Raw genomic sequence first — 902,773 nt, forward strand, 5'->3', positions numbered from 1 at the left:
ACATTGGCAGTAGACTGGCAATACTCTCTGTGAGCCTGTAGTGGTGGTGGCCATGGTGAGAGGCTCCTCTGCCTGTGCAAAGAGAAGTGAATAGTGAAAAGGGCTTTGTCTCATGGTTTGAGTGCCAGCTCAGGTGCAGTAAAGAAGGAATTCAGAATCTTATTGGATACATTTAACAAAGAAATTGAAATAATTAAAAAGAATCAAGCACCAGGTAGATTTCTAAGGTTTTCAACTCCAGTCCCTGGCTCCTGGATAGCATCTCTGGACCTGCCCAGGGCCTGGGGGAACTCACTGCACAAGAGACATGGCTGGATTTGCCACCTGCTGTTGTGGAGTCCCAGGGCCTTCAGCTAGCATAGGCGGTAGCCAGGTAGTGGCTATAGCAGGCCTTGGGTGAGACTCAGTGCTGTGCTGACTTCAGGTCTGATCCAGCACAGTCCCAGTGATGGTGGCCACAGTGGTGCTTGTGTCACCCTTCACCTCCAGGCAGCTCAGCACAGACAGGGAGATTCCATTTGTGTGACAGAAAGTAAGGGAAAAGAACAACAGTCCTTGCCTGGTAAACCAGTGAATTCTGGATCTTATCCAAGACGACCAAGGCAGTACATCTACGAGTCTGTAAGAATCACAGCATAACTAGTTTTGAGGTGCTTCCTAATGCAAATACATCTTACATCACAACACCCAAGTCCTTTTGAACACCTGGAAAGCCTTCCCAAGAAGGACAGGTACAAACAAGCCCAGAGTGTGAAGACTACAATAAATACCTAACTCTTCAATGACCAGACACCAACCAACATCTACAAGCATCAGGACCATCCAGAAAAACTTGACCTTACCAAATGAACTAAATAAGGCACAAGGGAGCAATCTCAGAGAGAAAGAGATATGTGACCTTTCAGAGAGAGAAATCAAAATAGTTGTTTTGAGAAAACTCAAATAAATTTAAGATAACATAGAGAAGGAATTCAGAATCTTATCAGATAAATTTAACAAAGAAATTGAAATAATTAAAAAGAATCAAGCAGAAATTCTGGAGTTGAAAATGTAACTGGCATACTGAAGAATGCATCAGAGTCTCTTATTAGCAAAACTGATCAAGCAGAAGAAAGAAAATTATAATTAATATACTCAAACAGTTGGGGAAAATATATAAATAAAACAACAAAGGATGCTCTAATAAAGGAAAATAGAGTAAACAAGCTAGAATTCTTGGAAATGAAAACTATAGAATCAGAAATTAAAAAGTCAATAAAAATTTTAAAAGACATATTTGGGAAAATTGTATGAGTAAAACAACCAAAGAGATGAACAATAGTAAAGAAGTTATAAGAAAGAAAGTTCAGGAGGTTTCCAATCTAGATAATATGATACACACACAGAGAGAACAGAGAAAACAGAAAGGGAATAAGCAATTGGAGGGAAAAATCATGAAAATATCTCAGCCCTGAAGGATATGAATTATTAGACTGACAGGGACCACAAAACAAAGGATAAGAAAAGCATGCATGTTATGACACATAATCATGAAATCTTAGGATACCAATGACAAAGAGAAACTCCCCAAAGCTTCCAAGAAGAAAGAAAACTGACTAGGATTAAAAATTGCACACATCCACTCATGAACAATGCTGGATGCTAGACGATAATAAAATGGCATGTTCAAAATTCTGATTGAAATGATTTTCAATCTGAAATTTTAAGCTCAGCTGAGCTGTCAATCAAGTGGGTAGAAAAAGGCGCAATGCTTTTAGCTAGTTGAAATGCGATAAAATGTATTCAGGATCCCTCCTCCCCCCGCAAATTGTGAATGATCATTTCTCTTTATTATGCATTCTATTTTCATTAGACTCTATGGTGTTCAAGGGATGCATACTTAATTTTTAATTGTCCTACATACCGTCTGCATAAGTAGGCATTAATGAATAGTGTTTATGAATAAATGAACTTTGCTCTACTTTAAATCATGATTATTTGAAGTACTGCATGTAATAGTGTTTCTTTGACATATGAAAGTAACTTATTTCTTTATTTGCCATTTATTGATACTATATTTATTATTTACTCACAGATTTTTTTTTTCTCCATGATCTGGGTCCATTTAGAGGTATAGATCTTTCATCTTGTTATTCTGTCATTTGATTCAACAGTCTAAAGGATTTTGTTGCTTGAATATTTAGGAAGATGAGTAGAATATGTTGCTCACATTTATGATAACAAAATATTTTCAGAGCCATTTATGATGATGTTGACCTGATAACACCAACTGCCAATAAATTAAAGACACAATTTGAATTTTCCCCTGTTGTAATTACTCTCCAGACCACTAATCAGATGCTTAATTAGTTCCAGCATTACTGTTGGTAATAAAATCTTTACTGCCACCAGTGAATAGGAGCTGTAATGAATAAGGGAACAAGCTGATTGATTGACACTGTGGAGGAGGGTGGCTCTGGATCTTATGAAGAATGGCTCAAGCAGAACTCAGGGATCATTGTGACAAGCTGGAAATCAGAAAATACTTTGATTTGAAATTGTCAAGAACAGTAGAGATGAAGTGAAAGTCAGCTTGGATGAGGTGTAGAAATATTTGGTGCTTGAAAGAGAATGCAGACATCAGAATGATAGGAAGCAAAACTGACCTCAGGAACTAAGCAGAAATGGTCAGAATCAAAGGGTATAGGAAGTCATTACCTTACCAATGCACACCTATTTGTTTTTATTCTACATATATGTAACAGTAACTGTGTGTAATTTCTTCTGCTTGCAGCAAAACTATTTATTTTTGCTTTCAGGAAGACTGACTTGGGAAGTGTTGAGATATTTGACTTTCTATTGAGATAACTTAGAGGATGTACAAAGAATATCACACCACCAGCAACAGTTCCAAAGGCAGTTCCAAGGCTGATGGCTACAACTTTGTGTAGAACTGTGTGTCTACCCAAGGGCTAATTATCAAAAAATGTTGCGGTGTGCTGGGAGCTGTCCAAGTGCAAAGATGGGGACATGTGGGGCCACGAAGAATGGATGCCTTTGTGGTTAGAGATGCCAGTGATACCTTCTGTATGCATACTCTTAGGGATTCTGGCTCTTTCTAATCCCTGGGATGGGTAGCTGTATGTATAACATGCCTTCATCCTTCATGCCATGACTGATTGTTTGGACCATGGATAGATTTCTGACCCATGCTATGCCTGGAATTTGGAGTTGAGATACTGAGAGCTTGATTCAGATAAACAGTGGTAGACACCAAACCCATGAGTTCATGCAAACTTAGAAATTGTTGTTTTCTTTTTGGCCACACACAATCATGGAGAGAAACGGAACAGAGGAAAAAAGACTAAGCTAATGCTTATGTGACTGCTGTGCGATGGAGAGTGTGATAGTGACTGGCTTTTCAATCCAATTCTTATTTACAGGGGGCCTGACTTTATTTAGATACTCTGAAAATATAAACTTAAAATACACTTCACTACCACAGCTTGAACGGGATTCTGTTCTTACAACAGTCAATTCACTTTCATTAATCTATTTAGTTTTTCTAACCCAGCAATAAAGTTGACCAGTTAAGATAATATATCATTATAGAATGCCTTCCATCTATTATAATCACAGTTTTATAGTTACTTGGATTTTATCCCTCTCCTTTCGAAGATTGCGAACTCTGATTTTTTTAAACAAGAACTTTATCCCAATTTGTTTCACATAGTAGGTGGCCAGTTGCTTGCTGAAATTGAGTATTGATTGAGCTGCAGTAAATTTGGCTGATGAGAGACATGTTTGGCTTAATGCCCCAAGAAAACAATATTTCTAGTACTATTCACATATATTCTCAAAAATTTCCCTTTAAATTTCTTTCATGAAAAATTAGGTATGGATGTTACAATGTGTGCATCCTTTGACTCAACCTATTAGCTGTATTAAGGATGTTGGGTTCTTTGCAACACATGGAAGAATTGGCTCAGGGTCAGCAGCCTACCTCTCAACTCCACGAGTGAGGAGAAGAGCCTGGCAGCCTCTGGCAGGAAGCCTTTGGTCATTCTGATTCTAAAATAATCATTCTGATTATAAATGATGTGTAGGGCGAATGGTGAGCTCCTCTAGCTTTAAGAACATTTGAGTGAGCATGTATCACTATAAATTTAATTATTTGGCAATTGTTGAGTAAAATCATCTTTAGAAAATAAACTGTCTTTAGAGCTAATTTTCACATTTCCAAATTAAAAAAAATTGCCTAGATAGTAACACAAGCTTAATATTCAATTCATTAAGCTGCCTGTTTATTGACTTTCCCGAGACTTCTTTCTTGAGTTTCCTGTAATATGTTATAACATTACGATAATGGGGCTTTATTACTTCTTATTTTCCACATGCATTGCTGTGATAATTGGAAAAGGTAAGGAAATTCAACTATTGAAATGAGTGACCTTTACATTTGGAAAACTAATTTGTTCAGGTCTCATAAGAGGTCTCATTATGTCACTTAAAACACATGGAATTAAGAGTCAATTTAATTTTTTGTTATAGGAAATTATTTCCTTAATCAAAATATTCATATCATTTCTCTTGTTTCCTATTCTTTATGTCATCAATTTTGTTGCCACCACCTCACAAATTTAGTAAGTTTTTAATATTTATTTTTGCATCTTGACAATTTAAAGATTTTTAGGTATGAGCAGTAATCAATGTCCAGGAAATTAACAGCAAATAGGACATAATAGATATAGGCTGGGGACAGTGTATGATTTAGTAATCTTCCAGCCTAGGTTCATCCCAGACTTAGCAGTGGAGAAGAGCAGCTTTGTGCTTTACGAAGTCTTATTCTTTCCTCCTTCTCCTCTTCCTTAAAATGCAAATTACATCCACTTGTACATTTAGAAAGCAATAGTGCCTGTTAGAGTTTTTCCCAAATATTTTATTTCTTCTATTTCAGCCTCCTAGCCCCGACCTTATTACCTTGTTGAGTTTTCAGCATAGCCCTTAGTCCTTTTGATGAGTAAAAAGTATTTATACACTAGAGGACAGCCAGTATAGCGGAAGACATTACTCAGCCTCTCCAGGTGTGGGCAGGTCTTGAACTACTGAGTGCTCTCTTCCCATGGACATAGGTTGAGGGCTCCAAGAGTCCCAGAATAAATTCCAACAAGCTTTATATTTCTGTCTACCTTACATTTTACAATGAAAAGGACCAGCCCTTTCAAACTATTCATCATTTCAAAGACAGTTCTCTCATTCCTTAGGATATACCCTGATCTGATCTTATCTCCTGCCTCTCTCTGTCCCCTCAGGCTCTCCCACTCTGCCCTTGGGAACCCATGGGCTGTCATTAGCAAACTGCTCACATGTTCAACCTCTTGTCTGATTGTTCCCATCATATTCTGTTCAAGCAACACCAGCTTTTATTGACACCACTTTCTCTAGAGGCAGCTGTGTTTTCTCTCATACTCCATGTGAACCTCAAGGCCTGGAGGTGAATGGATGGCCTTGAATCCTTGTTTGCTGCCTTCAAGCCTTTGTCTCCTTCTTTTAAACTGCTAGTTCTTTTGTAGCTCATGACATTAGATTTTACTATTACTCTGCCTTGTGGTGTCATGTACTCCTTCTAGTTGCTTCTTCTCACTCCTAGATGACAATGAAAATGCTTCCTTTCTTTCTTTCACGTATTCTGTTGCTATGCTAAATTCTTAGTTGCCTGACTTTCTTAGCCCCAAGAATCTCTTTCTTCTCTCCATCTTGCCATGGCTTCCTGACTCCTGTATATGGTTATATCCAGACATGGTGTTACTCATAATAATGGCACCATTTCTAGCCATTGTCTTCTCTGACTTCACCTCCTGGCTAGCTAACTCCTAACTCTAGTACACTCACTTTAGTCATTCTTCTTCTTAAGCATTTACCTGCTGACCCCACCACGTTTTTGCTATTCACAACCCCTCACTCTCCTTTTCACCCAAGTTAGATTTGATGTATTGGCATGATAACCATCCCATTGCTAACATCCTTAATTCTCTTGACCTCCCGTCCTGCTCTATTGTATGCAGCTGACCAAACTTTAGCTGTGCCTAATTAAGGCCAATGGTCTGTATACTTTGGCCCTTGATACGGTTTGCCTGTGTCCCCACCCAAATCTCATCTTTAATTGTAACTACCATAATTTACACATGTGATGGGAGGAACCCAGTGGGAGGTAATTAAATTATGGGGGTGGGTCTTTCCCACTCTGTTCTTGTGATAGTGAGTAAGTTTCATGAGATCTGTTGGTTTTAAAAATGGCAAGCTCTCTTGTTCTCTCCTTTGTCACCACCATGTAAGAAGTGCCTTTCACCTTCCACCAGTGTTGTGAAGCCTTTCTACCTGTGTGGAACTGTGAGTCCATTAAACACCTTTCTTTTGTAAATTGCCCAGTCTCAGGTACGTCTTTATCAGCAGCATAAAAACAGACTAATGCAGTCAACTGGTACCAGCAGAGTGGGATATTGCTGAAGAGATATGCAAAAATGTGGAAGTGACTTTGGAAGTGGGTAACAGGCAGAGGTTGGAACAGTTTGGAGGGCTCAGAAGAAGACAGGAAAATGTGGGAAAGTTCAAAACTTCCTAGAGGCTAGTTGAATGGCTTTGACAAAAATGCTGATAGTTATATGAACAATAAGGTCCAGGCTGAGGTGGTTTCAGATGGAGATGAGGAACTTGTTGGGAACTGGAGCAAAGGTGACTCTTGTTATGTTTTAGTAAAAGACTGGTGGCATTTTGCCCCTGCCCTAGAGATTTGTGGACTTTGAATGTGAGAGAGATGATTTAGGGTATCTGGCAGAAGAAATTTCTAAGCAGCAAAGTATTCAAGAGGTGACTTTGGGCCCTACTAAAAGCATTCAGTTTTAAAAGGGAAACAGAGCATAAAAGTTTGGAAAATTTGCAGCCTGACAATGTGATAGAAAAGAAAATCTCATTTTCTGAGGAGAAATTCAAGCCAGGTGCAGAAATTTGCATAAGTAACAAGCTGAATGTTATTCCCCAAGACATTCGGGAAAATGTCTCCAGGGCATGTCAGAGGTTTTCAGGGCAGCCCCTCCCATCACAGGCCTGGAGCTTTAGAAGGAAAAAATTGTTTCGTGGGTTGGGCCCAGGGTCCCTATGCTGTGTGCAGCCTAGGGACTTGATGCCCTTTGTCCCAGACGCTCCAACTGTGACTAAAAAAGGCCAAGGTACAGCTCAGGCTGTTGCTTCAGAGGGTGGAAGCCCCAAGTCTTGGCAGCTTCCATGTGGCGTTGAGCCTGTGCGTTCACAGAAGTCAAGAATTGAGATTTGGGAATCTCTGCCTAGATTTCAGAGGCTCTATGGAAACTCCTGGATGTCCAGGCAGAAGTTTGCTGCAGAAGCGAGGCTCTCATGGAGAACCTCTGCTAGGAAAGTGCAGAAGCGAAATGTAGGATGGGAGCTCCCACACAGGGTCTGTACTGGCATACCACCTAGAGGAGCTGTGAGAAGAGGGCCACTGTCCTCCAGACCCCAGAATGGTAGGTCCATGTACAGCTTGCACTGTGCACCTGGAAAAACCACAGACACTCAACATCAGCCTGTGAAAACAGCTGGGAGGGAGGCTATCCCCTGCAAAGCTTCAGGGGCAGAGCTGCTCAAGACCATGGGAACTCACCACTTGCATTAGCATGACCTGGATGTGAGACATGGATTCAAAGGAAACCATTTAGAGCTTTAAGATTTGACTGCCCTGCTGCATTTCAGACTTGCATGGGGCCTATGGCCCCTTCATTTTGGCCAATTTCCCCCATTTGGAATGGCTGTATTTACCCAATGCCTGTATCCCCATTGTATCTAGGAAGTAACTAACTTGCTTTTGATTTTACAGGCTCATAAGTGGAAAGGACTTGCCTTGTCTCAGGAGACTTTGTATTTTTGAGTTAATGCTGAAATGAGTTAAGACTTTGGGAGACTTTTGGGAAGGTATGATTGGTTTGGAAATATGAGGACATGAGATTTGGGAGGGGCTGGGGGTGGCATGATATGGTTTGCCTGTGTCCCCACCCAAATCTCATCTTGAATTGTAACTCCTATAATTTCCACATGTTGTGGGAGAAACCCAGTGGGAGGTAATTGAATTATGGAGGCGGGTCTTTCCTGTGCTGTTCTTGTGATAGTGAATAAGTCTCATGAGCTCTGATGGTTTTAAAAACAAGAGTTTCTCTGCACAAGCTATCTCATTCTCTCTCTCTTGCTGCCTCCATGTAAGAAGTACCTTTTGCCTTCCACCATGATTGTGAGGCCTTTCTAGCTGTGTGGAACTGTGAGTCCATTAAACATCTTTCTTTTGTAAATTGCCCAGTCTTCGGTATGTCTTTATCAGCAGCATGAAAATGGACTAATACAACCCTATACCGGAGTAGCTGGACATTGCTGGATGACAGTTAGACTGCCATGCTGACTGGCCTTGCTTCATTTTTATGACCCCTGGTCTCAAAATCACTGAGCAGTTTCAGAAACTCCTATTTCAGTTTTCTAGTAAATTCACTGTCATCCTCTCTAGATGATTATTTCACACCTTCTCTTCTCCAATCTCAAACACTGCTTATTCTGTTTTACTCTCCGTTGATGACTTGGTCTTCTACTTCAGAGAGAAAATGGATGTAATCAACAAGAAACATGCTACTTTCCTACCACCTGCCTGTATCTTCAGTCACGTACACTCTTTTCTCCTGTATTTCTCTTTTTCTCAAATTTCTCCATTTCTCAAATTGTTCTTACGTTTGCCAGCTCTCTATTTTTTTTTTAAACACATCTCTAACTGCTGGAGTGCCCAGAGTTTATTTTTCAACCCTCTAATCATCTTTAGTTACACTTTTCTTAAGAGACCCTGCTTAGTCCCAAGGCTTTAAATGCCATCTATGTGCTGATGGCTCCTAAATTTTTATTTATAATTTTGAACTTTGTCCTGAAAATCAGAATTGTATGTCTGATATCTTACACAGTGTTCTTACTTGGGTGTCTCTAACCAAACATGGCTTCTCTTAATTTTCTTAAAAAAATCATCTCTCAATCTTTCCATTTATCAATATATGGTATTATCATCCACTCAGTTGCTGTTCAGGCTGAAAACATGGGAGTTATTCTTGAATCCTCTTTCTTTCACTGCCCACATTGAATCTACCAGACAGTCCAGTTGCCTGTGTTTCTAAATTATATTTTATATCTGACTATATCTCATCATTTCCAGTGCTGCAAACTAGACCAAATTGTCACTATGTTTTATTCAGAGCACTTAGAAGTTCCTAAAATTATTGTAATTATTTTGCTTATGTTACTGTCTGCTTCCATACATTAGAATGTCAACTCACTGAAGGTAGGGACATTATCTTGTTCCCTCTTGTGTACCTAGCACCAATACTAGCACATAGTAAGGGATCAATAAATATTTTTGCCTGACTGATATTTCAGTGGAACCTGTCTTTCAGAATAAGCATTGAACTATAGAAAATGTCTAAAAATTTATATTTTTGAAATTCCAGCAATTAAATTAAGTCTCAGTTCTTCAATTTTAGAAAGTTAATCAATCATGCTGGTACCTAGCTCTCAGCTATAAACTATTCATACAACATGACTCTAATGAGTCATTTAAAATATTTATATTTGTGTGCATATATATGTATACATCCATATACACACACATATATATGTGTATATGTGCATGTGTATATACATACACAAGCATACTAGTTTACAAAAATGTGGTCATATTATGCATGTGGTTTTGGGGATTTTTCTCTCTTATTTATTTCGTTTCCCTTCTATGTGTCCCTCACTGTTCACTACATAGTTCTCCTAATCCGAAGTAACAATCTGCTGTGTTTTCTTCTGCATGCTATTATAATTATAAAAACATATGCTACATATATTTATTCAAATATATAATTATATAGGGAGATTCTGTCATTGATTGCTTTACAAAAATTGTATTATTAAAAGGATACTTCTATTAATTTGTCTCTAAAAATTGCAGGCACCAATTCTTGCCATAGGGGAAAAAAAACTCAGTAAGAATGTATTAAAATATTGCTGTGACAGTTGTGTCACATGAATGAGAAGAGAGGGCTGAAGAATTACATCACTCTTTTTGAATAGGCTTTGGTAGGTAGTTTGACTAAGAACAACTCGAAGTTTAATAATGGGATTAGTATTGGCTTTCAGACTAATTTCAGGGAAATGGAGGTTTGTGAGATGCCATATATCTTGGTATGAGGGCCTCTGCCATGTTGTAAGAGCAGTGGCTTGGGATTAAAGTAGCCCAGGTTTTAATGCATATCCTACAGCTAACTTGCTTGCTAGTCTTTGGAAATTCATTTAATCTCTCTAAGACAGCCTAAACTGTGGCTAGAAGGCTTGGGTTCCAGTTTATTACTAGGAGTGTGGTCTCAACTTATGAAGAATTTAAGTTATTAAGTTCAATAAACTGTCAGCTAGAGATAATACTTATCATACAAACCCCATGGGTTATTCTTTTGAATGCTAGGTGACAAAATATAAAAACATAACTTAGATTGTAATGTGACTTACAAATGTTAGTTGTCTTTATTATTGTTTCCTCACATATCAATTGAAGACTAGACATATTTGAGTAATTGTTCAGCTCTGCACTGTCTTACTCTGTGCTATCAGCTGTGTGGTTTTTTGAGCACTTGAAATCTGATCTGTCCAAACTGATACCATACCAGACTGTAAGTCTTAGTATGAAAAAAATATAAACTATCTCATTCTTTTTTGATAATAGCACGTTTAAATAATAATTTTTAGATAAAGTTAAATTAAAATATTATTAAAATGAGTTTCACCTGTTTGATTAAAATTACATATGTATAAGGAACCACTCAGCTGAAGGCATGGCTTTAGATGGGTATGTTTATACCAAGTGATCCTGGCACCTATAGCTAATATAAGTTGAGAATTTTATAGAATTCCCCATCCACTCAGGGCTCATATTCCTGTAAGGTCACATTCTGAGTCAGACTACCTGTTTCAGGTAATTGATTGAAACATATAGGGTACTAAAAAGCTAGCTGTCTGAAAATGTTCTGCTGTTTCTCTTAATTAGTTTTGATGGATTAGGTTCCCTGGTTGTTTATAACATAGGAATTCAGGATGGCTCACACATTCTGTCTGGTTCTTTCTTTGATCATCCTGCTCCATCTTCCACTCTGGTTCCTGTCTAGCTTCACATTTCTGCTTTCATCTCTTAATACAATTGAGAATTTCTTGTAATAGCTTTCAAGAAGCTTTGATAGCTCTGTGCTCATAGACAGTGGTCTGATTTCTCCTCTTGAATTTTATCCAAATGTTAACAGCCTTTGTTCCCACCTTGGCTGGGCTCAAACAAAGATCTTGTCTTTTATTTATTAATGTTTTACTTACCAAGTATCAGACTTCACTGTTACTAGTATGGTACCCGGTAGGTTGTCTCTTAATAATGACATGTTGGTTGACTGGGTCATCAATAAATGAGGTATACATATTCAGTTAATTTGAGTAACTTTAAAGCAAACCTGTAAGAACAAATACATTCAAAAGCACAAATCTTGAAAGGCTACACAGGTTTTCCAGTTACACTGCCAAAACTCAATATATTACTTTATAGTCACACTTTGTAAGATTCTATTTTTGTGACATTTGAACTGTGTTTCTAGTGTTCCGAGGAATCCAGTCATCATGCACAGGCAAAATGTACCATGTCAGGATATGTGCAGCATACTCACACATGGTCCAAAGCTTAAGGGGAGAGTGCTCAGTTGGATGGCAGGACCTGCATTCCAAAGAATGATAACAGACTAGAAATAGGTCCATCTCCAAGCATGAAAAAAATCAAACAAAATTAAATTTAATTGCATTAATTTTAAGGTCACAACCAGCATCCAGAAAATTAACTAGTTGAAAGAAAAGATGCAGAAAGCATGGGTAAGTGACATTGTAAGATAAATGGAGTAAGAGTGACTAGTCCTGAACTAAACTATTAATATGAAATTCTAATGGCAGGGAGATGTCACTTAGCCTCTGAATGCATATAATTTTAAACTATGATGTTATCTTAGTCGTTTTTATTTGGAGCCAGAAAAATGGAAAGCCAGATGTGTTTTACTTTATATAGAGGATTTCAAAGAGTACTTATGGTATAATCTCATTTGTGTAAAAAAAAAAGCTATATACATTTCTATATAAAATTGGCAAGATGCACAAAAAATTGATTGCTGATGGTTTCCTATGGAGAGTAGCATATAATACTTTTATAATAAACACCAGACAATACTACTACTACTAGTATTACTCCTGGTAGTACTATTCCTCCTACCACTAGGTTGGACTACAAAACCATTTGGTTTCTTTCTGGATCTGACACAGGGTGGTTCTGTCTGCCGCATGAGGGAACAGAAAAATTCCAAGTCTTTTGGCTTCTTTTATATCAAGGATCTGTATATGCCCAATGTTAAATTAGGTGTATTTGCATCATAACAATTCATATTATAATTTTGTAATGAAATCCACATATGATACAGGTGCTTATGGTGCAGTAAAGTGAATTTTTTTTGTAACCTTTGCAGCTTAGGGAAAGTTTTTAAAAGCAAATAATAATAAAGATAATTGGCTGGTTCATAGCCTTCTCATCCATTTGGTAATTCATTTCTCTATTTTTAATTCTTTTTAAATTTAATTTTTAATTTTTATGGATACATACTAGGTATATATATCTATTTAAAATCATACTTTAATAGATCTATTTAAAATCATACTTTAATAGAGGGCCAAGCACTCATCTAGCGGCTACTGAAAATATAAGTTCTGTGACCAAAAATAGACTTTCAAGACTTTATTTTGTACTGATGAATTTATGAGCAATTCATAGCCAGTTTCTTCCCTGAGTGATGGTCCAGAAGAACCAAAGTACTAATTTCAGTTGTAGGGTAATATTGCTGCAGTTGTTACATAAATGTACATTCTAAGGTCCTATTAACCTTCTTTTTTAATTCAATAGGTTTTTGGGGAACAGGTGGTGTTTGGTTACATGAGTAAATTCTTCAGTGGTGATTTCTGAGATTTTGGTGCACCCATCACCCAAGCAGTATACACTGTACCCAGTGTATAGTCTTTTATCCTTCACCCCACTCCCACCCTTTCCCCAAGTCTCCAAAGTCCATTGTATTATTCTTATGTCTTTGTGCCTTTATAGCTTACCTCCTACTTATGAGTGAGAACATATGATGTTTGGTTTTCCATTCCTGAGTTACTTTGCTTAAAATAATGGTCTCCAATTCCATCCAGGTTGCTGTGAATGCCATTATCTTATTCTTTTTTGTGGCTGAGTAGTATTCCACGATACACACACATACACACACACACACACAAACACACACACACATAGATACCACATTTTCTTTATCTACTTGTGGATTGATGGACATTTGGGCTTGTTCCATATTTTTGCAATTGTGAATTGTGCTGCTATAAACATGCAAGTGCAAGTATTTTTTTGTATAATGACTTCTTTTTCTCTGGGTAGATACCAAGTAGTGGAATTGCTGGATTAAATAATATATCTACTTTTAGTTCTTTAAGGAATCTCCACACTGTTTTCCATAATGGTTGTACTAGTTTTCATTCCCAACCAAAATGTAACGGTATTCCCTTTTCACCACATCCATGCCAACATCTATTTTTTGAATTTTTGATTATGACCAGTTTTGCAGGAGTAATGTGGTATCATGTTGTGGCTTTGATTTGCATTTCCCTGATAATTAGTAACGTTGAGCATTTTCTCACATGCTTTTTGGTCATTTGTAGATCTTCTTTTGAGAATTGTCTACTCATGTCCTTAGCCCACTTCTTTTTGATGGGATTGTTTTTTTCTTGCTGATTTGTTTTAGTTCTTTGTAGATTCTGAATAGTAGTCCTTTGTCAGATGTATAGACTGTGAAGATTTTCTCCTACTCTGTGGGTTGTCTGTTAACTCTGCTGATTGTTTCTTTTGCTGTGCAGAAGCTTTTTAAATTAAGCCCTATCTGTTGATCTTGGTTTTTGTTGCATTTGCATTTGGGTCTTTGGTCATGAAGTCTTTGGGGAATAAAAGCCATCTATGACAAACCCACAGTCAACATTATACTGAACAGGGAAAAGTTGAAAGCATTCCCCCTGGAACTGCAACAAGACAAAGGGTCCCACTTTCACCACTTCTATTCAATATAATACCAGAAGTCGTAGTGAGAGCAATGTCTAGAGGGGCTTTTCAGATGTTATCTTCTGGACTATTTATAGTTTCAGGTCTTAGATTTAAGTCTTTGATCTATCTTGAGTTGATTTTTTATAAGGTAAGAGATGAAGATGAGAATCCAGTTTCATTCTTCCACATGTGGCTTGCCAATTGTCCCGGCACCATTTGTTGAATAGGATGTCCTTTTGTCACTTTATGTTTTTGTTTGCCTTGTCGAAGATGAGTTGGCTGTTCATTTGGCTTTATTTCTCAGTTCTGTATTCTGTTCTGTTGGTCTATGTGCCTATTTTTATACCATACCATGCTGTTTTGGTGACTATGGACTTAAAGTTTGAGGTCAGGTAATGTGATGCCTCCAGATTTGTTCTTTTGTTTAGTCTTGGTTTGGCTATGTGGGTCCTTTTTTTTGGTTCTATATGAATTTTAGGACTGCTTTTTTTTCTAGTTCTGTGAAGAATTATGGTCAAAGGTTAGTCTTAGGACCACATGAGTAAACAAGCTATTTAGATATGTTAATTACCCTTGCTTTAGCTCACAGAGGATTAGACTGCCTTCAGCCATAACTCTATCCTGAGGCTTTTACAAAAACCTTCCCAGCCTTCCAAAAAGGTTTGTATTTATTTTACAATTTCTCCCACCATCCTGACTGAACCCCTACATCTCCCCCTTTTCTGTTTTCTGCATCAGGCCTTATTGATTGAAGAGCACAGATGTTTGCAGCAACAGGTTTGTCAGGCATGGTGGTCATTGCTCTTATTCCAATTTACAAATTCTTTGCATCCTAGAATTTGTAAATAACATAAGACAATCATGAGTATAATTAGCAACATTCTTTTCTAGTCAAAGAATGACCTGTAGTGTTATTTGGCACTTCAGTTTGATGTGTGATATTACTAAGGAACCCCAATGGGAGTATGTTAATCCCTTCTAGCCAAGCAGTCACATTGTTAGAAGCTGGGAAGGGAGTGTCTGCCTAGATAATAGGGCTGAAAAAAGGCAGATTTAGAAGATGAGATTAATAGAGTGTTGCAGGTATAGGTAGCAGGCACAGTGAGATAATTAAAAAAGATTAATAAAGCATAGTAAGGAACAAATTATCTGGAGTGAATGGTGTCTGTGTCCGGAGCAGGATTCACTCAGTCTTCTGACTTGTCTTCAGCATAATGTCTGGGGCCTGTGTTGTCTGTGGAAGCTGCATCGTCCAGGGCTGTGGGTCCTGTAGGGTCAGTTCCTTCATTTCTGATACTGGGTTGGGTCCTAGCCATGCCATGGTATGGTTTGATGTGTTGTGCTGGAATCCAAAGAGGACCTAAGGGGGTGTGAACACAAGCATACTCTCTTCCCCGAGTTAACAATTCATTTGGACCACACCATACATTACTGTTACATCTTTCCATAAAACTGCAGGTTTCATGTCTTGAGAGGTTTTAGCAAAGCGCTTTTCTATAGCCGATTGAAATTTATCATCTACATTTAGAAGATTGAGGGTAAATAAGGCTTATGCCAACAGTGTTGCAAGGCCTTTACCCATACTCCCCCTTTTCCATTTTTTGAGCATATTTGTAAGGATGGAGTGGGCACGTTCCACTATGGTGTGTCCTTGGGAGTTATATGGGATGCCAGTGGAATGTTGGATGTTCCGCATGTGACAAAATTGTTGAAATTGTGAGCTGGCATAAGCTGGACCACTATCAGTTTTAATTTTTGTGGGCTGCCCCACAAACGTAAAAGTTAAAAGAAGATGTTTAATGACATATCGAATGGACTCTTCAGGAAGGGCATGTGTACTAATTAAATGAGAATTGGTATCAACGGATACATGTACATCTTAGTTTTCCAAATTCAGGGATATGTGTAACATGTTTGCCATAACTGATTCTGTTCTAGTCCTCTAGGGTTAACACCTGTTGAAGAAGGGGACGTGCCTTTGAGCTGGCAATCTCGGCATTGCAGTATAATTTGTTTAGCCAGTTGAGATTGTTCATATAAGTTTCTCCAATTTTGGTGGAAAAATTGATGTGATTGGGTGGCTTGGTCAAACAGTGATGTTATAACCTGAAGGTCTGCTTGATCATTGCCATAAGCCAATGGGCCAGGCAGTGAGCTGTGGGCTCGAATGTGTGTAATAAAAATTGGTTGTGTATGTTGATCTAGCAATTGCTGAAGTTGGAGAAAAAGAGCACACAGGGTGGGCTCCAGAGTTGACTTAATTAGGGCTGTTTCAAGGTTCTGCAATAAATAAACAGATAAGCAGAATCGCTAACTATATTGATGGGCTGAGTGGAAAAATTTTCCAAGGCCAATATCAGGGCCCCAGTTTTAGCTCTGAGTGCTAGTAAACCCAGATTGAATGACTGAATTATGTGGCTTCCACCAGACTGCTGCTTTTCTATGTTTACCATCTGGCTTCTAACTGCTCTTTAACTAACTCATGGGCTGTTTGTAATCTCTCTCCCTTTACAGGTTATTGTTTTACTTAAATTGGATTAGGAGAGAGTCACATTAGGGGTAAGAGAGAGATAACAGTGGCGATTATCAGAAAAAGATCTTCTAAATTCTTAAATTTTACTTAAATCTTAGCAGCGAATTATAATCTGGGATGTTGCTTGTATACAAGGAACACATGAAATTTTACCGTGGGCTGACTGTAGAGCTGGAGAGCTGAGCAGAAGGATCCTGGGGTGGTGGTTGCGTTGCAGTTGCACCCGCCTAGGCGATGCTTTTTGTTTGTGCCATGTTTTTTTCTTGCTTTTTTTTTTTCTTTTTTTTCTGTTTGTGCTGCTCCCTCCCCCTGCCCCCAGGTGGCTGCTGCCAGCTGGGTGGACCTTCCCACGTGTGCACCTCCTGCCCATCCCCAGCAGGCCAGCTCTGGCATGCTGGGCCTGGCTCCCTGTTGCTACTGCCACCATGCAGGCCGAGTTCCTGGGAGCATTTGCTGGCTCCGGATTTGCGAGCTTTTTCTCTGCCAAGCCTTTCTTCCTACTTACTGCCTGCTTGGCCGCGTGGCTCCGGCCTCTAATGCCTTTTCTTAACTCTTTATGTACCTGATTGCCTTGCTGATCTTGCATTACCGGGCAGGCTAACAGCTCCCCTTCTATTGCCGCTTGCTTAAGACAAGGTCTTATAGCTGTAGCGTGTCTCTTGTCTTTTTTCCTATGTTTTGGAGGAGGAGGCTCAGGCAAGACCTCCATTTCCTGTTTGTTATTTTGGCTTGTTGATAGTAGGGCTGAAGGACTCAGGGGTGGTTAAATAGGTAAAGGTTCTTCCTCTTTCTCTTTTTTAGACTCTTCTGTGTATAATGGGACCAAAGCCATCCTTACTAGAGCTCACAGTGTTAAAGATGATACTGGGACCCGTTGCCCTTGTGCGTGATGTTGTTTAAGATTTCTCCCCACCTGTTCCCAGAACTCTATGTCTAGCATTCCTTCTTTTGGGAACCATGGATTATGGGTCATGACAGTTTGCATTAGGTCCCTTGAGCCTGCAAAACCAAGGCTCTGCTAGCTTTAAGCAGCTGCTTCAACACTTTTATATACTGTTTTTGTTGAGCTGATAATTGTTGTCCCACGATGAAACCTCAGCCTGAACAATCCCCTCCGAACTTGGAAATCTCGAGTGGGCACCAATGACTTACTGATTACTCACTGACTGCGTGGTCCTTTTGACCTTCATTTTCTGGGGGTCTGTCGTGCTCCCTTTGCAGCATTCCTCACACAGGGCACCAGCTGCAGGGGTCTGTCCCGCAGACCCTGACCCAACAACAGATGAATAATATACATTGACACAGATATTATGCCTGTCAGTCTGGCTGAGTGTCTGGGCCACTTACAGACTCTGTGGAAGGTGCTATAAAGATGCAGCAGCCACAGCCTCAACTCACTTGCCCTCCGGGCATGTATTCAGCACACATTAAATGACAAAGGTCTCAAGTAAACACCACTAGAAGGTAATTACCGTTGCCAACCCTCCCCCTCTCCCCATCAGTAGAGAGCAATCATGTACCCGCAGATGGTCAAAGGTTAGTTTTAGGACCACATGAGTAAACAAGCTATTTAGATAGGCTCTTCTACATTCCCATGTTAATTACCCTTACTATAGCTCAAAGAGGATTAGGCTGCCTTCAGCCATAACTCTATCCTGAGGCTTTTACAAAAACCTTCCAGCCTTCCAAGAAGGTTTGTATTTATTTTACAATTTCTCCCACCATCCTGACTGAACCCCTACACTGGTTTTTCCTCATCTTAGTGGATTTATCTACCTTTGGTCTTAGATGTTGGTGACCTTCTGATGGGGTTTTTGTGTGGACTTCCTTTTTGTTGATGTTGATGCTATTCCTTTCTGTTTGTTAGTTTTCCTTCTAACAGTCAGGCCCCTCTGCTGCAGGTCTGCTTGAGTTTGCTGGAGGTCTACTCCAGACGCTGTTTGCCTGGGTATCACCAGTGGAAGCTGCAGAACAGCAAAGATTGCTGCCTGATCCTTCCTCTGTAAGCTTAGTCCCAGAGGGGCACCCACCGAATGCCAGCTGGAGCTCTCCTGTATGAGAAGTCTGTCAGCCCCTACTGGGAAGTGTCTCCCAGTCAGGATACAGGGAGGTCAGGGACCCACTTGAGGAGGCAATCTGTTCCTTAGCAGAGCTCGAGCACTTTGCTGTGAGATCCACTGCTCTCTTCAGAGCTGGCCAGGCAGGAACGTTTAAGTCTGCTGAAGCTGTGCTCACAGCCACCCCTTCCCCCAGGTGCTCTGTCCCAGGGAGATGGGAGTTTTATCTATAAGACCCTGACTGGGGCTGCTGCCTTTCTTTCAGAGATGCCCTGCCCAGACAGGAGGAATCTAGAGAGGCAGTCCCACTACAGTGGCTTTGCAGAGCTGCAGTGGGCTCAGCCCAGTTTGAGCTTCCTGGAGGCTTTGTTTACACTGTGAGGGGAAAACTGCCCACTCAAGCCTCAGTAATGGTAGGCACCCCTCCCCCCACCAAGCTGGAGCATCCCAGGTCAACTTCAGACTGCTGTGCTGGAAGTCAGTATTTCAAGTCAGTGGATCTTAGTTTGCTGGGCTTTGTGGTTGTGGGATCCACAGAGCTCGACCACTTGGCTCCAAGGCTTCAGCCCCATTTCCAGAAGAGTGAACATTTCTGTCTCATTGGTCTTCTAGGTGCCACTGGGGTATGAAAAATAAATTCATGCAGCTAAGTGGGTGTCTGCCCAAACGGTCACCCAGTTTTGTGCTTGAAATCCAGGGCCTTGGTGGTGTACACATCTGAGGGAATCTCCTGGTCTGCAGGTTGCAAACACTGTGGAAAAAAGCATAGTATGTGGGCTGGAATGCACCATCCCTCATGGCACAGTCCCTCAAGGCTTCCCTTGGCTAGGGGAGGGAGTTCCCTGACCCCTTGTGCTTTCTGGGTGCGGCAACACCTCACCATGCTTTGGCTTCCCCTCCATTGGCTGCACCCACTGTCTAACCAGTCCCAATGAGATGAGTGGGATACCTCAGTTGGAAATGCAGAAATCACTTGCCTTCTACATTGATCCTTCTGGGAGCTGGAGACCAGAGCTTTTCCTATTCAACCATTTTGCCAGCCACAATAATTTCATTTTTTTATGGCTGCATAATATTCCAGGGTGTATATGTATCACATTTTCTTTATCCAGTCTACCATTGATGGATACCCAGGTTGACTCCATGCCCTTGCTATTGTGAATAGTTCTGTGATGAACATATGAGTACATGTGTCTTTTTGGTAGAGTGCTTTATTTTATTTTGTATGTATACCTAGTAAAGGGATTGCTGGGGTGAATGGTAGTTTTGTTTTAAGTCCTTTGAGGAATCTCCAAACTGATTTCCACAGTGGCTGAACTAATTTAAATTCCAATGAACAGTGTAAAATAATCCTGTTTTTTCTGCAGCCTCACTAGCATCTTTCGTTCTTAGACTTTTTAATAATAGCCATTCTGATTGGCATGAGATAGTATCTTATTGTGGTTTTGATATGCATTTCCCTGATGAGTAGTGATGTTGAGCATTTTCTTCATATGTTTGTTGGCTGCTTGTATGTATTTTTTGAGAGGTGTCTGTTTATTTCTTTTCCTCACTTTTTAATGGGGTTATTTTTCTTGTGGATTTAAGTTTCTTATAGATTCTGGATATTCGACCTTTGTCAAGTTCATGGTTTGTGAGTATTGTATCCCATTTTGTGGGTTGTCTATTTACTCTGTTGGTAGTTTATTTGGCTGTGCTGAAGCTCTTTGGTTTATTATGTCCCACTTGTCAATTTTTGGTTTTGTTACAATTGCTTTGGAGGGCTTGGTTATGAGCTTTCCCAAGGCTGATATCCAGAATGGTGTTTCCTAGTTTTTTTTCCCCTAGGATTCTTATAGTTTGAGGTATTACATTTAAACCTTTAATCAAGTTTGAGTTAATTTTTGTATATGGTAAAAAGTAGGGTTCCAGTTTCATTATTCTGCATATGGCTACCCAGCTAACCCAACATCATTTATTGAGTACACAGTTCTTTCCCCACTGATTATTTTTGTTGACTTTGTCAAAGATCAGAAGGAATAGATGTGAAGCTTTATTTATGTGTTCTCTATTCTGTTCATTGGCCTATGTGACAGTATCATGCTATTTTAGTTACTGTAGCCTTGTAGTATAATTTGAAGTTGGGTAATGTGATGCCCCCTGTTTTTTTTCTTTTTGTTTAGGATCGCTTTGGCTATATGGGCCCTTGTTTGGTGCCATATGAATTTTAGAATAGTTTTTTTCTAATTCTGTGAAAAATGACATTGGTAGTTTGATAGAAATAACATTAAACATACAGACTGCCTTGGGAAATATGACCATTATAATGATATTGATTCTTCCAGTCCATGAGCATGGAATATTTTTCCATTTGTGACATCTATCATTTCATTCAGCAGTATTTTGCAGTTCTCCTTGTAGGGATCTTTCACCTCCTTGGTTAAATGTATTCCTAGGTATTTTATTTTAATTTTTTTTGGTTGCTATTATAAATAGAATTGAGTTCTTGATTTGGTTCTCAGCTGAAATGTTTTTGGTGTATAGAAATGCTACTGAATTTTGTATATTGATTGTATATCCGGAAACTTTAGCGAAGTCATTTGTCAAGTCTAGGAGGTTTTTAGAGGAGTCTTTAGGGTTTTCTAGGTATAAGATATCACCAGTGAACAGAGATAATTTGATTTCTTCTTTTCCTATTTGGATGCCTTTTATTTTTTTCTTTTTCCTGATTGCTCTGGCTAGAACTTCCAATACTACGTTGAATAGGAATGGTGAGAGTGAACATCCTTGTCCTGTTCCAGTTCTCAAGAAGAATGCTTCTAGCTTTTGCCAGTTCAGTATGATGTTGGCTGTGGTTTTGTTGTAGATTGCTCTTATTATTTTGACATATGTTCCTTCAATTCCTAATTTGTTGATGGTTTTTATAATGAGATGATGTTAGATTTTATCAAAATCTTTTTCTTCATTTATTGAGATGATCATATGGTTTTTGTTTTAAATTCTGTTTCTGCGGTGAATCACATTTATTGATTTGCATATGTTGAACCAATCTTGCATCCCAAGAATGAAGCCTCCTTGATTGTGATAAATTAACTTTTTGAAGTGTTGCTGAATTTGGTTTCCTTGTATTTTGTTGGCGATGTTTCCATCTATGTTCGTTATCCTTATATTGGGCTGTAGTTTTGTTTTCTCATCATGTCTTTGCCAGGTTTTGGTATCAGGGAGATGCTGGCTTCATGGAATGAGTTAGGGAGGAGTCCATCCTCCTTGATTTTTTTTTTAAGAATAGTTTCGGTAGGATTTGTACAAGCTCTTCCTTGTACATCTGGTAGAACTAAGCTGTGAATGTATCTGGTCCAGGGCTTCTTTTTTTGCTCGATAGATTTTTTATTACTGATTCAATTTTAGAATTTAATATTGGCCTGTTTGGGGTTTCAATCTCTTTCTCAGTCAATCTTGAGAGGTTGTGTGTTTTCAGGAATTTATCTGTTTACTCTAGATTTTCTAGTTTTTGTGTATGGAGGTATTCATAGTAATCTCAGGGTCTTTTGTATTCCTGTGAGATTGGTTGTAATGTCACTTTTGTCATTTCTGATTGTGCTTAATTTGGATCTTCTCTCTTTTTTTCTTAATCTAGCTAGTGGTCTATTGATCTCCTTTATTCTTTCAAACAACCCACTTTTGGTTTTGTTGATATTTTTGAATGGAATTTTGCATCTTAATTTTATTCAGCTCTGCTCTGATTTTAGTTATTTCCTTTCTTCTGCTAGTTTTAGAGTTTGTTCTCATTTTTCTAGCTCTTCTAGGTGTGATGTTAGATCATTAATTTGTGATCTTTCCATGAGGTAGGCTTTGGGATATAAACTTTCCTCTTTCTTCCTCTGAGTTTGTATTATATTAAAATAAAAAAAAACTTTCCTCTTAACACTGCTTTTACTGCATACTTTTGGTATGTTATGTCTCTGTTTTCATTTATTTCAAATAATTTTTTGATTTCTGTCTTAATTTCATTGCTTATCCAAAAGTCATTCAGGAGCAACTTGTAATTGTGTGAAAATCAGAAGTCTTCTTGTTATTGATTTCTATTTTTATTACACTGTGGTCGAAGAATATGGTTGGTATGATTTATATTTTTTTGAATTTATTGAGAGTTGCTTTTTGGCCGAGCATGTGGTTGATCTTATAGTATATTCCATGTGCAAATGTGAAGAATGTATATTCTGTGGTTGATGGGTGGAGTGTTCTTTAGATGTCTATTAGGTCCAATTGGTCAAGAGTCAAATTTAAGTCCAGAATTTCTTTTTTTAGTTTTCTTCCTTGAAGATCTGTCTAACACTGTAAATGTGGTTTTGAAGTCCCCCACTATTATGTGTAGCTGTCTACGTCTTTTTATAAACCTGTAAGTACTTTTTAGATGAATCTGTGTGCTCCAATATTGGGTACATATATATTTAGGAAAGGCAAATCTTATTTAATTGAACCCTTTCTGCTTATGTCGTTAAAAAGAAGATATTAAAGAACACAATAAATATGGCTAAAAACAAGACAGGGAACCAAGGATCATAAAGAAAAATGCAGACATAATTTACCAAATAAAAATAATATGGCCAAAGTCATCTCAAATGAAGCCAAAAGACAAATAATTGGCCAAAGAGCAATAATAGAAATAATAAATCAAGGGTTGTATTCCTAATATAAATTGATTTCCATAAATTGTAGCATGGTCAAGTGCTCTTCTACACTATACAGTTAGTATATGCAAGTGCTTGGAAAGTTTTTGAGTTTTTGTTTAATTAGCTCAATTTGGCGGGTCTTGACCTGGACACATATAAAGTAGACTAATTTCCTGTCTAGAAAAAATACCAGTCAGGCTGGTATATTTTTCACAAAAAATGAACAATTTGCATCCATATTTCTGCCATCTATAGAATGTGTTTTGAACCACCACTAACATCACAGACTATATACTATAAAAACATAGTTAGGGAAAACAATTGTATGCTGACTACAGTGCTGTCTTGCATAAAGTTCTCCTAAGCCATTTGATATTTGAGAAATAATTCTTTCCATGTATTTGATGATCATCAGGGAATAGGATTTCTAGGCCATCTTATCTCATCCTAACAGTCATCCTAGTATCCTTCTGTATTTTGCTCTGTCTTCATTGAGAAGGTTTATAATAGGATCTTGCATTTCAGTAACATTTTCATGCCATTTACAAAACTGTAATTGATTAAATGACAAAATTATACAATGTTAGTCAGATTTTCTATTATAGTCAGGAGATGAATTAATTCCTATTGAAATTTATTTCCAGCAATAGGGTGTTTTTGCTGATTTGTTCTTCTTTTTTAAAAATTATTCTTCCCAGAAAATTTAAAATCAAATATAGAATTTTAACCCAGAAATTAGCTTCTGTCAGAAATCTTATAACAGCCAATCTCACCTCATTTCAGCTGGTCATGGTCTGATATGATTTGGATCTGTGTCCCCACCAAATCTCATGTCAAATTGTAATCCCCAGTGTTGGAGGTGGGGCCTTGTGGGAGGTGATTGGATCATGCAGGCAAGTTCTTATGAGTGGATTAGCACCATCCACTCAGTGCTGTCCTCATAATAGTGTGTGAGTTATAATGAGATCTCATTGTTTCTAAGTGCATAGCACCTGCCCACTCTTCTTCCTGCTCTGGCTGTGTGAAGTGCTCACTGTCCCTTTGCCTTCCACCATGACTGTAAGTTTCCTGAGGCCTCCCTAGAAGTCAAGCTCATGCTGCCATGCTTTCTGTAGAGCCTGCAGAATTGTGAGCCAATTAAACCTTTTTTCTTTATAAATTACCCCATCTCAGGTATTTCATTATAGCAGTGTGAGAACGAACTCATACATGGTTTTAGTTTGTGTTTTGTATTGCTATAACAGAATATCACAGACTGGGTCATTTATAAAGAAAAAACATTTATTTCTCATAGTTCCGGAGGCTGGGAAGTCCAAGATCAAGGGAATGCATGTGATAAGGGCTTTCTTGCTACATCATCCCATGGCAGAATGATCAAAAGAGCATGTATATATATGTGTGCACTCATGTGCACATGTTCAAACAAGACAGAGAAAGGCTGGGTAGGGGAAAGGGAGGGGGAGGAAGGGAGAAAGAAAGACAGAGAGAGAGAGAAGAGGACCAAACTCATTTTTTAGTAAGATCCACTCCTGAGATAACTAACCCATTTTTGAAGTAACAACATTAACCTATTTATGAGGGCAGAGCCCTCATGACCTAATTACTTCTTAAAGGTCTCACTTCTCAACACTGTTGCATTGGTGACTGAGTTTCCAACACATGAGCTTTGGGAGACACATTAAAATCATAACAAGTCATTCTGTGTTGAATTTTTTTAGATAAGAATACCTTTACAAAGTTTTAAATTTATAAAGTCATGCAAATCATTTTGGAAGCAGAATATACAAATCCAATACTTTATATACAATGAAACTGAAGTTCAGAAATACTAATTAGCTGAGCCAATCTCATGCTGATTTATAGTTAAACCAGAGATAGAGACACAGTCTCTTGACTATTGGTATAGAACTTATCCCACATTACTTTCTTCATTGCCAAATATTTGTGAGATATTAATTCTTTAGAATTAGGCAAATTGCAGATTGTAAGGTTTGACCACAAATCCCAGGCTCCAAGTGGGTCTTTGGAATTAATCCTTTTTTTTTTTTTTGAGACAGAGTCTTGCTCTGTTTCTCAGGGTGGAGTGCAGTGGTGTGATGTAGGCTCACTGCAGCCTCTGCCTCCTGGTTCAAGCAATTCTCCTGCCTCAGCCTCCTGAGTAGCTGGGACTACAGGTGTGCACCACCATACCAGCCTATTTTTTTGTATTTTTAGTAGAGATGGGGTTTCACCATGTTGGCCAGGATTGTCTTGATCTCCTGACCTCATGATTCGCCTGCTTCAGCCTCCCAAAGTGCTGGGATTACAGGTGTGAGCCACCATGCCCAGCTGCAAATTAATTCATTTTTAAAGGCAGTTCCTCATAGTTGCTTTGGACATGAGAATATTAGAAGAAAGTAGAAATATATGTAAACATCTAATTTGGTGTTTTAGACATGAAGTGTTTGTCCAGGCCTATGTCCTGAATGGTATTGCTAGGTTTTCTTCTAGGGTTTTTATGGTTTTAGGTCTAACATTTAAGTCTTTAATCCATCTTGAATTAATTTTTGTATAAGGTGTAAGGAAGGGATCCAGTTTCAGCTTTCTACATATGGCTAGCCAGTTTTCCCAGCACCATTTACTAAATAGGGAATCCTTTCCCCATTTCTTGTTTTTGTCAGGTTTCTCAAAGATCAGATGGTTGTAGATGTGTGGTATTATTTCTGAGGGCTCTGTTCTGTTCCATTGGTCTATATCTCTGTTTTGGTACCAGTACCATGCTGTTTTGGTTACTGTAGCCTTGTAGTATAGTTTGAAATCAGGTAGTGTGATGCCTCCAGCTTTGTTCTTTTTGCTTAGGATCGACTTGGCAATGCAGGCTCTTTTTTGGTTCCATATGAACTTTAAAGTAGTTTTTTCCAATTCTGTGAAGAAAGTCATTGGTAGCTTGATGGGGATGGCATTGAATCTATAAATTACTTTGGGCAGTATGGCCATTTTCAAGATATTGATTCTTCCTACCCATGAGCATGGAATGTTCTTCCATTTGTTTGTGTCCTCTTTTATTTCATTGAGCAGTGATTTGTAGTTCTCCTTGAAGAGGTCCTTCACATCCCTTGTAAGTTGGATTCCTAGGTATTTTATTCTCTTTGAAGCAATTGTGAATGGGAGTTCACTCATGATTTGGCTCTCTGTTTGTCTGTTATTGGTATATAGGAATGCTTGTGATTTCTGCATATTGATTTTGTATCCTGAGACTTTGCTGAAGTTGCTTGTCAGCTTAAGGAGATTTTGGGCTGAGACGATGGGGTTTTCTAAATATACAGTCATGTCGTCTGCAAACAGGGACAATTTGACTTCCTCTTTTCCTAACTGAATACCTTTTATTTCTTGCTCCTGCCTAATTGCCCTGGCCAGAACTTCCAACAGTATGTTGAATAGGAGTGGTGAGAGAGGGCATCCCTGTCTTGTGCCAGTTTTCAAAGGGAATGCTTCCAGTTTTTGCCCTTTTAGTATGATATTGGCTGTGGGTTTGAGATACGTCCCATCAATACCTAATTTATTGAGTTTTTAGCATGAAGGGCTGTTGAATTTTGTCGAAGGCCTTTTCTGCATCTATTAAGCTAATCATGTGGTTTTTGTCTTTGGTTCTGTTTATATGCTGGATTACATTTATTGATTTGCAAATGTTGAATCAGCCTTGCATCCCAGGGATGAAGCCCACTTGATCATGGTGGATAAGCTTTTTGATGTGCTACTGGATTCGTTGTGCCAGTATTTTATTGAGGATTTTTGCATTGATATTCATCAGGGATATTGGTCTAAAATTCTCTTTTTTTGTTGTGTCTCTTCCAGGCTTTGGTATCAGGATGATGCTGGCCTCATAAAATGAGTTAGGGAGGATTCCCTCTTTTTCTATTGATTGGAATAGTTTCAGAAGGAATGGTACCAGCTCCTCCTTTTACCTCTGGTAGAATTCGACTGTGAATCCTTCTGGTCCTGGACTTTTTTTGGTTGTTAGGCTATTAATTATTACCTTAATTTCAGAGGCTGTTATTGGTCTATTCAGGTCTTCTTCCTGGTTTAGTCTTGGGAGGATATATGTGTCCAGGAATTTATCCATTTCTTCTAGATTTTCTAGTTTATTTGCATAGAGGTGTTTATAGTATTCTCTGATGGTAGTTTGTATTTCTGTGGGATCAGTGGTGATATCCCCTTTATCATTTTTTATTGCGTCTATTTGATTCTTCTCTCATTTCTTCTTTATTAGTCTTGCTAGTGGTCTATCAATTTTATTGATCATTTCAGAAAACCAGCTCCTGGATTCATTGATTTTTTGAAGGGTTTTTTATGTCTCTATCTCCTTCAGTTCTGCTCTGATCTTAGTTATTTCTTGCCTTCTGCTAGCTTTTCAATGTGTTTGCTCTTGTTTCTCTAGTTCTTTTAATTGTGATGTTCGGGTGTCAATTTTGGATCTTTCCTGCTTTGTCTTATGGGCATTGAGTGCTATAAAGTTCCCTCTACACACTGCCTTAAATGTGTCCCAGAGATGCTGGTATGTTGTGTCTTTGTTCTCATTGGTTTCAAAGAACCAAATGTGTCTTTATTTCTGCCTTCATTTTGTTATGTACCCAGTAGTCATTCAGGAGCAGGTTGTTCCATTTCCATGTAGTTGAGCAGTTTTGAGTGAGTTTCTTAATCCTGAGTTCTAGTTTGATTGCACTGTGGTCTGAGAGACAGTTTGTTATAATTTCTGTTCTTTCACATTTGCTGAGAAGTGCGTTATTTCCAACTATGTGGTCAATTTTGGAATAAGTGCGATGTGGTGCTGAGAAGAATGTATATTCTGTTGATTTGGGGTGAGATCTAATTAAACTAAAGAGCTTCTGCACAGTGAAAGAAACTGCCATCAGAGTGAACAGGCAACTTACAGAATGGGAAAAATTTTTTGCAATCTACTCATCTGACAAAGGGCTAATATCCAGAATCTATGAAGAACTCAAACAAATGTACAAGGAAAAAACAAACAACCCCATCAAAAAGTGGGCAAAGGATATGAGCAGACACTTCTCAAAAGAAGACATTTATGCAGCCAACAGACACATGAAGAAATGCTCATCATCACTGGCCATCAGAGAAATGCAAATCAAAACCACAGTGAGATACCATCTCACACCAGTTAGAATGGTGATCATTAAAAAGTCAGGAAACAACAGGTGCTGGAGAGGATGGGGAGAAATAGTAACACTTTTAAACTGTCGGTGGGACTGTAAACTAGTTCAACCATTGTGGAAGACAGTGTGGCAATTCTTCAAGGATCTAGAACTAGAAACACCATTTGACCCAGCCCTCCCATTACTGAATATATACGCAAAGGATTATAAATCATGCTGCTATAAAGACACATGCACACTTATGTTTATTGCAGCACTATTCACAATAGCAAAGACTTGGAACCAACCCAAATGTCCAACAATGATAGACTGGATTAAGAAAATGTGGCACATATCCACCATGCAATACTATGCAGCCATAAAAAAGGATGAGTTCATGTCCTTTGTAGGGACATGGATGAAGCTGGAAACCATCATTCTCAGCAAACTCTCACAAGGACGAAAAACCAAACAACGCATATTCTCACTCATAGGTGGGAATTGAACAATGAGAACACATGGACACAGGAAGGGGAACATCACACACTGGGGTCTGTTTTGGGGTGGGGGGAGGGAGGAGGGATAGCATTAGGAGCCATACCTAATGTAAATGATGAGTTAATGGGTGCAGCACAGCAACATGGTACATGTATACATATGTAACAAACCTGCACGTTGTGCACATGTACCCTAGAACTTAAAGTATAATTTTAAAAAAAACCTAAATGTGATATATGCTTATAAATTACACAGTATTTCTTCCAAGATAACTAATCAATCCTACTTTGTAAATATTCCTACCCAGGACAAATACAAGTTGACATAGAACCAGAGGCATAAATTTCAGCTATTTTCTTTGTGATCTCTTCAACTTCATGTCTCATTTGACTTGCAGCCTAAGAAATTGTGAATCTGTTGGTGTTCTCCAGGTTTTTATAATAGTGGATTTGAACAACCAATTTCCTATGAAATTTAAGCTATAATTTCCTTTTCAATGTTACAACATACCATATTATCTATCCCCTGATATCTGGTTTACGAGCCTCCCAAAGGCTCTTTGCAGGTGTATGCAGCATTACAGTATTTGCCAAGTAAAAAAAGTATTTCAGTTCCAAGGCTTGCACGAAAGGGAGCCCTGTGTATCTGTGGCTGCCAAACTGGCTGAGGAATTTCTTCCTGATACTTTCTACTGCAGATGAAGAATATGAACAGGTGAACTGTTGCCTTTCCCTAGAGTCAAAAGGGCTTTCCCACTGAAGTCCGTTGCCAGTCATGCTAAATTAAACATTCTTGAAAAAACAGAGGCCAAAATCTTGGGGCATCGTTTTCCTCATATTGATCCCCTTGAAGTTAATGGAAATGATATGCAGAATAATTGGGTGACAATGGTGGTGGCAAAACACTGTTAGGTTTGTAGTACATCATCATCACCACCGTGACCAAATGCTTCCTAGAGCCTCCCACACGTCTGGATGGTACCAAGGTAGTTGTAATAGGTTTATAGTGCTTAGCTTTGAACTGTTTTTCAGGGTTACAATAACAATAGGTCATGAGTTTGCGGCAAGGGGAGCGGGTACCTCCCCACACCAACTCCCCTCCAAAAGCAGCACAAGTGGTTGCTTTTTGGCTACAAGACAAGTAAGAAATATGATAATGAAGTCGTGTCTTTTTATTTGCTCACTCTTCCAAAAGGTAGAATCTATCTCTGCTTCTGTTCAATATTTAGAACATTTATATGTGAAGGTATGTAATTAATAGATCTGGAAAAATAGTTAACCACTAAAAATCACTAGAGTTAGAAATCGGTGGCAAGATTGCAGAATTAGGCAAAGAGCAGTAGGAAAAAAAAAAAGTAATCCTGACTCTAGGTAGGCAGGTTGTATTTGGAAAGTCTCAGAGGTCAGCAATATTTAGGCAGGTTAGGTAGGTCAAGGCAATGACTGTCCAAATAAGACAATGCTATCCTCATCATGAGCACAGATTCAGTGACATAGATACTCCAAGTATTATTGTCAAAAGGGAAGCCAGAACGACAGCCAAGAGATAGACAGAGGTAGATGAAAGGTGGCAGTCTACGTAAGACTTAGGAAAGTCAAGATGGTTTTCAGAAGACCCGAATCAGCCAGTGTATCAGTGACAAGAGGAGCTTAGTCATAAAACATTACTCTCTGGGTAATGTTTTAAAGAAAGAAATGTCATTTAAGTAAAGAAATATCATTTTTTTTTTTTTTGAGACAGAGTCTCGCTCTGTTGCCCAGGCAGGAGTGCAGTTGTGCGATCTCATCTCACTGCAACCTCTGCCTCCCCGGTTCAAGTGATTCTTTTGCCTCAGCCTCTCAAGTAGCTGGGACTACAGTTGTGTGCCACCACATCAGGCTAATTTTTGTATTTTTAGTAGAGACGGGGGTTTCACTATATTGGCTGGGCTGGTCTCGAACACCTGACTTTGCGATCCGCCCCCCTCGGCCTCCCAATGTGCTGGGATTACAGGCGTGAGCCACTGCGCCCGGCCCTAAGAAATGTCTTTCACTCTTCTAGCGAGATCGTTCATGAATCTAAGTCTAGATTTCTAGGGTTGGGGACTCAACAAGTTACTATAATGCTACACCTTGTTCCTTCACAACACATTGAAAGAAGTTCGGTTTATCATATGGAGATATCAGATTCTCTATAAAATTTATTCTCTATCATTCATTATGAAAATTTCAAATAAAAACAGTGCAGAGAATAGTAAAAAGAACTAATCACCCAACTTCAAAAATTACCAACGTACAACCAGTTTTGTTCCAACAATATTCCTTATACTTCCCTCCCACTACAGATACTGAAGCAAATCTCAGATGGCATATTATTTCATCTATTAAAATTCAGATAGCACTTTTTGTGAAAAATAAGAACTATTTTTAACATCATTATACCTCTCACATTAACAATCATTTCTTAATCTCACCAACTATCCATTTAGTATCTAAACTTCTGTGATTATCTCATAAATGTCTGTTTACAGTTAACATTTAAAAAATAATTAATTAACATATTAAATGTATTTACAGGGTACAAGTGCAAGTTCCTTACATGCATATATTGTGTAGTGGTGAAGTCTGGGCTTTTACTGTACCCATCACTTCAATAGTGAACATTGTATCCAATAGGTACTTTTTCAACCCCTACCCTCTTCCTACCTTCCTACCTTTTGTAGTCTCCAGTGTCTTTAATTCGACTTTGTATGCCCATTGTTTAGCTGCCACTTATAAGTGAGAACACGCAGTATTTCACTTTCTGTTTCTGAGTTAATTCACAGAGAATAGTGTCCTCTAGTTCCATCAATTAGTATCATTTTGAATCAGGTCCCAAACAAGATCCACATTGCTTGGTGTGCTTTTTTTTTTATACGCTTGAAGAGCACATTATGACTTTTTACTAACAGTTCTTCCTTCTTGTTTATTTTTTTCCCTTGCCATTTACTTGTTGAAGGAAACAGGTCACTTGTTTTTAGAATTTCCCACATCCTGATTTTAGCTGCTTGCATTCTAGGAGGTTTAATTTAGCATGTTTCTCTCATCCTCTGGATTTTCTGTAAAAGAGTAGTTAGACCTAGAGGCTTGATCAGATTCTTGTTTGCCTTTTGGTAAGAACATTTCATTAGTGCTGCTCTGTACTTCTTATTGAATCACATCAGAAGGTTCATAATGTCTGGTTGTCTCTTTTTGTGATATTAAGATTGATCAGTGGGTTCAGATGATGCCACCTGATCCATCCATCACAACTTTCCCATCAGTCCTTCAGGTAATGGCTTTAGTAGCCATTAATTATTATCTAGATGGATTATTTCATTAGGGTTGCAAAAGGGTTATCCTTTAATTCTATCATTCCATTTGTATTTCTTAGCTAGAATTTATCCATAAAATACTGTCTTTTGTGGACTACTTAGATAATCTGGGAAGAAGTTTGTATAGCCAAGGTAAGGTAACTATTTAATATTTTTCACTTTATTTACCTCTTTATCATTTTGAGGCAATTATTAAGCCATTACTCTAATGTGTCACAAGAAGGCACACACAAGCCAATGGGAAAATCAGAGCTCTAGATGCAGAACTAAGGGACCTAATCTTGCCATTGTCTGGTATGTAGCAGCAAGTTTGTACATGTGACATATCTGACACAGGCAATTCTCTGTGGTCTAAATAAACATCTTTAATGATATATCTTATTTCTATAAAAATTTAATTCTCTAATTCCCATAATTTCTGACATTGTCAGGACCTGTATCTGCTGCCTTTAATCATACATACATTCTTAGTTCTATAAATATATTTGTAATCCCACTCGCTGTACATTATTTTTATGGTAAGCTTCCATTATTCATTATAGAAAAAATTCATTGAATATCTGGCTCCATTTTATATAGACTCACTATTGTGTGTCCTTTATCTTGCTTTCTACCTTAACCAATCTAGTAAGACTGCTTTTATTAAGTCAACCACTTATTTCTGGCAAAAAACTATATATTTACGTACTATTTTTTTCACTTTGATTCTGCTTATTAGTTATGAAAACTTAGGCAACTCATCTTACTCCTCTAGCCTCAGTTCCTTCATTACTAAAATTGGGATCAAGAAACCCTTCTCCAGGGACATTCTGAAGACTAACAAAGGTAAATTATGTGAAATCAATAGTCATAGAGCCATTCTTACATTCATTTATCCTGTTCAGTAGTCACTGAGCTCTTTCTGGTGGTAGCTTCTAGGCTAAGTCCCAAGAATATGTAAAGTGAAACAGACATGGGCTTTGCTTTCAGGATGCTTCAGTCTGATGGTGAGTATACACATTAAAAATATAATTGCACCTAATCCATAGGTGTTCCACAAATGATTGCTGCATTTGACAATTCAGCAATTTGACTGTTCTATTGTTGATTTATTGCTTATTTCTATCCATTTATTAGAAATTAATGTTTAGTTCTGGCTCACTAATGTTTTCACTATATAGGTGTCATGGATTTCTTTACTGGGTTTGAAAGAACATATGATACTGAGTTTCACTTTAGAACTTCCTAAGTATTAAGTATATAAGTAAGAAATGCTGGGAAGTGGAGAATTTTCGTTTTGTTCATTCACTCATCCATTTATCAACTGTTCAATGCAACTAGAATAAGCAAGATGATTTCAGAGAAGATAGCGATGCTCAGATCAACTTGTTTTATAAGGCAACAGAGATGAGTTAATCAGAATTAGACAATGCCTCTTCTGTGTTTGACTGGCTATTATTGCCTGCAAATTGCATCAAATATTTTAAAGATTTGAGATGAAAGATTTGGATCAATATGTCTGATTTAATAAAGCCACTTATAACCCGAGACAGATTGACCATACTTAAAAGACGTAGGTCTAGATCTGTGAGATAAAGAAATGACTAGCGAATGTCATCTGCCAGAACTGAACTCATATATGCTTGTCTATGGCTTTATAAGGAAAGTTGTGTACTTTTTAACCCATTTTCCCATTCTCACTGGTATTTCTTAATTGCCAAACACATCTTTGGCTGGTTGTTTTGTGTATTTAATACCGTATTCTCTTTGTTGACATTGAGTTAGTCTACAACATATAGTTTAAAATAGCTAAGTGTGTGTGTGTATGTGTGTGTGTGTGTGTGTTTTAAGCAGCCATTGAGATGATTCAGAAATCTAACTTCTATTCAGGTGTGTAAGTTGGATTTGTGTCATATCTTTTAATTCTTAACTTTATTACTTTTTTTGCTGGTGATTAAAGGAGAACATATCATCTCATTGATATTTTGCCTCTCTTACTCTTTTTAATAGTTTGATCACAACTTATTTCCTCTTAATTGTTTCTAACTTTCTCATAACATTTCTCTTAACTTTTAGTTTCCAAGAGTGAAGGTATGGTTGAACATATTCTTTTTCTAAATTATTTTTCCACTCTTCTGTAAGAGGATTATACTTCCTGACTCCGTTGATATCAGATTTGGTCAAATGACTTGCTAGGCTAATGAAATGTGAGTGGAGGTAACATGGACTACTTTCTGATAGAAGCTTTAAGAACCATCATGTAGTTCTCTCATTATTCTCCTTCCTCTGCCATGTGAACAAAATAAGGTCTGCTGCTTCAGTTTGGGTACCAGGATGAAGAAGACTTTCAGTGTGAATTAGTGTGAATTGAGGCTGACACAGGCATTAATGAGAAATAATAAATAAAAATAGACAGCTCAGATTTGGGGGTCATTTGTTATAGCAATGTATTAGTTGACTAATACAAAGGAACATGCTAGTTTCATAAGCAGTGGGGCTGTGTATGATGGCTCACACCTGTAATCCCAGCACTTTGGCAGGCCAAAGCAGGAGGATTGCCTGAGGCCAGTTCAAGATCAGCCTGGGCAATATAGTGAGATCCCATCTCTAAAAAAGTTTTAAACAATTAGTCAGGCAACATGCCTGTAGTCCCAACTACTTGAGGGGCTGAGGTGGCAAGATTGCTAGAACAAAAAGAGGCAATGAGATGGACTGTTAGCATAAGAAAGAGAAAAGAGCACGTATTTTGGAGTAAGATAGATCTGGGTTTGATCAAGTTTTGAATTCCACTAGTTGTGAATACTTGGGCTAGTTATTAAACTGTTTATACCTCACTTTTTAAATCTGTGAAATGAGGGATAAGCCTACAATAAACTTACTAAGTTTTCTGTGAAGATTAATTGAGATCATTGCATTAATGTAATTCTTACTGTTGTAACCAACAGTCAAATGCAAAACAATATAATAACTCAAAATTTATGGAAGTTTACTTCTTACCTAAACTACAAAACACATGCTCTTAATTGTCAGGTACATTTATTCCAAACAGTGACTCAGAGACCGAAGCCGCCTCTTTCCATCTTGTTGCTCTGCTGTCTGCAGTATGTGGCTTCCAAGGTTGCCTGTGGGATATATCCATTCCAGTCATCCAGAAGGGCAAAAGAACATGAAAGATCCTGAAAGGGAGGTTTATCACGGGCAAGGCATGGAAGTGGTACACATTACTTTTGCTCACAGTACTGGATTCTGATTAGAATCCCATTACATGGTCATACTTGAGTCAGTGTTGGCTGTAAATGTAGTCTAGCTATGTGCTTAATAAGAAGAGGAAATGGTTGGTGAACAGTTAGCAGTCTCTGCCATAGTGATATATGTAAAGGGCATAGACTACTAACTAGAACCTGGCAGATACTTAATAAATATTCTTTTCTGTTTGTGTCTCTAAGTTCCTTCAAACCTTATGTAAATATCAAAAGTGTTTATTTGCTGCGATCAGACAAATGACATTTAAAATGGAATATATACATTTTGAAGCCATAAAAATATATATATTTTTTAGCTCAGGGGTCTTCCTTGATATTCACACGGCACTTGCTTAGTGCAAAGGTCTTGGATCACTGGCAATCAAAACTAGAGTTCCTAGAGGCATTCAATGAATGTTTGTTGAATGCCTACCTGAATAAATATACCTCTCTCGATTTTAATAAAATACCATGACTGAGCCAGGGGGAACTAAACTGGCTTCCTAGAGACTATTGCCTTGCTGTCTAAGAATCGGTATTTAACTTTTACTTACTATGGGAAATGGTTGTATTTGTAACCCAAACTTAAATTAAAATTTTAACTAAGTGTTAGCTAAAATTTTCCAGTTAATTTCATTGTTATTGAGTAATTTCTTTGGATTTGTACTTTGAGGCTGGATACATGTAAAAACTATTGATAATTTCTGCTTGTTGAAATCAGGCTTGTGAGAGTTCTTGCAAATTTATGAAGATACGCTTGAATCTTAGTTTTTCTTATTCTCTTAGGCAACTCACAGTACACATATGGGCCTCGACTATTTCATCAATACAACAAGATGAGGATAAATGTACTCATAGTGAATTTTAAATGGGGTAAAGAATGTAAAACAATGAATACATTTTCTGGCATGTAGTAAACACTCAGTAAATGGTAATTTTCTATTAATATTAATAGCAATAATGATAGTAATAGCACCATAATACTAATAATGGAAAAATAATAAACTATTACCAGGGAAGGGCATATTTTTCTCAGAGGCACAATGTAGATGTGCAATAGGATGGTTAACCATCTTTGCCTCCCTAGAAAAACACAGAGCGAGGTTGGAATATGCTTCCCGTTATGCCAAGGGCAAGGTTTTGTTCTCACCTGAGTGTTCTGACACTGCATAATTTGATAGTAAACAAATTATGTCACATGTTTGGTGTGTACTCCTTCATATTTTTGAAAAGCCACTAGAGGGTGCTACTTTGCTAGAAAAATACAAGTACTTCCTTACAGTAACATTTTCAGTCTGCAGCCGCGACATCTGATGTTAGGGACTAGAACTGAGATCTCTGCTGTGAGTATCCGGATACAATTTATTCATTTTCTTTCGCTTATGTAGGAAGTAAATAGGAATAGCTTAGGTAAGCTACAAAAGTTGATTCAAATAAAATCCTAGTATTTTATTTCAGCAAAGGTTCACACCCATTCTATTAGGAAAAAATTGTCAATATTTCTTACTAAACAAAATTGTGAGAGTATATGACTTTCTTATGAGATATAAGCTGGCTTTAATATGTGTGCTGTGTTTTTGCTAGACTTCTGTTGTTTTAAGTTTGGTATAAGGATATTATTCTGTCTTTGGCAGTTTTTAATTATAAGGATTAGTGAAAACGAAGATCATTTTGTATGATTTTGCCCTCTGAAAAATAATGTTTCAGTGAATCAAAGGTCACAAATATATTCAGGTGGCTGAGGTGCAGATAAACTAAGCATGTGACCTTCCTTTTTGTTACTCTGAGTGTAAAGTGGATGTTATGTTGGTGAGAGTTTGTATTAAGCGTCAACCTCAATTATGAATAACGGCCTTTAGTCTATAGCTCATATTCAATGGCAAGTGCATCTTTGTGGAGGCAATTATCTAAGGATGAAACATAGTCAGCATGGGTCGAGTCAAAATATTTCTGCAAATTAACCATTGTCTTTTCAGCTGACCATGAGGTAACGAGATGAAAGAAGACTGTCAGTAGTTGAGTGAGAGGAATAAATATATGGGAGACATAAAGAATCCTAGTTGTGTAATAGATGTGAATTATACAAAACCTGGATGTTCTCATTTTTGATCCCTGATAGAAGAGTTAGCTTCCTGAGAGATTTTTGTCCTACTACATATTACTTCAAAAATATAAGAGTTGGGGAAAAGCGTTTCTGATTTGTCTTCCCTTAGTGAAAGGAACACTAAAAAGTTTCAGACAAAATTATCTGAAAGAGTCTAGCTCCTCAAGTCTTTTGAGTTCCCTCTACCTTAGGTAACTAATCAACAGTCTGGGTTGTACTTGATGATTAAACAAGAATTTGGTCACTGGGGTGGTGCATGGGGTGTGTGTGTGTGGTGTGTGTATTTCACACACTCATGTATGTCTAATTACAACTTTAAGAAGTCATGTCAGAGAGTATCTTTTTATTCTCTGTCTTACCCTACTTTAATTTTCAGTGTTAATTCAGCATTTATAGCTTGTTTGTATGATTATCTTTAGGAGCAGTTTTGTAAGGTAGTTATTGGTGGTGGGAGACGGGGAGGGGTCAGTATATTCCGACTATTTTTCACTGTTGTTATGTTTTTCAATTCCACACTTCAAATCTTGTAGAGATAATTTGAGACTGGCAACATTTAAGTGGCTCTAAAACACACAAAAAATTTCCATCTATCTTTTTTCATTAATGTAGATCATGTCTTTCTGTTTATTTAACTCCACTTTGGGATATAAATAAAATCAAATGGGGTTATATCCTTGTCCATGTTGGGGAGTACCTTTCCTGGCACAGGACAGTTGGCTAAATAGTCCATACAGTAGATTAGAAGGGGAATTGTCAAACCTGGACTGAATTTTTACTGAGAAAATACCTCTATTTTAATTTGCCAGCTGTATAAAACATAGATTACAGAAAATAATATTGAATTGGAAGGTGGGGGGCAGTTAGCATTCTGGTTCTGATCTGTTCCTAAGTTTTGTTGGCTAATGACTTTATCTTGGGTAAACCATAGATATGGTTTATCCAAGCTTTAGTTTTTTATTTGTTTTTATCTTATAGGAAAGAATAGTGTCTTTTTTGTTCATATCAGAGGATTGTTGAGTGACACACACAAAAAAATGCCCTAAATTATAAAGACCAACAGAACTGTTGCCATGGTCTGTCAATGTGGTCATGAAAATGGACTTTATAAGATTCATTAAATACTGTTGGGAAAATACCCTGCACCAGCGCTCTGACTTCTAATTCTACACATTGCTCCCTTCAAATGACCATACTGCATGTTTCAGCCTGACAAGAGATGCTGAATGTGTGATGATGGGGGAGAAAGGAAGAGGTAGCTCATCTTCGAATATTGTGTACAGATTGTCACTGCCAACACCCTACAGCTGTGCTTTTGCTTTTGATTTCTTCATGCCTTTTATATGACTCAATTCCTGCTTTAAAGCACATTGTATTCTTGGCTTGTTAAGCTCAGATGCTCAAATAATTCCATGGGGTCCACTTTATAAACTTAAAACCACAGTGGATGTGAAATTGGAAATACTAAACTTGGAACGTTCTTTTTTGCTCATATTTTCTCATTTGATAAATTGAGGGAAGCAATGTTTTTCAGTAGCTCCCTTTGGTATAGCTCCATGGCTCTCAAACCTTGGATCTAGGCTTTTATTACCTTCCTGGACTGAATCTTGTTAGGAAGTCCTCTTCTTTTGCCTTGTACACCCTTAAACGAGCCCAATAAATGACAGCCTTGGTTTCCCTGTCTAAGCTGATCTCTCTCTCTCTCACACACACACACACACACTCCAACATTATCTGTATGTATGAGGCAAGATAGATGGAGATTAGAGAGATCAACATATCCCTTTATTCCTTATGACTGATAAAAAACTAATATTGGAGAATGTGCCTTATGGATGTGGCAATAATGGGCATCCTAATAACAAACTGCAGGCTCAGCCAGAGTAATCTTGGAATTTCTTGGGTGAGAGTCTGCCCCCGCTATAGCTAAAGGCTAGGTGGAACATGTATACACTTTCAGGGTAGCTGGCTCCCTCAGAAATGTGGAGGGAAAAGGGCTGAGCTGGCCGGGCGCGGTGGCTCACGCCTGTAATCCCAGCACTTTGGGAGGCCGAGGCGGGCAGATCATGAGGTCAGGAGATCGAGACCATCCTGGCTAACACGGTGAAACCCTGTCTCTACTAAAAATACAAAAAAATTAGCCGGGTGTGGTGGCGGGCGCCTGTAGTCCCAGCTACTCGGGAGGCTGAGGCAGGAGAATGGCGTGAACCCTGGAGGCGGAGCTTGCAGTGAGCCGAGATTGCGCCACTGCCCTCCAGCCTGGGTGACAGAGCAAGACTCCAACAACAACAAAAAGGGGCTGAGCTATGCCTACTTAGTTCCTCTCCCAAACTTATCAATTAAGTAACTGACTCCACGTTTCTAGGGTGAGAAACCTTGGGAAAACCCCATTACAGATAACTGAGAAAAAGCAAATAACTGTCCTTACCCCCAGCCCCCAAAATATTCTCCACGTGCTTGTTTTCTTATATTATGGAACCTAATCATCAGGTCTGTAGAAAGCAGATGGTTACCACTGATATCTGACTTCTGGTGGCTCTGCCTGGGACCACTAGTGATAGAGACAACATTTTCTCTTGGAAATATCCAAAAAGGTCAGTCTATACTAGAGCTGAAAATTCTCTCTCCTTTCTCTTCTCAACCCGAATGATATCCAGCTAAATTATCCAAGCGTATTAGAAAATTCGCAATGATATTTAATGATTACATGAGGCCATCCCAATAATAGTATGCCAAAACTAGATGTCCTGAACTGTTATATACATCTCTGCCCATTATTAAATTCTTCAACAGTAATAAAAGAGCAAATTTAAACTCTTAAATGGTATAGTTCAAATGAATTAAAAACCAGACACACATTTATTTCACTTTTGTTATTTCAAAAAAATGAGTGTAAAAAACATCGCTTCCAATTTCTTATTCTGATCAGTGTCAGCAGAGAATTCTTGGTGGCTGGGAAGAATGAGTTTCCTTCAGCAGCTGCAGCTTGGATTATTTCTCACAGAATGGGTGTAGTTCTTTCACAGCTTCAGAAGTTGCATGAATTCAATGCCAAATTTCTGATGTGTCTCATTATTTTGAAGGGGGTTTACGAGATTATTACGACACTGGCCTCACTCACATCAGATTGAGAAAAAATGAATCTCTAGCCTCTGGAACAGTTTTCCCAGGGAAACTCAGTATTTAGTGATGCCAAAGATTATAAAAGAGATTTAATGAGATCTGGGAATAGGATAGACAGTCTTGATTTTGGTTTAATCAGGATGCCACTCTATGCCAGTTTTTTAGAATCAATGATTGGAGAACTGGCATTCAACTGGGAGAATCAGCCATAAAGACATTACCTCTGGCACTAGAGAATTACTAGAGATCTTGAAGAAAAATCCATCTATGCACATGGTCTCTGCTACAAAAGGATATTTGAGACATGCTGGGTAAGCTTAGGAATTTGCAAGAACTTCTACATTCTTATTTGGCCATGTGTTTCAGGCATCCTGATGGTGGTGTAGTGTGGATTCTGTCTAGTAACATGTTATCCACTTTCTTCTCTGCCATGGTGGTGGATCCACTGGTCTTGCTATAAAATCGGTTAGCCCTTGGAACTCTTCCTCCTACTCGTAAACAGTCCAGCTGGAGAGACACCCTCAGTAAATTTTTGAACTCAAAGTGTTTTTGATAATTTTTGAAATTTGAGGCCTTAGGGAGGTTTAGTGAGAATGGGTATCTCCATGTGTTCTTCAAGACAGTTGGTCTGGCACAAAATATGTAAAGGTAGGACCTCACACACATGTACTCTGAAGCACGCATAGAACTTAGAGGCCTGTGCACTTTGAAGACAATACATGGTTTAGAAATATAGAAAAATCAACAAAAACTGCTTCACCTCTTGTCATACACAGTGGGGTAGTTCAAGGTCCTGATGTAGCAGCCAGCTTCCACAAGTCTTTGTGGCCCACGTGGCTTTATTTAAAGCCTGGGAAGGCTTGCTTGTGGAAAAACAGCTTCTCCCTGTGTAAAAATAGCCACACGCTGGTGTATAAGCCACCATAAGCTACGGGTCCCCGACAAATTCAAAATCCTCTAGTGACCCATCCTTTTAAAGCCCCAGGTTTAAAGCTGCTGCTTAGGCTGCACTGATTATATGCACAACACACAGCTGTGAAAACCAGTTGTATGGTGCAATACAAGCCCTTGCAAACCACCGAGGTCAACAAAAGACATAGCCTGATCTCTTCCAGTCCCTCAAGATTCAATTTTAGTTTTGCTACCCAAATTGCACTCCACATCTACCTCTTAATGTTCCTGGCTCAAGGCATCATATTCTAAACACTGTCTTGAATTCAACTTCCCAATCGTAGGTAGAGGCAGAGGCAGAGTCTGCCCTCTAATACATGAGGCTTGGGATAACACAACTGAATGTCTGCTCTGTGTAGTTAGCTGGATCACAAGGGTGGGTGGCGGAAGGAGCTGGGATACTTGTTTCCAGTTCTTTTCTGAAACTCACCTGTCAGGTAACTCACTCCATCTTTGTGCACAAGAAGCTGGACGTATTTAAGATAAACCCCTCTTTGCAGAAAGCAGAGGAGTGAAGTTCTAGTCCCCCTCAACATGACTTGATTTGATTTTTCCCCTGTGGCCTCCTTTGATAGACTGTCTTGAAACCAGTGTTTCTTTCCAGAATGAAAACCAAATAAACACAAAGGACTTATGTGTTCTAAGTAATTGAGGAGTTCACCAGTTTAATGACTCGACTGATGCATCATCAATTTTAATTCTACTGCAGAGGGTTTCCCCAGGTGCTTTACATATGTTAGCCGTAACTGATCTCTTCAAGCACTCAATGTAACACTTTTCTGGAAATGCTGGATTAAGTCTTGCTTTCCAAAAGTAAGCTGGAAAGATTTCAAATAACATGGGTGGAAAAAAATTGAATAAACAGGAAAACGATTCACAGTGTGCATTGATACAGGGAGATGTCATTACATTAAATTAAATGAGGTAATAGTTGTGAAAGCACTTGGCAAACTTGTAAAATACCATATGAAGGTAAAGTTTTAGCTGTTACATTCTGCACAAATGGATTGCAATTTGAAGTCCACAGTTCCTATTATAAGGATTTTGGTAGGAAGGTTAAAATCTAGTTCTACTCTTTCTTACATTAGGAGAAGCCTTGAAATGGTAAATGATCTTTCTAAGCCATATGGTCCATAGTCACCAACATAAGGAATGTCTAAGTTGGACCAGAAGTCAGTGTGTTTCTCTTAATGATCAGTGTCAGAAGTTCGTGAGTGCCTGGATTCATGTGAAATGCAAGCTACCAGGGCATAAGACACTGACAAAGTTGAAAACTGGACCATAAAAAAATGTTAACAACATCAACTCAGAATATGAAAAGAAGAGATATGTATCTTCTGGAACTAAAGAAGAGTTAATTTTTTCCTATATGTGAAAAAAATAATTTTTGCCTATACTGTGAAAAAATTATTTGATCAACAATAGCTTCTCAGAAATGATAAAATAATATTATTTTATTTTATTTTATTTTTTCTGAGATGGAGTCTTGCTATGTTGCCCAGGCTGGAGTGCAATGGCATGATCTCTGCTCACTGCAACCTCCGCCTCCCGGACTCCAGCAGTTCTCCTACCTCAGCCTCCTGAACAGCTGGGATTACAGGCACCCACCACCACGCCTGGCTAATTTTTGTATTTTTAGTAGAGATGGGGTTTCACCATGTTGTCCAGGCTGGTCTTGAACTCCTGGCCTCAGGTGATCTGCTCATCTCGGCCTCCCAAAGTGCTGGATTACAGGCATGAGCCACAATGCCCAGCCTAAAATAATATTAAAAAGCCCCACTCTGTCTCTGTCCTTCTATATAAATTTAGTGTACATAAATGTTATTCTGAGTATTAATCAACAACTTATTTTTTCCCATTTTGTTTAAATGGTTAGTTCAGGGATGCATTCTCTTAAGTCTTAATGAAATACTCCCATCAGTAAAACAAAAATTTTCCTTTGGGACTTACAGTATACAGTAAGTTTGTCTACAGTGCAGAACTTGAAATTTTTCCAACACAATTGATATATTAAGGAGCATTTTAAGCATGACACAAATTTTGCCTTTGCTTCTGCACAATTTTGTTTGTGAGAGACTGCAGTCAACTGTAGCCAATTGAACCCAGCTGCATAGGAATTTATAAAACACACACATGCACACATCTCACATACTAACATCTACCCCTTACCTCATTTCACTACGTGTATTATGAGCCACGCCCACCCACATCTGGTGTTAGAACTTGCAGATCCACTTCAGATAACCTTCCTTCTGCCATTTCATAATAACTCATAAGCTGCAACCCTTCTGCAAACTTCAGGTCTTTTTCAAGGTAAAGCACCATATTTATTGTAGTATTTATGTATTTCATAACTATTTCATGTGTATAAAACTGTGATACCATTTTATTAGTTTTCTATTTTTTTAATGTATAACTGATGTTTCTGATTTTAACCCCATTTTCTCATGAACTATGTTTTTTTTGTGCAACTTGGCGTAGCATGGTAATTTTAAGGAATGCAGATACTGTATTACAGCAGAACTGACTGGATTTTAAATTCAGTTTTCCCTTTATATTTATATTTTGAAGCAACAAGTAAATACAATTCTCTATTTTCCATTTCCGTTCCCCCATCAGTTTTGGATAGTGCTGTTAGCTTACCTGCAAGATCCTTGCCAGGAGGCACCTTGTAAGTTTCTGTTGACAGCAAGCCTGTCTGGATTTGCATGAACTGTGAGTGACTTCTTGAAAATCTACACTTTTGAGGCTGAGTACAAACCTGCAGGAGTCCTTCTTTAGGCTCATAGAGACATTAGCTGATGGCACTCACGCATCCTTGTTTTTCCACGTTCTGAACAGGAGAGGAAGTTTAGCAGTCAGACACTTTCATATATGATATTTAATAAATATGTATGTAAAATACATGTAAGAAAAAATTTCCCAAGGATTTATTTTTATAAAATATTTTTATTTGTGCATCTGTCTCAGGCCAGGTGAATAATATCATATATAAGGTAATAGGCCTTTTACTCTGATCTTTATTGCTGAATTTGTCTTTAGAAACCCCTTATCGTATTCATTATGTGCCCTATGCTATGCGCAGCCATAGTGCATAAAAGATAAGTTGTAGAACAAAATGCTCAATGACGTGAGAGAAATATACTTTCTCATGAAAGCTGAGAAGGGATATTAATGTTTATTAACTTCCTCCTATGTGCTAGGGAGTTGGTTTCCTTGTTCATTGATAACACATTCAGCCTATTCATTCAATCTTCACACTATCCCTTATTTTTATTCTGTTCATTTTAACAGATGAAAAAACTGAAGCTCATGGAAGGTCATTATCCCAATTTCAAGTGGTAGAACATGTGTCAATTTGCATTCTTGGATAAGTAAACACAAAGATGGGATTAGATTTGCAAGACATTTGTCAGGGGGATGGCTGTGAAAGATAATGGAGGAGGAAGTAGGAGGGTCCTTGTACCATATTACGGGTGTGACACCCAGGAAAGGAGGAAGAAGGAAGGCGCACTTGTCAGGAAGAACCTCAGATTGAAGGCAGTTCTGATAAATCTCTGCCAGGCTGGTGTTTTGGGAATCCCCAAGCTTATTACAGGAATCCTGCACTGTGTAGAAATGGCCTAATTCTGATACCCCTCCCACGCCCAGTCATTGGTTGGGAGCAGCACTACGAAAGCATACAGGATGTGAGCTCCGAGGTGGATCCAAAAGTGTGGACAGCAGTAGGCTGCCGATCAGCTGTGATCTTGTGAGCAGGTCTTCTTAAGGGGAGATGTGAGCAGTGCACCATGATGGCCACTGCAGTTATAATTGAATCCAAGATCTGCCGAAGTCCAAGTTCTTCTGTACATGGGTAATGTACAGGGTTGGTAGGAGGGGTGGTTTTCCACTAATCAAAATAAACCCCTTAATTACCTCTAAATAGCATACCCTAAGTAAAATTTGTGGATTTGCTATGCAGACACCAGCTTGCTTCATCTAAATTCCTTCTAAAGAGAAATTTTGTAGCTTCCACTTGAGAGAAAAGACAGAGAAGCAATTTTCTAAAGCAATGGTCCTTAACCTTGGCAGCACAGTAGAGTCATGGTGAGGAGCTAGTTAAAATGTCATATGGCAAGTCTGCACCTTAGATCAATGGAATAAAAATCTCTCTGAGGAGAACCTAGGCATCAGTACTTTTTAAAGGTTTGCAGGTGATTTCAATATACATCCCAAGTTGAGAGTTACTGTTGTAAAGGATATTTATCTGAAATGAAGTGTAGACATCTTCGAACATTATTCTGTGTGTCAAGTCTCTCCATCAGTCCCACTCATGCTCACCTCAGAAAGTTACTTAACTAGTTGAGGTGTGTTCCCAGAAGCCATCTTAAAAATAACTTTTTGTATAATGGGAATCCTACAAGATTTTTTAAAACCCAATTTATATTTCCATTCACATTTCTGTTTTCAGTACACCTTAACTTGACTACATCTTTGTTTTTTGTTTTTTTTTAAACAAAAAATAATGGTATACATTTTCACAAGGAAGGAGTCCATTTTCTGGGTACAGTCAGCAATGTGGCTTTTAGAAGTGTCCAGAACCACAGGGAATTCTGGATTTAGAGATAGAGAGACACCCTTCTATCTTCATGTGGGAAGAAACATTGCCACATGTTTCTAAAAATGAAAGGAAAATGGTTAAGAAGAGAGTATGGATTGAACTATGTTGAGATTGTGTTTTGTTTATAATCACATTTTCCCTTAAATTAATATTTATAAAAGTAAGACATATTTATTGTAAAACTTTGGGAAAAGAGACAATGGAGACAGATGAAAATGATATATTTATTGTTAATATTAGTTATTTGTCCAGAAATTCAAACTGGTCAATTTATTTGCCTTCAGTGTGCCTTAAATGTGTTAGATTAAGATAGATTTAGCAAAGGCTATCCGGTGGTACTTGATTTCCATTGCAGTATTAATTTTTCTCTGTTATCAAGAAACAACAACAACAAAAACATTTTAAGATATCTACTCACTTGCAGTGGTGGACCGAGAATGGAGGTGGAACAATGGAAACTACCAGAAATAGGAAATAAAGGATTGCATGGTCTGCAGAAAAGTTAAAAACAATAAAATGAACTGAAAATCAATTTAAAAATTATCACCATGCACTAATTCTAAATGAAATCAGTGATAAAATACTCCTCCCTGAAAAAAATATTTTACTGGTCTAAATTCTAAACTTCAAGTGATCACATTTTAAACCTCTCCTTTAATAACGATTGTATTCTGCATTGTATTCTGCTTACAATATTCCCATTTATACCGTTGGCCTCTGACATACATGAAATCATCTACACATCTTGCTTTCCAAGTTTGTTTGTAAATATTTGGTGTCCTTCTAACTTGCTTAAGGCATGATTTGTTTCTAACCTCTCTGATAACACATATCCCTGAATTTAAACAACAGATTAAAAAAATGATGGCACAGCAAGTGTAAAGATAACAACTTGAGTGATTTCAATCTTGTCATTCTATCTGAAGATTGGGAGTTTTTTGTGTTTACAGCATAAATGTGAAACAGTGCAGAATGTGAGGTGTAATATTTTTGTAAGTGCAAATTTTACTTCTTACATGAAATATTTTACTGAATTTAAATAATATTTTTAAAATCGAAATTTTATATTTGTTAATTCCTTTAAAACTAAAAACTAATTAAGGACATAAAACATTGCATCATATGACTTAAGAGGTTTAGATGTTCACTTTTACTAAAATTCACATTTAGAGGACATTGGCATAATTATATAATACATTCAATTTAATTGAAAAAATTTACTGTCTTTGTATCTTTTCTGGCTATTACTTGTCCCATTTCATGATTTTTACTGAAAATAATTTTGTTGTATAAAGTAGGAGATTGTTGAAAACAATCTGATTTCTGTGTCAGATACTCCAGGTATGCTACTTCTCAACCGCTTTAGCAAAGAGCTTGAAGTGACTGCAATGGGCCCTGTCATCATGTCTGTATATCCCTTTTTTTTCCTTTCCTCCCTCTTCCTTTGCTTGCTTTTTGCACCCAATTTCCAAGGGCAGGAAACATCTCCTAGAAAGCCTGAGGAAATTAGTAAGATTGAATTGTGTAACACGAAAAGGAAGTATGCATATTCTACTGAGAAATGTAATCTATTTGGGTTGTCAAAAGGAGATTGGTCAGATTAAATGGTCACTATATGTTATGAATTCTGTTCAGCAGAAATGTTTAAACATTTCATAGTGCTTTTATTGGTCAGCAAAGTGGGCACTTTCTTTTTGAAGATGCACAGTGGAAGGTGAAAGAGAAAATTAGGTGTCTATAGATTTAGGGTATTAAAACATAGAAGTGGAAGAAGTATTAGTTTGGAGGAGTCATTTCACACCTGTACTACTTTCAAATAGAATGACATCAAAGCACTCTCAGAGAGATATGAAGGCAGAACATATAAACGAAAAGAATTGGTGTTCTGAGTTCTCATTTCATTTCTGTACTAAACACTTGCATGAATAAGGCAAAGCACTGACCATCTAGATAAAAAGGAGGGACTGGGTAATAGGATCTATACAAGCCACCTTTTAAACTGCTTTTAATGGTATCTGAAAGATTTACTTAAGTTAGAAATGCATTATTAAAAAATATCCTTTTTCCCTTTGTGCTTTTGTCAACAAGAAATAATTCCTGAAATCATATTGATTTTTCACTTAAATAAATGAAAGGAGAATATAATCAAGTAAAACATATGATTTTAGGACCTATGACACTTTTGAAATAGAAATAATTAGTATGGTTAAAATGATCAGTATTATTATAGTCTCACATTTTAATTTATTGAATTTTATTAAGCTACTTTTCAAACATACAAAAAGTTAAAAAGAATATTTTAACATCATTTTCTCAGTAATTTATAGAACATGTACAGAAAAAAAATCAGAAAAATATGGAAGACTAAAACAACATCATCAACAATTTGACCTAATTGACATGTATAGAATATCAACATCATTAAGGGCAAAATACACATTTGTCTAAAGAACTTTCACCAATATAGGCCATATGTTGGGCCATAAAACAAGTCCTGATACATCTCGGTTTTTTTTCCTCTTTAACTTTTATCTTAAGTTCAGGTGTACAAGTGCGGGTTTGTTACACAGGTAAACATGTGTCATGAGGGTTTGTTGTACAGATTATTTCATCACCCAGGTATTAAACCTAATACCCGTTAGTTTTCCTGATCCTCTCCCTCCTCCCATACTCCACTCTCAATAGGCCCCTGTGTCTGTTGTTTCCCTCTATGTGCCCATGTGTTCCCGTCATTTACCTCACACTTATAAGTGAGAATATGTGGTATTTCCTTTTCTGTTCCTGCATTAGTTTACTAAGAATAACGGCTTCCAGTTCCATCCATGTCCCTGCAAAAGACATGCGCTTGTTCTTTTTTATGGCTGCATAGCATTCCATGCTCTATGTGTACCACATTTTCTTTATCCAGTCTTCTATCGGTGGGTATTTAGGTTGATTCCACATCTTTGCTATTGTGAATAGCACTGCAGGGAACATGTGCGTGCATGTGTCTTTATAATAGAATGATTTATATTCCTTTGGGTATATACCCAGGAATGGGATTGACGGGTCGAATAGCATTTCTGTCTTTTGGTTTTGGAGGAATTGCCACACTGTCTTCCACAATAATTGAACTAATTTACACTCCCACCAACAGTGTATTATAAGTGTTCCTTTTTCTCCACAACCTCACCAGCATCTGTTATTTTCTGAAGGTTAAAAAGAATATTACAGCTGGGTGTGATAGCACACCCATATATTCCCCAATACTCGTGAGGCTTAGGTGGGCGGATCCCTTGAGCCTAGGAGTTCAAGGTTGTAGTAAGCCATAATTGCACCTGTGGCTGGCCACTGCACTCCAGCCTAGGCGACATAGCAAGATCCTGCCTTAAACAAAAAAGAAGAATTTAACAAATGCCCATGTACCCAACACTCAATATTATGTAATTATATATTTGTCATTTTTGCCTCAGTACTTTTTTTAAATACTTCAAGTTCTGGGGTACATGTATACAACATGCAGGTTTGTTACATAGGTATACATGTGCCATGTTGGTTTGCTACACTCATCAACTTGTCATTTACATTAGGTATTTCTCCTAATCCTATCCCTCCCCTAGTCCCCCACCCCTAGACAGGTCCCAGTATGTGATGTTCCCCTCCCTGTGTCCATGTGTTCTCATTGTTCAACTACCACATATGAGTGAGAACATGCGGTGTTTGGTTTTCTGTTCCTGTGTTAGTTTGCTGAGAATGATGGTTTCCAGTTTCAGCCATGTCCCTGCAAAGGAAATGAACTCATCCTCTTTTATGGCTGCATAGAATTCCATGGTGTATATGTGACGCATTTTCTTAATCCAGTCTATCATTGATGGGCATTTGGGTTGGTTCCAAGACTTTGCTGTTGTGAACAGTGCTGCAATAAACATACATGTGCGTGTGTCTTTATAGTAGAGTGATTTATAATCCTTTGGGTATATACCCAGTAATAGGATTGCTGGGTCAAATGGTATTTCTAGTTCTAGATCCTTGAGGAATTGCCACACTGTCTTCCACATTGTCCATTGGTTGAACCAATTTACACTCTCACCAATAGTGTAAAAGCATTCCTATTTTTCCACATCCTCTGCAGCATGTGTTGTTTCCTGACTTTTTAATGACCACCATTCTAACTGGTGTGAGATGGTATCTCATTGTGCTTTTGATTTGCATTTCTCTGGTGACCAGTGATGAGCATTTTTTCATAAGTTTGTTGGCTGCATAAATGTCTTCTTTTGATAAGTTTATATCCTTCACCCATTTTTTGATGGGGTTATTTGTTTTTTCTTGTAAATTTTTTTAAGTTCTTTGTAGATGCTGGATATTAGCCCTCTGTCAGATGGATAGATTGCAAAAATTTTCTCCCGTTCTGTAGGTTACCTGTTCAATCTGATGATAGTTTCTTTTGCTGTGCAGAAGCTCATTAGTTTAATTAGATCTCATTTGTCAATTTTGGCTTTTGTTGCCATTGCTTTTGGTGTTTTAGTCATGAAGTCTTTGCCCATCCCTATGTCCTGAATGGTGTTGCCTAGGTTTTCTTCTAGGGTTTATATGGTTTTAGGTCTTATGTTTAAGTCTTAATCCACCTTGAGTTAATTTTTGTATGAGGTGTAAGGAAGGGACCCAGTTTCAGCTTTCTGCATATGGCTAGCCAGTTTTCCCAGCACCATTTATTAAATAGGGAATCCTTTCCCCGTTGCTTGTTTTTGTCAGGTTTGTCAAAGATCAGATGGTAGTAGATGTGTGGTGTTATTTCTGAGGCCTCTGTTCTGTTCCATTGGTCTATATATCTCTTTTGGTACCAGTACATGCTGTTTTGGTTAATGTACCCTTGTAGTATAGTCAGTCAGGTAGCATGATGCCTCCAGCTATGTTCTTTTGGCTTAGGTTTGTCTTGGCTATGCAGGCTCTTTTTTGGTTCCATATGAAGTTTAAAGTGCTTTTTTCAATTCTGTGAAGAAAGTCAGTGGTAGCTTGATGGGGATAGCATTGAATGTATAAATTACTTTGGGCAGTATGGCCATTTTCACAACATTGATTCTTCCTATCCATGAGCATGGACTGTTCCTCCACTTTTTTGTGTCCTCTTTTATTTCTTTGAGCAGTGGTTTGTAGTTCTCCTTGAAGAGGTCCTTCACATCCCTTGTAAGTTGGATTCCTAGGTATTTTATTCTCTTTGTAGCAATTGTGAATGGGAGTTCACTCATGATTTGGCTCTCTGTTTGTGTGTTATTGGTGTATAGGAATGCTGTGATTTCTGCACACTGATTTTATATCCTGAGACTTTGCTGAAGTTGCTTATCAGCTTAAGGAGATTTTGGGCTGAGAAGACGGGGTTTTCTAAATAGACAATAATGTCATCTGCAAACAGAGACAATTTGACTTCCTCTTTTCCTAATTGAATACGCTTTATTTCTTTCTCTTGACTGATTGCCCTGGCCAGAACTTCCAACACTATGTTGAATAGGAGTTGGGAGAGAGGGCATCCTTGTCTTGTGCCAGTTTTCAAAGGGAATGCTTCCAGTTTTTGCCCATTTAGTATGATATTGGCTGTGAGTTTGTCATAAATAGCTCTTATTATTTTGAGATCCATTCCATCAATACCTAGTTTACTGAGTTTTTAGCATGAAGGGCTGTTTAATTTTGTTGAAGACCTTTTCTGCATCTATTGAGATAATCGTGGTTTTTGTCATTGGTTCTTTTTATGTGATGGATTACGTTTATTGATTTGTGTATGTTGAACCAGCCTTGCATCCCAGGGATGAAGCTGGCTTGATCATGGTGGATAAGCTTTTTGATGTGCTGCTGCATTCAGTTTTCCAGTATTTTATTGAGGATTTTTACACTGATGTTCATCCTGGATATTGGCCTAAAGTTCTCTCTCTCTCTCTTTTTTTGTTTCTGCCAGGTTTTGGTATCAGGATGATGCTAGCCTCATAAAATGAGTTAAGGTGGAGTTCCTCTTTTTCTATTGATTGGAATAGTTTTAGAAGGAATGATATCAGCTCCTCTTTATACCTGTGGTAGAATTTGGCTGTGAATCCATCTGGTCCTGGGCCTTTTTTTTTGGTTGGTAGGCTATTAATTACTGCCTCAATTTCAGAACCTGTTATTGGTCTATTCAGAGATTTGACTTCTTCCTGCTTTAGTCTTGGTAGGGTGTATGTGTCCAGGAATTTATCCATTTCTTCTACATTTTCTAGTTTATTTGTGTAGAGGTGTTTGTAGTATTCTCTGATGGTAGTTTGTATTTCTGTGGGATCAGTGGTGATATCCCCTTTATCATTTTTTATTGCATCTATGAATCTTCTCTCTTTTATTCTTTGTTAGTCTGGCTAGCAGTCTATCTATTTGGTTGATCTTCTCAAAAACCCAGCTTCTGGATTCATTGATTTTTTTGAAGGGTTTTTTTGTGTCTCTATCTCCTTCAGTTCTGCTCTGATCTTAATTATTTCTTGCCTTCTGCTAGCTTTTGAATGTGTTTGCTCTTGCTTCTCTAGTTCTTTTAATTGTGATGTTAGGGTGTTGGCTTTTAGATCTTTCCTGCTTTCTCTAATGGGCATTTAGTGCTACAAATTTCCCTCTACACACTGCTTTAAATGTGTCCCAGAGATTCTGGTACGTTGTGTCTTTGTTCTCATTGGTTTCAAAGAACATCTTTATTTCTGTCTTCATTTTGTTATTTACCCAGTAGTAATTCAGGAGCAGGTTGTTCAGTTTCCATGTAGTTGTGCAGTTTTGAGTGAATTTCTTAATCCTGAGTTCTAATTTGTTTGCACTGTGGTCTGAGAGACAGTTGTGATTTCTCTTCTTTTTCATTTGCAGAGGAGTGTTTTCCTTCCAACTATGTGGTCAATTTTGGAATAAGTGTGATGTGGTGCTGAGAAGAATGTATATTCTGTTGATTTGGGGTGGAGATTTCTGTAGATGTCTATTAGGTCCACTTGCTCCAGAGCTGAGTTCAAGTCCTGGATATCTTTGTTAATTTTCTATCTCATTGATCTGTCTAATATTGACAGTGCGGTGTTAAAGTCTCCCACTACTATTGTGTGGGAGTCGAAGTCTCTTTGTAGGTCTCTCAGAACTTGCTTTATAAATCTGAGTGCTCCATATTGGATGCATATATATTTAGGATAGTTAGCTCTTCTTGTTGCATTGATCCATTTACCATTATGTAATGCCCTTCTTTGTCTCTTTTGACCTTTGTTGGTTTAAAGTCTGTTTTATCAGAGACTAGGACTGCAACCCCTGCTTTTTTGGGCTTTCCATTTGCTTGGTAAATCTTCCTCCATCCCTTTATTTTGAGCATATGTGTCTTTGCATATGAGATGGGTCTCCTGAATACAGCACACTGATGGGTCTTGACTCTTTATCCAATTTTCTAGTCTGTGTCTTTTAATTGAGGCATTTTACCCATTTACATTTAAGGTTAATATTGTTATGTGTGAATTTGGTCCTGTCATTATGATGCTAGTTGGTTATTTTGCTCATTGGTTGATGCAGTTTCTTCATAATGTTGATAGTCTTTACAATTTGGCATGTTTTTGCAGTTGCTGGAACTGGTTGTTCCTTTCCATGTTTAGTGCTTCCTTTGGGAGCTCTTGTATGGCAGGCCTGGTGGTGACAAAATCTCTCAGCATTTGCTTGTCTGTAAAGGATTTTATTTCTCCTTCGCTTATGAAGCTTAGTTTGGCTGGATATGAAATTCTGGGTTGATAATTTTTTTCTTTAAGAATGTTGAATATTGGCCCCCTCTCTCTTCTGGCTTATAGGGTTTCTGCAGAGCAAGCCACTGTTATTCTGATGGGCTTCCCTTTGTAGGTAACCCAACCTTTTTCTCTGGCTGCCCTTAACATTTTTTCCTTTTTTTCATCCTTGGTGAATCTGACAATTATGTGTCTTGGGGTTACTCTTCTTGAGGAATATCTTTTTGGTGTTCTCTGTATTTCCTGAGTTTGAATGTTGGCCTGCCCTGCTAGTTTGGGGGAAGTTCTCCTGGATATTATCCTGAAGAGTGTTTTCCAACTTGGTTCCATTCTCCCCATCACTTTCAGGTATATCATTCAAACGTAGATTTGGTCTTTTCTCTTAGTCCCATATTTCCTGAAGGCTTTGTTCATTTTTTTTCACTCTTTTTTCTCTAAGCTTGTCTTCTTGCTTTATTTCATTATATTGGTCTTCAATCACTGATATCGTTTCTTCCACTTGATCAGTTCAGCTATTGGAACTTGTGTATGCTTCACGAAGTTCTCGTGCTGCATTTTTCACCTCCATCGGGTTGTTTATATTCATCGCTACACTGGTTATTCTAGTTAGCAATTCATCTAACTTTTTTCAAGGTTTTTAGCTTTCTTGCATTGGATTAGAACATGCTCCTTTAGCTCAGAGGAGTTCGTTATTACTCATCTTCTGAAGCCTACTTCTGTCAATTCGTCAAACTCAGTCTCCATCCAGTTTTTTTCTGTTGCTGGCGAGGAGTTGTGATCCTTTGGAGGAGATGAGGCATTGTGGTTTTTGGAATTTTTAGCCTTTCTTCACTGGTTTCTACCCATCTTTGTGGTTTTATCTACCTTTGGTCTTTGATATTGGTGGCCTACAGGTGGGGTTTTGATGTTTATGTCCATTTTATTGATGTTGATTGTATTCCTTTCTGTTTGTGAGTTTTCCTTCTAATAGTCAGGCCCCTCAGCTGCATGTCTGAAGGAGTTTGCTGGAGGTCCACTCCAGACCCGGTTTACCTGGGTATCACCAGCAGAGGCTGCACAACAGCAACTATTGCTGCCTGATCCTTCCTCTGGAAGCTTTCTCCCAGAGGGGCCCCCTCAGATGCCAGCCAGAGCTCTCCTGTATGAGGTGTCTATCAGCCCCCACTAGGAGGTGTCTCCCAGTCCGGCTACATGAGGGGTCAGGGACCCACTTGAGGAGGCAGTCTGTCTGTTATCAGAGCTCGAACACTCTGCTGGGAGGATCACTGCTTTCTTCAGAGCTGTCAGGCAGGGAGGTTTAAGTGTGCTGAAGCTACTTGCACAGGTGCCCCTTACCCCAGGTGCTCTGTCCCAGAGAGATGGGAGTTTTTTTCTATAAGTCCCTGACTAGGGCTGCTGGCTTTTCTTCAGAGATGCCCTGCCCACTGAGGTGGAATCTAGAGAGGCAGTTGGCCTTGCTGAGCTGTGGTGGGCTCTGCCCAGTTCAAATTTCCCAGTGGCTTTGTTTACACTGTGATCATAAAACTGCCTACTCAAGACTCAGCAATGGCAGACACCCCTCCCCCCACCAAGCTTGAGCATCCCAGGTCAATCTCAGACTGCTGCACAAGCAGCGGGCATTTCAAGCCAATGGATCTTAGCTTGCTGGGTTCCGTGGATGTGGGACCCACTGAGCCAAACACCAGAGGGAATCTCCTGGTCTGCCAGTTGTGAAGACTGTGGGAAAAGTGCAGTTTCTGGGCAGGAGTGTACTGTCCTCCTAGTACAGTCTCTCACATCTTCCCTTGGCTAGGAAAGGGAAATCTCCTGACCCCTTGCACTTCCTGGGTAAGGCGATGCCCTGCCCTGCTTTGGCTCACCCTCTGTGGGCTGCACCCACTGTCCAACCAGTCCCAGTGAGATGAACCAGGTACCTCAGTTGGAAATGCAGAAATCACCCACCTTCTGTGTTGTTCTTGCTGGGAGCTGCAGACCGGAGCTGTTCCTGTTCAGCCATTTTTGCCTCAGTACTTTTGATGAAATAAATTATAGTGGTCACTGTTGAATCCTTGCTTACTTCTTCCTCATCCTGTTTCCTTCTTCCTTTCTCTTTCTTTCCTTAGGTGTAAATACCATCTTGTGTTGCATTTTATGATTGTCATTGTCACATATGTTGGAGGCCACTGATTTTGGAGCCTAGCCAAGTAGACTATGGCTTTAGCTGTGCTTAGTACTTTGCATTTTGTGTTCATAGACATAATATCAGACTCCTCTAAGGCTTTTCAGATACTCTCACCTTAACTTGTCTTTGGGACATTTGGCCTCCCATTTCAGGCAGAGCCACTGCGGCATCAACCAACTCTCTTTGGGAAGCCAACAACCTTCACACACGTGCAAATGTGTAGTGCTCACTGTGTCCTCCCTCACTTCCTGCCTCTAGGCTTCTTGTTGAAGACAGGGAGGTAATTCTGTGGTCTCAAGTGGGCACAATCCAAAGTGTGTGAGAGGAGTGGGTAGTGGAAGAGGAAAAGACGTGTGTGGTAAAGCTTCAACCAACAGGAGATGGGAACCTGCAAAAATTTTTTTTCTTTCCTCCATGGATCGAGAAGTCATTTAGATAGCTTCTCAGATGACAGTCTTATGATCAATCAGTCATACTTAATACCATATAGTCCTTTTTCTTCTCTGTTTCATTACTCTTTTCCCTGATTTGTATTCTATTACTATGCCTCATGGAATAAGGTAGTAGCCTTAATCATACATGGGAGGCCATATTAAAACAGAGATATTAATCTTGTTCCAGCTCTGTCCTTTCAGCTTTATCTTTCTATATTTTATCAACCATTGCTGTGTTTGGAGCAGAGGGTGGTATAGCTTACTTTTCCATCTTGACTAGAAGTCATTGATTCCATCTTTGCAACTGTTTTCTTGCTGAAAACATCAACATTACTTTTGTATTCACCAAGAAATCTTTAGCATGTGTTATGTATATATTTCATATTACTTGTAAAACAATACAAACTCTTATCAGAAAGCCTGATATAGAAGAGGAATATGATGAATATTAGTTTCTTTGCTGTACCTTTTTTTAAAATGTAATTCCTGAAGTCTCAGTACTTGAATAAACTTTTCTATGCTTTGTGCTTATTTACATCACTACAGATAACTCATGTTGGATCCCTGCCCACCACCCCCAGCCCCATATCTGTTTTTCTTCCAAGATTGTGAATGTAAGGGCAGGAATTGTGTCTTATTCATTTTTGCAAACAGGACAGTGCTAGGCCAAGTTGACTCTCAGTTAATGAATGTGGAATATATTTGACATTTGGTTTGTAGATAGATAAACAGGCTTAAATGTTTTAGATATTTAAAAGCAATTCTCTTGGTTTCTTCCCTGAATATAGAACACTCTGGGTCCATGGTTAGCAGTTCACTATTGTGGTGGCATGTGTGATTCCTGCTGTTAAATGTGGCTGTTCAAGCAAATGTACTCACCTATGTGATAGTTTGTCTGGAAAAGGGAATACTCTATAAATAGCATACTTCCAGTAATTCAGGATGTAATTTAAAATAAGGATTCTATAATATCATGAGAAAAGTGTCTCATTAGCAATAAAAGCTATTAATGTCACTCTTTTTAATGAAGGATTGCAACGGCATCCCTCATTAGACTAGAAAGGGCAAGAGTGATGCAATCAACGCTGCGGATTAAGAGTTGTTGAATGATCAGATGGGTGTTGGGGGTGAGAAAAAAAGCTACAAGCCAAAATGACTCCAAGGTTTAGAGTTTGGATAGTATGAGAAGATGATTATGTCATTTTATGAGACAGGGAAATAGGAGAAAGGAAAGATGTGTAAGGGAAGTAGATGAGCTTTGTTTTTACTGACTTTAACATGAAGATTACTTATTCATTCTGGAGATAATTCATTCAATTTATATTGAACACCTATTATTACTAGACATTGTGATAAGCTGTAAGCACACAAATGGCATTCTTCATCAGACATTCTTTTAAAGAACTCATGTCATCAAATTTTCAGGCAACTCAAACGCAAGTGAAATAATGATTGTGTTAGACAAAATAATATAAATTAAAAATGTGTATTGAAAAAGCAATAATAATACAAAATTAAATGGATGAAAAGTAACAAAAATAAATACGTGTGAAAAAAGCTTGATGTCTGTTGATGGTATGCCACGACTGCCTCTCCCCACAATGCATCAAATATGTTCTTAAGCAATGGTAATACAAACATACAATGAAACAACAGATGTAGAATATGTTTGTCAAATAAATGCATAAATAATAACCCTTTGAAAACTTTTCACATCACATCTAGTGTATTGTGGTCAACTCCAGGTGCTACATTTTTAGCACTAGTCAACCATAGCATCATTCTATGTTATGTGGAGAAGCATTAGAGGACTTAGTCACATGCAGGAGAAGAGTCGCTTTGAAGTATTTAGCCTCACTGCCCAATGGCAATGTCAAAACTGAGGCCGTTTTAGCAGAAATACTAGGGAGGAAGATTTGGCACAATACTAAATGTAATAGTTAGATAACTGAAGTTATCCTGTGTGAATGAGAGCTGTTCACACAAAGGCTGGATGAAGGGAAGTAGCAGAAAGAGCTCCTGTTAAAAGGCAGTGGACTTTATCACTTGCATAAGTTTTGCAGCTATTAATATTCTAGTAGCCAATCATTACTTCATTCTAAATCTAAAGAAAAAAAAGAAACAAAGGGTTCAATGTTTTTTTTACCAACTTAAGGACTGAGTAGGAGAAAGGAGATCCATAAAATGACTCGGTGCTTCAATGCTCTAGGTTTATTTTTAATCAGTTGTGCTGCAGGGTGACATTCTCATAGAAGAGGAAAATAAAGAATATATTAATTTACAAGGCTAGCTGGAGAAAAGGTTATTATGGTTGCATACAGATAAAAAGGTCACATTTAAAGAATCTTCTATCCTAGGATATTTAAAAAGTAGAATTCCTTTCTTAAGAGTCTGTTAGGAGAACATGATGGCCTGTACATTTTAACTCTTTGTAGTTCAGCTGGATTTGAAAAGCCAAATGAATATTTGTGAGTGGGTGTCACTGATTTTTGCAAATGTTCACAATCATTCATTCATTTATTCATCAAAGACCAGGAAATAAGGAATAAAAACAAAGTATTTTTTATGAAATAAATTGTAGTAGAAGAGACAGTAAGTAGACAGATGACTCAAATGCAATGTGATAAGTGATACATTTGAAGCAGTGGTAGCCCTAAGTAAGAATGATCTATTCCACATGGGTCTGAGGATTTATATGATTGCTCTTGAAGAATGAGATTCAGATGAAGCAGGGAGAGAAGGATATTTAAGTATAAGGGAGCAGTATGTGTAAATGGACAAAGATACAATATACTAAAATCTAAGTGTTATCAGAGTTCTGTATGTAATTCAATATAACAATACCATCACCCAACAGTTATTTCCTGTTTATTTATGATGTCCAAGGAACTTGTCTAAGCATGTTATATGTATTAACTAATCTAATCTTCACAGCAATCTGGAGCAGTCTGGCTCCAAAGTCTTCATCTTTACATACTTTCTTGAAGAGATGTCTCCATTAACATGCTAATTGACCTGATCTGATCACAGTACAATGTATTGAAATATCCCTTTGGACCCCATAAATTTGTACAATTATTATGTATCAATTAAAAATATAATTTTTTTAAAAAAAAGATGCTTGCAAGAATTAAGAAAAAAGAAATGACTTGAGAGTTTTGGTAGAATGGGAGATTAAATACCTTTAAACCAAGTGAAAGTGGGACTCTGGGGCGTACCTGAATATTTACATGCTGCTGCTGGAAGGGAAAGTTGTTACAAATGCTTTAGAAAGCAGTTTGCTATTACCTTGTATAACTGAAGAGCTTAAACCTTGGTTTAGACACAGCTGTATTCCTGGATCTAATCCCCAGAGAAGGTCTTGCACATGTGCTCCAGGAGACAAGTAGAAGGGCAGCGTGTTTGTAATAGCACACACAAAAAGCAAACATCCAAATGTTCATCATGGCACATCAACAGTAACAGTGAAACAGGTAAAAACATTATACTATATGTGCATAATGGAACACTAAAACAGCAAAAATGAATGAGCTACAGTGACAATATAGATCTCAGGAAGGTTCTACTGAGCAAAAAAAGTAAATTGCAGAATACCTAAAGAACATATGTAAAGAATACGCTAAAATTAGACAACATATTGCTTAGAGATACAAACATGTGGCAAATGATAACAATAATGGAATATACTTTTTAAAAATTTCTAATTGTGTTTCTTCTGAAGGGAGGACAGGGGAATGAAATACGGTAGGAATGTATAGGTAGATGTCATAGTAATGTTTGATTCACTGTGCTATTTTTATGTTTTTTTGTATCTACTCATAAATTACCACATTTCGTGAATTTTTAAGACGGTATTTTATTTTTAATATTTCTGAAATTGAGATGCATCTTACTAAATTGATAATTATACTATAAAGCATAATAGTGTTTTTCTTCCTTGTTTTTAGAAAGTAATGCAGTGCCTCACAATCAAGGGCTTCGTAGACCAGTGAAATATGGTAAGGAAAACTAGTTTAATAAAAGAATACTCTTGGAGTAATTCTGATAATGCCCTTGAAACTATGTAGAAAATATATACAGAAATGGTGGGATATGAGACCAGTGTGGTGGATGGGGGCAGATCACTGTGGAGGTTGTATGCCACTGTTGAGGTTATGCATCCTATGAGAAATAGGAAGCTATTAAAGAGTTTTATGTAAGAAAATAACATGATAGGTTTATATGACTTTATGAAGAAAAATAATATATTTCTATAACTTTTTAGAACTTACTTATGATATTGTCCTGAATTATTTTCATTCCATGCTTTCATTTTTATTTCTAAGCAATAAATATTATTTTTTAAAAAACAACAGTCAACTTGAGTGACAATGAATGCAACATTGGTTTTTAAAATAATAGGAATCCCACATTGGACTCTTATGTCATCTGACAGAAAACAGGCACTCCCAGGACTTTGGGATGCTGAGGCAGGTGGATCACATGAGGTCAGGAGTTTGAGACCAGCCTGACCAACATGATGAAACCCCATCTCTGCTAAAAATACAAAAGCTAGTTGGGTGTGGTTGTGGGTACCTGAAATCCCAGCTACTTGGGAGGCTGAGGCAGGAGAATTGCTTGAACCTGGGAGGTGAAGGTTGCAGTGAGCCACAATCACACTACCAAACTCTAGCCTGGGTGACAGAGTGAAACTCCATCTCAAAAAAAAAAAAAAAGAAAAAGAAAAAAAGAAAAAAGGTACCATCTCCCTACGTTCTGAGATGGTATTAGAGGAGGCCTTGTGAAGAGGCTTTACCATCACCCATTAGTAATGAGGCCACCTCCACCACAGTGTCAGGATAGACCATGTGGTCTATACAAAAAGATATACTCATAAACACTATAGATAAGTCAAAATAGAATTCTAAAATAATGTTCAAATAACCAACAGGACACTAGGAAAAAGACAACAGGGAAATGGAAAGCAGAACAGTCAAAAAAAATAAAATAGTAGACTTAATGCCTAAGATACCAATAATCATTTTAAACGTAAATGATCTAAATATACCAATTAAAGAGTAGAGATTAGTAGAATAAATTAAGAACATGACTAAGCTATATGCTTTCAACAAAAACTCACTTTAAATATAATGATATAGAGAGGTTGAAAGTAAAATGATGGAAAAAGATATACCATGAAAACATCAATCAAAGGAAAACAAGAGTATCTACATTAATATTAGTTAAAGAAAACTTCAGGGCAAAAAACATTACCAAAACCAGTGAGTGACACCATGTTATGATAAAAGGGTTAATCCACCAAAAGACATAGCAACCCTAAATGTAAATGTACCAAAACAACAGAACAGAAAAAAAAACAAAACTAAGGGGAGGAAAAACTGACAGAACTGAAAGGAGAAATAGAAAATTGCATTATTTTAGTTGGCAACTTCAAGATCCTCTCTCAGTAATTGATAGAGATATTTATACAGAAAGTCACAATTCAATACCATTAGCTAATTCAACACTACTAACTAATAGGATCTAATCGATATTCATAAAGCACTGAATTCAACTATAGCAGAATATATATATATATTTTTTTCAACTGCCCACAGAATGTATACCATGATAGACCATATCCTGGGTCATAAAACAAACTTAAACAAATTTAAAATAATTGAAGCCATGTAGAATGTGTTACCTAACCTCAATGAAACAAACTATAAATCAGTCACAGAAAGATAATAGAAAAATCTCCAAACACTTGGAAACTTAACAACACACTTCTTAATAATCTATGGGTCAAAGAGGAATCTCAAGGGAATTTAAAAATACATTAAACTAAATGGAAAGGTAAATATATCAAAATTTGTGGGACACAGCTAAAGCAGTGCTGAAAGGGAAATGAATATAAAAGGGGGGAAAGTCTCAAATAAATAGTTTAACGTTTTATCTCAAGAAAAGATAAAGAAGAGAGAAATAGGCCCAAAGCAAGCAGAAGAAAAAAAAAAAATAGAAATCCTTAAAATTAAAACCAGAAAACTAGTAGGAAAATCAATGAAAATAAGACCTAATTCAATAAAATGGATAAATATCCAGGAAGACTGACAAAAAGAGAAAGGCAACACATGTTAGCAATGTCAGGAATCAACAGGAGAGGGAAATCCAGGTTTTGATTGTACCTTATAATGAAGTCAGTGACATAAGAGAATATCAAGGCACTGTAGTCCACAGTGTGAGCAGTCAGATATGTGGGGCTCTGAAGACACAGACTGTTTGGCCAAAGCTAAGGAAGTGACAAGGATAACTTGAATTCTGTGGCAAACTCTAAAGTCCTTATGTGAACAGGAATGCTATTGAGTGACTTAATATTTGTAAGAATAAGCTCATTTCCATGAACTTGATTTCCATTGCACACAGAGAAGACTTCTAACTTCTCAAGAAGTTAGTTAGAAGTCTTGTCTGTGTGCAATGGAAATTTAAGGTCATTTACTTTGTCTTGATTGTCAAAATATTTTAGCATCTATATAACTACTTTCACATTATCTGTTTTTAGACCTCCACTGTGAAAACTCCGGGCATATGTATTAATTATGCCATTTTATTTTTTGTATTTCTGATGCTTTGACATCTCAGACCTTGCTGACCCTAACGAGACTGCCCCTCCCAGGACTAGCAAGTTCCTAGAAATGATAAACAGCTTGCCTAGGAGTGTGTTTTTCATATGCAGACCAACCAATCCACAGCCCGTACCTCAACCACCACCTTTACTAAGCTCTCATACTCTGAAACACTATCCATGTGCATGGCCTAATTACCCCAAGGCCAGGTACCCAGACAACTAGAGACAGCACTTACGCCCCATAGCCTGCTGAAATTATTCAAACTAGGGAATAGTAAGCCCACTTAACCTGCCTTGTCTGTTTCTTATTGTGGAAAACACAATAGAGGCTCCTTCCCTGTTTTCCCCTTGCTCCTCTCTGCCTCCTCACTGACCCTGGCAGTTCCCCATATGGCTCCTTCCCCATGATGTGCTCCCTTCCTCTGGGAACTGTGAGTAACAATCTCTCTTTTCAATGGCAATTATTTCCTGGTCTACTGGCCTCATCATACCTAAATAATAACAAAACTCTGTATTGTAAAATAATATCCCTACAGGATATTGCAGAGTGGGACATAGGTGTGCTATGGGTCTTGGGACTTGCTTTTATGATGAATGTTGTATTTAGTTTTCTGCATATATAATTTTGTTCAATCAAAGATAGGCAGAATGTTTGGCAAGCGTTAGCTGTGCTGATTTTCTCAGAGCTGAATTAGAAAGCCTTTATTTGTGGCTTTTATGACATTTAATGGTGACTGCATAAAAATCACTCACATTATGAAGTTTAACAGTAACATTTTTCAATGCCTTATCTTATTTAAACCACACAATGCTATTGTAATTCTTATTTTATAGCTGAGGAAATTGAAGCCCAGGGAGCTTGTGAATTGCTCAAGTTCACGGCTTCGAAGTTTCAGAAATGTGACTATTCCTAAATCCGTGCTTTGTATATTCTAAATTGTATCATTGTATTCATAATAGGAGTAATGATTCTCAATAAGAAATAGTGCAAAAAAAGCCTATGGAGGCCCAAAATTCAGAATAAATTTCAGAAACATAATACTATGGCCTCAGTTTTAAGATTCGTTTATCTAATTTTCCTTTACCTAAGGTTCTTTTTGTTTAACTACTTTGCCGTCTTACTTTTGCCATTTACCCAAAAGATCCATATTATTTTTAATTCAGGTTTTTATTTTGATATAATTGTAGAGTCACCTGAATTCTTAAGAAATAATACAGAGAGTCCATGTACCCTTTGTGCAGTTTCCCCCAATGGTAACCTCTTGCAAAACTATAGTACATTATTGCAAACGTGATATTGACATTCATGCAGTCAAGATACAGAACATTTTCTTTTTTTAAAATTTTATTGCACCTTTATTCATCATTGCCAAAAATGGGAAGAAACATAGGTAACTAATAATGAGTGAACAAACAAGCTGTGAAACATCCACATATTAGAATATTATTCAGGAATAGAAATAAATGAGCTGTCAAGCAATGAAAAGACATGGAGAAACTTCAAATGCATATTGCTATGTATAAAAAGCCAGTGAAAAGATTAATGGTTGTCCGGGGCTGAAGGAGAGGGGAGGGATAAATAGATGGATCACAGGGGGAGATACAGAGCATTTTCACTACCACAGGATCCCTCATGTTGCCTTTTTATATCCATACCCACATCCTTCTAGCCCCTACCGTCTCCTGAACCACTAGCAACTACTAATCTGTTCTCTATTATTTCTGTAACACATTTTTTTGCCATTTCAAGAATGTTATGTAAATGAAAACATGTAGCATATAACCTTTTGGAATTTTTTCCCACTCAGCATAATTCTCCAGAGATTCATTCAGGTTGCTGGGTCATTGGTAGTTTGTTTCTTTTTATTGCTGAGTAGTATCCCATAGTACGAATGTACCACAGTTTGTTTAACCATTCACTCACTGAAGGACATAAGAGTTGTCTGGTGTTTGGTTATCACAAATAAAGCTGCTACAAACATTCATATACATGTTTTGTGTGAACATAAACTTTAATTTTTTCTAGAATAAATGCCCAGGAGTGCAATTGCTGGGTTGTATTTTTGTTGCTTGTATAGTTTATATAACAGGCTGCGAAACTGTTTTCTAGAGTGGCTGTATCATTTTACATCTCCACCAGCAACACACAAGTGATTGGATTTCTCCATAATCCATCAGTGTTTGATGTTGTTACTGGTTTTTATCTTAATCCTTTTGAGAGACATATAGTGATATTTACTGTAATTTTAATCTGCCTTTTCTTAATGGCTAGTGATGTTGGATGTCTTTTCACATTCTTCCTGGCAATTTGTATATCCTCTAAATTGAAATGTCAGTTCCTTTCTCCATTTTCTAGATTTTTGTTTCTGTTGAGTTTTGTGAGTTTTTTAAAGCATATTTTAGATACTAGTCTTTTATCAAATATGTGGCTTGCAATTTTTTCCCCAGTCTATAACTTGTCTCTTCATCTTCTTCACATAGGCTGTCATAGAACAAAAGTTTTTAATTTTGATGAAGACTAATTTATCAATTTTCCCTTTTATGGATCGTGCTTTTGGTGTTTAAAACTCTGCCTGGCTGAGATCCAAAGAGTTTGTCCTATGCTTTTTCTAGAAGTTTTATATTTTACATTTACGTTCATGATGCATCTTGAGAGAATTTTTGTATGAGGTGTGAGACTTGGGTAGAGTTTTATTTATTTTCTTTTGTCTAGAGACATCCAAATGCTGTAGAACCATTTGTTAAAATGGCAATCTGTCCTCCATTGAATTGTCTTTGTACCATTATCGTAAATCAACTGGGCATCTACTTCTGGGTCTCTGTTCATTGACCCTCGGACCTCTTCCAATTGTTTCTTATGTTCACAACTGTAATTAAATTAACATCTTACAGATAGTCATGGCTATAAAGATAAATACAAACTATTGTTAATGAAAATATCTACATATGGAAAAATAGGTAATTTATTTCCTATGCATTGTTTAATGCTCCCCTTGCCAAGTCCCAGGTAAAATGCCTTTCAGGGTCAGGGAGATCCTGCAAATCCTTGTATAATACAGAACACCACTTCTGTAATAAGCTCTGAATGTTAATCATGTGGCTGTTAGACTCTTTCTAGAGAGGCCTCTGATGGGTTGGAACAGTTAATCCTCATGAGCTGTATATCAGGTTACCTCTAAGGAAAAGGAGAGGAGATAGTGGAGATATTTCACTTCCCATCTAAAATTAGGAGGGCTGAAATTTCCCTGGCAAACTCAACACACATCTTCAGTGGGAGTGATATCTGAAGTATGTTCAGTGGAGGTGAAAAAATAATATTCTATGTGTGAGGGCATTCTGGAGCCCAACCTTCAACTTAGAGCTTCTTCCTCTCATTCCCAAAGAATGACTCTCTTGTATTCCTAGAATTAAAAAAGAGTTAATATTTTTTGAGCAAGTTTTGTTGCTAAAAGCTCTTTTCAAATGTTTTTCTTCGGAGGGGCTAAGCCATTTCGTAAACAGGCAAGACAGAAAACATGTTTGGACTGGATTGAAAAATGACATTATAAAAATTGCCATAGGAGTAATTTTTATCTTTGAGATCTACCAATTAAATTACCTAAACATTTTATCCAAAGATTTCATGCCCTGAATTTTAATGTTTGCTAGTGCATTATAGAACACAACCAGAGATTTCTTTGTTTTCTCTTGTGGTACATGCTGCACAGAATGACAGGATCATTTGGATTAACTCTCTCTCTCTCTCTCTCTCTCTGTCTCTCTCTTTCCCTCTCTTGTGCTCTCTCTTGATAGACACACAGATAGACGGTGCTGTAATTTGTGCCTAAGTTCCTTTCATTTGTCAACCTTACAAGAAGAAAAATATGACTGCTGCCTTATTTCAGGGGAAAGAAATCTAACACTATGACCTGCTTTATGTCTTTTAATAAAAAGCAATATATATGGGTTGCAAAGGAGACCTTCAAAAATAACATAACATTACCCTTCAGATTTTATCAGTAATTCGTTATCTCATTCTTTCTTTGTAAGTTTAGAAGTCTTAACTTCTTGGTCTTGTTCATCTCAGATATTAGTGTTCTTACTTTAGCTATTGCAGTTTGAGAGGGTCACTCAAATAGCCACAGGTCCTCTTAGTGCTAACAGATACTAATAAATAAATCAAATGGTATTGATTTTATGTCCCCAGTGTGTATAATTAAGATCACTACTGTTACTTGCTGGTATTGTAAATATAGAGCGTTGGCTAAAGGTGAGTCCAACTGAGAATGCATGAATAAGTGCACAGCTTTGTCAGGACTGCCAGAAAAAAAGAAACAACTGAAGGTACATATTTTTGTTGTTGTTGTTATAGTTTTTTGGCTTTTATTTTAGATACGGGGTACTTGTGTAGATTTGTTACATGGGCGTATTACATCCAGGTAGTGAGCATAATACCCAATAGGTGGTTTTCAACTCATGCCCCCCTCTCTCTTTCCCTTCACAGTGTCTATTGTTTCCATCTTTATGTCTATATATACTCAATGTTTAACTACCACTTACAAGTGAGAACATGTAGTATAGTAATTGGTTTCCTGTTCCTTCATTAATTCATTTAGGATTATGGCCTGCAGCTGCATTCATGTTGCTGCAAAGGATATGAATTCATTCTTTTTTTGTGGCTGTGTAATATTCCACAGGGTATATGTACCACACTTTGTCCAATCCACCATTGCTGGGCATCTAGTTTGATTCCATGTCTTTGCTATTGTGAATAGCATGGCAACGACCATATGAATGCATGTATCTTTTTGGTATTATAATCTATTTTCGTTTGGATGTATACCCAGTAATGGGGATTGCTGGGTCTGCTGGGTCAAATGGTAGCTCCATTTTCAATTCTTTGAGAAATCCCCAAACTGCTTTCCACAGTGGCTGAACTAGTTTACATTCCCACCAACAGTGTATAAGCATTTGAAGGTGCATATTTAATAGCCATATGGGTTGGTAGTGTCACTTATCTCATTAAACAAATAATTTTCTTCTGTGTTCTCTAAATCAATGTTTAGTTTTTTTCTGTTACCTAGTATAGAAAGAGAAATGTGTCATTGATAGTGTGTGTGAGTATATATACTCTAAATTAACGTTTGAGGGTACAAGCATATTTCTAATAAAAGCAAGTGAAAAACCATGAATTCTTACTGATGGAGTTATTTCAGTATTAAGTTTCTTACATTAACATGGCTATTTTTTTTGTTCAGTTTGGATTTGACTGAAGGGTGTTTGAGTTTTTAAGAATTTAACATGAGCAAGTCAATATAATGATTTATTTGACCCTTACACAGCAGTCTTTAATAAAAAAAAAAAAAAACACAAACTTTTTTTGAGTGCCTGCCTGGAGTTAAAAACAGAACAGTGCTTATTGGTGTTGGGGGGACAAGGTTGTGTGTTACAGCAGCCCTCTCCTGATAGCTAAATGCAGGAGACACAAAATTGTGGGGGTTTTTGGTTTTGTCTATGACTTCTGTCTTCCAGTGTTACTGCCCAGTTACCTGGATGCTAGGTCACTTGGCATGCCTACACTCTGGGTGGCATCAATCCCTGCACCTGGTGTTATCAAAAGTTATCTGTTGCATGGTCTCTCACCAGGGTGTTTTTCCCATTATCCAAAATGGTAGCCAGCTATTCTCGTCAAAAGAAATGTGTACAAAAGTCTCTCTATCCTTCTCCTGTATATATATATCTTTTTTTTTTTTTTCAAGTCACCTTTGGAGAGCAGAACATAAACCCAAGGGAGTGAAAGCAGTAAGTACAGATTAGTGATTCTATATGGCTTTCCTGATATCATACTGTGTGCATATCTACCTGCATTTTCATAAGGTTCAATCTACATATGGCAAATGAACATATTGGTCCCACTTGATGGTCATTGCAAAAATTAAGATCGCAAACCTGAAATTAAAAAAAAACAAGTGTTAAATCTATTACATATTTATTTAATTCTTCTTTTTGGCAGTTCTAATACAAGTGAGATAAGTCATAGTACAAGTAGAAATGCATGTATGATAGATTATGCTTTATAATTAGACCCTCTTTTTGTGTAATATTCATTAGTACACTGGCAATTTTTTTAATTATTTAAAAATTTAGAATAATTCAGTGATTATTGCTACATGTTCCTGACTTTTGAACACTTATTCATTTATTAACTCAGATTTCTTGAGTCCTTTTTGTGTTGCAGGCTCTAAGTTAATATAAGGGGCATGGAGATTTTTATGAAGAGAAAAACAAATGGATCATTTGGGACTTATAAGTGGTTAACTAGTCATTACACAAATCTTACTTTATGTATTAGTGAAATTAAAGAAGGAAAAATAAAGCACACACACAAGCAATAGCAAAACGAATATTAGCAAAAATTTAACCTAGAGTATATCAGCTTTCCAAACTCCAAATCACAATGGATCCTTGGGCAGATGCCCACCTTTGCTGTGCTGCTTCCTCATTTACACTATCACCGTATGCATCTTTAATAAAAAGATTTCCTCATAGAGCTCACCCTATTGATCACCAGCCCTGCAAGGCAGACGGCAAATTTGCATTTAACCACACTCTGGAAGGTGCCCCACCCCACCATTTTTTGGTACCAAGTCAGTGGTTTCATGTTATTAGTGAGACATCATGGCTTGCCTCTTAACTACAACAAGGTGTTAGCCCAGTTTTAATTATGTTCCTCATTTAGAAAGTAGATTTTGTTGTTTTATCCTGCAACATTGCAAAGGATTTCAACTTAATGAATGCTTGCAACTGCAATATATAACTTCCTTGTTTTCTGTGTAATGTTGTATATAATGTGTCTCCAAGGAGTCCAAGTGTTTAAATGAGTCGTATTTGCTTTCTTTTCTGATTAACATTAAAATTAAAGGCTATGAAAATATAAATGTCCAGACAAATATATTATCCAAATTAGAATAAAATTAGGCTAAGAAATATAAAAACTATTACTCATCTACCACCTTTTCACCATTATCCTGTAGTTGCCAATAGCTCTTTTTTTTTTTCTAAAACTTGTTTTCTTTGTTCTAATAATGCTATTCCAGTGATTCTTTACTTATGGTCAGTTTGGAACTTTCATAGACATGAACAAAGCCATGTTCCAGAGCAAATTGTTTCAGTTCCTCTTACCATCAATCAACAGTATTAAGTTATCTAGTTATTTTAATGTTGGCCTGTGTGTTATTGGTTACTGCATAGCATTAGCCATAAATAAGTGCCCCTTGGACTATAAGCTGTTTTATTTTGTCAGCTCATTGTTTTTGTTTTTATTTTTTACTCAATTTGTGTCCTTTCAAGTGAACATGCACTTTTCAGTTTTGCTATAAACCCCAGCAATCACTTTTACATGTAGCTTATTCATTTTTATTTTCATTTTATTTATTATTTCAATAGTTTTTGGGGAACAGGCAGTGTTTGGTTACATGGATAAGTTCTTTACTGGTGACTTCTGAGATTTTGGTGCACCCATCACCTGAGCAGTATACACTGTACCCAATGTGTAGTCTTTTATCCCTCACCTCCCTCCCATCCCCCGAGTCCCCAAAGTCCATTATATCATTCTAATGCCTTTGTGACCTCATAGCTTAACTACCACTTATATGTGAGACAATAACCATGTTTGGTTTTCCATTCCTCAGTTACAGCACTTAGATAATGATTTCTAACTCCATCCAGGTTGCTGTGAATGCCATTATCTTATTCCTTTTTATGTGTAGCCTATTCATTTTAAATGCCTACACCTGGCTGGCATTTGTCACATTGGCTGTCTAAGTACTTATAAGAAAAAGGATAAACAGTAAAAATTAAAGAGTCAGAAAAGGTAAACATATGTTAATATAGCTTATGGGATGAATTACTTCACATAGAAACAACTGAGAAGAATAAGAAGGGGTCACCTATTGTTTGTGAAAAGTTCTGGGCCTTTGCAATTGATAGTAGGAAAATTGATTGACAAAACTGAAAATATTTGAATGTGAGGCTAGAGGATCAGTATCAAAGTTGAAAGATTGTTAGGTTATTGTGCATTCAGACAGCTAGGAGTCTTTTGGAGGAGTTAAAAGCCAAGCATGATGAAAATGAGATTGATGAGATTATTACTTTAAATTACAGCTAGTTCTATAGGTTCAAGGCCTGTTTGAATCTGCACAACATCAATGTGAAGACAGAGGCTGCAAGTGCCAATAATGTAATTTCTTAGAAGAAGGATAGTTCACCCATTAAAGATGAAATTAATCTATTTTTTGGAAAGTATGTCACAAGAATGTACATTAGGTGGCAAATAGTATGCAAGGTGTTAAAGCTTTGAAGGACAAATTCAAACTTCCACTGGATAAGGATTGCAAATTTTATGTCAAACAGCTTTTCACTTTCAGATTATTTCACAGGTTGCAGAGTTTATGTGTAGGAGGATAGAAGAATAGAAAATGTATCCATTGCCATAGCCCTGGTGATATTATAAATCATGGCAACAATAATCATTTATTACTTCAATCCTAACAATACTGCAGTTACATTTTTGATGTGTGTTAAAAATATATTTTTCATTAAAAATTGTGGTTAAATATACATAAATAAAATTTACTGTCTTAACCATGTGAAAGTGTATGGCTCTATAGCATTAAGTACATTCATGTTATTGTGCAACAATTATCACCATTCATCTTCAGAACTTTTTCATCTTCCCCAACTGAAACTGTACCTCTATGCACTAAGTTACTATTGCTTCTTTCCCTAGCCCCTGGCAACCACCATTCTACTTTTCATCTCTATAAATTTGACTACTTTAGGTGCCTTATATAAGTAGAATAATACAATATTTGTTCTTTTATGAATGGCTTATTTCACTTAGCATGATGTTTTCAAAGTTCCTCCATGTTATAGCACGTGTCAGAATTTCCTTCATTTTTAACTTTGAATAATATTTCATCATATGTATATCCCATATTTTCCTTATCCATTCGTCTGTTGATGGTTGATGGATAGTTAGTTTGTTTCCACCTTTTGACTACTATAAATACGTAATGCTGCTATGAACTTGGGTACACAAATATCTGTTCAAGTCCCTGCTTTAATTCTTTTGAGTATATTCTCAGATGTGGAACTGCAGGGTCATATAGTAATTCTATTTTTAATTCTTTGAGAAGCAACCATATCATTGTCCATAGTGGCTGCACCATTTCACGTTCCTACCAGCAATACACAAGGGTTTCAATTTCCGCACATCCTCCCCAAGTTATTGTCTTCTTTTTGATCATAGCTATTCTAATTAATGTGAAGTGAGATCTCATTTTGGTTTTGATGTACAATTTCCTTAATGATTAGTGATATTGAACATATTTTCATGTGTTTATTGGCCCTTTGTATATGTTCTTTGGATAAACGTCCATTCAAGTCTTTTGCCCATTTTAAAATCAGGGTTTTTTTTGTTGTTGAGTTGGAGTTCTTTATATATTCTGGATGTTGATCCCTTATCAGATATATAATTTGCAAATATTTTTCTCCCATTCGGTGGACTGTCATTTCACTCTATTGATGGTGTCCCTTGATGCACAAAAGTTTTTAATTTTGATGACGTTTATTCATTTATTGTTTCACTTGTTGCCTATGCTTTTGGTGTCTCTCAAGAAATCATTGCCAAACACAATGATATGAAGATTTTGCTCTGTTTTTTCTTCTACTAGTTTTATAGTTTTCATTCTTACATAGAGTTTTTAATTCATTTTGAGTTAATTTTTGTAAATTGTTGAAGGAAAGGGTCCAGCTTCATTTTTTTGCATGTGGATATCCATTTCCAACATTTGCTGAATGTCTTTCAATTTTAAAGGAAAATTCTCATGTATAGTATGCCTTTTGGTCTACAATTAATGCTTGCTTATATTTGATAATTTAAGTTTAACGTTAAAAAGATTAGCACATACACTCTAGCAATACTGGATAAACACACACGCACAATAAACATAAAATCACAAGAGTTGTGTTTGCATGAGATACCACTTGGCTTCTTGGGGAAAAATATAGCAAATAAGACATTACTGGGCAGATAGTCATCATCAAATTTTAGAGAAAGACTTTCCTAACATTTTAAGAAGTTGAGAAACCTCTTCAAGTTAGAGAAAAGCAAAGATAAGTGTCCTGCTTTAGCATTATAATTTAATTTCTACTGTGTATTTTTGTGATTATAAGAATAAATAATTATTTAATCAATCACAATATTTTCAAAATAAAATGGTTGTGGGCCACAGAGTTCTAGAATTTAATACCATAACTCTATTTACCAACAACTCTGATGCACATATTTTGTGTTTGGATATATAATTTATTTGAAATAAATTTATGATAATTTTACCTTTGACAGCTTTTCTTTAATAACTTTACATGTACTTTTAGATACTTTTAATTAAAATGTTATCATGATAATATAACTATTATAAATAAATATGTTGATAGATTGGATATTCTTTAAATATACGAATATAAACTTCTTTCAGTAAGGAATCTCATAATATCTAAGGGTTAGTTTATAATTGTTTTTAGAATATACAAATCATTGTATATTTTTCCCTATCTTTCTTTTCTTGCCTCATAGCTTCTATTTCTATCTTTTACAGATTGCTATGTTCAGTTTTGGGGTATACATTCCTCCATTGCTTTAGCTGACTCCTTCAAAAAGCTTTATTTCCTTTTGTGGTTCGTAATCTTTGTGAGCTAGTCTTCAGGAGAAGCTGTTTTTCTTGGGAGTCAAGAATATTCTGCACTATGGATGTCTACCCTTAATTGTTTTGATTTGGTCTCTGCAGAAGCCTCAACTGCATTGTAAAATTTACCTTGCACCTTATCTCACTAGATGCTTAAAATTTAATTTCTCCAAGGAGACTTCATCATCTCCTCTATTCTTGGCTTGTAGATGACCAACTTCTCCTGATGTCTTCAGATGGCCTTCCTTCTATGTGTATCTGCATTCTAATTTCCTCTTCTTCTAAGAACACCAATCACATTTGATTAGGGTCTACCCTAATGACTTCATTTTAACTGAACCACCTCTTTCAAGACCCTATCTCCAAACACAGTCACATTCTGAGCTATGGGGCATTAGGACTTCTGCATACAAATTTTGGGAGGACACAATTCAGTGCATAATGGGTACCAACCAGTTATTCAAGCCAGAACTCTGGGCATTGTGCCTAGAGTTTACTTTATTTACTTTCTCATTTCAAGTAGTCACCATTGATTCTACTTCCTAAGTATCTCAAATGTATCAATTTCTGTGAATCTTCACTGCTACTTTTCAACTTTGGCCATCATCATTTTTACCTCTAGATAATAGTAATAACCTCCTTACCGGTTTATTTCTCTCCAGTATTGCATTCCTTTACTCTTTCTTCCACATGACAGAGTAATTTTTTAAAATATAATTCTTATGATTATATCTTTATCTATCCCTGCTGAAAATCCCTCAAAAGTCTAAAATCCTTTTCATTGTTTAGAAAGCTTTGATCTGAATGACACCTGCTTTTCTCTTCAGTCCCAGTTTTTGTTTTATGCTTTTATTAAACCATTTCAGTTCTCTGTTGAGGGCATATTTTCTTTCTCCAGCCTCTGGTCATTTGCATCTTGTTCTTTATATTTGGATTGTTCTCCCCCCTCCCTTTCTCCTTACTTTTGATAATTCCTTATCCTTTAGGTTTTGGCATAAAAGTTATTTCTACCAGTAAAAATTCCATCATTCTTTAAGTTAGTGGCCCCTTCAAGTGTCCCACCACCATATTAACTAATGTGCCAAATTGCAATTGCCTGTTTATTGGTTGCATAACCCTTGATTCTGTAAGCTCTGTTAAAGCAAGGATTATTTTATATAGTTTACAGTTGTGTCACTAGTACCTAACTCATAGTAGGCACTTAACAAATGTTGACACTTGGCATATTCCATATCGTTATTTCAAAATAGTGGACCAAATGGTACCTTGTTTTCCTAATCATGCTATTTAAAATTTCATCCTTACTTTCCCTTCCTTGCTTTACTTTTTACAGAAGTATCACTATCTGCACATATACATACATGTATTCTATTAATTTATTAATTGATTGCTTGATTGTCTCTCTCTCCCCCTCTCTAAGTGTAGAGATTATGCTCTAGTGTTGTTCTTTTTGCTTAGGATAGATTTGGCTATTCTGGGTCTTTTGTGGTTCCATACGAATTTCAGGATTTTTTTTTTTGAATTCTATGAAGAATGTCATTGGTATTTTTACAGGGATTGAATTGGATCTGTGTATTGCTTAGAGGAGTATGGATATTTTAACAATATTATTATTTTTAGTCCATGAACATGGAAGATTTTTCTAGCTTTTTGTGTCCTTTTCAATTTCTTTCATCAGTGTTTTATGGTTATAATTATAGAGCACTTTCACTTCTTTGATTAATTCTAGGCATTTAATTTTATTTGAGGCTTGTATTAATCCATTTTCACACTGCTATAAAGAAGTACCTGAGACTGAGTAATTCATGAAAAAAATTGACTCACAGTTTTGCATGGCTAGGGGGGCCTCAGGAAACTTAACAATCATGGCAGAAGGGGAAGAGAAAGCAAGGCACTTCTTACATGATGGCAGGAGGGGTGGGAACTACCATACACTTTTAAACCATCAGATCTCATGAGAATTCACTCCATACCACCAGAACAGCCTGAAGGAAACTGCCTTCCATAACACAATCACCTCCCACCCTTGACATACGGAGATTAAAATTTGAGATGAGATTTGGGTGGGGACACAGAGCCAAACCATATCAAGGCTCTTATAAATTGGATTATTTTTTAAATTTCTTTTTCAGAATGCTCACTGTTGGCATATAGAAATGCTACTGATACTTGTAGGTTGATTTTTTATCCTGCAAGTTTACAGAATTTGTTTATCAGTTCTAATAGTTTTTTGTGGAATCTTTATGTTTTTCTAATATAATATTATATCTTCTGCAAACAAGGATAATTTGACTTCTTTCATTCCAATTTGTATGCCCTTTAATTACTTTCTCTTGTCTGGCAGCCCTAGCTAGGACTGCCAGTACTATGTTGAATAACAGTGTTAAAGTTGGCATCCTTTTCATGTTCCAGATGGCTAAAGTGGGCAGCCTTGTGATGTTCCAGATCTTAGGGGAATGACTTTCGGTTTTCCCCATTTAGTATGATACTAGCTGTGGGTCTGTCATATATGGCTTTCATTATGTTGAGCTTTATTCCTTCTAGCCCCAGTCTTTTGAGTTTTTTTTTTTTTTAATCATGATGGGATGTTGAATTTTATCAAATGCTTTTTCAGCATCAATTTAAATGATCATATGATTTTTATTCTTCATTCCGTTGTATTACACCGATTGATATGCCTATGTTGAACCATCCTTGCATCTCTGGGGTAAATCCCACCTGGTCATGGTAAATAATCATACTAATATATTATTAAATTTGGTTTGCTAGTATTTTATTGAGGATTTTTGCATCAATATTCATCAGAGATTTTTTTTTAATGTATCTTTCTCCAGTTTGAGTATCAGGGTAAAACTGGCCTCGTGGAATGAGTTTAGAAGAATTCCCTTCTTCTTTGTTTTTTGGAATAGTTTGAGTAGGCTTGGCATTAGTTCTTCAGATGTTTGGTAGAATTCAGCAGTGAAGCCATTGGGTCCCAGGCTTTCCATTGCTGGGAAACTTTTTATTATGTCTTTGATGTGTTATTGTTATTGGTCTGTGCAGGTTTTGGATTTTTTCCTGGTTCAATTTTAGTAGGTTGTTTGTGTCTATGAATTTGTCCATTTCTTCTAGATTTTCCAAATTGTTGGTGTATACTTGCTCATGGTAGCCACTAATGTTCCTTTGAATATCTGGAGTATCAGTTGTAATGTCTTTTCTTTCATTTCTGATTTTATTTGGATCTTTTCCCTTTATTTCTTAATGTAGCTAAAGGATTGTCAATTTTATCTTTTCCAAAAGAACCCACTTTTTATTTCAATGGTATTTTGTATTGCTTTCTTCATTTCAATTTCATTTATTCCTGCTCTGATCTTTATTGTTTCTTTTCTAATTTTGGGTTTTGTTTGCTCTTGCTTTTTTAATTCTTTAAGATGCATCATTAGATTGTTTATTTGAAGTTTTTTCTCTTTGTGGTTGTAGGTGCTTATAGTTAAAACTGCTCTCTCAATACCGCTTTTGCTGTATCCCCTAGATTTGGTATGCTGTGTTTCCATTATCATTTGTTTCAAGGAAGTTTTCAATTTCCATCCCAGTTTCTGTATTGGCTGAGTGGTCATTCAGGAATGTAATGTTTATTTCCATGTATTTGTATAATTTCCAAAATTCCTCTTTTTATCAATTTCTACTTTTATTCCATTGTGGTCAGAGAAAACGCTTCATATTATTTCAATTTTTTTGAATGTCTTAAGGTTTGTTTTGTGACCTAACATATGGTCTGTCCTGAGACTAAGGCATATTTTCAGGAGAATGTGTATTCTGTAGCAATTGGTTGAAATATTCTGTAAATATTTATTAGATCCATCTCGTCTACAGTGCAGATTATGTGTGATGTTTCTTTGTTGGTTTTCTGTCTGAAAAATTTATCCAATGCTGAAAGTTGGGGGTGTCGAAGCCTCCAGCTATTATTGTGTTGGAACCTATCTCTCTCCTTTGACTCTAATAATGTTTGCCCTATATATCTGGGTGCTCCAGAGTTGGGTGCATATATATTTAAAATAGTTATATCCACTTGCTGAATTGACTTTTTTATCATATAGTGACTTTCTTTGTCTCTTCTTTTTTTTCTTTATTTTTATTTTTTATTATAATTTAAGTTCCAGGGTACATGTGCACAATGTCCAGGTTTCTTACATAGGTATACATGTGCCATGTTGGTTTGCTGCACCCATTAACTCATCATTTACACAGGGTATTTCTCCTAATGCTATCCCTCCCCCAGACCCCCACCCCATGACAGGCCCCGATGTGTGATGTTCCCCTCCCTGTGTCCAAGTGTTCTCATTTTTTGATTTCCACCTATGAGTGAGAACATACAGTGTATGGTTTTCTGTCCTTGTGATAGTTTGCTGAGAATGATGGTTTCCGGGTTCATCCATGACCCTGCAAAGGACATGAACTGATCCTTGTTTATGGCTGCATAGTATTGCATGATGGATATGTGCCACATTTTCTTAATCCAGTCTATTATTGATGGACATTTGGGTTGGTTCCAAGTCTTTGCTATTAGGGGGTAGTGCCGCAATAAACATACATGTGCATGTGTCTTTATAGTAGCATGATTTACAATCATTTGGGTATAAACCCAGTAAAGGGATCACTGGGTCAAATGGTATTTCTAGTTCTAGATCCTTGAGGAATCGCCACACTGTCTTCCACAATGGTTGACCTAATTTACACTCCCACCAACAGTGTAACAGCGTTCCTATTTCTCCACATCCTCTCCAGCATCTGTTGTTTCCTGATGTTTTAATGATTGTCATTCTAACTGGTAAGATGGTATCTCATTGTGGTTTTGATTTGCATTTCTCTGATGACCAGTGATGATGAGCATTTTTTCATGTGTCTGTGGGCTGCATATGTCGTCTTTTCAGAAGTGTCTGTTCATATCCTTTGCCCACTTTTTGATGGGGTTGTTTGTTTTTTTCTTGTAAATTTGTATGAGTTCTTTGTAGATTCTGGATATTAGCCCTTTGTCAGATGGGTAGATTGCAAAAATTTTCTCCCATTCTGTAGGTTGCCTGTTCACTCTGATGGTAGTTTCTTTTGCTGTGCAGAAGCTCTTTAGTTTAATTAGATCCCATTTGTCAATTTTGACTTTTGTTGCCATTGCTTTTGGTGTTTTAATTATGAAGTCTTTGCCAATGCCTATGTCCTGAATGGTATTACCTAGGTTTTCTTCTAGGGTTTTTATGATTTCAGGTCTAACATGTAAGTCTTTAATCCATCTTGAATTAGTTTTTGTATAAGGTGTAAGGAAGGGATCCAGTTTCAGCTTCCTACATATGACTAGCCAGTTTTCCCAACACCGTTTATTAAATAGGGAATCCTTTCTCCATTTCTTGTTTTTGTCTGGTTTGTCAAAGATCAGATGGTTGTAGATGTGTGGTGTTATTTCTGAGGTTTCTGTTCTGTTCCATTGGTCTATATATCTGTTTGGTACCCATACCATGCTGTTTTGGTTACTATAGCCTTATAATATAGTTTGAAGTCAGGTAGCGTGATACCTCCAGCTTTGTTCTTTTGGCTTAGGATTGTCTTGGCAATGCGGGCTCTTTTTTGGTTTCATATGAATTTTAAAGTAGTTTTTTCCAATTCTGTGAAGAAAGACATTGGTAGCTTGATGGGGATGGCATTGAATCTATATATTACCTTGGGCAGTATGGCCATTTTCACGACATTGATTCTTTCTATCCATGAGCATTGAATGTTCTTCCATTTGTTTGTGTCCTCTTTTATTTCATTGAGCAGTGGTTTGTAGTTCTCCTTGAAGAAGTCCTTCACATCCCTTGTAAGTTGAATTCCTAGGTATATTATTCTCTTTGTAGCAATTGTGAAAGGGAGTTCACTCATGATTTGGCTCTCTGTTTGTCTGTTCTTTGTGTATAGGAATGCTTGTCATTTTTCCACCGTGATTTTGTATCCTGAGACTTTGCTGAAGTTGCTTATCAGCTTAAGGAGATTTTGGGCTGAGATGATGGGGTTTTCTAAATATACAATCATGTCATCTGCAAATGGGGGCAATTTGACTTTGTCTTTTCCTAATTGAATACCCTTTATTTCTTTCTCTTGCCTGATTGCCCTGGCCAGAACTTCCAATACTATGTTGAATAAGAGTGGTGAGAGAGGGCATCCTTGTCTTGTGCTGGTTTTCGAAGGGAATGCTTCCAGTTTTTGCCCATTCAGTATGATATTGGCTGTGAGTTTGTCATAAATAGCTCTTATTATTTTGAGATACGTTCCATCAATACTGAGTTTATTGAGAGTTTTTAGCATGAAGCGCTGTTGAATTTTGTCAAAGGCCTTTTCTGCCTCTATTGAGATAATCATGTGGTTTTTGTGTTTGATTCTGTTTATGTGATGGATTACATTTATTGATTTCCATAGGTTGAACCAGCCTTGCATCCCAGGGATGAAGCCGAGTTGATCATGGTGGATAAGCTTTTCAATGTGCTGCTGGATTACGTTTGCCCCTAATTTAGTGAGGATTTTTGCATCGATGTTCATCAAGGATAGTGTTCTAAAATTCTCTTTTTTGGTTGTGTCTTTCCCAGGCTTTGGTATCAGGATGATGCTAGCCTCATAAAATGAGTTAGGGAGGATTCCCTTTTTTTCTATTAATTGGAATAGTTCCAGAAGGAATGGTGCCAGCTCCTCTTTGTACCTCTGGTAGAATTTGGCTGTGAATCCATCTGGTCCTGGGCTTTTTTTGGTTGGTAGGCTATTACTGCCTCAATTTCAGAGCCTGTTATTGATCTATTCAGATATTCCCCTTCTTCCTGGTTTAGACTTGGGAGAGTGTATGTGTCCAGGAATTCATCCATTTCTTCTAGGTTTTCTAGTTTATATGTATAGAGGTGTTTATAGTGTTCACTGATGGTAGTTTGTATTTCTGTGGGATCAGTGGTGATATCCCCTTTATTTTTTATTGCATTTATTTGATTCTTCTCTCTTTTCTTCTTTATTAGTCTTGCTAGCAGTCTATCAGTTTTGTTGATCTTTGCAAAAAACTAGCTCCTGGTTTCACTGATTTTTTTGAAGGTTTTTTTGTGTCTCTATCTCCTTCAGTTCTGCTCTGATCTTAGTTATTTCTTGCCTTCTGCTAGCTTTTCAGTTTGTTTGCTCGTGCTTCTCTAGTTCTTTTAATTGTGATGTTAGGCTGTCGATTTTAGATCTTTTCTGCTTTCTTTTGTGGGCATTTAGTGCTATAAATTTCTCTCTACACGCTGCTTTAAATGTGTCCCAGAGATTCTGGTATGTTGCATCTTGGTTCTCATTGGTTTCAAAGAACATCTTTATTTTTGTCTCCATTTCGTATTTACCCAATAGTCATTCAGGACCAGGTTGTTCAGTTTCCATGTAGTTGTGTGGTTTTGAGTGAGTTTCTTAATCTGGAGTTCTAATTTGATTGCACTGTGGTTTGATAGACAGTTTGTTTTGATTTCTGTTCTTTTATATTTGCTGAGGAGTACTTTACTTCCAAGTATGTGGTCAATTTTGGAATAAGTGCGATGTGGTGCTGAGAAGAATGTATATTCTGTTGATTTGGGGTGGAGAGTTCTGTAGATGTCTATTAGTTCTGCTTGTTGCAGAGCTGAGTTCAAGTCCTGGATATCCTTGTTAACCTTCTTTCTTGTTGATCAGTCTAATATTGACAGTGGGGTTTTAAAATCTCCCATTATTGTTCTGTGGGAGTCTCAGTCTCTTTGTAGATCTCTAAGGACTTGCTTTATGAATCTGTGTGCTCCTATATTGGGTGCATATATATTTAGTATAGTTAGCTCTTCTTGTTGATTTGATCCCTTTAACATTATGTAATGGCCCTCTTTGTCTCTTTTGATCTTTATTGGTTTAATGTAGTTTTATCAGAGAGTAGGAATGCAACTCCTGCTTTATTTTGCTTTCCATTTGCTTGGTAGATATTCTCCATCCCTTTATTTTGAGCCTATGTGTGTCTTTGCATATGAGTTGGGTCTCCTGAATACAGCACACTAATGTATGCTGCATCCAGTTTTCTAGTCTGTGTCTTTTTTTTTTATTATTTTACTTTAAGTTTTAGGGTACATGTGCACAATGTGCAGGTTAGTTACATATGTATACATGTGCCATGCTGGTGCGCTGCACCCACTAACTCGTCATCAAGCATTAGGTATATCTCCCAATGCTATCCCTCCCACCCTCCCCACCCCACAACAGTCCCCAGAGTGTGATGTTCCTCTTCCTGTGTCCATGTGTTCTCATTGTTCAATTCCTACCTATGAGTGAGAATATGCGGTGTTTGGTTTTTTGTTCTTGCGATAGTTTACTGAGAATGATGATTTCCAATTTCATCCATGTCCCTACAAAGGACATGAACTCATCATTTTTGATGGCTGCATAGTATTCCATGGTGTATATGTGCCACATTTTCTTAATCCAGTCTATCATTGTTGGACATTTGGGTTGGTTCCAAGTGTTTGCTATTGTGAATAATGCTGCAATAAACATACTTGTAGATGTGTCTTTATAGCAGCATGATTTATAGTCCTTTGGGTATATACCCAGTAATGGGATGGCTGGGTCAAATGGTATTTCTAGTTCTAGATCCCTGAGGGATCACCACACTGACTTCCACAATGGTTGAACTAGTTTACAGTCCCACCAACAGTGTAAAAGTGTTCCTATTTCTCCACATCCTCTCCAGCACCTGTTGTTTCCTGTCTTTTTAATGATTGCCATTCTAACTGGTGTGAGATGGTATCTCATTGTGGTTTTGATTTGCATTTCTCCGATGGCCAGTGATGATGAGCATTTTTTCATGTGTTTTTTGGCTGCATAAATGTCTTCTTTTGAGAAGTGTCTGTTCATGTCCTTCACCCACTTTTTGATGGAGTTGTTTGTTTTTTTCTTGTAAATTTGTTGGAGTTCATTTTAGATTCTGGATATTAGCCCTTTGTCAGATGAGTAGGTTGTGAAAATTTTCTCCCATTTTTTAGGTTGCCTGTTCACTCTGATGGTAGTTTCTTTTGCTGGGCAGAACCTCTTTAGTTTAATTAGATCCCATTTCTTGATCTTGGCTTTTGTTGCCATTGCTTTTGGTGTTTTAGACATGAAGTCCTTGCCCATGCCTATGTCCTGAATGGTAATGCCTAGGTTTTCTTCTAGGGTTTTTATGGTTTTAGGGTTAACGTTTAAGTCTTTAATCCATCTTGAATTAATTTTTGTATAAGGTGTAAGGAAGGGATCCAGTTTCAGCTTTCTCCATATGGCTAGCCAGTTTTCCCAGCACCATTTATTAAATAGGGAATCCTTTCCCCATTGCTTGTTTTTCTCAGGTTTGTCAAAGATCAGATAGTTGTAGATATGCGGTGTTATTTCTGAGGGCTCTGTTCTGTTCCATTGATCTATATCTCTGTTTTGGTACCAGTACCATGCTGTTTTGGTTACTGTAGGCTTGTAGTATAGTTTGAAGTCAGGTAGCGTGATGCCTCCAGCTTTGTTCTTTTGGCTTAGGATTGACTTGGTGATGCAGGCTCTTTTTTGGTTCCATATGAAATTTAAAGTAGTTTTTTCCAATTCTGTGAAGAAAGTCATTGGTAGCTTGATGGGGATGGCATTGAATCTGTAAATGACCTTGGGCAGTATGGCCATTTTCACGATATTGATTCTTCCTACCCATGAGCATGGAATGTTCTTCCATTTGTTTGTATCCTCTTTTATTTCCTTGAGAAGTGGTTTGTAGTTCTCCTTGAAGAGGTCCTTCACGTCCCTTGTAAGTTGGATTCCTAGGTATTTTATTCTCTTTGAAGCAATTGTGAATGGGAGTTCACATGATTTGGCCCTCTGTTTGTCTGTTGTTGGTGTATAAGAATGCTTGTGATTTTTGTACATTGATTTTGTATCCTGAGACTTTGCTGAAGTTGCTTATCAGTTTCAGGAGATTTTGGGCTGAGACGATGGGGTTTTCTAGAGATACAATCATGTCGTCTGCAAACAGGGACAATTTGACTTCCTCTTTTCCTAATTGAATACCCTTTATTTCCTTCTGCTGCCTAATTGCCCTGGCCAGAACTTCCAACACTATGTTGAATAGGAGTGGTGAGAGAGGGCATCCCTGTCTTGTGCCAGTTTTCAAAGGGAATGCTTCCAGTTTTTGCCCATTCAGTATGATATTGGCTGTGGGTTTGTCATAGATAGCTCTTATTCTTTTGAGATACATCCCATCAATACCTAATTTATTGAGAGTTTTTAGCATGAAGGGTTGTTGAATTTTGTCAAAGGCCTTTTCTGCATCTATTGAGATAATCATGTGGTTTTTGTCTTTGGTTCTGTTTATATGCTGGATTACATTTACTGATTTGCGTATGTTGAACCAGCCTTGCATCCCAGGGATGAAGCCCACTTGATCATGGTGGATAAGCTTTTTGATGTGCTGCTGGATTCTGTTTGCCAGTATTTTATTGAGGATTTTTGCATCAATGTTCATCAAGGATATCGGTCTAAAATTCTCTTTTTTGGTTGTGTCTCTGCCCAGCTTTGGTATCAGCATGATGCTGGCCTCATAAAATAAGTTAGGGAGGATTCCCTCTTTTTCTATTGATCGGAATAGTTTCAGAAGGAATGGTACCAGTTCCTCCTTGTACCTCTGGTAGAATTCGGCTGTGAATCCATCTGGTCCTGGACTCTTTTTGGTTGGTAAGCTATTGATTATTGCCACAATTTCAGATCCTGTTATTGGTCTATTCAGAGATTCAACTTCTTCCTGGTTTAGTCTTGGGAGAGTGTATGTGTCCAGGAATTGATCCATTTCTTCTAGATTTTCTAGTTTATTTGCGTAGAGGTGTTTGTAGTATTCTCTGATGGTGGTTTGAATTTCTGTGGGATTGGTGGTGATATCCCCTTTATCATTTTTTATTGCATCTAGTTGATTCTTCTCTCTTTTTTTCTTTATTAGTCTTGCTAGCGGTCTATCACTTTTGTTGATCCTTTCAAAAAACCAGCTCCTGGATTCATTAATTCTTTGAAGGGTTTTCTGTGTCTCTATTTCCTTCAGTTCTGCTCTGATTTTAGTTATTTCTTGCCTTCTGCTAGCTTTTGAATGTGTTTGCTCTTGCTTTTCTAGTTCTTTTAATTGTGATGTTAGGGTGTCAATTTTGGATCTTTCCTGCTTTCTCTTGTGGGCATTTAGTGCTATAAATTTCCCTCTATACACTGCTTTGAATGCATCCCAGAGATTCTGGCATGTTGTGTCTTTTTTCTCGTTGGTTTCAAAGAACATCTTTATTTCTGCCTTCATTTTGTTATGTACCCAGTAGTCATTCAGAAGCAGGTTGTTCAGTTTCCATGTAGTTGAGCCGTTTTGAGTGAGATTCTTAATCCTGAGTTCTAGTTTGATTGCATTGTGATCTGAAAGAGAGTTTGTTATAATTTCTGTTCTTTTACATTTACTGAGAAGAGCTTTACTTCCAAGTATGTGGTGAGTTTTAGAATAGGTGTGGTGTGGTGCTGAAAAAAATGTATATTCTGTTGACTTGGGGTGGAGAGTTCTGTAGATGTCTATTAGGTCTGCTTGGTGCAGAGCTGAGTTCAATTCCTGGATGTCCTTGTTGACTTTCTGTCTCATTGATCTGTCTAATGTTGACAGTGGGGTGTTAAATTCTCCCATTATTAATGTGTCAGAGTCTAAGTCTCTTTGTAGGTCACTCAGGCCTTGCTTTATGAATCTGGGTGCTCCTGTATTGGGTGCATATATATTTAGGATAGTTAGCTCTTCTTGTTGAATTGATCCCTTTACCATTATGTAATGGCCTTCTTTGTCTCTTTTGATCTTCGTTGGTTTAAAGTCTGTTTTATCAGAGACTAGGATTGCAACCCCTGCCTTTTTTTGCTTTCCATTTGCTTGGTAGATCTTCCTCCATCCTTTTATTTTGAGCCTATGTGTGTCTGTGCACGTGAGATGGGTTTCCTGAATACAGCACACTGATGGGTCTTGACTCTTTATCCAATTTGCCAGTCTGTGTCTTTTAATTGGAGCATTTAGTCCCTTTACATATAAAGTTAATATTGTTATGTGTGAATTTGATCCTGTCATTATGATGTTAGCTGGTTATTTTGCTCATTAGTTGATGTAGTTTCTTCCTAGTCTTGATGGTCTTTACATTTTGGCATGATTTTGCAGCGGCTGGTACTGGTTGTTCCTTTCCATGTTTAGCGCTTCCTTCAGGAGCTCTTTTAGGGCAGGCCTGGTGGTGACAATATCTCTCAGCATTTGCTTGTCTGTAAAGGATTTTATTTCTCCTTCACTTATGAGGCTTAGTTTGGATGGATATGAAATTCTGGGTTGAAAATTCTTTTTTTTAAGAATGTTGAATATTGGCCCCCACTATCTTCTGGCTTGTAGAGTTTCTGCCGAGATATCCGCTGTTAGTCTGATGCGCTTCCCTTTGAGGGTAACCCGACCTTTCTCTCTGGCTGCCCTTAACATTTTTTCCTTCATTTCAACTTTGGTGAATCTGACAATTATGTGTCTTGGAGTTGCTCTTCTCGAGGAGTATCTTTGTGGCGTTCTCTGTATTTCCTGAATCTGACTGTTGGCCTGCCTTTCTAGATTGGGGAAGTTCTCCTGGATAATATCCTGCAGAGTGTTTTCCAGCTTGATTCCATTCTCCCTGTCACTTTCAGGTACACCAATCAGACATAGATTTGGTCTTTTCACATAGTCCCATATTTCTTGGAGGCTTTGCTCGTTTCTTTTTATTCTTTTTTCTCTAAACTTCCCTTCTCATTTCATTTCATTCATTTCATCTTCCATCACTGATACCCTTTCTTCCAGTTGATTGCATCGGCTCCTGAGGCTTCTGCATTCTTCACGTAGTTCTCGAGCCTTGGTTTTCAGCTCCATCAGCTCCTTTAAGCACTTCTCTGTATTGGTTATTCTAGTTATACATTCTTCTAAATTTTTTTCAAAGTTTTCAACTTCTTTGCCTTTGGTTTGAATATCCTCCCGTAGCTCGGAGTAATTTGATCGTCTGAAGCCTTCTTCTCTCAGCTCGTCAAAGTCATTCTCTGTCCAGCTTTGTTCCATTGCTGGTGAGGAAGTGCGTTCCTTTGGTGGAGGAGAGGCACTCTGCTTTTTAGAGTTTCCAGTTTTTTTGCTCTGTTTTTTCCCTATCTTTGTGGTTTTATCTACTTTTGGTCTTTGATGATGGTGATGTACAGATGGGTTTTTGGTGTGGATGTCCTTTCTGCTTGTTAGTTTTCCTTCTAACAGACAGGACCCTCAGCTGCAGGTCTGTTGGAGTTTGCTAGAGGTCCACTGCAGACCCTGTTTGCCTGGCTATCAGCAGCAGTGTCTGCAGAACCACGGAATTTCGTGATCCGCGAATGCTGCTGTCTGATCGTTCCTCTGGAAGTTTTGTCTCAGAGGAGTACACGGCCATGTGAGGTGTCAGTCTGCCCCTACTGGGGGGTGCCTCCCAGTTAGGCTTCTCTGGGGTCGGGGACCCACTTGAGGAGGCAGTCTGCCTGTTCTCAGATCTCCAGCTGCATGCTGGGAGAATCACTACTCTCTTCAAAGCTGTCAGACAGGGACATTTAAGTCTGCAGAGGTTACTGCTGTCTTTTTGTTTGTCTGTGCCCTGCCCCCAGAGGTGGAGTCTGCAGAGGCAGGCAGGCCTCCTTGAGCTGTGGTGGGCTCCACCCTGTTCGAGCTCCCTAGCTGCTTTGTTTACCTAAGCAAGCCTGGGCAATGGCGGGCACCCCTCCCCCCAGCCTCACTGCCGCCTTGCAGTTTGATCTCAGACTGCTGTGCTAGCAGTCAGTGAGACTCCTTGGGCATAGGACCTTCTGAGTTGGGTGTGGGATATAATCTCCTGGTGCGCTGTTTTTTAAGCCCGTTGGAAAAGCGCAGTATTAGGGTGGGAGTGACCCGATTTTCCAGGTGCCGTCTGTCACCCCTTTCTTTGACTAGGAAAGGGAACTCCCTGACCCCTTGTGCTTCCTGAGTGAGGCAATGCCTCGCCCTGCTTCAGTGCGTGCACAGTGTGCTGCACCCACTGACCTGTGCCCACTGTCTGGCACTCCCTAGTGAGATGAACCCGGTACCTCAGATGGAAACGCAGAAATCACCCGTCTTCTGCGTCGCTCACACTGGGAGCTGTAGACCGGAGCTGTTCCTATTCGGCCATCTTGGCTCCACCCCCCAATACATTTTATTTCTTTCCCTTGCCTGATTGTCCTGGCCAGAACTTCCAATACTTTCTTGAATAGAAGTGGCGAGAGAAGGCATCCTTGTCTTTTGCCAGTTTTCAAAAGAAATGCTTTGAGCTTTTGCCCATTCAGTGTGATATTGGCTATAGGTTTGTCATAAATAACTTATGATTTTGAGATATCTTCCAACAATACTTAGTTTATTGAGAATTTTTAGCATGAAGGGGTGTTCAATTTTTTTTTGGAGGCCTTTTGTGCATCTATTGAGATAATCATGTGGTTTTTGTCATTGGTTCTGTTTATGTGATGGATTACATTGGTTTAAAGTCTACTTTGTTGGAAACTAGATTTGAAACCCCTGCTTTTTTCTACTTCCCATTTTCTTGGTAAATAGTCCTGCATCCCTTTATTTTGAGCCTATGTCTGCCTTTGCACGTGAGATGTGTCTCCTGAATACAGCACATTGATGGATCTTGACTCTTCATCCAATTTGCCACTCTGTGTCTTTTAATTGGGGCATTTAGCCCATTTACATATAAGGTTAATATTGTTACGTGTGAATTTGATCATATCATGATGCTAGCTGGTTATTTTGCACGTTAATTGATGCAGTTTCTTCACAGTGTCATTGGTCTTTATATTTTGATGTGATTTTGCAGTGGCTGGTGCCGGTTTTTTCATTCCATATTTAGTGCTTCTTTCAGGATCTCTTGTAAGGCAGGCCTGATGGTGAAAAAATCCCTCAGCGTTTGCTTGTCTGGAAATGATTTTATTTCTTTTTTAGCTTATGAAGCTTAGTTTGGCTGGATATGAAATTCTGGGTTGAAAATTCTTTTCTTTAAGAGTGTTGAATATTGGCCCCCACTCTCTTCTGGTTTGTAGGGTTTTAGCAGAGAGATCTGCTGTTAGTCCAACAGGCTTTCTTTTGTAGGTAGCCTGCATTTTCTCTCTGTCAGCCCTTAACATTTTTTCCATTGTTTCAACCTTGGAGAATCTGAAGATTATGTGTCTTGGGGTTGCTCTTCTCATGGAGTATCTTTGTGGTGTTCTCTGTATTTCCTGAATTTGAATGTTGGCCTGTCTTGATAGGTTGGGGAAGTTCTCCTGGATAATATCCTGAAATGTGTTTTCCAACTTGGGTCCATTCTCCCTGTCACTTTCAGGTATTCTAGTCAATCATGGGTTTGGTCTTTTCACATAGTCTCATATTTCTTGGAGGTTGTGTTCATTCCTTTTCATTCTTTTTTTTTCTCATCATGTCTTCATGCCTGATTTCGTTAAGTTGATCTTCAGTCTCTGATATCCTTTCTTCCACTTGGTTGATTTGGCTATTGATACTTGTGTATGCTTCATGAAGTTCTTGTGCTGTGTTTTTCAGCTCCATCAAGTCACTTATTTTCTTTTCTAAACTGGTTATTCTAGTTAGCAGTTCCTGTAACCTTTTATCAATGTTCTTATCTTCCTTACATTGAGTTAGAACATGTTCTTTTAGCTCAGAGGAGTTTGTTATTACCCACCTGCTTAAGCCTACTTCTGTCAATTTGTCAAACTCCTTCTCCAACCAGTTTTGTGTCCTTTCTGGAGAAGAGTTGTGATTATTTGGAATAGAAGATGCATTCTGGTTTTTGGAATTTTCAGCATTTTTGCACTGTTTTTTCCTCATCTTCGTGGATTTATCTGCCTTTGGTCTTTGAGGCTGCTGACCTTTGGATGGGGATTTTTTGTGGGGGTCCTTTTTGTTGATGTTGATGTTATTGCTTTCTGTTTGTTAGTTTTTCTTCTAATAGTCATATCCCTCTTCTGCAGATCTGCTGCAGTTTGCTGGTGGTCCACTCCAGACCCTATTTGCCTGGGTATCACCAGTGGAGGCTGCAGAACAGCAAAGATCGCTGCCTGTTCCTTCCTCTGGAAGCTTTGTCCAAGAGGGGCACTAGCCTGATGCCAGCCAGAGCTTTCCTTTATGAAGTGTCTGTCAACCCCTGATGGAAATTGTCTCCCAGTCAGGAGACATGGGGGTCAGGGACCCACTTGAGGAGGCAGTCTGTCCCTAAGCAGAGCTTTAGTGCTGCGCTGGGAGAATCCTCTTTGTGAGGATCTGCTCCTTTCTTCAGAGCCAGCAGGCAGGAACGTTTAAGTCTGCTGAAGCTGCTCCCATAGTTGTCCCTTCCCCCAAGTGCTCTGTCCCAGGGAGATGAGAGTTTTATCCATAAGCTCTTGACTGGACTGCTGCCTTTCTTTCAGAGATATCCTCCCCAGTGAGGAGGAATCTAGAGAGGCAGTCTGGCCACAGCCGCTTTGCTGTGCTGTGGTACATTCCACCCAGTCTGAATTTCTTGGCCTCCTTAGCACTGTCAGGGGAAGTCCACCTACTCAAGCCTCAGTAATGACGGGCACCCCGTCCCCCACCCAGGTTGATCATCCCAGGTCGACCTCAGACTGCTGTTCTGGCAGCAAGAATTTCAAGCCAGTGGTTTTTAGCTTGCTGGGCTCCATGGGAATAGGACCCACTGAGCAAGACCACTTGGTTCCCTGGCTTCATCCTCCTTTCCTGGTGAGTGAATGGTTGTCTCACTGGGGTTCTAGGTACCACTAGGGTAGGAAAAACAAACAAACAAAAATTCCAGCTGCTAGGTTGGGGTCTGCCCAAACAGCGCCCAGTTTTGTGCTTGAAACCCAGGGCCCTGGTGGAGTCAGCACTTGAGGGATTTTTCTGGTCTGGGGATTGCAAAAAACTGTGGGAAAAGTGTACTATCTGGGCTGGATAGCACAGTCCCTCTTGACTTCCCTTGGTTGGGGGGACAGAGATCCCCAGGTCCTAGCACTTCCCAGGTCAGGAGATGACCCACGCTGCTTCTGCTCGCCCTCTGTGGGCTGTACTCACTGCCTAACCAGTCCCAATGAGATGAACTGGGTACCTCAGTTGAAAATGCAGAAATACCCCACCTTCTGCATTGGTCTCGCTAGGAGCTGCAGACCAGACTGTTCCTATTCAGCCATCTTGTCAGATCTCTGTACTTTTCAACTTTAAGTGCAGGTATCACCTACTCCAGGAGCTCTTCCTCAGCTCAGCTTAGGGTATTTTATTTTAATTGTATGAAAATTAAAACCTACTTTTTTAAAAATTATACTTTAAGTTCTGGGGTACATGTGCAGAATGTGCAGTTTTGTTACATAGGTATACATGTGCCATGGTAGTTTGATGCACCCATCAACCCATCATCTACATTAGGTATTTCTCCTTATGCTATCCCTCTTCTAGCCCCCAATCCCCCAACAGGCCCCAGTGTGTGATGTTCCCCTTCCTGTGTCCATATATTCTCATTATTTAACTCCCACTTATGAGTGAGAACATGTGGTGTTTGGTTTTCTGTTCTCGTGTTAGTTTGCTGAAAATAATGGTTTCCAGCTTCATCCATGTCCCTGCAAAGGACATGAACTCATCCTTTTTTTATGGCTGCATAGTATTCCATGGTATATATGTGCCACACTTTCTTTATCGAGTCTATCATTCATGGGCATTTGGGTTGGTTCCAAGTCTTTGCTATTGTGAATGGTGCTGCAATAAACATACATGTGTCTGTGTCTTTATAGTAGAATGATTGATAATCCTTTGGGTATATACCCAGTAATGGGATTGCTGGGTCAAATGATATTTCTAGTTCTAGATCCTTGAGGAATCACCACGCTGTCTTCCACAATGGTTTTACTAATTTACACTCCTACTAACAGTGTAAAATCATTCCTATTTCTCCACATCCTCTCTAGAATCTGCTGTTTCCTTACTTTTTAGTGATTGCCATTCTAACTGGTGTGAGATGGCATCTCATTTTTAATGCTTTTAAGCGTCCACTGATTCCCTCATTGCACTTACAAAACTATTTTGTAATTATTTGAGTGTTAGAAAAGCAGTACAGCAGAATGAATAAGTACTTAGCTTCTGGAGGTAGATACTTTTGATTTAATTTTACTATTTCCAACTATTAAGCAAGTTTGTATCACAGTTTGTTCACCTGCAAAGTGGAATTATCATGGTAATCTATCTCATGGGATTATTGCAAAAATTAAATGAGTTAACACATTTAAAAAGTGTTTGGAATACTGTTTCTTTCCCTCCTCTACTTTTCCTCCTCCTTTATTTATCCTTGTTATTCTTTTTCTGCTTCTTCTTTTTCTCTGGTTATTATTTTGTCTTTCACACTGGAATGTAAGGGCTGGAAATGAGAACTAAGTTCAGTGTTAAGTCTTTTTTTCTCTTTCCCTGGAACCTACAAGAGTGATTGATTCAAGAATGTCTTTATAAGAAGTTCATGTATAAATGAACTTCTGTATTAGGTATGAATTTTGGGTGACATACCACTCATGCAATTACATGTGTTCATATTTTGGATCATGTGAAACTGAAATATGTTTGTGAAAATGCCTTATGAAATTGAACTAGTGTAATTACCAGTACATCTTTTTAGATGATGAAAAAAAATTTTATTGAAAATGATTCAGTTATTTAATAAATATTAATTGGGTGCCAGCCTGTGTCACATATCCCAGATACTTGGAGATGCAAAGATATAAAACAACTTGTCCTAAAGAAGCTAATCATTTGGTGTAAAGAAGTGCTATAATGATTCTATACCTAGAAAATTCCAAGTCTCTGCCCCAAAAATCCTAGATTTAATAACTTCATCAAAGTTTCAGGATACAAAATCAATGTACAAAAATATATAGCATTTCTGTACACCAACAGTGTCCAAGCTGAGAGCCAAATCAATAATGCAAGCCAATGTATAATAACCATGAAAAAATTAAAGAATAAAATACCTAGGAACATGGCTAACTGGAGAGGTGAAAGATCTCTACAATGAGAATAACAAAATACTACTGAAAGAAATCAGAGATGACACAACCAAATGGAAAAACACTCTATGCTCAAGGATAGGATGAATCAATATCATTAAAATGGTTGTACTGCCCAAAGCAATTTATAGATTCAATATTATTCGTTTCAAACTACCAATGACATTTTTTCCACAGTTAGAAAAAAGTATTTTAAAATTCATGTAGAACCAAAAAAGAGCTAAAATAGCTAAGGCAATCCTAAGTAAAAAGAACAAAGCGAGAGGCATCACATTGACTTCAAACTCTACTACAAGGCTACAATAACCAAAATAGCATGGTAGTGGTACAAAAAAGACACATAGACCAATAGAAAGGAAGAGAGTCCAGAAATAATGTCACACACCTATGACCACCTGATCTTCAACAGAGTCAACAAAAACAAGCAGTATTTTTGGGAAAGGATGCCCTATTAGAAACATGATACTGGGATGACTGGCTAGCCATATGCAGAAGATTAAAAGTGGACTCCTTCCTTACACCATATACAAAAATTAACTCAAGATGGATGAAAGACTTAAACTTAAAAGCCAAAACTATAAAAACCCTGGAAGACAACCTAGACAATACCATCCTGGATATAGGCACGGGAAACTATTTCATGACAAGGACGCCAAAAACAATTGCAACAAAAGCATAAATTGACAAATGGGATATACTTAAACTAAAGAGCTTCTGCACATCAAAAGAAACTATCACTAGAGTAAACAGACAACCTACAGAATGGGGAAAAGTATTTGCAAGCTATGCATCTGACAAAGGTCTAATATCTAGCATCTACAAGGAACTTAAAGAAATTTACAAACGACGAACAACTCCATAAAAAAGTGGGCAAAGGACATGAACAGTTTTCTGTAGAACATATTCATGTGTCTAATAAGTGTTTGACAAAAAGCTTAATCTCACTGATGATTAGAGAAATGCAAATCAAAACCACAATAAAATGCCAACTCACACTAGTCAAAATGGCTATTATTTTTATTTTATTTTATTTTATAGTTCCGGGACACATGTGCAAGATGTGCAGGTTTGTTACATAAGTAAATGTGTGCCATGGTGATTTGCTGCACTACCAACCCATCACGCTGGTATTAAACCCAGTATGCATTAGCTATTTGTTCTGATGCTCTCCCTCCCTTCACCCCCCATGACAAGCCCCAGTGTGTGTTGTTCCCATTCCTGTGTATTCTATGTGTCCTATGTTCTATGTGTTCTATGTGTCCCATTCTATGTGTTCTAATTGTTCAGCTCCCACTTATAAATGAGAACATGCGGTATATGGTTTTCTGTTCCTGTGTTAGTCTGCTGAAGATAATGGCTTCCCACTTCATCCAAGTCCCTGCAAAGGACATTGTTTCATTTCCTTTTATGGCTGCATAGTATTCCATGTTATATATGTACAACATTTTCTTTATCCTGTCTATCATTGATGGGCATTTGGGTTGATTCCATGTCTCTGCTATTGTGAATAGTGCTGCAGTGAACATATGCATGCATGTATCTTTAAAACAGAATGATTTATTTTCCTTTGGGTATATACTCAGTAATGGGATTGCTGGGTTAAATGGTATTTCTGGTTTGAGGTCTTTGAGGAATCGCCACACTGTCTTCCACAATCATTGAATTAATTTACATTCCCAGTAACAGTGCAAAAGCATACTTATTTCTCCATAGCCTTGCCAGCATCTGTTGTTTCTTGACTTTTTCATAATTGCTATTCTGACTGGCATGAGATGGTATTTCATTGTGGTTTCGATTTGCATTTCTCTAATGATCAGTGATGTTGAGCTTTTTTTCATATGTTTCTTGACCACATAAATGTCTTTTTCTGAGGAGTATCTGTTCATGATCTTTGCCCACTTTTTGATAGGTTTGTTTGTTTTCTTGTAAATTTGTTAAAGTTCCTTGTAAATTTTGGATATTAGATCTTTGTCAGATGGATAGATTGCAAAATTTTCTCTTATTCTGTATGTTGTCTGTTCACTCTGATGTTAGTTTTTTTTTCTGTGCAGAAGCTCTTTAGTTTAATTATATTACATGCGTCAATTTTTGCTTTTCTTGCAATTGATTTTGACATTTTCATCATGAAATTTTTGCCTCTGCCTATGTACTGAATGGTATTGCCTAGATTTTCTTCTAGAGTTTTTATAGTTTTGAATTTTACATTTAAGTTTTTATAGAACCCCAGTAAGATACTTCATGAGAAGATCAATCCCAAGGCATATATAATCATCAGATTCTCCAAGGTCGAAATGAAGGAAAAAATGTTAAGGGCAGCCAGAGAGAAAGCCCAGGTCACCTAAAAAGGGAAGCCCCATCAGAATAACAGCGGACCTCTCAGCAGAAACCTTACAAGGCAGAGAGACTGGGGACCAATCCTCAACATTCTTAAAAAAATTTCCATCATTCCTGTAGTCCCAGCACTTTGGGAGGCTGAGGCAGGTGGATCACGAGGTCAGGAGATCGAGATCATCCTGGCTAACACGGTAAAACCCCGTCTCTACTAAAAATACAAAAAATTAGCCGGGCATGGTGGTGGGCGCCTGTAGTCCCAGCTACTCAGGAGGCTGAGGCAGGAGAATGGCGTGAACCCGGGAGGTGGAGCTGGCAGTGAGCTGAGATTGTGCCACTGCACTCTAGCCTGGGTGACACAGTGAGACTCTGTCTCAAAAAAAAAAAAAAAAAAAAAAGAATTTCCAACACAGAATCTCGTATCTAGCCACACTAAACTACATAAGTGAAGGAGAAATAAAATCCTTTTCAGACAAGCAAATGCTGAGGGAATTTGTTACCAGCAGGCCTGCCTTGCAAAGGCTCCTGAAGAAAGCACTAAATATGGAAAGGAAACACTGTTAAAAGCCACTAAAAAAACACACTGAAGTAAACAGACCTGTCAACAAGTCTGCAAAATAACCAGGTAGCATCATGATGACAGGATCAAATTCACACATAACAATATTAACCTTAAATGTAAATGGGCTAAATTCCCCAATTAAAAGACACACAATGACAAGCTAGATAAAAAGAAAAGACCCACTGATGTACTGTATTCAAGAGATCCATCTCACATGCAAAGACACACATAGGCTCAAAATAAAGAGACGGAGGAAAATTTATCCAGCAATTGGAAAGCAGAAAAAAGCAGTGATTTCAATCCAAGTTTCCGACAAAACAGACTTTAAACCAACAAAGATAAAAAAAGACAAAGAATGGTATTACATAATGGTAAAGGGTTCAATTCAACAAAAAGGGCTAACTATCCTAAATATATGTGCACACAATACAGGAGCATCCAGATTTATAAAACAAGTTCTTAGAAATCTACAAAGAAACGTAGACTTCTACTCAATAATAGTGGGAGACTTTAACACCCCACTGTCAACATTAGACAGATCATTGAGACGGAAAATTAACAAAGATATTCAGAGCTGGCTCTGGATCAAGTGGACCTGATAGATATCTACAGAACTCTCCACCCCCAAACAATAGCATATACGTTCTTTTCAGCACTGCATGGCACTTACTCTAAAATTGATCACATAATTGGAAGTAAAACACTTCTCAGCAAATGCAGAAGAACTGAAATTATAACACAGTCTCTCAGACCACAGCACAATCAAATTAGAACTCTAGACTAAGAAAGAAACTCACTCAAAACCACACAACTGCATGAAAATTGAACAACTTGTCCCTGAATGGCTCCTTTGTAAGTACTGAAATTAAACCAGAAATCAAGAAGTTCCTTGAAACCAGTAAAAACAAAGAGAAAACATACCAGAATCTCTGGAACACAGCTAAAGCAGTGTTAAGAGGGAAATTTATAGCACTACATGTCCATATCAAAAAGCTAGAAAGATCTCAAATTGAGATCCTAACATCAAAACTAAAAGAACTAGAGGACCAAGGGCAAACAAAACGCAAAGCTAGCAGAAGACAATAAATAACCAAGATCAGAATGGAACTGATGGAGATAGAAACATGAAGACCCTTCAAAAAATCAATGAATCTAGGAGCTGTTTTTTTAAATATATTAATAAAACACATAAACCACTAGCTAGACTAATAAAGAAGAAAAGAGAGAAGAATCAAATAGACACAATAAAAAATGATAAAGGGGATATCATCACTGACCCACAGAAATACAAACTACCATCAGAGAATACTATAAACACTTCTATGCAAATAAACTAGAAACACTAGAAGAAATGGATAAATCCCTGAACACAGAAAGGCTATTATTAAAAGTCAAAAGATAACAGATGTTAGCTAGGTTGTGGTGAAAAGGGAACACATATACCCTTTTAATGGGAGTGAAAATTAGTTCAACCATTGTGGAAGGCAGTATGTGATTCCTCAAAGGGTTAAAAACAGAAAAACCATTCAACCCAGCATTTTCATTACTGGGTACATACTCAGAGGAATCTTGATTGTTCTATAATAAAGACACATGCCTTGTAGAATTCTGCTGTGAATCTGTCTAGTCCTGAACTTCTTTTTGTTAATTTTTTAATTACCATTCAATCTTGCTGCTTGTTCTTGGTTTGTTAAGCATATCTAATTATTCCTGATTTCAGCTAAGAGGGTTGTATCTTTCGAGGAATTTATCCATCTCTTCTAGATTTTCTAGTTTATGTGCATAAAGGTGTTCATAGTAGCCTTGAAAGATCTTTTGTATTTCTATGGTGTCAATTGGTAATATCTCCCATTTCATTTCTTGTTGAGCTTATTTGAATTTTCTCTCTTCTTGGTTAATCTTGCTAGTGGTCTATTAATTTTACTTATCTTTTCAAAGAACCAGTTTTTTGTTTCATTTATATTTTGTATTTTTTTGTTTCAATTTCATTTAGTTCTGCTCTTGTCTTGGTTATTTCCTTTCTTCTGCTGGGTTTGGGGTTGCTTTCTTCTTGTTTCTCTAGCTCCTTGAGGTGTGACCTTAGATTGTCTGTTTGTGCTCTTTCAGGCTTTTTTTTTTTTTTTTTAGATGGAGTTTCACTCTTGTTGCCCAGGCTGGAGTGCAATGGCATGATCTCAGCTCACTGCAACCTCTGCCTCCAGGGTTCAAGCAATTCTCCTGCCTTAGCCTCTCGAGTAGCTGGGATTACAGGCACGCGCCACCATGCTCAGCTAATTTTGTATTTTTAGTAGAGACTGGGTTTCACCATGTTGGTCAGGCTGGTCTCAAACTCCTGACCTCAGGTGATGTGCCAGCCTTGGCCTCCCAAAGTGCTGGTTAACAGGCATGAACCACCGCGCCTGGCCTCAGACTTTTTGATGTAAGTGTTTAGGGCTATGAACTTTCCTCTTAGCACCACCTTTGCTGTATCCCAGAAGTTTTGATAAGTTGTGTCACTATTGTTACTCAGTTTGAAAAACTTTAATTTCCATCTGGATTTTGTTTTTGACCCAGTGATCATTCAGGAGTGTTATTTAATTTCCATGTATTTGCATGGTTTTGAAGGTTCCTTTTGGAGTTAATTTCCAGTTTTATTCCACTGTGGTCTGAGAGAGTGCTTGATGTATTTCAATTTTCTTAAATTTATTGAGTCTCATTTTGTGGCCTGTCATATGGTCTATCTTAAAGAAAGTTCCATGCAACAATCTGTGGGCACTACCCACTGATTGTTGGGTAGAATGTCCTGTAAATATCTGTTAAGCCCATTTGTTCCAGGGTATAGTTTAAATCCATTGTTTCTTTGTTGACTTTCTATCTGGATGACCTGTCTAGTGCTGTCAGTGGCATATTGAAGTCCCCCACTATTCTTGTGTTGCTGTCTATCTCATTTTTTAGGTCTATTAGTAATTGTTTTATAAATTTTGGACCTCCAGTGTTAGGTGCATATATGTTTAGTATTGTGATATTTTCCTGTTGGACAAGGCCCTTTATCATAATATAGTGTCCCTCTTTGTCTTTTTTAACTGCTGTTGCTTTAAAGTTTGTTTTGTCTGAGATAAGAATAGCTACTCCTACTCATTTGGTGTCCATTTGCATCGAATATCTTTTTCCATTCACTTACTTTAAGTTTATGTGAGTCCTCATGTGTTAGGTGAGTCTCTTGAAGGCAATAGATAGTTGGTTGATGAATTCTTATCTATTCTGTAATTCTGTATCTTTAAAGTGGAGCATTTAAGTCATTTACATTAAATGTTAGTATTGAGATGCGTGGTACCATTCTATTCATTGCCCTATTTGTTGCCTGTATACCTTGTCTTTTTTTAAAAATTGTATTTTTGTGTTATAGGTTCTGTGAGATTTATACTTTAAAAATGTTCTGTTTTGATGTGTTTCTGGGATTTGTTTCAAGATTTAGAGCTCCTTTTATCAGTTCTTTTAGTGCTGGCTTGGCAGTGGTGAATTCTCTCAGCATTTGTCTGAAAAAGACTGTATCTTTTCTTCATTTTGCTGAATAAAAAATTCTTGGCTGATAATTGTTTTGTTTAAGGAAGTTGAAGATAGGGCCCCAATTCCTTCTAGCTTGTAGGGTTTCTGCTGATAAATCTGCTGCTGTTGGCACAGATGTGGTGAACAGGGATCACTTCTACACTGCTGTTGGGAATGTAAACTAGTACAACTACTATGGAAAACAGTGTGGAGATTTCTTAAAGAACTAAAAGTAGAACTACCATTTGGTCCAGCAATCCCACTACTGGGTATTTACCCAGAGGAAAATAAGTCATTATACAAAAAACATACTTGCACATGCATGTTTATAGCAGCACAATTCACAATTGCAAAAACATGGAACCAACCCAATTGCCCATCTATCAATGAGTGGGTAAAGAAATATATATGTATATATATATATATCATATATACACACACACACACACACACACATATACACATAATTGAATACTACTCAGCCATGAAAAGGAATGAAATAATGGCATTTGCAGTGACCTGGATGATACTGGAGACTATTATTCTAAGTGAAGTAACTCAGGAATGAAAAACCATTGTAGGTTCTCATTTATAAGTGGGAGCTAAGGTATGAAGATGCAAAGACAAAAGAATGACACAATGGACTTTGGGGACTCAGGGGGAAAGGGTGAGAAGGGTGTGAGGGATGAAAGACTACAAACTGGGTGTGGTATATATTGCTCAGGTGATGGGTGCACCAAAATGTCAGAAATCACCACCAAAGAACTTACTCATGTAACCAAATACCACCTGATCCCCAATAACCTATGGAAATAAAAAAATAAAAAAGAAATAAAGACACATATGTATGTTCATCACAGCACTATTCATAACAGCAAAGACATGAAATCAACCTAAATGCCCATCAATGGTAGACTGGATAAAGAAATTGTGGTACATATACAACATGGAATACTATACAGCCATGAAAAAGAATTATATCATGTTCTTTGCAGCAACATGGATGGAGCTGGAGGCCATTTTCCTAAGCAAACTAACACAGGAACAGAAAAACAAATACACAGAAATACACAGAAAAAAACCCCAGAAAAACACATGTTCTCATCTGTAATTAGTAGCTAAACATTGAGTACATATGGACACAAAAAAGGGAACAGCAGACACCAGGGCCTACTTGGGGGTGGAGGATTAGTGTAGTATGAGGACTTAAAACCTACCTATAGGATATACTGTTTATATCTTGGGTGACAAGATAATCTGTACACCAAACCCCCATGGCACACAATTTGCCTATAACAAACACGCACATGTACTCCTGCACCTAAAATAAAAATAGAAAAAAAAATACCATATATATTTTTATACTGGACATTTGATTTGGTGGAAAATTTCCCTTAAATTTAGCAATTTGTGATATTGTATAAATAAATAATAAGATTTTTCTATAATTTTATTTTATTTCTCAGTTTTCTTACTTTCTGCTTATTTGTCTGTCATACCAGAGTATATAAATTTCTTTCAAAAAATTGTTTACAATAACCCATTTTCTTACTTACTCTGATATACTGAAAAAAATGGAATTGAGTTGCTTTCTTTAGCTTATCTGAACACCATACATGGTGTTGGATATTGTCTTTGAAAAGCCTCTTACATTGCTTGCTTTCTTTTACTGAGCTATTTTATCTTACTTAGAATGACTAAAAGGTGATGCACTGAAATTTGGGCCCTTAGCCTATAGTTTTTCCACAGGTAGCCTTTTTTTACACAATTTCGCAGTATATGAAAGTAGTTCATTAAAACAAACCCAGTTTTCTTGAGTTTATGTGGTGCTGCTAAAACAGCAGTAGCTATGATTCCTTTTTTTCCTAAAGAAAGTAAACCTGTTACTTTCATGACAGAAATGTTTTCTTCAGAGATATTCTTATACAATTTTCCCATTTTCCTTTCATGATAATTTTCTTTTTAATATTTAATTATTCCCTGTGCTTTAATGCCTACTTTCAAGTTTTAGATTATGTGATTGTGATTTACCCTATAATACACATCTCAATAGCTAATGCCTCCAAAATGTTATGAGTGCTATGTAACAATCTATAATCCTAGGGCAAGATTCTACTTCTGGACATAATTATCAAAGCTATTATCATTTATGGTTTTGCCAGTTTTGCTACTTTCCACTTATTTATCCATCTGGCATTATGCCCCAAAGCCTTTACCGTTTGTGAATCATTGGCAATATTCACACCCAATTGTTATGACTCACTAGAAATATTTGCCAGACTTCTCAACATTTAAAAGAGACTTTCCTATTTTGTTATTTAATTTTAATTAGTACAGTTGGCACAAAGACCTCTTTTTACTGAAATTTTGAAAATAGATGCCAGATTAGAAGTGGTTCCCATATTTAGATCATTTACACACGCACCCTTTTGTTCTAAAAACTCACAGATTATGACATCTTTCATGACTGCTTTTAAAAGTATGGATGTGAGACTTAGACAATGTGAACTCTCTGGATGAGGCATTGGAATTAATCAAAAGTTATTCCACTTCTGTAAAAAGATTGCAAATGTGCATTCTCTTTAGATAAATTATATTTCTTAGTGTATCTTAGACAAGATATTTCATAGCTTTAAACATTATTTTTCTCATTTGTAATTATTTGTATCTATGAGGTTTCTCTTTAGTGCTCTTAGTAATTCTTTTTAATTCATTGTCATAAGAACACTTAACATGAGATCTGTCCTCTTAACATATTTTTAAATGTACAATGCATTTTTGTTGACTGTTGGTACAGTATTCTACAGCAGGTGTCTAGAGCTTGTTCATCCTACTTAGCTGAACTTTATGCCTGTTGATTAGTTACCCATTTCTTACTATCCTAGCCTCTGGCAGGCACCATTTCACTCTGATTTGACTATTTTAAATATCTAATGTAAGTAGAATCATGCAGCATTTTTCTTTCTGTGCCTGGGTTATTTCCCTAGCATAATGTCCTAAAGTTCATTCATTTGTTGCATATTGCAAAATTTCCCTCTTTTTCTTAAGGCTGTATAGTATTCCATTGTTTGTATGTAACACATTTAGGTTGTTTCCATATCTTAGCTATTGTGAATACTGCTCCAACAAACATGGGAGTGCTAATATGTTATTGGAATACTGATTTTAATCATTTTGGATGAATATACAGTGATGAGATCATTCAATATTGTGGAAATCCCATTGTTAATATTTTGAGGAACTTCCACACTGTTTTCCACATTGGCTGCACCATTTTGTATTCCCACCAACAATATGCAAGAGTGGCAATTTCTCCACATACTCATAGATGTCTTTTGTTTGGTTGTTTGTATAATAGCTATAATGACACGTTTGATGTTGGAGGTAGAAAGATTGAGGGTTGTGATCAACTCAGTATATCACTGGAGGCTATATGAGTAAGCAGCAAACTGTCATAAATGCAGAATGTTGGCAGATCGACAAACTGCATCTGCCACCCAGAAGGAATGCTGAGGACAGTCTCACCCCAGGCACAAGTGTTTCTTGTGATTAGGCAAATCTGAAGCCTGTTAGTAATAATATGAACCTGTGATCAATCAAAGAGCTGACCACCCATTAGCTCCTCCTCCCTGCTCTTTCTACCCAATAAGAATGAAGGGCTGAAGAAGCTCAGGGCGGTGGCTGCCTTTGCTCACTAGAAGCGGGGAGCTCTTTTCTTCTTCCTAGGTTCCCCCTTCCTTTAAAACAGTTTCTTTTGTTTTTTGTTGTTTCTACTTTTGTCCCTTCATTCAGTCTTGTAATGACGGTCTCAAGTAGTGACAGTAGTAACTGTTGTAGTGACGGTCTCAAGTAATTGTGGCAGTCAGCCACAGTTTGAGGTGATATCTCATTGTGGTTTTGATTTGTGTTTTTCTGTTGATTAGTAATGTTAAGCACCTCTTCATAAAACTGTTAACTATTTGTATGTTTTCTTTTGAAAATATCTACTCAGTAATCCCAGCACTTTGGGAGGCCAAGGCGGGTGGATCACGAGGTCAGGAGATCCAGACCATCCTGGCTAACACGATGAAACCCCTTCTCTACTAAAAATACAAACATTAGCCGGGCGTGGTGGCAGGCGCCTGTAGTCCAGCTACTCAGGAGGCTGAGGCAGGAGAACGGCGTGAACCTGGGAGGGGGAGCTTGCAGTGAGCCGAGATTGCGCCACTGCACTCCAGCCTGGGCGACAGAGCGAGACTCCATCTCAAAAAAAGAAAAAGAAAATATCTACTCAAGATCTTAGCTTATTTTACAATTAGGTATATATATATATATGTGTGTGTGTGTGTGCATGTATACATATATATATGTATATATAACTATTGAGTTGTAGGATTTCCTTATATATTGTGGAGATAAACCTTTATTAGGTATATGGTTTGCAAATATTTTCTCCCATTCCATAGAGGCTTGTCACTCTGTTAATTGTTCCTTTCTGTGCAGAAGCTTATTAGCTTGATATAGTTAACATGTCTTTGTTTTTGTTTCTTATACTTCTGGTGTTCTATCCATGAAATCATTGCCAAGACAAAAGTCATGAAGCTTGTTCTCTGTTTCATAATTTTGGGTCTTAGGTTCTTCTTTAATCCATTTTGAATTGGTTTTTGTATGTGGTGTAAGATAAAGGTCCAATTTCATTCTTTTGCATGTGGATATCCAGTTTTCTCAGCACAATTTTTCAAAGATATTCAACTTTTCTCATTATGTGTTCTTGGTACTCTTGTTAGAAATCAGTTGACCATATATATGTGGATTTATTTCTGGGCTTTTTATTCTCTTTTGTTGGTCTGCATGTCTATCTTTATGCCTGTATGATTCTGTTTTAATTACTGGAGCTTTGTCATATATTTTGAAATCAAGAAGTGTAATGCCTCCAGTTTTGTTTTTCTTTGTCAAGGTCTTTTGTGTTTCCATATGAATTGTAGAATTTTTTTTCTATTTATGTAAAAAATACCATTGGGGATTTTGAGAGATACTACATTTAATCTGTAGATTGCTTTAGGTACTATAAACATCTTTTTAAACTTTTATTTCACGTTTGGGGTACATGTGAAGGTTTGTTACCTAGGTAAACTCATGTCACAGGGGTTTGTTATACAGATTATTTTATCATCCAGGAATTCAGTCCAGTCCCAATAATTCTCTTTTCTGCTCCTCTCCCTCCTCCCAGCCTGCACCCTCAAGTAGATCCCAGTGTTTGTTGTTTCTTTGTGTTCATAAGTTCTCATCATTTAGCTCTCACGAAAACATGTGGTATTTGGTTTTCATTTCCTTCATTAGTTTACTGAGGATGATCACCTCCAGCTCCATCCATATTCTCACAAAAGACATGATCTCATTCTTTTTTATGGCTACATAGTATTCTGTAGTGTATATGTACCACATTTTCTTTATTCATTCATATGTTGATGGACATTTAGGTTGTTTCCATATGTTAGCTACTGTGAATAGTACTGCAACAAACATTTGCATGCATGTGTCTTTATGGTAGAATGATTTATGTTCCTCTGGGTTTATACTCAGTAATGGGATTGCTTGGTCGAATGGTGGTTCTGCTTTTAGCTCTTTGAGGAATCATCACACTGTCTTCCACAATGGATGAACTAATTTACACTCCCACCAACAGTGTATAAATGTTTCTTTTTCTCCACAACCTTGCCAGCATCTTTTATTTTTTGACTTTTTAGTAATAGCCATTCCAACCGGTGTGAGATGATATATCATTGTGGTTTTGATTTACATTTCTCTATTGATCAGTGATATTGAGCTTTTTGTCATATGCTTGTTGGCCACGTACATGTCTTCTTTTGAAAGTTGTTCATGTCCTTTTCCCACTTTTTAGTGGGGTTGTTTGTTGCTTATAAATTTGTTTAAGTTCCTTATAGATGCTGGGTATTAGACCTTTGTCAGATATATAGTTTGCAAATACATTTTCCCATTCTGTAGGTTGTCTGTTTACTCTGTTGACAGTTTCTTCTGATGTACAAAAGAAGTTGCTTTTGCTATACGAAGCTCTTTAGTTTAAGCATATACCATTTGTCCGTTTTTCCTTTCATTGGAATCGCTTTTGGTGTCTTCGTCATGAAATCTTTGCCTGTACCTATGTTCATGATGGTATTGCCTAGGTTGCCTTCCATGGTTTTTATAGTTTTGGGTTTTACATTTAAGTCTAATTCATGTTGCATTGAATTTTGTATAAGGTACAAGGAAGGGCTCCAGTTTCAGTCTTCTGTATGTGGTTAGCCAGCTATCCCAGCACCATTTATTGAATAGGGAGTCTTTCCCCCATTGCTTTTTTTTGGTCAGCTTTGTTAAAAAATCAGATAGTCGTAGGCATGTGGCCTTATTTCTGGGCTCTCTATTCTATTCCATTGGCCTTTGCACCTGTTTTTGTACCAGTGAACATTTTAACAATATTAAGTCTTTCAATTCTTGAACATGTAATGGCTTTTCATCTGTCGTGTCTTCTACAATTTCTTTCATCAATGTTTTGTAGTCTCTAGTATGAAAGTATTTCTAAGTTAGGTTTATTCCTAAGAATTTTATTCTTTTTGTCTCTAAAAATCTTTTAGCTTTTCACTACTGAATATAAGGCTAGCTGTGGATTTTCATATATGGCCTTTATTACATTACGGTGATTTTCTTCTTAGTTTGTTGAGAATTTTATCATGAAAAATTATTACATTTTATCAAATGCTTTTCCTGCGTCTATAGAGATGATCATGTGATTTTATCTTTTATTTTCTTAATGTGGTTTATCATATTAATTGTTTCTCGTATGTTGAAATGGGCTTGCATTCCAAGAGATTTATCCTGGGATGAGTATATACACTTTGTCATGGTGTATTATCCTTTACATGCTATTGGATTTGGTTTGCTAGTATTTTGTTGAAGCTTTCTTACATCTGTTTTTACTAGGAATATTGGCCTGTAGTTTTCTTTTCTTGTGGTATCCTTGTACCACAATGGCTTTGGTATCAGAGTAATGCTGGCTTCATAAAACGATTTTGGGAGAGTTTCCTTCCCTTCAGTATTTTAGAAGAGTTTGAAAAGTATACCATTTGCTGTTTTTTAAATGTTTGATAGAATTTACTTTTGAAGACATCTAGTCCTGGGCTGTTATTTGTTGGAATATTTTAAATCACTGATTCAATCTTGTTATAGATCTGCTCAGACTTTCTGTTTCTTTATTATCTATTGTGATATGCTGTATGCTTCTAGGGAATTATTCACTACTTTTTGGTTATCTAGCTTGTTGGTGTGTAATGGTTCATAAATGATCCTGGTTCTTTTTATTTCTGTGGTATCAGTTGTAATGTTTCTTTTTCACTTCTTATTTTATTTAATACTGTCTTCTCTCTTTTTCTTAGTTTAGTTCATGGCTTGTCTTGCGTATCTTCTCAAAAAACCAACCCCAAATTTCATAAATTTTTATTGTTTTTCTATTTTTTATGTTATTTATTTCTGCTCAAATCGTTTTTACATTTTCTCCCTTCTGCTAACTTTGGGTTTAGCTTTTCTTTTTTCTAGATCCCTGAAGAGTATATTTAGGTGGTTTATTTGAGATATTTCTTGTTTTTAGAATGTAAGTATTTATTATAATAAACTTCCATCTGCATTTTCTATGGCCTGAATATTTGTGTCCCTCAAAGTTTATATGTTGAAACCTAATTTCTAGCGTGATGGTATTAGGAAGTAGGACATTTGGCAGATAATTAGATCATGAAGGTGGAGACCTCATGAATGGGATTAGTGTTCTTTTAAAGGCTGAAGGAATCAAAATTCTTTCCTTCCTTAACGTAAGGCCTTAAGGAGAAGGTGCCATCTATGACCTAGGAAAAGGGCCCTCACCAGATACAGATTTTCCCAGTGCCTTTAGCTCGACCTTTCCAGCCTCCAGAATTTGGGTAAATCTATTTCTATTGCTTACAAGCAACAAAGTTTATGGAATTTTGTTATAGAAGGCTGAGCAGAATAATACTGCATTTGCTGTATTCCAAAAATATTGGTGTGTGGTGTTTTTGTTATTGTTTCTCTTCAGGTATTTTCTTGTTTAAAAAATTTGCTTAAATTTCAATTTTTATGTTAAATTGTAATTGTTGTGAGTGCTTAGTAGGTGTATATATTCATGGGGTACATATATCTTGATACAGGCATGCAATGTATAAAATAACATCATGGAAAATGGGGTATCCATTCCCTCAAACATTTATCTTTTGTGTTACAAACAATCTAGTTACATTTTTTTGTTATTTTAACATGGAATACAAAATTATTGTTTACCATACTCATCTGTTGTGCTATCAAATACTAGGTCTTATTCATTCTTCTATTTTTTTTGTACCTATGAACCATCCCTACCTTTCCCTTACAACCTTCCCTACCACCCTTCCTGTCTGCTGGAAACCTTTGTTCTGCACTGTATCTCCATGAGTTTAATTTTTTTAATTTTTAGATCCTACAAATAAATGAGAACATGTGATGTTTGCCTTTCTATGCCTTGCTTATTTCACTTAACATAATGATATCCAGTTCCATCCACTTTGCTATAAATGACAGGATCTCATTCTTCTTTATGGTTAAATAGTATTCAATTGTGTATAAATACCACATTTTCTTTACCCATTCATCTGTTAATGGACACTTCAACACTTCAAGGTCAAGTGGACAGTTCAGCACTTCAGGGTTGCTTCCAAATCTTGGCTACTGTAAATAGTGCTACAACAAACATGCAAGTGCAGCTATGTCTTCAGTATACTGATTTCCTCTCTTTTGTGTACATATCCAGCAGGCGGATTGCTGGATCATATGGTAGCTCTGTTTTTAGTTTTGTGAAGAACCTCCAAAATGTTCTACACAGTGGTTGTACAAATTTACATTTCCATCAACAGTATATGAGGCTTGTGGATTCTCCACATCCTCCCTAGCATGTGTTATCTGTTTTTTGGATATAAGCCACTTTAACTGGGGTGAGACGTGTTGCGGGAAGTCAGGGACCCCGAACGGAGGGAGCAGCTGGAGCCACGGCAGAGGAACATAAATTGTGAAGATTTCATGGACATTTATTAGTTCCCCAAATTAATACTTTTATAATTTCTTACGCCTATCTTTACTGCAATTTCTGAACATAAATTGTGAAGATTTCATGGACATTTATCAGTTCCCAAATAATACTTTTATAATTTCTTATGCCTGTCCTTATTTTAATCTCTTAATCCTGTTATCTTCATAAGCTGAGGATGTACCTCACCTCAGGACCCTGTGATGATTGCATTAACTGTACAAATTGATTGTAAAACATGTGTGTTTGAACAATATGAAATCAGTGCACCTTGAAAATGAACAGAATAACATGATTTCAGGGAACAAGGGAAGACAAACATAAGGTCTGACTGCCTGTGGGGTCGGGCAAAAAGAGCCATATTTTTCTTCTTGCAGAGAGCCTATAATCAGTTGTGCGAGTAGGAGAGATATTGCTAAATTCTTTTCCTAGCAAGGAATATAATATTAAGACCCTAGGAAAAGAATTGCATTCCTGAGGGGAGGTCTATAAACAGCCGCTCTGGGAGTGTCTGTCCTATGTGGTTGAGATAAGGACTGAGATACGCCCTGGTCTCCTGCAGTACCCTCCGTCAGGCATACTAGGATTGGGAAACCCCAGCCCTGGTAAATTGAGGTCAGACCAGTTCTCTGCTCTCAAACCCTGTTTTCTGTCAAGATGTTTATCAAGACAATACGTGCACCGGTGAACATAGAACCTTATCAGGAGTTTCTGATTTTGCCATGGTCCTGTTTCCTCAGAAGCATGCGATCTTTACTCTGCCTTTTGCTCCCTGAAGCATGTGACCTACTCCCTGTTCATACATCCCCTCCCCTTTTGAAATCCCTAATAAAAACTTGCTGGTTTTGTGGCTCAGGTAGGCATCATGGTCCTACCGATATGTGATGTCACCCCTGGAAGCCCAGCTGTAAAATTCCTCTCTTTGTATCCTTTCTCTTTATTTCTCAGACCCTCCAACACTTAGGGAAAATAGAAAGAACCTACATTGAAATATTGGGGTGGATTCCCCTGATAGAGATGATATCTCATTGCAGTTTTGATTTGCATTTCTCTGATTACCAGTGATGTTGAACACCTTTTCATATGCCTGTTTGCCATTTGTATGACTTCTTTTGAGAAATGTCTTCAAATATTTTACCCACTTTAAATTGGTTCAATAGATTTCTTCCTATAGGGTTGTTTGAGCTCCCTATATATTCTTGTTTTAAATCCCTTAGGTAGGTAGTTTGCAAATATTTTCTTCAAATCTCTTCACTTTGTTGATTGTATCCTTTGCTGTGCAGAAGATTTTTACCTTGATGTGATCCCATTTGTCCATTTTTGCTTTAGTTGTCTGTGTTTATGGGGTATTACTCAAGAAAGTTTTGCCCAGTCCAATGTCCTAGAGATTTTCCCCAATTTTTTGTTTTAGTAGTTTAATAGTTTGAGGTCTCAGATTTAAGTTTTTAGTCTATTTTTTATTTGATTTGTGTGTATGGAAAACAGATAGGGGTCTAGCTTCATTCTTCTGCACATGGATATCCAGTTTTCCCAACATTGGTTACTGGAGAGACTCTCTTCTTAGATGCTTTGCATCTTTGTCAAAAATGAGTTTACTGTAGGTGTGTGGATTTGTTTTTGGGTTCTCTAACCTATTAAATTGGTCTATGTATCTGTTTTTATGCCAGTACCATGTGGTTGTGTTTACTACAGTTCTGTAGCATAATTTAAAGTCAGGTAATGTGATTTCTCCAGTTTTGTTCTTTTTGCTTAGGACAGCTTTTGCTATTCTGGGTTTTTCATGGTTCCACAGAATGTTTAGGATTGTTTCTTCTATTTCTGTGAAGAATGTCATTGGTATTTTGATAGTGATTGCATTGAATCTGTAGATTGCTTCAGATAGTGATATAGTTTTGATGTTTGTCTCTGCCTAAATCATATGCTAAATTATAATTCTCAATGTTAGAGATGAGGCCTAGTAGGAGGTGTTTGGATTATGGAGCCAGATCCCTCATGGCTGGGGTGTTATCCTCCTGACAGTGAGTGCGTTCTCTTGAGATCTGGTTGTTGTAGAGTGTGGCACCTCCCTCCCCACTGTCTCTCTTGCTCTTGCTTTCTCTATGTGAAATGCCTGCTCCTGTTTTATCTTGTGCCATGAGTAAAATCTCCCAGAGGCTTCCTTAGAAGCTGAGCAAATGCTGACATCATGCTTCATGTACAGCCTGCAGAACCATGAGCCAATTAAACCTCTTTCCTTTATAAATTACCCAGTCTCAGGAATTTATTCATAGCAGTGCAAGAATGTCCTAATAAAGAAAATTGGTACCAAGGGGCAGGGCATTGCTATAAAGATACCTGAAAATGTGGAAGCAACTTTGGAATTGGGTCATGAGAAGAGGTTGGAAGAATTTGGAGGGCCTAGAAGAAGACAGGGAGATGAGGGAAAGTTTGGAATTTCTTAGACACTGGTTAAATTGTTGTGATCAACATGCTGATTGTGATATGGACAGTGAAGGCCAGGCTGTTAAGGTCTCAGATGGAAGTGAATAACTTATTGGGAACTGGAGCAAAGATTACTTGTGTTATGCCTTAGCAAAGAACCTGGCTGTATTCTATTTATACCCTAGGGATCCATGAAAATTTGAGCTTGAGAGTGATGACTTATGGTATCTGGTGGAAGAAATTTTATAGCAGCAAAGAATTCAAGATGTGGCCTGGTTACTTCTAAAATTGTGGACTCAGATGCAGCAGCAAATAAATTACTTAAAGTTGGAATATACAAAGGAAGCAGAGCATAAAAGTTCAGAAAATTTGCAACCTGGCCATGTTTCAAAGAAAGAAAAAGATTTCTCAGGAGAGAAATTCAAGCAGGTTGAGGAGGAACCACTAGCTAGAGATGTTTGCATAATTAAAAGGGAACCAAGTGCTAATATCCAAGACATTGGGGAAAGGGCCTCAAAGGCATTTCACAGAGTTTCACAGCAGCCCCTCCCATCACAGGCCCAGGGGCTTAGGAGAAAAGAATGGTTTTCTAGGTCAGGCCCAGGGCCACACTGCACTGTGTAGTCTTGGGACACTGTTCCCTGTATCCCATATGCTACGGCTTCAGCTATGGCACCAAGGGTCCTAGTTACACTTGGACTGCCACTCTAGAGGGCCAAAGCCATACACCTTGTCAGTTTCCACATGGTGTTAAGCCTGCAGGTGCACAGAGTGCAAGAGTGGTGGAGGATTGGCAGCTTGTGCTTAGATTTCTGATGATGTATGGAAAAGCCTGGGTATTCAGGCAAAAGCCTGCTGCAGGGACAGAGCCCTCAAAAATAACCTCTACTAAGGCAGTGCAGAGGAGAAATGTGAGGTTGGACCCCCTGCACAGAATCTTCATTGGGACATTGCATAGTGGAGCTGTGAGAAGGGGGCCACCGTCATCCAGACCCCAGAATGGTAGATCCACCACCAGATTGTACCCTCAGTGTGGAAAAGCTGCAGGTACTCGACAACCTGTTAGAGCATCTATTGGGGCTGAAACCTCCAAAGCCACTGGGGCAGAGCTTCCCAAGGTCTTGGGAGCCCATTTCTTGCATTAGTGTGCCCTGGATATGGGATATGTAGTCAAAAGAGATTATTCTGCAGCTTTAAAATTTAATGACAGCCCTGCTGAGTTTTGAACTTGCATAAGCCCCTATGGGCTGACTTCTCCATTTTGGAATGGTAATGCTTATAACCCCATTGTATCTTAGAATAAATAACTTTTTTTGACTTTACAGGATCACAGATAGGAGATGTGTCTCAGATGAGAGTTTGGACTTGGACCTGGGATTTTTGAGTTAATGCTGGAATGATTTAAGACTTTAGGCGACTGTTGGGAAAGTATAATTGTATTTTGCAATGTGAGAAGAACATAAGATTGGTGGGGTAGCAGGGACAGGGTGATATAGTTATTTGTTCCTGACCAAATCTCATGTTGAAGTATAATTCCCAATGCTGGAGGTGGGGCCTGGTGGGAGGTGTTTTGGTCATGAGGGTGGATCCCTCATGGCTTGGTGCTGTCCTTGTGATAGTGAGTGAGTTCTCTTGGAAACTGTTTTAAAGTGTGGTACCTCCCCCTCTCTTGCTCCTGCTTTTGCCACGTGAAATGCCTGCTCCTGCTTCACCTTCTGCCATAAGTAAAAGTTCCCTGAGGCTCCCCAGAAGCCAAGTAATGTCAGTGCTATGTTTCCTCTAAAGCCCACATGAGCATGAGCCAATTAAACCTCTTTTCTTTATAAATTACCCAGTCTCAAAGATTTATACCAATACAAGAATGACATAATACAGGTAGTATGGACATTTTAAAAATATGGTTATTGAATCCATGAACATGAAATAGCTTTCCATATTTTTTGTGTTCTCTTAAATTTCTTTCATTAGTGTTTTATAATCTTAATTATAGAGATCTTTTACTTCTGTAATTAATTCCTAGGTGTTTAATTTTATTTGTGGCTTTTGTAAAAGAAATTACTTCTAAAATTTCTTTTTCAGAAGTTCACTGTTGGAATGTAGAAATGCTACTGATTTTTGTATGTTGGTTTTGTATCCTGCAAGTTTACTGAATTTTTTTTCAGTGCTAATAGTTTTTAAATTGAGTCTTTAGGTTTATTCAAATAGAAGATCATATCATCTTCAAACAAGGATAATTTCACTTTTCCAATTTTGATTCCCTTTCTTTCTCTTGTCTAATTGCTCTAGCTTAGACTTCCAATACTATGTTGAATAACAGTGATGAACGTGGGCATCCTTGTGTTCTAGATCTTAGGGGAAAGGCTTTCAGTTTTTTCCCGTTCTGTATAATATTAATTATGAATCTATCATACATGGCTTTCATTATGTTGAGGTATGTTCCTCCTATACTCAGTTTGTTGAGGGCTTTTATCATTATAGGATATTGAATTTTATCAAATGCTTTTTCAGCATCAATTGAAATGATTGTATGGTTTTTGTCCTTAATTCTGTTGATATGACATGTTACATTGATTTGTGTATGTCGAAACATTCTTGCATCCCAGGGATATATTCCTCTTGGTCATGATGAATGATCTTCTTAATGTATTGTTAAATTCAGTTTGCTAGTATTTTGTTGAGTATTTTTGCTTCAATATTTATCACAGATATGTATGTTTTTTGATCATAGGTTACCATAAAACTTGTAAATACTATCTTATAACCCATTGTTTTAAACTGATGACAACAGTGATTGCATAAACAAAGAAACAAAGAATCAGGCAAAAAGAAAATAATAACTCTACACTTTATTTTCTCATCTTTTAGCTTTTCCTTTCTCTTTATATCTTATTGTACTATGTCTTAAAAAGTTGTTGTAGTTATTATTTTTGATTTGTCATTCTTTAATCTTTCTACTTAACATGAGTAGTGTACACACCATGATTACAGCACTATAATATTTGTTTTTCTGTGTGCTTACTTTTACCAGTGAGTTTTGTACCTTCACATAATTTCTTCTTCCTCATTAACATCCCTTTCTTTCAGATTGAATAACTCCTTTTAGCATTTCTTATAGGACAGGTCTAGTCGTATAAGAACTAGATCTAGACTTGTCCTGTTGACAAAATCCTTCAGCTTTTATTTTTCTGAAAAGGTCTTTGTATCTTCTTCATGCTTGAGAAAATTTTTTGTTGGATATACTATTCTAGGGTAGGGTTTCCTTTTCCCAGCACTTCATATATGTCATGCCACTCTCTTCTGGCCTGTAAGGTTTCCACTGAAATGTGTGCTGCCAGTTGTATTGAAGCTTTCCATTGTATGTGCTTTGTTTCTTTTCTTATACAGTTTTTATAATCCTTTCTTCATCCTTGACCTTTGGGAGTTTATTAAATGCCTTGAGGTAGTCTTCTTTGGGATAAATCTGCTTAGCATTCTATACCTTTCTTTTATTTGGATTTTGATATCTTTACCTAGGTTTGGGAAGTTCTCTGATATTATCTCTTTGAATAAACTTTCTATCTCTGTCTCTTTCTCTGCCTCCTCTTTAAGGCCAATAACTCTTAGATTTACCCTTTTGAGGCTGTTATCTAGATTCTGTAGGTGTGCTTCATTTTTAAAATTTTTTCTTTTGTCTCCTTTGATTGTGTATTTTCAAATAGTCTGTCTTCAAGCTCACTAATTCTTGCTTTTGCTTCATCAATTCTACTATTAAGAGACCCTGATGCATTCTTTAGTATGTTAATTGCATTTTTCAACTCTAGAATTTGTTTGATTCTTTTAAATTGTAACGATCTCTTTGTTAAATTTATCTGATGGGATTCCAAATTTCTTCTCTGTGTTACTTTGAGTCTTTTTGATTTTCCTTAACACAACTCTTTTGAATTATCTGTCTGAAAGGTCACCTATTTCTGTCTTTCCAGGATTTTTCCCTGGTAATTTATTATTCTATGAAGTCATGTTTTCCTGGGTAATTTTGATGCTTGTAAATATTCATCCATGTCCAGGCATTGAAGAGTTAGTTACTTACTGTAGTCTTTGTAGTCTGGGCTTGTTTGTACCTGTCCTTCCTGAGAAGGCTTTCAATTTGTTTGAAGGGACTTCAGCCCCAAGCTCAATAAAGCTGTGGTTTTTGTAGACTTATAGAGATAATGCCATAGTGGTCTTGGATAAGATCCAGAAGCATTCTCTAAATTATCAGGCAGAAACTCTTGTTCTTTTCTCTTACTTTCTCCCACAGGAATAGAGTCTCTCTCTCTGAGCTGAGCCACCTGGAACTGGTGATGGTGATGCAAGCATCCCTGGGGCCACCACAACTGGGATTGTGCTGGGTCAGACCTGAAGCCAGCATAGCACTGGCTGTCACCCAAGGCCCAATATAACCACTACCATGTATGTTTACTCAATGCTCTAGGCCTGTATGATCAACTAGTAGCTAAGCCATCCAGATTTTCTGATCTTTCATTCAGGAAGATTAGTTCCTATAGGTCCTGGGAGGATCCAGAGATACAAACAGGATATATCCGGAGATACAAATAGGAGGTATACAGGGTATACCCAGAGATACAAACAGGAGTCTCTCACCATAGCCACCGTAGCTGGGAATGTGCTGGGTTACAACTGAAGTTGGCACGTTTCAGAGCTCAAGGTACACAGCTTACTCCCTGGGTATGCTGATTATTCAGGGTCCATTGCTGGTTATTCAGGGCCCATGGTCTCTTTAGTTGGAAGATGATGAATTATGCTAGGATTGGGTCCTGTCCTTCAAGAGGATGGGTTCCGTTTTGGTGCAGGGTGTGTCTGTAAACATCATCCATGAGCTAGAGCCTGGAATTGGGGTCTCACAACTCTGCATGGTACCCTATCATATGGTGGTGGAGCTGGTATCCAAGATACAAGACATTGTCCTCTTGACTCTTGCTTTTCTCTCCCTAAGCAGAAGGAAGAAGTCACATTCATTGTTGTGAGCTGCATGGCCTGGCCCTCCTCTGGCTCTGAGACCAGCTAAGCATGAGGAATTGAAGTCCTTTTGTCCTAGACTGCCTTTGAAATTTACTTAGATCCTGAGAGCACTTTGATTCAGGATCTAAGTAAGGGTGGTGATGCTTTCTGAGAAACTCAAGTTCTGACTGCTGGAATGGATGATTCCCCTCTGCCTAGATCTGGTCCAAATGCTCCTTCCATGTGTGCATGCTGGCTGAGCCCAGCACAGCTTTGCTCTACAGTGTGACAAGGCAGCACTGAGTTAAAATGTTAAGTCTCCCAGTCACTGCACTCTACCTTTCCCAGGTGCTTAGACTCTTTGCATTGCATGGCTGCTGCTGAGGGATGGCAGAGGGGTGCCTCTGACAATTTAAGAATATCTCTTACCCTCTTCAATGTCCCTTTTGGCAATAGGAAGTTAAAACCAGGTACTGTGATTGCTCACCTGATTTTGGGTTCTTGTGACTATGTTTTTCGGTGTGCAGATACTTGTTAAAATTTGGTGTTCCTGTTGGGCAGATTAAAGGTTTAGGCTTTTATTCTAACACGCTGCTCTGCCCTGTCAACTTTTATTTTACATTCAGGGGGAATATTGGCAGGATTGTTACATGGGTATATTGTGTGGTGCTGAGATTTGGGGTACAGATCTCATCACAAAGGTAGTGAGGATAGAGCCCAATATGTAGTTTTTCAACCCACAGCCCTCTCCTTACTCCACACACTTACTGTTACCCATTTTTTATTGTTTCCATATCTATGTAGATGTGTGCTCCATATTTAGCTCCCATTTATAAGTAAGAACATGTGGTACTTGGTTTCCTGTTCTGGTGCTAATTTGCTTAGAATAAAGGACTACAGGTGCAAAAGACATTATTTCATTCTATTTTTATGGCTGCCTAGTATTTCCATATGCATATGTAACACATTTTCTTTTTTCAAATCACTGTTGATCGGCACCTAGGTTGATTTCATGTCTTTGGTTATTGTAAATAGTGCTATGATGAACATGCAAGTGATGTGCCTTTTCGGAGAGTGATTTATTTCCTTTTGGGTATATACCCAGTACTGGGATTGCTGGTTCTAATGGTAGATCTGTTTCATGTTTAGGAGAAATCTCCAAATTGTTTTCCACAGTGGCTGAACTAATTTACATTGCCACTAATGGCATATGTGTTCCCTTTTCCCTGCAGCCTCACCAGCTCTGTTATATTTTGACTTTTTAATAGTAGCCAATCTGACTAGTGTGGGATGGCATCTCATTGTGGTTTTGATTTGCATTTCTCTAATAATTAGTGATGTTGAGCATTTTTTCATGTTTATTGCTCACTTATATGTCTTCTTTTGAGAGGTAAAGTCTTTTCACATACTTGATCCATTTTTAATGGCATTACTTTTTTTTTCTTGATTTGTTTAAGATCTTTATTGATTTTGGATATGAGACCTTTGTCAGATGTATAGTTTGTGAACATTTTCTCCTATTCTGTAAGTTATCTGTTTACTCTGTTGATAGTTTCTTTTGTTAGGCAGAAACTTTTTATTTCAATTAGGTCCCACATATCAGTTTTTATTTTTGTTGCAGTCGCTTTTGAGGAATTGGTCATAAATTCTTTCCCAAGTCCAATGTCTAGAATGGTGTTTGCTAGGTTTCTTTTAGGATTCATATAGTTTGACATCTTTCATTTAAATCTTTAACCCATCTTGAGTTAATTTTTAAATATTTAACCCATCTTGAGTTAATTTTTATGTACAGTAAAAGACAGAGACCAGTTTCATTCTTCTGCATACAGCTGTCCAGTTATCCCAACAGCATTTATTAAATACTGAGTCCTTTTCTCTGTTTTTTGTTGACTTTCTTGAAGATCACATGCCTGGAGATGTGCGGCTTTATTTCTAGGTTCTCTGTCTTGTTCCACTGGTCTATGTGCCTACTTTTTCTTTACTTTTTTTTTTTTTTAACTTTTTTACCCATAACTTGCTGTTTTGATTACTGTAGGCATATAGTATAGTTTGAAGTTGGGCAATGTGATGCCGCCAGCTATATTCTTTTTGCTTATGATTGCTTTGGCTATTTGAGCTCTTTTTTGTTCCATATGAACTTTTGAATAGTTTTTCTAATCTTGTGAAGAATGACATTGTAGTTTGACAGGCACTTACATATGAATTTCTTTTGGCAGTAAGACCATTTAAACAGTATTTATTCTTCCAATCCATGAGCATATAATGTTTGTTATTTGTTTGTGTCACCTCTGATTTCGTTCATCAACAGTTTTTCTCATAGAGATCTTTTACCTCCTTGTTGAGATGTATTCCTAGGTTTTTCATTTTACTTGTGGCAATTGTAAATTGGATTATTTTCTTGATTTACTCTCAGTCTGTACATTATTGATATATATATATATATATATAAAAATGATACTGATTTTGGTACATTGATTTTGTATCCTGAAACTTTACTATAGTCATTTATCAGTTCTAGGAGCCTTTCGAGCCTTTCACAGAATCATACCATGAGCAAAGAGAAATAAATTTACTTCTTTTCCTATTTGGATGCCTTTTATTTTCCTCTCTTTCTTGATTGCTTTGGCTAGGACTTCCAGTACTATGTTGAATAGGAGTGGTGAGAGAGGGCATCCTTGTCTTGTTCCGTCTCTCAAAGTGAATGCTTCCAGTTTTTGTCTATTCAATCTGATGTTGGCTATGGATTTGTCGTAGATGTCCTGTTATTATTTTGAGGTATGCTACTTTGGTGTCTAGTTTGTTAAGAGCTTTTTTTTTTTATCATAAAGATATGATGGATTTTATTGAATGCTTCTTCCGTGTCTATTGGAATCATATGCTATTTGCTTTTGATTCCATTTAGGTGGTGAATCACATGTACTGATTTGCATATGTTGAACCAGGCCTGCATCCCAGGAATACAGCATACTTGATTGTGGTGAATTAATTTTATTAATATATTCCTTGATTTGATTTGCTAGCATTTTGTTGAGGATTTTCGCATCCATGTTCTTCAAGGATATTGATCTAAAGCTTTCTTTTTGCATTGTTTGTCTTCCAGGTTTTGGTATCAAGCTGATGTTGGCTTCATAGAATGGGTTAGGAAGAAGCCCATTCTCTTCAATATTTTGGAATAGTTTCAGTTGGATTGATATCAGATTTTCTTTGTACATCTGGTAGAATTTGGCTATGAATCCATATGGTCTAGGGATTTTCTTTTTGGTTGTTAGGATTTTTATTACTGATTCAATTTCAGAACTCCGTATTTGTCTATTCAGAGTTTCAATCTCTTCCTGATTCGGTCTTGGGAGAATGTGTGTTTCAAGGAATTTACCAATTTGCTCTAGATTTTCTAATTTGTGTGCATAATTCTTTATAGTAGTGTCTGAGAATCTTTTTCTTTCCTATAGGATCAGCTGTAATGCCATCTTTGTCACTTCTGCTTGTACTTGTATCTTCTCTTCTTTTTTGTTTGTTAATCTAGCTAGCACTCTACCAATCTTGTTCATTCTTCTGAAAAAAAAAAACTCTTTCATCTTTTGTATGGATTTTTGCATCTCAATTTCACTCAGTTTTTCTCTAATTTCAATTATTTTTTTCTTCTGCTAGCTTTGTGGTGGTTTATTTTTGTCTTTCTACTTCCTTTAGGTGCTAAGTTAGATTGTAAATTTGAGACCTTTATAATTTCTTAAAGAAGGTGTTTCTTTAATCTCAAGTGAGATTGGAGAAGCTTTTGTGGACTATGTCATCAAATATATTTTTCAAATTGCTTTTTCTCTCTTCTCACTCAGAATGCCAATGAGTCATAGATTTAGTCTCTTAACATAATCCCATATTTTTTGGAGATTTTGTTTATTTTTTAAAATTATTTTTTCTTAATTTTTGTTTGACTGAGTTGATTGAAAGACCTGGTCTTCAAGCTCTGAGATTCTTTCCTCAGCTTGGTCTATTCTACTGTTAATACTTCAGATTGTATTATGGAATTCTTATAATGGATTTTTCAACACTAGGAATTTGGTTTGCTTCTTTCTCAACATGGCTATTTGATCTTTCAACTCTTGGATCATGTTACTGGATTCCTTGGATTTTGTTTCAACTTTCTCTTGTATCTTAATAAGCTTCTTTGTCATTAGGATTATGAGCTCTATCTGTCATTTCAGACTGGTTGAGAACCTGTATTAGTCCATTTTTATGCTGCTGATAAAAACGTACCTGAGACTGGGTTATTTATAAAGAAAAAGAGGTTTAATGGACTCACAGTTACACATGGCTGGGGATGCCCTCACAATCATGATGGAAGGCAAGAAGCACATCTCACATGGTGGCAGACAAGAGAGAATGAGAAAAAGGGAAAGTATTCTCCTTCACAAAACCATCAGATCTCATGAAGCTTATTCAGTACCATGAGAACAGTATGGGGGAAACCACCCCCATGATTCAATTATCTCCCACCCAGTCTCTCCCACAACATGTGGGAATTATGGGAGCTACAATTCAAGATGAGATTTGGGTGGGGACACAGCCAAACCATATCAGAACCATTGCTGGGAGCTAGTGGTATTGCTTGGAGAAGGGGACCATCTGGATTTTTGAATTGCCAGAGTTCTTGTGCTGATTCTTTCTCATCTGGGAGGGTTGGTGTTCCTTTAAGTGTGGTGTAAGTTAAAGGAATGCCAACTTCACCGTAGTGAAGTCAGTTGGATTTTTAAAAATGTTTTTAGAGGGCCAAGGCTCTGTGCAGGATTTTTATTTGTAGCTGAATTCTTGCCCTTGGTTTCACAGGGGGATATATTAGCAAAATATATTTGGCTGTGATCCAATAGATGATGCTAAAGAGTAACTGCTGGAAGATAGACTAGCTTAGCCTTGTGATTCCTATGTATTTCCTCATGTTTGCAGCCATACTCTATAGTGTTGGGGGAGGAGAGGTGACCCTCTCACCAGGTCTACTCCTGGGCCTTGGGGAGCCCCCTCCAATCACTGGCACTGTACTTGCTTTTCTTTTATTAGGTGTTTCAGGCTACGGGGCTTACTTTTGTAGAGACCGTACAGGGAGACAGTTCACACCACTTCTAGACTGGCCCTGCAGAAAGAGGCATGTCCTACTCCTGTGCCAGCCCACAGAACTACATGTCTCATCCCTCTCAGTGTTCTGAGGGTGTTGGCTCCTCCCCCAATTAAATGTCAGCCACAAATTTTAGCTTAGCACTCTCAAGCTGCACAGTGCAGCCTGGGGTGCTGGGAATGTCTTGTGGCTTCATCCTCTGGACACTGAGGGTTGGGTATAGGTGCACTGGAAAATCTGAAGTGCTCACAGGACAACAGAAATGTACTTGGTGGAGCAAAACACCTAGCTTGTACAGCAGTGACTGTGTTTGGCCCGTACTCTTCTGGGGTAGCCAGGCATGGGCCCTGGGAGAATCTGATAGGCAGGAGGACAGATGTGGCCCAGTCCCAAAGGGAAGCTGGCTCTACTTTCAACTGGCCCAGCAGTCAGCTGAGGCTAGAGCTTCTCAGAGGGAGATAAGGAGTCCTGGGAAATGGGTGCCTATGGCCAAGCTCTGTTGGAGCTGCCCCACACATGAAAGCCCCAAGTTCTGTGCTGGCTGAAGCCCTGTCTCTGTCTGTCTGGGCAGGTTCACCTACCAGGTCAAATGTCCATGAGGGACCTGAAGTCTCCTGTAGCTAGGATCCCAGAGGTCCATGGTGAAAGTGGGAAAGTCCCACAGTCCCTTTACTCACCCCTTCCTCAAGAGCTGTTTGGGGCTGGGAACTAAACCTAGCATTTGGGTACTCCATACAGGGGTCCCAGTTTCCTCCCTCTTCAGTCTCAGTGTCTGTATCACATCTCCATCCACTCTTGTTTTCTCTGAAGATATGTGCAAATTATGTTGGTTTACTTGAAATTTTGATCTTTCTCAGTAGAAGTGCCACTTCCTAGCTGCATATAGTTAACCATCTCCATTAGATTCCCCAGGTATTTTCTTTTTTTTTTTTTTATTGGCAATTATTTTTTATTAGCAATTAAAAAATAAAAATACAAGTATTATACCCAATAATGATTTCAGGGGCAGCTAATGTGATAGATAGAATGTTCCAGGATATTTTCTTTTTTTTTTATGTTAGATATTTAATTTATTTATTTTTTTAATTTTTTTTATTTTTTTATTTTTTTCTTTTTTTTGATTTTTTTGAATTTTCTTTTTTATTATTATTATTATTATTATTATACTTTAGGTTTTATGGTACATGTGCGCAATGTGCAGGTAAGTTACATATGTATACATGTGCCATGCTAGTGTGCTGCACCCACCAACTCGTCATCCAGCACTAGGTACATCTCTCAATGCTATCCCTCCCCCCTCCCCCCACCCCACAACAGTCCCCAAAGTGTGATGTTCCCCTTCCTGTTTCCATGTGTTCTCATTGTTCAATTCCCACCTATGAGTGAGAATATGCGGTGTTTGGTTTTTTGTTCTTGCGATAGTTTACTGAGAATGATGATTTCCAATTTCATCCATGTCCCTACAAAGGACATGAACTCATCATTTTTATGGCTGCATAGTATTCCATGGTGTATATGTGCCACATTAAACACATTCAAAAGCTAGCAGAAGGCAAGAAATAACTAAAATCAGAGCAGAACTGAAGGAAATAGAGACACAAAAAACCCTTCAAAAAATCAATGAATCCAGGAGCTGGTTTTTTGAAAGGATCAACAAAATTGATAGCCCGCTAGCAAGATTAATAAAGAAAAAAAGAGAGAAGAATCAAATAGATGCAATAAAAAATGATAAAGGGGATATCACCACCGATCCCACAGAAATACAAACTACCATCAGAGAATATTACAAACACCTCTATGCAAATAAACTAGAAAATCTAGAAGAAATGGATAAATTCCTCAACACATACACCCTCCCAAGACTAAACCAGGAAGAAGTTGAATCTCTGAATAGACCAATAACAGGAGCTGAAATTGTGGCAATAATCAATAGCTTACCAACCAAAAAAAGTCCCCAGGTATTTTCTAATTTCCTTTTAATTTGTTTTAGACTCAATGCTTTTTCAACAGTGTGTTGTTTTCCCAATTTCCACATCATATTGTCCATTCTTGCATTGCTATAAAAAATACCTGAAACTGGATAACTTATAAAGAAGTTTGGGGGGACTTGCTCAGGTAAAAATTTGGAGTTATTCTTACTCCTTCTCCTTTTCTTGTCCTCCACAAATGGAAATCCCAAGTCTGTGTCTTGATACCCCAGGCTGAGATCCTTTCTTTTGTAATGTACTTTAGGGAAACATTGTAGTTTAGTAAAAGAACACTAATTTTTTTGTGATCTGACTTCACTGATTACTAGCTCTCAATACTTGAGCAATCTGCCTGACTACTTTAGACCTGCCTTTTTTCATGTGTAAAATGGAGATGTTATGTATATCCTACCAACTTTGCAGAGTTGCTTTCCGGCTGAAATCAGGTAATGAATATGAAAGTGCCTTCTATTTTTCTGTAGATGTGTCTTCACTTACTCTTGCCTCTGGCTACACTCACTGAAAGCCAGAGTGGGCAGCCATGAGCAGTGCTGGGTGGTCTGTGCCACTGTGAATTGCATTGAGCCTTCTGTATTCTGTCAGGAATTGAGATTCACTTCCATAATGGAGGAATTTTACAAGGGAAAGCGGGAAAAGATAAAATATAGAGAATAAACAAAGGACATAATGCATAACTTCATTTAAAGCAATAAAATGGCTAAAGCCATTAAAGGGGTTAATAGCATCAGAAAAATTAAAATAAGGAACATATATGACTGTGCCTTTGTGCACAAACGTGAGAGTCAGACATTGGCTCAGAGAGAAAAAAATACAGAGCAGAGAGGTTGGATATAAATAACTTACTTCATTTTTGATGCTCAACTATTATACTATGAAGAGTTCTCTTTTCAGGATTACAGGATTTTCCAAATACTAAGTTTGTATTTTGGGTGATAGCCTTATTCCTTGAAAGTAGCATTGGAGAAACTTTTCTATAAGGAATAAAAACAAGAAAGAGGAAGCTGAATTTAATACACTTATTGACTTTCTGCAATAGTTAAAATAATGCTCAGATTATTTTCATTACTTACATTTACTTCACTGTTATAATATTTGAATTTGAACACATTTTGAGCCATCAGCTAAGATAAGACCTACTCTTTAACGGCAATTGCAAGACATGTGGACCTCTTTCTTTCTATTGGTGTATGCTATCTCGATAAAGCTTCCTTTGAGAAGTTTTGGAGTTTTTTATGTTAACGGAATTTTCATTCTCTTGTGAAACATCACATACTATCATTAACTATCTACATTTTTCAAATTGGAAAGATATGGTCCAATGTGGTCAAGTGAATGAGTTGAGGAAATTTATGTAGCAAGAAAATCAATATATGAAAAAATGAAACTTCAGATATATTGAATATACTGTGGTATTTGTCCATCTGGCTTTCCCTTAAGTCTATATTCCCATTTTCACTAAGCTCAGCTAAAATGGAAGCTAGAAGCAAAACCACAATGCTGTTGTATAAGTGTAGTTGTCACTATGGTCTAACAAGTTTGATTAGCTCCATTAACAGGAATGCTTTGCAGGGTTCTTTAAATCAAAAACATAAAAAAACCTGGATTTTCAACAAACTCTTAGTCCTAGCTGGGCCTGATAGCCAATTTGGAAATTGATTGTCCCAAGTAATTGGATTTACTCAGGCTACTGTATCAGTATCATATCTGAACTCTGTTTCTTTCTCTTCAGCTACATGTAACAGACTTCCACTGCCTAATTCATCATTCTGTCTCAGTGGAATAATCTGAGTTTCCACTGACAGAACTGTTTGGCAATGTGAAAAGTCATTAAAAGGCACTGAAAATAGCTAGAGGGATTCCTTTTTATTTTTGTTATTAGCTGTATTAATGAAAAGTTCACAAAGAAAAGAGGGAATAAAATAGCTCTGCTCATAGTTAGTGCTATATTCTGATTCTTATATTGCTTATATTCTTTAAAAGTCAATGCTTTATGGGTTAATGCTCTTATTATAAAAGTCAAAAAGAACCAGATTGAATTAATAGAAGCAGCATTGTCTTCTATATGTCCTTCTGAGGAAAATAGATTCCCAAGATTTTACAGATCATAATCTCAGATTTACAAGTGATTTTTAAGAATCACCTTATCATAAAACTTTTCTTTGATTTATAAAGTTAATGCGATCCTTTCCAGATTCAATTGGAGATATTTTCTTGGTCTTCAGCATTTAGATTTCTCATCACGTTATTGGCAATAATAATATAGCTTCCATAGGATTTCTGAATGGACAAAATTAAATGAATACATGTGAATCACCTCAATATTTTTAAAAAGTTTGCCCATTTATCACTGTCCCCTTTCCCCTGACATAGAACTAGTTCCCCATTCATGACAAAGCATCTTTTATACCATAAATCTACATTAATTTAAATTCTCAAAGCAGTCTTTATTGAATAATGCTGTCAAAGACTTCTGAATGGTCCAAATAAATTCTACAGATTCTCCTTTTTTTTAAGAATAATGCTTATTTATTAATTCACTTGTTTGTTTCTCTCTCTCTTCTTCCTTCCTTCTTTCCTTCCTTCCTTCCAAGAATAATGGCAGAGTAGTTAGACATGAATATCCATTCTAAAAGCTTTATATGCCTTCCAAGTTCAATTGTTCCTGCTTTAAGTATTCATATTCACTAATATACTTCTTTATGATAGACACCATCAAATTGCCAGATAGGAAAGAGAGACTTGTCTTATTTTAAGGAAAAGATTATGCAAAATATAGTGAACTTGGCCCTATGCTATTCGTGCTGAATGTAATAATCCAGAGGAGAGAAATAGGGTTGTTTATTGCTTTCCCTCAGTATTTTGTGTATGCTGAATGTCTCTGCTATTAAAACACAGATCTTTACTAATTTCTACCAGCTTGCTAAATACCACAATCTCATCACCAATCTGTGTGGCAGCAGTTTTATGAAGGTTCTTTGGCTTCTGTGACTTAGCTGATGATGTTTCCTTACCATTAATGTCCTCATTCTTTCCCTCTATCTATTGACCTCCTTCCTGATTTTAGAGGTGCAAGACAAATCTCTGTTCCTCCCAAGGACATTTCTGCCCACACAAGACCCAGGGAGTCTACCTTTCCTCTGCACCCGTATGGCACGCACTGTAACTATGCCTCTTCTTTACCAAGTGTCATTTACAACCTTGCACTGCTCATGTCCTTCTCACAGTTTGAATTCATCATCTTCCATGCCAAATCATCCTTTTTCAAGGTTTCTATTATGGTGAGTGTCTCCATCATCTAAACAGGTGTTCAATCACAAATAGGGTCATCATCTGTGACTCTCCCTTCATACTTACCAACTGCCTCCTTAACATGTAAACGTGAAGTCCTATGCCATCTTAATATCTCTTTCTTCTACCTCTTCATGGCATCTTCAATTCCTGAGCTTAGGGTGTGATCATCTTCCTGGATTACTGCTACAGCTTTCTACAACTGGTCAGATTAGAATATTGCCCACACTTAATCCATTCTCCCTCATGCAGTCAGAATACATGCTAAAATGCAAATGTAACCTTTTCACTTTCCTGCTTAAAACTTCAATGGTTCTGAAATGCTTTTAAAATGAGCCAAAATTTTCCAGCATGGCATACAAAATCCTTTATGATCTAGCCACTACTTAGCTATTTAGCTTTGTATCTGGGAACTCTCCAGTTTATACCTTAAGCCCCTGGCACACTGAGCTGAACATAGATATTGCCCATGTTAGTGAATGTACAATGGGACTTTTCTTGTTGTCTTAGAATTTCTGCTAAAGTTTGAAGGTGGTAGGTGATCAGTATTTACAGCTTCTAAAGAGAGCTGCTAAACATTTCTATAGACATTTCTAATAGCAAAATGGGTTTGTAACTATCATTTTCCATAATCCACCTCCAGCCTATACAACAGAAAACTAGAAATTTAAAAAACAGTTGATTGGAAATTAGGAGAATTGCTAGTGGTAAATGATGCTGTGGTATTTCCCCTCTCTCCATGAAAATCAGAGGGACTGCATCCTCTTCCCCAAGTTATGTGAGGAATCATTGAAAGTATTCGTCATAGAGATCAGAGGTGTCTGAAAGAGGGAAACCCCAAATCTTACAACCTTGCTAGTTGTTCAGTGTACTATGGAATTGCTGGCTTGGGCTCTGGAATGTACTGAAGCAGAGAATTGGATTCCTAGGGAAAATATCCTTTGGGGACTAGAAACATATGTGAACACAGAGCCTGGTAATTTTTATCACCTTGTTGAATTTGAATGGCAGTAGGCTGAGGGAAGTACCAATAAGAAGGCAACAAGGCAATAGTCGATAGAAACAGCATTGTCAGGGCAAGGTTGTGAGAATTTCCTATGGACCAAGTGGATGGTGTGGAGGAAGGAACTAACTCCCGCAGAGGTGAGGGGGATCCATTTGTATTCTCTGTATGAGAGTGTACATTCAGGGGCAGGAGCTTGATGGGGTTTGCCGAATATTGGAGGCAGACGGGGGAGTTGTCTTCTTGAAATGAACACACTGCAGAATTCTCTAGAGAAATCAGGGAGATCTCTAAAGAATTCCCTAGTATTTCATGAAACAACCAGCATTTGAACATTCTCCATAAAGAGCATGCTATCCAGCTGGAGTCAGCCAAGAGAAACACAAACATATTGGCCAAATAAGACCTCTGTCCCCTGTCTTCTGAATCCTCTTCTCTTTATTCCCTACCTTGGGGAAGCTTGGAAGGATGGGGAAAAGATAGAGTAGGAGAAATGAGAAAACAGACCAAGCTCCCTACCTACTGCAGGTCTGGGAGTCATGAGCTGGGGAGAAGAGAGAGATTGCAAATGAGGTGTGATTAACTCAGTTCTTCAATGAATATTTATTGAGCATTTCTTTAATGCCTGAAACACTTCTAGACCGGATTAGACTAAATTTTGATTAGACTAAGATTTTGATTTATGTGGCCTGTAATTTTTAATATCTGATATTGAAACTATTTTTATAGCTGAAAATGACTGAAAAGTGATGGGTTTTGCCCATGATGGCAATAAAGGGCTAGGGGCAGAGAAGATCCAGAGACGCATGTTAAACCCTGTGATGGGAGAAAAATAATGTTGCCTGTGTATATCCCATCAAATGCCACTCATTCAACAAACCAGTTATACTCTAAATATACCTTGGCCTCCCTAATCTTTCTGCTTTATGCATGACTTTCCCTGCCTGGGTCCACACACTACCTGTACCTAAAGTTTCTTGCTGAGCTAAATAAATTTTTACAATGTGTCATTGTGTGAGAGCATTTCCTTACTCTCATGTGACTGATCAGTTCCTTTCCTATGAATTTTAAGGCCCTTCCCTTTCATAATACTGTTTATTTCTTTCTAAATTGTTGGTTCCTTGAGTGCAGAGAATTCCTCTTATAAACTTTCTGTCTCTAGTGTCTAGTATGTACTCATGCATCGTAGATGCCCAGCACATAATTGAATGTAAGCAGATTAAGGGACGAGACCATGCTTTATATTTGCATTGCTTTCTATGGTGACTGAATAACGTGTCATACTTAGGAATAAGTCTTTAAATGTCATTGTTGTAGATCTAGCCACTAGTTGGTGGTCCAGCTTTATATATTTATATAGACAGTGCTGCTGATGTGTGTTTTAGCTCACTATAGGCACCAGATAGCTCACTATAGGCACCAGATACTTGATCATATGAGACAGAGTCCCAGGCCCTATAACTACTGGTGAGTTTCTTTATCTCTAAACTTTAAGAAGATGACAAAAGGATTTGTTCAGAATGACAGAACTTATATTCTAGAATAAAAATGATATGATTTTCTACAAACATATTTTATGTGCAAATGTACAAGGGCTTTGAATCCTATACTTAGATATTTCTCAGTAACAACAGTATATACCCAAGTTAACAGTTCCTTTCTGGTCTGTACACTTCCTCGACTTGCCCTGATGTTCACTTGTGTATCTTCTGGGCATTACTGTCCTACAGATTCTACGCTGTAGGACAGTCATGCCAGATGTTATTATATCACTTAGGATTAGGTGTAGCCAAATTACAGAAAACTTAAAATAATAGTTACTTAAATATAATAACAGATGTTTATTTTTCTCTATTGCAAAAGAAATCCAGAAATAGAAGAGTGCAAAGTGAATTTGGTAGCTCCATAGTCATCAGGGAGTCAGGCTTTTTCTCAGTTTTAGCTCCTGCATCCCAGTGTGTGCTTCCATCTTGAAGGTCACCTCATAGTCTTGGGAGGTTATTGATCTTCCAGCTGTCATGTCCAAGTTACAGAACACAGGAAGAAAAAAGGAAGGATAACAGTGACTTACAAAGAGGCATATAGCTTCAATCAGCCTTCCCAAGAATCCCACTGAGTGCTTCTGCTTGCATTTCATTGGCCAGAACTTACCCACTTAGCAACTGTCTGCTCTAACAGAGGGTAGTAACTGCTGTCTTTTAGTTATAATTGGAGCTTATTGTTTACAGAAAAGATCGGTGACAACTAGAGAATATAATATCTGCCATGGCTGCATTCTTGTATAAGGGTTTACTATTTATCACTTTGTCTCTTATTTTACTCCATGTTTCCCTTCAACACAATATCTTCACCTATTGATTTTCACAAAATGTCACACTTCACTCCAATCTGCTCTGAAAATCCTGGCTGCCTGCTACGTTTGTTCCAGAGAAATCACTTTTGTGTGTTTGCATGGCCTTGCTGCTCTCCATCTAACTTAAATGCTCAGTCCTGCATCTGCACTCTCACAGCTAGGAGCATTCTCCTTGGAGGGCTGAGACCATGGGCAGGATTTTATTTTGTTCCTTTCCAGTTAAAGTAGTCATTTTTGGGGGCTCAGAATATAAGCTGAAAATCAGGTCTGGCTTTACAGCATTTTGATACTTCCTGGCCAAATGATGGGTGGGTAGAGGGTCTCACTTGTGCTCTGAGGTGTTCCGCAGCTGGTACTCATTGGTATCGAGTGCTCTCCCTTGCTGCTTCTGTTTCCTAGGTGGGCCACCTTTTTCTCTGCTGATCTCTTCCTGGGACTTCCAGATGCAGAGCCCTCAGTAGGAGCTGCTGCTTCCAAGAAGGTACATTGAGAAAGGCAAGTGCTTCATGTTCCACATGAATATCATATAATGCTCTATGAGGCTTTGTGCAAAGATTTGGGTAACTCTATGGAATTACAGTGTAGATGGTGGAAGATGTAAACGATATGAAAACAGTACTTTTCCATGGCCAAGAGAGAACCATTTGTGATGCTCAGTCTTTCAGAGGGTGTCGTCCTTTGTTGCTCCTGCACATTAGGTTCTTTCTATGTGAGAGCTACTTTTCTTCTGTAGCCATAGGAACTAGTTTTACACCAAAAACTATTTCCATCCTGATTCTGCCAGTAGTTTAGTTCTCCATGTTTGAGTTACTAGGAGGATAACACTCAAGAGAGTTAGTTCATAGTCACTTATAACATTCCAATTTCCACAGAAGGATCCAGAGTAGATATTCCACATTTCTCTTATTTTTCCCATAGGTTACTGGAGTACAGATGGTATTTGGTTACATGAGTAAGTTCTTTAGTGGTGGTTTCTGAGATTTTGGTGCACCCTCACTTAAGTAGTGTACACTATACCCAGTGTATAGTCTTTTAATCCTCACCCCACTCCCACCCTTCTCCTCAAGTCCCCAAAATCCACTGCATCATTCTTTTGCCTTTGCGTCCTTATAGCTTTGCTCCCATGTATCAGTGAGAACATATGATGTTTGGTTTTCAATTCCTGAGTTACTTCACTTAGAGTAATAGTCTCCAATCTCATTTAGATTGCTTCAAATGCCATTAATTCAGTCCTCTTTATGGCTGAGTAGTATTCCATTGTATACATATACCCCACAGTTTCTTTATCCACTTGTTGATTGATGGGTATTTGGGTTGGTTCCACGATTTTGCAATTGTGATTGTGCTGCTATAAATATGCGTGTGCAAGTATCTTTTTTGTATAATGACTTATTTTCCTCTGGGTAGATATCTAGTAGTGGGATTGCTGACTCAAATGGTAGTTCTACTTTTAGTTCTTTAAAAACCATTTTCCATAGTAGCTGTACTAGTTTACATTCCCATCAGCAGTGTAAAAATGGTCCCTGATCACTGCATCCATGCCAACATCTGCTTTTTGATTTTTTGATTATGGCCATTCTTGCAGGAGTAAGGTGGTATTGCATTGTGGTTTTGATTTGCATTTCCCTGATCATTAGTGATGTAGAACATTTTTCATGGGTTTGTTGGCCATTTGTATATCTTTTTCTGATAATTGTCGATTCATGTCCTTAGTCCACTTTTTGATGGGACTGTTAGTTTTTTCTTATTAATTTGTTTGAGTACATTGTAGATTCTGGATACTAGTCCTTTGTCAGATGTATAGATTGTGAAGATTTTTTCCCACTCTATGGGTTGTCTGTCTACTCTGCTGACTGTTGCTTTTGCCATGCCAAAACTCTTCAGTTTAATTAAGTTCAGCTATTTAGCTTGTTTTTATTGCATTTGCTTTTGGGTTCTTGGTCATGAAATCCTTGCCTAAGCCAGTGTCTAGAAGGGTTTTTCCAATGTTATCTTCTAAAATTTTTATAGTTTCAGGTTTTAGATTTAAGTCCTTAATCCACCTTGAGTTGATTTTTGTATAAGGTGAGAGATGAGGATACAGTTTTATTCTCCTACATATGGATAGCCAATTATCTCAGCATCATTTGTTGAAAGGGGTGTCCTTTCCCCACTTTATTTTTGTTTGCCTTGTCAAAGATCAGTTGGATGTATTTGGGCTTATTTCTGGGTTCTCTATTCTGTCCTATTCATCTATATGCCTCTTTTTCTACCAGTACCATGCTGTTTTGGTGACTATGGCCTTATATTATAATTTGAAATCAGGTAGTGTGATGCCTCCAGATATTTTCTTTTTGCTTAGTCTTGCTTTGGCTATGCAGTGTCTGTTTTGGTTCCATATGAATTTTATAATTTTTTTTCTAATTCTGTGAAGAATGATGGTGGTATTCTGATGGGGATTACATTGAAATTGTAGATTGCTTTTGGCAGTATGGTCATTTTCATAGTATTGCTTCTACCCATCCATGAGCATGGGATGTGTTTCCATTTACTTGCGTCATCTATAATTTATTTCCGCAGTATTTTGTAGTTTTCCTTGTAGAGGTCTTTCACCTCCTTGGTTAGGTATATTCCTAAGTGTGTGTGTTTGTGTGTTTTATGCTATTGTAAAAGGGGTTGATTTTTTATTTGATTCTCTGCTTGTTTGCTGTTGGTATATAGAAGACCTACTGATTTGTGTACATTAATCTTGTATCAGGAAATGTTGCTGAATTCTGTTATCAGTTCTAGGAGCTTTCTAGAGGAGTCTTTAAGGTTTTTGAGGTAAACAATTATATTGCCAGCAAACAGTGATAGTTTGTTCTTTGAAACCAGTGAGAACAAAGACACAATGTACCAGAATCTCTGGGACACAGCTAAAGAAGTGTTTAAAGGAAAATTTATAGCACTAAATACCCACAGGAGAAAGCAGGAAAGATCTAAAATCAACACCCTAACACCAAAATTAAAAGAACTAGAGAAGAAAGAGCAAACAAGTTCAAAAGCTAGCAGAAGACAATAAATAACTAAGATCAGAGCAGAACTGAAGGAGACAGAGACATGAAAAACCCTTCAAAAATATCAATGAATCCCAGAGCTCTGGTTTTTTTTAAAAGATTAACAAAATAGACCACTAGCCAGACTAATGAAGAAGAAAAGAGAGAAGAATCAAATAGACACAATAAAAAATGATAAAGGGGATATCCCCACGGATCCCACAGAAATACAAACTACCATCAGAGAATACTATAAGAACCTCTACACAAATACAATAGAAAATCTAGAAGAAATGAATAAATTCCTGGACACATACACCCTTCCAAGACTAAACCAGGAAGAAGTTGAAACCCTGAATAGACCAATAACAAGCTCTGAAATTGAGGCAGTAATTAATAGCCTACACCCAAAAAAAGCCCAGGACCAGATGGATTCACAGCCAAATTCTACCAGAGGTACAAAGAGGAGCTGGTACCATTTCTTCTGAAACTATTCCAAACAATAGAAAAAGAGGGACTCCCCCCTAACTCATTTTATGAGGCCAGCATCATCGTGATACCAAAACCTGGCAGAGACACAACAAAAAAAGAAAATTTCAGGCCAATATCCCTAATGAACATTGATGCAAAAATCCTGAATAAATACTGGCAAACTGAATCCAGCAGCACATCATAAAGCTTACCCACCATGATCAAGTTGGCTTCATACCTGGGATGCAAGGCTGGTTCGATATACACAAATCAATAAACATAATCTGTCACATAAACAGAACCAATGACAAAAACCACATGATTATCTCTCAATAGATGCAGAAAAGCCCTTCAATAAAATTCAACACCCCTTCATGCTAAAAATTCTCAATAAACTAGGTATTGATGCAATGTATCTCAAAATAATAAGCACTATTTATGACGAACCCACAGCCAATATCATACTGAATGGGCAAAACCTGGAAGTGTTCCCTTTCAAAACTGCACAAGACAAGGATGTCCTCTCTCACCACTCCTATTCAAAATAGTATTGACTTCCTCTTTACCAATTTGGATGCCCTTTTTTTCTTTCTCTTGTCTGATTACTCTGGCTAGGATTTCCAGTACTATGTTGAAGAGGAGTGGTGAGAGTAGGCATCCTTGTCTTGTTTTAGTTCTCAGAGGGAATGCTTTCAACTTTTCCCCTTTCAGTATTATGTTGGCTGTGGGTTTATCATAGTTGACTTTTAATACATTGAAGTATATCCCTTGTATGCTAATTTTGCTGAGAGTTTTAAATATAAAGTGACACTAGATTTTGTCAAATGCTTTTTCTGCATCTGTTGAGATGATCATGTGATTTTTGTTTTTAATTCTGTTTATATGGTGTATCACATTTATTGACTTGCATATGATAAACCATCCCTGCATCCCTGGTATGAAACTCGCTTGATCTTGGTGGATTATCTTTTTGATATGTTGTTGGATTCAGTTAGCTAGTATTTTGTTAAGAATTTTAGCGTCTGTGTTCATTAGGGATGTCGGTCCGTAGTTTTCTTTTTTGGTAATGTCCTTTCCTGGTTTTGGTATTAGGGTGATGCTGGCTTCATAGAATGAATTAAGAGGGTTCCCTCTTTATCTTATGGAATAGTGTCAAAAGGATTGGTACCAATTCTTCTTTGAATACCTGGTAGAATTCTGCTGTGAATTCATCTGGTCCTGGACTTCTTTTTTGTTGGTAATTTTATGACCATTTCAATCACACTGCTTGTTATTGGTCTGTTCAGGGTATCTAATTCTTCCTGATTTAAGCTAGGGCAATTGTATTTTTCCAGGAATTTATCCATCTCTTTTAGGATTTCTAGTTTATGTGCACAAAGATTTTCATAGTAGCCTTGAATGATCTTTTTTATTTCAGTGATGTCAGTTGTAGTATCTTCCGTTTCATTTCTTAATGAGGTTATTTGGAATTTCTCTCTTCTTGGTTAATTTTGCTAATGGTGGCTCATGCCTGTAATCCCAGCACTTTGGGAGGCCAAGGCAGGTAGATCATGAGGTCAGGAGATCGAGACCATCCTGGCCAACATGGTGAAACTCCATCTCTACTAAAAATACAAAAATTAACTAGGCGTGTGTACTACTCAGTAGTCCGAAGCAGGAAAATCACTTGAACCTGGGAGCCAGACTGCCATGAGCTGAGATCGCATCACTGCACTCCAGCCTGGGTGACAGAGCAAGACTCTGTCTCAAAAAAAAAAAATGTGTATTCTATGGTTGTTGGATGAAATGTGCTGTGTATATCTGTTAAGTCATACACTGTTGGTAGGAATGTAAATTAGTACAACACTCTATATATGGAAACTGAAGCTGTTGGTGCCAATAGGAAACAAGACCTTTGGGAAATCTTGACATTTATGAGATGTGTGGAAGATAAACTCATGTAAGTCATTGAAAACAAATTGTCTTTAGCACATATTTTTGTCATTCACACTACCTTTGAACACATTGCATAAATGGCAAGTTCTTAATAGTTTATTTCAATTTTTAAATTATGGTAAAATACACATGACATGAAATTTACCATCCTAGCTACTTTTAGCTGTACAGTTTAGTGGTATTAAATACATTCATAATGTTTTGCAACCATCACCATCATCCATCTCCATAATTCTTTTTATCTTGTCAAACTGAAACCCTATGCCCATTAAACAAAAAGTTCCTGTTTCACCTCCCCTGAAGCCCCTGGCAACCACCATTTTACTTTTTGTTTCTCTGATTTTGCCTATTCTAAGTACCTAATATAAGTAGAGACATACAGCTTGTCTTTTTGTGATTGGCTTACTTAACTTAGCATAATATCCTCAAGTTTCATCCATGTTGTAGCATATTGAAGAATCTCCTTCCTTTTAAAAGCAGAATAATATTCCATTGTGTGTGTGTGTGTGTGTGTCTATCTATATATCATATTTTGCTTATCCATCATCTGTTAATGGACACTTTGGAGTTGCTTTTACATTTTAGGTATTGTGAATACTGCTATGAACATGGTCAAGACTCTGCTTTTAATTCTTTAGGTTATATACATAGAAGTGGAATTGCTGTATCATATGGTAATTCTGTTTTTAATTTTTTGAGGGACCACCATATTGTTTTCCATACTGTTTTTCCATGGCTGTACCATTTTACACACAATGATTCCAATTTCTGCACATCCTCACCAACACTTGTTATTTTCTATCTTTTTGATAGTAATTATGCTAACGGGTATGAGGCGATTACCTCATTGTGGTTTTGATTTGCATTTCCTAAAGGATTAGTAATGTTGAACACCTTTTCAAGTACTTATTGGCTATTCATGTATCTTCTTTGAATAAATGCCTATTTAACTCCTTTGCCTATTTGTAAATTGTTTTTATGTTGAGTTTTAGGAGTCCTTTATATACTCTGGAGACCAACCCTTCGTCGGGTATGATTTGCAAGTATTTTCTCTCATTCTGTGGGTTATCTTTCCACTCTTTTGATAATAAATTTTGATGCACAAATTTAAAACATTTTGAATGAAGTTTAATTTATCTAGTTTTGTTTCTTTTGTTGCCTGTGTCTTTTTTGTTATATCTAAGAAATATTTGCGAAATCCAGTGTTGTGAAGCTTTTGCCCTATGTTTTTTTCCTAAGAGTTTTCTTGTTTTAAGTCTTGCATTTAGGTGTTTAATCCATTTGGGGTTAATTTTTGTGCATGGTGTTTGGTAAGAGTTCAACTTATACTCTTCCATATTAAAAGAGTATACTTCCAATCTCATATATTTTTGTCATTCTTGTTCTTCAATGGACAAGAGAAGCTATCTTCTTGGTAAAGCAAAAATATAAATTTATGAATTTAGCTCAAATAGCCCATTCTTTCTGCCTTTCCCCAGCTCCTTTTACTTTACATATCTATCCTCAGCTCTCAGCCAACCCTCTATTTCTTGGCTTGTAGATCCCTCTTATGATTATTCTTTATGTCCTTAAAGATGTGCAATCTGCTTGCAATTTTTACTTTCTTATAAGTGGGAAATTTTTATAATCTTTACAAATGGAGTCATATTGGGCATAATCTAGATCCCTTCCAAATACTGTGTAGATCTAGCTATTGACTTTATGTTTTATGTTTTTTGGTTGTTGTTGCTAACATTTATAAACAAGCTTGTAAAAATTACTAGTTATTTCTCTTAGCAAAATTACAAGAAGGAATCATTAGCTATATACTGCTAAAATAGATTATCTTAATAAGAAATATCCAAGAAAGGAGCTAATTAAAGTAATAATCATGTCTTTGGACAAGACAATTGAGAGAAGATATACAGGAGGTGGAAATGGTTCAGTGCCAGAAAAAGCTCAAGGCTAGTAACTAGAAAGTGGCACTTACTTTTGCTCCTAAATTTAATCCCATCGGATACTCTCCTGTGCAGAACTGTCCAGTAAACTGTCAGCCACGAACTTCATGCCTTCTCTCTCACTGTGTTGTGTTTGCCTTTTTTTATGATTAGCAGATGGAATGTTCAATTAACTGTAGAGCTAATATTACAGAAAACAATTGTCCAAAAAGTAGAGGACTCCCTTGAGCCCTAATAAGAAAGCAAAGATGAATAGCCAGGCTGCACATACATCCCAAGTTCTTTGGAATTGGGTTTATTAACAGAAACTGAAATATACAGAAGCAGTACCAACAGTGTGTACCTCTGTTCTTCTTATACTTTAGGGCAACACATAGAGATCTAGCAGCACCAGACATCCACTTCCATTAGAGGGAGCCTGGTTGTGTGGTTAGGAAGTTGCCTGCTCGGGGAAAATCAGATCCTGTGCTGGCTTAATCAAGGGCACAGTAAAGGATCAAGAAGAGGTAGACCTTTGGCCCTGGTCCTGTTTCGCCACCTCAGCACCAGGTTAGGGGAGCACAAGCCATTCCATAGGCCTGGTCAGAGGTGGCAGCTCTGTGCATTGATGATTCATTGGTCTGATCCATCACCTCAGCATTCTATTGGGATTGATTGTCTTTAGCACTCAGTTCCAGTTATTTCTTTGTTGCTCTACAGTTTTCTCTCTGAGCAGCCAACCTGTAAAATCAGACTATATATATATATATATATGTATATATACATATCAATCAGCAAATTTTTGGAGAGGGACAAATTCACTCTTCTCTTTATGACCCCTCTTATAATTTCTGTAAGTACTCAAGCAACTATACAGCAGGGACTGAGAGAAAATAATTCTTGGAACATCGCAGTCCCTTCCATGGGGTACTGAAGGTCATAGTGGGACTGCTTTACAACACAAGAGAGACTTGATTTTCAAGGAAATTAAAAGCTGGTTTAAAGGATGCTTCTTTTTTAAATTTTTTTAATTATAATCATGCTGCTATAAAGACACATGCACACGTATGTTTATTGTGGCACTACTCACAATAGCAAAGGATGCTTCTTTAATAAAGTGTTTGCATTTTTCACTTTGTAGCGGTAGCTCTTCAAGAGCCCCAGCTCTTAGCAAACCCATTTGCCAAGCACTTTAAAGTTTACATAGCTAAAATTAATAGGTGCTTACTAAGCTCTAGGCACACAATGGGGGCACTGCCATTATGTTTATTTTACAGATAAGAAATGAAGTCTCTGAAAAATTAGCTTACTCGAGGTAATATTGCTAATAAAGTGGTTGAACTGCAGTTCAAGTCCTAGTAGATATACCTGGACCTCAAGCTTGCTAAAACCATAGCTTGTGAAAATACAAAACCTTGCACCTAGAATTATGCTAATATTCAGGAGTCTTACTTTGCAATGGCTTTTTAGCTCCTTCTGAATTTTTATAATATGTTATCATATGTTGACCCAGATATGAAATTCACATCTCTTTAGTTTTACTCCATATCGTCCATAGAAAGCATTGATTTATTGAGGGCTGCACAGTGGAGTCTGAGGAGAAGTTTACAATACTGTGAAACAGATGACTTAATTCTCGACATAGGCGCTACCCATTTGAAAATATCTGCCCTTTGCTTTGCCACTGCGAAGAACTTCTACCCATCTCAGCCTTTCTTGCCTTATTGGCCTCTCCCTTCTTCTCTTCCTTTTTCTCCTTTCTGTAACTTCCTTTAAGGAGCAGGCAAGCAAGCAAGAAAAACAACAAAACAACTTACCTTCTTTTTATATTTTTTTAACCGAGCAACTTTTCCTTCTCTGAAGCTTTAGTGTCAGTCAAAGCCAAGGCCCTCAATATCTCACCTTCTATCTCAAGTACTTATAAGCATATTCACCCCCTTCCTTTCTTCCTCAAAAAGCAGTCATACGACGAGATAAATTCAAACATTCTTATGTGCATGATCGGTAGATGGAACACTCAATTAACCATAGAGTTTGAGGACTCATGCCCTACCCCGAACTTCTCTGCATGGACAGCGACCTTGTTCTGTCCCATCTAAAAGCCTTTCAGGATGGAAAATTCAGGAAGGAAATGAGGAAGAAGCTGGGAAAGAGAAGAGAAGGGGAATGTATGTAGAAGGGGTCTGTTTTTTATTCTTCATGTTTTGGGGACTTGCTTTGCATGTGGACTTCTGAAATGCAAATTAAAAGGTTTATTTTTCTTAAAATTACCTGTCTTCTTTCACTACCTGTTAAACTCCTTCTCTCCACTTGTTTTTCTTTCATCTTAATTCAGATAATGACCTCAAAAACACGAAGAGCAAAAATATTTGTGAAAGGAGGGGATTTGGGGATAGGAGAGCAGGAAATCCTTTCCTTTAACCATCCTGTGTGCTACAACTGATAGGAATATAAAATAAAAGTTTTTTTACATCTTTTTTGAGAGTAGAGGAGAATGAGTTGAAATGTCCAGTGGGCCCCTCGCTCGGCCTGGCCATGGCGGCGGTGCTCTGCAGACAGTGCCTCCCTAGGGCGTGGGTCTGCAGAGAGCTGGACAGGGCAGCGGCCTGCACTACCGTGCCTGGATTTACGCAGAGCTGAAGTAGTCCCTGGCCATCGAAGAGGTGGCTCCCGCCCCATCGGGCCTCACGAGGACCTGTAGCAGATTCCAGAAAAGGTGACCCTACAAGAAGCTGCTGTCCTTATGACACTGTGATTTTTGCTCTTGAGCATCGGGCCCGTACCCAGCCTGGAGAAATTGTTTTAGTGACGGCAGCAGCTGGAGCCACAGGCCTTGCAGTGATGTGGCAACAAATTTCTTCAGGCCAAGGTAATATAGCTGCTGCTGGAAGTGACGAGAAGTGCAAGCTGGTGATGCAGAAGGGTGCGCAGTCCAGCGTGAACTACAGTCAGGGCAGCCTGAAGGATGCAGTGAGGAAGCTGCCTGGCATGGGAGGGCAGGATTGTGGTGGTAGGATTTGCTGGAGGAAACATTGCTTCTGTACCAGCCAACCTTCTGCTCCTGAAGAATATCTCTGCTATGGGCCTGTACTGTGGTCAATACAAAGAAATGAACTTTCCCGTCTTCTCCAAGAGCCTATCTTCAGTGCTTCAGTACTGCCAGCAAGGGCACATCCAACCATATGTCGGAATGGTTTTCAAGCTGGATGAGGTCAATGATGCCTTCCTTCATGTGATACAGGGGAAATCCGTGGGCAAGGTGTTTCTCGCTCTTAAATAAATCCTTGCCCGAGCAGCAAAGTTAACATGTCCAGATCAAAACTCCACATCTTTCCCCAAAACCTGATTTCCCTTCTGTGTTTCCAAAGGTGTTATCACTTCCCTTACTAATCCAGGTTTAAAATCTTGGAGTCACCTTTGATTCTGTTTACTAATTGCTCCTAATTAATATGATTATATAGTTTATTGTCCAAACCTTTTTGAGAGTAAAAGGGTGCCATCAGTAATTACATCAGGAAAACATATCCCAGGCAAACCGGGATATATGGTTAGCCTACTCGATGCATTATGAAATGCACTGATTGCCGAGTTCTGTCATTCCCACCTGTAAGATATCTCTCACGTCCGTATCCTCTTTTCCATTCTAATGACTTAAGCCTCAACTGCTGTCACCAGTGAACTTCTAACTGCTTTTCCTACCTTTAAACTACTCTCACCCCCTCCATTCTTGTGGTGCATTATTGCCATGGTGATCTTCTTGAAGCATAGCTCTGACTATGGCCCATCTCAGAAAACCTACACTGGCTCACCATTGCCTGATGGTGGAGTTCAGACCCCTTGGGCTAGCATTTCATTATGACTGTGATTTTTCCCCACACCACTTTCCAGCCTTATGGTCCACAATTCCACTGGGTCTTAAGTATGTACTGAACTCCCTGCCTCCCTCATTTTGCTCTGCTTGTGCAATTTTTTCCACCCTCCATCTCTGTCAAACGTATGCCTTCCTGACCTCTAAGACCTACCTTTGTCATGTGCCTTTACCCTCAGGCAAGGAGCAATCTCTTCTCTTCCTCTTCTACCTTCCTGTAACTTCTCCCCCAGGATTTATCACATTCTGCCTTGAATCATAGGGAACAACATGTGTAGTGGAATGAACACAGGCCTCCGAATCCAAGATATGAGTTTAAATCCCAGCTTTGGAGGTGGTTACTTAAGGTCTCAGTGCCTTCATTCTTCTTCCTATATAAAGTAGATATTGCAATATCTAGCTTACAGAGTCATTGGGAGCTATACATGCAGTGATTGGGTAAAGCACCTGGCACATGGCAAGAAATTAGCAAATGCTGGTTACTTCTACTTCTTTCTCTTCTCTTTTCCCAGTGTATCATAATTTCTTTGAGAGCAGGCACCATGTCTGATTTACCCTTGTATTTCCCACAGTACTTCCCATAGTGAGTTATCCTTAGTAAATACTCAGTAAGTTGAATTGAATTTAAATTACCTGTAAGTCTTAAAATGTGGGCTTAAATTAAGAATATGTTGCCCTGGAAATACTCAAATGTCTATCGATGGATGAATGGATAAACAAAATGTGGTATACACATAATGGAATATTATTCAGCCTTAAAAAGGAATGAAATTCTGACATGTGCTACAATATGATGAACCTGGAAGACATTATATCTGAAATAAGCCAGACAGAAAAGGACAAATACTCTATGATTCCACTTATATGAAGTACCTAGAGTAGTGAAATTCATAGAAATAGAAAGTGCAGGTTGACATCCCAAATCTGAAATGGGAAATGCTCCAAAATCTGAAACTTTTTGAATGCTGACATGATGCTCAAAGAAAATGCTCATTGGAGCGTTTCAGATTTTGGATTTTTGAATTTGGGATGCTCAATTGGCATAATGTGAATATTTCAAATTCTGAAAAAATCTGAAGTCTGAAACACTTCTGGTCTCAAGAATTTTGGATAAAGGATACTCAATGTGCAATATGTAGAATGGTGGTTGCAAGGTGGGAGGAGAGAATGGAGAGTTACTGTTTAATGGTACAATGTTCCCGTTTGGGAAGATGGAAAGTTTTGGAGGTGTGTGATGGTTATGGTTGTGCAACAATGGGAAGGTACTTAGTACTGCTTAACAGTGCACACTTAAAAATGGTAAAAATGATAAATTTTGTGTAGGTCTTACAACAATAAAGAAGTTTTTTTTTTTAAAAAAGGAAATGTCTAGTGCTCATATGTTGCCAATCTTTCCCTGAAGAAAAATAATTTTTTTAAGTACTAGAAAAAAAGAGTTCAGATTATTCTTTAAATCAAGGGCATTGTTTTGTAGGGCTGTACAGTCCCTTTCTTACTACTCATGAACTATTGTTGACCATGATCTGAGACTGTTATTGTCTGCAGATAAATTGGGTGTTAATTATAAGTTTATACATGTTCACTTTTCACATCCAATTTATTTGTCAGTTTAGAAATGGGCTAATTTTGGTTTGATCTGGGCCTGTTTCCTATAGAATGTGTTATTGTGGATATGCTAAAAATCTTTTTGAATGCCCTGTTATCAGCAAACTGTTATTAAGCCTAATTAGGTAATGAAGAATTTGTAATTCATCAAATATGTGAAGTAATCATTACCATACATAAAATACAGATAGATAACTGATTATCCCAGAAATACAGTTTTTGAAAACTAAATTTCAACTTTTTTTTTTTTTTCCCCGGAGACGGAGTCTTGCTCTGTTGCCAATCTGGAGTGCAGCAGTGTGAACTCAGCTCACTGCAACTTCCACCTCCTGGGTTCAAGCGATTCTCCTGCCTCAGCCTCCCGAGTAGCTGGGACTACAGGCACGCACCACCACACCCAGTTAATTTTTGTATATTTCGTAGAAATGGGGTTTCACCATGTTGGCAGGATGGTCTCAATCTCCTGACCTCATGATCCGCCTGCCTTGCCTCCCAAAGTGCTGGGATTACAGGTGTGAGCCACCGCACCCAGCCCTTAGTTTCCATAACAAGAAATTGAGTGCTTACTATAGTATCTACTATACATTCTTAAGTGATAGTAAAATGTGTCAACATTTCCCTTGCCCACAAGTCACTTACAGTGATGAGGAAAGCACAGAGTTTATCTCACCTGTATGCACACTGTTGCACGAAGATGCTCTTACAGTATTGAGTCTTAAGACTTGAATGGTTTTGAAGGGAGACGATTATGATCTGGGAAGATGAGTAGGGCTTTTTAGCAGAGATAGCAAAATAGGTATAGTAGGTAGAATGGTACGGTATAGAGGTGAGCAATTGAAGAGTATGCTTCAAAAATGGCTAGTAGTCAAATATGGCTGGAGTATAATTATGCTGGGCTGGTAGAGGAAGATAAGGCAGGAAAGGTAAACCAAGGCCTAATTGCAAGGTAATGAGGCTTTGAATACAATGTAAATAGCTGGCACTTTATTTGGAAAGCCAGTTTTTCACTGAATGCTGCTATTTGATAGACCTTGAAAATTTTCTCCAAAATATTATGGATAAACAAGTTTGGGAAATGTTGCATAGTTCCTCCTCCCAGGCATTCATAGAACATAGTGGTACATTAAAGGGTAAAAAAACCCTACAGTGAAGACCTATTTTATCATGTTTAACATGATGTTTCTCAAATGTACTTAACCACAGAATCTTTGCTTCCAGAACTCTTATCAACATGTCAAGGGAAACTTGTGCTTCATAGAACATAGTTTGGGAAAAATTTCAGCCATTGCTGTAGGCAATGGATTAAAATAAAAAACATTTAAGTGGGTCAGTGGCGTGATTAGATCTATACTTTAGGAAAGAAAAACATCTAAACTTTCTTTGATTCAGATTATTAATATATTTCAAGATGTTATAGCACATCAGAGCCATCATTAAGAACAATAATTTTGTTTTGGATATATACAGAAGTATGGATCACTAAATATTTCTGATTAATAGTATGAAGGATAATAGAATCCAGTATCCCAATAAATGGGACTTCTCTGGAGGAGCTCACCCGATTCATGAGAAAATTAAATGCCTAGCTATCACTGCCAAGTTGGTATTTTTTTTTTAAGCTAACTGACAGTCAGATTCTCTGACATACTCATTAACCATAGACAAAGGCACAGCAGAATTTGCTTAAAGAAATGCAAACAGATCTCATTGTCCTTAAGAGAGAAGATAACACAGAATAAGGAGGACATTCTGGCAGTTTTAAACAGGTTTTCCTTTTCTGTACAGGACGATGTCTTTTTCTAGTGAATTGTGCTGAGGTTTCTTTTTTGCATAAATCTTACTTTAGTGGTATATATTGTTTAGTTCTGGTCAAGATGGGGACATTCCTTAAAATCTCATTTGAAATATATACGAATCTTGTTTTTTTTTTTAGAATGATTTCTATAAAATGTTGGATCAGCATATTATGATGTCTAGTATTCTAATAATTACTACTTTAAAAATAAGGGCACTCCTGTTGAGTAGCCCTCTATTTCAGTAAGTATTAAGAATTGTACATGATACTGGTAAAGAACGATGAACTAAAATTTAAAAATTACGTATAGCAAGATCCTGAAATAACATGGTTATAAGGTAATCACGTCCTAATTTCCAGTACTTACATTTTGAGGGATCCACTGTGCCTTTGCACATGTTCTTTTCAGAAGGCTCTTTCCTTTATTCTTTCCATGGCTGGCTTTTTCTCCTTCCTCAAATCTTTAAGAGCAGATAATCCACTTTGCTTGGGTGAGAATATTCACTGGCTGAATCCTCAAGGATAAGTAGGAATGTATCAAGGGTCAAAGGCGGGAAGGCGCAAAATGTCCTATGCTTAGAATGTCTTGTGTGTAGACAGGTTTAAGGTGAGGAGGTAGGTAAGCATCAATCAGGGAGGATTTTGTATGTAATTCTATAGTGTTGGGACCAATAGGCTGCGGAAAGTGATTTGAATTTTAGAAAGATTACTCTGATAGCAGTATGGAAGATTGATGATGGGGGAGGGTGGGGTGAGACTAAAAGCAGGGGAAATTGTTAGTATATTACAATAATGTTATGAACAAGAGATTATAGGAAACTACAGCATAACAATAAAAATGGAGAAAGTGGGATGGGGTGGCAGACAATATATATGTACAAGTAATTTCACTCAGATAAATTTCAGGATGAATATGAGTGTTAGTGGGAGAGAGTGGTAGACCAAAGATATTATTTTCTAGTGTTATTGCTGATGTTATTTGTATTTTTGATATTATTCAAGAATTTAGTGACTGACTAGTCTATGATGCTATCACTCAAAGGAAGAAATGCAGGAGAATGACTGAATTTTAGGGGAAGAATTTTCAACAGAGAGATGTAATAAAACAATTTGAGCTTGAGGTGCTGTGGAAAACTGAGCTAGTTATTCTCAAAACGTAGTCTTCCAATGCCTGGGGTCTCCAAAATCCTTTCAAGGGGTTTGTGAGGCCAAAAGCATATTTATAATAATAAGGCATTATTGTCTTTTAACTGTGTTTATATTTGCACTGACAGTGGAAAAACCATGGTAAATAAAATTGCTCATGTCATAGCATGAATAAAGTCATAGTATGAATAAGCATAAATAAGGTGCCAAATGATGTGACTAGTTATTATTGTAGTCTTTACTGCTGTGCACTTGCAGTTTAAAAATGCCCAGTTTCGCTAAGCATGTACTTGATGAAGCAATAAAAATCATGAATTTCATTACATTTTGACCCTTTAATACATATCTTTTCATATTCCATTCGGTGATGTAGGAAGTATGAGCACTGAGTTACTTATTTGTCTGGAGGAGAATCCCTTGTGTCTGAGTTACAAGCTTAATTGGCTACTTTTTTAATAGAGCATCATTTTTACATGAAAACTATTGTTATTCAGAATTGGGGTTTTGGCAGTTATATTCTTGAAAACCAATAAAGTGAGCTGTCACACTGAGAAGAGGAATATTTTCTGCCAATGGTAAAACTTCAGTTTTCAAGTATAAATTAGAATTTTAAAAAACTTCTATTTACCACCATGAGCTTGATGGCTTTTCAATAATTGGAGGCTTTTGTGATGAGATTGGTGGTAATATTAAAAGTATATTAGAATTGTTATATAATAAAAGGTGCCAACATTTAGAAGATCTGTATAACGAAGTGAACCTATATTTTTAAATGATCAATCTATAAATTTACAAAATCAGATAAGATAGACCAACGGGTTTTCAATTCACTGGTTATTTCATGAGCTCTGTCAAGTCTACTTATGACCTATCAGTGGAATTCTTTATCTCTGATATTGTGTTAAAAATATTCCAACATTTCCATTTGATTTTTTCTTAGAGTTTCCATATTTCTGATAAATTTTATATATTTATGCATGCTTTTTACCTTTTATTTGATCCTTTGGAATATTGATTACAGTTATTTTATAGTCCTTGTCTGATAGTTCCAATATCCGGGACATCAGACTTTGGGCTTCTTAATTGTTTTACCTCTTTTTAAAATTATAGTAAAAGATGCATTATGAAATCTACCTTCTTAACACATTTTTATAGTACACAGTACATTGTTGTTAATTAAAAGTATAATGTTGGATGGCAAATCTCTAGAACTTTTTATCTTGCATGACTAAAACGTCATGCCCATTGAACAGCAACTTCCATTTTCCCCTCCCTCAGCCTCTTGCAAACACTGTTCTACTCTGTTTCTATGAATTTAACTTCTTCAGATAACTCATAAGTGGAATTATGCAGTATTTGTCCTCCTGACACTGTCTTATCCCACTTCTCATAGTTTCCCCAAAGCTTACCCATGTTGTAACATATAAAGAGATTTTCTTATTTTTATGGCGAAACAAAATTGTATCCATATGCCACATTTTCTTTATCCTTTAACATCATTGGATATTTAGGATGGTTCTACTTCTTAGCTGTTGTGAATAATGCTGCAATAAACATGGGAGTGCACAAGTTCGAGTTCCTGATTTCAATTCTTTTGGATAAATACTCAGAAGTGGCATTGCTGGATCATGTGGTAAATCTATCTTTAATTTTTTGAGAAACTTCCATACTGTTTTTCATGGCGGCTCTACCATTTTATGTTTGCACTAAGAATGCACAAGGGTTCTCATTTCTTAACATCCTCACCAACTCTTGTTATTTTCCATTTTTTTATATTGGCCATCCTAACATGTGAGGTGATATCTCATTGTGGTGATTTTCATTTGCCTGGAGATTAGTGGTGTTGATCAGTTTTTAGTGTACCTGTAGGCCATTTAAATGTCTTTTTCTGAGAAATGTCTATTCCTTTGTCTATTTTAAAAATCATTACTTTTTTTTGCTGTTAAGTTGTAAAAATTATTTATATAATGTGGATATTAATCCCTTTTCAGATATATGGTTTGCAAATATTTTCTCCCAATCCGTAGGTTACCTTTTCACTCTGTTGATTATTTCTTTTGCTACATAAAAGCTTTTCAGTTTGGTGTGATTCCACCTGTCAAGTGATTTTGTATGTGCTTTTGGTATATATCTGAGAAGTCATTGCCAAGAGCAATGTCATAAAGCATTTTCTGTTTTCTTCTAGGAATTTTCCAGTTTTGAGTCTTATGTTGAAATCTTTAATCCATTTTGACCAGATTTTTTAATGTATGGTATAAGGTGAGGGTCCAATTTCATTCTTTTGGATATCCAGTTTTTCCAACACCATTTTTTGAAGATACTATCCTTTCCCCACTGTGTATTCTTTCCATCTTTGTTGTAGATGAATTGACTGTACATAGCTGGCTTTGTTTCTGAGTTCTTTTTTTGTTTTATTGGCCTGTGTATCTGACTTTATGAGAGTACCATACCATACTGTTTTGATTACTATAGTTTTGCAATACGTTTTAAAATCAGTGTGTAATGCCTCTGATTTTGATCTTTTTCTCCAAAATTGTTTTGGCTTATAGGGGTTCTTTGTGTTTCAAAATAAATTTTAAGATTGTTTTGAAAGTTCCCAAATTGCTAAATCCTAAAATGCCATTGGGATTTTGATAGGGATTGCATTGAATATGTGGATTACTTTGGATAGTGCAGACATTTTAACAATATGTCTTCAAATTCATAAGCACTAGATATATTTCCATGTACTTGCACCTTAATTTTTTTCTTTTAAAAATATTTTATTGAAACATAAAATTTTACATATTTATAGAGTACATGTAAGTGTTTTTTACATGTATACAGTGTTTAATTATCAACTTAGGATATTTAGGGTCAAATGTTCATTGTTTTCTGTCTGTTTTGTTTTTTTCTCTCTCTCGGTATCCTCCTTTGTAGTCCCTTGATTTTTTTCATGTTTTGGTTCCTTTCTTATTTTCTTTGCAAATCTTCTGTAAGTCTTTTCTTTGTGTTTATCATGGGGCTTACATGAAACATACATACTTTGGTTGACAGTTTTTTTCTTTTTTCTTTTTTTTGAGATGGAGTCTCGCTCTGTCACCAGGCTGGAGTGCAGTGGCACGATCTCAGCTCATTGCAACCTCCGCCTCTCTGGTTCAAGCAATTCTCCTGCCTCACCCTCCTGAGTAGCTGGGACTACAGGTGCACATCACCATGCCCAGCTAGTTTTTGTATTTTTAGAAGAGATGGGGTTTCACCATGTTGGCCAGGATAGTCTTGATTTCTTGACCTCCTGATCCACCCATCTCAGCCTCTGAAAGTGCTGGGATTGTGGGCATGAGCTGACCATATTTTTCTTTCAGAACTTTGAAAATATCATTTCACTCCTTACCTGCAAGGTTTCTGCTGAGAAATCTGCTGATGGTCTTATAAAGCTTCCTTTGTTCAAGTCGAGTTGCTTTTATGTTGTTGCTTTCACAATTCTTTTTCTCATTAACTTTTGACAAGTTGATTATAATATGTCTCAGTGTGGACTTCTTTAGGTTCATCTTATTTGGGATTCTTTGGGCTTCTTGAACATGGATGTCCATTTCTTCCCCAGAGTTGGAGAATTTGGGGCCATTATTGATTTAAATAAGCTTTTTGCCCTTTTTTCTTCTGACACTTTGATAATGCATATAGTGATCTGTTTGGCTCTCCCATAAGTCTCTTAGCTTTTCTTTACAAATTTAAATTATTTTTTTCTTTTTACTCTTCTGACTGGATGATTTCAAGTGACATGTCTTTGAATTTGCTGAATCTTCTGCTTGGTCAAGTCTACTGTTGAACTAACTCTTTTAGCAAATTTTTAGTTTACTTATTGCATTCTTCAGCTCTAAAATTTCTGTTTTGTTCTTTTTACATTTTCTATGTCTTTGTTGAAATTCTCATTTAAATCATGCATTTTTTTTTCTGAGCTCATTGAACATCTTTATAATGGTTATTTTTAGTGTTTTGTCGGGTAGTTCTTATACCTATGTTTCTTTAGGGTCAGTTTCTGGAGATTTATTTTCTTCCTTTGATTGGGACATTTTCCCTATGCGTTTTTTCCCCTATAACTTTGTATTGGATCTATGCATTTGAAAACAAGAGCCACCTCTCCCAGTCTTTATGGACTGGTTTCATATAGGAAAAGAACTTTACCAATTACCCTGGCAAGAGATTCTGAGGCCTGTCAAACCTTTTCTACGTAGATGTCCTCCCTGAACTTGTGTGGAGATTCCTAATTGGAAAACTTCCAGTTTTTTTTTTGTTGTTGTTTGTTTGTTTGTTTGTTTGTTTGTTTTTTAGCTCAGAATCACTTTTTTCCTTTGGCATCTGTCTGTTGTACCATGATTCCTCTGAGGCAGCAGTGTGCTGCCTAGTTCTTTTCTGCTTTCAATGACACTGGGTATCTAGAGAATGTCAGGTCCTATCCTTGTCTCAAGACAGGTGTTGATAGAAACCAGTTCCTCAGTCAGCCCTCTGAAAAGCTGCAATGTTGGATGCATGTTCTACCTTACTCTTTCCCCTCAAGAGAGAGACCACTGACACGTATTGGCCTCCTCCTTTGGAGGAACAACAAAACACCCATCTCTCTTTTGTTCTTAGAGGCCTCCCACATTTGGAGCAGGGTTCCCCAACCTTTTTGGCACCAGAGACCAGTTTCATAGAAGACAATTTTTTCCGCAGATTGAAGAGGGGATGGTGGACCCTGCCACCTAGACACCTCACATGTGCAGTTCACAATAGGGTTCATGCTCCTATGAGAATCTAATGCTACCACTGATCTGACAGGAGATGGAGCTCAGGCAGTAATGCTCGGTCGCCCACTGCTCACCTGCTGCTGGTCAACCTGATTCCTAACAGGCCACGGGCCAGTAGCAGTCCATGGCCGGTCCATGGCTTGGGAGTTTAGAGTATTCTGGGTCCTCTTATTGCTCCATGACAGGTGAGACAGACGCCAGTCTCTTGGGCAGTCCTCCAGAGAAGTCAGAATGTTGTATTCACAGTCCAGCTTTCTCTTTCTGTCTCCAGGGAGAGGATGAGAAATGAGAATTTCCTCCCAATAATGTGGTGCTGTGCGGTGGGGAGGGACTATTTTGAGAAGATGTCACACATTTTCCTGCCAGTTTTGATGTGGCTATTAAATAGTTTCATACACCTGCAATGCAGGAGCCTTTTAACTTGTTTCTGGATTCCTCACAAAGGAATTGGTCTGTGTATTGTTGTTGAACCAGTGTCTTCATGGGAATAAGAAGGGTCTAGAGCTTTCTATTCACCACCTTGCTGATGTAACTTCATGTCTCTTAAGTTTTTTTCCCCTTGTGTTTTGGTGTCTTACATTATTTTTTATTAAATGTTTGGCATTAGGTATAGAATAGTAGAGACTGAGATAAATAATATAGATGGAGATAAATAAATGACATGTGCCTGGAAATGTGCATGTCATTTTGGCACAGGACTCTCAATATAAGGGCTGAGTCAATTTATTTAGGAGTCAAGCTGGATTTAGTGTTTGTCATTACCATTGTTATCTTCATAGCACCATAGGCTTTGAATTTCTCTAGTACCAGGTTGCTTTTCTTTTCAGCTTAGTGTGGAAGCTAGGGTACTAATGTTTTTTTATCAGTGTTTGTGCTTCACCTTGAGCTTTTAGATATCCCTGCATATCTGTACCACAGGAGGTTTCTCTCCATGCTCTTACTGGTTACATAATGCTAGGCTTGTGGTGGTTATGATGAAGTTTGTTTTCCCAGTTCAGCTTCAGTCTTATACAGGACTTGCATACCTGGATCTTAGAGGTAGAGCTTTCTCAGCATTTGTGCCCCTCCTGCCTGTGACAGCTAGCCACAATCTTGGATCTGTGGTTCATATTGGCTAGGAGATTCCTCCCTGGACTCCAGCAGTGGCAGACCTCCACCTGGTATCCATATAGATTGCTGGAACCAGGCAGATTTTCTGCCCTTCACCAGCAGAAAGAGCTTTTCCTTTTACCTTTCACCCAGATGCAATGAGTTGTTAACTGTGGTCTGGAACTTACAGTGATTGCTGCCTCATCTCCAGCTTAAGGCTTTTATTTCTTAGAAAAGAAGGGTCCAAGGACACAAGAAGGAATTTACATTTTCTCTCAGCAACGTCTGACCATACCCTACAGTCTTGCATCATTGAGGTTGCTTCTTTTTCATCCCCTGCCTTGCCCCATGTTTTCTTCTAAGCACCCAGAGGAAGTCCAAGGAAGAAGGCTTACAAGTGAGGGCAAAGTTCCCAGGTATTTCATACTGACACGCTAACCCACACTTGGCTTTTAATAATTAAACAATTGATTTCTTCTAATCCATGTGTTTAGTGGCCACCTCTTCTTCTCATCCTGTGCCCCAGATAAGACACTTTGTGTATTCTGTCTCAGAGAGACTAGTCTTTATTTGGAATTCAGCTTACTTGGCTGTCTTTTGAGCTTAGCTATCTAATAGGATCAAAAAAGTTACCATTTGTGGTTTATCTGACCTTTTCTCATTAAGTTGGGAATAACTTTCTCTCAAGTTTTCTACATTCTGAGGTGAATGAATTTTAATGTAACAGATTGTGAAATGTTATTGATATGATTTCAGATTTCACATTGCAGTTTACAAACGTAGCCTTTTTAAATTTTGATATAGTGTTGAAGAATATTAAAATTATATGAAATGGCTGTTCAAATACTTCTCCCTTTTCCAGCCACTTATCTGTGTGAGGTTGAATTTCTAAATGTACTTCAATCAAAACAACATATTGGAACAAATTGAATTAAGAAGATATGGTAATCCATTTGTCTTCCATTAAGAAAATTTGCAAAAAAGTAAAGCAATACCATTCTTCTCACTGTTTTTATTCTGGAAAATACAGTTTTAAAAAATAAAAACATGTTATGTATGCTAGTATACAGTAGATTCATTATTATTTTTGAATGATTTAATATCTTATTAAATATAATAAAATAAATTAATATTTTAAGATAGTATTTTTTTAAAATTCCTCATTTTAATTCTCTAGTATGAGAAATATGTACAGATACAACCCACATAAACAACAGCTCTTTGGGATTCTCAGTAATTCTTAAGAGTATAAATAATTGCTGGGATGAAAATATTTAAGAACTACTGAGATAGATACGAGGTGGCGATATTGCTTAGAAGTCAATAACACATGGTTTGTAGAGAAGACTGTGGGTATGGATAATATCCAGAGAAAGGTTATAGAATGATAACAAAAGAGAACCAAAAATAGACCCTTGAAAACTCCAATACTATGGCAGAGTGGAGAAAGAGAAATAAGCAAGGAATACCAGAAGAATAATCATGAGAATACAGTGTCATAGTGGTCAAAGGAGTAAAGTGGGAGAAGAAAGGGATGGATTAATTGTGTCCGTAAATGCCTTAGTGAGGGAAATATCCTTTGGATCCCCACTGTGACATATTTATGGGAAGGTGATGTAACAGGTAATAACTCCTTCCAGTATCCTTTAAGCTATTGAATTCCTTCCCTTACACTATACAATGAAGTTCTCACATCTTAGTTTCATTTAATGTAGACCAGTGTTGAGTCTATGTTTAGATGAACTAAGTGAACTATGAGAAAACACTTTTTAGCCACTTGAATTAACACATTGAATCCAGATTTTTTATTCAGAGTACCCAGATCAATACATCTGTGTTCCCCAAACTCTGACATTTTAATGCACTAGATCCCAGGCAGTAAGACTTCATATTTTAAACATGCATGCCATGAGTTTTTTTTTGTTTGTTTGTTTGTTTGTTTGTTTTTTACTGGCAATGAGATTATTTCTGTCCTTTAATCTAATTAGTTTACAGAATCAATTCCAGATCCTATCTTTTGAGGCTTTATTTTCCTGATATTAAATGCAAAAGCTACTCTCTATAGCCCATGTTTGAAAGGTTTTAATATATGTTAGTTTTAGGATAAGGAATTTGAGGCTGATACAGCTGTTGGAAGAGCTGGAGGAGCAAAGTCAGGGAAGCTGCCACTGACAATCTTAGCATGAAGCATGGAAATGAATACTTCTCAAGATCTTACCAGTGACCTGCTCACAGCATCTGACTGAACCTGCCCCTGGAGAAGAATGGCCTGTCCTTCCTTAAGTCTCAGTGAATGACAGGTCTAATGGGGAACATGAAGGGAAGGGTGTTCTGGGAAATGTGGTTTCTAGCTTTCCGTCTGAAATGCAGATAAAATTTTAGAAGAGAGTGGTAGTAATGCTGAGTTGGCCATAAATAATTCCGCACAGGGCCTGAAATGTTGAGTCACAATGGGAGACCTAATAAGGTTGGGAGCCTGAGAAGATGCACTGAGGTCAATAGTTAGAGACTGAAAGCAACCAAAAATACTTGGGGAATATTAGAGCCTGAAGGCATGGCTACACATTAAGGTTCAAGCCGAGCAGAAGGTAAAACAAGTAATTATTGGCCAGGAAGGCCCTCCATGATATATTCCAGAGCTATCTTTCCATTCCTAGCTTCCTGATCTATCCCAAACACTCTGTGTTCAGACCTTTTGTTCCTCCTAATGTGAAGCTTGTGTTTCCTTCTGCCTGGGATGCTTTCCTTCCTTTTGTCACGTGGTAACCTCCATCTTACTGTTCTTAGATCTTAGCTCAGAAGACTTCTCCTCAGAGAAATATTCCTATTCTACTGCATCTGACCTACTGTACCTATACTACTGTACCCAATCACAGTGCCGTATTTATTTCCTCCGGAGTTTTTAGCATGATGTACAATTGCCTTCTTTGCACTATTTGTTTAAATAGGTTTCTAATTAAACATAAAACAAACAAAAAGCCCTTAAGAAAGAAATTCATTAGTATCACTACTTTGTTAGCAGGCCATTAGGGAAGCTATTTGAGTCCTGTGACTTTCCACTAACCAGCAATTCATGATATTTGGTAGCGGTTATTCTCCTTATTAAACACAGCTATCCATATAGATAAGCATAATCTTCCCTTTATCCATGCTTTTCCTTTCCTTCATTCATCCCTTATTGTGTTCTTAGTATTGAGCTTCAGTTAATTGCTGTAATGTCTGCTACACTCAGGCATTATGGCAATGACCATATGGTCAAAATTCTTAAATTGCTAATTTGATTGTTTGCTCATCTCACAAATATTTACATATATCTACTAGCTCTCTAAATTTTCCAGCACCCAGGTATCAATGGTATTGGATTTGCATGGCAATAAGATAATAGCTGCCATCTTCCTTTTATACCCCTGCCTATTAGACAACATTGGCAAGATTATAGCTATGATGTAATACTTCATTTTATTTACATCCCATTTTATGAAAACAGGCACAAATAAAAACAAAGGAAACTCTTAACCTTTAAGAAATCATTGTCTATTTGTCATTATATATTATACTGCTTAGGTTGGTGGGAATTTGGTTTACAATATTGTTAACGATAAAGACACAACTTTCATCTATGTTATAGTCCAAGTGTATAATGAGCTTTTATTACATGTATTTACTTTTAGAGACATGATTCACTACATGATAAAGCTGATTCATGGAATACAAATTCTTCTTTTATAGAGACTAGGTTCCTTTTTTTTTCCTTATTAGGTGGTACTCTATAGACTATTTGCAGAATCGTGGTGTGTGTGTGTGTGTGTGTGTGTGTGTGCATGCATGCACGTGTGCAGTATGATTTGATAATCTCAATCTTGTTAGCTACTAATTCTCCTTTATTTTATTTTGCTTACCATCTCAATTTCTTCATCTAATCAGTCACCAAGCTCTACACATTCTACTTTGCTAAGTCTCCCAGACAAATCTTTCACATTTGCTCCTCTAAAGTATTAAGTCACGCCTTCCCTAATGATGTATTTCTTGGATGATTGCAACAGGTTTCAAACTTTCTTCCTTAATTTGTTTCTTTTCTTGGATTTGTGTCTGAACTCACTCCTTACCAGGTGGGTAACTTGGGGTGAGTTACATAGTCTCTCTGAGGTTGAGTTTGCGCTTTGCAAAGTGGGCACAATCATATCAGTTATTTATATTTGTTGTGAAGATAAAGTGAGTTAATGTTTGTAAATGCTTAGCATACATTAACAGCATGGGGGAACCACCCCTATGATCCAATCACCTCCCACCAGGTCCCTCCCTTAACACATGGAGTTTACAATTTGAAATGAGATTTGGGTGGGGACACAGAGCCAAACCATATCAATGGTGTTTTACTTTAAAATTTTAACCAATACCTAAGTATCACTAGGTATTTAAGAAATACAAACAACACAAAAGGAAATGACCAAGATAAGGAAAAATAGAAAGCTGAAACCAGGAAGAAGCTCAAGTAACACAGGCAGCTGAGTTCTCAATAAGTAGAAGAGGAAGAAAATGTTCCCCATAAAATGATCACTTCATCTCCTTCCACTTTCTTAAAGATAGTCTCTGCTAGAGTCAATAAAACTCCTCATTGCCCCTCAAATGTGCTCTATGTTTACCTGTTACCATTTCTCCTTCTGCTTGTGAAATCTAACTCAGGCTTTAAGGTCCAGCTCAAATGCCCCCTAAACTTACAACATTCACTGACCCTAATAAATGGAAGTAAATTTTCCCTTACTGCACACTCCCAGAGGCATTCCTTGTCTTTGCCCTAGCCTATCCTTATCTTTGCTATTTCAAATGTCCCCTAAGTCATCTGCATGCTCTCTTCTCCCAGCAAATTAGATGGTAACAGAGGGGTGCATTTAGAGCCTTCATCTTGAGGTCCAGCGACTGAATAAATAAATACCCTCTTTTAAGAGTGAAGAGGCTATATACTTCTAAGACATCATTCTTGCCTCACCTACCATAACAAACATAGCAGCCGGTCAGCCTGTTGTCTAAAGATTTCTCTTTCCATGTTCAGTTTCACACAATATTTCACCTTTGTATCAAGTATTCTTTCAGCAACTACTTAGGTTGCTTTCCATTCTCAATCCTTAAGCGATGCTGTATTTCTTCTTTGTTCCTGTTACTCCTATTTTGACTGAAGTATGGGGTTGGTAATTAATAACATATCATTATGGCTCCTACTATTGCTCTTTTTTGACTTTACAACAGAATTTCCATCTGAGAAAATAATGTGCTTAACGCTGAGCATATAGGTGAATATTTAATACTGTTAGTGCCTTTTTCTTGCCTTTGAGCTATGTAATTTTGTCCCAAGAGCTTACCTTTCCTCTGCTTTCATGAAATCCTTTTTACTAGGACTAGCCTTTTTCTGTCTCTAGGTCTCATTCACTGCCATTATTCCCACCTACCCAGGAAATCTACACCAAACTTTGATAATAACAAATCTTGATACATAGCCCTTTTCATGTATCTGATATTCACCACATGCAGTCCCTATTTATGGGTAGGAATGACTTTTATAACTTCTATTTATTATAAAATTTTGAGGATAAAAACAGTATATTAATCACCTTCACACCCTCCATGCCTTCCTTAGTGCTTTGCAAATAATAGGTGTTAAATAAATGTCTAAAGAATGAGTAGAATTGATTAGGATTATGGCTTGGATTTGAAGATGTTCACCTTGTACAATATGGAATTGTATAATTTGTTGCTATTCTTTCCTTTGCTTTTTTCCCAGTTAAACACTTGGTTTTGAGCCAGAGCTTTTCAATGTAGATACGCAGACTTTCAGAGCTGAGAGGGATTTCTCTGTGCCTCATCTTTCAAGCACCGGACAGAAAAAATCTATGCCTGGAATGGTCAATTCATTTCTATACCTTACATGCTCAGACTGAGACAGGTGGTGACAAGCTGCCCTGGAAAGTTCGCTGGGGGCTATAAGACATTACATAAAGAAAATGTCAGGTGACTTACAAAGTCCTTTTCAAAGGAATCCCCCTGCAGACCCACGCTTAATGCAGATATTGCTTGTCCTTGCTGCTCCTCTAGTCAAGCTGTATGTGCTCATTTTAGTAACACTGAGTACTTCTCTGAAGGGGCTGACATTGTCAATTTATCAGTTTTCAGAATAAAAATGCTTGAAACTTATGCTGATTTTACCTAGTTTTCCATCTCAACCGTGCTATCTGTACCAACAATAATGAAAACTAGCAAAGTGACTTACTGTTTTCATGCCAGCAAGGAAGAAATTTTTTGGTACTGCTTTCAGCTTAAAACAAAATGATGGACTAGTGTGCACAAATTTTTCTCTTAATTTGGTTTTGTATTTTTTTCTTTCTAAAGATCTTTTACTTTCTATTTGTGTGTATGTGTGTGTGTGTTGATATGTGAAATCTTTACCTTTCTAAAGATTTTTGAGGATTTAGGGTTTGTAAGTATTTTAAATACTTGCATAACATACAAGTTAAGAATTGCATTCTTGGCCAGACGCGGTGGCTCATACCTGTAATCCCAGCACTTTAGGAGGCCGAGGCAGGTGCATCACCTGAGATCAGGAGTTCGAGACTACCCTGGCCAATATGGTGAAACCCCGTCTCTACTAAAAATACAAAAAATTAGCCAGGCATGGTGGGGGGTGCCTGTATTTCTAGCTACTTGGGAGATTGAGGCAGGAGAATTGCTTGAACCCAGTGGGCGGAGGTTGCAGTGAGCCATGATCATGCCATTGCACTCCAGCCTGGGTGACAGAGCGAGATACCATCTCAAAAAAAAAATTTGCATTCTTGACAGATATAAATTAGTGGGAAACTAGATCATGTTTCTCTGAATTTATAATTGAAGTCCTCTGTGTACTTGTATGTGCATGTACCAGTTTAAATTTGTGTGTCCTGTGCATATACCCAAGGAAAGGGGAACCTTTAAAAGAGAAAGAATAGGCATATTTGGAATTATAACAATGTAAATATTTAAGTGAATAGAAGGTTTTTAAACCAAAGTATTATATTATATCATATATTTTAGCTTAGCATAGTATGAGGTTGAGAGGAAAAGACAGAGGTTGTATATAAAAAAAACTGCTTTCCAAAGAGATTGAGTGATCTGCCTGGGCACAGCCACAGCTCTAAGTGTTGAAATTGCTGTCACCAGAGTAAAATATTTTCTATTTTCACATTTTGGGGGAATCCTAGTCAGTATGTCTGCTCCCAAATCTTAGACCCTAATATGAATTCTTTAGTTGACATGTCAACTTACAAATTAGTGAGTGCAGTTAACTTTCATTAGGTGAGAGTGATGTTTGGAAAAATAAATTTGCAGGAAAGCAGAAGAAACCTATGTTATCTACATATATTAATCAATATGGTTATATTAGTCTGTTTTCACACTACTATAAAAACTACCTGAGACTGGGTAATTTATAAAGAAAAGGTTTCGGCAGACCATGGTGGCTTACACCTGTAATCCCAGCACTTTGGGAGGGGAGGAGGGTGGATCACAAGGTCAGACTGTTTTTGCTGTGTCATTAAGTACTATGCGTCATATTTAGTATAGTACTATGACAGATTTTAATGAAAAAGTCAGTGTAAAACTATCTGGAAAAGCATGAGACCAGCAGTTCGAGACCAGCCTGGCCAATATGGTGAAACCCTGTCTCTACTAAAAATACAAAAATTAGCTAGGCATGGTGGCGGGCGCCTGTAGTCCCAGCTACTCAGGAGGCTGAGGTGGGAGAATTGCTTGAACCCAGGAGGTGAAGGTTGCAGTGAGCTGAGATCACGCCACTGCACTCCAGCCTGGGAGACAGAGCGAGACTCCATCTCCCCTGACCCCCCACCCCAAAAAAAAAGTTTAATTGACTCACAGTTCTGTATGGCTGAGGAGGCCTCAAGAAGCTTGCAATCATGGTGGAAGGTGAAGGGAAAGCAAGGCATGTCTTAGATGGCAGCAGGAGAGAGAGAGCAAGCAAAGGGGAAATGCCACACTTTAAAACCATCAGCTCTCAATGAGAACTCACTATCATGAGAACAGCATGGGGAAACCACCCCCATGATCCAATCACCTCCCACCAGGTCCTTCCCTCAACACATGGAGATTACAATTTGAGATGACATTTGTGTAGGGACAGAGCCAAAACATAGCAATGGTGTTTTATTTTAAAATATTAACCAATACCTAAGTATTGCTAGATATTTAAGAAATATAACACAAAAGGAAATGACCAAGGTAAAGAAAAGTAGAAAGCTGAAATCAGGAAGAAGCACAGATAACACAGGGAGCTGAAAACCAACCAACCAAAGAAAAAGCTACTTCTTGAATTGTAATTTATATCTTTAGAGATATTTGTGATGAAAACATACCCATAAAGCCAAAACAATTTTATAAAAAAGGATTACAGACTAACAAAAAATATGACTGTGAAAAAATCCATAGAAAATTTGGAAAATAAAATCAATGAATTTCTCAGGAGATAAAGAAAAGAAAGAAAATATAATGACAGGTTCCAGAGACAATAAGTATTAATCTGGGAAGTTTAACATGCATCTAAAAAGAGGAAAGAGTGGAAGAGAAGAAATAAGAAATACAAGAATATTTGTTAAATTTGAGGAAAGACACATCTTTTCAGATTGAAAGTGTCTACTGAGGTCAATAAGATTGAATATATTTTAAAAACACACATATATTTCTATGACATTTCTCAACAAGAAGGATAAATAAAAATTAAAACTTCTAGGCATAAAAGCAAGTATGTACAAAAAATAATAACCAGATTAACATCAGATCTGTTTTATCAATGATATAATATACTGAAAGTTCTGATGGAATGGTTTTGCATCTAAAATTCAATACAGAGCCAAACAAAGATAAGGGGATAATAAAAATGTTCCATGATGTACAAAAATTCAGAAATTCTTTCTACTTTTAACTTATCCTCAGGTGCAGGCAGAAAGAAATTCAGTATTATTCCAGGAGCAAGAAAAAAAATGAATTCTAAGAAAAAGGAAGAGTATGTAGTACCAGGAAACAAAGGAACTACTCAAGAGTATAATAAAAAGAAATCTCAGGATGACAGATGTACAGGCAATTTTAGAGTACAATCAGTCCAATTTAGAACAGGAAATCAGAAGCTTCCTTTAAGAATACCTTTCAGGCTGTGCTTGGTGGCTCATGCCTGTAATCCCAGCACTCTATGAGGCCAAGGAGGGCAGATTGGTTGAGTCCAGGAGTTCGAGACCAGCCCAGGCAACATAGCAAAACTCCATCTCTACTAAAAATACAGAAAATTAGCTGGGCATGGTGGCACATGCCTGTAGTCCCATCTACTCAGGAGGCTGAAGTTGGGAGATTGCTTGAGCCTGGGAGCTAGAGACTGCAGTGAGCTGAGATGGCACCACTGCACTCCAGCCTGGGCTACCAGAATGAGAGCCTATCTCAAAAAAAAAAAACCTTTCAGAAACGAGGATATAATATGCCCAATAGATAATGTGATTACAAAACTGGAAGTTCTTAATAATATAGTGACTATTTCTTACAACAAGTGAAGAGTAAATAGAAATTCAATTTAAAGAAACAAATATATAAGAAAGTCATGGCCAAAATATGTAACAAATAAAAATTGTAGGTGATTTGGGCACTTGGAGAAGTAAAAAGAAAAAGAATCCATTTGATCTTGATGTGTGTAATATCCTAATAGCAGTAGGGGCTTAGTGAATGCTATCTTTTCTATAGGTCTATCCAATTAATTAGTTTTATAATTAAGAGTAATTATATGATTATAATGATGTAAATGCTGTTTCTTGGTTTCAAATTTTACAAGTGAAGCACTGAAATTTTAATTATACTTCCAGAATGAGATTAAATGTTGTAAACCTTGACCATGTAATTGATGATATAGCTGATGTGTCAGGAGGTTCAGAGAAAGGATTATTGTAGCGGTGCATAGTAGGATGTTAAGAAAAAGTAGCTAAAGTTGAAAGAGCAAGAAAAAAATTGAAGTATGTAACTCTATAAGGTTATTTACTGGAATAACCAAAAATTAAAAATGTAATCAATATACCTAAGTAGTGGAAGGAAAGGGAGGAACATGGGAGCTATGTATGGGAACTGATTCTTCCTTGGTAGGGTCAATTGCTATCATTACTGGTACATAAAAAAAAGTAAATGGATAAAGTCGATAAACTAAGAGTGATGGTTAACTTTTTTGTGTTGACTTGACTAGGCCATGAGATGTCCAAATACTTGGTCAAACATTATTCTGGGTGTTTCTGTGAGGGTGTCGCTGGATGACATTAACATGTATATCTGCAGGCTGAGGAAAGCAGGTTGCTCTCCCTAATGTATCTAGGCATTATCCAATCAGTTAAAAGCCTAAATAGAACAAAAAGCTTGACCCTTCTCTGAGTAAAAGAGAATTCCTTCTGCCTCATTGCTTTTGACTGGGACATTATCTTTTTTCTGCTTTGGACTCACACTGAAACACTGGCTAGTACTGGGTCTTGAGGCTATTGGCCTTAGACTGGAGCTATGCCATCAGCGCTCGTGAGCCCCCAGCTTACCAACCCTGCACATCTTGGGACTTGTCAGCCTTCATAATTGCATGAGCCAGTTCCTTACAATAAATCTCTTTATGTATACAGCCGATTGGCTCTCTTTCTCTGGGAAACCCTGCTTAATACACCAAGGAATTTAGTTATAAACATATCCTTTAGAATTATGGTGATATCAGCAGAAGATGTAAAAACCAAGGTAACTTCTAAAGAATGACACTCAGAAAAAAGGATTTGGGTGAAAAGACTAGAGTTTTGTGCTATTATAATATATTTTGTTATATACGTGTATTAGATTATAAAAATAATAAAAAGAAACCGAAAGAAATATATCTTTTAAAGTATGAATTATATTTTATTCCTAGATTTCTTGAAATATTTTCTTTCAAAGTCTTAATAAATATATCACATATATTGTGAAAGTGAGAAAAACTTACAATTCAAAGTAGTATACTTGAATTTATAAGGCATGTCATAATTAGATCTTCTAACAAGCCTGGACAAGTAAGCATCTTTAAAGGTGTTAATTGTTCATTTCTCACAAGCAAATTGACTATTCTGCAGTTGGAGACTGAGTTTGATTAAGTTACCTCTGTTATTAAATTACATTGTATGAAAGTGCTATAAAGCAATGGCTATATAGGGCTGGAAGGTGGCAAGATAGTTGAACCTAAGGCAATACGCTTTCAGACTGTTTTCGCTGTGTCGTTAAGTGCTATGCATCATATTTAGCATGGTACTATGACAGATTTGAATACAAAACTCATATCTGGAAAAATATGAGTTAGCAATATATGAGTAAGCATCAGGCTAGGTGCATCAATGGAAACTGAAAACCAATAAAAATGAGCAGTGGACTGTTGACATACATATTTCTGATGTGATACATCTGTAATCAAGTCCAGAATGATTGTGTTTGACCTCCCAGAGATCATGGAAAAGCTGGGAGAACTAAATCCCTTGTGAATCTATAAGTCTTAGAGCAATGGATTGCTGTTACTACCTGCATCAAGCCATAATATCTAGTGGACAGATACAGTTATACAAATTGCAAATAATGTCAGGACTTCTCACTCACTTTAGGCACTCATAAACCACACAATGGATTTCAGTATAAACAAACAAATGAACAAAACCCCACGGGAATCTCAGTGCCATTCCAGCCTTAGGAAATTGAATTTATAAGTCACATATATGATTAGATCCTCTAACAAGCCTGAGCAATAAAATTCCTCTGAAACAGTTAACTGTTCATTCTTCCAAAGTAAATTGACTATTCTGCAGTTGGAGACTGATTTTGAATAAATTACTTTTCCTATTAAATCACATTGAATGCAAGTGCTATAAAGTGATGTTTATATGGGACTGGGAAAGGTGTGAAAATTGCTGTAACAGTGAGAGAATACCTGTTAGAAATGTTCCACGTAGACCCCAGTACTTGCTGCTTAGGAACATGCCAAGTTACATATGAAAGATATTTTTTATGACCTTAGCTTGCATGCCAGACTCTGCCTGCCCTAAGCTGGCATCATCTCATCTTTCATCTCTCATGCATATAATCCGTTTAGGAGAAAGCAGACACCATCCAGTTTTCTTGCCTCCAGCCACCATTCTATCAGCCATAATCCCAGAGAGTCAAGTGTTAGCAAACCCCAGGGGTGTTCAAAAACATTTTCTAGACATTATTGAATCCCTTTTAGCAAAAGGCTATGAGATTTAGGGTAAAAAGATTATTACATGATAAACAGTTTAACTCAACAAGAAGATTTAACTATCCTAAATATACATGCACCTAACATTGTAGTACTCAGATTCATAAAACAAATACTTCTAGACCTACAAACAAACTTAGACAGCCAGACTAGACAATAATAGTGGGAGTCTTCAACACCCCATTGACAGTGTGAGACAGATTATTGAGACAGAAAACTGACAATCCTGAACTTAAATTCAACATATTGGAACTAATAGACATCTACAGAATATGCCATCAACCACAGAATATACATTCTTATCTGCACATGGAACATACTCTAAGATCAACCACATGCTTGGCCACAAAGTAATCTCAATAAATTTAAAAATTGAAATCATACCAATCATATTCTTGGACCACAGTAGAACAAAAATAGAAATCAATGCCAAGCAGATCTCTCAAATCAATACAAGTACATGGAAATTAACTTACTCTTGAATGACTTTTGGGTAAATGATGAAATTAAGGCAGAAATAAAAAATATTTGAAATAAATGAAAAAGAGACACAACATATCAAAATCTCTATGATGCAGGAAAAGGAGTGTTAGAAGGAAAGTTTATATTGCTAAATGCCTATCTCAAAAAGTTAGAAAGGTCTCAAATTAATGATCTAACACCACACCTACAGGCACTAAAAAAATAAGAACAAACAAATCCCAAAGCTAGCAGAAGAAAATAAATAACAAAAATCACAGTAGGGCTGAAAGAAATTGAGACCCGAAAATCCATGTAAAGAATTAATGAAACCAAATTTTGTTCTTGGAAAGGATGAACAAGACTGATGGACCACTAGCTAGATTAACAACAACAACAAAAAAGATCCAAATAAACACAACCAGAAACAAGAAAAATGACATTACAACTGATCCTACAGAAATAAAATAGATCTTCAGAGACTATAATGAACACCACCGTGCACATAAACTAGAAAATCTAGAGAAAATAAATTCCTAGAAACACACAACCTTTCAAGATCGAATCAGGAAGAAATTGAGACCCTGAACTGACTAATATTGAGTTCCTAAATTGAATCAGTCATAAAAAACCTACTAACCAAAAAAAGTCCTGGATCAGATGCATTAAAGCCAAGTTCTACCAGACATACAAAGAAGAGCTAGCACTAATTCTACTGAAACTATGCCAAAAATTGAGGAGGAAGGACTCCTCCTTAACTCACTCTACAAAGCAAGCATCACTCTGATACTAAAACCTGGTTAAGACACACAAAAAAAGAAAACTGCAGGCCCATGAAAAAAAAATGCAGGCCAATATTTCTGATGAATAGAGACACAAAAATTCTCAACAAAATATTATCAAACTGAATCCAGCTGTGCTTCAAAAAGTTAATTCACCATTATCAAGATTATCAATTAGGCTTCATTCCTGAAAAGCAAGGTTGGCTCATCATGTACAAATCAGTAATTGTGATTCACCACATAAGCAGAATTCAATTTAAAAAAAAAGATCATCTCAATAGATGCAGATAAAGCTTTTGATAAAATCCCACATCTCTTCATGATAAAAACGTCAATAAACTAAGTGTAGAAGAAATATGGTTCCAAATGATAAGAACCATCTACGACAAACCCACAGCCAACTCCTATTTAATGTAGTACTGGAAGTTCTAGCCAGAGCAAGGCAAGAAAAATAAGGCATCCCAATAGGAAAAGAAGTCAAACTCTTATCACTGATAATTTAATTATGTCCCTAGAAAACCCTAAAGATGCTACCAAATGGCTCCTAGCACTGATAAATGACGTCAGTAAAGTTTCGGGGCACAAAACCAATGTACAAAACTCAGTAGCATTTCTATACACAAATAATGTTCAAGCTGAGGGTCAAATCAAGAATGCAATTGCTTTTACAATAGCTGCAAAAAAAAAAACACTCAGGATTACATCTAACCAAGGAAGAGAAAGATCTTTGTAAAGAGAACTACAAAATACTGTTGAGAGAAATCACAGATGACACAAACAAATGGAAAAGCATTCCATGCTCATGGAGTGGAGGAATCGACACTATTAAAATGGCCATACTACATAAAACCATTTACAGATTCAATGCCATTCCTATCAAACTACCAACATAAGTTTTTACAGAATTAGAAAAATATATTCTAAAATTTGTGTGGTACCAAAAAAGAGTCCAAATAACCAAAGCAATCCCAAGCTAAAGAACAAAGCTGGAGGCATTACATTTTTCAACTTCAAACTATACTATAAGAATACAGTAACAAAAATAGCATGGTAGTGATACAAAAACAGATGCATAGACCAATGGGACAGAATAGAGAACCCAGAAATAAAGCCACACACCCACAGCAATCTAATCATCAACAAAGCTGACATAATCAAGGGGAAGGGACTCCCTATTCAATAAATGGTGCTGGAAAAACTGGCTAGCCATATGCAGAAGGATGAAATTCGATCTCTACCTTTCATCATATACAAAAATTAAATCAACATGAATTAAATATTTAATTATAAGACTTCAAACTTGTAGGAATACTAGAAGAAAATCTAGGAAACAACATTCTGGACATCAACCTTGGGTAAGAATTTGTGACAAATTCATCAAAAGCAATTTCAACAAGAAAATTGACAAGTAAAATCTAATTAAACTAAAGAGTTTCTGCAAAGGCAAAAGAAACTATCAACAATGTAAACCAACAACCTACCAAATGGGACAAAATATTAACAAACTCTGCATCAAACAGAGGTCTAATATCAAGAATCTATAGGAAACCCAAACAATTCAACAAGCAATAAACAAAGGACTTTATTTAAAAATGGGCAAAGGACATGAACAGACATGTCTCAAAAGAAGACAAACGAGTGGCCAACAATATAAAAAAATGTTCAACTTCATTAATTATCAGAGGGATGCAAATCAAAAGCCACAATGAGATACCACTCACACCAGTCAAAATGGCCAAAATGGCTATTATTAAAAAGTAAAAAAAAAAAAAAAATATTGGTGAGGCTGTAGAGAAAATGAATATTTACACTATTGGTGGGAATGTAAATGAGTTCAGCCACTGTAGAAAATAATTTGGAGATTTCTCAAATAACTTAAATCAGAAGTACCATTTGTCTCAGCAATCCCATTTCTGGGTACATTTCCAAAGAAAATAAATTGTTCTTCCAAAGAGACAAATGCACTTGTACGTGCATCACAGCACTATCCACAATAGCAAAGACATGGAATTAACCTAGGTGTCCATCAGTGGCAGATTGGATAAAGGAAAATGGTACATATACACTATGGAATACCATGCAGACATGAAAAAGAATGAAATATTGTCCTTTGCAGCAACATAGATACAGCTGAATGCCACTATCTTAAGCAAATTATGCAGGAACAGAAAAGCAAATACTGCATGTTCTCACTGATAAGTGAAAGCTAAACTTTGGGTACTCCTGGTCATAAAGATGGCAATAATAGAACCAGGGACTACTAGAAGGGGAAGGGAAGGAGGCAGCCAAGAATTGGAAAAACTAACTATTGGATACTATGCACACTACTTGGGCAGAAGTTAGTTCACGAGATTTAAGGAAAAAAGCCATCACTATAGCATAAAAGTGCAAGGTGAGGCAGCAAGTGCTGCTGTAGAAGTTGCAACAAATTCTCTAAAGGATTGATTTAAGATAATTGGTAAAGGTGGCTACACTAAACAACAGATTTTCAATGTAGACAAAACAACCCTTCATTGGAAGAAGATGCCATCTAGTACTTTTATTGATAGAGAGGAAAAGTCAACACCTGCCTTCAAAGTTTCAAAGGACAGGCTGAATCTCTCATTAGGGGTTAATGCACCTGATAAATTTAAGTTGAAAAACCAATGCTCATTTACCGTTCTGAAAATTCTAGTGCCCTTAAGAATTATGCCAAATTTACTCTGCCTGTGCTCTATATATGAACCAAAAAACCTAAATTGCAGCATTTCTGTTTACAGCATGGTTTACTGAATATTTTAAGCCCACTGTCAAGACCTGCTCAGAAAAAAGGAATTTCTTTCTAAATATTACTGCTCATTGACAATATACCTGGTCACCCAAAACCTCTGATGAAGATGTACAAGGAGATAAATTTCATTCTCATGTATGCTAACACAACATACATTCTTTAGTCCATGGATCTAAGAGTAATTTTGAGTTTCAAGTCTTATTTTTTAATATATACCTTTTATAATGTCATAACTGCCATAGATAGGGTTTCCTCTGTTGGATCTGGGCAAAGTAAGTTAAAAGCCTTCTGGAAAGGATTACTATTGTAGATACCACTAAGAACATTCATGATTAATAGGAGGAGGTCAAAATATCATTAACAGAAGATTGGTAGAAGTTGATTTCAACCTTCATGGATGACTTTGATGGGGTTCAAGACTTCAGTGGAAGAAGTAACTGCAGATATGGTAGAAAGAGCAAGTGAATTAGAATTAGAACTACAGTTAGAGATACAGCCTGAAAATGTGACTCAATTGCTACAATCTCATGATAAAACTTGAACAGATGAGAAGTTACTTTTTATGAATGACCAAAGAAGTGGTTTTTTGATGGAATATACTCCTGATGAAGATGTTGTCAATATTGTTGAAATAATAACAAAGAATTTAGAATATTTTATAAATTCATGTTAACATTGTTGAAATAATAACACAGAATTTAGAATACTTTATAAATTTAGTTGATAAAGCAGTGGCAGGATTTGAGAGGACGGACTTTAGTTTTGAAGGAAGTTCTTCAGTGGGTAAAATGCTTTCAAACAGCATCACATGCTACAGAGAAATCTGTTTCGAAAGAGTCAGTTGATGTGACTAACTTCACTGTTGTCTCATTTTAAGAAATTGCCATAGACACCCCAACCTTCGACAACCATCACCCTGATCAATCAGTATCCATTAACATGAGGCAATACCCTACACCAGCAAAAAGACTGTGACTTGCTGAAGGATCACGTGACTTCTAGCATTTTTAATCAACAATATATTTTTAATTAAGGTATGTACATTGTTTTAGACATAATGCTATTGCACAGTGAATAGACTATAGTATAGTGTAAATATAGCTTTTATTGCACTGGGAAACCAAAAACTCATGACTCACTTTATGGTGATATTTGCTTTATTGTGGTAGTCTGGAACTGAACCTGCAAAATCTGCAATCTATGCCTGCGTCACTATTTTTTTCATATGGCTTTCACATGTTAGAAAAAACAGAATATTTAAGAAATAAGAGTAAGTAGTGTGAAAGTTTTATAAGTGCATCTGTTTGAGCAACAAGGTATCTTTTTTGGAACTACAGTGGATCTCCAGCAGACCCCCTCAGCCAACTCTTCTTTCATTAACAATGTCTTCTCATCTAGGCTGAAGACATCTGTGACTCTCATGCTAACTCTGGGGGCGCAACTTCTCTGATACACTCTGAATTTTTCTCTTACGCATCAAATAGGTCTCTTTTTCTTTCTTCATCTTTTTAAACTTCTTTATTGGCATGCCATAGCCTGTCTTACTTTATTCATGGCAAAGGTACCCAGGCCTGAAATCAAAAATATTTCATTGACATCAGCTAATTATGTAATTAATATTAATCAGGCAATTACTGGCAATCTATTAGTACCTACCTCTAAAACAACGATTCCCAAACTTGAGTCCTGGGTTTACATGTAACCACAAAAGTAGCACTGTTCGTTAAATAGCTATCTGTAATTCAGAGTCTTCCTCTGAAAGAGCACACTTTTCTATTATAAGATTGTACAGACTATCTAAGGCATAATTTGGTTTTGGCTGCAGATATGTTAATTTTTGAGGTAACATAAATTAACTCATGTGGATCAGAAACTTCCATCATATGTATTTTGGGGATATAATTTTATTACATATTAACATTTAATCAATTATGTTTTTGCATAATAAAATCAGGAGAATGCATTAATTATTACATAGCACAATTTGCTTTGGCATATACTATATTGTAAAACGTGGGGTTTGATATGAAGGGAATAGTAAAAAGTAAAAATGTGGTTAAATATTATTAAATATTAGTTTTCAAATATTCTATGGAGACTGAAATGGGGCATACCGACACATCTGTGGGATCTCTCAGCCTTATTTTAACCAAGGTAACTCCAAATGTGTCACTTTTACATGCACAAGGAATGTATAGTGTTTAGAAACATAGAAACATTTTTTTTTTTGCAGATTTCAGATATCCTTGGGGACATTGTATTCATCTGTTTCCAGACTTTGTTAATACCTGTGGTATTATGCTTCTGCATAAGTGTTGACTAAACCGAGTACAATCTTCCCTTGGTATCCACTGGGTATGGTTCCAGGAACCCCCTAGAATACCCAAATCCTCAGATGCTCAAGTCTCTTACAAAACATAGGGTAGCATTTGCATATAACATATATACAACCTCCTGTACACTTAAAAATCTCTAGATTACTTATACTACCTAATACAATGTAACTGCTATGTAAAAAGTTGTTGTTTTGTATTGTTTTTAATTTATATTTTTTAATTGTTGTATTTTTTAATTGTTTTTTTTTCTGAATATATTTTAGGATGTGTGGTTGGTTGAGTTCACAGATGTGCAACCTGAGATAAGGAGGGTCAACTGCACTTAGAAGTTATAAAACATTGGAAACCACTTATTTGTCTTTGGCTCCCAGAAGCAAAATCAGTGACTTTGGGTGTGGGCTTTTCTCCTACATGTTCTTTATCTAAATGCTCATGGGCAGATGGTCTTGTGATGTCTCAATATCACTATGATCAATTCCATTTCAAAAATATAAGTGGATTTAAAGAAAAAGTGAAATGATAAAAGAGATTTATTATTTTGAAGAAAAGCCATCTTTTCACAGAAGCCTGCTTTAGACAAAATAGAATCACAATTCATCAGATATTGATTGAGGAAACTAATCCCACTTGTTGAGAGCCAAACAGTTACAGAGAGAATGTTCTGCCCCCACTTTATTCTAGAACAGGAGCTGAAATGTGAAAATGTAAAAGAATTCCTTCTGTTCAATGAACTTCTTGTTTCTTCGTACAGTCTTACGCCCTTGCTTAGATACTTCTATTTTGTCTACTTTTTCATTAACTAAGGGAGATGGCCTATTAATGAAAAACAAATATTTTGAAAAAAATCACATTTCTTTATATAATATAAACACTGGGGAAGCAATGTCACAGCTGAGTCTCCTTATACACCTGTTTTCTTTAATCAGGGCTCTTTAAAACAGTGGCTGTTTAATTAATTAAACTTGACTCTAAGCTTATTTTAAAAATAGGAAATACTGCTTAAAAAGAAAGTAGTAATGAAAACAAAAAGCCTCAAAATAACTGAACTGTAGTTCCAAAGTACATAATCATTAGCTATATATCACCTAACAATATTTTAAAGTATTCTTTATTTCCTGTGTGAAAATAAAAATGTAGGTAGTCTTACATTTTTGTTTGTATGCTTTTTATTTTGGGAGGATTTTATATTTACAGAGAAGTTGCAAAGAGAGTTCAGAGAGTTCCATATACCCTTCTCCCACTTGCCTCTAATGTTAATATTTTACATAACTATGGTTCATTTGTCAAGATTAAGAGGTTAATATCATTATATAAATATTACTATGAACTAAACTGCAGAGTTTCTTTGTATCACCACAGTTTTACCACTAATGTCCTTTTTCTTTTCCAGAACCTATCCAAAGATACTACGTTGCAGTTAGTAGCTATGTTGCCTTAGTCTCTTCTTGTCTGTGACAGTTTTGTAGTATTGTTTTTCATGACATTGACAGTTTTGCAGAATATTTAAATGAACCTTGTTATTTTTATTTTATGCAAACAAAGCTCACTGTAGTTTATGATTCCTGGCTCGTAACTCCCTTGGCCCTTTTTACAGCATTTTATTATGATGTTGGGGTTCTTAGAGCTCAGAAAACAGAATTTCTCTAACTATCTCTGCCTTCTTTTCACCTATTCCTTTCTTCCCAAGGAAGGACCCTAATGTTTCCCAATCTTTCGATAAAGAAATTCTCTCACCTCATTAGTCTGGTCATAATATAGGTCATAAGACCCCCATTTCAGAAAGGGTCCTGCTCCATATTCTAAAGGAAGAAATGCTGCACAGAGAAGCCAATAAAAATCTGAACAGACAGACCTTGCTGGGTTTAAATCATATTCCTTTTGTCCGATAACATTTCTACACTGCTGTCAACCATATCTATCCAATGAAGTCTTCATAAAAGGCTCAAGAGGACAGGGTTCAGAGAGCTTATGGATAGGTGAGCACGTGGAGTTCTTGGAGGGTGGTGAGTCCAGAGAGGGCATGGAAGTGCCATGCCCCTTCCCCCATGCCTCACCCTATGCATGATTTCATTTGTATCCTTTGTAATATCCTTTATAATAGATGAGTAAATGTATTTCTCTTAGTTCTATGAGCCGCTTTAGCACGTTCTTTGAGTTCTCCAAGGAGGAGATCACAGGAATCCTGATTTACAGCCTGTCAATCAGAAGCACAGGCAAAATAACCTTGAGCTTTGCAATTGGCATCAGAAGTATGGGAGCAGTCTTAGAGATTGGGCCTTCAACCTATGGTATTTGATGCTATATCCAGGTCCAGATGAATAAAAGGACACCCAGGTGGTGTCAGCTACAGGATTGCTTGCTTGGTGTGTGGGGTCATTTGGTCACAGAGGTCTTCTGTGTTGATTGTCATAGTATGAGAGCAGGGGTAAAATTTCCCTCCCTTACTCAGAGAACAGTATCTAACTGAATATTTAAGATTCTGTAATGTTCTCTAGATGATGTTCTAAACTCCAGATGTCAATGAATTCAGGCAAAAAGATTTCACACCCAGACAAAAGCAACTTAGTGGAGGATCTAAAGTGAGTATAAAATGACCCATGAAATGCGGGATACAAGTCAGAAGATTTGTGTTTCCTTACTAAAAAAAAATGAGTTAATCTTGAGTATTCCTTGAGATATACTAAAATTTATTTCTTGTTACAAGAAAAGTTGTCACCAATTAACTAAATTAGAGATAAGAAGTGATGGGAAAACACATTGATCTTTAAGAATCTCTAATGAAATGTATGTACAATATTTTGTTGGTCTATAAGCATTTTATTTACCAAATATTCAAAGACTTTTTCTGTGTTTTTAATTTTCAAGTACTTCTTCTTTTGTAGACATAAGTTCCTTTGTACTGACTAAGATCGGTGTAGTTTTGTTTTGGGGTTTTGTTTGGCTTTTTTTGTTGTTTTTGGTGTGTCCACTATTTTATTCCCAGCTATGCACATTTTTTTAAATTCCAAGAATGCTTATTTTCACAACTGTACAAAGAGTGGGAGACTGTCTTCTGTTTAAAGTTGTAAACCAAAAGAAATGTAATTCATAGAGAACAAAAGCTGTGTCCTAAAACAAATAAAAATGATTTGACAGTTGTTAAAATCTAGTCTCCAAAAATAGTAAATAAAAAAAATTGTAGAATGCTGTCAAAAAGAAACTGAGGAGATAAATTCCTGTTCCCAATCAAAGGTAGTTGCTAATCAGTTTGAAATCATTCAGATATCTGCTGAGGCTTTAGGTCACTCCAGACAGCATAGCATTAAGGGAACATGTGGTAATATTCATGCATAGGACTAATGTGTTTTTATGAATGACTTCAACAAACTCTTTTGTGTCATGGCCTATAGTTGGCATATTATATTTCAATACAGACTTTAGCAACATTTTTCTTTCTATTTCCTCAGTTAAAATGTCATTTGTTCACCAGAAGTTGCTAAACTTCACTTGTCAGGATAGGCCAGTCATCATGGACCACAAATGACATGCCAGACCAGAGCTTTAACCAGTGACTCTTTCTTTCAAAAGAAAGTCTTTAATAAAACATTGAGGATACCTAAGGTTTTAAGACTATCACCTTCACTGTTTCATAAATTATAGTATCCAAAAGTATGACATTTTTTATGAAATCGAACAGCAAGCAATTAGTTTCCTTCCCCATCCCCACTCAGTGAGAGATGGACAACAGTATCATTAACATGAAAACCAGCCATTGATTAAGAAACACTGTATTGATGATAATGTGGCATTTTCCCTTGGCAAAGGCACTACTGATGTCGTTAATGGGACCAAGGATTGGGTAAAATAAACATCCGGGTCAGTCAGTCAATAGGTCATAATTTGTTCACATGCAATCCACGTCAAGATTCAATTCAATTTACCATTAATTAAGAAACAAGAGTGTAATGCTATTGCATATACTAAAGATGAGTAAACTCATGTTTCATTTTTTCTTAATAATTCTACAATGGGTAAATCTACTTTATATTTTCATAAAAAGATTAATAAAAAGAAACTTAGGAAATCATGTCTTCAAGTACTATGTATTTCAAGGCCTTTAAACCATTTTGTTTTCAATTCAATGAGTGCACATGTTCAATAACTTTGATTTTCTCCTTGTTCAAGTTTCCTATTAAGGAGGGTTATTCACTCTTCTCTATGCATTCTTCATCCATTTTTTAGGTCAGGGTTTTATATGTAGTCAGTGAATATCCATTTAAAAATTTTAACTTAATACCCACTATTATATCCTGGGATTTGGAGAGACATAGATAGAGCAGGATTTAGTACTACTAAATCTACTCACTGAAGTTGGACAAGCACTGGGGTAGTTGATAACCTGCAGAGATCTCTGACTAGGAGATCAATTTGGCAAGATGAGGGAATGTCCAAGGTTTTCAGGCATTTCTGGTTACAATCCAGTTGGCAGCAAGGGAATTACGTGAAGTAGTGTATTGTAACAAGAGGATCCGGTTCAATCACAGAGAATTTTGTGGAAAGGGAGCTATGCTTACACTGAAGATGAGCTTAGTAGATAGTTATATCTGGAAAATCTTTACCTGGATGTAAAGGCCCCAAAAAGGCAATTGATTCCTCAAGGGTGAATCACGTGATCCACATGGGAAGAGAAAAATGGGTGTGAAGGCTAGGAACCACTTTGAGTTTGGCTGCTATTGAGGAACATCAAGAATTTCTTCAATTCAGTTATTTGTATATCATAGACAGCTTCCATGTTAAATGGTTTTATATTTTGCAACTTATCACCTAGTATTATTTAAGAAGAACCAAAGTCTCCTTTCTTGTTTCTTTTTGAACAGTTTTCATCTCAATGCCAACACATTCTGCATGGTATTTTTGCATATGCTCAGTTCTTTTCATGTATCCCCCTCATAAATGAATTTTCTATGCTTATTTTTACTATAAAGGCAGACTCAGATTTTCTACAATACACAGTGAGAGTAAAGTACTCTATTCTATACAGCTGACACTTATTCCAAATATTTCATAATCACTGTATAACAGTTGCTTCAATTAATTCTCACATCATTCTGATGGCTATTATAATAAAGTATGTGTGCAAGTGATTTAAATATTAATAAAGAAAACCACAGTATCAAAAGAGAAGTTTCCAATTTATTTTAAGAATGTCAGCTTTTCTGGCTTTTCTCTTTTTATCACATTACATGGGAAGAATAAAAGGAAAAGGCAGTTTCTCAAAAATGAAGTAGTCGAACAGGCAAAATAATATTCAAAATTATCTACAGTAACAGTGAGAGCAAATAGCTTCTACTGGTTGTGATTTATAAATTCCAATGCTTTAATGTTAACAGCCATAAACTGTATATAGGATGAAGCCTTGTGAGGCCTTGAGGTTTGGAAAACATGTCATTCTTGCATTAGTGTTCCCACTGACACTCTTAATGCTAAATTTAACTTCTTAATGTATTAATATATTTTCCTATTATAAAATTTCCTATTTAAAAATTTGCATGGTTTATTCTCTCTGTCTCTGTGTGTGTGTGTGTGTGTGTGTGTTTAAAGCTAATATAATTTGGATTAAATCACCCCAAAATAAAATTTACCTGCCTAGTCTTCAGAATGCATAATGTCAGGGATTTATTGATGTAGCTGCAGCCGATGGGCCAAGATAGAAGGGTTTGTGAGAAAAGGCATGAAAACTAGTGTTGGTGAATTTTAGCTGACCATATTCTTTACCGAAGGCTGTTCTCCAGGTTGCTTTCTAAGGCATAGGCCAACTATCCACGTACTCCTTACTTTCACAGCTGCTCTGGTACACTCTGTCTCTTGTCATTTTTCTTCTTGTAAGTCTGATTACACAGTGATAATGTTTAATGTAATAATATCAATACTTAATGATAATGGTCTGCTACCCATACCTTTCTCTTTCTACAAAAGTACACCAAAGATGATTTTTTTTTAACTTCTAATAAATTTGGGGAAACAAAGAATAAAAAATAGTGTAGATTGGAAGTTTTACATGTTTCATAATCTTTAAAATTTCTGTAGATTATGATGTTGGTTTTTCTGATTTGGTATTCATTATATCTGGGATTTTTGCCTTCTACTTATACTCGTTTCAGGGAATAGCTTAGTAGCTGCCCACATTCTTTCTGATTTTGCCTTAATTGGAGGCAATATCTTTGCTAGAGAAAAAAACCTTTCCTTGGTTGGCCACACCTCAAACAAGGTGATAACACAATCAAGCTTTAAGGGCCAAATAAATTGGTGTTATTTTTACTTAAGTGAATGGTTTTCATTTCTGAGGCCTTGTGAAGTGATGAGTCTGCTTAACTCATTGAAATACTCTTGTGGGAAATTGGTACTATAATGACTGCAGTGAATCACACTTCTCTGTATCCATGCACCTTGGCATTGTGACCCTGATGCCCCTCTAAGCAAGAGGTAAGATTTACTTCTACACCTGTTGTAACTGGGGAAGCCTGGTGACTGGTAGAAGTGACATAGTTTAAGTACTTAGAACTTAAGAGGTCTTGTATCACCTGGTCTTAACTTATTGGAACCTTGAAACCACCATTCTGTGAGGAACCCAGCCAAGTCTATTAGAGGGTGAGAAGCCAAATAGAAGAGAACCAGTTGATAGCGAGCACCAACTGCCAGACATGTTTAAGTCAAGCCATCAGATGACTGCAGGTACATGAGTGATCCCAAGTAAGACTAAAAGAACTGCTCAAATTGGCAACTTACAGGACTGTGAGAATTAATATCATTATTTTAAACTGCTAAGTTTTGGAGTGGTTTTTACATAACTGAAACAACTCCAAAATAGAGAACTGTCAAGAGGAATGGCCCTCACCTGCAGAAAGCCCAAGACTCAGATGTAATAAAATTACTACTCCAAAGTTATAAAACTTCTTTGTCTCATGTTTCCTTAAAAATTTATATAAAAGTCAGGAAACAACAGATGGTGGAGAAGGTGTGGAGGAATATGAATGCTTTCACACTGTTGGTGGGAGTGTAAATTAGTTCAACCATTGTGGGAGACAGTGTGGTGATTCCTCAAGGATCTAGAACCAGAAATACCATTTGACCCAGCAATCCCATTACTGGGTATATCCCAAAGGATTATAAATCATTCAGCTATAAAGACACATGTACATGTATGTTTATTGCAGCACTGTTCACAATAGTAAAGACTTGGAACCAACCCAAATGCCCATCAATGATACTGGATAAAGAAAATCCAGCACATATACACCACGGCATACTACACAGCCATAAAAAAGGATGAGTTCATGTCCTTTGCAGGGACATGGATGAAGCTGGAAACCATCATTCTCAGCAAACTAACACAGGAACAGAAAACCAAACACCGCATGTTCTTACTCATAAGTGGGAGTTGAACAATGAGAACACATGGACACAGAGAGTGGAACATCACACACCAGGGCCTGTCATGGAGTGGGGGTTAGGGGAGGGATAGCAGTAGGAGAAATACCTAATGTAGATGACGGGTTGATGGGTGCAGCAAACCACCTTACATGGCACAGGTATACCTGTGTAACAAACCTGCATGTTCTGCACATGTATCCCAGAAATTAAAGTATAATTTAAAAATTAAGAAATTAAAAAGCAAAACAAAAAATTCTATTATTTATTTATTTATTTTGAGATGGAGTCTCGCTCTGTCACCCAGGCTAGAGTGCAGTGGCGTGATCTCTGCTCACTGCAAGCTCCACCTCCCGGGTTCACACCATTCTCCTGCTTCAGCCTCCTGAGTAGCTGGGACTACAGGCACCCACCACCATGCCCGGCTAATTTTTTTGTATTTTTTTTAGTAGAGACAGGGTTTCACCGTGTTAGCCAGGATGGTCTTGATCTCCTGACCTCGTGATCTGCCCGCCTTGGCCTCCCAAAGTGCTGGGATTACAGGCATGAGTCACTGCGCCCAGCCATAAAAAATTGTATAATTTTTATATGCATATGTCATTCCATCAAGTATTTATTTTTATAATCCAAAAATATTTGCAATTTTGTATTCTGTTGAATGCTATACCTATGTTTGTTTTGATCAGAAATACATTTAAAAATTTTGTTACCCTTAAATGCTCAAGCAAGATGTGTTTTATTTATCCTGTGGAAGCGTAACCTCTGACGTATCACTCTGTACCCCAGTTTGAATAGTAGTTTTTCTGACGTATAGTTATTGAAATGCAAAGTGTTGAAAAAGAAGGCAGTTTTAACTGTCCATCCCTTGTAGTTTTGCCTGAATGCTGTTTCTTTCATCATTTGTGATGAACTCTCCTGCAGTTTCTCTTCTGTATCCTTGAAGAAGAATAAAAGTCATAGTTATCTGATTATAGGCAGTATTCATAAGAGACCTCAGTGAGAGCCTCTAGACTTGGTTTTGGTCAGTTCTCTACAGACCTAAGGTTTTGTTTTTTGTTGAGAAAAATGTGATCTCTTCATTTTTTTTGCTAGAAAAAAATCAATGGTTGCCTGGCAACCAGTTGCCCATCAGCTTCCTAAAGCAGGAGAAGTTGCTAGGTAAATCATTTTACTTTTTTTTTTTCCAGAAAAGACTGGACTTAACAGATTCTAGGGTCTGAAAAATTATCCTGGAAGCATCAGAAAGACAAAGAAAATAAGGAATTGACTTGATGTAACATTAAGCCAGTTTGCTATAGTTCTGCTATTAAAATATGGAAATACTTCCATGTATTTCCATACATAGTTATTGGTAAATAGCCACTTCTTTGATCCAGACGGGTGTTTTCTGTCGCCAGCTATCTTATTTTCTCCCCTGCCTCACCCATACCCTCTACATACAAAGGGCTAAAATCTGGAATTGTAGGGCTCTCCTCTAACACTCTGCTTCAGCAGTTCTGATTGTTAAACATTTTTAGTCTGACCCCTGGAAATGACTATGCCTTATAGTACGATTTAGTTTTTATCAAAGTAATTGGGAGAATGGATAAAACAAAGTAAAGATAATAAAAAGGGCATGAGAGTATGAATAAAAGGGCTTGTTGTGTTATAACTTTATGACTCACTAGCTCAGTGACATTGATCCTGTCTATCACGTCCACATCTGGATCATGAAGGAATTGAATTGTATAATCTCTAGAACCATGGTCAGTGCTAAGTTTTAAAATAATTTTAGGTAATGATTTCCATCTTTCAAGTTGAATTACATCTTAACTTAGAAAACATATACAATTTAGATAACATATAACTTAAAATGCAATGCCCTTAGGTGATAGAAAAGACAACAAAATAAGCAGAAGGACCCTGTTAGCAAAGGCTAACTATAAACCTTTGAGAGAAAATGGCAAAACTGGGCAATAAGATAGAAATAAGAGTGTTACTTGTTGTAGATTGTTTAAATATTTTAGGCATGCAATTCTCAGGTGATTTTATAATTGGATTTATTAAGAACTAATCATAAAATTATAAACTTGATCAATAAGAGTTTAATCTGGGGCTAGCATAGTAAATGGCTCTCTTCCAGAAGAATAACATATTGTATTCAATGGCTTTCACATCCCGATGAGATTTAGAAACAAAAGAGTATATATTACTCACTGTAAATGTTTCTGTTAGAGAATCTCTCTTAATTTGCATAAAGTAATAATGATTAAATAAAGTTATATTTAGAAAGACATGAGGCTGGACATTAGCAAAATGATAAACTAGGAAGCTCCATGTTTCCCCCATGGAAGCATCAAGAAATACCCAGAGATTGGTTGATTTAATCTTAAAGGAGCTTGAGAAAATAGTCAAAAGTCCATAGCAACCAAATATATGTCCAGTTAAGAAAAAGCCACCTTCAAAGTAGAATGAGATTTTGTGGAATTTTTATTTTCCCTTGCTCCACCTTCTCCTCAGTCCAGTGTGGTCTTGGTCTGAAGGAGGTGGCAGCCCAGCTCCCAGTTTTCTGCCAATAACTGGAGAGAGCAGAGAAAATCTTATCTGCAAACTTCTCATCTGCCTGGGGACTACCTGAAAGACTGGTGACTGTCTTCTTAACTCAGATCTCAATGGGGAAAAGCAGCAGCAATACTTGTTAAACTGCAGAAATACTACAGACTTACCAATGCCTGGGGTAAAAGATTATAGGTGGAGACATACATTAGATCATTTAGAACTCTGAGAAGAATCTAGGGTGATGCTCTTTGGGAAATTAAGACATTCAAAAGCAGTCATAGTGTGGGAAGTTGAGAGAAACTATATGTGGCCCAAGATAAGAATGCATGGTCAGAAAATACCTGAGAAGAATTTAGTTTTTCACCTGGGACTGATACCTAAGCTCAGAGCAAGACTAGCTAATAAATGAAGGACTTCCCTGGCATAGAGCCAGTCTGCCAAATCAGATAGAGATGGCTGTTTTTTCAAATGCCCTATTAAAAAAATCATAAGTCACAAAGAAAAACAGAGAAACATAGCCCACTCCAAGGAGCAAAATAGGCAGAAACTGTCCCTAAGGAAGATATTGGACTTACTAGACAAAGACTTTAAGACATGTATCTTAAATATGCTCAAAGACATAAAGGAAAACATGGACAAAAAATTAAATTTAGCCAGGAAAATGATATATCAACAAAATGAGAATATCAACAAAGGATAGAAATTATACAAAGAAAATTCTGAAGCTGAAAAATAGAGCTCTATTAAAAAATTCACTAGAGGAATTCAACAGCAGATTTGAGCAGGGAAAAAAGAATCAGTGAATTTGAAAACAGCAATTGAAATCGTCAAGTCTGAAGAACAAAATTTTTAAAAATGGAAAACAGTGAACAGAGCTTGGACACCATCAAAGCTGACCAATGTATCTGTTGTAGGAGTCACAGAATTAGAAGAGAGAAAGGAAAGAGATATTATTTGAAAAGATAATGGATGAAAACTTCCCAAATATTATAAAAATATGGATGTACAAATTTAAGAAGATCAAAGCACTCCAACTAAGATAAATCCCAAGGGACCCAAACTGAAACACCTTATAATCAAACTATCAAAAGCCAAATATTTCAATTCTGTTTATGTGATGAATCACATTTATTGATTTGCATACTTACATCCCAGAAACAAAGCCTACTTGGTTGTGATGAATTCACTCTTTGATGTGCTGCTTGATTTCATTTGCTAGTATTTTGTTGAGAATTTTTGCATGTATGTTCATCAGGTATATGGGCCTGTAGTTTTCCATTTTCATTGTGTCTTTGCCAGATTTTAGTATCAGAGAGATGCTGGCTTCATGGAATGAGATAGGGAGGAATCCTTCTTCCTTGATTTTTTGGAATAGTTTCAGTAGGAGTGGTACCAGCTCTTCTTTGTATGTCTGGTAGAATTTGACTGTGAATCCATCTGGTCCAGGGCTTTTATTTGTTGCCTGGTTATTTTTATTACTGACTCAATTTCAGAACTCATTATTGGTCTGCTCAGGATTTCAGTTTCTTCCTGATTCAATCTTGGAAGGTATAAAGCCATTTGATCATCTCAATAGATGCAGAAAAACCTTTTCATAAAATCCAATATCTTTTCATGGTAAAAATCCTCAACAAACTAGGCACTGAAGGAACATATCTCAAAATAATAATGGTCATCTATAACAAACCCATAGCCAGCATTATACTGAATAGGCAAAAGCTGGAAGCATTCACTTTGAGAATTAGAACAAGGCAAAGTTGCCCGCTTTCACCACTACTTTTCAAAACAGTACTGGAAGCCCTAGCCAAAGCAATCAGGCATTCGAATAGGAAAAGATACAAAAGACATTCAAATAGGAAAAGAAGAAGTTAAACTGTCTTCATTGATGATATGATTCTATACTTAGAAAACCCTAAAGCCTCCATAAAAAAGGTTCCTAGAATTGATAAATGACTTGAGTAGAGTTTTAGGACACAAAAGTAATGTATAAAAATAGTAGCATTTCTATACACCAATAGCATTCAATCCGAGAGCCAGATAAAGAGTGCAGTCCCATTTACAATAGCAACAAAAATAAAATACCTAGAAATACATTTAACCAAGGAAGTGCAAGATCTCTACAAAGAAAACTACAAAACACTGCTGTCAGAAATTATAGATGACACAAACAAATGGAATTCCATGCTTATGAAACGGAGGAATCAATATCGATAAAATGGCCATACTGCCTAAAGCCATCTACAGATTCAATGCTGTTTCTATTAAATCACCAAAATCATTTTTCATGGAATTAGAAAAATCTGTTCTAAAATTCATATGGAACCAAATCAGAGCCTGAATAGCGAAAGCAATCCTAAACATGAAGAACAAAGCTGGAAGCATTATATTGCCCAACTTCAAACTAAACTACAAGGCCACAGTAACCAAAGCAGCATGGTACTGGTACAAAAATGACACATAGAACAATGGAACAGAAAGGAGAACCCAGAAATTAAACTCCACACCTACAACCAACTGATCTTTGACAAACTCAACCAAAAAAGCAATGGGGAAAGACTCTCTATTTAATAAATGGTGCTGGGATAACTAGCTAGCCACATACAGAAGGATAATACTGGACCTTTCTGCAAAAGTTAACTCAGAATGGATTTAAGGTTTAAATGTAAGACTTCAAACTATAAGAATTCTAGAAGAAAACCTAGGAAACACCATTCTGGACATCAGCCTTGAAACAAATTTATTATGAGTTCTTCCAAAGCAATTGCAACAAAAACAAAAATTTACTAGTGAGACCAAATTAAGCTAAGGAGCTTCTGCACAGCAAAAGAAACTGTCAACAGAGTAAACAGACAGCCTACAGAATTGGAGAAAATATTCACAAGCTATGCATTTGACACAATTGTACTATCCAGAATCTATAAGAAACTTAAATAATTCAACAGCAAAAAAAACTCCATTAAAAATGGGCAAATGACATGCATACTTCTCAAAGGAAGTCATACAAGTAGCCAAAAAATATGAGAAAATGTTTATTATCACTAATAAAAAAATGCAAATCAGAACCAACAATGAGACACTATCTCACACCAGTCAGAATGGCTATTATTAAAATGTTAATAAAAAGATATTGGTGAGGCTGCAGAGAAAAAGGAATATTTATACACTGCTGGTGGGAATGTAAATTAGTTCAGCCACCGCGGAAAGCAGTTTGGAGATTTCTCAAATAACTAAAAATAGAATTACCATTTTACCTAGCAATCCCATTACTGGGTATATACCCAAAGGAAAAGAAATCATTCTACCAAAGAGAAACATACACTCATATGTTCAGTCCAGCACTATTCATAATAGCAAAGACACAGAATCAACCCAGGTACCTATCAATGGTGGATTGGATAAAGAAAATGTAGTACATATACACCACGTAATACTGTGAGCCATAAAAAGGAATAAAATAATGTCCTTTGCAGCAAAATGGGTTCAGCCAGAGACCACTATCCTAAGTGAATTAATGCAGAAGTAGAAAACTAAATACTCTATATTCTTACTTATAATGGGGAGCTAAGCAATGGTTACACATGGACATAAAGATGGAGAAAATAGATACTAGGGACCACTAGGAAGTCAGGAAGGAAGGGGAAAAGAGTTGAAAAACTACCTATTGTGTACCATCCTCACTACCTTGGTGATGGGATTGGTCATACCCCAAAGCTCCACATCACACAATATTCCCATGTAAGAAATATGTGCATATACCCCTTGAATTTAAAATAATAGTGGCAATTTTTAAAAAGTCAAAGCTTAAGAGAAAATTTTGAAAGTACCAAGAGAGAAGTGACATCAATTTTAAGGAATCTTCCACAAATTACAGTTGGAGCATCCCAAATTCTTAGTTCAAAGTCTGAAATGCTCCCAAATCAGAAACTTTTTGATTGCCATTTTGCTCAAAGGAAATGCTAATTGGAGAATTTGGATTTGGGATTTTTAAATTTTGGATACTCAACCAGGAAGTGTAATGCGAATATTCCAAAATAAATAATCAAAAATCTGAAACACTTCTCGTCCTAAACATTTTGGATAAGGGATATTCAACCTGCATCCATGAATTTCTCAGCAGAAACATTGCAAACCAATAGGGTGCATGGTATATTTAAAATGCTAAAAGAATAACTACCTATCAACTGAGAATTCTGTATCTGGCAAAAATGACCTTCAGAAACGAAGAAATGAAGACATTCCAAGATCAAAGCCGAGGAAAATCATTGCCACTAGACATGCAAGAAACACTAAAGAGTCCTTCAGATTGGTGGAATTTGTTTTATTTTCTTTTATATGTACATAAAAAAACTATTATACATATTTATTTAACTGATTCAATACCCTTTCTTATTATTGGTCTGTTCAGATTTTCTATTTCTTCATGATTCAGTCTTGATAGGTTGTATGTATCTAGGAATTCACCAATTTCTTCTAGGTTAACCAATTGTTTGGCATATAATTTTCCATAATAGCCTCTTATGATCCTTTGTATTTTTGTGATATCAATTACAATGTCTCCTATTTAATTTCCAGTTCTATTTATTTAAGTCTATTCTGTTTTTTTCAGTTAATTTATCTACAGGTTTATCTATTTTGTTTAACTTTTTAAAAAACCAACTTAGTTTCATTGAGAGAGTCTTTCAGATTGAAATTAAAGGATGTTAGTAACTTGAAACCATACAAAGATATAAAGATCTCTAGTTAGGATGAATATACAGGCAAATATAAAAGCTAGTTTTATTGTAATTTTGATTTATAATTCTACTTTTTGTTTTCTACAGAATTTAAAAGACAAATACATAAAAATAATTTTAAATCTGTTACTGTGCATCCAATATATAAAGAGGTAATTTATGACATCAGTAATCTGGAGTGATGGCAACAGAGCTGTATAGGGGTAGAGTTTTGTATGCCATTGAAGTTAAATTAGTATCAATTCAAATCATATTGTTTTAACTTTAGGGTGTTGTAGGTAATGTGCTTGGTAATCACAAAGAGAATATATACAATATATACATAAAAGGCAATGAGTAGAGAATAAAAACTTGTCATGATTCCATGTATATGAGAAATCTAGAATAGTCAAATTCATAAAGACAGAAGGTAGAACAGTGGTGATCAGGGGCTGGGAGGAAGACACAACAGAATATTATTGTTTAATAGGTGCAGAGTTTCAATTTGGGATGACAAAGTTCTGGAGATGGATCGTGGTGAATGTAGCACAGCAATGTGAATGTACTTTAGCGCCACTGGGTTGTGCACTCAAAATGGTTAAGATGGTAAATTTTATGTTATTTATATTTTACCACAACTGAAATAACAAAACCAGGCAAAAGACATGAAATTATGAAGAATATAAATTAAGAGCCATTATTTCTAGGACATATAAATGCCACTGAGTTGAATATTTTGCATATATATGATTCATTTACTCAATTCAGTAACTTCATCAAAGTAAACAGATAAGCAAATCAATGCTCAAAAAGTAAAATATTTTGCCCAAAAAAGAATACAAGGCAGTAAAAAAGATGGAATTTAAATTTTCATTGGTCTGAGTAAAAACTCATTTCCTCTGTAATTTCATAGAAAAGAGAAAAAAATTAAAGAGGGTATTCAGGAAATTTATAATAAAATATGAAGTTAATATTTATTGGAATATATATAGAAACAGAGTAACATCCTGTCATTAGAAATTGTAAGTGTTTTTATACGGAATAATTATTATGAAATATTCTAGTTTATATTCAAAAGTAAGAAAAATAATTTATTAATAAAATTGACTTTAGTGAAGGCAACTCTAATTCACTATTTGATTTTAGGGAATTAATCTCCTTTTTACTCTGGACTCAGGTGGAAGATCTTAGATATTCACCCAAATACATGTTCTCTTCTTCCTGAGTTCACAGCTAGAGTATACCTTCCAGCATCTTTGTGATTATGAGTTATCACGTAACTGAGTTCTAGCCACTGGATTGTGAAAAGTAATATGTATTCATCTGGCCTTTAAAATCCTTCCACCGATACCCTCTATCTCTTTTCCATTCTGTTGTCAAAAATAAAGATGACATCCAATGTGACCTTGGAAGCTGTCAAGATGGCAGAGCTGTGTCACAGTAAGTTCTTAAAACACTGAAGAATAAGGATGTCCTATTTACTTGTTCACTCACCTGATATTGTTCATGATCAAGAAATACACTTCTATTGTATTTGAGTCAGTATAAATGTGTGGTCTTTTCTGAATAGGAGTTAGCCTACTCTAACTTATAAAGTTATAATACCAGTAATAATTACTAGCTTGCTACCCATTATTAGGTTATATTCTATCTTCTACTTATAATCAGTTAGAATGAGAAGGGTTGGGACATCAGCAAGATGGCAGAATAGGCACTTCCAGCACTCATCCCTCTATGGAAACATCAGTTTGAATAACTATCTATGCCTGAAAATACCTTCACAAAAGCTAAGAAATGTAAGTGAGAGATTAAAGTACCTGAGTGGAGCACAGAAATAAGAAAAGACACTTTACAGAGCATGGGAGAAACAATTTCACCTTAGCCACATTACCCCTTCCCCACACCTGTACAGCACAGCATGGAGAGAGAACCCCTTTGCATCGGATAAGGAGAGTGAAATGAGTACCCAGCTTTGCCATTGACCCAAGCACCAGGTCAGTCTTAGTGATCCCTGATACCAGATCAGCCTCCATGGCCCCAAGCTCCTTTCCCAGCACAGCAAAGGAAACAATGAACAAAATGAAAAGACAACCTAAAGATTAAGAGAAAATATTTGCCAACCATATATCTATAATATAAATATTCAAATATATAAGGAACTCATAGCTCAACAACACACTAGCACCAAGCTCTACACTAGCACCTGTGTACTCAGGTTCTGAGCTTGCCTCAGACCCAGGCTAGACTTACCTCAGTGCCAGGCTGACTCCCATGGACTTAAGCTATAGTTAACAACAAAGTTGAAAAACACTGTAGACCAGATGGATCTAAAAGACATACACAGAACATTCCATCCAACAGCAGAATACACATTCTTCTCAAGCAACATGGAACATTCTTCAGGATCGATCACATGTTAGATCACAAAACAAGTCTTAATAATTTAAAGAAGATCAAAATCATATAAAGTATCTGTTTCAGCCACAATGGGGTGAAACTAAAAATCAGTTAACAGCTAGCAACCACAACCAAACTGAAAAACAAACAATAATCAAAAACACCTCACGGACACACTGAAAATAAGCACCACAATCTTAAAAAGCACTGAGTTAAAAAAGGAAATCAAAATGGAATTTGAAAAATATCTAGAGACAAATGAAAATGAAAACACAGCATACCAAAAGTTAGGAGATGCAGCAAAAGCAGCACAAAGCAGGACATTTATAGTGATAAATCTCTACATTACAAAAGAAGAAAGATCTCAAACAACTTAATGTTATACCTCAAGGAACTAGAAAAAGAACAAAAGCCCAGCTAGCAGAAGGAAGGAAATAATAAATGTCAGAGCAGGAATACATGAAAAAGACACAAAACAATAGAAAAAATCAACAAAATTATGAGTCAGTGTTTTGAAAAGATAAAATGAATAAACCCATAGCTACACTAAGTAAAAAAAGAGAAAATTCTCAAGTAAATAAAATCAGAAATAAAAGAGGAGACCTTACAACAGATGCCTCAGAAATAAAAAAGGATCATAAGAGACTATTAATCTCTTTAATAGTGTTGGGAAAACTAGATATTTGCATGTAAAAACTTAAAATTGGATCCTTATACACAAAAACAAACTTAATGGATTAAAGACTTGAATATAAGACATGAAACTGTAAAACTTCTAGAATGAAAACTAGAGAACGTCTCCTTGATATTGGTCTTGGCAATAATTTTTTGAATATCACACCAAAAGGCCAGGCAACAAAAGTAAAACAAACAAGTGATACTACATCAAACTAAAAAGCTTTAGCACAGCAAAGGAAACAATGAACAAAATGAAAAGACAATCTACAGATTAAGATAAAATATTTGCCAACCATATATCTATAATATAAATATTCAAATGTATAAGGAACTCATAGCTCAATAACACAAAAAAACTAATTAAAAATATAAAGACACATGTGCATGTATGCTTATTGCAGCACTGTTTACAATAGCAAAGACTTTTATGTGAATTTCGTGTCATACATCTGGCATAGAAATGAATACAAGACACAGTTAAATACTAAAAAAAAAAAAAAAAAAAGGACTTGGAACCAGCCTGAATGCCCATCAATGATAGACTGGATAAAGAAAATGTGGCACATGTACACCATGGAACAGTAAGCAGCCATAAAAAAGGATGAGTTCATGTCCTTTGCAGGGACATGGATGAATCTGGAAACCATCCTTCTCAGCAAACTAACACAGGAACAGAAAACCAAACACCACATGTTCTCACTCATAAGTGGGAGTTGAACAATGAGAACACATGCACACAGGGAGGGGAACATCACACACAGGGGCCTGTCAGGGGGTAGGGGGCTAGGGGAGGGATAGCAGTAGGAGAAATACCTAATGTAGATGACAGGTTGATGGGTGTAGCAAACCACCATGGCACGTGTATACCTATGTAACAAACCTGCACATTCTGCACAAGTATCCCAGAACTTAAAGTATAATTTAAAAAATAGGCAAAATACCTGAATAGACATTTTTTTCCCAAGGAAGACACATAAATGATAAACAGGTAAGATAAAAAGGTTCTCAACAAGCATTAGGGAGATGCAGATCAAACCACAATAAGATATCATATTATACCTGTTAGGATGGCTGTTATCAAAAAGAGATAAGAAGTGTTGATGAGAATGTGAGAAAAGGGAACCTTTGCGTGCTGTTGGTGGGAATGTAAACTGGTACAACCAGAAAATGTCATGGACATTTCTTTAAAAATTAGAACCACCATATGACCCAGCAAATCTTCTGCTGGGTATACACCCAAAGGGAATGATGTCAGCACCTTGTAGAGATAGCTACACTCCCACATTCATTGCAGCATTATTTACAGTAATGAAGACATGGAAACACCTAAGAATTCATGATGGATTAATGAGTAAAGAATTGTGATCTCTCTCTCTCTCTCTCTCGCTCTGTGCTACAGATATGCACACACACAGAGAAATATTATTTAGGCTTAAGAAAGGAGGTATTGTTATTTTTAACAACATAGATAAACCTGAAAGACATTATGCTAAGTGAAATAAGGCAGAAACAGAGAGAAAAATGCCATATGATCTCACTTATATGTGGACTATATATTTCAAACATGTAGAAACAGAGAGCAGATCAGTGGTTACCAGAAATGGGTAGGGGAGGAAATGGGAGGTGGGTAAAAGAGTACTGTAGTTATGTAGGAAATGTTAAGTCCAGAGATCTAACATACAGTATGATGAGGACTATAATTTAATAATATGGTATTATACAGTTGACCCTTGGACAACCCAGGTTTGAACTGTGCAGGTCCACTTATACATGGACTTTTTTCAAGCAAACACAGATTGAAAATTCAATTATTTGTGGGTTGTGAAACCTGCATACACCAAATGACAACTGTTTAACGCAAATTATGCTAAGAGAGTAGATTTTATGTGCTTATACCACACGAAAAGAATGGGTAACTATGGAAGGTAATTGATGTTTTAGCTTGCTTAACTATAGTAATCATTTCACTATGTAATATGTGTACCAAAATAGCATGTTGTACACCATATGTATATATTTTAATGTTAGAAAAAAAACTAACCACAATGAGCTATCACCTCATACCTGTTAGGCTGGCTACTATCAGAGACAAAAGTTAAGTGTTGGCGAGGATGTAGAGAAAAGGGAAACTTTGTATACTGTTGATGGGAATGTAAATTGGCACAGCTATTACAGAAAACAGTATAGAAAATCATTAAAAATTAGAAATAGAACTACCATATGATCTAGCAATTCCACTTTTGAGTATTCGGCAACATGTCACATAGCAATGGGAATATGTTCTGAGAAATGTGTCATTAGGTGATTTTGTCATCGTGTGAACATAATAAAGGGAACTTACACAAATCTAGACAGTAGAGCTTACTACACATCTAGGCTATATGGTATAGCCTGTTGCTTCTAGGCTACAAACCCGCAAAGCATGTACTTAATACTATAGGCAATAGTAACACACTGGTCAGCATTTGTGTATCTAAGCACACTTAAACATAGATACAATAAATATATGGTATAAAAGATTTTTTAAAATGGGGGCTGGGGATAGTGGCTCATACTTGTAGTACCAGTGTTTTGGGAGTCCAAGCTGGGAGAATCCTGAGGCAAGGAGTTTGAGAAAAGCCTGGGCAATGGCAAGGCCCCAGCTCTACAAAACAAAACAAAACAAAACAAAACACACACACACAAAAACAAAAAACCAAAACATAGCCAGGTGTGGTGCACAGACCTGCAAGTCCCAGCTACTTGGGAGGCTGAGGTGGGTGGGTCACTTGAGCCCAGGAGTTCAAGGCTACAGTGAGCTATACTCGTGCCACTGGCATTGCACTCCAGCCTGGGTGACAAAGACTCTGTCTCTAAAATAAATGAGAATACCTGAACTACAACTGTATGCCTTAATATGGATGGCTCTCACAAACATAATGTTAAGTAAGGGAAGCCAGACACAAAACAATATATACAGGTAGCATATGATTCCATATGTATGAAACACAAAAAGACACAAACAAATTCATGTTGTTAGAAGTCAGGAAAAGTGGCTTAGGGGTTAGGATAGTGACTAGGAGACTTCTGGGTGCTGGTAACACACTGTTGATCCTGGTTACACATGTGCTCATTTTGTGAAAATTCACAGAGCTGACACTTAGGCACATTTTTCTGTGTGTATGTCAAACTTCAATAAAATTTCTAAAAGTTTTAAAAAAATAAAAAATGTACACTTGTATAGGGCACTTACCATGAATGGATTTTTCAGGACTGGAAGTTGCTGAGGGTGAGTCAGTGAGTGATGAGTGAATGTGAAGGCCTAGGGCATTACTTATACTACTATAGACTATATAAAGACTGTAAACTTAAGTTACACTAAATTTATAACAAAATATTCTCCTTCAATAATAAATTAACCTTAGCTTACTGTAACATTTTCCCTTTATAGACTTTTAAATTCATTTAAAACTTCTTGACTTTCATAATAACACTTAGCTTAAAACACAAACACATTGTACTGTTGTATAAAAATATTCTTTACATCCTTATTCTATAAACATTTTTAATTTTTTGTTAACATTTTTTTCTTTTTAAACTTTTTTTAAAAACTAGGAGACAAATGTACACACTAGCCTAGGTCTACACGGGGTCAGGGTCATCAGTATCACTGTCTTCCACCTCCACATCTTGTCCCAGTGGAAGGTCTTCAGGGACAATAACTCACATGAGCTTTGTTTCCTAGAAAACAATGCCTTCTTTTGCAATATGTCCTGAAGGGCCTGCCTGAGGCTGCTGTACAGTTAACTTAAAAAAAAAATAAATAGTGGTATACTCTAAAATAGCAATAAAAAGTGTAGTAAAGAAATAAACCAGTAGTATAGTCATTTTTTTATTACCAAGTATTATGTACCATACATAATTGTATGTGCTATAGTTTATATGACTGTCAGTGCAGTATGCTTGTTTACACCAGTATCACCATAAACATGTGAGTAATGCATTGCACTGTAACATTACAATGGCTATGACATTAGGTGACAGGAATTTTTTAACTCCATTATATTATAGGACCACTGTCATGTATGTTGTGCATCATCGATTGAAACATCCTGTTGTGGTGCATGACTATATAACCAAAGGAAATGAAATCATTATTTCCAATAGATATTTGCTCTCAAATGTTCATGCAGCATTATTTGCAATAACCAAGATATAGAAACAACCCAAGGGTTGATCGATAGACGAATAGGTACACACAGTGGAATACTATTCAACCTTAAGAATTAATGACAACATGATTAAACACAGAGGACATTATGCTGATTGAAATATTCCAGACAGAGGAAGACAAATACTGCATGATCTCATTTATATATAGGATCTAAAAACTTTGAATTCACAGAAGCAGAGTAGAATGGTGTTTGCCAGGGACTAGGGTACAGAAAAAATTGGGAAATATATCAATTTTACGATGAACACATATGTCAAAACATCACATTGTACACCTTAAATATTGCTATGGTCCCTTCCAAAATTCATGTGTTGAAACCCAATCACCAATGGGGTGTTATTCAGAGGTGGGTCTTTGGAAGCTGATTAGGAGTTAGTTTCCTTATAAAAGATGTTTCAAAGGGCTGGTTTTCCCTTCCACTACATGAGGACACATCTAGAAGGTGGTATGCATGAACCAGAAAGTGGTTCCTCACCAGACACAGTCCTCTAGTGTCTTGATCTTGGGTTTCTTAGCCTCCAGTGCTGTGAAAATAGATTTCTGTAGTTTGTAGGCCACTCAGTCTATGGTACTTTGTTACAGCAGCCCAAACAAACTCAGACAAATATATAAAGTTTTTGTCAGTTATACCTTAATAAAGCTGGTGAATAAAATAATATCTTTCATTAAAATCTAAACATTAAAAATTAAATCTTTGATAAAAAAGAATAACAAGGTTTGGATATGAGTATCAGTGGAGACAGTAAAATTATGTGTTTTTTGTATGAAGGCAATATAAAGGAAGATGAAAATGATCAACAAAAGACCAGTATATAAAAGTCCATGAGATTGAATTCTTAGTTATCTCAAATGTAACCACTGGTAGGTCAACTGTGTTTGATTCAACTATTTATCTAGTTCTTAACACTGTTCTTTGGATTCAGTGGTCTTTAATAAATGTTTAAATGACTGAATGACAGAATAAATGAATGAACCAGTTAACTCTTCATGGGACCTTAAACCAAGGGTTTAATCTAGTGTTACCATAGGTTCTTTATTTTAAAAGTTACCAAAACACCTCAAAATGGTGGTGATTATAGTGAGAAAATATTATCCAAATCCTTTTTGGAAAGCATTTTGTTTACAGCTAAAAACCTTCTCAGGAAACACATTTAGAAATAGTAAATTTTATGTGATTATATGCATACTTTTAAATTATAATGCTGTGTCCATCTGTCATCCTAATTTTGTATAAATATTTGATCTTTTCTTACACTATCTTTTTTATAAGCTTGAATATTTCTTGTTGAAGAGATTAATGTTGTGTTTTTCTTTACAATGGCATTTAATATCTTTGTCTCTCTAATAATTTGTAGTTGAGTAGTTTAGGATTATGTGTATCAATATACTTTGCATAAAAATTACAAACCAAGGTTGGTAAACAGTGAAACATCTAGTTTTACACAATGTTTATGGATAATAAAGGGAAATTGATTTACTTGTGTATGTTAAGTTCAGAAAGCATCTGTCAAAATGTCGTACTAGTTGTATTTCTGAATAGATATTTCGTTTTTTAGTTCTACTGAATTCTCTCATTGAAAGTTTTCACTGGATGCTAACGGATGCCTAATTTGCTGATCTATCACAAAGCAAAGAACGCTAGGATTATGAGGTGATGAATTTGCCTCCATTGTTTCACTGCCTTTCACTGAAAATAAATATTAGAAGTAAAAGCTATTACTTTGTGAGATTTTAAGAGTTATACCCTTTTAAAGAAATTATTATTTAAGGCAATAATTTTATAAAAATGATAAATATCTTAATTACTTTTGATATTATTGGTTCTGTTTTTTATTTTTAATGCCAAATTTATATATATGTATACACACACACACACACACACACACACACACATATATATGATACAATGTGATGTTTCAACATATGTAAACATTTGGAATAATTAAATGAAGTGAATTAGTATAACCATCACCACAGATATTTATCACTTTTTATGGAAAGAATATTTAAAATATTATCTTTTTGCTATTTTGAAGTATAGCAAAATATTTATTTTATTATTAACTGTAGTCATCATGTTGTGCAATTGAACAACAGAACTTATTCCTCCTATCTGACTGAAACTCAGCTGTTGACCAACATCTCTCCCTTCTCTCTCCACCTCTCCACACTCAGCCTCTGATAACCACCATCCTACTTTCTACTTCTGAGTTTGACGTTTTTAGATTCCACATATAAGTGAGATCGTATGGTATTTTTCTCTTTGTGCCTCGTTTATTTCATTTAACGTAATGTCCTCTAGGTTCATCCATGAAGTCACAAATGACAGAATTTCTTGTTTGATAGAGGATGAATAGTATTGCATTGTAAATGTACACATTTTTAAAGTCCATTCATCCACTGGTGAACACTTGGATCGTTTCTATATCTTGACTATTGTGAATAATATTGCAATGAACATGGGAGTGCAGACATCTCTTTAACATACTGATATTAATTCCTTTGAGTATATACCCAGTAGTGAGATTGTTGGATCATATGGTAGCTCTATTTTTAGTTTTTTGAGGCAACTCCGTAATTTTCCAAAATCGCTGTACTAATTCACAATACTACCAACAGTGCTTAAGTGTTCCCTTTTCTCTACATCCTTGCCAACACTTGTTATCTTTCTCCTTTTTGATAATAGCCAATTTAACAGGTGTAAGATAGTATCTCACTGTGGTCAGTCTTTTTACTTTTGATACATTTGTGTCTTTATATTTACAGTGGTTTTGTATTTCTCGTCACCATAGTTTTCATCTCTAGAAGTTTAATTTGAGTGGATTTTTATATCTTCCATATCTCCAATTAATACACTCAGTTCTTTCTCTAGTTTCTTGAACATATGGAACGCAGTTATAACAACTGTTTTATTGTTTTCGTCTGCTGATCCTATCATGTTTGTAATTTTTAGGTCAATTTCAACTGACTTTTTTGAGTATTATGGATGAAATTTACTTCTTTACATGCTTGTTAATTTTTTACTGGATACCATACATTGCAAATTTTGGGTGCTGGATATATTTGTATTTATGAAAGTATCATTGGGTTTTATCGTGGGACACAGTTTAGTTACTTGGAAACAGTTTGGTTCTTTTGAGTCTTACTCTTAAGCTTTGTTAAGTAGACTTAGAGCCATACTTATTCTAGGATTAATGTTTCCTGGCCTTGGTAGATTCCTCATGTCCATGCTCCAATCAGTACTCAGCTGATGATGTGAGGGGCACCCTCCTCAGACCTTAGTATCCCTGTCTTTTGGCAGCTGTCTCCTCTCTTCCCCTCTCTGTGACCACTAGCTGCCTTGGTCAGCCTGGATTCCTAGCATTATCTTACCTGTAAGTCTCCCCAGTGTTAAGTTCTCCCTCACTGAATTATAGCCTATAAACTCTCTTTAGGCGCTAACCTGGGGCAATTGTAGGGCTCACATTGTTCCCTGTCTCTTAGGAATCACTGTTTTTCACATATGTATCGAGAACTACCATATCATATACTTTGTCTATTTAAAGACTTTTCAGAAAGGATGGTAAATCCATTCTCTGTTAATCTATTTTTTTTTTCCTGGAAAAGGAAGTTTCTTCTGATATTAGTGAAAATACTAGAATCATGAAATTTTGAGTAAAGCATCTTGAAGAGGCCAAATATTTTAAAAGAGCTTAAATTTGGAGAAAGAAAACCCAAGTATTGGAGATTGGGGCTTTGTTGTCCCTGAAATCTTTGGCAAATATGATCATGGGACAATGAGGCATAAAAAAGAGGTATCTCATTCAACCTAATTAGAAACCAACCCTTCAAAGTGACCTTAATGAAACATAAATCTGTTCATGCTATTTCTCTGTTTAAACCTCTTAAATGACTCTTCGTTATCAGTAAACGTAGACATGAGAGGGTGGAGAAAGGAGGAGGGATTCTTATTTATAATACATGATTGAGAACAGGCTGCGTATACAAGTAGTAGTCGTTGTGGAAGGGGCTTGGAAGATGAGAGGAAATGAGCAGGAGATATTTGTGAGCAATATGTCATAATACTTGTTTAAAATTCCCAAATCACAAATACTTATAAGGTAATTAATTCAAAGATGGCTAGATGAAAACAAAATAGCTGCATTTGAGAGCTCAGCAATCAGAAGACCTGCCACAGTTTCAAACGAATTAAATTTGTAATTTATACAAATTACAAATCAGTATATGTTGGACCTTCAGGGTAACTCTCCAATACCTCAGAGTAAGACAGTCAAATTTACAAATGTCTCTATTCTATTATTTATTTAACAGAAAGATGAGTGTTAAGATCAAGTTCTAGGCTAACTTCTGAACAACTCTTATTTGAGCTCATTGGACCCTGCCAATCATTTGACCTTCATGAGACTGATTATGGGCTTACTTTTAAATTAGAAAAGTTTAAACAGTGGACTATTTTTTAATTGATGCATTATATTTTTGGTGCATAATATGTACCCCATATTAATGAGGTACATGTGAATATTTGTTACATGCATAGAATGTGTAATGATCAAGTCAGGGTATTTAGGATATTCATCACATTGAGTACTGATCATTTCTTTGTGTTGGGAACATTTCAAATACTCTCCTCTAGCTATAGTCATTCTACTCCACTATCAAACATTAGAATTTATTTCTTCTATCTAATTGTATGTTTGTTCCCATTTACCTACCTCTTTATCGTCCTTCTTCCCCCAACACTTCCCAGCCTCCAGTAACTGTCATTCTATTCTCTCTCACCATGAAAACAAAGCAAGTTTTTAGCTCCCACACATGAGTAAGAACATGGAATTTGTGTCTTTCTTTGTCTGGCTTATTTCACTTACCACAACTTGAGTTCCATCCATGTTGCTACAAATGACAATATTTTATTCTTTTTTATTGCCTAATAGTATTCCATTGTGTATATATGCCACATTTTCTTTATCCATTCATCCACTGATGTACACTTAGGTTGATTCCATGTATTGGCTATTGTGAATAGCGCTAATAAACATGGATGTGCAGGATGTGCAGGATGTGCAGAACTCCCTTCGCTATACTGATTTCCTTTCCTTTGGATAAACAGCCAGTAGTAGGATTACTGGATATTATGGTAGTCGTATTTTTAGTTTTTTGAGAAATGCCATACTGTTTTCAATAATGGCTGGACTAATTTACATTCCCACCAACAGGGTTCTCTTTTTTGCACAGCTTTGCCAGCATGCTATTTTTTGTCTTTTTGAAAATAGACATTCTAACTGGGGTAAGATTCTATCTCTTGTGGTTTTGACTGCTGGGGTGACCAGTGGGGCCGAGATCTCCAAGTCGGGGGCAGGAGTTGGGGGGCACAGTTTGGGCCCTGGTGGGGGCCTGATATCATGCAGTAAGAGTCTGTCTTCAGAACCCTACGATGTTGTGCAAGGGTGCAGGCTGTGATGAGGGGGCTGAGGCAATTCCTAGGCTCCTGGGTGGGGGTGGCTAAAGGAGAGAGCCTGTCCTCTGGGTGCATGCAATTGTTTGTTTGCCCTGCTGCTAAGGAGGGTGTAGGGTTGCTGTCAATGACAGCAGCCCGAGGCAGGTGGCTCTCAGACTCTGCAAAATGCATGCCTTGTCTCCCATTGTCCCAGAAACAGCCTGGAAGGTGTGCAGCACTGCCTATTCTCTGGCGTATTGGACACTGTGTGGGCTGGAGTGGGAATCCGACTGCACTGCTGGGCACAACTGGCATCACTGCAGCCCTCCATGTGTATACAGGAGGACATCAGTGGGGGCTCAAGGGATGTGGAGATGAAGGGGCTGTGGACCCCAAGGCATTATGCAGTCTTGAAAGGGCCAGGCTTTCAAAATGGCATCATACTGCAGCTGCTTGGGTCTTGGGGGTGGGGAGTGGGACTCAGTGTGAACTTTCTCTCAAGAATAATGACTTCACGCAGATTCTAGGCAGCTGTCTATACTAGTTTCAGGGTGCATAATGATTGAGGGGCTCTCCTGTGGCTGGGATTGCAGGAATTCGTGATGGGAATGTGGACTGCTGGGGATCCCTCTTATGCTTTCTCTACATTGAGGACCTCTCTGGGCTCCCAGACAATCCTAATCAGGCTGGGTGCCTCTCTTTCTTCTTTTTCAGTTCCCTAAGTGTTCCCTGTCACTTCTCTGCTGAGTACCAGTGTTCTCTCTTAGAGGCTTTATTCTAAATGTGATTATTTACTAGCTCTTTGGTTCTTGTTTGTGTAGGAGATGAGTGCCCAGTGCCTCTAGTCAGCCATCGTGAAGCCTCCTCCCAAAGGACTATTAATGATTATAGATTATTTGCTTCTTGCAGAACATTGCACCAGGTGCTATAGGGCATTACAAAGAAGAGAGAACCATGGTCTTTTTTCAGCATTCTTTTCTACAGTCATGACTCATGGACAGAATTTAGCTAAAAGGCTAATTTTTCACCATATGCCTACCTTTTTTATAAAAAAATTTATTTGTACCATATTCTTTGACTCAGGCCAATGTAAACAAATAATTTTTATGGTGCTTTGGGCTATTAATATGAAAACATATTTGGCATTTAGAGTAATATTAGATTCTATGGTAAAACTTGTCTCTATAAGGTGACAAATAATGAATACTTGTGTATTGAAAATAAATATGCAAAGTTGACATGACAAACATGCTCAGAATATGCATTATAAAATGTGATGAGGCAACTGTGGGATCTTTTGGTCATCTTATTGTTGAAAAGCAAATTGACATTTCATGACTATTATTTGTAGGTAAAAGGGAATCTACCAATATTGGGATTTGGGAACATCCCATATAAACATATCTTTTTTTGATACTAAAATTTGTTACTAAGTGCCAATGGTGATTTCTCAGAGATGTGGGAAAATGTCAAACTTTAATAATATGATTCTTCATCTAATAAACACAATGTCTACGTCTCTGGGATGTTAAAATACTTATATTGATTTAGTGTTTAATGAAGGCTGATGCTCTGAGTCCAAAATGCATCTAGAATATAAAATATAATAAGCATATGAAGCCCAAGTTACTGAATATAAAAAACGCTTAGTCAAACTGGGTCTCTGTTTTAATATAGGAACTTCTCATATTTAAGGAAGGAACATTATTTTAAATTAGAAATGCCAATTGATGTATTTTTGGAATTCTTTTGGAGAATATTGTTGTGCTTTTTACCACTTGTCCAATTCTCTTCTCTTGTGGTTTACATTTCAATAGCCTCTTCCTTCTTAGCAGTAATCTGGCAGCTGCTAGGTTCCTGTTAATGAGTTCATTTGGATGCATATTCTTTTTTTAGTTAACATACTCCAAGCTTTACTCTCTGTGAAGTAAATCTTCTAATTTTGCTAGCCTATATTGGTTGTTGGTGGTTGCTGATACCACTTCTTAAAATATGCCAACTGACAATTTTGGATTAATAAAAATTGATTTGCATGTGGTGACATTTTCAGTCAGTCAGACATTTTCTAGCAGCTCATATTTACAGTTTTAAGATGGGGAGGGAATAATCTGTTGGGCTCCAGATAAACTGTGCTTCATTTTAAGGCTTCTTTGTTAATATCAACAAGGCAGATTTTCAAATAGTTCATTAGCATCTCATCCAGAAGCCAGTTCTTTATTTAGGCAGCACCCTGCAAATGTCTGCTTAAATAGCTCTTTCCTTGCATCCAGGCTTAGCTAACCCCTACTCAGGAAAGGACTCAGTTCAGGTACTATCTTGACCCTAGAAATTTCCTCACACCTATTCTCAGGGGCTCCTACACCACTCTCTAGTGTCTTCCTCTATAAAACATGTTATCCTCTACTGTAGTTATCTGTCTGACAGCTTTAGCCACTAGGAAGTGGATTCTCTGTGGACAATGTTATGTCTTTCTAGTCTAGGGTCCCTAAAACTTGGTACTGGTACAAATAAATAAATAAAAGTTTGTTGAATGAAGAATGACATGATTCTATGATTTTATAAGATTGTTAATATGCTTATTTCTTTTCAATATCTATAAATTGTGTTTTTGGTTATTGAGTGTGTTTTGGCAGAGTTGATTGCCAGAAAACCTTTATAAAATGTTTTTTCTGGCTTCTAGTTAATCACTTATGGTCTTTATTTCACTACAATATGAAAATCTCTGAATGTTCATAGTGCTACTTCTCAGCATTAATTCTGTAAAATTATTTCTGTAAGGTTTCAGTGTGTTCAAATGATCTTGAATGGTTTTCTGGGTCATAGAAGCTTTATCATATAGAAATGACAACTTATAACTTAAGAGCTGTGTTTTTAAACATAAAATTACATTATATAGATAGTGTGGAACAGCTATTCCAAGTTATTGAATGCAAAACTGTATATATTCTAGATCTCATAATAACCAATTAAATCAAACTAATTTGGTAAACATTAGCAGAAAGGGAAGTGTCAATGCTTTCATTTCTAAAACTACTGGCTAAGATAAGTGCTGCTTATAACTCTGAAGGGTAAGGTAAGAACATTAGTTGGTTACCTACCATCTACCAGCATCTCACATATATCATTTTATTTAAACCTTACGGTAAGTCCATTTTTATGAATTACTGTCTCAATTTTATGGGTGAGAAAATTGAGCATCATAGATATTATATTTCTTGTTCAAAGTTGCAGATTTAGTCAATGATAAAGACTGGATTTGAAACCAGATATGTCAGAATAATTGGTAATAGATTTGGTACAATAATGGCTCTCAGGACTTTAGCCATTGACCATTTTAATTTGTATTCTAAGGGTCTTTTTGATGACCTTGTAGATAAAGTTAATATATTACTATTAAAGAGAGTTTACAGATACCATAAAGATTATAGCTTTGTTACATATAAAATTTGATGTATACAGGTTTGTAAAGAATAATTTATACATATATCTTTCACGTTCTTTCCCTTTCTTTTTTAAAAACAAGATGACTAACTTAAACACAGATACTGCTTTTTCTGTGGTGCTTGCACAGAAGTAAACTAAGAGTCTAATTAAGTAGTTTTTTTTTCTCCATTAGAATTTATCAGGAGATATACAAAAACATTTATACCATTCTTCCTTTGGGATAACTAAGTAATTGAAAGTAAGAGGTATCTGATCTGATAATGGCTGTCTGCTGACATTTTTGGAGGCTTTTAAAAATAAGATGCAAAGTTACTAAATTACTAAATGACAAAGGAAAGTATCTTTCAATGACACTCCTGAAGACTGATAACAGTGCACATTTTGTTTCATTACGGAAAGCAGTTAACATTAATGCTGTATATAATATTTTTAAAAGATGCCAGGTGAGTGTAAATTAGCCACAACTATATAAAAATAAAGATATTTCTCAAGTTATAGATGAAAAAACCAATGTATTGGATCAACCCATGTTTCCACAATCTATTATAGCCTGTGGGCAATAGGGGGTTGGGGGGGTGGGGCATGTCACAGGTTGTCAGCCACCATTCCCCAATGATCATTGCAAGTAATGCACCAGTTTATTATGTCAAATAGGATAGGTAGACACAGTAGTAAGCTATATATATAAAATATATATATGTGTGTGTATCACTATATAAGTCTATATATAGATATATAATTACTAAATATCTATATTTGTGTATATATAGATATATACTACCATGTCTCTATATAGATATATATGTTACTATATGCCTATATATAGACATAGATAGTGATGTCTGTCTATCTATATATAATTATTTTGATCGGAAGAGAGGAGCCCTAATAGCAGATTCATTCCTGAGGATTGATCTGGGACAAGCATTTCAGTGACAGACTTGTGCTGCATCTTAAAATTTTTATTATTTAGTTTTCTCTTAAAAATGTAACTTCTGCACATGACAACAACTTCCAAGAATATATAAAAAACCATACCAAAAAATAAATCTTCCTTTCCTCTTCATTCCTCACCTCTTAGTTCTATTCCTTAAAAGTAACACCATTACAATTTTTAGTCTCCTCCTGTTATGTATTTATTTTAAACAGGGGAATTTCCTGAATGCTCTGTAATGTATATTTCCCTGTGGAACACATTAAGCGCATTTTCTTTTTCTATCCTACACCTTTGGAATATATTTGGAATAAAAATTAAAGTTGTCAAGCAATTCTGTCATCACATGCTTAATATGATATGTAAATTGTTGGCATCTTTGCTCTCTGTGGCCCCAGCTGCTGAGAATTCCCATAATAGCTGCAGAATGAATGACAGGCCAGAACCAGTAGCTTGTGTTTAATTTTCAGTGAGCTAATATGAGAAAAATGAATAAATCTTTGCACTTAATGCTTATCCAAGCATTATATTACCTTTCTAACTGCTAGGTGATTCAAAAAGTGAATTTTACATATTTGTGTGTCTCCTTATACTGTTGGCATGTATGTAGAATGATTGAGGGTCTCTCTCTTGTAAATGTAGAAAAATTGTTGTACTTAGGTTCCCTGTGAAGCATAAGTGTGTCTCTACCCTGCCTTTCTAAGCCATCATGATCACGTTATATATTTGAACAAGAATGGTGTTAGACCTGCAACAAATTCTTATTTTTAAAAATAGCTTTATTGTGGTACAATTGACATGTCATAAACTGCACATATTTAAAATGCATAATTTGTTACATGTTGGCATAGGTATACACTGTCACACCATCAACACAGTCAATATAATGAACATATCTGTTACCCACCAAAGGTTTCCTCATGCCCGTTTGTCATGCCTGCCTCCTCCCCTGCCCAGCTTGTACCCAATCACTAATCTGTTTTCCTTCACTATAAATTAGTTGGCATTTTCTAAAATTTTATATAAGTGGAATCATACAGAGTCTATTCTTTTCTCTTCTGGCTTCTTTCACTCAGCATAATTATTCTGAGATTCATTCATGTTGTTGCATGTATGGGTAGTTCATATCTTTTTAGTGCTGAGTAGTATTCCAGTGTTTAAATGCACTAAAATTTGCTTATTCATTCACTCGTTTAGGGATATTCGAGTCAGCTCCAGTTTGGGGCTCATACAAATAAAGCTTTTATGAAAATTTTGTGTTCAAGTCTTTGTATGGATGTGTGCTTTTATTTTTTTTGGGGGGGGGTGGGTAAATACCAAGGAAAAGGCAGGGTGAGTCCTATGGTAGAATGTATATTTAATTTTTTAAGAGACTGCAACACTGTTTCCCAAAATGATTGTAACATTTTACATTCCCACCAACAGGGTATGAGAGTTCTAGTTGCATTTCATCTTTCTAACCTTTGATATGTCCAATGTTTTTAATTTTAATCATTGTAATAGGTGTGTAGTGGTACTTTATTGTGGTTTTTTCATTTTTAGGCATTTTTATAATTTTCAATAGTTTTTGGGGTACAGGTGGCTTTCGGTTACATGGATATGTTCTTTAGTGGTTATTTCTGTGATTTTAGTGCACCTGTCACCTGAATGGTATACACTGTACCCAATACGTAGTCTTTTGTCTCTCGCTCCCTCCCAACCTTTCCCCAACAGTCCCCAAAGTCCATTATTATCTTTCTTATGCATTTGTGTGCTCATAGTTTAGCTCCCACTTACACATGAGAACATATGATATTTCGTTTTCCATTCCTGAGTTACTTCACTTAGAATAATGGCCTGTAGCTCCATCTAAGTTGCTGCAAAAGACATTATTTCATCCCTTTTCATGGCTGAGTAGTGTTCTGTGTTGTATATATACCACATTTTCTTTATCCACTCGTTGGTCAATGGGCACTTAGATTGGTTTCATATTTTTGCAATTGCTAATTGTGCTGCTGTCAACATGTGTGTTTATGTATCTATTTCCATGTAATGACTTCTTTTCCTTTTGGTAGATACCCAGTGGTGGGATTGCTGGATCACACAATAGTTCTACTTATAATTGTTTAAGGAATCTCCATACTGTTTTCCTTAGTGGTTATACTAATTTATATTCCCACCAGCAGTATAAAAGTGTACGCTTTTCACAACATCCATGCCAACATCTATTGTTTTCTTCACTTGTTAATTATGGCCATTCTTTCAGGAGTAATGTGGTATCTTATTATGGTTTTAATTTGCATTTCCCAGATGATGAGTTGAACATTTTTTTATGTTTGTTAGCTGTTTGCATATCTTCTTTTGAGAAATCTCTATTCATGTCCTTTGCCCACTTTTGATGGGATTGTTTTTTTCTTGCTGATGTGTTTGAGTTCCTTGTAGATTCTGCATTCTAGTCCTTCATCCGATGCATAGAAAGTGAATATTTTCTCTCAATCTGTGGGTTGTCTGTTTACACTACTGATTATTTTATTTGCTGTGAAGATGCTTTTTAGATTAATTAGGTCCCATTTATTTATTTTTCTTTTTGTTGCGTATGCTTGTGGGGTCTTAACCACGAATTATTTGCCTAAGCCAATGTCCAGAAGAGTCTTTCTGATGTTATTATCTAGAATTTTTATGGTTTCATGTCTTAGGTAAAAGTCTTTGATTCATCTTCAGTTGATGTTTGCATTAGATGAGAGATGAGGATCCAGTTTTATTATTCTACTTGTGGCTTGCCAGTTATCCCAGAATCATTTATTGAATAGGGTGTCTTTCCTCACTTTATGTTTTTGTATGCTTTGTGAAATATCTGTTGGCTATAAGTATTTGGCATTAATTCTGGGTTCTATATTCTGTTCCATTTATCCATGTGCCTATTTTTATACCAATAGCATGCTGTTTTGGTAACTATAGCCTTGGAGTATAATTTGAAGTCAGATAGAGTGATGCCTCCATGTCTGTTGTTTTTGCTTAGCATTACTTTGGATATGCAGGCTCTTTTTAGTTTACATATGAGTTTTAGGATTGTTTTTTCTAGTTCTGTGAAGAACGATGGTGGCATTTTGATGGAAATTGCATTGAATTTGTAGATTGATTTGACAGTATGGTCATTTTCACAGTATTGATTATTTCTAACCATGGGCATGGGATGTGTTGTTTGTGTCCTCTGTGATTTCTTTCAGCAGTCCTTGCAGAGATTTTTCATCTCAATGGGTAAGTGCATTCCTAAGTATTTTATTTTTGGCAGCTGTTGTAAAAGGGATTGAATTATTTACTGATTCTCAGCTTGGTTGTTGTTGGTGTATAGCAGTGCTATTAATTTGTGCACATTGATTTTGTATCCTGAGACTACTGAATTAGTTTGTCAAATCTAGAAGCTTTTTTGATGACTTTTTAGGGCTTTCTAGGTATACAATCATATCATTAATGAACAATGACAGTTTGACTCCCTCTTTTCCAATTTGGATGCCCCTTATTTCTTTCTCTTGTCTGATTGCTCTGGCTAAGGCTTCCAGTACTATGTTGAATACAAGTGGTGAAAGTGGGCATTCTTGTCATGTTCCAGTTCTCATGGGGAATGCTTTCAATTTTCCCCCATTCAGCATGATGTTGGCTGTGGGTTAGTCATAAATAGCTATTATTACTTTGAAGTAAGTCCATTTATGCTTATTTTGTTGAGGGTTTTATATCATAAAGAGATGCTGTATTTTATGAATTTTTTGCATGTCTATTGAGATGATCTTATGGTTGGTTTTAATTCTGTTTATGTGATGTATCACATTTATTGACTGGCATATATTAAACTATCTCTACATTCCTGGGATGAAATCTATTTGATCACGATGTATTATCTTTTTAGTTTGATGTTGAATTTGGTTAGCTAATATTTTCTTGAGAATTTTTGCATCTATGTTCATCAGGGATATTGATCTGCAGTTTTCTATTTCTGTTATGTCTATTCTTTGTTTTGGTATTGGGTTAATATTGGCTTTATAGAATGATTTAGGGAGGACTTCCTCTTTCTTAATCTTTTGGGATAATTTCAGTAGGATTGGTACCAATTCTTCTTCTTTTTTTTTGAGATGGAGTTTCACTCTTGTTGCCTGGGCTGGAGTGCAACGGCGCAATCTCGGCTCACTGCAACCTCCACCTCCCAGGTTCAAGCAATTCTCTTGCCTCAGCCTCCCAAGTAGCTGGGATTACAGGCATGCGCCACCACACCCAGCTAATTTTTTGTGTTTTTAGTAGAGACAGGGTTTCTCCATGTTGGTCAGGCTGGTGTTGAACTCCCGACCTCAGGTGATTGGCCCGCCTTGGCCTCCCAAAGTGCTGGGATTACAGGCATGAGCCACCACACCCGGCTGGTACCAATTATTCTTTGAATGTCTGGTAGAATTCAGCTGTGAATCCATCTGATGGGCAATTTCACTGACAATTTTAAAATATGGATTTGATCTCACTGCTTGTCATGGGTCTGTTCAGGGTTCCTATTTCTTTCTAATTTAATCTAGGAGGATTGTATGTTTCCAGGAACCTATCCATGTCCTCTAGATTTTCTAGTTTGTGCATGTAGAGATATTCATAGTAGCCTTGAATGATCTTTATATCTCTGTGGTGTCAGTTGTAATGTCTCCAGTTTCATTTCTAATCAAGCTTATATTGATCTTCTACTTTTCTTGGTTAATCTCACTAATCATTTATCAATTCTGTTTATTCTTTCAAAGAACCAGCTTTTTGTTTCATTTATCTTGTGTATATATGTTTCAATTTCAGTTAGTTTTGCTGTGATCTTTGTTATTTCTTTTCTTCTGCTGGGCTTGGATTTGGTTTGTTCTTGTTTCTCTAGTTCACTGAGGTGTGAAATTAGGTAGTCAATTTGCGCATTTTCAGATTTTTTGATGTAGGCATTTAACACTATTAACTTTCCTCTTAGCACTGCTTTTGCTGCATCCCAGAGATTTTAATAAGTTGTGTCACTATTGTTCATTTCAAAGAATTTTCTAATTTCCATCTTGATTTCTTTGTTAACTCAAATATTCAAGAGGAGATTATTTAATTTCCATGTATTTGTATAGTTTTAAGTATTTCTTTTGGAGTTTATTTCCAGTTTTATTCCACTGTCTGAGAAGACACTTGATAGGATTTTGACTTTCTTAAATTTATTGAGACTTGTTTTGTGGCCTATCATATAATCTATATTGCAGAATGTTTCATGTACTGATGAGAAGAATGTATATTCTATTGTTGTTGGGTAGAACATTCTGTAAATACCTGTTAATTCCATTTGTTCTAAGGTATAGTTTAAGTCCGTTGTTTCCTTGTTGATATTCTGTCTTGATGATCTGTCTAGTGCTATCAGTGGAGTATTGAAGAACCCCACTATTATTGTGTTGCCATCTATCACATTTCTCAGGTTTAGTAGTTTTTATAAACCTTAGGTATCCAGTGGTTAGTTGCATACAAACTTAGGATAGACTAGTCTTTTTGTCATTATACAATGTCCTTCTTTGTCTTTTTTTACTATTGTTGCTTTAAAGTCTCTTTTGTCTAATATAAGAATAGCTACTCCTGCTTGCTTTTGGTTTTCATTTGCATGGAGTATCTTTTTCCACCACTTTATCTTGAGTTCATTTCAGTCCTTAGTGTTAAGTGTGCCTCTTGAAGACAGCAGACACTGGTTGGTGGTTTTTATTCATTCTGCCATTTTGTATCTTTTAAGTGAAGCTTTTAGGCCATTTACATTCAACATTAATATTGAAATGTGAGGTACTAATCTAGTTATCATAATAGTTGTTACTTAGATACTTTGATGTTATTTTCATTATAATATTGTTCTATAGGACCTGTGAGATTTCTGCTTTAAGGAGCTTCTATTTTGGTGTATTTTGTAGATTTAGAGCTTTTGTTTCAAGATTTAGAACCCCTTTTAGCATTTCTTATAGTGCTGGCTTGGTAGTGGCAAATTCCCTCAGCATTTGTTTGTCTGAAAAAGAATTTATCTTTCCTTCATTTATACAGCTTAGTTTTGCTAGATACAAAATTCTTGTCTGACAATTATTTTATCTGAGGAGGCTAAAGATAGGACCCAAATTCCTTCTTGCCTGTAACGTTTTTGAGAAATCTGCTAGTAGTCTGATAGGTTTTCCTTTATAGGTTATCTAATGCTTTTGTCTCACATCTCTTAAAATTCTTTCCTTCATGTCAATTTTGGATAGCCTGATGACCATCTGCCTTAGTGGTGATCTTTTTGCAATGAATTTGCCAGGCATTCTTTGAACTTCTTGTATTTGGATATGTAGATCTCTAGCAAGGCCAGGGAAGTTTTCTTCAATTATTCCCACAAATATGTTTTCCAGACTTTTAGACTACTCTTCTCTCTCAAGAACACCAATTATTCTTAGGTTTGACCATCTTACATAATCTTATATTTCTTGGAGACTCTGTTCATTTCTTTTGATTCTCTCTTTCTTTGTCTTTGTCTCATTGGGTTAATTCAAAAGCCTTGTGCTTGACCTCCAAAATTCTTTCTTCTACTTATTCTAGTTTATTGTTGAAACTTTCCATTGCATTTTATATTTCTGTAAGTGTGTCTTTTATTTCCAAAAGATCTGATTGGTTTTTCTCTATGATATCTATCTCTCTGGAAAATTTTTCATTCATACTCTGGATTGCTTTTTAAATTTCTTTTTGTTGGTGTATTAGTCCATTTACATGCTGCTGATAAAGACATGAGGGAGATTGGGAAGAAAAATATGTTTAATGGACTCACAGTTGCATGTGGTTGGGGAAGCCTCACAATCATAGCAAGAGGCATTTCTTACATGGTGGTGGCAAGAAAGAATGAGACAGAAATGAAAGCAGAAACCCCTTATAAAACCATCAGATCTTATGAGACTTATTCACTACCACGAGAACAGTATGGGGGAAACCGTCCCCATGATTTAATTATCTCTTGCTGAGTCCCTCCCAACACATGAGAATTATGGGAGTATAATTCAAGATGAGATTTGGGTGTGGACACAGCCAAACCATATTATTCTGCCCCTGCCCCATCCCTAAATATCATATCCTCACATTTCAAAACCAATCATGCCTTCTCAACAGTCCCCCAAAGTCTTACTCATTTCAGCATTCACTCAAAAGTCCACACTCCAAAGTCTCATCTGAGACAAGGCAAGTCCCTTCTGCCTATGAGCCTGTAAAATCAGAAGCAAGTTAGTTACTTCCTAGATACAATGGAGATACAGGCATTGGATAAATATACCCATTCCAAATGGGAGAAATTGGCCAAAACAAAGGAGTGAAAGGCCCCATGGAAGTCCAAAATCCAGCAAGGCAATCAAATCTTAAAGTTCCAAAATGATCTCCTTTGGCTCCATGTCTCACATCCAGGTCATGCTGATGCAAGTGGTAGGCTCCCACGGCCTTGGGCAGATCACCCCTGTGGCTTTGCAGAGTATAGCCCCCCTCCTGGATTTCATGGGTGGCATTGCCTGAAGCTTTTCCAGGTGCACAGTAGAAGATGTCAGTGGATCTGCCATTCTGGGGTCTGGAGGACAGTGACCTTCTTCTCACAACTCCACTCAGCAGTGGCCCAGTAGGGACTCTGTGTGGGGCCTCCGACACCACATTTCCCTTCTGCACTACCCTACCAGAGGTTCTCCTTAAGGATCACAACCCTGCAGCAAACTTCTGCCTGGGCATTCAGGCATTTCCATACATCCTCTGAAATCTAGGTGGAGGTTCCCAAACCTCAATTCTTGACTTACATATACCCAAAGGCTCAACACCACGTGGAAGCTGCCAAGGCTTGGGTCTTGCACCTTCTGAAGCCACTGCCTGAGCTGTACCTTGGCCCCTTTTAGCCATGGATAGAGCAGCTGGGAAGCAGGGCACCAAGTCCTTTGGCTGCACACAGAATGGGGACCCTGGGCCTGGCCCACAAAATCATATTTTCCTCCTAGGCCTCTGGGCCTGTGATGGGAGGGGCTGCTGCGAAGGTCTCTGACATACCCTGGAGACATTTTCCCTATTGGCTTGGCAATTAGCATTTGACTTGTAACTTATGCAAATTTCTGCAGGTGGCTTGAATTTCTCTTCAGAAAAATAGGCTTTTCTTTTCTATTGCATCATCAGGCTGCAAATTTTCTGAACTTTTGTGTTCTATTTCCCTTTTAAAACTGAATGCTTTTAACAACACCCAAGTCACCTCTTGAAGTCTTTGCTGCTTAGAAATTTCTTCCACAAGATACCCTAAATCATCTTTCTCACATTCAAAGTTCCACAAATCTCTAGGGCAGGGACAAAATGCTGCCAGTCTCTTTGCTAAAATATAGCAAAAGTCACCTTTGCTACAGTTCCCAACAAGTTTCTCATCTCCATCTGAGACCACCTTAGCCTGGACATTATTTTTCATATCACTAACAGCATTTTTGTCAAAGCCATTCCACAAGTCTCTAGGAAGTTCCAAACTTTCCCACATTTTCCTGTCTTCTTCTGAGGTCTCCAAACTGTTCCAACCTCCACATATTACCCAGTTCCACAGTGGTGTCCACATTTTTGAGTATCTTTACATCAGTGACCCACTCTACTGGTACCAATTTACTGCATTAGTCCATTTTCACACTGCTGATAAAGACATACTTGAGATTGGGTAATTTATAAAAAAGAGAAAAAAAGAGGTTTAATGGACTAACAGTTCCACGTGGTTGGGGAGGCCTCAGAATCATGGCAGAAGATAAAAGGCATGTCTTACATGGCAGTGGGCAAGAGAGAATTAGAGACCCAAGCAAAAGGGGAAACCACTTATAAAACCAGCAGGTCTCCTGAGACTTATTCAGTTCCATGAGAACAGTGTGGGGGAACTGCCCTTATGATTCAATTATCTCCCACTGGTTTCCTCCCAAAACACATGGGAATTATGGGAGCTACAATTCAAGATGAGATTTGGGTGGGGACACAATGAAACCATATCATTCTGCAAAGCCCAATTCATTGTTTATCTTATTGGATGCATTTTTCATCCTAGACATGATAGTTTTTATCATTAGAAGTTTGATTTGCATGTTTTTTATATGTCTTATGTAGTTAGATTTTATGGATGAGAAAACTAAAGCACACAGAGGACATGAAACTTGCCTAAGATTTCAGAGCTATTAAGAAGTGGTTGCCAGAATACAAATCTAGGTAACCCAGCCCCAGAGACTGCACTTTTAATTACTACTTGTCCCCTTCTCTTTAAGGGCATGTTATTATTTCATACTATTCTCTTCCAAAACATTTACAACAATGCTTTGCACATACAAAGGTTATAACAATTGTTAATTATAGAATTAAATGCTGGAAAGCTGCAAAACTTTATGAAGATTGAAAACTCAATTCAGATGACAATTCTTTTTAAAATTTCCCTGGTCTTTCCACAATTTTTCTTAAAAATTTCCCTAATCTCTTATCACTAACACAAGGTAAAGTTCCTTCCTACGCATTTTTATCCATCTTGTTCTTAATTCTGTAACAGCATTACAAAATTGTATAGCTGTATGTGTCTTTGAATGTTGAATTGAAATTAAATTGGATGATGGCTCAAGGAGTCAATAAAGTTTTAGGGCACAGACAGCCTACTGGATGGTCAAGGGATGAGGTGTAGCTGGTTTCCACCAAAGAAAAAGCTCACCAGATGCCACCTGAAAGGACACATAACATGATTTTTAACCATAGGCAATGTGCCATGGATAGAAACTGGGCAATCTTTAAGGGCTACATTGGCATCCATGAGACTTGTAGCATTGTTCTATATGGTGACAAACCTCAGGGAGTGGCATTCATATTGTAATTTATTTGAATAGTAACTCCCCAGAATTGTGGAGTCCACAGCCCTCACAATGGTAGGCAGCTGCCCAGTGAGGCTATCAGACAGGTTGTAGATTAAGGTGATCTAAATTGGACCAGAGCTGGAGGCAAGGTGTCTGATTCGACTCCTCCCAGCAGAACTCCTGAAGATCTGGTTACCCCGTGTTAAGCTCTAGATCTTTCATCCCTGCCAACCCCAACTGTTTCCTCCCTTCCTGTTCAGTCAAGTTTCCCTCCTTGGAACCTAGGGAATTTATATTCTGTCTTGAAGGCAGGTAATTTAGCTCTAACTCATTGGATTTCTTTGCTCTGGGTTCCCTCACAGGCTAGGCTTTTGAAAACATTTACATACTCTACAGTAATAAATCTTCCTTGAAGCTTGTATGTTACAAGATCATATTATTGCACAAATGGAGGGGAGAGTTAGAAACACTAGAAAAGGAAGAAAACATCCATTACTATTTCAAATACATTAGTCTCCCAACTAGACTATGAGCTCCTTAATGGTAAGGAATGTGTTTTTATAAACAGAAGAAATGCATTTGAATATGATTCAGATTTGCTCAACCTAAATTGTCAATTCTTTGTAGTTCTCATTTGTGCTACTACTCCAGAGGAAACTCTGTCCTACTATTGTATTCTGCACAATTTTATCCTGAAAATGTGTTGTGTGCTTGACAGATAATTCATGTCTGTTCTCCAGAGATTGTTTTATAAGACTACTATTTGTTTCCCTAATTTTAGGAACTGTTATATTGATATTCCCCTTTAACCCTGATTATAGTTTATAGCTATACTGAGTCCCACCATCCAAGTCTCTTAGAATCATAGCTCTGAATTCTGAGAAGTGGGTAAAAGAGCCTTACTCTTTACTTTAAATTGTCACACTTTTCTTGTGATAAAATTATCTGTGGCATATTTTCAGAGGTGCCTAGACAATTATATTTAAATTTCTACTGGAGAAGATTTAATGAAAATATTCATTTTACATTGTATGCTTGGATTTACAGTTTGTATCTGAAATACAATCAAATGCAAATAATGTGCAAATTAAAATATGTAAAATTATATTAGTAGCCTTCATCTGCTGGCTATAGACACAAAGCAACACTTTAAAAAAAATCTCATTGGAGCTTAGTATTTTCAGTAAAAAGAACTGTGAATTCACATTCTAGAGTTTCAGTTGTATTACTTCATTTTGTGATTTGAGAAAACATTTCACTTCTGTTTTTTCTCTTTAAAATGAGAGAATTGGATCAGCTGTGGGCTTGCTACTTTGCATAAATGTAAATTAAAGAAAAATTATGTAGCTAAAAAATAAAACACAAATTTTATTGTGTATTTTCTCAGGAAATGAAATATTTGTGAGTATATGTAAGATTTTTTTTATTTCTCTTTTAATAAAGAGTTTCTTTTTTTAAGTTTAATTTCAGAGTATATAATAAAGTACTATCATAATGGAATTTTGAGACTGATAAAATTAGTTTCTGAAATTGGTACATTTTACCTCCCTACTAGTCTTCTAAACCACTTAATTGAAAATGTGGTTTAGAGCCTCTTAATATATTCTTTAAAACAAGATTTTTTCCACTGCAAATGGAAAAAAAAACAACGTTTTTAATCTAAAAAATATTCCCCAGGCCCATTGTGTTGGAATGTATGACTTTCATCAGCTACTTTTCTCTTGGGAGCAACCTTAGAAATGCTTTCTATTTTATTTAGAAAACAGCTTTCACACACACTGCCACCTGCTGATCTTTTTCTCTTGTATCTCACAATAAACCAATCATTTTTCACTTTCTTGCCCAGCAATTTTAATCAATTTCTTATTCTCTAACAGCTACACCTAATGAGTAGAGCAGCAAAACTGTTGATCAACAGGTGTTTTCTAAGGGCTGGACATCAGTCAATAGAATTTGGCCCTCTCCAGGCCTCCTTCCTGATATTAAATTGTGAGTCAGAAACCACAGGTGAAACCAACAAGTCTCAACTAAGGCTATGACTTAACAGCAAGTATACAGGCTACTTTCAAAGATGTGGTAAGCAGATTTTATAAAATCCAGAATATTTAAAGGTATTTCAGAGGAAGGAAGATTTAAGAAAGGAAGCTATAAGTTGTTCATGCAGGGGAAGAGAATCAGCAAATGACAGAAGTCACACAGATATTAACCAAAAAGTACTCATTCCCTAAGCCAGGATTGAACCCAGGTCACCATTGTAAAATGGCAGAGACCAAAACAAAGTACTGCCATGTTGTTACAGGTTATGCTCCCAAGGACATAAAACAAGATGGAGACCTGCAGCAAAGTTTGTTACTGACCAGTTTGCTGGGCTGGCTTGAATAGAGGGCTTATTGGTTTCTAGGGATGCATTCTATACTAAGGTACTCCTCTTTCTGATAGAAAGATAGAGAAAGACAAATTCTTAGCACAAAGTACAACAGATTCACCACAGCTTAAGACTTAGCCTCATAAATCCTTTTTTTCATTAATTAAAACTTTACAGAGGATATAAACAGTGATTATATTATTCATTCAATTGGTTTGCACAGGGAGAGGGAGACCAGAAGTCTGACTGGTAAGAACGTTTACACTTTTGCTGGCATGTCAGGCTTCTGCGTTCCCTTCCCCTGAGTTCAATTTTAAGCCAAGTAGTTTAAGGTTTAAAGAAATTAACTTTTCCCAATTTGGGTATGCATCTGAGGAGGAGCGTTCTGCGGTACAGGGACACAACTCATCTGCAAAAGGAAAACAGAGGAGAAAAAAGAATGTGTTTTATCCAAAGGAGTCCCAGGGATTCATGAGGTATTTGAGAAAAATACAGACTGAAGATGATTGGTTACCCATCTAGAAAGAGGGGAACAAGGAATCCCTAGTTCCTTTATCTTCCAAGCAAATACCCAGAGTATGTGAGGGAGAGAAGAAGAGGCATCCCCCTTCTTTCTCCCATTCTATATCCCCAAGTCCTGGTGACCTCAGTAGGGTGCCACCCATGGATGCCAACACAGCTTTCACCCATGTTAACAGTGAGGCCTAAGGGGTGGGAATTATCCATATTTGCCCATGCACTGCCTCTTTCCTGCTGTCAGTAACTTTTGAGTTCCTAGATCTTGTCTATGCCATGGATGCAAGTATAACCTTCATCCATGAAGTGGGAGGGCCTATCCAGTAGGAATTAGTCATGCTCACCTGCGTTGTGCCCTGTCTTCTGCTGTTGCCTGCCTCTGCATCCCTTAGATCCAGTTTTCCCTCCTATGGTTTCAACCCAAAGCCTGGAATTGAATTTGGGACAAAAGGATACCTCAGGGGATACAGGAATTAATTTAGATTATGTCACAGGTGGGTCTCACCAAATTTGCAGCCAGCAGCCCATGGGGTCACTCCTCCATTGCTTCCCTATCATAAGCAGAGTGTTAAGGTAGGGAAAAAAAAACAAAAAACAAAAAAAAACCTCTCTCATAGAAAAGCTCCCTGTATTCACAGGGCTATGTGTATGTGCTAACTCCTGGTATGGCAGAGAAAAGAGAAAAACAAAACAAAATGAAAAAACAGCTTAAGTGTGGGGAAGATGCCTGGGGGACAAAAGGCCTCTAGCTTTATGCAAATGGGCTCCTCCAACAGGGAGAGAAACTCTTAATTGTTTTATCCTCTTCTTGGCTTGGCCAGGGAAGGAAAGCCTCTGTGGGCACATGGTGGGAGGGGATGGTGAGCAGGAAAAACTGACCAGCTGGCTGCATGGAGCTCTTGGCCCCCAAGACCACCCTGGGGATGAGTGGTGGCTGTGTCTCATTCCTGCCTCACGTGGCCATTGGATGCAGCATATGCATGTGGCAGACATGGCCATGCACCCCACCTGGAGGGGCTGGGGAGATGCCACTCACCCATCTGTCCTGCATGCATACCTGTGGCTGTTGGGGTGTGGGTGGGGGATGCCTTTAGGAACAGACGGAAATCACATTGTTCTGAATTGCATATCTGATGGCTGGGCCAAATGCTCATTCTACCTAGTAATATCTCTGTAGTTTGCAGCAACAGTTTCAACATTATAAAAGAAAAGATAGGGGCCATTTCCAACCATGAAGAAAGGAAAGAAAAATCCATAGAAAAGTCTGAGGGTCTTGGCCAACTTCAGAAAAAAGGTTGAGGATGAAAAGGCTTGGGGATGAGAGTGAAAGGTTTGGGGTCTGCATTTACTCACCCTCCAGGTATCTCCATATGGGCCACCAAAATAATGCAGAATTTCTACTCCTTAGTTAAGCTAGGTCCAAGTTCTTGTCTCATGACCAGGAAGAATTAGGCATGCAGACCCCAGAGAATGGGTGGAGTAGAATTTATTAAGTGAAAGGAAAACCCTCAGCAAAGAGAGGGGATCTGAAAAGCAGGTTGCTAGTTGTCCCCTTTACAGCTCAATACCCAGGCTTATGGTGTGAGTTCCTGGTGGCTCCACCCCATCCTTCCTGTGCACATGTGGGCCCTTAGACTGAGCTACTCCATATTGATTCATTTCTCTTCCTGCATATGTGTTAAGGAACTAAATTTTCCACTTTGGGCATGTTTAGGCAAGCCCTTTGTACAAGTTCCCTTATCTGCATAAAACACCTGCTATAAGCAGTTTTGAGATGGGTTGATGGTTCTCCAGGGACCCTTCCCTTACTGTCTGCCTAAAGCAAGCTGGCTGACTCCTTTCAATACTGTTACTAACGCTGAATTCAATGTATTGTTAAGTGACTGGGTGCTATAAGTGAAGAATTATTTATTGGTAGTAAATGAAGTTCACATTGACATAATACATCATAATCTTACCTCTGCTTGAGGCTGATGTGGTAGACTCATGCCATGCATTCCTCAAATCTCATTTCATTTCTTTCTTGGGCACAGACAAATTTCATTTCTTAACATTCCTTGCATTGGGAAGCATGAGCCTATGATTGAGTTCTGACCAATGGAATGCAGGCAAAAATAAAATATGCCACCTACAGGCCTGACACTTAAAAAGCCCTCTTGCCAGTTTTTAATACTCTTCTTTCCCCATTCCCATGGCTCTTGAAGGAAGATTCAGTGGAAGACTTTAAGGCCACAGGGAATGGTGGCATTGGGAAAAAAAACAAACAAACAAACAAAAAATCAAACTAGTTCCCTGAGTAACTGCATGGAGCAAAGCCCTGTCACATACTCCCAACCCTCTGGCAAGCTGCTTAAGCAGTGAATAAAAAATTAATCTGCATTTTATTAAGCCAAGAAGATTTTAGAACTGTTATTTATAGTAGTTAGGTTACCTTCAGTAATACAGCTTGTTCATAAATTTATCATTCTTCCTAAGTATTATGCCTACCATTCAGAGATCAGCTGTGGGCTTTGAATTCCAGGCTTAGCAAAAAATGGCAATTAGGTTTTACCTTATTAGCCAATTATACAATTTATTGTAGAAGGCTGAAGGGTTAACCTTAGCAGATTTTTGCCAGGCTATCTTTAATTTCAGAGGACAAAGATCAAATCCATTAGTGTCCTTTATCAGGGGAAAAGGAAAAAAAATAGTGGTGTAACTGTCACATATTGGCAATCCCTGGATAGGACAATTAAACCTTTTGAAGGCATTGATAAGACAGAACTGTGAGATAAGACAGAATTGTGAGATAAGCCTAGGATGCAGTCAAAGTTACTTTTCTTACAGTAATAATATGGTTTACTATTGCAACTGCATAATTATAGAGTAAATCTTAAATTTTAAGATCCATAACTTGTTTTTGTTGAATGAATAAATGAATAGAGATTCCCAGTGTTTGCCTTCTAAGAAAACCTTCTTTTAAAATTAGTAGTTTCCCTGGTGGTCTAGTGGTTAGGATTCGGTGCTCTCTCATAAAATAAGTAGTAAAGGAAGATTACAAATCTACACATGGGTGTCAGCTTCAAGATTATTTTTAGTGCTATCGATTATTAGATTTTGAGCTCCATGAGAACAGACATCTTTGTCTGTTTTGGTCCCACCTGTATTCCCAACACCTAGAAGAATGCCTGATACATCGGAGGGACTTAATTAAATATTTGTTGGATCGATAAATGCAGTTTAAATTCACCTTATTCTGACTTCGATTTGTTTCTAGAAGCAAAGATCTTTCTATGCCGTGTTTATAGTTGACAGTACTTCCACACTTAATACCACAGGTCTTGTAGGTAGGTTGTTTGTTTAGTTGGCTATTTATTCATATCAGAGAAAGCAATTATTCTTAATGTGGAATGGACACTAGAATCAAATTATACAGACCACCATTTGTGCTTCTTTATCTCTGAAGCATTTAGTTCTGTAAGGAAAAAAAAAAAAAGACAATTTTGTATAACGGCATTAAGCAAAAGCATCACTGACCCTTCCTGGAAACATGTGCTTCTGAATTAAATAAATAATGTGTACATAAATATAAACATATATACTATTAGTAAAGGGCATGGTTGTCCTTTGATGTTATTCCATAGTTTTAAAAAAATTCTAAGCAGACATAAATAATGAGGTTTTTTCACACTGAAAAGAATAAAGAAAGCTCAGTGCTAAAATCACCTGCAGGGCCAGTTTGATGGGCATGCAGTCTGTACAATTGCTCTACCCTTGGTTAATGTTCTTAAAAATCTCAATAATTTTTGTTCAAAGGACCTCATGTTTTCAATTTGCACTGCACTTGCAAATTACGTAGCCAGCACTGATCCTGTAGCATCTTCTAAAATAGATCTTGCAGATAAGCAGGGCATTTCCTGTCCCAGAACAGTTGCCCAATAGCAAAAATGGATTTTTGAGTGAATAAATTGATAAATAAAAATGTTTTAATGACATAGCATAAAAAAACAAACACTTGTATCTAACACTCAAGCAGAAGAGGTTCTTATTCAAATTAAGAAGTGGAGGCAGAAAGAGTGAAGGGTGAGAAAAGGTCACTCAGAAGTTCTTTTCTATCCAAATCCATGAGAGCACAAAGTTGACCATAAGCTCATTGCCTATGAAGCCAAGTAAAAGAAAATAAACCCTTACCTGTAAAAGCAAATCAATATATTTTAACTTTTGCTATTCTTAATGGATAGCTGCAATATACTCAAACACATTCAAGAGTTTATAAGACATTCCATTGAAAATCATTTTCTCTTATCAAATTTAGACAGGTTCTTTTAATTTGAATGAACACTACTTCTCTTGTGTAAATAGTGTATTATAAATTGTAATGCTATTATTTGAATTTTTATAGAATCTTATTTTCTGTGAATCTTAATGTTGGAAAAATATCATCTTCTTAACCTGCCTGATATTTGGCAACATATTGGCAGAAAATAAACTTGAAACTCAGGAAGGTTGGCATTAGATCAATAACAGGAATGAAAAGAAATCTCAGTCCAACCTCAGAAATTTAGATCTACCATGTAGATGTGTTGTTCTCAGCACAATATCATACATTGTTTTGTGCAAATTATAGTCATACCAAACAAGCTAAAAGTTGGCATATCATCATCAAACAGCTTTTGCACAGCTACTGAAAATAGCACTGATTGAAGTGTCATGGATTTGCTTAGCTTGGGATGTAATCGATTTGATGTCTATCCAGCCATGTTGAGAGACTAATAGTTCTGCAATTGCCTGCTTTTACCTCTGCATTCCTGACCATCTGCTGAGAGGAGTCAGGTAATGGGTTTTGTCACATTTCAGACCTATTATTTCTGCCTGGCATAGAAGTATTTTCTACAAAAGCAATAATGTCTGCATGTGTTTAGACATTAAGTTTAGTTTTACATTTAACTTCTCAGTAATTTGACTAAGGTCAAGAATATGATTACTTTACATACTAAAAGTATCTTATTACTTTTCATACTAAAAGTATCTGATTACTGTTAGTAGATACTAATTTATAAATCGTATTTTCGCTAGAGGGATATCATTTCTTTTGGAAGAAATAAATGATCTCTTCAATCTCTAACTTGATGACTAATCTAACAGAAAGTTCCCATACAATAATAATGGGAGACTTTAACACCCCACTGTCAATGTTAGACAGATCAACGAGACAGAAAGTTAACAAGAATATCTAGGAATTGAACTCAGCTCTGCACCAAGCGGACCTAATAGACAGCTACAGAACTCTCCACCCCAAATCAACAGAACACACATTCTTCTAAGCACTACACAGCACTTATTCCAAAATTGACCACATAGTTGGAAGTAAAGGACTCCTCAGCAAATGTAAAATAACAGAAATTATAACAAATTATCTCTCAAACCACAGTGCAATCAAACTAGAACTCAGGATTTAAAAACTCACTCAAGGAGGAGGAGCCAAGATGGCCAAATAGGAACAGCTCCGGTCTACAGCTCCCAGCATGAGCGATGCAGAAGACGGGTGATTTCTGCATTTCCATCTGAGGTACCGGGTTCATCTCACTAGGGAGTGCCAGACAGTGGGCGCAGGTCAGTGAGTGCTCACACCCTGCATGAGCCGAAGAAGGGTGAGGCATTGCCTCACTTGGGAAGTGCAAGGGGTCAGGGAGTTCCCTTTCCTAGTCAAAGAAAGGGGTGACAGACGGCACCTGGAAAATCTGGTCACTCCCACCCAAATACCGCGCTTTTCCAACGGGCCTAAAAAACGGTGCACCAGGAGATTATATCTGGCACCTGGCTCAGAGGGTCCTATGCCCATGGAGTCTCGCTGATTGCTAGCACAGCAGCCTGACATCAAACTGCAAGGTGGCAGCGAAGCTGGGGGAGGGGCACCCGCCATTGCCCAGGGTTGCTTAGGTAAACAAAACAGCCCAGAAGCTCCAACTGGGTGGAGCCCACCACAGCTCAAGGAGGCCTCCCTGCCTCTGTAGGCTCCACCTCTGGGGGCAGGGCACAGACAAACAAAAAGACAGCAGTCACCTCTGCAGACTTAAATTGTCCCTGTCTGACAGCTTTGAAGAGAGCAGTGGTTCTCCCAGCTCACAGCTGGAGATCTGAGAACGGGCAGACTGCCTCTTCAAGTGGTTCCCTGACCCCTGACCCCCCAAGCAGCCCAAGTGGCAGGCACCCCCCAGCAGGGGCAGACTGACACCTGCTGGGTACTCCAACAGACCTGCAGCTGAGGGTCCTGTCTGTTAGAAGGAAAACTAACAAACAGAAAGGACATCCACACCAAAAACCCATCTGTACATCACCATCATCAAAGACCAAAAGTAGATAAAACCACAAAGATGGGGAAAAAACAGAGCAGGAAAACTGGAAACTCTAAAAAGCAGAGCACCTCTCCTCCACCAAAGGAACGCAGTTCCTCACCGGCAACGGAACAAAGCTGGACGGAGAATGACTTTGACGAGTTGAGAGAAGAAGGCTTCAGATGATCAAATTACTCCGAGCTACAGGAGGACATTCAAACCAAAGGCAAAGAAGTTGAAAACTTTGAAAAAAATTTACAAGAATGTATAACTAGAATAACCAATACAGAGAAGTGCTTAAAGGAGCTGATGGAGCTGAAAACCAAGGCTCGAGAACTACGTGAAGAATGCAGAAGCCTCAGGAGCTGATGCGATCAAATGGAAGAAAGGGTATCAGCCATGGAAGATGAAATGAATGAAATGAAATGAGAAGGGAAGTTTAGAGAAAAAAGAATAAAAAGAAACGAGCAAAGCCTCCAAGAAATATGGGACTATGTGAAAAGACCAAATCTACGTCTGATTGGTGTACCTGAAAGTGACGGGGAGAATGGAACCAAGTTGGAAAACACTCTGCAGGATATTATCCAGGAGAACTTCCCCCATCTAGCAAGGCAGGCCAACATTCAGATTCAGGGAATACAGAGAACACCACAAAGATACTCCTCGAGAAGAGCAACTCCAAGACACATAATTGTCAGATTCACCAAAGTTGAAATGAAGGAAAAAATGTTAAGGGCAGCCAGAGAGAAAGGTCGGGTTACCCTCAAAGGGAAGCCCATCAGACTAACAGCGGATCTCTTGGCAGAAACCCTACAAGCCAGAAGAGAGTGGGGGGCCAATATTCAACATTCTTAAAGAAAAGAATTTTCAACCAGAATTTCATATCCAGCCAAACTAAGCTTCATAAGTGAAGGAGAAATAAAATCCTTTACAGACAAGCAAATGCTGAGATAGTTTGTCACCACCAGGCCTACCCTACAAGAGCTCCTGAAGGAAGCACAAAACATGGAAAGGAACAACCGGTACCAGCCGCTGAAAAATCATGCCAAAATGTAAAGACCATCGAGACTAGGAAGAAACTGCATCAACTAATGAGCAAAATAACCAGCTAACATCATAATGACAGGATCAAATTCACACATAACAATATTAACTTTAAATGTAAATGGACTAACTACTCCAATTAAAAGACACAGACTGGCAAATTTGATAAAGAGTCAAGATCCATCAGTGTGCTGTATTCAGGAAACCCACCTCATGTGCAGAGACACACATAGGCTCAAAATAAAAGGATGGAGGAAGATCTACCAAGCAAATGGAAAAGAAAAAAAGGCAGGGGTTGCAATCCTAGTCTCTGATAAAACAGACTTTAAACCAACAAAGATGAAAAGAGACAAAGAAGGCCATTACATAATGGTAAAGGGATCAAATCAACAAGAAGAGCTAACTATCCTAAATATATATGCACCCAATACAGGAGCACCCAGATTCATAAAGCAAGGCCTGAGTGACCTATAAAGAGACTTAGACTCCCACACATTAATAATGGGAGACTTTAACACCCCACTGTCAACAATAGACAGATCAACGAGACAGAAACTCAACAAGGATACCCAGGAATTGAACTCAGCTCTGCTCCAAGCAGACCTAATAGACATCTACAGAACTCTCCACCCCAAATCAACAGAATACACATTTTTTTCAGCACCACACCACACCTATTCCAAAATTGACCACATAGTTGGAAGTAAAGCTCTCCTCAGCAAATGTAAAAGAACAGAAATCATAACAAACTATCTCTCAGATCACAGTGCAATCAAGCTAGAACTCAGGATTGAGAATCTCACTCAAAACCGCTCAACTACATGGAAACTGAACAACCTGCTCCTGAATGACTACTGGGTACATAACAAAATGAAGGCAGAAATAAAGATGTTCTTTGAAACCAATGAGAACCAAGACACAACATGCCAGATTCTCTGGGATGCATTCAAAGCAGTGTGTAGAGGGAAATTTATAGCACTAAATGCCCACAAGAGAAAGCAGGAAAGATCCAAAATTGGCACCCTAACATCACAATTAAAAGAACTAGAAAAGCAAGAGCAAACACATTCAAAAGCTAGCAGAAGGCAAGAAATAACTAAAATCAGAGCAGAACTGAAGGAAATAGAGACACAAAAAACCCTTCAAAAAATTAATGAATCCAGGAGCTGGTTTTTTGAAAGGATCAACAAAATTGATAGACCGCTAGCAAGACTAATAAAGAAAAAAAGAGAGAAGAATCAAATAGATGCAATAAAAAATGATAAAGGGGATATCACCACCGATCCCACAGAAATAAAAACTACCATCAGAGAATACTACAAACACCTCTATGCAAATAAACTAGAAACTCTAGAAGAAATGGATCAATTCCTGGACACATACACCCTCCCAAGACTAAACCAGGAAGAAGTTGAATCTTTGAATAGACCAATAACAGGATCTGAAATTGTGGCAATAATCAATAGCTTACCAACCAAAAAGAGTCCAGGACCAGATGGATTCACAGCCGAATTCTACCAGAGGTACAAGGAGGAACTGGTACCATTCCTTCTGAAACTATTCCAATCGATAGAAAAAGAAGGAATCCTCCCTAACTCATTTTATGAGGCCAGCATCATCCTGATACCAAAGCCTGGCAGAGACACAACCAAAAAAGAGAATTTTAGACCAATATCCTTGATGAACATTGATGCAAAAATCCTCAATAAAATACTGGCAAACCAAATCCAGCAGCACATCAAAAAGCTTATCCACCATGATCAAGTGGGCTTCATCCCTGGGATGCAAGGCTGGTTCAATATACGCAAATCAATAAATGTAATCTAGCATATAAACAGAACCAAAGACAAAAACCACATGATTATCTCAATAGATGCAGAAAAGGCCTTTGACAAAATTCAACAGCCCTTCATGCTAAAAACTCTCAATAAATTAGGTATTGATGGGACGTATCTCAAAATAATAAGAGCTATCTATGACAACCCACAGCCAATATCATACTGAATGGGCAAAGACTGGAAGCATTCCCTTTGAAAACTGGCACAAGACCGGGATGCCCTCTCTCACCACTCCTATTCAATACACTGTTGGAAGTTCTGGCCATGGCAATCAGGCAGGAGAAGGAAATAAAGGGTATTCAGTTGGGAAAAGAGGAAGTCAAATTGTCCCTGTTTGCAGACGACATGATTGTATATCTAGAAAACCCCATCATCTCAGCCCAAAATCTCCTGAAGCTGATAAGCAACTTCAGCAAAGTCTCAGGATACAAAATCAATGTACAAAAATCACAAGGATCCTTATACACCAACAACAGACAAACAGAGAGCCAAATCATGTGAACTCCCACTCACAATTGCTTCAAAGAGAATAAAATACCTAGGAATCCAACTTACAAGGGATGTGAAGGACCTCTTCCAGGAGAACTACAAACCACTGCTCAAGGAAATAAAAGAGGATACAAACAAATGGAAGAACAGTCCATGCTCATGAGTAGGAAGAATCAATATCATGAAAATGGCCATACTGCCCAAGGTAATTTATAGATTCAATGCCATCCCCATCAAGCTACCAATGACTTTCTTCACAGAATTGGAAAAAACTACTTTAAAGTTCATATGGAACCAAAAAAGAGCCCGCATCACCAAGTCAATCCTAAGCCAAAAGAACAAAGCTGGAGGCATCACACTACCTGACTTCAAACTATACTACAAGGCTATAGTAACCAAAACAGCATGGTACTGGTACCAAAACAGAGATATAGATCAATGGAACAGAACAGAGCCCTCAGAAATAACGCCGCATATCTACAACAATCTGATCTTTGACAAACCTGACAAAAACAAGCAATGGGGAAAGGATTCCCTATTTAATAAATGGTGCTAGGAAAACTGGCTAGCCATATGTAGAAAGCTGAAACTGGATCCCTTCCTTACACCTTATACAAAAATTAATTCAAGATGGATTAAAGACTTAAACGTTAGACCTAAAACCATAAAAACCCTAGAAGAAAACCTAGGCATTACCATTCAGGACATAGGCATGGGCAAGGACTTCATGTCTAAAACACCAAAAGCAATGGCAACAAAAGCCAAAATTGACAAATGGGATCCAATTAAACTAAAGAGCTTCTGCACAGCAAAAGAAACTACCATCAGAGTGAACAGGCAACCTATAAAATGGGAGAAAATTTTTGCAACCTACTCATCTGACAAAGGGCTAATATCCAGAATCTACAATGAACTCAAACAAATTTACAAGAAAAAAACAAACAACCCCATCAAAAAGTGGGCGAAGGACATGAACAGACACTTCTCAAAAGAAGACATTTATGCAGCTGACAGACACATGAAAAAATGCTCACCATCACTGGCCATCAGAGAAATGCAAATCAAAACCACAATGAGATACCATCTCATACCAGTTAGAATGGCAATCATTAAAAAGTCAGGAAACAACAGGTGCTGGAGAGGATGTGGAGAAATAGGAACACTTTTACACTGTTGGTGGGACTGTACACTGGTTCAACCATTGTGGAAGTCAGTGTGGCAATTCCTCAGGGATCTAGAAGTAGAAATACCATTTGACCCAGCCATCCCATTACTGGGTATATACCTAAAGGACTATAAATCATGCTGCTATAAAGACACATGCACACGTATGTTTATTGCGGCACTATTCACAATAGCAAAGACTTGGAACCAACCCAAATGTCCAACAATGATAGACTGGATTAAGAAAATGTGGCACATATACACCATGGAATACTATGCAGTCATAAAAAATGATGAGTTCATGTCCTTTTTAGGTACATGGATGAAGCTGGAAACCATCATTCTCAGCAAACTATTGAAAGGACAAAAAACCAAACACCACATGTTCTCATTCATAGGTGGGAATTGAACAATGAGAACACGAACAGAGGAAGTGGAACATCACACCCCGGGGCTTGTCGTGGGGTGGGGTTAGCGGGGAGGGATAGCATTAGGAGATATACCTAATGTAAATGACGAGTTAATGGGTGCAGCACACCAACATGGCACATGTATACATATGTAACAAACCTGCACGTTGTGCACATGTACCCTAAAACTTAAAGTATAATAAAAAAAAGTATAAATTCAAAAACAAAAGAAAGCTCCCAGTCCATTCTGCTCCTACTGCCTTGATATTCTACTTTCAGAAAGTGACACTTTCAGATTACGTTGAAATATTGGCTTGATGGCTGACAATTGCTACTAATTTCAATTTTAATGGAAAAAAATTAACTAAAATAAGATATTGATTCAATTTTGAAACCATATTTCCTTGGAAAAGGTTTGTCTCACTTATTACAAATTGCAAGTTATTTGGCTGTCTGCTGTTCCTATACATTTTCTTTCTGAATGTTTTAAACAAAATTAATGAAATAAGAATGCTAAGTTTCTGGTTTGTAATATACTTTAACAGAGCAATTAAACATAGATTTTTAATATGAGGTTTTTACTATTTATTGTAAGAAATAAAAAAATCTCTTACACATCTAATTATCTTAAGATATTAATACACTTTTAATGTTTTATTTTTTAGAATGCATATATGTAGTTTTCCTCTAATTTCTTCATATTTATTAAGCTATAGATTAATGTTAAATATTGCTTCAAATATGGAAAAGCAGTAAAAATAACTTTATTCTTACTTGAGGCTATTTTTATTGTTCTGTAAATATATTTATTAATGGCATTTTTTTCTTCAGCAATTATAGAAGAATTCACTTTTTGTCATGAAACCTGTATCAGAAACATAACAGAAAAAAAATAGGACTAAGAATCAGAAAAGAAGGGAAATATGATGTTATATGAGATTCTGGAGAACTCCTACATTGAACTGAACATTCAGGCACTCATCATATAATGATGCAATAACATGTCCTTTCATGGGAACAAAGGGTAGTAAAAATAATATCAGACAATTATTCTTAAGCAAGGTCACCCAACATAACTCTTCCTTTCCCTATAGTCTGCCTGCAAATATATGCTAAAGGATAACAAATAATAAGTAAAACCTTCTATGAAACTCCTTTTTTTAAGGAATCACACTGGTTTACTCTTTTGATAAGCATGTTTCTCTAATTTATTTAGGGAGACATTATGTCCTTTGTCTGCGAAAACAATTAAAAAGAAACATATAATGTTATTTTACCAGGAGTCAAGTTCTAATTGGATTTTGCCATGAAAAAAAATATAATTCATGGCCAGGCATCGTGGTTCAGGCCTGTAATCCCAGCACTTTGGGAGGCTGAGGCAGGCGGATCATGAGGTCAGGAGATTGAGACCATCCAGGCCAACGTGGTAAAACCCCATCTCTACTAAAAATACAAAAATTAGCTGGGCGTGGTGGCAAGTGCCTGTAATCCCAGCTACTTGGGAGGCTGAGGCGAGAGAATCACTTGAACCCGGGAGGCAGAGCTTGCAGTGAGCCAAAATCACACCACTGCACTCCAGCCTGGGGACAGAGTGAGACTCTGTCTCAAAATAATAATAAAAATATATATATATAATTCATTTTCACCAAGGCCCTAAAATTGCATACTAGTGAAAAATCAAAAGACTGGACATGTTCTTTTGTTGCCAAGAAGGAACTCTGGATTAAAAATTCCCCCGAGTAGCTCAGTTATGGTCAGGAAATCCCTTTCTTCTCATCCTATCCTTAACCACCATGCTAGAAACATAAGCTTCAGGGCCCAGATCCACTTGCATCACCGAATATTTAAACATTTGGGCCAAAAGTTTTAAAAAGTGTGTATAACAACTAAATATTGCTTGAACTTTACATTTCATAGGAAATCAGTATATGTGACCACTTTACAAGTTCTATTTCTTGATTTATCCTAAAATTTTTATTTTATTATTATTTTGCAAAATAAAATATGGAATCTTCCCTTCCCTTTGTAACTAGGAGGAGATGACATGGAGGTTGAGGACATGGGGTGATGAGAGAGGTTGAGGAACCCCACGGAGGCAAGGGCCCAGAGGAGGAAGCTGTGTAGAGATGGAGAGCTGTCATAACTCAATGACACAACCCATACTACAGCACTCTGCAATGCAGTCTTTGACCAAATGTAATCCCTCCATAAAATGTGAGATTTTATTGGGGTTATTGCAGGAGGCATCCAGAGAACAGCACCCTTCTTTTCCACCTGGATTCTTAAAAAGTAGTTGGGAAATAAATAAAAAGTAGCAAATGGGGGAAAAATATTTCTTTTTGTTTGTTTCCTACTAATAGAGGCCAGACTGAGCATGTGGTTTTAGATTAGGTAGCCAAATAAATTCGGTAATTCTGAAGCCCAGGATGGATTTGATTTCTTGGCCCAGTGAAAGAAGGAAGGGACCATGGCAAACAAAGACACAGAGGAGGGGTAGAAGTCATGGTGCTCAGGAGCAGCTCGCTCCCCAGATCAAGAAGAAATGATGCTTGCCATGCATATTCTAGTTTATTCTCCCCAAATTTACCAATCACATCTCTACCTCTCACGGGACTATGTAAAGGGTGGAGACCGACTAGGCCTATGCTGAAGAATAATCCTTCCTCATGTCCACTCCAAGTGGAGAAACATTATTCCCCTTTAAAATTGATTTACATACGGAGGGAGGAGCCAGGGCATAATGAACTTTCTATAATGTAGCAGGATTTAGATTGTAAAGGAAAGGCAATGGGTACTTATTAAATAATTTTTTTTAAGAATAGAGGTAAGAGAAACAGATTTGACTTTCAGAAAAATTATTCTGTAATGGTACACTGTAGAGGATCAATGGGAATGGGGCTTGGGGAAAAGAACAAGAGGGTCATTTAGGAGACTCCCCCCATCTTAGCTAGGATTGTGAGAATCTCAATTAAGATAATTGCTAGAGGATTAAGAAAAGTATTCTGATTTGGGCTTGTACAGTGTAACTATAGGATCATGGCAATCATCAAAAATCGACTCACACAATTCATTGATTTTTTGTAACCTGTGCACTGAGTCTTTTGCTATAAATATAGATTGATATTAAAGTGTGACTATTACTAGGGTAGCTTCAGTTTCCTGAATAGAAATAAAGACAAAAAATTATTCAGTGTGCCTCAGAGTATTGTATAAATTAGTAACAGAAAGGGACATAATAAAACACACTGATGTTGGAAATATTTTAATCCTTGAGTTGACAGTTATAGAGGGTTGACACTTGAGTTGCCTGTGTTGTCACATCTTCCATCTGATGTGATTCTTGGGGTGGCCTTTTTGTGCATAGACCCCATAGTTTAATTAATGCTTGTGATCATGACACCTGTCAGCAGACATTGATGAGACTCTCATAATGGACACACTAAATACATGCAAATTATTTCTTATTTGCAGAGAAAGCATTTCAAATCTCATTTCTATCATTAAAACAGGTAGTCAGAGATTAAGACAGGATACCCAAGTCCATTACTATTTATTTCTTAATACACAATTATAATTTTCATAAAAACAATCTATGTAAAAACTGAAAAATACAGAAAAGTATGAAAACATAGAGAAGAAAGTATAAAGAATAAAAAACAACATTATTCTATTTCACAACCAAGGAATAACCAACATTTGATAACATTTCAAACATCTTTCTATCCTTGTGTACAGATAGGTTTTAAAGTTGTTTTTTGAAAAATAAAGGCATTAGAATATACACTCAATTTATAAGCATTAAATTTAATTTTAATCCCATTTAACAGAAGTAAAATTCTCCGAAATTTAAAGTAATTGCTGAATCACCTGAAGCAAAAGGCTTCGGATAAATGTTTCTCTGAAACAAGAGGAAGTGCTTACATTTTAATATATCTCCCTAAAGCTAAATAAATGCATGAAGCTTAGAGCACTCTTTATTTCTTTGTTTGTTTACATTTAAATATGTGCTTCCACATTAGACCGTGCTATAAATGTGAATAAATTAATTGGCAGGTTCACAGTTTTGTCTACTTCCTTGCTTGGGATTGTATGTATCCTGCCTTTTCTGCCAATCCCTTATAATTTTTTAAATCCTTGTAGTTTTGCAACTTTTCTAAACATATCTTGGAATTGTTCATTTTTTGTCAAATTCTTATATCAAATATTCCAGAGATATATTCTAACTTTGATAATTGTCTACATTTTTTTTGGTGGTACATGGTGATCATCAATTTCAATCTTTCAGTTCCATTTTTGTTTCCATATCTTTTCTTCTATATTTTTGAATTTTTTCCCCTGTTCCATTTGTTTTTATGTCTGCACTATGAACATCAATTGTATATCAGATCACTTTATCTCTTTTGCATAACTATCATTTTCTCAGTAATTATTTTATTTTGTGTGACATTTTTATGCCTAGATTATTTTTTGTCCATGGTTTCTTCTATTTCTTTCTGAGCTCTTTCAGCTTGATATTTCATTTTAAAAGAGATATTATGCTGTTTGAATTATTATTTATAATTATAGTGAATGATTTGTCTAAACTCTTCATTTCTGTATGAGTTTTTCTTCTCTCTCTCTCTCATAGTCATTTTTGAAGTTTTATGCTTGAGCCCTAGAATGATTCCTTTCTGTTTATTTCTCATTTTTGATGAGACCAGTTATCTGCTGCAAAATAATGAAAATAGGTATGGAGGAAGGGAGTACTGAAGAGAATCGTGCATTTAGACATGAGACTTTTGTGTTGTTCTTTTGACTGAAAAGAAAAATTTGGGAGCAGATTGCTACTGCAGGCTCCAGGAGGCAGCTGAAAAACTGAGTGCCTAAAGTGTGAAAGGGGGATCATCTACTCCTGAACACACACTCTCACTGAGGAACCTGAAGATTGAGATCACAGGAGATGGATGTGACCTTACGTGGACCTGAGATGAATTTAGAGAGCCGGGCAAAATATAGAGGTAGAGGAAGCAGCAAGAAGGACCTTGTGGGCACTCCAGACCTCCAGGGAAGCCATTTCTTCCTTTATCTCACAGGAGTCCTTGGTGAGGGCTGCCACTGAAATTGGGGAAAGACTAAATGCAAAGTTTCCTGGACAGAACCTGTGGGAGGAGGTGAGCTGGGAGTGTAGACATGAGCATAAAAGCCATGGCAGGCAGGAAGTTGCAAAATCTGAAAGTACTGCTTGTCTTCTCAGTGGGGAGGCTTGTAGCCTGGGGCAAATTCTCAGCCCTGCTCACCTGCTGCCTGGAAATAAGCTTGGTGCTGTTGGGGGGGACACGCTGGGGTAAGACCAGCCTTTTGGGCTGCATGGGAGCTGGGTGAGGCCTGTAACTGCCAGGTTTCCCTCCACAAATTCTTAGTGGTTCTTGCTATATTGTACCACCTTTCTAGCAGCCCACTCTCACCCTTCCATTCCATAAAGAAAAGGAAAATGTAGGATTGAGTATCTACTAATAGTATGATAAAAAGGAAAAGTGGGATTTAGTGAGTATCTAGTCTGGGGTGGCAGATGTTCTGGGACATTTGGAAGCCACATTAAAAGATGTTTTTCAGAGACATTCAGGCACCGAATCCATTTTCTATGCCAGCTAGCATTGCTAGTTCTGAGTCAGGTTCATGATGCAGGGGAATCTGATATACTTAAACAATTCCTTAAACAGAAACACATAGATTATTCATGTTAATAATCAGATGTAAGCTTAAGTAGAAAAGAGCAGGCAAGTAGTAAGAATTCCCCATCTCTCCCAATCTTAGCAAGATCCTAACTGTACAGGAATGAAACAAGTATATAGAATCCAGAGCAAGAGAAAACCTTTATTAAAAATATTCTACCTGTTTCAGTTCTAGAAAGAGAGAGAGAGAAAAAAGTGTGTATGTGTGGTGGGAGTGTGTGCATGTGTGTTGGTCTCTCCTTGTCAGTTCATAACCCAACCTGCTACACTGCACATAACACCTATTTAGCTATAAACTGACTGATGTTTTTGTTGGCAAGTCTCCATGTTTTGTGTCCATCCTGCAAAACTCGTAGGAAATATGATTTTACCATTTATGGACAGGTATTCAAAATGCAGATAGATTCTTATTTCCAGAAGAAAACTTGACTATATTATCCAATTAATTATGATATGAATTCAATCAATTCATGAATTCCACATGTGCAGAATTCCTCACCTCCACTTTATCCTGAGGTCTAGGATGAAGTAAAGCAAACACCGGAATAGCTGAGCTCTGATTTCTCTGACCCGACAGGGTTATGACAAGAGCCACATGACTAAATTACCCTGTGTCTAAATCCCCTATACACTGTGCAATTTAAACAGAAAATAGCCAACAGAACATAATAACCATATTCACAGATGATAAGAAAATATAATGTCTGCAACACAAAGTCTCTAGTACATGTAGTCATTTTAACAATTATGAGAAATAGCATATTGTATTTTGGGTTTAAAATAGAGCTTGTGAAAAGGGTACATATTACATTTATTTAAATCTGTGGCAGTAGAGTGAAGTACTCTTGGTTTTGTGGTTACTTTATAAGCATTTGTATAAAATGACCCTTTCTGAATTTTTAACGTAACAGGAATTGAAAGGGTGTGATACAAAGTAATAATGGAAAGAGAAAACTCTGTATGGAACAAAATCTGCTGTAAGGGGAAAAGGGGAACTTGCTGAATCAAAAGAGATGAAAGGCTATGATGAACAGAAAGGAAATGAGTTAGATTATGTTGTTAAGCTATGCACCAGATACTGAACTCAGTGCCTTCTAAGTTATTTCATTTAACCCTACAAAATGCTGTAATTTGGGTATTATTATCCACATTTGCACAGATGAGGAAATGGATTCAAAGAGCTGAGGTCACTTGCCCAAGTTCACACAGTGAGTGGCATACAAATTTTGAACCCATATTTTTACATGCTTTTTACAAAGCATACTTGACTTAGTCTAGCATATTGGGAATTTGAGGGCCATTCCTGCTATCAGTGAATTTCCTCCTTCATCCTCTCCATTGCTTCAAATTGTTTCATGGTGCATCTCAAGAACCACACCCTTGATGAACATTTATTTGATGTTCCCAGGCTCCAGTTCCCTCTTCCTTTTATGAATTCCTGCAGCAATCACTTACTCCATCAGTTACACATCCTACATCATATGGTACCTGATTGACTTGTCAACATTTACACATGATTTATCTTCTTGATAAAATTATGCACCTGACAGCAGAAACCATATCTTAAAAATCTTTGGGTTCCTCATTGTATAGGAGGGCAAAATCAATTTCTTCTTACCTACCACGTTGATTGCTGCCCAGGTTGCTATTTTAACAAACTAGTAAAGCCTGTTTCTTGTCTGAGTGAAAAACAACCCTTTGAGTGGTTAGCCATGGTACTGTGAGTGCCAGTGTGGGATGAGAAGAACATAGGACAGAAGAGCAGCAGAAAATAAGAGCACTCTCACGTGCATTGATGGAGTTATGCGTGCATGTATTGCCTTAGTATTTCAAACAGTACTTTGTATATTTTGGGTTTATATCTTTAATGAAACTAATGCAGATAAAGATAAATAATTTGTCTAAAGTTTACAATGAAATCATAAGCCATTAATTGATTTCTTTTGATTCAGGTTAAACATGCAGAGGAAATTAAGCTTTTTCATTTGTCCCAACAAACTCCTGTCCTCAAATAATCTCTGTGTTTTCCACTCTAGTGAGTAATCGGAAAAATTAATTAACTGTCTAGTCCAGATTAAAGCTTAGTCCAATCTATGTAGGGTTCATTTCCTCTTGATAAAAATGTTCAGTGTCTCTAATATTTTCCTGTTCCCTCTAACTTCTTTAAGGATTCTGCATGAATAGAGAAGTGTAGAGTGTATGGCACAAATTTCCTTGTGGGCATGGCTATCCTCATGCCATTGGTGGAAATAACTTCATGCTAATCCCCAGATATGTGCAACCAGTTGTCCACTATTCTACAAGACAATGGCTTTTGTGGACCTGCTCTCTGTGAGCTCTGCTGACCTCCTTTGCTGCAGTTTAGAGCCAGTAATTCATGATTCAGGTTTGGTTCTAGAGGCAATCATAGGGAGTATCAGCCCATAGGGAGTATCAGCCATCTCATCGCTACCGGTTCAGCCTGCTTTCAGCTCTTGCTGGCTGGAGACTCCTCAGTCTGAGTCCTCTTCCACCTGGCTCCTCATTGACGTGTCTACTTCCGCATGTGCTGTTGGAATCCCCTTGCCCTTTGCAATGTCTCCTGACTTTTAGCTCAGAAAATGTAAATTTCAAGGTATTCATCTGAGAAATGGTCCACCACCAATGTTAATGTGGGTAGTCTTCTCCCAAAGACCCAAACAAATACTACATGCAGAGCCCTATCCTTAGTGACCCCCCTAAATTCATGCCCCCCAAGTTTAACCCTGACCAAAGCCCCAAAAGGAAATGGGGACACAGGTATCTACATGTTCTGGTATTTTTTTCTCTCTCTACTCGTCTTCATGCAAATCCCAGGGCCAGCCTTTTGGGGGAGAAGGCCTGTCTTAGAAGGGGTCTCTTCTTTACACTGTTGGGGAAAACTATATAGAGAGTGCTTAAAAACTAGCTTTACTATTATGCTAAAGAAGGGAATAAGGGAATTTCAGCAGCCATCTTTCAGGGCTATGGTAAGATCTGTAAGACTAATATATGACGCAGTTTTCTTTTCATGTCAGAAGCTGAATATTAACTGTGTCTTTCTCTTTGTATTCTACACTCTGAGCTCCTAATATAGTCCCAGGCAATGTTCACCTTTTGGGAACTAGTGCAAATGCCTTATACTCAAAAAGGCAAAAGGGAAAAGCACAACAATAATTTTCAAACTGTATACCTATTATACATCAATGCCAGGAATATGTAAAATTATTTGTGGTTGGTATATTCTGTTGATTAGAGACCAAAGTCAATAGTCTGATGCCCTAAAGGGCCAGTTTGTTTCAGTAATTTATGTTTACAGGCTAAACTCTAACTTGAAGCAATTGTTCTATAATTGCTTATTATAGTTATAAAAGGAAATAGACAAAATGGTGTGGGTGAGTAATACAAATTTTCATCGTGATTCAAAAATCATGATTCTGAAATACACGCCCTCATGGTGTTCATCATCAGTGTTAGCTTTATAATATTTGATGGAACCAAATTAAATGTTGAAATTCTGAGCCAATAAAATAAAATAGCAATATTCATTTTTTATGGCATACTGGCCTTAGTTATCCTCTCCATTGCTAACTTAAGCCTACTGCTAAAATTATATAAAATTTTACTGCATATATTCAAATAAATTAGGAGGTTTTTTTCTGGTTTTAATTCATGTACTATTTTTGAGGATGGAAAAAACAGTGATTAAATAAGCCTAACCAGATTTTTTTTAATGAGCCAAAAGCACTTTCACCATTTTGTAAATAATATTTGGATTGTTAGAAAAACAAATAGGTAGCTTTTAAGGGATCCTAGTCATGTTCCTAAGTCTTGTCATTTGACCAACGTGGTTTTGGATTCAGTGACTATCCAATTGATGAATGGATGTTTATTTATGGCTTCTTTCAAATAAGATGGCACATATTGCCCCTCAATTAGAAAAAACACCCAGTGCTTTATTCATTCATGCAATGTTTTATTCACTCTATCCAAAGAGTGCAGGATCAGATACTGTGCCTAACTCAATTGGTTTTAAACAACAACAAAATGTAGGCCACTGAAATTCTACCTCTGACTATAATAAATAACTTACCCTCTCACAGTAAAAACAAAAGAAAACAGAAAAATGAACAAAATATATTTTAAAACTATGATCAGATATTAGACAACAGGTGACATAGGATGCTGATCCCTAAAGAAAGGGAAACAAATAAGGTGGTTCCTACAATCTTCCCAACTTTAAACTCAAGGCTCTATCCAGGCCATGGTGCAGGGAGGGGATCCAAAACAGAGCATGAATGTCTTGCTGGGTTAAGAAGACAAAGATCTGAGTGCAGTGAAGCTAGGTGGCTGGGATTTGGAGGGCAAAGTTCTAGGGAAAAAAAAAAGCATTCGAGAGAAAAAGCTATAGAAATACACATAGGGGCCTTATTCACTCTTTCGCTTAATGCAAATTCACAATACATAGGGTAGAACTCCACAAGCCTGGGCAAATAAACTGGGAGCTGAAATCTGAACAAGAGTTCACATGGGGCTAGGAGACATTTGAGTTTTGAGTAGCCAAAAAGCAGAGTCCTCACTGAACACCTGAGCATTCACCTGAAACTCCAGAAGGGATGTGCCATAAGAGTAGATCTTAACTAGGCATACGTTAAAGGCTACTCCTACTTAACTAGGCATACATTAAAGCCAGAATTAATACAGTAATAAAATCTTCGCTATTTGGATAATGGGTACACTAGAAGTCCAATCCCCACCAGCATGCAATATACCCAAGTAGCATGTACGTGTACCCCCACATCCAAAATAAAATAAAAAGAATTAATACAATAACAAAACCAAAACCAGACAATATAAAAATGAAAACTTCAGATTATCTCTTATAAACATAGATAAAAATATCTTTTTAAAATATATGCATATAAAACTGTAATAATAAAAATAATAAAATCATGACTAAGAGGTTAATTCCAGAAATGTAAGGTTGGGTTAGCATTGGTAAATCAATTGTTGTAATTCAGTTTATTAGCATGAAAAAAATATACACTGTAAAACAGGCAAACATGAGTGACCAACAAGCATCTAAAAATATGATGAATATAATTTACTGTCAGAGAAATGCAAATTAAAAGCCCAATAAACTATCACTATATATTAGAATGACAAGCATTAAAAATATTGATAACTGCAAATATCATAAAGACTATAGAACAACTGGAAGCCTCACAAATTGCTGGAAGTATAAAATGGTACAACTACTTTAGAAAACAATTCACAGCTTCTTAAAAAAAATTAAACACTTACCAGCACCAGATGATTTAGCAATTTCACTTCTACGTTTTCACCCAAGAAAAATGAAACCATGTGTGTACAAAGAAGTATACATGCACATACACAGTATCTTTATTTAAAAGAGTAAATTTGAAATAACCCAAGTACCCAAAAGTAGGTAAATGGATAAACAAATTCTGGTATATCCATAAAGTGAAATACTAGCTAACACTAAGTAGGGACAAACTATTGTCATATGACACAGATGAATCTCAAACACATTATGTTGAGTGAAAAAGCTACACAGGAAAAAGTATGCATTCTATGATTCCATTGAAAGGTAATTCTATAAAAATTTAATCCAATTTATAGTGATTATTTCTTAGTGGTTGCCAAGAGCCGAAGGTAGGAGTGTGATTGAAAAGAAACATGACAGAATGCTTTAGGGTGATATAAATGTTCTCTAAATTGATTTTGGTGGTGGTTACACAAATATGTACATTTTAAACTCGCCCAACTATGAACTTAAAATGAGTGCATTTTATTGTGCATGTAATTATGCCTGAAAAAGTTAATTTAAAAAAGGAGGAAAAAAAGGAATTCATGAATTACCTTGCCTTTTGCATTTTTCTAAGTCATATTCTACATCCAAATCATGAGACAGTTACTCAACCTTCAATATGACACCCTGATAGTCTATAATTAATGGATGTCTACATATGGTACTATTATCCCAAAAAAGTAATTTCTTTAAATATTTGCTCCATAAACTCTAGCTATTCAGGTGACATCTTCTAAAAGGATCACCATCTTCTAGATTGCTTTGGAACTGCTTTAAAATGATGACATAGGGATCATCAAATGGGAGAGGCAGATCAGAAAAGATCTAAGACTTAGCTATGTGCTCTATCGCACAACAATGGAGAAAAAATTACTTAGGGTACAATCAAGGACAGTGATATGCCATAAGTAAAATTCAGAAAAATGGAGACAGAATGAAAACATAACAAGTCTAATTCCCTACTCTTGAAATCAACCGAAACATAACTGCATCTTGGCAAAGAAGTCTGTGAGATTCTTATTGACCATGGATTGCTAGAACCAAATGATACAAGCAGAAGTCTCAGGTTTTTAGTACAATAGTCAGTAGGAAGGAGATGAATCATCATGTTTCTTGGGTTCCAATTTTAAAAGATTTGACAAAGGTAGATAAATAGTACTTTCTCTTTAAGGGGGGAATAAAACCCAAATGTTTTAAAGTTTAAAAAAGTAGATAATTTTCTTTGAATGTATCTGAGCTTTGTTATTCAACATTAGTCTTTAAGTCAGAAAACTAGCAAAATCATTTTTCTTAGTATTAAGAAGAGGAAAAAAATAAATATTTGAAAATGGGTAAAAATGAACTCAAGTGATCTTTTTAAAAGGCAGTTTACAAAAACACCCTATCATTCTTTCTGGCAATTTACATACGAAAAATACTTTACAAACATGGGTACCTTAATGGCTGAGATACATTATAGGGAAAATACCAATTAATTCTCTACATCTAGAGTTTTTTTTCCTAAAACATAAATTCTTATGTGATAAAAAACAAACAAACAAAACTTCTGTGGCATTCCCACTGCCTAAAGACAAGTTCAAAATTCCTTGTTATAGCAAAACATGTCCATTTGTACTCTCACCCCATCCTACCTTACCAGACACAATTTCCATTATACCCCTAGACTCTCCTGCCCTAAAATCTAAACCAATCCTCATTTCATGAATAGCCAGTATTTTTTGTTCCTCCTATTGTTTGTACATACCCTTCCCTCTGTTCTTGACAAATGTCAATCTGTCAGGCCCAGCCCAATTACATCTCCCCTGTAACACCTGGACTTGGTCATCTGTGCTTTCACAAGACCTAGTATATATAGCTCTTTTGCAGTATGTATCTCAACACGCTATTTTTTTTTTTTTTTTTTGAGATGGAGTCTTGCTCTGTCACCCAGGCTGGAGTGCAGTCGTGCGATCTTGGCTTACTGCAACCTCTGCCTCCCAGTTTCAAGCAATTCTCCTGCCTCAGTCTCCTGAGTAGCTGGGATTACAGGTCCATGCCACCATGGCCAGCTAATTTTTGTATTTTTAGTAAAGACAGGGTTTCACCATGTTGGTTAGGCTGGTCTCGAACTCGCCTTGGCCTCCCAAAGTGCTGGGATTACAGGCGTGAGCCACCATGCCCAGCCCACAACACACTATTAATTTTGTATGCCAGCCTCCCTGATTGCACTGGAAGATAATTTTTTCCAGGGCCAGAACTATATTCTATTAATTCTTGTTAGCTTGTTTCTTAGTTATTACATTTCCCATTCCTTGTAGGATCATTGTGAATAGTAGAAACACAATAAATGCCTACTGAATTGAATTTTATTTGTCTTTAGTTTGTATTTGCTTTGTTTTGCGTGTGGTAAAATTCTTTTGGTTTTGTTTCTTTTTCTTTTTTCTTTCTGATATCACTTATTCTTCTTGAGTGCAGTGTTCTAATAAAATATGCTTGATTCCTGATGGAGTTATTTAGAGCTTCTGAGGAGAAAAAAAATTCTTTATTTGCAAAGTAGTAATAGAAAAACTTAGATCATTACTGCTGTTGGAAAACTTCTCAAAGTACATGAACTTCTGAGAGATGGTCAATATAATTTAAAGCATATTATGTAAAAAATGCTAAGTGCACAAGGTGTCCAATAGCTTTTCATTATGCTTCAGACTTGCAACACCATCTTCCCTCCAGATTCTATCTATATCTTTTTTAAAGATTATATTGATATTTTTGTTGTTGAATTTCTAGAGTAGTGATTTCCATTTCAGAGTTTTGGAATTTATAATTATTTTGATCAAGACAGGATTTTATTTCAGAACTTCTTAAATCTACTTTTCACATTGTTATTGGATTGATTAGGATTCATTTTCTGAGATTAGTTCTCTATATATAAACCAAATAACCAAGTCAATTTAGTTACTTGATTTAGCCATATCATCAGTTAAAAATAATCAAATTAGATATTGTCACTGTAAAATATCCTTGTCCCCAAACATACTCACTAGACATTAAATTATTCTTTAAGTTTCAACTACATAAGCTGATGCCTCTAGGCCAAACCAAAAGCATCAGCACAGCACATGGAATCCTTCTGTGTCAGTTTCTTCCTACATGTAATGATGAGACCTGGAGAGGAACTTTATCCCAGAGGACATAACTTGGTGATAAAGAGCAAAGTTGTAATACAAAGTCATACCTGGCAATTTATATACAAAGCTAGAGAAAAAGTCTTTCCAATAGTACATGGAAGCCCCAGATCACCACACTCAAGGCTGAGATTCTCGTGATTCTCTTTCATTTTAACAAATGCCTATATGGTAGTAACTACAGGAAATACTCCAAGTGATTTATGAATATTAATTCATCTGCTTCTCATACCAAAACCTGAGAAAGAGAGATTATTAGTTTTATTTTATTGATGGATGCAAGGCTAAGTTAGTTGCCCAAAGATTTGCAAGTAGTTAAGTGACTGAACTAGGATTGGGATGAGAGCAGTCTGGCTCCATGGTCTTTGGTCCTAGCCTCTTTTCAACACTGCCTCTTCCATGGTTCCCAGAATTCTGGGAGCAAGTTTAAGATGTCTTGAGGACTTTTTCCACACTTCCCATGAGTGAGGAGAATTAGGTACCACTAAGACTGTATATCCAAGAGTTGGTGAGGAAGTCCCACCATTGATGCTGTGAGTTGCTACATAATCATGCAAGTATCTCTATTTAAGTTAGAGTACATATTCAGCCCTACCAATTTCTGGTGTATAAGAGTAACTTGTAAGATTACAGTGACAGTTACAATCCCATGAAATTGACCCAAATACAATTGATTCTTTAAATTCCATTTCTAAGAATGTAGATGTGTCTTTTCTTAGTAATTTCTTAATCATTTTAAATTCACAGGTGTTTGAGCTATCACTGACCTCTACTTCTGACTTCAAATGACCTTTCCCCTTTTGAATATTAACACATACATTATTTTAAAACAATCTCTGTGCCTTACATGTATTATTTAATTTCAAAGAGTAGTTAGGAGATAAAATGTTCCTTAACTGCCACCTGTCCTAAAAATCAGCCTGGGTTGCAGCCTTAAGCAGTTCACACATGTCTGAAATATGTAAATAGGTTTAATACAATAGAAGTGGAGCTGTGAGTGGATGAAAGAAGACTTGAGCTCCATTTGATGGGACTGGTCTTCACAAATGTAATCAGGAGTTTTTGTCTGTGTCTGGAAACTGAACTGTCCATATCTATAGGGAGATTTGTGAAGACGCATGCCTTGCAATTTGTCTCTAACCTGGGTATTCAGACATTTCCAAAAATAGGTAAACTCAATTTAGGCGATAAATTGCTGTTGCTAGTCTTTAAATTCCAAAAAAGGACTTCAGTGAACCAATAAGTCTCTCAGATCTGGGGTGGGGGATTTAGGGTTTGGTTTCTGGGGGCCATCAGAAAGAGCAGGGCCTCTAGGAGAAAGCCTATTCCTGACTCCTGTAACTTCACCTTGACTCAGAAATTGGTGGAAACACATGCGTATTAGTCCATTTTCACACTGCTATAAAGAAATACCTGAGACTGGGTAATTTATCAAGAAAAGAGGTTTAACTGACTCTTAGCTCCACAGGCTGTACAGCAGAGGCCCCAACCGCTGGGCTGCAGACCAGTACCAGTCCAAGGCCTGTTAGGAACCAGGGCACACAGCAGGAGGAGAGCTATGGCAGATGAGGGAGCATTACCACCTGAGCTCTGCCTCCTCTGAGCTCAGTGGTGGCATTAGATTCTCACAGAAGCGTGAACCCTATCATGAAATGCACGTGCTAGAGATCTAGGTTGTGCACTCTTTATGAAACCATCCCTCCCACCTCCCCACCACCCTCCTGGCATTTGTCAAAAACTTTTCCTCCACGAAACAAGTCCCTGGTGCCTAAAAGGTTGGGGACTGCTGCTGTACAGGAAGCATGGCTGGGGAGGTCTCAGGAAACTTACATCATGACAGAAGGCAAAGGAGAAGTAGACATACCTTCACATGGCCTGAGACCGAGGAATACAGAGAGAGGGGAGTTGCTACACACTTTTAAACTACTAGATCTCACCATAACTCACTCACTATCATGAGAACAGCACCAAAGGGGAAATCTGCCCTCATGATCCAATTGCCTCCCACCAGGCCCCACCGTTAACATTAGGGATTACAATTTGACATGAGATTTGCGTGGGGACACAGATCCAAACCACATCAACATGTAAATACATCTATGTTCTCTCAATTACTAAGAAGGGCCAAAAAGGAAGATTTGACTGAGGCCTAAAAATTATTTCCAAGAATAATTATCTAAAATGGTATTATTTTTTGCTATGGCTCAGATATGGTTTATTTGGCCCCACCAAGTCTCAGGTTGAAATTTGATGCCTAGTGTTGGAGGTGGGGCCTAATGGGAGGTTTTCATGGGGGTGGATCCATCATTAGTGGTTTGGTGCTGTCCTCACAGTAAGGAATGAGTTCTCCCTCTATTAGTTGATGCAAGAGTTCCTCCAAGACCTGGTTGTTAAAGAGAGTGTGGCACTTTCCCCAATCTCTCTTACTTCCACTCTCACCATGTGATCTTTGCACACATCAGTTTCCCTTCTTGCCTTCCACAATGAGTGGAAGCAGCCTGAGTCCTTCACCAGAAGCAGATGCTGATGCCATACTTCTCGTACAGCCTGCAAAACTGTAAGCCAAATAAACCACTTTTCTTTATAAATTGCCCAGACTTAGGTATTCCTTTACAGAAACATAAAAATGAACAAAGACAATTGTCTAATAGCATGGAGTACTAAAAATGCATATAAATACAAATATACATGACAAATTTTATTGATGTGTGTGCATGGTATTAGAGCAAGCATTTTGAAAAAAATTGTGAATGGAAAATATTATATACTCTTAGGGAAAATGACGGTTATTGTCAAATAGAAGAAAGGCTAATATTGAGAGAAGAATTAGACCTAACAGTGGAAATTAAACAGAAACAAATCTCATCACTGTAAAGAACCTTCTAAAATGTTGAACATAATTCCCTTATCTATACTTTTTCTCTGAGAAGTTTTCATCATTTCTACAAGAGTTTTTCTTCTTAATATACATCTAATTAACGTTCTTGTTATTTCCTAATGCTTAAACATCCTAGAAACTAACTTGGCAATTAAAAAAGATGTTTCAGTTTCTATAGTTAATACAAATGTATTATAAATATGTAAGAACTGTTTCTGGTTAAAAAAATCTGATTAAAATTTTCTGGTGGTTTGTATAATGGGTGTTCACTGAATTATTTAATTATTATTTTTCTGAGAAAGTATAAAACAGCATGCATCACAGGTGTTTAATAAGTTTTCATGATAAATAATGATGCCCTTCATTTCTTGTCTGCTACCTTCAATGTAAGATTTTTATAAATAAACAAAAACTATCCTTGCAATTGGTCCCCTAAGAAAAGAGGCAAGAACGTCATATCTGTCAACAGCTAACTTTTCTCACCATTTTAGTATAATTGTGACACAATATACAAAATATACAAAAATGCGCTATTCCAGAAAACCAAACAGAGGGAAAGTATTACCAAATTAGAGAAAACTTTTAAAAATAGCAAACAACATTCTTGATTTTCTCTCCTGCCCATTTAGGATACAGAAATCTCTTATGCCACATAGGAAAATGGGAAAACATCAGTGTGAAACACTGATTCATGTTTTTCTCTTGTTTCTTTTTTTTTTTTTTTTTTTTTTAGTAATCAGTATATATTTGAAAGTACACGCATTTGAGGAGCAGCTGGGGTCTGAGGCCTCTCACTTAGACTCATGGATTTCTCTTGTTTCTTAAGATGAAGTCTCGCTCTGTCACCCAGGCTGGAATGCAGTGGTGCAATCATGGCTCACTGCAGTCTCAACCTCCCAGCTCCAAATGATCCTTCTGCCTCAGCCTCCCAAGTACCTGGGACTACAGGCATGCACCACCACGATCACACCAGGCAATTTTTTTTAAGAGACAAGATCTTGCTGTGTTGCCTGGCATGGTGTTGAACTCTTGGGCTTAAGTGATCTCCCCATCTGGGCCTTCCAAAGTGTTGAGATTACAGGCATAAACCTTTTTTTTTCTTTAGTTGGAATTGTGTGGTTCTCTCCAAGTTAATATGTAAAAAGGACCATGAAGAAGACACACTGACAGTTCATGCATCTCAGTATGAGCCCCCAGGCCCTTGAGTCTTGATCCAATCAATCTCAGTGGACCACGCTACCCTCTGTGACCTGAAAGAGTTAGAACAGCCTTCAAGCATACCTGTCCTCACCTCATTTTTGTCCATGCAAGATGCATCAGTAAGCATCAAAACTTTTGTTTGCCGTCAGACTTCCTATAGACTCTGAAAAGAATACCCCATTTGAAAGAGCAATGTGGCAGGCTGCCATGCCATGGCACAGTTACTTACAGGTACTGAACCAGAGAACTTGATTGTTTCAGTTGCATACTATTCACTGCTGCTCTTACCATGTTAGCCATGGGTAAGTAGTTACGTGAAGCATATGTAACAGCATTTAGGCCAATATTCCCTACATTTATTGAACATAAGCCATTTTTGCCTCTCAGCACATGCTTTAACACCTCATACAACTACTGTTCCATGAACAACATTTTGACAAACAGTTTGACTGGTTTAGTCATTAAAGAAACACACACATCCACATATGTGCACACTCACATGCACACACACACATGCACACACACACATACACACACACATCCCTCTTTAAATAGTATAAACTGCCTGATATACAGGAGTCTAATGACATTTTAGGGACACACAAATCCTTCAAATAACAAATGCTAAATCATAAGGACAAGTGAGAACATTAGAATAAATATATGTCAAGTCTGAATAATAAATATTTGCCAGAATGGCTTAAAATATTTATACTCCTTGAACCAGTAAGTCAGAGATCTTTCTTAAGAAAAAAATATAAAATTCCAGCAAATATTTATGCCCCCCAACTTTTTATTGCAGTGTTATTTATAATGGCACAAAAGTAGAGGCAACATAAATATCCAACAATAAAGAAATCAAATAAATTATGATATATCCATTTATTCAGATTATTACTCAATGATTAAAAATTATATTTTCTATGACTATACAATATGTAAAGATGTTTATGATATAATGTTTAGCAAAGAAAAACCAGCAGAATCAAGAATTGCACAGGCAGAATTATCTCTTATGCACATAGAAAAATGCTGAAAAGGCCGGGCGTTGTGGCTCGTGCCTGTACAATCCCAGCACTTTGGTAGGCCAAGGCAGGTGGATCACCTGAGGTCAGGAGTTCAAGACCAGCCTGGCCAATATGATGAAACCCCATCTCTACTAAAAATACAAAAATTAGCTGGGCATAGTGATGGGTGCCTGTAATCCCAGCTACTCAGGAGGCTGAGGCAGGAGAATCACTTGAATCTGGGAGGTGGAGGTTGCAGTGAGCTGAGACTGCGCCATTGCACTCCACCCTGGGTGACAAGAGCGAGACTCCAACTCAAAAAAAAAAAAAAAAAAAAAAAGATAAGAAAAAAAGCTGAAAAGTGTTTCTAAGAGTGAGATAATGGATGAATGTTATTTTCTTCCTTATATATTCTGGAATTTACAACATTTTCCCTAACCCTAACCCCATATTGCTTGCAAGCGTATTGACACATATTGCTTTTATTAGGAGGAAACAAATGCAAATTTCTCTTCCTTACAAAGCTGTCAGTAACAGTTTCCTGGATAATTCACTCTAGGCTTTTTATCCCATAACATATTGCTTCTCTAATGATATTTTCCTAAAACTTAGTTGGTAATTGTGGAAATGAAACAAAAGGAAGTTAGACAGAGGAATGCGACCTCCCAAAGCACCTTTCTTATCAAAGGCATTTTGATTGTCATGACAACTCTAGGGCACTGGACCATTCAGGAGGAGGAACTTTCGCTCCAGAACGGTGAAAGGCAAACAGGTCTTTCTCTCTTAGGATCTCTGGCTTCCTCTCACCCTCTTCAATATGTCAATCAAGTTCAGATAAACTTGATAAAACTGAAGCTAAGGCAGGCCATTATTCATTTGTCTTGCCAGCCTGGGAAAGTTAGCCTCTCTGAGAATTAAGAGCAATGTGTTGCTAAGCACTGAAGGTTTCAGATGTGAGACTTCATTAACTACAAGTTACACATAGCTAGAAATCAAACTCTGGAAAGCAGAAGGACTCATTCAAAGTTAAATCACTTTTCACTCCGACTCTATGCAACAATTTGGATAAATATGCATTTATACATATTAGAGTAATTGGGAAATATTTTGAGGCATCCCGCAACTGCTGCTATTTCTTCCATCCAACCTTGCCGTGAACTGTAATACTATTGTGTGATTGTGTGCATATGTTGAAATTAAGAGTTAAGAGCAACTCATGCTGGTTTACCAATTCCAAAAAAAATTTCATTTAAAAAACTATTTTAGGGTCTACTATGTAGACAACACTTCATATAAGCAAGGAGACAGTAAAAAGACATATGAACCATTGTTCACATTCACATGGTGGGATAGATAACCAAATTTTTCTTCTTCTTCTTCTTCTTATTATTATTTATTCAATAGGTTTTTGGAGAACTGGTGGTGTTTGTTTACATGAATAAGTTCTTTAGTGATGATTTCTGAGATTTTGGTGCACCCATCATTCAAGCAGGATACACTGTACCAGATGTGTAGTCTTTTAATCCTAACTGCCCCCACCCCCTGCCACCATTTCTCCCCAGGCCCCAAAGTCCTTTGTGTCATTCTTATGCCTTTGTGTCCTCATAGTTTAGCTCCCACTTATGAGTGAGAACATACAATGTTTGGTTTTCTGTTCCTGAGTTACTTCAGTTAGAATAATGGTTTTCAAATTTATCCAGCATTCTGTGAGTGCCATTATTTCCTTCCTTTTTATGGCTGAGCAGTATTCCATGATATAGATATACCACAATATCTTTATCCATTCATGGATTGATGGGCATTTGGGCTGGTTCCATATTTTTGCAATTGCAACTTGTGCTGCTATAAACATGCACGTGAAAGTATCTTTTTTGTATAATTACTTCTTTTCCTTTGGGTAGATACCTAGTAGTGGAATTGCTGGATCAAATTGTAGATCATTTTTAGTTCTTTAAGGAATCTCCACACTGTTTTCCATAGTGGTTTTACTAGTTCACATTCCTACCAGCAGTATAAAAGTGTTCCCTTTTCACCGCATCCATGCCAACATCTATTTTTTTTTATTCTTTGATTATGGCCATTCTTGGAGGAGGAAGGTGGTATCACATTGTGGTTTTCATTTGCATTTCCCTTATCATTAGTGATGTTGAGCATTTTTTCATGTTTGTTGGCCATTTGTATATCTTCTTTTGAGAAATGTCTATTCATGTCCTTAGTTCACTTTTTTATGGCATGATTTGTTTTGTTTTGTTTTGTTTTTCTTGCTGATTTGTTTGAGTTCCTTGTAGATTCTGGATGTTAGTCCTTTGTCAGATGTATAGATTGCAAAGATTTTCTCCCACTCTGTGGGTTGTCTGTTTACTCTGCTGATTATTTCTTTTGCTGTGCAGAACCTTTTTCATTTAATTAAGTCCTATCTATTTATTTTTGTTTCTGTTGTGTTTGCTTGTGGGTTCTTAGTTATGAAGTCTTTGCCTAATCCAATCTCTAGAAGGTTTTTTCCAATGTTACCTTGTGAATTTTTATGGTTTCAGGCCTTGAATTTAAGTCCTTGATCCATCTTGAGTTGATTTTTGTATAAGGTGAGAGATGAGGATCCAGTTACCTTCTCCTACATGTGGCTTACCAATTATCCCAGCACTGTTTGTTGAATAGGGTGTCCTTTCCCCACTTTATGTTTTGGTTTGCTTTGTTGAAGATCAGTTGGCTGTAAGTATTTGGCTTTATTTGTGGGTGCTCTATTCTGTTCCATTGGTCTATGTGCCAATTTTTATGCCAATACCATGCTGTTTTGGTGACTGTGGCCTTATAGTATAACTTGCAGTTGGGTAATGCGATGCCTCCAGATTAATTCTTTTTGCTTAGTATTGCTTTGGCTATGTGGGCTGTCTTTTGGTTCGAAATGAACTTTAGGATTATTTTTTCTCATTCTGTGAGGAATGATGGTGGTATTTTTATGGAAATTGCAGTGAATTTGTAGATTGTTTTGACAGTATGGTCATTTTCACAATACTGATCCTACTTATCCATGAGCATGGGATTTGTTTCCATTTGTTTGTGTCATCTATGATTTCTTTCAGCAGTGTTTTGTAGTTTTCCTTGTAGAGGTCTTTCACCTCCTTGGTTAGGTATATTTCTAAGTATTTTATTTTATTTTTGCAGCTATTGTAAAAGGGGTTGAGTTCTTCATTTGATTCTCAACTTGGTCGCTGTTAATGTATAGCAGAGCAACTAATTTGTGTACATTAATTTTGTACCCTGAAGCTTTGCTGAATTCATGTACCAATTCTAGGAACTTTTTGATGAGTTTTAAGGGTTTTCTAGGTATACAATCATATCATCAGCAAACAGTGACAGTTTGACTTTGTTTTTGTCAATTTGGATGCCATTTTTTCTCTTGTCTGATTGCTCTGGGTAGGACTTCCAGTTCTATGTTGAATAGATGTGGTGAGAGTGGGCATCCTTGTCTTGTCCCATTTCTCAGGGGGAATGCTTTCAACTTTCACCATTCAGTATAATGTTGGCTGTGGGTTTGTCATAAATGACTCTAATTACCTTCAGATATGTCCCTCCCTTCTGTGACAATTTTGCTGAGGGTTTTAGTCATAAATTGTTGCTGGATTTTGTCAAATGCTTTTTCTGCATCTATCGAGATGATCATATGATTTTTGTTTTTAATTCTTTTTTATGTGGTGTGTCATATTTATTGACTTGCCTATGTGTTAAACCATCCCTACAACTCTGGTAAGAAACCCACTTGATCATGGTAGATTATCTTTCTGATATGTTGTTGGATTTGGTTAACTAGGATTTTGTTAAGAAATTTTGAATCTATGCTCATCAGGGATATTTGTCTGTAGTTTTCTTTTTTGGTTATGTCCTTTCCTGGTTTTAATATTAGGTTAATACGGGCTTCATAGAATGATTTGGGGAGGATTCTCTCTTTCTCTATCTTGTGGAATAGTGTCAATAGGATTGGTACCAATTCTTCTTTGAATGTCTGATAGAATTCAGCTGTGAATCCATCTGGTCCTGGCTGTGCTTTTTTTGTTACTGTTGTTTGTTTGTTTTTGCCCGGCAATGTTTTCTTTTTTTTCTTTTCTTTTTTTTTTTCTTTTTGGTGCAGTTGCAAGATTTAATAGAGTGAAAACAGAGCTCCCATTAAATGGGAGGGGACCCAAAGGGGGGTTGCCATTGCTGGCTTGAATGCCTGGGTTTATATCCCGATCATTGTCTCTCCCCCTGTGCTCTCAGTTGATAGATGATTGGCTATTTCTTTACCACCTGTTTTTGCCTAATTAGTATTTTAGTGAGCTCTCTTTACTACCTGATTGGTCGGGTGTGAGCTAAGTTGCAAACCCCGTGTTTAAAGGTAGATGCGGTCACCTTCCCGGCTAGGCTTAGGGATTCTTAGCCTAGGAAACCCAGCTAGTCCTGTCTCTCAGTCCCCCTCCTCAACAGGAAAACCCAAGTGCTGTTGGGGAGGTTGGCCGACAACTGCTCTAACTGCTTCCTGCTGAATTGGGGTGTAGTAGGGGTTGTGCAGTTGAGATTTCCTTGGGAGGGGTGACTTCAATGTCATCAACATTGGAGGATAGGCTAGCAGGCTGGTCCAGGGGTCCATGGTAGATCTTAGTCATGGACTGCATCTGGGGCTCCATTTGAAGAATGATTTGTACTTTTACAGCTTTGATTCTGGAAAAGACAAACTTAACAAGGAGGTTAAAAATACAGGGATTGAAATGTATGGCGTGCAGTGCAAGGGATTATTTCTTTGGCACACTTCACAGGCCCTGACTATCTGCTTGATAGTTTTGAAAAGGCCTGGTCCAGTAAATAATAATTTGGCCATCTGATGGGTTCTTTCAATGCCTAACTGAAAGGTTTGGTGAAGGGTTTTAAGTAATTTCCATTGGTTAGCTGCAGGCAAAAGTATTTTCTCTTCCTCGGTGGCTAGCCATCCTGAGGGGAGGAAACTATGTCCTCATGAGGTTCCTCATTCAATTTCTCCTGCTGAGTACTGGGGCTTGGTTTCCCAGAGGGGATTACCCCATACTAGGGGTCCTTCTATAAACATTTCTAATGGAGGGTCCTGCCTTGCTGTTCTTCTGGCTTCAATATCCACTTGGCAGTTCTCTTCTATTTCCCTTTCCTTTCCTTTCTGATGACCCTGGCAGTGTAAGACTGCCACCTCTTTAGGTTTCTGTACAGCCAATAATAATCTCCTAATGGCTTCCTGATGTTTGATAGGTGTTCCCTCGGAAGTTAGGAATTCCCTTTCTCTCCATATTGCTGCATGGGCATGGAGGATGAGGTAAGCATTCTTAGAGTCTGTATATATATTTACCCTTTTTCCTTCTCCTAATCCTAGTGCCTGAGTGAGTGCTATTAGTTCTGTCAGCTGAGCACTGGTTCCTGGGGTGAGGGGATAACTTTCAAGTATTCCATTATCACTGACCACTGCATACCCTGCTTTTCAAAGTCCTTTTTCTACAAAGGAACTGCCATCGGTATACAAGTTGAGGTTGGGATCAGTCAAGGGAACCTCTAGAAGGTCCCCTTGAGTGGAGTAGGTTTGAGCAATCACCTGTTGACAGTTATGTTCTGTCTTTTCTTCATTGTCTGGAAGAAATGTGGCTGGGTTAAGAGTTGCACAAGTGTGCAGACACAGCACTGGCCCTTCAAGTAATAGAGCCTGATATTTAAGCAAATGGTTGTCTGACAGCCGCAAGTCTCCTTTAGCAGTGAGTATGTCATTTACATCATGAGATGTCCACACAGTAAGATCTCTTCCCTGTATTATTTTAACTGCTTCAGATACTAAGACTGCTACTGCCGCCACTACCCGTAAACAATGAGGACAACCCTTTGCCACTACATCAATTTCCTTACTCAGGTACACCACGGGTTGCAAGCTGGTCCCTTGGACCTGTGTAAGTACTCCTAGAGCTATTCCTGTTTTTTCTGTGACATATAGAGAAAAGTCTTGCCGCGTTGGCAAGCTTAACACTGGGACTTGGGTTAGGGCCTTCTTTAGGGCCTGGAAAGCTGATTCTGCTTCAGGTGTACATCTTACTAAATGGGTATTGGCTTTCTGAGTTTCCTTAATTAGTGAATATAGTGGCCTGGCTATTTTACCATACCTGGGAATACATATTTGGCAGAAGCCTGTTATGCCAAGGAATGCTCTTAGTTGTTTTAGGGTTTCAAAGTTTTGCTCTGTGCCTAAGGCAGACTTTTGAAGTTTTTTTCTAATGTCTGCAGCTGACTGATAAACTTATCCTTTAAGATTAGTTGGCTTTCAATAGAGTCAGTGACAGAGAGTTATGCTTCCTCAATGCCTCCCTTAGTCTCTCCAGAAAGGCAGTAGGATTTTCTTCCTTTCCTTTTGTTATAGTGGACATCATTGAATAATTTATAGGCTTCTTCCTAGTTTTCCTTAGTCCTTCTAGCATGCAAGTTACTAAATGTCTGTGGCACCAATCTCCATGTTCTGATTCTGTGTCCCAGTGAGGGTCTACACTGGGAACTGCCTGCTGGTCTGTGGGGAATTGTTCGCTTTCCTCTGTTGTCATCGTATCGTTGACCTGACTGAGATACCAGAGATCACCAAACTCTTGGGGCTGCAGTTATGGTGGCACTTCTCTCATTTGGAGTTAGTGTCTGATTTAGCAGTAACATTCTATCTCTCCATGTCAGATCAAAGGATTGTCCTAACCCTTGTAAAATGTCAATATAGCCATCAGGGTTATTTGAGAATTTACCTAGGTCTATTTTAATTTGCTTCAAGTCTGACAGGGAAAAAGGTACATATGCTCTGACTGGGCCATATTCTCCAGAATACATCTTAGGGGTATTTTTGCCTTGGGGGGAATGTTTCCCATCACTTTGGAGGTCCCTTCATGGTCACCCAAATGTTACCAGGGGTCCTTGTTCTTAGAGCTCCCAAGAGGGTGGTGGGGTGCTTCCAAGATGGCGGCAAGCCTCTTGTTCTCTGACCTGAGGTTCTTGGCCTTGTGGATTCCAAGCAATGGAATCTTGGGCTATGCAGTCAGTGTTATAGCTCTATTCAGCTTGATTAGGATGAACCCTTGGCACTTAGCCCAAGCAGGAACAATGGCGAGCCTCTAGCCTGATTGGGAGCAGCAATGGGCACTGCCTCACTGGATCAGAAGTGCAGCAGACACCCTGCCAGATCCAGAGGGGTGGAAGTCAGTGGCGGGACTGTGATGGTGGCAAACAGCAGTGGTAGACGATGAGCGAGAGCTCAGCTCGAGCCATAACAAACACGGACCAGAAGAGTGTGCAGTTGCAAGATTTAATGGGTATATACCCAAAGGATTATAAATCATGCTGCTATAAAGACACATGCACATGTATGTTTATTGTGGCACTATTCACAATAGCAAAGACTTGGAACCAACCCAAATGTCCAACAATGATAGACTGGATTAAGAAAATGTGGCACATATACACCATGGAATACTATGCAGGCATCAAAAATGATGAGTTCATGTCCTTTGTAGGGACATGGATGAAATTGGAAATCATCATTCTCAGTAAACTATCTCAAGAACAAAAAACTGAACACCGCATATTCTCACTCATAGGTGGGAATTGAACAATGAGAACACATGGACACAGGAAGGGGAACATCACACTCTGGGGACTGTTGTGGGGTTGGGGGAGGGGGGAGGGATAGCTTTAGGAGATATACCTAATGCTAAATGACGAGTTAATGGGTGCAGCACACCAGCATGGCACATGTATACATATGTAACTAACCTGCACATTGTGCACATGTACCCTAAAACTTAAAGTATAATAATAATAAAATAATAAAAAAAGATTTAATGGAGTGAAAACAGAGCTCCCATAAAATGGGAGGCGACCCAAAGTGGGTTGCCCTTGCCTGGCAATTTTTTCGATTACCATTTCAATATCGTTGCATGTTATTGGTCTGTTAAGAGTTTCTATTTCTTCCTGATTTAATCCGGGAAGCTTGTATATTTCCAGGAATTTATCCTTCTCCTCTAGGCTTTCTAGTTTATGCATGTAAGGGTGTTCATAGTAGCCTTGAATAATCTTTTGTGTTTCTGTGGCATCAGTTGTAATATCTCCCATTTCATTTCCAATTGAGCTTATTTGGATCTCTCTTCTTGTCTCACTAATGTTCTATCAATTTTATTTATCTTTTCAGACAACCAGGTTCTCATTTATTATTTGTGTCTTTTATTGTTGTTTCAATTTCATTTAATTCTGCTTTGATCTTGGTTATTTCCTTTCTTTTGCTGGGTTAGGGTTTGGTTTGTTCTTGTTTCTCTAGTTCCTTGAGGTGTGACCTTAGATTGTCTATTTGTGCCCTTTTGTACTTTTTGACATAGGCATTTAAGGCTATAAATTTTCCTCTTAGCATCACCTTTGCTGTATCTCAGAGGTTTTGACAGGTTGTGTCACTATTATCATTCAGTTCAAATAATTTTTAAATTTCCATCTTGATGTCATTATTGACCCAATGATTATTCAGGAGCAGCTTATTTAATTTCCATGTATTTGCATGGTTTTCAGGTTTCCTTTTGGAGTTGATTTCAGATATTATTCCACAGTGGTCTGAAAGAATACTTCATATAATTTTGATTTACTTAAATTTATTGAGACTTATTTTGTGACCTATTATATGGTCTATCTTGGAAAATGTTGCATGTGCTAAAGAATAGAATGCATATTCTATAGTTGTTGGGTAGAATGTTCTATAAATATCTGTTAAGTCCATTTGTTCCAGGGTATAGTTTAAGTCTACTGTTTCCTTGCTGACTTTCTGTCTTGACCTGTCTAGTGCTGTCAGTGGCATATTAAAGTCCTCCACTATTACTGTGCTGCCATCTATCTCATTCCTTAAGTCTAGTAGCAATCGTTTCATAAATTTGGGACCTCCAGTGATAGGTAACTATATATTTAGAATTGTGATATTTTCCTGTTGGACTAGTCCTTTTATCATTATATAATATCCCTCTTTGTCTTTTTTAACTGCTGTTGCTTTAAAGTTTGTTTTGTCTAAAATAAGAATAGCTACTTCTCCTTGCTTTTGGTGTCCATTTTCATGGAATATCTTCTTTCATCCTTTTACCTTAGGTTTGTCTGAGTTCTTGTGTGTTAGGTGAGTCTCTTGAGGACAGAAGATGGTTGGTGAACTATTATCCATTCTGCCATTCTGCATCTTTTAAATTGAGTATTTAGGCCATTTAATACATTCAATATTAGTATTGAGTTGTGAGGTGCAATTCTATTCATTGTGCTGTTTGTTGCCTGAATTTCTTGTTTTTGTTTTCATTGTGTTATTTTTTATAGGTCCTGTGAGATTTACACTTTAAGAAGGTTCTATTTTGGTGTATTTTGAAGATTTGTTTCCATACTCAGAGCTCCTTTTAGTGGTCCCTGTAGTGCTGTCTTGGTAATAGCAAATTCTCTCAGCATTTGTTTGTCTGAAAAAGGCTGTATCTTTCCTTCACTTATGAGGCTTAGTTTCACTGAATACAAAATTCTTGGCTGATAATTATTTTGTTTAAGGAGGTTAATGATAGGACCCCAATCCCTTCTACCTTGTAGGGTTTCTGCTGATAAATCTGCTGTTAATCTGATAGGTTTCCCTCTTTATAGGTTACCTGATGCTTTTACCTCACAGCTCTTAAGAGTCTCTCCTTCATCTTGACTTTTGATAACCTGATGACTATGTGCCCAGGCAATGATCTTTCCACAGTGATTTTCTCAGGTGTTCTTTGAGCTTCTTTTATTTGGATATCTAGATCTCTAGCAAGGCCATGGAAGTCTTCCTCGATGATTCTCTCAAATATGTTTTCCAAACTTTTAGATTTCTCTTCTTCTCCAGGAGCACCAATTGTTCTTAGGTTTGGTTGTTTAAAATAATCCCAAACTTCTTGGAGACCTTGTTCATTTTTTAAAATTATTTTTTCTTTGTCTTTGTTGGAGTGGGTTAATTTGAAAGCCTTGTCTTTGAGCTCTGAAGTTCTTTCTTCTACTTGTTGGATTCTATTCTGAGAATTTCCTGTGTATTTTGCATTTATCTAAGTGTGTCCTTCAACACAATTCCTAGAAGTTGTGTTTGTTTTTTTATTTATGCTATCTATTTCTCTGGAGATTTTTCCATCCATATCCTGTAACATTTTTAAATTTCTTTAAGTTGGTGTTCACTTTTCTCTGGTGCCTCCTTGAGTAGCTTAATCATTCATCTTCTGAATTCTTTTTCTGGCAATTCAGAGATTTCTTCTTGGTTTGGATCCATTGTTGGTGAGCTTGTGTGATCTTTGGGAGTGTTAAAGAAACTTATTTTATCATATTACCAGAATTGTTTTTCTGATTCCTTCTCATTTGGGTAGACTGTATCAGAGGGAAGATCTGGGATTCAAGAGCTGCTGTTTAGATCCTTTGGTCCCATGGGGTGCTCCCTTATGCAGTGCCCTCCCCTTTTCCCTCAGGGATGGGGTTTCCTGAGAGCCAGACTGCTGTAATTGTTATTTCTCTTCTGGATCTAGCCACCCAGCAAAGCTTCCAGGCTTCAGGCTGGTACTGTGGAGTGTCTGCAAAGAGTCCTGTGATGTGATCCGTCTTCAAGTCTCTCAGCCATGGGTACCAGCACCTGCTCTGGTGGAGGTAGCAGGGGAATGAAGTGGACTCTATGAGGGTCGTTGATTGTATGTTTGTTTAGTGTGCTAGTTTTGTGTTTGTTGGTCTCCAGCCAGGAGATGGCGCTTTCAAGACGTCACCAGCTACAGTACTAGGGAGGATACAAGCTTGCCATAGGGTCCCCTGGGTAAGTATTAGGGTTTCTTAAGAAGTAGACAGGGCCACAGAACTCCCAAAAGATTATGTCCTTTGTCTTAACATTAATCGACAAACCACAAGTAATTAGGGTTCTGGTGGTTTAAGGTAAAATTGGAAAATATTGGTCTCTCAAATTTATGTGTACACAATTTTAGGGGTTTATGAAATTCCAAAGTCAGGAAATTATTGCCCTGTAGTATACTAGGACAAATGAATAAAAGATCCAACAACATTTTAACTCATGTATTACAGTAGCTTAAAGACAACTGAGCAAATCTAGAATCAGCAATGTCTCTCTCTTCTTAGCACAGAGCAAGCAAGATATTCTTTAAGTATTAGGATTTTTAACACTGGCCAGCAACGGTCACTGTGAGCTAGAGAATATGATGGAATGCAAATTAGATAACAGGTTAGACTTTGTTTATGTAAAAATCAAGATTGGCCACGGCTAACTCTATTTTCAGAAATTGCTTAGGAAGTTTACCTAGGGGATGTGAATGCTGGAGAGAGTTCTACGACAGTAATTAAGTGGTAGATTCAGATACTGTCTCTGACATCATTGGCTCATCAATCAACATGCATAGCATTTACTCAGAATTCTATCAGCTTTTATATTGCTTTTGACTTGCTTACTCCACTACACATCCTCTGGTATGTGACTCTTACTTGTTATTTCCCAAGTGTGACAGACCTGGACATGCCTACTGGACATGACTGCCAGAGAATCTATGATTTTCTATTTGGCACAGGCTGTGATTCTGAACTCCAGAGTCTCAAGTGAAACTTCTTTAATTTTTTTTTTTCTTAAAGGCTATCATACATGTCCAGACAACAACCACTTATTGCCTAGTTTCAAGGCCTTTACAAATAATGCAATTCAGGCCGCACGTGGGATTCGGCCCGGTGCTCTTGTAAGCTGCTGCTCCTGCGGTTGGTGAGATTACCTGGGTCTTGAGTGCGGAGCTGCTCCGTGGCCACGAGGACGGCACCATGCCTAAAGCACCAAAGGGAAAAAGTACAGGACGGGAAAAAAAAGTCATCCATCCATATAGTAGAAAAGCAGCTCAAATTACGAGAGAGGCCCACAAACAAGAAAAAAAGGAAAAATTGAAGAATGAAAAGGCCTTGCGTCTCAACCTTGTTGGTGAAAAACTGCAATGGTTTCAAAATCATCTTGATCCCCAAAAAAAGAGATATTCAAAGAAAGATGCTTGTGAACTAATTGAAAGGTACCTAAATCGATTCAGCAGTGAGCTGGAGCAGATTGAGTTACATAACAGTATCAGGGACAGGCAGGGGAGGCGGCACTGTTCCCGGGAGACCGTCATCAAGCAGACGATGGAGCGGGAGCGGCAGCAGTTTGAAGGATATGGCCTTGAGATTCCAGACATTCTAAATGCAAGTAATCTGAAAACATTTAGGGAATGGGACTTTGATCTGAAGAAACTACCAAACATTAAAATGAGAAAAATTTGCGCTAATGATGCAATTCCCAAGAAGTGCAAGAGGAAAACTATTATAACTGTAGACCAAGATTTGGGGGAATTGGAACTAAACGATGAATCAAGTGATTCAGATGAGGAAATGACTGCAGTGGCCTAATTGTCTTCACTTGAATTGAAAATAAATAATTTGAGAGCTTCAAATTATATTCATTGATTATGGTACCTAATTGTCAAGATACAAAAATGTGATACTGACATTCTCTTATGTGATGAGAGTTTCATTTGAATTTCAAAAATGGTGTTATGATATTTATTTTAAAATGAAGATTGCTTTTCATTTACATTAAGTTGCTAAAATAGATAGACGTGATCTGCAGGAGTTGTTTAGTCTTCATCTGAATTTCGGGCCGGGAGGGAGCAATATAACTAAGGACAAAAAATGTGTTGTGTTTCTTGTGTATTTATGATCACCTAATTTCACGTTTTGTGAAATGGACAGTAACCTGTTTCCTGAAAGATTCCTGTGGGTACTTTTTGAGCTGTGATAATAGCAAAATTGTTTTTCGGTAATAATATCACACTAATGCTTCTTTTAAACATTAAACCTATTTTCCTTTTTTACAAAATAAGGGAAAATGTGACAAGAAGTTTGTATACACTGGTGGATTATAGATTATTATTTATCTTCTGAACCAGAGCTAAATGGTAAAAGAAAAAAAATCAGTGATGATTGTTATGTTCATCTCCCACAATTAATTTGTCTTTTGACAAAGGGGATAAAGAGTTTCAGTTTAGCTCCTTTTGATTGTATATTATTTTTTGCTTTTTTATTGTGAAAAGTGATAGGTTTTATTTGTGGAGAGAGAATTGAAGATAAGAGAACCAGTGATTTTAATTATGCTGCTTTTTCTTCTAAGAGATAAATTGACATATAATTCAGTATTTTCAGTGTCATGAAAAACATGAATGTTGTACAATTTTCTTCCTCAAAAAACTTTTTAAATGCAAGTATCCTTATTATTTTTTTAAAAGAGCACAATGCAGGTGTATTTGAGTATTTTCAAGAAAAGAATAAAAACATTAATGCAGTATTAGGTTAACTGGATATCAACTAAGCCTTGTTAACAGTTAAAGTATTATAACTTTTTTTACTTCTGAAAATTAAAAATAAAATTTATTTCTTCAAAAAAAAAAAACAAATAATGCAATTCAACACTTGAGATACGATTTATCAAAATATTGCTTAGTTAAATCTCCTAAGCTGGAGACTTTAATAATGATGTCATAGACCCCAGTGACAACCCTAGAAAAAAATACCCACCAGAACTGTCTCTTAAACAATTATTTGGCTTGGTGTTTTCTGTTCTTTAATGACCAATATCAGGTGGAACTTTTAGACAGCTGGAGGTTTATGAAGCACAGTGGCTAGATCTCAACGAATGTAGCAACAAGAATGATAATTATGATGTGTTTACTATGGACTATTGTATTTGCTGGTCACTAAGTACATTTTATATTTTATTTCATGTAAACCTTCTACAGACTCTATGAAGTAGCTGCTATTGTTACTATTATGTCTGTTTTACTTAACCTCTTTTATGCCTCAGTTTCCACTGAAGCAGATTTGTGATTGGTGGCCATTACATTTCTCAGCTAAAATAAAACAAAACATAAAAATGTTGTGTATTATTTGCATGTTGTTTCAATTGTTTTGCCTCTACTTAACTTCATTCATTACCTACTAATAAACATTACACTAAATATAGACTTTATTCAGAGGTTTTGTGAAGGACCTAACCTAATAAGAGAAAAACAGTAAACTTGAAGAAACAAGACTTTTGTAATGTAGGAACAAGTTACTCAATAGGCATATGTGTACTTCTTCCATTATATAATAATCATCATCATTCCATGGTTTTGATGACCACATGGAGAATATTCTCCCCAGAATAAACATCTTGTTATTCATTAAAGACTTCTTCCATCCTCTTACATTTCAGTTCCATCACATTTTCTTTTAAATGAAATTTTATTACTTGGTATTGGATAAAAAAGAGTATTACCTGTAAATTTTATACAATTCTTCTTAATTTAATTTCTAAAATTTATTTAAAATGTCATGAAACTTTATTGAAAATTTTTACTAAATTTCAGCAAAATCATTAAAACCTGGGAAAAAAATGCTTCTACTGTTAAATCTCCTGCTGCTTCTTTTATTTTAAAAATTCAGACATCATTTTCTCTCTATGGTATTTAGTTGAAGAGTGGCTTTTGGAGTCCAGCTACCTTCATTTTACCTTGATTCACTTCTATTGGCTTCTAGAACACAGTGCCTTATGACCCAGAATTCTTCTTCCCCTTGATTTTGGGAAAATGGCTTTCTTAATATATAATTATTAGATTTTTTTAATGACCACTAACGTTTGATGAATGCTATAGGTAAATTTAACCCAAACTGATTTAAAAAAAAGCAAGCTTAATTTTCTTTTTTTTTTTTTTTTTTTTTTTTTTCAACTTTTTTTTTTTTTTTCTTTTATTGTAATTATTATTATTATTATTATTATACTTTAGGTTTTATGGTACATGTGCCCAATGTGCATTTAGTTACATATGTATACATGTGCCATGCTGGTGCACTGCACCCACCAACTCGTCATCTAGCATTAGGTATATCTCCCAATGTTATCCCTCCCCCCTCCCCCCAACCCACAACAGTCCCCAGAGTGTGATGTTCCCCTTCCTGTGTCCATGTGTTCTCATTGTTCAATTCCCACCTATGAGTGAGAATATGCAGTGTTTGGTTTTTTGTTCTTGCGATAGTTTACTGAGAATGATGTTTTCCAATTTCATCCATGTCCCTACAAAGGACATGAACTCATCATTTCTTATGGCTGCATAGTATTCCATGGTGTAGATGTGCCACATTTTCTTAATCCAGTCTATCATTGTTGGACATTTGGGTTGGTTCCAAGTCTTTGCTATTGTGAATAATGCCGCAATAAACATACGTGTGCATGTGTCTTTATAGCAGCATGATTTATAGTCCTTTGGGTATATACCCAGTAATGGGATGGCTGGGTCGAATGGAATTTCTAGTTCTAGATCCCTGAGGAATCGCCACACTGACTTCCACAATGGTTGAACTAGTTTACAGTCCCACCAACAGTGTAAAAGTGTTCCTATTTCTCCACATCCTCTCCAGCACCTGTTGTTTCCTGACTTTTTAATGATTGCCATTCTAACTGGTGTGAGATGGTATCTCATTGTGGTTTTGATTTGCATTTCTCTGATGGCCAGTGATGGTGAGCATTTTTTCATGTGTCTTTTGGCTGCATAAATGTCTTCTTTTGAGAAGTGTCTGTTCATGTCCTTTGCCCACTTTTTGATGGGGTTGTTTGTTTTTTTCTTGTAAATTTGTTGGAGTTCATTGTAGATTCTGGATATTAGCCCTTTGTCAGATGAGTAGGTTGCGAAAATTTTCTCCCATTTTGTAGGTTGCCTGTTCACTCTGATGGTAGTTTCCTTTGCTGTGCAGAAGCTCTTTAGTTTTTAATTAATCTAATTAAGCTTAATTTTCTTGCGTCAAATAAGCTTTGTTTAACTGCAGCGTTAGAAGATTTTTTTAAAGTACAGGCATATCTTGAAGATACTGCAGGTTCAGTTCTAGACCACTGCAATAAAGTGAATATTACAATAAAACCAGTCAAATAAATTTTTTGGTTTCTTGGTGCACATAAAAGCGATGTTTACATTATGCTGTAGTCTGTTAAGCATGCAATAGCATTATGTCTAAATAATATTCATACCTTAATTTAAAAATACTTTATTGATAAAAATGCTAATGATCATCTGAGCCTTCAGTGAGTCATAATCTTTTTACTGATGGAGCGGCTTCCTGCAATGTTGATGGCTGCTGACTGAGCAGGGTGGTGGTTGCTGAAGGTTGGAGTAGCTGTGGCAATTTCTTACAATAAGATAACAATAATATTTGCCACACTAATTTGACTCTTACACAAAAGATTTCACTGAGGCATGAGTTGCTGTTTTACTCACATTGAAACTTCTTTCAAAATTAGTCGATCTTCTCAAATCCTTGTGGCTACTTCGTTTATCAACCATGCTTATGTAATATTCTAAATCCTTTGTTGTCATTTCAGCAATGTTTGTAGCATCTTTACAAGCAGTAGATTCCATCTCAAGAAACCACTCTTTGCTCATCCATAAGAAGCAACTTCTCATCCATTCAAACTTTATGAGCTTGTAGAAATTTGCCACATCTTCAGGCTTTATTTCCAATTCTAGTTTTCTTGCTATTTCGACCACATCTGTGGTGACTTTCTACACTGAATCTTTAAACCCTCAAAGTTATCCATTAGAGTTGGAATTGATTCCTTCCAATTTCCTGTTAATGCTGATATTTTGACCTCCTCCCATGATTCATGAATGTTTAATGGCATCTCAAATGGTGAATATTTTTTAGAAGGTTTTCAATTTACTTTGGCCAGATTCGTGAGAGAAATCACTGTCTATGGCATCTATAACTTTAAAAATGTGTTTCTTAAATGATAAGACTTGAAAGTCAAAATTACTCCTTGATCCATGGGCTACAGATTAGATATTGTGTTAGCAGGCATGAAAATAGCATCAATATTCTTGTACCTTTCCATCAGAGATTGTGGGATACAGGGTGCATTTTCCATGAGCAGTCATATTTTGAAAGGATTCTTTCTTCTGAGCAGTAGATCTCAACACTTGGCTTAAAATATTCAGAAAATCATATTGTAAACAGACATGCTGTCATCTAGATTTATTGTTGCATTTCTAGAGCATTGGCAGAGTACATTTAGCATAATTCTTAAGGGTTCTAGAATTTTCAGAATGGTAAATGAGCATTGGCTTCAACTTGAAGTCACCAGCTGCATTATCCAGTCCTTTGAAACCAGACACAGACTTCTCCTCTGTAGCTACGATAGTCCCAGATGGCATCTTCCAATAGAAGGCTGTTTCATCTACATTGAAAATCTGTTGTGTAGTGTAGCTACCTTCATCAATGATTGCTCTGTATCTTTTGGATAACTCAGCCGCAGCTTATCGATAAGCATTTGTTGCTTCATCTTGCACTTGTATTTTGGAGATAGCTTGTTTCTTTAAACCTCATAAACCAACCTTTCTAGCTTTCAACTTTTCTTCTGCAGCTTCCTTACCTCTTTCAGCCATCACAGAATTGAACAGAATTAGGGCCTCGTTGCTAATTAGGCTTTGATTTAAGAGAATATTGTGGCTAGTTTGATCTTCCATTCAGGCCATCTCTTGTCATTCCTGTGATAAGAAGGAATTTAATTTCCTTCAAGAACTTTTAATTTCCTTCAAGATCTTTTTCTTTGCATTCTCAGCTTGGCTAACTGGCACAAGATGCCTAGTTTTCAGCCTGTTGTGGCTTTTGATGTGACTTCTTCACTAAGCTTAATCATTTTCTAGTTTTTCATTCAGAGTGAGAGATGTGAGATTTTTTTCTTTCATTTGAACAGTTAGAGGAGATTGTGAAGCATCATTGCTCATCTGGGGTAATACAGAGGTTCATTGCCTCATGCCAAGGAAATCAAGGACACGGATACATGTGGAGTGAGGTTAAGAGTAGAGGTTTAATTGGTGAAAGAGAGAGAAAAGAGAGTAGCTCTCTCCCCTGCAGAGAGAGAGGGGCTCCCGAGTGGGTCTTCTAGTTTTGTGGTGAAGTGCATCAGGTTTTATAGACTGACCTGAGGAAGTGCTGTCTGATTTACATAGGGCCCAAAGATTGGTTGGGCCAGGTGTGATGTTTACACAGCGTGTGAAGAAGCTGGCTACTCCACCCTTATCTTATTATGCAAATGGATTTTCTTCTTGGCTAGTGCCATGTTGTGTGCTCCCTACTGCACAGGTGGTTGGCAAGAAAAACGGAAGATGGAGCCGTGATGTTGAACATGCCTAGCCCCCAGGTAGCCTTTTCCTATTGGCACAGATGCCAGCATTCACCCATGCAAGCTTCCAGCTTGCTTATCTATGTCTGCAGCATGCTTTTACAGGCTGCTCTTTGTTAGAAAAGAAAGAATTTGGGGGCTGCTTTTCATTAAAAGGAAAACTTTACCAAGGACTTCCTTATCCTCACTATATGCCTAAATAATTTCTTTTTAACTCATATATCAAGTGCAGGATTATTAATAGGCCTGCTATCATTATTGTTGTGTCTCAGGCAATAAGCAGGACTGAGGAGAAGGAGAGAGTCAGAGGAATACCCGGTTGGTTAAGCAGTCAGAAGACAATATCATGGATTAAGTTCGCTGTCTTATATGGGTGTGGTTTCTGGCACCCAAAACAATTACAATAGTAACATCAAAGATCTCTGATCACAGATCACCATAAGGGGTGTAATAATAATGAAAAAGTTTGAACTATTGCGAGATTTCCCAAAATGTGACAAAGACATGAAGTGAGCGCATGCTGTAGGAAAAATGGTGCCAACAGGCTTACTTAATGCACGATTGCCAGAAACCTTCCATTTGTAAAAAACACACTATCTGTAATCACAATAAAGTGAGGCACAATAAAATGAGGTGTGACTGCAGTTAGGGGCTCAGTAAGTTATAACATTCCATTTCCTGCAACTTTATTCTGCCTAAATAGCAAAACATTTTAATTATAGGCCTATAATTACCACCCTCTCTCTAGGGTAAACATTCCTGCCCAATTGCAAGAGAATAATCACTTTCAGCAGCTTAGTAGCTGTAATGAACCAAAAGTGCTAATTCTACTTGAAAAGATGAACAATTTATTTCCCTTTCATTAACAGTAACAGAGTCAAGAAACAGAGAAGTTTTATTGCACTAATTCAATAAGATAAGACTAGGGAATTACTTAATATTCTGCCATTTGATTGGTATGACTTGTCCCAGAATATAGTTCTCATTTAAGTCTTCATTTGAATCTGTCATATCTCTTCTTTCATCTCTTCTGACAGTACTTTAAACCAAGTTAATTCTTCTAACTTGAACTACTTGTACAAACAAAACTATTAACTCATTTAAGAGAAAACCATCCAGCAAAAAAAGTTCCCTTATCCTGTAGTTGTCTGAAAAAAATGTCCATCTAGGGGCTAAATATCCCAGATCCTCTTGCATCTATGTGGGTTTTAAGAGATCGACTCTCATCAATGGAACCTCAGGAAGAATGAAATCTGCCACTTTCCCATTTTGATGGCTTGATGAAGATGAGCACAGCCAATGTACCACTATCTTGAAAGTCAGGTGTTGAAGATGTCAGAGACATAAGACTAAAAGAGTTTGAGTTCTGAACCAATGCTTCACAGAGAAAAATTAATCAGGAAAATACATTTTGGATTTTACATGAGGGAGAAGGAAGCTTCTGTTGTTTTAACATTATGACTTTTAAAGTGAATTTTTATCTTTAGTTAGCACCTACCTTTGGACTGTGCTTCAGCTGAAATATCCAATTTAACCTCCTGTTATTCAGTTATCAAATAGTTATGGAGACCTCCTCAATCTTCTGACACACATACACATGGAAATAATATTTACAGAGAAATGACCGTACCAGGCACTGAGGAAACATGGAAAAGAAATACTTTTTGGACTCAATGACAATGTACTGCCTTGTTCTCCAAATATCTTCCTCAAGGTAAATTTCTCTTTTCCTGGCTTTCATTCCTTGTCTGTCAGCAGCAAATGTCTTCCAAGGCTCTGCCTTCTTATTCTCTAGAATTAATCTTTTTACTAAACTATTAAGTGCTGTGAATAACTTCTAAATCCATTTTTCTGGTCATGACCTCTTAGCTCTGTTCTAATTTTTCATTCCAATTATTTGCAGGACGTCTTCACTTGAATGCCCACCATCATTAGCTTAGACACAGTAGAGAATTATGAGTAATCGCATAACAAATAGAAGTTGAAATTGTGATGAAAGTTAAATTTTCTACAGTGCAACAACTATTAATTGAACAACCACTAAGCTAATCGTCTTGTCTTTAGACTATTTGTTTCCATCGATATTTTTTCCTGAAAGGAAAGGCAGTGAATCTTAGTTGAAATGAATTCGTGTGTTTGTTTCACATAAATAAACTGACAGTGAACTCCTACATATCCTAAGAAGAGTTGTAGGTACAGCAGTTCGAAGGCTTATAACCTTCATCTTTTATTTTGACATGAAAACTTCAAACACGTTTTCACCAAGGAGACCTTTATAAAGTGTTTGCTGACCTAAATCTCTTTCCAAGTTTTTAATAGAACAAGGGCACAAGAGGCAAATATCTAAGCTTGAAAACAAGCATGTCGTACTTGTTGGAGGAGCTGATGACCTAGTTATCAGGAGTTCTATTTGCATGTGGGTTCCAGAAGATTGAGAAGATCGTGTGAAAGAGGAGGACTGGATACACTGAAACCTGACAGCTGTTGCCTCCACTGACCCTCTGCTAAGTTTCCTAAGTGATCAGATAGTAGGAGCCACCCCTTAAGTTGTCTAGCGGTGTCAGGACTACATTGATAGAAAACAGTCAAGTCACTCAAGCTTTTGGATGTATTCTAATTAGGAATCAATGAAGAGAGATAATTCTAAAATTATAGCAATGAAGTATCACTCAAATTAATCTCTTGCTGAGACCCAGGGTATCAGTACCCAGATTCACAGAGAGAGGCAGGGTGAGGCAAACTAAAAGAGGTAAATTAAAATGGTATATGACTACAGGCATATTAGAAAAAGAGAGCACAGCCTTCCAGGTTTTATGGTTTTGTATATTGCATTCATATACACATTCTCAAGCTGTTGTTCTTTGGAGCATAGCAGAGGAGAAACTGGGACTACAGCAATGTCGATGTGACTGGAAGGCATATATGGATAGGAGGTTTGGCAGCAAATTGAGAAGTAGGGGTTGGTGTTTAGGACAGGCTTAAAATGAGTTATTCCAGAATGTGTCTACTGAGAAATTTTCTAGCTGCCTTTATAATGCCTGCCTGCCTGCCTGCCTGCCTGCCTTCCTTCTTCCCTTCCTTCCTTCTTTCCTTCCTTCCATCCTTCCTTCCTTCATTCCTTCCTTCCTCCTTTTCTTTTATTCCTTCTTTTCTTTTATTCCTCCATTCTTTTACAAGTTTTGTTAAGTATGTATGTGCCAGGCACTGTAGTAGGTATAAGCATTTCCTTTCAGGGGCTTACAGTGTATTATGGAAGTCAGAAATGTAAATCATAAATTACAGAACAGCATGGAAAGTGTTATGACAAGTGTATTCATAGTCTGTGATGTAAATCCAGAGGCAAGGGATCTATCAGGGATGGAGAAGTCTAGCAAAACCTCTTTGTAAGTAGGGGGACTACATTGACTCCTAAGGCCAAGATTAGATGAAAATTGGATGTTCAAGAGCAGTCCAGGCAAATATGCCAAATAAATCTAATAATGACTAGAGTTGGAATGCCATGAGTTAATAAAATATCTGTTTTCCTGCCACTGGAAAAAGACAACTGCTGAGGAGTTTGATTCATATTTCACTTATCACAGAACTATGGTCTTGCTGGTGCTTAAGAAAATGGATATGGAGTAGAGAAGTTAAATCCTTAGATTTGTCCAGAGGTGGGGTTTTTCAAAGGCAATAACAATGGAAAGAGAATAAGTATAGAGAGGTAGAGGGATAATGATAAAATCAGAGGATTTAGGCTAAATAGAGAAAGGAACAAAGTCAGAATCCTGTGAATTTATGATTTCTTTTTACTACTTTCCTTCATCTAATAGAAAAAACGAGCCATTTTTTTCACTAAACATCAAGTGATGATTATGTGTCAGAATAAGAGTTAGTACATGAGGACACCAAAATGAATAAGAAATTGTTCCTTCCTCAAAAGGTTTACAATTTAGTGAAAGGAGACTTAAAAAATTTTTTTATTATACTTTAAGTTCTGGGATATATGTACAGAATGTGCAGGTTTGTTACATCGGTATACACGTGCCATGGTGGTTTGCTGCACCCATCAACCCGTCATCTACATTAGTTATTTCAAGGAGACATATATTTAAGCTGGAAGTCAGGAAGCTGGCACTCACCTCTCTTGGTTCTGATGAAGAGACAAATTTTGTGACTGGGCTACGGGAAGGGAAGACCACGGAGGTGGAGACTGACTAGGTAGAGCTCCTACCCTATGCTTTAACCTTTGAACTAGCTTCCCATTTGCCCACCTTCCCAATACTGTGATAGCTTTTGTTAACTGCATTTGACCTATTAATCTGTTAACTTGCTTCTCTTAATTGAGAGTTCAATATAATTTGATACTTTTTAAAAACATTTTTATTTTTGAGAGACTTTAGATTTATGGAAAAGTTACAAAGATAGTAAAGAGAGGTTTCATAAACACTTCACCCAAATTTCCCAGTGTTAACATTTGACATACCCAAGGTACATTTGTCAAAATGAAGACATTAATGTTGGTACAATATAGACTTTATTTGGATTCGTCAGTTTTGCCACTAACATCATTTTCTGTCCCAAGATCAAAGCAGGATGCCACTTTACATTAGTGGTCATGTCTCTTTAGTCTCCTCAAAGTGTGATAGTTTCTTAGTCTCATCTTATTTTTCTTGCCCTTGACAGCTTGGCAAGAGTTATAGGTGTGTTTCCACTATAATTTATGATTATCCATGCCTTTTTTTTCCCTGTTATTATCTTGGTATTGTAGAGGAAAAGGGGGGAAAGCTTCCTTTTTATCCTTTGAATGTTTGCTGAGAATGACCTGACAAAAAGCAGATTAATAGGAGAAAAAGGTGTGCAAAATTTATTTAATGTGCAGAGGTTGCGGGTTCATAGCAGTGTGATTACCCAACAACTTAATGGGGTACAGATGCTTATTTACCCTTCACAGGGAACGGGGGAAATGGGGAACATTGTCAATTCTTTAGAGGGGTAATAAGTGGTTATTAAGGAGAATAAATGGACCTGGAAGACAGAAACTAACTTGTAAATGATTCTCTTTGGAATCCGAATGATCCTGAGAGTCAGGCATTATCTTACGAGAAAGTCCGTCGAGGTGTGGTTGCATTCTTCAGTCTTCTTTTCTGTGATAGAAGACTTTTCTGTGATAGAAAAATCCCTGAGATTTCAGGGAGGGAACAGAATGCTATTGTGTTCTCTTTGGCTGGTCCAGTCTTAAGGTAAATAAGGGGACTATCAGAGATAAGCCTCTACCAGCATCTGCTGACCTTCAAAGGCCATTAATTTTAAATTATCAGCATACCATGGTATCTTGGGGTGAAATTCCCCGGGCTCCTTCAGTGTAAGTTATAAGTAGGTTCAGTTGTATGTAACAGAAACTCCCTAATAACAGTTAACAGAAACATGCATAAAGGGTCAGCAGTTGTGAACTGATATGCTTCTGTAGTTTTCAGAAACCCAGGCTTTTACTCTGGGTCTGCCTTTCCACCTTTAACACTGGCTTCTAACCCTCAAGGTCGCTGATTGTCTAAATTGATTTTGGAGCCATGAGAAACAGGAAGGGGGAAGTAGCTACTTGTCCTGTCTTAAAGGGCTTTCCTGGAACTCTCACCTAACATGATTATAGCTCACTGGCCAGGACCAGGTCACATGGTCACATTGACAACAAGGGATACTGGGAAATACTATTTTTCAGCTGAGTTTCTAGCCACCCCAAGCAAAATTGGGATTGTCTTTCTAAGGAAGTAGGGAAGGGACATTGCATGGGCAATGAACAGAATATGTGTCATGCAGATAAGAATAAGTAAGGAGATAACTAAATAATTTTGTCAATGTCTGCATGAAGAAACAAACAAACAAAAAACAGCTATTTGGGAACCCTGTTTAAGAAAGGGGATATTTACAGACTATTGTGATTCTGGGGCTGAGAAAGACACTATTCTTGTGTTTATACCCCCAGAGCCTTTGAATGAACTCGAAAGCTCCTGTCTGCTTTTCGTTTTCATTCAGAGTAGTAAATACCTTTGTTTCCCTTTACAAATAAGAAAATAGGGTGAGGGGCAAAAGAAATAGAAATTTTCTATCTATCTAAGTTTTTAGGATGTCAAGAATTTTCCTGACATTAGGAGAAACTTCCACTCTGCATGGCAAACGCCTGTCAATGATGGCACTAGCAGGGAGGATCAGAGTGAATAAAATTCTAAGATTTGCAATGCTGGTTGTTAGGGTTACTTTCTCCAGCAGAACTACAGGGAATTAGAGAGAAGCTGAAGTTGCTTAAAAAATGAGCTGCTTTGTCAGGTGGTTGCTAAGGCCTTGTCTCATTAAAGGAAAGGAAATAAGTGCCTTATGGGAGTTCCTATTTTCTTATTGTTGACAAGAAAGAAACATACAGCTTTTCAATGACAAATAAAAAGCTTTGCCTATTTAGGTGATTTTGACTAATTGTCCTTGAGGATAAAAGTGAGAACAGAAAGACCAATTTCTTAGGAAGAAATGAATGCATCCATGTTTAAGAATTAGTTTTTCAGTGTAACTGATTGGTTTTGGCCACTGAGCTCATGAGATATAAACATGAGATGGTTTATTTTCTTCAAAATGGTTAAGAACAGTGTTCTACCAAAACCTTTTCCTCTGGGTGGCAGGCTCCCCAATGGCATCTTATTCTAACTACCATTTTCAGTTACATTTAACTATTAAAACAGTTTTATCCTAGCTTTGAAATGTAATCCTGTTTATTTAAAATTGTTATTTTATATTTAATTTAAAATGCTTTCTGGCTTGACCGCAGGTGGACTTATGGTTCTAGTATCTTGGAGTGGAGGGGCCCTCTTATCCCCTGTATATGCAATCTTTAGTTCGGGGGCAGGGAAGAGATAGAAGAAGATAATTTCTTATAGACTGTGTATGTCGAGTTGACTGTCAGTGATGATAAGGTTTCTATCCCATTTTTCTCTGCTAACGATATGTTAGTTCTTCCATTAGTTCCAGTTGGGGGGTTTCACCCCTAATAATTCTCTCTATGCTAAATCCTTTCATTCAGCTCCACTTTATTCCAGTCAGTTCATCACACAGCCTCTTGCTGCAGGACTCCTAGTGCCCAGCAGGTGACCCATATGTAGGGTGACTGTACCTGAAGTTGACTTTCCCAAGGAGACTATTGGGTCCATGGTGTCATCCATGCCAAATGGTGATAGTGTTGACATTCCCCTGGAATCTGCATTTCTCACTTCCTCTCTTTCCTCATCCTTTGACCATGTCCCAGTAGCACTGCTAGCCTAAATTATACCTTTAGGTATTGGGAAAGTCCTTGAGGGATATACCACTGTGCTAGGTCTCACACCTTGACTTTGGAGTGAGGGTTTTGTTTCAGTCCTTTTTTGCAACCTCAGCTAGATGCTCCTGTTCATGACAGTCAGTCCTGAGTTTTAGTACTCAGCCTGCTAGCCCAGTGGCTCAGCACTCTCAGATTCAAGATGATTTCTCTCACAGACAAGGTACATTGGGTGATGACTGGGTGTCAACAACTTTATAGTAAGGGATGTTGAATTTCTTGCGCCTGATGAGAGGAAAAGGCTGAAAGGAAGAATGGTGCTTCAAAAACTCTGTGTTATGCCGAAAGGCAATCTCCTCAGATCCTCATATACTGTAGGTGGTAAAGGTCTCCAAGCCAGTTGGCTTCCTTGGCTACTGAGAGCAGGGGGAGTCATGTAACTTCTTTGAAGTTGTTTCCAGTTCAATGGTTCTGAACTGGGGGCAGTTTTGTCCCCCAGGGGACATTTGGCAATGTCTGGAGACATTTATGGTTGTCACAACTGAGGGGGGTGCTACTGCCATCTAGTGGGTACAGGACAGAGATGCTGCTAAACATCCTACAGTACATAGGACAGCCCCTACAAAGCAAAGAATTATGCAGCCCAAAATGTCAACAGTGCTGAGTTGAGAAATTCTGCCCCAGAGTACTAACCACATTGGTCCTCACATTGCTAGGAGTCACAAAATGACCTTACCCCAATGTCTCACATCAAGGGACCAAGAGAGTTAATATGGTTCTGGACAAATCTTTGCCTCAATTTCTCCTACCACATGTAATGAAAGTAACTGTTGTGCTGACTTCATAGTATGGTGGTGAGAATAAAATGTGATAATATATATGAATATGCTTTGAAAAAATTTCAAAAAGCCACGAAACTCATCATTTCTGCCATGTCAAGAGCTTTCTAGTGGACTAGAAAAGCATTCTGCCTGACTATGGCTGAATTACTTTCTGCTTTATCCCCTTGCTTAACTGTAACATCAAACAATCCATCAAACAACCCAAATATGTCACTTGTCTAAACACACCATAAGTTACCTAAATTCAAGGATTTCTTTGAAGTGATTGTCCTTGGTATTTATTTTTTCAAACACTGTATTACTTCCCTTGTCATCACTTTTTTGGTCTCTGTTAACAGATTATATACAACCCTGAAAAAAAGTTAATCTAAACTTGAGCTAGTTTATGAACTAGTAGTGCCATTCAAAATGCCATCACTTAAGTATGATCCAGAGTCTGAATGGGATCTACAAAATTTTGAACTTGATATATATAAAGTATACAAATTGACCTTGAGCATCCACAATAGTAATTTGATCCAAACACATGTTAAAGAGAATTAAACATTATAGAAAAATGTATGTGTATATATAAATTTTTTCATAGTTTTCTCCACCAAAGCAGTGCAGAATGCAATGTGAATGGGGCTCAGTGTAAACTTATTGTCTCTAGTTGGCCACTTACCAAAACTTTGTGTTACCTTTCTATAGGGATTTTTTAGAAATCCAATTGCAAAATTTTATCTTAAGAATTAAAAAGGATCAACTAGAAAATACTAGTAGAATTGCGCATCAAAAATAATGTATTTCAGATAGAGAAAAGTATAATGGATGAAAGGCTTTTATTTTGCTTCTTTTGAAGCACTGTTTAAAAGGGGCATACCAGAACTTCTCACAATAACAAAGACATGGAATCAACCTAGGTGCCCATCAGCAGTGAATTGGAAAAAGAAAATGTGGTACATATACACCATGGAATACTACACAGCAATAAAAATAACAAAATCATGTCCCTTGCAGCAACATGGGTGTAGCCAGAAGCCATTATTCTAAATGAACTAATGCAGAAACAGAAAACTAAATGAGGAGCTAAACATTGTGTACTTATGGACGTAAAGATGGCAACAATAGACACTGGGGACGACTAGAGTGGGGAGGGAGGGTTGAAGGAATAACTATTGAGTACTATGATAGGTACCTGGGTGATGGGATCAATTGTACTCTCAACCTCAGCATCACACACATGTACCATGGTAACAAGCCTGTCCATGTGCCCCCGAACCAAAAATGAAAGTTGAAATTCAAAAAATAAAATAAAAAAGGAAAAGGGGTATACCTGTCTGGATTGTGTTAGGGTATCATATACAGCTATGTTTTGGCTGAGCCATGTTAGTTCTGGAGAAAGATGTAACATGAATGAAAGAAGATTCCCCACCTCCCACTTGAGGGGGACTTCATTATCACGCAGGACATGATCACACAGAAATTACACACTGGAATTCTCTGTGTTTCTCTGGAATTCTAGAAGGGATTCTTAAGCATACACCTTCTCTCTCTCTCTCTCTCTCTCTCTCTCTCTCTCTCATTAATGGGTGTGTATTAGCATCATTATACTTAAATACATCATTTCCTTTATTCTTAGTGCTCTGTTATTTCATCTTCCTTGTGCTAAGCTCTCTACATTGTGCTTTACCATTCACACACATTTGCTGAGTCTTGTTGCATAGAAACAAGGAGTACAAATGCCTGATACCACTATTCTTGACTTTTCTAGGGAAAGAAGAGCCAGCATTGCATGGCATACCTGTGGTACAGATGAGTGTAAGGAATGAAAATTTAATAAGGGTAAATATCCTGTGACTTATTCACCCACATTTGTGTATCTGCTCTTCCAACAGCTCTTTTAATACAAGAAATAACTTTTTTACACTCCTTCAAAATACTGCAGTTTGAATGGAGTGGGGTGTGATGGGGAAAAGGAGGCAATACACTGACTTGTAAATTTGCACACTGTGACTTGAGCTCTTCTTCCTCCAGTGCACAGAGTGCATGTTTCATGAATCAAAGTGAAGATATCCTTAATGGGCACATAATCAATCAAGCATTTTTGATCGCTAGGTTTGCTTTATGGCAGTAGTATAGTGGTGAAATAGTGTAGCAGAGCACCAGAATTTAAACTGCTATTGAATCCAGACTGACAGATAGCATTACTGATGAAATTTAAGGGCTCCTTCTCACCACAGCAGCTGACACAGCTTTGGCATGTGACTGCATTGTTGTGGATGATGCCCTGCTCACTTCTGGCCGTCACTGGGTGTTAAATAATACCAGTACTGTCAAGTGCTTCTTATTTTTTACCCAGGGACATTTATAATTCTCTGCTTCATGTACTTTCTAATTCTTCATGCTCAATGGTGGGAATGAAAATTAATTACTCTGGGAATGTGAATGTACTTTGACAAATCGTTCCTATTCTGCTAAATAATGTTTTCATCAGTGAAACCAGGGCATCCCTGCACTCTGTTCTATTGTCCTGTTCCCCTACTTCTCCTTCTTAAGCCCTAAGATCTTTTTTGAAATGCCAAAAATGAACAAGGGTAATTACCTTTTAATTTAAGTCTGGGATTTAGATGTGATTTACTTGAAACCCTTCCTAAATATGGCATTTAAGTCTACTTGAAATCCCAATTTTGTATCTCTGTAGCTCAGCCAAAGATGTTGCTTTGATTTCTGATCTGCACATTCCTGGGAGTATGAGGTCTCACTTGTCTGAAAAAGAGAGATGTACATTCATTTGAAGTTTCAGTTGACTTATAGTTCTTTTTTGACCTTTGCTACTAATAGCTGGCGGAGAATAAAACCAGACATGTCAATCACTGTCTAGATTTTATAAACTATTGGCTGCTTCTTGAAGGATTGTAATGCCTATTTTATTGGTCTGTTGTACCACAGGAAGGGATTTATAATGTCCAAAAAAGGAAACCATGGCTAGCTAGCATCATCTAGATCTGTTGGTAATAAAGTCATTACAATTAATTACTATCCATTAGCTAGAAAAGAGCAGAAATCACACCAAGGAGAGACTCAAAGCATTTCAATAATTAGAATTATTTTGGCATTATCATATTTAATGTTCTGTAAAGAGTTAACCAGTTTTTCTGATTTTTTTAATTAAGCTGAACTCTCCTTCTTAATGATTTTTTTCAAATTTTAAAACTTCCAGAGGAAGACTCTGCAACTCACTGCTCCTGAAACACGAGATGAACCCCTTTATTTTTGACCCTGCCTTCATGTCCTGAAGACTGCTAGCTCTTCGCATACTGCCATTCTCCCTAGCGCAATTCATGCCATAGATATTGGTGACTTCCACTCTGGCCTCTCAGTTTCTTGAATTTCTCTCCTCCAATACTCTTGTCCTACAGTCTGCCTTAGGCACTCATTCTATTGTCGGTACCCTAGATCAGCACTTCTCAAGAAGTAATCCAATGTATCCTAGGTCTCCAAGATACTTTCAGGGGGCTTATGGCGTAAAACCATTTTTATACTACTACCAAGATGTTACTTACCTTTTTTCTTTTTATCGTTTCACATGTGTAAAGTGTTTTACAGAGGTTACATGACATGTAATGCCACAACAGATTGACTACAGAAGCAGGTAGGATAATCCAGTTGCCTTCTATTCAGCCACACGTTAAAGAGATGTGCAAAAACATGAAGAAGTACCAGTCCTCTCACTAATTTTTTTTTTTGTTTGGGAAGACATTGTTATCTTTCTTAAAATTATTATGTTACTATTTAATGTATTTATTATTTTAATGAATAAATATTTTAAACATTCTCAGTTTTAATTTCTAATGCAATATCAACAGATATAATCTACATTAAAAAGATTTTTGCAATCAATAATTTTTAAGACTGTAAAACGGTCCAGAAACCAAAAAGTTGATAACTGCTGCCATTTACCAAATTTCTCAAATTGTCTGGGAAGATGAAACCTTCTTTTTATATTGTTTTTGTTGCTTTGTAATTTTTAATTCATCATAGATTGATGCTTTTGGAAACTGAAATAAAAATAAGCTAGTAATAAAAATGTAGATCTAAAGAAATGCCAGCTCACTGATCAGATGGTTGGGTATCATGGCATTGTCAAATTGTTATAAAGTTTTGTACTTGTTTAGTACCCATTTTTGCAGTTATCTCATCATGGACCCTTTTGAGCTTCACAGACGGGCTCTGTTTCATAATTGTACTTTGGGTAGCACTGCTCTAGACCTTGTCATTGCCAGTGTTGGCTGCTCTCCCATCAAAGCAACATACCATGCTCTGACCACAACCTGCTGTCTTTTCAGTTCACTCCCTCTGGTATCTCAATTCCAAAAATCCTTCTGTTCTCACCAAGACCTTCAATCTGTTTCTCCAACATCTTTTGACTTTTCCTCAGTGCCCTCAGTTTCTTCTTTCTCTCTTAAATTTCACAGTCGCTTTTCAAATCTCAACTCTCAAATCTCAATTCTCGAATCTCAAATCTCAACTCTCAAATCTCTTGCCCATTTATCACTTTCTTATAACTCATAACCCTGTTTAAATCCAACTCTATACTCATACTACGTCTGCCTTCATGCAGATGAATGTGGCTGGGAAAAAAATTTCCACAGTCATTCCAACATGGCTTAGTCTATTCATGACAATAACTTCAAGTGGGCCCTTAGTTCCGCCCGTGGTGGACAATGTTGTCTGGTGGTTGTACTGTGATACCAAATAACCCCCAAAGTCTCAGTAGCAAATGCAATAAAGATTTGTGTCTTATTCACTTTGTGCTCTATGGGTCAGCTTCAACTCTTTACTCTGGGACTTGGGCTAATGGAGCAGCTTCTTCTAGGGGTTGTTGCTATTCTTATGGAAAGGAAATGAAAAGACAGCAGAACCACAGATATTTCTTAAGCCTTGTCTTCCAGTGTAGTATATTCCTCTTCTACTTCTATTTCATTGACTAAAGAAAGTCACTTTATCAAGTCTAACACCAATAGAATGGGAAACTTAATCTTCTTACAGCAACAAGCATGGTAAAGAGAAACCTCTAGGATGGGGCAGTGAATATTTTCATGTTAGCACAAACTACCACCCTGTCCAATACTACAATTTCTCACCCAATCGCTCTTCCATTCTTACAAGTATGTAATGCTTTCTCCATTCCCCTAAACCTCATTCACCTCCTCTCTCATCCTTACCACTGTTGATGACCTTGCTTTAATTTCATGGAGAACATCAAAACAATGAAAAGAGAAAAGTCACATGCTCCCACCTACCCACCTACCTGCATTTGTGGCCACATATGCTACCTTCCCTTGGATTTGCTTTCCATATTCCTGCTTAGGGCTTCATTTGTCTCCAAAGTTATATTGTCTCTCACCTCCTTGAAGTCATTGCCCCAGCACCTCTTTTCTTACTTCTACATTGTCAGTTTCTGTCCTGTACTAAATCATTCCCATCAGTATGCCAATATGTTATGTTTCCAACCTTAAAAAAACAAAACCAATTAGCAAAAAACCTTTCCTGACCTCATTCCACTTCACACTCCTCTATTTATATTTCTCATTTTTGAAAAAGCTGTTGATGCATTCTATCACTAAGTTCTCTCTTCCCATTCTCTCCCAAAACCCCTCCCCTTATGAATGCTTCAGTGACCTCTATGTTGTTAAGGACAGTAGTCAATTCTCAGCCATCATATTCCTTGACCTTGTATTCCATATGAGCATCATAGAAATAATTTCTCCGCTTGCCATGCAGGACACTATTCAGGACCTGATCTTTCTTCTACCTCTCTGACTATTTCTTCTCAATCTTTGTGTGGTTTCCTGCCCATTTCTCTAACTCCTTCATGTTGGAATACTTGAAGAAAGAGTAACGGGCTTCCTTTTCTCTGTCCGTATTCTCTTCCTTGGTAAGCTCAGCCAGTCTTGACTTCAAGCAAATCCTACTTTTAGCTGTCTCTCAAGTTTATAACTTAAGCTTAGGCCCCTCTTGTGAACTCCATACTTACAGATTCAATGCCTATTTTACACCATCAATTGGATTTCTGTTTGGCATTTCTGATCCAATATGTTCTAAAATCATCTCAAACCTCTCTAAAACCTTCTCCTTTCCTAGTCTTCCCCATCTCAGTAAGTTAGAATTCTATTTGTCCATGTTTCCAAATGAAAAACCTTATGACTAGTGTTGATTATCTTCTTTCTTCCCCTCTGAATATCTGATCATCAGCAAATTTAGGTAGCTATACCTTCAACACAAATAACATAGTTGACTGCTTCCCACGAAATCCACTCTTACCACCAAAGTCCAAGTCACCATCCTCTCTCTTATGGATCATTGCAATAGTCTCCTATTTAGTCTTCCTGTATCTGAACCTGCCTGCTTCCACCTATTTTCAGTAAAGTAACAAAAATGTCTTCCCATTTTCATAGTGAAAGTAGTCATTGCAATGACTATAAGTGGAAGGATGATATACTTATTTTCCATACTTGAACACTTTTGGGGGTAAAAGGAGAACTGATAACAATTATCCTGAAACAATAGGCATAAAGCAGAATTTTCCTGGGAAAAGCAGGAATGTATAGTAACCCATCAATAGGTTTCCACCGTAACTGGCCCTCATTTTTTTTCTACCTTATTTTCTTCTATATTTCCATTTTTTACTTGAGTATCTTATTTATTGTCTCTCATACTAGAAGATTCATGAAGATAACTTTTTTCTGTCTTTACATGTAGTGCCTAGAATGTGCTCAATAAATATTTGAATAAGTGATTTAGAGACATACTTCTCATAATTCAATTCAACAAATATTTACCGAGTATTTTTCAAGGCACATGTTTCATCAAGACCAAAAATAAGACATGTCTATAAGTTCCTCAAGGAATATGTAGACTAGTCAGGGGATATTTTGCTATTTTTCAATACAAAACTATTACCAAGACATTTAAAAATTAAAAGTGTAGGTCTATCCATTCAAAAGAACTTATTGCACATCAGGCATTGGAATGGTTATAAGATATAGGGGGTAACAAAGCACACATGGTCTCAGCCCTGTGGAGTTTTAGACACTCATGGGAGAAGTAGACATGTAAACACATCAATACTGTGCAGCATGCAACACCTCTGGAGAGGTCAAATGTTATAAGGCTGGGGTACTCAATGTGCCTCACTTGGAGTGGGAGATATCTCTGTATAGGTAGTTAGAGAATATTTACTGGGTCTTCACTGCACCAGCCTTTGGTCTGTGTGTTTTATCTGTATTAGGTAATGAAATCCTTATGTAATATCTATAAGGTAGGTACTATTATTATGTCCATTTTATAGAACTAAGGCACAGAAGCATTAACAAAGTGGGCCAATTTATACAATTAGTAATGCATAGAGCTTGAATCTGAGCCATGGCAGGGCTGGCCTCAGATCCTTTGCATATGACTATTAAGCTGTATTAGTTCATGAGGAGGTTTGTCTGACACAATCCTGGTTTACACATGTCATCCAAAAATATCTATTAATGTGACCCACTTCTACTCTGTCAAATGTCTCAGTTTGGATAAAAACTCACATGGCTCCCCTTCTTATAGGCCATGCAGAAGTAGATGGTTGAGGATGTGTAGAAGGAAACACCAGAGAGGCACAAGCACAGGCACAGTCTGCACAACTTCTGACCACCATTCATATTGTCTTCTAGAGAGGGTCCTTGTAGAGCAAATTTGCCTTCCCACCTGTAACTTACCTTGTTTAGAATTAAATCATTTTTGTTTTTATTAAATATTGAAAACCAAAACTGAATATACAATCTGTGTACACAAGATTTATGTTTTGTGCATGTCTGTGTGTTTGTGTGTGCGTACGTGCACATGTGCCTTTAGAGGAGCTCAAAGTGAGTAAGGAGCCAGGTAAGTATGAGAAATGAACATCATCCTCATGATGTAGATGCTGCTGTAGCAACAAGGATGCCATCAGTTATCTGTCCATAAGATAGATCTGCGATATCTAAATCTGGAGATTGCATATCCTGTCTGAAAAATGTTGAGCATGAGCCACCAATATTTTCGAGTAATAAACACACATTTGAAAACATACACAGAATTAGAAATGAAAGTGGATGTGTTGAAAGTTAAATATAATTATTATAAACTACTTTTTATTTGTAGTTTATTAATGGAATGATTATAGAGAACTCTTTCCTCTCACTAGTGTAATAATTTAATGTAAGCAATGTGATGGAATAGCTCATTATTTTCAAACTCTCGGATTACAGTTTTTCATGTAGAGATTTGAGGCTCACGTTCATTGTATTTGGATACTTGTTTGTACTTTCTGTCATAGGTTAAAGAGATACTTCACAAAGATAACTGGATGCAAATGGAAGGGATGCAGTGTTAGTTGTACTTACCAAATTGTGACTTTCATTTTAATTTCAGGTGCTAATCATGTAAATGTTTTAATTAAAGTTTGGTTAGTAAGTTTTCTGATATTCATTATTAAATTTTCTTTTTAAATGGTCATAAAAAAGAAACTTTATTATTAAATGTTCAAATGACTTAGAAGATATTGCATTTTTATATATTTAATATATGAGTCCAAAACCTACTGCAACCCTTTATTTGAAAGATTTATAAACAAGTTGGAAAATTCTTTTTACAAGTTTACTTTTTAAGTAAGTTTTTAATATTAGAATGGTTTTGGATTTACAGAAATGTTGTACAGATACTACAGAGAGTCCCCAATTAGCCCATATCATTTCTCCTATTGATCACATCTTACACTAATATGGACATTTCCCACCCAGCTAATGAACTGATATGTATTAACTATAGTCCATACTTCTTTCAGATTAGCCTAATTTTTCACCAACTGTCTCATTTTATGCTATCCTGTTCCCGAATAGGACATTACATTTAATCCTCACATCTTCGTCGGCTCTATAGACTGTGACAGTTTCTCACACTTTCCTAACTTTTGATGCCTTTCAGGTATTTTATACACTCTTCCCAAGTTCTTAAAGTGTACAGGTATGAGAGCTCTTAAAGATGACACAAACTACATTGTATTGCTTTTTGTAACACATATAGATAAGCAACTTCAGCAAAGTCTCAGGATACAAAATCAATGTGTAAAAATCACAAGCATTCTTATACATCAATAACAGACAAACAGAGAGCCAAATCTTGAGTGAATTCCCATTCACAATTGCTTCAAAGAGAATAAAATACCTAGGAATGCAACTTACAAGGGATGTGAAGGACCTCTTCAAGGAGAACTACAAATCACTGCTCAATGAAACAAAAGAGGACACAAACAAATGGAAGGACATTCCATGCTCATGGATAGGAAGAATCAATTTGTGAAAATGGCCATACCGCCCAAGGTAATTTATAGATTCAATGCTATCCCCATCAAGCTACCAATGACTTTCTTCACAGAATTGGAAAAAACTACTTTAAAGATCATATGGAACCAAAAAAGAGCCTGCATCGCCAAGTCAATCCTAAGCCAAAAGAACAAAGCTGGAGGCATCACACTACCTGACTTCAAACTATACTACAAGGCTACAGTAACCGAAACAGCATGGTACTGGTACCAAAACAGAGATATAGACCAATGGAACAGAACAGAGGCCTCAGAAATAATACCGCACATCTACAACTATCTGATCTTTGACAAACCTGACAAAAACAAGAAATGGGGAAAGGATTCCCTATTTAACAAATGGTGCTGGGAAAACCGGCTAGCCATATGGAGAAAGCTGAAACTGGATCCCTTCCTTACACCTTATACAAAAATTAATTCAAGATGGATTAAAGACTTAAATGTTAGATCTAAAATCATAAAAACCCTAGAAGAAAACCTAGGCAATACCATTCAGGACATAGGCATGGGCAAGGACTTCATGTCTAAAACACCAAAAGCAATGGCAACAAAAGCCAAAATTGACAAATGGGATCTAATTAAACTCAAGAGCCTCTGCACAGCAAAAGAAACTACCATCAGAGTGAACAGGCAATCTACAGAACGGGAGAAAATTTTTGCATTCTACTCATCTCACAAAGGGCTAATATCCAGAATCTACAAAGAACTCAAACAAATTTACAAGAAAAAAACAACCCCATCACAAGGTGGGCAAAGGATATGAACAGACACTTCTCAAAAAAAGACATTTATGCAGCCAAGAGACACATGAAAAAATGCTCATCATCACTGGCCATCAGAGAAATGCAAATCAAAACCACAATGAGATACCATCTCATACCAGTTAGAATGGCTTTCATTAAAAAGTCAGGAAACAACAGGTGCTGGAAAGGATGTGGAGAAATAGGAACACTTTTACACTGTTGGTGGGACTGTAAACTAGTTCAACCATTGTGGAAGGCAGTGTGGCGATTCCTCAGGGATCTAGAACTAGAAATACCATTTGACCCAGCCATCCCGTTACTGGGTATATACCCAGAGGAATATAAATCATGCTGCTCTAATGAAACATGCACATGTATGTTTATTGCGGCACTATTCACAATAGCAAAGACTTGGAACCAAGCCAAATGTCCAACAATGATAGACTGGATTAAGAAAATGTGGCACATATACACCATGGAATACTATGCAGCCATAAAAAATGATGAGTTCATGTCCTTTGTAGGGACATGGATAAAGCTGGAAGCCATCATTCTCAGCAAACTATCGCAAGGACAAAAAACCAAATACCGCATGTTCTCAGTCATAGGTGGGAATTGAACAATGAGAACACATGGACACAGGAAGGGGAACATCACTCACCAGGGCCTGTTGTGGGGTGGGGGGAGGGCGTGGGATAGCATTAGGAGATACACCTGATGTTAAATGATGAGTTAATGGGTGCAGCACACCAAAATGGCACAGGTATACATATGTAACAAACCTGCACTTTGTGCACATGTGCCCTAGCACTTAAAGTATAATAAAAAAATATATATATGTAAAAGAAAGATTTCAAAGCAGTCATTTTTAACAATTATCTTCTTAACACTTTAAAAAGGTAGCTTGTCTATTGTTAATTATTAAAACTTCACCTTTACATCACATGGACATATTTTGCATAGTTATTACTTTTTAAAATTATTTGTTAAGTGGCATATTACCAAATGCCACATGTTCCAGGGAACAAGACAGCAAATTTAAAACAGATGTCTTCCTATAAAAGAAAAATGCACCACTCACCTTTAGTTCAACAACTGTTTCAAAACGTTGACGCAGGATAACGGATGCATCCCTGGTTGTGCAATAGATTTCTCTTGCTCATTTCCCACACCATTACTGAGCTATTGTAAGGGCTCGATTATATTTTTAAAATCTTCTTAAAAATGAATTACATCAAAGACTTCCAGCAGTACTTTGTGTACTCCTAGCTTTGATTTTGCTGCAATAGCTTGCCTGTGAACAATGAAGTGAATGAAGTGAAAGCATGTCTGTAATTTTTTCTCAAAATATTTTCTGTATTCCTGTGAAAATAGTTGCTCCATTAATGTAGTAATGTGAATTTTGTGGGGGAAAATCATTAACAAATTACAGAATGTCAACAACATATCTTGTATAATACATCTTTATTTCTGTGGTGCAGAAAAAATAGTTTTGAAGTATTATATTTTTGAAATGGAATCTAGCAAGTACTATATGGTAAGTCACATTAGAAATATCAACACTTTCATACAACTTTATAGAAAATATCTGACAATGTGTAGATTGTCGTCCCAAGTTCTGGTTTCTTCAAAGTTTTAGCTCTCTGTTTACTGTTTACTCACAGGGGAGGTATATTCTGTCTCTGTATTGTATGCGTTTCAGCTAATTTTTATGAAGGAGGAAAAAATAAAGGTTTCCTAGATAGTATGTGGCTTTTATAATTTTTCTCACAGTGAGGAACCTTCAAAAGGCGATTTTATGTCTGCCATGAAATTGAGCTAATTTTGTAAAATTAAAGTGACTTTTAAACATGGCTAAAAAATTTATGGAGCAGTACCTTCATGTTCTGAGTGCTTGGTTTTAATGTCTTACTAATTGTGATGACTTCATACTATCATTAAAAAAATCTCAAGGCACACTATATAAGATTTATTATTAATGGTAGTAAATGTAAGTCCATATTTCAAATGAACTTCTTGATCATTTTAAACATTTTTGTCTACTTCTCATTAGGTATGATTATGTTATTACAGCAGTTTTCAATGGCTGACAAAGAGCTTATACAGAGGATGGGAGAAAAGTCAGTCTTTCCATTTCCCTATGCTCTTGGGCTTCTGCGATTGCTATGTTCAATATTTGGGGTTTTTTGCCTTAAATTTTTTGATCCACTTGTCTATTTTGTGAAGATTAATTTGGTTAAAACTAAATAATATGATCTATAAATCCACCTAACTATATACATGCATACTGAAGCATGTTTCAGTATTCTGAAAACAAGGTAAGCTGTTTTCAGCAAGCTGAATAGCATTCTCCTTGCCCCGAAAGATATGTTCACCTAGAACTTCAGATTGTGACCTTATTTGGAAAAGCTTCTTTGTAGACATAATTAAGATAAGGATCTTGAGATGAGATCATCATGGATTAGATGGGCCTTAAATCTAATGACAGATGTCTTATAAGAGACAGGAAAGAAGACAGAGACAGAAGCAGAGATTGGGATGATGTGTCCACAAGCCAAGGAACATCAAGAATTGCCAGTAGCCACCAGAAGCTTAAAGAGACAAAGGAAGAGTCTTCCTTGGAGTCTTCAGAAGGAGTGTGGCCCTGCTGACATGTTGACTTCAGACTTCTAGCCTCCAGGACTGTGAAAGAATAAATTTCTGTGGTTGTAAGCCACTAAGTTTGGATAACTTTTAATGACAGCCCTGGGAAACTAACACAGGCCCAATTGTCCCCTCTTTTGTCCTGTGACTCTTACTCTTCAACCTTCTCACTGTTCCCAGAGGGTACCTGAATACTGTAATACTGTACCGGACTGATGGCCACCTGACATGGGCTCTGAGCAAGGTAAGAGTTCCAACCCATGTAGTAAATATCAGTATCTAAATATATATTAAGAGAAGTCTTCATATTGTCCTCACACCCTAAGTGAGTGATCTTGTACAACAATTGGTGTGCAATCACTCCACTTTGAAAACCACTAGGGAGATACTGCTAAAATTTCAAGATGTATCTGTTTGAGCCTTTCCTTAAAAGTCCTATCAGATAATATCCTAAGGCCACACAGCAGCAAGTTGTTGTTCTTTAAAGAGCTGAGAAAAATAGGATGTGAGGAAAAACATGGGACCAAAACATGGTGTTTGCAGGATGTTGAGCAGGGGACATGGACACTTAAGTTAAAATCATGGCCCAGGATATGGCCTAGCCTGTGTATACAAATCACTAACATAGCTCTTCAGCGCTACACAATCTAATCTTAATAAATTTGAAAAAAATGTTTCTACCTCTTTTCAGATACAATTATGTCATTACCGCATTTTATTTTATTTTAATTTTTTTTAGAGACGGGATCTCACTCTGTTTCCTGGGCCAGAGTGCCATGGTGTCATCATAGCTCAGTCTCAAACTCCTGGCCTCAAGCAATCCTCCCACCTCAGCCTTACAAATAGTTGAGATTACAGGCATAAGTCACTGCACCCAGCTCATTATTGTGTGTTAAATTATTGCAATAGTATCAAGTGCTTATTGTAAGATACAAATGATAATAAAAATGTAAGACCTATGATATTATAACTTGGTATATTTTCCTCCCCTTCCCAATGTGTTTATTTTTAAATGGAGATCACAGTGTTTGTGTGTGTGTGTGTGTGTGTGTGTATTTGTTTATATATATTTTCTGCTCTTGTTCACTTATTATTTTGTTGTGAGAATATTAACATGGTTGGAAGCTATGTTATGTACTGATCCGTGTCCCACTAAAATTCATATGTTGAAGTCCTAACCCTCATTACCTCAGAATGTGACCTTATTTTTCAATAATAGGGTCCCTACAGAGGTCATTAGTTAACATGAGATTGTACTAGTGTAGGATGGGCCCCAATGCAATATGACTGGTGTTCTTATAAAAATATAAAATATGGACACAGACATGCACACAGGGAGAATGCCACATAAAGATGAAGACAAGGTCAGGACGATGCTTCTAAAAGCTAAGGAATTCAAAAGATTGCAGGAAACCACCAGAAACTAGGGGAAAGGCTTGGTACAGATGCCTTATTCTCTTTTACAGCCTCAGGAGGAACCAACTCTGGCAACACTTCACTGTGATTTCAAGCCTCAGCATTCAGAGACAATAAATTTTTGTTTAAACTATCCAGTTTGTGGCACTCATATGGTAACTTCAGCAAACTAAGGCCTGTGATGTGGTGGTTGATGCGTGGATAATAGAGCCAGGAGGCCTGTGTTCAAATCTCAGCTCTACTCCAACAAGCTGTGTCATTTTGGGCGTATTAACCTTTCTGTGTCTCAGTTTACTAACATATATAAAGGGAAATGGCAATGGTTCAGACCTCATAGGGTTGTTATAAGGATTGAGTCCATAGACACAAAACACTGAAATAGTACCTGACAGCTAGTGACCATTAAGTTGCTATGTATTATTCTACAAAAACATAACTGAATATGATATTTTGTACATGAACCTTACCTTATTAATCATTCTCCATTTCTAAAAATTACTGTAAATATCACTGTAATGAACACAGTTGTAAACAGAAATTTTTTCCATTAGGCCAGATTCCTAGATGTACAATCTTAGGTCAAAGAGTATTGGTATTTTTAAATCTCTTGATATATGTTGAAAAGTTCCTGCTTTGAACAGCTGTATTTTAAAGGGATCTCCTCATTGTACCTTGACATCATTAAATATTACAATTAATTAACAACTTTTGCTCATTTCACAGAATTATCTATTATATTTTTACTTTTATTACTTACAATGGTAGTAAGATTGAACAAAATATATTTTTTTTAATGCTGACAGTTAAGTGACACGTATTCAAATGCTGAAAAAGAAATTTTGTTATGAGAAACACAACAGAGCTTGTCTTTAGAGAGGAGTTAACGATCTTTGAAATTATTTACCCCAAACTACTCCTTTCCCCTATGAGAAGCTGGATTTCATCACCTCTTTGCTAATAGAACTTACTTTTCTTTTCAATTTTATCACTGGTAGCCTGCAGAGCTTCTTGTTACTCTAGATAAATTGCTAAGATGGATCTACAAATATTTTGAAGTGACACATTTTCCACTCACTGAGCAACAAGGGCAGGTTATTAGTACAACCTTGAAGAGGCTGAAATACCATTGCAGTAGGTCTTTGGGATATGTGATGTGCCAGGACTTCTCAGGTGAAAAGAGGCTAAGAAAAAAGGTGGGGAGAAATGGGCTGCTGTGTAGAGTCTGCCAGGAGCAAAAGCATATTAATCAGTGCCTCTATGAATAACAACCTGCTAATATAGTATCATGGCTTAAAATCAACCATCTCACAGACAGTGTGTCTCAAAGCAATGCTTTGTCCTCAGTGCTAGCTTGCTGAGTAAAATTTGTCTTAAAAGGTACTGACTGGCTCACGCCTGTAATCCCAGCACTTTGGGAGGCCGAGGCGGGCGGATCACGAGGTCAGGAAATCGAGACCATCCTGGCTAACACGGTGAAACCCTGTCTGTACTAAAAATACAAAAAAATTAGCCAGGCGCAGTGGCGGGCGCCTGTAGTCCCAGCCACTTGGGAGGCTGAGGCAGGAGAATGGCTTGAACCCGGGAGGCGGAGCTTGCAGTGAGCCGAGATCGCGCCACTGCACTTCAGCCTGGGTGACAGAACGAGATTCCGTCTCAAAAAAAAAAAAAAAAGAAAGGTACTGACAATTCAGTGATAAGACGACCTGTATTTTTTTCTACTCAGTAGTTAAACAATTAACTGAAATAAAGATTAAGGAAGAAGTATCTTGTAAAGATTCTTGCCGCCATGAGAGGCTCTTGAGATTTTCCAGGAGATTCATCCCCTCAGAACCCAGAGTTGTAATTCCTACCCCGTGAGGACGACATGAGCACTATCTCTTTTTTGTCTTTCAGCTGACCACTTACTATACCCTTTCACAACCCCAACTTTCCCTGAAATCCACCCCTCTTCAGAATTATTTTAGCCCTTTTGGATGGAGACCCTTCCAAGGTGTCTCCAGACAAGCTTCCTCTTGTCTGGTCCATGCGTGTATTCACTTTCACCCCCATCTTCAGCGAATATGCAGGTTACTCCCAGGACAGTACCCTCACCCTGGCTCACTAACATTCTCTTACACACACACACACACACACACACACATTCTCCCTCCCTCCTCTACCTTGGGCTGGTCTAATTTTAGCATCTCATACTAGTCCTTAAGCTCCACAAACCCTAGGGTCACCTGTCAAGCTATCTGATGCGTTTCCTTAATGTACCTCTCAATTGGCTCGGGTACAGTGAAACATCTCCCCATGGATGGAGGTGGCTCCACAGCACTCTTCAAACTCCAAATGAATTTCAGCCTTTCTGTAACTGGATATGAGTGATCTCTAATTCTTAATGGATAGGTTTTTACCATCTCTTCTTAGCTCATTCTTTTTAAGTTATTTAGCAGCTTTCTGTGGGATCTAGCTATGGGTTTACTTTTGCAGTGTTTCTCAGCCTTTGGAGCTGAAAGGAAATAAAGATAATCACATTTATTATTCTGTTAAACCAAGAATTAAATTAAGGCAGAGTAATATTTAATACATTGATAAAAATTCTAAACATATTTATTTATATAAACATATCTGTATGTATTGAGGGTACATTCTCAAAAAAAAGACTTTATCCAAAAATTTTAGCAACACACTGGTCTATAAAACCCTATGGCTATGTGTAAGACCAGCTGTGGGAAGACTATTATATTAAGTGGGCAGGATGTGTTGATGACCTACACAAGGGAGCAAAAATGCCTGTGAAGAGAAAAGGATGACAAAATGTCCCAGACTTGGAGATCAATTAGATGCTGTTATGACTGAGTTGTATCCCCTGGCTCCAATTAATATATGCAAGCCCTAACCTTTAGTACCTCAGAATGCTACTGTATTGAGAAAGAGCCTTTAAACAGGTAATGAAGTTAAAATGAGGCTGTTAGGGTGGGCACTGATCCAACGGGAGTTGGTTTTTCTAAGAAGAGGAGATTAGACCCCACAAGAGCCACTAAGGATGCATGTTACATAGAGGAAAGGCCATGTGAGGACACAGTGAAAGGCAGCCCCTTCCAAGCCAAGGAGAGTCAGTCCTCAGGAGAAATCAAACCTGCTGACACCTTGATCTTGGACTTCCAGTCTCTAGAACTATGAGAAAATAAATTTCTGTTGGCTAAACCTCCTAATATGTGTTTTTGGTTATGAGGCCCTGGAAAACAAATACAGATGCCCAGTGTCAGAGAATGGAGAAGGTGCTTGGACACTGATTGACTAAGATAAGAATTGTATAGTGGCATCATATATATGTATGACAGTCTTGGTAGGGAGATTCTTGCCTTTCCCTTTCTCTGCTTATTTGTCTTAAGTATCATTTACTTATCAGTCAAAGTTCAAATAAACTAATCCACAGTTCTATGCTGATGGAAGATAAGGTCAGAGTGTATTAAACATAGTATTTCAGAGCAAGTGTCTTTGAATCAGAAAAACCTGTTTAGATCCCAGCTGCACCATTTTGGGCAAGTTATGTAACCAGTCTTGCAGACTGACAAAAACCAACCTACAATTCTTTGGTTAATGCTAATATCCTCCATATTAATTAACACAAAACCCTGGTTTTGTTCAGAGATAAAGATAATTGAAGAATTTAGAGTTTCAGCTTCTGAACTGTGGATTTCGATTAGTCTTTCAAAATGCTGACTAAATTTGGCATTTGTTTTCCCAATTGAATACTTCAGACGTTACTAATTACTTTAAGGGATAAAATAAAAGTAAATACCAGATATTTGCAGCAGGTCCTCGAATAACATTGTTTATTTCAACAGTAGAATGTTGATGAGAAAAAAAAATAGATCTCTAGCCAGGGCCACTCTCTGTGTGGAGTTTCCATGTCCTCCCCATGTCTGCACAGGTTTTCTCTGAGTACTCCAGTTTCCCTCCCACCATACCCTCAGAGGTAGACATATTTGGTTAATTACCATGTCTAAATGGTCCAGTCTGAGCAACTGTGTGTGTGTGTGATGGGATGGTGTGCTATCCAGGGTCAGTTCTCACCTCGTACCCTGAGCTGCCAGGATAGGCTCTGGCCACCTGTAACCCTGCACTGGAATAAGCGGGTTGGAAATAAATGAATGAAGAGATATTATTGCCTAGTAAAAATTTGTAAAGTAGAGGATAATCTTACAGATACACAACAATGAACAATGCAGTGTGAAAGCACTCAGGGACCTTCCATATTTGTTGCTGTTTGCTTTTGAACTGCATTGTGGGAGGAGGGAGTCCTGACCATTTTCATTTTGCAAACACTTATTCCTTGATTAAACCCACCATCACTGATTCACCAAAAAATGAGTAAATAATTATCTTATTTGTTTTCATTAATCTTCTTTTATATGTAGATACAGTTCACATTTATTTCAATGTAGAATGTTGGAAGTATGTTTAGTCTTTATTTAGAAGTTTGCTGATGGTTTTGTGACCAGAAATATGCTGTACAAATTTAATTCCTGTTTATATCAATTAGCCTATGGTAAAATTGTTTTCATTATACATCATTTCACTTAAAGTCAGTTTCCAAGAACCTATTGCCATTAAGTGAGAACTTACTGTATATCGCAGTGTCCGTGCTGAAGAATTTTAAGATAAATGACAGATAATATAAAACTCCCTGAGTTCACCAGCCCATTTTTAAAATGAAGTAATTTTACCAAAGCCATATGCATAATGCAAAGATTAAGGTAAATCATGTCTGGAAAGCATTGAGCTCCATTTCTGGCCAACACTAGGAACTTAAAAGTAGTTATTTTCACTACAATGTGACATGAATAAGGTGGCTCAACAAAGAAAATAGCCTACAAAGAAAATAGCCTCCACTTTGCTGCCAAACCAATAACTAGTAAATCTGATGTGGAAATTTGCTGATCGGTTGCAAACATTTTGGTGACCTACAGATTGTATCAATTAGGTTGCCATATAGAACTGTCATCTTGCTCTGGTTTTGCCAGGGGTAGGGGCTTACCACATAGATTCTTTATTGTTGAATCTTAAAATATTTTATTAATCAATTATTTGTATAGCTTTTGTTATAATTCATCCTTTTTAATTCAGGGAAGCAATTTTCAAGTTTCACCTATTTCTGCTAAGAAGTATATATCTATCAAAAAAAATCAGACTAATACTTTTGTAGATTCAATTTTGAATTGTGGACAATGTACATATGAGTTTTTTGTTACTTTTGTGCAGCAAAGCTGAGAGTTAAGAGAGACTTTGAGATTTGATACAGTCCTGGGTCCACTGGACCAAGAGAGACTGATTCAGGGTGTTAAATTCCATTTTACCCCGAGGGCATATACAGTATAATTTAGGATATTGTTTGAACTCTGAACATACATTTTCGATTTGTTAAATTGCTTCTTTTCTCCTTCATCATTAACATTTGTCGGTCTTGCCATGTAAAACTGAAAAATTGGAAGAAAATACAGTGTAGTGTAGTAACTTCCAGAAGACCTGTGCCTACTATAAGATGTCAGCTATTTAAATGTAAACTGAGAAAGTCATTCAAAATGTGAACATTTGGACGGTGTGATAATCCTCTCAATACTTGGAAACATTCTAAGTGGACTAAGTTCAAAGAAGGGAACTGATATTATTACAACTTGATTTATAAACAATGATCAATGTTTCTCTTTTCCAAAACTGTAATTTAAGCAGGAAAACATGTTGCCTTAGCCATTGCCATATCCTTCAGAAATAAGAACAGCTGTTTTGCCAACAGTGTGGATTCCTTTTTCTATAGTGTTAGTAGCATAAATTTTTTTTTTCTTATTTCGAAAAGACCAGCTGTTCTGTTGTTTGGGGAATATTCCCATATGTTCTGAATGGGAAAAAATAAGTGAAGCCAAACCAAAGACTTTTGACTTCATAAAAGAGACAAAGCTTTTCAAGACTTTCTCAACCAGAAAGTTTATAATTAGAGTGTTAATTTCCTGGGGGGAATTTTTGCTTCTTTGTGTAACTTAAAGGACAACATTTTTTACCCATTCTTTCATAAGACTTTGTTTTGTACTTGGAATTAATAGTCCAACAAGCCAAAAATAGTTCCCAATGGTTGGCTGAAAAGCTAATTTGAGAGCCACTATAAATGTATTAAAACATGAATTACATGAATTAGTACTCAAAATCAGAATCTTACAGCCCATCAGAGAAATATGTAAATCTGCTTTACAAATGACTAATTTCATATTTGTATTTAAGCTCACAGGCACTGCTTTGGAGACATCTGCCTTATGAATACTAATATCTAGTCTATCTAAAGGAGAACAAACAGAAGCTTATTTCCTAAGAAAGCCCTCCTGAGACACTGCATGGCCTACAACTTGTGAATCAGCTGGAAGAGTCTGGCACATAAATCAACCACCATTTCTCACGCCTATAGTGACATCTTCCATTAACCTGTAGAGTCTCTCAAGGTTATTTGTGGCAAGAGAGAAGTTGCAACCACTTTTTTTCAGGCCTGGACCACTTACAAAGTAGGCTGGCAAATGGACCCATATGGGTGAACATGTGTCAGAACTTTCCAGAAGTGCTGGGACTGGAGGTGACCTCCCCACTTGGGAATTGTACATGGTTTGGACCTAATGTGTATGTTTTAAAAAATTGGATGAATGCTTAACCTATACTTAAGGAGGAAACTTAGCACAGAAAAAATAGGTGATTTAGACGTTTTTATCAAGACAGTAGAAATGAAGGACTTCCGGTTTCTAGTTCTGACTCACAGTGTCCTCTGAGCTGTCATTTTTAACCCACAATGTTTCTGCATCCCCTCTGTCTTTTGCAGACTTTCAACCTTCAAGAGTCATACTTTAATTTATATTGTTTGTGTTGTAAAAATAATAAGTATATTAAAAACATGTAAAATACATAGACATTCCTCTCCTTCTCTCCAATATTTATATATGAACAGAGGAATTTTCTTCACCATTGCTTTGCTCTGACTGTATGAGAATCAACATCCAAGTGTAAAAGATCTGTTTATATAGTCAGACATATCACTTAAATCTGATTTAATTTGGGAAAACATATCTATTTATAGATAGATATCTATTTATATCTATTTATAGATATCTGTTTTCTCTGGGTGTGCTAGTTTCCTCCCACACCTTCAGAGGCGGGCATGTTTGGTTAATTGCTGTGTCTAAATGGTCCAGTCTGAGCAACTGTGAGTGTGTGTGTGAGTACACCCTGTGATAGGATTAAATAATGTAGTATAATGGTTAATGATAATAATAATAATTAATAGTAATAATGACATTGGCTGACACAGAATGCTATGTTACAAGTGCTAATGAATTGTAACATTTTATGTTGTCAATAATCTTTCATAACACGTTTTTTGTTTTGAGTTTTGCATAGATCAGGTAACTAGAGCCCAAACAGGTTATCTTGCTTAAGGTCACACAGCTAATGAGAGAGAAGCTAGTATTGGAAGCCTGCTTTGCTTAACTTCAAATCCAGAGTCTTTATTATTTTCATTGCATTATGCTGCTTTCTTGGTTAGGACCTACCTAGGCACAATGGGGAGGAATATAGCATTTTTATTTCAAAGATGTTAAGTTTTCAGTACAATGATTTTTTTTCTTCATTTATACATTCATATCTTTTAAATCACCCTCCCTTCTACCACAGGTATCTAGTTCCTTCATGCTACCACAGGCCCCGACATGCATAAAGTTATTAATTGGTTTTTTTTTAAAGATGGAAACATTTATGACAATTTTATAAGAATATAGGGAATGGGCAAGGCTTGTGCCAATCAGTGAAGCGTAAGTTACAGAATTTTCACTATTGCTTTAGGTTTTAGGGGAATTGGATATTTGCATGAAACACTCTAAATATTATCTCTTGACTAATTCCCTTCATGCAAGGATGACTGTGAGGGCGTGGGCTCACCTGGAAAGCTGAAGCTAAACTATCATTCCTCGCCACACCCACACACCCACTACCCCAATATCAGGCTGAAGCTTTGCTGAATCTGATTTCAGTTCAAATCCCAGAAAGTCCTATGCTTGTAAGCATTTCTATAGAGTACAAAGTGTTGGTTTTTATTGCAAGTGCTTCTAAAAAGGTGATGTGAGTCGGAAGAATAAAAGGATGGTTGCACTGTAAGAATTAAGTGTTCTGGATGCAATGAGACCATTCTTTGCATAAATATGACATTTACAGCTTGTGTTTCCTATTAGGCCTTCTCATAGCTAGGGTTTCTCACAGCTTTGCTCTTTTTAAAAAGCAAAGTTGAGGCTACTTTGCTTTTTAAACATACTTTGTATTCTTAGATAACTGGTTCCAGAACATAATCTAGTCTTATGGACTATGTGTGTGCGTGCGCATATGTGTTTGTGTGATACATGTGTTTGTATGTGTATATGCATGCGTGTATACACGTATATGTCTCAGGGATAGGGCTTTTCCTCAGCCTACCAGATATGTTACAATGTGTAAAGCTGACATGCTATTATTCAATGATGAAACAGTATGAATATTTTGTATGGGCTTTTACACCATTTAAGTAAAAATATTTTGCGTCTTTCAAAAAATTTTGAATTTATTTCAGAGTGAGAACTGGTAAAAAGTTGGAAATGGCCAACCGTGTCTCTTACACTAGACAGTGCCTCTCATTAGCATGGCTCCCAAATAAGTCATTATCTAAGAAGTCCATATTATTAAACGAAGTAGAAGTGTATGTCAACAATTGTCAAGAGTTTGAGATTTTATTCTACTTGCAACCTGACAAGTTATCATGCCACAGTTTTATTGATGCCCTAAGTTGTCTGGGGTTGCTATAACAAAATATCATAGACCAGGTGGCTTAAACAACAGAAATTTATTTATCAGAGTTCTAAAGGCTGGGAAGTCCAAGATCACAGTACCAGTAGGTTCAGTTCCTAGTGAGGGCCCACTTCTTGGTTTGCAGTTTGATGCCTCCTTGCTGTACCTTCACATGGTAGGGAGAGAAGGAGCTCTGGTCTCTTTGTCCTCTTATATGGAAACTGTCTTAGTCTGTTTTGAGCTGCTATAACAGAATACCACAGATTGGGTAATTTATAATAAACAGAAATTTATTGGCTCATGGTTCTGTAGTCTGGGAAGTCCAAGGTTGAAGGATCAGCAACTGGAGAGGGGTTTCTTGCTGTGTCATCATATGGCAGAAGGGAAAACAGAGGGCAAGAGAGTAAGAGATTGAACTCATAGCTTCAAGCCCTTTTATAATCAACATTAATTCATTAATGACGATGGGTCTCTTATGACCTAAACACCTCCGATTAGGCCCCACTGACTAATACTGTTGCATTGGAGGTGAACTTTCAAACACATGCTTTTTGGAGGACCCATTCAAACTGTAAAAGGTGACTATCCTATCATGGTTGGGGGCACAAACATTCAGCCTATAGCATGTTGGTAGCATACACAAGTCTCTTGGGTTAGAGACAGAGCATAGTTTCATACTCAGTTTATTATACAGTTTATCACAGCCAATACCTGTGACAGATAATTGGCATGTATGCCATTGCCTGAGTCTCAGTTCCCACAAGGTAATATGAAATGAGCCAGATGACAACCCACACACATAGGGGATTGAGTTACGGAAGAGGAATGCTGAATTTAGGGACCAGGAATATTTTATAATGGGCAGTAAGCAAACATACCCTCTAATTTTGAGAAAAACTTTATTTTCTAAGGCTGCTCACTATACAAAGATTCTTGAAAATATAGTCTGTATCAAAAAGGAATAAGCGTCTATGCTTTTAAGACATGCATAAATGCAAGAGACAGATGGGGAATTATCCCTCAATAATTCATTTTCCTATTTTCCATTGCTCAATGTTTATTTTTTCCCTTTCCACACTATCTCTCTGCACTTATGACCAAAAGCAACAGAGAATAAAATGTTCATTCTGTTATTTTAAGTCTTAATGATAAATTTGGACCAGCTTTACAGCTGACATGATAATTTGTACAGGAATTGGCCATTAAGGCTGTCAAAAATAATAATCATGCAAAAAACAATCTTCTGGAAGAAGTTCTCCCTTAGAACCAAGGTTTAAGGATCAAAGAGCAAAACCTGACTTGGTTAAAGCCTGACAAAGATAGTCAAGAACTAGAGAACTTAGGTCTCAATTTCAAGAGAACAGATTCAGAGTCAAGAGAGGTAGCTGAGCATCGGTAAGTGTGGCAGCTGTAACTCTAAAGTAAGGAATTGGATTATTCAAGAAACTGCTTATGGACTGGCATCCTGGATATTTTCTGCTTGGCATTTCCCTGTGGTCCATTTTTCATCCTTTTGGCCTCTCTATCTGCCCTGATAAGTCTATCGCTATGAACTTCATTTCCCAAGAATTTCTTGCCAGCTGACTTCCACTGGGAGGCACCAGTAGTGATTGAATGTGGGGAAGAGAGAAAGGTAGGGAATTTCTTTCCCATGCTTTATTTGGGCCATGTTTCTGGAAGTGACCCCATTTCTTCATAAGAGCAGCTCTAGTTCCTATTAGACAGGTCCTCCCCTACAGCTTCAGTTGTCATTAGATTCCAGGGTTTCAAGACTAGAGTGGTAATGGCCTCCCACTGTTGCTTGTGCTCAGGTGCCTCAAAACCCCTTACCCTCCTAGCCCTGCTTACACCTCTATATGTTCCTTGAATCTTTCAAGTCTTTTGAATCTTTTGAGTTGTATTCTGTCTCCTGCTGGGATTCTGACTGATATAGCTAGGGAAAAAAGACAGAACCCTAGTCTCAAAGGACCTAAGATAATAAATGGTTACCGAGTGATTAATATGTGTTATTTTAAACCTTATAGCAACCTGATGAGGTAGAAACTATTACTAGCTCCATTAGACAAGTGAGAAAACAGGGACACAGAAATCTAGCAATTAGGGGAGCAAGAATTAAACTCCAAACATTTGGACTTTAGAGCCTTTGCCTTTATCACTACACTGTAAGACGTATCTCTAAGATTATATTCTAAAAATACTCCCTTGTAAGACAGAGGCTTAGTCCTTGCAATCAGAGGAGGAGGCAGGCATCCTTTCAGGAAGAATAAGGGAAGAAAAAAATTATAATTTCTGGTGTTCAGGATGAGTTTTTTGACTTAAGACTGGTCCTGCAAGTAGGCCTAGATTGAATCAGTTTTGAGGTTAAGACTTCCTTTTTTTTTTTTTTCATATATAACTTTTTATTATTATTATTATTATTATTATTATGATACTTTAGGTTTTATGGTACATGTGCGCAATGTGCAGGTAAGTTATATATGTATACATGTGCCATGCTGGTGCGCTGCACCCACCAACTTGTCATCTAGCATTAGGTATATCTCCCAATGCTATCCCTCCCCCCTCCCCCTAGCTATGGGAATTAAGAAATATGTGGGCAAGGAGTCAGGTGGTTATTACTGTGTCTAGGTTTTAAGCTATAAAGTTGTATTTTTTTAAATATGTTTATCCAAGAATGCAAAAATTAACCATTGAATGCTGAGAGTATTTAGTACTATTTAAAACTACTTTGTCAACATATTTTGACAGTGTGCTGTACATTAGTAAAATGAACTGAATGGAGTCAAACAGAATGAGCAAGATAAATAGCGTGTACAGTTGGGAGGTTATCTGACTTTCAGATATCTGGCATTATTAACTTTCTAAAACAACAATGAACACAAAAGTAAGAAAAAGGCTAATATTTCAAAATATTTAACATGGCCCATAATATATTTAATATCATGTAGTGATTAAACAGAAAGCATTATCTCACTGGCTTATAATTACAATGGAACTCAGTTCTCATTGACACCAGTGCCTCAAAGCCCTGGAAAAATAATAGGGTAAACAGTGAAAAGGTTGAGGAAAGAATATTTTGAAATATCTGTAGGCTAGTTCATTTCAGAAAGACAACTGGATAGTCTCATTGCAAATGCAATGTGGCCAGAAGAGAGAAGAAAGTAATGAAATAGTTGTGAGAGATTGTGATGAGAAGTGACAGCCAGTAACAGAAATCCTCACTAGGGAGGAGGTGGAAGAAATACCAATGAGCTGAATCCAGCAGCCAGAGATCATCACTATTTTGGCAGGATTACCTCAGCCTCCCCTGACACTTCCCAGGGTCCTATTTAAGATGTTCCAACCAGCCCAGGATAGAAGCCTGTGGTTACTGGCAGCCATGACTCCCATCAAATCCTTCTACATTACCTCCTTTAGGAGGATGCAGCATTAGTCTACTAAAATCCCACCTTGATTCTGCCCTTACAGTCCTAGAAGCTGCTCTGGGGGAAAAGTAAAATTTAGAAAATGCTGCTCACCATTTCCTTCTCTTGTAGAGTCTCAGTGAATATTTATACCCCCCAAAGTATGAGATTCAAAAGTAAAAACACATTTAATTTTGCTTAACCTAGTCTGTGAAGCTAATTTAACATTGAAGTCTTTTTATTTTGATCTCAAGAACAGTCTTTTGAAAATGCTGTCTCTGCAGAGCAGAGACAGGCATATCATGTAGTCACTTGTATTAATCAGAGTTGAGTGATATATGGAGAGTTTAATAAAGGTGCTATTTGTAAAAGGGTGGGTGGGCTAAACTTTAGTAAAAGAACAAGGGAGAGTGAGGTAGAGTCAGACCTCATTTTATTGTGCTTTATTTTATAATACTTTGCAGATACTGCAGTTTTTACAAATTAAAACTTGTGGCAACCTTGCATTGAACAAATAAGTCTATTGGTGTCAAAATTCCAACAGCATATTCTCACTTTGTGTCTCTGTAACTCTCATAATATTTCAAACTTTTTCATTATTATTATATCTGTTATGGTGATTTGTGATCAGTGATCTTTGATTTTACCATCATAATTTGGGGAGGGAAGCCACAAACCACCTCCATAGAAGACAGCAAACTTAATCGCTAAATGTTGTCTGTGTACTGACTGCTCCACTGACTCATTCAACAGTCTCTCTCCTTCTCCTCAGGCCTTCCTATTCCCTCAGACACAACAATATTGAAATTAGACCAACTAATAATCCTAAAATATTCTCTAAGGGTTCAAGTAGAAGGAAAATTTGCATATCTCTCACATGAAATCAAAAGGTAGAAATGACTAAGCTTAGTGAGAAAGGGAAGTCAAAAGCCAAGATAAGCCAAAAGCTATGCCTCTTGCATCAAACAGTCAATTTGGGAACCCAAAGAAAATGTTCTTGAAGGAAATTAAAAGTGTAACTCCAGTGAACCCATGAATGATAAAAAATTGAAACAGCCTTATTGCTGATATGAAGAGAGTTTTAGTGATTTAAATGAAAGATCAAACCAGCCACAACATCCTCTTAAACCAAAGCCCAATCCAAGGCAAGGCCCTCTCTACAATTCTATGAAGGCTGAGATCAGTGAGGAAGCTGCAGAAAAAAGTTGGACGATAGCAGAGATTGATTTATGGGGTTTAAGGAGAGAAGTTGTCTCCATAACATAAAAGTGCAAGATGAAGCATAAAATGCTGTTGTAGAAGCTAAAACAAGTTATCCAGATCCAGCTAAGATCATGGATGAAGGTGGTTACATAAACAACAGATCTTCAGTGTAAATGAAACAGCTTTCTGTCAAAAGAATTTGCCATCTGGGACTTTCATAGCTAGAAAGGAGAAGTCAGTGCTTTGCTGACTTTGAAGCTTCAAAGAACAGGCTGACTCTCTTATTAGGGAATAATGCAGCTGGTGACTTTAATTTGAAGCCATTGCTCATTTACCATTCCCAAATTCCCAGGGCCACTAAGAATTTTACTAACTCGAATCTGTTTGTTCTATCTCTATATAAAATAACCAAGTTGGAATACAGCACATCTGTTTGCAGCATGGCTTACTAAATATTGTAAGCCCACTGTTGAGACCTTCTGCTCAAAAATAAAAAGAATTTCTTTCCAAATATTACTGCTCATTGAAAATGCACCTGGTCACCTAAAAGCTCTAATGGAGATGTACAAGAGGTTTGATGTCGTTTTCCTGCCTGCTAACACAGCATTCATCCCGCAGCCCATGAATCAAGGAGTAATTTTGACTTTCAAGTCTTATTGTATAAGAAATATATTTTTATAGATTATAGCTGCCATAGATGTGGTTCCTCTGATAGATCTGGCCAAAAAAATCGAACACCTTTTGGAAAGGATTCACCATCCTAGATGCCATTAAAACAATTGCAATTCATGGGAGGGGGTCAAAATATCAATATTAGCAGGAGATTGGAAGAAGCTTATTCTCACCTTCATGGATGACTTTGAAGGGCCCAAGATGTCAGGGGAGGAAATATCTGCAGATGTGATATAAACAAGAAAAGGGCCAGAATTAGAATTGGAGACTGAAGATGTGACAGAATTATTGCAATCTTGTGATAAAACTTGAACAGATGAAGGATTGCTTCTTATGGAAGAGCAAATAAAGTGGTTTCTTGAGATGAAGTCTACTCCTGGTGAAGATGCTGGGAACATAGTTTAAGTGACAACAAAATATTTAGAATATTACATAAACTTAGTTGAAAAGACAGAGGCAAGGTTTAAGAGAATTGACTTTAATTTTGGAAGAAGTTCTACTGTGGTTAAAATGCTATCAAACAGCATTGCATGATACAGAGAAATATTTTTGTAGAAGGAAGAGTCAATTAACATGGCAAATATCATTGTTGTTTTATACTTAAAAATTGCCAAAGCCACCCCTGCCTTCAGCAGCCACCACGCTGATCAATGAGCAGCCATCAACATTGAGACAAGTTTTCACCAGCAAAAAGATTACAGCTCACTGATGACTCAGATGATCTTTAGTATTTTTTGGCAATAAAATATTTTAAATTAAGGTATGAACCTTGCTTTTTTAGACATAATGCTATTGCCCCTTAATAGACCACAGTACCGTGTAAATATAAGTTTTATATGCACTAGGAAACCAAAAATTTTATGTGGTTTGCTTAATTGCAATATTCACTTAATTGAGGTGATCTAAAATGGAACCTGCAATATCTCTGAGGTATGCTTATACCTGAGCAGTAATATCAGAGTCGTTACTTCTGCCAGGGTACTACAACTACAGTAAGAGAGGTGTATAAAGACAGCTGGCTTCCGAAAAATGCAGCTTACCTGAGGTCACACAGCAGGAAGGAGAGAAGGACATAAGTGCACGATCTTACTCTCCTCCCTCCCTTTGATCCTGCTGTTGCCTCCACTCTATTCCAGTGGCTGCCTTGCTGGAGAGCAGAGGAGGCAAGGTAACTCCCAACACAATCTATGTAGGGCAGTGTCCCAGGGTGGTGAAGGGTGGAGAGCTGCTGTGAGGGGCAGAGAAGATATTCAACACAACATCCTATATTTTCAAGTCAAAACTTCCTATGTCAAAAGCAAACAATCTGTGGAAGTAGTGTTATATTTTAAAAGATGATCACAGAGATTGGTATGGTTTGGATATTTATCCCCTCCAAATCTCATGTTGAAATATAATCGCCAGTGTTAGAGGTGGGGCCTGGTGGGAGGTGACTGCACCGTGCTGGTGGATCCCTCATGAGTGGTTTAGCGCCATCCCCTTGGTGATAAGTGAGTTCTTGCTCAGTTAGTTCATGGGAGATCTGTGTTAAAAAGTGTGTAGCTCCTACCCCTTCACCCTCCTGCTCCCACTCTTTCAGTGTGAGATGCCTGCTTCTCTTTCTGCCATGATTATAAGCTTCCTGAGTCCCTCACCAGAAGCAGATGCTGGCACCATGCTTGTACTATCTGCTGAACCATGAGCCAAACAAACCTTATTATTTTTTTTAGAGATGAGGTCTTAGTCTGTCACCCAGGCTGGAGCAGTGTGGCTTGATTATGGCTCACTGCAGTCTCAAATTCCTGGGCTCAAGCAATCCTCCAACCTCAGCCTCCCAAGTAGCTGGTATTGTAGGCCTGCCCCACCATGCTCAGCTAATTTTTTCCTAGAGATGGGGGTTTCCCTTGTTGCTCAGGCTGGTCTTGAACTTGTGGCCTCAAGCCATAAACCTCTTTCCTTATAAGTTACCTAACCTCAGATATTTCTTTATAGCAATGCAAGAATGATCTAACACAGAAATCTTCCCTGGACTCAAGGAACAGAGACATCTGAACAGAGAATCAGTGTAATGTTATTCATGCTTGCTGTGTTATACAACTCAGAAAGGACAGTTCCTGGCAGACCTTGAATCATATAAAGCTGTTGACTAGCTTTGTTCATCCATGAAGCGGAATGAGAGTCATGCTGTGTTGCATATGAGATCAGAAAATGTTGCTATCCTTGGCTAACTGCTTGCTGAAAAGTATGCAAAAGTCACTTGACTAAACTTTCAGAGCAAATCATGGCACTAGAAGATAAAAATATAATGAGCATACTTGATGCTATAGGCAAATATTTTGATAAAAACAATTAATTGATCTATTGAGATACATAATGCATAATTACAGTTATCTTTTGAGTTGTAAAACACGTTTCATCATTTCAGGGAGGCAGTGACTTAGAGTAGTTAAACACAAGAATTTAGAGTCAGACTTGTGTCAGTCCTAGCTCTCCTACTTACATGGCAGCACCCACCTGGTAAGCTCATCAATTTCTGCAAGCAGTGGTTCTTTCACCTTTAAAGTGGGCATTGTCGCTTTGTTTAAATTACAACCTGATGATAATAGGAGCTAATGTTTTCCAAGCTCTTATTTTATGCTAGACACTGTGCTAAGGACTTTGTGTGCATTTTACTAATAATCTTCACAATAAACCTAGCAAAGTTGCAGTTATTCTTCTAATTTTCAAATGTAGCTATTGAGTCACATGGCCAGGTCTCACTGTTAAAATGTGTAAGCCCTTGATGTGTTGCCTGGTAACGATAAGAGCTCAGATAAATATTAGCTACTGAAATTGTTTATTACTATCATTGTTAATATTACTTGTCAGCCTCTACCCTAGAAATCAGAAGTAGACAAAGTGCCTTTGTAATTAAGCAAATGTGGTTAGCTTGATCTCATACATGTGAGAATATTATAGGCCCCCATTAAAATAAAATGTAATGGTAATTATTCTTTTTAAAATGTAATTGTTCTAAAATTTGCTGCTTGGGAGATGTCATATATTTAGTTATTTATAGTAATTTAATATATAAAGAGGCAAGTTATGTTTTTCTGATTTGTTCCCTAAATTTTATATCCTTAAAAGGAATATTTCAGTACTCACCTAGATTCCAGAGAAAAATAGACACTGTCCAAGCATTGACCTTGAAGATACAGGTTTTAAGAGTCTGAGAAAACACTGAAGATCATTTATTCATTTACTTAGCCATGCAGTTATTAAGCTACTGGTATGTTCTAGATAGATCAGAGACTATGAAAACATAATACTAAAGACTGGTCAATGGTCTGTTATATAGAAACTGTATGTTAAGACCTACTGTGCTGCTGGAATCTTTGTAGGTAAGCCCCTTAATAAAAAAGAGAACACACTGTTTATTCGGAAGTTTCAGAATAGGGAAAAGTAAACTATGATGAAAAGCATGAAGAAATCTTCTGCAGTGGTTAAAATGTTCTGTATCTAGATAGAGGTGTGCGTAACACGCAGGACCTGCTACATAATTGGTAGGCCCATGCAAAATGAAAACATGGGACTGCTTGTTCAAAAGTTACCAAGAATTTCAAAGTGGCAATAGCAAGCATTAAACCAAGAACAAGGTCCTACTATGCGTGGGTCCCTTTGCAACTGCACAGGTCTTACATCCATGAAGCCGGGCCTGGTCACGTGGTGGCATTTGTTAAGTCAGTGAACTAAATCCTTCAGATCCATATGTAAATTATATCTCAGTTTTAAAAAGTTAAAATACAGTAAAATGAAATATAAAATTGAGTGGAAGATTGGGGGTTGAGTTCTAGTTCTCAAGTAAACCGTTGGTGCAAATTATTTATTCCTTATCAAACATTAATTGAATGACCCTCTCAGACAGGGATATGTGTCTGAGGTATATATGTATGTTTATGGTCTAAGCATAACTGTTACACTCAAGGAGCTTACAGTTGGAGGAGGTTTCTCTTTAAGCCCTGGTTTAAAAAATACTTTTGGCCGGCGGCAGTGGCTCACACCTGAAAACAGGCTGGGTGCGGTGTCTCACGCCTGTAATCCCAGCACTTTGCGAGGCCAAGGTGGGTGGCTCCCCTGAGGTCACGAGTTTGAGACCAGCCTGGCCAACATGGTGAAATGCCGTCTCTACTAAAAATACAAAAAGTAGCTGGATGTGGAGGTACATGCCTGTAATCTCAGCTACTAGGGAGGCTGAGGCAGGAGAATTGCTTGAACTGGGGAGGCAGAGGTTGTAGTGAGCTGAGATTGTGGCACTGCACACCAGCCTGGGCAACAGAGTGAGACTCCATCTCAAAAAAAAATTACCCTTTTATTTCTGCTTATATACTTGGTCTGTGCTTGGATCTACTCCTCTTTCTAGTTTGCTACTCCTCAGTCAGACCTCAGCCATCCTGATATTACCTTGTTCCTCCTCCAAAGCAGCAATTGCTTGGTCAGTGTTTGTGGGTTTCCAGCAACTGGCTGCAGTCCCGTATCCAAGAGATTGGTGTCCTTGTTTTACTCGGTCTCATCTGGCCAGGAGTCTGCTGTTTCCTGCTGTCACCTGGAACCTCATCTCCCTGCTCAAATTTGAAAATCATGTAATACTTCTAATACCACACTAAAACTTAGGTTGTATTTTAGATAATATATTTTATGCCCAGAATTCTGTTAAAAGTCAAATATGAAGGATGACCTGGGAAAACCCAGCCTGTCTATGTTTGTAAGGTATATCTTCTAGAAATGTCATTTGATGAAGAGGAATCACAACACATAAGCTTTATGACAATATCCACCATCATAAATGAGATGTGGCTGAAATATGGGTGATAACATCTTCATTTAATTAACACTGGAAGCCAAGATTTCACCACTATACAATTCATCCATGTAACCAAAAACCACTTGTACCCCTAAAGCTAGTGAAATAGTAATAATAATAAATTGAACAAAAGGTTAGTGAATCGAGGGTGACAAAGTGTCTACAAGAGGTACATTTATTGCCAGTGGCCACGGAAATGAATGCTGGCCATAATGGAGCAGGGAAGAGACAGCTAGGAGTTCAGCCTGCCCTGGTGTCCTATGAATTCTCCATCACAGAGGGATCAACTAGAGGCTGAAGAGACAAACATTTTCTAAAAACATTGTATAGAAATTTTGACTTTTAAGTGGATGCTTGAAGTAAATAACTTTACATTTTTCTCTAATCCAGAAGTTTAATTAGTTTATGATTTCTTGAGGAGCAAACCAATTATTTGGGGAAAAGTTATTTCATTTTTTTAATTCAACAACTGATTGTGCTTAGGTATATATGTGTATAGTCTATAGCTATATACATAACCAAAATTATTCGCCAGTTCTCAGTTACCTACAAGACAGCAGCCTTATTTTGAAATATATTACCTAATTTTCCATTTCCTCTTTCTGGACTCTCTTTTTCCATGAATACATTTTTACTAACTTTATGATATGTGGCCTTCAACAAGATCATGGGCCCATTATTGAATCTGAACTAAGACAATCAGCAAATGTGAAAGTATTTGTTCAAAACAGATTCTTCCTCCATCATAGGCACTGTTTACATCAATTATCTATTTATCTTTTTTATATTCCTGTGCATATTGAACAATTCTTTCAAAAATACTCACATGATACTGTGTGAAAATAAAGTATTTGTGGGATTACATAGATATTCCACAGAAAGGGCAAAACAAGATTCTGGAAATTATAATCTTGATTTCTTTCATTTTGTGTCATTTACCTTCCCAGTCAAACTTTAGATTTTCAAAGAGTTAGGTGGTGTCTTTTTAGCACTGTTTTTATCCATAGCAATGCTTTGTGCCAAATGCCAAATGTGCCTGAGGCAGTCCTGAGTTCAATACATTCTCATTTACTGAAGGACTAAGCCTGGAATTGATATTTTACAGGAACTGGGAAATTAAATTCATTTTGAGGTTTACAAGGTAAATGTTTCAAGATTAACCAATGCTAATTTTGCTTAAATTTTTTGAAAGCTCCCAGAAAAGTTAATTGAGATAATTGATTATCTCCACTCCTCTTAAGTATAGAAAAAATTCCAACTCTTACTGAATAAACTATAAACTACTATGCTTTTTTTCACTCTCAGAAGAATTTGAGACAGATAGATCAGGAGATGTTTGTGAGCACCTAAGTCTAACTGGTGAATTTCTGTTCATCTTCCAAAACCTTGCATAGTGCAGTATACTTCATAAATGATTGATAAATATCACCTACCTGCTGGGCCACCCTGTTGTTATTGTTCCTAATAATTGTTTGTTCTGTGAATATGGTTTCTTTGCAATTACTCTGCTGGCAAAGATAAACCATGGATGTTTAATACCCTTGTTTCAGAAACGGCTTTGTGATTTCGGTTTGGGATTAAAATAAAGTTACTCCTTTTTTAATACAGTACAAATATCTATAGGCCTCACCAGTTTGTAACAATTCCATCAGTTGAATTTAAATTTCACTGGCTAAAGTTTTGTACTATATTATCAGGCATTCCAGCCCTGCAAAGTTCTACCCAGATATATCTGAGATTCTTCAAGGATATTTTCCATGTACCCCTAAATGAGTCCTGCTTTTTGCTGCTGCCTCTGTTGTCACTGCAGAAGGCCTGCTATGGGTAGTCTCAGCAACAGAGACATACAACCTGTTGATTTAGGATTCAATAGCACCACTGTCCTTGCTTCTACTCCCAGATCTAGGGATCTTCAGTCACTGATGCCATCTAACTGAAGGCACACACTTACTGCTGTGGATGCTAGGCAGGGCTATAACCCTTACCTCTGCTGAACAGGACCCACTGCCAGAGAAGGCAGCTAGCCTGATGGCTCAGGTCATCAGTGCTCTCGTCCCACCCAATTCTTCTGCTACAAAGTGGGCATGGGAATGGCATTCCTCCTGTAGAATATGTTTAGTTATGGAGATTCCTTAGCAATGTAACTTAGACTCCTAGGTGTTAAGTAGTGGGATAGCTCCTTTAGTTAGCAAAAATGGCCCTTTTCTCTTTCTGCTGTATCTAAACCAACCCAGAGGCTAGGTGGGAGAGATTACAGTATTAGCTGTGTATCTGAAACTACGTTTCATTTCCAACTCTGCAAATTCTCCTCAACCTTCCTATATTTTTTCCTTGATATTAAGTCTCTCTCAAGCCCCTGCTGACTCTACTTGAAATTTGACTTCTATTAGTCACTCTTTCCTGTGTCCTCAGTTTGCCAGATATGTTTACGTATGATCACACTTCAGAAGCTCCCTGGCATCTGTATAAATCAATTAGATATGGGGTGGGGAAGTATTTTGCAAAGATGTCATATAACTAAAAAAATTCTAGTCATAACTATGCACTACTGGGATGGCCTTTAGATGTGGAAAGATGTGAAAATGTGAGTGCATATACTCTTTGATTCTTAGAATTTCTGGGTGTACAGGGGTAACTGAAAAGTTCCCTCACATGATCCTGATACAATTTTCTGTGATGATAGATAGAATGGAAGTGAAAGGGAAATGTGGTACCTCTTGCCCCATGCACACTATGCCAAAAAATCACTATCACTAAAAGAATGTCTTATAAATCTCAAGTTGCAAAATAATGTGCCTAACTTAATTGCTCTTGGAGATTAAAGTAGGTTCAACAGTATTCTCAGAATGGATATGAAGAATTTGAAGAGTAAGAGGCTGGGAAACTCTGCTGATAGTTTCTCCAGGGTTTTAGTTTATCTTGGTTTTGTTATGCTCTGTATTCCAGCTCCTCTAAACATCAGGTTTTAATTAAATTATGTACTTTCTGAGATCATGTCTCAGGTGGGCTTTTATATTTTTCTCATTGTATAGTTTGGCGTGATGACTTTTTTACCTCATTAAAAATATATTTTTTTCTCATTTTACGCAAAACAGTTGTAGCTATGTAGTCCAGTTTTATCTTAGCTCTATGGGTCAGCCAAAAATACCAGAATCAGGTCATAAGAGAAGAGGCCAGAAGAGGCCACAGGAGATTGGGCCGTGACCTTCTGGAAGCATAAACATTCTTTAGAATATGCTGATAATGGACACAACTGTGTGCTTGACTCTATAGCAAAGCAGAAACAAAGTTGGACTTGTTAGTATCATGTGGTGATTTACAAGGTCAATAACAGGTGAGGTGAAATCACAGGATTAGAGAAACTTAGAGCTGAAAAGTCTTCTAAATCAGTGACTTTCCAATTGTGTTGACTAAAATCTACAATAAGAAATACATTTTCATGACTCAGTACCTACATATGTATATCTAGAACAAACATATACACAAAATACACACAAAATAAAAATGTCTATAGTTATTATAAACAAGAATGTTCTTATTATCTATTTGATTCTTGAGTCACTATATTAATTTCATATTCCACATAGGTTTGTAAACAAAAATTAGAAAATATTATTGTAGGTCAATTTGACCAGCCTCTCATTTTATAGAGGAATTTGATATCCCTAGCAATTAAGTGAATTTTACAACCTCTATGGCTAGTGAAGCCTGTAAAACCCAGGTCTTCTGGTTCTTCCAGCAATGGTCTCTCCCCAACACCAGTGTATAATCAGTGTTCTAGGGCATTAGTTTTTAATGTTTCTGTTGGACAATACACTTTATAAGGATTATAATTTTAATCATATAGTAGTTTTAAAATTAATGGACATTGAATTTGTATTATTTAGATAACGATACATGCAAAATCTTTGGTTGTCATTCATATTCAATATCCAGGCAAATGAAACAGGCAGAATCTCAATGTGGGGAATGAAAATAGGAACTACTGCTAAGAACTAAAATTTTGAGTTTCTTATCCTCATGGCAGTCAGATTTTCTTGATTCTCAGTCAGGCCATTCCACAGTGAGTCAAGGCCCTGCATGGCCTCTAGAGGAATTAACTAGGAAATAGCTTTTAAGTGAGTAGCAAAAGGCTTCCTGTTGGAAAGGGGCTTTGAGTATTCCTGACTCCTAACTGGTCTCTTATTAGGAGTTAATGCCCATCAGATAACCTTTCTTGCTTAAGTGCTACTCTGATATTCTCCCTGCCCTCAATGAGTCAATTGTCTAGTATGTAGCATATATTTCAAATTGCTTTCCCAGTGATGGGTATTGAGTTGTAATGAACTCATGTGGTCCCATTTCAACCCAGTAGCACACATTACAGAACCAATGATTGACCAATTGTTCTGCAAAGTATTGTCATCAGACCATCTGCATCAGACACTAGGTATACATATTAGAAATGCAGAATCCTAAGTCCTACTACAGATAAACCAAACTGGACTCTCAGAGATGAGTCTGGGAATTGACATCATTTACAAGCTTTTCTTTTGTGCATACTAGCTGATGTTGTAAGTTCCACGTGGGCAGGTGCCGTATCTGTTTCACTCATTGCTATGGTTTGAACGTATATGTATACCTTGTTTTATTGCACTTCACTTTATTGTACTTCACAGATGTTGCATTTTTTCCTTTTCTTTTTTCCTTTGCTTTTTGTACAAACTGAAGGTTTGTAGCAACCTTGCATCAAGCAAGTCTTTTGGCGCTATTTTTTTCATTTCATCAGCATGTGCTCACTTTGTGTCTCTGTGTCAGATGATTGTTAGCATTTTTAGCAATAAAGCATTTTAAAATTAAGATATGTACATTGCTTTTTAGACATAATGCTGTTGCACACTTAATAGACTACAGTATAGTATAAACTAACTTTTACATGCACTGGGAAATAAAATTTTTGAGACTCACTTTATTGTCACATTGTCTTTATTGAGAATGAAGAGGTGGTCTGAACTGAACCTGCCATATCTCCAGTGCATGTCTGTATCTTCTCCAAAATTCAGGCATTGCAACTTAATGGCCAATGTGATTGTATTTGTGATTTGTATTAAGAGGTAGAGCCTTTAAGAGGTGATTAAGTTATGAGGGCTTCTTCCCTTGAAACTGAGATGAAGGCTCTTATAAAAGGCTTTGCACAGTGTTGGGTTAGCTTGCTCTTTGGTTTTCCACCAAGTGAGGACACGGCATTCCATCCCTCCAGAGGATGCAGCAAAGCACCATATTGGAAGCGGAGAGTGGCCCTCTTCAGACAACCAAACCTGCCAGCACCCTGATTGTGGACTTCCCAGCCTCCAGAACTATGAGAAAATAAATCTCTATTCTTAATAAATTATCCAATAATTCCAGGTATTTTGTTGTAGCAGCATAGACTAAAATACTCATTACTGTAGCTCTAGTGACTAGCACATAGTAGACACTTAAGAATAATTTGTTGACCAAACAGTTCACCTCCTACTTAATTATGTTTAATGTCTGAGGCAACTGATCAACCAACACTTCTGAAAAACTTAGTGAGAGTGTGTGGGCTCTGTCCTTCAATCTTAAGAGAGTCATTTAATACCTCTATGCCTAGATTTGCCTATCTGATAAAATGGAGAAGATACTACTACCTAACCCGTCTTTGACTGTGAGATTAATGAGTTAATACGTACAAAATGCTTAGAACAATGCCAAACAGTAAGAGCTCCACAGATGTAAGCCATGTAGTTGTTGGTATGTGCCAGACACATTCTTGGATGTTATCTGTTCTAGTCCTTTACCCTATTAGATTATTTTCATAGATGACAAAACGAGGTTAGTGACATTTTTAGTGACTTGTCCAAGTCACCAGTACTTGTAAATGTGGGGCTGGATTCAAACCCAAGTATCTGAGGATGTGAGGCTGGATTCAAACCCAGTTATCTGAGGATGTGAGGCTGGATTCAAACCCAGGTATCTGAGGAGCAAGCAGCCCAGTGCCTTTTACAATACATAGCTGCTGTCTCTCCCATTCTCTCTAGTTCTCTTGCCATCTCGTTTGTATGAAAAGAATTGTGTTGTTTCCTAGACATTGACAGAATGTTATCAGGACTTGTCTTCCTATAGAACATAGGCCTACTCTACCATTTACGAATTGCTATCTGCTCATCACTGCCATGGTATGCAATGAAAGAAAGAAAATTCATACTCATTCCTTTAAACCAGAGTTTCTCCAATTGCAACAATATTGACATTTTGGGCTGGATAATTTTGTCATGGGGGCTGTCGTGTGCATGGCAGGATGTTTAACAGCATTCTTGCCTTCTACTCAGAAGATGCCATTAGCACCACCTGGCTTGTGTGACAACCAAACATGTCTCCAGATATTACCAAATGTCTCTTGGGAAGCAGAATCAGCCGTGATTGAAATCCTGCTTTCACCAGTTCTATCTCATTCTGTCCCCCCCTTTTCAATCACCTCTACTTTGCTGTCTACTGTTGCCTCTTCTCTAGCTTCCCATTCAATCCCAGCACAGACAGAGGCAGTGGTCCCTTTCAAAATGTATTTCTTCCTGGTGCCTGAATTCTACCACTAGAAGTTAAAGCGTAGCTTTGAAAAACCTTGAAACATGCAAATCTCTGGAAGAAATTACATGTAATCAATTATTAAATTATAATGATTTAGTCTTATTGAATCACTTTTTTATTGAAAGTAGATGATAGGATAAACATGGGACATGATGATTTATATATATATTTTTCCAACAGCACTTACTGCAATGTTTTATGTATAGTACATACTTAAAAATAGTTGTCGAATTAATGAATAGATGAATAAGTGAGTAGTTTAAAGAATTATTAGAAGTGAAGACACTAAGAATAAACTGTTTTTCAAAAAGAAGTGAAGGAAAACATTGTTAAAAATAATTTTATTTTTTTAAACAAAAGAGGACATCTGGATATGTTCAAATGAGCTAAAAATATATAAACCAGTGGAGAGGAAGATACTATACAGAAAACAGTGACGTACTTGAAGGAGTCAGGTCCCAGAGAAAATGTAAGAGTAGGATAAAGTTCCCAAATGGAAGAGTTATCTTTGCAAAGATGTATTTTCGGTGCTTTTCCTCTTTCAGAATAAAAATTATCTGCATTTTGCAAATAAATGCAGACTCCAGAAGAAATGTCACGCACAATTTTCTCTATTTTATTTATGTGTTTTAAGCTTGGAATGGCTTATTTGTTCTCTTACACATGCCACTCATAATTAAGGACTATTCAGCAACAGCCATCGACACCTATTTGTCTTAGATTTTTACCTGGAACTATTTTTCTTTTTTTTTTTTTTTTTTTTGAGACGGAGTCTCGCTCTGTCACCCAGGCCAGAGTGCAGTGGCGCTATCTCGGCTCAGTGCAAGCTCCGCCTCCCGAGTTCACGCCATTCTCCTGCCTCAGCCTCCTAAGTAGCTGGACGACAGGCGCCTGCCACCACGCCCGGCTAATTTTTTGTATTTTTAGTAGAGACGGGGTTTCATCGTGTTAGCCAGGATGGTCTCGATCTCCTGACCTCGTGATCCACCCACCTCGGCACCCCAAAGTGCTGGGATTAGAGGCGTGAGCCACCGCGCCCGACCTACCTGGAACTATTTTCAAAGGTTCGATTTGTAAATTACAGATTTCCCTTTAGAAAGAATACAACCCTAATTTGCAAAAATAGATGATGTGTAATCTAAAAAGCAAAATTCACTGGCTTGTGAATTTATGTTTTAGTTTTTAAATTCTGTGCATGAAAGTAAGCATATGTGGAATGGCTCCTGGTTTCTGTATTAGATGACGACATGTTGCATTGCAAAAAAAAAAAAAAAAACAACAGCCCTTTGCTGGGTGGAAATCTGAAAATTTTGAAAGCAATTTATGCATTTGTCTGAGATCAGCTAAATTTAATCTGTTTGACAAGTTACAAATGACTTGTTTAATAGATCAACTGTGTGAGATGAAATGCAAATTAGAAAATGATGAGTGCGGGGGTAAATCCTCTGTTCTTTGCCAATAAAAAAAAATGGCTAAGCAGATTTTGATTTATACTTGCTGGACCAATTCAGGATGGGATTAATAATGCTAACAGCAAAAAGGATAATCCTTTTTTGTTGCTGTTGTTTTTTAATTGATAAGGCATTGCTAGGGTGCAAGTGTAGCTTGAAAGTGGGTGCTGGGACTGCAGAAAAGGGAACCACTATTTTCCTACAGCTGCAGGATTGAAAGGGCTGCAGAATATTAGTTTAGTGGCAAGGTGCAAACTGAATTGGAAGTGGCTACAATGGCTGTATCCACTCTTTTATGGAAGTACCTCAAGAATGCCCACTTTGAAGTCTACTGCTGGCTACTTCTACCAATCTAGTCACCTCTAATGGCTAGTTGTTTGATCTACAATGCATGGCTAATAATAGAACCTAATGTGTGGAATTTCTGTGAGGGTGAAATAAGGTAACCCATGTAAAGACACAGTGCCTTAGAATAAGCCCTTAGTAAATGTTAGCTCTCATTATTTTTTCTTTTGATGATTAAAAGTAGAAAATATGAAAAGTACAACCCATGCAATGGAAGGAAACTCAGAAATTATTTTTGGCTCCCATTTTATTTCAGAAAACCTGTCTTGATCAATCTCTGAGATTTAAAAATCAAGCAAGCAAACAAACAAATAAACAAAAAATGAGTAGCAGCAACAACAGTGATTTAAAAGCTGAAAGCCTAGACGGGTACACCCCAACCACCTGCAAGCTAAGCTCTCTAATAGTAAGGGAATTTGTCTGCTGCAGGACCTCCTGTACCCCCAAATTGTATGGTTCTATGTTTGTCACTAGCTCTGCATCTCATTTATACCATGATTCCATTCCTTATACTTCAGAGCACTCTAGACAGGAGTGGTCCTATGACTAGAAGATGACATGGACAATTGTCTCTGGGACTAGACACAGCAACATGTGGGAGTGGTGGGAGAAGAGTAGGCACTAGGGGCGCATTTTGGGTGACTTATTATTTGATTTTGATTGGGAGCAGGAGCAGAAATATACTGGACTTGCATCATGTTCAAAGCTGAGCAACATCACATTCATTTGTCAATAAATAGGTGCTGTCATTAGAATAATGGAAGAAAGCCGCCACTCGGGGGCTGACAATTCTGTTAGCCATTGTGGGCAAAGAATGAGCTGTGTTTCCAGAAATCTGCCTTCTGGTTCTGAGTCCAGGCACAAGCCAGGTGATATTGGGAAATTCACAATCTCTCTGGACCTCAGCTTCCTCACCTGTAAAATAAATGCTTCTGACCAGATGGTCGCTAAGATTCCTTTAAAGCCATAATCTGATTATTTGAATGAAAATAATCAGTACACAGGCACGTGTAGAAGTAGAGTGGAAATAGGAAAAATAAAGAAAATATGAGTATCTAAAAATAAAGGAGGGTATGGAGATGAGAGAGAGAAAAACAAAGCAAGCAAAGGCAGGAGCAGATCAACATCAGGAAAGAACACAAGATAAAACAGGCAAATGGTGGAAAGAGATGTGGTGAACAAGCACTATAGCTATTTTGTTGGTCAACAGAAGAATTGATTTAAGAAAAATCAAGATTCTTGTGCCATAAAATATCTTTCTTTAAAGGCTGCACAAATATGCTAGCAAGCCAGATGCTTGCTATTGGAGGAAAAGTTAAGAAATTGAGATAATTTCAGTAGGAAATGTGGACATTGAGGAACAGAGGGAGGTTTAGGGTAGAGGGAGTGATGCCAAAGAAATGGGCAAAGAAATCAAAAGTGAGGGATGAGGCATTCCTCCTCTCCTGCACAGCTTGGCTTATCGAAGGCTCTGTAGGTCCGGGAGCCCTTCTGTGCCAAATGTCTCCTACCTCTGCTATAGTCAGTTCCTGCTACACAGATGCTTCTTGACTTACGAGGGGGTTATGACTCAGCAAGCCCGTCATAAGGTGAAAATATCATCAAGTCAAAAATGCATTTAATACACCTAACCTACTAAACATCATAGCTGAGCCTACTTTAAATGTGCTCAGAACACTTACATTAGCCTGCCATTGGGCAAATCATCTAAGAGAAAGTCTATTTTATAATGAAGTGTTGAATATATCATGTAATTTGTTAAATACTGTACTTGAAGTAAAAAACAAAATGGGTGTATGGTACTCACCATTATTCATGTACACAGCTGAAGGCACTATCATAAAGTCAAAAAAATGTTAAGTTGAACCATCGTAAGTCAGGGACTGTCTGTATTTACACATGACAAAAAAAATGGAGGTTCTTTTCTCTGATATTTTTGACTCTGTGAATATAGCAAGTCTTCAAAATTTTGTTTATCCTAGTAGAGACTGGGATTCCTAGAAATCAATATCTAGGCATGCCATATTCAGATTTCAACTACGGTCTGCCCTGGCTGCTTTTAACTCAGGATTCTCAGGAAGAATGTGAAAGATACATATTTTGTATTTATGTCAGGATGTGCATCATAATGGATAAATCTGTTAATTAAGGGGCTTTCAATAAGGCAGGGTTTTATTGTTCCCAAAAAACTCTATGGAATATCCCAGCCAAAATCTCTACATTATGCAACAACAAGAACTACAAAGAAACAAAAACAGTACCAAGTTCTCAGAAGGAATAAGATCAGTACTATCGAGCTGACATTTATACAATATCAGAAATGATTGCTGAAAAACTTGCCTTCCTGTGAAGTGAAGGTGTCTGTGTTCCTGGACAGTTGCTGATGTTCATCATCCAAATGTACAAATTGCAAACACCTAACTTCTAGAATCTTAAGCAGTTTCTAGCATTTTTCATTTTTATTTTACTTTTTATTTTTTCTAATATATTCTAATACATTAATTTTCATTAATCTATCATGCAAATGTAGTCTTGCTTCAAATGGCATGCGTTAGAGAACTGGTCCATGTGTGAAGACCTGCAATGAGAATGACTATTCAGACATTGTTCAAGGTTACTTTCACATTCAATAACCACTAAACTGGACAACTGGTTAGGCAAAGCTTATCTAGCAGAGAAGATTACCAATGAGTGAACAGAGTGCTCTGAGACCTCCTACCTCTTCACAAAAGAGTATCCAGATTTCAGTGGTCAGTGCTGCTTGAATTAATGAGAGGTTCTCATTAGAAGGACTTCAGAACCTGGTTTTTAACACAGCACCATATCAGTACCCAAGGTCCCATCTGTACCATCTAAGCCTTAGATGCTTTGCTGTGCTACTGCTTCCATGTCTGTGATCTCTTTTTACTGATCACTCGTCAAAGTAAATTTCACCATGGCCTAGTGTATGGTAACAGGCCTTAGAGATAGTCTTGTGAATTTCTGTAATATGTAATGTTGGCTGACTGGTGATATCTTAACTGTCCAACTGACAAAGATGATTGCTTTTATTAACTCAATAGAAACTCTTATAAAAGTCAAAGTAATAATTTTATATTATTGTTCAATCACCTGAAAGACAAATAATTAAGACATATTCCCTTTGAATTTTATACCTCATTATAAAGATAGAAATGGCTAGGAGGCACAAATCCATGTTTGTAGATGCCACCTCTTGTCAAAGTTCCTAGAAATTGGGGCATCAAGGCGGGAAATTCACCTCTACTCCCAAGTACTCTAGAAGATGTCATAGCCACAGCTACCAACAAACTATTCTGATAAATTATATTATTGTTCCCCAACTTCACTCTCACCCTGTACTTGACTATACATTTACAGCCTTTGCATTACTTCCCAGTAGAGTAGGTGGGGTATACATCCTGCCCCACTGACTTTAGATTTGGTGATGAGCCTTAGTTTGGCTGATGAAATGTTAGCAGATGTCACATGAACTGAGGTTCCAAATGTGTCAGCATGGTTAGGTGTGGTTTCTTGTCCTTCTGCCATCTAGATGATAAGACTGTGCTTTAGGGAGCCACTAGATCCAAGACTAAAGGCATGCAGAGCAGACCTGAACCTGAACTTGACCCACAGCCTGAGGTAGACCTATACTGGCCAACCTGCATACCACCCCCCTGAGAGAGAAATAAACATCTGTTGTGAGCTACTGAGATCTGGGGATTGTGTATTCGATGGCATTATCATACCAGAACTCTGGCCAACACATCAGAACATTTTCCTTTCTAAATTCTGTTTTCAATGAGGTTTATAAATTCTCCAATCCTTCTAATGAAGGGACATATCTAAAGAGATGTGGGGAGGTTACCTCTGCTACATCTCAACAAACATCAAGGCTTTCTATTACTTTTGCACCAGCCTAATAAAATGGGCTTTAGAATGAAAGCAGAAAGCTTATTTGATTTGCTCCTTCTTTTCCCTCACACACAAAAAAATTTTTAATGGCATACTCTGTCCCAAGGTAAGGCCTGACATATTGATTTGGAAATACAGTTTGGATTCTGCTGCTTTAGACAGCTAAGTACTAAGAATGCAGAAATGTGGAGTAATATTTTAAATCCCTTTTCAGGGTGTAAAAAGGACAATTTGGAGAGTCTCATGCAATTTCTCGTCCTGGAATATCTTGTTGTTTCTGTGTCATGTCTGCATCTCTCCAGCAGATATTGTTACAATCTTTCTTTCTTTCTTTCTTTTTTTTTTTTTTTTTTTGAAGGCGGAGTCTCGCTTTATCTCCAGGCAGGAGTGCAGTGGCACCATCTCAGCTCACTGCAAGCTCTGTATCCCGGGTTCAAGTGATTCTCCTGCCTCAGCCTCCTGAGAATACAGGCGCGCCCAGCTAATTTTTGTATTTTTAGTAGAGACGGGGTTTCACCATGTTTGCCAGGATGGTCTCGATCTCTTGACCTCGTGATCCGCCTGCCTCGGCCTCCCAAAGTGCTGGGATTACAGGTGTGAGCCATGGTGCCTGACCGTTACAATCATTTTAGCTATGGACACTGACAATTCCTGCCACTGGCTGGCTCAGCTCAATCCAGGTCTTGGAACAGCTCTGGCAAATACAGGCAGTAGGTTAACTAACCCCTACCTATGCCAGAAGAAGGCGCTATAGAGTTAGCCATGTTTCAACCAGTCAGTTTATACTTTCTACCACACGGCTGTCTTCCCATAAGCACCTTTCCAGCTGGCCCAACTCAGCTGGTCCAGTGATTAAACTGTGTGTGTGGCAGAGCCTTCTGGTTTCCATATGGGATTTGACTACCTACCTACCCTGACACTGATCAGCTTCACTGGAACTCTGCTATCCTCCCTTACTTTTCACATCCTCTCCTCTCAGGGAACGAGACTCTTCTCCATACCTACAGATAGATATGGTTCACTCAGTATAAATTTAGCATCCCAGAAAGGACCCCATCCACCTGACTCTCGGCATCATCCCAAGATTGTGCCTGTGCATACACTGAGGTTCCCTGCATTTCAGACTGGACCTCATCCCACCTACAGTGAGTCTGTTGGCCACACATTTGGATATCTTACACTGTCCTATAAGGGAATCAGTCATATTGTATTAGGACCCACCCTAATGCCCCTATCTTAACATAATTCCTTCTTTAAAGACTTTATCTCCAAATACAGCCACATTCTGAGGTACTAGGGGTTAGGGCCTTAATACATGAATTTTAGGAGGACAAAATTCAGCCCCTAACATTCAATTTTTCTCAATCAAAATAATTTTTAGTTTTTGCTATTTGATTGAATCAGATTTATTTTAAAGCATTTTAGTTGAACTTCAAATACTGTCATGGGACATGTGATGCTGAGAAAGGAAAGGGACTCTAATAATCTATATTTTCAGTGATGGATGTCATCTCTTGCTTACTTATTTTGAAGAATTTGCAGGAATGTTTCAATTGGATTCTCATTTCATAGCAATAGGTAGGTGAAAATCATCTAGTAAGTAGTAAACCATGTGTAGTATTTCTTGCTAGGTAATTCAGAAATGGATGAAGAGGAAAGTGTATGGTGATAAATGAAGTGTTACTGAACACAGGTCTCTTAGCAACAGCATTATTTAAGAGGGAATCAGTCAAAGCTTTGGCGCTCTCTTCAGTCTTCTGAGAAATCTGTGGATTATGAATGTGAGTCTTCAGGCCATGAATTCCCTTCTTAAATATCTCACTTTCTACCCTATACATTTATTCCATCTACATCTATTTCTCTGCATTTTCTTAAAATTTCAGTCTTTAATATTTTCTTACTTGCCTTGCTTTATTAACCCCTTTTCCAAATTCTAAGACTCTTTCTCTTCCCTAACTCCCCTTATCTATTTTTATATATGATTTATACAATATTGACTTTGCTGCATTAAAAATCTGCCCAAAATTCAGTGACTTAAACCAAAATCATTCATTTAGGTCATGAATCTGTGGGTGGAGGTGAATTTAGGCTGGATTCAGCCGAGCAGTTCTTCTGGTCTCAGATGGCTTCACTCACACACATCTGGTCGATGGGCTGGGGAAACTACATCCTTGTCCCTTTTGCCTCAGCTCATTACCATCTGACCTAGGTTCTACCCTCCACCAATTCCACAGAAACAGATCCTACTAAGAGTACAATGAGCTGTTTAATTGCTAAAAACAATGGAGTATTTTCAGATCTAATTTTATTTGACTGTACATGAGCATTTGAAAATAATGATGGCCACTATCTTCTTGACTTACTTTTTCCTTCTTGACTTCCAAGAGTTCTTTTCTTCTCTAATTTTATCTTTTTAGTTTCCCCTCGCTTATTCTATTTTTTCTCATCTCTTAAATTCTACTACTTGCCAGGGTACCATGCTCAGAATTTGTCTCAATCTATCCTGTCTCCCCAAGCAGTTGTATTTATTCCCATGGTACCAATTGCCTGCTGTAATCCAGAAGCAGAGAGTTGAGAGTACAAAGTATAATGGAGGTTCTGTCATGAGGACTGATGGAAAAACCATGCCTAAGATAGTTTACAGAAGCATATTTTAAAAAGAAGGCAAGGTGGAGAAGCTGAGGGAGGAAGTACAAAGGGGTCACTCTGAGAAAGAAGACAAAATGCAGATCCTGAACATATGAGAATAGTGCATAAGATGAGAGAGGTCAGGATGAGAAGAGAGAGAATAGGCAAGCAGAAAAACGGGAGGGAATGGAGACTCTAGCATGTGTGTGAATGACAGGGACAGGCATTGTTGCATACAGCAGGCGTTTACAGAGTTGTTCTCTAGTGCAAGAAGGGCCTGTTTTATTTAAAAGGCCAGATATTTATTTGTCCAGAAAAGAGTTATCAAGCATTAACTATAGTCCAGTCTCTGTTCTAGACACTTGGCATATGGCAGTAAAAAAAGAGAAAAACAAACTCTGTGTTATTATATAGCTTACATTGGGTAGGAGGGTGAGGACAGACAATAAACAACATGATGAAAAAGTGAAAATATATTAAAAGATAATTACTATGAAAAAATATTAAGTAAGAAAAATGTAGTAGAGGGAATCAAGATTACAAGAGTGTGTTAAAATTTAAAGGATGATTAGGATTGCCTTATTAAGAAGGCAATATTTTAACAGAGTGAGAAGGCAATATTTTAACAGAGTGATATAAACAACAGGACAGAGGGAAGAGCGAGTACAAATGTGTTAGGCCTAAGACCTTAAGATTTTAGAAGATAAAACTGCAGACAGTATCACAGGAGCCAGAGCTCCCACGCATAGCACAGGAAAGCATCTGAAACCCCCACCTACTCCAAGAAGATACAAAGTAAGCTGACAGTGGGCGGGTATACCAGGAGAGAGCTTGAGGTTGGAAACAAGAGACCACAGCAGTGCACACAAATCAGCCTGAGGCCTGGGCAAGGCTAGGGATGCAAATGCAGACAGGACAGACTCTGACTACTGGCGCAGGTGAAGGCAAAGGCCAGCACCCAGACCAGACGCTCCTTCACAGGGCCAGGATGACATGTAAGCCCTTTAGTAACTCATTACCTTGAGGCAGTAAAGGGGAGGTGGGCTGAATTTAATTATTCACCCCAGGAGACTAAATTTTAAATGAAAGGGAAACAGTTGTCTCTAATTGGAAACATTTTGTTGGTTTGCATTTTTATTCCTGAACAAAAATTATAGCTCATAATCCAACTTAAATTTATTTTTAGACACATGATAAATATACTTGGCATGCGAATAGTGTATAGATAAAGAGAGGGGAAACCAAGGGCTAATTGAAAAAAAGTCATTTCAACTTTTAATGATTGAAGGCTACACATCAGCTTGTTAAAAATATAATATTCCTTCATCCATCTGCTATTTATTGAATATTTATTGGGTACCTCCAACATATAAACACTCTTAGATTCTAAGTGAATTATGAAACTTTGGAAGACCCTGTCTTCAAGGGGCCTATAATGTATAATATAAAAATTTTTGTTATTGGCAACCTATTAAATGGTCTTCGAAAATTTGAAGAGGGACAGAGACAGATTTGAAGGTGAAAATTATTATTATTGTTACTGAACAGCTTTAGGCTTACAGAAAAATTGAGTAAAAGTTACAATTCCCATAACCCCCCTCATCCAACCCCCAACGTCTCCATTAGTAACATCTTGCATTAGCGCAGTACAGTTTTCACAACTGATCAGCCAATATTAATACGTTATGATGAATTAAAGCCAAAGTTTACATTGGGCTGTGCATTGGGTTTGGACAAATTTATAATGACTGATTATCCACTATTACTGTATCATAGAGAGTAGTATCGCTGCCCTAAAAATCCTCTGTTCTCTATTTACCCTTCCTTTCCCCTAACACCTGGCAACCGCTGATCTCTTTACTGTCTTCATAGTTTTGCCTTTTTCAAAATGTCATATAGTTGGAATCACACAGTATGTAGCCTTTCTTTTCAGATTGGCTTTTTTCACTGAGCAATATGCCTTTAGGATTCCTTCGTGGCTTTTTGTGACCTGATATCTCACTTCTTCTTATTGCTGAATAATATTCTAATATATGTATGTACCACAGCTTATCCATCCACCTGTTGAAAGACATACTGATTAATAAGACAATTATTTTTTAACTTAGTCTTTCTTCTGCTCTGTAGCTGAATCTTACTGTTTTCTCATTTAAATTTGGTCATCCCATGTTCTAATTGGAAAATCACTGATATAATATTATATTAAAATTCATTTGATTACAAGTGACAGAAACCCAAATTGAACTAATTTAAGCAAATTGCTTAATTTACTCCAAGGGTGCAGTGATGATACATGGAGTCTGAAGGCAGGAACAAGTCTGAGCCTTGGGAATAAGTGAAATTTACTCAGGACATCCCATCTTGATTGTGAAAGTAGATTGCATATGTGTAGCTATTAATTATTTATCTACATATACAGTGTAATATATACATACACAAATGTATATAACAGATTCTTTTCAGATTTTTTTTTTTTTTTAACAATCCACTGCTTTAGGCAATGGGGGAAAAAACTGGTGCGATTTTCTCTTTTGGTACCAAATCCAGATTCCTCTGAAGACCCCCGTAGACCCAGTCCTGGTGCCCTCCTCTGGGCCAATCAACCATGCCATTGAAATAGCATCAAGAGAAGATCACAGCTTGCGCCTGTGACCACGCAGGAGGGTTGGACGGGGTTGGGTGAATGGTACATGGTATGTGGTCAGAAGAAAATAATGCATCAAAACAACTACGAAGTTTTGGAAAGCAGAATTCATATTTTAAACATAAATTGACTAGAACTATACAAAATAATATGGGAAAAGAACAAAGATACAAATAGCAAAGCATTTTAATGATTGCTTTATTTTGTGCTTTTCTAGATTTTACAAAATTTTGTTGCTATTTTCATCATGAAATAATATATTAAAATTAGATTCTTTCTTAGGCATTAGAATAGTTTCTATTGCAGACAGTAAATTTACTCAATGCATTTTTGAGATCAATAATTCAGAGCACCATGCTTGCTCTTTTTTTTAGCTTGCTACTGAAAACAGAAGGGTAATTAAGACAATCTATTTTCTTTGAACAAATTTAACTCCCTCCAGTATACACACCTGCTTTGATTTTCTTGCACTTAGTTTATGAACTTGTGATTACAGTCATTTTGGAATGAAGGAAGCACAATAATGATAACCTGCTCACATGGCATCACAATTCATGAATAGCATTTGCTGGCTGATTGATTTAGCAGGTATGGGTAGAAGTATCAATGACAAAGAACACAAATATGTTGTGGTTTTGTGTTTCAGTACAGAAAGGCAGAAATGTAATTAGACAGGAAGCAATGATGTAAGAGTAAGTAGTCATTTGCCATTATTCATCTACCAATTCAACCAGCATTTACAGATTGTTCACTATGAACAATTGTCACTGTCTGTGAGTCTTTTACTAGTTTGAACTCCCTGAGCAATTGTCCCTGTCATAGGTCAGTTCTATCTTTGTATACTCAGTATATAATACTGTACTGGCTTCAGAGTAAGGACATAATGAACAAGCATTGAGTGGAACCGAATTGGGTTGCCTGGTTCTGGCAAATAGGGGGTAATTAAAAAGTTCTTGGGTTCAGTGACCTCTGCCTTATAGGGCAGGAATTATTGGCAGCAAGTAAGCAACATATGACAGCAATGTACTCCCTTTAACTGAGTTGCTACTACATGCTAAGTACTTTTATTTATAGCAATTTTAACCTCAACAACCCTGTGTGTGTGGAAGCGGGGCGGTGGGATTACTATATAGAGAAACTAAGACTGAGAACCTTTTTTTATTATTTTAGATTCGGGGGTACATGTGCGGGTGTTTTTTACATGTTTATATTGTATAATACTGGGCTTTGGGCTTCTGTTGAACTCATCACTTGAGTAGTGAATGTACATTCAATAAGTAGTTTTTCAACTCTTGCCCCTCTCTCATTTTGGAATCCTAGTGTCTATTGTTTCCATTGTTTATGCCAATGTGTACTCATTGTTTATCTCCCACTTATAAGGGAGAACATGCAGTGTTTGATTTTGTTTCTACGTTAATTCACTTAGGATAATGGCCTCCAGCTGCATCCCTATTGCTGCAAAGAACATGATTTTATCCTTTTTTATGGCTGTGTAGTATCCCATGACGTGTATGTGCCACATTTTCTTTTTCCAATCCAGTGTTGATGGACACTCAGGTTGATTCCATGACTTGGTATTGTGAATAGTGATTCAATAAACATATGAATACAGGTATCTTTTTGATAGAATGATTTCTTTTCCTTTGGGTAGATAGAAGTAGGATTGCTGGGTCAAATGGTAGTTCTATTTTTAGTTCTTTGATAAATCTTCATGCTGTTTTTTGTTTTTTGAGACAGGGTCTCACTTTGTCACCCAGGCTGGAATGCAGTGGTGTTATCTCAACTCACTGCAACCTCTGCTTCCAGAGTTCAAGTGATTCTCTTGCCTCAGTCTCCTGAGTAGCTGGAACTACAAGCACACACCACCACACCTGGCTAATTTTTATATTTTTTGGTAGAGATAGGGTTTCACCATGTTAGCCAGGGAGTTCTTGAACTCCTGACCTCAAGTGACCCACCTGCCTCAGCCTCCAAAAGTGCTGGAATTACAGGCGTGAGCCACCATGCCTGGCCTTCATACTGTTTTTCCACAAGGATTGAACCAATTTACATTCCCACCAACGGTGTATTAGCATTCTCTTTTCTCTGCATCCTCACTGACATCTATTATTTTTTGACTTTTTAAATTATAGGTATTCTGACTGGTGTGAGATGAGATGGTATCTCATTTTGGTTTGGATTTGCATTTATCTGATGACTAGTGATGTTATTCATGTTCTTTGCCCACTTCTTTTTTTAACTTTTTTTTTTTTTTTGAGACAAGGTCTCACTCTGCCACCCAGGCTGAGTACAGTGGCGTGATCATGGCTCACTGCAGTCTCGACCTCCTGGGTTCAAGAAATCCTCCCACCTCAGCCTCCTGAGTAGCTGGGACTACAGGCATGCACCACCACACCCAGCTAATTTTTAATTGTTTTGTGGAGATGCAGTCTCACTCTATTTCCCAGGCTGGTCTTGAACTTATAGGCTCAAGCCATTCTCCTGCCTCAGTGTCCCAAAGTGCTGAGATTACAGGCATGAGCCACTGCACCAAGTCTGCACAGCTTTTTTTTTTTTTTCAACTTTCATTTTAGGTTCAGGAGTACAAGTACAGATTTGTTAGATAGGTAAATTTCATGTCACAGGGGTTTGGAGTATAGATTATTTCATCACCCAGGTAATAAGCACAGTACCTGACAGGTAGTTTTTCAGTCCTAATGCTCCTCCAACCCTCTACCCTCAAGTGGGCCCCAGTGTCTGTTTCCTTTTTTGTGTCCATGTATACTCAATGTTTAGCTCCCACTTATAAGTGAGAACATGAGGTATTTGGTTTTCTGTTTCTGCATTAGTTCACTTAGGATGATTCTGCCCACTTTTTAATAGGGTTATTTGTGTTTTTCTTGTTACATTTCTTATAAATTCTAGATATTAGTCCTTTGTCAGATGCATAGTTTGCAAATATTTTCTACTCTTCTTTAGGTTGTCTCTTTACTCTGTTGATTCTTTTGCTATGCAGAAGCTCTTTAATTAAATCCCATTTGTCAATTTTTATTTTTGGCATTTGCCTTTGAGGTTTTAGTCATAAATTATTTGCCTACACTGATGTCCAGAAGCGCTTTTCCTAGGTTTTCTTGTAGGATTTTTATGGTATGAGGTCTTACATTTAAGTCTTTAATGCATCTTGAGTTTACTTTTGTATGTGCTTAGAGGTAGGGGTCTAGTTTCATTCTTCTGCATATGGATAGGCAGTTTTCCCAGCACGATTTATTGAATAGGGTGCCCTTTCCCCATTGTTTATTTTTGTCAATTTTGTTGAAGATCGGTTGGTTGTAGGTGTGTGGCTTTATTTCTGAGTAAGACTAAGAACATTTTAAGTAACTTGTACAATGGTGCTAGCTAATAAATGTCATAACTTGGATTCAAAACCACGTTCTTTAAGAATTTGTGTTTAAATTCATTACTGGCTTATATGGTGAGTTTGGTTGGCTTGTTTATGTTTTCGATATAAAGCAGCTCCCATACCTTTGTATACTATCAGAAAAATAATGTCATTGATTTTCAGTAATGCATTTGAATTGTTTTTCTAGTTGGGATCATGAGACTCATTAAAATGTTCATGCTATCTCATTTGTGACCAATAGCAGACATTTCAATGTCAGGGCCAAGGGTTCCTTAATTAGCAACTTATTCTTCTGTGTGACACTAAATAGCTCTATGGAGGTGGGGCCAATGACCTTGGCATTGTTAATGCTATGCCTTAGTCAACAGAGGTTTAGTCCACTATAATCTCATTATTTTCTACAGCATCTCTTTAATTTGTATAACAATTAACTTCTAGATTTTAGTAATCCTTCTTACTAGGAATTAGATTCTGAAAACTCACGTGTCAAGAAAAGAAAGAGATATATTTTAATATTATATAAAAATTAAATACTAAAGATATATATTTACTATTTTTTTTCTGTTGCCCAAGCTGGAGTGCAGCGGTTCAGTCTTGGCTCACTGCAACCTTTGCCTTCCAGTCTTAAGCAATCCTCCCACCTCAGCCTCCCGAGTAGCCGGGACTGCAGGTGTGTGCCAGCAAGCCCAGCTAATCTTTGTATTTTTTGTAGAGACAGGGTTTCACCATGTTGGCCTTGAACTCCTGAGCTTGAGCCATCCACTTTCCTTGGCTTCCGAAAGTACTGGGATTACAGGTGTGTGCTGCGCATAAGGCGCCTAGCCCATACTCTATAGGAGTATGTGTACTCGTATAGGAGTATGTGCATAAGAGTACATGCACTCCTATCGAAGCATATTTAGTCAGCAAAGCAGTAACATTTATAGAAATGTGATTCTGCAGTTAAGAAGAAGGGCATTCTTATCACAAGAAGGACTTCAGATCAGTTCATTCTACAGACAGCAAGAACCTGAGGCATCTGTGACAGATCATGCAGGATTTTTAACATTCTCTTTTGTCAAAATATCTCTTTATCACTCAATGATGTGATCACTAACAAGACCTGCTGTAGTGAATAATCATTCCTTTTGTTCTTGTAATCACCACTATTCATTGACACACTATTTAGCAATGACAGATTTTTCTTAACAGAAAAGCCTGAAGCTAAATTTATCCCCAATCTATTACCCTAAATGTGTTGAAAATCAAAAGCTGAAATAAGGTGGTATGAGTTAAGAGAAAAAATGGGTATCTTTATAATTCAGCATCTTGGAAAATAAATGTCTTCAGACATCAACCAATATCCCTTAAAATGGCATTGACACAAAGCACCACTCAGTCTGCCAAATAAAAGCCACATTTCTTTTTTTTCTTTCTTTTTTTCTTTATTATTATTATTATTATTATACTTTATGTTTTATGGTACATGTGTGCAAGAGCAAACACATTCAAAAGCTAGCAGAAGGTAAACGCCACATTTCTTGAATCCAGTATATAATTCATGATGTCAAGAGATTAAGTGTAATTTTCATTCTTGGAAAATTATGATTACTTAGTATCTTAATTGTATCTGCTTTGGTAAAGATTTTGAATTGTTGGATCTTTAACCTGACAGAGGCATTGCAATCCTAGTGTAATTACCAAATTGTATTGTGTAAATTCAAGTGCTGGGAAGAGTCTGAAGAAAATTTTAATCTCCAGATTTTTATTACAATTAGTATGTCCATGTTAACGTTTGAGACAGTTCAAACATTTTCTAAAAGAGAATAGAAAAATTGTTACAAGTTGAAGAATTTTTCTGAACCAAAATGAATGGAAATGAAGTTAAGGAAACAGCATCGTCCAAATAGCTGGAAATAAACTGTGGAAGTTTAATAAAGGGATACGACAACTCAATAAATATCCAATTTCCTTTACACTTATGTTTATATTCTTCTAGTCTTTAAAGTGAAAAGTAAATATGTGAAGAGTTAGAAATGGCTAAATATATATTTTCCATATGTAAATACAACTGATTTTCATTTTAAAACAATCCTTTAATGTATCCTCATATGATGGGTACATGTAAGAAGGAATCCATGTTTTATCACTTTGGGGAATTTTCAACAAAGAGACACTACAATCTTTGCCTCATGGCTGTCTTGTACTAATGCCTTCTCTGTGCCCTTGATCATCATCGTCCTTCTCCCACCTTCCACCATGACTGTCCTTCAGTCCCTTTCTAAGTGTTCCTGGCATCAGGGTTGAAATATTCTGTAGGCCAGGTTGAAAATTTTCTCAGGACATCCACTTAACATATTCATAGATGGCAAGGTAGTCCCACCCTGAAGAGGGCTGAACATTAAGTAACTGCTCAAGAAATACTTGATTCCATTTACTGTTCCCTTACATAAGTATGGAAAGTCACTCCACACACTCACCAACCCTGTCTCCCAAATAAAAGCCAGATACCAGTGGGCAAGTGTCCATGTACTTTCTTAGATAATCCTGCAAACTTCGGCAAGTCAACATTGCTGTACATCCTCTGAGTGGGAGGAAACCAAAAATTTTTCATATGAAGCCTCAATTCATAAACATTTGTAATCTGAAGTATAAATATATTTATTGTTCATTCCTTCATTCAACAACCACACATTGAGTGTTTCACGTACAATAACCAATGGTGGGATCATAAAGATAAGTCGTGAATAAAACATGTTTTCTTTCCTTTAGGAGCCATTGGTCTAGGAAAATGTAAGACATTATCAAGGAAAGAAATCTCATATGTCACAGCCATTCTGGGATTAAATGCACCAAATTATTTATAGCCTTACTATTAGGATTCTTTTGGGCTGTATTTCCTTTATATGTGCTGATCCATGGGTCTTTGATTAATAAATGCACTGAAGCAAAGGGAGCCAGAGAGAATAACTTAAAGAGGAATTTCTAGGGAATATGCATTGTTGATAGACCCTTCTTTATCTGAGCCATTCACTTATTCGATAAATATTTTTTGAACACATTATGTGACAGACATTGTTGGATTTACATAATCATGAACTAGATAGATATGATTTCTGTCATGGGGAAGTCAAGCAAAATAACAAAAACAAAATTCCCAAACAAAAATCCAAAGAGTAAGCAAAATATCATACACAAACCCCCAAATTATGGGGACGAAGCCAAATAAGGGGCTTATGTAGTAGCTTGAAAGCAAAATGAGGGAAGGTATCTTTGTCTATTTTGTTCACTGGGTATATCCAAAGAAGCAAGAATGGTGTTTGATACATGGAAGCTACCCAATAAGGATTTATTGAATAAATCTGGCAAATAACAGGAAGAGGCTGTATTAGTAAGAAGGTCTAGATCAGTTTCCTATTACTTCTGTAACAAATTCTCAGAAACTTAGAGGCTTAATTAAAACAACACAAACTCATTATCTTAGAGTTCTATTGTCGGAATTATAAAATGGGTCTCACTGAGCTAGAATCAAGGTGCCAGCAGTGCTGCCTGCCTTCTCGAGGCCCTAGTGAAGAAGTAAACCACATTTACTAGCCTTTTCTTGCTTCCAAGCAACCACATTTCTTGACTACTGTCTTCAAGGATGTGGAGTCCTCCTTACGCTGCCATCTCTCTGTTTCTCTCTTCCATAGTGGTTTCTTCCTCTTCCTCTGTTAAGGACCCTTGTGATTGTATTGGGAACACCAGTGGAACACAGGATACTCTCCTTATTGAAAGTAAGCTGATGAGCAACCCGAATCTCTCTGCAGCTGTAATTCCCCTTTGCCACTTAACCAAGTACATTCTCAGGTTCTGGAGATGAGGATGTAGATGCCTAGGGGAGGTTATTATTCTGCCCACCACAGTTTTCTCTCTGAATAGTGATGCTAAGAAGCTAAGATCCAGAAGGTGGAAGACGCCAGTCGTGTAAGGGGTGTATGTGTGCACATGCGTTGCCATGCATGAGTGTGCACATAAACTAGTAGTGAGGCAGTGGTCAGCACAATAGAGAGGGGAGACAGCCCTGTAATGTAGGCTGTGGGAAGGAATCTAGATTCTATTATAGGTACACTTGGAAGCAACTCTTTGGGTTTTGCATGTGTGTATGCTCTGTTGTTTTGTGTTGTTTTTTGTTTGTTTGTTTTTGAGACAGGGTCCCTGTCACCCAGGCTGAAGTGTAGTGGTGCAATCACAGGATCACAGCTCACTGCAACCTGGAACTCCTGGGCTGAAGCAATCCTCAGGCCTCAGCCTCCTGAGTAGCTGGGATTACAGGCGTGTACTACTACACTCTGCTAATTACTGCTTTTTTGTTTTTGTTTGTTTGATAGAGATGAGATTTCACCATGTTGTCCAGGCTGGTCTTGAACTCCTGGGCTCAAGTGATCCACCTGCCTCGGCCTCCCACAGAGCTGGGATTGCAGGCTTCAGCCACCGTGCCCGCTGGAAACTGGTTTTAAGCAAGAAAGTGGTCTGATTTATATTTTAATAGGGTTACTCCCAGGAGAAGTTGGAGGAAAAGAGATGTATTACATCAGATAAAATAAAAAGCAGATTTTTCTGTAACTGCAGGAACGTGATGATAGGGTTTATGAGGGAGGCGAGCTGGGAGCAAGTTATGGACATGGCAGGGCTGAAGAATTTGTTTGGGTCAGTCTGGGGATCATTCTCCCTGCTCAGTCATAGATCTAGTAAACAGAGTTGAAGGTTTGAAGCGTGGTGGGGAAAGGAAGGGCCCCATGCAGGGGGCAATTGTTTCCTCTGTAAACACATTCTTCACAGGTGATTCCTTTCCAGATTCCAGTCTGCAGGCAACTAAATATTGATAGCAGGACCTGGATCTGGGTCTGCTCTTGGCTTACAGATTCCAAAGCAGATAAATGAGGAATTGGGTCATGAGAGTGAAGATTCCAGGATCTGAGAAGCTGATAACGTTGTGGCCATTTAGAAGTAGCCAAATTTCTCAAGTATATAACTTTTTGGAGTATGTGCCTCAAAAGTGTTATGGATTGGGAGAACTGAAATGAGAAATGAGCCGTGAAGTTTCTGTTTTAAGAACTTTTTTTTTTTTTTTTTAGCACAGAAAGAAGGAACCACATTTTGGTTCATTTTATTATTATTCAGGAACCTTATAAGAAAGGTTGGTGGGGGGTGGCACTTGTCATCACTTACTCATCACAGGGAGAAATCTTGGAGAACTGGGAGCAGTATCTCTGGTGTGTCCTGAGGTGTCTAGAGCAGCCCAGGCCATGGGGATGCTCAGTCAGTGCCGGAGCTCTAGGTGGCATCTGTATTTGTTTCATACATTTGAACCATCATTATCTTCATCCTACATTGTTTATTAAAATGCCTGTAGGTAAAGCAGTTTATCAGTGAGGGAGTACATACGGTGCTCTCTGCTGTGTTGCAATATTAAGGGATTACTCATCAGACTGAGGATAAAGTGAAGCCACTAATATCTTCTGCTATTAAGATATCCAAACTTGTTCACCACTCCAAGTGTGAACTGGGACAGGTGACTTGGCAGAGTCTCAGCCACAAACAGCTGCTCATTTGGATAATGATTAAAATTTATAGACCATGTGCCATTTTTTGTTACACATTTTGATAAGTCATTTTTTGAATATCTTACAAGTACATCCATTAGTAACAGATCAAAACTCTAAAAAGAACTTACTATCTTAAAAGGAATATATTGTTTTGTAGGTGTCAAAAGGAGGTTAAGGAAGTCTCCTGCACAGAGATATTAGGCATGGGATAAGTAAAAGCAAAATATAAATAACAAAAATAAACAAAATTCAGTGGACAGACATGTAGGATGTTTGGTGTTGAGAGGTCCAAATAGCACACCAGCATAAGAACCTGTAATTCTGCCCACTCTCTGAAGCCCTTTGTCTTTAAGTGCCACCACCAGTGGGACTCTGCTGTGTGTGACAGAGGAGTTAAGTGGTTCATTTGCTTCATGTACTCCTAGCTTCTCTCCAGTCATTCATCATTCTCAGAGGAAGACCAAATGCTGACACAGAAATGCCAGGATTATTTTAGGGATGAACAAATCATTGGCAACAGCAGGCAATGCACACAGCAGAGTTAGTAGGAATTTCTTTGGAAGGAACTGTTGAGAGCATGTATGTAGCACATGGTTAGGATCTGTAGATGGAGGGAAGAGAACTTTGGAGCAACTTGAACTTCTTTACACTGCCTAGGCCTGTAGGGGGTTAGAGAATGCAAGTAGAGATAGAAGGACCAAATGTACCTTGAAATGTTTGGCTCAACTGATGACGGGCTGGGATTGGCAGCAGATGAACACATATTTTCTTTTCTTTTTTTTTTACTTTCCTTGATCCATTTCCCTTTCTTTCAATATTTTTCTGTAATTTTTATTTTAAAATAAGCAGTACATTCCAATCTCAGTAATGCTTAGAGGCAAAGATAGAGACAATTTATTGTGGTTAAAAATAATGAACTTAATTGGAATTTTTATACAGTGAAAGAAATAGGGAAATAATAGAAGGTTAGTTGTGACTGCCAAGGAGGAAATTCTGCTTAGAAAAGTTTATGGGGGTAATAAAGACCTAAAAACAATAACATCCTTAGAATTTTCTCTCTCTAATCTTGCATCAAGGTAACTGATAGAATTTTTTCATTTATTAAATCAACAGTATTTGAGTATCAGGAACTGTGTTTGGTGCTATGTGTATAGTGAAAAAATGGTACATAAGCCCACCACCTCTCACAGATGTCACTTCTTAACCTCAGGGAGAAGACTTGGCTCTGGAGTTACATCTTACGCAGAAGGGTTTCATTATGCCAACTTTGAGAACATATTGATTTTACTGACCCCAATAAGTAATCATTCATGGTCTCACAATTATTATTAGAACTGGAAATGCCCTTATCCAGTGCAACTCAGAAACAATGTTAAATGAACATCCATGATTTAGAGTAAACATTGAATGCTTGCAGGTCATGGCAAAAAAGTGTGTATGTAAATGTGCTATGAAAACAATTATATATTGGTGTATTTTTTACTTAAGAGATGTTTTAATTTTAAAACTATGGTTCAAAGCTCTTTAAGAATCTACCTTTTTTACAGAAAGAAAGATTCTCTTTTTTCAGCATTTTATTGATAATTGAAACAATAACATCTTTAGACATGTAAGAATGCATTAAAGAAACACAAAATGATAAATAAGACTACTGGCAAGATTTAAAATAACAATAATGTATATAATATAAGTATGTACTAACTGGAAAAATTATATTTATGGTATTACAAAAAAATTAAATTGCATATTCATTAATGCATTCAATAACTCTGATAAAGTACTGGACTATATACTAGGTAGTGAGAGTCTACCAATGAAAAGACACAGTCATTATCCTCAGGGAGCTCACACACTAGTTGGAGCTAGATTTACTATGAAACAATTGCAGTATATAATACATGCCACAGTAAAGATTTCATGGGATTTTCAAAGAAAGGGTCTGGACCCCGATTGAAGAGAAGGCTTTGCAGAAGAGGTGATGGTAGATATAAAATTTTAAGAATAAGCAAACATTTACCTACTAAATAATTAGGGGAAGAAGCCTCAGAGCAGAAGTCACAGATTCGGGAAAGAGTATGAAATATTGGGAAATCAAGAATAGTGTGCTAAATAGACAGAAAAGTACTCTTAGGGAGAGTGGTGGCCATAATTCTGGAGAGCGGGATGGGGCTGAGAGGGAGGGGTTTTATGTAACACGGCAGAGTTTTGATTTAATACTGGAGAAAACATTCAAGCAAGGTATTGAGGAAAACCAGCTTTCAAGTCAAAATGATCTTTCTGGTGGCAGAAAGAATGAATTGGACAGGTTGCGAAAGTGTAAATTAGTTTCCTATTGCTGCTGTAACAAACTATCACAAGCTATGTGGCTTAAAAAAACACAAATGTATTTTCTTTCAGTTCTGCAGGTCAGAGCCCTAAAATCAAAGTGGGGTCAGGGTTATGTTCTGTCTGGAAGCTCTAGGGCAGAATTGAAGCTGGCTCCTTCCAGCTTCTAGATGCCAGCATTCCTTGACTTGTGGCCCCTTCTGCTATCCTCAAAGCCAGCAGCGTAACATCTTCCAATCACTCCCGATGTCTCTGACCTTCATGCTTGCTTCTTATGAGGACCCACATGAATAATCCAGAATAAGGATTAAGAAGAGTCTTAATCACATCTGCAAATTCCCTTTTTCCATTCACAGGTTCCAGAGATTAGGGCATGGACATCTTTAGGGGTACAATATTCTCTCCACCACAGAGTAGAAGGAGATAAATGAAATAGTGATATCATTTAGGATATCTCTAATCCAGGTTAGCAATGATAAGGACTTAGAGTCACGGCCAAGCAGTTTCACTCAGATATTTGTCTAAGAGAAGTAAAAACACATGTTCACAGAAAGACATGTACAAAAACACTCATAGCAGCTTTACTTATCATAGCTCCAAACTAAAAATAATTTAAGTGTCTGTCAGCAGGAGAATGGATAAACAACGGATGGTATTCACATACAATGGAAAACCATCCAGCAATATAAAGGAACAAATTTTTAATATTCAGACCTCAAAAACATTATGCCAAATGAAACAAATCAAGATAAATAAATATTATGTAGTTTCATTTGTTTGAAGTTCTAGAATAGGTGAAACTGATTTATGGAGAGAAATATCTGAAAACTGGTTGCCTCAGCATGAGGTCAAGGATAAGATTACCCAGAAAGGGGCATGAACCTCATGGGAAGATAGAAATGTTTCGATCTTGATTGGATTAGATATTACTCAGGGGGGCCGGGCATGGTGGCCACGCCTGTAATCCTAGCACTTTCAGAGGCCAAGGCAGGTAGATCAGGAGGTCAAGAGATTGAGACCATCCTGGCCAACATGGTGAAACCCCATCTCTACTGAAAATACAAAAATTAGCTGAGGGTGGTAGTGCGTGCCTGTAATCCCAGCTATTAGGGAGGCTGAAGTAGGAGAATCACTTGAACCTGGGAGGCAGAGATTGCAGTGAGCAGAGATAGCGCCACTGCACTCCAGCCTAGGCGACAGAGCGAGACTCCATCTCAAAAAAAAAAAAAAGAGATTACTCAGGCGTCCACATATATCACATTCACCAAACTATACACTCAGGACCTGAGAATTTTATTATTTATGATTTATACATCAATTAAATGTAAAAATGTATTTTAAAAATAAGATCACAGCAATAAGGACAAAAAGGAGGAGAAGGATCAAGAGATATTTTGAATCTAAAATTGTCAGTAATTTTTGAGCCATTGAATGCTAGTGGAAGAATACAGGAGAAAAAGAGAAAGGGACACGAAAATAAATTCCCAAACAGCATTAAGAGAACAGCATTAAAATCAACCACTATTGTTTTTACCAACACTTTGAAAATAAGACACAGTACTGACTAATGACATACAAAATAGTAAAAATAAAAGGCATTTAAGAATTCATTTCTTATTTTTCTCTCTGTGCTTTAATTAACAGGATTAAATGTTAGTTATTAACCTCAGATGGGAGCAGTGGCTGAGTTTAGATCTGTGGTGTAGAAAGTAGGGCTGGCAAGATTTAAGTTTATTGTTAAATGGAAAAAATATACATAATTAACACTAACTCTGCTGTTTTCCAGAACCAGTCTAGGAGGCAAATAAATAGTGTGTTTATTTGGAACATGAACTGAAGCTATTTCATGAACTTCCCAGGGCTTTTGCCTGCTGTGAACACCATCATGGGCATGAAAGCATTCAAAACCATTTGAAGAATATTAAATTCAGTAAAACAGCAAATTACTTGGAAAATATGTTATACCCAGTACCTTCACTTTGAAAATAAATTGCTTTAGAGGATCTGAATAATTATTTTTGCAGTATATATATATATAGAGAGAGAGAGAGAGAGAGAGAGAGAGAGAGAGACATTGTCTCACTCTGTCACCCAGGCTAGAGTGCAGTGGCACGATCTTGGCTCACTGCAAGCTCCGCCTCCCAGGTTCAAGCAATTCTCCTGCCTCAGCCTCCTGAGTAGCTGGGACTACAGGTGCCCACCACCACGCCCAGCTAATTTTTTCTATTTTTTTAAAATTTATTATTATTATACTTTAAGTTTTTAGTAGAGACAGGGTTTCACCATGTTGCCCAGGCTGGTCACAAAGTCCTGAGCTCAGGCAATCTGCCCATCTTGGCCTCCCAAAGTGCAGTGATCACAGGCGTGAGCCGCCATGCCTGCCCTGTAGTGTATTTCATATGAACAGACACCATCTGAATTTCTGTTATAATCCCATTGGTTGTCTAACTCCAACACTCATTCCTCTGCTCTCTCCTCTCCTCCCTTCAAGCTCTTTTTCTCTCCGTCTCTCTTTGTACCTGCTCTTAGCCAGTTCCACATACCATCAATTCCAAGGTTTCTACCTACAGTCCAGACCCCTCCACCAAGCCTGAGACTTATGTATCACACATCATCCAGAAGCTTTTGCAATTCAGGGATTTGCAGGTTCTAGCTAAGGGAACTGTAACTGCTCCAATGATCAAGGGTCCAAGTTTCACAGGGAGGAAAACAATACACACTGGGGCCTGTCAGGGTCAGGGTAGGGACAGGGGAGGGAGAGCATCAGGATAAATAGCTAATGCATATGGAGCTTAATACCTGGGTGATGAGTTGATGGGTGCAGCAAACCACCATGGCACATGTATACCTATGTAACAAACCTATAGTCCTTCACATGTATCCCAGAACTAAAGTTAAAAAAGAAAAGGGTGGGCGCGGTGGCTCACGCCTGTAATCCCAACACTTTGGGAGGCCGAGGCGGGTGGATCACCTGAGGTCGGGAGTTGGAGACCAGCCTGATCAACATGGAGGAACCCCGTCTCTACTAAAAATACAAAATTAGCTGAGTGTGGTGGTTGGTGCCTATAATCTCAGCTACTTGGGAGGCTGAGGCGGGATAATTACTTGAACCGGGGAAGCTGAGGTTGCGGTGAGCCAAGATCGCACCATTGCACTCCAGCCTGGGCAACAAGAGCCAAACTTCATCTCAAAAAAAAAAAAGGAATCCAAGTTTGTCTTCAAATTAAACAGAAGTTCAAGCCATTCAGTGAAAATGGCTTGGGCTTCTGTTTATATAATGCACTCCTATTTCTCCCTATCTTTTCATACGTCCTCAAATAATTTTTTTGGAGGGAAGCTGGAGTCAAAATTTCTAACACAAAAATTGTTCTTCCCTTCTGACCAATAAAGCCTAGCTTGGAGCCCCTGATTTCCTAGCTGCCTATGTTTTATAATCAGTGTGGCTACTCAGTCTTTATTTATGACCTAAGTCGTTTACTATTTTAATTAATGAAGTTTTATGTGTATCTGCGCCCTGAGGCAACTTAAAGCAAGGGGTATAATTTCTGAGCCTTTGCAGAGTAAATTCATAAACAGAAAGCCATTTTCATCCAGGCTAATAAAAACACACTGATTTTAATTGACCATAAGCCATAGTGCAAGCTGAAGACCTTCATCATATCGACCTTGTGGAGTCTCTGGTGAAACAATTCAAACTAAGAGCCAAACAAAGTTTTATACAATTTTGTTAAATGTTGTAATTGAGTTCAGTCTTTTAAGCATGCAGAGACATGAATATGGATTTATATGGAAGAAGTGAAACCTATACCTTGTGTATCTGTAGAGTTCCTCTGGTGCTTCCATGAGGAACCATGATTCCTGCATTAGTATTTTCACAAAGTCATCTGTAACAGGAAGAACCATGGCTTCTATGAATTTTTCATTATAAACTGGAAGAAACAGTTCATTTTTTGGTGTCAGCTTGAGAGCAAACGATTTTGAGAAATCAGAAAGAAAAATTCCTTTGTGTCATGTTTTGAACTTTTACTGCAGGGTCTGGTTAAAATGGATAAAATGTTGAGAAGTTTTTAATTTCTCCCTACTTTTCTAAAATGTAAATGACATTTAATGTTTTATTAATAAGAAGGCAGTTAAGTTGCCCAGAGGTTAAGATTTATTGTTTCAAATATAATGTCACATGACTGGAGGCCTTATTATGCTGAGAACAAGCTAAAGACTGAGAAATTAGATGTTATCACTCAAAAGTAAACTCTCCTTTGAACTTGCAGAGAATTTCTGTTGTTGGCCTTCAGTCACGTACTACATAGTATGGAACTGGGCATGTTTCTTCACCTCTGTTTTCTTCACCTGTAAAATGAGATTAATAATAACAATAGCACCTGCCTTATGGAGTTTTGGGGAAGATTAAATGAGATAAAACCTGTAAAATACTTGGAACTGAGTCTGACATGTGATAAGTGTCAAAAAAATGTTAATTAGATTTATTCACATTTACAACTTCTCTTTAGTGCCCACTTTGAAACAAAAGATTCCTTAAAATAGTCTATTGCTAAGGGATATTGGCTTATTTTTTCCCCTTTTATTTTTACTTGACATAACCACTGTACATATTTGTGGAATAGAGAGTGTTATTTTGATACATATATACAATGTATAATGATCAAATCAGGGTTATTAGCATATCCATCACCTCAAACATTTACCATTTCTTTGTGTTGTGAGCATTCAGAGTCCTCTCTTCTAGTTTTTGGAAATATATAATAAATTCTATATCTGTAGCACTGTAGGGTGAATATGGTTAATTTTCACACAATAAGTTATAGGTGCAGCAAACCACTATGGCACATGTTCATACAATAAGTTATAGGAAAATTAACCATATTCACCCTACAGTGCTATAGAACACCAAAACTCATTCCGCCTGCTTAGCTGTAGTTTTGTATTTGTTAACTAACCTCTCCTAATCCTCCCTTCTCTCTTAGCCTTCCCAGGCTATGATACCTATAATTCTGTTCTTTACTTCTATGAACTCAAAATGTTTTTTAGCTCCCACATATACATGAGAACATGTGGTATGTTTCTTTCTGTGCCTGTCTTATTTCTCTTAACATAATTTCCTCCAGGCTCATCCATGTTGCCTCAAATGCAGGATTTCATTCTTTTTATGGCTGAGTCATATTCCATTGTGAATGTATACCATATTTTCTTTTTCCATTCACCAATCAATGGACATTTGGGTTGATTTCATATGTGAACTATTGTGAATAGTGCTACAATAAACATGGGGGTAGGTATTCCTTTGATATACTTATTTTCTTTCCTTAGGATAAGTACCCAGTAGAGGAATTGACTGGATTATATGATAGTTATATTTTTTAGTTTTTTGAGAAATGTCCATACTGTTTTTTATAATGGCTGTACTAGTTTACATTCCTACCAAGAGTGTATAAGAATCCCTTTTCCTCCACATCCTTGCCATCATTTGTTATTTATTGTCTTTTGTTAATAGCCATTCTAATTTGGGATGCAGTAATATCTCATTGTGGTTTTAATTTGCATTTCTCTGATTAGTGATATTGAGAATTTTTTCATAAGTTTGGTGGCCATTTGTATGTCAAAAAATGTCTATTTAGTTTCTTTGCCCACTTCTAATTGAATCATTTGGGATTTTTGCTATTGAATCATTTGAGATCCTTGTATATTCTGGATATTAGTCCCTTGTAGGATGAACAGTTTGCAAATATTTTCTCCCATTCTATGGGTTATATCTTCACTCTGTTGATTGTTTCCTCTGTTGTGCAGAAGCTCTTTACTTTAATGTAGTCCCATTTGTCTAGGCAAAGACTTTATGGCTAAGATTTCAAAAGCACAGGCAACAAAAACAAAAAGAGACAACTGATTTTTGACAAAGACATCAAAAACCCATCTAGGGGTGTATCAGTCTGTTCTCACACTACTGATAAATACATACCTGAGACTGGGCAATTTACAAAAGGAAGCGATTTATTGGACTTATAGTTCCATGTGGCTGGGGAGGCCTCACAATCATAGCGGAAGGTGAAAGGCATGTCTCACATGGCAGCAGACAGAAGAAGACAGCTTGTGCAGGGAAAACTCTCATTTTTGAAACCATCAGATCTCGTGAGATTCATTCACTGTTACGGGAACAGCTCAGGAAAGACCAGGCCCTGTAATTCCATCACCTCCCACTGGGTTCCTCCCATGACATGTGGGAATTGTGGGAGTTAACAATTCAAGATGAGATTTGGTTGGGGACACAGCCAAACAATATCAGGGGGAAAGGACACCCTCTTCAATAAATGGTGCTGGGAAAACCAAGTATCCTTATGCAGAATGATGAAACTAGACCTCCTATCTCTCACCATATGCAAAAATCCACTCAAAATAGATAAAAGACTTAAACATAAGACCCCAAACTATGAAACTACTAGAAAAAAACATCCTATCCAAGGTCTGCCATGCATCAAACAAGGTTATAGACCATGAGAATACAGCCTGAGTAAAGCCAATGAATCCTTGCCCCCATGGAGCTTAGCTTCTAGTGGATGAGATAGATAATAAAACAAATAAGTTACTATCTTGCAGAGTTTCAGGTAATAAGTGCTGTGAAGACAAATAAGGCAAAGTAAAGAAGCAGACATATACACTAATATCCTAAAACAATTATTTTGGCATTCTCCTGACTCTCAAGCCAATATACTTACTGAACTTGATGATATCAATTAAAAAGTTTTCTCATGTATTTGTAACCAGTGAAGGCATTAACCCCCGAGAAGATATAGTCTTATAGCACCTAAAAACTTTTTAAGTTGCCTTAGACTGACATTTGCTGCAATTCTGAAGCACAGAAGTCATGAGGAACATGCAGTGATATTCTCTAAGACACTGTTTTCCAAATCCAACTGACACAGAGAGCAAAAATGAGTTATCCTGGAGGTGGAGATTTTCATCCAGTCTTCCCACTATCCTCTCTATAAAGGTGAAAATGACTTGTAAGAAAGCTACTTAGCCAAAGCTAAAAGCAGGGTTGTTTTGTCTGTATTTGGAAGGCCTTAGTTTACAAGAGAATGGCAGCGACTGTGTTTGGCAAAGTAGTAGAGAAAGAAAGGTCATCTTTCATCTCAATTGTGAGGACATATCACTTGGAAGGCCATCTTGGTACTCCTTGCAGGATCCCACATCAATCTTTTGAGTCACATATGAACTGAGATCTCAATGTGCTACCCAGCTGAGAGAAGATGGAATGGCCTTAAAACCTAAGGCAAATCAACAGACAACTAAAAAACTGAGATGATTTCTATAGCCATGTCCTTGATAGAACAGAAAGTGGAGCAATAAAAACACTTTGAGTTGCAGTTTTCTTTATTTTTTTTTTTACTCTGTACTTTTGCATTATTAAAGTAAAATTATTCTATAGAAAATCACTTACAAGGAACTTCCTGTGCAATTATTAACATTTACTTTCTAAAACTGTCAAAATTCACAGACTCAGCATTGTGAGACCAGGCTCACTTATTCTAACAAATGGAAGATGCCACTCTTGACAGCCACAACATGGCAATGATAAAATAAGGTTTAATTTTAATTGTGTTGCATCATAAAAGAGAGAGAGTTAAACATATATAGACTTGTAAATATTTGTTTGATTTTTTTGACATCTTAAATAATTTTACAAATGTATCAATTTAATTTGCTAATGTAAGTTTTTTTTTTAAAGAATATAGCTGTATTAATCCTCTCCCAGAAAGGAATATTTAAAAGGCGTTCCTTGAATGCATTGAGTCTTTTTTCTCTTTGACAAGCAAGACCACTTTAGCTTGCAGAGAGGCATGATGAGTAGTGGTTACCAGCCTAGGTTGGTGCCATATTGCGGGTTTGAAACCATTCCACCTCTTAACAACAGTGAGACCATGGACAAGTTTCTTAATCTCTCTGTGCTTCATTCTTTCCATATGCAAGATGGGGATAAAAATATCTACCTATAGGTTCTATAATAGAGTTGTTATAAAAATAAAAAGAATTAAACAAAATATACCTAGAAAACTGCTAAACAAGTTATTACTATGACAACTAATCATTATTATTAGCTTTATCACTCAAGTGGTACGACAGAGTGATCTTTCTCCTGAAATCATAGCACTCAACAGTATAAAGAAAACAAATCCAGAGACAAACAAAGAAATCTAGTATGCTATTAGCATTAATGAATAAAGACAATTTAGAGAGGGAATTTCATAAATCTTTGAGTGTTATTAAACATAGGGAATAATCGCAAAGGGCCCAAAAGACCAATTAGGTTAGCATGTGATGTTGGATGGCTCTTTGGGAGAAACAAGCACACTTATTTATTCTCAGGTTTCTCCCTGAGGTACAAGTAAATGACAATTATATTTTGCACATACTGAATTCAGTATGTGAAAAAATATCTGCTTGTGTTTGGCTTCAAATTGACTTCTCCAATACCCTTAATCTTTATAATTTAGTAGCACTATTTAATTAATATTATTCCTTTGGAGACCTCCATTTTCTATTCTCCGTTTCTATTTCTAAATGTAGATGCAAATTTACTTCTCTAAAGCCACATCTATTCAGATTCAAAGAGAAGGGGCTCAAAATTATTAAGTGAACACCTACTCTGATCAAGTTTGTTGCATGCACTTTACATAAATTAATTTTATTTAAGTATTACAATAGCACCTGGTCATTCCTATTATCATTTTTGGAATATTGGAAAATTAAGTAGCTTACTCAAGATCGCTCAAATAGAAGACAATGCTCATTCTGTTGATTGAACCAAGTTTGTTGATTGTAAATGCAGTGCAACTTTAATTCAACAATTGTATTCAAAAAGCATAGATTTTTAGACTCAGAAACTCTCAGTTTGTTACTTACTGTGTTTCTTTGGCAAGTCACTTGAACTTTCTATCTTTACTTTTATATTCTATTAACTGAAACAAAGACCAGCAACTTACTTTAAAGGATTTTTATGGGGATTAAATGAGGCAATAAATAGAAAATGCTTCAGAAACAGACAGAGTTGGTTTCAAATCCCTACTTTACCACTTACGAAATTGGCCAAGTTATCTAAACTCTCTGTACCTATGTGTCTTGATCTGCAAAACTGGATGCATTGTGCCTGCTTTGAAAGGTATAGAGTCAATAATGTATGTTTCAAACCCAAACACTAGACCACAAACACTTAACTGTAGTGGTGGTTGGTATAGTTCAATAATCTAAAACATGTAATACATGTAATTCTAGGGGCCCAATCCACTCATACTTCTGTATAATTTTTGAATATGAAAATTTGCAAATGTAGGCACATTTCTGAATGGATGGCAAAAATTAAAGTCTAAACTTCTCCCTATATTTTGTATATAAATTGTCATAATAGATTTTTTAAGTCTAAAGACTAAAAACTATAATTTACATATAATACTTCAATTAAACCCAGCAAATGGAAAGGTTGTGACTTATTGCCAGGATGATCTACTGTATATGATAAAAGCTACTCATGCATCTTTCTGTAAATAGAAAATAGAATATGAAACAGAAATGCTGGTGCTAGACTACTAGTTGTCTCTCAAATCCATTCATTCTCCCTGTTTTCCTTATTAAAGGAGTTTTAGCTGGGTGGCTTGGCACGGCCATGTGACAGTGTGCCTGCCAATGGGATATGAGCAGAAGTGAGTGCCCCTTCAGGTCTTGTCCTTAAAGCATGGTACTTGTACTCCATCTAGCTCTCTCGCTTGTACCTCCAGGCTATGATGACCATCACACCACACTTGGAAGCCATGTGCTAAGGACAGCAGAGTTGCCACTCCAGTCCGGGTTCCTGGAAAGCCTTTTGATGTGAAGGTATCCCACATTCCTGGATCACATATACTGTTGCATTGAAGAGACGTAAACATCTGTCATTTAAGCTGTGGCATTTGAAATCTCTTTGTTACAGCAGTTTAAACTTTATCCTAATATACACTTAAAGTCAAAATATTGGCAGCATAGGTTTGACCAGCTATGCCTTTTTCTTTCTCTGAGAGGCATGACTCCCATCAAAGAGAAACTTACAAAGCAGAGGAATTATAATAGAAATAAATCATAACTTACCGAAGATAAGCTTAATTTACACTAACAAAGGTAAAATAAAGGCTTTTGTTGAATTCTTTAATCGTCTAAAATTTCTTCATGTGAACATGAAGATCTAAAAATTGCTGTGAACAAGAAATGATACATGACTTTTCCATTACCGAAATGTTACTTTTATCTTAAATTATTTAGTCCAAGGTGAGTTTTAACAGTATGATTCTGGTAATTTTCACCTCAGTGGCTGTTAGAACTTACAGGAAATGATGAGGAGGCAAATAATTTAAGAAGTTCCTTCCTTAAATGTTTTACAGATTTGAGACTTATCTTCTAAAAGATTGTGGCTATTTCAGCCTCTGGGAAAAAGTCTTTACTCAATAAATGTTTTGAGAAAGAGTGAATAAGTGATGCAGCAATGTTACAAACACAATAGGTGACTACAGCATACTCAGTGAATTCAACGAGGAGATAAAATTATACTTTCTACCCTAAAAAAATTTTAAAAAAATACTTTCCTCTTTTGCCATTCTTTTCCAAGATGATTCAAGAAATCTACTTCACAGTTTTTAAAACCCGTTGAGAACCATTTTGGAGCAAAATACATAATGAAATAAACAAATATACAGTCTAATATAAATCCATGATCCCAAATAAGGATCTAAATCATGGGGACCTAGCAGTCTAATCAAAAACCACTGTGTGCCTTTCTGCCTAAGTCAGTTGTATGATACCTTCAATAGTCATGGAGGTCACCAAACAATAATATGCATATCCATAAGGAAAAGGAAACGTGAAATATTAAGTTCTATTTCAAATCTAAAGCTTTTTTTCAAAGAACGACTCTAGAATTCCTCTTAAGAATCCATCACACAGGAAAATCTTTGAAGCGAATCTCTAATTTGATCAATTCATTGGAATGCAAATCCCAATATCCAATCCTGCCTCCATATGGCCAGCTGCATCAAAAGCCACATGGCCCCAGCACTGGGGATAGGCTTGGAATCTGCAGTTCTCTGGTACAGTAAAGGAAATGCTGCCAAAACCAGAAAGTTGGGAATAGGAAATATCTGAGCCAAAGTGTGGGCTGCTTTCCCTCTTTGAGGCCACAGCAATTCAAATTATGAATTCAGAGCATCATAAACCTAAGAAAGGACTTCTAGATTTTGGTGGTTTCCAATGCAATGAACATCATGGTTATATTTCCTGGATGATTTCTTGTGTGTGTGTGGTGAGGACCTTGAGTTAGAACTGTTTCTCAACATAATCGGTTTCCTTTATAATCCTAAAGAACCTGGTGATAAGTATATCCTGAGAAGGAATCCACAGTCTTCACCAGACTGCCAAGGAGCTCACAGCATAAAAATATTTAAGAAATTCTGATCTTAAGCACTGGGGGCTAGTAGGTATTAGCTGGGGCTCAGCACTCCATTCAAGCATGTGCAAGAACAGAGAGGAATTCTACTTCTAGCAAGGAACCAGCCTTGCAGGAGGTAAATAAGGCATTGAAGTTCAGTGTACGCTTAGGCCTCAAGAGCTCAATTGAACACCTTCCCCTTCTCTCTTTCTCTAACCAGCATATACATTCACTGTGGCTGGTAGACCACACTCAATTCCACACCTAGCTTTAAAAGCATTCTTTTTCTTTTTTTTTTTATTTCATAATCTCTCTTTATTTTATTTTATTTTATTATTATTATACTTTAAGTTTTAGGGTACATGTGCACAATGTGCAGGTTAGTTACATATGTATACATGTGCCATGCTGGTGTGCTGCACCCATTAACTCGTCATTTAGCATTAGGTATATCTCCTAATGCTATCCCTCCCCTCTCCCCCAACCCCACAACTGTCCCCAGAGTGTGATGTTCCCCTTTCTGTGTCCATGTGTTCTCATTGTTCAACTCCCACCTATGAGTGAGAACATAAAAGCATTCTTTTTCAATACTGCGTGCAGTTGCTTACGCCTGTAATCCCAGCACTTTGAGAGGCAGAGGCGGGTGGATCACGTGAGGTCAGGAGTTCGAGACCAGACTGACCAACATGATGAAACCCCATCTCTACTAAAAATACAAAAAATTAGCTGGGTGTGGTGGTGGGTGCCTGTATTCCCAGCTACTGAGGAGGCTAAGGCAGGAGAATCGCTTGAACCTGGGAGGCAGAGGTTGCAGTGAGCTGAGATCAAGCCATTGCACTCCAGCCTGGGCAACAAGAGCAAAACTCCATATCGAAAAAAAAAAAAGCATTGATTTTCCACACTGATATTCTCACCATTGACTTCTCAGTGATCAGTGAAAATGTCTCTATAAACTAAGCTTGATATAAATATAAATACAAGAAAGTATTATTTCACAGGAATAAAAGATCAAATTCTAATTTGTGACTATATGAATGAGATAAAATCGTTGTCAATTACTAGATATTCTTCCCTGTTTTCTTGTTCTGAAAATTCAATCTATTTTTGTGGATTATATTGATGGGGACTTTTTTTAGGCTAAATAAACTCAACTACTGTGTTTTACAAACACTGAGGGGAACAGCCAAACTTTGATTATCCTTTGCCAAAACCTTGGTCACTTCTAAACGCATTTATACCTGAAAAAGAAATGTTCCTTACACATACCTAAATGGTTTACCCACCCAAAAACTGTGAAAACTCATTCAAAGCCAAATCTGTTTTATTGATTGATATATCTCAAAATATATGTGATATATTTTGTCTTCCAGTGGAATGCACAGTCCACATTCACATTTTTCCCTCTAAATACCAATTAAAATTCAGAACTTCTGGTGAAATGGAAGGAAGGAAGTCCAATGTGGCTGAGAAATTCTGGATTCAGATGTTGCTCTAGGACTCAGCAGCCGGAAATATTTGGCCATGTTGCTTAATCTGGTGTTTCTCAACCTAGTGACACATTAGAAACATCTAGAAGCTTTAAAACATGATTACACAGGTCTCACCCTTCTCCCAGGCATGGTTTAAATAGGTTGGCATGGAATCGAGGCCCTTATATCTCTTAAAAGCTTCCCTTGTAATGGTCAAGCAGAGTTGCTAGAATCTGAGGCAGGGTTAATAACCCCTTCTGTGAAAAAAAAAAAAAATCTTTGGGAGTCAATGGAAATAATGCATTTTAACATTTAAAAATTTTAAAACACTATAAAGTTAATGATGATGAGGTAATATGACAGAAGACCAATAAGACCAATAAACATTGCCCGATTTTCAGTTTCAGTTTACATAATGAGTAAAACCACTTCAAAATATTTAATGGGCAAAGGTTTATATTATCACTGTTATGATTTTGTTACTTCATTTATTTGTCCAAGAAGTCTTGGCTTATTTATTATTTCTCACAGGATATGTGACAAAAATAATTTTGTAATATTGCTAATATAAAAGATTCTTTTTGTTATTTATTTAGACATGAAATGACTAGACAGAGATTTACCCTTATTATGAAATTGGCATTTTTATTACCATGTAAATTTTTTTTTACTTGTGTATCTTAGATTTAACAATTTGATAATCTTACTCAAGACTTACATGCTATTATTTTTGTTTTTGCTTTTTTTTTTTTTTTTTTTTGAGATGGAGTATTGTTCTGTCACCCAGGCTGGAGTGCAGTGGCATGATCTCAGCTCACTGCAGACACTGCCTCCTGGGTTCAAGTGATTCTCCTGCCTCAGCCTCCTGAGTAGCTGGGATTACAGGTGCCTGCCACCAGGCCTGGCTAGTTTTTGTATTTTTAGTAGAGATGGGGTTTCATCATGTTGGCCAGGCTGGTCTCAAACTCCTGACCTCAGGTGATCCTCCCACCTCGGCCTCCCAAAGTGCTGGGATTACAGGCATGAGCCACTGTGCCCAACCTGTTTTCACTTATTTTTAAGCAAGAAGAACATGCATATCCTGTAGGTTATTGGCTCCCTATGATTATTTGAGATGTTTTGGGTTGGATTCCCTAGAAGCATAGCCTGAGATAGGAATTCAGATGTATGTGACTTATTGAAGGAGTGCTGCCAGGAGAAAGGGAGGAAGGAAAGTCAACTTGAGCAGGGGAAGAAACCAAGCAAGGATGGAACCTCAGGAGGACCCCAGCTTTAATCTGGTCCCACAGAAAGCTGGAGAGGACCGAATTTGTCCCACTTTGAGGCAAGGGGGCTGGGCTTTTGTACCCCTGTGACAGTCAGATTTGAGCTGAGGACAATTCTCTGGAAAAGTGGAAAAGAGGGGTAGTTGTAGCACAGCAGCCAGACACTGCAGCTGGAGGGTGGGTACACTGGAGGAGAAAGGGACCTGGGAGAAGCACTGATGGTATTTAATTTAGGGACTGTTGCCCCCTTTAAAATATTGTCCTCATCATTTGCCGTTCCATGTTAATAGTTTCGTTCCTTTGGATACAGTAAAAATGGGCCATGCCATAGGTTGACAACTATCAAGGGAGATAAGACAGATATTTACTGAGCACCTACTAGCTCTCAGTATGCACTCAGATGATGATGTGCTGATGTTCCATTATCATTCATCAGTATTTTCTCATGTAATTCAAGAGGTACTTTAGTGAGAAGCATGTAGTAGTCTGAGAGAAAAAAAAATCTAAGATGGGTATTTCAAGAAGAGGAGTAATTTCCAAAGAGATAATATTACATACTTTTTGAGGACATGAACCAAATGTTAAACATTTTTGTGTTTTCTCAGTGCAACATAAAAGCTATTCAGGAAATCTATGGTAAACACAGGAATATGTAAATGATACTGGAAAATAGAATGATGACAGAGAAGAGCTGTAAACAGAATTTTATCTATTCACAATTTTTCCTAGAGTCAAACCTGCTAAAAAAATTTAGTGGTGGGGGCGGGGAACCAAAAGGCATGAATTATATTTAGACTTAACAAAACACAGAAGCTCGTATTAAAAAAAAGAAACTCATATTACACAAGGACAATATATCTTTCAGGATAGCTTTCTTTTGTTCATTGAAAGAGAGTCGGTGTTATCCTGAGGAATTTTTCTTGAAAGATGATTGATTTAATGCAGTTTTCTACAATTTACCAATCGTGTCAATATTCTTTGGATTCCTTCTCTGTTAACCAAAGTTAGAGTTTTGTTGATTTGATAATCACAGTGGAAAACATTTGTTTATTTCCTTACATTGTTCCCAGGCAGAATGCCCATCAGATTTTCATCAGACTTGCAAACAAACTCTTCTGCCATGGAACATGATTTCATTAAATCATGCTGAAACTTTCTTCCGGGGTCACATGAAACAAACTGCAGGTGTGAGTCAGGGTGTACGGGCTCTCCTCCACTGCAGCCTGCATCCTTCTAAACTCCCATCAGCTGCTACCTGATCAAACGCCTACAGAAAGCCCTCCTTTTTCCTGTCATCCACAAGTCCCTTTAACAATAAAGAACGCTGGTCTGCACATGGGAATACTAGTATTTTGATCTTTTTTCATCCTTGAACCTTAGTACCAGAAAGATCACACATTTGCAAGAATAAGCACACCCACTTATTTAACTTCCTCATCTTTACCATCTTGCCACTGTCTGAAACCTGTGATTTTTCTCCTATGGCTCATTCAACTATTTGAGGTTTGCACTATTTTCTAGTCAAAATGCTAGCACATGTGCAAATGCAAATGTTTTATTAAAATTTAGTAAGATGCCAAGCAGCTAAATACATCTTGAACTCAGAAATACAGATATAAATATGCTGGCCTTCATCTAGGAATAAAGCACTGTGATAAGCTAGGGCTCTCCTTTATGGGTGACAGATTTATGGTTGTCTGTTTTTAATCTCTACGTAGATGCTTTGGGGCTCTCAGGGGGATGCTAGAACTGCTTGAATTGGTGAGGTCTCTAGTCATGGAACAGAATAAAGCTATTTCGCTTAAGTGCAGTGCTGTTACCTACTGGTTTTCTATTTTTCCCTTTGCTGTCCCAAGTGGGAGATGAATTTGACATGTCAAACACTACCCCATGTGGGATATCCAGAGTGAAATAAAGTCTTGGCTGAGCAGCTGTAACTCCAGTACACTTTTTAACTCCATCCCTTTCTTTTTTTTTTGGACAGGGTCTCACTATGTTGCCCAGACTGGAGTACAGTGGCATGATCTTGGCTCACAGCAACCTCTGCCTCCTGGGTTCAAGCGATTCTCCTGCCTGAGCCTCCCTAGTAGCTGGGATTACAGGCACGTGCCACTACTGCCCAGCTAATTTGTGTATTTTTAGTTGAGATGGGGTTTCACCATGTTGACCAGGCTGGTCTTGAACTCCTGACCTCAAATTATCCACCCACCTCAGCCTCCCAAAGTGCTTGGAATACAGGCGTCAGCCACTGCGCCCGGCCAATTCTGTCCCTTTCTTTCTCACTAAAGAAGCAGATCACAATGAAAGACAAGGCAATTGGAGATCTTACAAAGAAGTATAATTTTGAATCCACTGTGCTACTATTAATTTTAAAATGTTGTTTCTTTAACTATTATAAGTACCACATGACCTGTGGTATATACTGTAATGCACCATAGCTCTGCAGATGCTGAGACCAATACAACAGTTTACTTCTATGCAGTGGTCAGTGGTTCACTGCTGATTCCTAAACACAGTCACAAGAGATAATGGGGTATCAGTGAGGACATGACTAGAGAGCACCTGAACTAGTTCTACCTGTGCAGACATGAATAAATCTTTCCAAGTTTTACTTCGATACCATGAGACCGGATTCGAAGATTTTCTAAAATCTCTGAACAGAATCTTAAAATCACAGAGCCTTAGATATGCAATAATCAACCAATTATTCCTTAGTGATCAGCTAACAAACTCTTTTACATAAAAATACAGGCCTAGAGAAGTAAGGTCAGTGGGGATGCACACAGTGTTACTTGGTGAACACACGTTCTATGTCCAGTACCCAGTGAGGAACTTTGCTTGGATTACATCTAATTCTTTTGACAATTGGGAAGGGTAAATGACAATCTCATTTTACAGATGAAAGAATAGGTTTTAAAAGGTTGAGTAACTTAACCAGGTTCTCACATCAAGCTAGACAGAGAATCCGTCTGTCAAAACCACATATTTTCAAGTACATCCCAGGTTTTGGCAGACAGACTCCTCCTCTTTTGAGCCTTAAAAATTCCACGAGTAACCTAAATGTCCAAAATAGGCTACCTTAAGTACATGACTTAAAATGATGTGATTAAAAATGATGCGAACCATTCAACTATATTATTGAGTGGAAGGCAGATAATATAACAAGTTGTCCTATAAATCTACATTTGTAGATAAATAAATGCATCACAATGTTCATATTGGTTGAGTTTAGGAGGTGGGATATCAGGTGAATTCCATTTTTCTTCTTTTTCTTTTTTGGAATTTCTAGTATTCTACAAGAACAACTGTGACCTTGGGAAATTTGCTTAACCATGTTGAGTCTCAGTTTGCTCATATTTAATATCAGAATAGTAATGGAGCCTACCTCGGTTGTTTTGAGGGTTATGTGACAAAAGTCTCAATCTGGTGCCTGGGTTGTTGTATGCATTAAATGTCAGTCACTTGGATAAAGGGGAACTTTGTTTTAAAATGAGTCCTATTTTCTCTTTAATTGGTATATAAATTTACTTTAAAATTCAATTAAATTAAAAATAATGTTTAAATTCTTTGAGAGATTACCATCTTTCTGAAAGATAATTGCAGTCCCTGGGAGGTACAGCCTAACCAAAGCTGGACCATAGCCTATTTTTATTGAGGCCAAGGCTTTAAGTAGTGATGTATTTAATGCCATATAATTAATACATAAAAGTTCAAAAGCTCCAGCTGGAGGCTAAACTGTGTTGTTTACCCTGTGATTTAGGTTGCGTCTCTGCATGTCCAGGAGACTAGTAAAGACTACATCTCATGTATCTGTTTGCCTGAAGGACTGAGAATTCTTTTTGGAAAAACCCTGGGGGAACACTATAAAGACACTCCAGTATGAATAAAAGGCAATGAGCAGGTTTGCAGGACAGGGTTGATTTTGAAGTGTGTTTACTATACTTTGGCAAAGCAACTACAGTGTCCCACTGATCATAATTCAAGGGGGTATGGTCCAGAGACAGCTTTAGAGAAGGCTATGCCAATTTAACAAGACTCTAAGGACTCTCCCTGAAGCAACAGTGTTCATGGATCAATGAGTCTGTGGGCCTGCTGGTTCGAAATATTTTGGAGAAGAAAATATGCTTTCTTGTTAGGTAAATTTCAGAACCAGCTAATGTGACCCCTAAGATCAAGAAGATGCTGTTAGAATCTCAGAGAATGTGTTAAATCAGCAACCCCTTTCCCTGGCTAATCTACCTAAAAAACAGAGTGCAGCACAGATCCTCTGCTCATGTTTTAAATTTTCTCAGTGTCTTTTTAGGATGAGCCCTGACAGATAGTTGAATGACTGCCCTTTGGACAGTGGATGCAGACAGCTGAGCAAAGGGCCTGGGAATTTTGAAATACAGATCAGATGACATTCTTATAACTTAATTATCTTGAGTTCTCTAACATTCTTTTATCTGTCAACATTAGCATATTAAAATTTTATCTGCCTGAAATGTTTATTCCTACAGTCAAAATCACTCCAAGTTGCATTTTTCCCCCTCTCAAATATATTGCTATTTCACTAGATGGTTGATTTTATTTTATCATCCATCATGATAAAAGCTGGCATAACCTCCAGCTCAAATGTTTACTACCAACAGATTAGCGTGTCTTACAGTGACACAACCACTCCATCGAATGCAATTCAGAGCCTCAGCAGGCTGGAAGCTGTGACTGCCAGCATACCGAAAGGGGAAATATAAATGGCTGTGATGCTTAAACAGTCAGTTGTCAGAGCCTTCCTGGTCCCAGTAAAAAAAGACTTTTGCCATAAACATCACAGGGATGTATCATCCTTGTTTCACAAGCAAATTATGCACCTCCAGGTATGCCACTCTTTTACACTGGTCAGCATCTTTCAGAGGAGAGGTCCCAGTCTTCCCCTCCCTCATGTTCCTGGAAGGGCCTAATACCTTGAACATCTGCACTGTGTCTCATTTTTATTCCTAAAGAGAGGAGATGTGTTAATAGCTATATAGAAAGAAAATTGTTTTCAGAAGGAGTTGAGAACAGAGCTGGAAAACGATAATGTCTTCCAGACCAGACCAACTTTTTGTCATTCAGGCAATCAGAACAGACATTTAGGATTAATGAGAAAAGAGAGCTTTTCTCTGCCTGCCCCCTCCCCCCTAAATTTCTTATTCCCCTCTAGAAGCTGACTTCTTTTAATAACATCCCTTCATACTTGAATTCCCAAGTAAGAGACCCATCTTAATATTTTTAAAAGTGAGCTTTCTCTGTCAATCGGCTTATCTCACAATTTCTGACATCTGCCCTTCTCTTCCATCTATGATAATTTTAGATTGTTTGAACTCTTTTCTTCTCACAACACTTTTGTCCTCATTTGCAACTATCCAAAATATCCTTAATACCTAATACCTACATCAATTCTCCATTGTTGAATTGGGATTCTGAATCCACTTAGTTGTATAAATACCCTTCTACCTTCTTGACTGTCTGCAGAACCCAGTCATTTGAACCTGTTTACAAATCCCTTGCCTTTGTTTCCATTTTTTCTTGTCAAGTAAAGTTCCCTTTATTTTACAAGTTTCAACTCTTTGCTGACTTTGGAGAGAAAATATGTGCCTATCATTCAGATCCAACCTGTATCATTCATGATTGTGAAGTTATTCTGATTTCACTGAGTTAGTCTCACTTTACTCACCTTGTTATGTTCTCTTTCTGACACTTTAAGTGATTTGGGGAAAGTTTTTTCCTGGCTATTTTAAAGTTTTAAGTTTTTGCCTTCTACATGGGGCCAAACCCTCATTCTTAAGAGCCTTCTGTAATATTTTGTGGTCACAGTAACTCACAGGGGTAGCTGGTTCTCCCATTGATCTTTGCTATCGCTAAGAACTATCCATCTTCATTTATCAGATACATATTGCTAGTCTGTCTCCCGCCCCCTGAGAAAAAAGAATCAGTGGGATCCCAAGGAATAACCTAACAACATGATCGTGCCACAGAATCTCCAGATACACGGTGTCTTCATCTTTCTATTTCTCTTTTGAAGTGGTTTTTGCTTTTTTCTCTCTCATCCTTTAATTTTTTAAGGCTTTTCTAAAATCTGTCTTTTTAGCTATCTTTTTATTTTCCCTTTCCTTGATATATTATATATGTCTTTGGGGGCTATTTTTAGGATGTCTACATATATTTGGTGTCAGATGAAGAAATGTTTGACTGGAAATGTCAGTTGAAAGAATTAGCCAGGATTCTTCCATAGAGAGACAGTATTAGACTAGAACTTAGAAGGGTTTTTGTTCTACACAAAACTGATCTGCTCAACTCAAAGTTGAAGTGTATTAAGAAGTAACTTCGGGAAGGGCACAGTAGTTCATGCCTGTAATCCCAGCACTTTGGGAGGCTGAGGCAGGTGGATCACCTGAGGTCAGGAGTTCGAGACCAGCCTGGCCAACATGGTGAAACCCCGCCTCAACTAAAAATACAAAAATTATCTGGGCATGATGGCAAGTGCCTGTAATCCCAGCTACTTAGGAGGATGAGGCAGGAGAATTGCTTGAACCCGGGAGGCGGAGGTTGTAGTGAGCCAAGATCGTGCCGTTGGACTCCAACCTGGACAACAAGAGCGAAACTCCTTTTCAAGAAAAGAAAAAAAGAGAAGGAAAATACTGTTTTTTTTTTCCCTTTGATGCCTATGTTTATAATATTACAAACATAAATTACTATCTGGTACAGTAATACTATTCAGTATAGATTTTATTTTTTTAGGCACAGCAATAAAATAAGGCCCTGAGCTTATGTGCCTTTTGCTTTTTATCTTCGTTAATAGGATTTCTCAAACTTTCTCTAATCTGCTTATCCCTCCTTCCTTTCCCTTTTCTCACATAGCTTGCTACTTCTAATCTCCTGTAGGTGGAGAAATATTCAGGTAAATATTACATGTTAAATCATATTTACTAAGGTTCTCAGTGAGTGATCGGGAATGCAAATATAAGCTTTCATGCTAGAGTAACCCCTTTTCTGTTTATCTTTGAAGTCTGGGTGATGATCTTGAGATCTCCAAGACAGCAGAAAATAGGGCATTTCTCTCACCTAAACCTGCCAAGAGAGCATTTGTATTAACCTATAATGGTTAAAGAGGGTCTCCTATCTGTGCATTTTGAATAAATCCCCAAAATATTAGTGATGCGGACAGGAGGCATGGAAGTACTGGGTAGAAGAGGGCCATCTCCAGTGAGGGCCACGCTCTCAAGCCTGGGAATGTGGCCCAAAGTGAGAACATACATTATTATTTTCCTGTTCAAATGTTGCTTTTTGGCGCCCCTCCACTCCCACCCTCCCATACCCATACAAACCCCATGCTCCACTGGCAGAGGGATGGCAGAGAAGCAGAGCAGCTGAGTGGCAGAGCAGAGCAGCAGAGAAGGAGAGAAGAGAAGCAGCTGGACGTCAGAGAGAAGCAGCTTGACTTCAGAGGGACGGCTTGATGGTGGGACTTCGGAGAACAGTTTGGCTAGCGATGGCCAAACTCCAGGGGAAGACCACCTCCCCACTTCATCCCCTTTCTAGCTCCCCATCCCACTGAGAGCCACTTCTCCAGCTCAATAAAATCCTCCACATTCATCACCCTTCCATTCATTCATGCAACCTGATTTTTCCCAGATGCTGGACAAGAACTTGGGTACCAAGAGTGTAGCTGCAAAAGATTGTCACCCTGACCCTCCACTGAGTTGTTAAACACTTAAGCCATCCATGGACAGCAAAGCTAAAAGAGTACACTGTAACACATGCCCTCTGGGGCTTCAAGGGTCATGGATACCCCCGCTAGATGCTGCTGTGGGGCCACACGGAGTTCTACTCCTGCCAGTGCCCAGAAGCACTCATCTTGGCTCCTGCACCCACCCACCTGTGTGCTCCCCCTCCCATGAGGGGTTGAGAGCTATGGCCTGACTAAATGAGGCAACCCCTTTGCAAGTCCCATGAAGGGGTGAAGGGAACTATCTCGTTTCATCAGCATTCCAACTTGTAGGCCTGGGAGAAAACTGAAATCCCACTCTTATAAACATATTTTTAATTTATAATTTTGGACTGCCTCCTATGTTCTATTATTTTCCTCGGCCCGGTCAACTGCTCCATTTAGAAAGGAATGAACAAAGTACACTCATTTGTGAGCCATTGGGTGAGGTGTGTTCAGAGCTCCTGCACCCTTGATCTAGGTGATGAAAGAAGCTTGTCAGAGAGACTGGCTTCCTAGGCCTTCCCTTTGCTGAGCAGGTAAATGGAAAATATTAGAGAATGGCTGACAGAACAGAAACACTACTGGGAAGATCTTTCTTGGTGAGTAATGAAGCACGATTCTTTCTAAATGTCAAGGTTCCCCAAGCAGGTTGAACCAGAGCGAAAGCTTTCAATGATCCTTTTCACATCCTGGCTTCTCTCCTTATAAAGAAAAAGTTATATATATATGTGTGTGTATATATATATGTATGTGTGTGTGTGTGTGTGTATGTGTATATATGTGTGTGTGTATATATATGTATATGTGTGTGTGTGTATGTGTATATATGTGTGTGTGTATATATCTATATACACACACACACACAGTGATTGCTAAGCAAAGTCAAAAGGAGGAAGATGTGAGGCACAGTGGACTCAGATGTATGAAGTATTAGTGGCAGAAGTTCCAAAAGTTCAAAATAGCAACAGCACAGCCAGAGGCCTCCTGGCTCTGTAAATTCCAACCATCACAGAGAACCGATTTTAGGAGACACATTTCTTTTCCCTCACAACTCTCTGACTCAGTGGTACAAATATTCTCCTCCTCTGTTTACTCAGATATTAAAATGTTAATTTAAAAATGGAGTGTCACACTGGTTTTGATATTAGTTTTTCTAAAGGAGAATCATGGTTTTTAATATCATTCCTTTCTTACATTGTAACTTTTTTGTTATTAGTTGACATCGAGTGCTATAAGGTTCGGGGATTATCTAAAATTCCTCATTTTATTAATTTCATGTAGTATTTTTATCTGCTTGGTATTTAATTTTTAGATCTTATATATCTGCTCTGGAATATTTTGCCATTAATGTAGAAGTAACTTGGTTCTGTTTTGTTTTAATGTGATCAGTGCTATCTTTGATGCCTGAACAATCACCAACTGGACTAAAAAATTACATTTAGACACTGCTTCACACAGGCAACTGATGGCAAAGCCCAAGCCTTACAAGCTCATCAATATGACTGATAGTGAAAAGAGCAAGTTAATGTGATACTTTCAACATGCATCACCTATAAACCATAACTATTGCTTGGTTAATTAAAAACATATAAACCAAAATTCTTTGCCATCCTATTTGGTGAACTATTTTTTGTATTTCCACAGATTTTGTCTTAGAATGAGTGATCTTATCTGTATTACACATTTTTAAATACATGCTATGCATATCAAGTAATGATCTTTGAAGTTTTCAGACTATTTGGGCCCCTAGTTGTGGCATAAAATTATAACGGAGAATTTCAGAGCCATCATTTTAGGGGGAAAATAGGCCTTAGGCTTTTTAAGACATTATGAATCTATGTTTTTGACATAGAAGCTAAAATAATTTTAAGCTTTATAGACTTCCCCACTAGGTTGGGCTCATTGTGAGTAATATTGGTATCAGGAGTAGGAGCAGAGACATAGTCAAAATAAACACAAAATAAGTGGGGATGAGGAGGTGAACAAATAATTTTCTATCTTTAGCTGGGGAAGTTCTTAGGGGACTTGTCAAGCCTAACCTACAGCTAGTCTTTAGGAAACTATGACCACCTTGGAAAATAGGAAAATTACTAAGTTGTTGTTTCAAAACATATTAGTCACTAACAACTTTGTGTTTATAGTTGAGATTTCACAAATGAAACTACTTCCCTCAGCCATATGACATTGTTTACTCTCTATTGGCTTTTGGCTTTACTTGCTTCTCGTTATTCATCTTTGATCCGCTATCTTTGCCAAATTCCCAGAAGTCTGACTTTTTCCAATATTATGTCAACCCTGTCCCAGCTCTCCAGCATCTGTGTTATTAGTTTACCCATTCCTGGTTTCCTTACCATCTGACTTCTTGGCCTAGACTCCTGAACTCTGAACCTTGTATTCTTCCAAACGGCTTCCTTCCCCAAGAGGGAAGACACTCTTATTTCCTAGGGAGAAAATAAGTGTTTGGCTCTGGTCTTTCTTTTCTAGTTTCTTCTCTTCTGAGAGTCACCAGCTGAAATACTTAGTGACTCACTCCTACCTGCACTTCTGTGCTGCCATGTTTTGGTCACACTGCCCACTGCGGTATGCATTAACTCTTTAGATCCTATGTATTTCACACCAGTGTCATTAGAAATCTACACCCCTCCCTTCCATGAACAGGCTCTACTACACTTATGCATGATCTCAGTCAGCCAACGAATTAATGTTGGAGAGCCAGTTAAGCACTTACAGCTGTGTGGTAGGCATTTGGGGGCTCACAAGACAAATATTAATATATCGATGTTGCTGGATTCAAGGGTACTTACTTTATTCTTGTTGAAACAAAAGTTAAATTTGTGTGAATGGACTGGCCTTTTTGTAAATAAACACACCCTGCACCACTCCAGCACATGAATAGAGAAAAGCTTCCAGAAGAAGTTCTCACAAAGGGACTACAATTTTGTCAGACTCTGACATTTTCTTAAAGTTGTCTTCTTGTCTATTACTTCTACCACTTTATCCTATGTCATGTTTCATTTTCTCCAGGCCAAAAATACAACAAAAATTCACTTCAGAACAGTACACATAGATTTTTAATCTCAAAATGTGTTATTAAATAGTAGGTAAAATAAAATGTTAATGAACAACAACCACAACTCCTAGCATCTCACTGCCTAGTTTGTCAATGGCGGAATGGGAGAAAGGGCAGAGAGGTTTTAAGAATATGTACATGTCAAGGAGGTTGTAAGTAATGAATGAAATTGGCCCAAGGCCAATTCTTTGTTTTTCTTTAATAGGCCCTAGTGAGAAAAGTAAAAATTTTCAATTCAAAGGATGCTAGGAAAAGGAAAAAACAAACAAAAAAAAAGGACATAATCCAAGCTAAAATTCACATTGTAGAGCTACCTTTACCAAATAATCTTCTTAGGCTGGAACATGTGTGCAGCCAACTTTACTAGTCTCTTTTCTCACTTCCTACATGCCTTTTGGCCCTGTGTTAGTCCTTGTTGATTTCTAGCTTTCTGGAACCTATCAATGTGAACAACATTCTCCTTTAAAGAACAGACAACGACTGGTAAAATCAAGCCTTTTCCTATGTTAAGTCTTCCTAGAATATCTCAGGTACACAGGGAACTTCACTTCAAATTGCCCTTCAGAAGGTCTTGCCTAACTTTACAACTGATTTATATATAACAAGTATTAAATAGTATAATACTTTATCACTTCCTGGATTAGGTTTTCAGTCCTATCTCTCCAAAAAACTTAACAAAAAAGTTTTTTTTTGGATGGGTCTAAAATTCACCACAAAAATATGCAATATACAGTGTTAATGTCTATTTATTGAAGTCTGCATATGCAGATAATGATGCTGGAATATTGTGAAAGGTAGTTTAGCCTTCACTGACATCCCTTTTATTAGCTATTCACAAAATCAGTAGCTACTAAAGCATTTTCTTTTATAGGCTGCTTGATCGTTATCCCCATCCTAGTCAGAAAATATCTTGGCCATAATGGTCTTCTACCTTCAAGGACTCAATCTCTAGCAACTGTTTCTAAGCTAACACTGAGAGTTTCAGAATAAAAGTCAGGGAGAAAACTGTCCCTTTCTCAGTTCATGGCAGGGACTAGACATCAGTTCTGCCTGCTTGCTCCTTACTCCTACAATTCACATACCCCTTGGTAGTTTACCCTTTCTTGGTCCTTTGACCACATGCACCTAGCTGCTAAGTCAACTTGTAAGGATCTCCTGGGTGCTTTTTGTTTGCATGGACTTTGAGCTTCTTGCTGCTGCCTGCTGTTGGATGTTTACCTACTTGAATTTGGACTCACCTGCTACTCACCTTTCTTGTCCACATGGAGACTGCTTCCTGCTCTGAAAGCCCTACTCCTTGATCTACTGTTACTCATGAGTGAAGAGAGTAAGTTGCTTTTCAGGAGACTAAATGTCAGAATTGTTTGCCTGCAATTACTGTATCCTCTCCAAAAGCATCCTTGTAAAATCCAGTCTCTTCCTAGTGTAGCTGCCTTGCTTCAGTTTTCTCTATGGTGCTTCAACAGGTTCATCATGTCAATTTCAGTCTTTATATGCCTATTTCAAAAAATCTTGAAATGAGTTGTACTTTATTTTGGTATGAAAAGACTGATTGCCATTCAATAACTCATTACTGATTGGGTCATTATTGTTAATAAGGAGTAGTGCTTAAGGGTTTTCTGAAAAAAAAAAAAAAAAAACTAGAAATAAAATACAGTGCAGTTGATATCCATGACAGCCAGTCTCCAATTTGGGAGAAGCTTGATGGCTATTTCTAAATTAATTTGCAGAAGTTGGAAGAGAACATGGACTAGAGGAAAAAACACTGCAGTGGGTGTTAGACAGATATAGATCCCCATCCCAGAACTGTTGCTCACTCCCTAGGAAACTTTGGACATGTCGTTTAATATAACATCTCTGAATTTCAGTTTCTTCCAAATTCCATACTATTAAGAATCAAGTGAGACAGTGTATATAAAGGGTGTAGCACAATACTTAGATCAAAGTAGGTCCTTAATAAATGCTAGTAACCCATGTTCTCTCCAACGAGATGCACCGTTCTTTACATCACCATTGCTTTACACACAAATTTGATTACATTAGCCTTTTAAACACTTCAGTATCTTGGAATGAAGTAAACTTCGTAGCATGGCCACAATATCTGATTTTACCCATTAAGGTTCCTAAAACATGAAGGTTTACATGTTCACGAGAGTATTTCCTCCTACCTGCCATGTACTTTTAGTTTTTCGGAAGAACACTTTTTGTCTTTTAGTGTTGTCTCTATTGCCTATTTACAAGTTTAGAGTTGAAAGATTTTCCATGTAGATGGTAGCATAAGATCACATAATAACTGAGCAAAATCTTGAGCAGCTGGTCCATTTTTCTGCTGGATGGATAAAAGTTGGGAGCTGTAAAAAGAAGGCCTTCACTAGATCTCAAAGGGAGGGCCTAAGAAGAATTCTCTGAACACATATCGTACACTGTTTACTGGGATAGAGACTGCACTATCAATGGCCTCAGTTCCCATGCAGTTCCTGTGTGGCAGTGGTAGACATGATCCCCTAGTGCAGGTCTGGCCATCTCTAGATAATGACCTTGCCCAAGTCTGTGTGTTGCTCTAGGTCTTACCCCTTTGTTTCTCATTCTCTCTTGTACCACATCCCCTTTATCTGCTGTATTTCTCCACATTGGAGAATTCTTTCCAGATCAGAATTAAAAGCTATCTCTAAATCACAGTGATGGTTCCCCAGTCTATTGTCTATGCTTACTAGTCTTTCTTTCTTTCTTTCTTTCTTTTTTTGAGATGGAGTTTTGCTCTTGTTGCCTAGGTTGGGTGTAGTGGTGTGATCTCGTCTCACTGCAACCTCTGCCTTCTGGTTTCAAGTGATTCTCCTGCCTCAGCCTCCTGAGTAGCTGGGATTACAGGTGCCCGCCACCACACCTGGCTAATTTTTGTATTTTTAGTAGAGACGGGGTTTCACCATGTTGACTAGGCTGGTCTCAAACTCCTGACCTCGTGATCCGCCCACCTTGGCCTCCCAAAGTGCTGGGATTACAGGTGTAAGCCACTGCACCCAGCCCTATGTTTACTAGACTTTCTATTACCATTGATGGTACAGTCTCCATCCCAGTAAACAATATATCCTGTCATTCAGAGTCACAGGCTTTTGAACCTCTTTTTTGGTGGTAGTTGTTTCATTGCTTCCCCTGGACCATCCTCGACCTAATGCAAATGAACTCAAAGATTAAAGATACAGGAAGAATGGAACACAAGAAAAAAAGAATACCTTGGTTAATATTTTGAGGACAATATCTCATTATGTAAGTATAATTATATCACACAGAAGTGTTCTAGGACCTATCCACCATGTGAACAATATCTATATGTGAAAATATTGTTAGGAAAGTAGGACCAGCTGCTGCAGGGAACCACCAGAGGAGACTTCTTCCCATCATCCTATTCACATAACCACTAAGCAATTGAACCGAGGACTCCTCCAGCTATAAGCTGGGCAGCTGAGAATCTGGAGCTACCTAGGGCACTGCAAATCTTCAGAGATCCTGCTCCATTCTGGGCTTGCTTCCTATCTTGTTTTCCTATTGTCTCTTGAGCTTTTCTTTGTTTTTAGAACCACTAGTAGCCCTTTCCTTTTAGCAAGGATTGATCTTCTTCCATGTTGACTGTGACTAAACAAAGTCTCTGCAGCTTTGGCCTTTATCTCCTGTCTCTGAAACTAAACCATAGCTTCTTTTAAGAAAAAAAAAATGGGGACAGACAAGAGAAAATCACTTTTCAGGTCTAATTCTGAAACTTGCCACTATTTGGTCTCAGGGAAGAATCTGTGTTTTAGTCTTAAATCATTGGAACTCACTTCTGAAATTAGACACTTGAGTTGAGAATTACATTCCTTTCCATTGCTCACACAAGGATTTAGGCACATAACACACTGCACTGAGATGTGCCCTCATTTAGGAGAGAATATACAGTCAGTTTATATCAGGAAAGCCATCCTAGGCATTCTGTCCCAGAAGCCAGAGCAAGCATCCTGATGTGGAGACAGGGAGCCTCTGAGGGAGGCACAAAAAGGAGGAGAGGAGATAGGACAAGGCCTGTGTAAGAGGGAACTGCCATCCCTTTTCCTCTGTCCTCAGCAACCCTTGCCTAGCTCTACAAATCCTACTGTGGGTTATTTCCGGACTGTTGTTAAAACGGGGATGAGTGGTGGGGAGAAGATAAAATGGGAGAGTAGAGGAATTCCAGGGATGGGATGGGAAATTCAATCACCATTTGGTTAGTTAAGTTGTGCATGAGTCATTTGTATATGTATTAGGAACTACCTGGAAGATTGGACAGCATTTTGTTTTCTTGAATTAGGTAGAACTGATACCTGAGTGAACTTGCCAGCTTCCCAAAGAGCATCTTCCTAATTTTTGTCTTTGAAATCTCTGTCTTTCTTGGCATTTTCCATGAGTGTTTATACTGACTGTGTTGACCACCTTGGTGTTTATGTGATCAATACTATTTTAGTTTTATAATGTCTTTTCTGGAGCCTCACGAAGGTCAAGGTCTCAGAGAGCATTTAGAGAATGAATGAAATGGTTATTTTCTATAAGTTAAGGTAGCAAGACTTTATGGAAAATCTCCTAGGATTGAATGGTTGGAATCAAGTATGTTCCATGTTTCAGGCACTGTGCTTCTCAGTTCACATGCAATAACTCATTCTATGTTCAAAATAATCCCATGAGGTAACATCATGACACCAATGACTCCCAGCTGCAGAAGACACCTATGAAATGAATAGGGAGACATCTGAAAAGAAAATCTCTGGTAGGAAGAATGCCAATTAAAAAGAAGAAACAAGACTGAATTCATTATTAGAATACCTACAGAATACATGTAGAATAGGGCATATATACAAATATGCATATATATATGTGTGTGTATATACATATATATATATATATATATATAGAGAGAGAGAGAGAGAGAGAGAGAGAGAGAGAGAGAGGTCGGGGGGGTTCAGCCAGCAAGTGAAAAATATAATTTGAAGAAAGTGGTGCCAAACAACCAAAAAATAAGAAAAAAAAAATAAGAACAAAAGACAAATCACCAGTGCACAGCTATAGATCTTACGGAATAGGTGGATCTGATTCCTGCTAGGAGTTTCTAGGAAGCTGATTAGCATTGATGATATTTTTGCAGTGTTTTATACCAGCCTCTTGGTCCCTACCTTTACAACTCCATTGAGTGGAGCAGATTCTGGTATGTGTAGTTTTCTAGTACTCACGAAATCATAACGTTAATAGTAATATCCAAATTGTATTATATATTGAACTATGAGATTTGAGCACTTCTGTTTTTAAACAATCCTCATTATCTCCAAAGGATCTAAAATGCCAGTTTTACGAATATATTATAAAGTACTTGAACATCTGTGCTTACAATATGCAAACATCAATGTGCACATTATTCATGCCATAGCCCTTGTGTGCTGTGATGTGAAGCTTGTGGTCAGACAGGAGGGCAGTTGAAATCCTCTTGGAACATAAAAATATTGAAGGTTGCTAACGGAAGACTAATTGATGAAAAGGGAAATTCGTTGATTTTAATAATGTAATTTGCTGAGTATCACTATAGCAATTTTTAAAAGAAAGAAAAAGGTTTAAATCTCTAAATCTGTGCTAAAAGAGCCAAGGTTAGGATAAGGTTGTAGCATAGTTTGTTTATTAGCATTGTTAAAAATAATGATCAAGTTAATTAAAATTGAATTAGAGTGGAACCATCTGAACAGACTCATGACAGCCATTATAATGAGTTCTATTAAAGGTAGCAATAATGATTAAACTATTTTGAAACAAACTCAATAATTTTTATAAGAAATCAATAGTGCACATTTATCTCATGTCCCCATTAGTAAAACTAGTAGCAGAATATTTAGACTGGGGACTCTAAAAATTGCTGTGACCCTGACTGCTCTGCAGAGGATTCTGGAATGTATTAGTGTTGTGTATGTTATCAGAGAAGAGTTGTTGCAGCCACCTATAACCCACATCTGTCCTCCCTCCCTGCAGCACTCTTCCAGCTTCAAAGCACAATGGCAACACTGCAGGAGAGGTGAGGCCCTAAAGCAAAGGTTTCACAGTCTTTTCCCACCTCTTGGGAACTCTTTTAATGTCAAAATATTTAAAAGTCCTTTCACATACAAGTAGTTGTATTTTTAGTATCCTATTGATGAATAAAAGATACATGACACAAAAAGTGTGAATTCAGTATTAATTTACATTTTATTACTTACAACTTCTACATACATACAAAGGGCAATTTTAGTGAGTTTTTCTTCAGACCTACAATGTTTTGGTTCTCAGACAAAGACAAAGCTTCTGTGTTGTTCTTCCCTTTCCCTGTCACCCCAGGATAAGGCCATTGGTATAGGGAATTTGGAGGGGAAAAGCATAGGTCGCTTTTCACAAGGGATGTCTCCTTGGGAATGTCTACTTGGGCAAGTAGTTGAGAGACAGGAGAGTGGATTATTACGGTGTAGATGTCAACACATCTGACATCTACCTGCTGCTTCCGTGAGAATGTTTTCTTATAACTTAATGCAAACTTTTATTTTATATTTGTATTTGTAATTGAAGTGCAATAAAATTAAAGAATCAAGCTTGATTTTAATTTTCCTCCCCTGAATTCTGAGTATCGAGGTTTTATGTAATGAGTAATTAAAAGGCATTTCATACAGTAAACAAATCTTTATCGAGCTCGGAAATGACCAATGATATTAGTAAACCTCATTCAATGTGGATCGCATATTGATCTTTTAATTGTAGCCTTTTAAATAAATAATTCATTTTTTATGTTAAAGTCTCATGACTGCTCAAAACCTACACAAAGTTCTGATAAACACTCATAAGTTGACTTGCTAAAGCTCATTAGCAGTATAAGAAGAAGTTATTACATAAATCTGTCATAGCTTCCTAGGTCGTTACAAAGCTAGGTGTTCATAGACTATTAGTTTACATTTGAGAACAGTGTGCTCACCTTGCAAAAGGCAATTTTCAGTGGGGAATTCCTGTAGCTATTAAATAAAAAATGCAACCATAGGCCACTAATCTACCTCGATGAACTGCAAATGCAAACTTTTACTATTAATGGGTTTATCTGTGTAGATTATACATAATGATAGTTCCTAGGAAATGTAACCAGTTCTTATAAAATCAACATGAGTATAACACAGTTTAATTAACAATATACTCATATTAACAATATTTAATTTTTGGCCTCTTGGACTTTATGTTTAGAGATTATTTTAAATAACCTGTGAATATGATAACCTTTTAAAAGAAACAACATAGACAAAGTTAAATTCAGATAAGCATGTTAGTTCTACAGTTGGCATTTTTCACTATAAAGAACAACTTTACTATCATGGTATTTTTCTTTACATGTAAAAATTAACATAAATCCTTATTCTCAAAAATTTTAAATTAATAGATTCTTCATGTGCAAAATTTATTACTTAAGTAACCATTTGATTCTAAATATTTTTTAAAAATCCAATGGGGCACTCTTTATGAGGAGTTAATAAATCAATTTATACATTATAAGGAGCTTAATCTTAAATATTTGATTTATACAATTAATTTTATTAAGACCCAATGAAATTGAAGTGTTTACAACAATCTCCCCCAAAAGCAAAGGAGAAGTAGAAAAAATAAACAACTTCTGAATCACTTTTAAGCCTCCAAATTATATTTCTATATATCTTGTCATCTTTTGGCTGAAATAAGTGTGGCAATATAAGCAACTACAGCTCAATGTTAAAATAAAAGTTTTTTTTTTGTTGTTGTGTTAGGCTTTCTTAGTGGAATGCTCAATCCAGAAATTATTTTAATGTTTGTAAACTGATTTTCGGAAGATTTGATACTATCATTAGATTTCCATCTTTACTTATAAAGAGTGTTTTTTTTTTTAATTGCACAGTTCAAAACCAGAGATTCTGTGCAATGGATGCCAAGAAAAACCTACATGGGAAATTTTCATATTAAATATGCCATTGTCTTCTGGTTTTTATAGCAATGTGTTGATAATTGAAACAACAAATGAGCAAAAATGTAAAATATGTCAAAATATCTTCACATACTGTTTAAAGTCTTAGCTGGAGTCTGTCTTAAATAATGATATAACATTACCGTATAAAAAGTAAGTCTTTTGTTTGCTGCGAAAATGATACTAGTAACTTTCAGAGGCTAGATATTAGCCAAGAATAAATGTTCATATTGCAACATCGTTTCTGCATCACCTTAGAGAAAAATGGAAAATTCACTTTAAATCTTTTTTGTTCACCCATTCTTAATGATTGAATGTAAATTTCTTGAAAACACAGACAAATCTGAATTGACTTTGCATCTAGCACAGGGCCTCACATTTAGGAGGTATTACACACTTTTGTGCCTGTGTAAGTGAGGCATCTCTGTACATGACAACCAGCTACTTTCTTGAATTTGCTCATTTCTCCCAGTATGCCTCTGCTTTATGAAATTACCATTATTGGGCTTAACTACTTCCCCTCTGTGCTTCTAATTCTTTGTGATAGTACTTGAGTACTGACAGCAGTTTAAAAAATCTTAGACAGGAATATGGGAGAACTTTACCTTAATAATGAATGTGTATGAAATGGTTAAAGTCTAGGCTTTAGACTTTAAGCTCCGAGTCTCCAACTAGCGGGAATGATGGAAATCCCCATCCAATTAAGCTTTCTTTCACAGAGTACTGAGTAGCTTATGTCTTCTCCCTGGAAGTCATCACAGAGCTCAGTGCTGCTATCTGCTCCCTTACCTCACAGCCCTCACCTGCAGCAGGATTGAACCTGAAGGAACAGCTGGGATTGATCTTGCTGCTGATTGCTTCTACAGATGCTGAGCACTGCCATGCCCCAACCCAGTTCAGAGAAGCTTTCTCTATATCGCTATTAAAATTATTAGGTTACCCAAAAGGTGGTCTCATTCTCTGTCCTTTGATTTTTCAATCCCTTTTCTTTCTTTTCTTTTTTTTAAGAAACAGGGTCTCACTCTGTCACCCAGGCTGGAGTGCAGTGGTACAGTCATAGCTCACTGCGGCCTCAAACTCTTGCGTTCCAGTGATCCTCCCACCTCAGCCTCCTAAGTAGTGGGGACTACAGCAACACTACACCCAGCCACAGTTCCCTTTCTTGAATTTGGAATAATTTTCCCCCAGTTTGAGTCAGAGAACATTTGAATGGAATCATCTAATGTCCTATCCAAAAGGACTATTTTTCTTTAAAATGCATCAGTGTCTTAGGCTGAAGTTCAAGTGCCTCCATTTCCAACTCTTGGGACTATTCCTCATGATCACCATTTAGAAGCCTCTTTTACTCACCTGTCTATTCTTGAGTAAAGTACATAAGGTTGAAGAAAGTCTTCCATTGAAGACATCAAGAGAAATTGCTCAGCATTTAGAAATGCTACCATTTGCCCTCCCCAGCCTGAGCCCCAGTTGAGTCTCATCTTACAATCCAGCCTAAGCTCGCCATTCATGCAAAGTAAGCCTTCACAAAGCTTGCTTGCTCTCATTTTCAATCACAAACTCGAGAAAAGAAAAGAAAAGGAGAGGACAATAATTTTGTAGTCCTATTTTATCTGCATAATAGCCCACATCTTGAACTTCCCTTTAATATTTATCTTCTTGGAATATCCTCCTAGTTTATTTTGAAAATCTTTCAAAAATTCCATTATTTTTATTGATTTTCCAGGAAGTTTATGTTTGGTCATTTTTCAAGTATTAAGGAACTAGTTATCCCCAACACTACTTCTTACATAATCAGCCTCAGCCTATCTTTACTATATCTTAAAAAACCAAGCTTATAATTTCAAAATTTTTATTTTAGTTTCCCTTCAAGATCTTAGTTTTAAGATTTTTGAATACAACACTCAGTATTGAGGGACTAATTTTCAAGTTCTTGAATTATCTGAACCACTTACTATTCCACTTGCTGATACTCCCCTTGGCTTTTTGGCCAATTCACTGTCCATTAGCACCTCTCACAGATGGTGAGCATGAAGAAAAAAACAGTTAATTTTGCTACTGGTTGGAATAACAAGAAGAACAGTTAATTTTGCTAGTGGTTGGAATAACAAGAAGAACAGTGAATTTTGCTATTGGTTAGTAACTTGAATAAAGGATCTGATAGTGTAGGACATTAAAATTAATACTTTAAGTGGGATTTAAAATTGGTCTGTAAGAGAACAACAATCTTCCTCCTCACAAAATAATGTAATAACAATTATTTTCAAACACTTGGCCAATATAAGTGATATATGAAAGGGAAGTTGTGCTGTCCCTATTTGCATAGGGAGATGCTGTTGCTGATACATCAGTGAAAAGAATCCAGACTTTGTACTTGAATAGCCTAAATTCAAATCTTTTCTCCAGCATTTATTAGCTTATATGATTGTGAATAAGATATATACAATGTTTCTCTTTGTTCTCTCTTCTGCAAAGTGAAAATAAGGATAAATTTTTCATAGCTGCTGCAATAAAGACCACATATGGGAAAGGCACATTAATAACTATAAGGAATATTCTTATTTTATTATCATTATTAATATGTTTGGATGAGTTATATTGATTCATTTACACTGTCTTATCTAGTTTTTACGGAAGATAATTTAGTAAGTTGATGGTCCTGTCTGCACTCTATAACAATAAAACATTTTAATCTTCTTGACAATCTAGTTGGTTTTAGATGACTTAAAACAATGACCTCAGCTCCAATTTTCTAGTTAGCAATCCAAATGTTGATCAAATCTAACGTTTGATCAACGATGGGATCAGTTATGCCTAGTATCTGAGTTCTTTAACAGTTTTAACAGCTTGGATTTGTATCTTGACTGTGTATTCTTTTATCAGTGGGGTAAGAATGTACAATGAGGTAAATGTTCTTCTCTTTAATTTTAAATTATCTGAGATGGGATAAAGCAGGCAACGCAGAGAGGGAAAGAATGGAATTGATGCCAAAAAAATCCATTATTTAAAGAGCTTGGGATATGATGAAAATAGGACGAAATGAGGATTTCCTAGTCAGATGATAAGGTTTGGAATATACATGACAATGCAATTAGAAACATGAATTATGAATGTGAAGAAGTTATTGATAACTTGCTTTCTATTATCCTGAGTATAAGGGAATAGGAAACTATTTTAAAAGTCACACATGTAACTTAGGAACACTATATAATGATTCTTGGGAGAAGAATGGTGTTATTTCAATGGCAGTATTTAATTTTCTAAAAACCTTAAAAGAGAAGATTCCAAAATGTGAATATGCTTGAAATCTACAAAATGGCATGTGTAGTCAGAGTAAGCCCATTTTGTTGTTGCTCGGGTGCAATTAGATTTCTAAATATTTTAAATGTCATTCAGTGTTACACTAAGAGTTGAGTCCACAAGTGAACAGTTGCATGTCTGGAGAAATATTTCACTTCATGAGTACGCATGTGTGATATGAATGTTCATGGTGTGTGTGTGTGCATGCACACACATATGCCTGTACTCATAAGGGAGTAGAGAAAGGATAGAGAATGTGGTGAGCTAAAATGTGAATGACTGCATATTAAAGGTTGACTTAGAGAAATTGTGAGTCAGCAAAGCACAAGGAAATTCTAGACTAGTAAGGGATTTAGAAATGACCACAGCAGGTATAAAGCAGAAAGTTTCTCTGGGAGCTGATTGGAGAAAAATCTGCATATCATGAAAGGGAGAGATTAAATTTTTTTTTTTTTTTTTTTGAGATGGAGTCTCGCTCTGTCGCCTAGACTGGAGTGCAGTGGTGCGATCTCTCTGCCTCCCAGGTTCATGCCATTCTGTTGCCTCAGCCTCCCAAGTAGCTGGGACTACAGGCGCCTGCCACCACGCCTGGCTAATTTTTTGTATTTTTAGTGGACAGGGGGTTTCACCGTGTTTGCCAGGACGGTCTCAATCTCCTGACCTCGTGATCCACCCGTGTTCACCTCCTAAAGTGCTGGGATTACAGGCATGAGCCACCACACCCGGCCGAGATTAATTCTTTAACAGAATCCAGCAAATTCCTGAATTTAGGTTTAAACAGCATAAAAAGAAGCATGCTGAGACTGGGAGCAGTGACTCATGCCTGTAAGCCCAGCACTTTGGGAGACTGAGACAGGAGGATGCTTGAGCCCAGAAGTTTGAGACCAGCCTGGGTAACTTGTAGAGACTCCATCTCTACAAAATAAATTAAAAATTAGGTAGGCTTTGTGGTGCATGCCTGTGGTCCCACCTACTCAGGAAGCTGAGGTGGGAGGATCCCTTGAGCCTGGGAGGTCGAGGCTGCATTGAACTGAGATGGGGCCTTTGCACTCCAGCCCGTGGACAGAGTGAGACACTGTCTCAAAAAGGAACTTCTTGATTGGAAACTGAGGTTTGAATTTGGGCCCAGGCCAAAAGTATCTTGCTTTGGTTAGTAACATGATCCAAATCATTATACAAAATAGGCACATACACAGAGGTAAAAAAACAATTGGACTTATTGCACATATTCAAAACGTTATTACTTATCTCTAAGTGGGGAGATCATGGGCAGTTTTAAATTTCTTCTTTTAAGCTTCTCTGTAGTTTCCAAGTTTCATAAGTTGAACTAATTAATTTTGTAATTAGACAAAAACCAATAGACAGTACTTAGTAAATTTAATCATTGATATTTTTGGAACCATCTACTTTGGGGGTCTGGTAGATGAGAGAGTGTGACCCCAAAATATGTCAATTCAAAGAAAGTGTGGTGACGGTTGATACCAGGCTCCTCTCAGGATCTGAATGGGCACATAATGTGTTTCATTTATAAAGCTGTTGACTGTTAGAAGGCATGTGTTGGAATTATAGAGGCCATGGATGACCCATGGCCACAGCATATTTTTCTATCATGCTCTTTCTCTCCTTTATTACCTTATTTACAGGTATTTAGCTGGATTGATCCCTCCCCACCATTTTAACAATAGTAATACATCTTTCCCTGAATCATGTGATCCAAAGTGTTGGAGAGGGTGGGCACGAAGCTCCTTTAATCTCTTTCCACCTTACTTAGCTCAGACAAAGCTGGACTTTGTAGAAAAGAAACTTCTACCAGGAAATAAAAAGAAAAAACAAGAACAGATGTTTAGAAACACACATGCTTTAAAAGGCATAGCCTTCTATCTGAATCCTGAAATCAGATCTTGGCAAATCCCAGTACCCACACAAATTCTGCATTGTTGGTGAGAGCTTGTTGAAAATGTTAGGATTTTGGCAATTCTTGACTATTCAGTTTTGTTACTGTGTTTTTTGCCCTCTTAGGAATTTATGTTTTCTTAAAAGAAAACATAATTAAAAAGCTCCAGTATCTGATATTAATGGACAATTGGGTAATATGACAATGAATTACTCTATGCTAAGGTTTTCAAAGAATCTGACATGGAATCTGGTGAAAAACTTTGCAGTTTTTAAATTAGTGAAGTACATTAAAATACATTTTAATCCATACTCATTTAATAGTAACATTTGACCCATATACTTTAAATATTAGACAAAGTAATTATAGAAACACTGGCTGAGGTTTCCCTAACTAAATTCCATTGAAAGAATGGCCTGATAGAATCAGTGTTCAGGGGGCTTTTTCTATGGAGGCGGTTTCTTTGCTTGACTCTGGCAATACCAACACTCAAACAACTTGTCCAAATGTAGTGTAGCCATCATCTTCCGTCTCTCCTCCTCTGCTTTCATTTCTAGATCTCTGGAATCCCCCTGGTCCTAGAGTATTATACATCCTCCCTGTAAACACTGAAGTCCTTCAAACTCTGCCTGCCATTATACTGACCTTTCATAGACTTTTTTCCTAAAGGTGTCTAGGACCTGAAGATCCTGGAAAGTTAGCCCTTACCCTTGAATCATTTCTGGGTTTTGTAGAGTTTGTTTGAAGCACACCTTTAACTCAGAATTGAGGTTAACTGATAAAACTCAGCTTTAAGTAACCCTCTGGGCAAGTTCTGAGCAGAGATCCAGTGAGCTGAATGTCGGGCACCACCTCCCTGGAGTCTGTATCAGTCACATCAGCATTCTCTGATTAGAATCAGGTTTCAAGGGTCTTGTTCAAGAGTTTACTCTCTCCTTTAAAGATGCTACAATACGTATAAGGGATGTCTCCTGGTCCCAACTAATCTACAATAAGAGAGTAGTAGTATAGTCAGAGGCCAGAGAACAATGCAGTTACTAGTTCAGGTTATATTCTCTTGTAACAGACTCCTTGCTGAGGGGCTTCTAGAAAAGGAATGCAATGGTCCACCTCTTTCTAAGTAGGAAGGGAAGAAGGGGCTTGTATTGGTGGATATAACTCCTTTCCTATCCTCTCAACTGTCTAATCCCCAAGTGACAACCATCCTCTCCTTCTGTTGTACTTTCCAGCTTAAGATAATCACATATATCACACACACCAATGAAGTGCTATCAGTTGGAAAGGGTGGAGACAGAACCAGAAGATGGGAAGGAAAAGGGCTTGAACACAGCCTGTGTGTGTATTAGAGGTGTGTCTTAATCTTTTGGACTAGGGACTACCCAGTAACCACCCTGAGTTCAGTTTTGTATCACTTTGAGACTAAACTGCTGAGGTAATATTTGTTAGATCCTGAAATAAGTTACTGACATGACAGTTTCCCTTTTTTTTAATTTAAATGTCCCCATCTTGAATCATAATTATTGGTACTTGTCTTCCTGAGGCTTTTGAGTCTATCAAATGTGTGCAAATTTCATTTGGGTTAATGTTATTTTCCAGCTTTCATCTGAAACTGCCCATCAGCATTCACCTGCCAGGGTGTTGCTAGAACATATAAGGCCATGTGGGTTGATGAAGGTAATTTATTCCCACCAATTAGAAAATAAGCTACATTACTTCTAGCTTAGGAATTCCATACATGTTTTTAAAATGAAATATGAAACGCAATTTTTTCCCCACACAAATTAATTTGATTCATTAAAGGGCTGAGAATTCTCCCGCCAGAAAATCAAGTTTATAGTAGGACCTCAGCATGGGGTGGGGTAGATTCGTTTCTCCAAGAACTTAGAGAAAGAGGATAAAAAGGAAAAACATATCAGTGTCCACTCAGCCTTTTATTTTTGGTGTTTCTAAAACTGAACATGTGCTCTTCTTCTATATCCCTCTCTCACTGGAGATCCCTAGTGAGGACACCCCCATTCTGTGTCTTAAGGATATCTGGTGATGATTTCTAAAAGAGAGTTTTTTTTATTAGTAGTAGCAGTAGTAATTGTTCGAGATGGGGGGGGTCTCACTCCGTCACCTAGGCTGGAGTGCGCTGGCACAATTACAGCTCACTGCAGCCTTGACCTCCTGGGCTCTAGGGATTTTCCCGCTTCAGCCTCCTGAGTAGCTGGGACTACAGACATGCGCCGCCACGCCCAACTTTTTTTTAAAATTTTTTTTTGTAGAGACAGGAGTCTCATTATATTGCCAATTTTGGTCTGAAACCCCTGGGCTCAAGCGATCCTCCTGCCTCGGCCTTCCAAAGTGCTAGGATTACATGACTGATCCACTGTAAGTGGCCTTCTAAAACAGAGATCTTTACAAAGCTTTTTGAAATAATTTGACTCAGCATGCCAGGTAACCAGAACTGTAAGATCACAATTTGAAACAGACATTGTGGTGATGGTGGGAAGAGACGGCCTGCATCAAAACAATGTTTACTACTTTGTCCTTTTGTCCCATATTGTGTAATTCCGAGAGTTCTTACACCACGGTAAGAAAGTAATTATACTTTGAATTTCTCTAAGGCTCTAGTTAGAGAGCATCCATCTAAATGTGCATTTCCAGGAATATTGGTTTAATGGCCCAGGTAATTCTGATTGGAGAAATAAAATTTTAGCGAGACAGAGTTGGTAGAAGCAAGTAAAACTGGTGTATGGGGTTTGGCCAATGAAATGCAGAACTCCTTGAGGGCAGGAGACATGTATTCACCAACCTTCTCGCGCCCACAGCCCCAGATCTGTGACCAACAAGTATCTATGATGCACTTGAAAGGAACGAGCGACGCCAGATGCGGAGGAACCAGGCAGGGCGCATTCTGTCGGTGGCGCCCGGCGGTGTAGCTCTGGCTCTCAGATAACCCAGGCGTTGGGAGGGCGGGGCTCCTGCCGGCCTCCCCTGTAGTGCGCGGCTCGAGTCCTGTGAAGCTACCAGTTGCCAAATGAAATCTGAAACCTCGGGCTGTGTCTGAAGGTTGGCCCCACTCAGTTGTTCCAGCCTCTTGTACTGTATATTTACACATTCACACACAATCACCCTTTCTAACTTCTGGGACTCTTTGCGCAACTGCTAGGATTTCTCAAGTGCATGTGGCAACACAGCCCAGCTCCGGGTGGAAACCAGCAGGGCTCTGGAGGGGCTCGGAGACCAGGGGAGCTGTCAAGGCTGCGACGGGGACCAGAGAGCAGCCTGGCGCGGGTGGCTGGGTGGCTGGGGGAATCCCCCCAACTTCCCACCACAGGCGCAGCTCTCTCGGCCGCCTATTTCCTTCGAAACCCGCGCTGCGGCGCAGCCCAGTGCATAAGGTTCAACACTTCCCCTTGTTGTGGAAAGTAAAGGAGCCTCACTACCACCTTTTTTTCTTTGCGTTTTCTTACTGCTGGTCCTGGGAGTCTTTTCCTTCGGAGCAGGAGCCCCGTCCCGCGTCTGTCTTGAGCTCCCAGCAGGGTAGGTGATGCGGTCGCGAGGGAGTGCGCGGAGCCACCGCGGCAGGGACGGACGCGGCTGCCCGCGCCAGGGGAGGGGGCTGCTGGGGGCGGGGAGGGATCGCAGGAATCCTGTGCTGATGTAGTGTGTGTGTGTGTGTGTGTGTGTGTGTGTGTGTGTGTGTGTGTGTGTGTGTGTGTGTGTGTGTGTGTGTGTGTGCGCGCGAGCGCATATTTGTGCCGGGGGACAGCAAGCTGGTAGTATGTCTTTCTGGCTTTAAAAATAGATGGAATTAATAAAAACCCTTTGTACAATTCAATTTCCTTTCTTGGTATCCATCCTCCCCTTCCCCCTGTTTGTTTCCTCTAGTATCTTATAGGAGTTCCCTATATAACAGGCGCACAAAGATAGGTTTTAATAATAAGCATATATATTTGCAAAAATATATATTTGATATGTATAAAATATGTTTTAAAAATATTTATAAATATATTACATATTAGAAATATATATCATAAAATATATACATATATTTGTAAACGCAAAGCTTTAGGGAATCTTTGGTGAATTTGAAGCCACTCAAAAGATTTTGTCCAAATGTTTTTAAAAGTAACATTTAATGATAAACATGTAATATGTTCTCATTTTTAGAAAATACTTAAGATTGCATTTATTTTATAAGTACCCAACTAGAAGGGAGATAATGTTACTCTGAATTCCTTAGATAGGTTTTCAACATCAACCAGTAATAGGGAGCCCAGACTTCTTTGTAGACTATATCTCGTTTAATTCATTTGAATTAAACAAGTAATTTCTCCAAGTAATTTCTGTTTCCAGCACATTTTATGTTACTCTTTTTTTAACCTTCCACGGCATCATTGTTTCATCTTTTTCTAAAAAGGAAATAAATAAATCGTGGTATTTGGAATATAAAAGTTGTTAACGCTTTGCTTATACATAAATAAAACAATATGTGTTGCTATGTCTACTAAGTAAGACAAATTCATTGGAATCCAGGGATATTTGCAGTAGAGTTTAAGAGCTTTACTCAGTTACTAAGTAGAAGATGTACAGACAGATTAAATACAAACAATCTGTCCCCAGTTCCAATTAGAACTCAAAACCAATCCTTCAGGGCAAAAATGGATGATGCTATTGAACTGGGCATTGTAAAACAAAACACACAGAATGTATATATTAGAAAAAGCCAGAAAACAGCCATAAAGTCACATCAGACTTGTGAAGATCTCACTCCCCCTTTTAAATTTCTTAATACTTCCTCTTCTCTGGGCATATTTCAACTTGTAAGAGAGCTCAGTAATAAAACTTACCCTTTTATCTTCCCTGACTGCCTGGCCTTCAGGTAGCAAGTCCAGAAATCTGTTCTCTCTAGAGCCATTACTGAGTGGTTAGAGACTTCACCTTTGACATCTTGGAGGATGGAAATATTGACAAAACTCTGAAATAAATAACATCCTACCATTCACAGGCAGTATATTCTTGGTGGAAGACCTTTAAGTGGGGATAAGAGATAAACTGAGTTTTTCAGATCTGGAATTTAGTTTGAGGTATGTGGAAGGAATATAAAAGAGGTATGGTACTAGGAAAAATAATCTGTAATTCTTTCTGCATGTGGAGGGGCTGTTGGAACTCAGACTGTCCTTGGCTTTCAACTATATTACTTGGTTTTAGTACTTCATCTCAGGGGTTTGGATTTGAGATGAGGTGGTTTCTCTGTAATATTCTTCTGTGCCTTATATACCCTGAATCTGAACTATTCTGAAAATATAAGCCTGATAATAAGTGGGAAAGAATTAAGTTATCTAGAAAAAAATCCAGTGCAGAACAAATGGCAATGCACTCTTCCAGACTAGAACATAGATTTAAGTGTAAAAGTGTTTTTGGGTGAAATCCCCAGGGAAATCCTTTCAGCTTTTGCTGGGGATAGTAATGGCCAAAGCTCTGAGAGCCTTCACGGATCATGGTTTTATTTGCTGTGTGATCTTGGACTCTGCAGGGTGAAGGGTAGGGAGGGGCAGGACGGGTGAGGAATGTGCAACAGGTGGTGATGAGTAGTCTCAGTATGATTACTTTGCTGTCTTAGCCAAAGCCCTGTTGGTGTTTACCAACAGTTCCCTTAATATTTTCACTGTGACCTACTGGCCCATTGATGAGTGTTTTCTTTCTGGCTCGATTAAAGTCTGGGTTGGTTTCTCAGGGCTGAAAGCAGGCGGTGCTACTGTACAGTCCAGGCCATGCATTTGTTTCCTGTTCTTAGTGAGTGTGGTGCTGTAGCACCGTCTTAGTTGCTTGTAGTTATTTTCCTGTGAATTTTCTGGCCAGCAGTGAAGGGTTCTTTTCCCATGAATTGAGCTATGTCATGCTGATTCCTTCCTTCTGCCATGTTTCAGTTTCTGGTACAAGTGGGTGCTTTGGAAAAACAAGATGGGGAAGGTAGGTAGAGTCTCAGTCTGGAGCCCAGTAACAAGGGACAGCCACCCAGTTGGTTACATGTGGGTGTGGAGGAGGTTGGTGATAACAAGAGCCTGAGACATCCATTCTTCACTGATCACATTTTATAGAGGAAAAAGCAGAAGACATTTAAAATGGAACGATGCCTGTTTGCTCTTAAAGCCATGGCTAAAGGACTAAGATCTCTCCCAGATACAGAAAGATATTTAAAAATACAGTTGTTAAATGGTCAGCTTAGCCGTGAAGTTAATGTTCTTCATGTGAAGAGTGGGAGTCTCACATCGAGTCTCTCAATGGTAACCCATCTGTCTTTGCTATACAAACTCAAACTTTATAAGGTTCTGACGGCTTCAGCAGCTAAGTACAAGCACATTTGGAAGTGGAGGGATTATTGTGATGAAGAATCAAAGAATATTCAGTTTTCAGTGGTTATTGTGTCCATGTGTGCAGAAAAGCAGCATCTACACTCCACTGTGGCATTGCTACAATTAATCTTTACAAAGTCATATCTAACTGTGTAAGTCTCTTTTTCGAAAACCTTTGTTGGATTCCAATGACTTACAATATTTAAACTCTTTAGTATAGTTTCTAAAAGCTCTTCCAAGCCCTTTCTTTTTAGCTCCCCCTTCGTGTACAAGGGCTCCTCACTGTTGAGACTTCTGATCTCTGGTTCATGGATTCATTCTCCTGGAATGCCCTCTGCCTGAAAGTCTCTCTTGATTCTTGGTGGCTCACTTCCAGTGGAACTTCCTTCGGGAAAACTTACCCAATTCCATGAAGAATTAATCATTTCATCTTGTCTGCTTCTATAGCATTTTGAACATACTTTGAATAATTGTTGCAATAATTTTTATGTATTTCCCCTGTCCTCTCTCACAAATACTGTGAGTTCCTCATTGGGTAGATTGGTGGTGAGGGAGCCCCCTGAATTCAAGCCCCCAGCCCAGTGTTTGAAACATAGTAGACATCTGTTAATGTTTCTCCAATAAGTGAGCAAGTAAAGTCATAAATAAATGAAATACTGGTCCACTCCAACTTATGAAGATAGTTATATCCCAGAAGTCCATTTGAAAAATGTCTATTTGGTCTCAGAGTTCATTTTCCAAGTATAACAATGCTACAAAACATAATTCACTTTCCAGACCAGCCCACACATGCCTATTTAATCTCTATAATAGAGGAAATATTGTACTTTTGCATATCTAAAGCAAAAGCAAAACAAACAAAAACTACTGTGAAATCATCTTTTTCTTTTGGAAATCACAAAATACACTTGAGTTTAAAGAAAACAGAAACAATTATAATAGATATAATTATATTGTGGAATAACAATTATTCCACAATTGTTTTTTATATTGTACTATAAAATCTGTAATCTATGAAATCCCAGTGGGAGGTCCTGGATTTGGCTGTGAAGACTAATAATGAAGTTAAATTTGGAGATCCTGCTTATTGAATGGGCAATAGTCTTAATTAATCAAACAAAATAGAAACACTAATTTTGGCTATTTAATAATTATCTGGAGTGCTAGTGCTTGAGGGAAATTAGTTTAATTAAAGGAGAATGTGGAGCTGGATGGAGAAGAGGAAATTTAGAGGGACACCTTCTTTCGTGTTACAGTTTCTTTATTGTATTGATTTTCCTTTCATCTCATTTGAGCACTGAGGCAAATCCAAAGTTTCTTCCTGAAAAAAATTGTCTTTGTCTGCAGTTATTTTTGCTAATATGTAGAAAGGGGCTTACACACTGTTTAGACTAAAATACATATGGGCTTATTTTATTTTCAGAGCAGTGTTACCTTTGTCACGTGCATACCTGCCAGTTAGCACGTGGATAATACATATTTTGATCAAGAATTCATACGTGTGGTTCAGGGTATAGCCAGAGATTGAAAGCTCAAGTTTCTCCTTATTCAGCATCTCTGAAAAGCCTGGAACTACCATCACTGATATTTAAGAGTAATAGTCCAATCGCTAATTGCTCTAAGTTTTCTAAACTCTCTATATCAAATTACATAACCAGAAATGTACTTACTATAATCACATTACAATACTCTTTTGTTAAAATGTCAAAATGTCTTTATTACGCTGTGCTTTAATATGATACCCCCCCTTTTTAACTACTGAGAGTCAATATAAAAGAGATGAGCTGAAATGGAAAGAAATATCTTGGCACCTTATGTTATGCGTTTCAAATTCTTTATATAAGGATTTCCATGATAAATTCCTTTTTGCCTTGACTGCTAGGAATTTTTAAAAGTATATCTTTTCTGATTAACTAGTGGGTTTTTTTGGTTAGAAAAAAGACAGGCTAAAAATTCACCATGCTTCTCAGTTTGACTTGTCACCCAAAAAGCTCTGAACTAAATTTGATGCTCAGTTGTACGCTAGTCAAGGTTTTTGTATGATATGGTTCACATCATCTTATTGTCACTTTTAATACCCTTATGATACCCATAAGTGTACCAAGCTAATTAAGCTAAGTTAAATCCATGATGAAAATAGATTGAATAGTTGCATCACTTTTTTTTTCTTGATACAATTAGTTAAATATTTATAAATTTGTATGGTATGGCTTTAGTTTTTTGGAACCAATAATTGTTTTCTAGGTCACTTTTTATAGTTCCTTGAAACATTCTCTGTAGTGCTTTTATACCCCCTGATAGATAAAATGACCTTTCTTTCAAATACTACATTTTTTAAAAAACCTAGAAAAAAATCACGTTTTAGTAACTTTGAAAGTAGATACTAAGGCCAAACGTGAGTTCTTTTCAATATGTGTATCACAGATGTATAGAAGAATTCCCTTAGGGATGTTGCTGAGAAATGTAAGAGAAAACCTTTTGTTTTTTCTTTTTTTTTTTACAAATTGAATCTATCAAAAAATTGAGGCTGATGGAGCTGTAATTAGGGCTGTTTTCAAACCATCAAATTGAGCCTTCAGAAAATAATTTTTCAAATTCTCCAAAAAGGGAGAATATAACTTTCATTTTGTCTTGAGTTTTTTCTCTCTCTTTGAATCTAAGACTCTCATAATAATAATCATCCTAAAGAATTAAGTACTTCTTCTACGTACCAAGTACTCCATGAGATATTTTTACATACATTACTTCTGATTCTAGTAGTAATTTGAATTAGTAATTCTAGATGTAATCTATGTTATATTTAATCCAGATATTTTTATTACTATTGTATGGGGATGTTTAGGCTCAGAGAGGTAAATAAAGTTACCCAAGGTAATGTAGACTTGAACGTCAAAACCACATCTGCATAAGTCCAAATACCCTGCCATATTTACTATGTCCCTTTCCTCTCAGTGCTTTTCAATTATGAATTTTAGAATAATAAATTGTATATTTCATGGGTTTGGCATATAGGATAGACCCTGATCTCAATATGATTTTCATGAACTGGCCTTGGAGCTCTCTTGCAGGTCTTCTAGATGACAGCATTCTAGTGCTGATGAGTTGGGACCTGTGGGATGGGTTACCACTACCAAGGTTGGCTAGTGAGAAAAGAGGCTTTATCTACCATGGGCCAGTAACTGAATCAATCTATAGTGATTAGCCTAACCAGACTATTTTCTGGTGAGAAGTGAACAGGAAAGGTGTGGTCCACAGAGATCCAGTAATCTGTATCCATTACTTCATTCCATGACATGGGGACATACGTCCTGGGAGCACTGTGAGCAACAGGTGGAGGCAAAGAGGAGGCAAGTGGTCCCCAGTTTAAGAATAGAGGCCCAGCTTGGGAGAGCTGAAATAAAACAAAAAATGATGATTTCTTTGGGGAGATAGCAACTGAGGAAAGAAGAAAAGTTGGGTTAGTAGTGTTAGTACTCACTGGGCACACAAAGTAAAATGAGCTACAGGGAATGGGATTTCAAAGCCAGTCTTTCTCAGAGAAGGGGAATTATTAGAGGAATTATTGGAGTGCATCTCACTCCTGTTTGAGGAGATACCTAGAGAGGAGAATTCTACAGCTACCTTGAAGGGTCATCTTTGATTGTTTCATTTTGTTGGAAATATCTGGTTTAAAATTTTCTTATATGGAGAAGCTTCCAGCAAGAAAAGATGATCCGGTGGAGTTAAAAGAGCCTCATGTTATCTTCTTGCAACCTAACTGTGTAAATCCAGGATTAGCCACACAAATACTACCTTCGGTGTCATTTTGGTTTTCACATCCCATTATGGTTTGTCATTGTGAAATAGTCAAGTGAAATGTTGATGATTTTATATAACGTCATGTATGGGTTATACAGCAGATCTCTGCTTTCTCACATTTCTAAATAATTTATTGATTGGAGACTTCATTTATTGGTGACAACGTATGCTTTCATCGTGGAATAACTTTTCAGTACCTATAAGGTTAGGTAAGGTTGGTGGGTTCCAAGGAGGAGCTGGGATCTTTGTGCCTGGAGACAGGTAGAAGCCATGGGAACTGCCTCATGAGGAGCTCTGGGAACCCCTGCACAGCAGTTCAAGCTGACAAGGGAGGGGGAAGGGCAGAAGCAAGGTCACAGGATAACAAGCGCCAGAAGCCAAGAAATCAGGAGAAAAGGCAAATCCAGAGACAGTACTGGGAACTAAAAGCCAAGGGAAAGGGAAAGGAGACAATGTTTGATGTGGCAATTAAGAATGCCATTTCTATGTAAGAATAGATAACAATGATTGAAGCCTTACTATGTGCTAGTTTGGCCCTGTGCTTGTCATAGGTTATCTCATTTAATCCTCACAGTTCCTACATGAGCCGTATCTCTCTCCTATAGATGGGAAAACCAAAACCTGGAGAGGCTTAGTAGCTTTTGCCAAAAATCACACAGCCACTACGTGGTAGATCTGAGGTTCAAATTAAAGTATCTCACTCCAAGAGAGCAACCTTTAACTGTTATGCTCTGGAATTAGACCTACATTCTAACCTGGCTCTGAAATGCTTAAGCCCTGCAACCTTGGGGAGGTTGCATTCACCGATTTTAACTACAGTTTTCCTCTCCGTATATATGGGCATTTAATGACACCTACTTCATAGTGTTAATGTGAGTTCTTAATTTATGAAGTGAGCCATGAATGAAAAGACTGGAGGGGTGTCTGGCACCTGATAAATATCAATACAAGTTAATAGTTGTTATTAAATTCAGTGACAAATGGGGAATCCTGAGCAGTATTTTTCAAATTGTAGGTCTTAATCGAACAGTGGTCATAAAATCAAATTACTGGCTTATGACCAACATTTCTTTTTGAATGAAAAGGAATAGAATAAGATAGAATAGATGGAAAAAAACTCAGTGTTCATTATATTTAGTAAAAATAGGCCAGGCGCTGTGGCTCACGCCTATAATCCCAGCACTTTGGGAGGCTGAGGTGGGTGGATCACCTGAGGTCAACATGGAGAAACTCCATCTCTACTCTAAGTACAAAAATTAGCTGGGCGTGGTGGCAGGTGCCTGTATTCCCAGCTACTCAGGAGTCTGAGGCAGGAGAATCGCTTGAACCCTGGAGGTGGAGGTTGCAGTGAGCCGAGATGGCGCCACTGCACTCCAGCCTGGGCAACAAGAGCGAAACTCCATCTCAAAAATAAATAAATAAATAAATAAACAAATAAAAATAAATAAAAATATAAATAAATAAAAATTGTTTCATATGTTTTAATTTGTGTGTGTGTATGCGCATTTCATACACTGGGTAGAAATGAAAAATGTGCTTCTGATTATTTATAACTGTCAAAAAATAAATATTTTTAAAAACCTTTAAGGGTGCAATTCTCAAGTTTGGTACTGGGACCAGCAGCATCAGTTCCACCTGAGAAATGCAAATTACTGAGCCCCACCCAGGACCAGCCACTGCCTTTAACAAGGCCTCCAGGTGATTCTGATGTACACTAAAGCTTGAGGACCACTTATTATTCAAAGGTGGCATTTGGAAATCATGAAAAAGCTAGATACTTAAGATATATCTAAATACTTAAGAGTGATTAAAAGTACACATTGATATTGTATTGATTGAAGATTTTAACTGGCCACAGGATTCTGTCCAGTGTTTGTGTGACTTCGATTTCGTGTAGGTTTTTTCCCTGTTTTCCTATGCCATCTACTCGTAGTGCAGCTGACTAAATCCCACAGAAGTCAATTAGTTTATATGTAAAAGGATGCTGACTAGCTAGATTCTGTACCTTCTTCTAGAACTATAGATTCTTTGTATGTTGCCCCGAGCCTGGGGAGTCATTTGAAATATTTTAATGATAATAGTTCAGATGCCTAAATGACTGTAAAATTAGAAAGTATTAAAAATTCATAAAAACAACACTGGATATTTTATTAATTGACATTTGTTTTGAAAAGCACAGGCAGATGGGAAATTGGAAATGGAGTTAATGCGATACTAATATTGATGATAAAAATTTGATAAAAATGGAAATATAAATTTGTACACTGAGAATTTTTTTCCCCTCAAAGAAAACAGTGAGTGTATTTAAGATATTTGTCGATTGTACATCATTACTTAAAAGGGCAAGCAGATAATATTTTATTCACCTTCCTTTGTTCGTTGTGTGTAATGTTATTTACTGTTTTTGTTTATGTTTTTCTTTGAGACATGGTCTCACTTGCTGCCTAGGCTGGAGTGCAGTGGTGCCATCTCGGCTCACTGCAACTTCCACCTCCCGGGTTCAAGCGATTCTCCTGCCTTAGCCTCCCGAGTAGCCGGGACTATAGGTGCCCACTACCACGCCAGGCTGATTTTTGTCTTTTTAGTAGAGATGGGGTTTTACCATGTTGCCCAGGCTGGTCTCAAACTCCTGACCTCAAGTCATCTGCCTGCTCAGCCTCCCAAAGTGCTAGGATTACAGACATGAGCCACCGACCGTCATTTACTGTTATATTTGGTTTATGGTTGGTAGGCTGTATTTGCTTTAAGACTTAAAAGCATCCTATTTGAAAACACTGCATCCAGATTCGCTAGAAAAGACTTGAAGGTGTTCTTTTTCATTTTTTTCCTTAAAAAAATATTGACTTGGGGACAGGCGAAGTGGCTCACACCTGTAAGCCCAGCACTTTGGGAGGCTGAGGCAGGTGGATCACGAGGTCTGGAGATCGAGACCATCCTGGCTAACACGGTGAAACCCCGTCTCTACTAAAAAAAATACAAAAAATTAGCTGGGCTTGGTGGCGGGCGCCTGTAGTCCCAGCTACTTGGGAGGCTGAGGCAGGAGAATGGCGTGGACCTGGGAGGTGGAGCTTACAGTGAGCCGAGATTGCAGTGAGCCGAGATGGCACCACTGCACTCCAGCCTGGGTGACAGAGAGAGACTCCATCTCAAAAAAAAAAAGAAAAAAAATATATGTATATATATATGTAGCCTTGGATTTTTAAAACGTAGGCTTTCAGTAGGTATATATATTAACTGTATGTTTTGAAAGGTCTTCCTTTATTTTTTGTTTAAATAAATGCTATTTAACAATGTGAAAAGGACATTGAGAAAAGATTTGGGAAGATGTGGACTCTAATCCTACCTCTGGTATTAATTAGTGCCTGAGAACTCAGGCAAATCACTTAGTTTTTCTAGACTTCAGTCTCCTTACCTGTAAAATAAGAGGGCTAGAGTAAATTCTTTCTAAGGTTGTTCCAACATTGAAAAGTCTATGCTGCCAAATGGCAATGTGCTCCTTTTGAACAATTTTTTTTTTTTTTTTTTTTTTTTTTTGAGAGAGTCTCACTTTGTCACCCAGGCTGGAGTGAAGTGGTGATCTTGGCTAACTGCAACCTCTGCCTCCCGGGTTCACATGATTCTCTTGCCTCAGCCTCCCGAGTAGCTGGGATTACAGGCATGCACCACCATGCCTGACTACTTTTTATTTTTATATTTTCAGTAGAGACGGAGTTTCACCATGTTGGCTGGGCTGGTCTCGAACTCCTCACCTGAAGTGCTTCACTCACCTTGGCCTCCCAAAGTGCTGGGATTACAGGCTACTGCGCCCAGTCATTTAGAATAATTTTGTAAGACTGTGGCTATGTGTATGCATTTGGCAGAACTCTGAAAAATGGGTATTTGATTTTATAGAGGAGTGAGGATCTGGAAGGGATATCTATAACATGATAAAGTTTAGTGTGACCATTGCTTGACAGATTTCATGTACCATTGGGCTAGTTTTCATCAGCTGCGGTTTTGGGGGGATATGTGATACCCTAACAAGGAGGAATTTGAAAATGTATGAGGGTGGTTTTTTTTTTTTTAATCATGACAATGACTGGATGAAGCTACTGGCATTTAATACAAGGGTCAAGATACCAAATGTCCTGTAATATGTGTATGATGGTCTGTCACTACAGTGAATTTTTCTTCCTCAAATATAAAAGATCTCCCCATTGAGAAACTGGCTAATTAAGTTAAAAGATTGAGTTTTAACTTCATATTGTGTGAAATCATCTGGGAAATTGGAAATAAAGTCATACTTTCTGCCGTTTTGGTAAAACAAATGCAAACAATATCTATTCTTAGATGACAACTGGTGTTTATGATGCATGAGAGAGAACAGCCTCCAGCTCTCTGCACTATGTATTGACGATGCAGTAAGAAAAGCAGTGAAAATATTGGCTCTGTTAGTACGGTGAGCAAACATAACTTAAGGACATACTAGTAATAGTTCCTTTAAGTTACTAGTTTCTTGATGACAGCCATATTTTTAATGAAATGGCTTGCGGAAGTTTCCATTCAGTGTAACTAAACATTTCTTGAGTTCAAATAAATGCTATGATGAAAGCATTGCATGCACAGATTTCATTCCCTGTGATAAGAAATGCTACTTGATTAACAGTGCTATACAATATACTGAGTACTTCCTGTCCCTCCTCCTGAACTTGTCCTGGCCTCCTCCTGCATGTATATTGGCTTTGTAAATTCTGGGTCAGGCTAAGTAAGGATAAAGCTCCTTCAGCAGGAGTGACTCATCCAGGGCCCTTTCAAGAACCTTTGTAATGTTTTCAAATTTAAGGTGAGTTTTGCTTTGGAAACACTTAAATTACAGGATCATTTTCTTAAAATTCATTTCTCTTTCATCTTACTTCTTGCATTTGTCAAGTCCTTGGTTTGCTTGGTTGCTTGTGTGTATATATATATAAATACTGTGAGACACTGTAGGTATGAAAGGTGTTGTATGGATAAAATTGTTGCCTAGCAAGCCGAAGCCACCTTGATATTTTCCATGAAAGAAATTCCTGCCCCCTCCGACTTTTTTTGGTAAACCTGGTCTTAACACCTCCTCTGGAGAGGGGAAAAAGGGAGGTGTAATTTAAATGTATAACTTCACCTTTCCTATAAATTTGGTGAAAGTTTAGATTAGAGGAGAAGAATAAAATTACAGAAATATAAATGAAAAGTCTTTCGGATAATCATTCATGTTCATTATCTAGCTAGGCCTCCACAACAGTCCAATAACAAATTAAAATTTATTCTAAATGAAATATAGCATTGTAGGTCCTCTTAGAATAAATTCATACGACTTCAGAATAAAAGCCTACTTAGAAAACAGCTATTACCATCTCTCCTCCAATCTTTCCATTGGAAAATGAGTCCAAAGTGATTGAGGTGATTTGCCCCAGGACACGTGGTAAGGAACAAGCATACCAGGCTCTTGAATTTTGGCAACTGGCCTATTTCTCAGGAGCTTTTCTCACCTGGGGTTCCCTGAGAGAACTGAACTTAAATGCTCTCCTAAGACATCTGATGCATATAATGAATTGCCTCTTCTGCTTTGCAACTAGAAGGGTACTAGTTAAGTATCATCTTTGGCAAAAATTGAGAAAAGAGTCACTAGTATGATTTTCTGTGTTCCATTGTTTAGATGAGAAACGTTTTGGCTCAAAAGAGAAAGAGAATGTGTAATTAACATCTTTGAAAGCATTTTTATGGAACTTAGATTAACCCTAAAGGCAGCTGAAAATTGTACCATATTGATTTCAAGGTGTAACTTGTAACTTGTTTTTGGTTACATTTTTAAGCTAATTCCTTCTACATTCCTTGTAATAATATTAATTATGTTTGAACCCATTTAATGTAAATTGAATATTCTTCACACTGTAGATTTTCAATTAATTCAGCCTCCAAACCACATCAGAACTGTACATTATTTTATACTCTTCATGTGCCTGAAAAACAACAAATAAGTAAGTCTGATGGCATTTAACACTTAAGAGGTTTCACGCAGAAAGTAAAAATAAAAATGAAAAATAACGGGTTAATCTCTTTAAGCACCGCCTTGACCAGTCAAATAATCACTGAAGGTGAGTGAGAGAATGGATGAGGAGAGAAAAAGAGGATTCGGCTCATGGTGACTGCTGTGCAAATCTGAGAAACAGGGAGAGTTGTTTCTGTGCAGGGCTTTTATTATCTCTGTTTGCAGTCCTATCCTTGACTATTTAATTTGTGGAACATTCCAGGGAGTATCCTTAGCTTCCCTGACATGAGCCTGAGACTGGGGCTTGACGACTCAGAGGGACTCCTTTCTTAAACAGGAGAGGTCAAATAGAGCAAGCTGGCCCTGCAGCTTATGGCTCAGCTGGGTGAGACAGACTCTTCATCTGGAGCAAGGTGAGCCCTTTGTGCAGCTGAGATGTGGGGTGCCAGAGGATGCTGCTCCACATACCTTTGCAGGAAGCTTTGAAAAATATAGGATGTGGTCTCAGAAACACTGGGTTATTTCTGTAGCTCAAAAGAAAGAATACTAATACTTAGATTTCCTTCCGACATTTGCTCATGGCTCAATGGTGTCCCTTCTGGGACTGTGCTTCTGATATATATTTCCAAGCAAGAATAGGACAGCAGTGGCTTGTGAGGGTTAGAACTTACTTGTTTAGCAAATAACACTCGGACCAAATATAGAGCAATAGTGATAGTGGCATGTTTTTACTGATGTTTTCTGTTAGTTTGATGTAATGAAGATTTTCTTAATCTCTTAGAAATAGCCATTAAGTAAAATAAAATTATATTGAACTATTTGATGGAAATGCCAAGCAATTAGTGTATGACATCATTTATGAGCTGTATTATTAATGTGAAATGCTAGAATAATTCAGCAAGAGTAAATGACATGCAAAGGTCATATTACCATGGGCCTGGAGGGGGCAGAAATGGGAGGGAGAGGGAGAATAAATATATATGTCATGTTAAGGTAGAGTGTGATAAAATTACTGGTGATATTTTGTATTACCCTGTGATATGCTGAATTACAGTTGGTGATGCTTTTTGTCAAGGTAGTTAGGGAACAGGTCTAGTGATTGCTTACAAGATTAGAGATTGATTCCTGATACCAATGTTGACCCATAAATTGTAGCTAGAACAATTAAGACGGTGTTTACAGGCTTGGAGGCAGTCAGCAGAAGCCTCTGGTTCATAGGAACCAGGTTATATTTTGCCTTAAATCTGAGCTTTGCTTTGAAATAAAGATATTAGATGCTTTTTCTTGAGTTGGTAGTTCTTTGCTTTGCAATTTCCTGGTATTCCATTGTTAAATTACAATTCTCGTTAGAATTCATTCGCACATGAACCAGTTTACCCTTTCTGAATTTCGTGCCATAATTGATTTTAATAAGAGGCAGGGAAGCATCATTATTGTCTGACCATTAAGAACTATAGTTAAACAATCAAGCCATAGGACATTTGTTTGGGAGCTTTGAGGAAGGTTTAATTAGCCCTAGCTCTTGTTAGAATGATGCATTTACCTCTTGCAGGTCTATGAATTTAGCACTTTTTGTTTGTGGTGAATTAGTGGCCACCGACTAGTATTTGATAGAATCAAAAAGATTTGTTATTTTGCCCCAAAACAGAGCTTGTATGACCGGACATTATAAAAGCCTTGATAATTGTAGAATTTATTAATAAAAATTTTCCCCACAGGGACCACTCTATAATTCCAAATATCTCAGATTTTTCTCATCTTCATATGTTTATTCCAACACAAATGCTTCTTTCTGCAAACTCCCATTTGCCTTTGCTTAATATAATAGGTTTGTTTAGTTTTACGTTCTCCTGTTATTTAAGCAAGATTGAATCTTTTTTTCCACCTGCAATTGGTATTTATAAGGGTCATACAAAACTTGTTACTTTAGGTTGATCAATTACCTTATTATCTTGTTTTGTCCCCTTGGAAGTTATGACAAAATGGTGCATAATACCAAATGTCTTGTAATTCATCACATAAAAATAATGCTTGCTCAGACTAATTTTAACTTGATAACTTTTTCATAATTAATGATTGGTTTTAGATCATAATTTTTTAGCTTATTGATGGCTAATGTGGTACATTCTTCCATTTAAAGTAAGCCCTTAAGAAAATAACAATTTTGTTATCTCTCATTTCCTCTAATTTTTGTGTTTACCTTTAAATATCAAATTCAGAAATATAATTATAAAAATAAGTAACAGAAACTATTCTATTCTGGTATTAATTGCCACTTACTGTTCTTGGACTTTTTCAATTATTTTAATTAATAAATTAGCTAGGCTGTATTTCAACTTGGACATTATCCAGAAATCACCTTGGGTCTGTTTAACACACACACACACACACACACACACACACACACAGCTGTGTGGAAACCAGGCTGGAGGGAGCAATTATGCTGAGTAGGAGTCCCAAGAGGGGTTCTGTGTGCACTAGGTACTTCCTGGGGACTTGGAACTGATGGTTTTTATCTAGGCTGTTGCCCTGAATCTATACTTGTTTCTTAGCCCAAGGAAGGCTCTGGCCAGAGTACTGTCAACCAAGTGTCTTGTGATGAGAACCTCTAATGCCTCTGGGTGTCTGGAGTGCTATCTCATAGAATTAGCCTCAAGTTGAACTCCCTTAGAAGTTTCAGCTGCTTCATGTTCTGAATTCTAATGAATTTGAAACTATACTGAGCAGGTGACAGCTGTGAGTGGGGGACCACATCACCAGCTTATTTACTTTTATTCTAATTCAAAGTGATAGGCCCCTTCGTCTTTGAAATTAAATGTCTTGTTTCTATTCTTTCTGTAACCATTTTTTTGTCTTTTGTCTTTCTTCCATTTTGGTTATTTTTATTTCCTCTCTCTCTTCCTCGCCATTCCCTCTTCCTCCATATTTCCTCCCTCTTCCCTCCTCCCTCCTTCCCTCCCTTCCTTCCTTCTTCTGTTCTTTGCCTTTTCTCTTTGTTACCCTAGAACCTTGTCATATCAGTTTCCTCTAAGGACCAAACTTTCTTATGATCTTTTTCTTCGTCTATTCCTTCTTCTTCTTATTACTAGTCATGGTGTTTATTGGCCCTCTTTCTTCTTCAGTTACACATTTCCAGGATGTGCCACCTGGTCGATATCTTCATTTCTTTTGGACTCCAAAGCCATGGACTACATATTTGACTTTATATTTCACTAAATATTTCACTTTAACTGTTCAAAACTGCTTGAATGAACTGCTGTATGATTATTATTAGCTCCTCCTTTCTACTCCTATCCTCATAAAGATTTTATGGAAATGTAAAACCCGATAAGCAGCTGGTTTGATAAATATTACTGTGATAATGGATTCAAAAAAGCCTATATTTAAAGAGTCAATCTGCTCTAACATTCACTAACAGTGCCAACTCACTTAAAACATTTTTTTAAATGGGGATAATTGTGAAATGGGATAACATGGCTGAAAACATTTCATGTTACAAATGATACTTATTGCTACTGAGATTTACTATCAAAGAGAGTCACTATTCAGTGTCACAGGACATTTCAAAATCTATATTTTATTTTTTTAACTTTTTATTTCAAAATAATTTGAAACATAAAAAGTTGCAAAATGTATTCCCATATAACCTTTTCTAAATGTTAGCATTTTAGAGTTATCAAAACCAGAAAATTAACACTGATAAAATACTATTAACTAATCTATAGTTGTTATTCAAATTTCATCAATTATCTCACCAATATCCTTTTTCTAGAGCAAGAGACAATCAGAAATCATACACAACATTTACTTGTCATGTTTCTTAGTTTCCTCCAATCTGGGTAGTCTTTCCGTATCTTACGAGATCTTGACACTTTTGAAGTCTAGTGACCAGGTATTTTGGAGAATGTCTCTCACTTTGTGTTCTGATAATAAAAGTCAGGTTGTACATTTTTGGCAAGAGTACCGTAGAATTAGTGCTATCCCCTTCTCAGTGCATCATATCAGGAAGCGCATGATGTCAATTTGTCTAAATACTACTGATGTGAACTCCAATTCTTCATTCTAGGCTGGCCAGGTTTCTCTACTATAAAGTTGCTAGTTTACTTTCTGTAACTAATAAGCATTATGTGGAGAGATACTATGTAAATGACCAGTTTTTTCTATCATACTGCCAGCTATGAATTTTGTACTCATTGATCATTCTTGCCTGAAACAGTTGTCACTATGGTGTTTGCCAAATAGCGATTTTCTATCTTCATCATTCCTTCTACCATTATTAGTTAAAATTCTTCTATGCGGAAGTTTTCCCTTACCCCCCACTTACTTACTTTCAATTATTTATGTATATCAGTATGGACTCATGGGTATCTGTTTCATTCTATGAGTTATAATCCATTACAATTGATATTTATTTTGTTGCTCAAATTGTCCACATTTGACCATTGGAAGCCCTTTAAGTTGGCTCTTGTGCCCTTTCTTCATATCACCATCATTTTTGAACATTCTTATTTTCTGGTACCACAAGACACTCTAGGCTCTTCTTGTACTCCATTTGATCCAGACCATGAGTCAATCATTTTCTAAAGACACCAGATTTCTGTTATTAAAGAACAGAATTTAGAAACCAAAAATCTGGGTGTTACTTGTGCTTATTCACAAAAGAATGTATCTTTTTTCTACAGTCTATTTACTTATTTGCTTAAATCTTCCATACACATAAAGTACTTTCAGAATTGTTCATCCATACTTCTGTGAAAAATATTTACTAACAAGAGTACAATATTTAGCCTTAGAAGATAGAGTCAAAACGCTTTATTTCCTAAGTTACTTTTCTTCTCTTCCTCATCGTGAAAAATTTTGTGCTTTGACCTACAAGGAAAACTATGGTGACTTCATGTTGACCTGAATATTTACATACTTAAGTGAGTTGTCTACAAATCAAGGTTGTATTTTTTATTTTTATTTTTATTTTTATTTTTTTCTCTCTTTTTATGTTTGTTTTTGTTTTTTTCTTTATTATTATTATTATTATTATTATTATTATTATACTTTAGGCTCTATGGTACATGTGCGCAACATGCAGGTAAGTTACATATGTATACATGTGCCATGCTGGTGCGCTGCACCCACCAACTCGTCATCTAGCATTAGGTATATCTCCTAGTGCTATCCCTCTCCCCTCCCCCCACCCCACAACAGTCCCCGAAGTGTGATGTTCCCCTTCCTGTGTCCATGTGTTCTCATTGTTCAATTCCCACCTATGAGTGAGAATATGCGGTGTTTGGTTTTTTGTTATTGCGATAGTTTACTGAGAATGATGATTTCCAATTTCATCCATGTCCCTACAAAGGACATGAACTCATCATTTTTTATGGCTGCATAGTATTCCGTGGTGTATATGTGCCACATTTTCTTAATCCAGTCTATCATTGTTGGACATTTGGGTTGGTTCCAAGTCTTTGCTATTGTGAATAATGCTGCAATAAACATACGTGTGCATGTGTCTTTATAGCAGCATGATTTATAGTCCTTTGGGTATATACCCAGTAATGGGATGGCTGGGTCAAATGGAATTTCTAGTTCTAGATCCCTGAGGAATCGCCACACTGACTTCCACAAGGGTTGAACTAGTTTACAGTCCCACCAACAGTGTAAAAGTGTTCTTATTTCTCCACATCCTCTCCAGCACCTGTTGTTTCCTGACTTTTTAATGATTGCCATTCTAACTGGTGTGAGATGGTATCTCATTGTGGTTTTGATTTGCATTTCTCTGATGGCCAATGATGGTGAGCATTTTTTCATGTGTTTTTTGGCTGCATAAATGTCTTCTTTTGAGAAGTGTCTGTTCATGTCCTTCGCCCACTTTTTGATGGGGTTGTTTGTTTTTTTCTTGTAAATTTGTTGGAGTTCATTGTAGATTCTGGATATTAGCCCTTTGTCAGATGAGTAGGTTGCGAAAATTTTCTCCCATTTTGTAGGTTGCCTGTTCACTCTGATGGTAGTTTCCTTTGCTGTGCAGAAGCTCTTTAGTTTAATTAGATCCCATTTGTCAATTTTGGCTTTTGTTGCCATTGCTTTTGGTGTTTTAGACATGAAGTCCTTGCCCATGCCTATGTCCTGAATGGTAATGCCTATGTTTTCTTCTAGGGTTTTTATGGTTTTAGGTCTAACATTTAAGTCTTTAATCCGTCTTGAATTGATTTTTGTATAAGGTGTAAGGAAGGGATCCAGTTTCAGCTTTTTCCATATGGCTAGCCAGTTTTCCCAGCACCACTTATTAAATAGGGAATCCTTTCCCCATTTCTTGTTTTTGTCAGATTTGTCAAAGATCAGATAGTTGTAGATATGTGGCATTATTTCTGACGGCTCTGTTCTGTTCCATTGATCTATATCTCTGTTTTGGTACCAGTACCATGCTGTTTTGGTTACTGTAGCTTTGTAGTATAGTTTGAAGTCAGGTAGTGTGATGCCTCCAGCTTTGTTCTTTTGGCTTAGGATTGACTTGGCGATGCGGGCTCTTTTTTGGTTCCATATGAACTTTAAAGTAGTTTTTTCCAATTCTGTGAAGAAAGTCATTGGTAACTTGATGGGGATGGCATTGAATCTGTAAATTACCTTGGGAAGCATGGCCATTTTCATGATATTGATTCTTCCTACCCATGAGCATGGAATGTTCTTCCATTTGTTTGTATCCTCTTTTATTTCCTTGAGCAGTGGTTTGTAGTTCTCCTTGAAGAGGTCCTTCACATCCCTAGTAAGTTGGATTCCTAGGTATTTTATTCTCTTTGAAGCAATTGTGAATGGGAGTTCACTCATGATTTGGCTCTCTGTTTGTCTGTTATTGATGTATAAGAATGCTTGTGATTTTTGTACATTGATTTTGTATCCTGAGACTTTGCTGAAGTTGCTTATCAGCTTAAGGAGATTTTGGGCTGAGACAATGGGGTTTTCTAGATATACTATCATGTCATCTGCAAACAGGGACAATTTGACTTCCTCTTTTCCTAATTGAATACTCTTGATTTCCTTCTCTTGCCTAATTGCCCTGGCCAGAACTTCCAACACTATGTTGAATAGAAGTGGTGAGAGAGGGCATCCCTGTCTTGTGCCAGTTTTCAAAGGGAATGCTTCCAGTTTTTGCCCATTCAGTATGATATTGGCTGTGGGTTTGTCATAAATAGCTCTTATTATTTTGAGATACGTCCCATCAGTACCTAATTTATTGAGAGTTTTTAGCATGAAGGGTTGTTGAATTTTGTCAAAGGCCTTTTCTGCATCTATTGAGATAATCATGTGGTTTTTATCTTTGGTTCTGTTTATATGCTGGATTACATTTATTGATTTGCGTATATTGAACCAGCCTTGCATCCCAGGGATGAAGCCCACTTGATCATGGTGGATAAGCTTTTTGATGTGCTGCTGGATTCTGATTTTGATACTTGCTTTGTTGTTGATATGAAAATGAAGCCTCATATTTCTATCATGTTTTCTTTTTTTTCTTTATTTCTTCTAAAAAAATGGTATGCATGTGCAGAACGTGCAGCTTTGTTACACAGGTATACATGTGCCATGGTGATTTGCTCCACCTACTGCACCTACTGACCCATCCTCTAACTTCCCTCCCCTCACACCCCATCCCCCAACAGGCCATCGTGTGTGTGATTCCCCTCTCTGTGTCCATGTGTTCTCATTGTTCAACACCCACTTATGAGTGAGAACATACAGTGTTTGGTTTTCTGTTCCTGTGTTATATGTAACATTATTATACATTTTTTTTTTACTCTTTTAATATCTTTAATATTGGCCAAGGCAGGTGGAACACGAGGTCAAGAGATCGAGACCATCCTGGCCAACAAGGTGAAATCACGTCTCTACTAAAAATACAAAAATTAGCTGGGCGTGGTGGCGCCTGTAGTCTCAGCTACCCAGGAGGCTGAGGCAGGAGAACCGCTTGAACCCAGGAAGTGGAGGTTGCAGTGAGCCAAGATTGCGCCATTGCACTCCAGCCTGGTGACAGAGCGAGACTCTGTCTCAAAAAAAAAAAAAAAAAAATTAAGTCTGTCATGTAGGAAATAAAATAACAGAAAATAGCCGCCTTTCAAGTTTCTGTAACTGAATACAAGATAAAACTTCATGAAAACTCTCAAGAAAAAGAGTGACCTGGCTGGGCGCAATGGCTCACGCCTGTAATCCCAGCACTTTGGGAGGCCAAGTTGGGCAGATCATGAGGTCAGGAGTTCGAGACCAGTCTGGCCAACATAGTGAAACTCCGTCTCTACTAAAAATACAAAAAATTAGCCGGGCGGGGCGGTGGGCGCCTGTAGTCCCAGCTACTCGAGAGGCTGAGGTAGGAGAATGGCATGAACCCGGGAGGCGGAGCTTGCAGTGAGCCGAGATCGCGCCACTGCACTCCAGCCCAGGCGATAGTGCGAGACTCCGTCTCAAAAAAAAAAAAAAAAAAAAAAGTGACCTGAGACAAAAATGACCCTCCACTTTTACAAACCATTTTGTCTTCCTGAAAGACACGACCTATAAATGACCGAGTATGAACAGTATCTTTACACTTCTTTCTTTCCTGGATTTGTTTCCGGGTTTCAGTGAAGAGGTAAAGGGTCAGAAGGAAGAGAGCGGCTAGTAGATGCTGAAAAGGGGAGAAGTAGGCCTAGTCAAGTAAGTACAGAAGTACAGAATTTTTGTTTTTTGAGATGGAGTCTTACTCTGTTGCCCAGGCTGCAGTGTAGTGGCGCGATCTCGGCTCACTGCAAGTCTCGCCTCCCGAGTTCATGCCATTCTCCTGCCTAAGCCTCCCGAGTAGCTGGGACCACAGACACCCGCCACCACGCCCGGCTAATTTTTTTATATTTTTAGTAGAGACGGGTTTTCACCATGTTAGCCAGGATGAGTCTCAATCTCCTGACCTGGTGATCCGCCCGCCTCGGCCTCCCAAAGTGCTGGGATTACAGGCGTGAGCCACCATGCCTGGCCCAGAAAAATTTTACTATTATTAATCAGGAATTACAGGATATGAGGGGAGATTGATTACTAGTAGTGTGTCTATTTTTAACAATGTATCAGAATGTAATGCTCTACAGCATGGCGGGCGTTGAAAGCATTTTCTGATGCCTGCATAGAAGTAGGCAGAGGCATGAGAGTGATTCAGTACTCAGCTCTCTCTCCTTAGCTGTAATTTATGACTGTCAGCATTATTTCTCTTGGATAGTGAAAGAAAAATTTAATCCTTTTATAGTATCACATATTTTATAGAATTTGTTTGTGTCTCATTTTGACTTTGTAGCTCCCCAAACCCTAGAGAACATGGAAAGTAGTTAGCCCACTGTTACCTTTGTTGTGAGATTTTCATCTTTTATCATAAATAGAATAGCGAACTCTTTCTTTCAGTGAAGCACTCTTCCTCTATTAGTCACACTTAGTGATTACAAAGTTCTGTTTTCTTTTATATGAATGCCAACATTTTTGTAACTTCTTGGCTTATGAAGAGTGAGCCAAGTGAAGGTAAGTGAAGAGTGAGACTTACCGGGAACCATGAAAAGGAAGATACCACCAGTGTTTATTTACTGAGATTTAATAGGAGAGTCATCAATATGGCATTTTCACACTTTTCCTGCCGAAATCTGGGAGAGCTTTTGGTTGCATGTGCCTTTCAGGCTTAGCATTTGTAAAACAGGAACAGCTTGTGACTTTTACCATAGGACAGGGCTTTCAGAAGGAATAGGTCTATCACAGTTACTGTGAATATGTGCACAGGAATCCTTGCTATGGTGGGAATGTTTATTTGTTTACTTTTCATAACCAACAGCAAACAGCTCTTCTCTGAAGTATATTTCTCCTCTGACTTTTGAGAAGATTTTAACCTTTTGCATGATGTTTACATCACCTTTTGACCACAAATATATGTCGCATCACATTGGACGGGTTTCAAATCACAACCGTGAAGTTCAACAACATACTGATAAAAATGGCCATGCAACAATGTGAAGATTAACATGTAGCAAGCTCCCGGGTATATTAAGTGGTAATAATAAAAAAGGCAGAGCCTTAGGTGCCCCATAGTTCATGGTTTGCACCACATTTTCACACAAGTTTTGTAGATGTCTAACTACGGACACTAGCACCCATACTTTGGTGACAGGTCAAAAACCTTTTGGGAAATTAATATTACCCAAATGTGTTTTGGTGAAAGTCTATCCTTCCTGAGAAAAGTCCTACCAACAAAATACAGAGAAATGAGTATGAAATTTAGGAATGAACAAAAAAAAGAAGTCATTTTGTGATGTTTACAAGTGGACAAGGAAAGAAGTCATTTTGGGCAAGGGGAACCCAAATGCAAAGCCGTGGTATGAGAATATTGGATATTTGGCAAATGCCCCGAGTTTAGTGTGAATTTGTACACTGTTGATAAAGAGGAAGGAATGGAATCAGGAAATATGAAATGGTTAAAACGATTAAACTTGGTGACTAATAGAAGTAGTAAGGAAGAAAGGTTTGGAAATATCCTAACCAACTGAGCTTATTAGTCACAGATGTTGGTGAATAAATCCCACTGTGCCCCATCCATTCCTGACAAGCCCAATCAGGGTACAAAATCATGTGCTTTGGTGAGACCTAGAGATAAGGTTTCATGTCTCAGCTCTGTCAAAGTACTCTGTGTAACACTGGGAAAACAACTTCTGTGAGCTTTAAATTCAGCATCTAGAAAATAATACTTATTTCTCAGAAATTTTGTAAAGATTAATTGTGGGAGAGAAGTCACTTTGAAATAATTATATAAATGCAAAATATATTATCTTCTTGTCCACTGCTACTAATTGTCAACATTAAAAATGTATATCTGCAAAATCAGTTCTCCTATGCTAAATTAAGAAATGCAGCACCGGCCAGGCGCAGTGGCTCATGCCTGTAATTCCAGCAATTTGGGAGGCTGAGGCAGGTGGATCTCCTGAGATCTGGAGATGGAGACCAGCCTGACCAACCTGGTAAAACCCTATTTCTACTAAAAATACAAATTAGCTGGACGTGGTGGTGCGTGCCTGTAATCCTAGCTAAATGAGAGAATGAGGCAGGAGAATTGCTTGAATCCGGGAGGTGGAGGTTGCAGTGAGCCAAGATCGTGCCATTGCACTCCAGTCTGGGCGACAAGAGCAAAACTCAGTCTGGAAAAAAAAAAAAGAAAGAAAGAAAAGAAAAAGAAACGCAGCACCATGTCCCTAACTTTTTAGTTGTACTGTTGTAACAGTCTTTGAACACACGGCAGTTTTGCCAGGTTTGGGTCTCCCTCAGTGTTCAATTTCCTTCTCCATCTTGTAAATTTCTATTCTAAATAAAACAAGAGGTAATTATGGTTAAGTTCCTTTTTCTCTTAAGTTGGTTAATAAAAAGTGTAGAGTCCTTTATGCAAGTAAAATAAACGCACAAGCTAACAGTTTATTTTCTTTTCTTTGATAACAAGAACAAGGAGATTTTTGTGAGGAAACAAAATACTTGTTTGCGAAGAATTTGTGATAATGTGTCAAAGGTGACTAATATCTTGACTCTCATCCAGACACCTACTACAGGGGAATTAAGGACACAGTAAAATAATGGCCATCTTTTATATTTGGGTTGGCTCCTAACATCAAATTATGATGTGGCTTGTGGACTAGTGAGCTGGGCCTGGCCATACTAGTTTTGTGTGTGCTTTCCTTGCTCCTTTAAGCCAACACTAGAGAGAAAGCAGACTGAATAGTTGTGTTGGTATCTTCTCTGTGACCTACTTATTTGGTATTCTAAATTTTTCAATTATATTAATGGAAAAAGGAGGAGAGCCCTAGAAGAGCGTGACCTGTGCCCTGTTTGTGAGCTCAGCCTCATGCTGAACAGCCCTAACTCCCTGCCCCAAATGGGGAAATCCACAGGCCTGTGTAGATGTCTTGGCCACAAGGAAGTGAAGAGACCAAAGACAGTCTTTCTCTCCTAAAGCCTAGAGAAGAATTAGAATCGTGGGGAATTGATCCCGGGAATCTAGATTCTAACAGATTGCTCAAGTAAGCCTTCTCTACACTAAACTTCAAGAATATTTATGAAAAATTTCACCATCTTGTATGATCCTTGTATTAGTAAATTAAATGTAGCTATTAATAATCAATAAGCACTTATCCACACTTCTAAGAAAATGAAAGTTCCCTCTAAAAGCAAAGGAACAAATTGAGAACTTATTATTTTCAAATATTGTCATACATTTATTTTTTCTTTTATTTGCTTCAGACAACTTAGAATTTCACTGTATAAACCAGTGTCATCCATGAGATTAGAGAAGAAACCTTACAATTAAGCTCCTCACATTTATTCCACAGCTTATTCTTATTTATAATCAGCTTGTTGTTGTTTGCTTAGTAGTTATTACTAAGGGGTTATTACTTTCATTAGACCTTGCTTAGAATGTCTTCGAACTTAAATCAGATATATTATTTTAGAGTGAGAACATATACTAACATTTGAAAGAATATATAAATATGTATTTGGTAATGGCAGCATTGCTAAAATAAATGTATGACCTTCTAAGTGACTGGTCTAAAAAGGGCATTGATGATAGGTTTAGTTCATATTAGAATTTCAAGCCTCTAGTTTTATAAACAATCTTTCTATTTGATTTCAATGTTAATGAAATACTCTGCTTTAGAATCATTCAGAAGATAGCATATACTGTCACTAGCAAGCATTCACATGGCTTTAAGTGGGAGAGAAATACTAGAGGAAAACTAGAAAGCCTTTATCACCACTTCATTTCCTATTTTCCTCTTGTCTTTGGTGATGATTCAAGGTCTAAATATTTGAAGCTATGAAAAAGTAAGAATATTTTCCAGAGGTTCAAATGAAGAGAGCTCTTACCTATCCTGCAGTCTTGGTGGGGCCAAGATTGGCTCCTAGACTATTAGCTACTATGACTATCTTTTATTATCACCTCTTAGAGAAGGAAAGCATTAAACAACAAAGAATAAACCAGAATAAGACAAAGAAACATTTGGCTTAAAGATGAGTGCCGAAGAAGAAATCTGTATAGAGACTCATCTAGGTCTGTGCTGTTCCGTGTGGTAGTCACAGCTAATGATCATATGCATTGAGGTTAGTATGAATGAGGAACAGAGTTTTTAAGTTTCTAACTTTAATTTTAATGAACTTATATTTAAGTTTAATAGTTGGTACTATTTTTAATTATTGGAAAAAAGTTAAGCTTTTTGGGGGAACAAGTCACCTCTGGAGATCTACTTTTTAAACTATAAATTTCATGAAGCCTAATACCAATTAAGTATTTGTGATAAAATTTAGCATCCAAATTGAGATGTACTGGAAATGTAAAATACACACTAGATTTTTAAGACATAGTATGAAAAAAAAATAAAATTTTCACTAATATTTTAAAGTATGTTTACATGTTGCAATGATATATTTTGGATATGTTGGGTTTAAAATGTTGTTAAGATTAATTTCACCTGTTTCTTTTTACTTTTTTAATGTAGATACTAGCAAATTTAAAATGTGGCTTCTATTATATTCCTATGGGACAGTACTCATCCAGATGCTTATGACAGCCCAGATTTCTATAGTGTTGGAAACTGAGAAGTCTGGTGTTCCCTGGTATTCATTTCAATGCCATGGCTCTACAAGGGAATAAATATGTATTAATCAGTGATGAAATACGTCCTTGGAAAATAATTTGAAAACTTTATTACTGAGAATACAGATTATTAACTAAATGGTAATAGTACTGTCCTAATAAGTACCAACTCATTAAAACAACTAGTGATATTTAGAGTGAGGACTGTATAAATATTTACCAAAATGTTTTTCTTGTTCCAGATTTCCTTATAACTTTTAAAGTAATTTATTTTAGTCAGGATTAACTAAGCAAAATATGTTGTTATAATTATATCACATGATACATTTAAATTAAGCAATAACTATGAATCATCTCAGATGTGGAATGCTCATCTCCTCAGAATGGAATATGGGGACTCATAAGACTTTTTTATTATGATGATACTTTAAGTTCTAGGGTACATGTGCACAACGTGGAGGTTTGTTACATAGGTATACATGTGCCATGTTAGTTTGCTGCACCCATCCACTCGTCATTTACATTAGGTATTTCTCCTAATGCTGTCCCTCCCCCAGCCTCCCACCCCCCACACAGGCCTGGTGTGTGATGTTCCCCGCCCTGTGTGCAGGTGTTCTCATTGTTCAATTCCCACCTACGAGTGAGAACATGCAGTGTTTGGTTTTCTGTCCTTGTGATAGTTTGCTGAGAATGATGGTCTCTAGATTCATCCATGTCCCTGCAAAGACATGAACTCATCCTTTTTTATGTCTGAATAGAATAGTATTCCATGGTGTATATGTGCCACATTTTCTTAATCCAGTCTATCAGTGATGAACATTTGGGTTGGTTCCAAGTCTTTGCTATTGTGAATAGTGCCACAATAAACGTATGTGTGTGTGTGTCTTTATAGTAGCATGACTTATAATCCTTTGGGTATACACCCGGTAATGGGATGGCTGGGTCAAATGGTATTTCTAGTTCTAGATCTTTGAGGAATCGCCACACTGTCTTCCACAATGGTTGAACTAGTTTACAGTCCCACCAACAGTGTAAATGCATTCCTATTTCTCCATATCCTCTGCAGCATCTGTTGTTTCCTGACTTTTTGATGATGGCCGTTCTAACTGGCTTGAGATGGTATCTCATTGTGGTTTTGATTTGCATTTCTCTGATGGCCAGTGATGATGAGCATTTCTTCATGTGTCTGTTGGCTGCGTAAATGTCTTCTTTTGAGAAGTGTCTGTTCATATCCTTTACCCACTTTTCGATGGGGTTGTTTGTTTTTTTCTTGTGAATTTGTCTAAGTTCTTTGTAGAATTTGGATATTAGCCCTTTGTCAGATGAGTAGATTGCAAAAATTTTCTCCCATTCTGTAGGTTGCCTGTTCACTCCGATGGTAGTTTTTTTTTGCTGTGCAGAAGCTCTTGAGTTTAATTAGATCCCATTTGTCTATTTTGGCTTTTGTCGCTACTGCTTTTGTTGTTTTAGTCATGAAGTCTTTGCCCATGCCTATGTCCTGAATGGTATTGCCTAGTTTTTTTTTCTAGGGTTTTTATGGTTTTAGGTCTAACATTTAAGTCTGTAATCCATCTTGAATTAATTTTTGTATAAGGTGTAAGGAAGGGATCCAGTTTCAGCTTTCTACATATGGCTAGCCAGTTTTCCCATCCCCATTTATTAAATAGGGAATCCTTTCCCCATTTCTTGTTTTCGTCAGGTTTGTCAAAGATCAGATGGTTGTAGATATGCGGCGATATTTCTGAGGCCTCTGTTCTGTTCCATTGGCCTATATATCTGTTTTGGTACCAATACCATGCTATTTTGGTTACAGTAGCCTTGTAGTATAGTTTGAAGTCAGACAGTGTGATGTCTCCAGCTTTGTTCTTTTTGCTTAGGATTGTCTTGGCAATGCAGGCTCTTTTTTGGTTCCATATGAACTTTAAAGTAGTTTTTTCCAATTCTGTGAAGAAAATCATTGGTAGCTTGATGGGGATGGCATTGAATCTATAAATTACCTTGGGCAGTATGGCCATTTTCATCATATTGATTCTTCCTGTCCATGAGCATGGAATGTTCTTCCATTTGTTTGTGTCCTCTTTTATTTTGTTGAGCAGTGGTTTGTAGTTCTACTTGAAGAGGTCCTTCACATCCCTTATAAGCTGGATTCCTAGGTATTTTATTCTCTTTGTAGTAATTGTGAATAGGAGCTCACTCATGATTTGGCTGTCTGTTATTGGTGTATAGGAATGCTTGTGATTTTTACACATTGATTTTGTATCCTGAGACTTTGCTGAAGTTGCTTATCAGCTTAAGGAGATTTTGGGCTCAGAAGATGGGGTTTTCTAAACATAGAATCATGTCATCTCCATACAGGGACAATTTGACTTCCTCTTTTCCTAATTGAATACGCTTTATTTCTTTCTCTTGCTTGATTGCCCTGGCCAGAACTTCCAACACTATGTTGAATAGGAGTGGTGAGGGAGGGCATCCTTGTCTTGTGCCAGTTTTCAAAGGGAATGCTTCAAATTTTTGCCCATTCAGAATGATATTGGCTTTGGGTTTGTCATAAATAGTTCTTATTATTTTGAGATATGTTCCATCATTACCTAGTTTACTGAAAGTTTTTAGCATGAAGTGCTGTTGAATTTTGTTGAAGGCCTTTTCTGCATCCATTGAGATAATCATGTGGTTTTTGTCATTGGTTCTGTTTATGTGATGGATTACAATTATTGATTTGCATATGTTGAACCAGCCTTGCATCCCAGGGATGAAGCCGACTTGATCATAGTGGATAAGCTTTTTGATGTTCTGCTGGATTCGGTTTGCCAGTTTTTTACTAAGGATTTTTGCATCGATGATTATCAGGGATATGGGTCTAAAATTCTCTTTTTTTGTTGTGTCTCTGCCAGGCTTTGGTATCAGGATGATGCTGGCCTCATAAAATGAGTTAGGGAGGATTCCCTCTTTTACTATTGATTGGAATAGTTTCAGAAGGAATGGTACCAGTTCCTCTTTGTACCTCTGGTAGAATTCGGCTATAAATCCATCTGGTCCTGGACTTTTTTGGTTGGTATGCTATTAATTATTGCCTCAATTTCAGAGCCTGTTATTGGTCTATTCAGAGATTCATCTTCTTCCTGGTTTAGTCTTGGGAGGGTGTATGTGTTGAGGAATTTATCCATTTCTTCTAGATTTTCTAGTTTATTTGCGTAGAGGTGTTTATAGTATTTTCTGATGGTAGTTTGTATTTCTGTGGGATTGGTGGTGATATGCCCTTTATCATTTTTTATTGCATCCATTTGATTCTTCTCTCTTTTCTTCTTTATTAGTCTTGCTAGCAGTCTATCAATTTCATTGATCTTTTTGAAAAATCAGCTCCTGGATTCAATGATTTTTTGAAGGATTTTTGGGTCTCTGTCTCCTTCAGTTCTGCTCTGATCTTAGTTATTTCTTACCGTCTGCTAACTTTTGAATTTGTTTGCTCTTGCCTCTCTAATTCTTTTAATTGTGATGTTAGGGTGTCAATTTTAGATCGTTCCTGCTTTGTCTTGTGGGCATTTAGTGCTATAAATTTCCCTGTACACACTGCTTTAAATGTGTCCCAGAGATTCTGGTATGTTGTGTCTTTGTTCTCATTGGTTTCAAAGAACATCTTTATTTCTGCCTTCATTTAGTTATTTACCCAGTAGTCATTCAGGAGCAGGTTGTTCAGTTTCCATGTAGTTGTGTGGTTTTGAGTGAGTTTCTTAATCTGGAGTTCTGATTTGATTGCACTGTAGTCTGAGAGACAGTTTATTGTGATTTCTGTTCTTTCACATTTGCTGAGGAGTGCTTTACTTCCAATTATGTGGTCAGTTTTAGAATAAGTGCGATGTGGTGCTGAGAAGAATGTATATTCTGTTGATTTAGGGTGGAGAGTTCTGTAGATGTCTGTTAGGTCTGCTTGGTGCAGAGCTGAGTTCAAGTCCTGGATATCCTTGTTAACCTTCTGTCTCATTGATCTGTCTAATATTGACAGTGGGGTGTTAAAGTCTCCCATTATTATTGTGTGGGAGTCTAAGTCTCTTCATAGGTCTCTAAGGACTTGCTTTATGAATCTGGGTGTTCCTGTATTGGGTGCATATATATTTAGGATAGTTAGCTCTTCTTGTTGAATTGATCCCTTTACCATTATGTAATGGCCTTCTTTGTCTCTTTTGATCTTTGTTGGTTTAAATTCTGTTTTATCAGAGACTAGGATTGCAACCCCTGCCTTTTTTTTTTGCTTTCCATTTGCTTGGTAGATCTTCCTCCATCCCGTTATTTTGGGCCTGTGTGTGTCTCTGCACATGAGATGGGTCTCCTGAATACAGCACACTGATGGGTCTTGACTCTTTATCCAGTTTGCCAGTTGGTGTCTTTTAATTGGAGCATTCAGCCCATTTACATTTAAGGTTAATATTGTTATATGTCAATTTGATCCTGTCATTATGATGTTAGCTGGTTATTTTGCCTGTTAATTGATGCAGTTTCTTCATAGCATCGATGGTCTTTACAATTTAGCATGTTTTTGCAGTGGCTGGCACCAGTTGTTCCTTTCCATGTTTAGTGCTTCTTTCAGGAGCTCTTGTAAGGCAGGCCTGATGGTGACAAAATCTCTCAGCATTTGCTTGTTTGTAAAGGATTTTATTTTCCCTTCACTCATGAAGCTTAGTTTGGCTGGATATGAAATTCTGGGTTGAAAATTGTGTTCTTTAAGAATGTTGAATATTGGCTCCCACTCTCTTCTGGCTTGTAGGGTTTCTGCCGAGAGATCTGCTATTAGTCTGATGGGCTTCCCTTTGTGAGTAACCAGACCTTTCTCTCTGGCCGCCCTTAACATTTTTTCCTTCATTTCAACCTTGATAAATCTGACAATTATGTGTCTTAGGGTTGCTCTTCTCGAGGAGTATCTTTGTGGTATTCTCTGTATTTCCTGAATTTGAATGTTGGCCTGCCTTGCTAGGTTGGGGAAGTTCTCCTGGATAATATCCGAAGAGTGTTTTCCAGCTTGGTTCCATTCTCCTTGTCACTTTCAGGTACACCAATCAAACGTTGATTTGGTCTTTTCACATAGTCCCATATTTCTTGGAGGCATTGTTTGTTTCTTTTTACTCTTTTTTCCCTAAACTTGTCTTCTCGCTTTATTTTATTAATTTGATCTTCAATCACTGATACCCTTTCTTCCACTTGATCAAATCAGCTATTGAAGCTTGTGCATGCATCACAAAGTTCTAATGCCATGGTTTTCAGCTCCATCAGGTCATTTAAGGTCTTCTCTACACTGTTTGTTCCAGTTAGCCATTTGTCTAACCTTCTTTCAAGGCTTTTAGCTTCTGCTTGTGATGGGTTAGAACATGCTCCTTTAGCTCAGAGAAGATTGTTATTAACGATCTTCTGAAGCTTAGTTCTATCAACTCATCAAAGTCATTCTCCGTCCAGCTTTGTTCCATTGCTGGCGAGGAGCTGCGATCCTTTGGAGGAGAAGAGGTACTCTGGTTTTTAGAATTTTCAACTTTTTGCCCTGGTTTCTCCCCATCTTTGTGGTTTTATCTACCTTTGGTCTTTGATGTTGGTGACCTACAGATGGGGTTTTAGTGTAGATGTACTTTTTGTTGATGTTGATGCTATTCCTTTCTGTTTGTTAATTTTCCTTCTAGTAGTCAGATCCCTCAGCTGCAGGTCTGTTGGACTTTGCTGGAGGTCCACTCCAGACCTGTTTTCCTGGGTATCATCAGTGGAGGCTGCAGAACGGCAAATGTTGCAGAACAGCGAAGTTTGCTGCCTGATCATTCCTCTGGAAGCTTCATCCCAGAGGGGCACCTGACTGTATGAGGTGTCTGTCGGCCCCTACTGGGAGGTGTCTCCCAGTTAGGCTACATGGGGGTCAGGGACCCACTGGAGGAGGCAGTGTGTCCGTTCTCAGAGCTCAAACGCTGTGCTGGGAGAACCACTGCTCTCTTCAGAACTGTCAGACAGGGACATTTAAGTCTGCAGAAGTTTCTGCTGCCTTTTGTTCGGCTATGCCCTGCCCACAGAGGTGGAGTCTATAGAGGCAGTATACCTTGCTGAGCTGTGGTGGGCTCTGCCCAGTTTGAGCTTCCTGGCCACTTTGTTTACCTACTCAAGCCTCAGCAATGGCGGACGCCCCTCCTCCAGCCAGGCTACAGCCTTGCAGGTCGATCTCATGCTGCTGCACTAGCAGTGAGCAAGGCTCCGTGGGCATGGAACCCACCGAGCCAGGCACAGGAGAAAATCTTCAGGTCTGCCAGTTGTGAAGACCATGGGAAAAGTGCAGTATTTGGGCAGAAGTGTCCCATTTTTCCGGGTACAATCTGTCATGGCTTCCCTTGGCTAGGAAACGGAAATCCCCCAACCCCTTGCACTTCCTGGGTGAGGCAATGCCCTGCCCTGCTTTGACTCGCCCTCTGTGGGCTGCACCCACTGTCCAACCAGCCCCCAGTGAGATGAACCAGGTACCTTAGTTGGAAATGAAGAAATCACCCGTCTTCTGCATCAGTCACGCTGGGAGCTGCAGACTGGAGCTTTCCTATTCGGCTATCTTGGAATGGGATCTAAGCCTTTTTTTTTTTTTTTTTTTTTTCCCCATGTAGAACTTAGAAATGTGATAAAGTAGGTAAAACACACATTTAGAAAACTGGATATATAAACAGCACATTTAATAAAGGACTAAATTTGGTAGATTCCAATTGTTAGGAATTTAGTGGAAAGCCAAATCAATGTGAACTGAAATTTTTAAAAGAAGCTATATAGCGGAAGTGGGACTTGAGCTTGAGTGGTTGGATTTGCATGAACTGAGGGAGAATGCTTCCAGAGATCTGCATATTGACACATTGGACCTTCTGTTGGATCACTGATCACTTTCCTCTATTTTCTTGTCTTTTAAAAATATTTTATTATTATTATTATTATTTTTTTTAGGGACAGGGTCTTACTCTGTCACCCAGGCTGGAGTGCGGTGGCACAATCATGGCTCACTGTAGCCTTAACATACTGGGCACAAGTGATCCTCCTGCCTCAGCCTCCTGAATAGCTAGGACTATAGGTGTGCACTATTGTTTACCTTTTTATTCACTAGTATGTGGACTCTTTGAGGAAAATGATTCTGTTTGTTTCATCTTATCCATCTCAAAGCTTTTGGTGCCTAGTGTATAGTAGGTATTTAGTGTGTATTTGTGAATGTCCTCAGTGATAAGTGTCTGTATAAATAACTGACATTCCCATCAGCAGAAAGAGAATAAACAATGAAACGGTGATGAGCATGAGTGTTATAAGTTGTGGGTAGCAAAAGACCCTTTATGGCTGGATAGTTCTGTTTTCTGACCTAAAAATAGTGAAAATGACTCCTCACTTCTTCACCGGGTTGTGGAAGCTGTTTGCATGGTAAGTGAAAGGACTTGATAAAATAAATATAAGGGCCTATGTAAATCCAAGATTTCATTATTACTTATAGGGACAGGTTATTATTCATAAATCTTTGTAATTATTGCCTTGAATAGAAGTGATATTCAATAAATAGTTACTTAATAAATAAATCAACAAATGAATGGGAATTTCCTATTCTTGTGACCTTTTTTTTTATCTGCCTGATAGACAGCCATTCTTATTAGAAAAGTATCTAAAATATGATTAAATCAACTTAGATGAGAAGCTTTGATGTCTTGGCCTATGAATCAAGTTGATGTGCATAAATCCATGGACATTTTTATATCTCTTTTGCCTTTTCAGCACCATTATTCTTTTTTTTTTCTAATTCTTAGGGAATTAACAGATTCAGATTTTTGAAGTTTCCAGATATATGGCTTCAGGATTGAATTTTTCCTCTGGAGAGAAAACATATCTCAATTGAAATATACTTTACATTGCTCATGTAGTTTTTCCATTGTAAAGCAGATAGAGAAAACATAAAAACATTTTCTGAAATACTGATTCAAAAATATCCTAAGAAAATAATTTGGGGAAAATGAGGGCAAGATTTTTTTATTAGGGAAGATACTGCATTGTTTTATGCTAATTTTCAACTTTAAAAAATACTAACTTTAACAAAGGAAGATACCACCTGAAAATAAAAATTTGCAGAATTGAGTGGGTTATTTTGAAAGTTACAGGAGTGATCTTCCATTCATAAATTATAGCTTTAAAAGAAGTGTTTCTCTGTCTGATGCCTAAGCATTTGACCGATGGCAAAAAGACTGAGTTTTGTCATCTCCAGCCAAAAGAGAAACACACTACAGATCTTAAAGATAGAACTCCAGCACCCTGTCTCTAAGCTCTGATAAATCTTGTGTAATATTTTTCCCTTCCATTCCCATGCTATCAGCTTTCCCCAGACCCTTACCATTTGATGCCTGGACTATTGGCATTTTGCACAAAGGTATCACCTATCTGCATATCTTAATAAACCACTGCTTTCATCATCTTTCTCCCGCCCCCTCCACAGATCTACATTGGTGTCCTCTTGCTGTGACTTGACAACCAAACTGGCCAGGTCAGCCTGATTTCTCCATATGTTCTAACCCATAGGCCTAGTCTTCCTATTGTCCTCCTCCCACATTCCAAGGTCTCTCTTATCTCTAGGCCTTTCCCCCTGTGACATTTCCTCCTCTCTCCCTGTGTGAGTCTTGCTTATCAGGTCTGGCTCCTTCTGCCCTTCCATGAAGCCTTCCCTCAGTCTGTTTCTGCATAAACTATCACTGCATTGTCTGAAGTTTTAGAGAACTTTCTAGCTATGCCATGGATTTACCACTTATAAAATTCTAATTTCTAGTATTTTATGCATGGATTGTAACCGGAAATGTCTTAAGTGAATTTAAAAATTCAAAGTAGAAGGAAAAGGGATGGCTAGATTATAAAAAAAAACCTTACACATATTTGAAAATATATGTAATGTGTTACAAAAACCAAACTCTTAGTATATTAAGTGTATAAATATTTTTGTAGCACAGAAAGTTGAAATGATACCTAATGAACCATTTCTCTCTAAGAACTCTTTATCTTTGTGTTTTGAAATGTTCATCTGCTATAACCTGGTAGCATGTTTATTGTTAAAGCACAATAAAGATCTGGTCTGGGATCTGTTCTTTTAATGCTCCTGACTTTCATTTTACTTAATTATGATGCTTTTCCTGGTTTGATTATATTGAAGGATGATTTCACTTTGTTTGAACCCGGAAGTTTCTCATGTGATGTTTAATTATGTTCACATTTATATTTATAATATGTAATATATACTTATAAATGGAATATATTACATTTAAAATGCCCCTTTTGTATTATGGGATGCTGTGATTGTATTTATTACTAGGAAGTCCTACTCCTAATAAATACAATATTTGAACAGCACAAAGATAGAGTGGTGGCAAGATGCGCCTCCGTATGGATGCCCCTTGATCTTTACTATTCAGAAATATTTCTCAAAGATCAAGCCAAAGCACACTTGGCTCTTGGCACTAAAGAACTTGGACTTTGAGAGTGATCAAGTATTGCATGTGATGTGGCGGCTCTTAAAAGGGACTCTTCAAAATAAAGTGATAGGAATATACACTGCTCTTTTGTTTCAGAGAAAAGACTTTGCCAAGATGAGAAAAATATAAAATGAGAGTTTTATAAGAGGATTTTCCTCCATTGGGTTTTTGACCAGATACTTATCATTGTGAAAGTGCCATGGAATGTGTCTTATTTCATTCTGTGTCAGCTGGCACTAAGACCCTGAGGAAAATATTCGCTATGCATGCCAATGAACAGAAAGACCAAATTTCGCACCTTCACCCATATTCAGCATATTTTCCCTCCTAATGTACCACTCCACTTTCTTTCACTCCTTCTCTTTCCCCCTCTCTCTCCCTTTACTTTTCTCCCTCTCTCTACCCCTTTCCTTCTTCCCTTCTTTTTCCTTCTGTCCCTCCCCTCTCCCCCTCACTCTCCCAACCCCTTTCCCTCTCTTGCCTTCCTTTTTATCTCTTTTCTTCTCCTTCTTCCCTCCCCTCTCTCCCCCTTGTCTCCCTGTCTTCCCCTCCCTCCCCTGTCCTTCCCAGGTTCTCCAGGAGCCTCCTCTCCTCTCTCCAGGCTCATTTTTTTTCCACTGCTCTATGTACCCTGCTTTTCCTCTTATGGTCATTTATTTCCTTATCACCTTCATGGCAATAGGTCTTCAATACATTCCTCCTCCTCCCCCTCCCCCAGTCCCTCACCTTCCTCCTCCTCCTCCTCCCCCTTCTCCTCCTTCTTCTTCTCTCTCTCTCTCTCTCTTCCTCTGAGTCTCTGTTCTCACTGCCATTACTTTCTTTGGAAAGAAGAATCCATGCCTCTGCTCTGGTAAAATGCTGGCTGCATAGTAATGGTATATTATGTAAACTTGTTTACCCACCCTAGCATTAGTCTGTTTCTTCTAGAGGAGCTCTTATAGTATGGTAATTCAAATAAAGCCATCTAATAGCCACCCATAAAATACAAAGAATCCTTTTTGAAAATGAAAATTGCTTCAGGATAAATATTGGTTATTCCAGTAATTCAAAAGGATAGAATTAAGCTATTTTAGAAAACATTTTAAAATAATTACAAAAATTGTGCTTACCACAACTGAGGCAGAAAATAAGAATTCTGATTTTTAAAAATTCTGTCTTCTGGAGATCTTTGTGTAACTTGGAATCTAATAAAATTGAAAAATTATGTCTCTTCTATGTGTAATTAAATGTTTCTTTAACGATCTAGGAAAGACTTTCGACTGATGTGCCCTCCGAAGGCTTTGGAGTTAGGCACTGTATTAGTTTTCTAGGGTTGCTGTAACGAAGTACCACAAACTGGGTGGTTTTAAACAAAAGAAATTCACTGTCTATTTATTTTATTTTATTTTATTTTATTATTTATTTTATTTTATTTTATTGAGATGGAATTTTGTTCTTGTTGCCCAACTGGAGTGCAATGGCATGATCTCGGCTCACTGCAACCTCTTCCTCACGGGTTCAAACAATTCTCCTGCCTCAGCCTCCCAAGTAGCTGGGATTACAGGCATGCGCCACTATGCCTGGCTAATTTTTTTTGTATTTTTAGCAGAGACAGGGTTTCTCCACATTGGTCAGGTTGGTCTCAGACTCCCCACCTCAGGTGATCCACCCGCCTCGGCCTCCCAAAGTGCTGGGATTACAGGCGTGAGCCAACCCACCTGGCCAAAATTCACCGTCTAATGGTTTTGGAGATTAAAAATGCAGAATCAAAGTGTCAGGAGGGCCATGCTCCCTCTGAAGCCTGTAGGGGAATCCTTCCTTTCCTCTTCCTAGTTTCTGGTGGTTTGCTGGAAATATTTGGTTTGCAGCTGCATAACTCTAATCTCTGCCTTCATCATAACATGGTGCTCTCCCTGTGGGTCTCTCTGTCATCACACAGCCTTCTGCTTATGAGGACATCAGTCATGTTGCATTAGAGGCCATTCTGCTCCCTTATGGCATCCGCTTAACTGTGTTTGCCACAAACCTGTTTCCCAAATAAGGCCATATTCTGAGGTAGTGGGGGTCAGGACTTCAGTGTATCTTTTGAGGGCACACAGTTCAACCCATGCCCCATTCTGAGTTCAAGTCTCATTTCCTCCACGAAGTAACTATGTGACCTTTGTCATATTACTTAGCCTCACTGGGCCTCAACTGTAACGTAGGTAATTCTAGTTCTCACCTCATACTGCTGTGAGGATTAAACGAGATAATGCTTAGTAAAATGCCTGGCACATAGTAAGTACAAGTATAGATTAGCCATTTGTTTAGTCACTATTATTTAGGTTGTTATTTTTATTGCTGCTCTAGTTAGACACCCAAGCTTAGTACCTGGCTTAGTGTAGTTGCACATTAGATATTAAATTTCAATCACTCAGGACCATTAAAATTTGTGCACTGTAGATGTTGAAAATGGTCTCAGAGAGTACTCAACTATGGTTGAGATTACTATATTTTATTAAAGGTTTACCAGCCGTATGCCAAGAAATACTGAATTTACCAGGCCTTTTGGGATTGTTTGGAAATTTAGGGGCTCCCTAGAAAAACTCAGAGCTGTGAGTCATGGATAATGAGTGGAATTGATATTTATAGAGCCAGAATCCTGGTCAAATTTCTCCATAACTTGTCACAAAAATGTTTTTTAAGCTCATTTAATTTACATGTAACAAATGCAAATTCAGGATATTTGATATTATCTGATAATGACAAGCCATTCTTTGATACATGAGAAATGGAGGCAGAGAAAGGTTAAATTATTTCCTATTGTTAAAAAGAAGTTCAAGTGAATTCGAGGCAAATTAAACTCAGTAGTCCCACCAATTATTCATACCCCAGAGGACAGAGAACCCCAAAAGGATTTGAATGTGTTCTCCAGAGTAGGTGTGTGGTCTGTTTTGACAAATGTGCTTGGCCATGGGAGGTATGTCCTCTCCCTTAGATTAATTGGCATTTTTTTCTGCCTTGTGAATCTCAGGTGCTCCCTCTGTGGCACAACTGTCATTTCTTTGGCTAAACACACACAAGGATAGCAATAATAGCTGCTGGACCTCCAATTATTCACAGAAACATCTCCGTCAGGAGGCAATTCCATAGGGAATTTACCATCTAATTCCAAAAGAGAGTTGGGAAAGAAGTTTGTTTGGTACAGTCACTTTAGCAGTGGTGGCCAAACCTTCAGTGGACACCTGGGGTGGGGAAGAAACAGAATCCAGAATTCCTGAGCCCCATTTCAGGCACTGGAGGAGACAGAAATCCTTTCGCTTTTGCTGCCATGTTTGTCCACATGGAGATTCCTGTTTCAGTGTCTTTTTTGGCCCCTGGGAGCACTAGTACTCCATTACCTGACTGTTAACCGTAATTTTTATCCAACTTAAAAAAAATGGGACATTTAGGAAGAAATATTTTCTTTGTGTGTAATTTTCAGTTCTCCTGTGTCCAGTTGCCTAAACACTCTCCACTTAGAATGATTGCCTTTTTTTTTTTTTTTTTTTTTTTTTAAAGCTTCCTTGCATTTTTAAATGACCTGGTCTCTTGGTCAGGATTCTTTGACTACTAAAGAGAGAAAACAAACTTGAAATAGTTTTAACACCAGGAGAAATTTATTGGCTCATATGAGCAAACTATGGGAAGGATTGGCAGGTAGTTTAATTGTCCATTGTATCTGATATTTTATATTGCAAAAAGTTTTCTTATCTACTTCTTTGTGGTTTCTCTATGATTGCTTTTTCCCTTGTGATGAATTCTCTTCTCCACTCTTCAGATTGCTCGGTTCTGGTTTGCCTGTAGTTTTGTTGCTTGTCCCAGAGGTTTCATCTAAGTCACAGTTGGAGTATCTTCACTTGCTCTACTTGAGGACTGTCATGACAGGGGTCCTAATGTGTGTATGTTGTCATTACCTGCAGTTTGTTCTCTTATAAAAGGTCTGCACTCCTATTTTCTGTCTCTGGAAATTATCTCCTCATCAATCCTTTTGAAAGTCTTTGTGGAATGACCCATTTAAAGATAATTCCTGAAACTTTTATTCTATGATGAAACAAATTTTTCTCTTTTAGTGTAGCCTGGGAGCTACAGCCCCAGGCTCCATCTTTCTATTCTAAGGATTATTCACCTAAGGATGAATTAGATCTGAAGCATATTCTACATACTGTCTCAGAGGATCCCCAACAGGATGGTGTCCCAGCTGCCCAGAGCAGTCCCCCGCTCCGTAAGCACCCTTGATTGGCGTTATTCCTTCCCTATCTGGCTTCTGGATGCCTTCACTATGAATCCTTGAATCATTTCTGCCAAAACTACTTTCACTTTAATCTACTTTCACTTTCCTGTAATTATGTTTTCTTCTAGTACTTTTATGATTGTATTTATACCTAGTGTATAATTTTTCCTTTTCGCATGTTAATTCCTTGTCACATTGCTTACGTTTTGTATATTTAATAAATAATCATGTCCCCAGCAATTCTATTATATATAATCCATGTCCCACTGGAGAAAAGGCCCCACAGAGATTTATTCTCATGTCCTAACCACTTGCAGACCCAGCAGCTGTTTGAATCAGGAGTGGCAGAGCGAAAAGGTTTAGTAGTGGAGGGGAAGGGAGCCACTTTTGTTTTGACTTTCCAAGAAAGCCCTTGATGAAGCTTATCTAAAGTTCCATCCAGGGATCTATTCACATAAACTTCCACTTGTCCCACTTGCCCAACTGGATCATGTGTTGCCTTTGCAATAATATATAGAAACTACTCTAAATTGTAAAAAAAAAAAAAAAGGTGATATTGTCTCTCTTGGCACAGAAGCTCCCAAGAGCAGACACTGAGACAAGGATTAAAGGGAAAGTAGTTTTGGCAGAAGTGATTCAAGAATCCATAGTGAAGACATGCAGAAGTCAGATAGGGAAGGAATAACACCAGTGAAGGGTGCTTATGGAGTGGGGGACTGCCCTGGGCAGTTGGGACAACATCCTGCTGGGGATCTTCTGAGAGAGTACGTAGAATATTCTTCAGATCTAATTCATCCTTAGGTGAATAATCCTTAGAATAGAAAGCTGGAGCCTGGGGCTGTAGCTCCCAGAACTTTCAGTCACCTTGCATGCATGGGCAAAGCATGTTTCTATAATATGAGAATTCCTCCAAGCAGAGAAACATTTTTATTTTCATTCTTTTGGATTTAACTTTATTTTCTGAATGATACGTCATTTACATGGGATAAATGTAAAAACTGTATAAAAGGGTATATGCAGGGAAGTCTCCCTTCTATCTATAACTTCTCCATCCTATACCCACTCTATGCAGGTAATCATTTTTTTTGGGCATTGGGGGAGGTTTGGCTTGTGCAAAATAAACTATACCTACTCTATACAGGTAATCATTGTTTTTGAGAAGGAGTTTGGGTTGTGCAAAATAAACTAGGACATATATATATATATATATTCTTATTCTTTTTTTATTACACAAAAAGTAGGATGTTATACACACTCAGCTGTCTCTCTTTTTCAATTGACCGTATGTCCTGTAAATCATTCCATTAGCTGTTTCCAGAACTCTTCCTAGTCTTTTCTTTATAGTTTCATAATATTTCATTGTGTGGTGTATCCTAGTTTTTTCTGTCAGTCTCTTATGGATGGGTGTTTATGCTATTTTCATCTATTACTATTACAAAATAATGGCAGAATTAATCATGAACATATGTTGTTGGATAATTTTAGAGGTGAATCTTTAAGGTAAACTGTCAGAAGTGTCATTGCTTAGTCAAAGGGTAAATGCATATAGTTTTTGTCAATATTGACATATTCTGAACTCTAGGGTTATACAATATTGTACTTCCCCATCAATACATAACAGTGTTTCTGCTTAGCCCTGCCAATGGAGTGTGCTGTCAAACTTGAACATCTTTGCCTATTCAATATGTGTACAGCAGGTCCTGGAATAACATCTTTTTATTACAAGGCTGATGAGAAAAAAAAAAATTCCCAGCCAGGGCCATTGTCTATGTGATGTTTGCACGTTCTTCCCAGGTCTGCTGGTTTTCTCCAGGTACTCTGGTTTCCTCCAGCACCCCAAAGACGTGCACACTAGATGAATGGGCATGTCGACATAGTCCCAGTCTAAGTGAGTGTGGGTGTGAGAGTGCACCTGTGAAGGAAGGTCTCTTATCCAGATCTGGTCCCTTCCTTGAGCACTGAGTTGCCTGGATAAGCTCTGGCCACCTGCATCCCTGAACTAGAATAATTGTGTAAATAATTATCTTACCTGTTTTTATCAATATTTCTTAAATATATGTCTAACTCATATTTGTTTCAATGTTTTTGGGACCAGAAATATGCCATAGAAATTTAACTCTTGTTTATATCAATTAACCTACAGTAAAATTGGTTTTAGTATATATTGTTTCACTTAAAGTTGCAGTTTCCAAGAACCTATGGAAGATGTTAAGTGAGGACTTACTGTAGTCATAATTTTAATTTCTCTTATTTTGAGAATTGCATATTTTCTTATGTTTAAGGGCCAAGAAATTTGTATGTATTTTTTTAAAACTTCGTATTTCATCTTTTTTTTTCCTATTGAGATTTTGTGGGTTTTTTTCTTAATTTTTTAAGAGCTTTTATGTATTAAAGTTTTAAAGATTTAATTTTATGTTTGGGATACATGTTGCAGATGTTCTCTTCGTTGTTAGTCTTTTGACTTTTCTTTAGCCATACAGAAGTTTCTGCCTCCCTGCCCCCAACTTTTAATTTTATGGTATGCAATTGATTGGTCTTTCCTTGGATCTGGATTATAAGTCATAGTTGTAAGGGCTTTCCTGTAATTATGTCTCCTGCTAATACTTTTATGATTTTATTTTTTTAAATTTAGATGTATAATTCATTTGTAGTTTGCTCTGGTATGTAGTGTGAGATATGGATCCACTTTTATGTTTTTCCAAATAGCTTTCCCGTTTTCCCAACCTCAGTTTTCCATCTCTCCTTTTCCTTCAGTGAGTTGAGCTGACACTTTTATCATGTAACAAGCTTCCACAGCACTTGGTCCATTTCTGGATTTTCCCTTTTGTTCTGTTGGTATATCTGGCTATACCTGTGTCAGTGGCTCACTGTTTTAAATATACAAATTTCATAGTACATTTAAATCTGTATATAGGGCAGTGTTAGCTCATTCACCATTATATGTGAGTTAATAAAACATAATTTTTTACCTATCCCTTATTTTTAAACAAATAGCCCCATTTATTTTAAACAAATAGCCCCCCTCTCATTTTAAGCAAATAAAATTATCATATTTTTTCCAAACAGTATATAATTGTGGACACTTTTATGACTCCTTGCCAAAAATACTGATTGCCAAATTGTTTTAAAAAATGGGGCAACTGATATAACAGTTGTCACAAAATTTAACAATTTAAAAATTTTTTAACATTTAAATTTCAAAAATTATTAATAGCCAAAAAGCTAACCAGTTTACATTTCTTTAATTGTTCAAAAGATTACACATTTTCTTATATGCTTGTTAACTAATTATCATTTCTTCTTTTGTGACTTGCTTTTCATGTTGCCTTGACATTTTAGTGTTTTCTTATTAATTTATATGAGCATGCATATAAAAATACTATTCCTTCATCAATCATGCTTAGTGCAATGCTTACCCGGTTTAATAAATTTTTAATGTTATTTGTGGGTTTTTTTGACGGGCTAATATTTTGACTTTTAGGTTGCAAAACTCTGACTCTGCTTTTATTATTTCATTAGTCATTTCTAAAATTATTCCTCATTTAGAGGGTCGATTTATAATTTTGTGTGAATACATAATATTTCTTTAAAACATAAGAAGAATTCTAACTTGCCTAGTGATCTAATGTAGGTTTGCAGCAGTAAATTAGAAGGCAGAAGGGGTGTCACAGGCAAGAACACTGACAACTTTAAGAAGTGACATCTAGTGAAAGGACAAGAGACTTTCTAAAAATATCACACAGAAATCCTCAAAATTATAGCAATCTAAGGCCATTGAAGTTAGGACAAACAAACCTCAAAGTGCCCAAAACTAATATCCATAAAGCAATTGCAGAGTTATGAAATTATTAAATGACATTCAGTATATCATGAGGAAGGAGCAACATAATATGTAAGGTGTTTTTAGAGGCATTTCCAACTCAGATAATTAAATATGAAAAAGAATTGGTGCTTAGAGGCAGAAAATCCTTAGCTAACTAGGAAAATTGACTGTGAAGAATGATTTCTTCCCAGGGGTTTTCTAGTTAGATGACATTTTATAAAAATTATTTGTTATTTCTTTTTTTAAAAAAATTTATTTATTTATATTTTCATAAGTTATTTGAGGTACAGGTAGCATTTGGTTACGTGAGTAAGTTCTTTAGTGGTGATTTATGAGATTTTGGTGCACCCATCACCAGAGCAGTATACACTGCACCACATTTGTAGTCTTTTATGCCCCACTCACCTCCCATTCTTCTCCCCAAGTCTCCAAAGTTTATTGTATTATTCTTTTGCCTTTGCGTCCTCATAGCTTTAGCTCCCACATATCAGTGAGAACATACAATGTTTGGTTTTCCATTCCTGAGTTACTTCACCTAGAATAGTAGTCACCAATCTCATCCAGGTCACCGCAAATGCTGTTAATTCATTCTTTTTCATGGCTGTGTAGTATTGCATCATCTATATTTACCACAGTTTCTTTATCCACTCATTGATTGATGGGCATTTGGGTTGGTTCCACAATTTTGCTATTGTGAATTGTCCTGCTATAAACATGTGTGTGCAAGTAAGTTTTTCGAATAATGACTTCTTTTCCTCTGGGTAGATACCCAGTAGTGGGATTGCTGAATCAAATGGTAGTTCTACTTTTAGTTCATTAAGGAATTTCCACACTATTTTCCATAGCGGCAGTACTAGTTTACATTTCCAGCAGCAGTGTAGACATATTCCCTGTTCACCACATCCACCCCAACATACAAATCGCTAACAAACATATGAAAAAGACGTTCAACATCACTAATGATCAGGAAATGCAAATCAAAACCACAATGTGATACCACCTTCCTCCTGCAAGGATAACCATAATCAAACAATCAAAAAACAGTAGATATTATTTATTTTCTATGGCTTCCTTGATTACAGTGACCTTGGGAATAATGATCATGTTTTATTCCTCAATTCCCCTTTGGTGCCACACATTAATAGGTACTGAATGTCATCCAGGTGCCATTGTTCTATATATTTACTTTTTAACACATTTATTATACCACTATCTAAGGGAAGAAACTAAGGCTCAGAGAGGTTAAACTCCTTCCCAACGTTGATTTTGGACCCAGAACTACCTGGCTCTCTCCACATAGCTAATGTCCTTCTCCTGAGTCCTGAGTCTAGTGTCATGCCTAGACTTAGTTCATTGTTTACCAAGTAAGTCAGCAATTAAATAACCTATTATTAATTATCATTAATGAGAGCTTGGAAGTGGGTGAGATCATTTATAATTTTATTGGAGAGACAGGCTTTATACACATAAAATTAGATCTCAACAAAATTATAAAGTCCTCTATGTTAATTGATTTTCTCAGATCAACTGACTTAGCCTGGAAGCCCTTACAAAGCAGCAATTCGATTTTTCTAGAATCTGAAAATATTTGTTTCTGAAGAGAATGAAACTCGTGTCAGCTTGCTGTAGGATTAAGGCACGATGCCATGTGTTAAATGGTCTCTTACTTCTCCCTCTACCGAAATCTTCAGTGGCTACCTCTTAGTCTTGTTCATTATAAAAGACAAAAACCAAAGAAGGCTCTTTGTCTTCAAGGCCGTCCCGACTGTGGTGTGGATGTCTCGTGTTTCTTTACATCATTTTCCATACAAAAATATTTCTGTTCAGATGAGGTTTTTGAAGTCACTTTTGTACTTGTTCTATCCCTTATTCCTGTCACCTTTCATGTTTACTTTAGTGATGATTTAAAAACATACTTACCTAGCAAAATGAAGCAATTTGTACACCTTTTTAAAAAATAATTAATGAATTGTTGTTTCAAAAACATCCTTGGCTTCCTTTCTCATCATAAACCAGCTATACAAGACAAATAGTGTGTATAAAAGAGGTTTTAATTTCCATATATGGTGTGGGAAAGCATATAAAATTTATGCTGTTTTATGATACAAAAGTGTAAGAGTTGTCGGGGAGTTTTCAAATGGCCCATAAATCCAAGTGCCCAGGTGTGGAGGACAGCTGCAGGTAAGTCATGAGAGACACTGATGGGCTCACAGATTACAATTCCATTTTTTTCATGGAACACAGAAAATGCCAAAACTGAGGTATATTGTCTAACTCTTCTGACTTCATCTAATGTAGGAGATCTCTTATAGAAGACAATGGGCATAGGACATATTCCTTCTAAGTTTGCCAGTCCTGTTGTGTGGCCCTCAGTAATGCCTAATGTAGTGCCAATAACTCAGTGCATATTCAATCAGTAATAAATATTTACAAATGTGGGCCATGATGGGGGGAAGGAAATTTCCTAACTATCTCTCTGCATTCTACCTTCCTACTTATGCTACAATAAGCCCTTGTATTTTCTTGAACCTGTAATTTATTGAACCATGTATCAGCTGCCATCTCTGCAGGACCTGGTTCTACCAGTGCTGATTCAAAGGATATTCACTTGAACATGTACAGTGCATGATGCAGAGAATCATGAGGATGCAGACATGAATTAGCATTGATTGGATTTCGATGGGTGAATATGTGAAGAAGAGGATTTTCTACTGCAAAGAATGATTTGACCAATGAAGATAGAGAGGCACAGTGTGGTGTATTTAAGAAACACTGAGGTAGATGAGAATCACTCAAATGGAGAGTACATTGGAGGAATAAGAAAGAGATCAGAGGGGGATGTGAGAGCAGAGAAGTTGACTGAAAAAGTCTATGCCAAATTTATAGTTTAGAAGTTATTTTGTATGCGTCAGGGATTCAACTAAACTTTTCGGGCAGGGCAGTGACACGATCAGAGCTTTTTTTCAGCTGAGTAGCTCACGTAAGTCATAGGATGATTTGGAGGCACAAGCCTCATTCAATGATGCCCAGTTAAATGGTCTTTTTCCCAAACCCTTTACTAATGGCCCCAATACACTGACTCTTGAAATAGCATGTTGTTTCACTGATAAGCAGCAATGCTATTATTCCATTTTCTGGGCGGATGCACTGCTCATCCATCCCCCATCCCAACACTAACCTTGGAAGGCTTCTAGTGTTGTTGAAAGGAGGCACTGAAAGTTACATAGTGACTAAGAGTGGAAATCAGGAGAATAGAAGGCAAGGTGCTGCCAGATGATCTTAAGAGCCACTTGAAAAAGTAATATATATATTACATCATATCTTCTATCCCCCTCCCTTTTTATCACCTCCATCCGGACATTGCCACACTCATCCACTTCCACTCTAGTTCACATCTTTCTGTTCTCATTCCCAAGGCAGCCCAGGCAGCCCTCCAACTGGAAACCTTGCAACAACACCTCACCATTGTCATCACAGTTAATCCCCAGCCTGCGTGCTGTGACATTTCCCACCTTTGAGTCACTTCTCTCCTTTTAGCATCCCTACATACTGCTGATCCTAGTGTATTGTCTATTTAGTAAATTACAACCTACTTTGATGTTAATTTTAACTAGTTTTTGTGAGTTTAAAATTCTGTTACAGGCATAGTACATATTCTCTCCAAGTCTCACAGTCTCAGGAAACTTCACAGGAACTACCTTGCTAGAGATATTTCTACCCATTGAAGAGGCCAATATAGTTATTTATTATTGACAATCAAGAGCAGTAACCAAAGTTAATGATAAGCTGGTATGTTAGAAATAATTTCAGTGGAAAAGCTAAAGATCAAATTATTAAGATCTCATTCTTTAAATTATTAAAATGTTTGATGCCTGTTTTGTAGAAATTCTGAGAAGTTTTAAAAAACAGGAAATAATATATATCTCAATGTGAAATAGTTTTGATTTTCAGTTGTTTCCATTTGGATTCTAGAAAAATAAGGCTTTCAGTAAATATCCAATTAAAAATTCGTTAAAACAAATGGAAAAATGCAAGACCATCTATTTTACTGGTACTTGAGTGTAGATGAGCCTGGAAAATAAAATAAAGATGCTTCATTGAACTTTGGTTTATTCAAGACCATTGTGAAGATAAATATACTTTAAATGAACACATTAATAAAATAAACAAATTCCACAAATTTAGTCCAGCCCAACCACATATCCCAGAGTTTTTTGTTTTGTTTTTGACTTTTAACTTAGGTGATACTCAGTTGGTGAACATACGTAATTGCTACAAATAATTACTTTCATAACATACTCTCCACACATTGTACAATGAGAAGTACTGGTGTTGGCAGTAGTTGTAGTAGGAGTAGCAGAAGCGAAAGCAGTGGTGATGATAGATATAAGCAAGGTGTTGTTATTGCTAATTTTACTTTCCAACCATCACCATTTGTTAGCATTCTTATTTGGTCAGATACTTTGCTGGGTACTTATAAAGCATTATCCATAAATATCACAACTATCTAACTAGGTTGATAGTCCTATCCCAACTTTCCCAAAGTAGAGAGTGATGCTCAAAGAGCTTAAGTAATTTATGTCATGTCTTATATTTCATAACTGATAGAGCCAAGATTTGAACTCAGATATCTGGCTGTAAAACTCCTGCCTGTTTTGCTATCATGTACTGTGATGTTATCCTGAGTCAGTTTATCCGCATGATGTAAAGTAAGTGAACTGTAGGATAACATGATTTGCCCCCACTTCAAGGCCCACTTAGAGGTATATAGAACTATAGTCCCTCACTTTGACTTTTTTTTTTTGCCTTTTCCTCTGCTTATTCAAACAATTCCTTTTTGTCTGATGTGTGTATGTAAATAGCTTGCTTATCACATGACCACATGCCAGACCAGCTGGTCATTCGGCTCTTTGGTGGCTGACACGCTCCCAGGTGGCTCTGCCAGTCTTTGACATGGTAGAGTGGTATCCCACAAATTCAGATAATGTTAGCTATTTTCTCCTGGGAACAAAAAACCCATACAGAAATGGAGACCACATTCTTTTGTCAGATAATAAGGAAGGCTTCCACTATTTAAGGATGCTTACTACATGTCTAGCACTTTCCCTTGTGTCACCTAATTTTACCATAACACTAAAATGAAAAGAATAAATTGTCACTTAAATTTTCTTTTGATGAGAACTGAAGTACTTCAGTACTGTACATGACTCCTAGATTTCCTATTTTAAAGGGTAACTTGCAGTTATAGCTTGCAAACATCTATGACTCAGAGCACCTCCTCATTGCCATCTGTTGGTAAGTCTGAAAGAGCGTAGATCAATTTTAGATATGATTTGATCAACGTATAATCAGGATAATGTCTCTGGAGAAGAGACACGTAAGCACTCCTTAAACAAATATAAATGTTCATTATTTGTGCAGTTGTCAGACAATTTAGCATAAATGAGACTTTTCCTAATAACTCTCAACTTTAGTTATTCCTTTCCTTTCTTTAACTTCATAATGCAAATATGGCCCAAGACTACTTAGTGGAATCACAAATTGCTCTGTAGCCATTGCATGTTCACAGGAACATGTTAAATTTCTAAGTGTACATATCACCTATAATATGTAAATATAGTTAGCAACAGGGTCACTTAGCTTACAAATAAGTGCCTTATAGATGAGTTGGAAGGAAGAAAGATTATTTTTCTACCTTGTGGAGGAAAGTTCCTTGGTAAAAAAAAAAAAAAGACAAAATACTAAAAGAATGGATTCTATTGACTTCTTTACAATGGAGTTAAAATTTTGTAGGAAACAGGCAAAAAACACATTTCTTGCTGACTCAAATCTTGACATGGTTATACTGTGATGGGATTAATCCTTATATGGGTTGGTCATTTTCACATAGAGGTGGTGGTGGGCAGCCCACTTCTGTATCCATGGTGTACACTTGCATATCTAGGTAGTGTTTGGGAAACTGAATAATTTTTCAGTTATCACTCGCAGGCTCATTTGCAGATAGCAATATTCTCTACATGTAACAGAGTTTTCAATGTGTGATTCACCTATGTCAGTATTACCTGGAGAATTCTGCTACAGAATTCTGATACCCCTCCTCCAAACCCACCATTCTGTACCACTGAATCAGAACCTTGGGCTACTTTTTTACCAAATTCCTTAGTGTCCTTAAGCATTCAATATTTAATAACCATATTCTTGGTATAACTACTTTTTAAAATATTCCTTCTACTGTTGGTCTACAACTTGTATGCGCCAAGTACACATTATGTAAAATTTCTACCATTTAATGGTTAAGAATTTACTGAAATAAAGTTTATATCACAGAACTATAGAGATAATAATAATAATAGCTATCACATATTAAACATGTGAACATATGATGACCCATGGCCATTCAAGATCTCTGATTCTCACACAGCCCTGCGTGATTGATGAGGTTATTCCCATTTTACATTTGGGAAGACAGGTTAGAGAGGATAAGTAACTTGCATAAGGCCACACAGCAAGAGATGGAGTTAGGATTTAAATCCAAATATGGCTTAGTCCGAAGCCTATACCAAATCTGGCAGTGACCCTTAGTTAACTTGCAGCCCATGCTGGAAGCAGGAGCAGAGGATGGGATCGATTTCATCTCCCCTGTGTGTACATCAGGTGCCTCTGTGCAGTGAGCAACCTGAATTACTGTAACTGGTGGCCTAGGTGATGCTTTCAGTGTGCAAATTCTCAGGCTCTATAATATAGACCTAGTATCTTATAAACATATAAAACATGTTAGGCAGCAGACTAAAACCCAATAAATGGGAGAGGGATGAAGGGAGGGGAAAGCTAGGAGATGGCTTATGGATTGTCCCAACACTATTGATTTATTTTGACTGCCTTTGGGTTCTTGTGAGATGGTCTTACACTCTTATTTTGTGTTGGAAGATCCTTATATGATCTCTTAACCTTTTAGCTAGAGTCCAACATAGTTTAGTTGGGTTTCATCTGCATCTATATTGTATCCACCATCTTATTAATATCCAAACTATCTTTGATACCAAATTGCAGTATTATTTGTATGATATTCAAAACTTAATTGGACTTTTCTGTTTAGCTGTATTTTTATTAATAGTTTCATATGCCATGTGCTTATGTATTATCAGCATTTTTTATTTTTTTTGCCGTAGCTCACGTTTGTGGCTCCTTTTATGCATTTACATCCTTTTCACAACTTTTCTAGCTCAACTTTTACAAATTTTTACTTTGTTTGATTCAAGATTCCTTTTTGCATTCTTTAAGCTCTCTACTAGGACTCATCACAGAAAACTAGGAGAGTTTAAACCATCACATTAAAAAAAATGTTAGTTTACGCAGTTCTGATGAATTTTTTTTAAAAAAAGTAAGCATGGGAAGTCACTAATTTTTCAGACAAAAACCATGGCTAAATCTTCAGAACATCATGCTATTTGAGGCAAGAACATTTTATAAATTAGCCTTGCAATTATTGAGCACTCACTGTGTGTCATCTACTGTACTAGATCTCTTGCATATTTGTAGCTCATTACATTTAATCACCACAGTCAGTCTTTTGGAGATTGCATTCCAGAAGAAGAGATGATATGGCATGGCTGTCTCATTACATACCTGTCACAAATCCTGGAAAAGAGCATCCCAGTGAATATTTTATTTCTAGTGCATCAGCCATGGATGTTGCCTACAAAATGAGCCACAACCTAGAGTTCTTGAAGAGTTGTAGTGAATGTTCTCCTTGTTGCTATTTTCTTAGAAGGTCGCCTTTTACTTTGTTCTCACCCTTTATGTCAGAAACATAGAATTAGATATCTTTAGAGGCTTTTTACACCCCCAAGGGCCTGTTCTCAGAGCTGTATATTTTTTAATTCTTTTGTTCCATTTCCCTCCTTTGAAACTGAGATAACGGACCTGATAAATTCAGAGTTTGTCCAGATAACTGTATTGATAAACACTAACTTGACTGGACAGAGCATGAAATATGTTTTCAAGACGTATTTTTGGCCAGGTATGGTGGCTCACACCTGTAATCCTAGGACTTTAGGAGGCCAAGGTGGGTGGATGGCCTGAGCCAGGTGTTTGAGACTAGCCTGGGCAACATGGCAAAACTCCATCTCTACAAAAATTAGCTGGGCATGGTAGTGTGCACCTGTAGTCCTGGCTACTCAGGAGGCTGTGTAGGAGGATAGCTTGACCCCAGGAGGTTGAGACTGCAGTGAGCTGTGTTTGTGTCTCTGTACTCGAGTCGAGCCTGGGTGACAGAGCAAGACCCTGTCAAAAAAAAAAAAAAAAAAAAAAGGAAGAAACAGAACTTTTTTTTTTTACACTTCAATAGAGCTTTCTTAAAATCAGATTATGAGATAAAAAATAGTTGCCTGCGGAAAACTTAGTGATTTTAGGTATTATATACTAACGGTATGGGGCCTATCTCAAAGCCACTATTGAAGACTACGGGGCTTCTGCCTGTATTAAGGGAGAAGGACAGTTCATAGGATCATTTTCCTACTTATATAATAATAAATAGTTGTTACTATTTATCAAACTAACTTTTATCACATCTCTTTCTTGGATGTAGGATTCTACTGGAGATTGCTTTAGTTAGCCACTGAAATTCTGAAAGCAAATACAACTTCAATTATTGAATACCTGAGTGTCAATAATGAATTTATGAATCTCTTGTAGAGAATACATACATGAGGAAAAAATTCTATCATCTCTGAAAAGAAATAGCGTTCAGCTTTTTAATAATAGATGCATACATATAATGCAGTCCTATTGTGTTGTATTAATATTTTACTTTTAGGAATATTACACATGGTCTGTACATTTGTTATGTAACTTATTTCTTATAAGCTCAAACAAAACCTTTTTTCGGATCTTAAAGTCTACTCGCTGCTTGTTTATTGTGGATCAGCAATATCCTGCACACTTGATTCTCTCAAGACATGTGAAATAGATCAGCGTAATGTGTATAGGCACTTTAAGCTCCAGAGAAAAGTGTGATGGAAATACCAAGTTACATTATTCTAGGGAAAGTTGAAGAAGGAATAGTTCAAGGGACAATGCTGTCTTTTCTGAGGCTGTATCTCATTAATAATGCATTATAATTTAGAATAAAAAGTAATATTGCATTTCTTACATTCAGTATAACTCTAGCTTGTTTTCATGACCTCTTCATAAGCTTAATGCATGAGTTTTATTTGATTATCAAACTGTTTTGGATGTCAGTTATGTCAAACACATAGGTAGATTAGGGTATATGATGATAAATGGCATATTTTGTATTTCAGAAGATAGGCATGCATATAATCGAAAGGCAAAACTGAAAGTTTTGAGCCACATGATTTTTATAAAACAGTTACAGAAATTTAGATACAATAAGATCACTTTCAACCTAAGGAAGCTATTCTTCTTGACGTCTCTCTATTACCAGTCTCATTCACTTAGCAACCTTATCTTGCATATGGAAAATTTTACCTGACTGTGTTGAACTGTTTCACTCATTTTATACCTTAGTTCTCTTCCTCTATGTGTTCAAGGGAGGATAACTTAATGTTTTGTTTTTATTTTTGTTTTTTGTATACTCATTCTCATCCTGTTTTCCAAGCATCATTTTGAATATAGAAATACTGCCTCTCAAAGCTGGCAAGTATTGCTTTCCTTCTGTATTTTAAATGACTCTTGAAATTTCACCTCATGTGCAGAATCTCCTCATTTGATCCAAGAAGCAGGTATGGATTTTTCTGCTACTCAGCATTGATAACAAACAATTAATTTCTTCCCCTGATTTCCTGAGACATATATTCAATGTTTGATTAGTACCTTTTGTGTGTCAGGAACATAAGTGAATCTGGAATGAATTTCTCAAACACTGACAAAGGAGACAGGCATATAAACAATAGATTACAAAATGACATGGTGAGTGCTACAATAGCAGTGTTATGTTTGCGCTGCATTGTAAAGACAATGAATAGAACACCTAACTCTGGTAGAGCTGAAGAATAGGACTGAAATAGAAAGGGAAGAGAATCACTGAAAGAAAGGACCAGTCCATACAAAGAAGAATGGAAAAAGAGATTGGATCAGATTGTATCAGACACTGTATTCCACACCACATCAGTTGGGTTTATACATGATAATAATACATTGTGCTTAATGCAGGGCTGCATAGAAGGCAAGAAAAAAATATTAGCTATGATTGCTAAAAATATTATTGCTTATTTTTAATCGTAATAGCCCAATAAGAAATCAGGAGCCACTGGAGTTTTTAAGGAGAAAAATTATGAGTAGGTATGTACAGAAAAAAAATTTCTGGTGTTAGTGTACAATATGAATTGGAAGGAGAAAAATGGGGATGGAAGATCAGATGGCAATTGTAACAACAGCATAGGTAAGATGTAATTCAGTTCTGATGGCAGTTGTGAGAATTAACCTTTCTGTATCTCAGTTTCCTCATCTGTAAATATGGAGATTAGAATTGCATCTAATTTATTGGATTGACATGAGGATTAAGTGAGTTAATATTTTTCAAAGCTCTTAACAAACTATGTGTTTGTTAAGTAAAGTTCAAACAGATTAATATTGCGTGTCTGTCTTTTGCATATACATGAATCCTAGATTATTATAATTGGACATGGACTATCTCCGTATCGTGTCCTCTGCATAGGCAGTAACAAAGAGCTACTTGTTTCTGTTGATTATAATTATGATAATATTTCATTGATGCTTGTCTATTCAATACTATCAAAGATAGAGTTCAGTATTGGTGTCTGAGACAAATACATAATATCATCTTGACTACTCTTGAGCTGATCATATTTCATTGATGCTTGTCTATTCAATACTATCAAAGATAGAGTTCAGTATTGGTGTCTGAGACAAATACGTAATATCATCTTGACTACTCTTGAGCTGATCATGTTCAGTAGTAGCAAAATCCTTCTCATGTATATCCAATAGCAGTCATTGTGGTACATCAGAGTACAAATATTTTGAAGGTATGTGCACATATAGTAAAAACTAATTTTGTTGTTGTCATCAAGGATTCTATTGAACTTGAATTTCTTCCCAGAAAGAGTCTATGACTACTCTAGGCTCACCAGTCATAAATCAAATTATAGCTTTTGACAAGTACATTGTGATAATGTTGTGGCATGCTACTCCTAAGTCTGATTCAATAAAGCACCTGTTCTTTATAAATGAATTTTGCAAAATTTTGGACTATGAAAATACTGGCTTAACTTGGTCTGACATTCTGATTTTCAGTTTAAGATTATTGCTGATTAAGAATAAAATATTGCTGAAACCTGTCGGAGAACCTACTGAAGTTCAACTGGCCAGAAATTCTTTGCATCAGCCTTCCTTTGGCTTTTCAACACCATTTAGACATTCTGAATTAAGGTTTCTCAATCTCAGCATTACTGATATTTTTGGCAGATAATTCTTTGTTGTTGGAACCAAACTGTTGGAGATTGCAGGATGTTGAGCATCATCCTTAGCCTCTATTCACTAGATGCCAGTAGAAACTCCCTTCCTAGTGTGACAACCAAAAGTATCTCCAGATATTGCCAAATGTCCCCTGGGGAGTGGGAGGTGTGACAAAATCACTCATAATTGAACCATTATTCTAAATGATGATTAACAAACAAAAATATGTCATTCTCCTGAGTTGTGTATCCCATTTGAATGGTTAGCAAAACCTGAACATCTGGTTGACTATGAAGGTTATTCCTTTATTTCTGTATTCAACCATGTAAATATTGTACTATTTTTTAAAAAATGATCTCTCTTCATTTTATTTCTTTTGAGAGTTGGTTAAGTCCATTCCTTTTATATTCATAATGCCAGATACTAGAGTGGCATTCAATTAATATTTGTCAGATTTATGAATATATGGTGAAAATGGAGCTCACTCTCAGGTATATATATCTATGGCGAAAGTATTACTTTTCAATTCTATTACAAAACAGATGTACTCTTAATAAAAAAAAATTGAAGTCCCATATACTCCTCCAAACCTAGTTAACAAGTAAATATTTTCAAGCTACTTTTAATTTCTGTTTTAAAAATAGGAGACTAGTGGGTATAAAATGGTAAAAGAGCATTAGATATGAAACCTATGAGTTCACAAATGTATACTTCATTTTCCAAATGAATGAGAATTATGATAAACTGTTAATTCATCCACACAGAGTGGCACTACCTTATCATCAGAACTTCCCCTATCTGGATATTTGGTCTTGACTGTTTCACTGTGATATTTAGCTATTGCAAGAATATTTTCTTCACCTCTTTCACTGGTTCAAAGGGCTTCTTACTTTGGAGGTCTTTGAGAACACCATGCCTCAGTGCTCTCTACAGTATGTTTTTAATACCCTCATTTTTCAGGACAAAGGTATTTGGAAAGCATTTGTAGACTGTTTTTCCAATAAACACTCAAATAATAATTCACTGGGAAATATTATATTTATATGTTTAATGCTTGCCTTGCTAATTGTTCCATATGTAATATTTCAGTGCCCAAGTGGATTATAAACTTTATAACCAGAAATTATGTCTCACAGTTTTCAATATTCCTTAGTGCCAGAGCAGAGCCAGGAATCACTCATAATATCTAGTTTTTTCTGTCTGAATAGTATTATTTTATGCATTTAATTATGCAAGGATCCCTAGGAAATTCATTCTCAAAATAAAGACAGAGAGTAGGCACTTAACACATTTTGTCGAAAGAAATCATTAATGAGTAAGTAAATGTTAAGCTTTAGGTTTTTCATTTGCATAATGTGCAGGGACTGTTTTCCATAATCAAGGGACTATGAGGTTTGAAGAATTGCCCTTATGCAGTTTGGTATTATTCAGTAATTTTCTAGAAACACAAATGACATAAGCCAGATGGCTGATTTTCTATTTTTGTGTGTGTGCATGAAATCGTTTTTTCCTTTCTTATGGTATATGTGTTAAGTGTATCTATGGGACTTTGTGTGTCAGTTCTTTGAGTGGGGCCAACTAGTCCAGCAGTTGGCCTGATCTACAGGGTCATGAATATAGGACCAAGAGAGAAAATAAAAATGAAGATTCAACAACAGAAATGTACATCAACTTATGGGAGAGGACATTATTCTTGCCAAGATACATTGATGGTCTACTTTGTTCACTGCTCTGTCCCCAACACTTAGAACAGTGTCTGGAGTATAGGAAACCCTCCATGAATATTTATTTAATGAAGGAATAAGTGAGCAATATAGAAAAATGTGAGTTATCTAATCACAGGACTTTGACATATTGAGTGTGTGGAAGAGATGAGGAGTGTATTCCTACTCACAAATGACTTTCTAGGGACAACATTATTTTCAGTTTCTCCAAACCATTCTGACTTAAGGCTGATTATTGTGGGAAAACAAAAGCATTTCAATACCTACTGTTTTATTACTGGCCTTGCAACTTAATTTTGTTTTACTAAATCCTTAATACTCGTATTTCAGTGATCTGTGCTTTAAATGTAAAATAACTATGCAGAGTATATCACTTTGTATTTTCATGTAATTCCCATATTTACGGTTTATTTTTGCTGTCACGGCAATCCTATTAAATTATTTTCACTTCCTCCTTTTAATAAATGAAGAAACAAAAGCTAAGTGAGCAAAAGTGCACAAGATCACTTATATAAGCTAAGAAAGACCAGTCCTGGGACTTCACCTCCAGGCTTCATATTTCAAAATCCATCATCTCTCCACAGCATATTATATCAATGATAAATTCCCATGGGTCTGTGTTTTATTTTTACCTATTTATTACCGACTAACACCCAGTAGAGTCCTAAGACTTACAGCGCTCATCAGGGTAAACTGTCTATAGAGTACATTTGAAGGTCAGATAAAATTTATGAATAATAGATAGTGATACAAACAAATATAAAGCAAAGCACAAATGTTTATCAAGTTTTAGCAGCAACTCAGTCACGTGCAGTGACTATGAAGATAATGGATGCTGTTGTTTTCAGGAACCAGTTTTAAAGTCATAATGTGACATAAACTGTGATCTAAAAATTCAGAAGTATGCAGTAGGACATTTCATTTGTTCCTGTTTTGTCTCTTTGTGATTGATAGTGTTTTACTTAGACGCCTGGTGGGAAAATAGAGTTACTCTAGATGGCTTAAATGTAGTGACTTCAAGGAATGAATTCCTTATCAGGACAGAGAAAAGCAGAGAATGATCCTATAGGAGTGAGGGCTGTGGATGGCGAATGGAGAATAATTGGCACAACTACTCATAGTGAGAATTGTATAATTAATTTCTGAACATTATTTTTAATCTCTATAATTATGTCTCTTTCTATATAATGCTCTTCAGATAAAGAGTACATGGTACAATTAGAGATTAAAATTGGTATTGTACAGCCATCATTCTTTTTCAACAAGTTTACCATACAGAATTTAGTCTCCCCATTTAAGATTATATAATATTTGATACCAACTATTATGTTTTGTGATCTTTGAAAGAGGAAACCACAAATGTTATGATCATACTGTGAACATTCGAGCAGTTATCATCTGACAATAGTTGTTTTTACCAGTTTATTATTCACCATGCACATTCTGCCATTCCATGATCTTGCTGCATGAAAACAAACTCTGTTCTATGACCATTCTAATCCTGTCACTGCTAGGAAGTCACAGCAAATCCTTAGTGTATAAACTGCTTTTATACTGTCCACTGATTTTTGTCAGTGATGGAAAGCTTCTGAGTTCCTTAGTTCATTCTATTCACTGATCAATGGCAGCTCTCAATAGGCAAAAGCCAATTCTGTCAACAAACTGTGCTGACTTGGGAGAAGAAACCTGTCTGCTAAGACCATGGGGTGACACCTGGAACAAAGTCATCTTCAAGGACATGGCTGTTAGTTTTACTTTCAACATATGAAAGGTCATAAAAGCCTAAATAGATTGTTGTAGGGGACATTCTGAGATAAAATATATAGTGGGAATATTTGGTGGAGAGTTTAAAAAGACAAGTGGCTACTCATTATGTAAGTCTGCAGGCTTATGGTGATAAACCTCAAGGCAAGTGTTTCCTATCAATTGAAAAACCTCTGTATAAACTTAGGACATCATCTTAAAGGAGGGGACAGTTTATCTTTCTGTAATTGTTGTTAATTTTGTCCATAAAGAAATCTCCTAGTTTTCAAGCTAGTTAAGTATACTTTGGTGAAATGCATCCAATATTTTTTAGACATTTGCCTTTTTATTATTTTTACTTTTGATCTTAAACTTACGTTATTCTGTCAGTCAAATTATATTGTCTTTATAGTCTATTTAATTTGATATGCATTCAGCTATCAAAGTATGGATGAAAATATTGTCTAATGTGAACTCTCTCATATTCCATGCCTTTGGGAATGTAGTTTAAAGTGTTTCATTAGCTTTAGAGGCTGAAGCATTCTGCATGCTTTATAGCATATAGTAAGGGGTATTCTCCCTCACAACTTGGAATGTAACTTTGGATTATAGGGTACTCTTTATATAATCTGAAATATATCTTTCAGTCCCTGTGTCAGTTGCCAAACAGAAAAAAAAAGACGCTATCACTAACATAATTTTGTTATTGTGAATATGATTATTGTATAATTACATATTTTTGTAATTATCAAATTTGTATATATTCAAATGTAATAAGACCCCACCAAACATACTAAATTATATTATGATAATCACTAATTTAAAACTCCTAGAAAGATTCTAACAAAATAACTGGCTTATGTTAAGTCATTCTCTTCGAAAAGATGACTTATAGGAACATTATAAGTTTATCTAAGACACTTTTTCCCAGGATAACATTGATCTTAGTTGAAGCTGCACATGAAGAGCTCAGTAGTTAGGGAATAAGAAATCCACAAGTCCTGGATGAGGAAATGAGTGGCATAATGATCTGATGCACATGGGCCCAGTCTAGGGAAGCTGGTGAAGCAGCTAACACTAGAAGCGAGGCTATCACAGAGGAGATGCCTAAGTTTATATCTCTATCTATATCTATTCCTCTATTATCAGCTATCCTCTATTATCAGCTATAAAAATGAGAAGTATTACCAGTAATGAAAGGCAAGTTTTGGGTAACTTGAAAAAGATCTCAAATAAATAAAGAAAAGTAAGGATTATTGAGTGCCCTCTGTTCCTTTGACACTTGATCCTCCCATTTCCTGCAAGTCACATGACAATGAGCAAGTTTGGTTTTACTAACTGAAAGATTGTAACTAACTTCTGTAAGACTGCAGGAAGAAGCTAGAAAGTGGCTGGGCTGGCATTCTCACCAGGTCTCCCCTCTCGCCGCCTGCTCCAGCAGAAGGAATGTGGTGGCAATAACCAATGGAGCCTGTGAGTGACATGTTTGCCTGGCCACAGTGAGGCTGTTGGCCTGTTGGTTGGGGGAGAAGGCAGTTGAAGATGAAGTGGGGTGGAAATAATTGTGGGTTAAAAGAAGGAAAAATTGATAAACAATCTTAGAACTCAGGAGCAGCTGAGTGAAATATGAAATAGAGTGTAGCAAGCTAGTCCCCACATTGTCATATTGTCCTAATTCTTACCTGTGCATAATATTATTTGTTCAAAGCCTCTAGTTGCCTATTTCAGACAGACACTTCATCACCAGGATCATTCCTTATGACTTCTCTAACCTAATGGAAGTCACTAGCAGTGGCCTCAAGGCAGTTGGTGAAAGTGACTGAATAGGTGAACATGTTTGCTCTATCTCCAACTCAAAAGACACCTGGCTAAGGTCTGTTGGGCTTCTGTTAACCATATTTACAGTAAAAAAAAAAAAAAAAGAAAGCAAAAACAAAAACAAAAAAAACCTTCCTAAAGCTGTGTATTTAATTAAGTGGGTTTGAATGTTCCTCAAGATAAAGAGTTGAAGTATATGAAACATACATAGTCCAACTCAAACTCTAAATATGTTATTTCCTTGATTCAAATGTAAAAGCTCAGTTTTAGATACTGATAGATTTTCCAATACACAAAGATGCATTTTTGTACCCCTATTCATTTATTTATGGTTTTAATAGATAGTAAATAAATTACACCTTTTTTGTTAAAGAAAAGAAAGTTTTTTAAAAAGCTGGAGTAAAAGTGGTCATTATACCCAAAATTACTCCTCACTATTTCAAGCTAGACACAAAGTATCCTACTTATATATGAAGACCACACATTCAATTGGATAATATACAACTACTAATTAAAATGTGGGAATCAGATATATATGGCAAAAATTTAAGAATGTAGAAGCTGGCACTTACAATATTATTGGTAGTACACAAATTAAAGTTCCGAAGAGCTCAGGGAGGTCTAGAGATAGGAAAAGTACCCAGGTCATCCCATTTGTCAATTCTGGTAATGAATAAAACAAAGGAAGTCATAAAAACTCAGAAGAAGGGATGTGATTTGGTTATGGTGAATAATCATTTCCAAAGCAAACGTTGTCCCATCTGAATCACATAGCCCGTCCTATTGGCCATCAAATTCTTCTCAACCTTCTTTCCCTCTTCTGCACCCTAACAAAGAGACTAAGTTGGAGTTTATAGAAGCTTCTACAACGTGGTTTTGTTGTATATAGATGTGTATGTATGTCTATGAATATGTCTCCCCCCTATCTAGTTTTAGAAACCAGTATTCCTAAGTTATGGCTTTATTTTCTTCACTATTGATGTCCTTGGAAGAGTAAACTTGCTAGTTCATACTCATTAGTCACCATTTTTTCATTTCTCTTTCAATTCTCTGAAGCTCTTCTGAATGTCAAAAACATGAGGGCTCCATTTTAGTATCCCTAGGTGGTGATTGCCTGTGTCTCGTGATGTTTATTGTGACAGGTATACCATGACTTAGTTTACATCGCTGGTGTTTAACTTCCACCTGTGTTCCATTCATTCAACAAATTTGACAGCAGTATTTATTGACTGCCTTTTATGTGTCAGACACTGTTTCAGTTGAGTGATATAATCAGAATCCTTACTCCAGTACAAAAAAAAAGGACATGCTAATTACTCTCAGGGAGCCTAGGATTGACTTACATGACTAGACACTAATAGAGAACCACACAAATCAATATAAAACTATATTTGTGGCAAGTGCCACAAAAGAGAAGAATGTGGTGCTATGAACACATAAACCCTTCTTCTCAAGGAGGTCAAAAACTACTTCCGTGAGAAAGGTAATGTTTCAGCCTTGTTTGCTTCTCAGTTATTTGATAAACTTGTGAATCACCTTATCACCTATAAATGATTTTCTTTTCAGATGACTATTGGAATAGTGAGTAATATTTACTATTTTTTCTGTCTTTACCACTTATCTTTGACTTTGTTTTAAAGTCTTTTCCAAAAATGTTATACAGTTTTTTATCACTCATTCAAACTCTAATTAATAGATCTACCTAATTTTAATAAATGGCTGTTGGAGTGATTTAACTGGTAAACAAAAGGTATAGAGGGTTTTGATCAGAATGGAAGCAGTGTTCAGAGGCCAAAAATTACAGGGATTTTGCTAAATAATGATAGCGTATATGACAGGCAGTATTTATAATAGATACATTTTGTGAACTTAATTATACATCTTTCAGGAAGATAGAGAAAAGTGAGGAAGAATTGCCTTTTGCTAAAACTGTCAATGATAAATTCTCGTTAGGTAAGTTAGGTGATTTGAAGAATGGTACCTTTGTGTATGAGAGTACTTATAGATATGTAGCAATAAAAGAATATCAACATTTTAGGTCATAGGTGATTTTATACAGTGCTTTATCAAAGACCAAATTCAAAGACACAACAATTTATTGCATTTCTACTGTGGACAATATGGGAGGACCTTGGTATTCTAAGCACATGTTGTGAGAAAAATCCTCTTTATTTTTCTCAATTTATTCAAGGGAATATTAATTCAGAGAAGGAAAATCATCTTTACTGAGCACTACAGTATGTTAGATGCTCTATATTCTACTGGACTATTTTTTTCCATAGTCTCCTTATCATTCACATTTCAATCAATGGGCAAGCACCTATTGAGCACCTGCTTTATATTCAATTCTGGGCTGTACATGAGGGAATTATAAGACATGATTGTTGACCTTGAGAGGTTTTCCATCTGGTTGGTAAGATAAGGCTTAGACCTAAGACACAATTAGAGAAAAACACACTAACTATTGATGCAAGGTCTCCCCTCTTGTGCTCAGTCATTTATATTCCAACATTCTTTCTTTTCCTTTTTTGATTATTGACTGTGGTCCCAGGCAGAAGGTCTATATTTTGAGCGTAGAAATGCAGGATTCTAGTATGAAGGAATGTTAGCAAAAACAATGCAGCTGTAAAAATCCATATAAAGCTAGCAGATTCCTGTAGGGAAAAGTAATTTCTTCCTGCTAAATTTTGAAAATTTCTCTAGGGTAAGGTATGTTCTCATACCAAAAAAAGAGTATTGCCTGTTTGAGTTTTTAAATTATTCTTTTGTCTGTTGGCATTTGAAATTATAGAAAACTTTCTTAAGGATTGGAATGAACTCCTGGCATCACTAAGTAAGCTTTGCTACAAACAGCAATGCTATCTGGCCATTAGTGGCCAGCATACCACTAAAGGAAAATATTTTAATTATTGCAGATTGCCCCTAGAAACTGATTTACATTTTTGGAATTGGAAAGCTTAAAAGCAGTCATTCAAATGTATTCAGAGAAAGCCCAGATATGGTGTGTACAAGTCATTTAACATATTCTAAACCTTTCACTTGTATTTTGGTGTCAGGGTTTTTCTGACCTTGATGGAAAGATACTTCTTTAAAGGTACAGATATGTATACCAAGCCTGAAGTATGACTTCATAATTTAGGGAAGATGTACACTTAGTGAACAAATTTAGCAATCCAAGAAAAAAAAACAATCATTGGTGCCACTTTGGGAGAAAGCCACTTATGCTTTACCCTGGTAATCATTAATAGTTAGGGAGGGGTAACCAAATAACATCTTCACAGGTTTCTCCTTTCTAGGATTTTGAGGTATGAAGTGAGATAAACAGGGGGTAATTTAAACACTCAGATCTGAAATATTTGCTCAATAGTTTTAATATCAGGGCTCAAGAAGGAAGTAGAAAATTATTACTTCCTTTGTGCAAATAAACCTGCCTATAAAAGACTCTTAAATGAGCAATGTATTTTGAGTACACCGTAGTTATATGTTGATTATTTTTATTTTACTATTTTGACTTTATATTAGATTAAATTATGTGATATTGCAATTTTTGCATGTAAAACTCTATCATGTAATGGCAATTTGGTGGGGTTCAACCTCATCAGTAAGCTGTGAGGGAAAGGCAACTATAAATATTATGGTGTGCGATGGCCTCCAAGTGCCCCTTTGTAAGACACAGGATGGTCAGTAAAGCCCCATCCACTGAACTGTGTATTCTCTACTGGTATAAGTGTCTCCACGCACCTATTTGACTTGTAATTGAACTACTACCTAAAAATATTTTGAACTCTCTTACCATGACTCATTGACTTTGAGAATTCTACCAAAGAAGAGTAAATATTTGATTTTATATTTGAGGGCATAGTTACCATGACATAACAAAGACTTTTGAGATCTTGGTATCAGTGTAGAGATGTGTATACCTATTCAGTTATTGGAAATAATCAAACTCAACAAATTTTGATTTCTATCAGTCATCAATAGCTTCTGAGCTTATAATAGAAAGTTGATTTTATTATACAATGATAAAGGGCCAATATTGTAAATATTGGCAGTCCAATTTACTTTACATTACTGATGACATTTGGGTCCTGATGGATTTTGCAAAGAATTCGTTTCCACTTTTCTGCTAATGTACATTTAATCAATACTGTCACTGAATTCACAGACTGTTGTGGGAATGTGTAAATGGTAAATATGTCATGGAATATGAGAGTTTTTTTTACACAATGAGAAAGTCTCTGCTCCTGAATATAGAGCTTTGCACAGTCTCTAAGATCTGAACCAAAACGATTTGGTTTATCTATATAGCAAAACTACAAACACAAAGCTACAAGATGGTATTTTTGTTAGGAAGGAAGATAAAATGGTTTCCTATATGTTCCATTTAGCAAATGAGAGAATTACTTTCCTTCCTTCCAAGTCTTTACTAGAGAAATAAAAGGTAACATAAAGAAATGTATGAGTAAGGCAAACTTTTTAAACTTGCAATTTTTTTTTGTACTAAGCTGACAAACCATTTTACTGCTTAATTTAGATCCACTGTCTTACTTTTTCAAACATTTTAATGTGAGTTAAGAGAATTATTTAACACACATTAAAATGTTGTTTGAAGAAATAAATGGCCATAATCTATAAAACAAATTAGAAAAATCATATCAAAGTACATATTAAGAAGAAAGTGTTTGAAATTCTGTTATTATAGAAAATAAACTTGTCAATTTTGCTTTTTAGGCTTTTCTAGGCTAAATTACTATCTAATAGATACCAGGTAGTTTTACTAAATTTAAATTGCTTAAGTGAAAGAAAATTGAAAAAAAAGCCTTTGCAACTTTCGAATTTGAAACACTTTTTCTGATGTCTTTATTCTGAAGATTTGAAAAGTATTGTGTTTCTGAAGGAGTGACAGAACTAGATTTACAATTTGGAAAATAATGACTTTTAAAATGACCTTCACTTTGGGAGGCCGAGGTGGGTGGATCACCTGAGGTCAGGAGTTTGCGACCAGCCTGCCAACATTGTGAACCCCCATCTCTACAAAAATTAGCTGGGTGTGGTGGCAGGTGCCTGTAGTCCCAGCAACTCGGGAGGCTGAGGCAGGAGAATCACTTGAACCCAGGAGGCAGAGGTTGCAGTGAGCAGAGATTGTGCCACTGCACTCCAGCCTGGGCAATGGAGCAAGAGTCTGTCTAAAAATAAATAAATAAATAATAAAATAAAATAAATAAAAATAAAAATAAACACCTTATTTTTACTAGCAGGAGTTTTTATTTTTAAACCACTCATCACATTATTAAAATTAATCTACATCAAAATAATTTAGTGTTTAGAGGATTTATTTTTAAAAATAAAAATTTGTTATGGCTCCTTGAAATATCATATCAATATTTATAAATAAACACAAATAAAATTTTTAAAAATCTAATATAGTGGTATTTCAAATCAATATTCAATAAGGAAGAATACCCAGAGGCCTATTTTAAACATCGCCAATAATTCAATGTGATCAATCTTATGATGCACCTACTAAGAATACTCAGTTGGCTAATTTCTTCTCAGTAGTCAGCAAGATAGATGAATACAATAAAATCCTTGCCCTTGAGGTGATACCAGTCTAGAAGTTATAAGCAGCTATAAGCAGCTATAAGCAGCAATAAACTATTGGAGCATAGTTTATTACAACATGTATATACATAATTTACATACAATTTATGTATACATTTAAGTGTACAGTTTGATGAGTTTTGACAAATATATATACCCTTGTAACAATCACCTTATACAAAATATAAAATATTTTCTTCACGCCAGAGATTTTCCTTATGAGTATTTATAATCACATCTGGCTCCATGCAATAACTCTTCTGATTTTTTTCCCCACCATAGACTAGTTTTGCCTATTTCAGAATGTTATATGAATGAAAATATATAATTATTAGCAAACAATTCTCCATGAGTCATAAAATTCAGCTTGTCTTGTGAGCAGAAGCACTGCTTTTGCTTAGAAGTATTTTTTTACAGGTGTTTGTATAGTGAACAGCCTTGGAAGCTAAAGATGTCTTACTCCTTACAAAAGGGAAGGTTTGTTACTGTGCAGTTTACTAAAGATAATGTGTCCTTCTGGGCTTAATATTTATTATGATCTATATTAAGCTCAGGCAGGCTTAATATATATTATAATAGATTTAGGTTCCCAAAACTGTAGGTTTCTCGCCTGTAACACAATCCAGTATTTGTGCAGGGTGATACTTTCGCTGATCCTATTGCTGTGAATAATAAAGTCCTCTGTTTTTGACCCAGGAGTCTTGTGTCTTCTGCTAGCATCCATGAACTTTAATAACTTGCTCATCGGGTAAAATCGCAGATCCTTCAGAATTCTTGACAACAATATATATTTTTGTGTGTCTAGCTTCTTTAGCTTAACATAATGTTTTTGAAAATAATCCATATTATTTCAAAAATTAGTAATTAGTTCCTTTTCATTGCTGAGTTGTACCAATTGCATGATTATATCACAGTTTATTCATTCAATTCTTGAGAGATATTTGGGCTGATAACAGGCTAGAAGTCAAGATCAGCACATTTTCTAAGTAGTAATTATATCATGTAATCACTGAAACAATAGAGATACTTATAAAATGCCATTAAAAAACAGAAGAAGGAGTGATTAATTATGCAGAAGAAAACTTCACAGGTGGGTTGACGTTTGAGTTGGACCTCAAACAATGAGCTTTTATTCTTCACGATAGTGTGGAAGGCCTGGCCTAGTACACTATTAGAAAGAAATTAGAATTTTACCCAAATTTCTAGACTTAGAGTTTTATATATGTATTCCTATGCATAAGTATTTTAAAATAGTGCTTCTCCTTCAAAAAGCTTATGGGAGTTATGCTTCATTTGAAAGTAAAGAGGTGACCCTTCTATAAGCATCTTAAAACCTTTAACTCTTCCTTTATCAGGTCATCAGCATGCATCAGTCACCAGTGGCTCAATAAAATTTTGAGGTGTTAGTGGGGTGCAGTCCACTCTCCCCAATGCTTAATTTAATGAATAATTAATTAATATGGCTTGTGTATGCTTTCCTAATCTTATGTAGAGTATAAGTAAGAATATCTTTGGGAAAAATGCTGCTATTTTTATTGATATACAACCTATAATTGAAGTAAGTGTACTTGTTTGTTAACTATAGCTTCAAAGCAAGTTTTTTGAATCTCTGGTCCACCTTGCAAGCAGAAAGCTGTCCTGCAGAGCCTCTGATGTAGGAATTCTCTCACAGCTACTGCCTAGCGCATGCTGCCATCTTTCTCCTCTCAGTCCCCTTGCCACAGGCCAGCCCTGTTTCAAATGACTCTGTTGGCTGTAGGAAATCTATTTCTGTGCAGTTTGACTAATCAGAATACATGAATCTATGCTTTTCATATGTATGCTTTTCAGATAAAATCTTTGAATAAAATGGTCTCCTTTAGGGACAGTCATGCTTAGAGCTAACTATATGTTCAATATTAAAGGGGGAAATAAAACAAAAGAAATAAAGACATTAAAGAGATAAAAGTAGCATGTATGAAATAATTAATGACTAGTTAAATTTCTGACAATGAATACAGTGTATTAATAGGTAATTGAGAGACATATTGATAGTGGTTGAGTGTAGAATTTTGGAACCAAACTGCTTGGCTTGAATTCTGGTTCTACTCTTTTACCAGCTGTGTGAACTTGCATGAGTTACTCAGTTGTTTTGAACCATCTGTGAAATGGGGATGATAATAATAGCATCTATTTAATGGGGTTATTGTGAGGATTATGTGAGTTATATGTATTAAGCACTTACAACATTGCCTGGTCCATAGTAAATAATATATAACGTTTGCTCTTGAAGCTGCTGCTAACGATGCTGCTGCTAATTTTAGCTGTAGTAAGTTCCAATAAGAAAGAGGCAAGGACGAGCACTGCATATTTGGGTTACATGGAATAGACAGATTTGGAAGACTCCCTCATAGGGCACTTACTGGAGGAAAATAATGAACAATAAATTGGAAAGATATATTGGGCTAGATTATGACACCTTGAACATGAGACTAAGTTTGAACATGACATGCTCTGCATTTGGCAGCTATTGAAAGTTTTGGATTATATAAAACACATGTTTCAGAAGTATCAGCCTGGTGATAGCACTGAGAGGTGAGCCTCTAGAAGCTCTAAAACTGGGAAGAACAATGAAGTCATCATTTAGATGTGAGGCAAAGGGCTGGCAGTGAAGGGAGGACAAAGCTGGTTAGCATGGAAGGAATGCGGAGGACAGACTAAAGAAATGTTTTGGTTGTGGGAGCAGGAAGAATGACATCATCTACTGTTGGTGTAGTTGGGAAAGGGGAAATGATGATTGAATCCGGGTTATTTAGCATTCTGTGAATGATAAAACTACTACTAACTGATTTTATAGTATTACAAGATTCTGAATGGCTTCTGAGTCTTAAGTCAAGCCTGAATGGTGTTTATGATAGTGTTAATAATATGATTATTTTTTCTAATTAATTGGAAATTGGCTACTTGTTTATGTTATGTAAGACGACATCACTAGTCTTCATATTTGATTGATCTGAATGTTACATTCCATAGCCATGTTAGGAAGCAGAATTTTTTTCCTATAATCCTTAAAATATGTTTTATTTTTCTTTTCACTTGAAGGTTGTAATTTGAGTTAGTAGTAGTTAGTAGTAGTTTTAGTAGTAGTCGTAGTAGAAGTAGTAGTTAGTAGCAGTTCATAGTTGTTTCATCACTCACAGAAAGCTAAATAACCCAGATTAAATCATCATCCTCCTTGTCTCAACTACACCAACAGTTGATGATGTAATTTTTCCTGCTCCCACAACCAAAACATTCCTTTATTCCACCCTCCTCATTCCCTCCATGCTAAACAGCTTTGTCATCCTCCCACTGCCAGCCTTTTGCCTCTCATCTAAATGATGACTTCATTGTCTTCCCAGTTTCTGAGCCCGTAAGGGGCCCACCTGTCAGTACTACTGCCAGGCTGATAACTCTCAATATGTAAATTTTTGTAAATGACCTTAATTTAATGTCTCCATTTTATGTTTAAATTCTTGAAATTCTAAAGTATCACTATGAAAAGTAAATACCATTAGAGTATTTGCTTAATGATTCGTTAATTTTGTCTTAGACATTTTTGTAACTATGTTAAGCTGTAATCTATTAAATATTCAGGTGCCTACTTTCTGTTTAATTATTCCTTTATTCATTTCTTTACATTTTGGAAACCCTAGTTAGTATAAGGTACTGGACTGTATAAGCTGATGGTCTAAATGTGAAGTGGTATTGTTCAATAGGAACAAAAGGAAGGGTAAAACTTCAGCATCTAGATCAAAAAATGTACATTCATGTTCCTTCTCAGATACTTGCTGGGTTTATGCCTTGAGAAAGTTACTTTAGCCTCTTGGATCCTATATATAGCAGGGACATCAGCTCTAATTTTAAGGGTTTTTTCAGGAGTATTTGGAATTTATGTGAAGCTATTTATATACATACATACATATATATATGTAATTTTTTTGCAAGACAATGAGTCAGACATGTTAAAATATGATGGATTCCAATTAGTTCTTACTATTGTTATGACTCTCTGCCTTTTTTCTTTCTCAGATAATTCCACTGGCATTTAAAAGCACCTTTTCTTAACAGTTGTTCAGCTTTTCTTTTTTTCGCCAGTCCAGGTCTCATGAAAGTTGAGCTTGGGATTTGATTTGCATGAGTAACTCCCTAGCATCTAGGGAGGCCTGACTGCTACACAGGTGGCTGCAGATCGTGTCACACGGACTGAATGAACACTCGCTAGCCATGCTATCATGAAATTCTTAGGACTTATATCCTTGTACTTTCCCAACTAAAATGACCCAGTGCTCTACAGTTTCTTTTTTTTTTTAATTTTTTTTATTTGAGATGGAGTTTTACTTGTCGCCCAGGCTGGAGTGCAATCTGGCGCAATCTCTGCTCACTGCAACCTCCGCCTCCTGGGTTCAAGCAGCGATTCTCCTGCCTCAGCCTCCCGAGTAGCTGGGATTACAGGCGCCCACCACCACTCCGGGCTAATTTTTGTATTTTTAGTAGAGACGGGGTTTCGCCAAGTTGGCCAGGCTGGTCTCAAACTCCTGACCTCAGGTGATCCACCTGCCTCAGCCCCTGAAAGTGCTGGGATTACAGACGTGAGCCACTGCACCCAGCCCAGTTTCCATTTTTTAAAGGCGAAAAGTACTATGTCACCTTCATTGCTAATTTTCTCTTCATAAAGGACCTAGCGCATGAGCCTCATTCTTTCCCCTTGGGCTGAGACTATCAGGTATGCTGCAGCAGGGCTGTGCTTCATTTGCTGCTTTCTGCAAAGGATGGGCAAGAGACAGCTTCTGAGCCCTTTCATGTGACTGCTTCCAAGCTGCTGGAGGGGAAAGAGCAAAGTCAATGTGGCAAAAAGTTCACATGGAAGGATGTGCCAAGTCTCAGCACTTTAAATGTAAAAACTCAAAATGAAATATATATGCATAAATATCAAGATGAGAAAATATTAGTGATAGATCTGGAACATGAGGCTATGCATATACAACATGTATATGATATGTATTAATATATGGGTCAAAATCCAGGTATCGAATTTTGGCAAAAGCATAAATACATAAATAGTTTGATAACCAAGCCTACTTTTTCTCATGGAATTTTTGAATGTCTGGGGCTATTCTACACTAGAAATTACATTTACATAATATTTGAGAGGCAATATAAAGTAATGGTTAAGAATATAATCTCTGTAGCCATACTACCTAGTTTCAGATGTCTAATTGTTTTAAAACAGCCACTTATTAGCAGTAGGACTGTAGGTACCTTTTTGTACCTTAGTTTCCCTGCCTATAAAGTGGAAATAATAATAGTACATACTTCATAGGGTTATTATGATAGTTAAATGAGTTTATACTTTTGTATATGCATAAGCATATACACACATGAATTTACATATACACACCACTTGGAACGGTGAGCATATGGTAAATGCTATATTATTTATTAAATAAAATCATATTTCTAACTGAAAGCAAAGAGAACAACATATACAGATCCAGTGGTAGTTAATGTTTTCTAAACTGAGGCATGAAATTAAAAAAAAAGATAAGATGCTAAAATGGCATAGCAATTAAATAAAGAGAATTGAGAACAGAAAAACGTTTCTACTCTACTTACTGCCCTTTTACCTCTATGAGTTTTAACTGTAACTGAACTAGAAAATCTGTCCTACTAATCATATTACCTGTAGAAGCACAATTCTGTTAAAAGATCATTTCTAAGAATTACAACACTTTAGAATTAGCAGAAATCTTAGATGTCAAATAGTTCATTCAGCCTCTTTATTTGGGAGCTCAAAGCACTAAGGCCAAGAAAATTCAATGACTTTCTCAAGGTCAAGTTAATTCCAAAGACATGTTTACCAACTTCTAGCATAGTACCCTTTCAATTATAATAGCACTACTTGAAACCTATTGGTGGTGGTCCAAAGAAGAACATAATTTGCATCTCATTAGTATCTTCTTACACTAAGCCATGTGTGTTGTTTGTTTTTACTTATTATTTTCACATACTTTTGCACTTATAGAAAAGTTAGAGGAATAGTACTAGGAACTTCTGAACACCCTTCACCTTCAATTATTTACATTCTTTTTCATATGCTTTATTATTCTATTAATATGACTCTATGCATTTATTATTTTTTTCTGAAGTGTTTGAAAGTAAGTTGGAGGCATCTCATCCCTTTACCCATAAATTCTTGAGTGTGTATTTCCAAAGAACAAGTACAATTTCTGTCATAACTGCAGTTATGAAATGATCAAAAAAAGAAAGTTTAACATGAATACAATATTATCTATTCCACAGTTTATATTCAAATTTCATCTTCTTGCCCTATATTGTCTTCTTTCTCTATTTGTTTTCTGGCTCAAGATCCAAGCCCAAATCAAGCATTGAGATTAGTTGTCCTGTCTCTTTAGTGTACTTTCACCTGGGACAGTTCCTCACCTTTCTTTGTCTTTCTTGACCTTGAGAGTTTTGGAAACACGGCTAGATATTTTGCAATATGTCCCTCAGTTTTATTTGTCTGTTTATCCATAATTGGATTCAGAATATACATTTTTGGCAAGAATACTACAGAAATGATGTTGTGTTCTCAGCACATGATTTCAGGAGGCACATGGTGTCAGTGTATTCAATACTGGCAATGTAATTTTTTTTTTTTTCGGACAGACTCTCTCTCTGTCACCTGGACTGGAGAGTAGTGGTGTGATCACGGGTCACTGTAGTCTCGACCTCCCAGGATCAGATGATTTTCCCACCTCAGCCTCTCAAGTAACTGAGACTACAGGCACGCACCACCATGCCTGGCTAAATTTTGTAATTTTGTGGAGATGGGTTTTCGTCATGTTTCCCCAGGCTGGTCTCAAACACCTGAGCTCAAGCAATCTGCCTGCCTCAGCCTCCCGAAGTGCTCGGTTTACAGGCTTGAGCCACTGCGCCTGGCTGGCAATGTAAACTTTGATCACTGTGTCTGCCAGGTTTCTCCACAGTAAAACTACTGTTTCACCCTTGCTAAATAATAATTAATTTGTAAGAAGAAACTTTGACACTATTTAAATGTCTTTTTTCTGTCAAACTTCTACCTACTAGTTTTTGCATCCATTGTTAATTTGTAATTCCATTATTCCTTTCAAATTGAATAATTGACATTCTGCTGAAAGGAAGAGCTTTCTCATGTCTCTCATTTATTTATTTGTTTATTTATAATATCAATGGGATTCATGTATTCTTGTTTTATTCTATGGCTATAATCCATTATAGCCATAAATATTTAAATACTGTTATTATTTATTCAGATGCTCAAATTTTCCCAGATTTATCCACTGAAAGCCACTTAATATTAGTTTTTGTGCCTTTTGATACCTCCCCATCATTCTTGAGGATTTCCTTACTTTCTGGCACATGTTATTCTAGGCTCATTTTGTATTTTCCTTGTCCACACCCTGGAATCAGCCTTTCATCCACATAGCTTTGCTTCCATTGAGAAGTGAATGTCATTTAGAAGTCAAGGTCTGGACACTAGGTGTACTCGTTGCTACTAATATGTTAATACTTCTAGGCCCTGTCAGCCAGAAGAATTAGTGAATATATGTTGATTTTTATTTCTATATCTATGTGCCTATCTATGAAAAACCATGAGTTCATACTGATACCTCTGATTCCAGTCTCAAACTACAGGATGCGTTCTGGTGTCCCGATTTTCTCATTTGTAACTCTCTTTTCCAAAAGTGAGAAACCTAACTTCACATTCGTTATATTCAATATATGTGTCTGTTTGCTCAACTTGGAATACAAGAAAGCAATTTCAGAATTGCTAACCTACACCACAGCAAAAAAAGCAAATCTACTAACTAGAATTCAACTTTTAAACAGCTTTTTGGAATAAAATTTACTAGAGCAAAATAATTTGTGCACAGATCTCAAGTGCATAGTTCATGAAATTAGACAAATGTCTAGACCCATGTTTCTCCTGTCTCATCAAGATGTAAAACATTTCCATCACCTTAGAAAGGTCCCTTGTGCCCCTTTCCAGTCAGTATATACCCCTCAAGAGTAGCTAGTTTCTTGATTTCTATCACTATAGGCTAGTTTTGCCTCATCTAGAACTTCTATTAATGGAATCATGCAGTGACTTTTCTGTATCTGGCTTCTTTCACTCATTATAATGACTGTTGGATTTATACATGTTGTTATATGTATATCTACAGTTTGTTTCTTTTGGTTGCTAAAAGAAACCAAGCCATGCTCTTTATCTGTTCCCTCTTGATGAGTAGCATTTGGGTTACTTCCAGTTTGTGGCTAATATAAATAAAACTACAATGAACATTTTTGTGTAAATCTTGAGAACATAAGGATTCCATTTCTCTTGGTTAAACGTCTGAATTGGAATCACTAAGTCATAGATACAGCTATATTTAATTTTATAAGAAATTGCCAAACATTTTGTTAAAGTGGTTGCACCATTTACACTTTCATCAGCAATATATGAACATTCTAGTTATTTCATATCCTCATCAACATTTGGTATTGTCAGTCTTTTTAAATTTTAACCATTCAAATGGGCATGTAATGATATCTGATTGTATTTATAATGTGCAATTCTCTGATATCTAATGATGCTAGGACTGTTTCGTGAGATTATTGGGTATTTCTGAAGTGCCTATTTAAATCTTTTCTCATTTTCTTAATTAGATTGAGTTGTAGGAGTCATTTGTATATTATGGATATAAGTTTTTTTGACAGATATATGCTTTGCAAGTATTTTCTGACAGTCTCTGGCTTGCCTATACACTGTTTTTCTTTTTAATTTTTATTTCAGGTTCATGTGTAAATGTGCAGGTGTGTTATATAGGTAAATTGCATGTTGCAGGAGTTTTGTGTACAGATTATTTCACTACCCCAGGTAATAAGCACAGTGCTCGACAGGTAGTTTTTTGATCCTTATGCTGCTCCCTCCCTCTACCCTCATGTAGGCCCTGGCGTCTCTTGCTCCCTTCTTTGTGCCAATGTGTACTCAATGTTTAGCTCCCACATATAAGTGAGAACATGCGGTATTTGGTTTTCTGTTCCTGTGTCAGTTCTCTTAGCATAATGGTCTCCAGCTCTATCTATGTTGTTGTAAAGGGCATGATCTCCTTTTTTATGGCTACATAGTATTCCATGGTACATATGTACCACATTTTCTTTATCCAATCTAACATCAATTGGCACTTAGGCTGATTCCACATCTTTGCTCTTGTGAATAGTGCAGTGATGAACATAAATATGCATGTGTCTTTATGGTAAAATGATTTATATTCCTTTGGGTATGTACTCAGTAGTGGGACTGCTGCATTGAGTGGTAATTCTGCTTTGAGTTCTTTGAGAAATCACCAAACTGCTTTTCACAATGGCTGAACAAATTTACATACCCACCATATATATGGTATAAGGAAAGGGTCCAGTTTCAATCTTCTGCATATGGCTAGCCAGTAATCCCAGCACATTTATTGAATAGGGAATTCTTTCCCCATTGCTTGTTTTTGTCAACTTTCTTGAAGATCAGATGGTTGTAAGTGTGTGGCATTATTTTTGGGCTCTGTATTCTGTTCTGTTGGTCTATGTATCTGTTTTTGTAACAATATCATGCTGTTTGGTTACCGTAGGCTTGTAGTATAATGTAAAGCTGGGTAACATAATGCCTCCAGCTTTGTTCTTTTTGCTTAAGGTTGTCTTGGCTATTAAATCTCTTATTTGGTTCAACTTGAATTTTAAAAGTCTTTTTTTTCCTAATTCTGTGACAAATGCCATTGGTAGTTTGATAGGAATAGAATTGAATCTGTAAGTTGCTTTTGGCAGTATGTTTGTTATAACAATATTGATTCTTCTTATCCCTTAGCGTGGAATGTTTTTCCATTTATTTCTGTCATTTCTCATGTCTTTGAGTAGTGTTTTATAATTCTTGTTATGGAGATCTTTCACCTCCCTGGTTAAATGTATTCCTAAGTATTTTATTCTTTTTGTGGCTGTTGTAAATGGGATTGCATTCTTGATCTGGCTCTCAGCTTAAATGTTGTTATATAGGAATGCTACTGAATTTTGTGCCCTGAAACTTATTAGTTTCCTTTTTATAGTGCCCTGAAGTTGTTTATTAGATCAAGGAATTTTGAGGCTGATACAACGAGGTTTTCTAGGAATAGAATCATATCATCTGCAAACAGCAATAGTTTGATGGCCTCTCTTACTATCTAGATGCTTTCATTGCTTTCTCTTGCCTGATTTCTCTGACCAAGACTTCCATTACTATGTTGAATAGGAGTGGTGAGAGAGGGCATCCCTGTCTTGTGCTGGTTTTCAAGGGAAATGCTTCTAGCTTTTGTCCATTCAGTATGATGTTTGTTGTGGGTTTGTCATAGATGGCTTTTATTATTTTAAAGTATGTTTGTTCAATGCCTAGTTTGTTGAGGGTTTTAACCTGAAGGGATGTTGAATTTTATCAAAAGACTTTTCTGAATCTATTGAGATAATCATGTGCCTTTTGTTTTTAGTTCTGTTTATGTGATGGATCACATTTATTGATTTGCATATATTGAACCAAACTTGCATCCCAGGGATAAAGCCTACTTGATCATGGTGGATTAGCTGTTCAATGTGCTGCTGGATTCAGTTGGCTAGTATTCTGTTGAGGATTTTTGCATCTATGTTCATCAAGGATATCGGCCTGACATTTTCTTTTTTTTGTTGTTGTTGTATGTCTCCTGGGTTTTGTATCAGAATGATGCTGGCCTCATAGAATGAGTTGGAGAGGAGTTCCTTCTCCTCAAATTTTTGGAATAGTTTCAATAGAAATGGCAACAGCTGTTTTGTATACGTCTGGTAGAATTTGGCTGTGGTCCTGGCTCTTTCTTATTTGTAGCCTTTTTATTACTGATTCAATTTTGGAACTCATTATTGGTCTGTTCAGGGATTCAATTTCTTCCTAGTTCAATCTTGGGAGGTTGTATGTTTTCAGGAATTTATCCATTTCTCATAGGTTTTTAAGTTTGTGTGCACAGAGTTTTGTATAGTAGTCTCTGAGGGTTTCTTTTGTATTTCTGTGGTGCATTGGTCATGTCCCTTTGTCATTTCTTATTGTGCTTATTTGGATCTTCTTTCTTTTATTCATTATTATGCTAGCTAATTGTCTACCTTATTTATTATCAAAAAAAACCTCATGGATTCATTGATCTTTATCTTTTGTATGTTTTTTCCAGTCTTGATTTCCTTAAGTTCAGCTCTAATTTTGGCTATTTCATGTCTTCTGCTAGCTTTTGGGTTGGTTTTCTCTTGTTTCTCTAATTCCCCTAGGTGATGATGTTAGGTTGTTAATTTGAGATCTTTCAGACTTTTCAATGTGGGCATTTAGCACTATAAACTTTCCTCATAACACTGCTTTAGCTGTTTCCTAGATATTCTGGCATGTTGTATCTTTGGTCTCATTACAATCAAGGAATTTCATGATTTTTGCCTTAATTTCATTGATTAACCAAAGGTCATTCAGGAGCAGGTTGTTGAAATTCCATGTAGTTACATGGTTTTGAGCGATTTTCTTAGTATTGATTTCTATTTTTGTTGAGCTGTGGTCTGAGAGAGTGGTTGGTATGATTTCAGCTTTTTTGAATTTGTTGAGGATTATTTTATGTCCAATTGTGTGGTTGATTGTAGAGTATGTGCCATGTTGTGATGAGAAGAATGTATATTCTGTTGTTTTTGAGTGGAGAGTTTGGTAGATTTCTGTTAGGTCCATTTGGTCAAGTGTTGAGTTCAAGTCCTGAACATTTTTGTTAATTTTGTGCCTCTATGATCTGTCTAATACCATCAGTGGGGTATTGACGTCTCCCATGATTACTGTGTAGAAATCTTACTCTCTTTGTAGGTATCTAAGAACTTTCTCTATGAGTCTTGGTGCTCCTGTGTCAAGTGCATATATATATTTAGGATAGTCAGGTATTGTTGAATTGAATACCTTACTATTATGTCAGTCCCTTCTTTTTCTTTTTAAAAAATCTTTTTTGGTTTAAAGTCTGTTTTACTAAAATTAGGATAGCAACCACTGCTTGGTAGATTTTTCTCTATCCCTTTACTTTGAGCCTATGGATGTCATTGTGTGTCCGGAATTGGTTCCTTCTGGTGTGTTCTTAGTCTCACTGACTTCAAGAATGAAGCTGCAGACCTTCGTGGTGAGTATTACAGTTCATAAAGGCGGTGCATCCAGAGTTGTTCATTCTTCCCAGTGGGTTTGTGGTCTCGCTGGCTTCAGGAGTGAAGCTGCAGACATTCTCGGTGAGTGTCACAGCTCATAAAGGTAGTGTGGACCCAAAGAGTGAGCAGCAGCAAGATTTATTGTGAAGAGTGAAAGAACAAAGCTTACACAGCATGGAAGGGGACCCCAACCGGGTTGCCACTGCTGCCTTGGGTGGCCTGCTTTTATTCCCTTATTTGGCCCCACCCACATCCTGCTGATTGGTCCATTTTACAGAGTGCTGATTGGTCTGTTTTACAGAGTGCTGATTAGTGCGTTTACAAACCTTTAACTAGACACAGAGCACTGATTGGTGCATTTACAATCCTTTAGCTAGACAGAAAAGTTCTCCAAGTCCCCTACCAGATTAGCTAGACACAGAGCGCTGATTGGTGCATTTACAAACCTTTAGCTAGACAGAGATCACTGATTTGTGCATTTACAATCCTTTGGCTAGACAGAAAAGTTCTCCAAGTCCCCACCCGACCCAGAAGCCCAGCCGGCTTCACCTCTCAATTGCGTGTGAGATGAGTCTCTAGAAGACAGCATACCATTGGGTCTTGCTTCTTTATCCAGCTTGCTACTCTGTGCCTTTTAATTGGTGCCATTGAGCCCATTTACATTCAACATTAATATTGATATGTGGAGAAATTTATCCTGTCATGGTGTTGGTAGATGGTTATTATGTAGACTTGTTTTTGTGGTTGCCTTATATTCTCAGTGGTCAGTTTACTTAAGTGTGTTTTTGTAGTGGCACGTAACATTCTTTCTTGTCCATATTTAGCACTCCTTACAGAACCTTTTGTAAGGCATGTCCAGGGGTAATGGATTCCATCACCATTTGCTTGTCTTACTTCTCCTTTGCTTATGATGCTTAGTTTGGCTAGATATAAAATTCTTGGTTGCAAATTCTTTTCTTTAAAAATGCTGAATATAAGCCTTCAATCTATTCTGGTTTGTGGAGTTTCTGCTGAAAGATTTGCTGTTAGTTTGATGGGTTTCACTTTTTAGGTCACCTATGCCTTCTCTCTAGCTGCCTTTAATATTTTTTCTTTCATTTTGACCTGGGAGAATCTGATGATTCTGTATCTTGAGGATGGTCTTGTGTAATATCTCATAGAAATTCTCTGCATTTCCTGATTTTGAACATTGGCATCTCTAGCGAGGTTAGGGAAGTTTTCATGGATAATATCTTAAAATATGTTTTCCAAATTGCCTGTTATCTCCTCATATCTTTCAAGGACACTGGTGAATTATAGATTTGGTCTCTTTACATAATCCCATATTTCTTGTTTTTATTCTTTATTTTTTATTTTTGTTCAAGTTAGTTTAGAGAAGCAGTCTTTGAGCTCTGAGATTTTTCCTTAGCTTGATTTATTCTGCTGTTAATGCTTGTGATTGCATTATGAAATTATTGTAGTGTGTTTTTCAACTCTATCAGATCAGTTTGGTTCTCTTTTTTTTTTTTTCCTGAGACGGAGTCTCACTCTGTCACCCAGGCTGGAGTGTTTGGAGTGCAGTGGTGCGATCTTGGCACACTGCAAGCTCCGCCTCCTGGGTTCATGCCATTCTCCTGCCTCAGCCTCCTGAGTAGCTGGGACTATAGGTGCCTGCTATCATGCCCAGCTAATTTTTTTTTTTTTTTGTATTTTTAGTACAGACAGGGTTTCACTGTGTTAGCCAGGATGTTCCCAATCTCCTGACCTCGTGATCCGCCCACCTCAACCTCCCAAAGTGCTGGGATTACAGGCATGAGCCACCGCACCCGCCTGGTTCTTTCTTATAATGGCCATTTCATCTAACTGCTCCTGTATCATATTTTATTGTAATCCTTAGAATTCTTGGATTGGGTTTTGACTTTCTCCTGAATCTTGATGCTCTTCGTTCCTATCCATATTCTGATTTGTATTTCTTTCATTTCAGTCTTTTCATCCTGGTTAAGAATCCTTGCTGGGGAACTAGTGCAGTTGAGGAAAGCAGACACTCTGGCTTTTTGAGTTGCTGGAGTTCTTGTGCTGATTCTTTCTCATCTGTGTGGTATGATTCAATGCAGCTGCCACACCCCACCATGTGCTTTACTTTGAGTACAGTCAGTTGACTTCTTTTCAGGATGTTTTCAGAGGGTTGAGGCTTTGTGCAGGAACTTTATTTGTGGCTGAGTTCTTGTCCTTGGTTTCACAGTGTGGGCAGGAGGTGGCCTATATTAGCAAAGTATTTTTGTTGTTGAAGTTTGGGTTGTGATCGAGTAGATGGTGCTTAAGCATAATGACCAGTAAGTAGGCTCTTGCTTAGTCACTTCACTCCTTTGTATTTCCTCATGACTGCAATATGCTCCCTCTCTGTGCTCTAAGAGTGTGGGATCCTCTCCCACTCAAGTCCTGGCTATAGCTCTTGGCTTGGCACTTCTTGGCTGCACACTGCAGCCCTGGGTGAGCTCAGGCTTTGTGTTCCTTTCTAGCTGGGAGGCAGCAGGAGAAGGGACCTTGCCATGGGTATGGACATGTGGAAGAGGGCCTTTCACTTGTCTCTCAGGTTTCTATATCAGAAAATGGCAGAGCCACTCCCAATTGGGGCTATCAGCATAGGGTGGGGTGGCTGTGTTGTGGACTCAAGCCAGGGGGCCCTGCATATTGATGAGCAGAGAGGCCGGGTGGCTCATGGGGGAAACTGACTGGCTTCTTCTTTTTAGGACAGCAGTGGCTGTCCTAAAGGAGGTGTGGTTAAATCACTGAGAATCTTTGCTCCTTTTCCAGTCTGAGGGCAGCAAAGACAGTACCACTGCAATGGCAGTGGCAGAGGGGCTTTTGGTTGCCTCTGGAAGCTTCATCTCAAGAGAAACACAGAGCAACTGCTACTGGGAATGTTCAGCTGGTGGGTGGGGGTGACTGCAATTGCTGGCCCAAGCTTGGGGCCCCACTTGGTGAAGAGTAGGGGATTGAGGGCTCACAGAGAGGAGAGCCTGAGCTTCTCTCTCTATAATAACTGTGGTGTGCTAGAAGTATGAGTAAAACCCTCAGGTTCTTTATTTCTTCCCCAGACTGAGGGCATCAGGTGCAGAGAGGCTGTTGGTTGCCTCTGGGATCACCTCCCCAGGGAAACACAGAGCCATTAGCAATGGGAATTCTCAGTTGGGGGTGGAGGAGCTCTTCAGTGGTCTTGAGGCAAGAACCCTGCCTGGTGAAGAGTGGGGTGTGGGAGCTCACTGGAAAGAGACTGGGCTCCTCTCCATATGATAGCTGCAGCTTGCTGGAGGTTTCAGCATAGCAATCAGGCCCTTTGTTCCTTCCCCAGCCTGAGGACAGTCAGGGCAGTACTACTGCAACTGCAATGTCATACATGCTCTGGGCTGTCTCTGGGATTTCCTCCTCAGAGAAATGTAGAGCCACCACTGACTAAAGTGTTCAGGTGGGGGCAGGTTAATCATATGGGGGGCCCAGGTCAACAGGCACTGCCGAGTGAAGGGTAGGGGAGGTGGGGACGCATGTGGAAAACAGTCTGGCTGCTTTTCTGTAAGGTGGCTGCACTGTGTTGGGCATCTCCATAGGTCCCCAACCACTACACTCCCTCCTGAGCCTGAGGGCAACAGCAGCAAGGGCTGCAGGACAGCAAAAATGGTGCCCTGCCTCCCTCTAGGAGCTCTATGCCAGGAAAGTGTAGAGCTGCTACCATTCTGAGAGCCCAGGTGGGGGTCACTGAAGTCCCAGGTTTGGAGGCCCTGCCCAGTGAGTAGTAGCAGAGGTGGAGACCTATGTGGAACACAGTCTTGTCCCTTTTCCATAAGGCAGCTCTGCCGGGGGTCTGGGAGAGTCCCCAATCACTGCACACCCTCTGGAGCCTGAGAGCAACAAGAGGGTGGGTTGCAGAGAAGCAAAAATGGCAGGCTACCTCTCCCTCTGGGAGCTCTGTCCCAGGGAAGTGCAGAGCTGCTCCCTGCCCAAGAACTCAGGTGGGGCTGGGGTGGCCTCACCAGCACCCCAGGCCAATAGGCCTTATCCTGCAAGATGCAGTGGAGGCATGGCTTGCAGTCCATCACTGCTCAGCTCTGTGGATTTTGTTCCTTTCCTGCAGGCATGTGAGGGAGCCTGGCCTTCCCCATTGCTGGACCTGCAGCCACTGGTGCCAGGGTGCCTGAGGATCCAAGGCTCCCAGGACTCCATGTGTGCCTGAGCAGGGCTCTGCCCAGACTCCCACGTAGTTCTCTGTGTTGGTCTGGAGGCCCCAGCAGGGGAGTTTGCAGGGATCTCCTGAGCAGAAGTGGTAGAAGTGTGGGTCCCTGAGGACTCTCACTTACTCACTGTTTCCCCAGTGTGGTGACTCCCCTGGCTCTGTGCCACTCCAGGTGGGCAGTTTTCCTGTCTCACTCTTCTCTGTTCTCTGTGGGTCATGGTGTTTCCCTGATGAATCCCAATGTGTTCACCTGGATGTTCTGGTTGAAGAGCTAGTGTCAACCCACCACTCTTTATTCTCTCCGTGAGAGCAGTGCACACTGGCTGCTGCTAGTCAGCCATCTTGGCCTCCATGTAGAAATATTTCTGTAATCATTTCCTAGCTTCCAGGTATCCTGGCATTTTCCCTGTCGATCTCCCAATTCCTCTGGTCACAGAAGACTACATTTTCTTAGTGATGTCTTTTGATGAGCATATATTTTTTATCTTTAATGAAGTCTACATTATAATTTTTATGTTATTACTTTATCCTTTCTAAGCGAATCACTCCCTTTCCTCAGGTTACAAATGTATTTGGGTTCTCTCTCCATTCCTCTCTCACAGCAGCTTGTCTCTGCATAGCTTCATTTTACAAATGGCTTTGCTAAAAGGGAAGATGAATGCCACCAACCTCAGATGCTCATCCGTTCAGTGTCTTCCCTATCCTAAGGGAAGACTCTACTTGGCACTGTCTGAGTCACATGTCCATTTCCTGGGCCAGTCACTGTTGCTAGGGAGCTCAGGTTCTATGAGTAACTAAGTTCAAGCCCATCCCTTTAGCAAAGGGATGGTGGCACCGATGAGAAAAACATGGGATGAGGGAGAGGGGAGTCCTCAGAGACAGGCTCTTGGATACTTCAAATAACATGTGTGCCACCAAACTTCTTAATTTAAAAAAATAATTTTTTATGTAGAAGATTTATTTCTCTTTCTCTAAGCTGCTAATTAAATGTATTCAGGTGCAGTAAAGCTAGATTTCTGTTTAGCATATCTAAAACTAAAGTGTGAAATAATCAGATATTTTGAAGTGCTAAAATATGTTCAAATTATATCTGAATAGCAGTACTTCATCAAAGATCATGGTTTAACACGTCAAAGTCTACCATAATGTGAATGATGCTATTATTTTCACTTTGACAAAAGTTTTTCCCTACCTTCCTCAGATTCTTAAAAAAAAAAAAAGTTGTGTTGTGCATACCTCCATATAATAAACCACTGAGAGAGCAACTGTGGTTTAGTGATTAGAACAAGATTTATATACTTAGAAAGCCTAGTCATTTTGCTGGGCTTTAGAGCAAGCCTGATGATGTTCCACCCACAGGATTAATTGACAAAAATGAGTGGTCCTTATTGGAAATCATTAAGTACCTCGGGGTTTTCATTTGAAGGAGAAAATTGGAGAGTTCATTGTAGACAAATAACTATCTCCATCAAAGTTACCCACTTGTAAAATATTTGCTTTGAAGTGTAGTTGAATAAATAGCTGGCCCCACTGAGGGGCTTGAAATGATAATGCAGTCGACAACATTTGATTCTCCTAGGTCAGACTCACTAAAGGAACCTGATATTAAAAGTAGTGTTTCAAGAAAGCTTTCATCTTAGCTTAAAAATTATAGACATCAGGGAAAGTGCTGGAGGGGCTTTATAAATTATAGGCACAGCAGTTATTTCCCCATAATGAGGAAAGGACCCAGCTGACTTTCTCAGTATCATACGGGCTTCAGCTTTCCTCTCCCAATTCTCTATGCTATGCGCATAAAGTTCTCCTTCATTACTGCCGTTGCTCTCCCATCCCTTGGGTATTATAATCCTATTACTTTTCAGATTTAGGTGTGGAAAACCTCTTAAAAATTAATGAATGAGTTAATTTTAATTGACAAATGAACATTACATACATTGGTCATGTACAACATCATGTTTGGAAATACACATACATTCTGGAATGGCTAAATTGAACGAATTAACATAAACATTACCTCACATCCTTATTTTTTTGTGATGAGAACACTTGAGATCTACTCTTAGCAATGTTTAAGAACACAATATATTGTTATAGTCATGTTATACAATAGACCTCTTGAACATTTTCCTCCTGTCTAATTGGCATTTTGTGTATTTTGACCAACATCTTCAGAAGCCTTCTGGGCCTCCCCAAATTTCTTTTCTTTGTGACAGTTTCAAAACAAAATCATATTAATAAACTATGGGTGAGGGAGTGGAGTACACACAAAAGCTTAAAAATTGAGATGTTTATAACATCATGTTTCTGATCATATTTTGAGGGGTCTAGTCACAGATTCAATTAATAAATATAAAATAAGAGACATCCAACTCCTTTTCATCTTCCGTGCTTCAGGCTTGTTTTCTTTGTTTCTCTGTGGCCATATGATGAAATAATAGTTGCCGTCTTCAAGCTTTCCATTAAAGTAAGTTGAATTTCTCATCTTTTCCCGTTTCAGATGCCATTGCTTTTGGAAAAGCACTGGAGTTTCTATTTGATATTTAAGGGATATCCTCAGTTCTTAGTTTGTCTACAGAATTAAATTAACAAAGAGTCTTTCTTACCTTTCCGTATATGACTGATTGGTTGTGACTGCCTAGAGTACTGGATTGAGATGGCATCTGGGGGTGAACACAGGTGATTAATTAATAATGTCTGCCTTGGGTTTGACAAGCAGCAGTTCTTTCTTAATCCCAATCCGTGGTAAAGTGTATGTTTTGATTTGATTTTTGTTTCTACTCAGGTTATCAGCATGGGGAATTCCAATGGTTGTCTTTTTTATTTGTCCTTCAGATATCACTGTGGTGGTGAAGGGCAATTCTAAGTATATATTAAAGTATTATACATATATTAAAATTAATATATATAATTTTCTCTCTAGTTGAATTAAAACCATCTTAAGAGGGAAAAGATTCATTCTACAATGTATGAGGCATTAAGTAGACAACAAAAGCTAAATTCTTAGGAGAAATTTCCTTTTTTATGGTTCATTTCAGTAAGTCATTTTGATTTCTTAGCAAATGAATACGGAAACATTGAAGCTTAAAATATAATATGGAGATTGATGTTTCTGATCCATCCCACTATACACATCATTTTTTGCTATTGTCTATTCTGTGATGTTTTGAACAATTTAATCAAGCAACAGGATTTTGTAGTGTTTCTTCAGGAAAATAACTGCACGTAAGTTCCCCCAGGTATGCCCTTCTGGTGACAATTTTTGACTTTATATTCGTGGCTGTTGTGCTTCATTTAATTCCCATTGTTCTTTTTATGCTTATACTTTTCATTTTCAAGAAGAAATGTTTATTTTTAACTCAAATCATGATTAAGAGTAGCATCCAGTGAGACAAATGGCAATCCACTTGGTTCAATCATTTTTGAAGTTCAGTTTAGCTTTAAGCCACTAAATTTGGGTTAGGTTTAAAAGAGAGAATTTGTCATGATGTCCTTGCATTTGTGTCTAGTAACAGCAAATGTTTTATGATTTTTGTACAGTACTTGGGATCTTTGAGGGCTTTGGTGTCAATTTTAATATAGACCCCAAAGACTGACTGAAACACAAAGATGGATTGAAGCATTCATTCATTTATTCATCAGTTTGCCATTTATTTAACAATTATTTGAGCATTCACTATATTCTAGTTCATTTGGTGGGTTCCAGGGAGTCTACTGTGGTGTAGAACACTGAGAAGTAATAAAAACAAGGTCTACATGTGATAAGGGTCATGTCCAGGATGGTATCATGCAAGGGGAACTTTCAGAGCGGGGTAGTGGTGGCACCAGGGAAGCCTTTGTAGAAGACCTGAAGGATAAATAGAAGTTAACCATGATGTCCAGGCAGTGGGAAAACCACAGGTGAAAGTCCTAAGCCCTTCTAGCTACTTTAAGAAATCCAATTGCTTCCCATAAACATATTTAGGCTCCTGGAATTTGTGTCAGTGCTAAAACAATCTCTATTACATCCTTTGTTATTTTGGACCTAGAGGATTGATTCCCTTGTCGGCACCACATTTTGATTTATTCTTCAAGAAAAAGGTGGTATGGTGGAGAGTGAGGGGACAGAAAGTGAACTGAGAAAACTCATCTGTTTTCTTTAGTTAGCAGTTACTTTTTTCTCCCTTACTGTAAGTCACTAACATTTAATTATTTAAATATTTTTTGTTATGTAGTTTTTGGTAAATGCACATGTTTGCAAAACCTTCTATATGTCCTTCTCTGCATCCTAGCTCTTGTATGAATCTTTAGCTATCTGGTATATTTTTTACCATTTTATAGTTTTATGCTTTATGGTAGTTTTATGACTTAGGAGGTGTTCATGTATTCGACACGTAACTGTGTTATTTAATGGCCACTCTCTGCTACCTCTGCTCAATACACTGGTTAGAGGGCCTCCATCCTCAAGGTGCTCATGTGCCAAAGGGGAGACAGAGAAATGACAAGGAAAACCGAATACAAAAAGGATTCTTGTGTGCTGTGGAAAAAATAAAATAAGGAAATATGATAGAATGTGGTGAGGGATGAAGGATGGTTCTAGTAAGGGAGGCCGAGGCGGGCATCTATAATAAGGCAACATTTGAACGGAGAATTGAACTGAGAATTGAATGGTGAGAAATTAGCTGTTCAAAGATGTGAGGGAAGCATTCAAGGAAAGGTAGGTAGGGATTGTTTGGGGCTGTATAGGCCGTGACAAAGAATTTGGATTTAACTCTGAGTGGAAGTGTTTAACTATTAGATAGTTTTAGAATGGTGGTAACATGACTTGATTTGCTTTCTAAAAGAAAATGCTAATGCTATGGAAAGAATCCATCACATCACTGTGCTAGGAATGAAATCAGAGATTAGATTAAATAGAAAGCTATGATAGTAATCAAGGAAAGCGATGTGATCACTATGATAGTAATCAAGGAAAGACACTGGATTTGCACTGTGTCTTCTACAGAATAGGCACTCTATGAGTTCTAAAGGTATTGCTCATTCTCAGTACACTTAGTTTTATGTGAATTTGTGTGTGTATGTGTGTGTGTATGTGTGTCTGTCTGTGTGTATGAACAAGATTGTATTCAAGGTTGAGCCACATAGCTACATAATTTTATGTCTGACACAGGGTAGAACTGGAGATTTAGACTTTTATGATGGAAATGAAAATGTTTGTCCTTGACTCGTGCCCCTTCTCTCTACCACCACCTGTGCTTCCATATTCCACTTGCATTCCTCCCGTTTATACTTATACTCCCTAATAGTATCCTCCTACCACACTCTTACTTTCAGCCAACCATCCATAAACTAGGAGGTGGTACTGACAAATTCATCCTAATTGTGTTCCTGGCTTCCCCAGACCTGAGATGCAGAATATCAGGAATGGCGTGATTGGGACAAGGAAAGTGGGCAGAAACTTGAAGGCAACAATAGGCTTTGCCACATTTAGCAAGAAAGAATGACACTAAGTTCAATGTTGAACTATTATTGTTACCATAGGTGAGGTTAGGAAGAGGATTCTCTGTGGGGCACTAACTTCTGCTATAGGTAGTGAGGGTTAGGAAAGATGGCATTCATTGCATCCAGGGAAAATCTAGATGGAGTTGGAAAATGGACAAAGGAGAGATTTGATAGGATTCAACTTTCACATTCAACATTCACAGCTGAGCCAATGTAGAGAGCTGAACACGTTAAATCAAGTAAGGGGTGACTGACTTTACATGAAAAAAATGCTTGTTATGTCATTTTATCCAGAAATTATTTAAATATTTAGGACACTAAAAGAGTTCCATGTTCTAAATCAGGTACGCAGCTACAGTTATTGAGGAAATGTTCTGAGAAATGATAAAAATAAATCTATCACTCCACTGATTGACTTTAATAATAGCACAATCATGTTTTTTAGTAAACACTGGATGGCAACACTCTTATGTCCTTTGCTTCATCAAAGAATGTCAGATCTGCAGGCATATGCTTACATGGCTTCCAGTGCCATGGCACTGAGTATTTAAAAAATGAGAAAAGAATATCAACAAATATTTTGTCTTTAAAGATTTTGTCCTTGCAATAGTTTGCTGAGAATGATGGTTTCCAGCTTCATCCATGTCCCTACAAAGGACATGAAATCATTTTTTATGGCTGCAAGGACAAAAACCAAGCACTGCATGTTATGATTCATAGGTGGGAATTGAACAATGAGAACACTTGGACACAGGAAGGGGAATATCACACAACGGGGCCTGTTGTGGGGTGGGGGGAGTGGGGAGGGATAGCATTAGGAGATATACCTAATGTAAATGACGAGTTAATGGGTGCAGCACACCAACATGGCACATGTATACATATGTAACAAACCTGCACATTGTGCACATGTACCCTAGGACTTAAAGTATAATAATTAAAAAAAACAATAATTAAAAAAAAGATTTTGTTTTCTAGAACAGTGGTCCACAACCTTTTTAACACCAGGGACCAGTTTCATGGGGCAAGGGGGACATGGTTTGGGGATGAAACTGTTCCACTTCAGATTATCAGACATTAGTTAGATTCTCATAAGGAGCACACAACCTAGATCCCCTGCTGGGCAGTTCACAATAGGGTTTCAGCTCCTATGAGAATCTAATGCCGCTGCTGATCTGACAGGAGATGAGGCTCAGGCAGTAATGCTCGCTTGCCTACAGCTCACCTCCTGCTGTGTGGCCCCATTCCTAACCGGCCACACACTGGTGGTACTGGTCTGCGGCCCAGGGGGTTGGGGACCCCTGCTGTAGGCAGAACACACATGGTATATATATATATATATATACCCACACCCACCATACACCCACACATACACACACCCATACACATATGTGCACTTGCATGTACACCTATAAACACATGCGCATGTTGTCTCATTTCTTTTGTAAGTTTTTGTAGTGTGAACAATCATGTACAGAAAGGGTATATCTAGCATGTAGACATACAGCTCAATATAATGTCCTGCCGATTGACAAACCAGCCTATTAGCAATACATGTAAAATAAACTATTTTGTTTAAAATAAGAAAAAGTAGAATTTAGATAAATATTGGCTGTCTGTAGTTATATACTGTGTATGGTGGAATCACATCTTAAAAAGGATTTATGTTCTAAAGTCAATGCAAATGGTGACAATCGGTTGTGATCAAAATTTCTTCCCAAAGTCCCACAAATCTCTCATAGGTTGCAGTATTTTACCAACATTGGCAGTTTTGTTTTGTTTTCTTCCCCAGCAATAGGACAGATCACTGTTTCTTTGACTGATTGAGGGGACATGAGGTATGAAATCATGTGCACTCAAATTCTGGGAACACATTTATACAGTGAAATACCCACCCCACCAGATGCCAAGGAAACTGACACTGATTGAAAACATGGAGATGTATTTGGTCCCCTTCACCCTTGCCATGGGAGCATGCATTCATTGAGTGGATGCACTGTGGTGGAATTGCCTGTGTTATTTAAGTTGTTTCCTCTCCCTCTTTACTTTTCTCTAGCTCTCTCCTACTATCTCATTCTCTCATGTTTGCTGAACATGTATAGTAAGGTATTGTAATTTCAAATACATTGCAACTCTGTGGTATATGGCATCCTCTTTATTTACATCCTTGTTTATATGCATGCTTATGTATTCTTTGTTGAAATGAAGTCACACATCTAAATATCTATGTGTGTACGGTTTGACTCTTAGAAGAGTTTGTCAGGAGCATGAGTTTCATCTCTGATTGCACCATGTCATACTGTTGTGTTCTTGGCCCATCTGGTTGCAACAAAGAACCGTACAAACAGATGTAGAAACCAGTTTCCTCCTCTGGAAAACAATTCAAAAGCTACAAGCCCATCAAATGCTGAGAACTGTCTAGCTATGGTGTGGTACAGTAGCCGTCATTAAGGTTTTTGTCTTAAGATTGATGCAAAGACACAGGTTAATTTCTCAATTTTGTTTTAGTTTGGAATAACTGTTTATTTAGATTTTTACTTTGTTCATTGTTATGTTGGTTTTCTAACCAAGGTGATAGTTCTATTTTGTAATCCCACATACCACCCAGCTACCATGGCCTGACTTCAGTGAAAGTATTTTCCCAGCGGAGATTCAGTGAAATCATTCTCTGAGAATTTGAGTGAATAAACTGTACTTAGTGTTAAACCACAATTGGTTATGTGTATTTCCTGCCAAAACTAAAAAGTATAAATTCTGAATTTTTTTTCATAAGGGCAGTTTCAGGTTCTTTCAAGTGTAATGATTTTGACATTGTGTTTAAGAACAATTTTCATGCTAATTGAAGTCTTCTATGTCAAAGGAAAAAAGTCAAGTTCTTAGCGTACACATTCTTCGTTAAGGCATTAAATGCAATGAAAAAGAAGCCTCTAAAATATTCTTTGTAGAGATTCTTTTGTGATTATTGCAGAGCTCCATCTGTTGATTCAACAGGTTTATTGAGTACCAGGTAAGCACTATTAAAGGCACTGGGTATCACTGGGTATACATAGTAAGGAAAGCCATGTCCTTGACCTCATGAAGCTTATGGGCTCCTGGTGGGGTGATAGACAATAAACAGCTAAAGAAATAGCAATTTAGAGAAGTGTCAGGGAGACAAAGGACACAGTTCAGCGATAGAGAATAAAAAGAGGTTACCTAACTCACAGGGTGATTAGTGAAGGTTTTTTGGAGGAGACAGATTTTAAGCCAAAACTTAGATAAAAAGGAGTTGAGCATGAAAAGAGCCCAAGACAGAGTTTTCTAGGCAAAAATCAGCAAGGCATAAAGGAGCTTGGGTGTTTCCAGAACTGAAAGGAGACAAGAGTGGTTAAGTATGTATGTGTATGGTATGGGGAGGGATGGGGAGAAGGTGGCATGGGATTAGGTTAGAGAGGTAAAGAGGTGCCAGATGATTCAGAGCCTTAGAGGCCATGGTAAGACTCTGGATTTTGAAATAAGTACAGTGAGAAGCCAACATTTTCAAATGCTGAGAGTTCTTATCTGATTTGAATTTTTAAAAGCTCACTTTGGCTGTGTTTTGGAGAATGAAATATGTGTGAGCATGTACCTGTGTGTTTGTGTTTATGGCTAAAAATGGAAGCAGTGAGACTCCTCGGAAGGCTATTAGAATCATCTCCTCAAAAGATAATAGTGGACTGCACCGTAAGGTGGCAATAGAGATGAAGCCAAAAGGATGGATTTGAACTATTTTTTAGAGGTATTCTGAATTTACTGATTGATTTGATATCCAGGGTGAGGAAGAGTCATGAATCAAATGATCAGTTTTCTATATATTTTTCTTTGCAACTGGGTGTATCATCGTGTCATTTACTAAGATCAGGTTTGGGGGAAGATCATGTTTCAGAGGGAGATCGTATTCACTTTTAGACACTTAGTATGAAACCTATTGCAAAATTGATTACTTCATCAAACATTGATTGAGCTTCACTGCATGCCAGACATTGTACTGAGTAGTAAGGGTATCTGATGTCCCTACACTTATGGAATTACAGAGATGATAGATTTCAGAGTGCTAGAAGAGACCATAGTTGGAAATAATCCAGTCCAGCATCCTCATTTTAAAGGTGAAGTGTAGAATTTTAATCATTTTATTTCTCCAGAAATATTAAGATTTCTCTATAAAAATTATGGTTGTTTTAGTAAAACTTAATTTTCCTCATCTAAATAGTTGTGGCATTTTTCCCCTTAGGAATATGATAAGTCTGTTTTCATTTCTGTTTTAATGAATTGTTACAATTAGTCTTCAATTAGCATTAGTAAAGCACTTGCCGATGCATTCTGAAATAATAAAAATATAGGCATTATAGTCAGTTCACTGGGCAATATTGTCATTGGCTTCAGTCAGACTTATAAACAACATGTGCAAAAGGAATCAGAAACCATGTTCTAGTGTACACACATTTCTCACTAAGGCATTAATGTACACAAAAGGGGAAATAGCTACTTGTATTTTTTATATTGTCAATGGTAGGTTGCTAATAACTTGAAGCATTTTAGAGGGAATTTTTCAAACTTAATAGAAAGCATGAATTTGAGAGGAAAGAAAAAAAATACCTAAGGGCCCTAAGTAATTTGTTGTGCAATGAATTCTAGATTTGTGTGTGCATGTTTGTTGGCGGGGGGCGTGTGTGTGTGTTGGAATGTTTGTTTAAAGTCCCATTTGATTTTATAAGTTAAGGTGTTTGGTCAAAGAATAAATAGGCAGTGATGAAACAGCAAGTTGTGTAGATTTAAATAGTTTAAATACCAGGAGACGAAAAAGATTATTTTGGGTGGTCTAGCTAAGCATACTTATTATCTAAATTATCTTACAACATTAATTGTTCATTTAGAGTGGAGTTCTTGGCTCGTCATAGTAGGTCGGATACTGTGAAAGAAAGGAGATGAAAGTTCCTGCTCTGTGGGGCATAGCAAATTGGAGGCATCAGGCATGGTCCAGTCTGCACACACATGGGCACACACCTGAGAGGAGAGTGTTTTCTGCAATAAGTGGTTATGGTCGTGGAATGCCCCATAGGGCAAAGGAAGTGTCCAGACGTATTGTAGAGACAGGGGCTTGTTTTTTAAGAAAGGAAAAAAGTGCGTATTGAATGAGACAGATAATAGTCAAGTGACCTTGAAGTTTAAAAGGAGTTTAAGAGGTGAAGATTAAGGCAAGGATAGTGATAGATTGAAATATATGCCAATGAAAGAGGCAAATCTTCTGCAAAGATGGTTGAAGTTATTAAAATAAGAAGTAATTAGAATGAAAGTTCTGCTTCATCCTTGCAACAGGAATGGCAGGACTAAATTGAGAGAACTTGAAGCGCAATAATGGAGGATTTGACCCTGAGCCTTCAAGGAAGAAACATAAATGACCAAGGGCTGACAATAGAAACTGCATGGAATTTATAAGTAGAATTGTATACATGCAAATTGATTAAAAAATCAGTGATGAATATAAAGACCAGACAGAAAGACAGCTTGTCTTCCAGAATTGATCAGAAAGGATAAAACAGGGACTTTGTTTATATGCCTGGACAGGAATAATCTATGTTTTATCAGATAATCAATATCTTTATAACCTTATCAGACACAAGAGTTAGAGAGGGCTTCCCAATTCCTGAATAAATGTTTAGAAATAAACATTAGCAAGAATTTGGAAGGAGCTTTTGGGACAGGAAAATCTCTTTTAACCACTTGTCCCTCGTTCCCCCAGAATGTCCACCTTCTCTGTTCTTACTAGGGCAGTTTTAGCATCTCACCTGTTGGTTGATATTTTTCCAATGAAGAACTCATTTTCTTGCTTATGTATAGGTAGTATGGCCTTACACTCCTTCACACATAACCTTAAAATATTCCTCATCGTGTCATGGACTGGCGCACACCACACCCTCCTGAAGCTTGAGAATGGCTGTAGGAAAAAGGAAAAAACTATAGAAAAAAACTAGCAAAAGCAGGTGTTTTGTCTTTTGTGTTTGTTTTCTCTTAAACTTTTTCAGCTGTACGAATCCCTGACCAGCCAAAGAAATTGTCGAGGGAATAATCTGGGAAACAGAGGGTAGAAACATCTTGAGATATGTTCACCTATGTAAGACAAATGTCTTCCATTAAGATTTTCTGAATAGTCTCTTGAAATGGGGACACACGTCAGGCTAGCTCTTGCTCAGGTAAACCTAGGCCTGCAGGGGCCTGTCCTAGGCTGTGCCCAACAGACACAGAGGCCATAATCTTGAGAGTTATGTTTTAGTTTGTTTTTAGAAATTCCTTCTTCACACATTACCTCTAGAACTTTCTTATTTTTCAGTTCTACTTAGGGACAAAGAGCACTACTCAGCTGCTGAATTCATTTAAGAAGGCAGGAAGGCACAACAAGCTCTCTCCACGTTTCCTCTGGGCATATTGTGGCCAGGTCTGTGGTTTGTGTCTAGAAATTTGGTCAATGAGTTGAGGAACATTTTTCACCCCTTCTCCCACTCCCTTCCCCTTCCCCTTTCCTTCCCTTCACTTCCCTTTCTCGCTCTCTTTCTCTTTCTCTCTCTCTTTCTCTCTTTCTTTCTTTCTCCTTCCTTCCTTCTTTCTTTCTTTCTTTCTTCTCTCTCTCTGTCTTTTTTTTTTTTTTCTGGAGAAGAGTGGTTTAAAAGGGAGTTGAATATAACAGAGCACCTCATTATTTTCCTTTCTTTTTGTTTGCTAACTAGGAAAGTCCATCAGCTTGATGATGGAGGAGAACAATGACTCCACGGAGAACCCCCAACAAGGCCAAGGGCGGCAGAATGCCATCAAGTGTGGGTGGCTGAGGAAGCAAGGAGGCTTTGTCAAGACTTGGCATACTCGCTGGTTTGTGCTCAAGGGGGATCAGCTCTATTATTTCAAAGATGAAGATGAAACCAAGCCCTTGGTGAGTAGGAGAAAATGTAAAGCATTAAGGGCCTAAGAAAGCCAAGAAATAGAGGGATTTGCTAGAAACCGATTGGGACTGAGGCCACCCAAAGCTCCCTGGTCTCCTTCACCCTTTTACCCACTGCTTGCTTTGAGTTGGAGATAATAAAATTGCTAATTGAGGCCAAGAGGCAAATTATACTTGTCTAATATTAATTTTAATTTTTACTAAGCCAGAAGAGGAGAATGTCTCAGTTCCTCTGGCAAACTTAGTTCATGAGAAAATTTTAATAGACATCTGCTAAAAGATATATTGTAGCCAAAACATCTTTCTTTTTCTCAGGAGTAAATGGAAAGCACAGGTTTGAAGGAAGAACTGTAGGCACAACTTTCAGTAATTTATCAGACATTTTCAGTATCAATTCTCAGAGGTTTCCCTCCATACCTTAACTCACATAAAATATGGATGTGGTGCTAAACCAAATTACACTGATACATTCAACCAGCATACATAATGTACCAATCCTTCTGTGAATAGTCTCTGTTGCTTTGTAGTTCCTTAGTGGTTCTTTATTTGCTTATTTACTTATTTTCTCAACCACAAGTCTCAAGACTGCAATGAGAGAGAAGAATAATCTTCATCTGCATTTCCATAGTTGCAACAGTTTTCTCAGATTCATCATGGCTTATCAGTTGATGAGAGGATATGCAAACTGAGGCATCACTTATGTGTGTGTTTTTCATCTACATCTATAGGATACCTACATGAGAGAAGAAACATTTTAGATTCGTTTATATAAACAACCCTAACAGTATGTTCTTGAGGCTATTTCCTCTTGTGTTAAAGAACTTAATTAGGAATTTGGACCAGGTCTTTGCTTTAGTATTTTAATTTCCTAAGGCATTATAATTTCATGATGTTCTCATTCCTCTAATTGAACTCCCTAAAAATAGCAATAAAAATACATGCTACAAACCTTGGTCATGTTTTTGAAATTGCTACTACTTTTTAGGCATTTACCAAGGCTGGACATCAGGCTAAAAATTTACATATATTATCTTATGAAATACTTAAAATAATCCTATGAGGTAGGTATTGTTAACCCTATTTATGCATGAACACCAAGGTTTATGTGTAATGCAGATTACCCAAAGTTAAACAAACAGTGGTTTAATAATTTGTCTCAAGTAAGTCTGAGTTCGTATAGCTTTAGCCCAAGACATAATAAGTAAATTAAGAAGGTCCCATATTGGTATCATGACAGTTACAGTACTTTCCATATCTGTTATTTCATTTGTCATTGCAAACCAGTGGGGAATATGGGGATTATTTTTACAGAGGAGGAAACTGTGGCTTAGAGATATGAAGTGATGTAATCAAGATCATAGGCAAATTAATGGAGTTTTTTGTCTCCTATCTTACCCTCCACGGTTCTTTTCTAATTGCACCTTGTTTTATAATTATCTAATAATCAGATTAAGGTATTATCTTGAATATAAAATTATTTTTACCAAATTCAGAGAAAGGAACCAGGTTAATGTGAAAAGACAGAATTTAGGGGGTCCAGTGTGGGGACTTCGTTATGGAGGATCACAGTGAATACTATCTGTGAAAAAATACATAGAGGGCCATATCCCAGGCAATATGATAATATCTTTTTTGAACAATTTAGGGCAGAGTTCCTCAAACTAGAATTCATGTGCACATTCTCTGACATTTGCACATTCTCAAATTTGAGGAACATGGACCACAGGCTTGGATCCACTGTATCTTCATGACTAGCAGGCACTCTAGTGGTTATATTGATTAAAAAATTGGAAATATATATTTTAAAATGTAAAAACTCCAGATTAATTCAAATGAAAATCTACCTCAAAATGAAAATTACATTAATTCATAGTATTTCCAAGATAAATAGTATTTTTACATTAGCATGCTACTAGTATTACTAGTATTTGTAGACTTACTATAACTAAAATTAACAAAATAGACTTGTATTCACCAAAAAGTACTAATTCTTTTATAAACCATAGACCCATCACCATCCCCCTAAAAATGTTTTTAAATTTTTCATTCTATGTATTATTTGTTAAAGATTTGTGATTAATAAAGCAGTTAAAATGTAGGATAAATAACTTTATTCTTTTTTCTTTCTTTTTTTTTTTTTTTTTTTGAGATGGAGTCTCACTCTGTAGCTCAGGCTGGAGTGCGGTGGTGCGATCTCGGCTCAATGCAACCTCCGCCTCCTGGGTTCAAGCGATTCTCCTGTCTCAGGACCCCAAGTAGCTGGGACTACATGAGTGCGCCACCACACCCGGCTAATTTTTTGTATTTTTAGTAGAGACGGGTTTCACCGTGTTGGCCATGCTGGTCTTGAACTCCTAACCTCAGATGATCCACCCGCCTTAGCCTCCCAAAGTGCTAGGATTACAGGTGTGAGTCACTGCGGCCAGCCTTGGGAGAAATAACTTTGAATTATCTTTTTTAACTAACTTTCATACAATTCAAGCACTGAGAATTTTAACACTGAGCTTTTTAATGTTTTGCCCTGATGTTTAAACACACGCATACAAATTCAGATTAAGAACTGACAATTTCTATATCAGAGGGAACTTTGTAATATACAAACATTCTATATTGTTGTATGAATGGCCTAATTTCTTCCCTTAAAATAGACCAAGTGAGAGTAGATGCCTGGCACATGGTAACTGTTAATAGCATAATTTTGCATGAGTTAATGAGTCAGTGGAATGTGTCTAGAGCCATGCAGCAGCAGGGCCAGGACCAAGGCACCATGAGTGAAACTGACTGTTCTCAACTCCGTCTATCAAAATCATGCTATTTAAAACAACAAAGTTTAAGCCACATTAAATAAGACCTGCAGTGATATATTGTAGAATATCTTTTAAAGAATCAGACCATCTAAATGGAGAATAATTGAGCACCTTGAAAAATGTTGAAAGTGGAAAAAAATTTGTCCTAAAACCTGTCATTTTGTATTTGTGTGTTTATGATTACATGTATGTGGTTGTGTGTATATCTGTGTGTAACAGCCTAAAGGACATTGTTACTGAGTGACAGATGAGGAGCTAGGAGTCACTTTCTTGCTTCTAGATCCAGTGCTCCTTCTGCTTCATCCTTGCCTTCTCATTAGTCCTCAAATTTTCTTTACCTTTGCTTTTAGTCGGAGGTATTTCTTGCTTTTTTCTTTTCACTTCAATGCTTCCAATGTAAGAATGTCCTTGGCCTTCATATATTTTGATGAGGTCTATTTCAATAATATGGAGAAAATATCACGAGTAAAATTTTTAAAATTCTTTCTTTTAAACATTCCTAACCAGCTGGAAAGATTCAATAAACTTAACTTGCTTTTTGTTTTTTTACTTTCTTAGAAGGCACTTCTAAAATGAGAGTATAAAACCCATGAAATTTGTGTCCTTCTTGTCCTTGGTTAAAATTCTTAATTTATTATAGTAAATTTTCACTGAGTTGTTTTACTCAATAAAAAGAGTCAAATCAAACTCCATCATTATCCTTATTATGAAAAACTACTCATCTGTTGAGGGAAAGCAAAATTATAATCATAACAGGCTACCCTGAAAATGCTGAATGCTATGAGTACACAGGTACAGTTAGTAGCAAGGAGTGAGTGAGGACTGTCTAGAGGGCTTGAGAAGGGCTGCATAAGGCAAGAGGTGACCCTGACCTGGGATTTTGAAGGTAGATGTGAGTTTTCCAGGTAGATAAATTGGGGGAAGGAATTCAGAGCAGAGGAAAGACATGGAGTTGTAAAATAGATATCTGTAGATAGCTCCATATTGCAAGGGTGAATATACGGCAAGAATGCAGTTAGAGAGAAACGGGCTCCCCAGTGGAAAAGGGGTTCCTTAGTAGGCAGTGAGAAGCTATTTCCAGAGCACCTGTGATACTCAAACTACACAACTATGTTAATCTCAGAAAGGAATCATGACAGTTGTTTCCTAATACATTGAAAACCTAAGTTAATAAATATGAGTTTCTCAATTAGATTTTCCTTACATCTCTGTCTTCAATTTTTATTGCTATGAGAACACGCTATATATGATTTAGTGCATTATGTACTTAAATATTTGAACTTACTATGAATGTTTCATGTTCTTATTCAACTTGCACCTTGCCTTCCAAATATTCAACAACCTGCCCAAATTTGAGAACTTAGAAAGTTTCACTGCCACTTTTCTTGTATTTTATTTTTGAGCAAAAGGCAAAGGTGCCTCAAGGCTCTCCGCTCTCTGGAGACAGTACCTGACTGGTAAACAATGACTTTCCAGCACTTAGCCAACAATACCTGGCAATATATGAGAGGCTTATCTCATAATATAGCTATTTAATATTTAATATAAATCAAACTAAACATCGTCAGTATCCTGTAATTTTTTAATTAAAAAAAGCAGCTTTAGTTCATTTAGGACAAAACTGTCTCCAGAATCCATTGTCTACAAGTATTTGTACTTATACAGATTTTATCCAGAGCGTATTTAAAAAATAAAGTTGATTTTGATTGTTTCTATAAAAACAAACAGGAAGGTGATGCATGTAGTCCATTTTTGAAAGTACATTAATACATCTATAATTCTTGTCACTCACAGGCCACTACTATAAACATTTTATAGTGCTGAATTTTTCCAGTTTTTTAAGTAATATCTTTTCTATTTTAATTTATCTTACAAATTCCATTATATTTACATGCAAAGGAAAAAGTGTAAAATCATACTGTACAGAAGAATCTATAAAAAAGAATCTTCCTCCTACACCGCACACCCCGAAGGACTTTGGATACCTATTAGAAAGGGTTTTAAAACACATTTGAACTGAATTCATGACAATATCTGTTCTGGCATGTTTCATTAATCATGACAAATGACCTTGGCCTTGTCAATACAATAACATGGGGGGAGCAGCCAAGTCAGAGATGAAGTATGATTATAGTTATCTTAAAAATAAGGCAATGGTGCAGGTTTTGTTAAGTGAATCCAGTGATAAATTTTCCTAATGGTTTTTCAGGCCCACCTATTTTACTTCTATTATGTAGCATATTATTACTTAAATAAAAGCTAAGTTTCAAGCTTGGCCATACTAGAGAAAGCCTCTGACATACCCTTGTGCTAGAATTTGACACAGCAGGGCATCGATTTTTAGAAGCCAGTCTGAAACTCCTGATAAAATGACTAAAATCTAAATAAGCACCAACCCAATTAACGTGGTCTAGACTTTCTATAAGGTATCGATCCAATTATGTGGGGAAGGTTTTTTCTGTGCATGATGAAGACACTATATTAGATCACAATGGATTTTCTTAACTTACAGAACAAAGTGATTCTGAGTGAATTATAACCTGAGGGGTGACCTCTAAATGTGCACGGATTGATTGCTGATTTAAGAGTAAGCTCTAGGCTGAGCGCAGTGGCTCACGCCTGTAATCCCAGCACTTTGGGAGGCAGAGGCGGGTGGATCACGAGGTCAGGAGATCGAGACCATCCTGGCTAACACGGTGAAACCCCGTCTCTACTAAAAATACAAAAACAAAATTAGCCGGGCATGGTTGCGGGCGCCTGTAGTACCTGCTACTGGGGAGGGTGAGGCAGGAAAATGGCGCGAACCCGGGAGGCGGAGCTTGCAGTGAGCCGGGATCGCGCCACTGCACTCCAGCCTGGGCGACAGAGCGAGACTGCATCTCAAAAAAAAAAAAGAAAAAGAAAAAAGTAAGTTCTAATTTTATATATTTAATGAAACTCTTGTGTTAATGAAATCTAGAAATCTCTAAGGCAATTGCTGTCCCATTAACATTTATGAAGCCAAAGCCTCGATGAAGTATTTAAAATAATACTAGAAACCTTGAAACTTAGATATCATCCTCAAATCTAAAACTAACTTTCTGTGTAGCATCTGAATCTTTTGGTGTTTAAAACGACACTAAGATGGTACTGTGTGTCATCATAAATTCGTAGAAACTCTTAGCACTTTCCTAGAAATGGTCATATAAAGTGATAGAAAGTATTATTCATATAAAATATTATTTTATTCCACTGTTATTTAAAATTTTATTGCTTTCCTGTGCCCAGCAATATAGGAATAACTTTTTAAAAAGTAAAGACATAGGCTTTAGAATAAAATTATTCGAATTGAATCTTAGCTCATATAGTTACTAATTCGGATACGTTGGGCAAATGAGTTAGCTGGTATAAGCTTCAATGTACTAGTCTGTATAATGAGATTATGATAGTAAATACCTCATAACATTATTTTGGGGATTAAATGAGATACTTTATGTATCTGATTTTGGAAAGCAATGATACATGGTAAGCATGAAATAAACATTAGTATTTTTGTAAATTAGTATGAGAAAAATAGAATTTATTGTTTAAGATATTAATAATACTCATTCATTTGATTTTTTAAGTGAACACATATTTATAGATTTCTAATGTACCTACAAGTATTATTCTAGATTCTAGGAAATATATATATTTATATTTATAATATGTATCATAGGAAAAAAATATATATATAAAATAGATCCCTCAAAATAAAGATTTAGAAAGAAGCAGCTCAGGTGAAAGTCCAAAATTATTCTAGGTAAGTAAGGAAAGTTTGCTTTAAACAACTATTTAGAAACCTAGGCTGCCAGTGATTTTGCAATTTTAACTTTTGGCTTCCAAATTCACCATGGGGCTATAAAATAGAGTATTGCCTAGAAGGATCAGATGGACCAGACATGGTAGTGGCCCTTGTCACTTCTGTTCACATTTTGTTAGTTAGATAGTACTGAGTCACATGAGCACATCTAACTGCAAAGGAGGCTGGACATGGAGCCTAGATTGATCCTGGGAGCAGAGGAGCGTGAGAGTGAGAACTGTCTGCTATACGTGACTAAAGTAATACCAAGCATTTGTGAAGAAGGAGTTAAATTCCAGTGGGTATTAGGCATAATTATAGTTATTATACAGTGTAACAAGTATTTTAATAAAGATAAAATAGGGAACCATTGGAAGTCATAGGAGGAGCCCCTACCACCGCTTCAAGGTTCAGAGAGAACTTCTGACAGGAATAATTTAACCTGAGAATTGAAGGATGGTATCCATAGCTGCTGGAGTGGCATTTATGGCATAGAAAAGGTGTAGGCCATGGCCCTTTTGTAAATTGTTAGAAATTCATAATGGTCAAGTATTCCCATACCTAAGAAAGAGGACAAGAAGAGAGAGAGATTTGGAGAAGAAAGCAGAGGCAAGTTTGTTAAGAGTCCAGAAAGCAGTGGTAAATATCTTAGATTTTATCTTGAGACCTTACATTTTCCCTGCCTTTATATGCCCGTTTTTCTTGGTTTATTAGACTTAAAGCTAAACAATTAAAACAGAACTCATTCTATGTACAATTCACTGTGAAGGAATCCAAAATGCCTGCCTATCTGAAAAGGCCTTCCATGACAGTCCTGCAACTCCTATAATTGACTATTTTATATTATTATCTAATCCCTGGAAAAATTATGAAAAGCAACTATGCTACTATAGATAAAAACTTGACCTGCCATCATTCCATTAGTGTGTAAGTAGGAATTACAGGAATGCTCCTCAGGTTGCTTTTGACTGTAGGAGGAAGAGCTAAGAAAATCTGTCGCTGCTGGAGAGGGCACCTGAGATGGAAAAGCACAGAGGATATCTTGCACAAAAAGAGATTGATGGGCAGAGGGATCACAGCATGTGAGACCATTTTCATGCTCATAATTTTCTCCAGAATTGATTTGTCCGGGATAGGCACTTCCCTGGGAAGCAGTTGAGTCCACTTGTTTTTTTGTGCAGTTTCTAGAATCAGACTGCCTGGGTTCAGTCTAGACTCACTACTAGCTATAGGGCTTGGCTAAGTTCATAAAATTCATTATTCTCATCTGTAAAATATACATCATAAAATACCTATCTCAGAATAGTTGTTAACAATACATGAAATAATGTTTCTAGAATGCTTACACAGTACCTGGCCATATATAAAGCAGTTAATAAATATTAGCTATTGATGTTACTATCATCATCATCATCATCATGATTTCTACCATCTTTGTCCATCAAGGTACATTAACACAGCAGTTTAGAAGTTAAGATCTATAATATATACTTTATTAATTGTATAATGAAGGGAATAATAGATGATCAGCCCATGTAAGATTTACAAGGAGGTGCTTTTCGTTGGTCATGCTGACTTCAGAGCAGAAAATAACTTGTTTTCACTTGTCACCTAAGCTGTCAAACATTGAACTTACATGGAAAGATTTCAGAACAATACTCTCCTTTGTAGTATGCCTTTTCTCTTTGTTTAAATTACTTTTTTGGGCTCCTTCAGAGTCTATCAAAATGGTTATGATGACAGCCAATGAGACTTGAAGAATTCTCTTTGCAAAACCGGCTACCCCAGAGAGAGACAGCACTGGTTTTCTGGTTTCTCAGCACCAATTTGAAGGGAGAACTATTGGAGTTGAATCCCTTGAGTTCTATTCTCACATCTACTCTTATTAACTGAAGGCTTTTGTATTTGTGATACAATTCAATATATGAAACCAGGTAGTCCATATTCAGAGTATCTCATGTGCACAAACTCAGGAAAATTTCCATTATACCAACTAGAGGAGAAGAAACTTTAGGGGAAAAAACAAATGAGTAAAAATATAATTTGAACATTTACATTTTTGGTGTTTACAGCAATGTGTTTTAAAAGCCTATTTTCTTGCCCTTGATATATTAAATATTTCATAGCCATTTGTTACTTGTTCTCTTTTAGGTTTTTTTTTTTTGGCTATTCAATTTTCGTGTCTTCTCTTGTTTAGCTTTTTCTCGCCTAAATCCAGCTGCTTCTCGTTTTTTAGAGCTATCACCATATGTTCATTCATTTGGTGACTATTTATCAATTATAAACTATGAAATTACAATTTTAGGATGTTTTGATCACTTTTTATGTACAAGGAAGCAATCCAGACGCAAAAATTGTTGTTCTCACTTTCTGAAATTTGGCTTTTTTCTTTTAGCATAATATTTTCCAGGTTCATTCATGTTGTAACATGCTATCAGTACTTTGTTTCTTGTTTTGTTGAAAAATATTCCATTGTATTAATACAACACTTTTTAAAATCCATTTGTCGGTTGATGGACATATGGTTTGTTTACACTTTTTGGTTATTATAAATAATGCTGCTCTGAATATTCATTTACAAGTGTTTTTGTAGCCATATGTTTTCATTTCTCTTGAGCATACACCTAGGAGTGGAGTGACTGGGTCATATGGTAACTGTATGTTTAACCTTTTGAGGAGCTATGCCGATCATTTTTATTCAATTTCAATATAATTTAAAACTCAAGCCTCACACTTTAAATCTCTTCTGCATCCCTCCACACCCTGTGTATGTGTTTGTGTGGGGGTGTGTGTGTGTGTGTGTGTGTGAGAGAGAGAGAGAGAGAGAGAGAAAGAGAGACCAAAGCAGAGAAACAGTGAGCTGGATAATCTTTCCTTGTCTTTGAAGTCTCTGTTACTGAAAACTGGTGAGGAGAACAGGTGAGCAAAGACAAATGAATCTCTGCTTAAGAGCCCATTGCTGTTGGGGACTACATGTCCATATTGGTTGTTTCTGCCTTTCTGGCTAATTTGTGGCTGTTGATGACCATCTCTACTTCCCAGGTGCCTCATGTTAAATATGACAAAAAGAACCTATCTGGTCCTTTTTCTTCACCTTTCAGCTCTCAGAATTGGCAGTACACCCCACAGCTTCTTGCTAAAGTCCTATCACCTGGGGACCCACTTTTCATTATTTCACATGAACTCTCTGGAAATCCATACATGGTTGCCATGACAAATACGGTGTTGCAGACCCCTCCACATGGCCCCAAAATTTTCTTTGCTCTATGAACTTTTTCCAGTTCTTTTGTCTATTACTCAAGGATAAGTGCAAAGCAGCCTCAGCACGTGACAAACTGAGGCGTGAACTCCCAGTCTTTCCAGTTGCCAGTGACTGCTGGAGTTTTATCTTCGTTGACTCAAGGGGGTTATGGACTTTCCTTTCAGATGTTTTGCCTGTAGCAGGAAGGGGAGGACAGATAGTGGTTCTGGCCACAGTGATCGTATCTGACTGGGTTTGATTCTATTCTGTTGTTCTGTTGTCTTGTAGGAGAGTAAGGCACTTAGTACCTCTTCATTTCAGCTTTTAGATTCCAGAAACCTGTCAGAGACAATAGAATAATTCCTATTTAACATCTCATTACAAAAACCTATGTTATACTCTTATATTTTTGAAACGACAGCTTAAAAATCAAATGTACATACTTTTTATTCTCCCAGATAAGTGGAACTAATATTTTCTCATCAAAGAATTATTCCACAATTGTAAAAATCCTTCCTGTTTCTGACTTCTTATGATTATTAACTTGAAATAATGTTCTATACTGCTTATGAACCAGGTACCTTGCCATATACACAAATATGATTTTAATATTTTAAAATATTAAAGTACTAAACTATAGCATAAGCATTACATATATTTTAACTTATGATAAATTATTTCTCTCCTGACTTATTGTTTATGTTCATGTCATGTAATTAGAAAAGATTAATAGAATCAATTCTATTTATTAGCAGAATCCTTAACTCATCTTTGTGAACCTGAATTTCTACTTAAACATGTTTTTCCAGATATGGGATCACAGATGCTTAAATAATATGTAATTCTTCACTCGTGTTTAGAAATAAAATAGTACAGATAAACTTGTTCGACTTTGTGGCCAATCCTGAGAAAATTTAAGACAAAGAGTTGAATCTATGGATAAGAGCTCACTGACTTAGACATGAGTTGTAAATGCTGTAGTACTGGCCTTGCTTGAAGGATGCACTGATTATTTGAATAAACCAACATAGCTCTAACTTAACTGTGTTTTTTAACATTCATAACCTTCTCCAGGGGAGGCAGAAAACATTAGCGGTAAGATTCTAATACAATTTTTGAACAGTTTTTCAGTGCTAAATTTCTGTGTCTATTTTGAAACTTTTCCTAGTTTTTTTTAAATGCCAGTATTTAATAGTTACATTTTCTCTAGATTTTAAAGGAGATTTTCTACCTGTCAATTTTTGTTTTATACGTATATAAAATGCACGTGGTGGTAAATAAGCCAAAGGTACTTTTGGGTTATGGACTTTATTCTTCTATTAATGAGTTACGTTACCTTGTATTAGTCCCTTCTTTCTGTACTTCCTCTATCAAATGAAGAGGTGAAGCTGATGGCTTCAGAGTTGCTATTTAATCCCGGGTTTCTAGAAGTTTTGTGTAGCCCCACAAAAGTTCCTGCTTTTTAAAAATTAAGTTATCATAATTCTTTCAATGAGCTAATACTTTGTTTCCCAAGTCATTGAATTTGCCTATGAAATTTGCATTGCAATATCCAAAGATATTTTGGAAATGAGACACTCTACCTTTAGAGTATCCTACGGGAAAATAAGCAGTAATTACATTTTCAACCTACGAGAAGATTTGTAAATAAAGCCGGTTTTAGTCATTACCACAAATAATGACACTGTGGCTTATCTAAAATATATAGTATTTTCAAAAATGCCTCTTTAAAGAACCATCATTTTACATGCAATTTTGATAAATATAGTGTTTATTTAAAATGTTGTCTCTGTTTTTGACTCTTTAAACTGCTTGAGAATATTTTAAAGATATGGACAATCAGACTGCCCCCTTTGAAGCCCTTTCCATCCAAAATTATGAGATGCAAAACTCATGAGATAGAAAACTTGGCTGGATTTTTAAAACATTAGACTGTAGTTTACTGCTTGAAATTGTATGATTAATTCATTTTTCAATGAATTATGTTTACAAAGATATGCCTACAGAGACTGTAACACTCTTTATGTCAATATCCAAAAAGTATACAATGGGGTTGATTTAAATGTCAGATACTTTAATCGTTCAACTCTTACTATTACACAACTTGGTATTACTGGGGGAAAAAAACCTGCAAAACATTTATGGATCTCAGGTAATGGTCTGAATTGAAAAGTTTCAACATATTTTTCACTAAGCTATTTCAAATTATATAATTTGATTTTATCTTAGAAGTAATAATTTAAGAAGCAATATTTGTTGTCTTTCCAAGTTTATGTGTCTCTGATTATTTTATGTGGCTGGTCCGAAACTGCACTTTTGTTTCTGACCTGTCGTTTCCTTTAATATTCTGGATTGAGAAACAGGGGTTGTGCGGTGCTTCCCCGGGGACTTACATTATGTGGCATTCCACACAGTTGTTACTCTTCTAGCTTTCCTGTTTTGATGTCTGTCTAAAAATTTGAAAATTTCTGATTTTTTCTTGTAAAATGCCTTAGCAATATTACTGAGCTCAGAAATTAAAATAACAACAAGTTTTCTTGCTCTAGTGTAACTAACTCAAACTATTCCTCAGTTTCAAATATTTTCTTAGAGTGACAATTAAAGACGGTTTAACTAATAAAAATTAAAGATGCATTTTAATAGGTAATCCTTCACTCTACTGTGGCTTTCCAGGAAGATGAAAAAGGGTAAATGTTTATTATGAACTGTTATGTCTTAAGTGTTCAGTACTCTATTTATATTATTATTCTATTAATTCTCACAACACTTTATTCGTTAGATGTTTTTTAATAGATCAAGAGACTGAACTTCAGAAGGGTTAAAAAATCTATATCCCAAGGCTAGCAATTGGCAAAACCAGGCATACAGTGAAAAATATAGGTATAAAAATAAGTCCAGGAAGCAAAAAATTAATGTTCTGTAGATATGGGCAGGATCCAAACTAGTGCCAAAAGGTGTTTTTAGCACATTTATTTATCAGGGAGAAAAAAGAAGGAATTTCATACCTACTTTAATAAATAAGAATACAGCTTGTCATATCCCTGCTGAAGAACCCTATCCTCTTTGAAATCATGACAATTTAGAGGCATCCTGGGGGTTCTAGTAATTATGTTAATAACTCTTAAGTTTTGCTTAGAGGTCCTAGGAGAAGGCATATTGGCCTTCTGTAGACCATGCTTGGCTGTTTACTAAGAATACTCAAAGAGTGTGTATGCAAGATGAATTGTAGAGCTTGCTAAAACCCATCTACTTATATCTAATCCTCATTTTTTTGCAATAATTCATGAAATAACCTCTTTTAGCTCTATGGGCATTTGTAGGTGGTTCCCACTTTTAGTTGTTTCACATTACATCACTCTGATCCATCAATGCCATGCAATATAAACCTAAGTTTTGTTTCTACCTGCCTTTATAAACTCATACAATGAAAAAGATTTGTTAACAAAAGCAGATGTATTCCTTCTGTTTTTGACACAAGACAAAAGTGATTCAGAGCAGTAGCTGATGATTGTGACTAAATTATGGTACATAAAATGGAAATGGCTAATCAGCAAATGTGCCATGGACTGTCTTCTTGGGCATGGGACAGAGAACTGAAAAGAGTGTGGCTATCAAGCCTGCCCCTGGCACTCACCACTCACTTTTGTGGATTCCTGTTGAATCCACCTCTGGTGTTTTAAGTCCTAGAGAGAAACCTGGAGGAATCTGTGGCAGAGGTGCTCTTCTTAACTCTATTTCCATTTAAGCGTTATAACAAAATGGCTATGGGACTTGAACACCTGCTGATGTGACAGTGTTGAAGAATAGATTTTGGACATTTCTGTCAAAGAATAAAATAATTTTTATAATTTCATGGAATTGAGTAGATGGAAGATGTTTGTTCTTGCTTTCATTTCCCTTATTCCATCTCCAAGGAAAGGAAAGTCTGCTTTTGTAAGTTAGGCTTCAGAGCTTTTTCACTAGTCGCTGTTCTACTGGTGGCTTTCAGTAATGTATTAAAAGTCCAGTCTGGAGCATGCTGAGACATTAGTCTCTTTTTCCTACCTTTGGTTCCCCAGGGACTACTATCCAGAAGGGAAAAGTGCCAATTATCTCTTTGTCCTTTGCATCTAGTTGGTTTGTGGTCACATGTGTAAAATACATGTGTAAAATACAGATCTCTCATTGGAGCAACAATTTCTGACTCCTGGAATCCCTCTAATTTTCTAGTCCTTTTTTGTATATCAGCATCTCCCTTGATTTTTAACTATTTTTCTCCATTCTCTCTCTCAGAAAATGATTGCAGGAGCATTTGCCCCACTCTGGGAAGGTCAAGTGGATGCCTCTTGTTATTGCTCTTTCTTTTTTTCCCCCTCTCTTTCTTGTTCTTGCTCATATTCTTTTAGCCAATTGCTAGGGTGAGGCATTACATCCCAGTGGAGTGGTAAGAATGGAGACTTGGATTTGGGATTTGTGTTGAAATAGAGTAAGTAAGATTCTGTGATTCAAGACCACATACACTTAGCATGCATAGGGAAGATGAATCTTTGTTCATACTTTACCAGAGATCTATGAAGTAGCTTTGGCCCAAAGCCTGCATCAATAATAAAGTGTTTGGGAGCTTGTTTTACTACCTGTGAATGCAGTTTCATGGTGACATGTGATTGGTTGAATAAGAGACTCAGATATTCAATCATAATACTATTTTGGTGGTACGCCAATCCCTATATTTCAAACAGAATGAAGCTTGAATATCTACCATGTTACATCTATCATTTGATAGAAAAGGAAGCTGAGGATCAGAGAAGACTATAATTTTTATAAGGGATTCTCAGGCTTAATAAAGTTGAGAAATGGGCCAGGCGTGGTAGCTCACACCTGTAATCCCAGCACTTTGGAAGGCTGAGGCGGGTGGATCACAAGGTCAGGAGTTGGAGACCAGCCTGGCCAATATGGTGAAACCCCATCTCTACTAAAAATACAAAAATTAGCCAGGCATGGTGGCACGTTCCTGTAGTCCCAGCTACTCGAGAGGCTGAGGCAGGAGAATTGCTTGAACCTGGGAGGTGGATGTTGCGGTGAACTGAGATTGCGCCACTGCACTCCAGTCTGGGTAACAGAGCAAGATTCCCTCTCAAAAATAAATAAATAAATAAATAAAAATAAAGTTGAGAATTGCTTAATTCACATAATACCTTAAAATTGCTTATATTTTTAGAAGACTTTCAAATCTAGGTCTTCTGCTATAAGCACTGAAACTAAAGAATAGGCCACAATCCAATATGTGTTCTTTTTTCAGAATGGGAGATTGATGAATTCTCTATTGGAATTTTAAAAAGTACTCATAGAAACTTCTATAAGTATCTATGTTACTTTTATCTAGTCAAACAGTGCCTTGTGTTATTAATAGTCATGTTTAGTTTGTCTTTCTAATCACATTGACCCCAAGTGGTATTCCTTAATTGACCCAACAGAACAGAAGTAAATTAATACAGAGAAATATTACATTCTCATAAAGAGGAGGCCGAATGATGTCACCATACAGTACTGTCTGAACAAAAGTTCCCCAGTAGTTAGAATAGAGAAAAGTTGTGGCTTCAGTTGCCCCTGTGCTATAATAGTTAGTAGTTACTTCATGTTGTGTGTGATCATCCTTTTAAAGGAAAAAGCATCATCTAGCAGATCACATGAATGTTCATTTTAACATGTAATGATGTTTACATTTTATTAGTATTTTAGTTTGTTCAGTATAGGCTTGTGAATTTGGGTGGGGGGCTTATGTTGATATATTATTTTATTACCATAAAAATATTTAACTTGACTTTTACAGCCTGTGAGTTTTTCTTCTTTAGAAGTATGCACTTTCGTCAAATTGACAAATAGTGATCTAATCATGATGCATTTTAATAAATGAAATAAGTGCAGTTCCATCAATCCCTTGGACTTGATAGAGCAGGACTCTTGGCTTCCTTTCTTCTTCATTCCTTCCATCCTTCTTTCCTTCTGCATTTATTCATGAATAGATTTATGCATGTGATATATGCCAGGTATGCTTGATCTAAAACAAGTCACTGCTCTTGTGAAGCTCGATTATGGTGGCAGAGACAGCCATTTAACAAGTAAGGAAAGTAACCTACTATGAGGAAAATAGAGAACTAGACAGACAATACTGGTGCAGTGGTGGTCATGATAGTAGGGCCTATTTAGATAGAAAGGAAGGGAAGATCATATTTAAATTGAGATCTAAAGAAGAAAGAAGACTGTCATGCAAAGAGAAGGAAGGAAGTATATGCTGGGCTGAGGGGATAACATGCAGAGGGAAAACAGGCCTGTGGGCTGGTAACCTCATCACCAAGGGATTTCTCAGTCATCCCTGCCTTTATCTTGAACACACTGTCAGCCTCACCAAGAGGCAGAGTTGCTTTTCTTGATCAGCCAGTCACTAAATGCTATGCATGCACATGATTGGGTTCTTCACAGAAGCCTCCTGTTGCTTTTTAATTGTTGATGTTTTGTGCTTGCTAAATGCTTCTTGCTGCCTTTTAATATAATAGTTTTCATTTGTTGTTTTAAGAGAAAATAAAAGCATGTTTCATGCCTCTTTGCCCTTCCATGATTCCCTTCTTCATTCTCTGCCCAGCCTGGAGGTTGGGGGTGGAAATTAGTGGCTTTCTCTTGTGAATTCTGAGTCCTGTAAATATCTGTTTGATAGCACTTTTCATGTAAGATTGCTATTAGCTCTCCTGTCTTACTGTGACCCCTTGAGTCCAGGGACCCTCTCGTATAGCACAGTGTGTGCACACAGTATGCACTCAATTAATGTCTATTGACTGAAGAAGTACCATAAATTCATTTTGGACGTGGGCATCTGATTCTTTAAAGTGCAACGATGATAAGAAATTCATTACAGAGAAGTATATATTATTGACTTCTACTTTTGTTTCTGAGATAGTTTTAGATAAGTAATTAAGAGCTTAAAATAAACAAAATTTTTATTTCATTTCTAAGATTTCAACAATTTTAGTATTTTATTATCAATACAGTTTCTAACATGCATAGGAAGAGTATGAAGACAGTTATTGTTGAAGACTTTGTACCCTGAATACTAAACCACTCTTTCTGACCCATGAAGTTTCTAATTTAATGTTGAACTGACTTGAAATGGAGAAGCATAAAAAGTTGGCCCCTCTCTAAAGGCCGTCAGATAATATTCTCAGAGGTAAATCACCTGCAAGGTGAAACTTGTAGGTGAAGACAACTTTGTAAAATAAATTGCACTGGGCCTCAGAGATGTGGGCATATAATGAATAGAGATTCTGTAAACTTCACCATCTCCTTATAGTTTTGCAGAGTGAAGCTTCTGTGGGTATTTACATGTAGGTGAATTATGTCTGATAACAAACAGAATTGTGATCTGGCCGATGTCAGAGTCCTAGCAGTGGATTTTAGTCCTAACTCTGCCACCTAAAGCCTGGCTAGTTAATGACTCTGGATCCTCATTTTCTCATCTTAAAACAATAGAAGATTGCATTGGATTGACATCTAATGTTTCTTTTAGCTTGAAATTTTGATAGTCCTTGAAATGTACATTTTATTCATATTTCATTCATTCTTTTAGCCTTTTAACACACATATACAAAACAAAAACAAACAAAAAACGCAACATGCCAGAGGATAGGAGATGGTAGGACTGATTGACTTGACTAGAGACAGGAATTTTTATTTGTTACAATTAATATTTGAATAAGTTCTTTTTCTCATGTAATCATGGTAGTGACCATTTTGGGACCATGCCTGAAAACTTACTAGATAATGAGTCTGGTTCCTGTTAATATCTTCTACATCTCCGGCCAGAGATATATTTTTCGTTTCCTTTGCTTCCCAATATCAAGCTATCCTTTGGGTCCTGTCTTTTGAGATTAATAATTCCTCTTAGGATATAGCTAGGGAGATCTCTTTGGTTGGAGCATCTGCCATTAAGTCAAAATACTTTGATAAACATGTGCTGTACATACTAATCCTATATGTTAAAGAATTCTTTCAAAATAGATTCAAGAGTTTAAAAATAAAATATGGATTTTTTATTTTACAAAATAATTCCTTCTTAATTATAAGTCTGGAAGTTAGATCTGATATTTTTCAAAGCCATTGCTGCACATTGCAAATTTTCATACCATCCACATTTTTGTTTGACTAATTACTACAATGTGCATTTTGCATGTTAATTTAGATTATCCCTCTTTTAGAAGAAAAGGAAATTGTTCTTAAAGTAACACTTAATGTGTAATCACAAGACAGTGAATTGGTAACACAAAGATGCTAATGTTTAGCAAATGATTGTTTAATGTAAGTGAAATTTTAATTTGTTTGGAATGAGAAAACTAACTTTCTTTCTGCCTGCCTGCCTGCCTGCCTTCCTTCCTTCCTCCCACCTCCCTCCATCCCTCCCACCCTTTCTTCCTTCCTTCTTTCCTTCCTTTCTCTTTCTTTCATTTTTTTCTCCCTTTCTTCTTTCCTCTTTTTTATTTTTTATTTTATTTTATTTTATTTTTGAGATGGAGTCTCACTCTGTTGCCCAGGCTGGAGTGCAGTGGTAAGATCTCGGCTCATTGCAACCTTTGCCTCCTGGGTTCAAGCGATTGTCCTGCTCCAGCATCCCGAGTAGCTGGGACTACAGGTGCATGCCACCATGCCCAGTTAATTTTTGTATTTTTAGTAGAGACGGGGTTTCCCATGTTGACCAGGCTGGTCTTGAACTCCTGACCTCAGGTGATCCACCTGCCTTGGCCTCCCAAAGTGCTGGGATTGCAGGTGTGAGCCACCACGCCTGGCCCTTTCCTTCTTTTTCTAATTAAAATAAACACTCATTGAGTACTTTCTGTCTGCCATGGTTTTCCTCCAAAAGAACATACTTTATAGTAAAACTAATTTTACTACTGAAAACTCCCTAAAACTTTCATCAAAATTATTATTGTACTTTTAAGTAGACTGAAATATATGCTTATTTAAAATTTAACATAAGGATCTTCACTTTTTAAAAGAAATTTGTCATGACTTTAAAAAATATGTACAGGAGAAAAATAAAAAGTAGTCAAATATAAATGAAAACCATCAGTCTTAGTTTTCATATTTGCAAAATGAAAGGCTGTACAAAAATTATTTATAATGCCTTTCCCGTGCAGCACTAACCTGTAAAATCTGCTGGTTTTTTTTTGTTTGTTTTTTTTTTTGAGATGGAGTTTTGCTCTTGTAGTCCAGGCTGGTGTGCAATGGCACAGTTTCAACTCACTGCAACCTCTGCCTCCTGGGTTCAAGCAATTCTCCTGCCTCAGGCACCCGAGTATCTGGGACTACAGGCAGGGCGCCACCATGCCTGGCTAATTATTGTATTTTTAGTGGAGATGGGGCTTCACCACATTGGCCAGGCTGCTCTGGAACTCTTGACCTCAGGTGATCCACATGCCTCAGCCTCCCAAAGTACTGGGATTACAGGCATTAGCCACCGTGCCCAACTAGATCTGCCTTTTTAACAGATTTTCTTGCATGGTTGGGGGATTGGTAATCACATATCTACCAGTGCTCATCTTATTTCAACTTTTATCAGAAACACACATTTCCATCACATTTAGTTTGGAGTTAGGGAGTGAGTCTGGGAAACAAGAAAATAGCAAAGTGTAATACTGCAGTGCTCAACTCTAATGTCAACATACTCTTGTATCAGACTTAGTCATAAGTCACAGTCATTAGTTACAAGTCACAAGTCATTAGTCACAAGTCACATAAATTCACAAGTCATTAGTTAAAGTATTAGCTTGAGAAAGATTTACTTTTTGTAAATTGCAGTGGCTCAAGATTATCCCTGTAATACTCATGTGCACTCTGACATTTTCTTCATTGCAAGGGAAAAGGAGGGAAGTGTTTTTAGAGTTCTGGGAAGTGAGCTAAGTCAAAACTATGTCAAAGGATTCTTGTGAGGATTAAATGAGCTGCTACGTATGAAGCACTTAGCATGGTACCTGGCATACAGAAAATATGCTGTAAATGTTTGTTAATAGTATTACCATACCACAGCCAACCCAACCACACTCCCCAAACCACCACAATAATAAATTTTTGTTATTATTAGGTGTACTACCAATTATGTGTTTCATGGCAGAAGGGAAAGAAATTTTGAAAACCTCTGGCTCTATAATCTGACCCATAACCTTGGACTGGATTTGTCAGATGTGACTCCCACCGTTCCTTCCCTCTTAAAGCAGACTTGCCTATTTTGTCCTAGCACTCCTTCCCTACTGGCCTGACAAAGAACTTTGTTTTTTCTAACTTTTAATTTTTGTGGGTGCATAGTAGAAATATAGATTTATAGGGTACCTGAGCTATTTTAATACAAGTATACAAGATGAATGCTTCTCTGATGATCAGTGATGTTGAACACCTTTTAATATAACTGTTTGCCATTTGTATGTCTTCTTTTTGGAAATGCCTATTCAGATTTTTTGCCCACATTTTAATTGGATTATTAGATTTTTCTGTATTAAGTTATTTGAGCTCCTTATATATTCTGGTTTAATAATTCTGGTGTAATAATTACATCAGCTTAAATGGTGTATCCATAACCTCAACATTTATCCTGTCTTTGTGTTACAAATAATCTAATTATACTCTTTTAGTTATTTTAAAATTTACAGTTAAATTATTATTGACTATAGTCATCTCTTGTCTTATCAAATACTATACCTTATTCATTCTATCTGACTATATTTTTGGAGACATTAACCATCTCCACTTCCCTGACCCCACTATCCTCCCGTCTCTAGTAACCAGTCATTCTACTGTCTTATCTCCATGAGTTCAGTTGTTTTAATTTTTAACTCCCACATATAAGAGAGAACATGCAAGAAAAGTTTGTCTTTCTGTTCCTGGGTTATTTCACTTAACATAATGAACTCCAGTGCCATCCATGTTGATCCAAATGAAAGGATGTCATTCTTTTTAAAGGTTGAATAGTACTCCATTGCATACCACATTTTCTTTATCTATTCAACTGTTGATGGGCACTTAGGTTCCTTCCAATTCTTGGCTATTGTGAACAGTGCAATAAACATGGGGGGGGGGGTGCAGATATCTCTTTGATATACCGTATACCTAGCAATGGGATTGATGGATCATATGGTAGCTTTATTTTTAGTTTTTTAGGAACCTCCAAACTGTTCTCCATAGTGGTTGTACTAATTTACATTCCCACCAATGGCGTATGAGGGTTCCTTTTTCTCCACATTCTCACCACCATTTGTTATTGCCTGTCTTTTGGACAAAAGCCATTTTAACTGGTGAGATGGTATCTCATTGTAGTTTTGATTTGTGCTTCTCTGATGATCAATGATGTTGATTGAGTACCTTTTCATATAACTGTTTGCCATTTGTATGTCTTCTTTTGGGAAATACCTACTCAGATTTTTTGCCTGCATTTTAATTGGATTATTAGATTTTTCTCTATTGAGTTATTTGAGCTCCTTATATATTCTGGTTATTAATCCCTTGTCAGATAAGTGGTTTGCAAATATTTTCCCCCATTCTGTTGGTTGTCTCTTCACTTTGTTGATTGTGTCCTTTGCTGTGCAGAAGGCTTTTAACTTGATGTGACCCCATTTATCCATTGTTGTTTTGGTTGCCTATCCTTGTGGGATACTACTCAAGAATTATTTGCCCAGTCCAATGTCCTGGAGAGTTTCCCCAATACTTCTTTTAGTAGTTTCATAGTTTGAGGTCTTAGACTTAAATCCTAATGCATTTTTATTTGATTTGTATATGGCGAGATATGGGGGTCCAGTTTCATTATTTTGCATATGAATATCCAGTTTTCCCAGAATGATTTATTGAAGAGACTGTTCTTTCCCCAATGTATGTTCTCGATACCTTTGTCAAAAATGAGCTCACTGTTGATGTGTGGATTTGTTTATGGGTTCTTTATTCTGTTACACTGGTCTATATGTCTGCTTTTATGCCAGTACTATGCTCTTTTAGTTACAATAGCTTTGTGGTATAATTTGAAGTCAGGTTATGTGATTCTTCTAGTTTTGTTCTTTGTGCTCAGAATAGCTTTGGCTATTCTGGGTCTTTTGTGATTCTGTATAAATTTGTTTTTTTTTTTCTATTTATGTGAAGAATGTCATTGGTATTTTGATAGGGATTGCATTGAATCTGTAGATTGCTTTGGGTAGTATGGACATTTTAGCAATTTTGATTCTTCCATTCCATGAATATGGGATCTTTCGTTTTTTAAATATCCTCTTCCATTTCTTTCATCAGTATTTTATAGTTTTTATTGTAGAAATCTTTCACTTTTTTGCTTAAGTTAATTCATAGGTATTTTATTTTATTTATAACTATTGTAAATAGGCTTAATTTCTTGATTTCTTTTTCTGATTTTTCACTATTGGCATACAGAAACAGTACTGATTTTTGTTTGTTGATTTTGCATCCTGCACCTTTACTGAATTTGTTTATTAGTTCTAACAGTTTTTTGGTGGAGTCTTTGTTTCACCAAACATAAGAGCATATCATCTGTAAACAAGGATAATTTGACTTCTTCCTTTCCAATTTGGTCGCCCCTTATTTCTTTCTCTTGTCTGATCACTGTAGCTAGGACTTCCAGAACTTTGAAATCCTTCACAACATGGCATTCTATTTGACTACAAAAACTTGGTCAAAGTTAGAATGAGAGATGATACCTATCTGCCATCACAACATTATATTCAATAGCCATTGAACTGCCTTCTCATTAGTGTAAAAGAAAGGGAATCTTACTTTCTGTCCATCTCTTTTGAATCAAAGAATAAAAACACTAAGAGTGCCTCAGAAAGCAGTAGTGACTTATTCTTTCTACAGTATGTGGCACAAGGAGTCTTTTGTAGCCCCACAAAAATCACCTACATTATTTTGCTAGTTCATTCACCAGTGTCTTTAAATTTAAAAACAAAAATAACTAAAATATTGTTTAAAATTTATCTAACTACATATGAGGTTAAAAAGAGACTAGACAAAACTCAGTTTTTTCTTCAATGTTTCTGCATGTAGGGAAGTAATGTAGTCTATTTAGAAAAATGAATCTAAGTAAAGCAACTCACCCAACAAACATTGCAATCCTATTCACCTTCTCCTCTTTTTTTTTTTTTTTTTTTTTTTTTTGCAACAGTCTTGCTCTCTTCCCTTCACCATATTGCTATTCTACATCCATGCTCACCCCAGCCTGCTTTCCCTTTTCTCCCAGGCTTGGATAAATAATGTAACCTATGAATTGAACAGACTTTTCACAATGTGAGAACTTCTCCCCAATCCAATAACTCAGTATATATTGAACTAATAAACCAAACATGGTAAGAGAACAACCTCTTTCTCAGGTTGTTGGAACATATCAGGCATTGGAAAGTTACTTTCCATGCAGAGACCCAGTAGAAATTCCCGCTGGAAATGAATATCTCTTGGCAGACCAAGGGTACGTTCTGTTTGTTTTGCGCTCAGTTTATTTTGTTCCTAGAAAGTGATAACATAAAGCACTCAACTATAAACAAGTCAGGTGGTATTTATAGTTATCTGGCAGGCATGAGGCAAAGTGGCAAACTTCCTTTAAAGAACCAAGCCAAGCTTACCTATGTTGAAATTCATGGTCTAATTTCTCACTGAACTTCAGTGTGTAGCATTTGCTCATAAATGCAAAATATCTCTACTGAATTACAAAATCAGTTCCTTCTTTTCCTTTGAGGATTATGTAAAAGACTTTAGGGAAGATAATGGAAAGATGCTGTTAGATAACCAGGATGGGTGAAGAAATACAAATAAGACTTATGAAAGAAGTATAAGATAAGAAGGGGGAAAATGAAAACAAGCTTCCCAGGATGATTTCAGGGAGACTGACATAATGACAAAAAAATCCCAAAGATATGCGTAGCATGTGAATTATATGAATTATATAAACTGTATTCACTTCCCAAGGAGTCTGATAACTAATGCTAGGTATAGTTATCACCATATGACTGGCTCTATTTGATTGGTCATACTATAGTAATTAGCAAAATGTTAGGGCTGACTTTGTAATGATGATCTAAAAGATAACATAAAAGGTCCCTTGGTCTGATTTGTTGCTAAGAACTGACTCTGCTCCAATCTCTGGCTCCTCTCTGCATGCCAATGCCTAGGATGCATGTAGCTACGTTCATCAGGGAGCTGATGGCATGTTCCTTAAAAGGAAATATTATTTTGCACATGAAAACAATTTTTCTTACCTATCTAGTATTGTTACTGGTAACCCAGCAAAGCTTTTTGGTATAAACAGAATGGAATATGATGAGTAGAAACCAAATAATGCTTGGAAATGTGTTTTAGTTTTCTTTGAAGGAAATAGCAATGCCGTTTTATGAGTCCAGTTTTATCTCAAGGATTTCTAAATACTTTGCTGTCTTTTGTGCTTTGGGGAATGGAGCCAGAATTGTGCCAGCACTGAAGGTCAAACATGAAGTAGAGAGTGGGCAGCCAAAGAGATCAGCAGTCAAGGTCTGAGCTTTATAATATAGCTGTTGTTCAAAAACAACTCATGTGTGACATTTCCCAGTTTTTGCTTTGTCTGCCATAAAAAGTGTTGTTCCAGTGATGTTTGTATAAGTGCTGGATGAGGTAAGAGAAGAGAAAAGAGATGGAGCCTTCTCAGGGGTTCAAGGAATTCTTTTCTGGCTTAACTTGAGATGCCAGTGGTTATGAGAAGGCAGTTAAAATCCTGTTTGTGTTTTCTTCCCATAATCTTAGTCATCTCCCAGTTTTAAGACCAGCTTTTCTGAAACACAAAATGGCAAATCCAAGGGACTGAAATCCTGCATACTTTTCTGAAATACAAATGGAATAATATTTATATATAAAACAGTTCAACATAATATCAATAATTTTCCCTAGGTGTTCTAAAAAAATAAGCTATTACATCATTTAATAACTAGATTTTTTTACTACACAATTAGGAGTATGGGATCCAATTTCAAGTTTACCATTACTGTTTTTCAACAGTATTCAAAATGTCCATATTTTGTTTCATTATTTAACTAGATATCATAATATTTTAAGTCCAAATATATTTTTAAATAAAATTACTTTAAAAACATATAAATCCATCATTTGTAAACAAAAAGAAGATATCCACATTAAAGGAACAATAAGTAACAGATTCATGCAGTGTACTCAGCCTGTCACTGAAAAATGCTGTTTCTTCAAGAGCAAAGATTTCAGTTTTCATTATTATCCTTAGTATTTCAACATATACTTTCTGTAGACATGTGTTACTTTCATGGATAAATTACATGTTAGAAATCAAGCTTAGAAAGTATTCTTTAACCAATCTTAAGATGTAAGGTTTGGTTTTATTGGTATAAATTGGTTGTCAGGAACATAAAAGATAAATTTATTGATTTTGATTTCTTCATTTCTAGGGAGTTAAACAAATTCTCCTCCTTTCCATCAAATATCACCCACACCTTTCCACTGTGTCTGAAGGCTGACAGCTAAATGCTTACTTTGAGTTATGTGGTTACTTGAGAAAACCAGGTCCTTATTGGAGAACAGCAAAGTGACGCCTAGAGGGATGGATGGGGAAGGAGGGTAGGAATTGCTGAAAAGGGCGAGGGATAAGGTGGAAAAAAGAACGTTACCTATCCCCCAAGTCTGTCTGTGTTTGGGACCTTCATTCTCAGTCATATGGCTACTGGGAAAGATCTTAGAATCTATTTTACATAGGATCTCTTTGAAAATATAACATTTATACTCCTTTAGGGCAGGAACAATTTTTTTTTTTTCTGACTAGACATTGGTGTTTGGGAGACATTAAAGAAATGTTTGCTTAATGAGAATGTTACATATTTAAATAGGTGGTAATTTTATTGTTGCCATTATCATAAATACCTTGATATGTCCATTTGGAATGGTTGCTTCAACAGGTTGAAAAGTAGAGAATCTTAAAGAGTATGTGAACTTAACTTTCAGAATATTCTATCAGTTGAGCCTAGAGTAAGTGAGATGTAACAGATGAAATTAAATGAGCAAATTTCCCAGTTAAAATATCAGTGAAGATACCTGAAGACTTGCAAATCTGAAATTACAACATGCAGTGGTAGTGTTACAATTCAGATGACACTTGGGACATTATCAAATGCACCTTTCATCCTTCACTTTAACTTGGAGAATTATTTCAAACTATCCTAAGGGATGGATACGTTAAAGTTTAGTATATCATAAGAAGTCTTATTATTCATTATGCAGCCACACTATAAAGCAAAAAAATATAGAAACATCATGACTTCTCAAAAGATGAACTTGGTATCAGTTCTTCTTTTGAATTTTAGAAACTCATTTAATTCTTTTTAAAAGAAGTAAAATTTTAGCTGTATTCCATTTAATTAATAAATAGATACAAGGTCCAGAAATATGAAGAGTTCAAATAGTCCAAATATGTTGCTATTGTCACATTTTATAATTGTATCCCATTCTAATTACTCATTATATTTGGATATACCAGATTTATGGTGATTAATTTACATTTCTCTTAACACCGTCTCTTTCATTTTATTTATGAAAACAAAGGCTCAAATGGGTAAATTTCTCTTCCCAAATCACAATAATGTTGTGTGGCAGAGCTGAAAGTGCGTGTGTGTTTGTGAACTTTTTACTCTTTCTTAGTAGCTGATCATTGTGTGATGATTCCTTGAGAATTCTGGATCTTGAAATTATTATTCGAAAATAATAGGATGAATAGGATCAATAAAGGAATTGAATAGTAGTGTTGGATCTCATATAGTGTTAATGATGACCCAAAATAATAATCCTATTTGATTATATGATCCTAGACTTATTAGGAACTTGGATATTAATATTTGAAGGAATTTTGGAAATCACTGTTTTGTTTTGTTTTATTACAATATTCCTCAGGCCAAATAAGTAATTGCAGACTGATAAAAACTAACTCAAGTTGCCTAATAGAAGTACAGTGCAGGTCATAACTTTGAGCCCTATATTGAATTTTCCAGGAGCCCAATTAAGAATAAAATAGTTAAAATTAATTTTATTCATATATTTTACTTAATGGAATATATCTCAAATATTATTTTTAACATGTTATTGATATAAAACTATTAATAAGATATTGTACATTTGCTTTTTGTACTGACTTCAAAACCTATGTGTATTTTACACTTAAAACACATTTGAATTCAACGAACCACATTTCCAGTACTCAATAACCACTGGTGGCTAGTGGCTACCTCTTTGAACAACACAGGTCTAAATGCTTTGCTCTGCCTCCAGCAGTGAGGGAGAGGAGGGGTTGGAAGGAGTTGATTAGCAGCTTACTGTGGAGAGATGTTTAGAAGAAGGAGTTGGCATAGGGTATTAAAACATATGAAAGGCTGACACTTCATTTCATAAATGAGGACAGTGGGGTGCAGAGGTATTGAGCAGCCTGTCTAAGAGGCCAGAACTATAGAAGTGGCCAAGCTGGAAACAGAGGTCAGTTCGTCTTTTAATTTCATCCCTTTTCCATTATACTATATGTCTTCTCTGGGATAACAGAAATCAGTATCTAATGCTAGGAAAATCATCCTTCTACATAAAGGTTCCATGGAGCAGAAGCCTCCTTACTTTATGGGAATATCCATGATTATTGGAAGAAAAACCTCTATTTGATTTGTTTACCCAGGTGACTTCCTTTTGATGGATGTGTTATATTAATAACCACACTTTGGTGTTGATGTAACAGCATGGCACCTCATGATTTTATTGAAAGAAGACATTTCCCCTGAGAAATACACATGAATTACTATTAAATTGTTATTTTTTTGTATTATATGTAATACAAATTCTAAATATAAAATTTAAATATAAGTGAAAGTGACTCTACTATTTGTATTTACTATTTCATAATATCTCCTTAATAAATTCTATAATTGCAGAAATTATAGATGTTTTGCATATTGTGACCTGCAAAAGTAACTTTTTTTAAACAAAATAAATTTATTTTATTTGTTCATTCAAATAATCTGTATTTAACCCTAAATGTATGCTAAATAACTTGTTTCATGATGGGAGTCACATTAGGATAAGGTAGCATGGTTTGAGCCTCATAGAGCTATCATTTTATTTGGGAAAACCATTAATAAATAACTAAAAATAAATAATATAATTGTAAACTATGTTAAGTGTTGTAAAGAGAAATAAAATTATGTGCTGAAATAGACAATTAAAGGATAGGTTGGCAAATTTCCTCTAGGTAGAGAGGTCCAGGGTGAGAGAAGGGAACAACAGTAGGTGCAAAGACGCTGGGGTAGCAAAGAGCTTAGCGGGTTATGGGCACTGAAAGGAGGTCAGTTTGGCTGAAGCAGATTCACTGCAGTGAGAGGGGCTGGAGAAGAGTCTGTGGCTAGAGGCAGGGGCCAGGTAATTCACACTTTTGTTAAGGATATATTTTTTTTTCCCAGCATGTAATGGAAAAACCTATTGAGTTTTAAGAAAGGGGTGACATGATCTGATTTATGTTTAAATAATTCACTGTGCACATTGCATAGAGAATGGATTTCAGTAGAGCATGAAAGGAGCAGGAACACTAGTTATGAAAGCCATTGTGTTCTCCACGTGAGGAGAGGGAGATGGCGTATTCATCTTTGAAAGAAAAAGATCTAGAAGACACAGCACATTCAAATTTTTCTATGGAATAAAGTTTGTATTAATGTGCCTTAGAGAAATCACGTACCTTCCTTTGGAAGGCTAAAAGCCCACAAAATATTTTAGAGCACACATGGCAAAGTATTTTCATACTCCAGGAATTTCTGTGCTAAGCTACTCACTTGAAGAACTTGGGCTGCTTCTCTTTCATGATGTGGTTTTCATAAATATGCTTTTCATGCAAGGAATGTGTAATATGCTACACTTATTCAACTCTTTTAGCAACTCCCATGAAGACAAAACAGAACAAAAAATTCACAGGGAAATGTATTCAAATTGATGCATGCCTTCAAAAACCTTTTTAGTTTTGCTTTTTGGTCATTTTTTATTGAAAGAATGTAAAAATGCATGCTTAAATCAGACTTTCTTTTCCAGAAAGCTCATTGGCAAGTGATGGCTAAAATGGATGAATATGATCTTAGAGTGACTTTTACAGGACAAAAGAATATACTCATTTTTGTCAAAACATGGCAGTATTTTAATGACTTGTTACATATTTTTACTTTGTTCATTTTTGATTAATTATTCTTAACATTCTAAAGAGGCTTTTATTTCACTCTTTTATTTTATTCACCAGTCTATATTTTTAATTTATTGTATTGCTTTCCGTTTCTCAACTGGAATGTAACTACCATGGAAGTGAAATTATAACTGTTCTGTGCAAGGTTGTAATCTTAGGAACTTAAAGTTCTTTCTGTATAATAGGTGCTCAATAAATATTTGTTAAATAAGTAAATGAGTGAATGAACGAACACTTGAAAATAACTGTGGTATTTCGAATACATCAAAAGCTGTTTAGTAGAGAACTATTTTCCTGGTATTATATGCAACAACTTCATTTTCTTTCCTTTAACTCACTTTATATTAAAATAGGGTTTTTCAACTCAGCACTATTGGAATTAGATGCTGGGCAATTATTTGCTATTGGTGTGTCCTGTGCATTGTAGGGTGTCTGGCAGCATCCCTGGCTTCTACACATTAGATGCTTGGCAACCCCCCAGTTGTAACAACCAAAAATCTTTCCAGACGTTGCCAAATTCTCCCAGTTGAGAACCACTGTATTAAATATTTTCACAGTATGCAACTAATGATGTTAAAAATACCTAGATTCTGAGCTATTGTATACTGAATTTTGGCATTTTCTATATGGAATATTTCATTCAAATATTTTAAATTAATTAATTAAAATATATTATAGTATATTTTATCAAGTGGGTAAACATAAATGGAAATTTTTCCCTGTGATGATTTCTCCACTTGGAAAAGCTATTTTGAGGGTTCGCAGGTCCTCCAAAACTATTTTCAATAAGACTGTCCTTTGCTAGGCACAAAATATTAGCATATGAATCCAACTTTCCACAATGGGAGCCTAGAAATTTCCTAGGAGGCAAAACTGGTTCAACTGCAGTCATTATGCAGAACTATTACTTGCATAGGAAAAAGGACAGAGAGCAGAGATTAGTAAACAGCCCACAAAGGCCCAGTGTTTTTCTAAGACTTAGGGAAGATAGCCAGAGACTTTCTGCGTGATAGAGCTTTTAGTGAGATGTTTACATTGCTATTTCCAGAATTTTATCTTTTTTAATTGATCAAAGGAAACCATAGTACATAGATAAAACTCTACATGGAACATGAGAAAGAAAGCAGTATTTGAAGGGAAAAATTTTTCATATCTCACATAATTTCCCAAGCTAGATCTGATAATCAAAGCTAATGACCACACAGATTGCAATTAATCTCAGCATTCTGATTAAAACGCAAAAATTTAAGAGCAGATTTGGGTGGCAGTTGAGAGAAGGTGATTTCAAAGCTCATAGAGTGATTATTCACTCCTCCACCAAGTATTTTGTTGTGCTCAGACAAATGTGCTGATTGGATAAATCAATAAAGCATAATTCTGTTTTTGGGAGGAAGCTGTAGAGATATCATTGGTGCTCCATAGACCCATTTTCGCATAAAAAATATAATGATTTTGATATTCCCTCCTCTCCACCTATTGCAATACCACCTTTTAAACTCAGGTAATTCATATGTTAGTCTATATTCAAATTATTTTATTAATCTGATTCCAAATTAAGAGGTTAAGAATGAAAAGAAATAGAATAGTGGTGGATTCATAAGTCCAGAATTATGTAATGCATTTTCTCATACTTAATTCTCAGTGGTTTTAATTCAGCTGAGTTGGAGAATCAAACAGTGGCCTATCTCTTCCAGCCATGGCAATTTCTGAATGTTTTTCTCTTGGCGTCCTATTCTAAATTCCTCAGTTCTTGATGAAAATCATTTTCAGTTTGGATTTTAGAGAAAAATCTTGCAATGTGCATTTTAAGGTGACACTGAGAGATTTATTTTTGATTAATCATGATTACCTCACTGCATTAACTTGCTCTATTTTCATGTCTAATATGTTAGGGATTATTTTATATTTCAAGCTAATAAAAATGCACCCTCAGTAACATGAGCAAAATGCTGCTTTTTAAAATGTACCAGCCAATTTATTTTGTTCCACATTTTGGTACTGTGAGGAAATAAACTGCTTAATCATAGTAAGCAAATTAATATGTTTCATTTTTAGAAGAAACTAAGGTTAGATTTTTACATAATTAACATAGCCTTTTGTCCTCTATTAATTTGGGGGATAAGAAAAATCACATAATAAATTGTCTTCGGTGAAGATTATTTATTTGAAGTGCTGACTATTTAGAAGCATATGGAGGTGGTTGACCACCTTGAAAATTCACCTGTAGTGGGACTGTTATTCTTTTTCCTATCTGTTGCCAACAATTGCAGCTTAGCTGTGACTCACTTACCATCCTTGACACCTCCCTTCATGTAAGAGCTTGCTAACTTTATTATTTAATGACATTATAGGTATAAAAATGTTTCTTAGGTTTTTCAAAACATCCTTTGTAAAGAAAATTTAAATACTTAACATCTTTATTTTAATACATAGATATTAGGTGTGTAAAGGAAACTAGTTAAGGCCTAATTTAAGGGAATCAGAATGCTCCTAGGCTTCTCACTTCTCAGCTGACAGTCAAACTGAAACCAAAATTGTTATCAGTAGTACAGTGTGGGTGACATGTATTAGAAAACTTGATATAAATAGAGCAGAAGATTCATTCATTCATTCATTCATTCTCTCATTTCATATTTCAGTTTCTCATATGTTTCTGGTACTGTGCTAAGTGCTAGTGATACATTTATGAGATTGCACTAATGGTTCATTAATGTGTCTGTGAAAGTCAGGTAATTAGGTTACTGAAGGATGATGGACTAGGCTCTCTGAATCAATTAAGCATTGATTTTTTTTTATCTTCGAAGTCTAAGTTTTTATTAGTACAGCAGCATATCTTATTATTTTGACTAAGTTGCTGCCAGTAATGAGCAAAAAGAATACTCATTCACCTTCCCCAGTATTTTTAGAATTGCTAAAAATGTTTGCAAGTCCTGGAAAGGCAAGTCAGTAATTATCATGTCCTTTGGACAGAATGCAGTCTGTAGAACAAGATGTTGCCCTAGACTACAAAAACTGATGACGTCAAAACTGGACTGGAATTTGAGATTTCCTGTTTTTCAGTAACAGGCTTAGATAACTCATTAGGCTTGAATGAGATGCTTTGAACTGTGGTGACTACAGTAATGTTCCCCTCGCATGTTGAAGTGAGTAGTGCCTCCTTGGCCTATTGCTGATCCTGCCTGCTGTAGAAATCTCCAGCTGTCCAATATTTGGAAGAAAACTATGAGTATATCTTTAACAAAATCGAAATGGACAAATCACTAAAGAATTATCCATGTTCAATAAACAAATGAAAAATCCCTTTATTTAATAGTAAGTAAACTTGAAATTACATGATTGAAATTAACTTTGGTAACCAGCCATAGGGCACTTGGCGAGATAAATTCTATTTGTATATTGAAACACTAAATAGCAGCCATTAAAATGTGCTTCTACATGAATAATTAATAAGGAAAAATGTTTGTGATATTTGTAGTTAAAAAGATATATGTATCATCTCACTTTAGAATTTTTTTTTTTTTGAGATGGGGTCTCATTCTGTAGCCCAGGCTGCAGTGCAGTGGCATGATCTCAGCTCACTGCAACCCCCACCTCCTGGGTTCAAGCTAGTCTCCTGCCTCAGCCTACCAAGTAGCTGGGATTACAGGTATGCACTACTACACCCAGCTAATTTTTTGTATTTTTAGTAGAAACGGGGTTTCACCATGTTGGTCAGGTTGGTCTTGAACTCCGGATCTGCCCGCATTGGCCTCCCAAAGTGCTGGGATTACAGGCGTAAGCCACAGCACTAGGCCTCACTTTATAATGTTAATTGTACTTAGATCTATGGCTATGAACATTTACGTATACACACAAATAACCAAAGCTTTAGAGAGAATGTATTCACTCTGATGTGTTAATGGTTAATTATGTGTATTAGAATGTAAGTGATTTTTCTTGTGTCTAGATTTTTTATGTTTTCTGTAATGAACACATTATTTTTGTCATGAAATAAAGTTACAGAAAATGAGAGATGACTTTTGTCTCTCAAATTGGAAAATGTATTTTTAATCATAATATATTGACATAGCTTTAGGGAAATATATATATAGTTAGAGTTTAATCTAATATACTCTTTCCAGATGGGAGTCCACAATGTACCTCAAAACTCAAGTGTCTGTTCTCTTTTACCTAGCAATTCCAAAAAAGTGGATTTATTCTAAGGAAATAATCAGAGAAGTATACAAATATGTTCTTACATGATGTTAACATGGTTTTGTTTATAAGTAAATAGGAATAATACAATATCTTCACATATGGGAATGATTAAATAGATTATCTTGCATTCATATAACAAGAGCTATTATGTAGTCCTTTAAACTTATGTAAGAATGCTCAATGAAATGGAAAATGCTTATGAGTCATTGTTAAATTTTTAAAAAGCCGATAGTATACATTATGTACAGTAAACTCTCACCTATTTAAAATATATAATACACGTGGATCGTGGAAATGAAAAGATATACAGGGGAATGTTTATAGATTTTTTCTGTTCAATGAGATTACATATAGGAGATTTAAGTTTTCTTCTGTGTGTTTTTCTGTGCATTTCTAAATTTCTACAAAGAATATGTATTGTTTAGCAACAACAAAAAAATACATCTCAGTCTGAAAAGGTTACAGGGAGCAATAGGGTTGGAGGTGTGTTCAGTAATCAGTGTTTATGGAGATTGTGATGAATTCCTGCAAGAATTATAGTTATTTATAGTAGCTGACCTTTTCTGATTCTCTTTGGAACCCCCTCAGGAACCATCTTCATCTCCCTTCTTCCCACTGGAGTTATCTCAAAGACTTTCAGCAAGTGGAAAATTACAACATTTATGTTGTGGGTGGTATTCTCAGTTATTCAGATTCAGATGCAAAAAAATGTTTTGAATACCCACTATGTGCCAAACACCTTATGAAATATCTTCAGTCTTTGGGGCATCAGACCTCAAAGGGGCATTTAGGATTTCCATAGATAAAGGATAAGATAGGCCGGGCGCTGTGGCTCACGCCTGTAATCCCAGCACTTTGGAAGGCCAAGGCGGGCAGATCATGAGGTCAGGAGATCGAGACCATCCTGGCTAACAGGTGAAACCCTGTCTCTATTAAAATACAAAAAAATTAACTGGGCGTGGTTGCGGGTGCCTGTAGTCCCAGCTGCTCGGGAGGCTGAGGCAGGAGAATGGCGTGAACTCAGGATGGGGAGCTTGCAGTGAGCCGAGATCAGGCCACTGCACCCAGCCTGGGCAACAGAGCCAGACTCCATCTCAAAAAAAAAAGGAAAAGAAAAAGGATAAGATAAAGATTTTTAAGACCAAAGTATAGTCTAGAATCTACTACCAATTAGCTTTGTAACTTACTTGAACAAGTTACACTCTTCTGAGCCCTTATATTTACTCATTTATTCAATATTTATTCATTCAGCAAATATTGGGTAAGTATGAACTAACTGACAGGCACTATTCCAAGCCCCAGGGATAGACCAGTGAACAACACAAAGCCACTCTTCTCACTGTAGTCAAGTGAGACTGACATTATATAAATACATATATGTGTAATGTTCTAGATAGAGTTAAGTGCTATGGTGAAAACTTAAACCAGCAAGGGAATAAGAAAGGCTGGAGGGCAGGGAAGAAAATAATTGCTGCTTTATGAAGAATTGCCAGAGAAAGACTGATCAGATGACATTTAAGAAAAGACTGGAAGAGTATGAGAGACAATAATAATACAGACCTTACTTCCTTCATGGATTGCTAGAACTTTATGAAAGGGCTTTGCAAATGTGGAAGGATATCTGCAGTTCTCTCAAGTTTGATTTGTCTTTGGTGAGAGAGGGCCTGAGTTTACTTCCCTCTATCTAAGGACATTCTCCCTTTGGAGATGGAGTAGATGTTATCAGTAGAAACACATGGATGAGAATAATAGAGTCTGTCTCAGTACCAGAATGGTCAGATGATTTCCATTCAGCCTAAACTGAATTAATGAGATATAGAGATCAACATTCGCTATAGAGAGCTGTGTATTCTGCATCAAATGTCCTTTGAGTTTCTTTTATTTTAGCCACAAAGATTTTCCAAATACTAAGAATTGTCAAAAAGAAAGAAAGAGAGAGAGGAAGGGAGGGAGGGAGGAAGGGAGAGAGAGAGAGAGAGAAAGAGAGAAAAAGAGAGAAAGAGAGAGAGAAAGAAAACCACAATCTTACACTTCACTGGTATCAGGTCACCAGTTGTCACTAAAAAAAAATCATGCAGGAATCATCTCCGTACCCCTTCCCTATTATCATTAATACATTTCATTCATTTGAATCTGTCCCAGATATTTCTCTGTGCATTTAGCTATATTCACATATATCACAGCCACTCTGGGATGAATTTTAAATCATTAGGAAGGAAATGTTTCTGAAAACTGTCAAGCATTATTTTCTTTCTTTTCTTTTCTTTTTTTTTTTTTTTTTTGAGAAACTTGGCACGGCGTAGCTATGGCTCCAACACCTGGGCTAAATGAGGAAGTATCAAAAATACTTCCTCATTTAGCCCAGGTGTTGGAGCCATAGCTACGCCGTGCCAAGTTTCTCAGGGTTTAGCCCCTCGGTCTTGGGCTTTCCCTCAGGTGTTGATGGGGCTCCAGTGAGACAGAATATGAAAGTGCATGATGCCTGGTGCTGGCTACAGACCAACCAAAATCTCTGTGCCTTGGTGTTTATACAGGTGTGCCTCTTACTGTCTGTGGGTCTGCAGTTATAAAACAGAAGCCACAAAATGTTCCAGAGGTAGGGGAAAGCTAAGGAGGAAATGAAAATTTCTAAACTCTTTAAAGATTTCTTCTAGTTAAGAGCCTTCTTTTTCTTTAACATAAATTCTAATATGCTGTTTATAATGAATGAGCAGAAAGTGTCTTGTTCAAGTGTATGTTCAAAAATATGAATTGAATTGAAAAAGGAAGGCAGAAAGGAGAGAAAAGAGGAAAAGAATAAAACAGGGAGAGAAGGAGGCTGTTGTAATATATAAGACTTTCAGACGTGAATACGGTATGCTAATATGGAATTTTTTTAAGGATGCCAATTACCTAATGCACCTCTATTTTTGTCAATAAAGGCAACAAGTTGAATGTTACCTGTTAGGGCAACCAGCCAAACAGTTTTCATGCTGATCAGTACTTCCTTGTGGTCCACTGACATTATAAATATAGCCTAGTGTCTGTGAGACTTTATTGTATTTATTATTTACATATAAACAAATAAACAATAGTGTTCATCTCTGTGGCACTTTGCTTCATATAGTACCTGGTTGATAGTACTCAATGTTTTTTTGTTTGGTTGGTTTTTTTTTTTTTTTTTGAGACAGAGACTCGCTCTGTCGCCAGGCTGGAGTACAGTGGCACGATCTCAGCTCACTGCAACCTCCACCTCCCTAGTTCAAGAAATTCCTCTGCCTCAGCCTCCTGAGTAGCAGGGATTACAGGCGCATGCCACTATGCCCAGCTAATTTTTTTGTATTTTTAGTAGAGACGGGGTTTCACCATGTTGGCCAGACTGATCTTGAACTCCTGACCTCAGGCAATCTGCCCACCTCGGCCTCCCAAAGTGTTGGGATTACAGGCATGAGCCACCATGCCTAGCCAGTACTCAATGTTTTTAAACATGAATTTATTAATATAATTAAACCCGAGGACTTTCTTTAGTTAGAGAGATAGCACAGGCTGCTTAGGTTTGAATCCTGGCTCTCTACCTACTCCCTGTGTGACCTTCAACTTCTTAGCCTTTTTGTGATTCTGATTCCTCATCTGTGAAGCAAGAGTAAGAGTATTACCTCCGGCAAAGGATGGTTGTGATGATTCAATACATTACGTTTCTAAAATGCTTAGTATCTAGTAAAGTGCTAGGATAAATTTGCTATTATTTAATTAGGATTGAATAAATATGCTCTGAAATGGGACCCCTGGAAAATTATCTATTTTGCTAAATGTAAACTGAACAATAGAAATAGAATGTATTGGGTATTGCCATCAACTGAATTTTCTCTTCATTGAGAAATTAGTGAACATCATTAGCCAGGGGGAGCAATAGTGTTGTTTCTGTTTTATTCTGGAATGTATGCCTCTATTACACTGTCCTCATCCAATTGATCCTCCTTTATGTGCCCCCAGAATATTCTGGGATAAGAGTGTTACTTTGTTTCAGAACTGAGTTTTTATCACTGCTTTTGAAAATGTTTCAAGTTCACTATCAGTTGAGTATTTACTGATTTTTAAGACAATTTTATTTTCTTTTAATATGTTTTGCATAATACATATAAAATTTTTATTAATTAATCTGGAATGACTTCAGTTGTTTTCTAACACAAGGGCTTCTTTGTTTTTTGTGCCTTCCCTGCTCTTCCCATTATCACAATTGGGAAGGTAACTCCATGCATTCGTTCATGACTAAGTTAGATTTTTTTATAGTTTTAGATCATTTTTAATTTACACATAATAATTGCACATATTAATGGGACACAGTGTGATGTTTTAATGTATATATACATTGTATAATGATTAAATCAGCAGGGTATCTTGCATATCCATCATGTCAAGCATTTATCATTTCTTTGTTGTAAAAATATTCAAAATTCTCTCTCATAGTTACTTTGAAACATATGATGAAATACTTTGATGACCTGAAAAAGAGATCCTTTATTGCTTAGCATTATGGCACTTCCAGTTTAAATGCAATTAAACTGCACCTCATTAGATTACCCTATTTTTAACTATTGTGCAACTGATATTTCTAGATTACGTGATGATTGGGCATAAGACAATTTAATGAACTTGTTTATTTGTGTGAGGTCCCTGAGGGTGTAGACTAAGTCTGAGCCAACTTCTTATTGCTCAGGTCTAGCAGAGCGTTTGGCATTAGTATGTTGAAATGAAGAGGTAATGTAGAATACCATGGTATGAAGCACATATTCCTTAGGAAGCACCCTTGGGAGGCGGAGGCAGGCGGATCATGAGGTCAGGAGGTCGAGACCATCCTGGCTAACACGGTGAAACCTCGTCTCTACTAAAAATACAAAAAAATTAGCCGGGTGTGGTGGTGGGTGCCTGTAGTCCCAGCTACTTGAGAGGCTGAGGTGGGAGAATGGTGTGAACCTGGGAGGCGGAGCTTGCAGTGAGCCGAGATCCTGCCACTGCCCTCCAGCCTGGGCCACAGAGCGAGACTCCATCTCCAAAAAAAAAAAAAAAGAAAGCACCCTTATTGAGCCAGAAGAATACATTTTAATATATTTGACTCAGAATCACCAACAGAAATAGACAAAATGCAAAGGGTCTGAAATGGGTGAAGCTGAGTTGAAACTGTATCAGAAATTATCTCAAGGTGGTTTCTAGCCTTGTGGGGAAAAAGTGTCACACTGATTTCTGACTTGTGGTGGTTTTTGCTACCATGGTGAGCAAGTGTTCCCAGTTCCAAAGGTCTTGTGTTTGCTAGTAACTCACAAAGTTTCCATTCACATTCACCAACAGCCTTTTACTGTCTCTTCATTGTCTTTCCAGGCCTCCTACAGTAGTGTCTCAATTTTGGTGGCTCTTACATTTTTACTTGAAGAGTTAGGCTGCATTATTGAAGTAAGTTAGATCTGGATTTGTCCAGGCTCTTGGTGTGGTTTTCTACAGATATGAAAGAAATGAAGAAAAACTGCCTTTTGGTATCAATTTATTCATCTAAAAATCATGATCATAATAGAAGAGAGGATGTTTATTGTTAAAGAAAATTGAAAATAGGAAAACATGAATCCATTTTGAAAAAGAACCTGATTTCATGGTAAATAATAAAAAATAAGTTTTATTAGGATTTTTATCTTAAAAACATAGAGTTATACACATAACTATTTCATCTAATATGAAACAAGTTATAATTGCAGCTATGTGCCACTGCTACATGTGAAACTGGGAAGCATCTTGGAAGGGGGCCTAATGTTATAGTTTAGTGGATAAGTGAATATTTTATATTCTAAAAAAACCCTTTGCTTCCTAATGTGACCTTGTAAATGTAGGGAGTTGAACAATAAACTTCCAAATAAATAGACCAACCTAAAGTTATTGTGTGGATAAACTAATATGCATGGAACACCTTTGTCATAGTGTTGGATAAATGACAGGCACTGCATAATATTAAAGCATGTATCTCCACTGGATCCCATGACAATTATCCACTTAAGAAAAATGACAGCTTTAAAAAAGTGTCTGAATTTTTTAGGGCTTTAGAAATTGTGTTTAGCACTTTCTTTTTAAAAAAATTTTCAGCTTATGGAAAAGTTTGGATTTATTAGTCAACACTACAAAAATCACTAACTTTTTACCTGCACTGTCCGACAGTAGTCCCTGTCCCCACCACTTCCCTTCTGTCCATGACCCTGATCCCTTCCTTTCATGAGGCAAATGATTCAGGTACATAAGCCTTTGTTAGAAAACGTGGAGAAAGACTGGAAATTAAGATGATCCTTTGAGTCTATGGCAAACGTCCGATGAAAATATGTACTGCTTGCTTGTTGAAACTTGATGGACTAGGCAAGAAAAATGTGAGTACATCTTGCTTGTTTTCAAACTCTAACCTGTCTTTCTGTGGCAAACACATTGTTTCCTTCTTCATTCAGATACTTAATTATAATCCCCTACTTGACCTGTGCTTTTCTCCAGGTTCTGTATAGTACCAGTGGGTATGTTGTAATTGATTGCATGCACTAGCAAGGAATCCTTTAAAAATAACTGGTGCAAATAATTAGGGTAATATTTCTTCTTTGGTGGCTAGTCAGGCAAATATGTGGATAAATTGGGTTCTCTTTCATTACATTACACACACACACACACATACACTTAAGACCAGTGTATAGCTGCTGGGTGCGGTGGCTCACGCCTGTAATCCCAGCACTTTGGGAGGCCGAGGTGGGTGGAACACAAGGTCAGGAGATTGAGACCAACCTGGCTAACACGGTGAAACCTCGTCTCTACTAAAAATACAAAACTTAGCTGGGCGTGGTGGCAGGCGCCTGTAGTCCCAGCTACTCAGGAGGCTGAGGCAGGAGAATGGTGTGAACATAGGAGTTCACTGCAGAGCTGGCAGTGAGCCAAGATCACACCACTGCACTCCAGCCTGGGCAACAGAGCGAGACTCTGTCTCAAAAAAAAAAAAAAAAAAAAAAGACCAGCATATAGCAAAAGCATTCAAGTAGCAAAATGCTTAATTTCATATTTAAATATTATCTTATTCTTCACCCATGAATAAATAATCTAAAGCTGTATACTTAAAGGAATTATTTTTATTCATTTCTATTTAATATTATTTTTAGTTTTAATTATGAAATGTTTCAAAAACTCGGAAGAATAAACCAATTTAGAAGATATTTAGAGGATACCCATGTACCCACCACTCACATTTAATGAATTAACAGTATTTTTGTAAAGAAATAAAATGTTACAGATACACAGATAACAGCTAAAGAGCTAAAGGCCTATCCTTTCCATTCCTTTTTTTTTTTTTTTTTTTGGCAATCTCGCTGTGTCGTCGCCCAGCTTGCTGGTGCAGTGGCACAATCATGGCTCACTGCAGCCACAACCTCCTGGACTCAAGCAATTCGCCCACCTCAGCCTTCTGAGTAGCTGGGACCACAGATGCACTACAACACCCAGCTAATTTTTGTATTTTTTTGTAGAAGCAGGGTTTCGCCATGTTGCCCAGGCTGGTCTTGAACTCCTGGGCTCAAGCAATCTGCCCACCTCAACCTCCCAAAGTGCTGGGATTACATGTGTGAGCCACCGCACTCCGTCTCCCTTCCTTTTTAAGTTACAGTTTACTATCCTGAAGTTGGTGTGTGCAAATGTATACCTTTGCACAGCTTTGCATATATGTATATCCATAAACAACACTAAGTTTATGTTTTGAAAAAAAAATCACAGTTTATGACTTCTTTTGTAGTTTGCTTTCATCACTCAGCATTATATTTTTGAATTTTATCCATGTTGATTAATTTAGGACGTGCTTCGTTCATTTTAATTGCTATATAATATTCCATTGCATGAAACCTGTCCTGTTATAAAGTCTTAAATTTATTAAATGCCTACTAGGTGTCAGACATTATAATATCTATATATACATATGTACATTATATATATATGCTTTGATTTTTGCCTCCAGGTTATCCATTAATTTGATGTTTTGCTGACTGGCAAGGCTAAGAATGAGAAACAATTTTATTTTCCTGCACAACAAAGCCCAACATTTCTGGGATCGCCATATGTCCTCTTAATTCTATTTGCAAACCAGTCAGTTCTTTGCTGAGTTTGTCCATTTTCTGGGGAATCTTACCAAACACCTAGCAGAAACCTATTCACATTTTTAATATACTAGCCAGGAACCTGCTTGCCTGTTTACAAGTTTACTAAGTATATTTTCTATCTCCAAATTATCACAGGCAGCATTTTTTTTAACCAAGCATATTACTAATACATTAAATGGATCTTCATTTTTCTGGCCTCCTAGAAAGGAGCTTCATGGTCACCACCTGATCCCAAAGCCTATGATGCATACATTAGGTTTTTGGCACAGTAGTACCTCAAGTCTCAGTACTAGTTCTCAGAATTAGTTATCCTCACTGTTTTTCTTGTGAGCAATTGAGGAGATATCCATTTGGAGCAAAAGGGAATGAAGACAGAAAAGACAAATGGGCCAAGCTTAGAATAAGAAATCTGAATTTTCATTTTCTTTTTATTGTGTTTTTAAGCATACAATCCTTTTCTTTAGAAAACTTTATTGGCAAACAATGATGATCAAATTGACACAAACATGAAGAACTCTGTCATCACTGTTCATAAAACAGTCGCCAAGAAGAAAATAGAAATTAATCTTATGCCCTGAAATGTCTTCTTTATTCTGCTGAAATAGAGTGATAGAAACTATGGAGATGGCATCTGATCTCTACCATTTACTAGTTGTATGACATTGGGCATCTGTGTAATTTCTCTGGGCTCAGTTTCTTTATTTGTACAATAGGGGAAAGGATACCTACTTCCTGAAGTTATTGTGAGAATTAAATTGTAATAAATATTTATATATATTTAGTGCTTAGTAGGGAAAGAAGTCAGAGATCGCATCTAGAGGAACTGCCTTGGGTATCCACATGTACCTCCCATACAGAAAAGAATATAATTTCCTACGTATTATAATAGCTGCTTTAAGCTTTACATTTTTTGACTCTTAAAAGTCTTTATGAATATTTGTTGTTAGAATTTAGAGTCTGAAAGAAAGTTATTGAAAAAATATTTTAATTATTGACCATATTTCCTATCATTGATTAGGTTGGATTTAAATGGCTCTGGTGAACCCAGCCTAATGATTTTAGCCATCTTAATTAGTAATCAGTTGGAATTAATAAATGATTTATATAATAGCCCAGGGTGAATTTTCAATGCCTTAAAAATACATAAATATCACATTAACTCCTTTTGATAATATCATATATTAGGATATTAATCATCCTATATAACACTGACATTATTAAAATTGCTCATAGATCCTGCGATTAAACTAGGCCATCAGAGTCACATGAATATTTATTCATAAATTGTCCTCCTTCCTCATCATTACGTTGTTTTTATTGAAATGTAATTTGACTTGGTTTCATGTGCCAATATCAAGAAACGTAAGAATAAGTCTGTGAAAACTAACTTGTCACTGTATTTAATATAAATATAATGTCTGTGACATTATATTTTTCTCAAGATGACCCACAGAAGAAATTTCTCTTCAATTTCATTTTAAAAGGGTGTGTTTTTCCTTCATATCAGGTGTATATTTGCTATATAAATACAGTAAATTTTCCAAACATTTATATCTTGATTTGGGTTGAACACATAAGATTTTGTGCATGTAATTTGTATACTAACCTTCTTCCATCTTCCTTTTTGTTTTTCTACCCTACTTTTCTTTCACCTAAGATTTATTACATATATTGTATTTATTTTACTTTGCTATGCTCTTTATCTGTAAGTCATGTCTTAGTTTAAACCCTTCCTAAAACAACAAAAGATAAAATTAATTTTATCAGTAATTAAAGTCACTGAGAGGCTTCACTGATATTCAGCTATAATGAATGTAATTTAATATTCAGCTTACCCGTGCAGAAATAAATAAGTCTCACCAGGGTACCATTTTCTAAGGGTTGCTTCTCAACTGGCTTATACATCCTGGGTGCCAGAATCTTTTCAATAATTCTCAGTTGACTTGAGACATGTATGATAGCTCATATATGTCTTTACAATTACTGGATGTTATTTTTGGCAAGAAAAATATTAATTGAGAATATATAACTCTATGATGTATAATTAATTATGTTGTAATCATGAAATTATTAATCAAATATAAGCTCACAGAGAGCGGACCTGTGGTTATACAGACTGTAGTATGAATTGCGAATCCTTCCCACAAGAGATAAGTGAAAATCTTAGTTTAAGAAACCTAGTTTTTCAATCGATAAGCATTTCTAACTCATATAAACATTGGGGAAGTGGGTGTAAACTCTGAAAAAGCATGTGGTCACTAGGTTATTGTTTGTATTATTTATCCTGAAAAATTAATTAGTATTGTGTCTATTCCAAGACAGCATCTTTGGCTGGTTTCGAACAAAGGGAGCTTGTTTGTGTATTTATATTTCTCTGATGCTGGAAGAGGGCATATTTTAATTATATGCCTCAAAGCAGATCAGACACTGGAGAACTTAGAGTTATAATAAGCACAAGCTGCTACCTTTATGGGAAGAGAAACCTTTATGCCTTTTCCACATCATTGGTTTCTTCGTTTCATTTTCCAGCCTGAAAACCAAAGGCATGAAACTATATTAATCCAGCAGCTGAGAGGCATATTTAAAATAAAGGATTTGAAGTTATCTGAGCAATAGCTTTCCTGGAATTTCCAATTAGTTGATATTGTGATCAGAATGACTGACAGGCAGTTAAGTAAAGCCTACAAAGAATTTGTCAATTCTAGCTTTACTAAAACTGTTATTTTTGCAATGTCTGACATTTGAAAGAAAACATTAATTTTAATAACATGAGGATCTTATGACTCTCTTATTTATAATATTTTAGACACTTCTAATATTTAAACCCTGTCAATATTCTAATATTGTTTGTCTTCATTTTGTATAAATTATGAGGTCTAGAAAAATAGAAGTTACAGAGGTATTATTTGTATTTGTGTGTGTGTGTATATTTTTATTTCTTATTCCTAGTTTTACAAAGTCTCTCTCCTTTGCCTGTTTGTATTTTGCTTCCTTTTGTTTTATTTTATTAAGATGGAGTCTCATTCTTTCGCCCAGGCAGGAGTGCAGTGGCACGATCTCAGCTCACTGGAACCTCCGCTTCTCAGATTCAAGCTATTCTTGTGCCCCAGCCTCCTGAGTAGCTGGGATTATAGGGGTGCGCCACCATGCCTTGCCAATTTTTGTATTTTTAGTAGAGACGGGGTTTCACCATGTTGGCCAGGCTGGTCTTGAACTCCTGACCTTGGATGATCCGCCCACCTTGGCCTCCCAAAGTCTTGGGATTACAGACGTGAGCCAGCATGCCCAGCTCCTTTTATAAATAAAGTTTTTTCTTTAAATCTCAGATTATAAGAAATAAACCTTTGCATTTATTTACATAACCAAAAGTAGTAGGAAAGCATAACAGTTTTCATGTATCTATATATTTAACATATATTTATAATTCCATATATTTATTTATATATTATATATATTATATATAATATAATATATATTTGATATATAATATATATTATATATATTTGATATATTATATATATTATATATATTTGATATATAATATATATATTATATATATTTGATATATTATATATATTATATATATTTGATATATAATATATATATTTGATATATAATATATATTTTATATAAAATATATAATTCTATATATTTATAATTCTATATTATAATATAACATATTTATAATTTCATGTATCTATATAACATATATTTATAATATATATTTATAAATATGTATTATATATTTATAAATATATATTATAAATGTATATTTATATATTATATATTATATGTAAAATATATAATATATATTTATATATTATAAAATGTAATATATAATATATATATTTTATATATATTATAAAATATATAATATATATATTTTATATATTATAAAATATATAATATATATATTTTATATATTATAAAATATATAATATATATATTTTATATATATTATAAAATATATAATATATATATTTATATATTTATTATATATATTATATATATAATATATTATATATATATATAATATATTATATATATTATAAAATATATTATATATTTTAATATATATTATAATATATTATATATATTATAAAATATATATATAATATATATTATAAAATATATATATAATATATATTATAAAATATATAATATATATTTTATATATATTATAAAATATGTAATATATATTTATATATTTATTATATATTTAAGTATATGCACTTGTATAGCTTTATGTTAAATATATTTGAATGTTAAATATATCTATAATTCATAAATATGTATATGGATTGCAGATACGTTGAATATATCTATATATTTGTAATTAAATACCTATGTATTTATATCTATATTATATATAGATATATTGATATACTTAACATTTTTAAATGTTCAAAGGAGTGTACATTGAAATATGTCCTTCCTACTTCTGTTATTCAGCCACCAGTTGCCCTCCCAGCAAAAATACCTGTTAGTACTTACGTATGTATCCTTCCAGAGATGTTCAGTGCACACGCAATCATGCACATATATTGTTCCTCTTTGTTATAAAGAAGCTACACACTATATATTTCATTCTTTAGTTTGTTTTTATTTCCAGTAAAAATATTTTTGAATTTGTATATAGTTATTGATATAGACATACAGTTATATACCAATTTAATTAGCCTATATTCAGGGGCATTTAGATTTCCAATTTTTTGTTACTATTTGATTAGCCCCTATTGATGGGCATTTAGATTTCCAATATTCTGCTACTACAAATAATATTTCTGCAAAATTTTGTACATGTATAACATATCAGTAAGATAAATTCCTGAGAGTGGAAAATAATTTTTAATTATGGTAGATATTTGTGAACTGTTTCCTATGGAAATTTTATCAATTTACATTGCCACTGGCAATGTATTTTATACTTAAGGTGTACAATGTGGTCTTTTGATATATGTATACACTGTGAAATGATTACCACTATCAAGCTAATTAATACATCCATCACCTCACGTAGACTTTGTGTGTGTGTATGTGGTGAGAACATTTAAGATCTCCCTGCAAATTTCAAGTGTGTAATACATTATTATTTACTATAGTATCCATGCTGTACATTAAATCTCCAGGACTTATTCATCCTACCTAAGTGAAACTTTGTACCCCTTGACCAACATCTCCTCATTTCCTGTCTCACCCAGCCCCTGGCAATTGCCCTACTATTCTCTACTTCTGTGACTTCAACTTTTTAGATTTTTCACATATAGATATTATGTAGTATTGTCTTACTGTTCCTAGAGTATCTCGCTTAGGGTCAGGTTCATTCGTGTTGTAGCAAATTATATTATTTCTCTCTTTTTAAAGGCTGAGCAATATTGCATTGTATATATTTACCACATTTTCTTTATTCATTCATCTGTTGATAGTCACAAGTTGACTCCATATCCTGGCTATTGTGAATAATGCTGCTGTGAACATGAGAGTGCAGATATTTATTCAAGATTACTCATTTCATTTCCATTGGATATGTACCCCAAAGTGAGTTGCTGGATCTTATAGTAGTTCTATTTTTTAGTTTTTTGAGGAACCCCCATGCTGTTTCCCATAATGGCTGTAATTTGCATTTTCACCAACAGGGTGTAAGTGTTCCTTTTTCTTCACATCCTTGCCAACACTAGTAATCTTCTGTCTTTTTGATAAAAGCCATTCTAACTGGGGTGAGATGATATCTCATTGTGGTTTTGATTTGCACTTCCCTAATGACCAGTGATGTTGAGCACTTTTCATATATTTGTTGGCCATTTTGTTTGTCTTCCTATGTGCAATGTCTGTTCAAGTTTTTACCCATTTTTAATTGAGTAATTTGTTTTCTTTCTTTGAGTTGTTTGAATTTCTTATGTGTTTTTGATATTAACGCCTTATCAGATATACAGTTAGCAAATATTTTCTCCCATTCTGTAGATTGTCTTGTTGATTGTTTCCTTTGCAGTACAGAAGCTTTTTGATTTGATGTCATCACATTTGTCTATTTTAGCTTCTCTTGCCTGTGCTTTTGGGGTCATATCTAAAAAGTTTTTGTCAAACCAATGTCATGGAGCTTTTCCCCTATGTTTTCTTCTAGTGGTTTTACAGTTTCAGGTCTTCCATTTAAGCCTTTAATTTATTTTGAGTTAATGTTTGTATATAGTGTAAGATGCAAGTATAATTAAATTTCTCTGCTTTCAGATATTTGCTTTTCCAAAAAACATTTATTTAAGAGACTGTCCTTTTCCCATTGTGTGTGCTTGGCAGCTTTGTGAAATACCAATTGACTATAAATGCATCCATTTATTTCTGGGCTCCCTATTTTGTTCCATTGGTCTATATGTCTGTTTTTATGCTGAGACCATGCTGTTTTGATTGCTCTGTGTTTGTAGTTTATTTTGTGATTAGGTAGTATGCTACATCTAGCTTGGTTCTTTTTCCTCAAGATTGCTTTGGCTATTTGGGGTCTTTTATTATTCCTTATAAATTTTAGGATTTTTTTTTCTATTTCTGTAAAAAAAAAAAGTCATTGAAATTTTGATAGGAATTGCTTTGGCTCCATGGATTGCTTTGGTAGTAAGGACATTTAATTCTGCCAATCCACAAACACAGAATATCTTTCCATTTATTCGTGTCATCTTCAACTTACTTCATCAGTGTTTTACAGTTTTCAGGATACAGATATTTCACCTCCTTGGTTAAATTTATTCCTAAGTATTTTTTATGCAATCGTAAATGGGATTGCTTCCTTGATTTCTTTTTTCCGGTAATTTATTGTTAGTGTATAGAAACACTATTGATTTTTGTATGTTGATTTTGTATCCTGCAACTTACTAAATTCATTTATTAGTTGTAATACCTAATTTGTTGTGAGTTTTTATTGTCATGAAATGATCTTAATTTTTTTCAAATGCCTTCTCTGCATCTATTGAAATGATCATATAATTTTAATACTTCATTCTGTCAATATATGTATTACATTTATTGTTTTGCATACTTCAGACCATCCTTGAATGCCAGGTAGAAATCCCACTTGACCTGATGTATGATCTTTTTAATGTATGATTGAATTTCACTTAATAGTACTTTGTTGTGAATTTTTGCATCTATGTTCATCAGGAATATTGGATTTTTATTCTTTACGTGTATCCTTTTCTGGCTTTGGTATCAGGATAATGCTGGCCTCATAATATGAGTTTGGAAGTACTGTCTCCTCTTCAGTTTTTTTGAAAGAGTTTCAGGATTGGTATTAGTTTTTCTTTAAACATTTGGTAGAATTTTGCAGTGAAGCCCTCAGGTCCTGGGATTTTCTTTAATGGAAGACTTTATTACTGATTAAATCTCTTTACTCATTATTGATCTGTTCAGCTTTTCTATTTCTTCATGATTCAGTCTTGATAGGTTATATGTTCCCGGCAATTCATCCATTTCTTCTAGGTTATCCATTTTTTTAGTGTATAATTGTTCATAGTTGTCTTTTATGATCCTTTGTAGTTCTGTGGTTTCGGTTGGAATGTATTTTCTTTTATTTATACCTTTGAGTGTTTGCTCTTTTTTTCTTAATCAAATCTTTCTAGCTAAAGATTTGTCAATTTTGCTGATTTTTCAGCAAAACAACTCTTACTTTCATTGATCTTTTCTACTTTTTTCTTATCTCTATTTCATTTATTTCTGCTCTGATCATTATTATTTCCTATCTTCTACAAACTTTGGGCTTAAGTTGTTTTTCTTTTTCTAGTTCATTAAGGTACAATCTTAGGTTACTTATTTGAGATGTTTCTTCTTTTTTATTTTTAAGTTTTAGATTCAGGGGGTACATATGCAAGTTTGTTACATGGGTGTATTGTATAATGCTAGCGTTTGACTTCTATTGAACTTATCACTCAGATGGTGAGCATAGTACCCAATAGGTAGTTTTTCAACCCTTTCCTTGAATCCTTTCTTTCTCCTTTTGGAGTCCCTAGTATCTATTGTTTTCATCTTTATGTCTGTGTGTACCCAATATTTAGCTCCCACTAGTAAGTGGGAACATGCAGTATTTGGTTTTGTGTTTCTGCATTAATTCACTTAAGACATTGGTTTCTACATCTACGTTACTGCAAAGGACCTGATTTCATTCTTTTTTTGTGGCTGTGTAGTATTGCATGTTGTCTATATACCACATATTCTTCATCCAGTCCACCACTGATGGGCACCTAGGTTGACTCTGCTATTGTGAATAGTTCTGTGATAAACATACTAGTACAAGTGTCTTTTGGGGAATGACTTCTTTTTCTTTGGGTAGATACCCAGTAATGAAATTGCTGGGCCAAAGAGTATATCTATTTTTAGTTCCTTGAGGAGTTTCTAAACTGCCTTCCACAATGGCTGAAATAATTTACATTCCCACCAATAGTGTATAAATGTTCTTTTTTCTTCACTTCTTTGCCAACATCTGTTATTTTTTGACTTTTTAATAACAGCCATTTTGACTGATGGGTGATGGTATCTCATTGTTTTAATTAGCATTTCTCTGATTATTAATAACATTGAGCATTTTTTCATATGTTTGTTGGCCCTTGTATGTTTTCTTTTGAGAAGTGTCTGTTCACGTCCTTTGCCTACTTTTTAATGGAGTTATTTTTTTCTTGTTGATTTATTTAGGTTCTTTATAGATTATGGATATAAGTCCTTTATCAGATGTATGGTTTGAAAATATTTTCTCCCATTCTGTAGGTTATCTTTCTACTCTGTTGACAGTTTATTCTGCTGTGCGGAAGCTCTTTAGTTTAATTAGGTTCTAATTGTCAACTTTCATTTTTGTTGCATTTGCTTTTCAGGACTTAGTCATAAATTCTTTGCCTAGGCCAATGTCCAAAAGAGTTTTTCCTAGGTTTTCTTTAAGGATTCTTATAATTCGAGGTCTTACATTTTAGTCATTAATCAACCTTGAGTTAATTTTTGTATATGGTGAGAGATAGGAGTCCAGTTTTATTTGTAGGTGTTTATTGCTTCTCACTTAGAACTTCTTTTGCTGTATCCCATAAATTTTGGCTTGTTGTTTCTCCTTTTTTGCTTGTCTTAAGATATTTTAAAATTTCCATTTTAATTTCTTCTTTGACTATTGATTGTTCAGGAGCATGTTGTTTAGTTTTTCTGTATGTGAATTTTCTGAAATTTCTCCTGTTACTGATTTCTAATTTCATATTATTGCAGCTGGAAAACATAGTTGATATGATTTCAGTCTTCTTAAATTTGTTGTCTCAATTTGTGGGCTAATATATTCTGTTGTGGATAATGTTCCATGCGTGCTTGAAAAAGAATATGTTGGTGTTGGATGGAAGGAATACGGCTACTGTTGGATGGGATATTCTGTATCTATCTGATAGGTTCATTTTATCTGTGGTGGTGTTCACATCCACTGTTTCCTCACTGATTTTCTGTCTGGATAATCTGCCCATTATTGATGGTGGGGTACTGAAATCCTCTATGATTATTGTATCACTGTCTATTTATCTCTTCAGTTCTCTTACCATTTGCTTTATTTATTTAGGTGCTCTGATGTTGGCTTTACATGTATTTACAATTATTATGTCTTCTTTGTGAACTGACCCTATAATGACCTTCCTTGTTTCTATGACAGTTTTTGACTTGCATTCTATCTTATCTAATGTAAGTATGGACACTTCTACTCTTTGGTAATACATTTGCATGAAATATCTTTTCCTTCTTTAATTTTAATCTATATGTGTCTTTAAAGCAAAAGTGAGTTTCTTATAGACAGGGTATGGTTGGATGTTGTTATTTATCCATTCAGCTATTCTATGTATTTTGACTGGAGAATTTAATTCATTTATATTTGAATTTATTATTAATAGGTAACTTTAATTTTTTCCACCTTATAACTTCTTTGTTCCTTTCTCTCTTGCTGACTTCCTTTGTGATGTGATGATTCTTTTTGTAGTGGTACGTTTTGATTCCGTTGTCTTTATCTTTTGTGAATACACTGCAGGATTTTTCTTTGTGGTTACCACAAGGCTTACAAAGAACCTCTTATAGTTATAACAATCTACTGCTAGCTTATAACAAGGGAACTTCAACCACATACAAAAATCTTTATACTTTAATTTCTCCTCCCCCATGTAGCATGTTATTGGCATCACAGTTTATATCTTTAATATATTGTGTATCCATTAGCAAATTACTGTAGCTATACTTAATACTTTTGACTTTTAACATTTACACTAAAATCAAGTTATTTATATACTATCTTTATAATAATAGAGTCTTCTGAATTTGACTATATTCATAAATTCATAGTGAATTTTATACTTACGTATGTTTTCACATTGTGTGTTAGCATCATTTTGTTTCAACTTGAAGAACTTCCTTTAACATTTCTTGTGAGACTGGTGTAGTAAAAATTAACTCCCATAGTTTTTGCTTGTGTGGGAAATTCTATCTCTCCTTTGTTTCTGATGGACAGTCTTGCCAGGTATCTTATTCTTGGTCAGCAGTTTTTTTCTTTGAACAGTTTGAACATATTGTCCTACTCTTTCTTAGCCTACAATGGTTCTGCTGAGAAATCATCTGATCAGGTTTCCTTGAATGTGATGACTTACTTCTCTCTTGCTGCTTTCCAAATTCTATCTTTGTCTTTGACTTTTGAGAATTTGATTATAATATGTCTCAGTGAAGATCTCTTTATATTTAATCTATTAGGTGTTTTTTGGGCTTCATGGATCTGAATGTTAATTTACCTTGACAAATTTGGGGTTTTCTATTTATTTAAATGAGATTTCTGACCCCTTTTCTTTCTCTGCTTCTTCTTTGATTTCCATAATGTGTATATTGGTTCCACTGATGATGATTCATAAGTCTCATAGGCTTTCTTCTCTCTTTTTTATTCTTTTCTCTTCTTTCTTTCTTTTTCCTCTAAGTAATTTTAAATGACCTGTCCTTGAGCTTGCTAATTATTTACTCTTCTTGACTGAGACTGCAGTTGAATCTTTCTATAGAATTTTTCAGTTCAGGCATTGGAGTTTTCAGCTATAGAATATCTGTTTGGTCCTTCTTTATGATTTCTGTTCTTTGTTGACATTCTCATTTTGTTCATATGTTGTTTTCCTGGTAGCATTTAATTGTCTATTTGTTCTCCTATAGCTCACTAGGTTTTTTAAGACTACTTTTTGAATTCTTTATCAGACAACTTGTAGATTTCCACTTCTTTAGGGTTGGTGACTGTTTCTTCATTTTGTTCTTTTGATGGTGTCACATTTCTATGATTATTCATGATCCTTGTGGCTGTTCATTGGTGTGTGCACATTTGAAGAAGTAGTACCTCCTGTACTCTTTACAGATTGGCTTTGGCAGGATAAACCTTTACTAGTTTGCTCATCCAGATACTGAGCAGGCCAACTGTTGGGGTCTGTGATGGGCTTGCAGCTGGAGTCTTCAAATGGGCTGGCATGGAGCCTAGGTCTGCAGAGGGATGCCTAGAGACTGTGTCCACAGGAGCCAACCAGAAAGCTAAGTTCATGGGTGCCAATCATATGAGTATCTTTTTTTAATACCCTATCTAACAGTGTACATTATCAAACTTTTTGATTTTTGGTAATCTGGTGCAAGAATAATTTAAAATATTTTATTTGCTTTTTCAATTATAAATAGGATTAAGCATCTTTTTCTACATTTCTATGCTGGGTTTCCTTTTCTAAAGAATGTTAGCCCTTACTTGTTGATTTATAGGAGCTTTTGATGTGTTAAATAGTTAGTCTTTGTCTGTGATACATATTGTTAATATTTTTCCCAGTTGGTTGTTGTTCTTTAATAGTATTTATACTATTCACTGCCATACACACGCGTATATATACACACACATGCATGTGTATACACACACACATTCTCTCACAGAGAGAGAGAGAGTGAGAAAGAGAAAAAGAGAGAGTAAGTGTATGGTTGAGTTTATACAGTTGAAATTGTCTGGGTTCTGCATCATACTTTGGAAGGTCTTCCATACTCTGAGATAATTAAAACAACTTGCTCTTAGTTTCTTTTAGTACGTTTGTATCGAAAGATAAAAAAGATAAAAAAGTTTCACTTGAGTAGATATCTTTAAGCTAGAAATTTATATATCATTCTTAATTCTCTATGTTTTATAATATCTGTTTACTCTTTAAAAGAGGCAATGATTATGTTAACATATTTATCTCACTACCTTTCCTTTTCCACACTCAATGTAGTTGATAACGTTAGGTTTCTTAATATATACATCAATGTTAAATAAACGGAAACTTTTCCAATTACTCTTTGGATGATATAGTTTTTCAACTAGCTGTAAGAAAAAAGTAACTTCACATTTTAAAACGTTTCCAGCCTTTTCTCTTTATTTCAATGTCTATTTTATTAGCATTTTCAGAATGTCTAACACAAACAATTATACAACCTTAATCCCCACATGTTTTAAATAGATTCAATGTTCACTTCTAATCATTTTGCTATAGATTTCCTATTCTTTCTCATGTGACAAAATTATTACTCAATTTACTTTTTCAAGTTGAGATCATAGCAATATTCCTTGGTTTTGCTTGTTCAAACAAATGTATCTATTGAACAACAGTCTGGGTGAGTGAAAAAAAATTGTGTCGTATTTTATGCCTAGGGTCTTTGTCACCATGTTTTCTACTGTCGTTTAATGTTGACTATTGTGATAGAGAAGTAACTGAGGTCAGACTGATTTTTAGCCTCTTAAAGATGATTTGATATTTTTACCTAGCTATTCAAAAAATTTTTTCTTTATACATACTCTAATGTAACTAGGATACATCTACATGTGAAATAGTTCTGAGTGTGTCTTTTGTATCCATAGATCCAATTCTTCCTTTATTTATGGAAAGTTTTCTTGAACTTATATTTTAATATCTTGTTTGTTCCTTTGATTTCCATATCTATTATTTTACATACCATTTAGCTCTTTCTAATTTGTTTTTATCTGGTGTGTTCATTTTTTTCTTCTACTCTTTTTCTGAACTTTATCACCTCATGATTCATCTATTTTTGTTGTCTTACCATCTGTTCTCTGATCTCTATATAGCCTCAGACTGTATAAAAACTTGGCTTATATTACTGTTTAAAAGAATGAAAAATATATATTGATAGACAACTAGCAGCTTCTGCCACACATAAAGCCTGACCTTCTTTTTCTCAACCTAAGTTATGTGTCACGTAACTGGAGAACTGGGAACATGTGTTGCCCCAACCTTTCTTCTCTTTTATTGGTAAAACAATAAAGAGAGATGCTTGGGGCAGTAGGCATTTTTCTGTATTTTATTGGGGCAAGGCCTCAGAACTCCATTTCATTGGATTTTATATAATAACAAGAACCTAAGGTAGCTTATACATACTTGTTAAAGGTAATATAAAAGAAAAACATCCCTGTGGACTCATTGTGTTTTCAGCCTTTTATATCATGTATATACAGTGGTGATTTAGAATTTGATTTTCAGTTAAGAAATATGCAGTCTAGCTGCCAAGTCTGCATTAATTAATAACAAATTAATGTCTAATGGCAGTGTCCAATGAAATGTTTGCCTCTCCGAGCTCCCTTTCGCTTTGCAATGCAATTACCTGGTGCTATATGTTTCTTCACACATAAAGGTGTCATTTATAGGTTTATATGTAAATGTTTTTAAATATCAGGAGTTAAAATTAGGCTTTGTTTTCCCTAATGAGATAACAGATGTTCTAGGATGCTAATTACCCCAGGAACAGTATTATTTACTTAGACTATCTTAGGCTCATTGATTTTTTTTTCTTTTTGGTTTTGTTCCAATGGATAACTTTTTTTTTTCTTTTATATGTATGCTTGGCTCAACGGAAACATAATAACATTGTTGTCTAGCACCTACTGTTTTTAGCTCTTAGTGAAACCTGGCTATTAAAATGTTTAGTGTATATGTACTTATAGTGTTACCAGGCTGCCCATATGAAAATCTTGGCACCTCTCATATTAACAGTTCATCTGAATGGCTATGTTTTCCTTTGCTTTTCTCACTAGCTGGCATTTTTTTGGCTGTCTCTCTGACTCTCTTGCCCTCTTGATATGTATCTTATGGGTTATCTGTCAATCTGATTGTAAATTATACATGGGGATGACATGTGTTTTGTATGGCATTTTGCTTTCTTGAATTGTTTCAGAATGTTTAGAAAGTTACCCAGTACAAATGATTTTTGACAAATTAGCATATAGTCTGCTCTTTTCTCATCAAGTATTTATGTGGTATCTTCCATTAGTATAGATCTGTGCTGCCATGTATTTAAATTGGGCAATTTCTTTTAACTTTAGGCATCTGCAAGGTCCTAAAATTTTAATGCAGATTACTCCTTGAACTGACCTCTCAAATCTATTTTGCTATATGTAAAATACACAATTTCTTGCCAAGAAATTTCTTCTAGCAGAGTGATATTTACAATCATTAAATATCTTACCTTACACCCAGAAGGTGAGTGAGAAGCACCCACCAAGATCCAGGAAAATTAGAATTCAGTTTGAGGTTAAGACTTTAGCTTTCATTCACTTTTAATTAATTATTGTAAATTAATAGTTCAAAAGACATACTTTTAGGATAGGTATAGCTCTTACATGCTTCCTGAAATATTTCGGGAGCCTGATTTCTCCTCTCTAAAGTTAAGTTCTGGGTTTTGAAGATTGCCTCTGCAACCAGATTCTACTGAGTATGGAACCTTGTGAATCATATAATTTTATTTTCCCAAGTAAATTTTTCTTTGATTTTTGTCATTGATAAGTCTTTAGTTGTGTCCGCAGCCACATTCTGCAGGAACACTCCCCCTTCAGAAGATATTGATTACTGTTTTTACAATTCCTCCTATGTAAATGACTTGACGTTATACTTGCAATTATGCAACTGATGTTTTGTATGTAGTAATTAGCAGTCTTATTCAACTGAAGGATAAAAAATCTCACAAATTATTTAGTCCCCTTTCAATCAATGAATGTTATATATTGATGTATATAATATGCAATAGGGAAATAAAAAGATAATTTGTATCAGTATTAAAAGTTTTGCTTCCAGAATTTATGAGCTCTATATGCTTAATATTCCATAGAATTACTCAATTCAGTAAATTTGTTCTGCCTCCAGTTATAACTAATATTCCTTAATTACTCTATTTTTAATTTCAGCCTGGAGGAAAATTAAGATCATGATAATAACAAACATAGGAGTCCTCTGGTTCAGCTTTCTCTCAATTTTCAGGAACTTACACATTTTCAAATATGTCCAAATCCTGGTGGCCATTTTCAGAAGATGTCTACTGTATATTGAATGAGTTATTTTCTTTTGCTCCCAAATAGTAACTGTCAGTTCCTTCCGCTCTTGCATTCCTCTTTGCTTCATCTCCTACATGTCATTCTTTCAGGTGCACAAATAAAACACTATTGTTCATTCTTGCATAAGCAAAAATATCACTTGTGATATCCAGCAGTGCTGGATTGGACCTCTGTTCCTAAATTACTGCCATCTTTGATGAAACTACCACTGATGCCAGTTCATTTAAGTTTTATTCTTTTCCATTGCTGCCTTTGCCCTATGTCTCAGACTTCAATGCATGAACCAAAAGACCTTTCCAGTAATGAACTCTTGAGATGCTTAGAATTATTGCCACCCTTTGATGCCTTTCTACTTTACTTAAAAAGAATATTCTCTTTTCCTATGATTAATTCTTTCTCATTTCTCATTTTTTCCTTATCCTTCAAGTAAACATACCCACTCCTTATTCATCCTCAAAGCCTAGCCAGACATTCTTGAATCTTTAGATGTATACATCTTCAGATCAGGTGGAGAACCCCATCTGTACTTAGTTATAAGGAACACTTCAAATCATCATTGATTGTCAGCTATTTATTTCTGCTACCAAGACCAATGTATGATTTTTATTTCATAAAGATTTTTCATAGCGAGTATAAAAACTACTTTGTAATTAATGCCCTCCTAAATCACCAGTTCTTCTTCTGTTTCTGCATTCTGGGTTCAAAACTTTGTTGGGGAAAATGGAGAAAAATGAAGACTTTACCTGCCAAAAAGCATGGTGCCAAACCATTGATGTGTACCTGCCATAGTTACCCACTTCTTTTTTAATCAGGAAAGACCTTACTAACACATTCATCCCCAACCTCTCCATTACCTAGTGATCTGGTTTGTGAATGAAGATGTTCAAAGGTGTTGATTGCTTTTTAGTTTTTGTTACAGGTCTCTCCTTTGTTGCACCATACCAAGATTTCCAGACCAATGGCTTATTCTTATTGTCTCTTTTATTTATTGCTTACTTTCTCCTCATTTCACTGAGAAGTGCCTTCAAATTCTGTTGAATTCCCTGAAATTCTGTGAAATCTATAGATTTTTCTGAACTTATTCTCCTGATATTTTTGCATCTGAAAGAAACCAAAGTACTTAGTTAACTGCTAGACTACAAGGTGAAGTGGCCTTCATTGCATATCCCAGAAAGAATCCAAAGCAGGCAGTTTGATCGTACAAAGGATTTTAATTTTGCTTTAAATCTAATTTGTATTTTATTAAAAAAAAATCTTACCAGCGGAGTTTCTAGGACCATATCTATTTTGTTTCTTTTCATAGGTACCAATAATATAGCCGTTTAAGACAAGAGCTCTCTAAAAATTTTGTTTTAAACATAGCCAATTATTTACTCTATAAGTGAACTAACACACATTATCAAAATTTACCTACACATTTCCTTTTAAATAGCTTCCATAGGTTTATCTTGCCTTATTCTCCTTGATTTCCTGCATCATTTGATATGATTGGCCTTCACCCTTCTTTAGATTCTGTAATATTGCATAGCCAATTATTTACTGTATAAGTGAACTAACTCACATTATCAAAATTTCCCTACACATTTCCTTTTAAGTAAATTCCATAGGTGTATCCTGCCTTATTCTCCTTGATTTCCTGCATCATGTGATATGATTGACCTTCACTCTTCCTTCTTTAGACTCCATAATATTGCCGTTTCCTTGTTTTTTCTTTTTTTTAACACATCATCTCTCTTTATTGCCTTCTCAGATTTCTTTCCTAACTTTGAGTATTTCCCAAAGTGTTAGTTTTTGTCTTTACATTTCTTCTCTTCAGATGTTTTCTCACAGTAAATTAATAATATAAGCTTCACTCACATGATAATCTCTGCAGTCTCAACCTTATGGGTGTTCTAGTTGCAGAGTCCCCTGACACTTGAGTGTTCTGCTGTTGGTTTGAATTCAAAGTACCCAACCTCAAGTCATCATGTATCTTCTTGCTTTCCAGACATTGGTTATTTAGACTTTCTGTGTTTCAGCTTCCTCATCTGTAAAATGGAGACATTAATAGTACCCATTGCATAGACTTGTTGGGAATATTACACACACACACACACAGACACACACTCAGTGCTAGCCATCACTATTACGCCTTGACACTACATTGCTAATTAAATTAGGCTGTACTTATCCTCACCCTCTGAAAATGCGGTGGAAATACCACAGTGTGGAATTATTATCAATCCAAATCCATCAGCCTTGTGACCCATTGCAAGTCTGAATTTCTCCATGAAATCTCTCCTGACAAATTCAAGGCCAATTAATTTCTCTTTTTTAATGCCAGTTTTTGCACTAGTCATATACAGTAATTTGATATGTATTTTTCTCCAAACCAAACTGTAGGCTCTTAGTGGTATGAATTTGCACTCCTGCTGTCTTACCCTCAGTGCTTTGCTATCTATAGACATGACAAGCACTTAGTAGATAATTTTTCAAAGGAAGGAATGAGCATATATTCTTAGAATGTCCCCCAAAGTGTCACATTCATGGATATATCATCATTTTCCTGCATAGTTAGATGTGTAAGCAATATTAAATCTAGAGCCAAGTGCAACTGAAAAAATTAATTAAATATGTGTGTGGCACAGATAGCCAGTGTTACCTAGAAGTGTATGCATTTTTCATTTACTCTTAAGGGTGTCATTGTGAACTGATGCATACTCATAAGGTGTCTGAAACTGGGATAGGTTGCCCTGGATCATCTCCCTGGGTAGCGTAGCTATAACTAAATTCATAGTTCAGATCCTCTAACAGAAAAGCTGACATGAGCCAATGTTGTTAATAGTCCAAAGATCTTTCACATCAAATTTTTGGTCTCTATAATCCCAAATTTTGACAACGAATAAAGGGTGTAGTGGAGATCATGAAGAATAGGTGTTTTAGGTTAATTGATATATCTTTAGGTATTCATTCAACTGCACTGATTTTTGAACATATATTTACCTTCTAAGTATTCCTCAATAATAGATTACAACATCTAAATGTATGTTGCCAATAGCCATACATTGTAACCACTAGCCACATGGGGCTAACTGAGCACTTGAAATGTGTCTACATAGTCCAAATTTAGACATGTTGTATATTGGTAAAAGATACTTGATTTCAAAAACTTTATACAAAATAAGAATGTAAAATATCTCATTAATATTTTCAATACATAATGATGTTGAAATAAAAATATTTTTAATCTATTAGATTAAATAAAATGTATTATTAAAATTAATTTCACTTTTTTTTACTCTTATTGATGCAGCTACTAGGTAATTTTAAATTACATATTTGTCTCACATCAGTATTCCTGTTGTACAGGCTAAATTAAATCAAAGAGATATTTGAGGTTTTTCTTTTTAAAAGGAACATGTACTAACACAGGAGATAATTGCTCAGAACTAGGCCTGTGGTTTGCATTCCTATTCCTAGGCTTTATTCAGACTCTACATTCCCTTTGCCTTGTCTCCTGAGCAGAAGCTTCTGCTGTGCCACAAACCATCTCAGTCATACCACGTTCTCGTCCCAGTCTGTATCCTTAGTAATCAGCATCAGGACAGGCCAGGAATGTGGCAAAGCCTTGTAATAACTTGTCTCATCTCCACCTCCATCTTACCTATCATGATGGTCTTGTATGTTCATGAATGTACGTCAGCCCTGATTTAAGAACTGCTGTGATGATTTAGCTAGAGAAATAATTTTGTGCTAGTCTTCTAACACTTTATTTAGATCCAAATACCACATTTAATGATACTTATTAGACTTGTACATGTTATATGATACAACTTTCTTTGAGTAAGATTCTGCCTGACCTACTGATTTTAGTTCAGCTGTTCCAATGAATTTAGAGACAAGCCTTTTGCAATTTAATATTCTTCTTGCTTAACACCTTTGGCATCACTTGAAAAACTAAAGGGATGCATTCTTCCACTGACATGTGACTTCTCCAAAAATGTCCAATGGTTATGGGAAGAGAGATTTTAGGACTGATAGAAACTTATTTTAAACCTAAAGGAAACCCTATTCCTGCCCATTGTAATAACATAGGACTGTATATTCTTGCCTTTTTTCCTTTCCTCTCTAATAGTAACATCAACTTTCCTTTTGTGTGTGTGGATGTGTGTGGATGCCCACAATATGTGGGGCACCTTATCAGGCTGGATCAGTGAGAATGAAGAGTCTCCTGAAGCTTGTTTCAGTTTACACTTAACTAGCAGAGTATACTATCATGGGTAGATACGGGATATCCTCTGCCCATTTACTCTTTACTACTGAACACCCTCTTCTTCAAATAAAACTTCCAAGATAAATAGTTCTCTTAAGGAGATGCTAGTGAGCAAAGCATACTGGAGAATTAAAGACAAGAACCTAATACTCTTGGTTTACTTCTTTAGGCATTAACTTAGTCACTGACATAATCTCATGGTGCTAACTTTCAGAATCTTATTACCACTGTTTACAGAGGCCTTCTGTTATTTTACATGGGCATGGAGCTGACGAATGGAGGTAGAATACATTTTACATAGTTGCCGCTAATATTTATCTAAAGAAATGAACATCTCTTTTATGATACAGTAGTGTACATTTCTATTCTTATTTCTTATTCCCCAAATTGTCCTAGGATTGCCCAAAAGAAGAGAATGTAGCCCATGAAATTGAGAATCAGATATGACCACTATTTCTTTAATCACACTCTTAGATATAACTTATTTCTCACTCAGCAGCTTTGATACAGATTGAGTACTGATAGTTCAGTGTTATTATCTACTTCAGTAAATTTTTTTATTATTATTTCCGTAAATTTTAGAATCTCAGTGAATTTTTTTAGCCTATGTTCATGTAGAAAGTGTCATCCTGAGTATTACATTTATAAAAAAAATCATCCAGGGGCTATAGAAGCAAAGGCACCTGATCTAAATCTCAGGCAAAGAAAAGAAGAATAGGATTTGGATCTCTTTGTACCCTGTCCAGTGTTCAGTAAGCCTAAATAGATAACAAATTCTCAGAGTTAGCTCCAAGATGTTTACATTTGGGAAAAAATAATTGCTGAATGTCCTTTGAATCAATGAAGAATCAATAACATTAAAAAGACTGTAATTTCTTTTTGTTTTACTTCTTTGCACAAAATAGTTCTTTATCTAAAAACAAGTCATATTAAATATGTGTGTCTATTTATTGGAGGGAGTAATTGGTAAAAAAAAAAAAAAAAAAGAAAAAAAGGAGGGGGCAAGTTTGCCTTTTTTTCATTAAGTAGTCCTAAAATTATGAAAGATTTTCTAAGATTCAGCTTCTAGTACAGTTTTGTAACAGCTTCAAGGCAAAAGGTAAGACTAGGCTAATATGCCATGATGGGAGATTGAAAGAAGTGAGAAATATTGTTCAGTCCTTTAATAAATAATACAATGGCAAATTCCTGTGTGTTATAAATAAAGCAATTTCTGTGTGTTAACCATGTCTTCTTATTGTCTGTATCCTGATGCTTTGATATTAAGGGCCTTGTGAATCTTGGAGCTATGGCCTCTTCCTCCTCTTTGAGTTAGCCAATCCCTGAAAACAGAAATGGACTGGCCCTGGAGCATGTTTTTCAAATACAAATAATCCATTCCAGAGCCCACACCCTCAACAACCTCTTTTATCAGATGCTTACACTATGAGGCCATTAGCCACCTGCCTTATCACTCCAGGGCCAGGTACCAGACAGCTATTAATAGGAGAGTCCCAATGTCCCGTAACCCACTGAAAGTATTCAAACGAACCAATTCTAAACCTACTTACCCTGTTCCTCTCATTTCTTCCTGTGGAAATCATAATAAAGACTTTCACCCACCTTTCCATCTACTGTCTTCGTGCCACTCCCTTTGCCTCCTGACCAACCCTGGTCTTCCCTATGTGGCCTCTTGTGGCATGGCATGCTCCCCATTCTGGGATCTGTGGTATAACAATCTGTCTTTCCAATGACAGTCATCATCTTATCTGTTGGCCTTGCCATAGCTAAATAATACCTACGTTTTAAAACATCCTACCTTAAGATTTTAATATTGACTATAAGAATTTTCATGACACTTTAGAGTTTATTAAACAAACATCTTATTGAAACTCTACCAGGTCTAAGACTACCCTAGGTTTCATATTGCTTTTCAAAATCAACAGGTCAGCCTTTGCCCTCAAAGGATTTATAATCTGGTTGTGACCATTTCTTCAACTGAATAAAAGGGTAACAATTATTTAATATGTAATTATCTGCTCTTTTTATACTTGCTACCTCTTTAAGTGCATTTATGGCTTTGCATTTGCATAAATATAGTCAGGATTTGATTATTTGGCACAAAGGCCGTAGAGTAACTTATGTTAATTGAAGGATAATTCAAAAAGTATTTATATTGATAAAATTATAAAACAATTTTTTGGCACCTATACTTGGATACAAGATAAAACAGGAATGCGGCACTCGAGCAAATACAGAATTCATTTGACAAATCCAAACTCAGAGAAATTTAATTAAGTTATTAATTAAAATAATGAAAAGAAATTTACTTAAGTTATTAAAGAAATAACTAAAGAAATTTCTTTAAGTTATTAAAGAAAGTTAATAACTTGCTCTGGAGGAATCTTCTTTTCTTTTAATAGAGACAGCATCTCATGCTATCACTCAGGCTAGAGTACAGTAGAACAATTATAGCTCACTGTGGCCTCAAACTCCTGGTATCAAATGATCCTTCCAGCTCAGCCTTGCGCGTAGTGGGACTGAGGTGTGCAACACCATTCTTAGCCTGAATCTTCCTCTTTTTTGTACATCATTCTTTTGCATATGAATGCAAAAGATGAGCTATTTTAGCTTTATATTCTGTATTAGTTTGCTAAGGCTGCCATAACAAGGTACCACAGACAGGGTAGTTTAAGCAGCAGAAATTAATTTCCTCCCAATACTGGAGGTGAGAAATCTGAGATCAAGGTATTGTCAGGGTTGATTCCTTCTGAGAGCTGCAAGGGAAAATCTGTTCCACACCTCTTTCCTTGCCTTGTACATGGCCATCTTCTCTCTGAGTCTTCATATTATTTTCTCTCTGAGTATGTGTCCAGATTTCCTCTAGAATCACCCTGGATTAGGGCCTACCTTAATCACCTTGCAATACCTCAATCCATTGGTTTCAAGCTGGGGTTCCCACAAATCTCTCTTTGGATTTGATTAATTTGCTAAACCATCTAGGAGAACTCAGGGAAGCATGTTTACTGGTTTGTTAGAAAGAATATTAGAAAGGATATAGATAAAGACATGTATAGGGTGAGGTATGGGAGAAAGGGTATGAAGCTTCCACACCCTCCCTGGCACACTCCACCCTCCGGGAGCCTCCATGTGTTCAGCTATCCAGAAGCTGTAAGAACCCTGTCCTCTTGGGCCTTTTATGGAGACTTCATCAGAGAGGCATGATTGATAACCATGTAGAAATTTGATTGGACAAAAAGGGCATGATCTAATACTAATAGACTGACTGGGAAAACCCAGCAAGGCCTGTCCATTCAGAGTCTTCTTGACCTCTCCGTGCAGCATTCCTTCATCATAGGTGTGGGGCAGGACCCTTTCTGAAATGAGAGTCTTGTGACCTACAATCAGACAAGGCAGGCTGTAGAATTTCTTTACAGCCACCTCCCAAGACAGAAAAACAAGGGAAGACTCCAGCCTTGGAAAGAAAAAGAGCAGGTTAAAGGGGGATGGGAGAAGTTTAGAAAAAGACAGATTCTGTTTTCCAAGGCCTGTTTTTAAGGCCTAAAATGCCTCAACATCATAACAAGGGCCGTAGAATCATGGATGAAAACCAATAGGTGGATACATAAATATATATATTATAATCTCACACACCTGAATGTACATTTCCAGTCCATCCCTTACTCCTAGACTTCCAGACTTATTCAACTTCTTTCAGTAGTCTACTAAGTGACTAATAGATGTCTCAAACTCAGCATGCTCCAAACTTCCTCTCACCCCAAACCTGCTTCATCCATAGCTTTCCTCACCTTTTTAAACGCGGTTTCATCTTTCTTAGTTTATTCAGACCAAAAACTTGAGAGTCACGCTTGACTCTTCTTTCTCTCATATCTCACAATAGCTCACATTCATTTGATTAAAATAAAAACCGTGCAGGCTCCACTTTCAAAATACGTCCAAAACTTTAACACTTCTTACACTTCTACTGCTACCACCCTTAAGAGTGTCTGAGCCACTATCATTTCTTACCTAGATTACTTCAAAAGTCCTTTGCTCATCTCCCTGCTTCTGTTCTTGTCTCACAAAAGTCCATTTTTAACATAATGGACAGAGTGATTCTTGTAAAACTTAAGTCAGATCACGTCACTGCTTTGCTGAGAACCCTGCAATAGTCCCGTCGTTCTCAGAACAGAAGCCATAGAGTCCCTGCAGTGGCCTTCAAGGCACTTCACTTTCTGGCTCCAGGTATCTCTCTGACGGTGGCTCCTGTGTCTCTGTCCCTTGATCACTCTCCTCAGCCGTGTATCAAAGCCCCAGTCATAATCCCACTTGGGGACTTTGCAGTAGTTCTCATCTTCCTCAAGCCTTTCCTCTAGGTAGCTCCAAGGTTAACTCTTTTTCTTTCATTTCATCTTTGTGCACATGTTACTTTCTTAAGGAAAGTGACATTTTATCGGGATCTCACCACTAAAATTGCAAACTGGACTCTCCTCCATCTTCAAATACCCCTTAACCTGGTTCTACTTTTCTTTTTTATTTTCTGGTTTTTTCTGTGTTTTGTTCATACTACTTATCACCTTCTAGCATACTATAAAATTCACTTTTATTATGCTTATTATTTACTATTTCTCCCATGGGGGAATAAAATAAAACACTTTGGATGTTTTTTTTTTCCCACTCAGGGGAGTGCAAGTTTACAAGAACAGAGATCTTTGTTTTATTCCCCAAAAGAGTATCTTTTGATATTAGTTTTCAGCAAGAATTTGCTGAAGGAATAGACAAGTGAATGAATCAATCAGTGGGAACTCTCATTGTTATTTGTAGAGGCATATGCAAAGTGTCACTGAAAGCTGTGTGAGTCTCCCAAGTAAGTCCAGGAAAGATTAGCCTGAAGTCTGATTTAATTATCTTTAATTGTGTTATTATTAAGTGTCTTAGATTGGAAGACAGTCTGAGTGAAAGATGATGCCTTTGACTTCATTTTTGGTGAAGAGTTTTGTCTTTTAAAAGTACATGCAATAATATAGTATGGTTTTGAGCAAGGGTTCTGGAGCCATTGTTCTTGGGTCAAAAAGAGATCAATTTCTTACTAGTTATGTGAAGGGCAAGTGACTTAAACTTTGCTGTTTCAGTTTTCTCATCTATAAAACGCTGAAACTAAGAGTACTTATCTGACATATTATTGTGAAGAAGAAAAGAGCAAAGAGTTTAGAACAGAGCTTGGCACATAAGAACTGCTGGATAATGATCAGATGTTAGCATGATTAGTACTTGGAGGGAGGCAGCTTTGTTTCATGAAAAGAACATCACATTGGTTTTAAGACTGAGATCTAAGTCTGTCTTTATTACTAATTAGTTGCATGGAATTGACAAGTCATTTAATGACTCTGCTTTTAATAGAAAACAAAAGAGTAATACCATATTACATCTAAGACCTCTTCTTGCTCTAAAAGCCTATAATCCTCTTATAATGATGATGATTGCATATTCCTTTATAGGGTCATTTATCAAATACATATGTAATTTCTATAGAAAATTTATTCTTAAGATAGAGATAACTAAACTGATAGAATGTATCATGTTAATCTTTATTTGATATTAAAATAATTATTGAGATTACAGGGATAAGATGGAGCTTCAAGAAATCCTAATTAATGATAATGACATGTATGTATGGCATCTTATAAATGAACAGTGTACGCTTTTAAATAATATATACGAATACTTATTCATGCCATTTTGTAGTTAACTTTTCTGAACTGTTTCAAGAAATAGGGTAGTCCTTTGTGTAGTATTCATTTTAATTATATGACAATTATATATAGATGTTGCAAGATCTGGTAAAATCTCATTAAGTTGTCATAGTTCAGTCTGACAGATATGTGCTTCTAAACTATAGATGATGGCAAGAGAAATGAGTAACTCATTTTCTACACTTTTTGTAAAGACTGCGCTTCATGATTAGAGTCGTGAACATGCGCTGTTACTTTAAAAAATTGACTATTAGAAGCAAAAGAGTAGCCTAGATAATAAAATTACATTTCAACATTTTCTCTTGGATAAATTCTGGTTATAATCAGTGGACATCTGTTCATTTTTAAACTTTAGTGCTTGTTTACTTTGAGTTTGTAGCTGAAGATAAAAATTCCAGACAGTTTAATAACAAAGAGTAAGTTTGTCATTTAAAACAAATGCCTTAATCAAAATTTCCATATAACAAAGTTATTTTCACGCTCTGGTTATTGGCACATTTAATTTAAACACTATTTCATAGAGTAAATTTTCAGGATAAATTGGACTTAATCATGGTGGTTTGGTAATAGAATTTGGTCCTAGATCTCTTTTCTTTTCTTTAGGCTCTGATTTTTAAAAAATCTTGATTGGATGCGTTAAAAAATGAGAGAATCTGCATGATAATCAAGAGGAACAGCAGAGAACAGTTCTTGGTTAGAAAGAAACTGTACCATAGGTAGAAAAATATGAAGAGACATCTTATTATCTTATCTTTGTACTAGGTCATCCTCTCTGAGCATGAATATAGTGTTTGTGTAAGGTAAAACTGACTTTTTAAAATGAGGTGCATATGCTGCATGGCACTGGGAAATGGACATCAAACCTGCGTGTCCATCTTGTGCTGAATGCCCTTGCTTAGTAAATTTCATTTTAATTGGAAAAAGAAGCACATATTGGAAGGAAAACTGACTTCCAATAAGCATTTCTCATAGAAATGTTTTTCTATAGTGTGCATTTAGAGAACTTCCAGAAGACACTGATAATCCAGCTGAGAGCTTATGAAAACTATATATATGATAGCTTTTAAATGGTTTTCCAATTACCAGCCTAATTCTATGGTGATTTCAAAACATACCATGAATCAATATTACAGAATAATGTCTTAATGTTCGATTGTTGATACGATATGTATCAAATCATAGATGTTAGTTCTATCTCATTATACAAATATTTTCAAAAACTTCCATTTAGTTTATACAAAGCCATTAAGTGTGAAAAATGACATACTGCAATTATCTATCTTTTGTTGAAAATTTAACTACAAAATAACAAGAGTAAGTGTTTGTATATGTTATTTAAAAGCTTACATTGTTTGTCTGTGAGATACCATGCACATATGTCATTATCATTGATTAGTCTTTCTTGAAGCTCCATATCATCCTTGTAGCCTCAACAATTATTTTAACATCAAATAAAGATTAAGAATAAATTATATTAATTTAGTCATCTCTAATTTACCCAGAGAATACATTTCCCACAGAAATTATATATGCATTTGATAAATGACTTGTTAAAGAAATATGCCATCATCATCATTATAAAAGAATTACAGGCTTTTAGACTAAAAAGAGGTGTTAAATGTAATGTGGTATTACTCTTTGATTTTCAAATAGAAATAATTAATTAAATGACTTTCTCAACCCCGTTGCATCTAATTAGTTCAATTTCCCATTCTTTTTGATAATACAAATTTGGAAGAAGTCTATACTATTATTTTCTACATTAGTTCAACTTAGAGCCACAATCTATATTCCTCTTCAGTTCAAAAGTCATTTTTCAAAGATGCACTATCTTAGGATTAAATTATATTCATAGACCTTCATTGAATAAATTACATCCAAATAACTATATTTATTTAACTAGTTTATGATTTTTAAATATCAGGACTTTTTAAAATCTCTAATTTATTTGCCTTCTACATGTACTAGGTTAGTTTCTGCAAAAATATAAGGGAACCAAGTATTGTGATCTGGCCATAGTGCTGTTCAGAGGCTAGTTGGGAAATTGAGGGTGCTTGCTATATTTTTGAAAGTATACTCCTTAATATGTGATTTGATTTTAATTCAACCAACATTTGTTCAGAATATACTATTAGTAAAGCCTTGTATTCACATTTATGTGGTATGTAATCATGAAAAAGACATTGACTCTGCCATATAAATATTCATAACTTAGAATAGGAGATAAACATGAAAATCTGGTAAGTCAAGCAACTAAGTTGAGAATATAAGGATAGTAGAGATTAATTCTAGTTGGAATTGAGGAATTGGGAAGAAACCATGTGATAGTAGGATAAAAGCTAAGAGCTTACATTTGAAGGACATTTTCTAGTAGCTGAAATGGGGAGACATGCAATGTAGTTAGGCCCAAGGTTGGTTTGCATGGGAAGAAATTGGATTTGATTATAATTATTATTAGTAGTAGTAGTAGTCATCGTCATAGTGGTAGTCATAGTTGTATTTTATGAAGGGTATTTGCATAATTCTATAATTAATTATTGAGATGCATTTTGTGAAAACAGAGAATTAAATCATAGCAAAATAGGAAAAATTATCTAACCTTCCTCTGCCTTTCCTTTTGGTGTCCTTTGGCTTGCTTTGGTGTCCTGAGAAATTTGCCTGTGGTGATCTACCTCCATGGTCACCATGCTGTAGCAATAAGTATGCAAGTTTGAAAATCAGATGACCTGGCTTGGAGTCCTAACTCTACCCCTCACAAGTGAGTGATGTTGAACATGTTAGTCTAACACTTACTTGTTACCTCATTATTTTCACATATAAAATCAATAGGAAATGATACTCACCTCAAAGAATAAATTACAATAATGAATGTAGAATTGAATTTTCATCTTAACAACTCTACAGTAGTTGATCAGGAGGGTGCTGTCCCCTATGGCAGTGGTGCTGGCATGATAATGAAGCACCGAGTACTCAAATGTCAAACATCAGTGGTCTTTGCTAGAACATCATCTTCTTAGTGAACATTTTAAGACCAGTCTTTTAAAAATTGGAACCGTTTCCCTGTAACCATACCCTATGCCCAGTTTTGCTTTATTTTTATTCATGGAACTTATTGCCATCTGTTGTACTAAACATTTTACTTATTCATTTTGTGTCTGTTTTCCCCAACTAGAATGTAAGCTTTATGTGGGAAGGTATTTTTTTCTAGAGTCATTGCTGTACCAGCAATCCTTAGAAAAATCATTGCCATTGTTTGAAAAATTTGTATTGAAGAAGTGCATAAATGCGTCTAAGTGAGTCAGCTAATAAAGTCAGATAATTAAAGTTCATGCTGACTTATTCACACCTGTTGTAGGAAATGTGTATGCACTTACAGATTATCTGCAGAACCAAAACCTTGACTCAATTATCTAAAGGTGGAAACTCCTGATCCTATGCCAGGTTGGAGGGGGAGCTAGGTAGTTTTCATCAGTTATATCTTATAGAAGTCCTGCCAAGATGTCCTGAGATGAGGTACCTTTTTCTCTTTGCTACTCTAACATCTTACTGAACAATGCATATTATTCTTAGATACTCAATTATAGCTATAGCAATTAGTTTAATATATTTTGCACTGAGTTTGAGGTACCCAGGCACATCAGTTACTTAAAACTAGTTTGAAAACAAATCAAAAGATTTACAGAGATAAAAAGAATTGTGGTGCATGTTCATTGAGTATACAGATGACAGGGATATTTACATATATATTATACACTGGAGTTTTGGAAATAGATACATGAGCTTCACCCCACCCAACACCCATGACAGAACAGACAACTCTAAAGCAATCAAGTCAAAGATGTAATATTGTCATTTATCATCACAAATCATAAACCAAATATGTCTTACAAGTGGAAACAGTTATTTCCTCTGAGTTTTTAATAGGAAGATTTTGGTCAGGAGATAGCTTGTGATTTATGTCGAATAAAATAAAAAATGTCTCCGTTTGTAAAATTTCTGCTGGTCTATTATCTTTTAATTGTTTCAAAAAATAGCTTTATTTTTCTCTCTGGAAATGTGGTCACACTCCCTTGCCTACTGGAACTTAATTATTATGTCCTTGGGGAGCTTCCACTCCTAGTTAAATATCCTAAAATAGAACATTTAAAAAATTTGCATTTAACAACATTGCCAACAGAAATTAACTTTCTGAAAAGGAGTATAGAACTGTGTCACATATGTGCATTCAGAACTTTGGGTTAAATTGCATTTATAAATATGTGTGTGTGTGTGTGTGTGTGTGTGTGTGTGTGTGTGTTTATATTCTATTTCTGAGAGCAAAATGCTACCAATGGCTACAAATGAACTAAGTGTTCGGCTGATATCTTGGAAAGGCCTTTCTGTGTGATGCACTTTAATTTCACAGTATTTACCAAACATTTAATCTGTGACTGGCATTCTGCATACAGAACAATTCCCCAGCCACAGAATGGCTTCAGTTCAGTAGCGATTCTCTATTCTTGACTGTCTCATTTAGCATGTCTTAATCAGCATATTAAATCAGGCATTGTGTGCAGCCAAAAAACACATGAAAAAATGCTCACCATCACTGGCCATCAGAGAAATGCAAATCAAAACCACAATGAGATACCATCTCACACCAGTTAGAATGGCAATCATTAAAAAGTCAGGAAACAACAGGTGCTGGAGAGGATGTGGAGAAATAGGAACACTTTTACACTGTTGGTGGGACTGTAAACTAGTTCAACCCTTGTGGAAGTCAGTGTGGCGATTCCTCAGGGATCTAGAACTAGAAATTCCATTCGACCCAGCCATCCCATTACTGGGTATATACCCAAAGGACTATAAATCATGCTGCTATAAAGACACATGCACACGTATGTTTATTGCCGCATTATTCACAATAGCAAAGACTTGGAACCAACCCAAATGTCCAACAATGATAGACTGGATTAAGAAAATGTGGCACATATACACCATGGAATACTATGCAGCCATAAAAAATGATGAGTTCATGTCCTTTGTAGGGACATGGATGAAATTGGAAATCATCATTCTCAGTAAACTATCGCAAGAACAAAAAACCAAACACCGCATATTCTCACTCATAGGTGGGAATTGAACAATGAGAACACATGGACACAGGAAGGGGAACATCACACTTCGGGGACTGTTGTGGGTTGGGGGGAGGGGGGAGGGATAGCATTGGGAGATATACCTAATGCTAGATGACGAGTTGGTGGGTGCAGCGCACCAGCATGGCACATGTATACATATGTAACTTACCTGCACATTGGGCACATGTACCATAAAACGTAAAGTATAATAAAAAAAAAAAATAAAAATAAATAAATAAATAAATAAATAAATAAATCAGGCATTGTGTTTTTAAAGACACTATTCTATTTAATATTTTAACAGTCCTGTGGGGATTTTTATATCCATCTTAGTGCTGAGGAAACAATGTCAGGGGTGTTCAATATTTAAATGAAATTCTCACAGCTGTAAATGGCACAACCAGAACTCAAACCCAGGCATTCTTACTTACTCCCCTACACCACAGCCCCCTTCATTAACGGCTTGATATTCTTCTTTGCATTTAACGTATTATAAAGTATTTGTTTGCCACTGGATAAACAGATTGATTTAATTCCCCATTAGAAAGTCCTTGACTCATTTAATGGTCTGTCAGTATGCCCGATCCATAGAGTTGGCTGTTAAGATTTATTCTCAAAATTTGTTGTCTTCTAACTGTGAAACTACACCAGTCCAATAAAACCAAAACAAATTTCATGATGGAGTCTTCATCTTTCTTCATTCATTCACATTCACTGGAGAAGCAATAAAATAACTGTGGACTGTATCCTGGCACTGTGTGATGTCCTGCATATATTCAGTAGCTGCAACATTGTTATTTAATAATGTTCTTGTATTTTTTGATATGCATTAGGCTTCATAATGCCTTTAATTATTAGACATTATTTTCCTCTTTTTACAGGTGAGAAAATTATTGAGGCTTAGAGATATCAAGGTAGTCATAAGGTCATATGGGTAGCAATGGAGAAATCAGGACAAAAGCCTAGACTTTCTGCATCCAAATCCTGAATTCTTTGCACTACACCAACTCCTCTGTTTCTGACTTAAACGAAGTACATTATACTTTTCCAATATACAATGTAAATTGAAGAAGTACATGGTCGTTCCATAAATGCTATCCAGCATTGATTTGAGAATTATCTAGCATGTGTTCCTTTCAAATGTTCTGCCATGAAAGATGTTATTACCAATGAAGCAAAAGTTATCATAGATTTTAGAAGTGAGAAGCCAGGTCTTGGGCAAAACTTTAGAAAAAAATTCCAATAATTTTTACACAAAATTATCCAAAGACAAGATTATTGCCTGAAGTGAATTATTATCAACTATTTCATTCTTTCAATATTGAATGTGTATGTAACATCGTTGTAAACAGAAGACTGCTTGGGTTTGAGCCCTAGGTTTATCACTAACCCAATGACCTTGGCCAATAATCTCTCTGAGCTTCTAGTTTTTTTAATCTGTGAAATGAGGATAATGAAAATACCTGTCTTATTGTTGATGTGTCTAATCATCATATCACTTAATGAGTTACTATGCATCAAATACTTAGAACAGTTCCTGTTTCCTGTAGTAAGCCCTATATAAGCGCTTGCTATTATTATATTTGAATAATACAATAATTATTATTAATACTATGTAGAATGCATTATGCGAATGTAACAGTGAATAAGCAGTAGTCCCTATACTCTATATATTTACAGGCTAGCTAAGGAGGTAAGCTATGTGTCAGAGAAGACTACAGGAAGGATATAGGATTCAAACTGAATATGAGTACTGAGAACATTAAGGGAACCTGTGAAAGTATTGATCCTAAAGGAGGTCATTTCTGCTAACAGACACATATATTCCTAGGTAAGCCTCTTTATTCAAGTGCAAATTGGGCATTAGCAATTAGCCTTGAAGCAATGAATTGCCTTTGAAAATCTGCAAAAGAAATATAAGGTCCCAGGATAACCTAGTTCTTTGGACCGAGTTTAGATTGGGTGACTATGGACAACCTGAAGGATAAGCAGAAGTTGGCCTTGAAGAAAGGTCTGCATGGGAAAATGTTCCAGGTGGAAGCAGCAGCGTATGCAAAGGCCTGAGGTGAAAACAAGTTCAGTGAAGTTGGAGCTTAGTGAACAAGACGGGGGAGAGGCAGGAGAGGAGAATAGAGACAGGCCTGAGATCATGTAGGGGCTTGTATGTCTCTGCAAGAAGTTTGGGTATGCTCTAAATGTAATGGAAGGATATTAAAGAGCTTTAAGCAAACAAGTGGCTTGATGTTGTGTAGCACAGATTTGGGGGTGTTGTAGGGAAAAGATCGATAAGGAGACTAATTCATCAGTCCAGGGATGTAAAATGTGAATAGATTTATGAATTATTTTTGTAGTAGGAGTGGCAGGACCTATTGATGGTTTAGATTGGAGATGAGATGTGAAGGACACACAGGGATTAGAGAAACTCCTAGGTTTTTCCCAAGTTTTTCCTTTGCTGTACCTCCTAAGTGGAAAATTCAATCCATTTGAAATTCAGTTAACTTTTTAATAATTATAAATATAATATTTAATAATTTTAAAAGTAATTTTTAAAAGTTCCTCATAATTACTAGTGTTTTATTATTAATACTCACTTTTAGTCTTTATCCAAACTGTGAACATAGTAACAGGTTGAGTTTTTCCTTTTTTTGTCTAATAATAGGTCATAAGTGCTCTTAAATTATTTGTATCCGTATAATTTTATAATTTGTTGACTGTCTGCATCTATATTCCTTCAAGGCCACATATTTAATTAAATTAATGATTTCCTGTTATTAGATATGTCATTAAGATTAACGAAAAAGTATCATTTACTAAAGTGAGTCTGATTTTATGTAAATGGTTTTTATCTTTCAAAATTAGATACAATAAGAACAGATGGGCTTAGAAGTATAAAAATTATTCAAAAATTTTTGATAGTTAACAATTTAAAGTCTTTCTCAGAAAATTCATTCCTTAGCACAGCTTATATTTTGATAATTTTAAAATAGTGATGAAAATGGTCTATTGTTTTGTTTGCCTACTTCAACACACATATTTTAGTGTTATAGCAAAGCATGACTTTATGCTGCATGCTTACAATACAAAATATTGATGCCAAATATTCATATTAGAGATTTTTAAAGTTCTCTACATTTATTTCACATTTAACAATAAGACAATGGGTGATTAGATGATTTTGACTTCTTTATTTTGTGATACCGTTAGTGAAATGTCACCTCAGCAAAAGTGATAATAATTTTCATAAAGAATATGTTAGTGATTAGGAATATTTCTACTATCTTATTGTCTCACAATATTACTTTACTGACTCCGTCTATGAAATGGAGTATAATTCAGCAGACGAAATTCTCTTTGTTAACGAAATTTCCATGAGAAGTCAATCCATCATTAGAATACAAGTTAGGGCTTTCAAGATCATTAAGATTAGCATTGACAGTTTATGTGTGACTTGTGCCTAGAGTTTTGACCCAGACAAACATTTTTAAAAAGTTAGCAAAATTGACTTGTTCTCATATCTGCAGTATTTAATAATGAAAATGGAGAAATTTTAAGCTTTGTATTAAGAAGTGCCTGAATCATTCTAGAGCCAGTTCTTATAGACATGAGAGATAATTTTCCTTTCCTCTAGTCAATGATATAATACAAGTGAAAGGAGGAGTGGAAATAGGATGCACAAATTTTTGAGGGATGCAGAAACTGTGGATTAGGGGGTGGCAAGTTGGGGTGGTGTGTGGTGTGCTTCCATGACAGAGGCAATTGTTACACTAGCAGCAGTCTGTCTAGGCTGGTTGGGTAAAGAAGAAACTTTCAAAAATCCAAATATTTATGTGATTATTGTAACAAAAGATTTTCTGAGTTTTTTGTTTGTTTTAGAGTTGGGCATAATGGTTTTCTTTCTTGCTACTTTTTGTTTCAGTGTTGACTTTCCTTGAATTTGTATTTTCCTTCAACATGTTAAGAACTCTTGAAGCACATTAATATGTATTAATAAATGCATGTTAATAAAATGCTTTTTTTCTTAAAAAATTCATATTGATGAACCTAGACTTTCAAGACATGGCTAAATTATGTCCAAAACAAGGTACAGTCAGATACAATTTTCAACTGTAAATGATAATATACAATGAAAAATAACTATGATCTTGGGGATCTTCTATTACACAAAAACTGAATAAAACAAGAATATATCATTGTTCTAGCTGGCGAGGTTATTTTATATTTTCTGAATATGAATAAGGTTAGAGTCATTGGAAAACTTTCTAGATTAATTTCTGGTAATTTGGTAAAAGGGCCTAAAGAAGTCTTTATTGTATTATGTAGCAGAGAAAAAGCGAACCATGATGAAAATAGCATATGTAAATTGTAGACGCTCTAGATTTGCACTGTCCAGTATATCATTTACCAAATGTGATTATTTTAATGTAAATTATTTAATTAATTAATTTATTTATTTTGAGAAAGAGGCTCACTTTGTCACCCAGGCTGGAGTGCAGTGTAGTGATCTCAGCTCCCTGCAATCTCCGCCTCCCAGATTCAAGCGGTTCTCCTTTCCCAGCCTCCCGAGTAGCTGGGATTACAGGTGCCTGTCACTATCCCCAGCTAATTTTTGTATTTTTTTTTTTTTTTAGCTGAGAGGGGGTTTCATCATGTTGGCCAGGCTGGTCTCCAGCTCCTTACCTCAAGTGACCTACCCGCCTCAGCCTCCCAAAGTGCTGGACTTACAATTATAAATTAATTTAAATTAAGAATTCAGTTCTCCAGTTACACTAGCCACATTTCAGATGCTCAATATGTTGAATAGCCACATGTGCCCAGTGCCTAATATACTGGGCAGCACAAATTAAAGAATATTTCCATCATGGAAGAATGTTCTATTGAACTCTGCTGCTCTACATATACCATGTACATGGCCTCTCATTCCTTATTTTATTAATAATAATTATTATAATTATAATAGAGGTAGATGTAGCATTTTTGGTACCAGAGTATGTATCACAAAAATACACTAGTCATTTAAACACATTGCATTAGTCTCCTATAACTGCCATTACAAAATGCTACAGACTGGGTGGTTTAAGCAACAGAAATTTATTTCTCATAGTTCTGGATGCTGGAAGTTGAAAATCAAGGTGCTGGCAGAGTTGGGTTCCCCTGAGGCCTCTTTCCTTGGCTTGCAGATGGCTGCCTTCTCACTGTGTCCTCACCTGGCCTTTCCTCTGTGTGTGCAGCCTGGCATCTCACTCTTCTCTGAGGACACAGTCCACTTGGATTTGGGTCCTACCTTTATGACCCTATGCAACCTTATATACCTCCTTAAAGGTTCTATCTCCAAACACAGTCACATTGGGAGTTAAGGTTTCAACATGAATTTTGGGGGCAAACTTTAGTTCATAACACATACTTTTTTATGAGTAGTTAGAAAAATCCTACAATATAGGTTTTATACCCTATTTTACATGTGAGAAAGCCATGACCCCAGTGAAAAGGTCAGTAGTTGTTAGAGATGAGATTCAAACCCAGGCCTCTCTCATGCTGCATAGCATGACCTCTCTTATACATATACTTCTAATATACATGGATTCGTGAAGAAAAAAATATATTTTAATCCACATTTTGAAATGGAAAATCTGAGACTATTTATGTAATTGATAGAAGCCTGTATCCTATGGAATGGGAGTGGGAAGATTGGGAAGCAATTGGCTACAGCTCCTTATCCTAGCTACTAACATTTTTACAAGTGGATGTTGTTATATAGTCAGATTTATAACATTCATATTATGTAACATGATATAAATGTGTGCATGTGTATGTGTGTACTTTGTATGCTTCTTAGAAATAGTACTGCAGACACAAGTTTTGGATATTAGAAAAATTTACATACACTATAACTCTTACAAAGTAAGTAGTGATTAAATTGAATATATACAGAATTAGCTACAGTTTTATAAGACATTCTGTTTTTAATTCTTCTCCTCTCTTATATTGGCATAAAAGACTTTGTAAATTAAAATTCCTTTCTTAGAATATTTTTTGTATTTTAGATGTTTTTCACTAATGATGAAATATAGCTTATAGCTCTTTTTAGGCTTATTTGGGTATCTAATGTTTTTTGCTACAGCACAGTATTCCAACTGGATTGCTTAGTCATATTGCAAGAGCTAATTACATTTGGGAGTATAGGGTGATAAATGTCCTCAAAATTACATAATTGTTTTCCATGATATTTATCAGATACTCTGGAATCTGATCAACATTTAACTAGATGTATTATGCAATCATATTAATTTAGCACTATTATTGAACAATGTTCTTTAGGGACTTACTACTGAAAAACAATTTTATACAAAAAGAGCTGAATAGGAATTTTAATTCTTATTCATTTAATATTTGGTTTAATAACTGCCAGAGAAAATACTTATGTAAAACTCTCAATCGTGGACATCAAAGCTTTAAAATGAAAGTTTGGGGCCAGGCACGGTGGCTCATGCCTGTAACCCCAGCACTTTGGGAAGCCAAGGCGGGTGGATCACTTGAGGCCAGGAGTTCAAGATCAGATTGGCCAACATGGTGAAATTCCGTCTCTACTAAAAATACAAAAATTAGCCGGTGTGATGGCACATGCCTGCTACTCAGAAGGCTGAGGTGGGAGAATGGCTTGAACCTGGAATGTGGAGGTTGCAGTGAGCTGAGGTTGCACTACTACACTCCAGCCTGGGTAACAGAGTGAGACTCCATATATATATATGGAGAGAGAGAGAGAGAGAGAGGAAGTTTGGTTAGACTGTGCCTTGAAAGAGTAAGTACTCTGTACACTTGAATAAAATATGTAAAGTTTTCTATGAGAATAAAATAAAGCAGTTTTATTCGGCAACTGATAAGTCACCTTTTTATTGGATTGCTTCCGATAGAATTAATATGCTGTTTCCTTAACTGACAAATAAATTAAAGTTGCAAATTTCAATTTTAAAATTTGCCTACAGCTATTGCAACTTGCATGGCCACTTATAATCCTATATTCTTGGATCAAATTATATTTTGTAAATTATTTACTTTTAGTAACAGAAGGTGGTAACCATAAACACAGAACTATTTAATTTTCTTTAGAGACAATTCTGAAATGTATTTAAAAACACTGGCTTCTATAAAATGAAAAGCTAAAACAATTTGTGGAACCACTGAATTTGAAATTAAAATTTGACAATGTAAATGACATTTTATGAAAGTGAGATTCGTATTTTACCAACATTAAGCTGAAACGTTTCAGCTTAAAAGTATTTTGACACATGTAAGAGCAGAAAGATAAAGTAATATAATTTTAATTCTAATATGATAGGACTTTAGAATCAATTAGTGTATCTTATATGAGTGATTTAATAAAGCTTTGTTTGTTTTTTGAGACAAAGTCTCGCTCTGTCACCAGACTGGAGTGCAGTGGCGTGATCTTGGCTTACTGCAAACTCCGCCTCCTGAGTTCAAGTGATTCTCCTGCCTCAGTCTCCCAAGTAGCTGGGATTACAAGCGTGTGGCACCATGACCAGCTAATTTTTGTATTTTTAGTAGAGACAGGGTTTTATCACGTTGGCCAGGATGGTCTCGATCTCCTGACCTCGTGATCCGCCCACCTCGGCCTCCCAAAGTGCTGGAATTACAGGCGTGAGCCACCACGCCTGGCCAATAAAGCTTATTTTTAAGTAATCAGCTTTAAAAAAAAATGCAATCATGATAATAATGATTTTTGGCCATATTTAACCATGGCTATCATATGGGTCACACTGTAGTGGCTTTTCTAACAGTGTTGTTTAACACACTTTGCTCCTTTCAGAGTTCCTTGAAACTATTCTTGGCTGGAGTGTAAGCTGCTTTAAAAAAAAGTTTACAGCAAATTATGTAGAATAGTGAAAAATAGAGTCAAAATTAAAAAGTAAATAAATTATAAAAATGTAACATTTCAATGGTGTTTTGGAACAATTTTCTATTGACTGAAACAAGGAAATATTTTTTGTCTCGTTTTTATTTTATTCTCATTGTTTTCAGACATAAGAATTGATGGATTTTGTTTTCTCCTTAGCCTTATTATTTTATTTTTTCTGGGCTATAAATTTCTTCATCTCCCCAAGCCTTAACATTTTGTGGTTGTACAATTGGGAGAAGAATTTCTTGGAACTTATTAGAATTGTGTTTTAATAATGTGCCATCTGCCAAGCACACTGAAACGTTTGGATGAAAGTTAATGTATTCTAAATGGTCTACTTTGTTCTTCCCTTTTAGTTTCATAACGTTTAAGAAGGATTTTTTTTCAAATACAAGAGAAAAATTTTCTTCCTCTTTTAACCCGTCTCAGAACTTGTGAGGTGAAATTAACAGAAAATCTTTAATATCTAGCCAGCAATGACACTTTACTGTGTTTCTAAAGGAATAGAGAGGGAAAATGGTCAAAACAGAGTAGTTTCTAGAAAACTTTGTGTCAGCTTGCTCTCCCATGGAGACAGGGTATTAGGCAAATTAATAACTTTATCCTCCAAGCACTTTTGCAAGGTAATAAAATTTTCATTTGTTTGGCAAAGTGCAAACATTGCCGGGGTAGATGATAACTACAAAGTAAAAATTTTATGAAATGCCACAACTCCAATTATTATTATTATTTTAAGACAGAGTCTCACTCTGTCAGCCAGGCTGGAGTGCAGCGGCACTATCTCAGCTCACTGCAAACTCTGCCTCCCAGGTTCAAGTGATTCTTTCACCTCAGCCTCCCGAATAGCTGGGGCCACAGGTGCGTGCCACCATGCCTAGCTAATTTTTGTATTTTTAGTGGAAATGAAGTTTCGCCATGTTGGCCAGGCTGGTCTCAAACTCCTGGCCTCAAGTGATCTGCCCACCTCGGCTTCCCAAGATGCTGGGATTACAGGAGTCAGCCATTGTGCCCGGCCTCCAGTTATTTAATTATTCTTCATTTACAATTGCATTCTCATTGGTCAATTTGTTGAGACCTTTTTTTCAGTCTGACAAAAGAAGGAACAAACTCTTTTTCTGTCCATTAATGTTGAGTAAAGTGTCTATAAACTACATTTTCAATAATTAGAAGAGCTAAAATCATCACAGTTGGGACCCTGGGATCTGCCTCCCCACTTCCTTTTTTCTCTGTAATCAATGCAAAATTATTCAATTTAAAGGAACATGTAGCGGATCATTTTTGGAAATCAAGACCCTGAGACAAGCTTTTTTTCATAAAAACCAATTAAAAGAGCTTCTCAGAATTTTTTTAACCTTTTGCTAAAAAAATTGCTCTAGTAAAAAGTGCTATTTTTAACCTGTTGTTTGTGGTACAAAGTAGAAATATTTTCATAAATATTATTTGATCTCCAACTTCTTATAGTGAAATTCTGCTCTGACTGTAGGATCAAGTACACAGTAAGCACTCAATAAATACTTGCTTTGCATTGATCATCTGAATGTAAAAGTATCTTTTATGTGGGGCTGAATTAGGTCTAGCCAATATTTAGACTAATTTTACCACGACTGTCTTCATAGTAATTAATATTAGCGTGTTTTCACACAGTATAGTCATGACTATGGACCATGGGGAATCACTCAAGCCATTTTTTCTCACTTTTAGAGTAGTTTATAATGTGTTGATAGTATGTCTGGCTGGTGTGTTGGGAATAGGATGTACATGGCCAAATGTGGAAGCAAGGAGACAGGATAGGGGTCCTTGATGTAATCCAGAATTTGAATCAAGCAGCTTGGATCAAGGTGAGAGCAGCAGAGGTATAAGAAGTTCTCGTATTTTCAGTCTGTTCTGAAGCAGAGCCGATAGGATTTGCTGAGAGATTTATGTGGGATGTGAGAGAGGGAGCCAAGTCTGTAGTAACTCTGAGGCAGTGCCTCTTAACTGGAGGTGATTTTTCTCTCCCAGGAATATTTGACAATGTCTAGAGACAGTGTCTGGCTTGTCACAGTTGGGGAAGATACCACAGATATCTCATGGGTGGAAGCCGGGGTGCAGTTAAATATTCTGTGAAGCATATAATGCTGTTCTCTACAACAAAGAATTGTCTGACGTTGCTGAAGTTAAGAAACTCTGGACCAAGGTTTTTGGCCTGAACAGAGGAAAGAATGATGCTACCAGTAACAGAATGAGGACGCTGCTAGTGCAGTATAGTTTGCAAAAAGGAAACCAAGAGTTCTGTCTTTTTGAAGTGCCTATCAGATTTTCAAGGCCAGTGTCAAATATTACAATATCATAAAGTAAAAATAAGATTAAAGTTTATCTGTTGTTTAATGTTTAAATAATTCCTTTATAAATTAAATTTCTATAAAATGGAAATTGTGTCTCAAAATATTCCTGTGTTATCTACAAGGCCTAACATAGGTTCTGGTATTTCAACATATAAAAAAAAGTATGAATATAGCGGTCATATTAATGTTCTCCTCCCTGGTTCTGTTACACTATTTGGAATGATATAATTTTAGTCTTAGAAATAGAAAATTATCTCCCTTCATTTTGATGAATGCATTATATAATTAAAGTACACATAAAGGTTGTAATTACTATGTTTCCTAATATATTATAGTTCTTTCATCTCAGTCTGATTTTTGTGAAGAGGACTTTTTCAGGGTAGAAGAATGACTCAGTAATGAGAAAAAGGGGAAATTATGTTAAGTCTTTCTTCTTTTCATTCCTCCCCTATTCTGGATCCAGGGGTAGTGCCACACACTTCCCCAAGCAGCATTTCTGATAACTTAGAATATCCTTATGAAGCCATCTCTAAAAAATAATAGGTTTCTTTCCATTCGTTCTCTGAAATAGCCTCCTTTAAGTCTAGAGTGCCTGCAGCTGAACAAGCAGCTACCAGCGCAGTAGGACTTGTTGCTAGGGGGAGTTGCCCTTATTACTTCTCATCTAAACTCAGTGGGTTATGTGGAAAAAACACAATGTGCTTAACTTCAGATTTTAAAGTCTTTTAACTTTGCAGTTGAGTGCCTTCAATTGAATTTCTTAATTAACTTTTAAGTTATGACTGTCTCTTATTCCCTCCTTACCTATATTGAAGGAGCCAGTCAGTAAATACCTAAGTCCTGCCTGCCCGCCGTGAAGCAAGGAAAATGTACTTGCTAATGATTGAATTAATTATCACTTTAGTTAACATTGACCAATATTTTTTGGATTTTATTTCCAAAATGACTTTCTTTTTTTCTTGAAATACTGTTTTAAAAGTAGCTTTAAAATGTATCCTCCATGTAAGTATAACAAAACAGAGTAATTTATTCACAGCTACTTGTTTCAATAATGCAGATGTTCAGGGCTACAGTACTCAAATAGACTCAGGGAAGGGAGAGGACTTGACTGAATTAATGTAAAAGAAAATCTGGCCGGGCACGGTGGATCACACCTGTAATCCCAGCACTTTGGGAGGCTGAGGCAGGTGGATCACAAGGTCAGGAGTTTGAGACCATCCTGGACAACATGGTGAAAGCCCATCTCTACTAAAAATACAGAAATTAGCTGGGCATGGTGGCACATGCCTGTAATCCCAGCTACTCAGGAGGCTGAGGCAGGAGAATCCCTTGACCCAAGGAGTAGGAGGTTGCAGTGAGCTGAGATCGCGCCACAGCACTCTGGCCTGGTGACAGAGAGAGACTCCGTCTCAAAAAAAAAAAAAAAAAAATCTGTAGATGGGGATTGTTTAGAGAGCTGCTGGTAGACATAACCTTTTGTTATTTTTAGAGTTTCAATTTGTAGCCCATTTGGTATTTTGAGAGTTTCAGTTCATCTTCACTTACACCACTTTCATTAAAACTTCAGAAACAGAAATAGCCACAGGCAAACACTGTGAAGCATGCATCTTCCTTTTCTTATTTCTTACTAAGATATCTAAATTCAGACATTTGACCAGAAACATTGCAAAGATGATTGATATGTGTTACAAACCTAGAAAAGTCATTAGGAACATACTCAGATTTTGCTGTAAACATGTTTTGTTATAAAAGTGACATGTGGGTGATTTTGCTTCTGCAGTTGAATGCAGTGAGTGGCTACTGTCAGAAACACAAAATACAGATTGTGACTGGTTAATAATCAGCCAAGAAAAAAAAATAGCTTAGTTAACTGAAATTACATAATTGGAGAATGAATCTAAGAAACCATAGAAGGAGCAGGGCAACCCAATTTCCAGCATTCTTCTGGTTTATCTTTTTCTCTGAGTGGTGAAAACAAAATACCTCGTAGGCTCAAATCTATTACAGTTTGTTTATTATCAAGTCATCATATTGTCCTCCATTATTTTGTTATTCCAGGCTTGCAAATTTTCAAAAACAATAAGGTATGTGAAAGTTTTATTTAAGTTAACAAATGTATAGGTTCTGCCTAACTTTTTTGTTTATCCTCTGTTCTTCTCTAATGTTCATAAGTTATTTTACTGATCAGTAAGCTAAATGAATATTTATGTTTTTCTGTATCCAGTATCATAAAGAATTAAAGGTTTCCATGAAAGCCAAATAAAAATCTATTGGATAGAAGAGTTTCTTAAATTACCCACTGACTTGTCTGATTCTCTTGAGGTTTACAATTATTTAATTGCTATTTTTTTCTCATTGATGTCAAGAAACAAGGGAAAGGAAATACACTTAAATTGAGGGTGGGGTCTGGTGACACCTAAAAATTATTTATGGAAAGGGTAAATAAACAAATACGATGTTTTGCTTAAGTGGTTGAGTAATATAAATCCTAAAAGTCTTGTAAATGTAGAAAAGTTAGACATTTCAAGGCTTATTTAAATGCTGTTTGAGATGATCTCTTGTGATCCCCTTCAGTTTAGTGGCACTTTTTGATAGGCTGAAAAACAAGAAACAGAAGAAGTCAGAGTATAATGAGTTCCTTATTAAACTACACTTGCCCTAACTTCCATTCAGTGTTTTAGTTGGTTTACTCTAATACTATGTTCATACACTTTCAGCAAACTTATAATTTGTAATTTTCTCTGTTGTCAGGTTAAAGACCATTAAAGCAAAACAGAAAATACTAAACAGCTTTATTTCATTTCTTCATCTATCTATTCAACAACTAGAAATTGAGAATTTACTGTGTGCAGGCACTTAGCTAGCCACAGGGGCTACTAGGAGAATAAAACAAATTCTATCCACAAGGATCTGGTGGTAAAAATGAAAGAGAGCAAAGGATGCTGATACAAAATTAGAGTGCGTTTTCAAAGTGTTATATAAATACTGACAAGTACAGGTTACTATAGTAGCACAGAGAAGAGGCTACTGGCATCTTAGTAGAAGAAGTAACCTTTACTCTGGGATCAAAAGATGAGAGGGAGTTAGGCAGAGAGGGAGAGAAGATGTGACTGTCCTTGTAAAGAGCCTGGCTTTTTTAACATCTTACTCTGTCTGAGTTTGAGAGGGGAAGTTTAGGAGATGAAGGGGTATGCAGGGGGTTCTTCATGATAGGCCTCGTGATCCAATCCAAGTTAAAGAGTTGGAACTTGACCCAGAGAACAATGAGGGATCACAGAGGAGTTTAAGCTGTAAATTAAAATGTTGGATATATACTTTAGAGGGATTGCTCTGGCTCTAGCTTTGGAGAAAAGAAAGGAGATGGAAAGATAAAAGTAAAGAAGGTCAGTTACAAACCTGGTGAAGTAACAAAGACAGGGGAGTCTGAACTAAGATGAACATTGAAAGTGGGTAGATTTAGGTCCTAGGTTCAGTGGTAGAATTTCTAATATTCTCATTTTGTGCCTTTGTGTGTGTGTGTGATTCTCTGAGTTGTTATCTCATCACTGAGTGACAGAAATTGCTCTAGTATCTTTGGGGTCTCAGCTTTTAGCATAGTGACCACACTATTCATTGTTGGGTAGACAAAACTCAGGGGTGCTGAGCTCTCAAAATTCACCTTTTATACTGGTGTCCATGCAGAAATTGCCTCAAAATTCAATCTTCACTCCTGAGGCAAGTTGTCTAGAGAAGCAACATGATGTTATGTAATTGAGGAAGTTTGATACTTATTTGACTTTGCTCTACCCTACAAGCCTGATTTAGGTTTCAGGGTCATACTTTCAACACACTGTGGCAGTGTGTTGTAGCAGCAGCTCAATAGGCCCATTCTAATATTTCTGGTGCAGTCACAATTTACAATAGTCTAGACATCACATAAGGAAGAGGAAGTCTGGAAGAAAAGTAAAGACATAGTGTTTGATGGGAGGAAGCGCTGTTAAAAAGAAGAAATGACCCATAAAAAGGTACATATGTTTGTATATAGGTATGTAGGTACGCACACACATGTAGACACACAAATATGCTTACATATATATTAAAAATCTGAATTAAAAGGCTAAAGGGTAGACTGCATTGTCCCTGTACTTTCAAATATATATATATATGATATATATAGCTATATTACAAACTTCTATGTGAAGCATCAGACGTTTCAATCTAATCATATATTTAGTGGAATGAACTCTTCCATAGATGATAATGATAGGAAAATAATTTAGTGAATAATTTAGTGAATCTACTATAAAGAAAAGTACAATAAAAGATATAGGTATTTGCAGCAATTCAGAAAAAATAAACTCAGCATATTGGTGACTAAATTATCCACTTGGGTAGGAACATGTGTCAACACCTCTAGTGGGGCTTTAGTGTAGATCCCCAGAGCACTGATCCTCAGAAGGAGACTAGAAAAGTGGGAGGAGGAGAAATGGGTGTGAGCTGTGGAAAGGAATTTTTATTCAGTTGGGATGGGGTGGCTGCAAACTTTATTTTACCCCAGGAATATTTTTTCCTACTTCAATAATATTTAACTCAGCCATTTTCCTCTCCAATAAACTGCCAAGCTTGTTTGGCTGCATAAATAAGCTGAACATGGACCAAGGTGCCTGATGGTGCCAGCAAAGACAGAAAAGGAGATTAGGATGTGAGAAAAATTCTCTTAGGTTGCCTACTTCATATCCTGTCAACCTTCAGGGTAGGATAGAGTGATTATGTTTGCCATTTATTTGACTTAAGTTAGAATTACAGCTTGCCCATAGTGTTTGGAACTGTGAAATCTTAATAAGTGCTATGTTAGCCAATTCAAATAAAGCCACTCTTGAATCACCAATACTGCAAACAGAGCAGAAAGCTCTAGGGCATATTAAATTAATACGTTCTCAATCTCCTACATAGTTTATATTCTGAATCCAATCAACTGAACAATTGAGAACTTGAGCTCACTTTTTTCTGTCCTCTATCTTCTCTTTGTGTCTCTTTTCTTGGAGAATGGTGTCGCCACACCAGAAAGGAGGGAGGGGGTATAGTTTTAGTTCATTAATTCTTTGTGACTGAATTACTATTATTTATTTCAAACTCTCTTGCCTTGCCTCTTGCCATTCTTTAACTTAGGACTACATTTGTTCTTGTTGGAAAGTTTGCATTGCCTTTAAGCCATTCCCTGTACTTAGATCATTTGCAAAATTTTCTTCACCTTGTCCACAAAAAGACCAACTAATAATCAAGCTGATCATGGGTTTCCCATGTTTAGAATACTTCAGTGGCCCCTATGAGCCTCAGGCAGTTCTCAAACAGGGACATGTACCATGGATGTTTAAGAAAATGTACATAAAAGTCTTTACCCAAGACCTACAAAATTGGAAATCTCTGGGATTGGGGCCCAAGTGTGTGTTTGAAAAAAGAATTCATAGGTCATTCTAATGGTCACACTCAATTAAGCACAACTGACCTACAAGATAAAATATAAATTACTTTGTATGACATATAGAACCCTACATTATTGGGCCCCTTTCTTGAATATTCTTAGGTGACACCTTGTATTTTTTGCTTCATCAATACTGAACTCTGTTTAGTTTGCAAAACACAATTTTTTTAATGCCTCAGTGCCTTTACACTAAATGCTACCTCTAACTAGCCTTTCCTTCACTTGATTCATCCACCTGCAAAAAGCCTGACTATCTTTCTGGCTTTGCTTTCTCTAAGCCTTTCTGCACTTCTCAGCAAGTATTATATGGCATTTTTTCCCTGTGTTTCCTCTATATTTTAACCATAGGTCCATTATAATAATTATCATATATTTGTTGGCATCTTTCCTCCTAAGAAATCAAATGAATATTTAGATTTTTATATTCCAGTGACTTGGCTCAAAGTAGGTAGTGAAATAAATATTTGTCAAATGAAAATGCAAGTAAAGTAAAAGATGTGTGGATGAATAGAAGTGATTCAACAAAGCTTGTGGATGAAGAAGACAGGAGGTATATATAAAGAGAGGTTTTAGCTGTAGACTTTTGTGTTGGAGCTATGAGCACGGGCCTTCCATTTCTGTTAAGAATATGCTTCTTTTTCTTCTGGAATCTCCAAAAATACTTTTTATGTACCCAGTATATTTATGTGATTGAGAGCAGAGCTTTCTGTAGAACTTTTCTTACACTGACTTCTGAAGCTAGGAAATTATAGTTGAAGGGTAGGATTGCCTATAAAAATGGATACCTCCTAATAATGCCTCTACTAAAAAGAAGAATGTGCTACAAATGTACTATTGGACACATGCAGAACTATTCCTAAGAATGGGCACTGAGAAACCTCAAAGACCCAGGGTCTGAAGTAAGTAGGTGCTTTTTTTCCATTTGAGGAGCTGAGTTCACCAACCTTCAATACATTCCATCATTTTGGGCCCCAAGCTTTTGAGTGAAATGTTAACCCATGAAAAAATGAATGAGTTTAATGTGAACACAACACAGTTTTCTGTTCCTAAGGAGGAAACAGGCTCAGAGAACTTTTTGCACACCGGGAGTCATTCTGTTGAGTTTTATGTGTGTAAATGAATCAGAAACCATATGGATTAAATTTCTCTTAAAAATACTTAGCCCTGTACATAAAGAAAAAGAACATTGAGAGAAAATCTGAGTGGAGTTGGAATGAACTAGGGAGAAGCAATGTTTAATTAAGACATGTTGTGGCCAGATGAGGCCCTTTCAATTTCTGGCTATAAACCTCTCTTGTTTATGAAATACTTTTAACTTCTGCTTCATTTTAGTCCAGCTTTCCTTTGGGAGTGAGCAAGTGGTTTCTCAACTCTCGGACTTCCTAACTTTGTTTCAGTTAAAGCATAGAATACACACATATGTCACAATGAAGACACCGATAAGAATGATTATATTTCAGTATCCTCCTCCTACCCATCCATCCCATCCCACCTTTGGTTGGAGTTGCACAGGCTGATCTTGGCAGTTGAGTTAAGGCAGAATCTTCCCATTACCAGCGTGATTATTACTCTTTATCAGCAGGCAAAACTTGGCTACTCATCTGTTTTAGCACAAACTAAAAAGAGAGGTGTTCCTGGTTCCAGCTGGGCTCTGATAGTACAGGAAGAAGCTGGTTGCGTGGATTTCTCCATGGTGGGGAAACATTTGGTGCTAAGTGTCAATCAGGATGAGGACTTGGGAAAAAACTTTATTTGAAAACACTTGGAAAGGAGAAATGGGAAATGCTGAATTCTTGCATTCTCAAAGGCTGGCTGCCCTTCTTCTTGTAATTAAATATCTGCCCTGCTGAGTGCTTATTTTCTTCATGTCTGTTAATTTGATGTTCTGCAACCATAGTGGTGTAATAGCACACTATCTTTAACAATACATTGAATATATGCAACTCTTTCTCTGAGGGTGCTGGATTTCTTGTAGGTTTTCAACTTAGTTCTCTTTTCTGCACCTGGAAGAGTGTGAGTTTGACCTTTACAAGGCTAGTCAGTGGATGTGGCATGGCTTTGATAGATCGAGCTGGAGAGAAGTCTTTTCCTTAACAAGGTAAGCATGAGCTTGCACAAAGAAAATGTTCAGTCTGTAGCAGCTGTGCTACCCTGTTGCCCTTCCTTTTGTTCAAGCGCACTTCCCTTTAGTGGCCTGGATTCAGAGATTCTGTGTTGCAGCTCTGCACTTCGGCGGTCCTTACTTGGGACAGCTCTTTATCTTCCTTTATAATTGTACAGAAAGCTCTCAAGGTGTCCCCACTCACCTACATGCAGGTTCCTTTTAAAAGATGCACACAGTTTATTGTATAATACTTAAATTTTGATACTCTTCTATACTTACTTGACAGCTGAATTTTATGATGTCTTTCAACCACTCCATGGTTTGGAAAATATGAAATCTTTGTGAATTCTCTTTTCTTTCTCTGCTTCTCAGTCAGTGTTTCTCTCTGTCCTTTCCTTTATGCCTTCTGTTCTATTCTGTGCATGCAGTTTTCAAGATGTAAGTGAAAGAGAAAGAGAGAAGAAAGAAGTCTCAAATTTAGACCTGGAGAGCTAGAAAAGAGCTTGGTGATCATTCTAATTCAGAATAACTCAAGGGAAAGTCATCCTCTCAATGCTTAGATCTCCCCACTGGTAAAGTGAAATACCAGTGGGGAGATCTAAGCATTGAGAGGATGACTTTCCCTTGAGTTATTCTGAATGTTGATGGCTAAATTCTGGTTAGTTTATTTAGTCACTTAAAGTTAGAGTCTTTTTTCTTATAACTGCCAGGGCCATATTTTTAGAACCCCAAAATCTGGTTCCTTAGTCTGGCAAAGCACTTTTTCTGAAACCTGTGAATTTCACTACAAAGGTTTATAAAATCTCATTTTGTTGCATAGCTTGTATTTAATGGAAATAATAACATTACAAGAAATCTGCACTGGTAGAAAATCTGGAATAATGTATTGTTAATAATGCGCAGACTCTCATGATGTCTTACACTAGCCTGGACTCTCGACTTACCCAACAAGTTAGTGGCATCTGGGACTAAACGCCAGTGTACTGATCCACGCAGTGGTTCTCAATCTTTAGCATTCATCAGAACCACCTGGAGGGCTGATTCAGTAGATCTGGGGTGGGGCCCAATCATTTTTGTTTCCAACAGTTTTCCTGGATGCTGTTGATGCTGCAGGACCAGTGATCACACTTTAAGAACCACTGCCACAGCAGAAATAACGGTGTTTATTTCTCTCCTGCCAGCCTAGTTAAAAGGGAAAAAAGTAGGCAAATTCAAGCAGTCTTGCTGAACAGTCCTCTTACTCTCAAACTCAGACTGTTTATCTTCCCTGTCAAAGATGCACTCACCTTTTAGGGAGATTATATGAATTGTTTTATTTTATTATCTACCCCAGAATGATACAAAATCTTTTTGATATATGGTGGCAACATCAATCTTTAAATCAATATATCACCCTTTATATTTTATACTTTCATAAATGCATATATAAATTATATAAGTCAATTTGCCTTTGCAGTTGCCACAGTGTGCTTACCATCACACAGTTAGTAAGCAGAGAGATAGCAAGGATTAGAACTCAGTCATTTTGACTCCAAGTCCTATGTCCTTTTGATATAAGACTAATTGTGAAAATCAATGAGTTAATGGCACCTTTCATTGTCGTGTAAGGATGTGCCAATCTGTGTAATGTTGCTATGCAGGATATACCAGGATTAACCTTGTAAACCTTGAACTAATTATTCACATTCCATGACTCCTATAACCATCTTGAATTGACCTGATGGATCTGCCTGAGGTAAACTTTTTGTTACTATTTGTCTGAGAGTTCCTTATGGATTATGGGGACAAAAACAAAGCCAAAAATAGCCACAAACAAATGTACATCTAGCCAATTAGAGTTGCACAGATCTCATCACAAGCATGGGGCAGCTGTAACAATTTGTAATCAGAGGGTTCTCCTGAAAACTTGTCATGGAGCTTATTCTTGAGCAGCATTTCGAAGAAAGATAACTGATCTGGTTTACAGTATAGGAGGAGAGGACACCTCTGGTGATGAAAAAACAAGCAAGTAAAGATTGGTAAGCATTGTCCTTTGGCAGGAGTGAAAACCTAAAGGCTGCATGTAGCAGAAAGAGGAGGCCAATTATGTAAGTGAGAAGCCAGTTGAAAAAAACCACGATGCATGTGTCCCTGAGATCCTTAGCTAAGACAATACTGTACATAATCAGGGTTTCCTTCATGGAAGTCAGGCAAGAGTCCAAATGAGAAATGCACAATGTATTATCTACCCTTTCTAGTCCTCTCTGAATGTTTTCTATAGGAAAGTGTGCTTCTAAGGAGATTCAGCATGTATTCTGCAGCTGTGGGAAGTGGCATTAGCAGGCCAGAATGAAAATAAATCTAGCAGAAGGGCAGAATGGTTAATGTGCCTGAAACCCTGGATACTGCAGTGGCCAAAAGAACCTGGAAGGTTCTGTGAGACCCTGGATTGTGGGGTAACAATTTATGGATAACCTTCTAGCAAAAGATTTCCTGTAACATTTAAAGTTGGTGAGGCCCGCCTTCCCAAGACGGTGGGCATTGCCAGTAGAAAGTCCCAGCTCCTGGAAAAGTGATTACATTGAGCCTATGGAGTCATTTCAACCATGTAAGGGCTTGGCAGTGACTGAAGTGTGTGCTTTGCTTTGCTTTGCTTTGCTTTGCTTGACATTATGTTGAGCTTCAGTTGGCTTGTGGCTCATCTCATTTGACAAAGCAAAGCTGCCTTATTGTTTGAACATTCCTCTGATGTTTACATGCTCCTATCCACTCAAAGTCATCAAGAAGGATGGTTAGAGCCAATGCTGTTCATATGTAAATATGTTTGCATATCTGACTCCTGCCCTGGACCTCAGCAACTGAAGTGACATCCTGTATACAGTCCCTGTTTTATGACATTGTCTCCCACTGTGAGGTAAAAGTTCCCTGGAAGATACCAAAATTAAAATGGAGAAGAAATGAAAAGAGTTTCCTAAGTTATAAATAATTGATAATGATGATAAAATTGATGGTAAGTTTTCATTGCATAATTTGATTGATATGGCAGTTATAATAGCAGCCTTGAACAGAATGCTCTTGTGAACAAGATAATTTATCTCACTGAGTCTGTTTCGGCACAAATATTTTAAAATGAAAGGCATAATAAATCTGTCCATAGAATACACACACTGGGCTGCCAAACCTGCCACCTGTTTAAGCTTTTAATGAACAGTCCTGCTTGCAACAAAAAGCCATATCAAATTAATGCTGACATTTTTCTTTGCTGCTGCTGTGCATATTCCAGGGACTCAGAGAGATCATTTTGCAAAATCCTCTAAATGAGGCAAACTCTATTTTTTTTCATTAGAATTTAACAACTGTTAAGCAAGCTCCCCCGGAAATTGTATTTACATCTGCAGCTCAGTTGGGGCTTGGGATTTGGGTTTAGGGGTGGAGTTGGTAGTGTTGGGTAAGTGGAGGGTCTGAACTCTAACAAAGTGGGAAAAGAACACTGAACAAGGAGTTAGGAAACTTAAATGTTTGTCTTGTTTCTCCTATTGTTACCAATGGTCTTTTTGGCTCCCAAGACCTATTGTAGGTATTCACATTGAACATTTTAGGTCTGGAGTTGGGAAGAGGAAGGAAAAGGGTTATGAAAAGATCAGTGTAGTGCCTGAGGGGGCCAAGCAGTACCCATTCATCTTTTCAAAGACTTGCAGAGACAAAGAGAGCAATGTTAGCTCATTCCCTAAATATACTGCACTTTAATTCTGTCAAAAGAAGTAGTTGTTTTGAAGTACAATAGCATTGTAAGGAAAGGATTCCAAAAGAAGTAGTTGTTTTGAAGTACAATAGCATGGTAAGGAAAGGATTCCCGTATTTCCTATTCCAGTGTCATTAAAAGAAACAGGTGACAGCAGGACTTGAGAAGTGGCAGCATATGACACAAGCAAGCAGAGCCACTGCCTTCCTGAGGCTACCAGAAGGGAGGCTCCACCCACACAGGGTGGAAGAACCCAACGGGGGCAGAGCAGAGCACTCACATTGGGGGAAAACGATTTCGTACAGGCTTTTATACAACAAGAAGCATTCCTCTTGAGCAACGTGGATATCTTCTGAATCAAGTAGCTTTGATTAAATAAAGGTCATTAGCAACAGACACACGTGCAAGCCCTGGCTTTTCCTTTTGCTCTGCTCTTCTCTCTTTATCCTCCTCACAACATCTTAATGAACTTTTAATCCTACATTTATATGTTATGTTTATGTACAGAAATTTATCTTGTAGTCCTGACCTTGGCAGGCAACCCACATTTTATATGCACATTCAGGGATGGGAAGGATTCAAGGTTGCTACCCAACCTAGTTAGGCACACAGCCGGTACCTCCCTGCTGTCCCTTAGAGTGACAGCCAGGGAACAAAGGGCTTAATTAACCTATTTCACATTCAGAATATATTTCCAGATAGCCTTTGGACCTGGCAGACCGCCAAGGATGTACTCATTCCTGCTGCTGCTGCTGTTAATGATGAAGTGAGTTTTTAACCATGAACAGTTATGAGTCCTCTGATAACATTTCAGTGGTAAAATTCCTTTGTTCTTTTCATTTATTTTAATAGTGATTCTGTAAAAGGAATAAAGTCCAGGTTTGCTGGCCAAAAGCAAGTGATGTCATGTGTACACCTAGTCTGTTTAGGTCAGAGATACACTTAACATCAAATGTCAGAAAAATGAGCACAAGCCAACTGTTTGTTGGTATTATGTATTAACTTTCCATTTTGTAGGCTCTTGTTTCTCACTAATTTTAATGAGCTAATTAATTTACTAGTTTATCGATTTTTTAAAGAGCTGTTTCAGCCTGAAAAACATAGCAAGACCCTATCTCTATAGAAAATTAGCCAGACATGGGGCCATGTGCTTGTAGTCCCAGTTACTGGGAAAACTGAGGCAAGAGCATCACTTGAGTCCAGGAGTTCGAGGTTGTAGTGAACTGTGAGTGCACTACTGCACTCCAGCCTGGGCTATAGAGTGAGGCTCCATCAAAAAAAAAAAAAAAAATTATAAAAGGGCTATTTCTGGCCTGCCACGATAACTCATGCCTGAATTCCAACACTTTGGGAAGCTAATGCAGGAGGATCACGTTAGGCCAGGAATTCAGGACCACTGTGGGCACCATGGTGAGACCCCATCTCTACAAAAAGTAAAAAAATTAGCATGGCATAGTGGACCTGCCTGTAGTCCCAGCTACTCAGGAGACTGAGACAGGAGGATCGTTTGAGCCCAGGAGTTTTAGGCTGCACTGAGCTATGATTGCACCACTGTACTCCAGCCTGGGTGACAGAGCAAGACTCTGTCTCTAAAACAAACAAACAAACAAAAGGGCTATTTTCTTCGAAAAGTAGTATCAAAGTTCAACACAATCAAGAATTTTGGGTTCAATGCCCGAATTTGTTTTCATTTATAGTACTTTCAAAAAGAATTTACAGAAATCACATAATGAAAGACACAAGCAAAACATTAAAACAAGAGCCAAATAATAAAGTCATTTGGAGAAATATGATTAACACCAGGAAGCTTCTGATTGTTCAGACTGTAATTCTAGGCAGTCAGGTTGAAAAAATGAACTGTAAAGTCAGTATCAATGTATCAGACTACAAACAGTGCAAAATAAAGTGTAACTACATTTTTATATAGCTCATATTCATCTGAATTTCAAATTCCTATTCTGACTGACAATAAAAACATGATTCAAACAAGTCTTAGTCATTTTCTGATTTACAATCAGTTGAAACAGGATCTTTCCTTTCTCATCTCCAAAATGGACATTTTGTTATAGGAAGTACAAGGCTACAGCATCCAGAGAGGTGTCTGATGTGTGCTGGCAATGTAGGGGCCAAGGGAAAATTTCCCTTTATCCTCTGAAGGTTTGCTAGAAGAAAACCATTGCAAAAAGCAGATTAACACGAGAAAAGATATTCAAATTTATTGACAGGCGCAGGAGTCACGCAAAATATAAGAACTCAAAGAAAGGCAAGATGGTTGACACTTTTATACCATCTTGAGGTTACAGAAAGAATAGGGGAGCTTAGAGCATGGCAAGACAAGTTATGTAAGAGGAGGAAGAGGAGAAACCTGGCTAGCAAAGGTTGTCTTGTGGTGTAGATGAAAGCTTGCAGGTAGCAGCTCTCAGAGAGAATAGATGGTGAATATTTCTCTCAGATCTTTAAAGGTTCATACTCTCAGTTAATCTTTCCTAGACCTGGACAAGGGGGGCTTCAGAGAAAGCTTGTTTGCATCTTTTGTTTATTTCAGTTTATTTCTCTACAGATGCAAATCTCCTCCACAAAAGACAGATTTGCAGGGCTACTTCTGTTTGGGCCCTCTGAACAGCCGTGCCAAAATGTATTGAGGAAGTGTATTTTGGGGTGAAATATTTTGGTTTCCTTTGGCATCCACTGTGATGAAAATCATTTCTTCAGAGAAGTCACCCCTTCATACTTGTATCTGTTAAGATAATGTCCCTGGTCTTACTGGTCTCTGGTCCTTAGTCCATTAATTTTTCATCTTACCCCCACATCACACACTTTCTACTCACAGCTAATTCCAGTGTCCTCCTTTGAGGCACATGAAGATTTGACTGTCCTTCATCTTCCCTGGAATCCTATACTCTGCAGGTACTACACCATGTTGGGATGGAGTGGGAAATGCTGCCACTCGCCTTCCTGACTTGCTAACCTGAGGAGACTAAGCTCAAGGGTGGCCAGATACAGGCATTTTCCTCTGAGAGTCTCAATAGTGTCTGTCTCTTGCTTCTCTCCTTTAATTCTCCTCACCCATTGAAGTTCCAAATTACATTCTTTTGAAAAACCAATTGAAAGTGGAAATAAAGGGTAGATAAGAGGAAATATATTGGTTCTACCCAACTGCACTTTCTATCATATTTTTAGTCTGAAGGTTTTAAAGAGTGCCATTAATTTGAAATTTTTCCTCTCTGCTTCTATCTCCCTTCGAGGAGAAGAGAAGATCCTTTTAGAGCCAAAATGTAGCATGGTCATGAGACAGTAAGGAAGCCCAGGAAAAGTGCATCATCAACACCACAGTTGATATCATCCAGTCACAGTCATCTCTAATATTATGAATCTGATCTGCATGAGCAGTACGGGGGAACTTTCTGGCCTCTGTGTAAATAGTCCCATTGATAAGAAACTACCAAATTCCAGAGGTTTACCTTTATATCCTTGAACAACTCTCATTTCAAAACAAAAATAAATTTAATTTAGCTGAAACTGAAAGCTATAAGAAAGATTTTTATAAACCCTGCCTACCCAATGCATAATCAACCTTTCATTGAATATCATCCTGCTAAAGAAAACTGCAGATGTGAAAACGACTTGCAAAATTGAAATCACTTAATATTGAGAGCCAAAAAAAGTATCAAAGAAGTTTCACTTATCTTCTCTAATTTAAATTTTGATGATATTAAACCGTGAGATCACAGACCCAGGAGTTATGGCTTCTTCATTCCAACTTACAGTATCCTGTTTCTATTATGTACCCACATAGCACCCGTAGTGTGTGAGATAATGCTGTCTTTACATGTCTCAGAGTAAAATTGATATTTAGAGGACTCAAGTGACTAATCCAGGGTATCACAGGTATTAAGTGGCAGAAATTAAATAAAAAATGAAAATATTCTGAAACCAAGCCCATGTGCCTGGATGTCTTTGCATTATTCCCCCTTTTAATGGGGAATAAATATATATAATATTATAATTATAATTGTAATATATAATAAAGCACTACATATATCATGAGTTAAGACCTATATTTTGAGTATCACAGGCTTCCTGAAGCTTAACAGTCCCCTCTAACAAGAATGAAAAATCTCAGTGATGAGCCTTTCTTTTTCATATTTTTCTGATGATTGCCTAAAGTGACAAATTTATAGAGAGAATTCTTAGAGCACATTTGTTTAAAGGACAACCCTGGCATCCAGAAATGTGTCTTGAGGATACACCTGAGCTTTTATACTGTAGAATGTTCTCAAAATTCAACAGAGCCTTAAAATATGCAGAAAAACTCCTAGTATAATTTTAAGACTTGAAACTAAAATGGTGTTTTAACTCATCAAGTCTTGCTTTCTGAACATGTCTTTTCTCAATTTTTTAATGAGACAGTAAGATTAAATAAGAATTGTCTATTGCATTATAAGAAGCCAACCAGCCCAGCTGACTCCAGCATGAGCAACTTGACAATCCTATGACTCAAGTCTAATTTGAGGTCCCAAATAAACAGAGACTTCTGGTTTTGTTTCAGATGCCAGTAATTTTTCTCCTTGTTCCTTCATCCAAGAAGCACCACGAGCCTAACCACACAATGAACAGCATTTGATACAATTAAACATGATGTAAGTTCAAGAAAGCCTTTGCTAACTCATGTGACATTCAACTCTCCACTTCCCTCCCAGGGCTCCTTCCTGTTTAGCACAGTGGAGCCAGTGCTGGCTGGTCAATAGTAGATAGCAGCTGCATTGAGTTCTCTGAATGCATCTGGAAATCACAAGATCCCCCCAGGAGAGTACCCGAGTTTTCTAGGAAAGAGGCTAAAGCATTTATATGCATGCAACTTTAAATATAATGATTCAGAAAAATCTATGTATTCAGATCCTGCATGCGAAACACAATAGGTAACAGTTCTTCATGCAAGGTCTTCTACAGGATCTTCATGGAGAAAATTGAGCTGTCTAAGTTGGAGAGAAGTCATACCTTTTACTTAGCTCTTCATGTCACTTTCAATTCAATAACCAAATGCTTTCTTGTGAAGGGTAGGGACAAATAAAATAAATATCACAGGCTAAAATGTATTGACCACTTAGTATTTGGGTTCTATTCAAAATAATTTATATGGAGCATACATTTAATCCTTAAAATACTCCTAGAATGTAGGTGCTACTATTATCCTCATTTTACAGATGAAGAAACAAGGGCAAAGTTACAACACTTGCCCGAGATCAGGACATAGTATAGAGCATAATTTAAATCAGTCCATCTAACTCAAGTCTGGGCTTTTAAACACTGTGTTATATTCTCTGCTAAAGGAGGATCCATTTCTGGAAGCATTGACCAAGCTCAGCTGGACAGTGTCCTCTAAGTGTTAGTATCAGCAATCCACTGCCATTGCATTAAAAACAAAGATGTAAAGAAACCATAATAAGCCACAGATAGAACAGAATTCTTGATTATTTATATTGTGTGACTTTACAATTATGCCAGCAGAGTGCTCTAATTTGAAAATAGTATGCTAGTTTGCTCTACTACCAGAAAACAATTAAAGTATCTTATTTGAATGAGAATAGCCAGTGGTTTGTGTTGTTTCAGACTTGTGCATTTTTACAAAGCAGGAACAGTCAGGCTTCCATGTGGCCCTATAGAATTACCTAAGGGAAATCAAAGACAGCCATCCTGACTCTTCCAGCTCTATGGCCTTCTCATATGGCCACATGCAGACCAGACAGCATTGTTTTGGGAGCCAGCAAGAAGAGAGATGATATGGAAATGCAGAATCATCAGTTTAGCCTCCAGAGAGATAATTCAAGTAATTGCCTCCAAGCAATGCAAAAGATCATAGTTAAAGTTGAATAATCAAGAGCAAAATATTCCTGCCACTTTATGCGGTTCTTTGAACTTTGCTTGCAAAGCATATTGCAAGCTCCTCCTCTTGACAGACACTCAGAAGCAGACACTATGAAAACTGCATTGATTAGCTTAAGAGTATTGGACTCTCTGTAAAGGATACAATGTAGAGGAAACTTTCTCTGGAGAAGTAGAATTATTCCTGTGACTCACTAAGGTAGCCAATATACCTCATGCGTCTCCAATATATTATGCACTTTCAAAGACACATAATATGATTTGCTCATGAATCTCCCATACCAAAAATGATCTTTCTTTTGACTTTGCCTGGTACATTACAATAAATGAGGGAAAATTATAGATTTCCATACCTATACTGATCTTGAGTTTAGGGTTCCAAGCATGAACTGAGCCAAACCTTTTACTCCTCACCTCCGTCAACTCTTAACTCTCTCAGTGTGTGTGTGTGTGTGTGTGTGTGCGCGCGTGTGTGGTGGGGAGGGGGGTGCGGGGGCTGTAAAAAGGTGGTAATGAGATTTAATAAATATTGATAATAACAAAAACATGGCAGTTCTTATAAATATGAAACATGGGGTTTGTTGAGGAGCATGGTAGGGAAAGGGAATGTATTATTTCCATTATCAACCTTCCCATCTGTCAGCACAGGCTTACATAAATTCTCTCACACGTTGTAATGGTGTGGTATGATTAAATTCTGTCCTAGCCCATGAAGGGGAGCACAGCTATTGATACAGAGAAAACTGCTCTTAAAAGCCCCACTTTATACATGGATCTTTAAAAAGACCATGAACTTTGAATTGTTTGAGTGCTCATTTAACTCTTAACTCACCTACTTATTTAAAAAAGTATTTGAACTAATTTATGATAAAAACATGCTTTCTATTAGATTAGCTGCCCTTGATTATTTTAACTTGTTTTGAAGTTGTAACACTTGGTGATTTTAAAACATATTAGATTTTTATTATTTATTTTATTGTGATAACAGACACTTAACATGAGATCTACCCTCTTAAAATATATAATACATTGTTGTACAGCAGATCTCTAGAGCTTTCTCATCTTGCATGACTAAAACTTATACTCATTGAATAGCAACTTGCCATTCCTTTCCCAACCTACAACCCCCAGCTCCTGGCAACCATCTCTCTACCTCGGCTTCTCTGAGTTTGACTATTTTTGATACCTCGTATAAGTGGATTTTGATACCTCGTATAAGTGCAATATTGTCCTCTGTGACTGGCTTATTTAACTTAGCATAATGTCCTCCAGGTTGAATCATATTGTAGTATATAACAGAACTTAAGGCTGAATGATATTCCATTGTATATATATATATATATACTGCATTTTCTCAGTTCATATGTTGATGGGCATTGAGGTTGTTTCTACCTCTTGGCTATTGTGAATAGCACTGCAATAAACATATTGCTTCAATAAACATATTGCTTCAAGATTCTACTTTCAATTATTTGAGATAAGTACCCAGAAGTGGGATCACTGGATTATACAGCAGTTCTGTTTTTAATTTTTCAAGGAAGCTAAAAACTGTTTACTATAATGGCTTCCATTTTACATTTCCACCAACAGTGCACAAGAGTTCCGTTTTCTCCACATCTTTGCCAACACTTGTTATTTTCTGTTTTTTAAATTACTACTTTTATAATGCTCATCCTAATGAATTATGAGGTGATATTTCATTGTGGTTTTGATTTCTATTTCTCTGATGATTAATGATGAAACATATTACATTTTAATTTTTTAAATTTTGATTTCATCCAGAGAAAAAAGGCTATATGGTATAATATCTACACATTGCTGCTCCTGAGTCATTCATTCTTTGAAATGAGAAATGGCCTGTACTTAAAACTGAATAGCCCTCTCAGCCTGCTTCCTGTGCTGTAGAAGATTGAGAATTATAGGTCTAATTTCATTTTATGCTGTCACCATCCGTTTCAGTCCAAGCCGATATAATTTCTTTTAAAATTTTGTGGATCTGCAGTGTATCATATTATAAATCTACCCTATTAAACAAAAGCTACACCCATGTTTATTTCAGAGAGAGGTTGTTCTGTACAGTTGATTGAGAGTCAGGGTGCTGTAGAACAATGCTCTTAAGCTTCTTGAAAGCCTTTTTATTTAGTTGTTAGTGTCTAATAAAGACAAATCCTTAAGAGTCTTAGAGCCTCTTTTAACTGCAACAGAGGGTCTGAGAGTCATGTCCTTGAGATTCTCAGAAGCTCTACTGGGCATACCCTTAAAACTTTCTGAGGTCTCAATAAAGTGTCCTACAGTAACACTCTGTAGATGTTTACTGCTTAACTGGCAGTGTTTTGGATGTGCTATTTGTCCAGAGGCAATTTTGTATTTTGTGATCTTGTGTTTTCTGGAGAAACTAGGAATAAGATAATGGTTTCATTATTAGATTCAGTAAGTCTTGCCTCCTTCATATTTTCTCTAAATTTTCCTTTATGGCTGTTTTTTTTTTTTTTTTTTTTTTTTTTTTTTTTTTTTTTTTTTTTTTTCTTTTATTGTAATTATTATTATTATTATTATTATTATACTTTAGGTTTTATGGTACATGTGCCCAATGTGCAGTAAGTTACATATGTATACATGTGCCATGCTGGTGCACTGCACCCACCAACTCGTCATCTAGCATTAGGTATATCTCCCAATGTTATCCCTCCCCCCTCCCCCCAACCCACAACAGTCCCTGAAGTGTGATGTTCCCCTTCCTGTGTCCATGTGTTCTCATTGTTCAATTCCCACCTATGAGTGAGAATATGCGGTGTTTGGTTTTTTGTTCTTGCGATAGTTTACTGAGAATGATGATTTCCAATTTCATCCATGTCCCTACAAAGGACATGAACTCATCATTTCTTATGGCTGCATAGTATTCCATGGTGTAGATGTGCCACATTTTCTTAATCCAGTCTATCATTGTTGGACATTTGGGTTGGTTCCAAGTCTTTGCTATTGTGAATAATGTATGGCTGTTTTTTAAGCTTATCTTTTTCTACCCAAACATTCTTATATGCAGATAAAAGAAACCACTTGCTACTTTTTTAATGTTCTGCCTAAAAATCTTAGCCAAATCCACCAGTTCATTAGGTATATTTTTCAACCTTGTAACTCCTGCCTTGCTGCCAAACACTCTGCCACTAATCATTGAGATTACCTTTTCTCTGGCCTCCAATTTCCTTGCTATCTTTCATGCCCTCAACAGAAGTCTCCACAAAGTGCGGCCAGGCGCGGTGGCTCACGCCTGTAATCCCAGCACTTTGGGAGGCCAAGGCGGGTGGATCATGAGGTTAGGAGATCGAGACCATCCTGGCTAACATGGTGAAACTCCATCTCTACTAAAAATACAAAAAAATTAGCTGGGCGTGGTGGCGGGCGCCTGTAGTCCCAGCTACTCAGGAGGCTGAGGCAGGAGAATGGTGTGAACCCAGGAGGTGGAGCTTGCAGTTAGCCGAGATCGCGCCACTTCGCTCCAGGCTGGGCGACAGAGCAAGACTCTGTCTCAAAAAAAAAAAAAAAAAAAAAAAGAAGTCTCCACAAAGTGCTTCTGACTTCTGCCTACCTCCTAGTCCCAGAATCAGTGCTATATATTTTAGGTTTTTGTTACAATAGCAGGTACTGCTTTATGTTTCTGTTCCGTATCAGTGCATAGCAAACTATCCCAAAACTCAGAGGGATACAACCATTGAATTACATTTCAACAACCATTGAATTACATTTCACAATTTTGTGGGTTACAAATTTGTACAAAACTTGACAGGACAATTTCTCTACTCCAATTGGCAGTAGCTGAAGTAACAGGGTGGATTGGTAGTGGATTCATAGGAGAATGGACTGGTCTTGGAGGATCTAAGAGAGCTTCATTCACAGGTCTGGCACTTTGGTGCAGGCAGCTGTGCTTGGTCTCAGTTGCTGTTTGGAGTACCTACATGAGGGTTCTCTAGCATGGCTGTCTCAGGATAGTTGGTAGTTTTCCCTGGAGGATCAGGTCTCCCAGAGAAGGTCCAAAAAGACTGGCCTGGGCACAGAAATTGGCACAGATTCAAAGCAATCACAGAGCCTGCTTATATTTAAAAGTAAAGTCAAGTACCCAACTCTTAATGGAAAGAGTGTCAAAGAATTGGCACCCATATTTAATATGTCACATGGTACTATGAGGAATAATGAGCCAATATGAAAATAAAGGAAATGGAGCTAGTATTTACTAGAGAAAATGGCACCTAGAGTTTAGAATGTAAAAGCTTATTTCCTTTATATACTTAGTGTGTGAAGTGAGTATCCTGTATTACAAAACCTTCTCAAGAATTTTATTTGTATCCTTTCCAGGGTAAATCATGACAAAGAGGTATTTAACAAGAAAACGAAGTCCTGGGTGACTTGTATTAATGAGACTTTTAATGAAATCTTCCAAATTAAATTCTGGAGAGGTATATATAGTATTGAGTAAGTTGTTCCAAAATGCTTGCAATAATATTTACGTCCTACAGGGCTGTGCGTGTAGTAGAGATGCTCTCTCTTTGTGAAGAAGGCCCTGTGTACATTAAACAAGTCTGTAAGTTCAATGGCTCATTGAAAAAGAAAAGTATAACTTGTGAAATACAAATACACTTGTGAAATATGAACACATTTATTCCTTAGCATTACTAATCAAAAGCCTTCATTAGAGGAAAAAAGTACTTTTAAAAAATCATAAGATCTTTAGCCACAATTTAACATTGTATTAGTAAATTAGTCTTCTCTGCTTGTAAATTTGGCCAATAGCTATGGTCATTACAAATATTTTCAGAAAGGCTTTCATTAGAAACTGAGTAAAGGAGCCCTTGCCCAATGTAGTAATCTTACCATTAACGTCTTTGTATCCCTTCCAGGTGTCGCTCCTTGTCAATATTGGCATGGGATGGAAGGGGGAAAAAAAATACCTGTATCAACTTCAAGAAAAATTGCTAATTAGAGATTCAAGAAAATCCCTAATTAGATAATGGTGATGATGATGATGATGATGGATGGATAGATAGATAGATAGATAGATAGATAGATGATAGATAATTTTAATTAAAATTTTTGTTGAGGGAGATATTAGGTTGTGACGATGCTTAGTTTGGGAAACAGATAAGACTGAGGTGGTACTTGGTTTATTTATCTGTTTATTTATACATAGGGTTGAATTTTCTTGTCTTTTTTACAATTTCAGCTTTTATTTTAGATACAGGGGGTACATGTGCAGGTTTGCTACATGGGTATATTACATGACGCTGGGGTTTGAGGCATGGATCCCATCACCCAGGTAATAAGCATAGTACACAATAGGTAGTTTTTTAATCCACAGCCCCTACTCTGTCCCCGCTTTAGTAGTTCACATTGTCTGTTGTTCCCATGTATTTGTCCACCTGTGCTCAATATTTATAAGTGGGAACATGTGGTATTTGTTTTTTCTTTTCCTGTGTTAATTCACTCAGGATTATGGACACCAGCTGCATTCATATTGCAGCAAAGGAAATGATTTTGTTCTTTCTGGCTATGTTGTGTTCTGTGTTGTATATGTACCATATATTCTTTATCCAATTCACCTTTAATGGACACCTAGATTGATTCCATGTCTTTGTATTGTGAACAGTGATGAACATGCAATTGCATGTTTTTTTTTTCTTTTTTCAGTAGAATTATTTCTTTTCCTTTGGGTATATGCCCAGTAATGGAACTCCTGGGTCAAAGGTAGTTCTATTTTTTTTTTTTTTTTAAAGACAGAGTTTTGCTCTTATTGCCCAGGCTGGAGTGCAGTGGTACGATCTCAGCTCGCTGCAACCTCCACCTCCCAGGTTCAAGCGATTCTCCTGCCTCAGCCTCCTGAGTAGTTGGGATTACAGGCACCTGCCACCATGTTCGGCTAATTTTTCGTATTTTCAGTAGAGATGTGGTTTCACCATGTTGGCCAGGCTGATCTCGAACTCCTGACCTCAGATGATCTGCCCGCCTCGGCCTCCCAAAGTGCTGGAATTATAGGCGAGAGTCACCACACCTGGCCGGTAGTTCTATTTTAAGTTCTTTGAGAGATCTCCAAACTCCTTTCAACAGTAGTTGAATAATTTACATTTGCACCAACAATGTATATGTGTTCCCTTCTCTCCACAGCCTCGTGAGCATCTGTTATTTTATGACTTTTTAGTAGTAGCCATTCTGACTGGTGTGACATAACATCTCATTGTGGTTTTGATTTGCATTTCTCTGATGATTAGTGATAATGAGCATTTTTTCATGTTTGTTGGCCACTTATATGTCTTCTTTTGAGAAGCTGCTTTTCATGTTCTTTGCCTATTTTTTTAAATGGGATTATTTGTTTTCTGCTTGTTATTTTGTTTAAGTTCCTTATAGATTCTGGATATTACTCCTTTGTCAGATGCATACTTTGTGAATATTTTCTCCCATTCAGTAGAGTGCCTGTTTACTCTGTTGATAGTTTCTTTTTGTGTGCAGAAGCTCTTTTGTTTAGGTCCTACTTGTCAATTTTTGTTTCTGTTGCCATTGCTTTTGAGGACTTGGCCAAAAATTATTTGCCAAGGCTAAGGCCAATGTCAAGAAGAGAATTTCCTAGGTTTTCTTTTAGGATTTTTATAGATTGAGATCTTACATTTAAATCTTTAATCTATTTTGAGTTGATTTTTTTAAGGTGAAAGGAAGGGGTCCAGTTTCAGTCTTCTACATATGGTTAGTCAGTTGCCGAATAGTATGTCCTTGTTTTTGTGACCTTGTTGAAGATCATGTTATTGTAAGTGTGCAGCTTTATTTCTGAGTGTTCTATGCTGTTCCATTGGTCTGTGTGTCTGTTTTTGTACCAGAACCATGCTTTTTTGGTTACTGTAGCTTTACAGTAGTTTGAAGTTGGGTAGTGTGATGCCTTTGGCTTTGTTACTTTTGCTTAGGATTGCTTTGGCTATTTGGGCTCTTTTTTGGTTCCATAAAATTTTAGAATGGATTTTTTCTAATTCTGTGAAAAATAACATTGGTGGTTTGATAGGAAATGCACTGAATCTGTAGATCACTTTGGTCAGTATGGCCATTTTAATGATAATGACTCTTCCAATCCATCAGCATGGTTTATTTTTTCATTTATTCATGTCATAAGTGATTTCATTTAGCAGTGTTTTGTATACTCCTTGTAGAGATCTTTCACCTCCTTGATTAGCTATATTACTAAGCATTTCATTTTATTCGTGGCTATGTAAATGGGATTGCATTCTTGATTTGATGCTCAGCCTGGATGTTATTGCTGGATAGAAATGCTAGTGATTTTTTTTTAATTTTTAATTTTTTTGAAACAGAGTCTTGCTCTGTCACCCAGGCTAGAGTGCAGTGGTGCAATCTCAGCTCACTACAATCTCCACCTCCTGGGTTCAAGTGATTATTGGTCCTTAGCCTCCCAAGTAGCTGGGAATACAGGTGCACACCACCACACCTGGCTACTTTTTTGTATTTTTTAGCAGAAATGAGGTTTTGCCATGTTGCCCAGGCTAGTCTCGAACTTCTGAGCTCAAGTGATCTGCCCTTCTCAGCCTCCCAAAGTGCCAGAATTACACACGTGAGCCACCATGCCCAGCTGCTACTGATTTTAGTACATTGACAATGTATCCTGAAATTTTACTAAAGTCATTTATTAGTTCTAGGAGCCTTTTGTCAGAGTCTTTAGGGTTTAGAGTTATAGAATCACACAGTCCTCTAAGAGAGATAGTTTGACTTCATCTTTTCCTATCTGGATACCTTTTATTTCTTTCTTCTGCCTGATTAGTCTGTGTAGGACTTACAGTACTGTGTTGAATAGGAATGGTGAGAGTGGTCATCTTTGTCTTGTTCCACTTCTCAGGGGGAATGGTTCTAGCTTTTGCCCATTCAGTACAATGTTGACTGTGAGTTTGTCATAGATGGCTTTTATTTTGAGGTGTTCCTTCAGTGCCTAGTTTGTAGAGAGTTTTTATCATGAAGGGATATTGTATTTTATTGGGGGTTTTCTCTGTTTATTTAGATGATCATATGGATTTTAAATTATGTTTATGTGGTAAATCACATTTATTGATTTGTTTATGTTGATCCAGTCTTTGTTGAGGATTTTTGCATTGATATTCATCAGAGATATGGCCTTAAATTTTCTTTTTTATTGTGTCTGCCAGGTTTTGGTATTGGGCTGATTCCAGCTCATAGAATGAGTTAGGGAGGAGTCCCTCCTCCTTGATATTTTTGAATAGTTTCAGTAGGATTGGTACTAGTTCGTTCTTGTATGCCTGGTGGAATTCAGCTGTGACTTCAGGGTCCAGGGCTTTTTGTGTATGTGTTGGTATATTTTTTATTACTGATTCAATTTCAGAACTTGATATTGGTCTATTTGGGGTTTCCATTTTTTACTCATTCAACTTTGGAAGATTGTGTGTTTCCAGGAATTTATCTCCTTCCTTTAGATTTTCTAATGTGTGTGCATAGATTTGCCCATAGTAGTCTCTGAGGATCTTTTGTATTTCTATAGGGTTAGTTGTAATGTCATCTTTGTCATTTCTAATTTTGTTCGGATGTTCTCACCCATGCCCCCCCCTTTTTTTTTGCTCTTAATCTAGCCAGTGGTCTGTCAATCTTGGTTTGTTTTTTTTTTATTTCACAGAACCAACTCTTGGTTTCATTGATCTTTTGTATGGACTTTTGCATCTCAATTTTGCTCAATTCTTCTCTAATTTTAGTTATTTCTTTTCTTCTAATAGCTTTGGGATTGGATGTTCTTTTGTTGTTGTTATTCTGGTTCTTCTAGGTGCAAGGTAAGGTTGCTAATTTGAGATCTCTCTACCTTCTTGGTGAAGGTGTTTGGTGCTATAAACTGTCCTCTTAACACTGCTCTCATTGCATCCCAGAGATTTTGGTAAGTTGCATCTCTATTTTCATTAGCTTCAAATAATTTTTTGATTTATGCCTTAATTTTGATGTTCACCCAGGAGTTATTCAGGAGCAAGTTGTTTAATTTCCATGTAATTGTGTAGTTTTTAGATATCTTCTTGATTTTGATTTCTATATTTATTGTACGGTGGCCTGAGAGTATGCTTGGTATGACTTTGATTTTTTAAAAAATGTATTGAGACTTTATGACCAAACATTTGATCAGTCTTAGAATATGTTCCATATGCAGATGAGAAGAATGTATATCCTATGGTTGTTGGGTGTAGTGTTCTGTAGATTTCTTATTAAGTCCAATTGGTAAAGTGCCAAGTTTAAGTCTAGAATCTCTTTGTTAGGTTGCTGCCTCAATGATCTATCTAATAATATCAGTAGGGTGTTGAAGTCTCCCACTATTATTATGTGGCTGTCTATGTCTTTTCATCGGTCAAGAAGGATTTGTTTTATTAATCTTGGTGCCCCAATGTTAGGTGCAGATATATTTAAGATAGTTAAATCTTGTTGGACTGTACCCTTTATCATTATGCGATGCCCTTCTTTGTCCTTCTTAATTGTTATTGGTTTATAGTCTGTTTCATCTGATATAAGAATAGTGACCCTTGCTCTTTTTGTTTTCCATCTGTATGATACATCTTTCTCCATCCCTTTACTTTGAGCCTGTGGGTGTCATTACATGTAAGGTGAACCTTTTTGAAGACAGAAAATGGTTGGGCATTACCTTTTTTATCCAGTTTGCCACTCTGTGTCTTTTAAGTGGGGCATTTTGGCCATTTACTTTCAGGGTTAGTATTTATATGTAAAGTTTTGATCTTGTCACCATGTTGTTAGCTGGTTGATTGTAGAGTTGTTGCTTTATAGTGTCTGTGGGCTATGTACTTAAGTGTGTTTGTTTGGTAGCAGGTGTTGTTCTATTGATTCCACATTTAGCATTCTCTTAAGGACTTCTTGTAAGGCTAGTCTAGTTGAAATGAATTTCCTCAGGATTTGCTTGTCTGAAAAGGATTTATTTCTGCTTCCCTAATGAAGCTTAGTTTGGTGGGATATAAAATTCTTGGTTGAAATTTCTTTTCTTTAAGGACGCTGAAAATGGACCCCCAGTCTCTTCTGGCTTATAAAGTTTTTTATGAAGAGTCCACTGCTAGCCTGATAGGGTTCCGTCTATATGTGATCTGACCCTTCCCTCTATCTGCCTTTAAGGTTTTTTTATTTGACATTGAGCTTGGGGAATCCGATTACTATGTGCCTTGGGAATGGTCATCTTATATAGTATCTAGCCTGGGTTTTTTGTATTTCTTGAATTTGCAACCTGTCTAACAAGATTAGGGAAATTTTTGTGCACTATATCCTCAAATATATTTTCCAAGTTGCTTATTCTCTGTCCTTCTGTCTCAGGAATGCCAATGAGCCATAGATTTGGTCTTTTTATGTAACTCCATATTTCTCAGAAGTTTTGTTCATTTAAACATTTTTTTTTCTTTATTTTTGTCTGAGTTGCTTCAAAGAACCAGTGTTTGGGCTCTGAGATTCTTTCTACAGATTGATCTATTCTTCTGTTAATATTTTGATTGTATTATGAAATTCTTGTGAATTTTTCAGCTCCAGAAGTTCAGTTTGGGTCTTTCTTAAAAAGGCTATTTCATCTTGCAGCTCTTGGATTATTTTACCAGATTTGTTGTGTTGGTTTTCAACTTTCTTCTGAATGTCGATAGCTTCCTTGCCATCCAGATTCTAAACTCTATGTCTGTCATTTCAGTCATTTTGCTCTTTCAGACTGATTAAGAACCATTGCCAGAGACTAGTGGAATCATTTGGAAGTGAGGGGACACTCTTGCTTTTTGAATTGTCAGAGTTCTAGTGCTGATTCTTTCTCACCTGGGAGGGTTAGTGTTTCTTTAACTGTGGTGAAGTTGAGTATAGTCAATTGTATTCATTTCTGGATATTTTCAGGTGGCCAACCCTCTGCACAGGGTCTTTATTTGTGGCAGAACTCTTGCCCATTGTTTCACAGGGGAGTATATCAGCAAAATATTTTTGGTGTTGTAGCTTGGGCTGTGATCCAGTAGATGGCAATTAAGAGTAATGGCCGGTAAATAGGCTCAAACTTGGCAGCTGGGCTGCTCCTCTGTATTTCCTCACATTTATTGCTGTGCTCTGCAGTGCTGGGAGTAGAGAAGTGACCCCCATTTCCATGTCGACTCCGGGGCCTTGGGGGAGCACCCTCCAATCACTGGCACTGCATCAACATTTCTTTTGTTAGGTGTTCTGGGATGCAGGGCTCCCCGGGCAAAGGCTGCAGCAAAGAAATGGGCCACATCCTTTCCCAACTGGCCCCGTCAAGGAGTCGCGACTCACTCTCCTGCCAGCCCATAGACCCCCATGTCTCACTGCCTCAGTCTCTGAGAGTGTGGGCTCCTCCCCGGCTCAAGTGTCAGCCACACATCTCAGCTTAGCAGTCTCAAGCTGCATGCTACAGCCCTGGGGCACAGGGACCTGCTGGTGGCTCCATCCTGTGTACCCTGGGGTTGGGCACCAGGTGTGCTGGGAGGTCCAAAGTGCTCCCAGGCCACCAGAAACATACTCAGGTGGAGCAAAACACCAGCCAGGGCAACAACAGCTGCTTTATGCACACACTCCTGTTGGGTAGCCAGGCAAGGGCCCTGGGAGAGGCTGGCAAGCAGGAGGGCCTGCAGAACAGGGAAGCTGGCCCCGCTTTCTCCTGGCCTGGCATCTAGCTGGGGCTAGAGATTCTTAGAGGGAGATGGAAAGCCCAGGGGGCATGGATGCCTGTGGCCACCAGCTGCATCAAGGCCTGTGGCTCCACACCGGCTGAAGCCCTGTCTCTGCCTACTCTCCAGGCAGATTTGCCTCCCAACTCAAATGCCCTGTGGCTAGAATCCCAGAGGACCATGGTGAGAGTCATACAGTTCCTTCACCCACTCCTTCCCCAGGAGTCTTTCGGGGCCAGGAACTAGCCCTAGCATTTGAGTACCCCACGGATGGTTCACAGCTTCCTACCTCTTCAGCTTCAGAGTCTGCATTGCATCTCCATCTACTCCTAGCATTTTCTTTATGAAAATCTATTCAAATTATGTTGTTTACTCAAAATTTTGGTCTTTCTCGGTGGGAGCAGCACTTTCTTGTGCATCTGGTCCGCCATCTTGTCCCTTCTCTTCGCTCTTCTTTAATTTCAGAGAAACTACAGGATTGTTCAAGTGGGAAAGAACCACTGTGTGTTAAGGCAGGAGAAACTTGTAAATCAACTAGGTGGTGCTGGAAGAACACAGGATTTGGAATCAGTCTGCCAGTGGCATATATCAAAAATTCACTCATCAGCCAAATGTAAGCTCTAGTGGAGTAGGACCTTTATCTGTCCTATTCGCCATGGTATACCAAGCATCTAGAGCAGCACAATCACTTTTTGAATGAATGGATAAAACCTTTAGTATTGTTATTAACAAGTATTAATAGTACTAGTAGCATTAGTTTTTATAATCTCTAAATGACTAGAAAATGTTTCTATTGCTTGCAAACATGGAGGAAAAAAGTCTTCTCATCCTTGAAGACACTGTCCCTGACTTTCCCTCGGCCCCTCACCCTCTGTGTGTGTGTGTGTGTATGTGTGTTTTACATAACAGATATATACATGCATACATTTATTTATTTATACATAACTGTGTTTTTTCAGGTTAAGTTTCAGGCTACAAAGAGTATGTTTGGCAAGTATACGAAAATATTAAAGAGTTTCCTTTCCTAATTATATAAATGGATCTTCATCTTGATATTGCTTTTTAGCTATGACACTCTTGTCTTAAATAAAACTCCTCAAATAACAAGTCAGACCACATGTCATACCTGAGTTATCAATTTCACACAAGATATTAATGGTAATAACTAAATGCAAGTGCAACTGTTAGCTCAGTTATGACAACAACAATTAAAGTGGACAACAACAATTAAAATGATATGCATAACACTCCAAGGTGTATTTTAGGCAAAATCTTTGGGTTTTTGTTTGGGATTTTAGTAGAAGAATTCAAATACCCAGACTTCATCTCAACTGGAAGTTCTTAATATTGTATATGCGTATTTTAGCTTATCTATTCTGAATTATTTCTGTGAAAAGTAAAGCAAAATAATGTTTTGGTTCCTGCATTTAGCCATCTCTACATAAAAAATTAAGTGATGCTGACACACAACTATGTAAGTTCTCTGCTACTTTCTAAAGACCATGGTTCATATTCTCCTAGATCATGGCATGTGCCCAATAAAGACAGGGTTTTGCCTTCACCTAACGTGTTTGTCTGTTACATGGGTATGGGGAAGGTTTAGCTAACTCCTGGTTCATTTATCTCAGTGAAAGAGATTAAAAATAAAAATATATTCCATCATAATAAGAATGCTCAATCATATCATAGATGGAAAAAAATCAAATTATTGTGGGAGGTCTGTTTGTAAACTAGCAACCTTCTATTTTGAGCTGACAACCCCATTGTCATAGCAAATGTGATTATCAATGAAGGATTTGTACTCAATTTGATTGTCACTGACCCTGAAATATTGAAATTAATATGTTAAAAGTCTGAAGCTAAATAAATCACACCTAAGTCACTTGATGAGTTATAACAGCAGGAAGTCAAATAAATTAGAGATAAATTTTTTCAAATTAACTAATATGAGTTAATATTCATTAGAGTAAATTAATTTAATTTCCTCTTAATCAGTTGAATTTGAATAAAAGCAAATTAATTAGTGTAATATACTATGCAGTGTTTGCTACTTCCTATCTCCCATCCACAGTACATATGGTACTCAACAGCAAATACAATTCCATAGAGGACATGTTCTGATATAGTATAACTTGAATTTATTTTCCTGAAGGAAATATATTGACAATGTTACAAATAATTTAAGGCAGCCAGAGGTATGAGCAGATTCCTTTCATCTATGTTTAGCCATACACAAATAAATGAGAATATAGTATTTTGTAGATAGACTAACTTTTCCATTATTTTATTCTTTCAGAATATATGAACTAGATTGGGAGTGCTGGGTCTCATTTAGGATCCAACAGCTTTTATTTTTATTAAAAGTGAGTTCTAAAATGCCCTATTTTTAAATTCCTAAAATTAAATACATATTGAATGTATTTATTTCTTCCTGCTTCATCATCAGCTTTTATTAGTGTCTAACATTCAGACTGGTAACTTGAATAATGGGAAGAAAAGATATTTACACAATATTTTTACCATCAGAATAAGGAAAAGGTAGATGTTTATTCAGGAAATATACAATCCTATCTAGAATTCAATAAGCAGAATGATTTACCTGAGTCATTTCAGATTCATGAATTGTTTCCTTCCTTTTGTTAGCATATTTCCATTTTCATTTTTAATGCCTGTAATGCTTTTGTATTATTTTAAGATAAGTTGAATGCCCTGTTATACATCTTAAGTTTTACATCAAATGGCAATGTAGTTTGCTGAAGTTGTCTCACTGACATAACATTCTTTCAGCCTAACTCATGAGTGGATTGTGCTTAACGTGAATAAAAGTACCCAACGAATCATGTTCATAGCTAAATCTGGGGCAGCACTTTCAACTGAGTAGAGGGAGAAGATGCCAGAGTTCCTTGCTGACTTATATGAAAGGACACCATGCAGAAATGGTGAGATAAATGGAACATTGATCAACTTGTTGAGGATGACCCTGTCTTGTCAGTGGAAAAAGAGGCATTGAAAGGGATGAGTAATGACAGAAGCTTTTTTCCTAGTAGGATGCATATGGAGTGACAGTGGGATGTAATCGAGAGCAATAATATCGGAGGATAATGAATGTGCCACAGTTGAAACTTTAAGAAAAATCCCCTTTTAGTTGTAGAAAATCACTGGACCAACGATCAGCTAGTGAGGAAAGGGTCTCATAGTTTTGTGTTGTTTTCCATTAGTCAACTGGCATGCATTTATGCTGTCAACAAAATTATTTATATTATTATTTATAGAGAGAATTACTTTGTCCTTAGCACTGGACTACATTCTAAAGAAGTTATGAAGAATAATGTAATGCTGTTTTGATACTCAAGGAGCTTAACTATCTAGTTGTGCACAGAAAATATGTCTGCATAAAACCAGCGAACATACTTAGAATAACATACTGCTGGCGGTAAGCTCAGCTGTGTAGCAGATAGTGAATAGGATAATATAGTTCTATTAATATGTTCTAGAAGAGAGGTTAACATACTAAATTAAATGGAAGTCCATTGGGCTGTTTCTGAGGAAAAGAGTGAAGAAGGTAGAGGCTGAACTTTTAGGAAACAGAACACACTTGGAAGGACATTCCAGGTTAAGTGATGAGCATAAGAAAAGCTCAGGAAGTGGAAATGGATGTCTCTGTGTGAGGTGGAGGAGGGGAGACAGGCAGGAAAGGGAAGCCTGCCTTGTCCAGAGGTGAAGGGAGGTGTCAGAGAGTCATTAAAATTAAAGTTAGGGGCACCCAATTTGAAAAAGCTACAAAAACTTCATAGAAATACTGAGTCCATTTTCATTTCATATTCATTGTTTAATCTTGAAATATTTTCTTAGGCAAACATATACTATTATTTGTAAAGCAAGATTAAGCAAGAAGTGTGTGTTTGTAAAGCAAGATTAAGCAAGAAGAGTGTGGGAGAGGAAGGGAGAAGTGAGAAGGAAGACTAGCCAGCAGTATCTACTTACACAAGCACCCACTAAAACTTTAAGGCTTTGTCCATTGTGACAATGTATGACAAAATTAAATTAGTTCAGGTATACAGATATTTCAACATTGTTATCAGTTTGGAGCTTGGCTTCTTACCAGAGCAACTTCATTTTTAGTCATTTGATGGACTGCTGGACCCATGGAAGGTTGGCAGGGTTTTTGTGACTGTCTGCCTGGGGAGGAAAGAGTGGGAGCTGGGGGACTAAGTGTAAGTAAACTGTACAAGTGTATCTATAGAATATAGAAAGTGGGCAGATCTAGAAATTCTTCAGAGAGATCATTAACATGATTTTGTGGGATTCTTTGAATGTTAAATGCCTCAACATTTGGGAGGCGCTATAAATTGTATTTGAACATGGAACTTCTCTATATAACATCCTTCCTGGCTTCATAGGCTCACATTTGTAATGTTTCAACACTTACCATTGTAGTGGTCTGTTAATCTCTTCCTGCTGCCTTAGCAAAATATCATAGACCAGGTGGCTCAAACAACAGACATTTATTTTCTCACAGTTCTGGAAGCTAAAAGTCTGAAACCAGGGTGCCAACATGGTTGGGTTCTGGCGAGAGCTTCTTCCTGGCTTCCACATAGCACGTTCATAGTTTGTCCTCCCATGACAAAGAGAGACATAGCAAGGACACGCTTTGATGTAATTTGGATATTTGTCCTCACCCAAATCTCATGTTAAGTTGTAATCCCCAATGCTGGAGCTGGGGCTGGGCAGGAAGTGTTTGAGTCATGAGGGTAGGTCCCTCATGGCCGGTGCTGTCTTTGTGATAGTGAGCTCTCCTGTGATCTGGTCATTGAAATGTGTGTGGTACCACCACCCCCCCACTTGCTCCTCCTTTGACCATGTGACATGCCTGTTCCCCTTTGCCTTCCGCCATGATTGTAACTTCCTGAGGCCTCCCCAGAAGCAGATGCTGGCATTATGCCTGCCGTATAGCCTGCAGAACCGTGAGCCAATTGAACCTATTTTCTTATAAATTACCCAGTCTCAAGTATTTCTTTATAGCACTGCAAGAATAAGGGCCCTAATCCCATCACGAAGGTCACACCCTTATGACCTCATGTAAAAGTACCTCCTGAAGACCCCATCTCCAATTACCATTACTTTGGGGATTAGGACTTCAACATATGAATTCTGGGGAGACACAAATATTCAGCCCATAAGTGGATATTTTTGGTTGCATCCTTGTCCCATCTATTCTTTGCTTTTTCCCTTTCAAACGTGATCCTTTGATGGATATAGAGAAAGATTTGAATCAGAGACTACAGCAGTATATGTCATTTTATTCTTGGCACCTCCTTGTTAATCTTCTTCCTAGATATGCAGAAGGAAATCAAACTGACAAGTGTCCATTAAAAATTTCGTTTTTCAAACTAGGCAGTGGCTCACCCCTGTAATCCCAACATTATGGGAGGCTGAGGTGGAAAGATCACTTGAGCCCAGGTGTTCAAGACCAGCCTGGTCAACATAGTGATATCCTGTCTCTACAAAAAATAATTTTTCAAAAAATTTAGCCAGATGTGGTGGTGCATGCCTGTAGTCCCAGCTAGTTGGGAGGCTGATGTGGGAGGATCACTTGAACCTGGGAGGTTGAGGCTGCAGTGAGCTGTGATCATGCCACTGCACTCCAGCCTGGGCAACAGAGTGAGACCCTGCCTCCGTTTTTTTTTTTTAATTTACTTTTCAGAGAGACATCCTGACCACCCTATTTAAAACTGTTAACCAACACCCTCCCTACCCCTCTGTAACTCCTGACTTCACTTTCTCTACTGTTTTTTCTTTTCTCAATAGTCATTATCATCTTCTAAGATAGTACATAATGTATTCGTTTTGTGTATTGTTTATTGTCTGTCTCCCATTAAGTATACGATCCACTAGGACTGAGATCTTTATTTTGTTCACTGATGTATCCAAAGTACCTAGAATAGTGCCTGGCCCATAGTAGGCATTTAATATATATTATTGAGTGAATAAAAGCACAGCTACAAAGTTATCTATAGAAAAATGTTACATTTATCCATTAAAAATTAATAATATTAAGGAAACACTATGTTACACAAGCCGAATTGAGATTTTAAAACTCATACTTAGCAGTGATTTTTACTTTCCTGAGGAGATCACACAGTAGAGGTAATAAGTGACCAGTACATCTGTTTTGAAGATAGAGCTGGGCCAGGCACAGTGCCTCACACCTGTAATCCCAGCAGTTTGTGAGGCAGAGGTGGGTGAATCACCTGAGGTCAGGAGTTTGAGATCAGCCTGGCCAACATGGTGAAACCCCATCTCTACTAAAAATATAAAAATTAGCTGGGTGTAAGGATGGGTGCCTGTAATCCCAGCTACTGGGGAGGCTGAGGCAGGTAGAATTGCTTGAACCCGGGAGGTGGAAGTTGCAGTGAGCCAAGATCGTGCCACTGCATGCCTGCCTGGGGGAAAGAGATTCTGTCTCAAAAAAAAAAAAGGAAGAAGAAGAAAATGGAGCCAACAGGAGTTGCTAATGCACCTGAGGTGGTATAAAACAGGAAAGTCAAAGGTAACTTCAAGATTTTTGGCTGAATACCCTGAAAGACAAAATTGCCATCAATGGAGATAGGAAGGATTACTGGGGGAGCGGGCTAATGGGTAGTGGTAATGGTGGTTGGGGAGGTGGTGGTTGAAGAGCTTAGTTCTGTTTGTGGTCACTTAATGTTGTGTGTTAGATATCCAAGTAGAGAAAAAGCAGTATGTATGAATAAACAAATCAAGGTTAGAAGTCTGAGCTTGAAACGTGAACTGATACTGACTCCACTAAAAAGACTCTTATTATGAAGAGTTTGATGTAAAGTAGACATGGTGAATGTAAGATATCACTAGAGAAAAAAATGGAAAATCACTCTATTTTTGAAATGTATCTGGTATATTTTCCTTTTTATAGTATCTTCCAGCAGGCAAAACAAAAATAAAATATTTCTCTTTGTTTGTTTCTCACTGTTGTATTTTTTATGTAGACATAATTTGCAATATTTGTTCCTTGAGAAATTTTTCCCCTTGGAAATTCATGAATTAAGATGATCTTGAATTGGAAGAAATATTTAATTATAAGAAATAAAGTGAATAACTTTTGGGTATTTCATTAGTCTCCCTGTCATTATAAGTACAGAATTTTTAAAGAAAAGGTTTATAGGAAAGGAGATGTGATAGTAACCACTTGCTATTCTCTCTCCCTCCATCAGCTACTTATATTTCTTCTTGCATATGGCCACACTAGACATAAAACACATTTTATCTTCCTAATCACATTATCTATTTATTATATTCCTTGCCTCATAGCCTTTTGTTTTAATTTTTTATTTCAATAATTTTTGCATTCAGGCAGGTTTTGGTTACATGGGTAAGCTCTTTAGTGGTGATTTCTGAGATTTTAGTGCACCCATCACCTGAGCGCTGTACACTGCACCCAATATATCGTTTTTTTCCCTCGCCCGTCTCCCAACATTTCCCACCCTGAGTCCCCAATGTCATCTTGTTTTGTTTTTGTTGTCAATTTTGTTGTTTGCATCTTTTCAAAAAAACTGTACCGTATGCATCTTAAGATGGCAATTATTTTACAGTGATTGCATCCTACTGTAAAATAAATACATCAATCAATGAAGAATTTGGGACAGCTGTCACAAATACAAAAGCCTGTCCTTACATTTCGTGTCTTATCTGGTCAGATTTTGGTTGATTGAATTTTTTTCTCTTTACAATTCAGAATTGCTTGGGTGGTCCTGACAGATGTTCAAGAACCCAGTAAACTCTTACATTAGCACAAAGTATAGAGTTAGTGACATCAAGATTCATATATAGATATGTGTGTACTATGTGTGTTTGTATAATACAATGAGGCTCCAGCTTAATGGAAACATATGGTAAATGGATTTAATAAAAATTCTTTTTTGAATGCTGATTATCCAAACCATCTGCAATGTGGTCAGATCACACTTCCTTCATGTCTTGCCTGAGAGAACAAAATAACCAGAGATTTGGACTCAGTTCCTGAGTCTAAGGAAGACTGTCCAAAAGTCCATCAACCCATGGTACATATTTTTCTTCTGAAAGGCTATTTCAGCTCTGCTCCATTCCAGTCAGCCTGTGAACGTGTGTCTCTCTTTTTCCTTTCTCTCTAGTTATAAGATATATGTATATAATATATACACTCACACATGTAATAAAGCTTCTCTCTTTATGACTCTAGCATATGTAAATATATAGACAAAAGAAGAGGAGTAACTTAAAAGGGGAAGTTCATTCTGTTATGTTTTGGTGAAAACGCAGAACAAAATAGAGAAGCGAAACAAGTTTTCAAAAAATCTCTACTTTTCTTCTTCTGCCTAGAGAAACAGATGTACATTACATTTATACAGATGCAACTTTCTTAAAATTAGAATAATGCATACCTTAAAATGATTGTTTTAGGTTATTTATTAGCAGCATAGCAAACAGATATCAACTTAATAATTAATGTTTTTGACAGCTATTTTATAAAATTTATTTCTTAAAAGTATTTTTGAAATCTTTTCATATATGTTAACATATATTCATATTTTGTAGGCTCTAAAGTATTATAAGATACATTCTTGAAACACAATAAAAAATTAGTCTCTTCAATTTGATAAACTTTTTTACAGAAATTGTCAATAAGTTATTCAATGAAATACAAGAAACAAAAGTATAAATGTTGTCTTCTGTTTTGCATTTGTTCGCCCTGGGGTGTGTGAGTTTTGATGTCCTGTAATGAGGTTGTTTGCAGAATATATGACTAGATTGTCAAGATTTAAATGCATATTTAATTTACAGCATCATTTGTACTCACTTTTGAATATTTCACTTCAGCTTTCATTATTGCATAAACAGAAATTTTAACTTGTTATAAGTGACCCATGAAGGGGTCTGAGGAATACAAAATATACTCAAAACAGTGACAGGGAAGGCTCTCTGTGGCCAGCTGTGATGGACAGAGGAAGGCAGAGGTGGAGGTCAGAAGTGAGACCCCCACCGAGAAGCATGTGAAAGGAGAATTTACTTGTGGGAAAGAATAGAGAGGAGAAGCCCACTTATTGGGAGGGTGAAGGAGAAAAATGAATATAAAAGAAACTAAGGATCCTACCAAGATTATGACTGAAACAAATGGGTCATTGTTGATAAAAATGAGGCTATGAAAGAAGTAAATTTTATCCTTTAAGGCAGTGGAAATAGAATAATTAAAAGTTGCCTGGTCACCAAGACCATAGACATGTAAGAAATTCATTCATGTGTTTTTTATTCATTTAGTCTACTTCCCATTCTACAAATAATTTTAGTACGTGTCATGTGAAAGACACTACTATTTTCTCTGCATTGAGTGTGGTAGATGTTCAGGGTAGGTGAGATGAGATGACAGATGGTACTAGACATCCAGTAAGGATGAAGTACTGTTTTACGTTGACTTGGCTGGCAGCAGTGGGCAACCCTCTTCTATGTTCTGAATGTTTGTAGTTAGTGTCCCCTACTTCATTAACACATCAAAATACCCCCAAGATAATGATATTAGAAGGGGGGAACTTGGGGGAGTTGATGACATCATGAGGGTAGTGCCCTCAAGAATGAGATTTGTGCCCTTATAAAAGAGGCCCCAGAAAGATCCTTGCCTCTTCTGCCATGTGAGATTACAGCAAAAAGACTGACATCTAGAAAGCTGACCCTGATTAGACACCAAATCTGCTGGCACCTTGATATTGGACTTCTCAACCTTCAGAACTGTGAGAAAGACATTTATCTTTTTTATAAGTCATTCAGTCTGTGGTAGGCTGTTATAGCAGCTCAAACAGACTAAGGCACTCTCCAACACCCCAGAGCATCAACAACACTACATTTTTAAAGTCAGGTTTATTGAGGTATAATTTACATAGAGTTATGTAATCACCACCACAATCAAACTATAGAACAGTTATGCTACCCCTCAAAAAATCCCCTATGCCCCTTTGTAGTCATCCCCTCCCCCACCCTCAGCCCCTGGCAATGACTGGTATATTTTCTGTCCCTGAAGTTTTATCTTTGCCAGAAAGTTATATTATGCAATCTATAGCATGTAACCTTTGAGCCTGTCATCTTTCATTGAACGTAATGCACCTGAAATTCTTTCGTGCTGTTGTGTATTATCAGTAGCTCCTTACTTTTCACTGCAGAGTAGTATTCAATTCAATTGTATGCATATATCACAGTTTTTTTTTTGTCCAGTCACTTGCTGAAAAATATTTAGGTTGTACCCCATTTGTCAGATTTATTAGTAGATCCACTATGTACATTTGCATACAAGTTTTTAATACTGCACTTTAATATATCTTCTTTCTACCATCATAGCTTCCAGCCTTTTAGTCAAAGAAACCATTTCTTCCTCAACTTCAGGTTTCTAAAAATGCTTATGAGAATGTGTTGAAGTCTTGGCATCAAACCCCTTATTTATGAGTTAAAATTTATTGACCATCATGAGAAAATTATTTTATAAGATAGTTTTGGAATGGAGGCCATCAAAAAATAAGAAAAAATATGGTTGTGATAGGAGAAGTTGGGCAGTATCTAAATGTAACTTTTGCCAAAGTACCTTCATGAAGTACTGAATGTATTTTCCATTTACTGTATATAAGACGATGTGCTGTGACCTGTGGAGGGATTAAAAACTATGATACTCAGTTCTTTGTCTTCATTTATTTAAAAATATTTTTAACAACTTTAAGTAATAAGTGGCATCATATGGCATCTATTTCTCTTTGTTAATTACAAAGGAAACTCCGAGGACAAGTTCTACATTTTGTTTTTGTTAACTTATATTTTGCTCTTTGTTTTTAAGTACTATATTCTCAATACCTTATCTGGCATATAGTAAGGCTTATTAAAGATTTTTGAATGTATAAGCAACCAGATAGAATTTTTTTAGTGAAAAGTAAGAAAACATCATAAGGTACTTCGATTGACCAAGGGTCAATAAGTTTTAAAAGTTTGGAGTGGATAAATCTAAGTAGAATGGAATCACTTAGGAAAGTAGAAAAGATAAGAGTTTCATTTAGATTTTGTTGCTTTTTATGATTGATATACCTATTCTTCACATTTAAACCATAGTTCAGTTAATGTGAGACCAAATCAAATGTAAGACATACCATCATTTTAGGTATTACTAAGAATAATAACACACTATAATTTGAATTATGATCTACCATTGTCTATAAGATATATCCCAAATTAAAAAATATAAAATGAGAAAATGCAAATTATAAAATTAATGAAATATGAGATTTTTACCAAGTTTATATAAGATATATTTAAAAATTCTTTATAAAGTACTAAAATTTACACATATGACAGATACTATATTTTAAAATTTAATTTTTTGACTCTAACAAGAAAATTTAACAAAATGTACAAATATACATATACAAATAAGACATATACATATTGAAGTTCAATAATTACTTGAATGAATATAATATGACTTGCATGCATGTAAATATTCATGTGGGAAGTGACTACACACTCACTGTGAGCAACAACAATGTAATCAGAACACCTGTAGAGATAGCAAAATTTTAGAACCTTTTGATTGAATTCCATTATGTAGATAGGGAAGGTTATAGTCCAACATTTTTAGAAATGACCATTTTTTCGTGTGCTTACCACATGCAGGCATGGTGTTCAGCTATCAACGGTCACATGAGTTAATTGCTAGTGTTATCTGTATTTTATAGATGAAGAGAATGAGGCAGAGAGAAGGTCAGGAACTTGCTCAAAGTTGTACCTAACAAGGAGTAAAGTTTATATGTGAAAAAAGACAGTTTGACTCTAGAATTCATGTTTTTATTCTCTCTTCTATGGCTTCTCATGTTGGATACTGTTTTAGAGCACCATGCTGTAACAGTTATAGTGACAAATAAGCATAGATTTAGGAGGAATATCTGAGTCATGAGGGGTCTGTAGGTTAATTTTCTTAACAGATGAATAAAATATCAAGAGGGGAAAGGAAGACAATGGGGGCGTGGTAGGTGTCTTTAAAGATGTCAAGAACCATAGGATATTCTTGGCCAATGGTTGCAGGCGAGAAGGCACAGATATTCTCAAGAGCCAGATTTCAGCTGGGTATGAAGTAGAACTTAAAAAAGATTGGAGGTGACCACTACGAAGTGATCTTCCTCAAGCTGGATGAAGACAGAATTCAGGCATTGGTAGGGGGATGAACTGAGTAACTTTAAACTACTTTATGTGATGTGTAGATGTAAAATTGTTAGAGAAATTCTTTTTTTTGATGGACCTCCAATCTGTTAAATGTTACATCCATTGAATCACTGGATATACCATATTTTAAAGCAATTTAATAAAAATATATTTTGGTTATTAAATAAAAATGCTTAATGTACTGTGAAAACTACTAGCTAAGAAGAACTGATAATGTAAAATTTCATCTTGCTTACTAAAACTCATCTGTTATAATAAGAAATTTTAATGTAGAGTCCACTTTTATATCAACATTTTTCTATAACTAACCATCATTAATATACTTTAAAAATCTAGTGAAACAGATTTCCACTAGACACAAAACACATTTCCCTGAAACACATGCTTTTCAAAAAGATGTTGTTTTTGTTTTTTTTTCTTTTGAGATGGAGTCTCACTCTGTCACCCAGGCTGGAGTGCAGTGGCGTGATCTCAGCTCACTACAAGTTCTACCTCCTGGATTCAAGTGATTCTCCTGCCTCAGCCTCCTGAGTAGCTGGGGTTACAGGCAGGCACCGCCATGCCCGGCTAATTTTTGTATTTTTAGTAGAGACGGGGTTTCACCATGTTGGTCAGGCTGGTCTCAAACTCCTGACCTCATGATCCACCCGCCTTGGCCTCCCAAGGTGCTGGGATTATAGGCGTGAGCCGTTGCACCCAGCCAAAAAGATGTATTTTTGAGATATATTAAATGAACACCTTATTTTGTTTATAGTGGATTTGTTGTTGTTTTGAGACAGGGTCTTGCTCTGTCACCCAGCTAAAGTGCAGTGGTGCTATCATAGCTCACTGTAGCCTTGAACTCCTGGGCTAAAGTTATCCTCCTGCCTCAGCCTCCTGAGTAACTAGAGCTATAGGAGCATGTTACCAAGCCTGGCTAATTTTTAAAATTTTTTTGTGGAGACACAGTCTTGCTATATTGCCCTTGCTGTTACCTCCTGGCGCCAAAAAATCCTCTCACCTTGTCCTCCAAAACTGATTGATAGGATTACAGGCATCAGCCACCATACCCAGCCTTTACAGTACTTTAAATTCAGATTTCTTTGCTAATATCACTACTATACACCCATGCAAGGAAATATTTTTACCAGATGTTGTGGGTAAAGAGAATGCTGAAATATAGATGATCTGTTTGTGCTTTTTTTTCCTTCACCAGAGAAATGTTTGAACGCTTCCTTGTGCTTCTTGAATTAGTATTTTATTTTGACTGAGATAAGAACTGTTATTTAACTTTTATTTTCACCATGTCTAGCAAAATATTTCCAATAATATGCTCCATTGATACTTTGGTGGTTATAATAATCATAAAATACAAGTTGATTTTAAATTCAGACTTTAGATCCCCTGAAACTTCTGGATAAACACATAGGTAATAACAAGCAGGGATCCCTTATAGATCTTTTATTTTTTGTTAGAAATAGAAATAGTTGAAAAGAGTTTCTGCCTTTTGGACACATGTGCAGGACCCAATATGTGCTATTTTCTTGAAAAAAGGAATGGACCTCTAATGAACATTATTAAAGTTGGACCGTTTATTGTCCTAGGCAAAAATTAGGTCACTGATGTCTCTGGCACAAGAATGAAAGTTGATTACCTCAACCTGGAATGAAAAGGCGACCAGCATGACTATTGCTCCCTGAGTTCTGAGCACTCACCAAGCAGCTGGTTTAGGTCATAAATTACTTGTTAATTGTGTATTTCTTTTTTAGAAGAAAAAGGAAATGATAGGCTTCTTTTTTTCCGATCTCCACCTGCCTGTCATTGGTAGGTGGCATAATGATCTGAGAGAGCTGAGGAAATTGCTGTTCAGAACTTGAACTAGTTCTAGGTCAGAGGATTGCTGGCCTTCATTTCCTAATTTGCCAAAGAAAATCTCCCTGCAAAATGAACCTGAAAACTCACAGACATATCAAATACTTTCTTGTTCAGGCCTCGTTTATTCTTCAGCATATGTTACTGTGAGTAATATATGTATATTTGTGATCACTTTTCAATATGTATGGTAATATTAGACTATAAATATAAATAATAATAATAGATGTTTATGGAGTATGAAAACTCTGTTCTAGTAATTACCAAATTAGTTACCAAACAGGACTTAAAAGAAAAATGATGTTAATAAATAGCCGCTATTTACTAATCCCTAACCATGTATCAGCACTATGCTATGCACTTCACATCTATAACTTTATTTAAACCTCAAAACAGCCCTCTGTGTAAGACTCTTTTTTTTTAGGTCCATTTACTAATGAGAAAACAGAGGTACAGATATTTATAACAATTTCCCCAAAGTCATATATTTAGGACATGGAAGTTGGAATTTAAAATGCATTTGTCAGAATCTCAAGCCTATCCTCTTATCCACTTTAGTGTCTTCCCCTACTAAAAATAACCCTGACGAATGCATATCTTACTCATCTTCCTGCTCTATTCCATCACGGTGCAATTCAGTTGGAAAGGAGGCTGATGTCAAGAAGTCAGAGGGCGCACTCTCTTGGCATCCCCTTCCTGACAACCCCACCAAGGGGTTTTTCCGACCATATTTAAATTCTTCTGATAAAACAGAGCTCAAATCGCCTAAGAAAGCAATTTTACCTTCATATCTATTATCATTTGACAAAATAAATTCTTCTGGGAGAATAAAAGAACAAAATAAAATTATCTTTTCTGTAGAGTCCTACAGTTTACAAATTCCACATGCCTTATTTAATTTTAATCTCCAAGTTATCCTCTATGTTCGTTTAAGTATGCATTGTTAAAATTATCCCTATTTTATAGATACTGAAACTCTCCAAAAGATTAGGTGGCTTCATTTAATCAGCCATTCAGTAAACTTTTATCTGTGCCTTCTATATTCCCAGTACCCTTTAAACTATTGAGGATAGATAAATAAATAGAATGTAGGTCTATTCTTGAGGTCTTTAGAAAGCGTGGCGTTCTAGGGCTACAATCCCTTAGCACTACCCTTCTGCCTTTCTTAGTCGTTGTCAGAACTCAGTCACATGATCTCACCTAGATGCAAAGGTGCCTGGGAAGTAAAATTTTGCTGGGTGCCCAGGAGAGAAATGAAATGGTTATATACATATAGTATCTGCTCTGCTTCACTTAAGATTTAATAATTAATTATTAATATTATAACAGGTTACAAGATAAAATATCATGATTATCTTCACAGATAAAAATAGTAATAATAAAATGTAACACCCATTCCTGATATTGAAATGAAAACAAAACAACTTTTAGTAAATTAGGAATAGAGGGGAACCCTTTGAAAATGTTAAAGAGCACAGTATCTTGTTAAAAAAAACCTCCAGCCATCATCATAACCAGGGATGACATATTAAAAGCATCCATTTTAATACTAGGACTAAGTTAAGAATATTTACTATCATCACTTCAATTTAGCATTTTATTAATGACCCCTTGTCAGCACACAAATAAATAAAGAAATCTCCTTCACCTGATATACAACTTCAGCAAAGTTTCAGGATACAAAATGTACAAAAATCACTAGCATTCCTATATACCAACAACAATCAAGCCACAAACCAAATCAGGAACACATGCCCATTCACAGTTGCCACTAAAAGAATAAAGTACCTAGCCAGGGAAATGAAAGATCTCTACAAGGAGAACTACAAACCACTGCTCAAAGAAATCAGAGATGATACAAACAAATGGAAAAACATTCCATGCTCATGGATAGGAAGAACTAATATCATTAAAATGGCCATACTGCCCAAATAAATTTATAGATTTAATGCTTTTTCTATCAAATTACCAGTGACATTCTTCTCTGAACTAGAAAAAAACTATTTAAAAATTTATATGGAACTAAAAAAAGAGCCCAAATAGCCAAGGCAGTCCTAAGCAAAAAGAACAAAGCTGGAGGCGTCATGCTATCCAACTTCAAATTATACTACAGGACCAAAATAGCCTGGTACTGGTACAAAAACAGACACACAGACCAATGGAACAGAATAGAACCCAAAAATAAGGTCGCACACGTACAACCATCTGATTTTCAACAAAGCTGACAAAAGCAAGCAGTAGGGAAAGGACTCATTCAATAAATGGTAGCAAGATAACTGGCTAGCCATATGCAGGAGATTGAAACTGGACCCCTTCCTTATAATATATACAAAAATCAACTCAAAATGGATCAAATGTAAAACCCCAAATTGTAAAAACCCTGGAAGACAACCTAGGCAATATCATTCCGGACAAGGAATAGGCAAATATTTCGTGACAAAGACACCAAAAGCAAAAATTGACAAATGGGATCTAATTAAACTAAACAGTTTCTGCACAGCAAAAGAAACTATCAACAGAGTAAAGAGACGACTTACAGAATGGGAGCAAAATTTGCATACTATGCCTCTGACAAAGGTCCAACATCTAGCATCTATAAAGAACTTCAAAAAATTTACAAGAAGAAAACAAGCCCCATTAAAAAGTGGACAAAGGGCATGACCACTTTTCAAAAGAAGACACACATGCAGCCAAAAAGCATATGAAAATACAGGTTGACATCACTGATCATTAGAGAAATGCAAATCAAAATCACAAGGGGACACTGTCTCATACCAGTCAGAATGGCTGTTATTAAAACATCAAAAAATAACAGGTGCTGACGAGGTTGCTGAGAAAAAGGAATGCTTATACACTCTTGGTGGGACAGAACTACCATTTGACCCAGCAATCCCATTACTGTGTAGGTACACAAAGGAAGATTAATCATTCTGTCATAAAGACGATACACATGTAAGTTCACTGAAGCACTACTCACAATAGCAAAGACATGGAATCAACCTAAATACCCATGTAGATTAAATAAAGAAAATGTGGTACACATATACCATGGAATACTATGCAGCTATAAAAGAACAACAGGATCATGTCCTTTAGAGGGACATGGATGGAGCTGGAGTTCATTATCTTTAGAAAATTAACGCAGGAACAGAAAACCAAATACCAGATGTTCTCACTTATAAGTGGGAGCTAAATAATGAGAACACATGGACACATAGAGGAGAGCAACAGACACTGGGACCTATTGGAGGATAGAGGGTGGAAGAAGGGAGAGGAGTGGGAAAAATAACTATTGGGTACTAGGCTTAGTACCTGGGTGACAAAAAAATCTATATAACAAACCCCCATGACAAACCTGGACACGTACCCCTGAACTTAAAACTTAAAAAAAAAAACCGTATAACGAAAGTATTAACGTTTTTGTGAAATATGTTGTTTTCTCTGCATATTACTTTTATTTTTAATTTTAATCTATGAACAGATAAAATATTATCTCAGTTTAAAATGAAAACTATTAAAAGTTTACATCAAATTGATTTTTTAAAAATCAAATTCAGAATGTCAAAAGCATCTGTGTGATTAAGTCCCAAATTGCTTCTTCCTGCTGAGACATTGTTCTCCCTATGAAACTTTCTAAATTTAAGATTCAAATATGTGGAAAATTATTAACCTAGCTATAAAACAATTTTACTTGGTTGTTAAAAAATTAGCAAGGTCATTGTATTCAGCGTTATCAGGTTATTTTGGTACACCAGACTTAGAGATTACATAGTTTCTTCCAAGGTTAATTCTAGGTCCTTTCCACTTAATTTTTTAAACACACAGAGGGTTTATTAGTTAATTAAAATAAGATCTCAAATGAGGCTATTTTTATCATCAATTTTCTGGTCCACAGATAATAGCTTATTGGGCCCTTCTCTTTAGAGTCCTAGAGTTTCCCATAATAAATATTGCATACCTATGACCATTATTCGCTCTTCACATTTCTGTTTCATAATGAGACACAAACTTCGAAACCCTCCCTATTCTTTTTCTTTTTTTCTTATTGCCATAGACTTTGCTTCAGACATGTGTCATTTACCACCCCCTGAACAGTTCACATTTCTTTTCCTAGTTGAGAAATAATAAAAGTTGTAAAATGACATTTAGTAATTGAACTCAGTTTCTTGCCACAGATACTCTGCCTTGGGGTTCCAAGGACATTAACGTGACTGGTTTAATGGTTTCCTCCTGTTAAGAGAGAAGAGGGTGGGGTGAGAAAGGATTTTCTCTGGTTACCACCTCTCAGAATGCCTTGCACACCCTGGATTCTCCCCAAAAATTATTGACTAATTAACAGTTAGGACCATTTACCAGCATTTGAGGGTTTAGGGTGGACTCATTTTAAAACCCCAGCTGTTACAGGCCCCTTTCTAGGTCATTGGAAGAGTTGTTGCCACCTTTTTTGTATTAGTTTCCCTTGGCTGTTGTAACAGATTGTCACAAATTTGGTGGATTAAAACAGAAGACATTTATTATCTCCTAGATAAGTCTCAAATCATGGTGTGGAGGACTAGACTGCCTTCTGAGGGTTTGGGGGGAATCTGTCCCTTTTCATTTCCAGCATTTGGTGACTGTCAGCAACCCTTGGCTTGTGGCTGTGTCACACCCATCTCTGCCTCCATGTTCATGTAGCCTCTCCTCTGTGTGAACCAAATCTCCCTGTCCCTCTTATAAGGACACTTTCTGCTAGATTTAGGGCCTACCCGGATAATCCAGGAGAATCTCTCTGTCACGCTCTTTAATCACATCTGCAAAGGCCCTCTTTTCTAATAAAGTAACATTTCCAGGTTTCAGGGATTAAGACCTGACATCTTTCCGTGGCCATTATTCAGTAAGTGATACTACATTTACACATTTTCTAGGACTGTCTTCCACAGTCCTTACTGCAAGGCAGAAAACTAAGTTTAAGGTTCCCAAATGCCCCTGTGCAACCCTGCCGTCTCCTGTCATTTTTGTTTGCTTTTAAAATATATGTCTAGGCTGGGCTTGGTGGCTCACGCCTATAATCCCAGCATGTGAAGAGTCTGAGATGGGCAGATCGTTTGAGCTTAGGAGTTTGAGACCAGCCTGGACATTATGGCAAAACCCCATCTGTACAAAAAATTAAAAAATTAGCCAGGCGTGGTGGCATGCACCTGGAGTCCCTGGAGTCCCAGCTACTCAGGAAGCTAAGATTTGAGGTGGCTTGAGCCTGGGAGGCTGAGGTTGCAGTGAGCTGTGATTTCACTACTGTACTCCAGCCTGGGTGAAAGAGTCAGACCCTATCTCAAAAAAATAAGTTTATTAAATAATAAAACATATTTCTATGTTTTTCTTAGTGCACAAGTAATATGTACTCATTATTTTTAAAAAATATATTTTAAATAGAAAAATTTAGCAAAATAAAAATCATCTATAATCTGACTATCCAAAAATAACCTATATTAACAGTTTAATTTTCTTCTAAGCATGTTGGCATTTTCAACATCCTACATCTATGTTTGATGGATAAATGAATAAGTGAAGGAGCCAATAAATCACAGGACGTCTCCCTTCACAGATCATCTGGTTAAGGAAGTGAAGCTTGGAATCCTCAAGATCAATTGTGTCTCTGACTTTATCAGCTGCATGCTCCTCAAATTGCTGGTGCTTTACCATTCCTTCTGTAAGATGACAATAGTTCTGGCACATAGTAAACCTCTGTAGATGTTACTTATTACAATTCAGGGTGGGAAAAGGCACTCCAAGTGGAGGAACTTGGAATGGAAATTGTTGACGGGTGGTTTTGTGTCAACATTTGCATTAGTTTTCCTCTCAATTAAAATTTTTCGAAAATAACAAAGAGCACCTCAAGAAAGGTAGTGGGATGTTCCAGACAAATGCTGAATGCCTGTAATATTACAGAGTGGTTCATATAATACATGTATATTAAGAAAGGTAATTTCTAGGTCTCTTACAATTTTAAGAGTGTGATTCTAGACTTTTGGTTTTAGAATCAAGTCTTTCTTTCCCTCATTTCCAATGTGCCTCCTCTCACAATCAAGGAATGTCTCCATCCTCCAATGAATCAAAACATGTTGAAAAACAGAAGTGACCCTATGGTTGCTAGATTGGTGATGGCTATGCTCCCAAGAAGAATGCTCATGCAGGAAAACTCTATCTGAGAAGAAATTCATATTCTTCTGTTCTGTCCAGTGTGGAAATTCACATGGGGTAAAGGATCCTCCTGTCTAAAAATAAAGTGTTAAACGTTTTAAAATGAGTTTTATCAGGAACACTCAAAATACTACATATCTTTTTCTCTATCAAAATCAATGCTCTCCTGTTAGTCTCCTAGGATCTGAATACCTGTAATATTAAATAATATAATGAAAACACTTTAAAATTAAATGAGCCCATAATGATAATGCTTCTCAAGTGTAGATCTGCAGTTTACAATATAAAATAGCAAGGTGAGACATCTGATTATTTGTTTCTATTTATTTGCTAATTATAAAATAGTCTTATACAATTATTTTTGTCATTTTAAATTTGAATAATGATTTGGAAATATTACATGTTTTCCTTGCTTTTATGTTTTTATTAGCTGAGAATATAGTACATTCTACAGTGTGTACAGCTTTATTGATAGTATGCTACAGTTTTCTATAAGGAAATTTATAACAATGCTTAGGTCAGTGTTCTCCCAAAAAATTATGCATCAGAATTACTAGGGTAGATTCCAAAATGGTTACCAATTTGCAAGTCTTCCCATATCTTTTCTCCCCCTGGTAGTACCCCAGGAGTCTATGTAACTAATTTCAGAAGCTAAGAAGAAACTTGATAACTATTTATAAAACTTCCCCAAACTGCTTTAATAGCAGCCATTGATTAGAAAGAGGAACATAAATTGGCTTAACAGCTAACGGTAAATCCTTAAAGCAGTTTGCATTTATTCCATTACTTTTTATTCACACAAATATGTATTAAGAATTTATCATGCCGGAGTCTGCCTGGTGTTCCCTGAGCTTTAATTTTCTCATTTATAAAAAGAGAAATACCTATGTTACAGAGTAATTGGGTAAATTAATGACATAAATTACATGCAAAGTGTTTAGCAAAGTAATAGTCAAGAAATATCACTAATCATCCTTATCAACATCAAACGCTATGGTATTTATTATTAGATTGCTAATTAGAGGTTTACTTGTTTTACTAACCAGTCTAGCCTTGCAAACACGATAGTAAAAACTGACTTCAAATTTTCTGGTTAGTTTATCTTTCTGTTTACTCACCTAGGTAATAATACTAGCAAATATATATTGAAACTTTACTACAATCATTTCATTATTTGGGGATTAGCAAAATATGGGCCCAAAATAGCTTAAAGGTCTGGTATATTAGATTTTTAAATATTAAAATAATAAATACTGTGTACCAGGCATTTTTGTGCAAACTTCGCATGTATTAGCTAACAATGATGCCATGAAGTAGGATCTATTTTTATCCCATTTTACAGATGAAGAACCTGAGGAAGGGGGAGAAATAGTTTGCCTGAAGTCATGTGACTAAAAGGTGTTAATGGGAACCTGAACCTAGGCAGTTTGACTCTAGAATAGATTTACTTAATCACAAAATGTACTGTTATCAGGAAATTATTATATAGTCAGAACACTTATGGTTACAATTTAATATTTTTCATAAGTGTACAGTATCCTGTTTCCTTTTCATAACAGGGCCTTAATATGTAATACCTTTTTTCAATTTTCTGCCTTCCCCGAGTAATTTTTGGATATAGGAGTGCAAAGACTTTATTGGCCTTTCTTACCTTTATGTTCTCTGTGCCTAAGACAGGGCCTGGGACTTGCTACATGTTGTTTAATTAATATTAATATTTATTTAATAAATTCATGAAATTACTTGCTATAAAGAAAAAAATTGAACCAACAAATCGTTTTAATAAAACCTGTTGAATAATATTTATTTCACCTTGATCTCACTTTCAAACCTCTGTCTAATCTCATTAAAAATGGACATATATTGTCAAGCTGAGATTTTTCTAGTTCATTGTGATGCTCATAGTCATTGTTTATGCTGGAAAAAAATCTCAACATTGTGCTTATTAAACTAACAGAGCCATTACACATGCATGTTTTTTTCCAATCCAAATTCCAAAGAATAAGATCCCTGTGCCTATTTTCAACAGCATCTACCCTTACCCCGATCTCTTGTGGTTTTGGCTCAGTGATCTGGTATTAACTAGATATGAGCTTTCTTTTTAATAGTAATTTTAGCTGACAGCAAACTACTAGTGGTTATGAATTGTGTCGCTTTTGCCAACTCTTAGCTGTCAAACTATAAAAGGTTTGACATATTTCATTTTGAAGTTTATCATATTTGTTTATCATATTTCATTTTGAAGTTTTAAATATTCTTTATAAAGGGAATATTTCTTATCAGGAATAAAAATATGTATAATTCCATTTTGAATGTGCTGGTTAATTATTGTCATGAAATTATTGCCATATGTGCTGAACTCTTATCAAAAAGGTTCCGTTTCCTTGTTGTACTTGAGCCTCTTCTCTCTGATCATCCAAAGTTTGCCATGAGGCATATTGAACATCAAGGGATAACATGCACTTACTTAGAAAACTCAAGACACTTGCACCCTGGTTCTTTTGTCATTCAGTATTCCAGCAGGTAATTGATAGCTTTGTCACAAAAGGGATAATTGAAGACTGTGTGATTAAAAAAAATATTTACCAAGTGTTGGAAAGGTTAATGAAAACCAATGGATAGGTAAAACACCCTGGGGTAAAAAACAGAGAGGAACCCCTGACCACTCTTAGCTCTACTGGAATTTGGGGAAGCCTGTGACTTTAAGATTTAGCCCAATACAAGTAGGACCATGTTGCAACTAGCATGGAAGGAAACAGGTGAATAAATATCTTGACCTGTCTCTCTTGTGCTGTTCTGACATCCCGATGTAGCCTCTCTAACCTAATCTGAAGCCAGAGATCAAGAGAGCTTGGTTTATGGAATTTATAGAGATTAATCTCTTAGAGTATGGAATAGAGTAAGGAGTGAAGAGAATATCTGGGGGAACAGAGAATATCTATCATATTTACTAAGAGAGAATTTCAAAATATCACATGGTTTTGGCTCAAGTGCATGGGGATGGGCCTTATGGAACTTAAATCTTCCTGATTCCCATTTCTAACAGGAGAAATACTCTTCTAGATATAGAGAAAAATTGAAGTCATCTTTTACTCTTCCTTCTTTGTTTCCTGTTTAAGCTATGACTAGTTTCTGTACATGTTTCTTAACAATATATAATAATGCATCTGTAATGCAAATGTATGCCTTTTCTACTGCCAACACGTTTCTTGACCTTACCCTCTTATATCAAATTAATTGCTTTATGATAACAAATTTTTAAGAGTGTGGTATCATTAAATCTCCATCTGCTTTGCGCAAGAACCTACGCTGGCTCTCAGCTGCTACAGATATCAAGTGTAACATCCTCTGCTTAGGCTTAGAATTTCTACAACACATTCTCAGCACATGTGACCAACAATCTTCACTTCCCAATTATTCCTCCACATGGGTCTTTTGCTTATTCTAATGTGCTCTGCACATATGGTTCTAATTTCTGCTTTGGTTGATGTTATTTCCTCCACTTTGAAAGTTTACCCCTTGGCCACTAAATCTTAAAACCCTATCTTCCTCTTAAAACCATTTCCTTTATATACTTTTCCTAATTAATCAGCCTGCCCTTATGACACTCTCTTCTTAAACTTTTATTATATTTACTTGATTTTCTAAATACTGTCACACTCATTTGTTTTAAAATTATGTACTGTGTTATTCTTGTACTGAGAGTAAAGAGTTTATTATTTATTTCTTTCACACACTTCACATCACTTGAGATATTTAAATAAATAATATCTGACACATGGTAGTCTATCAACATATTACTTTCAAGTTAGATTGGGCACCTGACTTGTACTTGTTCATTAGTTCATTGCTTCTTTGGTTAATTTAGAGCAGCTATGGAAGAATTAACCAACTCACACAAACAAGCAGTGCATACTTTTTAACGGCTAATTTATCTCTTAGGTATTTGCCCTAAAGGAATACATTAGGGAGAAGCTCAAAGACTTAGCTTCATGGATGTTCTTCATGTTCTTTATAACATAAAATGTTCCTTATAAGACAAAAATTATAAACATATTACAGCTGTAGAGGACGTAAAAGTATGTATACTCAAGCAAGTACTATATAATTCGGCTTTTAAAAACGATGTAGATGACTACACTTGGCATAATAACAATACATGACTTTTAAGTTTTGAAGCAGATAATAAGTATCTATTTTTGATTACTGTTTTGTGAAAATTGCTCTGTATGTTTATACACACATGTATAAACACCTAAAAGTATGGGAGAATTTATATGGTGTTAACATTGGTTATCTGTAGTGGGTAAATTAGAGATTTTTGTTTGTTTTCCTGCATTTTCAACACTATAAACATTGCTAAACACTTTGAAAATAACTATCACAATTAAGACATTTCCCTTAGTTATGGACTTTATAGAATTTTCATACAATGTGATCAAGTTAGCTATTTCAGTTAAAGGACTTTATTTTATTTACTGAATGACTTAGCAAATTAACCACAGTAAATGTTTGTCAATTACAGCATATCCTGCCCTAAGCCTAGTCTGTTGATATTTAAACTACTATTTTTATGTTATAATTTGTTTGAAAAACTTGTCAAAATATAAAATTTATGCAATGTCAAATAAGAAAATGTTAATAAAAATTTCATCCAGAAGTAGCTGTTTCACATGTACAAAAAAGACAACAAAGGATAGCATTACTCGGAGTTTTTAAATTACAAAATGTGATAGCTTAAGATTTCACGGAGGTAGCATTTATGGTAGTGTGTTGCTTGAATTCAACTTATATGGCACATGTACAATTCAAGATCTTAAGTAGAACCTGAAGATATAGAACTAAACAGGAGCTATACATACACACACAAACACACATGTGGGTAAAATGAATATTAGATGCTATGTTCTAAAACTGAGATAAATCACAAAATGAATTACTTCACAAAGTCATTTCAGTAAGTAGAATAAATTCTTAATTGAAACAATTATTTTTACCACATTATGTAGAAACCATGTAAATTTATGTAATAAAAGGTCTTTATTACAATGAGTATCTTCAAAGTATCTAGCAATTTTTAAAAAATTACTTCAAAGATAGGGAAACAAAATGGGAAACGGGATCTATAGGCCAGAGAAAACTAGATATGACAAAAAGCAGGAAAAGGTACTTTCTGGAGGAGGAGAACAAAGGCAATTCCTCCAACACCTCACCTTGTAAGGCATGGAGGGAGAGGGATGCTTCTAACGTACAATTTCTTGGGTTTTGGTTGGAGAGCGCTATACTTTATCAGTCTAAGCCCAGAAGGAGGGAAATGGCTGAGGACTATAATTTTCTGTGCCAAACCGAGTAGGTTGAAAATTGAGTAAAATACTACTTTAGCTAAATATGACTATTTTTTGAGCTGGGAAAAATGGACAATATAATACAGTGGACAGGAGCATGGGCTTTTGAGTTCAGCACACTTAGTTTTTAACACTGACTTCATTATGTTAACACTTCCCATTCACTCAACAATACACATTTTTAGCTATTAACCATATGCCAGGCAAAATGCTTGGCATTGGTAGTAAATTAGGGAGCAAAACACATATTATTTTTCCCTTACAGTTTAACGAGGGAGATGGACTTTAATCAATTCATCTTACAAATAACATAACTACATACAATGGTAAATCAGTCCAGGAAAAATTCAAGAATCTATGCAAGTATATTGTAGATGTAGACAATCTAAAAAATAGTATAAAATTGCCAGGGAAAGAATGTTGTCCTAAGGTAGATGGGAGCATGCTGCCATTTATAGAAGGGTAGTTGCTGGATGATAGAAAGCCATAGAAAGCAAAAAAGTATAAGAACCAAGCATCACATGCTCTCACTCATAGGTGGAAATTGAACAATGAGAACACTTGGACACAGGAAGGGGGACATCACACACCGGGGCCTGTTGTGGGGTGGGGGACGGGGTAGGGATAGCATTAGGAGATATACCTAATGTAAATGACGAGTTAATGGGTGCAGCACACCAACATGGCACATGTATACATATGTAACAAACCTGCACATTGTGCACATGTACCCTAGAACTTAAAGTATAATAATAATAATAATAAAAAGAAAGATGTTAGAATATTCTGGAGAATTCAGTGAAGGGGCATTTGAAAAATTTCAGACAAGAGATAATAGTTGCCTGAAATTAGAGAGTGGTAGTAGTAGAGATACATAGTAGAGATAATGATTTCTACATTTCTGGCTTTTGCAACTGCGTAGAAGAGGGTGACAGTCATTGAGCTGGGGAATACATAATGAGAGCCAGATTTACTTGCATTTTAATTTGACTAAGTTGAGTTTAAGACGTCTTTGAGATAAGTGGAAATGTCAAATAAGCTTTTGAATGTATCTGAAGCTCAAAGTGTCCTAGATTAGAAATATTACTCTGATATTCATTGGCTTACAGTTGGTTATTGAAATCATAGGCCTGGATGAGATAGCCTGGAGAAAGAGAGTACTAGAGTCAGAAGAGAAGAAATTATTGGATAAATCTTTTTAAAAACTCTAATATTTAAATGTCAGTTAGAGTCAGCAAAAGAGATTCAGACAACAGAGAAATTAGGGAAAAACCTAGAGAAAACAAAGAAACAAAGGAAAGAAGGTGCTTCAAGGAAAGAGTGGTCAATAGTGATGAACACTACTAGAAAGTCAACTCACTGAAAAGTGAACATTATCAAACATGCATCTTGTGAGTCATGTAAGTGGAATGCTGGGTGCATCAACCAGGCTGCAGTGGGTACAGTGAGGAAATAGATTCAGTATGGACAGTAGGCAAAGAAAAAAAATAGAATGATAGCGGGAAGTCAAAGTACTTTTTTTAATGACACAGACTTTTAAGTATATCTCAGCACTGAATGAAATGATCCACTAAAGAGAGAAATTTAAAGGTAGAGAAAGGATAGCTGGACCTGGTGGCTCATGCCTATAATCCCAGCACTTTGGGAAGCCAAGGCAGGTGGATCACCTGAGGTCAGGAGTTCGAGACTAGCCTGGCCAACATGGTGAAACCCCGTCTCTACTGAAAATACAAAAATTGGCCGGGTGTGCTGGTAGGTGCCTGTAATCCCAGCTACTCAGGAGGCTGAGGCAGTGGAATTGCTTGAACCCGGCAGGCAGAGGTTGCAGTGAGCCGAGATCGCGCCATTACAATCCCACCTGGGTGACAGGAGCAAAACTCCATCTCAGAAAACAAACAAACAAACAAACAAACAAAAAAAAAAAAAAAAAGAAAAAGAAAGAAAAGAAAGAAAGAGAAGAGAAGAGAGAAGAGATAATCAAGAGAAGGCATATCACAACTTTGTCTAAGTCTATCTTGTTTTCACAGCTATAAAATGGGGAAAAGAATACCTACCTCATAAGATTATACTAACAATTAAATAATATGGTGCAGGTAGAATGCTTAGTAAAATTTCTGGTGCACAGAATGTGTTTAATAAATTGGTGCTTAAGATGAATCTAGCAGCTAACATGCATATTAGTCTTATACATATTAGATGCTCAACAAGTATTCATTAAATCTTGAGTGAACATGATTCTGGCACATAATTTTTGATTATTGGGAATATAAAAGAGTCTGATGCATCTTACTGTATACTGGGTTATAGCTACACCTTGGATATTCACTGATTATAATAATGATAAATGATGTTTGCTATCTGATGATGTTGATGTTTTGAGTATTTGTTTTCACAGGGTACTATTTTTCTGCCTGGAAATAAAGTTTTTGAGCATCCCTGCAATGAAGAGAACCCAGGGAAGTTCCTTTTTGAAGTAGTTCCAGGTAAGATATTTTCCTAGTCTGATTAAATTATTGTCATCCTGTGTTGGTAAAGGTGAAGATGGGTCAGACAGGTTTCATTCTTTTTTGAATCATGACTGAGAACCTTAATTTGAGGTTTGATTAGTGTTGACACAGATAATGACTGCAGGTTTATATACTGGTACAAATGAATGCACTCACACACACATACTCTGACCATGTAACTACTGGATTTTCATTTGTCCATGAGACTCCATAGTTGACCACATGTCATGATACAGTACTTGTTCAGGACTCTTGGAGATGAATTTGATTTTACAGCGCTCTTGTGATATGAAATTTGACAAGGTGTTATAGGTTGAATGCTTTGCCCAGTGGAGTCACTGACATATTTCCTCACAAAATTGTGTCTTCAAGGAGGTTTTGAAAAAAAAAAACAAAAAACTCTTACTACTTAATACTTGTAATACTGACCAAGTATTACAGTTCTGTACCTCAGCTTTGCTCCCAACCAACCACTTCCACATGTTTTGCTGGTAGAGCTGAGGACAGCTCTGCCAAGACATCAAATCCCACAGTTAAACTTTTGAAACATCCGTTCGTTTTTCCTAGTCATCTGTATTCATTCCTCTTAGTGAATCTGATCTCCACTAAAATCTTTGACTAACCCAGCAACAATTCTTCCAAGGCCATGATGTCTACCTCTTTGATCAGTTCTTCAACCTTTCCTTATCCCTCAATGTAAGAAAAAGGGAGGTAGGAATCTGGCTCCGGCTGACTGTTTATGTAATATTGATATTGATTTGATCACAGTCTAGTGTGGGTGTGAATTTATTTGGGTAAGTAATATGGAGTTCTTATCAATAATGCGGTCAATAAAATGTATTTTTCTCATATTTATATTAAATGCTGGGAATCTAAAATGGAAAAGCATATTTTCCCCTCGATGAAAACAGCTGTAGCACTAAGTTCATCTGGCTCATGATGGAATCCATGACTAAATGTTAATTAATGCAGCTGAAGTGCAGAAAGGTTAGTCAGATGCAATGTGTTATTTGTTTCCCTCCAGGGAGAACATATTGTAAGAAACCTGAATCTTATTTGCCTTATTAAAATCCTTTTATTCTTACTTCTTAGTGGAATACCCTGTATAGAACCAGATTCCAGATGTTACAAAGTCTTTGAAGTATCAGTAGAGGAAATTTCTTTCCCGATTTATTCTCAGACAATAGCGCATGTTGGCTTTTAAATCAGAATGGTATTGAACTGATTTGACTCTTTATCTCCAATAATGCTAGAGGTCTACTTTTCCATTCAGTCTGCTAGCTGCAAGGAGGTTTCATCTTTTGGTGAAGAAGTTCTCAAGTAATATAGATGGATATTTTCAATACTGTTTTAGAGAGAGCCATGTCTTCAAGACCAGGAAGTAACAGATAAAACCTCTTCTCCAACATTGCTATTCTAAATCATCTGTTTCACATGCAGTGCATATGACATAATGGCTTTTGATGAACAAAGCCTAAGAAGTTTAAGACTGTGTAATATGGAATTTGAAGGTTGTCCTTTCAAACAAATTTATAGGAAATTCAAGTTTGCTTCTGTAATTATGGAGATAAATATAGTATGTGAGTAGATCATTTGAAAAGATGCTTCCTGAATTATTAATACAGTACATAATAGCTGCTAAATTAGGTTTTATAATTCTAAATCATCTACGGAGTGTGAAGAGAAGTGTTCCAAATGTGTCTTTGAAGACAGAGCTGGAAACACAAAGCACTACATTGAGAATCCAGTGTCTGTGTCATTCATCCTGGTCACTGGGGCTTTATTGGTGTGCCCTTGACATCAGGATGGCATTTCTAGGCAAATGCTTTTGTACTTCTATGATAATGTGGGATCTGTATCAGATTATTTTCATCAATATTTGCATTATTGGGGTTATTTAGGGATAGCATAACAATTAATGTATCTTTGCAAATAGGAATGACAAGATAATATTTTTCAATTTTTTCAATTGTGTAATTGTTTAACATGAGAATTTGGGATGTTACAACAGAGTGTTTTATGTCAGAATGCATAGAAGGCAGCAAGGATTGCAGAAATGTGGTTGGTAATGTGTATAGAACCCTCGGCAGGCTGTGGGCCTACCTGGCAGCAGATCCTCATAAAGCATATTTATTCTAGATTGGCTTTCTCTATAAAATTCTTTCAATTGCCACTTCTGAAAATCTATCATAAAGATGATGCTTACAAACCCAACAAGTGTCTATCTTTACAGATAGCTAACTCAAGCCTAACTATCCAGAGTTTATAAGTGAGTAGGAGAGGATTACATATTTTAATTTCATCTGCCCATAATGATTTCCAACAAAACTAACAAAAGCCTCTAGCAAGCTCTTTGCCATATATTTTAGCAGCATATGCATACGTACACATTTGTGTGTGTTACGAATACAGTTTATCCATATGTGCACTGTATGTCCTTATAATTTTTCCATATGTATCTATATATATATAGGAATTTTTATTTTGTTTTATTTTTGCTTTTGCTTTATGCTGAAATATCCTATGAAACCAAGGAAAATCATATAAAAAAACACAAGAATTTTTAATAAAATTGAGTGTCTCAGGTCTTTGTGTATTACTTATTTATATTTGTTTACAAATTATATTTGTATGAATATTTTAGGCTTTTGTAAAAACCTATCTGAAAATAAATCTACCATGTTTTAGCATTGATTTCCTATAGATTCATTATCCTATGAAATGAATTATGTCTCTGAATAATGCCATGAGTTATAGATTTTTCGCTCCAAATTTTTCCTGTTTCTCTACTTGTTATTCAAAGGGATATCAGCCAAATTGGCAAATTTGAAGTCTTCTCTGTCAGGCATGCCAAATTTTAGACTGAAGTGAACTTTTATGGCCAAAGTCCAAGCTTTTGGGAAATGTGGTTGAGAAAGAAAGATTGGCAAATCTTTAATGAACAGTTCTTGAAGAAAGAACATGCAGTTGGTTTCTGCTTCTCTCAATGTGTTCTAGTTGAATTTTCCTTGAAATGTTTTAAAAAAATAAAGAGTAGTTATTGGAATAATGATGCCTTAGCTTTCTTAGGAGAGAAGTTTCTCAGAGAAAAAAATAAAATGACAAAGAAACAGACAAGAAATAGGCAAAATAAGACAAAGGAGGACTATATGTACCTCCATATATTTAGAAACCACATCTTTCTTGCTTTTTACTGTATACCTAACACCTGGAAATAGCTTAGTATAACATATGGTGCTAAACAAATATTTCTCGAAGTGCATATATTTACCAGGCTTATGGAAGAATCTCAATCATATGAAACTGCCCTCAGTCTGCTATGTTGAACTATTTCCTGTTGCATAGGACCTTTTCTCCCCTGTTGCCGCAAAGACCTCTTTGTCAGTCTAGTGGCTAAAGTGAAGAGAAACTCCTTACATGTTTCCTTTCCTACTTTTCTGCCTTACTTTCTGATGATGAGACCAAGAGACGGATGGAAGAAGGTAGAGATCTTCCTACACAGATGATACTGCTGGGGCATAGCCCCTTCACACTGACTGGTCGTTACAGACTTTCCTCTCTAAAGGCTGAATCTTTCACAGATGCATTTGTGGATTTTTCAGGGTCTCTGGAATTAGAAATCCACTTCACATGCTAGTATTCTCTCAGCGTTGGGATAGTCCTGTTGGATGGGATACAGCAAAAGGGCTCAAAGGCTAGCTGCTTGCTTTGTGTTTATTCAGCAACTATGAAACTCATGTACCCTGGCCTGCAACGTAAGGGAAATGCAGGCTGTTCCACTGTTGCTGCCTCCTTTGGCTTGTCACTTTCTCCATGGGTTATCAGCTTTAGTGCCCAGCAAGGTCAGTGGCTTGCCAAGCTTCAGAGGCCATCATGAGTCCCTGACTTAGAGAAGGAGTGGGTCACTGTTCTAACACACATCAAAATTTACCAGCAATACTCTTGTTCTGATAGTTGGGAGAATTCCTCGTCCTCCCCCTCAAAAAACTGCTGATTTTGAAAACTGCTTCCTCCAAGTAGAGCTTCCTCTTTTCCAGTTTCCCCCTCAAAACGGTCAGGGCCATTTGGGTTCTCAAAAGTGCAATGCTTTCTGTCAGTGAAACTGGCAAAGAAGTGGCTAGGCACAATTTCCATTGGTCTTTTCAGCTTAGAATGTGAGGTTTTAGCCTCTTTTGGGAGGTAGGGGGTGGACCTTAGCTGCAATTCCAGTATAATGGGGATAAAACGTTTTATTTACATCTATCTATAATCTTAGATTGGATTCCAGGAAACACACGCTGATGGAGAATGACATTAGATTGTCATGGGAAAGGTTCTCTGAAGATATTTTTTCTGCGAGAAAGTGAGGAAAGCAGGATGTGACAGGAACACCTGCCCTGCAACACTGTAGCAACCGAGGTCTTAGCCGATCCAGTCGGGTCCCCTGAGGCTGTGATCCCTCTCAAGTTTGCTTCAAACTGAGGGGCTGGGGCTTTGTTTCCTGGTGCCAACTAGTCATTGATTGGGAGCAGGGAGACAGACAAACTTGGGTGAAGCTGTTTCCTGCTGCATTGTAGAACAATTCCCATGAGAATCTCTGTGCCTTCAGCAACTAATATACCAGTCTTTGGGATCCAGAGAGAGTACTACAGTATCCATTATAATGTCTATAGCCTTATCAGTATCTAGACATCTGTATTCCAGGCAGTGTTCCAGGCTGTTTGCATGTATCGCTTTATTTAATCCTTGCTACAACTCTATGAGGCGAGCAATGTCATTATCTTTATTCTGCAGATCTGAGGCACAGAGAAGTAATTTGATCCAGGTTAAAAAGCTAACACTAGGCCAGGCGCGGTGGCTCACGCCTGTAATCCAAAATTTTGGGAGGCCGAGGTGGGGGGATCACCTGAGGTGATCCTGAGGTCGGGGCTTGGATCTGAGGTGAGGGGATCCTGAGGTCGGGACTTGGAGACCAGCCTGACCAACATGGAGAAACCCTGTTTCAATACAATATTAAAACACAAAATTAGCTGGGCGTGATGGTGGGCGCCTATAATCCCAGCTACTCAGGAGGCTGAGGCAGGAGAATTGCTTGAACCCAGGAGGCGGAGGTTGTGGTGAGCAGAGATCTCACCATTGCACTCCAGCCTGGGTGACAGAGTGAGACTCCATCTCAAAAAATAAAGTAAAAAAGACCTGGAGCCTATTTTCTGAAATATGAGCATGGGAAGTTATTTTTTGAACTGGAATGGATACACCGGTATCTTTCCAGACTCATTCATTAAGAATGAGAATTTTGGCACTTCATAAGAGTAGGCATTTTTGTTTTTTAGCAGCTATTTTTAATACAATATATAATACAAATAGGCAGTAGATAGAGATGCCCACTTACAGTTCTTTTGAAAGCATGTTCTAAGGCCACAACAATCCCATCATGAAAAAGTGGGGAGAAACAAACATTTTCCAGCAGTGATCTTCCTTATTATGAATAAAGGTAACAAAGGTGGATTCTACGGATGGAGTGCTTTCTTATAGACAACTGTTTCGCTCTGGGATCCAATTCTCTTTCATTACTGAGTATACATTGCTGAAATTGTTCTCAGCTTCTTCACAAACTCCCTTCACGTACTGGCCAAGTTATCACTCACTGTCTAACCATCAACCAACACACCTGATATTAGTCATATGCTGGGACTCAGTCCATCCACCAAGCAAAGATTCATCATGGCTTTCAAGGGCAATTGTCAATATTCCAGACCCTAAAAGGCCCATCTGACCCAGTGCCTAAAATCAATATTAACTAAAACTAGGAGGTGTTCTTTCCTCTTCCTTCCTCCAGGGAAAGAAAAGAAGAGGTGAACACAAAAGACAAGGGGATGAGGAATGAAAAGTAGCCATGGAAAAAAATAAGATAAATTTTGAAGAGTAATCTAAAGTGATTTTTATCTGCCTGGAAACAAAATTAGGCCCTTCAAAAAAAAAAAAAAAAAAAGATATTATTTATCCTACCTTTAGCCACAACTATGCTAATTATTTCCAATACCCTCAGACAATTACATGGTACTTTTGTACATTTCAAATTTTAAAAAGTTTCCATTCTAATTATTTTTTCCAGAAGGATTTCTTAGGAGATGGGTGAAAAGTTAGAGGACATGGGTGCCTAAAGAATCTAATAAATGCATTGATCCTTTTGCCAAAAAAAAAAAAAAAAAAAAAAAAAGGCAAATACCTACCAAAATTGCACATACTGTTGAGGACTTCAGAGATTCCCTAAAATGCAATCATTGACTGTAGTTTAAGAATAATAGTTTATACTGGGGACCAAAGACTTTATTATCTCTCTCTCTCTCTCACCTCTCTCTCACTCTTTATCTATCTCTATTTTAGCTAATGTGTCTATGTTCCTATGCATTTATCTATTTTATCTATGTACATGTATGCATAAACTGTTATTTGTAATTATCTGGTATACCAATCAGTTTTAGACTTTTACCTCTCTGATTCAGTTGTTCTTTCTCCTGTTTCTATGATTGTGTAACTCCACAGACCTATTTTGCACATTTACAAAAGAACTTTTCCTGGATGGAACATTTCGTGGGTCTGGAGGCTGTAAAATTTTTAATTTAGTAAAACTTCAACCTACTTAGATGGTTACTGAAGCTGTGTTATGTAATAGGCCAGCTGAGAAATAAATAGTTATGAGATAGATTCATGGGTGTCTCTGGGAAAGAAAAAAGTTTGGCCAATTTTTGAGTTTTTGGGATAATAATGTAACAACAGCAATAAAAGTTTACCATACATGTCTGCATTTGTGACTCCTGGGTTGAATAAATAATGTCGTTGGCTACATTAGCTTGCTGTCATTTGAAAATGTAAGCCAATATTTGGCATATATTTTATATGAAAATATAGGAGTGTTTTAATTGTGTTTTAGCATCAAGTGTAGTTATTTTCTTGATCACCAGTTAAATATGCTGCTTAGGCATTTAATTTTACAACACTCCCTTATCTTAACTTTTTTTCCTTTTTGTGTTAGTTCTGTAAGTTAAAATCCATGCAATTATATTTGTTACCCCAAAGCAGCTGTGACAATCTCTTTTTTTGTCTGCCTAAGTCTGTAGGCAGCCATGAAGCTTGTATTTTTTTTTTTTTGCTTAGTTTTAATATGTGCAAATCATTTAGAGAATGTGAGTAGGAGTTGCTTATGGTATGAAAACATAATTCTATATACACAAGTAGCTCTACATGAACTAAATAAATGCATTGGTGAAAACAGCATGTATTAACTACTATGTGTTCTTTTACTTAAAAGAAGTGTTTGAGATTTTTGTTTCAAAATTCCCTTCCTATTTAAAATACATTAAAATATATACTTGAAAGAAGCTATTAACATGGTACAAAGAACATTTTTCAAATGTTTTTAATCGTTTGAAATTCTGGCTAATGTCATTTCAACCCACATACATTTGGGGCATTTACGAACTGATGGACAGCGTGATCATACGATCCTCCTGTGAAGTGTCCCTATGAGGAGTGTCCTCTCACAGTGTTGGTAGACATATTGATCCAGTCACCATCACTATTCTCTAGACCAGGGGCCAGCAAACCTTTTCTGGAAAGATCCAGACAGTAAATATTTTAGGCTTTTGTGACCATAAGGTTTCCACTACAATTGTTCAACTCTGCCATGGTAGCAAAAACAAATGGATGTGGCTGTATGTCAATAAAATTTACTTATGGCCACTGAAATGTGATTTTTATATACTTCTCAAATATCAGAAATATTATTCTTTATTTTTTTCCAACCACTTAAAAATGTAAAAAATAGACAGTGAACCAGATTTGGCCCATGGGCATAGTTTGCTGACCCCTGGGCTAGATAAAAAAAGCAAACCTATGAAAAGGAAGCTGAAATACTGATATAAATCACTAATCCCCACTGGTGCCACCAGGGCCAGAATTAGAACTCTGACACAGCCTGTCTCCCCAGGCCATGGCATTACCCATTGCCTCAAAATCATGATTCAGGAACTATATGCCAATATTTTTATTTAGAAGTTCCATCTCTGAATAATATCTATGCTTTAAATCACATTGACCTTTAAAAGTGTTAGTGACCAAACTGAAATCTTCTCTTTTAAATACCGTCTCAGTTCATTTGGAATTCTAGATTCTGACCAGAACTGAAATCTCTTATGTGACTTTATGAATACCATTAATAGGAGATGGGATGTGCCTAGCATGGAAAACATTTCCTGTATTTTGTTCAGTCCACACAAATTCAGGGAGCTATTTACAAATATTATGAGATTGAAGCAACTCTGGCAAGATCAAATAAGCTTGAAGTGTCTTCTAAGCTTTTCTTTATATGATGTACATTAGCTGTTTTTTGTTCTGTTTTTTGAGACAGGGTCTCACTCTGTCACCCAGGCTGGAGTGCAGTGGTGCAGTCATGGCTCACTGCCGTCTCAGCCTCTTGGGCTCAAGTGATCCTCCTGCCTCAGCCTCCCAAGTAGTAGATGGAACCACAAGTTCACACCACCATGCTCAGCTAATTTTTTTGTTTTTGTAGAGATAAGGTCTCACTATGTTGCCCAGGCTGGTCTCAAATCCCTGAGTACAAGCAGTCCTCCTGCCTCAGCCTCCCAAAGTGCTGGGATTATAGGTGTGAGCCACCACACCCAGCTTGCATTAGTATCTTAAAGCTCTAAGTATCTCACAGAAAATAACAACACATTATTTGTAAGTAAAACAAACAAACTTAAGCTTATCTTCTTAAAGAGGTAGTTTATTTCCCTTACCGCCCATTTATTAACATCTCCCGCCCCAAACCCACCAGTTTTCTTTTACCATTAGTATGAGAAATGCTCCCATAATATTCATATTTAATATTTACTGAAATATGTGTCAGGCCATGTACTGATATATGTCAGGCATTATATACAATGACTCATTTAATATAACTGCACACACACACACACACACAGAGAGAGAGAGACAGGGCATATGTGTATATATATATATATATATATATATGAATGTGAATATATAGGTATATATAGATATACAGATATAGATATATAGATATATACCTACCACAAATGGAGTTATGTGAATATATATTTTGTGTGTGTGTGTATATATATATATATATATATGTATGTAAAACAGTGGTACAAATTCACATTTTTAATAAGTGCTAAAGCCAGGCTTCACACCCATCTGCGCCCACAAAACCACCACATGCTACAACCTTCTTATACCAAAAAGAATATGGATAGGTTTATTATCTACACCACACTGAGGCCAAATATCTGAGAATTAAGAGAAACAAGGATGACAAGAAGAAATGGGGTTATGGGTTTAAGAGTCAGTATACTCTGCATTTCATTCCTCTCTCCTCCATACTCACAGTCCCTGCATTGTCTGTGTTCTCTTCCTTCCCTATTAGATTGGAAGCTCTTGAGAAGAGACATCTTCTATTCCTACTGCCTAGCAGAGTGCTGTCATGTAGTGTAAGCTTAATGCATGTTTGTTGAATTAATGAATAAACGAGACTGTAGTTTTATCATCTATGGATTGATCACATTGGATTAGTCAAAATTAGAGTTGTCTAGGTCTGAGTTATTTAACTTGAATATTGACCTTTTTCCCAGTGCCTCCTGAGACTGGATCCTAGAGAAGTTCATTAACTTCTCAGACTCTACACTATTATTTTAAAAGTAGACAACATTATAGCTAGATAGGAGGAAAAAGTTCTAGTGTTCTATACTACTGTAGGGTGACTATAGTTTGCATTAATATATTATCATGTCAAATAGCTAGATGGAGGATATTGGATGTTCCAAAACACAAAGAAATGATAAATATTTGAGATGGTGGATATGCAAATTATCCTGATTACTCACTATACATTATATATATTTCACAACATCACTAAGTACCCCATAAATATGTACAATTATTATGTGTCAATGTTTTTTAGTAAAAGAAAGTAGTACTCTCCTCATTCTTGAGTCCTTCATTAATACACCAATAGTGTCTTTTATTACTTTGAAAACAGAAGCTATTTATAAAGAAGTTATTTGCTGAAATAAATGTGATCTTTCCCATTGTTCTTTGTGATATGGTTTTAATTATGCATTCTCAGGCCATTTGTGTTCACCTGCTTCTTTTATCCAATAATTGAAAAGGGCTTTCAATCTAATCAAGCTATGAAAATAGCATAGTACTAAACAAATGTCGGCTGCTGTTATTACAAATAGAGTTTGTCCAGGCAGGTCTTTGTGGTAGGGCTTCTTTGAGCCACAGAAAGAGTGTGTTTGGGTGACTTGATGGCCAGTGGAGAGAAAAACCAATAGGTTAGAAACGATGTCAGAATGAGAAAGGGGAATCATACTTCAAAGGAAAAGAAATCGATGAGAAAAAGGAAAATGAGTGTGCAGCAGAACAGCTGCTGATAATTAAGAGTGAGAGATAAGCTTGTAGCCAGGAGAGCACTGGCATATCACTGAGACCTGTGCCAACTCTCAGGGAACCAAGGAAGGCTTTTTCTTTTCTTTTTTAATAGAAAACTGAGATGAAGTGGTCCTGAATGTTTCAAAAGATAAAACCCCAAGGACCATCTGCAGCCCAATAATGCGTCCCTGGGACTGTCAGGCTTCCTGGCCTTAAAACGGACCTTATCTTTATTTGCCTATTCATTTGTGGGTTCATTTAGCCCATGCTAATCAAATATTTATATTTCAAACATAGGATTAATAAACACAAATTCAAACTTCTTTTTTTTTTTTTTTTCTTTGAGACAGAGTTTCACTCTTGTTGCCCAGGCTGGAGTGCCATGGTGTGATCTCAGCTCACTGCAACCTCCACCTCCCGGGTTCAAGTGATTCTCCTACCTCAGCCTCCTGAGTAGCTGGGATTACAGGCATGTGCCACCACACCTGGCTAATTTTATATTTTTTTTTTAGTAGGGTATTTATTTTTCTCCAGGTTGGTCAGGTTGGTCTCGAACTCCCAACCTCAGATGATGCACCTGCCTCGGCCTCCCAAAGTGCTGGAATTATAGACGTGAGCCACCGCCCCTGACCTCAAACTTCTATATTACATTCAAATTGCATCAACCAGCTATAGATTTTGTAGGCCTCACCAACTTTTTTTTTTTTTTGAGATGGAGTTTCGCTCTGTCGCCCAGGCTGGAGTGCAGTGGCGCGATCTCAGCTCATTGCAAGCTCTGCCTTCCGGGTTCACGCCCTTCTCCTGCCTCCGCCTCCTGAGTAGCTGGGACTACCTACAGGTGCCTGCCACCACACTTGGCTATTTTTTTGTATTTTTAGCAGAGGCAGGGTTTCACCGTGTTAGTCAGGATGGTCTCGATCTCCTGACCTCATGATCCACCTGCCTCGGCCTCCCAAAGTGCTGGGATTACAGGCGTGAGCCACCGTGCCCGGCCTAGGCCTCATCAACTTTGTAGGACAGTCCCTAAACTGTTATTATGAAGGGGCACTGGTTTAAGGACTCTCTGGTCCCATATAGAAAGTTTTTCTGTGAACTTCTGCTTGATTAGCACTGTTTTTAAAATAACATCTTCTGTGCCTTTCACAAGAAAGGGGAGTGAGAAGAAAGAATCTTTAGTGTATTTTTTTGGCTTTCTAGGGCTTCCATAACAAGTACTACAAACTGGGTGACATAAGCAACAGAAATGTATTTTCTCAGAATTCTGGAGGCTAGAAGTTCAAGATCAAGGTGTCAGCTGGGTTGGTTTCTTCTGAGGGCTCCCTCCTTGGTTCATCTCTTTCTCCCTGTGTCTTCACACAGTCTTCCCTCAGTGCCCTTCTGTGTCCTAATTTCTTCTTCTTATAAGGACATAGTTATATAGATTAGGGCCACCCTCATCACCTCATTTTAAATTAATTACCTCTTTAAAGACCCTGTCTCCAAATGGGGTGACATTCTGAGGTATTGGGGGTTTGGAGTTCCTTGTATGTATTTTGGGGAAACACAAGTAAGCCCATATCAGAATTAAAAAGGAAATGAGACTTAACTGTTCTTCTAAAGGCTTCTCTATTTTAGGGGACAAACTTTCCCTCATGTTTCTGACTGACTGCTTGAGCTCCACCCTACTCCTCAAAGAAAGAAGCAGAAATCCAGACCTTGCTATATGTTCACCACGCTATAATCCAGAACTCTACCTATTCCTGCCACAAATATTAAAAAAAGTGAGAGATTTAGCAACCAAAGCATTAACTAAAAACAGAGGAAATAAAAATGAGGGCTGCCCAGGGAAAGAACAAATATTGTATATCTAGCTATTTTTCCTGAAAATTGACCTTGGATTTAAAACTCTCCTCAATTTTACTCTTAGCATTTTGTTTTGTTTTGTTTTGTTTGTATCACTTTGCCCAAAGGAAATACATTGGACATCTAGCCTTAGTGCTGTTGTTATTGTCTTTATTTGTGTATTTTTTTTCTTTTTAAGTGAAGGTTAATTTTATTTGGGGACACACTTCTCTCTAAAAGTGGTACACTAATGCTTTAAATACAACTGTTATGCGTCTAGACAGAGGCAGAAAGCCAAAGGGAGCACTTGATACATCTTATCCAGTTGCCCAAGCTTTCTGTAGTGAATTACCAACTTGTCATTTAGGATATACAGGAGCAAGGGGTGTCAAGACAGGCAATTAAGGCTCTGGAAAACGATTAGTGCAGGGGCATGACATAAATCAGGGAATTTTTTTTTTTTTTTTTTTTTTTAAGCAGCAATCACATTGTCCTTCTCATGACTCATTATTTCTGATGTGTCACTTGCTTATTGGAATCACAGTGGAGATAATGACAAAACTGTGCTTGGGGGCTATTTGGCTCTAATCTCTGGGCTGTGATTTGTCATAATGGGTTCTTTGATTGAAAGACAAGTAACTCATTCCACTTTGGCTATAACTGATGCAAATCAGTTATTATTTAAGTAGTTGGTTTATTTTGCATTTTATTTTCGATCATCCTGTCTCCCACACATAGCCTTACTGCCAACTTAATTTAATGGATATTCCCCTAATTTCCTAATACCAAGTATACAAAATTACTTATATATGTTACTACAGAGAAACTGCCCCTTTTCCTTCCTAAATCCAGTTCATCATCTGTCTTTGAATTCCTTCCACTCCCACCTTTTCAGGAACCGTAATCTATTGATTGTACTGTTTTTATGTTGTTATGTAATTTTGGCTCCTGTGGTGTATTCTCATAGGATTACAGGTGTGAGTACATTAATATTTTCATTTAAAAAGCAAATGAATCTCATGCATACCAAAGTTTTAAAAATATGAGCATACAATCATGCTATTAGTTCTCTGAGTTTAAAAAAAACAATAATCTCTTAACTACACTTCTCCCATCATCCAGCACCTCACGTGTTTTGCTTCTTTTTGCAACAAAAGTATACCACACTCATTCCAACTTCTAGCTTTGTTCAAATCAACTTTTGTCCCCTCATTCCACCAGATTTTTTTTTTACTAATGACATTGATGACAGCTGATTTTTCTTTATCCATTGATTACGTTTTAATCCTCATAATAATTGCCCAATCACAATCATTTGACCCAGTTGATTATTCCTTTTTTCTGGGTACACATTCTTCATTTGGCTTTTAGGACACTAACTTTCCTAGTTTTCGTCCTACTCTATTGTCCCTGTCTCTTAGTCACCATTACTTGTTACTCTTCTTCTCCCTTACTTCATCATAGCAGAGGGCCCTTGGACTCAGTCTTGGTCCTCTTTGTCCTGGAGCACTGCAATATTCTACTAGCTTGTCTTCAGACTCTAGTCTTCCCCCACTTTCTTCTCTTCCATACACTGTAGCCAGAGTGATATTTTTAATAGACTTAATTTTTAGAGCGGTTTTCGGTTTATAAAACATTACATTAAAAAGTACATAGAGCTCCCATATACAGTGATATTTTTTATATTCAAGTCTGATCAAGTCACCTCCTATTTTTTTAAAAAAATCTATCACAGTCTACAGGGCTATAGCCTGTAACTACCCCCGATGTATTTTATTTTTCTCTCTTGCTCTGTGTACTCTACCACATTGACTTTCTTTGAGTTTCTCAAATGTGCAATGCATCACACTAACCACAGAACATTTATATATGCTGTTCCCTCTTTTTAGAATGGCTCCTCCCCATCATTCCAAGATTCATAAGATAACTACTATTCATCTCTCAAATGGTACGTCAATTGCTGCTTCTTTAGAAAAGAAACTCGATCCTCCCTCACAGGATGTCTTAACCCACTTTGAAGGCCCATGATCTGTACTTCTTGCCATTTTTCTTATATAAATAATGTCTGTCTCTCACTCAAGAATGTAAGTTCCATGAGAGTTAGAACTTTGTTTTGCTCATCATCTTATTTCCAGTGTACAGCAAATTGCCTGACATGTCATAACCATTTATAAATATTTGTTGAACAAAAGAAAGAAAGAAAGAAGGAAGGAAGGGAGGAAGGAAGGAAGGCAGGCAGGCAGGCACAGGAAGTTAGTGTAATGTAGAAATGGGTAGCTTCTGGGGTTACTAATCAGAAACCCTGAGTGCTACACTAATTCTGTGATTCAATTCGAATTCAAAGTTTGGTTAAGTTAATCAGACATTTAGTAAGAATCAGCAATGAGCAAGATATTATGTGCCAAATTCTTATCCTCAAGAAACTATTGTTTATCATCCAATAAACGTTATGTAGAGGTGGAATTCTGCTGAACACTCAAGGAACACCGATCAAGTCCATTATTGAAGCAATCGAGTACTTACAGAACTAGTAAGTAGGTAGAGGAGAAGAGATTTTTGTTTCTGCTGTATCTCTTAGGCAATTTCTCTAATTCTTGTGGCATCCACTTCCTCAACAGTTAAGTGAATGTTACACTGTGGAACTAACAGATGAGACAATGTATGTGAATGTCTGTAAGCTAGTGTCACCCAAATGAGGATGGTGTTCTGTGTAAATCAGTATAAACTTTCCCACTAGTCTACCATCATATGTGTCTAACTTGTCCTAAACTCAGCTTTCTTTAATGAAACCTCATTATTTCTAATGTGTTCAAATTCAGTGATAAGTTTGAGTAACATCTCTGTCATCTTTCCCCTAGTTGATATGTGAAAATCAATTGATGTGAAGGTACTCAATGGAAAAAGAATGAGATGATCATTCTTTCACCAGCACACAGCTGGTGAAAAAATAATGGTTTTGTTTGTTTGTTTGTTTTTTGCATGACGGTATAACCTTCCTTCTCTAAATGCTGGAAGTCCAGACCTGAGTCGTAAGTGACCCCTCTCCCCAGTGCATATGAACTAGTGCCCAAATGTAAAATTCACCCATTCTGTTCAGCCCTTTGTTAACCTGTAGACTGTAGTGGATTTGATTTCTGCTTCCTTTGAGATGAATATCTCCTGTACTTCCTGGAAGCCAGCAGTGCCATTTCCTTAGCAGTCTGAAACACAAAACCTCAAAGCCATCACTATACTACTGTTGGGATGACTCTTAATGGAACTAATTGTTCATAGGAAACTCTAGGCAGCAAACTGGTTGTGGGCTCAGTCTAATAGTCACTGACTTAATTACACAGAAGGAGCCAAGCACAATGGCTCAGTATGTTAATCGTGGCTGAAAATATGATCTCCATGCAAAGTGCAATATTGCCATGTTCTTGCTGCTCAAAATAATTGGGAGCAGCAAGGAGATGATAATATTGCACTTTTTCAACTATTTGAACCCTGGAGCTGTTACATGTACTCACTTTCATGACATTTGCAAATTCACTCTTTCTTTCAGGTCACTTATTTGAAAATATGAAAAGGCATAGAATCCTAACACCAACCAACAATGTTAATAAATTGTATTGAAAGGGTCGATGTAAAGGGTCTACAGTGAAAGGAAAGAAGCTGGCTCATACTTAGCAACATTCTACTTAGCTGTCTTTCTACTCTTCCATATTCTCTTTGATTACATTAGTATTAAATTTTCTTGATTTTGTCAGTATAAGTAGGAATACCACTGCCATTCCTAGTGTGCTTGGTTTATGTAGGCCGGAGTGCAGTGGTATGATCTCGGCTCACTGCAACCTCCACCTCCCAGGTTCAAGTGATTTTCATGCCTCAGCCTCCCGAGTAGCTGAGATTAAAGGCACCCACCACCATGCCCAGCTAATTTTTGTATTTTTAGTAGAGACGGAGTTTCACCATGTTGGCCAGGCTCATCTTGAACTCCTGACCTCAGGTAATCCACCCACCTCAGCCTCCCAGAGTACATCTATCTTTTTTATTATGGCCACTCTAGTGGGTAGGAAGTGGTATCTCATTGTGGTTTATTTGCATTTCCCTAATGCTAATTAATATTGACTGTCTTTTCATGTGCCTTTGACCATTTGCATATATCTCCTTTGGAGAAATGTGTTTTCAAATCTTTGGCCTAGTTTTCATTTGGGCTTTTATTATTATTATTATTATTATTATTACTATTATTATTATTGTCAGGTTGTAAGAGTTCTTTATATATTCTGGGTACAAACCTCTTGTCAGATATAAGACCTATAAATATTTTCTCCTATCCCATGAGTTGTTCTTTTACTTTACTGATGGTGTCCTTGAACCACAGAAGTTTTAAATTTTGATAAAATCCAATTTATCTCTTTTGTCTTTGATCACCTTCTGTCATGTCTGAGCAGGCTTTGCCTAAATCAAGATCATGAAGGTTTATCTTCATATTTTCTTTTAAGAGTTTTATAATTTAGCTCTTACATTTACGTCTATTATTCACCTTGAGTTAATTTTTTGTGTATGGTATAAGAAAGGAATCTAACTTCATTTTTTGCATGTGGATTGTCTAGTTTTTCCAGCACCACGTGTTGAACAGAGTATTTTTGTTCCCATTGGATTATCTTGGTATCATTTTCATTTTTTAAAGTATGAGTTTTTCTCCCTCTGGTTGAGTCAGCTGCAGATGGCATAAGACCAGGCATGTTTCTTAAAAAGTCTCATTCTTTAATTTTCAATAATTCTCTTGTCTGCCGCCTGCTGTCTATTTTAGCTGGAGGGAGGATCCCCAAGTTCTAGCCTGAGAATACCATGGATTGCCTTTTGATGTTATTAAAGCCTTGAAAATAAAAGAAGCATTTAGAGACCATGCCACACCTGACTCCTCTGTTGACTGATTTTCTTGCCATGGCCTTGCCCCTTTCCTAGCTTCAGGCCAGGAGGACTGCTTGGGCTCCCCCACCTAGCTCTCTTCTTGCTTGCCTCCCTCTCCCCTGCCTCCCTGGTGTAGTAGGCTTTGTAATTTGAGTCTACCCAGAACTCTTCTATGCATTTCCATCTTCAGGTGGTCAATATGCATTTAACTGAACAAAAAGCTTAGGACTTGCCATAAGTCAGGGCATTATCCTTGCATCCTCTCTGTTTCTCACACTTGACATCCAATCATCAACCAGTGGTGCTGATTCTGCTTCCAAAATATATCTCTGCTTGGTTTTCTTCTCTCTGTCTCCTGTTTCTTCTCATGTATACCAAATCGTCTTTCTGTTAGATTTCTGCACTTAATCCTTCTACAGTCCATTTTCTTCCAAATTCCAGAAAGATCATTTTAAAGTGTGCTAATTGGCTGGGTAAAGCCTTCAACAGCTTCCCATCACACTCTCCATATCGTGAAAACTCCACGTTCAATCTTATAGCCTACAGGATCCCATCCCCCATCGCCCCTTGCTCCCATGCTCCAGCCACACAGACTTGCCACATAGTTCACGAATGTCCACAGATTTTTCAGATCGAAGGCCTTTCATGCATGCTGGATCCCCTCCTTACAGAGTACATGCCTTTGGGTTTTGTTTTGTTTGTTTGTTTGGCTATTTCTTATCATTCAAATCTCTATTTAAATGCTTTCTTCTCAGAGGAGAACTTCTATAGAAAGTACCTACCTCCGATCTGGGATATTCTTTTTGTTGTTGTTGTTGTGTTTTTTTCGTTTGTTTTTTGTTTTGTTTTTTTTTGACGGAGTGTTCCTCTGTCGCCCAGGCTGCAGTGCTGGAGTGCAGTGATCTCGGCTCCCTGCAACCTCCCACTCCTGGGTTCAGGTGATTCTCCTGCCTTAGCCTCCTGAGTAGCTGGGATTATAGGGCCCACCACCATGCCTTGCTAATTTTTGTATTTTTGGTAGAGACCAAAATACACCATGTTGGCCAGGCTGCTCTCGAACTCCTGACCTCAAGTCATCTGCCTGCCTCGGCCTTATATAGGGATGAGTCACTCCACCCAGCCGATATTCTTTCTTAGTCATCTTTTTCATATCTATTACAGAGCTTTCTATTCTGAATTTAATAGTTTGTTTAGCTACCTTTTACCTGTTTTATTTACCATCATATACTGTGTGCTTGCTTGTGGTTGGCACTCAATAAAAACTGTTAAATATGAGGACTATTATATTTCTTATCATCTCTCTTCTCGTCCTTCTTTCCTTCGTGTGAGTGGAAGATGATGTCATTCTTTGCATATTTTTGTAACCCATGGCTTATTTTACCATGAAACAAGCTCCTCCTTGCCATCATCCTCACTTCAGAGAATATTTAACAATATACTGTTGTCTTATAGATGCAGCTCAATAGTCCTACACTATCCCAGAAACACAGATTCCCTATGCATAAAAAAGCAGTAATAAAAGCTATCTTTTTTGAGTATTTATTCTGTTCATGATTATATTCTTTAATTTAACAGTGCTTGTATTCTTTAATTTAATTTAACAATGCTATGAGTTAAGGACATTATTCTCTTCATTTTACAAAGAAATTGAAGCTTCAAATTAAAGTAACTTGCACTAGGTCACCAGTCAGTGAAATAGAAAATGCAGGGTCCCTTTCACATAACCATTTTGCTGTTCTTTCAGAAAAATCTAAAAAAAACCAAGACATTCACAGGAGGTTTTCCTCCCTTCAGCACCAGAGAGGTGGTTATTTGTTTCCCACTAGGCACAAGAGAGAAGAAAAACACAACAGAAAACAATATTAAGATTATACTAGAGATGGGGCTAGAGTGGCTTTTGCTGTTAGGAAAAGTGGGAACATCTTAGAGACTCTATGGTGCTATCTTATTAAATTACCCAGAAGTAAAGAAAAGGGAGGGTTTTAAAATAAATAAATACATAAACAGGGTTTTTGTTTTCATTTTCAGAAATATCTCTAAAAGCAAATAGTTTTACAGCGATATCATTATATGTGTTAAACTTCCAGCTCTCTGAGTATGACTTCTGCATTTTCATTTTTATTTTTAGATTCAGTTTTGTTCACTTGGGCATGTGTATGGCTTGGAGACAGGCAGGAATGCCAAAAAGCTGGTAGATGATGGCAACTGTGATGAGCAGAAGAACTCACTGCCTCAGTTACCTGGATGTGGGCCATTTTCTTTCCCTGGAGTTGGAGGGCGGGCAACAATGTTGAAACTGGCTGAAAGTTGAGAGAGCAACTGAATTTGTTTCAGGGCCTAGTGATATTTTAGTGCATAATTTTATAAAATCACAGCTCCATTCCATGAATATAGGAGAGGAAAAAGATTATTGAAAAAATAATTTTTTTACAGGCACTGGTACTTTTTTTTCATGTTTTATGTTGTAGTTGCATGTTACTAGAGCAGCTGACACCATTCTATGTGGTTTGATTATGTAGTTCAAAGACCAAAACCAAATAAAAAGATGTACTCTTTAAAAACTCTCTTTTCCAGTGAGAGGATTATGGAAAAAGTGGCAGTGATTGAAAGTCTATGTTCTATTTGCCAGAGTGGGGGAGGGAGTGGAAAGGCGGGTCGACTGGGATAGACCAGTCATGAAGGAGCTGGAACATTCACCCAGGCCAATTGCCATGTGGCTTGTAGAAGGCCTGTGGGGAAGACACCATCTGCCACTGTTTGGCAGGGTTTGGCTACCATGGCACAGAGTGGGCAATTTCCTCAACCTTGGAGGCAGAAGCTGGCAGCTGGCCTGAAGTCTGCTTTCTCCCAGAAGAGATAGGCAGTCACTGAGCCGAGATATTGATGATGTCTCTCTCTTATCGTGCAACATGGAGAGCGGGAGAAGATGAGGGAGGACAGAAGAGAGGAGAAGGAAGAGGAAAATAAGAAAAGGAATACTAATTAATTCAGCCTGTCTATCCAGCTAAGTTTGAGCTTGATTTTGCTCTCTAGTTGAATGGAACATGCAACCTGAATTTCTGAATAACAGTATTACCAAATTACTGTTTAAGTGTTTGAGAAAAAAAGGTGAAAAGTGTGTGTACTATATGTATAGATGTATAGATTGATATAGATATATAGTGAATTGGTTAATTGAATGTCTGCATCAGATAAGAAGGTGTTAGGTCAATTTCCACAATAATGCCATTAAAATCAATTCTTTGATTAAATCCAATTAACAGATGTGGAAACTGAGGTTTGTGACAAGGTTCAATCCCTGATTTTTGTAACTCCAAAGTATGTGCTGTTATTTAATGTTTATGTATTCTCTATTATGACTTGTTTTCAAGTTTTTTAAAATATCACTAGCTAGCCTGTACATTTCTTAGGAGGCAAAAACAATTGTCTTAAATTTTGTTATATTTTAGTGCCATTTTGCACATAGGTTATAAGCAACAGATAATTTCTGTAATCTTTAGTATATCGATTAAACTTGTTAAAATGTAGATATTTTGAAATTTCACACAGGACACCTAAATTATGTAAAATGTTATAAACCTCATGGTTTACAGGGGCCCTGGAGATGGAAGTTCTGAAAAAATGTTGCCTTTATTCAGTATTAGTGCATTATCAGGGAATCCAGATCTCAGTTAAAATGAGAGAATCTGAATCTCTAGGCAATGATGAGTGTTTCTGAAATTCAGATTCACCAGAAAGAAATCGAAAGCAAAGGGAAGACAGTGTTGTCAAATTATCACATAATTCAGCTAAAAAAAAAAAAATCATGGTACTTAAGTGGGAGCTAGAGCACATCACTGCCTTTAAGAAGATATTCAGGGGAATAAAAGAGGTCTGGGACCTCGGAGGTGAAACTGAGAGAAAGACAAAGGGACTTCAAATCAAGCATTTGAAAGAGCCAATGAGGGGCCAGATGTGGTGACTCACTCCTGTAATCCCAGCACTTTAGGAGGCCAAGGTGAGATCCTATCAAAAAAAAAAAAAAAAAAGGCTGGGCATGTTAGTCCCAGCTGCTTGGGAGGGTGAGGCAGGAGAATCACTTGAGCCCAGAAGGCTGAGCCAGCAGTGAGCCATGATTGCACCACTGTACTCTAGCCTACGTGACAGGGCAAGATCCTGTCTCCAAAACAAAACAAAAACAGAAAAGAAAGAGCCAATGAAACAAAACCCACAGGGAAGAGAAACAGAACTGTTGTACTGAAGTAACAGTTCTCAAATCTTTTTTTTTTTTTTTTTCTTTTGTGATAAGACACACAGGCCAAAGAAGACTGACTGCAAGTTAGCACAAGAGTGCAACGACTCTAATGTCATCCTGGCTCCCTCATTCAAGGAAACACGCCAAAACTTAAGTAAAAATAATCTTAAATCAACTTTAATTATAAATAAGCAAATCTCTTACAAATGGCACTACTTTATCATTAATTAGAAACTACTAAGTTGTAGCATATAACACAGAAGTATGGTATCAAGACTGAAAACTAATTGATTATTTAATTCCTAGCATCTTTTCAAGTTCTCAAATCCCAAGATTTGCTTATGGTTGCCACCAAGAGCTATGGAATTGTTGTTTGGTAGGTGATTTTCATCCTCCATATTAAAACAAACAAACAAACAAAAAACATTCTTTTTAAGAAATTCATCCATTTGTAGATGCATCTGTTTCCAGTGGTTCCAGTGTGTTTGTTTTGATTATCACATATGAATTCAGCTTTGTCCAAATATTTATAGAAAAACATAGAAGCCATGTTCTACTTGAAAAATGCTTTTCATTTTGTAAGACCCTAGAGTACTTTACTTGTAATACCATAATTCAAACATATTTGGCATTAAGCTTCAATCCTGGAGAGGCAAGGAGTCTGGCTTATGTTCCTTGGAATGGTTATTTGCTTGATTTTGAATCCCATAGTCCCTGAATCTATGAATTTTTAGGATTCTGTTTTTAATCTCAGTCACATACTCACTCTATATGTGTGAGAAAGATATAAGGCCCAAGTCACAAAATAAGTGAATAGAATTTCTTAAATGAGAGCAAAAAATTAGTACTCTTGGAGCACAAATTCAAGGAGAATGGGTCTTTAGCATATTGGTTGTTAAATGCTACCCCAGTGTTTAAGGAGAGAGAAAAGACACACAGAGAGATAAAGAGAGGTTGAGCTGGGAAGCAGATGAATGAGGTCTCTCCTAAACCCTCCATCCTCCACCCTCCACGTGTTAGAGGCAAACCAATAAGTTACTTGTAGCTATGACATTCCTGACTGACAGGACTCCAGAACAACTTGTAACAGAAGAGACTTGAATCATCTTTCATATTGGTTTGGGATATTTTTCATCATGTATTGCTGCTTTTTTAAATGGTTATTTAGTCTTTTAAAAATATGTCTTTCCCCATGCATGCCATTTGTTTGTTAAGCCCTTATTTCAGAGAATTCTTAAAGGTATTCCAATCATTAGAGGGAATTAGCCAGGCGGTACAGAATATCATATGCCAGCCTCCATTACACAGCTAGACAAGTCTAAATGTGCCCTCCATTTTCAGAAGCCTTCTTTAATCCAGTCTCAATGCTCTCTACTATTAATTCCAAATAATGTTTAAATATGAGTGTGAGGTTAAAGCAAGGTGCTTTCATCCTTAAAGTGGTTGTCATTGTCAGATATGAGTAAATTTGTGCCCAGGAAAACGTGAAAAGGAGAGAAGCTTATAAATTTAACCAGCAGTCAGGCATGGTGACTCATGCCTATAATCCCAGTACTTCAAGAGGCCGTGACAGGAGAATCACTTAAGACCAGGAATTTGAGACAAGCCTGGGCAAGATGGCGAGAGACCCCAGTAACTACTAATATATACCGTAGTATATATATAATATATAGTAGTATATGTATATATACATATATACATATGTATATGTATTACATTGTATACATACATGTACATATATAATATATATGTATATATACATATATATTTTTTATATATATACATATATATTTTATATATATGTATATATACATATACATATATATATGCTGGGCATGGTGCCATGTGCCTGTGGTTCTCAGTTACTCAGGAGGCTGAGGCAAGAGGATCCCTTCAGTCCAGGAGTTCAAGGCTTCAGTGAGCTGTGCTCACACAACTGTACTCCACCTTGGGTGACAGAGTGACACCTTATCTCTTAAAAAAAAAAATCTATACGAAAATAAAATCAACAAGTACATCCTGTGTACCTACTTGCATACTACACAGTATGAAAGACATAAAAAGTGAATAAAACATAATCCTTGAACTTGTGAATAATCTCATAATAATCTAATTGGCTACAGAGTACCAAACTAAATGTAATACATAGAAGAATGTTCTTCATGCTAAACAAAGTCCTGGAGAAGTTTGTTGGAGGGAAAATTTCTATCAGGTGGCAAGAATCTATATGTTTCCAAGTTCTGCAGATTATTCTCATGCCTAGCCTGGCTCTGTGGTATGATGCTAGGTACTATGATTCCAAAGCCCAGTCCCTTCCCCTGTAGCCTGGCAGTCCAGTGGACTAAGAAAATAGGCCTGCCAGCGATTGAACACATTTACTGTTAAAGGTAATTTGATGTAAGTTAAAGTCAAGTCAGGGGTAGGTTTTTATTTGTTTTGTTTTGTTCTCATATAATTCTATAGATTTCCTAGGGGTGGTGAAGGAGGAGATAGTGAACACAGTAATATAGATACCTGCTTTTTTCACTGTGTACTTTTCCCAAGTGGGAAAGAAAGGGCAAGCTAGGGAATTGGGGATAAATTCCTCCTTAGCGACATGATGCCCAGTTTCCAGGAATGGATAGGCAGGGCTGGGAATCTGCTTCCTTGTTAAGAATCATTTAGTGTTGCAAATATTAAAATTGTGCTATGCAGTCCTCCTTCTTTTGAGTATCTGACTGATTCTTCATGACTTTTTGTGCTCCTCATTTTCTATTTTTCTACAAACTTATCCGTCCTGTAAGCCCAGCTCTCTACCAGCAAACCTCAAAATAACCAACCCCAAAATACTTAATTTCAAGAGAAGCATTTTTTCTTATACTAGTTCTTGTATATTTTTTATACTAGTTCTTGTTATATTTCCTTTGTATGATTTCATTTTTTTGTAACATTCATGTCATACCCTAACCTCTATTGTGACGTCCTTGGAGGCAAGGGCTATATTTTGTGCCTACATGTATCTCTTAACCACACGCCTGAACAGGAGAGGCACTCAGGTTGTTTGATTGGCTTGTTTTTTTGTTTTGTTTTGTTTTTTTTAGATGGAGTCTCACACTGTTGCCCAGGCTGGAGTCCAGTTGTGCGATCTCGGCTCACTACAACCTTCACCTCCCAGGTTCAAGTGATCCTTCTTGCCTCAGCCTCCCAAGTGGCTGGGATTACAGGTGCCTGCCACCACGCCTGGCTATATATGTTTTTGTATTTTTAGTAGAGACGGGGTTTCTATGTTGGCTAGGCTGGTCTCCTACTCCTGACCTCGTGATCCGCCTGCCTCAGCCTCCCAAAGTGCTGGGATTACAGGAGTGAGCCACCGCACCCAGCCTGATTGGCCTGTTTTAATGGGAAACCATTAATACAGGACTTCAGGGACCTTATTTGTATATAACTAAACCATGGCTGGGACATCACTGCCAGTCAGTACAAATGCATATGAGTGTAGCTGCATCTTTCTTTCTTTTAAAACCATTATAAACAGCACTACAAACATTTTTTCCTATTTTTAAGGAAATGCCTGGAGCAACATGAGCAAAGCTAACTTTTAAAATAAGCTCTTTCATTTTTTGCTTTGTAAATCTCCTATCATCAGTTTAGGTTTCACTTATGTTTTAAAATGTGATCATATTAAAATATCTTTAGAGTAGAAAGTATCTTGTATAGCTTTTGAAAAAAATCCTTTTTTGAGAGGTCATCTTGTTAGATATCTTTTGTATTTTATTTAGCAAAAAAAAGCACTAAGCACAAATAAAAACAAAATAGAACCACCTACAATATGGCATTAAAATAGCTGAAAATTGAGGCCGGGGGCGGTGGCTCACACCTGTAATCCCAGCACTTTGGGAGGCCGAGGCGGGCAGATCACAAGGTCAGGAGATCGAGACCATCCTGGCTAACGCGGTGAAACCCCATCTCTACTAAAAGTACAAAAAATTAGCCGGGCGTAGTGGCGGGCGCCTGTAGTCCCAGCTACTCAGGCGGCTGAGGCAGGAGAATGGCGTGAACCCGGGAAGCGGAGCTTGCAGTGAGCCGAGATTGCGCCACTGCACTCCAGCCTGGGCTACAGAGCTAGACTCCGTCTAAAATAAAATAAAATAAAATAAATAAATAAATAAGTAAATAAATAAATAAAGCTGAAAATTGAATATCTGCTCTTTACATTTAGATTCTGAAATAGAATAATTTGTAATTTTTTAAAATATATTTTAAAATCATTAAGAACAGAACCTAAATCATCAGGACAGAACATTTTATAAAAATGGTGCTGTGAATAAGTAAAGAAGATTTGGAGGAGACAATGTTTTAAAATTTTGTGAGTGACTTTAAAAATAAGAGCGATAAACCAGGTATCCTTTAAAACCAATTAGATTTTTAACCTAGCAGCTTGTATCTGTTCATGCCTAGATTGTTTGGCTGTGTGGAAGTAGTTTCTTAGTTGACAGATACAAAATACACAGCAATACTGCCCTCTACAGGTTCCCTGTAAGGCAGGCACTTGTCTTCAGGTTTGTAAAGGGCTAGTTTTAAAAGAACCCTAACCTAAAGGAAAGACTTCAAGTGCTTTTGGCTTTGATGTCTTTAACACCAGTGAGCAACCTGGCCATCCCGTACCTCTATGCATGTTGACCACCTACTCCAAACAAATTACACAATCCTCCTTGTTTCTCTGAGCATATGGTATTAATAGCTCTTAAAAGATTTTTACTCTGAGGTCCAGTAGAAATCCGTAACTCCCTTTCTCATACATATGCCATGCTGGGGTTAAGAAAATATTCTGATAGGCCAGAAAGATAGTTAAATATACAAAATCTGGTGAATTTGTTCAAGATTGAAAGCGGTGATACTGCTTTATAGTCACATCTTTTATTTGTAGTAGTACAGAAAGTAATTGTAGATTAAACTCAGTTGTTCCAGATGACAAAAACTCAAACTTAGAAATAATATATGATCCAGACAAAACTAATGGCCAAGTATTTGGATGTTTAAATAAAATGGGAGTATTTTTAAGTTGTAGATATATGAGAGACACAGTAAGAAACTGATATATGATGCAATATATGCAAGCTATGAAAAAAGATTTACATAAAAATGCCAAGAGAAAGAAATATGTTTTATCTCCCAAGTATGATGCAGAAAGACAGTATTTCCTGTGCACAAGAGCAAAATCAGAATGGGTTCAAGTCTCAGTGTTGTTCCATACTGTGGAACTTTGGCAGGTACTCAAAGAAAACTTGCCACAAAGCCTCAGGATCAGCCTGAACACTTTACTTGACAGTCTCTGACACAGTGTTTCTCTCCAGCTCTTGTCCTCATGTATCCTGGCACATCTGCATCATTCCTGTTTCTTGTCAGGCTGCTGTCTCTCCTTCAACGTGGCAGAATACGGTCACCAACAGCTCTAAAGATGTTACGCCTCTAGTCACACAGACATACCGGATGGCTTTTTCTTAGCTCTTACCCCAAATTTCTGGGAACAGGACTCCAGCCCAACATGAAATTGAGCATGAAGTGCTCTATTGTGACTAATCGGCTATGGCATCAGGATAGGGACTTGCAGAAGACACATAAATCTAATATGTTGTCTTTTTCTCATTTGCCAAAGGTAGATTTTAGGAATTCCTTCAACTCTTGCTCTACAAGCAGTCTCCAGTTTACTAAGCTTTACATTCAAATAGTTGCTTCTTAGTTGTTGACTGGAATTCAGAAAACATTTCCTGTGCCAACTATGTTATTCCATATTGTTACGTCCTTAGAAGAGTCTCACTCCATTGCGAACAAAAATAATTTTTAAAAAGCTAGACTACTATGTGTCTGAAAAATTATTACCAGTTGATATAGAAGTCATAGAAACCATCCACCAAAGATTTTTCAGGACTGCTCTATTCTCAATCTTGTCAGATTGTCAAACTAGGCATTCTTCTTTATTGTTTAAAAACTACAACCCCCACAAATACAGTTTTTTGTTGTTTGTTTTGTTTTTTGAGATGGAGTTTCGCTCTTGTTGCCCAGGCTGGAGTGCAATGGTGTAACCTTGGCCCACTGCAACCTCCCAGGTTCAAGCGATTCTCCTGCCTCAGCCCCCTGAGTAGCTGGGATTACAGGCACCTGCCACCACACCTGGCTAATTTTTTGTATTTTTAGTAGGGACAGGATTTCCCCATGTTGGTCAGGCTGGTCTTGAACTCTTGACCTCAGGTGATTCACCCACCTCGGCCTCCCAAAGTGCTGGGATTACAGGCGTGAACCACCATGCCTGGCCTCCACAAATATAGTTTTAATCATAGGTTGTAGTGTTAGTTTTAAAGAATAGTGAGTTCAGAGCTTCCTCTCTGTGGTCTCAGCAGCAGCAGCAGCAGCAACCCTCTCTCTTAGTCATGCATCCATCCATGACTGCACACAGACAGACATTCATCCACCTGCCCCTCAAGTACTGGCCTGGCGCTGTTCTATACTCTAGGGAGACACTATTAAACATGATGAAATGTCAGCTCTTCTGAAACTTGTTTTTTGGTAGGAGAAAATTTAAAAATAAGCAAATAAATAAATAACCATCAGTTAATGTGTAAGTGTCATTTAGTGATAAGTGCTATGTTTTTCTTTAGGTAAAATAAATCAGGGGGTTGTGATATGGAGTGATTTGGGAGTCTATCTGGATAGTGAGATCAGAGATTTCTAAATGTCTATTCTGCAGCTATGGTTCTATAGCCAGGACAAGGGGCTCCAGCAGGGAGCATTAGGAACCCAGGAGACTGGGAGGGTCAAGATGACTTGTTATCTTGCCCCATGACAGATACTTCTTAATCCCCGAACGGCTCCATCTCACCCTTTTTCTAGAGCCCAGGGAATTAACATGGCTCTTTTCATTCCCTTTTTTTTTTTTTTTTTTGAAACAGTCTCGCTCTGTCACCCAGGCTGTAGTGCAATGGCACAATCTCAGCTCACTGCAACCTCCACCTCCCCGGCTCAAGCAATTCTCTTGCCTCAGCCTCCCAAGTAGCTGGGATTACAGGTACACACCACCTCGTCCAGCTAATGTTTGGATTTTTTGTAGAGACGGCATTTCACCATGTTGCCCAGGCTGGTCTTGAACTCCTGACCTCAGGTGATCCACCCATGTCAGCCTCCCAAAGTGCTGGGATTATAGATGTGAGCCACTAGGCCTGGCACCATTCATTCCTTTCTATCTTTAGTCATTGTTTCTTCCACTAAAAAATGTTCCTCTTCCCTGTTTCACTGCGGGGCAGAAGTCTCAGAGATCTCTCTTCTCTTCTACACAGTTTTGTTGTGGCTGTCAAAGAGTGTTTTCTTTGCCTTTCATAATAATTTTTAGAATACTACACAAAGAATAAAAGAAAAAATTAAATGCCACAAAAGAATACACATAAAAATAAGTTTTTCCTGAGTTACAGCCTTCAAATTATCAATCTCTCTGCCCAGATTTATAGACATATATGTGTGTGTGCACATTATTTATGTGTTTATTTATAAATCAATATGATTCATATATAAGCATTCACTTGTCAATTTATAGAATATATTGTTCTTGTTATGTATCTTGTTTTTCACTTAGTTGATTTTAGATATCTTTTTATATCAGCAAATATAAATTTACTTATTCTTTTTAATAGCTGCATAGTATTCCATTGCATGGGTGCAGAATAATTAGATTTTTTAAATCCAGCTCTTAATAGGTATTTAGGCATTATGCAGTCTTTGTTGTTAGAAAAAAACCTGCAATATCTTATAAATGTATGTTGACACGCTAGCTGACTCAAATATTATGAGTGTGTGTATTAAAGTTATATATTAGGATGGCCATAAGAAATTCTGGGGTTTATAGGCCAAAATCAGTCAAAAATTGGCAGTGTTATATGGTTTAAGATACATTGCCAAATTCCTTTCCAAAGCTCTCAGCCCAATTTTGTTTGTTTGTTTGTTTTTAATTTCTAACAGCTGTTGAAGCAGACAAGTAAATGTCTTGGATGCTAAGCTCTGCTGGATAAAATGAGAAAACAGTGTGGATTGTAAGCACTACAAAAGCATGGTTTCCTGTTAACTAGATCCACATTTCCTTTCAGGATTGTTCCCAGGAAACTGCCTTCCCAATCCCTCAAGTTTAGATGAAAACACCGTTATAGGAATTAGGTAGTTGAATAGGGGAGAGGAAGAAATATGGACCTGGACTCCCAGTGGGCTCTAGAATGACATTAGGTAACTCATTTAACCTCTCCAGTTTGATTCAAATAATGAATACAGATACTACCTTAAAAAATACATGAGACAATGCCTATGGCACTGCCTAGCACAGTATTAAGCACTGAATTCTAGCTTGAATAAATCAAACTTCCCTCCCTCTGCCTTCCTCCCGTGCTGCTGTGCTCTGAATATTCAATCTATGGAGATGTGGCAAGGAAGGGTGTGCCACTCCTCGCCACATAGCCATACAAGCATTAACATGCATCTGGAACCCATTTCTGCCCTGAAGATAGAAGCACTGAGCCACTTCAGTCATCTAACAGGTGCTCACTCTGCCTTACAGGTGAGTGGTATGGGGAGTGTCCTCAAAGTCTGGCATCTGGATAAGCCATAATTCAGGCCCATTCGGTGTGTGCAGTTACTGGGGAGCCCAGTTAATAAGTACAGTTTGTCTCAGTATTACCATCTGCCACTTGCAAAACATTCTGTGCCCACCAGGAAGCATCACTTCCCTTTTTCAAAATCTTCACTCAGAACATGTCACCAGAGAGAACCCCACAACTCCATGAAGCACACATTCTTGCATCAGTGTGAGTTATCTTTGCTGAATGCCTTTGTGGTTATTTTCTTGTTACATTAAAAAAAACTCAAATACTGTTCCATATTCTGATGTGGGTCTTATGAAAATGTTAATCGGTATTAAATATTAAGGCACAGCACTTTTTTTACAGATGAGAAAAGCGACAATGTGCTTACATGTTTTGGAATAGTGAAGGGAGCACCACAGTAGCTGGAAAGAGACAGGCTTGAGTTTAAAACCTGACACTGGTACTTAATACCATCATTTCTGTCAGCAAATTACTTCACTTCACTGAGCATCAGCTTTCCTCTCTGTAAAATTGCACTAATAACACTCATTAAAAATACTAGGTTGTATTTCTTGTGTGTTGCAAGAGACGATAGATGTAACATGCCTAACACCTTGCTTGGCACAAAGGAGCCCTAAATAAATGTTAACATTGATTTATGATTCTCTATATTAATCTGGCACTAGAGATACTTACTTCTGAATATTACCAGAATTTCATTATTGTAGAGGATTTATATAGCCAGAGATAAGCCAGTGAATATTTTCACAGCACTGATTAAAATATTCTTTTCAGGAGTGGGAACTGAACTTTTTTTCAGTTATCTGGTTGATATTTAATTTGGGAAAAGTTTTTCGATGGATATAAGAGGATGTGAGAGTGAAGAGATAAGATATCTTCTGACACCTTCTTGTGACTGGTGTAAAAGAAAAGAAAGAATGTGTCTTTTTGAAGCTATTGTTATACTGATTAGAAAGCTCATTCGAGAATGAAAAATACAGATTTAAATTGTATAGAGATGTTCTAATGTTAGGAACTTTGTAAGTGTATCTTTTTCTTTTCTTCTATTTTTCTTCTTTTTCTGGGTTATGGGCATAGTAGACTTGGTACCATTAGAAATGTTACTCCTTCCTTAGGACTTAAGCCTATAAAGAGGAGGAAACTCAAATACATATATTTATAATTTTCAGACAGTTAGGCAGTCATTCTGTAGGACCTTCATTTCAAAGCCTCACGTACACATCAAACTATAATAAGACTTGCCTTTACTTTGCTAAAAAGTCTGTCTCTTAACGTCAGGGTATCATCCCAGCCTTTGAACTGGCACATGCTTCACAGAGTAATATTTGGAAGTCAACATTTCAGTAGAGCAATTTATGCGCCCCACACGTGAGTCTTTATGCACTGGCTAATGGCTTCCTCAAATCCTTGTCTGTTAAATTGGTTTTGAAAAGAGGAATGCTCCCTTTTCTGGCCTATTTACAGATCAGCCGTCATTCTTCTGTATAGCAATAGTTTTTTTCTAGAATTGTGCTTATTAAGCAATGTCTTTCATTGGATTTTTTAATTGATATATCATAATTGTGCATATTTTGGGGCACATGGGATATTTCAATACCTATATACAATGTGTTATGATCAAATCAGGGAAATCAGGAGAGCCATCATTTCCAACATTTATATTTTCTTTGTGTTGGAAACATTACAATTATTCTGTTCTAGCTATTTTGTAATATACAATAATATACAATAAAATGTTGTTAACTATAATTTTTCTATTGCCCACTATTGAATACTAGAATGTATTTTTTCTATCTAACTCTGTTTTGTACCCCTCAACCAATTTCTCTTCATCCTCCTCTCCCCACTTTCCTTCCTGGCCTCTGGTAACCACCCAGCCTCTGGGAACCTCCTGATCTCTGGTAAAGACATCCACTTCTTTGGCTTCCACATATGAGTGAAAACAAGTGATATTTGTCTTTCTGTGCCTGGCTCATTTGACTTAACATAATGACCTCCAGTTCCATCCATGCTGCTGCAAATGACAGAATTTCATTCTTTTTATGGGTGAATAATATTCCATTGTGTACAGATATCACATTTTCTTTATCCATTCATTTGCTGATGGACACTTAGTTGATTCCGTATCTTGGTTGTTGGGAATAGTGCTGCAGTAAACATGAAAGTGCAGATGTCTCTTCGAGGTACTGAACTTTCAAGTAGTAACTCCCATTGACAATGCACAGCAGATTTTTCCCTGCATTGTCCTTATGAGAGTAAGTTTAGTGATGTTTAAGTTCTCAGAATCTTCTATGGAAAGACATAGATTGAAATAGTCCTCAGAAAAGAGATAAAGATACATACGACAGACAACACAATTTTAAAGGTCCCACTTAGAATTCTGGGAATTCATGAAGAATTCAATACTTCTTAGACACAGAATTTTAAATTCCAGTGAGTGAGGAATGTCTAAGTTTGGTTCTTCACAATTTATAAAGACCAGGAAGAGCAATTGGTAAAAGGCTTGAACATCTGCCAAATACTACAAGCAGCCAGAAATACTGGAAAGGGCATGAACTTAGATCAGAAGAACTGAATTTAGTCCTGGATGAAACTGTTGTTATCATGTGACACTGAGCAAGTCCCTTAATTTTTTGGTTCCTCTGTTTACAAGTTTATAAAATTGGGATGATTATTTCTGTCCTGTCTACCTCCCCGGGTTGTTACAAAATCAGATTAGGCGAAGCGTGTGAAGGATCTCTGTAGCTATAAAGTGCTATTCAGATACAAGGCCTCAGTATGGATTGCCTCTATAAGTTCTGCAAGCTTTCTGAGGACAAAGAATGTATCTTTGTACAGGGTTTGAATATATCAAACCCTATATTAGGCCCTGAAAGAAATAAGTGAAGGAACCTGTTGCATAAATTTGGACAGAAAAATACTGGGAAGTGATTCTTCCATTCCAATTTTCTGTGAGGTTAGTTGACATTCTTTTCTTGAATCATAAAATGTAACTTTTTTTTCTTATTTACCATCCCAGTGTACTTATGGGGATGATTCTCCCTTCATGCTAACTAATTTGCCTACATCCTGTAGTTGAAGATCTATTGTAGAGGAGAAGTCCATTCCTTATCTCAGTGAAATGTATTTCTAAGTGTACGTGAGGTTAGACAACAGAATTTATATACCCCTACACTTGTAGACAAGAGATGGCAGGTAAGGAGGTGCTCATCTCCAGCACATGAGTGTCACAACACATCCAACAACAATCACACACTGATTTCACAACCCCAAATTCTTCAGTGACTGAAGAGCATGTTTTCTTCCTTAATTTTATTGGAAAGTGAAAATATTCCCTCAGCTGTCACCACTGCTTCAGCTACTGACCTAAGGGTGGAGGGAACCTTGTTCTATGGGAAGCTTCTATCCTTTTTTTTTTTTTTTTTTGAGACGGAGTCTCGTTCTGTTGCCCAGGCTGGAGTGCAATGGCGTGATCTCGGCTCACTGCAACCTCTGCCTCCCAGGATCAAGTGATTCTCCTGCCTCAGCATCCCGAATAGCTGGGATTACAGGCGCCCACCACTATGTCTGGCTAATTCTTGTATTTTTAGTAGAGACGGGGTTTCACCATGTTCTTCAGGCTGGTCTCGAACTCCTGACCTCAGATGATCTGCCCGTCTGGGCCTCCTAAAGTGCTGGGATTACAGGCGTGAGCCACCGCGCTAGGCCTGGAAAGTTTCTATTCTTTTATTTCTATTCTTTTATACCAACTGTGATTGGTAACATCAGGTAACATACAATACAAACATCATCAATGTATTGTAATGTATGTATCATTAATTATGTATCAATGTATGTATTGATGTATCAATACATTGAGGATACATATCTTACAATAGATTACAACAGATGATATAATACATTCATGCCCATTTGATTGCTTCTTAATAGTTAATAAAGTAGCTGATTAAACTAAATGTTCCACACACATACAAAATAATTGCAATTATGTAAGCTGTTCTATACATTTAATCAAGAAAAAATACATTTTTAGGAACTGGACATTATGATCCATGCCTAATTTACCTTATAGAAATCAGAGCTTTAACATTTGACACCTGACTTCAAAATGCTGAAATTCCTGATCTCAAAACTTTTTGATCATAATATAATTTTAGGGCATTAGTAACTAGTACACTCTTCTATTTATTACAAAAGGACTTTCAGAATCTAGTTCTTCATTTCCAAAAAGTATAAGAATCAGAGTTTCATAGTAAAAAATGAGAAGCTTTAAAAATATAAGTCTAGATGCTAAGCAAGTTCATCTCTGTATCTTTTTTTTTCCAGTGACTTGAAACATTTCAGTGACTTCAATGCCTTTGAGTTAAGAAAGTCTTGATACTGTTCAGAGAAAATTCTTGTAAGTCACACCTAAGACAGTGTCAAACCCTTTGCCACCATTTGTGTATTGTTTGCCTCTCTGGCAAGGTGTTTTGGCTCCTGCAGTTGGGTGTGTTTTGCTGACCCCTGGGGCTCAGGAGCTGGTTTATTGATCTGCAGTATAATTCCAAAGCCCCCTGTTGACCAAGGGAGTTTGAATTAAGACTAGGATAGTGGAAGCCCTTGGCTGGACTGGCTCTAATCCTATAGCAATAGTCAAAGAATAAATTTATCTCTGGGTATTATTGGAACCCCAAGTAATCTTAACTGTGTTTCAAAACTGTTTTTTCATCTTTATTTTTGTTTTCTGACCAGAGTAGCACAGTGTCTGGTTTCTGGAACACAGTATTTCTCTAGAGGCCAGATGATCTTTCTGAGCCTGGAATGAGTCAATTATAGCACATTTGGGCCAGGCCATCTCCATCTTTACCCAAGTCTACTTTCATCCTGATTGGAACACTGGGGGATATACCAGACAGTCACTAGAGGGCAGCAAGGGGTCAATGCAACCAATTCTTTTTTTTTTTTTTTTTTAATTATTATTAAACTAAGTTCTAGGGTACATGTGCAGAACATGCAGGTTTGTTACATATGTATACATGTGCCATGTTGGTGTGCTGCACCCATTAACTCGTCATTTACATTATGTATTTCTCCGAATGCTATCCCTCCCCCCTCCCCCGACCCCATGGCAGGCCCCCGTGTGTGATGTTCCCCACCCTGTGTCCAAGTGTTCTCATTGTTCAATTCCCACCTATGAGTGAGAATATGCGGTGTTTGGTTTTCTGTCCTTGCAATAGTTTGCTCAGAATGATGGTTTCCAGCTTCATCCATGTCCCTACAAAGGACATGAACTCATCCTTTTTTATGGCTGCATAGAATTCCATGGTGTTTATGTGCCACATTTTCTTAACCCAGCCTATCATTAATGGACATTTGGGTTGATTCCAAGTCTTTGCTATTGCAAATAGTGCCGCAATAAACATACGTGTGCATGTGTCTTTATAGCAGCATGATTTATAATCCTTTGGGTATATACCCAGTAATGGGATCGCTGAGTCAAATGGTACTTCTAGTTCTAGATCCTTGAGGAATCGCAACACTGTCTTCCACAATGGCTGAACTGGTTTACAGTCCCACCAACAGTGTACAAGTGCTCCTATTTCTCTACATCGTCTCCAGCACCTGTTGTTTCCTGACTTTTTAATGATCGCCATTCTAACTGGTGTGAGATGGTATCTCATTGTGGTTTTGATTTGCATTTCTCTGATGGCCAGTGATGATAAGCATTTTTTCATGTGTCTGTTGGCTAATGCAACCAATTCTTTAGGAACTTTCTGGGCTATATTATGTGCTTTGGAAGAAGAAGGGGGAAAAAAAGCCTAATGGTTTTAAAAGCGTATTCCCTACTACTTCTGTCAAAAATACAATGGCGTCAGTGATGTATGCTTGTAAGTATGTGTGTTTCACCAAAACTGAAACAAAAGACAAATATAACCTCACTAGTATAATGAGAGGAGACTGTCAACGCCAAGGAATGTATCAGTTATCTTCCTGGAGATAGCCCTGTACCTACAAGAATGAGGGTCCTCAAAGGGAGCCTATTGTGTATGCCCATGCAAGGAATCAAGCCACCTGTGAGTGGGTGTTAGGAGAGAAGGCCTAAAGACCAGCAGTGAGAAATGAGGGATAGTGATGCAACCTCTCTAGTAAGCAGGGGTGACTTGTAGACAATAGATGGCAGTTAAGGAGGTGCTCAACTCCAGCTCATGAGGAGCTGAAGTCCCCCAGCTCCTTATAGGTTGCATGTTTGCAGGGAGGAATATCACTCTCATTACCTTCTGATATTGTCTCCTAAGGAAATTTGGGCAAGAGGTTGTAAGCATCATGTTTTGCAGTTTTATGCTTTTAAAAGAGATGATCCTGGCACCTCACTGCACATGGGTGCGTTGGAGGAAGGAAAGTGGGAAGATGGACAAGGAGAAGGACTTCGCGAAACATCATAAGGAAGAACAACCTTGTGGAAGGTGGCAAGGACAAGACGAAGACAAAAGAGAAGAGTGGTTCAAATCTTCATGCACCACACAGTGAGCATCAAAGGCATACATATCAAAGTCTTTGGAAGAGGAGAATATTAAGAACTCTTAAGGAAAATTATGTGTAAGCCATCCCAGGACCATTCAAAGGAAAAGAGAGGCTTAGCGTTCAGAAGTTGCTATAGTTTTGCTGATGAGGCTTGAATATGAAAACTATATTATTATCCTTTTTATTGTTACGCTACTTCTTTGAATGTATCTCACAGGACAGCATGAATTGTACAACTTAGCTTACAATTAACAGAAAAAAAATTGCACTTTAATTCCCAAATTTGACTATCAGATGTTCAATGAGGACAAATACAGAATAACATTGTAGAATCTTGCTTTTATCCCTAATACTGCTGGAAAAATATTAATCTCAATTTTAGTTTTTCCCTATGTATCATCTGGGGACCCCTTGCATTCGAATCACAAACAGTGAAATCATACAATAATAACTTTAGGAGAAAGAATTTAATAACGACTGTAGGAGAAAGATATAACCAAATGTTGGAGGAACATAAAGAAGGGAGAAATTACTTTTTGCCAGAAGAACCAGGAAAGACTTAATGGAGAAAATGGCACCTGAACCAGCCCTCAAAATATAGATAGGATTTTTACCAGCACAGTTGTGCAAATATGCTAGCAAAAAGGAACAGAATAATTAGTCAATACCACCTTGATTAGAGAAGGAGGACTGATGGCTGTAATATTGGCAAAGAAATTGAACTCAGATTATAAAAGGCTTTATGCAGAGTCTGGGGGGTGGGTTGAAACTTACTCAGCAATCACTTTGGCAGGTATCCACACCGAGTCACATGATCAGAATTGCACTTGAGGATAGTTTCTCTGTCTATAGGACTGAGGCTGGGACTGGAGGCAAGGACATGTTAGAAAGTAGGCAAAATTGTCCAGGACTGGAGAAATTAGGCTATGTAAAAGGACAGTGGCAGTGGGAATGGAAAGAAGGGTGGTACATGAAACAGACACTAAAGGGGGAACAAGTTGATTGTTAGCTTGAAACTCTCAGCAAGCTTTATCAATTCTTGAAATGAAGGAAAATTTGTCTCTTCAAAAAACCTCGTATGTTGCAACCACTTAGGATGTGAACAAAGACAATTTATCTCCATTTTCAAGGCTCAGTAGTCAACTCAGAGATGGAGACAAGAGGACTTAAAGATGAGAGGAAAACGTGTCTCATTAACTCACAGTTTCAAAATGTTACAGATAGCTGTGGGGTTTTGGTTTCATTTGGTAAAAATCAAATGAACTTTTCTTCCTTATTTCTTCTGAAAAAAGAATCAGATTTACTAAATGACATGTTAAAATGTTTAATTCCATTTATTCTTCAATTTAAACAACACAAAGTTATTTCAATGAGACATCTGATTTTAATCCCAAGTAATAAAAAACAAAACCTAAACATTGGCCTAACTGAAATGAAGTCTAGTTTAATTGGTTTGGGATTACATTATTTTAATATTCTAGAATACTGCTAAAATATTATTCAGTGTTCACTATGTGCTGATTAACCTGAGATCTATAGTAATATTACATATCAAGGTTTTGAAAATGTTTTATGACTGACCGAGTCATGAGTTTTGGTTTTATGCTTCTTATTTGTAAATGTTTCAACCATATGAAATGCCATTCTTTTTTACTGCAATGGAATTTTACATGCCACGTTTAAGAAACAGAATTTTCTACATGAGTCTTTCTTTAACTGTAGCATTAAGTTTCCCATATGGCAACAGAAATGACATTTTATTTCTGCTATTTGAGTAATCTGCTTCCAAACAGGAAAAGTGGGGAATAGGACCAAAAAGTCTGTGACACTTACCTTTGGAGCAGGACTTGAGCCAATTAAATCATTGCCATATGATGTTGTTTGGACTATAATTGCTATCATAACGAGATGCAGGAAGAACAGAAGGCCCAAAGCCAAAAAACAGAAGGCCCGGAGCCAAAAGGCCCAGAGCTTGGAAGAGTTCAAGTCCTATCACTTTAGCCATTCTTACATATTGCATTCAGGAGACAGTTGACTTGCCCCACGTAGTTAACAAATTGAACAGCCCAACTGTGTCTCATGTATGTTTTCTGCTTTCCAATCTTGACAGATGCACATGTGTTATGTTCTAATGGCTCTCTGAAAAATATTTAACTACCTGACACTGCTGGTTTTCAGTCACATATCAGCCCTACTAGAGCCTATCAATAATTTAAAACAAAAATATGGAAAACAGTAATGAGACCTCTGCAGCCATTGTACTGTCGGCAGGAAAAATGAAGACATGGTAATGAGGAAAACATTAGTCTGATTATTACAGGAGGGAGATGTTCTCAATCTTTTGTGGTGGTACGTCAGCCACAATTACCTCCCCAATAGTGCTTCAGATCACAAACAGCTTGGAGATAGCTGGAGTTCTTCCTAATTTGATCCTCTCTTGTTATTTCATGTTTTATCACAGTTAAGAAATATGTGCCCAAAATCTCATCAGTGCAGCCAAGATATTTCTAGAGATACTTTTCTAGGCCTTGCGATGGCTTCTCTTTAGTGTCACTGTGGACTCAGTAGCTGAGAATGCTCTCCTCTCTCAATCTCATCTCTCACCATTCACTTGCATCCACCTAAAAGAGTCCACTGGAGTGCATGGGAATCTTTACTGGCATTTGGTTTATGTGAGTGAATTCTACTATTGGTTCCTCCAAGCTGGAAGTAGCGATCAAGAGAAGGGGAAAGATAAAACTGAGTGAAAGTGGTTAAAGGGAAACCAATAAGAAATACATTTGGAAATCTGACTAGATTGGTGAAGACTTTTTTATTTTAAGGAAGAGAAAATTATGTGATTCTGATGTGTGGGTCGAATGAAGAATGAATGCAGTATGAGAACAGGGTGGAGACTCAGATTAATCAAAAAGATGCCTAAAATATATGTTATATGTTTTCTGTGAGATGTAATGAAGGTGAATTTCAGAAGCAGTGGATATCTCAAGGTGCAGCAGCTGAGGTGATGTCTTTTTACCTCAGATTACTACAAAGGCTTTAACCTTCTGGATGCTGGCTGTTCTTTTCCTGGGAAAAGCACAGCTTTCACTGAACCAACAAACGGTTTTAAGGTGCTTGCAGAGAGAAGGAAGACTGAGTCCATAGTAATCGCTGTATTATGATCAACAGTGCTATTTTGTTTCTTCCCCAAAGTTCCTGTTTATGTCTCGCAGCCTTTATATTGACTTTTTAAGAACTCAGCCAGTTGGCCAGTGGCCATGGTAAAATTGCCTAAAGTATAATAATAATAATAATCATAATCATAATCATAAAAATTGCACCACCAGTAAGTGTAAATACATCCCATCAGTGGACACATCTTCAGTATTCTACTTAAACTCAGTTTTCCATTTGAAGTGTCATGTGGTTATGGGTGAATAGAGAACATTATTTAAGAAAAGAATGATTTGTTCAAAATAGTACCCAAATACTAAGCTACATTACGGAGCAACCATCAGTATCATTAAGAAATTTCATTCACTTTCATTTTTAAAAACCTGTAGCATGCTACATCATTTACACATTAATATTTGACTCTCTAAGCATTTGGCTCATGTACAGAAAATCATATGATACTTTTTCTTTGAGAATGAGAAGGAAAGGAAAGACAGCGATTGAAGGAAGATCCAGGAGAGGGAAAACACATGCCCTGCTGCTAGCCTTCCCATTTTCTCCACCTACTCTATACCAAACCTAATTAACATAAGCTAACAAATATTATTATTAACAAAACTGTGTTGTTTTAAAGGTGACTGTGCTTAGCAATTTGTGTATTTTAGCTGAATCATTCTTTAAAACAAATGTGTGAGAAAGATAGCTCTATCTTAAAAAATAGGAAATTGAGGGGAAACAAAGTGTTTAAAAACTTTGCCCAAGGTCACATAGCCCATGAGTGAATGAGCCGGGATTCTTCCAGGTCTGTCTGACTCCAAACCCCAAGTTCCGGCCAGAAGCTCCTCCAATGGCTGACCCAACAGGAAATAATTTCCTATTACACTTATGTAAAGAATTCTCTCCTGTGCCTAAAATAAAGAGATTTACTCTATACAGTTGGTTTAACTAGCGTAACTGTGAAGATCAACAAGCTTAAAAATGCTATTTTCTTTCTTTTAACAAAAGAAAAACAAGATGACAGGGTATAAAACAAAGAATCTATTATTTCGTTTCCAAATGCACATTTTAAATTTAGTGACACAATAGCTTAAGTCTTCTTTTGGACTATTGATTTTCCTATTATTATCTAAAATAAAACATTTTTAAAAGCACCATTTTACCATTTTTTGCATCTTCAATACATTGTATTAGTATTTTGAATGTATATCCACTGCCTGATTCTTATATTTTATAGTTGCAGGAAGCTACTATTCCAAGTGAAATAATTTGGTGTTGTTATTTAACTCTGAAAAAGCATGAAATATAGAAATCATTTGTGAGAAATCACTGACTTTCTGCTAAGGTGACTACGCCATTTTTTTTTATATTAGGCAAAAAACCAAATGCAGCAATCAGAATTGTACCTCATTTAATGTTATTTGCAAGAATGATTAACCAGGATGCCTGGGGCACTTACATAAACAGCTGTTTCTTGTATTTTCCAGGTAATAAAACCTCTTAGTTTGGCATCTTGCAGGGAAGCCATTAGATCCACCCTGGTGCCACTGGAATAACTGAGGCCTATAGGGAGGGAACACCTACCTACAACAAGAGGCAAGGGATAGGGTAGATGAGGACGAGGCCTAGATTGGAAGTTCAGAATGAAACTACCAACCAGTAAGAACATAGAGGAGCCCAAAGCCTTCAGAGGCAAAGGGAGGTGTCCAGAATTACTTATTCATTTATTTTTTGGTTTGTTTCTTTGTTCATTTATTTCTTTATTTTGAAGAGTGAAAATGTTTCAAATACTTCTCCCAAAATATTACTAGTAATTCATTTATTTCTTTATTTTGAAGGGTGAACATGTTTCAAATACCTTACTGAAATATTAATAATGATGGAGTAACAGTCTTGAGTTTTCAGAAGTATATGATGTACTAATAAATACCATCCAAGCAATCACAAATGTATGCTTTCTTACCAGGCATACAAGAGCTAGAGTCGTTCACACTGAAGGCTTTCACAAAATGCAAAAGCAGCAATAAACAGAATTGATATTTACATTAACACATTGTACATAAAATCCAAAAGTCAGCATCCTATATTTTTAATATCAATGTATATATCATACTTTATTTTTAATGTTAATTTTCTATCTCCCCCAAAAAAATGTAAGATCTGTAAGAAAGTAGATTTTCAAATATATAGATGTATAATTTAGCATCACATGTCATGCTGAATACCAAGGAGTTTACCAACAACACTGAGAGTTTCTAGAAGAATTTATTGATGGTTTCCTTTTACCACCAAGAAATCTCTAAGCCAAATTTTCTTTTCCCCAATTTTTATTTAGTTTTTACCTCTTCATACTCAATTTTAAATTTATTATCATAAAGAGAGATGCTGAAGGGATCTGCTTTTCTGTCTGCTATAGTGTGAGGGCTCTCGTGTGGCAACATTTTACTGTTGTTCTCCCCTGCTATCATCAATGCATTAAAAGGAAGGGGATTCTACACAGGAATACTAAACAATCAATAAAACGCATTCCCAAGCAATAATAATGTGATGGAGTCACTGCAATTTGATTAGTGACCTTTTCATTCTTTGTAGAGATAACCTTTATTGATATCATTAACCAGATAAAACACAGGTTTGATGCAGCTCTTTTAACCACTGAGCTTGGTATTGATTGAGAAGCAAGATGTGAGATTTTGTTAGTGTTGAGCTGTTTACAGAAACAGGAGGTCCATTCCTCCCCTTTTCTTCAGCCCCCAGAGTAATTGGTTTTTTTTACCAGCAGTGAATACAGAGGAGAAACCAAGGACATTTTCTGACTTTTGTTTCTATGAACAAAAGCTATTTGGGTGAGGGATCACTTTCTGAATGCTCACAAGGAAAGAGGCATTCTATATTAATAATTTTGGTATGGCATAAGTAGATCTCCTCTTCTGTTACTGTAATTCTCAAAGATCTCTCATTATACAACTACTTATTAGCATTTGCAATTCAGAAAGTTTATACTAATTCTGCCTGTGTTTATGTTTAAACAAACCTGTATACTTGTTCCTTGCCACTTGAAAGGCATATGTTATCATAGAGAAGATCTAGAGATTTTTACCTTATCTAGAGATTTTTGGCCCAAATGGCTGATTAACTTTGAGGTTTGTCTGTGTCTGCTTCCATGCAATAGAAGTGGAACATTTGTTTGACCTTTTAAGTGAATGATTTAGCCTAAGAATCAAACTTTACATTTTAATTCCTGAAACTAATGTTTAAATGAAAGTAAACTCTTCAACTGAATACACTAGATATGCTACAAAAAAGGTGTGTTTGGTGAAAGGTAGCTATTGCTTAAAATTGTATGTTTTAACTTAATATGGTGAGCCTGACTTGAAAATAATTTTATGGTGTGTGAATTGGATTGTGCAGTGAGTAGAATATTAGAGCACACCTGCAAGTGGCATTAAAACGTTTTTGTTTTAACTGATTCATACACTAAGCTTAGAGCATGTAGGTGTGATCTGTGGATTTAAGATGAATGATTAATGTTTACCCAATAAGCACTAAGAAAAATGAGTTGAAAGATTCACTAAGGTCCATGTAATAAAAAAGATTTTGGGGGCGACATGGAAAAATAATTAGGCATGAAAAGGGTTTATATATTTTCTTACATCTCCAAGCATGATAGTAGTTTAAATAGAGAGTTGTAGGCATATACTACTCTTTACAAGCTTCTGGTATATTAAGAAATAATATAATTAGACAAAAAATTACTACTTAATTGAAGTTTCAGAGGGATAAAAAGTAACAAAATAACCATGGAAAGTAATGGCAACAGTAAGAATGGATATGAGTGTTTATCATGAAAATTGAAAAAATACTCTCTAATTCTAGGTTTCAAAGATAGAGACCAGCTTTTCATATGAAAAGTACATTTATAAAAATCAGTGATACCCACTATCTTTTAAAACACGAGATCTCACATACAGCACAGTTCTTTAGTTATAAAGGCTGAAAGCCGAGCAAAAATAAATTTACACTCAATTGCATAGTTGTTTTTTGCTTTGGGGTGTTGTTAGATTTTTTGTAAATTTTTTTTGCCAGCAGGAATTTATTTTATTTTCACCCTTATGAATTACGGGGTACAAATTTTGAAACTGTTTATCCACTACACTTAATCATTAGTCAGATTTCTTGTACTTCACAATCTGCTTTCAGCCTAAGGTAATATCAACAAGGTGATACAAAATCAAAATATTTAGAGCCGGGGGAGGAAAAGTCATCAAAATCATGTCCTTATTTCCTAATCCTGAATATTGTGATTGAACCATTCTCCTCTATATAGATGAAGGAAGTAGAGATGGGGTACGGGGACTGGCAATCAGAGAAACTGGCACACAAAAAAGAAAAGATAGAGAAGGAGACAATCATAACAATATTAAAAGAAGAGTCGAGAATTTTCTGTACTTATATAGAGGTCTTGCAGCTTACCACATGAAAATAATTCTTTGCTCTTCAGCTGCCATAACACTTCTAGGTTTTTAAAATTGAACTATTCTTTTTAGGTTATTAGTGTCCAGATCCTTGCCATTCACTAGCAGCAACACTTGGGAACTTGTTAGAAATTCAAATTATTGGATCTCTGCCCTGGAGCCATAATCAGAAGCTGTATGTTTAAGCAGATTTCCAGGTGATTCCTATGCATGTTAAAGACTAATACCACCCCACATCTATTGGCAGAATATGCACTTGTTCCTTGGAGACTAAAGACAGTGAACAACGAAACAGCATGTAAAAAAACAAATGAAAAATCTGCTGAGGTGAAAGCATAAATAGGAGGAAATACAAAATTCCCCTTTTATGCCAAGTGCTTCCCACTTGAGAATAAATCACTAAGGTCATTTACTAGCTCTAACTTGAGAACCACAAACTACACTGGGTTCATCTGCCTTTCACTGCTTCTCAGAGTCAAACAAAAACTCTCACAATTTTAATATTTAGCAAATACAGTCATGCACTGCATAACAATGTTTTGGTCAACAACGAACTGCATATATGATACTGTTCCCATAAGATTATAATACCATATTTTTACTATGTCTTTTCAATGTTTAGATATGTTTGGATACACAGTATTTACCATTGTGTTACAACTGCCTACAGTATTCAGTACAGTGCTATACAGGTTTGTAGCCTAGAAGCAATAGATTATACCACATAGCCCACGTGTGTAGTAGGCTATACTATCTAAGTTTGTATAAATATACTCTGCAACATTCACACAACGTAAAGTGTCCTAATTGCATTTATCATAATGCATCCCCATTGTTAAGCAATGTATGACCATAGTTGTAAATGATGTGTATTTATTCTTCCTAGCTGAAGTCTTCAGGTAATAATATTTTAATGTTTTGATTATAAGTAAACTTAAATGTCTCTCCAGATTGCACTGCTGCCAACTGACCATTTTTATATAGATATGTCTTTTTTAGATGTAGTTGGTTATGTATGTATTATGTCACCATCATACACATATATACACACAGAGAGACATACATACACCTCACACATTCACATGTGAATGCTTCGTCACCTTTATTACATACCCTAAAATTACAGAATGCTTTATGGAATTGCTGTGGAAGAGGAAGAGGGGTTGTCTGTATGAGTCATAAACACTGGAAACTTGAACAGAGCATCCCAACAGCAACAACAAAAGCAAACTGAGTACCTGGGAGGGAGGAAAAAGAAAAATGATACCTGTTCTTTGGCATATAGATTATCCCAAAGGGGCAAATTATTAAAGAAAAAAGAAACAATGTTTTAAATTTTCAGTAGCATATTATAGTCATGGTAGAACAAAATATTTTCTAGCTGATGTTAACAAGGGTCATGTATGATTGCAGAGAGAAAGGCTCTTAGCAAACTATGACATTCTTGGTCAGAGTTAAACTCTGTTACCCTGTTTTTGTCTGCCAAATGATCCTGATGTATGAACTGGGGAATAGAGTGCATGTTTGTATATATAATGCTACAATGCTTACACTATTAACTTCTGTTTATAGCTTGGCCTTTGGAAATGGTTGTTGGGGAAAGGAATTGCTCTAAACTTGAAAATCTTGAGGCATTCTGAAAGATAAACAGTGTTTTACCAAGGTGGGAAAGGTGTCAAAGAGACTGGCCCTCACAGTCTCAGAAAAAAAATAGACTGTTTATATGTGGCTGCTGTGTTGACCATGAGAAAAGAGAGATGAATTGGCGTGACAACTTGCAAACATGTTATAGCAAAATGTTAGCAATAAAAATAAAATAATTAAAAAGAAAGATGAGAGTGAATGAAAATAGCATAGCAAGTAACAGTTTGATTTTTTTTTATTCAAAATCTAAAGATTGGATTTAAAAAAATGTGAAAATCTAAAGTCGTCCACAAGTACCCAATGCTGTGCATTGTATAAGGACTTAAGGAAACCATAAAATCAGTATATATGAGCTCAAGGACAGAGTGATAATACAGCAGGAAAAGAATGCTTCTAAGTTGAGCAGGCAAAGTAAAATCTGAAAAAAAGCCTTTTCAAATCTAACAAATAAAATCAAGAATGATAGCTGGGCATGGTGGCTCAGGCCTGTAATCCCAGCACTTTGAAAGGCTGAGGCAGGTGGATCATGAGGTCAGGAGTTCGAGGCCAGCCTGACCAACATGGTGAAACCCTGTCTCTACTAAAAATACAAAAATTAGCCGGGCATGGTGGCATGCACCTATAAAAATACAAAAATTAGCCGGGCGTGGTGGTGCACACCTGTAATCCCAGCTACTCAAGAGGCTGAGGCAGGAGAATTGCTTGAACCCAGGAGGCGGAGGTTGCAGTGAGCCGAGATCGTGCCACTGCACTCCAGCGTGGGCGACAGAGTGAGATTCCATCTTAAAAAAAAAAGATAGACACAACTAAAGATGAGATCACTTGTGTAGGGGAGAAAAATTTCTCCTCTATCCTTTCAGGGTCTCCTGCTGGACCTAAAAATTAAACTGACATCAAACATATTAACATCTCTTAGTCTCAGATAAGGTAAATTCAACAAAGATACTGGGATTAATAGACCCTACAAATGTTGATTGGAATGATGACAGAGACACTGCAGAGCCTAATTTATGATGAAGGATGAGGATCTTTTTATTGCTGAATGGTCAAACAGTGATGATGAAAAATATAGTATTCATATTAGAAATAGTCATATCCTTATAAAAAAAACGGTGATCAAAAGACATTCAAAAAAGCGATGATTGAATACTTGATAAAAAGAGGAATGGATATAAGGGAAGTCATATCCATTTCCTAGCAGTTTCTCCCAGGTTAATGAGATTAGGGTCATTGGTGTGATTCATCCATTCATTTAAATCAGTAAACATTTATTAGGTCCTCATTTTGCCAAGCATCTTGACTCTTAGTAATGTATCATTGCACTTGTTTTTCTTAACCACCTGATAAGTTTTACACTTAAATCTGAGGGTTTAAGGATGGAGATTTTTTTGTGGGAAAAGAAGACACATTTATTGTTTTGCTTGTTTGCTTGTTTTTAAATGTCACAAGTTTAGTAAATATGGCAAAAAATGGAATAAAGAAAGATAATGTTTTCTTTCCAAAAACCCATTTGTGTATATACATATGTGTGTATAAGTATACATATATATGGATAGATATTGATAGCTTGATATCTCGATGGATACACAGCAAATTGTTAGTAGTGGTTAATCCTTTTTTTCTTTCTTCCTTACTTTTCTTTTTTCTTTTTTTTAGACAGAGTCTCACTCTGTCACCGGGAAAGCGATTCTCCTGCCTCAGCATCCCAAGTAGCTGGGATTACAGGCGTCCGCCACTACGCCCAGCTAGTTTTTTGTATTTTTAGTAGAGACGGGGTTTCACCATGTTAGCCAGGCTGGTCTTGAACTCCTGACCTCGTGATTCGCCCGCCTTGGCCTCCCAAAGTGGTGGGATTACAGGCATGAGCCACTGCACCTGGCCAGTAGTGGTTAATCCTTAAGAATAGTATTGGTGAGGGTAGAAAGAGTAGGAACTTTAAATTTTACATGATATATACTTATGTATATTGCTTTCCATTGAAGAGGAATTAAAATAAATATAAGGAAATAGTCCAGCTTTCTTATATTTGGTTGCACTGAAGCTTTGGGTTGGCCAATAGCCCAGCACTGATGGACAATTTATTTTCATTATTTTCTGAACTACATTTGTGTGTCTAGGAACTTGTCAAAGAATACAGACCAAGGAAGGGCCTCATCTATTCATTTCCAACATTCTACCGTGTAAATGTGGATTCACTCTTATTGTAAAAATGACAGTGTAGGGGAGCATCTTTACACTTCTGGAAGAAATCTTCTTCTGTATAAACTCAAGAATCTTAATCCTCAGTGTGTTTGGGAGCCCAGGTAAGCTTAATATTTAAAAATTATTCAGCATAGTATGGTATCGCATTTTATATCTAATGCTTTCTCACCTAAGGAAATTCCAACAGTCCTCCTATTATTCACAAAATAAATGTCTCCCTACTTCCTAGGTTTGTTTTCTTGGGAGTCTTAGAAATAATTATTGTTGTTACCATTACAGTTATTTTGTCAATAACTGCCTGTTTTAATTTCTTTATAATACAACAGATATCCTCTCAATCCTCAAAGATGGATAAACCTTAAGCAAATTTAAAACATACGGGAGATAATTATCTCAGAGAATAGTTGAATTTCACATCTGAAAGAACCTTCAGAGTAATCTTACTAAATCCCCTTATTTTATATAGGAGAAAACAAAGTCTCTGTAAAGTGAAATGTTTTGGCCAAGGTCAAACAGCTAGTTGCTGACAGAACCAAGTTTGGAAACCTCATTAATTTTGGCTGATCTCTCCTGTCTGTACCTGGGAATGTTTGCTTTCCACACTGTGCCCATCCTCATCTTGGCCTAACCCAGTAAGGAAACTTGCCATATAAGAATGTCCTCACCTCAGAGAACGTTGCAAGAGTGGGGCAGGAGAGTGAATTGAGATTTGATTTAGTTGGGTGTTCATTAATATTGACTTACTAATGGTTACATTGAACACAATGAAGAAATAAAGCCTGTGCTTATTTTTTAAATAATCAAAATAGCTTGGAGGCCCCCATCTACTACCAATAGCATATTTCATAGCCAGGGTGTTTGCAAATATGTTCTTTTATATGGGAGACTACACACTGTATATCTGTGTATTAGTCAGACTTCTTTAGAGAAACAAAACCAAAAGGAGATATATAAATATATAGAAGGGGATTTCTTATGAGGGATTGGCTCACACGATTATGGTGGCTAAGAAGTTCCATGAACTTCTGTAGGCTAAAAGCCCAGGAAACCTAATGGTGTAGTTCCAGTCTAAGCCTGAAGGCCTGAGAACCAGAGGACCCAATGGTGTAAATCCCAGTCTGAGTCTGAGGGCCTGAGAACCAGTTGTACCAATGTCTGAGAGGAGAAAATAAATGTCCCAGCAAAAGCAGACAAAATAAATTCACCCTTCCTCTGCCTGTTGTTCTATTCATGTCCTTGGCAGATTGCATTATGCCCACTTACATAGGTGAGGGCCATCTTCTTTACTCAGTCTCCTGATTCAAAGGCTAACGACTTCTGGAAACAGTCACAGGCACAATCAGAAATAATGTTTTACCAGCTATCTGAGCATCACTAGACCCAGTCAAGTTTACACACATAGTTAACCATCACAGCCCGTTATCTGTGAATGTCTTCTAAAAGAGAAGCCTCATCATTTTGCATTGTTCTATACCTCTTTTTTTGTTTGTTTGTTTTTGTTTTTGTTTTTTGAAATGGAGTCTCACTTTGTTGCCCAGGCTTGAGTGCAGTGGCACAATCTCAGCTCACTGCAACCTCTGCCTCCCGGGTTCAAGTGATTCTCCTGCCTCAGCCTCCTGAGTAGATGGGACTACGGGTGCATACCACCACACCCAGCTAATTTTATATTTTTAGTAGAGACAGGGTTTCACTATGTTGACCAGGCCGGTCTTGAACTCCTGACCTTAAGTGATCCACCCACCTTGGCCTCCCAAAGTGCTGGGATTACAGACGTGAGCCACTGTGCCTGGTTGTTCTATACAATTTTTAAATAAAAATAAACTGTGGCACTAAAATAATTAATAAACTTTTACAAATAGTTTATTAATCTGGCCTTTATTATTGACTATTGAGCAATACGTCCAAATTGTGTAAGAATCTCCTGACTTAGGAGCTAGTTGCTCTAAAACCCATACCTCATTCTTGATATTATCATCGTCTTTAGGTCAGTATTAATTCCCACTTCATAGGTAGGGTGACATGTGTCCAAGTTTGCCCGTAAGAGTCTTGGATTTGATCTCCAATCTAATTGTCATGAACAGCAGTGCCTCCTCTTACTCTCAGAAAGTCGAGGTTTAGACAGTAAGGTATAGGGTCATCCATAGGGGGTATAAAATATGTTAGAGAAGGAATTTTCCTATTCCAACTTTAAAACAAATCTCAGCATTTCCTCTTGTTTGAGCTGTATCTGCCCCTTTCTGTATTCATTGTCTTAGTTTTACCTCCTGCCTTCCTAGATGCATTGAAACTGAATTAGCCTTCAAACTCCATGTAGCTCAAAACTCAATATTTGACTTGATGGAACTAGGGTATCTGCCAAGTTGACTTTCATTCTGGTTTCCACTGGCTGTCCTAGTATAGTGTGTGAATAAATCTTCCAGGCGTAAAGATAATTAGATTATCAAGAGGAATTTGATGAAAGATTTGTACTTTGCAAAGCAGCTAAACATGTAGTTCCATAGAAACCATGCAAATACAATTGTTTATCTATTGAATCTCATATTTGGACATGCTGATGCCTAGGAAACCTAATTTTCTGCCCATGAAATTTCCTAAGATATTGCCAAATTATATTCTAAACAATGTCTTTGAGTCTAGTCACCCAATGTCCAAATTTTGAAAATGTCCAAAATGTATGCTGCCCTCAAAGAGACGGGCAGTTTAAAGTATATGTGCCTCATAGACAGATGAATGTGATTTCAAATTGTGCAATCACTCTTTTCAGTTATATGCCTCAGTTTCCTCATCTCTGCAAATAGAATGTATGAAAAATGTCTTTTGCATAATCAATTCTTATAAAATACCACTAATATATTTTTCTGTAATTATTTTTTGGAGATATTGGAGTAAGTTTGCCTTCTAACATCTTCCTACCTATAGTAATTTTAAAACATACTTTAGGGCCATCTCTTTCTGTCCTTCCTGCCTAATTTCAGACTATCACAGTGTCTTACTTATACATAGAAATGTCATAGTCCTTTAGACAACCTGTCCCAGAATTTTCTCTTCACTTAGCATTCTAAAACCACAATATCTCTTATTTAAAATCTTTCAATGGATACCCATTTCCTTGAGGATAAAAACCAAACTCCTGAGTCTGACTTTTGCCTGTCTTCCTTTCTGCATACTTTATCTATCAGTCTTGGTTTTTCATTCCACATGCCAGCTCTATAGAACTGCTTGAAGTAACCCAAGTGTACCCTATCTCCTACTTGGAATGTTAATCCTCTCCTTCTGCATTCAAATTGTATTTTGGTTTTATCTCCTCAAGGCAGCCTTCCTTGGTTACTTCCTGTCTTGATTCCCTGCTGCTTCCATGCTCTCCTGTAAAGCAGTGCTTACCTCCACAATATTCTGTGAATGTCTCCCACCTCCATTTCTGAGGCAGGAGTTAGTCTTCTTCTTTGTACCCAAGCATTTGGCACATTATATGGGCTCAACAAATATAGGCACGTCAATAAATTCAAGGAAGAAGAAAGGAATTTTTACTTTATTTTCCTAGGGAAATTTGTATTCTGAATAAGAAATATTATCGTCAATGAGATAAGAAGAAATTATCACAAAAACTTCATAACCTAGCACAAGACCTTGTCCACAGAGACAATTAATAAATATTTTAGCTTTGATCCATTAATGAAATAAATGCCACTTATATATGTAGATTAATGTATAGTCAATACAATAGGAAAAGAGCATTTTTTGTTTTAATGACTTTAAATGAAGTTATTTGCCTCTGAGTGACACCAGTGCTCAGGCAAGAAATTCCCTCTCCCTGGTTGTCCTGGAAGGAGGGCTGTCATGGCACTTAGGGAAAGCCATTCTCTTCCTAACAAATAATCACCCTCTCCCTATCTTGCCATCACATGGCCACCTCTCTGATGTGGCCGTACTTGAAGTGTAGTGAGCCAGTCACATTATCCCACAATGTGAGTCCCAGGACCCAGAGAGGCTGACTCACTAGAACAGGTAATTAGGAAGCAGTAGGACATGAGACAGGAGAGGAAATCTAATTTACAGCTCACTGGAGGGCTCTGAAAGAGTGTGCAGCAGAGCTTGGATGGGAGATTAAATTATCTGTGAGCTCACCTCTCCAAAATTATTTGGTCTCCCTCCTTTTCATTTGGAAAACATATGTTGCCAAGTGCAAAGATTTAGCCTTTGCTCACAAGAGTTGGCAGGTGAGGGCAACTTCTTAAAACCACTTGGAAAGGATAGAATTAGCTCTAGGCTATCTGCTGTTTCAATAAGAAAAACTACTGCAGAATTCAGGAAATGAAAGAGATTTCTGGAAGCTCTTAGGACCTCTAGCAAATGTAATCACTTATCTAGTTAGGTACATATATCCACAGACGATATTCTGGCAAGTCAAGATATTATCTGGCCTTTGTGTTAATACAATTCGAAAGGTTACAGGTATCTTATGTAGATACAACTACTTAGGGCCCAGCTGGGGCTCTTTCCTCATTTCCTGTCATTCCTAGCTGCTGGAGCCAAGGGGAGATTTGCAGTGTTAAGTCAATTGCAGAAGTAGATTAGATTTTGCCTTCATGTTTATGGACTTATGTTAGATGTTTGTTGACAGAAGAATAGTAGCTCATGCAGAAAGTATAATTAATTCATTAAAGAAATATTTGTCAAATGCCTGTTTTATACTAGGTACTGTTCTGAACACTAAGAGTAATGTGGTTCAAAAAGCCTAAATCTTAGGTTTCTAATCTTATTTATATATCGTGATATCTTTCTGATTTGATAAAACTTATTCTAGAGGAGACATAGCAAACACAGTTCAACTGACTACTAAAATGGATAATAAGTAAGGAAGAACAAAAGATCATTCAGACATGGAAAGGGCTATGAAAGAAAATTAAAATGGGGAAATGGGATACAGGGTATATGTGGGTGGGAGGATGCTTAACCAGAATGGTCGGGAAATCTTCTTTCTGTGGAGGTGGCATTTGGTAGCATCATCCTGATGATGAGAAGGAGATCATTCTGTGAAAATATGGGGGAGAAGCATCCCATACAGATGTGATAGCAGATTAGGAAATTCGGTAGGTCTATTAGTCCGTTTTCATGCTGCTGATAAAGACTTACCCAAAACTGGGTAATTTATAAAGAAAAAGAGGTTTAATGGACTCACAGTTCCATTGTCTGGGAGGCCTCACAATCATGACGGGAGGTTAAAGGCACATCTTACATGGCAGCAGGCAAGATAGAATGAGAACCAAGTGAAAGGGGTTTCCCCTTATAAAACTGTCAGATCTTGTGAGACTTGTTCACTACCATGAGAACAGTATGGGGGAAACTGTCCCCATGATTCAGTTATGTCCCACCGGCTACCTCTCACAACACCTGGGAATTATAGGAGCTACAATTCAAGATGAGATTTGGTTGGGGACACAGCCAAACCGTATCAGTAGGGAAGATAAACTGAAGCTAAATCATGTAGTACATAGGAGGCCATGGTTAGGCATTTGGATTTATACTGAGGGCAATGGAAGATTGTGGTAAGGCTGAAGCAGGGGAACTATGGGAAATCACTGGACAATGTAAAGCAAGAGAATAATGGAAAACCACTGGAAGGAATGAAGGAGAGTAATCATGGGAAATTGTTCAACAGTGAAGCAGGGGAATGATGGGAAAGATGAGAAATCATGGGTATAAGGAGGGGAATGATGATTCTGGTTCTCTGAGGAGAATGAACTGTGAGAGGTGTACGCATGTGCTGGAATTGGTTTAAGAGAGGTGATGCTTGAGATTTTTATGTGTGTCAGTTTCTTAAAACTGTTAAAAACTTCCATGCATGAAATCTGCCCCCAAGCATAGAATATTAGAATCTAGTAGCTGTTCATGCAGTCACTACCCTTCACTGCTATCACCAAAGAGCTCTCTGGGATTTCTTAGTAAAAGCCGCCTTCTAGTGTTACTATAAACCTGAAAACTGAGAGGAGGAGATCAAGAGTTAGAGAATTCTGACTGCCTTGCCTATGTTAATATAGCCTGCCCTGGAGTTCACCTCTGCTGGAAATATTTCTTCCATCAGTGAAATTCAACACCACAGGGCAAACCTTCAAAATACAGTGACTATTCCCCACTAAACTACACTAGTATTCTGAAATTCAGAGCATTCCCAGAGTAGGGCAACCTGGAGTGTGTCCCAGGACCCTAAATAGAGCAGAACACCAGTTTTAAAAATGGTTGCGAAAATGTTGTGCCGTTTTAGATTGTATTGGATCACATATTGACAGCACATGCTTCCCTTCCAATGGGTAGAGATGAGCCATTCCATGGATTTTGAACTAGGTTTGAAGGCCAATTTCCTATTGCTTTCACTGGTCACCAAAATTGCTAGTTCCTTCTTTGTTTAGCCTATTTTAGGAGACTTTGGTTCTTGAATTCAATACCCATAATCTATTGTCTATGGCTCAGCCCATTCCTGTTCTAAACAATCTGTTTGTCCGTGACTTCTCTTCACTCTTTCCTTCCTTCCTGTAGCCACTTAACCCTCTGAATCACCTTGACTCATTCCATGTAAAACTCTATGTCTCCTCAAGGCCTATTACCTTTCAAGGTCTTACTCATGTTTCCTTCCTGCTGTTTCTAAAGGACTAAAGGTAAAACCGTCAATATCAAAAGTAAAGCTTAAGAAGTAAAAGGAAAATATGGAATATTTTTAGCAAATGCAAGTAATATGTATCAACGTGTCCAACTCTTGTCACATTTGACATGTTAATGTTACTTAACCTTTGCATAGGGCTCAAACAGACATAATAAAATGAGAATAAAAGGAAAATAAGATGCTGTCATTGTGTCAAAAACCATGGTTTTCCAAAATTTCTTTCTCAACGTTTTTGTTTTGAATCTCAGTTGCTTATTTGTCAGCATTAGAGAAGTGCTATCATACCCATTAATTTCTCAACATTTTGGAAAATGTGTTCCAGAAAATCTAATTGTCATTTTAAATATTAATTACACTTTTATAATTATTTGGTCATAAGCATACTGCTTTCTGCCAAAGAACAGGGCAAGAGTAGATGCCTTAAAAGTAGACAAGAAATATTAAAACCAAACATTGCATTTCTGAGTTAAAGAATGGGTAACAGTTTGAAAATAGGCCTTGAATGATCTGAGCATTTCTCATTGTGTCTTGGAATTGCAAAGTGTAAAGAAGATTTTGCTTTAAAATTTAAGGAGCCAGATCAAATGGAAAGATTAATAGTGGCCAGAGTGATTTCAGTGTGGGCCACTTCATATTTTGGTTTACTTGACCTGGGCAGGATGTTTTAAGATTGGAGCAACCCAATCGATAGGATATAAATAAATCGAGGACACATGTTTGAAGTGTGAGAGTGAATACAGAAATAGTCACAGAGAATTGACATTACTTCCCATGCAAACCCTTTGATTTTATTTGAAAATTCCCTACTTTCCTAAGGAAGCTATTGCTTGTCTGTTACACTATTTCACGTGGGAGGGATGAGATAGATCTTATGAATGTTCGATAAATATTTGTTAAATAAGTTAATGAATGAATGCATTTCAAAAAGGTAATTTTAAAAATTATTATAATAGGCACATCACTCTTTCAGTTACAAAAACATAATTTATTCACCAATAAATAGGAAATACATGAAAGACACCAATGAAAATTGTTATGTTGCTTCTCTGTTTTATTTAACAAAGTATACAATCAACAATAATCAAAACTAAACGTGTGTATTCAAAAAATCTTGACAGATTGAAAGTGGGGATTTGTGATAATAGCAAATGTGTGTCTAGTTTAAGAGCCATGGAGTAGTATCACTGATACTAGGTAGAACACTTATTCTGCCACCTGTCACAGCACCATGCCTTACTGAAGCAGTACTCTGTAAGGACTAATAAATGTTAGCATCCCTTGAAACATGGCAACTCCTGAATTGTAAAAATGTTCTGGACAATCAGCAAAGGAAAAGATTATTTCCTAATATACAAAGAAATTGGAGATTAAAGGGAAAGTTTCAATATTAAGGATTTTAAATCCAAAGGAAATGTTTTCTCTGAGACAGTTCTCACGTCCTAATTGTGTTACTGCTCCCTGCCAATTCCTTTGCTTATTATGCAAGGATATAGAGGAAAAGGTAAACTATTTCCTCTCAGGTATGTTAGTGTAGTGGAAAAAGCATTGAAGCAGGAGTTGTGAAACCTGGTTACTTGTTAACTGTGGCACTAACTAGCCGTGTGAGTGACCTTATACAAATCATATTTTTATCTGGGTTTCACTTCCCTTGTCTACAAAATGGGTTCACTGGGCTAAATTATATTTAAGGTCCTGATGAGCTTTCTATGATTCCTATTTCTTGTTTTGTTTTGTTTTGTTTCTAAATGCTCAAATACTACATTATTTAAGGTATATTTCCTTGTAGGTTTTTTTTCCCCTCTCTGTCTCTTTCTTCAATATATGGGATGGGAGGATACTGACTAAGTCTGAGAAGGAGGAGAAAGAAAATTAGCTACAGGAAGAGTTTATATCCCCCTCTACAAGAAAACTTAAATATAGCTACCACCGCTTTGAAAGGAATGGTTTGTGTCCAAACAGCATTTTCCAGACAAGCTCTGTACTTTTTTGCCAAAAGAATTAACTTTAAACTGAAGGCAGTGGACAGTTAAACAAGAGTCGGCACTGGGAACAGCTGTGCGTAGACCAGACCAGTGACTTATAAGGTACTGTTTTTACTCATTTAAATCTTCAGGGTTCATTTGTTTTGGGGACAAGTATTTAGTGGTCATTTGACCTTTTTTTCCTCCCTGTTCACCTCTATTTTGAGAGAAAATATACTCTTGAAAATATTTTAGCTTTTTAACTGTATTATTTTGTGGCTGTTGATATTTGAAACTACTTGGATTTTGCTTTGTTTTGTTAGTGTTTTTAGGAACCAGATGATTGTTGGTGTTGTTTTATTTTAAAGCTTAGTTTAAGTTTGTTTCTTTGTTGTATCTTGTCATGTGTGGTTTTTGTGTTTTATTGCTTGTGCTGGATAAAGAGAAATATACTTTAGCATTACAGAATGTACAGAATGTTCTTGACTGGGCAGGAGGGGGAGGTTAATGAATCTTCAGCTTGAAATATGGAACTAATATGGAGCCAATCAGACAAGAGAACCTGGGTAGGGCAGTCTAGGCACTTTAACTGATTCAGTCAAGGCTCACTAAACTCATCACAGCTTGGTAGATCTGACCTGGGAAACACAGTTATTTTGAATTGGGGTTTTTGCCTCCAGTTTGCTTCTATATTTAGCTGTTAATTTTAATCCTTCCTTCTCTTTATTCATTATTTTTTTAAAAAATTCTAATAAGCCTACTTTTCTTTTTTTAATGAAGCTTATCTTAGTGTAAGCTCATTCACCTTAATGGAGCAACATTTCTAAGAAGAGTGAAATTTTCAAAAAGATTTGAAGTCACTGATCCATAGAGGGTCTTCCAGAGCAGAAAGGGAATAGCCCAGTGCAGCACAGAAAAAAATCCCTGTGTACTCTAGCATTCCAGGTGTCACTCTTGCCCCAAGGCCCTGGCTAGCTAGTATATAATATTTGCTACTGGCCAATAAAACAACAATGGAGAACATTAAGGGGTTCAATATATGTGAATTTTCCATAAAGTGAAGTTTAAAAAGTAAACTTTTACCACTGAAAACTTGAAAAGCTTTTGAAAGAATTTAGCCACTTGTGAATCATTCTCTTTCTGAGATCCACTATATGTTTTGAGCTCTCTCTAGAGGGGACTAAATGCAATTTAATGTTCTCTTAATTTCTCAGTATTACTCATGGATACATATTATAGAATTTTTCTATAATGCAGTAATACATTGCATGGTGTATAAGGCTATTAATTCTTAGATCAAATGGTCACATAATCACTGTTTTCTTTTTAAATTCTTTTTTTTTGAGATGGAGTCTTGCTGTGTCGCCCAGGTTGGAGTGCAATGGCGTGGTCTTGGCTCACTGCAACCTCCACCTCCTGGGTTCAAGTGATTCTCCTGCCTCAGCCTCCAGAGTAGCTGGGATTACAGGGGCCTGCCACCATGCCTGGCTAATTTTTGTAATTTTGGTAGAGATGGGGTTTCACCATGTTGGCCACGCTGGTCTTGAACTGCTGATCTCATGATCCACCCACCTCAGCCTCCCAAAGTGCTGGGATTACAGGCGTGAGCCACTGCGCCCAGCCTTTTTTTAATTCTTGTATTATTTTTATAAGACTTTTTTTTTCCTCCTGTGTCCACCTTCCATATTGAAGAGTGACTTCTTTACTTACTGGTGTAGACAGTTTGCATATCTCTAATAACTTCCTTCAACCTCAGCAACCTCTTCATGATTATTTTGTGCTGGGAGCAAGAACACCAGAAAGTGAACAAGTTTATAAAAAATTATGGACAGAATAAGAGGCAATAACTTTATCTGAGGGTCCAAGAGATTCTCTTATGAGAAACGTGCATGTGCCAAAGGACACAGACACGGTGACATCTATTTTGGGTGCTCAGGAGACATTTGGCTTGTGTCCAAGTTCTTAGTTGTGTTCTGTAGTAGAGGTTGCCATGGAAGTAGTTCTGGAATAAGTAATGTGTTACTGCATCTTATACAGAAAGTGTGGTTTGTTCTTTTTATAAAGTTACTGGAGGTATGTGTCAAGGAGTCAGTGACTAAACAAATCCCAAGAGGCATACCTAATATTAATCAAGCACTAAGTGTTTGATTTTAGTCCCATTCACAATCACGCTGTTCACATGCATGCCTAGCTGGGAAACAGCATAATAACGCTTTGTAGGAAAGAGAGAAAAGGAAAAAAATAATCATTTTCTAGTTTATTCAATTCTTCTATGTGGAGATCATGCTTAAGAAAAAAATGAATAAGGCAAGATTTATTTTCTCAGTGATTTTTCTGATTTCTTGAATGGCTTTCTAACTTACAAGTTCTTTTAAGCTGAAAAATACTACAAAGCAATTTTATAAACCATGTACAATGAATTAGTAGCACAATATATGACAATATGTGTTTTCTTCTAATATTTTTATATTGTGCATTTTAGAGCAAAACGAATCACTGATTTCTCAATGATCTTGAAAATGATAGTAGTCACTTTTATTAATCTCACTCTACAAAAGAAAAAAACTGGATATATTACATACATTTATTAAGCTATAAGCTGAGTCCAGGGCAATTCTATGTTTCAACTCTAGTTAGATTCCTTGGCTAAATACTTGATCATTTAACTTTATTTGGAATCTCATTGTGAAGACTTTTGTATTAGTCTTCACATTTTTCTTTTTTTTTCTTTTCTTTAATTTTTTTAAAATTAAAGAAGCTCATTTTTCTTTAATTTTTTTAAAAATACAAGTTTCACCTAGTCACTGTAGAAATTTTTCCTAAGTGTTAAAGCATCAGATGGTGTATATGACAACCTTTTCTGTTTGAAACAATGAATTAGAGATTGGCTTTTGTCTGCAATAACGAGTTTGGGATATGCATATGTTTGTTAACTTTGTCTAAAACAATTCTCTAGGCCAGGCACGGTGATTTACGCCTGTAATCCCAGCACTTTGGGAGGCCAAGGCGGACGGATCACTTGAGGTCAGGAGTTCGAGAGCAGCCTGGCCAACATGGTGAAACCCCATCTCTACTGCAAAAAATAGAAAAATTAGCCAGGCACGGTGGCGCGTGTCTGTAATCCCAGCTACCCAGGAGGCAGAGGCAGGAGCATCACTGCAACCTGGTAGGCGGAGGTTTCAGTGAGCCGAGATCACACCACTGCACTCCAATATGGGCAACAGAGTAAGACACTATCTCAAAAAAAAAAAAAAAGAAAGAAAAAAATTGTCTAGAAATTGTGCTTATTTTTGCTTCCTACCTTCAGTTAGGTGGCATGACTTATTTTTAAAATGAAATGTTATTCCAATTGAAATACCGCTGTTTTAAACTGAAAATATACTATGTTAAGTCAATTCAGTAAAGCTTTTCCTCACTTGACTCTTTCATTTTAATCGAAATTTAATTTTTGTGTTCATACCTAAATAGGAAATTTGACACACTAAAGAATATGTATTTTAAATTTAGAACTTTAGTACCATAATGCCTAAATTTAAAATTCCTGAAATGTCAGTGTCATTATGAATACACGCTTAGGAAGACTTCGATTTAGAAAGATACTTTTTAAGCCTGGAAAAGGAAACAACCATTTAAATGAATTAATGCATGTTAGCATTCACTGATAACACCTTATATGGGTGCTTCTTAGCACAACCTTATGAGAATTCTCCAGAAACTTCAGAATTCAGCCCCTTATACACTAGAATTCAGTGAGCAAGATTTATGGTTCCCAAGGAGCTTTCAAGCTTAGTGCTTTTGATTGTGGACAGGGAAGAGAAGATATTGAGATTTCTGAAGTTGTTGAACAGAGAAAGAGATAAATGTTTTGTTCTTTGAAAAATCCACATTTAGTTCATTTTCAATTACAATCTCCCAGGGAAAAAAGATACTCAAACTGACTCAAGTATGTTCCTACATATTGGCCTTTGTTTAACATATTAAATTGGAGCTTCTGGACAGTTGAAGAGGTGATATGAATCCAAGGTTCTTTTTGTATTAATACATCTTAATCATGCAATAAATGTTTGTTGAATGACTATTACTTTCAAACCTTAATTTAAAAAGACATTGACAAATAAAATGATATTAAAACTGCTATATTTTATTTCATATTTGATTGTTGAAGTATTTGTTACTTAGTGTACTGCTGAATCATGCTAAAACATGAACAATTCATTAAGCAAAGCCATTTAATAAATTATGAAATTACTGTTAGCAAACAGTAATTTGGAACTGTAAATTGCCAGAAGAAAAAGCATTAGGTATCTACAGTCAATAATAATTCAGAAAGTGGAATTGGAGGACAAGAAGGTCTCGAGTGTTATTCTATAACCCCTCTCCTTTTCTTTTTTGGTTTTGTTTCTTTTGCTGTAGGTATTGTAGAAATTATTTGTTTTATATCAATCAGAACACTTTGAAAAAAATTTTACTGTTGTGTATTCTTCCATTCTATGGTTATACTGTACATAATAGAACATAGCTTCTATTGTTGGGGACCTACATTGTTTCAGTGTCTTCTGCTGTGGATAAAATTAAGATAAGCATTATTTTACATATGAATTTGCTCATTTGATTATTTCAGAACTGAAATGACTTGGAAATTAGTGAGTCCTGATCACTTTTTTTTTTTTTAAGAGTAGGAGAACTAAGTCCTGAAATATTACTCATCTAGAACCTTGGCTTCCAAGCTTTCAGTCTAATATCTGTATCTAGCCAGAAATAATGACTGAGTGACAAATACATAAAGGGGCAGGAAGTGAAAGCATAATTTCCTTCTGTCTGAGTAAGAGGTCAATCATGTACCCCATTCTCTGAAAATCCCCAAGGAATGGAAGGGTTCTCATACTAAAGAAAACAGTCATGATTCCATGCCAGACTTTATTCTCAAGGAGTGATAAACATATGATAGCTATGGGAACATTTTTAAATAGCTGTCATTTTGTTAATGAGTATTTGCTGAAGCATTTCCTGGGCCACTGGTGTTTATGGAACTTTTAAACAAAATATTTATGAAGATGGAACCAGGACTTGCTTCATAAATTATGTCCTTTTACTTACACCTTTGCTTTTCCTCACTGCACAACGATGTTCAGGCCTCTTCTACATGAAACAAACAAACAAATCTTCAGCCTTTTCAACCATGTTCTTTTTTCCTGGTGCCAAGAAAAATTTATATTTTTTGTTTCTTCTCCCTTGCCTCCCTCTGAGTCGATTGCCCTTTGCACTTTGGCATTATTTCTACCACAATATTGAAATGACCTCTCAGAGGTTGCTTATGATGGCTGAATTAACAGTTAAATTCAACAGCTTTTTATCTCTGTCTTCACCTTCTGTTCTTTCTGCCATCTATACTGTTTACCCTCATACTCTTCTTGAAATAGTTCTGTCTTTTGATATTAGAGCTCTTGTAGAGATCTAGTACATAGCCTATGGCTCTGCCCCTCTCCTAGGCTTTTTTTTCTTCCCTCTTGTTAGAGGGCTCCTGTTTTCTTCCCACCTTCTTGGTTTCAGTGTCTGTGTTTATTTTGTTTTCTCTCTTAGTCTTTCTTCCTTGGAAAATTTCATATAGGCCTATGGCTTCATCTTAAAGCTCAATGTGGATATCTGATCAGCAAAACCTCTTCCACCCTTTGTGCGAGTTATAACAAAGGTCCCCTTCCTCCAGATGCACAATGCTCACATCAGGATCTTCAGCTTGGCAGCAAACTGAGCTGGATTTCAGCCCCTGCTCAGCCTGCACAACCTCAGACAGTTGCCCTGCTGGTCAGGGCCTCCTATTCAATGCTGTCTATGGTATTCCAGTGCTTCAAACTCCATGTCTTTCCCTCAGTCAAACTAGCCTTCCATCTTTCATCTCCTCCATCACTTTTTATACAACCAGGTGCCAATTAGAATTTTAGCAACCATTTTCTTGGCATTTTTCCTTTTTATTTCCATGGCTACATTCTTGCTCAGAATTTAATTCCCGCTTGTTAGCCTACTGTCCCGCCCCGATCCTTTTCTACTACAATCTATCCTCTATACATTTGGCAATTTGAATATGATTATATGTCTCTATCTATCTATCTATCTATCTATCTATCTATCTATCTATCTATCTATCTACCTGCTTTCCTATCTAGATATAGACACATAAATATAGATAGATATATTTATACCCCCCAACTTTTCAATGAGTCCTTAGCAGATGGACAGAAGCAGAGGCTGTAAAATTGAATTTCAGAATTTGAGGTCCAGCTTTGGTGCATTTACGTGTGTCATCCTGTGTGTTACTCAGTTTCAGGGTGTCAATAATGAATAACCTATGTCAAAACCTTCTATGTGCTAGCCACAGTGCTCTGAGCATTTCCCATATATTGTTCATTCAGCACTCAAAAGAAAACACTTTGTTCTATTTGTACTAGACATTATAAAAATGGAATCAAATTTATCTTAAAGAGACTGCTTTATTCTCTGAGTTCAATTTGGGTTTTGAAGAAGTCTACAGTAAAGTTAAATTCAGATAATACCAATGGTCTTGGCCCGATTGCAAGTGGTGGTAAAACAAAGGTAAGTGAGTATTATATTTTATTTTGAGATAAAATCATCTCCTTGTTCTGTTTTTGTTGTTGTCATTATTTTGTTTTGTTTCGTTTTTTTTTAAGAAAGAGCAGCAAGAAAAGTAAAAGAGGTTTTTTTTTTCTTTTTAACAATTACAAACTACATAACGCAAATAAACACTTTCCTTTGTTCAATGTTTGTATGTGGTTTTCTTTATTTATTCTTAGTGTCACAAAACAAGCAACTGGAGTAACCAGAAACCTATCCCACATTTTTTGACACCAGGCTGCCTCATTTGCCAGAATACTGTCCTTTATTTCAATTTAAGAATCCATCAGTGCCGTCGTCAAATTTAAGTGGAAATACTTCAAAGTAATGACTAAGGGTTTTCAGACATGTGCCAGGAATATTATTTTGCTATAACTGCTACCTTAGAGTCATAAATTAATTTTCCAGAGTGACACCTGCTTGTCACTTTGGGAAGATAAAGTGACCATCATTTCTTATACCCAGTATGGGTTTTTGGAAGGTTATTGTTAGTGTCTCTTCTAATGCTTCTCTCAGAGACCACTACTACCTTTTTTTTTTATTTCTGTAAAAGGACTTAGGCTTTTTCTTAGCATCTATGGCTCATTTCATTTCCTTAATTAACTCATTAATTACTTATAAATGGAAGTTGCATAAGTCATACAATTGGGAAGTTGGATGGGATCTTAATGATCTTGTAATTAACCCCTACATATTTCTCTAATGACCAAAACTGTCCAAACTAAGTGACTTATCAATAATCACATAGCAACTCTAGAATGTGTTTCCTCGTTAAGAACCTGCAGCCATACTGGCAACTTCTTGGAGTATTAATTCCATTGCAAAGTCTCAAACCTGCAGCAGAAATAAACCTGAGGCTTCTCTTCCTTTCTCTCTTCATCTTTGGCTGTCAGCAGGAATAACATCTTAGAAATCCATCCTCTTTCATTCATAGGAGCTACTTTTTAGTAGGGGAAGCCTTCCACACAATGTTTTCTTGACTTTGAACTTCTGTAGCTCTTGAAATGGGAATTAGTGGCATACATAACAAATAAAATAATAAAATATTTATGAATCGCCCCCAAAGCGCAGCTCACAATGCTCCACAGTATTCTCTGAAGTAAAGCAAATCTTTGTGTCAGAGATATGCATTTCAAAAAGTATTAACATGATATTATGGCAGTTTTATAATAGAAATACTGTATCTCTTATGAACACACACACACAGAGATATTGGGGGAAATTGTTTGGGACAACAAACCCGATTAGAGTAAATGTTGAATGCTTCCCTTCTTCCTTCCCCTCAGGCTTGTCACTAATTCTGCCCACTTTCTCATATACATGGCTGGCTTCAGCATTTCTGTACTTTCTCACCTTTGTATGGTTTGCCACATGCAGGTGGTTTTTCAGCCCAGAGAAGTTTTCCTAGGTCTTGTCTTTCTGGAATCATTACTTCTGAATCACTTTACTTCATCCCTCCTCTTTCAAAACTTTGCTGTGACTTTCAGCACTTCACATTTTGACTTCTTACTAACCAGTCCATTTAAGCTCATCTGGACTGTAAGCTCTTTGAGGGCAGGGGCTTTGTCTTACATATTTGTCTGAGCACAGTGTTTCACCCACAAATCCCAAGTTTTGGGGTCCAGTATTGCTCTGGTCTTGTTACAAATGTGGACATATCCTCTGTGAGGATGTGCTGACGGATTGCCTGGCCTGTCACAGTGGACATTTAATTAGGTGACTGGAAAGTTAAAAGACACTAACAAGAGGATATGAGCTTGCTTTTCTTCCCTTTTGGTAAAATATTCCAGGGCTTTGCTCTCCATATATTTCATTTCTTATTTGCTCAGATTTCATAATAAAGCAGATGACCATTCAGGTGACTCATTCAACTTTGTTTATCTTAGATTCTTCAGCATTTGTCAGAGTTTCAGCAGTTGTGCTTCACATGATGGGGACTTAGACTCAATGCTGACGTTTGAGAGATATTTTGAGATGTTAACTCGTGGTCTACCTCCTTGCATTTGGCTTTGCTCCAATCCCATTTATTTTGTGATAAATATTGCCTAAGAAAAGGGATAATTCAAAGAAAGTGCTTTGGATGTTTTGTTTGCAACAGCTTTTGAGTTTCAAAAATCTAACTCCATAAAGACTCAGGGTTCAAATTTTAAATTATAGCGACAACAACAAAATAAAACAGATTTCTTTACCCTACCACTAAGAGCAAATAATGCAGATATTAATAATTTTCATGGTAATGGAGCCAAAGGCAGAATCAGAGGAGATACAAAGAGACATCAGGTTCTTGAGGGGTGGCAGGATCCTAAGTGCTCCAAGTTCTGCCACACCAGGCTGGGTACTCCCTGAGCTGAGTACATGGGGGACAGAACTGAAAACCCAGATCGCACTGGGAAAATATAAGAGCAAAGTAACCTGTGGATCACTTCCCATGTAAAGTGCATGGAGGCTGCAAAACTTGAATCATTTTTAGTGCCCTGCATAGTGCCAAGGCATTAGAAATGGGTGTCTAAGAAGATGTGTCCAAAACAGCCTCCCAGGTTAACCCCATGCCCTAAATGCAGCCAAGAAAGGAAGAGAAGGAGTGGTGAGAGAGACAAATCCAGAGAAGCCCAAACCTAGCCACAGGGTCTGTGGACTTAAGCCTAGGAACACACATGGATGAGGAAGCCAGTATATCAGAGATGCCTATGTGCGCAGGAGATGATGACTACAGACCAGATTCCCCCTCATCCCCACCCAGGACATGTAACTCTCTCTGTTCCTGACATCAGATGATATAAAGAAAGTAAGTTAATCAAAATTAAGTTTTTAAATACCTGGCAATATAAAAAAATAAGGAAGTTATATCTTATACACCTGGTTTTATAGACTAACATCTATTCCTTCTACATAAATTATATTTTAAACTTAAACCAATCATTTTTAGCTATCTATTTTGCTATTAAAAATTTTGGTTGGTAATAATGGTTTATAATCTTATCAAAAGTGTAAAGTATACTTTATTTTTTTGAAGCTGGAGGGATTTCAAAGCTTGAAATACGAAGTGTAGGATTTGACCTGGTTAAGTCTTGACCATAGAGGTGAGAGGATTAGGGAATAATAAAGTAATCTTACAGGAGAATCTCCACTTTAGACAGTTTAATAGAGCTTCAGATTTTAGTTTATATTTCATCCAAATTCTGGTCTCTAAGGATCACAAACATTTATTATCTTTCCACTCCCTACCAGTGTTATCTTAAGTGACACAAAGCAAATGCAGAAATTTTCATAAATCACTCAAAAGGATTGTTGCTTGGCTGAAAGTGCCTTATAAACTGAGCCCATACTGGTAATGAGTGATATTTTCCCAAGTTCTTAAAGTACAGCTAAGATTCCCAGAAAGTAACACCTGTTCTAAGATATGGGCTCCATAGAGATCAAAGACAGAAAGGAAAATTACTTCTGTTTTCTCGAGGATGTGGCATAATAAAAAATACATATTTGGCCTTTGTTCCTTGCTCCTGGGACACAGCTTTCAAAATCCATGGAATCTCTAGAGTGATGAGAGTGTCTTTTGTGTGCTAATGAGATGACTTGTGGCTGGGGCCCCTAGATAGCTCCAGCATAGGGTCTGGTCTTCAGAAAGGCCAAGGCACAGTTAGAAGGTTGGAACTTTCAGTCCCAGCACTCAACCTCCAGAGGCAGGAGAGGGGCTGAAGTCTGAGTTAATTACCCCTGGTCAATAATTTACTTAATCATGCCTGTGTAATGGAACCTCCATTTAAAAAAAAAAAAAAAAAAAAAAAAAAAGAAAGATGGGATTTTGGAGACCACCTGTGTTGGTGAACACATCAAGATTCAAAGAGATGCATGCCCATAGATGGCATAGAAACTCTACAGAGAATCAAAGAAAAGGCAATACTAAACAGATCAGGCAGACTTTTTCTTTTTCTTTTTTGTTTAAAGAGGGAATCAGCAGGTTGACTGGAGTTCAGGGATAAAACTCTTCTTAAGAGTGAAATGGCAAGAAAGATGCAGGCTCATTGAGCACTGGGAATTAGATAGGAACAGAGACACCAAAAAAGCAAAAACTCAACTTATAATAGAACAAACATCTGATGCTACAGAGTATGAAGAAAAACTGAGTTGGCAGTGAGAGCCAAGTGGCAGTACAGAAAAGCGTATTATATTGCAAACCTATAGAGAATGTCAGGTATTCTTCAGGGCTACTCTGTCCTGGACTTTTGACATTCATGGTAAACTACCAGAAGGTCTTAGGGGAATGGAGAAGTTGGTGCCAACCATTCCAGTGCATTCACTGTAGAAACTGTTGCTGGAGATTATGATTGCCTTCTCCCCGAGAGACAATGCTAAGGATATACTAGTATCTTCTTGAGAAGTCCTACTCAACCATCAGTATGATATTTTGTCTTCTAAGACTATTGGATTTTTGTATCTCCTTGCTTTAAGATCTAAGTAAGAATATTTCATTAGTCATTGCTTATGTTTCTGGATTGTCTTCCAATGCCCTGATTTTATATATCCTTTCCTCTTTTCTTCTCTCAATAAACCTGTATACATTACAATTTTTTTTATTAGGTGCAGAAATCACTTGAAGAACTTAAAATGCAAATTTCTAGGCCCTATGCCCAAAGTATCTGATTCAACTAATCTGATATGGGGCCCCAGAACATGCATTTTAACAAAAACTCCAGGTGATTATGGCACAGGTGGTCCATGGACCACACTTTGGAAAGCACTGCTTTAAGTCATCTAAATGCCTTGGGAAGTTGACAATTTACTAGCCATATTATACCTCTCGAACTGTCTCTTGCATCCCATGTAGCACACAAATCATTCTTTTTCACACCATATCTTGATTTGAAGCTCTGAAAATGGTTCCAATAACTATATCTTGCACCAAAACATTGAGAATTTTAGGTTCCAATTTATAATTCAAGATACAATCAATCTTGAAAACAATCATTTGGCTGTCTTTAGTTTTATTGTCTCTATGATTTTAAGGGAAACTTATTTTTATTGAAATTTACGCTCATTCTGAGATATGAAAATGGTTTCAATTTATACCCGAAATACAAGATTATATCCTTTTGCTCTTCCCAGAGTAAAAAATCTCTCCTTCACATTTATTAGAGAACTGTTCTTTCAACCACAAGCATAAAGACAGACTCTTGGTAGGAGTTAAAAAGGACTATTTGGGATATTTACAGTGTCTCTTTAGAACTGGAAGCTGGACAACAAGTAGTCATCACATATGGGAAAGATTTACATTGCCTGAGTGGGCTCAAGTTTGATGTAGTATAAATGGTATTTTCAAACGCTCCGTTCTCCAGATTTTCCATGGCTACAGTATATGCTCTTGTCTCTACTGAGAAATATGCTAGTCTAGGGAATATTGAATAAGCATTCTTCCAGGCAGTGTAGTCATAGCCTTTTGTTTTCAGCCAAGTTTAGTGTGACTGTTTCACATCTGATTTTTCTCTTCATGAACTACATTGGAAAAAATTAAAACCTTGTCTAAAAATAAATATATCAGGCTTTTACCCATTAATCAGTAAACATTTATTGTCACTAAGGTCTGTAAGAACTAAATAGCAGGCTTATGCAGCAGATTGAGTATCCAATGCTGGTCAAAACCTGTTGTGTCCTTCCCCTTTTTAACTGAATAAAGAAATAAAGAATCATAGAAAGGGAGGAATTCCATTAAATGGCATATGAGGGCAGCTGCTTGAAAAAGTAGGTAGGGTTAGAACTAAATGTCCATATTGTGGGTATCTGCATAGTCCTTTTATATTTTTGTTTTTCAGAATGAACTTATCATCAATGTGTTCAGTGTTATAAATTCTGCTACTATAACATATTCAGATTGAGCAAGAAGGCATATTTAAGGGCAAAGATAAGAGGTACAAATGTAAAATATTGCTCTCTACTAAGTGATTAAGATTTGAAAAGTGACACCAGGAAAGAAATTGTGTGTGTTAAAGTACTGAGATAGTTATGACAGGTGTTCACCAAATATTTCCACCTCTCTGCTCTCCAGGCACAAGACAGAGTTATATCAATTATATCTCTCCCCTCCTTTAAAGTTAGTCATGGCCAGGTAACTTGCTTTGACCAATGAAGAATGAGCAGAAGTGATGTGTCCCACTTCCACATAGAAGACGTAGGTGCCACAATTGGGGTCATCGTGTGCCCTTCCAATGGCTATGGGATCATGGAAGCACATATTGAGGTGCTTGAGTGACTATGATGAGCTAAGGACTCTGCTGACCCACATTGGACTGGTGTAAGTCAGAAATAATCTTTGTTGTAGAACTGCTTGTTAGTGCAGCATAATTTAGCCTATCTTGACTAGTACAAATGCGGACATGGAGGCAAAAAAAATTTCGAATGTTTTGATAGGAAATGGGAATTTCCCAAGTAAAGGTGGAGGTGGTCAATAATGTCCAATTGTGCATTGTGTATCCTTTAATGGAGCTCAAGAGCCAGCCTAATGAAAAGAACTGTGCTTTTTAGTTAAATTATGTGGTCAGGTTTGAGTTACAAGGAAGCAAAAATGATACTGAAAAATTTGTGTTCTTGAAGATGTATAGTAGAGAGCAGAAATATACAACAAAACTGTCAATGATGACATTTGAATATTGATAATGGGAACAAATGGGATGGCAATTCTAATTTTTCCTAACAATCAGGCTTTTTTTAAAATGAGCTTGAAGCAATTTTGTAATCAATAGTACAAATATGGGAAAATATAATGTCATACTCCAATACAAATCTAAACTTTTGACAGTTTTAAAAACTATATTTCAAATAAAACATGATTGTCAGGATTAAGCGAATTCAGAATATACTGGTCCTGAAGAAACATCCTAAAATAAAGGCCAGGGAAGAAAAATGGAGTATCCCATGTTACCAATATAAAAGCCAAGCCACACATGTTCTACTCTTAACACAGACTGCTTTAAAGAAACATGGCTCAGTAACAATAAATATTTTCTTTAATCCAATGAAGTTTCTTGGACTATATTAGAATATGTTACAATTCTGAATTTATTGCAATAGCTCTTAAAATTTTTTTCATTTCTTGCATTTGTCCCAATAGCTTATCTGAACCCTCAAAAAAAAAAAATGTTTCCCTGAAATCCAGCCTATGGACTCTCCTTTTCCTTTCTTAAAAAATCATTTTTCTTACTTCAAGCAATTTCTCTCCTTGGTTGTCTCAGCTCTCTCTACACACATTTTCTCAGTTTGGCTTTATTTTCTCAGGAAATATCTGATCCCAAAGATCTGGTATAGTTCCTGTTTTAGAAATCTGAAATCATCAAGTTGATTTATTGTAGTACAGTTTGAAGCTCTGTCAGATCTTATTGTCATGCACCACTGAAGAACATCAACAAATTGCACCCGTCAACTAATACTTGGACTTGTTTTAACTCCCTGTCATTATTTAATTAGGCTCAAAAATGTCACTGTATGCAGAGAATCCATTGTTTTTCAGTACTGAAGAAATTCTTGTTGAAATTTTTTCAACAAGGGTAATATTTTTTCTGGCATCATAAATTAAAGACAATAAGATAAATAGAGACTTGACAGATATAAGAGAAGCAAAGTTAGTTTCCAGTTATATAACACCAATAAATTTTTTAAATGAAATTTTGTGTTAGCAGGAGGTCATAAATGTTAACAGTACACACAATTCGCTACCCTCTACTTGTAGAAACATGAAGTAGCACGGAATTTATTGGCTTTAGGTTTGTCTAAATAGTAAGGTTAATGCACATATTTGAGTCTGAAGTAACTCTAAAATGTATATGTCGAAAAACTCCAGTGATAATTCAAATGGCTCATTTACGACAAGCTTTTGTGATAAAGAATCCTTAAAGAAACAGAGTTAAGCATGTCTTTTGCTTCTAGATCTTAAAAGATATTTTCTTAGAGATGTATGCTTTGATTTCTGGCCATGGTTTTGAAATAGTGGGGCTGGTAAGTTACTAAGCTCCTAAAACATAGCCTGAAAAAAATGAAAACAGGGCAAGTAGAAATTTCAAACCTTATTTCCCACAGAATATTCAAAGGATAGGATAATCCTGCCTGTTTTAGTTCTATTTATGGCATCTGGCAAACTCTGTCATCACATTATATTTTTAAACATGTCTTAAAAGTTTTAAAATGATGACCCTCGTTTTGTGTGTACTCTTTTTTAAATCTCAGATAAAATATGTGAGGGAATGAGATTAGAGTGTTTCCTGTCACAAAAATAGAATGTTCTTATGTGTACATAGAAAAGAAAATATGAGTAGTCCCTAAGTGTGTTTTCCTTCATACTTATCCACTGCTCATGGCACACCACATGTTGCCGAAAACACACACACAAGAAGCAGTGCCTTCTTTTTGATTATTTGTGATTCATTGTAAGCATAATATAAGAAAAGGAAACAGCAAAATTCTTGGGATATAAATAGAATAATTTTTAAGACAATTTATTAAGGCATCACCTGAGAAGAAAGTTTTGATTTATTTAAGAGTATGAAGCAGTGACTAAGAAGAGTTGTCATATAACTTGCTATTTTCTTTTGGGAACAGTGTTTCTCATGCTCAGAGGAAATGGCTTAATCAAACAATCCAAATATATTAATATATCATAGAGAGGGATAAAACTATATATTCTGGAACTTTGAGGGACAAAATCCTTTGTACTATATCTTTATTTTCAACAGAAGTGTCTGTTTTCTATTATCATTTCTGCTATTTGTAAGAGTAGTTTCAGACAACCGAATGGGGGCTGTGTAAAGCCATTATAATGCAGTTTACATCTGTCAAGAGGATATCTGAATTCCATTGAAATACTAAAGTGGTAGAGTGAAATAGAGATGTTTTGTGCCACTGAAGATTATTTTTCTAAAGTTTTCAGAACACTTTTTGTAATATTATTAAGCCAGTGACATGATCACTTCATGATCAATGAAGTGTACAAAGGGAGAAAGAATACTTCCCAAATATAATTGTATACAATGCTTTTTAAATATCCTTTCATCTTCAGAGTGTTACTGCATGTTCTTTTTTTTTTTTTTTTTTTTTTTTTTGAGACAGAGTCTCACTCTGACCTCCAGGCTGGAGTGCAGTGGCATGATCTCGGCTCACTGCAACCTCCGCTTCCTGGGTTCAAGAAATTCTCCTCCCTCAGCCTCCCGAGTGGCCAGGATTACAGGCATGCGCCACCACACCTGGCTAATGTTTGTATTTTCAGTAGAGACGGGGTTTCGCCGTGTTGGCCAGGCTGGTCTTGAACTCCTGACCTCGTGATCCGCCCACCTCTGCCTCCCAAAATGCTAGGATTACAGGGGCAAGCCACTGCACCCAACCTGCAAATCCTTTTATTTAAACATTATCTTCAATATATTTTAGAAAATTTCAATTATGTGACTTTTGAATGAGTAACACTGAGCCTGCACCCATGCAGGCACTCTCTTTTCATCTGCACTGGTTGGTGTGATATTGTTCTGCAACTGATGAAATAAAGGTCTACCCTCTAGTACCTCTTCGGTTATCCCCCTTAAACAACAGCTTGAGAAGTATAATGACTGGGGAAAAGGAATAATGCTTACTCAGCCAAAGATTCTTTTCGGAATTTGTAGATAATCTCCAGTGCCAAGGAAGTCCCTCCAGGAAAATAGAAGAATATTACCCCTTACCACCATCTTTCTTCCATTCCATGTTACAGTATTGCCTACTTCAACACTTTCAAAACTGGCATCAGTCTCAGAATTGATGTGTGCATGGATATAGAAGTTTATATAAAGTTCATACATAGGAATTAATGTTATTTGTGAGGCAAGAAAATATAGTAATAATCTAATGGCCTTTTCTTCATCATTCTCTCTGTGTTGGCTCTATTTTCTATTCTCTTCCTTTATCTCCCTCTGGAAGGCAATATGGTGTATTGGTTGTAGATTCCAGCATAATAGAGTTGACACCCTGCTTGTTTGGGTTTTTGTCAATGGTTCTTTAAGTTTTAAAATAATATTGATCTGACTTTAGTGGCAAATTCTACCTAGAATATTTTTCTTGTCATTTTAATTATTTGGAAATTTGTAGATAAGCGACAATTATTGAATACTCATATCCAAATTATGGGGGTCCTTCCTGTATTTTGGCAATCAGAATCTGGAACAAGACTATTTGTATGTCATTTTCTCACTTGGAGAGTATCTTTGAGAGACCTTACAGATTTTGTTATTTTGTATTTTTAACATGACCACACAATTTATGTCTCTTCCTCAAATAGGGGAGATATTTTCAGTTAATGTAATATGGTAAAAAAAAAATAAGCTAAGAGCAAACACAAAATAATAAAAACACAAAGCCAAAACTAAAAGTAACTTGTGGTATTTCTTTGCTTAAGGACACACAGCTTATTGTACTTGTATCTTATTAATACATTAAATCTTCCCTCACTCATTCACACATGTTCATCTTGACTCATTCACACATGTTAATCTTGGATAGTCTCTGGATCAATATAGGTGCATTAACTGCTTAATGTTTACTTGATTGCATTGATTCACCATCACAGAGTTCCCAGAATTCCCTGAAAGAAGGGCTGTTCCCTGGATGTGGGAAGGTATGCTGCATGAAACATGTCCCTCATAATATTAGGTCGGTGCAAAAATATTATGTCCCTCATAATATTAGTTTTTGCCATTAAAAGTAATAGTAAAAACCGTGATTAATTTTGCACCAACCTATACATTCTTGTATCAAACTTGTGAAATTTATCCACAGTTTACTTTTATACCTACTACACACACACACACACACTCACACACACATATATACGATTTAGAGAAAATTCCAAGTTATCATTATAATATTATTCCTAAGTAGCTGAGAAAAAAGTTTGCTAGAATTTGAATTTGTGTTAACAGTATTTGAATATCAAGTCTATCTTTAAAAAATATGGGGCTTTCTAAAATAATTTTCTCTACATTAGCGTTCCTATTAATTTAATGCATCTCAGTTGTATCAGAACTTTTCTAGTTCTAGTTACAAAAATTCAACTCAAGCCAACATCAGCAAAAAAATGGAATTTATTAGAACATAAAATTGAGAAGTCCAAGGGAAGCTCAGCCTTCAGGCATGGCATATCAATCTGGGTCCAATCAGGAGAGAGAAACTGCGTAGTAATTTGAACAGGGATAGTTTAATATAAAGAATGATTAACTATTACAGGGAATTAGAGTATGCAGGGATTGGCTAATAAGAAGTAAAAAGTACTCTAAAGAATATAAGAATAGCAGATCTAAGGAGCAGCCACTACTTCTGTCGGGGGAATTGAGGACCCAAGGAAAAGCTCATACCCGAGGCTGAGATCCAGAGCTCTCTGGAGACGCTATGGCCTTGACTCACTAGACCTCACGGTGGTGCTGTGCCCATAGAATTTTCTTCAAGTCCTCCTTCAGTTCATGCTTGAAATTAGCCCTCCAGAGTGCCAGAAAAATTCATGTGGAGGTATCTCACTAGAGGACTCTGCTACGAAACTGCTTTGTGAGGAGGGACTGCAGAAGCTGGGCACTGAGGAAGGTGTGTACACTGGAGGGGCTGGGTGCTGGAAAAGCTGCCTGTGCTGCAGGAGCCTGCGGAGCCAGCGTACAGGCTCTAGGAAGCAAAATCCCGTTTTCTTCTGCAGTGTCTCTCTATCGCCCTCTACTGATGATAGAGTTTAGCATGGTAGCAGCTGGCAAAGGAAAAAAAAAATTTTTGTTGTTTTTTTGTTTTTGTTTTTGTTTTTTGAGACGAGTCTTGCTCTGTTGTCCAGGCTGGAGTGCAGTGGCGCAATCTCGGCTCACTGCAAGCTCCGCCTCCTGGGTTCATGCCATTCTCCTGCCTCAGCCTCCCCAGCAGCTGGGACTACAGGCGCCCGCCACCACGCCCGGCTAATTTTTTTGTATTTTTAGTAGAGACAGGGTTTCACCGTGTTAGCCAGGATGGTCTGGATCTCCTGACCTCGTGATCCGCCCGCCTCGGCCTCCCAAAGTGCTGGGATTACAGGCGTGAGCCACCGCGCCTGGCCGGCAAAGGAAACATTTTTAAAGGGACCATATCCATTTTCACAGAGCAGGCAAAAGGATTAATTTATAGCTAAGGTGGCCAGATCTAAATATTCAAATGATGTTAGCAGGATTTGCTTTTTCTCCATTTCTCAGCATTGCTTTCTTCTGGGTAGTTTCATTCTTGGCTGGCTGCCTCCATATTATGGTATGAAGAATTCAGCAGAACAAAATTTCTCTTCTTGTCAATTGTCACAAAAATCCCAGAAGTTAGTATGTTGACTCTAATTAGCCTGACTTGTGCCACATGGCATCCCCAAAGCCAGAAAATGTGTTATTATTTTTGACCTCATTAGATATTATGCTTTCCCAACCCTGCCCTCCTCAGAATGCCATTATCAGACTAAAGTAATATTTCTGAGGGGAAGGGAGGGGGGCAAAACAACCTTGAATAAATAGAGGCACAATATCTGAAGAGCAAAACTACAGAATTTACTGCATGCCTTAAATGCCTTATATCCTGTTGGGCTTTATTTTTAAAATCATTTTTACAAGGTTCTAGATCATAAAGGGAAATGAAAGTCATCCAGCTTAGTCAAATACCTTGAGTTTACTACTAAAAAAAAGAAATTCAATGTTTGTGGTTTCAAACCTAGAATTTCTGTTAAAACTGAATCAAAAAGTTGCAAGATATAACTTTTTTTTTTTAATGATGAGGGGCCCCATCTACTTAACTAAACATATTCCCTGAGCAATAGTGGTACGCCTGTGTCATCTGATATAACTCAACAATTTGGATGGAGCCCAAAGGCATTATGCTCAGTGAAAAGCATATCTCAAATGGCAATCTACAGCATGATTACATTTCATATAAAATTCTTAGAAATGGCAGAATTATAGTGATGGAGAACTGAGCTGTGAGTGCCAAGAGTTGGGACTGGGGAGAGAGTGTGACTATAAAGGAGCAAGAAGGAGCTTTTTGAAGTGATCAAACAGTTGTGTATCCTGATTATCACAGTGGTTTCACAAATCAATATGTATGACAAAATTCCACAGGACTGTACACCTCCCCACAATGCAAAAAAACATGAGTGCATGTAAAAACTTGCAAAACTCCAATAAGGTCTGAGTTTAGTTAATAGTATTGTGCAAGTGTTAATTATGTAATACTTGTTTTGCTCATTTTACTGTAGTTTCCAAAGATGTTATCTGTAGGGGAAGCTACCGAAGTTACAGAACAAATTTTTATACTATTTTTGCAACTTCTAAATGAGGGTAAAATTATTTCGAAATAAAGTTGGCAAAAATGATAGTTAAAAATTATAGCAAATTGAGGGAGGATTTCTGGTAAGAATTGAGAAACAAAGTTCTTTTTCATTTTTTGATTTTTTCATAGCAAACAAAAAAGTATTAATAATTAGCTTGGATATAGAAGAAATAAAATGGGTGCTTACACTATTCTAAAAATGAAAGATATTTTAATAATATTAGGCTTTAAAAGCAAAGAAAACAATTACAAAAATGCATGCAAATAAAGAGGACAGAAAATTAGAAAATTAGTATGAACCCCCCTATGGTACTGAAGTCAGAGATATTAACATGGAATAATTTTTTAAAATATATGCTTAGAACTGTGTGTGTGCACATGAATTAGCATAACATGCATTTATTTCCTAGCTGTATACACTGAGAGAGGCTACAAAGTGTGAGGCCCCAGTAACAGTGAGCACACTTAATGTCCAGATTTTGGTTTCTAACCATCATCTTTCAAAAAACAATAACTAGAATGCCTTGGAGAGTTCATTGATTCCAGGGCAGGTGCAGAGAATCTGGGACACCTTGTGTACCAGAGTTTAAGGATTTGCTAAGAAAAAAACCAAAAAACAAAAAACAAAAACAGTGGCATATTGAAAGGGCACACTAACCAACCTGAAAGAGCTTCTAATGTTCAAAGTGGGAATAATTTGAGCAAGGAAAGAAAGATAGTATTGGATTATAACCTGAGGACTATGATAAAATTACATGAGTCTATACTAATAGAAATAAATTACTGAAAACTTTTAAATGAGGTAGAAGTGAATATTCTTTCTTATAGAAAATCCAATTCACAAATATCCAAAGAATAAGGAATATAGAGATCACTCTAAAAATAATAATTGCTACAGGAAAATCTATCTATGAATGCTAAAATTGGTGGGCATAATTTGAAGCGGAACCAGTAAATTTGCATAGACTCCAAGTATCTCGTTTCAAATATTTAATAATTATAAAGAGAAAAATACAGCTTTTAATGCAGAATCCTGGCAGCATCACTTAGCCAAGTGATCAAAGTTAATACTACTGGTAATATATTGACATCGTGTGCCTCTTGAGTGACCCACCGAGAGGTCACATCCTCTCTGTGTCATCATTTCTAATAATGTGTAACCTCAATCTGATGATGAGAAAAAATCAGACAAACTCAAATTCAGAGGCAGTCTACAAAATCACAGACTAGTCATCTTCAAAAATGTCAAAGTCATAAATGGCAAAGACAGATAGGAATTGTCACAGATTGGAGACGACTAAAGAGACATAAAAACTAAATGCAACATGAGATCTTCGATTGGATCCAGGAACATGACAAGTAAAAAGCTGGTGAAAGCAGAGTAATCTCTGTAGTGTAGTTTATAATACTGTACCAAAATTAATTGCTTAATTTGGATGATTGTATCAAGGATATGTGAGATATTAACACAAGATAAAGCTGGGTGAAGAGTATACAGGAACTCTATTATATTACCTTTGCAACTCTTCTCTAAGTCTAAAATTATTTCAAAATTTATAAAGCTTAAAGAGAAAAATGTTTCCCAGGTTATTGTGACAATGAATCTGGCTTGAGAATCACTGTGCTGGTGATTGGTGACTGAGTTTCCTCCAGCTCTTTGCACTTGTACCAGAGAGTAGAATTGCTCAGATAGAGCAAAGCAGAAAATAGCTCCCAGGCTGAATGAAATAGGGCCCAAATGGTAAAACAGCAAAATCTTAAACCATTGCAGGACATAAGGTAGGAATTAAGAAAAAGAACAGGAGGAGTAAAGGAGGAAGAAGAAGAGAGAGGGGGAAGGAATGGAAGAGGAAAAAGAAAAGGGAGAGACGGAAAGGAGGAAGAGAAAGAAGAAAAAAGAAGAGGAGGAGGAAAATATGCTTAAAGAAACTGTTTTGAATAAAACTTAATTATTAGAGTACAAATCTTATTTCATTAAGCCATATCAAAAGGCTGGAACAATTTCTGCTGCATAGCAACTGAAACAGTCTACACTGAAACAATGCTTATAACCATATGGCCCTCTGTTAAATGTTGGGAATTTTAAAAATGTTAATGTTTGCCTTATATATTATTCAAGAACATTTTAGCACAAGTAGTTTATTTCCCAGATATTCATAAGATAAATATATGCAGCTTGCATACTATTTTCAGTTGAAAATTCTCAATAAGAGAAAAAGATCATTCACATTAAGAACTCATTCAAATGAAAGCGTCCTTTTCTAAGTTAAATACATAAAAACACAAAACGTTTTTAGTTAAATACATAAAAACACAAAGCTTGGTACTGCTCTAAGATGAACACAATATATGCCTCAGATGTGAACTATGGATGGTTATGTCTCAGTTATTAATAGTCATTTTAAACTATCTATAGTTTTATGTTTTTTATCCTTTTTTTGTTCAAGTATAGTAATTTTAAAGTGCATTAAAAATAACAGTATAATTAGGTGATAAATTTGCTAAACCTATATCCTACTCTTTACTCAGATCCTCCTATTATAATGCCCACCAGATTAGTAGAAGCGTCTGTGCCCCACAAATAGTGCTTTATGTTGGATGATTAGGAAATATTAAATGAAAAATATTGACAACTATATTTCAAGTGTGGTCTAAGTCTAAATTAGGTAAAAGCCTGGGAAAAGTTATCAAGTCTTGCTGTACTTACTTAAACATTATATAACATTTTTCATATAGTTGTAATATGATATAAGGCTTCTCTTCCATATGGTAGGTCAGTTGCTCTGCTACAGGAATTTTCTTTCCAAGTAAAAATTGAAATATGTATATTTACTGTGTCATCCCTTGGGCATATGTATAGATGGTGTCTTATGAGATTCCCTAAGTAAAACAGGAGTAACTGAAGTGGATTCTTGAGACTGTTACATTTCTCTGTACTTTAGAAATCATATGAAAATTATATAACTGTTCCCTGTAGATCAAACCATGTGTTTGTGTAGGCAGCAGCTACTTATTCCAACAAAACACGGCTTGTGATCCCCCTTGGGAAGTGAGCCGGCCATCTCAGGCAGGCATTCCTTCCCTGGCAATATGTTAGCCAGACATGGTGAACCCATTATTAGTACATCCATGTATGATAGGCGTATTTACATTATTCAAGCTCAAGAGAATGATGGAGAAGACCAGAGCTCTAGCACCAGTTTTATTTGGGCTGGATTACTTTCATCAATAAAATGGTATTTCTCCATGAAATTAAGATACATACAAAGCCAAATGACATCTGAAAGATGACTTGGTGAACCTGGACTCTGAAGAATGTGCTGTGTATGTAACAAGTTTTTAATAAATGAACTAAGCTATTTTATAATGAAGTGAATGTCATGGAAGATGGAAATCAATAAAATTCATTAACTAGGGCCCCTTCATGGATAATGTTTGGATAAGAATTAATAGCACTGGCTTCTTGATTTCCCAATGTCACCACCAGTTGCTATGTAGAGCTAACCAAACGACTTAACCTCTCATAATCTCGTATCCAATTCCAAAGGTTATTGTGATGATTAAGATAATATTTATATGACCCACCTATATAAAAATTTCTCAATGAAGATAGCACCCACCATATTCACTGCCTACTTCTGTTTTAATGCCAGAAAGAGTTTTGAGCTATGAAATGACTCATGTCTACCTAACTGTGCTGCACTGAAAGCAGAACACTTGTGAGTCAGCTGAAGAGTTAGGCTTAAGAGCTGAACTAGCACATGTCCAGAGAAGGAGATAATTTATAATGATGGATAAAGAATAATAATACTTGCTGGACATGGTGGCTCATGCCTGTAATCCTAGCACTTTGGGAGACCAAGGCAGGCGGATCACCTGAGGTCGGGAGTTCCATACCAGCCTGACCAACATGGAGAAACCTCGTCTCTTCTAAAAATACAAAATTAGCAGGGCGTGGTAGCACATGCTTGTAATCCCAGCTACTCGGGAGGCTGAGGCAGGAGAATCGCTTGAACCCAGGAGGTGGAGGTTGCGGTGAGCTGAGACTGCACCATTGCACTCCAACCTGGGCAACAAGAGTGAAACTCCATCTCAAAAACGAACAAACAAACAAAAAACCGAAATTTTAGTTATAAAGGAAAAGAATTGAGACTATCAGATTTAAGTAGTTAATATCCAGTTTGAAAAATAATTTGTATGGTAAGTCGAGGTAGTTTCAGGCAGCACATTGGAATAAAAAGGATAAAGGGGTTGTGAGTTAGATGGACTTGCTTTGCAATTTCCAACTCTTTAGCACAGCCTGAGGAAGTCATTTAATATCCATGAATTTCTGTTTTCACATTTGTAAAACAATAATAATTATAAAAATAATTGATGAAGCTAAAAACAAATGATATATTAAGGTATATAAATTGTCTGGCACACAGTAGGAGTTCAACATGTAGTCCTTAACACTATACTTTGTGGTTATATTCATGTGAACTTCAGAATACCAAAATATTACATTGGGTCTGGCTTTTGTGCCTTACTGAGGCCCATGTGTGAGCACAAAGACAGCCACAGTCACCTCCTATACCGATTTAGATTTCAGTGTATTACAGTTTTCTGAATCTTAGAAAATACGTTGCTGAAGAAGTGTGCTTAGTGCTAGTAATATTGTTCTTAACTAAATTAGAGCTTAATTCATTTGCTGCCTAAGATGGATCCCTTCCAGGGCGTCTTCCCTATTACTGGAATGAAGAGGAAGAAGGGACAGCATAACACTTTCATGCCTGCAGCTTGAGAACAATTTTTATATCTTCATCATGATGCTCATTTTGCTATTCCTTTCTTTAACTCTTTGTATTTGTATCTATTTCCTTATGTTTTGTGGGCCTGAAGCTTAATTTGCCTCAAAATCTTTTAAAATATTGAGATTCTTCTGTTTCTAAAATTTATAGCCACAATATCCCTTGTGCCATTTGCCCAGGTTGATTAGTTAGGGGGCAGTTCACACCTTCTTTTCCGTGTGATTTACAGGGCAGTTCACACCTTTTTCTGTGTGATCCCCATTGTGGGATTTACAGAATGTGGCTTTGCAAACAGTGTGCCATGGATCTTTGCATATTCTTATTAGAGTCAGAGGCTCCTAATGGTTCTGAAACATATTTTCCTTCATAATAAATTTCAAACACCTCATTTCCAATGCCAGGAAGATTGGAATTTTTATATTTTTTTATAAATAGACAAATTCTTTTTTTTTCTTTTTCTTTTTTTTTTTTTTTCCTCAAGATGAAGTCTTGCTCTGTCACCCAGGCTGGAGTGCAATGGCACAATCTTGGGTCACTGCACCCTCCGCCTCCTGGGTTCAAGGAATACTCCTGCTTCAGCCTCCCGAGTAGCTGGGATTACAGGTGTGTAGCTAACCTTTTGTATTGACAAATTCTTTAAATAGCATTTTATAGAATGGGATTGCAGATACAATTAGATTTAGGAAAATCTCCAAAATTTTGTATAGCTCATTATAATGAGCAGTATAATGAGCATTGTAATAAAAAAGCTTGGACCAACTAGAGGTCTAATTGTCCTTTGACCCAATAACTTAGTGAATGATACAGTGTTTCTTTGCAGCAGCTCTTCATCATCTTTACAACAGGTACTGTGCTTGTATCATCAGTAGTTGCAATAGTTGCAATAAACATATACTAAAATATAATATACTATGTAAATTTAGATATAAAATGCTACATAAAACAAGATTTTTATGAATCATTAAAATATACATTGTTAACTTAAAGGAGGTCATTTTCTTCTCTTTAAGAGAGCTAGGTAATACTACCAAACAATATATAAATGAACATGGCTTATTTAAAGAAAATACAGTGGAGCAGGCAGGTCAGAAACATAAATCCAGTTACTAAGTCAGATAAGAATTTTGTCATCATTTTACAGGATATCACAAACTGATGAATTTCTGAGAGACCTCAATCAATTAATTTTTAAAAGGTGTTGCATTTGTACAGGGCTTTATATTTTTCAAAATATTTTATTTTATTTGAATGTAAGCTTTCTATTCTAACCCTTTCCTGGGTTTTTCTCTTGAAGACATTAGCTGTACATTCAGAATGTACAGCATTCTGAAACTGTCAAAGAACAGACAATATTCCAATATACACAAAACTTCCCTTCTGCAATTTTTAGTTCAAAGATCCGTGGAGCTTTGGAGGTGGGATAATGTACCCACCATAGCTTTTGTTGTTTTTTTTGTTAGTCAATGGCTTCTATTTCTCTTTCCTTTAATCTCTAGTTACATTAGGTACCATCTTAGTTGCAGATACTTGCCGACAAAACAAGAACAAAGGTATGAGATAAAAGTTTATTTGAGCTACAAGTTTATAGGAAATACGAATGCAAGTTGATTAGGGAGTCTGTGGTGAGACTTATAGGGAGAGTCTCATAAAAATATATCATCTTGATACTTTCGTCTTTGAAACTGTGCTAGAATGCCTTCATTGCCGATTATTCATTTCAATATTGATGACTTTGACCAATAATCTCGCTGTTTCCAGCCTCCCAACACCACCCATTCCCCTTGCCTCCTTTCGAAAAGCTCTAAAGGCAAAGGTGATATTTAGGTCCTCTAAGAGTCAGTGTGGGTGAAAATGAAATACTTCTTCAGAGCACAGTCAGGATGATTACCCAGCTGCTTTGATAAATTTACCGACATCTGTTATAGAGTCATTTCTGCTGCACAAATCTGCCATTAACAAACAGTAAGGACTTTAATTAACTGAACATACCAAGGAGTGATACTCTGATAAAATGGCACCATCTGGAAAGAAAGATGTAAAATTTTCTCCTCAGCTGTGTTGATTGGGGATTATATTAAAATGTGTCTTGATCACAAATGATTCCCCTGCTGTTGTAGGGTTCTTTATTAGTAGCATAGTAGCAAAGGCTTTATGGCTTGAAATACTTTGCTCAGGTGTGCCGCAGCATTAAAATGTAAATTTTCTGAACTTCGGATTTTTCCTTTGGCCTTTCGTTCATGCCCCATTAGTGCTCATTAACTTTTCCTGCTCCACAAAGAATGATGTTGATCAACTTTGAGCTTCAAGAAGAGGTCAGCTGGAACCTAGCAGTGCCTAAACCCTTGACAATTGTTCTTAACAAGCCTATTTGGAAATTTAATGTAAATCAGGATCATCTGTCTAGAAGAATGCACATGTGTACATAATCACAGAATTTTGGATATGATTTCAGGGCCTCCTAGACTCTCAGGAGGCATGCATCCCAGGTTAAGTATCTCTTCTTCAGACATACTTATTTGTCTCTCTCATACATACAGCATTACATTCCTTCTAGCAGCCTACCCCATTCAGCTGCTTCATTTGACCAGATTTTTCAAAGTTTTTCAGGAAACATGAACTTTGAGTTTAGAAAACTAAACTTGTTCCAATTTGGTTCGGTCCGATGGTTCCCAATTGAGTATTTTTACCCCTGACCTCAAAGAGTGATAAATCAGTTGCAAGTCGTAAGTCTTGGCTTCCACTCATCTAAGGTCTAAAGGGGAAGAAGCTTGAACTGGATTCTAAGGGGAGGTACATCTAGAGGACTCTATCACAAGCTTCTTAGCAAGGAAGCAATGCTTGCTACCATTTAAGTTCACAGAAGCTTAGTTGGTATAATTAATTGTTGAAAATATGTATAATTGTTGAAAATATGCTGTTTGGCAATAATGTGTGACCATCATGAAATACATGGCCTAAAATTACACATTCTACTTCTAAGGGCATTTGAGACAAGGCTTTAGAAAGCAGTCTGCACATGCTAGAAGAACATGACACCCTCCCATGGGTAGCAATTGTTCCCTGTGACAGTCATATTTTTTTAACTGGTGGCTGGATTGGGAACTCAAGAGGAGAATGTTGCTGTATAATCCACTGTGATCTGAAAAAAACATGCACAAAAATGGGAGTTAAGAAATAAAGATTTTCACCAGCTCAATTGTTGAATAATTATTACTTTCATAAGTTCACTGGGGTAATCTCTAGTTCCAATTTTCCATTTCTAAGAAGAGAATGCTAATGTAACTCGGAAATTAGGTAATTAAGAGAAAGCTTATGACTGCCCAAAAATATGTAGCTTTTGCTACATATGGCTTTTTCCCAATTTTATTTACATCAGTCTGAATAAAGCCTTGCATTTTTCAAGTGGCAGAAAAAACATATGTAATACACGTTTTAACTTAACAAAAGACCTATATTATGCTGTTCTAAAATAATTATATTTACCTTTTTAACCAAATCAAAGGCACCCAATGCCACAAAGATATTTTCAGCTAATGCTAGTGTCTTCAAGTCAGAGAGCATTTGTAAAATTGTATATTTTTAACAGTATAATTTTTTCTTTTTTTATTAATTTTTTTAAACTATTATTATACTTTAAGTTCTGAGATAGATGTGCAGAACGTGCACACATGCCATGGTGGTTTGCTGCACCCATCAACCTGTCACCTACATTAGGTATTTCTCCTAATGCCATCCCTCCCCTAACTCCCCCCACCCCCAACAGGCCCCGGTGTGTGATGTTCCCCTCCCTGTGTCCATGTGTTCTCATTGTTCACCTCCCACTTATGAGTGAGAACATGTGGTGTTTGGTTTTCTATTCTTGTGTTAGTTTGCTGAGAATGATGTTTTCAGTATAATTTTTATCCCACTCCTGATACAGTGCCAAACAACCTATTGTTTTTCTAATTATCTTAAATCAAACTCTGAAATCCAAGTCACCAGGATGTTGAATAAATAAAGCTTCGATCATACCCATTATTGTCTTTCCTTGCCTTATTTTTCCACCCTGGGAACTAGGGTTGTGTTAAAATTTCATAGAGAGGATTCTCAGGTCTTCAACTCACACTTGGCTGAAATGATTAATGTCCAAGCCACATACTATCCTGATGACGGATGGTTTTGTTGCCTCTGTGCAAAGATCACTAGGGTATTTGGGTCTACATCCAACCTTGGAGCCCAGAGGCACGGGGGCTGACCTCAGAATTGTACCAAGCCACCATTCTCCTCCACATCCTGTAACCTCCCAGGGGCACTTCAAGCACCACTATTCCGAGGTCCTGCCAAAGCTTCCATGACTTGCTAGTCTTGGAGAGTATGTTTTCTTACCCTGATGTCAGCAACTTTGCTCTGTATCCCTCAAGGCACTTTTTTTATTTTTGTCTCCCCCTGTATCCCAAACAAATTCACCCTCCCTCAGCCTTTATAAATACAGTGTTGAGGTATCTTTCTTGAGAGTTTTTTCTTACTAATTCACTCTAATACATATTTTTATTTGCTTGCTCTGACAGTTTTACATAGTTGTCTGTTACTTCTTGTAATGAAAGAGACCAGATGTTTCAGCATTCTCATTTTATTTTTCTCCCAATTCAAAAAAAATATGCCTTTTATTTCATTGTGACCCTTTTGAGAAAATTCTGTAGCAGGCATCAATATAAAGCAAGATTCTCAATGTTAAGTCCTAGGGATTGTAAGCAGGCATTTTCAGACCTTGGCATTCTAACGTACTATCTAGAGAGGTGTTAACTTACTTTTTTTTTTTTTTTAATACCCTGTAATGGGATTGCTGGGTCAAATGGTAGTTCTGTTTTAAGTTGGTTTTTTTTTTTTTTTTTTGTACTTTAAGTTTTAGGGTACATGTGCACAATGTGCAGGTTAGTTACATATGTATACATGTGCCATGCTGGTGTGCTGCACCCATTAACTCGCCATTTAGCATTAGGTATATCTCCTAATGTTATCCCTCCCCCCTCCCCCCACGCCACATCAGTCCCCAGAGTGTGATGTTCCCCTTCCTGTGTCCATGTGTTCTCATTGTTCAATTCCCATCTATGAGTGAGAACATGTGGTGTTTGGTTTTTTGTCCCTGAGATAGTTTACTGAGAATGATGATTTCCAATTTCATCCATGTCCCTACAAAGGACGTGAACTCATCATTTTTTATGGCTGCATAGTATTCTATGGTGTATATGTGCCACATTTTCTGAATCCAGTCTATCATTGTTGGACATTTGGGTTGGTTCCAAGTCTTTGCTATTGTGAATAGTGCCACAACAAACATACGTGTGCATGTGTCTTTATAGCGGCATGATTTATAGTCCTTTGGGTATATACCCAGTAATGGGATGGCTTGGTCAAATGGTATTTCTAGTTCTAGATCCCTAAGGAATCGCCACACTGACTTCCACAATGGTTGAACTAGTTTACAGTCCCACCAACAGTGTAAAAGCATTCCTATTTCTCCACATCCTCTCCAGCACCTGTTGTTTCCTGACTTTTTAATGATTGCCATTCTAACTGGTGTGAGATGGTATCTCATTGTGGTTTTGATTTGCATTTCTCTGATGGCCAGTGATGATGAGCATTTTTTCATGTGTCTTTTGGCTGCATAAATGTCTTCTTTTGAGAAGTGTCTGTTCATATCCTTCACCCACTTTTTGATGGGGTTGTTTGTTTTTTTCTTGAAAATTTGTTTGAGTTCATTGTAGATTCTGGATATTAGCCCTTTGTCAGATGAGTAGGTTGCGAAAATTTTCTCCCATTTTGTAGGTTGCATATTCACTCTGATGGTAGTTTCTTTTGCTGTGCAGAAGCTCTTTAGTTTAATTAGATCCCATTTGTCAATTTTGGCTTTTGTTGCCATTGCTTTTGGTGTTTTAGACATGAAGTCCTTGCCCATGCCTATGTCCTGAATGGTAATGCCTAGGTTTTCTTCTAGGGTTTTTATGGTTTTGGGTCTAACGTTTAAGTCTTTAATCCATCTTGAATTAATTTTTGTATAAGGTGTAAGGAAGGGATCTAGTTTCAGCTTTCTCCATATGGCTAGCCAGTTTTCCCAGCACCATTTATTAAATAGGGAATCCTTTCCCCATTGCTTGTTTTTGTCAGGTTTGTCAAAGATCAGATAGTTGTAGATATGCGGCATTATTTCTGAGGGCTCTGTTCTGTTCCATTGATCTATATCTCTGTTTTGGTACCAGTACCATGCTGTTTTGGTTACTGTAGCCTTGTGGTATAGTTTGAAGTCAGGTAGCGTGATGCCTCCAGCTTTGTTCTTTTGGCTTAGGATTGACTTGGCGATGCGGGCTCTTTTTTGGTTCTATATGAACTTTAAGGTAGTTTTTTTCCAATTCTGTGAAGAAAGTCATTGGTAGCTTGATGGGGATGGCATTGAATCTATAAATTACCTTGGGCAGTATGGCCATTTTCACGATATTGATTCTTCCTACCCATGAGCATGGAATGTTCTTCCATTTGTTTGTATCCTCTTTTATTTCCTTGAGCAGTGGTTTGTAGTTCTCCTTGAAGAGGTCCTTCACGTCCCTTCTAAGTTGGAATCCTAAGTACTTTATTCTCTTTGAAGCAATTGTGAATGGGATTTCACTCATGATTTGGCTCTCTGTTTGTCTGTTATTGGTGTATAAGAATGCTTGTGATTTTTGTGCATTGATTTTGTATCCTGAGACTTTGCTGAAGTTGCTTATCAGCTTAAGGAGATTTTGGGCTGAGACAATGGGGTTTTCTAGATATACAATCATGTCATCTGCAAACAGGGACAATTTGACTTCCTCTTTTCCTAATTGAATACCCTTGATTTCCTTCTCCTGCCTAATTGCCCTGGCCAGAACTTCCAACAGTATGTTGAATAGGAGTGGTGAGAGAGGGCCTCCCTGTCTTGTGCCAGTTTTCAAAGGGAATGCTTCCAGTTTTTGCCCATTCAGTATGATATTGGCTGTGGGTTTGTCATAGATAGCTCTTATTATTTTGAGATACGTTCCATCAATACCTAATTTATTGAGAGTTTTTAGCATGAAGCGTTGTTGAATTTTGTCAAAGGCCTTTTCTGCATCTATTGAGATAATCATGTGGTTTTTGTCTTTGGTTCTGTTTATATGCTGGATTACATTTATTGATTTGTGTATATTGAACCAGCCTTGCATCCCAGGGATGAAGCCCACTTGATCATGGTGGATAAGCTTTTGGATGTGCTGCTGGATTCGGTTTGCCAGTATTTTATTGAGGATTTTTGCATCAATGTTCATCAAGGACATCGGTCTAAAATTCTCTTTTTTGGTTGTGTCTCTGCCAGGCTTTGGTATCAGGTTGATGCTGGCCTCATAAAATGAGTTAGGGAGGATTCCCTCTTTTTCTATTGATTGGAATAGTTTCAGAAGGAATGGTACCAGTTCCTCCTTTTACCTCTGGTAGCATTCGGCTTTGAATCCATCTGGTCCTGGACTCTTTTTGGTTGGTAAGCTATTGATTATTGCCACAATTTCAGCTCCTGTTATTGGCCTATTCAGAGATTCAACTTCTTCCTGGTTTAGTCTTGGGAGAGTGTATGTGTCAAGGAATTTATCCATTTCTTCTAGATTTTCTAGTTTATTTGCGTAGAGGTGTTTGTAGTATTCTCTGATGGTAGTTTGTATTTCTGTGGGATCGGTGGTGATATCCCCTTTATCATTTTTTATTGCGTCTATTTGATTCTTCTCTCTTTTTTTCTTTGTCTTGCTAGCGGTCTATCAATTTTGTTGATCCTTTCAAAAAACCAGCTCCTGGATTCATTAATTTGTTGAAGGGTTTTTTGTGTCTCTATTTCCTTCAGTTCTGCTCTGATTTTAGTTATTTCTTGCCTTCTGCTAGCTTTTGAATGTGTTTGCTCTTGCCTTTCTAGTTCTTTTAATTGTGATGTTAGGGTGTCAATTTTGGATCTTTCCTGCTTTCTCTTGTGGGCATTTAGTGCTATAAATTTCCCTCTACACACTGCTTTGAATGTGTCCCAGAGATTCTGGTACATTGTGTCTTTGTTCTCGTTGGTTTCAAAGAACATCTTTATTTCTGCCTTCATTTCTCCCAGCAGCATTGTTTTGTAAATTATCTTCCTTTTGACTGCTCTAAACACTCTGCCACTTTAACCTTTTTTTTCTTTTTGGTTCATTGTAAATCCTTCATTTATTTACATCTTATTCTTTTCAATATTCCTTCACTTGCTTTAGGCAAATGTGTTTTGAGTTTCTTCAGATTAAGAAAGAATTATGCTATCAGTTGCCGATGTTCCTTAGCCTGTCCCAGGGAGGGGGGTCTGCAAGGTGGATTTCCAGACATTCTACAGTATTACCTCCGCTCTATCTCCTCTCTGACTTTATTCTTAATATTGTATTCCAAAAAACTATCAGAGAGAAGGAAGGTCAAGATAAATTATCCAGAGTCTAGAATTAAATAAAGTTGGTCCTGGTGTAGCAGCTCCTTCTCAGTCCTGTTTTGAGCTTTTTGACTGATTGCTTTCATTCCTGTTCTGCCATCTCAGTGTCCATATGGAAGTGATTGTCTGCTTTAATTATAAAAGAAAATAACCCAAAAGGAATAGCAACAAAGTAAAACAGCAAAAAAAAAAAAAGTTTTCTTTGATGAGAGAAGGTAGGTGATTTAAAAGATTAGTCTATCAGCAGAAAAGAAGCTCTGTGTTACATATGAACTGGGGACTATGTCTTCCTAGAAGTTATAAAAAGGATCATTACAGAATTGTTTACACAATTCCTCCCACCTTTCATCCAATTTAAAGTAAGTACCTGTCACAAGCATTGCATAGAAAATCATTACTCACACCTGTTAAAGTTTTAGGTAAACAAAGGGAGATACCAGCCTCAGGGTCAACTGGTCTAGGATAGAAGGGCTTTCTATTAATACAAACACAAACAAGATCATCACTATAAACATTTTTTTCTCTAGTCATCACTATAAACATTGATTGACATATATCTAGCCACCATTTTCAACATTCTTAACATTTTGGGGGTTTTTATATTATGTACTAAAATGAGTGCAAATTAAAAAACAAGTGAACTATTTAAATAGACGGAGAATAAATATATTATTGCAAAAATTAAGAAAATAAATATACATACCCATCTGGTTATATATTCATATTTCAAGGTGTTAATGGCAGAGTCAGCAAATGAATTATTCATGTGGTTAATCAAGTAAGTATTCAAATAAGAGAGAGAATTACCTTATTCCATTCAAGGCATAGACACTTCCAAAATGTTATAATATAACTGAATATATTAATGCCTATAAAAGTTTATTTAACATTACTTAGCACCCACTCTTTTTTTCAGATGTAGAACCTACTTAAGGACCTTCAATGCTTAGTTCTAACATCCTTTATTGTTTTGTAAAATTTCTGGCTCACAGAGCATTCCAGTGAGGCAACCTCAGAAGATAAATAAGCCCCTCATTTTGGACATCATGAGGCTTTTCAGATAAGAGGAGCAATGCAAGGTGGAAGGGTATTAGCCATGCAGGCTGTGGGGTAGATGTCCGGGACAGACTGCAAGAAGCAGGAAATGTGTGTGCCTAATTAAGGAATTTCTCCTTCTGTCGTTTCCCTATAATCTACTGCTAGCATGGAAATATAAACTGGGGTCTTCCAAAGGTATATTTGAAAGCACATGGTCTTTGGAGTCAAATCCTGATTTATAACCTACCCAGTATGTAATTGAGGGCAAGTCACTTAAAATTTTTTTAGACTCAATTTCCTCATTTGTAACATATTATAATATCATAAAATGGGATAACATGAGAGTCTATCTTTCTAGGCTGTCGAGAGGATAATAAAAATGTATTCAAAGTCCTCAGAACATGATCAATGCTTAATAAATGCTAGATGTTACATGTGCTTTCTTTTTAAAAATTTCAGCCTTGCCTTTCATGTAAGTCAATTACCAACTTTGTTAGACAATATCTTCTTCATCTTTAATTTTCAGCTCAAAATAGCTATGTAACTTTGAGAAATGTCCTTAACCTTTATATGATTCTATTTCTTCACATGTGAAATAACAGGAATAATATCCTGAGTAAGGATAGTGCTCTGCAAGGCCATGTTCTAATAGGATACTATCCATTTTCTCCTTGATCACAATTAAAGCAAAGCACAGGCATATGCATCAACGTGCTTCATAGTGCAGAATAGTGCAGTTGTCCAATGCGTGGATTCTGGAGCCAGACAACCTTCATTACTACTCACAGTTCATCCACTTAACATGGCTGAGTGATCTTGGGCAGGTCATTTAGCTGTTTTATGCCCCAGTTTCTTACTTTTCTAGACTTTCCTTATACCATTTAATTTTCCAATGGCATTATACAGAAAATCTTTTGTCCTCAAATGTCTCATCTATTCTAGTGGTACTGCACTCTTCACATGTAGTAAATAGTTTTAATGAAAACATTAGGTTGTTTTACCACAAGCTAGCTAAATATCAGCATTTTATCCTCTGAACCCAATCAAATTTAAAAAAAAAGTTTCTTCAGTGTCACTTCTTTTTGTTTGTAGAGCTATAAAATTATTATAACACATGTTGACTAGAAATTTGGGACATTGTCACAAACAATTTATTAACGTTATTAATTTTATTAAAACAGAGAAGATAGTATGAAGGCAACATGTCCATTAATCAAAACACCCTCCGTGTTTACTTGGTAGTTGTACTTTTCATGAGTCAACCTGATGGCTCATGACCTGTAATGCCTATACAAACATTTCCACATTTATGAAAGGTTTAGAAGAGCTCTCTTTCAATGTTAAGGCTCAACTATAGTTAACAGAAAAAAAATGTAATTCTATCAATATTTTTAACTTAATGACAAGATAGGGATTTGAACTACATGGCTACTAGCAGCTTTTCTAATGCAAGAGCCAATGATTTCTGTGTGTCTCTTGAGAAGTTTATTTAAAAATGGCAGCATTTGAAATTACCTCTAGAGATGTAACTAATGTGGGTCTAAAGGTTTTGTCTTAAGATGTTGAATTGCTATAAAATATTTTAAATACAAAGATTAAAATGATGCAAATTTTAAAGCTTCCCTTCTCTTTAGTAAAAGTTTGCTCACTATTCCTCACCCTAGGTATGAGTTCACTACAGAACTTGGATCCAGTTGCTAGTGAATATGGATGGAAAGAGAGTTCTAGTCTAGGGTAGTGAGCTGCCCAGCCCAGGAGAAACTTAATATGCAAGGGGAGCTCACGGATACCTCCCACCTCTACTGCCGCTTACATTCATGATACCTCATTTCTAAGTAGGTTTCACCCTAAAGTTGTTTTTTTTTATGCCATTACTTAAATGTTTATCATTTTATCCCACTGATAATGGAGCACAAATAGAAACTTTTTATAATGAAGATACAATCCCAACTCAGACTAATTATTTACAGATTGGAGAAAGTCTTCACATACTTTGTTATTATGTGGATAAGTTCACAATCATCAGGAAGATGCAGAGAAAAATCAAAACACGTTACATCCAAAATTGGTTTTAGCATCTTTTTTAGACAAGGTCATATTGCTCTTCTGTGCTTAATATACATGTATAGAGAAATAAAAGCTGGTAACATAATTAGTTTTTTCTACCTTTATAATAAATGTGTTTTTGGCTGGGCGTGGTAGCTCACGCCTGTAATCCCAGCAGGTTAGGAGGTGGAGGTAGGTGGATCACCTAAGGTCAGGAGTTTGAGACCAGCCTGACCCATATGGTGAAAGCCCATCTCTACTAAAATTACAAAAATTAGCCAGGCATGGTGGTGCACACCTGTAGTCCCGGCTACTCGGGAGGCTGAGACAGGAGAATTGCTTGAACTCGGGAGGCAGAGGTTGCAGTGAGCCCAGATTGTGCCACTGCACTCCAGCCTGGGTGACAGAGTGAGACTCCATCTCAAAAATAAATAAATAAATAAAAATTTAAAAAAATGTGTTTTCTGATAATAAGTATTGGAGCGCCAAGTAAGTGAGAACCTGTCACTTTTCCAAAAAATTATTTTCATATCTGTTTCATAGCCTGATTACTGGATAATAACTAATTAAAGCAAATCTTATAAGGTACATTTCAAACATAGGTTTATGGGGGTTTTAATAACTATGACAGTGATATCTGGAGCTTTTAAGATTATTTTCATACCATCCATTAATTTCCAAGGAGAGAAACTAATTCACACTACATTCAGAATCTAGATAAAATCTAACTCAACATTTGAAACTGTAACCCAGAGTTTTTTCCCTTAAAAAAAGAAAATCTCCTGCATTAAGGAAACCACTCCCAGTCTTAACAATAAAACCCAGATTCTGCAGATTGTCAATAATAGGCAAGTCTCACATGAGACTCATAGCCCCAATTCTCTTTCCCTGTGTTACTTGAGAGTTCCTTTCAGGGGATATGTTTCCATTAGCTGTTTGCTTTCATCATCACAATTACTTCACAGGGCTTTCTGCTTTCATAATTGATCAATATAGCTTTCCTGATTATAGCCAATAGAACACCTGATACAAGGCTGGATTCTTCAAAAGACCCAGGGAAAGCAAAGGATAACAACAAGGAACTGAATCATCTGGCCGTGAAATAACCACCTACTCTCCAGGGTCACCTGCCTCAATTACACCGTGGCACCATTTCTTCCTCAGTGTGGTTGAGGACCTATCTTAGAACTTGTTACCTAGGAGACTCTTCTAACACTTTCACATTCCTCAAAGCTTAGACATATGTCTGTGAGCCAGAAAACAGTTTCTTTTTTCACCCCTTGAGAGCCTTCTTCTGAGTTTATTTTCTTTTTCAAGGAGGTATCTTATTCCAGGATGAAGGAAGTAACTCGTTCCAAGATGAATTAGGAGCATGACTATTTCTGATCACTGGATGACAATCAGAAATAGTCTTACTCTTTATGAAGACTACAACAGAATAGTAACTACCTTAGTACACCTCAGTGCACCCAGCATTCACATAGGAGGTGTGCACAGGAGCAACAGGGAAGCAGTTCATTTGAATTTCTCCATAAACTGCTTTACTTTGATTATCTAAACCAATGGAGCTATAATAATGGGGGGTGGAGGGAAAAGGCCTAACTACCCGAGTAGGAATCATGAGACAAAACTTTGTAGTAAAATAAAATAATAACCAAATGGAGAATCTCATTGTGTTTTTTAGGCCTGACTCAGATGGTCAACATCTATGTGAATTTGAGTAAGGGACATTTTGTCTGATGGTGACAGTGTCCTCAGTTGTAAAATTCCTACAGTCTTTTTCATATCTATGAGTTACAGCATAATTCTTCAAAGTGAAAACTACCTAAATAATTATAAGTCCTACTTTCTGTTACTTATGAAAAAATAATTTTATTTGATTTTTATATTTTCTTCCCCCTACTGCCAGCTTTATTGAGGTATAATTGACAAAGAAAGATTGTCTGTATTTATGGCGTAAAACCTGATGTTTCGATATTATGAATATTGTGAAATGATTACCACACTCAAGCTAATTAGCATATCCATCAACTTAGTTATATATATATATATTTGTAGTTAGAACATGTATTAGTCCATTTTCACACTGCTGATAAAGACATACCCGAGACTGGGCAATTTACAAAAGAAAAAGATTTATTGGACTTAACAGTTTCACGTGGCTGGGGAGGCCTCACAATTATAGCAGAAGGTGAAAGGCATGTCTCAAATGGCAGTGGCGAGAGAGAGAATGAGAGCCAAGTGAATCAGGTTTCCCCTTATCAAACCATCAGATCTCATGAGACTTATTCACTACCATGAGAACAGCATGGGGGAAACCGCCCCCATGATCCAACCATCTCCCACCAGTTTCCTCCCACAACATGTGGGAATTATGGGAATACAATTCAAGATGAGATTTGGGTAGGGATACAGAGCCAAACCATATCATTCCGCCCATTACCCCTCCCGAATCTCATGTCCTCATATTTCAAAACCAATCATGCCTTTCCAAAAGTCCCCCAAAATCTTAACTCATTTCAGCATTAACTCAAAAGTCCACAGTCCAAAGTCTCATCTGAGACAAGGCAAGTCCTTTCTACCTATAAGCCTGTAAAATCAAAAGCAAGTTAGTTACTTTCTAGATACAATGGGGGTACAGTAATTGGGTAAATACAACTGATGCAAGTGGAAGGAACTGGCCAAAACAAGGGGACTACAGAGTACCCCATGCAAGTCCAAAATCCAGCAGGGCAGTCAAATCTTAAAGCTCCAAAATGATCTCCTTTGACTACATGTCTTATATCCAGGGCATGCCGATGTAAGAGGTAGGTTCCCAGGGTCTTGGGCAGCTCCGCCCTTATGGCTTTTCGGGGTACAGCCTCCTTTCCGGCTGCTTTCACAAGCTGGTGTTGAGTGTCTATGGCTTTTCCAGGCAAATGGTGCAAGCTGTCGGTGGACCTACCATTCTAGGGTCTGGAAGACAGTGGCCCTCTTCTCATAGCTCCACTAGGAGGTACCCCAGTAGGGACTCTATGTGGGGGCTCCAACCCCACATTTTCCTTCCACACTGCCCTAGCAGAGGTTCTCCATGAGAACCCGGCCCCTGCAACAAACTTCTGCCTGAGCACCCAGGCATTTCCATACATCTTCTGAAATCTAGGCAGAGGTTCCCAAACCCCATTTCTTGACTTCTTTGCACTCACAAGCTCCACACTACGTGGAAGCTGCCAAGGCTTGGGTTGCACCCTCTGAAGCCATGGCCTGAGCTCTACATTGGCCCCTTTCAGCCACAGCTGGAGCAGCTGGGACCAAGGGCACCAAGTTCCTGGGCTGCACACAGCCCAGGGACCCTGGACCCAGCCCCCGAAACCATTTTCTCCCAGGCCTCCAGGACTGTGATGGGAGGGGCTGCCATGAAGACCTCTGACATAACTTGCAGACATTTTCCCCATTTTTTTTGGAAATAACATTTGGCTTCTCATTACCTATGCAAATTTCTGCATCTTGAATTTCTCCTCAGAAAATTGGTTTTTCTTTTCTATCACATTGTCAGGCTGCAAATCTTCTGAACTTTCATGCTTTACTTTCCTTGTAAAACTGAATGCCTTTAACAACACCCAAGTCACCTCTTGAATACTTTGCTGCTTAGAAATTTCTTCTGCCAGATACGCTAAATCATCTCTCTCGAGTTCAAAATTCCACAGATCTCTAGGGCAGGGGCAAAATGACACCAGTCTCTTTGCTAAAGCATAACAAGAGTCACCTTTGCTCCAGCTCCCAACAAGTTCCTCATCTCCATCTGAGACCACCTCAGCCTGGACCTCATTGTCCATATGGCTATCAGACTTTTGGCTAAAGCCATTCAATGAGTCTGTAGGAAGGTCAAAACTTTCCCACATTTTCCTGTCTTCTTCTAAGCCCTCCAAACTGTTCCAACCTCTGCCTGTTACCCAGTTCCAAAGTTGCTTCCACATTTTCGGGTATCTTTTCAGCCACATCCCACTCTACTGTTACCAGTTTACTGTATTAGTCCATTTTCCTGCTGCTGATAAAGACATACCTGAGACTAGGCAATTTACAAAAGAAAGAGGTTTATTGGACTTACGGCTTCACGTGGCTGGGGAGGCCTCACAATCATGGTGGAAGGTGAAAGGCATGTCTCACATAGCGGCAGCAGGAGAGAATGAGAGCCAAGTAAAACAGGTTTCCCCTTATCAAACCATCGGATCTTGTGAGACTTATTCACTACCACGAGAACAGCATGGGGGAAACCACCCCCACAATCCAACTATCTCCACCAGGTCCCTCCCACAATACATGGGAATTATGGGAGTACAATTCAAGATGAGATTTGGGTGGAGACACAGAGCCAAACCATATCAGAACATTTAAGATCTACTTTCTTAGCACATTTCAAGTACACAATAGAGTGTTTTCAATATGGTCATCATGCTGTGCATTAGGTCTCTAGAACATATTCATCCTGCCTAACTGAAACTTTGTACCCTTTGAACAACATCTCACAATTTCCGCTACTCCCCAGCTCCTGGCAACCACCATTCTTTTCTCTGTTTCTATGAGTTTGACTCCACGTATAATTGAGATCATGCAATATCTTCCTTTCTGTGCCTGGCTTATTTTACTTAGCATAATGTCCCCAAGTTTTATTCAGGTTTTCACAAATGACAAAATTTCCTTCTTTTTTAAGGCTAGTTTTTCAACATTATATGTACAATAAAGTTTCCTCAAGAAAGAACACTTTTTTATTGTTTTACCTAGTTTCTATTCCTTTTGGATCTTTTTCTTTCAAAATTAAAGCAAATAATTATGATTGTATGGTCATTTGGTATACATATATGTATAACACATTTTCTATATCAATCAGTAGACACTGAAGTTGATTTTATATCTTGGCTATTGTAAATAATGCTGCAATAAACATGGGGGTGCACATATCCATTCTAGACACTAATTTCATTTAATTGGATATATACCGAGAAGTGAGATTGCTGGGTCAAATGGTAATTCTATTTTTAATTTTTTAAGAACCTCCATACTGTTTTCTGTAATGGCTGTACCAATTTACATTCCAATCCATGGTACAAAGGGTTATTTTTCTCAGCATCCTCCCTAACACTTATTATCTTTTGTCTTTTTGATAATAGCCATTCTAATATGTGTGAAGTAATAGATAACTCATTGTGGTTTTGATTTACATTTCTTTGATTATTAGTGATGTTGAATATCTTTTCATATATCTGTTGGCCATTTGTATATTTCCTTTGAGAAGTGCCTATTCAAGTAGTCCTTTATCCATTTTTAAAATTGGGTCATTTGTTTTCTCTTTATTAAGTTGAGTCCCTTATATATTTTGTACATTAACTCCTTATCAAATGTTTGCAAATTTTTCTCCCATTCTGTAGATTGTCTCCAGTCTGTTGATTGTTTCATTTGCTACAGGGAAACTTTTTAGTTTGATATAATTCCATTTATCTGTTTTGCTTTTGTCAGCTGTGCTTTATAAGGAGTGATATCCAAAAAAATTATTGCCCAGACCAATGTCAAAATACTTTTTTCATATGTTTTATTCTAGTAGTTTTACAGTTTATGTTTAAGTCTATAATCCGTTTCAAGTAATTTTTGTATGTGATATGAGTTAAGGGTCCAGTTTCATTTTTCTGCATATGGATATCCATGTTTTTGTGCCCATGATATCCTTAAATGAGAAGTAAGTACTGGGTGCAAATTAGGAGAAGACATCATACAATTTGTGAAACCTTACTGAATTATGTATTTGATAAATAATAAAAAGTGGAACTTTTCCCACATAATGCATTTTATTAGGACAAAGAGTTTGACATCTGATTGTATTATGACAACTAAGCATAAAAAGTACAGTGAAGGTAATCCTTTCTACGTAAAGACTTTTACTGGGGTACTTAATACAAAATGATGGTCTGGTATCCCAGATCCTGTGGTCTAGGTTAGGATCTGTCCCAGCTGTCACTGCTTTGTTTTAATGAAATTCTTAAAGTTAGCATAATCTGTATCTGATATTCCAACCATCTTAACTTTTAAAATCCAAGTCCCTATCACTTTTTAGATTTGATCTAAGAAAATGTTATAATATTGGCCACTTACTAGAAGATACTGATACCACGATAGAGTGATATTGAGTTTTCCCGAGCCTTATTTCATAAGCCAAGGCCTTTTTAAAAATAAAGATTATTTAATTTAGAATAAAGCTTGGCACATAGAAAATATGCAAAGGGTTTAAATGACATTATATCAAGAAGTTACAACTTTGGCATAAATATGTATGGCAGAGAAGGACAAAAAAGGAATGACAGAAAATAACCAAGTAGAATGAATGCAGAAGTAGAATAATATCTCTAATAATGCAGATAAGGGAACCCGCAGGTGAGTTCACGCTGGCTTCACCTGGTTCCACAAAGACCGGTTTATAGACCAGAGGTTCTCTAGGACTGAGCCCTATCTGGGACTCCTGCCCACATGCAGGGGGTGAAATCAACTCCTCAGAGGCCTGTCCACCCGCACCACAGAAAATACTTAAAATCGTCTCTCCAGCTCACACAAAACCATCACACAAGCTAACATTAAAAATAATTATACCCACTAAGTCATCAGTCTATAATTAGTGTTTTTTTCTTCAGAAAAGTGGTGAAGAAGGCAAAGCATTTGACTTCTGAGGTTAAATAGATTATTTTCATTCTCTTGACCACTTTAGCGTAATTTGAGACCATGTAAATTAGGAAAGAAATGTTCACTACCACAGCAGAGAGTGATTGATCATCAAACGGGCCTCAATTAGGTGTCACCTGGTCCTTTTAAATGCGTCCCTCTGCTTCTGATATTGCTGACCACAACAGTCAGGACTTCAGTGAGAAGTTGAAAACTTGTTTTAGATAATATATATTTTCACTGGAGAGAACTAGGGCTCCATTTTCAAATTTCTTCTCTACACTGGGTTCTCTTCCTTCCCAGTGAAATAATTCTTTTATTCCGTATATCCAGTTAACATTTATTGATTCCCTGTTGTGAGAAGATATGTCTATTGCATCTGCTATTGCCTGTGGCCACTTCCTCATTCTTTGTCTTTCCTTCTCTCCCAAGATGTCACAGCAACACTCTTCACAACAGATTGCCATTATATTGTTTTGTTTTGTTTTAAAGAGAAACGTCATGGGGCTTATGGAGGGAGGTAGTTTTCAAAAGATATAACTTTTTTGAGAGCCATAGGTTAGCCAGTTTGAAAAGTTGTACAGCTGCAAAAGCTGTATGGAAATGCCTATAAATTAAATTTTTACACATCCTTCCTCTATCCTTTGCTTTATGAATAAATATTGGTATATGCTGATGGCCATATGCCTTTATATTGTGTTATTACTTAGAATTGCCTGGCAGTAAAAATCATGGAGTTCATTTAAAAATCAATGTAATGCCAAATTTATAAACTTTAGTGCAGACTGTCATATAATGACAACTCTTTAGATTCTCAGTTTACATCTCATTTTGACATCCAATATCTGATTGCAATCTCATTTGACAGTTAAAAAAATTGAAACATAGAGAGGAAAGTGATTTACCCAAGGTTGCTCAGTTGGGGAAGTGGCTGGATCTGGCTGACTCCCATTCCAGTAATTTTTCCACCTTTGTTGCTGATTCTTGGTGGTAGTTAGGTTTTCCTTGTTTTTCTAATTCTCTGTTGAAATGTACAATGGTAGCAAAAAGAAAAATGAGTAAAAGAAAAAATGTATTTAGTACAAATTTATTGACATACCATAAGAAAGCTCTTCTATACTGCAGATTTGTATTTTTGAAAAATAGACTGGCCAGGTGCGGTGGCTCACGCCTGTAATCCCAGCACTTTGGGAGGCTGACGTGGGCGGATCACCTGAGGTAAGGAGTTTGAGACCAGCCTGGCCAACTTGGTGAAACCCCATCTCTACTTGAAATACAAAAAATTAGCTGGGTGTGGTGGTACGCACTTGTAATCCCAGCTACTCGGGAGGCTGAGGCAAGAGAATCGCTTGAACCCAGGAGGTGGAGGTTGCAGTGAGCTGACATCGTGCCATTGCACTCCAGACTGGGGCACAAGAGCAAGACTTCATCTCAAAAAAAAAAAAAAAAAAAAAAAAGGAAAAAAAGAAAAATAGACTAGCTTTTTTTTTGTTGTTTGTTTGAGACATAGTCTCACTCTGACCCCAGGCTGGAGTGCAATGGCGCAATCTCAGCTCACTGCAACCTCCGCCTCCCGGGTTCGAGTGATTCTTTTGCCTCAGCCTCCGAGTAGCTGGGATTACAGGCACGTGCCACCACACCCAGCTAATTTTTGTATTTTTAGTAGAGACGGGATTTCACCATGTTGGCCAGTATGGTCTCGATATCCTGACATTGTGATCTGCCCCCCTTGGCCTCCCCAAGTGCTGGGATTATAAGTGTGAGCCACTGCACCCGGCCCAAAATAGACTAGCTTTCTTGTGTTTTACCCAATATGTTTTATTGTAGACTTTTATAACTAAAATTCTGCCTTGTGTTTGAATATTATATTTTAGCATAACCCTTTAACATAGTTAAATACAATTCTACATAAGAAAGCAAGTTTACCTGTGACTACAAACTTGTTTTCACTGTTTTAATGTATTCTGTGTTTTCTAGTTTAAATAATATGGAAATTATGTGGGCATATTCAGCAACAAGTATTAAAATAACAACTTTAAAATTACTGTTAAAACTATAGAATGTAGGCCGGGCACGGTGGCTCACACCTGTAATCCCAGCACTTTGGGAGGCTGAGGCAGGTTGATCACCTGAGGTCAGGAGTTCGAGACCAGCCTGGCCAACATGGTGAAACCTAATCTCTACTAAAAAATACAAAAATTACCTGGACATGGTGGCAGGTGCCTGTAATCACAGCTACTTGGGAGGCTGAGGCAGAAGAATTGTTTGAACCCGGGAGGCAGAGGTTGCAGTGAGCCGAGATCATGCCATTGCACTCCAGCCTCCAGCCTGGGTGACAGAGTGAAACTATCTCAAAAAAAAAAAAAAAAAAAAAAAACTATAGCATGTAAAATATGAATAATAGAGAAACAGAGAACCCAGATAAAATGTCACACACCTACAACCATCTAATCTTTGACAAAGTCAACAAAAACAAGCAATGGGGAAAGGACTTTCTATTCAATAAATGGTAATGGGATAACTGGCTAGCCATATGCAGGAGATTGAAACTGAACTCCCTCCTTACGCATATACAAAAATCAACTCAAGATGGATTAAAGACTTACATTTTAAACCTAAAACTATACAATCCCTGAAACACAAGCTAGGAAATACCATTCTGGACACAGGACCTCACAAAGATTTCATGACAAAGATGCCAAAGCAATTGCAACAAAACCCAAAAATTGACAAATGGAACCTAATTAAACTAAAGAGATTCTGCACAGCAAAATAAACTATCAACAGAGTAAACAGACACCTGCAGAATGGGAAAAAATATTTGCAAACTATACATTCAAAAAAAGTCAAATATCTACAATGTAAATTAGTTCAACCATTGATATGGTTTGGATCTATGTCCGGGCCAAGTCTTATGTCAAATTGTAATCCCCAGCCATGGTCAGAGCAAAAGCAAGAGAGAGGGGTGAGAAGGTGCCGCACACTTTTAAATGACTAGATCTCACAAGAACTCACTCACTGTCACAAGAACAGCACCAAGAGGAAAATCTGCCCTCATGATCCGATCACTTCCCACCAGGCCCCACCTGAAACATTGGGGATTACAAGGCTTCCCCTTAGCCTTCCACCACGAATGAAAATTTCCTGAGACCTCCCCAGAAGCCAAATAGATGCCAGCATCATGCTTCCTGTACAGCCTATGGAACTGTGAGCCAATTAAACCTCTTTTCTTTATAAATTACCCAGTTTCAGGTATTTCTTTGTAGCAATGTGAGAACAGACTATTACAACAATTGTGGAAAGCAGTTTGGCATTTTTTTCAAAGAACTCAAAAGCAGAATTGCCATTTGCCATGGCAATTCCATTATTAGGTATGTACCCAAAGGAATATAAATTGTTCTATTATAAAGACACATGCATGCATATGTTCATCACAGCACCATGCACAATAGCATGAATATGGAATCAACCTAAATGCCTATCAGCAGTAGACCGGATAAAGACAATGTGATACATATATACTGTGGAATACTATGCAGTCATGAAAAAGAGCAGGATCACATCCTTTGCAGCAACACAGATGGAGCTGGAGGCCATTATCCTTAGCAAACTAACACAGGAACAGAAAACCAAATACCACATGCTCTCACTTATAAGTGAGAGCTAAACATTGAGTACATATGGACACAAAGAAGGGAACAACAGACACTAGGCCCTACTTGAGGCTGGAAGGAGGGAGCAGGGTGAGGATCTAACTGACTATTGGGTTTTATACTTATTACTTAGATGGTGAAATAATCTGTACACCAAGCCCCCATGAGGTGCAATTTATCTATATAACGAACACATATATACCCTGAATCTAAAATAAAAGTTAAAAAATACATATTTGCTCAATAATAATAATTTTAAAAGAAACTGAAATACAGTGACACTGAGGAGTTTGGCTAACACTCACCACGACGAATTGTTCTTCAACTTTGGAGAGACCAAGAATAGACTTTTTTTGATCCACTGATTCATTTTTCCAGAAATTTGTTCTAAAAGATCTTAAAAAAGAAGTCTGTAGAAAACTTCTTAGTAGCATAAAAGTATAATTTTACTAACAAAACTGGAAACAAATATGTGCTTTCATATAGAGAAATGTATAAATAAGCTGTATCATATTAATTTAAAATATTTTGCAGGCATTGAAAATAACAAATATATAAATATTTTATTTATCTATTTTACAGTTTACCTAGTGTTTTATATCTCATTTAAAGATTGGCGATACAAGTAAAAATGCTTATAAAATATTTTAAGTGAAATAATAAATCAAAAATGTATATGTGTACTATGACTACAACCAGATAAAGCTCTACCCATGAAAAAGATTGGAATAGACATATATATACATTTATATTCATATGCAGGTAAATAGGCATACTGTACAGGTGATGAGCCTGTAGATATAATTTTCTTTAATATTAAGATCTTTAAATTTAAATAGAAACTTGTTTTCATAGTAAATTCCTAAATTTTGAACAGATATGATCATTACCTTGAGTAGATTAAACTTGAAAAAGTTGTCTTCTTAATGATAACATATAATCCATAAGACAAATATTTTACTATGATTATGATTATTCTGAGATAGAGTCTCGCTCTGTTTCCCAGGCTGGAGTGCAGTGGCACAGTCATAGCTCACTGCAGCCTCAGACTCCTGGGCTCAAGTAATCCCCCTGCCTCAGTCTCTTGGGCAGCCTCTAGACTACAAGCACGTGGCATCATGCCTGTTTAATTTTTAAAAAATATTTTGTAGAAAAAATATCTCACTATGTTGCCCATGCCCATGCTGGTCTTGGACTCTTGGCCTCAAATGATCCTCCTGCCTTGTCCTCTTCAAGTGATGGGATTCCAGGTATGAGTCACCATGTCCAGCCTATTATTTTTATATGAAGGCATAAATTATTAATTTTTTAACTACTTTTTAAATCAACCAAGATGAGATTTAGAATACTATCAGATCATTACATAAAAATTTAATTTAAGTGTATTCAAACTTTATTCAGCTTCCAAAAATAACTCAAATGATAATACTATTCTACTTAAAGAGTAGAAATAATGCAAACCTATACATTATTTTGGTTACAGGCCAAACCGAAGATAAAACATATGTGAAAGTATTTACTGTTTTTCTTAAGACAGTTCATTGGTGATTGTTGTTTTGAAAATATTACAGGTTTATATTTTTGAGCTCTAGCTCAATAGTATCTGAGGAGCATAGTGAACTTACAGTTTCATTTGTGTTGACTTTCTAGTTAAAGAATAAATCCCTTTCCTTTGAAATGTAGCCTTGGTCAGCTGATGGAGCATTTTCTCCATATATGCATGTTAGGAAAATTTGTTTCAATTTAAACAGGAAACACATGGCTATGACTTAACTATTAAAAAGTGAAATGTTCCATTAATGTGGATTTGGTCTTTCTGTTTTTCCAGTCCCTCAAATGTTATTTCAACAAACCAAAAAATGAGTAGCAGATGAATGAATTTTAGGCTGAATCCAAATATTCTGATTTGGCTTAAGACTTTTGTGCTGAAGACTCTGTTCCCAAGAAGATTTACATTGAGGACCCAAGTCTGCCATTTAATTAACAGGCTGTTTGTTTATTTTTTGTAATGCTGAATTATTTACCAGCTGTCTCCTGGTTATGTCAGAAAGATGTAAAGAATGGAAACAAAAATACAAAATGAGACACAGGTAACATCAGCAATGTAATCTCTCCCTGTGCACCCTGCTCACCTCCAAACCAATCTATGTTGCTATTACAGAGGAGATCTCTCTGAAATATGTGTTCATGCAACATAATATTTTAGAAAATACATTTTCTTGATCATACATGTGTTGTTAGTTCACCATTTCCTTTTTAGAAATAAGCAGTTACTCAAGACTATGATTATACGTTCATGAATGTATTATGCTCTTTATATTTATACCGTATCTATTCTCTTTATATTTGAATTTATACACACTTGCTCCTGCACACACATACACACACCTGCCATATTCCCTGTATCACTTTTTTATATTTTAAAAATCAGTGAAGTCCAAAGTACACTATATTTTCCTTATATTATAGTACAGCGGCATGTAGAATTTAGAATTTTGTTATGTGTACCCATGAATATTTTTAATGTAGGTGATGAGAGTAATGGTAATAACATGTCTGAAAACTGGAATTTTTTCACTTGCAGTGATTGTAAGCATGACAAATTAACTTTGTCAAAAAAACTTCAAAAATGATCTCTTTATTATGAACTAGAGTTACTATTTTCTCCTTCTTTCTCTTTCTTTCTTTCTTCCTTTCTTTCTTTCTTTCTTTTCCTTCTTTCACTACATTGTAGTAATGGCCATTGAAGAACATTTAGAAAATGCTAAAAGATCAGGAAGAAAATAAAATTGCTGTAATTTCACTACCTAGAGATAAAAACTATTAACATCGTAGTGCATATTTTCAGATTTTTCTGTATATTGAATATTTATTACAAAATTCAGATCATATTGTACCTACTATTTTCTAATATGCCTTACTCAGTAATGTATCATAAAATATCTTATGAAAATCCTAACACAGTCCTCTAATTTCAGTGTGATTGCATCATGGCATATGAATATACTTTTAGTCATTTAAGAACTAGGGGCATTGACACTAATGCTTTTGAAGGTTTTTCCCTCAAGGATTCAGTTGGTGGAAACAGGAGCACCAATGTTCCCATGTGTCCCAGGCTTTCTGAAGGAACCCCACATGCAGTGTTTTGATGGAACGGCAGCTGACACTGTTATCACTCAGCTCAGGCAGCTGGGTGCCTGAGGGCCTTTCCTGGCCATGAGCCACCTGACTAAAATGGCTTATGCTTTAGGTGTGTGTGTTTGGGGAAGGGGTACAATTATACTACAAGGCTGTATTTTGACAAAGATTTCAAATATGTTCAATGACCTTGTTTGTACATCTTAAAGCTTTAAGTGCCCAGGAATTCCTTCTCCGGAGTTCACAAAGGGATAATCTTCAGGTTCCTTCCTTCCTTCCTTCCTTCCTTCCTGCATTCCTGCCTTCCTGCCTTCTTGCCTTCCTTCCTTCTTCCCTAGCTCCCTCCCTTCCCTCCCCTCCCCTCCCCTTTCTTCCCTTTCTTTCTCCTTTTTCTTTTTCTGAAACCACTTGAATGTATTTAGGAAACTTTGAATGAAAGTAAGACATTGGTTCTTTACATCTTAAGATAGAAAAGACATTAAGAAGTACATCTTTCCCATCTAGAAAAATATTACCATCCAGCAAAAAAACACAATTATGTTTACAAATACAGTAAATTATGACTGCTCAGAAAGTGTTTAATTTCATGGTTTTAACTCTACAGCTGTGCCACATTTTCTAGAATAGGTTAAGAGACCTCATACAGATTATCTTTAAACATCTACATAAGATGGTTGCTAAAAGCTTTCACATTTTGGATTACTTTCATTTTTATGCCTAAATGACTTTCAGTGTTTCAACAGTATTTGCTCTTCACAGCTTGTAAGTATTATCATTTGGAGTTGTTTCTAAAGCCTAAATAAAAAAGCCAAATGGAAGGGAGTGGGAGGGGAAATGTGTTAGAAAAATACTTGTCTTCATTAGTTCACACACTAGAAACAACCCCATCCGACTCATCCATGAATCCAGTACTACCCTAAGTGGAAAGACTACAAGGATTTCAGGCCAGACCTTCATGAGTATCTGGGTGAAATGAAACACTGCCTCTAGGAAACATCAGGAAGGTATCATTACTGGGCAAGGTAGCATGAACCAAATAGAAAACCAAAACATCTTATTTATTCTCCTCACTGATTGCAAATGTTGACCGATTCTTCTAGATGCTTTCTTCTTCATACTTTTAAACTTCAGTGCAAGTATCTTTTCCATATATGAGTCTAAACTCAGTATCTTAAAATCCAAAAGGAAAAAAAAAAAACATAGAGGTTCAGAGACAAAGGAAGGAAGCAATGTGCTCTTATTTTCTGCCATGGTAATTACACTAGGGCAATACTAGCAGTAGTGTTTGAGAAACTAAATACCCGGCCAGGTTGGTGGCTCATGCCTGTAATCCTAGCACTTGGGGAAGCCAAGATGGTTGGATCACCTCAGGTCAGGAGTTCAAGACCAGCCTTGCCAACATGGAGAAACCCCGTCTCTACTAAAAATATAAAAATTAGCCAGGTGTGATGGCATGTTCCTGTAATCCCAGCTACTAGGGAGGCTGAGGCAAGAGAATCGCTTGAACGTGGGAGGCAGAGGTTGCAGTGAGCCAAGATCATGCCACTGCACTCCAGCCTGGGCAACAGAGCAAGACTTCATCTCAAAAAAACCAAACAAAACAAAAAAACAAAAAAAAGAAAAGAAAAGAAATACCTTAGTGGGGCAGTATAATACTTTGAAGAAAGTGCCTAAAACTCTGTTTCCACTTTTATTGTTTTTCATTTGAGACATCTGAATAATTGAAAACTGACTTCAGATACGATTTAAACATTTCTCTTACAGCTGGGAATGACACTTACTTAAAGAGTAGAACAGAGACACATACATACATGTAGCCCTGCAGTTCAGACTCTGCCTCTAGCTTTCCAGTAAAATTGGTTGGAAGAACCTGCCAATTTATTAACATCCTCAAACCCAGGAGAAAATTATGGCTACTGTACTATATTCCACACTACAGTTGAAAAAAAGTCTTCCGCTACATCGAAGGTCAAGAGATTGCCTTGCTTCCTTAAGACCATTGTTAAAGGTCTGATAATTTAAGAAAATTAAGATAAAATAATGCATTATGTGTATGTTAAAAAAAACCAGAGTAATAGTCTGCTATACAGAAAGACTTCTGAACTTGCTTCTTCAATTGAAAAACAAGCAGGACCCAATTTAAAAAATAAGTATTGGCACTAGAAATAAAAACTGATTTTTCCTTTCTGCATCCTGCAATTAATTCATTGTTAAAAAAATGAAAACTCATTTTTCTAAAAATCTCTGGACTCTTTGTAAAAGTTAACTTTCCTAGTCAATATCCTCAAGAAGTTTTCTGACTTGTACTCTTGCCTTCCCTATTCTCACTGTATAAAAACCACACTTTATTTCCTTTCTTTTTCTGAGAAAGCTGTAAGGTAACTAGTTTACTCAGACTATGGAACTCTAGACCATGCAGATCTTGATTGTAATTCTAACTTCACCACTGACCTTTAACAGTGTACAGGTTAATTATGCTTATCTGTAAAATAAGAATAACAGGTATCTCCTAGGATTATTATGAGAGCTGAGATAATATACATGAAGTTCCCAGCTCCCAGCCCTGTGTGTCTCATAAGGCGGGTGGCCACATTTTTAGTTCTTTTCCTGTTCTCCACCTGTCTCCCTCCCTCTGTTCCCCGCCCCCCTTCACAACTTGACCTCTAAAAAATGCATAAGTAATTGTAGAGAAATTAGCATGAATGCCCAGATGCATTTGTTACTGAATAACTCAGCAGTGAACTTGCCATTCCATAGCTAACCTTTCCCCTTCATTAATCCCCTTCTCCATCCCCCTCAAACACAGGAGTACAACAGGACGCCCGGCGAACTATGTAACCAACCATGCACGTGAGCATTTTCTACCAGAATTTTGACTAGTCTTTTCTGCCTCAAACACTAGACGGGGCTCATGCTGCTCACAATCAACTGACTCTGGCCATGTGGTGGCTGCCCTCAGGATCTGCCACAAAGAGAACAGCAGTTCAATAAAATCTCGAACTCTATTTGTAGCCCACTTGAAACAAGCAGTTTCCTTGAAGCCCAAGAAGCCCTCCTTGAGAATGTAGCAAGTAATTTGCTAGTCCCAGTACTCACTGGGGAAATAAGAGGGGGGAAATGCAGCAAGTGCATTTTTTCAAGTACTGTACATATAGAAAGCATTTTGTCCTACACTCTGTCCCATTTCACCCTCATGTCACCAGCCAAGGAAGTAGACAAAACAAGCACTAGTAACAAATCTCTATTTTATAGATTACAGCACTGATGCCTAGGAGGTTAAATTGCTAATGAACAGTGGTAGTTGGAGAAGAAGGTTAAAAAAAAATGTCTAAAGGGTGAGAATAATTTCTTGCTCATGCAATCAATCTAAAATTCAGTAAGTCATTATTTACCTATTAAAAAATATAATTTACCTATTAAAAAAATATATACAACTAAAAAGAAATGTTTTGTAAGGCACTTGCAAGATTAAAAGTTGTTCCTTCTCCACTTCTAAGAAGATCAAAATATGAGAAATAAAAGAGAGACTCTACAGGGAAATATTTATTAACATGTTTGTATCTATTTATAATATATGCATTCAGAGTGATTATATTTTTGGCAAGAAATGCCTTCTTAAAGACTCCCAAAATTAAAATGTGCATAATCGAGACTAATTTTGAAAAACATGATAGGAATTTTTATGAGAAATTTAAATTGATTCTGTCAGTCAGCTCTGAAATAAATACTTCTTTACTATTTTTTAATATGGGAGTTTGCATAATTCCAGTATGTATGCAAAATGCAAGACTTTATTATATGAGTTTATGGGCCAGAAATCATTTTGCTCTTAGAATTAATTTGATTTTGGCAAATACTTTAATTTTCTAAGATCCTTCTTTAAGCCCTGTTACCTGGAAACCTGAAAAAAATAAACAACTTTTTGGCTTAAGAGGGATGTCCGGGCAATTAGAATAGCTACACTGAAGTCTGCCTGTGTGTGTGTCTGTGTGTGTGTGTGTGTGTGTGTGTGTGTCTGTGTGTGTGTGTGTGTGTGTGTGTGTTTAGAGAGAGAGAGAGATTATTGCTTAAACAATGCCCCTGGGTTGGTTGCTTGGCTTGGTGCCATTTGGGATTCTCAGATTTTATTGTCCCAGCTCTGATTTACGGAGTTCAGAATCTCGTAAGGCAAGGTGTCTGGAGTTTAGGGTCTTTCCATGACAACCCCTCCTTTTCCCTGTACGCTCCTTTTGCTTGTGGTCACCTTGTGGTGACCTTGCAGGACTCAGCGTTTTTACCTGAGCTCAGTAGCTGGGGAGCCCGCTAGTGCTGGGGAGCGAGCCGTGGTTTCCATTCCTGGGTGATGGAGTCATGGGAGAAACTGCAGTGAGCAAACACAGTAGGACCTGAGTTGGGCTCGAATGTGCTTTAAGCGACTCAGGACAGAGCAGCTGCTCTGTCTCCCAGCTTGCAAGTGCAGCCTGCATTTGTCACTGACCACTGAAGTGTATGTTTGTGCAAGGTGAGAGCTGGGTGCTTTGTTCTTAATTTGGAGACAAATTGCCAGGTATTGTTGTTGATTGTGTTTAATAATTTGGGGATATTTATATCACCACAAATTCAGGACCTAGACTGTGTGCGGTTTTATTTATACCCTTGTTTTCTGTCATGATCCATTCAGCTCTCCACGGTGTCTACATTGTGGCAACAGATTGGACATAGTGCTGTTCTTCCACGTTGAAATGTGATCATTATAGTGCAGTGTTTCTTGGATTCTTTCATTAATCGCTGCTGCCACATGATGTATCTGTTCATATACAGAATTCCAGTGCTAATTTGAAGGAATATAAAAGCTGTTTCCGATAAAAATCTAAATTGCTTTATTTGTTTAGTGCTTGCTGTGGTGTATTCTTTGCTTTACCCACATTTTAGTGGTTGAAACTTTGAGAGAGTAGAGTGCCTTAGGATTTGATCTGTTGACAAAAGCAGTGGGAGTTTTCTGTGTAATTGCTTGTCAAAAAGAAAACTTCTACTTGGCCATTTGTGTGTGTCTGCGTGTGTTATTTAAAAAAAAAAAAAAGAGCCAAAAGAAAACCAAATAATACGTGCTATCTTTTGATGTACTTACAATTAACTTAATCAACTTATAAAGCTTTTGTTATCAGCGTATTTGAATTTTGTAACCTTACATTCTGTGTACACAGGACAATACAACTGCTATGTAAGCTTGTAGAAGTACATGGGAACACAGAGTATTACCCACTATGAGTCTGTTACAATAGGAATTAAAATCATGCTCTTGGGTTAACAGACCTTAATCGTGGGTCAGTTTTGTATGTTGGCTACTTAAGTGAACCCATAAACTATAAAAAGGAGATACTTTTTAAATATCTAAATAAATATATAGGAGGTTTATATTCCTGAGACTCGTATTCGAGAAAAGGGAAAAGTATAAGAATTTGGTACTGTGTAAGTAGAAGAAGAAAAAGAATATCAGATTTTAAAATGAAAAAGAGGACAATACATTAAAATGAGGAATAATTATGAGGGAATACCAAATATTACTCTAACTGCTCAAATTTTTATGTCTAATGAAAGAACAATAGCATACTTAAAAAATTTAGAGTCAGCAGAAATGAAGCCAAGGACAAGAATTCTTAATAAAACATGTCAACCTGTGGAATGTACTTGTCATTTTTAATTAATTTGGATTCTGTTGCTGAGATTAAAAATATGAGAAGGAAAAAAGGAAATTTAAAATTTTTATTTAAAATCGATCTCCATTTTGATAGACTTTAAAAACTAATGAAGTAAAATAAATTTTATTAAAAGGCAATGAACATTAAAATTATTCAAAACAATTAACAAATAACATATCAAAATTATCTGTCCCACTTTTAAAGTATGTCAGTTTTGAAAGAAGATTCTAATACTGTAAACTAGATCGTCACCTGTTCCTACATGCATGTGGAATGCCAAGTTCCTGGGACACTCTCTTCACGGTTCCTTGCTTTCAGACTCCATATAAGAGCACTGTGGTATGCTGAGCAGAAACACCTGACTCTAACACTGTAATGTTTTCTATGCGAGTTAAGAAAAAGTTTCATTTCACAGATGTGGAACTTCAGCTGTACAAAGAATTGATGATTGGCATTTCTATATGGGAACCTGTACTATATTGGTTTTTCATGATCTAAAATTTGGCTGCTTCTTGAAAAGAGTTTAACATGACTATCACCATGACTGAAAAGATGTACAGGAAGGCCTCGTATAACTGTTTTATCAACACAAGAGTATTCATCCCTCTGTGAGGACTACAGTCTTGTATGTTCAAATGTGGCATCCATGTGAACCCACGGTCAGCTTCTATGTTGAAACACTAGAAAGTTAGTCACCTATTTGATGAATCATAATCAGTGTATACAGCCAAGAAAAGCCTTTAATAGTGTCTGTGTTTGTTCTTTAGATAACTAGCTTACCTCAACATGCAAAGAGGTTTAAAAAGGTTTAGAGATTATAGGTACTGACCTCAGAGCACATGCCAGTCTGTTCAAACACATTTACTTCTATGCAATTAAGTTCTCCTAGTTAAGGGGAAAGATTAGCCTTTATTTGTATATTTGATAAATATCTCTAATTTTCTAAAATGCTTAAATTCTTTAACACATTGTGTCCTTGCTTTCTTCCTTCTTTCAGCTTTACACTTTTATTCTAGACTATAAACTCACTACGTTCTTCATTTGCTGAACCTTCTTTCTTTTGACCTACACTCAATTTCTACACCTTGGACAAGGAAGCAGTTTCTATGTATCCCTTGGGACTAGGGAAAATCCTACTTCCCTTGAAATCAAGAGATTACTGCCCACTGTCTGAGCAGAAAATGGGAGAGTGAGTGGGGAAGAATGAGATTAGTGGCTACCAGGCAGCAAGGACCACTGTGTCCATTGTGCCTAGCATTTCTGCTATTTATACTTTTTTAATCCATCTAGTCCGTTGCTAGGCTTGGGAACCTACGTCAACTATTGTGTATACATACTGACATAGTTACACTTCTACAGAGGCCTTTGGTAAACTGACACTAAATATGACTTTTAGCATATGAGATTGGCTTACAGCACTATCCATCATTTGTGTGTCTCTTTACCTTGGCCACTAAGTTCTATTTTGCCTACTAACTCTTCCCAAAGCAATATAGATTCAGATAATAAAATGGGCACTCACACAACTTTTAACTACTATTACTTCTAGATTCCTTAAATTAGGCCTCGGTTGTTTGGAGAGAAGAAACCTGGAGAGCAGGTTATGTGATGTGATTATTCCTCTGGTAGATTAGTCCTGAGACCACACTGTTCTGACAGTCACTGGGCTCCTCAGTGGACCACTGGCTATAAGGACTTGGCAGCTGGAGTAGGAGCAGATGGCAGCAGGTGATTCTCCGTTGGAAACAGGGAATATAAACATTTCTGCAAGTCTGCTCAAGAGCCCTGCCTCATTTATCTTGAATGCAGTGTGTCTTCTAAGGAAATAAAATAAATACAGCCTGGTTGCTAGAATATGACTGCCTGTCATTCTTGGCCCCTGCCACAGGAGGTACCCACTAAAGTCATTTCTCAAATACATATATAATTCCTGCTATTTAAACATTTAAGTTATTTCCATTATACTAGGGAAGACCTCAAATCGGATTCTAATGTCTACCTATGTTCCCTTCAATAGCCACCTATCACCATAAATAATAAATAATTTTTAAAAACACTGATGACCAATACAACGTAAACTCTTTACACATTAAGAGCCCCAAAATTCTTATCAATATGTAATTCAAATAATCAGTGAGACAATGTAATTACAACTTCCAAATATTTCTAATGGGCAGGGAACCATCAATAAAAAGTTATTGCAAAGTTTCCTATTTATAGGCATATTTGACTTTAAGGGAATTTTCAAGAACACTACTCCAATATATTAAAATCAATAAAAAGAGAGACTTTTACATTTTAATATTTTTAAAGATCGGCATGTTTTAAATATTTTTATGATAAAGTATAAAACCAACTGGATTGTGTTCCTTCTCCAACTCTTATTCTTGTACAATGGGCTTTCATTTGACTGATAACTTATTAGAACACACCAATGTGTTCAGAGGGATTATTTTGTGGCTATAAAGAAATGTCTTCACCTGGTACAGTGGCTCACACCTGTAACCCCAGCACTTTGGGAGGCCAGGGTGGAAGGATCACTTGAGCCCAGGAGTTCAAGACCAGGCTAGACAACATAGCAAAACTCAGTCTGTACTAAAAATACAAAAATTAGGGGACATGGTGGTATGTGCCTGTAGTCCCGGGTACTCAGGAGGCTGAAGTGTGATAATCGCCTGAGTCCAGGAAGTCAAGGCTGCAGTGAGCTGACATCACACCACTGCAGTCCAGCTTGGGCAACAGAGTGAGACTCTATCTTTAAAAAAAAAAAAAAAAAAGTGTCTCCTTTTCCTGCTAAGTCTGTGTAAGAACTGTATTTTTAAACATAGGTTTTATTATTATTCAGGAATGGTGGGGCCAATAGATTAGGAGGTGATTGTTATTGAAGAGATAGTTTGTCACTCTCAAGTTCCCAAGAAGAGAGGGGCAGGCCACATGCAGGGGCCATACAGGCAAGCACCAGGGTCAGTCAGGGGCAAAGGGAGCCAAAGGAAAACAGGAGCGAGAGCCTTTTGTGTTTTCTGTGGGCGGGAACAAATAAGGCAGGGTGAGTAGGCTTGGGATTGGCTAGTTTGTATAATTTCGGTGGTCTCAGTGGTGTAGAGGTTGTCTCTAGTTGTCTAATACCTGGCCCTGGAGTGATTTGAGCAGAAGGATAGTGGCCCAGAGCATGAGAGCCTGATAGAGGAGGTGGTTGAGGTATGGGCTCTGGATTAGTTGGTTTGCATGTGAAAACACACTGCCAGGTGGGTCTTTTACTATTACTAGGCATTGGGTAGCCCTGGAAGGGGCAGTCTCTTCAGGCCCACAAGGCCTTAGATGACAAATCATCAGAAATACAAAAATAAAAAGGCATGATTAATGCAGATTAACACACCAAACAGGAATAGACTACTTAGTATCATTTTGCCATGTGCAGTGTTCAATGGGTTAGTCCATTGTGGACAACCCTCTCCTAACACCAAATATACCCCATTAACTTAGGCAGGACTTTAAAATGGTGGAAGAAGGATGAATGAGTCAATAAGAAGTAGTAGGTACCGGTACAACTATGTAGCCATTTAGAAAAAAGTACCACCAAAATAAATTCTAAAATGGTTGAAGGTTTAGGTGTAAAGTATGAAATTATCAGCATACTAGAAGGTTTTGGTGTGCTTACATGCACAGGGGAGATGCTATCACTACCATGCCACTGAGTTGTCTTGGGCAGGGGTAGAAATAGTGTCCTGCTTCTTGAGGGGTACCTCGGCGTGGCAGTTACCATAGCAGAATAAAGGTGTCCGAGGTGGGCCTTTCTCTGTACCATCTACCCCAGTGTTCTCTATGTGTTTCAGGCTCCCAGGCTTCAGAGAGGAAGGAAAGCAAAGAAGGTATATATGTAAATCACTAATTTTTTTTACAATTCCAAATTGATGCCTGTGTTTTATGCTGGGGCCAGACAAGTGTTAGGAGAATATTGTAGACTGATTTCTTGTTCTTAACTGTCCTGATTCCTAAATCTGACACTTGATTGAGGCCTCAAAGTACCATCACTCTCTCTGGTATCTGCAAATTTCTGATCTGTGACTTCCATTGGTATGACAATGGAATGACACACTGTCAGCTACGTGCTGGCCCTTTGAAGTTGCTATCAGAATAGACTGAACTGATTCAAAAAGCTATCTACCAAGAGGTATGTTCTTGGTGGGGAGGAGACAGCTTCAGTTGGAAAGGTGTTTCTTTAGGTCTGGATTTTTTTTTCTATTTTACTTCCTGTTCCTCTAGTTAATTTCTTTATCCTGGGATTCCTCCCCTCCTATGACCTCCCGTGCTGTTTCACACCATCCTCTGACCTGGGGGAAAAAAAAACAACAACACTTGTGTCATTCACGCTAAGTTTCTCAGACTGGCAGGCTGTTTAGAGCAATGTGCAGTGTTCTAGCAACAGATTAAGGCAAGTCCACAGAACTTCAAAAGCCTGAAGGCTTTGAAAAATTGCAAAGGACTACCCAGTTATATTTGGAATTTCTGCCTTGTGGATTTGTATTAGCTAAGAAACCCAGAAAAGTTTTTAAACTTTTAAAATTTAGTGTTAATAGAAACTTGGAAGATACAATCAGTTTCTAAAACAGTCATGAACAATTTAGTGAAGGTGCTGAGAATGAAGGCCAAATGTGTCTGAAACTTTCAAGTAAGGTATTTATAAGCTCACTAGAAGTCACACAAAAGTGATTTTCAATATCAGAAATATTTTACATTAGTTAAGAACACAGACACTGGGATCAGCTAGATCTGCTTTGAAATCCATGAGCAAGTTGGGAAGGTTATTTAACTTTTGTGAAGCTCAGTTTTCACATATGTAGTATTAGCATAAATCACATATTACGAAGTTTAGCTGAGAAAATATGTATGTATGTATTTGTCTATAGTAGAAGAAATAATCAAAAAGCTAACCTGTGAATGGAGATATTTTAGCAAATAGGACTATCATTTTGGTGGGGGAGTGAATTTTTTCTAGATCAAGAGGTAGAAAAAGTTGGGGGAAGTTATCAGAGAGAATAAAAAGAACTAATGGGAGATACAATAGGATAAATTTTATCATCACAGAATGAAGACCTCATTATCATTATCTGTGACCTTCTTCCATAGGACCTAACACAATTTCTTCCTCATAGCAGGTCCTTTTTTATGTTAAATAAATGAATGGATAAAAGAAAGAGACACTAACAGTAATCATGAAGGAAAATAGAGAACTGCATAAAAGAATATTTTAAAACACCTCCAAGACGTCCTACCTCAAGTACACTTTGTTGGTCAGATATATCTGTAATACTTCACCCATCTCGCCACTTGCCCCTGAAAATGAGACAGAAAACTAATAAGAACAGTTGTATTGATTACCCAGTGTATTTGTTACAACATCCCATAAGGAGGATAGAGTGAGAAACCAGTGTTCTTTGGACATACCAAGGAATGACACACCTGTCAAAGCAGAGAGAAGATCTGTGATGTCCACGTGGTTTCTGGTAGAAGTCAAACAGTGAACAGAAAGCCCAAACTGAAAAGACCATTAATCTTAAAGAAATGCCAGGATGGGATGAGGGCCTCAATCTAGAGTTGTTTTACTATTTGGGAAGGGACAAATATTTGTAGTCCTTTGCTCTATGGAATGTTTTGTTTCCCCAAGCCTTGCCCATTAAATGCCAATAACTCCTCCATTTATGCGAAAACCCAAAGACTCCTGCACTTTTCGAATACCTCCAAGGGAGTGGTTCCCAAGTAAAGAATACTGAGAGTACAAAAAGTAGATTCAACCATATTTAGAAGTGTAATGACTAAGTGTCAAAATAAAAAAATTTCACTCCTTGGCTTTCATGGATCTCATAAGCATATATTTTACTCTTTTGAAGTGAAAGCAAATACCTTGTTAGTAGCTTGTCATTTTTCTGAGGAGTGTGTTTGAATCATGTTTGCTGTCGGTCTGATTTGTAGAGATCCATCACTTAGCTAGTGAGTGAGATTAGCATACGTCATTCTTGCCCACACCCTTTCAAATAAGTCTATGCGGGTTTGTTTTTCTCTTCTTGTATTCATTGCAAACCTAGTAACTCTCACAATGTGATTTTTTTTTTTTTTTTTTTTTTTTAAAAAGCAAAGTTTGGGCCGGGCGCAGTGGCTCATGCCTGTAATCCCAGCACTTTGGGAGGCTGAGGCGGGCAGATCACGAGGTCAGAAGATCGAGACCACCCTGGCTAACACGGTGAAGCCCCGCGTCTCTACTAAAAATACAAAAATTAGCCGGGCATGGTAGCGGGCGTCTGTAGTCCCAGCTGGGAGGCTGAGGCAGGAGAATGGCGTGAACCCGGGAGGCGGAGCTTGCAGTGGGCCGAGATCGCGCCATTGCACTCCAGCCTGGGTAACAGAGTGAGACTCCGTCTCAAAAAAAAAAAAAAAAAAAAAAGCAAGGTTTGTTTCATTGTAGAAAAATGGTTCTAAAAAGGAAAGCAATTTGTACGGCTGCTAATGAGGTGCAAAGGATGTGAAGCAATAGAATGTGATAGTGATTTGTATTTTTTTGTTTGTTTGTTTTTTGAGACGGAGTCTTGCCCTGTTGCCCAGGCAGGAGTGCAGTGGCATGATTTCAGCTCACTGCAACCTCCGCCTCCCGGGTTCAAGAGATTCTCCTGCCTCAGCCTCTCAAGCAGCTGGGATTACAGGTGCGTGCCACCATGCCCGGCTAATTTTTGTAGTTTTAGTAGAGACAGGGTTTCACCATGTTGGCCAGGCTGGTCTGGAACACCTGACCTCAAGTGGTCCAGCCGCCTTGGCCTCCCAAAGTGCTGGGATTACAGGCGTAAGCCACTGCACCCGGCCAGATAGTGATTTGTGGAGAAGAGCAGTTTTGGATAAATTATGGAATTCAGACTTGGCAGTGTTGGCAATCTATGACAGCATGTCATTATTGACACGTGCAATGACAGTAGGAGCAATGCAAGCTTTAGTCCTAAGAAACAAGACCTCCATCTTTTGTTGTTACCTTATCTGTGTATGGGATGTTGTGTTCACATTCCTCAGATTGTGTTAAGTTTTGTGGTACACCAAACATTTCTGTCTGTGTCACAGAGTAGGAGAATGAAGTGTCAGGGAAATGTCCTTGATAACAGTACCTGTATTACTTTCTCAAAACTGCTGTAACAAAGTTTCACAAGTGGGTGGTTTAAACAACAGAAATTTCCTATCTCACAGTTCTGGAAGCCATAAATGTAAAATCAAGGTGTTAGCAGGTTGATGCTGGCTCTGAAGACCCTAGAAAAGGTCTGTTCTCGGTCTTTCTCCTAACTTCTGATAGACTCGGGAGTTTCTTAACTTGTAGATGCCTGTCTTCCTATGTTTCTCAACATCACCTTCCCTCTGTGCATATCTATCACTGTGTCCCTGTTTCCCCCTTTTATGAAGATACCAGTCATATTGGATTAGGGACTACCTCTTTGACCTGTAAAGACCCTATTTCCAAATATGACCACATTCTGAGATACTGGGGGTTAGGACTTCAACATATCTTTCCTGAGAAACATAATTCAACCCCTAGCATTGGCTCAGAAGAAATAATAGTAATGGGAGAACCCAAGAAAATTCAGAGTCCAGGACTGGCCTCAGTATTATATTACCTCCATGCTATTCGAAGTGTGGTCAGTGACTAGCAGCACCAGTGTCCTGTCAGCGCTGGTAAGAAATGCAGAGTCTCAAGCCTCTCCTAGACCTCCCGCATCAGAATCTGCATTTTAACCTAGATCCCCAGATGTTTTGTTTGTACATTAAAGTTTCAGAAGAGCTGTTCCAACTCACAGAGTAGAAGCCCAATTCTCAAATGCCAAAAAAAGGGGGGAAAAAGGGCTGTGTTGATGTGCAGGGACTCCCTAAATATGTGCACACAGCAAGTATGGGTCATCATTCTAGCCCAGCTGTGGCATATTTATTCCTAAAGGTAATATTTATCTCTGAAAGTTTTAGGAGTTAAGTGTTGATGACTATTTATTCCCTTGCTGTAGAGCATCCCTTAGGAGTGAACTCAGAAGATCATCAGGCAGAGATAGTTCAAATTCTTTTTTCCTACACTTGCTTTGATTCTGTAAGTTGTTTCTTTTCTGCCAACCTGCTCTATAATTTGAGTCAGCCTAGCTAACTGGGTCATACAATCTAATTCTGAAGTAAGGCCTGTCAAGGGAAAACATTTTCCCCAGTAATGGGGAAAAGGTACTTGAATTTCTAACATCATTCTTTAAGTGATTGAAAATGTGGTGAACTCTTGCTTCACTGACTTCTGCCTCTCCTGCCCCAAGGTCTTTGCACTTCCCTAAAAATGTAATTCAGCTGGAATTTGTGGTTGTGGAGTCTATGTTACATGAAGACAAATGGAAAGAGAAAAACAAAAAAAACAAGCAGCGGAATTAAACTTTGTCCTGGAGTCATCTTGGGCAAATGCTTATAATAGCAAGGGAACAAATGCAGCTTCCCTAGAGGACTCCAAGGTCACAGTTCTCATGGGGGTGGGGACTTGAAATGACAAGTGATTATTCACAGAAGAAAAATATGCTCAGGAGGAGCTCACTCCCCTAAACTCCAGAGTGTCAGCAAGCACACCATATGGACTGTATTCCAATCCCAATAAAACTGCCATGCTGCGGGTAATGTTGTAGGGAAATTTCCCTACGAGGGAATGAATCTTTGTAACTGAAAATTAGAGAACTTTAACATTTTTATCATCTTCTCTCGAGACCTATAGTTTAGGTTCCTCAATCAGTATTGTATTTCTGTTCTGCTGGCTTTATCTATATGCTAAGTAGTAAAACAAAACCAAACTTTGAAAATGTACTCCCAGCATCATTTAACTATCTTGATCATCCTTTCTGTTAACATTCTTTATTGGGTTCAAATAATGTCTGGAAAAAATAGCGAACATGTGTTATTACTATGTGCCAGCCACTCTCCTAAGCACCTACATTACTTATACACTTTTAATTCTCACAACAATGCTATAAAGAACAGATGGGAAGTTGTACAGATGAGGAAGTTGAGACACAGGTTAAATCGTGACATCAACTAATGGCAGGGTCAGAATTCAAATCTGGTTCCACAGCCTGTGAGCATGACTACTGTGGATACTGCCTCTCAAGAGAGACATGTAATCATTCTGAATATATCTTTAAAAGGCCAAAATAGCCGGGCGCGGTGGCTCACGCCTGTAATCCCAGCACTTTGGGAGGCTGAGGCGGGCAGATCACGAGGTCAGGGGATGGAAACCATCCAGGCTAACACGGTGAAACCTCGTCTCTACTAAAAATACAAAAGCAATTAGCCGGTCATGGTGGTGGGTGCCCGTAGTCCCAGCTACTTGGGAGGCTGAGGCAAGAGAATGGCGCGAACCCAGGAGGCGGAGCTGGCAGTGAGCCGAGATCACTCCACTGCACTCCAGCCTGGCAACAGAGCGAGACTCCATCTCAAAAAAAGAAAAAAAAAAAGTTAGAATTATGACCAGACATATTCAGGTTTAAAGCTTTATCTGAACTGATAAAGAAGTTCTGTGTGAACATAAACACTGTTATTAAAAGTTCAAGTTTGGATGGTCATTGTTAACAAAAGATGAGAATAAGGAGCACTAGAAAGTCTCTATCCTCTGATACCCATATTAAAATCAGCATATACACTTTCTTTCAGAAAGATACTTTGGAGCAAGGGCTATGTTAAGCCACACATACTTACAAATTACTCTTTTTAATGTTTAAAATAATTTATACAATTATTATTATTGAGTCTTCTCTGTTTTATTATGATTGCCAAAAGTAGTGAGAATAGCCACCATTTTTAGTTCATTGTAATTGTTGTGTTTCCCCTTCCCTTTGGAATTAAGCAGGTGTCAAACATTTATTAGATGTCATCTAAGGTAATTAGTTGCTCATGAAAATGCCATAAACAATGCTCAGGTTGTGGCAACTGAGCTATGATTTTTGCTAGAACTCAATGTTGATCAGCATAATGACAACAAATAAAGGTGAGGGGCTCAGCGCAGCTGGAGGAAGAAACAAGGAGAGGAAGAGCAGAAAAGTTCCAAGGTGGGCCCTCCATGTGAATGAGGAACAGAGCAGGTGTTTGGCAAAGTTAGCTTGGGGGAGGGAAGGATGGACTTAGTGGGGGAGGGAAGGTGTGAAAATAATTGTATTTTGTTTATATCTTAAAGAAAATGTCCCTAAAATGTGTCACTTAAGGAAGGATACAGTTTCAGCAACAAAAGTGGGGAGGGGGGCATATCTGCAATAATAATTGGCTATGCAATAAAAGATTTTAAAAACACATTTTGCAGTAGTTATTTTGGCCTTTTTTTTTTTTTTTTTTTTTTTTTTTTTGAGACAGAGTCTCACTCTGTCACCCAGGCAGACCGTGCAATGGCACTGTCTCAGCTCACTGCAACGTCCGCTTCCTGGGTTCAAGCGATTCTCCTGCCTCAGCCTCCTGAGTACCTGGGACTACAGGCACGTGCCACCACGCCCAGCTAGTTTTTGTATTTTTAGTAGAGACGGCATTTCACCATGTTGGCCAGGATGGTCTCCATCTCCTGACCTCGTGATCTACCCGCCTCAGCCTCCCAACGTGCTGAGATTACAGGAATTCTAACATTTTTTAAGAATAAAATAATTTCACTCTGTTGACCAAGCAAATGAAACACAAATGCTTTTTACTGGCGTTAACTTAGAAACTACCAAGTGTCTTTTTTCTTTCTTTTCTTTTCTTTTTTTTTTTTTTAAGACAGAGTCTCGCTCTATCACCCAGGCTGGAGTGCAGTGGCGCGACCTTGACTCACTGCAACCTCTGCCTCCCGGGTTCAAGCGATTCTCCTGCCTCAGCCTCCTGAGTCGCTGGAATTACAGGCATGGGCCACCATGCCTGGCTAATTTTTTTTTTTTTTTTTTTAAGTAGAGACAGGGTTTCACCATGTTGGTCAGGCTGGTCTCAAATCCCTGACCTCGTGATCCGCCCACCTCACCCTCCCAAAGTGCTGGGATTATAGGCGTGAGCCACCATGCCCAGACGTAAGTGCCGTTTTTAAGAAACTCAATGGTCTATATTTGGTTGAAGAGAACAGAACAAAACAAAACATAACAAAACGTGATAGAATAAGCTTAAGTAAACTTTGATTTAAAAATTACTTAAGAAAACTTATGCCAAGTTCACAATTACTTAAGGGACATAAGGAATCATTTTGCCTGGACTGCATTTTACATCCTGCCTTTAAGCTCCGGGCTAGTCTAAATAACAGCTATGAAGAAGAGATAAGCTTCAGGGTGCACACTGCGCCCAGGAGCCACAGAAGGTCTGATGAACCATGTGGTCTTGTGAGCCCAGCATTTTGACTGGCCTGTCCCACTCTACACGTGCCATGTCTCCTTCCATATTAATTGTTTCATATAATTTGTCTCTCCCTCATAACTGCTGTGGATCCAGGGTTTTGCTTAGTTAGCAGGATTGGCTCTCATAGCTTTGGTTCTGTATTTTAAAGGGAAGCCCATGAAGTGTGAATACTTTTAGAGATAAAGACTCTACCTGTGATGGATCAACATTGTTGAAATACAGCCTCTATAAGTCAAAATTTAATTAACTTTATTTAGTATTGTGACACAGCTTGTTGGTAATCACCCTTAAGGTGTGTTAAAGTTGCCACCTGATCAACAGGAGATCATCTATGGATAAAGGGTACAAGCAGATAGAGATATATCAATTATGCAATTAGACAGCTCTTACTAATTTATCAGACATGAAACTGCGATCATTTTAGGTATCTTACTTGAATTTAGTCTCTTCTTTTTGAATTTGGTCACTAAAGTGTTACAAACACCATATAAATGGAAACATTGAAGTAGGCACCATAATACCTGTCAGAGAAACCACAGAGAAAGTTGTTTTGTTTTACTTACCTCAGTTCCATTTTAGACCTACCTATCATTATTTTTTAAATGGAATCCAGAAAAACTACTCAGTAGGCTATTTCCATTTAGCTGCATTTGTACCTTTTCAGAATCTCTTTTTATATTTATATTTTGTTTACTTATTGGGCATATTGCTTTCAGGTCATATTGTGAAGTGAGAAAGCGTACATTCATTATTCTCATTCAAGTGCAGAGCTCAAGAATACTGATTGAAAATTGCATAAAATGTGTTAAGAGGAACTTTCTTTACTATCCAGAGCCAGCAGAGCACAGTGCTGAAGAGCCCAGATTCAGGAGCTCAACTGTGTTGATTGTAGTTCCAACTCCATTCTAAACTTATCTTAGATAAGTCATCTAATCTCTTCAATTTCCTCATCTATGAAATGTAGAACTTAACTTATAGTGTAATAGTGAAAATTACTTAGAATAGTTTCTGGCTTAAATAAGCCCAATATGTGTATTAGAGATTATTGTTATCATTATATTTTACTATAGCAGTAGTTTTGCATATTTGTTTATTTATTTTCACTTGTTTTTAGTGGAATCTTTCTTCAAATGACTTTGTACAAAGATGTCCGATATTCATAAAGCAGATAAAATCCAATTTTGCTTGATTGAAATGATGGAGAGAATTGCTGTTTCCAGCCTCACCCAAGTGCACCTGTATATAAAACACATACATGGAGCACATTTTGTTCAGCAGAGTTACACAGACCTAGGCATCAGCAGGATGCTCCTTGGTGGTATATAAAATTCATCAGAGAAGTGTATATTCAGCAAGTAGTTTTGAAAATTAAATAATAACAATAATAAATAATAGAGTTTACACTATGTACCAGCCACTGTTCTAAGCATTCACACACAAGCCCTACTTGGCCCTTTCCCCTTAGGTAAAAGGAACCAAAAAGAGCAGAAATGTGCCTCTCAAACTGCTGAATATTTTAGGTATAATTAAGAAGGTGTTGCCTGTTGAATTTGTATCCTATATGTACTGTACTTGAGTGATATAAAAGGAGATAAATATTTACCTATCAAGAGGAAATTTCAGAGTTTCTATTTTGAAATACAGCATAGCTAATACAATCCGGGTGTTCAGTAATGTATTCTTTGCCCCCTCAGCTGAATGGGAAGTAGTAGATGGGAGTATAAGGCCTTTGTTCACTTTACATGCAAATCCTACTCTCTCTCTCAATCATTTCTATGAGTTTGGAGTGCAGGCATAGGAGTCAAAACACTGGATTCAAATCCTAACTCTGCCACTTTCTGCCTGGATGATGCTGGACAAGTTACTTTACCTGTGTTTCTTAGTGGTCGCATCTACAGATTGGAGGGAGCAGTATTATGTGTATCATAGTACTGTGGTCAGAACTAAACAGTGTAAAACATTTTTATTGTTGTTATTACAGGACAATAAATGAAGTCTTCCAGGTCCATGAAATATACAAAACATTACAAAAGTGCCACTTTACCTCAATCTGGACTCATAAAATGATGAGCAATAAAGAAAACAACTTAATTATTCCATGGTCATGAATTCGGCTTATTGAGAGAACTGGCAGGGCACGTTATACACACGTCAGCTGTGGCAAAAATTAGTCAACATTGTTTGTAGAAAGCCTGTGATGTCTGCATTACCAGCTGTCTGGAAAAAGGAGAACATAGCTTCCTTTTTTCTACTTAATGTGGTCTGCCAGCCAGCTGGCACTAGGGGAAGAGGAAGGAAGGGAGCTCATGTTTATTGAACGTCTACTCTGTGCCAAACGCATCGTGTAATTTGTCTCATTTGATCCTCCCACTTTGATTGTGGGGTGGTATCAATAATCCTGATGAACACATGGGAGACTGAGACTTAGCGAGGTCAATTAACCCAGCCAAGAACCTACCAGTAGTAAATGAGATTCTGACTCGAAGGTCAGTCAGGCCATACTATTTACTCCTATTGATAATGCTACAGATACTCTCCAATGACCAGTTGGAGTTAGCAGTAAAAACTGAATATTTCATAATAAGTTATTATTTTACATATTATTTTGTAGAAAATGCAAGTTTCCTTTCAATTTTCATGACTGCCTTTATGTTTTTAAAAGATTAGATTGATGGTACAGTAATATTTTCTATTTAGGTTAATACTACCATTAAAATGCCACATTGTTAGACAGTTCTCTTATTGTTTCTGTATGTCTAATAACATAAAAATAGATTAACATAATTGAAAACTGGATAATGAGTCAGGAGGTCTGCATTCTAGCTCGAAGTTCTTTCATTATCTGTGATTTATAGGTAAGGAAAAATTAAGCAGCTGGTAAGTGGCAGAGCTACTATCCAAACTTAAGATGCAAATAGCAGGAGAGGCAAAGGCAACTCATAATAAGAAAAATTTGATAAATTCATGATTTTGGACTTCAAATTTAATTTAATAATTTAAATTTAATTAAATAATTTAAATAATGTATCACAAATATAAATTTGTATAAATTCATGAGTAGACATTTTATAGAAAGTATAGTAATAATAAAAAAAGAAAGAAAAAAAAAAGAAAATTTGCTTATCCAAATGTTGATTGTCAGGAATCAACATAACAACGTATTTTGTGTGTGATTTTCTTAATTAATACAGGGAAAAATTTCTTTAAAATGTTTTACCATGGGAAAAGTATAATTTCATCAAACTAAAGAGTACCATGATAGTTAAGCCACCTGTTTATTTACAGAAAGATCAACAAAAATTAGAAAACATGTTGGAAATTTAAGCCATAGACTATGTAATATAACATTTAAAACAATTGACTATGTTATTCTTTCCACAATATGTTATAAATGTTGACATTGATAGAAAATATATGTTGAACTATATGGGGTTTTCTTTACAGCTCAATGTATAAAATTTTATCACTGAGTTATATTTCATTAAGTGCAGAATAATTAAGTAGAATGTGTGACATAAAAACCCTAAAACATAATTGATAACATATTTTTAAAGTTTTAATTGCTTATGAAAATGTAACAATTGATTCTAATTTAGTTTCCTCATGTAAAGATTAAATGAGATAACATAAATAAAAGGTAAACTCCTCCCTGAAATACATTATTCAATGTCTTTATTAGTATTGTTAATAAACTGTTATTATACATCATGATATGCTAGAGAAGTTTTATAAAATAGATTTAGGAATTTAAGAGGAAGAAAACACAATGAGCTAACACTGATACCAGAGAGTAAAGAGATATAGAATCTCCAATAGGACTCATTAGTGGAGGGCCAGGTTCCCGGCTGAACTGTTCGTTACAGCATCTCTAGCACACAGCTCTGTAGCCTACATATTATAAGCTATTAATAAATATTTATTGAGTGAATACATAAACTTTTCCCCTAAACATAAGTGTTAATTTAGGCCACTTTGTGATGATGTTCTGGATTACAGAATTAAATAAAAATATCTTTAGTCTTCTATTCCACAGAGTTAGCAGTTGTTAGTAACTATTCACACATACATACAAACACACGCATATGCACAACATAAACCCAGTGTCTTAGGAACTTAAAAAATGGTCAAGATTTGTATCTGTATGTACCTGGAGGAGTAGATAATGAATACTTTGCACGTTTTCTAATAATGATTTGGATGTGTCCCGTATAAATTGCAATGGGAGTTGTACTTTGTTTTAAATAATTTGCTTGGTGATCAAAGTCAAGCAAATTTGATTGGTATAATGAAGCTGTTGCTGTATCTCATAATTCTGTTGTTTTATTGTTGTTTTAGTTCATTTTGTTGTCCAATTATAATGTATGGAAATGATGATAGCCATGGTGAGTCTTAGGGGAGATGGGGATATTGCAGATGTAGGTACATAGGGGATGACAAATTGGACATTGGAATAGGGTTGGAACCAATGGCCAATTTATCTCTGTAAATGTCATGTTGCATGGCACCAGTTTAACAGAGAGATATCATTGACCAAGAGGTTGGAAAATACTAGTCTGTTATCACTTCTCCCTGCATTTTTTAATACTTTGTAGGATTTGTCACTCCAACTTTAACCTTGAAGCAATAGAGAAGTACACATTACCATAAACAATATGTTCTTTCTTTCTTTTGCAAGTCAAAAGTATTGAAGTCTGGACAATAAAGGAAGGTATTTTTATCTTCTCGGAAAATTTATCGTTATTACTCATGATAATTTTCAGTCATAATTATGATTTTACCCAACCTGTGTAAAAATTGTATTATACATACAAGAATTTTATTATGCACACAAATTTGAAAAACAACTTTGTGGTATGTCTTTACTTACAACAGTCCTAGAGGTTGTCACTATTGTTCCATTTTAAAGATTGGAAAATTGAGGCCAATGGAGATTAAGGCACTTGTTCAAAGTTACATAGCTAGTAAGTAGCAGTGTCTCATCCTAACTGAAGTCTTACTCCCAAACTATAGGCTCATTAATGTATATATTAATATAAATCATTAGTGTGTATTTGTTAACATAATTTAGAATTTACATACACTATATGTATTTGCCTTCCCAGGTTTTTTCCCTGCCTTTTATATTCTCTCTTCTTTCCCTTTTTGCTTACACACACTTAAGACATAGCAGTGCCCCTAATCACTACCTACCTGACAGAGGCAGAAGTAATCAACACAACTGTGTAAGTGAAGTTAATAATACATTCTGATTATGGATTGGAAACTCCCACCTATGTTAATAGAGTTAAAAATAAAGTAAAATAATCATAGCTACCATTGGTGGGTATTGGGAGGATTACACTAGAATGCATTTTTTAATCTAAATAGAAAACAATTCGAAGTTATTAGAAAAGTTTATTTAGCTGCTAAGAGGTTGTTTAAATTTAAGAATATAATTTTTTTTCTTTTTCTTTTTCTTTTTTTTTTTTTTGAGGCAGAGTTTTGCTCTTGTTGTCCAGGCTGGAGTGCAATGGCGCGATCTCGGCTCACTGCAACTTCCGCCTCCCATGTTCAAATGATTCTCCTGCTGGGATTACAGGTGCCCACCACCAAACCTGACTAATTTTTGTATTTTTCTCAGAGATGGGGTTTCACCATGTTGGCCAGGTGGTCTCAAACTCCTGACCTCAGGTGATCCGCCCGCCTCGGCCTCCCAAAGTGCTAGGATTACAGGAGTGATCCACTGAGCCTAGCCTCAAAAATATAATTTAAAAAAATCTTTCCACCTATTATGTTATTTTCATGGGGTTATTACTTACATGTCTAAAAGCCACACGCACAAAAAAGCTGCCTTCCCACAATCACTTTGTCTCCACCCCCAGTCTGCTTTCTATGAGGTAAGGGACTTGGAAACAGTGGTCTGCTTTCATACTTCAGGATTTTTTTTATTATTTTTATTGACACTTTTTGTTGAGAGATACTACTTTAATATCTTACCTATTGCTATTGCAGTAAAATAAGTCAAACAGTACAGCATAAATCACCCACTATCAAACATTAGGATTAGGGAAGTGTTTTTCTGAAGTCAACATTTTAAATTTCTGTTGGAAAAACCTATAAAACAGTCAATTAATTCTCACCTAATGGTGATGGGGTCATTCTCAGACATCGCATAGTGGTTATTAACCAACTTTCACTCTACCTTGTTATCTTGGATAAAGATAACTTGTCAGGATTCCAATACTGTTTTCATCACCATGCCATGAATATCTGAGAAAAATTGATTTCTAGCCTTTTAACTGGGAAAAAGCAATAAGGAAACAGATTTACACAGTTTGCTTTCTGACTTATAATTAAATAGTATGTTACCCTTCAGTTATGGGACCACTTTTAGACTTATTCATTATTTATGTGTCAGGGTGAGATATCAGAGAAAAATTTACCATAATTTTACTGCCAGCTTATAACTCAACTCATACAAAGACTAGAGTATAATTCAGCCAAAATAATCTAGATGTATGCGTTCTTCTGAGAGATCTTGAGTGCCAACTGGTTCTATAAACAAAAGGGGAAAGTGTGAGGGTATAGAGCTTTATGAATTATGTTGGGAATTTCTGGACATTAGACTTCTCCTAAAACTTTCTGGAATACATGCACAAATTCAAATCAGTAAATTTTTATAATAATACTTCAGTATCTAGATTTTACCATTGACTTGATGATCTGCAATGAATTTCTAATAAGAAGGTTTAAAGTGTCACTTGGTTTTTTTACCACTAGAAATTTTGCTTGATTCATTTTTTTCATTCATTTAACAAATATTTGTTGATTTGCATTGTGTGATAATACTATTCTGAGTTCTAGGAATACAGCAGTGTATTAAACTGATAAAGTCTGTGCCCTCAATAATCTTACATGCTAGACACAGAAGATATTTAATAATGGTATAATATATGTATTAATGATGCTTAATAAAGTAAATATAAACTATGCCAGGAAGTAAGGGTCATAAAGATAGATATAGTAGAATAAAGGATGTAAAAAAGAACGGGTGGAGGAAGGTGTTCTTTTATGCAAATGGTCAAGACAGACTTCTTGGAGGTGAATTTTCAGCAAAGGAGCAAAGGCCTAAGGAAGGCTGCTGTGTGATGAGCTTTCTAGGCAGAAGAAACTGCAAATGTCAAGGTTTAGATGTGGGACTATACCTGTCCTATTTGAGGAACTGCAAGGTGATCAGTTTGGCTAGAACTGTGGGGAGCAGGTCAGGTCAAAGATTAGGGCACACATATAGTCATCACTGGCCAAATAAATGATTATCTGCCCACAGCATTAGAGATTAGAGATTAGGATGTGGTGGTATTTGGAGGGTAACGCTGCCCTCCAAATACAATCACCCATCCCCAAGTTATGAGTTGAGTGTAATGCATCCCAGTGCTGCAGATGAACAATGCTCATTTTTCAGTTGAAGAAAATCCATAATAAAGGAATCTAGGCATGTACTGTGCAGGATTACACAGTTAATAAATAGGAGAGATAGTCATCTAAGCTGTTTTCTATAACTTTTCTCCCCCTTTCACCACACAATCTATACAGTGAGGCAGTACTATTTCTGTACCAAAATTCAGAAACATATGGACTGACAAATAAAATGCCTCCCATTTGTTAATATGAGATACAAAGTAGCCAAATTGTATATTTACATGCATGACTTTAAATGAATAGTATTTTTTATTATACTTTAAGTTCTAGGGTACATGTGCACAACATGCAGGTTTGTTACATATGTATACATGTGCCATGTTGGTTTGCTGCACCCATTAACTCGTCATTTACATTACGTATTTCTCCTAATGCTATCCCTCCCCCATTCCCCTACCCCATGACAGGCCCCAGTGTGTGATGTTCCCCGCCCTGTGTCCAAGTGTTCTCATTGTTCAATTCCCACCTATGAGTGAGAACGTGCAGTGTTTGGTTTTCTGTCCTTGCAATAGTTTGCTCAGAATGATGGTTTCCAACTTCAAGCATGTCATTACAAAGGACATGAACTCATCCTTTTTTATGGCTGCATAGTATTCCATGGTGTATATGTGCCACATTTTCTTAATCCAGTCTATCATTGATGGACATTTGGGTTGGTTCCAAGTCTTTGCTATTGTTAACAGTGCCACAATAAACATATCTGTGCATGTGTCTTTATAGTAGCATGGTTTATAATCCTTTGGGTATATACCCAGTAATGAGATTGCTGAGTCAAATGGTATTTCTAGTTCTAGATCCCTGAGGAATCGCCACACTGACTTCCACAATGGTTGAACTAGTTTACAGTCCCACCAACAGTGTAAAAGCATTCCTATTTCTCCACATCCTCTCCAGCACCTGTTGTTTCCTGACTTTTTAATGATCACCATTCTAACTGGTGTGAGATGGTATCTCATTGTGGTTTTGATTTGCATTTCTCTGATGACCAGTGATGATGAGCATTTTTTCATGTGTCTGTTGGCTGCATAAATGTCTTCTTTGGGGAAGTGTCTGTTCATATACTTTGCCCACTTCTTGATGGGGTTGTTTGTTTTTTTCTTGTAAATTTGTTTGAGTTCTTTGTAGATTCTGGATATTAGCCCTTTGTCAGATGGTTAGATTGCAAAATTTTTCTCCCATTCTGTAGGTTGCCTGTTCACTCTGATGGTAGTTTCTTTTACCATGCAGAAGCTCTTTAGTTTAATTAGATCCCATTTGTCTATTTTGGCTTTTGTTGCCATTGCTTTTGATGTTTTAGTCCTGAAGTGCTTGCCCATGCCTGTGTCCTGAATGGTAATGCCTAGGTTTTCTTCTAGGGTTTTTATGGTCTTAGGTCTAACATTTAAGTCTTTAATCAATATTGAATTAATTTTTGTATAAGGTGTAAGGAAGAGATCCGTTTTCAGCTTTCTACATGATGGCTAGCCAGTTTGCGCAGTGCCATTTATTAAATAGGGAATCCTTTCCCCATTTCTAGTTTTTGTCAGGTTGGTCAAAGATCAGATGGTTGTAGATGTGTGGTATTATTTCTGAGGCCTCTGTTCTGTTGCATTGGTGTATATCTCTGTTTTGGTACCAGTACCATGCTGTTTTGGTTACTGTAGCCTTGTAGTATAGTTTCAAGTCAGGTAGCGTGATGTTTCCAGCTTTGTTCTTTTTGCTTAGGACTATCTTGGAAATGCGAGCTCTTTTTTGGTTCCATATGAACTTTAAAGTATTTTTTTCCAATTCTGTGAAGAAAGTCATTGGTAGCTTGATGGGGATGGCATTGACTTTATAAATTACCTTGGGCAGTATGGCCATTTTCACAATATTGATTCTTCCTATCCATGAGCATGAAATGTTCTTCCATTTGTTTGTGTCCTCTTATTTCTTTGAGCAGTGGTTTGTAGTTCTCCTTGGAGAGGTCCTTCACATCCCTTGTAAGTTGGATTCCTAGGTATTTTATTCTCTTTGTAGCAATTGTGAATAGGAGTTCACTCATGATTTGGCTCTCTGTTTGTCTGTTATTGGTATATAGGAATGCTTGTGATTTTTGCACATTGATTTTGTATCCTGAGACTTTGCTGAAGTTGCTTATCAGCTTAAGGAGATTTTGGGCTGAGGTGATGGGGTTTTCTAAATATACAATCATATCATCTGCAAACAGGGACAATTTGACTTCCTCTTTTCCTAATCGAATACTCTTTATTTCTTGCTCCTGCCTGATTGCCCTGGCCAGAACTTCCAACACTATTTTGAATAGGAGCGGTGAGAGAGGGCATCCCTGTATTATGCCAGTTTTCAAAGGGAATGCTTCCAGTTTTTGCCCATTCAGTATGATACTGGCTGTCAGTTTGTCATAAATAGCTCTTATTATCTTGAGATACGTTCCATCAATACCTAGTTTATGGAGAGTTTTTAGCATGAAGAGCTGTTGAATTTTATTGAAGGCCTTTTCTGCATCTATTGAGATAATCATGTGGTTTTTGTCTTTGGTTCTGTTTCTGTGATGGATTACGTTTATTGATTTGCATATGTTGAACCAGCCTTGCATCCCAGGGGTGAAGCCCACTTGATCTTGGTGGATAAGCTTTTTGATGTGCTGCTGGATTCGGTTTTCCAGTATTGTATTGAGGATTTTTGCATCAATGTTCATCAGGGATATTGGTCTAAAATTCTTTTTTTCTTGTTTCTCTGTCAGACTTTGGTATCAGGATGATGCTGACCTCATAAAATGAGTTAGGGAGGATTCTCTCTTTTTCTATTGATTGGAATAGTTTCAGAAGAAATGGTACCAGCTTCTCTTTTTACCTCTGGTAGAATTCGGCTGTGAATCCATCTGGTCCTGGACTTTTTTTGGTTGGTAGGCTATTAATTATTGCCTCAATTTCAGAGCCTGTTATTGGTCTATTCAGGGATTCAACTTCTTCCTGGTTTAGACTTGGGAGGGTGTATGTGTCCAGGAATTTATCCATTTCTTCTAGATTTTCTAGTTTACTTGCATAGAGGTGTTTATTGTATTCTCTCATGGTAGTTTGTATTTCTGTGGGATTGGTGGTGATATCCCCTTTATCATTTTTTATTGCATCTATTTGATTCTTCTCTCTTTTCTTCTTTATTAGTCTTGCTAGCAGTCTATCAATTTTGTTGATCTTTTCTAAAAACCAGTTCGTGGATTCATTGATTTTTTGAAGGGTTTTTTGTGTCTCTATTTCCTTCGGTTCTGCTCTGATCTTAGTTATTTCTTGCCTTCTGCTAGCTTTTGAATGTGTTTGCTCTTGCTTCTCTAGTTCTTTTAACTGTGATGTTAGGGTGTCGATTTTAGATCTTTCCTGCTTTCTCTTGTGGGCATTTAGTGCTATAAATTTCCCTCTACACACTGCTTTAAATGTGTCCCAGAGATTCTGGTACATTGTGTCTTTGTTCTCATTGGTTTCAAAGAACATCTTTATTTCTGCCTTCATTTCATTATGTACCCAGTAGTCATTCATGAGCAGGTTGTTCAGTTTCCATATAGTTGTGTGGTTTTGAGTGAGTTTTTTAATCCTGAGTTCCAGTTTGATTGCACTGTGGTCTGAGAGACAGTTTGTTGTGATTTCTGTTCTTTTACATTTGCTGAGAAGTACTTTACTTCCAACTATGTGGTCAATTTTGGAAGAAGTGAAATGTGATGCTGAGAAGAATGTATATTCTGTTGATTTGGGGTGGAGAGTTCTGTAGATGTCTATTAGGTCTGCTTGGTGCAGAGCTGAGTTCAAGTCCTGGATATCCTTGTTAACCTTCTGTCTCATTGATCTGTCTAATATTGACAGTGGGGTGTTAAAGTCTCCCATTATTATTGTGTGGGAGTCTAAGTCTCTTTGTAGGTCACTCAGGACTTGCTTTATGAATCTGGGTGCTCCTGTATTGGGTGCATATATATTTAGGATAGTTAGCACTTCTTGTTGAGTTGATCCCTTTACCATTATGTAATGGCTTTCTTTGTCTCATTTGATCTTTTTGGTTTAAAGTCTGTTTTATCAGACACTATGACAGCAATCCCTGCTTTTTTTGCTTTCCATTTGCTTGGTAGATCTTCCTCTGTCCCTTTATTTTGAGTCTGTGTGTGTCTCTGCACATGAGATGAGTCTCCTGAATACAGCACATTGATGGGTCTCGAATCTTTATCCAATTTGTCAGTCTGTGTCTTTTAATTGGGGCATTTAGCCCATTTACATTTAAAGTTAATATTGTTATGTGTGAATTTGATCCTGTCATTATGATGTTAGCTGGTTGTTTTGCTCATTAGTTGAAGCCGTTTCTTCCTAGCATCAATGGTCTTTACAATTTGGCATGTTTTTGCAGTGGCTGGTACCAGTTGTTCCTTTCCATGTTTAATGCTTCCTTCAGGAGCTCTTGTAAGGCAGGCCTGGTGGTGACAAAATCTCTCAGGATTTGCTTGTCTGCAAAGGATTTTATTTCTCCTTCACTTATCAAGCTTAGTTTGGCTGGATATGAAATTCTGGGTTGAAAATTCTTTTCTTTGAGAATGTTGAATATTGGCCCCCACTTTCTTCTGGCTTGTAGGGTTTCTGCCAAAAGATCAGCTGTTAGTCTGATGGGCTTCCCTTTGTGGGTATCCCAACCTTTCTCTCTGGCTGCCCTTAACATTTTTTCCTTCATTTCAACTTTGGTGAATCTGACAATTATGTGTCTTGGGATTGCTCTTCTCAAGGAGTGTCTTTGTAGTGTTCTCTGTATTTCCTGAATTTGAATGTTGGCCTGCCTTGCTAGGTTGGGGAAGTTCTCCTGAATAATATCCTGAAGAGTGTTTTCCAGCTTGGTTCCATTCTACCCGTCACTGTCAGGTACACCAATCAAACGTAGATTTGATATTCTCACATAGTCCCATATTTCTTGGAGGCTTTGTTCGTTTCATTTTACTCTTTTTCTCTAAACTTCTCTTCTTGCTTCATTTCATTAATTTGATCTTCAGTCACTGAAACCCTTTGTTCCACTTGATCTAATCAGCTACTGAAGCTTGTGTGTGTGTCACGTAGTTCTTGTGTCATGGTTTTCAGCTCCTTCAGGTCATTTAAGGTCTTCTCTACACTGGTTACTCTAGTTAGCCATTTGTCTCATCTTTTTTCAAGGTTTTTAGCTTCCTTGCGATGGGTTTGAACATCCTCCTTTAGCTCAGAGAAATTTGTTTTTACTGACCTTCTGAAGCCTAATTCTGTCAACTCGTCAAAGTCATTCTCCGTCCAGCCTTGTTCTGTTGCTGGCGAGGAGCTGTGATCCTTTGGAGGAGAAGAGGCACTCTGGTTTTTAGAATTTTCAGCTTTTCTGCTCTGGTTTCTCCCCATCTTTGTTGTTTTTATCTACCTTTGGTCTTTGATGATGGTGACCTACAGATGGAGTTATTGGTGTGGATGTCCTTTTTGTTGATGTTGATGCTATTCCTTTCTGTTTGTTAGTTTTCCTTCTAACAGTCAGGTTCCTCAGCTGCAGGTCTGTTGGAGTTTGCTAGAGGTCCACTCCAGACCCTGTTTGCCTGGGTATCACCTTTGGAGGCTGCAGAACAGCAAATATTGCAGAACAGCAAATATTGCTGCCTGATCCTTCCTCTGGAAGCGTCGTCCCAGAGGGGCATCCGGCAGCATGAGGTGTCAGTCAGCCCCCACTGGGAGGTGTCTCCCTGTTAGGCTACACGGGGGTCAGGGACCCACTTGAGGAGGCAATCTGTCCGTTCTTAGAGCTCAAACACCGTGCTGGGAGAACCACTGCTCTCTTCAGAGCAGTGCAGACAGGGACATTTAAGTCTGTGGAAGTTTCTTCTGCCTTTTGTTCAGCTATGCCCTGCCGCCAGAGGTGGAGTCTATAGAGGCAGCAAGCCTTGTGGTGCTGTGGTGGGCTCTGCTGAGTTCGAGCTTCCTGGCCGCTTTGTTTACCTACTTAAGCCTCAGCAATGGCGGACGCCCCTCCCCCAGCCAGGCTGCCGCCTGGCAGTTCAATCTCAGACTGCTGCGCTAGCAATGAGCAAGGTTCTGTGGGCATGGGGCCCACTGAGCCAGGCACAGGATATAATCTCCTGGTGTGCCATTTGCTAAGACTGTTGGAAAAGCGCAGTATTTGGGTGGCAATATCCCGATTTCCTGGGTACAGTCTGTCACGGCTTCCCTTGGCTAAGAAAGGGAAATCTTCTGACCCCTTGTGCTTTCCAGGTGAGGCGATGCCCCGCCCTGCTTCAGCTCACCCTCTGTGGGCTGTACCCACTGTCCAACCAGTCCCAATGAGATGAACCAGGTACCTCAGTTGGAAATGCAGAAATCACCTATCTTCTGCATCTATCACGCTGGGAGCTGCAGACCAGAGCTCTTCCTATTTGGCCATCTTGGAACGGACCTAAATGCATAGTATTAAAAGAAAAACCTGGCCGGGCACAGTGGCTCACACCTGTAATCCCAGCACTTTCAGAGGCCAAGGTGGGCGGATCACAAGATCAAGAGATCAAGATCCTGGCCAACATGGTGAAACCTCGTCTCTACTAAAAGTACAAAAATTAGCTGGGCATGGTGGCATGTACCTGTAATGCCAGCTACTCAGGAGGCTGAGGTAGGAGAATCACTTGAACCTGGGAGGTGGAGCTTACAGTGAGCTGAGATCGCACCACTGCACTCCAGCCTGGCAACAGAGCCAGAATCGGTCAAAAACAAAAAATAAAAAGACAAAAGAAGCCCACAATTAGCCGGGCATGGTGGTGCATGCCTGTAATCTCAGCTACTCAGGAAGCTGAGGCAGGAGAATCGCTTGAATCTGGGAGGCTGAGGTGGAAATGAGCCAAGACCACACCATTGCCCTCCAGCATGGGTGAAAAGAGTGAAACTGTCTCAAAAAAAAAAAAACACAAAAAGGAAAACTTGCAACTTTGACTGCTACAGAAATTCTATTCATATAAACATAAATCTCAGAGGCAAAATGTAATAATCAGCATTTTAAATACTTGAAAAATAGCATTTTGAACTAATGAAATTTAAACATGAGAAAATTAATTTCCTTCAGTGAACTGAAGACTTATAGACAATATTTAGGTTCAATATTTAGGTTCAAGGGCCTTTTCAGATAATGGTGCAATTTTATTTTTCATCATGGTAAAGTCAGGGAAATAAAATGATAATGAGTAACATCCTAAGATTAGCACATTGTCATTTTGTTTTGTGAAAATTTATTTCTTCCTTTTAAACTACTTGACATTTCCTACCTACTTTATTTGTAAATTGAAAGTGATATTAAACATTATCTCCAAATCTCAAAACTCCTTTTGGAAAGTTCCAAAATTTTATAAACCCATCCCTTTCTTGCTCTTTTCATTTTTCTCTTTTTCTTTAGCGTGGAAAGCCCAGAAGACTCCTAACTTAGTGACCATGTTTCTTACATCAGGCTATGTCTAAAATGGAACCAGGGTTCATTCTGAGCCAGGGAGTGAGCTCAGACATCTTGTGTGCCCTTAATCCCTGGAATACTGCCACTTGGAATGGTATTTTCAGGGATGACTTCACATTATAGGAAATAGATACTCAACCATGCTTGTCATTTGTCCCAGCACCTAACAGGCAGAATTTCCAAAGGAAAGCAACAACAAAAATACTTGATAACTCTAAAGTTCTGAAGTTGTCCCAAGAACAAGGGACTATTTATAGGACTTTGATGCTGTTCAAGGTCCTAACTTTATGTTAACTTGCTTTTGTTCTTATAGAAGTACCAGGTGACCAGAAGTCATCGACTTTGTTTGACCTGCAATTTCTTGCTACCAACATCACCCTTGAAGATTGCAGTTAATATGTAGTATCAGTAGATAGTATTCAATTTTGAAAAATAGTTTTCTATGCATTATTTCATCTAATAGTCACAATAACCCTGTGAGTTGGTATTATATTACTGGCCCAATATGCTTAGACACTGTTTGTACATTAGAAAGTCAGAGACCCTGAGCAAAAGGCAAAACTAAATCTTCAAACTCTATATCCAAGGTTTTCATCCCTAAACCGCATAAAGCCTAAATTAGAAAAGTTGGAACTAAACAGAAGTGGGGTACATAGGAAAAAGTGGAGAGTGAAAGTGATCAAATACAGGACCAGAATGTCTAGTCTTAATTTCACAGAAAGTCTGTACATCAAGAATCTGATGACTGGGTGTGGTGGCTCACGCCTGTAATCCCAGTATTTAGGGAGGCTGAGGTGGGTGGATCACCTGAGGTCAGGAGTTCGAGACCAGCCTGACCAACATGGTGAAACCCTGTCTCTACTAAAATACAAAAATTAGCTTGGCGTGGTGGCAGGTGCCTGTAATCCCAGCTGCTCAGGAGGCTGAGGCAGGAAAATGGCTTGAACCCAGGAAGTGGAGGTTGCAGTGATCTGAGATTGCACCATTGCACTCCAGCCTGGGCAACAAGAGCAAAAAAAAAAAAAAAAAAAAAAAAAAAGAGTCTGACACTCCCATGTTTTCATTCTGTTTAGAAAAGCAGGATGATGAGAAGTCCTTCATACCCTCATCTGGCTTTAGAGAGTTGACCACTGGGTATGATACATTATGCCCCATATAAAATCAATTTTAATTGATTTTTAATAATTTTAATTGATGGAATTTGAACTATTATGGCTAAAACTACTATGAACATTCATGTACAAGATGAGTAATTTGCTAAGTGTATGTTTAACTTTAAAAGAAATGGGGTAGCTGTTTTTCAAATTATTTGTACCATTTTAAATTCCAACCAGTATGTTTAAGATTTCCAGTTGCTTCATATTCTTGCCATCATTTGATATTATCAACCTTTCTTTTAATTTTAGCTGTTCTAATGGGTGCATGGTGCTATTTCATTGTGGTTTGAATTCACATTTCTCTGATGACTAATGATCTTGGGTATCTATTTATGTACTTTTGCGCCATTCACTAGTGTCATTTACTTGAAAATTTGTATGTGCAGAATGATCTCATTTTAGTAAAAAAAATTATGTATGTAAACATATAGATCTGAAAGGACATACACTAAGAACATTTGATATTTTAATTCTTTTAGTTTTTTAGTTTTGCTTGTCACCACTTTCTTACTTTTTACAATGAACATATTATACTTTTTTAATAATAAAGTAATTTTTAAAAGGAAATTACTTTTTTTTTTTTTTGAGGCAAAGTCTCTCTCTGTTGCCCAGGCTGGAGTGCAATGGCATGACCTGGGCTCACTGCAATCTCTAACTCCCGGGTTCAAGCGATTCTCCTGTCTCAGCCTCCCAAGTAGCTGAGATTACAGGCATGCACCGCCACATCCTGCTAATTTTTGTATTTTTAGTAGAGATAGAGTTTCACCATGTTGACCAGGCCAGTCTTGGTACCTGACCTCATGTGATCCACTCACCTTGGCCTCCTAAAGTGCTAGGATTACAGGCATGAGCCACCGCGCCCGCCTGGAAATTACTTAAAATAAGAAGTGAAAGGACCTTTCTAGTTTTTCTATCAAAACCTATCCTTAGTGGTAAGCTCTCCTAACATTTTAGTATATTTTACTATCACTACTTTTAGTAACACACATATTTCAACAAAAATATGACCTTATACTGTTTTTGGCAACTGACTTTTTTTTTATTTAACATATCATAAACATCATGAATGTAGATACATCAAAATGTATTTATTATTTCCTCATTGATGGATACATAGATTGTTTCCATTTTTGTTGTTGCTGTTGCTGCCATCATAAGCGATTACTCAATAATACTTCTGGAATATACTCCTTCAAGAAATCAATATTCAACAAGAATTTATTAAGCACTTGTGCCTGGCTGTGTTCTAGACATTGAGGATACAGGAGTCACCAAAGCAAAGTCTCTGATCTTCAGAGCAGGATAATGAACCAAACTATTAGCAAGAAAAAACTTACTTAGTGTTTCAAGATGGAAAGAAAGCGGAACAAAGATTCTTTCATAAATATTTATTTACACTTTACAAACTACAAGAGAAAAGCTTTGTCATGCATATAAAAGTAAATATGTAAAGTAGTAAATAAAATTCCTAGGAAAAGAGTATCCACATACGCTGCTTTCTGAAAATATAAGAATGCATCACATAGATACCATTGCTCACTGATAGTTGATTAAGAAAGTGTGGGTTATCAATTCAAATTATCATCAAGATCAATTATTATGTATATTTTTTGGTTTCCCCCAACCCATTTATTTTTCCTCATAATGCTTTTATTTTCATTTGGAAATTATCTTTATGCAGTTTTGGTGGTAGGGAAATTCCTACTATGTGAGGGTAGGAAAATTTTAGGTTATACCTTTTCTTAAAGAAGGAAAAGACAGTAGATCCTTACTCTCTCAGACTGATAGAGACAGAAAATAGGTAGTGAATTTATTTTCACTAATTTTGTGCTCTCTTCAATTGTAAGATATACAATATTAAGAGAAATAGTTGGAAGCTACACAACTCAACTGGTTGCAGAGGGTGCAATAGATGCAGGTTAGTGAGCATGGTAGACTGCTTACCATGCTTCTGGATTCCTGCTTTTTATGTTTATCTAATATTTTTTCTGGCCCTCTGAAGCTCTGAAGGTTTCCATTAATTGTGAGTCCATGATGTATTCTAATAATTCTTCTTTTACTTAAGTTTGTGATTTTTTAACCTCTTTTGCTTGTAATTAAGAACTTTAAGTGGAACAAATATTTCTTTTAAACTTTTCTTTAATACCTACCACAAAATAAGTTCTTCGTCACCATAAGACTTGTGAGAAAAAAAATATAGAATAAATACAACGGACATAGGCCTTCCTTCAATTAGTTGTTCATTCACATAACATTCAATAAATGTTTATTTAATACCAGTTGTATATGAAGCACTCCACTATGCTTAGAGTTGTGAGAGAAACAACTCTAACATTTGTGAAACAAACAAAGCAACAGGAAACATAAGCTGATGCTCAGAGCCCCTGACCACATGGTAAATGCTAATGAAGACGCAGTGTTTTATTTGGTTGGCATTCTGTCGCTATTTGTTTAAACCATTTTGTTGTACATAGTAGTGTTTTCCATCATTTCATTTTTGGAATTTCTCACTTTTTCAATAATGGGATACTAGTAAATGGTGCCCATAGGTAACGTGATGTATTTGCTCCTTCCCCCATTCACAGCAATAGCATTTGCCTGAAAATGAATAAATGCTTTGTGCAACTAAGCTGCATCCTGCACATGGTATTCAATAAATTAAAACATAATGCTCTATGCAAATATTAAAGAAAACATTATCTGGTATGTTATGGCATTAAATAAAGCATTTAAGGCTGGCAAGTTGGCTTTGCCTTTGTGGACAAGATGATTCTAAGAAGCAATGTCTTGTAAGATATGAAATTAACCAAGCTGAGAGGAAAAGGAAAGGGAGTGGATGCATTCCAGGCAGAGGAAGGTGATCTGTACAAACAGTAGTGATAATGTGTCTGGAGGATCTAGGAGTTTCTGAAAGATTTTATTTTACCTGGAGAGATTGAAAAGGTATATCAGGTAGTAATAAAAATAAAAATAAATGAATCTTGAGAGGTACACAGATGCCAGTGATTGAAGCACCTTCCACATCAACTTCAGTAGTATGGTACTCAGAAAAAAAAAAAATGCCTGAACCTCAGGTACATATAAAGCAATCTGTATAATCTGTATAACCCACATCCTCCTGCCATTATCTGCTTTTGGGTCTTAGGCAAAGGCCTTTCTCACTTTCACACATTGCTGCAGGTTGTTGATAGTATTAAAACATGGTTTGACCTGGGAAAAGGCTATTAGGGAAAAAATGTGAAGGATGGAGGTTTGACACCCACTTCGGTGCACACACACACATATACACACATACACACATACATAGCCACATGCATACACACACACACACATACACACACACTCAAGATGTGCTTGGGCTGTATGCCCTCCTTGAGAACAGCTTGGTTTCATTCACTACAGAATCAGTTTCTCAGTCATAAGCTACCAAGACTTAGACTTTTTTTAGTTGTCCTTTAGGAGTTATTTCATAAACTCTTGATATCAGAACCTTAAAGAAATTTACTTAAATAATGTTCACTTATGGAGCAAAGATAGAAAATGGTAATAGAGTAATCTCGGCAGATAAAAATAAAGTCCCAAATAAGTATCAACATATTTTAGTAATAATCATCAAACGTTTAAATACACAATGAACTTTGTAGACAACTGTTGAAATATTCTCTATAACTAAGCCACATATTTCTTCTTTTCATGATTTTAATGTGATATTTAGGTCTGAGTGTCTCTATAAGCCCATGCTAATAGCTGGTGTTTTAGTGACAAGTGAAGGTTTAGGGTCCTTACCACTGTCAGATATTTAGGTACATGGACTATTTTTACTAATTTATTCTTCCAACTGGCTGTAGTCTGGAATTTTAACTTCCAGTTTCATTTAAGAGCCTAAGCCTACTAATGAGACAGCCTTTTCAGCAGGTGGGAAGAGACAGAAACAAATGACAGCCTTTCCTTTTGAGCACCCCTAGTTATCTTTCAGTCTCCAGGGTAGTGCTTGTTCTTTACCACTATCTCACAATGGCTAACCCAAGCTTTAGAGCTTACAATTAAAAATAATTCAAGCATTTTTCCTGATATTAACAGGGCAAAGCTTTCTGATAAGGATTGTGCCCTAAGCAGCCTTAATATTTAATGCTGGTATCATACTGACCTGAGGATGAACAATAAATTATAAAAAGATGCAGATGCTCACGTCCAGTGAATCAGAACAATTGATTTTCTTTTTAAACATGCGCTTGCCACGGGAAGTGTATTAATATGGCAGAAACAGGGCCAGGAAGCTTATATTTAGAATGAATTAGGCATGGAAGATGAATTACAGGGTAAGGTACTATTTATGGAGAATATAAAAAGCAAATGTGTAGAGAGATAGGGGAGTCAGGGTGACTTGTTGAAATATGGTGCCCCATGAGGGCTCACTCATATATGAGTCAGAGAAAACAATGAAGATGCCAAGAAGGAACTGCAATTTACAGAGACAGTCTCTCCAAAGACCAAATGCTAAATACACATGATATTTTTGTGACATCTCTTCATTACAGTTTAATATTAAACCTATCAGCCCCTTTAGGATCCATATGGCAGAATCACCAGCCTGGTAGTCTGGAAGGACAAGAGACTTTTACTGCATGTGTCTCTGTGAAACCCAAGGCTAACTTAGAATAGATGACTTCACTTTCAGCATTAAAAATAACTGAAATTCCTGAGGATGGGACGACCATGAAGTGATGAGTGATTAGGAGTGAATTTAATAGTGTACCCTAGGTGCAATACAAAATAATTTGTCCATCACCAGGAGAATGAAGGTGCATTAGAGAAGGCAATTGCTGGCATCCATCTTATCTATTCATTAGTTATTAAAATGATTCATCATAGTCACTTTTCCTACTCATCATATTTTGTGAGCAGGTTGTTTATTAATATTATTAAATCTTTTCTTACTGATACTTTGAATAAAATGCTTTGAGAGGAATGCATTATGTTTAATACTGGCTTTCTCAGATCATTTTAATCAGGATTTAATATCTATCTTCTCCCTTTAGATTTTCTCAGTCCCTTATAAGACCATACATTATTCTGTGTGCACACACGCACACACATACTCTTTCAAACATAATCCTCCCACTTCACTAGATTAAATGATTTCCTTTTATACATGGTAAAACCAGGACACAAAGAGGAAAGAACTGCCTATAGCCAGATACTGTTTCAAAAACTCATGAACAAAAATGCCAAAATTAAACATGAAACGACTACTAACCTGCCTTGTCATTCAGCTAGCTCTGGCTGGTGATTATATTTTTCCTATGACTGGTTTAGTTTGCGTACTTTTACAATATTTACATTCTGGTGATCATCCTCTTACATTATAACATGAGGTGGAACCGTGAAAGATGAAATGCTATGCTGTGTGAACTGCATAAGACATGTTATTGTGCATGTTTCCTTAGTCAAAGCGTACGTTTTGTAGATGTTAATCTTATCCTTCATCATTTCTTATTTCTATGCTGGAACTTCTTTGGCCCAGCAATCATCAATTTTGCCCTAATGTCCTCCACTATTACTTTGTAAATTAGTACCTGTTATTCCAGAGGAAACAAAGCATGAAGCAAGACATACGTGTTGTGCACTGCTTGGGCATGTTGCCAATGTATACAGTTAAGGAGAAAAAGAAGTATAAATGACGTTCACCTCATTATTCTCCCTTATTTCTTTCCTTGCTCTATCAGGCACCAAATATTTTTGATGTTTTATTTTTATAATGTTACTTTATTCATTTCTTCCTTTATACTCTTTGACCACAATCTCAGCCCAAACATTCATCCATTCATACCACGATTACTGAAGTAATCTCCTGAAAGATCCCCACATGAGCCTAGGGTTTTCTCTACTTCCAAACAGTATACATGTGCAGTTACAGTTGTTTTAACAATGTACTTCTTACACACAACACCTCCCACTCCATATCTTTACTCAGTTGCCCTTGATCATTCCCCAAACTTAAATCAACAAAATCATAAGCTTGAATATAGAAGTTCTCTGAATCTGGCTCTTATTTCTCTAATGTTTTTTCTTTAAGTTGCAGCCAAGTTTATTATTCATTATTCTACAATTAGGTCAACCCATCATTTTAAGTACCTTGGGTGCCTTCCCCCCTTCTCTAATTCTCTAAGTCCTCCTTCTCCTTGAATACTCAGAGTTTCAGCTCTTCCATTAGGGATGATTAAAGAAAAACTTCAACCAAATTAAATTTAAAAGATTTTAATTAAGCAATGAATGATTCGTGAATCGGGCAGCCCCAGAATCACAGCAGATTCATAGACTCCAGCACAGCCATATGGTGGAAGAAGATTTATAGGCAAAAAAAGGGAAATGATGTACAGAAATTGGCAGTGAGGTACAGAAGCAGCTGGATTGATTACAGGCTGGCGTTTGCCTTATACACAGTTTGAACACTTAGCAGTATGAGTGATTGAAGTATGGCCGCTGGCATTGGCTAAGACTCGGTTATTGTTACAGGCACATACTCCTAAGTTAGGTTTTCAAGCTTGTCTGACCATTAAGCTAAGCTAAGTTGCAATTCATCCACAGGGACTCATATATAGAAGCATGGAGTCCTTCTCAGGCCATATTTAGTTTGCTTTAACAGGGCTCACCCCCTGTTCTGAATTCCTGACCCAGCTTTCTCCCTTGATATGCAGATTCAGATATCCAACTCATGGTCAGCATCTCAAACTTGACCTGTCCAAAATGCAACTCTACGTGCACCCGCACCACCAGTTCCTTTTGCTTTCTTCCCTGTCTCAGTAAATGGCAACACCATCCAGTATTTGATGGGATCTCATATTTTCCTCATTTCTCACATTTAGTTCATTCATAAGTCCTTTCAGTGCTACTCCCCAAATATATTTCACATCTTTCTACTTTTCTTTGTTTATTGCTATTACTATGGCAGAAGCCACCAGCACTTGGAGTATTGCACCAGTCTCCTGAAATGTCTCTCTCTCATTCAGACATATTCTCCACAAAGCTGCCATTAAAACAGGCAAGTAAATAAGCAAACATAAATCAGATCCAGTTCCTCCCCTGCTTGGAGTTGCCTGCACTCCTCACCATGGCGTATAGAGGTAGCATTACATCTATCTCTAATCTCATCTTGGGCCACTCTCCCTGTAACATATCTTTCTAGCCACATTGGCCTTCTGGTGATTCCTACACTACAACACAACGAGGATTTTTTTTAACTTAGGCACCTTCCCTCAGAGCTACTTCTCCTTTCCACAGGCCTATTTTTCTTGGCAGGCTAACTCCTTTACTTTCAGGTCCCAGTTTAAAACTCAGAGAAGCCTTTGTTAACCACCCTAAATAATGCAGGCTACCATGCCATTATTTTCTATCATGGAATCCGATTTATTTCCTTCATAGCACTTACCACAATCCTTAATTATATGGTCATTTATTTAATTACTTGATTTTATAATCTTTTTTAAAAAATCATGTCATGAACACTGGAACGTAAGCTCAGTGAAATCAAAGGCAAGGTCTACTTGTTTATCTTTGTATTTCCAGCCCTTAGCGTTCTGCCTGGCAGTCAGAGCTGCTCAGTGAGGGTTAAATTAATGGGTGCTACTCGTTGGGCACAGATTATCTTCTCCTTAGGGCGATTATTTATCATTGTTGTGAGTTTGTCTTACATTATTTCCCGATGCCTAGAAAAGTACGCTACATATACTTCGACAACAGTAACTTTTCTATAGTGTTAATTAAAGGGGAACCTTGAATTGTCAAATTGAATGTGTGCAGTGAGCTTGTGAAGTGGTATAAACCCGGCGTTTGTTGTCACACTCCAGGAAAATTTAGAACATGGACACACACGAGGTGTTTAGAAGTGGAGGTTTAATAGGTAGAAGAGAAAGAGAAACAGCTTCCTTGATAAAGGAAGGTGTCTCCAAGCCGAAAAAGACCGGCTAGTGGCAAACGCCCCAAGTTTTATAGTCCAGTTTGAGGAGGCAGTGTCTGATTTACATAGGACTCATAGATTGGTTCAATCAGGCATGACATTTACATAAAGAAGAGGAGAAGACTGGTTGCCCCATCTTAATCTTCTTATGTAAATGGACTTTCCAGTTGATTGGAGCCATCTTGTCTGCCCCTTACCATACACATGACTGGCAGAGAAGGGAAGATGGAGCTGCCATTTTGAAAATGTGTAGTCCTTAGTTCCTGCCGGCATTCACTGGTGGAAGCTCCCAGCTTTCAGGCTGCTCTTTGTTAGAAAATGATTTAGGGCTGCTTTTCATTAAAAAGAAAAGCCTTACCAAGGACTCCCATGGCCTTGCTGTCTGCCTAAGGAATTCCTTCTTAACTCCCATATCACTTGGGGGCTTGGGGGTACATTTGTCAGGAAACAGCTTATGATTTTTTCAATAATAATCTGAATGGTGGTCAGAAACTTTGAATAAAATTTTAGTATAGCCCTACCAAAGAAAACAGTACAGTTATGTTAAGAGGATTGAATTAACCATGTAAAATTTGGTACATATTTATCCTGAATTCCGTATCTTCTAAGAGATCCAGAATTACTGTCCTTTGGTTTGGCAAAGATATCTATCTATACAAAGACCTGATGCCAAACTTATGATAGACAGGCAATTATCTGATGTTGCAGGAAAATCAGATTTTTTTTTTTTAATGAATAGACAAAATATAAGCTTAGGGAGTGGGTGAGGCAGGAAATGTAAATGATAGGATGGGAAGGAAGAAAGCATGTTCAGACCCACTTCCATGAGCCAAGCCCATCTGCAATGAATAAGAGCAGTAAGTAGTATATGTGGAAATACAGACCAGTTAGGGAGAGGGAATTTATGCAATTTTTGTATTTGTTTGATTTTTCTTTTTTATCTGTTAGATAAATAGAGGAGCTCTGGCTGAGGCTTTTCACTAAAATGTCTTATAAATAAATCATAATACCATCTTGAGAATGTGAATGCATTTGAAATAAATAAACTCTGTCATTGTGAGAGAATAAGTTCCATATGTCTCATCCATCTCCCTTCTTCATGTGGTGTCATGGCCTTGTAAAGAAAAGGACCTAATTATCATTCAACACTCATTAGGAGGCCCTTGCAGATTTCCTGTGACTTAGATGTAGAAATGACTTGATGGAGTTTGCTGGTTCTTCTTGGAGAACGTTTTCTTCTGTTGTCTTTTTTGTTGGATGTGTTTCAGAAAAATACCTATTTATCTCTTTGCAATATTGTTCTGCTTCATTTTATAAATAAAAAACTTTTTTAGCTACTTCTTGATTTTCTAGGTTAATGATTATTGTGGTCAAATTAAATCCTAAAATTTTGTGAGTTGGCAGGTGAGGTAAAATCAATTGTTCTTGGCTGGCTAACTTCTTTTCTTTCAGGTCTCAGTTTAAAACTCAGAGAAACCTTTGTTAACCACCCTAAATAATGAAGGCTACCATGCCATTATTTTCTATCACAGAACCCTATTTATTATTAATAATAAATAATAATAAATAATTATTTAGTAGTATAAACAAATAAATAATTTAAATAAAAAACAATAAATAATTTTATTATTTATAAATCAAGAATAATTATAAAATAATTATATAAATAATAAATAATTTTAATAAAAATAAAATCACACACTATAATTAGGGAATGTATGTTTTATTTGTGTTTTTCAGAATTACAATAAAGTGTAATTTACTTTGGAAGTAAGCATGGAATATTGAAATCAAGCTGTATAAAATAAGAAGAATTATTCATTTCAATTAAGGATTATTTATATTCATAAAAACTTACAGTTGGATTCTTTTATAGAAGGCATCTGTAATATGTTCAAGTATGACACCATTTTTTTAAAGTTAGCTGAATTTTTTATTATTTATATTTATCTACAACTTATTCCCTGTATAGTTCTAAAGATTTTAGGCAATTTATATTGAAAAACAAGACAAAAGAAAAACAAAACAAAGGACAGTTAAAAAGAGCAGATGAATGGATTTAGTTGCTGGAAATACCTATTTTGCAAACTGTGCTTAATGTTTTCTGAGAATACTAATATTTTTTCTCACTCATTGAATGAGATTGTCTGAGATTCTCACAATGATCCCTTATAGGCTCTATTTAATGGTTCACACTACATTTATCAGATGCAATATTGATTTGATAAATAAATACATATTTTACATTTAAGTATATAGTGTTGTAGTAGAGACAGAAAATTTAAGTGAGGCACAAAGCTGTTTTATCACTTGTCCAAACATATTCAACCTGTCAGTGACAAAGACAGAGCTACTTTCTTCATAAACCTAGAATAACTTCTCATGAATCAGAAGTTCATCTCTAACTGACAGCAAGTTGTGTCTGGAGACTTCTGACTTAAAAAAAGAAATGGAAAAAGAAAAACCTTAAAGGGGCATTTCCTTGGCTTACCCTGCCTGCCAACAAGCAAAGTCTCTTCATGAGTTTTTGGCATTTTTTTGTTTTGTTTTGTTTTGTTTTGTTTCCCCCACATGAACAAGCTCACCTTTCATTCTTACACATTTAGAAAGATTCAGTGCAGAGATGTTTTGCTGCTGGTTTTCAAGTCTATTTTCAAGAGAATAAAAGATTACCATATTTGAATGTTGTTTTTATGCTCAAACCAATAGTTTGAGAAATTCCAGTACTTGCTGAGCTGTTCTGTTCACCTCTCCTGATGCACTGCTCACCACTCATCCTGTTCTCTGCTCTGGTCGGCAGATCTGTGAGGGTCACACCCACACCTCCTTTCCCCTGTGCCTTTTGGTGGATTGGCCATGGAGACATAACCAAGGCATCAGATGGAGGAAAGAGAATTACATCACAGTGTCTGTTCCCAAGACTCCCTCACTATGGTTGGAGGGAAAGGGAAATCAATTCTAGTTGGCTGCATCCTGGAGGATGGTGTGACTTTATAGTGACAAACCCTGGTGGTTTCTTTACTGCCTGCCCATGCTTTTGTGGAAAGTCTTTTCATTAAACCCTCCATGAGTTATCACAGATTAATTTGCTAGGATTCTAATATATACACAGCATATAAGTGGTTCTGTATGTACTCTATATGAATTTTAGTCAGAAAAGCATCCTTAAATCTGGACTTTTCAGCATACTAGACACGGGTATTTGAACAAATCACTTCATCTTTATTTTTAAAATGGAATCCAGAGCACTTGATTCAGAGGACTACTAACCAGGAGGATTAAATGAAATGATTTATGTTTATGTAAAGCACCTGGCACTTAGCAGCCATTTTAATATTTTTTAAATGTTAATGCTGATTGAAGAGCACTATTTTCTTCTAAATGTCATAGCTATTTATATGTTGTATGTAATCTTTAACATGTGGAAGTGTAATATGGATCTTATTGTCATGGATTCTAGTGCGTTTACACTCAAAGTCAAAATTGAGAGAACATCAGATTTATTCTCATTAGCCAAATAACTAATGTTGAAAATATTTGGATTTCCAATCAGCCAGGGATCAGAGATGGTGACAAAACTCTACTTAGTCTGGCAAAAAGCAATAATAAATCTATGATTTAAATTTTTTTCTTTTTCTTTTTATCTGGGACATCCTCTTTTTCTCAAAATGGCACAAATTGTTTGGCTTGCTTCATAAATTAGTCAATGATTCTTTTTTAAGAGGAAAAAAGTGGAAATATGATAGTACCCAGAAATATCAGCTCCCCTTCTTTTTTAGAATCCTATTTTTATACTCACTTCTCAATTCTCAGTGCTATTAACAGACAATAATAATCTAGATGATAAAAATTCCATATTTAATTCCTTTATAGGACTTTTAGATCATCTAGATTATTTTTGCCTGATAATTATATATATAAAACTAGTGTATAATTATATGGATAGCTGTATATATATTTATATATAACATATATATAAACATATATAATGTGTGTGTGTACATATATATATATATATATACACACAAATCAAAAAGTAACTGAGACGGGTCTCAATCAATTTAGAAGTTTGGTTTTCCAAGGTGAAGGATCATGACCTGTGACACAGCCTCAGGAAGTCCTGAGAACATGTGCTCAAAGTGGTTAGGTTACAGCTTGATTTTATACACTTTAGGGAGACAAAATACATCAATCAATACCTGTGAGGTATGCATTAGTTCAGCCTGGAAAGGCAGAACTTCTGGAAGCAGGAGTTTCCAGATCATAGGTGGATTCATAGATTTCCTGATTGGCAGTCAGTTAAAAGAGTTAAGTTATTGTCTAAAGACCTGAAATCAATAGAAAGGAGTGTCTGGGTTAAGGTAAGGGTTGTGGAAGCCAGTGTTCATATTATGTCTCATAGGTGGCCCCGCTAAGAGGCAATAATAGATGGCAGATGTTTTCTATTCAGACCTTTAAAAGGTGCTATACTCCCAGCTAGTTTCTTCAGAATCAGGAAAATATCTGGCAAGGGAAGAGGATTCTCTACAGAATGCAAATTTCCCCACAAGAGACAGCTTTGCAGGGCCGTCTCTCCCAATGGATGAAGCTGGAACACTTTGAGTAACAAAACAAAGTATTGGCCTATACTCTGAACTATAAACTAAATATTTATGAGTGGATATTATACACTAAGTATAATGTGGTATCCCAGATGGGATCCTGGAACAGAAAAGGATTAGGTGAAAACTAAGAAAGTCTGAGTAAAGTCCATTGAGTATGGACTTTAGTTAATAATAATAATGCTCATGTAATACTCATGTAATGTGTTAATAATAGGGAAAACAGGGTGTAGTTATCTAAGAACTCTCTACACTATCTTTGAAATTTTTCTATAAACCTAAAATTATTCTAAAATAAAAGTTTAAAAAGAAAATCAACCATAATCCCCTCATTTTAAAAGATGTTGTACCTACTCATTTCTAGTCATCTTTCATATGTTGCCAGGGTACCTTCTCTTTTTTCTTTTTAATTAATTAATTTGTATTTTTCATTGATCTATCATAGTTGTATATATTTTGTATATGATATAGCTATCATACTTGTATATCTTTTGATACATGTACAACTATGAGAAATGTCCTTGTTTCAATACCAGCTACTTCCTGCTGCCTAAAAATGATCCCTTACCAATGCAATTGGCCCCTCCCAATCTTTTCTTTCTTCTGGTGTATCAGTATTACATTTGTCAGAAAATAAGAGAACACTTGCCCATAATGTTGAAAATAATAGAGGGTTTCTATATCTGACGTAACAAGAAGTGCAGATGTAGATTAACAGTGCTTTGGTATTCTAAGATTTTCCTAGTCATTCCCCCTTGAACAACAAAGGGCTGCTGCGCTCCAGGAGGAAGTGGAGGTTGGGAATGGTTGTTGATGCATCCAGCCCTCAGTGTCTGTCACTCTAAGAATAACATACTCCTATGCAATTTTTATCACTCTTGGCAGGGGACTGTGATTTTTGAAGACTTGAATTAGCTCTGACTCTTAGGCATTGTTACAAGATGATGCTTCCAGCATTTGACTGATGTCTTCTATGATCATCTAACTCTCCCTAAATTACTACAGCCCTGTTTGGAAGGGGTGGGGGAGGGGGGAACCATTAAGCTGGACAATTCACTGAAAGTTTCACTATTTTGACACCTACCTGATGAACAGAATAAGGGAGGACATTTTTTTTTCACACCAAATTGGAGCAAAGGAATAGCTTTCATTTTCCCATAAATTTCCTGAATCATTTTGTTTTTCTTTTATAGATTAACAAAATCATCTTGTTAAAGGCACTGATTATATTGAACATGTGTGTTAACTCTGTTTTCTGAAGCAAAGTTGAGGCATAGATCAGAGAAATAGGAAATTGCATTAAAGTTCCAGGGCACCCTGTTTAATTAGAATTCTTCAGAACAGCCCTGGAGTTCAGCTTATTATACATATGGCTTGAAGGTGAGGAGCTTGGGCTATGCATCCACACTGCCTCAATTTTAATCCCTACCCTACCAGTACTGTAACTTTGTGCCTTTGACTAGTGTCTCAACATTTCTGTACCTTAATTTCATCATCTGTATAATGGGCCTGACAATAATAGTAGCTACCTAAGATATTGTGTGGATTAATTGAGTTAATGCATGTAAAGCTTTTTTAAAAACTGCCTGACACATAGAAAGCACTTAATAAATTTGAGCTATTATTATCATTAGCAGTTATGTCAGTATCTCAGAAGAACAATAAAAGGGCTCTATTTATATTATCATATACTATATATAATTGATATTTTTTCTCTTTTCCTAAACTTAAATGTTGCCAACCAATTGTGTCTAGAAATATGAAAACACCTCCTGTCCTATTGTTAATTCTTTTCACATGTACATGTCTATATTTTCTTTCAAAGATGAAATGTAAGTAGCAGAACTCATTCATTAGATATGGCTGTAAAGCAGATGAACCTCAGTTGTTAATTTTGCTTTACAGGAAGAAATGTAAGCTCAGTGTACTCTGCTGACCTTTCATCGCTTATCTGCAAAAGCTCTGATTTGTGTACCTGGCTGTGTATGACAGCTTTATGGTACATGTTGTCTCAACATTTATATGAGTTAACCTTTTCAGCATTCAATTCCATTAGTTAGTGGAGGCCCTTCTTTTCTACTAACTCATCTGTTTGGGGTGATATGAACATATGAGTGGTTGGAGATTCAGGTGTTTTTTATATGGGGATAGTTATCTATAGATCTTACCTAGTGTTCTGAGTATATATATAAAACCCACTTTTGCTGTATAATAATATTTAATTATTGAATAAGGGTTGTAGGTTTCTTTCCTTTGATATTAGATGTGTATAGAGGAAAGAATGTTCAGAAATATCAAGAAGGAGAGGTTGGGATAGGCAAGGAAAGAATAATACCTCCTTTGTTTTACAAGTGGCAGTGTACTCTGTTTTAGTGTTTACTGTTTCATGAGTTTACTTCAAGTTTCCTTGTGCCAAATATTACCTCTAAATGGTACAATTGTATTTCTGTTTGCTGACCAGGGTGATGTTGAAATAAGAGGAGGAATTATCAAATAGATATGAGATTAGTCTTATTATTCCCATTTATTCTCTCTTTTGAATAAAGGTCTCTTAATTCCTGGTGGGGAGAAAGGGTATTGATTTTCTCATCTGTTGTAAGGGATGTGTATAATTCTATTATACAGTCTTAGGGTTTAACCCCTACAATTGTTTTACATTACTCTCTAGGGGTAGGAGGGCTTTAGGTTTTGAAGGACCTAAAGTTAATATAATTTAGGAGTCTTATTTAGGAGAAATAATACAAAATTATGAATAAAAAATCAACTACTGCTTTAGGATAAAGAAGAATTTCACAACAAATTAATAATTTATGAAAGCTGGCAAATACAAACATCAAAAAGATCCAGAAATATAACAATTTGTTATTTATAAAAAATACACCTTCTTTTCTACCTTAGTTGATTCCATACTTGTTGATCAACTCTTTCTTTGACAACTGTTTTGTAACATCACTTTCTACAGAAAGAATGAAAAGGTAAATCAGCCTTTCCTTGAACTACATACACATATTCCACGAAAACTAAGCTAACTGTATACCTAATACAACTTCCCCTTATTTGGATACCAAAATGCCACAGCCTCTCTTGCTTACCTGACCCAGGGGAAAGTGTGATGGTTGGTAAATTGGAATGGAAAGAGGGTTCTTAATAGACTGTGGCCTAAATGTATGACCACATGAGCACATTGATGTAGCCCCTGCAGAACCTTGGAAGAGGCCCATGCAACTGAGGGGCCTTGAAGCTTAAGCTCCATTTGTTTCATAATTAATTCTCCTCTCAGGGACAAGGCAGTGATGGCACATTGATCCATCCTCCCACCAAGAAAGAAACATATTATACTATCTATGGGTTATATTATCTCTCGAAGACCTCTAGTTATTGGATGACATTAATATGCTAAGATAAGTTTAAGAAAAAATGGTTTTCATTTAAAAAGAATAACTATTGCCAATATTTTAAAACACTTATTTGCCTTTAAACTAGAGATTTAACCAAGATCTAGTGTGCACCATATATTAAGTCTCACTTATCAATGTACCCACAGTAAGAACTATAAAAATATTCGTGAATTATTTACTCAAAATTTCAAACAGGCTGAATGCATGTTTGTTTTCATCTAGCAAGTTACATTTTGATTACAGCCTAGTGACCTTGGACTTACGAAACTTTTTATCTTTCACAAATGCAATTGCATTTCATTAAGTCTTATATCTTATATTTACATTAGGGAGACCAAATCAATCAACGCATTGATATAGAAATAGAAATCACTGAGTTTTAAAACACTTTTTTTTTTTAATGGAGACAAAGTCTCACTCTGTCCCCCAGGCTGGAGTGCAGTGGCATGATCTTGGCTCACTGCAACCTCTGTCTCCCTGATTCAAGCAATTCTCCTGCCTCAGCCTCCTGAGTAGCTGGGATTACAGACGCCCACCACCATGCCCAGCTAACTTTTGTATTTTAGTAGAGACGGGGTTTCACCATGTTGGCCAGGCTTGTCTCAAACTCCTAACCTCAGGTGAGCCATGCACCTCAGCCTCCCAAAATGCTGGGATTATAGGCATGAGCCACTGCACCCGGCATTTGTTTTTTTTTTTTTTTTTTTGACAGGGTCTCACCATGTCACAAAATTTGGAGTACAGTGGCACAATCTCGGCTCATTGCAACCTCTGCCTCCCAGGTTCAAGCAATTCTTACACCTCAGCCACCCAAATAGCTGGGATTACAAGCATACGCCACCACGCCCGGCTAACTTTTGTATTTTTTTGTAGAGATGGGGTCTCGCCATGTTGCCCAGGCTGGTCTCGAACTCCTGAGCTCAAAGCAATCCACCCGCCTCAGCCTCCCTAAGTGCTGGGATTACAGGCGTGAACCACTGCACCCAGCAAAACATTTCTTCAACTAAAATGAATCCATTGCAATTGAACTATAAAGAAAAGAATAAACCATTAATGGCTTATTTTGATTGGGAAAGCATCATTAGCCATAAGATTGCTGACACTCTAGACTTTGAAGATTCCTGTCACTGGCATCAGTGTTAGATACAAAAAGGCTGCAGTGTGTGATTGTTAGCTATCCTCAACAGAAAGCCTACTCCTTACTGGCAGCATGAGGGAGTCCAGAATATGGACTTGCAAGTTAGAGCAGATTTCTAATTCGGGCCCAGCTACTTGCTAGCTGTGTTCATGTTGGGTGAATAAGGCAACTTTTTCTAGCTTTAGCTTCCTCTCTGTAAATGGGAATATGTACCTTGTAGGATAGCTGTAATGATAATTCAGAGAAATAAAGTACCTGACTCTCCTTCTGACACATTATGGCCACTTGATAAATGTAAATTTTCTTAATTTTTTCTTGCTTTTCTCCCTATTTCCTTTCCAAGTGAGCATGCATCTTTAGTCATAAATCAATTTTTGTCATTCAGTAAATACTGGGAATTATCTACTGTGTACCAGGGCTTTTGTGCAGTGCAGAGGATTTACAAGGCTGAGTAAGACATGGTGCTCCATAGCAGGAGCTCATACAGTAGTAGAGGCAGAACCATCTAGCTAGAGCATAATGTGATAAATGTTGCCACAGCTGTTCAGAATGTTCAGTATGGGCAACCCCATTCTTGTCTGCTGCATGACTGAGGTCTGTCTAGCTTTTCTTTCCAAGCATCCCATTTCAGGAGACATCATTTCATGCATTTCTATTTCAGTATACCCATCTTATGTTTCTGTTATGTGACATGTTGAGAGTTCCTCACTTTAATTCTCCACACTGAAGCTGATGTCTGCTTCTATTCTCTGCTCTCCACTCGGGATAATACAGATCAGAGTAGTGGCTTCAAAACATTTTTGATTGTGCTACCTCTGTATGAACAAAATAAAATTTGACGATGCAGTTAATTGTAAATATATTTGCTAATCTACTTTTATTAATGTATTTTTCATTATAGAAAAACATAATTTTTAAGGTTGGATGATTAAATTAGGCACTTCTGCTGTTACACTATATATGGATTCCTTTTAAAAAAAATCTGTATCTCACAAAGTGGCCTAATAAAAATATTGAGGCTTAGGTTTTCCCATAGAATAAATTAAAAATCACCCAAAACCTAGAGCAGTTTAAAAACAGAACACAAACAAGAATGATAACAATCTATACAAATATTGGAAGCACAGTGAAATCTTAGTGGGCATTGTCACCTAGCATAACCATCAGTCAGTCCTTCGCAGCTTTGAATCTTGGGCTCATACATTCCCCTTTGAGATGGAGGTCTCAAAGAGTACTTGCTTCTAATCAATACCATTTTCATCAAAAGTAAGAGAATCTTATTCCAGCTGTAGACTTCCGCATTAATCCATTGTTTTAAATGAGAGGGGATGTGTCTTTGCAGTTTCTAGAACTGCACTTGCAGCTTAACCTGTTGAAAAGCTGAGCAGTTCTTAAAATTCCTTAATAAGCCACTACTGGAAAAAGGCACTTCTATAGATTTTCAGGTTCATTCTTAAGGTTTTCAAATATTACTAAGGCTTTCTCTTTGATTGTGAGAAAGCTCTTCCCTGATTGCTTCAAAACGTTAGTATTCTGGGGAAAGTCATGTGAATAACTGCTATATCATATTGATATCATTCCCCTGTTTAACAATTACAAGGTGAGGAAGTTCATGCCTAAGAAACATGTAGCAGAAGATATTGTATTTAAAAAAATAATAATTGTATTTGTGAATAATAGAAAGAGCCTTAATAAGCCTTCATATATAAAAATATACATTATATATATATTTTTTTTGGTTGGAAGGGGAGAACAAGATACAGAATATCCCTCTGTCGTCCAGGCTGGAGTGCAATGGCACAATCTCAGCTCAGTGCAACCTATGCATCCCGGGTTCAAGCAATTCTCCTGCCTCAGCCTCCCAAGTAGCTGAGACTACAGGCATGCGCCACCATGCCCGGCTAATTTTTGTATTTTTAGTAGAGACGGGGTTTCACTATGTTGGCCAGGCTGGTCTCGAACTTCTGACCTCAGGTGATCCACCAGCTTCGGCCTCCCAAAGTGCTGGGATTACAGGCTTGAGCCACTGCACTCAGCTGGAATAAATATATTTAATGCATGGCATTATTTTTCAAAATCTTTTATAAAAGCAATTATTTTGGTGACCATTAAAATGGAGATAAGCTATCTCACAAAGGCAGAATATACAAGCTATACAATGTACACACACTCAGGGCAATGTCTATCAACAAAACCAGCCCCTATCCATATTTGTTTCAAATAAGCTTGTTATATTTTCAGTTTTGGCTTACTTCTTGTCAGACCTGATTAGAATGTTTATCTTGTAATTTACCTAATGGGACTGGCTTGTGCTTGAATTGTCAGCATTGTCTTTAATCTTTAGTTTGTTGGAAGGAAACTTGACGCCATCTGTCCATTTTGTGAGGGCTAGTTTCTTAAAATTGAATGCTATAACCCGTTACTGAGCCAGCTGCCCATAAACTGCAATATATCCAATAAGCCCAAAGTTCAAATACAACTGTAAGATCTCTGCTCTCAATCCCTTTACCTTATGAAACTCCTCCTCTTCCCTCAAGGGTCTCTGTCCTCAGTAAGCAAGACTTGACCATCTGACATATGCACTAAGTTTAGGTGTCAAGGTCAATCACATTTTAAACATTAATAATATTAGATATCTTTCTTATCTTCTATAAAAAATAACATAAAATCAAGATATAATACTTTCTTCTGGCACCCATTGGCTCTTAGCCTCTCTGATGGGCACATAAAGACCATGGGCTCTAAATGTGATGGAGCACGCATAACATCAGTGGTACTGACCATCAACCAGCATGTAAGGCCTCCCAATTAATGTTCTTGTTTTACCACTTCATAATAAGCATGGTTTATAGACGTTCTTCTGGCACTACTTTAAAAAACAGCTGCACGTTTGCAGGTGGTCTGACTGTACCATTATTCATTGGACTTTCCGTTTTATGTATTTAAAAAAACAGACTGAAGCTGACCTGTTTTTGATATTGACATACTTTTTAAACTACTACATTATCATTAGGTTCAGTTTTCATGTAAATCGTCAGTTATAGATGTTATTTATTCCAGTTAGAGCCATCTCTATCTCTGTGTATCTATCTAGCTATCATCTATCTTTTTGTTTTCTTATAACTGTGTTACAAAATGGGGTAGCTCTTTAAAAATGTTTTTAGTCTTTTGTATTCTATTAGCCTGAGGTAGTTTTTTGTTGTTGTTTTGTTCAATTTTCATTCACATTGTGTGTATTTTATTCAATGCAGGGTAGTATCGGAAAGCAAAAATGAATAATGGGTAGTTATTTATTTTGAAACATTACATTGAAATAGCAATTTAAGAATATAATAGCACAACACTGGATGCAGCAGCTCACGCCTGTAATCACGGAACTTTGGGAGGCCCAGGCAAGTGGATTGTTTGGGCCCAGGAGTTTGAGACCAGCCTGGGCAGCACTGCAAAACCCCATCTCTACAAAAACTACAAAAGTTAGCTGGGTGCAGCGACACACACTTGCAGTCCCAGCTACTCAGGAGGCTGAGGTGGGAGGATCTTTTGAGCCCAGGTGTTCAAGGTTGCAGTGAGCCGTAATCACACCACTGCACTCCAGCCTGGGCAACAGAGCAAGACACCACTGCACTCCAGCCTGGGCAACAGAGCAAGACACCATTGCACTCCAGCCTGGGCAACAGGGCAAGACACCACTGCACTCCAGCCTGGGCAACAGAGCAAGACACTGTCTTAATTTAAAAAAAAAAAAAAAAAGAAGAAGAAGAATATAGTAGCACTTTTCAGCGTATCTAAAATATAGTGAATTTAACTAGAGACAAACTATTCTAAAAGTTTTGTGTTTAATAAAGACCTATGCTAGTATTTCATAAACTGTTTAAGAAAACCTAACTAAACTTGCCCCATCATTCAGAATTTAATTCATTTATGTTTACTACTTAAAAAAATCTTTGGGTCCATAATTGTGAAACAAGATAATATACAAAATATGCAATTCTGGGAATTGATAATCACATTATTAATATCAGCTTAATGCATACCTCAGGGTTTTATATTCTTTAGTTGATATTAAAATGGTTTAAGAAGTAGACCTACTTTTGTAGTTACTTAAAATGGAACATCAAATACTTTCATAATGAAAGAAATAATACCTTTATCTTCATAATATCTAACTGAATTATTCCTGTATCTAATAAGTCTATTTCAAGTGATTTCAACTACTAACATAAGCTTATTTTATTCCTTTTAATGTCTAATTATGCATAGATAGGTAGATAGAAAAACAGAGAGATAGATTAGATGATAGATGATGATGATAGATAGATAGATATGTATATGTGTTTTTGATTATGTAGATTTTTTTAAAGATCAATTTGAATTATTGTGAGTTGACAGTAGAATATAATGCAAGAGAATGTTGTGAATACCCCCTAATGAAGATTTCAGCAAGGCTATGTATCCAATTATTTTCAGAAATGTAGCCACTACAGTAGTGCAGTTCACATTTGTGTATACTATGGAACGTCTAGCCAGCCAATTTTTAATGTTACAATTAATGTCAATTGTTATTGGTTCCATCATCTTTTGGGATACAGAAGAAGAATTTGTTAAGACCCCTGTTGATAAACAATAATAATTTAGCATTAATTAATAGATGAAAGTCAATCCAAGCTCAAATAACATTTTCGGCCAATCTTGAAGTGACATTAAATTATATATATATAATTCTACATTCATAGCTTTTATATCATATCTTGGAATAAGATACATAGACCTTGACATTTCTGATCTTGCATAATCCATTTGTTTCTATATAAAAGTCCCCAAAGTATTTGTTATCATAGAGGATCTTGCTATTCTCGAAGCTCCTCCAGTTATGTCCATTAAGAGATTAATAGAACAGCAATTGTTAAGTTTGTCTTCTCTCTGCAATATAACATTTATCTTACATTATGATCATTTTCTTCACAACCTTGAATTTTTCTCTTTTGGCCAAGCTTTGTGATTTAAATGTCACCTTTGTGAAAGCTTTGAAGGAATTGTATAAAAAGTGGAATGAAAAATTGACACGGGAGTCAATCTCCACTGAGCAATTCAACCAAGTACACTACAAAACATTTCAATGACTGTGGAAATGTTACAAACGATGGCTGCTGAAGAAGGGAGTTGAAATTTTGTTTTGAGAATGAACATCAATAAATAGAAGACTTCTATATATTTCACAGGAACATACTATATGAATTAATCCAGAAATTGTTTTATTTGGCTTTTTTTGCATGAAATTTCAACATCATGATCTTGTTCTATGCAGTTTTAGTCAGCAAAATTGTGTTCCATGAACATATCAGTTATATTACATGAATAATGGAAATCACTCTGGTGATTTTTTGCATTAAATAAAAGGTGAGACAGTTTATTTCTGTACAACACATTAAGTATCTTTATATGTCCTGGAGATTTACTATGATCACCATCTCGCTGCTCTGTGTAAATGTAAAAAGTGATAATGACTTAGAAAAACTGTTACTTTACAGATCAAATTAGATGAATTATGCTTTTTTATCTTGTGAATCTGAATCATGCAAAATAAAATATTTTCAAATATAAATATTAATTATGATTGTAATAGCAATTTTTTAAATGACATAAAACAGTATTTGTGCTAAGGATATTAACCAAAATTGCAGAAGATCATAAATAATTAAATAATTTGTTATGACAGCAAGTTTATGCACTAGTCCTCCCTTCTCTGTGGAGGATACCTTTTAAACCCCCAGAAACTGCATTTAATACCAAGCCCTACATATCAGTGATCCTCAGCCTTTTTGGCACCAGGGACCAGTGCCTTGAATGGAAGACAGTTTTTTCATAGACTGGGGGGAGCGGCGGGGCGGGGGTGCGGAACAGCTTCCGAGGCATTAGATTCTCATAAGGAGCAGGCAACCTGGATTCCTCCCATGCGTAGTTCACAATAGGGTTTACACTCCTATGAGAATCTAATGCTGTGGTAATGCTCGCTGGCCTGCTGTGCAACCTGGTTCCTAACAGGCATGGATCAGTACCAGGAGGTTGGATAAGGACCCCCGATATACATACTGTTTTTTCCTATACATACATACCTATGATAGAGTTTGATTTATAAATTAGGCACAGTAGCAGATTAACAATAAATGATAATAAAATAGAACAATTATAATAATATACTGTAATAAAAGTTATGTGAATGTGATCTCTCTTTTAAAATATCTTATTGCACTGTATTCACTCTTATGATGTAAGATGATACAGTGCCTACATGATAAGATGAAGTGAGGTGAATGGCACAGGCATTACAACATAGCTTTAGGCTACTATTGACCTTCTATATTCCTGAGTCTGTGTAACCATCCCTTACTTGCAGTAAGCTTCTGGGTGTCACTTGTTTCAGGGGATCCCTTGCTGGTATCTTCCTGTGGGCTCAAAGCTTTCTGGTTGCAGTCTTCCACCCACACATTTAATGGCTTTTCCGCCTTAACTAAGCATTTATCATGAATGCATAACTTTTTTTTTTTTTTTTTTTTTTGTGACGGAGTCTCGCTCTGTTGCCCAGGCTGGAGTGCGGTGGTGCGACCTCTGCTCACTGCAAGCTTCGCCTCCCGGGTTCAAGCCATTCTCCTGCTTCAGCCTCCCGAGTAGCTGGGACTACAGGCGCTCGCCACCATGCCCGGCTAATTTTTTGTATTTTTTAGTAGAGACGGGGTTTCACCGTGTTAGCCAGGATGGTCTCGATCTCCTGACCTCATGATCTGCCCGCCTCGGCCTCCCAAAGTGCTGCGATTACAGGAATGCATAACTTTTTAATGTGGCCTTAACCTTTGCAGTTTGAGGTACAATGCAAAACTAGCACAGACTTCTTTTTCCTTCTTCACAAATTCACAGGTGGAAGACTCATTCTTACTGTAGATGTTAGCAACCTCCGCATACCTTTTATTTTCTTTCCTTACTAAGTCATGAATGTTCACGTATTCACCTAAAGATTTATGGCTTCTTTTTGGCATATCCGAATTGCCAGCATCACTACTCTTGCAGTTTGGGGCCATTATTAAGTAAAATAAGGGTTACTTGAACACAGGCACTGTGATACTGCAATAATCTATCTGCTAACCAAGATGCCTACTAAGTGACAGACAGGCAGGTAGTGTATACAGCATGGATACACTGGACAAAAGGATGAGTCACACCCTTTTGATGGAGCAAGACAGCACGATTTCATCATGCTACTTAGAACAGTGGCAATTTAAAACTGATGAATTATTTACTTGTGGAATTTTTCATTTAATATTTTCATACCATGGTGGGTAAAGGGGGACTACTGTATGTGTGTAATTTATTTTATAATCATTAACATTGCCAAGATGTATATTCATTATTTTTTAAAAAGATACAGTTGAGGAAGGATAGATTGTACAAGGTTTTTTTTTTTTAATTTTTTAACATGATTTAATCTAATCTGGAGTAAATTTTCGTTCATCTCCTCAAGTCCACATCATTTCACAGACGGTGATTTCAAAGAATTGTAAATTTGGTCAGTTCTAACTCTGCAAGTTAGCGATGCTTGTCATGCTTTCAAATTGTGAAGCATGTTTTTGTTATCTGGGGAAACCAACCCACAGAGCTGGATGTCCTAAGCATGCTGAGATTGTTTGCACCTCCAGATTCCAGTTTTCTACTGGAAACGCTCCCCTCAGGTTTGTGACACAGATAATACACATAAGAACCAACATTTGCTGCAGCTCCTGTTCCCTTTGGTCCCTGCTTTAGTGGATTTTACATTTTAGTGAAGAGAACAGAAAATTAATTAATGTTTAATGACAGTGCTATGAATAAAATAAATTGGATATTATTTATAGGGAATAATAAACATGGGCAATGGCTTCTAGTAACTCATCCGATAATGTTACCTATGTTTATTGAATTTTTATATTCCATAGTCATTGATCATTTAGTGAAGGAAAATGCCCAAAGAAACCTTTTATATATTGAAATTTGGAATTTGATGGGGGAAACAAAAATCAGAAGATCCAATTTCAGGGATTGTATTCAGTGAAGTTCTTAGTTAAGAATTCTTACTAGACTGTCTTTCCAACCCTATGGTTGGGTTAAAATAAAGAAGCCATAGGCTTCAGAACTAGATATATTTGAGTTCCAAATCTGGTCAATTACATGTTAGGTATGTGAACTTGGGGAAAACATTAAGTTTGTTGATTCTCAGTTTCCTCTTCTTTAAAATTTGCGGATATTAGCAGTATCATATGGTTATGAGGAGAATTAGATGACATAACATATGCAAAGTTTTTGTCTCTAGTGGGTACTTAATCAATGGCATTTTTCTTCCTTTTTCCATTCTATGACTCTAGAATGGAAAAAGTTCATTCTAGAACCCCCTGATAATTAAGACGATATCATTAGAAATTAGGAAATCTGACTTCCAGCTCTGCTATTAGCCTGTTCCCGGAACTTGGCCAGTTCATTAAACCCTTTTTGTTCCCTAGTTTTTGGTTTACAAAATGAGGAGCATGGGCACAATAAGCTTCGTTGTTCCTCTATATTCTATTTTGTGTTCCAGCTGATGAACAGCTTAGAGAATCCATCAAGGTCCATGGTCCACGTGGCCAAGAGATTCAAGAAGCATTTAGCAAAGGTTTTCCAAAGGAGAATAGGGAGGTTCTCATAGGTGGCTAGAATGCAGCAACAGAGAATATAAAGGGACAATGCCGGTGTCAATGTATAACTATCTAAACTGCAGTGATTTGACTGAGATTTTAGAGTAAAACTAGAGTCACTAACAAGAACCAAACAGGACCTAAAGCAGAATTTGCCCAGAGCAGATTAGAGATGATAGTGTTGGGCAGAACACAACTTGGGACTGCTTAATACTCAATTTACTACACTGGAGCTACCATCTGGGAAAGGAAGAAAGAACTTGCTGGACTGACCCAGACTGTTGAAGAAAGGCATTGAGAATATTTAAATGGTCCCTATCCTGCATTTCAGTGGCGTGGGTCAAGCAAATCAGCAGGGATACTTCTGGGGAACAATGGGATTTAAAAGCAAGGCAGGGAGGGGAACTGTCACCTCTCCTCTTCCAAGGTTACCAGCAAGTAGGAAGGCTGGCAGAAGTTCACATATAATGAAGAATTTGTAAAGGATCACTAGAAATTTGCAAGAAGAGGAACTTCAAAAGATGGAAGGGACACCTGATTGAAAGGGCTTGTGATCAGAGTTTGTAGAGACAGGGAGAATGTTAATAGGTTTTTGTGGTTTTTAACCATGGCTAAATATTTGAATCAACTGAATCACCTGGGTTGCTTGTAAAATATTTTATGGAATGGTTCCTCTCCTTTCTTGATGATTCTGGTATGCGACTTAGGCTGAAAACGCACTATGGTAAGAGACTGTTCCAACTAGTAGGAATGCCAGGAGGAAAGACCCAAAGGCAATGAACTGACTTATTCAGGGACCAGAGAGTCATCCAGTTCTGCATGTGCAGGGGGTAGAGTACCTGTGCTGGGAGGTTACACTGGGAGAAGGAAAATAATACATCATTACATAAACAAAGAGGGCCAATGGCAAAGCCTTGACAAACTAGCTAAACTAGGAGAAAATGAAAAACCCAAGACAGTATGGGGTCTACGAGCCAAGGATGGTGAGAGTTTCTGGAGAAATGATATTGTTACATGGTGAAATATCCAAACACACAGACAGATGTTAGCAGAATGTAACACAAATTATGAAGCCATACAAACTTTATTTTTTCCTTCATTTGGGTCTTATATGATTATCAAGCAGAGTATAGCTGCTTGTTCTAGTTTCCTTGCATGTTGACCTATAATTTTTCATGCATGTTTAAGGAAAAGCACACTAGTCCTCAATTTCTTTATCTATAAAGTAGAGATTTAAACCAAGAACAACAACAAAAAAATCATCCACTTAAAACTCCCATAGTGTTTTGAGGGCAAGTGTGTGAAAGCTCTCTGTATAGAATCTGGTCTCACAAAAAGTAAAAAGCTCTTAAATCTTGTGCAAGAATATGTAAAGTTAAATTGTAATTGATGATAACACAAAACTTATTACCCATTTCATTAAATTAACACTCTCAACTGCTCCAATCATTAGTTAGTGAATTGGCAATTCCAGTTTATTTTATAGAGCCTATTTTTTCAAAGAATTTTTGCTCAAAGGTTCTCCAACAAATCTCTTTTAGGCACTATGTGATCTTAGAAGATTCCAGTCCACTTAAACAAGATGCTGAAAAGTTAATGAGGGGAAGAAACTTTTTGCCTTCTTTGACTTTAAAGACCAATGGGACAGTAAACCACTTCAAAGCCTGTCTTTTAATCTTCTCATTGTTGAGCCCTTTGTTGTGAGGGGACAAGGGGGTGTGATTTTTATCCGTGTAATCAGTTTCTGTCAAGACTAGCTTTCTAAACATTTGTTAAGGGGGAGTTACAGAGGTATTATGCGTGGTCACTGGTCTATCACCCTTAGCTGATGAAGGAAGAGGTGAGTGTGAAGACAACAAGCCTCCATTCTGGGTTAGCTTTCCTCTGGGGTTCTATAAACTAATCTCCGTGCAACCCCTATCCCACTTCCTACAAACACTCCTATAATAAAGGAAGATTGAATCGGAAACTATCAAGTTGTGGAATGTTTGACTTTCTTCTAGAAAATATGGAAGGTAAATTCATTGATTTTTTTTCTCCTAGAAATATTTGGCAGCTTTGATAAAGAAATCTTGGGGTTGGAGTTGAGAGTGTTGAGTACAGAAATTGTTGCATCCACTAAAATTGTTATTTTAAAGTTTTATTATTTCAATTTACTGTCTGATCTGCTTCATCTACAAATTATAGGTATAAACATAGTCTCTAAAATGTGCCACCTTTTACACAGTTATATATGGTAAAAATGGGTTTGGAAAATTTTTAATGATGTAGGTCTTTTATGTCTGTCAAGAAATACAAAGAAACTGCAAGAGTGGTCTCAAGTTACCATGTAGAAGCAAATATGGAAAAAAGTTTTCTTATTGAAGGCATACATCCTTTCTTCAGTGTTTAGATTTATTCATTATTAGCTAATGTATTTTAGGAGGGCATTTTAGGATTTAGTTTCTTTTTGGTACATATTAGATTCATTATGCTTCCTTTATGTAAAGTTTAATATTTATACATGTGGTCTTGATTATAGTATTTTGAGTGTTATAGAACTCCCCTAGCCTTTTAGTTTTGTAATCCACATAGACAGCCTAATTTAGGCTTATATTTGCTTCTGGAAACTTGGTGTCTATTATACGTTTTAAAATGTATGTTTTTTAATTGTGCTTTTCAACTAAGGGCCAGTTTTACAAATTCTAATTCATAGTACATTATCTATAGAAACTCATGAATACCTATTAGCTGTTACCCAGTTTGGGGGTTTTATTAATTACCTCAGATAATAAAATTAGGTATTTTTAGAATCTTCAAGGTCGTCTTTTTGAAAGGTTATTAAGTGTCTCTGAAAGTTAAAAATTTTTAAGTATAACAAAACCATACTTGGATCATAGACTATATGTCTTAGACTTAAAATAATAATACCATGAACTTTTAATACCTATTTATATCTTTTAAAATTATTTCTAGTAAATTGGGAAAATAGTAGTTCTTGGAGTCCCATATATTTCCAAATATTTGATAATGGCTCATGTGTTAAATTACATGGAAAACTAAAATGGTATGTTGTTATGGCTAGTAGAATGGTCATTTCTCTTAACATCTGAGCTTTTTAATTTAATTGTTTAAAGCTAGAGTTAGATGTGGTAGATTATGTTGGTTGATACTTTATTTATTATCTTTTACAACTATGAGAGCAAAATTTTGGATTAGTCATGCACTTCCTAGAATAGGAATCCCGCACAGAGAAATTTTAAATGCAGTGTCATCATCAATTTCCTTGTTGCACCTGTCCAATGAAGATAAATGTTAATTAAAGTCACAACATTGCTATTCTAATGCTATAAAGAATTTTGAAACATCTCATGAAATTTCAAAACACCTTGAAGGAATTGTATCCAGATTTGTCTTTAATTTGGAAATGACTGAACTCAGAAGTAATTCATTATCTGAGGGCCCAAGATAATCTTTAACAAACCATGTGTTTAGCAAAAGTTTAATGATTGTCAATGACCATTATCTGACAACATAATTTATTTACTGTAATATGATAAACTTCACAAGACAATTATATAATCATACAACAACGTTACCACGTGAAATACAAAATGTGAGTTGGGTTACTTACCTGATTTAAGTGCAACAGTGAGCTGCCCCATGGGTAGAGTATACTTTTCATTTTCAGTTATCACCCTGCCTCCAGATTAACATTCTCATGTCATGTAAAGGTGAGCACTTAATAGATGAAGAATTAGTGCACCAGAAGGTGGTCCTGAAAGTACTAAGCCTTATCATCATAGACCAGGCTTGTGTGTTGCTTATGGAATCACTGCTAAAATAAACACTTGAGTTGAGGCCACCCAAACTTACTGAGAGAAAGGGAATGATAGTCATTTAGTGTTTATTTTCTAAATGGCACTTTAAAACTGATACATATCCCTAGAGCTTTGAAAGTATTAACTGAATAGCTTTTTTGCTTTCAAATAAGTGAATACATTAAACAATGAAATGATGTCATAAAGCATCCAAAATATCGATGCTAGATCATATCCATTTCCCCCTAAGATTTTCAAATAAAATAGTTTAAATTAACCCCTATACTCCACACTGATATGAAAATAATAACTCATTTATGTTTTGATACAAGACAGTGTTTAAACAAGGATGACTCACATGGGCAATGTATTTATTCTATGCATAGAATTTCTTGTTGGTCATTACAGAGACAATAAGAGATTTTATTATATATAAGCTGTTCAGCTTTTCTCTTGCCTTGATCTCATTATCAATCAGATAATGATTGCATTGACTAGCTTTGGTACCATTTTTAAGAGATTTACCTAAATAGTTACGATATGGCAAATGTAATTTTTGAAGTAACAAGAGCATACTCTGGTACCAATATTCAAGAAATATTTGTATCATCTATATATATGAAAAGGACTAGAAAAAGACAAAAGAATAAAAACTGATGTATTTACTGTCATGATGATTATTTAATAATTGTTTTTCATTAATATTGTCAAAGGTTTATGTAAGACATCATAATTTTAAAAGGAATCCTCTAACATTTAATTAAAAGATCCTTTACTGATTAGAGTATTAAAATCTATAATCCGAAGCCCTCAAAAGTTTCTTCTGATCCAAGGTTAATTAGTTATATTTAAAATATGTCTATTAAAAATTATTAATCAAATTTTGATAAAGTTTAATGACATCAAATGAAAATCTATCCTTAAAATAGTGGGTAAAAGAGCAAGAGACTGAGAAAGAGGTGGAACAAATATCTTCCTGCTCTATGGATTGGGAGACTGTCTCCAGAAACACCAGGACGTAACAATATAACCTGTGCCTATATGCTTATAGTTGTAAACATTTTGCACACTAAAACATGTAAAACATTACTTTAAGAACCTTTTGAAAAAAGACACCAAATTATTGTAACATAAAAATGTTTCTCCATGGAAGTTTCTCCTTTTACTTCTGTCATTACCTCTGTTATTTCAAGTTCCCAAAGCTGATGCTTAGGTGAATTTTGATCTGAAATACTAAAGAATCTAAAGATGCTCTGTTCTTATGTACTTATGTCATGTACCTATGACAAGTGAGGTCATAGGTGAGATACCTTTATCAAAATGTTTTTGTAATTGTTTACCTTTTTCCTTAATTGGCTATATTTTATCAAAAAGAAGTAGAAAACAAAATGTTTCTTACCATTTATGTTGTTGACAAATATCGAAGCTGGCATTTTCTGAAGACAGAACATCCTGGGTCATATATAAATCAATGTTTTCCCTGGATTACCTATGACTAGGAAAAATAAATCAATCTTACCTATGACCTCAGAAATTCAAATGGGGCCTCGTTTGAATTTCTTTGTCATGTTTTGGTAACTCTCAATTTAAGAAAATTCTATCTGTTCTGGGCGCGGTGGCTTACGCCTGTAATCCCAACATTTTGGGAGGCCAAGGCAGGTGGATCATGAGGTCAGGAGTTTGAGACCAGCCTGGCCAACATGGTGAAACCCCATTTCTACTAAAAATACAAAAATTAGCCGGACGTGGTGGCGCATGCTTGTAATCTGGCTACTTGGCAGGCTGATACAGGAAAATCGCTTGAACCCAGGAGGCAGAGGTTGCAGTGAGCCGAGATCACACCACTGCACTCCGGCCTGGGCAACAGAGCAAGACTTCCTCTCAAGAAAAAAAAAAAAGAAAGAAAGAAAATTCTATCTGTACAGGAGTGATGTTTATAAGCTTCAGACGCATTTTTATAGCATTGAGTTCATTGCTCTGAGCAGCAATTATTACATTAGTCAAAAAAGTTTAAACTCTGTTTTTTGTTTTTTTTTTAAATACTGAGGTATCTTTTTATTTACACCATCTCGGACACCAAATTGTTTTTCTTTTTTTAAAAAAATAGAAACTTTAGTTTTAAGTTCAGGGTTACATGTGCAGGTTTGTTACATAAGTAAACTTGTGTCATGGGGGGGTTGTTGTACAGATTACTTCATTAGCCAGTTATTAAGCCTCGTACCCACTACTTTTTTTTCCTGATCCTCTCCCTCTTCCTGCCCTCCACCCTCCAATAGGCCCCAGTGTGTGTTGTTCCACTCTACGTGTCCATGTGTTCTCATTATTTAGCTCCCACTTTATTTGGCTTTCTGTTCTTGTGTTAGTTTACTAAGGATAATGGCCTCCAGCTCCATTCATGTCCCTGCAAAGGACATGATCTTGTTCTTTTTTATGGCTTCATAGTTTTCCATAGTGTATATGTATCACATTTTCTTTATCTAGTCTATTATTTGATGGGCATTTAGCTTGATTCCATGTATTTGCTATTCTGTATAGTGTTGCAGTAAACATACACATGCATGTGTCTTTATAAAAGAATGATTTAAACTTATTGGGTATTTGTTTCAAGAGAATGAATATCCCATGCCATTTACCTAAGAAAATGCCAGATTTTTAATTAAACTAAGTGTAAATTCTATATGGACATGGGGTAAGTATAACAGGAGCTTAGCTTCCCATTCCTGCTGAGAAAATGTTTACATTGGTAATGTCCTGCAAGATAGAGAGACAGAATTCCTTATTTACTACATGTGTCACCTGTTAGTAAATGCAGATAAATTATAAATTTATAAGCTATCCTAATAAGTGAAATTGTAATTAATATTTACAGATTAAATAACGTATTTAGGGAGAAGTCTCAATAAACATGAGCTGTTATTATTTCATTTTTAGTGTAAGACCTCATGGAATTAAAGCAGAAATGAAATACCTTTTATTCTGTAGTCTATGAGGCTTAGTTTCATATAATAGTATACAAGGCGATTGTATATTTGAAATATCAGAAAACTTTCATATTCATACATCTTCTTTCCACGACTATTTAGCTGCTTATTTACTAATGTGTACAGAGCAAAATGGATGGAATGCCAGGGGAGAACTCCAACTATCTCACTGGTTAAAGTTCCAAACATTAATTCTCCTGAAATTCACACAGCAACTGAAATGGCCTCTTCTATAAATAATGCCCTGCTTCCTGGTACTTCTATCATTTACAGCTGATAGTAGCAAGAGCAACCACAGCACATTATTTCTTAATCCCCCCTAAATGCCTTATCTATACATAAATCCTCTGAGTCCTGGAAGAATTTTTTATTGACCCTCCAAGACTTTTATTGCCATCTCTTTTTTTATTGCCTTGTTTTCCTCCTCCTTCTATACCTAAATCCATGATCTGAAAAAGGAGTTACACTTTTCATTTTTTAGGTAATGGTGTATATATAGTTTCCTTCCCATCATGCTGTCAGGGTTGTAGGAAAGCAAAGATTCCCTGTTATGAAAAGTCAACCTAAGAAAATGAATCGCTGGACTGATGAAAGGTCTGTTGAGGACAATCAGCGCCTTTCCTCTTAGCTATCAGTTAACAATGACACCTAATCCTTAGCATTTACTCAGTGCAGAATAAAGATCGTTAACTATTTTATTACTAATACTTTCATCCCTGTAGACTTCCCAGCCCCCTGACTTTCTGTTCACTCTTCTCTATCTCTCTCTTCTTCCTTTTATCTTGGTCATCACACAAACCCTTACTGAGTTCCTATTGTGGCAGAATTTTTGCTAGTGGCTCAGGATACAAGGATGACTGCATCATTTTAAGAAACTAACAGCCTGGTAGGAGAGATAGATAAGCAAAGAATCATAATACTCTGTGAATATGGGTGGTGATGGAAGCGTGAACAAACATAACCACAAAGGGAAAAATCAATTCAGCCTGGCTAGTATCTTGAGGAAAACACCATAGAAAGTGCAAATCTCAACCTCGGTCTTTAAATTTGAATAGAAATTTTACAAGGAAATAAAGAGGTGTAGGAGGGAACATGTAAGTAAAATCATGTTCAGGCAGTGGCAGCTAGAATAGTCTATCTAGAAAATCAGGGTGAGAAATGAGTTTGGCTTTGATAATGGGAATGGAAATGTGTTAGAAGCTAGACTGTTAAGGGCTTTGCACACCACTGCAACTGGGGACTTTATCCTCTCTGAGGATGAATTGTTATCAAAGATTTTTAAGCAGAAAAGTTATTAAATTTAATCTATGACAATAGCAGATAAAATCTATTAAGGTGAGGACCTTGTTTCATTCACTTCTAAAGCCCTAAAACAGAGTGGGCACCAATAAGTATTCATTTAACAAGTGTCTGTAACTCTAGGGATCGCCTAAAATCAATGTAACAGTGAAATTGCTGAAGGACGATATCAGAGACGGGATCACCAAGAAAAGGTGGCTATAGTGATCAGGGTGAGAGATAATGATAACCTGAAGCAGGCAGTGGAAGTCAGCATGGTAGAGATGTAAACTGGACAGAGATTTTGGAAGTAGTGCTAATATGACTAAATGACTGAGTAGGTCTAGGACCTAAGGGGGATGTTATACTACAGTGGGACGAGAGTAACTTTCAAACAAGATTTCAGGAAGGCAAGAGAAAATGCAGGTTTGTGGGTGAAAATGGTGATCCTTATTTGGGGATATTCTGTGTTTAAAGTTAATATAGTACATCTGGATGGCAAAAGAGAGAAGAGAGGGAGATGTCAAATTAGGAACCTTCACACCAGGGTTAATGACCAAGCTTACAGGAGCAAATGAGATTCTTCAGAAAGAGTCTCACACAAGAAGAGGGTCACTATTTATAGGGAAGGTAGAAGACGTACCAAAAGGACAGGATGAGGAAAAAACAGCCAAAGAAGTAGAAGTAAGGATGGATCCAAGAAAAAGGTGTATAGTCCACTCTCTCTTCTCTACAGCTTAATTCTTCTGTTGCTGTTGTTCTTTGAAGGCACAAGATCATCCAGATCAGACATGACTGATAGTGAACGTTTTGTTTATTTTCCTTTATCAACTCTAAGCAAAGTTGAATCACTAAGGAATTTAATAACAGCTGATGAGCAAACCCCACATTATTCATTAAAGTATTTAGCAGGATGAGGATGCAAAGGCATAAAAATGATATAATGGACTTTGGGAGCCAGGCGCAGTGGCTCATGCCTGCAATCCCTGCATTTTGGGAGACCGAGGTGGGTGGATCACTTTGAGCTTAGGAGTTAGAGGCCAGCCTGGGCAATGTAGCGAAAGCCTGTCTCTACTAAAAATACCACAATTAGCTGGGTGTGGAGCCACATGCCTGTAATCCCAGTTACTCAGGAGGCTGAGGCAGGAGAATATCTTGCACCCGGGAGGCAGAGGTTGCAGTGAGCAGAGATCATACCACTGTACTCTAGCCTGGGCGACAGAGTGAGACTCCTTCTCAAAAAAAAGAAAAGAAAAAGCAGGATTTTGGGGACTCACGGGGGAAGATCGGGAGGGAGTAAGAGGTAAAAAACTATGTAATGCGTACAGTGTACACTGCTCGGGTGATTACTTCACTATAATCTCAGAAATCACCACTGAAGAACTTATCCATGTAACCAGAAACCACCTGTACCCCCAAAAAACTATTAAAATAAAAGTAATATATTTAGCATGTAGAAGAAACAGAATTGCTAAAGGAATAAAAATAAAGGACATAGTTTACTTACTACTTCCAGCTTCTGTAGCTCACCATCAGAAGTTTTACACTGAAGAGTTTAGAACCAGAGCTGGCTCAGTCTATGGAAATTTATCTACGCTGTGGCCAGTTGTTCACATTAAAGTCATTTATCCCAAAGTAGATCACCGGGGCTTCAGCTAGCAGGACATTCATGGAAGACACTCATAAATGAACATGGAATTCATTCCATGCACTCTGAGCAGCTAGATTTCTCATCTTTTGTGCTTGTTTTCCTGAGGAAAAAAAATATCTTTTGGGGAGAAAGTTTCTATTTTTTTGCAACTATTGATGTTTCATGGTCTACATTAACAATGTTTTAAGGCAAAATTCATATTTCTTATTTTGAATACCTTGACAAAAATTCAGTCTGACTTTTTTCTGTGCGCTTTTTGAAATTAGAGGTGATTCTAGGCACAAATGTCTAGTGTATGGATGAAGGGTGTTCTGTGAGAATTTTACGCTACTTGCACATAGCAGACTATGGAGCAAAAAGCCAGCCTCAGTGCTATTAGTGGTCGACCATTTACATGTTATTTCTCAGTGTTTTGTTTCTAGGCTGCTTACCTGATAATATGGAAATTTAATGCCAGATCTCAAAACCTGTCTGAAGGATTTATAGGTCATTTCTCTGTTGCAGAGTTTGTTTATAGATCTCACTGTCTGTAGTGATCAGTTACATTAATTCCATGGTACAGGGTACTTTGCCATAAAGTTAATGGCTTCAGTGACTAAATGCATAAGAATAATTACTTTATTGAAACAAAAACACAAGAACAGAAAGAACTGCCAGTCCTAAGTAAACCCATATTTGTTCACACCAAGTATTGCTAAACAAACAGAAAATTTGGTGGAATATTTAAACTCAATTTCTATGTTTTAATGAAAGGATGCAGTTGCAACAGAAGTACCTGATGTAGTTTAACTTTTTGATTTTAGGAAGCCAACATTATTTTGCAGTCTATCCAGTTAATATTACCTTTTTATGTTTACAATTAGTTTTTAAGTAGCTCTGTATTACTACATTATCTTAAAAGATTTCTCTTCTTCCTCAATCTTGAATAAAACTGCCATTTATATCTCCTGTGGCCATATCCTACCAACAAAACAATACTTCTCTTGTTTTAAACCTTTTCTCCAATCCCATGCTGGGAATCCTAGCCTCCTTAAGTCTCTTCTTATAGTGTCGTTGTAGAATTTCTTCGCAGAAGTGGCTAATGGGTAGAATATACTGTATTTAGAAGAGTATGCTGGATTCTTCTTCTTGAAGTTTCACTTGCATAGCAAACACTGTACATTTATTTAACTGCTCATTTATTTGGGAGAGATAAGGCTAAATCTATATCCAAGAGACTTACCCCTTTTACTGCCTCCCTCTTCTACTGATGCTCAGAGGCCGTAGCAGTGTTTCATGCTTGCATTTCAATTGTCCTCTCAGCCCCCAATATTGCAATCGTCATTCCTTATATTTTGGGAGCCTCTGTTGAATGTTCCATAAATGTGATATTCTGTCTCATTTCTCTGTTTGAATGTAGATTGGTCTGGGTTGCTGCTCAAGACGTTCTGTTATTTTCATAACCTATCATGCTCCCATAGCAGAGCAAATATTTACACCCTGTGAGCACTGGCTATAAAGTGTCAGTCACTGACAAACACGGAGTTTGGTTAAAAAATCTCCCATTGCTTATTGCATCTTCCCAGGTATTTCCAATGTTCCTTCTTTTACTTTTCAATGGATGGGCAGTCATATTTTAGCAGTATCAGATAAGTGAGGGAAAGAAGGAAGCAAGCAAGGGGGTAGATAAAGTGGTGGGGGTGTGCACGCAAATGTGTGGCTGTGTCCATTGTGAGTTGAGTGGGAGGTAAGGATGGAGCTGGGATACATGTTTCCTGTATAGAAATTTACCTCTTTTATATATATATATATATATATATATATATTTTTTTTTTTTTTTTTTTTTTTTTTTTTTGGTTAGCATGTTTTTGTGGGGAGGGGAGACTTTGGAAGGTCACTACATGAAGTTGTCTCCAAAAGTACTAAATTGCTACTAGCTCCTTTAGAATGCCTTCTTATTAACTATTATTATTTTATTATTATTATTAAGCCAACTCTTCCAGTTCTTGTTGGAAAAACAGCCAATAGAAAACAGAACCATCTCCATCTCATACATGGAGAAGGTAAGCTGAAAGGAGTTTCAGCGACTTCCTTGTGGAATGTGAGTGTTAGACAACAGTGTTTTCTTCCTCTCCCTTAGCATAGATCACTAGCAGCTCCATGCCTAAACTAGGGTGCATACAGGCTCTTAGACATGTATTTATATCCATACTCTTCATTGATTAAAGAGCAAGATGACTGTCTCAGGCTGAAACTGATGAGATGCCTATTCTGAATAGAGTCAGTCTAGGATACATTTATTTTAAGATCAAAACATGCATTTGGTAAATCATTTAAACAGAAGGATGTCAGGCTGTGAGCATGAATTAAGACTGATGCACTTTCAAACAACATTTAACCAGGATAGTTGAATAGCTGGCAGCATTGGGATTTTGTTGGTTTGCCACTTCTCTTAAGAAAATAAAAATATCCCCAAATCAGTTATTGAGTCCAATAAGAGTTACTGGGATTTAATATGTGCATACATTATTTTTTTTCTTTTTTTGAGAAGGAGTTTTGCTTTTGTTGCCCAGGTTGGAGTGCAATGGCACGGTCTCAGCTCACTGCAACCTCCGTCTCCCAGGTTCAAGTGATTCTCCTGCCTCAGTTTCCCAAGTAGCTGGGATTACAGGTGTCCACCACCATGCCTGGCTAATTTTTGTATGTTTAGTAGAGATGGAGTTTCACCATTTTGGCCTGGCTAGTCTTGAACACCTGACCTCAGGTGATCCGCCCACCTTGGCCTGCCAAAGTGCTGGGATTACAGGCATAAGCCACCACGCCGAGCCTGTGTATACATTTTTTAATGACTAAAGATATAACTATATCAAATTTTGCACTTAAAAAATTAATCAGATACCTTTTCTGGGAATTTTCAAAGCACAAGCTAATGAGTAATGTCTTCAAGGTAAAAACTATTTTAGTTTTGGGAAATCTGTATTTTGTGAAGAAAAATATTTGAGGGGAATAAAAGGATCTACGTTAGATAGATAGCTTGAAATGCATTTACAGAATGCAAATTTAAAAAGAACAAAACCATATGGGTAACCAAAATAGAAATTTAGCTCCCTTGCAAACAAGGTCAGTTAATCAGTAAATGACTTTGTGCTACAATGTTCAGTAGTACCTTTTAGATCCTAGTGTTGCTTTGCCCACACATTTCCAGAGATCACTAATTCTTTTCTTTACTTTTATATGAATATTTTCATTACATAGAAAAAGAATCACCAGGGACAAATAAGGTAGGTACATTATTTTTAATAGGCAATGGGTGTTAAGATAGAATTCACTGATAATGAAGTGAGATTGGTATAATGCAGCAAAAATTACAAGCTCTGAGATGTCATCTGGTCAACTCCCAAGTAATATTAAGTCGAAACCAAACAGTAAATTTGTAAGTGTAGCTTCTTTCTAGTGCTGTTCAAAACCCCAAACAACCTTGAACTTCAGTATCTCCATCTGTATTATATAATAGCATTTAAAAGTAACTCAGGCTGAGCATGGTGGCTCACCCCTGTTATCCCAACACTTTGGGAAACAGAGGCAAGGGGATGACTTGAGCCTAAGAGTTTGAAACCAACCTGGGAAATGTAGGGAGAGACCTAGTCTCAATAAAAACTAAAAAGTAATTCCTATTCATTAAGATAATATAAAATATGATGAAGCTCAGATAATAAAGCTATTCACAGAATAAGATTACAAAGATATTTGTGGAGTAATATCTACTATGTTCTACAACATTAAGATGGCTAATATAACAAAGAAACCAGAGGAACAAAAATAATTTGTATATTAAAATGTTTATGCTGTCAACCTGTGGTGCAAAGTAAAACTGAAGTAATCAGAAAGTATAATAATGTATTTATAACAGATATCTGACTATGTCTACCTGCTAATCTATATATTTGCATATTCTTAATATCAATTATTATTATCAATATCAATATTATCAATTATCAATATCATTATTCTATCAGTATATGTTCTCCCCACCACTATTCAGGGAGGATCTGACAGTGTTGGCCAATCATTTCAGCTGACAGCTTGTGAAGGGATAGAGTATGTGGCAAGCACAAATAGTATGCATTTACAGGAAAAACTAAATAATATGCAGAATTTAAAGATGCCTTATCCTGCAGGTCATTTTTAATACCTATACTTTCTTCAGATAGAAGAGCATTCTTTTTTTTTTGAGATGGAGTTTTGCTCTTGTTGCCCAGGCTGGAGTGCAATGGCATGATCTCGGCCCATTGCAACCTCTGCCTCCTGGGTTCAAGTGATTCTCCTGCCTCAGCCTCCTGAGTAGCTGGGATTACAGGCATGTGCCACCATGCCCAGCTAATTTTTTGTATTTTTATTAGAGATGGGGTTTCATCATATTGGCCAGGCTGATCTCGAACTCCTGACCACAGGTGATCCACCCGCCTCGGCCTCCCAAATTACAGGGATTAAAGGGGTGAGCCAGTGCGCCCGGCCAGGAAGACCATTCTTTGCACCACAAAGGCAAGGGATTCTCCTGGAAATCAGAAATGTTGAAACTGGGCTTCCAGGGCTGGTGGTTTTGCATTGTACACAATCAGTCTTCCAAGTTCCACTCATGTTTGAACTCCACACTGTTGACTGTTCTCTTGCAATAGCAGAAAAGGATGGGTTCTTTTAGAAGGATAAACTGATACAACGTCATGGCCACACAATTGAAGCTGTCTTAGTCACCATATCCAGACTGGCGGATGTTCAATTTATTGGTCCACTTAAAATTTTAGTTTAAGTGAGAAACTGTGAAGTGATACATACATAACATAGATATTTTATATCAATTTGAAACATTTAATTTTATATGCACTGGCCAATTTTGATGTGAGACCAAGCTCTTTTCTTTAAGTAGGGATTGAATGATTGGTGCTCTCCTTCACTTCACTCATACTTTCTGTTTGGTACTAGAAATATATTAGAAAAAAATAAGAAAAACAAATGATTTACCAATCTGAGTTGCAGACTAATCAGAGACCTGCCTTCATTTTAACTTGCTGTAACTCCCTTATATTAATGGAGAAGTAGCAAGAAAGTTATGGTGATTTGTTTCTTGTTAGGATTCATTATGGAAGCCCAAGAGGGAAAACAAACAAACAAACAAACAACAACAAAAAAAAACTCTGACAAAACCATAAGAAATATCATCTCTCGTATTCTAATTACCTACCACATAGTAGTAGACCAGTAGGACATTTCATGTTGGGTGTTCAGAATTTGACATGATATTTTAGAATCTTAAATATAACAACGTATTGAAAACTTGAGTAGGATCAATAACATGTTAGGCTATAGTTTGCCTTCTTGGGAGGTACATTTTACTTACTCAGAACTTGAGATCATACATGGGAAAGTTCCTAAATGACATAACTTACCAATTGCTTCATCCTCTTTATTGTAATACTTCCACTCCAAGAATGTTCAACTTGCAGCCAAGGGGTAATTTATTTGCCATACAGAAAGTAAATATTTATTGTAGCTTTACTAACCAGAAGAGATGGTCTGCTCTGTTGGCAATCTATCTGCCACATTTTTTTGTTTGTTTGTTTTTTGTTTTTTTACTTTAAGTTCTGGGATACATGTGCTGAACATGCAGGTTTGTTGCATAGGTATACATGTGTCATGATGGTTTGCTGCACCTGTCAATCCGTCATTAAGGTTTTAAGCCCCACATGCATTAGGTACTTGTTCTAATGCTCTCCCTCCCCTTGCACCCTACCCCCCAACAGGCCCTGGTGTGTGATGGTCCCCTCCCTGCGTCCATGTGTTCTCACTGTTCAGCTCCCACTTATGAGTGAGAACATGCGGTGTTTGGTTTTCTGTTCTTGTGTGAGTTTGCTGAGAATGATGGCTTCCAGCTTCATCCATATCCCTGCAAAGGACATGAACTCATTCTTTTTTATGGCTGCATATCTGTCACACTTTAAATGGTATTTGGGTGACAGTGACTGAACCCTATTCTTCATGGCAAATTTAATATGTCAAACCACCATTGTGGTAGAGACCCCTGAAGATGTTTAAAATCTCTGTAAAAAAAAAAAGGTCAGATAGGGCACAGACTAACAACTATAGCCTACAGATCTATGGCATTTAGAGACTGTGTTTTCTTTCCCGAGAAGTTTGTTTCCAAATGGTTGCATTGAGAGGACCCAGTGCCTTTACACTTCCCCATTCCATTGCAAATTGATACAACACCATAGTTCCCTGTCTCAAATAACCTTCCAGCTTTTAAGTGACCACTCATATTTAAGGTTGGCTGAGAGAAGAAAATAAAACCTCCATGGTCTGGTAATCATGGCCTGTCATTTGTGACATGTTCCCCTTGGGCTGGATCACACATCTGTTTTTTGTTTTTTGTTTTTTTGAACCAGAGTCTCACTCTGTTGCCCAGGCTGTAGTGCAATGTTGCGATTTTGGCTCACTGCAACCTCCGCCTCCCGAGTTCAAACAATTGTCCTTCCTCAGCCTCCCAAGTAGCTGGGATTACAGGTGCCCGCCACTGCGCTCATCTAATGTTTGTATTTTTTTTTTTTAGGTTTTCTTTTTTTTTTCCTTTATTATTATTATTATTATTATACTTTAGGCTCTATGGTACATGTGCGCAACGTGCAGGTAAGTTACATAATGTTTGTATTTTTATTAGAGATGAGTTTTCGCCTTGTTGGCCAGGCTGATCTCGAACTCCTGAGCTCAGGTAATCCGCCTGCCTTGGCCTTCCAAATTGCTGGGATTACTGGCGTGAGCCACTGCGCCCGGCCACAAGATGCAACCAGAGTTTTGAAATTCAATGAAAACTTAAAAGTTACTAGTTGAAGTTAACCTCAGGTTTGGTGAAGGTATTAACTATTCTGTTCTATATCCTCATTTTCTTTTTGTATTTTTTCTCCAGCAAACAGATTATTTTCATGTATATTTTAAGAATAATTAACTGAGAATGGAGTTGGAAAATATTTCTGCTTCTGAATTACTGTCAAGATCAAAAGCACTGTGTTGAGTTTTTTCTTAAATGAGAAATTTTACACACTTCTATACTTCATATTAGGAAGGGAACAAGGTCAAAGAATTTTTCTACTTAACTGAACACTTTGATCTTTGGTCAAAAATATCTAAAATCTAAAAAAATTTTCTGATAAATGCTAGACCTGTGGCAGCACTAACATCACTGGTTTATATTAGATTTGATTTTACTGCAGCTTAGCTATGGCAGTTTAAAGCTGAGCTTTTAGTTTTTTCGTTTGTATTAAAAATCTTATATTTTGTTTACCCAAGAGCTCTTATATTATTATATGGCAGTTATATTTTGATGTTTTTCCCAGAATCTAATGACACTGATGGTTTAATTTAAAAGCTATAAAAATTATACTAAATTAACCATATAAAAATATACTTCAAATTTCCATTAGCAGCATAAAGCTGCTACAATGTACAACTCTAAAACTGTTTCAGTTTAGAGCATTCTTTATATATATATATATAAAGATATTTAAAACACTAAAATTACCTTAGAGTTTTAAAAATTATATAATTTTCTAGGCTATGTCCTTAGAGATTCTGATTCACTTGATCTGAATTGGACCCAGACACTCCAATTGTTTAAAATCTTCCCTCAGATAATTTTTATGTGCACTACAGACATCAGTATGATATAGTGACTGGCATGAAAATCAATATTTCCCAAAGTATATTCCATAAAACACAAGTCTCTTGAGATGATTTGCAAAGAAAAGTTTCATAAGGAAGTATGTAACGGATTCTCTGTATATTTTCCTTTCTTGAGTTTTAACATTTCTAAATATGAAGACTCTGGGAAGTCCTGCAGAGCGGGGGAAATAAAAAAAAGAAACGGTTTATCTTGTTTTAACCTATAGTATTTCACATGTATTTCATTCTGGACAACTTTTGATCATGTGCAATCTCTAATTAGGCCATGAAGCCTATTTTTCCAAGAATGTTGTATTAGGCCATTCTTGGATTGCTGTAAGAAATAACTGAGACTGGATAATTTATAAGAAAAGAGGTTTAATTGGCTCACGGTCCTGCAGGCTATACAGGAAGCATAGCAGCATCTGCTTCTAAGGAGGTCTCAGGGAGCTTTTACTCATGGCAGAAAGTAAACCAGGAGCAGACAGTTCACATGGTGAAAGCAGGAGCAAGAGAGAGAGAGAGAGTGGGGGATGGAGTGGAAGGTGCCACATGCTTTTAAATAACTACATTTTTCTTTCGAGAACTCACTATCATGGAAACAGCACCAAGTTGTCAGATATCTGCCCCCATTATTGGAACACTTCCCTCTCAGTCCCCACCTCCAACATTGGGGATTGCAATTCAGCATGTGATCTGGGCAGAGACAAATTTACAAACTATATCAAATGTCTTTGAGAAACGCTACTAAATGAAATTTGACAGGATTTAAAGTGTTATTCACATTACTACCAATTTTTAATGCAATATAATGCCTTTGAGAATGCAACATTCAAAACTGAAAATTAATTTTTGGTTTAGGCCTGTGAATGAAATATTGGTATTACCTAACATGGCATCCAGAAATGAAATACCAAGGATTTACACAATTTTTGTGCGTTTTTTATTGGATGAAATAATTAGAAAGAAAGCGAAAATATGCAAAACAAATGATCTGTTTCAGTTATTTAGGTGGCAATTTATATGAAGCTAAACTACTAAAAGTGCTCTTGTTCGGGCATTATTAAATATCTGCTGAATTAAAATTTGCAAGTAAATGCATTTTGTTGGTGAATGATCTTTTTCATATCACAAAACCCCAAAACAGACTGGTATAAAAAACAAATTACAAATGCGATTGTTGCCTTTAATTGTAGAATGAAACCTAACGTAGTGCTCAGGGGACAGAAGACTTTTCAAGATTGGTTACTTGGTATTTAATTTAATTTAATATGCTTAAAGCAATTTGAATTACATTTAATTTGTTTTTTTCTTCCATTACAAAAAACATTAGAGCAGTCTGGATATAGAGGTACAGATAGGGTCAAAATCTAAGAAAGGATGCATTTCCACAGTATTGGAAATGTTATTTTTCAAAGGCAAAGTAGTATTTGTTTTACATTACTGAAAAGAGGAGAAAGAAGGGTGAGAGATGATTTACTAACCAGCATTTTTTTAAGTCATATGGGCTAGCCAGTAAGCTAGGCATATTATGTACATTATCCCATTTATTACAAGAGATTGTCTTCAAATCTTCTTATACTTTCAGAAAAGACAATCTGCTTTTTGACATGAAAAAAATTGTGATAATTAACTCTTACATACTATATGAATATTCACACCATATACTCACTTCCCCATGTTTCTTCCTTCGTTCATGCCTTCCTCTCTTGTTCCTATTTTTCCTACCTTTTTGGAAAATAGCCCTGTGCAATTCACTCAGCAAGTTTCCTTGAAAATGTCTGCAAGTGAATGAAGAACTATGCTTCCACAAGTTCTGTGTGGAAAGAGAATTCCCTTGCATTTGTTTTCCATTGAGCATCAGTCTTCTCCCTGAGCTTCTGTTGCACATTAGTTTATTGTTGCACCTACTCCTAAATGCATATGAAGAGCACTTTACCTTAAATGATAATAAATTGCTATAGTAGGACTGTCAGAAGCAGTCAGTTTCTCCCATCCCCATATTTAATGATGCAAGGCAAAAAAAACTTTATATGCTTGGTTTCAAGTATGTAGATGATCTCAAATTGTGCACTTGGGTTGCTTTTCATATTTGTTTCACCTTGGTTTGTTTGTGGCACTGTCACCTGTGTACCAATTAGTACACTGGACATCTGCCAAGAAGGAGCTGAAATAAAACCATCAGCTCATTTTTTCTTGGCACCAAGGTCACTGCTAAGCTGTATTTAACCTGGAGCTAGAGGCTGAAGACATTGTTTAGTGAAGGACTAGTAAAATGCAGAAGCCTTATAATAAAGAGAGAATATGCAGACACTTATTAAAATTTTTCACTCTTCTCATGGAAAATAGTGGAAACCTATGATAAATATTTCAGAATTATGGCAACCACTATAGCATACAAAGTACACATTATAGATTTTTCCAGCATAATTAAACCCACCACTCACATTAGGAAGCTGCTTATATCACTCTGTTGTTCCTTATAGTCAAATAAATGAGGACACCCACATCATATGGCTGGAGATGGTGTGCTTACTTGGTGGAAATTGGGTTGAGAAAGAAGGTACTAGTTAGGGTTGATAATATTCAAATGAAAAAGGCCAGGATCAGTCATGGCGATACTGAAGCTTAAAGCAAAAGAAAAAATCAGTAATAGTGATCCCATCTTAATTCTGACGTTTTGCTCATTATGAATTCTCTATGATAACTTGTTTTTTAATGTTATAAAAATATTATTTATCTTGATTACTGAGTATTTTGGTGCTAGTTAAATTTTGTACTATCCTAGCTCTAGCTTTACAAGCTAACATAAACAAAGAACAAAAGATGCCTGAAAATTATATTGAAACAAAAATCACCGTATTGACCCATATTTCACATAAATAAATAGTGGATCTCCACATTTCATCATTACTAGCTTTTAAGATTTTTTTAAATAATCATAAGTTTGGGCAGTGTAGTTATTAGCATCATGGAAGTCAGTAATAGGTTGACTTATGAACAAAATTACATGAAGAGAGGGATGAAAGACAAAAAGAAGAGTTTTTTTATATTTAAACAGGAGCTCATATCTTAGGCAGATTCCTCTCACTTGTTAGTCCACTGTATTTGTAAATCAGGGAGACATTTTCATCGTTTCTATTTTAAAGAAGGGAGAAAGCTTAAGTTCTGGCAGAAGGGAAGACATTGGTAAAAATGGAGACTGACTATGGAAGGAATTAATTGATTCTTTTCATCTTCGTTAGAATCAAAATGAATGGAAAAATAATCTGATTTACACAAAATCTTGCTTGCTCAGACATCTAGCTATGAAATAAGGACTCAGCCTTAGCTGAACTCTGAGCTCCCATATCAGAGTTTCAAATGCTGCTTTTCCCCTTTGTAGTTGTTAATATATTCCTAGTGTTAATATGTTTCTAGGTTCCAAGAAAAGGGAAAACCCTCCTGTGGTCAGCTAGTCATTTGGCTTTCCTGTAACTGCCAACTTAAAAATAAATAGCCAAACAAATGTAGTCCATTTAATTTAAAATTTTATATTTATTAAGATGTTCAAATATATTTTTCTCATCGGAATCACTTTACAAAACCTAAGTAGACATATCCACAGGAAAAGACGTATTATCTTGATATTCATCAGGGATTATGCTCTTTTTGAAATTGCTTTATCCTCTTTTTCAAATTGCTTTCTTGAATGACTTCAACATGACACATTTTCTCTTTTTGGTTAGCTCCTCTGCAAATGAATTATTGGCTGATACATAATTACCAGCAAAGGTGCACATATGTGTGAGCATCTGTGTGTATGTGTGTACATATGTGCTTGTCTGCGTATGTGTGCGTGTGTGTGTCTAAGTATTGTACTCACCCAGAATGACCTTGCTTATATTGGGATTAGAAATTGGAAATTTATATGCTTGTTTATTCCCTCATTAGACAGTAGATTACTTATGGATAAGAATTGTGTTTTAATTTTCATTGTATCCATGGCTTTTAATTAGTTGGTGCCTGCCATATAGTATTGTTTAAGATGAACTCATCCCAAAAATGATGCCTTGCTGCTACTCTTCCTGTATTGTGGATCCTCTAATAGTGGAGAGTTACTTGCAAGCAGTGAGCCTGGAAAAAGGTGGCAATATACAGGAAGAGCAAAATAAGGCTCAGAAAAATGGGCAAAAGACAATTCTTTTGGCAACCCTCTCAGAGCTTGGACATCAGCTGGAGGAAACCAACTCAACTTGAAAAAGCTACACTGCAAAAGAGACACTTGAGCTAGGTCTTCAAGCACATGTGCTCATATTCCTCACATGTGCTCATATTCCTCTCCCCATCTACACCACCATTTCAACTTTGGGACTATTTGTCAAAACACTTTTCAACTTCCCCTGCTTTCAGAACATCCTCCCTGATAACACAAGTCAATATTTATTTTCTATTTTCTTAACAGATGATACTCCTTACTTTCTATATCAGAAATGATTTCACCTGACTCTGCTCAGTTCATGTCTTCTTTGCCATCTTCCTCATTTCATGGTTTGTCTCCTTATTAAGATCACAAGGTCCTAGTGGATAGAAAATATATATTATTTCTGTACTCATCACAGTGCCTTGGCAGTCTTGAAAGTAAAAAAATTCAAGAAGGTGTAGCATTAAACTAGTTGTAAGTTATTATGTTTTTCCTTTGCACTAAAGTTGCTAGATATTTAGGCTTCTAGGAATGAGGAGAATGTTGTAATTTAAAAGGTACAGTTATATCATTTATGCAAATTTAACTGTATCAGAGTCCCAACTGAAAAAGATGACACACTCAACAAAGGGGGCTTCTCTCCAAAGGGATTACTTACTAAAGTGTAATAATAATGGTTCTAATAATAGTGAAGGAGATTTTCCAGTCTAAGAGACAATGGTAGAACTCTGAATAAGAGTTCCCTGTAGAAAAGTCTTATGAAGAGTAGTGAGTTTTGGTCAAAATACAGAGCCAGCCATAGATAATCCCAGAGCAAGGGAGTCAGGGAAGTACATACAGAAGTATCGAGAACTGTTTACCTAACAAAAAGCTTTCTCAGATAATTAAAAAGAAAAAAAAAGAAAGCCTTAATGGAAACAAATTAGTTTTAATGCTCAGGATATTGTAAACCATCAAGGGTCATCCCTACCTGAGTTTCAATATGCTTTAGGTCTAGCTTGTGGACATATTAAAGAACAATAAGTAATGAATGGAGCCAAATAATTCCAATTCACTAAGCATTTAGCCAAGAAATATCTTGGGTTTTACTTAATTCAGCTTAACTGACTATACTTCCAGGTCTTATTTTGAAGTTAAAGGTTTAAGTCTTGCTTCCTTGAGGTATTCTGAGTGGGCTTAGGTTTTTTCATTATCTAAAATACTGAGTTTGCTAACTTTGAGGTGTTTGCAGAGTCTACCATAGAGAAACACAGTGACCTTGATTTAAACTTACTTTCAACTACAAAACCTTCAGTAAATAACTGGATTTATATGGGTTTTCTTTTGTTGTTGTTTTTTTTTTTTAATTTGTGGTGTGTGTATGTATGTGTGTAAACATGTTCCTCCCCATCAGATAAGATTAAGAAAGATTGCACATATCTGTTCCCTCTTTGGTGGCTTTCTTACATTATATTTAACAAAATATTCTATCACATCTTATTGGGTAATGAGAATCTTATCCAAGGAATGTTGCCTTTAGTTTAGCAATATGCCTGTTGAATTGTCAATCTGTATTCAGACTTTAGCCAAATTTAGGTTGGTAATTACATATGAATCAGACAAGATGCCCCCAAACAGCGACTGGTTTACCAACTTCTAATACTGCTGCATAAACCCATGGGTGTTCATTAAGTGTTAATTAATGATGGAATGGTAGGTTGAATTGACTTGTGGACTCTGGCTGATTACTCTTTAATATAAAATTATGAAATGCACAGCATCAATCTATCAGCAGGAAAGATCAAATTTTAATTTAGTGAGGGTGTCTAGAAAATTGTAGAGCTATAGGAATTCAAAGAATTAATTATTTGTACTGATATGAAAGATCATGTTACAGGATCCTTGGGGTGTCGCTTTTCTGGCCTGAAACCTCTGGCCAGCGGCATCTTTGCCTGAGTTTTGCTCAGGCCCGCTGGGCTTTTTCCTCCTACTTGGCCTGGCAGGCTGCATTCGGCTGACACTACTGGCCTGGATCCTACGCCTGCGAAGGGAGAGTCAGGCATGGAGTGTGGGAGTGAGCATGGGGTCCGGCCACCGCATAGTCAGACACACTGGCTGCTGCAGCGGGACCCGCAGCTCCAGGTGCCGGCACAGGCACTGGCTCTCAGCGAGGCTGCGGCTGGACCAGGTGCACTGCAAGCAGCTTCCCTGGCTGGCACCTGGGAACGCAGTGGTGCCCAGAAGCTTGAAAACTCCAGGCACCACAGGACCCCAAAGAGGGAGTCACAGCCCTGGCCTGGGGCACTCCCAAGTCTGAGCTCCCCGAGGGACCACGGTTCTTTTCTCCTCTTTGCCTGCAACGTGGAGAGGTAAGGGGCATGTTTCAGCCCTGTGTTGTAGCTTTTTTAGCTCTGCCATTCAGCAGGTTCCAAGTTCTTGTCCTGTGACCAAGAACTCAGACAAGTGGAGGGAAAGCAAAATGAAGAGGAGCTTTGTTGAGCAATAGAACAGTTCACAATAGACCCACAGCGGGTAGCTCCTTTCCACAGTCAGGGTGTCCCAACGAGTGTTCAGCTCCTAGCAGAGAGGAGAACCTGGAGTGGGAATCTCCTCTCTGTAGACAGGTCGTCCCGTCATGTCTGCAGTTCTCAGCAGAGAGGAGGCCCTGGAGTGTGTTGCTCCTCTCTGCAGCTGTTCGCCCTGCAACTCCTGCTATTAGCAGAGAGAGTAGCTCCTCTCTGCAGGCAGGTCATCCCATCATCTGCTCAGCTCTGGCAGAGCCCAGGGGTTTCATGGGCCTCAGAGGGTTGGAAGTGCACGCAACTGGTCCATGGGCTGCCATGGGCAGCCCAGAAAAGGCTTCACAAGTTCCCACTCCTGTCCCTCGGTGAGACTGGCTACCTGGCCCCCAGCCTTCAGGTCATCCCCGGCCTGAAGGTGGGGCCTCACCCGAGACCCGCCCCCTTCCGTCCAGGAATCTGTCTGCCTCCCACTGCCTTTCATGGTGCCCTGCTCCACCCTGACTTTGCTCTGAGATCGGAGTGGACACTGGCAGGAGGGAGAAGCTAGGCAGCGGGGGCAGGTATTTCCGAGCCTGTGAGGGCAGGAGGGTCTTCCTGGGTCCTCAAGAGTACAGGAATGCCTGAGTCTGCAGCTGCAGCCATCCAAACTGCAGCTGCACCCAGGAGGGCGGGGCTCCTGCCTGCTCCACAGGGCAAGAGGCCTGGGTCTGCAGCCTGGTTTGGGTGGCTGCAGTGAAACCTGGGGAGCTCCCGCCCTAACTCGAATGGGGTGGGGCTCTCACTTGTCCCGGACTCCACTTGTCCCTGGCTCCTGCCGGCTTGTGCAGCTCTGGCAGCGCCTCCCTGCTACAACCTGCATGATGGCAGTGGCAGGCTGTCTGGAGCAGCCACTGGCATCAATAATACATAACCAAAAAAAAATAAAAAATTAAAACAATGAAAAAGTCCTGGCATCTAGACACTCTAGCTTTCCTTTGTTTCTGTTTAATTTTAAAGAGTTTTAATTTAAATCAGTTTTCTCAATTTCATGTAAAAAATGGGTGACTTTTAAAAGTTTTATCGTATTTGCTGATAAGTGGATGCTTTTGAGAACATTGAAGACATTGTGCCTTATTTTGCTAAGGACAGTCACCATTTTTTAAGGTTTGGGAAGTCATTGCAGACTATTTTGAGAGGTGGAAAGGAGTTCCTGAAATGGTTTTAAGATTTTTCAGCTTTGTGATGATTCTCTAAATTATTCTCATTTGTTGTAATTTTTAAACGTAAGACTACAACAATATGCTTTTAGCAACCTGCAAATGATTATTGGGAGTCACAGTTTTAAGGAGGAAATTCAGATTTTTATTCACTTACTTAATATTATCTAAAATTAGCATACAAGCATTTGTATTAAGAAGCAGTTACAGGTTAACATTCTTTATAAGAACTTCTATGTCTACAGTCAGTTTGGGAATAACATGTGGCCTTCTGGCCTCCACTCCTTTTGTAGGGTCTTAAAATTACTTGTAATTAGAATGGGTGAGACCCATTACAATTAGGTGAGACCCCCTAATTCTAGAAACAGATTGAAGAATTAACAGGGTGAGCATTATTTTCAACATATGTTGAAGGAAGAGTTTACTTGATGAAAACATAGTTGATTTGAAATATGTTTATAGCAAATGAGTTAAGAAAATATCCCCAATAATCCTTAGCTGTGGAAGTGATAATGGTCCTGAAATACCAATATTTTTCTCAATATTAGATTTTGGAACATTATACAAATGTTGTATGTTCTGTCAAGCAGCGTGCCTTTATCTAAATGGTGGAGTTTAAATTCCAGGCCCATAAGACAAATTTCACATCCTGCTCTCCCACACATATACACTGGAGCTCACAAAATCCAGAAAATTCAGACATAAACTGTGGGAGAAAAAGCACAATGGACAGTTAAGTTGTTATGATTGCAAGCCAATTGTAATTGCTTAAGATAAAAAAAATTTAAACCCAAATCAGAGTTTTTCTTATTTTTACACTACTACAATAATCACTAGCTGTCATTTGCTGGGTGGAATAATTTAGTTTTGTGCTATCATAGTATTTTATTTCAAAATATCACTTCTTTTGTGTATACCCAAATGCATTCTCTAAAATTGCTGCTATGTAAAATTGGGTAATTAACATCCATAGCAGTTAACACTAAGATATACTGTATGAAGAAAGTTGTTGCAATTAAATAAAGTTGCCAATAAACTCTTATTCAGTAAATATTAAAACTTGTTTTAAAATAAAAATAGTAAAATTTAACTTTGAAAATGATTTATGAGTTTTAACCACCTTCCTTCCTTATTTTGCCCCCAGGTAGAGTTGTAAAGAAAACTGCTCAATGCTATTTTGTTTTTTTTCAATGATTCTTTTCTAGATGTTTTCTATATTTGTAAAGTAACATACTTTGGGGTGAAAGCGATTATATGGACTGTCAAACCTTATTAAAGATCCTGAGAAGAGTGAAAAATTTTTTGCATAGCTTTAAAAAATTATGGATGAGTCTTTAAACTTCATCTCTCCTACATTATCAATTTTTCCCTCTCCAATGAATAATTCCCATGAACATATAAACATTCCTTAATATTTCTCATTTTAAACCTCCTTGTACCACAACTCATCCATCCAGCCATTGCTGCCCCCATTTCTCTACTCCTTAATACATTAAAATGCCTGAAAGATTTGTTTAGACTGGCCTTTTCTGTTTGCTTCCCTCCATAATCTTATGAACACATTCCAGGCAGAATTTCATTTGTGCTGATCTGGTGGATTGAAACAGCTCTTGCAAAGTTGTTCAAAAAACTTCCTCATTCCCTAATCCAGTTATCTACATCTAGTTGCCTAATCTAATGACCTCCATTTTCCCTAATCTAGTAGTCTATATTCACACACTTTTCATCTTATTTGACTTGTCAACAGCATTTGACTTGTTGATCGCCATTTTCATTCAGCCTCTCGTTTCTTTTTTTGCCTTACTAAATTTTCTTCACCATAGCTACAGTATTATCTGGGAACCTCATTTAGGTCCCTGTCTTTAAATATCATCTCATTGGTGACTTCCAAATGTATGCCTTTGGTCTAGACCTCTCCCGTAAACTCCAGCCTTTGTTTTATTCACTGCTGTATCCTCAGAACTAGAATGGTAACTGGCATAACAACAGGTGTTCAATAAATGTATTGAATAAATGAATGAATGCTCTGCTTTACCTCCTAGGGTTCTTGTAAAAACCAAATGAATCAAAGGCTATAAAAGTAATTTGTAAACTGTAGGTCACCTGGCAACTGTCATCTGATATTATGAGTCTTGCAGATTTGTAATATTAATAAACAATAAAATGAGTAAGATCTGAGGGAATTTTAAAAATGGATTTGAACATTTTAATCCAGATTTCAAAAGTGGCACGTCTCTCTGAATTCAATGTCCTATTTAACTCATCAAACTCTGGACATCAGGGAAAGAGGTATAATGAATCTGTATTCCAATGCAAAGAGAAATACCTTAATGTTTGCTTTGATATAAGTACGGTATCTTTAATGCGTGAAGCTCACAAATTTGCCAGACTCAGTCATCTCAACATGAATGACATGTTCCTGCAGAACTAGTTGCAGGGTTAATCATTTACAATGCAAATAGGCAATTAGATAAGTTATATGATCCATAGCTTTAAAGCTTAGTACTTTCTGGCTGAATGGCTGTCACTGAAGGAATAAGACCTGAATACAAGCTAATAGGATGAGTGTGGTTGAAATACATGAATTCTAAAATTTATAGCCTCTACCTGCTATAGGGAATTATAAGAGTAGTGGTTCTCAAACTTTATGATGCATCGGGATCACCCAGCAGGCATCTTAAAAGCACAGATTGCAGGGTCCCATTGCCAGTTTGATTCAGTTAGTGTGGAATGAGGTCCAAGAATTCCCATTTCTAACAAGTTTCCAGCTACTGCCAAGGTTATTTGCCGTCATCTTAGACATATACACTGAAGTTTTCATCACATTTTAAGTAACCCTGCAATAGAGGGTTTATCACCATGTTTATAGGGAATATAAAGTTCAATATAATTTCACATTTCTTCCCCTATATGAAGAATCTTTGTCCCTTTATCGACTTATTGAGACCTTCTTGTTTTTAACTTTCATGACCATTAGGAATTCCTATACTTCTCACCAATTTTCCTCAGTATTCAAGTCAACCATACCGTTAGGGGACATCCTGATAGAAAATGCCTTTAGTTTTAAGTTCATTTGTAAGTCAACAAACTCCCTGTCTTGCTCCTAAAGAAGTGGTATTCCATTTACTACATGTTGTGGATTATTGCACCAGGATTTGCTTTCTCTTGTAATTCTGGTCTGTATCAGCACTGGTGGAGTAACACTGATCTGAACATAAATACCATCTCTCATAGCAGCCTTCCTCCTATGTCAATCAGATATTTTGAATTTATGAATCTCCCAACCTAAACCAAACTAAATTAGAAGAGGATATAAATTCTAGATACTTTGGCTCTGCCAAGAAAATGTTCCAGCTTTATTTCTTGGAAGATTCTATCAGAAGAATGTAATTACATACTGTGAAGGAAGTAACTAGATTCTGAACCTCTGACAAAAGTGAAAGTCAGAATATACTGTTGGACTTAAATTGTTAACTTCCCAGTGCAATCTGGGAAACAAGTATTCAAAACATAATACATTATATCATTCTTATCTTTGACATGCTCAACACAAATAGCACATTTTTGAAGGAATAAGTCCAAGAAATGTGAAAAATAGTGAAATAAACTTAGCCTATTTGAGATTTTAAAAGTTTCATGAATCACTGAAAAGTAAATGTATCACAATTATACTTTTTTAAAAACGTGACCAAAATAAAAGTCAATATTTACTTAAAAGATAAATCAGTCATCACTTTCTTATTTATTTATTTATACTTTAAGTTATGGGATACGTGTGCGGAATGTGCAGGTTTGTTACATAGGTATACACGTGCCATGGTGGTTTGCCGCACCCATCAACCTGTCATCTGCATTAGGTATTGTTCTTAATGCTATCCCTCCCCTAGCCCCCCACACCCCAACAAGCCCCAGAATGTGATATTCCCCTCCCTGTATTCATGTGTTCTCATCGTTCAACTCCCACTTATAAGTGAGAACACGTGGTGTTTGATTTTCTGTTCCTGTGTTATTTTGCTGAGAATGATGGTTTCCAACTTCATCTAGGTCCCTGCAAAGCACATGAACTCATCCTTTTTTATGGCTGCATAGTATTCCATGATGTATATGTGCCACATTTTCTTTATCCAGTCTATCATTGATGGGAATTTGGGTTGGTTCCAAGTCTTTTCTATTGTGAACAGTGCTGCAGTAAACATACGTGTGCATGTGTCTTTGTAGCAGAATGATTTATAATCCTTTGGGTATATACCAAGTAATGCGGTTGCTGGGTCAAATGGCATTTCTGGTTCTAGATCCTGGAGGAATCACCACACTGTCTTCCACAATGGTTGAACTAATTTACACTCCCACCAACAGTGTAAAATTGTTCCTATTTCTCTACATCCTCTCCAGCATCTGTTGTTTCCTGAATTTTAATGATCACCATTCTAACTGGCATGAGATGGTATCTATTGTGGTTTTGATTTGCATTTCTCTAATGACCAGTGATGATGAGCTTTTTTTCATATGTTTGTTGGCCGCATAAATGTCTTATTTTGAGAAATGTCTGTTCATGTCCTTCACCCACTTTTTGGTGGGGTTGTTTTTTCTCTTGTTAAGTTTATTTAAGTTCCTTGTAGCTTCTGGATATTAGCCCTTCATCAGATGGATAGATTACAAAAATTTTCTCCCATTCTGTAGGTTGCATGTTCACTCTGATGATAGTTTCTTCTGCTGTGCAGAAACTTTTTAGTTTAATTAGATCCCATTTGTCAATTTTTGCATTTGTTGCCATTGCTTTTGTTGTTTGCTGTTTTGTTGTTTTTGAAGTCTTTGCCCATGCCTATGTCCTGAATGGTATTGCCTAGGTTTTCTTCCAGGGTTTTTATGGTTTTAGGTCTTGCATTTAAGTCTTTAATCCATCTTGAGTTAATTTTTGTATAAGATGTAAAGAAGGGATCCAGTTTCAGTTTTCTGCATATGGCTAGCCAGTTTTCCCAACACCATTCATTAAATAGGGAATCCTTTGCCCATTTCTTGTTTTTGTCAGGTTTGTCAAAGATCAGATGGTTGTAGATGTGAGGCATTATTTCTGAGGCCTCTGTTCTGTTCCATTGGTCTATATATTTGTTTTGATACCAGTACCATGCTGTTTTGTTTACTGTAGCCTTGTAGTATAGTTTGAAGTCAGGTAGGGTGTTGCCTCCACCTTTGTTCTTGTTGCTTAGGATTGTCTTGGCTATATGAGCTCTTTTATGGCTCCAAATGAAATTTAAAGTAGTTTTTTTTCCAGTTCTGTGAATAAAGTCAATAGTAGTTTGCTGTGGATAGCATTGAATCTATAAATTACTTGGGAAGTGTGGCCATTTTCACAATACTGATTCTTCCTATCCATGAGCATGGAATGTTTTTCCATTTGTTTGTGTCCTGTCTTATTTCCTTGAGCAGTGGTTTGTAGTTCTCCTTGAAGAGGTCCTTCACATCCCTTGTAAGTTGGATTCCTAGGTATTTTATCCTTTTTGTATAAATTGTGAATGGGAGTTCACCCATGATTTGGCTCTCTGTTTGTTTATTATTGATGTATAGGAATGCTTGTGATTTTTTTACATTGATTTTGCATCCTGAGACTTTGCTGAAGTTGCTTATCAGCTTAAGGAGATTTTGGGCTGAGACAATCAGGTTTTCTAAATATACAATCATGTCATCTGCAAACAGATAATTTGACTTCCTATCTTCCTATTTGAATGCCCTTTATTTCTTTCTCTGCCCTTTGCCTGATTACCCTAGCCAGAACTTCCAATACTATGTTGAATAGAAGTGGTGAGAGAGAGCATCCTTGTCTTGTGCTGGTTTTCAAAGGGAATGCTTCCAGCTTTTTCCCATTCAGTATGATATTGGCTGTGGGTTTGTCATAAATAGCTCTTATTATTTTGAGATATGTTTCATCAATACCTAGTTTATTGAGAGTTTTTAGCATGAATGAGTGAATTTTATTGAAGGCATGAATTTTATTGAAGGCCTTTTCTGCATCTATTGAGATAATCATGTGGTTTTGTCATTGATTCTATTTATGTCATGGGTTATGTTTATGTTTATTGATTTGCATATGTTGAACCAGCCTTGCATCCCAGGGATGAAGCCAACTTGGTCATAGTGCATAAGCTTTTTGATGTGCTGCTGGATTTGGTTTGCCAGTATTTTATTGAGGATTTTTGCATCAATGTTCATCAGGGATATTGGCCTGAAATTTTCTTTTTGTGTGTGTGTGTCTCTGCCAGGTTTTGGCATCGGGATGATGCTGCCCTCATAAAATGAGTTAAGGAGGAGTCCCTCTTTTTCTGTTGTTTGGAATAGTTTCAGAAGGAAGGGTACCAGCTCCTCTTGGTACCTGTGGTATAATTTGGCTGTGAATCCTTCTGGTCCTGGGCTTTTTTTGGTTGGTAGGCTATTAATTACTACCTCAATTTCAGAACTCATTATTGGTCTATTCAGGGATTTGACTTCTTTCTGGCTTAGTCTTGGGAGGGTGTATGTGTCCATACAAATGAATGTTTATTCATTTCTTCTAGATTTTCTAGTTTATTGCATAGAGGTGTTTATAGTATTTTTTTATGGTAGTTTGTATTTCTGTGGCATCAGTGGTGATATCCCTTTTATCATTTTTTATTGTGTCTACTTGATTCTTCTTTCTTTTCTTCTTTGTTAGTCTGGCTAGTGGACTATCTATTTTGTTGATCTTTTCAAAGAAACAACTCCAGGATTCATTGATTTTTTGAAGGGGTTTTCATGTTTCTGTCTCCTTCAGTTCGACTCTGATCTTAGTTATCTCCTGTCTTTTGCTAGCTTTTGAATTTGTTTTCTCTTTCTTCTCTAGTTCTTTTAATTGTGATGTTAGGGTGTCAATTTTAGATGATTCCCGCTTTCTTCTGTGGGCATTTAGTGCTATAAATTTCCCTCTAAACACTGCTTTAGCTATGTCCCAGAGATTCTGGTACATTTTGTCTTTGTTCTCATTGGTTTCAAAGAAATTATTTATTTCTGCCTTAATTTCATTATGTGCTCAGTAGCCATTCAGGAGCAGGTTGTTCAGTTTCCATGTAGTTGTGTGGTTTTGAGTGAGTTTCTTAATCCTGAGTTCTAATTTGTTTGCACTGTGTTCTGGGAGACTGTTTTTTATGATTTCTGTTCTTTTGCACTTGCTGAGGAGTGTTTTACTTCCAATTATGTGGTCGATTTTAAAATAAGTGTGATGTGGTGCTGAGAAGAATGTATATTCTGTTGATTTGGGATGGAGAGTTCTGTAGATGTGTATTAAGTTCGCCTGGTCCAGAGCTGAGTTCAAGTCCTGAATATCTTTGTTAATTTTCTGTCTTGTTGATCTGTCTAATATTGACAGTGGGGTGTTAAAGTCTCCCACTATTATTGTGTGGCAGTCTAAGTCTCTTTGTGGTCTCTAAAAACTTGCTTTATGAATCTAGGTGCTCCTATATTGGATGCATATATATTTATGATAGTTAGCCCTTCTTGTTGCATTGATCCCTTTACCGTTGTGTAATGCTCTTCTTTGTCTTTTTTGATCTTTGTTGGTTTAAAGTCTGTTTTATTTGAGACTAGGATTGCAACGGCTTCCTTTTGCTTTCCAAATGTTTGTTAAATATTCCTCCATCCCTTTATTTAGAGCCTATATGTGTCTTTGCACGTGAGATGGGCCTCCTGAATACAGCACACCAATGGGTCTTGACTCTTTATCCAATTTGCCAGTCTGTGTCTTTTAATTGGGGCATTTAGCCCATTTAGATTTAAGGTTAATACTGTTATGTGTGAATTTGATCCTGTCATTATGATGCTAGCTGGTTATTTTGCCCATTAATTGATGTGGTTTCTTCATAGTGTCAATGGTCTTTACAATTTGGTATGTTTTTGCAGTGGCTGGTACCAGTTTTTCCTTTCCATAGTTAGTGCTTCCTTCAGGAGCTCATTTATAGCTACTTTGAACTTAAACATAAGCTAGCTGCATATTGTAGAATGATTTCTTCTTACAAACAGATTATGACCTAGTAAGGGATATATAGTATGTACTGAGGAAATTAAAATGTAGAATTAATTTTACAACAATTCAAGATAACATTTAGTAATGTGTTTGTTGTGTGGTACTGACTACAAATGAAATGATAATTACTGCCACAGGGACCTTAATTAATTCTGATGTTTTGGTTTACAGATTTTTAAATATTCAAATATGTTATTGTCGAAAAATACATTTTGTCAACTTTTCCATTGGCAAAATGCATTGAAATTTTACCATGCTGATATTTTTGAAATTACCCTTGGGGAAGAAATACTTGTAAGAAAATCACTTAACAAATCATACTAAAACTCTTTAATTTTCAGGTAGTAAAATCTCTATATATGAAAAACTTAAATATAGTATTGAATGTGAGGACAATTTGTTCTCTAGCTTTATTTCGTGAATTATGTGCTATTTTATGATTTTCATTGTTATTTATTAAGAAGTGACAGTATCCATAGACGCCTATAATTTGTTGCTTGTACTGCACATGACTCTGCTTGTTTTTCAAGTATCGGTCACCATAAAAGGGAAGAGATATTTTTCCTCTCAGTAATTTTCCACTGATATGCTTCAGAATTTACTTTTATTCTTGCAATTTATCATTAGAGTTCCACTATGAATAAAGTCCCAGACTAAGTTTGGGGAAAGTAATACTTTAAAAATAAATAAATAAATAAGAGTTTATAGTCATATGAGTGAAAATTATTAACTCTATATTCTAAATGACAATTAAATGACATAAATTTCCAGTATTTTTCTGTAGCCTATAATAAAATGGATAGTAGAATAGTCTAGTTTTCAACTGATTTGTGGTTGGGAATGAGGAAACAATTCACCCTTGAAGCTATTAACAGCATCTGAGTATTCACTGAAATGTCCTCAGTTCTCTACTGTGAACTTGTCTTGGAAACTAACTCAAATGTCTGTGACAGCAGTTTCCTTTGTGCAACTGCAACTTGTTTAAAAATTTAAATGCAAACAATTAATTCACTGCAATATTTAAACAATTATTTATTGGAGATGATGCACATATCTTCTAAGAAAGACATCACTTCTAAGAAACTTTTTGTTTTTTAGTTCACAATTTTATTGACAACTTACATTTATTTTCTTCAAAACAAAAATAGCAAAAGCCTACTTTGGTGACTATTTTTGGAACTTTTCACACAATAAGTACAATAAAATGTTTCTTAGAGTATAATTTTTAGAAAAGCAATGCACATAGGAGCAATCTTTAATGCACGTAATAGTAGCAATCTTTTTGTCACTGAGAAAGTCCTAGTTACCTGATGTACTCTGGACTTTGAGCAACATAGGTCTCGTGTCCCAAATCTTCCATTGAGGACACTCAATGGAATAAATACATGGTAGAGCATCCGGGACAATACATTTATTATAAAATGATACATGGTTAAACATCTGGAAATTATAGAAAAGTACAAAAGGAGAGCAAAAAATCTCCCAATCTTAGCAATCAGAGATAGTTATTGTTAAAATTATTGTGTATTTCAGTCTAGTATCTTATTTTTCTAACTTTCCACCTATATACAAATTGAGATAATATATACATAAAATTTATATATTTACTTTTATATAATAAAAACTCATATTAATAAACTTCAAAATCATGTTTTAGTGACTGCATCATAAGGAATATTATCCATACGTCTATAAACAATGAGCATGTTGGTATCATTTGCTTATAGTATACTATTTCCAATATTTCTCTCAAAAAATTAAGAATTATTTTCAAATGTATTTATTAAAGGTATAATTTTTGAAATTATTATTTTGTAATTACTAAAAGTGTCAATGTTTTCATACAGTTAATGGATATTTACATTTCATTTTAGAATTAACTATGCATTTTTTATGTTGATTTCTTTAAACTACCTTTTAATTTTTGATTACACATTTCTTAGTCTATTAAATTCATTAAGCTTTTCTTAATCTAACTTTTAATTTTTGTAAAAGTTGGTCATGTCAAGCATCTATTTAAGAGAATCTATTTTATTTTTAAGAAAGAAAAATTTATGTCAAATCCAAATATATAGAATATCTCAACAAAATGTACAAATACCTTCAATTAGATATAAACAAGTAAAATTGAATGATGTGGCCAACTTAGTTAACAAAATCATAAATGGTTGATGTGTTAATAGTAGCACTAAAGCATTGCTACCAACAAGAGTTAACATCTAAAAGTTGTATACTACTTTCTGACATGTGTTATTTAGAATGTGAACAAATCTAGTATCATTTAAAGTAGTAGTATTTAAAGATTACAACTGCATAAGATATTTATGTCCATGCAGAAATGAAGAAAGTAGAATGTGTACTTGTTCATGTAACATAAATATAATATGATATAATACACACACATATTGCATTTGGGTTGAAGACTGGGAAACTCTCACCACTCCAGTGATAATTAGATCTCAACATTGCTTTTAAAAATTTCACCTCTTGAAAGAATTTTTTATTCAAAATGGTTAAATAGATCATTAAGTCCCATAAAGGGCTAATGAAGAAAGTGAATCTTGATCCACATGATTGAAAGTCAAAATTCTGAGTTTATTCATTTATCAAATCATATCTTTGGTAAGTTATTTTTAAGCCCCTTCACTTGCAAGGCAGTGCCAGGCTCTTAGAACTGAGGGGTTATGCATTAGAACAGATGGCACTTTCAGTTAGAAATCACCTATTTTTAGTACAGAGTATCTAGTTCATATCTATAGAAATTATATCTATATAATTGTTTAGTTACACCCTTAGTAATAAGTCTATATTTACACAAAGAATCATACAAAAACTTTTTCTAAACCATGCCCCACCCCTTGCTATTAAAATGAGGAATGAAGATCTAGATCCATAGATGAAATTCACAGATGGGATTTTGTATCTGTGATTGGCAGTCTAAATGAGATTCAGAGTCAGACATGCAGCATCATTGGCAGAGATAAAGCATCAAATGAAAAGTCAGGGGATAATAGCCAGTTGTGCATATCATTCTTTTTCCTCTGCTTTCAGGCAGATACACACTGTAGCGGCTGCCACTCACTCTAATTACTAGACCTGGAGTGACACAGCAAGATATTGCTCTCTGAATTGCTAAGCATCCTTCAGGCAAAGACAATAATTACAATATTCTGATTTCAAAAAGATAATATCTTGGGCTCGATACTGTGGTATAAGTGGATCAGAATACAAAATTAATTTTTAGAACTGCACCATGCTAAATGGAGCATCTTTATATTGTGCCATTTAGTTACTTCTGCCACTTATATGTCATACAGCCATGTATATGCATATTAATATATGGTGTATTTACATGTGCAGTATGTAATTTTAATGTGCATTGGTGTGTATATGTGTATCAAGAAAGATAACACTTTTAGAACATCCCTGTTACTATTGACTAATTGTTCTCAAACACTTATTAGATTTAATATCTCTGGGATCGATTTAATGTAATATGTACTTTTTACATAGGTAAGTGTGAGAGACAATTAAATGACATAAATTTAATATTTACAACATTTCTACTTTTGCCTAACACAGTGCTAGTATTTTTTATGTGATTTATTTTGTTGAATTCTCACAAAAATTGACTAAGTATGTATAATTGTCTCTAAAGCATGTTCAAGATGACTATGTTTCAGACTCCTCCCTTATAACATATACAAAAATCAACTCTAGATGGATTAAAGACTTAAATGTAAAACTCAAAATTATAAAAACCCTGGAAGACAACCTAGGCAATACCATTCAGGACATAGACACAGGCGAAGATTTCATGATGAAAATGCCAAAAGCAATTGCAAGAAAAGCAAATATTGACAAATGGGATCTAATTAAACCAAAGAACTTCTGCATAGCAAAAGAAACTACCAACAGAGTGAACAGACAGCCTACGGAATGGGAGAAAATTTTTGCATGCATCTGACAAAGTTCTAATATCTAGCATCTATGAGGAACTTAAACAAATTCACAAGAAAAAAACAACCCCATTAAAAAGTGGTCAATGGACATGAACAGACACTTTTCAAAAGAAGACATACATGTGGCAAACAATCATATGAAAAAAAAGCTGAACCTCACTGATCATTAGAGAAATGCAAGTCAAAACCACAATAAGATGCCATCTCACACCAGTCAGAATGGCTATTACTAAAAAGTCAAAAGATAATAATAACAAATGCTGACAAGGTTGTGGAGAAACAGGAACACTTATACACTCCTGGTGGGAGTATAAATTAGTTCAACCATGTGGAAGACAGTGTGTTGATTCCTCAAAGACCTAAAGACAGAGATACCATCTGACTAAGCAATCCCATTATTGGGTATATACCCAAAGGAATATAAATCATTCTATTATAAAGATACAAGCACACATATGTGCATTTCAACATTATTCACAATAGTGAAGACATGGAATCAGCCCAAATGCCCATCAAATGACAGACTGGATAAAGAAAATGTGTTACACGTACACCACAGAAAACTATGTAGCCATTAAAAAAAAGAAGAAGATCATGTTCTTTGCAGGGACATGAATGGAGCTGGAGGCCATTATCCTTAGCAAACTACCACAGGAACAGAAAACCAAATACTGCATGATCTCACTTACAAGTGGCAGCTAAATAATGAGAACACATGGGCATATAGAGGGGAACAACACACTGACTGGGCCTATCAGAGGGTGGAGGGTGGAAGGAGGGAGAAAATCAGGAAAAATAATGAGTACTAGGCTTAATACCTGGGCGATGAAATAATCTTTACAACAAATCCCCATGACACAAGTTTATCTGTGTAACAAACCTGAACATGTATCCCTGAACTTAAAATAAAAGTTTTTTTAAAAAAAAAGATCACTGAGTTTCCAGAAGTTAAATAACTCCCTGGAAGCCAAACAGCTAATGTAAGATAAAACTGTGACTCTAGCTGGATTTTCTTTGACTTCGAAATCTGCTTTTTCAGATACAAGTTGTTTAAAGCAGGGGACCCCAACCTCTGGGCCCCACAGCAGGAGGTAAGCCAGGGGCAAGTGAGCATTACTGCCTGAGTTCCCCCTCCTGTCAGATCAGTGGCAGCATTAGATTCTCACAGGAGCGAACCCTACTGTGAACTGCGCCTGAGAGGGATCTAGGCTGCCCGCTCTTTATGAGAGTCGAACTAACGCCTGATGATCTAAGGTGGAACAGTTTCATTCCGAAACCATCCCCCCCACCACCCCATTTGTGGAAACAATGTCTTCCACAAAACTGGGTCCCTGGTACCAAAAAGGTTGGGGATCACTGGTGATCGACCTAGAGTGGAACTAGACATGTAAAAGAATCACTGTTTCCCTAGTAGTGAGATGTTCGCTGTAACAAGAGTAGGCTAGTTTTATTTATTCAAAAGATTTGTCAACATATGGAAACCTATTTGATATAGTTTTTTGAGCCCTTCTTCTGTTCCCATTTAGTTGTATTAAAATGTAATGCATCAATACTGGTTGTTCAACTGGTTGGCTTAAAGTTATTGCACTTTTCTGACTTTTCACCTGTTCCAAAAATTTATATCAATGCTAGAATAGTTGTCCTTCTCAACCTAGAGCATTCATATAGAATTTAGAGGTCACTAAACTCTAATGCCTGTAACTTTCAGAACTATGTGTGAACCAGATTGAGTGTGAAATAATAGTGAGTGTGGTGCCTGTTGTAAACTGGAGCCTGCAAACTCCTTATGAAAGTATTTAGATCCACCTACAAACAAACAAACATCTTAACCAAACAAAACACTCAGATATGAATTAATTCAACCCAAGGGATCAAGTATACAACACTGCATGAAAATTAAATGTTGATAGATATTTGAGTACCTTAGAAGTTAGTATAATATTAACATATTATCAGGATCCAGTTAAATACTATTCTATTTTTTAAATTATTCCTTCTGTGAGCAACACTATTTTCAAAGACGGTGAAGGGGTGCAGGCTTTGATACTTGTCTTCAGAAATACTCCTTTAAACATAAAAGGTATAACGAAACCATGCCTCAAGACCTGTTTCAAGGTCAAATATGATTATCCCTGTTTTGTAAGTGGGAAAATTACTCACTAGGGAAACTTAAATGCGCTATAAAAGACTTCTAAGAAATTAAATTACATGCTTTGGAAGTCTAGCACTTCAAAGTTGATATTAGAGATTATAAAGGTTTTAAAGTTCATGAGTTGTTCTTTGGGGAAAAATACTAGAGAAACCATCAAGGTTTTGCACAGAGGCACTGCCAGAGTTTCCTAAAGCTCACCCTCAGGTGCGAGAGCCATCAGGGTGTTGATCTGGCCTTTGTGGCTGTCCAGGCATGTCTTCTTCTTCCCTGCCTCCTCTTTGTTTGCCCTCCTGAAGTTGTGATCTCGGGGGATGAGGTTCCTCTTCCAGCACAGAGGCATAGAGAAGAACCTCTGGATCAAAGGCATTGCATGTGGCTCTTTACTCTTTCTTGTAACTCTCATATCCAGTCACGATGTCCTGGTGGCCTCTGTGTGTGTGCACTATGCAGTGCTCAGACTGTTCCACGCTTGCTTCAAATGAAAGGCCAAGCTCTGTGGACCATTTTTCCACCTTCTCTGTCTTTCATTTTGTTTTTGCTGTTCCTCCCTATTCAGCAGCTTCGTGTGAATAGATTAGATTACGAATTGATGCAGGCCTATGGGTTGTTGCTAGGACAAAAAAACCCAGGCTTTGTTTAGAAAATGACATTTGTTCTCCAGCTTTCTCCTGAAAACACAAGAGTCTCTCCTTTTTAAAATTTTTCTTTCCACTCAGAAACCATGGTAAATATGTCATCATTGGGTAGAACTTAGTGCGGGCTATATTAGGCACAGTCTCTGTTTCAGGGGTTCTTCTGGAGGCTGATGATGAGGAATCTCTGGATGCAACTTCAGCTGCATATGTTATCTGGATGCAACTTCAGCTGCATATGTTACTGTTTTCACAGGAGGCGATCGAGATCGGATGACAGCAAATCATGAGAGCTACCTCCTCATGGCGAGCACCCAGAATGATATGGAAGACTGGGTGAAGTCCATCCGCCGAGTCATATGGGGACCTTTCGGAGGAGGTGAGTGTACTTTAAAATCATGGAAAAACAGAAAGGTAGACCAAACCTGTTCATCCCTTTCCCCCAGCGAATGTTACTATTAGCTCCTGTATTCAAGTGGGTGAATGTTAAAATAAATTGTAAATTGTTCAACATTATTGTTAGGCGTATGTCTTCGTAAATCCTACAAGTTTAATTTAGATCATGTGTAATTAATAATGAACCTTCTTCTGTGAATATGTTGAATGATAAAAATGGGTGGGTTTTTTTTTAGTTTTGGATTTTCCCATATTACCGACAATACACAGTTACGGGACTCATACTGTAAAAGTAGATTAGTTAAGAACATCTAGATATGAAGTGAGAAATTTATGACTAGTGGTTCTGGAAGATATTCCAGCCCCCAAACACTCAATTGTATCAAAGAGGAATGCCAAAACTTTTGATAATAATCTGATGATTATTGGAGTAAAAACATCCTTCAGATCAGTTAAGTGTTGGTAAATTTGAAAGTAAGTTTTTAAAAGGTTTTAGTTAACACAGTGTTGAGAATGCACCATGTCAAGAATGAGCTAAAAAGGTGCTATGCATAGAACTAAACAAAGGAAGAAAAGATAAAAGATGTGATCTTGGTATGCCAAGAAATAGAAAATAGAATCATATAAACAGAAAAAGTATTCAACGAAAATGAGCAAATAGACCAAAAAAACAAAAGCACAAAATTATTTATCTACAACCACAATATATTTCCAAGAACATAATGCCTAATTTTTATATGGTGATATAGTTTATAATAAATTGTATTAGTCAAATTCACACTTTATAAACAATTACAATCCTTATATTTATTTTCCATTATTTTGTATATTGTCAACACCCTGAATTGAGATAGTGATTTTTTTTTTCTCTAAACATAACAGATGCTTCTTAGGCCGACTGACCATTTTATATTTTAGAATAACTTCAAAAGCTTAGTTTTAAAAGTTGGTAAGTTGAAGTTAAAATAGTAAAGATTCATTGAAAACATGATATTTTACTCGATTCATGGCACATGTTTGTAATATGTCTATGTTTTAAAAATATCTTCTGTTAGGGAAAGGGAAGGTTCCTAACCAGGATGACCATTCATTCCAGTTTCCTTAGTAAGAGTGGTTTACAAATTTTGTCCCAGGCTAATTACTGATTGTGCTACCTTTCACTCCCATGGTGTTCTAGTTTGGATGACAACACATACGGTTATCTTATTCATAACCCAAAATGGCTAGCAAGTGACTATGTAAAATATTTGAAAACACCGGCTGAATCCCCACTCCAGTACCTTAGCAGAGGATTCCTCATAGTTTTGCAGTAAGGAGTCCACCTTTATCCATGGTTTCAGTTGCCACTGGTCAACTGCAGTCTGAAAATATTAAATGGAAAATTCTAGAAATAAACAATTCACAAGATTTAAGTTGCATGTTGTTTTTAGTAGCATAATGAAATCTCATGCTGTCCTTCCCAGGGTGTGAATCGTCCAATTGTCCAGTACATTCACGCTGCACACACTACCCGCTGCCCATTAGTAGCCATCTCGGTCATCAGATCGGCTGGCTGTCAAAGTATCACAGTGCTTGTGCTCAAGAAAGCCTTGTTTTACTTAATAATAGCCCCAAAGGGCAAGAGTAGGGATGCTGGCAATTTGGATATGCCAAAGAGAAGTCATAAAATGTTTCACTTATGTGAAAAGGTAAAAAATTCCTGATTTAAGGAAAAAAAAAAAAGTTGTATGCTAAGGTTACCAAGAGCTATAGTACAATGAAATATCTTGAAAGAGAGACCATGTTCACATAACTTTTATTACAGTATATTGCTATAATTGTTCTATTTTATTAGACTATTGTTATTGTTGTTAATCTTTTACTGTGCCTAATTCATAAATCATACTTTATCATAGGTATGTATGAATAGGAAAAATATAGTATATAAAGGGTTCAGTACTATCTGAGATTTCCGGTGTCCAGTGGGGACTTTTATCCCCTATGGATAAGGAGTGGCTACTGTACATGAGAGACACATACTCATCCTCATCTGGTAATGTTTGCTAGCACCTCCAGGGTGAAGGGTTTGTGGGGAGCCTGAGGATGAATCTTTTTGAAGCTCCGTTGTCTGTAAAGACTCTCTTCTCCCCTTTATAATCAGATTTCTGGAATTCCTGAGTTCCGAAGAATCTTTAATATCTACTGAAGAATATATTTTTGTTGAGGGATTATTTATATCAAGTGTTAGTTATTTTCTCCCCTTTCTCCTCTTCTGTCTGTGACTTTCTGAAAAAAAATGAATGCCATCCAGTTAATTTCTCCAAATAAATGGCCACGGGCAGTCACATCAACCCAGAAATCTCAGAAATAATTCCAGTGGGACTGGGTGAATTGTATATGTGAATCTTCAAATTCATGAACCTGGAAGGGACACTTAAATAGTTGATTGGTCTATAAACTTTATTATATAAGACCTACTTCAGGGATTTTACAAATGCTCGATTTGAATTTACATTTAAAGAGATATATTTTAGCATATAGCACTCATAATAGAAACAATGCTTCAAAGAATAAGTCTTCTCCTGCCTTCTTTGTTTAATAAGTATTATGAGACTGCAAGGCAAGCATTTAAAGTACTCATTTAATTTGTAAGAGATCCTTTGTGATTTTTCTGAATATGAGAGTTTGCTAAAGTTAATACAGCACACAAAACAAAATAGAATGTTAATACTGATAAGAGATCCCAACTGTCAGCCATAATCTTGGGTTTCAGATAATATATTAATCTAAGGTTTCAAATGTTCCCATTAATATTAATAAATTCTATTGATTGAATTTTAAATAAATCTTATAAATTTTCGTTTTAAACAATACAGTTATATGACTGAAAAACCCTTTTACTTGTCTTACACTGTGCATTACGTTTCCACTTAACATTTCATTGAAATTAACTTTTCTGCCAATTTGCAACATTTTAAAACCACTGTTTTAGTTCAACTACACATTTTGTGGATTAAGTCTTTAAGACCCAAGGAGGATGAAAAACTTGCCAAGTGTCACACTGTGAGAAGCAGAAGTAGGAAGAAAACCCATGTGTTCCTCCTGCTTTATAGCAAAATAGTGTGATCTATTACTTCTACTGCGGTAGTAAAAAACCCACAATTATAAGTCCATGCCTTATTGATCATATATTCTTCTGTATATGAAAAATAATGAAAGTTTTTAAACATACAATAATTAGAATTAATATAGTTTTATGAGTCCTTCAAAAATACTAGAATTGATACCATCGAGCAATTAGAAAAAAAAATCCAAAACAACCCAAATGTCCATCAACAGATGAATGAATAAACAGAATGTGATGTATCCATAGAATGGATTATTATTAAACCATAAAAATGAATGAAATACTGATACATACAACACCATGAATGAAACTTGAAAACATTATGCTAAGTGAAAGAAGCCAATCACAAAAGAGCACATTTTATGATTCCATTCATATGAAAGTATAGAACAAGGAAATCTACAGAGACAGAAAATAGATTGGTGGTTGCTTAGAGCTGGGATGCAGTGATGAGGGGGTAAGGGAGAGATAGCCAAAAGATACAGGGTTTATTTTTAAGATGAAAATGTTCTAGAATTAACTGTGGTGATGTTTGCAAGTATATGTGAATATACTAAAAACCATTGAATTGTACATTTTAAACTGGGGAATTCTATGGTATGGGAATTATATCTCAATAAAGCTGTTTAAAAAATTCTGAATTGTCATAATCACCCTTCATAAGAGAATGCACTATCCCTTCCTATCTTAGTTATGAAACCCAGGCCCTGTTAATACTAAATGAAAAGCACTTGATTAGATGGTATCTGTAAGGACATTTAGAAGAGGAGGTGACATATCACTCTGATTTATCAATCACAGTATACCACCTTTGGATACGTTTTAAATGTATCTATTACAAAGAGGGCATTTCATTGTGGCAATTTTTTAACCTGTGTTTTTAAAAAGCTAAAGTTTTTCATGAGGCACTTAAGCTTATCTTTATTCAGGTTGCACATATATGCAAAATATTCCCTCTTTGCCATTACAGTAATAGAGATGAGATTAAAATATAGGAGACACCTGAGGAGCTTGTCTAGTTCTTCAGTCTCCTAGAAAACTGTTAGGTGGGAATGTAAATAAAATGTAGGGTTTTGGAATGATAGGCCTTTCCTTCGTAATAAATTGAATTTATAAAATACTCATATGGGACAGGGAACCAAGGGAAATGTGAAAAGTATTGAATCTAGATAGCTCAACTTTGTGCTACCTGCTGAAAACCCATGCACAGTTGCTCCTCTAGTAATAATGCTGAGAGGCACATGGTTTCTGCATAAAAGTCAAATTCAAAAATCTGAATATCAAACATTTATTTAGCCTTGGGAAGGCTTCCTTCCTTCCTTCCTTCCTTCCTTCCTTCCTTCCTTCCTCCCTCCCTGCCTCCCTTCCTTTCTTCCTTCCTCCCTCCTCCTTCCCTCCTTTCCTCCCTTCCTTCCTTCCTTGTGTATTTTTATACTGGGTTTCTGTTCAATTGTTTTTGAGGCAATAATTATGGAAGTGTCTAGTCCGGAATCTGAGATCTGAGGAGAGTGATAATTCATTAATAGTTTTTTTGTTTTGTTTTGTTTTGTTTTTTTTGGAGACGGAGTCTCCTTCTGTTGCCCAGGCTGCAGTGCAATGGCGCAATCTTGGCTCACTGCAACCTCTGCCTCCCTGGTTCCAGTGATTCTCCTGCCTCAGCCTCCCCAGGAGCTGATATTACAGTCGCCTGCCACCACATCCAGCTAATTTTTTTTTTTGTATTTTTAGTAGAGATGGGGTATCACCGTGTTGGCCAGGCTGGTCTCAAACTCCTGACCTCAGGTGATCCACCCGCCTCAGCCTCCCAAAGTGCTGGGATTACAGGTGTGAGCCATTGTGCCCGGCCCAATAGTTCTTGTAGCTCTGATGGCTTAGCCTAATGTTAGCTACTGCCAAAATCAGGTATTTCCTGTATATTTCTGCCTCCTAATAAAAAGAGTTGATTCAGAGACCCAGCAAGGCAGTAAGAATACTATTTGTGAATAATCCTTACAATGAACGATTGGCATGTAGGCAGACAGAGGTTAATTAAAAGGCAACGTGGTCAGGCAACGTTCACAGACCAAGTGCACAATCTTGGATATGTAGTTTTACTTCCCTTGCCTTTGGTTTTACTCACTTGTGAAATAAGAAAATTAGAAGAAAAAAAATGCTTTCACTTCCCAGCTCCAAAATCCTGTAATTACAGGAGTTCCCTGTAGATCAGTGTTCAAGTCAGTGGATTTTTCTGTTGGCTGAAGTGCTTGAAGGGCAGCACTGTCTCTGTCTTCATGGTGCTGAGTTACACTTTGTGGTTCTTTATTTTCTTAGCAGCATGCTGTGACACAGAAGGTAAAATACCATTTGAACCACAGGGCAGAACTAAATAATAATAATCCTTTCAATGACAAAAGATTACCTACATGGGCATGCTAGTCAGAGTAATGATGTTTTTAATGGAAGGACCTTTTTAACACTCCTCATGGTCTTTTAAAGCTTCTGCCAAATGGCTGGAAAGGAACACAGAGGCCTTAGGGGTCAGTTGGGGTTAAGGCACTAGCATTCCAAATCAGTTCATGGAACAGCCAGGTGGATGAATGATTAACCCAGCAAGTAAATTGTTCAGTGAGTAGGACTGAGAGGCTTGGTGGACATGGGGGCTGGGGTGCAGAAAGTACGTGCAAGAGCATGGAAGAATGTTGAAAACAGGATTGGTTTGCAAACCATGCCTAGAGAAACATATGTGTGTGTAAATACACACACAAATACGTGTTGATGTGTTTGCAGCTTTACCCACAGACTCTTTGCCACTGGATTTTAAATATTTTTCTGTTTTACAGACACACACATACACATGTATAAATATGTTTTCAGGGTATGCATGTTAAATCAGTGCTCACAAATGAATTCAATTACAAATCATTCGAAAAAAAGTAAAACTTGTATGGGAGGAGAATAAATGCAGGTATGAAAGGGCAAAAAGTTTACCCCCTGGGGGTTGGTTTGGTGCCCTGTGATTTCTGGAGGGGCTGAGCCAGCTAGCTGTAAAAGTGCTACACAAGACAAGAGCTGGGAAGTCAACACAAAGTCAAAAGAAAAAGAAAGGGGTTCGTACCGCAGCGTGGCATTCTCCCTCCTCCCCTCATCCTGTTGTGACTGCACCTGCTGAATGTGACTGGCGGGCACTGGAAGCAGCCGCAGCCACAGCCTTGGTGAGGAGCAACCGCAGCCCTGCCAGCTCCCTCCCAGTTCTCATTGAGAAAAGGGGAGACAGAGCAGGAGAGGGCAGGAGACGCTCCCTGCAAAGCTGCCTCCCCCCACAGATCCAAAGAGCCTCTTGGAATGGGCACTCGACTGTTCTGACGTGGTGATTCTCTCGGGAGTCTGAAGACAGAAAGGAAAGGGGAGAAACCTGCAGAGAGCATCAAAGGATGAGGGGTGCTATAAAAGAAGCAGGGGAGTCCTTTGAAAGAAATCTATCATGCACTGAAATGCTTTCTGGAGAAGGTGCCATTATTTTCCTCCCCTCTTGCTCAGATGAAAGGAGCCAGCAAGGACAGTCCTGAAATATTCCTCAGGGGCCTTTTTGTCATTGTTCCTCTTTCCTTTTGCACAGGGCTATTTGCTGACCTTTCCAGAGGAATCTCAGTCCAGCTGAGAAGACAGTTCTTAATAAAAACAAAAAAAAATGCAAAAACCAATTCCTGCTGTTTGAATGGGAATGGTAGCTTGCTTGCTGCAGTTCTTTTCCTGTGACATTTTGGAATGTCTGCAGAAACTTAAGAAAAAAAAAAAAAAAAAAAAAAAAAAACCTTAAAAACTCCCTGGATTGGGCAAGAGAAAAGGAAGTTTTTTTGCTAAAAAGGAGTAAATGAGAGGTGGTAACTTATCCCTAAGCCAGGACCTGGATGATCAAAACCTTCAAGTTCTAGGAATCAGCACTTCAAAAATAACAAATAAACAAGCATGAGGAGTGGCTGTGGGGTTTCGCTCAGAGGCAGGTTTTAAAGGAAGCCAAAACCGGGTTCAGAACTTCGGGCCTGTACGATGCCTGAAGACCGGAATTCTGGGGGGTGCCCAGCTGGTGCCTTAGCCTCAACTCCTTTCATCCCTAAAACTACATACAGAAGAATCAAACGGTGTTTTAGTTTTCGGAAAGGTAGGTAGATGATATGTTCATGTCCTTTTTATAAATATAAATAATATTCTCTTAGGCTTTAAGGTCTGTTTATGCTCAGATAAAATGGGAGTTTGGAAACCAAGAGCTTAGGACTGTACAAGAGTGATTTGTGCATATCCTTGCTTGTCTATACTTATTTTCTGAGGTTCATTTAAATGTGTATATTGTCTGTGAATAGGTGTGGTAGGTGGGGCTTAAAGAATAGTGATCCTATGGGGATCACCTTGACTGACAGGGGACTAAGCTGGGCTGACCGTCCTCAGAGGAGGGGCCAGAGTGATCTTGGGCCCTTCCTAGACCCAAATCAAGCAGCCACATTCTGACCCTTCAAAACAGGGCCCTCGCAAATCCCTGTGCTGTGTTCCTGTCACCTTGTTTTGATTCTGGCTGCCTGTGCTTGCCTCACCTCCCCTGTTGAGAAAAATTTGATAATCAAATTATCTGTGCTGACCCATTTTCAAGAGGCTTTCAACCATATTGATGAATATTTGCTGGGAATAGGAGTCACCCTGACTTTTCAAATATATCACAAGGTGGCACTGGGAGAGGGCAAAGATAAGAACTATCAGGAATAGGGGTGAGAACATAGAACAACTTATGATCAATAAAAGAAACTAAGACATTTCTGAATTGACTTATTTGGGGGGAGTTAGAGAATACAAAATAGGTAAACTAAAATGTTTTCAGGAAAGGTTTATGGATCAAAATATTTAAAAATATCTTTTTGCTTTAAAATAAGGATAATTAAATGGAATGGCTGTTTAAGTAGAAACTAAGTAATTATAATGTTAATGACATGTACAGTAAGCTAATAATTTAGTCAGGTGCTGAGTTGAATGACATCTAGGGTTGTTTTTTCTCCCCCACATCCTTTTTTGATTTGCCACCCATTAATTAATCTTCCCTAGTTAGTAACTAACAAAAAAGAAAAACAAGAAAAATCAAAATTACAAAATACAGTGGAAACTTTTTTTTTAGGGAAACCATTGTTCCTGCAGAGTGCTTTCCTTTGCGTAGCTAAGACCTGGCAACAATCACTGTCATATATTATCAGCAAGGATTTCAAGTGTTAATTTACATTCCTATCTCATCCACAAAGATAATTAAATGAGAGATGCATGTCTCATATTTTTATAGATCTATAGGGATTTTCTGAATACCATAGGATTGCATCATTGATAGAGAAATTAACAATGACAGAAATTTTTAAAGGCTCAGGGACTAATTGCTTAAAGGATAGTTTCCGCTTCTAGTTCCCCAGCCCATCAGAAACTAAATTGGTTCTATCCAAACACGACTTTTCAGGGTTACTGCTGTCCATTTGTAACATGAGATGTTTGGAGGATTATTAACGTATCTTTAAAGGACTTTTTTTGGGGGGGCCTTTGTCACCTTCCCGTCTCTCATAGAATCCTTGTGAACACACTGCTGTTCCCGGTGCCTTCCTCCCTTTCTCCTTAAACACGAAGCGGGGAAGGCAGTGCCTGGGGAGAACATTCCCATGGACTGGAAAATGGCCAACACCGGGTAGGGCACAGCTTCCATCTATCCTCTCCTGGGGGGCTATTTTTAAAGGCTGTCCTTTTCTCTTCAAAGCCTTAGTAGTTTGGGGAATGTCCAGCATTTGAACTAGGATGAAGAGTTTTTTTATTTACAAAGCTGTATTCTGCTTTCTGTCAAAAGGAGAAAGGAGAGGAGGTGCAGGAAGCATTCAGTGGTTTTACGCTTCCTTTCCATTTTCTGGAGCCCGCTGCATCCCAGGCTCTCTCTGTTCAAGGGCTGCGTGCCCACGGTTCTGCAGTGGGGTCCTGAGAGCACAAGCGTTCAGCTGCTGCAGCCCCAGCCCGCCGCCACCTTGCTCTTGCTGCACTCATCACTCAGGGCAGCAGCAGCAGCATGACGCACAGGAGCTTTACATCTTTCTTGAAGGTCTGGCCTTGAAAAGAATGAACTCACTTCTCAATTCTGGGTTCCTAAAACCATGCCACCTTAAGAAGAGTGTGTTATGTTGTGCTTTATTTAATCTCCTGGGTACTTAATTGTTTCAAGAAGTGGCCTGGGTTCTGCGATCCTCTCCCAAGCCTGTCCGAGAGCATCAGCTTAAGTCATTTTAAGGAATGTAATAAGGAGAATGTGTGAAGCCAGGAAAAATGCCTAGAGGTAAAAAAAATGTTGACGTGGCTACTTTTCCTGATCCACATGTGAAATATATATATATATATATATATATTTTTTTTTTACTGTTGTCAAAAGTAGGCCAACAGCAGAGGAGACATGCTGCATTTCTAGCGGTTTTAGAAATGTCAGGATAAAGTGCGGAGTTGAGTAAAAGTTTCCAGAGGCCTGGTTACATTAGAGCTTCATGTTGTGCAAGCTGAAACTCACCTCTCAGAGCACCTTTCTCTTCCAGACCTCTTCTGTCCTTTGCTGCCCTTTCATCTCTCATCCTTTGTTTGGGTACTAATTAAGGTCACTGAAAATGATTTCCCAGTGGTTTGAAAACTCCAGGAACCAAGAAACATCTATTAGGCAGGAAGCTCAGGATTGTGGTGCTTTGAATTTGTGTTCCGTTGAGATAAAGATTATAATTGAATTTTTTACTCTGTTGATTTTGAAACTACAATTTTTCTTTACCTCTATAATATGACTATGAGCAGTGTAACCGATCCCTTGATTACCTGGGAATGCATAACACTGCGGTCTGGGCACTTGGGTCTAGTCATAAGAGGCTAGATTCCTTGATTGTTGTGATCCCAGGATGCTAAATTAGATTTTTAAAGTCCACCTCTATCTTGATTTTTTCATGAACTACTCCTTTCTAGGAGATAAGTTATCATCAGGTCCTCAGTGGCTTTTCCTACACAGCAGCCACTTAGTGATCATTCACCATTACTTCTTCTTTATGTCTTTCCAGCTCCATTTCCATTTCCATCACCTTAGCTCTTTGTGCCTTTATTGCTCCATGTATGCAGCTTACTTTAACCTAAGTAGTGGCTTTTCAAGACAACATTCATCCTCACCTCTGTGCACCCCCAGCACTCTTCACAAATTCCTACAACACACAAGCCCTCTTGTGAAGCATTTCCCTATCTGTATTTCTAAAACGGTGCTGTCAAGCAACTTTCCACAGCTCAAAGATTTTTATGATCCCCTATTGCTCACAGGAGGAAGTCCTATTTCAAGTAACTATAAATGCCCTCCAACAAATTCTAACAATTCCCTGGAGTATAAGCCCCCTAATTCGCCAGACTGTTTCATCCTTTCTCCTAAACACATGTCCTACACCACTTCTTCATGTCTCTTCACTTTGTTTCCTCTGCTATGATGCTTTCTTCTCCATTGTCTATCTCAACTTTATGCTCTCTTCAAGGCATCACTGGCTCTAATTTCTTCAGCAAGCTTTCTCTGTTTACCAATTATATGCTCCTAACTCTATAGCTCTTATGTTTTATTTTTATTTATTTGTTTGTTTGTTTGTTTTGAAATGATCTCATTCTGTCATCAAGTCTGGAGTGCGGTGGCGCAATTTCGGTTCACTGCAACCTCCGCCTCCCAGGTTCAAGTGATTCTCCTAGCTCAGCCTCCTGAGTAGCTGGGATTACAGGTGCCCGCCACCACACCCAGCTAATTTTTGTGTTTTTGGTAGAGATGGGGTTTCATCACGTTGGCCAGGCTGGTCTCAAACTCCTGACCTCAAGTAATCCTCCCACCTCGGCCTCCCAAAGTGCTGGGATTATAGGCGCAAGCCACTGCGCCCAGCCTACAGCTCTTACATTTTATATATGCTGATTCTTGGCCACTGTATCCTCATAGCCACCTTGAGGTGCTTTATACACGTTTGTAGTATACACACATGCGCATATGCACACATACACACACACACACACACACACACACATATTCATTCCCAAAGTGGAGAATGGCAATAGGTCCGTTCAATCAGGGATTCAAGACTGATTACAAACTGGTGAGGTACAGTGTTACTATCTATCTATTCCCACAAGTCCATAGGCAATAGAATGTGTTTACAGTGGTGGTGGACAAGACTAACATCCTCTTTAAAATTTGTTGTATGTTATATATGTTGTAATCACATTAATAAAAATGGATTTGTCCAACAAAACACCACTATCCAAATCTATATAATTTTAAACTGTGTATAAATGACTAGCTCATTAATTCATATATCAATGTTTTATGGAGCCTCTACCAAGTGGTGCTGGGAATAAGAAGGTAAACAAACAGGTTGTCTCAAATCTATGAATTCACAGACTCCTTGGAATAACGAAACATAAATAGGTACTTTGTGATAAGCACCACACCAAATTATCTATTAAGTTGTAGGTGCCCCTGAACAAAAGGCTGACCACAGGCTCCTATGGAAAGTCAGTGATTCACACAAACTAAAGGAAATCAGGTTTGGTCTTTGAAAGTTACAAAAAGACATTTTCTCCCATGTGATACTAAGATAATAGTGAGAATGCCTTGGAAAAATTATGTTTGAATTCAATTAACATAACATAGTGAAAAATGAAAGACTTTTAGAATCATATGGAGCTGTGTTTGTGTCCCAAATCTGCCACTTTCTAGATGTGTGACCTCAGACAGGTCACCTACCATCTTCAAATCTGTTTCCCTATTTGTAGAAAAGGGACCCCTTTGTAGGATGTCTGTGAATGCCAAATAAAGAAATACATGCAACTTGCCTGACTTGGAACCTAGTGTGTATAATTGCTCCACCGGTCAAAGACCTAGTCCACTGGGTCGCTATGTACACCTTCTAACACTTTCTTAATCTTTCCTGGCATTTATTATTCTCCTTCCTTCCCCTCTCTGACTTTGAAAAGAGTAAAGGTTCTATCAACATTTACTGGTTATGGTAGACCCTGAGCTCCTTGGAGTAAAGGATTTCTATCTATATAATATTTTGTGGCTACTTAGAAAGTTTGTGATAGAGTGAAGTAAGCTTTGCCTCGCTTTGTTTCTTAGTTCTGTACTAAAATGGATGTATTTTACTTTGATTTGCCCATTTGCTATGGGTGAATGTTCATTTTAATGGAAAATTCTTACCATCCTGGTGATACCAGGATTTATCCTGCTAGCAGAGTTGCAGTAAGAAGAGGATAAGTCAAGGCAAATTCCCACTATGGCTGAGTATGTGATCTACAGACAAGAAGGGATAAGGAACTCAAAATTAATGGCACGACACAAGAACTATCAATGAGTTTCATTTGACATTGGAATTATTCATTTATTTTCTATAACTGGGGAGGTAAAGTGTTTTGTTTCTATGCATGCATTTATTCCATAAATGTTTATGGAGAATCTGTGCGTCACCCATCTTGATAAGTTCCAGGGACATAAACAAAAGGCCTTGACTGTGGTAAAATAGAATTAAAGCTTTGGAGTCCTTTACACCTGGGACCAATCCCAGTGTGGTCCTTGTATCTGTGGCACCTTGCCTAAACCTCTCTGAAGCTCATAGGATAGATATATAGTATGTAGCTGCTTTCTAATATTTATTATAATAATAATAAATGTAAAACAATTATTTCATTATAATAAATGTAAAAATACAATCCTCTTTTGACTAGTCCAGCACAGGTTAGGCATCTAAATAAATAATTTCCATGCAAAATGTTAAGGAATAAAGAAACATATCAAGCTTTGGGTCTAGAGTAGGGGATGAGGCAATGGAATGTCAGTAAAGACTTCACAGAAGATGTGTGAGTTGACTCTTACAGGGTAAGGTTTCCTACGCTGACTTACAAAGGCAGGACCTACCTTCTAGAAGGAGGCATGAAGACATGACAAGCAATACATAGTTCAGCGTAGTTTGAGAGCATATTGTTTGTGAGGAAGCAGAAGAAATGAGAGTGGAGATGCCACAGTGCCTGGCACACAATGGATGCCACCTAAACATTGTTGACCGAATGGAGGATGAAGAGGTTGAGATCAGCTTGTGGGGATTTTATTTCATAAAAAGGAATGTGTTTGCAAAGATAGGCCAGTGGGCACCATTGGAAGAGGTGAAGCAGAAGAGTGGCATGATCCGATTGAAATATTACGAAGTCCACCATGGCAGCACTTGGCTGGACTGGGAACTCTGCTCTTCAAAAAATCATGGAAGAAATACTGAATATCTAATCTAATGCAGTGGTAAGGAGCTTGGAGGCGACCAGCATGGTGATTACATGAATAGCTTGAAGGAAAGAGGAATGTAGGTTGATTCTCAGATGGCACTTCAATGTTTTGGGGGGATAGCTTGTACTGATAACCAAAATTAGGATTAAAGGACACAGAACAAGTTTTAAAAAAGAGATGACTTTTTTCAGCTTTAGAAATCTTGAGTTTGAAAATGTTTGAGCTATCCATATTGAAGGTTCTACTGGGCACCTAGAAATCCAAGGCTGGAGATTATAGCAATATCCCAAATTGAGATACAAACCTGAGAATAATTAATATGTAGTGAAATTAAGTGGAGTCTAGTAGAGTAACTGTATCAGGTAAAGTAAAAACGGAGCTGAAGACAGAACCCAGACAACTATTAAAGAGTGTAGTAGTTAGCATAGTCAAGAAAGAGACTGACAAGGGCATTGAGAGGCAAAAATCATGTAACACGGGAAGTGTCAGGAAGAAAAAGGAGACTGACAGTTTTAAAGGGAGTGAGACACGAAGTAATACAAGGAACAAATTTGGCTGTCAATGATTTGCCAACTGGGAAGTTATTGGTGACCGTAGAAAAAGCCATTTTATTGTTTTAACTGGGTCAGATATCAAATTGCAAAAGTTAGCAAGTGGATGGAAAATGATGAAAAGGAGACAGAGTCACATACTTCACTGGGAATTGAGGAGCAAAGAGAATATGTAGTTACAGGGCACAGAGTCTGAGAAGGTTTAGATTCATCTTTGCTTATTTATTTTCAGGAAGAATGAAATATGAATGTATCTATAGCATCACAGTCACTCACTTCACAGGTAGCCTCTAGCTATTGGCTCTATAAATCACATGTAAGGGGGGACCCTCACAAACCCTGAAGGCTATGGCGGTTTCTCTCTTGCGTGCTCCACTGGAAACAGCCACCTACCAGTATAATAAATTCACCTGTGTGATTTACATTCTCAGTCCAGTGAAAAGTCACATCCTGGGTGATGCTTTATGACACACCAATGTACTTTCACACAGAGGGGAGGTAGGCATGGTATTCATCACCACCCAGAAATACTGGGGACGGTTATGTCAGAGTGTGTGAAAACTTGCTGGGAGTTTAAATGGACATAGCTGGAACTGTTTGCGTGACCCATATCCCAGGGAATATTGTAAATAGTGTGTCTTTTCTTCATGCTGCTAGCTGGGGGTAGCACATGACCTTTGTGCTTTTGTGTTAATTTTAAATTTCGAAGTTTCACTGCTCCCTCAAGGAAATTTTTAAATAAATCTGTTTTTTAAAATGATTTTTCCCATCAATAGCTTTCCTCCCAAGGAGCATTCTTATGCAGAAGGGCAACCCACATCTACCATTTTAAGCCAGAAGTGTTTGGCACACTTTATTTCCAGTGCTACAGAATGGGGAGTATACATCTATTAAAATTCTTTACTCATTCTTTGCAAGACCAGTTCTACAGCAGAAAATTCATTTTTCCGCAGGAATTTTAAATCATATGTGCATGTTGTCTACATGCTCTAAAACTTTTTTGTATATTTTACTGCTATATTAAAGGCATCAGCTTTATATAAAGGAAATTTCTTTGGGGGGCAGCATGCTCATTGAAGCTCCAGAGTATTTTCCTTCTCTTTTTTTTTTCTGACCTCCCCCAACTCCCAATTTATATTTTCTCAGCACAAATCATTTATCCTAATGTGATGGGAGGAATTGAGGTCAGAAAGCTAATAAATGGCAGGTGTCTTCCTCCATTGCAGTTTTCAGCCATTGTGCATACTACACAGTATTCTGTAATAGTCACTGAGTGGGTCTGATATCCCACTACCTCAAACAAGCCTTAGCTCCACCATTTACTGTTGTGTGACATTTGGCAAGTTACTTGACCTTTCTGTGCTTCAAGCTCCTCCTCCTTAAAGTGCAAGGAATGGTGGTGCCTACCTCACAGGGTGTTATGAGTTTTAAATGTGAGAAATGCAGGTAAACTGCTTGTAACATGCCTGGCATACATAAGTACAGCTTAGCTATTATCGCTTTTTAAAAGCACAAAAAATGTACATGATTTTTCTCAGTTGTAGAATGTACTAATATTTTTAATTACTAGAAAATGAGGACTCACGACTGTGATTAAATAAAAAGAAAAGGACTGATATTCAGGAATGAGCAAAGATTTTAAAGCTAAATAAATCTGGATGTGGACTTCCATTCTGGCACTTGGTGCTCTGTAACTAACCTTAGACAAATAATTTCATCTCTCTGAGCCCCAATTTTCCATGTATAAAAGGAAGAATGATAGTTACCTTATGTGTTTCTTATGAAGATGAAAGAATATTGTGAGGGACTCAGAATATAATAAATACTTAATGAATTTAAGTTTCTCGCTATAGTTTTAAAGTAAATTCTTATTTTATTATAAAGGCAAACCTGCATGTACAAGAAAGTAAAAAGGAAACCGAATTCACGTCTAAAGCAAAACATCCCTTTCTTCATTGCTTCCTTGAATTGTTGGGAGAAAAAAAAAAATCCCGAAAGCTTTGAGAAAAGAATGTTTGACTGTTTTTCATTACTGTACAAACCCAAGTATTGGAAGTTTGGTTCATGTTTGTAGCACACATGGTCATTGAATTGCAACATCCTTAGTAGATTTTCTGTTGGATTTGGAGAGAACCCTTAGGTAATATATTTATCAATCCAAAGCAAAAATCGAAAGTAAAAAAAAATCACACATACATAAAATTTATTCCCAAATGTCAACATATTATTTTCTTAAATGATCTATAAGTCTTTTAAAAGATTATTTACTTAATTTTGTCAGGATAGAGTTCAAACAGTAGAGGCAAATAAGCATCACGTTTGTTTTCAAAGCTCTCCACAGAAAGGGTCGATATTCTCCAACCTAACCAGTTTGTAAATCTTATTATTAAAACACTAGAATATCTCCAAAAATTGCTATTACCATTGAATGGATTAGCATTTTGTTTTGCTGAAGGAACAGAAAACTGGCTTAAACACACATCAGCTTGTTTTTCTCACATTAAAAGCTATCTGGACAAAGGTGCTGCCAGTATTGGATCAGTAGTTCAATAATTTCAGCCTCAGCATGTCTGTTAATCTTTTAGCCTTTCCCTTATGATTGTTGCCTAATGGACTAAAGATGACTGTAACAGGAGCCGGTATCATGCCCAAGTTGAAGACAGGCAAAAGGAGTGACTGACAATTACAGATGTCTTTCCTTTTCATCAAGAAAAGCAAGTCTTCCTAAGGGCTACAAGAAGACTTATTGACATTGAACAGGACTATGCCACATGACCACCCCACTGCAAGGGAAATGGAAGAAGTATTTAATTTTTCAGCTTCTACAATGGAAATGTCAAGGGAGAATGGGGTGTGAGTGTCTGTTGGAGTTAGTGAATAATGTTTGATACACCATTATCAAGGAACTACTTGTTCCAAAATCTACAAACCAAGCTAACTAGTCCTGTTATCTGCTCTAATCTTTACTGCCCTTAGAAAACACTATTTCTAATTCTGCTTTATATACTTGAATATCGATACTAGGTTACTCAACATTATTTCCTAAATGGAATATATGTATTTCATTAGTGCTAAATTTGATACCAGGTGTAGAATAGTTGTGTTTCCTGTTATTGTTTCTACCTGAGCTAAGAATATTTTCCTTGGTAACAATTCTTTATTGCTTGAAATGTGACGATTTTGTACTACTGAGTCCATAAAGAAATTATTTTACAGGTGGGGAGGCAAAGCCTCTGTTGGTATGATCAAATCCTTAATCTAATGGCTGTTAAATAATTCCCCACACATTCTGAAGTCTTACCTAATTTCAACATGCATCACTTACTTTTCTTCCCCTTTCATGAAACTTCTTAGACCATTAAAATAATTTCATGACATTCATTCCATCTGGGAACGTTGGAGTCACATTTGCTTTGGCTGTTTTTCCCCCCTTTCTCATAGGTTGATAATTTTTACCAAGCTACTACCTAATATTAATATATTTCAAAAGTATTATCTCTTAATTAGTGGAGTACTGAGGAAGAAATAGTAGCTGTTTTTGGCCCAGGTGTATACACCAAGGAATGTATGGTTTGTAGGTGTTGTAAAATCATTAATAAATCTAACTAAAACTTGGCCTTCTTTTTATTGCCACCATGTACTGCCACTTTTAAACAATGTACATGATAAAATACCCTACCTGTTAGGGCAAGCCACTGTGACCCACCTCTCCACTTCTAGTATGCTCTGCTTTGTAAATTTCCATTTTTCACTTTCCAATAAGTTAATAGTTTAAGACAAACAAACATTGTCTGAAATATTTTATATGGGAGAAAATTCAGGGTTTCTTTTCCTGGTTTTATCACCGTGATTACAGTCATGGCATCACAACTTGAGTAAAAACAAAAGGGGAAAAAAGAAATAGACAGGATTTAAATGCAAATTGGACATAAATATAAAACTGTAATAAAGGTAGAATTTGACTATTTTCTGCAGCATATTTCTGCTTTTAAGCTACTGAATACCATTCCCTTCCTAAAAGGAAAAAAATAAATGAAAACCCCAAACTCAAGTTACATTTATTACAGTTTTTCTTATTTCAAAATTGATATCTCAAACTCAGTATTTCTACTTTGGTTTTGGGCTAAACACAGAATACAAGAAAGAGGCAGCATAAGGTCAATTCATACCATTTGAGGAATTGTATATAATGAATTTGATTGTATAATAATGTGAAATACTGAATGTTAAGTGCTTGCTAGCATTCCAATCTTTGTTTTTCTGTTATATTGAATTAAAACAACAACAACAACAAAGTGAGAAGAGATAAATTTCCCAAGTTTACTGTGATCCTTTTTTTTTTTTAGGCATTTTTGGACAGAAACTGGAGGATACTGTTCGTTATGAGAAGAGATATGGGAACCGTCTGGCTCCGATGTTGGTGGAGCAGTGCGTGGACTTTATCCGACAAAGGGGGCTGAAAGAAGAGGGTCTCTTTCGACTGCCAGGCCAGGCTAATCTTGTTAAGGAGCTCCAAGATGCCTTTGACTGTGGGGAGAAGCCATCATTTGACAGGTAGATGTCACAATTTTACTAACCGTCTTCACTGAGAAATTCAGACTCAACTGACAGGATGCAGTGAGCTGAGGAGGCATAACCTTGATTGATGTGGTAACAGTTTACAACATAGATTATTTGGCCGCAGGAGTTTGCATTGTTTCTATTAAGCTACAAAGTCAAAAATTGGGCACCTTAGATATCTTTCTCTTCCATACTTTCCATCTTAAAACAATCTTTTTTGTTCTTTTTCTTTGGTACTAAAGTAAAACTGTATTAAACTTTTGCACTGGAAAAAGTGAATTATAAAATAGGATTCTTCTCTTGTTTAATGTTTTTAAATTCTTTCCATTAAGGAATATTAAAAGTATTATAAGTAGAGATTGAAATATTGGCAATGTAATTAAAAATAAGTATTTCAATAATAACAAAAGCGTTATATTTTTAAATATATAGCTCCACTTTAATCTAGAATAGTTTTACAGGGAAACAAGGAGAAGTACAGCATGGTGAAAATAAAAGAATAATGGCAGCCCCAGAGAAGAAAATATAAAGCATTCCTAACTCCACTAATAAAGAGTTAATCTGGCTAATATTTTGTGAATTATCTTCTTCTCTTTACTTTTTGAAAGCTTAGTAGAAAAAATAAAATTTTATCTTAATGTTATCAACATTATATACCAGAAATGTTTTCATATTAATAGTTGAAAAAACCCTTTTATTCTAATATATTTTAACTTAACATTTTACCATTAACAACTTCTGTAAGCCTCTTTTTAAATATCTAATATTTCACTCTACAGGTATATTATTCACAACTATTTCAATATTGTTAGACATTTACATTATGACATTTTCATTATTATAAGTACTATTGTAGTGGATATACATTTGCATAAATACTTTCTATTTTTGGATTACTTAGGATAAATTCTCAGCGTTGGAGTTTTTGGATAAGAGTTATCCTGATGCTTGAAAATTAAAAATAGCCTACTGTCTTAGTCCATTCAGGTTGTCATAACAAAATATCATAAATGGAGTAGTTTATAAACAAAATTTATTTCTGAAAATTCTGGATTCTGGAAAATCACAGTCAAGGCACTGGCAAATCCATGTCTGATGAGGACTTGATCTCAGTTCATAGATGGCACCTTTTCACTGTGCTCTCAGATGGTGGAAGGTACAAGGCAGCTCTCTGGGGCCTCTTTTTATTTTATTTTATTATTCTTTAAGTTCTGGGATAAGCGTGCAGAACGTGCAGGTTTGTTACATAGGTATACACGTGCCATGGTGGTTTGCTGCACCCATCAACCCATCATCTACAATTAGGTATTTCTCCTAATGTTATCCCTCCCCTAATCCCCCACCCCACAACAGGCCTGGTGTGTGATGTTCCCCTCCCTGTGTCCATGTATTCTCATTGTGCAACTCCCACTTATGATTGAGAACATGCGGTGTTTGGTTTTCTGTTCCTGTGTTAGTTTGCTGAGAATGATGGTTTCCACCTTCATCCATGTCACTGCAAAGGACATGAACTCATCCTTTTTTAAGGCTGCATAGTATTCCATGGTGTATATGTGCCACATTTTCTTTATCTAGTATATAATTGTTGGGCATTTGGGTTGGTTCCAAGTCTTTGCTATTGTGAACAGTGCTTCAATAAACATACATGTGCATATATCTTTATAGAAGACTGATTTATAATCCTTTGGGTATATACCCAGTAATGGGACTGCTGGGTCAAATAGTATTTCTGGTTCTAGATCCTTGAGGAATCGCCACGCAGTCTTCCACAATGGTTGAGCTAATTTACATTCCCACCAACAGTGTAAAAATGTTCCTATTTCTCTACATCCTCTCCAGCATCTGTTGTTTCCTGACTTTTTAATGATTGCCATTCTAACTGGCGTGAGATGGTATCTCATTGTGGTTTTGATTTGCATTTCTCTAATTACCAGTGATGATGAGCTTTTTTTCATATGTTTGTTGGCCACATAAATGTCTTCTTTTGCATAAATACTTTCTATTTTTGGATTACTTAGGATAAATTCTCAGCATTGGAGTTTTTGGATAAGAGTAATCCTGATACTTGAAAATTAAAAATAGCCTACCGTCTACTTTTTAGAAGTGTCTGTTCATGTCCTTCACCCACTTTTTGATGGGGTTGTTTGTTTGTTTCTTGTAAAAATTGTTTAAGTTCCTTGTAGATTCTGGATATTAGCCCTTTGTCAGATGGATAGATTGCAAAAATTTTCTCCCGTTCTGTAGGTCGCCTGTTCACGCTGATGATAGTTTCTTTTGTTGTGCAGAAGCTCTTTAGTTTAATTAGATCCCATTTGTCAAATTTGGGTTTTGTTGTCATTGCCTTGGTGTTTTAGTCATGAAGTCTTTGTCTGGGGCCTCTTTTTAAAAAAATGTCTAAACACAAATTTAATGAGTTGTAGATATAAGCCCAACTTGTGACCGCGGGTAGTAACAAATCACAGTTTAGTTATAATTATGAAAATCATGAAATCAGAATGCAAACGAAAGCCTTTATAAGATGAACTTTATCAGTGATGACATGAATATCATCATTAAAGATGGCTTAGTTTTCTTTTTTTTTCTTCCTTTTTTTTTGAGACGGAGTTTCGCTCTTGTTGCCCAGGCTGGAGTGCAACGGCACAATCTCGGCTCACCACAACCTCCACCTCCTGGGTTCAAGGGATTCTCCTGCCTCAGCCTCCTGAGTAGCTGGGCTACAGGCATGTGCCAACATGCCCGGCTAATTTCGTATTTTTAGTAGAGACGGGGTTTCTCCATGTTGGTCATGGTTGGTCTCGAACTGCCGAGCTCAGGTGATCCACCCAACTCAGCCTCCCGAAGTGCTGGGATTATAGGCATGAGCCACCGCGCCCGGCCTTTTTTCTCTTTTCGAAACAGAATCTTGCTCTGTTGCCACACACTGGAATGCAGTAGCATGATCTCAGCTCACTGCAACGTCCACCTCACTGGTTCAAGCCATTCTCATGCCTCAGCCTCCCGAGTAGCTGGGATTACAGGCATGTGCCACCATGCCTGGCTATTTTTTGTATTTTTTTGTTGAGATGGAGTTTCACCATGTTCACCAGGCTGGTCTCAACGCCTAGGTTTCTATATGTCTAAAGGTCTGCTTTGTATTTAGAATAAATAGTGCAACGAGTGTAAATAACAAATAAATAAAATAACATCGTGCTTCTTAAAAGTTACTTATGAAAAGGACTGAGCGGGGTGGCTCGTGCCTGTAATCCCAGCACTTTGGGAGGCCAAGGACTGAGCGGGGTGGCTCGTGCCTGTAATCCCAGCACTTTGGGAGGCCAAGGTGGGAGGATCATGAGGTCAGGAGTTTGAGACCAGCCTGGCCAACATTGTGAAACTGTCTCTACTAAAAATACAAAAATTAGCCAGGCATGGTGGCGAGCGCCTGTAATCCCAGCTGCTTGGAAGGCTGAGGCAGGAGAATCTCTTGAGCCCGGAAGGCAGAGCTTGCAGTGAGCTGAGATCAGGCCATTGCACTCCAGCCTGGGCAACAGGGCGAGACTCCGCCTCAAAAAAAAAAAAAATTATACATGAAAAGAAACACTTTTAAAATTACTAGAGACCTTAATATTTAAAATAAACATATAATTTGTCCTTTTCCTTTATAAAGTAAAAAATAATTTACTATTCTGTATTAGTCTGTTTTCATGCTGCTGATAAAGACATATCTGAGACTGGGTAATTTATATAGGAAAAAGGTTTAATTAATAACTTACAGTTCCACGTGGCTTGGGGGGCTTCACAATCCTGGCAGAAGGCAAGGAGGAGCAAGTCGCATCTTATGTGAATGGCAGCAGGCAAAAAGAGAGAGCTCATGCAGGGAAGACTCTTGTTTTTAAAACCATCAGATCTCATGAGACTCATTCACTGTCATGAGAACAGTATGGGAAAGACCTGCCCCATGATTCAATCACCTCCCACCAGGGTCCTCCCATGACATGTGGGAATTGTGGGAATTACAATTCAAAATGAGATTTGGGACACAGCCAAACCATATCATATTCCCTCATTTTTAAGGTTTTATTTTTATTTAAAATGTATATTTTTTCCTAATGCAAATATATTTCTTCTGTTTTACTTTTTTCAATTTTTATTTTAGAATTGCGTACAGGTTTGTTACAAAGGTATACTGTATGATGCTGAGGTTTGGAGAATGAATGAATCCATAACCCAAGTAGTGAGCATAGTACGCCAATAGGTAGTTTATTTCAACCCTTAGCACCCTCTCTCCCTCTCCTCTCTTGTATCCCCCAGTATCTGTTGTTCCCATTTTTATGTCCATGTTTACCCAATGTTTAGTTCCCACTTATAAGTGAGAACTTGTGATATTTGGTTTTCTGTTTCTTCATTAGTTCACTTAGGATAATGGTTTCCAGCTGCATCTATGTTGCAGCAGAGGACATTATTTCATTCTTTTTGATGGTTGCATAGTATTCCATGGTATATATGTACCACTTTTGCTTTATCCAGTCCACCATCGATGGCCACTTGGGTTGATTTCATGTCTTTGCTATTGTGAATAGCACTGAAATGAACACATAGGTGTATGTGTCTTTTTGATACAATAATTTATTTTCCTTTGGATATATACCTACTAGTGGGACTGCTGGGTTGAACAGTAGTTCAACTCTCACTTCCTTGAGAAATCTCCAAATTGCTCTCCACAGTGGCTGAACTAATTTACATTCCCACTAACAGTGATTAAGTGTCCCTTTTCTCCTTGGCCTCACCAACATCTGTTATTTTTTGACTTTTTAACAAAAGCTATTCTGACTAGTGTGAGATGGTATTTCATTGTGGTTTTGTTATGCATTTCTCTGATGATTGGTGATGATGAGCATTTTTTCATGTTTGTTGGCATCTTGTATGTCTTCTTTTGAGAAGTATCTGTTTATGTCCTTTGCCCCTTTTTTAATTGTTTATTTGGTTTTTTGCTTGTTGATTTGTTTAAGTTCCTTATAGATTCTGGATAACAGACCTTTGTCAGATGCACAGTTTGTGAATATTTTATCCCTTTCTGTAGGTTGTCTGTTTACTCCGTTGATAGTTTCTTTTGCTGTGTAGAAGTTTTCTAGTTTAATTAGGTCTCATTTGTCAATTTTTGTTTTTGTTGCAATTGCTTTTGAAGACTTGACCATAAATTATCTGCTAAGGTCTGGGACCTCTTTGGTAAGGGCATTAATCCTATTCATGAAGGCAGAGCCTTGATCACCTCCCAAAGGCTTCACCTCCTAATACAATTACAGTGGTGATCAAGTGTCAACATATGAATTTGGGGGAACACAAGCATTTAGACCGTAGTACATACTAAGTGTTATTTTTCTGTGAAAGTGTAGAATTAGTACATGGATAGACACATGGTGAGTATGCAAACTGTCATAGTCTTTTTAAAGCAATTTGGTAATATATTTCAGGAGCATTCATGCAGATAATTTCAATCCCAGAAAACAATCAGATAGGTATGTAGAGCAAACTTAAGTGCAAAGTTGTTTATTATAAATTGTGTAACAGTAAAAACTGAACACCAATTTATTATCTCCATGTGAGTGTGGTTGATTAAATAATGGTGCATTCATATAAGAAAATATTATACAGTTTTAACATTTGAGGACAATTTTAATTACATAATGATAAATGGAAAAAGAAAACAGGATCAATTAATTGATTAAATCCATGCCTTTTACAAAAAGTATTACAAATAGTTTATAAGGATTCATAAATTTACTCTGAGAGAAAAAATATCTGTGGAGGTACAGAAATGAATTCAGAACAAGGATCAGAAAACAAATTTCAAGACTGCAAATATACTTTTTGCTGAGGAGCTACATCTCTTATTCTATACTTTAAAAAGAAAATCAGATCAATAGTTATATAGGTTAGCCCCATCCACAACATATAAACAATGACTTATGTAGGAGAAATGTTCATTTTTAGTACCAAAATTAGCAAGAAATATGTCAATAGGATCCTCATAATAGAATATTGTATAATGGGATAAGCAACATCCTCTACAATGAACTTCATGAAACAATAATGAGTTTCAGTGCCCTCTTTTAATATTTATATATGGCTAATTATATGACACTGACATTATTGCAAAACATGTTTATTAAAATTATTTCTCCATGGGCATGTATAATTTGGTTCTTATAGCAGATTTTTGCTAATGTAGGAGAATGGAGGAATATTTTATATATTTTAGGATACCTGTAAGAACAGATGTGCCCTGTAAGCAGTTATCTCCAAATCAAGTTCTTGATAACTATTGGCTGACAATAAAATATTGTCCAAAGTTTATAAAATGTGACCTTATTATCTCTTTTATAAAATACATGTATTTTTGCATAAAATGCACCAATGCATAAACAGACTGAAGAAATCATAAAAAAAGATTTCTATTGCCAAAAGACTCTGTGAGGTGCTGGGTCTTTCAGAAGTCTTAACAGGAGTGGTATACCCATACCCATCATTTGGCTTTTTCCTTTAAGCCATGTTTTCCTGTCAGCACCCTGGATTTTGTCTTTTTTTCCTATGGCCATTTCCTACATTGAGACTCTTTGACCAGCTAGAGATACTGTCTTAGGGCTGATGGAGTTTCTCAAAATTCTAAAAAATGGAACAGTTTCTTTTTTAGGTCACGTTGCTCTTGTACTACCTTAACATATGCACAAATAAAAGAAGCCAATTAATACATTCAGCATTTGGCCTGAAAACCTCAGTAGATAGGGCTGCAAGTTCACCAAGAATGTTCTCTATATTCCAAGTTGCCGCAGTCGATAGTCTTGTTAATTTTTCCAGCACCGCTTAATAAGCATTTACCTTTCTCTAGCCTCTAATAGCAATTTTTTTCCCTGTTTGTCAAGCTCTTACTAATAGTTTCCTCACTGGCTGTGCAGACTCTGCCTGGTTCCAATACTAATACCCAAAACATATTTTAGGTTTTTGTTGCAGCAGCACCCAATTTCTGGTATCAATGACTGTTTGAGGTATCTATTGCTTCATACCAAACCCAATCCAAATGTTTTTAGTTTAAAACAACAACTTTTTCAGATTCTGCAAGTGGGCAATGCTCGGCAGAAAGGCTCTGTCTCTGTTCCACTTGGTATTGGATGCTGCAATTTAGTGCAGCTGCAGTATCCTAGAGAGCTTTACTGACAAGACAGGTGCCTAAGTTGGGCTGGCTAGAATAGCCGATGGCTGATTGAGTCTCTTGTTTTCTCTTCTCAGTCTTGTATCCTTCAGGGTTCCTCCCTATAGCTGATGGTTGAAACTCTTTACACCATGGCTCAGTACTGAAAGACAGTAAGGGTGGAAGCTACAAGACCTTTAAGGAGTAGGCCCAGAACTGGTGCGATGTCACATCCACTGCATACTCTTGGTCAATGGCAAATCACAAGACCAATTCAGCTTAAAAAGGGGAGAAAGCTGACTCTACTTCTTAATAGAAGTAATGTTATAGATATATATAAGGATAAGAGAAATTATCAACAGTCACCTTTGTGAACAATCTACCTTATTCATTCATTCAACAAATAATTTTGGAGTGTTAACTATTTCTTAGACACTGTTCTGGATGAAAGATACTGGGGTTTGCATTACAAGTCATGGGCAGATAAACAATAAACAGAAAATATATAAATAATTTTGAAAAGTAATGAGGGTGACATGCTAATATGCTAGTGAGTAAAGTGGTGGAGATACCCGTCTCCTTCTTGAGGATGTAACATTTGAGTTGAGATTCGAATGACAAGAGGCCTGTTATACCTATGATATGGTGGAGGTGTAACAGGCATGTTGCAGGTAGAAGAATAGCAAGTGCAAAGTCCTAGAGACAGGAACAGCTTAGCTTGCTTGAAGAACATAAAGAAGGCCATTGGAGGCAAGACACAGCGGCTTATGCCTGTAATCCCAGCACTTTGGGAGGCCGAAGTGGGAGGATCCCTTAAGGGTAAGAGTTCCAGACCTGACTGGACAATAAAGTGAGACTGTCTCTACAAAAAAAGTCAAATTAAAAAACTAGTTGCCTGTGGTGGTGCACACCAGTAATCCTAGCAACTTAGGAGGCTGAGGCAGGAGGATCACTTGAGCCCAGGAGTTTGAGGCTGCAATGAGTTATGATCATACTGCTGGCACTTCAGCCTGGGTGGAAGAGCAAGACCCTGTCTCTAAAAAATAAAAAATAAAAATTAAATATAAAAGGAAGGAGGTCACTGTGACAGGAATGCAGTGAGTGTTGATGAATAGTGTCCACGGAGGTTGATTCTGTATGACTTGGCAGATTATAATAATTTTTTTTCTGTTTCTTTTTCTTTTCCTTTCTTTTTCTTTTTTCTTTTTTTTTCTTTTATCTTTTTTCTTTTTTCTTTTTTTTTAAGAGTCTCCGTCTGTCACCCAGGCCAGAGTGCAGTGGTGCAATCTTGGCTCACTGCAACCTCTGTCTCCTGGGTTCAAGTGATTCTCCTGCCTCAGCCTCCCAAGTGGCTGAGATTACAGGTGCATGCCACCACACCTGGCTAATTTTTGTATTTTTTTTTTTTTTTAGTAGAGACAGGGTTTTGCCGTGTTGGCTAGGCTGGTCTCGAACTCCTGACCTCAGGTGATCCACCCACCTTGGCCTCCCAAAGTGCTAGGATTAACAGGTGTGAACCACCACACCTGGCCTATAATAAGAAATTTAGTTCTTATTCTAAGTGAAATGGAAATCTGTCAAAATATTTTTAGCAAGTAAATGAAATAATTTTATTTATATGTTAAAAAGGTCATTCTGGCAACCGAAATATCCTTTTGATAAATTGTCAAGCTTGAATCCCTTGGTCTCCGGTGGCAGATATGCAAAATCCTGGATTCTGCTGATTAAAAGAAGGGGTTCCCAGATCCATGAATGGTGAGGTAATAAGAAGATAATAACATATTTGTGGCAAAATGTAATTGTGAGATACACGGGGAGGGGAAAGAAAATCCATAATTTCCCAGAGGATGGTGAGGTTATTTTCAGAAACTTGTCCAAGCAGAGTGTTCTGCCCCTATGTGTTTTTTTTTTTTTTTTTTAGTTAATTGGCTGTCTGATATTTCACATGGTCAAGTCCTGGCTCAACTTTAGTCATTGGGATGTGGAGACAAACTGCCGGGGAACGTTTATTAGTTCAGGTTTATCTCACCCAGGTTCTTTAATCCTTCCCCTGTTGTTTTCAATGTTTTGTACATATCTGCCCTCTTCTGAAGAGCATCTGTGTTCTTAAATATGCCTGTGCTTTTGAAGCTATGGATCCGTTTGGGGTCCATAGCCTCAAAATGATAAAAATACAGACTGTGCATAATGCTTTGAATAGATATTAAGTTGTAAATACAGAAATGTTTCCTTGTGAAACATTTTAAAGAGTAAGAATGAATGAATATTTTCCCTGTTTATTCTAATAATGCTTATTTCTCACCAAAGAGTCAATAGGATTCAGGTTTTGTCTTTGTTAAAATATATTTATGAAAACCTAGAAAGAAGTTCCCACAGGTATTCTGCAAAGACAATCTCTAGTCACTGACATTGTACCTCTAATGTTAAGCCCTGAAATTTAATTTTTAAAGTGAACTTTAAAAATAGCATTTTAAAATATCATAAAGTTATTAAGTTTAATTTGATACCGTAAAGTTATTAAGTTTAATTTGAATATTATTTAATACCATAAAGTTATTAAGTTTAAGTTGAATATTGTTGAAGTTATATTTTGATTATAACATTTTATGTACAATTTAGAATATGGAAGAATACAAAAAGGAAATATGAATATTTTAAAATTCAACACTCCAGAGTGCTCTTGCTATACATAGCAGATAAATAAATAGATAAGCAGAGATTTAGATGTATCAAAATTCAGCTATGTATAAAAGATGTCAGAATCATACAGCTTTTATATCTTACCTTTTCTCCTTCACATTATATCATGGACATTTTCCCATGTCATTAAGTAGTTTTCACTGTGTGTGATCTTAAGGACTATGTAATAATTCATTGTATCAGTACATTGGTTTCTTTAATTCTGCCCCATTTGTTTTCAATGTTTTGCACATATCTGTCCTCAGCTGAAGAGCATGTATTCATACATCTGCCTGTGCTTTGAAAGCTATGGATCCATTTGGGATTTGGAAGATAATATTTCACATTTGAATGAGAAGAAACATTTTGTCCTGTGTGAGGGAAAAACAGAAAAGGTGGTGTGAGAAAAAAACATTTGAAATTCATATGCTATTGGAATTTAGAGTAGTTGTGAGTGCATGGATGAGCCTTTATTAAGCCATGTACTTTCTGCTGTTCTTTAATTATATTGTATACTCTTTTTTCCAGTTCTGAAGTTCAAGTTTGATACTTTTATATAGGCATGACTCATTGTTCCTACAGTTATGGCATATTCCCACATACTCCTTGGCCAGTGAATTTTGTGAGAAAGGGCATTCTCATTGAACTGAAAGAATTTGTATTCTTTCAGTTCCTGTCAACTGTAAAAACAAACAAACAAAAGAAAACAGATATCATAGTTTCTAACCATTCTTGTCTTTATTCTTTCTATTTAGAAATGAAAACAAATTAAAACATAACTTTTTATATTAAACTTCCAAGTTTTGAGGGGACAAAAATGAAATCTAGAATGTGTAAAATCAAATTAGATACTGAATATTATTTTGTTACCAAAGCCCTCCAGATGGTATCAGCTGTTCAAGAAGATACATTTTGGAAGCGTTGGGAAGGTAGGGTCAAGAATGGCAGTGTGGTCACCATCCTAGCATTAACTGCTGGGCAACAGAATAACTACACTCTTACAACACAGTGTTCAGGAGCAAGGACAGAGGCTTCATGAAGCCAGGAATTTTACACATTCTGTCCAAGAATCCTGTAAAACAACTGCTGTTTGAGGTACCCCAGCTGCCCACCCACGTACTCAGTTCACACTTCCCTTGTTCCTCCTTCTCCTATTCTCCCCTTTCACTTATTTTTCAAATTTGTTTTGGTGACGAAATAAACTGCAAATCCACAGAGATAAAATGAAAAAATAAAAGCCTAAAATTTAGGAGACAGAAAAGCCAGACATATTTTAATTTAATCCTCTGCGAAGGAATTTAGGTCTGGGAATTACTGAACTGAGTTATGAAAAAGTGAACTTGAAAAGTAGGGAGTACTACAGAGATAGGAGAGATTTTTCAGTATCAGTATGTGTAAGAATGACTTAGAGAAATATCTTAAGATTCAGAAACCCAGACCCCACTTGCTCTCATTCTGATTTAAATGGTTGGAGAATGCCTAGGAATCTGCATGGTAAATCCACAGGCGATTTTTTTTTTTTTTTAATCTGCCTGTGCTGCCCAGAGGCAGGAACCATGTCCTCTTAGTCATGGACTTATCGTCTGCACCCAGCAGAGAGGCTGGCAGAGTGCAGGCACGAGGTCAGGGTGGAGGGAGACTCATAGGCACAAGTGCAATTATTATAAGCATAAAGATGTTGAAATGAGGAGAGTGTCCAACCTGGAGGGGAGAATGAGATCTGGATTCCAAGGGAAGACAGGAGAAGGTGCTGTAAGGAGACGGAAATAAGCCCGTCCTCCAAGGCAAAAAGCTGGGGCCAGTGAGGCAACAGAGATCATTCTGACTGAGAGTTGGTTACAGGGATCAGAGGAAAGGAAGAGGAGACAGTGGAGGGCTCTGAAATCTGGTCTGTTCAGTCTAGGCTCTTGTTTTTGACAGAGCATATGTACACTTTGCAATCAGAGATTGGGAAACCCATTTGACCACCATTGGATGAAAACAAATGAGCTGCCCCAAACATATCAAGAAAAAAAGATGTTTTGTTTAGGGCAGAAAAATCCATCATCTGCTGCTGCAAATTAAAATACAGGAGGTAGTTAGTAGACAAAATGTTCATCCTTTAAGGAAGAATAATAACTTTATCAATAATAACCTACCTTGTGCTGGGTACTATCCTGATTATTTCATTTAATCCTCAACTTCCTGAAGGTTCTGTCTAAGATTACTCTGTTTATTCCCTTCAAAGCATTTGAGCGCCTTTAGTAGTTATCTTGTTTGTTTGTTTCTTTACTGCTTATCATCTGCCTTCCCCATGGCAATTTAAGCTCCTTGAGGGCAGGATCCTTACCTGTCCTGATGCTACACCCCTCTCTGAGCACAACAGCTGGCGTATACTATGCACCAAATATTTATCAAGAGAATATCCTAATACCTACTTGTTTTACAAATGAAGATCCTTGCTCGTGCTCGCTTCCGCAGCACATATACTAAAATTGGAAGATCTTGCTTGTTTTAATTTGTTCTAGCTTAGTATTTAAAATGTTTGGCCGGGCCCAGTGGCTCACGCCTGTAATCCCAGCACTTTGGGAGGCCAAGGCGGGTGGATCACCTGAGGTCAGGAGTTCGAGACCAGCCTGGCCAACATGGAGAAACCCTGTCTCTACTAAAAAATACAAAAAATTAGCTGGGTGTGGTGGCGCATGCCTGTAATCCCAGCTCCTCAGGAGGCTGAGGCAAGAGAATCGCTTGAACCCAGGAGGCGGAGGTTGCAGTGAGCCGAGATTGCGCCATTGCACTCCAGCCTGGGCAAAAAGAGTGAAACTCCGTCTCAAAAACAAATAAATAAATAAATAAATAATAAAATGTTTGAGTGTTTGTACTGAGGCAGTGCTACACATTCTCATGGCTTTGCTGCTGCTGTTCCAGTAGTAGAAGGGCTGCTCTCAGCCCAGAGCCCAGATTTCTTTCTAAACAGCAGAACCTGTCCCTTTTCTGTTTTAAAATCCAAGTCCCTATACATGACTATTTGAATAAGCCCATGCTCCCCCCACCCACCCCGCCACCCTCTGCATGTGCTCCTTTCCAGTTGGGAGAGCCTAACAAATTCACCCAACTCCCCTTTCTTGTGGAGTTTTCCATGATCCCTGTATTATTTTCCTAGGATTGCCATAAAAAGGCATTGCAAACTGGGTAGCTAAAAAAAAAAACAACAAAACAAAAACAGTAATTTATTATCTCATATTTCTGGAAGCTGAAAATCCAAATTAAGATGTCAGCAGAGCCATGCTCTCTCTGAAGGATTTACGGAAGTATCTGTTTCATGCCTGTCTCTTAACTTCCGATATTTGCCAACAACCCTTGTTGTTCCTTGGCTTGTAGCTACGTAACTCCACCCTCTGCCCCCATCTCCACATGGCATTCATCTCCCAGGTAATTCTTATACGCATGGTCCTAAAACCATAACTTGGGAAATACTAGCTAGACTATCAGCTGCAGGAGTGTATGGTAAACGATATTGATCATTATAATTGATGTAACTCTGTTTCTCATATATGAAATGGGGAAAGGGTAGCAGCAGAATCAACATCACACCATTACTAGGAGCAACATATCAGTTCTGACTGGGCTAGGCAAACCATATGCTACTGTGAGATAAACTATTTTCTGGGGTATAGAGTTGATGTGTAAAATACATGATTTCCTTCCTGCTGAATAGGGCCTGAAGTTTCAAGACAGCCTGAAAGGTACACCCCTCCCTCTTTACACTTTAATCCATGCAAAAACTCAAACTCTGAAGATTTCAGTAGCAAACTGTACAGTTATAGAGCCTCAATATCATAGTGTGAATAAAAGATCTAAGGGCAGGGCTTGATGGAAGAAAGTGGAGAAAGCAAGTGGTAGCTTGAGGGCATGTGAACCAGTAAAAGGGAGGAATTTACATTCTTAAAGAGTTGGAAAAGCAAAGAACTGACTCCCAGGAATTTGCCTAAGGCAAGCCCTGTGTGTGTAAATGGTGAACTGGCTACCTATTTTCAGCACACTAAATGATTTTCTGAAGTCAAGTAGAGGGGCTAGCCCCTAAAGCCCTGAATAGCTGTTTACTTACAGTAACTCTTAACGTTCCTATTTTTTGATGCATTTCTTAAAGGTATGATGGTGTGACAAAATTTGATAACTATTGTCTTTAAGTATTTCTCAAACTTCTCTCATTCACATACTACCCTTGTTCCCCGGGGATTCTTGCTCCCAGAGCTCCCAAGACGGAGGTGGGCTGCTTCCAAAATGGCGGTGGGCCGCTTCGAAGATGGTGGCAAGCCTTGTGTTCTCTGACCTGGGATTCTTGGCCTCACGGATTCTAAGGAATGGAATCTTGGGCCATGCAGTGAGTGTTATAGCTCTATTTGAAGCCGTGGGTCATAGCTCTATTAGAAGCCATGGGTCATGAAAGAGAACCATGGAACCCAGTGACTAGTGTTCAGCTCGATTAGGAGGAACCCAGGCACTTAGCGGTGCAGGAACAATGGCAAGCCTTTAGCCTGATCGGGAGGGGCGATGGGCAGCTCGCTGGATCAGGAGCACAGCCGGCACCCTGACGCAGTGGAAGTCAGCAGCAGGCGGCAAACAGCAGTGGTGGATGGCGAGCGAAAGCTCAGCTCGAGCCGTGACAAACACGGACCAGAAGAGAGTGCAGTTGCAAGATTTAATAGAGTGAAAACAGAGTTCCCATACAAAGGGAGGGAACCCAAAGAGGGTAGCTGTTGCTGGCTCGAATGCCTGGGTTTATATCCCGATCATAGTCCCTCTCGCTGTGCTCTCAGGCAATAGATGATTGGCTATTTCTTTACCTCCTGTTTTTGCCTAATTAGTATTTTAGTGAGCTCTCTTTACTATCTGGTCAGGTGTGAGCTAAGTTGCAAGCCGCGTGTTTAAAGGTGGATGCGGTCATCTTCCCAGCTATGCTTAGGGATTCTTAGTCGGCCTAGGAAGTCCAGCTAGTCTTGTCTCTCACCCTCATGATTTTAGCCATTTCCATATAACGCCTGCACTAGGTTTATTGATATTTTTCTTTAAATGTATTCACAGTTTTCTTTATCAGTTTTGTGGTAAAAGGGAATTTATATATTATTGCTCTTTGAAAACCAGCACTTCTTGCATAAACACGAGGTCAATGTAACATAAGCACAATGACAAGAACTTGTTATTAAATGTCCCTGGACACAGCTGCTTTCTGAAGATGCTGACCCTAAGGCCCTCTGCTGATTTGATGAAAATGGAGATTGGCATGTGCTGGTACCATTTTAACATGCCTCTTTTTCCCAACTGATGCTTCCTCTTTGATGTAATCAGGAGAATTGAAATTTAGAAACTGGTATTTCTGTTAAGTTATTTGATGTCAATATCCTCTTTCTGTGGCACCTTAAATTACTTGGAATAACCCACACTTTGGAAAATACAGTCAGGTCACTCTTTGCTAACACTGGGAGGCCTCTTTCCTTTAAATGCTTGACGACTTCTCTAATTTGAACAAAGAGTAACTCACAAGAGTTCCATGAAACTGCTTTATAAACACACCAAAGTCTGAAAAATAACAGGTTTTAAGGAAAAATATCTCATATGTGAGAAATACCTCCATGAATGGGTATTAACTAAATATTTTATGTGGGACAGGGTGTAAACTAGAAATCTGTCATGTTGTATCGTGTTTTACTCTGTGATATATCTAAAAAGCCCATGCATCTAGAATTGGGAGTATGAGCTTTGCTTTCCTTTCAATTTATCTTTGCAGAATTTTGGCTCACTTCCACTGAAACCCAATGGGGTTATAAATAAAAATGCCCAATTAACCAAGAAGTTTTTCAGTATTGGGCATATCTATCAGTTGGTGTTTGCCTACTTATTTGCAAGAACGTAGTGTAGAAGTTAAAAGTTCAGGCTTCCGTGACAGAAAGATGTGGGAAGAAATCTGCCACTTACTACCCACGTTAATGAACCGAAACTGGTTACCTAACTTCTCAAAACTAATTTCCTCATATAAAATAGAAATCATAATGTCTAATCTCACAGGGTTGTTGTATTCATTCACTTAAAAATAAAACAAAATGGAACAAAAATACCTGGAATATGTAAGTGAAATTGCACAGGCCCTGGCATGCTATAGGCACTTTTTATTGTCATTGTAAGTATGATGATGGGGATAATGATGGTATTGATGATTCTGACTAACATTTTATGGTATAAGGAAAAGTAATATTCTCGAATCTATGTGATACAGAGACTAGTATTTCACCAGAAACTCTTGAGTATGTTTAATCCAGGAAGTCTTCATTTATGGTTTGAAACGTCTAAGATAATTCCTACTGAAAATAAGTAAGATACCTATAAGATTTTATATTATGAAAGTGTGTTTTTACTGTGTGTTATGACTCAGATTGTAAATTTTCTTGTATGAAAGCATATCCCTTAAAGTCATGTTTTTGAAATAAAGGGAATCATGTTTTACATATCATAATTCACTCATTTCAAGGGTACAATCCTAGTGATTTTTAGCAAATTTACCAAGTCATGCAACCATTACCATAAATCAATTTGAGAACATTTTTATCACCCCAATAAGATTTCTTATGCCCATTTACTGTTATCCTCAGCTCCTTTTCCTTCCCAGGCAACCACTAATCTGATTTCTGTCTCTATATATTTTTCCTTTTCTGGAAATTCTTATAAATTGAATCATTCACTATTCTTTTGCATCCAGCTTTCACTTAACATAATGCTTTTGAGGTTCATCTGTTATGGGAAAAGGGTCCAGAGGGTTCTTAGATCTCCTGCAAGAAAGAATTCAGGGCGAGTCCGTAAAGTGACAGCAAGTTTATTAGGAAAGTAATGGAATAAAAAGAATGGCTACTCCATAGACAGAGCAGCCCCAACGGCTGCTGGTTGCTGATTTTTATGGTTATTTCTTGATGATATGCTAAACAAGTGATGGATTATTCATGCCTCCCCTTTTTAGACCATATAGGGTAACTTCCTGACATTGCCATGGCATCTATAAACTGTCATGGCGCTGGTGGGAGTGTAGCAGTGAGGATGACCAGAGGTCAGTCTCATTGCCATCTTGGTTTTGAGGGGGTTTGGTTGGCCTCTTTACTGCAACCTGTTTTATCAGCAGGGTCTTTATGACCTGGATCTTGTGCTGACCTCTCATATCTTATCCTGTGACTTAGAATGCCTTAACCATCTGGGAATGCAGGTCCAGTAACTTTCAGCCTCATTTTACCCAGCCCCTATTCTAGATGGAGTTGCTGTGGTTCACATGCCTCTGACACATCCATGTCATAACATATATCAGTAGTTTGTTCCCTTTTATTGAAGAGTTGAATTTCATTTTGTGGATATACTACATTTTGTTTATTCATCTATCAGTTGGTAGACATTGATGTTGTTTCTACTTTTTGGCTATTATCAATAAGATTTCCGTGATTCACGTACAAGCTTTTGTGTAGAGATATGTTTAATTTCCTTTGGGACTATTCCTAGAAGTGGAATTGCTGGGTCATATCTGTGTTTAACATTTGAGGAACTGTTAAACTGTTTTCCAAAAAGGCTGAACCATCTGATATTTCCAACAGCAATGTATGAGGGTTATGACTTTTTATTTTACCCATTCTAGTGAATATGAAATGGCCTTTTATTTTAGTTTTTGACATGCAATTTCCAAGTGACTAGTGATGTTGAACCTTTTTTCATGTGATTATGAGTTATTTTTTACTTTTTATGAGCCATTCTAAAAAGTTACCAGAGGCTTAGTTACTGAATCTCTAACTCATAGTGTAAGACAGAAATTAAAAGGATTTTCTGATGTATCCAGTTAAGTCAGCAAGTTATTGCCAAAATCAATCAAGTCCACACAAAATTTGTTCCTTCTCTGAATACTTCAACAATCTTATATTCCAACATAGAAGTATTCTTAATATATTGCACTCGATGATACCACCCTTATCATTAATATATATATATAAATTGAGGGGAACAGATAAAAAGTTTTAAAAGAATTCAAGTTACTCTTTAGAAGGCATATGGTTTTAAAATATTTTATTTTCCTGATTCTTTTGATAATCCATGTTAAGGAAATGGTTACAAAGTCTCTGAGGAATTAATAGTAATGTTCTGGGAATATCAGTTTAGGGTTGAGATAAATGTCTGTGATATCATGGGAATACACATTTACATACTCAAGAGGACATCACTGTGGATATTCATTGAAAACTCTGTGTTCATAAAGTAAAACACATAGAACTAGAAGATGAACTCAAAGAAGATAGAGGATTTTGTGAATCTTAATTATCTTTTTTATCTCTAATGCCTAGAATAATGTCTGATATAATGTAGGCATTCAATAAATATTCGATGAATAAGTCAATACTAGGAGTATATTTTTAATGTCATTGTTGAATGAAAAAATACCCATATTTCTGATATCTCAGGCAGTAGAAAACTCAAGTGCTTGTTTCTATAGATTAGAATTTAGGAAACTTGAAAATTATCATGTTGCAAAATAATTTCTAAACTTCTGTTGGAATTTAATTTTTGTCATCTAAGGCCAAATGCCTGACTGGGTCAGTGTACAAAGTCATAGTCCTATCTATGAATAGGTTCAAAATTTCATAAAAATCACAGTTCTAAGTCAGTACCAGTACCTTTATTTGTTTTCTGCTCCTGAAATGCTGTCATGAATATCGATGCACTATACTTCCAAAGTAAACTAGATTTTGATTTATAACAAAGCAATAATAACAAAAACCAAACCAGAATAAAACAAAAAACTTGCCTCTTCTCAATAAATTTGTTTCATCACTCTCTTTCCTCACTCTGACCTCTCTTACAAAGTAGTCCAAACAGAAAACACTAATATAAGAAACATCTGACATGTAGTGACAAAGGATCCCTTCTAGCAAAGCACACGACTGCATTTTAATGTGAGAGCCACAGGAAAGACACAACTGGATTCTTTTAAAGCTTTTTATGTGTTCCCCTCAATTTATACATACATATTAATAAACTAAGATGGTATTGTCCAGTCCAATACACTAAGAATACTTCCATGTTGGAATAAAAGATTGAAGTATTCCAGAGAAGGGACAAGTTTTGTGTGGACTTGAATGATTTCGGCAATAACTTGTTGACTCAACTGGATATACAGGAAAATCTTTTTAATTTCCCTCTTACACTATGAGTTAGAGAGTCAGCTGTGTAAAACTAGACCTCTAGTTACTCATTTCTTGCATGAAGCACAAGGATTTGTTTACTTTATTTTTATTGGAAGAAAATATATTTTCTAGAAAAGAATATATATGTTTTTCATTGTTTATCCCAGAATTAGATAATCATAATTCTCCAAACTTGTAGTGAATATGGCAGGAAATGAGTGACATGCAGTAAGGTCATTGTTGGGGACACATTAATAAGTTACTTTCTAGCCTTCATTAGCTAGAAAATTATTTGCGATGTTTGGCTATATTTTATTTTTTATTTAAAAATGGAAATATTAAAGTATATATAATATGGCTTTTAAATGCTGTTAGAAAATATACACACACATATGCACACATGCATACACACACACACATATTTAAGCATAAATGTACCCCTCAGCATGAAAACACCAATAATACTTCTCTTGGGAAGTCCTTGGTTACATAATCTAAAGTCTCTCTGATTATGAGAAAAATTGTTGAATGTATTATAAAGATTACATTTACTTTGCTTCTTCAGAAACTCCATCTGCAGAGTTTAGTGAAGGGAAAAACTTGTAGGCAGGCAAAATACAATGGCGAAGTAACTAAATACAGCCAAAACTTCTCCATTTTTGCTATGCCAAGTTCATTAACAGTTTGCCAAAACTTTTAAGACCATATGAAACTGAAATTACACCCATTGCGCTTCAAATCCTAGGTCCAACTGAAGCAAGAAAGGGCTATGTGATGAAGTCTCAGGCATATATTAATACATTTACTAATAATGAAAAGACATGAAAATTGGAACAGCTATGTAAACTCTCAATGAAAAAATACTAGTAAGTGTTTGTGTATCAGGAATCAAAGGTTAGGAAAATAGTGTACCCAGCTTAGCAAAAAATCAAAACTCGTTATCTATAGAATCTAATGAGATAACTGCATCATTATTGTGCACCTAGAGATTGTACATTATTTCATTCAGTTCTTTTTATTTCTGAGTCATTCCTGGGAGAAATGTGAGGTGAGAAAGAAGTTCACCTCTCTCAAACTAGTCATGTAATCTATTGTATGGTGGATAGTATAGTATATAGTATAGGTGCTATTTGTTAAGTATCACATTAAAATTTCTACAAATGTGTTTTCTTGTTGTATCTCTTACAGTTAGTAGGTTATATCCACCTGAAAACAGGTCACCTGAATTGGCAATATCTACCAATCTTTTAAATCATTCTTGCATTCCTTAGTGTTTATGTTATACTTTGTGGATTTAGGAAGTCATGTTCCACAGAGCAGTCAGAGAAGGAGTTAATGTGTGGATGTTACTTAATTATGACTCCCAATCTAGATCTAGAATGCCCATGTTTATTAAAAGTCTTAAGCAAACTAACTACTTTGTCCATTGGTAACTACAGATACTCTGTGGGACCTCAAGGCTTTAGCTTTCTCCTGGGACAATTAAAAATAAATGCAATGAAGATCTACTGACACTGAGAAGAGAACAACATCCCACAAGAGCTTTGATTGTTTTTTTTTCATACCATAAAACTGATTGGATATGTTTAAAATAATTCTACAAAGAACAAAATATATATGTATCTGTATGTATGTACATTTATGTGTGTGTGATATGTGTATGTACACACATTTACAATAGAATCTCTGTAGTTCGCAATCATATCTTTATCATTGTTTACTTTCAAATGTCAATACTTGTTCTAAATAATTATATAGATCATTGATATGACTAGAATCTTAGTTTAATAGAAAAGTCTTTGTGGGCTCATTGACTTTAGATTTATTCACTTTGGGAGAAAGTTAATGGGTTTTTTTGTAAGTTTGGGAAATATTAGTGTCATTTGCAGTATGAGATGTATTGTGTGCATTTGAATGTTATTTCTAAGTTAAATTTGGATATAAGATTGAATCTTGGGTCTAAAATCAGTAAAGCTGGAGGGACATACTAAGTCATTTTAATAACTGTGTTGATTTATTTTGTAACTGACAGCACTTAAGGTTTTAATTAGGTTTTGTTATTGTTGGAACTGAATGCATATGTTGTACAAAGTAGACTGTTTAAAAGAGTTTTATTCTGATGTAATTATTGCTTTAAGGAAACTTTTCTGAATGTTCTACATCAAGCCTTATAAGTGTCTCGATCCTGCTAACCTTTCTTTTTTGGTTAAAACACCTTGATACTATAATAGAAAATGTCAGAATTTATTTTTATTCTTTAGTCTAAATTTTTAATTTGCATAGGCACATTATTCTAAAGTGAATTGATGCTCTCAAACATATTAATTCAAACTAAATGACAACAACTCTAATGACTAATTTATAAAATAAGCGTGTGTTTTTTGTGGGATACATATTGTTTATTTATGCTTAAACAATTGCCCTTTGCATTCAAATATCATATTCAAAAGCTATACAACAATTCATTTTGTTTGTTATTTACATTTAGTACTGATGATTACCACTTATATGTGGGTTTTTTTCCAACTATTTTTTTATTATACTTTAAGTTTTAGGGTACATGTGCACAACATGCAGGTTAGTTACATATGTATACATGTGCTAGGAGGACAGGCTTGATATCAGGAAGACCAGTTAATATGGTATTGTGTTAGTGGAGGTGAGTAATATAAACTTGAACTTAAGCAGTGTCAGTAAGACTGCCAAAGAAGGTATGGATTCATAAGCTATTATGTCAGAATATATATGAACCAGGCATTTGTATTTTTTTTAAAACTTCCCAGGTAATTCCAACATACTGCTCAGTCAGAGAATCACCAATCGCTGTTAGATTTACAGTCCTGGGGACAGTCAAATTTAGTTTGACTTCTAGATTTCTCGCTTGTTTGTGTAAATGGTGAGGCCATCCACTGTGAAAAAAATGCTAAAAGAGAAACAATTTTACACAAGGGGAGATTTTTCTGTTGTTGCCTGCCAATTTTGTTCACATGAAGTTCAAATATGTATGAAACATCTAAAAATTCAGTGGAAAGGTCTGATACAGAGATAGATATTATGTAGTCTTGTAGCAAAGTGATAGTGGAACTCATGGATTAATCCAAAGAGTGTGCAGGTTATCCAGGAAAACAACACCACTTAGAGGCCAGCAGAGGAAGAAGAGCTTGGGAGCTAACTAGTAAGGAATGGTGATCAGAGAAGAGGCAAGGAGGTGGAAGGGAAAGGCAAGTAAGGTGTCAAAGAGACATTGAAATAGAGACTTACTCATGGGAAATATTAGTCAGAAATAGAAAATGAATAAATATCCATAATGTTTTTCAGTTTAGGGAGTTAGCTACTTTCTTTTTAAGGAGTCTATTGTTTAGAAGCACCAAACTCAGATTGCTCAAAGTAATCTCTGTCTTACAGCTATACTACAAGGTATTTTATTTTTATTTGTTTATTATTGAGTATCTTATATACATAAAGAGAGTGATTTGTGTATACGTGTGTGTGTGTGTATACTCACATGCATGTGCTTGCACATATGGGATGTTGGAGTGAATGTATATTAAACTGTCAAATATTCTTTGTTCATGATAAGCTAGCATTGAAAGGGAGGAGTCTCTACACACATGCCTCTATATACAGAAGAAATTCTAGAGGGAGGAAAGAAAATATCAATGTGACAGTTTGGTAAAGCTGGGCACTATATTAGTCTGTTTTCATGCTACTGATAAAGACATACTGGAGACTGCGCAATTTACAAAAGAAAGAGGTTTCATGGAGAACTCACAGTTCCACATGGCTGGGGAAGCCTCACAATCATGGCGGAAGGCAAGGAGGAGCAAGTCACATCTTACGTGGATGGCAGCAGGCAAAGAGGGAGCTTGGGCAGGAAGAATCCCCATTTTTAAAACCATCAGATCTCATGAGTCCCATTCACTATCACGAGAACAGCACAGGAAAGACCAACCCCCATGATTCCATCATCTCACACTGGGTCCCTCCCACAACACATGGGAATTATGAGAGCCACAAGATGAGATTTGGATGGGGACACAAAGCCAAACCATATCAGGCACTATGTCCCCACCAACATTCTTTCCACCACGTCTTCCACTGGGGAATACTGGAGAGACAAATATGTAACTAGTAGGCTCCCACGGATGTTAGAAATGTTCAGATTTAAACTCGTGACCATTACACATTGGAACTCCCTCCTTTCTTTGGAATTTTCCACTCCAAATACATGTTCTATATCAGTGTTTCTCAATATTGGCTGCATATGAGAATAAAATATCAATGCCAAAGCTTTAACCCAGATCAATTATACCAGAATGTATAAAACCTAGTCAGCAATTATTAGAAAAAGTTTTCAGGTAATTCCAGTGTGCAGCCAAGGTTGTGAATCCTTGTTTTCTATATCATATTCGTTTATCTGAGAGTGTTTCCATAAATTCACATTAACTGAAAGCATGTTTCTGTTTTTGCAGTAACATTTCATTACCTAGTACTCTGACAGTACCATAAACAGTTTTATAGACAAGCTCACCAAAAGTAGACTTGGGGGTTGTTTTAGTCAATTCAAACTGTCATAATAAAGTACTGTAGACTGGTAGCTTAAACAATAGAAACTTCTTATTTCACAGTTTCAGAAATTGGAAATCTAAGATCAGGGTGTTAATATGGTTGTGCTCTGGTGAAAGCTGTCTTTTTGGCTTGCAGATAACTGTCTTCTGACTGGATTCTTGGACAAGGGGAGAGAGAAAGAGCAAGCTCTTTAATGTCTCATTTTATAAAAGCCCTAATCCCATCAGGCCAGGGCCGCACCCTCATGAACTCATCTAACCCTAATTACCTCCCAGAGCCCTATCTCCAAGTACCATTACATTAGGAGTTAGGGCTTTGATGTATGAAGAGGATAGGAGGGATATTCAGACCATAGCAGGTATCATGTAGTTCTCTGCCATCAGCAGCTTTAAACCAGGAGAATTCTACTGGGACAAGCACTAGTTCAATGTAGTCCAGCACTTAGCCTGGAGGTGAAACAGTCCTTTGGTTTTGTATATAATTCAGTGGTGACATTTATGTAACTGTGCAATAAGCCATGACAGTTTAACCAGATTCTAGTTTCACTGATGAAAAGTGCATCCGTTTTGACAGATACATAAAAAAATAAGTTTGAACAGAACCAGACTTTTTAAAGAGATGCTGAATTTAGTCTGGAGCTGCTTAGTGTCTTTGGAATTGCTTTTCTGTGTCTTGCTGAACTCAGCAGGCAAAGCAGAGGATTGCTTAAACAAGACCATTTGGTGGTAGCATTGGTGTTGGAAGTACTGCCAAATGCTTTCAGTCTCATGTATGTTCTCCCTGGAGGCTGATGGATATGACATTATTATTTTTTAATTCTAAGTGAGTTTTAGGTCATCTCATTGTGCTTGTTGCAGATAAGTTCACAACATCTTTAATAACTTCCTGTGTGGGTGCATTGAAAATTCATTCTATTCAGTTAAACCAAGGTATTATACTGTATTCTCTACATAGTATTCAGAGTGAAAAATTCCCATTTCTAATTTTGAGGCTTAAATGTTCCAAGGTTTTGTCAGTGTAATATTATACTTGTAATTATGGTGGCATTTGGATTTATCAGTGTGTGTAAGTATGTTTATGAGGAAAGGAGGAACGGGAATAGAGAATGAGCAAGGAGGGATTCTTGTCAGACTCCTTTATCCTTAAGATTAATAAGAGGCCTATGTTGCACCCACATGATAAGTAGGACAGATAATTTCCAGGAAATATAAAGAACATTCTTCAGTTCACATACCTAGCAGAAACTCAGCAGTTAGAATATACAGAAAGTGTTACGAAGTAGAAGAAAATGAGGCATGGTATGGAAAAGTGTTGGTGATCAATTAGAAATATAAACTCAAAGGAAGAAAAAAGGGTCTATGTTGTTCATTTATTTTTCACCTAGCATGTAGCATGAGGCTGTGCACATCATAGGTGTTCAGGAACTACTTGGTGAGTGAATGATTGATCCCAGAATGATCAAAGTAGACCTATGAGAATATAAAATTAAGTCAATCATAGGAAGCCTCATGTAATTCTCCCTTTAAGTTTGTAAAAAAGCAATAACCAGGAGGAAACAGGATTCAGACGTAAAGTCGAAGTACAGTGTAAGAACCAAACTTATATGTTGCTCAATTAAGGGACATATGCTAGAAAGCTCCTCCTGGTCTGATAACTCTTTCACTCAGATCTTTGGGCCTATCTCGTGCTGCCTTTTTCCTACCACTGGATATAATGTGCTTGATTATGTATCTTACCTTCCGAAAAGACTCTACTACCAGCTGAGTGAAAGGGACTTGAATCTGTATAATGACTTTACATTAGCCAATAGTTTTGAACTTCTACCTGTTAAAAGACAAAATTACAACAAATCTAGTTTAGTAGATCTTCATTGGCTTTTTTTGTGATTCTAGCATGTAGCAGCAGTTTGGGCCAAAATGGTTCAGAATGTTCCACCCTACCACATGTGCAGGTTATGTTTACAGGCAGAGTAAAAGAAGTTACCTATGGAAAACAGAAGCGAGGTACAGAGACAGCCCCATTACATGGTATGCATCTCATACATGGTTTGAACAGCTGCCTGTGATTGGCTGAAACTCAGCTATTTGTTCCTAGTTAGGTTTTCACTTTATTTTTGGTACTGAGTTAGGTTGCAGTTAGGAGCTTGTAGGGAGGACTGCTTGGGCCAGTTTCAATTTTATTTAACATACCAAAGAGCATGACTCTACAGCACCTCATATCTCAGTGATTAGCCAAAAAGAATTTTTGTCTGTGCAGTTTCCTGTTAAAGTACCCCAAATGGGGTTAATAGCATAACCTACTCATTGGCCTTCAGTGAGGCCCTGATGTTTGCAGATGTGTTGTTGTTATTAGGTGAAGGATTTTTATTCTCCATTGTACATAGACTTTTGCCACAATGCAGTCACTTCACTTCACTTTGGTGAAGACTGAAATGTATTTCTCTGAGACAAAGATGGCACTTTCTTTTAGGTACATTGGGCAATTAACACATAATATTGATATCTAATTAATTGGTTGCACATATTGAAGTAAATATTAATTTGGCAAAGTAGTGGATTTTCAATAGGAGGTAGAAGGCTAGAGAGTAAGATTGACAGGGTTGCTATTTTATAGACTGAACATACAAAGATATTTTTCAGAGAAACACCAGACTTCCCCATTGCAATAGGCAGCCTGCTGACAATTAGGACATGTGACTGAGAACCTCTTGAGGTGAATCAGAACTGGAAAAATATATTAGATTCTATCCAGAAATGATTATTTTCTTCAGTGAGAAAGGACAAAGCAAAAATGAAAACTCTAGAAAAATGCGGAAGTCTCTATTTCTACCGAGTAGCCTAAGCTTAATAAAGCTCCAAAAAGAGAGTCATAAATTTTTAAATTTTAGCCTTTAAGCAAAAAGTTAATAACCTTTGTTAATCAAAAAATATATATATAATTGTTCATTTTTTCTTCATCATTTCTATATAATTAGCTGTGTGCCTATATACTACTATAATGCTAGAAAGCTCTAGGAATGTATCACTTCTGGGAAGGAATAAAACAATCATCCCACTCTACCTTTCTTACCTTGATTCATGGCTCAAATATTTCTATTCTTGGAACATTACTGCAGCTTTGGTGCTAAGAAAATTGCTGGTAGAGGAAGAACGATTCTGCGGCCATTCATCCTTCACAAGTTTTACACCATCCCATTGTCTAACTTTGCAATCTCGCCATCTAGTGTTCAAAGGTTCTCAATACCATAGTTTATAAAATGCTTCACTTCATTAAAAGCAAAACAGTAAAGTGCTAAGCAAGTTACCTTAAAAACGGTGTGTTTGGGAATAGTCAATGTAATAAATAGATCATCAATGAAACTTTACAGCAGATTTCTTGTTAAATGTGTTTCTCATTTATCATTATTGTCTCATTTATTTATTGTATTTATTCATAAATATTTGATAGCTTCTGTTTATATAGTCATGTAAATTATACATAACGTACTCTGTATGTTGAAATATATACTTATTTATTTTATATTTTATTTTTATATTCTTTTCTCTCTGTACTACCTATAACTAACAAAATTGTCATTGACTCTGAAGGCAAGCAAATCTGAGTCATGATGGTAGATTGGGTTAGAGTGGAATCAAAAGGAAATAGTTTATTGGAATATTTGACTGCTATGCATATCCTTCCCCAGGCTGTGGTTTTTTACTACTAATGACTGTCCCTTCATGGGGCAGATATAGCAAGAAAAACACAGAAGGCTTTGATGCACATGAAATACGGTGGTTTGTCAGAAAACAAACAAACAAAAATACTAGTATCTTCCTTGTCTTACCATTGAGACTATTTTAAGTCTGTCTTTTCAAAACAATTTTTTGGAATTTAGTTTTAGGAATTAATGAGGATTGCAGTTTTGAAAATAACCTGGAAACACGATTTTCATTTTCTTTACAAGGTTTTAAGATGACCTCTTCTATAGTGTTTATCAGTTCAGAATTTTAGAAAGAAAAACATATATTTATTTAATTATCAAGAAAATAAAATTAACTAGTTAAAACAAGCCCTTTCAGATAACTTCCATCATTTTAACATCTGTAAAACAGTTGACAATATGCCTGTTCTGAGAGACCCCAATGTCAAAATGGAAAACCTCAGTCCTTACCCTGAAGGAGGCAAAGTCCTATGGTCCATGAGGTTGCTGCCTACAGCTCAGACCTTACCCACTTCCACTCTGGGCTCTGACCTTCTTAGCCTTTGTCAATTCTGCAAGGACAGGAGGCTTCCTCCCACTTTAGGCTGTTTTTCTCCCTTGCTTTGATCAGAAATGCCTTCTGTCCTTACACACCCTTCGGATCTTGGCTCCAACATCATTTTCTCAGAGAAGACCTCCAAACCCTGTCTTGTTATTAGATGGTATGCAATAATTTTCCTTATTTCCACTCACCTTATTTTGTAATCACATACTTGTCTTATTATCAGCTTAGTATCTGCAGCCTTGACTAGGTTACAAGTAGTGAGCAGGCTAGAATAATACCTATTTTATTTAAACCCCTGAGGTCCTAGCCCAGGGATTTCTATAATACCCATTAGGAGTAGATGTGCGGTAAATATTTGATGGAATCAACCCATGGGCCCAAAATTGAGAGCTGAGAAGCCCATTGTCTCAGCTCATATAATTTCATACAGTCAGCTCTGCTTCCATGCCACCACTGGGATAAGAGAATATTCACTGAGGCAGGAAACCCCAGTGCCTGCCTCCCAACTTCTCAGAGCACACCTCTCTGGGGACGTGTCACTTCCTGCAGCACAGCTTGGGAGTGAGGTAAAGAATTCCCTGAGTTGTTCACTACTACTCTTCCCGGTTCCAGGAATCAACTCTCCTTTCAGACTTTTGCTTATTCTCCCCTGAAATACAAAAACAAAACAACTTCCCACACACAAATAAAAACTCTATTCTTCCTGTCTTTACTATCATCCATCTTTATGGATTAACGGGAAATACAAGATACAGAAGACAAAATATAAATTAATATTTTAGTAAGTTATCTTGCCACTCACACTCAGAAGAGGATACAAATAAATTATTCAAGTTATGTAAAGGACGTTAAGTTCTTATTGTTTTCATAGCATTTCTCTTCTTTTCTAGAACACTCTAAGGATTCCCAGCCATCTTAGAATATTAGACAAGCAATTATGCTTAGAATCAATCATTTTCAAAATGAGCTCTGTTAAAAATTTATAGCATGTCACGCTAAGCTTCAAGTATCTATAGGCAAACACCAACATCTTCTCAAAAATGAGTCCAACATTTTGAGAGATGAGCGAGAATTTAGTAATTCATTTTGATATTGAATACACACATACACACATCTATAGATTTGGTATTTTTTGTAAATTTTATTACAGTATATTTTATTTAAGATCTAATATATTCTCATTGTTTTCTTAACACCTTTGCTTACCATCAAATACACATAAAGAAAAATGCTTGAATGTTCAAATCACACTGAGGATTCTTTAATTTTTTTTATTTTTATGGGTACATAGTCGGTGTATATACTTATGGGGTACATGAGATGTTGTGATACAGGCCTACAATGTGTAATAATCACATCAGGGTAAATGGGCTATGCATCATCTCAAGCAGTCATCATTTCTTTGTGTTATAAGCATTCCAATTATACTGTTTTAGTTATTTTTAAATGTACAATAAATTATTGTCGACTGTAGTTACCCTGTTGTGCTATCAAATACTAGATCCTATACATTTTACCTTACTATATTTTGTATCCGTTAACCATCCCCGCTCCCACCCCACCCACGCACACATACACTTACCCCTCCCAACCTCTGGTAGCCATCATTCCACTCTCACACTGAGGATTCTATAGATCCTTCTAGACCTTCTTCACCCCACCTGTGATGGCATCTAATAGGCATCACATAAATGAGTGCTCTCTGAAAACTGGGTTGATTCATTCAATTGCCAACTTGGATACAATTCTGGCTCCTGGGCTCTTGAAAAACAATAAATAGAATGGTATGAAGTTTACTCCAAAGAATATCTTCACACTTCTGTCTCCACAGCAACACAGATGTACACACGGTGGCATCACTTCTTAAGCTGTACCTCCGAGAACTTCCAGAACCAGTTATTCCTTATGCGAAGTATGAAGATTTTTTGTCATGTGCCAAACTGCTCAGCAAGGAAGAGGAAGCAGTAAGTTGATGCATTTATTTCCAAATAAGCTTTTGTTTGGAATTTTTATCTGTGTTCTTAGTCTTAAATCTGTAAATTTCCATTGCCCTATCCCAGCGTTACTCTCCACTATCCTTTGTATTGACCTCACACATTGAGACTTTCCATATACAGCTCAAGTACCATTTCTGATCCCCTCTCTGATCAAAAAAAGAATATGGCTGAATAACAGCACGACTTGCCACTTTCTTTCCGTAAGTGATAAATGCAGTGCTGTGTCAGGCCACACATCACACAAAAGAAGTGACTGCTGTGTCTCATAATCTTTTAATTGTGTGGACCCAAACTACTTCAAATAGTGGCTTCTATACAAAATCCTACCTACTGCTGTTTCTTTAAACAGCTTTGTTAAGGTGTAATTTTTATACAATACAATCGCCCATTTAAAATGTATGATTCGGTGTTTTTTAGTATATTCTCGGAGTTGTGCAACTCTGAGATATTAGATTATCACCAAAATCTAATTTTAGAATATTTACAATATTTTTATTGCCTCAGAATAAACCCCATACCCTCTCTTAATTCTCCTTTTTCCCCAGCTCTTGGCAACTACTAATCTATTTTCTGTACCTATAAATTTGCCTATTCTGGACATTCCCTATAAATGGAATCATTCAATGTTTTTTTCGTGTGTGTGCACGATTGGCTTCTTTCACTGTTTTCAAAGTTTACTCATGTTGTGCCACTTATAAGTATTTCATTCCTTTTAATTCTAAACAATATTCCATTATTCATCCATTCATCAGAGAGACCTTTGGGTTTTTTTTTTCTCATTATTTGGCTATTATAAATAATGCTGTTGTGAACATCCATGTACAAAGTTTTGCATGGACCTATGTTTTCATTTCTCTTAAATATATATCTAGAAGGTAGAATTGTTGGGCCATATGTAACTCTGTGTTTTTCAAGAGGGCTCCAGCATTTTAAATTCCCACCAGCCATGAGTACAGATTCTGATTTCTTCAAATCTCTGCCATCACTTGTTACCTGTCGTTTTTATCTTAGCCATCCTAACATGAGTAAAGTCGTATCTCATTGAAGGTTGAATGGCATTTCCCTGATGGCTAATGATGCTGAACATCTTTTCATGTGCTTATTGGATATTAATATATTGCCTTTGGAGAAATATCTATTCAGATTATTTCCCCATTTTCAGTTGGGTTATTTGCCTTATTATTAATAGTATTGAGTTGTAAGGGTTTATATAGTTTAGATATATGTCCCTTATAAATATGATTTTAAATATTTTCTCACATTTTGTGAGTTGTCTCTTCATTTTATTGATAGTGTCCTTTGAAACACAAAAGTTGTACATTTTGATGAAGTCAAATTTATCTATTTTTAATCAGTTGTGGTTTTGTGTCATATCTAAGAAGACTTTGCTTAATACAAGGTCACAAAGAGTTACTCCTATATTTTCTTCTAAGACTTCTATAGCTTTGGCTTTTACATTTAGAACTATGATTCACTTTGAGTTCATTTTTGTTTTTGGTGTCAGGAAAGGAACAAACTTAATTCTTCTTCATGTGGATATACAATTGTCCCAGTATCATTTGTTAAAAGACTATTCTTTCCCCCATTAGATTTTCTTGGCACTCATGTCAAAAACTGTTGCCTATTTTTTTTTTTTTTTTTTGAGATGGAGTCTCGCTCTGTGGCCCAGGCTGGAGTACAGTGGCACTATCTCGGCTCACTGCAAGCTCCGCCTCCCGGGTTCACGCCATTCTCCTGCCTCAGCCTCCCGAGTAGCGGGGACTACAGGCGCCCCGCCACCACGCCCGGCTAATTTTTTGTTGGTTTTTTTTTTTGTATTTTTAGTAGAGATGGGTTTCACCATGTTAGCCAGGATGGTCTCGATCTCCTGACCTCGTGATCCGCCTACCTCCGCCTCCCAAAGTGCTGAGATTACAGGTGTGAGCCAACACACCCGGCCTAACTGCTGCTTATTTTTATAAATGCAGTTTTATTCCATTTGTTAAATAATATTGTCTGTGGCTGCTTTTGCACTACAACAGAAGAGGTGAGTGGTTGCAAACAGAGACCATTTGTCCCATAAAGCCTCAAATATTTACTGTCTGGACCTTTATGGGCAGAAGAAGAAAACAAATTACATTATCCATTGGCTTTTCTGCTATCATTTACATTTTAGGGGAAGTCATATAATGAGAAGAACCAAATAAATTCGTCCCTTGTGAAATTTCCAGAAAGATCACTTTTTTCAATTATCCTCCCTCCCCAAATGATGTATCCTAAACATGACCAGCTCTGAGAGACTTGTCAGTAGATGTATTTGTCTATGTTCTGCACATGCTAAAACTGGGAAGGAAGCTCACTACATCGTTTACTCTTCTTCAAATAATCTTATTAATAAATGAGCTTATATTCTCTTTTCAGTCATTTGTGAACATATGTTAAAAAGGATAACAGCTTCACTTGAATCTGTTCCTCCACAAATAGTACTTATGGAGATATTTTAAATGCTTGTACATCTTTGAAAATGTATCTAAAATATTCACTGTGATGGTGGTAAGTTTTCGGGACAAGATCTTTCACTGATAACATGTGAAACTAATTTTTTAAAAAATTATATGTCCATTTCCACTTGCTTTAATTCTAAGGCCAACATGTAGAAAAATAATATTTATTTTCTTCTTTGTACTTAGGGTGTTAAGGAATTAGCAAAGCAGGTGAAGAGTTTGCCAGTGGTAAATTACAACCTCCTCAAGTATATTTGCAGGTAAGAACTGTCCTAAGGACAAATGTAAACAAGACAAGACATATTTAGCCTGATACTAATTTTTGTTTGACAATGAATAAAATCACTCAACTACTTTGAGCCCTAGTGTTGGCCTCTGTAAAATTAAAAGATTGGACAAGGTGATCTCAAAGGCTTCTTTGAACATTAAATTTCTTGATTTTGAAATGTGATGTTTTTGAAGTTTCTCTTGCCTCTACACACTAAAAATAGGTTATTTTGAACTTCAATCAAGTTTTTCATACTGTTTCAGAAGTGGCATTGTTTAGGAAAAGAAGCATGCCACCTTGGCATGAGAAACATCTGCTTGGGAGCCAAGATTGTGTCATTGACTAGTTGCAATTCTCTTATTCTTTCTGAGTCTCAGGGTCCTAATAAGTAAAATGGTAATGAAAACACATATTTCACATAGTTGTTTTAAAAATTGAATTATATTTTAAATGATTAGTATATAGTAAGCATTCAATAAATGTTATTTTCTTTCCATTTCTCTCCTACCTCAGGTTTCATCAAAGACATTTGTAACTGAATTCTGTTAGAAAAATAATTGTGCCTGAAAAATATACCTCTCAATGTATAACTCAAGGCCTGGGATGGGATATGCCATATATGTGCTCCTATTTAAGAAACCAAATATGCAAAATTGAAACAGAATAAATTTAAATAGAGAGTGATGATTGGCACTACAAGTCACTGCAGGGTGTCTTACATGATAGCTTCCCAGTCCATTTTAAAATAAAATTCAAAGTTTTAGTTGAGTACAGTGCATCATTTATGTATGTGTTTGGTGTTATGATTAGATAAGTGTTCAAGGGACTAGGAACTATGAAGTCTAAGACTAATATCAGACATTTTGGTGTTAATTGTCAATGTAACTGAGTAGAAATTCCAAGTCCTCCCACAATAAGTTCCTCTAATGATGATTATACTTAGAAGCAAACAGTACCTTGGGTTCCAGAATTTGAAAAAGCAGGAAATCATGCCATTGACAGCTTAGATTTATTAATATGGAAGCTTATAATCCAAACATTTTGAACTAATTCAAGTTATTCTAGTGGATGAGACAGAGATTACATTCTCCTTAAGTAAAAGGGACGAAAAAGCTTCTTTGGAACCATATTGTAAGTCTTTATCTCCACAATAGAAATGCCTAACTTCTCATGAAAGATTTAAGCAGACTTTTAATTTCAGGTATTTTAAATAAGAAATGCTAGTTTGACTTTTTGTCTTCAGTGTTACTATAGTTTAGGCTGTATAACAGTAGTGAATGTGTGGAAATAGGCACCTTTTTTAAAAGTCATGATATAGTAGTTAAGGGTACGGCCTCTGGTGTCACATCCTCTGGTGGGTTCAAATCTTAACTTTGCCCCTTACTAACTCTGTCTTTGGAGAAGATCCCCCTCTGGTACCACATGACTCTCATCTGTAAAACAGAGACAATAATGGTACCTACCTCAGAGAGATGCTTTGAGAATTTAATAAATTAGCACTATGACAGACACATCCTAGTACTATATAAATATGTTATTTTAATTTTTCATTATTTCCTCTTTATCTCATCAGTACAATTAGCAAGCCATGAAATTATAGAAGCTCTTGTATAAATGAAGAGGAGGTAGGGAAGGAAGGAATGCTGAAAGATTATGAAAACAATCTCTCCTATTATTTCGTGCCTCTTACTTTTTAGCACCTAATAAATAGAAACAGTTTGCATTTGCAATTTTTTGTATCATTAGAACTGTGTTTTAATTTCTACAGAATTTTATCTCTCTCTCTCTCTTTTTTTTTTTTTTTTTTTTCTCCCGAGACCGAGTTTCACTCTTGTTGCCCAGGCTGGAGTGCGATGGTGCAATCTTGGCTCACTGTAACCTCCGCCTCCCGAGTTCAAGCGATTCTCCTGCCTCAGCCTCCCAAGTAGCTGGGATTACAGGTGCCCGCCACTGCACCCAGCTAGTTTTTGTATTTTTTTTAGTAGAGATGGGGTTTCACCATGTGTTGGACAGGCTGGTCTCAAACTCCTGACCTCAGGTGATCCACCTGCCTTGGCCTCCCAAAGTGCTGGGATTACAGGTGTGAGCCACCATGTCCGGCCTGTATTTTATCTCATTTCTTAATATACTATAATTCTGAAGCTCACAAATTACTCCACAAAGAGGGTTAATTCCTCCTGTCTAAAATAAGGCATCCTACCAGCTGATCTTATCTACAGTCCCCTAATTGAATAGAGATTTAAAATTATTACTTTATTGAGGGATTGGAAGGGAATCTACATTGTTGACTCTCAAGTCCATGTTAGTATTGTCCAAACACACCTGTTCCTTTGATTGACAGAGGAAATCAAAGCAGGCCAGGCCAAGACAGATAGTTGATATGATAAAGTTTGATCTTTCCTAATTTGCAAAATATTGTCCCTGTGTTTTAGTGAGAGATGGGTGAACATCCAAATAATTCTGTCTCCATAGTCATCTTTGAACATACTTTAGTTTGTAAATTTTCTAATGATCGATTTTTCTTCCACTGGCAAATTTGATCCCATCGTGTTTCAATCATATGCTTATACTCCATAGGTTCTTGGATGAAGTACAGTCCTACTCAGGAGTTAACAAAATGAGTGTGCAGAACTTGGCAACTGTCTTTGGTCCTAATATCCTGCGCCCCAAAGTGGAAGATCCTTTGACTATCATGGAGGGTAAGTAAATGATTATCTTATACCCTTATCAAAAGAAGAAGCAGTTATCTCTTGATTGGCCAGAATCTACTCATCTCTAAGCAAACCAAGGTAATAAGTGAATACATGGCAACTCCGTTTATTAACTGAAGTTCTTTAAATGTAAAATCTTCTTTTTGAAAGTCAGATATTTTTTGTTTGTGTTTACTAAACATAAAAGGTACTAAATCCCTCTTCATTAGCCTTACAAGAATAAATGAAACCTTCATAAATCATATGTAAAGTATTCAAGAACTGAAAAAAACTTCCTCACTTTGTGAGTTCCATACAATTTTCAGAAAATTCAAAAAGTTACTATTTTCAGTTTATATATATTTTTATTAATTTTGATTTTATTTGACTGACAGGGAAAAATAGTCTTTTATAAGACAATGCTGCTTGTTTATTTGTAGGTTAAAACATGACATAATTTTTATTGTTCAAATTACAAAGTGTCTCAATTATTTTCCACAATGAACTGTACTTTCTGTTTTTTTCCAGGAGGTCTAGGTGCTCTATGTCATTAATAGCACCATTGTTTGCTGCAAACTGGACTAATTTATGATTTCAGAATTTAAAAGAAAAAGGAAAGGAGAAACAATAATCATTTTTAGATTCAGTCTGGGTTTATTTAGTCTAGAACAAAATGTCCCTCTCAGTCGCCTGGATTTTACTACCTGATACTGTTCCTTTCCTTAAAATTCCAATATTTTCATTTCTTTAGATCTTATGTGTGAGAAAAAAAGCTTTTGCATGTCTGCCTGCATCACTTCAGTTTAACTTCCTTTGTTAAACACCAAGGGCAATATAAGTTGAACATCAGATTTTTGGCAATGAGATAGTTCAGAAAACTTAATTTCTATCTGAAGAGTTTAGCAGACATTAGAAAACATGAAATTTGAAGCTACAAGAAGCTTGGAGATACATTAGTCCATTGTTTTTTGGAATCTTTATTATAAATTAAAATACATGCAATACAGAACACCACCACACACACACACACACACACACACACACACACACATCTTAATGAATTATATAAAACAAGTACTCTAGAAATAACTATTTAAAAATAGAGAACTTTTCCAGGCATCCCCAAAACTCTTCCTGTACCCTGACCCAATCCCAGTGTCTGTCATCCTAATATCCAGACTTTTATAGCAATTTCTTTGTGTTTCTTTGTAGTTTTATCACCCAAATGGACTTCCCAGACATTACATTTAAGTTTCCTATTCCTTTACTTGATACCTTTTAAGAATTTTTTAATATACAGCACCCCCTATAATTTGCCATTTGAAAAATCATGTTATTTCACTTGTAGAGTTTCCCATAGTCTGGATTTGTTAATTCATGGATTTGTTGATTCATGGTGCAATGTAATATATTAATATTTCTCTGCCCTCTGCATTTTCTACAAGTTAGGACCTGGATAAAATCCATGTTTGATCTGCTTGGCATGACTTTTGATTGTGTTGTGTCCATTAATCAGGAGACACATAATGTCACCTTATCTCTCTTTTTGTGAACTTAATAAAATTCCTAAAGCTATTAATTCGCTGGAAGCTGAAATGCTGATATTGTAATTATGTGTTTTTTTCAACTCATTATTGTGGTAAAACACACATAACATAAAATGTATCATCTTAACCATTTTTAAGTTCACAGTTCAGTAGCATTCAGTACTTTCACATTGTCTGGCAACCATCACTGCCTTCCATCTCTAGAGCTTTTTTTACATTGCGAGACTGAAACTCCCTACCCATTAAACAAGAACTCTCCTTTCCCTCTCCCCCAGGCCCTGGCAACTACCCTTCTGCTTTCAGTTTCTGTGAATTTGTCTACTCTAGGTACCTCATATACCTGTTATACTGTACTTGTCTTGTTGTGACTGGCTTATTTCACTTAGCATAATGTCCTCAAGGTTCATCCATGTGGCAATATTTTAATTTTTAAATTAATGATTTGAACACTTTAAAAAATTTTCTTCTCATCTGCTACTTAGGAACCCAATGGTATCTTTAAAAGGCAAGATAAATGCTGCTTGAGTCTTTCCCTTTACTTACCAGTTTTTAAAGCACATAAACAGATTTTTTAACTCTTCTAAAAATGAGTACTGTTTTCTTTGTCTTCCCAGTATACATATTATTGTGAATATTTTAAAAATATCATTATAAAGTCATGTATTAAAATCAGTTTGCTTGGTCAATACATTGTAATTACTGTCCTTCATTGAATCTCAAATTTTCCCATCTTTGGCCAGTGGAAGCATCTTCAAGTTGTCTTCTTAGTTCTTTTGACAGGCCTTCCTAGTTTGGGGTAGCTATTTTTCTTTGTAGTATGACAAGATTTCTTAGGCTCATATATTTTATGCCCCAAACCTGGAATCAGTCAATTTCCAAAAACTCCTGACTTCTTTTAGTGGGGAAATGATATTTCAAGGCAAGCTAGATGCTTAGTGCCAGTGATACTCATTGCTACTGGCTTGGTCATTGTTTCTAGTCTTTTTAGTGGCCAGAGCTAGTAGATATAAATGCACACTACGCATGTACATATTACATGCATAATAAACATATGTACACATTTACCTATTAAAGAAAAAGTGCCTCACAAGTTCACATTAGCTACAATTCAAAATTATAACTACAGGGTTTTTATTTATTCCTTTGTCTTTACAGTTTTATTTCCTTTCTTCCAAGGAATCCTGGTTTGCAAAGACACTAAGGATAACAGAATTAGAACATCCATAATTAGTCATTTGCTCTATAACTCATCACACACACAGTAGTCTCAGGATAACAATACCAACACCAGTATGATTACTGCAAAATTCTTTACATGTGCTCTTTTAATCCTCCTTTTATTCTTTTAATATTTATATTATATGCTTTCAGAATATATATCCATTATACACTATTCCCTCTCCATTTTAGTCCTCATTCAATCTTTGGTGATATGTGTATAAATCTATCCACTTAATGTTCACTATTGATCCTTGTATTGACGTCTTTCCAGCCTAGAGATTCTCAAAATGTAGTATTCAGATAACTGGGGGCCCCAGAGATGCATTCAGGAGGTCCATGGGCTCAAATGTATTTTCATAGTAATATGAAGATGCTGTTGCCCTTTCACTGTGTTGACATTTGCACAGATGGTGCTAAAGCCGTGACGGGTACAGCAGTTGGCACCTTAGTAAGAATCAAGGCAATGCCACCAAACCCCACTAGCACCATATTCTTCACCACCATGCATTTACAATAGGGAAGAAAATTCCAATTTTACTTAGGAATGTTCTTGCTGAACAGTCAAAAATATTAATTGCATTAAATATTCAACCTTGAGAACACATTTCTTTCGTATTAGGGTGGAGAGATGGCTGTCTGTATAAAGCACTGCATACTGCCTCTAAAAGTAACACAATGGTTGGCTCAAGGGGAAGCATTTGTGTGATATTTGAGCAGCACTAACTGATTTTTCTTGGAACTCCATTTTTATTTGAAAGAACAACTGACAAACTACAGTTATTCAGACTAGAGCATTTAGCAGACACATTCTCAAAAATGAACTAAACGTTTCACTTCAGGAAATACAGCTGTCAGAGTTTGTTGCCATTGACAAAATTTAAACTTGCATGTGACAAATTTGTATTCAAAACCTTGAGCTTGACAGCTTCCTAAATTCCTAAGCACTTTTCTGGTGAGATTAGTGTGATATTAACAAATCTATAGTATCTTTGATACTATAGAAATACGTGTGTCAGGATTTGGAAGATTAGCATAACTCAGTGAATTTTCCAAATGACATATTGTCGCAACTCCATGTGTGTGTAAAGGATCCATTCAGGTTAGCTTTTCTGACTTCACAGAGCTCAATCTGTTTTTTCACATCGTATCAAAAAATATGGCATCTTGCTTCCTGAGATGTCCTGGCTTTATTGCCTTCTTGATTTTCATTGGTCTTTCTTCCCATTCTTTCATTTCTGTTCTCCTAGTCCTTCCCAATTTTCACCTCTCTCTTAACAGTATCCCCTCCATGCAAACCCTGTCTGGAAGGGAGTCCTGGCTGGTCAGTGTGGAGAGATCTTAGGGACTGGATGTGTCACTCCTTCAGACCTTGCCATCAGCCGCCTCTAATGGACTAGGTGCAATCCCTCCCACTTTTAGCCGCTCTTCTTAAATTAACTCTTCGCATTTTCCAGTGAATATCTATGGGGTGCTCTGGGGATATTCTATTTCCAGGCCCATCAGAGCCCCCATTGCTCCTCTTTCTTTCCCTCTACAGAGACACTGACATCATGCAGGCCTTGTGGAAATGGGGATTTGTCTCGACCAACATGTATTTGGGGATTTTGGGAGATACCCTGTCAGCTAGTTTTTTGGAAATGTTGCCCATGAGTTTTGACTTTGCTATCTAGTTGCTCTGTTTTTATGTGAGGATTTCAGGAGATCCAATACTGTGCTGCCATCATCTTCCTAGAAGTCAGTGTTTTTGTTGTTGTTATTCTTTAAACTCTTGTTGCAAATCTTGTTATTTGAGGAAAAATCTTTTAAAAATTGCATAGTATCCCCCTGCCTCCTTTGTGGATAAGAAACCTGATACCCAATGAGAAAAGTAAATTTCCCTAAATACACCAATAATTGTGTAAGGGATATGTGCACAAGTAGATGAGTTGTTTTTGTTTTGTTTTGTTTGTTTTTGAAGTACAGGAAAAATGGACAAGCAAAATAATCCCATCTGTTATCATAATCTGTTAGGGGTCACAGGAAGGTCTCCCCATTCCCTGGGAGTGTAATTGTTTCATTTAACCCAGGATCAATCAGGCCCCAGGGGAAACCAGCTCACAGCAACCAAACTTTCAGGAGACCTCACTGAGCACATAAACCACCTAGCTACATCCTGGCCCAGTCTTCAGCATGAGTCAGTATTTAAAGAAAAAATGTTCTTGCATCTAAAAATAATTAGAAACAAGTTAGATGTTTATTATGTCTCTAGAGAAAATACTAAATCTGACTGCATTCTTAATGCATAGAAAGTTGTTTTTTGTGTGTTTTTTTAACTTGTTTTATTTTATTCTATTTTAAGTTCTGGGGCACATGTACAGGATGTGCAGGTTTGTTACATAGGTAAATATGTGCCATGGTGATTTGCTGTGCCTGTCAACCCATCACCTAGATATTAAGCCCAGCATCCATTAGCTACATTTCCTGATGCTTTCCCTTCCCCCCCTTCCCCAAACAAACACCAGTGTGTGTTGTTCCCTTCCCTATGTCCATGTGTTCACATTGTTCAGCTCCCACTTGTGAGTGAGAACATGGGGTGGTTGGTTTTCTGTTCCTGCATTAGTTTGCTGAGTATAATGGCTTCCAGCTCCATCCATGTCCCTGCAAAGGACATGATCTCATTCCTTTTTATGGCATGGCTGCAAAGTATTCCATGATGTATATGTACCACATTTTCTTTATCCAGTCTATCATTGATAGACATTTGGGTTGATTTCATGTCTTTGCTATTGTGAATAGTGCTGCAGTGAACATATGTGTGCATATATCTTTATAACAGAATTATTTATATTCCTTTGGTTATATACCCAGTAATGGGATTGCTGGATCAAATGGTATTTCTGGTTCTAGATCTTTGAGGAATCACCACACTGTCTTCCACAATAGTTGAACTAGTTTACATTCCCACCAATAGCATAAAAGTGTTCCTATTTCTCTGCATCCTTGACAGCATCTATTGTTTCTTGACTTTTTAATAATCACCATTCTGACTGGCATGATATGGCATCTCATTGGAACTTAAACAAATTTACAAGAAAAAAAACAAAAACAATCTCATTAAAAGTGGGCAAAAGACATGAACAGACACGTCTCAAAAGAAGACATTTATGCAGCCAACAAACTTACTTTAAAAAGCTCAACATCACTGATCATTAGAGAAATGCAAATCAAAACTACAAAAAGAAAGTCGTTTTAAAGTACTCTGTTATTCTCTCCCCTGCTCTCAAAACTCTCCCAAATCCATTCCATGCAGTATCCCTCGGAACTCTCCCAAATCCATGCCACGCAGTGTCTCTCAAAACTCTCCCAAATCTACCCAAGCAGGGTCTCTTGTTTTCTTCTGCCCTTCCTCATTCTCTGAATCTACTCATTTTCTTACTTCCACAAATAAGTTTCTCCTCTTTTCTTATTCGTTCTCCTGATTTATATAAAATTAGATCATATCTGAGGGTAGAATTAACTCTTCACAATAATAATCTTTTAAAATATATCTTAATTTATCCTTCAATAAATATTCATTAAGCAACTGCTTTATGCAATGCTCATCAGTAAGCCTGGGAATGCAAAGATGAATAAGGAAAAGTTTTGCCCTACAGGAACTTACAGCCTAGCCTAGTTGCAGATTTGAACCACTAAACATTCAATTATAGTATGAAAAATGTTATATACAGGATATGTCAAAGGGCTATGAGATCAAAAGTAGGGTATTATGGTATTTTTCTTAGAGGTCAGGGGAACCGTCACAGATGGGACGTTTAAACAGTCATTCCACCAGAAAAAGAAATATAGATTGGTAAGTGGTGGGTGAGTGTCTTAGTCTACTGGAGTTACTATAACAAAACATTGTAGACTGGGTAGCTTATAAAGAACAGAAATTTATTATTCAGTTCTGAAGTCTGGGAAGTCCAAGATCAAGGCGCCAGCAGATAGGTATCTGGTGAGGACCCATTTCCTGGTTCACATACAACTGTTTACTTGCTGTGTCCTCACTTAGCTGAAGGGGTGAAGGAGCTCTCTGGGATCTCTTTTATGCTGGTACTAATCTAATTTATGAGGGCTGCACCCCCATGACCTAGTTATCTCCCAAAGGCCTTACCTCCTAATACCATCACACTGGGGGTTAGGATTTCAAAATATGAATTTTGTTGGGGACACAAACGTTCAGTGTTTAGCAGAAAGAAAGATCACGGTGCATCCAAGTGAAAAATTTGGTAAGGTCAATGATGTCAGGGCATATAGGGAAGATTGGTGAAAGAATGGCTGGAAAGACTTCACAATATTTTCAAGGCCTTATAGACCATTCCGCATTCAGGAATCTTTGATAACTATTGAGCAAGAGCATGTTGAGATTTGATTTTTTTGTTTTAGAAAAGCAACTCTTTCATTTTACTATTAATTTTTTCAAGATGGAGTCTCGCTCTGTCACTCAAGCTGGAGTGCAGTGGCATGATCTCGGACACGGCAACCTCCACCTCCCAGGTTAAATTGATTCTCCTGCCTCGGCTTCCTGAGTAGCTGGGTTTATAGGCACCCGCGACCACACCCAGATAATTTTTGTATTTTTAGTAGAGATGGGGTTTCACCATGTTGGCCAGGCTGGTCTCAAACTCCTGACCTCAGGTCATCCGCCCACCTTGGCCTCCCTGAGTGCTGGGATTATAGGCGTGAGCCACCATGCCCGGCCAGAAGAGTAACTCTTATACCCAAAGGAATATAAACATCCTATTATAAAGACACATGCATGTGTATGTTCATTGCAGCACTATTCACAATAGCAAGGATGTGGAATCAACCTAAATGCCCATCAATGATAGACTGGATAAAGAAAATATGGTACATGTACACCATGGAATACTGTGTAGCCATAAAAATGAACAAGAGCATGTCTTTGCAGGGACATGGATGAAGCTGAAGGCCATTATCCTCTTCAAATTAACATAGGAACAGAAAACCAAATACCTCGTGTTCTCACTTATAGGTGGGTGCTAAAGGATGAGAACACATGGACAGAGGAAGGGGAACAACACACACTGGGGCCTATTGGAGGGTGGATAATGGGAGGAGGGAGAGGATCAGGAAAAATAACGGGTACTAGGCTTCATACCTGGGCAATGAAATAATCTGTGCAACAAACCCTCATGACACAAGTTTACCTCTGTAACGAACGTGCACTTATACCCCTGAATTAAAACAAAAGTTTTAAAAAAGAAAAGTAACTCTGGTAGCTCTGGGGATTGGCTGAAGAAAAGAGGTCGTGATCAGACTGCAGACAGGCATTATCTCTCACAGGCTCTGACTTCTGAGATCAAATTTGTATTTGTGCTCATGCCTCCTAGTCATTTGCTGTGCATTTTATACATGCACAATTACAATTCAATCAAATATACTCTAAAGCTGAAGTAACCTCTGAGATACAATAGGTGTTTGCAGCATTAGCCTGATCTGAGTGAGTGTAATCCAAGTGAAATGGTTTTATTTCATTTCGGTAAAAACTGCACAGGTTGGAAAATGAACCTTACATATTTACTAACCCATAATAGTTATTTTTATTTTCTTTTCTTATTTTGGTGGATGTTTAAGTGAATGAAATTCATTATTCTTGGCTGTTAACATACTATTTGCAGTCAACTGACATGAATTCTATTGAAAACATGGAGACTGCTTTATTTTTTAAATACTCTCTTTTAAAATTATCTTTTACTTGAAAAATTATCTATACATTCCTTACCATTACTCTTCTTCTTGCTACCATTCAAATATTGATGTAGCCATTAATGATATCCTTGCTATATAAGAATATCCATATCTATATAATAGATATGTGCTTTCAAGGAAACCTTTAGAATGTTTTTCAGCATGCCTATGATTCATAAGAGAAAGAAAACAAATGAGGGGAACCCAGTTATTGCCTCAGATTACTACTGGGAGGCAGTTTTCACATTGTATCACGGGGAAGAAAAATGCAACAAAGTCCAGGTATTGCTGAGCTGAAGAGAGTAAGGTCAGACAATGAGAAGCCCAAGGGAGCTAGAATTTGGGGGAGTAGAAAACAGACAAGAGAGAACTAGACATAGAGCATCCAGAAATCTACGGAGAGTAGATGAGAACTGATTTATGTTTGCATGAGAGGACACTACACAAGACTTGAGGGAATTTACCAGAGATTCATAGTCTGAACAACTTCTGGGCCTCAAACTGAGCTTGAAATAATTTGTCTTTCCCACAGAAAGAGTGCAAAGTCCCGACAATGAGGCATTGTGTAGAGTTCTCACAAAGGTATTACCTTAGTGCTAAGATTTAAATTATGGATTAGTCCTCACAAATTTTAAAGCAGCTTTTAAATGATCCAGTGGGAGCTCAGGGAGGAAGGGAAGGATGAATACCAGGAGCATAAGGAATTTTTAGGGCAGTGTAACTATTCGGTATGATGTTGGAATGATGGATACATGTATTTGTCAAAACCCATAGAGCATACAACACAAAAAGTGATCCCTAATGTAATCTATGGATTTTAGTTCATGATAATGTATAATATGGGCTCGTCAAATATATCAAATATACCACATTAATGCAAGATGTTAACAAAAGGGGAAACTGTGTTTAAAAAGGCGGTGGAGAGAAGGTATATAGGAACCTCTGTACTTTCTGCTCAATTTTTCTGTACACCTAAAACTGCTCTAAAAATTGAGCTTATTAACATATAATAAATATGATTCAGCTAATCCCCAGATGCTTCACTCTGTACCAGAACGAAGTCCAACACATCTAGAATATGTATTTTTTTCAAAATTCAGTAACCAACTGTATAAAGCCCACAATGTTTTCCATACAATTAAAAACTACAAGGCATGCAAAGAATCATAAAAATATGAGCTGTAACCAGGACATAAAATAGCTAATAGAAAAAGACCCAAATGTGATTGAGTCATTTCTGATAGCAGACAAGTATATTATTATTATATTCTGTAAATATGTTCAAGAAGGTAAAGCAAAATGTAACATGATGAAGAGATAGATCAAATGTATTTGTAAAGTCCAACTAGAATTTCTAAGGATGAAAATTATCACTTAAGTGAATATTACACTCGATGAGATTAATAGCAGGTTAGGAGAAAAGTTAAAAAGAATAAATTCAGAGAGAAAACTTAAAAAGAATAAATTCAGACTTATAAAAACTTTGTCTTTAGAAGAGAAACTATCATGAAGCACAGAGAAAAAATACTCATTTTTCTCACAGAATTGATGAAAATTACAAACACAAAGATCTCAGAAGCTCAGAATTAACATAAAGGGAGCCACACAAAAGCACATCATAAAATGCTGAGAACCAATTTAAGAGAAAAGCTTAGGAGCAGACTGAGGAACAAAGGACACATTACATACAGAAGAACAAAGAGAAATGTTGCAGAAGATTTCTTGTTAGAAATTATATAATGAAAAGACGTGGATCAAAACCTTTGAAGTACTGAAAAAAATCTATTAACCTAGATTTCTATGTCCAGTGAATATATTTAAATATTTTTCAAATATAAAAAGGAGCTAAGGTGATTTTGAGAGAAACAAAATCTGTGAGTAAATTCATCACTGATGGTCTTGTACTACAAGAAACGTTAAATAGTTGTTGTGGCAGAAGGAATATGAATCCAGATAGACACATATGCACACAGGTGAATGAAGAGCACTGCACAGCAATAATGTGTGGATTAATATAAAATAATATTTTTTATTATTAATCTCATTAAAAGATACCCTGTTGTATAAAGCAAAAATAAGATAATGTAATACGGGATACATAATACATACAGAAATGAAATGTATGACAACGACAGAATAAAAGACAGAAAATGGAAGCAAACAGATGAAAGCAGACTACTTTAAGGCTTTTAATTTGTATGCAAAGTGTTGCAATATTATTTAAAGGTAGACTGTAATAAATTAAATATGAATATTATAAACATAGAACAACTACTAAAAAATAAACTAAAGTATTAGGTAATAAGCCAACAATAAAGATAAAATGGAATGTTATATAATAATAAACTTTTTTTAAAAAAAAGAACGTAAAAAAATAAAAGAGGAGCAATTATCAGATGCGACAAGTAGAAAAAATACCATGATGACAGAATTAAACTCAACCATATCGATAATTACATTAAATCTTAATGCCTTATATATTCCAGTCTAAAGGCAGAGATAAAATAAATAAAAATTCAACACTCAACTCTATACTGTGTACACGTCATTTAAAATATAAAGATACAGGTATGTTTAAAAACTAAATGAAAGGAAAAAGTTCTACCAAGTTTGTGTGATACAACTAAAGTAGGACTTAGAGGAAAATTCACATAATTATGGACTTATATCAGAAAGAATAAAGACCTAAATTTAATTATCTAAGTTTCCTTTTCAGAGAGCTGCAAAAAGAAGAGGTAATTTAAACCAACAGAAACAGAGGCAAGGAGTAATAAAGATAAGAACAAAAATCAAGAAAATAGAGAGAGAACAAAAACAATCTAGAAAACCAGTGAAACCAAGAGCTGGTTTGTTAAAAAGATCAATAAAATTGATAAAACTCATCAGAAAAGATCAGAAAAGAAAAAACAAAGTTACATTACCTCTATCAGGTTTAACAGGAGTGACCTATCAAAGATCTTACAGATGTTAAAATAATCATAAGGGACTACTATGAACAACTTTTTGCCAAGCAATTGGGCAATGGAGATGAAATGTTCAAGTTCCTTAAAAGATACAAACCAAAGCTCACTCAAGATTAGAAAGAAAGAAAGAAACTGAGACTAGTAAAGCAATTGAATTCGTAGCTAAAAACATTCCCACAAAAACAAAAACACCTCTAACTTAAATTTACTGGTGAATTCTAACAAACATATAAAGAATAAATTATATTAATTGTGCACAGACTCTTTCAGAAAAAAAGAGGTAGAGGGAATTCTTGCCAACTAGTTTTATGAGGCCAGTGTTGCTCTGATATCAAAGCAGATAAAGATATTACAAGAAAAGAGAAATACAGAATAATATCCCTCATGAATATAGACATATAAATCCTAAACAAAACCTTACTGGATTGACTTCACCATATAAAAAGGATAATAAATCAGGACCAGTGGGATTTATCCCAGGAAGACAGGTTGGTTAGCCAAAATCAATCAATGTAATTCACTGTATTAATACACCACTTTAAGATACAAAAAAAAAATCATCGCAGATGCAGATAAAAAAATTTGAAAGTTTCTCAAATTAACAAAGGTTATCTCTGAAAAATTTAGTTAAAATACTATCGTTAATGGTAAAAGACCAAATGCTTTGCCTCTAAGATCGGGTTTAAGGTAAGTTTACCTTATCCCACCGCTTCCATTGTACTGGAAATCCTAGCCAGTAATAATAAATAAAAGGTATAAAATTGGAAAGGAATATGTAAAACTCTCTTTATTCACAGTCAACATGAACATCTATGTAGAAAATTCTTTGTAATCGACAAATAAAACTAGTATAACTAATACACAAATATATAAAGATCACATAATGCACAGTCAATTTATAAAACTTTGTTGTATTTCTACATACTACATTGGACAATTAGAATTGAAATAAAAGTTATTGTTTAGAACAACACTCATAAATTTAAAATATTTAGGGAGAAATTTCAGAAATCATGTATAAGACACACTCTGAAAACTACTAAACATTAACAAACAAATAAGAACTACATAAATGTGGAAATATACCCTGCTCATGTATTAGAATACTCAATATTATTAAGCTATTAATTTTTCTAAAATTAACCTATAGTTTTAATATAATTGTCACAAAAATATTCCATCAGAATTTTTATTTGTAGAGATTGACAATCTGATTATCAGTTTTACAGGGAAATAAAAGCTATCTAGAATAGCACAAATAATTTGAAAGGAAATAACAGAGTTGAATATACACAACTTGATTTCAAGACTTAGTGTAAAGTCACACATAATTAAAAGTGTGGTATTGATATAAAGATGGACACACAGATCAATGAAATAGAACAGATAGTCCAGAAATATGTATAATCATTTGATTTTTGACCGATGTACCACGGCATTTCAATGGAAAGGGGAAGGTCATTTCCCCAAATGACGCTGGAACAATTTCATAGCCCTAAAAAATATAAATAAATTACCTCAATCCTTACCTCACATCACATACAAAAAACTTAAAATGGATCACAGACCTAAATGTAGGAGTTAAAAGTATAAGATATACAGAAGAAAATATTTTTAAAGAAATCTTATGACGTTGTGCTAGTCAAGACTTAGGGCACAAAAGGCTCTAACTATAAAAATATTTTTAAAAAAAATTATTTGATAAGTTGGACTTTGTCAAAATTGACACTTTTCAAAAAGTCAAGCCTTTTTGGAAATGGGGACTACATTTGCAAATCACTATCTGATAAATAACTTGTTTTAAGAATATGTAAAGAACTCATGCAAAACAAGACAGTCAACTCAATGAAAAAATGGTGAAAGATTTGAAATATACACATCATCAAAGAAGATACACAAATAGCAAATAATACATGGAAGGATGCTCAGCATCTTTAGTCATTGGAAAAACTAAAATGTAAACCATAATAAGATGTCTCTACACATTTCTTACAAAGTGTAAAGTTAAGACTGAAAATATACCACGTTTGGCTGGTAGAAATACAAAATGTTAGGACCAATTCACAAAAGAATTAGGTAGGTTCTTACTAACTTAAATATGCAGTAACCATAAAACCCAGCAGAACCATGTGCTAAACATTTACCCAAGGAAAAAGAAAACATATGTTCACCCAAGACTTGCAGCCAAATGTTCATATCAACACTATTCATATTAGCCCCTAACTGGAAACAGACCAATTCTCCATCAACTAGTGAATAGATAAATTGTGGCACATCTACAGCAAGTAATACTATTTGACAATAAAAATAACGAACTGCTGCATGTAACAACATAAATGTCAAAAGTATTATGCTAAGTGGAAAATACCTAGACATGAAAGTCTACATACTGTATTATTCCATTTATATGAAATTGTAAAAAAGGCAAAACTATAGAGACAGAAAGCACATCAAGGATGCTATGGGCCAGAGTTAGGGGCAGGGAACTGACTCCAAAGAGGCATAAGTGTCACTTTTCTGTATCATGATGAGGTGGTATTTTCAGGAGTATATACATTTGTCAAAAATCATCAGGTATCTTACAGATACGTTCAAACATGCAAAATGACACATGTACAAAGTTATTCATTGCAAAAAATACAAATTGAAACTATATTGCACAGAATACTGTCATCTACATATATTTTTGCATTTACATATATTTAAAGTCCATAGGTTTTTTTAAAGAAAAATCAAATTTTTAGCCAATGCTTATGATGAAAAGTGCCTATTATGTAGTATTTAGAGTCAACCTGTATAAAATCATATGGTTCAGGGAAGAATTGCTGGATCGTGTAGCACAGTGGGACTCCAGAATCTGCTTGGACTCTTCAGAATGGGCTAGTGATTATAACCACTCAGACCTCATTATCTGGGCTTCATGTTCCTCATTGGCATTCTAAGAAGAAAATGGCAGGGAATCAAAAGGAAAAAGTGATAGTGTGTATAGTGGCACACACATCATCTAGTCTAGTCTGTCCTAAACGACTATAAAAATTCTAAGAAAGTCTCTTTACAAGGGGCTACGGCAATTTATCATCCCAGAGGCTAGATGGAATCAAAGCTTCCCAAGATACAAGAGAGAGTTTAAATCTCTAGGGACCTGACACTCATACTCCATAATTGTGACAAGTACACTTTGACATGGCTGTTCACAAACTCATCATGGAGACCGTAAGGATGTTGCTCTTCAATTAATTGCATGCTCCCACACAGTTCATAGCTGTGACGTGAAGCAGTGATACTTCAAATGTTAACATTCCAATGATAGGAAAAAGGTCCGTTTTCCCAAAATACTAGACAGTCATATATAATGGAAACTGCAAACCTCCAAAAGTGTGTCTGCATATGGGCAAATAGTAAAATAGCATTGAATACACAATGTCTTCAAGCACAGTACACAAGTTTGACAGTGTTATTCTAACTGCTCTAAAATTCTTTTTATCAGATTCACTGCTAACATGCATGGGAAATATGATGACAAATTCGGAGATTACTTAAAGAGAAAAAGAAGGCTATATAATACAATCAATTATTACATTCAGTCTTTTTTCACAATTCTGTAATAATTGATGGTAATTCAATAGATATTTGTCTTTATCTAGTTTTATCTTTAAAACTATCCCAAGTTTACTTATTACTGCTACAATTTTAAATTGCAGCAGCTGAAATATAGTAGGACAAATGCATAATTTGGAATAAGACTAAATATTACATTTCACCTTGATCACCTCGTCTCTGTGCCCTGAGCAAATAGCTTAACTTCTCTGACCCTCAATTTTCTCATCCGAAAAAGAATGAATCCTGTCTTTCGGACTTTCAAGAAATTTAATTTGGAAGATATAAGGGAAACATTTGCATCTACTACAGTGTTTCTCAAAGTGTAATGCACCCAGGAATCACCTGAGGATTCTGATTCAGAAGCTCTGCATTGGGTGCTGAAATTTTCAAGCTTCCAGGTGATGCCAGTGCTACTATTCTATTATTGCTGATGTTATCTGGAAGCTGGTTTATAATGCAAAATCTCATGTTCCACCCAATGCCTACTGAATTTCAATCTTCCTTTTAACAGGATCTCCAGGTAATTTTTATGAACTTTAAAATTTGAATAACATAGATGTAGCAGTAGATCTTGCTTATTGCTGATATGCAGTCTAAAGTTTTGAATCATCACAGGAAAAGTGTGTAGAATATAAATGAATATAATATGTTTTTTCCTCTTCAAAATCTGATTTTGAATTATATTTCCCAGGTGTCACTGGAGCTAAAGAGTGGCCTTGCCCCAGGTCAGGTTTCTACTCCCTGACAGCCTCTCAATTAGCTGCTGTTGTAATGGAATTATGCATTGTCAAAAGCCTTTTTTCATCATTTTCTTCACCAAATCTCAAGTTTTAAGTATTTTATATAGAAACTATATAGTTTCTATATATATATAGAAACTATATAAACTCCAACCCTGCTCTGCCTATTCCAGTGGCTGCCAGATAGCTGGTTTTCTTTGTGATTTTGGGCTGTTGGTTTTCTAGGAGAGGAGGAGAAGATTAGAGCAAGTTAAAATGCCACAGACCTTGCTGCTCTTACTGAGATTCAGCCATTTTTCTTAAGTAAACACTCTCCAGATTGCATCAAGCCATTAGTTAATTTACAGAATTCCAAAATAGTTGATTCTGGAAATTTTTGCTAGTTGCTTATATGCTGAAGAGGATTTTTGGCGGTCTTCACTACACCATTCTGGCTGATGTTGCTTAAAATGCCGTGAAGCTTTTGAATGGTAAACAAAAGTCTTATGGATTTTCATTATCTTGATACCTTAGAGAAACCATGCATCCACCTGATTGTATTGGGCTCCATTTACAGATACCACTAAAGTATCTTGATAGTTTGAGGCAATGATTAGATGAGAGGTCACAGTGACCTCCTCCTAAGAAATATTTCTCAGAATTAAATGTCAAATTTGTAATAAACATTGTATTATGATTAAGAGCCCAGGTTTTTAATGAACTCTGGGATCAAGCCCTGGGTCTGGTCCTTAACGTGTAACCTTAATCAAGTTACTTAACCTTTATAATACAGTGATAATAACAGTATGTATGTATAGATTTGTTTCAAAATTCAATAAATTACAAAAGCAAAGTGCTTGACACAGTTCATGGCACAGAGTAAATGTTCAAGATGTTTTAGCTTCTATTGCTATTATCATAGTTAAGAATATGGTTTGGTACTGCTAGTAATAATGAATGTTCTCTTGAATGTGTTTCTTTAAGAGTCACATTGAAATAGAAATAAATAAAAACTGTCTCACTCATGCCACTTTATGTTCTATGCAATTCTAGGCACCGTGGTGGTCCAGCAGTTGATGTCAGTGATGATTAGCAAACATGATTGCCTCTTTCCCAAAGATGCAGAACTACAAAGAAAGCCCCAAGATGGAGTGAGCAACAACAATGAAATTCAGAAGAAAGCCACCATGGGGCAGTTACAGAACAAGGAGAACAATAACACCAAGGACAGCCCTAGTAGGCAGTGCTCCTGGGACAAGTCTGAGTCACCCCAGAGAAGCAGCATGGACAATGGATCCCCCACAGCTCTATCAGGCAGCAAAACCAACAGCCCAAGGAACAGTGTTCACAAGCTAGATGTGTCTAGAAGCCCCCCTCTCATGGTCAAAAAGAACCCAGCCTTTAATAAGGGTAGTGGGATAGTTACCAATGGGTCCTTCAGCAGCAGCAATGCAGAAGGTCTTGAGAAAACCCAAACCACCCCCAATGGGAGCCTACAGGCCAGAAGGACTTCTTCACTGAAGGGATCTGGTACCAAAATGGGCACGCACAGTGTACAGAATGGAACGGTGCGCATGGGCATTTTGAACAGCGACACACTCGGGAACCCCACAAATGTTCGAAACATGAGCTGGCTGCCAAATGGCTATGTGACCCTGAGGGATAACAAGCAGAAAGAACAAGCTGGAGAGTTAGGCCAGCACAACAGACTGTCCACCTATGATAATGTCCATCAACAGTTCTCCATGATGAACCTTGATGACAAGCAGAGCATCGACAGTGCTACCTGGTCCACTTCCTCCTGTGAAATCTCCCTTCCTGAGAACTCCAACTCCTGTCGCTCTTCTACCACCACCTGCCCAGAGCAAGACTTTTATGGGGGGAACTTTGAGGACCCTGTTTTGGATGGGCCCCCACAGGATGACCTTTCCCACCCCAGGGACTATGAAAGCAAAAGTGACCATAGGAGTGTGGGAGGTCGAAGTAGTCGTGCCACCAGCAGCAGTGACAACAGTGAGACATTTGTGGGCAACAGCAGCAGCAACCACAGTGCACTGCACAGTTTAGTTTCCAGCCTGAAACAGGAAATGACCAAACAGAAGATAGAGTATGAGTCCAGGATAAAGAGGTAAGGAAAATCTGGAGGTTGTAACTACCAGAGAGGGCTCAGTAGCCTCCTACTGTGGGACGGGATCACATTGAGGGTGACATATGCTGGCTCTAAAGTCAAAGAAACCCAAGTTTGCTCCACCATTTATGAGCTTTGTGACTGTGTGCAAGTTAGCTTCATCTCTGTGAGCTTTGATTCCCTAATGTAAACAATTTAAATACTAGTAGTATCTACCTCAAAAGCACATAAGAAGTGATTGAACATTTCCCTGGTACAGAATAGGCTCAATAATGTCATCTTTGATTATTATTAAATAGATAGATTTGCATTAGAGGCTGGAAGGAGAGGGGCTGTGAGGAGATGGACAGAGCATTAGGAGCCTGTTAGTTTTCACTAACAAGAAAAGGATGAAACTAGGGTAAAAATAAAAGTAGAAGTAAATAGACCTCCATGTTTTATTCTTTCAATCATTGAATGTTGAGAGAGTGCCTTCTATCTGCCAGGCTCTATTCCAGATGCTGAGGATTCAGATGAGCTGAGAGAGGCCATAAGAGCCAGGTGACATAGGGGATTGACAGGCTGATTTTCAGCCTTTGACTTTTACTCTGAGATAGAAATCCATGGAGGTTTTTGAGAAGAGGGATGACGTGAAGTATGTTCACATGAACAAGGAAGACTGTAGCCTAAATGAGGAAGAAAGAATATGATTTATAAAGAAGCAATTATGCTAAAACCTAATTATATCAATGTGCATCTTCTCATAAAATGATCAAAGTAGGAGTAGCTCCTCTAATGGTCTCAGTCCCAGTTTCAGGCTGTGTGATTTGGACGACCCTTCCTCCATGTTGTGCTAGGATCCTCAGTCGGTTGTTAAGTTGGCTTTAATTTACCTTAATATGTTTCCTATCCATTCATCAATTATCAGACAAAAAGATAACATACTTTCAGAAGCTATGGCAAAATAAATATTAAAAAATACTACTTATAAATGAGATAGATAAATTACTTCCTTGGAAAGTTTTTTTTGGTAAGTTTCACTGAGTGGAATTGTGGTTTGAATTTTTCTATATAATGGAGAGTGACAGGAGATTTAAAGAAAAATATAGGGTCATCATCTTAAAAGGTTACTCTTCTTTCTGAATGTAGTTTTTGGAACCACTATGTATTGGAATTCTGAATTACTGCCAATCCATGATGATTAATTAGCATTTCACACTGGGAAGCTTATGTTTTGAGGCAAGGGGTCACACTTTAAATGTAGTAGAAAAAGAAAAAAGTTATCACTATGAATTTGCAGATGGATACATTCATTTCTGAGGATGTTGCTGATGCATATATGTTCTGAGATCTATGGTATATTTCAGAGATTTTGATAAGCTGATAGAACTTCCCAATAGAGGTCATCTTAATGGGCCATTTCACTGTCACATTCTTACCCTCGTGACAGGCCAAGGGAGAGCTCTGCAGTAAGGTAGAGGGTGGGGGACTACTCGTTTCCTAGCCATGAAATTATAGAAAGTTAACTGTTCTGGCTAAATTTTGATCATTTCTGTTTAAAGTTATTCATTTTTCTTTAAATTCCTTTATAACTTTACCCCACAAGCATTGAAGGTAGATGGATGGATAGATAGGTAGGTAGGTAAATAGGTAGGTAGGTAGGTAGATGATAGATAGCTAGATAGATAGATAGATAGATAGATAATATTTTACTTTGTTTAATTATCAATGAGATATATGTTTAAATTCCTTTATAACTTTACCCCATAAGTATTGAGGGTGGTAGGTAAATAGGTAGGGAGGTAGGTAGACAGATAGATGATATTTTACTTTAATTATCAATCAATGAGATATATGGTTTTTAGTTTTGAAACATATGTTCTTTTTCCCTCTCCAAATTGGTTTCTAACTTTTTCTAACTTTCTTTTCTTTTCTTATTTTTTTTTTATTTTTTATTTTTTGACAGAGTCTCACTCTGTTGCCCACGCTGGAGAGTGCAGTGATGCAAACTTGGCTCACTGCAACCTCTGCCTCCCAAGTTGAAGCGATTCTCCTGCCTCAGCCTCCTGAGTAGCTTGGAATACAGATGCATGCCATCACGCCTGGATAATTTTTTTTCTTGTGGAGACGGGGGTTTTACCATGTTGGCCAGGCAGCTCTTGAGCTCTTGACCTCAAATGATCCACCCACCTCGGCCTCCCAAGGTGCTGGGATTACAGGCGTGAGCCATGGCACTCAGCTAGTTTCTAACTTAATTTTCTTAGAAAATATTGTATTGTGGTCAGAGAAGTTCATCTGGATGATATTAATTATTTGGTCTATTAAAACTATTCCCTTATTACTGGATTGGGATTCTATATATGACCAACAGATCAAGTCTGTTAATCAGGCTATTCAAAGCTTCTATATTTCTCCTCATTTTTATCAGCTAGACCTATAATTTTTGAGAAAGATACTTTAAAATTTTCTAACAATATTCTGAGTTTATCAGTTTCTTTTTATAATTTTGTCATATTTTATATTGAACAATTTGGGGCTCTACTACTAGGTGAATGGAAGTTTGGAGTTGTTCATATCTCCCTGAAGAATTGATCCTTTTATCATTAATTAGTGCTTATTTTTCATTGTAATAATGCTTTTTACCTGAAACTCTATTTTTTCTGATATTAATATTGTCATACCATCTTCCTTTGATTAGTAACTTCCTGATATGTCTTTTCCTTTATTTAACTTTCAAACTTTGTTTCATGATTTGATGTAACAACTTGCATCTTTACAATTCTGGAATATTTTTTTCATCATCTTTTTGTCTATTTCATCTTCCTACCTTCTCAATTTTATCTTTCCAGAGCCCTTATTAAGCTATGCTTGACCTTGTTAATCTATCCTCTGTCTTTGTTAACTTCTTTTTTCCATATTAAATTTCTATAATTATCATTTTCGAGGCATTCTAGGTAACTTTTCTCAGATCTGTTTTGTAGCTTACTAATGCTCTGATGTGCTAATTCAATTCTCATACTTCCCCAGACCCGTGATTAGATATTTTGTAGTCTCTTCTTCATCAAATCAGTCGATGTTCCAAGCCCTCAGTTAAATTACTTGTAGTTTTCTGCCTGCCTAATACTGGAGGCCTCATCTTCTGTCCCTATGTGCAAAAGAAAAACCTAGACCCAAGCTCTGTGGCCTCGATCCAAGACTAATATCCCTCATGTGCTTCTACTTTTTGTTCTATATTTCAGTTTCTTCCTTGGTTCTGATACCTGAAGCTGCTCTTTTATTTTAACCTTGATGATGTATTTTAAAAATATATTTCTTAAAAATTTTCCAGAACTTTTATATGTTTGCATTGGGAGGGATTTCTTCTGTGTTCAACTTAGTCCTTTTCATTCCTGGAAGTTTTCCACAAGCACCTGATACATACAAATGTGTCAATATATTGTTTTGTAAGGGTTGTCCTTCTCAGTATTTTAACTTCAATTTCTTCCAATATTTTGGCTCTAAAATAGCTTTGGAAAGCAAAGAGAATATATTGTAGAATAATTCTGAGTGGCAACCAGCATAGTACCAAATTTTCATGTAAAAATGTGGTCATATGTTTAAAATAGCCTTCTAAATGATGTAGGATTACAAAATATGAACTATTATTTTTTAAAAATCTAGTTGCCTACAAAGAGAAGGAAGATTAATTTTTAAGTGTTCTTATTATCTGGATGAAATATCAACATGTGAGGATCAAATTTTTCAAAGCAGAAACACAATTGAGATTTTAATTTTAAAATTGTTATTAAAATAATCAGATACCTGAGAGCTACACATGCATTAACCTTTCAACTTTCAGTGGTATGGTAAGTTTGAATGAGTCCCATGGGACTTTTGCTCAGAATAGGAGAAATTAAAAAGTCAGCCAAGGCCAAGATACATCTTAAATAGAGATGTAACTTTAATAGCCCTCTTTTGAATAATATATGTATATGATTTGGATCTTAGTGGTTGTGGAGAAAACAGTCTCTGTTTTTAAAAATGTTACTGCGAATTCTACAATTATCCAAAAGCTATACAAAACAACTATCAATTTATAGAGATATAAAATACCTATGCCCTGAGCTATATTAATAACTTGGGAAGCAGTGAAAATTGGGGATAGCAAGGAATGGGCTTTATTTTTACAAAATATAAGATGCAGTGTTTATTTAACACATGTGATCTTTACCTCTCGTATCAATGTAAGCTCATTACTTTGGGTACTCTTTTATAAGATGGGACTCTATATGCTTCCAAAAACCCCATTCTTAGCAGTGAACTTAACCAACAATGACATTTTCCTATCAATCACTATTTTTCCTTTTATAGAAAGCAAATGTTATTGCCCTCTTTTTTTTTCCAATGGTATCAGACTTTCCCGCTGCATTTAGTGTAGTCAAGTTTACAATTTAATGTCCAAGAAGCTTTCTGCCTCTTCTGCCCGGCATGTGTTACTGGCTTATCTGTGCTGGCATTCTCTTATTTACTATTAAATGACAGCTGCTTCCAAGAGAGGCCTTGGGACCTAATTACTAAAGTGACAGTAAATCATCTTAGCAAATAGTAAAATAATACAGCAAAATTACATCCTTTAAATCATTGAAAGGGCTTTATTCCAATTTCCTAAGCATCATAGAGAGTTTAGAAAATATTTGTATGCCTCTTGCATTTCAAGTGAATAAAATCACCTTATCTCTTACTCTTGCCTCCCCATCCCCCCTCCCCCACATCCTTTGTAGCTTAGAACAGCGAAACCTGACTTTGGAAACAGAAATGATGAGCCTCCATGATGAACTCGATCAGGAGAGGAAAAAGTTCACAATGATAGAAATAAAAATGCGAAATGCCGAGCGAGCAAAAGAAGATGCCGAGAAAAGAAATGACATGCTACAGAAAGAAATGGAGCAGTTTTTTTCCACGTTTGGAGAACTGACAGTGGAACCCAGGAGAACCGAGAGAGGAAACACAATATGGATCCAGTGAGCCTGCTTTCACCTGCTATCTCTGATGGCTCTGGCAAGGACTCCAGGGATTCTAGTGGGATATGACTAAGAACCAGGTGGCTGGTCACCTGGATGTACAGAAGTCTAACTGGTGAAGGAATATCATTTACAGACATTAACCATCCATATCTGCAATGTGTACCAAAGTTATATCATGCCCCATAATGCTACTGTCAAGTGTTACAACTGGATATGTGTATATAGAGTAGTTTTTCAAAAGTAAACTAAAAATGAGAAGCATATTTCAAGAATTATTTTATTGCAAGTCTTGTATTTAAAATGTTAAATCAATATGTTGTTGCAATTTAGCTTGCTTTCAAGCTTCACCCCTTGCACTTAACATAAGCTATTTTTGGCATTGTGTTATCATCGGCTTATTTTATAGATCAATATTTTTATTTCCCTTTTTGCTGAGGAAATGAAGATAAGCAAAAATATAAATATATATATATAAATATATGAGTTATTAAAATCCGAAGAATACTTTGTGGCTGTGCTGTTTGTGCCAATAGACTTTGTCATGACCAAAAAGAGAAATGTAAATAGTTTTATAAAATACAGTCGAATCACCAGGAACCTTTGAGCTGCTTTTAAAATTCTTCCCCTGGCACCACTCAGTTTTGCTTTTGCGAGGCGATTTGACATAGGAACTTTGAGACTCCATGAGAAAGTCCCTTTCTGAGGCCCACTGTCTACCTTGCCAGATCCTCAGTGCGTATCGCCAATGCAGAATGCTCCTTAGAGAAGAAAAAATGGTAAAGAATGGCATTTAACGATTCAGGCTTTGAATTACTCTGTCCTTCTGGACTGAATCTCTTTAACTGCTGGATAGTTTTAGAGGAATTCTCCTGCTACTTGGGTATTGGGAAACAATGCTTGCTAAACCATGCCCACATGAGCAACTGTCTCCCACTCAAACCTCTCCCACCTCCCAACAACTGCACTTTAGAATACCAGCAGTGTAATGGTATTACTGTTTCCCTCTAAGTGAAACTGCTAGAGTATGTGTCATGTAGTGACATTTTTTTTTCTCATTCAGGCTATTGCCATCTGGGATTCTCTCCCTACTACAGCTGGCAAAGTTGGTTTGCAGCAAGAAGATAGTGGGAGGGGGCCGGGCTGCAGGAGGAGAAGGAGAAAAGTTTAGAAGAAACAAACAATTTTGCTTCTAATTTTGACAGTATCAGTCTTTCCTGCTGAAACATACAATAATTTTAAAAGGTGAATGCCTAAAGTTCCAATTTTGGCAAATACGTGAACCTCAGCAATGCTAATTTTCTAGAAAAACCCATGGCTCTTTGGAGCTAGAGTTTTGGGAGAACAGTTCTTCACAATAAGGCAATGGTTTTGAGAAGCCAGGCAAATAATCTTTCTCACAGTAGAACAAAAAGTTACAAAAAGCATAATCGGAAATAAAGACTACATACTTGAGTTTATGGGGTTTGTGTTGTTTGAAGGTTGAATGCTTGCATGTGTTTATTTATTTTCAAGAGGGAAAGTGGTCTGTACTGCTTTCATCCTTGCCACTGTCTTGGTTTTATTTTTACTCTCCCACTGAGCAAGCGTCTGTGGTCCTATGGTATCAACCAGTACCTTTATAGCAATAATTTCTTTAATTCCCTTTTCTCTCTCTTTCCAATTATTTAACCAGTTACTTCCACCTGGACATACGATAGGAAATTCAAACTCAAAATGTGAAAATTGATCTTAATAACTCTCCCTTCATATCTTTTCACTTATTTCCAGTCCTTATCATAGTTGATAAAAACCTCAGACTCATCCAGAAAGCTATATGATGCCCTAGTAAGAAAACAAAGATATTCAAACTGCTTGGGTTCAAATGATGTACAATTTGCCAGCTGTTACTGAACCTTCCATGCATTAACTTTTTTTTTCCTCTGTGCAATTGGAATAATAAAAATACTACTCTCATAGAGTTGTTATATGGTCTTAATGAGATAGCTTGGGTTAGGCTGAGCACAGCTGCTAGTAGAATCCAAAAAGGGGCCGGGCACGGTGGCTTACGCCTGTAATCCCAGCACTTTGGGAGGCTGAGGCGGGCAGATCACGAGGTCAGGAGACTGAGACCATCCTGGCTAACACAGTGAAACACTATCTCTACTAAAAAAACAAAAATACAAAAAATTAGCCGGGTGTGGTGGTGGGCGCCTGTAGTCCCAGCTACTCGGGAGGCTGAGGCAGGAGAATGGCATGAACCCGGGAGGCAGAGTTTGCAGTGAGCCAAGATCGTGCCTCTGCACTCCAGCCTGAGCAACAGAGCGAGACTCTGTCTAAAAAAAAAAAAACAAAGGACTCCATAAATGTTAACTCATATTTTTCTTTCTTTCTTTCTTTCTTTTTTTTGGAGACAGGCTCACTGTCTCATTCTATCACCCAGTCTGGAGTGCAGTGGCATGATCACGGTTCACTGCAGCCTTGACCTCCCTAGGTTCAGGTGATCCTCCCACCTCAGCCTCCCGAGTAGCTGGGAATGCAGGCATACACCACCATGCCCAGCTAATTTTTGTATTTTTTTTGTAGAGACAGGGTTTCGCTATATTGCCCAGGCTGGTCTCAAACACCTGGGCTGAAGCTATCTGCCCTCCTCAGCCTCCCAAAAGTTATGCAAGATGCATAGCAATAGGTCACTTAATTTGTCTGGGACTACAAGCGTGAGCCACCATGCCCAGCCAACTCATATTTTTCTTCTCTACTCCCTTCTTCACTCATAAATTTGCTCACCAGCTTATCTCTTCCACTCATCTTTGCCTTTTTAATCTGCTCTCTTTAATCACTTTTCACTTACCTTTTGATGAAGGCATCCTACCCAGCACGTTTTGTTTCAGCATCTCTCCTGTACTTTTGTCCTTTGCAGGCTGCCTTTTCGAAATTATTCATCTGACCATAGCTTGATCTTGCTAATTACATATGATGACTGTCACTTGCCCAGGACAAAGCTCTTCACATAGTGTAAAAGGCCCTACCTCCAGTTTCATTCTTGTCTCCTACCACTTCCCACCACATCTGCCATGCCTTTTCATACCTCTAGAACTTTCCACTTTCTATTGCTGTGTCCTTCTTGCTTGCCTTCCTTCTAGCTGGTACGCTGCAAACATCCTTTAAGAGCCAAATCAATGTCAGTTTCCTCATGAAGCTTCCCAGAATCTCAAATCAGTGTAATTTGCTTTTTGTGCCCCCATTCGCATATATCTCTTTCTGTCTTTCCCACATCTGATTATTTTCTTTATCAAATAAGAAGCAATTTAGGAGGGAGAGTGGTGAAGTGGAAATAGCAGAAAATTGAGAGCCATTCAAACCTAGATCTGCCTCTCAACATGCCTTATGCAAGATACATGGCAATGCCAGGTAACTTGACTTGTCTGATCTCATCTACAAGGTGGAGATAATAACTCCTACAAAGTAGGGATGTTGCCATGGTTAATGGTGGTATGTAATGTGCTTATCCCAGTGCCTGTCACTTTGCTCCATTGATAACTCTGTTGATAAATGGAGCTTCTTAAGGGGCCAAGATCGTATCTTCTTGCTCTTAAATCCCTCCATGCCTTATGCCAAAGAGAATGTCAGCACAGTGAGTTTGCAGTAATTTTTGGGAATGCAAATATACTCAAACACACACACAGAGTGTTTTGTGGCCTGTGATATTTGAGGGATGATATATCAATTTTAATTGTCAATTTCAGTGATGATGGCACTAATCAATGGATACCATGAGCAGCATGTTCATCTGGATTTCCGTTAGTCAAACAAAAAGCCTAGACAATATTAAGTGCAATTAACATAAGAATAAATTGGAAATCAATACGGATACAAAGTAGTTAGGTAGTATCAAGATTTCATTTGCTGCATCCTGTATATGCCTCTTTAAAACTCTTTAGGTAATTAAAATGAATCTTAAGTTATAAACTCAAGAGAAAGGATTTGCTTGCAGATGTTAGCGTCACTATTCAAACTAGATGTCTGGGTATCCTTTGGAGAACATTTAAGATAGAATTGCCTATGATGTCAGTTCCACTGAAACATGATTTTATATGTAACATTATGAAATGACTAAAATCTCCAAGTGGAGTTTAAGTAATCGTTCCCATTGATTCTCAAGCTAGGATAGCCTTCAAAAAATCATTCCCAGGCTGGGTAGTTTATATTATTGATATAATCATGACACCTTGAAAATTCAGGAGAGCATTAAAGAATATAATGCTTGCCACAAACCCCAATGTTCCTTACACCGCAGAGCTGCACTCTGATTAGAGTACCATACGCATGAGTTTTGGAATCTAAGACCAGGGTTCAAACCCGGCTCTGCCACCTCATAGCTTTATGAACTTAAGTTACGTAATATATATAAGCCTAAATTTGTTTTTTTCTGGAAGTAGGGTTAATAGTTCCTCCCTTGTCATATTTTTATGAGGAATGTAGTATAATAGGTGAAGGGATTAGCATAGTGCCTGGAACACAATAAGTGCTCACTAAATGGAAACTATCAGCCCTCAAATTATTTCTATTGAAAGAGTGTTTCAGCTTCTAAGGAATGTAGCAAGGTTCTGGACTCAGGGATTTGACCAGCATTAAAAGTATCATGATCACCAGCACAGGATATAATTATATCTTCGTCTCAGAGACTCTTAAGTTTACCTGCCAGATAATCTGCCAGGGATTGATGGCAAGGAAAGTAACCCAAATCACTCTTTCTTTCTGAGATAATGCAATTACATCCATGATCTGAAAATCATGTCTAAACAGCTACGTGTAACTGTCCTTCATCAACTCTATCCATGTCTACACTAAAGATGATGTTGGGTGTTAAAGGTATTGGATAAAATACAATGAATGTTTCTGAGGGCTATGATGAATAAACTGAGGGCTATGGACTAGGACCTCTGGGGTACATAAATTTACAGTTATTGCCATATTATATGATGTGCTATAGAAGTAACTAAAGAGACCATAAAGATGAAGCTCAGGAGAGCACTGCAGAGCCATGACTTTGGTGTGAGTCCTAAAGACCAGTAGGAAGTCATCAGAGCTGCAGGTTTGGTAAGGGGCCTTCCTAGCCCATGGAACAGCATGGCAAATGTGCCTTCAGGGTAGACCCTAGGGAGTCTTTTCAGTAAAATAAACATGACCTACCAAGTTCATGCCATCAAGATGGCATTGTGCATAACACCTTAGCAGGACACCATGAGACCTGAAACCACACTTAGTACCCACGCGGCTTCTACTCTCTTATTCAAAGAAAGCATCCAGAGCTGGAAACATTTTGCCTTGTTTGAACTCACAAACTACAGGAAAGGAGTGCTGGAACTGTGGCTCCCAAAGGTCTGTTTCATTTTCTCTTTATAGTCTTCTTAACTGCACAAGTGGGGAATGAGTTGAAAGTTAGAACTGCCCAGCTTAAGGGCCTCTTGCTCTGAAGTGACTTGGAGAACTAACAGTTCCCCAGGCAGCTAAAATCTACTGAGCCTACTGTAGATCTTCCAGTAAAAAGTTTAGCTGATGAAAAGTGTGGTTTTTAAAGCACCATTTGTGGCTCAGGTACAGGGCTGAATGATACTCTTTTATTTATGAACTTCTGTATAGCTGCTGTCTGTATGGCCTCTTGAGGGATAAGCCACGGTGAGGCCAGCCTTTTCTTAAATAGGGAGTAAGGGCAACAGGAGAACAGTGAATTGTTAGGGGGCAAACCAAATTGGCATCATTCTCTTAGAGCAAAACTGTCTCTTACTTCTGGGGGAAGCCCCGAGCATCCCACCTGTACTTGTGAATAGAGGTTGTCCATCCCAGCTCTCTCTTCTCCACACACCCATTCCCTGTTCCCTACCCCCTCATGATTCACTAGATTAATTATGCACCACACTGAAGTGATCCCCAGGGTCATGCCATCATGCCCTCATCGCTGGTTACCTGTTGCCAAAATAGTCCAAGTTCCCATGCCATTTTTCCTTCATCTATTTGCTTATCCCCATATTGCCCAGTGTATTCTCTCATTTGCTTCTGTCTCCAATGGGCTCCCCCTGCCTAGGACCTTTCCACTATCCCCTCTAGATCTTACAGCCGCCATCACCCTCCCCTATGTCCTCTTCTCTGAATCATGGTTGCCTCCTGAAGACACCACTTTCCCTCCAACCCTCTCAAGCCTAGCTGTCTTCCTCTCTACAACCTGCATATCACTGGCCTGAAGGGGAGACAGATCTTGCTTTGCTATTTGCAGCTACTTTCAGACCTTTAATCCTTCTTCCTCTCTAATGACCTTCTTACAAGCACATGTCTCCTTATCATTGACTGAATATTCTATCACCTAACCCACTCACCCTCTGCACTCATACTCCATTCACCATCTTGGCCACTCAGCTCCTTGACAACTTTTGAAAATCTTGTTCTGCCGCTGCCTGAACATCAGCCACCACACTCATGGTTATACTGCGTACTGTGTCATGACTAATCACTGGCATCACCAACAGTTCCATTTCAAGCATCCCACGCTGTGGTCATCACTTCTTCTCTCTCTAGTCACTCCCCTTAGCACCATCACTCCAACTTGGTAAGCTTTCACCGACTATCATCCCCCATTTCCTTACTTCCCTCCTTGACCAGCTTAGCTTCTATGGTTCCTTCTCATAATTATTCTATTGCCCCACTTCCAAATCCCATTATTGACTCTCCCAGCACTGTACTACTCTTTTGAGAATTAAAAAGAAACAAAATGCAACTCTATAAAACTAAAACTAATTTTTTCTTACTCTTAACCTGTGCCTAAAAAAACTAAACCACTGGAGAACAAAAGACCACCATGTTGACCTGTGTTCCTTTGTATTTATATGAATATGGCTCGCATGGTTTTCATCACTGTCCAGTAACCTATTGTCACAGTTTCCAAGGTCCATTTCATACTTCTCAAACTTCCACAAACTCTTCATTGTCTACTGACAACCTTACTTCTATCTTTACTGAGACCAAAAAAAAAATCAGATGAGTATGTACTTATGCCCATCACGTCACCATATTCCCAAACTACCTGCTTCTGTGCACACCACCTCACAGCCTGCTACAGTTACTGTGCAGGGCCAGCGCCTCTGCCCATGTACTGGAGCCTGTCCCTCCACCCTTTTCAAGTATGTGACTCTATCAAATAAATATCCCTTTCTCTTTTGCATTATCACTTTTGCTATCTCTCTGTTAGCCCCACCAGCACTATTAACCATGCTATATTAGCTTTTAAAAAATTCTCTCAATTTCACATTTATCTCCAACTTCTACATCATTCTTCTGCTGCACTTTGTAGAAAAATATTTTGAATTTTCTGTATCCATTTCTACTTCCTCACTTCCCATGTTTTCTTGAACTCACTTGAGTTACTCTTTTCTTGCTCAATACTGCATAGAAACTGCTCTCATTGGGGTCATCGATGACCTTCAGACGGATTTAGTCCAACTGTGAATCTTCAGTTTCCATTTTACTCAGCCTCTCAATAACAATCCACCCCTGCCCATTCCCTCACTTTTGAAACACCTTCTTTATTGGCTTGCAGGACAGCACACTCCTGGTTTTCCCTCCACCTCACTGAACATTCTGGAATACCCTCCTGTTTTCTGAGGTCTGTATGTTGGAGTGAGAGGCATCTCCATCTTTGGTTTTCTCTTCTTTAACTACGCTGTCTTTTGGTGGGCTCATACAGACTCATGGCTTTTAATACTATTTATAAACTGATTACTCTGAGATTTCTGTTTCAGCTCAACCTCTTCCTTGAACTCCAGCTCACAAGACACTCCTGCTACTCCATGTGGATTTTTGTGTGTGTGTGTGTGTGATGGAGTCTCACTCTGTCACCCAGGCTGGAGTGCCGTGGCTTGATATCAGCTCACTGCAATCCCCGCCTCTTGGGTTCAAACAATTCTCCTGCCTCAGCCTCTGAGTAGCTGGGACTACAGGTGCGTGCCACCACACCCGGCTAATTTTTTGTATTTTTAGTAAAGATGGGGTTTCACCGTGTTAGCCAGGATAGTCTCGATCTCCTGACCTCGTGATCTGCCCACCTTGGCCTCCCAAAGTGCTGGGATTACAGGCGTGAGCCACCGTGCCCGGCCTCCACTTGGATATCTAATAAACATCTCCGACTGATATTCCAGAAACAAACATGATTTTCTCCCCAATGTTCTTCTAACCCATTGTTCACCATCTCAGTCAACTGTACCATCATTTACTTCATGGTTTAGGTAAAAGAATCTAGAGTCATTTCTGATCTCTTACTTTTATATCACAATATCAATCTATCAGCAAATCTTGTCAGCTCTGCCTTCACAATAGGTCCAGAATTAAAATCCTTCTCAGCATCTCCTTTTCCTAGTCTAAGCCCCATCATGTCTTTCTGGATTAATGTTTTATCCGACAATGGATTTTTTGTCCCCATTCTTATTTTTCTTCCTAAGATTCCTCTTTACTCAGTAGCCAAAGGAATCCTTTTAAAAAGAAAATTTAGCTTATATGATTTCCTTTTTCAAATCTAACCACCATCTTCCCATATTTAGAATAAAATCTCAAGATCTTGCCATGCTCTGACCCCTGGTTCTCTCTCCAATTTCATTTACAATCCCACTTACTCTTTTTCATTCTGCTTTATCCACAAGACTCTTTGCCCCTCCTCGTCTATATAAACAAGCTCTCCCTCCAAAGCCTGCCCCTGCTTTCTCTTCAGAGTCTGAAATGCCCTTCTCCATGTCAATAGCTCACTCTCTCACTTTAGTCAGGTCTCTGAGCACTTATCACCTCTTCTGAGAGGCTTGCCCTGACCGCCTTGTCTAAAATGGCATCCCTTTCACACTTTATTTTTTAACCTGCTTTGTGGTCTTCGTACTTACCTCTATCTGAGTTCTCCACTAGAATGCAGACCATGTGAAGGCAGATTTGCTGACTTCATCACAACTACGTGTACCTAGAATAGTCCTTGGATGATTGACGTGCTTGATAAATAAATATTTGTTGCATGAATGAATGAGTGAATATTTAGAGCTCTATGTCAAATTTCTGGTTCAGATGTTCAGGGATGTTCTCAGTTGGACCTTTTAATAAAAAAACAATAAATGACCAAATTCTACTTTAAGTTATTTTAGGGTTCCAACAGTCATCCATAGACTGAACAAACTCCAAAGATTTGGCTTCATGTAAGAATGTCACTGCAAAGAAGCTTCAGTACCCATTGTGATATCATTTGCTAATTTGGAGATTGTGATGCCGAAAGTATAAGCCCCATGCTCAGTCAGGATCTAGGTCCAATAGCTCTCAGAGGAACCATATATCACAGCAAACTTTCTGCAATGGGGAAAAGAACATCCATGCATTTTTAAAATGAATTTCAAATTTTAAATAATTTTTAAAAGTGGTTTCATCTCTTGTAATGGAAAACATTCAAAATTCTCTTATGCTGATTCATGAAGTATATTTATATAATTAGACAAAATGAGAACATTGAAAGAAGCAGACTCCTTGTTTCATTGCTTTAAGCAAATAATAAAAATGGACTCGTGCAGGTCACACCACTAATTTAAATACATTATGCAAAAAGATAGCAAATAAATGAAATAAAAATATTTCCTTTAGTTTTTTTAAACAAAGATTTATTAACTCTGAATTTTTTAGGTTAAGGACCATGCAATATATATCTCCTACACCGAAGTGTCCAAGAAATGTTTTTGGAGTAAATTAATGAACTGCTTTAGAATGTCGCTCAGAAATTAAGCTAGAAATTCAGAGCAATATTCTTAGGGCTTGATTTACACCAAATCCAAGTTCGCAATATATTAACATGAAGGAATAGGCCATTGCTTTCTGAAAACCTTCCTTTTATAAAGAAATACTTTAATATTATGAATTCTCTTGGTCCGTGTAAAATATTATTTGCATTATAAAAATTGATTTTTTGGTATAATAGTCCATAGGCAATCTTTTCACCAGGATGGGTTCACAAGTGTTAATGGAAGGCGAATTATGTGCGGGACACTCTTCTAGGGAATATGTGAGGGGTTTTTAAGATGGATAACATTTTGTACCTGCTTTTGAGTTGCAAATGATCTGGACTGTTGGTTAAACATTGCAGACAAGATCAGGTGAAGAACATTACTAGAAGTTCAGTGATGAAGAAATAAAGCCACGTACTCCATGGAGTGAAATTTAAATTCCTTAAATTCCCTAAAATTATTTTATGTTGGGTTTTACACCAGGATAGGAATGTCTTTAAAAGTAAGAAATATTTGACATTAGGCAGAAAATTTCAAAGGAGTGTTTGACTTGTTGCTGGATGTGTCATCACATTTCATGTGTCTGAGAAATATAAATTTCTACAGCACATTTTTAGTGCCTTAAACAGACTACAATGATGTAAATGGTTGAGCAGTTGAAATTTAGTCTGGAACTGGGACAGATGACTTGCCACATAGAGTGGCAACACAAGGTGATCTGTGATGGCGGGACTTTCAGTGTGTTTCACTATTAGCATGTGTCATCCAAGCATGCCTTTCAACATCCATGGAGAAAAGACGTGTTACAAATACAAAACACCACCGTGATGAATTGGGAATGTCAAAAACCTCTGCCTTGGCTGTGATCCAGTGTTGTTATTGGCAAGTAGATTCATCCTTCTAGGTTGGTTGCTCCGTAAGTAATCTTCGAGAAAAGCAAGTCCAAGACCCTTTTTTCTCCTTACTGTGAACTTGGTCAAAATTACCAAATGTTTGGTAACCATTTATGGTATCAGGAATGCACCAATAACTCCTTCTGACTCTTTAAGAGCAATCATCTTGTGGAATGCAATTTCCCTTCTTATTATTGTGGGTATTTTTAGGTACCTATGCTTGACCTTTTTTAAAGAGAGTAAGGATCTGTGATTTAAACTAGGATAGAAGCTGTTCCAGAGATAACAAAAGGCCGTTGCTTTCTATATTCCAACAGGAACTAGGTAAAAGGATAAATGTGATAACTCAAAATAACGTGTATGTTTATCTTCCAGGCTTTCTAATAGTTAATTGGTTAAATAAAACATTACTTACAGAAATAGAAGAGCCACTCCTCAACATTGTTCAAACACTGCAAAGTAAACTAATGCAAGTGCAGTGACCTCTTCATCCAGCCACAAAATCATATATATTTTTAATTCTCCAAGGAGTTTGAGATAGTAAAGTTGGATATCATGTAGCTAAACAAAGGCTTTTGCCTTTCC

General features: G+C 37.0%; 2 protein-coding genes and 1 pseudogene across 5 annotated transcripts; all 3 read left to right on the forward strand.

Annotated features, from left to right (window-relative positions):
• Nucleotides 1–30,135: 30,135 nt before the first annotated feature.
• On the forward strand, nt 30,136–140,406 carry LOC129034566 (quinone oxidoreductase-like protein 2; annotated as a pseudogene).
• A 116,365-nt stretch (nt 140,407–256,771) lies between these two features.
• Nucleotides 256,772–258,523, forward strand: LOC129035723 (translation machinery-associated protein 16). The gene has a single exon (XM_054486489.1). The coding sequence runs from the start codon at nt 256,883–256,885 to the stop codon at nt 257,492–257,494; it is 612 nt and encodes a 203-aa protein (XP_054342464.1). The 5' UTR covers nt 256,772–256,882; the 3' UTR covers nt 257,495–258,523.
• Nucleotides 258,524–374,564: 116,041 nt separating this feature from the next.
• ARHGAP24 (Rho GTPase activating protein 24) lies at nt 374,565–892,977 on the forward strand. Of its 4 annotated transcripts, XM_054485627.2 has the most exons (10): nt 374,565–375,062; nt 469,819–470,018; nt 609,018–609,105; nt 814,696–814,818; nt 833,142–833,349; nt 863,029–863,161; nt 865,864–865,937; nt 868,523–868,644; nt 885,469–886,543; nt 891,283–892,977. In XM_054485627.2, exons 2-10 carry the CDS (start codon nt 469,836–469,838, stop codon nt 891,524–891,526), a joined length of 2,250 nt encoding a protein of 749 aa, XP_054341602.1. In that variant the 5' UTR covers nt 374,565–375,062; nt 469,819–469,835; the 3' UTR covers nt 891,527–892,977. The 4 variants fall into 4 exon arrangements, with proteins under 4 accessions (XP_054341602.1, XP_054341605.1, XP_054341603.1 ...); XM_054485630.2 differs by lacking the exons at nt 374,565–375,062; nt 469,819–470,018; nt 609,018–609,105 and adding an exon at nt 665,611–665,852; XM_054485628.2 differs by lacking the exons at nt 374,565–375,062; nt 469,819–470,018; nt 609,018–609,105 and adding an exon at nt 719,691–719,978.
• Nucleotides 892,978–902,773: the final 9,796 nt, after the last annotated feature.

Source organism: Pongo pygmaeus, chromosome 3 (genome assembly GCF_028885625.2).
Source record: "Pongo pygmaeus isolate AG05252 chromosome 3, NHGRI_mPonPyg2-v2.0_pri, whole genome shotgun sequence".
NCBI lineage: Eukaryota > Metazoa > Chordata > Mammalia > Primates > Hominidae > Pongo > Pongo pygmaeus.

Excerpts from the sequence above, each read along its gene's own strand:
- LOC129035723 (XM_054486489.1), top strand. The coding sequence starts at position 256,883 with ATGCCTAAAGCACCAAAGGGAAAAAGTACAGGACGGGAAAAAAAAGTC.
- ARHGAP24 (XM_054485627.2), top strand. The coding sequence starts at position 469,836 with ATGATGGAGGAGAACAATGACTCCACGGAGAACCCCCAACAAGGCCAA. Across the intron at positions 470,019-609,017 it reads AAGATGAAACCAAGCCCTTG|GGTACTATTTTTCTGCCTGG; the intron begins GTGAGTAGGAGA and ends TTGTTTTCACAG. Across the intron at positions 865,938-868,522 it reads CTCCTCAAGTATATTTGCAG|GTTCTTGGATGAAGTACAGT; the intron begins GTAAGAACTGTC and ends TATACTCCATAG.